A 1,153,433-nucleotide genomic window follows, 5' to 3' on the forward strand; every position below is an offset into this window, starting at 1 on the left:
TTTTAGTAAGGCACATTTAAAAAAAAAAATAGAGATTTAAACTCAACCACGAGAATTTCTCAGTATTTCTCTTTCTTCTGGTGTTCTTGAAAATGAGCCTCTCCTGTTTGCGTGGCATCTCTCACCTTCAAACTGTCCTTTCCCCAACAGCCCTACTCCTCTCGAAGATACGTGTTTACTTAGAGAAATCTAATTTGTGTTTTGTTAATGTGCGCTGTCTCTACTTGGTCTATTACATTAAATGAGAAATAGAGTTACCAAAAAGTCATCCTACTTGAACTCATTCCTAAGCTATCAACCAGGGACTCCGTCTACCAATTTCCTTTTTGCTTCATAACTATGCCCAGCGCTAACTTGACCTTTATCTAAACAGGACTATAATTGCCGTTAAGATGATATAATTTACAATAACAACAAAAAATTACTTTGGAGGAACCGCTCCTGGGCACGAATGTCTCACAGCCATTAAGTGTATCATTCATCTTGAGAAGGAAATTATTCTGATCCACAGTGACATTTTGAACATAAACTGTAGTAGCCTCCGTTGGCAGCTTTTTAGGTACCCATTAATCTCAATAGGAAAGCCGCAGCCTCGCCCACCCAGTCTCTGAAGTTTGGATGTCACTACTGTGTACAATAAAAATTGTATATTCATGAATTCCATTTGTTTTATGTCCTTCTCTCTGTCAAAGGCTCGCAAGCAGCATATGCTTTGCTCTGTGGAGAATAAAATCAAATTTGTCTGTCTTGTCATATTGTCATCAAAGTGATAGTATCACAATTAGATTAACATTTTGTGAAGGAGCTGAAGGGAGGGAAATGAAATAGGAGCACATTATAATAAAATCCACTTAACCCTTTCCGTCACAAATCCCTTTTTCTCCAGCACCCGGAGGCAAAGAAGGCAATCAGACTCTAAAATAAGTGACACTGTCAAATTATTATGATCTATGTTGGAATCCAATAGGTCAGTCACTGGGCCTGCGAGGTACGTTTTCCTTTGGAAGGACTGTTAGGATTTTGTGACAACAGCAATCTTAAGAACGAAGACACTTCCTGGGGTTCTTTCATCAGTTCAGGATTGAGTCAGCATGGACTGGTCAGAGTGGTTGGTGACACGATTTGACCCTTCAGATATTACCACTCATTGAAGTCTTAGGTTCCAACTCAAGGAAAATTTCATATCCCGTCATGGCTTGGTTCTAGGGAATTTATTGAATTAAATTTTCTGTGTACAGGATGGAGATTTTGTTTTCATTATTCTGATAACTGAAAAGGACTCTGAGGTTCCAAGAGCAATTTTTGTGAGCTGGAAGCGAAGCATGAACTAAGAAGGGGCTGAAGTTGGATAACACGTCTAGCGTTAGTTATTTTTCGGACAAAGGGTTCCTCTTTCTCGTTGAGTGGAGAACAAAAGAATGCCCATGTGCAAGAAAGGCAGTTCGAGTGGAACCTATGTCTCGTCTTTTCCTTTGCAAGGGGGTTGGGTGAGAGCCCCATGAGGTCGCTGGGGCTTCATGGACCTCATGACCCACATGGATGTTAGAGCATGCTGACCTCTTCATGACCTCTTTGCAGAGAGGAGGCGGATCTAGAAGCTTAAGAACCACAGGTCTTGGAGTACCCATCATATGCCAGTCAGCCTCCTACTTAACTGTCCCATATCCCTCAGCCATCGCTTGCCTTCAACGTTTTTTAATATCAAAGTCGTTGACAAGTAATCTAGCACAAACTCATGTGCTGTGCAATATTGTTCTCTCATTAATTTACACAAATCAATCTTGCCTACCCCTCCAGCATCATTTCCTACCATTTCCCAGGTCATCCCAACTCTTCCCCGCATCTCAACAGCAGCGTCTCTGGCACTCCTTTATCCTTTTCCACACACCTTTTCCTGGAATGCTCTCACCTTTACCTGATGTCAAGACTTAGCTCAAGTGACGTCTCCATAAGGAAATATACAAAACCCACCTTTGGACCTTCCTGGCCCCTGTCACAGTTTCCCCATAAAATTGTGATGATGAGCCATGTTTCCTTCGACTGTAAACAAATCCAAAACAATAATTTCCATCTATTTCTCTATCTCGAACATAAGGGCCATTACACTGCTCATAGAAAGTATTCATCAAACCAAAAGAAAGAAAAAGGGAATTCATGGAACGTATCAAACATTTTTGAAGGACAGCGATGGTTTATAGAGTGCCAGATCTTCACAGGGGAAAAGTCATATAAGATGGCAATTTGTTTCTTGTCTGAATTGAAGTATTTTACTTACATCAGAGGAACACATACCTTGATTTGAACGACCCTGTGACAAGAACGCTCTGCCATTTTATTCTTGCGGAAAGAAGGAAATGGCATGAGAGCTAGTCCAGCCAAATGAATTTGTCATTGACCACACATGTGAACTCAATAATCTGTATTATTAGAGTATCCTTCCTTGGAAATAAAATGTGTAGGAGCACATGTAGGGGTGTGTGGAGTTTGGTCTTGGTTTTTATTTTTTCAATTTTACTTTGTGATTCTTATTCTTATTTGCCCTTTTTAGGGCCACACCCACAGCATATGGAAGTTCCCAGGCTAGGGGTCAAATCAGAGCTATAGCTGCTAGCCTACACCACAGTCACAGTACCAAGGGATCCGAGCCGTGTCTGCAACCTACACCACAGCTCACAGCAACACTGGATCCTTAACCCACTGAGTGAGGCCAGGGATCAAACCCCTATCCTCATGGATACTAGTCAGGTTGTTACTGCTGAGATAAGACGGGAACTCTTGGTTTTGGTGTTTAGTTTCTTGTTATCTTAAGTCAATTTGTTGAAGAATAATAACAATTATGATAGTGTAAACATTGAAAGTTTACTGTAAACTTTTCATGCATAACTCATTCAAGACTCAGAAGAACCCTTTGGATGGGATATTATTATAATCCCCATTTTGTAGATAAGGAAACTGGGTCACAGTGTGCCTAATGACATTCTGATCGTATCTTGAGATGACATAAAGCTGAAATAAGGAATTATCTATTGGATCATAAAAGCAGGCTTTCAACAGAGTTCAGTAGACTGGAATAATGGATGCAAAATTCAATTACTATGGTATGGGGAGTCTTTGACAGAAGTTTTTTTTTTTTTTTTTTTTTTTTTGTTCTTTTTTCTTTTTTAAAGAGCTTTTTTTTTTTTAAAGGTTTACGAAAGATCCCAAACAATGGTGGTGTCCAACATGAGGAAAAATTTCATGAGTTTATTTAATGGCTCGTCTTAAGTCCCCTGCCAGTAAGTGTTAGGTACATTTTCAATATCACTCCTTCCTGGAGATGGAACTCAATAATTTGACACCAGATGCGTCAGACATTTCTGCACAAGGAATTACTGAAGCCGATCCAAGTACTATTACAACATTTCATTACCGTATTCCAGGATAACCTGCCAATTTCACCTCTTGTCCTTCAACTTTGTCATTCATCATCCTTAATGATGCAGTTTCCCAGCCTTGGAAGGAGCAGCTGTTGTTAGGCAGCTATAGGATCCCGTCTTCGGTTCACGCTTCTCAGGTGGCATTGCCTCACTCAGAGTGTGTTGGGGAACAGAGGCAACGCACAGATGTTTAAGTTCCACACCCTTTAGTATCATCGATTAGATCGTTTAGACAGGAGGGTTTGGAAGTTCTCAGCACACCGTGCATGGAAATTTGCAGTGATCCTCAATTTCTTTTTTCTTTTTTTCCTTGTTTTTCATTTATAGTGACTTTTATTTTTTTTCCATTATAGTTGGTTTACAGTGTTCTGTCAATTTTCCACTGTAAAGGGATAGAGAGAGTGGCGAAACCCGGGATTGAACCAGGGACCTTTAGATCTTCAGACTAAGGCTCTCCCGACTGAGGCATTTCGGCCACTGACTACTTCGTTTTTCATGAGTAGAAATGTCTACAAAATAAGCAAGTGAGAGGAAACTGCCTCTGTGTTGTCAGTCCTTTCTAATAACATATGATCGTGTTTATACATCCTTCCACACTTTCATCTCTAGCGAGGGCTCCAGAAACCTTATAGCAACAAAGATGGATGTAAACTCGGAACCCCCGCCTAACTTTAGGTATGAGGCAGATCTGAAAGCAGTGGTTTCAAGGCATTTTCAGAGGTAGTGGTAAAACAGCCAGAACATGGAATATGAGTCGTAAAATCCATTTGGTAGAAATAGAACAAAATGATAAATTGTTGCTTTCATTTCCAAGTGATTTAGTATTTATAAAATATGCCTATAATTTCTTTGTAATGCAATTTATTGTGTTTCTGAATAAAAAGGTTAACTAAGCCTTTGAATAATTTTAGAACTAATAGTATATATTTTAAAAATGTTTTCCAACTGTTTAGCCTATAGAAAAATTGTTCTACGGAGAACTAAAGAAAACATCCAACTAAATGGATGATATTTTCTTCTTTCCACCCACCCCTCAGCTTTATCAAAAGGGATTCTAATATCAACCACAGATATTGTAAGCCACAGCTTCCCATATCAACTGTAATATCTAAATAATACTTTAGATATTATATAGCTATAACATCTATAGGAAATATATGTATTTATATAGATATGTTTAGAGATATAAACACAACTATAGGATTACTTGTTCTTATAATTTTCTTCATAAGTTGCAGCTTTTACAAAATTTATCCACCTGAGTTGACTAATTTATGGGCATAAAGTAATAATCCAATATTAAAATTTCACTTCTGTCACTGTCTCTACAGTACTTCTAGAATGTCCCTGTGAGGGATTTGACCCATTTTTCTTCACTGAAGCAACCACTTAACTTGTGAAAATTATTTTTTAAAAATATGCAAAGTATCTGGAAATTGATCTAAGAATATGAAGTAAATAGAGAAACATTATTCAAAGAACAAATCTGTTATATCTCAGTAAGAACAAGAATCTAGTGCATTTGAGCCCTGAGTTGCTCCTAGTCTCCCTCCACCCAGCTCTGCGATGGAAGCTGTCCTCAGCCTTCAGCCTGTGGCTTGGTCTTACCCTGAGAAGAGCAGGGCATGGGTGCCTCTCATCCTTCCATCCCACCTCCCAGCTCTAGGCAATAGAAGTCCTATTCTGGGTTGGCATAGCCTAGAGGACCCATCTCCCTTTCTTCACCCAGCTCTTAGGGCAGAATCTCTATGCTAGTTTCATCTTGCCCATCAATTATTGGGGCCTGATGGTCCCCCGCCCCATATCTCCCATGCCCATAGGCCAGAGAATCTATGCTGAGAGGGCAGGTCTATAAGACCAAAAGTGTCTGTAGAGGTGTCACACCATGAGAAGTAGGCCACTGTTCCCACTCCCAGCTATAGTACAGTGATGCTGAGCTTCTGCCCAGGGAGGAGAGAGAAACTGTAAGCATTGCAAGCTCCAGAGCAGTATCTGAGAGGACTGACTTTATTTGGAACAGAATGCAGAGAACACCACGTCTAAGGGCATTCATTGTCAAAGACAATGGAGAACTTGACAGAGAGCAATTAAAAGGAGTGTTCTAACTCTGTGAAACAAGAAAAATAAGAGTGCAGCCAGAAATTTAGAAGAGAAATAGCCAAAAAGTGTTCTCCTGGGATGACGTTGACTCTAGCCTAGAAGCCTATGTGCTAAGTCCATTGCAGGACCAATCACAGAAGGTCATGGACCAATACAGGACCAATCACAGAAGGTCATGGATCAATACAGGACCAATCACAGAAGGTCATGGATCAATACAGGACCAATCACAGAAGGTCATGGACCAATACAGGACCAATCACAGAAGGTCATGGATCAATACAGGACCAATCACCGAAGGACGTGGGCAACATTTTCCAAGCCACAAATAGATCTGCCAAGGGTGGAAGCCTTACTGGCTCAAAAGGCTTCAGTACAACCTCTGACCAACCGCTGGGTGAACAATAAGCCACACTAAAGCAGGGGCAACCATAAGCCGCTCTGACCAGGGACATTAGAAATTCAGCTGGTGTAGACCGGCAGCTGCAGCTCTATTTGACCCCTAGGCTGGGAACTTCTGCATGCTGTGGGTGCAACCCCCACCACCAAAAAAAAACCAAAAAACGAACAAACAAACAAACAAAAAAAAACAAAGAAAGAAAATGAAAAAAGAAACAAAATAAAATAAAATTCAGTATCTATCCATTAAACCCATATTTTCCTATAGATTCTAGAGAAACTTGTTCTGAAACAGAAATTCCTTCTTTTCTTGCAATTGATAATTATGTGCCAGCCATTTTCTTAACTAAAGTATAGGCCAAAAATACAGCCACAGCTTTGCAGATACATGAAGGCACGTTTATAACTGCAATGGTTACAGAACCCTGCAGCCTAACGGGAAAATGTTGCTCAAGGGGTCACTAGAGAAATCAAAGTAATAAAAAAATGTTTGAGAGAAGAAAATTCTATAGGCATGTAATCAAATCAAATTGTATTTATACATTCGATCTAAAATCAACTTGTATGACAGATCCAAAAGTGTCAGGCACAGCACTAGCCACTAAACAATTAAATGTACATCAAATATGATTAAGCCACAGTCATTACCCGAGAAGCCCATTCCATTAAGGGAGCCAGATGTGCGAATGAAAACCAGTTGTTCTGGGACACATGTTCCCAGAATAACAGCGGACAGGGTAAGACAGACATTGCCCCCCAAGTGTTATTGAAAGAGAGAGGGAGCAATTAATTCTGCATCCTTAGGAACTGGAGTTAGGATTGATAAATTTGAGTAAGGCTTGGAGTTCCCTGGTTGGCCTAGCAGTTAGGGATCTGGTGTTGTCCCTGCTGTGGCTCAGTTTCAACCCCTGGCCCTGGAAATTCTGCATGCCACAGGTGCAGCAAAAAAAAAAAAAAAAAAAAAAAAAAACCCAAATTTGGATTTGACTCTTGAAGGATGACTAAGTGCTGGTTAAACAGAGATGATGGGAAATACAAGTCTGGTTTTCAGGTGAATGTTTGCACATAAAACTATGGAAAGCAGAGGGTCTGTCTTGTGATGCATTCTTGAAGAATTTTCTTTGTTTTCTCTCTCTTGATATTTGTGCTTCTCCTTCCTCTTAGAAATTGTCAGAAATAGCCCCTTGCCCTATATTTACTAGGTGTTCGGGGGAATAACTATTTTTCTGTGCTCCGTCTGGGTCCTTGGACTCATTGACCTTCTTATAAAACAAGAGGGCCAGCATGTTCCCCTCTCTGCTGCTCCTCTCGCTTGGTGTCTCTGTCTCCAGCATCTTGTCTCTGGGAGGAACCCCTGACTGGGTCTGTACCTGAAATTTTCAAGGACGTGCGGATGACACGGTGGTGTCTAGAAGCCAACTAGACGGCTTCAGGCCAGAGAGCTGCGGCGGGAAGTAGTCCACGTCTGCCTAAATCCGAACTGACAACGAGCCCTGGATGTGTAACACCAGAGTCTTCTGTTTGAAACGTCAGAAACCAGCTACACAAGGCAACGGCACAAACTGAATTTTTCTGTTTCTTTGTTTTGCTTTGGGGCACCTCCGTGGCTGTCCTTTACATAAACGTCTCTTTATTTTAAAGGAAAATAGTTTGGATGGTCAAATGATTCATCAAAAGTCGTTATTCTGTTGCAGTGTCCGAAGGGACCCAAATGTAGCCCACAGGGTGTGTATGCGCTGCAGAAATAGAACAATGTAAAGACTTCCGCACTGTAAGTTACCCTCCCGCTGACGTGGGCTATGATATGGAAAAAAAACTGGCTCGTATTAACATGTAAGACACATTTGTACATTCTTATCTCTCCGTTTATTCTAATGGTGGGCTTGGTACCATGACTTGTGACGACTCTATGATTTGTTTTCTACAAAGCAAAGCAGTGCTTATATTCAGAAGGTTTGCAAACATCCTTTATGGAGAGCAAATCATGATTATACAACTTGTCTTTATTTTTATTTTCTGTCTAAGTGGTAAACAAAGGAATGAAGCTTTGCTGATCTTTCATGGAGTACTGAGACTCTCTACACCTTTGGTCCTTAAGTGACACAGAACTTAATGTATCCTGAAAGAAGGCTGTAAGAGCTATGAAACTGAGGAGCTGGCAGTGTATTCTTTACATTTTATTTTGCAGCTGTAGTATAATGCAATTTACATGTCATCAATGTGGTTAATTTTATTTTTTATTGTAAGAAATTTATGTATCTTTTAATGATTTTGATTTTTTCCATTATAGTTGGCTTACTAACAATGACATATTAGAAAAGGAATCCAATGTGGGTCATTTTGGAAAAATGATTTCTTTTACATGAAAAGATGTTCAACATCGCTAATTGTTAGAGAAATGCAAATCAAACCTACAGTGAGGGACCACTTCCCCCTGGTCAGAATAGCCCTTATTTACTAGGAGGAGTACTGATAAAAAAGAGAAAGACAAATACTATATGATATCACTTACATGGGGAATCTAAAATATGACACAAATGAAATTACCTACAAAACAGAAGCAGACTCACAGACATTGGGAACAGACGTGGTTGCTAAGGGAGGAGGGTTTGGAGAGGTGTGGATTGGGAGTTTGGCATTAACAGATAATAGCAAACGATTATATACTGACGGCTAAACAAGAAGGTCCTAATGCACAGCAAAGAGAACTATATTCAACATCCTGTGATAAACCATAACCAAAAAGAATATGAAAAAGAATGTATATGTATATACAACTATAATCACTTTGCTGTATACAGAAATTAACACAGCACTGTGAGTCAACTAAACTTCAATAAAATAATTCTTTTTTAATCTGAAAAAAAATGAGTCCTTTTTATACCTTAAAAAGAATTTTAGGAGTTACCATTGTGGCTCAGCAGGTTAAGAACCCATCATAATATATATGATCCGTGGCCTGGCTCAGTGAGTTAAGGATCTGGCATTGCCACAAGCTGTGGTGTAGATGTGGCTTGGATCCAGTGTTGCCATGGCTGTGGTGCAGGCCTGCAATTGCAGCTCCAATTTGACCTCTAGGCCAGGAACTTCCATATGCTGTGGGTATGGCCATAAAAAGAAAAAAAAAATTTAAATAGGTTAATACAATATCTAAAATGTTTGAGAGCATGAAGTAGGAAGAGCCATCCACTCTTGTTTAATCATCATTACTCATCTTCAGGATCAGAGATACCAAGTTCTCATGAATCCTTCCAGAGACACATTGTGCCTATACTGCAAGCTCATATACTTACATGTTCCCCTTTTTATCCCCGCTCTTTAAAACAGAAATAGTGGTAACCCAAGCACATTTTGCCCCTTAGATTTTTTCACTTGGTATGTCATGGAAATACTTCCATATCAATACATAAAGAGTTTTCATGTTCTTTTTTATGGCTGCATGATATTCCTTTGTATAGATATACCATCACTGATGTACTGGTCCTCAAGTATAGATATTTATACTGTTTCCAGTCCTTTGCTATTGCAAACAATGCTACATTGGAAAACTTTTCTAATGTGTCACTTGAAACATATGTGAGGATGACTATCAGATAAATTTTTAGGAGGTTGAATATCTGAGTCAAGAAATGTGTCTATTTGTAATTTTGAAAGATACTGCCAAATTAACTTCATAAATGTTGTACCAATTTACACTCCTACCAGCAATATATGAGACTGTCTGTTTCCCCAAAGTCCTGCCAACAGTAAATACCTTTGCATAATTGGAGCTTGGGATTGAAAAATGAGTATCATGATCTAGTAAGATGAGCCAAGAATGAACTTCTTCCATTTGGATCTATCTTTCTTTGTAAGATGCCTCTTTCCAAGCAATGGCATTCCTGAAAACTGTGTGCTAAAATTAAGACCTTAAAATCAGATCTTCAAGTCACTATATTACAAAGCCTTAACTGAAAAATTTTAAACTTAATGAAGCATATTCAACCACAGTCCATATTACATGGTGCTTTTTGGACCATCAATAAGTAAAACTATTTTTAATATTGTTGATTTCATCTATATCAAAACCCTTCTAAAATTCTATTTAGTGTAGGTTATATATGCACACACATATATGTGTATGTTTATAAAAACATATTATAGGTACATCATAGTATTTCACAATTTTTGAATACAAATTTTTATATGTGAGGGTTGCCCAATACATTTTTGCTGCTGAGACCTGGGACAAAAACATTTTAAAGACCACTGTCTGGGCTATATAATCTGGTGCTCATAAAATAAAGGAAATGTAAAATTAGCAAGCATTTAAAACATGTAATATTTTCCTGTCTAACCTCTTTCCCCTGGCAACACAATTCTGGAGTGGTAGTGAAGAGTCTGAGAACCAGTGTATTACTTAACGCTGTGTCAAGCCCCACCCAGAGTGCCCTTCAAGTATCCCTAGATTTCCAAAAGAAAAATATGTTTCTCTCTCCCCAGAGAGGATGATAACGAAAAGTCTGAAATCTCCCCCTTCCCTAAGATGGCAAGTCGAATAGAAAAACAGAAGGCTGACCCTCTTCATTTGAATGATTCCACTCGAGAGGAGGATGGAGAGGCTGGTGATTTTCCTCATAACGACTTCATGCACTGATCTCACAGCAGGCATTTCTCTGAAATGATAAGGAAGTCTTCCAACAGCTGCTCCTGGAGGTTGTGGCTCTGGCCAGGGTTTCCTTCCCAGCAGCAAATGCTTCCCCTTCTGGTCTTACTGAGTCCAAACTCTTACTGCTCACTGTACCTACCACATGCCAATACATCGAGAGATGAGTTGTTGGAGCAAGGGATGAAAACTTCACTCAAAAAGCCAGCAGACCCAGAAGGTGTTAGACTAGCATCCCAAAGAACCATCTTACCGGAGTTAGAATCCAGGCTTCTTTTATCTTAAAAGGGGAGCAGGTGTGGTTGGTCGTTGCAAACTTCTTGGTGTCAGAAGTCTTGGTTCTTTCAGTGGTCCTCATAGATCACTTCCCAGTGTTCCTGTAAACCTGAATAAGACAAATGCTATTCTTTGTTCTGCAACTTTTTATCTCTGTATGAATGGAAAAAGTAAGTGGTATATCCTAGAAGGTCAGAGCCTTGAAAATGGACTATCCTGTAGCATTCACGCTATAGGCAACTTTCTTATCTTGTAGCAAAAGCAATGGATACAAAGGTTAAAGGAAAAGAAACAGATCCAATATGGAGTCAGATTTGTTCTTTTCTATTACACTGGCAGCAGCTCCTGACCACAACTCCTACCAGAAATGAGAATTTCTTCTCTGTGAACAGTTGTTGGATTCCTCAGATCCTGGACACCTATGTACAACCTTTAAGGAGCACCTTAAAGAAGTGACCCCTAAAAGTATCTCTTCATGGTCATACCTATTTAAAAATATTTTTTCCTGATATTTAAAACTTGGAAAACACAGAAAATGATAAAGACAAAATTAAAAATAACCATAATGGAAAAAAACGAACTCAACATAATATTGCTGTTAACTTTCAATCATGACTCCTTCCAGTCTTCTCTTAGTATAAAATATAATTTTATTATATAGATAAATATAATTACATAGCATATATGATTTTGCATTCTAATTATTTCTCTCCATGGAATGCACTGAATATTTACCCTGTCATTAAAAGCATGTTCAAAATACTTTTTAAATAACTACTTAATAGATCACTGTATCACTGAATCTTATTTAACTATCTCACCTCTGTTGGATGTTTGTTTGGGTTGTTTTCAATGTCATACTCTAATTGTATCTAAGGAACATCTTGGCCTAATGAATTCTTGCTAACAATTTTAAGTTCAAATTTCAGGTTGAGTCCTTGAGATGAATTCTTGAAAGTAGCCACACTATATTGGCAGCTTTTGATACAAAGGGACTGTACATTTCTGCCAGGAGTCCTGCCTCACTACACCCACATTCACTCACTGCATTTTCATAGATTTTGAATAAATATTGCTAATTTCATAGGGAAAATGATAACACTGCTATAATTTCTATTTCTTTAATCACTACTTAGATTGAAACATTTTTGTGTTTTCCTAAATAATTTTTGTATAAGAAAAGTAGCACAGACTGTGTCAGAAATTGCAAAATGGAAGAGTTTAAATAAAAATCATTTGTAATTGCACAGCTAAAAGAGCTCATATGCAATAATATTGCTTTTTATTTTTCAAATCTTATTCTAATGAGAATTTATTTATATAGGTGTTATATGCATATTTGGATCATATAATATATATAACTTAGAAGCCTGCTTTTAATTTTTTCAGCATTTTAAATTTACTGCTTCTTAAAAGTAATTTGAAAATGTGACTTTAAATAGCTACCTAACTTCCTGTCCATTGAAGGTACAATAATTTCCTCAAATATTACCATTTTGTTAGGCATCTAGTTATGAACTTTGATTACAAATAATGATATTTTCTTGTTTTTTAGCTGGCATTTGAGTCCAAATAAATTTGAATTTCAAAATGCTTATTGGGTGCTATAATCTGCTTCTATGGATTATCAGTTTATATCCCTTCTCTCATTTTCTAACTGGAATTAACTGGTTTTTTTAAATTTAGTTGTAACAGCTTTTTAGATTTTAAAAATATTATGTGTCATGCAAGTGTTCCAGACAGCCTATATTTTTCAAGCCATGTTGAAAAGCTAACTCCTGGAAAAGGGAACCCTCCTACACTGTTGGTGGGAACGCAAATTGGTGCAACCACTATGGAGACAGCATGGAGTTTCCTTTAAAAAAACTAAATATAGAAATACCATATAATCCAGCAAACCCACACCTAGGCATATATCCAGAGAAAGCCATAATTTGAAAAGATACATGCACCCCAGCATTTACTGCAGCACTATTTACAGCAGCCAAGACATGGAAACAACCTAAATGTCCATCAACAGGGGAATGGATAAAGATGTCGTACAGATATACAAATGGAACATTACTCAGCCATAAAAAAGAATGAAATAATGCCATCTGCAGCAACATGGATGGAACTAGAGATTATCATTCTGAGTGAAGTAAACCGGACAGAGACAGACAAATATCACATGATGTCACTTATATGTGGAATCTAATAAAAATGACAAAAAAGAACAGACTTATAAAAGAGAAACAAACTTTGTTTTCAAAACCCATCTTATAGTTGTTACCATAGGGGAAATCATTGTAAGGGGTAGGAATTAGGAGGGTGGGAATAATATATACACACTACTGTATAAAATAGATAGTTAACTAGAACCTTCTGTATAGTACAGGGAAATCGCCTAAATAGTTTGTAATAAGGTATATGGGGGAAGAAAAAGAATGGATATATATTTATGTATAACTGATTCACTTTGCTGTATACATGAAACTAATACAACTCTGTAAGTCATTTATACTCCAATAAAATAAAATTTAAAAAGAGAAGAAGAAGAAAAAAAAAGAAAAGCTAACTCCTCAATGACCCTATGCTACACCGTTTAGAAATTAAGAGTAAGACTGAGTGGCTGCTTAGTTCTTTTTCTCACCTCCTCCTATCTATGCAACCCATTTCTTTTCTCTGCATCCACATCCTTTAAATTCCAAGCTTTGCACAATCCTATCACTTTGTGTTGGTAACAGGCAGCTCCGGATCAAGGGAAATGAATGCGTCACTAAGACTCAAAGAAGAGAGCGCTCAATGACAAACGTGTCAAAAACAATAAGACATCTTTCCTCGGGGTCTTAAAATCTCTCTCTCCCAAGATGCTCTCCTTTCTCCAACGCCAAGAAGATAACAGACCATTTTATTTTTAACTGATATGTACCAAATATCTACACTTTCTGATTGTTGCCTATTTTAAGCTTGTAAGCATTAGTAAATGCAGAATATATATTTTCTAGGGTGACTTTTTTTTTTTTTAAGGAGTGTGCAAACATGGCTTTTGCTAGCATTGTTTTATAGTGGATAGAAAGCTCTCCGTAAACTTTTACATTCTCTGCAACATGTTTTGTTAGAAAAGCCTGTGGTAGTATCTAAAATTGTATAAATCATCAGTTTTTAATCTGGCAGGAAGTAGATAGTGGCCCATTAAACTTTCGTAATTAAATTTTCCCTGTACTCCCCCATAGAACCATTATCTGAGTTTTCTAATTAACACAAGAGGAGGGAGTCAATTCAGATTGATGGGATCTAGAGCCATCCCCTTTCATTTTAATGACCTTTAATAAACTTTTATTACTATTGATATTGATAATTATAATACACCCTTTAATTCTGCAATGTGATTCTAAGGACCTTTTCAAAAATTGCAAAATTCACCTTTAAAGCTAGAGTAGGCAGAATTATTATATTCCCAGATGCTGAGTATTTAAGGCAGTGACTTTACGTGAGCCAGAGGGTAGACAGGCATCGTGTCAGTGGCTTTTTCTTCCCTCGCCCACAGTGCAGGACCTCAGTCAGAGGTCCCCTTACAAAGCCTCCAATTTTCGGAGCACAGCTCTCCTCCAAAGGCTGGCAATCAGGCTCAATTGGAAGGTATTTCATGATAAACAATCCACAGGGAGCCAGGTGGAGTTTACTAAATTTGTTTATTTTCCATTGGAAAGGCACGGAGACCAGGAGGCTAGATGCCCAAGAGAATAAGTCATTAGGCAAGGGAGACTGGTCGCCCAGAAACTGTTTAGGTTATTTTGCCAGAGTTTTACATAATTCTACCTTCTCTTAGAGCTGCCGTTCCTGTCATTAGAAGCGATTCTTCTGTGAAAATATGAATGTGTTGATATGAACACATAACCACTGAGAACCCGTCTGTCTTTTCATTTGCTTCAGAAACTGAAGTACCAAGACGCTAAGTTCCAGGGGTCACATGTCAAGTAAATGACGGGGCTAGGCTTTAGCTAGTGCTGTTGCTTATCAAGCTATACTGTCTGCAAAACTGTCATGGGTAACTTATGCTGGACTTCTTGTGTCTTGGTTAACGAAATGAAAAGTTGTGCGGTTGAGGAGTTCCCGCAGTGGTGCAGTGGGATTGGGGGAGGCAGCTCTGCAGCGCCAGGATGCCAGTTTGATCACTGGCTCAGCGCAGTGGGTAAAAAGACCCCGTGTTGCCACAGCTGTGGTGTAGGTCACAACTGTGGCTCAGATCCAATGCCTGGCCCGGGACCTCCATGTGCCGCTGGGCAGCCAAAAATAGGAAAAAGAAAAGTTGTGAGGTTGAAATCAACTCACCTTGTGGTATTTAGGGGATACTGAGTTCCATAGTCTGGTAATGTCCTCATTCATAAAGTGGGAACTAAAATATATTTATGCCATACAACTATTGTGGAGATTAAATGAGATAAGGTATATAACATGCTAAGCAGTATGCCTGGTTCAACAAATTTACCTCTCATTTTAATTGTAAATATTGTATTCATAGTGCCTCACCAGTTCTTTTTTTTCAACTTCACTTCTTCTTTTCAAAATTCAGGTGTTTGTGTTTCGATATCTTAATAGATGGGAAAAAAGTATATATATCAAAAATAAAAGTCTAAGTGTTCCCATTGTGGCTCAGTAGGTTATGAACCCTATGCCAAAGTCACAGCAATGCCAGATCCGAGTTGTGTCTGTGACCTACACCACAGCTCACAGCAATGCTGGATCCTTACCCCCACTGAACAAGGTCATGGATCAAACCCACATCCTCCTGGTAATAGTAGTCGCGTTCATGAACCACTGAACCACAACGGGAACTCCAAGTTTTGTTTAGTTTTTAATAACTCTCCTCTACTTGCCTCTGGAAAACCTCTCTTCCTAGGGTCTGGCTGCTGATGTCTCTATAGTTTTTTACTATTTTAATTTTTTATTAGAATACAGATTTTAAAAATAATTAAAAATCACAAGTTGGCCTGGTTTCTATAGCACCGTGGTCAGCAAATAAAAGGTTGTGTTCACACGAGATTGTGTTCATGTACATCTCTCTGGAGAAGCTTCCTCTTTCACTGACAGATGTATGTGTGGGATGGGGAATGAGTGGGCTTGGATCCTGTGTTGCCATGGCTATGGTGTAGGCCAGCATTTTGCAGGTCTTATTTGACCACCAGCCTGGGAACTCCCATATGCCACAGCTGCGGCAAAAAAAAAAAAAAAAAAAAAAAAGAGCAAGGAATGGGTTTTACTTCTGTGAATGATGGCTATATTCAGCATCTGGATTGGGGCAGTGATTTCATGGCTGTGCACCTTTGTCAGAGCTTACCAAATTGCTTATTTTCCATGGATATGGCTTATTTTACATAAATTACCCCTCAAAGGAGTTATTAAAATATAGTATGTGTGTAAACCCAAAACAACTTCTTAAGTTAATAAAGGCTGGTGGTAGTTCCGATTCATCCCCCCTAGCCTGGGAACCTCCATGTGCCACAGGTGTGGCCTAAAAAGACAAAAAAAAAAAAAAAGAAGAAGAAGAAAAAGAAAACCAAACAAAACTAGATAGAACATTGTAAATCAAGTATAATAAAACATTAAAAAAAACTAAACAAAACTAAATTTAAAAACTCAGCAACAATAAAAATCCTCATGGAGGAGTTCCCTGGTGGCTCAGTGGGTTAAGGATCTGGAGTTGTCACTACTGTGGCTTAGAACACTGCTGTGGTGCAGGTTCAATCCCTACCCCTGGAAATTCCACACACCATGCGTGGCCAAAAAGAATCCTTATGGAAAAAAATCAGAATCCTCAAATGCTACAATATATAATCTAAAATGCCCAGATTTTAGCAAAACATTATGATAAAATATTATGATCATAACTCATCAAAGACATCTTAGAAAAGATATAGAAAGTGTAAAAAACAACAAAATAAAATTCCATAGTTAAAAATTGCAATGACTGAAAAGAAAACCTCAGCATATAGGCCTAACGGCAGATTTGAGAAGGCAAAATAAATAGCAAACTTGAAAGTAGATGAATGGAAATTATCTGATCTGAAGAACAGAGAGGAAAAAGATGGAAGAAAATAAAACAGAGCAAGAGAGACACGTGGTACAATATTAAGGAAACCAAAATACATACAGCGTAAGTCCTGGACACAGTGGACAGAGAGAAAGAAAAGAGGGGAAAAGTTTATTAAAAATTAAGGGCTAAAATCTTCCCAGATTCGATGAAAACTATTCATGTACAGAACCAAGAAAGTCAATAAAATATTGCATAGGATAAAAAGAAAGAGAGTCACACTTATAAGTATCAAATTCAAAAGTGTTTAAAAAAAATTAGAGCACAGAAGGAAGACGAATTTATCTTGTAAAGAGACGCAATAATTTGATTAACAGTTGACTTCATTTCAGAAACAACAGAACCCAGAAGGAAGTAAAATATCATATTCAAAGTGCTGTAAGAAAAATAATTGCCTGCCAACCAAGAATTCTATAGCCAGCAAAACTATTCTTCAAAAGATAAAGAGAAGACATTCATACATTTAAAAAGACTGAGACAATTCACTGTTAGCAGACCTTTCTTTAAAAGACCGCTAAAGGAAGGTCTTTGTACTGAAAGGAAATTATGCCGGATGATAACACATCAAGAAAAATGAAGTAAATGGCAAAAGCATTAAAAAGAAGAAATAAAATTGCCATAATTCTACATATTAACTCAGTGAAAAACACACAAAAAATTACTTTTAACATATAAATTTACTCTCTGCATTGTTAGAAAAGAGCCGTTGATTACTCTATGCCAATATTTTAAGTTTTATTAATTTTATTGTAAGATGGAACTAGTTTCTATATGACATCAGAAGTACTTAAATGAGGTCAGAATCGCTATCATAATGAAGTAGAGGCTTTTTAAAAGTGAAGCTTTTGTCTTTTGTTTTTAGTTACTGACATTTGAATTTTTATTAAATGTTTTTTCACTGGAGTTCCCATCATGGTTCAGCAGATAATGAACCTGACTAGCATCTATGAGGATGCAGGTTTGATCCCTGGCCTCACTCAGTGGGTTGAGGATCTGGTGTTGCTGTGAGCTGTGGTGTAGGTTCCAGACACGGCTCGGATTCCATGTGGCTGTGGCTCTGGCATAGGCCGGCGGCTACGCTCTTATTGGACTCCGAGTCTGGGAACCTCCATATACTGCGAGTGTGGCCTTAAAAAAGACAAAAAGACCAAAAAAAAAAAAAAAGGTTTTTCATTAAAATAGGACACCAGAACACTCTTCAAACATCTCCCTTGAGTACAAATTATAATTTTTATCTCACAGATTTAATAAAACCTATTTGACATATGCATTTTGAATCAATTTGGTATACTTCAATATTTCATTACTGTGTTCATCAATAATCTTTAGCAACTATAAAAGACAAGGATGACACTATTATTCTCCTATCCTCCAACCTAAAATAGCCAGTCTACATGGATTATTTTCTCTCATATCAATCTATTATTTTCCTTCATAGCGCTTATTACAATCTGGAATCACTATTTCCCCCCTACGTTTTTTTATATCCATCTTCCCCAATGTAAACTCCATGAGGACAGGAATTGAGGACAGGAATTAGTACATTCAGCTCCTACAGACATGGCACACTTGGAACACAGTAGGATCTCAAGGGTTGCAGACTCTACTAATGAGTAAACATAAAAGCATGTGTTTTGTGTGTGTGTTGTGCTTTGAAGGTGGCTTACCCCTGATAGTAAATTTATATTTTTAGCAAAGAAAATCAATTACCACAAGTGTGAAGGCTCTGTCCTCTTTCTGTCATCAACTCTGTTATTTACCTTTTTTGAGCTTGTCGCCCCGGAATAGAAGTCATTAGTGTCTGTGAATGAATGGCGATGCACTTGTATTATCTGCATTTAGGAAGTTACAGAAGCTTACATTTTTAGTGGATTCTATTCTGACCCCTCCAAATGTTCACACATGAGTAAAGACCCAGAAATTGGCCTAAAATAATATTGTCTCTGAAATTGAAATAGAAACAGGAAGTCAGCTCTGAATGTCCTCTATTTAACCTTTTGCGTGATGTGTGCTTCCGCTTTGGATTTTGTATCTAAGGGCCAAACAGGATTTCAATCGCATTTATTCAAATATATTCTTTACGGAAATGCTTCTTTCATATATGATTCTACTATCTTCTCCTTAGAAAACCCCCCAAATACTGGCAGTGATAGAGTAGGTAAAAAGGTTTTTGCTATTGTTGACTTGGAGACTGTCTTCCAGCAAATCCATGTCTACCACACTAACCTCTGAGCACAGCACCTGTGCCTGGCTCCGCCCACTCGTGGAAGTTTCTGAAGCAGAAGACCTTCGGTTTTCATAGCAAAAGCACCTCCCTTGAGAGTCCCACCCCTGGCAGGGGTTCCTAGAGGAAAAACTCGCCAGCTGAGAGAATCATTCTAGTTCTTCATCACAAGTGCTCCATCCGAAACAGTCCTTGACAAAACTCTCTTTACAAACTTAGGGCCTCCTCCTCATTTTCTGGTCTACCCTTTCAGATGCTTTTGAAAGTCGCGTCTCTCGAAGGAAGAAGAGATGTGCCAGGATATTATGCAACTTGCCCCCGTCCCCATACAACCCATAGAAGTTCATACTTACAGTACGCGGGTATATGAGCCCACATGGGTACCTAGGACCATTTTCATTTCACATGATACTCACCTTCTTGCTTCTTTAGATAATTGCCTGTTTCTATAATGATTTTACTTCTATTTCTGTTGATGGCTTTCAGACATAATGGGGTGATGCCTTCTTTAATGAGCTCAATGGTTTCAAACCTCCATAATGCAGAGATTGGCGCCTTATACTGAAAGTGTTAATTGCTTCTATAATTACAATATGAGAAGTACACTAAAAAAAAAAAGGAGTTCCCCTGATGGTGCTGTAGGTTAAGAATCCAGCATTGTCACTGCTGTGGCTTGGGTTGCAGCCCTGGTGTGGGTTCAATCCCTGGCCGCAGAACTTCAGCTTGCCATGGATGTGGCCAAAAAAAAAAAATTATCGGTACCCTGGGTTAAAGTCTTCTGCAGAAGAGAAGAAATGCTTTTCCAAGGCCAGTGATGAGTTACATTGCTCTTTTTCAGCATTATATCCAGATTTTTCAGGGTATCTCTTTAGGAGGTGGGTCCTGCCTCATCTCTCTACATTATACTGGTGTTATTCCTCCCTCCTAGACCTGGGGACGGGGAGGCTGGCTTTTTCCGCATCTTTACCTCTTCACAAGTGGTTCCTTTTGCCTGCTTCTCTGGATAGCACTCTCCCACGTTACAGCATAACTCCTTCAATAAGCCCTTGATGATATGGTGGTGAACATACTGCTCCTTGATTCTGCTCTCCCAACACTCTATTCCTGCTCGTGCCACTGAACATATCACATAATCCTGGAATGGTCCCGTTACTTCTCTGGTTTACTACTTCAGACCCTGTGCTTCTGGAGCAGTGCTTTTAAAAAAAAAAAAAAAATGTTTACTGGGTTTTAAAAGTTTTTTTATTATAGTTTATTTACAATGTTTTGTCAATTTCTGCTATACAGCAAAGTGACCCAGTCATACCCAGTTATACACACACACACACACACATTCCTTTTCTTATATTATCTTCTATCATGTTCTAGCCCAAGTGATTGGCTATAGTTCCCTATGCTATGCAGCAGGACCTCACTGCTTATTCGTGCTAAATGTAATAGTTTGCATCTACTAACCCCAAACTTGGAGCAGTGTTTTTTGTTTTGTTGGTTTGTTTGTTTGACTTTGGCCATCCCATGGCATATGGATTTCCCAGGCCAGGGATCACATCCAAGCCACAGCTGCAACCTATGCCACAGCTGCGCCAAAGCCAGATCCTTTAACCCGCTGTGCTGAGCTGGGAATCAAACCTGCATCCAGAGTTACCACCAATCCCACTGCATCACAGCAGAACTGCTAGAGCAGTGTTTTGCAATCCCTAGTTATCCAGGAGCCTGCAGAAGGCCCCTGTCGTGTTTGCTGAATGAAGCATGCAAGCAAGCAAGCAAAACATCAAGAACGTGGCAAAAATCAAGTGTATTTATTTAGTGTTTTAGTAGATGCAATTTCCTGCAACATGTCTACTCTAGTGAGATGAATTGCAAGAGCCTGAACTTACAGGTTCCTGCTGTTCATGTTTAGCCATCTTAATGCATCATGGCTGATTGGACACACAGAAACTCTCAATTAGTCTTGTTTTGCCATGGTGCACACAGCTCTATCCAGAAATGATAACAAAAACACCACATAGCTGTCTGATATCGTAGAGGGAGAAGTACCGTATCTGACTCTATAATCTCAACCTATGTAAGACTGCTACCATTTGAAGGCCTCGAAACGTGCTGTCTATCAGTTGGGATTCCTCCCATAATTACTGTGGGAGAGGGCCAGGTCTCTGAGTACCAACTCCTTGTAACAGTGCTTCAGTGGATCAAAACTAGAAAGGGGTATCCCGGCTCTGGCGGCCGGAAGCTAAAGGGCCAAAACAGGAAACTCAAGACAAAGGCGTTCAGGAATAACTAGGTTGATCTCTTTATGAGCATCAGTCAAAACCCCTAGAAAATTCTGTTCTCTATCACGCTGAGTTAACCGTTTGCAATGCCTTGGTACGCTCACATCCAGCCCTGAGGGAACCTTAAAATCAAACAACAAAACCAAAATTCCTGCCTTTCACACCACTCCCTCTCCCCACCCCAGAACTTCACCCTTGCTTAGCTAAACCTCTTCCTCTGTCTCTCAGAAGAAAGGGTGCTTATTTTGTGGCCCCTAAAGACGTATGTGAAATTTTTATTACTGAGAAGAAATTGGGACTCAGCATGTGTAGAATGAGCCACAATATATCACAGCTGGCACTGAATTTCATGCCAACTGCATGATGTCACTTGGTAATAATACCAGATATAAGAAAGGGGATCAGCCTCTGTTAAGGCAAAGGCTCGAGACTTACTTGATATAGTGTGTTGACCATGCAGTGTCTAAAGGGAATGATCCAGAGAAAAACAAATGAGGAAGCGGAGAAGAGGCCACTGCCATAAATGATTCTTAGGATGCACAGTGCATTCCCACTGACGCCTTAGCTTTGAAGGGATGGAATTCCTAGGAAATATTTGTGAATTAAGAATTAAAAGTAGAGGCGTTCTCATTTCAGCTCAGCAGTAACAACCCCAACTAGTATCCATGAGGATGTGGGTTTGCTCCCTGGCCTCACTCAGTGGGTTAAGGATCCAGCGTTGCTGTGAGCTGTGGTGTAGGCCAGCACCTGCAGCTCCGATTTGACCCCTCGCCTGGAGGGGTCGGCCCTAAAAAGATGAAAAAATAAAAGTATTAAGCATAGAAATAGGGGTAAACATCACAAAAGACATCTGATGGGCTCTCCTGCAATATTTCCACTGCAAATAAAATTTATGTAAGATGGAGATGGAGGGGTTTTGAAAATTACCTAATTTGTGAGAAGCACACACTGGGGCTTACAATGGGGATCCAGGGAAAGATAAAAAGATACACATACACACACAAATGAGGAAGTTTCGCAAGATCTATAAATAGGGACAAGCATCTTTAGACCAGGGTGATTAAAAGAAAAATCTTATTGAATTAAAAATAAAATGCTGTTTTCTGACACTATTTAAATATTTACTAATGCTTGCCAATAATTTCATGAGCAAGATCAAAAAGGCTATGAAATGCTTTTTAAAGCCACCTATACTGATACATTTTCAATTATATACGCACTTTTTTTCATTTCTGCCCTTCTAAATTTGAGGTTAAGTCATTAGTGAAATCAATAGCAAAAGAAAGAGAGCAGATAATAGAAAGAATGTTTTGTATTTCTATCACCTTCCTTTCAAGAGTCTAGGCATTTTTGTCGTTAAAGCCGATGCTTAGATGTGAAATTGTTTTTACTGAGTTATTGATGACTGTATCTACGCAGAGCCTAAGTCAAATTATAGTGTATTATGGAAGCAATAGCTTCCTTCAATTTTTTGCATTATTGTACTATAAGCACCACCTAAGCCTATTACAAAGCTGCCATGAATATTGTGTCTAGACTATAAGTCATCTAGGTTTTAACCAAATTAAGTCTCCACTGCATGACTCAGATTTAGTATCTTCTGAACAATACAATGTAATCTGTAACTAGGGACTTATTATAAGAAAAAAGCCTAAAGTACAGTGCCTTATCCACAATGGGCATTCAATAAATATTTGCTGACCTAAAGGCATGACCTGGACCTACTATGAATCTCTCCTATTTTTATTTTATAAATTAATTAAGAGCTAGCAATCTATAACACTTTTATCACGTCACCAGCCTTGATATATGAAATTATATTCCTGAGGAGGAATGTGGAATTCACACAGGACAGAATAGGATAGACTAACACACACCTTCTGAAAGAACAGTGCATGTTTTTAATCCACACCAGCAGGTGATCAGTTTCTTAGCAGTGATCAATATAGGTTAGACATTCTTCTTAAAACCGTCTTCACCATCTGGGATTACTGCAAGAATATTCCCAAATAGGCTAAAGAATAATCATTTTTTAACAATAAGGTACAGCATGAATTCCATTAATGTTTAGAAAACATATCATACATTTAAAGGAAAAACAATACTATAATTTGAAGCCTAAACAGTAAGTTCTAGTTTCTCTGTCTAAATTTTTCCTTGGCAAGAAGTCTCAAACTAGTCAAAACAGCAGTATGTCTTATACAGGAGTATCCAAGGGAATTAACTTCCATCCATGAATGCTTAACTTAAGATGGACCTAACCATTTAATTTAACCATTGAATTTAAAAGTGTTCTACAGAGACATAAACACCCAGCTGCAATTCAACGGCACTAAGAAGATAAAGAAGGTAGGAAGGAAATGGATTTCAATAAAAGAATAAAGAAAAATAGGTTAGGCAACTTGTGTTTCAATATGCATCACTCTGTTTAATGTAATTACTTAGGAGGTACTTTTAAGAAAACCTTTTCTGGAAGAATTGAAAAATGAAATCTGTTCTGTCTCCATCGGACTACAGCAAGATGGCCTTGCTGGAATGAGAACCAGCTTTATTTTTGTAATAATGAAAGTTTTGTTAAGTTAGAACAGTGTGTAACAATCGGTTAATCAGTTAAATTATATCATTAAACTCTCATAGTTTTGAGAAGGTCAAGATAACCAATGTAGCTCCATTTTTAATCATATATATATTTAACTATATATTTAATTCTATGGATATAAGAATATTATATATATATATATTTAATTCTATGGATATAAACTTACAACCGTAAGTTGAAATAACCAACAGGACTCAGAAGGGACAGTGTGCGTACATTTGGAAAGTCTTGTTTTTTTCTGAAATAAATCTCGTATTTGTGAATTTTTTTCATTTAAAAAAATTCCTGTATGTGCTAGGATATTTCGTTTCAAATTCACCAGCAGAGAGTACAAAACAGGTTTTTCTCATGAGATTCCCATAGAATTTTCCAAATTGAAACACTATTCACCAGTCTTAATTACACTGCCAAGAAGTCAAGATTTTGTTTCTTGCTCTTTGCTTTGTTGTTCAGCAAGAATCCAACACCCCTGAGCAATTTGTCTGCTGAGGCGCGGGAGGAGTTAAATGCAAAAAGTTGAGCGGTAAAAGCAGAAAGTGTTTTACTTCTATCTCATCTGGGACCTCCTAAGGGAAGAAACGAGTGAGCTATGCAGACTTAAGGGGAAATAAAAAAAGAAATTGTCCCAATGCTATGCAGTAATCAACTGGAGAAAAAAAAAATCAGTCCGTATCAGGTAATAAAATATGGAATTAGGGTAGAGCACTTGTCTGAGGCTATATCCTGCAGTAAAGGTTATTTTCATGATTTATAAGGGTTTTTAAAGATGCTCGCGGAACGCCACCGGAGAAATGAAGACTTGGGAAAGCTTTACATTGTTCTGCAAGTGCTTTCATAATACTTGTTTATGTTTTAAGGTTCGGGGAGGGGGGCTGGGGAGGAGAAACTGTACAGCGAGGTGGAACGGTTATTGACCAGATTGATCATGGGAACAAATCTGCCGGTGGTAACCTTGTTTAATGATATGTTGCTGGGCTCAGCACCTTGCTGAGGCTGTGATTCTTCACCGGCTGGGGCCGCATGATGGATCGCGGCAGGAAGCTGATGGTGCAATCACTCACCGGCCGTCACTGCCACCGCTCCGCCTGACACCGGTCCCCAGTCTCCGCGGAACGTGGCGGCCAGGCTGCCCCGCCCACTGGGAGATGCTGGGGCCCCGGCAGACTGCGCGGCGGCGGGTCGCCCTCCGCTCCGCACCTTCCATTGCAGGGCAGGTCTTTTAAGTTTGGGTTTGTGATTTCTTTTTCCCCAGATTTAAGTCGCCTTATAGCTTCGACTTTTGAATGCACATCTTGTAGCCCCCAGCTCATTAGGGTGTATTGTATTGTATTGTACTTTAAAATGTATTTTATTCAAGTATAGTTAGTTACAATGTTGTGTTAATTTCTGCTGTACAGCAAAGTGATTAAGTTATACATAGACTTTTAAAATATTCTTTTCTATTATGGTTTATTACAAGATATTACAAGATAGTGACTATAGTTCCCTGTGCTCTACAGTAGGACCTTGTTATTTATATGGGTTTATTTTAATGCAGCCAAACAGAAAACCGAGCAGGTCCTGGAAATCTGAAAACATACGCCCTAAAGACCAAAAAATTCAGGGAATATAATTCTTTTATAGGAAGATATATTTTATCATACTTTTCTATTTTTAATAGATGCATTAGTGGGGTAAAATTAAGTGAAGGTCATTTGGCATGATGTGACCTGGACCTATGTTGTTAGGCTAAGACGTCTCTAAATGCTTGGTCTTTTTTTTATCTCTGTCTGTCTGGCAACTATCATGCAATTGTTTGATTAAAAAAAAAAAAAGACAAGCACAATTGGTTTGAGAAAAACTGAAATATATGAGTGAATGGGTTTATCCGGTGACTCCTTCACGTGACCCATCTGTAAGAGTCCCCTATTGCTTATCCCACTAAACCTGAACTGCTCCTTCTGCACAAAGGTGATCCCAAACACCAAACCTGACTCCTGTACTCTCCAACCTGATTCCTTTGGTTTAGTCAGGACCGATTCATTGTCCTCATTATTCATGCTCCTTCTTCTTTTTTTTTTTTTTTTTTTTTTTCTTTTTAGGGCTGCATCCGTGGCATATGGAAGTTCCCAGGCCAGTGGTGGAATCAGAGCAGCAGCTGCCAGCCTACGCCACAACCACAGCAAGAAGAGATCCAAGCTGCATCTGGAACCTACACCACAGCTCCTGGCAATGCCAGATCCCTGACCCACCAAGCGAGGCCAGAGTTTGAAACCTCATCCTCATGGATACTACTAGTTGGATTCATTTCTGCTGCACCATGACGGGAACTTCTCGATGTTGTGCTTGTGTTTTCTTTTTCCCCTACTTGGAATGGTCACTATTTTCCCTCCATTTACCAGCTCTTCTGAAGCCAGCCTGGTGCCACCTCTTACAAGAAGTACTCCTTGATTACTACAGCCTGTTTACCCCTTATATAAGACCTTTTTTTTTTTTTTCTTTTCCTGCCTCCATATCCTCCATCCCCTCCTTCTTAAGCCCCACATTCTATTTGGCAAGACTTGTGTTTCCGAGGATACTAACTCTAATTTCACATCTAAAAAGGGGCCTCGAGACCTGGAAATTTAACTAGTGCACTGAATTGCCTTGGTGGTGAATTTCATTCAGGAATTGACATACAAAATTTATTAAGTTTTTGCAGAAATGCTGGAACACAGGTGTTCTCTTTTCTTACTGCACAAACAAGCCTGTAGGTGTAGGAGCTTCTGGAAAATACCTTGGGACTATGAGCAAGCTATGCTTAGGAGGAAACTGCTGAGGATAAGGCAGAGACAAAGAAAGAAGACATTTGTTGAATCACTGAGATACTTAGGCCTGCCTGATGCCAGCCCAGAAACTATGCAGTTTTGTAAACTGAGTATTTTCTTTGGAGTTCAGCCAGTTTCTCAAGGATTTCTGTTACTTGCTAAGAACACTGCCATCTTCTTTGAACTCAATTGGCATTTATGATAAATAGACATTACTTGATTTGACTTTCCCTTTTTAAAAAAAAAATCTTTTTAGGGCCTGACCAGTGGCATATGGAAATTCTCAGGCCAGGGGTCGAATCATAGCTGCAGGTGTCAGCCTACGCCACAGTCACAGCAACTCAGGATCCGAGCCGCATCTTCAACCTACATCACATCTCATGGCAACACCGGGTCCCCAACCCACTGAGGGAGGCCAAGGATCTCACCCGAGTCTTCATGGGTACGAGTTGGGTTTGTTACTGCTGAGCCACAACGGGAACTCCTTGGCTTTCCTGTTTTCTGAATGAGCAACCAACCTCTCTGCAACAAGGCTGAAAGCTTCTTGAGGATCCAGCACACGGCTTTGACTCCTCTTTCTCCTCTTGGCAATTTGCACCGTGCTGGTACAGAGCAGATGCTCAACACACACTCGTGGTTTCATTCCTCGATGACTAGCCCATCGTTCTTCGGGCTTGTTTTACAACTTGCTGGCTCCATTGGCAGGGGTCTCCAGTGGACTGCAATAGAGAGTCACTGTCATCTCCTGTATCAGGAAGGAGATTTATAGACAAAAGGAGTGATTCAGACTCTACAAGCAGATTTTCACTATACTTCTATTCCGCAAACACCTGCTGGCCAAATATAAGTTCCATTACCTGTTGTCTTGTGGGCATCTCAGTCTTGACTGATTAGCTAAAGTGTTTCCCCAAAATCTCTTGTTATTTTTGTCAATCAACCACCACTGCCCAGACGATTTTTTTTTTCTTTTTTTTTTTTTTAACCGCACTCACGGCTTATGGAAGCTCCCAAGCCAGGGATCAGATCCTAGCTGCAGCTGAGAGCTAGGCCACAGCTGCCACAATCCCAGATCCTTAACCCACTGCACCACAGCAGGAACTCCCAAACAATTTTTTCTCCACTCTTTCTGCTACACTCCCACTTCCTTGAGATCCAGGGTAGGAGGTGATACACACAAGAGAACCGGGATTGTTACAGACCTTCAAAAACTAAAAAACTATCGCTGGTCAGTCAAGGTTTTAGAGCTTCATATATTATCAGTAAAAACAGGGAGTTCCCGTTGTGGCACAGTGGTTAACAAATCCGACTAGGAACCATGAGGTTGCGGGTTCGGTCCCTGCCCTTGCTCAGTGGGTTAACGATCCGGCGTTGCCGTGAGCTGTGGTGTAAGTTGCAGACTCAGCTCGGATCGTTGCTGTGGTTCTGGCATAGGCCTGTGGCTACAGCTCCGATTAGACCCCTAGCCTGGAAACTTCCATATGCCGCGGGAGCAGCCCAAGAAATAGCAAAAAAAAAAAAAAAAAAAAAAAAAAAAAAAAAAAAAAAAAGACAAAAAAACAAAACAAACAAACAAAAAAAAACAACAAAAACCACCAGATAACTACCACATTGAGATGTAATCATTTAACACACTTGTACTTTATGCCATTAAAACAAGTACAGTTTACACATTATACAGATAAGTTAATACATTATACAGATAAGAAAATTTATACACTAAATATATAGGAAAGTTTATACAATCTCAGAAAGTTTGTATGTTATCTCAACTTTAAAGCATTCAACTTAAGCAAATTTTGTTGGGAGCCTATAAATTTAATTTAGACAGAGGTTCCAAACGCCTAAGACTTTCCAATTAGTCTCATTTCCTGTATAGGAAAGATATTCTGATATAAGCATATTTAAGATATAAAACGGATTTCTGAGAAAGACAAAAACACTTGCTCCATTCCAAGATCGGGCTCTCAAACTTTATTACGCATTACGCATAAGAATTAGCTCTGAGTTTGTTAGAGGACAGATTCCTGGGCCCTGCCCTTGAGGAATCTGATTCAGTGGGACTGGAACGGGGCTGCACGAGATGAGACATGAAATGATGCTGGGATTACTGGTCCACAGTCCACACTTTGAGGAGCACAGCTCTGCACAGCAGTCCGCCTCAGAAGAGCTGCAAGCTTATGTTTTATCAGTTTTCCTGCCTTTCTCCATTATTACTGAGGCCCATGGGTTGTAATTACGCAATTGGAAAATCACATTTCCACCTAAACGCCTTTGATTTTATTTAGTTTCTCAACATGGTTTAGAATCGCAGCTCTATTAATATGTCTAAATTGCTTTTTTATTTAAAAACTAAATGATGATGACTAGTGTGAGTTTCTGAGTTGAGCCGATGATACCTGTAAGCTGATTTAGTTACATGGTTGCCTCCTCACACAGGCACTTGAGTCCTAGCTATTTGGTCTTCTTTATATTATGAATTATATTGCCATCGCTTGAGAGATACTCTGTATATTATTATTAATACTCCTACTAACAAAACGCTACACCAGTCTACCTCAAAAAGTGGCATTAACAAGCTATAGGCACAGTACCTGACAGGAAAAAAAAAAAAAAGCTCGCCTTATAAGCCATGAAAAATAACATTGAACACACACACACAAATGGCTGCACTGAGACCTCCTGGGGGGAGGAGGGATGGAGAAAGTTGAGAATTATAGTTTTCCAACGAGATCTCGCTTGTGGTATGGTTTCCTTCGCTAGCTAACTCAACACACTTTGAGCTACATGTTTAAAGGCATTGTCCTAGCTTTCAAACAAAAAATGTTAGCAAGTTCTGTGGCCCTCAAGAAGCAAAAATGCAAACAACCAAAGCAGTGTGATATTATCCTCGCTAAACAAAAACATTTTTCAACTGTCCAAAAACGTGTGAGAAAAAGACAGACGCATACTCAGACCTAATGCCAGTCCAAATTTCTTCCATCCTCTCGCAAAATTTCTGTTTCATTTAACCATAACCATCTTTCAGTCTGTACCCACTTTATCTGTAAGTCACAAATGTAATTCAAAGCAAAACCGAAACTCACTGGTATTCGAGAAAACAGTAAGTTTCGGTCCAGGTGTACATCAAAGTTATTCCTTTTTGAACAAGAACCTTAATACAGTGATATTGTATTTATAAGAATAAATGACATGCTAAGGGAGCATTCTGTATCATGGACACTTTATAACTACCGGTCCTGTATGATGGTTAACATAAAATGGGCTTAACTGCAATAAACTGGTGTGTATTTTGTACTTGCTTCTTTGTATGTTAGCATTTTAAAATGGACTGTTCTGATAGCTACAACATTTAAAGACCATCCAAATAATATTTAAAGTCTGGGTGGGGAAGGATTTTTTTTTTTTTCATCCCTCCGAATGAAACTAATGCACACTTTTTTTTTAAAGGGAGTGGTTGACATTATTTGCATTTACATGTGATATATCTACAAATACAGCACTATGATAAGCTAAACAATATCCATCAGTTTTCTAGTCTTTGTAAGTTTACTGGAAAACATTTAAGATGTTATACCCCCTTTCATCCCAATGTTTATAAAAAAGAGAAAATGGTAATTAAATAACCTATTACCCATCTAGCTTCATAGATGCTCTTATATAAACATGTTCTCCAAATAATTGATTGTTTGGGCCAACAGATTTGTAAACTGTTGTATTGTACCAGATGGTCGCTATAATAGCTAAAATATAAAAATAAAACTGTTTTCTAGAAATACATTTGTCAGCTAAAATGTTGAATCCACATATACAATATGGATTTATATATATCATTTGTCAGTTTAAGAAAAATACATAAAGCATATATTGATGTTTGATAATATAATTTAGCTGGCAAATTTTAGAAGACATTTAATATTGTTTGCTGAAATTATACAATTCAGATGTATTGACACTAAAGGATATTCTGGTGCCAAAAAATGTTGGAAACATTTTAAAATCTATTTTATCTCCCATTCTTCTTCTACCAACTTAATCAATCTATCTATCAGGCCATATGTAAAAAGCACAGGAAAATATTAAAGCTTTGCTGGGGGGGCCTGAACATCTGCGGACATCATTGAAAGCCACTTAATAATCCCAATGAAAGAAATTTTACATTTTAAAATCAGAGACCTCCTTATGCAAATAATTTTGCCTTTAGCCATTTTAAAACGAATTGAAGGAACGAGAGGATTTTACAGTTTTACATAACACTGTTGAGAACTTTGATCTTACATTAATTAGTTAAGATCTTGACTGATCACAGCAGAAGCAAACTCAAAAATCAGGTCCCTCGCTAAAAATGAGGTATAGCCACAATCTATAATGATAACAATTTCTGCTTTATCTGATCTTATATTCCCTATGTTTAGTGTATTATTGAAGATGATAGAAGTACTTTTTTTTTTTTTTTTTTAGGGCTGCAGGTGCAGCTTATGGGCGTTCCCAGGCTAGGAGTGGAATCAGAGCTTCGGCTGCCGGCCTATGCCACAGTCACAGAATTGTCAGATTCAAGCCACATGTGCAAACTATACCACAGTTCCCGGAAACTCCGGATCCTCAACCCACTGAGCAGGGCCAGGGATTGAACCTGCATCCTCATGATACTAGTCAGGTTAGGTTCTTCTCCACTAAGCTACAACGGGAACTCCTAGAAGTACATTTTTTAACCTTATTGTATAGACATTAAGCTCAATAGTACAAGTTGTGTACTTCAAGCTATTAAGGGTATAAACCAAACATATTTTGAGGTTTTTTGTCTTTATTTAAAGACTGAGATTTGAAAACAAATAACTTTACATACTTAGTGTAATTCAAGGCCATGAGATGCTGTACTCTAGAACATGTCAACTTTAAATGAAATCTATTGTGTTATGATTAGCTGTTTCATTTTGTTTCATTTTTTTCCCCCAGCAAAGAGCTTATGCTAAAATAAAGCTGAAAGCTATATTAAACTTTTAGAAAATACGACCTTCCTTTTATATCCAAGAAACTAAAATTCAGAACCCACTAAACAGCCAATCCCTGCAAAGAATTTCCTTTTCCCTACAGGTAGTAGGAAATGGAGCCCAAATGACAGGACCTCATCTGAGCCTCCCCAGCTCCCCCAGTCTGCACAAACCCACTCTATCAATCATGGCAGGATAATGCATAGTGGTTGCACCTGTGACAGGAAATGATTGAGTGCTGAACACAGGGCCGGCTTCGCCTGTCGCTTTGTGCATTTGTATTTCTCCAGGGCTGGTTTGAGAATTTTCAGAACTTGGGGGTGGGGAAGGAGGCATTCCCATTGTATTTTGAAAAAAGAAATAATAATGCATGTTGATTATGAAGACATAACAGAAATGAGGCAGGAAAATGCTCCGGGCTGGTCAGGTGTGGGAGAGCATTTCGAGGGCCCAGGAGGCAGTATTATGAAGCTGTAATTTAGTTCATGTAAGTAGAGGATGCTGACCATGACCCCTCCTTTGGAGACGTCTCATTCACCCAGTGGCCAAACAGACATTTGTCCCTTTTGGGATCCCATAAAAGAAAAAGAACAAAAGGTCAAGCCTTACCTATTGTCCAAAATGGCTATATAATCTCACTTAGTTCAGGATAAGAGCGGGGAAAAAATTCTTTTTTCCTCTTGTAAGCTCTTCCTGCACTTTTGGGGAAACCTCTGATTTAGTTAAATGGTTGAAGTGCCATAATCTGTTAAGAAATTGAAATTACATCATATAGTTTAAATCATTTTCTGCCAATTCAGCCATTTATTGAAAACATGGGTGGTACAAATATATTTTAAAGTGCCTCTTGTGGCGTTCAGTGTTTCATTTAAGTTAGTCCTTCTGCATAGAACCACACGTGTTTTTCTGCTACAGAAGAATAAAATATTGATAATATATTTTATTGTGCTCATGGCTCACATAATTCGAGTCTGAACTTTTGAAATGACGAAATGAATATTTTTGTTAAAATAATATTACCTATTACAAAATCCTGGAGGGCAGGGAATAAACAAAAAGTAAAAAAAACTCAGTACACTGATTGCAAACGCTCCCCACAAAGGGGAGGAGGGAGAAGAGTAACAATAAACACAACAAATCTGGAAGTGGAAACTCAGTTTCTCGGATTCGAATTCACATTTTTGTCTGAATCGCCCTTGTCTCCGCCACAGGACCTCACCGCAGGCTCAGACTTTTAAAAAGAGTTGTGTTAAAAGTAGACTGACTCTCAGGTGCCTTTTTCTTTCTATTTACTATGATTACCTTCCCACCTTCCTTAAATAGAGGCGACTACAATTACAGAGAAATGAAACGACTGCAGCGTCGAGAGGGCGGGCTTGTTCCAGGACAATCGGATTTTCCTGGGTAATGCACACGCAAACCCACGTCCCGTCTATTTCATTGTTTTCACTGCGGAGAATCCTTTTCACAGCTCTCCACGTCTTTGTTGACCCAACGCCAATAAAGTTGCTTGGCCATAAATAGATCGAGGCAGCGGATTAAGACCGGGGGGAAACTGACGTTCTCTGGGTGCCTACGGATCGGCTGGATCCCCGCGAAGGGGGTAGAGGTTGAGGGGGTGGCGTAAAGGAAACCGCAGAGCACTTCGGCTCAGTGAAACCCAGTTCCTTCACCCCAGACTTGTGGTGGCCAGATGTGCGAGACTCTCTGGACCCCAAGCCTTTTTTCTTCAGCCACCGGTCCTCGCCAAACCGAGGAAACGGGGTGCGAGGTCTGGCGGGTCCGAGATCGGGGAGAAAGGCGGGCTGGTCCACGAGCCGGCTGGACTCGGGGAACAGCCGAGAGCCTTTGGGGCTCCGCGGAAGCTGGTTCCGGCGGAGGGTGGCTCCCTCCCGGCCATCCCGCGGCGCACTTTCCCCGGCAGGGGACTGAGACCTGACCTCCCGGTGCGCTCCGGCCGGGCCCCTCCCGCGCTGCCCACCGCGCGCCCGCTTGCTTGCACCGCCACCGCGGGCGTCTCTTCCGTCACCCCCGGCCCAGCATCCTGCAGGGGCTGGTCTGCGGGGCGAGGGGGGCTCGCTCCCCCCTTGCTGGGGCCTGGAGAGGCTGGGGGAGCTGCGGGGGGCGACGGTGCGGGAGGAGGTCTAGTGGCCGCTGCTCAGACGCGCGCCCTCCCGTCCTTCCAGGGGCTCCCCAATCTGGATTTCGGTGGCACGGGGAACCCGAGCGGCCCCCCAGCCCGCGCCCCCGCCGGGACGGCGAAGGCGTCTTGAGACGGCGCCCGGCCCGGGGCCCTGCAGTGTCCCGCCGCGTCCTCTCCCCGAGCGCCACCCGCCACCTCCGACAGCCTGTCGGGGTCCCTCCTCTGCACCCCTTATCGTGTAACTGACCAGGAGCCTGACTCTAATTGCAGAGTTCAACATAAATCACTGGGTTCACAGAAACCTCGCCTTCCTCCCACTCATCAGCCAGAAAGGGAGGCCGGGGAAACAAAAGACGTAAAGGGAAATTAAGCTACTTCTCACGCGGCGCTGAACTTGGAGGTGCGGGAGCGGCGTGGGGCGCGCGAGGCGGCGGCCGCGAGCCGCGCTTCCCCGCAAACCCCCGAGAAGGGGGAGGTGGGGGGAGCGAGGGAGGAAGAAAGACAAACATCTGGGGATTGGACCATATGCTGAAGCTTTGTCTTGTCCTTCAAAGTTCGGCTGCCCTTGAAGTGATTTGTCAGGCGGCCCACGGGTGACAGGGAGGATGTTCGGCGGGGAGCGGGGGCGGGAGGCGCCGGGGGGGGGGGGAGGAGAGGGCGAGGAAGGAGGAGGGAGAGGGAGACGCCGAGGGGGGAGCAAAGTGACCCCACCGCCCGAGGAAAAGAAGACTCCAGCATCCGCGGAGGTGCGGAGCCCGAGAAGGGGGAAGCGGGCTGGTTCTGCCCAGACAGCGGAAAAGAACCAGAAGGGAGATAGAAGTGAAGGGAAAGGAAGCCGAACAGAAAGAAAGAAAGCAATTGGGGGCGGGAGGGACGGTGGGCTCGGAAAAGAGGAAATAGACGGGGAGATAAATGCAAGAGAGTGACTGAGATGTCTTTTAAAAGATGCAAGTCTCCTATTTTAGGGAAGGTAGCTTTGAGCTACCCCCCCCCCTTTTTTTTTCTTTTTTCTCTTTTGCCCGCCAACCGCTGAACTGATTAGACTGTAATTAAGGCCATAAAGCCCTCAGATTATCCACCTGTTTATTCACTAAAGTCGGGGTCTCATCAAGCAAATTAGCTGCTTCCAGGCTACACATTGGGCCTCGAGCTTGCCTGATTAATGAAGTTTATTGGGAGCTGTTAAAAACATTAACTGGAGAAAATCTCAGCAATTCGTCATATTTAAGGGATGGAAATTAAATCTTACTATGCAAATGAGAAAAAAAAAGTTTTAAAGCATCTTTAGGGGTTACTATCTGCGTATTTTTTTCTTTAAGATTCTGTTCAGGAAATAGGCTTTAGAATATGAAACCTTATTTGGCCTTCATCAAAAAATCCTCAGTCCCACTCTATTTGGCATTATGGTGGGGAGTAAAAAAGGTAAGAATACTTCAGTTCCCAGTGCAAAGAAATTTTGAAGACACCCAGTCACAAAGCCACCTCTCACAGGCAACCCAATTTCAGAATTAGAGTTAACAGTACACAGCTTCAGAATGAGATTTGGGAGTGTTGCTTAGAGGGGCTTCTTGTTTCATTTGTGGGTGGGTCTGTGATGACATCCAAAGCGACCTGAGACAGGAGGGCAATTGTGTAAGTGCCCTAAGAAGGGAGCACATGTGAGAAAAACAGTCCAGTGGCCTGAAAAAGCATCCCCCCCCACACACAGAAAGAAGATTCTTAAAAACTGGCTATAGAAAAGATTTCTGTACCCCGTGTTTGTCATCATAACCGCTGTGGCTCTTGGACACGTCTGGGAAGGTGTGATTTAACAAGAGAAGTGGGAGAAATATCACTGAGTGGGACGAGGACGTGGAGTGCAAATTGAGAATATAATCCAGAATTTGTAAAGCACCTATTTATTTTAGGTGCCACACAAATCTTTATTAGTGGTTGCAATTATGGAATTGGAAGGATACGAGTTAGTCTTGAAAAGGGGGGAAAAAACTTTGCTACAAGAGTAACAGAAGTCCGTGTACAGATGTCCAGCAAAATATTGAAAGCAAAATGTATCACGAGTAAATATTTTAGTCCGTGAACGCTTCTGGTAATGCAGTCTTGCAAGATTTATTTTTATATCTTTTCTATTATTTTTTCCTAGAGGCATTTTAAATATGCGTGTAGTTTGAAATGTTTGCGGAACTAGTATGTTATATATTTAAAGATGATGTATGTTTTATACTTGCAGTGAAATATATAATATATTCGATTATGTAAAATCCAAATAGTATGTGTAACAAAAAGGACAGGCAAAGCTGAAAGAAAATTCGATAATTTCTAAGAATATTTATCTCACTGTGATAGTTACCTCTTATGGATTCAGTCCTAAAATAATAGATGGATCTTTTTAGTTGTTCTTACTAATATTGGCCTTCAAAATTGATCTTCCTGATAATTCTAACATTTTTATTCTGAAAATTTAAAGTGTTGAGATTTATTCATTTCTCCCACCTTAATGAAGTTATTTACAATTGGCTAAGGAAGTTAGCAGTAATCACTTATATTAATGTTTCTATTTTAAAGGTTCCCAAAACTCCAATTTTTGTATAGCTCTCTTTTGGTGAATATAATATAGCTTTGTGGGGGGAAAAAGTATAAATTCAAAGTCCAGAAAATTCAATAATGACACCCCGAAACATAGATAACCTTGAAAACATCTTCATTTGTCTTAATTTTAGAAATCTTTAAATTATTTGTATACAGTCTCTCTCAAATTTCAATACATTCTAAATATGAACCACAAAAATTTCCTTTTGTTTCTATCAATACTGTGTATCTATCACATTATTTGGCTTATAATATGATTATTTTGTAACAAATAAACTCTAAACCTTTTTATTTAATATTGGAAATGAAATAATCATATAAAAATAGCTTTGGATAATGACTAAACATTCTTAATAGATGCTCTGATCCTGCCTATTGAATTATTTAGAATGCATTTGATACCTATATTCTAATCACTAAGGGATTATTCAGTAAAAAAGCATATATGTGAACCAAATTCATTATTGTTTATGTAAATGCAGATTTAAACAGACTTATTTCTCCCATAATTTTAAAGTAACTTGAAGAAAAACAATTATTCTTTGTGCTGAAAATTGGTCATTTATTAGGATGACTTAATATCTGACTGAAACACATAAATGGAAGAGAGGTAAATTCTCTCAGAGTATTTAAAAATACATTTTCTAGAAATAAAATTTAGGAAGCATTTTATGTCTTACATTTTTAATTTCAAAACATCTCCAAATCATATACTGATCTTAGAATACTTGTCATCATAGTATCACTTGTTAAACAGTTCACTTAAAATATGAATATTTTGGTCTGAAGATAATTTGCCTTTGACATGTACAGTCACACAGGGTGGGCTTCTGAGCTACTAACTAAAGGGTATCAATTATTGTCATTTGTATTTCTGACCTCGAGAGTGGTATGGAATAAAGAAGGTCAAAATGGTCCCTGATGAAAGGAAACTTTTAAAAACGTTGGGAAAAGTTAATGAATTAGATTTTTCCCCGCACCTGACGATATTAGGATTGGGAGATCAAGATTCCCATCAGCCAAATCAAGAATATTCATAGTGGACAGAAAAGCTCAAAGTTTCTTTTTTCCCCCACCAGAGAAATGCCCTCCCATAGCGAGAGGTGGTAATTCACAGAAAAGATTATATTAGCTTGAAGAGTATGTTTAATAAGCAATAAATTTTAAGTACACTCAACCTGATTTTTGTCATATTTATTTCATGGAGCTCTTCATACGTGCTTGAAAATGCTTTTTGTAAAAATATCCTATTTGTTTTATAAAACACGTTTTCTGCTGTGAGTAAAATTACAGTGTTGATAAACCATAATTATTGGGCTTTTTTCTCTTTGCAACAATAATGAAAGTTTAGTGAATGGAACAAAGCTCGAAAAGATGTAGGACACTCCCCTTTTTTCTTTAACTGCCTTTCAGTGATTTATGAAATAAAAATGCTACTTCAGTTTGCCTTTCGTAACTCATACTTCCTTCACCAATTTATCTTCTTAAATAGTCAAACTATTAGGATATAAAAGACGATCTCTCCATGTGCTCCTTATAGGACCTACCGCATTTTTATCAAAAGTGGATGCATAGTTAATATGATCAATTGATTTTAAAAATATATATGTGTTTAATAGAGCAGTATTTGGAATAAAGAAATCTGGCATATACCTTTAAAGAGAAGCCAGCATGCCCATAATATTCAACAAATACATTTAAAATGCTACATTTCTTAGTTTGGGTTCTTAGAACTGATAGCTTCTCTATAGAGACATGCACTAAATGTTAAAACTATGTTTTAGTCACTTTAATACTGTAGAATTATTCATAGAAAAATAGGTACATGAGGATAATAATGTTGATAATATTTTCATTCTCAACTATGCAACTATTTCTCAAATGAAATATGTTTCATTATTTTATATTTCCAAGGCAACCTTTTGAGTCTGGAAAGGTCAGTACCGGGATTTTATTTTGATACATGATATGACCTAATTCTTTCATGTGTTGCTGAGATCCAAAGGGGTAGAGTGTGCCCCTTTCTTTCTTTCTTTTTTTTTTTTCTTTTCTTTGATGTAACTCTAAATTGCAACAGCTAAAATGCCTTCCCATAATTGTAATGAGATCAGTGGGTTTTAAGTATGGAATGAATCAATTATTGTAAGCAGAGCCCCTGTGTAAATCACTGAATGCCAAACCAACCTCAGAATTATAAAATGAATCTTTGACAAGTATTCAAGGTTTCAGCATAGTCTCAATAATGAGGATTAAGTACTTACTATCAACTGAAAGCAAAGTTTTATTCACTTACTAAAGTATATGTGCGTATTCATTAAAAGACGTCAGGTGAATGGGCCTTTAAAAAAAAAAAAAAAAAAAAAAGCCGATGAGGCATCTAGCAGCAGCACTAAGGGTAAAAATCCATGATAAATATGTCTAGTTTATGTGTTTTTTTTTAATATCCCCAAAACATATTTCATAAAATGGCAATATATTTGAGGTTGGGAAAAAAACTATGTTTCAATGAAAAATAATAATGTATAATCTTTCATTACAATCAAACTCTTAAAAATAGAAAACAAGGGATTATCTTTAAAAAAAATCAGGACTAGCCACTGTCAGTCTTAGCCATTCTTAGCATTTGGTATTTTTCAACGAGGAAGAACAATAGGGTGTAAAGTTTGAACGGAACCGAAGACACATAAAAATCCTAATGTCATGATTTTTGCTCCCGAGGTGCTACCAGAAGAGAGCGATGGGGTTGACATCATTCCCTCTGCCCATATCCTACTTGAGTCTCTTTGCTTTTCTTTCTTTTCCTTTCCTTTCCTTTCGGATAACTGTCTTCTGTGAATTTCCTGGAACGAGTTGCTTAGTAACTTTACAATTTACTGTTGTAAGAGGCGAATCAGAAGCATCAACTACAGAGGCATATTTATGTGCCCTTACCAATTTACTATCACACTTTAATGCTTCACACTTACAAGAGCTGTTGATGTGTTTTGTTTTGTTTTTTAAAGAAAACATTGTAAATGATCAAAACAAGATATTTCTTTTCCTGGTTTATCCTGTCCCAGCTACAGACTTCTTGAAATTATTTAAGTTCTGCATGACAGAGACTCAGAAATGAAATAAACCAGAACACATTAAACTTAAAAATTTTAAATACATTCAAAAACTGCAATATTGAGGTTCTTGGTTTTACATAGTTTCTTATATTTCTATTTAAGCCTTTCAGGCATCATACGCAGACATTAAAAGCATGATTTTTTAAAAACACAGAATAAAATCTGATGTTAAATTAGGTCAATATTCACAACACTTTATAACTCAGTGAAAAAATAAATGTGTATTTTAATTACTTTATTTGGACCACAGTATATACAAAATTAAAGTACTCTGTTTAATCTTTTTCAGTTAAAATCATGTTAAATTAAATGTGCTAAACCAAATTATGCCTATGAAAAAATTAGGAACTGTGACATTGATGCAGATATTTGTTAGAAAATAACCCCTATGTAATAGTAAAAATAGATGACTTAAATAGTATTTTCCCACCACATTTTTTATCAAAAATAAACCATTTGATAATGTTACATTTTCATTTTTCTATGTTTTCTTTCAAATATATTCCTATTGTTCTGGCATACGTGTGTGTCATTTTTATTTTAAGACTAAGATGTATTATTGATGTGCATGTAGAAACATAACGGGTGCCTCAAAATAAATACAAAACTCACACAAGTGAACTGAAAGAGAATACTTACATAGAAACTGTAAACGTATGCCTGAAACAGCTAAAATCAATGTCTACCGAATTCACATGCAAAGGCAAGTTTTTAAGTCGTAGGCTGAACTTGAAAAGAGAAATGATTTCGGAACAGTGAACATTTACAAGTAAAAAGATCATGCTGTCTACTGTGCCATGAAGGCATTTAAATTTGCAGTGAGAGTGTGACATCTGGTGGTGACAAAGAGGAGCATCAGAAGGAAAGGGGACCACTGCAGAGCAGCTTCTGGCTTTGATACAACAAAAGCCCAATTAAAAATAATAAATTCTTCTATTTTTTCTGCGTATTAAACATCTTCATAACATTTTTGTCTCTTCTTAACGAATTTACTAGGAGTCTTTACATCCTTCTTTCCAAAACATTGCCTATGTTAAGGATGTTTTTTCAATAGTATCAAAATAGTGGTCAGCAGCTATTTTTTAAATAATAATAATAAATGTGCACTTAGAAACACTTTAGGAGTTCCCACTGTGGCACAGAGGGTTAATGATCTGGTTTGTCTCTGTGAAGACACAGGTTCAATCCCCCAACCCAGCACAGTGGGTTAACAGTGTAGCTGAAAAAAAAAAAAAGAAAGAAAGAAAGAAGTTAATACTTATTACATTAATTCATAGAGAGTTAGTTTTAGATCACATCTTTGGAATCAAAATGAACCTTTCCTAAAGCTTCCCCATAAACAAAAAATTTTAAATTTACCAAAAAATTAAAGTCATTTTTAGCAAAGAGCAAGAAGGGCAATAAAAAGATTGTAAACATTCAGTTGGAAGGTAATCTTAGTTCCTGATAAGCCCTGATAAGTCATAAAACAAAGTTCTTGATAAGTAAGATATCCTTAGCCCGTGATACTATTTATTAAGATTATCCAAAAGATTCAAAAGGTTGGTACAGCAAACAATGTTGCAAGACTAAAAATCTATTACAGTGGAATATGTTTATATTTTATGAAACTAATCCTGCTTAAAGTATGCAGTAAGTAAAAATTATAATAATTTAAAAAATAGTAATGTTTCATAAAGTAGATTTTTCTGTTATGTCATCTTATAATTTTAACGTGCCCTTCAAATAATTTGTAATAGCCCTGCAATACCAGAATATACCAGAATAACATTTTTTTTTTACCCTTACATGTCAAAATACAGAACTAGGAATTAATGTAGAATTGGTATCATCTGCATTTTCAAAGTGAAATGAGGTAGCCAGAGAGGAACGCTTTTGCATAATTTTTGTTCCTTAAAAGATCTGACCAGTGTGAAAATTGTTCAGAGTTTAAAAAAAAAAAAATCCCAGTAATTGCCATCAGATCTTCACTTGGCTCAGTGTGTGGGGGTCAAGTCTTAGCGCTCCCTGGGTCATTTCTGGTGTGGCTCTTTGATGTCCTCATGTGCCAGGCCCTCTGACTCAGAAGAGAGAATCCGTCTCATCTCCGAGGAGGTTCCTGTCGTCGTAGCGTCTCATGAACCCTCTGTAGTGGCAGAGAAGCTATAGGACCCTGGGATCGGCGTCTGGTTCTTCCTTCCCCACAGCTTTGAGCTGAGTTAGTGCACGGGTGGGTCAGTGGTCTTCCGCCTTCGTGCCGTTTGTGTCCTGCAGGAGATTGACTTTATCAAGGTTTGTTGGTGAATTTGCCCGAGGAGCTTTCAGGAGGCTAGTTCAGATGCTCAAGATCACTCAGTGGTGTGATGGGGAGGGCGTCTCCTGGACCAACATCGCCAAAGACATAAACAGTTCCTGTGAATGTATTCATGAAGAGTTGATATTCCCGCAAATTGATGAGACTCTAGAAAGAATTTTTAGAAGTGAGAAATATTTTTACCATGAACACAAAACACGGCTCTGCAAAGCCCAGGTCATTTTAGGAATGTTTGTCAAAGAATAGAAACCGTTGTTTGTTTGTGTTTCTTCCCCCTCCTCGGGAGATAATTCTTATTTTTACATTAGCTATTGGTGCAATTACATTATGTACAAAAACTCTCTCACCAGGTGCTTCGAAGATAGGAAATCTTTCTTAGCAGAGACCTGTGAATAAGTTAGGCGAAGAAATCTCAGAGCATTTCAGGATAAAAACAACGCTGCACGCCCACTAACAAATGCTGGTGTTCATTTTCCCTGTAAAAATATCCCAATTTTTTTTTTTTGTAAAAATGAATTTTTTTTCCAGAATATAGTTTTTGAGGGCCCTTTGGCTGAGAAGCACCGGGTCCCCCCTTCTAACAGCCGGGCTCCCCAGGGTCTGAGCTTCCTCCTGTTGTCCTAGGTCTTAGGAAAAGCTTTTTTTCCTGGCCTTCAATTTCTCAGTGCCTGGCAGTAGTAGGAGTTCAGTGATTTTTATGAATGAATAAGGAAATAATGAACAAATGCACAAGTGCTTCCCCCCCCCAATACCAGTAATTTTCTCCTAAAAGAGAACATAAAATTCTAATATTCATCTATCCATGCTTGAGAGAAAAGAGCAAGATAAGGTTTTTGTTATTACAACACACACACACAGTCACATTTTGTGTGAAGACTTCTCTTCATTGGACAAAAAAAAGAAAAAAGAAAGAGATGAGACCCTTTGCAATTAAGCAAGCCTTGGGGGTCCCTGTTATAGAAGTAGGGAGATGAAATAGGTGACGTTTCAGCCCCCGAATATCTGCATTGATAATGCTGATAATGTTTATACAGTGAGATGCCATCTGCTACAGGAGCATTTGCACACAGTAATGGCCCTGCGCCTGCAATGATATATTTTCCATGCAGAAGCATGTCAGAAATTTGTAACAGATCAATTACGTAGGCCTGGAATAGGCATTCCATTATCATGCTGCCCATGGCCTGAGCATTTAGTCTTCTGATGAGGTTACTATAAAGTTATATATCGTTAGAGCCCTCTTAAGTTCCACATCTTTCCTGATCACTGCTGACCATGCTATTTTTCCATATGATTTTATCCCATAATATTTATTCTCAGGGCTTCTCGTTTGCAATCAACAACCCTTGTAAATATTTCTCTAATGATAACAGTTAGCTTTCCCAAATCAGGATGTGTGTCTCCCCTCTTTGGTAGATAGTGTTACCTTATTTTATTTTATTTTTATTTTTTAATGCTCCAGCTGTGACATATGCAAGTTCCCAAGCCAGGGATTGAACTCAAGCCGCTGTTGCAACCTACGCCACAGCTGCTGCAAAGCTGGATTCTAAACCTGCTTCACCACAGTGGAAGATCCAGAGTTAATTTTTGAAATGCTGGTATCAAATGTGTCCTGGATATTTGTTTTTCTAGAAATGCTGCTAAAATACAAACAGATTTCATGAAACATAAGATGTTTTCTTACAGCTGGTTCATCTAATGTTATCTGGACCCAACCCCAGTCATTCTCTAGAGACTGGCCTGTTTTTGTCCCCCATGGTGCATTAACTTGCTTGGGTTTTTTTTGTTGTTGTTTGTTTTTAACTTTTTTTTATCATCTGTCTCCCTCACTAGAATATAAGCTCCATGGGGACAGGGACCTTTCTGCCTTCTTTATCGCTGTGTCCTCAACGGCTAGAACTATGCCTGCCTAGAGAAGATTTATAAATGCAAGTAAGTGTTCATTTTCCCCCAGTCACTCCATTTAGCACTGACACGTTCTAGGATTCGATTTATAGCTTTAGAAGGGAATTGAGAGTTTGTTTCATCTCATTCTGCAATACCTCCGAGAGATACTGGTGTGACTTAAGCTTCTATTTTCATGACAGAAGGCTCATCACATGAGGAGGCAACCAAAGCCACTGTTGGAAAACCCTTGTCTTTAAAAAAGGATCTTTCGTGGAATGACTTGAAACCTGTCTTGCGGATACATTCACACCAGGTCTGCTTCTGTTCTATGGAACCACAAAACCAGGTCACTTTCTACATCATCACTCTCCCAACATGGCTACACACACACACACACACACACACACACACACACACACACACACTTATTTTCCTCCGTGACTAAAACATTACTGACATTGTTTGTTCACACTGTAAGGTGAGCCAGGCAGGAGCAAGTCCTGCTTTCATGTCCGCAGAGTCAGATGGGAGAGACAGATCATTAAACACGTTATGTTCATAGCCCATGTTAAGCACAGAGAATACGAAGTACAAGATCAAAAAGAACCAAGTAAACTCTAGTTCAGGAGAAAGGCAGCCTCAAGTTCTGCTGACTCACACGGATGAACAAGGTAACGCTCCTCTTGGTCCCGCCCCGCAAGACGAACTTGACACCGAAACACTTCTGAAGCGGGATCTGTGCGTTTTTTCTAGAATACGTCCACAACCGAGTCACGAGGCAAGAGGAAACCCACCAAAAAAGAGCCCCTTATGTCTGGTTTACTTATATGTAAGACTGACTATTATCCTCATCTGCCGGAATTTCATTTTTTTTCTAATTTTTTATGGTCTCTTGAAAGATTGGCTTTCTAAACATGGTTTCGTATTTTTCTTTAAAAAAAATGTGTGATTCTCATACAGAAATCTAAAACTTGCTTATTTCTAAAATGTGATTCTCATACAGAAATCTAAAACTTGCTTATTTCTAAAATGTATGTTTACTTTCCTATGGCAGAAGTTTCCTTTAGAAACACCTCGATCACGCGTGGCTTCTTACACTCGACAGTGTAGATCATCAGCCATGTCGCACGAAGTTACTGATCAAAAAATTCTAAATGGAGATGCTTAGATGTTATACCTATACATACCTATAACTAGGTTTATTAAGTTTGCAGGGGGAAAATTAACAGCTCTAATAAGAGTTAATTTTCTTATAACTTTTAAAATGTTTTTCCCTAAATGTGTTGCTTACCTTCAGTCTTGTTTTTCAAATCGCTCGTATCCCGAAACGCATTCTTCTCTTCACAGGCTCTTAACACAAACGCTTGCTCTTTGGCACCATTATTCTCTTCCATTCACACACTCTCTAAGCTGAGTTTGATCCTTGACATGGGATCCAAGGGATCCTGGAATGGCATTGAAAGAAAGAATAGTTTCCTGAACTCCGAAGCACATACAGCTTTGGTCATTCCCCAGATTTTAGACAGCAACTTTAACATAAAAGACAAACATAAAAGAAAGAAAAACAAGCTGTAGAGGAACATTTTTTTCATGGTTACAGACAGTTCTGTTTCCCAAAGATGGTCCCTGCTGTATTTCTCGCCCCAAAAGCTCTTTGAGAACCCCCTCACTCCCGCATCAAGACACAGCGTACAACTCTCTTCCCCTGGGTTCTGGGAAGGCTTGTCTCTCACCCGCAATAATAAAATTGAATGAAGCAAAAATGAGGCTGTGCAACCTCTGGACGAGATCATAAAAGGCAATGTGGCTTCCATTTGTTTTTTTTCTCTCTAGAAACCTGCAGGCCATGTAAGCCGGTGGATGACCCTGAGGCCTCCATATTGCAAGGAAGCCCAAACTAGCCATGAGCAGAAATCACACAAAGGGACCCTTCCCTGGAAGCAAGAGATCCCTTAGCTGATTGCTGCTCCAGCCCTGCCTCTGCCACCCTTCCGGTGCCAGCTGCCATCTGACTGCAATCAGAATCCCTCCGCCAGAACCACCCAGCTCAGCTTTCCTCAAATTCCTGACCCACAGAAATTATGTGGGACAATAAAATAAGTGTTGTTTTAAGACACGAAACTTGGGAGTCATTTGTTATGATGACCACAACGGGGAGGTCTCATCGTGGCTCAGCAGAAAGGAGTCTGACTAGCATCCATGAGGATGCAGGTTCCATCCTTGGCCTTGCTCAGTGGGTTAAGCATCCAGTGTCGCCGTGAACTGTGGTGTAGGTCAGACATAGCTTGGATCCTGCGTTGCTGTGTCTCTGGTGTAGGCCAGCAGCGGCAGCTCTGATTCCACCCCTGGCCTGGGAACCTCCATATGCCACTGATGGGGCCCTAAAAAAGACAAAACAAACAAACAAACAAACCTGGTTATTATGATAACCACAATGGCTTTCAGAAATTTGGTGCTGAAATGAAGGGTAACGAAGAATAATCTTGTTCTAGGCACAGCTTTAAAAGCAGTGTAGGCTGAGATTCAGAATTCTCTAGTCCTCTAGAGAGGCCTGCCAGCTGTTGATATTTGTACTCCTAGCAGTATCTAAAATGATATTTTATTGTGATTTGTTAAATGTTATTAAATTTTATAAAATATGGATCACATTAGTATAATTTCTTTTAAAAAAAAAACAGTATCTACCTTTTAATTAAATCCTGTTAGAGATTTAATTATTATGTCCTATTATGGTAGGTGGCCAAATGAAAGCCTTTTAAACTCATTTAAATGTCTTACTCAGAGGAATTCCCACCATGGCTCAGCAGAAATGAATCTGAGTAGCACGCATTGAGGACACAAGTTTGATCCTGGCCTCATCAGTGGGTTAAGGATCTGGCGTTGGCATGAGCTGTAGTGTAGGTCGTAGAGGCAGCCTGGATCTGGCATTGCTGTGGCTGTAGTATAGGCCGGTGGCTACAGCTCCAATTCAACCCCAAGGCTGAGAACCTCCATATGCCTCGGATGCAGCCCTAAAAAGAAAAAAAAGGTATTACTCAGAAAATGTGGTAACTCCTGATACTAAGCAGTATGTATCCGCTAAGATTATTTCAGCACTAAATGATGGACTTAAACATGAAGGGAATTTATTTTCTCAAGAAATTCAGGAATCAAGGATCATCCATGAAGGAGAAACTTCTTGGAGTCTCTTGGGTCTGGATCGCCTGAGGGTTGGCTTCATCCTTACACTGAAAACAAGATGACTGCAGGAGTTCTCTTGTGGTGCAACAGGTTAAGGATCCTGCTTGCCATTGCCGTGGCTTGGATTACTGCTGTGGCTGGGGTTCGATCCCTGGCCCGGGAACTTTCACATGCTGCAAACGCAGCCAAAAAAACAAAACAAAACAAAAAAAGATGGCTGCCGTAGCTCCAGGCAGCACATCCAGACCGAGCAACGGCCCAGAAAGAACAGTCTCTTCCGGTGAATTCTTAGCCTGAATGAAAAACTCCTCAGCATTTAAAATCCATTCATTCAACAATTATTTATTCAGCCCTCGATGAATGCCTGCCAAAAGTCTAAGTGCTTGAAATGCAGCTGTGAGCAGAACAGTGGCCTGCCCTATAGGTGACAGGACATCAGCGGGTCACATGGCACCCTGTGGCCATTAAATGGAAGGAATTCTACAACAACAATGATCGATTGAGCCCCATTCCAAGATATTCCAGGTAAAAGGCTCACTCTTCCCAAAATCATGTAGAGGAGGCGTCATTACTTGTACAGAAAGGGACTTTTCCAGCAAGGATTCAATGGGGAAAAGAATGTTCAGTAGACAACTTAGTGGTGTCTGTAAACAGAATATGCTCTTACAGGAATGTATCGTTGTTCAATATATAATATTGACTATACAGTAATATAGATGTCTTACATGATGTTAGGTTAAATACCCAGGATTTTTAAAAGCTATACATAAAATAATCACAACTATATATTTTAAAATCTTGACATATTCAAAAACATCAAATAGCCATGCTAAAAGGCTAGTACCATTTTACCAGTATACCTTTAGTGATAGAACTATTTGTGTGTCTATATATTGTTTCCATGTCTCCCCTAGAGTTTCTTTAATGGTCTTCCTCTTCTTTAAAAAGTTCTTTAAATAGAAAATAATTTCTTATCAACTGTGTCCCATTACATTACCTGCTGCCTAATCTAAATCAAATAAAACAAATTTATGGAGCCTGAAGTATCCTGGTCTCAGATCATAGCAATAACATCTTTTTTTTTTTTCCCCAAGTACTTGCAGCTCAACCAAGAGACAAGCAATTTTAAAGAAAGGAAAAGAACTCCCTTGCCAAGAATCTTCAGGTCAATGATCAGGAATAATGATATCAGAGTATAAATATTTATCAAAGATTAAGGTAATTATAAATTCCCCAAATATATATTCTCACAACTATACTTGGTTTTGGTTAATGTTAACCTATCTTATGTTTGAATTAATTCACAATTGACCAGAAAAATCTGTTTTATAGTATAAAGAAAAATAAAAACCTTTTCTTTCACGTATCCTGATGCCTGGTGGCTACTAAGTTCAGGCCAAAAACTAAGTCGTTTATAGTTAACACATCTCTCTCTTTCCCATTACTCTTTGGTTTCCATTTTCATGGGGACTCCTGTTTGAATGGCTATGACCATGTAAGCTGCTGGGAGACACACATTCTCTTGGGAAGAAAAACTACAAGGTTGACAGGTAGCAGGGCTTCTTTCTCCCACCTTAATCAGGATAATTCACACACACACACAACACTCAGTAAGAAGTGTTTGCAAGCTAAAAAAAAAAAAAAATGAGTATTGTAATTTCTTGGTTGCACTAACACGCTTATGCTCATTAGCAGGGCTCAATTAAAGATTTAAAGAAAGTATCTATGGAAGAGGAAACATTTAGTCATTTGTTCTTTAAAGATGACTACCTGCAAAGCAAGCTTTTCACAGCAAATGTACATTGATAGTCTCTTGTACGCATTTAAAGGGCAGAGGCCCGGGTCTAGTTGTAAGGATGAGTTAACCGTTGACCTCTCAAAACTGTTTGCAAGAAGGCGGTGAGCCCTGCTGTTCCCTATCCGTTTGACATCTCAGCAGCTCAGAGCTGATAGGATTCTTCATCAATCACCTTGATCACAATGGCTGTATGGACAGGGAATTTAAGAGAGCTGATCTGTGCTGTCACTTTGGGCTACATTGTTCTTTTTTTCTTTCTTACTTTTCTTTAGGCCATCTCATCCATCACCGGAACTGCAGAGCAATTGAAACCTAAAACTGAGAACACATATAATGACACTTGGTTAAATGATTGGGCACTGCTAAACCCACAAGGAATCAGACCAAACACTCAGTTTGATTTAAAGACCCAGCCCAGCAGATGTGAAAAAATACTCGTGTAAACAAACGAGGCTTTGGCATCATGTACACTCTAGCTCTACTCTCTGGTATGGCAAAGACTTTAAACATCCAACGTGAGAGAATATATTTTCAAAGTAAAATCAAAGAGATCAGATTTGTGGTTGCCAGGGGCAGAGGGTGGAGGCAGTGAGGATTGGATGAAGGTGGTTAACAGGCACAAACGTCCAGTTATCATCTAAACAGGTACTAGCGATGCAATAGGCAACATGATAAGTCCAATCAACACTATTGTATGTTATATATGAAAGCTGTTGAGAGAGTAAATTCTAAAGGTTCTCATCAAAAGGAGAAAATTTCATTTTCTGTTTCTTTCCTGTTGTATCTTCATGAGATGATGGATGTTCACTGCACTTACTGTGGGACTCATTTCATGACGTAGTTAAGTCATTATGCTGCACACCTGAAAATTACACAGTGCTGTATGTCCATTATATCTCAATTAAACTGGTAGAAAAACATTACATCAAAAACGTTGAAATCTTTGAATGACTCCTATTCTGAATACATTAAGGAGGGCATTGTCCGAAAGGATAAGCAATGAGTAGCCAATACAACAGTTCTGGTAATTGTGTTTCAAAATGTAGACCAGGTGAGGGGTTTGTAGCTACAAGTTCAAGTACCAGCCACGGGTAGACGTGTCAGCACACGGGCAGTATAGCGCCAGCTGTCCCCAGACACAGCCAGGGAGCCTCTGCGGGCTCTGGTTCCTCAGAGGTCACATCGCCCCCTGAATTTAAAGGTGCCTTATTTTGTCTTTTACATCCATGAATATGATTAAACTCCTGCTGTTGTGCTAAATTTCCAAGATTGTAAAAAGTCAGGGGAATTTAAAAGGTCACTGCCGTATTTCATTTCACTAGCGAATCTGTGGAATAATGTTACAGGAGGACATAGGAAATTTCCCACACAGGTTTTGCAAACTCTGCAAAACCTGTGTGGGAAAACTTAGGTGGGAAAGAGGAGATCCTCTTAGGTGTGTAAGGACAAAGTGAGCCTCCTTATGAGAAAGTCTTGGTCGAGAAAATGAAAATGCCATTTTAATAGCAAAAGGAGGCTAGATTCTAGTCACTTAACATGAAGATTTGCCAGGAGCCAGTTGCAATATTGTTTCTTTCTGTCTGTCTGTCTTTCTGTCTTCTTGTCTTCCTGTCTTTCTTTCTGTCTTTCTAGGGCCACACCTGTGGCATATGGAAATTCTTAGGCTAGGGGTTAAATCGGAGCTGCCGCTGAGGCCTGTGTCTCAGCCGTGGCAACACTGGATCCTTAACCCACTGAGCAAGGCCAGGGATCCAACCTGCATCCTCATGGACACTATGTGGGTTCTTAACTTGTTGAGCCACAGTGGGAACTCCCCACTGTGAGTCCCTTTCTGTAGACACCTGGAATTGTTTATAAATTCTAAAATGTTGGTTTTATACCTTATGGTCACAAAGTAACCGTAGAATATAATGCCTCCTGTTTTAGTACAATACCGCTATTGTGCACATCTAGAAATAAAATGTTACATATCAATGTAAACTTAAGAAAGTGAAATTGATAAAGACAGAACACACCCATGAGTGACCTAGTGTACGTTCATTCAGGACAAGATGTAGGACAGTTTGCTTAAATCTGTAAGAAGGAAAAATAATCCTGTTGGCCTATAATAAAAATAATTATAATGCACGTTGATGCCGACGTGCTTTGAACTTTGTTGAGTCCCATTCGCAATATATGTTGTGATAGTTCACAATGCAAGTCATTTCAAGCACAGATCTTAAGCAGATGCATCTAAAAGGAGCCCCTCAAATTAACCCCAATTTAGTGTCCACATGACAAACATGAGGTTTCACCAGAGATCATCTCCAAAATTAGCTAATATTCATGCTATTTGATTATGCAAGCATGTAAGAAAAGAATCTTACAATTCTTTAACATTTGAATTTTGGAGAGGATTTTTTTTAGGTTCTCCCAAGGTAAAAGGTGTGCTTCATTAGTAAACACGTATTAAATTCATCAAATATGTCAGGCAAGTGCTTTGTGAGTATCATCTCATTTAATCTTCTCAAACATCCTATGACATAATATTATTATGACCATTTTACAGACTAGAAAACGGAGATACAGAGAAGGTAAACAACTTGGATAAATTATATGGTGGCACTGGAACATGAAACCACAGCCTACATTCTTACTCGCTGTACTGGCTGTATTCACACAGTTTAAGCCACAGACCTCAAAGTACTTCTCTCCGTAAATTCTGGTATACCAATAAAAAAAGTACATCTATAGAAAATGCATAATAATATGCATATTCAGATCAAAAGTTTAAATAAAATCACTTTCTTAGTTCAGGCTATAGTAACAGAATATCATACACTGGGTGGCTTAAGGAACAAACATTTATTTCTCCTCGTTCTGGAAGCTAAAAAGTTCAAGATCCAGTGTCTGGCTAGGAGTAGGATTGCAGGCAGCCGTCTTCTCATTGTAGCCTCATATGGCAGAAAAGAGAGAGAGAAGAAGGAGAAAGGTTTCTGTGGTCTCCCAAAAGGGCACTCAACTACCCCTCACGACCTAATTATCTTGCAAAGACCTCACTGCTAACTCCATCACAGTGTGGGTTAGGAGTTCAACATACGAATTTTGAGGATACGCAAATATTCAGTCCATAACAGACATCAAAAGAACATCAAGTCTTAATCAATAATTCCTGTTGTTCATTCTTTATTCCTCATCTGCTTCTATTCTGAGTTACACGTCCCGGACAATTTATCAATGCCTTTGTAAAAATATCACCAGTCTCACATAGTAACCTATGCATCATGTGTAATTGCCTCCTGATTAGGACTAGTAATTAATCTAACTTGTGGGCATCAGAGTTACCTACTTGCATAAAACAATACCGGAACTTTAGCCTGTGGTCCACATATACAAAATATCTCTGTATAATTTCTAAATCTTTTTTCAAAGTGTCCTTGTGTACAACAGAAAGACAGCTTGGGAGTGCCGACTTCTGGGTATCTTGAAGAGTGATCTATTCAGTAGCTGAGACTGCTAGGTTGTCCAGCAGGCCGACTAACAGGTGAAGGGTGCGGACTACTCTTACTGCAAGGCAGTGACGGTATTACCATCCTAGCATGTACTTCCATGCCACAAATGTTCTTAACGAGGTCCTGTTTTTTTTTTTTTAATGGCCAGTAAACATTTATTTATAAATGGGGAAAAAGTAGCTTGCACATACTTGAGATAAGGGCACGCCTACTGAGAGGGATTCCCCAAAGTCTGGCAACACTGCCCAGAAAAGCTGGAGAACCCCCTGAAAAGCTGGAGAAAATAGAGACCATATCTGGTGCTAGGACTGCACGTTCTCACACACTGGTGTTTCAGACTATTTTAACTTGACAGGGCTCCTGAAGACAAAAATAGAGCGCCGAGAGCCTGGGGAGTCCTCGCTTTCCATGTTAGGAGGGGGATGGATTGCCGCGAATGCTGCCCTGGCCTCTGGATTTGGCCACATGAGGAACGAACATGAATCCTCAAGTCTCTCCACGACTTTCCTACTTTTCCACTTCACAGCCTCAGAATAATCACTTTACAGGCTTTGGCTTTAAAATCGGGTTACTAATTAGTGTCCCACCTTTCCCTGAGGCTTCCCGCCTCGTTGTTTAAGTGCAGCCCTTGGGAAGCTGAAGCTAGATTGTCACTTCCACGGCCCTCCTCCCGGACAAATGACCTCTCCTGCGTGGCCACCAGAATCACCATTTGTGAGCAATGAGCGCCAGACCACGGAAAAGAAGCAGAGCATGTGCCCTAAAGGACGGAGTTATCTACTGCAATGAACTCTCTATGGATAGAACAGGCCATGGAAGGAAAAGAACCCTGCATTTCGAAGGCAGTTTTAATCAACATTTTATATGTTTCTACTGAAATTCAGTGGTGGTTACAGAGACATAGATGCTCAAGTGTATTCACCTTATCTTGAAAAATTTCTTTCCATTTTTACACCAAGTGAAACCATAGCTCGATGAAAGCAGAAACATAGCAGCAATCATTATAAATGTTTATAGACATAAGGAAAGCCTTATCTAAAGTTCATCCTGTTTAAGGACATGTTTTATGTTGTACAATTCCTCTTAGAATATCAATCTAATAAGTACCAAATGAGGCTGAAGACAATGCTGTTATAAAAAATGGAGAAAAATGATTAAAATATGATAATTATACTGACAGCTTATATGCTCAATCTAATCAACTAAGCTTCCAATGTGTCATAATGTACACTCACTCATACATTATTGCTTAATTATAGCAACACTTCTATTTGGAAAGGCTGTCAATCATGTGAATACCCATCATTTTTCCTTTTTTTTTTTCCTACAAGGGGACATATTTTAAGGAAGGATTTGAAGCCACTGTGCTGTGGATTTAACCCTTGAAATACTTGTTGTGCAAAAACTATAGTTTCCACGGAATATTTTTCTTTATGCACATATTAATATAAGTTTATATTATGTCTTATCCTTTTATGTCAGGAGAGAGGGACCACATTCTGAAAGGACACGAAGTCTTGGCAGACTTGGGTGTTTTAGTTAAGATATCTATGTGTTTACACTAAAAAGCCAGAATGGAAAGGAAAAATTTGATCTGATTGTTTCTCAGTTTGTCTGTAATTGATATTGATTAAGTGGTTGCGAGGGAGAAATTTAGATAGCTCTTTAGAAAGAACACGAAGGCTTGTGTAAATGAGCTTTACTCATAGCAAATTAAAGTTTTCCCTTATCTTTTACTTTCTCTCTTCTGGTTCCATTATTCTCTCTATTTGGGAAAACTGGGTAACATGTTGCTAAAAACGTCTTATAAGTGCCTCTGCCAGGGTCACCTACTGAGAGGTTAGTAACTTGCTCATCTAACCAAGTCTTCTCCAGCAAAATGAAACAATCCATTGAAACCACTACTCATATTATTAAAAAGACTGGGAGTTCTTTCTGTGGTGCAGGGCGTTAAGAAGCTGACTGCTGTGGCTCTGGTCACTGTGGAGGCATGAGTTCAGCCCTTGTCCCAGTGCAGTGGGTTTTAAAGGATCCAGGGTTGCTGCAGGCTTCAAGCCCTGGCTGGGGAACTTCCATATGCCAGTGGGGCTGCAGTAAAAAAAAAAAAAAAAAAAAAAAAAAAAAAAAAAAAAAACAACTAAAATTGGGTCTCTGTCAATTATTTTGATTATATTATTATTGACTTCATAAGATACGTATGTATATATGCATACAGATTTATCAGATAGATTGAATGATATTTATGTAAGCACATATGATGTACACAGTACACTCTCAAGTTCTTAACCTAGATTACTTAATAGACCATTTTGTCAAGATGGTAGGATTATTAACTAAGAATTTAGAAATGTATTTTCATACTGAGTGTGGACATTGTGGGTCCTTAGGTATCTGGATAGTTGGTTGCATGTCTCCCCTCAATTAATATGGGAAATAAGTCTACTTTTTCTAATTGGGGAGAGAGAGAAAGAGAGACTTGATTTCTCCTTTACTCCTCTAAAAGTTCTCCTTTTCAAGTGTAAAATAAAGAAGCAAATGTTCACATTTGCAAGCCCCCATTATTCCCGAAATCTAGCTTTTTTTTTTTTTTTTCTCCTGTCTTTTTGTCTTTTTGAGGGTCGCACCTGTGGCATATGGAGGAGGTTCCCAGGCTAGGGGTCCAATCGGAGCTATAGCTGCCAGCCTACGCCACAGCCACAGCAACGCCAGATCCAAGCCGAGTCTGCGACCTTACACCACAGCTCACAGCAATGCCAGCTCCTTAACCCACTGAGCAGGGATCGAGATAGAACCCTCAACCTCATGGTCCGTATCCATTGCACCACAACGGGAACTCCATGTACAGATTGTTGTGTAGTTGAAATTCAGTAATACATCATTAATTTCTTTCTCTGCTGGGAAACAAAAATCAGTGTTGGAGAAGAGCTAAAATCTTTGGCATTTAACCTGTTTTTCCCACTGATTGGGCTCCCACTGAACTATAATAGTTCAGCCCTAAATGAGTAAGTTCAGGCAATTCAAGATACTGTATCCCTCATGGCAATAAACTATTTGAGTAGGCCATATGAAATCACAGGAAAGACTTTAATGATATCAGTGGTGGCATGAAGAAAATTTTTTCCATCTTACCATATTTTAAAATTTCAGATAGGGCACTCTCCCCCTCAAGAGCCCACATATGTTTATGTAGAAAAGATTTGGGGGGCGGGGGTTGCTGGGGAGATAATAAAAAACTATGGTGAGTTCATGCCACTCTTTGACAACTTTTAAAGATATTTTCCATTGATCATTCATGGGATAAAATCTAACTTTATAAAGTTCATTGTTATACATTTTTATAAAGTTATAATTTTATAAAATTCATCATTATACATTTTTGTTAGGGGAGTTGCTTGGGTAAAACTGATCTGATCACAGATTCACTTGATCCAGCAAATAAATATTCACAGTCAATAGTCACACTGAAGTCTGACAACTATGCTTATGATATTATTCTCCATTTGGTATGTATAGATTGTTTCTAACTACTTCTTAGCCTCCAAACTCTCAAGTCACTCATCTGTTTTTATAAATTGTGGATAAAATGCATCGTCATTATTCTAATAGTATTAGCTAAGATTTATTGAGAAAATAGAAGTACCAGACATCACTCTTAGCTCCTTAGATGTTTTGCTTCATTTATCCTTCCTAACAATTGTGGGATTGGTATTGTTATTCACTATTTTCAATTAAGGAACATGAGACACAGAAAGATTAAGTAGCTTTTGCCAAAATTATTTACTAAATACTAGAAAAAATTCAAATTGGAATTCCCATCTGAGTCTTCTCAGTCCACCAACAATAATAACACCAAGAAACGTGGGGGGAAGTGACAGTTTACGCTCCTGCCTAAATTGCAGCCTTGCCTTGCCTGCTGCCCTTTGCCCCGTTGTGGGGAAGGGGAGCCCTGCAGTCTCTCTTCCTCTTGGCCCTGCTGGGGTGCCGTTTCATGGGGCTTGGTCCCCCCACTTTCTGATGACTCCATCTGATGCTTGGCTGACCCCTCCAGGGACGATTCCAGGTTCATCCCTGCATGTGAGCTTGAACCCTGCATCCCCATCATTAATTAATCTGGTTGCTTCCTGTTGACATCATATGTTCTTGCAAAAGCTAGAGGCAAACATCCGAAGGAGAATTTGTGAATTGCATACATTTGTCCACCAAATAACATACCTGAATATGTAAAGGAAGGGGGTGGGTTTGGGTTTGAAATTATCCAAAGAATTGATATGTTTTCATTTCTTTTGTACAATAACATAGTTGAATGTAATCTTTGCTTACTATGGAAAAAGGTAAAAGTCAGGAGAGGAGCACACTATTAGACTTATGGGAGGTTGAGGATGAAAGGTACCTGAACTCTGCGGAGTTAGACTGGCAGACAGCTCTTGGCTGTACCACGTAGGATCCGCTGAGCTCTGTTCCTGGGTGTGTGCTCAACAGAGACTAGAACAAAACAAGGATATTTTAATAATTAAGAAGTGTATCATGGAGTTCCTGTTGTGGCTCAGTGGGTTAAGAACCCGACATAGTGTCCGTGAGGATGCAGGTTCAATCCCTGGCCTTGCTCAGTGGGTTCAGCATTCGGCATTGCCCCACGCTCTGGCCTAGGCCACAGATGCTGCTCAGGTCCCACACGGCTGTGGCTGTGGCTGTGGTTGTGGCTCCACTATGACCCCCTAGCCTGAGAACATCCATATGCCAGAGGTGTGGCCATGAAAAGAAAGAGGAAAAGAAAAGAAAAATAAGTGTATCATAATGAATGTGAGTTAGACATAAAGAAGAACAATCCACTGTGTGGAATATTTGATCTTAATAAATTAGATCAAATCTTTAATAACTTCAGATCAAGGTTCAGCCAGTTCTCTTAAGAAGAAAAAAATCCAACCAGGAATCTATGTCCACATGGCAGAGTCCATCTATAAAGCCTATCAAAGATGGACTGAACTGTTTATTGACCTGATTAAATGTGCCACACAGTTTGCTATCAACATGAGTGTCATTAGGGACTAAAGATAAACTATAATCTCACAGCATGGAGATGTTGAAATACACAACTGCTTCTTGTCTCAAAGAAAGAGGCTAACGTGAGAGAAGGGATAGCAAGCTCATGCCTGCATATTATTTCTAGTTCTTCTACTCAGCAAGAAGCACACATAGATGTAAAAATTATATAAATCATTATAAATTTCAGGTGAAGAAAAGCAGATGCATTGAAGTTTTTTTTTCTCCTCTAGTGTAACAATTAAAAAAGTCAAAACTGGAGTTCCTGTCTTCGCTCAGTGGTTAACAAACCCGACTAGAATCCATGCAGACGAGGGTTCAATCCCTGGCCTCACTCGGTGGGTTCAGGATCCGGTGTTGCCGTGAGCTGTGGTGTAGGTCGCAGACGCAGCTCCGATCGAGTTGCTGTGGCTGTGGGGTAGGCCGGTGGCTACAGCTCCGATTAGGACCCTAGGCTGGGAACCTCCATATGCCGCAAGTGCGGCCCTAAAAGACAAAAAAAAAAAAAAAAAAAAATAGTCAAGACACATTTACTCACTATGGGTTCAGCTTGTAAATCCGGACTTCCATGTCTCCTCTCTTATTTAACACTGCTACTAAACAGTCATTTTTGTTTTCCCTAAAAAACAAGTTCGGAGTTCCCGTCGTGGCTCAGCAGAAACGAATCCGACTAGGAACCATGAGGTTGTGGGTTCGATTCCTGGCCTTGCTCAGTGGGTTAGGGATCTGGCACTCCTGTGGCTGTAGTGTAGGTCGCAGATGCGGCTCGGATGCAGGGTTGCTGTGGCTGTGGTGTAGGCTGGCGGCTACAGCTCCGATTCGACCCCTAGCCTGGGAACCTCCATATGCTGCAGGTTTTGCCCTAAAAAGACAAAAGACAAAACAACAACAACAACAAAAAAAAAAAAACAAATTCTAATCCCTCTGTAGCTGGAGAGAAACCACTTAACTTTTATTCTTTAATTTTATTTAAATTTGAGATGATAAAATTTACCTTCTTAGGTGCTGTAAATACTAATTAATTAATGTGGGCAAAAGATCTCAAAGACCAAAAATTGTGAAAATCCTAAACCTAATATTTTGTTTTTACTCTCCAGTGTCCACAATGTTATTTTCCTTTTTTATTCTATTCCCCATCAGTAAGTAACATTCAACCTGAAACAATTTGACATGAGCTACATATATATCAGCTGTTATCAAGATCTCTTGACTAAAGATGATATTTATCCAGTTCTTTGTAATACATACCAAAACATATGTGCTTGTTCACTAAATAAAGGCAAATTCGAGTGAAAATAATATGATGAAATTCTTTTAACATTGGCTCCCACGCAATTGCAAATTGATATGAATACATAGAAATGGAATATGGGAGTTCCTGGCGTGGCTCAGCGGAAACTAATCCGACTAGGAACCATGAGGAGGCAGGTTCGATCCCTGGCCTTGCTCAGTGGGTTCGAGATCCGGTGTTGCTGTGAGCTGTGGTGTAGGTCGCAGACACGGCTGGGATCCAGCATTGCTGTGGCTGTGGTGTAGGCCGGTGACTATAGCTCCGATTGGACCCCTAGGCTGGGAACTTCCATATGCCGTGGGTGCGGCCCTAAAAAGACAAAAGCCAACAAAACAAAACAAAACAAAAAAAAACAAAAAAACCCCCCATAAACCCAGGAATATGGTGCTCTGCTTTTCACGTTGTTGGGGACAGGAGTCACTTTGTAGTAGCTTTGATGTTAAGTAAAAAATGTAAAGGGTAATTCCCTGCCCTTTGACTTTTCTAGTGAAGAGCACTTGCTTTTAGGATAATTCCGTATCACTGAGTATGTTTTAGAAACACTCAGAATAGTATTAACCTTCTGAAGCTTATTTCACAATAATTAAGTGCCAATTTAATCTCCTTATCCAAGAGCAAAGCTCTTAAAAAACCACAACTGAATTGTTGTCCTTATTAAACTTCTCTGAAAATAAAATTAAAGTTTTCACATATGACCTGTCTTATATGGAATTCATTTGAATCACACTACGGTTTGAGTACTAACATCTGCAAAGTAATTTGGGGAACTAAACACCTGGTAAAAGGAAACTTTATTTACTAGTAAGAAAATGAGCTGTCCCTCTTCCCTTACATCATTAAAAATCATAAAGTCTGATAATATTATTAAAGGTATCGAAGGGTCAATGAGAGAGGTATCTTCCTACACTGCCAATAAGAATGTACATTGAGATGACTTACCTGAAAAGCAAGGGGCAATATGGACTTCTAAAAGGGTACAGCCAAGGGTGGAAAAAAAATGTATACCTGTAAGTGTAACTTGGTCCCCATGCTGTACAGCAGAAAAAAAATAAAAATAAAAAACATTAAAAAAAAAAAAAAAAGAGTACAGCCTTTGACCCAGCCATATGACTTCCGGTACCCCATCCCACAGGAACAAAAATTCAGAGATTACAAAGACTTATTATTTACAATAGCAAAGTTTTGGAAACAGCCAGATATTCAACATTAGGGAAAGGACTCATGAGAAATGGCAGATCCATTAAAAATCATATTTAGGAAACTAATCACCTGAAAAATACTTATTACTTAATGGGAAATGAAGAAGAGCAGAACTTGAATCTTATACACAATATGGTTTGTTTTACACATCATGTTTTATGTGTGGGAGGGAGGGGAGCACGCAGAGAAAAGACGGTTGGGGTAAACATACAACACTGCTTCTAGGGTTTATGTTTCTAGTTTGTAGTTGTGTATCATTATCATTTGCATCTTCGTACTTTTCTGTATTTTTAAGATTTTCTGCAACTCGAATGGGTTAAAAATCTCTCTCCTAAAGATTACCTTTTTTTTTTTTATCATTTAGGAGCAAAACACACCATCTCAAAATTTATTCTAATTTATTTCAATGCCCATGAACAGAAAGGATAACTAACTTGCACAGCATCTCTACAAGAAAGTGTACAACGTGAATGTACACCAGTGACTAGGATGACTACGTAAAAACAAAGAGAATGCTTAAGTGAAAAAACAAAGTCACAGGATGGTAAATGCAAGTTTGGTTTAAATTGTTAAATAAAAATGAACATATGTGCACACAAAATATTAGAAGAAAACTTGCAAACATGAATAGTTGTTATTTCTGGGTTTCAAGATAGTGAACTTTTTACCTATTTACCTTTCTTTTCAAGCTTTTCATTAACATGCCTATTCCCTTCTTTATGATAAAATCTATTTAGAAGAAAATCATAATGTCTGAATCAGGAAAGAACACCTAGCACAGTCATTCATTTTAATTCTATTTATTCTTCTTAATTTTTACCATTTGTATGAACTCTCATGCACAGCCTCACATTAAGCATTAGTGTTTGTCATTGAAGTGCGATGGGTTTTAACACTGAGTTTATAAGGTATCGAGCTACTATGACTCATTTATGTCACATTTCAGGATCTCTGCATGAGGAGCCTCCTTCCAGCATGTACTTGTTCTTCTGGGTTGAGGATGCTGGTGGCCTAAAGGTCCGTGAGGCTTGCCTTTTGTCAGCATCCTCAGAGTCAGAAAACACTTTTAAGGATGATGCACATTTGGCTATATAGGATCAGATTCATTTGTTTTAAAAATCCCAACCTTTTATAACAACATCTCATAGAGGTTTACATGATGAGATACAGATTCAGTATTTTATGGGACACTTTTATTGTGTGGATAAGTTCTCATTTAAGCTATCAAACCATCAGCCTTCACAGTAAAGGTATACGTATGTCCTAGGCATTTTTTTCTGTTATAAAATGCAGGCACTAGAAAATAAGCAAAGTTACCTCTTTTTGGAGAGAAGATTTTTTCTGACACTAAGTTTTATTTCTTCAGTTAAGATAATAAAATAGTTTTTGAAATGGTTTGTTCCATTGGCGGGGGGCTAGGGGGTAGGTCGAGAGAGAAAATCAAAGTGAAGAAAATGACCCGTACTGTGGGAATTGTCACATCATAAGGGGGTTTCTCTAGCCTGGCTCTGGTCTATGCCCTTTCTTTGCCAACACTGACGCATTCTCTATTTCACTTCACACAGTGTCCAAAAAAAATGGGGGAAGGAAATAAGACAACACGAAGAATGATAAATTGAAGATAAAACGTACTTGTATATACATTGTATATATATATATATAAAATCTCATTGGCTGAAATATATATAAATAGTTGGAAATGTCATTTTAATTACCACCTTATGAATACAAAAGTATTTGACTCCACACTAATGATCGTGATACTGGCACTGAACCATAACTAATGTCAAAAATTTGCAAAATTTCCAAGAAGAATATCCCCTATACTATCAACGTGTCCTAATACGAAGTTCATTTTCTGATGATGAGGATTTCACCCACTTACATAATTTATGTGTAAATGAAAAATATGGATGCTTTATGTTTCTTAAGGAAAAAAAAAAAAAAAAAACCTCCTACCAATTCCAAGTTTCCAATCCCAGGCAGGATTCTTATTAATATAATTCCAAATGATATCACATTTCCCCCAAAAAATCTCTTGAGAGGGACTTGAGAGCCGCACCACTCTCTCTAAGAATTACCAATTACTGCCTTTCCTGAGCTGGATAAAAATTACCCAGCTCCAATTTATCAGCAAATACATGCTCGTTCTGGGGCCGAGAGAAAAGGAGGCTTTTCCTTCGATCGGGAGCTCTCGGAAGACCGGCCTTTTCTCAGGGTTGGAGGATGGAGCCCCCATGACTCTGGCCTTTTATCAGTTTGAAGACTTTATCTGCAGAGGAAGCGGCCCAGCTGTCGTCCTTGTGACCTTGCGCTCTGGGGCCAGTTACCTGTTTTCCATCCAGGGAAAAGATGTGTCTTTCAACGGTGTCAAGATACTCAGACGGGCTCCTGGGAGAATGTTAAGTGGGCTCCCCTAGACTGTACACACAGCCTCGTCAGGGAGGACGGGTGCGAACGGAGACCAAGCTTGAGAATTTCACGGCGGGCCTCCCTCTGCTTCTGCCTTCACTGCACCGGGCTTTTTGGGATCCACGGCAAAGCCATCAAAGCCCTAATTGACAATAACAGCACGTACAAGAGAGAAAAGCCCATTTGTTAAATGACTAAGCTCCAGGTGCTGAGACGCCTCCTCTATGGTCGGTACGCGCCGTCTCACGTGTGAATTTCCACTACAGCCCTAGCATGAGAAATGTACCCATCCCTATGAGGAAGACGAGAAAACTGAAGCTCAGAAAGAAACGGTGAATAGCTTAGCCCAGGTTACAAAGCTTCTGGGTGGCAGAAACAGGATGAAAACCTTAGTTGATTTGTTATGAGAATCTCTGCCTTTTTTTTTTTTTCTTACCACCTCCCTAAGAAGGCGCAACAGCCCAGCATGTGAAATCGTGTGTTCTCACTGGGAGGTCAGAGAATAAAGAAATCATTGAACCCCTGAATTCAAAGGCTCCGACAGGGTCATTATTGAGAAGAACAGGAGGAAGTTATATCTTGCAAATGGATAGTTCTGGGCCTTGTGGTTTTCTTCTTCTTCTTTTTTTAATTGCTATACATTGTGGTTTTCTAATGGGAGGCGCCGCAGGCAGAGCAGAGGTGAAGTCCAGGGGTTGAGGTGGAAATAAAGATCAGAGCCCCAAAGAAGCAGAAGATAAGTAATATAGTCCTGCAGTGGTGGGAGAGCAGCCTAGAATGGACTACACACAGATAAATGCAGACCACCTCTCAGCGCCCAACTGCGTTTTCAGTCCTTGCTTCCAGCAGCTGTTTCCAGGCTGCAGGTAGTAATGGCCAAGTTTTCACCTTCACATTTACACCCGGCTCTTCCCCCCAAAGATCATTCTTTGAGCTGAAAGAAAAAGGAGTCAGGAGCTGTGCAGTGGTGCATGCCTGCTCAGCTTATTAAAACATAGGAAGAAGGCAATATTTCACCCCCCAGAAATAAAAAAAAAAAAAGATAGACAAGTGAGAGCAGCTAATCCATTGGAAGAAATTAGCAGGCAGAGTAGGTAGCTGTTTGAAATGATGGACGAGGCTGAAATAGCTCCACAGGCTAACATCCAGTGGGATAATTACGCCAAGCTCTCAGGCTAAAATCTGTCTTGGAGGAACTGGGAGGCTTTGATGACTCAATTTCAATGGGCATGCTTATGAAATACATAGTAAAACCTATTAAAATTGAAATTGTTCTTGGTAGGTATTCTGTGACGAGGCTGCTGACCCTGTCAGGCGGCTTTTAATAAGGTACACACTATTTTTATTCTCAAAAGTGGCATGTACTTTAGCTGCCCACATACTCAGTTTTAACCCTATCGTCACCTGCCCTGTGATTTTTCCCTATGCATGGGCTGTGCGTTCTTGTGTTCTTCTTGTATAAGAGGGGGAGTTGCCAAGTGAAGGCGTACATTGTTGGCGTTTGGAATAACAGAAGCTGCTGTCCTTTATACTGTCAATTTGTATTCTGGCTTCAGAGACGAGGATTTGTTGAGGGGACTGATCAGACTTGATGTCCCCGGGGCAAATGTTTTCATAATACCTACTTGCTGATCTAAGGCAATTTTGTTGGAGTTCCTGTTGTGGCTCAGCTGCTTAGGAACCTGACCCATGAGGAGGAGGGTTCAAGAGTCCGTGCTTAGTGGGTTAAGGATCTGCCATTGTCACAAGCTACAGCATAGGTGGCAGATGCGGCTCCGATCTGGTGTCGCTGTGGCTGTGGGTAGGCTTGCACCTGTAGCTCCCGATTCAACCCCTAGCCTGGCAACTTCCATATGCTGCAGGTGCGGCTCTAAAACAGAACAAAACAAACAAAAAACAGTTTTGTTTTCCCCACTGGTGCTGATTGCGTCAGGCGTATCCATCATTAGGCTATTCACATGGGATATAACCAAGCAGGATCTACAATAATCTCCAGATTGTAAAAGGAATGAAAACTGAGTAGATCCCACAATCTCCATGCCAGAACATCCTTGTTTTACAAAGATCCTCAAAGGCAGTGAAGAAGCCAGAGGATGGCTTCTAGGGCCGTATTACTCCGAGGGTTTTCTACAGAAGAGCGTCATAGGCAGCTGGCAGCTTTTTAGAAATGCAAAATCTCAGGCTTCCCCTCAGACCTACAGAATTTGAAAATTCATTTTAACAAGATTCCCCAGGTAATATGCAGGCCCAGTAAAGTTTGAGAAGCTCTGTTCTTTGCACAACTGGCTTTAGAGTCTTACCATCATTTACCGTCCAAGCAACTTGCACTCAGCCAAATCCTTCTCAAACAAAACATATTTGGAGGAGAACAACTCCACAGAATCAGAGGAAATCCAGTCAAACTCCCTATAGTTATAAAAGCATTTGAAAAATATTGAGAGTCTGAGCTCCTGCTATGGCAACATGGAATTGGCAGAATCTTTGCAGCACCAGGATGTAGGTTCAATCCCTGGCCGGGCACAGTGGGTTAATGGATCTGGCATTGCCGCAGCTGTGGCGTAGGTCACAACTGTGTGTTGGATCTGATCCCTGGCCTGGGAATTCCATATGCCACAGGGTGGCCAAAAAAGAAAAATATATATATATGCACACACACACATATACACACACACACATATATCAACTTTATTTATATATATAAATTGAGAGTCAAAACAACTCAACAATATTCAAAAACATTGCAAGTCAAAACAACTCAATGGCTTGAGGAAATCCAACAGCATAAATAGACGCTAAAGGAAAATTCAGATTCAGGTAATAGAATTTTACGAGTTTCTGATTAGCATCTTCAGAGAGAAATGAGGTGGTGCTACAGTTTATAAAAGAACAAGCTTCTTTGAGAAAGGACCAATAAAAGAAACTGAATGAGCTTTTGTGAATTAAACATATGATGACTGAAATCAAAATACAATTAAAAAAAAAAACTGGCGGTTAAGGCTAAAAAAATTTCCAGAACATAGAGCATAAAGACGAGGGAGGGAAAAATTCTTTCATCCACTCATGCATGGAACATGTAACCACTCTGAGTCAGGCAAGGGCTAGGACGTTGTGGTGAACACAATATAATTAATACCTGTGTTCTTAGAGCTGAGGTGAAAACGATGTAAATAAAATTAAGAGCTATGGAGAAGCAACTAAGGGAGCCTGTTACTCACTCAAAAGGAGGTTCAAAGAAAACAGAAAAGATGAGACAGATTGAAAATACTAAATAATAGGAGTTCTTGTTAGGGCACAGTGGTTAACGAATCCGACTAGGAACCATGAGGTTGCAGGTTCGATCCCTGGCCTTGCTCAGTGGGTTGAGGATCCTGCGTTGCTGTGAGCTGTGGTGTAGGTCGCAGGTGCGGCTTGGATCCTGCATTGCTGTGGCTCTGGTGTAGGCTGGCAGCTACAGCTTTGATTGGGCCCCTAGCCTGGGAACCTCCATATGCTGCGGGTGTGGCCCTAAAAAAGGCAAGAAAGAGAAAGAAAATACTAAATAATGAGCAAATGAATAAGTAAACCAAATTTTCCAGGGATTGAAGAAAAACATGATCTTCACATTGAAAAAGCTCATCAAATACCTAATGGGAGACAATTATGTGTGTGTGGGGTGTGCATGTGTGTAGTTTGTATATGTGTGTATATATATATATTTACACACACATGAAATTTCATAATACCCACCAAAAAGAGGATTATCTACAAAGAAACAAGAATTAAATTAGTAAAAGAGTTTTTATTAGCAATACTGTATTTAAATAGAAAACCGTGGAAAAATACTTCAAATTCTGAGAGAAAATATTTTTCAGTCTAGCAGTGCCTCTCATGATTCAGCGGAAATGAACTGAACCTGACTAGGATCCATGAGGATGCAGGTTTGATCCCTGGCCTCCATCAGTGGGCGAAGGATCCAGTGTTGCCGTGAGCTGTATAGGTCACAGACGCATCTCCTATTCGACCCCTAGCTGGGAACCTCCAGATGCCACAGGTGAGCCCCCCACCAAAAAAAAATTTCAGTCTAGAATTCCAGCTGCAGCCAAAGTTGATTGAGGATAAGTGCTAAAATAGATTTGGTAGGTGCACGTCCATAAAATAAACTTGGACCGTCTAAAAATCAGGGAGAGGAAGATGGAAGAGCTTTCGAGACGGGGGTGGGAGAATGCAGTGTAGGAGCAGGAGCAGGGTGTACCTCACCTTGGCTCATCAAAGCTCGGAAGGTACTGTCTAAAGTTAACACAATAAAAAATACAAGTTTAAGTCCATATTTAAAGATACATGTCTATCTGAATCACTGCGTCGTACAGCGGAAATTAACATATTGTAAATCAACTATACTTCAATAAAACTTAAACACATGAAAAGAGACTATATATAACGCAGAAGAGGCAGATAATAAAACAATAAAAATTAAAAAGTGAACAGTGAAAAAAAAGTTAACTGTAGAAACAAAACAAAACAAAACAAACAGAAAGAATCACCAACAGAAGTACCAAAAAGCACTGTCTGAAATCAGGAGAAAGGAGGGAAGATGAAAATCATAAGGGAATTAAATTTCTTGGGGTTCCCATTGTGGCTCAGAGGGTTAAGAGCCGACACAGTGTCTGTGAGGAGGCAGGTCCAATCCTGGCTTTGCTCAGTGGGTTAAGGATCCAGAGTTGCTGCAAGCTGAGGTGCAGGTCACAGAGGTGGCACGGGTGTTGCTGTGGTTGTGGCAGTTGTGACGCAGGCCTGCAGCTTCGGCTCCAATTTGGCGCCTAGCCCAGGAACTGCCATATGTATGCCACAGGTGCAGCTGTAAAAAGAAAAAAGAAAATTTCTGAAACTGTTGCAATTTTTTTCATACTTACCCAAGATTGTTTACCAGCTTATTTCTGTTTGAAGTGTAATTCCCAGCCAAAAAAAAAAAGGTGGGTTTCCACTAATGAATTGAGGCCACATTGAATATTTTGTATACCTTTTGAGCTGTGGAACGCAGTGTTCAGGTCCTTGACAATTTATTTTATTAGGTAATTGATAACGTGGCAATATGTATCCACATGAACTCGACCATATATTTATACCGTGTGGACACACGCAGGTCTAGTTCTGCGGGAAAAATAATTTCTGCGGGAGAAATACTTTGTCAGGGTTCACCCGTTGTAAAAATCTGGTGTGAGAGCTTAAGCATGAAATAAATAATGAAATAGGGGAAAAGAAAAAAAAGAATTACGGCTCATACAGTTAGAAGTGGCTGCCTTTGAAGTGGGGTTGAAGCAAGGGAGACAGTCGACACCACAGGATTATTATAGCTTCAGCTGAGGATGGGGATCCTGTCAAGGAGGGGGTTCCAGTCACCTCCCCGAACTCCCCTTTCTCCTCACCCCCCATCTGCCAGCCCCCCCCTTCTCAGTTTCCACACTCTCTTCTCTCACAGTGACATTTCAGCCCCAAGTTCACGGATGTCTTTATTTTTTATCTTTATTTTTGGCCGCACCCTCGGCATATTGGCACATGGAAGAGTTCCCCAGCCAGGGATCGAACCAGAGCCACAGGAGCGACAGGGCTGCAGCCTTAACCACTAGGCCACCAGGGAACTCCCACTAATTTCTGGATTTACCCTTTCTCCTATTCGCTAGCTGGCGATGCATGTTCTGAGCAATAGGCTCATTGCAGACGCTGACCTCTTACTCGTCAGTGTACCCAGAAAGTGGTGTCTTTTTATTCTAGCTAAAGATTGCGGTAAAATCATTAGATTGAACACCCTGAATTGCTGCAGGTGAAGGAAGTTTGCTGTTGTTATGGAAGAAGTGTCCACACTGCTGAGTGGTGAGAGATGGACTTAAATCAGGTCACACACAACAGGAAGCTGCTGGATTTCCAATTAAAAGGGAGTTGTATACCAAAAGGAGGCGGACACACAGATACAGTAAAGCAACCAGTGGTTACCACTGAGGGGGGCGGGGCCATGCAGGGGTTGGGGAGTGGGAGCTGTAAGCTGTTGGGTATAAGATGGGCTCAAAGATCTATGGTATGACACCAAGAAACCAAGAAGATAGCCAATATTTTGCAATAACTGTCAATGGAAAGTAACCTTTGAAAATTGCATAAAAATTAAAAAATTTAAAATTGCAGACATAATATTTTTTTAAAAGAGAGTTATATCAAAGCTTTCCCCCAAAGAGCTGCTCAGACCAGGATGTGATGGTTCTGGGCCATTTGGATTTGCACTGACCCTTATGAGAGCGGGAGAAAGTGAGCGGCCCTCCACCTGGAAAAATGCACAGATACATCTCTGCATCCAGCTTCATGGATGCCCAGAGGTCTGTGAACCCCAGGTTTAAAAGCCCTGGATTAGAGACTCCCAGAAAGAACTAGTCTACGACACGGATGCTCATAAAAACTGCAGGCAGCCTTGTGCAGAAGTCAGCCCTGCATGCCTTTGTCATGACAAACCCAAGAGATAAATTATTGAAGAAGACTCTACTCACAGTCTCAGCTTAGACAATGTTACATAAAGAAAAGGAGAATCGGAGTTCCCGTCATGGCGCGGTGGTTAACGAATCCGACTAGGAACCGTGAGGTTGCGGGTTCGGTCCCTGCCCTTGCTCAGTGGGTTAACGATCCGGCGTTGCCGTGAGCTGTGGTGTAGGTTGCAGACGCGGCTCAGATCCTGTGTTGCTGTGGCTCTGACGTAGGCCGGTGGCTACAGCTCCGATTCAACCCCTAGCCTGGGAACCTCCATATGCCGCGGGAGCAGCCCAAGAAATAGCAAAAAGACAAAAAAAGAAAAGAAAAGGAGAATCCCTTCTACCCTTTTGGTAAAATTCCCGATGCAAGAAAACACGTGTCCCACTACAGGCAGCGGAAAAGCAAAATCAATAGAAAACACAGAATGAAGATGATGGGAGGGGTAAGATTCATGTAAGATCAGCCCAGATACGGTTTTTTTTTTTCATCTGCTTAGGTTAGGGTTACACCGCTTTGATGATGTGAAGGCCAGGAGTAGGACCGGGTCTGTGGTTCCGGGTGTCTGTAGTCTTAGGGGATGAAGGGGGGGGAAGCCCCCCCCATCTAGAGCACAGACTCGGTCGTTTTTAGTGAATCCTTGCTATTGCTTTTGTGAACCCACAGCAGAGACCCTTTAGGTGTCCTTAAGGTTGTATATCTGAGCCCATCCTGCTTTAGCTTCGTCCTCCTGTGAACACCACACCACTCTTGGTTGTCCTTGTCTCAACCTGCCTCCAAATCCTCCCCTCATTCTCCAAGCTGATTCATCCACTGCTGCTTCTAAATGCTGGTGACTTTGAGCTCACCTCCTCTTTAACTGCACATCCTGTGGTCACACCTTGGACTTGCCTTGCTTCGTTTTTCCACCAGATCCCCAATCCTGGAAGACATATTCCGTCCAGCACTCCCCTACCCCCCAGATACCTCCAATGCTAGAACTGAAAACAGCAGTTCCGCCCAAACCACTTCCTGGGATAGAAGTAATTCATCTGTTACATCCATTTATTCTTACATAATAAGCGGTAAGAATTGTTCACGTATATTTTAAAGTGACAAATCAAATTTTAAATTCTCCATTAATACGATGTTGAAACCCGATGAGTCTAAAAGCTTTCATGACCGCACAACTGCTTGCAAAGCCAGTATCTTCACCAGTTTAATGATCATTGCTATTTGAGCCTGCAATCATAATGAACCTCGAAAATAACATAAATCTGATGGATGGTGCATAATGCAAATATTTTATACTTGTTAGCTCTGTATGTATGTCAGATAATTGTACATTTACTACTCTTGGATCTCAATTAATTCATTTAAGAGGATAGGATATTAGTGAAAATGAAAAAAATGCAAACACTATAATGTTACCTGAAAGGGTATTTCATTACCTGTAGAATGTGGGGACATTCCTCTCATTAGCGTCTTCTACTAAATTAGGGTTTTATGCGGTTAGAGTATTTGTGGCTTAGTCAAAGCTCATAAAATAGACAGTAGCCAATAATGGAAAGGAATGATTTATTGGCAAAAAGCCAAGCCTCTCTCTTTTTTTTTAAACTGTCATGTAGACCAAATTTACTTAGACACATGGTTTCATATTTCTTTCAAGAGAAAAAAAGTTTATTTATTCATTTATTTTTTTTTTTAGTAATGGAAATTCCCAGGCGAGGGATGGAATCGGAGCTACAGCTGCCAGCCTACACCATAGCCACAGCAACGAGGGATCCGAGCAGCATCTGTGACCTACACCATGACTCACAGCAAGGCTGGATTGCTGACCCAGTGAGCAAGGCCAGGGATCAAACCTACACCCTCCTGGATACTAGACAGATTCGTTTCTGCTGCAGCACTGCGGAAACTCCCTAAATCCTGGACTTAAAAGTATAGATTTAAATTTAAAGCTCTTCATCCTTTCATACTGGCCACTAAAATTTCATTTGTACTGATCCAAGTACCAGCTGGAAATACATATGTAACATGATTTTCAAACGTCATTTTTCATGTGTTCCTCCTGTTAGGTTAGCCAGCTCTGCCATCTAGATAAGGAAGTACTTTAAGATCGGCTGAATTCTTGACTTGAGGGTGTAATAGCGAACAAGATCAGAGCTGGGAATTAGCTCTAATAACTCATCCAAGATACAGTGCTGTCATCTCCCTATCTCCCTAGTGGACAATAGCTGCACGTATAACTGAGCATCGTATGTTTGCAGGTTTCATTAACTTCCTCTGGCCCCACCAGCTTCAAACACTGAGGCACAGCCTTTGCAAAATAGATGTGCTATGGAAATGGACAGTGACTCATCACAAAATCAATATAATTTGAGTTTGGAGTGGATACAAAAGTTAGAGGGAGTGAGCCATCAAGGATGAGTGTGAAAGCTCTAGAGATCAAGCTAGTGGTGACCAGTGGGGAGGTGGAGGGGGTGAGACGTGCTGGGCGAGAAAAGAAGGGGTGTCCTGGGTTCCTAGGAAAGCACGCGTGTGAAACGTTTGAAAACTGTAAAGCACCAGAGAACGTAAAGACTCTTTCATTCGATTAAAAAAAAGAATGACTGCAGACGTGAGAGGTCATTTAAACTCAGTACACATTTGTTTTATGACTTCAACGGTAATTCCAGAGGATGTAAGGCCAAAGTAGTTCATGCATCTTAGGATTACAAAGCCCTTTTCCTAGGATTTTCTCGATTTTTCCAGTTTATTTAAATTTTATTACAAAATTACACTCCTATTTTTAATGTAATGTAGAATATAATGAGGTGCAAAAGTATCATATTCTCATTCAAAAACACGTTTTCTTAAAAACTACTTCATGCCTTAGATATAATATTAAGTAGCATGTACCTTTGAAATAATAATATCCAGCATAGGTATCATTTACTAAAGAATTTTATAGACTGCATAACATTTGTAAAAAATATTTTTAAGACTTTGGACAACATTGGCTTCAATTCATGTGATTTAAGCTGCAAATTTGATTTTTAATTTTAAAATGGCTGAGATCCTGGAAGTTACCAGTGGAAGTACCAGTCTTTGAATCAAAAACATTTATTCATGGAGTTCTCGTCGTGGCTCAGTGGTTAACGAACCCAACTAGTGTCCATGAGGACTCAGCTTCGATCCCTGGCCTCACTCAATGGGTTTAAAGATCAGGCATAGCCATGAGCTGTGGTGTAGGTCTCAGATGCGGCTCAGATCCTGAGTTGCTGTGGCTGTGGTCAGGCCTGCAGTTGACCCCTAGCCTGGGAACTTCCATATACCACAGGTGCGGCCCTAAAAAAAAAGATGAAAAAAATTTACTCGGTGTCTGCTATATCTAAGCTAATCTGAATATATAGAAGTGTCCTCAAACTACTTATTTTTCAGTGTTGAGACAAATTCAAATAGGAGATATCAGACCAAATATAACAATTAACTAGACTTTATCCTCTGGTGAAATAACAGAGCTTATTGCAGGAAATTTATTTAATGACTGATTGTTTTAATATTTCTTTTGCAATCCATCATCAAACGTACTCCAGCCTAAAAAATACCTGGTCACTTCATAAAAGAAGTCGCTATGTTGATATTGTGATGTTACAATTTTGAAGGTTTAACAAAATACAAAAACCAAGGAAGTATCTTTGCAAATAAAATTCAGCTAACTTCAGCTGATTTAATTCCCAAGTGTCTTCTTAATTTTTTCTTTTTTTACTTAAAAAATTTTTATTGGACAAAGTTGGCTTACAGTGTTGTGCTGGTTTCATGTGTACAGCAAAGCAAATCAGTTATACATATACACAGATCCGTTCTCTTCAGATTCTTTTCCTTCATAGGTTACTACAGAGTATTGAGTAGATTTTCCTGAGCTTTACAGTAGGTCCTTTGTATACAGTATGTGTCTATGTTACTCCCAAACCCCTAATTCATCCCCCCCACTTCCCCTTGCTAACCATACGTTTGATTTCGAGTGTCTTTTATGCTTTAGTGACAGAATGATTTTCTGATGGCATCAATAGCAGAAGCCATCACAACATGCAAATCAACTGTATTTCAACAAGTTTTTTTGTTTTTGTTTTTTTTTAAATTGGGAAGTTGTTTTCAATACCTCCTATGGCTTTTTCTATCTATTCCTTTAGCCTGCCTTTCCTTTCTTCATAGCAGCTTTGGCATTCAGAATTTTTCTGCTTTCTCCCTTTTTCACATAATGAAAGTTTCTTCAGTTCTTTGGAACCTATCAGCAGAAATAAAATAGCTCCTCGCCTTATATACATGTAAATAAAAGATTGCCTGACTCAACCATTTGGATACACAATCCCAAATCTTAAAGTTTTAGAACACAGCTACTCAGTGGATGTTTCACTGATACTTTATAGTCAAAGCCTATAAGAATAAACATTATTTGTATTTTTTGTTAATGGTCAGTCATGATTTGGCTTAATAAAATCCCCAAATAAGAATGTTTTCCAAAGAGAACTGTGTCAGAAAGTCTAATTAAATTTGCTAGCAAAGTCATGTTTGGAGTGACTGTTGTCAATAGCACAGAAAAATGATGTTCGGTTATTTCTCTTAGCTAATAAGAATGTTAGGTTTTCCGTTTAAATGAGTTTTCCCTTCTATTTACAGATCTTTTTTAGACTTTAGGGAACAATTTTGGTATTCCTGCTATTAACCTGTTTCAAAACCAATTGTTTCCCCAGTCAGCATTATTTCTTGGTACAAATAAGTAAGTGTCACAAAATGAACCCTGTGTTCAGATTTCGAAGCAATCAAACTTGACAAATGTGGCAGTTCCTTGATGTCTGCAACTAACCCTACAATAATAGTAGGCGGTAATGGACACCATTTAAAGGACTAGTTTTTGTTGTTGTTGTTTGTCTTTTTAGGGCCACATCCATGGTATATGGAGGTTCCCAGGCTAGGGGTTGAATCGGAGCTGCAGCTGCCAACCTACACCACAGCCACAACAACGCCGGATCCTTAACCCACTGACTGAGACCAGGGATCGAACCTGCAACCTCATGGGTGCTAGTCAGATTCGTTTCCGCTGTGCCACGACGGGAACTCCTTAATGGACTTTTAATTTACATTTATTTTAGGGAGCTATAGGGAATAAAACATGGAAAGTAAAGAATTAAAGCATTCTAAACTTTAGAAAAAAATGCATTATTAAGCGTGAAGCATTCAATTATAAGAAAGAATAGAATTAAATTTTCTCTTGAATTTTAACTATAAATTGTTTCATTCAGTGCTTTAATATAAATCCCTAAAGCTTTTTAGAGTAGGATATTCTCTTCGTTTTTATTTTTTAAAACCTATATACATTAGAGGAATTTAACATTTTTAAGCAATAATCCATAAACAATATAAACATAATTTCAGTTCTTTCTTAAGAAATTGTAGTGCCGGAAGTTCCCGTCATGGCACAGTGGTTAACGAATCCGACTAGGAACCATGCGGTTGCGGGTTCGATCCCTGGCCTTGCTCAGCGGGTTAAGGATCTGGTGTTGCTGTGAGCTGTGGTGTAGGTCGAAGACGCAGCTTGGATCCTGCATTGCTGTGGCTCTGGCGTAGGCCGGCGGCTACAGCTCCAATTCGACCCCTAGCCTGGGAACCTCCATATGCCACGGGAGCGGCCTTAGAAAAGGCAAAAAGACAAAAAAAAAAAAAAAAAAGAAATTGTAGTGCAAAATCCAGCTGATCATCAGATAAGCGCCACTAAAAAATATTGTACATAACAAGATAATTCAGAAAGGTGATTAGTTGCAAAATAAATATCAAAATCAGTAACATTTGCATAGAAGAGCACTAAGCAGAAAAATAATGCAAGTCAGTTATAACCCAAGAAAATTTAAAAAGAAATACCTTTAAAAAAATAAAAAATTTAAAGAAGAAAAATAATGGAAAATTATTCTTGCATTTATGTTAACAACAAATACATATAAAAGAGTAAGAAAGGAATACAACAAGCAGATACATAATTCTGTGAAGATCACAAACCTTTCTATGGGATGCAAAAAAAGACTTGGAAATAACTGACTTGGAGTTCCCACTGTGGCTCAGCCAGTTAAGAACCTGACTTAGTGTCCACAAGGATACGGATTCAATCCATGGTCTCACTCAGAAGGTTAAGGATCTGGTGTTGCTGTGAGCTGTGGTGTAGGTTGCAGACATGGCTCAGATCTGGAGTTGGTGTGGCTGTGGCACAGGCCAGCAGCTACAGCTCTGATTTGACCCCTGGCCTGGGAACTTCCATATGCTGCAGGTGCAGCCCTAAAAAGCAAGGAAAATTAAAAAAAAAATTTTTTTTAATGTCGTACTCATTAAATCTGCATTTACAAAAATCTAGATCTTTTAAGTTAGTCAGATCATTTTTCTAAAATGGTTTCATCAATTATTGTAATATAGTTATTCTAGTGTTTGGATAACTGTATATATCAAATATAGTGTCATTTCTAGTGTTTGGATAAGAAACAGTGAAAAAGAGGAAACATCTAACATCAGCTGTGGCCTTCCCGATTTAATAAAGACACAGAGCAAAAATTATTTTTACATTGCATAAAATTCTCCAAAACAGGCCCAGTTCTGTTTCATTGAGAATTGGGGCAAGGGGAGCTTTATTTAACTCCCGTCCCTAAACTTACAACAAACTAAATTCTTCGCTCCTCATTTTGCTGTTCCCCACCGCCTGCTGAATTATAGTTATCTGTAAAAATGTTTGCTGTGCCAAGATATCAATAGCAAAGCAAGAATTAATTGTATTCTCAATGCATATTACCGCGTCTTGCATATAATAGAAGCACAATAAAAATTCTGCATTGTCCTGAATATGTTCATCTGTATTTGTACAACATCCTTCCATATGGTAAAAAACTGGAGAATCTTGGGGAATAGGCAAGAACTTTTTTTGCCACACCCATGGCATGTGGAAGCTCCCAGGCCAGCAATCGAACCCAGGCCCCAGCAGTAATGAGAGCCACAGCAGTGACAACACCAGATCCTTAACCTACTGAGCCACCAGGGAACTCCAAGAACTTTTGAGCCATAATCTCCAGGAGCAGTAAAGCAAATAAGTTTTCCAGAAATAAGATTTTATGTATCTGGCTTTATATCTTGATTCTGCAACTTTTTAGCTATGGACCTCTGAGAGTTTTATCTTTCTATAAAATGGAAATTATAATATTCACCTACTAGGATTTTTGTGAGCAATAAAAGAGAAAAGTTTAGTAGAAGAACCCATTATAATGTCTCCTCTGGACTACCAATCAATAATATTTATCCTATGAACCAATTTAAAGCCATTTTTAAGTTACTGCATCATGTCACTTCTTCTGCTGACCATTTTATATATTATCTAATCCTCATGACATAGTTCTTCTGTTTATGGTTTTTTTTATTAAAGTATAGTGCATTTACAATGTTGTGCCAATTTCTGATGTACAGCAAAGTGACCCAGTCATATATATATGACAATGTTTTAAGTCAGCAATGATACCCTAACTTTGCAGGTAAGGAAAGATTCAGAGAGGTTAAATGGGTTGCCCATGGTCACACAGCTAGGAAATAATAAAGCTAGAGAAGCTCTGGATTACATTTTGTGCCCTTAGCCACTATACCATTTTTTTATAAAGCCCAATATCTTAAAAAACTGCAAATCATTGTACTCCAAGAAAGCTGTATTCTAAAACTTAGATGCTACACAGATGGAGATTTTGAAGAAAACAATTTAAAAAATCCAGACTTCCTGGATGACAAGTTTCGCAGGAAATTCTGGAGTTGAAAAAGAGCCTGTACTTGTAGAGGCAGGATTTAGAAAATGTCAAGTGACTTCCAATCCCTCTCTCGATTCCAAAGTTTGATTCTAATCTACTAACTGATGACTATTTTCACTTAAATATCTCAGAGATTTTTCTAACTCAACAGATCAAAAATTAAGTTAATCCGTCTTTGGAGTTCCTGTCGTGGCTCAGCAGTTAATGAACTCAACTAGCAACCATGAGGATGCAGGTTCAATCCCTGGCCTCCCTCAGTGAGTTAAGGATCCAGTGTTGCCGTGAGTGGTGGTGTAGGTCGCAGATGCAGCTCCGATTCGACCCCTAGCCTGGGACTCTCCATATGCCATGGCTTCGGCCCTAAAAAAGACAATAACTAAATAAATGGTTAATTAACTGATTAATCCATCTTTTTTTTTTATACCAAAACTTCTGTATTACTTTCCTCCCTATTAGGAAATTACTTTTTCTGTGTTAAAACTAAACCTGTGGACTGGAAGAAGCCCACCCCCTCTTAATTGCCCAACTCGGACATCTAGAAGTCCTGCTTGACCCTTTTTTCATAACCGCCTTCTCAAATCCCTCCCTTCTGCTTCCCATTTTTCCCACCATCGAAGGGACACGCCTGGTGGCCAATCTGTTCTCTAGCCTGTGGCCAGGGGCTCTTTCCAAAATGCTCTTTAGATCAAGTTACCTCTCTGGCAAAATTCTGAGAACTTTTCTTTGCCCCGAGGTGTGGAATTGGGGGAATAAATCTTCTAGCAGGTTTTATGGTCCTCGACAGGTGTCTCCTCCCCACCCTCCCCCAACCTGGGCGAGAGCCCCCCGGCCTCCAGCAGCACAACTCCTAACGATTTGGGCTTTTTGTCCTTGCTTCTCTCTGGCTGGACTGTGCCACCACCCTCATCACCTCACCCCACCCTCATCAGCGTGACTGGTATGTGCACTGTCTAGTCCCAGATAAAGAAGGTTACCAATGTACTAAGGGCAGAAATTTATCCTCTTCCAATTGGACTCTATGCTTTTCCGCATCAAGCCTAATGAACAAAATTTTTTCTAATGGAAAAAAAAATTATATTTGTCTGTGTACATATGTATCTACCTACCCACCTCCTTACCTATTTATATTGGTAGATTGTGCACAAAACTAACGTCCAGTAAGAGAGTTAAGTCTTTGACTATGAGTAAAATTTGTTTTTCATTATCTAGTTTCAGTTCCTACATAGCATTGACTTCCAAAACACTAAAGGAGTTCCTGCTATGGGTGAAGACTCCGTCTGCAGCAGCTTGGGTCACTGCAGAGGCACAGGTACGATTCCTGGCCTGGCAGTGTGGCTTACAGGATCTGGCGTGGCTGCAGCTATGGCTCAGGTTCAATCCCTGGCCCAGAAATTTCCATATGTCCCTGTGAGGCCATTAAAAAAACCAACCAAACAAAAAAATGACACTCCGGAATGTTGGCATGACCGCATGGAAAAAAACATTCTGTAGCCTATCCCTCTGTTTTTGGCTTGACCAAATGATTAAATATCTTGAACTCCAATTCTCAGCCAGAAGTCAATTTTTTTAAAAAAGCTAAGTACATACATTTAGGGCCAACACAAAGATTTTGAGGACCTGTTCTATGCCAGGCACATTGCTGGGTCCTAAGGAGAAACAAAGACTTAAAACAAGACCCCTGGTCTTTAGAAGCCACAGAATACAGAGGCTGATAATATTTACATTCAGTGGGAACATGGGAGAGGATCCAGTTCAGTAAGGCACTCAATTAATGCATTAAAAGATATAATCGGACTTTGATACACTAATTACTACCTTGCTGGTTTACACAGGAATCACATGCAGCATCCTTTTTTGTGGCTGAAATTCTTTTCCAGAACACAAACTTCCAAGAGATCAGCCCAAGATGTTTCGATTTCAAAAAATATTGCCTCTCTGTCTACATGCATCTGACACATATATCAATTTTAATAAACCAGAACACATTTTGGGGAAAAAAAACAATTAATGCCATATTAAATAAAAGGCAACTGATTGATAGAAGCAAAGTCACAACCCGAGCAGCTGCAATTATTTGAGCTATTCCGTTTTTATCCCAATGCTAATATGCCCCTGAATTGTTTTAAGTGGTTTTAAGGCAACGAGGTGATGGTTTTGCCACAGATTCAGGAAATCATGGTTTATTGGCCAAGTCACTGACCTTCCAAGATCCTGAGCTAAAAAAATCCCATTAGCACAAGTTGTTTTCCTGTGAACTTGATAGAGCAACTCAGAACCTGAGCGAGGAGATCTGAAAGGCACCTTTCTAAGAAACAATTGATTTGCTTCATTTCATTGAAATGGCTAATGCTTTGATGGTTCCTATTTACAATGGCTTGTCCTGCTCTTCAATGGAGTTGATGTGTTGGAGTCTTTAACACCATAAACTTGATCAGAACTTCCTCAGCAATAAACAGACGGGTTGTGAGGGGTGCACCCCGCCTCGCCAGGCCCCTGGAGCCTATTTGCTTTACCAATTTGTAGCTAAAGGCATGAAGAACAGTGTTCTTCATGCTCAGCCGCTCCAGGTGGTTGAAAACAGTTCTGGGAAACGCAATATGCAAACTGGTTTGGGAGCCTGAAAGATTTCAAAGAGAAGGAAATTTGACCTTCCCTGGGAAAAGGCTGGGGCTCCCTTCAGTCCACTTTGCAGCATGAAGGTTTCGTAGCTTTCATCCAAGGCACGAAGACAGCCTCTCCTTCTAAGTCGCTTCCGAAACAAGTCAGAAAACCAGCACCCTGGGATTCGAGGCTGTGCATTTTTGTCTAAATGCCGAAGAGGTGTCAAACGTCGTGGTGACTTGGGTGGAATCCCATGGTGATGAAAGCAGGAGCACACCCCCCTCTTCCCCAGTAGAGCACGTGAACCCGAGGACGAAACTCAGCAGCTACAGAGGGGCCTGAGGGCATCGGTTCGTTCTCTCTTTTCAATTCCACTCTGATGGAGGTGTCAGTGTATTTTTTTTTTTCCTTGACTCTTGACTAGCACATCCAATTTAATCATGACCGTGTTCAGATCAAGCCAATCCACGAGAACAATACACAGATTCAATCTGCTTTTTCTTTTTTGAAGGTTTTCATTAAATAGGTATGTCCTATGACAAGGGACAGAATCTCTCCCCAGTGACCTGCCTATTAGTTTGCCAAGTGATTTTGTCATCGCAGGACTTGGGTCTGCGTGATCAGGTCACCACAAGAGATTCCTACACAAACCCTAAAAATAAAAGAATTCTACTGGAGGTGGGGTGTCATACCCCAGTACCCAGAGATTAAAAAAAATGTATCCTCCACAAGCATGTGAAAAATCCTTGACAACTGATAAATACCATTCCAACTTCCACACATTCCTGCCAACAAAAATAATTATGTGTATTTTCCATAAGAAAATCTCAGGCCCCAAATTAAAACATCTTTTTATAGCTCAGAGTGGACTCTCAACGAAATTCTTCCGTGACTCCCTGCCCGATTTTTAACAGACTTCTCTGGCATTTAACCTATTTCCTCTCATGATGAAAAAAAGAACTGACTCATAAAATCTTCATAAAATTCAGGGCAATCATGGAAATACCATAGTAAAAGTCACCTCATGGAGGAGACGGAAGACAAGATAAAATAATTTTGTCAGGATTTCTTAACTACTTTTAAAGCGAATAAAAGTAAGCGGCTCAGGAAGGGTTCAAATCATTTGGAGCACAAATTCAGAGCTGTAAGACGGATTAGGAAGCTACTGCGTGAAGCTGTCCATTACCAAGAGAATGTCACCAAAGAAGAGCTGTACCTGTTAAGGGCAAAGCCACATTTTAAATCAAATTAGACCATAACATTAGAAACTGAATGTATTTCATGACTGTAATGTCTGTTACGTGTATGTATAGTTGCGAATGCAATGTGCTGCTTTTCTGTGTGCGATATCCAGGTTACCCAAGCGAAACAATTAAAATCTCCTTATGGTCAAACATTTCAGTATGTATTGTTATATGTATTGCATAAAATGTGCAAACGATTTTTTCCTTGGTTTTCTTCTTTAAGAAACCAATTAAAGAGAAACTATGTAAGTAAACAAAACATTAAAAGGATAGTGAATTAAAACAGAAGTATCTGTAGTGATTTAATAATCCCAGTATTTCAAAATATATAGATACAGACAAATAATTATAAAGATGAAAAAGTAAGCTGATGTCTCCAAATATTTATATATGTATATGTGTATTTATACACTTTTTATCTCTCAACTCAATAGATAATGATCCGGTAGAAAAATCATGGACATTCTGTTTTATTTCAACCCTGGTTCCTAATCTAGGCAAAAATGCTGAAAAAAATTCTACATCTATGGCAGACTACCTCACTGGATTTCTAGTTCACACTTGAGAAATTAAGTTATTTCTGCTGTTTGGTTGGTCTGTCGCGACCAAAAATCCTTCCTGCTCCAGAGATAATTTATGTAAAATGATCATATTACAAATGACATACCAAAAACACATCAAAAGAAAAGGACACCCCCCCAAATTACATGTCTAGTACAAAATAATGCCAGTTCTCTTATGTCTTTGAAGGAGAGTTAGTGTGAAACTCAATCCACACAGTTGTGAACGAAAGGTAGAAATTTAAAGAAAGTAGTCCTTGATAGCAACAAAATCCCCAACCTATGAAATCCAATCAGACAAGGGAAGAGTTAAAATCTGAGAACTCCCCAAAGCTTAGATGACTTTGGAAACACAGATCAAAAACAAAGAGACGGAAAGTATAATTAACTCCATTACTGCTCAGTCAAATGAAAACAGCCGTGACGTCCTTTCTTATTTATGACACCAGCAAATAGCTCAATTCCACTCCTGGATATTGCTGCAGGACAGCGCTGGTTCCACAGCAGGTGAAACAGAAACAAGCTGCTAAAATTTATGTCACCGGATCATGTTATAGATAGAAGATTGATGCAGAAGTCCCATAAAACATAAGTAGCTTTTATATCTTCTTATAACAATTCTCGCTCTCAAGCAAACCAACATCTACACATAGAAAACTGTCTTTTTCTAAAGTGCATTTAGAATCATGAGAAGCCGATTTCCTTACATATATATTTTGTCTGAGATCTTGGAATTTACCAAAACAATAATGAGATCTTTGTGTCATCAAGCCATCTATCAACATTTATGAAATATTTCCATCTCTGAGTTGCCCTCCTTAGCAAATTAGAAAATCCGTCAGGGTGGTAAATAAGCAGCATTGTACAGAAGATCCAAGAGGAAGAATAGCAAAAGGAATATTCACGGCACTGGCATTTTTCCTGAGATGCTGTCCAATTCCTTCCCACCACTTTTTTTACTTTTCCAGCCAAATCTTACCCTTTGGTATTCCTACTGCCTAGAAAATACGTGGCATGTAATCGATCATATATTTGTCTGCAAAGAATCTCACCATGCATATATGTTCTACCCAGACTCTCTTATATTTCTTTGTCTATCATCAGTGCCTAGTTCAGGTACCTTGTTTGCAATAGATGCATAATATTGAGTTGGTTGCCTGATTTCCTGAGTTTGATGAATTGTTTTGCAATGATCTAACTCAGGAAGTCTCTTCTTCACTGCTGGTGGGAATATAAATGGCTACACTCATTTGGATGGTAATCCGTTTTTTACACTATGGTCAAGAGCGTTCACGGAGTTCTGGTCGTGGCTCAGTGGAAATGAATCTGACTAGTATCCAAGAGGACTCAGGTTCCATCCCTGGCCTCGCTCAGTGGGTTAAGGATCCAGTGTTGCCATGAGCTGTGGTGTAGGTCGCAGACATGGCTCAGATCCAGCGTTGCTTTCATATGCAGGTGCGGTCCTTAAAAAAAAAAAAAAAAAAGTTCAATGATGGGAATTCCCTCCTGGCACACTGGCTGAAAGAGCAGGCATTGTCACTGCACTGACTCAGGTTGCTGCTGTGGCATGGGCTTCACATCTGGTCTAGGAATTTCCACATGCCATGGGCATGGCCAAAAAAAATTCAATGACAAATTGCAGGGCATAGTTTGTAAGAACAAAAAAGAGTAGAATGATAACTAGTGCCATTATCTAATGAGTGGATTTTAGGGAGGAGGCAAATGTGACTAGAGAAGTGTGATGTTACACTCTGATTGAAATACTATATTTATTTATTTTTGGTCATTTCCGTGGCATGTGGAAGTCCCTAAGTCAGGGATCAAACTCTCACCACAGCAGCAACCCAAGCCACAGTAGTAACACCAAGCTACCAAGGAACTCCTTAAAACACCATTTTTAGATGGACTGGAAAATCAAAGAACTGGAAAATAAACTGACAAAAATCAGGTATACACAGGAGATGCATGAAATCCTCTTCTTTTACAACGGTCTCTCTGGAGATTTTGTGTAAAATCGACATTTATGGGAAGTTCCTCTGTGGTGCAGTGGGTTAGGGATCCTGCGTTGCCTGCGTTGCTGCAGCCGTGGTGCAGATCACAGCTGTGGCGTGGGTTCAATTCCCGGTCTGGGAACTTCAACATGCTACAGATGCAGACAAAAATTTAAAAAGAAAAATAAAATTGATGTTTGTGAATGTCAGATGTAGCATTTAATTTAAAGCAGAAATGAATCAGACTGGTATCCATGAGGACACAGGTTCGATCTCTGGCCTCGCTCAGTGGGTTAAGGATCCAACGTTGCTGTGAGCTGTGGTGTAGGTCACAGATGCAGTTCGGATCCAGTGGTGTTGCTGTGGCTTTGTCATAGGCCAGCAGCTGTAGCTATGATGTGACCCCTAGCCTGGAATCTCCATAGGCCACAGGTGCAGCCCTAAAATGACCAAAAAAAAAAAAAAAGTCACAGTGGCAATTTAAAAAGTTTTAAGTGATCCTCTTAGAAGCCGAATAGCAGATGGAGGAGGAATAATTATGCCACGACCCTATCCTATCCTGGAAGGCCACATGGCTGAAGACATTCTTTACAGTAAGCGTGAGTTATTTTCATAATTAAAATGTTTAAAATGTAGGAGTTCCCACTGTGGCTCAGTGGTTAACGAATCCAACTGGGAACCATGAGGTTTCGGGTTCGATCCCTGGCCTAGCTCAGTGGGTTGAGGATCTGGCATTGCCGTGAGCTGTGATGTAGGTTGCAGATGCGGCTCGGATCCCGTGTTGTTGGGGCTCTGGGCGTAGGCCAGCGGGTACATCTCCAATTTAACCCCTAGCCTAGGAACCTCCATATGACGTGGGAGCGGCCCTAGAAAAGGCAAAAAGACAAAACAAAACCAAAAAAAAAATGTTAAAAATGTAAAAAAATGAGGAGTTCCTGTTGTGGCGCAGTGGTTAATGAATCCGACTAGGAACCATGAGGTTGTGGGTTCGGTCCCCGGCCTTGCTCAGTGGGTTAACGATCTGGCATTGCCGTGAGCTGTGGTGTAGGTCGCAGACGCGGCTCGGATCCTGCGTTGCTATGGCTGTGGTGTAGGCTGGTGGCTACAGCTCCAATTTGACCCCTAGCCTGGGAACCTCCATATGCCGCGGGAGTGGCCAAAGAAATGGCAAAAAGACAAAAAAAAAAAAAAAAAAATGTAGAAAAATGATAATATCCAGCACTCACAAGTGTATGGGGTAAATAATGGTAATAACATTTTTATTGAGCATTTAATATATACCATGTACTTTGTTCCATGCTGAATATGAGCTATGGCATTTCATCTTCACCACAATCCCATTAAACTATTATGCCCGCGTTTTAGATGAGGAAACTGAGACCCTGGTGGTGGTGTGGGGTGGGGACAGTGCTTGTCCAAAGTCATCCACAGCTCACAAATGTGGGACCCAAGACTTGAACTCAGGCAAGCAAACGCCAAAGCCACCCTCCAAAATCGTTCTTCTCTTCTGCCTCTACTTGAGCACGATGTGGCAGAGAGGATAAGTCAGTACAAGCTTTCACCTAATATTTTGACAACGTGTCAAAACTTTCAGCGTGTACACTCTTTGACTTGGAAATCCTCTTCCTATATATTTACTCTAAGAAATAATAGTAAATATGCCCCAAGGGATAGTTCAAAGGAAGCCCATGTTGCAATGCATGGGAAAGTAAGAAAAAAAGTATCAATAGCCATCAATAGACGATTGATTTTTAAAATTATGATATATTCATATAATATAATACTCTCAACTACACTAATTTACTTGAAGGATTAATTTAACACAGTTATATCGAAAAGGCAAGTTGTAAAATGATATGCATATATGCGTTTTGGAAAAAATAAAAATGTACAGTCATAGAAGACGGTTTGGAAGGCTCTTCCCTGCAATAAATACCACTTCCTGGGGAGATCCTTTCTAATAGCTGCACGTAAGTAGGACCTCTCCTGTTGATTTGTTATCACGATTCTGTTCTCAACTTTCATAAAAACATCATACTTGTGCATGTGCTTTCTTGCCTATTTTTTGTGTCTTTCCCCAGTTTTATGCTGACAACAGGAACCACATCTGCATTAGCTGCTTCTGTTTACCCAGGCCCAGTGGTACAGAATATGCGCTTCAGAAATACTCGCTGAAGTAATGTCAAAATTTGTTTCCTGGTGATTTTCATTTTCTGCTTTCTACCTTCATCCATTGTTTCAGCTTTGATGAGGTGAAGGGTAGGGATTGCTGGCATAATGATGAGAAGAAAAAGAAAAACAGTAGAGCTATTTTTATTGTGGTAAAGCCAAGCAATGAATTAATCGATTTTGCAAGGCAGTGGCAGGGCTGATGAAATTAAAAACCACACTAGATTTGCAACCACAAGACCGGAGTCTGCAGCCTGCCTTCCCACTCAGACATCTACAAGCCCGGGGTGTCCGTCTCTTAAGCCTCTCCTGTGCTCTTTTACTTCTTCTTCAGCTCCTTGGAAATATTTATTCTCATATTTATTTGCACAGCAAAGAACTGGGCTACCCCTGCCTCTAGGAAGCTAAGGGAATCTTCCAGTCTAACAGGCCCTAGTGGACCAGAAAGAATCAAGGAGCAGAGGCTCCGGAGGCTCCAGAGGATCTGATTTTGGGGGGATTTTGTTTATTTCGGTTCCGGAGTACCATTGGGAGGTGGAGGTCAGCATTTAAAGGGCGGCAAAGCCTGCTGGGCCTTTCCTTCTCAAAGAGAATAGGCTAACCTGGCCCCGCCTCCCACTGTCAAACAAATAGTCCCTCCATTGATATTCGTTGCAAAAAAAAAAAAAGGAATCTGTGAACATGTAAATCATTCTTTTCACTGGTCTTGTGCTGCGGCAATAAACATCCTAAAAATCATAACAGAAAAAAATGTAAGATTTGATAAATATCGGATTTAGAGAAGAAAAAAATGTATTTATAAATTAATTTGTTTTCGGTATAAGACCTTGTGTGTAAGGTTCCAACGCAGTGAATTTTTACAGTGAAGCTATAAACTCTAAAATGGGGATTAGGAACGTGGAGACTATAATTTATAATACTTGCATAGCTTTCAATTATTCAGGTGCTCAAAGCCCAACAAATTGAATAATGAACAGGGGTAATGAATTGAACGCTGAGAAGATGATAACAGAGAACCCTGGGAAGTCACCGCCGAGGCAGTCACAGACGAAAGTAGCCCTGAAAGAAACAAACTTGTTTGAAGGACACTTTTTTTTTTCCCCTCCAGCCGAAATATTTATGGAACAGGAAGGCGAGGAGGAATTGCTTTTGAAGAAATGCCTGTTCGAGGCAGAAAGCTGCTCAAAGAAGGGATTTCAGATGACCAAACAGAGAATTAGACTCATAAATTGGCCTGTAACATTCTCAGAGAGGGTGGTGCTCTCTTCATTATTTTTAAGCACGCGGAGAAGGGGGGAAGCCAGCCGTATACATTATTAAACAGCACCGCTTCAGATTTAGTCTGGGAAATGCCTTGATAGTCCACAGATCCTAAAGCACGGGGTTCAGAACCGTCGTTCAAGTGACCCTGCAGATGAGGGAGTTAAATAATGAAACGGCTTCTGAGCTGGCTGTTCAGACCCCGGTAGGTTGGTGCAGACCTGTGTCTGCAGGTGACGGTGCCAAAGGAAAGATGCCCGCTTAGCGTCGCTAACCCTGACCACCGTCTCTGCGGTCACTGATTCAGATACAGACCTGCACGACATGCCTTTGGCCCAAATCATGGGAAGATTCAAATTCAAGGAATGAAATAACACCATTGGCAGCAACGTGGATGGGCCTCGAAACTACCATACGAAGTGAAGTTAGCCAGGGGAAGACTAGCATCATAGGGTATCACTTATATGTGGAATCTTTTTAAAAAAGGATATGAATGAACTTTGCAGCAAAGGAACTGACTCGTCGACTCTGAAAAACTTAGGGTTCTCAAAGGGGACAGATTGGGGGTGGGAGGAATGGACAAGGGGTTTGGGACTGGCATATGCACCCTGAGGTGTGTGGCATGACTGGCCAAAGGGGACCTGCTACGCAGCACAGGGAACTCCACCCATATTCTGTGCTCACCTACATGGGAAAAGGATCGGAAAGAGAATGGATGTGTGTCTATGGACAATGAATAAATAAATACCATTAGCTAAAGTCAGTAAAAACTAACAATCCCCCCCACCCCAAACCTCCACCGCGATCACACAGACTACTCAGTTTGCACGCTCATCCTCTTCCTGTGTAAGTATATTTATCAAAGCAACTTCAAAAGCATTTGTCTTCTAGACTCTTGCAAGCTAGGAGATGACACTCCATAGGGATGAGCATATAGCCCGTGAGGTCAACGTAACTTGTTTCAGACCTCAGCTGTTTAGTTTGTCGTAGGCAAACTATTTAACCTTCTGATATTCAGTTTCTTCATCTGAATAATGGGCATAGTAACAGTATCTACTTCATCGGATTATTGGGAGTATTAAATAAGATGTGCAAAGCATTTAGTTCCTGGTCCATGGTTCACAACTCAATAGCATTAGTTCTTATTACTGGCTAAAGCTGCATTGGCAAGGCTGTTTCAGCATAGCTGAGACACTGGTACCTGGCTCCACAAGTGCAAGCTTTGCCGTCCCCACAAGAACTATTTAAGTGATCATTGTTGGCTCAGAGCTTTCGGTGGGAGCTGTTGCTACTGAACCCTTAGAAACAGTTTTTTAGCAGCAACTTGGAAATATTCATGCAGACAATGAGTGTTTATTTACCCCTGACAATTACCAAAGGGACTCATCAGTTTGAAAAGAATTGTTAAATATGTGTTACTTTTGCTAAACTGTTGTACCTACTGTACAGTTTGGGTTTGATTTTTCTGATACTAATTTTGCTCTACCTGGGGGGGAATTCATGGTAATTATCCCGACTCTGTCCTGGAACTCCAAGGTCCACAGTGCACAGCTCTCTGCCAATTGTTCTACCAAGAAAATTTCACAGAAAATTCTCCGTGGTATATTACCACTCAGAAAATAGGAGTTCCTGCGAGTTCCCATCACGGTTCAGTGGGAACAAACCTGACTAGTAACCATGAGGATGCAGGGTCGATCCTTAGCCCCACTCAGTGGGTTAAGGCTCAAGTGTTGCTGCAAGCTGCAGTTCAAGTTGCAGAAGCAGCTAGGATCTGACATGGCTGTGACATGGCTGGCAGCTGTAGTTTCGATTTGACCCCCAGCCTGGGAACCTCCATATGCCTGTGCACCCCCCCACCCAAAAAATAGGAGTTCCCTTGTTGTTCAGCAGGCTAAGGATGCAACATTGTCAGTGCTGTGGCTCAGGTTGCTCCTATAGCCTGGCAACTTCCACATGCTGTGGGCATAGCCAAAAAGAAAAAGAAAAAAGCAATAATTTAAAACTATTGCGAGGCCTCAGGAGTTTTCTCAGATGCAAATGTAAACCTACCAGAATATCTGGAGTGTTTTGCTTTTTGGTTTTGGTCACTCACTAATCAAGGGAACACTGAAGGTGGAAATTTGTAGGAAACTTAAGGATTGTTTAATCTGACCGCTTGATAATAGAAATGAAGAAAGGGAGGAGGATCAGGAGAGGAAGCTGTGCTGCAGAGAGCCAGATGGAATTTCTTCACGGGCTGTCGTAGCGTAGTTTCACCGACGCGGATGGTGGCTGCTGAAAAGTCCAGGAAAATTTACATGTGGCGAGTATGGAACACAAAGTATACACTGTTACTTACCACTTTTAATTTATAATCCCTAGTAACTTACGGGTCTCTACATATCGACACAAATACATGGGCTTCGGTTTCTTTAAGATAAAGCTCAAGACACTTGCTCCATAGAATTCTCTCTATATGTAGCATTCACATGCATACATCAAGTATTTCATTTGTTCTACATACATCAAGCATTTCATTTTTCCTTTTGCTATTTATATCTCTTAAATCTTCAATTTAAAGTGTAGATATTAAACGTGGGAGCCTCCCCCCGCCCCTTTTTTAGGGCCACACCAAGGTCTATGGAAATTCCCAGGCTAGGGGTCAAATCAGAGCTACAGCTGCCAGCCTACATCACAGCCACAGCCACACCAGATCTGAGCCGCGTCTGCCACCTACACCACAGCTCATGGCAATGCTGAATCCTTATCGCACTGAGCGAGGCCGGAGATGGAACCTGCATCCTCATGGGAACCAGTCGGGCTTATTACCCTGAGCCAAAACGGGAACTCCCTCCTTCCCCTTTTTCAATCACCTGTAACACATGGAACATGTTTGTCATAGGTTCCTGCTGCACACTGCCAACGGAATGACTTGTAAAGGGAAGCATTTCAAACTACTAAAGCTGATGCCCTAGTAACTCTGAACTTTTGGAAAACTCAATGTTCCGTAATAATCCATATGGGAAAAAATAATATATATATGTAAAGCTGATTCACTTTGCTGTAAACCTGAACCTAAGGCAACACTGTAAACCAATTGTACGCCAATAAAATATAAAAAAGAAACCTTGGGAAAAACGTTTTGTCTAAGAGTGACCTGAACAACCTAAGGACAGTTTTTCACGATATGACCTTGGATGAGTCAATTAACATCTTTGGACCTGAGTTTCCTCACCTGCAAAGCCAAGAGGTTGGCCAGCGTGACATCTAAGGAGCCCTCCGGGTCTACCGCTTCTGTGATTCTGTGTTACTTCGTTACCGTGGTTTCCCTGCCCAGTGTTGGGGAGAGCCATCACCCCTTCTAACAGCCATTCAATCTTACTTCCAGAAGCCAGGTCCCACCGGTGTCGCCGTGTCAGAGGGTGCACTGTGTGTTTCAAATGCGAGAATTCAGCGGTGGGGAACAGATGAGGATCGATGCCCCTGTTATGGCCACAGCTGGGAAGCAATCTCAACCCTTATGCAGAGGGGCACTTTGCTCTGGGGCTGGGAGCACGTGAGCCTGCAGGAAGGTCAACACCACGGGCAGGACATTCCCAGCACAAGAGCTTGTGTTTGGGGACGACTTTAGCCGCGATGTCTGTCCCTTAGAGTAAGTATTTAGTCTGGAAAGAAAAAATATGTACCCCTTGGTCCAAGTGCATTTAGAGGCTTCCTTCCTGTCCAGCAAAGGACAGAAATGAGTCCTGTGAAATCCCAGATAAAGAAAAAAATCCCCCCTTGGCTCCCCATCCCTCGCTCTTCTTCGCTCCAACTGAGATATGCAGCCAGGATCCGGAGTCTGTTCTACCTTCTGGATGCCCTCAGAGAGTACAGAGACTTTGGAAGAACTAAAACTCCCCCCCCCCCCAATCATAAAACTGTCAGGAAGAGACTAGGCCTCTGCAGCGGGGAAGCAAAAACAAGGGAAGAAAGTCCATTTCAGCAGGAGCAGTGTGAAGACTGACCTCAAACAAATCTTACTCGGTGAGAACATAGCAAGAGAAATAGAGGCAAAAAAAAAAAAACAAGGAAACCCTGCAGCTGCACTAAAGAAGGAAAATGCTGCAGGTTTTCAACTGAAGATAAGTTGGAAGGTTTTAGCACAACAGGTTTCACTGACAAAGTAGGGTTACCAGTAGTAGTTACCTCGTGACACGCCAGTGACTCACCCAAAAGCCAGAGAAAGAAAAGGACACGTAGAAAATTATAGGAAATGACACTCTCCTCGCCTCTCTAAGCCCCTTTATCATGTCTTTTTCTCAGTTGCCCAAAGCGTCCCTATTAAGACACTGTTAACATTGACCAATTAGCTGCAAGAACAAGCAAGCCGCTGGACAAGTGTGCCTATTTGAGAGAAAAGGATAACAGAACATCTCTCAGTGATGGCAATTTTAACATTGAGCAGTTCCAAATAATCCACTGGTCCATCTGAAGATCCCCCACTTTGCTTGGAAAAGGTTGTGTGTATGTTTTCCTTTTTAATTGAATAACGAGTTAGGAATCTCATGGCTCATGTCCTAAACCTGTTCTGTCTCATTATCTTCATTATTATTCATTCTATCTTTCTTTCACTTACTCTCTCATTCCTGCAATAAAACATATGAAGAGACAAAATAATGATTGAACTAGATTATCAAGTCTGTGCCTGACTCAGCAGATTTATCAAGCCTCTATCTGACTCTTCTTAAAAGCCAGCTGTGGGCGGGTAACTTGACCTCTTCAAGCTTCGGTTTCTTCATCTGTCAAACAAAAATAATAGCAGACTCCTAACCGAGTATGATATATAAAATACCTGGCATTTAGCGGGATCCCAATAAATGATAACAAGTGTTATTATTATTATCTTTACCGTCATTATTCCCCGGGTCCTATACGCTACCTTCCAATTAGGCACACATCGTTCTACTTTGATGAAATTTTCAAGCCCAAGTGAAAAGATTATATTCCCTTAATAATAAAGCATCTTGTTTTTCTTATCAATGTCAAAACTGCAAGAGCACAGGAGCGGGTGGTATCCTGCTTTGCCAGAGCTCGTCAAGGAGTCGGTCACCAACTGGAACACTAAAGACAGTCGGTAACAGCGATCGTGCTACCGGGTACTGAGCTCGTACTGCATAGAAGACCCCAGCGAAGGACTTTACATGCATTGTTTCCTTTAATCCCTTTCCAAACCCTGCAAAGCCCCCTGGGACACTGGTATTTTTATCCCCATTTTCCAGATAGAGCACAGGGATGCTGTGGGGAGTTGCTGAAAAAGAATGCGTTACCTTGTCAATGTTTACACAGTCAGTAGGCAAGTAAACCAAGATGTGACACCAGTCCCTCCTAGGACAAAACTGTATGCTTTTACACAATTATAAAGGTCTAGCTTTCTTCTGAAGAATTCAGAAGCATTTAGAAGTTTAGAGAAGGAAGGAATGTGGGTTAGCACAAGACCAACTTTCAAGAAAACGTGTTCTCTCCACTTGGTAAATCCCTGGGTATGGAGCCCAAGACACATACACCTCCAAGTGCCCCAGAGTGATTCTGGTTACTTTTTGAAAACCATTGCTGATCCCAAACCCCATTTACAGTTCTAACATACATACATTTGTTTACATTCGTCCTTGATCAATATTATTTCATAGCAGTGCTTTCCCATAAAATACTGACTCCCAAACCTTAATTATTTAGATGATGTATAAATCATCATTTTAAAAAATTGTCTCGAAATATATTTCGATTGAGTTTCAAACATGTATTTTGATTGAGTTTCAAACAGTGACTTCGCTACAGTAATTCTAGCTGTGATTAAAACATTCAGATTTGAGAGTTCCCATAGTGGCTCAGCAAAAATGAATCCGACTAGGAACCATGAGCTTGCGGGTTCGATCCTTGGCCTCGCTCCGTGGGTTAAGGATCCAGCATTGCTGTGAGCTGTGGTGTAGGCCGGCGGCTACAGCTCCGATCGGACCCCTAGCCTGGGAATTTCCATATGCCGTGAGTGTGGCCCTAAAAAACAAACACATTTTTCAGATTTATTTTTCTATATTACTGTCCTCGCATTCCTTTTCCGAGGGGAAATTTGGACAACTTTCTTATAACAGATAATTTTCTCCCATCTCGTTTCCTCAACCATTTAAATTACTTTTCTCTGACACCTCTGTGGTTCTGTGGATTGTATAGTTATGGCCCCCAGTGAATCACACCTGCCAGCATGCAGATTCTTATTAGGTCTACATCTAGATTGACTCTAGACTTGGCCTTGACTTGTTTGGATCCGTAGGACATCAGCAAACATGAAAAGAGGGCAGTGCATTAGACAAAGCTTGGGCTTTGGAGTCAGCAAGACCCAAGTTCAAATCAGAGATTTTTTTGTTTTGGTTTTGGTTTAGGGCTGAACCCACATCATATGGAAGTTCCCAGGCTAGGGGTTGAATTGGAACTGCCGCCAGTCTATGTCACAGCCAGAGCAATGCCAGATCTGAGCCAAGTCTGTGACCCAGACCACAGCTCACAGCAATATCAGATCCTTAACCCACTGATCAAGGCCAGGGATCGAACCCACGTCTTCACGGATACTAGTCGAGTTCATTATTGCTGAGCCACAATAGGAACTCCCTCGATTTTTTAAATAGAACAAAATCTCTCAGATAAATACATCAACTAAATATTGATAAGTATATCAATTGAAATAATCCATGGCTAGCTACAATATTCATTGTTTTTGTGCTTTATAGCTTGATTCGACATCCTTCATAAGTGTAGTTTTCATTTCATAAAATGAACACACAAAAATTCAAATGAAGAAAAATGCAAAAAAATAAAAACTTCCCATTTGCTATCACCTTACCTCAGTAATCATTAATAGCTTGGTGCCTAGTCATTCTGATATATCTCTGAAATCTTGGGCCTGTGTTATAAATACTATTTTGTAATTTGTCTTTTTTTTCAGTTAAGACTATGTTGTAAGGAGTTCCCTGGTGTCTCAGTGGGTTAAGGATCTGGCATTGTCACTGCTGTGGCTCAGGTCACTGCTGTGGTATGGGTTTGATTCCTGGTCCCAGAATTTTTGCATGCCACAGGTGTGGCTAAAAAAAGGAATATACTGTGGTGAACATCTTTAAATATCTATAAATATATTCCCAAGACTTTTTATAGTGCCTGTACCATATTCCATTTTATATTAATATAGGTATTATAATTTAATCAATCCCAGTGTTAACACCAAAAAGTAACTGAAATTTTATTTGGAACTCTAAGCCATATATACAAATCAAATCAGTCATCAGACTTCAATAGAAAAAAATCATATTAAATTTAATAAACATCTTCAATTCACAGACATCATTCTGAAAACTTAAAAAAAAAGAACTAATTGATTAAATACGCATTTGGCTTGTAACTTACCAGTGCCCAAGTCCCTGGCTGGGAATGTTTGTTGACTGAAGAAGTTTATCAATGCAATTGCATTAGTGGCATTCATGTTGCTCTGGAAAAGCAAATCAACCTAGCTTTGTCCTGGAAAGAGGCACGACAGGCACAGTGAGGAAGTCAGATCGTTTTTTTCACTCCTAGACTTGGAGCAAACTGTGTTTTCCAAAGCTGATTTATAGCTTGCCGCAAGTAGAGTTGGGTTGAGAAAGAGATGCTGATCTGCTGAAGCAACTTGATCCGAGCCCAGAGAAAGCTGGAGAACAGCATCCCTGCTCTGAGAGAGGAGCTTGGGACCAAGAAAGCCAGCCTGATAGGAAGCATCTGTGTTTATAATAAGCCTCTCCCTTAAACCAGACCAAATCACGAGGGCTCCCTAGCAATCCTCCAGAGAGAAAACCAACTCAACCCAAAGCAGGAATTCACAGCGATGAGATGTAGAGACTCAGCGCTAACTACTCACCAGACACGTACTGAGGACTGCCAGGGGTCAGGTACTCTACGCCTGGCTTTGCAATATCTAGCTCATTCCGTTCTCACAGCAACCCAAGAGATGGAGATTCATATTATCCCAAGAAAACATCCCCAACGTCCATCAACAGGTGCGTGTGTAAATGATCGTGATGTCGTCTCACAAAGGGAAGTAAATACAACCATAGAAAGAAACAAACTCCGATCAGAGAAAAACGTGACTAAATCTCAAAGATAAGGTGACAAGCGAAAGAAGCATATGCCCCCATGGCATTACATCTACATGATGTTCTAAAACAATCGAAACTAAGTTCTGGTGGCAGAATGCAGAACAGCTGGGCAGCCCTGAAAGCCGCCCGGAGGAGGCGGGGGAATGTGTACCTGATAAAGGAATTGTCCCCAGCTCGATGGAGGTGGTAGCTGTAACACTGTGTCCTTTATTCAAATGTCATTGGACTGGGCACTTAAAACCCATGCCTCTATAAATAATACAATAAATGCGAAATTAAACAAAAATTTGAAAAAAGAGTAAAAGGACAACGGTCACTTTTATTCGGACGATACCTACTCCATGTTCTTGTGCGATGGCTTGCAGTCTCATCAACCTATTTTACAGATATTTTAACTGCCCCCCTCCCTCCCAATTCACACTAAGTATGAACAATGAAGAGTCTCCTGGTGACCGTTTTCACTGAAGAGCAAATATTAAGTGAAAATATGGACGGGGATTTGCAGTCTACACACCTTTCTCCATCATTTCTACAATAGTTTCATTATTTTTGCAGGTATTCAATGATGACGGATGAGTTTTCAAAGGGTAAACAGTTGGTGTGTACGATTCAGCACATTAAACAGGTCTCATGGTCTCTTTACTCATCTTGAAGTTGATAATTTCTAGAAATTTTGAATTGAGGGGTTTCTGGTTATTTTCCAATGACATTTAACAGTTAGACTTAAAAATACAGAAGAAAGCATTATAAGTTTTATCCAAAATGATTATGGCCATCATTTGAATAAAATACAGATTTTGCAAGCTATAAAGCATATCATTACTACATACTGGCCTAAGTAAGGTTTGGTTCACAAACTATAGCGCTCTAACCAAGTCATTAAATCGATCTAAAAGGGCCTCATTTGAGAAGCAATAAAATTTTTAATCATTTTATTATTAAAAGAGTGTTTAATATGTAGCTAATTAAATGCCAAAGGCAGGTTATCTGAGTTTAACCTTCAAAAGGAAAATGATGTATCAAAGTCAGCCTCTGGCATCATGGGATAGAAATGTCATCCTCATAATCATTGCGTGACAACTAGCTGGTGGCCTTTTCTAGAGCTATAGTGAAATTACCTGATTAAATTAATAGCCATTTAGATGTTTTAGGAACTGCACAGACCTATACTAAATGAAAATTAGGTCCATTACATTTTCTGAGGGGGCTAGAGAGACCCTAAAATAAAACACGTATGCCACGGCCCACATTACTTCGATGAAGCAATTAAAAGCTCTTTCTGAAAAGCGACTGATTCCTGATAATGTACAGACAACTGGATTTACACTAATGACCAGAGGTAAGTTGGGTTTTTTTTTTCCTGCTTGTTTTTCCCTATCCTCAAACAAATTCTGAGTTTATTTAAAAATACAAAATTAAGACTTGAACAATATCCCCTAAATATATAGCTAGATTGCTGTTCATAACTATGAGCAGTGATTATATGCAATGAGCAGTGATTATATGCAAGCAAAAGAGTGAATTTGAAAGTAAAACAGAAAATCATTCTAATTAGGAATTGACCAAACCGTTTTTGAAGCACTCCAGGAACCAGCTTATAAACTATTCAGTCTTAAATGTTTGGAAAGAATACAAAAAGAATTTGTCTTCTTCCCTTACTAAGTGTATTCTTTCACATGAAATCCAGATCATCACGTGACTAAATAATGTCAGAAAATGCAAGCATTATATTTATTAACTTATTCAAAAAGCTAACTTCTTTCCTCCAATATCCCCCATAGCAAATGAATAGAGATTACGCCTAAGTTTTATGGACAGAAGGTGTGGTCACTGCTATATGCCAAGTACCTAGAATGGCATCTAACACATAATAGACATTCCAAAAATATTTGTTGGATTGAAGGCAAGCCTGAATTTTTTTTCTCAGTTTGAATTAATAACATTTATTTAAAAGAACTGGAAGTCCCTTATTTCAACAGCATGTTATAAAATTAAATATTTGGCAAGGAATTTTTGTTCCAGTGCCATTTGATATGCAACTACATAATAAATGAACTGCATCATTTCATTGTACAAGCTTCCTTTATTTATGATTAAGATTTTGCTTAACTGTTTCATACTTATCAAGGATACAATGTTGTATCCTATTCATGAACTTTGGAGTTTAAAACAGATACAAACTCTTCCCATGATTTTTTAGAATCCTTCTTGTGGCTATGAAGCTTAGAGCTCCTATAAGATGTGGTGCTATTTAGAGGTAAAATCCTCCTCTTTACACACGGACAAGAATGTGTAAACAAATTACTCTTTGAGAATCAACAGTGCTTACATCATAACTTGGTTGAATGTGAGTCAGTCTTTATTCACGGAATCAACATTTACTGGGGACTGACAGTGTATCTGTATCATGCTAGACACCGTAGAAATACAGAGATTAATAAAACAACCATTGTTTTAACTCTTCTGTAAATAAATAAGCAACACTGAATATCAAAGAGTGATCAAAAATGTACACGAGCAAAGTTAGAAATGTGTACAAAGTGCGATGGTGATAGTGAGATGGGAAATAATGAATGGATGGAGGCTAGCTGGGAAAGAAGTTCCCAGATTTGGGAACACTGCTTCCCAGGTCATGAGCTAAAATACCCTGTTTCGTTCACAAGCAACCTCCTGACCAGGGCCCACCTGGAAATGGATACAGGAAGGGAGAAATGAACACATCTCCGCGGGAACCAGGTCTTACCCTCTCCCCTTATAGCATAAAAGAAGCCTGAATTCTAACCAGGGAAGCTGGTTCTTTGGGACACTGGTCCACCGTCTTTTCAGTCTGCTGGCTTTCTGAATAACGACACCATTCCTTACCCCAACGACTCTTCTCTCGATTTATTGGCTTATCGTGCGGTGAGCAATAGAAACTTGGGCTTGGTGACAAGGTGGTGCTAAGCCTTTGCATTTTTAATAAGTGATGTTGATGCTGCTGGTCTGGAGACTGCACTTTGAGAAGACCATATTTTAACACAGTCTCAGTGGTGAATAGGTGAGCTTGTGTTTGCTCCCAAATAATCATGAGATGGTGAAGCTGACTTACAATTTTAGAATGGAAAGGGAATTCTGAGCCCTTCTAATTTTAATCTCCCAAATATTATGTAACACAAATCAGTGGTGGTGGGGACGCTGGAGTTCTGTTGTGGTTCAGCAGTAATGAACCCAGCTAGTATCCATGAGGACACAGGTTTGATCCTCGCTCAGTGGGTTAAGGATCCGGCATTGCTATGAGCTGTGGTTGCCAGATGCAGCTCGGATCTGGTGTTGCTGTGGCTGTGGTGTAAGCCAGCAGCTACAGCTCAGATTCAAGCCCTAGCCTGGGAATTTCCATATGCCGTGGATGTGGCCCTAAAAAGATTAAAAAAAAAAAAAAAAAAAGTGGCAAGACTCAAGCTCTCTATTTTTTTTTTTTTTTTTTTTTGTCTTTTGTCTTTTGTCTTTTTTGTTGTTGTTGTTGCTATTTCTTGGGCCGCTCCCTCGGCACATGGAGGTTCCCAGGCTAGGGGTTGAATTGGAGCTGTAGCCACCGGCCTACACCAGAGCCACAGCAACGCGGGATCCGAGCCGCATCTGCGACCTACACCACAGTTCACGGCAACGCCAGATCGTTAACCCACTGAGCAAGGGCAGGGACCGAACCCGCAACCTCATGGTTCCTAGTCGGATTCGTTAACCACTGCGCCACAACGGGAACTCCCCAAGCTCTCTATTCTTGACCCAACTTCTCTCCACCACCTTTTCTGCTTCCCAAACAAGGTTTCCCAGATACAGTATAATCATCAAAAGGTTTCTCCCGTATAAAATAGCTGTGGAAATCAATGCGAGTTGTATATCTACAGCAATCTTGGAGATTGCTTATGGGCTTTATTCCATCAGTAGAAATGTTATTTCCATCAGTAGAACTAGCAGAAAAAATACACATGCGTTAGTTTGATTCTGGCCCCATTGCTCTTCTTTTAGAGGGAAAAATGAGTATGAAAATATGTGTTCTTTATGTGATTCTTTTTCTCCCAGGCTTTTCCCTTTTTATCTCTCCGGTGAAGTCGGCTGCCGTCTGAATAGGAATAGGAGGCTCCCTGGCCTTTTTCACCCACCGTTATGCAGAGTTAGTTTTCCACCATTTAGAATTTAGTGCATCTTTGGTGAAGCCTGACAGGTACATGGAGGGTCAGTGGAGGGAGGGTGGAGGAAGGTAAGAGGGCTAAGAAAGCAGCCGTATAATTTATAATCTTCCCGACCATAAAAGCACAGCAAGTAGGTAAGTTCAAGCTCACTGTCACGGGGGCACTAGCCAGGCCTCCGCAAGCTACAGGATCCTATTTCATTATTGCATGACCTGCGTCACTATGTACACAAGTCCCACTCTAGGGCCATAGCTAATCTACTCGGACAGAATAGGAAAACAAGGGCACAACTCTGCAGCGTTCCTTCCCGTGACCGGGAGGCCAAACGCACACAACGGAACTCTTACTGTCTTGGAGAACTGTAGCCACAAGTTGGAACATCCAGTACTTACAGGCTCTGACTCTGGGACTTCACAGCTGTTACCATAGTGCTGCACAGATGTTAGGGGTGTGCCTGCTGGGTTGGCATTAGGGTTCTGCCCTTTGTGAGCTAGGTAACCGTACCTTCTACTTCGAGACGTTGCCCCTTCCTCAACTCTAAGACGGTGATCCGATCTGAGCCGAACAACCTGTGTGGTAACCTATATGGGAAAAGAGCCTGAAAAGGACTGGATATCCGTGCATGCATAACTGATTCACTTTACTGAATGCCTGAGATTGACACAACTTTGTAAGTCAACTGTATTCTAAAAAATACATTAAATAAAAAATAAATTAAATAAATAAATAAACATAATGTGGCATTAAAAAAAAAAAGAATCGAGTCAAACAAGGGTTCTTTTGTGGTGCAGGGGGTTAAGGATCTGGCATTGTCATTGCAGTGGCTTGGGTCACTGCTGTGCGCAGTTTCGATACCTGGCCCAGGGAACTTCCACAAACCACAGATGCAGCCAAGATGTATATACATGCCAAACACTACTGTTAAGAGAAATGAATGAAAACACTCATCCACAACCTGGTTAATTTGAAACGGATGGCCAGTGGCGTCCTGCTGGACAGCACAGGGAACTGTGTATAACCGGGTCACTTTGCTGTACAACAGAAAATGAAGAAACATAGCAAATCAGCTATACTTTAATAAAAAATTTAAAAATTTTAGGGGAGTTCCCGTCGTGGCTCAGTGGTCAACGAATCCAACTAGGAACCTTGAGGTTGCGGGTTCGGTCTGTGGCCTTGCTGCTGAGTGGTTAAGGATCCAGTGTTGCCATCAGCTGTCGTGTGAGTTGCAGATGCTGCTCAGAGCCCTCAGTGCTGTGGCTGTGGTGTAGGTTGCACAGCTCCGATTCTACTCCTAGCCTGGGAAATTCCATAAGCAGCTGAAGCCCTAAAAAACAAAACAGAACAAAACAAAACAAAAAAAACAACTGAAGCAAAATAATGAATTTCATGTGCCATTTTGCCATTAATGAAACACAACACCACCTATAGCAGGTCACAAGTAATCTCTTACGATAACGCGTTCCACTAATATTAAAGAAACCCTACACCTAGCCTCTGAAAGCTGCATTCCTCCTGCAGATTGGCATCTGTTTCAGTGAGTCCTTTTGTTAATGGACAAAGAAATAAAAGCGGTAGCAGTCAGCATCCATGCTTTACTTCTTATACTGGAGAGAAAATGTTCCATAGGGTTGTTTTTGATCTACAGTGAAATATAGTATTCTGCTCAGGAGTTGACATTAGTGTTATTATACTGGGGAAGGGGAGTCAGTGGGGCTGGGGTGAGGGGAGCCCTGCATATTTGCTGCTGGTTTCCTCTCTCATCAACTGGAAACGTGACAGTGTTAGCAGCACATGTTCTACCCAGTGTATAAAAACCCAGCACTTCAGAGTTTTGAGTGATAATTCAATGGCATGAAATTACACTCATGTGACAGCTCAGCTTCACTAATGAGGTAGCTTTCAGTAAACTGTTGACAGAACTGTCCAGAAGGGTTCTTTAATTTACCAACATGTAACAACATGGGAAAAGCATTAGTCAACTAGATGAAGGTGAATAAGCAGTGAGGTCTAGGGGTATTTTACATTAATACCTGACAACCTGAAAGCGTTTTTGTCACCTGCTCTATTTAGCCCAAGGCAGGCACAGAATCACTGGTACCTGTTAGTGTGATTGACTTACCAAAGCAATGAAAGGAATTATCTCGAAGAGGGCTGAGTGGAAAAAAAATGTCAGAGAAATTTCTTTTCCTTCAGTTAACAGGAAGCATATTCCTTGCAAACTTGGGGATGGTTGTACTAAAGTTGAAAGGATGTTTCAAATCTTTTCAGATGGCTACCCTAACACTTTCATTTTTCAAATTCTTTGAATGTGTCCTTATAGACAAAAAAAAAAAAAAAAAATCTGTCTGTATATATGTCTAGCCAAGTGTTGATTGGGAATAATTTAAGGTTATCCTTGCCAACTAAATAATTTATCCCAAGCCAAGAAAAGAAAGAAAATACAGGAAATGTGGAAGCACAATAGAGAGGAGACAAGGAAATTTGCTTATGAAGGCGTTGAATGCTTATCGAAAAGCTTTAGGAGTTCCCTGGTGACCTGGTGGTTAGAATCTGGCAGTGTCACTGCTGTGGCACCAGTTTGATCATTGAGCCAGGAAATTCTGCGTGCCACAAGCATGGTCCCCCCCCAAAATACTACACACACACAGACACACACAAAACAAAGCAAAAAGCAACTTTAGCTAAGATTATACCGGCCAAGAAGAAAAAGGCCATGAAATCCTTTGCATCATTTGAAAAATATCTTGAAGCTAATGTTCCTCTAGAGCCTGGCGAGCAACACAGTTACAGAGAAAAGGACACAATGAACTTCTTTGCAGAACAGATACTGACTCAGAGATTTGAAAAATTTATGGTTTCCAAAGGAGACAGGTTGGAGCGGGGGTGGGGGGGGTTGTGCTGGGAGTGTGGGATGGAAATGCTACAAAATTGGCTTGTGATGATCGTTGCACAACTCTAAATGTAATAAAATTCATTAAGTAATTTAAAAAATAAAAATAAAAGCTATTTGCTTAAAAAAAAAAAGCAATTCTATCTAAATGGATGCACATGGCAACTTCTAGGGAGCACTACAGACTCCAAAATCAGTATTGCTACCCCAAGATCTGCCTTGGTAATAACCAATAATTGCCAGTTATCTCTTAGTAATAACCAACAGTTATTCACCATTCCTAACCACCCAAAAACTTTAATGTACCAATACATTCTCAAGAGAAGGTGCGCCCCAGAGGAGAGGTGGACACAAGATAGAAATACCTTCCTGCTACATCTCTTGACCAGAAATTACTCTGACACTGAGCATTTTAGACAAATTAGGAGAAAAAGAGAATCTGTGACACCTTTAACTCTTGAGTATCAAACATATCAGAGAGGACCATCAGTTTAGTTAATCCAAACTATCAGCTCATCCAGAAACCACAGCTGTTCAGCCTCGAGAGAAGAATTAAGGTCATAGGGTTTCTTTGCAGCCAGGTACACTTCTCTCCTTTCATTTTTGTGTTTGTTTTGTTTTGTTTTTGTTTCTGGCCATGCGTGTGGCATGTAGAAGTTCCCAGGCCAGGGACTGAATCAGAGCCAATGCAGTGACGGTACTGCACTGAGCCACCTGGGAACGCTTCTCATTTCATTCTTTTTTTCTTTTTCTTTTTTCTTTATTGGCTGCCCTCATGGCATATGGAAGCTCCTGGACCAGAGATCAAATCTGAGAATGCGACTTACACCATGGCTGCAGCAACGCTAGATTCTTACCCCACTGGGCCGGGCCAGGGTCAAATTGGTGCCTCCACAGAGACAAGCTGGATCATTAACTCACTGTGCCACGGCAGGAACCCTGGTTTCATTCTTTTAGGGCTGCACCTGCAGCACATGGAGGTTCCCAGGCTAGGGGTCTAATCGGAACGACAGCCGCAGGCCTACACCACAGCCACAGCAACACCAGATCCGAGCCATGTCTGTGACCTACACCACAGCTCACAGCAATGCTGGATCCTTAACCCACTGAGCACAGCCTCGTGGTTCCTAGTCGGATTCGTTTCCGCTGAGCCATGATGGGATCTCCCCTCATTTCATTCTTGATACGACTATTATTCTACTGATGCTGCCTTTCCAGAATAAGGAGTGCATTTGTTGGAGACCCCTGGGAGACACACTAGGAAGGAGATGAAAAAAGATTTGAAAAGAAAGAAATCACATTTTTTACAGCTTTAGCTGTGTTGACTGAAAGTCTACTACTTGAGTGGTAATAAAGGTGAGAAAACCATTCAGCAATACTGTTACACACACACACACACACACACACACACACACACACACACACACACACGTATAAATTCAAACTGAACCCTGGAGTAAGTTCTCCCCATTGAAAAGCTCTAGAAGGTCTGAAAACAGCAGTCAAGGGTTTGCTGAATAGAATGAGAAGTATTACAAAGGGGCCAGCTAATTCCAAAAATGAAAGGAAGGTGTTTCTCTGCCAAGATAAGACTTTTTCTTTTTCTTTTTAGGGCCACACTCTCAGCACATGGAAGTTCCCAGGCTAGGGGTCAAGTTCCCAGCTGCCGGCCTACAGCCACAGCTACAGCAACGTTGTAGCTAAGCCAAATCTGTGACTTACACCACAGCTCACAGCAACGTCAGATCCTTAACCCCCAAGCGAGGCCAGAGATCGAACCCGCGTCCTGATGGATGCTCGTTGGGTTCACGACCGCTGAGCCACGACGGGTACTCCAAGATAAGACGTCTTTTGCTGGCCTCGGATACTCTCTCTGCCCCTCTGACCAATATTTCCAGTCTCAATAACTATCACAATAAAATAATGACTAAAATTTTCTCACGTTTGGTGATTCACCAAGTCTTCCATCACCTCCTCTGCTCCTGTGAGGTCAGCAGGGTCAGTATTTTAATAAAACTTAACAGATGAAGAAGCGGACGGAAGAAACAGGGTGCAAAGCAGCCAGCCGAAAACACGCCAGGTCAGGTCCTCTGACTCCAAGTACAAAGGCTTTTGTCTTCACTGCGCCAAACTGCCCCCAAACGGCTCTTGCAGGAACGTCTGGAGGCGAAGGTGCAGATTCTGAGGAGGGATGATACAATGCAAGGGTCAAGCAAATGTCCCAGAGGGGTTTTAATTTTTTTTTATTAAAGTATAGTTGATTTACAATGTTCCTGCCATTTCTGTCGTATAGCAAAGTGACCCAGTCATACATATATGCACATTATTTTTCTTTTCATACCATCTTCAGTCGTGGTCCCCAGAGGGTTTTTGATCTGAGTGGTCCTCTCAGAGAATTCCAGAGGAGGGATTCCAGTTTTCCCGTCAGGCTAAACATCACAGACAAGCAACTTGATTCCATCTTCCCTTGACTTTGCTCCAATGACATAATAAACGGGGCCTGGGGCTTCCCAAACTAGTAAAGGACAAACACTCCTTTGAGTTTGTCTTTCCCTTCCTTCCTTCCTTCCTTCCTTCATTTCTTTTTCTTTCTTTCTTTCTTTCTTTCTTTCTTTCTTTCTTTCTTTCCTTCTCTATTACTTTTTTATTAGCAGAAAAATAGAATAAAAATATGACAGACAGTATTTGTAGACTTCTCCAAATATCTCTGTTAACACACATTTCTAGAAGTAGAATCACTGGGTTCAAAGGGATGCACACCTAATATTTGCTTATATAGTCAAACTGCTTTCTATTGAATTCTCTTATTTTTTTAATTCAACTATAGTCGATTTATAATACTGTGTTAGTTCCAGGTATACAGCAAAGTGATTCAGTTATATATATTATACATATTCTTTTTGAGTATAGGTTATTACAAGATATTTAATATAGTTCCTTGTGCTATACAATAAATCCTTGTTTTTATTTTATATACTGTTAATCCCATACTTGAGTTCTTTCATATTATAGAACAATGTAAAATTAATAACAACAGGAAGCCAGCAACAGAGAAAGAAAATAAGAATTCCTACCTATAAAATATTTTAATATAAGGTCTCAGTTGAAAATACTCATCTGAACAGTAATACTTTTTCCACCCAACAATGTGTGTTTAGTAGTCGCTAAAACGTGGACCATATCTACTTATAAGACAGTTCTAAACAAAGTCCAAAGGATTGTCTGGCAGTTATTCTGACCAAGAAACAGTTGTAAAATAATAGCTTGATGTAAGCAGTTTTAAATTAAAAATGAACAAATTTTCTCTAGAAGTGACTCCGCTACCTAGTTAATATAGTCCAAATACAATATTATTTTGTAAAGTTTAATTACTATTAATAGCTGATGATAGTTAAGATTCTTTTTTGACTGCTTACTGTGAGTCCAAAAACTGTGCATTTACAACCATTATGTAATTTTGTTCCCTACAGTTGTGTGACTGTCAGTGCTCTTATTAGCCACAAAGAAAAGAAACAAAAGCAGACTGAGGGCCTAGGTAACCTGTCCCCATTATGCAGCTAGTAATCAGTAGAGCTACCACTTGAATCCAGGTCTGCCTTAGTCCAGAGTCCAGAGCCTTTTTCTATGAGGCCCACTTAACTCTACCTTGGCCCGATCATCTTTGTCAGTTAACTCCCTAATGTTCTGCTATATTCCTAATTCTGGTTATCAGACCCAAAGATGGCTTAGTTTGGAAAGATGGAATGAAGTCAACAAAGAGCAAAATGGAACCTATCTTAACAGGAAAGCCCGCTTTCTGCAATGGGAAGTTTCGGTGCCAAGCCGAGTAACCGTGGCATGGCCAGGAATGGTACCAGAGACGGTTCTTTTCAAATAAGAAAATAAAATTCCTGGAGTTCCCGTCATGGCGCAGTGGTTAACGAATCCGACTAGGAACCATGAGGTTGCGGGTTCGGTCCCTGCCCTTGCTCAGTGGGTTGACGATCCGGTGTTGCCGTGAGCTGTGGTGTAGGTTGCAGACGCGGCTCGGATCCCGCGTTGCTGTGGCTCTGGCGTAGGCCGGTGGCTACAGCTCCGATTCGACCCCTAGCCTGGGAACCTCCATATGCCGCGGGAGCGGCCCAAGAAATAGCAAAAGACAAAAAAAAAAAAAAAAAAAAAAAAGAAAAGAAAATTCCTGACATACTTAAAGTCAAATACAACAATGTATTACAAAGATTTTTAAATTGTTTGTAATAGAACAAAACAAAAAATTTGGATGGAACAAGAGTGATAAATAAATTATGACAAACACATACAGTATGGTACTGTGCAACCTTAGAAGAAATTAAATGGATTCATATATGCTAATATAGATCAGTCACCAAGACATATTGCTGGGTGAAAAATCCAGGTTCTGACGAGTAAGACCATTATGTTACCAAATGGATCTTAAAATAAAGGCATACAAATTTATGCAAAACAGAAGATCACTGGCAAAATCGATAAGATCTGGGTATTGTCTCTGGAGGGGGTTAACTGTGATTCAGAGAAAAGAGAAAGGTTACTTTTTACTAGGTAGTCATCTGTATTGTTCTAATTATTTTTTAAATGTACATAAATTACTTAAACCTATTTTAATATTCATAAAAAATCATAGATGCACAAACCACATTTGTGGACCTGAGCCATGATGAGAACATATGGGCCACATTAGTCTAGGAGCAATGGACTTGGATACAGACAAAAAATTTAAATTTGGCTCTGTCACAAACTAGCAGGGTTTGTGTAAGATATTAATCTTGTAGCTACAATTTCATTTATTGGTATAATAGTATCTCACGGTTTCCTGTGGGTGATATGAGATGCTATACATCCAGCAAAGCACTCTATGAAGTGCAAAAGGCAAGGAATTATTGCTTTTTGCTGTTGTTGTTTGGCGAAGCAGGCTCTGGTTCCGATTAGGAGGCCACGTAGTCAGAAATGGAGGGCGTACCACGGACAGCCTGACCTGCTACATCAGGCATGTCACCCAAATATTTGCCAGAAATCCACTTCACTTCGCACCAAATTCCTATTGCTTTGCAACTAGATGTGGAAGTATTTATGCTTTCCCCAAAGGGGAAAATCTTTGGGGAAGTATTTGGGTGCTTCTTGGGGGTAGAAGGTAAACACGAGAGGGGCCTTGCAAGATAGAAACAGTCTTGTTCTTTTGAAGAAGGTGACGAGGAGAGAGGAATGGAGGAGAGCTGAGATGAGCGAGAGATGGGAGCTCAGCAGTGAGCCACCAGACCAGGTATCCTCAGAACCACAACACAGCAGAGGGGAAGCCAGTGAAAGGGCTGAGTGCAACATTCAGAGGGTCTCTGGAGAAAAAGAGAGGAGGAGAATGAGAGTGAGATTAAGGGAGAGACAGAGGGATGCATGGGACCTAAAAACCCAGGACTTCTCAGGAATGTAAGGAAGAGCCTCAAACTGTCACAGATAAGAATTACAATCTGGGCCAGGGCATTCCCACTGTCGTGCTTCGGGGTAAGGATCCAGTGTTGCCAAAGCTGAGGGCCACAGGTCGCTGCAGAGGCTTGGGTTCAATCCCTGGCCTGGGAACTTCCATATGCTGCGAAAATAAAAAGATCTGGGCGAGGCTTATTTTAAAAGGGCCCCAAGTGATTTCAGGGGAATATACTATTTCCCCAGGTAGGTATTTGGCCATCAGTACAACCGACTATTAGACTGACTTTAGAGAATGCAACTCCTGTGTAGTCTGCCCAGTAGATTGATTGCCCACAATCAGCAGGAACATTCCTAGGTCAAGTGCAAATTGCTTTCCCTGGCACTTGACCCCTGCCAAGCCATAATGATAATCGCATCTCTGCTGCAACCTGGGCTTATGAACAACTCAGGGCTTCGTGCCCTCCCCTCAGGAAGGCTACCAAGGAATAAAAACTGGGTACATCTGAATGGGACAAATGACTAGTTTACCTGCTAATCAGTGCACAGCATATAGGTATTTTGTAATAACACCAAAGCAGAAAAGACTATATCTCTCACCTCCCCAAAAAATCAAATCACATCGACTGCTTCTACATATTTCTGGACAGAAATGAAATAGGTTCAATTTTAATCACATGAGCAGTAAATCAAATATCAAATTGAAAACAATGAACTACAAAGAGCCTTCTCGAAGTCACTTAGCATTGATAAATTAGTAATGTATTATTAAATTATTCATATCTTTTTTTTTCCTTCGGACTATAATGATATACTGTACACAGCACTGATAATTTACTTAGGCTGAGTCCATTCATTTAATTATGCTGCTAAACTTGGAAGGCCAATTGGTCATCATGAGAGTTTCCGGGCAAGCTAATCACAAATATATAAAACAGGTCCCTGATTGTCCCCAGCGGCTAAGCGCTAAAATGCTATTTAGTGCTCAGAAGGTTAATGTCCTGCTTATGTAAATTGTCCAATTTAACATTCAGCAGCAGTATCATAAATTCTGGCTCCAGGATTTCATTAAACGTATGTTCAAACTAGTTGACCTGAAAGGTTAACAAGCACAAGTTAAACAGGACAATTATTTAACTCACTTCTTATCAAGAGACTGAAGTGTACTAGCCATTTAATAGCTCCGCGGTCTTCACAATTAAAATTCTTCTAAGGTCTCTGATAAAATGGCAGGTCATGAATTTTCATAAGGGTGTCAGAGAATAACTATTTATCTGCACTTGTTTTTCTCTCTTATAAACTTAAACTTTGATCTTAACATTCAATTAGAAATGATTCCACAGAGAAGGACTAGGTGACTCAAGGAGCTCCTGGTCGCCTTCATTTGCGTCTGTGCCAGGCTTGAAAACACCGTGTCTGCATTGCCACGAGTGGAAATTAACAACAAAGTCAGGGACTCACTACCAAGCATGCGGGGCACAAATGAGGGGTTTCTGACACCAAGTTACAGCATCGCTTACTGATTTTGGACATTAGGCTAACATTGGATTCTATTCTTAGAAGATCCTCAAATGCCTATTAACCTCCTGGAGAAAATCATTTTTCTATGCCTTGATGTTATGATGGGTTTTACTATAAAAGAAAGTCAGATTATTCAAGATGCCCCACCCCACCCCCACCCCAACTCTGCCAGGCTTGTTTCCTCTCCTGCTCTCCCTGGGCACTGTGAAATGGGAGCCAATCTCTGGACTTGATCACCAGGGCCCTGCTACCTATGCTGGGGTGAAGCTTGGAGCAGAGTCCCTGGGCTGGCACTTCCACACGCCTCTCTCTGCGGCAGGATCAGGCAGTGGCCTAGGGGATATATGAAATTGGTAACTCTTGCAATCTCAACAGTTGACAGGCAGTGTACATCAGGAAAAGGCACAGAAACCTTCTCTCCTTGCAGGTTCAATTGTTCACACGGCACTCTCTTTGGAAGATAAAGCAGCAAGTAAGAGCAAACAGGACTTTATTAATAAATCATGAGCTGGATTTCTGTTAGGAGCGGAAATGGAGCAAAATGTGTTCAAAATGCCTGTAGGTACATTTACTGGGGACATAATAAGTGATTTTTTAAATTGGGTAACATTCGTTAAGGGTAATTAAATGTAAGGATAGAAAGAGGATAGATAGATAGATAGATAGATAGATAGATAGATAGATAGATAGATAGATAGATGATAGATAGACAGACAGACAGATAGATAGATAGATATTAAATAATACCTATGCTTGGCCCTGTTCTTCTTTCTGCATTTTTTATTCCCCCAGAGGTTACTTACTTTTAGGAGCTGTTTAAAGAAATAATATAAGGAAGAAATAATTCCTAGCATGAAAAGATGTGACAGTGTTTTATACCCTCTTGTGTTGCTCTTCATCCAAACTTCATCTTTTGAATATTGGCTTCAAATCCTGCCTGAAAGGGGACATAAATAAAGTGAAATGGCTAATGGACTAAAAACACTTATGATCAGGTTTTCATAACTAACATTATTGATAGCATCTCTCCAACAGGCACCCGCACACAATGCAATATCCATTTCTAAAGTAAGATTTAGAGCCCTATTTGCAATAAAAAAAGGCTAGCACATGCAAATAAAGAATGCCAGCAGGAGTCCCTGAATGGCCTCCCCTGAGATATGGAGGTAACCCCTCTTTCTAAAGCAGAGCTGACCCCTGGGGACACAGAATACTTCTTCTGGTTTTAGACGCAGCTGTGCATTTCATGGTGTTCTAGAATGATCTTCAGGGACAGAGAGTTGTTAAGTCCTCGATTTAGAAACAGCCACCCTTCTAGCCAATGGCACTGGTATTTGCACCTGCTCAGGTACATAGATCGCTAGGTCCGTACATTGAAACAGTAACAAGATTTATTGTGGAGCAGGAAATGTAACACAACACAAATGTTACACAGAGGCAGGCAAATGAGAATATTTTTAAGGAGTCTGGTGCTTTGGGCGTCAATCTTGTGGACCTAAAAATATGCACAACCTGAAAATAGAGAGTTAAGTTTTATTTGGGGCAAAATGAGGACTGTAGCCTGAGAGGCAGCATTTCAGAGATCTCGGAGAAACCGCTCCAAAGAGGTAGGGGGCATGTCAGTATATATGTGATTTGGGGGAAGGGGAGGTACATGAAATCAAACACACATTTTTTTTACAGAAGTTTGCTTCTAGTCTCGTGAAGGTCACTGCTAGTCACGAGGAGCAGATGTCACCATGCAGGATTTCAGTGCTTTTCTAAATAGGAGCAAATGCAAGAACTGGACTCATAAAATCTCCTGAAAATACCTGTCTGAAGTCCTGTTCTTCTAGTTTTCCCAAAGCACAGAGGGCTCCTCTTAGCGGGTGTTGAGGGTGGGCATCTGCAGTGGCTCATGATTCAATCCGTGCAGAGGCAGATGACAAGGGCCCATCTCCAGTTCACAATTTTAATGTGAGTTTCTTGTGTTTTTTCCTCTTAAGATCTCTTGTTTTAGGAGTTCCCGTTGTGGTGCAGTGGTTAACGAATCTGACTAGGAACCATGAGGTTGCGGGTTCGACCCCTGACCTCCCTCCTCGGGTTAAGGATCTGGCGTTGCCGTGAGCTGTGGTGTAGGTCACAGACGCAGCTCGGATCCCGTGTTGCTGTGGCTCTGGCGTAGGCCGGTGGCTACAGCTCTTATTAGACCCCTAGCCTGGGAACCTCCATATGTCGAGGGAGCAGTCCAAGAAATGACAAAAAGACAAAAATAAAATAAAATAAAATAAAAAATAGATCTCTTGTTTTAGTAAAAGACAGTTGAAGAAAAGGTGATGATTAAAAACCTATTTTGTGTGGAAAAGTTTCCTTGGAGCTCCCACTGTGGCACAGTGGGTTAAGAATCTGACTGCAGCAGTTTGGGTCACATACAGGGGTGTGGGTTTCATTCCAAGACCTGTGCAGTGGGTTAAAGGATCTGGCATTGCTGTTGCTGTGGCTCGCATTCAGTCCCTGGCCTGGGAACTTCTGTATCCTGTGGGAGTGGCCATAAATAATTAATAATAATAATAATAAGGTCTTGGCAGACTGGAATCAAGATGAGTCGTACTGGATTAGAGTGGGCCCTAGATCCAGTACCTGGGGTCCTTAGAGAGAGATTCAGAGACACAGAGAAGAAGCCCACGTGATGATGGAGGCAGAGGTTGGAGGGATGTAGGTTCGAGCTGAGGAGCAGTAGGATGGCAGGCAACCAGCACAAGCCAGGAAAGATGCACGAACAGGGGTCTCCCTCAGAGCGCGTAAAAGGAACCAAACCTGCTGACACCTTAATTTTGAATTTCTAATCTCATGACAACGAAAGAACACATTTCTGTTGTTATTGTTGTTGTTTTCTCTTTTTACTGTCGCAGCTGTGGCATATGGACGTTCCCAGGCTGGGGTCAAATTGCCGCTGCAGCTGCTGGCCTACACCACAGCCACAGCCACACCAGATCCGAGCTGCATCTGCGACCTACACCGAAGCTTGCAGCAACATCGGATGCTTAATCCACTGAGTGGGGCCAGGGATGGAATCCACACCCTCATGGTTCTTAACCTGCTGAGCCACAGTGGGAACCCCTCATTTCTGTTATTTTTAAGCCCCCCAGTATGTGACACTTTGTGGCAGCCTTAGAAACTAATTGGAAGGTGAATAGGGACTTGGGCAGCTTCCTTCTTCCCAGTGGCTCCCAGCAGCCCCCTGGAGTGGAATCAGTTCTGGGATCTCTCATTCTCTCCTGAACAGGCTGCCTTAAGTGCAGAGAATCACCATGGGAGAGTCTGGATGTCCTTTCTCAAACTGGTCTTGGTCAATGATGCCAGAAAGCGAGGCTCGATTTTGCTCTAGTTCCTTAGAAATGATTCTGATCTTCTACTAATTCCTCCTTATAGCTCCAAATTTAAAATAGAAAAATAAAGAGGAAGAAAAAGGTCCTTGGCTCTGCTCCCATATCTTTCTCCAAAACTGGTCCTGGTTTGGGCTCAGCTCCCTCTCAGCTTCTAAAAGTCAACCAGGTATCACAACTTACCTAGCCATGCTCTTTATGGCCAGAGGAACAGGCAGTATAACTGCTTGATTGCATTTAGAGCTTAGGTTTGGCGCTTACACTCCTCGAATGGAGGAATGGAGGGAGAATGAATCTGGCAGCTTCTGCTAGCCTAGCCCCAGGCACTATGTCATTGTTCCCTGCAGGGTTGATGCTTGAGGTCTTTTTGGACAAGACGCCCTGGCAGTAGTCATCAGTTTAAGGTCAGAGAATCATAACCACGTCAGTTTTGGCAAAACACGCAATCACTACCATGTGTAACATCCACAACTCACCACTGTGACCAAAAAAGAGAAGAATCTGGAGTTACGAATGGTAGATCACATTTCCAATGCTCATGACCTGTCCAGGGTTAGGTTAATATGACAAAAGCCAGAATTGATTGTCGCCTTTTGTATATAATTATTCAAAAGGCATTACGAGTGACACGGCATGTATATGTGTGCGTGTGTGTATTTTCTTGAAACCATTACTCACATACTCTATACATAGCTGCTTTAATGTTTTTCCCCAAAAGAACTCTTTTTTAAAGTCTTACATTTTTCGTACGATTTTTAAAGCTTGCTTTTCATTTACAGTCATTACAAAATATTGGCTATATTCCCCCTGTTGTACAATTCATCCTTGAGCCTGTGTCACATCCAACAGTTGGTCCATCGCACCCCTCACAATTATGTTGCCCCCCACGCCGGTAACCACGAGTTTGTTCTCCATCTCCCTGAGTCTGCTTCTTTGTTGCTTTATTCATTCATTTGTTGTGTCTTTTTAGATTCCAGGTAGAAGTGATATCATCCAGTATTTGTCTTTCTCTGTGTGACTCATTCAGCATAGCACGCTCCACATCCACCTATGTAGCTGCAAGTGGCAAAATTTCATTATTTTATGGCTGAGTCATATTCCATTACATATATGCGCCATTTTGGGGGGTGCATGTATCTTGTTGAGTTAGTATTTCTGTTTCCTAAAGAACTCTCAGTCAACCATTTAAGGGGGAAAAAAAAAACCCTGCTTGTATAATTTCCACTTTGCTAACTTTCCTGACCCTGCTTCCAAAAGTCAACTACGGTTAACAGCAAAGGCATATCACGGGATTTATAAAACCATCAGAACCTTCACACCGAGCAGGAGAGATCTCATTTACTGCGATTTATGCCTATAGTTGTGAAGATGAAACATAGCTTTAAAGGCTTCCTTCTGCCGTGGAAGTTTTCCTCTGTTACAACCTTCGTGTAAAATTGAATGCTCTTTGCCATTAACAGGGTGGCCAAAGGGACTCATTAAAAAACCAGCCTGACATTCCAGGGGCTTCTGACGAGGAAAAGAGAGAGAAATGATGAGCCATGAGTGTTTCTTTTGTGTTGCTCACCTGTCTCTTTTCCCCTTTCCTCTTCTATGTCTCTTCTTATATCTCATGGATTAACCACCTAGCAGACAAGCAGGTGCGAAACCATTTCTAGGATGTGATGTGGAAGAAAGAGGAAGAATGGAAAAATTGTGAGACCAAGAAATTTAGCATGCCTGGAGGGGAAGTCAGGAGGAGAGTGGTCTGACTGAGGGAAAAGGATGGGCAGGTGCTCCGTCTGGGTTTACAACCCCAGCACCGTTGACACTTGAAGCTAGAAAATCCTGGGATGTGCAGTTCTGTCCTGTGCTTTGTGGATGTTTAGAAGCATATTTGCTAGATGCCAGCGTATGCCCAGTGTGATGCCCGAAATGTCTCCAGATACAAAAGGCCCCTTGGGGGACACCCTTCTGGGATTGAGTCACAGGCCATTAGGCTATTGCAGCGTCATGCAGGTCACGTAAGGAAGTATAGGAGATCACTGTCACCTGACCTGCATTTGGAAGAAACCACTATCTGGTGACTCCACGCAGGGAGACCAACTGCGAGGCCACTGGCAAAAGTTCACTGGAGGAGATCCTGTTGTGGCTCGGCAGCAATGAACCCGACTAGCACCCATGAGGATGCGGGTTCGATCCCCGGCCTTGCTCAGTGGGTTAAGGACCCGGCATTGCCGTGAGCTGTGGTGTAGGTCATAGACGCGGCTCGGATCCTGGGTTGCTGTGGCTGTGGTGTAGGCTGGCAGCTGCAGCTCCGATTTGACCCCTCGTCTGGGAACCCCCATATGCTGTGGGTGCGGCCCTAAAAAGACCAAAAAAAAAAAAAAGTCTCCTGGAGGGAAAATGGACTAAGACAGAAAGGCAGCAGTCGGATAGAAAGAACCTGGTAGATTCCAGAGCTATTAGCAAGTGGAGTGCGAGCAGTGTGGATAAACTCGTGATGTGCCTTTTCCCTGACCACATTCACTGCTCTACTTGACCCCACCCAAGGCCTGGGGAAGAACCAGCAGAGCAGGCCTTCCTGTTCATACTCATCGGATTTCACTGGCTTGTATCCTTTTCCAGATTCGGGTGCCTTTGCTTCTTACGTACTGCTTATCACTCTAATTCCTAACTCGTTTACTAAGGTTGACCGTGGAACTGTCTGCGAAGGATAATGTTTGCATTTCCTTTGGAAGGGACGCTCAGGCCTTTTGGACTCTCGACCTGTCTTTCCTGGGGCAGATTTACTAGAAGTCCCCACGTTCCCACTGATCCCCCTTTTTCAAGGAACTTCAGGGAGGAATCCCAAGCTTAAAGGACAAAATCCTTGATGAGTCTGCCACAATCCGAGCCCTTGCTGAAGTCAACAGAATGGTCTGGTTATCTCACCGAAAAATCAACTGGCGTCGGAATATATTTATTACCCTATTTAGTGGGTTTCAGGCTCAATCTCATTACGCCCATCCTCACACAGTCTAAGGCCTTTTCCATTAGTAAAAGGAGGAACAAAAGGTCATAGCTTCCTGCGACTCCATCCACTAATTAGACAGATCCTTTACTAGGTGAGGCGAAACATAATGGGGCCATTACCTAACCCCATTACAAAATAAAAAAAATACGCAATTGCATTCCTGTTGGTTTTCCTGTGAGTGAGACACAGGTCATCCACGGATGTTCAAAGTGAAGCAAGCATATGACTTCTTGGTTTTCTAACCGTGAGATTCCAGCCCAGGGATTCTATTACTATTCCTCACATTAAAGAACCCAAAGGACGTAGCCATTCGGGACTTGCTTCTGGTTCAAAGCCGTTTTAACGATCTAGGTTTAGCTTTGTGACCCTTACACAACGACAGCCCAGGAAATCATGCCGACACTGAGACGAAAACTCTTTTCTTTGGTAAAAACACCAAGACTTCCTTAAGATCAATAATATTCCAGGAACAATTTACTAAAACTCCTTCCAAAAATATCTATCGGTGGACCTACAGAGAGGCCAAGCCACGTCCCCCACTTCAACCTAGAGCCACACGTTGGCGTCTGGATCAGGACCTCGACATCTGGCCACAAGTCACTAGAAAATCATTAGCTTTGTGGAGACACCTTCTCCTTTGGAGGTGAAGCTAACCATAAATTCTGTTGCAGGAGTTCCCATCATGGCGAAGTGGAAATGTACCTGACTAGCATCCATGAGGATGTGGGTTCGATCCTGGCCTCGCCAGGTTGGTTAAGGTTCCATGTTGCTGTGAGCTGTGGTGTTAAGTCACAAGACACAGCTCAGATCTGTTGTTGCTGTGGTGTAGGAGGGGAGCTGCCGCTCTGATCTGACCCCTAGCCTGGGAACTTCTACATGCCCCCGGGGGGTGGCCCTAAAAAAAAAAAAAATGACCGGGGGAAAAAAAGTTCTAGAAAAGGGACAAATGGCAGTATTTACCATACATGGGAAGAATCCCATGAAGTGGCCCATTCAAGGATCATTCCCAGACATTTTCCTTTTTTTTTTTTTTTCCTGGATTGGTTGATAGGATTTTTGTTCACTCAGTCTCATAAGAATACAATCTCCATTAAGAAGAATGTCCTTTGGAGCTCCCTGGTGGCTCAGTGGTTTAAGGATCCTGCCCTGTCACCAGTGTGGCTTGGGTCACTGCTTTGTGTGGGTTCAGTCCCTGGCTTAGGAACTTCTGTATGCTGGGAGCACCGCCAAAAACAAAAACAAAAACAAAACAGTGTCCTAGTTTGTCTTCTTCTTAGCTGTGTTTTAAGCACCTAGGATAGTGTCTGGCATATAAAAAGTACCACTAAAATATTTTTGGACTGAATAAAACAAAGAATACGTAAGAGAATTTCAGATCCCAGCAGGTGCTATAAAGTTTCTTTATAGTAAGGAAGGTTTTCAATTAAATTTGCCTGAGCAAAATATTTTCTGTATGGTGAGGCTGGATAATAATTTTGAAACATTCATTTATGCTTTCCTCTCTAAACTCCTCCCTTCTTTCCAGATGCAAGCAGATAACTAAGCCTTTGTAGTTTATTGGCCCTGAGATTTCTAAGGTGATAAATCAACTGTTTGAAATCTGTTGCTCTTTAAGTCATGAATTCATGAAATCATGAATTCAATCTGAGAGATTAGATGTCCCAGAGATGCTGGGAAGAGAGGAGAATACTTTCAAGCTACACAGGGGAGAAGAGAAACATCTTAGGGGACTTGGAACAAGGAGTTACTCCAAGGCAGAACCAAAAGAATGTCCTGACTGTGTGAAAAAGTGTCACCCTCAGGCCATCAGACCACCTTCCCAGGCGGGACCACCCCTTCCCCAGGTTGCTACAGGATTTCACAGCTGCTCAGTGAGCCCATCGCTCCCAAAGCATGACTCTGAGCTGTATCTGAATTGTGCTCACCTTTCACTGGCTGTCATCAATGAATGAACTCCATCATTACTTCGCTGCATCTCCTGTTTCCCCCAGGCCTCCCCTGAAGCCTCCGGATCCTCCATTTTTCACTCAGACACTTGTGAAAATCTCCAATCTGCTCCACTCTCTCCACTCCCTGTCTTCTCAAACCCCTGATGTATGATGTCATCAGCAACTTCTCCACATCCTCAACCTCTTCCTTCAGGATTCCTTTCACATCCTGTTCAACTAAAACTTGGGGCCTCAGAAGTCTCTCCTAGGGAGGCTGCTATTTTTTTTTTTTTTTTTCCTGTTACACCTACAGTAGCCCATGCAGTCTTCATGTTCCTCTTTGCCAGTCTTGCTTATCCTTTTTTTTTTTTTTCCTCTGTATTTGCAGGACCACACCTTGCCAGCATATGGAAGTTCCCAGGCTAGGGGTCCAATCAGAGCTGTAGCTGCCAGACTACACTACTGCCACAGCAACACGGAATCCTTAACACACTGAGCGAGGCCAGGGATCGAACTCCGGTCCTCATGGATACTAGTAGGGTTCTTACCACTGAGCCACAACAGGGAACTCTGCTTCCTTTTTTAAAACCACATCTTCCCATCCGCCTGCTTCCCCCACTCATCTGCTTTTGTCATCCTCTAGTCTCAGCACTTTATTCATTATGGATTTAGCCCCCATTATCATCCTTGGTGACATGTTTTCCATTTTCATTTAGTTCTAAATATTTTAAATTTTAAGATTTATTCTTTAGCTCATGTAATTTTAAAACTGCGCTGTTTAATCTTCACATATTTTTAGATTTTCCACTTATCTTTCTAATATTGATTTCCAGTTTAATTCTGTTGTGCTCAAAGTGCACGCATTGTATTATTTATATTATATTTTATTTTTTTTCTTTTTTGGCTGCCCCATAGCACAGGGAGTTCTTGGGCCAGGGTTCAGGTCCATGCCACAGTTGTGATCTACGCCACAGCTGCAGTAGCAAAGGCCAGATCATTTAACCCAGTGACCAGGATTGAACCTGTGTCCTGGCGCTGCAGAGACTCGCCAGATTCCGTTGCGCCAGAGCAAGAACTCTTTCTTCAAAAAAAAAAAAAAATTTTTTTTTCTTTTAAATTTTCTGGAGCAGACAGCATGTGAAATCAATCACTTACTCCTCTTTCCTATCCACATTTTGATGCTCCCGGCCAGGAACTCCAGGCTAGCTGGCCCCGCCCCGGAACCTCATATCGCGGGAACTAGATGCGGAAGTTCTTTTTGTTACCGCGGGACGCAACTCTCGCGGACACTTCCGGTGAGGAAACATGGCTGCGGCCGTTCGGGACTCACGTGTGAGTGCGGGGAAAAAGCTGAAAAACTCAGTGAAGAAGAAGAAGAAGATGAAAGTCGTCGCCGCGGCTGTAGCATCGGAGCTGGACGATAAGGACAAAGACACTGCCGATAACGGAGGTAACGTACTAGGGTTGAACTTTGGCTGCTCAGAGGTAAGGCCTGGCTGAGTTTGCGGGAAGCAGAGGATGCGGGGGGATTTGCTGCTGGCTGCCCGAATTTTATCTCTGGAGAGGTCCAGCGGGCGACTCTGGCACCGTGAGAAGGCTTGGGAAAGTGGTGTTCAGGAAAAGGTCGCTATCGCGTGTTAAAGCTTACAAATTCTTTTAATGGGCATTTTCATCGTCGTTAAAATGGATTCAGATGAAAGTGTTTATGAAGCAAAAAAAAAAAAAAAAAAAAAAAGAAAAGAAAAGTGGCAAAAGGCGAAAGGAAGGAGTATATTTGAAATTAAAAGAATGAAATGGCTTCTCTAGGGAGCAAGGAGCAAAGGGCCGAAAGAGAAAGTCGGGTGGCATATTCTTGTGCGGTTAGTGCGTGCGTCTGTTTGGGAGTTAGAGATGAGATAGTAAAGAAAGAAGAGTAGGTGGTTCAAGTAGAATAAATAAAAGTAGTAGTTGATAACTCTCAGAGACGTTAGATAGTTAAAGGAAGGAAATATATTTTGAGGCCTTCAACCGTGATGTGTTCATGCTACTTTATTATCACTCTTGGCACTAGCTTGTCTGGTAACAAGGTATCTCAGACAATCCCTGACCTTCTACTACTGCTCAGTAATTGCTCCTTTGTACCAGGTAGAGCTTTGTAACAGCCAGAGCTCTTCTTTTATAATGTACCTCAGGTCATGTCAGTTATGGGCTCAAGACTATCCAGTAGCTTCCCATCTCAGAATAACATCCAAAACGCTTAGCCTCCATGGTCAAGTTCAGGCACCTCTCTCATCATCTGCCTCTCGGCTCCGTATTAGCCACTAACTGGAATCTAGTCACGTTGATACCCTGTGGTTTGTTTTACACATTATACATAGCTCCCACACCAGGGGGATCCAGCACTTTGGTTTCACTGCCTAGAATGCTTTTAGGTCCTTGCATGGCTCTCTCCCTTCCTTCACTTTCTTGATTCAGTGCCATATCCTTGAGACGTGTCCCTGACTGCCCTATATCTAATCTACACCACTGCTCTTTTCCAGGTCTCCCTGCCTTCTCTTTTTGACTCATTACCCTGCTTTATTTTTCTCAGCATTTCTCAAACCTTCTGACATATGTTTGCTATATCTCTCTCCCAGCTGAAAAATAAGTTCCATAAGACTGCCCTCTCCCCAGTGCCTAGAAAAGTGCCTGGGGTGTAGTGGATCCTTTGTGGATATTTAAGTAAATGAGTGCATAACCTTGACTTCCAGGACCGAGAAGAAACTGTCATAGGCTATTTCAGTCTCTAGGTAATTAGAGTCCTTATCTCCTACCAAAGGAGTTAAAGAAAAGAAACTGTTGAGCAGAAATTAGGACATCTTCCGATACTTTTTGAACTCAATAGACTAGTTCATGTGGGGTTGTGAGAAAGAAACGTTACTACACTTGGAGCAGAATATCAGTACTGCTTACATATTTAGGTGATGATTAGATTTCTCTATTCAAGTAGTAGGTAATTTCAGGTTAGAGGTATACTGACTTCTCAGTGCATAGTTGTAAATATGATTAGGTTCTAAAATTCTCTTGCTATTAGAGTTCAGTTACCTTTTGGGTTAAGAAGGCTTTTGGCTAATTTAGAAACCTTATATTTCAGTTCAGTTCAGTGAACAGTTCTGTTATGTTCTGGACATCCTCCACGTGCTGAGGGTACAAAGGATGAGTGTATTCCTGCTCTGAAATGATAGTCTTAGGGAATATAGATTAAACACAGCACTGTAATACAGTGTACTGACTATTATTAAGAGGCAGGTAAAAGGTAACTGTCATGACCCTGGTCCAATTAAAAATGGAAGGATGAAGACAGCGAGATCCATATCCTATAGGAACCCCCCTCCCCCGGCGTTGCTTCCTTCTATCTTATACATATTACTCATGATATACTATCCTCTTACTTTATTTTAACATGTCTTTCTCCTTATAGATATAAGTTCTCAACTCTGTCTTACTTATCTTTATTTTCAGAGGGCCTTTCTTACTCATTTGGCACTAGGTAAGTTTTTTTGCTGAGCAAATAGTCATTTCATCTAGGCTTTAGAAGGATGAATAATTTTCTCAGCCTGGGTTGGAGAGGACCGTTTTCTCAAACACAGGGAAAAGTACATGCAGTGGCACATAGTCTCCTAGCATGCATGGCCAGTTAGGTCACAATGAAGTGTTGGCTGAGGTTCTAGCTGTTCCGAGGAGTTACTGAACCTGGGAGCAGAGGATAAAGCCGGATTGTAAGGGCCTTGTGTACTGTATGGAGGAGATTGGAGTCCCTGTTTGTAGGCAGTGTGGAGCCATTGAGACCTTTTAAGCAAGAGAATGACACAGATACTACTCTAACTGTATGATGACTGCCATAGGATGCTAGAACAATTAGACAGTTACAGAACTCTATTAGAGATTGCACTGGGAAAGTACAGTGAAGACAGGTTGCCCACTTGAAATGTTTTTCAGAAGGGAAAGCATTCAATTTTCCAGACACTAACTTCCATATAAACCATAAATTTTGAGCGTACCATACTCTTAGAGGATTTAGGTAATGATAATAATGTAGCCATATATGTATTTGGTCTTTTTAGGGCCACACCCAGTGCATATGGAAATTCCCAGGCTAGGTGTTGAATCAGGGCTGCAGCTGCCGGCCTACACCACGGGTCACGGCAGCGCTGGATCCTTAACCCACTGAATGAGGCCAGGGATCTAACCCCAATCCTCATGGATGCTAGTCGGGTTCATAACCCACTGAGCCACAGTGGGAACTCCCCACCTCCTGGTTCTTGAGCACATTAGCTCCTCCCTCCCAGCTGTGCTCATGCTGTTCTCCTTGCGTCCTGTTTTTTTCTTAACTTTCTCTTAACAAGCTTCTCTGTGTCCTTTAGATTTCTACTTAGTTGTCTCTGCTTTTTCTTTCAAGATTTAGAATGTTTCTCTTTAATAGAGGTAAATAATAAAGGCCCTTTTGTTTAATAAATTCAAAGTAATGTAGGTCCCTTGGTTATGAGATGGAACATTTTCCTTGGATTTAACTCAGAATTTTCTATTTACTATAAGAAATTGATTTTTTCCTCTTGTGAAATCAGGTATTTCTGGAAAGGTGACCCATGAAAACAGCTTTTCTAGTTCAGGCACACGTTTACATGTGGCCTTGGCAGAACTATTAAGTTATCAAAAGTTTTCAGAGAATAGATATTGAGAAACCATGAAGGCTGAAGATAGGAGCTGACTTCAGACGCAGGAGGGATCAGTGTGCTAATTATAGACTTATTATTAAAGAATTCTAGCTCATTTTATCAGGAAATTGAGACTGAATTTTGATTGGATGGTAAAAGTTGATAGGGACGTGCTTTATATCAACATTTGAAAGCAAATTCCTTTAGCAAGATGCCACTTAAATTTCATAGAAAATACACAAATATAACCCATGTGTTGTTTGAACTTTATTTTTTAATCTTCTGGCTTTAATTATTTTTGACACACTGCAAAAGATAGGAAATCAGGCTTTTATGAGTGTAAAACTCCTAAGTATTATTTGTGAGACTTTTTGGAAGTTTCCCAGTTCTGTGAGGACAGCCTTTGAAAGCCTTGTCTCAGAATTTGGCATAAATCCTGAAACATGGTGTAGTGCTCAGTGTCTATTTATTATAAATTGGAAACTTCTCTTAAAGTGATCTTTACACTTTTTTCTCATGTACCAGTTATGACTGAGATTAACAGTTTTATGTAATGTAAACTTGAATGATAGCAAAATGAATCCGACTGAGGTTTTGGTAAATTGTATTCTTCAGTAGAGTTTGAAATTTGGTTATATAGTTTGAAATCAGAGATAATGTGGCAGGTAAGATGCTACGGTCAGCATTTTAGTCATAGATTAACATCAGGCGTTTTAAAGGAGAGGATGGCACCCTGTGTGAGTTAACTTTGAACTACTCAGATTTGTTGAATTAATACGTTGTTGGAGGTTTAGACGCAATGTGTGCTTGCCTCTTTTAAGTTTGTAGTCGAAACAGAAAACACAGGAAATCAACTCCGGTGAAAAAATAAAAACACTGGTTGATGATATCAAGTATTATAAAGAGGAGTATGATAACCTCTACCTCTGAGTTATCATTGAGCCATTCTGATTTACTGAACTGATGCTGCTTCTTAAGCTTATAGTCTTTTAAAAAAAAAAAGCCCTGTTGTCAGTAGATCAACCCAAGTGACACAAGCCTTGGTCTAGCGCCAGGATGTGCAGTGTGTCTGACCCGCCCCCCCGCCCCACAGAGGTGCCCGTAGGCCTAGAAACTGGCAGGAGGAATGGTAATTTCATGGTTTCTGAATTGTTCTGGCCGCATCTTTGAAAAATGGCTGTATGCTTCTAACACAAGACTGGATCACAATCCAGATTAGAAGATCCCAGGGGCTCCCCCTCCATTTTTGATAAACTACAAAGCAGCATTTAGAATGTAATAACCTAGCAGATGTGCTTTTCGTTGGACTGTCGCTTATAGTCTCCTTCCTCGTTTAAGTTACTGAAAATAGCAAAGGAACATGCCTAAGAAATGAAGTATATCATAGACCTCCTGGAGTGGTTTAGTCATTTATAGGACAAACTCAGGAAACAGACTCGCTCCCGCCTCCGGCTGCTCTGGCCTGCCCAGATAGCTCACTGTAATCACATCCGACAGTGTCCCCTGCTAGAACGTTCCTTGTAGTTTTGGTTATTTTTGTGGAGACCCGGGATGACTTTCTTTTCAGGGGTAAATGCTTTTTTAAAAAGTTTTCAAGCATCAATTTTGAATATGCTAAGTTTAATCGTAATCAGCAGGAAAGAAAGATCGTGTGGCCTGGGCCAAACAGATGCCTTTACACCCGAGGCGGGAGCCGTGGTTTCCAGGCACGCTGCTTAACCAGGGGGTGTGTGTTCTTGGGCAGCGGCTATTCTGGTTAACTGCAGCTTAGGGAGAAATTTGTTTTTAATTCAAGCAATAATGTTTACTGTGGGTTTGACACTCTTAAGAACTTTGTGTATATTAACTCATTTTTAAACTCATAATTAAATGAGTTAATATACACATTCAATAAAGAACTCTTTTGTGAATACTTTCTACATTGGGTATACATTAGTCTGAGCTGCATGTTTGATGCAAAGCTTTTTAGTGCCTTAGAAGTGAACAGCCCCTTCCCCCGACCCTGTTAACTTTGTGACTTTGGACATTTTAACTTTTCTAAGTTTCCGAACCATTCCCTTTGTAAATAACAAAAGTGACATGTAGAGAGTGTCGTGAGGAGTAAAATGATAATGTGTAAGAAGTGTTATCAATAATACCTAACCCTAAACACTGGTTAGTGGTATTCATTGTTAGTTTAGAGGGCTTGGGGAGCTGCAGGACAGAGAGACCACTTCGGAAATAAAGGTGGCTCCTGGACACATGGGTTACAGGGGTAGAATTATAACGGAAGTAAATCATCCCCCCCCCCGCCCCCTCCCCACCACTCCCAGGTTCTCAGTGTCCTTATCAACCCTCTGGTTACCATCATCTATTTTGTGCTAAGTGCTTTTCCTGTGTTACCTCTTTGACCACCCACCGTAACAACCCAGTGAAGTGGGTACTAGTTTTATCCGTGTTTTACTAAAAGAAACTGAGGCAGAGGGGTTAAGTACCTTGCTTGGATTATGCTGGTAGCTGGACATAGTGCCAAGTCTGCCTAATTTTGCTCTGAGCTCTTAAACCCCAGTGCTGTTTATCTGAAGCTTCCTGTTCAGTACCTCACGGGTCCTGTGGATTCCAGGCACCGGAGCTTCTCCTTCCTTGTTTCTTTTATTCTCCTGCACGGCCACATTTATACCCTCATAGTGTGTGTCATCTGTGTGTGCATTGCACGCCTGCCTGTGTGTGGGGGGGCATGCAACTGACACGGAAATGTTTACTATGGGTTTGGCACTCTTAAGAACTTTGTGTATATTAACTCATTTAATTATCACAAAACCCCGATGAAGTAGCTACTGTTTCATTGCCATTTTTACAGAAGAGGAATTTAAAAGTAGAGAATTTAAAAACCTTCAGAAAAATCACACTGATTTGTGTAGATGGAGTAGATTGAATCAGGCAGCCTGAGTTCTGTGTCCTTACTCTTCTAGCTGATCTCAGTCAAGTCTTTATGAGAATTCTTTTTTTTTTTTTTTTGTCTTTTTAGGGCTGCACCCACAGCATGTGGAGGTTCCCAGACTAGGGGTTGAATCGGAGCTGCAACTGCTGGCCTCCATCACGACCACAGCAACAGCGGATCTGAGCCATATCTGTGACCTACATCACAGCTCACAGCAATGCCGGATCCTTAACCCACTGAGCGAAGCCAGGGATTGAACAAACGTCCTCATGGATCCTAGTCGGTTTCATTACTGCCGAGCCACAAGGGGAACTCTGAGAATTCTGTTTGATTTAGAGTGAATTCTGAAGGCGTGAAGTAAGATCAGGGTTAATCAATAGCCATTAATGCTCCCAGATGATATTTGTGTTTTATTTTATTTTGTTTATTTTATTTATTTATTTATTTGGCCACACCAGGGGCAGGCGGAAGTTCATGGGCCAGGAATCAAACGCACACCGCAGCAGTGATCTGAGCTTCTGCTGTGACAGCAACGGGTCCTTAACCCACTGCATCCTAGGGGAACTGCTAATGTTTGTATTTTAAAAGAACAACCTTAATGCAGCAGAGAGACTTTTCTCAAAATAAGGGAAGTGGCAGGAGAAAAAGGCCCTAGCAGCTTGGCCCCTTCTGGAAGCACACTCCTGTAGGGCAGAACTTTTATGCTGCTTGTTTTTAATTTGGGCTCGATGTTTACTTTATTTCCTGGATCATAAATCAGACCAGCTGTTTTGTATAAATCAGCTCTCTTTTTTATATAAACCAACCAGCTTGTTCATGCCCAACTCTTACCATCCAGTCCCCAAATCTCCGTTTCAGATCTTGTTATAAATATCTTACCTTGTTCAACATCCCTGTGCCTTTGGCCGGGCTGGTTTCTTTTGCCTGAAATGTCAGTCGTGATGATTACAGCAACAGTTTTCATTTTAAATTAAATACAGGGCATTGACTGAAAACGAGGATGTTTTTGGTTCCCTGTTGAGTGATCTTGCCCTCTGCCTCTTGGAGGTGGCTGGGGTTGTAGAATCTTGGCGTTTTCCCTTCTCGTGTCATTCAAACTCTTGCTTTACCTTCAAGGAACAGCTTGAAAATCATCTTTGTAAAAGACACCCCTAAACAGTTACCATTTTCTTCATTGTTTTCCTTTTAGAAGAACACTTAAGCTTTTACATTTGTTTAACTGATTTATCCTGCTAAGTAAACATTCGACTTCTTCAAGGAGAAAACCTAGAATTTCGTTTTTCATTTCCCCCTTCCCTCATCATCACTCATGAGTACTTGGTAAATATTGAAGGACTGTGAGTCTTCCAAAGACAAAGGAGAATGGCTCGCTTTTCTGCCAGCGGCTAACCTTATCTGGGATCAGGGACAGGTGGCAAGTTTGAAAGGCCAGTGGAAGTTTGGGGAAACGGCAGCAGGACATGAGAAATGCCTCTGTCTACCTCATCACCTCAAAGTCTAACCCTGCTCTGCCCAGTGTGGTAGCTACCAGCCGCTTAAATGTAATTAAAACTGAATGAAATTAAAAATTTGGTAACTTAGTTGTACAAGCCACATTGGAAGCACTCAGTAGGGCCTTGTTGCTGGTGGTCAGTGGGCAGCTCTGATGTTCCATGAACACAGAAGGTTCTGTTGGAACCTTTCCTTACCATTTCTAATAACCAACCGTTCTTTGTAGCTCTTCCTTAATTTCCAGATTTTTAAAATAGAATGCAAAATTAGAGCTAATATTTAAAACAACACACAGAGAGTTCCCATTGTGGCTCATTAGAAACGAATCCAACTAGTAACCATGAGGTTGCGGTTTTGATCCCTGGCCTCCCTCAGTGGGTTAAGGATCCGGCGTTGCCATGAGCTGTGCTGCAGGCTGGCAGCTGCAGCTCCAGCTCGACCCCTAGCCTGGGAACCTCCATATGCCACAGCAGGTGCGGCCTTAAAAAACAAAAAATAAATAAAATAAGATAAAATAACACCCAGGACTTGCAAGGAATTTGTCGCTCATCTGGTGCCCTTAGAACCCTGGGGACATCCACCTCACTTCTATTCAGTGTCAGTCAGTGGGAACTTCAAAACTTGCGTCTTCACGGGGTATAGTACATTTTTAAGGACTATTTTCTGATTTGAATAGTGATTACCTTTGGCATCCTAGAAGTAAATCCTGTTCTTTAGTATGCTGGAAGACCTCATTACATTGGCATTTTAAATTATGTAAAATATCATTTTTATTGGTGATGGATGCACGATTTGAAAAAACTTTTGAGCTAGGGCTCCTTAAAAGCATAATAAGATAAAAACTCTGAATTCAGCAGATCCGTCTCGGATTTTTTTTTAAAAAATTGTTTGGCAGGTGCAGGTTGTATGAAATGGTATTATAATATTTTGTGGGTTTATTGTGTCCATAACGTGCGTGTTGTGGGGGGCAGGCTGGGTGAGAAACACACCAACGAAAAATAGCCAAGGTTTAGAAATGGAGGGTCGGGGTGGCTTTTACAACCATAAAGCCTTGGGCTGTCTTTACAGTGCAGGTGAAAAATGTGGAATCACTGCATTTTGTGTGTGACTTCGTCAGGACAAAACACTAGATGTCAGTGTTGTCGTTTTTGCCGTGTTCCCGGAGCTGGTAAAGGCCTCTGCTTTTAATCACCCCCGGGGTTCTTCAGCGACACAGACTTTTAAACCGTTGCGCCTCTTTACGTTTAGATAAATACTTACGTAGAAGAATCGCTTTTCAAAGAGTCATTTAGTTTGTTATTAGTACCTGCCTAGTGCCGCTGACTCTGAGGAGTAAAACCTGTGATATTAGCATGGCTAACTACATTCTCATCACCCTTGGCAGGGAACAGTGATCCCAGGAGGGAGCTTGCTTCTGGGGGAAGTTGTGTGACTCTGGAATCTGGTGTATGGTAGACATTCAGAGTTTCATTGAGTCAAATGACCGTGCTTTCAGCCTTTGGCACAATTTAGATACTTTTTTTAATCTTCTGTGAGAACTCTGTTACCAGAGTTCATCCGTCACCCAGAACTGCACGTCAGCTCCTAGTCGTGTTCTCAGATTTCTTACATCGACCCGCCTTACAGGAGGCGGAGGAGACTTCTGATTAGATATGGACAAATTAATTACTCTTTTGAAAAAAAATTCTCTCATTATTAAGAAATATGCAACCCATTGGGGCAGTGGAATTATTAGTGATTTCTTGGTTCTTTATCATTTCCTTTAATATTTCGATACCATTAACATGCTTTATGTTTTAAGATTGTGCTGCTTTTAAAAAATGTATTACTTTGCTCTCTGTGTTCAACTCTAATTTTATGTATTACTCTGTTAATTTTTTGAAGATACTTCGTTTTTACTCCTGTGCTTGAGGCTTATTTTTACATATGCATAAAATGTTTTGTTTTATTTATTTTTACTTGCTGGTACTAATATGCTACAGACGTTTGTTTGAAATGTGTTAAATATTTGGTTTTCCATCCTTTTATTTCATGCATCCTCAGCACTCAAAAAATAAAGGTATTACATGAAAGTAATAGCAGAACGGCAAGTCCGATGCTGACTAGCTAAAAGTTGGGTCTTATCATCAGTTTGCTCTTAATTCATAGCTTAAAGTCAGGAGGTTAGAGAGAATCACTCAGAATTGAACAGCCAGCCATACATTCAGTTCCTTTCTTTGGTCATAGCTGTAAGCTGGTGTGTTTTTTTTTTTGTTGTTTATTGTTTTTAACTGGGGAGATGGCTGAAAGGATATTTAAAAGCAGAATATGCACATTTTTGGGGAAATAATGTAAAGAAGAAGTGGGGGCTGGGAATTGAAGACGAGGTTATTTCAAGGTAACAAGAAGAAACAGTCGGTGAACTTGGCATAGGTAGAAGCAGAGGGTCTGTGAGGATGCTCAGCTTTGCTGAGGGTCGGAGGCCCAGAGCAGACACCCTGAAACGCAGTGCTGTGAGGCTGCACGCTGCGTTTCAGTCCTCCAGGTTTTGGTGAAGCTTCTGCTGTGGATGGAAGACATCGGAATCGAGTTACGTAGGGGCAGCAGGAAACCTGTAAGCCTAGGCCTTTCTTTCTCTCTTGCCGTTACATTAAACAGTATTTTATCTTAATACAAGTCAGCATGTAAAATTTTGCTTAAATTACTAATAGTGTTATTTAGTAGAACTACTTTGATAGAAAAAAGTTGAAGGTAATGGCATTTTCTGTCTTAATCTTGGGGAGTCAGCTGGTTCTGGGGTTGACCAAAGAACGTGCATTTATTACTCAAAGATGTTGCTGCTCAGCAGCAGTTGTTGGCTTATCACTGAGTTGTCCTCCTCTTTGGAAACTTCTCGGCCTTTTTTGGTCTCCTTTCTTCTGGGTGTTAAGACCTATTCCATGTTACTAAGCTGTTAGATGGTTTTCTCTTTTGAAGTATTTCCTAATAAGTTCCATAGATTTCTGATGAACAGAGCAGAAGCTCTTCTCAGGGCTCTGGATCATATAGTTGCACAGCACAGACTGTGCTGTTGGTAAAGCAGAATGAACTTGAGACGTTAAGCAAGGCTGCAGAACTGAAAGGGACCCAGAGCTTCTTGACAAGGTGATTTTCAAGCAGGGCCACCACCTGAATTGTTGTTTTGGCGCATCCTCTGACCCCAGCCTTTTGAATCTCACATGACGAAGTGGTTTGCTGGTAACTTGTATTTGCTGCTTTTTGGTGGGTCTGCATGGTAAGATTCAGCAGTATGCGAATCCTCAGCTCAGTACTTGGTATTTCCTGTGTCACAGAGCAGTGCAGTCAGATCTTGGGCACACCACACATCTTTCGATTGTTTTCTCAAAAATGTTAAAACACCCAACTTATTAATGTTCTGTGCAAATTCTATAAGAAGAGGTTGGTTTTCAGATTTTTCTGCACACAAATTCAGAATCTTAAACATGTGGGCCAAAGCCCTCAGAGAACTTACTCTGCTTCTTGGTACCTTGGAAACATACTATTTTCTTGATAGATCAAAGTTTTGTGTTGTTGGTTGTTTTAAAAATAATCTTATTAGTCTCTTCAAGTAGTTTAAGGACACAATTAAAGCCAAAGATTTGAATATACCCTGCACTGGCCCCATGTCAGCATCTGTCACCCCCTTGACAGCAGGGTGTGGTGGGGCTGTTGGGTTTATTTCGTTCCCTGGGTTCTGGGTGCTGAAGCCACTGCAGCCGCCCCTGTCCATGTGGCTGGGCCAGGTCTTTGGGATGGATGGCAGTAAAACAGAGGGCCTGCCACACTCATATCACTGCAGCTGTGGTACTCGGGAAAGTCCCCTCTTCCTAGACTGGACACGGATGGAGAACAGCTGGCTTTAGGAAGGGAGCCCGGGGCCCTGCGTTGGCCCTGCTGAGCCCCGCCTCCAGTGTTGAAGTCTAATCTGTGTCCCCTCTTAGGTTCTGTAGGAAGCTGTGGATCAGGAGATAATCGCTTTTCTTCTGATGATGAAGCAGTAGAAGCTGACAACGAAGATGAAGCTGAACCTTGTGACAGTGACAGTGAAGATGCTGCAGAAGCTGGTGTCGGAACCAGTGCGGGCTGGGCAGATGCCATGGCTAAAGTCCTTAACAAGAAAATTCCTAAAAGCAAACCCACCATTCTGGTCAAAAACAAAGAACTGGAAAAGGAAAAAGAAAGGTTAAAGCAAGAGAGACTAGAGAAAAGAAAGCAGGTATGTCCTCCCAGTTGTTCTGTAGAGTAGACTGTCTAGTCTGGTTCTTGTCTGTACCCAGGTGTCCCTTGCAGTGTTTGTCCGATTAACATTCCAGTCGGTAACTTGCCTTTGATGTTGGGGTGGATAACCCAGTCTCAATCATTCCATTGATCACGCTCACTTCTTACTTGTCTAAGCAAAAGCAATAGAAATGTAAAATCTGAGGAAATGGATCCTTTTATAATCAGGTAGTTGTACATGTGGCCATGACTCCTGGATCTGAATGTTTTATTCAGCTTAACTGTCTAGATATTAACTTTATTTATTCTGAGCTAATAGAATCATGTTAGTTTTGGTGTGAAACCTATTTTATAATATAGATCTGTGAAGATGTCACTATCAGGGGTTAGTTGCAGGTCTGAAAACAAATTTTCACTGCTAGATAAATCTGAATTGGTTACAACTTTTTGTTAAGCCACTGATGGCAGAAGTTGGACTAGGCCAGTCTGCTAATTAAAGGCTGAAAGTTGGACGCAAGTGTGCTGTTGTGTACTACAAAGATAAAGCAATGGTAAGAGGTTTTATATCCCTCGATGAAGTAGTTCTATATCTAAAATGTTTGAAATCGGTGCTGTTTTTTAATGAAAGAAAAATGACTTTCTGTCATACTGACAGTATAAAAATACTGATTCCCAAGAAGTACTTTATAGGTAACAGTGAAAGAAAAATGGATTAGAATTTGCATTGACCTCCTCTAACGCTCATCGTCCCCTTACCTTGTTGAAGATGAATGTTTTCTTTGTTCCTGGCACACTGGTTGCTCTGTAAGAAAGGCTCTAGGGAGATGGAGCATCTCAAGTGCTGCTCTTGAAAATAGAATGTATTCTGTTATTAATTCGATATTCTCATTGTACTTTATCTGAGATAAATTTTGTCTCTCAGTCTTACTGAGAGCTTCTTAACTGCAAATTTGAATGTTTTTTTATCTGGCAACTGCTAGAAGGGGCCTTACAAATAATCGGAATCCTTAATGACCTCTAGTCTCAGTGTTCCAGGGAGGGAACACCATTTTGAAGCCAACAGAAAGAAGTCTCTCCCTCTGCTGTAGGCGAGGGCGCTGAGTGCCAGAAACGATGCTGCACACATCCTGCAGGAAGGCACGCGTGTTGGTACCAGAAACATGACACAGCCGCTCTTAGCAGCTATTTCTGGGAGCGTCTTTGTAAATTATCATTGTTCCCCAGTGTTAAATATTATTGGCTACGAGCATACTGATTATTTGTTTCTAATACTAAGTATAAAAATACATTTTGAAGTTAAGAGATATTTGGGGATCACGCATGCGTTTTCTCCCTTGAGTATAATAGATCATTAAGAATTGACTGCTGTAACCTTAAAAGTAAGATTTTCTATTTCTGACATAATTTGATCAGGAATATCATCATCGTTATAATAAATTATCTGATCTGGGGAAGAGTCTGTTCTTTTAGAAAGGAATCAGAGTGATCCTAATAGCAAGAGCAAAGATTTAGTTTTCATGCGATTAGACATTTTCATTAATACAAACTGAGAACTGAGATGAATGGAGAAAAGAAGGGAGAAAAGGAGACTCTCTCCCCACTCGTTCTTATTAATGGTTTTGATGCTCAGTGGCTTCTTGGTGACTAATTCATCATGTTTAGCATATTTGATATTTGGTGATATGCTGGCCTGAGCAGGGGGCCTGGAGAAGCAGTGTATGAAGTCAAGAACCTGAGACCACGGTACTCCCTGAAAACAATTTTGAATTAGATGATGTGGTCTCTGGGATTTTCTTATTTCCTGACCCCCCTCTCTTGCTGCATTACAGCAAAGAATCCGTGTGCTGTGGTTTGTGACTGATACACCATGTATGGCAAGGGTATTGATCAGATGTGTTATGAGGGAAAAGAAAAATAGTCACTGCATTAACGGAGTATATCTGAGTATGATGCTGATCTTTTAAAAACTGATAGACATTCTTAATTTTGACTGCCGAGGAAGTCAGTTTCTAAAAATACAGAGGAACAGTGTGTAAACCTGTGGTTAAGGAAGAGGGTAGTTTGGAGTCCTGCTGCCCTGCCTCTGGCGCTCTGGTGATGGGGGCAGCAGGTCCTCGCGGCTCCCTCACACCCTGTCTGTCCTGGTCCTGCCTGCTCTGCGTGCTGGCGGCTCGCCAGGCCCCTGCTGTCAGAGAGCCTGCCGGAAACTCTGTGCCTCTCACATGACACGCTGAGTGCTAACCACAGGCTCCCAGAGCCGATCCCCTAAAAGTGTGGGTTTCTGAAAGTCCCCGTGACAAACTAAGCCAGAATGATTTATTACCTTTGTCCTTTCACAGAGTATCATATCAAAGTAGGCTGCACTTTCAAAAATGCCTAATACTCTTTCACGTAACAATATTTATAACACAGCTTGATAAGAAGCGGGAGTGGGAAATGATGTGCAGAGTAAAGCCAGATGTTGTCCAAGACAAAGAACCAGAGCGCAATCTTCAGAGAATTGCAACGAGGTAAGATGGTGCTTTTGCCCTCCAACAAATGAGTAACTAAAGCTTTGTAGTGATCTGTTCCTGACTAGATTTGATTCTTAAGCTCTCACTTCTCAGAGCTGAGAGATTTCCCTCTAAGCCTGCCTGTTTAATGCTGAATTCAGCCGCAGATTTTGGAGTCTCAGGGGCAAGAATGTGATGTGCTAAGTGTATATTTGGTATGAACCCATTTCAGATCATTTTGTATTTTATAGTCACAAGAACAGCGTCATCAGACCTCTCACTGTGTTTCTCTTATGATGCTTGTCGAAATTCATGGCACCAGATGATTATTTTTGTTACCTTGCACCATCTTTATAGCATAAGAAATTTCACATTATCACAGCTTCATGCCGCCCTTTTACTCTGTACTTTGTAGCATTGGCACCAAACATTGATTTGATGCCCTCTGTGTCCAAAGATCAAGATAAATAGACTCCAGTGGTTGCTGCGTGATCCTTGCTCGCTTTTCTGTAGGAGTTGTGGTCTCTTTGAGAAGAAAGGCATTCCCTGGGAGTTGGGAACATACGATGGAGGTTGTGTCGGGGATCTGGGGAAGGCGCCACAGAGGAGAGACCATTTGAGGTGCTGCTTAAAGGAAATAGCAGTTATATTAGTGGAATTACCTTTAACCTTCTAGTTACCCACAGCCACAACCTGTCTGGTGTTACATGGTGACAGTGAGGCCGGGTAGGTGGGAGTGTGAGTGGTAGAGCAGGACTGCTAACCTCTCTCGGCACTGACCCAGCCATGTGTCCCTGGGCGTTTACTTAAGTTCTCTCTGTCTCAGTTTATGTGTCCCTAAAAACAGGAGAATATTATACCTACCCTCTAGGGTTTCCCTGAGAATTAAATGAATAAATATCTATGCAGAACTTAGAAGAGTGCAGGACTGGTGCCAGAGTCAGTGCCTCCTGCGATGGGGTACCCTGGGCATCTCGCTTTCCTCGCCTTGGTCCCAGCTCTGCTGCAAAGGCTATGGAATTTAACCCTCCTTATAAATGAGTAAGCAAGCTTGTTAAGGTTTCTTGGATGCTGGCAGAAAACAAGAGACTTCTGGGTCAGAGACAAAGGACTTTGTTACTCATGGCAGAAGCAGCAGCCAGACTTCACCGTCCCCCTGGTTCTCAGTGGCCCATGGGGGCAGCACAGGTACCCTAGAGGGGGCCTGTGCGTGCAGTGGGTTGTATTGCAGGAGAGGCCTCTGTACCTCCTGTAACGCATTGCTTTTATGGTGAATGGTAACAAGTCTGCTCTTTGTCTGGGGGAGACATGACCTCATCTCTCAAGGTTGCGTACTGCACACACAGCCCTGAGAAATGGCCTGGCTACGGAGCAGTCAGGGCCCTGCGTCCTCAAAGACCCAGCAGGGACGTGCAGGGGGGCTCGGGGCCTGTGGCGGATTGCCTCTGCTGATGCCTGTTGCAGCAGGAAGGCCAGGAGATCATAGAGTCCTAAAGCTGGAGCGGTGTGAATGCTGCGAGTCAGGGCTCTCTGGTAGGGAGATGTACGTGAGCCCCTGTGTGAGGTGAAATTTTCTTAGAGCCACACTGGAGAAAGTAAAAACAAAAAGTGAAATTCATTTCAACAAATTTAATAGATTCAGATTACGTCAACATGTAATCAATATAAAACAATTACTAATGAGATTTTGAAATTCTCTTTTTCATACCAAGTCTTCAAAGTCCAGCGTGGTTTTAAACTTGGCGCACGTTGCAGTTGGTACTGTCCGTGTTTCACGCATTTCCCCAGCTGCGTGTGGCTCATGGTCACTTTTAACAGGCGTGACTGGTCTTCGTCTTCAGAATTTCTCTTTCAGTGAGCTTAACTGTGTAACACAGTATTTTAATACATTTTCTTTCTTTTCTTTTGGTCTTTTTATGGCCGAACCCGAGGCATATAGAGGTTCCCAGGCTAGGGGTTGAATCAGAGCTGTAGCCACCAGCCTACACCACAGCCACAGCAACATGGGATCCAAGCCACGTCTGTGACTTACACCACAGCTCACGGTAATGCCGGATCCTTAACCCACTGAGTGAGGCCAGGGATTGAACCCTTGTCTTCATGGAGGCTAGTCAGATTTGTTTCTGTTGAGCCATGACAAAACTACAATAAATTTTCTGTTATAAGAGTTGCAGATAATATAGCTGAATACCTTTTAAGTTTCTTGAGTATTGTTCTTTCCCCATTTACAGATGACACTGAGAGCCAGAAAATCTTTCCTGGAGGGAGAGAGCTACCTATACATAAAGGCTGTGCCCATATGCCGTTTCCTTCAGCCAGTACATGAGTGTATTTTGAGAAGTAGATACTCATGTTAAAACAGCTTAGTTCTGATTCTTAGTTCTGATTGTACAAAAGTTAATTTAGAAAGACCCAAGCGGAAAAAAATATCAAGTAAACTACTGATATTTATTTTCTATTTTGGAATTTATTTTCGTTCTTTGAAATGTATTCACTTTTTGCATTTATTCAGCACTTTTCACTTGCGTGCCTGTTCGTGCTTGCCTCTTTTCTGAGCAGTAAAAATGCATCATTCCTCTCCTCCGAGTTTGTATTCCAGTGTAATTATTAGCTGACTATATTGTTCTGGTCACTTATATTCTCTAGGGGTGTGGTGCAGTTATTTAATGCTGTTCAGAAGCATCAGAAGAATGTTGATGAGAAGGTTAAAGAAGCAGGTGGCTCTATTAGAAAGCATGCTAAGTTGCTGTCAGCCGTCTCCAAGAAAGATTTCATCAGTGTTCTGAGAGGGGTGGATGGCGCCCCAAATGAGAAAAGTTCCACCGGGAAGAACTCAAAGGCCAAACAGGTAAGACTTTGCTGTAGGATTCAGTGCATCTGACTCAAGCTCCTAGAGTTTGAGATGAAAAAGCATACCGGAGGAATTTTTTTTTTTGTTTTCCAGATTTTATTAAAATTTCTCCATGCTCACTGCCTAATATAAGTCATTATGAAGATTTATTCAGCATAGAAGTGCCAATTAGAGATGTCATGGCCTAGCTGTTAGGACCCAGGAACCAGTAGATTGAGGTAAAGTTTTTAGAGACAGAGCAGACTCTGTTGTATCTGAAATTCTGCATTTTGTACATTGTGTAGAATTGAGGCCTGAGCGAGGGATACAGCTTCAGTTGAGACTGTTACCCTCAGCGGTAATAGTTGATGGTGTGTAATTTCGTAAATGAAGAATTGGAGCTTTGGGAAATATGGTGAGAATGCATCCTTGTGCTGAGGCAGCTTTGATGATACTTGGCTGGTTGGCAGATGCACATAAATCCTTGTCAGGATCTTTGGCATGAAACTTTGCTTCTCTGGCCCTTTAACCTTTGAACCCCAATAGCTTTCTTTTTAATGTATCAGGTTTTGAAACGTGAGGTAGCTCTCAAAAGGGCCGTGGTTTTTGTTGTTTACATTAAAGCAAAGTACATAGTTGTCTCTGATGGCTTGGTTTCTGTTGCCAACAAAGAATACTTCAATCAGGAAACGAGAGTTTCTGTCATAAGTTTTATGTTTGTATTTTGGGGAAGTAATAGAAACTCTGGCAAGAAGAGCATCTAAGAATTTCATGCTAGCCTAGGGTTGAAGTGTTTTTCAAGTTCTTGATTAGGTTGCCATTTTACCTAATTTTGACAAACGTTTTTCTAAGCTGTTTATACTCTCTCTCGAATATCAAAGGGTTCAGATTCTGTCTGTTTATGTAAATGTGGTGCTGCCATTTTAAAGTGTTTGCCGGAAGTAATGGTAGACAGGCTGGGTTCTCGCTGGAGCTGTGTTTTCCTGTGAGGACTGGAGAAAGATCCAGCAGCATTGGATGAAGAGAGCGAATGGGGAGATGGAAAAGCACCTCCCCCCTTTTCCTCGTTGGCTTCAAAGTAACTTTCAATAGAGGCATTTGTTTTGTTTGGGGATTATTTTTTTCATGAGTTATTAAAAATAGAGGAAGGGTTCTTTCAATGGCACTGTTGTGTTTTCTTTGTTACCATTTGCTCTTTCGCCCTTGACCCTCTTTTTTTGTACTTCAGTGATCACAGGAGGGGTCTTAATCTGCCACAAGGTCAAAAACTGCTTGACCTTGAGGTTTAAACCAAAGTGGCTTTGCTGGAAAGTGATTTGTTTCTAGAACTATCTACCCCACACCAGTGATAATCCTGGCACATTTCTTTCTTTCAAAGGTATTTTCATTTTGATTTTATATTTTTGGAAAACATCTACCTCTTTGTCCAAAGTGCTATCCTTCTCTCTTTTAAAGTCTTACAATTCAGGTGGACACATTAAGTAGATAATAAACAAGGTTAACACGACAGCATGCAGATTCTCAGCCTGTATGTCTAGACTGTTTCCATCTGTTAAACTAGGTTATAATAAGACTGTAAATTCAGTGGTTATCCCTATTTGTGAGGGGAATTTGATAGTAATCATTATTTTTCATTTAGGACTAGATTAGTAAGTCTCTATGGGTTACTTGAAATAGGTGGACTTTTAAGGCAATTGAAGAGAAGGAGGGAGGGCCAAGGTGGGAATAGATTTGGGGTGCCAGAACCCTGTTCAGAAAGGAGTCATACATTCATGAACTGGATAAAGGAGGATTTTGATTGAGTAGAGGATAAGATTTCCCTTTTTTTCTCTTATTCCACCTTGTCCTTATCCCTTGCTGCTACGAATTTTCTAAGAGAGGCTTCTTTCTTCATGCAGTCTGACAGGAGAGCTTTTATAGAAGTTGTTCATTGTCTGTTTTCCGGGCTTTATGGTATTTAGAATACAGGCTTTTCGTGTCATATTCCTAATGCTGTGAAAGCTTTAAAAGTAGAGTCCATCGACATAGAAGTTGGATTCACTGGCAGCCGTCTGTCAGGATACCAGTCTGGAAATGCCTTCATTATATCTTTAACCCCTTTACTCGGTTATACTGGTTATCCGTGCTTGTGACATTAACGTTCAAAAACAAAAAAGAGCCAGTAGTTTTATATAGTAAGCAAAGCCGGTTGTAATAATCCAGCACAGAGGGTGGATCCTTTAAAGTCCGCATACCCTAAAGAGTGCTTTGGGTGGTGTGTGTGTGTGGTTGGTTAGTTGGTTGGTTGGCTTTTGACTCCATAGGAACACTTGACGTGGGAGTATATTTTTAAGAACCCATTTCAAGAATTTGCATACTCCTGCCAGATTTAAGAAACTTTGATATTGTGACAAATGTTTCTTAACTGTGTTACTGCCCTGAACAAGTTACTTTCCTCAGAAGCTTTTCTTTTTTTCTGCATTAATTTTTTTTAAATGTTCTTTTCTTTTTTCTTTTCTTTGGCTTTTTAAATCCACACCCACAGCATGTGGAGGTTCCCAGGCTAGGGGTCAAATCGGAGCTATAACTGCCGGCCTACACCACAGCCACAGCAATGCAGGGCCCGAGCTGCATCTGCGACCTACACCACAACTCACGGCAATGCCAGATCCTTAACCCACCGAGCGAGGCCAGGAATGGAACCCTCAACCTTATGGTTCCTAGTCGGATGTGTTTCTGCTAGGCCATGACAGGAACTCCTAAATGTCCTTTTCAAAGCAATAGGAGCGCAGTTTCAAAAGTGAACTACAGCTAAAGAAAAAAGCCAGGGCCCTTCCCCACCGACACCCCTTGTTTTGTCCCCTCCAAGGTCAAAGAGCTGTTGATCTACTCTTTACCTCCCTTTTAAATAGTATTTTGTCACTTTGTCATCAATATTAGGTATCATGGAAGATAGAGAACTGCGTTCTTACCCTTCCTTCACTTCAGCATCTCATACTTGTGCCTTCTGATGCAGCAGAGTCATGTGTTTGGCTAAACCAGTATTCCGTGTAAACGTTGATCACTGCTGAGCAAAGTAGTGTACGATAATATTAATTTTTTACAGTTTTTGTTTTTCAGTTGCGTTTTTTTTCCATTTGCTTAGTTTTATGCACCATCTGCGCTCTTCAAAAGAACTGCTAAACCCTTCTGAGTACTCTTTTCTTCATGGTCACCCTGCTACAATCTAGACTGATTTTTTTGTTTTTTTTTTAAACCTGGTATGTATGCGCTGTCTTTTTTTTTTTTTTTTTTTTTTTTTTGACTTTATCACCATTCCGGGAATTCCCTTTGCCTCTTTCCTACGCAGTAGCCTCTGTTTCCTGGGCTAAATGTCTCCTTTTCTCTTAGCTTTCTTCCTCATTTTGATGAGGTGACATTTACCAGAGGCAGAGGTGGGGTGACAGCCGTGACTCAAAGGAGGCCGACAGCCAACAGGAGGCGCAGCCTCAGGAAGGGGGGCCTTGCCGGGTTGTGAACCGGGAAAGAATCAATTGCTCTTGAGTTAAGCCCCCCAGTTGGTGGAAGTGAAATTAGGGCAGCCGTGGCAAACTAATACAATACAGACATGCATGTTAGAAATCATTTTCCCTCAGAAATTTGAAGTTACTGTTTAATTGTCTTCTTTCTTGCCAGCAAGAGGTCCGGTGCTGTCCTCATTTCTGATTCTTTAGTCTTTGGAACCTTTTGGGTTGTCCCTTTATCTCTGCTGTCCTGAAACTTTGCAGTGAAATGCCCTCGGTGGCCTGTTCCTTGTTCTGGACCCGTGGTGGCTCCATCAACCCACTGAGAAGTTTGCATTCCTCACTTCTAGACCCACTGTTTATTTGATTTACTATCTTTGATTATGTTTGTCCTTTTTTTTCTGTCTTTTTCTGCAATTTTTGCTAATTGGTTATTAGATCTGGATCAATCCTTTTACTTTTGTAATTTTTTCCCTCTAATTTTCTGTCTCCCTGACTCCTTTCTGGAGAAGCTCTTTGATTTCTAGAATTTGATTTCTAAAATTACATTTAATTTTTAAAATATATGACTTTATATTTTTTAATTTTGAAGAAAAAAATTTTTGTTCTTTTATTTTTTTCTTGGGGGCCTGTTGTTATTTCATGAGCGCACTGTCTGTTCTCTTTGGGTAATTAATTTCAGGCATCTTAAACTTTTCTTTTCCTCTGCGTTGTTTTAATCTCTTCTGAGCTCATTTGTGCTGTTTGTTTTGGCCTCGGACTTGCTGTTGGAGATTTTCCTTAGTACATGGTGATCCTTACTGTCCATTCATGTTTAAGAGTCAAGAACTCGAGAGTAGATTGAACATTCCAGAGGGAGCCCAGTTTGCTGGTTGGTGCGCTCAGCTGTAGAAGAATCAAGAGAGTTGATTCTTTGGTCATGGAATGTCTAAATGTCAGTTTCTGTAGGCCTTTCTTCGGGTACCTTCTGTCTTTTCTAGAGAAGACAGTAAACAGTCTACCGCCTGCATGTTGGGTAAGAACTTGCCGCCAGCATCCTTGGAGCAGAATAGAGGACCCGTCTTGGGCTCTGGCCTGCAGTCGTTAGACGTCTTCAACACAAGCCGTCTGTGTTAACCAGGGTTCCAGAGTCCAGAACCTCTCGGGCTTCATGACTTCAGGGAGTGAGCTCCCTGCGCATTTTAGGGAAGTCGCCTGCCTCTGTAAGCTGGAAGGAGACCCCAGGGTTGAAGGGCTTCTCCTACAGACTGTGAGCCAGTCTTCTGTTTTTATTCCATCCTTTACCCCTACTTCTGCCTACGGCCTCCAGTTCCTGAGCAGGGCGCCACTGTTTTTCATTTAAACATCAGCTTATTTTTTCTCTGTTAATTGGTTGCTACTACTTATCTAGTTTTCACCCCCTCAAAATGTGTTGACATATTGTCTACTGTTATTTTCTTGTCAGTATTATTTCCTTGTATGTAACTTTTATACCTTTATTTTAATTTTCATGGGTTTTCTGTAAGAATTGGAGATGAATGCATGTCTGAAGTTTATTTGGAAGCCTTCTTTTTATTTTAAAAGCAAAAAGGTTACTCTTATCGTAGTTTCCTATTGTTTTAATGGAGTTATTGGTGGTGGTCTTACCTTGCTTATGAAGTATTGTACAAACAATAAGCTTTTAAATATTTGATAATAGACACTTTTAATGTTTTGAAGTGAAATATTTAAAAAATACTTATAAGCATGCTTATTAAAATTTTAGCCTTATAAAGAGGAAAAACGTCCATGTAAAGAAGATAGAGGCACCTCTGTTTCTCTGGGTTTGCATCTTCTTTAGAAACAGTCTCTGTCATCCATCATCGCTGTTTCTTTGAGTGTCTTTGGGTCTTTAGGTTCATGCTCTGGCACATGTGTGTTTAGCATTGTTTCTTAGAAAATAAGAAAATTTATTAAAAGTTTATTTTAAAGAATGCTTTTTCAAAGCTTTGACTAGTCTGTTGGTTTTTGTTTTTTAATTTGATAACTAGAATTACGAATTCATTTCCGTACAGGTCACATCTCTCTGAGTTATCAGTCTGTTTTAAGGGTGACATCTGTCTGTGCACCGTGCATCTACACTGATTCGTTTCACGTTATGTTTTTACATTTACTAGCTTTGTGAACTACAACTTCAGCTGTTTAAAGTCTGCTTTTTTTATTTAAAACCATGATCATCTTTGAGGCTATTTGTGCCTGGATTGGAGTACTTTTTGATATTTTCCAAAAACTGCCTTCATAGCATGAGCTGTTTATTAAGACATTTTTAATCCTCTGATCCTGCTGACTTGGACAATATTGTTGCCCTTAGGTTCCCCCCCCCCATCTTTTTCTCTCCTATTTTTGTTGTGTATAGTCATTATTTCTGGAGTAAAGTACTTGGGAACTAAGGTTAGAAAGCCTTCCTTAGGGCAGAAGAGGTGTAATTGCTTTTTAAAGATCATTTGTAAGGAAAGGGACTTTGAAATGACTTGTAAGTATTTTAAAAGATGTCACACTGATATATTAAATTACATTTGAGTCATTAATTACTATACTTTATTCCTTGGAGCTGAGCTTGGGCACTGCTAAGTAAAACAAAAAGATACTTGATGGGCTCATTTCAGGAGAGATAATAGCTAATATTTGTAATTCAGAAAAGCCTTCACCAGCACTTAGGGCAATTATTTTTCCAAGTATTTTCATCTCTGAAAAGCAAGCTGTGTCTTCGGTTACCTATATATGGTTTGATATTTTGTTAATAATAATCTTGCATCTCTCTCATCATGTGAGGCCAGGTCTCTTGTACAAAGGACACATGTCACTTTAACGAAGATGAAAACATTATACAGTGGCATTCACAAATTCGACGCTTTACTTTTTTCTCTTGTTTAAATCCCTCTTGTTGCAGAGCTTATGGGCAGAAGCTTGTCACCCATTACCCACTTCTCAGTAATGCCCATTGTTTTCTCTCTTCCCTGTTGTATCACGTCACAGATCTTGTCAAATCAGTGTAGGGGACTTGGTTTACTTTTATTTTTTATTTTATATTTTCTTGAGGCAGGCTATGAAAAGGAGCATTGTCAGTAGAAGTGAGAAAGCTTAAGAAAAGACTGATTCTTAGCCAAAATATGGAAAATTGGGATAAAGTATTGAATGTCAAATTCAGTAGAGATTTGGTTCTTCGAATGAATCAGCCCACCAAATAGTTCATATAGAAACAAGAGAAACTATTTGAAAAATTATTTGAGTATGTGTTGCAGGTAGCACAGATGTTAGCTCATAAAATTAGAAAGTCTTAAGGTTGGGAAAATGATGATGTGAGAATGTTCATAGAAAATATGGTTCTCAGGAGGAATGTGCTTTGGAAAAATAGAAGAACCTTAGCTTTGATTTTAAAATGTCATGAAGCAAGTGTAGTGAAGACCCTGTTTCATCCGTGGGACCAGCCTAGTCTGTAGGTACAGGTGCTTTGAGCATCTGAAGAGGCATTTTTCATTGGATGATGAATTCAGATGATAGCAGGGGAGTGAGCACCAGTGAGTGATGACTTCTCAACAAGCTAAAGAGCTTAGTCAAGAGAGTCGCAAGTGAGAACAGTATTTCAGTATTGCTGAAGCCAACCTGTATGGAGACAGGGTCTCTGGGAATGCCTAAAAGAAATGAAATAAACATGAGAGAACGAGGCCGTAATTGGTAACGTTTTCACTCGTAATAATTCAAGGAAAAGGAGCCATTGCATCTAATTTTTCCTTCTTTTCAAGGCACACTTAAGCAGTTGAAAAGGAAAAAAAGAACTGCCCATCACTGTACTGGTTTGAGGGGGAAAGCCTGACAGATGTCCAGTTTCTCACATTCTTTATAGTTTTCTTTTCTCTTTTCTCCTTCCATAAAGGTTGGACTATAGGGTGTTTGCTGATGGGTGGGGAGCTGGAAAAAGGGATTCTGAGGAAGTTGGGATCAAATTTTAAGTCTCATACCTTCTGTTAAGGAATTTGGACTTTATTCCTTAGGCATTTGGGAGCCAGTGGTCATTTTTCATCAGGTGAGTGATCGGATCAGATTCGATTATTTTTAAGAGCAAGAAGGCTGTGCCTGTGTCAGAACAGCCAGTGGGAGGCCGTTGCTCTAATCAAAGCAGAGGGGAGGCTCAAGAGGGGGCGCACTAGGCTTGTGGGGGGTGGGGGGCGAGTGGAAAAGAGGAACCAGATTTGAGAGGCAGTTTTGAGGTCACCTTGATCTGGGACTGACATGAGGCAGAGGGACTGAGGAGAGCGCGGAAGTGGGGTGGCGGTGAGGCTGACAGCGAGGGAGGTTCAGCCCTGGGGCGGCTTTCACCGCATGACACCCCGAGAGGCCAAGACTTGGAGGCAGCATCTGCCCAGGCTGTGGTCAGATGGGAGGCGGATGCCGGCACATACCATCAGGTAAACTTCCCGTGTGGCAGAGGCACCGGCTTAGGGCAGGAAGCAGGACACTGAGGAGCAGGTGGGCCGGGACTCCAGCGCGAGGAGAGCCCCGTGCCAGAGCTGATGATGCCAGCTGTCTGTGTCCATAGGGTCCCTCTTGGAACCCCAAGAACGACTAGCCTGTTTTCCCAGTTGGGGAAGGGGGACAGGGTACTTAGAAATGTCGGCGTCCGTAGGTTTAAAGAGGTAATCGTCAGCTATTTGGAAGGAATTCTCTAATCCAGAAACGGCAGATCCCTCCCTCGGACCCAGTATACACAGCCCAGAGCAGCCACATACCAGTGCGTGGCACTGCCAGCCTCCTGTTGACCCTGAGTGATTTTTTTTTTTTTAAGGTTAAATACACAAAAAATAAATAAACACTTTAAATAAACAAAAACTTACTTTTGCATGAGAAAGCTTTTCATCAGAGATTTGTTTCAGTCATTAAGGGACTAATGCGTGCCTTTGCCCGCTCAGAACCCACCGCCGGCCAGAGTGTGGTCTGTTTTCCCAACATGTTGAACAATCAGGGTTTTAATAATGTAGAGCTGTTCCTTTCCCCTTACCTTTCAAAGTTGTGATTATTCCTTTTGCTCTTTTCGTGAAAAGTTGACTAAAATTCAACCAGACTTCTTGGAATTTCAGTGCCTGTCTCCTCACAAGTAGCCCGAGGCAAGGGTGATGCATTTTCAGTCTGTGCCTGGCTAAGGAGAGTATACTGGCTGCTTGCTGTTAGGAGATCATTGACTGTGTGTCACTTAACACGCTTGAATTACAGACTTTCTGCAAGGTTTTCATTTATTTGAAATGGCCAATATATCAATTTCAGCTTTAGTTATATGAAACCACCATAATAATTTTGTAGTAACGGAAGGGGTTAGCCAGTTTCCGTTAGGAAGCAGTTTCCTTAGTGATTTCCTCAAACTCAAGAGGAAGTTACTGGAAGAGACTAGGGGGTTTTTTTTGGTGGGGGGGGGCTCTGATTTTTGTGACGTAATAAGCACTTTTAAGTGTCAACCATAGAGAGAAGTTAGGGCCTTTGTTTCTCAGTCATTTTCTCATAAACGACAACCATGTCTTTTCTTCACAGCAGGGTGTTTTGTGGTGGGAATCTCTTCGTCTTCTCGGTATCTTGGTACCTTAGGCCTGGACTCTGAATTGCTGTGGACTTTTAAAACTCTCTGTTCCTGCTGGTTCCCAGACCTACTGAATTTCCGTCCCGGAAGCAGAAAGCCTGGGGCTGGAGGGACTCCTCACACAGGTGCCCAGATGCCCCCTGCCTCCAGCAGCGTTCAGGCTCAGTTCTTGGAAGGAGTTGGGGGTGGGGAGGCCTGGGGGGTGGGGGGGAGGAGAAGGATGCTGTCTAGAGCCGCCCCTGCGTCCTCACGCCTTTTCCGCCTCCCCCCCCCAAGCAGCTCTATCAGGCATGGGTGGAATGCTGACTGTAAATAATTCAACTTAATGTTTGTTTACAGAAAATGCCTAAATAGATTAGAGTTTAGACAAAAGAGAGACTCCAAGTTTGAAATGGGAATGAGCGGGATTGTACCCAGTGCAGTTGAGGGAACAGTTTAAAGCCAGCTTCTCTCTGTACTCAGGTCTGTTAAAATACACCGTTTATCCTAATGGAGGACAGTTTCTCACTTGAACAGCAGCTGTAATCGAAGGGAGCTTTTTTGGCAGTGTGCTAACGCAGCGCATTTGACGTGGGAGATATGGGACTGAGTGGAGAATACAATTATGGAGCTGCTGTGGAATCTTTAGTTACTCTTAGATAAAAATTAATAGCAGAGCTATGCATCTTCCGGCCCTCATTGAAGAAATGTTCTCTTCGAAGTTGGCGAAGTGGCTGCCTGCGTAGGATTTTCATCGGTGAGACTGAGGTCTTTTTTTTTTTTTTTTTTTTTTTTTAATTGTCCTGCACAAAACGTGTCCTGCACCATGTGTTTGCACTTATGGTGCATTTTTTGAAAAATCAAAAGAACGTTTTACTCTTTCCCCCTAAAGATCATTTTTGTGCTGTAGGCAGCTGAGAACGTGTATGCGATGGATGCCGTGTTAGGTATCGTGGCAGAAAGCAGACGCTAGAGCCAGACCACCTGGGCTCAGAATGCTCCGTCTGCCGTTTGCTGCCCGTGGGGTTGCTTTCCCCAGATCTTTGCTCTAAGACGCTCATCCAGGAGTAAGAACCACCGCATAGAGATACTGTAGTGGTCAAATGAGTTAGTATATGTGAAGTGCTCAGAAGTAGAACAGCGTTTGGCACATAGTAAGCTCTATAGGAATATTGGCAGTTTTTAATATTTTATGTTGCATGTCATTATTAGAATGAGTTTCTTATGTTCAGTTCTTATTTTTCCTAACAGATAATAGTCAAAGATGAATCTAAAATTGGAAAGTAGTTTGAGAGCAAATTGTTGTTAATGCTTCTGAATTATTTGTTTTTCTGTCTTTTTAGGGCTGTACCTGTGGCACATGGAGGTTCCCAGGCTAGGGGTCAAATTGGGGGCAGTGGCCGCTAGTCTATGCCACAGTCGTGGCAACGCCAGACCTGAGCCGTGTCTGCAACCTACACCAGAGCTCACGGCAACACTGGATCCTTAACCCACTGAGCAAGGCCAGGGATCGAACCTGTGTCCTCCTGGATACTAGTCAGATTCGTTTCCACTGAGCCACTGATGGGAACTTCAGCACTGCTGAATTACTACTAATACGAAAATTATCCAATCATTGAATAAAAATTGTGTTTAGATTTGGAACATTCATTTGAGGTGTGTCTGCTCTAGTAATGCGTACTTCTTAAAAAATAATAAAGCTAGATTTGAGGACCTAGGAATGTGGCCAGTTTTCTCTCATCCCCCACTTCAAGCTGTGGTGGAACTACTTACGTTACTTACAAGATACTCCTTACGAAGGGAGAGTTGGTTTCTGAATGGACGCTTTCATGTTATTCGAAGGTTCTCCTCTTTGTGAGTGGCGTACAGAACGTCATTGGACAATCACGGATGTCCCGAGGTGGGGCTTCCGTGTAGACGTGATGACTGCAGCCATCATGAGTCGGGCTTGGGGGGGGTGGTGGCTGGTGGTGCCTTAAATTGTTTGCTTTGTGCCAGGTACTATGGAAGGTGTTTTTCTACAATTCTGAATTTTAAGAAGGACCAGAATTCCCATTTTAGAGACGAGAAGCCCAAAGTCAGATGAAATGACTCGCCCCAGGTCTTACTGATAATAATTGGCAGACTCTGGATCAAAACCCAGTCCTTATGGCTCAAAACCCCGTTTCAGCCACTAGTGTCTGGGTGCTTAAAAAAGTGAGGTATGTTTTCAAAAGCAGAACAGAAAGCTATCTCCATAATTTCATGTAGACGAGCTGGAAAGAAGGGGGCTGGCTAGTGGGCCACGGTGTCGCCTGTGGCAGTGCGTGTGAGCAGTGCGTGTGAGCGAGGCGGCTTTCTGCGTGTTCCTGGTCTCACACCTCCTTCACAGGGTGTGTAGTCGTGCTTGGAGAATGACTCGTTTTAAAACCTCATTTCTCAGAACTGTTGAGGAGGTAGGATACAACACTGCCAAAGTGCAACACTGCAGAATCATGAAACTCGTTGAACTCCTTTAGAAAATTCTAAAAATAGTTAACAAAAAGGAAGCCCAAGTGGACTGTCATCCCAATGAAACAGTTGGACAAACTAAAACAAGGCACAAGTTGATCAAAACAACCAGAAATTGCTTATTGAGAATTGTTGGAAAATCAGAGAAAAGTTGAGTTTGTTTAGATATGGGATCTTCCATATAATCTTGAATCAGTACATTTTTCATTGGAACTCATGTATTTTAGATTGAACGTTTGCGTCCTTTATAATTAAATTTTCAATTCTTGGGTGAGATGTTACCGTCTTGCACGATTAGAAAAATCACTGATGTTCTTATTCAGATTCTAAAGATTTGGGGCTGTGTTTTACTTCTGTTGACTTCTACCAGAATACTTTTTTTATATATAAAGGGATTTCTGCTATACCCTGCATTTCACAGGTAGAACTTTTAGATAAGATTGATACTAGGTTAGCCACAGGGAAAAAAAAAAAAACCAACCAACCAACCAACCCGGGAGGTTGTGAATAAGAGAAGAGTATTTTGGGGGGCTTCAGGATTGCAGTTTGGGAGACGCAGATTTCAGTACTCCTAAAAGAGTGTTCCAGGGAGTAGAACGAGTCAGGGGCTCATCAAGACAAAAATACCCCACAAGGTTGTTAAAAGCCACTCGGCAAGAATGTGATTGACTCTGACTCAAGTCAGAAAAGATTTGTCCTTAAGGAATCATGAGTCGTTTTAGGGTAGAGGTCCAATAAGCAGGTAGGCTGTGCTCTCCTTAGCTTCTGGCCTACGTCCTGGATGGCGTCACAAGGTCAGATTCCATCCGGGCTGGAAGGTGCGCTAAGTCCCACTGCCTTGATGGTCTCTCAGCCCCGCTGTAGCTCTCTTAGCACTACGGGCTCCCTTTTGATTTTCCATTCACAGAAGAAGGGGAGATTACTGACTACAGCTGTAATTAGCTTATAAAAATTTGCAACCAGAAAAGTATTAAGATGAATTTTAGCCAGTAGTATGAACCTTTTTTAATTTAGGTGAAACTAAATTAAAATGAAAACAGAACGTTTTTCTTAGGGAAAGCAATGAAATAACTATTGCTGATTGCTAAATATAGATATGATTATAATGTTTATTTTTTGAGGATTTGACTTTAATTTTCCCCCTTCAAAATTGAAATGAGGTTAAGCTCTTAATTATTTGGTATTAGACTAATGAATAATTCTGAACCTCTGTTTTCAGTTTTCTTCTCCATGGCTGCCAGTGTATGTTTGAACCTTGAAATGGAAGCTGATTAACATTTTTAAGAGTTGTCTTCATCTTCAGAATCAACACAGACTGCTTCTGTATGATCTTGATTAAATATTTATATAAAACCAGGCCAGTGAGGGTGGGGACTCTTGTTTCCTTGCATCATGTGGTTTTCATTAAGTTTTTGCATTTAGGTCAGTTTTATTTTTCAGCTGATGTAGGCAGAGAGAGTTGTCTTGTAGGGTGCTCTAGGTCGTTGGACCCTTGCAGCCTTGCGGTAACCCTGACAGACTTGATAAGCTGCTCAGTTTTGATCATTCCAGCCTATACTTCGTGTCAACACAACGTCCATCTGATGGCGGTAAATACCTGTGCCCCGTGTGTCCAGAAGGGTTATCCATCTCCTACATTATACTTATATCAAGGTTAAGAATGGGAAGTACCTTTACTCTCTGGCCAGTCCTGGACCCCTGTCTGAGCTTCCTCCGTTTTAGTGTTGTCCTCAGTGGTTAAGAGTGATTCAAATCCAGAACTCTCTTGGTTTTTATTCCTCCTGTAAACATAATGTATCAAATTGCCACTACTTCTATTTTACAAACAAAAGCCTTGGATTCTCATGGTGTCTTAACATTTGGTGAAATCTGTCTTGGGATCACCCTAGACAAGACTTTCCAATAAATGATGCATCTGGAATTTGCCTCAGGCTCTCCTTTTCTTAATCTCTGATCCACTTTTTTTTTTGTGGGTGCTCCAAGTATTTAGGAAGCTTTGTTATATTTAATGGTAAATCATCTTTATGGAGATAATTAGCCCCAGTTCCAACTTTCATAGAAATTTACCGTAAAGCACATGCAGTTGTTTTCACTGTATTTTAGTACTCATTTTGCTGTGTAATTTTTAGGTTATAACAGATGTCTCAGTAATATATAGTATTCATGTTTATTACTTTGCAGCAGTGTAGAATTGGGGTAAGAATGTGGGCTTTGAAATTAAATGGATGTGGGCTTCAGTGTGAGCGCAGCCGTTTAGTAACCCTGAACTTATTTAGGTTGCTTCACTTCTTTGTGCCTCAGTTTCCTTGTAAAAGTTGAGGGAGATTGTAACTGCCTAGCTACTAGCAGTCTTAAGAGAATTAGAAGCAAAGCAGCATTATATATCATGGGTCTGCCACATAATAGCTTCATAGTATAACTTTTTTTCATTGAATAAGTTAAGCAGGAAAGCAGAGTCATTATTAACAAAACTAAAAAGGTTTCTTGGGAGAGAGATTTCAGGAAGATAGACAGGGAGGCCTGGGATTTGTGGATTGAGGAATGGTTTGTTTTCTCCATTCTCGTTGCCCTCTTTTTTTCTTTTTAAATTAATCTAGTTTAAAAGACCACATTTTTCCAAAACATTCACTATCCAGCGAACTTCTCTGCCCCACTGCGCTGGCATTTGTGCATCTCTGTTCCTGCCATCACATAGCCCCATATCTTGGGATTCCTCAGTTTGAGGTGTTATTTATTGGCTTTCCGTTACAGTAGGCAAAGCTTCATCCTCTTAGCACAAGTCTGTTTCCTCTCTTCTGACCTCTCAATGCAGTTAGTGTAGAATTTTTTGTTAATTCAGTAATTCAGCATATAATCATTACGCTTATACAACTGTTACTTACAGCTGCAAGTTGTAACATCCTTTAGTTATGTTTCCTGTTTGTTTTTCCTAAAATTAATGCCTTGATTTTCATATTTAACTTCCATAGTTTATGTAGTTTTTCAAAATCGCATGGCCTCAGGTGGTGCGTCTGTTATGACGGCTTTCTTGGAGCCATTCTCTCCTGGAGCCCTGCTTTCCTTGTTCTGGGCCGATGGCCCTCTCGGGCCACGTGACAGCCGTCGTCCTGGGATGTAAATCTCTTGTGCTCCTTGCAGGGGCTCCAGGCTTGGACTCCCTCTTTCCTGGATCTCACATCTTCTGCTGCTTGGTCTGCTCCCCCTGTTTTGGTAAAGCACACCCTCCAGGGCTCTGTCAGGTTAAGGTGACGGGACCGTGGCAGTCATTGGGGTGCTGACAGCTCTCAGCATCCTTCCCTGAAGCCACGGCCCCACTTCCACCTCCTCCTGCCAGAGGGCTCGTCGTCCCTGCCCTGGAGTCTCCTCCGTGCACTCCCACCCACCGTGGCTGTGCGCCCCTCTTTCCTGCGCAGGATCCCTGGTCGGTTCGTTCTTGCGTCTTTCCCTCCTCGATTCGCTCCGCCTCTTCGTGGAGGTCCTTCTTGGTAGTTTCCTGAGGAAGGCTTCACTCGAGGTCCAGTTTGCTGCGTCTGAGAGCGCTCCCGTCCTCTCCGCACGCTCGAATAACAGTGCGTCTGGGTATTACATGTTAAATTGGGAATTCTCTTCCTTTAGCACCTTGGAAACATTCATCTATTGCTTTTTTGCTTCCAGTGTTGCTGTGGGAAGATAGGAATCTTATTCCGACTCCTATCATCTGTATGGATGTAGCTTATATGTTTTCCTTGTGGAAGCCTACAGGATAGTCCTTTAGTACCCGTTGTTCTGAAAATTGGACATGGTGTCCCTAGATGTGGCTTTATTTTTCATTTTTGTTTTGGACATTCAGGTGGGCTCTTTTCACTCTCAAAATGTGTGTCCTTCACTTTGGGGATATTTTCTTGAGGTATTTAATTAATTTTCCTCCTCTTCATTTTTGCATTTCTTTATCTATAGACCTGTCATGTGTATATTAAACCTCCTGAACCGGTCCTCTTTTTCTTTTGTTTTCTATCACTTTTTTCTTTTTACCCACTTTTCTGCATAATTTCCTTAGCTTTATCTTTTCACCCCTGTATTTTTTTTTTGTTTTGTTTCCACCATCATGTTTGTAATTCATGATCTTTGTTATTCTTTTAATGTTTCTTTTTAAAATGGCAACTGTTCTCATTTTGTGGATGCAATGTAATATCCTCACTCTTCAAGAATACTGCTGTTTTCCCCTCAGTTTTCTTTTATTTGAATAGCTTCTTTTTCTTGCACGTTGCTTTTTAAATGTTTGTGTTTGTATTATCATCACTCTTCTTTCTTTTCTTTCTTTCTCTTCTTTCTGGTAAACCGTAGTCGTCTATTCCTGATTAGAACAAATAATCCTAAAAAGTTAATTGGAAGCTCTGAATATGTGGGTAGGGTCCACGTGACATGCGAGCTTTAGTGGAGCCTTCTCTCCCTGGGTTATTTATTAATGACTGGTCGGGTATTCTGTCGAGTATTCCTGATCTCCTGCCTGGAGAAAAAAGATCTGCCTATCAGCACTTTGGGAGCCCAATGTGAGAAGAAGGCAGGGACTCATTATTTGGGGGGGGGGTGCAACTTAACCCCCTGGCTCTGGTACTATGCCTGGTATCTGTGTAGCCCATTACCTCTCCAGAGGTTAAACCTCGAGTCTTCTGCTGAGGGAGTGGGAAGTGAGTCTAGAGAGCTAATTGTTTCTCAGCATCACTTTCACCCTGTTCTCTTTATTTTGGTCCCTCCGTGCCTACCCTCACTTTCAGAAGTACCCAGAGCTGCCAGGTTTGGGGTTTTGCCCCCGCAGATGCTGCAGTATGAACCGGATCAGGTGTCTGCTGACAACTGCAGGCCTAGCACTCAGCTCCCTGGGTTCACCCGAGCAGTTTCCTCCAGCCGTCGGCTTCCACCTTCTCAAGCTGAGTTACTTTTTCTCTTTGACTCTTGTCCTTGTGGCTTATGTCTTTCAAACAGCAAATCACCTGCTGTTGTTGCTTGTTTTGTAGTTAAGCAGGACTATTGTGTAACACAGACCCTCTGCCTTTTTATGGCTATGTGTTTCTTCAGCATGTGGGGCTCTAGAGGTTGAAGGACCATTCTGTTGCCTTTAAAACCAAGTTTCTTCCTTGCAGTGCCATCTTGAGAGATCCTGTGGGAAAGACCTGTTGTTAAGATCTGTTAACCTACCCTTGTCAGTACTGAATTTCCTCTTGGCTGTTTTTTCTCCGTACTGTTGCTTCGTCCTGTAAAATGCAGCTTCTCTCTTAGCCATAAAGTGTACTTGGTTGTACAGCTATGAACAGAAACTCATGAAGAAATATTTGTCCTTCTGTCTGGTGGTTCTTGGGCTTTAGCGAGCATCAGAAGCAGTGGTTGGCTTATTAACACAGATTAAAACCTACCAGTTTCTGGTTCAGTGGGTCTGGAAGGGGCCCGAGACTTTGAATTCCTAAGTAACACCAGTGCCGATGCAGGTCTGGGGGCCGCACCTTGAGACCCATTGACGTAGATTAGATCTTGTGACTGCTTGAAACCAGAGCGCAACCCCCCAATAAAGCTTTATATTACTTCTTTGTCTTCAAATCGGACACCTAAGAGAAATTTTGAATTTATTCTATTATTTTTCTCTTTGCCCCAAATACATGTTCACTTAACTGTCTTTCAGGACAGGCATGGCTCACAGGCGGTCCCAACATTTTAACTGATGACTTCTTTTCTTTGGGCCACTGTTGTCCCTGTCTTTCTTTCTAAACTGCCTGCTTATGGTTCTGACCTCGTCTTCCCTTTTCCCCCGCCCATAGTCCCTGCAGCAGAAGGTGGAGGTCACAGTGAGCTGTCAGGTAGGAGCAGGTCTGCGTGGAGCTCAGTCACGTGGCATCGGCCTGCTCTGGGCTGTAACACGTGGATGGGACATTGGGTGTGGCTGTTTAGACATGGAGACTGACCATTGCGGTTGTGGGTCCTCGTGTGTAGACACAGATGTTCATGTCCCATTAAGTCTTTCCTAGTCGGGAGTTTGTGGATGCCTGCACCAGGAAGCAGACACTTTTTAGAATTTAATTGAAAACTTTGGATAATTAATTTGGCGGGAGAGGTGTTCTTAGTGTTGGTTCTAAGTGGATCTCTGTTCTTTGGGAACAGATCTCTCTTATTTAAGTCAGGTAAGGAGATTGGCAAAGAAGACATGGATTGAATCAGGAAAAATGGCCTTTTATCCAGTTAAGTAACTTAATCTGCTGGAAGCAGAAATGGTTGTGGGAATGTAGGTTTGATCCTGTAGCCTGAGCATGGAGAGGTGTTAGCATTCTCAATGAGCAGCGTTATAAATTGCCCTTCTCCTCTGTTGCTCTCTATCACTGTGTGGTGAAAAGCACTGGAATGGTTTTACTGTTGGTTTTGAACTAGCACAGATGTTTTTTTGTTTCTTTATGCTGGTTAAATTATAGTACAAAGTGTACCCTTTGATTTACTAAGTTCTGAAATCTTTGCTCACATTTATATGCTGTCTGGTCTTCAGATTCTGTTTCTGTTTCAGCACAAGCCCTGAGGAGTAAGCCAATAGGACGTTTTTCCTGTTTGTAATAACATCCTTTTTTTTTTTTCTCTTTTAATCATGTGACTGTTTCAGAGATATATATGTGTGTGTATATGTATATATATATTTTTTAAGTAAAAGGTTGCTTCACCGGAATTAGATAAATAATCTCTTAACCCAGCAAATGTCTTTAATGTTTTTCTCTTAATAATTGCTTTTTATCTGATTGATGACTCCCAATAAAGATAACACTATTTTCTAACCAATGTCAATGGGTTCTTCTTAGAGATTTCCCAGTGTTGTATTTCTGAGAATGGAGTAAACAGAAAAGCGCAGACTGTTAGCTCCGGGAAGAACAGGGACTTTGTTTTGTGCATCACTGTATTTCCAACACTAAGGACAGTACCTGATATGCAGCTCTCTGTAAATATTTGTGGAAGGAAGGACAGTTTAGACCCAGCATCCTGCATTACTTAGTTAGTGCCACAAGGTGGTACTGTTGTACCATGAAGTAAAAGGCTATGGGTCTCAGCCTGTCTTACCTAGCCTTATGTAAATCCCATGCATAAACAAAATGAATTGACTACCTAGTATGTTTATTGCCTGTTTCAGTTATTCATGGTTTTAGCATGTGATTAGTCTTTTGATTACATGATTTGGGAAGGCAGTGAAATCATAACCTAAAGAAAGAACATTTGGTTCAAATTTTTATCAAATGTTAAATGAGATAACATATATAAAAACCTAGCACAGTATCATGTTACTTTCATATTCCCTCCTTTAATTTATCTTGAGGTTAAGGCCTTTATTAAATTCTGTTTGTATTAAAGTAATTTATCAAACATTTTCTAGTAAGTTATCACTGAATGCTAAACAGTATTTTGTATGTCTGTTTTGACCGTCAGAAGACTTTAAAAATTGACGTCAAACCTAGATTTTACTCTCACACTGCAAAAAAAAAAAAAAAAAAAGCATTCTGCTTCCGTGCTCCTCTTATGAGGCTGAAGTACGTTACTAACACAGTGCTGTATATTCATGCGCGTATACAGTCGTCGTGTACAAACAGAGTTCGTCTATAATTTGTCTCGGTTTCACTCCTGTTGTAAAACTAAGTGTTGACAAGTTTGTTTTGTAGCTCGGATTTTTAAAATGTGCTTGTGCTGAAATTGACTCTCGAACGTTTCGATGCTGTAACTTTCCTCAGACTGAGGTGAAAGCCGAAGAGGGCCCGGGATGGACCATCCTGCGTGATGATTTCATGCTGGGAGCAACCATGAAAGACTGGGACAGAGAGAGTGATGGCCCAGAGGACAGCAGACCGGGACCTGAAAGTGACTCGGACACGTAACACAGTTCACGGTTTTTTTTTTCCCAGAAAACTACTTTGGGCTCCGAAAGTTGGGGGATTTTTATGAAGATACCTTGGGGGATTTATATGAAGATACCGTTTGTAAGGAAGCCAAGAGACTCACTGTTAGCAACTTCGGTATTTCCCGTTTTCGTATAAACCTTGTTAAATTATTCTCTTTCAGGCCTTGTATAGTTTACGCATTGTTCCTCAGAACATTTGTAAAAAGAAACATTTCTTCTCGAGATACTCATCTTGCCAGGTTCATTGTCAGTTTTCATATTGGTCATGGATATTGGTATTTTATTTCAGAATCGCCAGTGTTTGTAGAAATGCAATGCTAATACATAATTAAAATGAACGCTCCTTGAAGTTAGTATTTTTCAGCCTTTCAACTTGGTGGGGAGGGTTGGTGTTTGTTTTAATGAGCTGTTGAGAAAACCTGTGTAGCAAAATGTTTATAGTGTTTCTCATTTGGGTTGATGATTTTATTTTTAGATATTATGGCAAATATGATTTAGAAACATCAAATCTCTGCTTTTATATTATTGGACAGATTTATTTAAGTGTTGGGTTATTTTGGTATGAGAACTTACTGTGGTGGAAATTCTCCTATTTAACTTACGCAGTGAGACATGATTTCTTAGGAAACATACAATGTACTGGCTTCTCCTTTTTTTGTTGTTTTTTTGTTTGTTTTCCTAAACATTTAAATTAGCTGAGGTTCTTTTTTGTGGACCGACTGACAGTGAAATGATAGACAGCAGGCAGTCTGCGTCAGTATGTTGCATCTGATTGGAGAATTGATTCCTTATAGTTGCCTTAAAGATGATTAAATTGGGTGACTTTTAGAATCTAGACGTTAAACAGAAAAAGAAGAAAAGGCAGGACTATTTAATATCACTCCAGAATTTCTGTGAAACTGGGCTTAAGATGCAAAGTTTGTAGGGAATTATTTAATAAAAATGATCTATTTTTTTTTGAAAGGAGCCACCCTTTTTTCTTCATCTTTTCCATAAGGAAAATAGTGCCCTCCTACTATCCACTTGCACATGCTTTTGCCTCTGTTCTGTATCGAAGGATAATCCCCCCCTCAAAACTCTGCAGGAGGAGAGATGTTTATATTTGCAGACCCATTTGAGTCTTACAGATATCATGTAACCAGAGTTAAATTAGTCTGCGGCCTGGTATTTGTTACTATGCTAAAGGATGGGACACATCTAAGATATCAAATGATTAAACTAGCAGAGCTCAAAATGCGTTTTTGTATTTGTCCAAATTTTTGAAATGTAGTGTCTTTTTTAATTATAGAACTGCTGTTTTTTTCCGTGTAATATAAGTAAATGTCACAAATACTCCTTAAGCCGAACACAGCATCTCAATATAACTTAACCCAGAGAGCTATTTCAGTAAAACCTAACATGTAGATAATTTTGAAGAAAAACAATTTTTTTCTCAGAATTAAAAATTTTACTGAATTTTTTTTGCTATTAATCTGTTTCCGAATCACATTAAATAAAGTTTTGAAACTGATGTGCTTCTGAAGAATCCCTCGGGTGACGGAAGTAAATAACGTCTCCTTTAGTGAAACAGTTGTTTTCAAACATATACTCGTACAGTCCTTGGTTTAATTTAGAAAAAGCCAAGATTTTCAAACTGAAAGTAAGGAAGAGAATATTTGCAGATGTTCTTCTTTCAGAAATTATTTTAAAATAAAATCGAGGAGTTCCCGTCAGGGCTCAGTGGTTAACAAATCTGACTAATATCCATGAGGATGCAGGTTCAGTCCCTGGCCTCGCTCAGTGGGTTAAGTATCTGGTGTGGCCATGAGCTGTGGTGTAGGTCGCAGATGTGGCTCGGATCCCACGTAGCTGTGGCTGTGGTGCAGGCCGGCGGCTACAGCTCGGATTTGACCCCTAGCCTGGGAACCTCCATATGCCACATGTGGCCCTAAAAAGCAAAAATAAATAAGTAAAATAAAATTGAGTTACCACTATAAAAAAATGTATCACTTATGTTAGAAGGCTGTAAAGCATATATAAATTACATGAAGTAATTTTTATCATAAAGATGGGATGTTTTATATGTTTTAGTATTTCTGCATATTGGCTATCAAATATTTAAACAAAACACTACCCTATATGAATCTAAGGATTAGCATATTATTTTAGAAACTAAGTGTGTTGTATCTTAAGGTGGATTTTTAAATAATCTAGCTCTGTCATCTCTACCCTATTTTACTTACAGCATTTAAACTCTTCTGACATCCGTCAGGTAAATCATTCTGCATTTTTGTTTTCTTCTAATATTATCTTTGGGTTTTTAAGGAGGGAAGAGAAAAGGAACAGCATTCCCATATACCCCTCCAGTGTATCTAAATATAAGAATATTAGGGTTTTATTTTTGGTAGCTGTTTAGGGTAATAGTTATAAAAAAAAGGTTTATTTTTATTTCTACAAAGAACAGTGGAAAATGGTAACCAGTATTTAGGTATTACCTGATTTCCTTCTCTGGATATTTGGATGGCTGGGGTGAGTGTTCTCAGTATTAGCATAGTTAAGTATATTGCTTATTTTTTGGTTTTAGGCATTGAATTCCCACAAAGTTAATAATACATGTAGACTGACAATAACTTAGAATCATCACAGTGGTTTAGTGCTTTAGCTTAGAGTATTGCATTTATTTTTCAAGTTACCTAGACTTTACATAGATCAGGCATTATTTTATTCATTGAAAATATATCTTGGAGACACTTTGGATAGAACAGTTCAAAGGCTCACTCTTAGTACCTAGAAGCTCAGATGACTCAGTAGGAGGTTCTGGAAGGTTTCTTTGAGAGTAAATCCAATCCTTTAAAATAATTTTGTTTTTCATGATAAGTGGGTGAAAAGGATTGTACTTTCAGGGTTTTTTCATCACTTTGTTATGCGCATCTAAACATACTTAATATCCAGTGGCTGCTGAAAAACTAATCCTGCCGCTCTTGCTGGTGGTCTTTGGGGTATGTGAATACAGTACTTACCTGTAAAGCCATTTAACTGCAGCTTTGAGATGCCGGAAGATGTCCTAGTCAAGCATATAACAGCAGAGAAGTCCTAAGGCTGAAGTGTGAACAGAACAAACTGAAGGCAAAAATTGTGCTGCCAACGAGCTAAAGAAACCGTCAGGCCTCAGAAAATGCCTGTGAAGTCCTCTTCATAGAGCATAGCTATCTCTAGACGAGCTAGGAGATCAGATCAGTAAGTTGACACTTCCGCATCGTCCGGATAACTTTTCCTTCCTGTATTTGTTTACTTATTTTTGCTATTTTGTTATCCGTTTTTATTAATATAGGGAGACACAAGTGAAACGGGACAGAAGTTTTGTTTTTCTCATTCCTTTTAATGACCACAGAGTACCGCTCTTGTGCTTGGACTATTGATATGTTTGTGCCTCATGAATTTCACTTTAAAACAAACATTTGAAAAATCAGTAGTTTTTTTTTGTTTTTTGTTTTTTTTTTTAGCATTTGTGATTTCTTAAGGAAGTGTCTATCTGTCTGTCTGTCTGTCTGAATCCAGGCTGCTATGTCAGATACCATGGACTGGGGGCTAAAGCTGCACCCATTTCTTTCTCCTGGTTCTGGAGGCCGGGAGGCCCAGCATCAGGCTGCCGGCAGATGTGCCGTCTCCTGAGTACCCTCTTCCTGGGCTGTGGACAGCTGACTTCTTTCTGCGTCTTTACTTGGGGAAGAGAGCCGATCTTTCTCAGAGCTTCTTTTATGAGGGCGCCGAACCCATCCGTGAGGGCTCCACCCTCATGACCCCCGTCCTCTCTCACGTCGGGCAGAACAGGGCTTCTGCATAGGCATTGGGAGGGAGGGGCCAAACTTCAGTCCGTCACAGTGTATGAAATAGCAACGTGTACATTTTCAGCTTAGATATGAAATGACTTTAGCTCCCATTGTTTACTGGCTTAACTTTCCTGCTGGAAAGAGAAAGCTACGTGAGACATTTCTCTGGCTTTTATTGAGCACCTGCTCCAGGAACTCCGCTGGAGTTATTTGAGTAGTGATGTTTTTATGACAAAATCAGGGATGATTTTACTCCTGTAAAAATCAAAAAGTTCCTGCACTAAGTGTCCATTGTATGATTTGACTCATGTGGCACTTTGGATGAGCACTTGAATCAGCCAGGTAATGACAATATTTGTTTTAAAAAAAAATTGTTAAAAGATAACCTTTTGAAAACTTATTATAGTGGAACCTTAAAGGGCACATTTAAATACTATTATAATAGAGTCTACGTAGTATCGTAACAGAGGTCCTAGAATAATGAAGCTTGTCTAGGGCTGTGATAGGGTTAATTTGCTCACTTCACTTTTATTCGGAAACGACTTTCAATTGAGGGAAGCATTTTCTTCTCCTCTTCCCTTGAGTTCATCGATCAGGATCAGCGTGACTGCTAAGTGCTCCGCTCGCCGTGCGAGTGACGGGTGGGTAGTCTGTGAAGCCCTGCAGATATTTTGAGCACGAGGTCTCCTTGAGGTGAAGTGGCCTTTAGAACACATTTTGGAACCAGGAGCGAGAACTCCTGCACGCCTGCAAAGAGCTCTCGCATTCTTCCCCCAAGGAAGCAGGAGTCTGAATTTTGACCTGCTGCATCTTACTGACTATTGGAGCAGACGTGGGTCCGGTGAATTTTTTGCTGGCTGAGCTTTTCTGAAACGTGATGAAATATGTCAATCGGGAGGACGTGTGAATAGATGTGGGAATAAAATGGTGTTTGAGGTAGGAGACCAGACCTTTGGAAGAGGGCCTGGTGGTTAACAAAGTACCAAGAGCTGTAATGAATCCCCTCAGCATGTTGTAGGTTGTAGCTGTCTTCCAGTGATTCTTAAATAAGTTTGGATTCTCTTCTAAAGGGTGTTTTCTAGCTTAGAACCACAGCAATATTTTTCATCCGGTCTCCTGAGTATTATTTCAGGGAGTTATGATTTAGGGCTTTTGTGCTCAGAAGAGGTGTCTTCAGAGACAAAGTTATAAAATATGCTTTTGTTTTTTGGCCGCACCTGCAGCATATGGGACGTTCTCTGGCCAGGATCAAACCCGTGCCACAGCAGCACCCCAGGCCACTGCAGTGATCATGCCTGATCCTTAACCCACTGTACCACAAGGGAACTCCCAGAATGGTCTGACATGGCTCACCTCACTCACCGCCCCCCCCACCCCCTCTGGAGCAGGAGTCCATATTTCGCTTTTCATTTGAGGAGTTAAATAAGGGTATCTGTTAGAGGAGTGGGCCTAACTCCTTATCGTGGTAGTCTCTCCATCACTACTGTCCACCCGGCTTTCTGTGATGAAGGGAGAATTTTCTGTCTCCACTGCCCTATAATACAGAAGCACAGGTGGTCACTGAGCATTGCCGTGCGGCTAGGATACAAAGAAAAGGAATCTTTCACTTTACTTGGTTATTTCAAGTAAAGCTTCTTGTGGCTAGTGGTGGTTTGTCTACCTATGAAGAGAATAAAGTCACAGAACATATATCAGGTCCTAATAAAACATCAGTAAATTTTGAAATTGCATGTCTCTCTTGAATTCTTCCTTAAAACTTTTACAGATAGAATATAAGTAGATACAAATAAAATGCTGGTGTGATTTTAACAAATTCTTATTGACTTCTTTTTCACTATTTGTGTTTTTTAAAAGATATTTTAAGTTGCTTTAGAATTCTTTCCTGAGGTGTAACTATCATCCTTACATCTTAAGCCACTGTGCATACATCGCATGTGGCATTTGATGCTTCAGTATTATCCTCTGCAGCTTTCAAAATGAGCACACGAAACTTGAAATCTCATTTTGCTGGACTCTGAAAGAGTAGATTGGTGATGTACAAAAAAGGATACACCAGAGCAGCAGGTAGCAGATGCCATCCAGGTTGGCGAGTCTCAGTGCCGGGGCTTCTGAGCCCCCTTATTTAGGAGGTTTTCCTGCCAAGGGCCTTCAGTGGCAGGGCTCCCCAGTTTTCCAGCAGCCCCAGTCTGTTCCAGCAGCACACACTCGACCTCCTGCTAGAGCAAATGTATGTTGCAGATTTGGGAGAAAAAAAAGCAAAACAAAAGAAAACCTCCAGAAAACAAAGAGCCTGATGAGCATTATTAGCACAGCCAGTTTAAAATGATGAGGTGTTAACCGCATTTGTATAAATAACCGTTTCTCTAACCCCTGAATCATGACCCTGCATCTTTCATGCCGTCGGTTCATAAACATCAAAGCAAGAACACCAAGTGTGTGTGGAGTCAAGACCAACTGGGGCTCTGAATGGAGAGGCAGCTGAGAGCGTGGGTCCGCGCACGTGGGCGGCCTTGCAGCTGTCGATTCACCCCGGGGCTACTAGACAGTTGCCTCTTCGCGCCGGCAGCACCAGACTCCAGTCCTGGGTAAAAATGTGCCCCCTCCCCTGCAGTGTCCATCAACAGTGGATCGCTGTCGGTGCTCCAAACACCAGCAGGGCAGCCAGACGCGGCAGTTACCCTGAAATGCTGAGTCGAACCGAGCGTCACATCCGCGCTGTTTCCACGTGACGCTTGGGCTCTCTCCAGTGTATTATAAACAAGCTCTAGTCCGAAAGGCTCAAGGTGACATTATCCGTCTCTGCAGATGGTAGGAGTCACAGGGATAACTACTGCATGACACAACTGTCATGCCTTGGTCCTCCCAAGAACACTTTAAGGATAAATGGCTTTGATGTGACACATTGCTAGAAATAGCAGTACTCATTATTGGATGACAAGGCAAAATTTTGGACCCAGAACTGAGTTCACAGTTCAGTTTGGACTCCTATTAAGCCAAGCGTCCTTGCACACATGTCTTACAACTTTGTGAGGCCAGCATGTACCTCGGGCATAGGGATACGTTTGTCCATATTGTAAAAGCTTTGGAATAATGGGTGCACTGTAGCCCCGCACCTGCTCTTGGAGGGAGAGGCTCGAGAAACTTCTCTGCGTTTGGAAAGTTAGGTGACATGCCGGTAGATGGGTCATTCATTTCTGACCTATGTAATTGAACATGTTCTTGATAAAGAGCTCCCCCCGCAAAAGTTTAAAGTCTGGCGGAGGCAGTGTTGAGACCCAGTTACTCTCCTTCTAGAAACTATCCTCAGGAAAAGATCCCAGTTACAAAAAAAAAAAAAGGCTGCGTGAACCAGTATCAGAGAATTATTCTTAGTAACGATAAACGCCAAACAACCTACACATTCGGTGTTGCAAGGACACAGAGGTCAACCGTGGCGCGTCCACCTCAGTGCCACCGTTTGATGTGGCTGCGAACACGGGGAAATACACGGCAGCAGTGCATGCACTGCAAGTGTGAGATGAAAGACGTTACAGAGAGTGGAAGGAAGCTTTTCAAATGTCAAACATTGAGTGGATGGATGTAAGCATATGACACCTTTTTTAAGGAAAGTAAGTTTGGACGGTCTGAAAAGACAAGTCTCACGCTGAGCACAAAGATCCTGAAGATAATGACAGATTAAAACATTTACTGCCCACTTCAGCTCTAGTCCAAAAGGCTCAAGAACCCAAAACTCTAAATCCCATCTTGGTGGAAGTTGCGCAGGGGTGACCTGGCCGGGTGGGTACAGTTGAGGAGCGAATGAAGGCAGTGCTGTCAGCCAATCGGATGCGAGTTGGAACAAGTACTAAGAGCAGCAAACATGCAGTAATTATCTTGTAATTACCATTCAGTGGTTTATGATGCCCTTAACTCGTACAGTCGCCTCATAACCGAGCATCACTGTCCTCAGCATGTAGTTGCGGAACTAGGTAATAGGTTAAATAACTCGCCCAAGTTCACAGCTCATAAGCCAAGTCCAAGCTCCGTCATAGAGCTCTTCAACACAACAGCTCTGCTGCCTCGCACTTTAGATGATCTTAACGTGTTAGAGAAAACGAGATTCTAGAAATTAGTATGGTCTTACAGGAAATGAGATTCTAGAAATTGCACTTTGGGGAAAATAGGCATCTTGCATTTTTTAGTCTCATTTACTCTGCCAGTGGGAAGTAGGGCTAGATACACCTTTATCAGAAAGTGATGCCCTCTTGGCATCAGCAGTTTATGTAAAGGCTTTATTTTGGCTGCTGCTGTCAGTTTATCATACAGTGTACTACTAGAGGATGTGTTAGAGATCTCGTTTGAGTATATCTGAGAGTTAGAACTTTGCTCTTGTCTGGATGCTGTAGAAATGGAACAACAAACTATTGGAGTGGTATCCAACAATTTTATCTATTGGGACATGGCTATTGCTCCTTTTATACTAAAATCCAGCATATTTCCCATAGCTGCTGGTTGTTACCTAATGACATTAGATGACTCACAAAAGTGTAAGTGCTGACATTTTTGCTATTAAGAATTTAGATACCCAAATTATACTTTCTAAATGAAGACTCGATTTTATTTTTCCACTGGGGGGGAAAAATAACAAATCAATGGAAAGTATTCTTGAGGCGAAACTTAATTACAGTTTTTAAAGAAAAGGTTTTATAGCAAAATGACACTATATTTTTACTAGGCTGTGATGAAAATACCCAGAGAAAATTGAGCGAGTTGGTTTTCTTCAAATAGCAAGTTGGAAGACATACCACTTCTCTCCTCTAGGTGTCATCATTTAGGCTGTCATTGAATTAACTGATTCCCCCCCCCCCCCCCATTAGTTTCTGAACAAGCAGTGCAACTGGGGTATTGACGCCATGTAATTGTTACAACTTGTCAAATAACCAGGTTGACCTTGTAACTGACAGTTGTTTCGTGATCTTAATTAATTCACAAATAACCCTTTCAAACAAACAAACAAACCCCCAAACTGGTTATTCCCCAAAACCAGGTGGGCAAAATCATTTTTGTGTATTGCTGAAGTCACTTTGAGTCACAGCACAAACCCCCCCCCCCCCATTTCTGGACTTATTTCTTTGGCTCGTGATAAACAGCTTTGCCATTTGCTATAGGAACTGGAAAGATACTGCCTTTGTACTTGACACAGAGGTGTAACAAAAAAATCCAGAAAGAAACCAGAAATTGAATCTTGATCACAAAAATTTTCAAGTTAACACAACCTTTCAATTAGGTGACGTTAAATCCCCAGGTTTCGCTGGTTTTGTGCTGCGTTTACTGTTTCCTACACAGGCAAGATCAGCATGTGAAAGGTCCCTGGTATTAGGGGATGGGCAGTAGCAAACGACAGGCACATTCTGTTCTAGTTTTCTGTACCCTCAACTGGGAAGAGGACACTTTATTTTTACTTTTCAGATTCTTTATCTGTTGTTCACGTTCCAAAATTTAAAAATGGATTTGGCCTTGCCCAGAAGACAAGAAATACTTGTTAATCCCAGGGTATTATCATCTTCATCTTCTTCTTCCTTTCCGTGTGGGAGACGGGCTTTCACGGAGCTCCAAAGAGCCCTGACCCAGCGCCTCTCAGGGGCCTTGTTTAGAGGAGGGTGCATGTTTATATGAATATGCTAAAATTATACACGGAAGCATAGCTCTGATAGTGATCATTAGAACCTGCAGCACAGGCAAAGAAAAAAGAAAGCCTTGGAACTAAACAACATGCATCACTATCTCGACCAAGAGAAGGTGAACGTTTAACTGATGCTTTGTTACCAGTTCATGCTTTAAGGTGGCTTCATTTCAGTTTAACCGTTTGGGGCAGTCCTGGGTCACACCCACTGTCCTAAGTATTGATGAATAAACATCCTCTTCACTCTTGAAAGTACTCAGCTTTCTGTGATCAATGACACGGTCACCCTAGATAGAAGAACTACGTTTTTTTTTTCCTAAGACTTGAAGCAAACATCGGGAAACATTTGTGGCCCTTAGTCTCTGGTTTTATGAATCATAACTACCGGTATGGCTTTGCTTTTTAAAATATTTATTAAAATATACTTACATTTTGCTTTTAATAGTAAATATGTATTTACTATTTTTTCCTTCTAACATAAAAAAAAACCACGACATAACAGGTTTTCTTTGTATGTGCAATTACTGTTGCCTCTTTTTATTTTATTTTCTTTTTCTTCTTCTTTTTTAATTGCAGGGTTATTGTGGCAGCAGAAAGGCAGGTTTCCTTAAAATAGAAGTTGGTAACTTTGCTAATGGAAGTTTGCACATTAAGAATTTTACACAAACTGTGAAGTCCATTGAAATGATGGCAAACTCATTTAAAGACGGTATCTTAAGAAGATAAAAATTCCACTTGATGTCGTCGCACTCATTTTCCTTGTGTTTTTCTCTTATCATTTGCCCTTTCTTTTCCTTCCTCATCTTTTACTTTTAACTTGGTTAAAAGTCTCTGTCTCTCTCTCTCTCTCTTCCTTTCTCCCAGTAGCCTCATTCTGATCTCTTGCTTTGTGACGTGTCTGGGGACTGCTGGGCTGGCGGGGTCCGTGAGGCAGGAGTAGAAGTTCGGTAAAGGCAAGTGGCAGACCCTGCCCTAAAAACTAAGGAGAACCCTGCCGCTGGCTTGTTTTCATCCGCAGTAGCATTTTATCAAGCACGTGTCATATTTTGCCGGATGACAACTGTCCCCATAATATTCACTTGTTTACATCTGTCATTACGTGCTATTGATTCCTATCCGTCACCAAGTGCTATTTCAGTGGCTGAATTTGTCCAGGGGTAAGAAACCAGAGGCGCCACTTGATTTCGGTGGGCCCTGGGGGGGATGGTTCCCAGGCTTCCGGAGGCTGCCCCCCTGTTGGAAGTCTCCTGGAGCTGAAAATGTAGAGGTGGAAGGGCCCAGGGCCACCTAATCAGAGTTCCAAGGCTAAGGTCAGTGTTCCCCCGGAGAATCACCAAAGCGTGAGCAGCTTATCCTTTAAAATCTCACCGCTTGCTGATCTTGTTCTGTGCTGCCTTCTTCCGTCCCCTAAGCGCATCCCTTTATCTTTTACCACCTGATGCTCTCTTTCAGGCCGCCGCCTCCTGGTCCCTGTTCCCTCCTTTTCTCCTTATCACTCCTTTTTTGTTTAAACCTAGAGATGCAGAACGGAAACACTAGTGGGTTTTTCTTGGGGAAATCACTAACCTCTCTGGCTCCTTATTCCGAGAGCAGAAACTTGCAGAAAACTGCATACAGAACCCGAGACAACAATTATTACGGACCAAACATTGTTTCTGAATTGTGGTATCAAAGGCACAATTATAAGAGAGAACTTCAAAGGCTTTGGGTATGTTTTCACATTAAAGGGTGATTTGGCGTTTCTCAAGTGTAACCCTTAAGAGTAAAATGTCGTCTATTATGGGAGCTCTGTAGCTTTCTTTTCCCCACCTCTTGGTTTTTAAGGCTTGAAACCACTGTGGAAAGCTTTCAGAAGGGTTACAAATGAAGCTGTTGTTTCATCAGCATTAGGAAGGGCCTATTAGATCATAAACTCTTGTCTGTGAACTTTAGGGGTAAAACTCTGGACAGGGGTGAGCAGCTGTTTTGATATCAAACATTTGTTTAGCTTCTTGCAGGAATTCCACAGGAGTTAAGTGAACAGACCATTAACGAGCAGAGACAGGCTAGCGGTGGACACATCTGTATCCTCTCCACCGCTCTGATCTGGAAAGCAACCCCATTTTAGGGTATTAAATAAAATACCAAAAGTGTATTTTGTTGTCCTCTCTTCCTATGATGAGTAGGGGCCAAATATCATAATGTATAAAATACTTTAAAATACCGGTGCACATCCCCTAACCTGGGAGCTTCCGTGTGCTGTGGCTGTGGCCCTAAAAAGCAGAAGTACAATACCAGCGAGCATGTGTGTAGAGAAGCTGCTGAGAGGCATAACCATGGAGCAAATGCTAATCAGCACCTTTCTTGGCTTCTTCCTTCTCTTTACACCTGAGAAAGCGCGGACAACGCTGGTCCCTGAAGACGTGAGAGGATGCAAAGATGGTAGGTACCATTCAATGAGCACCTGCTCAAGGCCAGAAGCTCTCAGGGTATCTTGTGTGAGTTAATCCTCACGGTGCTGTGGGTACCATGTGTCCGCCCCATGTCACAGATAAACTAACACAAAGTGTCTGGGTAACTTAGCCAGGATTGCCAACCAGAGAGTGACAGATATTGGAACCCAAGAAACCTGGAATCTGGCTCGCCTGCCTCCTTGAGGCCATCTAGATGGTCTTTGTGGGTTAACCACCCTCTTAGCATCGGGTTATGACAAGCCCGGGAGACCGCTCTTGAAGGCTTACCTGGTACATCTTCAAAGGACTGCCCACCTGAGAGGCAGGAAGGGGCTCCTTCTGTCCGGCGACAATCAAGTGCCTATCCTCAGCCATACCAGACTTTACCCACCCTCCCCGTCCCACCTTCCTGGGCTTTGGGAAATTACAAGTAGCCTCTTTGGAGCAGGCCGGGAGTGGGAGGGATTGTAGAGTAAGCGTTCAACAAAGAACAGATCCTGGGCCACAGTGTGTGCCTTTGGGTTGGGGAGGGGTGGCTGTCAGGAGGATGTATGGCTTAAATTGTCTTCCCGGAGGTGATGTGGCTGGCCCGTTGCTGCTTTGGCCCCACTCTAATCTGAACCCACTTAACCTCGGGTGCCTCTGCATTTATCTCAAGAAGGTCCGTCTCCCTGGTTTGAAGGGCGACCGAGGTAACCAGCCACGCTCCAAAGCCACATCTCCCCGCAGCAGCTCTAGTCGGCAGCTCCTGCTTTACGTTCCGAGATTGGCCAGGTATAAGGACATTCACTTTCCCCCATCGTGTAGAGCTCTGTCGCAGTTCTCAGACTCCATGCAAAGGGATGACAGCTTGGTGAAACTACTAGCCCCATAGTAGTGCCTTTGGACTATATATATATACATTTACATTTTTTTTTCTTTTTAGGGCTGCACCTGTGGCATATGCGAGTTCCCAGGCTAAGGGTTGAATTGGAGCTGCCTCTGTGACCTGCACCACAGCTCATGGCAACACCCGATCCGTAACCCCCTGAAGGAGGCCACAGATCGAACCCACATCCTCAGGGATACTAGTCAGGTTTGTTCCCCGCTGAGCCACAATGGGAACTCCCTGGATTGCATTTTGCTTTGGTTGCTGGAATGGTAGCTGGTTGTCTAACTGCTTTCCGGTTGCTTCTATCTGAAACTGGCCTCAGGGAAAGGAACGTGCTCATGCTGATTTACACATAATTTTCAGCATCATTCAGAAGTGGGCGGGAGCGCTTCCTTTATTCTGGAGATTTCTCACGTGTTTTAGTGTGTGTGGGGGGGAATCAGTGTTCAAGGGAGTTTAGGATATGCTGGGTTAAAAGAACGGAACATGAAAAAAAAAAAAGAATGAAACGTTTATTTTCTGTTAAGGTTCTCAGAATCTTGACGCTGATGATAGGCAATAAAGTACCTGTATCTCCAAATTTAATGTCACCGCAGAACTGTTTGTCAGACTTAGTCTGGTAGCACTGCTTCCTAGAAATACGTCGTGGGTAAGTGCAGACAGTGGATCCTGACTGCAAAATCCAGCTCTGCCTCTTCCTCTGGTCTTGAGAGAACAGGTACTCAACCTCTCTGTACTGCAGTCTCATCTGAAAAATAGAGATAATAATAATACCTCGTTTATAGTGTTGTGAAGATTAAATGTATATAGTGTTGTGAAGATTAAATGTATATATATATAGATATATATATATATCTATATATATGCATCTATCAATCTACCTCAATTCCTAAGTATACTATGTGTTAGTTACGTTATTATAAATATTCGGCCCCCTCCCGACTAATGACATAGGCCCCATACAGACGTAAACTTTAAATTCTGAAAGTTAGAGAAAGTTCCTGGTGACCTTTCTATAATAAAAGGGCCGCCTGAACTGGATGATCCTACGATGGCTTTGCGTTTGGGGGGAACCTCCACAGTCTCCAGTTTAAATCATCTGTCTCGTCCGTGTGGCTGCAGTCAGGAGGAAATGAAAATGTTGACTTTGAGGAACTAAAGGTAAAAGAAAAGAAAAAGGGAAAAGTGAACAGGGGCAGGACTTATTTTTGGGTTCCGCTCGTTTGGACTAGGTGGAAACAAAATGCCCGGTTAGGAGGCGGGTGTGACAGCAACATCAAACACTAGCAATTCCTGCTTCCTGGATATATGCTGTGGAAAGAATGAAGAATGCTTGCTGAAGTCTAGCTGGGGAAGGTGAGGACAGAGCCATGCCCAGCAGGGACTCGGGCGGCAGCCAATTCAGAGGCTCTCCATTCAAACAGTAACATAAACAAACCCGCTTCATTCTGCAGGTACAGAAGAGCGAGTTCTCTTTTTCGCCCTTCCACACTCCAGTGGGGGCCTAGGCTGTAAACAGAAAAGCGCAGGACGATGAGTTCCAGAGCAGCCCGGGGCTGTGGACTTTGAGAACATGATCCACCAAAAAGACAGCGGAGAGTGGGTGCCCTGTGTCAGGGCTGCCCCGGCGCCGGATCCACTGCTTGGTGCTCATTTGCAGAGAGACAGGGAGGAGGGAGAGAGCGTGCGTGAGCACAACAGGAGGTAAGACTTCCATTCTAGAGCAGGGGACTCCATCTGGGAGGCTGTGAGTGAGCCACACTCAGTAAAAATGGGAGGCTTGCTCGCTTGTCCTTCACCCGACGGGTCCAAAATGACTATATAAAGCAAATGCCATAAATCACCGCTGTCAGGGCGCACACTCCACCTCCTCCGTCCCTTCCCCGCAGCCGTCCTCGTTTCCACACCCCCTCAACGGTGCAGCGAGAGCTCGTGGTCTAAGTAAACGAGAGGACTTCTGACTGTAATCCTAGCACGTCACTTTGTTGAAGGCAAACACGTGGTTCAGGGAGAACTTATAAATCTGTCCTCCCAGGCAGGATCGTGATGTTATCTGCTGGCAGCAGAAGGTTTGCTCCGAGGGGAGCTCCAAGACGCTCCGAGGAGAGAGGGGGGAGAGAGAGAGAGAGAAAGAGAGAGAGAGAGAGGAGACGAGAGGAGAGGCAGAGAGAGAGAGAGAGAGAGGCAGGGATTCGGAGACCAAGAGAGAGGCAGCGAGAGATAGAGACGGAAGGAGGAGGCCTGGGGAGAAGAGGGATGGAGAACCACCTAGGATAACGGTCTAGGGAGGCTTCGGGGACCAACCGAGGGGCTGCCTGGCTGCAGAACGGAGCAAGGCGAGGACCTGCTGCCGGCCGCCAAGTGCCTCCCACCCTAAGCGGGAGAGTCCGAGTGGGCGAGAAGGCAGGCGAGGGTCGGGACGGGTGGGCTCCACGGGATCCCCTTGGCCACCCCCGTAGGCATAAAGCTGCCCGCTCGGCGCGTCCGCGGGGGGTGAAAGCGACGGCGGCGGCGGCCGATCGTCTGTTGCCGGGTTGGCGTTTGGAGCGAGAGGAGAAGGAGGAGCAGAAGGAGGGAGCTGGAGGCCGGCGCGTCCGCCAGCGGCGGCGGCAACGTGGAGTGACCGGGCGGGTCGGCGCGCAGCTCCGGGAGCAGGATCCTCGCCGCCTCCCTGCGCGGCCTCCTCCGCGGCCCCCGCCGGACCCCGCCGAGCGCCCCCGCCTCCCCGCCGCGGGCCGGGCTCGCCCCCCGCGCGCGCACTCGGGCGCGCGCTCACGCTCACACACACACACATACACACTCACACACGTGTGCGCTCCTCTGCTCCGGAGCTGCTGCGGCTCCTGCTCTCGGCGCCGCCGTGGAAGGCAGGGCCGCGCCGCTGCGTCCTCCGATCTATAAACTGGAGGCGGCCTCGGCGGCCCCCTGACAGCGCTCCCCGCGCCCCTCCCGCCGGCGCGCCCGCCGCCAGCCCCGGGGCCTTTTCATCTTCCCTTTTGGCCGGAGGAGCCGAGTTCAGATCCGCCACTCCGCACCCGAAACTGACACACTGAACTCCGTTGCCTCCTCCTAAATTTATTTCTGCCTAATAGCCACTCGTCTCTTTTTTTTCCCCCGGTCTCGTCGCTCCAAGAAAACTTTTGCTGACTCCCCCAAGTGAGGGTTCCCCCTGCCCATCGCATATTAATATTTCCACTTGGGCAACGACTCGCTTTTTCTTTTGAAAGGAATTCAGGCAAGATACCTTTTTCTTTCGGACATTGACTCTCGATTGTTTGCAAAAGTTTCGCATTAAAAAAAAAAATCTACCCGACCGGTACTTTGAGAGTTGTTGTTGGTTTTTTTTTTTTCTCTTGCATTTTTTTTTTTTTTACTTTTTAAAAAATTTTTTTTCCACCTTTAAAAAAAAAAATGCACTACTGTGTGCTGAGCGCTTTTCTACTCCTGCATCTGGTCACGGTCGCGCTCAGCCTGTCTACCTGCAGCACGCTCGACATGGACCAGTTCATGCGCAAGAGGATCGAGGCGATCCGCGGGCAGATCCTGAGCAAGCTGAAGCTCACCAGCCCCCCAGAAGACTACCCCGAACCCGAGGAGGTCCCCCCGGAGGTGATTTCCATCTACAACAGCACCAGGGACTTGCTCCAGGAGAAGGCGAGCCGGAGGGCGGCCGCCTGCGAGCGCGAGCGCAGCGACGAGGAATACTACGCCAAGGAGGTTTACAAAATCGACATGCCGCCCTTCTTCCCCTCGGAAAGTAAGTACTGCTCCTCGCTGCCGTTCCCCGGGGCTTAGCGCTGCCCGATGCTTCCAGAACCGCCGCCACTCCAGGGATCGCCCTGCCCTCTCCCGGTGCCCGCTCGCGCTTTCCCCTGCTCCCGTCCTCCGTCCCACCCGCCTCCTTGTCAGTCGTGTGCTTGAGGACGTTAGGCTTTCAAACGTGGACGTGCGACTTTATTTTCTCCATGTGTCCCTTCCCCCCACGCCCCGTCCTCTATAAGGCGGTATTATTCCCTTTTTCTCCTCCCTGGAGTTCTCGACTCGGCCACCAGCTCGGAGTCAGCCCTCCTCTGTCAAACCCGAGGCGCTCCCGGGGGCAGAGTTACACCGGGAAGCCTTGGTGGGTTTGTTTTCTTGGCTCCGATTGGCTTGGAGCCCGCCGATCTGGTGCCCGAAGGGTTAAAGAAAAAAGTGGCTCAAAACTAGCCTCTCCGGAAGGCGCCCCTTTCCGTGCCGACCTATCAGCTGATTCCCCGAGCCTTCTCCATTGTCTCTAACTCCCCGAAAAATGTCAGCATCGCCAAGACAAAACCCGAGTCGGAGCTCCGTCCAGAAACCTGCCTCCTACCACTCAGTTCTTGAACCGATTGCCTTGGCGAGGTGTTTACACCCCCTCCCCCAAGGCGAGATCGTGTAACTACGTCGCCTTTGGATTTCACCTGGGCTGGTAGAAGGGGCAGCTTCGTTTCTGACGACGTTTAAAAGGGGTTTTCCTTCACGTTATTTTTCAGAGTTCACTCAAACCTGCCTCCTTCCAGTCACCGGTGTAGCAGATCCTTTTTCTTAGGCGTTTATCGTTTGTCTTGCTCGCTCTGAGCTCCCTGCAGTCACTTGGTTGCATTCCTAAACCTCAGCGTAGAAGACAGCCGATTTTTTTTTTTTTTTTTTAAACTGGCTTCTCTGAGGACAGTGTCCCCAGAACCAGCTGGCATATAGTAGCAAGGGGAATGAGATGATTGATTGTGGGGTTCCTTGGGGGGAAGGGGGCGGTTAACTCAGAATTGTTTCCAAGTTCTTTAAAAAAGAAAAAAGGAAAGAAGCAGCAGCGTCTATTGATACCTGAGAGGGTTAAATACCAGGAGGAAGGGGTGGGGGTGGGGGGGAGGCTCCAACCTTCGCTGATTCCAAATCCCAAGTCGTCCACTTTTCATTGGTTGCCCATTTCTCTCCGCCTCCCCTCGCCTTTCCTTGCCCTATATACTCGCTGGCTGCCTTCACAGAGTCTCTGTGTCTTGCTACAGAGATAATATGGCCATTTTATCCTAGGGAGGTGCTTTTTTTTTAAAATAATTTATATTTGGCTGGACAAGCCGTAGTTGCCCGACCTGATGGTCCCAGATTGTCAGCTCAAGTATCCGAACCCCAGCCTCCCCAGGCCACCTCTGTTTTGAGGAAGCCTCTCCTCTTATTGCAGAACAGAGCAGAGCCGAGGCAGGAGATCCGAGCAAGCAGGATGATTTTATTACTGTGGTTGGGACACCGTCCTCAACAGTGGTGATGAACGCTCTCCATCCCGGTGATGGGGGGTGGGGATGGGGAGTAAAGTTTTCTACCTGGGGTGGAGCCCAGGAGAAGTTAGGAAAGAACGTCATTGTAGTTAGTCCAAAACCTTGAGACCCAACAGGGAGCTGAGCTGAGTCCGTTTGCTTTCTCCAGCACGTGCATCTCTTCTCCTGGAATTGGGGCAGGCTGGCAGGTATGTTCTGTAGACCCTGAGCCAGCTGCCCTTTCAGTGTTTACCTGCAAGAGCCCTGATGAACCGCCAGCCCTGTCATAACACAGAAGAGGTCTCATCTCTTCATCAGATAGGTGTGAACAGGGCAAGTTACCCAAGAGGGTGTTCAGGCTTTGCTCTTGCGAGCACTCTTCAGTCTGAAGAACCGAGACGGTCCAATCCAGGATCATAATCCTCACCAAACTGGAAAAATGCTCACATTGTTAGGATTTCAGAGGTTGGCATCTAAAATTGGTGTGTGGATTCCTTTCTGCATTCTCTCCCAGGTGCCCAGGAAATGAAAGCCTCTGATCGGTGCAGCCGAAATACATGCTCTCAGTTTTCTTGCACAGAATACAGGTTCCCTAAAGCCTTGAAAGAAGCTGAGGAGTAGAAAGCCTTCTTAATAGCAGATCTGATACTACTGTGCTAGGACTGTGGATAATTTTATAGAAAGTAGGTTAACTGATTTTCCAGCACTTTCTAGTTATACTGGAATATAGTGAAGCCTTCCAAAAAAAAAAAAAAAAAAAAAAAAAAGGAAGAAAAGAAAAAAAAAATCACTCCACCATATTTTTAAAGGGCACATTGAAAGTACAGCATTGGCTTTATACACGGACTTTTCCTCCTGACTTTTAACTCGATCCTTACTGCAGTGGCTGTGCCGAGGGAGTGTGCCTGTCATTTCTTGAAGTGAACCCTCGGAGGGTCGTAAGCATCAGAGATGAAGGCATGAGAAAGATCACTGGTTCATTTTTTTTTTTTTTTTTTTTAACCACCAGCTGATTAGCGTTCAGGGAGTGACTTCAGCTTAAATATTACAAATATGCTCTAATTATACTCAATGAGCTATATATCATTACAGATTGTTGATAGTCCTTTGTGGGACACTTTATATAGTTCAGACTAAATATTTTTAGCCATGCAGAGTTCTAAAAGTAAAAATATAAGAGATATTGTATATGCCTTCAGGCATATTTTGTTTTAAATATTATCCTTGGCCCAGGGTGCTATATAAATCTAGTAAATATGAATAGAACTGGCCAGGTGCCAATCTCCTAGGATGAATTCTAGTCGAGAAGGTATTTATGGGATATAAATAATACTGTGTCAACATTTGAAGAAGGGGGTCTGATTAGTTTCGAATTTATTCGTATTGATCTTTTCACAGGCTGTTAGTTGAAGGCTCAAAGTGGCGTTAGGCTCAGGTTTACCCATCCTTTACCCAGGGGGCATTAGTGGACTTCTCGTCTTTTGGACCATCCATTTGAACTTCGAGGCACATCTATTCCAAAGACACTGTACCAGGCTTTAGACCTTTAGAACGTGTGACTGCTTAATAGAGTAAGAATCCAAATGATTAACGATGAAACTATGTAGGAGCATGGACGGTCAAAAAAAGGGAAGAGACAAAAAGTTTCATTTTTTTCCTTTGCCCTCGCTTTTCCATTGCCACACATCAGGCTGCTGTCGTGGTGATTGTGCTCACCCCCACCCCCCAGGGCACATTGGCAATCTCCAGAGACATTTCTGGTTGTCATGACTGGGGGAGGGGGCACGTTGCTAACCATTGGAGAATACACAGAACAGGCCCCCTCTCCCCCCACCCCATACATCAAAGAATTATCCAGCCCCAAATGTCAGTGATCCCCACGTGGAGAGGCCCGGTAACCCCGGGATTTATTGGGGGTTACGGAATTCTGCCAGTAGTACCATCTCAAAAGTAATAACCCACAGAGAAAACCTCTCAATGGTCAAAAGGACAGTAAAATCGAAGAGAAAGATAATCAGAAAGCTTTCTTAAAGAAGTGGGGGTATGATTTAGACTCGCTTGTATGGTGTACACGTTATAATGAGGCTCCTAAAGAGCCTAAATTAGAGGCATCAAAACCTCCCATTCATTTAGCCTAAGTAATGCTGCTGCCCCACCCTTTCATCTCAGTCAGCAGCAAGGTGCTGTGTATCAGGACAGAGAAAGAGAAGCGAGGAATTTTCGCAGACTTTCTTTGCAAGGAAAAGAAGCAGCTCACGTTCATGAGGTGTCTGCAAGGTCGGCCGCCAGAGGAAGTGAATAATCACATAGGTGTCTCCATCAGGTTGAATTAGAGACACTAAAGCACACGGCCTGAAACATCACAGTGAGGTTCCCTTGCAACGGTTTCACATAAATGCTAAACACTGAATACCCAATACCGAGCAATCTCTCCTTCTAGTTCCTCTGGAGTTTTCCTAGTGAAATTGTAGAATGTGGAATGGCTACCAAGAGCACTGTGGTTTGGGGGGACTGTGACTTAACAGTCTATTCATGGATCTATCTTTCCGTAGACCCGTGGCTGGACTCTTGGCCAGCTGCCCAATGAAGGAAAATACTAGCAGTTGCTGGAACATAGTGATATTTTTGCTTGATGTTCAGGAATTTCTGTTTCTTTCTTTTTTAAAAAATTACAGTTGATGTACAATATTGCGTCAGTTTCAGGTGTTCAGCGAAGTGATAGGGGTTTTGTTTTTGAAGCTTCTTTGTGTGGATGTGTGAGGCAGAGGGAGAGAGAGAGGTTCAAGACAGACTTGAACCCCTTCCCCGGACTTCCATGACGAGTGAGTTGTGAATCCACAACAGACCAAACTCGAATTCCCTCATATCACCCCTTATGCTAAGTCTAGTGCCTAATTGTGGTTGCATTTAACTTAGGCCATGTTCTCGGCTAGGATATCCTCTCTTTTCTTTCCAAATACTAGGAAAAACCCTCAAAGATATGTACCGGTCATAACTGAAGCAGTTGGGCCGTCTTTGTTGCCAAGAAAGGCTAGTCGGTCGGCTTCAAGCCTCTCCCGAGGAGTCCCCACCGGATGGAGGCTGGGCTTGGTGAAGCGGGAGGGGCGATGGGGACCAGCTGACCTGGCAGAGGCTCAGGGAGCCCTGGGTGTCTCCACAGCGACCCCTAGGGTCGACCGAAGGAGCTGCACCCTTTGAATGACGCCTTCTCCCTGGTGCAGAGATGCTGATGTAACCTAGTCGCAGCATCTTTCATACAAAGATAGGAAAGGATGACAGATCATTTTTCCTAGAGGAAACTGAGATGGGAAAAAAGGCTAGTGACTCACTGTTGATCCCATATCGAATCTGGGTTAGAGCAGAGGAGGTCACGACTCCTAGGCCTTTGCCCAGAGATTACAACACACTTCAGGCAGCCTTTTTAGAGGGTTAGGGAAAATAAGGTGAAAGAGCCTGGTCTCGGGAGAGGTGTGCAAGTCCACCATCGAGGCGCGACTCTGGGAGTCCCCTCCCTCCCTCCCTGCCGCCATTCCCAGCCCTTTACAGGTTCAGAATGGAGGTGAGCTGGGAGCAGAGAGGCTGCAGGGTGGAACTCTGGAAACAGCCAAGTCAGCTCTGCTGATGGAGCATTTCCGGTCTTGAGGGTTTGGATGGGCTCCCTCTCCTTAGGCAGCCTTTCTGCTGAAGGGTGTATCCACTTTGCAGATTCTGAACAGCTCCATGAACTGTGCCTCTGGCCGAGATAAACAAATGTTTCCATGGGCATTCTGAAACCACATGGTGTGCCTTTGTTTTGTTAATATGCTTTAAACAGAGCTAGTTTTTAACCTAAGAATTCTGTGTTCTCCAGGTATTTCACATGTAATCACACGCTGGGGCTTCTTTGATGGGTTTGTTTAGACTGAAAAGCTCATTTCCATCCTGCCTTTGGGAAACATTCATATCATTTATTTTGTTTCCTTTCTAACCTCTGATACCCGGAAGTCAAACTCCACTGCCCTGAGACCAACGCCTTGCTTCCTGGATTGGCTTGGTGGCTTCAATTCTGCATAAAGCTCTCCCTTGACTTCTTCCCCACAGTCTCTGAATTGCCTTCCGTTCTTCTCTCTTCTGGAACATCCGCTTGTATGGTGGTGAACTTCGCTGAACCACGCCTGCATTTCTTCTCTTGTAATGATGGAGATGCTGGCTTCCTAGGGTTGCAAAGGACTGACCAGGACCTGTGTCAAGAAGCCCCACCCTCTGCTTCTGGCACCTAGTAGGCTTTTTTTGTGTGGCAGCTGTGGTGTTTGGTGCACCGTTGATTTTTAGGGTGCACTCTTATTTCATGCACCACTAAGAGAGAAGGATCACTGACAACGGCTGTAGTGTGCCACCTATTATGCATGAGATAGTACAAAGAGGTATTTTAGGGAGATCCTGTTGTGGCTCAGCAGTAATGAACCCGACTAACATCCCGGAGGATGTGGGTTCGATCCCTGCCCTCGCTCAGCAGGTTAAGGATCCGGCGTGGCTGTGAGCTGTGGTGTAGGCCGGCAGCTGCCGCTCAGATTTGACCCCTAGCCCAGGAACTTCCCTATGTGGCACTGCTGCCTAAAAAGCAATACATACATAAAAAGATATTTTAGAGCCCTTCGAATGTGATGGGAAGTGATGCTCCCACCAGCCTCCCGCAGTGGATCTGTTTCCCTGGCTCACTCCCATTGGTCCTTGCCTGACCTTTGCCTCTCTGGGGACAGAGACTCCGCGGGGCTGGTGATCCACCATGCTGAGCACGGTCTAGTCCTCATGCAGGACGGCCTTGAGAATGTAGGCTTTTTCAGTACGATTCGGATACTGTAGATCAGATCCAAGCAAGACCTTACAGGGTCTGGCCCCTCCTCTTTGCTCGACGGCCCCTCCCCCTTGCTTGGCGCCCCCTCCCAAATCCGCCCCATGAAAACTGTGCTCCAGCCAGATCACCCCCTTTGTCTGGACCCAAAGGGAGCATTTATTTCCATTCCTCCAGGCCTCTGTTTATGTCGTGCCTTCCACTTGGCGATCCATCTTTTAACACCTTTCAACGTCCTTCCAGGTTTAGTCAGGGCTGCGTTCCCTGGTGAACCCTTCTGTCGTTTTCCTCGTCCCGTTTAATTAGCTCTTCCTCTGCACGCTCACAATAGTGATACTCATCTCTAGCTCAACCTCTTTTCTTTCGCTGTGTCCTGACCTGTCTTCTTCATTGGTTGGCGAACCGCCTCCGAACAGGAACCCCGTCTGACTTACTCGGTGTCCTTTTACAGCGAACTGTTTTGCTCAATCAGTGCTTAATACAGGAATGAGCGTTTCCCTTTAGAGAATAAGGTGGAATCACCAGAAAGAAGGAGGATCTGAATTCAGAGCGTTAGGACCAGGAGATGTGGAGAGACGGGGATCCCCGGTGTCCTCAGGGAAAATGTGCCTGATGGATCCTGCCCCAGGGCTGCAGGCAGCAGGAGCCTTCCCAGAACCATCCACTTCCTGTTTCCGGTTTTGCGGATAAGCGTGAAAAGAAGGGCGCTGATGATGATGATGAAGCTAAGCCTCTTGGGGCGCATATGAAATATTTCACATGGGTGCACTTATTTAATTTTACAAGGGAAGCTAGCCGGTCCTTCCGTGTTCCCCGGGACCTTCAAGGTCGTGGACAGAGCTATTGCCCTCAGTGATCTCTTACCAAAAGTCAGACTTTGGGGTACCGCAGATAATAGTGGCCCTAAATAAAGACCGGGGAATGGAGAGCCTGACTTTCCTTGCCCTCCGGCAAGATGACTGGACACATCCATGAAGGATTTGGGGGACCGTTGTCTTCTGGCAGGACTCACATTCCTGGAAGCTCTGCCTTCTCTTCCTCCCGAAGGACATATACTTTTGAAGCTTTTCATACAAGCCTGGGTTTCTGACACGTTCCACTTTTATCTCTGCACTTGGTTGATCGAAAAATTGTGATTCACCCAGTCTCCTGGCCTAGATCTTGCACTGCCCCTGTTTTCTTTGCAGAATTCTTGATGCATTCGATGGCTTGGGGCTTCGTCTTGTCTCCTGCCACAGATTCATTTATTGGGGAAGACAGGGTGGTGTTGACCAGGGAGCACAGACTGGAGAGTCAGGCAGACCCAAATGGTACAAGGAGGAGGACAAATAAAAGGGAACTGCACCGGCGGACTCTCAGGCTGAAAGGGAAGAGGCAGCTTCAAAGATAAGAAGTCCTGCGCCAGGCCTGTGGCAGTTGTTAAAACGTGGTCTTGTTTGAGTTAGCAGCTTGGCTCTCTCGGTGCAGGTTATTAAAACCGCCTCGTCAGTTGCTCACTGCTGAATTCCGATCTTGGCTCTGCCATCACTGGCTTTATGGCTGGGTTGAAGCCCCTTCTCTGAAGCTAATCCTAATTTCTTGTAAGAGTGAAGAAGATAATACCTCCCCCCTAGGGCTGTAAAGGCCTGATGATGACGTGTGCAAAGAGACGCCTCGTGCAGCTGCTTCTGGCACTTAAATAGGCTCGCTTTGCAGGGCGGCAGCTCCTCAATGAATTCTCAAACACCGCTGATTTTGTGAGGCCCCTCTATGTTATATGCGACTAGGAAAGGAATATCATTGCCCATCGAGTGTAACCTGCGACTGATGATAAGAGAGCATTGGTATTATAGAGGTACTAAAATATGGAAAACGTGTGAAATCACATTCTGCACACATATTTGTGGAACGGAGGACAGGCAGTGCATGTGCGCCTGGCAGACTTGTGTCCTGGGAGCACACTGAAAAGGAGCAAGTGGGGGCGTGTTATCTGCCCTCAGAAAACTTTAAGAGGCTCTAAGTTCCATGTGGCTCAGCCAGCTAAGGATCCGGCATTGTCACTGTCACTGCTGTGGCTTGGGTCGATACTGCAGCGCGGGTTCGATTCCTGCAGAAGTTCCCAGGGCCAGAAAAGCAACCTTGCCCTCCGGGAGCTGCCCCCCGACTCTCCTTGTTGAACAAACAAGAGCCTCTACCTGGTAATATGTAGCACCAGAAGCAGGAGGTCCGCCTCCTGTATTCCTCCAGCCAGAGTTTCTTGCTGTGCCTGCTCAGTGCCTTAGTGTCCAGTCTTGATTTTTTTTTTTTAACATCTTTTTCAAAGGGCATATCCATTTTTAGGGGAACATGTTTGAATTATTTTAACTGATCTCTCTAAATATATGAATGAGTTGCATAGCACTCACCTTTTTATCTTTCTGGGCCAGAAAGGCTGAAGTCCAGCAAAGCGGCGGGGGGGGGGGGGGGGGAAGGCGGGAAGAATGTTATTTGTAAAAGGCTGCCATGCAGGAGGGGCCTCTGGGTCCCATGCTTCTGGGCTGGGTCGAGCCCTCCTCCTGGGTCCCTGGTCGCTCATCTCCTGGGTGAGATCCAGGCTGAGCCAGGGCAGGGAGCTGCATTAGACCTGGGGAGCCCTCATGTTACTTCCAGGACTCGGCACCTGCCCTGGCCCTTTCTTAGCTGATGGGCCATTCATTTAAGCACAGACTTAGCAACAACATGCCTTTGTGGGGAGGACAGATGGGAGGAAGGGAAGAGGGTGGTGGGGGAGCCACTACAAAGGGTTTGAGGAGGAATTGAAACCTTAGGAGGTGATCTCAGAGGACAGAATCCCTTTAACAGGGCAAAATGCGGTCTGCCTGGGACCGAGTTAAACCCCTTCCTTGGTGTGAGAAAGCCCGGCTGTCTGAGAGGAATTGAGCTGCCTGGATGTAGCATCTGTTGGAGGAAGGGAAAGCCTCGCGGTGCCCAGAAAGCTATTCTTTGGGGACCAGCCCCATCCCTTCATTCTCAAAACTGAGCCCTTGGATTTGGTTCTGCCTGATAAGTCAGAAATGCGGGGCTTAGATGTTGCTTTAATCACAACAACTTGGGGAACTTCAAGCACATGGAAAATGCTTTCTGGATGTTGCAAAGCCCAGACCTTCTGAAAATAGTTCAGATGCATTTCCAGCCTCCCCCCGGCAGCTGCTGGCGCTCCTCCTGGCCTGCTCACATGTCTCTGTCCGCAGAGAGAGGGTTGCTCTACCTCCGGCCTTGCCGGCTGCCTCCGTGTTGGTATTTAGGGAGCAGGACCTTCCCGAAGACGAGACGCGGTGTTTCCAGAAGGAGAGTCGGGGGCAGCTCCTGGAGAGCGAGGCTGCTTTTTGGGGGGAGATACTGTTTGTTTCCGGAAATGGGAAGTGCTGGCGCGTCTCTGCCGTCTCAAGGAAGGAAAGAAGAAAACTGTTGTGACTTGGCCTCTGGCTCTGTTCATCTGCCCTCCTCTGTCCAACCCACACCACGCTGACACACGCACCACATCTGCCCTGACAAGCGAGTTCACACATCGCTGCTCATTCATAACTTCAGGCTGTGGTCAGAGTGCTTATTTGTCACTTCGTCCCGTAAACGAGAACGCAGAGTTTGGTTTTGAGAAAGATACTGAACCAGTCCCAGGTCCACTGGTCTTTGCTGATCTCTGAGGAAGCACATCTGAAAGGGAAGGCAGTGTTTGGTTTGGTTTGGTTTTAATGCATTTGAAGAGCGCTGAAATATAGTCTTGCCCCTTCCTGGGAATTTGCTGGAAAATATAACCTAATTTTTCAGCTTTGGCGTTGTCTCAGGATTGGTAACTCAACACTTCTTAGACCCAACTCATCAGGATTATTCCTTCTAGATCATATGTCGCGGTAACCGTGCCAGTCCTTCCATGGGGGGGTGTTATTCTTGGTTTTTTTTCTTTTTTTCAAAAAGTCTTAGTGGCGGATAGTTGAGTTACAAGGTTGGCATCGTTTCTGTTGTATAGCAGAGGGATTCAGTTCTACATGGACACACATTCATTCTCTTTCAGATTCTTTTCGCACACAGAGGATCGCAGAATATCGGGTAGAGTTCTCTGTGCTAAGCAGCAGGTCCCCCTTGGCCAGTCACTCCACCTGCCTCCGCGTGCATGTGCCATCCCAGACCCCCCAGTCCCTCCCTCACAGCGCAGGCCATATTCTTACTGGGTCATTTATTTCCTTATCCATGGACTTCATCTCATTTTCACTTTTGCTTTGACAACTTAATGAGCATACATTAAGAAACATCGGGGCTGTTTCTTCTTGCTTTAAAATGAACTCTTATAATTAAGATTCTGGCTGAGAAAGGCCATCCCCCCCCAAAAAAAAGTGGATGACGTATTGTGATTCTACCTTAGGAGAGAGAAAAAAAAAAAATCACACACTGAGGACTGAGCAGAAGATGGATGCTTTTGTAGAGGAATGGTACCTCGAAGGTCTGGCAGGGCCTGGTGTGGGGCCGTGTTTCCACATCCAGGGCTCTGGACGTTAAGGAGAGGGAAGCAGGGGTAGGCGCGCTCACCTGCAAGCAGCCGGGCAGAACGCAAGATGAATCAAGGCTGTTGCGCCCGGTTCTAGGGCAGTGGTTCGTACCCTTGACCTTAGGGTTGGCTGTTGACTCGTCATTTTGATCTGATGCATAACTTGGTCATTGATTTGGACTTTCTGGTAGCATCCAGCCTCAGGCTGGTAAGTGAGGTCCGGGGGGGGGGGGGTGTCCCTGGTCAGACCTGTAAGCCCAGCCCCGCACAGCCACTGTGTCACCTCCTCTGCTTGTGCTTGTGTCTCCTCTGTGGGATGAGATGGTAGCTGCCGGTTGGCCAGGGAGAAGGATATATTTCAGAAGAATTCCACTGTCAGAAAACATGACCATCAAGAATGAAATGATGTGTCCAGGGTCAGATATAATTTTGTTAATTCTTTGGCAGTCAGACCCGGATTCTAGAAGGAGGGTCTTGAGCCCAGCTGACCCCCGAGTTTTTATACGTGGGGGATCAGCCGTTTGCCCTTTCCCAGTAACGCTTGCTGGGGATTCTTGGAGGAGAAACTGGCTATAGTCTGGTGCCGGGAGGGAGTGACAGTGCCCACTTAACAGAAAAGCTGTAATCAGAAGAGAGACCTTGGCGGGGGGCCGGGGCGGGGCGGGGCGGGGGGAGGGTGCTGCTGAGAAGGGGTTGAGGCAGGGACCGATTTGATGTGGGGTTCACTGGAGCATTTTTCGTTACATTTCATTCCTTCTAAGCTATCGTTGCAGCGAGAATGGCTTTCTCTCCATCTCAGAGAAGGGATGCTGTTACATACCAGAGGACCACTGCTTACTCAGAACAGGCAGCCCTTATGAGAAGGTAGTTCTGCCTTGATCCACCTGGTCGGGTTGTTCTGAGGTCTGATGAACATTTGGAAAAGGCCTCTCTAACCTCTGAGTTATGAAGTTATAAATCCAAGAACCAGTGGTTCTTGAATTTTCCCAAAAGAATCACCTACAATGCTCTCTGCAGACCCCGAGCCGTTGCCGCCTCCCCTCTGTCCAGATCATCATTGAGCACTTTTAAGGTGAGCACCTGAAAACCCGCATCTTTGCGGAGCTGGCCAGGTGACTTTCAAGCAGAGAGTTTAGACACACACTCGGGAAACGCTGTGTCTTTTGGCTTTGTCGCTTTCTGTCTTAGCTGTGTCACCCCAGGCAGAGATGAGTCTCAGCACTTGTAAAATGAGCTTCGGCGTCTCGGAGCTATTTTGTCAATGACCCAAGCAAAATTTTAATTCCAGGACCGTTTCTGTCTTAGGACTTTTGTGAGCCATCATCCCCTGTTATCAACGAGCGGGCGCCCAAGTACATCCAAAAAATGATTGTTCTTCTATGACCATTAAGGGCTCAGATGTTTCATAGGGTTTCACGTTTTCAAAAGCATTGCGCACATACCCCAAACCCCACTGATGGGAGAGCGTTTATCCACACCGGAGTGTGACTTTGAACACACAGCTGGTTGAAACCTGATTTTTAAACTAACAGTTACTTTCTTTGGCTTAACGCATCACTCATAATATCACTTCTATCTCCATCCAACTCACGGGCTTAACTTCTATTTTTTTTTTAAATCATGGTCTTAAACTTCTGAGGTGCTGGATCAGCCTCAGAGCACCCGGTCCCTTGGCCCTGCTTAAAAACAAACAAAGCAAACAAACAAAACCCAAATGAACCCAAAAAGGGGGCAGAGGGAGGAACGCAGGGATTTTAATCCTGTAACGTTATAGCAGAAGGAAAGTAAACCAAAGACGCCACCTGAGCACCGCGGGTTGGACATGACAGATGACAGTGGTTGGCTTGCCTTGTTGCCACACAGGCGTCGTCGACCTGGGTGACCTGGGGTGATCCAGGGTCTGGATCCTGTTAGGAAAATCATCCCTCTTTAGCACCACGGCATCCACTGGCCTGAAGAAGGAGCTGTTTCCCAGGAAAAGGAATAAAATCCCCCCAAGCAGTGCACAGGGCCATGGCTGGAAGAGAAACTACGGCCAGCCAAGGCGACACCCTGTCTCTGCCTGTCTCGGGGTCTGTTCCTGGAGATCTTGATTTCAGCGACGTTCCAGCATCTCTTTGTAGAGGTCGGATTGGACTGAGCCCCTTGGACAGACTGTTTATACCCCATCTGGAGCTTCCTGTCTTTGCGGACGAGGGATGTGAGAGAATTTTCTGTCTGCGAGGCCGGGGCGAGGGCTCTCAAAATAAACAACATGGTTGCTTGGTGGGCAGAACACGTGTGAGCAGATGTCTACTGGTCACAGCATGTGGTGGCAGCTTGGTAGCTGCGACTTCCCAAGACCTGGGTGTTGGGCCGTCGTCTTCCGGGCCACTGAGGCCATGCAGATCCTAGCATCTCGGTTCAAGAGGGTGCTGACTGGCAGGTGTGGTGCGTCCGCATCCCTGGGGGCTTGTTAGTGGGCTGAGTGTCGGAGATGGTGAGCTTCAGGGCCTGGAAGGTCTTCCTTATGTGTTTTCAAATTGGGAGATGAAGGTACAAATCTGCCTCTGCAAAAAAAAAAGGAGGGTAGGGGTGGGTAGGGGTTGGATCCAGAAGGCCTTGGTCTTTGTCCAAGGAAGTTTTCCTGTCCAGTGTGAAAAGGGGCCATTCTTCAAAGACACGCCCTAGATGAATGGACAGTGCATGGATCTTGATGGGGTGTCAGGAGCTGGGAAAGAAAGCTATTCATGCAGCCTCAGAAGGCCATCAGGGATTCATCTAGCAAGTGAGTTAGGTCACCAATCGTACAGGGTTCCTTGATCACTTTTATGTGTCAGCTTCTTTTAAATATCTTGTGTCACCCTTCCAAAAACCCCCAGGGAGCATGATGAGAGTTTCGTTTATAGAGACAGAGGCTTGGGTAAAAGCAAAACACTTGTCTCGGGATCCCGAGGGAACCAGCGACGGGGGTGGGGGGGTGGTGTCCAGTGTTTACGGACCCTACCGCAGAGAGGATAGCCTTGGAACACCCAGCAATGTTTTCTTTGCAACCGAAGGTCTTTTTTGGTGTAGCTTCTTTTATAAGAATATGATGGGCAACAGACAAGGTGCAGGGGCTGCTGTTACTTTTTTTATTTATTTGTTTTTCATTTTTTAAAGTGTGATGGAATTATCAGGTCTGCTGTGCAGCAAAGTGACCCAGTTCTGCATGGACACACATCCATTCTCTTTGAGATTCTTTTCCCACACAGATGATCCCAGAATATCGGGTAGCGTTCTCTGTGCCATTCCTTTAAAGGAAGCAAAGTTCAAAACTTCAGGATGCCGTAACTATCACGGAAGATAGGTTTAATCCATTCCAAGGAACCCTAGGTTTTTCACCCACCTCGAGCCCATATACACTGGGATTTTTGAGTTTTCATGGGTAGCTGAGAAATGATAACAGGTGATTTTAAGAAAACTAAACTTGAGGCGAACCAAACAAAAAACAGAGTTTTCTTCTTAATAGGGAGGCTCTCTTTTGTGAAAAAGGTTAAGGCCTTTCCTATTCACCTTTAATATAGGTCAAGTATTTATTTCACCATTTTGGTTTTTTTTTCTTTTCGTCGTTTTAGGGCTGCACCCATGGCATATGGATATTCCCAGGCTAGGGGTCGAATCGGAGCTGCACCTGCCAGCCTACACCACAGCCACAGCCACAGCAGGATCCGAGCCACGTCTGTGACCTCCACCACAGCTCATGGCAGCGCTGAATCCTTTACCCACTGAGTGAGGCCAGGGATCAAACCCGCAACCCCATGGCTCCTAGTCAGATTCATTACCTCTGAGCCCCCCTGGGAACTCCCCATTTTGGTATGTAAATTGTACATGGTTGTCTTCACCCTAGAACGTGTTCGAGGGAACACTGAATTCACAAGCCTGACTGCTGGTGAAGGGATAAGAAAAAAATCCGGGGCGAGAATCCACATCCCCCTAGACCCTGCCTGCCGGTCCCCTGGCCCTGAGTCGTGGGGACCTTCCGTTTCCGGGGAGCCATAAGTACATGTAGCGAGACCCTCTTCGACGTTGCATCTTTGTATAGCTCTGTACGAGGCCTCGCCTCGGTCAAATAGCTAATGACTGTGCTTTTTAAAACTCCTAGCTGTCTGCCCAGTTGTTACAACACCCTCTGGCTCAGTGGGCAGCTTGTGCTCCAGACAGTCCCAGGTGCTCTGTGGGTACCTTGGTGAGTACACTCGTCTGCTTTATACCTCATTTGACGTAGCCAGTCCATCGTGAGTGTTTGTCTGCTGGGGGGACCTTGGCAGAGGCTAGACAGACTCCCCGAGGGCAGCCTTGTCGCTGCGCCGTCCCACAGGGGCCCCCGGTTTTGTAGTCAGAGTTTAGATGAGAAACCCTCATGAAGGCCTGGGAGCCCAACGCTGACGTGACTGCGGTGTGGGGGAAGGAGGGGGTGTGGGCATTTGGGGGGTGCACCCCAGGGGTTCCAGGGTCATTTGACACGTGGACCTCTCGGCCCCGCGAGAGGGTGCTTTCTGGAGGGTGGAACAACCTAGTCAGAATGCCAAGGGTCCTTTTGGGGGGGTATCTTACTTGAATCTATGTTCCTGTTTCCGGCACAGAGCCATTGCTGGAACTGGATGTTCTCTCCTTTGAGGTTGTGGCGGGAGGCCTATGGGACACGTCTGCCGTTGCTGTGATCTGTGCCCTGCATCTTGCTGTTCGTGGGCTGCATGAGCGATGGGGGTGTCACGGTCAAGGCGCCCGGGGGCTTGGCCCTGGGAGCTTACCACGTGCTCATGCTGCTTCGCCCTGGCCCTCCGAACAGGTGCAGGCTCCTCAGAGCTACCCAAGCCGGAGGTCTCACCCTTCCTAATTTGGAACCTCACTCATTTCTGCCAACCTTTATGGAGGCCCATGTTTTATTGGATGCTGGGCAGTGAGACCGCAGCAGAGAACAGGTCTTGGGTGATCCTGACACGCGAGGCCTCTGGTGCAGCTTGTTCCCTGATCCTTGCAGAGGCCATGAGGCTGGGACTGTCACTGGTGGTGGTGGACGCTGCATTTTGGAGCCCCTGAGGAAGAGTGCGTGTTCCCGGTTCTCACGATCGGGGGAGGCCCGAATAAGGCCAATTAAGGACAAAAGACATGTGTTTATTCTGTCACCCAGTAGCTGTCTAATGTCCTGGGCTCTCCTCCCGTGCCTTTACCATGCCTCACCTTGCTTCTCAGGAATCAAGGAATCAGGAAATGAAATAGCTTATTGACGGTGTACAGTGGCCTAGACTGGGCTTCTCCCCACCCCCCAAAAAAGGAGTTGTGGTTGTGGCTCAGTGGTAGTGAACCCTACTTCGTATCCCTAAGGACTCGGGTTCCATCCCTGGCCTCTCATTCTCGTGAGCGGCGGTGTAGGCTGGCAGCTGCAGCTCCGATTGGAACCCTAGCTTGGGAACCTCCATACACCTTGGTGCAGCCCTAAAAAGACAAAAAAATAAAATAAATAAAATCAAGATATCAAAAAAAGAAAAGAAAACCTGATTCTATTGAGAATATACATTTACTATAGTACAGATAGTACAGAAAGCCTCGGAATGACTAGAAGCCACCAGGGGAATAAAAAGAGTGAAACGCTGGGCGTTCCCATCATAGCTCAGTGGTTAGTGAACCCAACTGGCATCCATAAGGATGTGGGTTCAATCCCTGGCCTCGCTCAGTGGGTTAAGGATCCGGCATTGCCGTGAGCTGTGGTGTAGGTCGCAGACACGGCTCGGATCTGGTGTGGCTGTGGCTGTGGCGTAGGCCAGTAGCTACAGCTCTGATTCTACCCCTGGCCTGGGAACCTCCATGTGCTGTGGGTGTGGCCCTAAAAAAGACAAACAGACCAAAAAAAAGAAAAAAAAAAAAAACCCAACAACAAAGAGTGGAGCATCTAATCTGTGCTTTTAAAGCTCCCTTTTGTGAGAGGGATTATAGTTAGGTTTCCAGCTCTACATTTCTGTTGTATTTCACTGTCTAAAGCAAGGAGTTAATTGTGTGATTTGTTTTTTGTTTTTTTTCCTCACCAGCCTTTTGGAAAAGACGAGGGCAGGGGATGAGAGAAGGAGAGCCCTTGTTGACTAGCCCCCACGGCCCTGGTGCTTAAGCCTCGTCATCCTAAACTTCCCCCCTGGGCGCCGGGGCAGGGCCAGGAGCAGCACCCCGCTTCTCAGGAGACGGTGGGCTGGGAGCGCTAACGGCCTTGGCCTTGGCCTTGGCCCTCGAGCCCTGAGAGGGGCCAGTGCCCAAGTCTGACTTCAGGCCTGGTCCCCACACCCTCCACCATGGGGACCCCAACCTTTTTTCTTTTTTCTTTTGGTTGGTCTTCTTTTTGCTTTCCCTTCGGATTCCCGCCCCACGCATTTTCGCATCCTCTTGGATAATCTTCCTACACGGCGGATCAATTTCCCTTTCCTCTTTCATCCTCGCAAGCCGGTGGGCGGGGAGGGCGGCCTCCCCCAGCTCTGGGCCCCCCGACACGCCTTCCCACTTGGGGTTACTGCCGGTCGTTGAATGGCTGTGCGTTTCCCTCTTTCTTTGGTGAGAAAACACTGGGAACCCACCCTGCTCCTCCCGAGCCTGGGAAAACCAGGAGGGCCCGGGAGGGTGAGGAAGAGGAGCCAGTGCACGGCTTCCCGGACGGTGGGAGGCTCTCGCGCCCCACCCAGCTTCCCGCCTGGGAGAAAACCCCGCCGACCCTTCCAGACCTTCCAGGCAAGACTGCTGAGCAGTGGGGCTCTGCAATTTTTTTCTTTTCTTTCTTTCTTTTTTTTTTTTTTTTTGGTCTCTGTTCTTAGAAATAGTAATTGAGTAAAAATGTAAGTGAGCGGGTGCCAGGGGCAGACATCCAGGGTCAGGGTGAAATTTCTCCATGCTGAGTGTGATTCTGAACACTCGTTAAGTGGAGGCCGGCCTGTGCCAAGCAGCTCCAGGGCCGTCCCTGTCACCTTGCGTGAACCGCCTCTCCACTCCAGGGAGATGTCAGGAGCGGCCGCAGCGAGTGCGCGGGGCCCGTGGCGCCTCTGGCTTTCCTCGCTCCGTCTCCACCCTGGCTGGAGTGATCACGGCGTGTCCTGACACTGATGCTGGGACTGGCAGCGCCAACGCTAGATGTAAAGTCCCCGGAGGAAGAAAGGGTCCCTGCTCCTCGCAGCCCACGTGGCTGCAGCGTCATTTCTCTTCCTTTCCGTTCGCTGTCCCCCCAGATGGAGGTTAGGGGCAGGTTGGGTGTGAGAGTCCAGATGTCATCTAAGCTGTAAGAATCCAGAAGGGCAGCGGGAAAGAAGTCTCTGAAGGAAATGGGTTGAAAGTCACGAAGGTGACCTCAGCTTCGTTTGTTTGTTTTGTGAGTATTTACTGAGTGTGATGCTTTCAATGAGCTTGATTAAAATGTAAAGATTGGGAGTTCCCGTTCTGGCTCAGAGGGTTAAGAACACAACTAGTGTCCGGGAGGATACAGGTTCCATCTCTGGCCTCCATCTGTGGGTTAAGGATCCAGTGTTACTGGAAGCTGCAGCGTAGATTGCTGATGTGGCTCAGATCAGGTGTTGCCATGGCTGTGGTGTAGGCTGCAGCTGCAGCTCCAATTTGACCCCAGCCCAGAAACCTCCATATGCCACAGGTGCGGCCCTAAAAACAAAACAGATTTAACCATGGGCTTCTCAAAGGATGGCCTGCATGTGTATGTCCCAAAGGGTCACAGAAAGCAGATTTCCAGCCTTTCTCACACCTGCAGAGGCAGAATCACTGGGGTGGGGGTGGGTGAGGGGCACCAAAGAGTCTGAGCCTTTAAGAGGCAGCGCAGGTGAGTCTGACCTCACTAGGCTGAGGCTCGGATGTCCCCTTCTGCCCATCTGTTTACTCAAAGTCCTTCAGCAGGAAGGATTTGGATCCAGCAGGGCCATCGTCTGATCCCGTGGTCCCTCCAGGGTGAGACCCTGAATCCACAGCATGGCTGAGTTCTCACCCTGCGTTTGCTGTGTCCCCAGATGCTTACACATCTTCCGGTAGATCAGATGTCTGCCCTGCATATGCCCTGCTCACCATCCGCCACGTGAGCGTGCGAGCAGGTGAATGCTCCCACGGGGGCGGGGTGTGGCTGCTGGTCTGCAGGTTGCACGTGGGGGTGAGAACACGCAGCTGTGGCTCCGAAGGGGTGTTTCAAAATGAATGTATGATGTGTGAGCGCCATGTAACTGACCATGTCTGTGTCGGTGTATAACACGGAATTCACCGAGGTGGTGATTGGTCGAAGCACTGCTGACCTCTTCATGGCCTGAACCCTGTTCTGAGACATTCCATGGGGTTAGGGTCTGGCCAACAGGGGGATGTAAATGCTACAGTCTCAGCCAGACGCAGCTCCAAGGCACTGCAGCGTGCTCTTTCCAGATAGTGTTTTTCTCCAGCGAAGGTACGAGAGAGCAGGTGAAAATCTGACCCAGATATTAGAAAGAAAACTTAATAATTAATCACTTGGTATTTTCTCTGTGCCACGCTGGACTTCCTGATATGTGGAGGTTTTTTGGAACCATCGGTGTTTTGAGTCCAACCTCTGGAGGGGTTTTGACCATCGAACTGCAGAAACAACCTGTTCTCCTACATGGTCTGTATCACTAAATACAACAAAACAAAACAACCCAATTTTTTAGAATAAACTTGCCCGGAGATTGCCCTGTGCCCAAAGTGGTTCCCAGTTATTTCTGCCAGTTTGAGAACCAGCTTGTTGGCAGGGTGGCGAAGGGCAAATGTAACAGTCAACTAACACCAGAGAAAGAGGGGAACCACCTCCAGTGGTTGCTCTGTAACCACCCTAGGATCGTACTCCTCAGGCTTAGTAGCCACTAGAAAACACCGAGTTTAAAAGACTGATGTGACGAGACCTCTTCTCACTTGGCAGATTTAATCGATGGGGGGACGAAAGCATTTACTATTGAAAATGCGGAAAGAATGACTGGTGGTATTCATTCTACCTCCCACCCGCCTCCCACTGAAAGGGCTCTACATTCACCGCAAATGTAGATCCGGCTTTAAGGGAAATGCCAAAAGCACACGGGGATCATGGGAGGACGGCAAAGTGAGGACGAGCCCTGCTGATGATACACTCGCCGACTCCACGGTGCTCGGTGCTCGGGGGCTGCTCTGGAGCAGGCGTCCGTCTAGACCACTCGTGGTGCCATCAGTGAATCAAACAGCAGGAAACTTTGCCCCTAGGGAGCTCCACCTTTTGGAGAAAAAAGCTACACACTGGATGTAAAAAATGCTCACATTTGATCAGTGTTGTAGGGGAGAAAAGAAGGGCGGCATTGGGGGATGGAAACGTGAGTAGCATGTTTTTTTATTCGTGTAGAGCCGATTTACAGTATTGTGCCAATTTCTGCTGGACAGCAAAGCGCCCCAGTCACACACACACACACACACACACACACACACACACACACTCCCCTTCTTGTATCATCTTCCATCGTGGTCTATCCTGAGAGACTGGATCGAGTTCCCAGTGCTGTACAGCAGGACCTCATTGCTTATCCATGACCATGAGTTGCCATTTTAAGTGGGCTGGGTGTGGAAGGGCTGGTTAAGAGGGTGACATTTAAGCAGAGAGTTGAAGGAGGTCAGAGGACAGCCTGGGACCACGTGACGAAGAGCATTTCTGGCAGAGGGAGCATTTCTGGCCCGCGCTGCTCAAGGATTCACAAAAGCATCCTAGGAGCTGAGCTCAGAGGGAGAACGACAGTCAGGTAGCGCCTGGGAGGCCCTCGGAAAGCCTGTGGCTTTTCCTTGAATAAAATGAGGAGATGGGTGGTTTTAACCAGGCCGTGGCATTGAGAATGGAGCACAGGGGACCGAGGCGGGAACAGGAAGTCCCAGGAGTCTGTCTTTGTCATGCGTTGGAAAGGCTCCTGGCGGCTGCATTCCCAGCTGAAACTGCACCAAGAATTTCCAGCAGCCCTGTGCCCTGTACGGGCTCTTTCGCTGGCAGATGGGTTTGCGGGGAGGCTGCAGGTGGGTTCTGCGTGTAGAAGATGTTTGGGCTTTTTCTCGATCGTTTTCAGTGAATTCTTTGGAGCTATTGGCATCCACCCCTTCCTTTCTGGGAAGAAGCTCTCTGTGCACCGTTGCGTGGAGGAGCATAACCTCTTGGCTCTCCCGTCTTGTGCTGACAAGGGTGGAACGGCAGCTGTTGGGGTCGTGCTTGCTGTGGCTCCTCGTCATGGCTACCCTCCATTCAGTGGCCAGGGACCCTAGGCATTAAACTCAGGGCACCGCGGCTGGCCTGGGAGAAGGACAGTCTGCCTCTCCCTGTGTGATGTGGAGCCTGGGGCTCGGAAGAATCTTTGGATCTGTCCAGCTGTGCCTAGAGTCTTTGCCTAAACTGTGGAATGAGGTCATAAGCCAGGGAATTTGGAAAACTGTGTCTCTTATCAGACAAAAAGCATTTCTGTTGGACGAGAGTTTGCTTTCTAACTTTTCAGTTTTGAACAGCAAGACTTTACACTGGGATGCAAAGCCCTGATTCGTTGATCCATCTGGACAGGAGGTGTCTATTGACTCTACCGTGTGCCAGGTGCTAGCTGAGGTCTGCAGGTGGATGGAGGAATGGAGCAGAGTCGTGTCTTGAGGAGTCTCCAGCTCAGTGAGGAGGAGGTCAGGCAGACCAGACCAATTGACCAAAGCTGAGAAACTGAGGCCACAGGGTTGATGATAAGTTAGGGTCTGAGGGTCAGAGGCGTTGCTGAACCTGCTTTAGAGAGGTCACGGAGGGCTTCGTGGAGGAGGTGGTATTCGCTGCTTAAAAAGATGACTTTGGAGATGGTAGTTTGGCAGTCACCCAGGAGCAGTAGGAAACGGCTTCTGTTTTCTGGAAGGAGAAGATTTGCCCTTTCGTGGCACGTTCTTCCTCTGTGCGCTCGCCTGACTCCCATCTTGATAATCATGAAACAGCTGGAGCACTTAGTGTATGCAGTCTTTGCAAAATGTGGGTGGAGAGTTCCCGCTGTGGCTCAGCAGAAGCCTATCTGACTAGGATCCATGAGGATGCAGATTCAATCCCTGGCGCTGCTCAGTGGGTTAAGAATCCAGCGTTGCGTGAGCTGTGGTGTAGGTTGCGGATGCAGCTCGGGTCCCAAGTTGCTGTCGCTGTGGCATAGGCTGGTGGCTATAGGTCCAATTCAGCCCCTACCCTGGGAACCTCCATATGCCTCGGGCGCAGCCCTAGGAAAAAAAAGAAAGAAAGAAAAAAATGGGTGCGTTCCGACAGGAGACTCACTTTGAAATTCTGAGGCTTGAGAGCAGGGCAAGGTCATGAGATCAAGGGTTTGTCATTCGGTTGACATGGTGGCATAGACAGTTATTGCTCCATGATGTGCTGTGGGAGAACGGGACTCAGGAGAATGGCCTTATCATACAAGCTCAAGGTCACTAGAGCTTTTTTCTTCACCTCCAGGGAGCAGCATCAAGACCAAGCTCCTGCTCCCTTCTCTGGATCTGTGGCTTGACTGCGTCACTGTGGGCCCAAGGCTGAGGGAGCAGGTCTAACCTGGGCATGCTGACCTCCCACCTAGACCTCAGGGGAGGGGGCCGTGCTGCCCACTGGCAGTCCATCGGCCAAGCCCGATTTCCTAGGACAGGAGGGGGCACAAGAATGGGTCCATGGGACGGCAGGCCCAGGGAGAAGGACAGAGACCACCTTTGGAACAGATGATACGGTCAGTCTGCCACAGCGCAGGTGGAGGAGTGTGCGGAAAAGAGGGAGACTTCATCCATCTGGATAACTTCCTATGTTGGAGTTCCCATGGTGGTGCCGCGGAAAGGAATCTGACTAGCAACCATGAGGTTGCGGGTTCGATCCCTGGCCTCGCTCCGTGGGTCGGGGACCCAGCGTTGCCTTGAGCTGGGCCATTGCCATGAGCGGTGGTGTAGGTGGCAGATGTGGCTCAGATCGTCTGTGGCTGTGGCTGTGGCGCAGGCTGGCAGCTGTCGCTCCAATTCACTCCTAGCCCCGGAACCTCCATACGCCGCAGGTGCGGCCCTAAAAAGCAAAACCAACCAACCAAACAAAAAACTTCTTATGTTGTGGGTATAGCGTGATCAGGTTCACCCCGTTGCTCTATCTGAGGAATTTTGAGGCACTTTATGATGGCCGTTTACTGAATAGTTAGCTTGGCTTTATATGACACGTCGGTGTTGTCCTCCGTTTTTATAGATGACCTGTCCCCCCAACAGAGGTGTCTCTTTGGTGTCAGAGGCACAGTTGGTTGAGCTAGGTTTCAGAAGCGAGTCCTGACGTGTTACATGAAATATTTGTGTGCCAGGGAAGCTCAGGCTTACCTCCAAAACATGTAGTCACCTCCTGTAGCCCTAGGGGCTCAGGTTGCCACCACGGTCCTGACATGCCTGGCCGTGTCTGGTAAAGGCTCTTCGCAGCCAGGATCCAGGCTAAGTTTCCACAAAACTATACATCTATAGATGCTTCCCTGTTTGCTAAAGAGACCTTGACTTTCCTATTTCTTAGCGCTCCTGTGTGAGTTCCATGCCAGTGTAGGGGTTTAAACATCATGTGTCCTGTGGCTCCCTAGAACTCTGTTTAACCTGAACCTTCATCTTCTGACAAGGACCCATCAGGTAGCTGGCTTAGACTCGGGGTCCTTCCTGCGGAGTCCAGTGAGAAAACCGAGAATGACCCCACCCGGCCTGGGGCATCTCCTGCGTGCGGGCTGTCAACCCGGGGCAGCCACGCTTCTGCTCTGACCGCTCAGAGCATGCTGGGTACCTCCCTGCTCCCAAGTTCAGCATCATCTCTGCAGCCTGTTCTTAGCAGCAGCAGATGCTGAGCTTCTGCATCCTGCTGTTGGGGTCAGCGGTGGGAAAGAGCAGGGAAAAAAAAAAAAAATGAAAGCATTGTTTTGCACATGGCTGGACATCTGTATTTCTGAATTGCCCTGTTATGTGTATGATGCAACTGCTGGAGCTGTTTTGCTGAATGTGAACTTTGTTCGCCGACTGGACTCTAAATTGGTTTTGGATCCTTGTGAAATCTAAACGGTCAGACCATATTTTTCTAATCTCCCGTTGGATGGGATCTCTGCTCTGAAGTGGAGCTGACTCGTATGTGTTCGCCTCCGCAGCAGGGGTTGCTTCTCTATTTTCCTGTCGGCGCTGCTTGTTTTCTCAAGGCTGCCACTTACCTCGATGCTTGTGCGAATTCAGGGGAGCAGGAGGGGAGCTCCCTGCGGAACCGCAGCCACTGTGGCTTCAGGGATGGTTTACTCGAGTGTGACCCTTAGCGAGAGAGTAACAACTAAGCAGGGGGAGCACCACAACCAGCTCACCCACAGGCACGCCGGTTCCACGGCCCTTCTAGAAACCACCGACCCCAGGGCTGTGTTCTCCTCAGAAGCTCTGGCGCTGAGACTCGCCACTCACCGTGATGAGAATCCCCTGGGAGAGATTTCACACACCTTCAGGCTGGGGTCCACCTCCAGAAATTCGGATTCAGCTGTTCTAGGATGGGACCTGGCAGCTTTGGTTTCAAAAAGCTCCCCAGGGGATTCGAATGTGCAGCCAGATTTGAGAATCTCTGTTTTGGGGGTTTATGTAGCTTTTGCTACTATGGGTTTTTGTTTGTTTGTTTGTTTTGTTTTTGTTTTTTTTTGGTCTGGCTATCTGTGTTAGAATATGAACGAGTTTCTGCATGAAGAAAAGGCATAGGAGTTCCTGCTGTGGTGCACCAAGTTAAGGATCTGGCGTTGTCTCTGTGGTAGCATGGGTTCAATTCCCAGCTCAGCGCAGTAGGTTAAGGACCTGGTGTTGCAGCAGCTGTGGCATAGGTTGCAGCTGTGGCTCAGATTTTTTTTTTTTTTAGAGATGTTTATTCCCTTATAGTTGATTGACAGTGTTCTGTCACTTTCTACTGGACAGCAAAGTGACCCAGTCATACATACACACACATATTCTTTTCCTCACATTATCCTGCCATCACAAGTGACTAGATAGAGTTCCCTGTGCTGTACAGCAGGATCTCATTGCTTATTCACTCCAAAGGCAATAGTTGGCATCTATTAATCCCAAACTCCCAGTCCATCCCACTCCCCCCCCCCTTGGCAACCACGAGTCTGTTCTCCGTGTCCCTGACATTTTTTTCCTGTGAAAGGTTCATTTGTGCATATATTAGATTCCAGATATAAGTGATATCCTATGGTACTTGTCTTTCTGACTCACTTCACTTGGTATGAGAGTCTCTCGTTCCATCCATGTTGCTGTAAATGGCATTAATTTCATTCTTTTTGATGGCCGAGTAGTATTCCACTGTGTGTATATACCAGGTCTTCTTACTCCATTCATCTGTTGATGGACATTTCCGTTGTTTCCACATCTTGGCTATTGTGAAGTGTGCTGCCGCGAACATATGGGCGCATGTATCTTTTTCAGTGAAAGTTTTATCTGGATACATGCCCAGGAGTGGGATTGCTGGGTCATATGGTGGTTCTCTATTTAGTTTTCGGAGGTACCTCCATGCTGTTTTCCATAGTGGTTGTTGTGGCTCAGATTTGATCCCTGGCCGGGAACTTCCATATGTCACAAGTGCAGCTAAAAAAAAAAAAAAAAAAATCAGAAAAGAAAATATGTATATCTGGGCAGGGGTGTTGCTAGATGAAGAGGGTAGGTGGATTCCGTTCTTAGTAAAATAAGATGAATAATAATGAGACCAGTCGCTGTCAGCTCTTGAATGCTTGTGTCAGCACTGTGCTCATCTTTCTCTCGGCCCTGTTGGATGAACGCACTTGTCACTCTGCCTTGTACAGATCAGGGAACTGAGGCTTACAGACTTCAGGTCATTTTCCTACAGTCGCATAACAGACAAGGGGCAGAGCCAGAACTCGAACTTGGTCTCTCTGGCTCCAGCCACTCCCCTAAGATGATAAACTGAAATAGAAACAAGACGATCTGGGGAGACGAGTTGAGGTGTCGGAAAAGGAGAATTACCGGGTGAAAATAATACGTAACTGTGTTTTAAGAAGGTCCTTCTTTTCTGAAAAAGGGGAAAAGGTATGTTTGGATATCTTTCTTTTTTTCTATTCTTTCTTTTTAGGGCCGCACCCACCACATATGGAAGTTCCCAGGCTAGGGGCGGAATCAGAGCTGCCGCTGCCGGCCCACACCACAGCCACAGCAAGGTGGGATCCGAGCCACATCTGCAACCTACACAACAGCTCCACAGCTCACGGCAACACAGGATCCTTAACCCACTGAGCAAGGCCAGGGATGGAACCCGCATCCTCATGGATGCTAGTCGGGTTCATTATTGTTGAGCCACAAGGGGAACTCCTCTTTATTTCTTTTAAGTCCAGTGATGCTCTCCTAAAAATCTATGGAAATTCAAGGCAGGCAGCAGATCCCCAGGGCTTTACTGGTTTGGGAATTAGGCAGCGGCTTCCGAATTAGCTCATCTCTGTTCTCTCTGTTCCCTGTTTGAGGAATAGGAATAGTGTCTTACATGAACCTGGACGAAGTATGGTGCAACCTAAGGTGACTCACTTGTCCACACTGGGTCATCATGGCATGTGCGATGTAAAATCCTGGTGGTTTTCATTCTGCCCCCTGGATAGGAACAACTTTCTTCTTTTTTTTTTTTTTTTTTTTTTTTTTTTTTTGCAGGCAAGTATATCCGAGTTCTTACTCAAACTATTGCATTAATCCTTTAATGCCTATTACAAGATCAGAATGGGCCCTAGAAATTCTGTCTCCACTTCTTGGCCGACCTATATGTCCACCATACACGTCAAGAACATTGCAGATGGAGGCGCCCAGTAAATACTTGTTAAATGAGGGAGTGAATGAATTTTGCAAAGATGGACCATAATAGACATTGCACCTTGCATAGTGGTAGCACTTTTTAAGAAACGAGCAGGGGCTGAGTCCACTGGTCTTTTGTGCTTCTCCATGAGGCGCTTGGTCTGTTAGTCTGCTCCTAATTTTCACCTGCGGGAACTTTTTGTACACCAAGCAGAGCAGTGTTAAAAGGGATAAAAAAGTCTCGTTATCACCCACCTCTGCTTATCTCAGCCTTGATGAAGGGAATGGTTGTTTTTTTTTTCTTCACTCTCAGTAGCATTTTCTAGGTTTTAAGTGAGGAAGGATCCCAGGGCCCAGGAAGAGCAGGAGAGAAGCTCCTTGCCAGCCCAGGTGGAAGTCCAGCCCGACTTTGATGCCTTCTTGCCACGGGGACTCCTGGATTAGCCTCTGCTCCCTCTGCGAGCTGGACCCACTGTCCCTGGCATTCCAAAGGGACAGTCGCTGCCTGTGTTCGCTCAGCCAGACAGCACAAGGATTCTGAGGACTCTTCTTGTCTTGATCTCATTTCTGCTTGAAACTTTAACATATGCAGGCTGCACCAGAATGACTCTTAAACTACTCTCTGGGTCGTGTAGGAGGGCTTGGATTACTACTACAGCCTTTCAGCATTTTTTTTTTTTTATTGCTAAATATCTAACAGGCTGAGCAGAGGAAATTCAAGTCTAACCCTGGAGGGACCCCTGTTTAGTCATCTGTCTAGACAGACGGGTTCATATAATGGGCCTCTCTGTTTCTCTTGCTTTGTTATAACAGACGGTGGTCCTTTCAGCTTTGCGAGGATGTCAACCTTTGGTGTTTTTTTTTTTTTTTTTTTTTTTTTTTGATCCCAGCCTCTGTTGATAAGCCAAGAAAGTGACTCACACATGAGCCAAAGATGACTCTGAAGTGTCACACTATTAAGTGTCTGTGATATCATAGGAAATACAGCACAGGAAATTTCACTGGGGAGAGCTTAAGAGAGAGAAAAGGATGCTTATAAACGGGGGGCTTGCTGGAGCTCCCTCTGTGGCTCAGCAGGTAAAGAACCTGACGTAATATCCGGGAGGATAGGGGTTCGATCCCTGGCCTCACTCAGTGGGTTAAGGATCTGGCATTGCTGTGGGCTGTGGTGTAGGTTGCAGATGCGGCTCAGATCTGGCGTGGCTGTGTCTGTGGTGTAGGCCGGCAGCTGCAGCTCCAGTTCAACCCCTAGCCTGGGAGCATCCATATGCTAAGGGTGCAGCCCTAAAAAGACAAAAAAATAAATAAAATAAAATGAGAATTCATTTTTTAAAATATGATTCTTCATACTTAAAAAAAAAAAAAAAGAAAGAAAGAAATTAGGAGTCCCTTGGTGGCTTAGAGGCTTAAGCACCTGGTGTGCCACTGCTGTGGCTTGGGTCCCTGCTATGGCATGGGTTCCGTCCCTGGCCTGGGAACTTCTGCATACCACAGACACAGCCAAAAATGTTTTTAAAGAAATTACCACATGAGAAGACCTTGCGTGGGGTAGGGAGTGGATACACGTTTTTATTCATTCATTCCTTTCCCGGTTCTTGGTGAAGACTTTCACTTTCTCACTTTTGCCTTTGAGAATGACAGAAGACCAGACGTTGCAGCCCACGTTTTTAGCATCAAGTTGCCGTACGTTGAGATGAGCCAGCGATATACATTTTCAAAACAGTGGAAAGCAGTACCGCTTTCCGTTAGAGGAAAATTGCGTTGAAGGCTTCGTTTAAAAACTGGTACAAGCCAGCCGGGCAGAGCGACGTCTCTGTCTTCTCGGAACTCGCCTAAAAGGACTCGGGCGTTCGCCATTGCCTCTGCCCCTACTGGGTGCATCTTTCTCCCTTGTTATTTCTCTTTAATCCCTGCCTGGATCGTCCCTGAAAACAAGGGTGCGAGAAATAGTGCTGGGTTCCATGTAACTGAGGACCAGGGCTGGCTGCCTGGGTCACACCGTTGGGTAGAAAATGAGGAGCTGGTGGCTGGATGCCTCCTGGAAGGGCCGGTCCCTGCGGCCTGGAGGAAGGCACTGGGGTCACGTGACAGGGGTCCACGCGGAGGGACCGTGTTTCTGGTTACGTCACATCGAATTGGCCACGCTCCTCCTTTGCGCCTCAGTTTCTTAGCTTCCATCAAAATGGGATCATCGGGAGTTCCCGCTGTGGCTCAGTGGGTTAAGAACCGGACTTGTGTCCATGAGGATGTGGGTTCGATCCGCGGCCTCTCTCCGTGGGTTAAAGATCCTGCGTTGCTGTGGCTGTGGTGCAGGCTGGCAGCTGTTGCTCCGATTTGCCCCCTAGCCTGGGAACCTCCATATGCCGTGGGTGTGGCCCTTCAAATCAATAAAAGAAGGGGGGGCATAATCATGGGGGGGGCAGGTGACAGATGACCTTTGCTCCTCAAAACTCGTCGTGTTGCTTCTGTTACTGTTCTTTTTTACTCTTTTTATTGTTATCGTTACAGCTGCCCTGCCCTCATGTGGCTTGTGGCCTATTTGTGACGACAGGTGTGGACACCCAGGGGCTTACACAAAACACAACAATAAGAGGTGGCTGAGCGGTACTTACAAGCCAAGCCAGTGGTAACACAAAGACAAGGCGATGCGTTAATGAAAGCCCAGGGGCCGTGGGGGTCCCCGAGCAGGGGCGAGCCATGGCCTCAGTGTGCAGAGGGAGGTGGGGAACTCGGGGGCTCCCCGAGCTGTGAGAGGACGGAAGGCAGTGCCGTCTGGGCCGAGAGCAAAGCTTTGTGCAGCGTGTACAGCTGCCCTGGGTTTCTGTCACCTCAGTCCCGTTAGGACGCAGCGCCTTGGTGGCTTCGGAGACCGTGTGTCTGAGTCATGTCTCTTTCAATACGACTGCACGCAATAAAAAAGCCCAGTAAAATGCGGTTAACCACAGAGACACCCCCCCAGCCCACCCCCAGCACTGGATTCGGTGGGTTTGCTGCCCTCCTCCCCCTCATCGCCTCTGTATTGAGAGAGGCTTGTGCTCCTTCTTGTCCCAGGAACACAGAGTCCCATGCTGTGCCCCTGTGTCGGAGAGCTGGCCCCACGCCTGAGCCCTGGCCACCCGTCCTGTCCTGTACCTTGGGGGGCTGAGCCAGGGAGAAACTCGGCCCAGGGTCCTGGGTGTCAGGGGCCTCCCGAGGGTGTGGCCTGAGGTCCCAGAAGGCCTGACAGTGAGAAACCTCACTCTCCCTCTTTCCGAGACCACGCTGGCTTCCTCCTGTGTCCTCTGTGAGGTGACATCTCCTGCTGAGAAGAGCCCCCCACCCCCCTGTCACCTGCTTGGTTTTCCTTCTTGTTTACACTGAGGGGACCCGAGGCAGTGGCTGGAGTGTGGGTACGCAGGGAGGCCAGAGGGGAGGAGAGGAGAGGAGGGGGACAGACAGACAGGTGAGCAAAGGACGGACAGCCTTCGCCGGCTGGCTGGTTGGACTTGGCCGTGACCTGTGGAAGTGGCACCTTCCTGGGCCAGCGAAGCCAGCAGAGTCACCTGTCATCCCGAAGTCCCTGGAATGTGACCTCCCATCACCTACCAGGGATGCTGCCCTCATTCTTACCTGCAGTTGTCAAAGACCAAGAGAATGGGCTCTATTTTCTTTTCTTTTTTTAATATAATGATTTTTATTTTTTTCCATTGTAGCTGGTTTACAGTGTTCTGTCAGTTTTCTACTGTATAGCATGGTGACCCAGTCACACCTACATGTTCTGGATCCTTAGGAAAATGTGGTACCTTTCTTTGTCCCCGCTGAAGGCTCCAGGTCAGCTTTTGTATTTTTTTCTCAAGGTTTCCATGTGGCAAGAGGTTTTATTTAAAAGTGCTGAGGTTAGATATTTTATTTGGCGAGTAAGAGGAAGCCATTTGAAAATGGCAACCTTCGAGTTCCCACTGTGGCTCAGCAGCTTAAGAACCTGACAAAGTGTCTGTGGGGATGCGGGTTCGATCCTGGCCTCGCTCAGAGGGTTACGGATCCACCATTGCCACAAGGTGCCGTGTAGGTCGCAGAGGCAGCTCAGATCTGGTGTTGCCGTGGCTGTGGTTTAGACCGGCAGCTGCAGCTCCAATTTGATGCCTAGCCTGGGAATTTCCATGCTGTAGGTTTGGCCCTAAAAAGAAAAGAAAACGGTATCTTTTTTTTGTTGTTGTTCTCTTAACTGAGGGAAGTTGGGACGTTCAGGCCTGAGGTCTGAATCAGCGAAGGTCAAAGTTTAAGTCACAGGCCGTGATATAATCTGGTTCTACCACTTTCCTCTATGGGCTTCTAGTTAACGGAGAAAGGGAGACCTAAACGTGTCGAAACACACTTAACTTCTTCTACGGGTGGGGGTGGGGCTGGGGGGACCTGTTACCTTTTGCTAAGGATCTAGATCCGGTTTCTTTTATTCACACTTGGTATTAGGTCCATAACAACAATAGCAACCACGTAATTATTGTTACTTTATCTATGTAGGGCATTTTCTACCCTGGGGATTCGCCTAAGCGCTTTAGGGATAATAATTCATTTGATCCTGGCAATAGGTAGGTGGTATTATTTTCTCCATCACACAGGAGGAAACCAAGGCACAGAGAGAGATGAAATCACTGCCCAGATCAATGGCTAATAAGTGCAAGTGCCAGGACACTCCCTCGGCCAAAGTTGCCACTGTCCTCATTACTCACTGCCATTCATTGAAGCTTGAGTGGATCCCAGGACACAGAAGCAGCAGCAGCGCAGTTGTCACGGTTAAGGGCACACACCCCGGAATGAAAATTGCTTAGGCCTGTTCGTTTGGTGGAAGGCAGTCTGTCCCGAAAGCCGAATCCACCTGGCCCACAATAGAGAGATCGTTTATGTATCAGAAACCTGTGTGGTGCAGACAACGCAGTGCTTTTTTGGGTCCAAACGGAGAAGAATGCCAGCTCCTCTTCAGATGGCTTTTTTTTTTTTCCTTTTTTTAAAAGAACCCCTTTGATTAGCAAACAGTACAAATGTTTATAGAGCTGGAGGATTTTTAAGATCTTTATTTGAATTGCACAAAGCAGCCAAATGTAGCTGGGCCCTGGGCTGCAGCCTGTATGCATCCAGAGGCCAAGAAGCAACCGTGCTCCGCCTAGGATGCCGAGCATTCCAGACCTGTTACCTTGCAAGTGTAATATTTACCAGATTTTCGCTCCATCTGGAGATGAAGAGCAGAGCTGCCCGGTGTGGGGGCGGGTCAGGCTGCTGGGAAAGGGTGCGCGGTGCCCAGAGGAGTCGCCGAAGGAGCAGGGAGCTGGGAAGGCGCACGCAGGTCTGCCAGCCCCGAGCCCCCGTGCAGGCAACGTGGAATCTGGGAGACAGCAGCAGGGGCCACGAGGCGCGGGTGCTGGGTGCGTGGGCAGCGTGTACCAGGCGGCGTGCAGGTGCTCTTGCTTTCATGCTCCTCGTTCATCCTCAGCACTCGAGGCAGTAGATGCTGCCCTGTTCCGTTCTTATAGGCGGGGAAATGCAGTTTAGAGAGCTCGGCGGGCTGCCCTAGTGCTCTTCGTTATTTCTGCTCCAGACCTGTCTTTATTTTCCTGTTAGTCAAAGCTGGTTTGGAGCAAGGGGTGAGGTGGCCCTGCAAGGCAAAGCATTCCCTGAAGCCTCGGTGGGTTCCCACTTCCTCTGACCTTCCAGCCACCCTCCCATTTTACAGATGAGGAAACTGAGGCCTGAAAAAGTTAAGAGAGGGGCCGGAGGCCAGCTGATCCGTGGCAAAGCCAGAGCCGAATCTGGGTCTGCCGAGCCTCAACCCGTCAACCCCCTCTTGTTAACAACGCGATGTCGTCATCAGGCACCAGCGCCAAGACGACGAACAAAACCCCATCTGAAAACTCTGGACCAGCGCGGCTCTCTGTGCTCTTTCTAACGAGAAGGGGCTGGAGGCCCCGTTCCAGGCAGTCTGTCTTGAACCCTGTATGTCACTAAACGGAGCTGGTAAACGAGATAATGTCAATAGGACTGTGAGTGGGGGTGTGTGCGTGTTGGGGGGGGGTGTGTCTGTGTGTGTCCACACACACAGAGAGGCAGCCGTAGGCTGGAACAGGGGAGAGTTATTTCCAAATTGGAGAGCTCAGCCGTTGTCAGAGCCGCACGCAGGTAATGAAGCGTATTTTACTTTCATCGTCACTTCATCCGAGGGTAAATAGCGACAGGAGCCCCAGGGTGAGCAGGAGAGGCGGTGAAGCCTGCCTCCAGCTCTTCCTGCTCTTCCAGGATGGGGCTGCCCCCGGGACCCTCAGCATAGAAGGCATTTTTTTTTTTGCATCCCAGTGTTTGCGTGAAAATGAAGCCAGAGCATTAGGACACCCCCACCCCCAAGTGCTCGGGGCTGTGTCTTCCAATGAGGCTGGAAATATTAACGGAAGAAGCAGCTTGCCCTTCCGGGTGGCAGGAGGCTTGCGACAACCCCTCTTCCCTACCGCTCCCTTGCCTTGGGGCGGGGGGGATGCTTGGGTCCGATCTCCCCCAGAAAGCTGTATTTGTAGCCGAAGCTGGACGCTGTGCAATGAAGCTCTTTGCTTAGTGTCGTCGGTGGGGTGGCAGGACAGTCACCGTCATTGGAGAGAAGGCCACTCCAGGTTCACATGCAGACGGGGCGGGGGCCCACGTCTCGGGGAAGGGACTGATTTTAAGCATTTGGTTTCACGTCCACCTTGAAGTAGGCGCTCAGGCTTTTTCTCTGTGGAAATTCAGAGTTTTTCTCTACTGGCTTCACAGTGTGACTGTGTCCTGGATGGGACGCTTGTCACAGGAGCTGCATCCAAAGTTCGTCATGATTTCCTAGTATTTTTTCTTCTTTATATATATATGTATACACACACAAGAGGGCTTGGTGTGGCTACTGTTTGGATGAGTGGGTTTTGCGTCATGACTGAATTTGGTCTACGAACTCCCTTCTCGGATTTGGTTTCGAGATCAAGGTTGTATTCCTTGCGCAGATGAGCTGGGCTTCCTCCCCGTTTGTTTCTCTGGAATAGGCTGCATGGATGGGGATGGCACAGTTCCTGAAAGTAGAGAGATTCCTGGGTACAGCCGCCTGGGACTAGTATTTCTTCGTGGGACGTTTCCTCGTGATGTTATTTTTTCCATATTCGTATGAGTTTTCATCCTTCGGATTTCTCCCCCCATTCTTAGTGGACGTACTGTTGACAGACGGGGTTGCATGGTGTTACGTGTGCAAATGGATGAGTCTGGACAAAAAGAGACCTTCAACCAAACGTTGAAGCCAAAGAGGGGGGCGGTCCTTGCCTGTAGGGAAATAGCCAGTGTGTAAGGAGAGGAGTCAGGATTAGGAAAAGGCAATAAAGATTAGCATCTCCTGCTCCCAACATAAGGCTAAGATCATCTTTAAATACCACGCTTAGTCCCCTAGGGAGAGCGAATCTTCATTTTTTTTTTTTTTTTTTTAAATGCCTGCACCCATGGCATACAAAATTCCCCGGGCTAGGAACTCAATCCCAGCGGCAGGTGCAACTGCATTGGATCCTTTAGTGCACGGCACTGGGCCAGCGAGTGACCTGAGCCTCTGAAGCGACCCAAGCCACTTCAGTTGGGTTCTTAACCCACCGCCCCAAAGCGGGAGCTCCAGGAGCTCGCTTCTTTAACGGGTTTTCTTTTTCACACCGTGGTGGGATGTACAGCCATGATGTGCTTTTTCTCTTTTGATGCCTCCTCTCAATTGTGTTTCTCTTTAGGGCCGCACCCATGGGATATGGAAGTTCCCAAGCTAGGGGTTGAATTGGAGTTGCAGCTGCCGGCCTGCACCACGGCCACAGCAGCGCCAGCTCCTTAACCCTCTGAACAAGGCCAGGGATCGAACCCGCGTCCTCATGGATACGAGTTGGGTTTGTTACCGCCGAGCCACAATGGGAACTGCCCCTCATTTCAGGTTTTGAAAATAAACCTTTACGGGGGCGAGGAGGTTGTCATATGACACAAGCCTGCTTACTGTGAATTGTTTTTCGATTCTTCTTGTAAGCAAATGGTTTTTTTTGAGCCAAACACTAAATGGTAAGGAATGGTTTCAAGGAAGAATGCAAAGCAAAAGGAAAGGCAGTTCCCAAGGAGGAAAGAAACCAATGTGATAGAGCCTTAAGCCTGTGGATTCCACGCTGGGATGGTTTGGGAAGCTCTGGATTGATGCTGTAAACAGAGCTTTAATTGGAAGCCAATGAGCACAAATACAGCCACATTTAGACAGGATCTAAACGGCTGTTTTGTTGATGTATAATCTTCCTGGATTTGTAAATGATCTTTGAGGAAGATGGAAACTGCGAGGCTGCAAAGCATTGCCTTTAAAAAAAAAAAAAAAAAGTATCATCTCTCATAAACTTGAATCTACATTAAGAAAAGCACAAAGCCATTTGAAATACAGTAACGAGATTGCTAATTCATCCTCCAGAGGCCCCTTTTCTTCTTGATGGGAAAACAGGTGACAGGGGGAGGACGTCACAGGCCCCCCGTGTCCCACAGGCTCCTCTTGGCTTCCTAAGCGGTAGGGATTCTTACTAAGGAGTGGGAGCCCTCGCATAAACCATTTATCCCTTTAACCACAGGGTCTGGGAGTTTTTTACTGAAGAATTTTAACACAGCTCCATGTCAGAGGATTTGGGAGATTTGGTGATAGGTCTTATGAGTCAAATTTCAAGGAGTTAGACAGTGCCATGAAATTAACCACAAGCTTCTGAAGAACTTCCTGTGAAACACAGTTTCAAGTAAGAAACCTTCTTGCCTTTGGATCTCCCCACCCAGAGAGCTGGAGCGTAAACACATACAGACAAAACAAGTGCCACGTTCTGGAGCCTCCCCCAAACGGTGAAATGACAAAGAATGCCTTCCTGCCACCCCTCCCTTCCTTTTGGCCTCACAGAGTTGGCCACGCATGGTGACCTGGTGTCAGTGTGACAGTTCCATAGCGATGAGATAGAGATACAGGGACGGCTTGTTTAAGGTTTATGTAAATAATATAAAGCGATTCACAGGGTCTTGCCTTCCTCTTCTGGAACATCATGGTTCATGAAAGAAAAATGGAAAAAGAAAAAAGGACTGGCATATAGCCCAAGTGTTTTGAATGCACTGGGTATGTGTCTTAGTTTTATGACAGTGGATTGTCATTTATCATCTTATTGGGTTAGAAGTTATCATCGTTTTCACGTGGGTAATTAAACTGATACATATGTTGGTAGAGAAGCACAATACCTTGAGATGGAAACAGTACTAGTGGGTATGTGATCTATTTGCAATGCTAAGAAAAGCAAGTATGTTAACTGCTCTGCTGCGGGTTGGACACAAGACCGTGCATAAATGGGTCACTCTTACCTTTTGAGGAGAAGTACTAAAGGGAGCCCATCCCACGTCCCTTCCACTCTGGCGCCACCACTTATTGGCCATGTGATCTTGGATTTTAGGTCATCCCCTAAGCCTTGGTCTGCTCGTTGGCAACGTGGAAATGAAAGGCGTGTCTGCCTTGTTGAGTCTTTGCGAGGCTTCAAGGAGATGAAGCCGGTCGGGCTCTGAGCTGCCGCTGTTATTATTGGCATCTTACGTATCGAGAGGCTGACTCTCCAGGCAGTGCCTCCTGTGCTTCTGCTTTACCTCCTTTTCCTGACGCTCAGGGGCCGTGGACAGTCCTTCGCCTCCTTGGGGTCTGGCTGAAAAGGGACAGAAGGCAAAACTCAAATCTGTTGAGAAAAGGTGGTTCAGATGCGTTGAAGGATGGCCTCTGGGGGCTCAGGGCAGCCAGGGACACAAATGAGGGTTATTTGCAGGTGCTCCGGAGGCTGCCTGTGTGTATGTTGAGGTCCTGGGCAGGTGTGTTTCATGGGACTGTAACCCCGAGATCTCACAGCTCCCCTTGTAACCCACATGTCCCTTCCCAGGTTTGAGGTGATGTGGTGAGTGGGATGAACACCTGTTAGGTGTGAGGAGTTGGAGCTGATAAGCCAATAACCAGTGCTTTCTGGTTGCAAGCTCTGAGCCTCAGTTTCCTTGTCTGCAAAGTGGGAGCGCAACCTCAAAAGTTGTTTCCGGGGCGTCAGATAAGCTTGTGCAAGCAGATGCTTGTCATCTTTGAATGACCTCACTCTTCTTTGGTGACATTGTCAGGATGACTGTCATCAAAAGACAGCAAATAGGGAGTTCCTACTGTGGGGCTAAGAACTAGCTGCAGCAGCTTGGGTCACGGTGGAGGTGTGGGTTTGATCCCTGGCCAGGCATAGCGCCGCAGCTGTGGTATTGGCTGCAGCTGGGGCTTGGGTTCAATTCCTGGCCTAGGAACTTCCATATGCTGTGGGCATAGCCAGAAAAAAAAAAAAAAGACAGCAAATAACAAGTGTTGGCGAGGATATGGAGAAAAGGGACTCCTGTACACAATTGGTGAGAGCGTAAATTGTGGGGTACAACTAGTTTATAGAAAACAGTATGGAGATTCCGCCAAAAATTAAAAATAAAACTACCATGTGATCCAGCAGTTTCCCTTCTGGGTACTTATCCAGAGAAAATGAAAACACTCATACAAAAAGATAATTGCACCCCCATGTTGCTAGCAGCACTATTCACAATATCCAAGATCAGGAAGCAACCTAAGTGTCTATCAGTAGATGAATGGATAAAGATGTGGTACATAGACACAAAGGGAATATTACTCAGCCATAAAAAAGAGTGGAATCTTGCCATTTGGACAACATGGGTGGACCTTGGGTATGACATTAAGTGAAACAAATCAGACAGGGAAAGAGAAACACCATTTCACTATACATGGCATCTGAAAATCAGAACAAATGAACAAACAACAAAACAAACTGAAACATAAAGAGAACAGGTGACTGCTGGGGCATGGGGGGAGCTAAGTGAAATAGTCGAGAGAGATGAAGAGGTACAGACGACCAGTTATAAACGCTCTAAGTCACAGGGATGTAACATCCAGCACGGGGAATATTGTCAGTTATCATAACTTTGTGTGGTGACAGGTGTAATGAGACACTGTGGGGATCATTCTGCATACTGTATAAAAATATTGAATCGCTGTGTGCTGTGCACTCGAAACTAATATCATCTTGCAAGTCGATTATACTTCAATTTAAAAAGATATTAAATAAGATTAAGTGCCACCTGGCACTTCTGAGTCACTCTGCATTTCAGAAAGCCCTTTCACAGACATCATCATATTGGAGCCGGACTAGAGGCCTGTGAAGTGGTCACCAGCTCCCAGGGCACAGAGGGGTTCAAGACAGCACAGCTTCAGAGGCACATGGGAGCTCCTACTGAGAAGTGATAGTCTTGAGTATAAACCCTTCATCCCTTTAGCCTTGAAGTTTGAGACTTTTTATTGAAGGATTTTAGTATAACCACATGTCAGGACCAAGACCAGCCTGCTCACTTAGCTGCCACAGTCAGCTTGGATCAGGAAGTAGCAAATCACATGCAGAACATGCCCTTGGCTGGTGAGGAGCTGAGGATGGGGAGGCGGGAGAGGGGGAAGCTCAGTCTCTTCATTTGACAGCAGAGCGGTGGGTGGTAGGAATTTTCCAGCTCATAGTAGGCACTGTCAATAGACAGCCCTTGTATAAGAGCCTTTAGATGAGATGTTACTAAGGTTAAAAATGAGGTTATAGCCAAGAAAGCACATTTTAAATTGCATGTCATACCGAGGCATATGGAGGTTCCCAGGCTAGGGGTCGAATCGGAGCTACAGCTGTTGGCCTACACCCCAGCCACTGGCCTACACCCCAGCCACAGCAACGTGGGATCGGAGCCACATCTGCTACCTACACCACAGCTCCTAACAATGCCAGATCCTTAATCCCCTGAGCAAGGCCAGGGATCGAACCCTCATCCTCATGGATACTAGTTGGGTTCATTACCACTGAGCCACAACAGGAACTCCAGATGTGGGTACTTTTAATAGTAGAACCACCCAAAGTCTGCTTGTACACCTGGTGTGAAGTGAGTGATCCAGCAGGGTGAGTGAATCCAGGAGCGGTTTTTGAAGACGTGTCCTACTGAATTAGGCTTCCGTGTACCCACAGGTTCCTGATGCTGATGGTTGTAATCTGAGAGGAGGTCCAAGGATTTGGCCAGTGTGTCTGATTCTCTAAGGCAGAGAAAATGCCTCCCGTCCACGGGGTTTCAGACACCACAGCAGTTTTGACATAGGTGACCTTATCTTTTTCCCAGTAAAGAGCATCTTATGGGCCCCAGACTCTGAGAATAGGGGCAGCCTTTCCCCTTCTGACCCAGAGGTCTGTTAACAGGATAAACGTACATTTCTTGAGCACTCACTGCGTTCAGACTCATGGCCATAGTCGTTAACCCTCCTAGCGATTCTGGAGGCAAGAGTTCCCTTGGCCCCACTTTCAAGGTCCAGACATGCACCTGAGCCTCGCTGCCACCTGTCAGGTAAACATCCAGAGAGATGACTTTCATACACACGGGGCGAAGTGCTCTCCGGCGCAAAGAAGGGAGGGAGGGCGGGCTTCGGCTCCGGAAGAGCTGGAAATTCTTCTGAAAAGGGGGGGGGGGGACGAGGTTGGACCTTCAAGAATGAGTAGAATTTGCCCAAGTAAAGGGTTTCTACGTGAACGAGTCATGTGGCGTGGGCGTGGCGGTGTGTCCGCCTTGGCATGTTTGGCGATGCGAAATGCAACGGTGTGTTGACGTCTCGGGCGGGGTCCACTGTGATGGAAGGGGGAGACGGCAGCGTACCTGCGAAGCTGGGTATGCCCGGGGGAGGGGGGTCACAGGGTATCAAAAGATGTGTTTTGAAGTTGTCTCTTTGAGGTATTTGAAGATTGTCAAGACGTTTCACTGGTGAGAGGTTAAAAGCGGGAAAAGGGTGGCCGTGAATAAAAGTGGGCTTGCTGGAGCTCCCATCGTGGCCTAGTGGGTGAAGAACCTGACATAGTGACTGTGAGGATGCGGGTTCGATCCCTGGCCTCGCTCAGGGGGTTAAGGATCTGGCATGGCCATGAGCTGTGGTGCGGCTTGGATCCTGCGTCACCGTGACTATGGTGTAGGCCGGCGGCTACAGCTCCGATTTGACCCCTAGCCTGGGAACCTCCATATGCTGTGGGTGCAGCCCTAAAAAGAAAATAAAAAAGTGGGCTTGCTTAGTGGCGTGATGTCTCTGTTGCTGGAAAAAAAAGCAGCCAAGCTTTCTAACCGTGAATCCCGGTTCCCTCCATTGTAGCAGGTGAGTCTCCCAGCCTCAGAGTCCCGTCCAAACCCACTCTTTTCGGTGCAAAGGAACCAAGGCCTGGAGAGCTCGCCGATGCCCGGAGTGAGACATGCAGGGAGGTCGTACCGCCCCGTCCTGTTGGGGCTCAGGTCCTGCTGGGCTCACGTCCTGTGTCCCCATACCGGGCCTTTTAAGCCCCTCTGCAGGCCACAGGCCAGTGGTCTCTGACACCTGCTGCCACCTGCCCTTTTCACTCCCTTGACTCGCACAAGACTCAGGAGGAGCGCTGGTCTGAATGAGGCTGCGGAAGTAGGACTGACTTTGCGTCGACTGCATAGGTACATGTGAGACTCCTCAAAGGTTTTCAGGACTCCAGGATTCTTCTGTGAGATAGGTTAAGTTGCCAGATATGCCACGAAATGGGATTGTCTGTCTTCGCAGCCTCCGGCCCCTCCCTCAGTAACCCCCGCATCGGTGTTATCCTTCATGGACACAAACACAGCCTGAAGGTCCATTGAGACCAAAACTACGTGTCTGTCCTCTTCGAGATCAGAAGGTCTCTTTCGAGGACTCTGGGCACTCAGAGCAATGGACATGCGCTTAGACGGGTGCATGATTATCGCAGAGCTGTGGGGAAGGCTTATTGCCTCCGAGAGCCCCCAGCTTCCTTCCTCCAGTGAACAAGGAGGAGTTAATGTCTGATTGGTTGGTTTCCAAAAAGCAGCAGCAGCAGCAGCAGCAGCAAAGGGATCGGCTGGCATTTGTAAAAATCCCTCTGTGTTCGGGCTGTGTTGATTGCCTGTTCAAGGCAGAGTGACTTCTGTGAGGCCATCTTGTGGGATGAGAGGTGACAAGTCCATCCCTGCATCCAGAGGGCACATTTAAAAAGTGCAGTCAGGAGTTCCTGACGTGGCTCAGTGGTTAACAAATCCGACCAGGAACGATGAGGTTGCAGGCTCGATCCCTGGACTTGCTCAGTGGGTTAAGCGTTGCCATGAGCTGTGGTGCAGGTTGCAGATGAGGCTCGGATCCCGCGTTGCTGTGGCTGTGGCGTAGGCTGGCGGCTACAGCTCCGATTCGACCCCTAGCCTGGGAACTTCTATGTGCCGCGGGAACGGCCCAAGAAATGGCAAAAAAACAAGGTGCAGTCAACTGCTGGGCAATTGCACACCCACTGTGTACACCAAAAAGTGATTTTGTCATGGAGGCTGACAGCCCAAAACCTCCGGGCTTTTCTTGTGCCCCATATGGCTGCCTGTGGTCCTGTCTTGCCCTCGCCTGCCGTGGAAAAAAGAGATGTCCTAAGATCTCTTAATCCCCTGCTGCCACAGGGGGACCCCGCTCCCTCCTTCTCAAATCTCTCAAAGTCCCAGTCCCAGGGAAGGTCACTGTCTGTCGTCACCCTAAGGCAGCTGCCTGCAGGTACATCACTTTCCCCATCGTGGTCCCTTCTGAGCACTGTCCCCCTCAGGCTGCTGGGCATTCAGAGGAAGATGCTTCGGCTCTTGGCGCTAGCATGGATCTTTGCAATAACAAGGAAATGGCACTTGCCGGAGCATCTGAGCCAGGGGAAGAGGAAGCCTGTTTATTTCAATGTTGCTTAGCTCTTTAGTACCACGAAGCACTCAGAGTTGGTCTTCCCAGCCTCTGTGCCTTCACTTGAGAATTCACATGCACAGAAATTGTGCTGCTTCCTTGGCTGCTTTATCTTACTGGGGATGGGGTGGGGAGAGGAGGAGTAGGTCCCAAGCCTGGTGTCAGAGGTTCGCCCTGCGAAGTCCTCGGACTCATTTAAGTAAAACCATGTGGCTTCTGAACTGTGGTTTCCTTAACAGTAGAATGGAGCTCACACTACCCAGGTTACAGAGTCATCAGGCTCAGGTGAAGTAATGGATGTGGAAGCCCACTGGGAATCGCAGAGTCCGGAGAGGGTGTCAGGGCTTGTGGTTTCCTTTGGTCATCATCCCGTGACTTCGCTGTGTGAGAAAAGGCTTCGTCTCCTTTTTCTTTGAATATTTATTGAGCACTTATTGTGGGCTGGGGGGCCTTGGGGAGGGAGAGGACCACAAATTCAGCCCCTGTGCTCCTGAGACTTATAAAGACTCCTCCCTCCAGTATAGAGCCAGTGCTCCCAGGACCGGTCCTCCCAGGACTGGACCAGCATGCAGCCTGGTCAGGAGGGGCTAAAAGGGAGGTCCCCGATGAGGTAAATTGATGCATGCAGGCCTCTTGCTGGCCCCCAGGGACCTCTAATCCAGTGCTCTCGCCAAGCAACCACACGACTTGCTCTCTGATAAAGAGAATTCTTGGATTCTTGGGGTGTCGAGGAGGCCTTGCTGGGAACTGAGAGGAGTTATCGAGTTTTCCTGGTCATATCTCCTCTGGCGGTGAAGGTTCTCGGGACAGTGTCACGTGGGCGCTCTGTTGTGCGAGGCATGTCTTCTTCTCCAGGAACCTCTGTTTCTCTTGCACATTTAAAAGCTCAATTAATGTATTCTGATGAGAGAATGGCATTGGCTCTCTGACACGTGAAAATCCCTCAGATATGTGGTCGAGGCTTTAAAAATAGCCTAATGAAACCAATGCAATATGACAAGAAACAGAATATGGTGTGTCAAGGACCACATGGTAACTCACCTGGTGAGAGTTACTCCTGTGATTTTAGAGCATCCTGAAGTACCTGCAGGTAAACTTCATGATGGTTGCATCTCTTTGCCTTGGTTTACTGTGTATTCTCTTCTGTGTTTGTACATCACTGTGGCCCCCTGGGAGTTTGTTCTCTTTGCTTTCATCCTAATATGTTGAAGAAGCCCTGGCTTATTCAAAGGGCTCTTCTTTAAAGCAGACTTAGTAAATGCTTTTTAAGAAGTGTAGGAGAGCCTCTGGCTTAGAACTAAATGAAGGCATTATTTGTCCTGTGTTGTCTACACAACCTGTGAGAAAAGAGAGCAGAGACAGCTTCAGAAAGCACCTGAGTTTTGACCTTTGTTGGTAAGACTTCTGAAGGCTTCGAAGGATAATCAGAGACAGAGGGAAGGCTTCCCCAAAGAGAAGAAACTCATTTTTTTTCTTGAGAATTCTTCTTCCATTCTCAAAATTACAGCGCCTTCCCTCTTTGCTGGGGTGTAAAGTAACTTGGGACAAGTTGGATTCACTCTTTGGAGATCTTGGTGGCTGTTATTTAGTCAGTTTTCTCACCCAGGGTCCCTAAGAGCAAACTAAAATCATTTTAAGCCTCTAGACACCAAAGTCATGAGATTGAAGCTAAACGTAGATCTTGGCTCTCAGATAATTACATAAAAATAAGACACACTCAAACATTTCCAAGTACTTAGCCATGGTCTAATTCTGTCGTGGAGATTCTTTTAAAGACTGGTTTTTTTTTTTCCTCCTGTCGCAAATGGTGGCCCAACCTTGAACAGAAAGCTGCTTAGTGCCCAAATGAACACAAATTCTTAAAACAAGCATAACACCTGCGGCTCCATTCCAGAACTGGGTCATGCCACAGTTCATCTGAATTCCTATAATTCCTGTATGTTCCCATATCTTAATTGCCCACAGCTCTGTTGCCAGTACAAACAGGATGGGGGAAGAGCACACGCCCTTAGTGAATACATCTACCAACCCTAAGAAGCACCATCCTTTGAAACACTAATATTCTTTGTACAGTACTGAGTGACCATCTACGGAAAAGCTAATAAGGATATCTGATAACTAAAAATTCCTTCAGAGCAGGTCTTACTCCCTGCCATCTTTCTAGTTGAGATTCAAGACTGGCATTCCACAGAAAGAACAATTCTGACAGATAAGACTCTGTCCTCTGCAATTTTGTTTCACAAGGCAGTGCCCGGGTTCACCAAATCAGACTTCGAGTCTCTCTCAGCAGTATTTGAAATGAGTCAGATCAAAAAGTACATGTTGAATAGGGCTGTGTTGTAAAATGCACACACAAAAGGAGCCTCGGGGTGTAAAATATAAGATAGTGACTCCTGATAAATAATTTGTATGGAGAAGACCAAAGACTTCTAACTTATTATGCATTCGAAACTCATAGAAAATAGGATACAAGTACAGAGATTAAAAAGAGAAAGAGAGAATGAGAGACAATGAGAATAATTCACTGTTGGGATGCATTAATAAAAGTATCAGTTCCACAATAAGGAAGGTGATAGTTCTACTCTAGTCTGCCTTGAGAATTCTGTTCAGATTTAAGGGTCACAGTTTTAAAATCAAAGCAAAGAGGAGACCATCCATGAAGGTAAAAGGCGCTCATGAAAAATAATAAAAGAGGAATGTTTGCTGAGAAAAGGAAAGCAATGGGGGCAAGGAGCTCTGAGGTCTGGCGTCACACGTGCTGAGGCGGGTCAAGTGGACAGGGGATAAGTGGTCTTGGGTGGCAGATCCAGACCCAGTGGGTCAGCCTTGTGGGTACGTGAATCTCAGCCCAAGGTAGGGAAAAGCTCTTTGTGCCTGCGGAGCTGTCGGAGACTGGCCGGAGGTCTCGAGCCCGGGTTTTGAGTTCTCTGGCACTAGAAGGAATTCTGGGAGAGAGTGGCTTGGCTTGGCTTGTACGAAAAGTGCAGTAAGAGGAATTAGATACCAATGACATTGGGAGAGAGCACGTGGTAAGTCCCCGGCCACCCCCTTCTGTGCTGTCATTTCTAAGCGCAATGCAGAGTTTCCGAGAGAGTGAACGTTCGCTGTATTTGCTTTTTCCTTTTCAAACGAGATGATCCAGACCATCTATTCCTCTCTGCCTGGACTCACTCCCCAGGCATGGATTTAATACGTGAGCAGGAATGACCCGTGCCACTTGGTTAAACTGGTAAATAGCATGCCATCCTAGCAGGGTGTGCCCTGTTGCTTCTTCGTTTAGCTTCAGGGCAGAGCTGCCTTTCAGCACAAGGCCTCAAAGTAAGCAGGTGACTGCCTGACAAAGAAGTTAGGCCCCAGGCAAGAAGCTTACAGACAAGGCAGAGATGAGCTGGCCTTGCAAGACCCACGAAAGCCATTGTATGCATCAGTGCTGTAATTTTAGAAAGATGAGAGAGAGATTTTTCAGGCTAATGAGAAGCCACGACACCCATTAAGCCTGTCAGACAGTCCACACGTGTCATCAGAGAGCTGCAGGGAAAGTGCAGTAGTTTCTGGAAAGGGCGCTGCTGAAGTTTGTTTGTTCTGAGATCAGCAGGCTCTCTTCAGGGCGGAGCCAGAACATCCAAGATTGTGCATTTTCATCTTGATGTTGCCAGTGGCTGGTGTCATCCTGGAAGGCTTTTACTCGTTTCTCTGTCTGTAAAAAGAGATTAAAAAGAAAGCGTGCTGCTAACCCATTAAGAGATGAGAGGGAGATCCTCAGACGCCAAGCGGAATGTGTTAGCGGAATCAGCACGTGTTGCCTTCTTTCCGCGGACCGTGATGGGAGCCGTGGCTGGGTTCTGGAATAACTGTATGGATCACTATATCATGAGGGCGTTGGGCGCTTGGAAGGCCATTAGTGGACCCAAATCATGACTCTGTTGCCCTCATTTTATAGATTGAAGAGAAGTAAGAAAAGAGAAAGAAAATGGAGCAAAAGAAAGAGAGAAGATAATGAGGGAGAGAGGGAAAAAAAAGAGTTTTATGTGCTTTAAAGAATGAGACTGGGAGTTCCCCTTGTGGCTCCGTGGTAACGAATCTGACTAGTATCCATGAGGATGCAGGTTCGATCCCTGGCCTCATTCAGTGGGTTGAGGATCCGGTGTTGCCGTGAGCTGTAGTGTAGGCCTCAGATGCGACTTGGATCCCACATTGATGTGGCTGTGGTGTAAGCCGGCAGTTACAGCTCTGGTTCGACACCTAGCCTGGGAACCTCCATATGCTGCGGTGCAGCCCTAAAAAGGCAAAAAAAAAAAAAAAAAAAGAAAAAAAGAGAAAAAGAGGAGTTCCCATCTTGGTGTAGCAGAAACGAATCCAACTAGAACCATGAGGTTGAGGGTTTGATCCCTGGCCTTGCTCAGTGGGTTAAGGATCCAGCGTTGGCGTGAGCTGTGCTTGCAGACGTGGCTTGCATCCTGTGTTGCTGTGGTTGTGGAGTAGGCCGGTGGCCACAGTTCCAATTAGACCCCTGGCCTGGGAACCGCCATATGCTGCGGGTGTGGTCCTAGAGGAAAAAAAGGACAAAAGACAAAAAAAAAAAAAAAAAAGAATGAGACAGTGGCAGACAAGAGTGGCTTCGCTTGTCTGGCTCACGTAGGGGGATGGACTCCCACCATTATTGGAAAGGGGACCCATCAGTGTCCACTTGCCAAAAAAGGTAGGTCCAGACACCCTCTCCATCCACAGTCCCGTGCGTGATGAGAAAAGTCGAGGAATCAAAACGAAATAGGTGTGGTCCCTGTAGGCGGGGTTTTACGAGGGTGCTGGCAACTGTGGAATAGTCACGAGAGACCGCATGTCTGTCACAGTCCAAGCAAACCAACCACCGTGATTTCCCCCCCTTTTTTTTTTTTGGCCCCCTTTAAGAAGGGGCCCAGGCATGCCTGCTGACAGCGCGCAGAATCTCAGATAGCAGGGAGCGGGGCCAGGTCCCATGTGCTGATGCTGACACACTCAGACTCACAAGTGCCAGCAGCACGTCAGGTCTGACACCGTCCCCTCTCGGAGGCGCCCCACTTTCCATCCCAGATGCCCGGTGCTGTGTTACGTGTAGCAGGAGCGCGGGCCGCGAGAAAATCAGAAACCACTGCTGATGCGCTGTTGATGCTTCAGTCATTTTGTGCTCAGTTGCTGTGACCTGAATGTCAGCAGGGCTTGGGATGTGGTAGTGAAATCAAATCCGTATCCCGTGTGCCAAGACACATTTGAGAAAAACCCCCAGACACACTTGTCTTGGTTTTTCACTGGCCGCATCTGTGCGCACACGCATGGAAGCGGGTTTCTGGCCCTCCAACCATTCGGAGGGTTGCATGTCTGGCTGTGCTCCTGGGGTGGCTAATGAACCCCAACTCTTTCCCTCGAAGCTGGGCCTGTCAGGAATAAGGGGCCACTCCCCTCGTTAGGGGCTGTCAGAACTCCGTGCCCATTGCTGCCGAGCTGCAGGGCAAGTGTAGTCCTTTATAGAAAAGGGAGTGACATCTGTTCTGTTCCTTTGTGAAGCTTGGGGTTAAAGCCAGTGGGTGCTACTGCAGACAGAGACACCAGGCACATCCAGAAGAAGGCCTGAAAGACCCTGGGAGCCCTGGAGTTTAGCCAAGGGTCTCTCATAGGGGAGCTCGGCCCCTCGGCAAGCCCCAGGTCTCCAAATCAGGGCTGCTCTTTTAATGAGTCTCGGCGAAAATACTGGGCCTTGCATTAAAGTTTCTCCAGCTTTGAGGTTCCCTGGTCACGCAGTGGGTTAAGGATCCAGTGTTGTCACCGCTCTGACTTAGGTTACAGCTGTGGCATGGGTTTGATCCCTGGCCCAGGAACTTCTGCATGCTGAGGGTGTGGTCAAAAAAAATTTTCTCGAGCTGTATTGCCAGGTCAGACAGATCCGTAGCGGTGCAGAAGCTACTTCTTGGTGCCCATTTTTGCAACGATGCTCCATGGAGGATCTTGGGATTTCCACCAGGGGTGGATTCAGCCCCCATCAGGAGCTCCTTTCACAAAAAGCAGACTATTGGGATGAAAAGCCAGAGCTTTGGATTGACAGACCAGCTTCGCCTTGACCTTAGCCAGGAGTTATGTCACTCTTCGTGTTCTTAATTTCCTGATCTGTGAAATGGGGATGAAAAACATCTTCTTAGGAGTTCCCTCTGTGACTCAGTGGGTTAAGAACCTGACACGGTGTCTGTGAGGATGTGGGTTCGATCCCTGGCCTTGATCGGTGGGTTAAGCATCCTGCATTGCTGTGGCTGTGGCGTAGCCTGGCAGCTGCAGCTCGGATTTGACCCCTAGCCTGGGAACTTCCATATGCCACAGGTGCAGCCAGAAAAAGAAAAAGAAGGACAGAGCAGTCAAGGTGGTGCCTATCACGGAGGGATTTATTTGTCCGTTGTAAGAGCCCCGGAGCTCTTGTGTTGCTGCCGTTTCTTCTGTCTTAGTCTTTTCTGCATGTAATGTGGGAGCCAAAGTTTAGATGCTCCTTGTTGTTTTTGTAACCATTCCAAAATATTTCTTGAGCTGCTATTATGTTCTGTGTACTTTCCTGAATAGTTTAGATACTTAATTGAACAAAATAGACAAAGATTCCCCTATGGCATTTACGTCTTAGCAACAGGAGACAGGTGATAATAAACAATAGATTATTTAGTCAATTTTAGAGCGTGTTAGACAGTGATCAGTGCTTGCAAAAGATAAAAACCTGTCCATTGTAGCTGCTCCTCTGTCTTTCGGTCTTCCTTTGTGGATTCCTTTTCTTCCGTGGTTTCTATCAGTGGTCCTCAGATGCTAGGGTACTGAAGAGTTGCCTAAGGAGCTGGTTAAATGCAGAGCTTGGGCCCTAGCCCACACCCACTCTTGAGAAACCCTGCTATTCAGGATCTTCTTGTCCACACCAAACCGCAAGGGCCTGGGCTGCTCTGTAAGCCTCTTAACAACCTCTCCCCTTAAAGAGAAACTAGCTTGTATTTAAAGTTCAGGTAACTGGAAGGGACTTGTGGTTGCCCAGGGAGAAGTGGGATGGGAGGGGAGTTTGGGGTTGGTAGATGTAAACTATGACATGGAGAATGGAGAAGCAGTGAGGTCCTGCTGTACAGCACAGGGACCTCTATCCAGTCTCTCGGGATAGAACACGATGGAAGATAAGACAAGAAAGGGAATATACGTATATATGTGTGTGTGTGACGGGGTCCCTTTGTTGTACAGCAGAAATTGGCGCAACCTTGTAAATCAACTATAATTTAAAAAGAGGGGAAAAAAAAGAAAGGGGGGAGAGGAAGGGGACGTTTTGGGGGGATGTTTGAGCTAGAGCCAGTGCTCAGACACCCCTTCTGCTCATCTGCGTGATCCTGACAGTCTGGGTCAGCACATAGGAGGGGGAAAGGGGTTTACCTCTTTGTTGATCAGATGAAGATACCGGCTCAGAAAAAACAAATGCTGGCCCCGTTGCCCGTAGCTAGGACTTTTTGCTTTGGGGTTAAAGTTCAAGGGGCCTCATGGGCCCCCTGCCTTGAGATCCTCTAACTGCAGCTGGCTGAGCAGGGCCAGCGACTTGGTCCGGCCGAGCTGCCTCCGAGGGCGTCGCAGCCTCAGAGAACCAGCTGCCCCCACGCCTGGCCCCGAGATGGTTCAGGTGTGCGTGCCTGATGCCACTTTTCCCAAGCCCCAGTCCTGGGGGGGTGATGGGAGGGGGAAAACCACGCGAGTGAGGTCCCCCCCTGCCCCCGTGTGCCCTGTGGTCCCATCAGACTTCGTCGACGAAGCCTAAATGCCAAGAGGAAATGACCCAGGTTTCAAGGTGGTGCCCACAGAGCATCCAACTCAAGTGTCAGGCTTCTCTGAGTTTGGGACCCAGTGCAGCCACCCTGGTCATGTGCCCACGAAGCCATCCCTGGGCTGTAGAGACCCAATGAACTCTAAGCGAAGATTCCTGCTCGCACAGGGAGAAGATAATTTAGAATGAGCTAATAGGGAGTTCTTGCTGTGGCTCAGGGGTTACGAACCAGCGAGGATCCATGACGATGGCAGTTCCATCCCTGGCCTCGCTTAGTGGGTTAAGGATCTGGCGTTGCTGTGGCTGTGGCGTGAGCAGGCAGCTGCAGTTCCAGTTCGACCCCTACCTAGCCTGGGATCCTCCATATGCTGCAAGGGTGGCCTTAAAAAAAAAAAGAGGCAAAAAATAATAGAGCTAATTTTTATATGAGCTAATATGTTATTTGGAACAGATGACAAGTCCAAATATAATGCCTGTAAAAGCAGCTCGGGATGCCATGCCATCACCGGGCATTCCGCACGGCCTCTTTGTTACTCAGTAGCTAGACTGCCTCCTTTTCTCTTTTCCCTCCGCCCGTTCCACCAAATAGGATTTAGCAGAGGTGGGTAGCCAGGGCTGCGGTGAGTGGAATCCCATTGCTGGGTGACATTCTGGAACCTCCCACATGCAAGCTTTTCCACAAGAGGAAGGCACGTGAGACAGTGTTGGGGAGCAGGACCAGCCTGGTGGTCTGAGATCCACAGAGCTGGAGGAAGACACATCTGATGGAACCTGAAAAAGTGGGTCAGAAGTGGAGAGGAGAGGCCGTGCCATTGCGGCTCCGCGGTAATGAACCTGACTAGTGTCCATGAGGACGCAGGTGTGATCCCTGGCCTCACTCAGTGGGTTAAAGATCCGGTGTTGCTGTGAGCTGTGGTATAGGTCACAGAGGCGGCTCAGATCCCGTGTTGCTGTGGCTGTGGTGTAGACCAGCGGCATCAGCAGCTCCGATTCGACCCCTAACCTGGGAACCTCCTTATGGCATGGGTGCAGCCCTAAAGGAAAAAAAAAAAAAAGCGGAGAGGAATGAGCCAGCCAGGATGAGCGTGGACAAATTAGTGAAGGTCCAGCCAAGGTCCCTGGCGAGCTGGCCATGGGAGAAGAACCGGATTGGAATTCCAGAGGCCTTTAGAAAGACCTCCCCTTCCGGAGGGGGAAGTGGGTTCTTGGAAGGCGGAGGGAAAAGCTGCATGCCCTCCGAGGCCAGGTGGGTGGATCCGGGTTGCTCAAACCATGAAATAACTACCAGGCTGCCCGGTGCCCAGAGCCCAAGAAACGAGGCTCAGCCTCAAGGCTGGGTGTGGAGGGACCCACGTCTCTGCACCTCACGTCCGAAAGCTTTTATGAGGTAAGGGCAGGGCTCACAGGCTATGCCAGCAATTTGCTGGGCTCCCCCCACTCCCAGTGCAGAAGTATTTGGCAAGTCACTCAAGTTCCTCAGCCAGCCAGGGGGCTGGGGGCTCGTAGCAGGTGACAGTGCGGGGGGAGGGGTGGGGTGGGGCAGCTGGGATGGACCCTTAGAAGTGGTCGTCAGTTCTTTAGTCCCTGGTCTTTATCCAGTGAGCTCGCTTTCCGGGATGCTGGAGCAGGAGCCTGGGAAACGCTGCTGTGTCCTGGTCCTGGTCCCTTCCCAAGACCAGGGCCGAGGTGCTGTGGGCACTGCCCATCATGTCACCTCCTGCATCAACTGCTTTGACTCCTAAAACAAGAGCCCAGTACATGGATGGTGTTATCAGGCCGTTGAAACAGCCGAAGGGGTTATAATGGCCCAAGCGGAGGAGGGCTGTCGGCCCGGGACAGGGAGCGGAGCAGAGCCACGCACTTAACCACCCAGCTTCTCCCGTAAATATTTGCAAACACCCCTTCAGAGCTGGAAAGGCTCGGACGGGATCATTGGACCATTTGCTTAGAAGAAGGAGAAACAAAATTGACCTCCGGGTCCAAAGTGGCCATAAAAAGCAAGCGGGTGATTGGGCAGAAGACCAGGAGGGGGAAAAAAATTGTTCAAAGTTTAATAAACACAAAAGAGAATAAAAATAAATCTCAAGAGCACTTATTTACAAACTCGATGGATGGATAAGATTGGGGCGGGTGGGGTGCACGAGGCGGTGTCTGTGGGAGTAGAACGGGCCTGCAGGGGTCCACCGAGAGGAGGGGGACACGCCTGGCAGGCGGTGTCTGCTCTGCCTAAGGACGGGAAACGCACCGAAGCAGCTTTGCCCGTTGTGACACTCCTCCAAAGCACATTCAAAGCTTCTGCCATGTGACGGGGAAGCCACGGGAAGATGAACGCAGCCATAGGCCTGTAGAAGGTCCTGGCCGGATGAGAGCGTGTAAGAAGCCAGGGAGCCTGGCCCCAGCCCCAGGCCTCGATGCCCGGGCACCCGGCCTGTTCTCAGCGGAGTGGGTCAGGCGAGGCCCGCCTGTGCAGCCACCTGGAGGGAGCCTGGGCCAGTGCAGGGAAGTGGCAGTTCTTCCTGCAGCCCCTTTGCCCATGGCCGGGCCAGGGAGCTCCCTAAGCCTTCGTGCCTGTGCGGAAGTTTGCCCACCTGAAGCTGTCCACCAGGTAGCTCCCAGAAGTCGCGCCCTGGGCCGTGCCCATGTGCCCATGTGTGCAAGAACATTTTCTTCACTCTGAAACCTGGACGCTTTAGGTTGCAGAGGGTTTGTTTGTTGATGTGTTTCTGAGACCTCTGAGCTACAAAGCCTCAATCCACATGGTCACTTGGGAAGCATCATCGAGCAGAGTGGGGTTTGAAATTCACCTCTTCCCCATGAGCTGCTGGCTTGCTTTCTTTCTGTTGTCTATTTAGAGCTGCACCTGCAGCATATGGAGGTTCCCAGGCTAGGGGTCGAATCAGAGCTGTAGCCGCCGGCCTACACCACAGCCACAGCCACGCCAGATCCGAGCTGCATCTTCGAGCTACACCACAGCTCACGGCAACGCTGGATCCTTAACCCACTGAGCGAGGCCAGGGATCGAACCTGCATCCTCTCGGATACTTAACCCGATGCGCCACAATGGGAGCTCCTGCATGAGCTGCTTTCTGAGAGTCTTCTCAGAAAAGCAGCTCATGGGAAAGGCCTGGAGAAAAGCCTGTATGAGGAAAAAGAGTGCAGTGTTCCTAAGATGAAGAAGTGTTGGTGCGTTCCTGGCATTTTATTTTTTTTGTGCAATCGTGGGGGCATGGATTTCCCAGGAAATCGCAAAAGGTATTCATTTCTATTTTAAGATCAGCAGGATGGTTCATTTATTTAATAAGAAGCTAGTCTTGCCAATAGCCAGATGCCTGAGTCTTTCAAGACTCCTGTTGATGACCAACTGTGCAAACAGTGGGTATTTGGTGAACTCCGTGTGAGCAGAGCCCGGTCCTAGGTTGGTGGGGAAAAAGAAGGACCTGGAAAATATGGGCGGTTGGCAAGATTCTTAAAACTTCATGGGGGGAAACAAAATAAACAAACATTAATAACGACGTAATAAAAACATTTCTAAGGAGGCATAAAAGCTGAATGATTATGTTGTAATGAAGCGACGCAACTGAGGAGAGGGTAGAGCGTAATGGCACCGCCGGAGTTGCGTGGAACATTCCAGAATAATAAAAGTACGCTTGCAGGAGGTTTCTTTTTTTCTTTTTTTTCTTTTTTTCTTTTTAGGGCCTCACCCACGGCTTATGGAAGTTCCCAGGCTAGGGGTCGAATCAGAGCTATAGCTGCCGGCCTACCCACAGCCACAGCAAAGCAGGATTCGAGCCATGTCTGTGACCTACACCACAGCTCACGGCAATACAGGTCCCTGCTGCACTAGGTGAAGTCAGGGATTGAACCAGCATCCTCATGGAAACTAGTCAGGTTCGTTTCCGCTGTCCCACAACAGGAACTCCTTGCAGGAGATTTGGAAGAGTGTTACAGAAATGAGTATTGCAAAAAAAATAACAAAAGAGAGTATTGCAGAAAACCTATAACAAGTGGCCTGCTCAGTGCAGGTGCTGGATGAGTGGGTGTTGTCTAGGAAGCATGGGGATAGAATTAGAACTTGCTTGGGTTTGATGGAGGCTCCAGTTACATGTTCAAAGGCGGGGGAAAGATTGCTACAAAACAACAGCAGAAGTCCAGCAGCCCATGAACTTGAAATTGTTGTGTGCTCTCTGCATCTCTGTATTTTTCCTGGCTCCGACCAGAAGGAATCTGGGTTGATTCTTTCTCTTCATTATCTAGGATTCTCTTCCACCAATGGGCATTTATGCTGAATAAAGAATTCTAAGACTGGCCTGGATATAGCCAGTATGAGTGTATTTTTATTCAAATGTCCTCACCCTAACTTGACTAGGGTGTATTTGGTCATATGTGTGTGAAAGCCAGAAAAGATGCAGTACATGAACCTGGATAGAGCAGAGTGTCTGGATGCCAACATTTCAAGGAAAAAAAATACATGGGCGAACTGCTTGCCGTTAGGAGCTATTTTCTTGGCATATGTGATTAAAGTGTATGCAAGCTTAACAGCTCTGTCCAGGCATCAACTGTCATGAACTTGTTCCAGTTCATAACCATCTAAGATTTTCCACCAGTCCGTCAACTTTCAAAGGATAGGGTTAACGTCGTGCCGGCAAATGGAGTTGGAAGTGGTTTGCTAATCCCTATTAATCTGCTACTCCTGTAACCAAATGCATATGTGTTTTTTTTTTTTTTTCTTGGTGAAATTGTTAATGATATTAAATTGGTCATTGGCGACGAAATCATTTCTGTAGATAATTCCCGTATGGTTTCTTAAGACTGTCTCGTGCTGCGTGGTCTTTTTTTTTTTTTTTTTTTTTTTTTTTTGGAGAGAACAATGGATTTTATCATCTTCAATGACTGCCCTAACTTTTTACAGATGCCATCCCGCCCACTTTCTACAGACCCTACTTCAGAATTGTCCGATTTGACGTCTCAGCGATGGAGAAGAATGCTTCCAATTTGGTGAAGGCAGAGTTCAGAGTCTTTCGTTTACAAAACCCAAAAGCCAGAGTGGCTGAACAACGGATCGAACTGTATCAGGTAACTTTGCTTTGTGTTGCTTGATTGGACATGCGGTTTGAGGTCCTAGGGTAAAGGACTTCCAAAGACAGAGGTCATCTGAACTGACAGACACCGCTTTCTACACCCACCATCAAGAGATAGACCCTCGGTGGTTATTCCTCTTACAGTGACAGCTCATCCTGGGTATCTGGAAGAGCCTTTCGTGAAGCGGGGCAGCTCTGAGCATGAGTGGCTGGAATGCCCACCCTTGGGAGGGCTCCAGTGCAGAAGTGCACCCTCTGCTCCGGAAAGTCAGATGGCATAGGATCAATCCCACCCTAAGGAGAGATGTCAGCGACTTGCCTTTTCCCATCCAGCAGCCACCCCTTTCTCCTTTTCTCCCCGCATCACTTCCTTCCTATTGTCTTCACTCTCTTTTCTTCCTCTCTTCACCACCTCCTGGCTCTTCACTAGTCTCATCCTGCCTCCTTTTCCTCTCTGACGCTACCCCCCTTTCCTAGCTAGCCCCCACGAGCTTCACATCCTCTGTTCACCTCTGTCCTCTGTTATTTCAGGCAGCCTTGACATCTCATCTCCCTAAGCACAGTTGCCAGGCGGCTGCGTCAAAAGATGCTGCTGCTGCTGCTGATGGTGGTGATGATGCTGCTGCTGATGATGATGGAGATGGTGGTGATGATGGTGATGATGGTGGTGATGATGGTGATGATGCTGATAATGATGATAATGATGGCGATGGTGATGATGATGGTGATGGTGGTGATGATGTTGGTGTTGGTGGTGATGATGGCGATGATGCTGATGCTGATGATGATGATGATGATGATGGCGATGGTGATGATGATGGTGATGATGATGGTGTTGGTGGTGATGATGGCGATGATGCTGCTGCTGATGATGATGGCGATGGATGGTGATGATGATGGTGATGATGGTGTTGGTGGTGATGATGGCGATGATGCTGATGATGCTGATGATGATGATGATGGCGATGGTGATGATGATGGTGATGATGGTGTTGGTGGTGATGATGGCGATGATGCTGATGATGGCGATGGTGATGATGATGGTGATGGTGGTGATGATGTTGGTGTTGGTGATGATGGCGATGATGGTGATGATGATGGTGATGATGCTGATAATGATGATGATGATGGCGATGGTGATGGTGGTGATGATGATGGTGAAGATTATGATGCCAAGTTACCAAGATCTGAGGGATGTTCTTAACAGCTTGCTCTTGATGTGGGCTAGGAGGCAGTAGCATCCGCATTACCTAGGAGCTGGGAGAAATGCAGACTCCCAGGCCCCACCCCAGACAGACTGAAGCAGAGTGCACAGAGGGTAGATCAGAACCTCCATTTTTAACAAGCTCTTTAGGGGATTCTGATGCACATGAAATCACTCCTTTAAAAGCGCTGGGTCTGGTGAGAGCGGCGGACCAGTTTGCAGGGAATGTGTCCGAGTGTCCTGTGAACAGTGTATGTGGAGGGCAGAGTTGGGCACATGTCATTGGGGACTTGACATTTGGGTGGAGCCTCAAGAAATAGCTGCTACAACACCATGAGGGATGGTCATTCTTGAAAGAAGCCATGACCTGTGCAAAGGTCTTCTCTGAAGGGGCCTGTCGAGGGCCCCAAAGCAATGGTGTCTGGTGGCAGGAGGTGACAAAAGACTAGGGCAGAGGGTGGCCCTCTAGGGAAGGTGTGTAGAGAGAGACTAAGCAGGGTCAACGGCGAACCCCAGTGTTACGGAGGAGGCATGTGAGACAATATGACTAAAAATCGGGCTCACAGAGCTCCTGTCCTGGCTCAGCGGTAACGAACCAGACTAGTAACCATGAGGATGCAGGTTCGATCCCTGGCACCGCTCAGTGGGTTAAGGATCCAGTGTTGCTGTGAGCTGGGGTGTAGGTGACAGTTGCAGCTCCACTTTGACCTCTAGCCCAGGAACTTCCATGTGCCGTGGGTGTGGCCCAAAGAAGACCAAAAAAAAAAAAAAAAAAAAGCAGACCCACTTGAGGAAAAGAAAGAAATTGACATCTGTATGCAGAAAGCTTTCATTGTCCTGAATTGTAGACATTTGGGTAATTTGGAAAAGACTTTGCATGTGTGATGAAAATGGAAAAATTCCCGTACAAATGGAACATTGTGTATGAAATCTCAGAGAATGAGTTTAAAGTTGTTCAGTTTCCAAGTGCTAGTTTACATGTGTGTTCATGGAAAGTCATTCTTCCTTATTAAAATGGATCCTCGAAGACCTGTCCCTGGAGACTTCTAAGTTTTTTTAAATTTTATTTTATTTTTATGGCCTCACCTGAAGTGCATGGAAGTTCCCAGGCCAGGGGTTGAATCGGAGCTGCAGCTGCCGGCCTACGCCGAAGCCCCAGCAACACTGGATCCAAGCCACATCTTTGACCTATGCTGAAGCTCTTGACAATGCTGGATCCTTAAACTATGGAACAAGGCCAGGGCTCGAACCCATCTTCATGGATACAGATTCTGGGAACTCTGAGACTTTCATATTTTAACATGTGTTCTGAGAGCATCCGACAAAGTCGGCTTTCTGTGTACCAGCCCCTTTTCTAAGCCCTCCGTAGCTATGTCTCAGTTAGTAGTCACAGTTCTATCATGAAGTTTGCATGATGAGACATGATTTTTTTTTCAGATTTATTGAGATAGAATAGACACAGCATTGCATTAGTTTAAGATACGCAACACAGGATTTGATGTACGTATATACTGCAGAAAGATCTCGCCACAATAAGATGAGTTAACATCCATCCCTTCACGTAGTTACACATTCCCCACCCCCCATCCCTCCCACCCCTCCATGGTGAGAACTTTAAAATCGAAGATTTGCTCTCTTAACTTCCAAAGAGATGCCGCGGTATTGTTAGATGCTCCAGTACAGTTAGATGCTCACTGTAGTCATCCCCAAACTTAATCATCTTATAAGTGGAAGTTGGTCCCTTTTGACCCCCTTCGCCCATTTAAAATAGTCTTCTTATAACTGTATCTGTTCTCCTTTTTAACAGAGAAAGATGCTGAGTCACAGAGAAATTAGGTCCCTTGGCCAGGGTCATACAGCTCAGAGGGGCAGGGCTGGGATTCAAGCTCTGACTCCCAAGTGCTCGCTGCTCACCGCATTTGCTCTTTGTAGCCCATCTTTCTCTACCTCTTCGCCTCAATAGATCAGCCAGCATAGAAGAAAAATGGGAGGAACTAGGCTGGCCAGAGGGTGGAGTGGTATTTGAAGGGAAAGCCAAGACCGAGTTCTCTGAAAACGCAGCTTGATCAAAGGTAACCAGATGTATTGCGAGGAGATTTGAAACATCAAAACAAAAACATGATTCCACACCCTCTTTTCCCTTCTTTTTTCAAGTAAATCTCTCTTACAGAGCTCTCTGTACAGATGGATTGTGCTCTCTGGCCCTGTTTCAGTTACATGCCTTCAGTTAATTGAAGGCAAGATCTCTTAGCTTTTGTTGCCTGTAACGTAAACTGCTAAGTCACTGTTATTCTTTGGCTTCCGACCTTATGCTCTGAGGTGTGGCCTCTGAGAGCGGATTCCTGATGTTCTGTCTTCCTCTCAGAAGCCATCTCTTCTCTGGGAGGGGATCTGTCCCCTGAGGCTGGTCATTTAGAGGACCTTAGCAACTTCTTCCCAGAGGTTCCTGTAGACTGGCTACCCCATGACACAAGCGGCCAGCTCGGGTCCTATTAAAGTCCCCCGATGGAATAGATGGAAGCTCCTTGTATGGAGAACGTGACCTTGAGCTTGTTCAATGTCACTGAACACGGGAATCTGGAAGGAGGTAGTTTTAGAGGAAAATAAGGAAGAATAACAACTCCTTGGAGCTGTTATCTGGAGCTCAGCTCTGCAGCAGTCTAACCTCCTGAAACCCAGCCAAGGTCCAGGAAGTAAGTCAGAGAGATCCCAGAGCGCCCTATCAGAAGGCGCAGTGCTCACACACACAGCTGACTCACCGGAAAGGCAGCCACTGGCCCTCTCTAGGACCACAGGAAACTCGAAGCCTGGATTAGAAGGAAGGCTGGAGGCAAGACCTCTGACAAGAGGAGACGCCCCTTTATTTTATTTTAGTTCATTTTTGGCCATGCCCATGGCATGCAGAAGCTCCCTGGTCAGGGACTGAACCTGCGCCGCAGCAGCAGCAACGCTGGGTCCTCAACCTGCTGAGCCACCAGGGAACTCCCGAGATGCCCTTTTAGACTTGAGATGGTTACACATGCACCCCACTGATGGCCAGCCCAGAAGGTCAGGTCAGAGAATGCAATGCCTGTTGTGAACAGTTTTCCTAACTCTTATCCTGTTTATAGTTAACCCAGCCAATCCTGTTTGGACTTGTCTTTCTGGCACCCTCCCTGGCTTCGGACATCTGTTTGTGGCCTCTTTATTTGGGAGTTGCGTTTGTGGCTTGTCCTCCAACTTTTCATTTGCAATTAGTGCATTTGGAAGTCTCTGCAGCCTTTAGGGATAAACCCCCTCTTCCAGTCCGAGGTCAGAAAGGGATGCTTCGGGTAACAGCTTTGAATCTTGCCGATGAGGAAACTGAACACATCCGGTAAGGGCCAGAGAGTTTTACATCTCAAGGCTGAAATGTTATTTTGAAAAATGAAATGCTTGGTGCTTCAGTGGGCAGATCTTTAGCTATTTGGAGAGCGCATCTATTCAGAAGCACAGAGCCTCTGAAGTTTCTGGTATTTCTTGACACGTGGTTGACAATCTGCTCCCTAGAGGGACAGAGGAAAGGTGACAAGGAATCGGTTTTCAGTATTTAGACGGCGGGAGGAACGATTTATTAGGATTTCTCGCGACATTGATTTTTAAGCGGGGGCGGGGGGCGGTGGCAAGGTGGGGCGAGTGTGTGCGCGCATGCGCGAGCAGGCACCTGTGCGTGTGTAGGTGCGCGTGCTTCTGTGGGTATAAGAATTACTCCCCCACCCGCAAAAGCCCTGGGGAAGCCTCTATAAGACCTGTCCCTTGTCCCTTTCCTCTCCAGGAAGATTCTGATTCTTCCTGGAGAGGAAAAGCCTTGCCTCTGGATGGATGGAGTTTGGCAAAGCTCTCCTCTTGTGCAGCTATGATCCTTCTCCTTTGGGAATCACCAATGGGAGGCATGGCCTAAGCGTTGGGGGTCATTCCGTCCCATAAAATGCACACGGGCAGACTCTTCCAGGCTGGAAAGCCCTAAGATAGCCTTTCTGTGAGCGAGTTCCCAGGCCGCCTTGTCCAGGGCTGGCGATGCATCTGCTGACTCTCCCTGCCTGTGAGAGTCGGGACACCCAAGCTTCTGTGGAAATCATGTTTAGTTTGGCAAGGGGACGCTCATTCTTCTCTCTACAGAATAGCCTGTCAGAACGGTGATGAATGGCGGTAATATAATATAAAACCTGATGTCCTCCTGGTCCCTCTGACTTCTGTTATGATCACAGACTCTGAAGAGCATGTGCGGGTGTGACCGTGCTCTGACTTCCGAAGGACACCAGCATCGCCAGGCAGAGGAACGGGATGGAGCCCCGCGATGCGAAGGGCAAGAGAGGGGGAGAACAGAGACGGAAACTGCAATTTTTCCAAATAGGAGTGACCCCTTACCATCTTTTTAGAGACTGATGCCAAAGGCACAGCCTTTATTGGAATACGCTCAGCGAAAGCTCCAGGGCTCTGGGAATATGTTTGAACCTACAGTATTTAACGTAGCGTTTTGGCCCATTTGGAAAATGGAACGCATCTTTTTATGATTACGTCGTGCTTGTATTTATGATTCAAATCATTCCCAGAGTTATGAGGGAGAAAGAACGGGGAAAGGGAATCTTCTTCAGTAGAACATTGCCAACGAGAGCAAGGGGTCTGCCATCTTGGAGGGGGGTAAGCCCCCATGATTTTTACAAGCAGGGAAGTGAAGCCCCAAGACATGAATAACTTACTTAAGGGCACCCATGCCCTTTTGGCCACCGGGGACCACCAGAGAATGCTTACATTTAGGGGTGTTGACCTCAGAGGGCCTTGGAGCTCTCAGCTAGTTCTAGATTCTGCTCACCAGTTCACACTCTTTTCACACTTCTCATTTCTAACTTTCCCACTTCGAGGATACTGAGATTTGTGCCTTTCTAACTGATTCAGTGATCCAGTCCCTGGATACCAAACTACCTGCAAATTTCATGGCCTCAATATCAATTATTTTATAGATTTTTAGGGGTCAAAGACTTGGGTAGGACTTGGTTGGGCTGTTTTTCAAACTCTGTGGCTTTGACTGGGGACACTTGATGGAGGTCAAGGGGCCATGGAGCGGATCTGGAGGATCCATGATGAGTTTGCCCTTGAACTTGGAGCTTGGATGGCTTGACTGAGTCACTCCTCCTCTCTAGGTAGTTTTAGGATGTATCTACCTGGTCGTCCCAGAAGAGTAGTCAGGCATTTTACGTGAGGTTCAGGGGACCAAGAGATGAGGACCAGAACCATCAGAGCCTCACTTTCACCCTATTCTATTGATCCAGTGAAGTACTGGCCCAGGTTCAAAGGGGAAAGCAATAGACCCCGTCTCTTGAGGGAGGAATGTCCAAGAAGTTGCAGCACTTTTGAATCCACCGCCCAACCTGCTCTGTAGGGTCATGGTCAGCAAAGTCTGTGAACATCTCCTGCTGTTGGCAGCATAACTGGTGCCAGTCATCTAGAGAGGAATCAGACTCAGCCTGCACCTTCCGGTTGCCTGGGGTCTAGTGGAGGAACAGACATGTAAGTGGTGTCTCAGCAGTGCAGTCTTTCTCCTCACTGAGGCATACCCGAGGGACTCGGAGAGCAAAATCTGGAGACTCCAGAGAAATGCTTCTGAACTCATTCCTTCAGAAAGGGAATGAGAATCTAGGGGCAGTCTGCCATCTTGGTTGGCTTACTGAGCGGACAAGCAGGTAATTCCATGGGGCTGGACCCTCTGCCTGCATCAGGAGATTTTTCTGAGCCCAGCAATATTTATAGCAGGAGTATCTGAATGCCTCAGATTGAAGTGGGCGCAGATTCAGTTAATTCCTACAGTGTTTCCTTGCTGTCGCTAGTTCACGAGTCACCCTTATTGAGACAGCACGGTGTAGTGGTCAGTGGTGTGGGCCTTGTGATCCAAGCTGCCTTATTTTTTGTTTTTCGGCTTTTGACTTTTTAGGGCCGGTGTGGCATATGGAGGTTCCCAGGGGAGGCATCAAATTGGAGCTGTAGCCACCGGCCTACACCACAGCCACAGCAACTTGGGATCCGAGCCACATCTGCGACCTACACCGCGGCTCACGACAATGCTGGATCCTTAACCCACTGAGTGAGGCCAGGGACCGAACCCGCAACCTATGGATACTAGACGGGTTCATTAACCCCTGAGCCATGACAGGGATGCCTAAATTTTTTTAGTCATGCCAGTTCACTTGCTGTTTATGTAAGGGAGAAAGAAGCAATGTCTTTAGCTGCTGGATGGAGAGTGGTAGTCAACATATGTTAGTTCCCTCCTTTCTTGGCCTCTCTCAGATTTTGACATCTAAGACTTTGATTCCTCGAAGAGGAAGAGCCCTCGACAGAAGTACTTGCCCAAGTCAGTTGCCAGATTATTTTTAGATCCATTTATTAGCTCAGGCCACTAAAAAATCATGCAAAATAGCTCTCTAGGAGGTGGTATGTCACATCCTGGGTCCATACCTCATAAACCATCAGGAGAAAAATGTCATCTTCTCCCATGGGGCTGGTGTGTGGCCCAAATATTGGTGTCAGATAGCTTGGTAGAAGAGAGTCTGCTGATGAAACAAGCTCGGTGGATTTCCAAGGAAGCTCGAGTTTCTTGGCCATGGCCTCAAGAAGAGCAATGGCATCGTTTATGTTTATAGAGGGGAGGCGTCCAGCTTCCGTTGAAGTCACCTTTGTTGTGACAAGGGAACTCTCCCCTCTGCAGACCACTCTGACTTTTGACGAACCAAAGTTGAAGAACATCTGGTCTCCTGCTCTTCTGACCTCCTTCATTAATCCTTGGATTTTAATGTCCTGTTGGATTTGCCTGTGGACAGTAACAGGTTGGTCAAGTGTGATGCCAGGAAATACAAAGCAGTAGCTAAATCCCAGGCTATTAATAGCTCAGGATTTGCATATCCACTTGTCTTTGGCTTTAAGCTGTAGAATATAGATGAAATGATTTCAGATTTGGGGAGAAAGGGTGAATGGATGTTTACAGAGCAAAAATAAGTACCCAAGGATTTTAGTGCAGAGAAGTGAATCACCAGCCTCTTTTGACGGACAGTGCATTTCATCTCTGTAAAAGCTTTTAAACTACACACCCCCTAAGGGTGTACAGTCAGCATTCAAGGTCAACAGCCTTGGCCCGCTGTTGAAGGGACCCTAGAGCTGCAGAATGAAGGCTGAGGTTCCTATCATGGCAAGGACCGCAGCACTAATGGGGTTAATGGAAATGACACCCTTTTCCTAACCCCAGACACACGCGTGTGCATGTGTGTGATCCCGTGTGTGCACACGTACACACACAGAGTTCAGCTTTCATTGCTCATATTGCCCAAGGGTGTGTAAAATATAAAGAGGTCAGCCAGAAAAGCCGACTGTCTGTTAAATCAGACTTGCAAAAAGTGCTACTGAAAAAAAAAAAAGTTATACTGTGCTCCTCTTGTCCAGAATTTTACAGCATCCAATCCCCTTAATACTGATCCTAACTCTGGCGCCACGTCGGAGACACACACGGTATAGTAACCCACTTAAAAAAAAAAGCCAGGAGGTATAATAAACACTTTGTCTGCACAAGGCTATTAATATCTCCAGCATTTGCAAACTGATCGAATGACACGCTCGCCTCGTGAGGAAATTGGATCGTCGTCATTTGCATTAGGTTATGACGTGACCCAGAATCCGTGAACCCTGGGAGCAGACGGGACCCCCGCAGTGGTGCAGGCCAGCATCTCTCCCCACGGTATTCAAAGAAAGGCTAATAATCCTGCAACTGTAACTGATCATCCTTGCTCTTTTTGCCCAGTGTGACTCGGTAACCGTGGCGATAATTGTCTCTAACACGTGGTGCTTACTGTGTGCTGGGCCGGATTTTCAGTGCTGTATAAAGACTGATGGGGGAGTTCTCTTTGGCGCAGCGGGTTAGGATCCAGCACTGTCACTGCTGTGGCGCAGGTTCAGTCCCGGGCCTGGGAACTTCCATGTGTCTCAAGTGCAGCCAAAAAAAAAAAAAAAAAAAAAAAAAGATACATGTAGTCCTTATAATAACCCTGTGAAGTGGATACTCTTATTATCTTCATTTTATGAATGAGAAAACTGAGGCACAGACACAGAGACGTTCAGAAACTTGCCCAGGCCATGCAGCTAGAAAGAGGCAGAGGCAGGATTTGAACCCAGGCAGTCTGGCCCCAGAGGCCATGCTCTTGACCTCTTTGCTCTGTTGGTGGGAGGAGCCAGGCTTTGCAGTTGGGCTGGTGTGGGTTCCTGGTGTGGCGCTGCCTCTTTAGGGAGTCTGAGAAATCACATCCTGAGATGGTTTCTGTCTCGGTAAGATGTGGATGAACGTACTTAGCAAGGATTTTTTTTAAGACCTAGAGAGAAGAAGGCGCAGAAACTGCTAGCACAATAGCAATGGTTACTATTTATTATTATTATTATTTCCAAAGCACTGACTTTGAGCTTTTATCAGAAACAATCTCTTAAATTTACAGTCTGCTCAAAATCTCCTTACAGTGCAAACTCACCTTAGCCCCTAGCACTGTGGGCTCTGGGTATGCGGTGCCGGTCCCAGGACTTAGCCTCAGGGCCTCCTTAAATAATATGCTCAGCTCATTCTGCATGTGGGGGGTCTCATTCAGCTCAGAGTAGGAAAGGAGAGGCATATGGAGCTCCCAGGCCAAGATCAGATCCGGGCTGCAGCTGCCGGATCCTTTAACCCACCATGTCGGGCCAGGGATCGAACCTGTGTCCCTGGTGCTGTGGCGATGCCTCTGATGCCACTGCGCCACAGCGGGCGCTCCCACCTTTTTTATTCATTAGCTTTCCAGTGTCTTACCCATCACTCATCCGTCTGAGCCTCGGTTTTTCATCATCAAGTGGGGATAACAGTTCCTGTCTGATGAGCTGCTGTGAGGAGAATATAGCGTGCAAGGGTCTGGACGCTGGATGCATAAGGAGTGGATTATTAGCTTCAGGGTTTTGCTCGTCATTTGGAGCGTGGTCCATATCTCCCCCGGGGTGGGTCTGCGGTTGCAAAACGACTTCGTGATGGTGTCAGCTGTCTCTGGCTGGGTGGTGTCATTCACCTCGTCTCGCTGGGTGGGCGAGGTCTCGTCTGACCCGGTTCCCCCGTGTCAGCAGGCTGATACGGACTGGCCGTGGTGTTAGCATTCTGTGTGTTCGCTTTATCAAAACGCCACCGCGGGCTGGAGGCTGTGATGCGGCTTGGGCTTTGCTTTTTGAAGAAATGATTACAGGGCCTGACCCCAGCGTGCACATCTTTTTACCTCATCCTCCGGCCCCTGAGAACCTCTCCCTGCTTCACCACCACACAAACAGGCATGATGCCTGCTTCCTGATTGATTTGAAGAGTTTGATTTTCATAGTGTAAATGTATGCTAACTTTTCCGTAACTCCACAAGGGCACAGTTCATTCCAAGGGGGGATGTATGTTGATTTCCTGATAGCAACAGTCATCAGAATACTGGGGGGCACTTTTGTTCTAGAACTGTGCGCAGCGCCTACAAACACTGAGAATTTCTTCGGTGGGGACAGATCTGGATTTCTGTAAGATACTGTTGATTTTTGAAAATCACCAAAGTTCTAGCAAAGAGGACAATGAAAAGTAAAGTTGATGTTCCTGGGGAGTTCCCACTGTGGCTCAGTGGCAGTGAACCCTACTAGTACCTATGAGGATGCAGGTTTGATCCCTTGCCCCGCTCAGTGGGTTAAGAATCCGGCATTGCCCTGAGCTGTGGTGTAGGTCATGGATGCGGTTCAGATCTGGCGTGGCTGTGGCTGTGGTACAGGCCGGCAGCTACAGCTTCGATTAGACCCCTAGCCTGAGAGCCTCCATATGCTGCACATGCAGCCCTAAAAAGACACACACACACACACACACACACATACACACACACACACACACACACACACACTCTCTCTCCCAGTTCTCAGACCACTGCAGCAATGACCCTCATCCTGGGGTACTTACCCCTTGCTTGGGCTTTTGCAGTCGCCTCCCGTTTGCACCCTGGCCCCCTCAGAGGCTGTTTACAACATGGCAGTGAGGGTGACCCCGCCAAGAGTTGGTCAGATCCAGATCCGCCGTTCAGATCCTTGTAGTGGCTCCTCACTCACTCTGCGTGGACGTCAAAGCCTTAATGTGTCTGACTCATTGGTTACTTGTCCCCTGGCCATGACTTCCTCCCCTCTGGGGCTCCCCCCTTCCTGGCCCCTCTTCTGCTCCTCAAACCCCCTCCCCGGGCCTCACCCCCTCCTAAAGCCGATGGCCGTGCTCTTCCTTCCACCCAGTATTCTGCCACTTTCCAGAAGGCTCGCTTTCTTGATCCTTCAACTCTTCCCTGAATGTCACCTGCTCCGAGACCTTCCTGGTCCCTGGGTCTGACATCTCCAGGTCCCTCTTCCCGACACTCCCTGCCCTGTTTCTCTCCCACCTGCGGTCACGTGCTGTACGTGATCGTCTCTGTCGGCATCTTCATCTCCACATCTGGAAATAAACTCCCTGAACAGCACTGGTACCCAGAGGATGCTCGGTACATGTCTTTGAATACTTTGAAGAATCCTTTCACAGTCAGGTGCAAGGAACGTTGCAGAATAAGTGTGTGCCATCCCGCGGGGACACTTGCGAAACCTCATGCATTTGTCTTTGAGAGTCTGCTAGATTTGATTTCAAAATATCCATGTAGCTATTCAGGAAGAAGGAAAGTTGCTGTCCACCCATTTTCTGTTTTTTATTCGGAGCTACTTTGGTTAAGGCATAATAACCATCTAAGTTAGAAAATCTATACACATATAGAATAAGCGACTGAAACTGATATTCTTGGGTAGCCTATAAACACTGTAGCAAAACCAGGTTCTTTATTTTTTTAGACTCATTATGGTAGAGTCACACCCCCTAAATTAAAGCGCTCAGCATAATGGAAGCAGGGACTTGAATTACAGTACCGGTTCCATATGTTATTAGCAAGAAGGAAAGGGGGGTTGAAAGTGTGTTCTCCCTGTTTGTGTGTTCGTGTCCAGTCCGAGCAGACTGGGAAGGGGAGATCCATGAGAAAATCAGAAGACGTGGCTGCAGAGAGAGCGACAATTTATCAGGGAGACCCCTCCCCCCCAAAGGTAATGATGCACATCCCTAGGGCTGAGCTGTGTGGTCTTGAGTTCATTTTCCCTTCAGATTCCATCATTGCCTGTTGCTGGGCACACACCTCTTTTGCTGCCCCATGGCCATAACCTCGGTCTGGTTGAATCGTGCCCTCTGCCGCGACGGGACCTGTATCCAATGGTCCTGGGCAGGCAGGTGAGCTTTGGCATCTCAGAGACTTGCCGCTTACACAGAGGACTGGCCTGTGGAGGATGCATTTGCTTGTTTATGCGCATGTGCCTTCAGCACAAAGGCCTGCATGTGGAGGAGGAGAAAAAGGAAGGGAATTATGAGGTGGTGTCATCACAGAGGAAAGGCTTTCCTCCGTGTGTGTGTGTGTGTGTGTGTGTGTGTGTGTGTGTGTGTGTGTAGCTTGCTGGTGTCATTTCCATAAAGGTCATTCACGACCTCTGGATGCTATACGTTATTCTAATTGCACGGGGATCTGTGTAATATAGGAACGAAGGAGGTGCGTTACTTTGTCCTGTAAAGGGAGTTAATATGGGCACATAATAATATAGATGGCTGAGCTCTAAAGAGACTGTTCTTACGTGCGTCTTGTGTTGAGGCTGATGTGTGCTCCTTAGCAGTTGAGCATGCAGGCTCTCTGGACGCTTGTGTGAGGGGTACAGTCCTTACAACCTTCTGGATGGACGCAGTCCCAAAGGCACTGTGGCAATTACAGGACACAGGGGCGGGAGAACCAAGATGGGAGCTGGGTCCGTCAGGCACCTTCCGAAGGAGAAGCGTGCAGTGTGTCGTGTGTTTCACGCCCCAGAGTGAGCCATTGTGGTTCAGGGAGCCTGCAGGTGAACAGGGTCAGAGCTGCGCTTCTACTCAGTGGAAGGGGAGCCATTGATCCGGTTCTGAGTCTAAGATGCCACTTTTTATTTCTAAAATTCCACTTTCTTGCTTTTTCTCCTTCATTTTCATTCTTACAATGGAATATATTAAGGAGAAAGGGTAAAATAGGGTATGAAATTGTTTACTTTGATGATTCTTTGTCATCATGGATGGATGGATGGGTAGAAAGATAGACAAATAGGAAGAAATATGGGTGTGTGGATACAGATGTCTGTCTGTCTGTGAAGTCTCTGTGCGGTGTATGTTCATGTAGGTGTAGCCTTCCGAAAAGTAGTTTTTATCCCTATAAAAGCCTGACCGTTCGGGGGCTTGTCAATTGATCATACATGTCTTTCTAATGAAGTCCATTAGTCAATAATAATTTACCATGGAGGAGTTCCTGTCATAGCTCAATAGTAACAGATCCGAACAGTAGAACAGTATCCACGAGGACGTGGGTTCGATCCCTAGCCTCGCTCCATGGGTTAAGGATCTGGGATTGCCATGAGCTGTGGTGTAGGTTGCAGACGTGGCTCAGATCTGTCATGGCTGTGGCTGGGGTGTACGCCGGCAGCTGCAGCTCTGATTCGATCCCTAGCCTGGGAACTTCCATATGTCACAGGTGCAGCCCTAAAAAAAAAGAAAAAATTTACCCTGGAGGGACTGTGTAAGCTGCGGTGGAAAAGGCTCTGTGGAAGAATAAGAAAGGGCATATTTTGTTACTCTGAAGAGTCAGGTGGCGCATCTGAACATACGCAAAAGCCCGTGTAATATATGAACACCTACCGTTAGGGGCTGAATCGTGTCCCCTCATACGTGGAAGTGCTGACCCTCAGCATCTCAGGATGTGACCTTCTTTGGAAATAGGCTTGTTGCAGATGTAATTAGTTAAGTTAAAACAAGATTATACCAAAGTAGGGTGGGCCTATAATTTTCTATGGCCAGTGGTCTCATAAGACGGCCATGTGCATGTAAAAAGATGCTCACATCTCTGATAATTAGAGGAAAATGCAAATCAGTATGACAGTGTTGTACCATCTCAACAAGTCTAAATAAATGGCCGTCATCAAAAAGTCTACAGGTTACAAATACTGGGGCCGCTATAGAGAAAAGGGAACCCTCCTACGCCGTGGGTGGCAATGGAAGGTGGTGCCACCACTGTGGAAAATGGTATGGAGTTTCCTTAACAAACTGAAAATAGAAGTTCTCTTGTAATGCAGCAGGTTAGAGATCCAGTGTTGTCATGGCAGCAGCTTGGGTTGCTCCTTGGCACAGGCTTGATCCCTGGCCCAGGAACTTCCACACGCTACAGGCATTGCTGTGAGCTGTGGTGTAGGTCAGAGACGAAGTTCAGATCCCACGTTGCTGTGGCTGTGGCATAGGCTGGCAGTTGCAGCTCCCATTCAACCCCTAGCCTGGGAACCTCCATATGCTGCAGGTGCAGCCCTAAAAAGGAAAAAAAAAAGTGTTTGCATTAAAAATAGTGACCAGAACAAAGGCTGCAAGAGGCACTGCCTCCCCATGTTTGGCATATTCTGTGGATTCGCCACATTCTGCTAGGCTGTGCCTGGAGTCTGTTGAAGAGCTGATGTGAAGAGGGACGTTGACAAGAGGAGTGACAAGAATGGAGAAGCACCTCCGACCTTGTCTTGAAGGATGAAGTTGAGGGAGGCCCCTTGCTGTGATTAGGGGCTGACATCGGGGAGAAATAGAATTTTACATCTTGTTCCAGAAAACAACATCTGTGCAGTGCTGGACAATCCATTGGTACGCACAGGATAAGATGTTAGCCTGGGCTTTTCCTTCAGGGCTTTGGTAACCAACCTGAGTCCTCTAGGCTTCTTGTCCTCTGGCTGGAGTAGTTAGATAATAAGGGCGATGATATCCACCTTACAGGGTTTTGTGAAGATGGACAGATGTGGAAAAGTTTCCATATTCGAAAAGCCAAAAATCATGGCATGAAGATGAGGCCATGGTACTGTGACTAAGAAGCCTAGCTGATGGAAATTTTAAGTCCAAGATAAAGACAAAAGTTCCACCTGCCATGGGACCCAGCGTGGGACGATCTTTCTCAAAAAGTAGCAAGTTCACGGTCATGAGCGGTCTTCTGACAAAGACAGAGATGGTAGAGCATGAACTGCATTGGATGGAAACATGGTCCCTGCGTCCATCTCTGGCATTAGGGTTTTATGATGCTGGTCCATGACTTGAGGTTGGGCAGATGGAGGAGAATGGTCCTCAGAGCCAGCAGAGTGAAGGGTTTACTTCGGCATCCCCTCCTCCCTTCGGGGCAAACATTTTCAACTTGGAAATACATTTAAACATTTAAGTACATTAAAAAGCCAAGATGGGCCCATACTAGTTAGCTGGTGTCAGTTTTTCTCTACTCTTGTTACACAGTTCTCTTTCCATTAGACGTCTGATTGAATGGACCCCTTGGTTCTTCGGTAGCTCTTGGTGGTGTCTGAATATGGAAAGAAAAATAGAATTCCCAATGCTTCCTAGTAACTCTTTGCAGTGTCTCCTAGGAGCAGAAGAGGTGTCGCCCTTGGGGTCTAAGCCAAATCCTGAGCTGATTTATAGCATTATTCCTTTAAGACTAAGATTTCCTCTGGCTCTAATTTTGCATCTAGACTTTTTTCTTTTCTTTTTTTTTTTTTTTGCCCCTAAACTATTGGGTAACATCAGTGACTTTTGCCTCACTCCACTCCCTGATTGGCTGGTTTCCAGTGGCAGAGATGAATGGATTCTTTTATGTAGGGAGTTTGGTAATTCAGGGGAAGAATGAGAGCTTTGCCAGAGGTGACATGTGGGTATTTTACACCTATTACAGATAATGTGTATATATCAATAACGTACTGAAGGTGCCATTCAAGCATCGCTGTGGGTGGTAGCAAAGCAAGAGACAGCTCAATCTCATTTTGAATATATTAGAAGCTCTCTTCTAATTCAATCAGGACGAGTTAAAGAAAAAAGTCATTTAAAGCAGGGGATTATAAAAACATGAGCGAGAGAGAGGCTAACCTTATATTTTAACTTAAACTATGCACACACACACACATATATCACACACAATGTACATGATGAGGGTTTTTTTTTTTTTTTTAATGCCTGCATCCATAGCATATGGAAGTTTCGGGGTCAGGGATCGAATCTGAGCCGAAGCTGTGACCTGCATTGCAGTTTCGGCGATGCTGGATCCTTGAACCCACGGCACTGGGCTGGTGACCAAACTTGCACCTCTGCAGCGACCCCAGCTGCTGCAGTCAGATTCTTTAACCCACCGTGCCACAGCAGGAGCTCCCCAACTGTTAAAAAAAAAATTTTTTTTTTAAGCAATTGTCTATGAAGACTTCCTAAGGCATTCGGCTTGGTGCTTGGTCCTGTATGCCATCAGTTTCTAGACTGTTGAACTTGAATTACAGTATCAAGTCCAGTGATCATAAACAGATTTAAAAACATATACAGTTGCTCCTTGCTAAGCATGCAAGTCAACTGGTAAGACCTGAAGTCCCTCGGAACCCATGAGAGAGTCATTTCCAGCCCTGAGCCCCAGGGTGCTGTGGGCATCAGCTAATGCAGACTATGGAACAAATGAAGACAACTGCTTAATCTGGCCAGTAAAATGGAGGCCAATTAAGAGAGCTTTTACCATTCAACTAATTTATCTTTGTCATATTAGGATGTAGAAAGGAATTTAGAAGCGACAGTGACTCTAGGAAGAAAAAAAAAAAAAAAAACCAGCTGCCCATCCGTGACTGTTAACATTCGATTCACTTGTCATGGGGAGGCTGGGGAGAGAGAAGAGCAGAGGCTAAAACAGAATGGAAGTTGGCCGGTGCGGTCACTTTTGTGTCTGCTCTTGAATGTAAGAAAGTTCTAATGGATCAGAGCAGCAGGTTGCTTTTCTTCCCTTACCGCATGGGTGATAATGGAGATGCCCAGTGTTCCCTGTTTAGGGAGGCTGTGCCTATTCTTAGAACATGCCTTTCAAGTTAAGATTCGAGACTTTGAGCTGTGATTAGAAGCTCTCCTAGGCAGTTCTGAGACGAAACCGTGAAGCTGTAGGAGGATGGCTTTTATTTAGCATCTTCCATCCTTGTTGGCAACCCAAGTGATTAAAGGTTTGGGAAATTGCCCCTCTAAACATGGGCTAAAGGACCTGGGCTTATTTAGCCTAGAGAAGGGAGACTGAGCATGCTGAGGGGACTTAATAATAGTCTCCGAGAATACGAGGGATATTCTCCGAGTGATGGAAAGCAGCTGTCTCCTGTTTCCACTGAGGACTGGATCAGAGAGGACGGAGTCAGATTGCAACAAGTGGGTTTAAGAGCTCTTGGGCCCGAAAGTCCAAGACAACACCCCTGCCAGACCAAAGTCCCTTCTCGGTCTTCAGAATCCTCTCGCTCCCTGGCTGTCTTTTCTTGGCTGGTTTCTGTTGGCCCGTTCCTGAACCAGTGCAAAGACACGAAGGACCTTTCTCCCAAGAATGGGATGAAGTTGCCAGGGTCAGAATCTACCGGTGTTTCTGTGGCTGAGGAAGCTCTTATCTACTCATAGGACTTTTTTTTTTTTTTCTTTTTAGGGCCGCACCCCCATCATATGGAGGTTCTCAGGCCAGAAGGGTCTAGTCGGAGCTACAGCTGCTGGCCTACGCCACCGCCACAGCAATGCTAGATCTGAGCCACGTTTGTGACCCACACCACAGCTCACAGCAACTCTGGATCCGTAGTTCACTGAGCCAGGCCAGGGATTGAACCCACATCCTCATGGATACGAGTCGGATGCATTACCACTGAGCCACAGTGGGAACTGCACACGAGTAAGATTTTAAAAGAAAGAAATTTCAGAATCTCTTTGCCCCCCCATCTGCTTTGAAATCTAGATTTACTAGATTTGCCCCCCATCTGCTTTGCAGTCTAGATTTACTTCTTCTCTATGAGATGAAGAATTTCCACAGACTTGTCAGTAGGTATTTTTTCCTGCCATTTGGTCAGTGTGCTGATGACTTTTCAAAAAAATTCTGTTTTTAGCAAGACTGTGTGTGAGTGTACACACACACATATGTCTACGCACACATGTATATGTACACTTTCATATATATGGACACCTAGGTATATACGGTATCTTAAGATATGAGTTAAATGCACGAGTATCTCAGAGATATTGTAGACATTCGATATCTGATTTATATTCATCCTGTGTAATGAATTCAACAATAAACGCAATGCTTTGTTCTAGACAGTGTCTCTTTGAGTTAGGGATATAAAGATGAATGAGATATCCTGTGCCAATTAGGAGTAAAGCAAATAAGGCATCCTTATAGGAAGTCAGCTAGGGGAAGACATTTCCCCTGGAAATGGGATGGGAAGTGGATTTGGGGGATGTTACTAGTTCTTCGCCAATGAGGCAGATGGAAATGCCTGAAAAAGTCCTCTCAACTATTGTTTTACCGTGGAGAGCCAACATTAGGTTAATTCTCCTGTTTATTCTGAATTGGATAAGTGGTATCTTACTTGCCCAACTGGGCGTGTTTTTAAAGCAAGGTTTGGTTTCCAGAGGATTGGCCACTGTTCAGTCGTGTCTTGGAAATTAGAGGTTTATGTCGGCATTAACCATCTATATATTCCACGTGTTGTATTTTCATCTTGAACCAGCATTTATGATACTCTTACTAGAAACACGTGCCTCTGTCCTCGAGTGTGTTCTGCCATCTGGAAGGGAGGGAGGGTAAATCACGATCCAGCTCTGACCCTTAGACTCTTTAGGCTTCAAAAACCCAGCTTGGAAGTGGGAACAGTGACTTGGGAATTGCATTGATTCGCTCACTTGCTGAGAGGCCTTGGGCAAGTTACTTAACCTCTCTGAGGTTCAGTTTCCTTCATCTGCCTGGTGGGAATGTTTTCAAGGTTAAATTAAATGAGATAATGTGTGCCAAGCTCAGAGCCCATGTGCTCAGCCCTCGTGTCATGTTTATTTTCTCCCTTTGATTCACAAAGGGCATCTCTTGCCTAGGGTAGCATCATGCTTCTCTCTAGACTGTCCTCACTTAGTGGGGTTTGCTGGGTCTCAGGGGCAGGGGCAGCTGTGTAGCATTTGTCTAAAATTCATGAGGGCACCCAAAGTCCAACTGTGTGATTTTTTTTCTTTTTGCTGGTCTATATTTAATCCAGAAAAAAGAAGTCTACTGTAATGGCAAATACTCTATCTAGGAAGTGTTTGTTGTCGAACTACTTGAAACAAAAAATGTACGCACATGGACAGAAGGTGTATTTTGGAGTTCCCATTGTGGCCTGGTGGAAAGAAACCTGACTAGGATCCATGAGGATTTGGGTTTGATCCCTGGCCCTGCTCAGTGGGTTAAGGATCTGGGGTTGCCACAAGCGGTAATGTAGGTTGTACATTCAGCTTGGATCCCGCATTACTGTGGCTGTGATGTAGGCTGTCCCCCCCAAAAAGTGGGGGGTGGCATTTTAAAATGAGCAGGAAGAATATGCAGGCTTATTTTCCATGGTTTGAAGGAGAATAAGTCAGTCTTCTAGAGACGCCAATAGTCATTGAATAGACAGTGATTAAATTGAGTGCTTTGCTTTGAAATGTTCTCAAAGTGAAGATAGGATCCCTGTCCTGGGGACACTTATGAACTTGTTGGAAAGACCCAACACCTCTATATTCAGTGACCACAGCACAGTTAGACTCAAGGTCAGCAAGGGAGGATGAAGGGCCAGGGCTGGAGCCCGGAAGACTGAGAAAAGGCAGGATCTGGGGTTTGGGTCGGGACTTAATATAGTTCTTGGAGAGTTAGGATCGTGGTTTGACTGCTGCATAAAACATCATCATTTAAAGACAGAATTAAAGGGGAAAAAACCCCTAAAATGCTCGCTGCCTATAGAAACCCAAGAACATAACAGCAGTGGCTCTTAACTTATTTGAAATAAATGCATCCTTCCAAACTCGCCACATTCAGGCTGATTTCCTTCCAGGCTCTCTTTCCACGTGGTTCCAGACTGCTCCTGCCCACATTTGTTCTTAGTCTGCGGGATACCCAAGAGCGCTGTAAATCCTAACAAGTCACAGGGAGAGCAAAAATCCCAGCAAGAGACTGAGACCTGCCGCAGATTTTAATGTCAGTCAATGTAGGGAACTAGGGTTAGTTCTCTGCTTCCCCCATCCCTTTCTAGGGCCACACTTGTGGCATGTGGAAGTTCCCAGGCTAGGGATCCTTAACCCACTGAGCGAGGCCAGGGATCGAACCCCAGTCCTCATGGATACTAGTCGTGTTCATAACCTTCTAAGCCACCTCGGAATTCTTCCCAGGCTCATGAGACGAAGATTATCATTCAGATCCTTCCAGGGGTGAGCACGAGCCCTTTAAACTGGACCCATCCACCTGTCTCTTCTCTCATCCCGGCTCCCCACATGAAACAGGCGGAACGACAAAACCATTAGCTTCATAGGTAGGATTTGTGGCTGAAATCTTGCAAAGCTCGTGTCAGCAACGGAAAATAATTCCTGTCCCCCCCCCCTTTTTTTTAGACACTCGGCTTTCTGGTTCCTGCCACCTTTATCCTAACACACAATTGATTTAGTGGCTCAGTTTTTCACGGCAAATGGCCTGCTGTTATGTTTTGTGTGCAGGCAGCCATGCCGTTGAGATGGCAATACCCGGAGAGACTGGGCTGGGACTAAATTTCGGAAATGAATTGCAGTACTGGTAGTGGTTTTGGTTGAGTCCTCTGTCCACGTGCCACCTGAGCTCTCTCACCCTCTCCTCCTCTAGATTCTCAAATCCAAAGATTTAACGTCTCCAACCCAGCGCTACATCGACAGCAAAGTCGTGAAAACGAGAGCAGAAGGCGAATGGCTCTCCTTCGACGTAACGGACGCGGTTCACGAATGGCTCCACCATAAAGGTGACCACGCCCTGTTTCCCACTTAAATGTCCCCGGATCCTCCCTTATTGCACCTTGACTGCAGACGTAGGGGGATGAGAGGCGCAGACAAATGACCTCCGTGACTTGATGTTTTCCAGACAGGAACCTGGGATTTAAGATAAGCTTACACTGTCCCTGCTGCACCTTTGTACCGTCCAACAATTACATCATCCCCAATAAAAGTGAGGAACTAGAAGCGCGATTTGCAGGTAACTGAAACGTGGTCCTGCGCGGTGCAGGGAGGGAAGGGGGCTACTGGGAGGTGAGGGCGGCTTGCTGGGGGAGGCGGGCGGGGGGGGGGGCGTTTCATTTGTTTGGGCAAAGATACGGTTGGGGAAAGATATTGGAAGGCAGAAAGGACTGGAAGAAAGGGGTTGGTTCCCGGTTTGTAGTGTTGGGTGTCCAGTGATGACTCCCAAGTCCTAATGACAGACTCCCAACCTTCAGACCCTTAAAGAGCCTGTGAAGCCCTTTCTTCTTCATTTAAGCAAGGCACGATCCCACCCCTCCCCCACGCTCATGTTCGAGAAGAAGGAGATCACGTGCCTTCAAGGGCATTCATTGATCACCCTCCAAACCCAACGTCAGGACCCCACAACTGTATGTCACAGGAGGGCAACCCCTCCCCCACAGCCTGCCTGTGTGGGTAGACGCCACCTGTTGGAGTGGGCACTCTAGGTTTCCAAGGGACTCCCTTCTCAGACTCCCTAACTGTTTAGAAGCACATGACTGGGTTTACCCCACCTTTTTGCTCACCTCTTAGTGAATGAGGCAAAAGTCAAGGAGAACGAGGAGATGCCAGGAGTCACCTCCTGTGTCAGATGACAAGTCATTGGATGATGGAGGTGGGGGGCGGGGAGGGGGTGTCACCATTTGCTGGTGCAGCGCTGGCTCTGAACCCCCAGCTTAGCGAGCTGATTGCGCTTCCCGGGCTCAACCCACTTGGAACCTCCGTCCCCTGCAGAAGGCCCCAGGGGCTCTTGCTCTTGGAAAAATACTCCCGTGGCCTAGAGGTCTCTTCCCTCTCTGACCTCGGCCTGATTGTCCAGAGTGTGGAGACTAAATGCTTAAACTGGCAGGCTCCTGAGCCTACTTTGGGGAGCTCGAGTTTCTCCACCTCAGATGGAATCAGGGAAGTGTTGAGGATGCCATAAAAGCAATGAAAAAGCCCTTTCTTCCCCAAATAGCATTAGGTCGGGGTGCGTTCTGTGTCACTTGAACCTCAGTCCCTGCTGTTGAGTGGAAGTCTCAGTTCACGTTCATTAGGAAAGCCTTTTGAGTTGAGCAGTCCTAGAATCAGGGCGAACCGGCAGGGGGTCAAGGCCCGTCCTATGGCCGGGTGTTGAGTCGTCGAGGGGCTGAGCACAGCCTAAACCAAGGATGGACTCAAATAACCTGCCTTCGGTTGCCCTTGGACTAGAGGTCAGAGACTTCTTCTGTAGTGACTTACATACCCGACCAGCCCTGCCTTCCACACCGAACTGCCTTCTGACAAGGGCCCCATTTAGAAGCTCGCTGTCACCTGCACTTGGTCCCAGCCCTTCCCGTGGGGCACGACCCTAACCAGCTGCTGCTGCTGTGGTGGTCGTCGCTGCTATTGGTGACGATAAAAGAAAAAAAAAAAAAAAAAAAAAAAAAAAACTATGGCTGATTCTATTTGATGAAGGTAAAGCTAAATATTTATTACCCAAATGCATTTTTTCAAGGTATTGATGGCACCTCCACATATACCAGTGGTGATCAGAAAACTATAAAGTCCACTAGGAAAAAAAACAGTGGGAAGACCCCACATCTCCTGCTAATGTTGTTGCCCTCCTACAGACTTGAGTCACAACAGTCCAACCGGCGGAAGAAGCGTGCTTTGGATGCAGCCTATTGCTTTAGGTAAAAGAAATCCAAATCCAAGGAAGTAATTGTGTCTGTTACGTCTTGTACTGCCTTCCCTCTTTCTTTGACCAAAAAAAAAAAAAAAAAAAAAATTGACTTGAACTGTGGAAGTTCCCGTCGTGGCTCAGTGGTTAACGAATCCAACTAGGAACCATGAGGTTGCGGGTTCGATCCCTGGCCTCGCTCAGCGGGTTAAGGATCTGGCGTTGCTGTGGCTGTGACGTAGGCTGGCAGCTACAGCTCCGATTGGGCCCCTAGCCTGGGAACCTCCATGTGCCGTGGGTACGGCCCTCAAAAGACAAAAGACAAAAAAAAAAAAAAAAAAAAAGGCAAAATTGACTTGAACTGTTCTCATCGCTTAAAGGCAGGAATCAAAATGTAGAGCCATTGTCATTTCATAACATCGCGCTTCCCGGAGGCTTAAAACAGTTGTATCTGTGGTGTGGTTGTGGCTTCATTAGCCGTGAACCAGCCATGAAGGGAGACAACAGGCCCCCTGGATTTTTCCCCCCAAATCCTCCTGAATGAAGCATTTCAAAGCTGAAGGAGAAAAGGAGGTGTCTGCCCACCCCCACACCTGACCCCTGACCCCAAGCAAAAATGAGTTTCCCCGAGGTGCAAGATGGTGGCTCCCTTGTTTGGAGCCTCAGCATCTGCAGGAGCCTGAGCCCCCCTCAGAGGACCCATGGTGGCCTTCACGGTCACAGCGGGGACAGAGATAGCAGACCCCTACTTGCCTCGGCTTCTGCTGCAGCGTGTGAGGGCGCCAGGACAGCGGGGTTTATTTCCCGGCCCCACGCGAGCTTGGGAGGGCGAGGGTGAAGGTTCTTATGGAGCCTTGCAAGGGGGGGGCTCTTTCTTTATGTCTCGAGCTGTGGGGCAGTGCGGGGTCCCCCCTGACAAAGTGCTCACAAGGCACTGGGTGTTTTTTTTTGGTTGCCAGAGCTGCTGGTTGCTCTAAGCAAAACTCTGTGTTTCTTGATCTCGGCTTCATTCCTAGATCAAGGAACAGGAAATGAAATAAAGGATTTAGTCTCAGAAGAAAATGCCTTAGATAGTTCTCTGAATAGCTGTTGTGCTTCATCCGTTTTGTGTTTGAAAAGGCGGTAGGGGCTGGGTGGCCAAACCAGGCAGTGCTGGTTGGGAGGGGCTTGGTCTCCCCACCTCTAGGCTTACCTCTCCTCATTCAAGAGAAGGGTTTGGTTTTCAAGGTCACAGACAAGGGGGTCAAGGAGCAGAACTCCTCAGGGAACGCAGTCCTGCGAATCCCCATACACCCCATCAGGAATGCCACTTGAGAGGGCAGTACACCCGTCACCACCTGGCCCCTGGCATTGGCTCATAGATATTTGTTGAATAAATGAATGAGTCATTTTTCTGGTTTGGGATGAGGGGCAGAGGGCGGACATGAGCTTTAAAATCTCCACTGCTCTTTCTTTTATCAGAAATGTGCAGGATAATTGCTGCCTGCGTCCACTTTACATTGATTTCAAGAGGGATCTTGGGTGGAAATGGATACATGAGCCTAAAGGGTACAATGCCAACTTCTGTGCCGGGGCGTGCCCGTACCTGTGGAGCTCTGACACCCAGCATAGCAGGGTAAGTATGGGGCTCACTCACCTCTTCTGTGCTGGGCCTGCTAATATGTACCTGCTGACAGTATTTCCCAATGAATCCTAAAGAGCCTGGCGCCCTTTTGCCATCACACATGGACGCGTGCTAAAGAAAACCTTTGGAATGATGAGGGGGAAAATGTAGGCCATAGGTAAACTCAGAAAGCAACACTGGGGAGTTCCCACTGTGGCTTAGCTGGTTAAGAATCTGGCTGGTATCCATGAGGATAAAGGTTCAATCCCTGGCCTTGCTCAGTGAGTTAAGGATCCGGTGTTGCTGTGAGCTGTGGTGTAGGTGGTAGATGCAGCTTGGATCCAGCATTGCTGTGACTGTGGTGTAGGCCAGTAGCTGCCACTCTGATTGGACCCCTAGTCCAGGAACTTCAGTATGCTGCAGGAGTGGACCTTAAAAAAAAGAGCAATGCTGATGAATCAGACAGCAGGTCTGGCCTTCTCAGTTAGATTATAAGCAACTTGAGGATGGTTTGGGAGTCTCTTTTGTTTTGTCGTCTCAGCAGCTGTAAGCCAAAGTAGGTAGGATGGAGATAGCACTTTGTGTCATGTCCCAAGATGTGCAGTTACCCAGATCTCCATCTAAAACAAGAACCTGAGAGTTCCCACTGGGGCTCAGCAGGTTAAGAACCCGACACAGCATTCCTGAGGATGCAGGTTCAAGACCTGGCCTCGTTCCATAGGTCGCAGATGCGGCTTGGATCCTGTGTTGCCGTGGCTGTGGTGTAGGCTGGCAGCTGTGGCTCTAAGACAGCCCCTAGCCTGGGAACTTCCATATGCTGGTGGTGTGGCTGTAAAAACAAAAAAATAAAAAATAAAACAGGGATCTGTTATCCCTGCCATCAGGGACTCATGCTAGAAGCCACGTTGAAGACTTCAGCGGACCCTTTGGCCGTGTGGTACACCAGTGTGTGACAGTTTTAAAATCATTTAATTTCTCTGAACCTCAGTTTCTCATCAGTCAGAAGGAATGTCTGTATGAAACCTTATCCTTAAAATAATGTCACACTCGAGAGTGGCGGCGAAGGACATAAAGCTGAAGCCATGTGACAGGGATTTGAAAATCCGTATCTCTGAGTCTTTTTGAATGTAACCTAAAGGAAAGGAGAGTCGGAGTATTTTCAGTTCCTTCAGTGAGGAGGCGAGAAGGCTGGTTCAGAAGGCACGTGCTGGCGTGGATGCTATGTGTTCCCAGCCCAGCTTCGCAACGATTTTTTTCTGCATAATAACGACGTTTGTCCAATATCGGCCTCTTCCTGGTGCCTCGTCATGTAGGGTTCTAGAGATGGGAAGGACTGTCTGAGCTCGCTTTGTCCAAACCTTCCATTTTTGGGTAAAGAAATGGGAATCTAGACCATGTAGACGACTTGCCGCAGATCAAACAGTGGGTGACGGACCGAAGGCTGGAAGGCGGTCTCCCCATTTTATAACCAGGCTTTCATTCATTCCGTCTTAAGAGGTGAATTCCTGACATGTGGCTCCACATGGGGGTTAGGCCTCTGTAAATCTCCTTATTAAAGGAGCATTAGAAACCTTGCCTTCACTGCAGGGTAGGAAAATGAATCTGCTGCCAAAAAGATCGCATAATGCATTCCGCTGGTTTCCAGAGCTTGGGGGATATCAATTCTTTTCGACAATCTGTATGATACAGTTCCCCCTTCATTCACCTGAAGAGTCCTGGGTTCCTGGACCGTGACGTCTGTTTACGTGTAGATGCTAAGCATATGCGAAACTTTTCATGGACAGGTATGGCTCCCCTTCCTTCGGCTGCTTCCCTGGAGATTTTGGCCCTCCGGGCTGAACGTGTGCCTGGCCACGTGAAGGACACTTGCTCATGCCTGTGCCTTTGTCTGAGCCCTCTGGCCCCAGCTGCCTCATCTGGGCTGTGGCAACAGTAGCTGTAATGTGGGCGAGCCTCCGTGGCCAAGGAGAAACATAATTCTCCTCCCCGATACACAGAGGGAGTGTGTGGAGGCTGAGACCATGCTTGTTTTTCAAGGAGAGAGGAAGGATAGCTATCATGGTCACAAATATGTGGTTTGGACAGTTACCCAAAAAGCCAGAGGCAGCTTAATAAAGTAGTCAGTGTTGCTGGGCTGAAGAACTCTTCTGTCTCGGGCTGAAAAAATGGCCATGCACCTCGAGGAAAAGGTCACTGACGCATGGACGGCATCCTCGGAAAAGTCTCTTTATCATCACTGGGGAAGCGCCACCCTTCCATTGGTGGAACTCACATAGGCCTTTGACATAGGATGGGGTTAAAAGCCCAGAATTAGCTGTAGAAACTTCTTTTCATTCTGTTTTCAGACTGGCTATCTGCTCTAACTTAGCCACTACCATTTGCCACATGGAAAAAGCTAAACGGAGGGTTGATTATACTATTACTATTATTGTTGTTGCTGTTGTTTTAAGCAAAATGTAACAAAGTAAATAATTAAGAATAGAGATTGCTCCTGGGGTGTGATTAGATTTAGAAAGGAATGACCCATGAAAATACTTCTACCTTTTTTTCTTTTGAAGGAAAATATAGGTGACATTAAATTGGCCTGAGAAGACACTTAGCGTAGAAAGATTTCACCCTGCAGAAAGGTGTCTTTTGCTCTAACTAAGGGTGGATGAAAGCCCGGCCCCAGTGAGAGTTTCAGCAAAATATGTTGTTCTGCCTATGCCTGGATCCATTTCTGCCCCCAGCACATAAGTCTTATTTTGTCCAGAGAAGAGTTACCAGGGCTATATGATTTAAAAAAAGAGAGAGAGAAAGAGAGAGAGAGAGAGATGTCTAGAGTCCCTGACCTCAAGGGAACTCTTAACCCAGGTGGGAATTGAAAACAGCTGCTCAGGAAACAACTTCGGGTACAAAGAAGTGTAGACATGAGACCAAATGCCAAGTTTGGTACTTGGACCAAATTTACTGAGGGCCTGGGAAGCAGGTGCAGCAAACAGTGACCAAAGTCAAGACTCATTGGAAAAGCTCTAAAATCTGTTGAATGGACCATTTCATCCAATCTGACGTTTACAGAATGATCTAGTGACAATGCATGCGAAAAGGATTCTGTGGGAAAATGATGAATTCGGGAGTCATAGAGGTAGATGCCTAGATTGCCTACCCAGTGTCGGGACTGATCAGATAACACCATGGGATGGTACTTTAAAAAAAAAATCATGGCCTCCTTTTTTTTTTTTTTTTTTTGGTCTTCTCCTATGTTTTCTTTCTTCTCCTATGTCCTTTCAGGTTCTCAGCTTATATAACACCATAAACCCAGAAGCTTCTGCTTCCCCTTGCTGCGTGTCCCAGGATTTAGAACCGCTCACTATCCTCTACTACATCGGCAAAACGCCCAAGATCGAGCAGCTTTCTAACATGATCGTCAAGTCTTGCAAATGCAGCTAAGATCCTTGGACAAGTGACAAGCCGATAATCACACGATGATGATGTTGATGATGGCGACGGCAGTGGCAACATGTGTAACAAGAAAATACAAGAAAGCCTTGCTTCATCCGTGTTAAAAATTTTTTTTATTTTGAAAAAGCGGTACTAGTTCAAACACTTGGGAAGTTTGCATTCTGTTTGTTCAAACCGGCGTCTGGCACAAAACAAACCAACCAACAAAGTTGAAGGCTTTATTCTATACTTTACCTGCTCTGTAAGTGAAAGAGACAAGAAGCAAAACCTTTTTTTTTTTTTTTTTAAGAAAAAAAAATAAACACTGGAAGAATTTGTTAGTGTTAATTATGTGAAAGAAAAAAACAAAACAAAACAGGAAAATCCCGTTAAGTGGAGTTGCTGTACATACCGTTTTTATCCCACGCCTCACTTGATCTTTCTTTATCGCTATGCAGTGGGCACCCTTCTGATTCTTAGAGTTAACAGTGAGTTATTTATTGTGTGTTACTATATAATGAACATTTCATTGCCCTTGGAAAATAAAACAGGTGTATAAAGTGGAGACCAAATACTTTGCCAGAAACTCATGGATGGCTTAAGGAACTTGAACTCAATCGAGCCAGAAAAAAGAAAAAAAAAGAAAAAAAAAAGAAAAAGAGGTCATATGAACGAGATGAAAAATGCAAGGGAGATATTATATGACCATGCAAGTCTGCATTCAGAGAAAGAGCCTGCAAACACACGCTATGTACCAGCTGCCCGAGGAAGCTTCTTGTAAGGTTCAAAACTGAAAAGCCTGTTAATAAAGGAAACGTTCAGTCAGAATAAGTCTGTAAGATTTTTTTTTTCTTTTTAATTGTAAATGGTTCCTTGTCAGTTTAGTAAACCAGTGAAATGTTGAAATATCTTGATACGTTTTGTACTGGCCAAACTTCAGACCTTAAAGTACGGCTGACTAGCTCTGCTCTAGGTTTTCCTCCTTTTCTGTGTATGTAACCATACCTATATTATTACAGTAGATGGGTCTAGAAGCCAGTCTAATTGGAAACACATCTGCAGATCTCTTTGGAAAACTATTAAATCAAAACATGAACTACTTTATGTGTAATGTGTAAATTTTTACCATATTTTGAATGTTCTCTACTAATGTCAACTCTGATTTAGAATGGGCTTAAATTTGGGCTCTTTTTAATGATTGCTCAGAACTGTGTGTTTCCTTTAGCTGGCCAGTACTTTTGAGCAAAGCCCCTATATTTCGACTTGCACTACAAATACATGTTCCATGGTGTTTTCTCCACTTGCGCTTTTGCAATGTCCATTATTATGACATAAGCTACCTGAGTCCACACTTGGTGTTGTTTTTTTTTTCTTTTATAAAAAGAGGTAGTTTTCCTTCATCTTCTAAGCATCATTACTAATCAGTTGAGACAATAACCATCTTCTCTTTTAGGAAAATTGGGGATTATAGATATATAGATAATTGAGGTGAAATGTTTTAGTTTTAGCAAGGGCTTAAGGATCTGACTGGAACTCAGCACCCTGGTGACTGGGGTTAAGAAAGGTTCCCCCACTTGGTTTAATCAGTATTTTCACAGCATTCTACTGTTACAAAAGAGCAGACAGTTCATTGGAAACATCTTTTTCTCTAGTGGAGTTTTTAGTGTTTGGGGGAAATGGAAAGATGTACGTTTTGGTTGGTTTTGTTTTTTTTTTGTTTGTTTGTTTGTTTTTAAGGAAGGAAAAAAGCCCAGGTCAGCATCAGTCATTTAGTTTATTTCACTGACGTTAAGGTTTTTATGGATGTTCTTTGAAAGTTGAAAAGGCCAAAGGCCAATTTTCCCATGATCAAAAAGCTCTTTCCTCTGAATGAGGGTTATCAAATCAGAGGCTAGAATTGATGGTGTTAAAAACACATGGGTGGCCATATTTTTGTAGAGGAGGTGACCTTATGTCAGGGTTTGTAGGATGTGTCCGTTTGTCAGTTGTCTCTTATTTAGCTTTAGGCTAAAAAAAAATAATCATTAAGACAATGGAGTATTTGCAGTTTTACCTAAAGAGCAGCACAGTGAAGTGTGAGTGCAGAGTGAAGTTGTTTGATAAGTAGACTTCTTTTTTTTTTTGAAATTTCCTGTCCATAATTAAAGTGACAAATTGGATTTGTTTGAAAACTGGAAAAGCCAGAGATGTGTTGCCAGGATAACAAACGACCCTTGGGTTGGATGTAACCCAATCCCAGATTTGAGTGTGTTGACTTTTTTTTTTTTCCTCTTCCACTTTTCTCTGAATTCTATGTAAATCACTTTTATTTCTGCCGTATTTTCCTCTCAGATAGAATGACATTTTGTTTTGTATTATTTTGTCTTTCCTCATGAATGCACTGATAATATTTTAAATGCTCTATTTTAAGATCTCTTGAATCTTTTTTTTTTTTTTTTTTTTTTAGTTTGGGGGTTCTAGAAGGTCTTTATTTCCCATAAGTAAATATTGCCTTGGGAGGGGAGGGAAATGGGAGGGAATAGGGGAAAATGTTAGTATGCGGGTGGGGTGGGGCCTCGGTTTTTATGTGTTAAACAGCAGTACAATTTTATGGTTGGCATGACTTTTTTTTTTTTTTTTTTTGAAAAATGGAACCTAAGAATAGCTGTTTTGTATTTTGATGACCGATTTCGCTGTATTTTAACACGATGTATGTCTGTTTTTGTGGTGCTCTAGTGGTAAATAAATTATTTCAATTCTACGTGGATGTGTTTTTCCTGTCCTGGTATCATCGTGGAAGACAGAGAACACTTCTGCTGCCAGGAGCGTGATCTCAGGCTAGCAAAGTCCTACCATCTTGGAGGCTGTGTTTTTTGGGTTTTTTTGTTTGTTTGTTTGTTTTCTCAAGAGATTCACTCCAGAGATGTCAGGCCTTGTCACCCCGAGGCCAGGATGTATCTGTCAAGGCCTGAAGAAAGCCCCATGCAATCTTTTTTATTCCCTTGTTTATGGCGATTTGGTAATTGTTTGAGAATGAGTTTCCATCCAGCTTGACTGTCTACCAGAAAAAAAAATGCAGAGAGATGTTTGATCCAGCCTTTGGCTTTCCGGTCCGATGTTCTGCCAACCCCAAGGCCAAAAGAACTGGTCTAAGAGAGTATCCCCACTAGCCCCATAACTTGGATAGTGGCTGAGCCAGCCAGAGAGAACAAGAGCCACGTGCTCTTTGGGGTTGGTCTTTGCAAGCAGCTGCTTCTCTATTTCTCCTGGAGCGCTGCACCAAAAAACCCCTATTCCTGCAAACTTTGCTTGGCTGTTCCCTCTACAGGACCAGACTTTGCAAGCATGTTGCCAGTCTCTTGATACCTAGAACTTTTAAAAATAAAAAGTAGTTGTGGCTCAGTCTAGTTGTCTTGCTTTATCTAATGAAAGAACGAGTTTGTGCCTGTGGTCTAAACAGCCCATAGAAACGCAGCAGCCATTCGGGCATCTAGGTAGAATAGAAAACGGTTCCTTGCTTCTACCATCTGAGTTTTGTCTTTTACATTTGAGTCCCAGGTAGAGGAGGTGTTTCACGTTCAAGCCGTTAGTCTGTGCTTCTCTGCAGAGGGCCAGGACCAAGCCTCTCACTCCAGCCCCCGTGGTCTTTATTTGACATGAGGACAGGAGAGGAGCGTAGGGTAACAAAAAGTCACCTAAGAGCTGTATCAACCTTGACAAATTTGTTAGGCACTCTGAGCCTCTGTTTCCTTAGCTTTAAAATGAGAGTGCTACCCGGTGGCCTAGCAGTTAGGGAGTGGCTTCACTGCTGTGGCTCAGGTTCGATCCCAGGGCCGGGAACTTCTGCATGCTGTGGGCGTGACCTAAAGTAAAATAAAAATGGATGAAACTACCTGCTTTATAGAGCTTTACGTGTTTAGTTTCGTGCCCTTGTTATTGTTCAGTAATGAACCTATGAAAAATACTTAGGTGTTTGGCCCACGGTGATCAGTAAACTGTAGTCTTAACAATACTTCCCACCTGCGCTGTGTTCGGCTTCTCTGTCCTGTTGCGAGGAGCTTTGCCATGTGCATTCAAACTGCAACCCGGGACCACACTTCTTCGTCTTGAAATTGAATGTGGACACCTTCCAGACCCTAGTCTTGTAAATGAATCAAGCCATCCGTTATTCCCGAGAATATTCTGTCGCTCCATTTGTTAGCCTTTTGGTTACATGACTGACCCGAAATGGTTTCAAACCATGGGGAAATGTTTGGGGGAAGCTTGGCTTAAGGCCACCAACTGAAGTTCGAAGTAACAGAGACCAGGTGGCTCATTGAAAGCCCCTTCTCCTGACGATGGTGACAAGAACCTCGGTTTACTGAGCATTCACAGCAGGTACTGTTCTCTGTTAACCCACCTAACTTCACGTTTTACCCTATGATGGAGGGATCTTTCTTTCTTTCTTTCTTTCTTTCTTTCTTTCTTTCTTTCTTTCTTTTCTTTTCTTTTCTTTTTGCTAGAACTCTATTTTACATGGAAGTGAGCAGACTCAGAATGATTAAATTACATATCCGAGATCACCTGGTTTGTGAGAGGAGGGACCAGAACTCCAATACACCAGCTACTCGCCATGCGGGGCTTTCAAGCAATTGAAATATGGCGACTCTGAACTGAGATATTCCAAAGTGTAACATACCCAGCAGATTTTGAAGACTTAGTACAAAAAAGAATATAAAAATGTCTCATTACTTTTTTATATTGATTACATGTCTAAATAATATTACTTTGGATATATGGCATTAAATAAAGTATATTATCGAAATCATTTCACCTGTTTCTTTATACTTGTTTAGTACAATTACTGGAAAATTTAAAATTCCATCTGGGGCTCTCATTCATATCTTGTGTTCTGTTTCTCTAGCATTTCTTTTCAGTTCTTGCTTAGAATGTCTCTCTCTCAGGTTACATTGCCCATCTGTCCTTGCATGCAGTCTATTTTATCTGCTAGAGCCCTTAACGTATTCATCATAGTTGCTTTAAATGCCAGGTCTGGTAATTCCAGTATCCCAGCCATGCCTGGTTCTGATGCTTCTTGCTCTGTCTCTTCAAATGCCTTATGGTAGGCCTTGTAATTTTTTCTTTTTTTGATAGCTGGACATGATGTGCTGGGTAAAAGCAACTATTATAAATAGGCCTTAGTAACATGGGGGTGAGAGGGGAGGTGGAAGCATTCTCCATAGGTCTATGATTGGGTCTCAGTCCTTTTTTTTTTTTGGTCTTTTGGAGCTGCACCCTCGACATATGTAAGTACCCAGGCTAGGGGTCGACTTGGAGCTGCAGCTGCCAGCCTATGCCAGGGCCACCTACATCTCAGCCATAGCAACACCAGATCTGAGTTTCATCTGCTACCTACACCACGGCTCACAGCAAGACTGGATCCCTGACCCACTGAGCGAGGCCAGAAATTGTACATCCATCTTCACTGATACCAGTCAGGTTCATTACTGCTGAGCCACCCCTGGAAATCCAGGTCTCAGTCTTTTAGCGAGCCTCTGCCTCTGGACTGTGAACTTTGCAAGAGTGGCTCGGTTTTTCTCCTCCATTCGTTGGGGTGGAATAGCTAGAGTGGGCTGGAATTGGGTATCTCTCTTCCTCATTGTCAGCAGTTAGCCTCTGATAATCCTCCAGCAAGTTAGCCTCTGGTTAACTAGTTTCTCTGGAGGGCTGTGCTCAGATGTATTTCATAATAGTTCCTTTGCCCCCCTCCTCCTACAGGAAGGACTAGATTTTTCTCTGGTATTTACTGTAGGACTCTGGTGGAGCTGTCCACAGGGAGCTTCCGGCAGTCCACCCATTACCATTTAGGTTTTCCTACCCCAGTACCGGTTCTTGCAGTGGTTTCTGCTTGTGCGTCTCTGCTCCAGTAAGCAGTGATGACTCTTTTCCTACCTGTCTCTCCAATCTTGGGGACCGTGGTTGATCCTTTGTCCTCCTCTATCTTATGAATCCCTGAAGATTGGCCGATTATTTATTTATTTGTCTGTTCAGCTTTTTACTAGTTGTTAGGACAGAGTGGCGACCCCTAAACTCCTTAGATGTGGAACCAGAAGTTCTTTTTATCTCACTTAGACAGCTCTGGTGTAGAATTTGAAAGCAGCTCTGTTTAAAGCCTCAGCTATTCCCATAGGCTGTCTTGCCAGCTTTTGTTTCTGTAATTAACCTATGATGGGACAATACCACATCAAAGCTTATGACACTGTTTTTGTAGGTCATAGTTTGTTGAATGTTGCCAATTCACTAGGGATCAGCCTCATAGTTGGAGCTGGTTGACAGGTGTGGCCATGAAAATGTGAATATCAAATGCAAAGCTCTTCATAAAATTAATGGTTACCTATCAGCCAAGCACTACTGAGACAAGCCAGTCCATTTCTAGGGTAGTTGGCCCATGGTACCAATATCTTCTGTCCATACTGTGTTGAAGGGAAGGAAAAAGCCAGAATACTTACTGTGCTCCTTTGAGTCACTGGTCTTGAGAAGACACTACTTTTCTATCTGGCGATAAGCTGTGCTCCCTTTATCAACAAGTCCTAGAAGGGTGGATCCAGGCTTTGTGTTCAGGAAGCTTACATAAGGGAGGGTTGTTTTTTTTTTTAACATCAAAATAACAAATACAGGAGTTCCCCTCGTGATGCAGTGGTTAGTGAATCTGATGAGGAACCATGAGGTTGTGGGTTCGATCCTTGGCCTCACTCAGTGGGTTAAGGATCCGCGTTGCCGTGAGCTGTGGTATAGGTCACAGACATGGCTCTGTCTGGCATGGCTGTGGCTGTGGTGTAGGCCGGTGGCTACAGCTCCGATTCGACCCCTAACCTGGGAACCTCCATATGCCACAGGTGCGGCCCTAGAAAAGTCAAAAAGACAAAAAAAAAAAAAAAAAAAAAAAAAAAATTACAAAGTTAGACTCAGAGTCTTTGAAAGGGCTCATAAAAGTGAGAAGCTGGGACGTTTTGAGCCTTAAGAGCTTCACTGCAAACGGGCCTCTGGGCTTTAAGCTAACACATGCCAATTTTTTTTCTATCAGACAGTCCCCTTGTAATTCTAGCAAAAACTAGATCCCATCTCTATTGATAATCGAGTAAATCACCTCTTATGTGCTGAACAAAAGGGAAAAAAGATGTTAGTTTTACTGACATTCTGGGTCAGAATCAATAGAGGCATTATTTTTATACCTCTTTTGAAACATCCTGTGAGATTGGAACATGGTTAATATAAATATTAGGCAGTTATATCAATGGATATGAATAACTTTACCTGAACTTGCAAAAGGAATGCTCTTCACTTACCTTTTTTAAAGAAAAGCACTGCCCTGGGTCCCCCACGCCCACCCCCTGACTGTGACTCTGTCTTTATTTCACTGAAATGCTTTGTAGTGTGTTTCTTTATTTCAGCAAGTAATGGCTCTTTGGAGAAGAGGTGCATGTGTTCCTGTCATTGGGCAGAGACCTAATAAAAGGAACAGAATGTACCAAGGGAGACGGTGCTGTGTGTTCAAAACTAGGAAAATCGTTCAGCCTAAGAGGACAGACATAATTAAACAGCACGTCCAGAGATCAGTGGTCAAGAAAACGCCCTGCATAATTTCTCAGGCTCTTCCCTCAAAGGGGGGTTCTTCTCTCCAGGAGATACCAGGGCACCTGGAAGCACACAGATGTGTGACTCAGGTGACATCATAAAGGTCTGTCCGCCCTAGAGATGAATACACACTCCTTAGGCCTGAGTCTCCAAGCTGATTCCTATAGAAAATCCCAAATTCCAGGGTGCTGGGAGCAAACAAGTTCAGAAGTTATGTAATCCAGTCCAGCTCCGAAGGAGATGTGAAGTCATGTAACTTGGCTTGTCCCCAAACATGGGTGTAACACTAATTTCTTCATTTGAAACAAAATTAAACAGTACAGGAAACCGAGGAGAATATGAAATCAAGTGGTGGTTCTCCGTTCCATGAAATATCAGATTTCATATCCCTGAGTGTGTCCATCTTCCCCTCGTCCTGGTGTCTCCACGAGCCACTGGCTACATTCAGCTTCCTACAAAGGTCAAACACAGTCAGAAGGTGGCATGGTGGACCTAGAGGAAGCCAGGGACATCTGGCAAACCCAGGATACGGGCTCTTACAGTCAACCATGAGGAATTATTTCAGCAGGATTTTCTCCAAGGAGATTAGAGAGATAGATAGATTTTTAATTTTATTTTAATTTTGAAACCAAGCAGGGCTCTGTGGGGCTCCTGGGCACAAGCCTTTCTGTGTCCCCCATTTCTTGCTTTTAGGGAATAAGCTTCAGCCTCCACAACCTTCCCGGAGATCCAAAGGGCAGGTTCAAACAGTTGCTGATCAGGAAAGGGAGGGGATGCTGAGACCAGGGAGGAGCAGTCAAGATGGTGCAGCCTTGGGGCAGGGTCCTGGTTCCTCTTTTAGGATTATATGTAGCAGTATCTTTGAGTTCTTCTGCAGAACTAAAACCAGAGCCAACAAGGAGGACCACCAGAACCAGTCCTGGGGCCACTAAATGCCAATTTAGAAGAAGAATGAAAGCGTGCATCTACCCTGATCCTTAGCTGGGGCCCTATTTTCTACGCCCAAACTATAAAACCACTTCCTAATCTCTCTCAAGGGAGGGTACGGTCTTTAGGGCATTAGCCTGCCGGAGCGTCCTTTGCCTGGCAAAGCAATAAAGCTATTTTTTTCTCCTTCACCCCAAACTCTGTCTCCATGTTTCTATTCAGCACCCGTGGTCGGTGGCTGAGTTTCGGCAACAGTTTAACGTACTGTTGGGTGGTGTAGGGCAGGAAACAATTCCTACCAGAAGTGCTAGGATGGATTTTGATTTATTTCCTCTGGATTAGACATCTGGAAGTGTGAGACCAATGAACACTCGGAACACAATAGATGTGGGAGAGGGGAGGGAATCAGAGAGGGGGACAGGAAAGGGACCGAGTTACACGGATCTCATTGGGTCAAGAGCTGGGTGTCTGTGTATGACACCAAAGCGACTAAACAAATGTAGTGAGAAATCAGAACACATTGGTCAACCAGGCTTATGTTCAAGGAAAAGAGTCAAAGGAGGGGTCCCACTGTGCTGTTCTCTTTCAAGCCTCAGTCTTGAAAAACCAAAATGCTGGTTGCATAAATGATGTGACTGGAAGAAGTGGTTCTTTGTATTCTGTCTCTGCCCTGCTGTGTGGGGTGTTGGGAATGGTCACATCCCATCCCTGGGGGTCTCCTTCGGAACAGCAAGCCACCCCCATCCTACATTTCCTTTTCTGGGCCTGTCCTCATTTATCTTGTGTTCTCAGCACCTGCATACAACTTAGCTCCTAGCAAAAATTGAAGAAAGGCATGAGAAGGGATTAGAGACCCAACCCTCTCTGGGACCCAGAGAAATCATTTCCAGTGTCCCCTTCAATAAAACAAAAGGATTAGATTAGGTGCTCTACAAAGTCTTTTATAAATTCTTTTCTTTTTCCAATTAGTAGGATGCCCTCATGTATCTTTCTATGATTGCACCAGTAAGCTTGATGCATCTCTTCATTCACTATAATTTATTCAACAAGTAATCCTATGTACCAGATTTTGTTTTAGGTTTTAGGCTCACAAAAGTGAACGAAACAGGTCAAGTCTCTGCCTTCAGTAGGTTATGTTCCAGCAGGGATCTCACCCCCGTGAAACCCCAAAGAAGATGCTATGATCCTCTCTCCTGCAGCACCTTCCTTGCTGCAGATGCTGAGCGTTGGTTTCCCATCTCCAGCGGAGGCAGCGTTGGCAGCCAGTTCTTTGGCTCATCTTAGCAGTCATAGAGAAGGGCGAGCCCTTACTTCCCCAACGCTTTCTCCCCAGAGCAAAGCCTTTCATTTGCCAATAAGAGATGTGATGCAACTGGGCTATAACCCCTGTGTGAGGGAGAACCCAACTCTGCCAGTTCACATAAAGGAATTGATAACTGCTCTTCATGATGAACAAAGTCAGAGACCATGATGCTTCTGCAGGTGGAGACTCAGGAAAGAGGGCTTCGGATGCACATTTCACCATTGATAATCCTTCTTTCCAGTGAACGGTAACTAGGTCTGCACTCCAGAACCTCACAGCTTGGAGTGAAAGAACCAGTGAACCAAATTATCATTATCATTCCTTTTGCTGCCAGCAACACCATCATCCGCAGAATCATCACTGCCACTTCCTTATTGTAGGTCAAAAAAGTCGTCTGTTGGTAAACTCCTGTGAGGCTCCCAGAATCAACAGGACTCATTTGGGGAGACCAGACTTGAGGGTTGGCAGGAATCAAGGAAACCCTGGAGGGACTGCAGACAGGAAGGAGGAACCAAGCTGACATTCTGGGAATCGCCAGTGGAGGTGCTGCAGAGCCAGCCACCGCTGCTGCTGTGGAGGCTCTGAGAATGGCTCCTGACACTTCCTCCACCTGGGCCTCCCCACCTTCCTCAAGATGGAAAGTCCTAGAAGAGAGCATCCAGTTGTCTGAGCTTAGGTCGTGTGACAATTTCTAGGCTTAGAACATGGGGTTATAGAGGAGGAACCTGGTTCCCTTGGATTCTGTGGCGATTGCAGCAATAAGGAGTTACCCTCCAGCAAGGCTGCTTACACTGGGGACATAATTACACAGGAGAAGGTCTAGGTTTATTAGGAAGGTAGATGAGGGCTGGACCACCACGTGTTGACGAACATTTATGTATTCATTGACTAGAGCTGCTGAAACCAAGCCTCACGCCCTGGGTGGCTCAACAACGTAAATTATTCCTAGAGTTCTGGAGGCTGGAAGTTCAAAATCAAGGCATCAGTAGGGCTGGTTCTTTCTGAAGGCTGTGATGGAAGGATCTATTCCAAGCCTCCCCTCTCTTCTTGGTTTATGGATGGCCATCTTCTCCCTCTGTCTCCCCACATCATCTTCCCCCTGTGCCTGTTTATCTCTGGGTCCAAACATCTCCTTTTAACAAGGGGGGAACACAACTTAACCTACAACAGTTTAAATCAGAAGTGCAGCGGAGAATGAATAGTGATCCCTGGGGAAATTTAAGGAAATAAAAACTGAATACAAAATGGGTTTTACCAATCTGCTAATGGCTAGACATTTCTGCCAATAATAGAGAAAGATTTGGGCCCATGAGACCAAACTCTGTTACACAGCCTCCTTTGTAAGACATTTTGAAAAGTCTACAGTTGTGTGTGGAGCCAAAGTTCACACTCCCTTATGGATGGGCACTTCATTTACCCGCAGTGGTCTCCAACTGGGTACAAAACAGAGTCATCTGGAGGGATTTTAAAATTAGAGATTTCTACGTCCATCCCAGACCAACTAAATCAGATCATTTTTGAGACAGAAAGAGACTTTTATAGCAAAAAAAGAAAATCTCTTCCAAGGAAATCCAGTGCCGTCCCATGCCAGTATTTATCAATTACAATTGACCCTTGAACAACAGGGTTTATACATGGATATTTTTTTCATTAGTAAATACTACAGAGTTATTTAATCTGCAGTTGGCTGAATCCATGGATATGGGAAGGCTGACTGTAAGATTATATGTGGATTTTTGGCTCTGGGGAGGGTTGATGCCCCAGCCCCCACATCCTTCAATGGTCAACTACACTATCTAAACAAATGGATATTAATGTATGAGAAAATGTTCATAAAAATGGGACCATTTCAATGAGAGCATTTCCAGACACAACAGATATATGAGAAGCTATCAGTCAAAAGATGGGTATCAATAATGTCATCTGGTAATAGACTCCCACTCACACCTCCAGGAATCTGACTGTCTCAGCGCCATCCTCTGTAAGGAGATGCTTGCTTATTGGTCTAGCTCTCCAAAAGCATCATCTCTAAAAAGAAGAAGCATCTTAAAAAAGAAGAAGAAGAAGAAGCATCTTTATCTCCCATCCATGGAGTGGTGAGGATAAAGTTTGGTCTCTTGGGAAAATGTCAAATATCAAAACATGAAATGTTTTAGAAGACCACAGTTTGTCATTTCCCAAAAAAGACGTATCCAGGACGAAAAGGAGAATTGCTCCTTCACACGATGGTGGCCAAGGGAGGTTGGAATGGAAGTTTGGTAAGTGGGCTGGTTTGTGATCCATCATTTCAACTAGACATTTCCTGTGAGCCTGAGTTTTTCTATGGGAACTTTCTTGAGAGTTTCTCTTATAAACAGTCCTTCCCTGATGGCAGCTCTTGATTGCTTCTCCCAAACTGATACCCAGTTCTGGCTTTGCTGTTGTTCTCCAATCAACTCAATCTCTCATGATAAAAAGAGCAACTCAATGTTGCTAATTTTTCCAAAAATTACATCAGTCAGCTAGTTGACTTGTCTTAAGTAGCTAACATAACATAGATGATAGCATAAAGCAACAACATAATGACAAACAACATAGTTCTTTGCTTTTGTTTTGTTTTCCAATTATGTTTTGGTGTGTGCATGTGTGCCTTTAATGAGGGATGTTTTCCGAGGCCAGAGAAATATCATCTGGGCTTATGGCATAGACAATGAAGGTTTTCCTGACTCTGTTATGGTATTTGATTCAAGCATCTGTTTTCCTCCCCAGCACCTGTCTGCCAGGTGGAGAGGGAAATGGAGTGAATAAGCAAGCAAAGAACTGATTTGTCTATGTGGCCTGATATTTACTGCTTAATTGGTTCAGGGGAACCAGGTTGCCACAATTTATTTCTAAAGAAAGCAGACTCTGCAGGAGAATGTGAGTGCTTGACCTTTAGAGTCCTGAGATAAAATTGATGAAAATGCCTACGCACAGTGCCTGGTACACAGCAGGTGCTCAAGATTTCGGTGTCCTTTCTTCATCTCCCTAATTGCATCATGTTCTTATCCCATGGCATCTTTCCTCATGGCAAATCTTCCCCTGAAGACAGCATCCTTGCTTTCCCCAAGCTTGTTCCAACGAGGCTTGCTTGACGGCTATTACCTGCCCATCAGGCAACACTTGTGTAAGGAGTTCATCAATTAGGAAGTTCACCCCCAAAGCGAGCCCGTGTCTGTAGATCCTTTGTCTGTCTTCGCAATTCTCCAATTACCCACTTCTTTTGGAAAGCTGCCCTGACTATGCTGCCAGAGTACCCCCAGAGTGCAATTGGCCATTGTCTTGTGTCCTTGAAGGGAAGAGGAAATCTGTGGGGGTTTTTTTTTGGGGGGGGGGTAGAAGTGTCCTGACACGTGTTGAAGCTCTGGCATCCTGGGAATTGGCTGAGCTGGTTCTGTGAAGTTTGTCTGCCCCTTCCCATAGCAGAACACAATTGCTTTTAAGGAATGTTTGGATAAAACATTTTCCAGGCCACATTTATCCCTTTGCAGGACTATGTTATATGTGACAACATTCCAATTTTGAGGCATGACTTGTGCCAATCCACACAGGCAATTAGAGCTGACACATTCCATGGGTTATTGGTCAAGTCTTCAGTAGACCAGAAAGAAAACCCACAAAGAAAAACTTTACCAATAAAGGGAACCAATTGGAGTCAGCCATGGAAGCCTAGAGCAAAAAGTTCTTCCTCAATTTGTATGCTGGGCTTTTCTATTATTTCACCATTTTTCTTCTGCCTAAATATCCTCAAGGTTAAGTGGCCTGGGTGCTAGTGTGGTGGACAACACCTGGACCTGGCCCAGCGACAGCTGAGCCTGCAAAACTCAGTGATTGTCTTGGAAGAGTAGAGTCGTGTAAGACCCTGTCACCTCCAGTGCCACCACAGGCAGCCTGAAAGGGACCCTCGCCTCATGGAGGTACCCTGCTAAAAAGCACCTTCCTGCTTCCCTTTCCATGACCACCAACCACCATCAGAAAATCTGGGACGTGCACAAATTATTGGTAAACCAGCCTCACTCTTGGTCGAGCTGTGACGTCATTTCCTAAGACGAATCTTGTTAACGCTTACTCAACAAGCCTCACACACACAGAAAATGCTATCTTGAGATTTCTGTGACCTCTTGCAAAATAAGCCAGCTGTTCAAAACGGAAGCCTGTTCTGTGGATGCTTTTGGAAATGTCTCTCGTTCTAGGGGTCTGGTTCTGGCCACTGACCGGTTTTTACCTATACTGCCTTCATCATTGAAATGCATTCATTGTGCCATTTAAGACAAAATCTAAATGTGAGGAGTCATTTTCAAATGCAATAGTAATGTTTTCAAGTGTTCAAAGTGCAGGGACTCTAGGGAAAAACAAAGTGTTATAGAGGCAGTGGGGGACTTAGTTCAAAGATAATATGGATAAGACACAATCGGGTTTTTTTCGTGGTTGTCAGGTTTTGGTATGTAAGCAGCGTGCGATGAGCTTTACATGATTCTCAGGCATGTGTAATGAGCTCAGTGCCATCTCGTCTTTCTGACTCATTTTTTCAAGCTTTGGAAAAACGTATTTTTTTCCAATCCCATAATCAACATACTCGTTTTTAATTCATGTTTTCTTCTCGAGGGGAATGAATTCATGCAGTATCTCTGTTGAGTCTGAGATGGAATCTCACAGGCTAAGCTCCACGTCAGCAAACCAAAACTTCACTTAGTTTCTATACTCAGCTCTCTCGGCAAAGAAAGGCGTAGTTCCGCCCCTCCGTGTCTGCTCGCTCAGCACAATTTACCTGATGGGGCGCCAAGATTTCCCTTCGCTCCATATGAGGAAAGTAATCTTGCACTAACCAGTCTGCTTCTGCCCAGAATAACTTCCTTGTTCCTGCTTTGGGCTATAAACCCTTCTTGAATGGCACCCCCTTTGGAGGTCCTTTCTATGGCTGCCCAGTTGGATGCTGCCTGGGTTATGAATCACTGAGGAAGGCCAGTTAAGATCTTCCACATTTACCCAGTTGAACTGTCTTCTTTCCCAACTCTGTCAAGAAACAGTGTAGGTAGGACTTATCTACAGTCGCAAAATGAAATGCAACATGAGACGACACAGAGTTATGACACAGAGTTACTCCAAGGGAAATCTGTTGTATGTGGAGTGACTTAGGCTTGTTTTTACAAACATTATTCAGTTTTCAAGGCAAATGATTCTGCACTGGGCGAGCATCAAGAGAAGATGGGGGGGTTGCCTGAGGAATTGCTGTGCTTTGGGTAAATATTTAAAATAGAACCCCTAATATGTTCTTTATGGAAACCGTATGATTACACCTCTTGAGAGTCAACGGCTAATAGAACATGTCTTTCCTTGATGTAACAGGAAGCTCTCTTTAATGAGCTTATGAGAAAATACAACGCATTTTATTCTGACTGCCAGTGGACTCACAATTAAGTTTGTACTCAGTCACAGGAGTTCCCTTAGCTTAAGTTGCCAGGTAGACTTTTCCCCTCCTTCTGCTCTTCTGCTTTCTCTTACTGAGCTCCGATCTGATATCTTTTTGCTGTGGCACATCCTTTTTGGAGATGAGTTTTTTACAGTGACCTTGTGAGAAGGATTTTGTTTTAGTACCCCTTCTTCTTCTTCTTCTTTTTTTTTTTTTTCAGATAAGGAGCATGGGTTAATATGTGGTTAAATAGATTGGCTAGAGTCACATACGTCTCTTCATGACCCAGCAATTTCATTTCTGGGTACACATCCGAAAAAACCAAAAACACTAATTCAAAGTGATACATGCACCATAGGGTTAATAGCAGCCTTATTTACAGTAGCCAAGACATGGAAGCAGCCTAAGTGGTCATCAGCAGATCAACGGATAAAGAGGATGTGGTATAGATACACCGTGGAATACTACTTGGCCACGAAAAAGGACAGAATTTTGCCATTTGCAGCAACATGGATGGACTTGGAGGGCATTATGCTAAGTGAAGTAAGTCAGACAGAGAAAGATGAATATTGTATGATATTTCTTATATGTGGAATCTAAAAAATACAAAAAACTAGTGAATATAGCAAAAAAAGGAAGCAGACAGATATAGAAAAAAATAGTGGGGGGGGCAATAGAGGGGGTAGGGGAGTGAGGGGTACAAACTCTTAGGTATGAAATAAGCTGCAAGGATACATTGTACAACCCAAGGAATATGTTTGGTATTTTATAATAACGATAAATGGAGTAGAAACTTTAGAAATTGTGACTCTGTATATTGTACACCTGTAACTTGTAATATTGTACAGCAACAATATAGTTCAATTTTATTTTATTTTATTATTATTATTTTTTGCCTTTTAGGGCTGTTCCTGCAGCATATGAAGGTTCCCAGGCTAGGGACTGAATTGGAGTTGCAGCTGCTGGCCTTGACCACAGCCACAGCAACTCGGGATCCGAGCTGTGTCTGCAACCTTCTGTGACCTACACCACAGCTGATGGCAATGCCGGATCCCTTATCCACTGAGCGAGGCCAGGGATTGAACCCACATCCTCAAGGATACTAGTCAGGTTCATTTCCGCTGAGCAGCAACGGGAACATCTATCCTTCAATTTTCAAAAAGTCACATAGGTTTCAAGTGGAAGAGCTGAGAGAAAAGCAGGCAGCTGTCTCCAGATCAGTTCAGCAGAGAAATGCAGCCAAATGCTAACAGTTCTTAGGTCCAAAGGGTGGGATCATAGTTCTTATTTCTCTGAGTTATTCTTTTGCCTTATAATCTTCATGTAGTAAAGACATATGACTATGAAAGAATTTTTATTCAAAAGGCAAAATCATTCAACAATATTAACACCCCAGGGCTAGCTAGTTGGCACAGCCTACCCCATGGAATTTGGTGGGGATAAAACATAAACTCAGGTCTTTATGTGATATGGTCGTGCAACAGTTTTGCTAGGGTTGCCGTCTGGTGTGGGCCTTGGTTTTGGCTGCTGCCTTTCCAAAGAGCCACGAGGCGAGGGGACGAAGCCTTAAGGGACATCTCTGGAGTGTCCTTAGGCAGGTGGCCAAATTTTCAGCTTGGCGAGAGCAGCAGCAGCACTGACCCCAGAGGAGAGGGGAGGCGGGAGATTTGGTCCAGTTGTCCCAAGCCCCCTCGCTCTGAGCCAACCATCTGTTTCCCTTTCATCTGTCCCTGTCATCTGCGCGGTCTCTTGTTCTGAACACGTTTTATTTCTTTTGAAAAGTGGACCCGTGTCATCCAGGTTTCTGGCGAACTCCCCTTCTCCCGAAATTCCCCTGGGGATGGACGGGAATAAAAGGAGTTCGCTGAGCCCTTGGCAGCCAAGGTGACCTTGTCTGTACGTGGCTCAGATCCTTCCTCGCCACAGAAATGGGATTCCAAACCAGACCCAGCAAGAGCCAGTCGAGAAGCTTCACAGAATCCGAGCAGGGTGTTCAGCCTCGTGCATAGTTTTGAGATGACTCACTCTGCACTGCTTCCTAAAAGAGACTCATTAAGTTACGGTAACATTTTAGGCTGGCATTTCTAGTGCCAACAGAAAACAGGAGGGGCAAATGCTTTGGACACTGCCTGTTCCTGTGCACCACTACCCCAGCGATCTCTTTTTTCACTTTTCAAGCCTTCTTTGTCCCCTGACCCAAGGCAAAGCCTGCAAGAGGCTGCCTTCTGATGCCCCAGGGGCCCGGCAATGACCCCTCACAGCCTGCCCAGGACGCCAGTGTTCCCATTGTCTCACCCTGTTACCAAACCCTTGCCCCAGCCCCTCAGGCGGGACCCTCCGGTCTGCTCTGTTCCTTGCAGCAGTTCTGTTCTCTGTTTATTAACAATTCAGATGTACTGTCCTGAAATGAGTGGAAATGCCAGAGGTTATTTGTTCTGGTTTCCTTCCACTGTGTATGCTCCGTTTCCGTGGCTGTCTGTTGGTTACCTAGGATATGGCCAGGAGAGGCAATGGATTGGCTGGGAGCTTGGCTGGATGTGCTGGGAGGCTGTGGAGCAGGGCTTAGTGGTCAGAAAGATGCCCTATTTGAGTGCCTGATTAACCACTCAGTGACCCCTTCTGGGCTGAGCTCAGAATGTCCTGTCCAGGGTTTCCAGGGTTCCCCTTATATTCCCCCTGTTTTGGCTTTTCCCCAACTGGTGGTATAAATTTCTATCTCTGCTACCGCTATGCTAAAAGCAATGGTCCTACATTACTCTGTGCTGTGTCCAGCACAGTTCAAAGCACACAAAAGATGTTTAATATCAGTAGGTCGACTATATGCCTAGATAAATCCTTGTTCTGTTCCTTCAGAGTCTACAAGGAACTCAGCATTTTATATTCCACCACTGGTTTTGTTGAAAAATAAAACGAATGTATTAATCACCTACAGCCTTAACTGTATATAACTTGTTTTGGATATAACTTGTTTAATCTTCACAATAATTTTGACAAAGTAGGCATTATTACCTTCAATTTTAATTGTACCATCCTAAATGCAGGGAGATGAAGGAATTTTCCCCTGAAATCACTCGATCAATAAGTAATGAAGTCAGGATTCGGGGCCCTGAGTGTCTTATGGTTTACCCTGTTTTATATGGCCCCCAAACTACATTGCTAATGAATTCAACTGGGAACCTGTACTTTTTGGAAAGAGTCAAAGAGTTGAGATGGAAAATAAATGAATGAGGGAGTTCCCGTTGTGGTGGGTTATGAACTCGACTCGTATCCATGAGGATCAAATTCCATCCCTGGCCTCATTCAGTGGGATCAGGATCTGGCGTTGCCGTGAGCTGTGGTGTAGGTCACAGACGTGGCTCAGATCCCGCATTGCTGTGGCTGTGGTGCAGGCCGGCAACTGCAGCTCCGATTGACCCCTAGCCTGGGAACTTCCACATGCCTCACATGTGGCCTGAAAATAATAAAAAGCCAAAAGTTGAAGGAAGGAAAGAAGGAAGGGAAGAGAGAGAAAGAAAGAAAGAAAGAGGAAGAAAGGAAGAAAGAAAAAGGAAGAAAGGAAGAAAGATGGATGAATGAATGCATAAAACTTTAAATGATGGAAAATTTCAAACATTCACAAAAGTAGCAAGAACAGTACAAATACCCCTCCCCCACCCCGTACCCTTTATTCAGCTGCAACTATTTTATCTACATCACAACCCGCTTTCCCTTTTCTCTCACTGGATTATATTGAAACAAATCCCAGATATTGTATCTGTTGATTAAGATTTTAAACATCATTAGCATAATGAAACTCTGGGACATGAGCGGACTCAGACAGTTTGGGTAAGATTAACTAGGGAAAGGAGTTCCCCCCAGGTGCCAGACGCACATGGCTGCTGCACTTTCCCAAGGGCATCAGGGTCTTTAACAGTGAGCCAACAGTGCCATGCCTCCTAGAGCCCACTAGTCCTTTAGGAGATGCCATGTGTTCTAGATCGGTGGAAAACCAAAAGTCCATGAAAGCATCCTCCGTGTTTCAGGGAGATTCACAGCTTGGGAACGAGAAGGTGATTCTGGATGTCCCATGTGGAATCCCAAAAGACTGTTCTAGATCAGCACAAATGGGGTGAACTTCCAGTGTTACTCCTTTCTTTTCCACTGCAGATTTGATATGTCATGTCGCCTAAGGAAGATTTTATGGGAAAAAGCTTTTCAATGGACTCTCTGTCCATTTTCCAAAGAGTGGTGTTTCATTGCAACCGCAGGAAGGATAACAGCCACAGCGTTTCCCTAGGACACCCTCAGAGTTCAAGACTGGTTTGGAGAAATCATTACTAGTCAAATACTTAGGGATAAACTTGCTGCAACCCAGGCACTTTTTAATCCATGTTTTGCAGGGGTAGCCTTAGCAGGAATGGTCTCTTATCTGCAGGGAATGGTTAAATATTTGAACCTTCATCATCGTTTGGGTTATGATCAAAACTAGGGATTGTGGCAGTAGGGTTTTATGAAGAGATCTGAGGGTGTGTGTGTGTGTGTGTGTGTTCGCGAGCACACAAAGACCACAGAGCAAGGGGACATCGGTCTTGGAGGTGATGGGAGGAGCGCACCCACAAGGGTGAGAACCATTTTGGTATCTGTAGCCTTGTATATTTCAGAATCTCAGACCTAAAAATAACCCCCCTTTGGACGCCTTGTTGTTTATCTGTATCCTGGGTTTTCCCATTCTTAAAAATACCCTGCCATGCATAAGGGGACTGTGTTCCAAAGGTTAATGCTCCTTAATCCTGAAGGGGTGGTGAGTAAATTCCTTATGTATCCGTCTAAGAATAGGCTTCGGAGCTATTCTCGTGGATGTCACCATGCGAGTGGTTTCTTCGTAAAGGAAGTACATGGTAACGGCTGTGCAAGGAGAGGGCGAAAAGGAAGGGACGGATAAAAGGGCCAACATAAAAAGGATCTTGAACACTGGCCTACGAGCTTCCAAGAACCACGGCCTCCAAATGGTTTTCTCTGCGCGTGGAGGAGGGAGACGGAGTTGTGTTAGAACAGTTCCCCACGGCGGCATTTCCAGCTGAAGCCTGACCAGAAAACTGGAAATCGGAGCGAGGAAAGTCAGCCGTGCTGATGTCCACTCTGATCTTTTGATTCAAGAGCTTCTGATGACTTTCCCTGCCTGCACGGTTAACAGGCCTCGCCATGTCCAGCTTTTGCCCTCTCAACACAGAATCCTTCCCGTCTTTCTGTTTCTGGCAACCAGCCCTTCTGAATCAGCGTTGTTTCTGCCCTGCTGCTCCCGCCGCGCTGGACTCCAGACAGAGAGTGAAATACAAAGAATTGAAACTAACTCAGCGAGGCTGGTAAAGGGTTCAGAGCCATCCCGTCTCCTCTCTGAATGGACTGCCCTCCTCCCTGCCCCCTGATGCCCCAGGCCACCACCCTCTAGGCTAACAGATGCCCTTCAACCAACAGCCAACCGCATTTCCCCACAGCACCTGCGTTAGGGTGCATTTAAAGCAAGCAGCCTTTAAAAACGGTGTTACATCTGAATGAGTTGGAAAGGTCAACTCAGTTTTTTTTTTTTTAAGGATGTGTTTCTGCATATGACTCACTGGGCCTCCTCACTTCCTGCTGGAATTATTACAAAATGAACCCGGGAGACAGTGACCCTGCTCAAAGCTCCACAGAATACTGAGAGGCCTGCTAGAGCAGCAGGTCCCCTTCCAGTGGGTCTTTCCTTGGTCCCCCTCCAGGGTCCTGGGCAATGTCACCACTTGTGCAGAGATAATCATTTCTTTCTCCAAGCTGGCTTGTTGCATTTGGCATTTCAGGAAAACTAGTGGCTATTTTTTTTCTTTTCTTTTTTTTTTTTTTACTAAAGTAGAGTTGATTTACAATGTTGTGGCCATTTCTGCTGTGCAGCAAAGTGACGCAGTGATTCATATGTATTCATTCCCTTTCTTATATTATCATCCATCGTGGTCTATCCCAAGAGACTGGATGTAGTTCCCTGCGCTGTACCGCAGGACCCCATGGCTTACCCATTCTGAATGTCATAGTTTGCATCTACTAACCCCGAGCTCCCAGTCCTGCTCCCAGTCCATCTCCCTCCCCATCCTTCTTCACAACCACAGGTCTGTTCTCTATGTCCGTGAGTCTGTTTCTGTTTCATAGATAGGTTCACTTGTGCCATATTTTAGATTCCACATATAGGGGATATCATATGGTATGTGTCTCTCTCTTTCAGTTTTACTTCATTTAGTGTGAGAATTTCTAGTTACAGCCAAGTTGCTGCAAATGGCATGATTTCATTCTTTTTTATGGCTGAGTAGTATTCCGTTATATATATGTACCACATCTTCTTAATCTAGTCATCTGTCCATGGACATTTAGGTTGTTTCCATGTCTTGGCTATTGTGAGTAGTGCTGCAGTGAACATAGGGGTGCATGGATCTTTTGGACTTATAGTTTTGTCTGGATATACACCCAAAGGTGAAATTATTGGATCACATGGTAGTTCTAATATTTCGTTTTCTGAGGAACCCCCATACTGGGGAAAACTAATGGCTATTGATGATCATGAAGCCTTATGCTCATGTGCGGCCCTGGAAAGGGGATTGTATGATGGATGGCAATGACATTGTTTATACCAAGTGGCATTTCAGCACTCACTTTAGATCTCAAGTTCTCAAGCAAAATCATATACGGTAAAAAGGGAACTGTCTGCCCCTAAAAAAACCACTAGGTCTGGTGTCAGGCCTATAGTCATATTTGTTCCTACAGATTATTTAGATGTCTTCTGAGATAATTAGTTGTACCTAGCCAGCCTCTCCCTTTATTTAGAGTTCTTTCAAAGGAGAACTGTAGATGTTCCCATTGTGGCTCCGTGGGTTGAGAACCCTACTGGTATCCGTGACGATGCGGGTTTGATCCCTGGCTTTGCTCAGTGGGTTAAGGATCTGGCCTTGCTGCAAGCTGCGGTGTAGGTTGCAGATGTGGTTCAGATCCTGAGTTGCTGTGGCTGTGGGCGTAGGCTGGCAGCTGTGGCTCTGATTTGAAGGAGAAGGAAAAGAAGAAGAAGCAGAAGCAGAAGGAGAAAAAGGAGTATTGTATATCCTGAAAAATCTCACCAATTCAAAATAAAGGCATGAATTTTTAGGCATTTTCGAAACTCCAGTCAGTCTCCGGCCCATGTCTTTCTTTCGACTCTCCCCACTAGCCCTCCACTCTGCATCTTCAGCTCCAGCTTCTCTCCCTAGCACCCCTCACCCATCTCAAAGGGTCAAAAGAATCATTCAGGAGTTCCCCTCATGACTCAGCGGAAACGAATCTGACTAGTATACATGAGGACGCAGGTTCGATCCCTGGCCTCGCTCACTGGGTTAAGGATCTGGCATTGCTGTGAGCTATGGTGTAGGTTGCAGATGGTTTGGTTCTTGTGTGTGGCTGTGGCTGTGGTGTAGGCCGGTGGCTACAGCTCTGATTTGACCCCTAGCCTGTGAACCTCCATATGCCAGAGGGGCAGCCCTAAAAAGACCAAAAAAAAAAAAAAAAAAAGGGATCTTTCACTGAGCTCACTGGCTGCTTCAACCCTGAGGGTTACAGCCAGGGTGATTTTGCCCCCCATGGGCTATGGGATGATGTCTGGAGATTTTGAGGGGATATCACCAACATACTGGCTAGAGGCCAGGAAGAGTACTGGACATCCTACAAGGCACAGAACAGCCCCCTGACTTTGGCATTAGTGTCTGTAGTGAGAAAGCCTGCCTTAACCTAAGATGGAATTTACACAGTGTTGTTCCTAAAATCTACTTCTTCCATTAAACAATCCTTTTTTCTCCCTTCTTTGAACTCCCACAATGTGTTTGGCACTAAACCATGTTCTATTTTTTTCATTTTCATTTTCGTTTTCTTTTCACTGCCGCACCTGTGGCATATAGAAGTTCTTGCAGCTGCAGCTGCAGGCCTACACCACGGCCATGGCAACACTGGATCCGCGCTGCCTCTGTGACCCAAGCCACGTTGGCTCCTTAACCCACTGAGCCGGCTGGGTACCAAACCTGCATCCTCAGAGCCTCTGCCAGGTTCTTAACATGCTGAGCCGCAGTGGGAACTCACAACTAAGCTGTGTGCTGCCCTGCGATGTTCTTCTGAATTGATCTGTAGCTTCTCTCCCTAATTGGATGTGAGGTCCCCTGACAGCAGGCTCACCTCCTCTTCCTTTTGTGCCTTTAACTCTACCCAACCCAACAACTTAACGTTCAACATACTCCAGGGCTATGACTACATCTTCAGTGAGTGAGTGAACCCCAAAATTCCCCTGGAGTGAAAGCAAGGGTTCCCCAAGAAACTTAGCAATGGGGTTAAAAAAGAAGCTCCTAGAGATTTAAAGAAATTAATCAAGCCTGTCCTGAAGTGAACAGCAAATCTTCTGGCATCCACAAAAATAGCCATCTGTGCATGGAGTTCCCTTTGTGGTTCGGGGGTTAAGGACCCGACACAGTGTCTGTGAGAATGCGGGTTTGCTCCGTAGCCCCTCTCAGTGGGTCAAGGATCCAGTGTCACTGCACGCTGCTGCGTAGGTTGCAGAGGTGGCTCGGATCTGGTGTTGCCGTGGCTGTGGCGTAGATCTCAGCCACAGTTCCAACTTGACCCCTAGCCTGGGAACTTCCACATGCTGCAGGTGCAGCTGTAAAAAGAAAAAAAAAAAAACCAATTAGTTACAGTCAAGACTTTTAAAGAAGGATTCGAAGTGCAGAAGAAAAGGGAGAACAGAATTGATGATTTATGCTGTCTTATCAAGTGGACTGAAACGGCTGAACCTGGGAAAGACAGATGTCTAGCGTGGTGTTGCCTGTGAGATGATGGGGACTTCATTGCACCTTATATTTGCTTAGATGACTTGATCTTCAAGACTAACCCCCCCCCCATTTCAGTTCCGCGCCAGCAAAGCCACACTCACCTGAACGACCCAGCTTCCCGGCTATGTGCAAGGGCCTGTCCCCGCTGGACGGGTCAAGCACACAGGCCCTGGGCACAATAGCCCCCATAATGAATTCGAACCTTTGGGTTTACACATCCGTCTCCTGTGAACTTGGTGTGTGGATCTCTCTTCTAGATTCTGACCGCATCTGAGGTTCTCAATAAGGTCCAGCGGCAGGACTGCACAGGCAAAGGGCCAGCCTCTGGTCTGTGACTCCTTCGCCAAAGCAGCGCCCTGGAAACCGCCTGACCAATAGCTCACCGGCTTATCCCTGTGACACGCCCATTCTGCCTCAAGCCTTTCTCTTCAGTTTGAACACATCTTGCCACTGTCAGGGTTCAAATCCCAGATCCTGGAATTATCCCTTTGTTTTTTTATTTCCAAAAACTCTTGAAAATTCAATTCATACTTCATTTAGAATTTTTTTTTCTCTTCAGGGCAGCACCCATGCCATGGAGGTTCCCAGGCTAGGGGTCCAATGGGAGCTGCAGCTGCCAGTCTACACCCACAGCCGCAGCCATGCAGGATCTGAGCCACGTCTGTGACCTACCCCACAACTCAGTGCAACGCTGGGTCCTTAACTCACTGAGCAAGGCCAGGGATTGAACCTGCATCCTCATGGATGCCGGTCAGATTCGTTTCCACTGAGCCGGGACGGGAACTCCCTATTCAGAAATATTCTTATTGAAAAACGATGACGATAACGGCAGCATCCCACACGAACCTTCTTTTTAATAAAGGGCACGAAATGAGACGGTCACCCTGCTCTTAGACCTTTTCATAGGCCTGGCAGCGCTGGAAATATTTCATCATTCAAGAACGGGTGACATGTCCCTGGGCCCATTTGCTGAGGGTTTCTCTAGGACAGCCCAAGAAGAGCCAAAGAGGTCCTTTCTAAAAGACTCTCCATGATTTGTCTCAATTTTGCTGAGAACAGCTAGGACTAATTAGACACAACTTCCAGCTTGGATTAGTTACATTGGAGCATTTGTTAACAAGCTCTTGTATGCAAAACAAAGATTGATTTCGACTTGATTCATCACTCCAGTTCTCTTTTCCATGCTCTGCTTCCATCTTTCCATGGAAATGCAAGCGTTTTCTGGTTTAATGTCATTAATTAGCAGAGGAAGTCGGGATAAAAATATATATCTTGAGTGCTCTGCCTCATGCGCATCCCGGTCATGAATGCGGGACAAGATGTGGCTTCTTAATAAAAAGAAAACAGTCTAGAACAATATTATGCAGTTTATAAATTCCACCGAACCACTGTACAAATAAACAATGCTACTGAAACACACAACAGATCATCTCGCAATTAGGCCACACAAGACCAGCTGCTTCACCAAGGAGCCCGTGAGCCAAAGAGGAAAACTTTGAAGAATAAATGCTGCCATATGTGAAAAGAAAAAAGAAGCTTTCCCAACAAACTTCACTTGTGGGGAGCATCGTTTGCAAACGCTCTTTGCCGTGGGAATGAAAGAGTGGGTGCTGTGACCCGTGACTGTGGTTAAAGCATCTGCTTCAGGGTGGGGGATAGAATGATGGGTCTGACTGGAGGCAGGGTGGGCCTGCCCACATGGGAATTATGCCTCCTTCTGGCTCCATCATCTCTTCTTTCCTGTCCTTACCCCACCGGCATGTCTCATCCCCCAATATCTAAAATCACCTCTCCATTAATTTGTGTGGATGGTCTACTTTGCATCTCAACTGAAGGAAGAATGTTAGGTGCAGGCTGGTCTCCCAGAACCGGGAGCTGGTGGGTATCCCCGGGGCATAGACTCCCTTTAGTATTTGTTAGAGTTCAACAAGAAGCCTCCCTAAATTTGAGGATCCATAAAAGCCAAGCATTAATGCTCTCTGGCTCAACTGCAATTCGTCAGTTATTCTTGCATTTGACCAGGCCTATGGTTCTTGGATTATCCTTGTCACCACTTCCCTGTTTTTTTTTAAAGCCTTGATAGGGATTGCATTTGAAACATCATTTCCCATTTCTGTCAAATAGTAGCCTGTTCGGAACAGTCACCCCAGGAAAAACTAGAGAATTCCCAGGGGACCAAAAGCAGCGTAGCTGTGCTAAGAGTTGCAGGCCTCAGCCACCATCGTGAAGCCCGGAGAGGGCAACTCACTCACAGACTAGAAGGAAAATCCTTGCTCAAATTTCCCAAGATCTCTCTCTCTCCTTTTAATATTGTAATCTTTGTAAATGCAACCTGGAGAGCTCTTTGAAAGAAAATCACTCCATCTTATTATTATTTGTGGAATGTTGACCTGCCTAGCATCGCTTTACTCATAGGTGCACCATCTTTTAGTGTCTGTGGAATCTTTCTTTGGTCCATTATGGGTGAAAAAGTAGCATTAACATCAAAACTATGCTTTTACAATGTCCTCTGCATGCCGTTTTTAAAGATAATTTCTTGCTCCCACCCTACCCCCACTCCCAAGGATTTATGAAGGAAATGCTTCTCTTTCCTTTTACTTTCTCCTCCTTCATAGATTCAGGAATCACATTTGCCTGGATCAAATTAGAAGCCCTCAGAGGACAATCCAGCATATCTGGTAGTTGTAGTTTAATATGGTTGTTAAAATATGAAGCAGAGGAGTTCCTGTCGTGGCTCAACAGTTAATGAACCCAGCTAGCATCCATGAGGACATGGGTTCAATCCCTGGCCTCACTCAGTGGGTTAAGGATCTGGCGTTGTGGTGAGCTGTGGTGTAGGTCGCAGATTTGGCTCAGATCCCAAGTTGCTGTGGCTGTGGTGTAGGCTGGGGGCTACAGCTCTGATTTGACCCCCAGCCTGGAAACCTCCACATGCCATAGGTGCGGCCCTAAAAAAAAAGACCAAAAAAATATAAATCAGAATGTTTTAAGGTTGATGGTGGAAAAAAGTTACCTCTTTGAGTAATGACCATGTTTGTATGATGTTTTATTTTAGAAAGCCCAAGAAGAAAACGAACGTTAAGAAGAGTTTGGTTACTTGGCTCTATTGCAGTGGGAACGCATCACTAACAGAAAACCTTTGAGAGACACCTGTTTACTTAAACAGACGTTTAGAACTTAAATTATATATAATTTCAGAGATCTTTTCTCCTGTGTAGTTACTGGTCACAGGTTATCATCTCCAGGAGTGTAAATAATCAGCTATTCTCCATTATCATTTTCTGCGGGTTTACTTGGGTTTAGCTCTTCCATTAAATCTGCTTTATACTTGAAATCAACAGTGTTAACATAATGAATGACTGCAGTGATGTTGTAAAGAATGATGGTTACCTGGGTTTTTTTTTTTTTTTTTTCTGTACCAAATATAATAGTGTCTCTTTGTCATGAACTCCAAAAGCAGTGCAGCACAACAGTCAAGTTCACGGGTTATGGAGACCCACATGTTTGGGTCAGAAAGCTCTGTGCCTAGAAGCATTTCGTTAGGAACTGGAAACAATGTAAACTAGATCAAGTGAAGTAGATTCTGGAGGCAAAAGTGAGTTGCCTGTGCCAAGGCACTGATGCTCATGGGGTATCCTTCTGCTTAGGACGTCTCCCTTCTCAAACAAACATATGGCCCTGTGGAGGTTCCCTATTCTCAGAGGAAGGGATCATTTAGCTCTGGTTTATTTTTCTGGGTAGTTTTGAGCAATAGGCTGGCACTACCCCAAAGAAGATGGTCACGGTCCAATAGTCCACTCTAGGGTGGCCCTAGAGACAGTAGGAAGGCAAAGATCTTCAAGCAGTGGACTTGGTTGTTCCTTTTGCTTAGAAGGAGAGAGGGTAAGGGGTGTGGATACACAGTGATTCATGGGCTACAGCTATGGGTTTGATTAGATGGTCAGGGACTGGGAAGGAGCCCAACTGGAAAATTAGTGACAAGGAGGTCTTGGGAAGAAGAATGTGGGTGGCTACCTGTGAATGTGCATCAGAGAGCAGCCCAAACAGAGAAGGTTCTTAATAATCAGGTGCACAAGTTGATCCGTCTCATGAACACCAGTCAATCTCTCTTCTCAGCTACCCCAATCCTTGCCCAGTTGTCTCTATGAACAAAGTGGGCAGAGAAGTAAGGGTGGAGATTACACATGGGCTCAACAATACAGACTCCTACGCACTAAGGCCGATTTGCCTTCAGCCACTGCTGAAGATGTGTCCTGCCAGCAGCAGAGAATAATGATGAGCTCCCAATATGGCGCCACTCCCTAATGGGTTTACCCAGTCGTCTGGTGGCATGTTGATTACACTGGGTCAGCTCTAGAGGTCTTAGCTCCCCAAGAGAATGGATACAGCAATGGTTCATTAAACTGGAAGTTGAGAAGTTGACAAGCTCACATGCAATTTTGTGGCCGACATGTATCAGCTCTTCTGCAGGTTACATGCATCATTGGAAATGGGAATTTAGAGGCAGTGAGAAGCTCACATCGGCTCCAGTTCATCCTCATAGATTCCAGCTTATTCCCATGGATGTAGTTTGTCCTTACTCTCCCTACTTCATGTCTATCTTTCCTTTCCTGAAAACCTGCCCTTCTGACTTCAGGCTCAGTAGCACGTAAACCATATGGTCAGTTCCTCTAATTGGGCAGGATCAAATACATATATATATATATGAGCTCTATCTATCTATCTATCTATCTATCTATCTATCTATCTATCTATCTATCTTTATCACTTCTGGGGATTTTGCTTCTCTGATTGACCCCCAACTAACTCATTAGATTGGAATCTCATATCTTCCTCTAGTTATAAATATGATAGTAGGCAAATCTAAGCAGTTTCCTTCATCTATAAAATGGGCATAATACTATGTACAATATAGGATTTGTGAGGATTATAGAGGCTAAAAGCTGAGTATTCTGCAGGGCACACAAGAGGTGCTCAATTAATGGCTGTTATTAGCTACAAATGTGACTTTGACCCCATCCATTGTTACATAGTATGATGGAGTTTGGGGGCTGGCAGAGTTTTAGAGCAGTCATCTGAACCAGTAGCTCACCCTAAAAACCCAATCATTTTAGGGTTGAAAGCTTATTCTTGCCAATCTGATGTCACTATACCCAGTTTTCTTTATAATGTGTATACTGGAGAGAAATTCATTCCATGTTTATTACTGCCAAGAGAGGGGTTTTAAAACCGAATACTAGATTTTATCTTCAAATTAGTGTTTTTCTTCAACGAAATCTGTCTAAATCTGTTCCCTTCTTCATCATTTTTAAATGAGGAAAATTAGAAAAAAAATCGTCTCAAAAGCCTCTTCTAATTTTAAAAAAGTGTAATCAACTGAGAAGGTATTCATTAATCAGGTGAAGATGGCTTTGCTTTTTTCAAACAAGAGTAGGTGTTTCTTTCTTCCTTTTCTTCTCTGCTGCCCCCGCTTTTCGGCTGAACCCAAGGCATGTGGAAGTTCCTGGGCCACGGATCAAATCTCAGCGGCATCTGTGACCCACACCACAGCTGGGGCACCCCCGGATCATTAACCCACTGCACCGCAGCGGGAACTCCAAGAGCAGATGTTTCTGCTTGGATATTATCTTCGGAATTGGTTTTTGAGGTCAGTCCAGAGAAAAAGTCTCCTTAATTACAGCCAAACTTTGTTTGTGTCTCAAACAGAGCTTTTGTTTTTGAGACTTGGCGTCAAAAATGTGGTGCTCTTTGCAAAAGCCAAATCTCTCCTCTAGATGGACCACCATTGAAGATGTTCTGATAGACACTTCAAAAGATGGGATTTCAAACACCTTTGGAGTAATATCAATGTTATCTTGAGATATTATCAGAGTTTAATTTGACTATTTACCTTGGCATATCGGAGAAAGCAAAGACTTAGTGTGTGTTCAAACTGGAACGCAGGAAGAGTTAGGAAGTGGACCTCAAAGCCCCGGTTCCAGTGTTTACCAGCCGTAATCCCTCAGGAAGCCGCCTGTGGACCTTTTAGGAACTTCACTCATAATGTGGGCAGAATGTCCCCAACTGGATTTCTCATAGAATTATTGTGAAGCACAAATGAGATAGGAGGTGTGAAAGCCTTTCGCTTGCTTGACAGCACCCAGGACTATCAGCTGAAGCTGGCAAACTATGGGTCAGATTCAGTCTGCTGTCTGTTTCTGTACAGCCAGTGAGCTAAGAAGGGCACCAAGGAACATGTGTGTCAACCTGCTAACAGGGACCGCTAATTTGAAACCCACTATGAAAAATGTCACCCTCCCCAGGTGCAAGATGCAAGAATCCCTTTCTTCTCATTCGAAGGTCTGTATTACAAAAGGATTGCAGGTGATGATTATTATTAGATTTAAAATTTTGTCAATGAAGATTTTATGGAAATGTGTCTTCTCTTTGGTTGTATAAATACCAACATAATATCCCTCTTTTGCTTTTTGGCCTACAAAGCCTAAAATCTTTCCTGACTAATTTGCACACAGAAAAAGCTTGTCGATTCCTGCTCTATAAAATACTGTGCAAAGGGTTTTTTTTTTTTTTTTTCTTTTTCCTTTTTAGGGCCACACCTGCAGCATATGGAAGTTCCCAGGCTAGAGGCTGAATCATAGCTGCAGCTGCCGGCCTACACCACAGTTCACGGCAATGCCAGATCCTTAACCCACTGAGCAAGGCCAGGGATCAAACCTGCAACTTCATGGATACCAGTTGAGTTCGTTACTGCTGAGCCACAACGGGAACTCCAGGGATTTCTGCTGTTAGGAAGTGTCGTCATGGCTTTGCAAGCAGAGGTTGCTGTAAATTCTTTATTTGCTTTTCCTCCTAGTTTTATTAAATCTCTTTGGTTATACTTTTAATTTGTATAACACAACACTCTTTGTTACAGATGGTAAAAAGAGAGAGAATTCTGTTACCTAGAATGGATTGTAATCTGAATTTTATACTCGCAATGGCAAAATTCCAAATTTGTGGAAATTTGAAGAAAAAAGATAAAATTAAATAGCAAAAGAGAATCTGAAAAAACAAACCAGGTGTAGCGATGCTGGCTGGTCCCAAGCTCTAAAAGGTTCCCTGAGGGCTTCTGTGGACCCTGGAGGTAGACGGGTGTTGAAATGAAGCACCTGGAGAGGTCATGCAGGCAATTTTGAAAAGCCAGAGTTTCATTTTCTCCCCCATTTTTAACCTAAGGCGTATGGAGTTCCCAGGTCAGGGATTAGAACCCAGCTGCTGTCTCAACCTAAGATGCACTTGTGCAATGCCGGATCCTAACCCACTGTGCCAAACAGGGGATCAAACCTGGTTCGCAGCACTCCTAAGATGCCACAGCAGAAGGTCCAGTGAGGCTTCCTTACCTGCCTCTCATGGAAAACCAGGCAGTTCTAGCAATAACAGAAATAACATCTTGATGGGTAGACAGATCTTTGAAACAAATCAAAATTTATTTTGTATGAGAACAATGTCACATGCGGATGTCTCTCTTGGAAACACAAAATGCCAAAGCAACCTTCAGGGGTCACGGGTCGCCTTGGGTGAGTCCATGACACATGGTGATATCTTCATTCAAGGAAAAAGCCAAACAAAAAAAGAAAGAAAAGAAAAGAAAACCAAAGAAAAATGAATAGGGAGAGGAGGAAGGGAAAAAGAGTTTCAAATGAGCACCACCCATTTTTAATGTTTCAAATATTTGTCTTCCAGGACGCCTGCAGTGCCTTTGTTAGAGATTCATCAGGCAAGCTTGATTTTTTTAAATGACAGGAGCCAGAATTGCAAAGGTGGAATTGCTCCCGGGGAAGGGGAGGTCTTGGGGGGGAGTGAAAGAGAGAATAACCTTTAGCTCATAATTTCCCTTCTCTCCGGGTAAAGCCGCATTAGTCTCTCAGCAAAGGTACTTGGAGAAAGTTGCTAAAATTTTCCCTCATGCTTGAAATTTACTTACCCTGGGTAACAGGAAATGTGGAGTCTTGTGATGTAGATTGTTATACCAGATGGCAATCTTAGCACATGCTTTTTATGTAGATCAGCCATGTGTGTGAGTCACCCATTTGAGGCTGACCTCAGCCACTGTGACATCGGGTTCCATACTGCTGGTATTAATAAATAATAATAATGGTACTGAATTATCCATCATTTTGATGCACCCTTAATGAGTTCATTCCCTCTACACAGTATTAAACATGGAATTGTCTTCTTTTTCCAAATCGTACTTTTTTTTCTTTTACCAGCTGGCTTTGTTGCTTGCTCTTCCTTAGTGGCGTGCAAATGGCAGGCATTTAACTCAGTTAAATGAGATCTTTGGGATATCTCACTTGCATTGTATGTGTCCTTGACGGCCCTGCCTTTCAAGCAAATTGCTCTTCTTATTCAAATCAGTCGCTTGGAGATCCTGTGATAGGTGTTAACATTTTCCTGCTGAAGACGACTTGGAGCAAGCAACCCCCACTCTCACCTTGTCTCCATTCCAGCCACTGGCTGATTTACGGTTGGGAGACAAATTCACACGTCTTGCCACTTCTGCATCTGCTAGTTGCCTACAAGCTGGCTGGCAAAGGCTGGGCAAAGATAAAGTCTCAAGGTCAGGATGTGTGCCTTCTGGCTTCCTACCCTCGAGGCCTTCAGCCTTTCCACCAGGCATCCTCTCACCGTTTCTTTCCCTTCCACTTCTCTTTTCTGGGACTTTTCTTCTCATGGTGCCTAGAACTGTGATTTGCACAAAATACTATCCTTCTGGCTTTGTAACCGTCTGCAGACATATTTTTTTTAGGGGCCCACCCACGCCATATGGAAACCTCCAGGCTAGAGGTTGAATCGGAGCCACAGCAACTCCGGAGCCTCCTCTGTGACCTACACCACAGCTCATGGTTGCTGCATCCTTAACCCACGGAGCGGGGCCAGTGATGGAACCCACATCTTCATGGATCCTAGTCCGGTTCATTCCCACTGAGCCATACGGGAACTCCCTGTGGACATCTTCTAAGGGGACTCCCAGCTGTCCTCTTGACTGGGGGGTTCCCACTGACCCTCTGTCCTCTGGTTGACATAGAAGCCACTGTTCTGCGTATCTGACTGCCCCTCATGGCTCACAGCACCTGGATGCAGTGTCTCCTCTTCCAGATCTTTCTCCTCCTCCCCAGCTGGGTGCTCACTCCTCCTCAAGGTCAGATATTGAAGCGGAGGAAGGGCACGGCTGAGAGTCCGGGCGCCTGGCATTTTCTTAGCTCGGCTCTGGTGGCTTGGCCCCCTTTGGTGTGTCACATTCGTGCTCCAGCTTCTTCCGAGGGGACTCAGTCGGCCCTCTTTTCCCCCCTCCCCTCCTCCCTCGGGACTGCTTTCAGAGCTGGACTCCGGCAGGACCCCGTTGACACAGACAAGGACAAGCAGAGAGAGCGTCCTGCTTCCCTCGAGTTCTCCCTGCTGGTCTCTCGGAGAGACGCGCCTCCATCATTCTTGGTTTTTTTGGTTTTTGCTCGGGTTTCTCTTGCTCCAGGAGGACATTTCTGACCCAGTATTGTTATAGGCTAAGGACTCTCAATTTTAACGGTGATGAGTTTGCATCCCCACCCCCACCCCACCCTGGCCGATGGAGACCAGAGTCCTTCATTTCTCTGACTAAATTTCGATCAGAAAGCAGAGACAGCAAGTTCGTGAGGGGTTTTCATCTGCCCGAAGTGCCACTGGAGCAACAGAGCGATTAAGGGTACCAAAGAGACACGCTGCAACGGGAAATACGAGGCACTGGTTTATCTTTTCCCTTTGGTGGAGTTAGGGAGTGAACTGTTCCTGCAATTGTGTGGCTGATATTTCTTAGCCCTGATTTTAAGTGAAGTGTTTGTTTTTAGTTGCCTTGCTGAGGCATGAGGTCTCTGGGATTCTACGGAGCAAGATCCTTTATCATCAAGAACTTTCTAGACACAGCCTTCCCCGAGGGTCCAAGCGGTGTCTCGGCAACTCCCCTTCCGAGGATCCTGCCTTCTTCTCGGAAGCCATCCCTCATGCCCTAGGGGAGTAACTCTTTTCAGTTTACAGAGATCTAAGCGAGGCTTCATCTGAGACAGTTTCAGCCTCCCCAGACCAGCCCAGAGAGCAGGCTTTGGAGTCAGATCAGGGTAGAATGGGGTTCCAGCCCCAGCAACCGACCGTAACATCTGACAGGTCCCCAGACCTCTCCTTGCCTTAGATTCCTCAGGGTAAACGGAATAACACGGCACCCATCTCATAAAGTGACTGTGGGGATTGAAATGAGAGACTCCTGTAAAGTACCTGGCAGCCGTAGGCTGCTATTTTTATCTATGATCCAGGAGGTAAAACATTTCTGTGCTCTCTCCAGCCTGAAATGGAGATGCCCTTACATCATCCTTCATGGCTATTCTTAATGACTCTTGTCATTTGACTTTTAAATGCCCATGATTAGCTTCCTATTAAGCCCCAGGCCTATAAAACAAGAGGAATAGCTGTTACATAAGCAGCCTCTGCAGAGCTTTGGAATCCTAATAGTTTGTCAGGATTTTTAGATCATCAGTGATTCAGGTCACTAAAGAACAGAGCATTTTAAGTGCAGGTTGATCACTAATCCCCACGCAACCACAAAATGCTAAGGCTTCACAATGGCCCAGGACGCCCACGTGGTAGGATACAGGTGAATTTCAAGAGGTCAGGATTGGAGTCAGGGTCAGCTCTTCCAGCTCTAAATAGCCTATAAGCCATGATGATGAGCTCCTTAGTGAGATTCAGAATTCCTTGAAGGGCTTATTGATTCTGTAGGGAGAAAGGTGGCCATGAGAAGGTGTAGTGACCTGAATTCGAATCCACTTCTCTCTTGCACCCTGGGCTTATCGGAAAATTCCACGCCTGTCTGAAAATGAACGAGTCTCCCCAAACAGTGACCCTTACAGAAATCTCTACATGCAGCAAGCATCTACCTAGAGCCTCCCAGATCCACGTACAAAGTTCACGCTCCATGGCAGGGACTTGCAGACGGACTTCAAGGTCATTCCAAAAATCTCGTTAAGGAGATGAACAGTCCGATCTTGAAACGTGAAGCACATCCATGTTTAAGCAATTGCATAAACAACTGATGACTATAGACTGTACTTGCTCCCTTCAGTTTTCCTTAATGCACAGAGGAAATACTCAAGCTGACCTGGTTTGCTCTCTTCTGAAATTCTTTCATTCATCTCTTTACTTAAACTCCTAAGCCTCACATCCGTAAGATGCTGTAGGAGATAAGAATTAGAAAATTCTGGTGTGTGATGATTTATTAAGTGCTTATTTTAGAGGATCATAATTTGTTAGTCTAAGATTCTGTGCCTATAGTTATCAGCATGATGGCTGATCAACGTGATGGGCCCATTAGAAAATGCCAAGAATTCAAAGACACTTGGGTGATGAGTCATTGCCATTTAGCTTCTTCCACAAATGGTCTTAACCCAAGCAGGGCTCTTAAATCAACAAATGGCTGTTGCTAGAAAAGCACTTGCAATTTAACGATGAAGCTTTAATTACTTTTCAGCTTTTACTGGTAGTTCTTTAACCTACAGCATGAAATTCAGACTCTGAAGGACTTCGAGATAAGGGCCCAGTCCTTATGCAATGTGTTAAAAAGGCTCTCCGCACGCCACATGATTGTACAGCTTCTGTTACTACACCAGCACTGTCCACTCAAAATTCAATGTGAGGACTTCCCACTGGGGCTGAGCAGGTTAAGAACCTGACTAGGATCCATGAGGATGTGGGTTTGATCTCTGGCCTCACCCAGTTGGTTACGGATTCGTTGTTGCTGTGAGCTGTGGCATAGGTCACAGATGTGGCTCGGATCTGTCGTTGCTGTGGCTGTGGCGTAGGCTGGCAGCTGCAGCTCTGATTCAACCCCTAGCCTGGGACCTTCCATATGCCACAGGGGTGGCCCTAAAAAGCAAAACATAAGCAAGGGAGCAAACAAACCAACCAACAAAAAACAGTGGGCCGAAAACCAAGCCACATACGTAATGAAGGAAAAAGAAGACAGGTACACTTAATTTTAATACTATTTTATTTAACTCCATATGTCCCAAACATGATGACCTCAGCATGTCATCATTACAAAGTTATTCATGAGATATTATTTTACATTCATTTCTTTTCATACCAAGTCTTGAAGATTCAGGGTCTTTTACAATGAAAGCACATCTTAATTTGCACCAGCCACGGTCACATGTAGTTCATGGCTACTGACCGGAAGAGCACAGATCTATGCAGAGTCACCAAAGAAAATTTTCTCCAGTGCACACTGACCCTCCTTCAGAAACCCACGACACTTTTCAGCAGCTCTGAGGGTCCGAAAGTTCTTTGCGTTGCACTGAAAGCTGCTTCCTTTCCATTTCTCCCCCCTTCGTTTTTGCACTACCGTCTCAATCCCGCTCTGAATTGTACTGAGATTTCACGCCATCATTCAGCAGTGACGGTAGATCATGATGTAACCCCAGTTATTTTCAAGTTTTCTCCTCTTCAACCACATGTCTCCACTTTTTTTTACTTTTGAAATTGGATTTTTTTTTTTAGATCAGACTTTTCTCTTTAGAGGTATTACTGTTCCCCTCATTAGTTGACTCATTGTTTCAGATCGACCCGGTTTCTCTTGGAACAGAATTCTCGCAACTAACCAATCGGGTCTCCCGCTCGGTTTCCTGTTATCTAATTATGGAATCAGCCAACTCGCAGCATCGTCAGTTAATTTCGTGGTAAATATGTTAATCTGGACAGGGCAGGTGTGGCTTGCAGTGAGAACCCTCCTTCCAGGCTAAGGGCTCTCTCTAGTCACCCCTCTTAGGGGACAGTCATTCGAACGGTTATAAAGTCACCAACCAACTGGTCATTTCAGTCCGCGTTTCTTCATCTTCCCCACCAGGGCATCGTGACTCACCTTGTCACATGTCCTTCCCAGACCAAGTTCTCAGCTGTCACAAGAGGAAAGAAGTTACTACTTCTTGCTTAATTCAGTGAAGCCACGGTGAGCTTGGTCCAGAAACACATTTCTCTGTCCCCTTTCATGTCCTTCCTAGTTCCTCAAAATAATTGACAATCACGGTTCATGGTTCCCTTGGTTTCCTCATCCTAGGATCCTGTATCAAATAAGTCACTGGCCTTTGTTCTATTTCAGCATGAATTCTTTCCTGTGAATATTTATTCTGTTCTTTAGGTCTGAAAATTAGTTTCTTGACATAGGTTCTCGGACTGTTAATTTTTAAATCATCGTTATAGTTAGCTTACTGAAACAGGCTCGTATGCGTGTGTGAGTGTGTGTGTGTGTGTGTGTGTGACTTTTCTTATCAGTGCGAGTTTCTAAAGTCAGAGAGTCTCCTAATCAGTGATGAGAAAAAGCTTCTTGGATCAGAGGAAGAGGGAGAACAAGCTTTTTGGGTAGAAAGCGTGATATCCAAGGGTGTACTAATGTTACTTTCTTTTTCCTTTATCTTTTTCCTCTTACTGATTCACTTTTTTGGCAGCACGGCTTGTTCTACTATTCTCCTCCTATTATTCCAACTTGCTGCTTCTCTTTAAGTTAAAGGGGTAGGCATCATTTTTCCTTCCAGTAACACAACCAGTGGATCTGAAAGTTTGTTTGCAAGCACAGAAAAGCAACCAACCAGAGGCCCTGTGGAAGGATATGTATTTCTCTGGCTCCTTCTAAAATCAGATCCAGTGTGTGGCCCAGACCTGGGTCTGGTTAACAGCTCCTCACTGATTATATGTGTGCTAATTATCTGGGTGGCGGAGTGGCTCACCCACTTTTCTGTGAACTCCTGGATGTCAGGGACGACATCTTATTATTATCATTATTTGCTTTTTAGGGCTGCACCCAAGGCATATGGAAGTTCCCAGGCTAGGGGTCGAATTGGAGCTACAGCTGCTGGCCTACACCACCAGCCACAGCAACGCGGGATCTGAGCCAAATCTGCAATCTACACCACAGCTCAAGGCAACGCCGGATCCTTAACCCGCTGCGTGAAGCCAGGGATCAAACCCGCATCCTCACGGACACTAGGCGGGTTCGTTTCCTCTGCGCCACAAGGGGAGCTCCTGGGACTACATGTTATTAATCTCTGCATTATCAGCACCTGACGCTTAATAGACACTCCATTAATACCTTGCCAGAAATAAATGACTGACTGACTGAATGAATCACGGGACGCTCATGCACGCCTTCTCCTGGAGCCCTTCCTGTTAGGAAATACCCCTTTGCTCGTCAGTCTCTGACTGTGATGGAGAGCATTAGTGATAAAAATCTTTTCTCTTGTATCAAGCTGAAACCTGTGCTCAGCGTTTCCATTTTCCCATCGGAAGCTTCTTTCCCGCGTATTTATCCTCAACAGTAAACTTAGGGCTTCGGGCCTGTGGAAGACAGCAATTTTGTTCTCAACAGGAAGGACTGTGCTTATTCCTTTGCTTGTTCAACCATCTTCATTCCAGTGGCATTCCAGTGGCAAGCTTCTGGCATGCCAGCCACACAGGTCATCTAGGGAGAAATCCAAATTCCATTTAGACACATTTTGAACTCCTCTAAATATTGTACTTTCTCAGGCTTCCAGGGAGCCAGTGTTTATCACTGGATGACTACAGTTGCAGAGAGAGATCAAGGACTTAGTTTATTCTGGGTCACATCCATTCTAATGGCCTAGTTTAGACCAAGGAGTCCTCTTGTTCCCAACCACTTTCTTGGGTCTTCGACTGTAATCTTCTGCCACGTCGTCCTCACTCCCAGGAGGATCCCATGTGCCCAGGCTGTGACTGCTTTTTCTTTTCCTTTTCTTTTTTTTAAGGGCTGCACCTGCGGCATATGGACGTTCCGGGGCTAGGGAGCCAATCAGAGCTGCAGCTACTGGCCCACGCCACAACCACAGCAACGTGCACCCCGGCTCACAGCAATGCTGGATCCTTAATGCACTGAGCAGGGCCAGGGATCGAACCTGTATCCTCGCGGATACTGTTCGGGTCCTTAACCCACTGAGCGGCAACGGGAACTCCCGTGACCACGTTTTCTTTGTTCTAAAGCAGCGGTGCTCCCTCTCTCCCTCCCGCCGTCTCTGCCAGACAATCCAGTATGCGGAACCCAGTCTCTGACACTCGTATTTGGCTCAGGGCTGGTCCGTGAATCACATGTCAGAGCAGAGTTTTAAATCTCACGTCCAACACAAAGAGAGATGACGCCAGGGCTTCGAAATGTCTTTTAACACAAAATATGTCAATTCAGTGACCTCCCCCCACCAACCCTGCCCCTGCCTTTCTTCTTCACATTTTCTTGGAGATGTTTAGAAGTTGTGTCATCTTTGTTTGTGAAACGGGATCTTGGGATAAAAGTACGTCAATATTGCGTATCTGCAGTTAAAAGAAAATACTGCAAGGGGCATGAGACCAGGATGCTACCCCGGCTTTGATCATACCTATTCCTCTAATTAAACATTCCACCGAGGAGGGGGCTGTGGAATCTTTTAGACCCTGCGAATTACCTAATAATGATAGAAGTATTCAAAGCATGGGTGATTAATGAACAGATGTGAAGAGGCAAATGCAAACTTATGGGAAACCATTTCGGATGGTGATGTCAGCAAGGAGCAATTTGCAGACATAATTACTAAAAAATTATCAGAGACTTCCTTGTCAAGTATTTTGTATGTTTATAAAGCTGTTGGTGACTCATTTGAGAAGTCTGGGAGACTTATTTGATTTGGAATCAGGATTTTATTATAGCTTAGCTGTTATGTAATAGTTTACTCAGACTGATGGGGAGATAGTCTCTTCCATGTCAACATAACTCGTGTGTGTGCAGCGAGATTTCCTTGTAGTTGTTTCAGCCATTCGTCTCTGAATGCTTTCCCATGTTTTCATGCCTGGATTATAGTCTAAGTTTGCAAAACGGAGCACACGAGCGGTTGTGAGAATAATTATCCAGTAGATTACCATGGACTCTGACGGTTTAGGACATTGGATCAGAGTTGCTTTAGGTCATGAATTCGGTAATGTCACGTGGAGTGACTCTCTCCAGCATGCCTCAAACGCCGTATATGAACCTTTTGGTCATGCGTGTGTTGGGCTCCTTGGCACAGTAAGCCCACTCCTCCGTGGCTCCGCTAAGGTCTAAGGTCAATACCACAGGTGGTCAAGCTCTAGCCAGACCCTCGAGTTTTAATGCTCCAGTGCAAAGTCATTCGGGTACATCCGGTTTTAGGGTTGGCTGGGGAGCTATTGTTTGATCAACACCTTCTAGTTGCTAACTGGAAAGAAGCACTAATAGCAACCAGAGAGACATTATGTCTGTCCCTCGCCTCAAATTCTAATGATGTTGTTGTCTCCAGAACAACTCCAAAAGAAACATAGCCTGAAAAACGAGCTGCTTTCCAAGAAAGGTTGGGTGTTATCTTTGCTCGGAAGGGGATAATGTGCAGAAATAATGAAATAGAATAGGCCAGGAGGGCTCCCGTCTTCTGTTCTCAGCTCTGCAATTGCCCGGCTGTTACTGTACCATGGGTAATTTTTCTGGTTTCTCTTTCGATGCATTTCTTTATGTATTGACTCAGGGAAGCAGAATTTAACCACGGTCCTATATAAGTAGTCTGAATATTTGCCTACATATGCAAATAGGGGATTTACATGCACATAGGGGATTTTATTTAGACATTTTAAAATGGATTGCTGTTATCATTGGATATTCTATTTGATTGTCCTTCCTGCCTCTCCAACATAGGTTCACATGGAGAGAAGCAAGGGCGGGAGAATGGGGTAGCGGAAGAGAAGAATTTGAAACAGCAGTTGAAAAGGAATGGACTTGCTCCTTGGGGTAGATGAAGGTCCATCATATATTTGGGATGATAGCTCCACAATTCTTCAGCAATAACGAAAGAAATGCCTCTGTTTCGTAATCATGCATAATGAAGAACACTTTACGGTGCAGAAGAATCACAGTGCAAAGGCACTACTTCCTTTTGGCCAGTTTTCCCGTTTACAATAAACAAAGCTTCTGTTTTAATTCCTGGAGCACACGTTGTCACGCAAGATGGTCCCAAGGGGAAGGCATTGCCCTTCCTTTTGGCATCTTTGGGAAGATCGCTAAAGCCACGCTGCGGCTCTGCCTTTTCGTGGCGAACACACATGCAGCCCAGTAACAGCTTGGGGGGTAAGGCTGGGCAGGAGCAGGGTCGCAGGGTGCTGCCAGGGCTGAGTGTACAGTCAGGAATCGCAGTCGGTTTATAACGTGGAAGGATGCGGGGGCAGGGGGTGCACCATCCCTGTGCTTCAGGAGGTATTAGAGAGCTGAAGTCCGGGCACCACCCCAGCCAAGAACAGAGGCGCATAACTGGATCCATGTTGAGGACAAGGCAAGGGTCTTCACTTGTGGCATGTGCCCATAAGCCACTCTGGTGGATAGTGGTTTTCTTTTTCTTTTTTAATTTTTTTCTTATAGTTGATTTACAATGTTCTGTCAATTTCTACTGTACAGCAAAGGGACCCAGTCATATATACATGTTATATACACATAAAGCAATACGTATGTTCTTTTCCTCCCGTTATCCTCCATCCTGTTCCATCACAAGTGACTAGAGAAGAGCTCCCTGTGCGCCACAGCAGGATCTCAGTGCAATAGTTTGCATCTACTAACCCCCAACTCCCAATCCATCCCACTCCCACTGCCTCCCCCTTGGCAACTACAAGTCTCTTCTCCAAGTCCATGAGGTTTTTGTTTTTGTTTTCCTGTAGGTTCATCTGTGCCACATGTTAGATTCCAGATATGAGTGATAGCATATTTGCCTGGATGCTCTCTATCTCCAGTGATCCCAGAGATGGAGGAAACTAGTTCACTAGCTTCCTTTTCCTCTTGATCTCTGCTTAGAGGGAGGACAGGACCAATCATAATCATAATCATAAAAATAGCAATTAACCTCTACTGAGTCCTTGCTGTGGAGAAAGCCTGTTATTCCATAGTTAAAGGTAGTACCTCATTGAGTCCTTTCACCAGTTTTAGGCACTTGGGATTACTAATCCAATTTTAAAGATGAGGAGACTGAGGCCCAGAGGGTGACTCGCCCAAGGCTGCAAAGCTAGTCGGTGGCAAAACAGAGCTCCAACCCCAGGGCTCTGACTCCAGGGCCGATGGTCTTAAACTCCCCTCACACAGGGAAGGACAAAGCTCTAGTGCCAGACAGGAGTCACGTCACTGGTCAAGAGGGAGAAAGCAGTTGAAGAATCCTGGGATTCCAAAAGCACCTCTTCCACCTGCTTTTTCACTCTCATGACTGAAACTAGATCTCAAGTCACCATCGCCCCTTATTTGAATGTCTTTCTTATTTCTTATTTGAATGTCTTTCTTGCTATTTACAATATCATTCTATAGGCATGGTAAAAGTTATGGAAAATAAGGGAAACATTAGCGCAAACATCACCTATAGCCTCCCTCATTAGAAAGAGCTCTATGCTTTATTTTAAAGCTACTTTTTGATGTGTATTTTATTTTATTTACTATTATTTTTTGGCCACGCCTGCAGCATGTAGAAGTTCCCAGGCCAGGGCTCGAATCCAAGCCACAGCTGTGACAATGCTGGATCCTTAACCTGCTGAGCCACCAGGGAACTCCTCTATGTGTATTTTAGAGGTATGCATATATACATATACATACGTACATATGTGTGCATATCTATGCATATATATTTTTGGTCTTACACCTTTTTATTTAACTTGATAAAATAAAAACTTCCTCAAGTTATTACAAACTCCTGGAAAAATATTTTTTAATAGATTTTATTTTTTTAAGAACAGTTTTAGGTTCATAGCAAAATTGAGAGGAAGGTGCAGATATTTCCCATATATCCCCTCTTCCGCACATGTATAGCCTGTCCCGATTTTCCACATTCCCCACCAGCATGCTACCCCCAACCCCTAGCCCCTAACCCTAACTCTGACATTTGATGACCCTACCGTGACACATCATAATCACCCACGGTCCATAGTTTATCTTAGGGACATAAACTAGTATTGACGTTCTGTGATGATGCGTATCTCCCCTTATGGTATCACACACAGTAGTTTCACTGGCAAATGTATTTTAATGAGGATGGACAATTGCAAATGGCCTCTACAATCAGTCCTGCCAGTGATTTCTTACTTCGTACTTAATAGCAATAATTATGCAATAAACATCCTTGTGCCTCAAGGATTCTCTGGCAACAACCTCTTCTTGTTTCCTCTTTTCTATCTCTCCCGACTCCCAACTACAATGAGAGCAGCTGCCAGACAATTTTCCTAAAATGCATGCCTTGCCCCGATGCGTATCCACAACACTATCTGTCAAAACAAATTTCAGTTTTTTCAGCCTGGAACAGAAAGTGTCTGGCACTGTGACTGTTGGGCTCAGAATTGCGAAGGAACGAATGAATTGTATCTTGCAGGCACCTCTCGTGTTTCCTGAGCACTGAGTCTCTGCTCTATCGATCCATGCCCCATGTAGTGTCTAGCTGGTTCCATGCAGCCATAGGCAGCTTAATTACCAAATGAATTGACCTGCCTCCTGGTTTTCCATGGTAACACGAAGCTATGAGTTTGCTGTAATTTAGACTGAAATTGGAATTACAGGTTTCTGGAGTATTAAGTATCTCAAGTTGCTGAATTGATGCTATAGAGGACTTCTAAAATCTCAGGATTTTTTCGGGAGTATGTGACCATGCTAGCGTCACAGACCTTGTGAAAGCAGGTTGCCCTGGAACTGGGTGGACTTTCTGCAGTCGCTGACTCTGACTATTTAATTTCATGGGGAAGAAAGCAGGACCAGGGAAATGCCTAGTGTCACCAGCTGTTACTACTGGAGCAGGACCTGGGGGCAAGGGTTTGTGCTCTCAGTCCAGGGCTCATTTGCTAGAACTTGCTGCCTTGACTTTCCCAGAATAGGAAGATCAGATTAAAAAAAAAAAGACTGACCAGATTTAAGTACTTGTTTGTCTCTGGCTTAGGAAAATTGGGTGCAATGTTTAGCAAAAGTGGTATCCTTTTTATTTCATAGCAGCCCCTCAAGAGCTCTTAAATTTATGTCATTTGTATTAAAGTGGATATTTGCATCTAAAAGCCTGTCCCCGGGTACTTTAGAGGTCAAACTTCACTATTAAACTGCACTTCCTTCAAAATATACTGTTAGGTGCCAGATTCCTTCTAGCTGAGTAATGAACATTTCTTTAGTATTAAATAATCACCGTCATTGGATCTTAGAAAAGATCTTAGGACGATTAGCTCCAGTGATACTATTTTATATTCAAGGAAACTGAAGTTTAGGGGGGTCCTGACTTTTGGGGAGACCCCGGAGCTGTCAGGATCAGGAGCAGAAGTCTCTCTTTCCAGGTCAGCATGTAGCTTACAGTATCTTGGGTGAAGCCTGGAGAAGATGAAGGAGCCTTGGGTCTCTGCCCTCATGAGGGTTGTCTAATGATGCTACAGCTACTGGTCAGTTCCTTTGCTGATGAACACGAAAGAGATACTTTCAAAGTTAAAGCAGCAGGATTCAGGATTCAGACAGTGACTGGGATGATGGAGAAGTGAGCTCTTATTAAAATAACCCTGTGCTCTGTCATGGCCTCAGCCTTCAGCCAGTGAGCTCACAGAACTGTGGCCCCTTCTCCCCCCGCAGGAAGGACACTGATCCAGCTCACAGTAGTCAGTATATGAATGAATGAATGGCCCGATGGCTAAGCAAGTATAGATGTCTTAGTAAAAGCAGAGAGAAAAGACAGAAAACAAGAAATGACTAGCACAACAAAAAATACCCCAACTCTTCCTCCGGTAGTGAGTTATAAACATTGAAGTTATCATTAAAGGCTTTGTTCACTAAATCGGGCCTGAGACATTGAACTTGAATTACTTAGGGCTGAGACTCAAGAAGAAGAAATTATGCGGTAGAAAAAACACAGGCACTGTGGCAGGTCACCCTGACCTCTCATTCATTCATTCATTCACTCACTCACCCATCCAGCACCTGCCGGGTGCCGTTTGGTGGGATACGCAGATGTCAGCGTGACTGCCTTTACAGAGCTCGGGAACGTACTCCAGTTTCCCCCCTTTTACACGAAATTTGTATGTTCCACTGCATAAAATAGAATGAGACAAAGCTGCATGGAAAACATCTTAAAGGAAATCTGGCATTATTCTTTATATATTCCTAATAGGATTTTGAGGACGCTGTCTAATTAATTTTTGATTTCGTCTCTAGACCTGGGAATTTGGAGATGATCCTGGAATTTCCTCCAAAGGCATTTTGCATCTTAGGAATGTAGCCCGTGGTGGCTGCGCTTCCAGCAGGTCCAGTGTCATGAACTCTGCGGAAATCCTCATTGCGGTTGGGCTCCTTGAGACCGTCCGTCTATCCTTCCAAGGGCAGAAGCCGATTTGCTCTGTGCCTGCATCACCCGCAGATTAGGTGAAGGAACCCACAAACACAATGGCTCATGTGTGAGATGTCATCCTACTTGGAGATGGCCGAAGATGTCTAAAAATGCCCACATCGAGCAACTCAGAATGATGGATCAAAGTGTACCTAGAGGAAGAGAGAGATATGTTTTGGCTCCAAGCAGCCAGGACTCAGAACGTGCTAAGCTCTGCCTACTGTTTTAAATATAATTGTTTTAGGGAGTTCCCATTGTGGCACAGCAGGAGCAAATCCGACTAGTACCCAGGAGGATGCAGGTTTGATCCCTGGCCTCGATCAGTGGGTCAGGGATCCAGCGTTGCTGTGGCTGTGGGGTAGGCCGGCAGCTGTAGCTCCGATTCAGCTCCTAGCCTGGGAACGTCCATATGCCGTGGATGTGGCCCTAAAAAGCCATAAAATTAAAAAAATTAAATAAATAAATCTAATTGTTTTATAATAGTGTGGGTGATGTCTATAGAAGAGCAGAGTCTTAAGAAATTTGGATTATGTAAACAATGATTATGTGCTAAAATTATGATTCTCCTGAAGAATTCTGAGCTGGGATGGCCATCAGAATATTGGAAACCGGAATTGCATCTAACAGTCAGAAGAGGCAGTGACCACAGGCAACTTCTGTGTTCGTGCTGGTGTGTATTGGTGGGATATCGACCCTGCTTCTATGCTGTATCCACTGAGCTGTTACCTGGGCATGATGCCTAAATATGTTACCCTGACATAGAGGTAGAGATCAGCCCTACATAAGACAGAACGTGTTCTGAGCCCCTTCACAGGTGGATATCAATTTCAAACGTGGTGGATTTAGTCTTTGTCTCACTTTATCAATTTTTCCTTTTCTACTAGATTATTTTGTTTTGTTTTGCTTTTTAGGGCTGCACCTGTGGCATATGGAGGTTTCCAGGCTAGGGGTCCAATCAGAGCTGTAGCCACCCGCCTACAACACAGCCACAGCAACGTGGGATCTGAGCCGCATCTGTGACCTACACCTCAGCTCATGGCAATGCTGGATCCTTAGCCCACTGAGCGAGGCCAGGGATGGAAGCCACATCTTCACGGATATTAGTAGGATTCTCTTCTGCCGTGCCACAACAGGAACTCCCCTAGATTTTTTCTCATTCCTATGAAAACATACTGTGTTATGTCATCCTACTTAAAAAATAAAACCAACATCATTCCTTTATGCTAGGGTTTCCTGCTGCCTACCCTGCTCTAGTTCCTTTCTTTAGAGCAAAATTCCTGGTTTTTGAGTTTTTCCACTCATGACCTTCTTTCTTTCCTTCACTTGATCTTCGAGGCTCTCCGATCAGGTTTTCTTCTTTTTCTAAAGATGCTCTTGCCAAACTCACCAAGACGATGCTCGTGACCCAGACTGATGGTCCCCTTTCAGACCTCTTCCAGGTGAGACGCAGCTGCATGTGACTCAGTTGGTTTCACTGTTTCTCCAAACGCTCCCCAACTGGGTGCTCTGACATCACTGTTTCATGCTCCTCTGACACCCCCCCCCCCCCCCCCCCCGCTGGCTGCCCCTTCTCAGGATTTGCTGGAACCTTCGCTCCATAATACTACAGGGATAATCAGGGCCGGCACCTGCAGGCTGGAGAATCCAGGGGCTCCCTCTTCCCTCGCACAGGTGCCTCCCACGAGAAACAGCCATGAGCAGTGACAGGCTTGGAGAAATGGCCAAGGTTCCCTCAGTTAGTAAAAGATCGAGTCTGTTTCATAGAAACATCACACGACAAAGGAAGCCAGCAGAGGCTTCTTGATTCTAGGGGAGGGAGGGGTGGGTGTGAGAAAGTGCAAGGGAGACTGTATAAACATACCCGAGGTCAAAGATCACAGCAGCCCCAGCCAGGCTAAAATATGGGGGGTTGGATGTGCCAGGCTGGGCGGGCAGGGTGCAGTCTTTCGGGGAGGTGAGGGGTGGGGAGCGGAAGGGGTCTGCGACCCATGCTTATCTATCAGCCCAAGTTTTGATCGCAAGGCTGGGAAAGACGCGGCCAGAAATAAACGTTTAGGGCATGACATTCTTTCCGTGTTAGGACACCACATTCTTGCTATTTGGTGACAAATGACTGAACAGCGAGCTGGGTCCCATTTATGATCTAATTCTGTAAAAATGAAACTCCGGGCCTCCGCTTCCGAGCCTTCCAGGAAAGAGTTAACTTTGAATCTTAGCGCCTCACGCGCGGGTCTTCCTTTTCGGTGAATGACAGGCTTGGATGCTGAACGGGTCCTCTTCCTTCTGTGGGTTTTTTGTTTTTTTTTTCACCCCCCCTGCTTTCTGTGGAAGAGAACTCTCTGGCCTGGCCTCTTCCCCTTGACTTTAAACCACTGGTAATGAGCAGATACCCTCTATCTAAAGATTGCAGAGAGAGGCAACAAGAAGTGGAAATCATTCCCTCTTTAGGGAAAGTGAGACAGAGAGAGCCTGAGTGTGTGTGGGTGTGTCTGGGGTGCGGGCTCCGTGGCTCACGTAGGAAGAGACTGAGAGCAGTTCAGCTCTAGGGGAACTTGCTGCCTGTGAAGCCTCCAGCTGCCTGAACAAAGCTTCCAATAATACACGGTGACATTTACACAAATATTTGTGGTTGTGCTTTCCACTTCTTCTTATAGGAAACAAGAGAGATTTTTAAATGCTTGAGCGATGTGATCAGTGGACAGTAGTGGGAAAGAATTTCCCCGAAACTTGACTTGTAATCAAAAGAAGGAAGGAAGATCTGAAAGAACCGAGAATATTTCAGCTAATCAGGATATGGCACTTTCCAACATCTGGATGTCCAAACAAATGTTTTGAATTCAATACTATTAACATGTGTCACTTAAATGAATATTTTCCTTTGGAGCCAATTGGGTGGTTACATTTTTGGCCGTCATCTCGCAGTCTGTTGCTTACATTACCTGACCCGCCGTCCGTTTTCCTTGTGTTGGCTGTGGGAAAGAAAAAAAAAAAAAGGTGGAAAATGTCTCAGAACCTGGAAAAGAGTATTGAGACTGCGACTCATCTTTTAATTGAACCACTTCAAATAGAAGCTCTCTCGGGATGATCTTCTCCCCGTCTCTGACATCACGTGTAACAAAAAGAGTCCGTTCTGTTTGGATCAAAAAGATGGGGGGGGGGGGAAATTCCACAGAATAAGATGGGATTTTTTTTTTTTTTTAAGCCTGAAATAGAAGGTCAGGTCTCTGTCTTTATTCTTTTGACTTTTAACCAAACCAACCAAGCAAACAACCTCCTTAGATTAAGAAGTGTTTTTAGGAGGTCCTCATAAGATAACTTAACCGATCATTTCAAAAGCCCTGCGCAAGAACCTCATTGCCCACTATTTTTAGCCCTCTGCTCTTTGCAGAAACGTTTTTCCCCCCTTCTTTAAAAAAGTTTTTGGCCACCCTACAGCCTGTGGAGTTCCCAGGCCAGGGATCAGATCTGTACCACAGCTGCAGCAATGCCAGGTCTTTTAACCTTCTGTGCCAGGGGCTGGGATCGAACCAGCATCCTGGTGCCGCAGATACGCAGCTGATGGGACCTCCATCTTCGCAGAAGCCTTAAGCACCTTTTCTGTAAGGAAGAGTCCAAGGACCTCTGTGAGGTCGAGGAGGGGGAGGAGGAGGAAGAGAAGGGCAGCCTTGGTCTGCTCTGTGTGGGGCTGTGCATGTGTGCGCGCATGTGTGTGTGTGTGGATATGTGTGTGAACATATGCATGTATGTGAGTGTGAGTACACATGGGCATGAGTGGGTATGCATATCTACGTGTGCATGGTGAGTATCTTTCCTTTTAATCAGCTCGTCAGGGTAGCTGATCAGAATACTCAAAGGCAGGGACTTTGGAATCACGACCAAAGGTTAAACCCAGAGGCTGTCACCCTCTACCTGAATAATCTCCGACAGGTTGCTTCATCTTTCTGGGTCTCAGTGTCTTCATCTGTGAATGGAATAGTAGCAGCACCCATCTCCTAAGGGTGTTAAGAGATAGGACCTGGGGTGTGATTTGCACAGTGCCCAGTATCAAAAGCTCTCAATCAAAATGCTGGGTATCAATCACAGTTCTTGTTGTGGCTTAGCGGAAACAAACCTGGCTATTATCCATGAGGATGCGGGTTCAGTCCCTGGCCTTGCTCAGTGGGTTAAGGATCTGGTGTCAGCATGAGCTGCGGTGTAGGTCGCAGATGAGGTTTAGATCCTGATTTGCTGTGGTTGTGGTGTAGGCCAGTGGCAACAGCTCCAATTTGACCCCTGGGAACCTCCATATGCCACAGGTGCAGCCTCAAAAAGCAACAAAACAAACCAAAACAAAATCTTGAGTATTATTATTGGAGAGCTCTCCTCTGCACAGTTCCTAGAGGAGTTTGGGATTTTGTTTTTTTGTTTTTAAATCAAGTAGGCCTTCCATCTGTGTTGTGGAGTCTCTGACTCATGGTGGCATGTGGATTCTTATTTCAGAGAAGCCATCCACTCACTGGGCCAGCAGATCTGCCCCACTTCCCTTCTGAAGGCCCAGGTGCAGAGGGCCCCAGCTCCACTCAGCTACCACAGCAGTTAGATGCATGGAGAGGCGCTTCTCCCCTCTCCACTCCATCCAGTCCAGGGTACAGGGAGTCCTCTGCAGATGAGAAGGAAGCAAGCCAAGTCTGAGGAATGCGATGGACCAAGGGATTATTTTGTTTCCAACTGACATAGAATTCCACTGAGTAGCCACTGAGATCCCCACGAAGTGGTGAATGAGGGATTGAGAGGGCATATTCCCTTTGCATTCCAGATGCAACACTTTCTGATGGCTATTCTTTCTAATTTCTCATGATGGCCACATTCGGGTCACATCTCATGGCTTCAAATTCTAGGTTTCCTAAACTCCCTTTGTAGGAAGATACTATATTTGGAAAGCTGAGTCATCAGTTATGGTTTCAGAATGGTTTACTCATGCGTTCAGCAAATCCTTATTGACTAGTCTCAAGGTGGCAGGCACCATGCCAGGTCTTGGGATGAGAGTCATTTAAGATGCTCTCCCTTATTTCAAAATGTTTGCAGTAAAGTTAAAGAGAAAAAGTAAATGAGTGATTTAAGAGTGGGGTGGCAAGGGCTGGGATGAAGGCAGTAGCAAAGAATTTCTGGGATGATGGGCAGAGAGAGAAGAGACAAATCATGGGTCCCAGGTCAGAAAGCTTGAAAGGGGTGGAGACAGGATTCAAGCCGGGTTTCTCTGACTATGGATTCTTACACATTAAGATATATACCTCTTTCCTCAGTTGCCTGCATCAAAGATTTTAATAGATATCTAAGAAATGATCCTTAGGAGTTCCTGTTGTGGTTCAGCAGTAACCTGACAAGTATCCGTGAAGATGTAGCTTTGATCCTTGGCCTTGCTCAGTGGGTTAAGGATCTGGCATTTCCGTAAACCCTGGTGTAGTTCACAGATGCAGCTTGGATCCCGAGTTGCTGTGGCTGTGTTGTAGGTTGGCAGCCGTAGCTCTGATTCGACCCCTAGCCTGGGAACCTCCATATGCTGTGGGTGTGGCCCTAAAAAAAAGATCCCCCCCCCCCAAAAAAAATAGTGTCAGGAACCAGGCTAATAGAAGGCTAAAGACTAAACCATACAACCAGATACAAAGTAAGAATCATTTGTGGTGTGCCTATAATATCTGTAACAAACTGCCCTTTGATGGGGCCTTGGGAAGTTTCTTTTGTCAGTTAGGCTGGCTTTGGGCTGCATGTAACAGAAACCAGGTACTGTGGTACACTTTTGTGGCATTAAAGTGGAGGTTTGGGGCTGATGTAGGCACTCAAAGAAGCCACTGAGGGCAGAGGCTTTTTCTAGCTTCCAATCCCACAATTCTGAGCATGTGGTTTGCATACTCATGGTTGCAAGATGATGGCTTTGACCTCCAGGGAGCCCGTCTACCTTCAAGACTGAGTGAAAGGGAGGAGAGGAGAGGGCAAGAGATGCAGGCCAGCTGACTCTGGCCCTTTTCATTAGAAAACAATCTCATCCCCTTCCACTTTATCTCCTTGTCCCGTGCTGGGTGATACAACCATCTGGATCTGCAAAGATTCTGGGAAGGTGACTGCTTTTCCTGGGCTGAACTGCTGCCCTAAACAGAATCTGGGCTCTGTTAGTAACGAGGAGTAAAAGAATGCACACTGGGTAGGCAGCCAGCACTGTCTGCCACGTTCCCTTAAGGAGGTTAACTATTCGCTTCAACTCTCATTTAAACCATTCGTCGTCCCCTCAAAAACTTATTAAAACATACGTAGGGCAAGAATTCCGTCCAACCCAGGCGTGTTTGAATGATCACATGGTCTAAATAAGTTGAGTCTGAATTACAGAATGCGACTCTACGAGGGGAACATATAATATTTTACTTCTTTTGGGTGGCTGCAGCCCCCAGAAGGTTGTTTTTGGTGGGAGTGAACCAGTTTCCCAGTTATTTTATGCCTTCAGATGAAATCTTAGTCTACTTCTTATATTATCTGGGTTTGCTTTTAGTCCCAATTTGTGCCATTCGTTATTTTCATTGGGTTGTAATGAAGGTTTTTTTTTTTTTTTAATAAAATATGCCTCGGATTTAGCATAAAAATGAACAGAAGAAGAACTGAATCAGCATGTGACTACAGAACCCAAAGAGCTCCATAACGAATCACTCAACACATGTTTCTTGAGTGTTTTCCGCGGCCTAGGCAATTACTTTGTAACACAAACTGTTATTGGTTCCCTTAGCACCTGGCACGCTGTACTCTACCCAAGGGTCAGTAGTGTGTTGCCTAAGCTGCATCCGCCAGCGGATGTCCGTTCAGAGAAAGAGCACGACGTCGCCTGTGGCATCCCCATTGTCCACAGCCTCATTACAGTGTTTATTAGTGGAGAAGGTTTGGTTAAAGATTAGTTTTAAAATGAAGTGGCCAAGAGCTGGAAGTGTGCAGGGGAGAAGAATGAAGGCTCGGGTGGAGGGTGGGGTGTGCTCAGGAATTCCGGAAAAGACGCGTGGAAATGAGCCTGTTGCCCTTGAGGGCTCAGTACTGGGTGTTGCCACTCTGGTTGCTGATTTCTTTGGTTCTTTCTGTTGTAAAGCTCCTGAGCCTCGCTTCCGACAGGAAGATGCAGAGAACAGTGACTACTTTGCATTAAGACCTGCACCGAAGGTCGACTCTATTCGTGATCAGCCCATGTGGAAATCAGCCCATTTGCTGATCTGGAGCACCTAACTCTGCAGGCGGTGCGAATGCAGCCCAGACTTCCAGGCAGGCTCGAAACCAGTGGAGGGGCACAGACAGGCCAAGCCGTTTGGAAAGGAGGCGTGGTGATCCAAATGGCAACACATCTATTCATCCCCGTTTGGGTAACAAATATTTACGGAGGGCTGGCCACTTGCCTGCTGTTATAAAAGCCAAGTCCCTGCTCTCACGGAGCTTCTACTCTGTGGAGGAGCCAGATCACGTGCCAGTAACACACACACACACACTCACACACACACACACACACACTGGATAGTGCTAAGTGCTCAGAAGTCAAGAAAAGCAGGTGAGAGGACAAGGAGCGCTGGGGAGGGGTGGGTGGGGTGCTGTTTTATCATGAGCTGCTTAGGGACGGGGTCTCTGATAAGGGGCTATTTGAGCAGAGACCTGAAGGAACTTAGTGGGGGAACCATGCCTCCCTCTGGGCAAAGCCACTTCCGCACAGGAGGGCAGAAGCCACAGGCACTGCTTGGCTTGTTTATGAAACGGAGCAGCCCAAAGGGCAGCTGCCAGATCCTGGGGCAGGACGAGGATGGCCGAGGACTCTCAGGCCGACTCCCTCTGAGTGTCCAGATGCGGGCCCGTTTTTCTGCTTCTTTCTGCATTCCCGGGCTTTGCTCATCTTCTACAAAGTGTACATTATCGTGTCCTCAGAGGAAACAGATATTGTCCCCTGTCCCAGTCTGGTATCACTGAAAAAGGAGGCCTAAGAGAAAAGATGTCACCTGGGCTCAGACTTTAGAATTCAAAACGTAGCAACATCTATTGGCGATTCACAGAAGATTTGGTCAAGCCCTGACACCACATTTTAAGAGCCAGTTTGAATACTGGAGGTTTGATGAAAAGTGGGAAATGGCAGGCGGGGGTCACAACAGGTTAGCAGGGGAGAGGCATTAAAAACATATTTGGCAAAGAAAAAAATGTGACATTTTATTTTATTTTTTGGCCACACCCACAGCTCGTGGAAATTTCCATGCTGGAGGATCGAACCCATGCCACAGCAGTGACAATACTGATTCCTAAGTGCTGGGCCACCAGGAAGCCCAAAATGGCCTTTTTTTTTTTTTTTTTTTTTACAGCCGCACCAGTGGCATACGGAAGTTCCTGGGCTAGGGGTTGAATCAGAGTTGTATGTGTGGCCCATACGACAGCCACAGCAATACCGGATCCTTAACTCACTGAGTGAGGCCAGGGATTGAACCTGCATCCTCAAGGACACTTATGTCAGGTTCTTTTTTTCCCTTTTTAGGGCTGCACCTGCGGCATAGGGAGGTTCCCAGGCTAGGGGTCGAAACAGATGGAACCCTCACTCTCATGGATACTAGTTGGGTTCGTTTCCACTGTGCCAAGAAGGGAATTCCTCTCATCTCTTTATGCGTGAGGTTTTGTTTTGTTTTTATCTTCCGCACATAAGTGGACTCACACAGCTTCCGTCTTTCTCTGTCAGACTTACTCGCCCAGCATGATGCCCTCAGCCTCATCCATGTTGTTGCCACTGGCAGGACCTCCTCCTTCTCCTGGCTGAATAATGTCCCATTGTATGTACAGCCAGCCCTGGTTTCCTCCTTTGTGCATACATAGGGCCATTTTATATAAGGGACTTGAGCACCCAGGGATGTTGGTATCCACAGGAGTCCTGGAGCCAATCCCCTAGGGAAACAAAGGGACAAATGTATATGCCATGATTTCTTTCTTTTTTTTCTTTTTGCTATTTCTTGGGCCGCTCCCGCGGCATATGGAGGTTCCCAGGCTAGGGGTCGAATCGGAGCTGTAGCCACCGGCCTGCGCCAGAGCCACAGCAACGCGGGATCCGAGCCGCGTCTGCAACCTACACCACAGCTCACGGCAACGCCGGATCCTTAACCCACTGAGCAAGGGCAGGGACCGAACCCGCAACCTCATGGTTCCTAGTCGGATTCGTTAACCACTGCGCCACGACGGGAACTCCTGCCATGATTTCTTTATTCATCATCTGTCCCTAAGACCCGACTAGGAATTTTGGTCTTTATCCTAAAAGCAATGAGAAACCACAAATTTTTTTTTTTTTTGTGCCGCATCCATGGCATATGGAGGTTCCCAGGCTAGGGGTCCAATGGGAGATATAGCTGCCGGCCTACACCACAGCCACAGCAATGCTGAATCTGAGGCACATCTGTGACCCATGCCACAGCTCACGGCAATGCCGGATCCTTAATCCACTGAGCAAGGCCAGGGATCAAACCCGCAACCTCATGGTCCCTAGTCAGATTCATTTCCTCTGTGCCACAACGGGAACTCCTAAAATGTTTTGAACTGGGAGGTGAATTGGTCAGATCTGTGTTTCTAAGTTTCACTTAAAAAACAGATCAGGAAATGAACAAAAACAAAGGTCATAACAAAAAGATATGTCTGATGAAATCAACAAGAGAATAAAGAAATATATACTCGGCAAGGCAAATACTACAAGATATATGAAGATGTAAGTACATTTGCCTCAGAAAACGAACTGTGTGGGCCTCAGAAGTTACGACATATGCCTGGGGAGCGAGAATAATCACAACATACAAGTATTTACTAATGAATTGACCATGTAGCAAAGAAACCCTTGCAACGGTCTCTCAGGAAGTCACCCTGGACTCTGGTTTCCATCACTGCTGCTCCATCCCTGTCTGTCTGCCTCTCACTGTCAGTTCTTTACAATTCCACGTACATACAGAGTGGCTTGGTAAGTTTTGCAAAATATGAAAGCTTTCATAAAGTCAGTGAAAGTGATATTGGAGAAACCTGCCAAGCATCACCTGTGACAGTGAGGACCAGCCAGAGTCTGACCGGCACAGCGGTCATTGTGGCTGATTGGCCAACTTTTCATACTGCAAGTGATCAGTAACCTGTTGCTATTACCACTTACTTAACTAAGAACGACTTAAGCAGGATTTTAGAATATGAATGCTTAAGGGGTTAAATATTTTTTTGAGATTTTTCACGTTTTAAAAATTTCGTTTTGACCCCCCCAATTTTAATTAATTAATTATGTTTTGTCTTTTTAGGGCTGAACCCATGGCATATGGAGGTTCCCAGGCTAGGGGCTGAATAGGAGCTGCAGCTGCTGGTCTACACCACAGCCACAGCCACGTGGGATTCGAGCCACGTCTACAGTCTACACCACGCTCATGGAAACACTGGGTCCCTGACCCACTGAGCGAGGCCAGGGTTTGAAACCACATCCTCATACATACTGGTCAGGTTTGTTAACCACTGAGCCACAATGGGAACTCCTGGAACCAGTATTTTAGTGGCTTTTAACTATGGCTGTAGAATCAAAATGTTGGAAGAGGTTTTGAAAAGTGCCAGTGTTGGAGTTCCCTGTTAAGGACCTGATGATCTCTGAGAAGATGCAGGTTCGATTCCTGGCCTTGCTTAGTGGGTTAAGGATCTGGCGTGGCCACAAGCTGCAGCTTAGGTCATAGACGTGGCTGGGATCCAGGGTCACATCGGCTGTGGTGCAGGCCTGCAACTGCAGCTCTGATTCGACCCTTAACCCCATAGGCCACAGGTGTGGACATAAAAACACAAATAAAATAAAAGTGCCAATGTCTTGTCAGCTTGGAGAGATCAGAGTTGAATTGTGAATTCCATTGATTCGGTTGGATGTTTGTGATTCTACATCACGGCCAGTGTTGAGAAAACCTACCCCAGCCCTGAGTGCTGGCTACCCCTCCGTTGCCTCCTCTCCATCGTCCCCTGGGCTGTATCTTTTTAAATCTCGCCTCTGCCTCTAACTCCACAACCACAGAACAAGATGGGGAACCCCCTGCTCTCAGCACTGCTGTGCATCAAAAAGGAATTTGTCCTGAGGCATAGCTGCTACTTTGGCATTATTCTTCCCCGAATTCCGCAGTGACTTCTAAATATAAACTTTCAAGACACCGCCGAGTGAAGTTCCTAGGCCACAGATCTCAAGCCCCCTGCCTTCCCCAGCCCTCCTTCCACGTGGCCTCTGTTTTTACCCTCAGACAAACCGAGGCTCCCCGTCTTCGTTATGCTCGTCCCCTCCTGCCTCCGGCCACGCTCCATTCCATGTTCCTTTTGTTGTATTAGAGCTTTGCGCTCTGCTCATCCTCCAAGCTCGAGTTGCGTTTTCCTTTGCTCTCAGAATCTGGGTCCAGTCACTCCTTAGATAACTGCTCCGTTCAGACAGCGCTGTCTGTATTTACCTGGTTCTGCTCTGGGGCTTTTTCATTGTTCATTTGTTGTCTTTTGGCATTTCTATGGCATTGTTTTGACTTCTCAAAAGTTAAGAAGTGGGTACTGTTTATCCCTCCTCTGTCCAATAAGTGTTCTGCATACAGGAGGCACTCGGCCAATGGCTCATCGACGGCCAGGTCTCTGCCGATCAAGTGTGACACTCCCATCTTCCCGCCTGGGCCAAGCCCCAAACACAACTGTCTCATCTACTACAGCTGACAGGTCTGCACAGCCATCTGCTCAGACCCCGAGCTTGGAATCCTTTGGTGGGGAGATCCCTATCTGTGGGCACAAGTCTGAGTGGGCGTATGAGTGAGAGGACTTTCCATGCTGAGCACGAAAGCCTTTGGTTTCCAGCCAAAGGCAATTACATGGACAATCTGGACCTGTTTGTGATTCTTGGTTTTGTGGCCTTTGTGCTTCTCTCCAAGAGCCACCCCATTGCTAAGGGACTAGCCTCACGCCAGCCGTTTGCCTGCCATGGCTTTTTAGTAACCCCCAGACCTTTGGCGTTGTTTGCAGTGCTGTGTGAGTATGTGCATTTTCTCTGCACACCGGAAGTAAGTGGCCGATCTCTGCTCACCATATGTGAGAGCCACACGCTTGTTCCCGAGTCTAAATTGTACAATGCAGGATGGTATGTATGGTGAGATAACGTGAATTGTTTGGTATTTGCTTCACATCTGTCTGTAACTCCTTGGGGGTAGAAAAGGTTATTTTCTAGTCCTACCAAGTCTAGTACAGCTGGAGATGGCCAGATCGTTGTGGCTTAGCAGACGGTTTGGGCCAGAGAAGGATGGATGGCATTATCCAAGGTACAGGAGGGAAAAGCCAGTGGTTCTCAAACTTGGGTGTGCTTTAGAAGCACCTGTTAAAACACTGATTGCCAGGCTCTACCGTCAGAGTTTGGGGTTCACAAGGTCTGGGTTTGGTTGGAAGATTTGCATTTCCTTTTTTTTTTTCTTTTTGGCTGCACCCATGGCATATGGAAGTCCCCAAGCCAGAGACTGAACCCATGACTCTGCAGCAACCCAAGCTACTGCAGAGACAATGCCCACTCCTTAACCTGCTGCACCACAGTGGGAACTCCCAGGATTTGCATTTCCAACAAATCCCCAGGGTCTGTTGCCACCAACCCTCTGAGGATCACGCTTTAAGAATCCCTGCTGAAGACGATACTTGAAATCCAGCTTTTCCTTGGGGAGGTTGACAGGCAAAGTGGGATCTTGTCTAGCTTCAAAATTCTGACCCACATTCACGCCTAGAGAGTGGTGGTCCTATCTTCATCCTTTAAGTCTATGGCATGAGCCAGCGCTTTTGTCTGTTTCATGAGTACTTTATCAGTTCACCTCTGAGTCACACTTAATAGACTTGATTATCATGTTTTGGGTCCCCAGCTTGAAGTCCCAGGACTGCTTCCAAATAGGTCACCACTGGAAAAGAACCCCGCCCCAGCAATTGGTCTAGGATTGTCCATTTGTCCAGTAGCTGGGAAATTTACCTGTGGATCTTGAAGATTTTTGCAGGATATGAAAAAGAGGGGATAATGTGATGATATAGAAAGACGAAGGCTTTTGGAGTCAGTGGCTGTGCAGTCAAGTTATTTAAAGGCTCCACGTTCCCCTTTCCTCTGCTCCTTCTCCTTTTTCTTCTTCTTTTTTAGGCCCACACTCGTGGCATATGGAAGATCCGGGGTTAAAGGTAGAATGGGAGCTGCAGCCACCGCCTACGCCACAGCCACAGTGATGCTGGATCTGAGCTGCATCTGTGACCTTCACCGCAGCTTGTGGCAGCCCTGGATCCTTCACCTACTGACGGAGACCAGGGGTGGAACCCACATCCTCATGGATACTAGGCAGGTTCTTAACCCAATGAGCCACAACAGGAATTCCCTCCATTTCTTCTTTTAAAAATAGTACATTGGCACCTGAGAGAGAAGGTAGAAGAATTAGACATGCATGAAATCTCTCCTTTGGTACAGTGACGAGGTTCCTGTCTTCATACCTTCTTATTTACCGACTGTACATCACACCCGTGGTGCATAGCAAGGGTGCCTCGGCAGTGCTCTAGCACCACACACGAGAGGTCTTGCCTTTGGCACTTGACCGGGTCAAGTGTGGGCAGGCTAAAGAAATCCTCCCAGTTTATCATCAGTGCTCTTGACTCCCCGATCCTGGGGCTCTTTCCCCCCCGTGTCTATCCCTCTATCAAATCCTATTCTTTGCAAAAGAATCAGTGATTTTCAAACCCTTCTGCTCCTCAGCCTAGTGACCGCCCCTGAGAGCACCTGTCATAGAGGCATCTGTCAGACCCTTTAGGTTCCGGAGGTGGAAATAAACCAGACGGAGAACTACCATCTCAATCGGGATGTTTCTCTACTAAACAGTTGCGTTTTCATGTTGATTCTCATCTTTCCTTGACAACTAAAAGCCTCTCTCCTCTACAGAAGTAATTTCAGGCATCAAAGAGCAGGTGAGGATCTAAGACTAAAGTCTAAAGGGTCTTAAGCAGCTCCCCAGTCGCCATGTGGATAGGATTGGCTCTGGGTTCAAATTCACATTAAAATTAGAGTTCCCGTCATGGCACAGGGGAAACGAATCTGACTAGGAACCATGAGGTTGCGGGTTCGATCCCTGCCCTTGCTCAGTGGGTTAAGGATCTGGTGTTGCTGTGAGCTGTGATATGGGTCGCAGACTCGGGCTCAGATCCTGCGTTGCTGTGGCTGTGGTGGAGGCCGGTGGCTCCAGCTCTGATTCAGCCCCTAGCCTGGGAACCTCCATATGCCACGGGAGCGGCTCAAGAAAAGGCAAAAAACCAAAAAAACAACAATCATAAAAAGAAAGCTTCAGGGCCCTGCCCCCAGCTTCCATGAAGAGGATATAGTATTTTGTCAGGATAAAAGCGCTCTGAGAGCCCTAATCAGATGAACTACTTGTTGGTTTTTCCCACTTGAACCTCAGAAAAGAAACTGCAAACACCTCAGGACCGAAAAAAGACCCCATTAGCTCTCCTGGGATTCAGCAGTGTGGCTCCAGGATGTCTAGGGATTTCCAACCTGATGCTGAGACCACAGAGCAAGGAAGGAACCCATATCAGTCCCCGGATAAGCAGGAAGCTTGAAATAGCAGCGGCAAAGGAGAGCTTCTACAGTCCACAGATGATGAAGTGATGACAAGGAAAAGAAATTGAAGTCGAGAGTGAAAAGGAAGTGGTACAAGAGGGCGGGATAAAGAAATCCCAAACAGCCCTAGTTTCAGTTTCTAGGAGCAGAAAAAATTCAAAGACTATCCTCACCTTTCAAAGGTGTTTGTTCAAACACAATGGCCCACTTGGCCAATGTGAGTTCTTCATCTCTGCATGGAACGCTCTTGGATTTGCTCAGGAGAGCTGAAAATCAGCCACCCTCCTGGTGAGGTTTTCAAAAGACTCTGCTGCTGGCTTGACGGGAGGACCATAGCTCTCTGTTCGGTTACCATGGGAATGGGTGGCCACATGCTTTTTCTTCCGGCTTGACAGTAAATAGGAGCTTCTTAGACACACCTTTCTCAGCAGTGTGTATGGGGAGGGACCGCCCCTCTCCCAGGAAGAAAGACAGGGACAGCTGAACCCTATTTGGTGAATCTAAACACCTGAGATGTTTATTTTACTATTATTTTTTATTTCCTTAGTTTTTATTGAAGTATAGTTGATTCACAATATGTTAGTTTCATGTGTATGGCATCGTGAACCAGTATTTTTTTTTTTTTTTTTTCCGGGAAATAGAATCTTCCTTAATCTCCATTAAAGGTTATTATAAGATAATGGCTATAATTTCCTGTGCTATGTGATACATCCTTGTTGCTTATCTGTTATGCACAGTAGTTTGTATCGCTTAATCCCCCACCCCTATCTTGCCCCTTCCCCGCTCCCCTCTTCCCACTGGGAACCACCAAGTTTGTTTTCTATATCTGGGCGTCTGTTTCTGTTTTGCTATAGACGTTCACTTGTTTATTTTAGATAATGCACTCTCTCTTCTGATAAACCTTAAGGCTTTGGGCGGATAACACCCTCTGTTCTCTGCTGAGCTTTATCTTTATGGGCACTTTGGGGAAACATCTTAACATGTGCAAGTGACAGAGCTAGGATTCAAACCAAGACCCCTCCATGCCAGATACTGTGCTAAAAGCTGCGTATAATTAACTCATTGCATTCTCATAAAAGCCGAAGGAGGTAACTCTTTTTGGTCCTGTTCTGAAGTGAGCGAATGGAGGTGGAGAGAGACACTAATTTGTTTAGCCCAAGGTCACGAATCTTGTACACAGCAGGATTCATACTCGTACCGAAGATTACAAATGCCTGCACTTTTCCTGGTGGCAGGAGACATAAGCAACGAAACCAGCCAAGGGCTCTGAGAGGAAAGAGAAAATTGGACACTTGTTGAGATTTCGTAATTAATCCTACCCTGGTCTTCCTCTGTCTTATTAACCAGATAGACACATGAATAAGATAAGATAAATGCATTCCAGCTTTTGGATTGGAAATTGCAGATTGGCGTCTGAAGAAGGAAGCTGTAAACCGGTTTCCTAATTGTTTCCCCATAAGTTGAACCAGTTTTTTGACAGCTCAGAGTCTGGTAAGGGGCAAACTCTGTGCCTGGCAGGGGCAAATCCTGCCCGGGGTTTCTTGCCACGCAAAGGGGCAGGGATGGAGAGCATGCTCGACTCTGCTGGAAGGGCCTCGGTAGGTATATTCCGTTCCCTCTTCCATTCTTGCCCATCTGATAACTCACTCTTTCTCTCTTAGGGAGTGAATGAAAGAAAGGACAAAAACATTTCTCTCCTTTTTCCCTTTTTGGGAGTGAAATGCAATCTTCCTCCCTCCCAAGGAAACAAGAAGATCTAGAGCTTGAAGGTCCCCCCCAAAAGTCATGAAATTATCTTTCGAGAAGTTTCTGTTTTGAATTTGAAAAAAAGACTTAAGGTTGCTTCTGGTTGAGCTGAGTGTATTTGTAAGCCTGCAGATTTTGTGATCATAAGCAATGCTCTGGTTTGGGAATTGCAAAAAAAAAAAAAAAAAAAAAAATTAATGTCAGCACATCTGCTCGGAGTGCTGTAACTCTCCCCTTTGGGTACTCAGCTGAAACAGCCAGCGATGTCAGTGGGTGAAAGCAATGGAGCCAGTGACTTAACTGGATTGACTAAAAAAGAAATGAGAGTGGTGGATGTCAGATGTATGTCATTTGCTTCTGTTCCAAGGTGGAAAAAAGAAACCCATCGGGAACATTTATTTGAGAACTAGGGTTTGCATGCTACTCTAACTGAACACAAAATTACAGCAAACAGGAAAGCGTTCAATATTTTAAAAGATGATGTAACATCCTCAGACAGATACACAAGTTAAGGCTGACCTGGCTATGGGTAGAAGGTGCTAATTTGGTCCAATCCTTGATGAGACCACATCAGAAATATTTTTTTCCTTGTTAAGGATGAATTCACAAGTTCACACACATGTGAGCCAGCTGCAACATCTTCGAATTTCACAGCAAAGAGGCTTAATTGGGGGTGGGGGGGGATGATAGCAGAGTTCCAGCGGACTCTTGTTTTTTGTTTGTTTTTTAGGGTTTCACCTGCAGCATGTGGAAGTTCCCAGGCTAGGGATCCAATTGGAGTGACAAGCCGCTGGCCTATACCACAGCTAACACCAGATTTGAGCCACATCTTGGACCTACACCAAAGCTGTAGCAATGCCGGATCCTTAACCCACTGAGTGAACCCAGGGATCAAACCCACATCCTCATGGATACTAGTCAGGTTCTTAACCTGCCGAACCACAACGGGAACTCCCAGTTGGACACTTTTTTAAGGCACCTTATGGCTCGTGTTTAAATTACCTGCTGTGTCTTTCATGGTGGAGCTCCAGTTTCCACTAGGGTAAGGTCAAGAGTCTGACTTTAGTAAACCGTGAACAGTGTGGGGAGGGAGCCAAGGTTTGTCAAGTGAATTTTAACATTTCATTGATTAATATTTACCGAGACTTCTCGTTCTAGTTACTTAGAACATCCTCTGACTTGGTTCCTGTTCTCTTTCATCGTGAAAACACATAAATCAGTCCAACCACACGAACCACTGGCCATTTGCTGGAATCAGAGACTGAATTCTGGTTCCAGGGATGGCATCCATCTCTCCGTGACCCTGTGGGGAAGTCACTTCATTTGTCCTTCTAAGAAAGGCTTCTAGGCCCCTGCAGCAGGCACTGTTTTCAGTGCTGGGCGTGAGTTCTGCTTTCACAGAATTTAAAGCTGCATTAAACCCGTCATTATAATCAAGTGCCTTGAGTCTACTTTAGAGGACACGCAGGAGCCGGTGGGGCCCAGAGCAGGAGCCCAAAGCCGCAGATAAAGCTTTCTTGCCCTTTAAGCTGAGACTTCCAAGGTTAAATGAATGTGTGAGAAAAGAGTGTTTTGCAAAGAAGAAACTGCCTCTTCCTGGCCAGGGAGACCAGAAAGCCTCAAGTGTGATCACAATTCAGAGAATTTCAGTTCGCTGGGAACGGAGAGGAGTGAGGAAGGTGGCTGGGGGTTTGGGGAGGTGAGAGGGCAGGGTTAAGGGGCAGGTGATGGGAAATCTGAGAATCACAGGAGAACATGTTTGCCAAACCGTTTTGTCATCCACGAAGCGCCGTGCAGAGACTGGACACGCAACCCAAGGTACTGGGAGTAGCCTTTGCTTTCCTTCACCAGGAGCGTCAAGCTTTTGTACATTTCCATGCTCTGGGGATCTTTTTGAATAAATTTGCAAACTGCCAGTGCTCTAGTGTGTTTGCGAATTTGTTTTCTGCCTCCTTAAGCATCTTCCCCGACGTCTTTATGCATCAACATCAGCAAGGTCAGGCACCCGAAGCAGACCAGCCTAAGAGACGCTTCCCACTTAGAACCTCCCAGGGCAATGGCTCTCTGCTCTGTCACCATCAATTCTAGATCCTCCCCGGGGAGAGCTGAGTCAGGCTTCAGTTAGCTGTTTATTTACTTTTTAGGTCCCAATTCAATTCACTCTTTTCGGTTTTGTTCCCAAGAAGAAAAAATTTCAGGAATGGTTTCGAGAGCAGCTTTCTTTGGAATAGCCCCCAGGGTTCCTGCTCGGTTCAAAGAAACTAAAGCCCAGGTTTTTTTGCACATAGGAGGTGACTCGGATCCCTGGGTGAGCTGAAGATTATTTTCATATTTTCTTGCTCTGATCAGAGTGACCCAGAACAGGTAAGTGTCTGGAGCCTGTAGAAATGCTTCACTCATCAGAAGCATTTACCGTGGAGTTGGTGACTTCTAAAGAAAGACCTGTGTCATGCCTGGATGACATCTCAGACCCTTAGTGCCTGGTGTCCACACACTCCAGCTTCCTGAATAGAGAAGGGGAATGAGGTCTGAAGCCCGGGAAAGGATGCAAAGAGGCGGTTGACTTTTACACTCTGTTACTTACGAGTCCCACATTTCTCTTAAGGATTCAGAAAGGAAAGTGCCTCAAAAATAGAACAGTATGTTCCGTGTATATATATTTTTTGGCATTGACTGGCTTTATGATTTTTGGAATCACTGATGTCTCCTTAACTTTGGGGTACTTCCCTTTGTACCTGAAAGGCTGGGGAGCACAGCGAAGGGTCTGAGTTGGTGGAGGTGCCCCCAGTGGAAGGGAAGACGCTGAGGGCCAGGCGGCCCTGGGGTCAGCTGCTTTGGGGAGCTGGTGGGGGAGGCAGATGATATTTTCTGCTCTGGAGAAGCCTAGTTAGCGTTGGCTTTTGCAAACCTCACTCTGGGAGAGTGTGTGTGTGTGTGTGTGTGTGTGTGTGTGTTGGGGGAGGCAGGGGGTGGCCAACACAGGGGCCAAGGCAATGAGATTAAAGAGAGGTTTTGAAACAAGCCCCCAACCCCAGAATTTGTTAGCGCGCCCAAACAGCCACTCTCCCCTCTTTGGCAGAGTATCTGGGAGGCTCGGATGTCCTTTCTTGGAAGCTGGTAAAATTCTTTCACTGTGGTTGCAAAGGCCAGTGTCTGATCAGCTGCTGGTGGACAACGTCACTGCTTCTGTTGCTCTGGCTGGTGGCCTGGGGGTCTCCTGGTCACCAGCATCCTGGCCTGCTTGGCTGTGCCCTGTCCCTGCTGGGTCAGGCCCATCCCCACCTGGTCCTCAGTGGCACTGTGGCCTGTGGCAGGGAGGGGAGGCCCTCTTCTAACCCAGGATTCCAGACCTTGAAGTAATTCTGATCACAGCCTGTCTCAGTTTCTTGCAGCGCCCCCTAGTGTTAAGACACTTCATTTGATTGTCACCACTGTGCGCCTCTTGAAGTTCAAGTTCCTGCAGATGAGGGATCACCAAGGATTGTCTGATTTAGCAAATAAAGATAGAGGATGCCCGGTTAAAATATGAATTTCAGACGACCAAATGAAGAACGTTTCAGCACAAGTATGTTCCAAATGTCACACGGAACATACCTGCACTAGATGCAAATTTAACTCGGGTGTCCTGTATTTTACCTGATAACCCTGAAAGGATTCGCTCCAAATGAATTTCCACCTCCAGGCCCCTTATCACGCTTATGATGTAACTTGGCTAATAGATTAGGTGGAAAACAAAGAAACAGCTCCTTTTCTTAGGCCTATTAGCTGCCACAAGAGAGTGCATTTATAAGGGGCTTGCTCTGGGCACTGCAGAGATGGACCAGGGCTGAGTTAATGTGCTCGTAAAAGGTACGTTTTCCTTTAAGGATTGACATCCCCAGCGAACTCTATAGCATTACAGCCTGAATTTCCAAAAGCATGGACTTTGAGTTTGACCTACAAATAAAACTTTAGATTCTAAGCACTTTCTTTCTTGTTTTCTTTTTAATTATTATTTTGTCTTTTGAGGGCTGCACCCATGGCATATGGAGGTTCCCAGGCTAGGGGTCTCATCGGAGCTGTATCTGCCGGCCTACACAACAGCCACAGCAATGCCAGATCCAAGCCACATCTGCAACCTACACCACAGCTCATGGCAACGCTGGATCCTTAACCCACTGAGTGAAGCCAGGGATCAAATCCTCAACCTCATGGTTCCTCGTTGGATTTGTTAACCACTGAGCCACGATAGGAACTCCCCAGCACTTTGTTTGTTTGTTTGTTTCATCTTTTTAGGGCTGCAGATGCAGCTTATGGAAGTTCCCAAGCTAGGGTTGAATTGGAGCTGCAGCTGCTGGCCTACACCACAGCCACAGCAACTCAGGATCCAAGCTACGTCTGCAACCTACACAACAGCTCAAGGCAACACTGGATCCTTGACCCACTGAATGAGGCCAGGGATTGAACCCGAATCCTCATGGATCCTGGTTGGGTTCGTTTCCACGGAGCCACCACGGGAACTCCCTCTAACCACTTTTTATTCAGATCAAATGGGGGTAGAATATAATCATTTGGATATCTAAATTTTTGAAAATCTAAATATTTATGTACTGATGGGGTCAGACAGGATCATTTCATGGGAAACTCAGTCAAAGCCATCATTTCCCATTTTCCCTTTCTGATCTAAAAATATCACTTATTTTAGGGGAAGGAGACAATGTGTCTACATGGTAACAAGAGATTAGAAAGCATCTTTGCAAAAATCTGTCAGTAAAAACAAACAGCTTTCCCAGGGATGAATGGATAAACAACAAGTGTTCCGTGCACACACAGGAACACTGGCTCCCTTAAAAGGAAGGAGAGTCTACCGTGTTTTAACATGAATGAGTCTGAGGATCCACTTATGCAAAGTGAAATGAGCACGTCACAATGGAAAATACTGTATGATTCCACTTACGTGAGGGTTGTACACAGGTCAAGTTCAGAGAAAGAGAAAGCAGAATCTTAGCTACCAGGGGCAAGGAGGAGGGAAGCTGTTTAATGGGTGAGAAAAAATTCTGGACATCTGTTGAGCAACGATGGACTATACCTAACGCTGTTTTTTTTTGTTTTTTTTTTTTGTTTGTTTGTTTTTCTGTGCCAAGGCCTGTGGAAGTTCCCGGGCCAGGGGTGGAACCCCCACCACAGAAGCAACGGGAGCCCTAGTAGTGACAACACTGATCCTTTACCAGCAGGTCACCCGAGAACTCCTTATACTAAACATTTCTCCACTGTACACTCAAAAAGTGGTTAAAATAGTACATTTTGTATTCTGTTGGTTTTACCACAATTAAAACAGACTAACCCAGCTTCTTGATTGGTTTTTTTCCTCCTACTGCTCTCTAAAAGCGTTAATTTGACTTTTTTGTCTTTTTATGGCCACACGCATGGCATATGGACGTTCCCAGGCTAGGGGTCGAATTGGAGCTATAGCTGCCGGCCTACCCCACAGCCACAGCAACGCAGGATCCAAGCCGTGTCTGCGACCTCCACCACAGCTCATGGCAACACTGGATCCTTAACCCACTGAGGGAGGCCGGGATCAAACCCGCAACCTCGTGGATACTAGTTGGGTTCCTTACAGCTGAGCCACGACGGGAACAGCCCCAAGTGCACTATTAACTTCTCTGCCCCCACTGAAAACTCACTGGCCAGATGAGGTCCGCTGATTACTCAGTTCAGGTAGAAAATCAGTCTCAGGGAACTTTTCCATTCTTGCCTCCTGAACTTTGACCTCATCTTTTCCTTGGTGGTTGGATTTCTTGCATCTCAGAGCTAGCAAACGTGTTTCTGTGATAATTTGGATGCAAAGAGAGGGGGAAAAAAAATCTTCCCTAGTTATGCATCATTTGGAAGTGAAAGGTTGACAAATTAGAGTAATAAGCGAGATGTGTGGATAAGAATTCCTGAGAGCATGCGGGAGAACAGATGTAAATCAGCACCTTAGGAGGGGCCGTGCAAAATAAAACTGGCCCACGTTCCTCGTGCATCTGCTGATATTTGCTCACTTGCATTATTTTTGCAGAGAAAGCCAGAAAAATCGGTAACTTTTAAACGGGGGAATGAAAAGTTGGCAAAAATCAGACATCAAATATAACCGCTCTTCAGAGCAATGATAAAAATGTCAATTTAAATTAATAAATAAGTCATTATTGGAATTCTAAGAGATGAATATGCTGTTTTCCTAAATGATGTTTTCAACAGGGGGCTCATAGCCTCCTTTTAGTAAGTTGTTCTCCAGCTAATTCCACCTGAAACTTTTCTCCAAGAGATAATTTCAGTCCCTAGAAAAAAACTCAATTTTGATATTTTTTGCAGCCGAAGACTGGGTGATTCCTTGGCCAGCACCATAATTTCAAGAGGTAGTTTTGCCTTGGTAAGAATCAGTGGCAAAAAAGTAGACCCAGAGGAGTTCCCTGGTGGCTCAGTGGGTTAAGTATCTTGTGTTGTCATCGCTATAGCTCTGGTTATTGCTTTGGCACAGGTTTGATGCCTGGCCTGGGAACTTCTGCAGGCCATGAGCATGGCCAAAAAAGAAAAAGTAGACCCTGAGTCTCTAAATAGCTGACAACTTTTAGACTTTTGTGTAAAATCTTTGGAGGAGATACATAAAATGTTCAATACAAAATATTTCAATTCAGATGCTGAGGTGCTCTTGATTTAGGCAAAGGACAGAAGGAGATAGAAGCCCATAGTTTTCTCATTTACTCCTTCATTGTTTCACTGGTCAAATATGAAACAACGTCTTTAAGATGCCAGGCAGTGTTTTGAATTTTGATTTGCAAAGGCGAACCATCAAGGTACACTTTGAATGGAAACACAGTGAAGTTTTTGTTTCCCCAGTAGTTTTTTCTTTTTCCTTTTCTGTTCATGGCTGCGACTGTGGCATATGGAAGTTCCCAGGGCTAGGGGTCGAACTGGAACTGCAGCTGAGGCCTATGCCACAGGCACAACAATGCTGGATCCAAGCCTCATGTGGTACCTATGCCACAGTTTACAGCAATACCGGGTCCTTGTGCACCTGAGTGAGGCAAGGGATGGAACCCATGTTCTCATGGACAAGATGTTGGTTTCTTAACTTGCTGAGCCACAGTGGGAACTCTTCCCCGGTAGCTTTTCTTCGGTATGAATTATCTAAATAATTATCTAAGCCTGTAGAGTGAAGCAGACAGCCTGAATCCTCACCATGGAATTAGACTCCAAAATACTGAGAAGGAAGAGGGAGATGTTACTGGTCCTTAATGCCACAGCATCTTCCCTACAAGAGGGTCTTGGAGGAAACGATTCACCTTTTAGAATTCCGTCTTCATCCCCAGCTTTCCTCCTCCAAAGTTCCAGTCAACACTCATTGTTCATTATCATTCCCATGTTTTGCTTTAAACAAACATTCCTGGGATGCTAGTAAAATTCCAGAAGTCATGGCAAAACTACTGGAATGGGGCCACCAGGAAGAAGGAGGGTGGAGGACAAGGATCTGTCCAGTGTGGGAAGTGAAACCACTGCCCGGCCAATAAACAGAGAGGACCAAGGGGAAGCCAACTGACCTGCCATGTTGGGGGAATGAAAGAAGCAACACCCTGTTTTCCAGAAACAGGAAACCATGTCCATAAAGAAAGAAACGTTTCCCAGTTTTGTTCCATCAGTAATAAAATCATATTGCCTGCGTCGTAATCAGTGCGTAACTTGATCCACGTGATGCTCCAGCCTTTGTTCTGGCTCCTTCTTTTCCTCTGCCTGGCCTCAGCCTGGGAGAACTTTATAGGTCCACTGGGAGAGAAAGACACCTGCTGGGTCCTATTTAAGCTTTTCAAGAACATTCACTTTATTTTTCTTTTCCTACAGACCCCAGCCAACTGCTGTTCCTCCCCTTTGAAAGACACTCTGTCTGCTCTGGGTCCTTCAGCTCCAGTGCGGAAAAATGCCTATCGGCTGGAATCCCTGGGAGTCTTAATTTTCAAGGATTTTAGCTGTAAGCCGTTCAAGGCATGAGCTAAGGTTTCAGGCACAGGGAGCTTTAGCAGTTGGTTTCCACCCGTGCCGTCTGCCCTCCAGGACTACATGGGGAGCTTTGTGTGAGTGGATAAACTCCTTACTTAAGAGATAAACTCAGGTTCTCTGGTATCTGATAAAGTTTGCTGGAGACCAACACACACACACACACACACACACACAAAAAAAAAAAAAAAAAAAAAAAGAAAGAAACGAAAAGAGAGAGAGAGAGGGGAAGAAAGACAAGGAGAAACTACATCCAGAGGCTTACAAAGGGATTAGAAAAGTATACTCCAGATGGAAAATTTTATGGGAGCGGGAGAAAATGTGTAAGTAAATATCAGTATCATAAAATAACAGGAAGTAGTGTAATCTACCTGGATGGAGAAAAGTGTCACTTTAAAAAATAGAACTATACTAATTTCCTTCGAAATTGTTCTTGTTTTTGAGCCAATAAAGTGCAGCTACGCCGACCACGGGCCTTTCTGCTGCCAAACTCATATTTGCCAACAGAACCTCCGTGTATTTACAATTGAAACTTTTCCATTCGACTTTTTTTCCCCCTAATTAAAATAAAGCCACCCAGGGGCAGACAGAAATCATGCAATAAGGAAAGAAAATTGCTAATGATCTGGTTGAATTATGATCCAGAGGTTTAGAGGAAAATCAGAGTGAGTGTTAGGGCAACGCACTCAAAGCAAATGTGGGGTCAACCAGAAGAAATGTATGAGGGGGAAATCCTGTGTTTTCCTTTAATAAGTAATGATAATAATGCGATTTGTCTTAGGTGTGTGCATGGTGGAAGATAAATCTGCCGATAAAGGCCTATGGCGCTTACTCTGGGGAAATACGATATTGATGTAATATTCTCCCCCCTCAAACCTCTAGGATGGATGACATGACTTAGGAAGCTGTTGCTGAGCGGATGAGGAAAAATGTGTCCTGTTGCTTAGGGTATTATCAGGACTAATTTCCAGTTATCTGTGCATTTTATTTTGATTGGGATAATTATGGTATTTCCAAAGGTAATGGTTTGAATTGGTTTTACGACCCATAATCCACACACACACACACACACACACACACACACACACAAGCTTCCTGTTTGACAACATGAAAGTTGGCCAGGCATTGTGCTGGGTGCACCAAAGAACAGGAAGATGAACTAGAACTCAAAGACATATGTATGAGTATAAGCGTGCTTCTAAGTAGAAAGCGATAAATGGCACAAAAGATGGCAGATAAAACTTAATGGAATTCAAAGGATGGAGAATGACAGGGATGGGAAGGAGCCCAAGAAATTCTTCCTGGAGGGGTAGCATTTAAGCTGCACCTTTTAAGGTTTGTTAGGATTGAGACACGCTCCAGATCCTGAGTAGGTTTGCATGAATTTTAAGTAGAGTTCTGCCCATTGATTTACTTGTTCACTTTTTTGACAGATGTTGATTTTGCTGCAAGTGTTCTAGGTTCTGGGGATAGAGCAGTGAACTTGTCCAATATCTCTCTGGCAGGATGAGGGTGTGTGGTGGAGGTTGTATTTGGACTTTTTATTTTCATCAAACATCTGTTGTCTTTGAACTGTGGGTATTTGTGGCAAGTTTAGAAAATTTGTCTTTCCAGCTTGATTGGCTTGTGGCTATTGGAAGATTTTAGACAGATGTCAAGAAAGATACTGAATAGGAGTTCCCTGGTGGCACCACTGGTTAAGGATCTAGCATTGTCACCACTGTGGCTTAGGTCACTGCGGTGGTGTTGGTTTGATCCTTGCCCCCCCCCACCCCCGGGGGAACTTCTGCATGGCATGGGTGTGGTCAAAAAAGAAAAAAATTAAAGACACAGAATAAAGATTAAGTATGCATACATAAAACTTCAAACAAGTTAGAATTATCGTGCACTTCCAAAGGGAATAATCTGAAAAGTCATGTAAACTGTGCCCTGACTGGCAAGAAGTTGAGTTGAAAGGCAGATAAGAGCGGTTCAGAGGACCAAGGATGTTGGCCTTGGGGGAAAAGGCGCCGAAGATGAGGAAAGGTGGGAAGCTGGTTATGTTAGAGTCTCCTCCACTGGCGGTGGCTTCACCATAAGTCGCCAAGATACACGGAAGGCTGTTCCACGGGTGTGTTCCCTCACCCCATGGGGAAGACATTTGTGCTGGGTTTGCAAAGAGAACGGCACCTCAGAGCAGTCCACGCACGCACGCACAGCCCACGCAGGGCGAGGACAACGGAGAGAGGGCTTCTGTGCTGTTTCCTCTGCTCTCTTGTTTCTCATTGGTCAAGGTTCAGCCTCTGGGGAGTTAATTTTCCTGAAGTTCTCGGTGGTAAGAGCTGCCTCTTGGCATCCTCTCAGGAAGCCAGATCTCATGTCCACTGGGTGGTATTCCAGCTCAGGAAGGGGCAGGGCAGCCTGGCCCAGGACCCCAAGAAGGAGTGAAGAAGCACTGGAGGCACTCCGAGATGCTGTGTAAGTTTTGAGTTCAGCAGGCCAATCAGACGATATGAACAGAAGTCCATCTCCACGCATTTGCCCCTGTCATTTGCTGCTTTGGGCTTTTATAGTATGTTTTACTCAAGTCATAATTAGACCATGTCCGTGAAGCACCCTACCTCTATTTCTTCCCCCGCTAAGTGGATTCTGTATGTCTGTTTTTGCTTCCCTAACTAGATCTTCATGAGACCCGTAGGAACGAAGTCTGATTTATTTCCCCATCTCCAGGGCTCAGCAGAGGTTCTGGCAGAGAGAATTCCACCAGAAATACTAGGAAAGAAGGGTAGATGGAAAAAAAGAAAGAAGGGAGGAGTTAGTTGGAGTGACTGCAAATATCCAGCATTTCACTTACCTTTCTTTCCATCAAAGGTATAGAAACGTCAACCCAGTCATATTTGCTTGGTACTTTATAAACTGTGGTTCCAGAGTTCCCCGGTGGCTCAGCAGGTTGAGGATCTGGCATTGTCATTGCAGTGGCTCAGGTCACTGCTGTGGTGTGGGTTTGATCCCTGGCCTCTTCCTCATGCCACGCGCACAGCCGAAAAACAAACAAACAAAAAAAAGCCCGCATGGTTCCCAGTGGGAGTGAGCAGGCAGTATAGAGGGAAAAGGCACAAAAATTTGGAAAATTCTCCAGGGGATAATGATGTAGCTCTCTTTTCTTTATGTAGATTAGAACCAGTGGAGATCCGCAACTCTCTCCCCAAAGGTTTTGACTGACATTCCTGGCAAAGAGAATTGCATTTACAGAGGCATGAAAGTGCGCAAGTGCAGCATTTGGGAAAAGTTCAGCTAGCCCTGTTTGCCTATCTCTTTGCCATTTTTTTTACTCCCAAACACTTAGTTCATTAGACTCTGCTAGACAAGGCAGAAAAGCTCTTAGGATGCATCTAAATTCTTCTACCACCTGGAATTTCTCTCTCTCTTCCTTCCTTCCTTCCTTCCTTCCTTCCTTCCTTCCTTCCTTCCTTCCTTCCTTCCTTCCTTCCTTCCTTCCTTTCTTTCTTTCTTTCTTTCTTTCTTTCTTTCTTTCTTTCTTTCTTTCTTTCTTTCTTTCTTTCCTTTCATTCTCTTTCCCTTCCTTCCTTCCTTCCTTCCTTCCTTTCTTCTGTCTGTCTGTCTTTTGAGGGCTGCACCCGCAGCACATGGAGGTTTCCAGGCTAGGGGTCAAACCGGAGCTGTGGCTGCCAGCCTACGCCACAGCCATAGCAACACGGGATCCAAGCCGCATCTAGTATGTACACCATAGCTCACGGCAACGCTGGATCCTTTACCCACTGAGTGAGGCCAGGGATCGAACTTACGTCCTCATGGATGCTAGTCAGATTCATTTCTGCTGCGCCACAACGGGAACTCCACCTGGAATTTCGTGACAGTGGTTGGAAGCACCTCCATCATAAGACAAGTGAAGAAGCTCAGATAAAGTCTCACCACTCCCACCCTTCCCCCAGCCCACATAATTTTAGAAAGAAAGCATTCCTAAGAGAAGCTATTAGTTCCCTAAATTGGCAACGGGAGTAGGAAAACCATAAATGACAAAAATACACACGGCACTGATGCTAGAAGTGGGTCCTATTTTACATCCCTGTCCATTTGCGGGCTTTCTTCCCTGACCTGGTCAGCGCTGTCAGCTTCCTTGGGGTTAAACATAGCCCAGAAACACGTTGCTACAAAACAGAATGGAAAACACCGGGCCCAGTTTAACTTGATTTCTCTGGATCAGGGTGGGTCACTGTTACCCTGAAATAGCATGTGAACAGGGTAATTTTCTCAAAGTCTTTCTACCATATTAAATTACCCAAATAAATAGCAGCTATATTTTATCTGCAGTATCAGCAAGATCGTATAACACAACGTAGGCTGGTATCACTTACCAAGCTGGGCTTAAAAACACACATGCGCACACACACAGAAAAAAACCGGAGTGGAATATTGGAAAGAGTTGGGCGTTGATGCATATACCACAGCATGCCTTGTTTATTAGCGTATTATGATGAATTAGAGCTTTAGATCTGACTAATTGATTCAGAATCCCCGTGCTCAAATGTGATGCCTGCTCTTATAAACCAAAGTTGAAGGCTGATTTCTCCAGCTGAATGCGGCCAAGAGGGCTGCCTCCATGGAGTGATACCCCTCTGGGCTGGCATAAGATGTGTTCCATGAACTTGGAAGCGATTGGAAGGGGTACAATTGTTCCTTTACCCTGTGAACCAGAAGCAGAAAGGAGAGGGAACCCAGTGAATACAGGATGACAGTGTTTCCTGATTTTCATCTTCTTGCCTGTAGATTTCCAACTCAGCCCAGCCTCCACAACTAGAAACCTGGTACTCAGCATGGGGGGCACACCTGATTCAGGGAAACGATCTATAGATTAGCTAGTTTTCATTAAATGTCCTCATTCGTCGGTTCTATTACTTTTAAGGGACGGTGTTACTTAAGCCAAATGTCAACAGAGGGTTCCCAGATTCTAGCAGATCTGTTACCTAAACAACCCTTTTCATTGCTGTTAGACTCTTATTGAACTGTTCCTGCAGTTTAATGATTTAAAGTTTAGCACCCTCGGTAATCTTGTTTATAGTATAATATAAACATATTTGAGGTTAAGTAGATAAAAATCTAAATAAAATTGAGTTTAAGTTTTTGTAATTAGAAGAGTAAAGAAAAAAAAAAAAAAACCCAAACCCAACCCGCTGTAACATCTTTTCATTAGATGCTATAGAAATGGCAATTTTAGGAGTTCCCTGGTGGCTCAGTAGGTTAGGTATCCAGCTTTGTCACTGCTGCGGCTCTGGAGACTTGTGGCACGGGTTTGATCCCTGGCCTGGGAAATTCCACATGCCACGTGTGGCCAAAAGATAAAAATTAAAATGGCACTTAAAAAAAAAAAGTCACTTCCATTGTCATTTTCTTGGTAATTGATATTAACTAAGTGGAGGAGTTCCCACTGTGGCACAGTGGATTAAGAAGCTGACGGCAGCAGCTCAGGTCATCTCTGAGGCACAGGTTCGATCCCTAGTCCAGTGCACTGGGTCAAAGGATCCAACACTGTGACAGCTACAGCATAGGTCACGGCTGCAGGGTGGATTCAATCCCTGGCCCAGGAACTTTCATATGCTGTGGGTGTGACCATTAAAAAAAAAAGATAATAAATAAATGGGTAGTAATATTTATTTTAAAGAAATTACTTTGAGCTCATGTTCACAGAAGCAAAGAATCATCAAGTTTGAAGAGACATTCAGAGTTATCCCGTTAACCCAGTACTGAAAGCCCTTCTTTCTATGACTTCCTGGTAATGTTATTTATGCTCAGACTCCTTTAGCAGCGGGATCTCACTTTCTGGGACAATCCATTCCCGCCTTTGTATAGCTGAGGCAGTTGAAAAGTTCTTTCTTAAGATGAGCTAAAATCTGCTTTCCTGAATTTTCCATCTGCTTGCCCTACTTTTTTCCCTTCAGAAAAAAATGTAAACTAAACATGATTCTTTTTCTATACGTTAATGGTTCAAATATTTAAAGACAGCTATCACATTTCTCTCGCATTTTTAAAATTTTCCTTTTCATGCAATCTGCTGTCAAGCCAAGTTTCCCAATTTGACTATTATATTATTGAGTTTTGGAGAAACAAATGTAAAACCTTATATTTTTCAAATTCCTTTTTGTCAGAGGGAGTACAAATAGCTGATAAAATATAAGAAACAGTTCAGTCTCACATATAATACAGAAAGTAAGTTAGTACAGTGGAGATACCATCTGTGACCATTACTTGGACAAAGATTAGCACAAAAATGAAACCAAGGATTTTGGCCAAGGAGGAGAATAGGAACCCTTACTGGTGGGAAAGAAAATTGATATAGCTTTTTGGAAAGGCAAGTTAGCAAGATATATGGCAGCAATCCCATTTTAGGAGTTTTCTTAAAGAGTTAATGGTTTGGGCATTTAGTTATAGGAACGTTCATAGCAACCACGTCCAAAATAACAAAATTTATTTATAATGGTTAAATAAATTACAGAATGCCTATTGTGGTGTTGGAAAATGATGTATCAAAAGAAGATTTCATGATGTGGTGTTAACTGGAAAAAAATAGATTATACACTACTATTTTCTGAGTGATCGCTCCCCTAAAAAATAGAAGTGTGTACATGTTTGTCTCTCTCTGTACACATATACATTTACATAAAATTAGAGAGCGAGGATGGCACACAACAATAGCAGCAACAAAAAGGAACAATTTATATCAAAGTGAAAGCCCTACTTTTGCTTTTATGAGATCATTTTGCATCATTTTTGCAAATCAAGGTGAGTCATTTTTCCAGCACTTACTCTATTGGCTCTTCCTTCTCTTACAGGGCTTCATTTGGGCCTATTTCTGCCAACCTCCTGAGACCCCATGCCCACCCCTTTCTAGACTATATTGAGCCCTGGAATCCTTGGTCCAAATGGCCCTGTGTCTTCTTCCAGGGCCTGTGTTGGCTTCTTTCCAGTGTGTCCCCAGAATATACAGGATGTATGGCCCTAGGCTCCAGGGCAGCCAAGGGGCAGCTATGTGTAGGTGTTGTAAAGAAAGTTTGTAGAACATAGACATGCCTCCTGAGTGTCCATGTGTGTCCACAAGGTCCCTTGCAGTTGGGATGGGATCACGGGGGTGTGAAGGCCAGCTCTTCCTGAGTCCCTAATTAAGGACAAGGAATGGCAAGGAGATGAAGAATTTTTCATGTGAACCCTTCTTGCTGGGTCATTGTGGAGGTGTATTTGTCAAGGTAGGAGAATGGATCCATCTTATCTAACAGCTTGTTTATTTTTATTATAGAGTTTAAATATTTAGACATATAGCATATGGGGCTCCTTCCTGGATGCTGCAAATACATTAGAGTTACACAGGGGGTTAAACAACAGGATCTAGAGATTGGATATAGGTGATGAAATAGAGGGAACTCTGTGTAACTGCTGGGTTTTGCTATTAAGGAGGTGAGTGGTGGTAACATTTTCTGGCATGGAAAACATGGGGAAGACTAGAATTTGGGAGAGAATCAAGAGTGCATTTTGATAGACTGAATTTTTGATATCTTTAAAAAAATCTAGGAGATGTCAAGTATAATTTGTTGATCTGGAAATTGGCGTGGTTCAATCACCAGCAACAAAAAAAGGCAGAAGGCTCCAGTAGCTTTCTGCTGGGCTAGCATGAACAGATGGGGGTATGCTGTGGGGCAGGAGAAAGATGAGGCCTCACAAAGTCTGGATCCATTATTCTCTGCTGAGAGATAATAAGATTAGTCCATATCAGGGGCAGTGTGTGAGCAGTAGTCTCCTGGGTCCTCGCTTTACAACCTTTAGGGACTTTATGCTGTTGCTTGTGTAACAAAACCATCCTCCTGGAGGCTAAAGTGCTCACCTTTCCTCAATCTAACATTTCACCCACAAAGCCTCACTGAGCATGATGATGGTGATGATGATGGTGGTGGTGGTGATGATGGTGATGATGGTTATATGATGATGGTGATGGTGCTGATGGTCATGATGATGATGATGATGTTGATGGTGGTGATGATTGTGATAATGATGATTGTGATGATGGTGGTGGTGATGATGATGATGATGGTGATGATGATGACATGATGATGGTCATGATGGTGATGATGATGATATGTTGATGGTAATGGTGCTGATGGTCATGTTGATGGTGGTGATGATGGTGATAATGATGACATGATGATGGTCATGATGATGATGATGGTGATGTTGATGACATGATGATGGTCATGATGATGGTCATGATGGTGATGATGATGATATGATGATGGTGATGGTGCTGATGGTCATGATGATGATGATGATGTTGATGGTGGTGATGATTGTGATAATGATGATTGTGATGATGGTGGTGGTGATGATGATGATGATGGTGATGATGATGACATGATGATGGTCATGATGGTGATGATGATGATATGTTGATGGTAATGGTGCTGATGGTCATGTTGATGGTGGTGATGATGGTGATAATGATGACATGATGATGGTCATGATGATGATGATGGTGATGTTGATGGTGGTGATGATTGTGATAATGATGATTGTGATGATGATGGTGGTGATGATGGTGATGTTGATGACATGATGATGGTCATGATGGTGATGATGATGATATGATGATGGTCATGATGATGATGGTGACGATGATTACATGATGATGGTCATGATGATGATGATGATGATATCATGATGGTCATGGTGATGATGATGACATGATGGTCATGATGATGATGGTCATGATGGTGATGATGACGATATGATGATGGTGATGGTGCTGATGGTCATGATGATGGTCATGATGATGATGATGATGTTGATGGTGGTGATGATTGTGATGATGGTGGTGGTGATGATGACAATGTAATAGAAGCCATACAAAAGAGATGGAAATTCCCTGGACTAGTGCCTTTGTAAAGAACGTTTATTCTCTCAATTCATACTTTAAAAAGATCAAAGTGGAAGAGGCTGCACCATTCTTGTATCACTGAACAAACTGAATCTCAGAGCAGACTGCTTCTCCAAAGTCAACTAACCCACCCAGCAGCACAAGTCAGAAGAACAGAGACTCACTACTTTTGGGCCAAATATACGGTTCCTGCCTTTGAATTAGGGTGCAGAAGATTTAATCCCTTGGTCGTCAGAGGGGCTAAAGACATGAGACGAGGAGATTGAACTCCTTCTTCCTAAATTAACTTGTGGTTCGACTGTACTCAGAAGGATTTGCTATAATGACTCAGGTTCAATGGGAGGACACCTTCCCAGTGCTGAGATTCTGTATAGAATGCGTAGCCAAAACAGGGAGAGAATGCACAGCTTCTTTTTTCCTTCTCGGAGATCAAAATGAGAACTGCTCATTTTCAAGACAAAAGCAGTCTCTTCCACATCTAAAAACGTTTATACATATGTATATGTGATATTTATTTATGACTCCCATGTGGTCATTTTAGTACAAATGATTCTGGAACATATGGAGTACATTTGCTTTTAAAGTAAATAGAGATTGTTAACATTGAGGAAAACCCAATGGCAAAAATGAGTGTCAGCTTCTCTAAACCCCCGAGAGTTTGAGGAAGTTACTAACTTGAGGTTAGGGAAAAGAGCTCCACATTTCCTGTGATAATGGCAATTTCAGAGGTAACGGCAGCTTGGCCTCTTTGAATAATGTGAGGCTTATTTGCAAGTTGCGTGGTGTTCCGGCGATGTGGTGATGTAATCTGGGTTCAAAGTGGTACCGTGTTGCTTAGATCAGAAGCCAGTCACACTCGCATTCCTAATCAGTGGTCCTGGCTTGGTCCAATTCAGTGAGTTAGCTCAGTCTGAGGTTAATGGGGCTGTGGACGAGGTTCCCCCTCAGTGAGCCCATTAGCCTTATTCTAATCCATGATCATCGACTGTCTGCTTAACCTCAATGTACACATCATAAAATATGTACTTAACATCATTTACATAACTCAGCACAGTTTCCTGAATATTGCAGGGGAGGAAAAACACTCTACCCTCTCAGCTTCAGTAACTGGAGCTTGTGAATGAAGCAGATGAAAGGAAGATTCACAGGAGAAAAAAACGTACATCTTTGTGTCAATATTTTAATATTTTCATCCGCATGAAGGCCTCGTAGAAAACAAATGGGTATCCAAAGAGGTTAGACTTGGGGGCCTGTGTACCTTCGGAACAAAGGGGTTTGAGCTTCCGGGGGTGGGGAGCAGGCAGCAGGAAGGTCAATCTATACGGGGAACTAATGGAAGATAAGGGCTGTGTTGGTGAGGTTTGTCTGTGCAGACCCGTCTCAGTGCTGACATTTTGGGTCCAGAGAAAAGGGTTTTTCTCTTCCTGGCCCTGGGGAGGGGGTACCTTCCCAAAGGGGAATTTCTGTCCTGTTTCCAGCAGGTGGAGGGAAGCAGAGAGCAATTTCTCCATCTGCTACTTCTTAATCGCCTTCAGTTCAAAACACTCCTTACGCCCAAGTATCATATTTTGGGGTGGCTTAACCTGATTCCTGCCAATATCAACTGAGATCAATCTTTTATGACTTTGAAGATCCCGTTGTCTACTGAGAAAGAAAGGCATGCCCTCAAGCGCTCACAATAATGTGTGCGCAATGCCAACGTTTTGGACTGAAAGTCCCAAGTCAGTGTGGAAAACGGACTGATGACCTCCCTTTGCAGGAGTCAGGAGAGGCTCAGAGTGGTGTCTGAGCAGGACTGGGGAGGGCTGAGTGGCTGCAGGGGCTTAGGGATAGAGAACGTTCAGACAGAGGGGAAAGCAAGGAGTGGAAGCAGGAAACGAATGTGCTGGGAGCAGCAGTCTGAAGTGCAGCAGGCAGGGGACCCCGGGGTGGGAAGAGGGGCGTGGCTGAGGAGGAGGCTGGTGGGTGGACAGGTTCATAACCTGCAGACCTAATATTCCATCCGAGGCATTTGGAATTTATCCTGAATTTGAAAGGGCACCACGGAAGAGCAAGAATGCATGGGTTTACATTGGTTTATCCTGGCACCTAGTGTAGAGGAGGGAATGAAGCCAAGCAGTTGAAAACGTGTGTTATCTCAAGCAGTCGTTACTGAAACTGCACGCAAAAGCAGTGACTGGAGAGAAGACAGCGGGGAGTGAAGGGTAACGGGGCTGGTGATTGATGAGACCTAAGTGTCCATGAGACGGAGACCTGAGGTTTGTGACTTAAGGTGACTCAAAGGATGGCAACGTCATTGCCCAAAATCAAACACAGAAGAAAGAGCAGGCTTGAGAAGAAAGATGGTGAGTTCAGTTTTGGCTACAAACGTAGCCCTGGGAGTGAGATGTTTTAGGACAGAGACATGAAGGGAGGGGAAGTTGGGTACAAGACTGACCATAAAATGGGGGTCCAGGGACAGAAGTTACACAAACTCTTTTCCAGTGAATCAGAAATCAGACATGAATCCAGGTTTGGTGGACCTGAATGTTATAAAATATTACGATTCTCTTACAGAAAAATAATGCAAGACTAGAAACAGAACATTTTGGTGTGAAGATGAGTATTTATTTAGAATGAGAAAAGAAATGACCACAAGTTAAAAATGTTTTTTAAAAATAAAAAAACACAATAAAAATGTTTAAAAGAACATGATTTTTAAAATAACTAAGTCATTCATTGAAATTAATCTTTGGCTGCATAATCATTGAGTGCCTCTTTAAATAATAATTTAATAATACTTTTTTCTTTTTCCTTTTTTTTTTTTTTTTTGGTCTTCTTGTCTTATAAGGGCCACACCTGCGGCATATGGAGGCTCCCAGGCTAGGGGTCTAATAGGCCTATGCCAGAGCCACAGCAATGTGGTATCCGAGCCACGTCTGCGACTTACACCACGGTTCACGGCAATGCCGGATCCTTAACCCAACGAGTGAGGCCAGGGATCGAACCTGAAACCTCATGGTTCCTAGTTGAATTCCTGTCCATTGCACCATGACAGGGAACTCCAGTAATACTTTTTTCTATGCCAGACATAGGAAGATAATTCAGTCTTTCCTTTTTCATGGTCGATCCTAAACTATTTTTATTTATTTTTAAAATTAACTTTTAAAAATTTTGAAGTTTTTTATGGCCACACCCATGGCACATGGAAGTTTCCCTGAATCTGAGCCACAGCTTTGACCTATGCCGCAGCTGTGGCAACACTGGATCCTTTAACCCACTGTGCTGGCTGGGGATTGAACCCGTGCCTCCACAGCAACCCAAGCCACTGTAGTAGGATTCTTAACCAACTGTGCCACAGCAGGGATTCCCAAAATTATTTTTAATAATGACATTTTAATGACACCCCTTTCAGATTCACAACTCATTCATAATGTTAGCTTTTAGAATTGCTGCCAACTTTGGGAAAATGTTTGTTTCCTGTTTGCGTTATTAGAGGAGAGGCTTCCATAGATGAGTTTTGAATTCCACCCCTTTTAAACCTCATGTCTCCTCTGCTGCCCGCACACTTCTTGTGCTGAGTGCTTTACTGTGTGTTCCTATTGTGGTCCTGCATCTTTTGGTCACAACTTGGGGTGAATAATTACCATGACCAGGAGGAATACTCTTGGACCTATTCCTGCACCAGCATGAATAGAAATAATTTCACTGCGCAGGGAAGTGGCTGGGAGCTGCACAAATATATTTCGCTAATAGCAACCTAAATTGATTTTAAACTCACTTTCTTCTTTTCCAAAACTCAAAAATGCCTCTAAGTACCTCATTGTCACCTGACGGAAGGGAAAAAATAGAGTGGGTGATACAGCTGAGTTTCGTAAATTTTGCAAACAGATTAGAACACGTCAAATACGTGTTAGAGGAGTTCCCATCGTGGCTCAGCGGGAATGAACATGACCAGTGTCCATGAGGATGAGGGCTCCATCCTGGCTCGGCTCAGTGGGTTCAGGATCCCCATCCAGCGTTGCTGTGAGCTTTTGTGTAGGTCACGGAAGTGGCTTGGATCCTGTGTTGCTGTGGCTGTGGTGGAGGCTGGCAGCTGTAACTCCAATTCCATCCCGAGCCTGGGAACTTCCATATGCCGTGGGTGTGGCCGTAAAAAAAAAAAAATCCCCCCCCCCCAAAAAAACACATTATTGGAGGTCTTCACAAGCCTTGAAAGGGTCTTGTGGGAGTGAGAGGGCTTGATGTGTAAGCTTCAGAAAAATCAAGGAAAGATGTCTCTGTAGTTAGGGGCAAAGGCAAGGAAGGGCATAGTGGGCTCCATTCTATGGCACCAGGCGCTCTTTTTTTTTTTTTTTGTCTTTGTCTTTTGTCTTTTGTTGTTGTTGCTATTTCTTGGCGCTCCGTGCATGTGAGGTTCCAGGCTAGGGTCGAATCGGAGCTGTAGCCACCGGCCTACGCCAGAGCCACAGCAACGCGGATCTGAGCCGCGTCTGCAACCTACACCACAGCTCACGCAACGCCGGATCATTACCCACTGAGCAGGCAGGGACCGAACCTGCCCTCATGGTTCCTAGTCGGATTCGTTAACCACTGCGCCACGACGGGAACTCCCCAAGCACTCTTTATCCTTCCTTTTCTGCTTATTCTTGGATTCAAATGGGTCTACGGAACAGATTCTATTTGTAGGGCTGAATGATAAGAAGCGTGGTCACCTCTGGTCTGCTCTTTGTTTACCATCCATTGGACAACCGCTGACTCCCCAGCTACGGGTTCTTGCAGCGGAAACGGCTACAGCACCTAGGCATTGGTGAAATTACTTCCTTTAAACGTACTGTCTTCCAATACCAGACATGAGTCTCTCTCTTATATATGAGAAGAATATTAGTGTGGGTGTCACACCATTTATTTATTTTCTATATGTTATTTATTCTGAATAAACAGAAAAATAAACACGAGAAATCTTTTGCAGCATGAGCTGCACAAAGCATTTGTTATTTAGAGAAAATGAAAAGATTCATTTCATGACATAGAAGAAATATTCTGAGAACATCGTGTTCTCCATGAGGATACAAAAACAGTAATCAAAGTAAACTATGTTTTAAAATACGAAAAAGCAGACTCATTATAGAAAATTTGATGAATGAGATAGACTGCACATTGGCAAAAAAAAAAAAAAAAAAAAATCCCAGAACTGGAAGAAATTGGTGCCATAAGGATAAAAATATGAGGATGTAGGGCAATCTGGCTGTGACATCTGTCACACCGTAGATCCCCAGGGTTGATCAGGCTGATGTAGCTGGCTAGGCAGGTGTCCCCTTCTTTCCTCACCACTCCACGTGCATCCTTCTTGAAGCTGCACACTTGGGAGAAGAGAATGAACATCCCGGATAGGAGAGGACTGTTCTTTGGTCAAGAGTATACGAATAGCCGCATCCCCCTGCTAGAACCTCCAAACAAGCTCTCAAGATAAAAATATGAGAGAATCGTTAGCACATATGAAGGGCAATTCATGAAGACTCGAGTCCTGAATAAAAGTATTCCCATTTAGGAAAAAAAATAAACTTCCCAGATATAAAAAATGATCTGATATTAATAGATTTGCTCTTTCCCAGCTTGTACTAGTAAATAGAGATTCACACAATAAAATATATTGATAAACGTTTTTTCTTTTTTGGGCCACATCTGCGGCATATGGGAGTTCCTCAGGCTAGGGGTCGAATCAGAGCTGCAGCTGCCGGCCTACACTACAGCCATAGCAATGAGGGGTCCGAGCACAGCTTGGGCCAATGCCAGATCCTTAACCCAGTGAGCAGAGCCAGGCATCGAACCTGCAACCTTATGGATACTCGTTGGGTTCATTGGCGCCTAAGCCACAACAGGAACTCCTCGATAAACATTTAAAAGCTTCAATTATATTTCCCCCAACACATATTTTTTTTCCATTGTACAGCATGGGGACCCAGTTACACATATATGTATACATAATTTTTTCTCCCATGTCGTGCTGCGTTGTAAGTATCTGACATAGTAAAATAAATAAAAATAAATAAATAAAAGCTTTGATTATAAATGGAGACTCAAACCACTATAAGGAGGAAAGAATACTTATTATAAAATCAAAACAAAGCACAGTGGTCTTAAGTGACCTCAGGCATCTTTTCTGAAACAACCAAACATGGCACAATATCCACAGTGTCTTTGCCAAAATGAAACTAATCTTAGAATTTTACAAATAGCCAAACTGACACTCATCAGGTTGACTGCCACAAAAACTGCCCCCCAACACACCCTAGATAACTAAAGGATGAGTTAAAATGAGAACTAAGCAAGAAATATGTGGTAAACCATCTCTTCGTACTGTAGATCAAGAAATTCTGAGATTCCAATACATGAGTAGATTTATAATTTTTGTTTCTTTGTATTTTTCTCTACATGTTTTGCAATTATGTCTTGAGAATATTTCTTCATATCACAGCTGTATTAGATCAGAGAATAGTAAGTTTAAGCCAGTTAGAATGGTAAACTCTTATTTGAGTTTTCTTGATTGGTGTGTGTGTGTGTGTGTGTGTGTTTACACATGTGTATGTGTGTGGTTAAAGGTATGAGCATGAATTTGATAGAACTGGATGTTCAAAGAACTAAAGTATAGTTTTACTTATTCCCTTAAAGGAGACACTTTTGTATTTGATCTAGATAATAACTAAGATGTGTCTAAAATGTAGCTAGATCCTAGGCAAATCAGGATGCTTATTTTAAGATTAATTTAAGTACATAGAATTTAAATGCTATTTTAATGTGATAAAAAGCTATTGTGTGTGTCAAGAAAAAAGTTACATTTTTACCTGTTTGGATTTTTTAATTTTGGGGGGTAATATAAATCACACTATTTCACATGTAAGCTTTTCTAAACACGAAATCAGAATTTTATCAAATTTGCACGCCTTCATTTGTTACCAGAGCTGAAATATTTTGTAAAAACCTAAACTGGAAATTAATGCAATAGCTGGCTTTAAATTGCCGTTATTTCAAAAAGCAAAAATAAAACCATGTTTCTCTTCAGAAATTTAAAAACATTAACCATTGAATTACGAAATGATGATTCTGACATACTTTAAAGGTAAGCACTCTTCGCTGTTGGTAAATCATAGCAACTATAATGTAATGTATGGTGTGTCTGTTGCATTTGACTTTCAACCATCTAAGCTTCACATTTCTCCACACAAACTCGAATTGATCTGTTTCTATTAGACTGTCTTTCACGGACAAAAAGAGTTGCATTACCAATTCTAAGAGCAAAATCTCTGGCCAATATTATAGTTTAGAGAAGGAAAGGGAGATTTTGAATTGGAGTCAGGGAATATGCTCCATGGTAGAAGTTAATCCTTCTCTAGCTTACTAAAAGCTAAGTCTTATTTTTGAAAATATTCCTTTCTTTTCAGTTTCTTCTCCCTCGTCCTAGAGAAGAGTGGAAGAAGGAAGCTCTCTGCTTTCAGATTGAAGCCTGGGTGACCCTCTGGGGACACTGATTGGACCCTAAGACTCTCCCAGCCTTGTTGGTGCCCATGAATCAGGTTAGATAGGCCCCCAGGTCTACAAAACTGACCTCCGTGAAGGTCAACCTGATGGGAGACGAATATCAATTAATCTCAGTGCGTGCATCATCTCGCAATATGTACATATATCAAAACATCATGCCATATACCTTAAATAGATACAAATCGTGTTTGTCAAAAAAAAAAAAAAAAAGATGTGAGTGAATATACAAATACAAAGGCAAAATGGACGTGAAACGTTGCCGAAAATGCAGATCCAACCTAAATTGCCACCCTGTTTTTTAGGTTGAAAAAATTCTGGCTGCTTATTTTTTTTTCCAAATTAATTTTGGATCATGAGATTCTATTAGCTGGTTTTTGCTGGCACCACTTTGCTGAAAGGATGACAAGAAATGGGGAGCCTTGGAAAGTTTACACGTCTGCCCTAAGAATTCCAGTCCCATTTTATAACCCCAAAAGTCTTAGATCATTTGGATCTGGTTTAGATAAGCCAACTAGAATGAAACCAAATCAGTGAATCTTCTAAGCTTCCCCCAGCCAACCTTCATTAAGGGAAGAGTCATTTTTGCCTTTTATGAAAAGGCAGAGCCAAAAGACCAATATTCACTGAGTTTCCTTTCATCTAAAACTTTTCCCACAATTTTGCTGCCAACCCAAGAGCAGAAGTTTCAGTTTTTGCATTGCTATTTTTCAAATACAGGAACATTATATGGGGACATGGCCTATAGCCTCATTGAGCCAAGTGCTACCCTTGGGTTCAGAATTCCTATAGAGCCTTCAACATGGACATTGGTGAGGGCTCGTAGATGTGCCAGGCCATCTATGTCTTTCCTGCCAAGGGCTCAAAGCAGACACCTTAAGGGAGGTGACGAGTGCTATAAACTCTTTTTTGTCTTCTTTGACCCTAGCCGGAGGGCACCTTGGTACCACTGTAAGGCTGGAGAAAGAAGATGTGTTCATGTTCTTACCTCTGGCTGCTCAAATGCTCACTGCAAACTCAATAGAGGGATGCAGATTCTAGAGGAGAAAGGCCAGTCTTCTGCCCTTGGTGGATTCACTCAACCCTGACTTCCTGGGAAATCTCATCTTCGAGGAGGACTTTTTGGCTCCCCTTTCACTCCAGAGAGGTAGGATCTGAGACAGAGGAGCCTGTACTAAATTCCATCCCCGAGCAGTGACAGAGTCCCAGAACATTAGAAGTTGTCTTTGAAATTATTTGGTCCAGTTTCCACATCCAGAGAGAGAGAGAGAGAGAGAGAGAGAGAGAGAGAGATGTGGCCGGGAGAGGTTGGACGCCCTTTCCATGGTCTCAGGGCTGGTTTGAATCGGAACTAAGATAAGAGCGGCCGTTTTTCCATGCTTGGCACCTTTGACTCCTTTCTTGGAGAGGGGCGGTTTCTTTCAGCCCTCGTACACTAGAAACTTCTGAATTGCAATCAAGTTGTTGCTTTTTGTTCTTGATGTTGTTATAGTGCAACGTTTAGTCTAAACCCTTAAGAAGTGTATGAAGTTGGCTTAAACGGTCTAATGTTTTCAGTGATGATTGTGAATATCCAAATACACGGTTTGGCTAAACGCAAAAAAGAGCCATTGATTGAGAGCCCATGAAACTCTAGAGCATGTTTTGTCATAGGCCCTATTTGTAATTCATTACGGCTCTCCTGTTCCTGTCCTGTCTTGTAAGGGCCTCGCCAAGTACTTGCACATAGTAGGTACCCAACAAATATTTTTCCAGTAAGTTCTTCCCCTGTCTCTCTGACTTGTCCAGTTTAGCAACTCAGTAATACCGCTCTCCTAGCAGCAAACTTTCTTCTTTTATTTTTTTATTAAAAAAATTTTAAATTACAGTTGATTAACAATGTTCTGTCCATTTCTGCTGTATAGCAAAGTGACCCAGTCATACATGTAATACAGTCTTTTTTACACACCGTTTTCCATCTTTTTTCTGTCACAAGTGATTAGATACAGTTCCCTGTGCTATACAGCAGGACCTCATTGCTTATCCATTCTAAATGGAATAGTATTAGTCTCAAACTCTTTGTCCATCCTACTCCCTCCCCCTTGGCAACCACAAATCTGTTTTCCAGGTCTGGAAGTCTATTTCTGTTCTAGAAATAGGCTCATTTGTGCCATATTTTAGATTCCACATATAAGTGATATCATGTTATATTTGTCTTTGTCTTTCTGACTTCACTTTGTATGAGAATCTCTAATTACACCCATGTTGCTGTAAATGGCATATTTTGTTCTTTTTTATGGCTGAATACTATTCCATTGTGTATATGTACCATATCTTAATCCATTCATCTGTCCATGGACATTTAGGTTGTTTCCAAGCAGCAGATTATCTATAGTCAATTCATCTGTTCAGCATCCACCTTCAACTGGATGTTACCTACTGCATGTTCAGTGTTTTATATTTCCTCCAGTGACTTGGTCAATGCGTTTGTTGTATATATTGCTCTCTTTTGAGAAAGGATTGATGAATGATAACACATATACACCGAGAAAGGTGCTCACAAATGCCTAAGCGTCCTGCATTTTCTCAAAAATGAGAAATCATCTGGTTTTTAATGAAAGATACACAAATAAGAGTAGATCTTATTCCCATCACTGAGAAATTTACAATCTCTTTAAAAGAAATGATGTAATACGAAATTAATCCTGCAAAGACATGAGTCAAACGAAGGGATATTTGTTAGAAGAGTTCAGAGGAGAGAGAAAAATTGAGCTAGAAGAATCTGAGACGAGTTCATGGAACTCAGAATTTAGGCTAGGTTTGAGAATAGCAAAGAATTGGAAAAAAAAGAAGAAAAGAAAATTTTGGTTGGAGGATCAAAGTTTTGATTGAAGTAACAGCGTGATAAAGTGTCACTGTATTCAACGTTAGGCCAGTGGGTGAACAGTAATTAGAACTTAGGGATGGGAGTCCCGTTGTGGCGCAGCAGAAACGAATCCAACTAGAAACCATGAGGACGCGGGTTCGATCCTTGGCCTTGCTCAGTGGGCTAAGGATCCGGCGTTGCCATGAGCTGTGGTGTAGTTTGCAGATGCAGCTTGGATCTGGTGTTGCTGTGGCTCTGAGGTAGGCTGGCGGCTACAGCTCTGATTAGACCCCTATCCTGGGAACCTCCATATTCTGTAGGTGCAGCCCTAAAAAGAAAAAAGACAGGAAAAAAAAAAAAAAAGACCGAGAGAGAGAGAGAGAGAACTTGAGAGATGGGAGGACCAATATTATATAATGAAATTTCATTTAGAAAGACCAGGACTATCGTTTGTAATGTCCTCTACAGAAATCATACTAGGGGGTGAATCTTTTCTTTTCTTTCTTTTTTTTTAATAGGATGGGAATGAGAGAAGGAAAAGCCGATTGGGTAGTGAGGACTGCTGTGTGGTCCCTGGCAATGGTCCCCCCTAGAGATATTCAGTGTTCAACCTGCACAGACCCACCTGCTAGCCCTGATGGGACCTGGCCTAGAGTGACAGCTTCAGGACTGAAAAGCAAGACACGACGTATGAAAGCCTGTAGAAGAATTGGAGTGTTGTTGAACGCAGCTTAATTGGTAGCAAGGACTGAAAGGCCCACCCTGGTTTAGTATGTCCCTTCCCTGATGACATTTCAGGCTGAGCGCTTGATGTTTTAGTCCCAACACTAACTTGTGAGTTTCACTCTGAGGTTGGCCCAGAAGGTGATATATTTTTGGTCAAAGACTTTTTTGATGAGCCCCGAGAAAAAACCAACTCCATACTTCTTTCATTTGTAAGCCTGACCCCATGTGGAGGTATGGGCTAGGCAAATAAATAACAAGAATAAGAACACCTTTATTCCTCTCACATCCCCATGACTTTGTCCTTGGTGCCGTGGCAAACTGGAAGGGCGCTGGAAGCATGAACACGGTCGTGTGAGGCACTCACAGTGGCCCCCACGGAACTCTTTTCACTACGTACACTGTGATGCTAAGAACGTTTGCGACCCAGGTCATCTGACTCAACGCCCCTCTAGGAAGAATCAGCAGTGTCAGGTTGCTCAAGGGATATTCACTAAGTCTACATAAATATGAGAATTTTCCACATTTTCCACTGAGGATTTATTGGGTTCCTCTTGTGTGGCTGCCACTCTGGAGTGTGTTCTTTGGACAGCCTGAGAGGGATGGGTATTTGGGATTAAAAAGAGATAAATTCACAAGGAGAAGAGTGGAAAGAGCAGAACCCTAAGAACAGCACCCCTCGGGGTGGGGGCGTGAGGAGAGGTGGAAACAGACAAAACAGACATGGTGCATTTAAAACGCTGAGTGTGTAAGAAGATTTGCAAGTCACTGAGTCAGGAGAAAAGAGACTTTCAAGGAGAAGGAGGCAATAAGGATGGTCAGTACTAAAGAAAGGTGAAACAACAACAACAACAATGAAAAAAAAGTTAAGAAAAGGCCGTGGATTAAGAGTGGTCAAACTGGATTTATAAAATGTATGTCTGGGGCCATGCACATGTGACTCATGGATGACCAATCAAATCAGTCCTGCAAATGAAGTAGGAATAATTGCCAGCCCCACAGATATCTGGAGGCATGGATGTGTTTCAAATAAAGCTGTTTGGTCTGTGGTTTTCAATATGCTGTATTGACATTTGGGTAGCTGTATCACAACAAGAATTTTGATATACTGTCCCTTTCTCAGCAGTGAAGGCTCTCCATTGTTAGCACCAAGGAAAACACAGTCCATCTAAGGTGGGACGTATTTTCAGCAGGAACTGGCAGTCATTCACGAATGGGGTGACTAACAAAGGATTTTCAGTGTAAGGACCAAGGGGGTTGATCACTCGGCCCCAGCATTCAGGGAGCCAGTGGGCTCGGCGTTGTGGTTGAACAGGAATGAAGACACATCGCCGACCGCAGGGGGAAGAAGTTTCAGGCCCCTGGTGTGTGGGATTTTGTTTATGGGTCAAGTTTGCAAACAACTTCCCTCAGAACCAAGTGTTCAAGTAGCTTAAGCTTGGAGGTAATTATGTGGTTTTACACACACACTGAGTCCTGGACCTGACAGTGTCTTAAGAGATTACCGAGCTCAGCCCCCCAGCTATGATCCCTTCTGCTTTCCAGAGTAACGGACAAATACCCAGCTAGTTCCTGCTTGATTGCTTCCAGCACAGGAGTGATCAGTGTGCTGGGAAAAGTCCTCTCTGAAGTTAGCAATCAGTGTCTTAGGACTGTTACGATTTCCTCAAACTAACCCTGGGAGGGTGGATCTTACTAATAGCCACTGTTCTTAGCACTTTATCCATATGTTAACTTACGTCACCTCTTTAACCCCATGGGTAATATGGTCACATAATAAAGTAAATGCTATTAATACCCCAAGTTTTTAGATAAGGAAATGCAAGCAGAGGTTGGTTATATTATCTTCCCAAGATCAAAGGGTTCAAACCAGCATCTGAGCTCCTGACTGGTGTGTATCAATGCTTAATCCTTCTTGCTAGTTATTCAAATACTTGAGGACAGTTATTGGGGCTTCTCTTAGCATTCTTTTCCCCAGCTAACTCTCCCCAGTTAATGTAACCTTTTTTTTTTTTCTCTCTCATGCTGTGGTTGTGATCTGCTGGAAAAGCATAATGTCATTCTTTCTCTTAAAACTGCTGTCCAGAACTGAATACGGACCACGTTAGGGTCTGACGAATGCACAGAGTTGTGTTTAATTATACAATGGTTAGGTTCTAAGATCTGCAAGCAAGGTGAAAATCGAGTAGAGCTAAAATTACGCTTGCAAAAGCCCTCCACTAACGCATAATGGAGGGTACATATGATACTGTGTGTGCAATCCTGCACAGAAAATCTTCTGTTCATTAAAATTTGAGAACCATTGTGGTTGACTAGGGAAGGAACAAAAGGAAAGTCGATATGCAGATGCCTGGGCATTAAAAACCTTCTGCTTTTAAAATGATGATCAAATTCCTGGTAGTGAATGAAGGATGGTTGTAAAACTCTTAACCGATCTTGTTTACATGCAGCAGCACTTGGTGCATGGTGGTGTATTTGTGCTGCAATGAGGAATAAACAGGAAAGGTAGAAGGGTGGGTTCTAAGAGTCATTTGTAAGTTAAGTGTAATATAACAGCAGCCCTTACCCTCCAGCAGGCATCCTCAACAGGAGAGATATCGCCCCCAAGGGGGCAAAAGTTGATTCTTGGAGGGAAGGAACATAGCTGTATTCGTTTCAAGTGTACAGTAAAGTGAATCTGGTACACACGTTTATGTCCATTCTTTTTTCACATAGAGGTTATTACACACTATTGAGTAGATTCCCCTGTGCCCTACAGCAGGTCCTTGGCAGTCACCCATTCTCTACCCTGTGATGTCTCTGCCAATTCCAGCCCCCTAGCCTTGCCCTCCGTTTCTTCACCATACTCAACTTGGCAAAAATCTCAAACCCGGGTAATTACAACACTCTGCCTATCACACTTCTCTATCCCCTGCTTCATTAAATGAGGACGAGAAAAACGGTGCAACTCTGTTGACCGGTCTCATGTTAAATTCACGACCATGAGTGTTAAGTGGAACCGGATGCCCCAGATGGCAATCGTACTGGAGTTGCCTATCCCATTTGCTCTCTTGCACTCTTCCAGATAACGGTTTTGTGCCCCCTTCTTCAATCTTTAATACCTCCTCCCCACTCCTTGCGCTCAGACCTCACTTACTATTGCATGGAGCCAACAGGAAGCCCCAGAAGAGGTCTCGTCCAGTGCCCGTCCTCCCACGCACCCAGCTCTCCCTTCTTGGAACCCTCTCCCTCTTAGCAGCTCAAGGTCATTATTTTAGCAGTTCTCCCTTCCTGCACTATTTCCCCCTCTCTAATGCATCTTCCTTACTGCATAAAACTTACATTTTCTTCCATTAAAAAAAATAAAAAAACCATTTCTCCCGTTAGTCCTAGGTCTCTGCTCAGCTCAAAGCAAATGACTCAAAACACTTTTCTATAGTGTGGTTTCCGGTTTCTCTTTCCCTTCTCAAACCCGCTACGCCTGGACTTGGACCCATACTAGACCTCTGAATCTGCTTCTGTTTGGTTCCAGATTTTGTTTGTTCTAAGGTAACCAACAGTAAGTTTCTTTCTTTCCTTCTTTCAGTCTGTCTGTCTGTCTGTCTCTTTAGGGCCACACCCAAGGCATATAGAAGTTCCCAGGCCAGGGGTTGATCAGAGCTGTAGCTGCTGGTCTACACCACAGCCACAGCCACAGCCATGCCAGATCCAAGCTGCGTCGGTGACCTACACCACAGCTCACGGCAACACCAGATCCTTAATCCACTGAGCAAGTCCAGGAATTGAACCTGTGTCCTCATGGATGCTAGTCAGAGTTGGGTAGGCTGAGCCACAACGGGAACTCCCCAACAGTAAATTTCTTATTGCTTGCAAATGAAAAAGAAAAAAAGAAGAAGCTTGGTCACAGAGATGGCATAAACAGCCCTCTACATGGGGACAGGGATGGCAAACCCGCTGACTAGTACGGGACTCTGCAGGTGTGGGTGAGTCTTGACTGCCAGTCATAGATCAGGTAGGAAACTGAACATGGTTCTCCAGGTAGAGCTTCTTATAGGTGCTAGATCAGGATTAGGTACTAACTAACCACTTCATGGATTGGCTGATTCATTTATTCAAGGATACACTTTTCCAGTCACTAATTTACTCATTCTCTCCGCAGTCTGAAGTTCTTTTCTTTGCCTTTTTCTTGTCCCCTCTTTGTTCTCTCCGTTATCAGTTCCTGGATGTTGTATGGGGCTTTCCGGTCCCTCGGGGCATGTCCTAGTCATTGTAAGGATCTTTTTATGGAGCTTTGTGCCCTCACTGCAACTCTGATAAGCTGTGGATTTCACAGTCCCATTTTATTCATCTTCTGTGTTTTACTATATCCTCCTATTCAGTGAGCCATCTAGCCTGTGTTTCTTCTTGTTGCTTCTTTTACAACTCCCTTTTAAAATAGGGAGTTGTTTTTTTTTTTTTTTTTAAGTATTGCATCACCGTATGAATAAATGGGAAATTATATTTACTTTACATGTTGTTCAAGCATTTAATGACATTGTGATTTTCTGTTCTTTCTTTGCTTTTGACTCTGCACAATTTATTTTTGCCACGTTCTCTTATCTTTGAGTGTAATTTGTGTTTTATATTTCCTAGTGGGCCTCCGTTTTCCAATACAGCTTCAAGCATCTTCACAAACACTGTACACTAAGTGGTCGTTGTAGAGTGGCAGATTAACCATAGGATGGGAGGAAAAATTTAATTTTTTCACCAGGAATTCTACTGATTTAGAGAAAAACAACTGGTTTTCTGGGCTAGAGCCAACCAGGAGGTCATCCGTCCATGAAAAAGGCATCCTGTATCAGTATGGCTTTTTGGACCAGTCCTATTTGATATAAAGGAACTGATGCTTGGAACTGTATTCACACAAATACATTAAGGATTTTGAAATACTTTATGGAACAACTCTTTATGTGCAGGTTAAACATATATATATATATATATATGTATATACACACATACATATGCATACATATGTGTGCGTGTCTGACAAATACATGTTTGTTAGACTATCATCATTGTCATCATCAAACATTTATTTATTTATTATTTTCATTTATTCAGTACCTTGGACATAGAATTTTGAGGAGTTTACGAATCGCATCTGATCATTTTTAAAGGCAATGTCCATTTCCTTTGGATGTTCCATTTCATAACTGAAAGGTGTATTACTGAAAACAGAGTTAATTTATCCGTTATGTTTCCGTGTCCTAGGCTTCTTCTCTGTGTCTCAGCAGGTTTCTCTGGAATTCTGTGATTTGGAGGATTCTGGCCAAGGCATGTGCTTCTGGAACAGTTGGGTTTTCTTCTTGGCTGGCCGTGGAGTCTGAAGCCCAGAAGACAGCCTTTCAGATCAGTCTGGGGGACGGCTCTGAAAAGGTAAGGGAGGAACCCGGATATATAGGAGTTTGGCGACAAAAACCAGGCAGTCAGTGGAACATCGAAAGATTAATTAAAAAAGTCAGACGTCTCAACCTAATGAATTTAATGCTCCTCTATATATGGGAAGATGCAAGAGTCTGGGCTTATTGAAATCATTCCTGTGCTGTCAGGAGCCAGTATCTTGCTTTTCTAGGCTGCACCCTTGGGAGTGGGTGCCGTGGCTGCTGGCTGGCCGGCCATGTCCTTTGTTTACTGACCTGGCAGGTGACATATTTCACCCACCATGCAAATGAAAGCATTGCGGTGCAGCTTCAGGGAGCCTTCCTTAAAAGCCAGTTGCCCTCTTCCTTTGCTTTATTTATTTATTTTTTTTCTGTCCGTCTGGAAAGGCAGGTCTGATGTCTGAGACCCTAGATGGCCTCTTGACCCACATTCTAGGGACAGTAATGTCCTGAAGCCACTGTAGGGCTGAATCTCCACATCACTCCCTGGATGACTAAGTCCAGGCTTTTCGATGAGGGAGATATAGGCTTGTCTGGTTTATGCCCCTGATACTTTGGGTGAGGATCAAACCGAGTCTTAACCAGCATGGGTACACTGTGCTGGGTCACATAGCCAGTGAGTGGTAGCCGGGGTTCGAAGACGGCTTTGCCTGACTAGAGAGGGCTCATGCATCAGCACAGTATTGTACTAAGCCTAGGAATGAAGAAAGGCCTCTGGCTCTTCAAATCCAGGTATTCAACAAAGGTATTACTTGATCCTGCAACATGGCTGATACCTTGTTTCCAGTTAGTCTGTCTTTCTAATTACTTTTGACTCTGGCTGCTGCCGAGCAGAGTTCTATACCCCAAGCACAGAGCCACAGTTTTTGGCAGGAGGAAGGGACATCCAAAGGCCAGGTGGACCTTCATTTTTGTTGCAGATGCTTAGACAATGTGCATAACGTACATCAAAGCTTTGAAAAACTAGATTTGCATAATAGTGATTTCCATCTGCCTTCTGCTGCTGCTGAAGGGAACACTGCAGGAAGGATTTGCTCTTTGACTTTGTGAGGGTCTGTGTTTGCACGCCAAAGCTGATTTGCTGGGGACCACATGGCAGTGCACCCACAATTCCAACAATGTAACCACTTAACATTTCTTTGGCTATTTAGATAAAGGGATTTTGGATTTCCGGTATCTGCAAAATCCCTCAATTCTATATTCAACATTGCAAATAAGATGCTAATAAGCTCTATACTTTGTCCTTGAAGATAAATGGCAGCAGGAAAGGTAGAAAATGATTATTTGTAGATAATTTGACTTCACTGCTCAACATCCCAAGAAAACTAACTGAAAAGCTGTGAAATTTATTCAGAGTTCATTAAGATGGACAGACAGGATACAGTTACAAATATGGGTAGTTTCCTCAAACATAATCATATGACATGGTGGAAAAAAACTTATGTGTGTTAGCCATCAAAAGCAAAACAATTTTAAAAATTAAGAGTAACTCCAACAATAAATATACTGATTTTCAGGAAGAAAATTGCAGATCTTCTGAGAGTATTAAAGGATGAGTTAAATTAATGGAAGACATGCATGTTCTTTTATGGAACACAATGCTGCAGAAGTGTTGGCTTTTCCAAATTAATTTAAGGGCTATGTCATTCTGTATTGGAATGTTATGCATTAGGAAAATAATTCTAAATTCACCTGACGGCTAAGATAATTTTGAAAAATTAGAATAACGAGGGCTTTAGATTTTAAAATATAGTATAAAAATAAAATTTTCATACAGTGTGGTATATGTAAAAGTATAGACAGACCAATAGCATATGTAACAACTCAATAAATTATAAAGAAATGAAAATTGAGAGAATAGATCATTCAATAAATTATGTTAGGATATTTACTATTTAGAAAAAAAATAATTTTTGTAGCGGTCATATGTCTTCTATTAAGATACATTTTGAGTGTGCTAGAAATTAGGTGTCAAACTAGGAAAACCTAAAAGAGGTGAATATACGTCGGATTTTCTGGATGGGGATGAATTTCCAGGCATAAAACCAGGAAAAGAAATAAGAGAATATGAATAGATTTGATTATACAACTTTATGACTTTTCTATGTCAAACATACAAATAAAATTAAAAGGAATATGGGAGCTCCAGTTCAGGGATGGTAGCATGAGCCATCAAAAGCAAAACAATTTGGGACCCACTCTCCAATGAAATGAGCATGATTGGTGAAAACTATATATGTATGTTTATGTATATTTGTTCTCTATTCTCTATCTTTCTATCTTTCTATGACCAGCTGAGATCACATGTCTCTTGATGAAAGATGCAGGTCACCTATGTCAGATTCCTGCCAAAAATGCATAACCCGAGCATCAAAATGATTCACCATAGTAATGAATAGTAGTCCCTTGAATAAGAAAATCAAGATCCAAGTTGATACTGAAAAACATAAATAATAAAGAGAAGAAGAAGCTTTATTTATTTACTTGGTATTTGATTGACTGTCAGATAACTAATACATTTAGAAGGCAAGGCAGAAACAGAAAATTTCCATTTTGCAACCATCTATCTATTTATCTATCTATCCATCCTAACCATCTAAGTCTTTGGGAATTGTCCTAAAACAGAGCAAATGAAGAAACATTTATTCAAGAAAATCTACTAAACTCATTAAAAACAGCAAGAGTCTGTGGCATTTGAACCATGACTGTCTAGCTCTCCCTCCTCTCTCTCTCTCTCCTCTTTCCCAAGCTCAACTTGATGGAAGCCTCACACTGGGCAGATGTGCCCCAAAGCACAGGCTTCCCTGGCTCCCTGTCCCCTCAGCTCCCGATCAAGACACATGACGTCTCCCCAAGAAGAGCCAGTTGATAGCTTTCTTATTCCCTTCAACCCTGAGAAGAAGAGATGGAATGCCTGGGGAGCCTGGGGCTACCTTCCTCCACCCAGCTCCTGCTCGTAGGATAGAGGCGCTGCCTCAGATGTGGTGTGTGGGGAATTCGGGGCCCCATGGGCCTCACCTCAGTTTGCTCAAAGTTGCACAGGGATCTGAGAGCAGAGGAAGCCGTCAAGGCCACTGGCTACCATCCCACCCAGTGCCCAGAAGAGTGGCTCAGAAATTTTGCCAAGAGGGCTGGGCAGTACACTGAGAGCTTTGAAGCTCTCCTTGAAGGAACTGGTTGTATTTATTTATTTATAATGTTTTTTTTATTTTCATTATGGTCAGTTTACTGTGTTCTGTCCATTTCTACTGTACAGCAAAGTGACCCAGTCACACACACACACACACATATGTATTCTTTTTTCTCACATTATCCTCTTTTTCTCACCTTATCCAGATGATAATAAGCTATAGTCTGTCCTTGACATGTCCTACATGTCCTTATCATGTTCCATCACAAGCGACTAGATATAGTTCCCTGTGCTATACAACAGGATCTCATGGCTTATTCACTCCAGATGCAATAGTTTAGCGCTCTTAACCTCAGACTCCCAGGAGCTGGTTGTATTTAAAACAGAGTGAAACTGAGTTCCCCTAAAACCGAGTTCCCCTTCTCAGTCTATGATTACCTGTTCTAGATTCTTAACAAAAGCCAATGGAAATTTCCTGCATTTACGATTAACCTGTCTAGATTCTTAACCAAAGCCAATGCAAATTCTCTCCGGATGCAGGCACCTCTTCCCCAGACCTCAGTACATTTTCAAAGAACCTGAGCATCTCACAGTCAAAAAGGTACTCCGATCTGGGTTTCTGCACACCACTATTTCTTTCTTAAAGGAAATAGGATTCAGTGGGGAAATAGCTGGTCCCAGGCCTGAAGCAGGGAAAGTAAACATTAGTCTGAAACATCTTTTTGTGGGAGAACATCAGAAAGCGGTCCATATGAAAATGTCATTAAAGCCTCTGCTTAAAGGGGCTTCCGCCAGTGAAGTCAGGGAAACGCTGAGCATCAGAATGATTGCTCATCCTAATGAATTGTAGTCCCTTGAATGAGATAATCAAGAATCCAAGGTGACGCTGCAAAACAACTAATAAAGTGAAGACGAAGCTTTATTTATTTACTTTGTATTCTATTGACTGTCAGATAACTAATACATTTAGAAGGAAAGACAGAAATAGAAAATTACTATCTTGCAGCCATCATAAGAATAATGTATTTGGGCAGGAATCCTCGGTAGAGACTAACAATACTAAAGCCATTGCGTTTGTCGGGGTGGTCGGTTACTTCGTCTCAGAACTTCTTGCCGTGGCTACATATTAATTAGCAGGTTAAAGGGGTACCTACGTATTAATTAGCAGGTTAAAAGGGGGGTGCCTTTAGACTGGAAAGACTTGCTGCCTTCCCTGAGTCAATATCACGAAAATGACTATCTGAGATCACGTGGCTCCTGATGAAAGACGCAGATCACTTATGTCATATTCCTGCCGAAAACGCATAACCTGAAACCGACCAGGGGGAAACCACCAGACAAAGGTAAGTTGAGGAGCCTTCAGCGACACAATGAGCCGCTCCCCTCCTGTGTGTTCTGCTTCCTTCTCGTCCCCCCGTTCAATAAATCATCCTGTCCCGGCGACTTCACCTCCTAAATAGCGCTAGAATTCATTCACTTACTTGCTCTCCGTTTTCTCAGTGACATCATGCCACCTAATTGCTAAAACAGTTGCTGGCCGCGTTCCCCTCGGCTCCACGCTTCACAGGTTAGCCTGAGTGATCTGTCTGCTGTGTAAATCTGATGGTGCCACTTGCCTGCTCAAAAGCTTTCTGTGGCTTTCTGTGGCCACGAGAATAAACGCAGACTCTTAAATCTGTCTGGCAGAGCCCGTCTGGATCTGGCCCCGGCTGTGCCCTCCTGCTGTAGCCCTTGACCTTCTCCACCGCAGGCACCACAGTCTTTTGATGCGCCCCTCCCCTTAACTTGCAGGTGGTTTTGTTTTGCGCAGGCTTATATTTATTTATTCTTAAGCTGCACCTGCAGGCATACGGACGTTCCCCAGAGCCAGGGGTCCAACTGGAGCTGCAGCTTTGACCTACCTCACTACCATGGCCACACTGGATCCCAGCCGCATCTGCGACCTACACCACAGCTTATGGCAAAGCTGGATCCTTAACCTTCTGAGGGAGGCCAGGGATCAAACCTACATCCTCACAGAGAAAACATTGAGTCCCTAACTCTCCCAGCCGCAGCAGGAACTCCTAGGCTTTTACTCCTACCTAGAAGGTTTTTCCTTTCTATGCTTCCTACTCTGCTAGAAAGTTTGTGAAACTAAACCCTTTTCCTACTCAAGCCTTGGCTTCAGCTGGATTTATTGTGAGATGCCTTTCTTCCCCGTCGCCTCCTCTGTCCCCAGGTCTGAGGAGGGGGTTCCTTCTGTGTGACTCTAACCTATCTCATGCTGCTTCAAGCTCAGTACTTAGTGTGTTGTGTTCTAGTTTCTTGTTAAAAGCCTAGCTCCTCTGATTGTCTGTAAGCCCCTACCATGCTGTGTGGTGTCTCTGTGTGTGTGTGTGTATTGTATGTGTGTGTGTGTGTGTGTGTGTATTGTATGTGTGTGTGTTGTGTGTGTGTGTGTGTGTGCGTGTGTGTGTTGTGATGGTAAGGGAAGTGGGAGGGTTAATTTTACGTGCCAAGCCGACTGGGCTGCTGGGTGCCCAGATGTTTCCTCAAACCCTCTGGATATGTCTGAGGGTGTTTCTGGCCGAGACTGCATCTGAGTCGCAGACTGAGCAAAGAACGTGGCCCCCTCCCTAATGGGTGAACCTCACGCAGTCCATTGAAGGCCTGAATAGAACAAAAGGCGGAGCAAACAGAAACTCACCCTTTGTGCCTGACTCTCTGAGTTGGGATGTCAGGCTTTTCCTGCCCTTGGACTGGCGTTTCCATTGACTCTCCTGGGTCTCCAACTTGTCAATTACCAAGGCTTCTCCGCTTCCAAAACCATGAGAGCCAGTTCCTGACACTGCTACTCTTTCGTTTATATCCCCACATCCTTTTGGTGCAGTGTCTCTGGAGAACCCAGACAAGCATAAGGGGTATTTACAAGATGGATTCTTTCTGTCCCTATGCAACAAAACAAAACAAAAACAAACACCCCCCCCCAACTGTATCAAACACTCCCTTGGGGATAAAATCCCAGGACTTTAGAATATCCGGCTGTCCTCCTCATGAGGAAAGTTCATTTAAATTTTTAATTTTGAAATTTTGAAGTACAGTCCACATGCGCAAAGGAGAGAGGTTAATGCAGGGCACATCCATTTCAATTTTTAAAAATTTTTATTAAATTATAGTTATTTACAATGTTGTACCAACTTCTGCTGTATAGCAAAGTGATTCAGTCATATATATATATATATATATATATATATATATATGCACATTCTTTTTTAAAATATTATTTTCCATCATGGTCTAGGAGATTATATATGGTTCCCTGTGCTGTACAGTAGGACCTCATGGTTTATCCATATTCTAAATGTGGTAGTTTGCATCTACTAACTTCAAACTCCCAGTCCATCTCCCTCCCTTCCCCTTCCCCCTTGGTAATGACCATGGAAACAACCTAAATGTCCATGGACAGATGATTGGATTAAGAAGATGTGGTACATATACACAGTGGAATACTATGCAGCCATAAGAAAGAACAAGATAATGCCATTTGCAGCAACATGGATGCAACTAGAGATCCTCATACTGAGTGAAGTAGGTCAGAAAGAGGACAAATACCATATGTTATCACTTATAGGTGGAATCTAAAATATGACACAAACGAACCTATCTATGAAACAGAAACAGACTCGCAGACGTGGAGAATAGACTTGTGGTCGCCAAGGGGGAGGGGAGGGAGTGGGAGAAACGGGGAGTTTGGGGTTACATTTCTCCAAAGAAGACGTATAGATGGCCAGGGGGCACATGAAAAGATGCCCAAATCGCTAATTATTGAGAAATGCAAATCAAAACTACAGTGAGCTACCACCTCACACTAGTCAGCATGGCCATCATTAAAAAGTCTACAAATAACAAATGCCAGAGGGGATGTGGAGAAAAGGGAAAATTCCTACCCTGTTGGTGGGAATGTAAATTGGTGCAACCACTATGGAAAGCACGATGAGGCTTCCTCAAAAAACTAAAGATAGAACTACCATGCAATCCAGCATCCCACTCCTGGGTATATAACTGGACAAACCACATTTTAAAATGTTACTATTTGCTTTCAATTGCTTTAGTAGAAAATTTCTTCTTCCTTCTTTCGCTAACAAGCAAATACCGACAAAACATGAAGTAATTACATTACAATAGTTTGTTTAGCTGCAGCAGCTTACTTTCCATGCACATGACTTCATTTTATTCTTGTGTATTAAGAAAAAAATAACACCTTCACAAAAGAACTGGATTAGGAAATACTTTGAAGTCATTATACTGGAAAGAACAAGAAAGTCATAAATGATATTGCTTTTCAAAATAATATTAACTCAGATTTTTGAAGTTTACCTTCCCACTAATTAATTTTTTTTTTTTAAGGTTTGCCAACATCTAGAGGCTGCAGGAGGTTCTTTCTATGACTCACTTCCTGCACCTCAAATGCCCCAAAGAGATTATTTGACTTTATAATATTTTACTCATAGAAAAGTCAGCGCGGCAATGAACTCAGGGACTAGTGTCATTTTGCCCACACGCCTCCTGCATTTCTGGAAACGTCCTCTGTGCAGAGGACTTTACAAGGAAAACACCGTCCACAGCCCATGACTAAGACGGAGCACATTTCAAAGTTCTTTCCTACACGAACCAGTCAAGTCCATTTGCTCCCTGAAGTGTGAGAGCCCCCGTCCAACTCCTTTGTTCTGACAGTTCAGCGTTGATTGCCCATTGATTTGACAAGGGTGACTGGCTCCGCTTCATTAGAGTGATTCATGCGTGTGGGTCCAGGCACAGCCATAGCCCTGCGGTTCCCTCCCTTAGACACAGTGAGGGAGCCATTGGTCAGAGGCGGTTAATACACCCCAGAGAATTCCCCCAGGGGCCACACAGCAGAAACAGAACCTGTCTTTGAGACCGATGGAAAGAAGAAGAGTGATTTCCTGAACCCACAGTCCTTGGCGGAGTGTTTCCTGGAGCAAAACCTTAATTTAACTCAGATCTCTTTCCTTCAATGGCCTCAACCAGGACGACTGGTTACAGCACAGCTGACTCACACCTCTGACTCTTCCACTCGAACTGTGCAAAAAGGCAGGGACTTTCTGCCCTTCGTTTGCAGTCTTTCTTCTTCTTTAACTGCATTTAAAAAGCCCCCTCAGTGCTCCTGCGACAGCTGGAGGTCCCCCTGTGGCTCAGCAGGTTAAGGCCATGCTATGGTGTCCAAGAGAGTGCCGGTTCGATCCCTGGCCTTGCTAGGGTGTAGGTCACAGACATGGCTCGGACCTGGTGTTGCCAGGGCTGGGGCATAGGCCTGCAGCTTGCAGCTCCGATGTGACTTCTAGCCTGGAAATTTCCATAGGCTGCAGGTGCAATGTGAAAAGAAAAAAAAAAAGAAGAAATACTGGTGTGATGGTTGATGTTTTGTGTCAACTTGGTTAAGCTCTGGTGCCCAAGGGTTGGGTCAAGCACTGCATGTTGCTGGGAAGGTATCTTTAAATGCAGCTAACATTCACCCGTAGCTGACATTAAGTGAAAGAGATGACCCTTGGTCATGTAAACTGGCCTCGTCCAATCAGATGAGGGCTGTGACAGCAAAAATCGGCTGTTCGGAGAGGGAATTTGACCTTAGCACTGTAACATGGAAATCCCGCTTGGGTTTCCAGCTTGCCAGCCTGCCCGTACAGACTCCAGACTTGCCAGCCCCCGTTACTGGGTGAGTCAACTCCTTACAATAAATCTCTTCCCTTAAAATAAATTTCTATCTATTTAGGAAGATAGATACATATATACATAGATAAGTAGATAATGTATTATATATATATATAATATATGTATACACACAGAGATATTATCTATCATCTATCTTATCAATCCATCTACCATATACAGTCTGTCTTTCTATCCTAATATTCTTTTTCTCTACCTCTTTATCTATCCCGTTGGTGGGTTCTGTTTCTCTGGAGAACCCTGACTAATACAACTCATTCTTTTTTTCTTTTTTTAAAACCTATCTCTATCATTCCAGCCCCCCCAATAACCTTTGGACTTTGCCACCCAAATTCTACCTTAAAAACAATTCCTTCATTCACTTTTACAGTGTTTAGATTTAATTATGTATATTAGACTCACTGGTGTGTGGCCATCAGGTCACTCATGGTTGATGAATCTGTCCCCCCCGCACCCCCCCTCCACTGTCACACCATCGACCTGAAAATAGAGCATATCTGACCCATCCCCTAGGAGAATTATCTTAAGCTTAGACACTCTTAATGAAGAGAGTAAAAAGCACACCAACAATGCTAGAGTTTATAAGCTGTAAGACAGCAAGGCTCTTGTGTGTTTAGGGATAAGAGAGCAGCTGAAGGATTATAACATTAAAATATTTAAAGAGTGAGAACAGGAGGACCCATGACCCTTACTTCTGTATAGAAGGTGCTCCGTAAGTGTGTAAACACTATGTATTGTAACGGCAACAACAGAAATAGTGCTTTTTCCAAATTAATTTTTTCCTTTCCTGAGACTTAATTTTTTCATTTCATTTCTTGTATTTTAGTTTCATTTTTATCTTTTTTTTCTGAGTTTTAGGGCCGTACCTGCGGCATATGGAGATTCCAAGCTAGGGGTCGAATCAGAGCTGCAGCTGCCAGCCTACACCCCAGCCACAGCCATGCAGGATCCAAGCCAGGTCTGCGACCTAACACAACAGCTCGAGGCAATGCCGGATCCTTAACCCACTGAGGGAGGCCAGGGATGAACCCGCAACCTCATGGTTCCTAGTCGAATTCGTTTCTGCTGTGCCACATGGGAACTCCTCGTTTGCAGTTTTTGAACGTGCTGTTTCCCAGCAGCATTTTCTCTACATCAGGCTAATTTTGAAGAGGACCTTGGAGTGTGCCAAGAGCCACTGTACTCTGGAAGCTTTTATCACCCACACATATTGTTACGGCCAGTGGCCCCCCTTCGGGGAGCAAGCACTTGCTCGTATCCCTTTTGCCTGTCTTGATGTTCTGTCTGAAACAGAATGGAGGGCTTATTGAAAGCAGAAACTCAGTAAAGGGGCACTTTCATAGCGTCCCTCTGAGCCGGCTTTGTACGTAGCACCGAAGGGCTGACAAAGGAAGAAGAGGGTCAGTGGCCATGCATCTACTCTCAGCTGCAATACGAGCTTGGCTCTTTTTGTTCATTCATCAGTAACGAGTCAGCTTCAGGGATTTTCTTTTGAGATGTTTATTGGACCTGGCCGGTTGGATGGGTGTCATATAGACCCAATTTAATTCCCTAAGAATGGTAGCGTCAGGAGAGCCAAGTATATCCGTGACAATGCCTTGGAGCATTTGTTTTCTCTCTGTCTAAAAACAACGCCCCCACCCCCTTTCCCAACAGCTGAACAATAAGTAAGTTACATATGATGTCTGTGACTTCAACTTTAAACATTTATGGTGCCTCTATTTATTTTTGTCAATTTTAAGAGTTAATGTGAACGTCTTGAAAAATCATTTAAGGGCAACGCGGTAAAACGTGGGTATGTCTCACGGTCGAAATGTGCGCTTTGCTCACACACAAAATCAAAACGGATCATAAAACAGCCACTGAAACCTTCTGCCAATTGTCTGTAAAAGGAGACCCCCAGTGACCTACAGCAGGGATTTAGATGCAAAGTTGTACTTTGCCTTGTGCCCGAGGGAGGTTTTTGGCTTTGAGACTTTGGTCTCCTTGCTGCCAAACGCTAAAGCCAAGTGCATTGCTAAAGCTTTAGACACATTTTCATCAATAAAATTTCTTATAAAACAGATCCTGCAAATGCTGAACTCATCTGCCAAATAACCAATTAATTATTTTACATCCTTGCTGAACAATGAAAGAATTTATGATGGGTAAAGATTTTACCATCACAAATTAGTGTTTTGGAAACCACAAGGCCAAGCTTTCAATTAGCAGAGGGCATCACAATTAAGGATGAAAAGAAGTAATACTGTGTGTTGGAAATTCTCCCGTGGAGAAATAAAATTCCCGAGGAACAATGACCCATCTAATTTGAGAGAGTTGGATTTTCAGAAAAACAGACCCTTGTTGGAGGGAAAAGTTCAAACACTGCTCAGTTAGTTGCCTGGGCTCCTCAGTCTTTTCCTCCCCAATGGCCCTTTCTTTTAATAAATTGTAGCTATTGAATTTGGACCACACTAGCCCACCAAGCATTAGTGTGTGTTAATCCCAGTTCAGACATCGTCTGTGAGTTCACGCTATCATTGACAGTCATAATTTCCTGCATTGGGTCAGTGGGGAATGGTGCCTCCAGTTCCCCGAATTTTCCAGAGAAGAGGAAAAATCTGGGCTGAAATAGCTCTCGTACAGTTGATTTTGTTTCTCCAGCTCAGGCCAGATCTGGCCTAGAAGGAGAGGCCCCGTAGGAGAGCGTGTTCCAGATTCCAGATGGTCGATTTGGATCTTAATGCAAGCCATTTGCAGAAAATGATGTCCAACTGAATGGGCCATATAATGAGGTACCATGTTTGTTTACCTAAGCAGGGTGAAATCAACAACATCCAGGGAAACCTTGGAAGTTGGCCCTTGGGGCATGGAACAAGGAATTGGTTACAAGACAGAGAAGAGGAAGAATGGAAGAATCTTCATTCCTGGAAGAAATTCTTTTAACTTCTGGCATCCTTGGGTGTTTAAGCAGAAGGAGATGGGGGAAAAAAATGCAAAAAAAAAAAAAAAAAAAGGAAAAAAATCCCTTGGGTTCTTTTCAAATTATGTAATTAGATGAATCTTGAATTTGAGAAGCTTGATTTGTCTTAAGAATCCCAAGATTCCTGAGTGTCTGTGGGGGTCTTGACTTCCAAAACTCAAACAACTTCCAGAAAGTGAAAGCACTCACTCTCACCTGGCTTTGCTGTCACAGGAGTCCCTGAGTTGTGGGTTTTGACCTCAGCATCATGGGGGTGGCTCCTGTTGGAATTCCTGGAAGCCACACGTTTACATTAGAGAAGAAAATCTGGCCTGGCCCCTTTCTCTTTACCCAGTCCAGGGTGAAATCCCATCCTTTCAGAAACTTGTAAGTGAAAGCTGTTGGCAGGTCTTAGCGTATGTGTTCAACACTTGTGCCTTCTCTTGTCCCACGTGAATAAACGTTCAGCTCTGGTCCTGGGTATGTTTTCCATCTCGGTGTGGCCGGCCAAGTCAAAATCATAATGGGCCATGACAAAGACGCCCCAGAGTAAATCTGGTAGAGCGTTCTCGTTGGTACCAGGCCATCAAGGGTGATAATTTCACTTTAAGGCGGTCCGAGATCTAAAAAAAATTCGTATTTACACATAAAATCAATTAGGCACAATATGATTTTATATCTTTAAGTGCTTTTATAGTATTATAGAGTAACCAGTAGTTCCTTTAATAATATACTCCTTTAATGCTTAATTGCCGTGATTCGGATTTCTCTGGAAACTTACGTCTAGAAAAATCATCAGAAAACATCTACGATGGGTCAGTCACTGGTAAACATTCTTTGTGGAGTTGACCATAGAGTCTCTGACGCAAATTGTATTTGCGTGATTGAAATTCAGATGTCAAACAAAAGAATGATTTATACATCATAAGGAGCTGGTTTTCCCAGAGAAATAAAAGCATTACGAAATCTCTGATTTGGTCAAGCACACCTGCCCCAGGCTCAGGCCCTCCCTAGGTTGACAAGCACCCTTTTAGGTGGGTGGGGGGGCTTCTGTGACCAGGGGCCAACTTCCCCTTAAATCCGAGAGGACAATCCGTGCACCTACCGGACCCCACCTTCATCTCAGGAATCAGGACTAAAAGTTGAGCAACGCTTCACCTGGATACACCTCCTGCCTGGAAGAGGGAGGGATGTGTCCCCACGACCAGAGGGAGGTTTCAGCTCTTTGGGACACAGATGGCCTTTTAGGGACGGTTCCTAAGGGCTGCCTGTCAGAGAGTGGGGCTTGAAACGAGACGCTGCAGCAGAGGGAAGGTTGAGAGGACACGCACGAGGCACTGCTAGTTCATTTACGATATAAATACGGCCCCCCCTTAAGAGTTCTGCCTCCCCAGTTGGTTACATTGGGTAGATCTCCTCTCCAACAATCACACACATTGTTTTGGTTTGCTGTAAGCAGAGGCTAAAAAATAATACCCTCTCAGTTATAAAATGTCTTTGTTCTTAAATGGTCACGAACATCTTCTCTTGCAGCCTGACAGAAAAAAGTCTGGGGCAATTATCCCTGGGAGTTAGAAAGAAGGACAGACGTTCAGGCCTGATTTGGTCATTTATTGAATGTGGTGGCTCCGGGCAGGTCTTTTTTTAATCTCTGTGCGTCTCGTGCACGCTGGGGGGAAGGTGTGCCTACCTCGGGGGATGGTTGAGAGATGATGTGTGGGAAAGCACCTGGTCTAATTCCTGGAACATAAGACAGCCTCCAAATAAATACCGAGGCTGACAAACTGTATCACCAAGAGGCTCTTTAGGATAGATTCTTTTTTTCTATTCAATATGCTGTATTAACTTTCAGATGTTCAGCTCAGCTTTATGTCTTTGTGTGTGTGTGTATGTGTTTGGGGTGGGGGGGGGTGAGGAAAAAGAAGATACAAGTCCAATAGCGCCTCTTGAGATATATTGTATCTGTATATATTTATTTGTATATTACACATAGTTCTCCTTCTTAGACATTTAGTTTATTTCCTGCAAATATTCCTGTCTTTATTTTTATCCTGTCTTGTGGCCTCACCTTGAACGGGAAAGGCTCTGAGAGGTAGGAACTCTTCCTTTTGCAAGAGCCATCTCCCGATCAGCCTAAAATGATGTCTGCATTTGAGAGAGGCCCAAAGCCAGCAAAGCTCTTGGAAGGAATGCAGACAGGGTAAGGGCTCTCCAGAGAAAGAGAACCAGGCATGGGTTTCTTGACCTAAGAGAAGCCATCTTTGGCCTGTGAGCTAAGCCTGGTCACGGTGCTTGCCAGGAACAGGTCTCAGTTATTAATGACCTTCAGGAAAAAAACCACTGTCATCAGCCAAGAGAACAAACAGCAGCAAAGATAACGCGTCATGGTCAACTCTCGAGTTCTGTTTCAAGTTTAGCCAGAAGCTCTCCAGCACCACATCTCCTGGAACCTAAGGGGTGAGGATGTTGCTCGAGAATTTCTGACTCGTGTGACTTCAACTTGGACCCTGCCTACGGCTCGAACACCTTCTTGAATATCCCCGTGCCCTCCGCTCAAAACTTCCCCAAGGCGCTATTCGGGGAGAGGCTGCTTTGGGAAAGATCCTGGTGTTTTTCTTATTTGCTGCAAGTGACAAATCCTTCTCCCATCTTTGACTTGATTGTGTCTTGGCTTGACACCCACCCGGAAGCAAACCCAGTTTTCAGGTAACAAGAATCTGATTTACAGCCACGCCCTGGGGCCCAGGTAAGGAAGAAAAAAGATCCAGAAGTTTCTTTTCTTTTTTTAAAAGATTTTAATTTTGTTATTACAGTTGATTTGCAGTGTTGGGTCAATTTCTACTGTACAGCCAAGTGACCCCAGGCATATATATAGATATTCTTTTTCTCACATTATCCGCATGTTCTGTCACAAGTGACTAGGCATAGTTCCCTGTGCTGTACTGCAGGGAGACCCAGAAGTTTCCAACAAAAGCCATGGAAAATGGGAGCACAGGTGGAACAGGCAAGCTGAAAAGCAGTGGGGGCTCTAGCCAGGTATGAGCAGCTGCAGCTTTCAGCAATGCTGGTTCCAGCGCACTGAGGGAGGCCAGGGATCGAACCTGCATCATGAGAGAGACTATTTCGGGTTCTTAACCTTTCGAATACCATGGGAATTTCATAAATACAGCCTTTTAAAATTAATAGTTTCATGGGTTTTGACACTTTCACACTACGGTGTAACCACGAACCCAATCAAGATAAAAGGCATTTCCATTTCTTCAAAAATTTCCTCTGTCTTTTCTCCAGTAAACTGCTAGTCCTTGCCCCTAGCCATCCATTGATCCCATTCAGATTCTGATTTAAGATCAGATCTTCCTCCTTCAGAACTTCCTATAAATGGAGTCACTTAGTATGTCCTTGTTTGTGTCTGACTTTTGAACATACAATAGCTTGGAACTTCGTCTATGTTGTGGACTGCATCAATGATTCAGGTCTTTTTCTTGTTGGGTAGTATTTCACTAGACGAATAGACCACAGTTTGTGGTATCCATTTGCTTTTTGGACATTTGTTTTCAGTTTTTAAGTAATACACATGAATTTGTGACATGAATGCTCATGTACATACGTATATATTCAGGTGGCTATGTTTCCTTTCTCTTGGGTAAGTATCGAGAAGTAGAGCTGAGGGGTCATTTACAGATGTCTGAGGTTTAACTTTAAAGAAACTGTCAAACTGGTTCCAAAGTGGCTGTACCACTTTCTATGCCCCCAGAAAGATCTGAGAGTTCCAGTCATTTTACATCTTTGTTCAAATTTGAAATGGTCTTTTTATTTTAGCTCTTATAATGGTATTTATAGTGGTACTTGCTGGTAGCTTAGTAATCAACTTTTTTTTGCCTTTAATGGCTGGTACTTTTCTGGCGTCCTGTGAAATCTTGGCCTGCCCTGCCCTCTGTAATGCGCAGTGGTGATTTGTATCACTTCACCCTCAGCGGAACTTCTTTCAAAAGTTCAGTGCTCTCAAACCCTGTCTCTGCCTTATCAACTCATACATTGTTGATTGTCAATTATTATTATATCAACTAATTTCATAATTATATTATCATATCAACGAATATAACCTTGAGTGTCACAGTCTAAATTCTGTGCTGTCAACGACGGATTCCATTTGCTGTCTTCTGTGAGTGCCTTGTGTGGGGCTCCCCAAAACAGTTGCAATAGAAACGAATCAAAGATCACTAATCTCACAGCACTACAACAAAGACAATAATAATGAAAACATCGGAAGTATCTCCAAAATTATCAGGTGCTGACACGGAGATACACTGTCAGCAAATGTTGTTGAAAACATGGCACCGAGAGACTGGCCACAAACCTTCACTTTGTCAAAGACTCACTGTCTGTGAGGCGCCATGCAGCAAAGTGCAATAAAGCAAGGGACACCTGTACGATGCATTTGCCTTAACCCGCAAACAACAAGTGAAGAAGTGGGCAATTCTAGCACAGACCCCCATTCAAACAGGCCAGGGTCCAGCCAGACCTTGTATCCAGTTAATGGCCATGCCCTGATGAGCCAATGCGTTCAGACCCTGCATGCTGCACTTTGGTTTCTTTTTTTTTTTTTGTCTTTTTGCTATTTCTTTGGGCCGCTCCCACGGCATATGGAGGTTCCCAGGCTAGGGTCGAATCGGAGCTGTAGCCACCAGCCTACGCCAGAGCCACAGCAACGCAGGATCCGAGCCGCGTCTGCAACCTACACCACAGCTCACGCAACGCCGATCCTACCCACTGAGCAAGGCAGGACCGAACCCGCACCTCATGTCCTAGTCGGATTCGTTAACCACTGCGCCACGACGGGAACTCCCACTTTGGTTTCTAACAACAATTGCTCGCCCTCTCCACTTGGCTCTCAGTTTTTTCTTTTTTCTCTTCTTTCTTTTCTTTTCTTTTTTTTCCTTTTTAAGGCCTCATGTGCAGATATGGAAGTTCCCAGGCGAGGGGTCAAATCAGAGCTGCCGCTTCCAGCCTACACCACAGCCACAGTCACGCCAGATCTGAGCTGCATCTGTGAGCTAGGCTGCAGCTTGCAGCAACACTGGATCCGTAACACACTGGGCAAGGCCAGAGATTGAACCCGTATCCCCACAGACACTGTGTTGGGTTCTTAACGCCCTGAGCCACAGTGCCAACTCCTGCTCTCAGTTGTGGACTGACTTCCTCCCTGACTCCTGACTTCTGTCTCATCGCCAGCCGAACTCTTGCACTTCGGATGCAAAAGCTGAGGTTCCCCAGTTTCATCCAAGATGCTCTCAAATGCTGTGGGATTAGAGTTACCCCAAGGTCGTGCCTTTCAAATGTTATGAAACTTGTTAAAAACGTAGGTCGCTAGGCTTTGGACAGCGATTCTGAATCACAGTGGGTCTGAGATGGACCCCGAGAATTTGTATTGTCGGTAGCCCCACCCTGGCGGCAGGTTCCCACCCTGGCGGCCACTCGGGTTGCGGCTGACTCCCCAGCTGTCACGCCTGCCACGACCCGGGCCAGGGGGAGGGACATTTATGCTCAGAGAAGTTGACTCAGGTAGATGTTTGCTCTTTGAAGTGATTCCTGCCCTCAGCAGAAAAATAATCAGAGGATTATACAAATCATCTCCCCCAAGGCTATGAGGACAGTGGCCCATTATCCACGTTGGGGGACAGTATGACAGGTCCCGGGCTCTCTCCTTTGCTGCTGTCCTGCTCAGACTCTTTCGAATGTAAAGTCAGACCCAGAAACACCTGCCATTGATTGTCTGAACAATTCTTGGGCAATCTGGAAAACCCTTTCTCATCGGACACACATCGTCCCCCCAACACGGTAAGCTATTATTCAGAATACTTCTAGTCTTCATTTTATACTTAGGGCCGCGAGCCCAGCCAAGAAGACATTTTTGTATCTGCCCCCCGCCCCCCACCCCAGGATTGGAGGACTGTCAACATGAAAGAAGAAGGGATATTATTTAGGGTGGCCTGAGGGGTAATAAGTAGGATTAATGGGATGAAATTGAGCAAAGGAAAATTTAAAGCGAACCTCAGGAACATTTTCCGAAGACTGAGATCAATGATCCTGTGGAATTAAGGTCCCTGGGGAGGTTGTGGGAGCCTATTACTCGAATCCGTTCAAACGAGACTGGACCAAATATTTGAATATAATCCCACCTTGGCAGAGAGCAAACCTGCAATGGCTGGGAGATGGAAAAAATGACCTAATGGGTCTTTTCCATCTGACTTCTATGAGTCATCCGATGTATGCTGGAGTGCGTCACACAGCCGGCCAGCCCCGGGTCACTCGCTATACCTTTCAGCCACAAAATCCTCGGGTTGTGACGGTGCCCCAACCCAACGGCTACCTCAGCAGAGGCTGAGGGCTCCCTGGGGATTTCTGGTTAGTTTATAATCAATTAAAGAGCAGAAGCGAAGGCAGAAATCAGTCAGAGCGGCCGAGGGCGGTGAGTAATTGAGCTCTTTTCCCTGCCCTCTGGGAGGCTCCCCCTCAACCCTTCGCAGACAGACGGAAATCTTTCCACCGCCCTTGTCGTCTGTAGCTCTGCCTCCCGGGCTTCGCTGGCCTGGGGTCTGCGCTGGGACCAGCCTCCCGCTGCTGCTGCTGCTGCTGCTGCTGCTGCTGCTGCTGCAGGCCTGCTGCGGCCTCTGCTGCCAGTCCCTCCTCTGCGGCTGCGAGGGTGGAAGACACCCCCCCCCCACGGGCTCCCACGTCCCCGCCAAGGGCAGCTGCCAGGGAACCAGCCTTGTGGAACACGGCTGCACGGTCCCCAAGAGCCTTTTCTGAAAAATGGATGATGATGATTAGCTGCATCTTTTTTCTTCCCCCAAATACAATGTCAGGAGGTGGCCTTCAACCGATAAAGGAAAACTTTTTTGATGTTAACAGGGCGAACTAGAGACCCCCTAGTTCCTAGTGGCAAGACACTTTGTTCTCGCCACTCCCCTGCCTCATCCCGCTCTCCTGAAGCTTCAGAGAGGAATGCATACAAGCCACGACCGATCGGGCAGAGATTCCAGCCCGCTTCTCTACGCCCTCGCGTGTGCTTTCTGGATATTTTGCAGTCCGTGAAATCCACAAATGGCCGAGGGAACCATGGCTGCCCTGCAGACCTCACGGAGGCCGAGAGGCAAGGGCTCTGCTCTAGACCTGGTTATCTACCCCGCCTGCCCTTCTCCGGGTTCCCCAGCCTCTGGTGCTGGCGGCTGGAAAGCCATGGGAGAAGCGAGCGGAAGAGCATCGTCCAGGGGTGCTTGCAGGGATCTGAATTTCCTGTGAATTACATCAGCCCCTTGGCTCGGCTTTCCCAGCCACTAAGGGGAAAGGAGTTGCATGACCTGTCCTCTGTTTTCCTTTCTCTCTTGCAAGTTGTTTCTTGTGACTTCAAACCTGCCCTAAATGCACCTCACAGCTTGGTTTCGCTGGGCGGGTCAGGAAGCAGCCAGGAGACCCAGACAGAGGTCAGTCCCAGATCTGCAGCTTTAGGCACCTGCTGAGAGCATCTGGCTTTCCCCAGAGAGTATGTTGGACCAATCTCCTGAACTGAGCTGGCCTCCATATTTTCATTCTCCATCTTCTGGTTTTTTTGTTTGTTTTTTCTTTTTTTTAATTTTAATTTTTTTAATGGCTGCACCTACAGCATATGGAAGCTCCCAGGCTAGGGGTCAAATCAGAGCGGTAGTTGTCAGCCTACACTACAGCCACAGCCATGAGGAATCCGAGCCACATTTACAACCTACACCACTGAACGAGGCCAGAGAATGGAACCTGCATCCTCACCCACAAGATGTCAGGTTCTTAATCTGCTGAGCCACAGCGGGAACTCCCATCTTGTTTTTCGAAGCATCTTTAAGTTACAATTCTAAGTCCTGCTAGCTAGTAGGGGGTAAAGTAAATGGATTTGAACCTGAACCTCTCTGAGATCAGCGCCCTAGGTCTAAACCCTGGCATTGCACTGGTTCTCCCTAAAGCAGACAGCCCGCGTGGCAGCAGGAGTTCTGCAGGCTGTATTTCTTTTTTTTTTTTTTAAAGGAGCCCTGGATGGACTCCTTTATTTTTATTTATTTATTTATTTATTTATTTTTGTCTTTTTGCTATTTCTTTGGGCCGCTCCCGCAGCATATGGAGGTTCCCAGGCTAGGGGTCTAATCGAAGCTGTAGCCACTGGCCTACACCAGAGCCACAGCAACGCGGGATCTGAGCCGTCTCTGCAACCTACACCACAGTTCACGGCAACGCCGGATTGTTAACCCACTGAGCAAGGGCAGGGACCGAACCCGCAACCTCATGGTTCCTAGTCGGATTCGTTAACCACTGCGCCACGACGGGAACTCCTGCAGGCTGTATTTCTAAAGCTCCTGGTCCATGCAGGGTTTCCATAATGCAGCCAAGAATGAGCATCACCGGCTTCACGTTTGTTGCCCACCTCCTCCCTCTGGCATTTCTTCCTTGCTGCTTTTAGCTTCAAACAGGCTGAGATGGGAAGCTTGGAGGGTTAGGTCGCCTGTCCCTTCACTGGCCAGCTGGTTACCGCCTTTTCCTTTTATCATCCCCCTTCCAGGAACCAGAGTGAAGTGCTGCCTACCTGGGACCTGAGGCTCCTTACTGGGGTTGGTTCCTTCAGTAATTCCCTACACGCATAAAGAAGCAGCTTTGGGTTAGGAGCAAACCCGGGAGTTACTGAAATTCCGTTGGTTGGGAACGTTGGTGTTCTAGACTCAGAACTAGAAGGGCCACTAGATTAGAGTCCTCAGCGCCTGCGTCCCAGCTCTGGAACGAGAAAAGAAAGAGACATAGAGAGGCTAGGTGGCTTGTCCAGAGCCGCACTGCTCCAAGGAGAGACTTAAAGTGAATCAAAGTCTGACCTCCAAATTCCTGCTTTTCTGTTTACTCCACGTCACTCAGAGAAGAATAAGGCAAAGGGTTGGGACGTGAGCTTGGGCAGCGAGTGGCAGCTTTTAGGGCAAAAGTTTGTCTAGAAGTTTCCTCGGAGGCCAATCTTTCATGAGCCAGTCCTCAGAGGGCCTCGTGTGAACACATCAGAGACGTATGGATTACAAACATTGAAAATCCATATGGGCTGAAGAATGGAGACGGGGGAAAGCTTTTGGCAAACACGCTGGCTCTTTTAATATATGTGTGTGTGTCTGCCTATGTATATATATATTATCAAATTTAAAACATTCGAGAAGCAGTCCCAGGCGCTTCAGCCGAAACCACAGAGCGGCTCATCCATCCCCACTAATAAGTTCCAACCCCTCGGCTGTGTGGTCTCTCCGTTCCGTGGGTTAGGACCCCACTGAGTCTGTTCTCCTTCAACCCGAATCCTGCCTGTTTTGTACATTTTGAAGGTCGGTCGGGAGAGATGAAATCCTGCTCTCCCATACAGGAACCCAACTCCCAAGAGTCAGCATTTAGCCCAATGGCTTCATTGTATTTGAAAGTGTTTTAAGTCCACTTATAAATAAATTGGGCTCTACCAGTGCTTTTGTAATGCACGTCGTGAAAAATGAACAGTCAGCTGAAAATAGATTTTCTTTTCCTGCCAAGCGCATTACGTGAAAAATGTACTCCATCTGGCAGGACAGACCGTGTGGTCGTGTGGGTGCTGCTCAGATAAGGGAGTGGTCCTTAGTGGCCAGAGGACGCCGCTCGGACCCTGGTCCCTATCAGGACGTATAGACGTCCACAGTCACCCGGACGTCCACGATGGAACGAGCCTGACACGCACACAGTGGCAGCCGACACACACGAGCCTGGAACCAGTGATGCTCTGCTTCACCTTCTCCCTCGGTGTTCACGGCACCAGCCTGGAGATCAGAACTGTCAGTGAGTCAGTCTCCATCCCAGGGGGTGCCACTCATCATCTCGCGATAGCTGCCGCCTCCCAGAGTTTTCCAGTCCTTCTCCACCCCCCCACCCCCGGAAGCTGATGCTACAACCAGCTGCTTGTGACTCTTTCACTGTGGCCCTTGTTTCTTTGCTCATTTGCTCTCCACCCTGACACGGCCAAGGATCCACAGCCATCAGTTTCTTCGGGGCCCATTGCAGTGTCCAGGGCCTTAAAGACCATGAATCCCCAATCCCCAGAGTAACAATCTACTCGTTGAATAAAAGTGCTCTCAAAGTCTCAAGCTTGCCCCCTGCCCCGGCTTTTCTCTCATATTTAATAGCCACCTACCTATGGGAGGAACTGGCAGCTTAAACCAGGTATAGTATGGCTGCTGATCTGAGTGCTTCAGCCTCGTGATGGGAACTTTCTTTCTCTAGGTTCCTCTCTAGGCACCTTTCTAGAAATATCTAGGTATCTGTCTTGATTCCTCTTCTCATCAGAATTTTTTTTTTTTTTTTTTTTTTTTTTTTTTTTTTTTTTTTGCTTTTTAGGCCTGCACCTGTGGCATATGGAGGTTCCCAGGCTAGGGGTCCAATTGGAGCTATAGCTGCCCACCACAGCCACAGCAATGCAGGTTCTGAGCCGTGTCTGCGACCTACACCACAGCTCATGGCAACGCCGGATCCTTAACCCACTGAGCAAGGCCAGGAATGGAACCTGCAGCCTCATGGTTCCAAGTCAGAGTTGTTTCCTCTGCACTACAAGGGGAACACCCCATCAGACCTCTTCTAATGAGGTATGTCATTCCTGCTACACTGTTAACCCACAGTTGGTTAGAGCTTGGCTAATCCTCTGAGTGTTTTGCATTTTCATAGGGAATCTTCAAAGAAGCCAGTCCCGTCTTGAGCCTTTAACCTGAGCCACCTCATCCCTGTAATAGGTCACCATCACCCGAGTAGGCCCTACCTGTGGCCGAAGTCCCAGAGCAGTTCCCCCATCCCCCCGGCACTTGTCACCCCCTGAAGGGTGATGTGCTGGTTATGAGCTCCGACTGCTGCGGCAGACAGAACTGACTCTGAATCCTGATTTCACAGTGGGGCTTTGACACTTCCTGGCTTTGTGCCTTAAATCTATCCAAGCCTCACCTGCCTTGCCTGCGAGATGGGGATACTAACAGTATCTGGGGCTCACTCTGTCTGTATGAAAATTACCCCGAAAATCAGCCTGCGAACTATTTAGCCCAGTCCCTAGGCAAGAAGCTGTGAGTTTCCATTCTGATTATTGCGGTTGTTCTGAATTCTGTTTTCAGTGTTGTCATCCACCGTAGCAGACAAACTGGTGGATTTTTCTTCTGAGCTTTGACTGGGCTCTCTTTCCCTGTGGAGTCTGACCTTCTGTACGTGTGGTTTGCTGGCTCCTTTGGTCCTAATCCAGGGGGTTTTCCTGCCTGTCTGTCCCCAGCTTCTCGTGTCCCCAGCTGTGGTCTTATCCTGTGTTCACTCCGGAGGGAAAAGGGTCAGGACTCAGAGAATGAACTTCTGACGGTAGAAGGGCGGGAACCTTCCTATGTAAATGGCTAAGATATTTGACAGGCCGTTCTTAAAAAATTCACTCCGGCCACTCTCTCTACCACCTGGCTGGTAGGTGGAGACAGATGCTGTTTGGTACAGAGTGATGCATATCGTAGGCCATCGGAAAAGTTCATCAAGTGTCGGGGGGAGGGGGAAGAAACTATCGCTAAAAGCAGTCCCATGGGAGTTCCCGTCGTGGCGCAGTGGTTAACGAATCCGACTAGGAACCATGAGGTTGCGGGTTCGGTCCCTGCCCTTGCTCAGTGGGCTAACGATCCGGCATTGCTGTGAGCTGTGGTGTAGGTTGCAGATGCGGCTCGGATCCTGAGTTGCTGTGGCTCTGGCGTAGGCTGGCAGCTACAGCTCCGATTAGACCCCTAGCCTGGGAACCTCCATATGCCGCGGGAGCGGCCCAAGAAATGGCAAAAAGACAAACAACAACAACAACAACAACAACAAATAAATAAATAAATAAATAAAATAAAAGCGGTCCCATGGCCTTTTTGAAGCATAGTCAGTCTTCTGAATCCAAGTAGATGTGGAAACCAGAGGGCTGGCCATATTCCTGCATGTTACGTAAAGGGATGTGAGCCTCCTGGGATTGCTGTTGGTATTTCTGGGGGTCCTGGAACCAATGCCTTGTGGATAATGAAGGACCTCTGTAGTTGAAGTTGGTCCTGTGTCTGGCATTTTCCTGAAAGGACTCCCTGCAAAAGCAAAAACGTGATTCAATTTTCAACTAAACGTCAGAAAGGACGTTTATGACTGATTCCCACCCACAGCTTCCAGGGAATGGTGCACAGGGAAGGGCTCCTGTAGCTCAGGACCCAGAAAAGGTCGGAAGCAGACGACTTCCCGGGGCTGAGAGGAAACCCAGAATTAAGTAAGGAGACAAGGTGGAGAGACCATGTCAAGCACTAGCACAAAAGGGCAAGTTCAAGAAGGCGGAGGGAGTTCCCTGGTGGCTCAGTGGGTTAGGGACCTGGTGTTGTCACTGCGGTGGCTCTAGTCACACTGCGGTGGTATGGGTTTGATCCCTGGTCTGGGAACGTCCACATGCTGTGGTGCAGCCAAAAAAAGGAAATAAGAGGAAAGATAAAAAACCATGGCAGAGAGTGGAAGAAGTCAGAAGGGGAACATCAAAGCTTAGCCGAGGAGTACAACCAGTTAGGACGGGGGCTCTGGGCAAAACAGAGACATGGAAGCCTCATACTTCTTAGGGGCTGATAATAACGCAGAGTTGGCTTGGCTGTTTTCAGGGCCGGACACGACTTTGAATTAATAGCCTTTTTAAAGCCTTGTGCAAGGGTTTCAATCTCAGTTCTGCTACAGAGCGGATTCCCTCTGCTTTTGCTGCTCTCCACTTTAGCATATTAAGAACATGTGGATACGGCAACTATAATAGAAAAGAAAAATTAAAAAAAATACATAAAATTTAAAAAGAACACATGGATTAAAAAAATCAGCATGTAAATTATACATAAAGTACATAGTTTTAAATTTTTTTTTTTTTTTGTCTTTTTAGGGCAAGACCCTAGGCATGTGGAAATTCCCAGGCTACGGGTCGAATCAGAGCTGCAGCTTCCGGCCTACACCACAGCCACAGCAACCCCAGATCCCTAACCCACTGAGTGAGACCAGGGATTGAACCCACGTCCTCATGGATACTGGTCGGGTTCGTTACCCACTGCGCCAGGATGGGAACTCCTACGGTTTTAATTTTGCTTTTGTTCTTAAATCAACAACAGAGAAGGTGGCCCTGCCTAGCTATGTGTTTTATCACCCAATGAGGAATTTCAACAAACTTCTAAGGTACCCATGACACCACACAGACCGTAGTGGTAGATTATCCTGGACTCTCCAGATGAGCCCAGCGTAATCATGAGAGTCCTTGGAGGGGAAAGAGACAGGAAAAGGAGGGAGACAGAGGTGTAAAAATGCTACACTTGAAGATGATGGCTGGAAACTGGAAAAAGCGATGAAATGGATTCTCCTCTGTGGTCTCCAGGCAGGACACCACTTTGCCAACACTGATTTCAGCCCGGCGATACCCATTTTGGGCTCCTGACCTCCAGCACTGTAAGGGAATGAGCTGTGTTATGTGAAGCCACTAAGTTTATGGTAATTTATTACAGCAGCAATAGAAAACTAATATGGTTGTGCGACTACTGCTATCTTCAGGACTAGGTTTTTGGTTTTTTTTTTTTTTCCTCCTTTCCCCAGTCTGTCCTCCGGGTGAAATTTTTTCTCTTAGGCACTTTAAAGGAAATGCTGTCACCTTTGAAAAATGAAACTTTCTATCTTGTGGTTTTAAGTGCTTTTTCCATAGAAAATGTTAAGAGATAGAAGCATGCTTTTCCACCCATTATTCTCTTTTAAGATACTAATTAAAAAACCCTATGTTTTCCAGATTGGTACAGAAGGTATTAATTTCATAACTAGAAATAAGCCTAAAAGCCTTCTTTTTGAAGTATAGTTGATTTACAATGTTGTGAAAAATCTTTTGTTTTCAACCACAATAAGCTGTAATAACAAAAGAGGCTATAAATATAATTTTGAGGTTCTGAGAGGTTGCTAAGTGCAGAGAAAAGCCATGAGTTTGAGGAGATGTCGCTTGAAAACATTCTGTGAGGTTCGTTAGGATGGAGTCCTGTGCTCTAACCATCAGAAAAGCTCATGTTTGGATTGATAATCTCTTAGGGAGCTGGACGAGGCTGATAAAAAAAAAAATGTGCCTGATGAGAGAGTTGTCCCACCTAATTTATCATGGAAAGAAAGCAGGTCTGCAGGCTTTAGGAGTTGTGGAGAACCGAGTATCACCAATGGTGTAGGGAGAAGGGTCTGCCGAGGTGGGTGGCGGTGTGATTTTCGATAAATCGTGAACGACCTGGGACTTGTTCCTAGAGGTCCAGCCCACAGGGGGCGCTGGTAGGAGGCCATTATGCTCTTGGAGGAATCAGAGGACACAAGCCTGAACTGAGACCCTGCCCCGTGCCGAGGAAGGAAAGAACCACCAAGAAGAAAGGATTGCCAGTACCTGGGAGTGTTTAAAGTCGGGGGTCAAGACAGAAGTAAAGGTTAAAAAAAAAATGACAATGTTTTGAAGCAGAAGGTGTCAAGAAAATGATAGAACGTCTATCAAAAATGCACGAGGAGGGCAAGCTGGTTTAGATGGAAGATGGTGAGTTTGGTTTTGAGTCGCAGGAGAACAAATGGCAGGACGTTTGGGGCCGTGTCCAGCTGCTGGAGGAAAACGCAGGAGAGGTGCTGGGATTGGGTACAGAGCCACAAAGTATGTAATGATAAACTTGGTAAATCATTTTGGATTCCAACTGAGACGGTCGGTGACTGTGAATGAAGTTAGGCTCAGGTCACGAATAGATGATAAAGGCACAGATCTTTTTAAAATGAAACATGCTTTCCACCCGAGTGCCGTCAGATTTCTGAGCAACACAATTCAGAGGTTCTTCTTCTTCTTGTGTGGTGAAAACCACTGGCCTTGGCCTTGGGCATTGGTATGGTAACTTGTCATAGGTTATCTTATCCAGGAAATTCGCTTCATATACTAAAGTAAGAAAGGTCTGTTACTACCTAAGAAAGCAAAGGCCACTGAGTCTCATCACTGAGCTGTATTGTGCTGAAACGAATTCCTTCTGGCGTGGGAGAAATTCCTTCATCAAAATCTTCAATATGATGAAAAAAAAAAATCTGCAGCATGACTTCTCTGTAGGTTGCTTCTCACTCGTAATTACTCAGGTCAGAGTGAGGAAGGTGTAAGGTGAAACCAAACAGACAATTTGGTTTTAATGTCAGCGCTGGGCACTTTAGTGTGGTTTGTGCACTTCTCTATCTCCCAGGAAGTTTACTGCTGTGTTTTGTTTGCATTAAGTGGCAGGATTACTGGCTGGAGCCCTGGTTTCTCCCCAGCAAGTTCTGTGATGGGAGATACACAATTTATCTTTATTGGAGCTTCCTTTTTACCCATTAATTAAAGATTATAATACCCTGTGCCCTATCTCATAGTGTTAGCAGAAAAATAAGATAGTAAATGTGAAATTACAGTGGAATCCATTTTAAGTGTTAGGCAAATCTAATATTTGGTACACATTACATTTGCAAAAGACCTTACAATTATGCGAAAAAAGGTGTCAGTGAGAAAATAAATATTGGGTGACCATTTGGCAAAGCTTTATTTGAATGTAAATATGTTTCCTGTAAAAAGTTAACAAGCACACACACACACACACACACACACACACACACTCACGTGACTGTGCAGCTACGGTTTCCTAGGGTTGGCTGCCATTTGCTGTCCCTACTCAGGTGTGAAGTGTGAAAGTAGTTGAGTGATCACAACTAATTTTAATTGAATTGGTAAATTGAAATTAAAAAGGTATTAACATTTTCTCCAGGGGGTTTGCCTTCAGCAATAGCAACCCTCTCCAAGAAGCGTGTTTTAGCTCTTTAATTTGCCTCTGTCTTGAACCGCCCCTGAATCCTGTCCAGGGTCAGTACTGAGAAGGCACCATCCTTACCAACTCTTCGGAATTGCCTTGCGTGGCTTCACAATTTATGTGCAGAAATCTTGACCTCCGGTACCTCTGAATGTGACCTCACCTGGAGTCGGATCTTTACAGAGGCAGTCAAGTTATCACAGGTTATTAGATCTGGACTCTAACCCATGGCACAAAGGAACCTTCCACAGAAAAGAAACTCATGGATGTGGAGAACAGACTTAGTTGCCAAGGGGGAGGGGAAGGGAGCAGGATGGACTGGGAATTTGGGGTTCAGAGATGCAGACTATTGCCTTTGGAATGGATAAGCAATGAGGTCCTGCTGTATGGCAATGGGAACTATGTCTAGTCACTTATGGTGGAGCATGATGGAGGATAATGTGAGAAAAAGAATGTGTGTGTGTGTGTGTGTGTGTGTGTGTGTGTGTGTGTGAGACTAGGTCACTTTGCTAAACAGTAGAAATGGACAGAACACGGTAAACCAACTATAATGGAAAAAAATCAAAATCATTAAAAAACAAAGAACACTGTAAACCAACTATAATGGAAAAAAAATCATTAAAAAACATTAGGTTATTAGGATGAGCCTTCATCCAGTGTGACTGGTGTCCTTAGGTTTAAAAAAATAGGCAATTTGGAGACAGACACGTACGCAGGGAGAACATGAGAAGATGAAGGCAGAGATGAAGGGATGGCTCCGTAGGCCGAGCAGCACCAGCGGTTGCCAGCAAACCACCAGAAGGTAGGAAGGAGCATGGGACCTGCTGTTAGCAGCAGCCGTGGCTGCCGACACTTCGGTCTTGAACTTGTAGCCTTCAGAATCACACGTCGATACCTTTCTGCTATTGAAGCCATTAATTTACAGTCCTTGGCTATGGCGGCCCCCCCAAACTTCTATACCAATAACCCCCATCTTCCATTTACAAATGTGCTGACTCAACCACGAGCAGGTACACGTTTATAAAGAAAAGTTACATTGTGTGGATAGTCAAGGCCAGTTACTCAAAAAAAAAAAAAAATCCATTTACCAAAGAGATTTTAGTTTCATTCACAGGCTGGCGGCTACATTATTTGGAATATTTTGGTTAGAACAGATTTCTTCTTCAACGGAATTCCAGCAAAGTAGTGTGAGTATGGGCCGTGAGCCAGGATATAGAAGCGGCTTCATGATGGAGAACAGAAGCTTATAATGGGATTAAATTAAAACTACCTCCATCTTTATTTAGCTTTTAAATGTGATAATGCAGTGAAAACATCCAGTTCCGTGTCTGGGACATAGTAAATGTTCAGCAAATAAATCTAAAATCTGAAACCTTCAGAGTCAAGATAGAGTCATCCATTTTGATTTTAAACCAAGAAATGTTTTTAAAACGCTGTTATGCAAGCTCTGCTGGGATCAGTATTGGCTATTAAGTACAGCCTCCGAACACGGTCCATCTGAACTCTGAGCTCAGCGCGAGTATATTTTCACCCAGCTCCAGGAAGAGAGCCTGAAAGCCCATCAACCTGGACATTCTGGAGTTGTGTGTATACATGCATGGCTAAGGACAGGACAAATCAGGTATTAGGTGCTTCTGTCTTTGTGTTACTGTTGCACATCCTGCACTGTCTCTGTTAAGGTTCTTCACACAACTCAACGTAATTGTTGTGTGTGTGTGTTTCTTCCTATCAGTCTATAAGCTCAAGACAACATGTGTCCTTTCTTTGCGACGCCAAGGCTTGGCGTGGGGTCTGTCATATGGAACTAGGCCCTGCACATGGCAAATCTAAGTTGAGAAAACTCCTGCAGGATGAAAACTATGTCATAGAAAATTTTAGCAGCTTTACTTTTCTGCTGCAGGTTGTTTCAGAAGCGAGAGTCACAGTAATATTTAAAACTGTAAAACCTCGTGAGCTTTTACATATGGTATCTTATTTGGTTTTTAAAATAAGCAAGCAAAATAGAGTGGATGTTACTATTAATCCCATTTGAAAAATGACAAAACTCATGCAGGGAAGCAAAGTAACTTGCACATGGTGATACAGATACTTAGAAGCCTAATCGGACTCAAGGGTTGACTCCCAGTTCAGCAATTTTGTTCGGGCCATTCTGTGTCCTACAGCCCTCCCCGATGTAATTGTTGAAGGGCAGGTGATGTCGCTGACCACGTGACTTTCTAAGCAGCCCAAGACCACTGAGAAGTCCGGATCTACTAACGTCCATCCAAACCGGCTCTGCTTTTCTACACAAAGACTGAAACTCTCTGAAGAAAGATAACATGAAGGATACTTATGAAGTAAAGACACTGTAGGAGGCACTGCTTCCAGAAACAATACACAGTAAAGTGAGCGTGAGCAGCGCCCTGGAATAAGTTGCATCACAACTATCCTTGCTGATAGGTGTTCCCCCCTGAAACAGACCAGGAAAATGATAGAAGTAGGACACATAGCCGTCAGTCTGAGTTATGCACTCCGCCTCGACGAACCCTCAGGGTTTGCAGGATATAACTGGAAGGGCTCGCTTGTAAAACTGGGCCAGCGCAGTTCGCCCACTGCTCTTCCAGAGCCCAAAGAGGAGACACCTCTAAATGCTGAGATGCCTGGCATCGAACTTGCCCAGCAGCTCCTGCCAGAGGCCAGCTTCTTCCTGACCTTTAGGGGGAGGGCAAGGGGCATGTAAGTACGTGAGAAAGGTGAGCACTTCAAGGACTATGTACGCACAGGTGCGGGTCCGTACCCAGTCTCTCTCCATGTAGAGACGCAGGTGGAAAGTACACATGGGGGAGGCTCCGTGTGTTAGCCTTAGGCATATCTGTTCCATGTCGGAATCTGCACAAGAAGAAGGCGTGGAAGAAACAGGGGCGGTGTTTCCTGGCACCTGTACTACGGTCGACGTGGGACTGCCCCAGGTCTAAAATATGAGGTGGCTCATATTCGTATACGAATGATGTTGGAGATCCTAAAACCCCTGCTGTCACCAGCCTTCCTTAAGAGTCTTACCACGTTAAAAAGGCATTATTTCCATAGAGTCTTACGTGAGTGTAGCCATTTACCAATCTAGCCAATTTTCAGCAGATAGTCTCACATGCTTGAGATTTATTAACTCACTTAATCTAAAAATCATGCTTGGACGCAGATGCCATCAACATTCTCCTTTTACCAATAGTAATAATAATAATAAGAAAACCACTAAGACAAAGTCGAACCCAGGGAAGCTGTCTGCAGGGCTTGTGGGTGTAATCCCGGTTTCCTGCCGAGCAGTGGGCTTCTGGGATGGAGACTCCCCTGTGTCCCAAACATGCACTGCCCAAGAGAGGATTAGGTTTCCTTTAGCTGACACAAAGGGCTCCGTCCCAATGACAACTGAGAGGAGACTATTTCGATGGGTAAAGGGAAATTCAGCACATCCTTTGTGGAATAAATTACTTACCACGCAGAGGGACTTAGGAGGACATACAAGCGTCACATTTGTTTCAAAATATTTAATGAGTGACGTTCCCATCGTGGCTCAGCAGAAACGAGCCTGACTAGGAACCATGAGAATGTGGGTTCGATCCCTGGCCTCACTCAGTGGGTTAAGGATCCCTTGTTGCCATGAGCTGTGGTGTAGATTGCAGATGCAGCTTGGATCTGGCACTGCTGTGGCTGTGGCCTAGGCCAGCAGCTGCAGCTCCAATTTGACCCCTAGCCTGGGAACTTCCGTATGCCAAGGGTGTGGCCCTAAAAAAAATTTAAAAAATAAGCAAAAATAAATAAATAAGTAAAATACTTATGAAACATCCCTGATGGGCTAGATTCCATATTATCAACTATGGAGAGACAAAGGAGAATAAACTACATTTCTGTTTTTTAGAAGTTAACGGTACAGGAAGGGCAGGTAAAATAGGCTTGTGAACAGACACAGCCGGTACTGAGCAAGATGAAACATATCAAATAAAATCAGTAGGTGCCAAATGAACGTAGAGACCCTGGGAAGAGGTGACAATTGAGGTTTGGTGTGGGATGAAAAGGAGAGGGTGTTACTGCAGAAGCTGGCGGACGGCCATGCACGCGTGCTGGAGGAAGAGCTAAGGCACGAAAGGACCTGGCTTTGTGTCGGAGGTGAGCGGAGGAGAAGGAGGGAGATGAAGTAGGTGGAGAGCCTTGGTTTAGCTTGTGGCAACTCAGGGAAGTCAGGTAAACGATTTGGCCTTTGACCTTCAGGCCAGGGCTTCTCATCTGAAGATAATATTTTCCCCACTCAAGGATGAGTTTCAGCAACATCTGTAGACAATGTGAGTTGTTACAGCAGAGGAGGTACCATTGGCATCCAGTGGGTAAGGCTAAGGAGGCTGGTAAACATCCACATATATGTATACCCTTCAGTGGCATAATAGTTCATTGGCAGCAAAGCTATTCATATCTTTAGATTTTCTATCTACCTATCCTCTATCTATCATCTATTATCTATCATCTGTTATCTATCTACCTATCATCTATCATCTATCTATCTATCTATCTACTGTCTATCCTCTATCTATCTGTCTGTCTGTCTATCTATCTATCTACTGTCTATCCTCTGTCTATCCTCTATCTGTCTATCTATCTATCTGTCTATCTATCTGTCTGTCTGTCTGTCTATCTTCTGTCTGTCTGTCTGTCTATCTATCTAGCATCTATTATCTATCCTCTATCTATCATCTATCATCTATCTATCCTCTATCTATCATCTATTATCTATCATCTGTTATCTATCTACCTATCATCTATCATCTATCTATCCTCTATCTATCATCTATTATCTATTATCTGTTATCTATCATCCATCTATCTATCATCTTCTGTCTATCCTCTGTCTATCCTCTATCTGTCTATCTATCTGTCTATCTATCTATCTATCTGTCTGTCTATCTATCTATCTAGCATCTATTATCTATCCTCTATCTATCATCTATCCTCTATCATTTATCTATCTATCTATCTATCTATCTATCTATCTATCTATCTATCTACTGTCTATCCTCTGTCTATCCTCTATCTATCTATCTGTCTGTCTGTCTGTCTATCTATCCTCTATCTATCATCTATCATCTATCTATCCTCTATCTATCATCTATTATCTATCATCTGTTATCTATCATCCATCTATCTATCTATCATCTTCTGTCTATCCTCTATCCTCTATCTGTCTATCTGTCTATCTATCTGTCTGTCTGTCTGTCTATCTATCTATCTAGCATCTATTATCTATCCTCTATCTATCATCTATCCTCTATCATTTATCTATCTATCTATCTATCTATCTATCTATCTATCTATCTACTGTCTATCCTCTGTCTATCCTCTATCTATCTATCTGTCTGTCTGTCTGTCTATCTATCCTCTATCTATCATCTATCATCTATCTATCCTCTATCTATCATCTATTATCTATCATCTGTTATCTATCATCCATCTATCTATCTATCATCTTCTGTCTATCCTCTATCCTCTATCTGTCTATCTGTCTATCTATCTGTCTGTCTGTCTGTCTATCTATCTAGCATCTATTATCTATCCTCTATCTATCCTCTATCATCTATCTATCTATCTATCTATCTATCTATCTATCTATCTTCTGTCTGTCTGTCTGTCTATCTATCGATCTAGCATCTATTATCTATCCTCTATCTATCATCTATCCTCTATCATCTATCTATCTATCTGTCTATCTATCTATCTAGCATCTATTATCTATCCTCTATCTATCATCTATCCTCTATCATCTATCTATCTATCTATCTATCTATCTATCTATCTATCTTCTGTCTGTCTGTCTGTCTGTCTGTCTGTCTATCCTTCATGGTAGGTCTCCGGGACAGGGAATGTGTCCACAGGAACTCACATCTTCCTCTGAGACTTGTCTTAATGTCTGTGAATTAGAAGTGGGCTTTCCTGGCACACCATGTACTGTATAACACCTCGTATTGCTGGCTGTTACTTCACAGTGAGTCGTAGCTCACTGTGGAAGCCAGCTTGTGGTCCCTTCGCCCGAGGAAATAAATATGCAGAAAAGATAAGAGGTTGGTAGAGGGATTCCCGTTTCTCCAGGTGTGGGAAGAGCATTCTCATCCTAGAGCACAAAGTGCTCTCCAGTGTCTCATTCATTGAGAATGAATAAATTCAACTCTATTTTCATTATTACGCCTTTTGTGGTATCAAGGTCCAACAAAACAATTCCCTTGAAGTGTCCAAGAAGTGTGGAGACACAAATAGCAGATCATGAATTACGATCCCCTGCAGGGAGCAAAAGTAAGTTTTGACTTAAAAGGAAGAGACAAGTGAAATGAAGGAATTGGAAACTTTTCCGTTGGAACATTACTCTAAATTATAGGTGCCAAGGATTAGTTTGGCTTCAATGTTGTATAACATTTCATGTGTATGTAAACAGACATTTATACACAAACACACACAAATATGTATTATTGCACAATAGCAATTTACCCAGACTTCTGCTTTTGCTTGCATTGCATGCCAACCCAAGCCCATGTCTTGTAGAAGCCAACACGGATGATTTTAAAAATGAAATATTCAACAAAAGAATCGTTTTTCTCTTTTTCTTTTTCTTTTTCTTTTTGGTGGGGAGTTTGGAGAAGTATGTGAATGATAATGTCAAACAATCAACTGATTTATTCCTAATATATTTTCAGTGGCACAGAGTCAAGTCAAATGAGTATAATGAAAATTGAAAATTCAACAAAATAATTTTGAGCTTAACTTTGCCAGGAGAGGGGCCCACGTTGTGAAAAGACCACTGACCTCACTCGTGTTTAGACGTACTTCGCATCAAAGGCTATGCGTTCACTGAAACATCAGGGTAATCGGCCTTGATGATGGTTCCTGGGCAGCCAAAAAAAATTTTCAAGACATTTTTCAAGACGTTTTTCAGTTTTATGTACCTCTAGCTGAGTAGGCCAATAAAAGCAGGACATACCGTGAGGCCAGACTCAACAGTATTCTGGGTATGAGAGTAACTATCAGAAGCTGATCAATGGAAGGTGAGTTCTTCAGTAAAGACTGAATTAAAATTAAGCTGCAATGAACACTCACTCAGTTACAATCAAGGGGATGTTGCTAGAATTGTTTGCCGTTCTAGCCTCACAAACACACGTCTGTAAAACTATATAACTATCGAACAAGGGTATTTAATAATATTTCCTATACAGTAACAAAAGTAAACCCAATAGCACAAAACTGGCTTTAGAATACAGGCAGGAATTCCTGTTGTGGCTCAGCAGAAACAAACCCGACTGGTGTCCATGAGGATTTGCAGGTTTGAACCCTGGCCTGGCTCAGTGGGTTAAGGATCTGGTGTTGCCCTGAGCCGTGGAAGGGAAGATGTGGCTTGGCTCTGGCATTGCTGCGGCTCTGGTGTAGGCTGGCAGCTACGGCTCTGATTCAGCCTCCAGCCTGGGAACTTCCATTTGCGCATGTGTGGCCGTGAAAAGAAAAAAAAATAATAAAATAAAATACAGTCAGCAAACAGCCTGTAACAGAGAAGAACAAACCTGACTCCATATTGGATCTATTCCTTTAGCTCTAACCCTTGTGCTCTGTTGCCTATGCTTAGTTAGGCGGGCTCTGTCCTTTTCGTAAAAGAATGTTGCCTAAAGCCTGAATTATACAGGATAGCCCATTCTCAAGGCTCTGACGTTTAAAAGTGTAACACTTTTCCGTTCCTATAGAGATAAAAATTGCAGAACAGAGAATAATCTTTGTCTTTTGGGAGGTTTACAGGAAACGCACACCTGCAAGAACAAAGGATTCCAGCACCAAGAAATGTGCAATAACCACCCACACTCCCTCCTCTTTTGGTATAGAACTCTGACTCCTCACTGGGTAGGATGATTCTTCGGGACACCAGTCCCCCACCTTCTCCATCTGCTGGTCTTCCAGAAAAAGTCTCTTTCCCTTGGCCTCAAACTTGGTTTCTCAATTTAGTGGCCTGTTGTGTGACAGGCAATAGGAGCTTGGTCTTGGTAACAAACTATGTGTTTATATCTTACTTGGAAGACAGCAGAAAAAGGGGTTTAGAAAGACTGCTCTACAAAAAAAAAAAAAAAAAAAAAAAGGCCAATTTGCATGATCAGAGATAACATGATTTCTGTTACCTGAAAAAGCCAAATTCAGGTCACTTCCTTGTCCTCCTCGGGTTTTGTTTGCCCTCCGGTGGTCTCTGTGTTTTCACGGCACACGAGGTGGCTTTCCCATGAGAAGGTAGTGCTGGGTATATAGAGCAGCTGTCCTGGGAGTAATTTAAACCCTCACCTTTCAGAAGGAAGAAACTTTTTTTTTTTTTTTCCTAGAATTGTACACACCCTATTTTTTTTCTTCTTTTCTTTTTTCCTTTCGGTTTGTTTGTTTCCCGTGGTATAGCATCAAGGTTAATGAGAACAAGCAAAGTTGGCCAGGCCATTTTTTTTTTTTTAATTTTAGAGTCTTCTTCCCTCCCTCTCCAACTTTTCTCTCTTCCTCTCCCCTCCCCACTTCTCCCTCCCCCTCCCCTCTTCTCCCCCAGGCCTCCTTTTCCTTTTTCTGGCCGTTCTTTCTTGCTCCTCCCCTGCCCCTTCCCTCCTCCCCAGGCAGCTCCTTTCTCCTCGCTCTTTCCTTCCCCTTCTCCTCCTCCTTCCATCTTCCTTGTTGTCTTCCTCGTTCCTGGTTCTTCTTTCCTTGCTCTCCTCCTTCCAGTCACAGCAGTATTACTGGCAGTTTGCCTAAGGGGACCTGTTTTGCTAAATTCCCAGGTTGCATATTTCAAGATGTGATGCGTGAGGGACTCAGGCTTCTCTGCCAGGAACAGTTTGGCCTGGAACACAGGAGCGTGGAGGGACCCAGGAAGGCAGGGGACCTGGGCTCAGAGGGCACCTGTCTCAGCCTTTTGAATTTTCTCAAAAGGCTAGCCTGGCAAACATTGGATTAAACTGATTTTTTCCAGCAAACAGCAGAGACTATTTGGATCAAGGTGTTTTCTTTCTTTCTTACTTCCTCTTTTTTTTTGCTTTTGGGGACCACACCCGCTGCATATGGAAGTTCCCAGGCCAGGGGTAGAATGGGAGCTGCTGTAGCTGGCCCACACCACAGCCACTGCAACTCAGGATCCGAGCCGCATCTGCAACCTACACCACAGCTCATGACAACGCCGGATTCTTAACCCACTGAGTGAGGCCGAGGATCCAACCTGCATCCTCATGGTTACTAGTCAGGTTCATTACTGCTGAGCCGCAGTGGGGACTCCCAAGGAGCAAAGTATTTAAAGACAATAAAGCCCCAAATTTCGATTCTTCCCAATGGTGTTTCTAGCTATCTTCTTTTATTCTGTTGTCCTCCGTTCATTGTCCTCAGTTACGGAGTTCTTCACGCTTAGGGAGTCTCTGTCTCCCTCCAACTCCATAATGGCAGGTATAGTTTACCCAACAAATATGCTTGGCCCAAAGGTGATACCCTGAAAATTTTTAAAAATAAAGTAACCCATGGAAACAACCCAAATGTCCATCAACAGATGATTGGATTCAGAAGATGTGGTATATATACACAATGGAATACTACTCAGCCATAAAAAAGAATGACATAATGCCATTTGCAGCAACATGGATGGAACTAGAGAATCTCATACTGAGTGAAATGAGCCAGAAAGACAAAGGCAAATACCACATGATATCACTTATAACTGGAATCTAATATCCAGCACAAATGAACATCTCCTCAGAAGAGAAAATCATGGACTTGGAGAAGAGACTTGTGGCTGCCTGATGGGAGGGGAAGGGAGTGGGAGGGATCGGGAGCTTGGGCTTATCAGACACAACTTAGAATAGATTTACAAGGAGATCCTGCTGAATAGCATTGAGAACCTTGTCTAGATACTCATGTTGCAACAGAAGGAAGGGTGGGGGAAAAAATGTAATTGTAATGTATACATGTAAGGATAACCTGACCCCCTTGCTGTACAGTGGGAAAATAAAAAAATTATTAAAAAAAATAATAAAGTAACCAAAACCCTGTATCGAGCCAGCATGATAGACTGCAGAATTTCTTGAATATTTGTGAAGGTCTGTATACGTTTACTCTTGGGACCTGTCTGACGAGGGGGTGGTGGTGCGGTTTCTACGTATGATTCTGTTTCTTCAGTCACGTCTGCCTCCGGGCCAGTGGTCTTTGCTCTTGGACAGTCCTGCTCCCCCCCTGGTGATGTTCACAGCCGCGACTGGCGCACCTGTCTGCTCTGAAATGATCACTGTTCGCACGTCTCAGTGCCTATGTTACAGGTAAACGTTATGGAGCAGAGCATCAATTCTCTCTGTGGGAAAGGCCAGCGTTAGATTACCTCCCCTTAGAAGGCAGAGCAAATCTCCACGTCGTTGGACTGTTGGAACCACTCGAGATCCGATTTCCAGGGAGGAGTCGGCACCAGCCAGCACTACTCCTTCCAAACTCTGAGAAAGTGCAAACATCAAGTTACTGAGTGACAACCCAAACACATTCAAGAAGGATGCCCCTTCCTGAGAGACATTTAGCGAACCAAGGGCTCTCCTCCCACCCCAAACTCATGGAACACCTTTTAGAACTGTGTTTGGTGACTTAATTACTTATCTTGAATAGCTGGTAACTTCCTAGACTTTTTGTGATCCAAGGTTGGAATAACTGTTTGCCCAACTGATAGAAATTTTTCCCTCCTCCCAGTTTCCTTGCTGCGTAGACACAATCTTGGTGAACCTGTTTGACTAGGTAACCCAAAGGAAATTTTCTGATGTGGCGGAGCCCCACCCATCCTTACCCAGTCTTCCTAGTGGAATTTTGGAAAGCGCTGAGGACCTTTTGGAAATGTACCACGCCTCGAATGCTCATTTTTCCACTCTGTGGGCAGTTCTTTCTTTCTGACCCTGTTCTTCATCACACAAATGAGACAACTCCAGGTACTTCCCTTAAATATTGTAGCAGCTGCGCTTGAGCACCTACACCAGCTCGGAGTAGCGAGATCACCTTTGGTTGCTCTTATAAGCCACTGATTCTGATTAGTCTGAGGAAAAGTACAAATGACTTCCAGCTGAAGCAAGCTTCATCCCTATCCAACTGGCTCACGTCGGGGAAAGCTTCCTGTTGGCTCCCCAAGCAGACCTACTGCCTTCTGACCAGGTCTTGGTTGGCGTTCAGGGAGTAGTAATGCGAGGATACGCCCTTCTTATTCAACCACTGGAGAGGGGATTCAGATAATTAAGTTCTCGAGTGTCTTTCCAGCATTAGACAGATGCATTTTCTGTCATTGTGGAATATAAATAGAGCTGGGAATGCCTGCATCACAGGACCTTACAGCTAACTTTTCCTCTCTGGTGTGCGGCCAGTACTTTGAAAACAAGTTTCCTTTGCTCTTTCACGAAAGGGCGTCCTCCATTCGGTTGATCTTTTGGTGGAAGAATCACACCGATCCTGATTTTACAAAGTCATCGCTCTTCATTAAGGGCATCCAAGGAACCTGCCAAGTACCCACTGCTGCTGCCTTTTGGATCTGCACATCTCCCCTGAAGCTGGGTCTGGCATCTTCTCCTCCCCAGTTCTGCCTACAAGAAACTGGAGGGACGCTACAGACACATTCTTTTTGAGGGACTCTCTTGGGTCCTTTATTAAGTCCTTCAGGGTCAAAGGGGCCAAGGTGTTGGGTAGAACTTGATCATAGGATGCGGTCCTTGGATATAGAGAAACATACGACTCAGTTTAACTTTCTACCATCCCCAGAAGTGTCACTAAACTGTGGGGGAAAGCAGCCCATCAGGAGACTAGAATTAATGTATTAGATCCTGAGAAACCCTCCAAGCTTTCAACTTGCCTTCAAACAGAGTTCTATTTACCCTTGCTGGATCCTTTCCATGTAAAGGAGTCTCATCTTTGGACCTGACTGCATTTTTCTTACCCATCTTCCTGTGTCCATATCATGTGCTCAATACAGTTTTGAATAGATGAGTAAATTTAGGGAAACTGTATCAGTCCATTCTCTTTGGTGTTAAATTTGCACTTTTTTTTTTTCTGCTAAGAGTAATTACAGCTGTATAGCGCATAACTGAATTGTGGAGCTTTTGCAAATGAAACCCACAATGACCATCCAGGAAAAAAAAAAAAAAGAAAATCAAAGGATGAAAAAATTTAGGAATTTATGCCAATGTCTTTAATCCATTGGTGTAGAAATGGAATCCCAGAGACATGAATTGACTAACAAATATCCTGAGGAATATAGCAGTGAAGGGGATTAGAACACATCACACCAAGATATGTCACTTTGATATATGGATTATTTTGAACTGAAGGCAATTGAGAATCTGCTGAGGTATAAAGAAGACATATGGGAACTTCCCTTATCTGACTAAAAGCAGAAACTTCTGAGAAATGAGGACGCTCCTAAATCCCTTCTCCAGAAGAGTTTTATGGCCATGAGGAAGCTGGAAAATCAGCACTGAGATTAGTCCGCACAAATAAACCTTACTAAAATAACTCTTACTTTCCATTTGTTTCCCCGTATTTACCTTCCCACAATTTACTGTCCCCCAAACCCAAAAGATCCCTTTCTACTCATCTAGTCACTGCTCCAAAATTTATCACCCTATATCAAGATGGTATATGAACATCTAAGTCTAACCACTTCTCTGAGTTTTCACTTCTTTTCTGCGACGTCAAGTGCATATAAAAATATTAAAACCAATAAAGAAACATGCACATTTTCTCCTGTTAATCTGCTGCCAGGAGTTTAATTTGCAGACCCCAGTGACAGGATCCAAGAGGATAGAAGAAAATTTCTCCTCCCTTATAGTGTCAGAGTTAAATCTAAGATTCCCTGGACTTCTCATAACATTTTTGGCAATACAACTAAAATGAAAAACAAAAAGTATATTCTACTTACGAAATCCTCTTATTACAAAATTTCTCACTCTGTATAATTTGTTATATTTCTCTGTTGACTTTGAGCAAGTTTGAAAGAATTAGGAGAGTAAAGGGATTTAATTAAGATTGAAGGCAATATTTTTTTGAACTCACTGGACAATTTTCATATAATGATCAACTTGGGAAAAAATGATGGTTTTCCTGTCCCCCCTCAACTGATAAGAAGAGTGTATAAAAAAAGCTCAAGCTTAAAGTCACATGGACCTGGGTGAATCCAATGATGTGTACTGTAAAGCCTGGTCATGAGATCTTTGACAATTATTTTTGTGTGTGTATTGACCCAGCAGACAAATTGCTGGAGAGCCTGCAAATCTTAATCTGATCAAAACCCTCTGAAAATCTGTATTTTTATCATTTAAGGGATAGTTGAAAATCCAGAAGACACAGGGTAGGTGAGCCAATGAGTTTTCTGTTTTCCTCAATGAAATCCAACCTCTCCCTTAGAGAAAGTTCTGCATTTTTCATAACCAGAGCAAGAAGCAGAGGGAATCCTCGGGGTACTAGGCAGCAGAAGGACTCGAGAAGGCCGGCACTGCTTATTTCTGTGTAGAGTTTAATGCTAAAAGGCGCCCTTAAAGGTAAGGACCACATCTAATGTCAAAGCAGTGACAATCTGCAATATGCTCCTGGCTTCTTTTAAGCCAGAGCTGTTCCTTACAAAAACAAAGCCGGGCTGGATTAAACGCAGAACACTCACGTTGCAAATGACACCAGTCATCTGAATTTCTCATTATGGAGCTTCTGCCAAGTCCAGACTCTTTGCCAAGGATGATTTAACCATTCAGAGTGTCAAACTGACCTTGTACTTGGGGCTGGGGGTGGGGAGAAGCCTAATTGCCTAAGCATTATTTTCTTGAACTCTAAAATATTGAGGAGATGAAACCTGAAGTTGACCTTCCTTCACCACTGTAGTCAGCAGCCCCACGATCCAGAGGGGTACTGCTGAGCCTCACACTTGAAACACATACTTTTAATAAGGGGTTGAGCCTGAAACACATACTTTTAATAAGGGTTTGGGGAATTCCTGTTGTGGCACTGCAGAAACGAATCCGACTGGTATCCTTGAGGATGTGGGTTCGATCCCTGGCCTCGCTCAGGGGGTTAAGGATCTGGTGTTGCCATGAGCTGTGGTGTAGGTCACAGAGCTGTGGTGTAGCTGCATTGCTCTGGCTGTAGTGGAGGCCCGAAGCCATAGCTCTGATTCAGCCCCTAGGCTGGGAGTTCCACATGCCATGGCTGTGGCCCTATAAAGACAAATAAATAAGTAAAACAAAATCAAAATAAAAAGGGTTTTAGAGGACAGTGGGAGAAAGCAGAGTTAAATGGGTTAGAACCTCAGGGTTGGTGAACATAAGTATGAAGATTGTTTAATTGTTGGTGTCTGCTTATGTTGTTGGTTGGTTGTTTTTTTACTGCCCTAAAAAATATTAGGGTTCAGTGTCAGGCCTGTGTAACAGGGAATGAAATACCGTCTACGCCGTGAGTTCCCCATTTTGAATGCATTAAAAAAGAAGGCCATAAGTCTTTAGTGTGAAACAATTCCTTGTCACTCTGCCATTAGACAGGGCGATATCGTTTTTGTAGGGCTAGCTAATGGAACCCGACTTTGCACTGCCATGAAAGTCATTAGAAGTATTACATAATCAAAGTTGTCATTAAATCACCTTCTTCTATGCTGCCTAGACCTGTGTAATGGCTAAGGGGTCCTTAAAATATTCCAGAAGTGGTTTGTGATTTATGGTATCTAGATAATGCTTTTTTTGGGGGGGAGGTGCCTAGGGGTGCGATGAGGTCTCACTGAGTTCCCAAGCACACACAGTGGAATCCTCTTTCTCATAGCACGGAGGGTGGCCTAAAGCAGAGTGAGGAGGCAAATCGGCGGCCAGTGAAAGTCACAAGAACCTCTCACTCATGCCAACTGTTTATAAGTTCTACAGAAGCAGCTTCTCCATCTAGGCCTGGCATCTGTCTACTTGCTTTTGAGGTTCTGGCCCGCTGGATTGCAAGAGATGATTTCTCCACTGTGACTGTGACGCGGGGACGCGGGCTTCCCCTAAAGCCCGTCGAAGGTCTCCCAGGGGAACCGTTCAGACAGTTTTATCAGTAACAGTGCCACCTGTTTCTACGAACATCTACTCCATTAACACGATGACGGTTTACAGGTTGTCAGATTTAATCCATTATTCGTGCACTCTTATGAGGACGCTGGGACTGAAAGAGAATTTAAGTAGACTGCCTATGATTGGACGCCTAATATTCAGGGAAAGTAAGGTTTAAATTAGGTCTGCCTCGCTCCAAAGCCCCGTGTTCCACTAGAACCTTCTGTCCACGCTGGTCCCAGTCAGTTACCCTGGTAGTAGAGGTAGCTGTTAGTTATTATTTTCTTTCACTATATTTCATTGATTTACTTCTGTGGTTATGAATTTAGAAGAGGCTGTAGAATCTCTCATTTGAGATTTAAAAAAAAATTTGTCTGTTTTCCAATAAAATCTCATCTGGAAGACTGGCTTGAATGCAGACAGGCTCAGAAGCTGGGGATTCCAGGAGCCATCTGTACACTTGACATTCATTTCCTTGTAAATTGCTTGCTAGGTTTGAGAATTTAACTAAACATAGTCACTACTTTATCACTACAGTATGATACATTTACTGGACAAATTAATTGCCCTTAGGTTCCAAATGTGGCTTTGAGGGAAAATGTTAAAAAATAATTAGCGATGCCATTTTTGCAAAATCAGATTCAATACCTGGATAGGATTTCAGAAGTTCTCACATGCACAGCCTCTGAGCATATTAGCTGTGGTCTTTTTCTTTGCATTCTTCATCTACAAGTCCCAACACTTCTTTATTTTGTATCTTGAAAAAGTTTGCAACTCATTGTTTATATTTAACTAAGAGTTGCTTCTTTGAATTGAAGGGCGAAATTATGCTAGGGGCAAAACTGCAAACATGGTGAAGTTTATCCTTGACACCATCTAATTGCCTCATCCCCAACCCCCATTCTTGGCCTTTTCATTAATTTCTATTACCACTGCCCGATGGTGTCATATTTCTTGTCATCTATCCAGGATAAAATATTCAATAAACTCATTCATATGAAAGGGTTTCAAAATTAGTAACATTCTTCCCAGTAGTGTTTGCTTTATCTTAAAAGAAAACACCTAGGGAGAAGATCAATAATTATTTCACAGTTATAAAGGACTAATTGTACTAGCCAAATGCTACAGGTATGTGTGTGTGTCTTTAAATCCCTCACTTTGGGAAAGGCTTCTTCTCTGACTCCATGCCAGGAATGGGCATGTGAACCATATGGGCTGATTATCGATGCTTCCTCTCCTTGGCAGTAGAGATTAGCTCAAGGCTTCTGTGCTTGAGCCAACTAAGTTCAAAGTCCTTTCTTGAAATCAACATAGAGATGGAGGGAGAGAATTGTTCTTTCTGCCGGAGGTGCTGAAACAGGTGAGTATGAAAGTTAAGTGCCGAGGCAATCATTTTGGCCCCAGAGAAGAAAATTCTATGCAGTGGAAAAGGATGAAGTTAGCCCTCTGAAAGAACTGAAAGATGGATAGACAGCTCTGCCTTTGTGACTCACTTCCAGCTAATCTAACCATACCTGAGATTAGCCTTAACTGTACGGCTCAAATGGCCTGCGTGTGTGAATGTGTGTGTATGTTATAAGCATATACGGTTCACACCAACCTTCCTTAGGGTATGGAACCACACTTCTGCTCAGTGCCAGGGATGAGTATGTGAATCAGGCTTCCCATCAATATCTAGCTTGCTTTTGGTGAGAATGGGGATTGGGTCTTGAGCTAAGTTGATTCAAGGTTTATGGTACTTGGAAGTGAAAGGGTCTGGACTGATACATTAATGGTAGGATTTGAGCAAACCATTTTTGGATGGACGACATTCTTGTTGCTGTGCTTGTACCCTGGGAATGTTGCTTTGCTGCTGGTTTTGAATAATAATGCTATGTTGACATTGCAACCTGAAGTTATTTGCGGGTAGGCAGCTATGACGTGTTCTCCACCATTTGTCTTGTTGATGTCTTCAATGTAGTTCAATCCAGTTTAATTCAGTTTGGTTCAGTTTAATTCGTCTGGACTAGGTGCTCGATGGGGTCCTCAAAGGTAAACAGTGAACCTGTCTGATATCTTTGTAGTGCTACATGTCTACTTAAAGGGTTTGGAATGAGCAACCATTTCAGATCTTGTAGGACCAGCTATACATCTTAGGTCCCTCTGTTGATCATTGATTAAAAACTAATGACTGTTTTTCCCTTCGACACAACTTGGAGGCCTTTGATAAGCAGAGGATGAGATAGGTGACTACAAACGGATAATGTACACAGTCACCGAAAGGGAGAACACTGGACATTGACATGGGCAGTGATGTTTCTAGTTCTGGGTGGTCATATGGCTTTTTCAACATCATTGCCAACACTCCAATTCATGAAAGCCTATACAAACATGAGATGAAAGTATGAATTCTTTGGTTCTTGTTTTGAATTTTTATTTGTCCTAAGTGATTACAACTGTGTATTTATTTATGTGTATGTAAACTCACACAATTCTTTATAACAGCATCTATAAATAGCTATCATAAGCAACCTAGTTAAATATCACATGGACTCCAGTGGAAGAAAATACCAAACTGGTGGGGCTGTTATAACTTTCTATTACTGCTCACTTCCTTTTTTATTTGCTAATATGACTTGGTTTTTGGCTCCTAGATTGTTGACATTGAGTGTGACTAAGCCTTTGCCCTGAGGACCTTTCATTCTCCTAGTCACTGACTTTTGCTTTCCATCTGGAGCTGAGCTTCTCTTTGCCCCTCCAAGAATGACTCCAGGCTCACAGTGCAGCACGCGGTCCTGAGTGGGGCACTCCGGCCATGAGGGTCATTCTGCCTGGTTGCGGTTGCTGTCCCAGGCACCAAGTCAAAGACTGAGCATGTCAGCTGAAGGTTTTTTTCAAACATGCTTTGATGAGGCTCAGTCTTAGATTGGCTCAAACAATACAAAATCAGCTAGTTGAAAAGTGAAAAATTCAAGCGTCCTGGAGCGCTTTTGTCTACTGATTAACCAGTTTGAGTGGTTGTTCTTTTCAAACTTAATTATGTGGGCTTGAAGCTATTATACAACAAAACACAGCATGCTTGCTTTGATTATCTTGTGTGGTCAAGAGAGTCATATGAGAAAATAATGTATGACTTTTGTGTATTGACTCAAATTAAAATAACCAGCTTAAATTTGAAGGGATAGATTTAAATCGAATTTTAATTTCCATGTCATGCGTAACCTAAACGAGATAAAGTTTTTGAGCATCGGAATCATCTTAGTAATAAGAGCCTTTAACAAGAGAAAATATGTCTACAGCCTCAATCATATTTTTTTCATTAGATCAAAGACTGAGCTTCTTATCCAGTAGTATAGTGGTGGACCATGAAGATACAAGAATATTATACTGATTTGCATATTTATGAGAAAAAACTCAGCAAGTATTATTATTATTATTATTTTGCTTTTTTTAGGACCACCTGTGGCACTCGTGTGTTAAGGTTAAGGGTTGAATCAGAGCTGCGGCTGCCACACCGATGCGGGATCTGAACTGCACCTGCAACCTACACCACAGCTCACATCCTTTGCCCACTGAGCAATACTAATCAGGCTTGTAACCTGCTGAGCTACAACGGGAACTCCCACATTATAATTTTTCAATGTGTTATTTTGACTTTATAAATGGACAGATTTATGCATGGAAATCTGTCTTTTCAAATGACTGGGTCAAGTTGATTGGTGAGCATCTATTTTGATGTTAGAAAAAAGGAATTGGTGGTTATGATTCTGACAGCAGTTCTGATGTGTGTGTTTTTTCTATTCCACCATGCAAATATCCAACGCCAGCTGGGTGCCCTGCAACCCAACTCAATATCAACCTGGGGATATTGCCAGATCTTGGAGGTTAAGGGTTCATTCAGGCCCACAAGACTGCAGTCCCCTTCAGATGCCGATCACAAGTCCAGGTTGTCACCTGTGCTTCTGACCTTTCAGCTATAAATCAGATATTTTCACAGTCCCTCCTTGCCTTCAATTAATTTTGTGGAGCAGCTCGCAGAACCTGGAGAAACATTTTACCTACTAGATTATTGTCTTATAATAGAAGGATGTAACTCAAGACCAACCAGATGGAAGAGACGCACTGTCTAGAGTGCCTTCTCTCCCAGGACCTCCATGCGTTCACCAACCTGGAGCCTCGCTGGGCTATGTCCTTTGGGTTATGGAGAATTCTGTACACAAGCTTGATTGATTAAATCATTGGCTAGTGATGGAACTCAAATCTCAGAGCCCTCTCGCATCTCAGGTAGATGATCAGTAAAACTGAAACTTTCAACCTCACAGTATACTGTGGACTCCACTGGCAACCAACTCCCATCTTTAGGTGCTTTCCGAAGCCATCCCATTACCATAACAAAAGACACCTTTACGATTTATTGCAGGAAATTCCAAGAGTTTTAGTAGCTCTGTGCCAGGAATGGGAACAAAGGCCAAATATATATTTCCTTTTTAAAAATTTATATATATATACACATTTTTTTTTTTTTTGCTTTTTAGGGCCACACCCGCAGCATACGGAAGTTCCCAGGCTAGGGGTGGAATAGGAACTGCAGCTGCCGGCCTATACCACAGCCACGGTAGCACAGGATCTAAGCTGCATCTGCGACCAACACCACAGCTCAGAGCAACGCTGGCTCCTTAGCCTGCTGAACGAGGCCTCATGGGTACCAGTCGGGTTTGTTTCTGCTGAGCCAAGATGGGAACTCCCAAATGTATATTTCTTATGATGTCACAGTATCACAGCCATCAAAACGGTGTATCCAATAAATTAATCATGGGGTTTTGTCAAGCACTCTGCTACAGTTCAATGGGATATAGAGGCATATAACCTAAAATGCTAGGACAACAAAAAATTTACAGTCTACTCGGGGAGGCTACGTGGGTTCACACACATGCACACACACGAGATGGACTTGAGATAGCAAGTGAATGTCACCAGAAGGGGAGAGAAGTTTGGAAAGGTCCCTGAGGGCTAAGAGGATGAGGGACTTGAGAGGGGCCTCAGCGATGAAACAATTCGCGGAGCTGAAGAGGGAGGGGCGGAGACGATAAAACGAGCCCCTATTCCTCTCACGGAGGAAGCATGTAGCAACAGCAGAACAAGGAAGAAAGACAGGGCTTTAATAAAGGCTCAGAGAGGAGTTCCCGACATGGCATAGCGGAAACAAATCCGACTAGGAACCGTGAGCTTGCCGGTTCGATCCCTGGCCTCACTCCATGGGTTAAAGATCCAGCATTGCCATGAGCTGTGGTGTAGGTCTCGGACAAGGCTTGGATCCCGAGTTGCCATGGCTGTGGTGTAGACCGGCAGCTGCAGCTCCGACTGGACCCCTAGCCTGGGAACCTCTATATGCCGTGGGTGTGGCCCTAAAAAAAAAGGGTCAGAGAAATGACCTGAAGTCTCTTGATCAAAGAAAAGACCTTTAATAAAGGTCAGAGAAAGGACATGAAGAATCGAATCCACATTCTTCATAATCTTCTTTCTACATACTGGTTCAAAGTTTCTCATTCACCACATCAACAAGCTGCTCGATTAAATGCACACGTCAACAGGTGCTCTGATTACTGACATATAATAAATCGCCGCCAAATTTAGTGTCTTAAAATAATACTGTGTAATTATAATCTCTGGTGATTCTGGCTTGGGGGTCTCTCCTGTGATTGCAGGTGTTGCCTGGAGCACCTGAAGCAGGGATGAGGGAGGCTAAAGAGGTTGGGGGCTGGCCAGGCACCTACTTCATGGATTCTGAGAGCCAACAGATCACAAGGTCTCCCCACACAGGTTCGTTTGGAGTTCCTTCCATCGTGGTGGCCTCAGGACGTTCTGATAGACACATGGCTGCTGAAAGTGACCAGAGCAAGAATTCTAACAAATCAAAAGCTTCTGTTGTCTGCCTTTTGTGACCCAGCCCTGGAGGTCACACGGCCTCAGGACCGCCACGCAGCCACACCACATCCAGTTTAATGAGGAGGAAACCTAGACCCCATCTCTGGATATAAAATGTGGGGGCCAGAAGCGAATATGGAATAGAAGATATTATTTTATCTATTTTGGAAAATATACTCTATCACGATAGACCATTTTGGGCACTTTATGTGCATTCTCCATGGGGAGAAAGTAAGTAGCAGAAAAGCCCGAACAAGTGATGTTTAGTTATGTCTACTGGCTGAAGTGTATAGATAATACGCATTCCCAAGAGTGGACAGCAATCATCTATACCCTGGTAGTAGTGACTCATATAACCCATCTCCCATCCCCAATTCATGGCTTTTGGTCCATAACAATCACACAACATTTGGAGATTGGCCTTGCTAATAACAATAGAAATGAAATTCATCTTCAAAACACCTCATAGGGTTTTACTATTTTCTTTTCTTTCCTTTTTATGGCCACACTTGTGGTATATGGAAGTTCCTAGGTTCGGGGTCTAATAGGGGCTGCAGCTACCAGCCAGCCTACACCACAGCCACAGCAATACCAGATCCGAGTTGCAGCTGCGAGCTACACCACAGCTCACAGTAATGCCTGATCCTTAACCTACTGAGCAAGGCCGGGAGTCGAACCCAAATCCTCATGGGTACTAGTTGGGGGTTTATTTCTGTTGAGCCACAACAGGAACTCCGGGAACTCCTTATTTTATATTCTTAATTTGAATCAAAGCCCAACTGATAGTGTTTCACCGTAGTTTTCTTGAGGCTGGATTTAATTGCTGGAGAGATGTCTTCTGTGAATGAGACAATCTAAATTCTAACCTGCATTTCCAAGACTGGGGCTTGTGTGTCTTAAAACACAGCAAAGGGTTAAACAGACTTTCACAACAGAACAGCTTATTATTGTTGTTGTTGTTGTTATTTTAAACGCGAAGCTCCATGTTCCAAACACATTTCTTATGTTCTTTTCTAAGAAAGGGCAAACCTCCTTGAAATTCTCAAACATGAGCCAGAAGAGATCTTCCTGAATCCCAACCTCTCACCCAAATGAGGACCAGATATTCGCTTCATTTCCTGGTGTTATTTATTTTTCAAGAGAAACGGTCTCTTGTCTCTGGGTCCCTTTGCCTTGTTTTCTCTTCTTTCAGGACGAGACCCATCACCAGAGGAAACATCAGCTCCCACCGAGTGTAGTTAACTTTCTCTCACCCTAGTTTTACAAGGCACTTTGGACCGAGTTAGATCACGCCACTAAATGCTTCTTAACTGTCGAAAATTGTCATAAAAGGAAAACGTGTGTTTGTACACTTTCCTCGAGCGCCTTCGCCCCTTCTCCAGCAGCGTCCTGCCTCACCAAGCATCATGGGTGTTTTCTCAGTGGGGGAGTCCACATAATGCAATCTGTTGTTTACATGAGGGAAGCCAAAAAGACTTCATCCAAGGTCGATGGCATTGACCTTTGCTTGTTAGGAATATCCCCTGTGTATAATAAGATTATAATTAAGTCTTTGGTTTAATATCCAGAATCTAGACAACATCCCTAGAGTTACAACTTGGAATAAGAGCTACTTGGTTTGTCATGAAGAATAGGGAACTGGAAAACACAATTTTCTCAGAAGTGTGATTTTTTTTTTTTTCTTTTTACAGCCGTATCCACGGCATATGTAGTTGAGGCTTAGCCCCAGTCACAGGGACAATGGATCCAAGCTGCATCTGCAAACTATGCCTCAGCTCGGGGTAACGCCAGATCCTTAACCCGCTGAGCGAGGCCAGGGATCAAACTTGCATCCTCACGGATACTAATCAGGTTTATTTCTGCTGAGCTACAATGAGAACTCCCAAAGGAGGCTTTTTTTTAACTGTCAGCATTTCCTACCATCGGGCTAGACGAGACTGCAGCTAGCTTAAATGTTTAACTAGTTATCCTTATAGGCATTTCTCCTATGTCTAGATGATGTTAAGGCCATGACTAGAAAGTGGCAAAACAGCTAGATGATTTGTTTGAGTCATTCAAAAACCCATCATCTATATGTTATCTTCATTTCTGGATGTTCAAAAGGCACTAAGCTTTGGAGAATTTCACTTTGGTTTCTACTTTCCAACTCTAGGCATGTATTTCTTTCTTTCTTTTTTTTTTTTTTTTTGTCTTTTTGCTATTTCTTGGGCCGCTCCTGCAGCATATGGAGGTTCACAGGCTAGGGGTCCAATCAGAGCTCCAGCTGCCAGCCTACGCCGGAGCCACAGCAACGCGGGATCCGAGCCGCGTCTGCAACCTACACCACAGCTCACGGTAACGCCGGATCCTTAACCCACTGAGCAAGGCCAGGGACCGAACCCACAACCTCATGGTTCCTAGTCGGATTCGTTAACCACTGCGCCACGACGGGATCTCCATCTAGGCATATATTTCTGACCTTTCACTCTGAGGGTTAAAAAAAAAGGTGTAAATGAACCTCAACTGAAACTTTATGCCTTACATAAAATTAACTCAAAACATGTCATGGGGACTTCGATGTTAAATGTAAATGCACTACAACTTTTGGGGAAAAAAACAGAAGAAAATCTTTGGTACCTAGAGCTAGGTGAAGCGTTTTTAGACTTGACACCAAATAAAGTAAAATCCATAAAAAAGTAAAACTGATAAATTAGACCTCATCAAAATTAAGAACTTTAACTCTCTGGAAGACCCTGTGAGGAGAATAAAAAAGATGAAGCTGGGGTTCCCGTCGTGGCACAGCGGAAACGAATCCGAGTAGGAACCATGAGGTTTCGGGTTCGATCCCCAGCCTCGCTCTGTGGGTTAAGGATCCGGCATTGCCGTGAGCTGTGGTGTAGGTTGCAGACATGGCTCGGATCTTGCATTGCTGTGGCTGTGGTGTAGGCCAGCAGCTGTAGCTCCGATTCAACCCCTAGCCTGGGAAGCTCCACATGCCGAGGGTGTGGCCCTTAAAAAGACAAAAGACAAAAAAAAAAAAAGGAAAAGAAAAAGAAAAAGATGAAGCTATATATTGGGAGAAAACCTTTGCTAACCACATATCCAATAAAGGTCTTATGTCTAGAATCTGTAAAGAACTCCCCAAACTCAATAGTAATAACATGAATAGTCAATCAGGGAATGAGCAAAGGATTTCACATTTCACAGAGAAGGACCTACAGATGGGCACCAAACACATGACAAGGCGATCAACATTATTTGCCATCCAGGTGATGAAAATTAAAACCATGGACATCACTCCATCCTATCAGCCCTTAAAATAAGAAGCAGTGACAGCGCCAAATGCTGCTGGGAACGCAGAAAGCAGATCGCTTACATGCTGGTGGGAATGAAAATGTCACAGTCACTCTAGAAAATAGTGTGGCAGTTTCTTTAAAAACGCAGCGTGCACTTACTGCACAATTTAGCCATTGTAGCTTTGGGCATTTATCCCAGAGAAATGAAAACTAATTTTCACACAAAAACCTGTACATGAATGTTCATAGGAGCTTTATTGGTAATAGCCTCGAACTGGAAACAACCCAAATGTATTTCAACAAGTGACTGGGGGAAAAAAAAACCAAAAAAACCTGTGATGCGAGCATAACAAGACTGTTATCTAGCAGGACGGGCAAAAGCTGGGGTCCATCTAAAGGAAATAAGGCTGAGTTTTAAAAAACCAGCCTCAAAATGCTGCTTTATAAAATGTCATCTATCCAACATTCCAGAAATGACAAAAATTAGAGAGGTGGTCTCTGTAGAGATGGAAATGCTTGAAAAAGGTCAGACAAGGAAGGATAGAGGTTGGCTGTGCAGGGGTAACAAAAGGATATTGATTTTTGTGTCTGGATCCGCAGTGACGGCTACATGAATCTACCCACGTGATAAAATCACACCCAATACATTGATACACTGGTGTGTACGGCGCCCTGTCGCCCCACCACCACACACGAGTGCTTGTAAAACTTAGGAAATTTGAGTAAGCTTCCTAGATTGTGCCATTTTCATTCTCCGGTTGTAATATTTTACTACAGTTTTGCGAGATGTCACCACTGAAAGTACAGGTCGAAGGGTGTGTGAGACCAACTTGCTCAATATTCCTGCCACTTTCGGTGAACACGGAATTCTTTCAAGATAAGAGGTTCAAAGAAAAGTCATTTGCTGGACTCAATTTGAGATCGCAGCGTGTATTGTTAATAAGGATGTATTTATTTCTGCTGGGAATAAAAGCATTAGTTCCAAAACAATGCATAAGAAGCTAGGAACACAGGGAGTTCCCATTGCGGCTCGGCGGGTTATGAATCTGTCTAGTATCCATGAGGGGATGTGGGTTCCATCCCTGGCCTCGCTCAGTGGGTTAAGGATCCATCATTGCTATGGCTGTGGTGTAGGCCAGCAGCTACAGCTCCCTTTTGACCCTTAGCCTGGGAACTTACATATGCTGAGGGTGCGGCCCTAAAAAAAATACCAAAAAAAAAAATTTGGCTGTCGTGGAAATGCATTGGTAACTCATTTAGAAATTCATCTATGATAGAAATTTTTAATAAGTATTCTGCTTGCTTTTAAAAAAATGAATATAATTATAAGAGAGTGAGAAGGAGAGCAGAGGTAAATGCTACCAAAACACACGGCAAACCTCAGAGCCTGGTCTCAAATTCCTTTGGCTTTATTGTTATAGCAGCAACAGCAGTTTCTTCCAGGTCTAAGCCTAGAAAAGACAATAACAGTTGAAAATATGCAAAAAGTAATAAATCTACTTTTTCCTCAAAAAGTTTCAATCATATTTTTAAAATTTCTCATTTTATATTATCCATGTTGGAATTTACTTAGGCCTCAAATCAGAAGTTTTTTTTGGAGAAAGAAAGGCAGTTCAGGAACAAAACTAAGATGCTGATATTCTCACCCTTTCATATAAATAGATAAGCAAATTCTGAAACCTTTCTATGTCTTTTTAGCCATGATAGTATATATGAACTACATGGGTATGCATATATATATACAAACACACATTATATATGTGTGTTCATATAATGCATATATATATAAATATATAAAATTTGGGGGGAGTTCCTGTCATGGCTGGGGAGTTCACATCATGGCTCAGCAGAAATGAATTGGACTAGGAACCATGAAGTTTCGGGTTTGATCCCTGGCCTCGCTCAGTGAGTTAAGGATCCAGCCTTGCCATGAGCTGTGGTGTAGGTCGAAGACGTGACTCGGATTCTGCGTTGCTGTGGCTGTGGTGTAGGCCGGCAGCTGTAGCTCCGATTGGACCCCTAGCTATGGGTGCGGCCCTAAAAAGCAAAAAAAAAAAAATTTGGATGGTTCAAAAAAAGTCATGATTTATTAAGAACCTTCAAAAAAGTGCAAAATTTGTATAATTTTTTTTGAATGTCACTATTCATTAAAGCAATAGGGGACTTGTTTAAAAGTGATAAAACATCCACACGAAGAGTCTTATGCTGTAAATTGAATATGTCAGACTTCAATATTTTACTGTGGGGGAATCTCTAGAATACATTCAATAAAATATACAGACTAGAGAAATGCATGTAACGTAGCCATCATGTAGCTAAAATGGGGGCCTACAAAAGTCCATATATGTATTTGCTTATCTTTTAAAAATCGAAGGAAAAACAAACATTTAAAGATTGGTTTCTTAGAGGGGCGTAGAGAACGAGGTGAAGGTTCCAGGGACAGAAACTCAGCGTCTCTTCAGTGACCTCATGTTGCAGATCTGACATTGAAACGTATGCACGGCTTACATAATCCTTCAACAAAACTGAAAAGGAATCCTTCAAACTGGAAAGGAAAATGAACCACGTGGCACTGACTCCGCACAGCGTTGGTGGCACATCCTTACAGAGAAGAGCTGAGGACCGAAGGCGCAGGGGTGTCCTTGTACACGCCACGTGGGACAGAGCTTAAAGACGGAGCTGCCAAACATTCTTTAACTTTGAAAAATGTTTGTTTTTAACTTTGAAAAATGAAAAATGGAAGTATATTTTCGATGTTCGTATTAGCATTATGATTGGGCGGCAATAATTGGACATTGGATATTAAAGCATTATCAGTTTTTTAGCTGCAATTCCATATTTATTTATTTATTTATTTTTCTTTTCTTACCATACCCACAACATGTGGAAGTTCCCAGGCCAAGGACTGAACCCGCACCACAGCTGCAACCTGCGCCACAGCCGTGGCCACCCCGGATCCTTAACTCACTGTGCCATGTGGGAACTTCCACTTTGAGTATTATTTTTTAAAGTCTCCATCTTTTGGAGAAACATGCTAGAATATTTACAAATAAAATAGTACGATGCCTATTTGCTTCACAACCATCCAAGAGGAGGGTCGTGGGTGAAGGGTAGTTGAAAGATGGCCATGAGTGGGCAATTTCTGAACCTGGGTGATTAGGGCATAGGAGTCACTACCTTACTCTTTTTAACTTTGTGTTAATTTGAAACTTTTCAAGGTAAAATATTAAAAATGTCAATTAAGTCACAGGAGACATTTTAAAAGAAGATGTATATTTTTCTTCAGTACTGAAGATGATGGTCTCTGTGGAAACTCGTTCTGGGTAAGCCCAGGGTGATTTTTAAAAATTGCAACAGCAAATGCCTTCCTCAACTGCTTTCCATCAAGGCTCGTTATTTTACTTTATTTCAGACTACAGGAGTACAGCAGTCCAGTATGAGATTTTTGAAAATCATCTTCAATTGTACAAATATAAGAAAAGCAAATTAGTTTTTCCTTGGGTATGGAAGAAAACCCAGCCTTTTAGCTATTAGCTTTATGTGAGAAAGTGCAGAGAAACACAGAAGCACGCACTTCCAGCTCCTGCTTGCCTGGTCCTGTTGACAGAATCTCATCAGCTTCCTCTCCTGGAGAGAAAGACCGTGACTCAGCCATTAGCAGGCCTGGGTGTCAGTCCTGGCTCTGATTCTCCTGAATTTGCATCTATTTCACTGTCATATGACAAGGCTATACCCATTTCATAAGGCAATTGTGAGGCTTAAATTAAAAAAAAAAAAAAAACAACTAAGATGGTGCCTGGAAATCAGCAAGTTCTCGATACATATTTCCTTTTTAAATTATTTTATTTTCAAGGGAAAATCAACCAACGTGCATGCCCCCAGGTAGAACAGAAGACTTGTTAACAGGCATCGATTTAACCAACTTGTTAGATAAACTGACACACTTCCTCCTCCTGTTAAGGCCAAGGTGTGCCAAAGTTCACAGCTAGTAAGTTATCTAGAGTATACAGTCAACTCCATGGACTCCTGCCCCATAGTTACCAAGATTTAGTCTTGTTTCTTCCCAAACGTGAGTTTATGCAAGTTATACTCATTTATGCAACCTCATGAAATAAACTACAAAAGATAGAGAATTGTTGTTTTGGTGAAATCTGAATGTCAAGTTTCAGAAAGATTTGAAAAAAAACTGGTGGGTAAAATGCTTCCAATCAGTTGGTGAATGTGAAACAAAGGTTGGGAAACAAATTTTTAAAAATCTTCAAAAATTCATACATTATTTGGTATTTAACTCAAAACTCTTGCTTCCCTTTGAAGAAAGCCAAACTTGGAATCACAGCCCATAGATTATAAAAGCAGTATGTGGTTTATACAAGAAAGAATAGACAATAGATCCACATGCACGAGGTCTTAGTTCTGTTTCAAAGACTGATACATTAATACGTTTTGGTTAGAATAAAATTTCAAAATAAGGTTTTAGGTAAATATATAATTGTAAAACCTTGTTTGTTTTACTTTACATGACATTTTTGGATAGAGAAATATCAGTTGCATCAGATAAGTGGTCTTCTGTCTGTGTAGACGTCGCTGACTGTGTTGGCATTCTGACGTGATAAGTATTTATATTCTTCTCTCTTGATCTTTATTTTTCTTCTTGTATTTGGTCCTCTGGTCTTCCCAGTGCTTCCCCTTAATGTCTTCATTACCTCTGTTTCTTACTTGGTTCTCACCCTTGATCTGCTTGATGCTCTGAATAGGTATGTCGTGCCACTCTGTTTAGTAATCCTGCACTCTTAATACATCATCTGATCCAGATTTTTGCCTTAATACCATAACTTCAGTTTACCACCAGTGGCATTCCAGTTCATCTAATTGGTGTCATGAAATACATCTCTGCTAGTTCTGGTTTTTCTGATGATTCTACCTGGCATTGAACCCATGTTTGAATGATCCACCTGAAAAATCACAGTGGGGGAGTTCCCGTCGTGGCGCAGCAGAAACGAATCCAACTAGGAACCATGAGGTTGTGGGTTCAATCCCTGGCCTCGCTCAGTGGGTTAAGGATCCGGCGTTGCCATGAGCTGTGGTGTACATCGCCAGTGAAGCTCGGATCCTGCGTGGCTGTGGTGTAGGCCGGCAGCTGTAGCTTTGATTCGACCCCTAGCCTGGGAACTTCCATATGCTGTGGGTGGGACACTAAAAAGCAAAAAAAAAAAAAAAAAAAAAAAAAAAAATCACAGTGGGTATGTTCGGGAGAAAACTTGTTGCCAGAGAGTATCTAATTATAATAGAAGAATTAATTATTAGTTTTTTTGTTTCGTTTTGTTTTTCACTGCCATCCTCTTAGCATTGTAATAATCCGTACAGGTTTGGACAATGAACAGTTGAGCAGTTATTACATGTCAAGAATTGTATTGACCAACTCCTATTTAATGCATCAACTTTATGAAGGACATACAGTTATCTTATCATAAAGGAGATAAATCTGAGACACAGAGGAGTTTAGTGGTTTGCCTAATATCAGAGAGCCAGAGCATCACAGTAAGCAAGAAAGCAGATTTGAATCTGCACCCGTGTGACTATAAAGCCTAGACTTTTAACCCTTTAACAGCAGGTTCTTAATGCTGTACACTCTGTTAAAGCAAATGCTTTATGATTTAAATTAAAGGGGAAAACACAAGTTAGTAATTCAGTCATTATTCATTTACCCATTTTAACAAATCTATTGAACCCCTACTATTTGTTAGGCACTGTTTCTGTTTATTTTTTCTTTTTCATTATGGTTATTATAGGATATTGAATATAGTTCCCTGTGCTCTGCAGGAAGACTTTGTGGTCTATTTTATATGTAGTAGTGTGTATCTGATAATCCCCCAAACTCCTGATTTATCCCTCCCCCCGGCCCCCTTTGGTAACCATAAGTTTGTTTTTTATGTCTGCGAATCTGTTTCTGTTTTGTAAATAAGTTCATTTATATCCTTTTTTTAGATTCCACATACAAATGCTATCATATGATATTTACCTTTCTGACTTCACTTAATATGACAAAATCCCTAGGTTCATCCATGTTGCTGGAAATGGCATCACTCCATTCTTTTTTATAGCCGAGTAGCATTTCAATATACACATACCACATCTTCTTTATTCACTCTGTGGACGGTCGTATGGATCTTTAGGATGTTTCCATATCTTGGCTATTATAATTAATGCCAAGCACTGTTCTTGATGCTTCTGAAAATACAGAGATGGAAGACAAAGTCAATGCCTTCTTAAAGCTTAAATTCCACTGAGGAAGATTATAAACAAACAAACATATAAATACAAAATACATGAATGTCAGATAACACTAAGTTATTGAACTAGTAGGATAGATTTTGTTAGGTCCCTTGAAGAACTCACAATTTGGTGGAGGAGACGAAACATGAATATACGAAGAGTTAAATGGTTAAAAGTGTCAAGCACAAGAATCAAAACAAGGCTTGAAGGTTAATTTCTAGTACTGTGGAAATCAAACAATAGACGTGGGGAAGAGGGAAGATTGCTCTGGGCTGCCGTGTTTTGCAGAGAAGGCTGCAGAGTAGATACTGTTTGGCTGCTTGGAGGGAGGAAGGTATTCTGGGGCAGTGAAAACAAGTTAATTGTCTCAATGAGACAACTGAAAGTTCATTTTTCTGCTGATAGTTGCTAAACGTGACAGATTTAAAGAGTGTAAGTTTGGCCCTCATGGCTCTTAACACTAAATCTGAAGTCCCATTCAATTTCATCAGCCTGACCTCAAAAACATCAGCATGGTGCCTAGAGGTTCATGCATCAATTTCTGAACCTCACCAGATGGATGTGCTTTTAAAAAAAATGCAAACCAAACACCGCATTTACCATGCCCTGTAGAGTATGAAAACCTAGCTGACGTTCTCATTGACTCATCATCCGTCTCCTTTAATATGTCATCCATCATTTGCTCTCATTTCCCTTAAGAGCTTGTGAAAAGCTGGAGTGCAAATGGCCAAGAAGCCGAACGCCTTCCATTATTCCTCTAATGGGAATACAAGGAGGAAGTCACGTTCCTTTGACAACAATGGCAGATGCACAACCGAGCCTTGAAGCAGGATGAATCGCAAGGTGATTTTGAACTGGTGGAGCCTTCCTCTGAGGGGAGAGCACTGTAATGCTGGTTGAGCGGAGGATGCAGCTCTGTGTCCATCAAGGATTGGTGTCTTTTAAAAAAAGTGCTGCCACGTCACCTTTCGGGAAAGGAGCCTCTCTGTCCATTCTGCCTGGAATTTGAGCAGATGTCCCGAAGAGCAGGGCCAGATCCTTTCACACATTCCCTGGAAATCCTAAAAAGGTAAACTTGAAATTAATCCTGTGGGTCAAGTTGACGGAAACATATGTGGGGGAAGTAAGAGAATGTATTTTCAAGGAATGAAAAGGAGGTGGTAGGTGGCTTTTTGCTGGTATTGATAGAGAAGCTGAGGCAAGAACAATGGTATATTTTTAAAAATGCAACCAACGAGATATCCCCACTTAACTGTTATTTAACTTCAGCAATGCCTTAGGTGTCAGAGACACATTTAGAGGAAGGCGAGTCAAATTTAATTTCCAGGGCTCAACGATTGCCCAGGGAGCCTTGCAGCCAAAGATTCAGCTGCCTTCTGAGTGGACTGTTTTTCCACTTGAGATTTTTTTCAGGGACTTTTTGGGGGATGGGAGCGAGGGTATGGTGTTGAGATAAAGATACAATTCCCAAGTATTTGTGACCTATCCACACTTCCATGATTTAGAAGCATTTGATCTCATCAGGGGTGGTGTGTTCTAAAATCCAAAACTTTTCAGAATTAAATATAGTCAATATGCCCGACACTAAAATAAACTTAACATTAATTCAACGAGTTAATGTTCAGTGCTGAGTGTTTAATAAAAGTCACTATGTTATATGTCATTGGAAATATAAAGGCATTATATACATCCTTAGAGAAGTGCCCATCTTACTAACGTCCAAAACAGAGTCCAATAAAAGAAGCAAAAAAATGTTCATAGAACTTTAGTGGCTGGGCTTATGTACACATACGTGTTTCAAAAAACCTACCAACGTCCAATGCAATCAAATAAGATTTTCTATAAGGGATTCCAGCTTACAAGAGGTGAGATTCTAAATCAGAGCAAAAAGGAAAATGGTAAAATCGGAGTTCCCATTGTGGCTCAGCAGTAATGAACCTGACCAGTTCCATAAGGATGCAGGTTCGACGATCCCTGGTCCCACTCAGTGGGTTGAGGATCCAGCGTTGCGGTGAGCTGCGGCGTAGGTCGCAGACTCGGCTTGGATCCAGCATTGTGGCTGTGGTGTTGGCCAGCAGCTATAGCTCTGATTCGACCCCTAGCCTGGGAACTTCCATATGCCATGGGTGTGGCCCTAAAAACAAACAAAACAAAACAAAACAAACAAAAAAAAAAACAAAAAAAAAAGAAAAAAGAAAATGGTAAAATCCTATTGTGTCTCATTTTGTTGTGCATCCTTCTACCTTCTCATAATATGAGCATCAGAGCCAAGTTTTCCTCTAGCTCTGGAAAACGCTGCTGCTGCTTGCCGTGCCCAGCAACAAGAGCTGATTTGTGTTTGAGGACCTTCCTCAGATCTGCCCTTAGACTTGGGTGAGAGAAAGTCACACAGTTTTATTTTTTTAAGTAAAGAAAAAATATATGACTGTTGCTGCCACTTGGGACCCAGGGCTCAGTGCTGGTCCAGCATGATCAATAGCCAGAGCTGGCCACAAAATTTGTGGGGCTGAGTGCAAAATAAAAATGTCTCCCTTACAAAAAGAAGGGGAAAAGTGCTATGAAAGATACATACGAAGATATTTGTTTCCTTCCTCCTCTAGTCTCTCTCTCTCTATCGACTTGGAATGGTGTTTTTTAATGTGCTCTTCAACAGTATCTCAAGTAAGGAAATTTAAAATTTTAAACTATTAGTGTGCATCTTACCTTTCCTTTTTCTATTGCACAATGACAGTTGTAAATGTGAACATTGGGGCATTTAGCTTGTAGGCAGAATTAATGAAATTACACATTCTGCATTTTCAAGGCTCCAGCCCTGGAGCAGGACAGGAAAGACAACACTTGATCTTAGCCAAAAGGCCGAGAAGCGATGGGACAGGAAACATGAGCCAGACTCAGAGGTGAGAGGAAGGCGGAAAGGACACTGCCCCACTGGGGGTGGAGTGAGCTAAGGAAGAGCTTGCCGTGGAGATCCTGGCTGGGTGGGAACCCTTCTTTCTCTCCAAGGACACGCACGTGAGGGACTCTTGCATAAAGAAGTACTGTCTCCCGGAGTTCTGAGCTTCCCTTCCTGTCCCCATTTATGGTTGGAGCTATTTAAGAATTAAGCGTGCTACTGTCAACCACGGGCGCATTAGGTGAGAGATATGTTCACATGACTGAATATTCATTTTGCTGTTAAATTCGTCAAGTGTACATCTAGGGATAAGGTGCATCAAATGTGACTGCAATTCTTTGCACGGGCAGCTAAATGCATACCGAGTTCTGGAAATGCGAGTAGTCTTTTCATTCAAAAACTGATGACAATGACATTTTCAAACCTTTCCAGTTTTACTTAAATACTTTGGTTTAGATTTCGGATAAGCATGAATTACAGTTTATATCATGTCTTTTAATTTTAATGGATCCTTTTTTTGGGGGGTCTTTTTAGGGCTGCATCCATGGCATATGGAAGTTCCCAGGCTGGGGGTCCAGTGGGAGCTGCAGCTGCCGGCCTGCACCACAGCCCCAGCAATGCCACATCCGCATCTGCGACCTGCACCACAGTTCATGGCAAAGATGGATCCTTAACCCACAGAGCGAGGCCAGGGATCCAACCTGCATCCTCATGGATTCTAGTCAGGTTCATTACTGCTGAGCCACAACGGGAACTCCTCGATGGATACTTTTTAATATTTTAGAAGGATAACCTTGAAAACATATATAAAAATACATTTCTTTCCTTTTTTCACATTTATTTATTTATTTTGGCCACTCCATCCCAGGCAAGGGATCACATCCAAGCTGCAACTGTGACCTACTCCATAACAGTGGCAATATCAAATCCTTTCACCGGCGCCGCCAGGCTGGGATTGAACCTGTGTCCTCACGTTGCAGGGACACTGCCACTCTCCATTGCATCACAGCAGGAACTCCTTTACATTTACTGTAATTTACTTTTTTAAAAATTATTTTATTTTATTTTTTTTTTTTTGCGACACCTGCATCATGTGGAAGTTCCCAAGCCAGGGATAGAGCCTGTGCCACAGCAGTGACAACTCTGGATCCGAAGCCACTGAGCCACCAGGGAACTCCTACGTTTTTATGTATGTAGCATTTGTTTATATTTTATTTTGTGCTAAAACACTGTTAGATTGAAACAAAAATTTTGGAATACTATTGTTTGTAACAATGTAACTAGTGACTTTGCTGAAACAAAGAAAAGAATGACATATTTTTATGGGATAAACGCATAATACTTTGTCTATTGTTTATATCTTTGCCTTATTACTCATCCAGGCACCACCAGTCCATAAACAGGATATCCCCATGTGCATAATAATAATTAAATTCCATGGACTTTGATGTTTGGCCAACTCTAAATCATACAAAAACCACAGCTTTACTCACATTTATTTTTTCACTTTTGTCAATATGAAGGTATAATTTTCAAGGTTCAGAGGATAGATTCTTTTTTTTAACCCAACTCTTTGTTAACTTGATCCATAACTTTTAAGTATTTAGACGTGGCTTACAGGCCTCTATTGCTAGACTTTCCCTGGGCCTCAACTGTTAGCTGAAAGCCTGTTATTTTCTTAAAAATTTGTCTCTTGATTTAGAAAAATCTCACTTGTAGAAGAGAGTTGATCTTCATGAATGGGGACAGTTGAAGGAGTACAGATTCAAATTTTTCTCCTTTTAGGCTCACTCTGGGGTGTGGACTCCCTGGGCTTGGAACAGCCGATAAAATGTTTTGCACTGCTAGGCTGATTTCTGTCTTTGAGCAAACCCACACAGTTGAATATTGTTAAGTTAAATGTAATGATAACGCTACTGCAGTCTAACGAAAATACTGAAGGGATGAAATGCTTCATAATTAATTCGTTCTTTTATTAAATTTAGTGGATTGCTGCTTGGCTCTGATTTTAGTATTTTACCTTCACCTGTGTAGTGATTCATTCAACAGAACTTACTTGCTGGGCATAGAGGACACCAATACAAATAAGATGTTCCATTTTCACTTTTGGCAAGATGCTGGAATAGGGACTATGAATGGGCCGTCGCTACAAAATAACTAGTCAGGCCTTTTAATAAATTACAGTCTTTATAGAAAATAAGAGGGGACTTCCACACAGCCTTTCCTGTGTCAAAAACTGTAAAGCATCTGAGATTCTACCCTGCTTTCAAGATAACAAGGTGCCTGCCAGGTTCATGGATGCTGGCCGAGGACATGAGACACATGAGTCAGAGACAATGCATATTATCACTCACAACACAGCAAACAGCAGGAGCTTCATGTTTTTATAAGTTTTCTTGTCCTTCGAGCCTCATGGGATGGCAGAGCAGCCCAGGTCAATGCAGTGGATTTATACTATAGCCGAGGAATGCTCAGATTACAAAAACACCGTCTTTTAAAGGGATCGCTAGCAAACTTGCTCAACTTTTTCCTAGAAGGAGATATTGTGTTTACGACTCTAGATAAATCTGCCAAGTAAAACTGCACTAAATAGAGAGAGCATCTATATCTTCCAAGGAAAGGTAGTTCAGAACAAAACCCGTCAATATAAGTGGTGTGACCTTGAGCAATAATACCTTCGAAGTTAGTGAGGAGGCAATAACCCAGGGCTACCTACTTTGCAGGGCCAGCCTCAAGTCATCACAGTAAGGTGAATACTGCAACAAAGTGAGTCACACATAGTGTTTGCTTTCCTAGGACATATAAAATTATGTTGATCCTATAGTGTAGTCTATTAAAAGTGAAATTGCATTATGTCTGAAGAAACAATGCACATACCTGAATTAAAATAGTTCACTTCTGAAATCTGCTAACCATCAACCGATCCTTCAGCGACTCATCATCTTTTTGTTGGTGAAGGGTCTCGCCTCGACATTGCTGGCTGCCGATTGATCTGGGTTGTGCTTGCTGAAGGCTAAGGGGTCTGTGGCAATTTCTTAAAATAAGACCATGAACGTCACCGCATCAACTGGCCCTTCCTTTGTGACTTAGCAGGAAATGCTGTTTGATCGCATTTTGCAGCAGAACGTCTTTCAAAGTTGGAATCAGTCCTCTCCAATCTTGCCTCTGCTTTATCAGCTAAGTTTATGTCATATTCTAAATCCTTTGTTGGCAACAATCTTCACAACATCTTCACGGAGCGAAGAGTCCATTTCCAGAAACCCCCTTCTTTGCTCATCCATGACAAGGAACTCTTCATCCGTTCCAGTTTTACCATGAGATCACACCAATTCAGTCTCATTTTTAGGCTCTTCTTCTGAGTCTAGTTCCCTGCCATGTCCACCACATTGGCAGTTACTTCCTCTACTGAAGGTAGGTAGGTCTTGAACCCCCCAAAGGCCTCCACGAGGGTTGAAATCACTTTCTTTCCAATGCCTGTTAATCTTGATATTTTGACCTCTTCCTATGAATTATGGATGTTCTTCATGGCTCTGGAATGGGGACTCCTTCCCAAAAGATTTTCAATTTATTTTGCCCCCAACCCATCAGAGGCATCACTCTCTATTAGCTATGGCCTTTCAAAATGTATTTCTTAAGTAACGAAACTTGAAAACTAAAATTGCTCCTGGAGGGCATTCCCATTGTGGCTCAGTGGGTTACAAACCTGACTAGTTATTTCCTGAGGATGCGGGTTTGATCCCTGGCCTTGCTCAGTGGTTCAGTGGGTTAAAGATCTGGCATTGCTGTGGCTGTGGCTGTGGCTGTGGTGTAGGCCAGCAGATGCAGCTCCGACTCAACCCCTAGCCTGGGCACTTCCATATGCTGCAGGTGCAGTCCTAAAAAGCCAAAAAAAAAAAAAAAAAAAAGATAGCAGAGTGACAGGGATCAATATGACATGTAAAATATTGTCTGTCTAGGTGCTTATATCCTATAGAGGTAGACAGATTAAAATAAAAAACAAAAGAAGGTTATCCCAGCTAGCTATACCTTCAATGAAGGGGGAAAAAATCAGAGTGTAATTTAGGACATCCGTGGAGGAGGTCGGGGTGGGAGGCCACTTTGGGCTCAGTGGCAGACAATGAAACTTGAGCATAACCATAAGCGAGACAAGCCAGGCACACAGAATATCTGGGGGAAGCATATTCCAGGCAGTGGGAACCCCAAGAACAACAGAGGCGAGTGGAAGCCTGCCCCCTTTCAAGCAGCAGAATGTGACTGAGTAACCCAGGGAAGAGTGTGAGAGTAGGACAGCAGGGGTCGGATCCTGGAGGACCTCAGAGACTTCAAGAAAGAGCGTGCACATCCTTTGCAGTACAGTGGGAAACCAGCGGAGGGTTTTTAATTGGGGTGTTGGCATTTTAAGAAGCCTTTCTTGCCTTATGGGGATTTAGCTCCTTGTTGGGGAACAGGAGCGTAGGCAAGACATCGTTTTGAAAGTCTTCCAGGCAAGAGATGATCCTGGGCTCTGGTGGTGACAGCCAGATTGGCGGAATGACTGGATGCAGGATTTTAAAACCCATTGTTCGGAATTCCCATCATGGCGCAGCAGAAACGAACCCGACTAGGAATCATGAGGTTGTGGGTTCAATCCCTGGCCTCGCTCAGTGGGTTAAGGATCTGGCGTTGCCACGGGCTATGGTATGGCTCACAGAAGCAGTTTGCATCCTGCGTTGCTGTGGCTGAGGCACAGGCCAGCAGCTGTGGCTCTGATTTGACCCTGGGAATCTCCATATGCTGCAGATGCGGCCCTAAAAAGCAAAAAAAAAACAAAAAAACAAAAACAAAGCCATTATTGGATTAGAAATCTAACACACCTTTCACAAGAACCCATATGACTTTAAAGTTTCCAAACTTATCATGGATTCCTGGTAGGACCTTGGCAACATAGCTCTTTCTTCCCTACACTCGTGTGATCTGATGACTTAGACCTTCATCCATTCCTAGAACCTACCCAACACGTTCTTTTGGGCCAAACACTCCACCCTTGTCCTCGCACCACTGTCTTCTCATCCTTCAGGACGACACACACAGCGCTTTCTCAGAGGTGGTCCCTAACGACCCTAGATAATGCCACAGTCCTCTCCTGCTCTCGTCTTTCCTTTCTTGTCCATCCTACCGAGCATCAAAATGTCTAACTATTTAATTTATCTGTTGACTTGTCTGTCTCTGTCCCTGGAATGGAAACTTCTTGGCAGGGACTACATCTTCCTTGTTCATGGTTATGTTCCAGCACATAAAGTCCTGCATCACCAGTCACAGTTAGCAGTTTGGATGATGAAATATGTGACAAAGCGTATCCGAAGCCCTTTGCATATATGAATGTAAACCTAACAACCCTAAGAGGTTGAATCTATTATAATTCACCTTTTATGGCCGAGGGAATTACAAAGATTTGAAGGGATGTGCTCCAGATTCCACGACGAGTGAAAAAGTACATCTGGGGAGTTCCCTGGTGGCACAGCAGGTTAGGGATATGGTGTGATCACTGCTGTGGTGCAGGTTCGATCCCTGGCCTGGGAACGTCTGCATGCTACAGGTGCAGCCAAAAAAGAGGCAATCTGGATTCTTGACCATGATCTTAATCTTCCTTCAAGATAATGGGTAAATCAGTGATGGTCATACTTAATCCTCACCTTCTCTCTAAATGATGCTTCCAGCATATTTTTAAACAAAGATAACGGGAGTAGGGGGGTGGGGGGAGGCAGGAAGAATGCGGCTCCCTCTACTTCTCATCCTGTGTTTTCTATAGATCACGTGATGTTTCATGTTTCACTGAGTTCTGTTACATCTAAGCTGCCAGGTTCACCGTCAAACTCATCTCAAATTCTCTGACCAAGTTATTGAGCAATTAAAAAAATAAAAGCAACCTTAAAAAATATTTATAACACAGTGTTCTCCGTTGCCCGTTGGTCACAGACTGATTAATATGCACAGTCATGACTGGGTGAGCCTAAGCCAGTTTTCCCCCAGGCTGTGGCCCCCGGCACCCAGCCCCGGGCTTGGTACACAGTGGGAACTTGATACCTATTTGTTCAATGAATAATGAACACGGCATATGAAACCTATTAGGTGATTTTGGCCTTGGGTCTCATTTGGGGAACTCACATAAACTGCATCCAACAGAGCGTCTGCTACCCACCTGGTCCTGGCTGGCAGAGAAGCTGTAGCACCGAAGCTTTTGGCAGGCGGGTAGGTTGGGGTGAGTTCCTGTGTTATCCTGCTGCCGGTCTAGAAACCCTGTGTTTCCTCTCTGACTCTCTGGTCACCCACCTTTGCTCATTCCGTGCCTGTTTCCTGCTCAGCCTCTCCAGCCTGACTCACGGTGTGACCTACTTTCCAGGCTCTGCGTCTGCCTTCTGGTTCCCAGACTCTGACGGGCATTCTCCTCCCTGGCACAGAACTCTCGTGGACAGATATCTGGGAATAGCCCCGCCTTGGCATGGCCTGGGGGTATCTCACTTTTCACCCCACCTTCAGCCTGAGCCTGCTCCACCTCAACCCAAAGGGGGGAAAAAAAAAATGATGCACTGCCAGCCCTGATGGGTCTCGTCTTAGGTTGGAAGGATCTGTTTTCTTCCACTGCCAGATTCATCTTTGTTCTTAGAACTTTTTGGATGCTTGAATGCCTTGATTTTTTTCTATCTCTTTGGGTAAGCTTAATTCTCCCTTTCTTTTCTTATCTACAGTTTCATCAAAAATCTTGGCTGTTTCAAATATATGTCCAGCCAGTCTGAAGACAAGCACTAATACCTTCCTGCCTTTTGAAAAGCAAAACTCACTGGAAACACAATGTCTCCGTGGTAAGAGCCAAATACTCTGCTAGGCACAAAGCTCTGAGAATCAAGGCAGCTTTTTAAGCTTTTCAATGAGGAAACTAAGTGTAAACTGTGTATACAGCAAAAAAAAAAAAAAAAAAAAAAAAAAAAAATGTCCTTTAATGTTGACAGAAGTCACTTTCTGGAGCTTGTTCCTATTGTATTTCCATGTCTTCATCCTGCTAACTCTCCGATGCCTTTTTTTTTTCCTTCAAAAAGATAACATTCCCAGTACAGTTGTGTACAGTTAGGAAAAGTTTATTTTGCGCGCTTCCAGCATCAGCATCAAAGTCAATGGCATTTTCTACCAAGGAACATCAGCTCCGAATTATCTTTGTCTAGATTATCTAGTGTTTGTTTTTTCCAGATTTTCTTCTCCAAAACTCAGCCTGTCACAAAACATCTTCAGCTTCCATTGGCTGCTGTAGCCTAGTTAATTTTTTTTTTCTCCAAGAGAAGGAAAATTGACTCGGAGATTAGCTTAACTAAAACACGGGGTAGGTTGCTCTAAAGAAAAGTGAATTTCACTGGGTCACAAGAAAAAGAGAGGAATAACTTTGGAGGCTCTATTACTATTATATTATTGATACTATTGATATTATTGTTATTATTACAACTACCATCACGATTACTCCTATTCGTATTTGGCTCTGTGACCCTTTAAGACAGATCTCACCTTTTCTCTTTCTGTAACATCCAGCTGAGCCAAGCATCGTTTTGGAACTCTTTTTTGAGTTAATTCAGAAGCCATAATTTTCTCCGAATGCTGAGAAATGATTTGGAATGAGGCCATTTCACAGCACTGCAAGGTTGGAAGAGCTCCTTCCAGTTTACCTCATTCAACCACCATCAGTTTTTCTGGTCTCCTAACGTTGCTGCCGAGAGGGTGGTCTGGCCCCTGATGGAACGCTTTGGGATGGTCTGGTCTCTGAAACACTAGGAGGGCCTCGCTTTGATCATCGTTCACCTCATTCCTGAAGCCACTGTAATTGCTCTGTGGTTGGGTGGCCGAACACTCCAAGGGGGTGTAGGTAAGACTTGGGACAGGCCAGCCAAATCCACCTGCACACATTCAATTCGCTGTGGCTGGCAGGAGTCCAGCCTAGATACCATTCATACGAACAGGGGTCTTTTTGAATTCGAGTCTTATCTCCAGGAGCCAGTGAGAACATCCATTGTTCTCCTGCTGCAAGTTAACAGCTCTGCATACTTTAGAAGCAATGAGCCTAAACAAAAAGGAATTTTCTTCCAGTGGTTTGTGTTGGAGCCAGTAGGAGCTATGGAGTGCATGCCGGGTGCAGAAGGATTGAACGGATTTTAGAAAAATCTGTGGCTTATTACTTATTGTGTTACCCTGAGCCCCTCAACCATGCCAGTACTAACCTTTAGCTAGTGCTAACGGTTAGGCAAGGTAGGATTTCTTTGCTTAACCAACAGCTCAAGCTTAATAACTGCCATGACAAATAACTTTGCTCTAGTCTACTAATTACTAAAAGGAATGGCTAGCTGTCTCCTATTTTCTTTTAATCGCTCTGTTTCTCATGTAATTAACCTATTAAACAGCTACGTTTACCTCTAACAGGATGCGGTCATTTGAGGAATCATGTCTTGAGGTGAAACAAATCCTCCTTCATTTCTTGCTGTGTTACAGCTCACTGGTCAGAATTACAAAGAGGGGCATTTACAAGTAAGAACACTGGATTCCCTGTTGTGGCTCAGTGGGTTAAGAACCCAAGCTAGTATCCGTGAGGATGCAGGTTCAAGCCCTGGCCCCGCTCCGTGGGTTAAGGATCTGGTGGTGCCATGAGCTGTGGTGTAGGTCTGAAGCTGTAGCTCTGACTCCACTCCCAGCTCCAGAACTTCCACATGCCACAGGTGTGGCCCTAAAAAGAAAAAAAAAAGGGGGGGGGACTAAGAACACTGATGACTGATCAGCCACTGAAGCCGTCTTTGGGAAGACGGAAGTCTGGGAACTCCTAGCTACTCAGGGCAGAGTTTAAGTCTGGTGGTCTCTGAGCAGGACCACAGAATCACAGGCTTTGCCGAAAGTTCGATGCCGGGTGTGAACAGCAGCCTCATGACTCATTCAAGGGTGAGCTGGAATGGGGTGATCCAGGCAGAAGACTTTTCAAGAGAAGCAAAACTGTAGCCAAATGACTAGCAGGGCCCAGGAGTGCTGGGGAAACCCAGCTGTCTGTTAGACTTCCCTTCCCCTGCCCCACCACCCTGAAAAAAAAAGGGCTTGTTTGTTCAAAAGGCTCCAGGCAGTGAGTTTACATACAGGATTGGACACATCTGGAAGATGCAATTACTGGGCCTGCAATTAGTAAGCTTGGTATCCACACACATGGAGAAGGTGCATCTCGTGTTCTTACACCTCTGGGAGAGTCTGGCCTTTAAACCTTAGGTCTTCTTTTGTCATTTAGGAAAACTGGTAGCCATTCAATTGTTCATTGGAAGTGAATTCTCCTTGCGGGGATGGAATGTGGCTACCCGGGAGATGATTTCACTTGATCAGACCCAGAAGTCGCCAAGCCTCCCAAAGACGATTTCTTTAGACACAGAATGTTCTATGAGTCTGTGCTTTGACTGCAGAGCCCTATCAGGTGAATAATTATACTGTAACTGTGTTTCAGACAATGTTACTTACGAGCGAAGCAATTTCTGTTTTGAAATGTTACCTTATGGGTGAAAGTCCACTGATCATCCTTCTGGAAGATTAAAAGAAAACAGAACTCAGAAGTTTTTATATGTGTGTGTGTGTATAAATTCCACCATTTAATCTACGTAGAAATGAATGTAATTATATAATTATAGATATGCAATTATAGAAATTTACATACATTTCAGAAAGTCTCCGTCTAGATAAATTTAGATAAATCTCAATCTAGATATGCTTATTATTTGACTGCCTGGACTTGAAGGGGGAAACTTTTATGAAAAAAAAAAAAAAAAAAAAAAAAGGCTGTTCTCATGCCATTTGCAGCCTGGGTGGAATTCAAAAGTATCAGAGTTGGTGAAAAAAACAGCCTTCTTCTCAAAGGTTTCTTGGCCAAGTTCGGATGCCCCAAGAGGCTGAGGCAAACATCTGACCTTCTGGACACATAACGCACTGTCCAAACCATTTGAAGCCGACCCATCACAGGCAACGGCCTCAGCAAAACAGGCGGTATTAAGCACACAAGCCAGGGGGATTCTAAAGACAGGCAGCCTTATACTTCAGTTCCTGCAAGAAATGGTCAAAATTCAAAAATGTTTTCTTTTAACAGAGTTAAATATAGTTGACGTTGAAAGAGCTCATCCTGTGAAACACTTGAGAGTAAAATGTGTTTTACTTTTTTTTTTCTTCTTTTCTTTCCCTAAAAATGTGTTGCATTAGACGAACTGGGCTAGGGAAGCCAGGCTGGAATGTTAACCATGCCAGCGGATGGTAAATTGGATAGGAATATGCCTTTCATCTTAATTATAGGCTGGACAAGGGAATGCAATGTATTCCCTGCCATGTCCTAGCGGGAGGAAACTTTCCCAGGGTATTTTTCTTTTGCATTTCTGACTCTTATTGGATTGGAAGCTTGTCCATGTGACCCAGCAGGGTCCACTTTCCATAATAAGGCTAAAAATATGCCAGAAATGTTTTCTTTAGCACAGTTGTATGAGTGTCAAACATGAAAGCGACAGAACTCCTTTTCCTGTGGATTCATTTCACCTTTTCCTGGAGAAAGTTCCACTGTTATCCTACTGTTCTGCTCCAATGTTTTTCTTCTGATAGGCTCTGTAACCTGGCGTGTCATCCCAGATGGAATCATGGTAGACATTTATTCCATGTCCCTGTAAAATACAGATTTTTTTTCTCTCTTTATAGTTATGTCTCTAATGACTCACCTTCAGTAAATCATAGCCCTCAAAATGTCTTTTCCTGTAATAGGAATGCATTGTCACTGAGTCACCGTATTCCTAACCGGTGTCTGTTATGACCAGGGAATTGCTTCTAGAATTAGGGGTAGTCCAGGACGGTAACAGACTCCACCTAACTGGATCAAAAGGGATACTAAGGCGATCGAGAGCCTGTCCTTTAGGCAGGAAGAATTGGGTTGAATCACTGGAGATCCACGTAGTCTTTGATAAACTTTATTCCCAAATCTTTACTTCATCATCAGCAAATTGGGTGCATAAAATGGTTGCAAAAATTCAACGTAATCACGCGTCTGATGTATTCAGCAGAGTGCTGGGGTTGTTTTAAGGAGAAAGTCTGTACGTTTCGTCTCATTTATAATGGATTCCATTGATTAACCATATAGAGATTTCCCAAGTCCGTGGGTGAGAATGACTGTGAATAGGGTCCCAGTCTTCTCCTGATTCCTGGCCATGCCTGACATTCAAACTATTGAGACCCGTGCCTTTCGAATGGAGGCAACTTTGCTCCCCCAGCAGACGTTTGCTTTGGCTGCCATACCTTTGGTGCGGTGCAGACTACTGGTATCTAGTGAGCAGAGCCCACGGAGGTTCCGAAACATTCTATTATGCACAAGACACCCCGGTCCCCACCCGACACCCTCCCCCCATGCCCCCAGCAAAGAATTATCTGGCCAAAATATCAGTTGTGCAGAGGATAAGAAACCTTGGTTCCAAATAAAAGCATTAGGGTCTCTTGCTTGGTCTGGAAAGTGACCAGAGGAAACGTTCAAAGAAGCAAACCCATTGTATTGCTTTCCATTCCTTGTTTAGTCCAGGAACAGTGCTGAGCCCCTACTATGTTCAGAGCTACCTGATGGAGGGGATGAGGTAGAGTTTGGGTTTTTGAAGCCATTGTGCTTCTGTAGAGGCTGCGATGCTGGGTGATGGGTGATGGACAGTTGGGGGAATTGGCTAAATCCTCCTGATGGTAAATGCATGCATTTAATCCTAGAGATTAAATATAAATTAGAAGCAGCTTTAGATGGTTTAGTATCATTCCTCAGACTAAAGGAGAATTTTCCAAACTCAATTCATCTCCACAGCAAGTTGGTATTTTTACCAATTGAAGGGGCTTTTACTAGCTTGCAGTAATATGTGGAAAGCAGCCTGTCTACAGAATAGCTGCTTCTTCTCCCAATCCAGGCAGTGCCAGATGCCAGGTACAGAGAATGCCAGATTCCTGGCTTACAAAAATGATATTCATTTCAAAGAAGTTAGAAGGCTTGCTTTTATTGAATTCAAAAATTAAACTGAAAATTTTCTTTCTTAATTCAATAAAAGCATTTTGTCCCAACCTCACATGTTTTAAAGCTCCAACTCTCACTTTACTTTTCAGGAAGTGTTATCTGCTTCTGTCAAACTGCAGAGGGGCTGGTTTCAATTTAGAGATCTAAATTTATATGTAATCACACCCATTAGCCAATCACGATTTATAGGGTACATTTTTTCTCCACGTGTTTGTAGTCAGGGTTTTCAGGGTTAGTCGACTTCTTCCTCACTTCCCCTGCTCCGGGTTGTTTGTCATAATTTGCTTATGAGGGCTTCTTTCTGATGCCCCTAAGAGTAAACGCTCACTCAGCTCACCATAGCCAGCTAAGGTGGTTCTGAGATCAGAGGAGGAAATGATCCAGGCTCCTCCTGTCCCTTGAAGCCTATGTTTATGGTTCACGGCAAATTGAGATGTCCTCGGCAACATATTATTCTGTTCTTAGCACTGAGAAATTATTTTGTTTGTGTTCAAGTTAAATTTTTATAAGCAGTCAAATAGCTGATGTCTTTGGCTGATGATTGATTAAAGGCAGAAAAAACTTAGGAAAGCCAGTGGAAAACTATCTATAGAAAGCTGCCCTACAGACAGGACTGTGACATAAACTGTCTTGAATTCCACACAGAATTCAACGGAAGGGCGTTGCATGCCATTGACACTTGACAAACATTTAATCTTTTAATTTGCATACTGGACGGAAACATTACATTCTCCGTGAAATATGGCCTACTCAGTCTGTCTGGAAGGGCCCTGCCTCTTCTGTGAACTCCAATCACGTTTATTGTTTGTACCGATCAATTACTGTTCTACATTCCGAGTTAGCTTTTCATAGCTATGAGTGTTGCCACCACTAACGAGGGATTTTTAGACTTTTTTTTTTTTTTTTTTTTGTCTTTTAGGGCTGTTCCCATGGGATACGGAGGTTCCCAGGCTGGGGGTCGAATTGGAGCTGTAGCCACCAGCCTATGCCACAGCCACAGCCACACCAGGTCTGAGCCACATCTGCAACCTACATCACAGCTCATGGCAACCCTGGATCCTTATGCCACTGAGCGAGGCCAGGGATGGAACCTGCATCCTCATGGATGCGAGTCAGATTCATTTCCACTGTGCCACAAGAGGAACCCTGGATTTTCAGACTTTTGATGGCAAAGAATGACTTCCATGCATCTTTATGTATTCCATAAGACCTAACGCATGTCATCACCAACCTTGTCTGTATCCGAGGTGCCTTAAATAAATGCCCATTAATAAATACGCATCCCCTCCTCCCAGCAAAAAAGAAAGAAAGAAAGAAAGAAAGAAAGAAAACTACACTGCACTTTATTTGAATTGCTACCTTAAGATCACATACAGTAGAGAGACTGGACAGTGGAAAGCCACTGTAAAGGGAATCCACAGATTCTAGGTTTACTCCCAGATGTGACCAAGTAGGTTCACTTGATCCGTAAATGTCTGATGACTCAGCTGTAAGAGTGGATGGACTGACATCACAACCCCTCTTAAAGCCACAGCATTCGACAAGTCAGTCAAAATAACACTTCATCCCAGTAGGGGACATGACATAGGAAAGAGGTCTATAACTACACTTAGAGCACATGGAGCCCCGTGAGCGAACAGTCCACTGTTTCTTAGGAAAATTCTCCAAGCAGGGAGGTCCCTTTCGTCTCTAAATTCATCGTGCTCACAGCTCCGTTTCAGAAAGCTGCTGGTGGTGCCTTCCGCCTCTGCTGAAATTCTTCTCACCACATGTGTTCACTGTTCTGATCATCGGCGATTAGATGATGTGGCCACAGAAGCACCGGATACAAAGGTAGCAATGTATATTTTGGCTGGTGGCCCCTGATCCCCGAATATATCTCTTCTTTACTGTTAAGGAAATGGCGGAGCCAATCCTTCTTGAGAAGTTTGTTATGAGAGGAAGTCAGTAGACAGCAGAGTCGTGGGGAAACCAAGAGAACCTTAGGGAACAGGGAATAAATAGAAGGCACGAGGCATCAGAAGCCATAAGAAAACGATCTATGCAGGAAATAAAAGCCTGAGGCACTATTTGCTATAAGTAAGCAGAAACCCTGTAGTCGAGTTAATGCATAGTATCAAATGTCTAGCCACAAGTGACATATCCAGAAAAGAGACAACTCTGGAGACATATATTAAAATCAGAACCAAATTGTTTAGGTTGTAAATCATCATGACTCATGGTATCCATGGCATTAATAAGAATCGAAGATGAGAAGAAAAGAATGGGATCTTCTTAAATGGGATCCTTTGTAAACAAATGCCATGTGCCTACGAGCCAGTTTGATCCAGGGTCTCTGTTGGTGCCTGTAAAATATGCCTTGATTTTAGTTTTGACCTTGAGTTTCATGAAGTGTAATTATGTTTCAATACAATGTAGTTGCATCATCTCTTAGTGATAAGTGCTAGAACTTTTGATAGCTCCTATTTTTCCTCCTACTCTTAATCTCTTTTTTTTGGGGGGGGAGTTATATATATATTTAATTTTACTTTATACTTTTTCCATTTTTTAGAAAGTTTTATTGAAGTATAGTTTTTGATGTACAAGGTTGTGATAATTTCTGCTGTGCACCCAAGTGATTCAGTTATACATAAACACACATCCATTCTCTCTCAGATTCTTTCCCCACCTAGGTTATCACAGAATATTGATTGCCTGTGCTGTACAGCAGGTCCTCACTGGCTAATCATCCATATACCTCCGTGTGCACCTGCCAATCCCACACCCCCGGTCCATCCCTCCTTCCCCCACCTGGCCCTTTGGTAACCATAAATTTTTCAAAGTCTGTGAGTCTGTTTCTATTCTGCAAATGAGTTCATTGTATCCTTTTTTTTTTAGATTCCACTTATAAGTGATATCATATGTATCTGTCTTTCACTGTCTGCCTAACCTCACTTATAACATCTAGGTGCATCCATGTTGCTGCAGAGGGCATTATTTCACTCTTTTTTTATGGCTGAGTAATATTGCACTGTAGATCTGTACCTCACCATCTTTATCCATTCCTCTGTCGATGGATATGCAGGTTGTTTCCACGTCTTGGCTATTGGACATGGTGCTACAATAAACATCTTTTTGAATTATGCTTTTCTCCAGTTACGTGCCAGGAGTGGGATTGCTGGAACACACGGTAGTTCCTCCTCTTTTTTCTCTTCTTCTCCTCCCTCCCCCTCCTTCTTCTCATCTTTGTCTTCATCTTCGTCAGGTCCTACACATGCCTTTTACGTTATAAATATTTGGAGGAAGGGAACCCTTCCTCATATCTCTTTTGTTTTTAAGTTTTATTGGAGGATAGTTGACTTACAATGTACTGGTTTCAGGTGTACAGCAAAGTGAATCAGTCTTACATATAAAGTATATCCGTTCTTTTTTCCATGTGGGTTATTACAAACTATTGAGTCGATGTCCCCATGCTATACAGTAGGCTCTGGGTAATCATCTATTTTACAGAATAATGTGTATACGTTATTCCCATTCCCCCCAGTTCCTTCCTCATACCTCTTTGAATTCCCTCTGACAGCCTATTACGGTGCTTCCCACATACTAGGAATCAAATTTTTGCTGAGTTAGTGGTGAGGTGGCAGAGAGGAGAATTAACTTTTTCAAATAAGGCATAATTTCGTTAGAGCACTTTAGGAAAGGCTTAAGGTTGTTTTCTTCATCTTTAAAAAAAAAAAAACTTGAAAAATGTATGCGGGCTAGACATATTAACGTTCCCTGGGATGGCCTGGCTCTGGTTACGTAGCGTCATGGCTGGGGTCACGCTTTCACCAGAGGTCACATTTTAGAGAATGCAGCTTTGAAGCTTCTCTGCACAAGGGTGTAGTTTCAAGTCACTAATAACTCAGGAACACTTGATCTCTTTCCTTATTCTTGCCCAGATGAGTCATTTTCTTGGTAGTTTACCTTGAGCTCCTCCTATTTATACACAGCAGACTAGCTGGCATGGAAAACTGTCTGCATCTGTCTTTCATATTCAAACATATAGCTTTTCTTTCTCTGTGTTCTTCTTTTCCTCAATCGTGCATTTCTCCGGTCCTGTTGTTTTTGCCGACAAGTAGAGAAATTTCTTCCAGGGTAAGTTGGTCCCAGATCCCTCAGGAAAGTGGGGTCTTTACCTTTGACTGAATTTATTATTTAAGAAAAAATAAATAACAAAGAGACTCACTGCATTGTTTCCCAAAGAATGATCCAGAAGAATTTCCACTTTTCAGAGCCTCATTTGTTTTCCAAATCCCCGAAGAGAGATTTGACTCAGCAAAAAATGAGTTTTGAGCCTTCTTCAGCAGCAGCAACGGCAGCTGAGCTGTGGATCTTGGCTCTAGGACTGGCCTAGTTATTCAGCAGATACTGTCCCAGCCAAGCCCTGGAAGAGATTTTAGCCACTGCCACAAAGGCTGCCTACCAACTGTTGCCTAGGTGAGGGGAGCCTGGCCATAGACCCTGGCTGCCTCCCCTTCTCCAAATCTGCCTGATTCATTTGTTCACACCACACCTTCAGAGGGCAAGGTAGGCTTGCTTTCTTCTTGCTTGCGTTTTTTTCCCCCTCTTTTCTCCCTCTTTTTCTTTTTTGACCTGGCCAGTGATCCAGCCAAAAATGGAATTAGAGAAGGCACCCACGGATCATCAACAGACAAAACAAGAAAAACTACTGCTGCTTATTTTTAAGTTTTTAAAATTTCATATATATATATATATTTTCCCCCCCCTGTGAGTATCTTGGGCTTTGAACCACACTTTGCCTTTTGTAGTTTTGACTTAAAGATTCGTCTTCTCTGAGTCTTGTAGTTGTAGGAAAGGCAACTGGTTGATAAATGGTGTGATGTACACATATGGAGTGGTTGTGACACAAAACACAGAAGCTTTTAAAAAAAAGATTGATAGATGTGACTACATAAAAAAAGAAAAAGGAGAAAAAATAGAAAAATGCCATAGGTAAAGTCAGAGGAAAGATGAAAATAGAGTTAAATGTTTGAGGAGATCCCATCGTGGCTCAGTGGTTAATGAATCCAACTAGGAACCATGAGGTTGCAGGTTCGATCCCTGGCCTTGCTCAGTGGGTTAAGGATCCAGTGTTGCTGTGAGCTGTGGTGTAGGCTGGCAGCTGTAGCTCCGATTCAATCCCTAGCCTGGGAACCTCCATAAGCAGTGGGAGCGGCCCCAGAAAAGGCAAAAAGACAAAAAAAAAAAAAAAAGAGAGAGAGATAGAAAAATGTTTGAAACATTTCTCAAAGGACTAATTTCTTTAATATAGAAAAAGCTTCTGCAAATCATCAAGAAGACAATCAATAATTTAGTTTAAAAATTGCAAAATATGGAGTTCTGTCATGGCTCAGTGGAAACAATCTGACCAGTACCATGAGGACACAGGTGTGATCCCTGGCCTTGCTCAGTGGGTTAAGAATCCGGTGTTGCTGTGAGCTGTGGTGTAGGTTACAGACACAGCTCGATCTAACGTTGCTGTTGCTGTGGCCTTAGGCTGGAGGCTACAGCTCTCATCCCACCCCTAGCCTGGGAACCTCCATAGGCTGCAGGTGCAGCCCTAAAAGGTTAAAAAAAAAAAAAAAAGAAGCAAAATATATAAATTGAAACTTCAGGGAAATGCAACTAAAATGGCTTCTAAATGGGAAAAGATGCTCAAACTCACTCAGTAAAATAAATACAAAGTGAAACTAGATTCAGATAACATTTTCCACATATCAGATCCAACTGTACTGGCAAGACTGTGGGTGAGCAGGCACTTGCATAAAGTGCTAGGGGGCATATAAATAATTACCACTTCTAAGGAAGCAATTTGGCAAACTCTGCCAAAATTATAAATGCACACACATGTTAACTCAGCAACTCTACTTCTAAAATAGTTACCCTATGCATATGCTCACCCTGATGTGTAAAATGGCACAGACATAAGGCCATTCCTTTAAGCAGTGCTTATGTAGCAAAAGATTTTAGATAACCTAAATGGAATACTATTAAGCTGTGAAAAAAGAACAAGAAGGCTCTTTGTGTCCTGACATAGAAATCTCTCCAAGAAATATTATTAATAGAAAAACGTAGGTTCTACATAGTGCATGTTCCCAGTTGAGAAAGAGAAAACATTAGAGCCTGATATAGACTATGTATTTACTTATATTTACATTAAGAATCCAGATTCAAGACACGCAAAAATTCTCACAAGATGGGAATAAAATGGCTGGGACACGTAAAAATGTGTATGTTATGTGAATGTCTTTCCTAATAAAAAATTGAATAAAAAAGACTCTTAGAAAAGAATGTGTCGTAAAATAAGATTCACATACTAATAATGGCAGGAGTATCTGGGACTGGAGGCCAACCAGCAGGTCTGCAGCATGTGCCATTTGGACCCTGGTTGCATCATCATTCCCTCTTGTCTTAGTTTGGGCTGCTAGAACAGAGCATCATAGGCAGGGTGATTAAGGAACCGTTCTGGAAGCTGAACGTTCAAGGTCAAGGCGTTGGCAGATCTGGTATCTGGTGAGAACTTGCCTTTGTTTTGGAGATGGTTGTGTTCTCAGAGAAAGAGGGGAGAGGGAGGCACAGAGATCAAGAAGGATCTCTCTTGTGTCTCTTCTCAAGAAGGCACTAATCCCATTCCTGAGGACTCAACGCTCATGACTCAACACCTCCCAAAGGCTGCACTTGCTCATACCATCACAGTGGGGGTTGGGATTTCAGCATAAGAAGTCGGGGAAGGGGGGGAGAGAAACACAAGGATGTAGTCCGTAGCATCCTTACACATACCTTCTTTTATATTCTATTTTAAAAATTTTGGGGTTCCCACCATGGCACAGTTAAGCATCCAACTCCCAACTCCCGTGGCTTGGGTTAAGAATCCAGTTGGGTTAATAATCCAACTCCAGTGGCTTGGGTCGCTGTGGAAGTGTGAGTTCAATCCCTGGCCTGGTGCAGCAGGCTAAAGTATATGGTGTTACCGCAACGGCAGCTCAAATTCAGTCCCTGGCTAGGAACTTCCATATGAGGCATGGGCAACCATTAAAAAAAAAAAAAATGTCCTTGCTTCTCTCCAGTTCTCATCAATTTTCTAAATATACCTCTTTTTCTAAATGTCCTTGTTCTATAATTTATTATTATTGACCTACACATGAATATATTAGTCTGCTCAGAGCTGGAATAGCATTAAACTCTACTTGGAAACCTCATTAAGACAGGTGACTGAGTGAGTTTTTTAAGCTGGAGGCCTTGTTCTGAATCAATGGAGCCAAGAGTATATGGTTTGTCTTATGTGATATAATTAAACAGGAACAAAAGATGTAATCGAGCTGATCTCATCCCAAGGACATTTTCTTATAAATAACTTGGCTTAAGCCAGGTATGCTGGCCAGATCAAAACACATCGAGAAAAACCTTTCAGTTCATGTCTTATTCCACTGAAGTTTTGAAGAACTGCCACTGAGTAATAAAAGAAGATTTATGGATGGGCAGTGAATTCCAAGTCACCATGGCCATGAAAACTCCAGCAACTAAGAACAACTCACTAAAAAATGTGACCTGCGGATTCCTGTTGTGGCTCAGTGGTCACGAACCCGACTAGTATCCATAAGGACCTGGGTTTGATCCCTGGCCTCACTCAGTGGGTTAAGGATCCAGCGTTGTCGTGAGCAGGGGTGTACGTCGCAGACGCAGCGCAGATCCCTCATTGCTGTGGCGGTGGTGTAGGCTGGCAGTTGTAGCTCAGATTCGACCCCTACCCTGGGAACTTTGTCCTGCTTTCTCTTTCTCTGTCTGTCTCCGTCTGTCTTTCTTTAGGAGAAGCCAGGAGCCAGGTTGCAACTTTGATGAAGAGGCCCACGTGCTCAGGCAGTGGGGCTTCTATCAATGGCCACAGGAGTGACCCTGGCAGCAGTCTGGCCTTCAGAGGACCACAGTCCTGGCCAACACGTCTGAGTACAGTCTTTTGAGATACGCTAAGACGGAACTACCTGCCTAAGCTGCTCATGGATCCTTGCTCCCCAGAGACGTTGTGACCTGATATGTATCATTTTAAGTTGCAGAGTTTTAGGGTACTTTGTTAAGGGGCAATCGGTAACGAATACAACCACGTATCACGAGTAATATCAACCAACCAATGCCTTCTCTTCTTCTAGAAAGAACCTCAGGGTGTTGCTAAGGTCTAGACATTAGGTACAGGGATTCCATTGGACTGGTTGTCCCCTTGACTCATTTAGCTACCTGGGGATATATTATCCACTAACTCAAACACTTGCTACTTCTGCCGTGTCATTCTGACTCACTACCACTTTTGGCACCAACGTGCAAGCCTCACAGGCAGGCGTTCAGAAGACCAAGGCCTCTGATGGGAACCAGTATTCTGATTTTTGTTGCTGCCGATGGTGACCTATTGTCTCACATGTGTTTCCTTGATTCGGATCCAGACGAGTTCCATGAATTCTAGGCAGGGGTACCCTGTAGCACGTCTTCCTAGAACCTGGAAACAACTAATACTCTTTGCTTATATCTCAGTCCTAACCACTGCTGCTATCAACCTTACCTTTTCAGCCCTTTTTTCTTATCATTTGGGTCCCTGTCTTGTCTCTGCTTCCCTAATTCTGGCTTTCTAGTCTTCAAGTCACCTTTGATAAGTATCCTTCTTTGTCTGACTTGGCCCTGGGACCTTTCTCTGTTAGCGCTGCCTCGATGGTAGAGACCTGGCCCCAGTTTATGCTCCTGTTTACGCCAGAGCCCCTTGTGTATGCACCTGTCAGTCCCGAAAGAGCGATGGCAGTGGTTCTCCACTGTGGTTGGCCTAAAAAATCACCTGCAGAGCTTGAAAAACATTCAGATGCCCAGGTCCTATTCGAGACCGATTCAATTAGATTATCTACATCCAGGGCTCAGGCCTGAATATTTATTAAAAGCTTCCTTGTTGATTTTTGCAAGCAGCCAGATTTTAAAAGCAATAATGTGCAGAAAAGGCCAAGCAAGTTCCAACGCTGTACCCAGTAAACGAAAACCATCTGGGAACCAGATTCCCACTCAGTGGCTAGTGTGTGACCTCTGACTAGAGGCTGAGTTGACAGGCTTGCTGAGAAGCCCAGGGGCTTTGTTTGCGTTCTCCTACGAGATGCTCCATGTGCGTAAAGGAAACAGTGAGCAGAGAATTCAGAAGCCATTAGCTCGTGCACATGCTTCCAGAGCCGCCCTGCTCCAGGAGGACATCTGATAACCTGCAGATAATTATAAGTTTATGATGAACACACCCTTGCTGAAAGACGGCATAGCGCACATCTGTTGTTTAGAAAAAAATGTTGCCGAGATTTTGACTTGGAGCTAGGAATCTCCAACCATGGCTAATGATGTTTTCCTCTGAAAAATTCTGTTTGTGCACATGGAGATTCCAGATAGGATGGGTGTCGGAGCTACAAGAAAGAAGGAATGAGAAGCTGGCCTTTGGGGGAAGAATCAAAGTATCGGTGCCTCCAAATTCAGTCCTTAAACATAAACGCAGGAGTGGCCACATCTTTTCGCAGTTGCTCGCTACAGATCTGACGCTGAGAATATGGATGCGCTCTTTCAATTTGTGTGAAGAGTAAGATTCTCAAGATGAAGAAAAGGTCATTTGAAAGATCCTTTCAAATGCGTCTCCTCTAACACATGGATATAATGAGAGCATTTTTAAGGGATGCTAATATGCATAGCAAGCACATTTTGGATTTTTTAAAACATTTTAACATAGCAGGTGAAGACATTTTAATATAGCCATCATTGCTGCTGTATTGACTAATTAATAGAACTAAGTTAATTCTATTCATAAGGAAGACACATGGGTATGGATTAAGTTCCATCCATAATCTTTTTTTTTTTTTTCCCTTTGGCTGCGCCTATGGCATGTTGAATTTCCTGGACCAGGGATGGAACCCACGCTACAGCAGTGACCCAAGCAGCTGCAGTGACAATGTCAGATCCTTTACCCACAGTGCACAATCGAATCGGAGCTGCCGGCCTATGCCATAGCCACAGCAACTCGGGATCCAAGCCACATCTTTGACCTACACCACAGCTGACAGCCACGCTGGATCCTTAACCCACTGAGGGGGGCCAGAGATCGAACCTGAATCCTCATGGTTCCTAGTCGGATTTGTTTCTGCTGCGCCATGACAGGAACTCCCTTTTTAAAAAAAATTACGTATTTATTTATTTATCAAATGTTCCCCTTTAAGGCAAGTCCTCTTTTTTTTTTTTTTTTTTTGGCTGTATGTGGCATGCAGAAGTTCCCAGGGTAGGGATTGAACCTAAACTACAGCAGTGACCTGAGCCACAGCAGTGACAGTGCAGGGTTCCCAACCCCTGAGCCACCAGGGAACTCCAAGTTACAAAATAACATAATCGTGAGGTGTCATTGGTATTCTTTTCCCCCCTGTGCTCTCAGCATGCAGCAGTTCAACCCATCTCACATCAATGACAATGCTGGTTCTTTAACACACTGAGGGACCAGGGAACTCCTAGCCTGAATTTTTTTTTTTTTCTGTGTCTGCAGGACATGAAAATTCCTGGGCCAGGGATCAAACCTGTATCTCAGCAGCAACCTGAGCCTCTGCAGTGACAACACCAGATTCTTAACCCATTGTGCCACCAGAGAGCTCAATCATTAGGTACTATTAAGGTAAACAAATTCAGTTGAGGCTATTTTCATAATCTCATGTATCTTGCATGTCATAAGCCATGAAATCTCCTTTTATTAAATAGGTCTTCTTACCCTATTCCTAACCCTATGCATGAAAATATATGATTTAACTTAATCCTTAAAATGACCATTCAGAGGTACCATTCTGTTGATAAGAAGTATGTTAACAAAAGTATCTTAACTATGAAGCATATAATTAATCTGTGCGGGGAGTCAGAGATTGGAACATGCATCAACCAAATGCTATTTGTGGTACAGGTGGGATTAAGAATCTATGTCTTGGATACAGACCAATGGAACAGAATAGAGAATCCAGAAATAAACCCAGACACCTCTGGTCAATTAATCTTTGACAAGGGAGGCAAGAAGAACATAAAATGGAAAAAAGACAGTCTTTTCAGCAAGTATTGCTGGGAAACCTGGACAGCTGCATGCAAATTAATGAAATTAGAACAAACCCTCACACCATGCACAAAAATAAACTCCAAATGGCTGAAAGACTTAAATATAAGACACCATCAAACTCCTGGAAGAGAACATAGGCAAAACATTCTCTGACATCAACCTTATGAATATTTTCTCAGGTCAGTCTCCCAAAGCAACAGAAATAAGAGCAGAAATAAACCAATGGGACCTAATCAAACTGACAAGGTTTGCACAGCACAGGCAACTAAAAGGAAAACAAAAAGACAACTTACAGAACGTGAGAAAATAGTTTCAAATGATACAACTGACAAGGGCTTAACTTCTAGAATATACAAACAACGTATACAACTCAACAGCCAAAAAGCCAACAACCCAACTGAAAAATGGGCAAAAGACCTGAATAGACCGTTCTCAAAAGAAGATATACAGATGGCCAACAAGCACATGAAAAAATGCTCGATATCACTGATTATTAGAGAAATGCAAATCAAAACTACCACGAGATACCACCTCACACCAGTCAGAATGGCCATCATCAATAAGTCCACAAAAAACAAATGCTGGAGGGGGTGTGGAGGAAAGGGAACCCTTCTGTACTGTTGGTGGAAATGTAAGCTGGTAAAACCACATGGAGAACAGTATGGAGGTACCTTAGAAAACTATACATAGAACTACTATATGACCTAGCAATCCCACTCTTGGGCATATATCTGGAAAAAAATTTCCTTAAAAAAGACATATGCACCCGCATGTTCATTGCAGCACTCTTCACTATAGCCAAGACATGGAAACAACCCAAATATCCATCAACAGATGACTGGATTAGGAAGATGTGGTATATATATACAATGGAATACTACTCAGCCATAAAAAAGAGTGACATAATGCCATTCCATCTAGTTCAACATGGATGGAACTAGAGACTCTCATACTGAGTGAAGTAAGTCAGAAAGAGAAAGACAAATACCATAGGATATCACTTATATCTGGAATCTAATATAAGGCACAAATGAACCTTTCCACAGAAAAAAAAATCATGGACTTGGAGAATAGACTTGTGGTTGCCAAGGGGGAGGGGGAGGCAGTGGGATGGATGGGGAGCTTGGGGTTAAGAGATGCAAACTGTGGAATGGATTAGCAATGAGATCCTGCTGTGTAGCACTGGGAACTACGTCTGGTCACTTATGATGGAGCATGATAATGTGCGAAAATAGAATGTGTACATGTATGTGTCACTGGGTCACCATGCTGTACAATAGGAAAAAAATATTGGGGAAATAACAATTTAAAAAAAATTCTTTAAAAAAGAATCTGTGTCTTGGAGTTCCTATTGTGGCTCAGGGGGTTAAGAACCTGACTACTATCCATGAGGATGCAGGTTCAATCCCTGGCCTTGCTCAATGGGTTAGGGAACTGGCATTGCCACAAGCTGCAGCACAGGCAGCTTGATTCTTACGTTTCTGTGGCTGTGGCATAGGTAGGCTGGCAGCTGCAATTCTGATTCGACCCCTATCCCAGGAACTTCCATATGTTGCACATGCAGCTGTTAAAAAAAAAAAAAAAAAAAAAAAAAAAGGATCTGTAAATTGAGAAATACTGGGCCTGAGATGTGCGAACTGTCACTGTCAATCTGAGGCCGGCCAGGATGTCAGGCCAAGTGAGCTGGAGAGCCAGTGCGAGGAAGCCCCAAAGGGCAGGTGTAAGTCAGGTTTCCATAACTACCAGCGGTTTGGTTGGCAGGCTGCTTTCCAAGGGCTGATCTTCAGGACATGTTGGCAACAACGCTCCTGGACCCAAAGGGGAGGTGTGAGGCTTCCTGGGGCTGAAGACTGGAGGGAACGAGGGTAATTGGTGACAGAGCGGGGGCTCTGCACGTGCAAATTCTCTTTGGGGAGAAAGGAGAGAAAGGGATTTCATTTCCGTCGTTTTCTTTGGAGTTGCCCTGCAGTGAAACCATTCATTTTGTACTCACGGCAGCCTCGCGGTCCCAATGAGGGATTCGTTTCGCCATACTTTCATTTAGACACGGACTTCATAAAATTAGCAAACTTTTATTGATAGGCTGTTGACTTAGAATGTATTAATTTCAGGTGTACAACAAAGTGATTCAGTTTTGTACATATATATGTATTCTTTTTTTTTTTTTTTTTTTGTCTTTTGTCTTTCTAGGGCTGCACCCGTGGGATATGGGTGAGGGTCTAATCGGAGCTGTAGCCACCCGCCTACACCACAGCCACAGCAACATAGGATCTGAACCGAGTCTGCGACCTACACCACAGCCCACGGCAACGCCGGATCCTTAACCCACTGAGCAAGGCCAGGAATCGAACCCACAACCTCATGGTTCTTAGTCAGATTCATTAACCCCTGAGCCATGACGGGAACTCTCTGTATTCTTTTTGATTCTTTTCCATTATAGGTTATTACACGCTTGAGTATAGTTCTTTATACTATATAGTAGGTCCTTGTTGGTTTTCTGTTTTATATATAGTAGTGGGTACGTTTATTTAAAAATTTTTTTTTTTTGCTATTTATGGCCACACCCGCAGCAGATGGAGGTTCCCAGGACAGGGGTTGAATTAGAGCCACAGCTTCTGGCCTACACCACAGCCCCAGCAATGCAGGATCCGAGCCTCATCTGTGACCTGTGTCACAGCTCACCACAATGCTAGATCCTTAACCCACTGAGACCAGGGATCGAACCCAAAACCTCATGGTTCCTAGTCAGAATCGTTTCCGCTGTGCCATGACGGGAACTCCTTGTGTACATTTTAATCACAGCTCCTAATTTATTCCTCTCCTGCCTCTTTCCCCTTTGGTAACGATAAGCTTTTTTTCCTATGTCTGTCAGTCTATTTCTGTTTGGTAAATAAGTTCATTTATATCATTCATTTGTAGATTCCACATAAGGCAATTATAAAATTTTTAAGCTTGGCCTTAACCTTAGAAAGTGTTGCATCACTGAGCTTGCGATTATTTTTGTTTTCCTGTGCTGTGTTTTTGAAGCTCACCCTCTGTAAATTGAAATTCAGGTCATATGTCACTTCCTAGATGAGTAATATGCTTTGTGGTCCCCTAAAGTTTTTCTGTGTCTATACAGCACAAATTGCTTTGATCAACTTAATGAAAAGAATGTTCAATAAAATTTGGGTGGTTGTCTAGATAAAGCTCTTCAGTGTAATATAGATTAAAACATTGATAGCTCATGTTTTTCTTTCTTTTAGCAACCTGCAGAGGAATCTCTCACAACTTGATCAATTACTTGATATGCACTTGTTGATGCACAGTATAAACAAAGAACCCAGGACACATGGTTCAAGTGCTTCCTAAAAACCTATAGGTCTTTAAAGACAGTAAAATAGCCCATTAAATTGTTTTCTAAAAATGTGAACAAGAAAATATGACTCTTACAGAGGAGACAATTTTAATTTCTGACGGTCACATGAGGCAGGACGCCCTGGAATAAATTCACATTTGGAGGGAAGGTAACATCATTTGGAAATCATAGACTCCTAAAACGAAGTGAATTTGTGGAAAACAAGCACTATGCGTTTCCTTGGAAGGCCTTTGGGAAAATACGTCTCCAAGTTGTGTCCCATGCAGCCCGTGTTTCAGCGATAACACAGAAACCACGTGTCCTTTTGCTTTGCCTTCTTTTTAGTGATGCCTGATGTGGGTTGCTCATTGAATCTGACAATCAGATTGTCCTTAAAAGCAGCTGATCTCATTCCCCGTGGGCGCTGAGTTCCTTCTTCCCAAAGTCCTGGATGAGTCCAGAAGCTCTGGCACCGCCCCATGACTCAGCTCCCTGCCTGCTGGCCCCCCGAGATGGCCCTCGGACCCCTGCCGCCATCAGGCAGCAGAACCGCCTTCTTGCTATCAGAGGTCTCCAAGAATGCGGATGCAGCAGTCCGCCCGCGCTCTTAAGCCTCTTGTGGTTAACGTGAATAGCATTCTTTCAATTGCTGCCGATATGAAATGTCCTACGTCTTCAAGTCAACAATGAAAAACTCAGGGTCATATTTTTGCAGGAGATGCTGAAAATGTTTGAGTTGGGGTGGGGGGGGGGTGAAACATTTTAAACTTGAGTGGTGGGTCTATTTATTCTGTGTCTAAATGTTGCAAATTAAGTTGAGATTTTTCAGTCGCTCAGGTTTTATTAGGAGAGAGAAAGTCAAGACAGACGGTACGCTCACCAAATAAAATATTTTTTATTACAGTGCTGAATACTTAACAAATAGTTATTTTTGTCCGTGGAAAATGGGCTGCATTAACTTCTCTGCCCCCTTAGCCCCCTCATCTGGAAAGTGGGGATAATAGCAGATAATGCAGAGAGTCAGAAAACCCCTCTGTCAGTTTTTATGTCTTAAAGCAGAGGGAATAATACTACCTGTGCAGCTGGGTCCCACCTTATTTTTTGTTAGGAATTTAGAAGCGGAGCCAAAAGGAAGTGTGCTAACATTCCCCGTAGAATTTGTTTTCTCAGAAACCTTTTTTTGCCTTTTCTTTAGGAAATTCTAAATCTCTACCCCCATCCCCCACCGGTTCCCCAGAGCACCTCCCCCAAACCTCCAATCGGAGTCCGAACCCCGTGGCCCAGCCTCTCACTTTCACTCCCTTCTTCATGCTACTACTCTTTGCCCCGAAGGACCCTCTTCCTCAGTCAAATCGACTGCCTCTGCTCCTTCCAAGGTCAATTCTGTGGTCCCTGGGAGCCCCGCCAGCTGTAAATGCTGCGTCTCCTCCTTCACCGTTGACCCCAAGGACCCTCCCGACATTCTGATTCCACCATTGCCACCACTGCCACGGCACTCATCATGCCAAACTGTGGCTGCTGATTGACAAGCCTGGCTCAATCACATTGTTTTTCTGGCCGTGTCCGTGGCAGGGAGACGTTCCCAGGCCAGGGATCGAACCCACACCACAGCAGTGACCCAAGCCACTGCAGTGACAAAGATGGATCCTTAACCCACTGCACCACCAGGGAACTCCTCAACTACATTTATATTACTATATTTGTCTTTTTGGTCTTTTTCTGGGGCCACACCCATGGCATATGGAGGTTCCCAGGCTAGGGGTCTAGCAGGAGCTGCAGCTGCCAGCCTACACTACAGCCACAACGATTCAGGATTTGAGCCGCATCTGCGACCTACACCACAGCTCACGGCAACATCGGATTCTTACAATATATACCTTGATTATGTAGGTTTCGGCAGAGTGCCTGACACAGAGTAAGTGCTCATTAAATGCCCACTGAATCAATTAACTTAATAAAAAGTCAAATATTTTGTGCATCATCTAGTTACCTGCCGCTTCCAATTCCCTTTCTAACAGCCACTACTCCGCAAAGAACAAATCCATAGGAGAAATATCCATGTATCTGATACCTCTCTGTCGAAAAACTAAGTGGGAGAGGTGCTGTGGAAGAATGCAGGCATCTTGTTTGTGTATTTTGTGTACTGAAGTCCCTACACCTGTGTGTTTTGGGTAAAATATATAAGTAATAACATGGAAGATCATTTGTCAATATAACCATGGCCAGATCTTCAAGGACTTATTCATGTGTTAAGACAACCGACACTGCATTTGTCAGAGCAAAGCTATTTCTTTTCGGAAGATCAGCGGTGGTCCAAGTCAGTTTGGAAGTTCCCCAGGGCCAGGGATCAAATCCAAGCCACAGCTGCAGCAATGCCAGATCCTTAACCCACTGCTCCAGGCAGGGGATCGAACCCACACCTCTGCAGTGACCTGAACCACTGCAGTTGGCGTCTAAACCCTTTGCACCACAGTGGGAACTCCTCCTCTTATTTCTTGTCTCATGTCCTCCAAGGAAGAACAGCCTCCCCTCTGGTGGCTGTACTAACAGGGTAGTCCTTTCACTCTGAACTGGCCAACGGTGGCATCTTCTCGTATTTCTTTTATTAGGCAACTTTGAATAAACCGTATTTAGTTACTCCATTAATTAAAGGACGTTAGTAAAGCGCATGGAAATCTGACCAAAATATAACCAGGGGAGTTGCCTGTTCTCACATTCTGTCATTTTGTTCAGTGACTTGTAGCTAAAGTGGAAAGACACAGACTCTTCCCTGTGGATACTTCTTGCTCGATCTCGCAACATAACGAGTACCAATCAATTCAGAAGGGAAGTGGGAGCAGCATCAGGATAGGCATAGAATAATGATGTTTAGACCGCCACTCCTGTCCAAGCTGCAAGTTGGGTCTTCTCAGTTTAAAGAAACAGCTCATTGTGGTTGGCCTCCCATATGGTTGGAGTCAAGATTGGGAAAAGGCAGCCATGACGGCCATGAGCTCATCTGCTGGACCCAGCCATCTGGGCTCAGGGCACATGTACCAACCCTCTTGGGGACATCTGAAAGCTCAGATGCGGGGTCTTTCTGTCTCAAGGGCAGGAGTCTGTCATCGAAATTAGCATTCAAAGGTTTTGTCAGGCGGCTGGAAGGATCTGTGTAGTAAAGGGAAGGCGAAAGCAGTGGAAAAGCAATTTAAATACGTGTGGAGTATCTCAGACACGTGAAGGCGCAGAATCAGTGTCCTAAGAAAGAAAGAAAAACGCCACCCCACTCTTCTCCTTTCCTTGTTCTGATTTAAGCTTGAAGCTGAAATTCTTTAAACCAGTATGCATAGCCTTTCCTTATTTCCAAAATTTTACTTACATCTTTTCGTTTAGTTTTTTTTTTTTCACATTTGAACACACACACTTGCTAATGCGCATACAAGGCCGGCGCTCTGGAGCCTCCGAATGCCGAATGATTCCACTTGACATCGTGTTCAGTATCAGTACCTGCTCCATCTCCACTCACATCCGTGCAAGAGCAGGGCCAGAGTTCAGCGATACATGAAGTAACGGCACGAGCTGCTGTCTAAGCTGCCGAAATGGAACTTTCTCCCAAGGGGACGATAAAGACTTTTATGTCATAGTTCAAAATGTTTCTCTGAGGAGTTCTCTTGAAGTGCACTGGGTTAAGGATTGGTTGGCTGCTATGGTGTGGGTTCCATCCCTGGCCTGAGAACTTCCACGTGCCACGGGCACAACCAAAAAAAAAAAAATGTCTGAAAATGTCTGTGTGATGATGGAGGAACAGGTGTCTAGAAGAGCGTGTGGGATGTGCAATGCTGATGCATGAAAGATCACCCAGACCCATACACGTGCACCTACACACATCTACACGCCCTACACGCGTGGTTGCACAGGGACTCAGGAAGGTTCCAGGACTCAGCTCCAAGACCCTGCTTCCCACGATGCACTCTTAGCCACCATTATTAGAGATGAGCCAATCGATAAGGATGTCATCCCTTTGAAAGGAAAACACACGACAAAATATTTCCTCATGCACTTTGAAAGCAGTGCTCCACAAACAATTCTGCCTCTTTCCATATCTTTTCAGCTTCCTTCCTCCTTCTCCACATTTCAAATCTCCATGCTCCTCAAACATCCTAAGCCATCATCCCCCCTTTTCAAAAGATAACCTAACTCACCAATTTCCTACTCCACAGAGATGGCATGTGCTCTAGGGTGGGTTCTCCATCAGCTGGGGCCTTCCTGTAACCACCAGCCACTTCTCTTTCTTCCTTCCTTTCTTTTTTTTTTTTTTTTTGGCGGGGGCACACGAGTGCTGCACTTGGACGTTCTAGGGCTAGGGTTGAATCGGAGCTGACAGCCTACATCACAGCAATGCCAGATCCGAGCCTCATCTGCAACTATGCCACAGCTCACGGCAATGCCAGCTCCTTAACCCATGCAGAGAGGCCAGGGATCGAACTCACATCCTTAGGTTCATTTCCACTATTATTTCTTTTTCCCTCTAATTACAAGGGAAAGGATAGCCCTCCTCCCATCTGAGATGAATTATCTTTCTGTATTTCCTCCTAGAGACCCCGCTTACTTCCTCATGCACTTTACTGAAGCTCTTCGCTGTGGCACGAGTCCTTGTCAGGCTTTTTCTCCCAGTCTGCAGAAACGCCCTGCACGAAAGAGACAGGCCGAGGCTGCAGGCAGCGGGTCTGACAGAGTGTTTACTGAGCACCCACTCTGTCAAGCACTGTGCACAGCAAGGGACCTGTGGCCCTATGGTGGTCCTATGTCCTAATGCACAGAGATAAGCTTTAGAAAAAAGGACCAAAAAGAAAGCTAGGTAGTGACTAGTTATTCCAGAAAAATAAAGCAGGAGAAAAGGTAGGAGTGACATGTGCTGTTATTTTAGGATGATCAGGATGTTGAAGGGAGGGCAGAGATTCCAGGGTGCCTGGAGGCAGAAGCACGCCTGGTCCTTGCAAGGAATAAAAAGCTAGGTGGCTTCTGTGCACAGGGAGCAAAGTGGAGGGAGGGGGCTAGGAACAGAGGAGGTGGACCAGAGCCCATGAGACATGGTAAATAAAGTTATATTAAGAAATAATTATGAAACCTACAGAGAAGATGGTGGTGGAATGACTGGATGATCTAGCGGCTGGGAGGGATGCGGGGAGCAGCTTTCCAAATTGGGATGCACTTTAACAAACAGACTCATGGACCACGTATGACATGGAAGAGAAAAAGAAGAGTTAGGGTGATGTGTTGCCAGAAGGTCCACAGCCTAATCTGGACTCTTGCAAGGACAGAAATGCCATGATATTCAACCTCAAGTCAAGGCTGGTGACACCAGAGGCAGGGAGCTGGGGAAATTTAGAAGGAAATACGACTGAGACCAGGCTTCCCCCTGGCTCCTCCTGCTATGCATTCTTTGCTCGACAAAGGCAACAGTCAGGCTGTGAAGATACAGATATGGAGTAGTCTAAATCTAAGAAATAGATTATTAGGACGGCCTTGCTCAAAGTAATTTTTCACATTGCCTCGAGGCACAGGTCAAGAATATGGTTGCAGCCATTCAAAAGGGGCCTGTGAAATGGGAAGAGAAGAGAGATATGTTTCTAGGAGATAAAATTGCCTGGTTTCATATAGCTGTGAACTGACAAGGGAGTTGGCTTTGATACTTGCTCATGGAATTGATCACAAGCACACAGACCCAAAGCAAATAGACCAGCAGCCTACTAAATTTTTAAGTGAGCTGTCCTGCCAAGAAAACCCTATGACTGGCCAAAAGAGCCTGTATTTCTCAAACCCTGAGATAATCCCAAGGGTTCAGGAATCACATCAACAGGAAGTGGGCTGCTCAAGTGGTCAGGCCCCAGAAATTGCATCCTTTCCAAAGTCTATCTCCATGGAAGACAAAGGACAAGGGAAGTCCATTCATAGGTCAGAACCAGGGCCGTTCTGAGTAGTTGACCAAGGAATGCCTTCTGTTGCCAGGGCAGGTTGTCCTTGTTATTTATGGCCAGGCGATTATGATATGTGCCATGTAGTGGTGATTTCTGCATGTTTCACATTGCCCTCTTTTCCAAATGGAAGTTTTATTTCCTTTATCCAGGTCTCAACTAACTTTTGTTAACGCAAGTGCCAGGATATATTACATATTACCTTGGCCTGTGTTTTCCAGAAGGCTGAACATGAAACAAAGGCACATGAAACGTGTACCATTTCTTTATTAAGGTGGGTGAACCTTGGGAACAGGGTTGAGAGCAAAGGCACCAATCAAGTAAGAAGGGAGAGCCAATACAGGGTTACGGTTTTGAGTTGGCTGTGGCTAAGTATTTGTATTTATTTTATCACACAGAATTGTCCTCAGGCAAAGCCATAGAACGTATGTCTTGTCTGTGTGCCTGGGGGAGGTGGTGGGATGGAGGGAGACAGAAGAGCTTTGCACTAGTTCTTGTCTCCTTGCAGTCAAAAGTTTGTCCTTTGGAGTTCAAAAATTTTGCATTCTGCATGGTGCATACATTCATGCCAAATAAAGACTCACGGTGCCCCACATCTCAGCATCGATAGGGAAGCCACTGGCAGGGGGATGGTGAGGTGGTGCCAGATTGCACCTGCATGATGTTGATGGAATCCCACCAAGAGCATGATGTGATGATAGAAAGACCAAGTGCGTGAGGTGATGACCAAGTGCGTCAGTGGATGAATGATCAAGAGGGAAGCATGGTTAAATTAGGATCAAACCAAAGCAAAACAAAATCTTAATACACGCCACGGTGAGGTTTACAGAATACCTGGATGTGTACCGTCAGATTTAATGATGTCAGGTCAATACTATTTGTACCTATTATAGATGACAGTGAGGTTTGAGGAGACTGGCACAACGGCCAAGTTGGTGGTTTAGAAAGTGGGCTCTGGAGTTCCTATCGTGGCTCGGCGGTAAAGAACCTGAGTAGTAGCCATGAGGACGCAGGTTCGATCCCTGACCTTGCTCAGTGGGTTAAAGGATCTGGCATTGCTGTGAGCTGTGGTGTATGTTGCAGATGTGGCCCAGACCTGGCATTGCTGTGGTTGTGGCGTAGGCCGGCAGCTGTAGCTCTGAATTCGAAATTCGACCCCTAGTCTGGAAACTTCCATGTGCCACATCTGTGGCCCTTAAAAGAAAAAAAAAAAAAAAAAGGCAAAAAAGAAAGTCGTCCCTGGAGTAAAAGTACTTGCATTGAAATCCAGCCCCTCACTTGCTAATTGGACCAATGCACAGCATTATCATCTATAAATCGGGGAAATGATGAAACCTACCTCATAATTCTTTTTTTCTTTCTCATTTTTAAGGCCACACATGTGGTATATGGAAGTTCCCAGACTAGGGGTCAAACAGGAGCTATAGCTTCCAGCCTATAGCACAGCCACAGTAACGCAGGATCCAAGCTGTGTCTGCAACCTACACCACACCTCATGGCAATGCTGGCTCCTTAACCCACTGAGCGAGGACAGGGATTGAATCTGGACCCTCATGGCTACGAGTCGGGCTCATTATCACTGAGCCACAATGGGAACTCCCTACCTCATAATTCTGTTCGAAAGGTAAGTGAGACAATCCATGTAAATGCTCAGGACAATGACAAGGAGGTAACGAAAGTGGGATAAGTGTTGGCTATTGCTTTTGCTGCTGAGCATCTCATATGACGTCGCAAGCTGGTGCTTTAATCAGGACTTAAATAAAGAAGGATGTATTGAAAATTCAAATGGTGTCTCATGGAAATAAAGACTTATGGACCCTGCTCCTGCCATAAGACAGCCATCAGGAGTCTTCCACACTTCTCTCCCTGGGACCACATACTAACTTTCGGCTCTCTCTGCATATCCGTTCCATGGCTTCTTTCTGCAGAAGGAATCTCTTTGCAAGCTCATTAATAGCAAATAGCCCAAGAGGAAGCCTCAGCTTTACCTCTATGTTTTCTTTCAGTTTAAACACCTCCCAAGGTCCACCTACCATTTCTGGGTCTCTGGGCTAAATTTTTCAGTGTGAGACTCCCAAGGGCTTTTACCACTTAGATTAATGATCTCCCCACTTAGACTAATCAGAAATGTCTGAATGGATCAAAAAGAGCCAACATGAACACAAAGATCTACTCCTTCTGTGGGCCAGTTTTTTCTTTGAGAAAGCAGTAGCAGAGAGCTGGGTGGTCCCCCTGAAATATGACCTCAGTGACTTACTGGGTACTGAAACCAGACAGCCTGCCTCCTGACCATTCTGACGCCAAAGGACTCCTGTCATCTGATTCTATTGTGACTCCACACACCCTGTCTAACCTCATGGAAGGTATTTTTGAAATCTGCCCCCCCCCCTTTATTAGGGCCACACCCGACACACATGGAGGTTCCCAGGCTAGAGGTCAAATCAGAGCTACAGCTGCCGGCCTACACCACAGCCGCAGCAAGGCTGGATCCTTAACCCACTGAGCAAGGCCAGGGATTGAACCTGTGTCCTCAGGGACGCTAGTCAGGTTGTTAACCACTGAGCCATGATGGAAACTCCAAAATTCGCCCTTAGACATAGGCAAAGATCACCAGTTCCTTCAGTGCTTCAGATGGAATCTTGTGCTTCTGACAGAAAGCTCAGATCCTAGCTACTTGCATTGGTCACTCCTCAATTGGTGCTGAATCAAGGCAACACTTTGCAAGGCTCTTTTCTACGTTTCCCGGACGCATCCCCACCCCCTCCCCTCCCCCCACTGCTACTCTTGGTACCATGGTCACCATGACAACCCTTAAGGTGATAGGGCTGGTCTATTATTATTTGTAAACATGTTGTTACTAGCGACATGGTTTCTCTACTGAAACAATTTTCATTTTCTTTTCACTCTCATAGATTCCTACAGTGTGGCTGTGCCCATACGGAGGTGCGGGAAGTCAAGACTTGGATTTATTATTTTAAAGTAAACATAGCGTTTGTTAGAACCTCAGTACAACTAAGTTGGACACCAACACAGAGTGCCTATTTCAATTTCATTGGAACATAGAACATTAGAAGGTATCTGCTAGACCCTTTATGAAAGACCCTTTCATCCATTATGAAAACTTAAGCTGTAGATTTTCTTTGGGTCCTAGAGAGTTATCCTTGTATAGGAATCAGTACCCTTTTCCCCTGTGTTGACCAGCTGTTCCAACAAACGGCTTGAAATGTGTTAGTTTTTAGTGCCCTGTAGAGAAAAACAATGTGAAGTCTTTCGGCACCTACTCTACTGGAAGAATATGAATCACCACCTTAATCATAAACACCAGGATGTCCACGGAGACAGTAAGGAAATAAAAAAGCTTAGGAGGAGAAAATGAGAAAAAAACCAACTCCTTAAAATTGGTGACATCATCAAACTAAAATGGAAAAATAATCAATCCTATTTTAAAAGAAAAACATACCCAAGTCATTCTACCTAAAACTCCAAATGTAGGAAAACCTTGGACAAAACTAATGTGTCAATGGGTCCAGTGTTTGAGATAGTTAAAGATGTGAGAAATTGGAAAGCAAAAGGGACAAATGAGATGTCAAGTTTCTGGCTCCAGTTTTAACAACCCATTTATGTCCTTCTTGAGTTTGATTCCTAAGTAGGCTCTAATCATACCTTATCTCAGACATAGACTTCAGTAAAATGAAATACTAGGATTGCTTACATGTATTATCTCTTTTCATTGATTTCAGGTTCTTTAAAACAACTCTTGATACCACCACTATCTCTGTTGGGTTACTAAATCTGACGGACATTGTCCATCCCTCTCTTTACTTGTTCTCTCAATAGCATCTGACACTGCTGTCGACAAGGTTGAAGGTGCCTTCCACCTTGAGGTGCTCGTCTTCCCTGGCTTCTGTGACTCACTGTGCTCTCATCTTCCCTCCTACTCCGGCTGCTCTTTCTTGGCATCCAACCTCAACCAATGGGCATTGATCGCATCCTCACACACCGGAGTTCCTCAAGGTCAAACCCAGGGTCCTTTTTCCTTCTCCCTCTACCCACACCCCCACCACCCTGAAGATGAATTCGTGACTTTGGTTATCACGAATTCTCTCAAATTTGTAGCTTTCCCCCAGATCTCTCAACTAAGCCCTAATGCCCCAGTCCGTTCAGACTGCCAAAGCAAACTCCATAGACTGGGGGGCTTAAACAATAGGCATTTATTCCTCAGAGTCTGGGGAGGCTGGAATATCCAAGATCAGGGTGCCTACAGATCTGGGGTCTGATGCGGGCCTGCATCCCGGCTTGTAGATGGATCCTTTCTACTGCATCCTTGCATGGCAAAGAGAGAAGGGAAACAAGCTCTCTCATATCTTCTTATAAGGTCACTAATCCCATCACAAAGGCTCCAACCCCATGACTTAATTGCTTCTGAATGGCCTCACCTCCAAATACCATCACACTAGGGTTAGGTTTCAGCATAAGAATTTGCAGGATGGGAGGGTATGCACACAAATAGTCAATCCAATCACCTAGTAGATCCAATTGCCTCCTCAAAGTCTCCCTGGGATGTCTGTCAGGTACTTTTATTTTTTCTTTTTGTGGCCACACCCACGGCATATGGATGTTCCCAGGTTAGGGGTCCAATCAGAGCTATAGCTGCCTGCCTACACCACAGCCACAGCCACACCAGATCCGAGCCACATCTGCGACCTACACCATGGCTCATGGCAATGCCAGATCCTTAACCCACTGAATGAGGCCAGGGATCAAACCTGCATCCTCATGGGTACTAGTTGGGTCATTAACCACTAAGCCACGACTAGAACTCCCACCAGTCACTTTGAATACACCTGTCTGAACCTAAACTTTCTAGTTGGAATCCAGGGCAGACTCAGAGCTTAAATGAGTCTCAACTCTCCTTTACTTTTGTCAACACCCACATGTTCACACTAATAAGCTTCTGCACATAGCAGACCGGCAGATGCTGCGGGAGAGAATGGCTTCGGACTCAGCCAAGTTCATAGAAGAAGAGATTGAGGAACAGATCTGATATTCCCTTTGGTCTGGACAAGCGCTGAGGCCTTTTGTCAGAGAGCCCTGCAGTGAGGATCACAAGGTGATGGGTATAAATTCTGTTGAGAACTCACCTGGATCCAGAGAACCTGGGGGAAAGCCAACAGTCGTTTACAGGAGCTTCCATTTACACCTCTCTGTCCCCCTGAGGACCTGAAAGGAAGGGTAAGTCTTTGAGACCTGTGAGGTGTGGGAGCAGGAGGAGCCTGGGGAGGGGGGGACGGATGGGATTTGAGGCAGTCAACGAGAGCTGACGACCTGCTGATGCAATGGCACCTGCCTCCAGGAGGGGGCGTGGCCACCTGTGGGCTAACCCCAGTATTCCCCAGACGTCCTGTCTCTGAGGGAATCCAGAGATGAGCGAAAAGGACAAACGTCAACCTGTAGAACCTGGCTGGACGAGGGCTGCTGGGAGATATTGAAAAGGAGCTGCTAGAGTGAACATTCAGGAAAAGCACAAAGCAGACGTTCAGCAACTAAAATTTTTTATTTTTTAACTCAATAATATAGTTAATGATGATAAGGATGATTACTACTGAGATGTAAATTCATAGCCTGAAAAAATACAAAAAGACAGAAATACGGAGAAAAAATACAAAAAGATAGAAATATGAGGCTAGACCCAGAGACTTGGATCCACGAATAAAAGAATATCAGAAGCAGAAAGAGAGAGAACTTTAAAATTTTATTAAGTGACTTGACATTTTAAGATATCCTGATATATCCCTCTGCACTTTCATTAACTTAATTTTTTTTTTTTGGTCTTTTTAGGGCTGCATACATAGCATATGGAGGTTCCCAGGCTAATGGTCAAATCAGAGCTGTAGCTGCCAGCCTACACCACAGTCACAGCAATGCCAGATCCGAGCCACATCTGCAACCTACACCACAGTTTATGGCAATGCCAGATCCTTAACCCACTGAGAGAGGCCAGGGATGGAACCCGCATCCTCATGGTTCCTAGTTGGGTTCGTTTCCGCGGAGCCACAACGGGGACCCCTCATTAAGTTAATGTTTCATGGAGATGATATTGATATAGGAATAGAAAAATAAATTTGAGGAAGAGTGAGGAGGCCAGCGTGGCTGGAAAATGGTGTTAAGAGGTGCAGTTGCAGAGGCAATGTGGTCTGGGATCACTGGGGACCTTGTGGGCTATGATACAGACTTCCACTCAGAGTGATGGGGCAGCCACCGGAGGTTTTCAGAAGGGCAGTGGTGCAGTCTACTTTATGTTGTAACAGGCTCCCTGTGGCTGCCGGGCTGAGAATAAATTGTAGGGAGACAAGGGCAGAAGCAAGGACACTAGTTAGGAGGCTATTGAAATAATTCAGGAAAAACCTAAAAGGAGGTTACTGTCATCCTTCTGGCTTCAACGACTCCTTGGAGTTGGCCAAACTCTAGGCAGATGCGGGAGGGGGAGCCGAAAAGATAACCTGACTGGTTGGCTTATCGGATGGGAGTTGAAGGGTCCAAATGACTCCACGTTCTTCCCCCAAAAGAAAGACTGTGGAAAGAACAAGCTGGCAGGAACACCAGGGGCTAACTTTTGGATTATTGATTTTTAGAGATTCCATAGACTTTTCCAAGGCTGCCCGAACATCGATCCTGGGTTTTGAAGGGTCCAGAATCCACCAAAGTCTCTTGAATCTTCCTTGTATGTCTTGCCACCACCAACCCCCCTAGCTCAGGCATCTCCCTCTGTTACAGGAAGGTGGGGACGAGAAAAATCAACTCTCTGCCTTGCTCCTCCAATTCATTCTGTCTCTCCTCACAAACTCCCCACTTATCTCCCCATGAATCACCCAAGATCTCCTAAGAGCATATACCTTTGGGGAGAAACTCCACAAAGACTCCCAGGCACTTTGACTAGCGGCCCACAGCTTGTTTCTCTGGAGGAAATGAGGTACATCCCTCCAAATAGTCTCTAGACACGTTAATATTACTTAGCACGCATTAAGGGTATCGTCTATTCCAGGCCTGCACATTATTTTATTTAATTATCTCTATAAATCCTTGCTTGTGTTCTGATAGTGGTGCTTATGACTGTGAGTTTTGGAAATTTTCCTACTGGTTAAATCTCAGCTTCCTAGATTGTTAAGTGGATGGTATGTATGTTTTACTGCTAAGAGGATTCTTGGCGTTGGCACGAGAATGATAGAGGTGGCTGGGTCCAAAGCACCAGCAGAGAACTTCGCACTTCGTAGATGCTTCTCAAATGTTAATCCTCTAGCTTATTTCTGGCAAAAGGTATCTTTTTATTTATTTTTTGATCGACAGTATTTTATTTTTTAAATTTATTTCTTATGAGGGTATAGTTGATTTTCAGTGTCAAGTCAATGTCTACTGCATAGCATACCCAGTCACACATATATACCTATACATTCTTTTTCTCCTACTATCCTCCATCATGGTCTACCCCTAGAGACGGGATACAGTCCCCTGTGCTGTACAGTAGGACTTCACTGCTCATCCATTCTCAATGAAAAGTCATATTTAAGTGAAATATTATATGGATATCATTTTTAATTAATCAAGAGGTGATAACAGAAAATGAATTTTCAACACCCTTATTATATCAGGATGGTTTGAGAAACAAAAGATAGCCAACATCAGGAAAGGTCATGTGATGTGACAGTTTAACATAATGGTCCAGAGAAGGCGGCAGTCAGTCTCAGACAGACAGAATGGGTATGGCTGAGGTACATGAGTAGAACATGAAGGACTTCTGGACACAGGGCATTGAGGGAGTCAACATGTGGAAAGGGAATGGGGGATGTTGCTTGGGGAACAGTGGATAGACCAATCTGACTCAACGGGTCTTTTCAAAGAAGGGAGCAGTGGGACTTGAGGTTTAGGAACAATAAGAGGAACAAAGTAATTGTTGGCATCTAATGCCAAAGGTAAGGATGGGCACTTTCCTTAATGGGCAATAGAGTAGTTATCAAAAGCTCTTGAATCAAATATTAATAATCATTTATATAACACATATGTTAATAATCATTTATAGAATATACATAAATATGTATCTACAGTAACCGCCATGCTCAAAATTCTGCATTAATTATGCCAAGAGGCATCATGAGGGTTTAACTCGGCTATGATAGTCAGTTTGATTAGATGAGGAAAAGACTGGAAACAGAGATCCCAGTCAAGAAACAAATAGTACAAGAGATGAGGTTTGATATGATCAGGGCTGAGCTAGGATGCTGACATGGGCCATTAAAATGGGAAGAGGAGTTCCCTGGTGGCCCAGTGGTTAAAAGATCCAGCACTGTTACTGTCACTGCCATGGCTTGGGTCATTGCTGTGATGCAGGTTGTATCTCTGGCTAGGGAACTTCTGCATGCTGCCAGCACGGCCAAACAGACAAACAACAACAAAAGAACAAAAAACACCCAAACAAACAAACAGAAAAGGAAAGAGCAGCTGTTAAAGGCACCAAAGAGCAAGATGCACCAGCATCTGTAGGGTGACTGGATGTGATGGGAGAGAAACGGAAAAGGAGTGTCGGAGTTTGTTTCGAGGTGCCCAGTTGGAGTTACTGAGAGGACTGTAATTCCATGGACAGAAAAAGGGAAGTTAGAATAAATGCTGGCTTGGCAAGGGAGGTAACAAACTCTTTTTGAGATAATAGCTGTCTGTTGTAGATGACAATTTGGAAGGAGAAAGAGTTGTTTTTCTATCCCTACACTGAATATTTCCAGTTGGATAGGAAAGAATGGCTTACAAATTAACTAGGAAAAAAAAATCTATATTATTTGGTTTGATTACAATTTAAAATTAGAATTTGTAGGAGTTCCCTGGTGGTTCAATGAGTTCAGGATCCAGCCCTGATATGGCTGTGGCTCTGGTAACTGTGGTGTGGGTTCGACCCCTGGCTGTGGAACTTCTGCATGCCTCTAGGTGTGGCAAAAAATTAGGATTTGTATTGTTACCTAAACTTATGATTTTAATGCAGTACATTTATTTGCAAAGCACATTCTACCACCTCCTAAATTTTAGCAAGTCATACTAATCTCAGATGATGGGTACGGGGTCTAAGAAATGCCAGTGCAATATCGATCGCCCCTCCCGCTCGCCAGCACCTCTGTCTTTCAGACCTGCCCAGTCAGTATCATGTGCTTTAAACATGCAGACATTTAATGGAACCATGAAAACCCTTGGGGAGGGATCCTGAGAATCTCGTGGGAGCTGGAGGGAACCACAGTGACTACCGAGGGTTGGTCCACACCAGCAGCTTTGTGCTTTCGTTTTGTAGGTTCATGTTTTTGTTCTGGGTCCAGATGGGCTTCTGTGATAGAATCCCTTCCTAAGCAGATCCCATTTGACTGATTACAGCTTTCCTTCTGCATGGCTCCCCCTCCTTATTCATGGCCTCTGTCTGTTTCTGCTTCCACTCTGCCAAACTGCAGGGTTTTTATTAGCCCAAACTCCCCCGACTGCGGTCCCACCCTCTACACATGCCTGCTGCACGGTTCCGTTATTACTTTTCCAACAGAGAAACAGCCTTGACGGAGATGCTTAGGCCTCCTTCAAAGGGAGGGAGGAAAAGAAAGATAAAGGGAATACAAATCTTTACCCCTTTCAGAGGCATTTTCACAGCTTTTAAAAAATCTTTAAAAACCAAGCCTTCTCTTGACGTATGCATAGCATTCGGCTTTGTCCTTTACATTTTCGCTGAAAAACCATAGAGAGCAAAACATACTTGCCTCCTGTTATCTTTGCCTCTTTAGCTTCTCCAAGAAGTCCGGGTATAAATAAATTACCCAATAATTTTAGGACCGGGAGCGTATTGAGTTTGTTATAAGTGGCAACAGGTGGAAACATGTTATAGCAATTGAACTGGGTACAACCATGCCCTTTACAGTTCTAATGTAAATTCCATATGCATATGTGATCATTTTAAAACGTGGTGGAATTTTTGAGTGTCTCAGAGGCAGCTTGAGAGAAGAGATGAATTACGTGCTTTATGATGTTTTTCAAAAGATAAAGTTCAGCCCTCATTTGATTTGGAAGGAAGGATGAGATGGAGAAAAGACGAAGTGTTTTGCAGCTTCATGGTCCTATGACTTAGAAATGCCATGCAATGCGGATCTAAACGCTTTACTGAAATGATTCCACGTTTTCAGGTTGGTTAACTTGGGCTGAAGAGCTTTTCGTTGTTGTTGTTGGAGGCTGCCTTCCCCCTTTCCCTGGGATTCTAGGGCCAGATGTAAAAAGAAAACTAAGCTCAGAATTAGGATATAAAAGGGAAAAAATGCAGATAGGTTTCTGGCACCAGCTGCCTCAGAAACGCAGGCCAGGGAGCGCTTTGCATTTTGTTCAAAATAGTTGGAAGTGGACCGAAATTGCAGAGATGCCTACCTCTGGGAACCAAAGCACCAGGCAAAGGAATCTGCCAGTCCTCGGGAAAGGCGGTGCTAGGAGCCAACAATGTTTTGCCCGTGGAAAGGCGCAGGGCTGTTCAGAGCTGCCCACACACACCGCCGGCTCCCACACACGCCCCTGCAAACTCTTCCAAGACCTGAGCAGAATCAAAACCGTGCAGGGCCCTTTTCTTTGGCAGAGTTGAAAACACAAGATGAGGTGCTTTCCAGCTTTGTGGATGCGGCGGCGCTTGGCGATTTATCTCTGATCTCAGATTTGGAATAGGCTCATCTTTTGAACGGAGGGCATAAACCGCGTGTCCTGTCTGAAGTGGGAGGGCCGAGGACTGAGGCTAAGGGCCTAAGCGAGCAAGAAAAAAGAGGGCTGTCTCGGTGGCTTGGCTGGGATCGAATTTGCACGGGGACCTCGAGAGAAAGTCATCTCCCGTGCCTCGGTTTCCTGGTGTGCAAGGTCACTGGCTTCTCTGAAAGCCGCGCGGGGAATAACGCCCGGCTTACATTTCCCCTCCATTTGTTGTTTATTTTTGCTTCCTGTTTGCTCTTTCCCCCAGCCTCTGAGCCTGACTTTCAGAGTTTATTTTAGGGAGGAAAACAAGGAACCACATGAAACAAAAGGATGAGGGAAAGGTGTGGTGCCAAGTTTCGAACCCACTCAACCTCGTGGCTTGGGAGTTTCAAGCAACCTCCTGCCTCCCGAGCTCTCTGTTTGTTTGTTCTTGGCCAAATGCAGCTTCCTGTTTTTAAGAAAGACAGCTTCTAAAAATGCTTGAAAGGACTTCTTGGACATCAAAACACCCCTCCCAAACAATATTTGGATGATTTATCATGTAAATGAGTCAAAACACTTGTGAGCAACATTTCCTATAAAGTATGTGTGGGTTGTAAAAATTAAGGGGATAGTGCTTAGCGAAACATACTTGGGTTACAGAAGATCAAAAGCCCTGGGAAACCAGTTTGAGATGTTTGCTGAATCTAAAAGGAGGCCAATCTAACCACTCGCAGCTGAAATGCAAGCAAACAATTCATTATTTTGAAGAGCCCATGAATGTGATTCCACCCCATCTCCGGCTTGGGACTCCTGTGGCAAATCATCTCCTTGAAGGGACCGGACGATTGTGCATGAGTAATCTGGGGACCGGAGCTCCAGGCTACCTGTGCAGGTGGAGGAATGACTCAGGTCCAGGCACCTCAGCCTCCAGGCTCACGTGTCCTCCGGCTCAAGGGGGCCGTGTCCAGAGGTACAGTCTTCTCATCACCGCTCCTCGGTCAGACGGGAAGACCATATTGTCAAAAAGGCTCGGACTCCTGGTTCGAGTCTTGAAGTCCACTTCTTCTTTCTTCTTTTTAATTAATGATTTTTATTTTTTCCATTATAATCGGCTGACAGTGTTCTGTCAACTTCTACTGTACAGCAAAATGACCCAGTCACACACACACGCACACACACATTATATACATATATGTACATACAATATGTAATATATATTATATATATACACACACATTCTTTTTCTCACATTATCCTCATCAAGTTCCATCGTAAGTGACTAGACACAGTTCCCTGTTCTACAGCAGGCTCTCACTGCTTATCCTCTCCAAATGCAGTAGTTTGCATCTGTTAACCCCAAACTCCCCGTCCATCCCACTCCCTCCCCTCCCCTCCTAATTCAGAAGCTTAGAAAGCCAGCATCCTACTGGGATGGACTGCTCTTCAGAAGTACCATTTCTCCCATTCAGGATTCCACATGCCCAGGGACGTATTGGGAAGCACCCCAAATCCACATTATCTTCAATAACATCTCCTATAAAGCACCCATAGGAAAAATCGGTCCATAGATTTAGGATGTGAGCCAGTCCACAGAGTTTATATTAAGCATCTACTATGAGTAAGTTATTGCAATACATAAAATTCTGAATTTAAAACATGAGGGAGACTTTGACCTTAAAGATCCTTGAGTCTTGCTGAGGAAAGCTGTATTAGTAACAGTACAAGGCTCTGTGTGATAGCAACTCGTAGAGGGTGGTTAGGAAAATCTGGATTTTTCAGATGGGAGAGGAAGTGCTCTCCTGAGGATAACAGCGATCCTTTCAGAATATATGGCATAGAAAATAGGAAGGTGGGAGGGGCAGCGTTTATAGGAGGAGATAAATCGTTTACATGGAGCAGACGAAGTACCATCAAGTCCTCAATAAGTGAAGCACACGGCAAGTTAGTGAAAAGATCCAGAAAAGCTGGACTAAAAGGTCAGTACAATGATATCCAACTGTGTTCCTCTGAATCATGTGTGATCCTTGAGGAAAAGGATTATGTGATTTAATTTATTTGGGACGTTTGTATCAAAAACGTTAAGTCCAAAAGACTGCAGGATTTGGTGGTGGGGGGAGCATTTCTCTTTGAGAAAAAGCATAAATATACAGTCTGTTTGACAAAACTCTGCAGCAGAAAGACAGTATGACTAGATTGGCAGATGAAAAAACACAGCAGCTACAGGAATGGTTGTCAAGACTTCATGAGCTTCAGCGTGTAACCCAACATTATTTCTTCTGAAGCATGGTGCCTGGCACATACACAATGAATGTTGTTGGGTTTTGTTAGAGTTGTGTTACTTGGACAGGGATGCTTAGGATATATTTGTAGACAAAGTGAATGCACATCATCCCAACGATCGAAACTGTTAAGGGGCTTTGCAGTGAGTGGAATGGCCAGGTCGGGAGATGCTGCGAACCCAAGGGGGAGCCTTTAAACGCGGAGGGCTTCGATCATCATCTTTAACCTGGTCAGCGTGTAATGGATGACTTGACGTATAAAAGTGCGTTAATCCAATCTGCAGACCATAAGAAGTTGGGAAAGTGAGTTACACTGGGTCACAGGATCTTAATAGGACCATCTCAACAGACTGAACAGGAGTCTAAAAATATATAGAAAGGAAAAATACACAGTCCTCTCTTTGAACCCAACATCAACACACATAGAAAATGGCAGGGAGGAACACTGCCAGGAGTAAATTAGAAAAAGACTCAAGGATTTATAGAAGACCATAAGCTCAATATATGGAAAGAGGAAAAGGTGGGTTATAGCAAGTGTAACGTGATTTCAGGTCGCATCAGCAGACATATGGGATCTAGATTAAGGGAGGGGGGTCCTATTTGATCTGCTCAGGTCACACAGCACAGTGTAACATTTAATACACTGCTTAGGAGAGATGAAGTCTAATTAGAGCTAAGTGAAAGTCTATGACCAAAACGGTGAGAGGACTTTACCAAAAATGACCCACCCACAGTAGGTGCGCGGGGACTTTTTAGTCTAAGGAGACTCAAGAGCCGGTATGGCAACTGTATTCAAATATTTGGTGGTCTTTCATTTGAAGAGAACGTAAGACGTGGTTTCTGTAAAACCACATGGTAGAATGAGGGCCAAGAGTTCTGTAACAACCTTTTCATCAATATGTACGGACAGCCAATTCTGTGTCCAGCATCCTGCTAAGCAAGGAAGCAGACACAAAAAAGAGAAGTGTCTGCCCTAAGAGAGCTCATGACCGACTGGATGATAGAAGCACAGGCAGCCATAACCCAGCATGACTCCTGGGACCCTAGTCCTGCAGGGCACTTCACTAAAAGAGAAATGAGCAATGAGTTATTGTGTGTGTGTGTGTTTTTAAAAATCAGTACTATACATCACAAAATGTAAATACTGACATATTTTTTTAAGATTTGTAATTTTTTTTTTTTTGCCTTTTTTAGGGCCACACCCAAGGCATATGGAAGTTCCCAGTCTAGGGATCAAATCTGAGCTGCAGCTGCCAGCCTACACCACAGCCATAGCAACTTGGGATCCGAGCTGCAGCTGCAACACACACCACAGCTCACCGCAACACTGGATCCTTAACCCACTGATTGAGGCCAGGGATCGAACCCATGTCCTTGTGGATACTAATCAGGGTCATTACTGCTGAGGCATGATGGGAACTCCTAAATTTTTTATTTATTTTTTTATTTTTAAAAAATTTTTTTGTCTTTTTGCTATTTTTGGGGGCCACTCCCGTGGCATATGGAGGTTCCCAGGCTAGGGGTCTAATCGGAGCTGTAGCCACTGGCCTACATCAGAGCCACAGCAATGCAGGATCCGAGCCGTGTCTGCAACCTACACCACAGCTCACGGCAACGCCGGATCGTTAACCCACTGAGCAGGGGCAGGGATCGAACCTGCAACCTCATGGTTCCTAGTCGGATTCGTTAACTGCTGCGCCACGACGGGAACTCCTTATTTTTATTTTTATTTTTATTTTTTATCTTTTGAGGGCCGCACTCGTTGCAAATGGAGGAACAGGCTAGGGGTATAATCAGAGCTGTTTCTGCCAGCCTACACTACAGCCAGAGCCACAGCAACACCAGATCCGAGCCATGTCTGCAACCTACACCACAGCTCACGGCAACGCCAAATCCTTAACCCACTGAAAGAGGCCAGGGATCAAACCCTCGTCCTCGTGGTTCCTAGTCGGATTCGTTTCCGCTGCGCCACGAAGGGAACTCCTAAAAATTTTTTTTTTAAGTTCAGAATTTTGTAGGTCTTATCCTGTAATTTTTCTTTCCCCAGAGGCAACCACTGTCACCTCTTTTAATAGATTATTGTACATCACTTATCCCCGTGTCGCTAAGAGGCAGGCTTGTATCGTTACGTCTTGATTTTTCAGTCTTAGGTTTGTCTGGTGACTTTCCCTTATGGATGAAGGTTTAACTCTATCTCCTTTCATCACACACAGGACCCTGACAGCCTCCGTCTTCTCAGTATAATTATGCTGGTTTTGGTTAAGGCCAAGATCCTGTTACCATGGCCATGAAAACTATTCACAGATTCATAGCGCCATCATATACAATGTGGTTACTTTTCCTTTCTGACCGCTTTTTATTTTCCCTAGAATTCATACTTTTCTTTTTCCTTTTTTCTTTTTTTTGGCTGCCCCACGGCATATGGAGTTCGGGGATCAAACCTACGTCTCCGTGCTCCATAGACACTGGTGATCCCATCACCCCATGGTGGGAACGCCTTTTCTCAGTGTTGAATTTACTTCATTTTATATGTACTTACCGCCAGTTCAACCCCAATCATGCCATCCTTTGTTTCTATCTTTTCTTAAGAGATTCAGGGCCATTCAATTGCCATTCATGTCCGTCTTCCAGGATCTCTCCCAAACCAGACGATGGGTGCACAGCTCCACCCTTGCATCTCCTTGCACAGTCGTCCTGAAGATTCTCTCTGCCCCTCTCCTCTGCTGGCCTCCTCTCTGCCAGGACCCACGTCTTCTCTAGTTAACAATCTCTGGAGGAGCACATGCCGAAGTAGTTTTCCACGTGCGAGGAATCAGGAGGTGAGCTTCTGAGACACGGAAGACTGGATAACATCTTTATTTTACCCTCATATCTGACTGATGGTTTATCCGGGTCTAGACATCTAGATTGGAACTCATTCTCCTTCAGAATCTTGAAGGCATTGCTTTGGTGCCTTTCACCTTCAGGGTTCCCAAGAAGTCCAAAGTTATTCTGATTCCTGATCCTTTGCATGTAATTTTTTTTTTTTTTTTTTTTTTAGTAAACTTTTAGGATTCTCTGTTTGTTGAAATTTCCCAAAATCTTGGCTTCAGATGGGTCTATTTTTGGTGATCTCCTTCTTCAGGAACTTTTCTTGAGTAATTCTATTGACATTTTCCTCCCTTCCATTTCTCTAGTGTTTCTGGAACTCCTGTTTTTTGGGTTTGGGGCCACTCGTTACTGGTCCCATTATGTTCATATTTACTCTTTGATTCACAACTTCTTCATTTTGTAAAAATTTGTGATTCTTATTACATAGTTGCATTTATATGTTATCTCCTTGATAATATTAATAAAAACTTGTAAATACCAACGTTCCCCTTTCACTGCAAATGCTTGTCTCAGTCAAGTTGCTGTTTGTGAGGGGAAGGGGGTGTAGGCAGGCACGTGTGTTCTTTGCTGTTCTGCATATTCCGTGTTGGAGGCGTCTCTCAAATCTCCAGGGATTTTTATACTTAGGGGTAGGGCAATCATGAGTTGATCTGCTGTTCTAAGTGCATGAACGGGGACTGTTAATTGTCAGTTTCACTGTAGAGTGATTTGGCGGACTGGTTTTAATGGCACATCTTCCCTGTCCATATCTTTATAGCTTTTTGGCAAAGCAATGTTTCTCACAGGAGATTTTTTTCAATATTCTGCCTGGCAGCCAGCGTGGTGGGGGCAGGTGGACACAGAGAGTGGAGGGTGGTAGCTCTCAGTGTACATGGGATTGCTTTCTTCAGTAAGATATCTGTCTGTACAATCCACTGTGCCTGCTGCTACTTAAGGTCCCAAGTTTTGTGTTTTTCTAGATGATAAACTAGAGATGGGGGGCATGCTGGCATAGTGAACTAGGGAAGAGGTGATGTGCTCGTTTCTTTCTTTTTTAACTAAATTTTATTTTATTTATTTTATTTTTTTAGGGGCTCTTGAGCCACAATGCACATTTTATTTTTAATTTTTAAAAATTAAAAAAATTATTATTTATGTTTATCAAAGTATAGTTGACTTACAATGTTTCTTCAACTTCTGTTGTAGAGCAAAGTGACCCAATCACACACAGCTCCCTGTGCTGTACGGCGGGGCTCCACTGCCCACCCATTCCACGTGTAACAGTCTGCATCCCCACACTCGGAACTGCCTGTCCGTCCTGCTCCCTCCCCTTTCCTCATTTCTTAAAAAAAATACTTTCAACCACTTTATAAAAAAATCTACCCCCTTTAGTCCTACTTCTCAAGGTACTTGATAAGGCCACATTTTGAGGTTTTGGGGATTATGTAATGTGAATCTGGGTTTGTTCTCAGTTTCCTCTATGGCTGGCTTAGTACTTCTACTCTGCGTGTCTAAATCTTTTACCATTCACTTGTCTGATTTCTACACTCCAAAATTATTTCTTCCCTCTTGTGTGTGATCTGAGATGTTTCCAGAGAAAGCAATGCTGGTGAAGATTTTTTTTTTTTTGGACAATAAATCAGATTTTTTTCCCCAAGCAGTGAAAGCAGAAAGGAAGAACACCACCACCAACAAAAGGGAGGTGAGAACTTTCTTGGAGAATGCAAGAAATGATGAATGAGGCTAGGACATCAGATGTTTGGTGGTGGGATGAGGCAACCATCAGGAAGACTGCAAATAAAAAGTGATGGGATAGAAATGAAGGGGGAACAGAGAAGTCTAAGATGATTCTGTAGCTTCTAGATTGAAACGTAGCTGTCCAGAAATTAAGGAAACCTACGGGGGGGGGGGCGGCATTTTTTTAAAACCACTTTCTGGGTCTTATATCTCCCACAATGGACTAGGTTCCTTCAGCATAGGATGTGCTATCCTTCTTAGGAGCTGTTAAGCCCTTGGGTGGCCAGTGGTAGGAAAGATTCCAGATCACTCAGCCTATGAAAAATGCCAATTTCCAGTATATGTATATACCTCTTTTAAGCTACTTGGGCTCAGGTAAGTTTAGAGAAGCACTCCTCCTGGGAAGGAGCAGGGAAGGAGATATAAAGAGGCTGAGAAAAAAAAAAAAAAGAGAGAGAGACATGAAGGAAAAAAAAATAGTGATGACATCATTGCTGTGTTATAAAACTGAACCTTAAATCTGTAAGAGTCATTTCTGTTCCATCTCAATAGGGAGAAATGTACTGAGCTCTTGGGGTCGTTGACTAACAGGTCTGCCAGATGCATCCTGGGTTTGGCTGCTGGACCAGAGCATTCCAGCTCATGGTTTAAGATACAACAATGTATTATTAAACCTGTTTGTAACACAATGTGCAAGATGACATCATACCCCTGGGTGTGTATGACCTCACCCAAAATGTGTGCCCTGCTGTGCAGGAAAAGTGGAACTCCGGGATACAGACCATTAGGTAGAAGTGAGTATGGAGCCTTATAAAGAGCTGCTCTTTCCCCGTCCTTGCTCTCTTTTCTCTCAAATCCAAAATGTTCTTTAAAGGAGGCAGAAAAATATTTTATGCAATTTTGTATCAAAATGATGTCATAAAAATGCTGAGAAAAATGCATCTGAAATGAATGAAAAATAGATAGAGCCTCAGGGGATTTGTGATTTCGAGTCTGGGATGTCAGTCATGGTCATCCAGGAATTAAAAACCACTGAATAGTTAGAACAGTGGGAACTCAATGCAGGGAACTGGTTATACTGGAGATAGAGCAGCCAAGAAGTCTATTGAGACAATGAGGCCAATCAGATTGGCAAAGGCTAGAAGATGCGGCCACCTGTGAGCTGGAGGCAGGGAGGATGGGGAGCCTATTTGGTGGGCAGATGAGATGCAGCTGCTGCCGGAGATGCCACGGGAGGCAGAGAAGGAGATGCTCTGGCCTCCCCTCCCCTCTTCGGACCCTCCAAACTCCCCAGTTTCTTTCTGAAGGGTGGAGTCAAGAGGGAAACCATTTGACTTAGGAACCTGGGAAACCCAGCCTGTAGGGGTCAGTCCCCCGCAGAGTAAAGCAGAACAAAGGGGGGTTAGGAATAGATTTAAAAACAAAGAGGTCCAGAACCGGCACATCTGGAAAGACGGATGCTGCCTTCAAGGCAAGATCATTATTGTCTGCGAGATCTGTGCACAGTGAGGAGACAGCATCCAGAACTGGATGTGGAAGAATTAGGAGCTTACTTATGCTGAACATCATAGAGGGCAGCCCCTCCCCCACTCCCATAGGCAGAACTTTGGATTGGACGTCGGCCACGCGTCTACCCAGCATGCTTCACTCTTTTTAAATTACTCTTCACTGATAAAATCAAGCATGGCCCACAGTGGTGAAAACCATTATTTTAGTAGGAAAAATTAAATTTCATGTTTCATAAGCGTGGTTTTTTGTTGTTGAGGCTGTTATTTCTAATAACACTGATATCCAATACATACACATTTAGTTATCACGCAGTAACTCACTGCTGGGTGATTAAATTGTTTTCACAGGTCAATTCCGCTCCCAGACATTCCTACCTCAAGATTGAAGTAGTTTCTTTAAAAGGGATATTCAACAGTTGACTGTGGATGCAATGTGCTATTATTAACTAACATGTAATTAGTTCATTAAAAAAAAAAACCTCAACTGAATAGCATGTAACTTAATACAATCTATCAAGGTGGAGAAATCCACAGTTTCTCACAAATGGGAGCAAAATTACAGTGCAGGGAAACTGGAAATGAGAAGATGCCAGCTGGCAGGACACTGAGTGTTTCAGATTACTGTGTGTTTATGACCTCTGTGTTCTAGAAAAAAAATTAATTAGATTATGCTATTCGAGAATCTTGGAATGCTGTGGCTCCATGCCAGGCTTATCAGAACCACACATCTGAAGTTTAATTAAGCTGTTTTAAATTTCACCCGTATTTCTAAGCTTTGAAAAAGCAACAAACGTAGGAACTAATAAATAATGGTGGAAGATTCCCTCAGATGACGGCATTCAGTGTAAAATTATGGGCTGTTCCACAGTCTACTATACACTCATTTTCCTGATCATGAATGTGATATGAAGCAGTGCTCTTTCTTTAAGAGTATTTGGAAAATAAACATATGCAACATGGGAACTCTAATTGTAGAAACACGGCGAGTTGCTTTCAAAAATCAATCATTCCTTTAAGACTGACTGTGTCTATATCTCAGGTTGGGGTCAAGATGGAGAAAGGTGCGTGAACTCCAGCACAGAGAAAAGGAAGCAAAGGCAGATTTGCTTCTTGTTCACCTTGATGAGTGAGTCTTACTGACTGACTTTCCAGCTGGTCAACGTATGAGCAGGCATCACTTTTTAAAAACTTACTTCTTAATTGCAGTAAACTACACACAACATAAAAGCAACCATTTTAACTATTTTTAAGTGAACCGTTCAATAACATTTAATACATGCACATGCTTGTTGCAATCGCCACCGTCCACCTCCAGAACTTGGCTTAAAGTTCTTTTTGTTAATTGCATTCTAAACATTTTTTAAAAAATTAAGAATTTCTCTAGGACTATTGGGTCGCTTTGGCCAAGGGCTGGAAATGGGCAGGACATGACATCTGCGTCTGCATGTGTGGAGGCCAGTATGGTCCTGATTCACGGTCCTGCAAGAGAAGTGTCTAAGGGGTGTCGTTGTATGATGAGAGAAGAGAGTTGTGACTGAATAAAGCAACTGTCCAACCAGACTTGTGGAAGGAAAATATTGGCTCCGTTTGAGAAAAGGAACAAACAGGACAAGATAGAAACTGATGCCACTTTAATGAAGCCATTTCATTTATTCGACAAGTACTTAGGAGCATCTATGTGTACGAGACACGAGGTTAGGCAATGAGGGATTCATGGTGAACAAAGACTAAGCCCCTATTTCCAGAGACCTTATATTCCAGTTGGAAAGAGAGTCGATACACCGGTAAATATATACTAAATGGTGGTAAATGGTGAAAAGTAAGGATGGATACGAGAAACAAAAGCAAATTTGGCTTCCCTTCTCCTATTTATTCCCACTTATACCAGCAGAGATGACAGGAGGCGATCTCATCAGAGGGAACCTTCATCCACCCAGCAAGCCCTGGATTTCATTCCTTGCTGGGCCCTCACCTTGGGGCACGGTGTGATAACCTAGGGTGCCATGAAGCTGAGGCTGAGCTGGTCATGGTGTGAAGAACACACTTGCCTTGGCTCTCCTCTCTCTGTCTCTCAGTGTTTTTCTCAGTAATCTTCGTTCCTTTTCCTCTGATTCCTTTATTTCACTGGCCAGACATATGACTAAGTAAGCTACTTATTTCTCCCACAGATGGGCAGTGGAAAACTGCCATTATGCGCCACCATGCTAGCTGCCACAGGGAGTTAGGCATATGTAGGGCACGGTTTCTATGCCCTGGAATCCACTGGCACATAGATGTGTAGTTGAGAAGAGGACCGCCGATGCTACGTATCATGTGAAGAGCAGAGGTGACACGTGCTATGAGGAGTTCAAGAGATGCTGGGAGAATCGGGGAGGAATTCAGAGGAGGGGTAACTCTAGAGCTAGATCTTACTGGATGCAAAGTGCAGCATCACATGAGTTAAGAGAAGTGACATTCTCAACACAGAAGAGGTAACCAAGACGGCCACTGCTGCAGAAAAAAATATTCTGGAGGAAGAAGACTGAAAAAAATCTGATCAGAGGTCAGTGCTCTTTGAAACAGTATCTATGTGTGGGGAAAACACCTGGCAGAAAATTAAAATTCAGTCAATAAATTGTTTTATCTAAATAACATCCACTCACATATTCGGTTGATGTCACCACCGAATTAAGCTCATCCAACCATCATTCATTCCACAAATATCAGTAGATTTGCCTAATTTGTGCCTGTCCTGGGGATACATATAGCCAGTGAGCAAAACAGAGAAAAAGCCCCTGCTCTCATGGGACTTTACACTCGGGTGGAGAGAAATTTTGAGCATAGCAGTAAATAGGGATCATGATAAGTAGGCAGAGTGTGATGAAGAATGAAAATCACGAATAGGGAATGGAGCCTTGGCCCTGGATAATGGCCCTGGATATGGAGGGTGCCCGGCCTCCTTACGGAACAGGAAAACCAGTGTGGCTGGAACACAGACCAAGACGGAGAGGAGAGACGAGATGGTCCAAGGAAGCTGGGATCCGAGCTCGTGGAGCCCTGTAGGCGGACATACGAACCTTGACACTGACTGTGAGAAGAAGAGGAAATCACAGAGAGTTTTAAATAGCGGAGTGATGCGATCTCACTTAGGTCTTGGTAAGAGAGCTCTCACTCCTCTGCTGTGAACAGACTGAATATCACACACAGTTGTGCTGCAGACATGCCCGAAAGCCATTGCTAATTTTACATACTCTCTTCTGATACTTGATTCAGGAAAAAAAAAAAAATCAAGCTGGCTGTTTATTATGTCTAGGTCAACGATGAAGTGATGGATTGCTATCAATGAGGGTAACGACCGGTAGAAAATATAGTAATATATATCTATGTACTAATAATTGATATTAATTATATGTTACATAATAGGTTAACATTAATATCTATCTATCTATCGTGCACATGTGCAAGAGAGAGAATGCACAAGGAAATGAATGGATTTTATGGTTGTAGCGTTGTCTAGACCAGCGTCAAATCTGCACGGCACACGGAGGGATGGGCAGGGTAGAAGCCCACGGGCAGGAACTGATGCTCTGTCTCACAGGTGGTATTTCTTCTTCCAGAGGGAAATCCCAGGCCTGTTCCTAGTGCCTTTCGATGGACTAGATGAGCCCCGCTCCGATGGTCTACGATCTCCTCTACATAAAGTCCACGGATTGCAGAGGTTAATTACATCTACTGCATCCCTTCCCGGCAGTACGGAGAAGAGACTTCCTTGACTAACCGGGTACCCTAGCACAGCCAGCTTGATACAGGAGCATCATCACCGAGAACTAACCCATTTTCACCCAGGAACAAGTTGACAGGCTTTGTGTCAATTGCGACAGTTCTTTCCTCTACTCTCTGCTTTCTAACCGACGTTTTTGATTATGAAGATAGACTCAGATGTGGATTCCCTGTCTGATAGGCTCCACAGTCAGGTTCCAAGTGACAGATGACGAATTAGAAAGACTGGACGTGGTCTTGTTTGTGAACTCATTAACACTGGGAGCCTGGCTTGTGCAGTGGAACGTTTCAGTGCCAACGGGTAAATTTCAGCATCAAACGGCAGCCACCTGGCTCTTGGGTCCAAATTTGCTGCCATCCAACCATCTACCCTTTAATGTAAGAAGAGTGATACAGCCTGTACTTCGGTCCACATTCAATAGTCAGATTCCTCTTTTAGCAGCAAAATAGTGCCTGTGTGACTTTCTGTGGGTCGTGGGTAAGTTCTAGGGATGAGGAAAAACAACCCTGCAGTTCATCCTATTGACCCCAATGAACTCTGCTCAATAAATATTTGCAGAGTGACCGAAACGCCAAAGCATGCCTTGAGTTGAGGCAACTTGGTGACATTTCCACTGCGAACACTGTGCTACTACAAACTTTATCTTGGAAAACTCCTGATAGGTGGTAAAATTGCTCTGAACCTAGGAAACTGCGATTGGCCAAACTATGTGCTCTTGGAGAGAAACATTTCCTGTGTATTTAAAAAAAAAAAAAACAACCCCGCATGACTAATACACTAAGAATGTTCTCACCTTCTCCAGCAGAAGAAAGAAGTCAGGTAGAGCTTTGCAACAACCCGTGGTCGCAAACCTCAGCAGACACCCAGGTCATTAACTAACCACACGCATGTGGCACATGGAACGGAACATCCCAGGGCCCTGAAACCACAGGCATCTATCTGCTGGATTAAAGGAAGCAGTTTCACAGGCCCGGACAGAAAAAGGATGTGGTGAATTTTCAAATGGTTCTGATTTATAGGCAAGAAGGTGCAAGGTTATGGTACACAGAGAAACGAACCGTTACACTTCTCGTCACCACCACCCGCTTCCAGAAACCCCAGCGGCTGTGGTTTCTAGGAAGATACCACGACTGTCGCCATTACCGTCGCCTCCAGCCACACATCTGTGCAGAGCGAGTCTTCGGGAAGAGCCACCCAACCCCCGCCCTGGGTTCCCAGCCAAGCCAGGGTGTGGTATTTTTTCCTGTTTAATTAAAAAGGAAAAAAATAAAAAAGGAGGCTTACCCATTTGCTTTTGCCAGGTATCTGAAAGTTCAAAAGGTAAAAAGCATTTCCCTCCACAAATAAGCCATGGAATGTATTTGGAAGTGGAGTTTTCATCAGCACTTGCTGTTTCTGATCCCCTTCCTCCACTGCTTAGGAAGGTGAAATGGGGAGTTCTTTCCTGAAAGAGGAAAAAAAAAAAAAAAGAGCAACTTTGTATTTTTATTTTGACATCAATGGGAGGGGCTCTCGGAATGTCCGGTCATCTTTCAGATATTAATATAGGCTAGTGGCACGCTCAGAAGGGAGGGATTTTCATGCCCCCTTGGGCCTGGGGAAAGTTCAGGTTTCCCTTTGCAGGAAATAATAAAAGGAATCCACGCTCCATTCAAAGAGGATGGGCCACGATGGCACTTTATAAACCAACCCATCCTTGGCGAAAGGTTCTTTTCATAAAATTGTATTTTTAATTTAGACTGATGCAGAGCTGAATGTCGCACTTACTGCATCAGGCCACCTGCAATGTCCCACAAGGGCTCCTGTGCGTGGAACCTTGCAGAATGCCCCCACAGGATTCCTTCTCAGGCTGAACCCCGGGCGGGCATGAGTTGATGGAGGAAACGACATTTGAATGGGGACCTGAGAGGCAGACGCTGTGAACACTGGAAAAGGACAGAGCCTCAGTGTCTGCTGCCTGCCTCATCTCCTCTTCCAACATCAGCGGCCGCTTTTGTGCTGACGAAGAAGACGGCTTAAATTCCCGTCGTCCACTCTGCGGAGAATCCGCACCCACCCCAGTACACCTCCCAGGGCTTTGGGGCTTTCTCTTTCTTTTAGTCACTTTCCTCAGCAGCCAACTTGTAGATTCCTGCCCCATTTTTAAAAATGCTTATTCATTTTTTAATTTTTATTTTTTGATGACACTCAGAAGTTCCCAGGCCAGGGATCAAACCCAAGCCACTGCAGTAACAATGCTGGATACTTAACCTGCTGAGCCACACAGGAACTTCTCCAGCCCCATTTCTTTTCTTTTCTTTTCTTTTCTTTTTTTTTTTTTTTGTGGCACATGGAGGTTCCCAGGCTAGGGGTCCAATTGGAGCTGTAGCTGCTGACCTACACCACAGCCACAGCAACTCAGGATCCGAGCTGCATCTGCCACCTACACCACATCTAACAGTGATGCTGATCCTTATCCCACTGAGCAAGGCCGGGAATCAAACCTGCGTCCTCATGGATGCCAGTTAGATTCATTAACCACTGAGCCACGATAGGAACTCCTTCCCCATTTTTAATGAAAAATAATATGGTTCCTCCTGACTTAATGCTCTTCTCCCAGACAAGAGTCCGTGGCCTCAACTTTCATCACTCAAGCAGCCCATTAACTCTACACGGCAGGACCTGCTGCCGCTGAGATAAGTGCTGCCTGCTCCTATCACGCGGCCACCGGGCGGGCACCTGTTTCACTCTTTGCAGGCGTGTGTGCACCCACTCTGTGCAAGCGTGTCAAGGAGAATGTCGTCTTTCTAGTACATGAGGGTCTGAGGGCAGGGCAGGGGATGGGAGAAGTCCTCCCTGAGAAGAAACCCTGACGGGACAGAGAGGGAAGAGGGAAGCCTGGGATAACTTCCAGGAATGGATGGGCACGTCTGCCTGGCTCACTGGTTACCGGAAAGGGGACTGGGGTCTTAGGAAGGAGACTTTCCAGTAAACAGAAACCAAATGCAAACCGGCAGAGGCTAACAAGGGCGATTCTATGGGCGGTCACAGAGGCAGCACAGGTGCCAAGTCTGGCTCCCTCTCCAGAAAGTGTCATCAAGTCTTCCCCTCTCTCTCTGAGCTGTTTGGCCTCTGCCTTCCCAGACAGGTTCTCTCCAGAGGGGCCCCGGTATCTCGAGGCCATGCCTCATCTGGAAAGTGTTTAAACTGATGTTTCCAGGGAGTCACGAAGGTAAAATAAAGGTGAAATTCCAGAGCCACCTCATCCTGTGCAGTATTTGCAAGGTAAAGGCGGAAGGGCTAGTTCCAGTGCTCCTGGGTTCTCCTGACAGAAGGAAGACTTTGAAAAGGGTGGCAGTACATGGGGTGGGGATCTGAAAGGAGAGAGAGGAAGGATTTGTTAAAAAAAAGAGATTTTTCGGGAGAGAACTCCGCTCCGAAGCCCTCTCTGCCCTGAGTGCCTCATGGGTGCTACCTCTTGAGTGTCGAGCCTACGGAAGACCCACCTATGGGACCACTCTGAGTTGGGGCATGTAGAGGGGTGACATCTGAGTCACAGCTAACCACGAACACAGGATGGAGGAGCTGTTTTGGGATCAGCCCACAGCTCAAGGTTTGCTGAGAGAAAGAGGTGTGTGTTTCTGAAAGACGAGAGGTTGGCCTGATGGGAGAAGAGCCAGGATGGGCTCAGCCTGGGTCCTGCCGGGTAAGGCCACCAAAAGGCCTGGAGGGCATCTTAGGAACATGAAACTGGAAGCCAACGGTATGTTCTCCGGGGCTGCAGAAGAACTCACAGGAAATCCATTCTAGTGGGTCAGGGGAGCTGCAGGAAGTAGGCTTCCAGTAATGGGAACATCCAAAGAGCTCATGAAAGTACTAGCAAGAGGCAGGGATGGTTTTAGAGGTTGCCACCCAGAGCGCATGAAGCCAGCTTCGGAGAGGGGCATTTTAAGTGTGAATTTCCCTCCCTCACTCCTTAACATTCCTCTGTCTCCACCCATAACTCTGATTCCAAAGGGATCAGAAACCAGTTAGGATGTGGAGGCTTCCCAGCTGCCTCCCAGCCTGAAGCAGCCCTAAGTCAGGGGATGGGAAACTCTTTGATGTCAATCAAGTTCAAAGTTTGCATTAATATCTTGGACGTGACATTGTAATTTCTGAAGTGGACTATACTTGTGACTTAAAGTGACTTGAGGATCTAAGTAAACTCAGAAAATTGGCTTACAGGAACTTTTATCTAGGTCAGATAGAATTTGAAAAGGCTAGTGGAAAACAAAAAATAATTTCATTGGATTGCATTATAAATTCTGCTTGTTCAATGTTTACATCTCTCTACAAATCATGATCCAGAGAAAAAAAATATTCTGACTCCTCCAGAAACCATATGATTCTCTAAAAAGATTCCTTGTTTTCCCTCTTGAGTCCGTCCCCTCCCCCCCAACCAACTCTGTGACAAGAGAGTCATACGGTATTAAGAGTCCCATCTGGACCCCATCCACGGAAGCAAGGGGTAGATTCTAAAAGGAGAGGATGCTGGCAGGACGTAGACACCCATTACATCGGAGATGATGGCACAGGGATCCCGAGAGATGGTATGCCAAACCTCAAATTCCACTAGATGGGTTGGGAACATTCCGTCGGGAGCTCAGATCTAGAATGTGAGAAACCCAGCAACATGGAACAGTGCCTGCTGTGACATTTGCTGGGCTCTTTGTCATTCCCATGCCATCCACGGCACCATTTTTGTCACTGAAAATAACCTGGCCATGGGGGCTGCACTGCCCTCTCTGATATGCCTATTGGGCAGGGTGAGCAAAACGGGAGCCACCGTGGGTCCTTCAATACTCAGCATATAGGTGTAAAGACCACAGTGCTTCCTAAGAGTATTCTGGAAAAAAAAAAAAAGGAAGCTCTTAATCCACCTTGCAAAGGCAGCTCATTCTTCACACATCTTGAGGTAACAGGTCCTTTCACTTATTCAAAAGATATTTAGATATATTTTTTCACATTGATTACATGCTAAACACAGTGTTGGGATCTGGGAACACAGACGCAAATATTGAGAAGCACGTCTGTAAGCTTGTCTCCCTCTCTCCAGAAGGTAAGTTTCCCCAGGGCATGGGTCTTCTTTGCCTTGTTCACTACCTTGTTCACTTTGCCTTGTCTCCACTGTCTGTAAAAGTATCTTCTATGTATAGTAGGAGCTCAATAAATAGTTCTTGATTAGATAAAGCAGTCTACTCACTGCCCTCAAGATGCTTAAAGTCCAGTGGAGGAAAAAGCCTTGAAAGCCCAATGACACAGTGACACAGGAAGTCATAAAACTACACAACAGCAAGCAGAGGGTGGAAGCAGGGGGGAGTGGATAAGGCTTCCGACAGATGCTGCAACGTGAGACATTAAAGGGTAAACCGAGCATTGGCCCCTTGGGCCGAGGTTCCCCTGCCCTCCCCCTCCCCCCCTCTCCCCCCACGCCCTCTTCTATCTGAGGGTTTCTGATGCCTTGTCTCCCCTCTGGATGGGAAGAAACTCTGGACCTGCTCCTTCCTGGGTGTGGTTCTTTCTGTGCAATGCCAGTGGTGAGCTTACAGCATCTCAGCACAAAGCCGGTGGGACCACAGCTTTGTGGGATCTTGGCAGAACCCAGCCCAGTTGCTAAGGTCAGAGCCGGCCAGGGAGAGCCAGTCATCACCGCCGAGGCACAGGGGCTCAAAGGCAGAGCCAGCCCTTCCTGCAAACCACGCTTGCAAGGAGGCAACTGGGAGCTTTTCCTGTGTGTGGCCAATGGGTTGGGGTTAAAATATGATTAAGCCTAAACATGTAAACAGCCAATTCCCAAGTTCACGATGATGCAACACTGTGTTAGGGTCAGGCTGGATTGGAGCTGACTGTTTTGCCTCATGTTGGAATCTGCTCCAAGATGTGGATTCCTTTCATAAAGCCTGTAAGCCACCCCCAGGAAGAGCACGCCGAACCAAAGAGAAGCCTTTCTAAAGTTTCTGGAGCTTCTGTGAGACATTCTTCAGCCTCACCTGGGAAAACCCAGCAACGCTGATTGGCTCTTAGTGCCTCGGGAAAACGGGACACAGCTAGAGGGGGTGTCTGTGGTGCCCTACACCTGCAGCGAGGGCCTGCGGGGAGTGTGCTCTAGCTCACGTCCGAACAGAGAAGGAAAGAGAAAGGCAGGTGGAGAAGCGGAACACAGAGGAAAGTAATTCTCCCCCTGGTTGAAATGGCCTCCGACCGGCGCCCGGGCCTGATGTGTCACCCTTCACCCTTTCCTGCGCTCCTTCAGCCGCCACGGGCTGCGCACAGGATGCAGGGTCCTTCCAGGGCTAAGATGCTCAATGGAACAGAAGCACTGCGGCTGGGCTGTTTCTCCGGGATCCTCGAAAGATTTCAATATAAATAGAAACCTAAGATGTATTATTTTCAGAGGTGAACATAGTTTGGCTAGAGTTTAAGGATGCTGATCCCTATCGCTGCCTCCCACGTGGACACCGTCCCTCCCTGCTCTGCACCGTGCTGCCGGCGACTCCAAGGGAAGCCAGCAAGAAGCCCTGTGGACGGGCTGCCCTGCTCAGTTCCAACCCACACGCAGCCTTTCGGACGGCACCTGAGGGCTGAGGCAAACGGTCCCTCTAGGGAAGTACCTAAAATAATGAAGAAGCTTGTTTTTGTTTTGGTTTTCTTTCCTTGCCTTCTCTCCTTCTCTTTTCCTCCTCCCCTCCCTCCCTCCCTCTCTCTCTCTCTTTTTCCTTTCTTTCTTTCTTTCTTGCTTTCTTTCTTGCTTTCTCTTTCTTTCTTTCTTTCTTTCCTTTCTTTCTTTCTTTCTTTCTTTCTTTCTTTCTTTCTTTCTTTCTTTCTTTCTTTCTTTCTTTCTTTTCTTTCTCTTTCCTCTCTTTCTTCCTTCTTTTCTCTCTCTCTCTTTCTTTCTTTCTCTTTCTCTCTCTTTTTTTAAAAGATTAGCTCCAAGAGAGAAAAACTGCTACAAGCAATCACGCCTGTAATGGTCACCGTGATATTAATACACAACATCTGGGTTTCTCGGGACAATGACAGCAGGTGCATTAGCCCTACCAAGGCTCTAGACACAATTACATCTTAACGCTGGGCTAATGAAAACAACGGGACATGGTCCTTTAAGTGTGAACCTGAGTCCGCTTTGTAAGACTACTGGGACTGAATCAAAGCTGGCGCACCATTCCACGTGAAAAAGGGAGCTGTTTTCTTATTTGATAAAATCGCACAGTAGATGCTATACACTTGAATCAGGGTAAAAAGGACTTCGGTACAGAATGCTCATTGTGGCCGATGTCATTCCCAGACCCCTCTGGGGATCCCCAGTCCACATACTTTCTACCGTGACCTTGCTCCTGAGGCTCACGGGTCTCTCAGCCTCTCCAGCGCTATCATCTGCCGGGCTTGCCATCAATGGAATAATGGAAGAAAGAGGGGTCTGAAGAATGGAAGTCCAGTCTGCCCCTCCCCTGCTGATTACCTGGAAGAGGTTATGTGGCCTCTTGCATCTCTGTGACTTCATGGGGATAACAAGGTCTTGCCTGTCTGAAGGCAGGAGCCTAGGCAAATGAATGAGCCACCTCAACCTTGGGGCACACTTAGCTCCTTACCTTAAACTAGTGCCATGAATCAACCAGATGACTCTGCTGTGAACACAGAACTTAGATACACACACAAGAAGAAGTTGACAAACATTAGAGCTCATGCAATTTTGCTTATACTCCCTTCTTTTCTGTTTTTTTAAAATTATGCATTTCATTTATTTATATTTTTTCTTTCTGGCCATGCCTGCGGCTTGTGGAAGTTCCTGGGCCAAGGACTGAACCTGCATCACAGCAATGGCCACGCCTGATCCTCAATCCACGGCGCCACCAGGGAACTCCCTAGACTGACTTATTTTCATTTGAGCAACTGGATGTTTTCTCTGTGTGTGGTGAGGTTTTCATATCAGCCGATGATTCCTTGAGGTTTCATCCAGCTGGAAAGTCCATGATTCTATCATATTGAGCATAAATGTGAAAACAAATGGGCCAAAACGTCAGGTTGACTATTACAATAATTTCCTCATCAGTCTCGCTGTTTGGGGGACGACCTCCCTCCATTTCTTTGCATGCCTCTACCGCGTACCTTTCTGCACCTAGGTTTCATTGGCCACCTGCTCATGCCCCTGCTTCACGCTTCTCAGCACAGACAGGCCTTTCTGAAAGCAGCTCCACCTTGACCTTCTCGTCTCACTACCTGTCATTCCTCAATATGGGGCGCCTCACTGGCCAGCCCACCCTCTTCCACGTGTCCTCTCACCCACAAGGCCAGCTCAGCTACCCCCTCTCTGTAGGGTTCCCTTGGGTATTTGTTTCCTATGCTGTAGGGGTTTAAAACCATCCTTTGTGGCTCAGCAGTTAAAGCAGCAACTGCATTAATTCGCGAAGGCCAGAAGCGCAGTCCGCAGGGCCAGGTTCTTTGCATGATGTCTCATGAGGCTGCATCCAGGGTGACATCCTCAGCTGGAGGCTGGACTGCGGAAAATCCACGTCAAGCTCCCTCAGGCTGTGGGCGGGATTAACTTCCCTGTAGCTGGAGGCCCGGCTCCCCCTGGTCCTGCTGCTATTATCCCTGTCGCACGGCCCCCTTCACAGGCCCTCATCCACCTCCAGACTCTCTGACTTCAGAATGGACCCAGTCTCTTTTCAGACAGAGAAACACAAATACTGCATGATATCACCTATAGGTGGAGTCTTAAAAACTCAACAAACTAGTGGATAGAACCACTGACAAAAGCAGACACACATGAAAAGGGAAGAAACAGGTGGTTACTAGCAGGGGGCGGGGGGGAGGGGCAATAGAAGGGGAAGAGAGTGAGGGGTACAGGCTATGAGGCATGATATACGCTACAAGGACATATTGTAAAACACAGGGGATAGAGCCTATATTTTATAATAACTACCACTGGAATATAACCTTTAAAAATTGTGAATCACTATATTGTATACCTGTACCATATGTAATATTGTACAACTATAGTTCAATTTTTAAAAAAAGAAAAAAAAAGACGGAGTTCCCTTGTGGCTCAGTGGGTTAAGGATCAGATGTTGTCGCTGCTGTAGTTCTGTTACAGCTGTGACACAGGTTTGATCCCTAGCCTTGGAACTTCTGCATACCATGCATGGGGCCAAAAATTTTAATTTTTTAAAAATTTAACTTTTTTTAAAAAAAGGCTCCTTTGATTAAATCTGGCCCATCCTAGTAATCGGCCTTTTGCTTAACACAGCTGATAAGAGACCTTGATTACAGCTGCAAAATCCTGACGACTCACAAGTTCTACCCATGCTTAATGGGAGGGGATTAGGCCCGGGGAAAGAACCCGGGGATCTTAATGGGGGGCACTGTACAAAGGCAAAGACCACTGGGACAGATACACCATGCTCTCCCTCTCTGCTGGGCAAACTACGAGTTATCACCGAGGAACTCGTTCAAAGGCGCCTCTTATGGGGGTTCCCACTGTGGCTCAGAAGGTTAAGAGCCTGACATAGTATATGTGTGGATGCACGTCCACTCCGTAGCCTTGTTTGGTGGATTAAGGATCGGGTGTTGCAGTGTAGGTATAAGATGCAACTCAGATCCCGTGTTGCCGTGGCTGTGGTGTAGACTGGCAGCTGCGGCTCTGATTCAGCCCCTGGCCTGGGAACTTCATCTGCCACACCTGCAGCCCTAAAAAGAAAACAAATAAATAAAAATAAATAAATGCACCTCTTGTGTTAGGAATCCCGACATTATCAGGATGAGGGGCTGGCCCTGGGGGTCCTCTTTCATCCCAATACTATGATATTTATCACATCCGATGATACCCGGCTGTGTATGTATCAGTCTGGATTAAGTAAGAGGCACAAACCTGGGGGTGTGGTGAAATTCTCAGTTTCATATTGTACACTGCGAACCCCATGGTTTTGGATACTGTGTTGTGTGTGTTAAACCCTTTTCTAAACATTGTTTGCATTCCCCGAAAGGGAGGTATGTCAGGCTGTCTGGGAAGAGGTATTTTTCCAGGTGAGGATGGGAGCTTAACGCCAAGTGATGCCTGAACTCTCTTTACCTTGCACACCAGCCTTGCACGGGCAGTAACTGAGGCCCTTCAGGCCAGTGGTACAGACACAAGGACCCAAATGTGTGATGAGAACTGCTATTTGCATTAGAGACGCATTCATATTTGCTCATAAAGGACTAAATCGTAAGTGAGAATACCTCCAGTAAATTGAGATGCTGAAGAAGAGATGAAATTTTTTAAAAAAATGTTAAAGCTAACCGTTATTTTGCATCTGCTGTCCAAATGAATAAAGCTGGTGCTGATTATAAATGGAATGAAATAATTAAGCAAGAGCACCCCTGGCATCCTAGTAGAACTTCAGAAGAGCCATATATTCTACGACCTTCCTGTTCCCCCTAGGAAACCTTCTTTCATAAAAGAAATAGAAGGAATTCACATTTAATGTGTTTGCTTCTTCTCCCTGGGAGCCAGTTTGGGTCTCATCCAGTCTTTCCAGGACGAGTAAATCCAGTTTTTTGGTACCACTTTCCCCTAGGTGCCCACAACAGAGATGAAAACCATGTGAGATTACTGGATGGTACGGAAACAGCGATGTGTATTCAAGGTTTCGAGGAAGCAACAGCTTATGCCTACTTAGCAATGCAAAGTACATCCTGTCAATTTTCTGGAAAGAAGACTGGAATTTGAGTAATCTTATACTATAGGCTGACTTTCAGGATTCCTCATTTTGAAAAGAATGAGAATGGGAAACTATCCAGAACCAGAGCTCTTTGCAATAATGCTGGGGGAAAAAAAAAAGAAGCTGAAACTTACCTTCCCATCTTCTTTCATGCAAGACACCCCCACTCGGCAACTCCTCTGAGTTCAGAGCTTCCCAGATAACAGCCAGAAGAGAGGAAAAACTAGTAACTCCTTTCCTTTAATCATGTTTGCAGAGACTCAGGTTCTAAACGCCGTGCCAATGGAATGCTGGAAATAAAGGCACCCGTTAGGATAATATTTAACAAAGCATTTTGACCTGGCACCAAGCTTCCATTAATGGAATTAAGAAAGGTCTGCCAGTGTTCTGGGGAAGATGATTTCCCACAGTTCCCCTCCAAAATGTTTTCAAATATGCAGAAGGGGAAAAAAAAAAGAGAGAGATGAATCAAGCAGAATACCTCATGGACAATTTTTCTAAGCTGGGATGAATTATGTTAGCTTCTGTTCCCTGATCATTCCCTTCCCCATGAAATGTATGGATATTTCCATTGCCCTAATCAGCAGAGACAGTTTAAAAATTGATCTGGAAAATCGGCAGTTGACCCTGTGATCCTGCACTTTGTCGACACGTTCAATCACATCTGGTCTTGAACTGTAAAATTGTTGGCCTGTTCCCCAGCACACTCCTCTGACAGCTGCATGCATTTTGTCCACAGAATAACTCCTCTCCCAGAGCCTTCGGAAACCAGGACAACACAGCTTTCATTGCTAGATTCCCCTAACCACGAAGAGAATTCTAATAAGTTTCTATGAAAAGGTCCTTTGGCTTAAGATTTTCCAAAGGAAAAAGCATTAGGAAAGAACTCAGGCAATGGTCTACACTTGGGCCTGGGGAAGATCTTGATTTAGCTTCTGACTCTATCTTTGACCCTCAGTTATCCGAAAAGGAGATGCACTCACTCCTGCCCTCTGAAAAAGAAAATATTGTAGGGATTGAATTAAAGTGCTGCTACTTTGAAAACACTTAAAAAACAGTCGTGTTAAGTTACTCTTTAACCCAGCAGCAATATCCTGCCCCTTTTGTTTAGAACAACTTGGTATTTTATAATAAAATATATAGATTCACTATATCAGCAAGAGTTAGTGCTGAGTGTCTGTCTCCCATGTGTCAAACTCATTCCTGAAAATATGCTCCATGTAGAATCTAAAATATGACACAACTAAACCTATCTATGAAACAGAAACAGACTCACAGACATAGAGAACAGACTTGTGGTTGCCAAGGGGGAGAAAGGATGGACTGGGGCTTGGGGTTAGCAGATGCATACTTTTATATATGTGTAACTAAATCACTTTGTTGCACACCAGAAGCTAAGACAACACTGTAAATCGACTATACTTCAACAAAATAAAATTTAAAAAAAGAAGATAAGAAAAGTGCACGGAGGGTTTGATGGCTTGAAAGAGCACACATCAATTCAACTAATATTCTCCTGGCCAGAGCATCGTCCTAAGACAAGAGAGGCTGAGGATCACTAGTAGCCTCTGCTACTCTTTTATATAATACCTGCGATTTCCAAATCTTCCATTTTCCATGACCTGCGACATTCTCGTTCCAACCTTCAACTTGTAAGAACTGAAAATTCCCCCTTTATTAAATATTTTAAAAGATGAAAATAGCGTGTGTATCACCTCTATAAAAGAGAATAAAGATATAATTTAGGAGTTCCCTGGTGACCTATTGGTTAAGGATCGTACAGGGTCACTATTGTGTTGTGGGTTGATCCCTGGCCCAGGAACTTCTACATGCCACAAACGTAACCAAAAAAGAAAAAAAATTATCTCTCTCTCTCTGTATATATATATATATAGAGAGAGAGAGAGAGAGAGAGGGAGAGATACAGATATAGATATAAATGATTGGGTCACTATACTGTACAGCAGAAACTGACACAACACTATAAATCAACTGTACTCAAATTAAAAAAAGACATGTTTTAGCTAAGGAGGAAATCCACCTTTTGATTTTAAACTATTGTTTCAGGCTATACGTAATATACTCAAAGGTTATCTCTTTAAACTGTTTGCATTTATTGAACACATATTGGACGATCTCCTTTGACTCACCTAACTTCACATGAGCTAAAATAGCCCTGCATTTAAGTAACAGACTCGGAGGTCTTTCACCACATGTCCACGGCCACACAGCTGGCTGAGTGGGTGAATCAGACAGGATTAGGACGCGCGGCTCTGCTTGTCAGCCCAGCGCGCATGCTGACAGCACGCTAGCTACCTTGCTAACCTCTTCAAGATGCTCAGCGCGTCCCGGAGTTTCTCAGAGGCTTTTAGAGGCGGAGTTGTGGCAGCACTGGAATAAGCTGGCATATTTAAGTCATCTAAAAGAGGTTATCTTAAACCAACATTCAGGCTTCCTGTACCTTGCGCTAGAAGTTCCATGTGACTTCCTTATGATGGCATCTAAGTCTGTCCTCTGACTTCCCGTGGAGGTGCTTCCCCACCCCCCATGAACCCTGCCTTCGGCCACATCGTGTGACTCACTGTCCCCATGTGGCTGAGCTCTTACATGGTCCACGGCTCTCTTTCCAGAGGGTCCTTTCAACCATTCTACGACTTCAATGACAAGAATTAGAGACTCTTTTCGGCTTGTTCTCAGGGCGCTCTGTGCCTACCTTTATTACTGCACATTTATTTTAATTCTAGATTCATATTAAACTACAAATTCACTATATTTTACCCATATTGGTCGTCCTAGTGTCTAATATAGTGTTGGCAAGTGACAACACCTGCTTATTAAATGAACAAAACGTAACCTCTTCATGTTCCCATCCCTCTACTTCTTTTATGTTTGTCCTAAATGATGTTGAAAGTTAAAGGACTTCTTCTTCTTTTTTTTTTTTTTTTTTGTCTTTTTGCCATTTCTTGGGCCGCTCCCGCGGCATATGGAGGTTCCCAGGCTAGGGGTCGAATCGGAGCTGTGTAGCCTCCGGCCTATGCCAGAGCCACAGCAACGCGGGATCCAAGCCGCATCTGAAACCTACACCACAGCTCACGGCAACGCCGGATCCTTAACCCACAGAGCGACGCCAGGGATTGAACCCGCAACCTCATGGTTCCTAGTCTGATTCATTAACCACTGCGCCACGACGGGAACTCCCTAAAGGACTTCTTACTGTTGCTTAGATGATATTTTCAAAGCGATACTTTAGGAGGGATTTTCTCAACGCCTCCTGTGGTCTCTCATGAAATTGGCTGCAATCACACCTCCCTAAGTTTGTGGAAGCAGTTTACTTTCTACAGCATTTCCATCATCCAGAACATCTCAAGATTTGTTTTCCCTGAATGAAGATGTAGTGCTCTTGATTCCCATGACTATGATTAGGAGCTGTGACTTCTGTTATTTCTAAGGTATCACTCATCTAAGACTGTTACGGAGACTTTCCATTCCCAACGAGACATCTCAATAACACAGGCTTTTCCCTCCTTTCCCAAATCCAGTCCTGAATATACTAAACGTGGGAGAGAGGTGTGAGAAAATAATGCCACCAAGCTGAGAAACTCCTGGAAAGAGAGATGGATAGATTTCGATGTAGGAGAGAACAAGGGTTTAGAGAAGATAAGGGTTATGTGCGATAAGAGGGTGAGTTGGGAAGACTCTTTCCATTGTGCTCTTTTCTCTCTACAACATCGTCCCGACAGGGTCATTGTCCATCCCATCACAGCAAAGCCAGCGTTCAGCAGTTTCGCAGCAGCTCTGTGCTGCTGGAGGCAGCATGCAGGTGCATCTAGAGGTGATTGAGGTGGGGAGCTAATGGCTGCACGAAGACGAGCTAGAACATTACTTTCCTCTCCCCTCTTATTTAATGACCTTGGTTATTACAATCAAGGAAGAGAGCTCTTAGGCAGGCGCAGGGCTCGGGGTGATGGAATCGGGAGTCCCACTGAGGGCAGGATTAACTGGTTGGGAGGGCGCCAAATGGGCAACGGTTCAGCCTAAGTTTAATACCAATGTCCTCCATTCGGCAGCAAATCTCCTACCTCCATTAAACGTTGCAGTAAAGGCGGAGTCGGGGTTTAGGATTTAATTTCTCTCCTTGGGCATCCTATTAACCCAGGGAGTTGATGCTTCCAGAGAAATATGAGTTCTAAGTGAATAATAAGAAATTTTATAAGTTACCTGCTATAAAAGTAAGGTAATGCTTTGAACCGTCTACACTGGAGGACCACATAAATGTATTAGGCCAAAAGCTAATTGAAGCCAAGCACAGTACGTATTCTCAAGAGAAATGGAAAGCTACAGCAGTTTGAAATAGGGATGGGAGGTTTTAAAGAAATAACTAGTTGGATGATTGCCCAAGCTTGGAAGGACCAAGATACGCTTCAACAGGTGAAAGAGTAAATAAAACGTGAACCATCCCGATAATGAAATATTATGTAGCACCATCAAGAAAGGAGCTATCATGCCATGACAAGACATGAAGGAACTTTAAACGCACATTACTTGCTAAGTGAAAGAAGCCAAGCTGAAAAGGCTCTATACTAGATGATTTCAACTGTTTGACATTCTGGAAAAGGCAAAACCATGGAAACAGTAAAAAGACCAGTGGTTGCCAGGGGTTAGGTTTAAGGAAAAAATACAAAATAAAAAAATTAAAACTTACTGAATAAAAATAAGATCACAAAGGAACAAGAATCAGATCAGACACCAGGCTTTTCTTTCTTTCTTTTTTTTTTTTTAACTGATTTACAGATTTTCTTTACAACATATTGAGGTAGGACTACAAAAAAAAAATATGCAAAATGTTTAAGAGACAATCTGAAACTATAATTTTATACACCAGAAACTATTTTTAAGTTCAAGCATGAAATAAAGAGCTTCTCCATAGATATAAATTTGGACTGTTTCTTACACAAAGATCTACTGTAAAACACTTTAGAGAAATGAGTCTTACCAGATGATGACATAAATCCAGAAAGATGACACACGGAAAGGCATGAAAATATTAGTAAAATCAGTAGAATTCAATACTGACTATAATAATTCAGAACTAAAATTCTAGGTGAAGGGAACTGAGGGATGTTTACACATTATGCTAGTGCATGCGCCTTCTTTAGAGGGAAGACAGAGACACCCATAAGCTTAAGAAATTGAGAAATAGAAATAATTACAACTAAGAGTGTTCATATATTTAGAGTAACTATGAGAAGAATCAAACTGTAATAAAACCTTCAGACAAAATAAAGAAATTCAATATTTCCAATGGAAAGCAAGAAAGAAGAAACTGAATATAAAATGGATGACGAAGAGAAATTACTAAATGAGTTCAGAAATAGTTGCTATCATGTCTATTGTAATATTGAAAGGGAATAAAAATAACCAAACAATAGATTGCAATATCAGGCAATTACAATATTAAAATATGAGATTATAATATTTTCACTACTAAAGATACACAAAAAACACAGGATATAAAAAGACTAGAAATAAAGATGAGAAATCATAAGCAGACCAAAAGAAAAAAAAAATCAAAAGAAAGCCAAATAACAGTTTTAATACCAGGAAAAAATAAAATTTAAAGTGGAAAATAACAAAAGAGAAGTAGAAACCATACACCAGTAACAATGATAACTTAAGGGGTTATAACTATCAGGGACCATATATTCACCAATGTAGCCTCAAAATACATAAAGCAACAACTAACACTATTAATGAAAAGCAAAACATTCAATAATTTTAGTTTCAGATTTAAATATAACTACAAATTTAGATAATCTGTAAATGAGTAAAAATACAGAAAATTTGAAAAATATGGCCAATAGGCTAATTAAGAGAGAGAAATAGTTTACACACAACAAATGGTAAATATGAATTCTTTTAAGTGTATAAGCCTAAAATTGGCCAGGTACTAACCACAAATAAAGCTTCTACAAATTTCACGGCTCAAAATTCATACACATCATGTTCTCTGAACATAATACATGAAAATTGTAATAAAAACCAATACAAAGGTTTGGAGGACTTTTGTTTAAAATAAATGTTGAATATATTTTCAGACCCATTAAATGAGCAATACATGTTGTTTTGTTGTAGTACGTTGTGTGTGTGTGGTGTGGTGTGTCCATGTATGTGCACATATGTGTTTGGGTCTAAATCTACAAGAACAGGAGTTCCCGTCGTGGCGCAGTGGTTAACGAATCCGACTAGGAACCATGAGGTTGCGGGTTCGGTCCCTGCCCTTGCTCAGTGGGTTAACGATCCGGCGTTGCCGTGAGCTGTGGTGTAGGTCGCAGACGCGGCTCGGATCCTGTGTTGCTGTGGCTCTGGCGTAGGCCGGTGGCTACAGCTCCGATTCAACCCTAGCCTGGAACCTCCATATACACGGAGCGGCCCAAGAAATAGCAACAACAGCAACAACAACAACAACAACAGACAAAAAGACAAAAGAAAAAAAAAAATCTACAAGAACAAAAATAATGGACCAGAGTCAACAGTAAGAGAGACCCCAAAAGCATATGAACTGTTGACGCCAGACACCTGTGAAGCTGATGTGGAGGTGAAGTGCTGTTTAAAAGCAGGCAGATGCACCATTATCCTCTTTCACTCCGTGCTATAAAGCAACCAGCTCCCTTCAACCAAGAAGAGGAAATAGGTTGATAATCTGAAGACAGAAAACAGACATAGGGACACCAACCTAGTTGAGGGCTGGTATACTACACTAAAAACACGGGGACTGGATTTCCCACTGTAGTGCAGTGGGTTAAGGATCTGGCCTTGCCTCTGCAGCAGCTTGGGTCACTGTTGAGGCATGGGTTTGATCCCAGCCCAGTGCAGTGCGTTTAGGATCCAGCATTGCTGTAGCTGTGATGTAGGTTGCAGCTGTGGCTGAGATTAGATCCCTGGCCCAGGAACTTCCCTATGCCACAAGTGTGGCCTATAAATAAAAATACATAAATAACATGGGGAATAATTAAAGATCTACATTCAAGTTTTGAGGAATTTCACACTTCCACCCAGATCTCAAAACCAGTAGCCAGGATTATACCTTCCAGTCAGACCAGTGAAAGATTCTCCCTGCTGAAACTGACAATCCCAGGAGGAAACCACTAATCGCACTCAGTTGCAGGTTCTGTAACAAAGTACACCAGCAAGACCAACCTACATGAAGGGCACAGGTGACAAGCCTCACCCATACTTCCATCAGCTCCTTAAAGGCCACTTCAAAATATACCAGAAAATCAATGACCAACAGGTATTTGGAGATTTCTAAAATTAAAAACAGAGGTTAAAAAATGTTAACACAAGACAGCAGTGTGGTATAACCTTTGAAGGGAGGAAAATACTTCACATAAACTATTCAATTGTTAGAGAGAGAAGATGCTGACTTCATAAACCATAGGATGCAGGAATACAAGCAGGACACAGCACAGAGACAAAACAAAAAGGACCCATAGCAATTAAAAACAGCATAGAAGAGATAAAAGCTTAATAAAAGAGTTTAAAGATAAAACAGGCCATCTTGTCTCCATCAACAAAAGTAAAAACAACACAAACAAACCAAAAGCAGAACAATAGACAAAGAAGAGTTATAGTGAACCTCAAAACATTGATGTTTGGTGACCTCCTGGAGGAATGGTTACCTCCCCAAGGTTATTCAGAGAATGGTCCTAGCAGAGCAGGGCTTGACAGCAGGCTCAGCATGAAAAAGGTTGGGGATAGCTGATTTGGATAAATATATGTAAATGTAACAATAATTGGCAAAAGAAGTTAAAAATGTTTATCTCAGTAGGAGGAGTGGCACAAGGGGAATGAGACTTTTATCGTATTGTTTCATTTTCTATATGATGTGCTGGTGTAAAAACAGATAAATAGATTAAGGCACTACCTACTCTATGAGGTCAACACATTTATCTCCTGGTAGATGCAAATACTGTCTGAAGAGAGTTCACAGCTGATTAACTTTGGGGGAATTGCCCTCAACTATGGGGACCTGCCCTGCCCAAGATAACACTCTACTAAAGCGGCCAGTAGCCAGTAGTCAATAACTGGCTGGTGTGGAAGTACAAAGACCTGACCCACGTCCTCCATTGAGGACAACAATGATCTGCCATCTCAGCTTCAGTTCCCACAAAATCCACTGAGCCATCAATTGCAAGTGCACTGAGCGTCAACTTTTCCCTCTGTCCAGTCTTGCCTTATTCACTTTTTACACTCAGGCTTCTCAAGACCACTCTCCAAAAAGTGTTGCATTCAACTTTCTGTGTCAGACTCTCTTTCCCAAGAAGCTGATTTAAGATAATATCTAAAAATGTAGATGGAAAGGTGTTCAGTCTTATAATTAATTAGAAATTACAGGTCAAAATCAATGAGCTATCATTACATTTAGAATGGATAAACAGTGAGGTCCTACTGCACTGCAAGGGAACCATACCCAGTCTCTTGGGGTAGAGCACGATGGAAGGTAACATAACAAAGGGATGTAGGAGTTTCTGCCGTGGCTCAGCAATAAGGAACCCAACTAGTATCCATGAGGATATGAGTTCGATTCCTGGCCTTGCTCAGTGGGTTAAGGATCCGGCATTGCTGTGAGCTGTGGTGTAGCTCACAGACAAGGCCTGGATCTGGCGTTGCTGTGGCTGTGGCGTAGGCCAACAGCTACAGCTCTGACTCGACCCCCAGCTTGGGAACTTCCACATACCTCAGTGCATCCTTAAAAACACAAAAAAAGAGAAAGAAAGAAAGGGAATGTATATATACATGTATAATTGGGCCACTTTGCACACAGCAGAAAATGACACAATGCTGTAAATCAACTATACTTCAAAAAGACTTTAAGAAATAAAAAAAAAAACAATGAGCTATCAATTTATTATACTCATCAATGGGCAAAATTAGATAGATACCACCAACATAAGTTCAGGTGAGGACAAGTCTGCCTTTTAATTGGGGTATTTAAATCATTATACATTTGATATAATTTTGGTATGGTTAGGTTTTAATCTGTCTCTTGTTATTTGTTTCTATTGTCCTAAGTATTCTTTGTTCTATCTTATACTTTGAATGGATCTTTTATTCATGCACATTTTTGTAATATGATGCACTGGCCTTTGGAAAATACTGGTTCACTAAATTATGAAGAACTTCCAAATGTTGACACAAATCATGATATAATATCAAAACAATAACATTTATCAAAATTACCACCAATCTCATCAGGAAAGTCCTTAAGCATCGGGAAACTGTCAAGTTCACAGTTGTGGATACAGGTCTTTCAAAATCTGATTTTCATTGGAAAGCTCAAATTTTATCACTGGCAATAAATATTGTCAATTGTTCTTGATGTGACAACTTCACTTTGTTCAATTTCAAGAAAATGCTTTCCAAATAGTCAACCCTAAATGACCATTGGTTGAGTCACTCTGACAAATGAAAATCATGTTCCTTGAAAAAAGTGACTAGTTCCACTCAAACAACATGAGGGTTTCCAGGAGACAACGTTGCATTTAATGTGCAGCAGAAATGCTTTATACACACTTTCCCTTTTGTCACACAGAATGTTCAGAAGACCTGTACTCAAGGGCTGGGATTTAGTACGGTTAATAATATTTATCGCTTCCTCAAGGACGCTGCAAAGTGAAATTGAATTTTTTTTGAAAACTGCAGTCAATGCCAGTAAAGAACATGACTGGTAGTACGGTTCATTGCCATGACCTTGATTTGTGCTAAGGTCCTGCAATTTGCTCATACTTGCTTTTACACCAGCAGCGCAAATGCCAACCTGGTGAAAAAGGCAAACAACATCTTAGTACTGTGGTTCCCAGTCCATGAACCGAGTTCCACCGCAACGCCATAGTAAACTCGCAGGATGCTGACAGCGATCTTAGTTAGCATTTCAAGGGAAACTCAGCAATAACCAAAATCGGTTGCATACTGTGCCAAATACTAGCTCAGGGTAGTTCAGCTTCCAAGTAGATTTTTGCAACAGTCCTTGTTACGATAAGATATTTTTGAAATTTGATTTTTCGGTGCTTCTTGTGATAATAATTAATGTGGACTAGTAAGTGAGGATAACAGTATTCCATTTGATTCGAGGTGTGAAAGTTGTTCCCAAAAGGTACACCTATCCTATTAATAAACAATTGTGGTTATTCAAGAGTAAAATGAAAACACCATTTATCTGCATTATTTTGTCAGTTACTAAGCTTTTAGGACATGGATGCTTATTGAGTTATTTCAACCTAGCTATTTAATATATAGACATCTAAGTATTTCTTTTGGCCGAGAAATACTATGGATAAATTTTTGAAACACTAAGGGTGCCATGGACTGAGAACTTTTTGTAACCTCTGTCTCTGGATTCTTTTAAGAAAAGAATTTGAACTTTTAGGTCCCCTGAAATGGTCTTAGGGACTCTTGGGTTTCTATAGATTACACTTGGAGAACCACTGTATTAGCTCAAGTGCCAAAAGAAATTTTTAAAAGTTACATGAATTACACATCAAAAAATGTACCATCTCTCAGTCCTGGCTTATTGTGTTGTATGCCTGTCTGCTTGTCCAGGGTCTGGCACAGGCCACTGGCTTAACATTAATTTACTCATTGAAGAAACATGAATTGAGTATAAGCTTCATGTCAGACTCACTGCTTTGGTTTGGAGGTTGTTATCACATGAGACTTTTCCGCTGCCTTCAAGTAACTTACAATCTTGTGGGGGAAAATTGGCAAAATACATATTACAAACAATTTTTTAAGGTACTGTCATATAGAGGTGAAATGAGTGCTTTGGAAACACAGAAACAGGTTTTCTAATATAGTTTTGGTGGCTCACGGAAGATTCTCGTAAGAGGTATGTTAACTATATCTCAAAGACTAAAGGGATGAGGTGGGGGAAGAGGGAGAGAGTATGGATGAAGACGAAGAAGAACTTCACTGCTATGATTCAGGATAGTGATAAGTGAAGCTACAGAGGGAGGCAGGACTGTACCAATGTCAAGCTGGGAAGTTAGGGCTTCATTATTAACAGAATAATGAGGAATCACGGAAGGGTTTCAAGGAGAGAGATGATACATCTGTTGTGAAATCTTCCTCTAACAGTCATTAAAGAATGGCTTAGAAAAGGGCGAGTTTAGAAGGAGACCCTTTAGGAGCTGGTTGCGGAATTCAAGGGAGCAATGATAAATGCCTGAACGAAAACTGGGAGGTGGGCAATGGAGATACGATACCAGATTAGGGAGACTGAGGAGGGTATATTGATTTGGGAGGGGGGTGAGTGGAAGGGAGCGAGCCTGGGTGTGAATGACCAGCAAGGGTCTTTTCTCTTTGTTCTTTTTTTTTTTTAAGAGAGAGGAAGAACAGGTTTGAAGAGGGACGATATTAAGTCATGTGAAGTGTCCACTGGCTATCCGGCAGACAAGCGCTTATACCAGAGGAGCGCTAACACTGTTTTGGCAACCATATTGGAAGCAGGACCACGCTTTATGCTATTTAGTTCATCAAGGAATTACTCACCAAGGTAGACATGCAGTATGTTTCCCAACCACCGAGCAAATAACAGGAGGAAAGAGAACGTGAAGAACCAATGGGGACTCTTATTTTTTCATAGCACACCAGAGTTTATTACGTAGTGGGGTCCAACGATGCCCATAGGATGGTCCCATCGCACTTTTATTGGCAACCTCTTTGTGTGATTTTTAGCACAGTACCTAAGAATGGAGACTGATCACGTGGCTGTTTATTTTCTTATTGGAATGGTACTCCTTCTCACTTTGTAATGGGGAAAAGACAACATGGTTTTGCTGAATTTCTCAACATGAATTCAATTCAGAGTTCGTACTTATCTAGCGCCAATTCAAAGGATCAGTAGGTAATCTGGGAAGCAGAGAGCTTCTCCAGCATCTGGAGCTCTGTTGCCTCTCCCAGAAGGGATTATGTGCAGCCTACCACTTTTCCTTCCCATCCAGATTCCCTTCTCCCAGATCAGCTCTGCATATAACCAGCGAGGCAGAAGGCAGGTTACACCTGGACGGCTCAGACGAGGAAGCACTGACAGCTGAGGAGCGGCCGCTTGACCATTCGTCATATGAGCTCAACGATGCCCTCATCCTTGGGCTGAACCCCCCACTGCCCAATATGACTCAATGTTATCCAATCACATTCGTCTTTGAAAACAGCCCCGGGCTCTCTAATTTGAACTGATTCTTGAGCCAAAGATCCAGGCCATTTGCAAAGATCTTGGCAACAGGAGCCTCAGCTGTCAACAAGCAGAAACACTGAGTTAACATGAATACATTCAATGAAGTGAAATTAGGGGCAAGTCCATTTTCTAAATCCTACATCAAGACTTCTGACATACTCGATGGTGTTTTGGATGGAATCTGGCTCTCTTAAGGATAAATCTCCCCAAAGAGTAAAAATCTTGGTTTTGGACTCCACTGATGAGAAATTCAGAAAGGAGAGTGACAGAAGTTTACTCTCTTATATTATCTAAGAGAAAGCACTTTGCTAAGAAAAGAGTCATAAGTGAAAAAACCATTGCACTTAAAAGTCAGAAGAGATTCTGGTGCATATGCTCTACTATCTGATACTGAGACAGGACACTTTTATGAGCTCTTATATTTCACTGGCTTTATGGTCTTCCTTGTCTCCACTTTCCCAGCTGTTACCTAGGTCCAGGATTATTGCAGGACATAAAACAGGAGCAACACAAAGTCAATGGTAATTTTTTGTAAAGGCTCAGAGTGACTAAAGGGAAGTCGGGCATAAATTCTAGAGTGCTGAAGTTTCGCCTTAATTGTTCTACCTGTCTTATTCCCTGGCATCTCCCAATAAACCAGTGCTGAGCACAGAGAGAAAGCACATTGACGTACATCAATAAATGTAAGAAAGTCCTATGCATATGATGACGAACCTTGTCTTCAGAAATCTAACTTCTTCCTCTAAAAGAAATGGCACAAAATAACAGATTCAGGAAGTAATTACCATGCAGCACTGAGACTGACCATTAAAACGAAAGATTCCTGAACACCACAGAAGGTCAGAAGTGAGTTCAGTTTACTCTTGCAGCTAGTTCTCGATGGTTGTGCTTCTCCTCCTGTGGTCCATCTCAGTGGCATTACTTCTATACAGTTTTCAAGTCAAGAGCCTTGAAATTATTTTCCCCTTCTTCGCCCTCTTACCCTCTATCACCTAGCATGACACAAAATCTTCCTAAATCTTCCTCACATGTGCCCCATCTGTTTGGATGTCGTGTCCTCATTACTTTTCTCCTGGATTATTTCAAGAATCTCTATTTGAATGGACCTCCCACTTTCATGGATCACCCACTCTAGAGTCAGAGAAACTTCTCTCTGAGAAATTGCTCTCAAAGCAAAGGTGATAGTTTACATTTCCCCTGTTCAAAACTTTGCAATGGCTCGGCTCGGCTGCACGTCCAAATTTTCAGCAAGACAATATTTCTCTTCCTCCACTAGTATCTGTCTCCTTTTCCAAATTTAGGTGTGATATTCACTCTTCCTTATACTTTCAGTCCTTCTGGATTAATTGGAATTCCTCGAAAATGTCTTCCATCAATTAATTCATCTCTCCATTTATTAAATATCTGCTAAATCCACTGTTTATTAAGGATATAATATGGTCAGGGATATGAAGAATATGCTTTGCAATTTTCTAAAATGAGTTTACAGTTATAGTTTAAAGTAAATGGCTATGATGCAGCATGATAAATAATTTCCCTAGAGAGGGGAGTTAGATGGGGTAGTCAGATAAATTTTCCTACATTATGACACCTGAGCTGAATCTTGAGTGATGAGTAGCAATAACTAGACAAAGACATAAGAAAGAGGAAATGGAAAGCACTTCCAGATAGAGGAAGAAGTATTCACACAGGTACTGAGGCCAGAGAAATCAAGGTTTTTCAGGGCTCGGATGGTTGAATGAGTTAGTTGTGGATTGTATGTTCAAGGCTCTTGAGAAAAACAGAACAAATAGGTATATACAGAGAGATTGTTTTAAGGAATTGACTCAAGTATAAAATCTGCAGGGTGGGCTGGTCATCTGGAGACCTGAAGAAAAGCTGATGCCGCAGTTCAAGTCTAAAGGCTGTTGATCCAAACAAGAGTCAGTGTTACATCTCACTCCAAGGGCTATAAAGCTGGAGTCCTGGAAAGGGCTGAGTCAACATTGCAACTGAAGCCTGAATGTCTGAACTGAATTCTGCTGGCAGAATTTCCTCTTGCTTGGGGGAGGTCGGTCTTTTGTTCCATTCGGTCCTTCAACTGATCGGATGTGGCCCACATGTATTACAGAAGGCTAATGCAATGTCTGCTTTACTCAACGTCTACCAATTTAAAGGTAAATCTTAGTGAAATAAGCCTGATATACAAGGACATATGCTACACAATACCACTTACATAGGGAAGCTAAAATAGTCCAGCAGAGGGGCAGAAAGGAGAATGGTGGTTGTCAGGGGCCAGCAGAGGAAAAATGGGGGTTAGTCGAGAGAGAGTAAGTTTCATTATACAGGATGAACAAGTCCTAGAGATATACTTACAGCATAGCTTCTATAGTTACCAATCCTTCACTGCATATTTAAAATTTGCTGAGGGTAGATCTGATGCTAAGTATTCTTACCATAAAAATATAATAAATAAAGAATAAGGGTGGAACTTTTGGAGGTGATGTATATGTTTTTGGCATAAACTGTGGTGATCATTTATGGATATATTTATCTCCAAACTCATCAGTTTCTATACATTAAATACGTACAGCTTTTTATGGCAATCATGTCTCAATTCAATGGTTTTGAAAATGTCTCATTCAAATCATTCTTCATGGAAACATCCAAAATAATGTATGACCAAATATCTAGGCACTTATGGCTCATTCAAAGTGACACACAAAATTTACCATCTTGGAATAAAGCTGAACTCAAGTTTAGAAAGGGCCATATTCTGAATGCCATACTTGGGAATTTGCACTTCCAATCGGAGATCAGATGGAATCACTGAAGTGTTGTAAGCAGAAAGTCACTTGAGAAGATCCAATCTAGGAAAAATAATTCTGCCAAGAGAGTAGAAAACAGAATGGAGTAAGGACAAGAATTAAGGGGGAGTTGTGGAGAAGGAGGAAGAGAAATTGGAAAGCGGTGAATTATACACGGGACACTCTTGCAGCCACATTCCATAATCTTCCTGTACCTCTGTGGTCTCACGTTGTATTTTCACCCAGTGTCTATTTGGAAAATCCTATCTGTCAAAACCCACTTGCAGTAAAAGTAGGATTTTAAGATGATTCCAAAGACTCCCACCTCATATAATCCCTTCTCCTCGCGTGCTGCTAGGACCTGGGTAACTGATGGAGTATTATTCCTAGGATTAGATTAGACCAGAAGGCTGGGTTGAAGGAGTTTCATACAGGCAACTGAAGTCCCTGATCAGCTGACTGTTAATGGAAAGCTAATGGAAGAGGAGATTTTCCTGGATGAGTCTCATCTAATTAGATGAGCGCTTTAATGAAAGGTCAACCTGTCAGAGAGAGAAGGGGCAGCAAATGATCTCTAGTTGGCCTTGAAGAAGGAAACCGCCATTTGCCGAGGAGGTGCTGTGATGAGGAATAGCAGGTGACTCTGGGGGATGAATCTTCTAATCCCAGTTTTCTAACTCTAAGGAACAGAATTCTGCCAACAAAGCCTCTGATAAGATTTCAGCCCTGGCCAGCACTTGGCATTAGCTGTCTGAAACACTGAACAGAAGAATCGGTTGGGCCATGCCTGGACTTCTGACCTACAGAAAGTTGCTTCTTAAGCTAGGTCTGTAAGCTTCCTCACATTTGGTAGCAGTTTGTAGAGGCGTTTCCCCTTCTGAATGGGATAAGATAGGTGGTGATAGAAACAGTATCTGAGCAGAGTCTGGAAGAAAGGGAGCAGTTGGATTGACTGAACAATAGCTAGTTGTCTGCATACAACACTGGACTAGAAAATGAGAGGTAGAAGCACCAACTGCCAGAAGCCATCATCAGGGGTCTGGAAATTTTTCCAGATCTTTCACATAGCTTTCAAAACTATTTTAATTCTGGGAGGGCAGGTCGAGATGGATACATTCAGTATGCTGACTCTCAAGTCAAATGAGGGTGAAAAGCTGAAGATGTCACGCACACACACGAATTCTAATAGTGATAACAGTAATAACGATAGTTTCTGGTACTGAAGGAAAAGAAGAACTGGGTCATAAATGGGTTAATGCAAAAAATATATAACCACTGAGCCTTCATAATCATCTCCTCACTGCACCACCGTGTCTACTGGATCACAAATACAAAGAGGATAAAAGGTTCTGTAGTATAGTCAGGGGCTGGATATTTGAGACAATGAATCCAAGTATGATTACACATTAAGTTAGGCTGGTGTTCGAACATTTCTAGTAGAGCAGCACCATGGTTTATATGCCTCACCCTGTATTCCCAGTGCCAAGCACAGTGCTTGGCAAATAATAAGCCCTCAATAAATAGTGCAGGGTTGACTGACTTTCCGGGGAAACACATCCTAAAGCTGAAAATAATAACAAAACTCTTAACTCAATGAAATCACTGAAATCTACAGCTGGCAAACCTTTTCTCCCTCCCTTTTTTCAGGAGATTAACTGCAGTACTTAACATTTGTAAAGCATTTCTGACACATCAAAATGGTCAGAGGGGACTGAAAATTGAATCCGTTATTATTAATAAATTGCCTTGTGGTCCCAACTCTCCCCTAGGGATTTGGAGATGGGAGAGAAAGGGAAAGTCACTTTCAATGTTTCTCTCAATGTCTTAATTTGGGAAAACTTAAAAGTTTTTTCAGTGGTTCACTCTGAGGTCTGGGCAAAGGTTCAAGCCCATTCCTAAGTTATCTAAACTGATTCATCCTCCCCCGTCCAAAGCCAACAATTGCGAAGGTTTGCAGCACAACTCTGCCCTCAGTGTACTTAGTGCTGAGAGGTTTTTAATCTTTTTCTTGTTGGTCTCCTTATCTTCTGGTGCTTCTCTGTCTCATCCCCTTTTCCAGAGGCTCCCAACATAATCAGCATCTCCTGCAGCTGATGACAGACACAAGAAGCCGATGGACTAAAAGGTTAATGGAAGGGGAATGGTAAGTCCAGATACAGAGAAAGAGAAGGCAACTGGAAGTCGAGCTGGGTTACACGCAAGCAGAGATAGCTAGAAAGAGCTTCAAAGAGCTCAGAAACAGGCTCGGAAAAAGGCTTCCTGCAGGTCAGCAGGGCATTCTCTCAGCCCAAAGAAAAAAATGACTGTCTCAGCAGATCCAAAAGAAATTATATTAACAAGTCCGAAAGTACGATTAGGTCTTTCTCTTGGTCAATGTCATTCTAGTAGCTTGTCAGCTCCTTCAGTTAGAAACTTGGAAAAACTGTGATGCTCATTTGCTAGCACGTTTCTGGCCCAGTATCCATTCTCTGTCATTCTAACAAGGAACCCAGATTTGACTCTGGAGCATGATTCCTCTGCCGCTGAGTGCATTCTTGGTGAGATTGTCGATCAAAATATTCAGGGCCAAGTATGTGATCTATGGTGATCCAACTGGATATTTTCTCTTTGGTGTTGCAAAATGGGGTGAAACAAGGATTAAATAAAGATGATGGGCGCTATCTCACCCCTGTTGGTGGGGCCCAGAGAAGACTAGTAAGAATTTTTGCTGTGTAGAGAGAATCTCAGTTGGCACGACATTGTAAATCCACTATAATTTTTAGAAATGTTAGTTAAAAAAAAGAAAGAACAGGTGTCAGAGTTGCCCTGGTTTCTTTTCGAGTTTGTTTTTTGTGATATCTCTCCTGTGATGTGCCCTACTCCCTACCCTTCCGACAATTATTCCTTCACTTAATTAGATGGAGTTAGTCCTTTGCGCTTACTACCAAAGACATTGAACAGACAGACATATATCCAGATTATTCTTACGATATTCTTGCCAGGAAATATTCAATGACAGACAACATGGGCATATGATAAATTCTCAAACAACAGGGTGAAGAAGACAAAAGAGTACTAAACTAAAGAGTATCATGGTGGCTCATGCTCTGTTTATTTGCAGGGTCCTGGATTATCACAGAACTTTCCAAGTGGCATGACTATAGCAGTTAAAACACCCTTGTTCTACACATGTATTACTTGTGGTCCTAGTTGGTACATTGAGCCTATATAGATTCCTATTAAGCATAATTTCAGTACAGTTTTCCTCTTTGCAGGGGGAACAACAGCCTTACCCTTGAAAGAAAGCAGAGTTCAAATTCTTTCATTGGATGCAAGTCCGAGTTGCAAGAGACATGGATTTTATCCCTAGGTCTATAACTACTCAATTTTGTCCTCCCTCCAGAGTCAGTGCCCCAGGCATCGATAGAACTTCCTGGATCCCTGGAAAATGGCACAAAAAAATTAGGCACAACCCATCAGCACACTGAATATTGTGAGAGAAATCTTTGTGACCTGTGATGACCTGGGAAGGCTTTGTGATCAAGGTGGGACTTGATGTGGACTTTAAGTGATGGAGAGCATTTGAAAAGAAAGAAGTTGGGAAGGCCTTTCAGGTATGATGACTGGGGCAAGTGAAAGCATTTACGTAAAAAAATAAAAGGTGCATCTGGAAGATGGTCTATAGGACAGTTGGCAGAAAGAGCAAAGATAGAGGAGTTTTTCGAGGAAGAGGGGAAAGAGTGTTCAGGTTGTACGGTGAACTGTCTTGAAGGTCAGGTTAAGGAGTCTGAATTTTATGTATTGACAACAAGGCTCGTGTACGTTTTAGAGTCTAGAAGTGAGGGGCGAAAGGATGCTTAGAAAGGTTAACTTACTGTGTGATACAGGAGAGGAAAGCTCAGAGAAACTAGATAGTCAGGAACTGATGACAGCAGGTAAAGGTTTGGTGGAAATTTTTGTTATAGCCTCAGGATGTAACTTAAGACTGCCATTCGTTTTGTTACCAAATTCCTCACACTGACCAGTTGTATGATGGCTGGCCCATTTCTTCCTGAAGCAAAGGATGGGAACATTTCAACTAGAGAGGACTGTCATGGTTTAGTATCCAAAGTAGTCTAAGTTTTACTCTACTTTTGTTGATTGACCTGTACTGAGTCAAGATAACCCCAGATTCTACAGTCACCCTAAGCCAGCCTAGTGGACAGAGCCCCGCCCTTCTTCATTCCTTCCAACACTGGAAAGGACACTCAGTCAAGTTACTAAATCTCTTTGGGTGCTATCTTAGTTTTTCTTGGCCAGATATCAGGAATTTAGACTGATTGTTCTTACTGGACCTTACCCTCCCAATGAAAAGGAAAATAAATTTTATCTTGCGTGTGACCCTCAGTCTGTCAGCAGAACCATGCCAACAAGAGTTCTAAGGGTGTGCCTGGGCTTCATGGGAAGGAGTCAGATCTAAGAGCAATATTGGCCACAGGTGAGATGATGGGGCCACTCTGACTTAGGGACTCTGTTCAACTAGCAGGGCTGGTCTTACACTAAGTAAAGCATGATTTTCCTTACAATGTAAATAGCAGGTCCCAGGAAAGCCCTAGTGTTCTCAACTATCCATTCAGATAATCCTGGGAGACCTTAACTCTGAACAAATTTATCTAAAGCTAAGAGAACTTATATCCTCTTCTGCTATGTGTGTGGGGGTGTGAGGTAAGACCTCTCACTGGGTCTGACAAGGGAGAGGAATATTCATACTGGAAGTTAAAATGAAGCTGGACTTGCTTTGCAAACAAGTTTTTGTTTGTTTGTTTGTTTTGTTTGTTGTTGTTTTTTAAAGGGCTGCACCTGAGGCATATGTAAGTTCCCAGGCTAGGGATCAGATTAGAGCGGCAGCTGCTGGCCTACACCACAGGCACAGTGTGATCCGAGCCACATCTCCAACCTACACCACAGCTCAAGGCAACCCCAGATCCTTAACCCACTGAGCAAAGCCAGGGATCAAACCCATGTCTTCGTGGATACTAGTTGGGTTTGTAACCACTGAGTCACAACGGGAACTTCTACAAACAAGTTTTAATATGACAATTCTCTTTTTTTTTTTAGGTCAAAATGTGGAGATACTGTTTGACAGGGACTTTTAACTCAAAAATTAATTTATATGAACAATTTACAAAATTATAGTGATTAAGTCTAATTTAGTTATTAAAATAATTGAATGAGAGGCAGTTGAGACTGTCCATGCAAATCAAAACATCTGTTTAACAAATGACAAAGACAAACAAGATTTGTTTGACACATACATGAGATCATGATTATTATTGGACTTGGATTTCTGAGGCATATAATGATTTTCCTGCCCATTATTTGTTCTTTTGATGGATAGCCTGGTTCATACTTCAGAATTCTGAGACCAGCAAGGAAAGCCTATAGTTTAAGTGAAACTGCATGTGGCCAGATGTAAGTTCTCAGTGATACAAATGGTTTAACTTTATCAAAAGCCAATATTATAAATCTTTATAAAACAGACTCATTGGAACTGGAGACTTACATTAGGAAAAGTACAAATTGTTATACAAAAGGGACATTTTCCTTTTTGAAGGTTAAGTTACATTCCAATGATTATTTGCTTGATACAGGATTTGGAATGAGCCAGAGACATCCGAAGGACGTGATGCACTTTGAAATCGATCAGAAAGGAGGGGGAAAGGTGATTTTACGAAGATAAAATAATTCTTTGCAAACTCGGGTTCAAGTTACAAACGTGAGTAATACGGAACATGTGTCTGTTCCAATAGTTCAACCACAGTCTAATAATTCAACCACAAATCACAGGTACTGTCATTGCAGCAATATGGTTCTAAGAAGTCTCCTCTGTAAGTAACACCAAATTTGGGAACTTTCATCACAACAGTGTGGAATAATAAAGAATTTCACAAAGTTTGTTGTCATCATCGTCACCACCACCACCAAGAAACCTTTGTTGACTTTTTTGACAATAGACAAGAAACTCTATCTGTAATCAGTTAAACCAAGGCCTATATACCTAAACTCCTTGTTGAGATAATGGCAAACATGTTTTTAAAATAAATCAGTTTGCAAATAATAAGGAGAGGAGCTGTACCATAACCTTCAAATCGAGATGAGTCCAACAGAGTGTTTGCAGAAAGGCGTCTTTGAAAGGGATCTAGTTCGTCACCTTTAACATCTGCAGTTGAAGATGTTTTCTTCTAAGGTACAGTGGCTGGGCCACTTGGTTTTGTTAATTGACACCCTCTTGGCCTGAGGTCCATACCCTCCACCCTCTTTCCACTCCTCCCCCCTGCCCAGCTGGTGTCTGGGTGTGGGGCTGAGGAGAGACAATTGCACAACACACGGCAAGGAAGGGACAGACTTTGGCAACAGGGCCCCCGGAGATCCAATCCAGCTGCTTTAAAAAGGAATGTCATGGCAGGTCCCCACCCTGCCCCTGACGAAATCGCAAGTGATCTTGGAAAAGCTGTAAGACCAACTTGCTGATTTGTGCAGATGTGGTGAAGGCAGGCAGCCCAGCCTGCAGCACAAAGGGGACCCAGGAGCTCCTAGAACCAGCGCCACCACCACGGCGTTCCGTGACCCCGGGGCAAGGTGGGAAACCCTGCCCGCTCTTTCTTAACTCAGGAATAGACACAAAAATAACTATTCCCGTTTCTAGGGGACATTGTGAGGACACGCCAGAAATATGAAGGGAGTACAAAAATGCTGAACACTGTCACGGAGGAGAAAGGAGAAATGAGAAGACTTAGGCAGACTTCATAGAGATATAGATTTAAATTCCAGGAAACGCTCAAAGGGTGACACAGGATGAATGTGGTAGAAGTGGGACAGTGTAGAATGAGAAACGCGGCATATTATTATGGAGGCATCTGATTAAATAGCCATTCAATGTGTGTGCACTGGGCAGGTTTCAGATCACACTTGGGAATCTCTGATTTGATCAATAGCAACCACAGGAGACAAGCAAGGCAGCCAACATCATTGCCATTTGTAAATAAAAATACCAAGGTTCAGAGAGTCTTGGTGAAGCAGCACTGCCAAGTAAGAACAAGTTTAGAATTAAAAAGTATTTAAGGGCTTATTGAGGAAGCTGTGTCAAAGACAGATTTTTATTCTGAGGAATACTCTCGAAGATTCTATCTGCCGTTTCACTCGAAGGTGTGAATCTGTAAATAAGCCAGAGCCAGAAGGCTGATTTCAGAATCGGGTCTTTGTTCCTGACAATGTTTATTAGACGGTCAGGTGGAAATACATGTCCATAAAGATGGACTTCATAAGGATTATTTACTTAAGAAGAACCCACAGAGACTATACAGCCAACTGAAATATTGTAAGTAAATCTTTAAGAGGCCAAGTGTCTCCTCTAGGAGGGTTTAGATGAGACGAAGATGTGCCCCACAGAAAGGTGGGCAGGAACTCTCTGCTGAAGGCTCTCTTCCTCCTTTGTGCCACCCCTGCCCCCACAAACTTTTACTTTGAAATCCTTTTCAAATGTACAGAGAAGCTGAAAGAGGAGTGTGGTGACAGCCCGTATCCCAGCCCGTGTGTGAACGATTTGTACACTCATCGTGGGTATTGTAAGCTTCCCCCCCAGGCATATTAGTGCGTATCTCCAAAACACAAGACACGTTCCTATATAAGCTCAGTACCCTTATCACACCCAAGAAAATTAACATTTCCTCAGTATCATCCAAGAGCTCCTCCCTAGTCCAAAATTTTAAATTGTCAACCAAACCTTGTTTATAGCATTTTCCCCCCGACATCCAATCCGATCAAACTTTATATGTGGGATTTGATTACATTTCTTTAGCGTTTGTATATCAGAACAGCCCTTTGACCTGTTTTTCCCTCTTTGACTTTTTGAAGAGACAACAGCCAATTATCTTGTACACTGTCCCACATCCTAGCGCTGTCTGCTTATTTCTTTGTGGTGGAGTTTAACCTGTGACCATCCCCTTCGTTTCCATTAACTGGATGTGAGGTCCCAGGGCTGGTTTATGCTTCAGTTAAACATCTTCAGCAAAAACGGTCCACAGATGATGCTATGGCCTTTATATTGCCAAGGGGTCCTATTAATGACGCTAAACTCGATCGTATGATCACACGGGGCTATCAGGTATTTTAATTAAAAAGACATATTTTTCCTTATCAGATATTTTAACTAAAAAGACATATTTTTCCTTTCCTTTGACATATTTGATGTCAAATATGATTCCTTTATATGGAATGATATTTGACATCATGAGATGGTTTTGTCCCCTAACAACATTCAATCGAGTAGTCTTAGTAACCTTTCTTGATTCTTGCACAGTGGAGATGTTCTAATTCCATCATTCCACCCACATTTAGAAGCTCACAGTATTCTTTATAAAGAAGTGCTTTCTGGAGTTCCTACTGTGGCACAGCAGGTTAAGGATCCAACTGCAGGGACTCAAGTCACTGCAGAGGTATGGGTTTGATCCCCAGCCCGGCAGAGTGGGTTAAGAGGATCCAGTGTTGCTACAGCTGAGGCATAGTTTGCAGCTGTGGCTTGGATTCAGTCCCTGGCCTGGGAACTTTCATATGCCATGGGTGTGTCCATAAAAAAAAAGAAGCACTTTCTTTAAGCTTCATTTTATAAAAACGACAATAACATCATAAATACTTAATTACTTCCTTTAACTTTTTTTCAAAGTTTTATTGAAGCATAGTTGATTTACAACGTTGTGATAATATCTATCTGCTCTACAATAAAATGATTCAATCATACATTTACACATGTCCATTCTCTCTCAGATTCTTTTCCCACATATATTATCGCAGAATACTGTGATACAGGAGAGTTTTCTGTGCTATATAGCAGGTCCCCATTGACCGATCTCATTCCAAATGCCTCAGTGTGCATATGCCAATCCCAACCCCAGTCCATCCCTCAGCGCCTCCGCCCCCACCTGCCGCCACCTGTCCCCTTTGGTAACCATAAGTTTTACGAAGTCTGTGAGTCTGTTTCTATTCTGCAAATAAGTTCATTTGTATGCTTTTTTTTTTTTTTTAAGATTGCATGTATAAGTGATATCATATGATGTGATCCAGCAGCCCCACTCCTGGGCATCTATCTGGAGAAAAGCATAACTCGAAAAGATACAAGCACCCCAACATTCTTTGTGGCACTATTCACAATAGCCAAGATGTGGAAGCAACCTAAATGTCCATCAACAGAGGAATGTATAAAAAAGATATGGTACATATGTATATGGAATATTACTTAGCCATTAAAAAGAATGAAATAATGCCACATGCAGCAACATGGATTGCCCTAGAAACTATCATACCAAGTGAAGTTAGTTAGACAGTAAAAGCCAAATATCTTTCCTTTAAATTTTGACTTTCAAGAAGCAGTGTAATAAGGAAATTCTGAATGTTGAAAAACATCTCTGAAGTATTTGTAAATCCTGTATTTTTTCATCATCTGCAATTAGGTCAAAATGGCAGTATCCCTCTGGGTATAACCTGCTCTGATAGAGATGCATAAAAGCCAGCTAGAGGGTGGGTTATTAACTGCACCTTACCTGCTTTAGGAGCTATTTGGAGCTGGATGATCAAGTGGTTTATCTTTTGTTTGAGGAGGTATTAAGGAGAGATGAAATCTGACATTATACATTAAGAACGGAGAGAGTATGCCTATTGAGACACTGCAGAGAAATTTGGCCAAAGTCATCAGTAGGAAAGTACAAATGTGCCAAGTGGTGAGAAGGTTTTCCACGTGACTGGGTTCTGAAAAAAGGACCAGAGAAGTCTTGTCACTCCAAGTGACTTGAGGTCTCTCTTACTCCCCATTGGGCTCAGTCTTCCCTGTCTCCCTTTTACTAAGTCATTTTAACTCATGAAAACGGCAGTACGATGGTTCCAGAAGAATGAAATGACTACTGATTTATTCTTCCTTTTTTATCTATTCATTTTAACCTCAAGACATCCAAGGCATTTATTCCAATGCAGCCCACAGTCCAGAGAAAAATCACTGAAAGTCCTACAATGCCTTAGACGATATTCAGGGCTTCCCTTGCCTTCTCTGCCTATCCCACTCCCCCTGCCTCCTCCCCCTGAAGACCTGCACCCAAACGCTGAGAGCTAATAAAACCTATGGAACGTTCTGTCCTCCTTTGTAAGGTGCCAGGCACTGATTTTATTCAAAGCACCTCAGGTGGTGGCTACTTATTCACGCTCTTTGCCGGTCACTGGAATGGAACATAGTGTGAAAAGAGCAGAACCCAGGAGACTCAGCGGAGGGAGGGCTGGAGGAGGTGGAGCTGGTCCCTTGACTGTAACCTTCTGCCCCATTACCAAATGTCAGCCAGAACTGTGGTTTCCAAATTTACAGCTTAAAACAAAACAAAACAAAAACAAAACCCACTCACACTATGGAGTGTGCTGTAACAGTCTCTCCCTCCTCGTCTCATTTCATTCCCTTTCCCCCTCCCCAAAGAAATGCTCAGTTGAAAAGATCACGCTATGTTGGGCCAAAGAGTCCAGTCGAACTTCACGTCCATGGATGTGGGAATGGGAACAAGGCAGGGGCAGTCCAGGTGAGGCGGAAGGGGGGCAGTGCGACCAACGAAAGACCACCTCCAAGTTTCACTGTGGCAACCCCACTCTGGAGACCAGGCAGAAAATGAGAGCCAGCACAAATGTTAACGTAACAGGATAAGTGGGGGGAAGCTGCCTTTGGCAAGAGAACTAAGCCTGCTCATTTTTATAATATAAGAGAGAGCGCGAGGGAGATTGTGGGCTCGCTCACCAGGTGCATTTTGCAAGCTTTCCCAGCTCCCATTTCATTAGTTCCTCTAATGTTATTGCAAGAGGCTTCAAAGCTCTGTGTAACGAGGCTTGCCATCCTGCTGAACTCATTCTGACTTCTATTTGTATTTCATGGGTTGCTTACTAAAATAAAAATTTTTATTGTCAGTGGAAAATTAGAAGCATCTCAGAAATTAGTGAGTTTCAGTTGACAGGGGCTAGGTACAAAAGCAAAGTTCTTGGGTATTTTTGAGAAGCTCTTTGTTCTGTGCTTGCCTGCCCTATGGTCAAATGTACTTGAATGCATTGAATTTGTAGCCTCTGTGTGATGTCATAGCTTTTATTTACTATTGTTTAAAACACAAAAAGCTTCTTGGTAGGATGTTCAGAAGCATGTCACGGTTTCTTTGCATATGGATGTGGTAAGATAATTTTTTTAATTGTAATCTTTTGCTTTTGTCCTAAAGAACGTGCCTTCTCTCTAATATTTTTGATACTTGTACCTTCCAACCTCAACCAGTTGACAGGCTGCCCTCAACTCTCAACTTTACTCAAATCAAGAATTAAGCATCCTGCCTTCATTTCTTCAGGAAAGACATGGCACAAAACAAATACATAAAGAAAGCCAATCTATGACTTTTGAGCTTCAAAATAAAAATTTCAAGCTCAATCAAAAATGTAAACGTTCTAAAAATTTGGGTTTGGGGGGCTATTTAAAGAATTTGCCCAAGGGTAATTGGGTATAAAATGATCAATTTTTTGGAAATCATTCGTTTTCATTTGTTCGTTCGTTTGTTTGTTTTGGTTCTTAGGATGTATAAAGGTTCCATGTGCTGAAGAGAGGAAGGAAGGGAGCAGAAGATTGATAATACAGTTGGAAGTTGGGATGGGTCCCCGAGAAGTAGCCTTGTGTCCCTCTTTTTCCCTTTGCCCAAGAGTCCCCAGTTGGGCAAAATGAGAATAGAGGTGTGACCCTGCCCCATCTATAGGAAAAGCTTAAAGAGACATCCAGATGCTAGCATCTTCCTTGTACACAGTGGTTCAGAAGGAGCAGCCATATGTGGTGGGTCTGGCCAGGGATGACTCACATAGCATGAAACAGTTCCTATCACAAAAAGAGTAGTCTAGAAGTTCTTGTTGTGGCTCAGCAGGTTAAGGAGCTGAGATTGTCTCTTGAGGATGTGGGTTCCATCCCTGGTCATGCCCAGTGGGTTAAGGATCCAACATTGCTGCAAGCTCCAGTATAGGTCACAGATGTAGCTCAAATCTGGTGTTGCCATGGCTGTGGCATAGGGAATAACTGCAGCTTTGATGCAGCCCCTGAGCCCGGAACTTCTACATGCCACAGGTGTGGCCAATAAATAAATAAATAAATAAATAAATAAATTTAAAAAGAACAGCCTAGACAAAGACAAATGTCTACATGCTCCACATAAGCATAGAGTCAGCTGAGACAGTCAAGGTCAAGGACCCAGCAGTGAACTCTGTAGACCCATGATGTGGGTTAGATAGACTCTGATTATATCAATAAACTAGGAAGACTAACAATTTGCAAGAATGTTGAATAACTTAATAAGAATTTCACAGACATCTATGTGACTTAAAAGTCAATGGTACAGCAAAGAAAAAGCATTCTCAAATATGCCCTAAAATTTCAAGCATTCTACAAAAGACACTACATTTAATTAAACACACACACACCACACACACACACACACACACACACTGGTTGCGATGAAGAGCTAATAAAGTAAACATAATCAGAAATTTCCACCCACTCCATCCTTACCCTATCTACTCTGTAGGACCCAGTTCAATACTTATTCCAAAAACGCATGTCTGGGCTTACAGATAGACTAGTAAGAGGGCAATAAAAACATTTCTTCTGGAAGAAGAATACTGTGGGAGAAAACAGCGATGGGTTGATGAGAAGTAACTCTTTGAGTTTGGGAGAACACATAATCAGACTTCTAGTAAAGGCACCTGGGAATTGATTTTCATTCTGAACTTTAATGCAAAATTGAAATATATATCTATATCCGTATCTGTATCTATCCACCTACCTATCATCTATCTATTTATTGGAGTGTTAAACTAGATTACCTAGTTTTTTGTTTTTCAAAATTATCTCCTAAATCAGATTACCTGGACCATCCCTTGATCTTAGCAGTATATAATAATGTTGTTTGTATATTACTGAGATCTCTGAGTGTACAGGGGGATATAATATGAGCTACAAAACGTTGTTTTTCTAGTTGTGTTGTGAACCAAGACACAAAATGAGATTAGATTACAGGAAAGTTCTAGAATAGACTTTAGGATGGTTTGTAAAATCCCAGAAGGTGTTTTCAAGCAAGATCACGGGAATCAGCAAGAAGGTAGATCCTTGACATGGTAACACAAATACCGAACTGAATAAACATTAGATACACAACCCTCTGGGATTATTGTAAAAGTCATTATTCCTGGAAGAAGAGAATTGAACAAACAACATCCCAAAGCTCCAAGACTCCAGAATTTCCCAGGACTAGGATCTAGACTCTGATGTGTTAGAGCAGAAGCCAATGACCTGGTGAAACTGTGAAATCTTTCCTGTCTTCAAACCTGTGATTTGTAAAAGAACACTGACTACTCTGAAATATTTACAGTATTTGGCTATTTTTCCATCAATGAAATGTATTTTTACTCCTAAATTAATGCCAAATAACTTTAAAATAATGGAGATGTGAATGTTTTACTCACTGTCCTCATAGAAGCTCTTTGAATCTTAACTCTAAAATGTCCTTGTTTTTGATTATAGAAAAATATGATTGAGTGAAAATTTCAAAAGCTAATATCAAAAGCAACCTGCTTTGGGAGAGTGAAATGCTGTGTCCAACAATGTATTTTGCCTTTTTTTCCCCCCTGCAGACATGTTGCTAGAAATGAAAAGCTCAAATTGGTTGAAATTTATCATCAGACAGGAGTGCCAATCTCGTGTTTCCAACTTCTGTTATCAGAATTACCTGGGGAGCTTTTTAAAAACCCAGATTCCTGGACCTCAATCCAGACCTCCAATCAGAATCTCCAGAGGGCTCCAGGCTCAATAATATGCATTAAAAAAAAGACTGCCAGATGGTTTTGCATATAGTACCTTTCTGAATAGAATATCTAATAAAAATGGGTTGGAAAAATGTTTCATCATCTCAGATCACATTTTAAATGAAACATGGAGGTGATAAAATTCTCTTTAATGTTTCAAATCACTGTACAAACACTAGGAAGAGATGGGATCATAGGTATTCATACAAATGCAGAGTAGTCTCCAAACCATGTCTATTGTGTCAGAGTTTTACATTTTGAGCCCCAATCTTTAAATTACCTTGCCCCTTCTAATTTAACAGCCTTGTCTTCTTCTTTCAGTGTTTTCTTAACTCATTCACCTTTATGGTCTTTCCAAAGTATTCAATTTAAATTTCAAAAGTGTATGATCTTGATGTGTACTTATAGTCTACAGGTTTATGTAAATTTAATTAAAATGCATATTGGTATAAACGAGGGTGGGAACAAATACAACTGACCCTTGACAACTAAACTGGGCAGCAGTGGCTGTATATGAGAAACCGGCCTTCTGGTAACAGGCCTTCAGGTTACCAGTAGGTGTAATTTGTAGAGCTGACCCTTGGAGAATTGGTGGATCTGATACCTTAAGACCCAATCATATTTTGATTCCTATGTAATACACATACATGCCACGGTGCTTAGAGAAAGCAATTAGGACTCACGGTCTCTATGTGACAGAGACAATTACCCAAGTCACTGTAAGAGAAAGATCCTCCCTTTTCCAGAGTTCCCTGTATACGCCTCTCCTTTACACAGTGTTCTCTCCAGCAATGGCTTTAGCGGTAGTTGGAATGAGACACTTCGGGCCTCCTGGGATTAAAGTAATCTTGCAATCCTTCCATCCAATAAGTTCTTCCTCCTGTAGATTCTACAGGGCCTGAAATACCTGCCTTTACCCTAGGGTCCTGTGACTGAGGACCTCAAAATATATGCAAAATATGTTAGCTGAGAGGGCGAGCATAACCTCAAACACAATCTTTGAACAGAGCAGAACCTTCAAACAGAAAAGAGTTGGCCAATCAGCTAGGGGAAAGCAGAGTTCGATGAAAAAAGGAATGGGCTGGCATATTTTGGCCACACCCAGCAGGCCTGGAAACACAGGTGGTTGAAACCTTGGGCTCAGAGACATAAAGAGGGACCCAGGGGCCCAAGGAGAGGGGTGAGAAAGGGGGTAAAGGAACAAACACATTTTTCCCCATTTCAGGCTGAAGGGAGGGCTTGATTTTTCCAGACTTGGCAACACCTGATGTCAAAGGAAAATTTGTGCCATTGATTGGCCGAATTAAAGAAATATCTCTTTAAAAACTGCATTGACTGTAGAATAAGTCAAGTCCTCTGAACTGACCTAAATCGCCAGCATCATCTAGTCCTTCTACCTCTTCAGCATGATCCTTCCCCAAATCCTCACCATTTCTGAACACAACAGGTTCTTTCAGGCCTTTGCATGGAGGTGCCAATGTCTCTACTCAGAAATTCTTCTTCTCTTGCAGCACCTGGTCAATTCTCACTTTATCTATTAAGTTTTCTTGTTTGTGACCTTGGTATCAACTTGTGAAGACGTCTATGGTTGATTTATTGTCCTGCATTCTAATCTATTACATACATGTCTCCCTCACAAGGCTGGGGTGTTTATTTCATTGTTATATTTCCAGTGTAAACTCCTAGAAAGTTGCTTATAAATGAGTGAGTGAACGGCAAGAGCTCTGGGCCCCAGCGCCAAATCATGGGTGCTCCATGGGAACGAAGTCAGAGAATGTCCATCTAGACCCCAGATCTACTGGGACAGAATCTAAGCACCAATATCCCATCCAGCATGGAGACCAAAACAGTCTTTGCAGGCAGCCATTTAAGGAGACTACTTCCCTTTTAGGTTTTGGGTTCTGGGGCAGAGTTTGGGGGCCCTACTGGCAAATGTATGCTCTGCTGCAATTCAGCCTATATCTGACGCATTTCAAGAACTTTAACCTTGAACCACAAGGAACCTCAAGGCCTTGCATCTAGAATATTCAGGCGAAATTTTTCCATCTTTTTTTGTGTGTGGGGGGGGCTGCAATGCTTTATGCACCCCCCTCCCCACCAACCCAGGGCAGGACTGTTCTTTTCTCTGTCTCCTCTGTTGCCTGAATCTTACTCAAGGGTATCAACAGTGCCACCCTTGCAGCAATGGTAAATCAAAAACTGCTGGACAGTGGAGGCCTTTTCTCAGTTGAATGCTTCATGCATGAGAACAATTATAAGCTTTTCATTAGAATATCAAATGCTGCCAGAGTATATTTTAAGACAAGTTATTGAAGGTATAACAAAACAAGTTTCTGTATTTTTTTCTAGGTAAAGCTGAGTAATTTTTTCTATAGCCAAAAAGCTATAAGGAGGACAAAGTTATTAAACCCATCCATACTCATTTACCTCTATTTTCACCAATTTTTTTCATCAGCAGAATTATAAACTGACAAGTATTCTCCATACTTCTGTGTAATCTTGACAGAGGATGGAGCAAGGAGTTCCCAAATCAAATAGAGGTGGATGCCAATCCAGGGATTTCTTCAAGACTTGGTTATGTTTCACTATAATTTTCCAGCCAACATCTCAAAAAGTCAAGTTCAAATCAACAAGCAACAATCTGTGTAGGCTGCCATGTAGGATCCCATGTGGTTAAGAGATGATTTTGCATCTTTCCTTCTGAAATCATTGTTTGGTCCTTGTTCCTGTGGTAATTTTCCAGTCATTGGACAAAGTGATCACAACTCGCAGAGATTTTTGTATTCGCGAGGGGCTTAGCATGGCACTGGCTGACACACAGGAAAGCAGAATGACTTCCTATCTCAGGCCATATTAATTCAGGCACAGGAGCAGGAAAAGACCGGTCTCCAGTCATCTCAAGGTGCCCAGACCAATGCCTTGAGAAAACCAGAGCCTATTCAGAGGCTCCAATATTTGTCTCAAAACCCACAGGCATAAAACTGACCAAAGAGTCCAGATTACAACGAGTCTTCAAAAGAGCTTGTTTAACTGCTACCAAATAGTGACCTCTGTAACTAACTAACGTTAGAAGTCTTTCTAGAAATCCTTTATTATTTTTTTTCCTGGATGCCCAGAACTTAAACTTGCAACATTCTAAGATACAACAACTGTGCTTGCTCAAAATTTAGCACAAGTTGAAAAAAGATAACAGGATTTAATTCTAAGGTTTTGCTCTGTGAAAAGCACTCTTGTAAGCACTTGACATACTTAATTTCCAGAATCAACCCTGTGAGGAAAGTATTGGTATTATTCCCATTCTACAGATGAGATCAAAGAGGCTGAGCAGATCACTTAAGAATGCACAGGGGTAAGTGGCAGAGATGGAATCAGATGGGCTAATAAGTATGCTAATAATTCAATGTGGCTTTATTTAAAAGACTTCTTACAGCTTAGATTTCCAACAACAGAGGGTGGGGTTGCTAGACGATAACGTGAGGGATATTACAAATTTTAAGAATATACCTGAGCAAAAACTGATTTGAATCGGGCAGTGCCAAACCAAAGGTGATTAGGAGCAAAGAGCCCACAGGAACCAGGAGAAAAGCATTATACAGAGGAAGTCCAAAAGCAAAGAAAGTAAGTTACTTGATTGGCTGCTATAAAGCCTAGTTGTCTGTTTGTGATTGGCTGTCTTTGGCTTTTGGATTTCTGTAGCATGAGTTGTTTACAGGCTTAGATTTTGGTTTGCTTACTTAGGTTACCAGGACATCAGTCCAATGGCCTCTTTGTGTAATTAATGTAACTAGGTAAGTTACCAACCAGAGTTCTCGACCTCTCTTCTTCAACAGAAATTGATAAGAGGCCAGATAAGAAAATTTAGGCAAAGCTTTATTGGGGCTCCTGCTGCAGCAGGGAGGAGCAAAAACAAGCAACAGTTTCTCTTGCTCCCTTGCTGGCTCCTTAAGCAGAGACTAGCTGGTTCCTTACATGGGGTGACGGTAGGGGGTGGGTCCAGAGGTCGGGCCAGAGGGGTGGCTTAGGTGGTTTGGCTACCCCTTTGGTGGTGCTGAGTACCGGGGCACATGTAAGTACCCTGTTTTGCTCTTGAGAAGTGGCAATTCCTTTTTAGTCTTTTTGTATCTTGTTGCCCATAATTTACTCCAACTGTACTGTGCATGCAGTTATTTTTAGTCCCTTATAGTTTCTTTGTGTTTTGTTGCTCAAAGAAATGTTTGCCCAGCTGCAAGTGTAGCAGCCCAGCCACCACAGCAAAGGGTCCCAGGTCCCAGGTAGTCTTAGGTACATAAATTGCGACTCAACTATGGAACTGAAAACCATGTGGCCATCAAATAGTGAAGCATTCTCCTTGACATGGAAAGATAAAAGTTTCAAAGCCATAAAATGGTATGCATCAATCTTAACTAAAAAGACATATAAAGCGTATAATATATATTTAAATGAAAATATATAATCCATTTATAAATATTGATAAAATTTAAAAGGACATATTCCAAAATGCTGATGGTGGTGTTTAAATGTAATTCCCATTTTATTACAACAATCACAAATTGGTTTTTTGTTTTTAGGGTTTTTTTTTTGTTTTTGCTTTTTAGGGCTGCACCTATGGCATAGGAAAGTTCCTGGGCCAGGGGTTGAATCTGAGGTGTAGCTTCCAAGTCCACACCACAGCCATAGTAACATAGGATCTGCACCACGTCTGCCACCTACACCACAGCTCACAGCAACACCGGATCCTTAACCCACTGAGTGGGGCCAGGATTGACCCTGCATCCTCATGGATACTAGTCAGGTTCATTACCCCTGAGCCACAATAGGAACGCCACAAATTGTTTAATTACAAAAGTTATATAAAGGAAAGACAGGTTGTCCCTAAAAATAAGTGGGATTGTATTAAAATGGAGGGTGTTTGTGTTAAGGCTGGCTGTAAACCTGGAGTTGCCGTTACAGAATGGCAGGCTGACGACCACGAGGGAAAAGGCTCTTTGGCGTCGGTGGGAAAGCCCCTGGGCTGGGCACCACCACGGCTCCGACGGAGTTCTCAGACTTGCCGGACCCTGGTGGCCCATGTAGGCACTTACTTTCCTAGACATCATATCTCAGAAGAGATGGAAACAATCGTTCTAAATTTAACTGATTGGAAAACAGGAAGAAACTTAGACAAGCCCATTGTATAAAAGAACTGTAATCTATGAAAAGCACAAAAGCCCATTTTATTATGGAATGCCCACAGTGGAATTCTTTTTTAGGGCACAAAAGTATCCTTGTCACTGACCCTTTACGATACTCTGGAAAAAGTTCTTAATTCTCTCAACATTAGAAAAAAATAGAGTCAGTGCTTTTTGTCTTGATACTTAAAAGAGGGGGAAAATCATCAGGAAACACGGAAGAGACCTTTATGTCTGTAGTACATGGAGGGGTTGTGACTGTTTGGGCTTTATAAGGGAACTCGGACAGCCACAGGGTAGAAAGAACGCCTCAACAGAGAGAAGGACAATGAATAAGGGTTCTAGAGTGAGTTGACTCCAATCCCCGTTCCATTTATAAACCCCTTCTTTGAAAATGCTCATGCCTTTTAGATTTCCAGACATGGCATCATCCTGGTCCTCTCCCCTTTTGCCTGTTTCATGTCCCCTTTCTGGCCCATCCCACCATGTCAGAATTTTCCACGGCATTCTTCTCAGCCCTCTATTCTTTATCTCCTGCGGATTACAGCTCAGCTGCTCTTTTGCCTTCATATGGGTACGAGTAATTGTCAAATTAATGTTAGTCCTGGGACTGTCAAGGGAGGCTTTGTGAGGGGGGCAGAGTTTTGGAGATAGGATGTTCATTTGGGGGGACAAGTCTGGCGGGAGGGAATCTGAGATAAGGGGACCACTATTAACTAAAGCACAGAGGGAAAGAAATTCTGGGTGTGTGGGTGGGGCACTACTGGTTTGATAGGAAACTCATTCATTGATTCTTGGAAACATCACATTTTAGAGCAAGGATTTTTCTTTTATACTTTCTTGTGACTTTCCTCGTTTCTTTATGTTGAAGCACCTGCCTGGACAAATGGATGTTCCTGACCAATTCGCACGTCAACGCACTGGTTGTCTCTCTCACTTCTGTGTGCCTGAGGTTGAGCCATCAAGGTCAAATCCTGATTTTTTTGCTGCCGATTGTTTAGCAACTCATTTCTTTACCTTGTCCCTTATTAGCTATTAGAGTTTATTCAATCTTCAGAGTCATTTGCTTACATAACACTTTTTTTTTTTTTTAGATAACATAGTCCTTTATTCACTGTTTCAAAAACCTGAAGCTAGCAATGCTCAAGTGACACACCATATATGGCCTTATATTGTACTTACAAAGCTCATTTTGGTCCATGTTTGAACCAGCAGGATTTTTACATATGTCTCTCACTGCATTGTTTTAGAATATAACAGTCAAAGACCAAGTGAGTTTAACTTGCATGGTGCAGTATTCTACACACCACCAGGCTGAAGTAGATAATTTATAGATGCCTTTTGACAATTTTTATAAATATGATCCAATCTGCATAAAGAACTTTTAGCTCCATGGGAAAAACTTTTTTTTTTTGGCTGCACCACTGCATATGGAAGTTCCTGGGCCAAGCATAGACTCTGAGCTACATCTATGACCTACGCCACAGATGTGACAATGCCAAATCCTTAACCCACTGTGCTGGGCCAGGGATAGAACCCACACTTTAGCGGTGACCGGAGCCATTGCAGAGACAATGTTGGATCCTTAACCACTGCACCACAGAGGGAACTCCAGGAAAAATTATTTGACCTTGGGATCTCATTCTTGGGAACCTATTTTAAAGAAGTAGCTGAGGGGGAGGGAAGAAGCGGGGAAGAGCGGGGTGGGAAGGGGTTGGGATGGGAGGGAAGGGAGAGACATTTTTTGAATGAAGACGTTCACTGAGGAAGCTATATATTTTCAGTAAAAATAATTTTTAAAAGCGAATATATATTGAGTTCTTCTTAAGTGCCAGACACTGTTTGAAATGCTTTATATGCATTAGCTCATTTAGTCTTCCACAATAACCCCATGACGTCAGCATTATTACCAGCATCTTACAGATGAGGTAACTGGGGCACGTAAAGTTAATGTAACCTGCCGAGGGTCATGCAGCTGGTAAACGTTCAACAATAGTTAAGTACATTATGTTACATCAACTCAATGGAACTATTTTTAATGACCATTATAAAGTCTAAAGAAACAGTAAAACCTTCGTATAAGTTTAGTGAAAATTCAACTATGATATTCTATATGCATAATGCTTTGGGACATTTCAAAAATGTAGACCTAAACTAGGTGAGCCTAGGAAGGAGAAAAAAATGATGGGTATTTTAGGATGATGAATTTGGTGTTGTTTAGTTCTTTTCATCCAAGTTGTTGTGAATGTTAATTTTGTGAGACTTAAAAAAGTAATTATATAAAAATAGGATAAATGTAGATGGCATTTAGCTTATCTTATGGGGGGTTACTTATGCTTCTCTAAGCATTCTTGAGGATGATACTGTAGCATTCTGGATCTATCTCTTCTTTTTTCCTTTTTTTGGTCACGCCCACAACATGCAGAAGTTCCTAGGCCAGACATGGAATGCACATCACAGCAGCAACCTGAGCCACTGCAGTGACAACACTAGATCCTTAACCCACTGAGACACAAGGGAACTCCTAGATCTATCCAGTCTTAATCATGTTTATAGACCATGCATTCTTCTAGAGAGTTTCTATTGGAAAACTGTAAAAGTGAAGGAGAAGACAAAGCTTGATCCTATGCTTCATTTTGAGTTTTCTAGTGTCTCTGAAAACTGCTTAGTTTCTTGTATTATTTATTGGTTAAGAGATACAAGAACTTGGGATATCAACCCAGGGACCAGACTGAGGTAGCTAGTCAATGAAAGTCTTTGTCTGACACGGACAGAAACACTGCTTTCATCAGTCACTTCACTTTGCTCTGTAGATGCATCGTTTGTTGTGAAAGGAAGGGGAGAAACAAACTAGCCCTTGAAGTTTCATTACATGCTACTTGACAAGTCCTAGGTAATATATTTGACATTCTTTGGGGCAGAGATAATTATGGCTTTAATTCCTCCCCCCCCACCCCTCCCTACACACACACCAAGGAAGAAGTTTAAAGGGAAAAGTATCAACAAACAACAGTATGGAAATGGCTCTTATATGATGCCTGAAGGAAAATCTACATAATCCAAAATAATAGACAAGCAACATCCATGAATTGAAAGGGGCAAAGACTCTTAAAAGGATAACAGCCATTAAATAATCACCTTAAAAAAAATTCAAGGGACCGGGGTGCAAAAACAAACTCTACACCCACGGCTGCAGAGCTCTGGTTCCACAGGCGAGGTGAGCACATCTGTTTTCGCGCACATCTGGATCTCTCCTACCAACCCTCCACCCTTCCACCGATGCTCACAAAAGCTATGAGGATAACCTGTCTAATAGGAGACTTTCCTACTTGCACGGAGTATGAAACCATAAATCCTACATTATTTCAGATGAGCAGCGAAGATGGAAACCTTTAAAGTTTGTCCTTTCCCCAGGAAGAGTCTCAATCCCCCCTGAACAGATGATTTTGATTTTGGAGGACAGAGTGGGCCTTTAACGTTTTCAGCTTCAGAGAGATGTGAAATTCCAAGACTCCTTCACTATCCTAAAGAAAACAGCTATAAAAATGTGTCTCAGGATTCAATTCCTTCAGCTTCAGAGGCTGAGAGGGATGTGTACTAGTTTGGGGGAAATGAGACATGACCCCACCTTCGCCTCAACAAAAATGACTCTAGAGTGAACTTTTCACAAAGTTCACCACACTGTGCAATAGAAACTTTCTTAAAAAGAGATCTTGATTTTACGTTATCCATTCTCCTATCCCAATCATGGCTTGCAGTAGAAGACCTGAACTGAAGTTGAGAGCTGGGAGAATGCCTCTCCCCTCTCTCATACTGGTCAGTGGTCTCAGAAGACCAACCAGGAGCCGCCACTGATGTCCTGACCTCTTGAATGTTGACCCTTACTGTCCATAGGCATTGACTGGTTAAAACCCATCTTCGTATCTTCGGAGAAGGGTTTAAGTCTTTATCTCAGTAGATCCGAGGCACGTTCTGACTCAAGCTATCTTAACATCAACTCATCTTAAAATGTCTTTTCATCTATGAAATAACTCTTCAAGGCATTGGGATTGACCATCTATGAACTGCAACTCACCACATGTGCCCACTGAAGAAGTGCTGCTATCAAAATAAAAAAATGGAAGTCGGGAGTTCCTGTTGTGGTTGGCAGGTGAAGAACCCGAGTAGTACCCAAGAGGATGTGGGTTTGATCCCTGGCCTTGTTCAGTAGGTTAAGGTTGCTGTGGCTGTGGCATAGGGCTCAGCTGCAGCTCTGATTCAATTCCCAGCCCAGGAACTTCCATATGCTGCAGGTGCAGCCCTAAAAAGAAAAACAAAGTCTGCATAGATTTTGCCTCTCAAGTTTTTCGAAGAGTTAGAGATTATTTTATCACCCCTGCAGTCTGACCTGTGAGCAAGAACTTGAACTATAAGACGCCTGTCCTGTCCTCTTGTCTGTGGCTGTGGAAGAGAGAAGAGTTTACTGCCTTTTATGAGGGATGAAGCTATCTAGTCAACCCTTTCTTTGAGGTGAAGACCATGGAGCTGTCAGCAACTTGGAAGCTATTATCACACAGCAGAATGCATCCTTAAGAGGTAGCTAGACTGGGAGTCAGTTTCTGATGATATTTCTGGGAGCTACTTAATTTTTAAAGCAATTTTCTTTCCTTATTTTTTTTTTTTTTTATAATTCATAGAAGTGTCAGGAATCTGCTTTGCTCTTTTGTAAAATGCCTACACCAAAGAGGTACTCAGTAACAGAGTATGCTAGCTCTCTCCGGGCCCAGTGGGCCAAGGCAGCCAGACATTGACAGAAACAAGCTACCCTCCCAAACAGTAGTGTGTATTTTTCAGAGGACGTTTGAGCCTCATTCAAGAAAGGCCTTCCTTCCTTAGTTGTTTTTAAGGGTCTATCTGGGATATTCTTTGGCAACAAGGAATTCAAAGTGTGCTTAGAAATGGTGGCGATAAGAAGAAAAATGGGGCCCGGGAGTGGAAGGGAGACGCTCTTGGGGAATTGATGGGCCCGCTGACAGCGGGATCTGTTTGTGGGTGACGATTACAGGGAGGAGAGGATGATGGAGGGGCTCGTTAAGGGGAGACAGCAAAGGAAAGCCAGGGAGAGTAGGGGCGAGCCTTTGCTGGCGTCAGGATGGGCAGGGATGTATTACAGCTCTTAGCAGTCTTAGCCGAGACTATCTCATTACGAGGGGAGGAGGGTGTGGGAGAAGAGGAATGATTCATTTTCAGTAAAAGAAGATAATGTTTGATGTAGGGAGGATCAAGGAGACAAAGATGGAATACTGAGTATCTAATTCCAAGAGACCACATTATAGGGATCTCCAGGAAAGCTTCCCTTCCTTTCTTCTTAGAAAACAGAACCAACTCACAGTGATTGCTCTAGAAAGAAGGAGTCACAGAGAAGACCAAGTTATTGCCGAACCCAAACCTATAAATTTTATACTTTTTAAAATATAAAATGAACGTGTCTATTCAATGTCTGGGACCAATCCGATCCCTGCAGCAATTCTTATGTCGGATGATCTGACGACGAATTTGACCAAAAAAAGGTGAATTTTAATATAGCTGCATAGTAGTTACAACGCTGTTCAGTAACTTATTCGCAGTACTTTTCTAAACGTTTGAGCTCTTTCAGATGTTTTTAAATATAAAGAAGAAAAGAAATGGTAAGTTTAAAAGACACACATGTTCTTGCAAGTTCAGATAATCCCCACTGGGGAAGTGTTTAAGTAATTGATTTTGAGTAACTTTGGCCTGAAAGTGAAATCTTGCTGTTTTCCCAAGTAATCTGGGGACTGAATGGGAATGCAGATGGTGTGATGGAAAATTTTAAAGACTTCACCCAAAATGCTCTGTTTTTATTTCACCTTGTTGACTTGAACAAAATAAATCTCCATGTCTGTAATTTCAAGAAGCATCTGTTTCTTGTGGATATACAAGGTCTAAAAATGTACAGCATATGTTGTACCAAGAAATATGCCCACAGTGAAGTCAGGTAAACCTCAGGCAGAGCTGCCTCCAAGGGCTTCTGCCTGCAAGGCTGCCCATACAGAGCTTAGGAAAGACCACATTCACGCCAGATGCTGGAGTGTCACAATTTCTACTCTCCTGGATTTGGTTCTGTTGTCCTTTCTTGTTTTCATGAGGGAATGAGGAAGAAAGAACTCATGGTTTGGGTCTGTACTCAGTCAAGGCTGCTTCTCAACCCCCACCCAAGATTTCCTCTGTGTTTCAAGTAATCGTTTGGCTACTTTGCAGACGGTATCTAGCAAATGGTTACTCTAACTGGTAGCTTCTTTTCCCTAACAAGTGACTTCTTGGGGGACTCATTTCTGCCCCTCCTAAGGGATGAGCCAGAGTCTCCACCGGCTGCATCATCAAAAGGGTGTAATCAAAACCATATTATTGCAAAGTGAAGTCTTTTGGGTTAGTTAACTTTCTCACTCTACGTAATTCTTCCCTTAGTAACCTACTCTGCGCATGTGGGGCTAACTGTTCATTTACTTGGCATGACTGTAGGTATCTTCATTACATCAGTTATACTTTATATACAGAAAGAAAACATATCCCCTTTTGATCCCTGTGTTATAAAAGCCTCCCTGTTTTTTTTTTTTTTTCTATCTCCCCCAAATGACTGATGTGTTCAGAGAAAACACTGGAAATGCATCCTAGTAGAATCTTCCTTGATGTCAGATAAACACAGGCTGCAATTCAATTCAGTTGAAATAGCCACGCTTACCTCTCAAGGTACTACCTGTGTTTTTAACAGTAGCTATCCTTCAAAATGTGGATCACAGTCATAACATTGTCTATTTCATCTGTCCTGGGATTATCTAACAATTCCCAAAGTGGACTTTTAGGAATTCCTTTTTAAAATGCATTGATCCTTGATCTGCTTGATGGACCATCTTTGAGGTGCTTCAGGGAAGAGGTGGGCAGGTGAATATCCTTTTCTCTCTACTTCTCACTCCAAATGAAGACTTGCCAGTCTTCTGCTCCAAAGAGAACTGCAAATTCCCCAAGTGTGTGGGCTGCTGACTTCACTTGTGCCACTTTACGGAAAGAAGAAAGTGCTGAGTGGAAATATTAGTTGATGGCTGCTCTAACAGATGATCACACAGGAGTAGCTTAAAATTTAGTATCTGGTTCTGTAGGTTGGAGGTCTGAGTGGCCTTGATGGCGTCCTCTACTCAAAGTCTCCCAAGCTCAAAATTAAGACGTCACCTGGCTGGACTCTTATTAGGAGGTTCTGGGAAGAATCCACTTCCAGGATCATTCAAGGTGTTGGCAGAATCCAATTCCGGGGGGTTGTAGAACTGAGGTCCCTCTTTCCCAGCTGCCTATCAGGCAGGGGTCATCCCAGAGACCCTCCTTGGTTCATGGGGCCCTTCTTCTATCCTCAAAGTCAGCAACAGTGCCTGGAGACCTCCGACAGTGCACCTTGGTGGGCTCCCCAGAGCCCCGCCCCTCCTGCCTTTCCGGAAGCTGCATCTCTCTGACGCCAGCAGGAGAAAGTTCTTCTTTTGCTTGCTTGGGCCACCTGCCGAACCTCAGATGATCTCCATTTTAAGTACACAACCCAATTGCACCAACAGGGTCCCTCGGGCCATCTGAGATATAGCATATTCACAGGTTCCAGGTTTCAGGGAGTGGACATTTCTAAGGGGATGTTGTTCTGCCCAACACACTGGGAGATGTTTTCTCTTTCTGTTAGTAGCATCGACATCGGGAGACAAAAACATGAGAAAAAGAAAGTATTTTCTTCTGCTACTTGCGCTGCTGAGAGAAAAATACCCCCATGTAAACTGGTGACTCTGAGCGTCCTGAGGAAATTCTCATGATGACATTTTAAGACACATAAGTTCACTTCGCTAGTGATTTTTTTTTTGGGGGGGGGGTCTTTTCTAGGGCTGCACCTGTGGCATATGGAGGTTCCCAGGGTGAGGGCTAATGGAGCTGTAGCTGCGGGCCTACACTACAGCCACAGCAACACGGGAGCTGAGCCGGGTCTTCGACCTACACCACAACTGACGGCAACGCTGGATCCTTAACCCACTGAGCAAGGCCAGGGATCGAACCTGCAACCTCATGGTTCCTAGTCAGATTCGTTAACCACTGAGCCATGATGGGAACTCCCCGCTAGTGATTTTTTTTTTACATAAAAATAAATTCCATAATGTTTTCTCTTAATAATACCTCTTCAGAAAATACTGTATTAAGATGAATTATTCTCTGGGGTGTTCGGAGGGATTTGAATCAACAGAGCTCTGTGAGGCTTTAGTAAGTAACACGTAGTTTTTGTTTGAGGGGTTATTCCTGATTCGAGAGTCATTTTTATGCACCACCTTTGGGACTGGAAGACGGTGGAATCTGGGATCTGAGAAAATGCAGATGGCTTTGAAGATGATGGCAACAAAAGGGGCCTGTTGCTGGTTCTCCCTCAACTCTCACCAAGCATCAAAAGATACACGCGTGGCTTAGGTGAAGGACACAACTGAGCAAATGCTGGCCTGGAGTCCCTCACACAGGTGGGTCCAGGGCAGACAAATGGGTCAGCAGCCCTGGGGGGTCAGGCGGTGTGGCCAGTTCCGAGGAGGCGTCTGGAGCTGGGAGCTCCTGGGCCTTTATCTTCCTGCCACCTCCACCCCCTTCCTACTGGGCGTGGACTCAGCAAGGATGCAGGTTTGGGTTATAGGTCCTGACCTTCTCACTGTTCACTTAGGTAACTCCCTTTTACCTGCTCCTGTCCTACAGGACCTCAGACTTTTCTTTCTTTTTTGCTTTTTAGGGCCACACCTGCTGCGGCATATGGAGGCTCCCAGGCTAGGGGTCGAATCGGAGCAACAGCTGTTGGCCTACACCACAGCCACAGCAATGAAGGCTCTGAGCCATATCTGCAACCTACACACAGCTCACGGCAATGCCGGATCCTTAACCCACCGAGGGAGGCCAGGGATCCAACCCGCAACCTCATGGTTCCTCGTCGGATTCGTTTCTGCTGCGCCATGACAGGAACTCCAAGGACCTCAGACCTTTTCCATCGGCCTTCACCATGGGCTTCCGAGGGCCACGGCCACTAGGAGTACCATCAGGAAACAGGAGTAACGATGATATAGACCCACCACGGCAGGTGCGAGTCAACATACATTATGGAACTTTGTTCCTTTTTCAAACTCTTCCCATGAGGCCATGAGAAAGATAGTTTGAAATTCCTCAGGATGTAAATTGCAATTCAGAGAGAATCTGCGTCTCATTCAAAGTCACATGCACGTCAAACAGAACTGGTGTGGACTGAACCCAGAAGCGCATGGTGTGAGACGGCCTGGCATCCTTTCCTATCAACAATATTTGAGTAAACAGCTAGTTTTAAGTCGAGGAGGCACCGTTAACTGACTGTTCTGTCCAATGGGAACACGATGGCTGATCCCTCCCTACTTACTAATTAGTTCCGTGGACTTGGGCCTTTAAGGCATTTCCAAGATTCTGAGCGCTCTGTCCCCATAAATGTTCGGACACTGGTTCCAGCTGAGTTATTTTCCCAGACACCTTTGCAATGCCAAGGGTTAATCCAGTCCTCTGTTTGCCGCACGTACACCTTCCTGCAGGGCAGTGAGCTCGGGTCCCCTCCGCCCCCAAGCCTCCCCTCCCCCCAGGAGAGAGCCTCAGCAACACGGAGATGAACTGGGAGCTAAACACAGGCGTCTTGCCAAACCAGAGTGATAAGCACTGGTTTTGATGGAACACTTAGAAAGCGTTTCAACTTTTCCAGACCTCATGCAGTTAAAGGACGTGGGAGTGGGAGGGCTTCTTGTGGGTTATACAAATAGCCTCACTCTGGCAGCTTCTTTTAAGCTAAGATTAGAAAGAGTTACTCTAACTGGGGGGAGGGGGTCCCCGTCATATCGGACTTACTGGCATACGAGCTGTCTTTGCTCTTAAACTTGGTGGTTTCCATTGGTTTGTTGGGAAGCTGACACAAGCTGGCTTATTTCTGTGAGTCTATTAGAAAATACCCCAGTTCTCTAGGAGGCTCGTGGGCACCGTCTGTCCTGGTAACTGCACAACCTTTGACCACTGTGTCAGGAGACCCTCTCACGTTTGACTTTCTGTTTACCTGGGGGCCGTGCTAAGAAGTGAGGCTGACAAACTCCAGTTCAACTGTGCAGATGAGGATGCTGGGCTGGAAACGCTTTTTTGAGAGCTCTTCATGACAAGACTCTTTTTGAGAAAGATCTGCTGGTGTATTTTTTTTTTTTTAAGGGTTATTCGCTTCGGTTGCTGCTGGTGGTGGCGGAATGAGCCATAACTAACGAAGGTATGAGGCTACTCCTGATTTGTAAAGGAGAGTCTGAAGAGGGTGGGAGATACAGGCCCGCATTTTAAAAGGATTACCTGAGCTCCACCCATTACCAGCCCTTTGAGGAAAACAATAAGATTCTTCACACTGGGCAAAGCCCAGGCTTGACTGTGCTCTGGCCTGAATGTTTGTGCTGCCCCCCCCCCATCCACATGTTGACATCCTAACCCCCCACATGATGGTGTTAGGAGTTAGACCTTTGGAGAGGTGCTTACATCACAAGGGGGGAGCCTCCCCGAGGCAATGTGGTCTAAGGAGGGGGAAGCTGTGACCAAGTGCAGGCCGGGTCATTCTTTAGACGCCTGATCTGGATGGCACCGTTGAAGTGGTCTGAGCCTGAGCTTTACTCGTCTGTAAAGTGAGACTAATAAGACTTATTGTGTGTATTAAATGAGGCACTCTTCATGGAGCAGGGCGCATGCTCTGGACCGGGGGCGGCGCTCCCTGCACCTGTCCTTTATTCACATTCACGGGCAAAAAGGAGCTGACCAAATCCTATGTGGAGAATGAACTGGAACAGACTCCAGGCGATTGGTAAGATGTTCTTACACATGCAGACAGACACATACACACAGAGTGTACGGCAGGATGGAGACCTGAGAATCTGAATGATCTTTTATCCAATGACAGTAAGCCCAATATAAAAAAAAAAGTGACACAGCTACATCGTTTACTTTGGAAAGTCACTTAAGGCTGAAGTGTCACCACTATGGTGATAATTTTGCCTTGTCATAGAGATCTGTAGGCGTGTCCAAGGGCAGATGATTGGATCAGGAAGATGTGGTGTATATACACAATGGAATACTACTCAGCCATAAAAAAGAATGACATAATGCCATTTGTAGCAACATGGATGGAACTAGAGACTCTCACCCTGAGTGAAGTAAGTCACTACATGATATCACTTATATCTGGAATCGAATATATAGCACAAATAACCTTTCCACAGAAAAGAAACTCAGGGACTTGGAAAACAGACTTGTGGTTGCCAAGCAGGAGGTGGAGGGAGTAGGAAGGACTGGGGAGTCTGAGTTACTAGATGCAAACTATTGCATTTGGAATGGATAAGCATTGAGATCCTGCTGTAGAGCCCAGGGAACTATGTCTGGTCACTTGTGACAGAGCATGATAATATGAGAAAAAAGAATGTATACATGTATGTGTAACTGGGTCACCTTGCTGTACAGCAGAAAATTGACAGAACACTGTAAACCAACTATAATGGAAAAAGTGAAAATCATTTAAAAAAAAAAGTGTCTAAGGGACTTAACTTTTCCAGGAAGTGTTGGAAAAAGATGCACAAATAAACTTGTCTCTCTGTCCAGGCTGTGGCCTTCTCTCTTCATCAAAGCAAGAACGGTCAGCTTGAAATTTATATGTATATTCCAGCTCTTTTTCAGGAATAAGTGGCGAGGCGTTTGGGCCCCCAGCCGGCCTGCCTGCCAGACTTAGATACTACCTCCCATTAGGGGATTCTGCCCAAGTTAATAATTTACATAACAGAGGAGGAAAACTAAAGCTTAGCCCCAAACAGCCCCCTCCCATGTCCACCCCCACCTCTCCTGCCATAAAGCTGATACAGCAACTGGGATTAAAATGTAACCTGAACCAAGAGGGTTTTTGCACATAAGCTGAAAGCTGCCATTTAAGGTTTTTCAATGGCACCAACTGGATTAGATCTGCTCTGGAGACAGGCGTCTTTTGACAATCCCTGGGAACTGTGTCTGCTTACTGGAAGGCAGCGTGGCTGCGTGCAAAGTCCATTAAAAAGCTAAATGCGTAAAAGACAGTGGTTTGACACGATCTATACGAGGCAGTTCCCAAACAACCTGGCTTTCTTTATCAGTGTTTTACGCCGAGAAGTGGCAGCTCCTGTAGGGACCTGAAACTCGAGTCTGAAAATGAAGGAATTAAAACAACCAAATTAAGGCCTGACTGGGGAGGAAGAGAAATTCTATACTTGCTCTAGACGTTTCTATGAATAATAATTCAATCCTTTGCAGGACTTTGGAAAAAAATGAAGTCCTTTATACGGGTTGGTGTGTATGTGTGTGTGTGTGTGTGTGTGTGTGTGCGATGTTAAAATCTTAGGTACTTACAATCTTACAACTTGTGTCATTTTTCACAACTGCATCCCTTTTTCACAAATATCAGGTGAGTAATACCTTTATTATCAGGGGAACCAGTGATGCTTGAGCTGAAGTTGCTAACCATGATGCTGATTGGTTTTGTTTCTGAGGATATGATGCTTGCCTGTATTCACCTGCAGGCTCAAGGCCCTGGACCAGGTGCCCCCCAATATTCCATATTTTAGAGATTCTTCATAGGTAGAGCTTATTCGGCAAGAGCTGTAATAAACTGCCCTTGAAAAGATGCCATTCATTTTGAGGAAAGAAGAAAGTCTAGAATGAGTTAATTATTTACCGAGTGCTTTTGAAATATCACAGAGGTGGGCCACTTCTAGTTCTTTTTCAAATCTACCTCACAATTATCCTGGGGATAAACCATTACCTACGTGTGACGAGAGCTTACAAGAACTTAAAAAAAATTCTTTTTATGGCTGCACCTGCAACACATGGAAGTTCCCAGGCTAGGGGTCAAATCGGAGCTGCTGCTAATCCACTGAGTGAGGCCAGGGAATCGAACTCGCATCCTACATCAGTTCCTTAACCCACTGAGCCACAACAGGAACTCCATAATAATCTTAATCAGTTATTCTGCTTTCAAAGGATGACTTGGCAATACTTTAGTTCATGTATTCAATTCATTTCTTTTCATTTACAATCTTCTACTTCTCATAATGCTGCGTAGCCTGTCTTAAATCGATTGTAACTGTTTCTTATAAAATCTGATTCTCAATACTAACTAAAATAAAAACTGTAAGCACTCCAATAAATCTTTTGGCTGGTGTTTTATGATGTTCCTGGTCATCTGTGATTTTCTGTACATCAGTTTTCTTATCTCGGAGCCCAAGGCTCAACTTTGGTAACTTTAAGCCTAGAAAATGCAAACTGATATTCCATTCAGTTTTGTTCTTTCACATTTTCTAGTTAGTTCTTTTCCTATTATGCAATATGGTTAGCAAATCTGAGACTCCATAGCCATGTGGAACTATATTATTTTATTCTATAGCTTTTTAAAACTTTTATTTATTTGTTTGTTTGTTTTGCTTTTTAGGGCCACACTTGCAGTATGGGAAGTTCCCAAGCTAGGGGTCACATTGGAGCTGTAGCTGCCAGCCTATACCACAGCCACAGCAATGTGGGATCCAATCCACGCCTGCAACCTCCAGCACAGCTCAGGGCAACGCTGGATCCTTAACGCACTGAGGAAGGCGGAGGATCAAACCCACATCCTCTTGGATACTAGTCGGGTTCGTTACTGCTGAGCCAGAATGGGAACTCCCTAACCTAAATTTTTTTTTTAATTTATTACAGCCCCCGAAAGGGTGCCTAATGTTGCTGCATTCCATCAATGCCTGGTGATAAGCACTAATGCAGCCTTTCCTGCAAGACTTGCCTTATTTTGACTCCTATTTTGCAGGAAGCCAAATGCTTAAGCAGAGAGCTAATGGCGTTGCTACTCTGAATGTATGGACTTTAGTTTAAATTTTCCCAATTGACACTATTTTGCTTTTAAGTTGCTACTTAAATACTAAGACCTCTGTTTCTCCCCCTGAATAAAATGAATAGTACACTGGTCTTATCTACTTCAGAGTTGCCGCAAAGTTATTTGAAAGCTTCAGAGTGAGTTACTATAAGAGATTCTATTTTCCTAGAAAACTGGTTTTCCATTTTCAGTTTTTACATTGGCATATAAAGCGATCAGTGCCTGATGGCTGTTTATGTAAACACCTGTGAGTTGGGGAGGAGGGACTTTACACAGAAGAGAAAGGAAAAAGAAAATCTTAAATTTTCCTAGTTCAGTGAATTGCTAGAGTTCAGGCTTAGCATGTAGCTCTACTCAGGCCAAACTGGTGCAAAGAGAAGGAATAACCATTCGGCATTTCTCATGGGCACTAACTGCATGAAAGCCACTCACCCAACACGAGGCATTGTTTTCTCCAGGAATGGGGTCTGCATTTTGGAAATAAAACATGCAAATACAGAAAGTTTCAAACGATGGGAAAGGGGGGAACAAACTGGGAGATGGTCAAAATGTCACTGATCGGCAGTTCTGGAAGCTGCAGTTTTCATTCCCCAAAGGAGAACCACGACCAGCAGGCACGTCCCCCCATTGTTGTCCTGGCCAGACCCAACGTCCTGGCACCTGGCACTCTTGATGGTGGAAACTCAACTGTGGAAACAGTGGTGACGCCAGCACAGGTCTGGGTAGGTGCATTCTACCCCATTCCATTCCATTCCATTCCACTACCTTCTCTCCTCTCCCCCAGCCCCCACACTGGCAGGCACATCTCTCTCTTACACACGCCAAACGGAGTAGCTGGCACATCTGGGACCCACGGTCTGTCGTGAAACTCTTTGGAAGAGTATCATCATCGTCGCATTACCCTCCAGCCCGTTCACCACCACCATTCCTGACAGGTCCATAGTATCCTTTGGAGTTTACCAAGTTCTTTCCTATGAAATGCTCATGACAAATTTGCATGGCGGGTAATGCTATTATTCCTGATTTAACTGATGCAAAAAGGGACGGATTTCCAGTTAAAAGAACTTAGCTTAAGCTGAGGCCCAGCACCCATGAATCAACCACCTCTTTGCAGCAGGAACCGCGCCTGGGGCTGGGATTTCTCTGACCTGAAAAGCAGCTCCTGTCCCCCGAGAGTCTGCGAGCTGCCTCCCCCTCTTTTCACAACTCTGTGTGCTTAAACCAATGGTTCTCACCCTTGTGCCCCAGGACCTCAAGCTATTCACAAAGGTAGAGACAGGGTGTGTCAGGTTATTGTCGATACTTCAAAATTCTAAGCTTTACCCTGGAAAAGGAACCATAATTCTGGAAAAGATCACGCAGGTGAACTCACATACAGAAGAGACCGCGGGACCGAACTCACATGTGAAATTGACTTTTCTAAGGTCTGATTTTGCGGGGAGACCTTCTATTTGGCCAGAAGAAAGAGCGCTTCATGTATCACAGGGCATACCTTCGGGGCTTCCTTTCACGTGCCTGTCCGATTTTTGCTACGCTCTGTCCAGCTCACCAGGTCCCAGAGCTAAGATTCCCCAGACAGCACTTTCCCAACCTGCCAAAAACCCTGGTGGTGTCATAAGTCTGCCTGCTGCACACCAGCTACGTCATTCTCAATTCTGTTTTCAATTCCAACACAAACGAGTCTGCAGATCTGAATACTAGTCCTCAGGGTCTGCCAGGGAGTTCTACGTAGGGAAGATGAGAGGCTTCTGCAGACCAAGGAGTTTGTTGAAAAATATTCATCAGAGGTCCACAGATATCTATTCCCCAGTTTCTCTTTAAGGGAAAAGTCTTCTACTTGCCGAAATCTATAGTGTGACTGGTGGGGTCTGGGGGTGGGATATGAAGGCGCACTTGGCCCAGGTTGAGACTGCAGGACCAAAAAAAAAGACCCACCGCCCCCCCAGTCCTAGCCCCACCACTGACCTGAGCGGGCTCCAGCCACAGCACGCACAATAGCCAAAGCAGTTCACCTGTCCTCCCGCTGGACCCCATGGACGTGTCAGGTCTTAGTTACAGAGATGAAGGCATCGGCTCCTGCGGAGTCAAACTGGAGTCACTCATGGGAGTCAACAAATGTTTCAGCCATAATGAAGTCACTTCCTTGTCAGCTTTTAGTCAGTGGTTCCCATCACTGGCAAGGAAAGCCACCATGGGGAAAGGAGGTCCACCCTGCAGGGGGGGGCCCGGTCCTGCCAATCCCAGGCTGCTTATAAAAGTTAATGTGAGGCAATAACAGCAGAGCTGGCTCACAAAAGACCCCACAAGAGGCTTTCTTCCCTGTTGCTCTGCTGAGGCTACTGGCCTCCGGGAGCAACCCCAGCAGCCGGACCTAGCTGGCTGCTTAAAGGTTTCTGAGTCTAGGACTGTCCCCTTCTTTGCCACCCAAATGCTCACTGCAGAACACGAGGCCAAGAAAAATGAATCGTACAGGAGGACTGCCTCCTCCCTGGCCTTGTGCAGTCTGATGACATTACCAGGCCTTAACGTTACACTGTCATCAACTCTTTAGTATCTAAGGTCCCCTATTGTGCGACTAAAGAATATACAATTATCCAGAGGTCGAATGAAGTCCCCGGCCACTCTCTTCTACAAAAGCCAGAAAAAAGAAAACTGGCTCTTCTTGATAGGTAGGGTAGTTTTTCCTTCTATTTCTTGACAGTATGAGAAAAATTCAAACAGTCATGAAAAAGAGAATAAGATTCTGCAAGGAAAACAGTATCTTACTAACTTTGATTATTCATTTTTAAGATGACTCTCTGAGCAACTCTCAAATACACAGCACAGTATTATTAACCAGAGTCCCCGCGCTGCACATTCCACCCTGGGACTGTTTTATCTTAGAGCTGTGAGCTTGTACCTTCAGACTAACCTCACCTGTTTCACCCACCCCTCATCCCTCTGTCTCTGGCAACCACCTTGGTGTGTTCTTTGTATCTATGAATTCAGGTTTCTTATTGTTCTTTTTTTTTCTTCTTTTTTTTTTTAGGGATGCACCTGCAGCATATGAAAGTTCTCAGGCTAGGGGATCCAATCGGAGTTACAGCTGCCAGCCCACGCCACAGCCACAGCCACAACAACATGGGATCCAAGCCGCGACTTTGACCTACACCACAGCTCATGGCAATGCCAGAGTCTTAACCCCTGAGGGAGGCCAGGGATTGAACCTGCATCCTCATGGATACTAGCTGGATGCATTTCTGCTGTGCCACAATGGGAACTTCCTTCATTTCCTCTGGATCAATACCAAGAAGTGGACTTGCTGAATCATGTGGTAGTTCTCTTTTTAATTTTTTGAGGAACCTCCTTCCACACTGGGTGTTGTTGGATAAACAGAAAAGGTTATAGATTTTGAGGAAATTCAATTTATTAATTATTTGTCCTAGAAATCTTTGTCTAGTTAAGTTTTCAAATCTATTCTATTTTTTTTCTAGAATCCTCCAGAAATATTTAAATTTAACAACCAACTCTGAAAACTCAATTGCAAAATACAGCTTCTTCTAAAAGTTGAGATGCCCATGTGAAATTTTGTGGTTTTTTTCTCTTTTTAGGGCTGCACCTGTGGTAAATTATGTTTACAGCTGCTGAATATTAATTACTACCCACAATTAGGCAGCATGAAGAATAAAACACACAACAGAGGCTCTGGCGACTCACCTATTTTGCCACTTACATGCAGGTCAGTACACACGTATGTATCTGCACACATATGGAAGTTCATAGGCTCGGGGTTGAATCAGAACGGCAGCCTCTGGCTTGTGCCACAGCCACAGCAACGCAGGGTCTGAGCCACATCTGTGCCCTACACCACAGCTCATGGCAACACAAGATCCTTAACCCACTGAGCGAGGCCAGAGAGCGAACCCACATCCTTATGGGTCCTAGTCACATTTGTTACCTCTGAGCCACAACGGGCGCTCCTAAAGCGAAGTCTTAATGCGCAAAGAGTGTGGGGCATCCTCATAGCTTAGTGGGTCCTGGAGCATCATCATTCCCAGCACGAGCAGTGTGAGGAGTTTCAAGGCTCTCGGTTTGGTGTTATTTTTGGAGATGACTTGGGTTTCTGTAGTCTTGGCTTCCTCGAGGATCAGAGTCATGCTTTGTAGCAAAGGCTGCCAAGCTAAACTTTTCTCTGGGTGAGAAAGCACGTGTTTACCCACGTGCAAACCTGAGCTTTAGTGTCTTGCTGTAATTGCATCTGTAAAACCTCTTCCTCAAATATTACTCTTTGCCTCCGTGGAAAAACAGCATCTTTAGCAAAAAAAAGGACAAGTGGGCAAAGGTTTCCCCCATACCACCAAAAGGGTAACGTTTTAAAATGGAAGTGGCTCATGTAACCTACTTTTCTTTGGTTTTAAAATAACAGCTCCTAGATTTGCATTTGTTTTTCATTCTTGGCCCTGTGACCCCTGCTCCTGTTTTACTTGATAAATTCCATCTCGCCTTGCACAGGCAACCATTCAATCTGCAGCATTTTTCTAACTGTTTCATCAAAATGAGTTTAGGTGAGTTACCAGTTCTCTAGACTGGGACCTTTGTCTTGAGAAAGAGAAAAGCATCTCTCAATAATAATTTACTCCTTGAATTTCCCAGATTAAATTACGTTTACCGCTGTTGAATATTAATTACCACCCACATTTAGGCAGCATGTAGAATACAACGCACACCAGAGGCTCTGGCAATTCACCTATTTTGCCACTTAAATGCAGGTCAGGACACATGTATGGGTGGGTATGCACAGGTCTTACACGAATGAATATAGAGGAAAGTCACTGTTTGAAAACAAAGAAGTGATTATGTCCATGGAGAATTATTGCCAGAAACACAAGGAGAGAAATTGTTATGTTATTTGGATGAATGAGAAAAAGAACAGCTCCACAGAAAGATTTTAGGATCCTGGACAAAGTGCTGGTGGATACATGACAAATAGAAGTCAATATGCACAAATCACACAAACACTGATGAAGCACGTTTTGTGTTAGTTTTCAACATATGAGTTCTCATTAATCTTATTTTTGTCTTAATCACAAAAGAACTACATGCTTATTGTAACATTTCAAGCAATATAGAAATGCATAAGGTAAAAAAATTGGTGGCTATTTTCACTAATAGTTCCATCCCTGAGGAAACCAATGTCAATACTCTGATATGTATTCCTTTATACAAACATGTACACACAGAATTCATTGTTTTGCTTTTTTCTTTAAAATAGAAGTTGAATCATATTATGTATTATAATAAAATATGCTTTTGTCACAATATTGAATCAAAAACTTTTTAGGGGTGTGTGTGTATATATATATATGAATTATTGTTTTTAATAGCAGCATAAAAATGAATTTACTCACTGTATTAGTCTGTTAGGGTTTCCATAACAAAATACCATGCATTGGATAGCTCAAACAACAGAATTTTGTTTTTCTGTTGTCTTTTTAGGGCTGCACCCATGGCATACGGAGGTTCCCATGCTAGGGGTTGAATCGGAGCTGCAACTGCCAGCCTACACCACAGCCACGCAACGCCAGATCTGAGCCATGTCTGCGACCTACACCACAGCTCATGGTAACGCCAGATCCTTAACCTACTGAGTGAGGCCAGGGACCAAACCTACGCCCTTATGGATACTATTTGGGTTCGTTAACCACTGAACCCTGATGGGACCTTCTTAAACAATAGAATTTGGTTTTCTCACAGTCTTGGAGGCTCCAAGTCCAAGATCAAGGTCCTCACGTGGCCCTTCCACTATGTACGCATGTTCCTGTTACCTCTTCTTCTTCATAGGACACCAGTCCTACTGGATTAGGGCCCCACACTTAGGACCGTGTTTAACCCTAACTTCCTAAAATCCCTGTCTTGATATAGTCACATTGGGAGTTGAGAGTCAACCTAGGAATCTTGGAAGCCATATTTCTGTCTGTTATACTTACCAATTCCTCTACTGTTTGACATATCTGGTTTGTTTATTGATCAATTTCATTGCACCTTTCCAAATCTTACTTTTTATAAAAATTGTTTGCATTCATCATACAAATATATAACACAAAAAATACAATGGATAGAGGGGAAATACAATTACCCAAATTCCTCCATGCCAAAATAATCACTGTTACTCTTTGGTAAACATCATCCTAAATAGATCCATGCAAATAGACAGAAGGACAGCTGGGTAGGTAGGTAGGTAGATAATTGGATCGGTAGATAGAAAGATAGGCAATTCTGCACAAAAGCACATGCATGCTATTTTCATGGAAAATGCTAGATTTACTATTACTCAAACTTAATGAAAAAACGGTGAAAATAAGTCAATGAAATTTTTAATGTTGTTTCTTCACATCAGTAAGTAGAGTTCTTAAGACATTAGATTTTCAAACTTGTCTGAAAAACATTAAATGGCTTTGGCCATTAATGCTTAATTACAAATTTCAGCCTTATATGATATTTATCAATCCCTAATGAATGAAAGCGACTCATGCTCTTAGACTTTCAACACCCATGTTCATTCAACTATATCATTAGATATTCCTTATCAAGATTTGTAAAATTCTAGAGTTCCCATTGTAGCTGAGCAGTAATGAATCCGACTAGTATCCATGAGGAGGAAGGTTCAATCCCTGGACCTGCTCAGTAGGTTAAGGATCCAACATTACTATGAGCTGCAGTGTAGGTCACAGACATGTCTCAGATCTAGCACTGCTGTGGCTGTGGTGTAGGCTGGCAGCTGCAGCTCTGATTTAACCCCCAGCCTGGGAACTTCCATATGTCACAGGAGCGGCCCTAAAAAGAAAAAAAAATATTATAAAATTTATATCCAGCTCTGAATCTATGTTTCCACATTCACTTAGGTCGAATATAAAAAGCAGTCATCCATTGCTCACTAACAGTATTTTTGTTAGGGCTTCTCCAATCTTGAATTCTTTATCTTAACCTTAGAGAGCAGGAATTTATCTTCAAGGATGTTTATCAAGACATGCTTGGCATTCACTGAGTTCCTGCATGTCTGAGGATCTACGTCTTTTGAAGAAAATTTGACCTGATGTAAAATTTCTGGGTCACACTTTCTTCCCTGTATAAATTTGTTGTTCCTTTATCTCTTGGCATCCCGGAGTCTGGTGAAGATTTGTTTCCTCTTCTTTACATACCCAGTTTTCGCCACACTGTTACTCAGGTGCCTGCTTCTATGTTTACTCTTACTATTTGGTAACTACAACAGCATATATGCAAGTGTTGAGCAATAGTTGTTTTTCCCAGTTCATACTCCCTCCATAGTTAACCACCCAATTTTTAAGAGTTTATGTATACTTTTTATGCCCCTTCTTATCTCTCTTCTTGAATAGTGGTATACTCTGTATATGTTCTCCAACCTTGTTTTTTTTTTTTTTTTGGTTTTTAGGGCCACACCCGCAGCATATGGAAGTTCCCAGGCTAGGGGTTGAATCTGAGCTGCAGCTGCTGGCCTACACCACAGCCACAGCAGATTCGAGCCACATCTGCAAACTACACCACAGCTCACGGCATTGCTGGATCCTTAACCCACTGAGTGAGGCCAAATCCTATGGCTACTAGTTGGGTCTGTTACTGCTGAGCTACAACAGGAACTCCAACCTTGATTTTTTTTTTTAAATTTAACAATATAGCCTAGAGATTATTCTACTGCAGTATGAAGAGATAGTCACCATTCTTTTAGAAATTAAAAAGAAAATTAGTAAGGTGTAATGAACCAAGCAGTAAGCCACATATATTTAGAATGTTTGCATTTTCCAGAAATTTGTATAAATGGAATCATACATTACATACTCTTTTTTTTTCTGGATCCTTCCAGTCAGAATAATTATTTTTAGGGTCAGCTTGTAGCTTATGCATCAACAGTTGGCTTATTTTTATTGTTGAGTAATATTCAACTGTATGGTATACACATATATATTTTTTCAGGAATAAGAACAGTACCAATTTGACATTTAAATTGGTGTCTGGCATGAGGATTATAGAGGAAAAAAATAATTATAAAAATTTTAAAATATGTTTCTAGTCTGAAGAATTAGTAATACCTTTATATGCTACCTTATGTGATATGATAAGAATCCTCTGTAGCTTTCAACATATTTTTTTTCTATTTTTCTATGGACTATGCATCTGTAAAAGAAAATGTAGAGGCAATTTCCTTTAAATGCAATAATACTGCCCCAAAGGAAGACGTCATACTTTAAGGCAATCTTTAAATATATGCAAGTCAGAGACATTTTATCTTTCAAAAACTTATTTCTAAGTTGTGTGTTTAGAAATTGGATATACACTAACCGTATAAAACATTAACAATAGTTTTAATGTACTTAATCCATTCAATAGGTCTATGTAAGGCATACTTAATGGGTATGCATTTGCTATAATAACTCCCCTTTTTAACCAACCACAAAATATATTAATATTTCTATGAGAAAATTCATTCTGAGCACTGGTTTAAATGATCCCTTTAAATTGAACAAATATTTATGAACCTCCAACTTGGTCTCAGAAATGGTTTTAGATGGCTTGTTTACATTTTCTAATTTAATCTTCATAATAACTGTGTAAGATGCAAATGGGGTATCATTATCCTTATTTCACAGATAAGAAAATGGAAGCTTAGAAACTTTAAGTCACTTTCCCACAGTTACTCAGATTATGGCAGAGCTAAGATTCAAACCAAAACCCTAATTTTTTCCATGATACTTTGTGGTCTCTTTTTTCCTGAAAACACATACACAAGCAGCCCTGGGACTCTGGCAGTTGGACAAAGAATTTCTTGCTTTAGATCCTTCAATTTCTACACAATCACATACATTTTTCAAGCTACAGCCCTTACTCTGATTGTATTTCAGTTTCATGGGGCCAGCTCTCCCAGGAGACCATGAGCACCTTGAAAGTAGGTTCTATGTTCTGTTTATCTTCGTAAACTCCAAGGCAAAAATGCCAGTCACAAACTGGGTTTTTTTTTTAAAGGTTTCTTGTACTTAACTTTTAGAAGCTTTTGTAGCTTTCTTGATAGGTGTCTAGGAGAGTTTTTTAGGCGATTTTCTCCTTTGTTCCTCTCGCCTCTCTACCTTCACTTTCTGAACTCTGGCGGGAAAGATACTAGCCTACATTTGTGTTGGAGGGGAGTCTTTCGGTACATAAAGAATAATGGGAGATTGAGCTTAATTTCCAATGGGAAAAACAGGCCCACAAACAGGGAGGTTACCTGAGAAACCAGTTCCCACACTGAGGGATGAGAAGAAAAAGGATTCTTTCCACCTATTTTTTTTCCCACTGCTACCAATGTTGTTATTATAGATCACATCCTAGGGCACCAAGGAAGTGTGTGTGTGTGTGTGTGTGTGTGTGTGTGTGGTCAGAGGCACATCCACAGAATGAGAGTAAAGAGAGAAAGAGAGAAAAATCTTAAGTTGGATCCAATAATAGAGCTTGTGGCAAGAGGTGTGACTAGAAATCCTTTTTTTGCAGGTACCATCATGATGAACCAAAGAATTACATACATACATTGTGTGATTCTTTGGTTCGTCACAAATATGAACCAAAGAACATCTGGTTCATTAGCATGAACAGTAACAATAGATTAAATTAAGAGGAAGCTTGAGAGTCGACTCCATCCACAAGGCTTAGAAAGGTTGGAATCAGAGGGCACAAAAGCAGATATTCCAAGTCTTGATGGCCAGGCTATAGGATCTTCACTCTCACAGTGGTCCCTGAAGAGGGACCTGAGCAAAGAAGTGGAGTAGTTACCAAGACAGTAGCCAAGGGCTTCATTTTAGAGGTGAGGACTGTATTGAACAGAGAGGAAAGGCAAGATGGTATACCTGAGCATCCAGAAGTCAAGAAAAGAGGCAGAAGCAGCCAGTCTGGCTGCCTCAGCAAGCAGCTGCCTTCCAGTGACATGCCCACTTCGATGGGACAGCCCAGGGTATCTCTCCTACCAGAATTAAGGTTAATGCACCCGAATTCACCCAGATACTCTACAGGTCTTAAGCAAATACATTCATAGATATAAATTCAACAGTTACAAGAGTACTCATTTAACTCTTGGCACCTTTTTTTTTTTTTTTTTTGTAATAGCCTGGCAGATAGCCATACATCAACACAATGCAACATGCCTAAGGATAAACACCAAGAGAATCTTCTTTTTAAGGGTAATAGGACTCGAAGCATAAGCCCTTGGAACCTTAAAGAAGCCCCTGCCTAGCATATTTCTTATACAGGCATAAAAATTCAGAACAGTTGTGGGTGAATGAATGAGACTATTACTCCTAGTATCTCTATGGTTCTGCTTCTTATTTTTTTTTTGGCCACATCTGCAGCAAGAGGAAGTTCCTGGGCCAGGGATTGAATCTGTGCCAAAGCAGCAACCAGAGCCACTGTAGTGACAATGCCAGATTTTTAACCTGCTGTGCCACAAGGAAACTCCTGTGCTTTTGAATGCTGAGATGTCTCACTCCCTTAATAAATGAGTATCTTCTTTATAGAACAGAGGAATATGTTCCCTTGGGAAAATACAGGCATACAAATCATTAATGAATAGAGTGGACTTTCTAAAAATTGAATCACTTAAAAGCAATAGCAAAATTATGGAGTTCCCATGTGGCTCAGGGTGTTAAGGACCCAGCATTGTCAATGCAGTGGCTCAGATCACTGCTGTGGTGTGGGTTCAACCCCTGGCCAGGAAACTTCCCCTTGCCATGAGTGCAGCCAACAATAAAAATAAAATAAAGAAAGAAAGAAACAGCAAAATCAGAACACAAAGTAATTGGTTTGTTTTTACAGCTGAAGCAATAAAGTCCAAGGGAGCAAAGAATAATTGGATGCCTGGCACCCACATAAATAACAAGTCCTTCAATTTCATCTACCCTCCTCAACTTCATCTACCCTCCTCAACTGGGTTTTCCTTTAGGGCAATATGCCACTTTCGGAATTGCTCTAGTTTTTCACCTGGAGTCATATGTGAGTTGTGATTTTCTAGAAAGGACAAAGTGTCTTCCACCTGAATGAGGTAAGACTCTAGGGCAGAACAGCTGTGTGGATTTAGGCCAAAACCTAAGGCACAAATGTCCAAGAGTCCATACAGATATAAATAAATGACTGAAAAAATAAATAGGGAAAACAGAAACATATCCTATGCGAAAAGATCCCAAGTAATTTCTGTAGATACTCAGCCCTCAAGGAGCTGGAGTATCACTCCCTCCCCCTTAATTGTGGGCTGCACACGGTGACTTCCTTCCAAAGAGGACAATATGAGAAGACGGGAAGGTAGCTTTACTTCCAGACCAGCCAGGTGGTCAAAGTGATAGCAAAGGGATAAGCCATGTTGACAGTATGTGCGCTGGATATTATGTGATGAAAACGGAACTTCCCTCTGCTGTCTGAACCCCCATCTAATCATGGAGAAAACCATCAGACAATCCCATTTGAAGACATTCTACAAAATACCTGACCAGTATGCCTTGAAGCTGTCAAGCTCATCAAAAACAAGTCAGAGGAACTGTCACAGTCAAGAGGAGCCCTAGGAGATGTGACAGCTCAGAGTGGGATGGTGTTCTGGATGGGATCGGGAACAGCAGGGGGATGTTAGGTAAAAACTGAGGATGACTGAATCACGGGCGGACTCTGGTTCATCACAGTGGATCACTATTGATTCATGTATTGTGACAAATGGGCTGTATCAACATTAGATGCTCTTGGTAGTTTCATAATTTTCTGTAAGTCTAAAGCTGTTATTAAAGAGGCTTATTTAAAAATATACAGAGAATAAATACAGAAAAATACACAGTAACTGAGTGTAAAGGGTCCTATGAAATAATAGAGAACACATATATTGGTCTCCGCCCTGGGCTCCTGGTACAGAGCTCCTAAACCCCTTGTAATTTCTTGTGATAAGAGCATAGGAGCATCTTTGTTTCTAGTATTTGGGGTTTTTTTTCTTTTTCTTTTTATGGCTACACCTGGGACACATGGAAGTTCCCGGGATAGGGGTGGAATGGAAGCTGCAACATGGAATCTGGGATGTGTCTGCGACCTACACCACAGCTCAGGGCAACGCCAGATCCTTAACCCACTGAGCGAGGTCAGGGATCGAACCTGCATCCTCATGGATACTAATCAGGTTCTTAATCCACTGAGCCACAATGGGAACTCCTAATATTTGGCTTTTGACCTCAGTGTCTGACACGGAGTTCCTAAATCCTTTGAAATTTACTGGGTGATGGGAGTGTCTTAGTTTAATGAGGTGATCCTTGGTGGGCTCCTAGATGGGGGTAGGTCATGAGAAAGGTCAAGCTGTGATTAGAAGCTTGGAGCTTTCAGCCTTACCTCCCACTCTCCAGAGAGAGGAGAGGAGCTAGAAACGGAATTAATGACTGATCATGCCTGCATGGGGGAAGCTCCATAAAAATCTCACAAGTATAGAGAGCTCCATTTTGGTGAGACGTGGAGGTGCTGGGAGGTGGGGCACATGGAGGAGGCCTGAAACTCCCTGCCCTGCCCACTTTCTTGTTCTGTTCATCTGATGCATCTGGGAGCATCTGTATCCTTTATCATATCCTCTTCTAATAAACCGGTAAAGAGTTTTCCTACGTACTCGGAGCTGATCTAGCAAATTAATCACACTTGAGGTGGAGTCATAGGAACCATCCATTTAGATAGCACACGAGGTTGACACACAGGCGACGACATGACCTTGAGGTTGGCATCTGAAGGGAGAGGGGCAGTATTCTGGGACTAGGCCTTCAACCTGTGGGATGTGATGTTATCTCCAGGGAGACAGGGTCAGAACTGAGTTAAATGACAGGACGTCCAGCTGGTGTTGCAGGACTGCTTGGGGGCGGGGGGGTGGTGGGGAACAGACACACATATCTGGTGCCAGAAGTATAGTGAGTGTGGGAGTAGTGTGAGAATAAAGGAAAAACACACGGGAGGATGAGTGACGTTTTCTTTAGAGATCTCATTTGACTAAAACACACAGCAGTTAGTGAGCTTCAGGCGGGATGTGGGGTGGGATGGAGGAGGAAACACGGACCACGGAACATGTGGCTGAGGAAAACCTGAAATTTTCATTTTTTATTTATTTATTTTTTGCTGCACCTGTGGCATATGGAAGTTCCCTGGCCAGGGATTGAATCTGAGCCGCAGTTGTGACCTACCCCACAACTATGGCAACGCTAGGCCCTTAACCCACTGTGCCACAGCTGGAAATCCAGAAAACCTACAAATCCTAGTATGTGGGTCTTTAGAGGGGCCATCTCTTAATTATCGTTTTAAGATTATATAATACCATGTACATATACTTCAATCACTATATATTTTGGGGGCAAAAATCATTTTATAAATACCTCTCACTTTGTGCTATCAGACTACTGTCCCTTTTCCTCTAGAATTCACAGTGTTTGTGGTCAATCTCTCCCTCCGTGGTTCAGTTCTGACTCTCTGTCTTGTTATCTCCATCGTATTTATTTCTTGGTCTCCCTTCCCTGTCTCTCTCTGAATCTCTCTCTCTCTCTCTCTCTCTCTCTCTCTCACACACACACACACACACACTAATGATTTTAGAGACCACAAGGAGGCAAGAGAACATTCTCTTGAGAAAAGCAGAACGAAGATAAGAAATAGAACAGTTCCTCTCCTTTAACAGTGAACCCATACTTATTCGCATAAGATCACCTACTAGTGCTGGACTTTTATGATATTCTTGTTCAGAGAAATATCAAATGGAGGATCCATTTGGAGAATGTGAAATGAACCATGCAAAATAAAAAAGTCTGCAAGTCTTCCAAAAATATAAATAAATATCCTTATAAAATCCTTTATTAGATTCTTATAAAATTTATCTCAGAGACAAGAAAATAATTTCTTGCCAAGACTGTTTCTCCCTTCCTTTCTAGGTTTATTGCTCTTATGAAATTTTGATTCCTCTCGTCTCTGTACAAAAACACAGAAAGTTCTTGATTAACTGGTTTGCTTTCTTGTTTCTCCAGTTCACTCATATCCAGTGGACAAATTTATATTCCGTATCTTTTCACCATTTCATGCCTGAGATCAACATCATCAAGACTTAAAAGACTCAGTGTTCCCGCCGCGGCTCAGCAGGTTAAGAAGCCAACACAGTGTCTGTGAGGATGTGGCTTCCATCCCTGGCCTCACTCAGTGGGTTAAGGATCAGGCTTTGCCTCAAGCTGTGGCAGAGGTCACAGCTGCAGCTCCAATGTGACCCCTAGCCTGGGAACTTCCATATGCCACACCTGGAATAGAAACAAATGAACAAACAAACGCAGCAAAGAGCAAGGCATCCTACCAGCCGCATCACTCTCTGCCAGAACCTGGCCCTTTTGCCCTCTTTCTGCTATCTGTTGGCACTTTCTCCTCCACAAACCATTGTCCTACCTTTGCTCTGCTCAGACATCCTGCATATTACCTTCTTTTTGACATCATAACAAATCGCCCCCAACTTAGTAGCTTAAAACAACAAAAAATTTACTATCTTACCATTCTCTAGTCCAGATGTCCAAAAAGGGTCTCACTGGGCTAACGCAGATGTCGGCGGAGCTCTGTTCCTTTCAGAGTCTCTGGCAGAGAATCTTTGCCTTGTCCAGCTTCTAGAGGCTGCTCACATCCTTTGGCTCATGGCCCCTTTCCTCCGTCTTTGAAGCCAACAGGCACATCACTCTGACCTGGCTTCTGTGATCACATTTCCTGATTCCAGCTGGGACTCTGCCCCTTTGAGGGACTCTTGTGATGAGCATGTGTGAGAACCACTGCCTCAGAGATGGAGAACAGATTCTTCTTCCAGGTAGAGTTTGCAGGAGTCCAGGGGGAAACCGATAACTAAAGAGACACATTGGGGCATCATCAGCAAACAAGTGACAACTGAAGTCATGACAAAGATATTATCAAAACCCAGGAATTCACACTCTAACATTAAGTATCTGCCATAAACTCTAGAACTGACATGCTTTGTACACTACAGTACTTCTTGAAAGGGGCTGACTACAGCCTTTTTTTTGGAATTGAAGTGCTGGGAATGAGATGATGACAATTCTGGCTATTATTCCTCTACACCGATTCTTCTTTTGTCCAGGAATAATTTAGTGTGGAGAAGAGAAATATTGGGAAGAAAGACATGAAGGAGGAGGCATAAGAGGGGGAAACTTAGACTCTTTTGTGCACATTTTTTAAAATTGTTATTTCCCCAATACATTCTTTTTTCCCACTGCACAGCAAGGTGACCCAGTTACACATACATGTATACATTCTTTTTTCTCACATTATCATACTCCATCATAAGTGACTAGACATAGTTCCCAGTGCTACGCAGCAGGATCTCATTGCTAATCCATTCCAAAGGCAATAGTCTGCATCTATTAACCCCAAGCTCCCAGTCCATCCCACTCCCTCCCCCTCCCCCTTGGCAACCACAAGTCTATTTTCCAAGTCCATGATTTTCTTTTCTGTGGAAATGTTCCTCTGTGCCGTATGTTAGATTCCAGATATAACTGATATCATATGGTATTTGTCTTTCTCTTTCTGACCTCACTCAGTATGAGAGTTTCTAGTTCCATCCATGTTGCTGCAAATGGCATTATTTCATTCTTTTTAATGGCCAAGTAGTATTCCATTGTGTATATGTACCATATCTTCCTAATCCAATCTTCTGTCGATGGACATTTGGGTTGTTTCCATGTCTTGGCTATTGTGAATAGTTTTGTGCACATTTTTAACCTTTGAGGAGGGTGACAGAAAGAGAAACTTTTATGTTGTCCACGAAATCATCTGCAGCATTGAAATAAATACCAGGCAGGTAGTGGCCCGATTAATGCAGTGTTCCCAGATCTTTGTGATGTTATGCTCTAGTTTAGCAAAGAGAAAATAAACTACCCCTTCAGTGCAAATATGGGGAATTTACACTGCCTTCTCCCTCAATCGGGCTGTGAATATTTTTTAAGATTGTGAGCAATTAAAGATCAGAGATGGCATTTTATTCTCATCTGTATTTTACAGTCACCCTACAGCCCTCTGCTTTGCACACAGGAATGGTATATGCCTGAATGAATTGGGAGTTTTTATCTGGATCCTGTGAAACCAGTCGTTGGTTACCTTGATAAATAATTCACTTTTTTGTGTATTTCCAAACTTTCTGCTTTTTTCACAAATAATATAATCTTCTCTATCATTTAAAAATTCCTTTTTAATCTTACATTCTGCCATTTAGACATTCTCTCCTCCCATGTGTCTTACTTACTTATAGAAACAAATAGTAACTGAATACCTATGTGCCCCGCTCTTCATTCCTAAATATTCACATTTTTATTCAGTTCTCAACCTCTTACAATTTGAGTTCCACTATTCCTTGGTCCAAGTCTCAATTTTTTTTTTAAGAATTACTTCTTCCCTTTTCATGTTGATTATATTCTTTCTTCAGTCTTTTTTTTTCAGGTTTTTTAAATTCACTTTATGAAATGCAAATTTAATGACATTAATTTTTTTTGGCCACCCTGAGGCATCTGGAGTTGCCAGACCAGGAATCAGATCCCAGCTGCAGCTGTGACTTAAGCTGCAGCTGCAGCAACACCAGATGCTGAACCCACTGTGCTGGGCTGGGGATGGAATCTGTGTCCCAGGGCTCCCGAGATGTCACTGATGCTGCTGAACCACAGAGGGAACTCCTGTGACATCAACCCTTAAAAAAGCAAAATTTCATTTTATCAAGTTAATAGTTATATTTATACATAGGCTAAGAAAAGAAAAATAGTATTATAAGTCTCATAATGTAAAACAGTACTTTGCTATGTCCCAATAGGTCCTGGATATTTACTGCTTATCAAAGGCAGCTACCTTTGACTATTTGGGATGTTTCCTTTGGTATTTATCTCTATAGTTTTAAATTAGGCGCATTTGTTTACATGGACATTTATTTTTCTAAAAAAATTATTAAACTATAGTTGATTTATAATGTTCCTTCAACTTCTGCTGTAGAGCAAAGTGATCCAGCCACACATATATGTAAATTCTTTTTTTTTTATGCTATCTTCCATCATGTTCCAACCCAAGAGACTGGACATAGTTCCCTGTGCTGTACAGTAGGACTCCATTGTTCATCCATTCTAAATGGAACAGTTTGCATCTACCAAACCCAGTTAAGCTTTTGATATCTATCAGATCCCCACTCTGAAAACTGAGGCATGAGATTTCTGATTCCATTTATACCCATGTTTCCCCACCTGTCATCTTCCCAACAGGACAGATTTTATTATATCAATATTTGTGTGAGAACTTAAATACTATTTACAGCAGATACAAGAGGTGTATTCCGATCATATACACTTAGTAATGTATCTTCTTTTTTTTTTCTTGGAGTTAATAATTGCCTATACTTTTGGCTTGTTTACTGTTCCATGTTCTACTCACTAATTTAACACCAACTTCCTGCCAGAAATTTAAATCATCTTTCGCTATCTTCACACAAACCAAGTAATCTGCCAGAAATTTAAATCTTCTTTCCTTATCTTCAAATGAATCAAGCAATCTTTCAGTTACATTATTTTTCTCTAAAGACTATATATCTTTGAGCCCTCGGTCCTTCTGTCTTAATTTGTCCTAGTTACTCTCTAGGCTGCCCGGGAAAGAAAGGGTTAACAGTTGGTTTATAACTTTCACCTCCCTCCTCAGGGACACCTGAGGCAAGCATGACCTTTGTCAGAAAAACCTTGAAATAATGCCTGAAATATAAATGCAGCTACATGATATATGAAGGTTCTTCAGGAACCACAGTATATATTGATTATCAATCTAGGAATGCTTTCAACAGGATGTACCTAGAATTTTTACTGTAAATAAACCTGCAAATTATAGATTAATGGGCTACAGCTGCACTGAGGAATGGAACTTAGTCATGTAATCAAAATATGACTTTGTGATAAACAAGGTTTATAAACTGAGAGACCCCAAAACTTGGCAGCTTGCCTATGCTCACTAGGTCCTTGTTACTATAAAACCAAAATGGAAAAGGAGCACAGGAATTCATGCCTCAAGGATGCAGGGACTCCCAGATAGTGATGTGATAAATACTGCAAGTCCCTTCCTGTGCTCCTAGCCCATCATGACTAACGCATGTCGTGGGGTGGCACTCGTGCTTCCCGTGAGCCTCATCAGCAGTTCCGGCCTTTCTGCTCACACATGTACACATCCTGTTAGCTCTCTTCATCTTTCCATTGCGCTGAATTGCGTGCCCTGATTCTTGCATTTCTCTCACCGGTTACTCCCTCATTCTAGAGACAGATTTCCTGGGCTTGCATCCTGCTATTTTCACCTTATTAAATGATTAAAATGCATTTGATCTTGAGCATATTTCTTAATTTCTCTAGTCTCCAGTACCCTCATTAGGACAATAGTAGTATTCTCTATCGTAATAGTTGTGACAAATAAAATGAAATATGTGAAGCACTGAGAAAAGTGCACAATCTGTGAAAGTGGTGGCCATTATTATTATTGATAGGGCATATCCACCAGTAGTTTTATAAAAGAAAAAAGTATGTAGGAGATACATTTTTAAAAAAAATCATCATATTGAAAACTTCATCCTTCATCCTACTTGACATGATGGTTTAGTGGAGTAGAGAATTTCAGTTTGGAAAACACTTTCCCTCAGGGTTTGAGAGACGTTTCTCCATTATTTCCAATTTCTGTTGTTGCTTTTGAGAAGACCGAACCCATTCTAATCCTAAAATCTTTATGAAAAATCTTTTAAAAATTAAATTTTTTCCCCTTTCCTATAAACCTAAAGCTAATACAACATTGTCAATCAACTCCATAACAATAAATTTTTAAAAAGTCTGTGTACAATGTTGGTAAATTTTTTCAATGGTGTACCTTACTATAATTTTTTTTCTTTCACCTTTTGAACACTGTGTCAGACTTTTTAAATCCAGGACTTCGTGTTCTTCAATTTTAGAAAATTTCCTTTAATTATTCTTTATACATGCTTCCTGTTTTTGAATCTTTAATTCCTTAAAGTTTTAATTAGTCATATATTGGCTTCCTGGATCAATCTCATTTTTTTCTCTGACTTTCATATTTTCATCTGTTGTTTTCTTTTCTTATGGATCTTGTACTTTAATGTTTAGCTCTTTTTTTTTTACAATTTTTATATCTCCTAATATATTTTTAATTTCTAAGGTCTTCTTTTTAATTCTCAATTTTCCTTTTTATCACATCCCGTTCTTGCTTCATAGTTGCATTAAAAACTATGGACTTGTACATATGCGTATTTATGTGTATATAAAAGAACCGACATAAATACATACATACATATATTGTTCATGTTAAGCTTTTTTTCTCAAATATCTAATAATCTTTGGCCATCCATTTATATTTAAGAGTGACATGCTAAAACAAACAAAAAAAATAGTGGCACCTATGGTAACAAACCAATGATGAGGATGATAGCAGCTCTGGAAAGAGTGAAGCAATAGTGGCTGGAAGAGGGCATGCAGGAGCTGCTGAGATGCTTTACTGTGCTTTGACCTGAGTGATGGTTGTGTTAGCTTTTCCTTTGTTATAACAGCCAATTCTTATTCGCAGGTTTTTCTTTTCCTGTATTATATTTCAATATTTAAAAAAGACTTCTCCCTGTTTTGGGTTTTGAGCTCACACTTTTTCCAGACTTCCATGATTATATTCACAATGTTGACTCCAGATTCCAGTCCTTCAGCTTTGATCTCTCCTGAATTTTAGATTTAATGCTCCAACTTCTTTTATCAGGGTTCCACATAAGTGAACCACAGGTGCCTCAAGTTCATCTTGACCAAAAAGAAACCCATTATTTTACTTTTCCACTGCAAAAGATTAACAGATATTTGACTCTTTCAATTCCCATATTACTCCTCATTTTAATCCATTACGAGATCTTATAAATTCTGCCTTCATGATTTCTGGAAAATTTGACTCCTTTCTTTCCACTTCTATTGTCTTGCTTTAGATCTGGGGAGTTAGAATGGCCTCCTGAATTTCTAGACTATTCTAAACATATCTACCACGTTTTGATTACCTTAACTTTATCATTATGGGTTGAATCAAATCCAAACATAACCTGACGAACTGAGATCCTCTACAATTTCAGCCCAGTATGCTTTTCTGATCTTGTATTTTATGAAACCTCTCTTACCCAACCCACAAGTGATTTCTCAGCACAGAACTTCTGTATCTACTGTTTTGGGTGTAACACTTACCCTCCGTTTCCCTAGTTGACTTCTGCTTTTCCCTCAGTGTAACTCCATTGTCTAGGTCAGTTTTTTTTTTTTTTTTTAATGGCTTTTTTAGGGCCGCACCCATGGCATATGAAAGTTGCCAAGCTAGGGGCTGAATTGTAGCCACAACTGCTGACCTACACCACAGCAATGCCCTATCTGAGCTGCGTCTGCAACCTACACCACAGCTCACAGTAACGTCGGATCCTTAACCCACTGAGTGAGGATAGAACCCATGTCCTCATGGATACTAGTAGGGTACATTAACCGCTGAGCCACAAAGGGAACTGTAGGTCAGCTTTTTATTTATTTGTTTGTTTTGTTTTGTTTTTGTTGATGCTAATTCTCCTAGAGATGGTTATTTTCCTTTCTTGAGAACACTTGTTTCCATCTGCCTTTTGAATACTCGACTCTGTTGCGGGTAAGGACTGAAGAGACAGTGGTTACTGTAAGTTATGACAACCTTCTTCTAGCAATAAGTTGTTCTTCAGAGAAACAAGGTTTATTGAACAATAAGAAGACAACTTAAATTTAAACTTCAGCTTTATGAGTATCAGTGGCTACGAAGAGTGGGTGAAGAGATTGGTGGTGACTGGTAAATGCTGTGATTAGATATCCCCAGCTAGTCGTAGACCTTTAAGGTGATAAAGGGACCCAGAATATAAATTTTTATGGCTAAGAAACTACCATGAATGATCTTCTGATGTCAAATCAAAAATACTCATACTTGAGAGCGACGAAAGTTTCTGAGAATAATCAAAACACGACTGGAAAATACCATACCACAAACTTGGTGTCATGATGACTTTACAATTCTTTATAACTATAAACCATTTAACGTTCTTCAATAAAAGCTTAGAAAAGGCTGAATAGCATGCAATTTTCTTTGGCAAAAAAAGAGCTGGGTTTAAACACAGTGAAAAGGTTTGTATGGGTTCAAAAGGGGTGACAAAGACACTGTTTTTTGCTATCATTGGCCTGCTATCAACTTTTGTGTCCAAAACAAATGAATCTGTATGGAAGTAGTTAAAAGACTGAAGTGAGCTAGTCCAATTCTTTTTAAGATATTATTGCTACACTATCCTCCCCCATTTGAAATCTGTGTTGGGAGACAGAGACCACTTCAACTCAATGAGTCACTTCTCCTTCCAGCCAGAACAATTAAACTTCTTGTATAAAACATGACCTGAAGCCTGCCCTTCACCACATCATCCCACCTCAAAAACTCCCAGGGGTCATCTCTGACATTTAACAGCTTGCAAATTCAATTTCTTAGCTGATGAGGCCAACTTCATGCTTTTAGAAACGAATACTAAGTTTTTGCAAATTTTCTTCTTCAACATTCTGGGTAATATATAAAATGTGTTGTCAGTTCAAGTGCCTGTCTGAATAATGTTACGCACGCCTTTTTATCATGATGGAGATAGCATTTGCAAGTCGGCTGCATGGAGAATGAGAAAAATCCTCCCTCCTTCACTGGCCCTTCTACACCCGTCAACCCCCAAGGCAAGAAAGAAAGAAAGGAAAAAAGGGAGAATGATATACCGCAGTAAGTACAGCGGTATGGTCAATCTAGCCAGTGTTCCTGCACCATCCTACCAGTTCCTGAAACAGTTAATGCATTTTGCAAATTTGCTGCTGCTTTATTGTTAGCAGCTGAGGAGTTTTTTCCCCTTCTTCTCTCAACTGTTACTGATCTCTTGCCATAGTTTGCATACAATCCCCTAACAGTATTAGCTCATTTTTACTCCAGTCTTGCAGATTAGCTCATCTGGGTTATGTTCTTGGGTGAGTTGGTGTTGAGTGTTGAATACATCTTACTTTTTCATTCTCAATAGGCTTCTCCATCGTAACAGGTATTTGGTGAGTCTGATCTTCTTTAACATCATGTGTTTGACCCTCATACCAGAAGCGACTCCCAGATCTTCATTTGTTCATTTGTTGGTATCTATAGCAGGTGGATTTATATGGAAAGGGGGGGGTAGACTTCTTTCTTTTATTTCTCAATTATTTATGAAGCCCAGTGTCTTCCTGGAATGTATAGTCGACATTATTGTAATGAAAGTCCTATTCTATCCAGTTTAATATAACTGAGGCCTCTACCACGTCATTTGAAAACAGCTTTTCTTCCCTTTAAGAGAATTCACTACTGTTTACACTTTATTCAACTACATTCTGTACTTCCTACTCAGGACTCAGAACTCAGTTTTAAAGACCAAATTTAAATTAACCACATTTAATCAAAAGAATGAAAAGTAAGTCCATGGAAATATTGCAGCTTCCCACCCCCAACACTTACCAATGTGCATGGTGTTTAGGAAACATAGCTGTAAATTCAGTTACCATTCCATTGTCCCACTTATCTCAATTTCAGATCTCAGAGAGATAAAAGACATAGGGTCAGCCTATTGGAGTTTGCCTTTTAATTCCTCGAAGAATCAGGTCTAGATTTCTACCACTATTTCTATCTGTATTTTTGTCCCTCTCTCTTTATGTCCATCTCTGACTATATATCACCATTTCTATCTACCTGCAGCTTGGGCGTACAGGTCTTTATGATGTGCCGGCTATCTGTAAGGGACCAGGCAAAAAAGAGGAGCAGGACTCAGATCCTTCCCCTCCAGAAAAGCTGAGACTAAAAGGCAGAGCTGTTTAAGAAAAAGAGACACATTTCAATCAAATGGAATACGGATGGGAATAAATGAAGTGATATGAGAGCCAACAGGAAAGACGGATTAGCTCTGCTGATGAACTGGGGAAGGTTTCAGAGGGGCTGAACCTTCCTGACAGATGAGGAGGAGTTTAGACATGGGAGTGGCGGTATCACAGGGAGCACAGGATGTGCAGAGATGCACTCGCACTTAGTTAAATGTTTGGTGCGTTTGGGGAACAGCAAGAGAGCTGGGGTGGCTGGCGTTGGGGTTGTGTGGGATGGATGGCACAAGTCCAGGCTGCAGGGATGGAGAAGACCTATGAGCTCATAGTCCCTTTTCTCCATCTCTTCCTTCTCTGTCTCAAAGCCAAAGTGTCCATGGTGTTCTCATCCATGCCTGGCCCAGGAAAATGGATTTAATCTCTTTGAACTAGAAGAAAGGAGGTCAAGAATGGAGACAGGCTAGAAGCCAGGTCACAACCTTTCTTCTCAAGAGCCGAAAACACTTCAGTTTTTACATGTGAAGGTCTGTGTGCTTTTTAAATTTGGGTTACTCAAGGTTTAGGCAATGGGCTATTTTTAATCTGTTTGCTCAAGTCAGCCATTCCTCATCCTTAAACCCATTTCTCTAGAGCTAAAAAAAGGATAAAATGTCATTTGATGTACCTTCATGAAATGGCACTTGACATTATTTCAGATTCACAACTGGCATTAAGATGAGTGACGAAAAACAAAGTATTTACTGAGTCTTTCCTCTTTCCCCATGAACACGGTCCAAACATTTTTCCCTCCCCCAGAGCAACCAAGCACGCTCCATTATACCTCCACCGGGGGACAATTTAATTTCTTATTCCATTTTGCCCAAGCATGACTGCATGCCTTTTAATTATAAAAGGTATTCTGTTGCAGTGATGGCAGTAGAAATAACATTATTGTAATTCCAGATAATATTCACTAGATATCTTATTTAGGAAAATTTTAAAATTGCGCTTCACGAGATGACAAGAGTTTATTCCATGAGATTCTTTTACCAGGAGCACTAGAAACGTTAAAGAGCCAGATACATTTTTTGACATTTGTTAATACTCAGTTAATCGTTAAACAGGTGTTATGCTTTGGGAGTTGTCAAATGATGAGGCCAAAGTGCCCTACAGAATTAAGTTGGAAGCCACAGATTTCAAGGTATGACAGATGGTGTCTCAGGAAAAACCCAGTAATCTGTATTGAAATAAGAGATCTGAAAGGAAAGCTGGCTATTCATTTCATTTTCTAGATTTTTACAATGAGGCGGCCAGTTGAAATGTCAAAATTAAATCAAAATACACTGAAGAGTCTTGTGCACAGGCCATGGAGAAATACCTAGCCAAAGATGATAGTATATTGCAGAAAATTAGAAAGATGAAACATAATATAGTTTTTTATCTTTATTAGAGGATAGCTGATTTAGAGTGTTGTGTCAGTTTCTGCCGTACAGGGTAGTAACCCAGACACACGCACACATACATTCTTTCACTCATAACCATCCCATCGTGTAGCTTTTTCAAATGCAAACCTTTACTTGTGGTTGCCAAGGGGGAGGGGGGAGGGAGTGGGATGGACAGGGGGTTTGGGGTTGGCAGATGCAAACTATTACATTTGGAATGGATGAGCTGGAGTTCCCACTGTGACTCAGCAGGTTAAAAGCCTGACATGGTGTCCGTGGGACTGAGTTTGGTCCCTAGCCTCACTCAGTGGGTTAAGGATCCAGCATTGTTGCAAGCTGTGGCTTGGGTCACAGATGCAGCTCAGTTACAGCATGGCTGTGGCTGTGGCTGTGGCCAGCTGATTCCATCCCTAGCCTGGGGGGAATGTCCATATGCCACAGATGCGGCCATACCAAAAAAAACAAAAAAAAAAGGATAAGCAATGAGGTCCTACTGTGCAGCACAGGGGACTATATCTAATCTCTTGGGACAGAACACGATGGAAGACAGTATGAGAAAAAGCGTGTATATATATATATATATATATATATGTATGACTGGGTCACTTTGTTGTACTGCAGAAATTGGCGCAATACCTTAAATCAACTATACTTTAATACAAATTAATAAGAAAGTAAAATACAACTTCAAAGTGTTATTTACGTGCTTACATGACTTGATATTAAATTTACTTTTCACATGATGTTATAAATCTGAAAAGTATCTTTTATTTTTATTTATTTTTTATTTTTTTAATATTTTTTTTTTATTTTCCCACTGTACAGCAAGGGGGTCAGGTTATCCTTACATGTATACATTACAATTACATTTTTCCCCCCACCCTTTGTTCTGTTGCAACATGAGTATCTAGACATAGTTCTCAATGCTATTCAGCGGGATCTCCTTGTAAATCTATTCTAAGTTGTGTCTGATAACCCCAAGCTCCCGATCCCTCCCACTCCCTCCCTCTCCCGTCAGGCAGCCACAAGTCTCTTCTCCAAGTCCATGATTTTCTTTTCTGAGGAGATGTTCATTTGTGCTGGGTATTAGATTCCAGTTATAAGTGATATCATATGTATTTGTCTTTGTCTTTCTGGCTCATTTCACTCAGGATGAGATTCTCTAGTTCCATCCATGTTGCTGCAAATGGCATTATGTCATTCTTTTTTATGGCTGAGTAGTATTCCATTGTGTATATATACCACATCTTTCGAATCCAATCATCTGTCGATGGACATTTGGGTTGTTTCCATGTCCTGGCTATTGTGAATAGTGCTGCAATGAACATGCGGGTGCATGTGTCTCTTGAAAAGTATCTTTTATGATATATAATTGTCTATTTAAAAATACTGTAACATACACAGAGCCATTCATCATTATTAGTGCTCATGATATGCTACTAAGGGATGATGTTTTACTTATCCTTGTGTTTCGTTTCCCTTAAAGGTTTCAGGTAACTATAAAACAAAGAAAAAGATGAAAAAGCGAAACATAATAAGCACAGATTCATTCACTATCAGTCCCTCACAGTGTGAGGTTTAATATACATATGCGTGTGTAGGTGTAATAGTTTATAATTTATGTAACAACCATTTACTGAGTTCCTACTTTGTGCCAGGCACTTTGTCAACTGCACACATTTGTGCTTTCAATATAAGCTTTAAAACAGCGCAAGGAGATAGGCAATGTTAATCCTGTTTTGCAAAAGGGAAGAGAATTAAGCAATCAGCTGAAGCAGCCAAGCTTGAATCTGCACATATCTTTTAAGGCTTATTTACATCCAAACTCTTAATCACTGCTGTGCAGTCCCTCGCCGCTGCCGCCATTGAGGGAGTGGGCATGCAGTCCTTAGCTGGTGCCCACAGCAGTCTTCATGCAGTTTTCATTTTACAATAAAAAGGGACCGTATTGAGTGAGTTATTCAGAGTAGAAAGAGAAAAAACTATGATCTTCACTGCTGGTTCCAGAAAACTGCCAGCCCAAAAGTTGTCATTAATTTTCTCTATCTCGTCAAAGTCACTCCTGCTGTCACATAAATCAACTTCCTTTTCCCGGCCTCTGCTTGGGAAGAAGGGAGCATAATTGCTATCTACTCTCTATTCCACATGATTTCACTTGAACTCTGGAGTCATTCTTCAGTATCAGTTGTGGAATTCTCAGTTATTTTTTAAAAAAGAAGAGATCCTGAGCTATAGAGTGGTACAGCTCTTCAAAATATAATACACAGTATCTTATACAGTGTATTATAATATATAATACGTATATTTTTATATCTATAATGAGGTGTGTCCTCTGCTTAGCCATCTATTTCATACATCAAAACTGAAAAACAGTAACTCTTTTGTCGAGTAAGTGGATTACCTATTTCCCCACCTTCAGAGAGAGAATATTTTTGAACACCATAAAATGCTTTTTTGATTCCAGGCCATTGCCATAATATGCTATGATGTCATCAGAAATAGGACGATTTCTCAGGCTCTGACAGCCCTAGATTTTTATACGTTTAACATTTTAGTGTTGCCCTTTCGCCATGTTTCTCTGTTCGGATGCCCCCGTGGCCATGAACATTCTGTCTTGCTGTCACTGAGTAGCTAGTAAAGAGATGAACGGTCCCACTCCCCAAAGCCCTATTACCTATTGTATGCATCATCGGATTACGAGAGAAGAAAGGAATGAACCCTCAGGAAGTACTCCAGAGGTGCTACATACTATGATCGATGCATAACCTGTTATTCCATTAGTCCTAGTTAACCTACCAAGGAGGCAGGGTCATTAGCTCTAATTTTCAGGAGAGCAAACAGACGGGAGTGACTCAATCATTTGCATATGCTCACTTCTGACCTGCTCGCGTCGGGTCCCAAGCAGATGCTCAGGCGGGTCTCCTCTGTGTAAAGAACCTGAGCACCACTTCCTTTGCTCAAGACCATTCTTTTGCATTCCTCATGCTTCTCCCGCTGTGACCCAGCTTGTTGATGCTGCTGGATGTGCAAGTATCTCTCCCGTAACGTGGTCCACACAGTCCAGAAAAACACCCTCTTGTTTTACAGAAATGCTCCCTTTTTGAGACAATGGGAATGGCCAGTCAAAACCTATGTACCTTTGCAACAAATTATTTACAGAAATAATGATGATACGAGTAAAAATAGAAGGACAGTTTAACAATAAATCGATATTGAATAAACGCCATGGGGAATACTGAACTTTTCTTTAGAAATAAGACAGAAGGGAGTGTGATGGAGGGAATACTAAGGACAAGACTGTGAAGAAGTTGCCGGGTTATCGAGACAAGGGGAAAAAGGTACATAAATCAGGGAAACCCATACAGTAAACCCTTCTTAGAACTGAGCCAGGAGGAAATAAATGGGGGCGACTGGGCACTGGGGAGCCTGTTCGATTTCTCCCGGCTTGGCTGCCTTCAGCTGGTGCGGTGTGCTTTGCATTCTGTTGCTATGACTATGTGCCATGAACTATTAACACACTGGGAGAAAATTCTGTACGGAAAGCAAGACTTCCACAGTATCCTGATATCATTCCTTTACTTTCTAAAAGTCTATTTCTTGACTTTCTAAAATGCATCAGAAACCTTTATTGTACTGGAGCAGACTGCCCCCAATTCATAATGGTGTTTTTTGTTGTCTTTTCTTACTATCAAATATCAGATAGTATGACCATGTGGCCACCAAGAATATAAAAAGGCAATGCATTGATAGGGTAAATTGGCAAATCCTGCGATGTGACAAAATATATAGAGATATTTCAAATAATAATATTGATATTGTTTTGCCCTACGCGGTTAGATTTTTGAAAGGGGTTCCCTGGCTGCTAAAAACAAAAATCCTGCATGCTCCTTGTGCTGATGCCTTGGGCTCTCAGGCGTGGGTCATGATTGGTGCATGGCGCAGGCTCTCAGGAGGGGATTTCATTCAAGTCTTGCCATTAGCAAAGAAACTCCATGCTATGTTTCATCATTAACAAGGCCTTTCCTGAAGATCCATCGTGTTGACAGCCCTTCTTGCCGCTGGCCCAGGCTCTAAGCATCCTGGCACCATATCTGAGTGGCCATCAGATGCACTGGCTAGAGTAGTATTCATTTCTCTCCTACAGCGGGGATGGTAAGAGCATGGCTAGGATTTTTTACGACCATGATTTGAGGCAAGTTATTTTATATCTCTAAAACTTACTCAACTGCCATGTGGGGAATAATAATTCCGTTTGATCCCTGTAATTGTTTCAAAGTTAATTGGTAAAAATGAAGACGAAGTACTTAGTGGAAAAGATCCACAACTGCGATTTAGGAAAATGCGATGGAGATGGTTACCATGACTACGGCTAAAGCCGCTGATTATCACGTGGACTTTGATATGCCAGCCGTCAGATAATGCGCCCGCTAGCTGAGCTAATGCCTGTAAACCCCATGACATCCTCTTTAGCTAGAGCAGAACTGTTCAGCTTGTTTACGATGCCAAACAAATATCTGAGATAACAAATGTATGATCTCAGCCAATTTACTGACTATCGATGAAGTGCTAGGCATTTTTGTTAAATGCAGCATAGAGAATAATAAAACCTATTTCTTTATTTTTATTTTTACTCTTTTGCTATTTTAGGGCCACACGCACTGCACACGGAGGTTCCCAGCTAGGGGTCAAATCGGAGCTATCGCGGCCAGCCTACATCACAGCCACAGCAACGCCAGATCTGAGCTGCGTCTGCGACATATACACCACCGACCCTTAACCCACTGAGCAAGACCAGGGATCAAACCCGTATCCTCGTGGATCCTAGTTGGGTTTGTTAAGCGCTGAGCCACAAAGGGAACTCCTATAAAACCTAATTCTTATTGTGGACAAGTGAGGGATGGAAGATACTCTGTAGAAATTCATGCTGCAGAAGGAAACATGGAAGAGAGCATGGATGGGAGAAGCCGACAAATCTGGGTGCAACAACCTGCTCCCTCGTTGAGCCCCGAGGAAGCTGACTCATCTCTGGGGCTCCGATTCTCTCAGCTCGGGGAGCATGGACCTCTCTTTGGAGATATCAACGTAAAGGTATGTAAAAGATAAGCACTTTTGCAAGGCCCGACAGGTAGTGCCATTCAATGAATGTAACCATTCCATAAAGATAGAGCAGATAATCTTGATGGGAACAGATTGAGGCAGAATTTTTACACAGTTTGAGCTAAGTCTTTAGGTAAAAGGCCATGTTAGCATCATCTGCCCTGTATTTAGTAGTATTTTGTTTGGTTTATATTTTTATTTCAATATTAGTTTTAAATAATTCAAGATGGTTAATTTTTTTTTCTTTCTTTTTACGGATGCACCTGCAGCATATGGAAGTTCCCAGGCCCGGGGTCAGATTGGAGCTATAGCTGCTGGCCTGCACCACAGCCACAGCAATGCCAGATCCAAGCTGCATCTGTGACCTACACTGCAGCTCATGGCAACGCGGGATCCTTAACCCACTGAGCAAGGCCAGGGATGGAACCTACCTCCTCACAGAGACAAAGTCAGGTCCTTAGCCTGATGAGGCACAGGGGGAATGCTCCTAAATAATTCAAGTTAAGTAAAAGGTCAAAAGGAAGTTTGTTAAAATTCCAAAAGTTCAGATCAAAAATTCAAGGGTGACTTAAAGAAGAAAGAAAGAAATCTGAGATGTATACCGAGTCGATTTAGACACATGTAGCCTGGAAGTGCATTTAGGAGGCCGTGGCTCCTCCTGGGGGGAGCTTCTTCCTCAGCTCACTGGGAAGCACACGATTGCCTGGCTCCCTCTGGCTGTGTGGCGAGCAGCCAGGTCAGGGCACAGCTCTGCTCTCCGGGGCAGAGACAGCAGGGCAGGAGCTACAGGAGTGCTCTGATTGATTTCTCTGTTTTCTTTCTTTTTTTTTTCCTTAAAGGGAGGGGGGGGAAAAGTGTTCTAAGAGAGACACAAGGCTCAACAAGTTGAATTTGGGATTTATTCCCGGTATTACTTGGATTTTCAAGAATTTTTGGAAATCTTGCCTTTCGGCCACAGCCTTTCGGTAATATGGGTTATTTGCCAAATTCATTTCAAGCTCTTGAATTTACAGTTAAAAGAGAAATAAAAAAGTCTTTCATTTGTTCCTAAGCTGTTTATTTTGCTTGTAAAACCAATCATAAGGTCTCCCCAATAAAAAAAGAAATGCATGAAAGTTCTAACTCCAGGGGACTGAACTGTTGAAGGCTGAAATTCCCCTAGGCAAAGCCAGAAGTCATTTTAATGAGACAGTTTTCTCTTTGAATTCGGGAGGGCATGGAACAACACCCTCGCCGAGAAAATTCCCTTTATCCTGCTTTAGAATTCCCCCCTCTAAGAAAGATGGGGTTGGAATGGCTGGCCTTTTAAGGCGTGAGCAGTGGAAAACTGGTAGCAATCGTCTATTACTTTCTAGCACTGGGAAACGGCTTGGAGCCTAGCTTGGTGTGATGCTCCGTGGTGTGGTCTGGCCAGCGTGGTGGCGTGGTACCCATTGGGACCGTGGGTGTGCTCTGGGCCCGCCCCCCCTACCCCTGCCCGGTTCCACGATCGCCACCTCTCCACACGGCTCACACATACACCCTACACGGCAGACTGTGCTGATAGCCAGGCTGGCCATCTGCTGAGTTTGGAACCACAGATACTAAAAATATTACGAAATGGGTTTTCTCCCCTCCCCACCCCCCCGCCCCAAACGCCCGGAGCAAGGCTGATCTGTATCCTGAGAAGCAAAATCCTAACGGAAATGAGGAAAAACACCAAAGCCAAACCTAAAAACTGCACCATCCGATTCGTTTCAGATCTCCTAAGACCAGCCCTGGCCATGTGGGATCCTGTTTTGCAGAAAATTTGGACACAAATCAAGGGTTTTGTTTCTTTGGGTTTAAAAACTTTTCATCACTTTTTCCTTCTAGCATGAAAATACAACACTAACTACTTTACCAGGAGGAGCAAAAGTGTTTGAAAAATAATTTCGCCCCTGCCAGCGTCTGCTATTGAGATCAGTGTCCATTCCAATTTGTTCCTGACTCTCCAAAGATATATTTTTTTCTCATTGGGAATTTTCTCCTTATGGGAATACGAAGGCAGAGAATCTGTGACACAAACAAACAAGCAAATAAGTGACCTTGGCATGCAGAAGCTCTGCTCCTGAGCGCTGCCCTCCCTCTGGACTTGCCAGTATCCTCTGCTCCAAGAGGCAGTGCACCAGTGGGAGAGCCCGTGGAAAGTCTGGAAGCTCGAGGTTGGCTCTATGCTCCCCCCACACCTAGCCCATCCTTCTGGCTTTATCATGACATAACACACAGTAAGTACCTTCTTTTCATCTTCCACACACACCTGAAGTCTTCTTCCCTTAATTCCTCTTGTGGGGCGGGGTCTCTGATCCCTCTGTTCCAAGCTCCCTCTCTTTACCTCTTTTTCCTACTCCCCCTTCACTCACCTCACCTCCCCTTTTACTGAAAAGTGAGGCATCAACTCGCAAAAAACCAAAAACAAGAAAACAAATAAGTTTTTTTAAAAACGGGCATAATGGGCAGGCCTCATCCATCATTAAAGACCTTAAGCACAGAAGCGGAGGGTTTCCAGAGCGGGAGGCTTACGTCCCATGACTGCGGCATCGCTCATCACTGGAGTTTCCAGCCTGCGGGTCTGCCGAATGGATGCTGGACTCAAGACTGAGACAGCAGCTATTACCTGAACTTCCAGCCTGTCAGACAGCCCACGTGTACCAGACCTCACAGTCATGGGAGCCAAGTCCTTAAATCTCTCTATTTCTATAACCATCTCTCTCTCTCTCTTATTGGCTCTGCTTCCCTGGAGAACTCAGGCATACACACACACACACACACACACACACACACACGCATGCCGTTTCCTTATTTCTTGAAGTACAGCAGGGTCAGCAAACTCTGGCCCATCTGCCACATCACCTGTATTTGTAAATACGGTTTGACTGGAACATAGCCATGCGCATTCATTTATGTATTGTTCGTGGCTGCTTTTGTCCTACAATTGAGCAGCATTAAGTGGTTTCAACAGGTAATAGTGACCCACAAAGCTGTAATATTTACTCTCTGGACCTTTACAGAAAACATTTACTGACGCCCAGATGTTCCCATTGTGGCTCAGCAGGAATGAACCTGACTAGTATCCATGAGGATGTGGGTTCGATTCCTGGCCTCGCTCAGTGGGTTAAGGATCCGGCATTGCTGTGAGCTGTGGTGTAGGTTGCAGATGTGGCTCAGATGCCCTGTTGCTGTGGCTCTGGTGTAGGCCAGCAGCTGCAGCTCTGATTTGACCCCTAGCCTGGGAACTTCCATAGGTCACAGGTGCGGCCCTAAAAACACAAAAAACAACAACGAAAAGACTTTACTGACACCCAGATGAAAGTAAAAGCTGCAGGACATCAGGAGGTATGCCATCTTTTTGTGGGGAAAATTTTGTAGGCCTTGAGGGTTGCTAAGATACTGCTAGAGCGACTAAGAAAGTTATGGGGTTTTTCTCCTGGAGAGAATAAGAATGAAAATGTTGATTTCTTTTCAATATCAATCAGGATGTTTACCTGTTTGTGGACAAGTTGGCTAAACAAAATATCCTGTCGAATGGATGGTCCTGGTATTTTTCTTGTCATGGATCTCCCTCAGGAACCTAAAACAACATCCCATGCTACTAGAAACGTACTTGCTACCCGACCTTGCGTTGTTTTCCTTCTAGGAAATAATCCTAAGGCAACAAGCCTAAAATAAATCTTTGTATTTCCAATTAATAGGGCAGGCTGAGCTGATGGAAGGATCCTCTCTTCTGAGTAAACTCACACAAAAATGTTGGATAAAAGATGGCAAAATTACATATCTCTTTCAGTTTGAAAGCCAGAAAGAAAAATCACCCAAATGTAGAGACAAAATCCTTCAAAGCAGAGCACTGAGTAGGAGTTAAACTGAACGAGTCTCAGGGATGGCAAACCCCGTGTTGAGTTTTAAAGCCCACATGCAGGAAAACACAGCGTTGGGTCTGTGAAATGTAGGCTCTTTGAAGGACTAGCACTGGGGCTCCAGAAGGCCAAGAGGCTGAAGAAGCCGCAACACCTCCACAGAAAGACTCTGGGGAGTATCTGTGATGCCATCACCTGCCTGCTTTGGGTTGGAAAAGAATTACCCCAGAGACATCAGAATTTTAACCTCAGAGTGTGCACATGTCTCAAATTCTTCCAACCAAGTAGGGATGGAAATGGCCCGACCTGAGAAGTTAATATAAACATTCTTTTGTAACAGAGGAAATCTGGAGGTTCCTGGTTGGACCAAATAAGAATCTTCTCAGAGCCTTTTTCAGTGATTATTTCGTAAGGACAGAGGGATCAACGTGAAAGCACTGGCATTTCAACTGCAAAGCCTCTTCTCTGCCTGAGATTATCTTTATCCTCCAAAGTCCAGTTCCAGTGTCATTCCAAGACTTTCTGTCAGATGACAACTACCTCCCCACTCCCCAAACTCCTTGGCCACACAAGCCTTTGCCCCATGGCCCTTGGTTCATCCCTTCAGACTAGAATTTTCGTCTTGTGCCCTGTGTACCTTTGTCCTCTTTCATCTGTCTTCTAGAGGTGAGCAGCTCGAGGGGAGGGATCACGTCTTATGTGCACTCGTGTCCTCTGTACTTTAAAATATCTGTTGAAAGTAACAGAAATAATAATTTCCATTAACCTTTGGGAGGATAGGCAGAGAAGCAAACAACCTTGACAGTGATGATTTTATCAATGATAAAATTTAATGAAGAACATTTAAGGTGCTTGGGCACCGAGTCAAAGACGTTGGATAATGAGCGACGGCTGCAAACTCTGTGTGATTGACGATAGGAAAGATGACAGAGGTGAGAAGCTCTGTAAGAGTTCAGAAAATCAGTTTAGCCTACGGTGGGGAAGTGCGAGAAGGTAAGGCCAGAAAGTTTGGAAGATTGAGGGGGGCCGGATTATGGGTAACTCAGCAACTTGGACCCTTTACCCTGTAGCTAGTTAGTGGGAAACCATGCAGGTTTTCCGTGGGGGAGCGGGAACGCCATCGAAGCTCTTGTTCAGGATTATGAACCTGGCATCAACGTGTAGGATGAACTGGATGGGGAAGCAACCCAAGGCAGAAAAACAGCCTGAGGGACTGTTGCAAAGCCTATAAGGATGGGTGATAAGAGCTTAGAGTAGGCAGTGGGGATGGGGGGGGGGAGAGGAAGAATTTTAGCAAAGACTTCAAACATACTTTAACAAAAAGAGAGAGAGAAATAAAATGTTAAAATTATTATTGGGGAGTCATGATAAAATACATGGATTCTTCACAGGGCAGATCATTGTCAGAGATCAAACGTGTTGAGAAATTTATGATATGATATAATGAACACGCTGCATCCTTTAATAAGTGACTAAATAATAAATGTTCACACAGACCAAAGGCAAAACCATCCGTGTAACATAACTTACCTGATACTTCTTGGGCAGCTTTTATACAAGAATGATTTCGGTAGGGTAGGGTTCTGAAAATGGGGAAAGTATGGAGGTCACATATGGTTCCGTTTCATGAATCCTAGGTTATAGGAAGTTCACACATTGCAAAGGAAAGATTTAGAAGCTCTGAACAGAGCAACTAAGTTGATTTGTGACGCTACTGTCACTGGTGTTGGATTAGCAACTGCCCGTGTTAGGGAGAACTATCATATCATTATGAAAGAATGCAAAACCCTGAGTCTGTATAAGAAATATGACATTCACTCTATAGAAGAACCTCAGCTGAGCCAAACTGATGTGGTTGACGTTCATATTTAACTTAGCCAGTTCCTTTCTTCTTTCAGTTCGTTGCAAAGCTTTATCTGCATCAAATACAGTGGGGTTTTTTTTTTTCTCTTTATCACTTGGGCAATCCAAGAATACCATTCTTAGCCTTGAGTAAGTTCCCAATTATCTGTGGAAGCCAGGGTTCAAAAGCTTTGGGACATCGTCACGAAATTTTATTTTTCTTCCCCTAATATAGTATAGTAGTTTTAAACCTTTCTGGTCTAATCACTGTCATCATAAACTAAGAGATCATAATCAGTCTAAAGCAGCAGCTCATCTACTGGGGGAGTTCTTGGCAGGACACACCCTTTAGCTAAAGAGTCAGAGCCAGGACGATTCTGCCAATCGTTTTCTCCTCGTGGGGTGGGTCGGGAAGGGGGCTCAGATTTGGGGGTCAGACTAGCCAGAGTCCCAGTCTAATCTTGACCGTCTCTGAGTCAGATATGGTATGAGTTTGCGAGAGCTGCCATAATCAAGCACGTGGCCAGAGGCATTTACTTTCTCATAGTCCCAGTGCTTAAAGTCCAAGAACAAGGCGGTGGGAGCCGGCTCCGCCCCGTGGCTTATACCTAACCATCGTCCTGTGTCTTCATGTGGTTTTCCCTCTGTAACTATCCATGTCCAGACTTCCTCTTATGAGGACCCCAGTTATATTAAGGTAAGGCTACCCATCTGCCTTCATTTTGACTTAATCATCATTTTAGGCGTTCCCATTGTAGCTAAGTGGAAGCGAACGTGACTCGTCTCTGTGAGGACGCAGGATCGATCCCTGGCCTTGCTCAGTGGGTTAAAGATCCGGCACTGCTGTGAGCTGTGGTGTAGGTTTCAGACACAGCTTGACTGTGTTGCTGTGAGCTGTGGTGTTGGCTGGCAGCTGCAGCTCCGATTCGACCCCTAGCCTGGGAACTTGCATGTGTCGCAGGTGCAGCCCTAAAAAGCAAAGCAAAACAAACAAGCAAACTTACTCATCATGTGAAAGGCCCTGTCTCCAAAGGCAGTCACATGGCAGAGGTATTAGGAGTTAAAGTTTCAACACATGAATTTAGAGAGGACACAATTCGGCTCATTACATGCACCATTCAGGCAAATTACCTAGCTATTCTGTATCCTATTTGGAATAAACTTTGGATGCAGTCAAGGCTAGAGAACTGCAGGTATAGACTGTGAGGTAAAGACCAGACCCGACAGCCTCAAAATAAAGATCACTGTTCCAGGCACAAGCATATTCATAGCAACAAATAAGCTATGCTTTTCACCTTTAAAGCTAAGTTGTTTTATTAATGCCAGGCCTATTTGACATGCTGATATTCAAGGCACACAATTTTTTTAAAATCTGTGTTTCTCAGAGGAACTATCAAATCTAGCATTTTACAAACACTGGGATGTTTATCTAGGCTGGAATATAGAGACATGAGATTTATTTAAGATTCACATACTTAGGAGTTACTCCATACCGAGATGGCACTGTGTCCCATCCGTCCTTGTATAATATTTACTGATTATTTCATTCCTTCATTCCCTTCAATATCTACATCAAAATAATCACTGATTCATCAGCATCTACTTCCTAACCATCTTGAGAATATACTCTTTCCACGTTCATTGCCCTGATACAGCTCAAGTCCCCAGCAATGTTTTGGTAGCTGGACTATGGGGTCTGGATGGATACAGTAGCTGTTTTTTTTGTTTTTGTTTTTGTTTTCCCATTGTACAGCATGGGGACAAAGTTACACATACATGTATACAGAATTTTTCCTCCCATTGTCGTGTTGCGATGTAAGTATCTAGACATAGTTCTCAATGAGTAGCCTTTTCAATGATTTTTTTCCTCCCTTCTGTCCTGCCCTGTCAAAGATATAAACAGTACTGCCAGGCTAATCTTCAAAAGTGCAAATAAGACTATATCTCCAACATTATTGGCATTCCATCAATTGTTTGGTATTACATAGAGCAATTTTTCAGAAACTTTTTTAATACTGGGACAAAAATTGAGGATAAAATTCAGTATGTGAAGCAGTAACTAATGCTACCAGAGGCTGGTCAAGAGCTAACACCCCACCTGATGGCTCCCTGCCATTCGGTCCTTTTGTCTCGCGTGGATACCTGATCGGTCTGTGCTGGCTCTGGCCTAGAGAATCAAGTTCAAGATCCTTACGAAGACCTTCAACAGCAGGGACTGAGATTCCTCCAGCCAGGCTGGGCCTGCCCTCCAGAGGTCTGGGGGTCTCTGGGAATTCCCTTCGTCCTCTCTTGGAATTCCTTTTTCTCCCTGTTCCTAGAAGCGTTCCACGAGCAGATAAATGCCTTCGGGTCTTGCCACAGCATTTGGATGGTACCTTTCATTCCACAGATCACATCCGACTCTAACGTGCTTGCCTGTCTGTCTCCTTCTTTGCCTGAGGTCTCCGAGGCATTTACTTGAGCCTCATACCTCAAGTGCATTCAGTGATGCTGATGCAATAACCACGTGAGATGAAGAACTCAGAAAGTAAGGAGGTGAGAGAGACTTTCCGTACCCAAATCTTTTTAATTTTCACCCTGTTCACGAGGAAAACAGAATAAAGGAATGAGAGGAGGAAAGCATGGAAGAGGCCTCGCAATAGAGTAAGGAAGAGGGGTGGGAAAGGCACCCCCCGGGCACACACCCCATGTCCACGCAAGCGTGATCGTCCTCAGGCTGTGTCCCGCCAGCTTGTGCTCCGTGAGAAGGTGCCCAGCTCTGGATCTCTTCCTTTTCCCTTCCTGTTTTCGTCTCAATTCTGAATCTTGCCTAATCAAGCTCAGTCGCCGAGACTCCTACCTGCTGTGTCAGCTAACCCATCCCTCCGGAGAAGCCCTGGCAGAAACGCCGAGGCACTGGCTGGGAAGGGAGAGAGAGGAAAGAGAAGTAGATTACCTGAAGGGAAAGGGGGTGAGAAGCCAAGGAAGAAGGAAAAAGCAAACACAGAGGAAACATGAGAAGGAAGGGAAGAAGGAAAGAGGGAGAGAGAGAGGAGAAGACAGGGCAAGGAAGAGAAGGAGCAGAGGGAACGGAGCCACCATGGGGGGATCTGCCATTCTGCTTGGCCTGCGAACTATAATATTGCATGGTCTCTTGTTTCTGTTCGGCTTATTCAATTAAATCCCATTCAGCATAAAAGCTGAAAAGCTCTTCCTTAAATGTTCCATAAGAATGGCTTTGATTCTGCACTTTTTGGAGAAATTGCAACACTGTGACTCAAGTGGACCAAAATTGTTCCAAACAAGAATTATTATTACAGAGCTTTTGGCTGTGAAAACGACACAGTGAGTTTAGTCCAAAGAAGGATTTACTGGGAAAACCACACCCTTCCAATGCCTCTGAACTGAAGGGACACAGAAACCAGGATGACAGGATGGGCCGTACAACTTTTCATGGGAGGTGGTGGCCCAAAAGCTTAACAACAAAGAACAGTCTGGAACAGTGGAACAGTCGATCACGGTGTTTCTCATATGCAAAAAAAAAAAAGAAAGAAAGAAAACAAAAGAAAGATTGTAAAGACATTTTACCAATTATTTAGCCCTGGGTCAGAATATTTAGATAATCACTGGATCAGTAAAATCCACATTTTCTGTTAAAAATTTTAAGAGGATGTCAAGAGAAATTTTTCTTTTTATTTATTTATTTATTTATTTATTTATTTTTTCCCGCTGTGTAGCATGGGGATCAAGTTACTCTTTTTTCCCCACCCTTTGTTCTGTTGCAATATGAGTATCTAGACATAGTTCTCAATGCTACTCAGCAGGATCTCCTTGTAAATCTATTCTAAGTTGTATCTGATAACCCCAAGCTCCCGATCCCTTCCGCTCCCTCCCTCTCCCATCGGGAAGCCACAAGTCTATTCTCCAAGTCCATGATTTTCTTTTCTGTGGAGATGTTCATTTGTGCTGGATATTAGATTCCAGCCATAAGTGATATCATATGGTATCTGTCTTTGCCTTTCTGACTCATTTCACTCAGTATGAGAGTCTCTAGTTCCATCCATGTTGCTGCAAATGGCATTATGTCATTCCTTTTTATGGCTGAGTAGTATTCCATTGTGTATATACACCACATCTTCCTAATCCAATCATCTATTGATGGACATTTGGGTTGTTTCCATGTCCTGACCATTGTGAATAGTGCTGCAATGAACATGCAGGTGCATGTGTCTCTTTTAAGCAGAGTTTTGTCCAGATATATGCCCAAGAGTGGGATTGCAGGGTCATATGGAAGTTCTATGTATAGATTTCTAAGGTATCTCCAAACTGTTCTCCATAGTGGCTGTACCAATTGACATTCCCACCAACAGTGCAGGAGGGTTCCCTTTTCTCCACAGCCCCTCCAGCACTTGTTCTTTGTGGACTTATGAATGATGGCCATTCTGACTGGTGTGAGGTGGTATCTCATGGTAGTTTTGATTTGCATTTCTCTTATACTCAGCGATGCTGAGCATTTTTTCATGTGTTTGCTGGCCATCTGTATATCTTCCTTGGAGAACAGTCTATTCAGGTCTTTTGCCCATTTTTTCATTGATTGATTGGCTTTTTTGCTGTTGGGTTGTATAAGTTGCTTATATATTCTAGAGATTAAGCCCTTGTCTGTTGCATCATTTGAAACTATTTTCTCCCATTCTGTAAGTTGTCTTTTTGTTTTCTTTTGGGTTTCCTTTGCTGTGCAAAAGCTTTTCAGTTTGATTAGGTCCCATGGGTTTATTTTTGCTCCTACTTCTATTGCTTTGGGAGACTGACCTGAGAAAATATTCATGATGTTGATGTCAGAGAGTGTTTTGCCTATGTTCTCTTCTAGTAGTTTGATGGTGTCCTGTCGTAAATTTAAGTCTTTCAGCCATTTTGAGTTTATTTTTGTGCATGGTGTGAGGGTGTGTTCTAATTTCATTGCTTTGTATGCAGCTGTCCAGGTTTCCCAGCAATGCTTGCTGAATAGACTTTTTTTTCCCATTTTATGTTCTTGCCTCCCTTGTCAAAGATTAATTGACCATAGATGTCAGGGTTTATCTCCCGGTTCTCTATTCTGTTCCATTGTTCTGTCTGTCTGTTTTGATACCAGTACCACACTGTTTTGATGACTGTGGCTTTGTAATATTTTTTGAAGTCTGGGAGAGTTATGCCTCCTGCTTGGTTTTTGTTTCTCAGGATTGCTTTGGCAATTCTGGGCCTTTTGTTGTTCCATATAAATTTTTGGATTGTTTGTTCTAGTTCTGTGAAAAATGTCATAGGTAATTTGATAGGGATTGCATTGAATCTGTAGATTGCTTTGGGTAGTATGGCCATTTTTACAATATTGATTTTTCCAGTCCATGAACATGGAATATCTTTCCATTTCTTTACATCTTCTTTAATTTCTTTGATTAAAGTTTTATAGTTCTCATTATGTAAGTCCTTTACCTCCTTGGTCAGGTGTATTCCTAGGTATTTGATTTTTTGAGGTACAATTTTAAAAGGTATTGTATTTTTGTATTTCTTTTCTAATATTTCATTGCTGGTATACAGAAATGCAACTGACTTCTGAATGTTAATCTTATATCCTGCTACTTTGCTGAATTTATTAATCAGTTCAAGTAGTTTTTGGGTTGAGTCCTTAGGGTTTTCTACGTATAATATCATGTCATCTGCATACAGTGGCAGTTTTATCTCTTCTCTTCCTATATGGATGCCTTTTATTTCTTTTGTTTGTCGAGAAATTTTTCTTAATGATTCAGATTTACCTTCCCCAATATATCTCCCCCTTAATAAAGTTATTATCCCCACTGCTACATTTCACACAGAACTGACTGAGGAGGAAGTCTTATAAGGAGAAGGATCGAACTCTAAAACACTCCAAAAAATCAACATTTTCTTCCTATTCCAATGATGGTATTTTCAGACTCACAGACACAGGAAACAAACTTATGGTTACCAAAGATGAAGGAGGGGAGAAAGATAAATTAGGAGTCTTGGATTAACAGATACAAACTACTATATATAAACTAGACAAACAACAAGGACCTATGATATCACACAGGGAACTATAGCCAATATCCTCTAATAAACCATAGTGGAAAATAATATGAGTAAGAATATATACATTTACATTAATAATTGAATCACTTTGCTATACATACCAGAAACGAAAACAACATTGCAAATCAATTATACTTCAATAAAAAAGTCAAAGATAGTGTTTTGGTCATAGTTTCAGCAAATGCTTATTAAACACAAACGATGTAATAAACCGTATCCTGGGAAGTAGAGAAACAATCTTTTCTGAGGCAATTAGAATAACGTGTTGTCATTATTACTTTTATTCCTATAAAAGAATCTATGTTTTAAGAATCTGAAGTTTTTGTAATCAAGATCAATTTCACATTTAAGACTGGGCAAACACTTTTGAATGCTTCTTAGAAAAACATTTTCCCTTTAGCCTCCTACCTAAGTCAAACCCATGACTGCCCAGTTGAAATGGATTTCTCTTCTTCAGTGCTAAGGAATGTTCTAGATGGAATTCGATAACCTTTTGAGCCCACAGGTTTGCTGAAACAGGTATAAGATGCTTCCTGTCATGCACAAATAATTCCTCTGTCCATTTTTTAATTGGATTGTTTGGGGTTTTGTCATGTTGTTATTGGGTTGTGTGAATTCTTTATATATGTTGGATATTAGCTTCACATCAGATATATGATTTGCAAATATTTCTCCGACTCTGTAAGTTGCCTCTTCATTTCATTGATGATTTCCTTTGCTGTGTAGAAGTTTTTAGAATTTGATGTAGTCCCATTTATTTATTTTTGCCTTTGTCGCTTGTGGTTTTGGTTTTACTATCAAAATATTATTGCCAAGGTCATTCTGAAGGATATGTTTCCCTGCCTTTATTAGTGGGAGTTTTACAATTTCAGGTCTTCATTTACATCATGAATCCATTTTAAGTTAATTTTTGTGAGTGGTAGTAAGACAGGGGTCCACATTCCTTTTTCTGCATGCAGTTATTCAGTTTTCCCAGTACCATCTATTAAAGAGACTATTATTTCCCTTTTGAGAATAATTGCCTCCCATGCCAAATATTAGTTGACCATTTTTGTGGGAGATGCTTGATTTCATCTGTAGGATGAATTCCTAGAAGCAGAATTGCTGGTTTAAAAGGGTTTTGCCCCAGGAGGCAGAGAATTGGCGTACTGAATTTATTTTTTGGTTTTAATGAAGCCTGAGAATATCAACACTGTTCAGAAAAACAATCATCAATAGGTTTCTTTTTCCTTTAAAGTTAAAATTGGTCATTAAAGGCACTTGGCTCTAAGGTGGGCTAATACTAGACAATTGGGCTCAGCTCTGTACATGAGAGCCTTCTGATTTTCAACACAGGAAAAATTTTATGAAAAATCTCAAAGACTTCCAGGAGTGCAAATGTCAGAAGACCATTTTACTCTCTTTGGAAAATGTACTTTAAACATGGTAAAACTGACAGAAATGTGTTTCTTTCACTCATTTTATGTACATTTCTTGCTTTGGATGACCTTTTTTTTAAAAAAAATAACAAATTATTTATTATTGATCTCTTCAGCTCTCCTTCTCTCCTTGAGGTATTTTTTGCATTGCTTTAAAATGCTCCAAATTATGAGGGAATGTATATGTAAATACTCCACAGAGAAGAAATATTCAAACATGGGAGCCCTACTATGTACTGATAAATACAACTGATCAACAACTAATAATGTGATTTCCACTTTGGTTGACTGAAAATAGTTAAAAGCATGTTGACCATCAGAGTTAAAATTGGTACAAAAACTAATCCTTGTATAAATACAGCAAGTCCTTGATAAAATTCACTTGGGAGATTTTTTTAAAAATTAATTTATTATTAGGAATAATTTTGAGAACAATTAGCCTAAGAGTTGTGTCCATAAATACAGAGGAAAAAAACTGATACAGAACCACTCCATCCAAAGTTGTTGTCATTTGCTTGTATCGGTCCTTTTCATCCCCGTTTGCACATTAAAATCATCAAGAGCTTTATTAAAGATACAAATGTTCACCTGGACCAAATAAATCAGAATCTGGCTGAGGGAGGGGTGTGGCCAACATCCATATTTTTAAAAACTTTGCTGGTGATTCTAATATGCAATTGGGTTTTAGAGCTGCTGGTTACAGAAAGATAAGGACCAGGGAGGTAGACTGGAAGGCTTTCTGATGGCGATCAAGACACCAAAGTGAGTGTCAGACAGATCACCTCTCACTGCAGGCAGATTAATAAAGGAACAACCCCCCAGAATCCGTGACATTTTTCGGAAGCTTCAACACGTTCAAGAATATAAAGATGGGGCAGAGAGAAGATTTAAAGAGACGTTACAGCAGAGAGAACCAGCTGCTATACCAGAGTCTTTATCTTCCCTCTGTAAAGGAGACATGGCAGGTGCGGCCTTTTGCCTTAAGCACAGAGAAAGGGCTTCAATGGGTGCACTCAGGCTTGCGGCACATGCTGTGTTGTGCTGTGTTGTGCTGGGAGACACAAGACTGCTGTCTGATTTATGTACAAGAAAGATGAATTCAGCGTAGAATGGAGTCTGTGTTCTACCAGCCAGCTATTCCATTGGTGGAATCAACAGTATGACAGTGTGGCAATCAGGCTTCCTCTCAGAGTCTGTCTGGGCAAGGAAGCCATAAATGCTCCCCTGTTGGAGAAAGGCAGGGACACGGGAGACAGATCCTGTGTGGTTCCTAATCAACATGGTTGGCAAGGAGACAGGCATCAGCCTGAACGGGGTATCCTCAGACAGAAAGTGAGAGTGGCTGGTGATCACCCACAGTGGAGATACCACTTCCTGGGTCAGCAGAAGGGCAGAATTCTCAGAGTCCACAGAAGCCTCCCATGAGAGAAGGTTAGCCAAAATTATCCTCCAGGACAATATTTTAGTGTGCATTTTTTTTTTTTTATTCCACACCCCTGGCATATAGAAGTTCCTAGGCCATGGATCAAACCCACACCACAGCAATGACCTAAGCCACTGCAGTGACAGTGCCAGATCCTTTACCCACTGTGCCACAGGAGAACTTCAGGATGCCTTTTTTTTTTTTTTTTCTTTTTACTGTCATACCAGCAGCATATGGAAGTTCTCAGGCTAGAGGTCGAATTGGAGCTACAGCTGCCGGCCTTCACCACAGCCACACCAACACGGGATCCAAGCCTCATCTGCGACCTACACTACAGCTCAAATGGCAACACCAGATCCTTAACCCACTGAGCAAGGCCAGGGATCAAACCCGCATCCTCATGGACACTAGTCAGGTTCTTAACAGAACCCTGACTTAACAGTTCCTGAGCCCCAATGGGAACTCCTAGAGCGACATTTTAACCAGCTGCCCGATAGAGCACTTGAAGCCCTCTAGCTCAAGAAGAGATCAGCCTATTCTTTGTTCTCGTTTCCCTTCTGCTGCAGCAGAACTGAAGAGCCTAGAAGAGTGAGCACAACAGTGGGAAGTGAGCAGAGAGAGGAGGAGGGTGAACCCATCCCCGGCCCCCTCCCATTGCAGGCTGACCCCTTGACATCTGCCCAAGCAGACAGTGCAACTTGGACATAGGCAGTGGGTTACCCAGCACACTCTCCCTGCGATTTCCGAGTTTGTGACAACACAAAAGGGAGTAAAGACTGAGTTTCAGTCAACTAACATTCAAATGAATGACTTTAGTCTTGACGTGACTCAGTCCTCCTTCTACCTATCAGACTTCTCGGGCCCTTGATCCCAAAGCTCTTCTTGCTTCTTGACATGGGGCTTTCCTACAAGGGTTTCTTCATCTGTATCTTGCTTACTTGCATTTGCCATAGAGCAGCTAATTTCCTTTCAACTCTTTCTATTTCCTTTGCTTTTTTTGGGCCATGCTCATGGAATGCAGAAGTTCCTGGGGCCAGGGATCAAACCCAGACCACAGCAGTGACAGCACTGGATCCTTAACCCACGGAGCCACCAAGGAAGTCCTCAATTCTTTCTTAAGATCACTCCTTCCTCAGCTGCTTCCCACTCTGATGAGCAGTAATATTTCCCAATGACCCCCTGGACAGCCAAGTCGTCACCCTGCGTACTGCCAGCCCGCACCTGCAGCAAGGCATGTCTCATCATGGAATAAAACGGAGCAGTTAATTAGCTGTTTTACTTTCCAACTTTGTTTGTTAGCATTTTGGAGGTGTACGCAAACAACAAAGAGCAACCAGCATATAGAGCTCATTAGTGAAGCCTAACAGTGCCCCCCAGAATGAAACTAGAGTAAACTGTGAGCTCATCCAAATTATAAAGTTGCAAATTTAGTTGTATTTGCATTTGATGAATTGCATGTTAGCAAGGCATTGGAAATCATGAAACCCAATAAGAGTGGTGTGATTTTGGTTAAAGTTACACACAAATTTGGGCATTTTCACCTACATGAGTTTACTTTGCTTTTTAAATGGTACAAAAAGGATGTTCCAAAATGTCTAAAAACACTCTGATCAATTCCTAGCTAAGGATTTAAATTCTGACAAAGTAGGAAACTCAGAAAATTATTGCAAAGATGACTGTTATATCCCCGATTAATGCAATTCTTTAGTCCTGGAAATGACTTTCTTTTTTTCTTGCTATGAGCTTCCCAGTCTCTCACAAATTACTCTGGATAGGCTTTCTGAGCCAGTCTAGTATGAAACCTCTAGGGAAGGCTCGACTGCAATATTTAAAGCACCAGTTTGAATTCCTTATTGCATGTTTCCTTCCTAAATTGTAGAATGCTGAAAACAGAGGCATAGGGTGTCACAGGCCACTATGTTAATGAGAAAATTACATTTAGTTAATTCACACAATCATAATTAAAGGTACACACGATTTAAAGTAATGAGGTATAGATTATTGCTATTAATCGCCTTTCCAAGAGTAAGATGATTCTTGTATTCCTGCCAGTTTTGTTCACTCGTTTTTCCAACAATTATGTCTTTGTTTGTTTGTTTGTGTTTTTTTTAGGGTCACCCGAGGCATATGAGAGTTCCTAGGCTAAGGGTCAAATCAGAGCTGCAGCTGCCGGCCTTCACCACAACCACAGCAACTTGGGAGCTGAGCCGCGTCTGCATCTGCAACCCACACCACAGCTCACAGCAACACCGGATCCTTTACCCACTGAGCAAGGCCAGGAATCAAACTTGCCTCCTCATGGATGCTGGTCATGTTTGTTTCCATTGAGCCACGACAGGAACTCCCCCAATAATTATTTCTTGCTTGTCTGGAATGTGTTAGGCATTGTGTTTGGTGCTAGTGATGTAAAGTAGATACAGTAACAATACTGCCCTGCTCCACGATCTTGATGTATTCAGAGGAAAGGCCTATAAAAGTTAATTTTCCATAGATGGTAAGTGTTATAACCACTGTGCACCAACTCCAGGGATGAAACTGAAAGAGACACAATTAAATGATCAGGAGGATTTGAGAGGGGACTGTTTCAGGGAAGGGAAGGTCCCTGAATTAGTTTCCTAAGAAGGAGTAAGTATTTTAAAGGAACTATGGTAACGGTGAGGGAGGTATCACACTCAACAGGGTGAACAGGGTCTGAAACACTTGGGCGCGGAGCTGCTTGGCGCCTGCAGGAAACCGTCAGTCATTCGCTATGACAAGAGTGGGTATGAGCAACCGAGTCCTAGGAAGTATATTGATAAATGAAGACAGGTCCCAGGTCACAAAATACAATCACTCTCCACATTTGGGGGCTCTGCATCTGCAGATTCCATCAACCAAAGTCCAAAAACATTTTTTTCTTAATTCTAAAAATTTCCAAAACCCAAAACAGGAACTAGCCGTGCACTGGTGACTATTTACACAGCCTTTGTGTGATGAGTAATCTAGAAATCATTTAAAGTATATGGGAGGATGTGTACAGGTTCTATGCCGGTACTGCCTCGTTTTATACAAGGGACGTGAGCATCCAGATTTTGTATCCACGAATGGATACAGGGCATGGAGGGATAAGTGGGTCTTTTATGTGTGCTACAGAACGTCACTGCCGAGTGCAGCTCACCCGGTAGGGAACGGGAGGCCCTCACAGCACATTTAGAAGGAAAACAACATTATCAGATTTTTAGAAAGCTCCTTCTGGTAGCCATTTGGAGGGTGAGCAAAAATTCAGATTTGAAGCTTTCAAAGTTGTGATCATTTAACCTATAGACCCAGAGGATCTGTGAAACTCCTACAACCATATGCAAGAGATATGTGCCCGCATACTCTTCCTGGGGAGAAGGTCCATAACACGCGTTTGGCTTTCGTCGCTCAAAGAGGATGATACTGAAGACTGGGCCGTAGGGTGACCAACACAGCCCCATCTGCCTGGGACTTGCCTGGTTTTCTTCACCCTGGGAAAACTCTGCATTCCAAGCACACTGTGACAGAGAGTCTGCCTCCCGAGGAGTAAAGCCTACGGCGATTGTACCAGAAAAAGGAAATGAAAACTTCAGCAGGAGGAGAAGGCATGACCTTGAAGGGTAAGCGCTACAGAACTGAGTGGCTAATGGGGCTTAAACCATGGGAGAAAGGATGCATGGAGGATAAAACCTATGTTTCTAGCGCTAGTTACCATATTATGTGGTTGCCATAAAGAAAAGTGTGTGTGTGTGTGTGTGTGTGTGTGTGTGTGTGTGTGTGTGCATGTGCGTAAGGATGATTCAATTTTGAACATGTTGATTTTAAGTACTTATGAGATTACGATGGAAATGACAATGGGTAGCTGGATATTTAGATCTAAAGTTGTACGGGGGAGGGGGAAGGGAGTGGGATGGATGGGACGAGTAGATACAAACTATTACACTGAGAATGGGTAAGCAATGAAGTTTTACATACAGCACAGAGAACTATATCCAGTCTCTTGGGAACCAACATGTTGGAAGACGGTATGAGAAAAATAATGTATATACATATGTGTGTGTATGTGTGTGTGTGTATATATATGTACATATATATGTATTTATGACTAGTCACTACGCTGTACAGCAGAAATTGACACAAGACTGGAAATCGACTATAATTTAACACAAATTTTTAAAAGTCATAGGGAGTATAACTAGGATGGAAATGCACGAGCCATTATATTATAAATACCAATTGAAATTTGGATAGGATTATTCAAGGATATGTATAGTGAGAAGCAGTGGTCAAGGAAAGCCAAGAGGCTCCCACATTCAAGAACATCCTTGGGAAGAAGATCCAGCAAAGGGTGTGAAAAAAGTCCGCTCAGAACTATAAGCAGATTGCCAAGAGAAACTGCACTCTCAGAGTCTAAGAGAAGAAAGGCTGTGATTTTTATTTCCATATTTTAAAGTTTTAAATATTTTCCTGGAAGTATTAGTCAATGTAAATAGAAAAGAGAAAGAAATCTGAATATAAAAATTGAAAAGGAAGTATTACCTGAAGATTATATGATTATATCCTTAGAAAAGCATTTGAAAATATGATTGAAGACGGTAAGAGAATTTAATAAGCTGGATAGGTGCACTATGGATACAGAAACCAATAGTTTCTGTTTATATCAACAAGAAAGAATTAGAAGATTTAAAAGAAAAGACAATCATTGGAGTTCCCATAGTGGCTCAGCAGAAACAAATCTGACTAGTATCCATGAGGACGTGGGTTCGATCCTTGGCCTTGCTCACTGGGTTAAGGATCTGGCGTTGCTGTGACCTGTGGTTTAGGTCATAGATGAGCTCAGATCTGGTGTTGCTGTGGCTGTGGTGTAGGCCAGTGTCTACAGCTCCAATTTGGCCCCCTAGCCTGGGAACCTCCATATGCCATGGCTGCAGCCCTAAAAGAAAGGAAGGAAGGAAGGAAGGAAGGAAGGAAGGAAGGAAGGAAGGCAGGCAGGAAGGAAGGAAGGAAGGGAGAAAAAGTAACCTACCGCAGCAATAATAAGAGCCAATATTGATTGAATGCTATTATTGATGACGACTGAATATTATGTGCTAGGCACTATTCTAAGCGCTTTATATAGGCCAACTTCATTTCATCTTCATAATAACTGTGTTTTTACAGATGAGAGAGTGGACGCAAAGAGAGAACTTAAGCGACTCACTTGTGTTTATACAGCTCATAAGGGGCAAACCGACATTTGGAGTGTAGGAGTCTTAATTCACAGGCTGTGGTTTTAATTGTTATACTATGTAATTCGTCTCTTTAAGAAAGAAAACTAGTAAGGTAATACTCAGAAATATGCTTAACGAGAAAGGCCCAAAGTCTATATGAAGAAAATGTTAAAATGCTACCTATGGAGAAAGGAAGTCTTAGACAAATAGAGAAGTGTATTATGTTCTTGGATGGGAAAACCTAACATAAAATTGTAAGTTCTCCCTAAATGAATATATAAATATAACTTGATTCCAATAAAAATAACAAAATATTTTTCCTGTGAAACTAATTTTAAAATTCATATACAAATTTAAAAGGAAAAATTTTAGAAATGAAGAGTATATTTGAAGAGATAGCCCAATGGATATCTACATATACATTTTTTTTTTTTTAGGGCCATACCCGCAGCATATAGAGGGAGGTTCCCGGGCTAGGGGCCAAATCAGAGCTGCAGCTGCCGGCTTACACCACAGCCACAGTTAATGCCAGATCCGAGCAGCATCTGCAACATACACCACAGCTCATGGCAACGCCGGATCCCCAACCCACTGAGCAAGGTCAGGGATTGAACCCACATCCTCATGGATACCAGTCAGATTTGTTTCCACTCTGCCACAATGAAGCTCCCAGATATTTTAAAATTATTAAAATTTTCAGCAATTAAACAAGAGCGTGCTGGCACATGAGGAGACAGAGAAATGGAATTCCAGAAATAAATTTAAATGCATAGGGATTCAGTATAGAGTAAAGATGGAGTATAGAATATGTATCATGTATCAGTGGGAAAAAAGGATAGATGATCTATTAAATGGTACTTGAACAAGGGGAAGCCATCTGGAAAATAATGAATTCATGCCTTATCACGTAAAACAAGAGAAATTGGAATTTGTTTCATATATGTGCAACAGAGAACTATAAGGGGATTATAAATCCAAACATAAAAATAAAACAAGAATTCTTTTACAAGATAATACCAGGGATAGTTTTCATGATATGTGGCCAGAAAATGATATCCTAAACAAGATACAAAACCTACAGACCATAAAGAAAAATTGAATACATTTATGATATTAAAAATATGAAAAATGTGCTTAGCAAAGGATATAAAGAAAATGAAATGGGAAACCACAGAAAATCGCATACTCCATACATGTGACCAACAAAGGAATCGTATCTGGAATATACAAAGAAGTAAAACAAAACTATAAGCAAAAGATGTACCACAAAGAGCAAACCTATGAAACACAGAGAAGGACCAGAGACACAGACTTCACAAGAAATTAAACGCCAATTAGAGTGGCTAAACAATAACCCAAGAAAAATCTGAGAATGTCAGCTGGTAAGAATGTGGAGCCACCCATTCTGCTGGGGCAACTTTAGCTGATCAGTCCACTGGGAAACAGTTACCATTTTTCAGTAGATTCAAAAATGTATATACTCATGCCTTAGCAATTTTACTCCCAGTTCTGTACCCTATAGACATGTGTGCTTGAGAGTTCCCATTGTGGCTCAGCAGGTCTAAGCCAACATGGTGTCCACGAGGATGGGGGTGTGATCCCCGGGTTAAGGATCCAGCATTGCCACAAGCTGGGGCATAGGTCGCAGAGGCGGCCTGTGTCCAGCATTGCTGTGGCTGTGGCTGCAGCTCTGACTTGACCCCTAGCCTGGGAACTTCCATATGCCGCAGGTGCAGCCATAAAAAGAAAGAAAAATAGAAGAAGAAATGTGTGCTTAGAATTATAAGACACTGTACGGAAAAAAAAATCATGAATACTTTACCCCAAGAGATAAATCTTTAAACATCATTTTTAATGAGCAAAGGAAATCAGTTCCCTAATACATGCAGCACATGATTCAACTTATAAAAAGAACAAGATTAAACTATATAATTTATGGGTGAATACATATGCAGTAATACTACAAAGACAAGCAAAAAGCGGTTATTGCAAAAGTCAGAGGCATTGAGTCCCCTAGATGGCTTGTGACTAGGACAGGTGAGTGGGAAGTGGGTCTGAATTGTTTCTGGGGAGCCGTCAGTATCTCAGTTCTTTACCTGGATTCTTTACACAGTAATTCACTTTATAATGCTTCCTCAGATTAGACATTTATATTTTGTTCACGTTTCTCTATTTATATTGCTTTTCATAATTAAAAAAAATTAAAAATAATTATTTTAAAAAGAGGTTGAAAGCTGAGTCGTAGTGACTTAGCACTAGCAACAAAAGGCACTTCTCCATGTCGGTGGAGATTTGTTTATGAAAATTCATCAAGCTGTACACTTTAGGATTTGAGTACTTTCCATAGGTGCACTTGAATAGAGTGTTTTAAAAAAGTAAACTGAAAAGAAAAGAAGCTAAAAGGGGAAACAGGGTAGACTGTTCTTGTAAGTTGAGAAGAACTTACGATGAGAAGCTTAAGTTGTCTTGAGGGGGACACAAAATTTATGAGTTTATATTTTATAAAGACTTTTGAGCGTATTTATAAGTGATGGAGAAAGGAGAAGCCGAGACGATGGAGTGAAAACAAAGGAGAGGAGATACCCAATGGCTGTCCTCAGTTTTAAAGAGATGGGGAAGGATGCAGGTGTACAGATGGAAAGATGGGGCCTAAGCAAAGGCAAGGGTCCATTTTTCTTCGGAACCCAGGCTGAGGAAATCAGAAAGGAAAATCCTGCCATGAACAGGAGGAAACACAACCTTGTAGGTGTCTAAGCCATGGATTTAAGGATTTAAGCTCTAGCGTACAAAAGAACCTCCCATCACTTGTCAAGGAAGGAGACGTATGACGTTTCCACTCCGAGAAGCACACGAAGGATTATAAATGTCACAGTGAAGAAGTGGGGAAAGAGAACGGCCAGAGGACTAGTGAAGGACTGCTGGGTTGTGCTGATGATTTAGGAGCATGGGGAGTCGATACAGGGGGTGGCATATGTATGTCCAGCGTGAAGCAGTTATGTTTAGCAGTTTAGGGATAGGGAATGAAGTAGAGAATGATTTGACCGAATCAAGAGTAAGAATCCTCAGCGGAATTTGGCGGAGGTTTACGGAGGAACAGGTTGAAAGAACTGTTGAGGAGTTCCTGTCGTGGCTCCGTGGAAAGGAATCTGGCTAGCGTCCATGAGGACACAGGTTTGATCCCTGGCCTCGCTGAGTGGGTTAAGGATCCGGCGTTGCCGTGAGCTGTGGTGTAGGTTGCAAACACAGCTCAGATCCCGAATTGCTGTGGCTGTGGGGTAGGCCGGCAGCTACAGCTCTGATTCGAGCACTACCCTGGGAGCTTCCATATGCCTCAGGGTGCAGCCCTAAAAATACAAAAAACAAAACAAACAAAAACACAACAAATGACTGTTGAGTGCTGAGTCCCATTGAAGGTCTGGTTGGATAGTGTGTATGGGCGGGGCCTGGGATTTAAAGGGAAGGAAGCAATCTCAAAATAGGGTTATGCAGTGAGACAATTGGAAGGGTTGAAGGAGTGAAGATCAGTGAAGGTGGAAGAAAGGCAAGTGGTGAAAAGGCAAATTAGAGAACTACACGGATACTTCACCCCAAACCAGCTAATTTTCCCAAAAGTCTGATCAAGGTCTGATCAAGCTTTTTAATTTTACCACAGAATCTTCTCTCTTCTCTAATACAAAACAGAATTCAATAGAAGACATGTTTTGCAATTTCAAGTAGTACCATTTACATCGATTCTCTTAAACACAGGCCTGGAAAATGGCATTTCATTGAGACTGCATCTCATAAATAAGAATTTAAGTTAACGATTATGGGAGAGTAGGAAAATCTGCAAAAATGGAAAATTGAGGCATGTATCCCAAAGCTCCCACACACATGTACCTTGAGTCAGGCCCTCTTTGAGTCACGGCTCACCTCTGGACTAGAATGACGATTTTCTACAGGTGTCAGAGGGTGGGAAGCGTAGAAGTCTGTCCAAAGTTCTTCCTCCACTGCTCATGGTCCGAAAAAGCAAAAAGAAACAAAGGAACACATCAGAGCGCCACTGTTGTGACCGAGGCTGAAGGTGCTGTCTGCTCTGTCTGTGATTCTCTTCACAGGAAATGGAATTGCCTGAGGCTTGGTTAAAAGCCTCCTCTTCCTTCTCACCCTCACCCCCGGCCCTGATTTCAGGACTCCAGCGGGACAGGTGGTTGCTGTCGTTTCCCAACCATCCACAGTTTCCCTGTGCTGCCACCAGGCTGAACGAAAAGGGAGGGTAGGGCCACAAGTAGAGGTAATCCATCAACCAGAAGGTAACTGTGAAGCGAAGCTTGTGTTAGGTACAAAAAAGGATACTGAAAATGCATATCTTTTTTTTTTTGGTCTTTTTAGCGCTGCACCTGAGGCATATGGAGGTTCCCAGGCTAGGGTTCAAATTGGAGCTGTAGCTGCCGGCCTACACCACAGCCACAGCAATGCCAGATCTGAGCCACATTTGCAACCTACACCTCAGCTCATAGCAATGCCAGATCCTCAACCCACTGATTGAGGCCAGGGATCGAACTCACATCCTCATGAATGCCAGATGGGTTTGTTAACCACTAAGCCATGACGGGAACTCCAGAAATTGCACATCCTTGTATGGTGACAGAGAGCAACTAGACTTACATTAGTGACATTTTGAAAGGTATAGAAATACTGAATCAGGGAGTTTCCGTCGTGGTGCAGTGGTTAACGAATCCAACTAGGAACCATGAGGTTGCAGGTTTGATCCCTGGCCTTGCTCAGGGGGTTAAGGATCCGGCGTTGCCACGAGCAGTGGTGTAGGTCGAAGACAAGGCTCGGATCTGGCGTTGCTGCGGCTGTGGTGGAGGCTGGTGGCTACAGATCCGATGAGACCCCTAGCCTGGGAACCTCCATGTGCCGCAGGTGCAGCCCTAAAAATATGAAAAGACCAAAAAAAAAAAAAAAAAAAAAAAAGAAAGAAAGAAAAATAAATACTGAATCACTATGCTGTGTACCATGAACTAACACAGAAAGTAGGTCAGTTATATTGCAAAGTCAAACAAATAAACCAACAAAATCATAAAAAAGACATCAGATTTGTGGTTACCTGAGATGGGGGCCTGGGGGAGAGGGGATTGGATGAGGAGGTCAAAAGGTACAGAATTCCAGTTTAAGATAAATAAGTACTAGGGATACAACAGACAATACGATTGGATGGCTTGTCAGGACTTGGTGCTAATAATAATATATAACACAATTAAGATAATTAACACTGCTGTATGTTATATGTGAAAGTTTTTGAGAAAATAAATCCTAAGAGTTCTCATCACCAGGGAAACATTTTTTGTTGATGGACATTTCAGTTGTTCATGTCTTGGCTATTGTAAATAGGGCTGCAAGGAACTCTGGGATGCATGTATCTTTTCAAATTATGGTTTTCTTGGATAGATGCCCAGGATTAGGGTTGCTAGAGAGTATACAGTGGAGAAAAGACAGTGTCTTCAATAAAGGGTGCCGGGAAAACTGGGCAGTTACATGTAAAAAAATGAAATTAGAACATTCTCTACACAGAAGTAAACTCAAAATGTATTAAAGACCTAAACGGAAGGCTGGATACAATAAAACTTAGAGGAAAACACTCTTGGACATAAACCTCAGCAATATTTTTTTGGATCCACCTCCTAGAGTAATGAAAACAACAACAACAACAACAAACCAAACGGGACCCAATTAAACGTAGAACTTTTTGCACAGCAAAGGAAGCCAGAAACAGAATGAAAAGACAACCCAAAGAATGGGAGAAAATATTTGCAAACAAAGTGACCGACAAAGGGTTCATCTCCAAAAATATACAAACAGTTCATGTGGCTCTATATCAAGTACACAAACAATCCAACCAAAAAAATGGGCAGAAGATCAAAACAGACATTTCTCCAAAGACAGACAGATCTCCAAAAAGCACATGAAAAGATGCTCAACATCGCTAATTATTAGAGAAATGCAAATTACAACGAAGTACCACCTCACACCAGTCAGAATGGCCATCATCAAAAAGTCTACAAACAATAAATGCTGGAGCGGGTGTGGAGAAAAGGGAATCCTCTGACACTCTTGGTGGGAGTGTAAATTGGTGCAACCACTGTGGAAAACAGTAAAAAGGTATAGAAGTTCCTTAAATAATTAAAAACAGAACTGCCATACGATTCAGCAATCCCACTCCTGGGCATCTATCTGGAGAAAGATGATCTTACTTTTTTTACTTTATTTTTTTAGGCCATGTTTGTGACACGAAGAAGTTCCTGGGCCAGGGATCAAGCCTGTGACACAGCTGCATCCCAGCCACAGCAGTGACAGTGCTGTATCCTTAACCTGCTGAGCCACCAGAGAACTCTGAAAGATGATCTCTTAAATGGACTAAAATGGGAAGAAGACTCATGAGGCCTAAGTTTCCCTCAGGACATGCTCAAAATACACTCAATTCTCCTCTGAACAGAAGAAATAACACAATCGGTTAAACCAAAGATTCTAGAATTTTTTTTTCTTCTTTTTAGAGCCACATCTGTGGCATATGGAAGTTTCCAGGCTAGGGGTTGATTGGAGCTGCAGCTGCTGGCCTGCACCACAGCCACAGCAACACCAGATCTGAGCTGCATCTTCGACCTAACACCACAGCTCCGGCAACACCGGATCCTTAACCCACTGAGCGAGGCCAGGGATCGAACCCACATCCTCACAGAGACTATGTCGGGTCCTTAACCTGCTGAGCCACAACTGGAACTCCAGATGATGGAAAGGTTTAACTTGCTCTTTTGCTGACATTTTGGGTCTTGAGGAAAGTTTTAGTCAAATGAGCAGTGTGGCAATTTAACTATAGGCATTCCAGGGTTTTATTGTTCCAAGTCCATTAGGATATAAAGTGATTCATGAAAAAGCTTCAAAAGGATTAATGCCTGTCTCTTTTCTGAAGTTAAAATATTTTAATGCTCTTTAAACCCCCTCCCCAAATTTTATGGTGATTCACTTATAAAAAATCTCTCTCATTGGCAGGAACACATGTTAGCTACATTTATACACTCAAGGAACACCATAGAGACCAAAATATTATGTTACTAAGTTAATGATATGCACATCTCAGAGAATTTTCTGTAATCGATATCTGTGACCAAGTTGGCAAGAGATCAAACAGCTCTCTGGATAAACCCCTGCTAGGCTTTCCTCTGAGGGCTTCGCCCACTGACCATTGCCGAGTTTATTATATGGTTCACCTTCAGACAATAATTCACGGCCAGTGTATGATCTTACTCCAGCTGCTGCCTACATATTTGGGGATGCCTATCTTGCAGCTCAAGGTCAATGATAATATTTACTCACATGCTAAGGAAAGCATTATGTTACATACGTGGCATATATTGACCATCTATTTTTAGCTGCAGCTACAGGTATGCAGTGACTTAGGTAAACTGTGTACCCCGACTTTGAGAGAAGATGGTACTGGGAGGCTGTAAACACGCTCAATATAAACATTTGAGTTTGCCTGTCATGCTATTGAGCAGGTTCAACGCAGTCTCCTTGGCATTTTATCTGATCTTCAGAACTGCGGGGTGACCCCCTACTGGTTTTCAGGGTTGTCGTGTGAGATGGGTTGAGGCTCCTTCTGAATGACCCTAGAAGACAGAACTAAACCAACAGACGAAATCTGTAGAGTCCCATTTTAATCCCTAATAAAGGAGCCTTTTCTTCCTATCAGGTCTTTATGGGGACTCTAATTGGCTTTATAGTTAGTGCATTTTCTTAGTGAAAACGTCTAACACAGCGACAAAGGGAAGGATCCACTGAGTAGCCAGATGAGATGATCTTTCTAATTTTCTTCAAATGTTGGAATCCCAGGGAAAAGCTCGAGGATTCCTATAGTTAAGGAGAGGCAGTAGCTTGCTGTCCTTCGGATCCTAAAAGGGAATATATTACCCTGTCTTCCCTTTCCATATTCTTCAGTGCTACTGGACACAGGCCCAGCTCAGACTTACGGTTCAGCCCCGGGCTGCAGCTGCTGCGTGGCTAATGGAAAAGGCCCAGGAATCAGCACTCTGTCCACTCCATGCCAACAGGCTCGCCTGATTGGAACAAAAACCCAGTCAAGCTGCCTGTTTGGCACCGTGCAAGCCACACATCTGGGTGCCTCACAAGATTTCCGACTGAAGGGAGGGACTGATTTCAAACTATGTAGACCCGACATGCAATGCGTTCTTCCCGGCTGGGCTGGGCCACTGAGCCAGTGAAAGTGGGGACCATGAAAGCCATGGGATCTTGGAGCATCAAAGGATCTCAGAGAAGAGCTTACCCTACATTTTTCAAAACATGTTCCATGGAAACCTTGCCTTGTGAAAGGCTCCTTGGGAAGAAAATAACCTAATAGCAAAGAAATTACAGAAGGATTTTTGCATATGTAGGTCTCCAGAAGATGCACCATGCATGTTAATAAAGTACATGTTTTGAGACGTTTCAGTGCCAAGGGACTTCAGTAAACACAGATCTGAACAATATGATTTTTTTCCTTGCATGACAGTCACTAACATGACATGGAAAATACACTGAGATATAACGATATTTTAGTACCAAGCCCTCCTTTTTACATATGAAGAAACTTAGGTCCAGAAGGATAAAGTGACTTGTCCAAAGCTGAATAAACTGACAGAGTTATGACTAGGCTTGGGTTTCCTTGCTCCTAATCTTATATTCTTTTATTCTGAACGATTGCGGTGATCACGTTTTTGACTTTTATACTGCATTTGATCATGCCTAGATCTGGTGTTCATCTTTAGACTGATCAGCTCTGGCCACGGGGTAGAGTCTGGGAAAAGCCTTAAGATAAGTACAAATTTGGACATATTATTTTTTTACATCGTGGCTCTTTTTGATCATACAGTTATCCTAAGAATTTAAGCGGCTGCTTCTCAATGTCATTACTGCAGACACTCTTTACTAATTAGCAATATAGGAAATGTATAATCTAATTAGACTGAACTACAAACTCCAGATGCTTCTCTAACTCCTAATTTCAAAGTCTACAAATAATAAAAGCTGGGGGGTGTGAAGGAAAGGGAGCCCTCCTCCACTGCTGGTGGGGACATCAAGTGCCACAGCCACTATGGAGAACAGTATGGGAGTTCCTTAAAAAACTAAAAACAGGGAGTCCCCATCATGGCTCAGCAGAAATGAATCTGACTAGGATCCACAAGGACGCGGGTTCCATCCCTGGCCTCGCTCAGTGGGCCAAGGATCCAGCGTTGCCGTGAGCTGTGGTGTGGGTCACAGACTCAGCTCAGATCTGGTGTTGCTGTGGCTGTGGTGTAGGCCATCGTCTACAGCTCCAACTTGACCCCTAGCCTGGGAACCTCCACATGGCATGGGTGCAGCCTGAAAAAGACAAAACAACAACAACGACACAAAAAAAAAAGAAAAAAAAAAAACAAACTAAAACCAGAGTTAGCATATGATCCTGCCATCTCACTCCCGAGCATATACTGAAGAAAACTAATTTGAAAAAATAAGTAGTTCATTGCAGCACTATTTACAATGGCCAAGACATGGAAGCAAGTTAAATGTTCATCAACAAATGAATGGATAAAGAAAATATGGTGCATACATACAATGAAATATTACTCAGCCACAGAAAAGAGGGCAATGATGCCATTTTTAGCAACATGGATGGACCTAGAGATTCTCAAACTAAGTGACATAAACTAGACAGTGACAAATATCATATGATATCACTTATAGGGCATCTAAAACCAAATAGAAATGAACTTATTTACAGAACAGAAATAGACCCACAGACATAGAAAACAACATTACGGTTCCCAAATGGGAAAGGGCAGGGAAGGGGTAAATTGGGAGATGGGGATTAACATGTACACAATACTATGTATAGACTAGGCAACCAACAGGGACCTGCTGCACAGCACAGGGAAGTACACTCAATATTTTATAACATCCTATAAGGGAAAAGAATCTGCAAAAGAATTTGTATACACGATATATACATATATGTGTAAATGTGTATATGTGAATATATATATATATATGTATGCATATATAACAATCGCTTTGCTGTACACCTGAAACTAAAGTATAATACTGTCCATCAGTTATACTTCAATTTAAAAAAATAACAATGAAAAAAATAAAGTCATCAGCCTTGGAGCAGAAATAAAACACAGTAGGCTGGCTTGGGCAGCTAGATACTTTTTTTGCAAAAGTGAAGGCGTTTAGATCTGAGCTATCCTATAAAATGTCCTGCAATGATGGAAACATTATTTTCTGCCATCCAATGTGGTAGGCACTAGGCACATGCAGCTCCTGAGCACTTGGTAAGTGGTTAGAGTCAAAGAGGAACTAAAATTTTTATTTTCTTCAATTTTAATTAATTTAAATTTACACGGCCACATGTAGCTAATGGCTAGCAGACAGGGCAGCACAGCTCTAGAATGATCCAATGCTCAGGTTCATGTCCCTCCAGAACTACATCCTATAGCAATTATCACAGGGTGATTCATAGGCTAGGAGGAGCAAGAGACTACGAAATTGGGGTTCTCTAATTCACCCCCTCTTTTTCTGCGGTATTCAGATTTCAAACCACAATCCTGTGTTATCCTTAGCATCAGAAGCAAAGTCTGTTAAAATACACTCCACTACTATTGCAGCTCGGAAAGAGCAGTGACGATCTGACTTTAAACAGTTTAAGATCTTCTTTATAACAAACACATACTTTGTTATTTCCAATTCTGTCTTTCGGCAAGGTAAGCTTGGACAGGTAACCTCTTGCCCTCTTAAAATATGTCTTTGGAGGCCATCTGAAATAGTCGGTAATCTCTGCTGGTCTCACAATTTACCACAAGAGTTCCCTGGTGGCTCAGTGGGTTAACACTCCAGCATTGTCACCGCAGTGGCTTGGGTCACTGCTGTGGCTTGAGTCTGAACCCTGGCCCAGGAACTTCTGCATACTCTGGTCACAGCCAAATAAAAATTTACCACAAAATTCTTAAACTTTCAGCCTCAAAGAGCTTAGTATCTGACCCCAGGCAGGTAGACATTTGTTGGGATCTGCCCTTTATAATGATGACTGACTTACTAGTTATAAGTTGTTCTGGTCACCTTAAGAAGAAGATGTGTCACCTAACAACAGAGGGTGGGACCTGTGACTGTTTGAGCTATACTTACAATGCCCAGTGTGGTCACAAAATACATATAATATGGAACACTCTCTCCCTCTCTTCCTCTCATCCTTTTCTCCTTCCTTTCTCCTTTCTGTAACTATTTATTGAGAGCGTGCTATGTGACAGGCACTTGGGCAGGATACTTGTTTTAGGTGCTTAGCATTTAAAACAGTAAGCGCGAATTAGTCAAGGGAAAACGTCTCCTGGAAATAAACCTCGCAGACCAGCCTGGGTAGCAAGGCAGAGTTAGCTTATTGGGGTGGGAAGACTAGGAAAGAGCCTCACCCTCTGCTCCATGCTAACTCACCACAGCTACCCTCCCAGAGCCATTACTTGGAACAATCCGCTGAAAGCATAAAACAACACATCGTAAATGTCTACATTTTTGTGCCATGAGAATACTATCTAAGTTTGTGACATTTTGTTTGCTAGAATATTTAATCAAGTTACAAATATATCAGCATAGTATCCCATGTTAAAAAAGCTTCTAAGAATACACATGTTTATACGTTGCTCCAGGGCAGGAATATTTGACCAAGAACTCCTCCCCCCACCTCCTGTAGCCCAGTCACTTCCCAGTAAATGCTGAGTACATGCAAGTCAAATGATATCTCGGTACTGTTGACCAAACTGAAGAAGAGTTTAAAATGCAACCGATCTCTTCTTTTCTGCTATTCTAGATGTTCTAAATATACGTGAAATTTAGAGCTTAGGTATTTTGCTCCTTTCCAGGCTCAGGACTTCAAAGAGTTCTTTCTAGACCACGAGGGACACACGATTATGTTTCACCAACATAAGAAACATTTTTTTTTTCATATAGGAAAATGCATAACTGCAGCTTTTAAACTCAAGTACAAATTTAATAAAGTCATAGACTAATTACATTTTAAGGAGACTCATTTTGAGGAAACGGGTCCAAAGCTCTCCGCCTTCGTTCCAGAGGCACATTTCACGGCAGAAGCACGTTATCCTAGGCCTTGACCCTGCCCAGGGTACTCCCCGGAGCACCCCCATTTCTGGGAAGGTCCAGCAGCTCTACTTGTGTGGCAAGGGAGAGACAACATTCTTCAGTAGAATGAGTTACGCCACTGAACGGCTCAGCGATAACTGTGGTTTAAACTAAATTGAAGAGTAGCCAAAAATTAAACTGACCAAACTTTGGTTCCGTCTTGGCCTCACTTGAACTTATGTAATCCTGTGACTGTTTAATTTTCTGCCTTACAGGAGGAAGAGGAGCATTTTCTATAAGCAGCAACATTTCCTATGACCAGGCAAATACAAAACAGGGTCCTAGACAGAGCCCAACGAATAATTATTTACTGACCATGCTTCTTCCTTCCTAACTAGATTTTGATGCACCTGTGGCACTCTGAGGTCTGCAAGTGCTTTAGGGTTTCCATAAACACGGCATGTTATCCTGGGGGCAAAAATTTGCAACACTCTATGCCAGTTCACTTGAGCAACAGAACACAAATGCAAAAGACATCTGGAAAAGAAGATGAAGAAAGAAAACATGGGCGGTCACTTTCCTAACCTACACTCTCCCTAAGAAATCAGAGTTTGCTTCCACACAAAAATAATACATCACCTCTTACATCTTGAAAGCTGCTAGAATCATTTCATGGAAAAGTGGCCAGATGGGTAAACCATCTCAATCAGCCTGAGCGCTTCCTAAAACCGCCAGGGAAGGACCCCCATTTACAATCGATTTGCTCCCTTGCACAACGCACACAACCATTCCTCAGCTTCCTACCCAATTTTGCTGCAGTCGGTAGATGATCCCCGCCCTGAACCGTTTTTCCAGAACTTGCTATCATCGCTCTCTCCCCTGTTTCTTTTGAACCTGATTTCTGCAATACTTTTTTGGCTTTTTGGTTGAAATTCTTAGAAAAATCCTCCTGGAGAGCTGTTTGTTCTTTGCACTCTCTTACTTGTGCCTCAGTTATCAACACAAATAAAGAGACTTGCGGCCAAAAAACCCAGAACAAACAATTGTATCTTTAAGTGGTGTGGCCACAGTCAAAACCACTTCTGACACACCGTCCTGTAATATTTTGCTTCACCTTGCCAACGATGGAACAATCCTAAAACATCTGTACCGACAGGCTTCAGGCACTAGTGGTGGCGAGAGTGGAGGGGTGTCGAATGGAAAAGGGGATGAGGGCACTGAAATTCTTGTCCCATCAAACTAGTGAATTGTTTCTGATGTAGACACTGAATTGATAGTCAAAACGTGTACGTCTAGTGGGCCTTAAAAATAATCTGCATTTTTCAGAAAAGCGCGCGAGAGAATTGATAACCACCCCCAAGAAAGAACTGCCTGGCTCGCTCCAGTCTTTCCTAGATATTTCCCACTTAGTGAACTGCATTTGCAGCATTAGGAAAATGCTGATGCAATAACTACTTCAGGGTTTTTTTTCTTATGTTGTACACAGTCTTGGAGAATTTGCCGGATTTTATGCACCTGTGTTGTTCGGTCAGTTTTCTGTGTTTCCTTTGGGAGAATTTAAAGGGCTGCCTTGAGCCAATGTGTATGCAGAAACCATGGGGAAAGCAATTCTTCCTATAGGAACATACTGCATTTGAAAATCGGCCCCAATGAAAACAATGTATGATTTCTGGTAGACTCAACGAGTGTGTGTTTGTGTGCTTGGACACCCGCAAGCGCCTGTACATATAAGTATGAAGTAATGGCTCATTTCAGACATCAATGATTGCTGACTCTTTTATAAAGAGGATGCTGTGTCTTCCATTTTGGACACACATGGAAAATGTTCTTAAATTGCTTTCTGTTTTTATCATTAAATGTGGGAATATACCTAAAAACCACAGCAAAATATTCTTCATGTGTGGTCTGAGACTTATTCACCGCTTTTTCCTCTGAAAGTAAGGAAATACTATATTTAGCCTTTTGTGGTAGAAAGCAATAAATGACTGAGATATGAAAATTACTAGAAGGTTTATCCTCTTAATAAACTAGTCTTAGTATTTAAGTTTTGCAGGCTTAGGAACTTTTGATCAGCAATGTCATCATTGTACATTAAAAACACTAGGTTCAAATTAACGTATTATTCTGTATTTCACCATTAATGAAATGGTCTGGAGAAGGCTAAGAGTTTTCTTTTTATTGGCAAGAAAACATAGTCCTTCCTCTGACAAAATTTTGTTGCATTTCTTTTTTGAAAAAAAAAAAAAAAAAGGCCCAAAACATGGGAATAGTGGGGGAAGTTAAAGAGGAAACTCAAGAGATTATAAATAAACAGTGATAGATCCTTGGTGGCCTTTCCATTCATACCAACTGTCCCACTGATATTTAGTAACAATTGCATGGCTACTTAGGCTCGAATATTGGTCCCTCCTGGCCTGGCTTCCTCACTAACTCTTTCTTAGCCTCTCCCCTCGGCGCTCATCATAAATGCCTGATGCTCCAGTGCTATCAAGCTGAAGAAACCCTTCTGTCCAACAAGAGAGGCTCTACTTGTCCTTAAGTCCAAAGCGACTAAGAAAGATTTAAATGCTTCCATGTGGAATATCAACACTTGAAAGCTTTTAAACTCAATATCCTTCTTTCCTCCATGCTGACATACTGTCTACTGTGTGACTTTTTCTAAAACAGGACATTTTGTCTATTTTGGAAATCACAAGGTAGATTATTTCCCCTCTGGGGGTTTCTCCAAAGCATGCATAAAAAAGCCTCATGTTCATTCTGCACCTGGAGAACGGTAGCTTGTGGTCCAAGGAGCATCTGAAGCATGTGGCATTCCCAGGACATTTGATGCTGGACAAAGTGACAAGCGTGCTTCCTCTGGTCATCTGGCAGTTCCCACAGGCTGCAGGCACGTCTCTCCCTCAAAGTTTTTTAAGGAACAGACTCAAGTATGTCCTGAGATGAGGCAGCTAAGCTCTGCACGCAGTGGTTCATTATGATGGAAGGGCCAAGTCGGCTGGGCTTCACCTCCATGGTGTTGTCTTTTTCATTTATCTGCTCAGAACCAGCCTCTCCTTGGGAGTGTGGGTGGGTGTGGGCATAGGGAACAGAGGTGACTTAAGTGAGCAAATGGTTCTCTGCTTTGGGGCTGGGGACAAGAGAGAGGCTGGGAACACCCACGTGGGCATCACTGGGTATTCACATGTGTCTGTGTTTGTACAAAGTATAAACTAAGTATAGATGCTTTAAATTTATACATTTTTATCATAGAGCGAAATTTAACTTTAGAAGTCTATTTTAAGCACTAAAAAGCAAAACACTGCAATTTACCACATTAATTGAATGTGAACATTAAAATTGTTTTGTTGACTCTGTCGGCATGTTCTGTCTATGACCTTAGTATGCGATTAGCAGTTTAAAACTCTGGCAACTGATAACACAGAAAAGAGCAAGGTACCGCAATAAGGGTTATCTGACGGTAGACACTGGCCTTCGGTACGGTTATCAGACAAAACCCATCAGAAGAAAGGATGTCAAATCAGTGGTTTGAAGGGTGGGAAGGAACTGGCTATGTGAGGAGCAGAGAAACCTTCAGAGCAAGGTCATCTGTGTGGGTGAAGATCCTGGAAGATGTAAACATTTGGGCTCTTGGGAAACTGAAAGAACTCCAGGTGACTAGACTTTGTAAGCACTTGGCCTGAGATGAGGTTGGTGAGGTAGGCAGGGGCCAGGACGTGCAGAATCTTGCAGGTCAGGGTTAGAAGCTGGATTTTATTTTTGGTGCAATGGTAAGTTAGTAAAGGATTTTAAATAATGGAGTGCTGTGGTTTAAGCTGTGTTTTGTTTTGTTTGTTTTTTCTTTGGAAGCACCTGCAGCAGGTAGACGTTCTGGGGCCAGGGAGCAAACCCATACCACAGCGGTGACCTGAGCCACAGCAGTGAACTCCTAAGCTGTGTTTTTAAAAGATAAAGTTGGCTGAAGAGAAGAAAAAGACACGAAGGTCATTTCTAAATGACCTAAAATAACTCAGGCATCTCAGAGGGTGCACAGAGAAATACCCCTTCTTACTACCCTCGAGGGCTGTGGAATGCAACCAAGAAAAGAAGACATAAACATCTGAAAAAGTTGTCAACAAGAACAAGAGGAGATGCTCAGAGAGCAGCAAATAATTACCCAATAAATGATGTCGACAAGGTCTATCAGATAGTCAGGGGAGGGAAATTCATCACAGGCTAGAATGATGTAGTGGGTTTTCCTAAATGAGGAAGAATTTTAGGGGATGTGAAGAATAGATGAGTTGTCCAGGAAAAAAAAAGCACAAGGAAAGGCTTTTTTTCCCCCACTATTTAAAATATCTGGGAGTTCCTGTTGTGCCTCAGCAGGTTGTCTCTGTGAGGATGTGGGTTTGATCCCTGGCCTTAGTCAGTTACGGATCCAGCGCTGTCACACGCTGTGGCATACGTCACAGAGGCAGCTCCAACTCAACCCCTCGCCCAGTAACTTCCATATGCCACAGGGGCAGTTGTAAAAAGAAAAAAAAAAATCTTCATTTTTGCAATAATCATCATTCTTTCAGAAAAAAACAGATGGAAACAGGTCAAATAACTTTAGTAATCAGTAAGTAAATAACTATATTCAAAATAACGTTTATGCGTCTTACTGTAACTTTTCTCTTTCCGAATAGCCTTATGCACATGGGTACAGCCTCAACTGCTAAACCAAGGATGGGCTCCTTCACACTTTGAATTTGACTCTATGACGCACTGTCCTTGTCTCAGGCCCCAGCTTTACCCAATTAGGGGGATGAAATGATGTGTGGCTTCCAGGGATCCAGGTCAGCTGCTAAGGAGAGTGTCTACACATCCTGTACACACAGACACGGCTGGTGAGGATCAGGAGAAAGCTGGGGCCACCAGCAGCAGAAACAGAGTCAGGGAAGTGGAAGCAGCAGATGGTTTGTCTTTTCAGGGGCAGACAACTTATTTCAATTGCTCTCTCTTTCTAATTGCTTGCAATTAAGGTCAGACTCTCAGATCAAGCATTCAAGCTTAGAAGATGGAGCCAGGCCTGAGGACAAGCCCCATGATTCACCTCTTGGAGACTGCCTTTGGCTCTCTGTGAAATAGATGGATGAGAATGATGAGGCTAATAAAGATAATAATTTGCACTTACTTAGTAGCTTCAATGCTGCATTTTCAAAGATGTTATAAACATTAATTAAGCCCTACAGCAGTCGCTAAGGTAGCTATTACCTGTATTGTGAAAATAATTAACCAAAGCAAAGAGAGGTAAAGCGAGCAGCCTGAAGATATACAGGAAATCAAAGCGAAGGAAATAGAGGCTGATTTCTAGCCACAGAGTTGGCTCATGGCTGCTATTTCCTCGGGAAAGGAAGCCAACAGTTGGTAGAGCACATTATGCCGGGAAAGAGCTGAGATGAGAGGTCCAGGAGTATCCAGGGAGCTGTCTCAGCACTTCTCATAAAGTCAGTAATCCAACACGGACATGGACGTGAAGCACTGACGCTCCTGAATGGAGCCAAGGCTGCCTTTCCGCAGGTGCGAGCTTCTGCGCAGGCGCCTCGCCGCAGCCATCCGATCACGTGCCGGCTTCCCCAGAATAAAGACTTACACGTAGAAATGGGGCTATTTAGTTAATTCCTCAACATCTAACACAGCGCCTGGGGTATCAAGGGTATAATGTGATAAACAGGCTTTGAATAAATAAATGCACGTATAAAAAATCGCTTTTGTAAACTGGAGGTACATCGAAAAGCATTGTAAAGTAATTCCAAAAAGCAATTGAATTAAAAAGAAAGGAACCCAGATGGAGAAACCTCAGGCTTTAATATCGACAGTAAACCCTAAGTTTGAAAGACAGGCCTGGATGTGCTCTTACCATTGGGTCTCTCTCTCATCTTCAGTTTATTCATCTGTGAAAAGTCGGCCTTAGAGGGTGGTGACAAGAGACAAATGACAGTATATGAAGATCACGGGTCTCTAGACCACACTACGTCCTTAGCAAACATTCAGGTTCCTTCCTCCTTTTTAAAAAGCACAAGTGTCACTAAAACCTCACGGTCGTAAACATGAAGTCACCTGCTTGCATCTAGGTAGAAAATGCTGTTGTCATACGGGAAACCCTTAGTCATTAAGGCAAAAGGAAGGAGATATTAAAATGTTTCACCCCCTGATGCTGTAAAAGGCAAAGACGGACGCATGATGGAAATTCTATTTAAGCAGCCTAGTCTGAGGAACACTAGGTAAGTGAGAAATTAGGCAGTTAGCTAGTTTATCTGATAATAGTCCCCAATTAATTTAAGGACCTCACCTATCTAGTGTGGCTAGTGACTTCATACTAAATGGATCTTCATCACATCTTACTTTGACTTGCTTGGTATGAATGACCCGAGAAACATTTCTTTACTTTGCTGTTTCCAACCGTCTTGAAGATACGCCTATCCAAAACTGAAAAGACAGTGGAAGCTGGCAGCTTCTGGAAAATTCCACATGCGATCATAGTTTTTACCTTTAATTTATATTGGGGGGGGTGGTTCTTAGCTTCCTGTCCTCAGCTACCAGGTGCCTAAGCTCCACTGGGGTTCAGGAGAGGTAAGGAGTGATGAAAAGGAGGGCGTGCAGAAAGATGCTGAGAAGGCACCCCTGAAAGCTTAGCTTAGGAAGCCAGAAGGCAGACTTATATGCTGACTGATAGTGCTAGCTCTTCAAGAAATAGGAAAACAAAACCTAATTGGGATTACACTTTCGACTGCTACAAGGTAAAGTAATTATCTTTATTAGTGGATGATTGATGCTGAAATCTATCTTTAGGTTTAATACAAATACAATGTGAGGTCACTCTTAAAAGCTGAGCCAAGCACCATGTCTTAATATACTTGGCTCTTTTAAACACTTTGGAAAAAAGCAATAAAAACTTAAGCTTAAATAGTAGACAGACACAACTTTATCATCTGCCATGGACATTAAGACACATCAACATGGAATTGGGGGAAACAAATGTTAAAACAGAATGATTATATTTTTGATACATCTTCAGTGCAGCAAATGTTTTTAACGCATTGAACTGTTCTATCTTCATCTGGCTTGAAGTGGCAATATCTGATTAGCAAACTGACAGATAAAACGTGGACTTGTTTGTAGTCAAATATAAATAAGATAAAGGCAGTTGCAGCCAGAAAAACAAGAAAATGTGGTTTTTTTCTTGAAGCCCAATTGGTCCACGTACCCATGCCTTACTTCATTAGTTCTTTTGGTTGGCAAGATTCAAATTCTGTTTTGAAAATTTAGAATTGTAACTTCACTGAGGCTTGTACTCACCCTGTGCTGTGCAAGGGTGGATTTGAAGTTTACATCAATCAATTCAAGATGCCTGTGCTACTATTCTATTTCCTCTTCTGACCTTCATATGATTCTATTTATCCCCAAGAATCAGGTACAAGAATTAACCCTTGACAAATGTGCTTGGGTGTCACACATATACAAAGGGCTTAATTTAGAACTTTAAAGTCAACGAAGTTTATTTCAGAAAGTATGAGATATTTTAAAATAAATATAAAAGCAAATGAATTGAAATTTGTAAATCAGATGGGCTCAATAATTACATTGCAACTTTTTTAATCAACAAAAGTATCTTTTAAAAGTAACCTACCTAATTCTGAAATGCCCTCCCAATTTCCCAGCATACACATCCTTGTAATGATTCTGCCTACTTGTGTGATATAACTGCTCATGACGTAGGGGTATATTAAGGTGATTAAAACATTCAGCACTAACTAAAGTATCAACATATTTAAAAACAAGTCTGTTAGAAATAAGGCATTACATTAGCTGCACAATAAATGAAATAAGATCCATAATAGATGGAGTAGAAGGACATTGTTTTTGAGAACTTCGTTTTGCTGACTTTTGTGCATGTTTTACCTAAACCCCCTAGAGAGTATTAATTTCCGTACTCATCAGGTGATCTGCAGCTGCAACTATTTCCAATGAGCCACTGTTCTCTGTACATCATATGTGCACAAATCCTAAACTGAGGGCCACACGTTATTTCAAAGTTGACAGGTGGCTGCATTTTGTTGGCGATCTTGTTTTGCTATTTCTATTATATGTGAGTTGCAGATATAATTGTTCAGAATGCTAAATGTGTCAAGAGTGTGAGCTACAATGAATATTATAAACAGTTCCTTCTCTGGAATTGGTGCCAAGTGCTGTTTGTTGAAATAGGTCATCTAGGAAGCAGCTGAATGTTTTGGGGAGATGATTTAGAACCCCCTCGCCTAAAGACAGGACGATGTGCTACGTGAATTGTCCAGCTTTCTTCTGATTCTATGAATTTCCAAAACAATGACCTCTGTTGGCATTTTTTTCCTTCCATTTTGCATACTGTAGCATTTATTTCTTCTGGACTGGTTGATAACTGCAGATATTTAATGTAGGCTAGGAGTAGGTCTGTTTTGAAACACTTGGAAATGTTTTAAACTTGCTCTGGAGTCTACTAAAAGTAGTCACAGGTGGTTTGAATGCCAAGTGTGTAAATCTAGTCCAAGAGAAAAATGTCTTAGGTGTGATATGTTTAGAGAATAGTAAGAGACCTTCCCTAACTTCCTTGCTGAGCTAGAGGTGCTGGCTTCAATTAATTCAGTTTTGATGAATCAGTGCAAGAAACCGGAGGCCCACAAATGATGACATAGCGTTGGTGTTGACCACAACAAGTATAACGAAGTTCAATGTTTCATCTGAGGGAAAACACCTAAGGATAATGACAGTTTCACTGATCTGAAAGCGAAGTTGATTATATCACTTCTCTTATGAGAGATTTATCCTGAGGTGGGAAAACGGACACATCACAACGTCAGGATCTAAAAAGACAAGATGACTCAGCGTTGCCCTTGATTTTCAGGGCCTATGCTTGTGACCTCATATGTGAAAGATTTTCCTACTATTACACCGTCTCCAAATTCCCTTTCGGCCTGAAATACTAGGATTCCAAAGGGACTATTGGGAAAATAAAGAAATTTGTGTTCTATGAGGGTTTGGAATTTTTTATATGAATGACCAAGTTGACTAAAATAGTTTTGAAGGAACAGGAACTAAGTAATAATAATGAGATGGTGTTAATACAAAGTGTTTAACTGTCATAAAAGCCCTTCTGAAGCCTGTGTTGGGAGCTTGTGATGCCTGTGACCAGGTCTACTTTTTATTTCCTATAGAATCCATTTATACTAATCAGACAGGGATGACAAAGTGGCCCGACCCTGGCTCGTTTTCTTCTTGGAGGGGGGGGTTTACGGCGGGGGAGGCCAATCAGAAATGAGAGAAATGGGTTGTACTGCTTCTCTGGAAGGGCCATGACCTGCTATCACTGGTCTGCTGGTCCTACGGTCCTACCATCTCTGCCAAGAGCCTTAGTCACTGCTCAAGGGACCAGGACAGAGGCCCCTGCACTGACGCAGGCAGATGCTCACACCATCTTGCTGGTTTCCTTCAGTCGCGGACATGCAGAAGTGCTTGCACTGCAAGAGCCGTTCTATCTCAAAGCCAGCACAAAGTAGGACAAAGAGAGATTGCCATCTAATATAATTTGTTCTCTACTAACAGACAGGGAAAGCAGCCTTGGAAACTCAGGCCTTCAACAAGAGTGACTCAAGAGGGAAGCTCCCAAGGGCTGTGTCCCAGTTTCCAGATGTCTCTCCCTATTTCATCCTCCCAAGACCCAGGAAGCCTCTACTCTTGTGTCAACCCCTCTCCCTCGCATTAGGAAATTTTCTAACACATTTTCTCCTCTTGTTGTTTTCTTCTTTACCTCTGCCAACGGAAGCCCTTGGGCTTTTGCCTGAAAACCCCAGACAGCGCTCGACTCCTGATGGCAAGGGGAGGGTTCTGGCCCCCTGGGCAACAGTGACGGCGAGCGGTCTGCTGCCCGTTCAGTCTCTCCATTGTGGAGAGCTGAGCTGATTCACCCCTAGTTACTGAAGACACGGCATGGACATGTACCAATCACTTTTCTGGTCTTGGAGGCAGCCTTCTAAGCTCATTTGAGAAAAGGGATTGCTTAACATGACTTTGACCCTGTACCTTGCAAAAAAAAAAAAAAAAAAAAAAAAAAGAACACTGACACTATTGTGCTAATGGACATTTTCTCCTCCTGGAGCAGCGTTTCTCAACAGCTGCAGTATTGACACATTTGGGGCAGACAGTTCTTTGTTGTGAGGGGCCGTTCTGCATATTGAATGAAGTCCAGCAGCCTCCCTGACCCCTACCCACTAGACGCCAGTGACAACCCCAGGGTGTGATCATCGGATCATCTCCAGATATTACCAAACGTCCCCTCTGGGGCAGCAGTGCTCCCATTGAGAACAACTGTCCTAGATGTACCTTACGAGAATCTTCGCAATGACCATGGTTGGCTTTCTCTCACCTGTGCTAGGTAGCGGCCTGAATTAGACATTTTGTTTCAAATGGCTCCATATCCCCCCAAAGTATGGGACACTCTGTATGTGTAACACAACTGAAGTCAACACATCACACCTACCACTTAACAACACCCAGGTCTGGAGTTCCCGTCATGGCTCAGTGGTTAATGAATCTGACTAGGATCCATGAGGTTGTGGGTTCGATCCCTGGCCTTGCTCAATGGGTTAAGGATCCGGCATTGACGTGAGCTCTGGTGTAGGTCGCAGACGTGGCTCGGATCTGGCATGGCTGTGGCTGTGGTGTAGGCCGGCGGCTACAGCTCCGATTGGACCCCTAGCCTGGGAACCTCCATATGCTGTGGGTGCAGCCCTAGACAAAAAGACCAAAAAAATAAAAAAACCCAGGTCTGATTTTGAATTGGTGAGGGAAAGCCTATGACATGCGTCTTTTCCCTGAGGATGTCCAAAGCTCCAGCTTCTTCAGTCTGATGGCAAGTTAATAGTAAATTGCTCAGCTGTTGGGTGTTCTCTGTAAAGCTAGAGCCCCTCCAGGGAACTGAGCTGCTCACAGAGGAGACCCAGTGGGGTATCTGTGGCCCCCCGTTCTGCCTCTGCCCTGACCCAAAGTCTCTATCAGGGCCACGTTACTGTCACTGGAAAGCCCAGGAGAGGCGATGATACAAAAATAGTTCCAGTGTCCTATGGACGGATATATACCTATTCTTTAAAAATCATATCTAGTGATTTTTATTTATTTATTTATTTATTTATATTTTTTTTTGTCTTTTTGCTATTTCTTGGGCCACTCCTGCGGCATATGGAGGTTCCCAGCCTAGGGGTTGAATCGGAGCCGTAGCCACCGGCCTATGCCAGAGCCACAGCAACGCGGGATCCGAGCCACGTCTGCAACTTACACCACAGCTCACGGCAACGCCGGATCGTTAACCCACTGAGCAAGGCCAGGGATCGAACCCGCAACCTTATGGTTCCTAGTCGGATTCGTTAACTACTGCGCCATGACGGGAACTCCTGTAGTGATTTATATTTAAAAACAAGGAAAAAGGTAAATGGAATTTCCTTTGTCCTTCCTTCCCAACTGTGTTGATTGATTTCTAATATTAATTTACATGTGACCCACTCTTGTCTTTTCTTAGAAAGTCCGAATAAAAAGAAAAAAAAGTCAGGTTTCAGATTTCCCTTTCAGATTTCACATAGTTAAATGCCCTTCAGGCTTCTAATAGCAGAAAATATTCATTCCTTTTTGTTTGTGACAATCAGGGTGGGGAAAAGGTTTGGGTCCTTTTAAGGGAGAAAAGGCTTCTGGAAAAACGCTAGCAAGGGTTTAAAAGATTATGATCGCACACACATAAAATTAAGCATTCTTAGAAATGCATTATGGTGCTTTTTTTTTCAGTGTAGGGTAAATAAGGAACAGATTTTTCATTTTTCATTTTTTGAGTTTTATTGGGGACATTTTATAAATCACAGTACAGTGAACTTCACCACATGCATCGTGCTGGACACCTGCCACTACGCAGCCCCATAAAAGCACTGGTTCTCCTTTGAATCCAGGCAACGGCTCTTGGCCCCTGAGAACATCTGGGGCTCAGTGTTTTGGAAAGGAACACTTCGGGTCCCTTTAGAAAGGCTCTTTCTGCAGTGGGAACGGGAGTGAGCACACACTTAAAACGGATTTTGCAGATTTTGCAGTACCCATTGGCCAGAGGCAGCGGCTTAGAGCTTCAAGTCTCAGAAAGAGCGATGGGGGCCTAAGATCATCCGCAAGAGGCCTCATGAAATCATTCAGCAGGACTCAGGGGAGCAGAATATGCTTTGCTTCTCTTTTCTGTTCTCCTTCTATGTCTTTTAAGTGAAAACAAGCCCCTGGTGGCTTGCTGGATCCTGGTGTCCTGGGGTCGTGATGAGGGAAGGGGGGCTGGAAAAGGCAGGGGCTGACAACGCCAAGAGGAGCCAAGACAAATCTGGTTCCACACATCAAGTGCTGCCTGGAGAGTTTCTGACCGCGATTTTTCAGGCCCAGAGCGTAGAGGTTAACAGGTGAATAGGCTTGTCTAACAGTCACGTGGGGCGACACACAAGCTTATAAACACAGAGCTAACCCCAGGCCATCTGATCTACCAGACAAGGCCCCCCATCACCACATCTCCGAATAGCCACCAGGGGCTCTGACTCATCCACCTGCATCAAGGGAACCTCTTGTTCCTGGGAGGGGCAACAGACAAAGGAAAGGTGGGGAAGGGGGGTTCACGCCCACAGACACAAGAAGGTTTTCTTTCTGACTCATGCAAGATGCCTGGAGATGAAGAGATACATTATTCATTCAGCATAATTACCTAAATGATTTTAATTGCAAATCATTACGGAGAGATAGCCTTGTATTTCGTTAGGAAAGAAAGCTCTTAAGAAATCCAGTGGCTTCCCTCTCCGATCTCTTGGCTTCTTGATCTCTCGGCTGTAGGGATGCATGTCAGGAGTGTCACTGGGATGAAGCTATGGAAGCTCTGAGATGTATCACATTAAATTATTTACCAATGAAGTAAGATTGCTCTGGCTCACACTTGTCCTCTGTTTTGAGACCGAAAGGCGACTGCCAAATGCCCCAAGCCATTATTTCCGAGGGCCTCCTATGGTGTGGCTGAAGTCCTTAAGCAACCTTCCTCTGAATCTAACTCTACCACCTGCTGAGTCCAATCTGGGCCTTTGCGTCTATTCGCTCTCTTTGGGGTCAGATGACGTTGTGATTCCAAGGCCACCACGTGGTGACGACGCCTCTACGAGGCCTTCTCGGTGCCACTGCGACGCAGTCTGGTTCCTGTCTCAGGAGCTCAGAAAATGTCAAAATGCCACTGTGAGAGACCCTAAAACGCCGTGAGTTCTCCTTTCCCATTTAATCCTGCAAAAGAGGTCTGCCTTGCACGCGTAACGCCTCATGAAGGTGTGAGTGGAAGCAGGTCTCTTCATTTCTTCATTCTGGCCGAGCATTTCACGCGGCTTTGCTGAGCAACAAAGAAAACAGTGGTCGCTGGGCTCAGTGACCCTGCGGACTCAGTCTCCCTCCCTGGAGGCCCTTCCTCTGGATAAATCCCCTTCAGAGAACACCTGGGTTCTTCACACACAGATTCATGCTGGCGACCTCCCAGGCCTCCAGCCAGATCAAGGAGATGGCATTTGGGGTTCCAGCCCGGACCCCAACTCTATATGTATTAGTTGTACTTGGAAGATATTTTAATTCATTCCATCTGCAAATCAGAATCAAGCAAAGCAATGGAGTATAATCTACATAGGCAAAATCTGTATAACTTATCCTACAACTTACAGTAAGAGAACTGGGTGAGCCAAGATAGACAATCTCCTAACATTCCAATTTTGTTGTGCTTTGATTTTTTTTTTTTTTTTGTCTTTTTACGGCCACACCTGCGGCATAGAGAGGTTCCCAGGCTAGAGGTCTATTCGGAGCTGCAGCCACCGGCCTACACCAGAGCCACAGCAACACGGGATCCGAGCCGTGTGCGCGACCTACACCAAAGCTCACGGCAATGCCAGATCCTTCACCCACTGAGCGAGGCCAGAGATCGAATCCGCAACCTCATGGTTCCTCGTCGGATTTGTTAACCCCTGAGCCACGACGGGAACTCTGTGTTTTGATTTTTGTGGTGTGTTTTTCAGTCACTGTTAATTAGCGCGTATATGCTCTGTTAATATTAACTGGTGACATAACGTTTTGTTTCCAGTCAAATAACATACTATTTCTTTTTTCAAATGATTTCTATTTTTTCCATTACAGTCGGGTTACAGTGCCCTGTCAATTTCTATATAGGACTGGGTCACCATGCTGCCCAGCAGAAATGGGCACAACACTGTAAATCAACTATGATTTTTAAAACGTGTTAAAATTTTTCAAAAAGAAAAAATAACATACTCATTGGTTTTTTTAACTTTTAATGAAAAAATGTTTTCTTGACGTACAGTTGATTTACAATAGTATATTAATTTCAGGAGTACAACATAGTGATTCAGTATGCTTCTTGATTATACTGCATGTAAAGTTATCATAAAACACTGGCTGTATTCCTTGTGCTGTACAGCCTATCCCTGCAACTTATTTATTTCAATCCCCTACCCTTATGTTACCCTTCCTTCCGTCCCTGTTCCTTCTTAAGCCCTAGTTCGTTCTCTAGGAGTCTGTTTTGCTATTCTGGTTTGTTTCATTTTTTAGATGGTCACTACCCATAAAATGTAACAGAGGCTCTTCTGCGGTTTCCTTATCCTGCCTCAAATGCGCTTTTGACCTGGAGGCAGAAATGCTATGAATAACAACATCTAGTCACCCACGCTCGCTCTCTGTTTAGGAGTGCAGGTCTGAAACTCAGGCTGTCAGTAACTGGAGGCCCCTGGACAGGTGGAAAACGCAAAGGCTTGCCTGCCAAGGTGCTGATGATACAACCTAAGGTTGGCTTGTTTGGCGTCGTCAGCGACAGTTCTGATCGTTCCAGTTCCTGGGAAGAACAGGAGGAACGCATGTCTGCTCTGAGCTCCCGCTCACCTGCAACCCTCACGAAAGACCAAAAGCCTCCCAACCTTTTGGAAATCCGAGAAGAGACACAATTAGGAGGGTCATAGTAGTTCTGTGTTCATCACATCTGAGCCAGTCTTAAAAGCCCTAACTCGAGAGCAGGAGTCATGTCGCTCGTGTCCGTCCCAGGAAGCCGAGTGGGAGGCCTGTCCCGGCCTTTGCACGGACGGCTGTGGGCCCTGGATGAGGCGGGGGGAGAGAGTGGAGACCCTTCTACGCAGCGCTACCAAATAAAGTCACCAGGCTAACAGACGCCCCTGGGATAAACACGATTAAGAAGAAACAGCCAAAGTGACAGATATTTAAATATTTACACATCCGTGGTGTCACTCAAGAGGAAACTTGGAGTAGATGATGAGCATACAGAATGGTGACAGGGTAACCTGTGAACTGTGTGGCAAGCCCTGGCATCACGAGTCACACTGTGCCAGCATTCACAGCCCAACCAGAGGGAGGAGCTTCTTTCCTGCTTGTTCTGAAACATACACAGCCTGAAATGAGGATGCATCATTTGCTTTGGTATATGTTGCAGAATCTACCTAGCTTCCACGCAAATGGAAGGCATTCTCAACTGAAATACATGGGCCAAAAGAAGTGATTATAGCTTCAAAGCCAAATTCTGCAATACACGGATTTTCTGGGGGCATCTAGAGAGATGCAGGTCTTAGGTCGGCTCTGCAGTAGAGGTCATGGTGATGGCTAACCTGGGGTGGGCAGGAGGGATGCAGTGTGACGTCTGAAGAACTCTGGGGATGCTAATAGCATTATACTTCTCGATGTAGGTGCTACTTTTTGTTGAAAATTCTTATAATTTATACGTATGATCGCAGCCAACTTATATATGGATTTTACACTTCAATAGAAAGTCCACTTAAAATTTTCAAAGAGAAAGAAAACATGCTAACACATGTTAGGATGTAAATCCTTCCTCAAACTTGATAATTTTTCTTAATCAATGGAGATTTACCCGTTGGTGTAACCCTGACTTTTTCTTACTCTGACTCTGGAGTGAGGACTGACTTATTTGATTAATGGGTATGGAAGAGGGGCTATTGTACTGAAAGGTTCTTGAAGTTAGGAAGCATGTTTTATAGATTTAGATATTCTCCAGAGCCCTACACCTGATCTTTACTCAATAAGTGTTAAGGAATTTATGAGGGAATATATGCAGTGTATGAAGATGGAGAGAAAGGAAATAAAGTCAAGGTTAGGGAAATTGACACAAGGCCTCAAGACACTGTACCCCAGAAGCTACAGATTTGCTAATCATGGTCCAGGGGCCAAATACAGCCCAATGGCTGTTTTTGTCAATAAAGTTTTATTGGAACACTCCATGCATATTTGTTTCTACACTGTCTGTGGATGCTTTTGCTACAATGGCAGAGGTGCCTCATTGTAATGGAGACCATGTGGTAGAAAACCAAAAACATTTATCATTTAGCCCTTCATAGAAAGTGTCTGCTGATCCCTGCGGTAAACCACAAACCTGGACTCAGCCATTGATTAATTAATTTTTCTTCATTGATTCATTCACTCGATTTTTGTTGTGAATATAATATCATGCCAGATACTGTGCTAAGTAATGAGGATTAGGGCATGAACAACAATGGTGAGATGCCCACTGCCGTGAAGCTTACAGACAAGTGGGCTACTCTGAGTGGAGCAGTATTTGAAAATGATTGCTGCTCCATCCTTGTCCCAGTTCTCATGTACATGACTTTAAGATATCCAGGCTCCAAATAACCCAAATCCCCAAATGAAGTTTGGCTTTGCGAGATTTGAAAGAACGTTCTTCTTGGGCAAAATACCTGAGATAACCTACCAGTACAATGGGCTTTTGTCCTTTCCTTTTCAACATTAAAAGAGAGAGTGAATTATTGACAGTCACTGTTTTGTCATCAGAAAATGCTTTGGAAAAAACAAAATCTGCAAACTTGTGGCCAGCAACAACATCCTGAAAATGCAACAGCGAGCCACTTCTTCCTCTCTTGATTGTTAGTAGAACAAGGTAGACCTTAATCCATTTATTTTTCAACTGTAACTGCTTTTTAATGAAACAGGGGGTTAGAATTCTCATTCTCTAAATCAAACCAAGCTGAGAAAAATGGGGGGGGGGGGGTTAGTGAACATGTGCTTGCTACCCATGTCGCCGTGTTGTACTGGGGAAAAGGAGGAGTTGCTCAGGGAAGGGATCTGGCCGTTAATATCAGTGCCCAAATGTCCTAAAACTTACAATCCGGCCAGCTGAAGCACTGTTTTGACTTTGTGCCTTTGCCCCTGCTACAGGTGTTAAAAGAAAAAACTTTATAAACACCTGTACGCTTTCCCCTGTATTAGAAACAAATTTAATGATCCCAAAGAGAATGTCTGAGGAAGGACACTGCATTTCTTGGTCTTACCCCCTAAACGCTTCTAGTGTTTTCTACGGGATCAAGTCCCGTCAGGTCACCCTGGTTGTAATGAGGTGGGTGTGTCCACACTTGCTCCCTACACTGTGATCTGTATTCAAGAAGCTTCTTTCAAAAGTGTGCAAGTGTTGGAGTTCTGCTGTGGCTCAGGGGTAACGAACCCAACTAGCATCCACGAGGATGTGGGTTCACGTCCTGGCCTCGCTCTGTGAGTTAAGGATTCGGTGTTACTGTGAGCTGTGGTACAGGTCTCAGACGCGGCTTGGATCCCATGTTGCTATGGCTGTGGTGTAGATCGGCAGCTATAGTTTCAATTCGACCCCTAGCCTGGGAATTTCCACATGCCAGATATGTGGTTCCCCCCCAAAAACAATTTTTTTTTAATTTTAAAAATTAAAAAAAAAATTTGCAAGTGTTGATGTTGCTGCCATGACTGGTGGATAATCCTGGAGAAAACTGGTACAATGATTTGTGGGGACTCAGCACCCAGATATGTGGAAGGAGGGAGGCCAGTGACAAAAAGGATGATTTTGAATGCAAAGGGGATTATTTCTTTCACAGCAGAGAATAAATATGTCTTTCACTTACACTTGTGCCTACGCCACATCAAACAGATGCAACAGAGCAGTCGCTGTCTAATCACTGTAACCAAGATTCATGGCGAGAAGCGATGTTATCCCAGGCTGACAATGAGGAGAGCCCAGAGGCATCTCCCGAGAATCTGAAACACCCTTGCACTCTCAGAAAATTCCCGGACAATCCGAAAATGCTCCAAGAAGCCCAACAAGTAATTTATGCAAGAACTGGAAATTTGGTCCAAAGAGCTGTTGGCCCTGCAAAGGTTGTTAAGCCACTGGACTCTTTCAGTTCATGGAAGATGTCGGGTATGTATTACGGATGCGTTACTATATAAGTTTACACCACACAAACAAATCGGGGCCTGGAGCATCCCAGCACCGAGGGTTGCTTCATGTGAACTGGCAGCTCTGAGCCAGATCTGCTTTTCTCTTTGAAGGTGATACGGCTCAGGGCCGAAGCCACTGCATAAACAAACTGACGGTTTGAGAAGAAACACCCCCGTTTTAATTCCATGTGGAGCTAAGTTTAGATCATAATTCATCTTGCAACAGAATTAAATTTTTTAAAAAGATGTTTTTGATTTAACCATTAATGTTTCTGTACATAACGGAGGCAGCCAAACTGTGTCAAGTTCAAGTCCTTCTACGACAACGAGTGTGAGAGCTGTCACTTACCCCACTCGGACAACAACGTCCGGGAAGGCGGAAGAGTTCCAGTGGGGACAACTAATGCGGGTCCTTTTGCTGTTTTCTTTTTATCACAATTAAATTCAGAGGCCATGGAGGTCTTTGGGGATGGCCCCCAACTCCTGTCCAAGCAAAGAGCCCCCAGTTAGAAGAAGACATCCATTCAACGCTGCGGACACGCTGACAACCCAACAACGAAAGGGTTAAAAAATGGAACAAATATTTCATACACAAACTGCTTCTCGAAATTCAAAGCACATTTCGACTGCCTGGTGATCTTGTTTAAGGATGACTCTGGCTCAGCAGAGCTGGGACAGGACCCGAGATTCTACGTTTCTCACAAGCTCCTGGGCAAGGCTGTTGGTCTTCAGATCACGCCCTGAGCTGTAAAGACCCAGAATGCTGATTTTCCAGAGGCTGCCTAGAATGCTATGTGGACACGGAAGGTTCTGAGGCTAAATCCTAGCTTTCTGGTAAAGAGTGACCGCATCCACAAGTGTGGTTGGCCATGGTGGTGGGGAGAGCTCCAATAATGTCAGGCATTTGCCACCCCCCCTCCCCAGGCAACCGTAACAGAAGCTCACCACCCTGTTTTGGGAGATAGTAAGCCCTAGAGTTTAAGATTCCCTTATTTCCAGAAGAACTTCAAATTCCTGCATACTGATGAGATAGTAAAGTGGTATAATTATGCGGAACTTTTGCAGACGGAGGAAGTTCCAACAGAAAGGTTAAGTGTGGTCGATAAGGTCAAGTGGAAAATCAAGAAGACACTTTCGTTCTTCGGTCTCCTAAAATACTTCTATGATTGCTTTGGCCTGCAGCTCATTTAGGGTCTCAAATATATGTGAAATCGAAGCAGAAAAGAAATATGAGTTACACTCTTCAAAGACCCTGTATATAAAAATTCGTATTTTTTGTTGCAAGAGATAAATTAGGGAGGAATGATTCACATTCAAAAAGGAATCTTCATTGTAAAATCAGTACCTTTATTTTAGAATACATTAGTCCTGTAAAACCCTACGTACATTTTGATGGAGTACACTAGTCAACATACATCCGTTGGGGGTAGACTGGTCATAATAATGTTGCCGAAAATTGGATTGATTAAAGTAAAAATAGCAAACTCTTTCCCATTGCCACGACTGTGCTGTAGTTTCCTCCACAATGCTGATGAGAGTCTGCTCCCTCAACCACTGACTCGTGTAGATTCCGAATAATGACAACGTGTCGTAACACTTTATCACCACACCTGAAGCCAACCCTCTGCAAAGTTTCAAAGCAGGTTAAGCTTACCATTAGTTGCCTCAGATTTCCTTTCTAAACCCCTTCATATCGTTCCACCTATCCCGGGTGTTAAAGCTACGTCTTCTTCTCCTGGCTATCAAACAAAATGGAAATTCTACCCCAAGTGTCAAATCGCTGACAGACGTTTGAGTGGTCAGTCACTCTTCCCAAGAGTAGTATACTGTAGTTTCTAAAAATCAAAACCCGGACACTCTGCACAGAGAACTCTCACACGATCCCATGTTCGTTTTTCCGGCACAGGATGGGGGTGAAGAGGGCCGAGGGCCAAGGGCTGATCTGAAAGCAAGGGTGAGGCCCTGGGGTTTAAGTAAGATTCAGTCTTCTGCCCTCCAGTGAATCCTCTCTGGAGGTCCAAATCCCCCCCGCTTTTGTCGTTACACTTGAAATTCTATCAAGTACATATTTCTATCAAGGATATATTTATGTTACCAACTGCGCTCTTCTCAAACACTCCAATGAGACTGATGTCTCACTCACTCAGTAGGACTCTTATAACTGGATGTCTTCCTCCTTGTTCGGACTACTCCAAAAACGCACGATGAATTTAGAATAAGGCGCTTGGGGCCTAGAGACAGAGGGTGAAGCTGAGGGGGTGGAAGAGAGGGATACGCCATCTCGGCAGGTCTCAGAAACTAATGAGCAAGGTGGACACAGAGGTCCAGACCGAGGCAGGCCCCCCAATATAAAGGTGTAAATCAAACGTCAGAGAAGAGATAGATGGGAGGAGGAGGAGAGACCGTGTAGTAAGATTCGCAGGAACGCCAAGTGGCGGGTGGATACCAGGTTGCAATGCTCTCTCTCTGTGTGAGCGTATTGTGTAGCACCAGGTCAATGCTGAAGGTGACAGCAAGTGCTAATGATGCCATTCTTGGGAGTCTGATGTTACAAATTCGGAGATGAGACAACGGAGAACTGAATCTCAGACGGAGAGGTCAGGCCATATGAGTAAAAACAGAGCTTTCAGGAAGAAAGCCCTTTATCTGAGCAAATACTCTTTGCAACCTCAAATTTGCTTTGGCTTTGGCATGCTTCTTGTTAGGCTAGGAATTATGTCCCCCAAATAGCTGGCTTAGAGTGTACAGGTGGAATATGTGCATCCAAAGCAGAAAAAAAACTGGATGTTGCATCCTGTTGACCTAGATCTCCTTAGAGCCTTTCTGTGTAGTGATATATTGACCTCTGCGTCCACAGGTGAGTTGCAAAGACATAGAAGAAAACCAGGTAAGCATGCAAGGCACTGAACAGGTGGGCTCCCATACGGATGGAAAATGGACCTCTCTTCTCAAGCAACAGAGAATTACCCCTGAGTGTTACATGTGCAGAGTGCAGGAGATATGAAGGAAGGACAGGCATTTTTGTGCTGGTGACTTTCTTTGGGAACCCCTGATGCCACAGCACTCCGACGGGAGCTCACCTGAGCCACACGTAACACGCTCTGCATGCAAGTGGATTATAGGCTCAGGATGGTGTCCCAGGCTCCTGAACCACGGAAAACACTGTGAGTGAACCACCGTGCAGGATTAGAAATGTACCATATATGAACACTAGAAGAAAAAGTAACACATTCTACAACGCAGTTACCTAGACTTGTGATCTACGGGGACAACAAAGGAATACAAATGCTCAGCGAATTGATTAATACTGATTTTAGGACAAAACATTCAGGATTAAATAATGTTCCTTTTCTGTTATCAAAGTATAGCAACTTTTCTACAGGGAATTTATAGACACATTTGGCAAAACAGCCTAACAATGACCAGGTGAAAACTGATACACTGGGTTTCTACAGAAAAAATGACAAATAAAAGCTTACTTCTTGTCCACTTCAAATAATTAAGGACTACCTGAAAAGAGTTTTAGTTTCAAGGGATTTATTACTTAAAATGGAGTTATCCTCTCTATATTATACCTCGAAATGAAATGTTCTGGAGAAACACACACACACACAGACACACTTTGTTTCATTAGAGCAACCTGGCTGGTTTTTTTTTTTTTTCCCCATGAATAAATATCTTTTTAAAATCTTTGCTTTTCTATCATATGTGAAGAAAAAGACCTGAGAATAAAGCTCTAGTATTTAAAATTCCTAAAGTGAGAGCTTCTAAGAAGTAAGACAAAAATACTCACTTGTCCTAGGCATCTAGGTAAATCAAATGTAATTCACAGCCACACAGAAGCCTCCAGAGAGGTCTCTGGGCTGGAATCCTGTAGCAAAGCCAAGGGCATACCTAGACCTTTCTCTAGTTAAACTTGGTCATGGTTTCAGGTCACTGAGCCACAGGCAATAGGAATAAAGTCATAACATCTGACATATGCAGGCCAGTCAATCGGGGAAGTATTTAAGCTTCTGGTGGAGATAACATCCATCAGCTCATCTGGGGGAAAATGCTACTCCCTTTTTGAGTTGTTCTTAGAGGAAAAAGAATCAGCATTGATTTAACTATGTGTAAGTAAAAATCACTAGAGCTTTCCTTAACAGCTTTACTCATTTAATAAAGAGAATGAGAATTCCCAACAGCCTCTATCACTGGTAATTATCCACATCAATAACGTCAAGCCTTCCCAAAGTTAATGAGTTTGTAAGAATTAGGCTATAGCTTTGAGTCTGCCTGTTCCTTCTCAGGAAAAACCCAAAGGAAAACAGTGTTTGAAACATCCCAACTCTTCTCTGACATTGTTCAATCACTGGAACTTTTTTTTTTTTTTTTTTTTTTTGATTCCAACCTTCCTTCCTAGAGAAATGAGCCTGCGCATAAATTGTAGTGGTTTGTGAAAAGCCATCAAAGTTGTTTCAGTTTTAAAATATGGTACTAATGAGTGAGAAGCCACATAGTTAATCTCTGGGTGGGCCATTTAACTTTGCTCCATTACATGACCACACACTTTATCTTAACCAAGGACTTGGATCTAATAAAATATCAATTTGGTTCAAGTTTATTTCAGAAACTCTTCTGATGCTCTAGTTTAATTCTGGTTCAGTGGCTTTCAAAAATATAGGGTTGGTTTCTGTTCAGAAGTTCTCACTGGATTTTAAAGAAAAACAAAAAAAGGTTGGCCTTGCTTTTTTGTAAATGATATTCAGCTCAGGGTTCATTTCATCAGAAGTTCATTCCAACTTTGACTATAAATTGAGTATATAGTTGGAAATGTTTCAATTCTCAGCGCCTAGTCTTAAATCAGATATCTCACAACCGACATTTCCAGCCACAAGAGGAACAGGGTAGGTGAGAGTGGAAAGATTCAGGGCATTGCTTTAACCTATGTTGTAAAGACACAACCTACTGAAACTAGAAAAAATCACATCATGTTATACAATCAGGTCTCCCAAGGGCTTGATCATAAATGTTACTTCATTTCTGTTTCCCACAGGATCTTTATTTTTTTCTTTTTAGGGCTGCACCTGCAGCGAACAGAAGTTCCCAGACTAGGGGTTGAGCCAACACCACAGCGCAGCAATGCCAAATCCAAGCTGCACCTTCGACCTATGCTGTAGCTCATGGCAACGCCAGATTCTTAACCCACTGGGCGAGGCCAGGGATTGAACCTGCGTCCTCATGGAGGCTAGTTGGGTTCTTAACCTGCTGAGTCACAACGGAAACTCCCTGGCAGGTTTTTAAAGCTGACTTTTTCTGTCCTGGGAATTTTTGTGAGCTTTAGAGAGCAGGGGTCTCTGCTATTTTGATGCATCTCTCTGAGTTTCTCATTCACAATGTGAGCGGCAAAATCCACAGAATGCCATAATCGAAGAAATACAGGAATAAACATATATGACTGAATGTACAGGAACTGAGTGAAGAAAGGGGGTAATCGGAGAAAGGTTTTAGAGATAATCAGCCCGGAGCAGAATTTTAGTTGATAGAGGATGAGAGAGGTCATTCCGGGCAGTGAGAACAGCTTGAAAGTGCCTGAGACGGAAAGAGATACGACAGGTACGGGAGGATGGGATTAAGTGACTTTCCCCATGGGGGTACTTCAACCTCCAGCAGGAAATCAGAGCCTAGGAGGTGAGAGGGTTAACATTCATTATCAATAATCGGAAGGTTTTAACCTGATTCAAGGGAGAACTAGAAACCCTCTTGGGGATTTGAGAGAGAAAACTGCATAATTAAAGTATTGAGGGAGGCGGTTTTGAGAGGGGGGGGGACTGGAGAAGGGGTATTGCCTGTAAGATATCTGAAGACGGAGCTCCCCTTGTGTCTCAGTGGACAGGAAACAAATACGACTAGTATCCATGAGGATGTGGGTTCGATCCCTGGCTTCATTCAGTAGGTTGGCGATCCGGCGTTGCTATGAGCTGAGGTGTAGGTGGAAGGTGCAGCTCAGATTCTGCATTTGCTGTGGCTGTGGTGTGGGCCAGGAGCTGTAGCTCCGGTTCAACCCCTAGCCTGGGAACTTCCACATGCCCTAAAAAGAAAAAAGAAAAAAGAAAAAAAAAGATATTTGAAGGATCAGGTCTGGTAAAAAGAAAAGAGTCTTATGAAATCTAGATGGTCTCATATTTTCCAACTCTAAGAGATAAACAACCTTTCCTTCTGTGTTTTTTTTTTTTTCATTGTTTTTTATTTCTTCTTGTTTTCCCATGTTCTGTGAATAGACCCTTTCCTAGTGACTGATGAAGAGAAGGCTGAGGTTCTCAGTACATGGCCATGCCATTCCTCCAAACCGTGCATGTGATCATGTGAGCAAGATGAGGCTCGACAGCAAAGAGTAGCATTTGATTGATAGAATGTGTAAAGTCCCAGCAGGAACTGCTCATCGATGTTCTAGAGAAATGAAGAGAGCTTCTGTTTCCCCTTGAGCAACGGAACTGCTTGCCTCCCCATGGAGGATGTGATGAGTGGGAAGCGGGGAAGGCTTAGGAAACGTCTGCAAGCAGGGCAGAGCCCGTGCGCGCCAATCGTGGTTTACATTATTCCATCAGCCCTGCGAGGAATGACTTCCAGGGTCCCACTGGACAAAGGGAGAGAAGAAGTGACTTCCCCAAGTCACCCACACACAGACACAAACTGGAAAAGCAGGGACTCAAGTTCAGATCATCTGAGTCTACGTTCCAGGCTCTTTTTCACGACACCAAACAATTGGCATAAACAACTACTCATGTGTTAGTCATTAATCTCATTCTGTCTGCTTCATTTTATTAAATCTCTCCCCCACGTCCTGGGGACAATGCGTGACTACACCAGTAAGGCCAATTTGTTAATATGGACATGCCAGGTTAAGTCATGAGAAGGCTAACTCAATTACCCTTCTTTTGACTGACTCTTGGTAGGGATCGAGTGGGCTTTTCATTGCGGTGAGCCTTATGACATGTTGTAAAAACAGGAACATGCACTGTATTACTAGTTTTTAAAATGTTTGTTAAAGCATGAAAGCATTAAGCCACATTCATATTAATAGTTCAATTCTGATAGCCACAGCCACGACAGCCACTAAACAGCTCCTTGAAAGACTTGGGAACTTAACAAAGACAGACCTGACTAAACAAGGAAACCTCTAATAGGTAGAATGTGGGAGGGGCCGCTAAAGCTTTTGCTTACGGTCTTAGCAATTCTTCTTATTCCTTTTTTTTTTTTTGGTCTGTACCCCCAGCTTGTGAAAGTTCTCAGGCAGGGGTCAAACCCATGCCGCAACAGTGACAACACCGAATCCTAACGCTGCTGCACCACCAGGGAACACCAGGCTCAGCAGTTGAAAGTAAACCTAAGTAGACAACTTGCTATTAACAAGAGCCACTTATCTGACCATTTCTCCTTCTAGGTATGGGAAAATTGTTAAAAATTATTTAGAAAATGCAGTCAACATTAAATACTACCTGATCAATTATTTACCTTGAGGTCTCGTAAACATTATGGATCAGTTACTGACAATGAGGAACGTAAGCATTTTATGGAGTCCAGCTGCATACCATTGTAGTGAGGTAAAAAAAAAAATCACATTACTCTTAGGTATGCAAAGGAAATTTAATTTCTGCACATTTCTCTAACTCTAATCTTCCTCCCTCTTATTATTGATAGGGACCAAGGAATGCTATCCAATTTCATAAATATGCTCTATGCGATAATTGGATTTCAGTGCTTCAAATGTCCTCTTCCACTCACTGCTCCTCTTGGAGGAAGATGCTTGGTGTCAGTGGGAAAGCTGCATGGGCCCTGTTCCTCAGTTGTGGAAAAGGCCAGAAGCTGTAGACTTGGACCTTCCCACTGTCGGAGTGACACAGCGATTCTGGTTGGTCCCCTGGGCTGGAGATGGCGGAAGCAAAACTGGTCCTGCCTGACATGCTGGCACCCGCTCAGCAGACTTTGGTCCCAGACCCTGGTCTTGGCCATTGATTCCCTAATGCATGGCTGCCTCTTTTTTCCTTAGGCCCCTGCTTGTCCATGGTGCCTCTCTGCTCTCCTTCATGGGGCAAACAGGGCCTCCTAAGCTTCTTCTAACGCCCCACATTCCATGAGGAACCAGGATGCTGTACGGGGCTCATCTCCCCAGATACCAGTAGCTACCAGTCGTGCTATTTTTCTCCTGGTGAGGAGACAGCTCCATGGTTTGAGAGCGTCACATGTTTTATTTCACTCTCACCTCTGTGATTGAGCTCCTCCTTGTTAATTTGACTATATCTACCGTGGCCCCACTTTGGATTTCCATTTTCAGAAAGAGAAAGCACAGATAAAACAATGCTTCGATATTCCACATGTAACTCCCTTCTTACCACAAATCACTTTCCACTAATCACACATTTTCTCTTTGGCGCAGATTTCTCTGTGTAAAACTCGGTGATTAAACCAAGCCACGAAGGAATCTAGAGATGCTCAAGAATCCTCTTCTCTCCCGGAAGGACATCTGGCACACTCCAAAGGTCAGTGCTGACACGCGAAGGCTACTGATGACCTCGCCTTGGCTGTAGGTGGTAAGGCATGGCCTTAGCCTTAGTGGCAAAGGTTGTGAAGGAACATGACTCAGTAGGGAAACGAAACACATTGGTTTGAACCCCCCTAAATTGCATCAAACCTCAAACTATAAACACATTCATGTGAGCTTTTGAAAGACACTTCCAGATTCTTCTCACCAAGCTTCTCGTGAGAAGTGGTCCGTCACAGAATTCAGTTGACTGCTGTCTTCTGATCTGGTCCATTCTTCTCTTTTCCTAATGCGGATGACACTTTTCTGTGTTTCCTGTAGTTTCTGTTTGTTGCCAGACTAAACCGATCAAAATCTCCCCCTTTCTTCCCTTATTTCCCTTTTCCATCTTTCAGTTTTTTGTTTCTTCACTGATTTTCATTAAAATGATATTTTATTTCCATTGATAAAAAATGCATGCCACTTATGATATTCTTAAATCCAGAAAAATACAAAATAAACAAATAAAATCCCCATATTCTAATTGCTTGTGCGTATTCTTCTTCTAAGCTGTGTTCTCTTCACCCAGCAAGTCAAATCAAAACCGTTTTAAATCTTTTCAGAGAGAGGCACACGCCAAGTGAAAATGGCTTCCATACATTGGGAAGCAACACAGATTTTTGACATTTCCTAGAAAACAGCATGAATGCATCAGCAGCTCACTAAATGTTCCTGATAATCCATTTCATGCTCTCTGGTACACATATGAAAACTTGCAAGATGGATTATAATACTTAGAACTAGAAACCATTTTATTAAAATATTATTATCAAACACACATTTGTATATGTTTTAGCAAAAAATTATTCTCCCAATCATGCACTGACTTATCTTTCCTCACAGGTCTCTTGTTATTATGTGTGTTGTTTTATATATGTAGATCTTAAAATGCCTAGGCAAACAGCTCTTGCACAGGTATTGAAAACCAGAAAGGTATAAAATGAACACTAAGAAACCGCAAAGTGGACGGCTGCAGGGAGCGGCTCCTCATACCCTTTCCTTAGAAAAGAAGCCCTGGGGGAGCTGACACACAGACCTCGGAGGAGGGGCTCCTGCCCAAAGATACTCATGTCTCAGAAGAGGCATGATGAGGCGGATTCTGGGAGTGCTGGGAAAACTGCAAACTAGAAACAGTTATTGTGACTTAAAAGAACTTCTGCTTCCGGAAGGAAGAGATGTTGCTACAGTAACAACCGACGAGGAATGGGATGCAAGATCAGAAACAGGAAGTAAACGAGAATCTCTGACCTCTCCTTTCTCCAGCCCTGGATGCCTTGTCTAACATCCCCTAACAACAGAGCCTGCCAGGGAGCAGCTGGCAAAGCGGAAAGGTGGCTTAGCGTCCCAGCACTGGCATCAAAGAGTGAGCACAGGAGAGTGGGTTGAACTGAGACAATAAATACCTTAAGAACTGGCTCATCTGGCTTGACGATGAATTTCTACAGAGTAAGGACAACTTTACATGTATAATGAATATGTACTCTCCGTTATAGTATGTGTAATAATATGAATGGAGACGGTGTTTAATCCTAAAAAGTTATTAAAATTAATAACTGTCAAATACTCTTTTTACACTGTGCTTATACATCCATTACATTCTAAGATTTGATAAAGAATTATCAGCATTGATTGAATCATGTGTTAATACTGAGATATATTTATATTCATTCATCTGATTCTAAAAAAATTAGCAACATTACATGCTAGGCTGTGGACTGAGGGACTAAAAAGTGACAGCCAAGAAAAGTGCAGTTATTCAAGAAACCTGCTGTGACTCAAAGCCATAAAATGCACTGAAAGTCTAATAGAAACAACTACTGTATGACCCAGCAACCCCACTCTTGGACATATATCTGGACAAAACTTTCCTTGAAAAAGACGCCCGCACCTGTATGTTCATTACAGCATGTTCGCAGTAGCCAAGACATGGAAACAACCTAAATGTCCATCAAGAGATGAATGGATTAAAAAGATGTGGTATATATACACAATGGAATACTATTCAGCCATAAAACGAACAAAATAATGCCATTTGCAGCAACATGGATGGAACTAGAGACTCTCATACTGAGTGAAGTAAGTCAGAAGGAGAAAGACAAATACCATACGATATCACTCATATCTGGAATCTGATATATGGCACAAATGCATCTTCCACAGAAAAGAAACTCCCGGACTTGGAGAACAGACTTGTGGTTGCCCCCCCCTGGGGGTGGGGAGAGGGAGTGGGGTGGACTGGGAGTCTGGGGTTTATAGATGCAAACTATTGCATTTGGAATGGATAAGCCATGAGATCCTGCTGTATTAGCACTGGGGACTACATCTAGTCACTTATGATGGAGCATGATAATGTGAGAAAAAAGAATGTATACATTTATGTGTGACTGAGTCACCTTGCTATACAGCAGAAAATTGACAGAACACTGTAAACCAACTATAATGGAACAAATAAAAATCATTAAAAAAATAAAAAAAATAAAGTGTTAGGGTTTGTCTCGTGTTTTGCTTTTTGTCACATTGTCCAATCATGCCATTACCTCCTATTCAACCTCCACTCTCTACAAAGAGGAAGATGAGTAAAATGTACTGAGACAGTCAATGAAATGCCACGTGAAAGGTGTGCCTGAGAAATTATCCCTAATCTAAATCTAATATTTAGCTCAACAGTAACAAGTTACCTAACTTTGACAAATGATTTAATATTCTTCAATCTCATAAAAGGAAGCCTAAGGAGCTCTTCCATTCATTTTTCCTCCTGAGGCCACAATTCTTATCAGTTCGAGAGTAGAAAGGCAATGACAGACACGTCAACAAAGGTGTAACACACCTTTATTCTCACAGCCATGTGTATGCCAAGTATAAAAATGAGAAGCACAATAATCATCTTTTGCTAAATCAAGTAGCTTTTCTGACACCGGCCTCCTTCCATCTTCCCTCCCTTCGCAGTTCACAAGGGCACACGCAAACTGAGTCAACACACATGAGCGTGCTAACTTAGGGCAGGAGACCGCCCACATCGTGTGTTCTTTAGACTGTCGAGCTCCTTCCCCTCTCAGTGTTTTTGAACATGTTGTTGTTCTGTCTGAAATGTTCGTTTCCACGCCTGCCTTAAGTCTCTGTGCAACTGTCAGCTCTCAGAAAGACCTTCCAGTTCTGCTCAGCCCAAATCCCACCCCTCCCTCTCCCAGCCTCCTCCTGTGTCATTTGTCTCTGTAACACCTCACAATATCTAAAGCTACACTTAGTCATTTTTGTTTCCTTGTTTGTCAAGCATCTCTTCACTAGAACGTGTGTTTATGTGACAATAGAAATTCTGTCTGTTCATTGGGCTTCTGAGCTACCAGTGGAGCGAATGACACAAAGTGGATGCTCAATAATATATGTGTTATTTCTTCCATTCAGTTTCTTTTGAGTCTTAATTCTTGGGTTATTTAAACAAATGTTGACTGAATTACTATATATACTTGGAATTGTTCCAGGAAGTAACCATAAAAATGATTATCATATAGATTTTGCCACCTAAGAATTTATGATCGAGACACTAGATCAATTGGTCATTAGAATAACTGCCATTTCATACGCCAAAAGAGCCACGAATCACACCTGAAAATTCTACTAGTTACAAAAGATAGGAACCAAACTTAAACCTGCTTCAGCAAAAAAGGAGAGTTTATTTGGTCATATAATTGAAAAGCCCAGCCTTGCAAATGGATATGAATGACAGATGATGTCATCAACATTTCTTTATTCTTGTCTGTTCTCATCCATGCGCATTCTTTGGCAGGTTGTCCCCAAGAGGTAAAAGAAGAGGCAACCAGGAGCTCTAAGCTTATACGCTATTGGCAACAAGACTGTGTTTCCTCCTCCCCCAGATTCCATTAAGACTCTCATTGGTGAGACTTAGATCTTAAGTTATAAGCCACATCTGAACCCCTTGTATCAGGTCTCAGGTTTATGTTTCATCTGTGACATCAAGTTATGAGTTCATGGTGTGAGAATAGCTGAGCATCAATTCCATGTGCAATCAGTGTGGTTTTTGTTTTGTTTTGTTTTACTAAATAAAGAGGTTATCAGAGAGACAGAGCAGCGATCTCCACTGCAAACTATATATCTACACCACAAGCTCTGTATATTACGTGCTCACATTTCCTTCTATTGATTAGAGGCATCTCAGAGAAGCCATTAAAGAAAGAGTAATGCCACCTAAGTGGCAGAAGAAGAATGTGAGATTATGCCATCCACTATGATTCACAAAAAGAGTAGAAAATTCTATATAAGCAGTTTGCCACTAGGAATAAATCACAGCAATTCATTTAATAAAAACAATCGTGTATGAAATAAAATAATGAATTTAATAAGGGAGAAGGCGAGTGCAATTGCTCATGCAGATATAATGAAGTAATCCGTTATTGCTTAAAGACACAAATTTGGGGCCATGCGATTTCCGACAGTATAGACAAGTTTACCACGTTGGTATGATGGTCCTATCCCATTTTTTGGTCCTATCCCATTTTTTTTCTCTTTTTTTAAGATTTTCATTTTTTCTATTATAGCTGATTTACATTTTTATTGCCTACTTTTCCACCTCCCTAAAATATCCCCCTTTTTTTACCATTCAAGGCAATACTAATAGCCAAGATCCATTATGCACCAGCAATACTAAAAGCGAAAATGAACTCCTCACAGCTAAAATGTATCATCAGTATGTACAACTGGGAATATATTATATGCATATTAAATCATTTAACTCTCACAACAATGTTGGAAGTAGACACAATTACTACCCCATCTTGTCCACGAGAACACTGAAACCAGAAAAGTTAAGTAACTTGTCCAAGGTGACACAATAAGCAGGTGCCTGAACCGAACTTAAACCCACACTGTCACTGCCAAGGAATAGCTTAAATCCATGTCATGGTGAAAATGCCTCTGATTTTTCCAGCCCGCATTTATTGCGTCACTCTCTACCTCATGTTACATTTTTTTACTGGGTAACACAATTAATATTTTACCATGTGTTATCCTTAGCCTGCAGAGTTCTACTCTGCTGTACCTAAGTTTCTTTTCTGGTAGTTTAACGCTTGCACATCTTGTCTTTTCAATTCTAGTGCAAAGGTAAGGACAAAAGTAGTAACTTGGGTTTTGAATTTATCTCCCTTTTCCAAGCAATGAACCCATTGCTAGGTATAAAATAGCTACTCAATATACACAAAGTAATTAACTTTGCTTGCTGCAAAGCTTTTTATCCTTAATCATAAAGATATCACTTTGGTATTTTTTCAGAAATGTAATAAATTTTCATTTTCCTTGTGTTAGAGTATCATCTTATTGGTGCTCCCACAGTTTCTGAAGCTATGAAAGAATGAGGGACTAACATGTCATATAAAGCAGTGAGCACAGTTTATGTGACACAAGCATGAACAGAGGTGTATAGCGATGTGTTTTAAAGGTGGGCACCCATGTAAGCGTGGGCAGATGGACTACAGATTGTACACCCAAAGATGGCTGAGGCCGAGTCTTTGTTGTCAAGGTGTAGGGTGTGGCTTCATGCACAGAAGGCATTCATTACATATATTTTTTAATCAAATGAATGAATAAAGAAATAATTACTTCCCTAGGAGAGAGAAGTGGTGGTGCTGGTGGCAACTGCATTGTATTGTAAAAGATGCTGGTGTGCTTCCATATAAACAAGTACACATACCAGGGTACTTGGCTGCAAACAAGAGAATCCATTTTAGCTATTTTTAACAGAAAATAAATGTACAAAATGATACAGAATAGCTCAAAGGGTGTCTGGGACGATCAGAGGATTTGGCTTGAAGGCTCAGCAATCAAGTGCATACCCCAATGACACAAGCAAGCAGCTCCAGTGGTGACCACTGCTGCCACTATCAGGGCTGGACCTACAGCTTACCAAGCAGATGCTGGGCCAGGGATGTTCCTTTAGGACTTCTGCCACTACTGCTGGAAAAAACAATTCAATTCAAGGGAGCATCTCCTTTATTACCTTGCAGATTAAAATGTTGTGTGGGTACATCTGAGTAGAAGAGCCTGCCTGCTCCCTGGTGGAAGAGAGCTTGAAGGCGTAGTGTCTGGCTTTTCCTTTAGTGAAATGGCATTTAAACAGAGAAATTTGGGAGTTCCTGTCAGAGCTCAGCAGTAACCAACACGACTAGTATCCACGAGGACGCAGGTTCTAACTCTGGCCTCGCTCAGTGGGTTAAGGATCCAGCATTGCCATGAGCTGTGGTGTAGGTCACAGATGAGGCTTGGATCCTGCACTGCTGTGGCTGTGGTGTAGGCTGGCAGCTGCAGCTCCAATTTGACCCCCCACCTGAGAACTTCCATATGCCATGGGTGCAGCCCTAGAAAAACAAAAAACAAAAAATAAATGAAAATAAACAGAAAATTTCCCATATCTGAGAAAGCCTTCCAAAAGTTGCTGGGTTCTAAATTATGATGGTTTTTTTTTACTTCTTATAGAATTTTTAGAAAATAAAGAAAAACCAAAGGAGAAGAAAATAAACATCTGTATTTTAAGGTAGTAATGATTATTAATGAATGTTTATGACTCCTCAAAACTGACAAACGTCTTGACAGTGTAGCCTGAAACAGACAGAGTTCAATCGGTGGAGTTGACTTTATCCCAGGGGTTGAACACTAATTCTGAGAAGTTTACAAAATAAAACCAGACTGAATCAAACACAAATGCAAAAGCCAACTTGACATTCCCTCAAAGTAAATATAATGATGGCGATGATGATGATGATGATGATCACAGTGATGATGAGGGTGTCGATAATAATGATGTGAGGGTGATGATGATAATAGTGATGATGATGATAGTGATGATGATGAAGGTGGTGATGATGATGAGGGTGATGAGGGTGATGATGATGATGGTGGTGTGATGATGATGAGGGTAATGATGATGATGAGGGTGATGATGATGACAGTGATGATGTGGGTGATGATGATGATGTGAGGGTGATGATGATGATGATGATGATAGTGATGATGATGAGAGTGGTGATGAGGGTGATGAGGGTGATGATGATGATGACAGTGATGATGAGGGTGGTGATAGTGATGATGATGATGATGACAGTGATGATGAGGGTGACAATAATAATGATGTGAGGGTGATGATGATGATAGTGATGATGTGGGTGATGCTGATGATGATGAAGAAGATGATAATGATAGTGGTGATGATGTTGAGGAAGAGGAGGGTGATGATGGTGGTAATGATGATGAGGGTGATGATAATAATGATGTGAGGGTGATGAAGATGATAGTGATGATGATGATGATGAGGGTGATGAGGGTGATGAAGATGATGACAGTGATGATCAGGGTGATGATAGTGATGATGTGAGGGTGACGATGATGATGAAGATGATAATGATAGTGGTGATGATGTTGAGGAAGAGGAGGGTGATGATGGTGGTAATGATGATGAGGGTGATGATGTTGAGGAAGAGGAGGGTGATGATGATCATGATGGTGATGATGATGGTGGTGGTAATGATGATGATGAGGGTGATGAGGGCGATGATGATGATGATGCTGATAGTGATGGTCAGGGTGATGACAGTGATGATGTGAGGGTGACGATGATGATGATGAAGAAGAAGATGTAATGATAGTGGTGATGATGTTGAGGAAGAGGAGGGTGATGATGGTGGTGGTGATGATGATGAGGGTGATAAGGGCGATGATGATGATGCTGATAGTGATGGTCAGGGTGATGATAGTGATGATGTGAGGGTGACGATGATGATGAAGATGATAATGATAGTGATGAGGATGAGGAGGAGTAGGGTGATGATGATGGTGATGATGGTGGTGATAGTGATGATAATAATGACGGCATTCTCTGCTTAAATACTTGAGCAAAATCATATCTCTTGACTCTTGCAACATTTTGTAAAGAAAGAAAAGTGTCTTAATAGTTTGCTTGACAGGTTTGAAGCTGCTGCAGAGAGCTGCTTCTTAATTTGGTGACTTCTACATGCCAGGATCTGTCACCCAAAGGCAACAAAGAAATGTGGTTGAACACCAATTACAGGTATCTGTCAACACACCAGGGCCTTGGAAGAAATAACTCATGTATAATCGACTATGTTTTTGCCCTCTCAGAAGTCCACAAAATGAAAGGAAAATCAACAAGATAAAAACTTGGTTCAATCAAATTGCACTAATTCTAAAACAATTCAATAGTTTTAATGCATACACAAACTTTTCCCTGTAGAATAAATTGTTAAGGCTTTTCATTATTTTTTCAGGGATTCTAGAACTATAGTGCTAACTATTTGAGAACAAAAATGAACACACAATATGCCATCATTCATCTTTTAGGAATTAAAAAGAAAAATTTAAACCACCCAAATCACAATGTATTAAACAATATCTGTTCCTATTAGACATTTTTATAAGTGCTATTTTTTAAAATATTAATTATAAATTTAATTAGGTCCCATCTATTTATTTTTGCTTTTGTTTCCTTTACTCTATTTGATAGATCAAAAAAAGAAAAAAAAATCTATGATTTATGTCAAAGTATCTTCTGCCTTTTTTCCTCTAGGGGATTTATAATATCCAGTCTTATATTTGGGTCTTTAATACATTTTGAGTTTATTTTTTGTATAGGATGTTAGAGAATGTTCTAATTTCATTATTTTACATGTAGCTGTCCAGTTTTCCTAGCATTGCTTTTGATGAGACTACCTTTTCTCCATTACATATTCTTGCCTCCTTTGTCACAGATTAACTGATCATAAGTACCTGGGTTTATTTCTGTCCTTTCTAACCTATTCCATTGACCTACGTGTCTGTTTTTGTACCATTGCCACAGCATTTTGATTATTATAGCTTTGTGGTATAGTCTGAAGTCAGGGAGTGTGATTCCAATAGCTCCATTCATCTTTCTCAAGATTGTTTTGGCTATTTGGGGTCTTTTGTGTTTCTGCACAAATTAAAACATATTTTTTTCTACTTCTGCGAAAAATGCCATGGGTGATTTGATAAAGACTGCATTGAATCTGTATATTGCCTTGGGTAGTATGGTCATTTTAACAATACTGATTGATTCTCCCAATCCAAGAAAATGGCATATCTTTCTATCTGTTTGTTTTGTCTTCATTTTCTTTCATCAGCATCTTACAGTTTTTGGAGTACAGGTATTTTGCCTCCTTAGATAGGTTTATTCCTAGGCATTTTATTCTTTTTGATGTGATGGTAAATGGGATTGCTTCCATAATTTCTCCTTCTGATATTTTGTTGTTAGTGTATAGAAATGCAACAGATTTCTATATATTAATTTTGTATCCTGCAACCTTTTCAAATGAATTGATGAGCTCTCGTAGTTTTCTGGTGGCATCTTTAGAATTTTTTATGTTTAGTATCGTGTTGTCTGTGAACAGTGACGGTTTTACTTCTTCCTTTGTATTTTATATTCCCTTTATTAATTTTTCTTCTCTGATTGCTGTGGTTAGGACTTCTAAAACTGTATTGAAAAAAGAGTTGAGAGAGGGCATCCTTGTCTTATTTCTGATTTCAGATGGAAAGGTTTTCAGCTTTTCACCACTGAGAATGATGTTAGCTGTGGGTTTGTCATATATGACCTTTACTGTGTTGAGGTATATTACCTCTATGCCCACTTTCTGGAGGGTTTTTTATCATAAATGGATGTTATATTTTTGATCAAGAGCTTTTTCCACATCTATTGAGATAACCATATGGTTTTTATTCTTCAATTTGTTAATGTGGTGTACCACAATGATTGATTGGTAAACACTGAAAAATCCTTGCATCCCTAGGACAAATCTCTAATTAAACTTAAAAGTTTTTGCACAGCAAAGGAAACCACCAACAAAACAAAAAGACAACCTACAGAATGGGAGAAAATATTTGCAAATGATGTTACCAACAAGGGATTAATTTCCAAAATATACAAACAGCTTATACAGTTCAATATATAAAAAAAAACCAATCAAAAGTAGGCAGAAGATCTCAATAGACATTTCTCCAAAGAAGATGTACAGATGACCAACAGGTACATTAAAGGATGCTCAATATCACTAGTTATTACAGAAATGCACACCGAAACTACAATGAGGTATTACCCCACACTGGTCAGAATGACCATCATCAAAAAGTCTACAAAACAATGCTAGAGAAAGTATCAAGAAAAGGGAACACTCCTACACTGCTGGTGGGGATGTAAATTGGAGCAGCCACTAAGAAGAACAGTATGAAGCTTCTTTAAAAAACTAAACATAGAACTATTATATGACTCAGCAATATCACACATGGGCATATACCCAGAAAAGACAAAAACTCTAATTTGAAAAGATACATGCACCCCAATTTACAATAGCCAAGACATGGAAGCAACCTAAATGTCTACTGACAGATGAATAGATAAAGAAGATGTGGTACATATATACAAAATGGAATATTACTCACTCATTAAAAAGAATGAAAGCATGCCATTTTCAGCAACATGGATGATCTATTTATTATCATACTAAGTTAAGTCAAACAGAGAAAGATGTATATACAATATCACTTATATGTGCAATTTTAAAAAGCCATACAAATGAACTTATTTATAAAACAGAAACAGACTCACAGACATAGAAAACAAACTTGGTTACCAAAGGGGAAAGGAGTCAGGAAGGGATAATTTAGGAGTTTGGAATTAACATATACACACTACTATATAAAAAATAGATAAACAACAAGGACCTACTGTATAACACAGGGAACTATATTCAATACCTTGTAATATCTATAATGGAAAAGAACCTGAAAAAAAGAATATATATATATGTGTGTGTGTGTGTATACGTATATATATATATATATATATATATATATATAAAAATAGAGAGAGACATACACATATATATGTGTGTGTATAAATTTTACAGACATATGTATGTGTTGTATAAATGAATTACTCTCCTGAACACCTGAAACTAATACAACATTGTAAATTCAATAAAAAATAAATTTAAAAAGATTTAAAAATACTGATTATAAGTATCCAAAATGTTTCTTTTGAATAACATCTAATCACTTCAAATTTAATCAGTTATATGAGCTTTAGAATATATTATACTTTATCTGGCTGGCCAGAATTATCTTTCTTAAACCAAATCCTCACATTTTAACATCAAAATATCAATGGCTTCCCCTTGTCTGCAAGATGAAATTTAACAGATAAAAAGACTTTGAACACGGTTCTGTTTAAGATTACAGCTCCATTTCCTGATGTCAAACAGGTACTTAACAGGTCAGTAAACCCACCCATTCTCTGGTTCTTGGAGCAACTACGTTCTTTGGTAGCAATATTTCTTTGTATATGGCATTTTTCTCTGGCTGGCCTGAGTAAGAAAGATAACCATCACAATAATGACAAACATTAACTGGGTGTTTTTTCCTTCTGAATTTTCAGGAAAAGTTTTATTAGAGTATACTTGATTCACAATGTTGTGCCAATTTCTGCTGTACAGTAACTGAGTATCTTCTACCCAGCACTAACTGCTAAGCACCACAGATGATCTCTTCTGATTTCGCATTCCCTATGCATATCCCCATTTCACAGTGATGAAAACAGGCTTGTGGAGAATAAGGTGAATGAGTGGTCGGAGGGCTTTTTCCATACAAATGAATACAATCATCTACCATTTGCAGAACACCCTTAAACTCAGAAGCCAAGAAGCTTGATTTTATTGCATTACTAGGGCATCTGGTGTATGGTCTTGAGAAAGCTGTGAGCCTCTGCCATTTTTTCTTCTGTGAAATGAGACAATCTTGCTGTGGTCCTTTGAGCTGGACTTGCTACCCACGGCCTAGGCGAGTGAGTGGGGAAGGAGGCAATGTGCTTACAGCAGATTTCAAATATCAAGTGTAATGTAAACACACGCGAAATAGTGCATGTGTCCATTTCACTCTAAAAACCCAACCATTCCACATTTAAGTGAGTGAGGGTCGAGAGAAGCCAAGAGTGTCATTACATGGGTAGATTCCACCACATGGAAGGAGTGGACAAAGCTACCCCTCCTACGCCTCTCAGCTCCGATGCAGAGTTGCTTCTCCTAAATGTGAGAAGGCTAGCTGGCCACAAGCAGCAGCTGCTGCAAAGACGACAAGAAGTAAAAATTTCCCATGACCTCTTGAGCAATTCTATGGGAATTAGAATTTTAATTAGTAGATTAATTTACAATTTAAATGATAAGAATTTTCTCTTTCCTATGGGAACCCCGATGGCAATGTGAAACCCACATGTGACCATATGTAGTGAAAGAAGATACCTTCTGTGAAAGAGATCCCTGAGATACAGACACTGGATTGGAACTGCCAAACGACAATGACAAATGACATTACTGTGGAATGAATGAATGAATGAATGAATGAATGGAAGCTCAATTTTCCTGAGCTTTTACTCTGTGTCAGGTTCTTTTTTAAAAAAACTTTAGTTTATTGAAGAATAGTTGATTTACAATGTTGGGTTAGTGTCAACAAAGCAGTTCCATTATACATATATAACTCTATTCTTTTTCAGATTCTTTTTCATATGGTTTATTCTAGGATGTTGGACATAGTTCTCTGTGCTACACAGCAGGACCTTGTTGTCTATCCGGTGTCAGGTTCTGTTCTAAGTATGTTGCATGCCTCGACTCACTGAATCCTAACCACAGGCCTGTGGCGGTAAATAAGATAAGTGACCTCATTTTACTGATAAGCACTCAGGCACAGAGAAGTCAGGCAGCTCTCTGGAAATCATGCTGCTAGTGAGAGGCAGAGCCAGAATTTTAACTAGGGCCGTTTGGCTCCAAGTCTTCCTCTTCGAAATGGAAGAAGAGTAAGTGATCTAAGTGGGGAAAGTGACCTCTTCAGACTCTCCATCTAACTACATAAAACATGGTCTGGAATATTTTTTTTTTCCAGAAAGCCCAGAAATCAAGCAATTATTAGCACAGAACCGCCTATTGTCTTCCTAATAATCTGTTTAAGCATTGAACACTGGTTCTTTTGTTGAAATTTCCTGTTGACTTATTTTTCAGTGAATGGGATCCTCTCAGTAGGTCCTAGTTCTGCAGGAAATTGTAGGAACTGAAATTCCTCAAAGAAGAGTAGAAGCATTTCATCGTTGTCACATAGAGTGATAGCATTTCGAGTTGGAATGAAACATTAAAGAAATCTGTTTTATTTTCTTCTCAACAGAAAAATCCCTCTATTCCTAATAGAATTTGACATATGATAGACTATAGGGCAGAAGAATGGAGAAGCAATTAGCATTATTAAAACATTTAAACAGGCAATCTAAAATCCACTAATTTCTCTACCTTTACCTATCAGGAAACATTGAAGCTTGTACTTAAAACCACATAATTATCAAGTGTTCAGACAGCAAACAAGTATGATTTCATGGGGATCACAATTTAATTTGTTACACACTCCTCGTGAAATATTTATCTTAATCAAAATGATAACACTACCCAGGATAACTAAATGTTGACAGAGAAGAAATGAGAAAAGTACGTTCATCCACTATGAGGTCTGAAAAACAATGCCATGTAAGCCATGGCATAAAAAGACAGAGGAATAGCTGGCTGGACTACCTTTCAAACCTTTTAAAATTTATTTTTCATTACAGTTGATTTACAATGTTCTGTCAATTTCTGCAAAGTGTGTGTATACACACACACACACACACACACACACACACACACAAAAACACACATTCTTTTTCTTGCAGTATCCTCTACCTTTCAAAACTTTTTTTGTGTGTGTGTCTTCTTAGGGCTGCACCTGTGGCATATGGAAGTTCCCAGGCTAGGGGCTGAATCAGAGCTGCAGCTGCCAGCCTATGCTACAGCCACACAATGCCAGATATGAGCCACGTCTGCAACCTCACCACAACTCATGGCATTGCCGGATCCTTCACCCACTGAGCAAGGCCGGGGTTTGAACCTGCATCCTCATGGATGCTAGTCAGATTCATTTCCACTGAGCCATGATGGGAACTCCCAAAACTTTATCTTTAATGTGACTAAAAATAACAGGATTCAGACTTCAGACACCATTCACTATACCATTGTATAAGATTCGAATAATCTTCATGAATAAATGTATTCCTGTTTGAATTATTTTTTAGTTTCTTGCATTTCTTTCTGTATAGTAGAAAATATGCATGGAAATATTGTAGTGACAGTCTTTATCTTGGTTTAAGGGTAAAGGTCTGTTTTATAAAGCAGACTCTAACATAATAGTCCACAAACGTAAGTATCTACCATATCCATGGAATTAGGCATTGGGCACAATGATATATGGTCTATGTCCTAATGTGGATTTCATTTTTTAAGGCAATATTATGGTCAGGTATCTAGATGTTTGCAACAACTGTTCCATGTGACTTCCTGATCATGTGACGTGATGAAGACTATCCTGCTGCCTAAATACCCGACAAAACACATAATAACACTCTTCACACTGACTTCCTCAGAGCCTACTCCCTTACTATAGCGAGAATCAATATTTTTTTCACCTGATATTTTTGCCCACAAGGGAATTCTGGAAAGATACATTGAAACATAAAAGAAAATAGATGCCTAACAGTGTCATACTTTAGATCAATGTATAAAATAGTTGTGCCCGTGCAGGAAGGTAAGAATCTATTGTTATTGCAACCACGGAGCATTACAGCATTCTGGTCCTGCTCTTTTGGTTTCCTCCGTCCTTTGAAACTACACCTGAGCAGGGAGAATATGAGATTCCTGGTCAGTGAGAACTGGGTGCAAATTCTAATTTATTCGCCTTCTACATATAGTTACATGGTTTCACTTCTCTGAGCCTTAGCTCTCTACTACGTATAAATAAGGCTAATTATACATCTATAAAAGAGTCATCATAAAAAGCGAACAAAATTATTTTAAAATTATTTTAAAACACTCCACAAAATATATAGCATTATATTTGGTGATTCATAGCTTTGTTTGAAGGTGAAACGAAAGCATAGGACAGAGGTAAGTGTCACTTATTTTACTCAATAGATGTGTTAGGTATCTATTGCTGGGCAACAGACCAGCTTAAAACCTGGGAATTTAAGAATGGCTGAGCTGGATGGATGTGGCTCAGGGTCTCTCTAAAGGATTCAGCCACGAAGTTGGCCGGGGTCAGGGCATTTGAAGAAGTCACTTGCAGGATGGCACATTCATGTGACTGGCAATGCAGCACTGGCTTGGGGTCCTGCCATACGGACCTCAATACAGGGCAGGTTGTGTGTTTTCACAACATGTCAGCTCGCTTCCTCCCAACAGGCCTACTCAGGCCTACGCAAGACATGGGAAGGCAGAAACCACAATGAAAAGACTTTTGTGACCTGGCCTTGGAAATCGCGCTCCATCACACTCCAGGATATTCTATTTGTTTAGCAGATCTATACATTTGAATGTGGCAGAAAATGAAGAGGGGGCGCAAAAGCCATCGGGCCCATCTTAGAGGATAATGATCACAGTGAACTTTAGGGGTTCGGGGGTAAACGGCTGGATATCAGGAGAGTAACACGTATTAGTAGGTGCTGCCATCTTAGGTAAATGTTTGAGTCTTCAAGGTCAGCTTTCTAGTCATTCAGGGATTCCTTAGGGGAGAGTTTCTGAGATTCTTGAAGGACCCTATGATTAAATCCTGCTGCTTCTGGGACTCATACTCCCCCAAACATGGCTTCTACCTCTGGTTTTCTTTCTCATCAGGTACTCATCATATTCCCATGTCTGGTCTCATTGCTCAATAGACGTGGCTCAGTAGTTTCCTACAGGTTTGCGGGACCTTGACTGAGTGTTCCCAAAAGCTTTACCTCCTGGTATAGAGCAGCCCACACTGTCCCTAAATGTACCACATCTTTGTAACCACCACTGATGCTGGGCCAGCCGAGGCATCTGTACCGACCTCAATGGATTAGAGAAACGCAGAATCTGGACTCTACACTCAGAAATGAGATTAATAGGGCAATACTGAGTATGTTTTGGAAGCAAGGTCATATGAATGAGACAGACTGAATTAGCCACAAAGCCTGAGTGCTCGGAGCCTCTGATCGAGTTGAAGAGACAGATAACATCAGTGTCACCTGGCAGTGCCTATTACAGAGTGGGGAGCAGGAGCCCAGGGAAGCACCCCTGAAGCACAGGCAGCCTTCCAGAAAGACTTTCTGTAGGAGACAGTGTCTGAGACAAGTCACGGGATCTTGGTGGTCTAGATGTTATCTAGATGTCTAGGTAATGGAATGCAGTCAGGCAGAACAAACACAATGAGGAGGAATGAAAGAATAAGAGATGTCCAGGGAATTATAACAGTTGCACGCCACTAGGAGTCTTAGATCTGGTTCCCTGGGAAACAGACCCTATGGCAAAGGTCTGCAAGCAGGGGGTCCATTGAGCAGCATCCTGGGACTATCACCTAGAAGAGCGAGGGAGCAGGACTGGGCTGAGAAGCTCAGTTAAGAAGCAGTGGCACAAGAACAGAGTCCTTGGCCAATGTAGAGCTGGGATGGTCCTTCAGAGTCATCTCAAATGGATTCAAATGGTCCAGGCCTTTGCACCACTGCATCGACCAGTCAGCAGATGTGAGCTGCCCCAGGACAGGGGGTGTAACCTAGGAAAGGAAGCCCTCTACAACTGAGGGATTCCTGGAAAAGAACTGATCTGAGATCCATCAACAGCTAACAGTCTAAGCAGATAAGAAAACACCTGCTTAGGCTTGAAGGGGCATTCCAGAGCCCCCAGAGCATCACTCAGGTAGGGCATAAAGGAAGCAGGGAATGTCAGGGGAGAATGGAGGGATGCCAAGAAGCAGGTCCTGAAAGCCTTGGATGCCATTCTAGAACGATGAGAGCCACGTAGGAAAGTGAACGCCACTGATTGTGAATAGTTGGGAAGGGGTGCTTTACTGAATGGAGACTCAGCTAGGTGTCCAAAACTAAAACTCTGATATTATCTCATGGGCATGCACCGCTGTCAGTTGAGCATGAGTTTTGAGTTGATCTCCTAGAGCAGAGGTGTCTCTTCCACGATAGTCCCTTTTGTACATTAGGTCCCTCATGTTCTGAGATCTTTGCCATGTGACGCCTAACCACGGGGCAGAGGGAAGGTGGCTGACGCTGAAACCAGAAGCATGGCCCAGGCTACCCCTGCACTGCTCTGACTGCAGCCACTCTCCCTGTGGTGTTTCCACTTTCTGAGCTGTGGTTTGAGTAGTCCCCGAAGACGGAGCCTGATGATTCTATTACTTTACCACCTCTATGTGCTGATGATATTCTGGCACAGCGAGGCTTCAACTTTTTCACAGATTTTTTTGGCAGACCAGTGAAAGGCATGGCCCTCTTCCTAGGAAAATCCATGCCCATACATACACACGAAATTTTCCATATAGTTCTGAAACTCATCTGTTGACTTCCTTCTGGGGATTAATGTACCAAAGTTTTAGAACCATTTGACTTGGGGTGGGGGGCTTTAACTGGAAACTGAGCAGATGACCCATCCACCCGATCCTCAGACTGTAAAGGAAACCAGAGGCCCATGAAAACACTCAAGACTGCCTCCAATGGAAACTTCAATTTCCAGGGAAATGGTGAAGGTCAGGTTACCGGTGGGTCACTGTTCCTAGAAGAAGATTGACCACTGAAAAAACACTAGAGTTCACTCACCAGAGTTAGCCTCACAACTTTTGCCTTTTTTGCAAAACAGGTGGGCACATACGTAGGAATAATTGCAACCACTATTTTGATTTACGGCTCCTAGAACTGATACTCTGCATTTTTCCCTGCAGGATATTGATAACTAGCTTAGTTCATAGCCAGACCCAATTCCCTTCAACCAGATTGGTTTTCATTGCCTGAGTTCACTTTTCCTCCTCGGCTTTGATGTTCTCCTTGCCACCGAGCCAGAATGCTAAACTGCAGGTACGTGTATACACGCACGAGGGCTTCTAGACAGGAGGCTTTAATGACCACCGTGCGCCCAGGTAATTTGGCCTCATGATCAAAATCAGACATGTAAAATGTTATTTCCAACCTGAGGCCATGTGCTTACCTTCTACCCTTCCTCATCAAATGCAGAGCCATAGTTTGCAAAAGATCCGATTTCTTTGATTTTATTTTGTGGTTTCAAAGGTAGGAAAGAATTCCACCTAGTCTGAAATTATAGCTAACTGCAGGTAAAGAATGTTACTGTGTGTGCCTTGGTCCACTAGAGCCAAGGATAATATAAGGAACCAGCTCAAGACATTAAAATGTCTGCACCGATCATGGCCATTGTGTCTGGATTTGGTCTCCTTAGGGAGCACACCTAGTTGATGGCTCTTTGTGGGTGGGCTTCATGTACCAAGTGAGAACCACCTAGCGAGAGACTGGCCAGCGCTGCCACAGAGTTGGGTGCTGGCACTGAATCTAAGATCAGGTTCTGTCGCTGAGGTCTAAGCTTCCTGGCACAGCTATCTCCATTTATTCTCAGTTCTTGAATCTCCAGGGAGAAGAAAGGCTGAGTGGGGCTGGTGGGTGGGAAGCAGAAGCAGAATGCATCTGTGGGTCTCCTGATCCTGGAGCTGAGTCCCTGGCTGTTAGGAGTCTATGAGGGGCAGGTTGTGATCCGCTGGTTGATTAGTGAGTCACAATAATCTTTTGTAAAAATGCATCCTTACATACATGAGTAGAATAGAAAAGTATCAGAACGTATAGGAATGTTCTACATAACTTGTATTTCAATTATGTTTGTATTTGTATATGTGTGTGTTCAATTGTAATATCTTTTTTTATAATGGCCGCACCTGCTGCATATGGAAGCTCCCTGGCTAGGAGCTGAATCAGAGCTGCAGCTGCAGCCTACACCACAGCCATGACAACACAGGATCCAAGCTGCATCTGTGACCGACATCGCAGCTCACAGCAATGCCAGATCCTCAACCCAATGATCAAGGCCAGGGATCAAACCCACATCCTCACCGAGACTATGTCGGGTTCTTAACCCACTGAGACATAGTGGGAACAGTCTAGATTTACTTTATCAGGGAGTGTTGGTCAAACAAGTTTGAAAGCTAGTGAAAGCTACCTTTTTAGGTGAACATGAAACTCAATTAGAAGAGTAAATGCCTCTTTCTTGGCATCTTATGGCCCTTTCTTATGTAAACAGGAGCATAAAGTCACTCCTGCAGTCATGTTGGTTCTTTCCAAAAAAGTTATTCCTAAACTGAGTCCAAAAGAACAACCTTAGCCCTTCTGCCTTCTTACCCTGACACTAGCTCTGTGGATTAGAACCCAGTCTGCCCACCCCCATCTGCCTGCTCCAACAATTCCCTCTCTCCCTTCCTCGTTCTCTTCCTTTCTTTCCACCTTCCTTCCTCTGTTGGAAGACAGGAATGAATTTTTCAGAGTCAGAGAGGTTTAGCAGCCAAGGCCAACTGTGGTTAGAAGCAGAAACTGTAGCAACCAAGAGATTAAGGTGGACACAATGCACCCCCGCAACACCTTCTGCAAACATTCCTGCCTTGGAGCAGGCCGGCCTTGCCTCTGACCTTGATGACTGCCACAGCCCCAGCTTTGGTGTCCAGCTCCAACCCCTCCTCACACGACTCCCTCCTGCTCATCACTGTCAAATTAATGCTTTGAAAATAGTGTTTTCATTATGTCATTTTTCTTCTCAAAGTCACTGAAGGATCACCTCCAGGTTAAAGCTGAACTCCATAGGATATTCTAGAATCACCACAGCCTTGCTTTGAACTGCCTGGCTAAACTTACTTCTAGATGCTTCTCAACCTGAAGCCAACTCATTTCTCCCGCAATCTCCCGATGGGTTGCCCAGCTTCTCTTCATCCACTTTTCCTATCTCAATTCCCATGGATCACTCCTCAATCTGAGAACACACGCAAAATGATCTGTCATCATTTCTGTGAGAACTTTCCACATAATCTCATCATTGCTTCTGATGGGTCCATATCAGATCTCAAGTTTCTCAAAAGCAAGTTAATCATGGGCAAAATCTCCTCCCACATCTCCCTTGCCTATCAAGATGCTACATGGGTATCAGCATAGTAGAACAACAGCTAACGCATAATGAGCATTATCCAAAGCTGATGAGAAGGAGGAAAGAGAGGTTAAGAAGAAGAGCCATGAGAAAAACCAAGAGTTGTCTATCTCTTTGGAGGGAAAAGAGCTCTTTTTAGGGAGAGAGTCTATGTTTTCACCTACCGCCCTACAGTCCTAGGGCTTACAGAATAATGCTTCTTAAGTATTTTCAAGGCTTGAAAACTCCTTCAAGAATCATCTTTCCAGAAAAATGCTTGCAGTGCACACTAAATGTTCAGATTCAGTTTCTGGGGGTGTGGACTTCTAAGGCCATCTTTGGGTCCGCAGTGTCCACAAACCCAGGTTAGGAATTCCTACCACAAACGTTACACAGTATGACATATTCAAATCAAAGGTTTCTGCAGTGTCCTCAGAAATCAACCCCCTTCATACAACCAAACATTTACAGTATCACCCTAGAAATTGGAGACATGGTGTAATGGGAATGGGAGACCTGGTTTTGTGTGCACGTGTGCGTGTGTGTGTTTGTGAGCGTTTTCATATCTTATCTATAAACACAAACAAGCAACTCTCCTTTAGTTTTAGCCGTATCCCTATTTTTCAAATGCCAACTCTTAGGAGGTAGATACAGCAATGTATTATTATGCTTATTTGATCAATAAGGAAGCTAGCCCAGAGAGGTTATCTGACTTACCTAAGACGACACAGCTAACTCAGTTCTCTGCCTCTTCACTGGACCTTGCTGAAAACCAATGATCTCCATAGAGGAACCAGAATCATTAAAGGCAGATGATGGAACCAGAGCAAAGCTGAAAGCAAAGAAATTGTAATTTGATGTTCAAAACCATTAACCGTTAAGTAGTAACAGCAGTGTCTTAACCATGATTCCAGATGCCTGGCCTTCGTACTTTCACCTGCAGGCGACGGCTGTCAGTATCTGCAGCCTAGACCAGGAAGGCAAAAGTGCTTTTGGAGAATGTGTAACGGCTGTTACGGTATCTGGATGCGGTGAGTCGGTCCATAAATGTCACCGTGCTTCTCCACGAAAAATGGGTTTTCAGGTCAAAAATCACCTGGTTTACTCCACATTAGCTTTCTGGTGTAATAAGTGTATTTAACCACCAGAAAAAAAAGATGAATATCAGCGGCAGTTTATTTATAGCACACTCCTGGCCTTTCAAAGTCCCTGTTTCCAGAACGCCTTACATTTTCTGCCCCATGAATTCTTAATGAGTTCCAGTTGAAAGTGCTACAGTTCCACAGCCAATCTATTTAAAAAAAAAAAAAAAAAAAAAGGGAGAAGAGAAAAAAAGAAACCTGAAAAGTATATTTCCCCCAACGACCAGGACTTGCGGCCGAGAGACCCCACCCTTTTTTCCTCCCTCTTGGCAAATGTTGGCAAACATGCAAGCAGTTGGACAGGCCAGCTACGTTTTTAAATCCCTTTAATCCTCTTTATAGTAACAGAAACATTGGAGGCTGATCTTTGAAGACTCTGTAGAGCACAGAACACCTGCAGCTCGCTGCTTTGTGCTAGCAACCCCCCGTGGGAGGCTAACACAGCGAGGCAGGCTGAGAGCTGGCCCCCAGAACCCGCCCAGCCTAACGAGGGTCTCTCTTCCCTCTGGCCTCGCCTTCTCCAGTGCAAACCTGCTCGGGTAAATGGCACCCTTGCCCTCTGACCCTTCCCAAATGGCTCAATGAATCACATAAGGACTCATAAACATGATTTGCCGATGTGTCAGGAAGCAGAAAAAACTCGGTCAGCTCTAGTTTGGAAACTGCTGAAATCACTCACGAATCCTCCTTCCATTCAGTTGCTAGAAAAGATGATTCTCCAGGATGAAAGCCAATGTTGATGACAGTCTCACAACCAAGTAGGAAAAAAAGGACATTATTCTCTCCCCTCTTTATCCACGTCCCCCTGCCTCCCCCCCCCCAAGAATGAAACAAAACCAGTGCTGTTCACAACCTCGCTGAGAGTGGCTGAAATCTCTTCACACAGTATTAGATGTTTCTCTTACAGGAGGGGTTGTATTTTCCCCCCACCATTTATACCTACGCGCCTCTATATTAGTTGCTTTACTAGCAATATCTGAGTGGATAAAAAAAAAATCTTTCTTCTGCTTTAAACCAACTATACGTTAAAAATACATAGTTACCCAAAGCAGACAATGAACACGGTTTAATAAAGGGATGCACTAAAAATAGGTTTTAGATGGAAAAACACTCTATTGTGTCAAATAGATGGAAAGAAACACGTGCAGAGTATTTCAGAAAAATATCCAGTATGCAAGAAATAGCTTAACTTTGGTGGTTGTCAGTTATTTCATTCATCAGTTGAAAACAAAAAGACACATGCGACTGAGATCAAGAGAGAAACCCATGCATATATAGTGTCTCAGGTCACCTGAAAAACAAACCCCACAAGTATATTCTTCTCAGCCTAATTACGGTGTTGGAATTTAGTCAGTGGCCTCTAGTTGGCTCAGCTCTCTGGGGTCCTATCCAAACCAGGGCATGAACACTAAAGGTCCATTCCATCTACCTTGCAAACGCAACACAAAGGCTGCCTCTGCCTGAAATTCATCCATCACCCGCCTCCCAACTAAAAACTCGTCTCTCTTGGGTTTGATGTGCTTTCATGGCCCCCAGAGACATTCATAAGCCACCATCTGGAGCACCTGCTGCCACTCACTGACACTGGGTTTAGTCTGGAGAGAATTTTTCAAAGTGAGTTGATGAACATTTTAAAAGATGCATTTTGACAAGTTTGAACAACTGGGGAATGAAAATACTGAAAAGAAATATTTTAACTGAATTTGGGGATTGCTTAATGATTTTCAGTATCAGTGTAGCAAACGCTGCCCTTTGTTAGGTAGAAGAATAAACTGCAAAATGGCCATATCTCTTGGAAACAAAACACGTGCATTTCCGACAGGTCAAGAGCATCCAAGAGTGGTGATGTGGTTACAAAAGCGCAAGAGGTGAGCACACGCGTGCACTCTTTGTGTCCCTGCTTCTTTTGTTGGCCAGGCTAAATACCCCAGTGCATGGGGGAATGCGTGGAGAAACACAGTTAGGTTAGGTTAGACTTTATCTGAAGTATTTTTGAGGCTTAAAATTCTATAAAATTAAAATCTGATAGGAAAAAGAGGAAAGTACTCATCTGGATACAACAGAGATTACAGATACAAGGCATCTATTTATTCCTGTGTGTATATGTTCATTTATATATTTATATTTATACCTTCACCACACTTTAAAAAAGCAGTCGAAGTAGGTGGTTTGCTTTGAGCCCACTGATTAAAAAAAGAAGCAATCTGATCTAAAAAGAAGAATAGCCAGAGAGGGCACATTCAGATTCACTGAATTAAATAGTAGGAAAAAAATGCCTGGGCGCCAAATGCGAGGCTTCAGGTTTGATCTACTCATGGTAAGAATAAGAACATAGGTGATGGACCCGGGGCCAGCATATGAGGAGGAAACAGTCTACCTAAGTTAATCCAGAAGACTCTGTTAGCTGAGTAAAGGAATAACACTGCCTTGCCCTGCTTGCAAACCCCACCCAAGGATGTGAGCATTGTGGAAAATGAAAGACATTTCATATGCTGATAGAAAGCATTCGCTGTAGGAATACAGACGTTATTTTCATCAAAGTTGTCTATAAACTCTTCAGTCAGAAGGAGGATACAGACTCCGCTTTCTTAATACAGAGCATGTGCAAGTAGAAATAGAGAACTTCAAATAGCTACACAGGTTCCTGCCACCTCATCCTGATAAACACCTGACGCCTCTTTGATTTTTGCCTGGATGGACTTTTTACCTATCAAATGGTTAAAAAAAAAATAGTTGAGAATGATATATTCCAGAATGGCTTCAGTTTGTAGCAAGTGGTACCAAGAGTGAAAAATGCCTTTTAAAATTGCATTCAGAGCAAAAGAATATGTGAAGAAGCTTTAATACGAGGGGCATAGACATATAATATTAGCAGAGTTATCAGTAAAAAGGCAGAGTTTCTTAATTCTACTTTTGCTCTAAATTCTCTATGCAGGAGAACAAGCTTCAAATGAAAAAGGCATCCATATCACTGTGGTTAAAAGCACTGGCTGAAGAAAGAACTTTCTATACCACATATTCTTCTGTCAGTGCAGAACTGACATAATGAAGAGATCAATCCAAAGAAGAAATAGATTATTTCAAAAGACCAAAAAATATATATAATAAAGGAGCATACACAAATGTATATAATAAAGGAGCACACACAACTGGTGAAATAATAGATAATTAAATAATAATTTAACAACTATTGATTATTCTGTATAGTTACACACACACATACACACACACACACACACACACACACACACACACGCATACCGGGAGGCTAAGCAGGTACATGTTAGATGTTACCTGGCAGGGAGGCTCTTGCAGCTTAACCATGGAGAGGGGCTTTAAGCAGTAGAGGCTGCACATCAGAGGTGGGTGCATTAAGTACAAGAGAGATGGGGTATTGATACCCAGTGTATTCAATCATCATTGGTTAAAGGCTGCCCCAAGGTAAGCACTAATTCCCACAAAAGCTTTTGCCATGAGCCAGGCAACATGGGCTCTGATAGCCTGAGGAGACAAAGAGATGGCTGGTCGCTGGCTAAGAGAGGAAAGCTCGCCTGTGGCCAGTGTGTAGGAAAAGGATTTGCAGGAATTTGCAGACATACTGACAGCTGCTGCTCCACTCCCTCAAAGGAGAGCTTCACTCCCAAGAGCAGGGGTCCTGGTTGTTTTTTGTTTTTGTTTTTCCCACATTCTCACCAGGCAATTGAAAACATATACAGAGACAGAGTTCCCGCTGTGGTGCAGTGGAAATGAATCCGATGAGAATCCATCAGGATAAGGGTTTGGACTCTGGCCTCCCTCAGTGGGTCAGGGATCTGGCGTTGCCGTGAGCTGTGGTATAGGTTGCAGACGTAGCTTGGATTCCTCTCCAATTGGACCCCTAGCCTGGGACCTCCATATGCCACGGATGGGGCCCTAAAAAGCAAAAAATAAGATAGATAGATAGATAGATAGATAGATAGATAGATAGATAGATAGATAGATAGATAGATCCAACAAATATAAAGCCCTCTCACACAGCCTCAAAAAAAAAAAAAAATCATCTGGCTAAGGTGTCCCTTGAGGAAAGCGGATTACAGCGATGTATTTGGAAAAGACGAAGGCCGTTCGGTTGACTACAAGTTCCATTTAAGTCAAGTGGGCCAAACTGGACAACACACTGGACTTTGCAGAGAGAGATAATGGAAGAACTGAGGCTGCTTAATCCAGATGAGGGGAGAATTAGGAGAAATTGAGTGTGAAAGGACAATTATATTTATTCCATGCTGCTCTAGAGGGAAAACTAAGAATGAGGGGAGAAAGCATAGGAATGCAGATTCTGGCTCAAGATGAAAAAGAACGTTTTCATCATTAGAGCTGGACAAACATGTCTTAGAAGGGTGTGAACTCCCAGTGCTTGGAGTTGTCTGAGCTGAGGCTGAATGAAATTCTGCAGAGATGGCATGGAAGGGGATTTCAAGTGGGGTGAGACAAAGAAGGTGTCTGGACTGAGGATGCCACATCCCCTTCCAACTTCATCATTCTACAGTTCTATGACTTTCACGAAATGGCTAATAGACAGGGAGCACCTGGGAGTGGAGAGAGAAACGCCATGGGGCCTGGACAGCCTCTTAATGGATATATAAGTCTCTGAATTATGGAAATTGGCAATACTTATTGGGCATCATTCAAAATTCCAGCTCGACTGTGAGTGCTTGGAAGGTAATGAGAAAGATTTGCTGTCCTGGACACACCTATGCTTATGACCAAGCAAAGAAAGCCTAGGAGAGAAAAGGACTTGGAAAGTCTCCTTACAGAGAAAGAGGGGGAAACTTGGAGGAGTCAGAGGAAAGGAAACACAATGACCCCAAATCAGAGGCACTGTGCATCTGATCACCTTTGCTCCCCCCTACTTCCTTCTCACTGTTGTTTTGGATGCAGTTAATTTCTCCTCCTCTGGGTCCAATCAACGGCTGACCACATCTGCTCGATTGGAAGTATACGTCATCTTGGTTTTGGAATATAGGCAAGTATGCACTTAGTTCTTCTCCAAAAGCCAGACGGTTGCTCAACGTTGCAGGCTTCTGCCGGTGGAGAGCCAGGAAACAGGCAACAATGGTATCAGGACGAGAGCTGCGCAACAGGGAGGCTTAGATGGTTGTCATTCCACAGGCCTGGGAGCCCCTCCGGTGACCTTTTCAACAGGGGGACGGACACTCCATCCATAAAGCAGAACCTCGCTTAAATCATAAAGACATCTTTATCTAGAAACCGCCTTCTGCCATCTCAAAGTTCTTCACCGGAATAACAATTCAATCTTATGAATTTCCTAGGGAGGCTGCAACAACCATTACTGTGTCCACGTCAGGTATGGAGAGATTTGGAGGTTAATGTTTAAAGCATAAATGGACTCGAGAGAGATTCTAGAGCCTGGAAGGCTCCTGAAACCCAGTTCAAAAGCTCTGTTATTATAGACCATAGAGACTTTGCTGAACACAGTTTTTGTAGAACTTATGATCCCCAAACAAATATGTTACAGGTCTTAGGAACTAACTTAGACACTGGGAGATATTTTGGAATGACAGTAGAATTATACAATGCCCACTGGATTTGGCAAAGGAACCTTTAAAACTTGCTACTACATAAGTATCAAATGCTCTAGCCTTTTAGAAAAACAACATTTAAAACTGGACTGATCATTATCTTCTTTGGGTGTAAATTTCTCATCCAAGTCAAGCATTTAGGTCCAGGTTATTTACAAACATGATTTTCTTAAGCACTATTAGTTTTTTTTTTCTTTTATTTAAACACACACACAAAGAGGAATTCATTGTAGGAAGTAAAACATCAACTAATCCTTTCGTCTTAATGTTTTTTTTTTCTAGAACAATCTGGAGAATTTTCAGGCTCAATCCTTTTCCCCACTATTAAGATATAACCTGTACATTAAACAGTTTCCTTTCACACTTCAGATCGAGTGGTGAGATAAACAAGCAGATGATTTACATTGAATCCATTTAGAACATTCTTGCACCAAAAGGGTGGAGATGTACTGTGAAAGTGAGATCAAAGGATGGGAGAAGTACTTGAGTCCAAATGTTGCTGCTTGTTTTTGTGTTTCCTGTAGACATGGTGCTTTGGGCCAAAGGAGATGGAATGATGGAAAAAAATTTTTAGGTTAGATGAGCATGATAAAAATGCAGCAGGCCAGCAAGTTTACTAACTATCTGCAAGGCTATGAAAAAGAGGAATAAATTAATGTTTAAGAAACCTTACAACTATTTTATTAGGTAAGGATGAATAAAAATGCATGCAATCCAATGTTTGTTTGCTCTTTTGCAATCTTCCATGTGGAACAGAATAAGGAAAATCCTATATGAAAAGGTGCAAACCCTTAAATAACCCTTCTGGTTATGAACTGGGATAAAATCTGGAGCCAAACTATGAAAATCAAAAAAATTCATAACAATGAAAAACAGTGGAGGAGTTCCCATCATGGTTCAGCAGTAACAAACCCAACTAGTATCCATGAGAATGCAGGTTTGATTCCTGGCTTCGCTCAGTGGGTTAAGGATCCAGCGTTGCTGTGAGCTGTGGTGTAGGTTGCAGACACAGCTCAGATCTCGAGTTGCTGTGGCTGTAGTGTTGGCCTGCAGCTACAGCTCCAATGAGACCCCTAGCCGGGAACCTGCATATGTGGCTGGTGCAGCCATAAAATGACAAAAAAGAAAAAGAAAAACAGTGGACAACAGCAACTCCTGAGAAATGACCTTTGTCTCTTTAGACATATTGGATTATAGAGGTCATTTGCTTTTAATATCATTGCTGGGAGCTTGTTTCATAACGAAAAAAAAAATTCTTTGCTTTTAACTGTTTCAAGCAACATACACATACGGTAAAGAACGAAAACCAAAGAAGAGCATTTATGAATCCAAGTTTGAGAAATCCTGGATATATAAAGTTGGACTGAAAGAGGAACAATTAGGTCCACCTAAAGTTCAAATGGAAAACAATGAGCACTGTGCAGTCAGCTGCTAATCAGAGGACTTCTGCGGAGTGTTGACTATGCCATGCTACTATCTGTAACTACAGTTCTTAAATTTTAGAGATAACTAGAAATCCCTAAAGAATCAGCCAAAAATGCAGGCTTCCAAGCTCCATCCCTAGAGAGTCTTACTAGTGGGTCTTGGGGTGAGTCGAATATCTGTATGATGCAGACCTTCTTTTGACCACATTCTAAGATTCACTACATAGATCAGAAGCATAGCCTTTGAGTCACAGTCTGCCTCTTACTATTCATACTGGACTCAGGCTTGGTTTCCTCTTTTTGACGTGGATGACACCATGACTCCTACCTTCTAGAATTGTCATGAGATCATAAAGATAAGGATCCGACATATAGTTGGTGCTCAATAAATGTGTATCTCCTTCCTCTTTTATTAGACTTACTGCTCTACTGAGAAGTAAATGAGGCCATATGTGCAACTGCTGTCCTTAAGGTTCTCCTGGTATGTTTAGGGGAACAAATTACTTACCCCCAAAACATGAGGATCTTTTTTCACTTATTCCAATTAGATTGCAATACTCTCATCAAAAGACAATGGGTTCTTTCAGAACGAAATACCCATTAATGCACTGCCAACAAATTATATCTTTAAAGCCAGCAAACATTAGTCAAAGAAGCTACCTTTCTGGTTTTTGGTGATACAAAGTAGACATAGAGCAGTAGAAAGCTGTACTCATATGCAAATGCCCCACTCCTCCTGCCCCCCCAAAAAGCCCCAGGAGACTACATTGTTGAGGAAGTGATCCAATTTTTTAAAAAATAATTTTATGGAAGCATAATTTTCCTGGGAAAAAAATCAGACCATTTAAAGTGTACAGTTCAGTGAATTTTGATAAATGCATATATTCATATAATCAATGATCTAACTAAAGTGTAGAACATTCTGAATATTCTATAAATTTCGCCTATGCCCCTTTACAGTTAATTTGCCTATCAGCAAACGATTGCCTTTGGAATGGATGGGCAATGGGATCCTGCAGTAGAGCACTGGTCACTTGGGATGGAGCATGATAATGTGAGAAAAAAGAATGTATACATGTATGTGTGACTGGGTCACCTCACTGTGCAGTAGAAAATTGACAGAACACTCTAAATCAGCCATAATGGGAAAAATGAAAATCATTATAAAAAAAATTTCCCCACCATAGGGGTGTGCTGTCCTGATCTCTATCACCATGGATTAATGCTGCCTATTTTATATTTGCTTTCTCTTGCCCAACATAATACTGGTGAGATTCCTCCTTATTTCTGCAAGTATTAGCAGTTGATACATTTTTGTTGCTGGATCGTTTCTGTATCACAGTGTGTTTATTTATTAACCTGTCAATGGATATTTGGGTTACTTTTAATTTGAAACGTTTATGAATAAAACTCCTATGAACATTCATGGACAAGGTCTTTTGATATGTGTATGTGTTCATCTCTTGGATTAAATCACTGGGTTGTATGGGTATATAAGCATCCATTCCCCTTGGAAATGGAATCTATAAGCCACAGATACATGTGGAACTTTATAAGAAAGTTTTCCAAATGTTTTATCATTTTGTAACACTCGTTAGCAGTGTGAGAGTTCCAGATGCTTCACTGCATCACCCTTGAACATAACCCTTCAATTCTAGCCAGTCTAAGGAATATGAAATGGTATCTCACTGTGCTTTTTGTTTCCCTAATGACTACTGACTCAGTCATGTTGAGTCACTGTTAAATGTTTAACATCTTTTCATGTGCTTATTCCTATGATTCTTTTTCTAAAGTGTTCAAATATTTTGTGCATAGTTTAAACGGAGATGGTTCTGTACTTACTGTTGAGTATTATATCCTGAGTGGAAATCTTTTATCAGATAGATATTACAAATAATTTCTCACCATCCATGGTTTGTATTCTAATTTTCTTAGTATCTTTTGATAGTAAAGGTTTAATCATGATAAAGTTGAATGTTTCAATTTTTGCTTATATAGTTTATGCTATTATTTTATCATTATCATTATTATTAATCCTGTTTAAGGAATGTATGTTTACCCCAAGAACATAAAGATTTTAGCCAATGGTTTCTACTAAAATGTTTAACATTTTAGCTTTTACATTTAGGTCTTGGACCCATTTGTATTAGTCTGGGTTTTCCAGTGAAACACAATCAATAAGATAGAGAGAGATTAAGATATACATCTTGTTCTCTCTACATAAGGAGATAGATTATAAGGCATTAGTTTACACAATTACGGAGGCTGAGAAGTCCCAAGATGAGTAATTGTCAAGTTGGAGACACAGAAGCATCAATGACATAGTACCAGTCTGAGCCCAAAAGCCTGAGGACCAGGAGAGCCAATGGTATAAGTTTCAGTCCAAGTTTGAGTCCAGAGGCAAGAGACTCGTGTCCCGACTTGAAAATAATCATGCAGGTAGAGCAAATTCTCCCTTATTCAGCCACTTGTTCAATTCTGGCCTTTGTGGACTGGATGAAGCCCACCCACAGCATGGAACGCAATTTATTTTATTGAGACTAACAATTCAAATAGTAATTTCATCCAGATACACCCCCACAGCACACCCAGAATCATATTTCACCAAATATCTGGGCATCATCAAGCTGACACAGGAGAGCAACCATCACACCATTTCTAGTTAAATCTGTCCTATAGAGTTAAGTAGGCATACAGTCTTCTTCACCCGATACGGATGTGCAGTACTATCTGTTGAAGGACTGTGATGTCCTAGTCAATCATAAATCGACCACGTCTCTGGGTCAATTTTTAGGCTATTAATTCTGTTCCAATCTTTTTTGTCATTTTTTTCAATAAAACATTGTTTTTATTGTCAAAGTTTTGTAGTAAGTGTGGAAATCAGGCTTCTCTTTTTCAAAATTGTTTTGGCTATTCTAGGGGTCAAATCAGAGCTGCAGCTACTGGCCTACACCACAGCCACAGCAGTTTGGGATCTGAGCCACAGCAATGCAGGATCCAGGTCACGTCTGTGACCTATACCACAGCTCATGGCAACACCAGATCCTTAACCCACTGAGCAAGGCCAGGTATTGAACCCACAATCTCACGGATACCAGTCAGGCTTGTTATCACTGAGCCACAATAGGAACTCCACATAAATTTTTTAATCAGCTTGTTAGTTTTCTTTCTGTTGCCTATCTCACTTATGTTTAGAAATCAATTAACTAATTTATTTATTTGTTTGTTTTTATACTTCCATCTTTCTACTTACTTCAGGTATAATTTATTCTTTTTTTCATTTTTCATAGGTTTTTCTAGTTTCTTAAGCTGGAAAACTGGGTCACTGATACTCTTTTTTTCCTTTATAATAGCTTTTTTTTCTTATAAATTTCTTCTAAAGCACTTCTTTGCACAGCACAGAACTGTATTTTTTGTTTTAATTACTATTTTATTTGAATTTTTTATGATTCCTCTTTTTTGCTTCCTTTCAACTCATGTTATTTAGAAATGAGGTTTTCTAAAAATGTGGTTTTTCTAAATTGACAAATGTGAATTTAGAAATATCTTGGGGATTTATAAATAGTTCATTAATATTGATTTTTTGGTGTGATTTCATATGTCTTTTCAGGGCCACACTTGTGGCATATGGAGGTTCCCAGGCTAGGGGTCAAATTGGAGCTGCAGCCGCCAGCCTACACCACAGCCACAGCAATGTGGGATCCAAGCCGTGTCTGCAACCTACACCACAGCTCAGGGCAATGCCGGATCCTTAACCCACTGAGCAAGGCCAGGGATCAAACTTGCAACCTCATGGTTCCTAGTCGGATTCGTTTCCACTGCATCATCATGGGAACTCCTAATATTGATTTTTTAATTTGATTCCATCACGGTCAGAAAGGATATTCATTTCAATGCTATTTCAATGACGCCTTGGCTGATGCACCATGTTCACTTGCCAAGGGGAAGTACTTTCTAACTGCTGAGTACAACATCCTAAAATGCCTCGTAGGTCAAGTTGATTGAGAGTTTTCACATGCTATTTTTTTTTTTTTTAAGTATTTGAGCAAGTCGGTTTTATTTTCTGCTTAAATTTTGATGGAATTCACTGGTGAACATATGAAAGGGCCCTGATATCTTCTTGGTGGAAAGTTCTTTTTCTTACTACAAAAAAATGTATGTAATCGATTTGAGGTTTTCTATCTTTTGTTGTTGTTTAGGCATTCTATCAGTTACTCGACAGGGGGTTGTAAAAATCTCCAGCCCAGACTGTGAGTTCATCTATTTTTCCCTTTTATTCTATTGGTTTTGCTCTATGTATTTTTGTACATCTGTTATTAAGCACATATGCATTTAGGATTGTTACAGTATTCGTTACGAATGACTAACCCTTTTATCATTCTGAAATGTTTCCTTTTATTTCAGCTTCGATTTCTTGTTCTGAAATACAGGCATACTTCAGTTTATTGTGCTTTGCTTTCTTACACTTTGCAGATTTTGCACTTTTTAGAAATGAAGGGTTTATGGCGACTTTATGTTGAGCAAGTCCGCTGGCATCATTTTTCTAAGAGCATTGTTTTAAATTAAGGTGTGTACATATAGATGTATGCTATTATACTTAATAGACTATAGTACAGTGTAAATATAACTTTTATATGAGCTCAGAAACTAAAAAATGTGTGTGACTTGCTTTATTGCTATATTCACCTTATTGCAATGGTCTGGAACTGAACCACCAACGTCTTTAAGGTGTGCCTGTATACTGCTTCCAATATACATATAACATGTATTAGCTGTCTTATGCTTACTGTTGACATGTTTTTTCTCATCCTTTTATTTTCAAACTATGTCTTTGTATTTTAGGTTAACTGAATAGTTTTAATATTTGCTTTCACTTATTGTATTGACTTTTCTAGCAACATCTCTTTTCATTATTTTTCTGGTTGCTCTAGAGATTAAAATATGTATTCTAAACCACACGCTACTTGAAATAAATACTACACTATTTTATATGTCACACTTTAAAATTTCCACAAATATAAAAAGGTTTCAACAGGGAAATTCAATTTTCTTCCTGTGCCTGTTGTCATGTAGTTTAGGTTCTCATACATTAAAAAGCCAATTATTATTATTATCATTATTAACAGAGAATTATAGTTCAAAGAAGTTAAAAGGATGGCACCAGGATGGTAACACAGGTCATTCCTGACTTTGCTCCCCCCACAAAACACAATTAACAGCTATTTAAGGAGACACCGCTGAGAGAATCTGAGAGCAGGGCGGGTAAGGCTGACTCATCCCCTGCACCAAGGAGACCAAACCAGATGACATTAAGAGAGTAAATGAAGAGGCTACCTGCTGACCACTTTGCCCCCTCTGCCAGCAAGTACAGCACCATATCGAGAGGTCTACCTGACCTTGGATTCCTCCTGTGGGAAAAAGAGAGCTGGGGAGATGAGCAGCCCCTGGCCCCAACATTGTGGACTGCTTTGCTGGAGCCCCTACCCCAATCTCACACCATGGGGACTGCAAGGGACTGAGACAGAAAAGGGGGGAGGTGTTTGCAACAACAACCAGCGTACAGATCTTGGCAAACCAACCTCATGTCTGAGTGGTAATCCCAACTAGCAGATCTGCTCATCTTCAAAACCAAGTCAGGACATACTCTGACCAGGAAACTCAGCGGGGTGTAGAAGTGCCTGATCTGGATCCTCAAATGTGCAGTTCACCAGCCCGAGCCCCTGATTTGCCCGTGCCCAAGCAAGGAGCCCCACTTGCTCTGAAAAGCATCTTTCAGCCCATAGGACGGGAAGGGCTGGCAACAACTCCGGAAAACTGTGTGGTCCAGTGGGCACTTGAGACAAAGTGTGGGTGAGATGAGTGCATAGAGCCGACTACCCCCAGAGCAAAGCCAGCACCAGGTACACAGTATTCCCACGCTACGCATGGCCTGAGGGATTAACTCAAAGCCAAGGCTGAAGGCAGCTCCTGGTCCCTCCCAACCGGAGGTTGTATTTGGAAAACTGACAGTAGCCTGGAGTAGTCCCTACTTCTCCTGCCTGGGCAAGGAGCTGAATCACAGCCACACCCTCTGTGGAGTGTCTTTTAGCCCCATTGACCAGAATGGCTGGGGACAACCTCTCCTGAAAGTTGTGCAGCTCAGTGGTGCCCAAAATGAGAGGAGGGTCCAGAGAGCTGATTGTTCCCAGAACAAAGCCCATACTCATGCTATGCGCAAATAATAAGAAAGGTGGGGTATAAAGAGGTCTACTCAGTCTGCATTCTCTAAAAAAATAATAATTAAATATCACTGAACAGAATCTCCCACTTATGAGAGGAGCACACACACAAAATAACTAGAATAAATAAAACAAGAAATGTTAAAACTATATAAAAGCATATGGAACAACACAAAATTAGACTTGAATTAATGGAAAGTCATACTAGGGTCTTGGATAGGAAAACTGAACATAAAAAGATGCAATTTTCCTTGAGTTATGTTTTTAAATATTCTAAGACCACAGTTAAACTACTAACCTTTTTTTTGCTGTTAGTCAAGCTCTTTCTAAGATTTATGAAGAGGAGAAAAAAAAAAGAGCAGCCCAAGTCAAGAATGGTGGCGTTCCAGTGTATTCTCCCCTAGGAACAGCATGATTCGTTGTCCCCACAAATATCACATTCAGTAACATGCGTCACTTTACCTGAAAATCACTAGGGTGGGCTCTACTTTTTAACGCCTGCAGCAGGACTCTAAGGAAAAAAAATTTTTTTGAAAGGGCTTGGGGAAAAAGAAAGGAAATAATGGAGTTCCCACCATGGCACAGGGGGACTCCAGCATCGCCCTCGCTGTTGCAGCTGTGGCTCAGATTAGATCCCTGGTCTGGGAACTTGCATATGCCGTGGGGGCGGCCAAAAAAGAAGAAAGAAAAAGGGAAGTAATATATATTGATTATTGACTTGATCTACGTCAGTGAACTACCTGCTTTGAAGTGCAGGTAGACGTCAATCTAATTAAGTTAATGTATAAGTGAGCCAGAAACTGAAGGCAAAGGGAGTCTCTTAATTTCACTTGCTTGATCGTGAGTTGCCTACAGTGGCAATTTAAAGGCTGGATATCTACATGTGGACTTGAGTCGCCAAAGGGAACATGAGGATGGTGCCAGGGCTGTGTTGGAAACAGAAATTTCCAAATGGCCAGAAAAGGAGATGGAAGATAGCCAGGGCCTCACTCCCCCATGGCCTGAAGTCAGCCATGCTCCATATCCCACGAATCTCTTCCCCCAGCATTTTCTGGTTGTTCTATCATGCTTCCTTCTGCAAGGGTTGGGTGTGGGGTGTGGGGTAGTGGAAGAACAGAAAATTTCAGTGAGAGAGTAATCAAATCATATCATTAACAATTCAATTCACTTTAACATGAATAATGTACTGTTGCTATTTTTACACACGTGGCAATAAACTGAAGTCTAATTTGTTGAAGAGTAAAACAGCTAAAAGTTACTTGTGGTTTAGAAAACACTTTTTCTAAATTAAAAATGGCATTTCTCTTTTTTCTTTCTTTCTTCTCTTCCTCCCTTCTTTCTTTTCTCTCTCTCTCTTTCCACACAAAGACATCTTCATCAAAAAACAGAAACCTTAAAGACTGATTTGAGGAGAAAACCCTGGAGAGTTTCAGGACATCAGGACTGATGTCGTTAGCCAAATGACTCCATGTGTATCTAACGGTGGCTTTATTTACAACTCGTGAGCCAAGGATACCAAAGAGCCGTCCATGTTTGTCCTCTCTATATTTTGTTCATCTCTCTGCTGAAGGGATTCTGACTACTATTCAGCAGTGGGAAGGATGCCAGGGTTCAGGGGTTGGCCAGGAAGAACGGGAACCCTCCTTAGATCAAGGGCTCCCAGGAACAAGCAAATGAAAACAAAGGAAGATGAGAAAAGGGTGGAGGCTGGATGTGAGTTGCTAACTTTCTGAGTTTCTATTTTAAATCTCTTGCATGGAATCTGTAGGGTGGGTGCCATTTCTGCACTATTATGAAGGTCACCAGAAATGGCATTTGGCCTCTGAGTTCTCTTTCCACCTCAGCAAGTCCTACGCTGAAGCTTAACCAGAAAATGTGCTTTAGCGCTTATTGTGAAAATGTTATCTAAAGGTGTAGCCTTATACTGCACTTTGCCAGCAAACACAGAAAAATGAGCATAATAAAACCTTATATTATTCAGGAACATGTAGGGCTCCACTGCAGAAAATATTTATCACAGCAAAGCCATTGCTATAGAATGTCAAGTCCTTTCTCTCTTGACTTTACTGAAATTACATTCTCCATATTTGTCGTCTTCTTTGATGTTTTCTCTGTCTTCTTGCTGTTTCTCGTTGCTAGACCCACATATCTCCACAAAGGTCATCATTCTGTTTTCTTTCTTTATCCATTCTTCCCCAGATCTATGTGGGAATCTCAGTTCCAGCTTCTACATAAATAGTTCCCCAGTTCACATTCTGACCTTGATTCGTGTTCTGGGATTCAGACTCCTATCTCCAGTTAGCTAATATTTCAACTTAGAGGCCCTGTCTACCTAGATGAATTTTGCTCAAAGCACCTTAACTGAAACATTTAGTTTATTGAACATTTATAATATTCCTTTTATAAGAAGCCTAAGTATGTAGCTACAGATGTCCTAAATTGGCTTTTACGATCATAGCCTAAGTACCTCCATCCTGAATGCCTCCCAAATATCCAGACATCTGGAATTCTTTAATGATTAAGGGGGCAGGAGCCTGAAAGTCTCATCCCTCTTGATCTCTCCAAGATGTCTTGAAGAAGAGGGAACAGGTGTGACAGAGTGGGAGCTTATATTTCTACTAGTTACCTCTCTAGTCATCTTGTGCTCCAATTTCCTGCTTTAGTTAAATTCTGAGTCTTAAGGACTGCTTTCTTCTTTATGTGGCACATGTGTCAATGACTCCCAGATCTGATCTCTCCCTTGAGTGCTGGAATAAATTTCCTAAATGCCTTTTCAACACTCAACTTGGATATCTGATAAGCATCTCACACTTAGAGTACACAAAACTGGATTCTCCCTCTCCACACACCTGTTTCTGCAATTTTCCCCATCTTGGGAAATGGCAGAACCATTCATCTAATTCCTTGAGCTAAAAATCCAGAAGTCATCTTTGATTTTTCTCTTTCACACACACCCAGCCATCTGTTTGCTCTATTTTCAAAATATATCCTGAATCCAGCCATTTCTCATCTCCTCTTATCTGTTCCTATTCTCTTACCTGGACAACAGCAATAGTATTTTATTGTCTATTGTTTTACTCTTTTCCTGCTTGTCATCTCACATCCTAATCTCTTCACAAAAGTCACTATGACCCTCCAAAGTATAAGACAAATTATGTCACTCTTAAATTCTGAACTGCCCAGTGTCGCCTCCTCTGAACACTTCAGCACAAGGTCCTCTGTGATAGTAGAGAGATAACTACTTCTCCATCTTCATCTCCAATTACTGTTTCTCAAAGCTCCAGTCACCAGGGCTTTCTTATTCTTCCTTTAACACAACGAGCTCTGTCCATTTTAGGGCATTTGTCCTTGACATTAGCTTCTATATGCAGTGCTCTTTCACCAGTTTTTTTTTTAATTATCTATAATTTAGTTTCAAATTATTCAACATAATATTATTTGTGATCAATTCTAAACCATACTGGAGTTCCCACTGGGGCACAGTGGGTTAAGAACCTGACCACAGCAGCTCGGGTTGTGGTAGAGGCGTGGGTTCAATCCTTGGCCTGGGAACTTTCATATGCTATGGGTGTGGCCATAAAAAAATTTATTAATCCATACTGTGCAATCCTTTAGCAGGTGTACTGCTCTAAATTTCTTTCTATATAGCAGTTATGATAACTGCAAAACCTATTACACATTTATCTGTTTACTTTTTTGTTGTTTGGTCTCCCTGACTCCATGGAGTATAAGCTCCGTGATGGTGGAAGCCCTTGGGACTGACACACACCAGGTAGTCAATACATGTCTGTAGATTATACATGTGGGACTTGTCATTCAACTCTTTTAAACTTCACTTTTCTCATTGGTAAACTACAAAAAGTAATAAAAATGCTGAGAGATAATAAAAATGCTGAGAGACGTATACCCCTGAATACGTGATGTTTCCTTTTCTAATTGTCGGCTGAGTATTCAGCTGTCTTTTCATCTGGCCCATCTTGGCTACACCACGCCAGAGCATCATCATTTGCATCAAGGATCCTGTGTTTCAATAAATGAAAGACTGTTTTATAGGTTAAAGAAATTTTGATATCTTTTACAATTTTTTATTATGTATATATTATATCTACATATGTTATATATGTACTCATGTATGCTATATTATTTTTACAGTACAAGTGAAGTTAAATGGATATTGTTCACCTGTATATTATTTACTACAAATATTTTCCCAGTATGGTTCGGGGTGGCAGTAACAGTCCTCATTAATTAAAGTCTTATATTTTGCATTATAAATAAAGGCAATTGTAGGTCTATACAGCACTCACTGTTTCTTGGGATGCCTCAGATAAACTTGAGAAAGATCATGCTGTGTAATTCAGCATCAGCAAATCTGGCAGTGCCTCCTTACCATAAGGATGCTACTTTTTTCCTCCCCTCAGATATCCTCATCTTAATTAATTTTCCAGAAGAAATGGCAAAGTATGGCCCAGACAAAGTCAGGGAAGTGCAGCAGGACTCAACCCTGTGTCTCTGGATGGAGACAGGGTAACTCTAGCATCATCTAGGCTCCCAGTTCCCACAGATCAGGCCTGGTACCCCGCATGCCATGAGCTAGGACCCCACTGTTATACCTAGCATCACTGAGCTAGCCAGAATAAAGACGATAGGAAAGGTTCCATAGGCGTACATTACTAGAGACATGTTTCCGTTTCTGGCTTTGGCTTGGAAGCTGATTCTCCCTTGGAAGACTGGGTACCAGAAAACAAAGTCTAAGCCTCCTTAACCATAGCAGAACCATCTGAGGAAAAGGGCTTGTGCAGAGAGAGCTCTTAGAAATAAGGTTTAAATTCAACCTGAAACAGTTCCATGGAGGTGGCAGCCTTGGTATGCTCATAATCAGACTGCTTAGGGCCACATACATATAAAAGTTAGCTTACATCATTATGATGCATTTTCTATAAGGTTCTGAGTGTCTGCCACATCCAAATTGCCCTTCGGAGATGCTCTCTACATGTAGGTCCCCACATGACTCCATCACTGGTCCATAGCTGACTGGGTACCAAACAAAGTCAACTGCAAAAGCTGGCCCATAACTTATTAGGTGAGAGGAAATGACAGCATGGGAAACTTTTTCATTCTCCTGGATTATCAGTGGCTGAACCCCCTGGATCTTTTAGGAGTATGAATTCACATAATATCCTTGGGAATATACACATACAGAAAGTAAGTTGGGAAGCAAAGACTGAGCGATTAATGAGGGAGTGGCCGCCAGAGTTCTTGCTTATCACTAAGGCTAAAAAAATGTATCTATCCTAAACTACTGTATCCAGTTCTCTGGGAGGCCTGGCCACTTTGTTCCCAGAGGACCTTACAATGAACCTCCATTTACAAGGGCAAGCAGAGGTCACCCTCCTCCTTCGCATTTTAAATTAATCCAGCCATGATGGTATATTTATTGACTACTAAATAGGGTCTTTTTCCTTTATCTTCCAGATCCCTTGACTGCTCAAGGGCACTGAATCGTCAAGATCCCTCACATTTTGCTTCCAGGTATGTGGAAGGCATGTGCCCTCCCACACCTGCCTAGGACCAGACCCCTACAGGGACCCGAAAACATCACATGCATGACCTATGCCACATAGACTGGAAAAAGCGAAAAGAAAACCTGCCACACATTTTAAGAAGGATTAGCTCATCCTAGTCTATGGCGTGTATTGCAACCTTCGTCTTGCTCATATGTCATGACCAGTTCTTCCAAGTTAAAAAAAAAATGAAAAGAAAAGGCAGAGAATGATGTTTTAGTCCACTCTTCACCCAGGATGCAGACAGGTCAGAATGCAATCTTCCTTTCTGCTTTCTGGAAATAAAAGGCTACTTATATTTGATAAGTGAGCTAGACCCTTGGCTAAAGCAGTCATGTCTTCGGCCAGGGCTCTGAATCCCAACTGCAATGACTAGGGCCTAAAATGATAGATGTTTTGCCTTCTGAGCAAAGAATTGTGTTAGTCAAGGCTCCCCAGAGAAAGATAACCAATAGGGTATCCATAGGATATTTATATCTATATCAATAGAGAGGGACAGGGGCGAGGGGCAAAGAGAAACAAAGAGAGAAATAGACAGGAAGATTTTAAGGAATTGTTTCACATGATTGTGGGGGACATTTGTAGGGCAGACCAGGGGGCTGCAAACCCAGGCAGGAGCTCCATATTGCAGTGTTGAGTCATACTCCATCTGTCACAGGAAGCATTGGTCTTTGCTCCTAAAGTCTCCAACTGACTGGGTGAGGTCCACCTAGACTATAGAAGGTAATCTACTTTACTAATTGTCTACTGATTCAAATGTTCGTTGACAAACATTTCTTCACAGCAACATCTAAGATGAGTGTGTGATCTGACAATGCGGCACTATAACCCAGCCACACAACACATAAAATTAATCATTATATACATCATTCATTTAGATTTACCCATCAGAAGTATTTGACCTTTTTCTCTTATGGGGAACAGAGATGGAGAAAGATTGCTAAGTCAATGAATAAGCTAAATATAATTGTGGACGCAGTTGGTAGAAAAAACCGTTTCAGAACTTTGGTCTGTTCGATTTTGGGTACACAGATGATGCTCCTAATAAGTCTCTTTTACTCAAGGAGGCGGGAGATTTACTTCTGCATCACTTGATGTGACTAAAAATAATACATGGAATCTAATACACGGCACAAACGAACTTTTCCACGGAAAAGAAACTCATAGACTGGAAGAACAGACTTGTGGATGCCAATGGGGTGGGGGAGGGAGAGGGAGTGGGATGGACTGGGAGTCTGGGGTTAACAGATTCAATCTGTTGCATTTGGAGTGGCTAAGCAATGAGATTCTGCTGTATAGCACAAGGAACTATATCTAGTCATTTATGGGGATGTAACATGACGGAAGATAATGTGAGAAAAAGAAATATGTATGTATATGCATGCCTGGGTCCCTTTGCTATACAGTAGAAATTGACAGAACACATAAACATAACAGAAAAAATAAAAATAAAATAAAATAAAATAAAAATCTCACATGTCCAAGCTACCACATACGGTTGTGTGGACTGTGTGCTGCACCAAAGTGCCTGACTGAGGGGGTCCAAGCAGATGGCAACCCATCCCACACTCCGCTCTCCAAGCCACGTGCCCTGCCTGGTGTGGAACTGTGCCTGTCCTGAGGAAAGGCACCTTCCTCTCCTCTTTGCAAAAAGATGCCAAGGACTATCCAAGACAAGCCTGTGCCAAGGGCACACCACCCAGAAGAGGTGCCTTACTCTCATTTGCCCAAAGATGTCCTGGAGGCCGACTACAGCCACAGACATCACTGTCTTTAAATTCTTCAAGACTCGCATCCCAGTAATTCAATACAAGTCTCTCCTCCCTGTACTGAAAGGTGAGGACAGAGATTATCCTACAATAATGTGTCATTACCTTTCCATTCTTCTATTTGTCAGAGGTCCTGTGACCCTCATAACTCTCTCCTCTCCAAGTTTCCTCCCTTCCTTCGGAAACAGTGTTGAATCTAGGGATTATGTTTCTTTTATGCTCCACTCCACTGACTGAACGACTTCTTACCTTACCTGACTGTATCTCACCTTTGTTCTGCTGAACTACATCACAATTTCACAATTCCTCCTGCACTGGTTACATCTCCTCCGCGCACGCGCGCGCACACACACACAGACACACACACAGACACACACACACCACATTCCTATTAATTGTCTGTCTTTATCTTTCAAAAAAATACTTTGGTAGCTAGCCCAAAACCATTTTATTTTGCATCTTTATCAACTATGTAAGCATTGTATTTTTGCATTTTTTCCATCGATAGTTTCACTTTTTTTTAAGCCCAAAGCAATTACCCTTGGGCATCCCCTGATGGTAACTTTTTTTACAGGTTGATGATTTTATCAACTAGACCAAGAACACTTCTGTCCTTTGAACAGCTCCCTTCCTTTCACTAAGTTTTGCTTCTCCTTTGCAATTAATATTTGGGGAAATCATTTTCCAAGGTGATGTTTATTTATTGTTGCCTGGGAGTGAGTGGCATCGTCTGTGATAACTTGCATCATCAGGAATTAGAGATTAACCTTCACCCAAACAAAGGTCAAACCTTGAGTTTCAGGCAGAGTTACCGACTACAAAAGTATAGTCTCATAAATTGTGGGGATCAAGGTGGGGATCCACCCTAACTCTGCGTGGAAGAATTATCATCAACCGGTCATGGAAACATGATACCAATTTTGGTGATGACCAGAACAAGAGTTCGATAACTATACAGAGATGCCTGTACCTATACATTTTATTCCACAAGCCTCCTCACTCTAAATGGGATGATAAAGCGGGAAAGTGAGCACCCACTGAGGCCACGCTGAAGGTAAGTATCTAGTAAGAGAAGCCATGGAGGGAGGAGCAGAGGGCTTCCTGCTGCACCACATCCCAGCTGGTTGTGAGACCACTTCATTCCTTCAGATACTCTCAGTAGCTCTAAAAGGTTTTTGGGTTATTTTTAAATCATGGAGATCATCTTCCAATCCTTGAGTCAAGACCTTTGTGGCTATTAGCCCATTTATCCTCACCAACATCCTTGGTTGGAAACAGAAGAAACCTCACTGGGCAGCTGAGAAAACCGTTGAAATGAATTAAACAACTTGCTCAAAGTCACCCAGGTAGTTCAGGGACACTTCTTTGGCAAACCTAGGTCAGTTCCATCTGATTCTGAAGTCCAGCCTCTTAAATCCCAGGCTGCAGTGCTCACCCTGCACCCCCCCTCCCCCCCCCCCACTACAATACACTGCAGTGCACACAGAGGGATTGCTGGACAGTGGGGAAAGCTCAGAGTCACCAGACCTGGTGCCAAACCTAGGTGCCATGTGCTGGCTATGGGCACGTCGCCTACCTTTCCTCACAAATAAAATGGATTTTGATAAGATTAGCTTGACCTACCTTATCAGCATCACATTCAATAACACATGGGGAATGCTTGCACAACTGCCATGCACTGTTTAAATACATGGCATTGTGTTGCTTTGGAAGCATTCTTTTTTTTTACAGATTTTTTTTTTTATTGAGTATAATGAATTTACAAGGTTGTGTTAGTTTCAAGTATATAACAAAGTGATTCAGTTATACATATATATAAATAATTTTTCAGATTCTTTTCCATTACCGTTACTACAAGACATTGAGTATTAGTGCCTTGGCTACACAGCAGGTCCTGATGTTTATCTATTGGAAGCATTAAGTCTCTTTTTAATGCATATATTCCTTGTCTGAAAAAGGACAGTGAGGGCCTCAAGGGTCAAAATTAGGCTCTGGTTTCTTGGGGCTGCTTGCTCTCAGGATGCATCCTGTGCTTGACGGAAAATCCCCTCCACTCCACTCAGGTTCCCGGATTTATTTTGCCTGACTGTGACGCCCTCTGTCTCTTGCAGAGAGAAGGCAGCGGGGACCTGTGGGGAGCCCTGGACTGCGGGGTGCTGCTGCTGAGCTCAGGATGTGAAGTGAGGTGTGTACGTACTGGGGGAGGTGCAGGTGGAAGGAAGGGAAGCTCAAACAGACCCAACTCGGTCGCTTTGGCTTAGGTCTCTGAAAATAAAACTATCACCAGACCTCCCTTCCTTAACCTAATTCCCATTTCCATACCTCTCTATTAGTCAATTCATTTGGGCAATTTTCCTGAGATAGCTCATCCTGACCAGGGGAGAGAGCTTTTTTCTCTAATTTATTTATTTACTTTTTGCTTTTTTTTTTTTAGGGTCTCACCCGTGGCATATGGAAATTCCCAGGCTAGGGGTCGAATTGGAGCTATAGCCACTGACCTCCACCACAGCCACAGCAACGCAGATCTGAGATGTGTCTGTGACCTACACCATAGCTCACGGCAACACCGGATCCTTGACCCATGGAGCAAAGCCTGCATCCTCGTGGAAACTCGTTGGGTTCGTTTCTACTGCAACACAACAGGAACGCCTGCTGTATTTATCTAGTCCCCCTTTTAATCGTTCTGCACTGGCTATCACCTGTCCTGGTGACTTGCCCATAGAGATCAAGTAAGTATGTGTGGAATAAATTCATTTCTTGGGCACCTGGGTATTTTTCTGACCTCCTTCCTAACTTCACATCAGTTAGAAGCTACGTGAAACACAACTTTAAAAAAAACATTCCTTGTAGTAAAAAATATCACCGTGTCCTAGTGAGCCTCATTTTTCTTTTTTCCTATGGAGGGAGGTTTACTCCCACTTCCTCTCCCTCTCAGGCATGTATACGTACAGGTACATAGATAAATAGAGCGATGGTATTAACTGCGCTGTGATCCGTGAGACCAGGCTCACTGCACAGCTCATCCCGGAATAAGAGCGAAGAACCTTATCCAACGCGAGACAGGATACAATGTCTTTCTCTTGGAAGGGCTACCTTTAGGGTTCTCTGCCAGTTCCCCAGGACTACAGTGGCAAAGCACCCCACATCCCATGACTTAAAACCACAGAAATTTATTTTCTCACAGTTCTGGAGCTGAGAAGTCCAACATCCAGGCCTCAGATGGCCCTCGCTCTCTCCAGCGGCTCTAGGGGCGGTCGGCCCCACTCCTTGCTCTGAGCTCTTGGTATCACCATTGATCCTTGGCTTGAGGTTGCAGGGCTCTGCGCTCCGCTTCTGGGGAGATGGCCGTCTCCCCGTGTCTCCACAGTGCCCTCCTTAGGTGCCTGCCTGTCTCTGTGGCTCCTCCTCTTCTTATAAGGTATCAATCATTTTAGATTAAGGGCCCAACCTCTTCCAAAGTGGCCTCATCGCAACACCTTCCACCTGCACTTGCTCCTTTTCCAGAGGTTCCAGGAAAGACATGCATTTTAAAGGGGCCTCTAATCAACCCAGGACAGCTTCCCTATGAGGCAGCAGCCAGAAATCAAAACTGCCTTTCTCTGTTGCTTTGAGGGAACACGTGCAAATAACTCAGTTAACCTGAAGAGCTTCCAGGCATAGGTTCTGATGGAAAGAGCTGGGTGATGAGGGCTGAGCTTTCTGGCCAAATATCAGGACTCTTTTTTTTACACATTACTTCTACCCAAGGCCTCTTCAGCCAGGTATACAGTGTTGACGCACTCAAGCCCTATGACACTGGGTTTCACACGTTCACAACCCCTTATCCTCAGGTCTAGACTCCATAAAGAACAGAAAACTCAATTTTTATTTTTCTAAATTTAGTACCAGTTATCCACTGGCAGCAAAATCCAACCTGAATTAACATAGGCCTCTTTATAATGTGAATATTTACATGTTTCACTGCAAAAATATTGTTTTATATTAAGGGGTGCTGTACAGACACCCCCCTAATGCTGGGAGGTTTACATTATATAATCTGTATGCTCCCTATTACCTTTTTAAATTCTGAAAAAAAAAATCCTAAATATGAATTCCAAAATACATCTGGCTCCAAGGATTGTGGAAAAGAAAATACAGTCCTATTCTTTCAATTAGTTTTAATCCAATCAAGTAGAAAAGCTGCCACCATAAGCTGTGAGTTCTTCTAGTTCAGTGGTTCTCAGACCTGCGGGCATGTTGTAGTCACCTGAGGGGTTTGAAAAACTCCTACTGCCTGGATTTTGCCTCAAACGGATTTAATAAGGATCACTGCTGGCAGGACCTAGGTATCATTATTTCGGAAACACCCCAATCCCTGCCAATGTCAAGTTTAAGAACAACTGTCTGTAGGTCCATCCACGTTGTGGCAAATGGCCTCACTTCATTCTTTGTTATGGCGAATAGTCCATTGTATACCTGCACCACGTCTTCTATCCACTCTGCCATCAAAGGACATTGAGATTGCTTCCATGTCTTGGCTATTCTAAATAATGCTGCTGAAGCTAATACATCATTGTGAGTCAACTATACTCCAATAAAAGTAAAAAAAAAAAAAAAAAAAAAAAAAAAATGACCGTCTGGCGATGTCTGGTCCTAACCCTGTCATTCCCACAGTCCTCTCTGGCTGAGCCAATCAGAAGTCCCTCGCAGCCTCTCCCATGCCCAGATCCTGACAGCACCCCCTTACCATGAGGCACGAACAGTTGCACACAACAATGGGAAATGGTAAAAACAAAAAGAATTCACATGTTATGATTGCTTCGTGTCACCCGGAAATGCTATGTCCTGACCCTGAGAACCTCAGACGGTGACCTTGCTTGGAGAGAAGGTCATTGCAAGCGTTGTTAGTTTAGAGGAGGACATCCCAGATGGGGGGGGGGGGGCTTTAATGCAATTTGACAAACCTTCTTCTAAGAAGAGTAGAAGGAAGACACGCAGAGAGGAGAGTGCCATGAGAAGAGACAGACACACCTGGGCTAGACAGCCGAATGACAACAGAGGAAGATCTTGGAATGATACATCTAGAAGCCAACGATGTCTGGCAAACGCCAGAAGCTAGAAAGAAGCAAGGGAGGAGGAGCCTACAGATTTCAGAGGGAGTGTGGCCTGGCCAATATCTTGATTTCAAACTTCTGGGTTCCAAAACTATGAGAAAAAAATGTCTGTTGTCTTGGGCCATCCAGTTTGTGGTACCTGGTTCTATAGATGCAGGAAACAGGTGCACCACACATGTGGGAATGAAGCCCTGGACTGTGCTGAATGCTCCCAGAGCTCTCGAGATCTGCCATAAGCAGCTAGTCCTGGGTGTCAAAGCACTGCACCTAGAGGTAAACTGAAGGGGACAGCGGGTCCCCTGACTGAGGGCTTGATACCTCCCCGTAAAACCACCTACACTAGTTCATTTAATCCCAAACAACCCTTGGAGGTAAACACGCTTTTCATCCTCAGTTTAGAAATGAGAAAGCTGACGCTTCCATAAATGAAGGAGTTTGGCCAATGTGCTCTAACAATGAGAAGAAGGGCCAGGATTTAAACTCGGTTGTACCTAAGCCTGGAGCACCTGCTCTCCACATCAACTTAGGAGAAGGAGAGTCTTGGTGACCCAGAGAGCTCATCCAGGCCACTCTCTTTAAGAGTGAGAGGCTTCGTTCAGCCCGCCACGCTGCAAGAGTGGGAGTCAGGGCTCTGCTGTGACAAACACAGGAGTTTGGCATCCAGCTCTTGCAGCTGCCAAAAAGAATTAAAGCAAGTGAATGAAAGCGAAGGAGAGGCAACAACAGAAGTGCCAGCACCGGCAGCAGCAGGAGGGAGGGCCCAATTACTACCGCGTGAAGTGTGAGGACAACGAAAGTTGGTGATGGTTCAAGGTTCTGTTGAAATTCCAGCGCAGTGGGCTTGCATAACCAGGGAACATGGAAATTAAAGTATTACTGATGCTCACACTGTTTATTTCAGGACTTCATTCTCCGTCTCGCTTTGCCTCAACAAGTCTCAAGTCAGTCACGCACTAACCACCACAGAGAAAGGAAAAAAGGAGGGGTGTGTATGTGTGTGTGTGTACATTAAAAACGTCCATAAATTAGAAATAGGGAAAAACTACACAAAGTATACTATAACCGTCCTCGTTTGCTTCTGGCTATGCCCGTGCATGTGACACGAACCGAAGCAAAATGCAACCATGAGAAGGTCCCAATGACGCTAAGACACTTTCCCGGCAATCGCTTTCTGAATTCACCCCCCAAAGCATTGATAACTTCTGAATCCTTGACAATCACAGTCCCTAGAGATACTGCGCCTTCCCTGTCCCAGACGCAGACACAGTTAATCCCCGTAAGAGCCTTCCAAAGAAAGCACAGTTGTCACTATTTTGGAGAGGAAGACGTGGAGCTTACAGAGCTGGAATCGCTGGCACCAGGTAGTAATGCCACTCCAGGTGAAACGGGGGCCGACTGTCTGACTCCAAGTCCCGGCCCGGCGTCCTCCCTCTGCACTCCGCCCTCTAGCGGCCACTATCCGCACTGCCTTGTTCAACCCGCCTCCCCGCGGCCCTTAGAGCGCTGTCACGTGCTGCCTTTGGGCTGATGACTCAGTGCACAGCTTTATTTTTCTTAGACCAAAGACTAAGTTATCAAATCACAAAAGGCAACTCAGGCACACACGTGATTACAATGCCTTCTCTCCGTGTGTTGTCCTTGCGGCAAACAGTGGCTTTTCCCACAGCCTTTTCAGAGCCGACTGACTGCACAACCTTTCAACGGAGCCTCTTGTTCTGCTTTCCTAACAGAACCCACCAGCCAACGTGTAGCTTGAAAAAAAAAAATTGTATCTGCATACCAAGATTTGATTTCATTTGGTTCCCTAAACAAAAGGACAGGGCAAAGACAACCGCTGCCCACCCTGCCTTCGCCACTGCAGAATATGACGGTGCAACAGGGCAGGTCGCCGGGATAAGGGCAAGGCGTAGATTTTTAAAAAAAAAGACTTCAAAGTTCAAAGCCAGCACAAGAGATGCCCTTAAGTAACAGGACCATTGTTTCAAAAGAGCGGGAATTTTGTCGAGTTTTACAAAAACGAAAAAACTGAGAAAGGTGATTGGAAAACGTGAACATACAAATTTCGGAGTTCAGTCCGCATAAACAACCTCTGCGGAAAATTCTGCTTCACTGGTCCTACCTGCTGACGATGGACAACGATGGTTAGAGACAACCGTTCCAGGTCAGAGACGGAACTCCACGTTCACGACATCCTGCTGCGTGTTTCTTATCCCTGAAAACACTAAAAACACTGTTTTGCCACCCCTTGAAGGTGGGTGAAGGCAGAGGGTGGGTTCTGGCCATACATTGTGACTAGAAGTGACGAGGTCACAGAGAGGAAATGCAGTTCTCTCTTGCCCTCCCGAGTGAGCCAGGAGGCCTGCTGTGGAGATGGGAGACATAACCTCGCCTGCATTGTTGTGCCCTGGGAATGCTTTCCAGGAAAGTCACCTGAATGTCCGGCAAAGCTCATGAGAGAAAGACAATTCGCCAGAGAAACCTTTGGGGCCTGGTGTTCTCCTTGCAGAAAGGGTCTTAAGCAGGACCTTCCTGTCTGTAACAAGTCACACTTCAGAATTAAAGTACGACTGCTGCTCCCAGTGGGTACCGCAGGACACCGGTCTCCATCTCACTTTGTCTCAACACGTCTGGAGCCAGTCAGGCACTTACCGCCGTATGTATACGGGAACTTGGTCCATTTTTTCTCGGGTCTTTGGTCTTTGTTGTATTTCATCAACTACTTTAGATTATTTTACTCTTGTACTCAGTATTTCCTTCTTTCGACCACTTCGGCCTTTGCATTATTTTTTGTCCGGCTTCCTAAGGTGGAGAGGGCTTAAGGACTCCTGGGGTCATTAATATCAGACCCTTCTTTTTCAATACAAGCACTTAATGTTCCATGTGTACTTGGAAAAAAGTACCTTCTCCAGCTGTTGGACAGACTCTTTTGTGAATACCAGTTAGGTCAAGGTGGCTGATGATGAGGTTCTTTGAACCTTTCTGGATCTGCAGTATCTTTTTTTCTTAAGTTGTTCTATTGATGGCTTAGAGAAGGGTATTGAGAACCTGTCACTGTAATGGTGGATTTTTCTATTTCTCCCTTTAACTCTGTCAAGTGTTATTCTATGTATTTTGAAGATTTGTTATGAGGTGAACATATGTGTCTTCTTGATATATTGGCCCTTTTATCATGACGAAATATCCCTCTGTCTCTGGGAATTTCTTATCCTGACGTATTTGTTGATGTTGATAGAGTCACTGTAGCCTTATTTGCTTTCAACTTATCTGTGTTTTACATTTTAAAGAACCTATCTTATAAACAGAATGCAGCTGGGTCTTTTCAAAAAAATCTAATATGACAATGCTTTTTAACTGGAGTGACTGGATCATCTACACTTAATATCAGTTTTGAGACAGCTGGACTTCGGTCTACCATTTTGCTATTTGTGTTCTGACTATCCTCTCAATATTTATTCTCAGTTCCTCCTTTTCTACATTCTTCTAGATTAAATGAATATTTTTAGAATTCAATTTTAATTTATCCATTGTATTTCATCGGTATCTTTTTAACATTAAGTTTTAGTTTTTAAAAGATTACAACATAAATTCTTGACTTTTCAGAGTCTTAGTATTAATACTAATTAATTAATTAATTACTTAGTATTAATACTTATGGGAAGTAATTAATTATTACTTCCCATAACATGTAGGAGGTTTGCAATTATAGATGCACATTTATCACTTTCTTTGTCCTTTACACTCAATTTGTCCATGTATTATATCCATATACACTGCAAAACTCCACAATAAATTATAATTTTTACTTTAAAAATTGTATGTATTTTTTTAAGTAAGAGGAAAACATCTGTTAAATTTGACTTTGTATTTCTGATGCCCAGGGCTCCTCTTTTCTTCCTAAAGACTCGGGTTCCCTTCTGGCATCATTTTTTTTTTCCCCATCCTGAAGAATTCCGTTTCGCACTTTTTATAATGTAGGTCTGCTGGCAAAAAATTCTCCAAATTTCATTTTATCTGAAAATGTTTTTGTTTTGATTTCACTCCTTTTTTTTTTTTTTCAGCTTTCTGGAGGCATAATACATTCCTGAAGCATATTTTTACTTGATTTAAAGTTCTGTATTGAGAGTTTTTTTTCGATGCAGCTCTTAGAACTATTGTTCCACTCTTGTCTGGCCTTCACTGTGACTTTTGAGAAGTCACAAGCAATTTTAATCAAATTATAGTTCCCCGCATGCATTGTGGTCTTCTCCCCTCTGTCTGCTTTCAAGATTTTTCTCTTGACCTTTGTTTTTAGCAGTTCGACTGTGATACGTATAGTTGATTTTCTTTGCATATATGTCTTTCTCATTCACATTTTTTAAGATTTTTATTTTTCCATTATAGTTGATTTACAATGTTTTGTCAATTTCTGCTGTGCAGCAAAGTGACCTGGCTATCTATATATCTATATATCTATATCTATACACACACACATTCTTTATATATATATATGCTCATTCTTTTTCTCACATTATCCTTCATCCACAGAACTTTTTGAATCTTAATGAATTTTTAAAAATTTTTATTAGTTAATTTCAGTAACTGTTTCCTAAATTTTTTTCTACTATCATCTCCTCTTTTTATGGGGTTCCCATTACATACATGTTAGGCCTTTCAAAATTGTCCCACCGGGCCCTAAGACTTTGCTTATTCTTTGAAAAAAAAAAAAAAAAGTTGTTGTTTTTCCTCAGTTTAAGCCCATCCAGTGATTTTTTTTTTTAATTCCAGATATTTTATTTTTCAGTTCTAGAAGTGACACTGATTTGTTTACATGGTTTACAGTTCTTTGTTAGGATTTTATTCTTTTTCACTAGTTGTGGATGTAGTTTCTTTATATTTTTTGGTAAGTTGTAATAGCTGCTTTCAAATCCTTGCCGGCTAATTTAAAATTTAAACTTTCTTTCTGGAGATGGTGAACTTTTTATTAGGGCAATTCTGGATTATGTTATTTCTTTCAAAGAGCATTACTCATTTTGTAGCAGAAAGTTAAATCGGCAGGAACTCAAACTGCAAATTCTCTCTCCCCTGTACTGGACATAGCAAACTCCCACCTCCATTCTTTTAGCCTTTGCTACATTGTTTGAAGTTTGGCTCTTGAAACCAGCAGTTTGATGATTTTCTATCTCCCTTTTGGCTCTACAGTGCTTGTACACTGGAGACTTCCGCCTGGGAGTATTTAAAATCTTAGAAGCTCACCCAGTGTTCTTTTCTCCTAGGTGTTGACACCTCTCCAATTTTTTTCTAGTTTTTCATTTTCACAGGTCTTCAGGAATTAGTTGACTTTTGCCCAATGTTTACAAGTATTACCTACCCCAGGGTTAGAACAATAGGAGCTACTTGGCAATTACAAGAAGTAACTGTCCCCTGCCCCCCGACCTGCACCCCGTGAGTGAGGAATAAGCCTTGGGTTACCCACCAGTATTTGGAAGTGACTGGTACTGCAGCGTGATTTAGGCTATATGTGTAATATGAAGTACCAACTGCAGTATTATTTTCATTTTTAAATAATTCAGTTTGTTTTGGAAGCAGAGCTTCTTGAGTTTTTACATAAGGTGCTTAAAAACATAATGTCATTTTTATTGGCTTTCATAAATTTGCCTGGGACATAGATCTTACAAAATAAAATGTGTTAGTCATGGTACTTTTCAGAAAAGTAACCCTGGCAAAGTGCAATATATTATTTTATTCATTGCGGACTTTCTTAAAATTTGTACTATACCTTCCCGCCCATTAAAATCCCCTTGAGACATCCTAAATATTTTTTCTCACAGTTTTTTTTCTAGACAGTTTGCATTTCCCCACTGCATACTTTTAAAATGTACAACTTTTAACCAAACCAGCTAATTCTTTGTTTAAGTATTTTGTTTCATTATAGAATTATGCTGGTCTTCGTTCCCTCTCTATAATCTGTGTTTACTCCTTCCAGTCATAGGAGCCTGGATTGATAAAGCTAATTTTATTTCAAACAATCCAAGAGAATTATAATAGTAGCTAGACAGCTTTGGCTTTGAGTTTTTATTTAAGATTCACTGATAAATTATCAAACCCCTACTATTTACAAATACATCATTCTACTCCAATAATTGATGTGTGAGGGGAGGGCTACCTGTGGTTCAGCATATTCACTGTTAGTAAACAAAACACACAATTTCTAGGAAAATACATAGTATTGTCCAACTTCACACATTGGGATCATATTTTAACTCATAAAAAAATTCTCAAGACCAGTTGGGGATGGAGGTAATTGTCCAGACTCTCTTTTGACTTCAAGCATCTCAGTTCTCCATTCTTAAATATCTTCCTATCATTTAAAGATAAACAGAGAAGTTTTGCTCCCATTTATCGCCTCTTTTTCCATTCTTTCATTTACTCTATGTCCTTTTTACTTCTCTACCCTGTGGTCTCACCTTTTCTGGCTGGTTGTCAGTTCTGCTCCCAAAGGCTCCCTACTACAATGGCATGGGTTATTATAGGTTTTTGTTTTTGTTTTTTAAATAGGAAAAGAGTAGAAAAGAAAAGAAACCCATTCTTCCCCCAATGAGAACATTTTTTTGTATGTATGGGGTCAGTGAGAACATTTTTTCACACCGCCTAGATTAAATATTCAACTGGTATTATGCAAGAGAGTCTGCAGTCTTTTCATATTCTCACCTGGTATGTGTTCCAACCTGATAGAGGAAGGAAGAAGGAGAAAAAACGAAAACATTGTGACACATACACCAGGTGTTGCAACAGATCCAGAGGAGCAACAGTGAATGAAAACTCAGCCTAATGGGAAGTCAAGCATAGATACAAATAATTCTAGCATAATGTCGAATAGATCAGAGCAGGATTTACAATGTAATCAATACTGGGAAAGGTAAGAGCCCTTGCTACTTTGCCTGGAGGGTTTCAGAAAGTTTTCAAAACAAGGATGTGAACTGAACTGAAATGAATCACACCTTTAGCCCTTAGTATTAGCAATTCTTTCTGCCTGCAGCATCTTTTCCTCAACTCTTCCTGTGCACGGCTGACAACTATGCTTCAGGTATTGCCTAAGTGTTACTCAGTTACAAGAGTCTTCAACATCACACCTTCTATGATGATAAACTGTCATTCTCTATCACAACTGGCTCCCTCTTCATCTTCTTCTGAGTTAATCACCTTCTTCACTGATGATGCATTTAATCACCTTTTGCATTCAATCATTCACTGTCTGTCTCATCAATGTGAATATAAGCTCCATGAGGGCAGGAATCTGCATTTCAGTCACTACCGTATTCTTGGTGCCTAGCCTTATGTCTAACACACAGAGGGTGTTGAATAAATATGTATTATCCATCAGATTGTGAACCTGTAAAGAGAATCCAGTTGTAATCATTCTGTAATTTCTTTTTTGTATGCTCCCTCACACATGATAGGAGATACTCAACAAATTCTTTGTGCATAAAGAAATACACAAACTGTTCTTTATTCTTCCTTTCTTTATGCACCACCTTCATTGGAAGGAAGATAAAAGAAATTCTAGGCTGGAATATTTTTTTTCCTTTATCAGAAAGTTTAAGGGAAAAATAAGTCGTGCTACTCCAACTTGAGCAAAAACTGTTCAGCCATCTCACGGGAAGAAAAACAACAACCGTCTTTGAGACCATGTTCTGGGTTTGATTGAGGATAACACAGTGTCAGGAGGAAATATTCAAGAATGTGACCACTAAATAAAACCCTGTTGAAAGTGTTTTGATTTTTATCCTTGGATGTATCTTGGTAAGTTAGCAGTTTACAAGGGACCAGAGATGACATTTCCTCCCTGCCAAGGTTTGGTTCATTCCCTTTGCCTCAAATGTGGGGCAAACATCTTGAATTTGTGCCTTGATGTCTCAATTTTAAGATGACTTCACAAGGGCCTTCAAGTGACAAGTCTACGGGGTGAAGAGGAGTTAGAGCCAATGGAAGTACTAACTTCGAAGATTAAGTACTGTCTGATTTTAAAGCCTATACTTGGCCATAATAAACTTTTTTTTTAGCTGTACACCTTAGTAGGCCTTTTTAAAGTCTAGTACACATTTGCTGTCATAATAATCTTGGCGTCCTTGACCAGAGTTAAAGAAGCAGCTATCAAAGTCAACTGAATGATAATTAAACATCTGGCCAGAGCCTTTGTGCTTGAGTTAATTCAAAATGAACAAAATATTGAGTACCTACTACGGGCACAGCCAGAATCAGTTAGATATCATTGATGTGTCATTGTGTGCAGTCTGGTGGGAGATGCTGACATCAAGACAGGCAACTACAGTTCCACGTGGTGAAGGCTAGACCAGGACATGCATGTGGCACCATGACAGCTTTCAGGAGGGACACCTAATCCACACGTAATCAGGAAGAGCATTCCACAGCTGCCTGTCAAATGCTATAAAAGATATTTTGATCCGGGTTTATTTTTTCCACAATACTCTGTATCTTCAGAATAGCCTTTCTTCAAGCATTACCATCACATTCTTATTTACTGAATTTTATCCTTAGAAGACTCAGCCCTGGTTGCATCCATCTGTCCTATGTCTAACTTAAATTAGTGCTCACATAACAAAGCTATCTCTGATCCCCAGGTTATGAGAGTTCTCTGCTGTTAAAAATACACATTTAAGGCTAGCTTTGTCCTTCGGGAACTAATCTTCAGTGTATAAAAACCAAGACTGCTTTCCTTTCCATCTCCAGAGTAATTATTATAGCAAGTATCTGGTGCTTCAACATTTTTGAATTGATGGGATTTTGAATTTATGACATGAACCAAATGATAGAGAAAAATAACTGAATTTTGTAAAGCATAGGTAAGTACATGAGAAAAGCTGACATCGAATCAAGATGATATCAAATTCTTTTTTGTGTTCTGGCCATGCCTTTGGCATGCAGAAATTCCCAGGCTAGAGATCGAACCTGAATGACAGCAGTGACAATGCTGGACCCTTAACCCGCTAGGCCACCAGAGAACTCCAGATACCAAGTTCAAAGGTGGCAGATCTGGAGCACTCACTCTCTCCCAGCAATAGGGGAAATTAGAACACAATGTATGTGTTGGCTTTGATGTTTTTCACAGTTTTTGACAGTTTCTTGAGACTTGGGATCGAGTCTTTGAATGTGACCATTAACAAACCTGTGGTACAGGATGCAGGTTCTAGCAACAGTGTCAAATAAATGGTTGGTTGAACAGTTAATTAAAAGTGCTGACCATTATGCAAATTAGATAGCTCCTTGAAGACAGCTAACTCTGTGGACAGTTTGTTCTCTCTACTTTGCTTCCAAAGCTCCTAAGTCACTCAATACGTTTCTACTGAATGAGGGAGTATGATCACTCACAGCTAGGTGATGCAGAAATGTCTCTGCAGACAACATTGTATCAACAGGGTGAGTATCCTGCAAATATCTTAAAGATGCCTCTGGTGGCAAGAAGTACCCAGAGAGGCTACTTCATTCCACTTGTCACGTCTTGCTTGGAGAAGGACCCATGCCTGCTTTCCCTGATATTCCCTTTGCTTATCCACTCTGGTGGTGAGATTTGAACTTGGGTAACATCAGTGGAGAGGTTTTCTTGCGTGAGCAGAAGAATAAGGAATAGGGTTTTTTTCAGCCTCTCACCAAGAAACATAGTTTACTTATTTAGGATGGAATTTTATTTGCACATCAAGGCCTATCCAGCCAGGATGAGAGGCATGTGAGAAAGAAAAAAAAAAAAAATCCCAACCATCACAACACTGGCAAAAAAACACATTTTCACAGGTTAGCAATGAAGCAAAACATTTTTCATTCTTGCCTCAAATTTTTGGCAGAGCCAAGGGACAATTTTCTCAAATAGAAGGGAAGAGCAAAGAGGCGTAGGGCAATATGTAAGCAGAGTGATCATAAACACGGAAAAAGGATGAATATTCTCGATGCTGCTCCAAGGCCTGATTTTTCTGAGGAGTCCTTCACAGGGTTTCTTGCTTGCTTGCATCCCATGTCTGTTTCTTTCTGTCCTTTTATTGAAAGGCATATTTTCCTATCCATTAAGATTTATAGTTTTCTGCCAACTACTTCTCTGGAACAAGTTTCCCTTTAATTTAACAATGCACATATTAGACTGTAATGTACCCATAAAAACTTCTTCTCCAATAGTGCTCACAAAATGCATTTCTTTAGGGCTCAAGACAAACAGAAATACAGTACATACAATGTGGAACCACTCATGGTTCCCACTTATTTTTTAGGCGAGTGTGTTGGTACCACTGTTGTTTCACCAGAAGGTCAGATTCAATCAATTAAGCATCCCCGGGTTGGGACAACCGTATCACCTAATGGTTTTTGAGAAAACCAGAATGGTCACTGACATCCCTGGCTCCCTGGATCTTCCGTATGGCTTACCCGTTAGCTGAGCTCCAAGAAGCATCCATCTTCATTTTCTCATTACTGTCCCCATGGACTCGGTGGCATTCACCATAGCATTCTGAAAAAATGAAGGTTTACAAAAAGGGATTTAAAAAGAGAAAATTTCTTAATCATGCTTTCATAACTGTTGGTGAACAGTTGGTTTAAATTTCCAAATAACTCTTTTCAAAAGGATAGTATCAAAACACATGCAAAAAATCAAAGTCTAAATAAAGCACAATAAATTATTTCACTGCTAAGGTATTAGATTTCAAAGAGAGAAAAGAGTACACATAAGGATATTAGAGTGGACTATATTGGATCTTTGGGAATTGCTGTCAGATATTGATGAAAACAGAGAGACTGTAGGAGATCAGATAAAAGAGAGAAATGATTACATTTGGAAGAACAATGCGGGATACGTGGCCAACAGAGATTTCAAATGTAAGCTAATAGCAACCCACGAAAGAACAAAGTTGGAGTGAGGCCCACATCTTTAACCACATTTACAATCATTCGGCATCTGTAAAAATTTTTTTTTACATAGCATTTTTCCTCATTTCGAAATTTGCAAAATACATATTTAATAGGTTTAGCATGCCAGTCAGTAATTTTGTCCACAGGCAGTGAAAAGAATTTTTTTTTTTTTTTTTAATGAGCTGGGTTTTGATGCCGTTGCCTTTTCAGCTCTGCCCCAGCCAGCTGTAATCATGGCTGATTCACGGCCCAGAGATGCTGTAAACAATGTGTTCTGTACATTTCAGCATCCACACGGCCCAGAACACCCGTCGTCTCATACTTTCATCTTCTTTCTCCCAAGGTTTCACACCCTAGCCACCTGGAACAGACAGAGTGCAGTTTCAGACTGCATCTTGTGCTTCCTACCTTACCAACAACCACCAAAGAGTAAAAAAAAAAATATATATATATATATACACACACACACACATATATATACACACACATATATATACATATGAAAGATTTTCCCAAAACAGCTTCTCCTATCTGATAAGAATATTAACTGTTGCATTTATCATGATCACAGATGATGCCAACTGAAGCAAAACCTGAGAGAATGATCATTGAAAAGGCGGCTGGGACAGTAACTGGGAAGCTGAGGAGCTGGGTTGGCCAGTTCTGCAAAGGCAGGGTTGTCAAGTGTACCTGGTACTGAAAGCCCCCTTTGCGATGATCTCATTATATTAAGACAACTGGAAGTGGTCACAGCATGAGTGGCTGTCTGGTTCATTTCAGTTCTAGAGATGTTACTTCATCACAGGATGCAAGCTTTTCCAATCGCCCCCAGTTGCATATTCCATCCTTTCTTCCGATCCCTAGGTGTCTGTATTTGTACCAAGAGAACGATTGAAAAGAAAAATGACAGTAGATGCCAAAGGCTTGTTACAAGGGCATCCTAAACCAGTTAATTAATAGCATAGATCCTACTCCTCCTACAGCGTAGGATCTCTTACAACAGAGATTTGCTTCCAGTTGGAGCATCAGCATCTCAATTATGGGGTACAAGCACTTCAATTAATAGTTTTTGGATTGGAATCCTTTCCTGTCTTTGTGGAAAAAAAAAAAGAAAAGAAATGCAAACCTCTCAACACTACCCAAATTTCACCTTCATTTATAAACCCTAAATTGATTTGATATCAAAACTTTGTTTGGTGTTGCATAAACAGAGGTTTGGAAAGCTTTTCCACTCAGTTCATTTCGTCTGCCATCTGTAACAATCCATATTTATGTGCTTCTATATTCCAGAGGTTCATAATTGAATACTGTGACTTGCAGTCAAATTACAAAAAGAATTATGCACATCTGGTATAATACAGAGATATTTAGTGGAGATAGTTGAGGAAGGGGGTTTATTTTCTGAATATGCTTTCTCAGATATAGAATCTTCCCAATTTTACTGGAAGTAGAAAACATAGCTAAGGGTAGTACAGCATTATTAGAGAATTTAAATCTGTTGGTACTTTTCAGTAATATCCTTGGGACAGATTTTTGAATTTGTTTCAATCTTGATTATAGTCTACACAATGAACAAAAAATATTTCTACACAATGGCAAATCCTAACTGCAAATAATAATTGTTTTGGTTTAGGAAGGGAAAGAAAAAAAAAAAAAGGTTTTTCAGGGAAGTCTTCCCCTTCCTAATTTGAAAAAAAAAAAAAAAGTACAGAAGAATTAGTGTCTTCCTCATGAGAAGTTACACGTTCATCTGAGATGATTTAGGTGGCATGAATGATAAGGATATGGGTAAAATAGCTTTTAGGTAAAATGCCCTGCGATTCTATAAAGAATGGATGTCGTGGCTCTTTAGGTGTTTTTCTCCCCCAGGGTCTTTCACCACACACCTGTCTCTAGGAATATAACAATCTAGTGTTATTTCGAAGTGAGGGTATTCTGGGCTGAGACATCTTGGGTCTGGATCCTCAACCAATTCCTTACTCACCTGTAGCAAGTTACTCAATCTTCCTTAGCCTCAGTTTCCTTATCTACAAAATAGCCACCATACTTCCCCCATCAGAAAATTGCTGTGACATTGAGACAATGTGTATCAAGTGCTTCTCTCACTGCCAAGTATACAGTAATTGCACTATATTTAATATTAAGTTGGCAACGATTTTATAATAAGAGAGTGATTATCTGATGCTCAGCAGTCTGGCTGAGGAAAACTATAAGCCTTGTAAAAGGTGGGACCCCTTTTTCCCCCTAGACAAGACCCTCTGCCTTCCAGGGTTTGGTTACTACTCATGACCTCTTCCTTCACCAGGTCAATATGAAGTTAGTTCCAACTTCTCTCCTCCTAGACTCACACACTCCTCAGTGGTCTAAGCTCTCCATACATTAATGGGCAGAGGGACTTTTTCTCCCATAGTTTTACTTTGTTTTCACTCTACCCTAATGACCACTCCTCAAACCCAAGTTTATTATCGTGGAACTATTATTGTTGTAAATCAAATTCCAAAGAAAAACAGTATCAGTAGATTTCTTTTCACTTAATGTATTATCAAATAATATAAAACACAGATCTAACAAAACACATGTCCTCAGTCTGTGAAGAAATGACCGTCGGTTGACCTGCAAATATGGTTTCATATCACTGACTCCTCTAAGAAAAAGAAACAAAATAAGAACAGAGTGTCTCTGCTGATTACTCCTGAAGAACCTCCCTCATGTGATGGAGATGTGTTCAGCTCTAAGAACCCATGTTCAAATGGGTGTTGTTTAGTTGGTTTCTTATTAAATTGTCTGTTTTTATTCACTATAAGGGTGTGACAGATGAAAACACTGAGCTTTCCAAAGCTCAGAGGTATCAGTTATCTAGTGCTAGATAAAAAACAACCCCCAAACTTAGCAAATTACAGGAGTGACCATTTTCTTTGCACACTACTCAGGGTTCCAGCCATCTGGGCTGGGCTCAGCCAGGCAGTTCTTCTGCTTCTGTTACCTAGAGTCATGTGTGAAGCTACAGTCAGTGACCACGTCAGGGTGTTAAGGGCTAAGTCAGTCTCACTGACATCTCTGGAGATGGGTGGTAACAGTCGAGGACTGGTCTCCACCAGGATAGTCTGGGCTCGTGGGTAGGTTCCCAAGTATAAGAAGAGAAGTTGCAAGACCTCCTGAGGCTTGAGTTCACACACCATCACTTCTGTTGATCAAGGCAAGTGATGTGGCATGCCTACACAGGGAGGAATTACACCTGCCACCTTGCCGATATTCTACCATGCCACATAAGCCTTTGTAAAAATAAAGTAAGCCATGTTTAATTTCTGCTCATCTTCCCGATTTTCTTAGCTGACACTTTTTCTTATGATACAGTATGTGCCAGGAGCTAGGGTACAGAAACAGAGCTCTTGCTCTAAGTGATTTTATCTCTGCCAGAGAAGAGAGTTTAGGGGACTTCCTGGAGAGCTCAATGACCACGTGATGTGATTAGCTGCGTTTGGCTAAACTGCTGGACCTGGCCAAGCACTACAAAGATGTGTGCCTTTCAGACAGACTGAGAAAAGGTACAGGTGTTTATAAACCCAACCTCATGACTTCGTGACCACGAAGAATAGAATCCAGCACGTCATTATTTTTTTCTTCTGAGACTCGGTGAGTTCCATTGTCATCACACTTAAATGACAGCCCAGGTTTTTGATCCCCATTTGAAGCAGATTAGGATAGTAGTTAAGGACCTGCCTATGACTATATACATATATATAAAGTATTCACATTCCAACTGTAAAATAGAGGCTATACTCTAATCTAACTCATACGATTATATTGTGGGATACAGAAAAGAAAATGTGAAGTGTGTAAAAATCTTCGTCTTCATATATGACAGTATTATTTTACAGCTAGTGAAGAAAAAGGACCCTCTTTGAGAACTGTTTAGAGAAAGATCTAGAATTTAAACTTACTTAAGTGTCCACAGTTTCTCTCCTTTACCTCCTGCCTTTCAAGGATCTTGGGAAAAACAAACGCAATTAATAGAAGAAGGTTGTAGATGAGTATACTGGTTTAAATTGGGAATCAACTTTCTTTTCTTGAAGCTTTTTTTAATTTGATGCAACAACAACAACAAAACACCGTGTGTCTATTTGCTGCCGATGGTAGATAATGCTTCTTAATTTTCTTTCTTCCTTATAGAAACCCTGCTTTCTTGTAATGAATGTTTAAAAATTTCTTACTCCCCAAGGGGTACTGGGCATGGGGTAATAGAAAAAAAGAGCATCCACTTGACATACCCTAAATTCATTCCAGGGTCAAAATCTGCCAACCCAGAAACAGAAACTAAAATTCATGACATAAGGAGGAAGGTCATATTTCTGTTTCCAGTAAAGATATGCCAGGAGCTTTGTATTCAGGGCCAAATTTCCAATTTAAGAAATTAGTTTTCATCTATTCCAAAGTTGTGATGCTGTACCAATAATAAAAACATCTCTCTTCACTTTGGACACTACCAACCAAGGCCAGAAAATTCTTGCAGCTGACAATGCCTGACTCTGGGTTGTGATTGTTGGACTTTAGCTGGTTATGTCATTACTTGAGCATTATTTAAATATGTTTCTCCTTTTAATTCAATTTCCTGTTTTGTTTTCTCAAAACCATAAATTGTCTCTTAAGAAATTTTACAAAATGCATATTGTTCTCCCGTGAGACCCGTTCTATTCCTCAGCTGGGCAATGCCTGCCAAGTGACATTTTTTTTTTTTTAAAGTTTTTCCTTTATTGGTTTTGCATAATGGTTGCAACAGTTTTCAAGTAATGAAAAAAGAATGAAGAATGTATGTCCTTTCCAGCACATGGCCACAATGTTAATGTTAAAACAAAACAAAACAAAACAAAACCCCACCCTCAGAGTGGTCTTGGATACCCAGCCACTCTCTTCCCAGCTCCCTCATTTGGACTGAAGATGTTTCCTATCTTTTCTCTTCTTGTTCAAAATAAACTATTTATTTTCAAAGGAAGCCTGTCATGTAGGACATCTGTGGTCATGTTCTTGTGGTCTGGGTTGGACTCTAGCTCCCACCACCAACTAGTGCAGAATCCACGGGGAATGTGACTTAATTTTTCCGAGCCTATATTGTCTCATCTGTGAAGGGGGAGTAATGGCACTTATTTCACTGGATTGTTTTGCTGATTAAAGATAAGGCATGGGAGAGTGCCTCTCACACAGTGTGAGCTGAAGCTAGATGTGAACCTGTTGTCTGTTTTAGGGATAAAAGGACCATTTTCTGCTCTCAAGGTCCATCGGGTGGTTGGAGTGGGAGAAAAACATGGGAGGGGGGCGTGATGAAAGGCAAAAGCATGCGGAGTAAGACACTGATAGACAGAGACCAGATCCCACCCTGCTGGATGCCAGAACAGGGTAACGCAAGTGCAAGAAACAGGGTCTTATCTCAGTTTTGTATCTACAACAGCACATAACAGGCACTAATGGTCATCTGCTGAATTTTTTACTCTTCACGTATGTGACCTAAACAGAAAATGCACAGCGACCTAAACAGAAATCCATGAACCAAAGTTTTGTGGGGCAAATCTGGCTCACTGTCTATTTTTGTAAACAAAGTTTTATTGGGATCGAGCCATGCCAATTTATTTAAGTATTGTTTATTTTGCCTTTGGGCTATAGTGAAGAGTTAAGCCTCTGTGGCAGAAGCTTTATGGACCACAAAGCCAAAAACAGTTGCCATCTGGCCCTGGTCCTACACAGAAATTTTGCCAAACTTTGGCCTATGGAATCGAGTTACCCACCCACCCCTGCCCGAACAGAGGTCTCCTGAAGAACCCCTAATTCAGGGTCAGGTGTGTTTTTTTTTGCAGATTTTGTTTAATGTAATTGCTTCCTTTTCCCATAGGAATTATTGACTTACTGCTTTTTTAAAGGAGAACCTGATTTTATAAAATAAAGAAAGAAAAAGAAAAGAAAAGGAAAGTACCTGTGGTAGGCAGAGACACATCACTATCTGCAGTCAGCATCTTGAAAAGATGCAGGGTACCAATATGCAGAGGATGGACGAGGACCCCAGCACGGCTCCTCCAAGCCGTCTGTCAGTATAAGGGCAGCTCTAGGGTCACCACAGGAGAAGAAACAAACAGCACTGATCTCGGTTTCATTGCCAGCCTTTCCCTGGGTCCCTGCATGTCTACTCTGAACTCACGGGCAAAATCTCCACTTGGAGACACTGGACAAGGCTGTGACAAAAGGCACAGGTTCATGGCAACCTGACTGGCAGATGAGATCCCACTTCCATTATTCATTCCACACCAGGGCTAACGCTTGCATTTGGCAGATTACTGTGTAAGGTGTGCCCCACATTCTCCATGGGCCCGTGCTGGGTGCTAGATTACACTGCGCAGCTGTGGCTGGCTGACCAAGGAGGAGCTAAAGCATCAGTAATTGACGTGGGGTCTTGTCCTCTCTAAATGGCAGCTACTTATACTGTACTTACTGTACAGAAGAGGCCGTGCTGTCATGGCTCTTTGACGATTTCTGCAAAATCCATTTGGATCCATTTATTCAACTACCATCAACCAGCACTGGGGGGGGGGGGCAGGGCAGACAGGGGGCAAGGGCAAAATCATTCCCAGGAGCAAAGAAACCACTGTCCTTCAAACAATATCTTTGCTTATTCATTTTAAGTAGAAGGCCACACAGACACAGCAAAGCAGCAGGCTCATGAAAGGAGATTTAAGGTCCATTCTGGCTAAAGGGTCCTCCCTGATGTTCAATCCTAGAAGCGGTACTCGTCAATCTTGGAGAATTTCCAAACCTTCCATGCCCAAGAGAATTTCTCATGTTGAAAGACTGCAGGATGGGACCCCGTAACAATCCCCAGGAAGTTCAGGCTGAAATTACACTCAGGCCAAGGCTGTGTGGTGTGCGTCTCTGTAATTGTTGGGTCTCTTCCAGAAGGCTCTCAACACATGGGACTCCGATGAAGTTCAGCATGCGGAAAGGGCTGAAGCCTGAAGTCGGAGTGTTTGTAATGGAAACACAGCAGTGACCCCGTGATCCGGGTCTGTATCTGTGCCGCCATAAATTGCGTTTCTCTAAACAGAGCAGCAGAAGTGCCCGTGATGGGTGGGGGCAGGGAGGTTCTGTTAAAGGCTCCCTCAGGTAGGGAGGTCGCAGGGCCTCCTAATAAGAAAACCATGCATTTCAAGAGGGCTTTATAGTTTGCAAAAGTACTTTCACATTTAAGGTTCTAAGAACAAGCCTCTGAAGTGGGTAAGGCAAGCATTCTTTTCCTCCCTTTATACATGAAGCAACGGAAAGAGAGAAATCAAAGGTCTTTCTCACGGTACAGGGTCAGCCAGATTCAGAAGTCATGTCCTCTTATACTGAGGTCAATATTCTTCTACTAAGTTATCCTCTGATCTCTGTTTCTGTGTGACTGTCTCAACTAGCACAGATACTCAAACACAATACCTTTCCAAAAAGTGAATCTGATGCAAACCCTCTCAAAGACAACCAACCTGAGGACGAGGGGAACACGGGCCGATCAATGATTATCTTGATATAAAGGCCTTGAGCACAGAAAGCTTATGAAACATAATCGCGTGCAACGACAAGTTTGGAAGAGTCCCTTCTACCTTGCATGAGGATGACTTCATCCTTACCGAGGAGTAGGGAACGGAACTCATCAGGCACTGCTAACCAGTAGTTCCGCCATAGACATCAGCCAGGGTTCAAGGACCTGTGCGTTACCTAAGAGGACCTGCAGACAGCCACGAACACGCTGATGAGCAGGGGAAGGTTAGGACCAAAAGGGAGGCGTAGGGGGAGGTCCCCTTGGTCAGAGGCACCGGCGTGGCTCTCATCATCTGGGGGCACGTAAGCCCACTGAGTCCTACCATGATCAAGCAAGAAAGCCCTTGAGCTGGCTCACCACGACTGAGTTCATCAAACGCGCAGTGCCTTCCACGGCCAGATCCCCCGCAAAGTGCCCAGGTGGCCTGGGCCCCGCACTTCTCTTTTGTGTCTGGCCCACCTGACTCCATGTTTTTTTCTGTCCCATCAACAAATCCATAGATAAGGATTAGGAGATTGGAGGATGGACAGTTTCGTGTTTCCACAAGGACTTACCAAGTGTTTGGACTACATGGTTCTGAAAAACAAAGTCTAGTAAATCGCAAACCAAAGATAGATGGTAGCAATCAGGCCTCAAGGAAATTCATGCTAAATGAAGGGAACTCAGTAGACAGACCCTGGGCACCAGGTTAGTCGGTTTTTTCCATCAGTCTTAGGAGCGTCCTCTCCCCAGATACTTGTATAAACACAGTGCTCGAGGCATATCCCTTAGAGAGTGAGCATATGATATTTTTATTGCCTTTCTTCCTGTACTTTTAAATATGAATAGAGCTGTATTTCACAGAGTGCTGATTAAAAATATAGACTTTTTCAGTCTCCCAATATAAAAGCTTATCAAAAATTGTTTTGCTATAGGTGAAATAAAACAAAAGTTATACTACATTAACCAGAAACTTCTTTTTAAAAAAAATTATGTGTTTGAAGAAGAGGAGGACCCAAGTGGCATAGCTTGTTTCTTTTAAATGATAATTTAATTCATTCGAAGCATCAGCCTTCTATTTCGGAAGATGTGTAGATGGCTAACAGGGACATGAAAAGATACTCAACACCAGTAATTATTAGCGAAATGCAGATCCAAACGACAGTGAGGAATCACCTCACACCAGTCATAATGGACATCATCAAAATTATTATTACTAATAATAAGCGCTGGAGACAGTGCGGATAAAAAGAAACCCTCCTACGCTGTTGGTGGGAATGTAAACTGGTGCCGCCACTATGGAGGACAGTATGGAGCTTCCTTAGAAAAGTAGAAATAGAGTCATCATATGATCCAGCAATCCCACTCCTGGGCATATATCCAGAAAAGAAGAAAACCCTAATTAGAAAAGATACATGCACCCCAATGTTCACAGCAGCAATATTTACAATAGCTAAGACCTGGAAGCAACCTATGTGTCCATTAACAGAGGAAAGGATTTAAGAACATGTGGTACATGAATGTATATATGTATGTGTGATTGGATCACCTTGCTGTACAGTAGAAAATTGACAGAACACTGCAAATCAGCTATAGTGGAAAAAAATAAAACAATCATTAAAATTAAAAAAGAAGAAGTGGTGCCCATATATAATGGAATATTACTCAGCCATTAAAAAGGAAATAATGCCATTTGTAGCAACATGGATGGACCTAGAGATTAACATACTAAGTGAAGTGAGTCAGAGAAAGACAAATATTATATGATGTCACTTATATGTGGAATCTAAAACAGTTGTACAAATGAACTTATCTGAGAAACAGACTCACAGACCTAAAAAATAATCTTATGGCTACCAAAGGGAGAGGGGGATAGGGATAAATTAGGAGTTTGGGATTAACAGAGACACACTACTCTACACAAAACAGATAATTAACAACAGCACAGGGAACTATATTCTATATCTTATATAATAATCTAAAATGGAGGCGATTCTGAAAAAGTTACGTGTGTGTGTATATATATATATATATTATATATATGAATTCCATCACCTTACTGTATATCTAAAACTAACACAACTTTGTAAATCAACTCTCCTTCAATAAAAAAGAACACCCCAAATTTTGATCAGAACCATGCTTCATCCAGCTCAAGAAATTAGCATGGTGGCTTCATAAATTCAGTGGTTGCCCACCACGCTGCCACTTTTCAACTTCATGTTCTACACATAAATAGGAGGCATCAAGGAGTTCCCGTCGTGGCGCAGTGGTTAACGAATCCAACTAGGAACCATGAGGTTGCAGGTTCGGTCCCTGCCCTTGCTCAGTGGGTTAAGGATCCGGCGTTGCCATGAGCTGTGGTGTAGGTTGCAGACGTGGCTCGGATCCCGTGTTGCTGTGGCTCTGGTGTAGGCCGGAGGCTACAGCTCCGATTCAACCCCTAGCCTGGGACCTCCATATGCTGCGGGAGCGGCCCAAGAAATAGCAACAACAACAACAACAAAAAAAAGACAAAAAGACAAAAAAAAAAAAAAAAAAATAGGAGGCATCAAGAGCCTTGCCACTGAGCAACTGTTTAGGGTGTGCCCTGAATAAGGGAACCTGGCCTGGAGACTCAAATCTCACTGCTGTACTCAACACACGCACTCAGGAATTCACCTGGCATCCACCTATATGAGGCGAAATTTTTTCAAAATTTGATCAAAGGTGCTACGTGAGTTAGCTGGGGCTTGGCCATCCGTAAACTCACTTCCAAATGCAACAAACTCAGAAAAGCTTATAAATCACATGAATAAATTTATCATCAAAGTCTCCCTTTGGGAGTAGAGTAATGAGCAACATTGTACAAGAAGCAGAATTAAAGAGGCTTTATTTAATAATTTAATATGCAGAGTTTATGAGTGTTAGCATTGCTCATCAAAGGCATTAAAGCGCCATCACCTGCTGTGTAGGAACAGCAACTTTCCTTTGTGATGGCAGCAGACATTACTACTAAATTGCTATCTGCAGATTTCCTGCTTCTCAACATCCCCCTCCCTTTTCTTTCTGAGGATTTCTCTTCTCTCTGCTTACATTGCCCTTCTGTTGTTGTTGTTGTTTGTCTTTTTAGGGTCACACGGAAGTTCCCAGGCTGGGAGTCAAATTGGAGCTGCAGCTGCCAGCCTACACCACGGCCACAGCAGTGCAGGATCTGAGCTGCATCTGTGACCTGCACTGCAGCTTGTGGCAATGCCGGATCCTTAACCCACTAAGAAACTCCAGGGACTGAACCACATCCTCACGGATACCAGGTAGGTTCTTAACCCACTGAGCCACAACAGGAACTCCTGCCCACCTGTTCCTGCCTGCTGTCTACGTTATCAGCATATTAATCATAGTTACTTTAAATTCCTCATCTGATAATTCCATCATCTATGCCACGCCTAGTTCTACGCTTGCTTTGCCTCCTTAAATTGTGTTTTCTGCTTTTTGAGATGCATTGTGATTTCTTCTTGATAGCCAGACCTAAGGTACCGGGTAAAAGGACAGCTATAAATAGGGTGGTATTAAGTACCTGTCATGATCAGGTGAGAAGGAAGCAGTTCTAGAGGTCTACACCAATCAGATCTGAGTCTCTAGTAAGTCTGTGCCTCTGGTCTGGGAACTGCACAAGAGTTGCTCAATTTTTTCTCCTCCCTTGATGGGCACGAGATGGCGAGAGTGGGCTGGAGATGGGTTATTTCCCTTCCCCCAGGTGAGTTAGGCTCCGGTACTAATAACCCAACAGGGTTAACCAGTGTCCCCTGAGGGCAGCCTCTGGTTTGTTTCAAAAGGGTTCTTTTCCTCCCCCTGCAGGAAGTGCTTGGAGATTTTCCTCTGGTATTTACTGTGGGAATCTGGTGGAGCTTCAGGAGGTAAATCTAACAATCCTGTGTGTGCTCTTCTCTACCGGACCTCCCTGGATTTTAGCTTATTTTATTTTTTGGCAAAACACCCTCATCCCCACTCCACCCCCACCCCACCCCCGTGGCCTGGGCTAGGCATCAGTTCCTGGGCACATGGAGTCCCTGGGCTGGGCCTCAGTAGATGCAGTTGCAACCTACGCTGCAGCTGCAGCAATGCCAAATCCTTTAACCCACTGCACAGGGCTGGGGATCCAACCTGGTGCTCCAGAAATGCTGCGGTTGCCATTGTGCCTCAGCAGAACTTCCTCCCTGGAGTTTTTAACTTGGGGTTGTCCAAGTTGAGCCTCCAGCAATCCATCAGTTACCACTCAGGTTTTTGATTCCTGCAGTAGTTTCTGCTTGAGTCTCTGTCTGGAAAGCCTGGATGCCCTGTATTTATTCATCCATCTCTGCAGCCTTGGGGGTAGTAGTTAACTCCACATCCACCCCTCTCTTATGGATCCAAGAAGAGTCGTTGCTTTTTCAGCCTCTTTAGCTTTTTACTTGTCAGGACAGAGTGGCAACTTCCAAGCTTCGTGTGTGCAGGATCAGAAACTGGGACTTTCTATCTACTTTCTAAAAGGAAAGGATTCCGGACTGCTAGGTCAATTTTCGAGCTCTTTGTCATGCTGAAATCTGGATAGCAGACTAATTCTCCAGATAGCTGGTGAGAGTGAGAGGCAGAGTGGAAATTTGATTCTCCAGTGCCTGGACTCAGAGGAGCAGGGATAGGTTACATAGTGAGTAGAAGGATTATTTGAATGAGAACAATTGTGGTAGCTATTTTTAGCTGCCACTATGAGTATGAAATTTTGGGGCAAAGAGAAACTATCCAGAGAGTATTTCTAGAAAGCTTTCTTCATGTCATTCAGAGTTAAACACTTTCTTCACACCCTTTGAGAAAAACTATTTGAAAAAGTCAGCTTTATTTCTCCAGGCTTCTGTGAAGTGACTCCAGGCAAGGAGGAAGTCAAGTGGGGATGCACTGATATTTTTTAGGGTTTCCCTCTTTTGAATTCAGAGCCAATAAAAAGATATTCCTGCATGGAGTCTGCAAATCAGGACATGTGCAGATTGGTGAGCTTGGACATCTAAAAATTCAACTGCATAAAATACATTATTGGAGGCAAAAAAATTAAAGCTCTTGAAACAATGTTATTAAACATTGGGTTTAATAACAGTGGGTTGGGTTAGTTTTAAAATGAAGCCATTAAAAAAAAAAAAAGAAAAGAACTGACACCTTGTAGAAAAGGGCCTTCTAGTCATAAAGCAAAAACCACAAAGGAAAACAATACTTTTGAGAAATTAAATAAAATTCTCTCTATAATAAAAGCACTATACATAATTTACGAGGGATGCAATATTTATAAACTATATGGTAGACAAAGGGTTACTATCCTCCTTTTACTCAAAAGAATAATTCTTTCGCATCAACAGGAAAAAAAGGAGTACTTAATTGAAAAATATGCAAAGGACACAAAGAGGCAAATTACAAAAGAAAAACAAACAAATGAGTTTGTGTCCAATTTTACCAGCATCGCACAATGAGTTCCATTTTTGGCTATCGAATTGGCAAAGGTTAAAGACCCAGATGAATTCCCTGCGATGGTAAGACGGTGGGAAAGCATGCGATCTTGCACAGTGCCAGTTCAAAGGACTGTTGTGTGGCAGATGGGACAGTGAATAAGGAAGAGAGACACAGGCCCGTGGAGCTCTAGGTCTGTGGGGAAAACATTAGAAACAGGTACTGGCATCAGCCAGAACACTTGAAGATTTTAAGAGCAGCTGCAGAGAAGGGCACACATCTGCTGTCCCACAACCCACACAACGCTGTGCTTTAGGTGTAGACAAGCAAGGCTGGGATCCAGTTATTCCCGGGATGTACCAGACATATGAGCTGTAGCTCGGTGTAAAGATGTTACAATGTAGGCATCTCTTTGGGACACCCCCAGAGGTGGGGTGGGGGCCACATTCAGGGAATGGAGCCCTTTGTCTCCTAGTCAACATGTAAAATGAACAGACACAAACAAGCCTGAAACTATTTCCACTTCTTAGAAGAAAAGGAAACTGTAAATATTTATAATTTAATATAAAGGTGGACCTGCCACACTGAGCGTTTTAGTTCTGGCATCCAAGCCAATACTTAGCTTTCAAAATGGTTTTCCCCCCACCCCCCCTTACTAGCAGCTCCCTCATCTCACGCATCAGGGGATTTCTCTCCTGGCAAGGGTCTGCAAGCCCTTCCAGAAATGCTTGAAAAGCAATTAAATGGTTTCCAGGCTTTGGGGGTCTTTATTTCTTAGTTCAATAGCATATCCTGGGATGTGTGCTGTACTCTGGAAAATAACTCTGTCAAAGGCAAAGGGATAGCGGGTCCCTGCCCTGTGTTCCCTTTTCTTCAGAAATGGTATCGTGCAGGAGCTGTCAGCTCTGGTAACTGTCAAACGTGACTTCTACCATCTGCAAGACTCAGGTGGGAAGATGCCTCCTCTGTGGCATCTCAGTCGTTCTTTCTGATCAGTGATGAAGTTTTGTGAGAAGAGATGATTATTATGGCTCTCCTGTTTCCTCTTCGGGTCTGAATACTAAGTACAAAAGGATGTAGAAATTAAGGTAGACTCTCCAGGGTGTCTCCCTGCATGGGCTGGGAAACAACGGTATGCATTCAACAAGGATGGGTATGTTAGCAGATATCGTCTTCCAGAAGGAAAACAAAAGTGATAATATGTGTACATATCTTTAAACTGTCTACCATATTGACCCAGGAACCTAATTCTGGAATTTATCCTAAGAAAACAAAGAGATGCTCAAACGTCCATGTGCAAACTTGATCCTCTCTGTACTGTTTATGGTAGTAAAACTGAAACGAAAACATAACAGTCTGAAAATTATTTAATAAAAGATTACTATGAAATAACATTTTTATTTTCTAAGACTTTTCTGATACAGAACCATGTCCTGAGGATATTGTAAATCAGAGTTCGTTTATAAAACAGTATGTTTGCTAATCCAAATATTTTCAAAAGTAGGTAAAAATGAACATAACCCAAACTAAATGCATTAAAACGTTAATAACAATTTTCCCGAATGGTAAAAATAGGGATGTTCCGGCTTATATTTTGAAGTTTTCTCTACTTCATAAATTTTTAACAGGAATAATGAGGGAAAATAGATAATCATTTCAAACATTCTTCTTTCAATTTAGGCATGTAGTTTTATTTCTCAAAATGATGAAATATATAAAAGATGAGCATTTTCCTTTTTATGACCATGAGTTATCAGGAAATAACTCTAAAAGTTCATGCTTTCAAAAAATAATGCCTTTCATTCTTAGTAGAAAATTGCAACCCTACTCTGGTACTTTCTGTTATTTTCATTTAGAGAAGATAAAAGAGTAGAATTACATCCCAGACTGTATGAAAAGGTCCACATTTTAGTGTTTAAGTAAGTTACTCCCAGGTGTGGTTTTGTGGAGCCCCATTCTGTTTTTTCCAATGACTACTTCTGATATTATTTCATATTTCTCAAAGAATTATCAAAATCTGCAAACCATCTTTTGCCTCACCCTCTCTTTAATCTTTTGTACATAATCTGATGAAAGTTCTCCTTGAGGCCTCTTTCTAAAATGGAATGGTTATTTTGGCTAAATTTTTAGAACATTTACACTACATTTTAAATTTGAAATCATTTTTACCTGCAAAAGCAGTTCCTGATCAGTGTGGGAAAGTTAGAAAAATACAGGTAAACTACAAAAGGAAAAAAAGTCAAATCTCATAATCCCATGGCCCAGAGAAGACCCCTCTGAAACTCCTGGCGGAGTTCACCTGTGGCTCAGCAGGTTAAGGATCGGGCATTGTCACTGCAGCAGCAAGGGTCACCAGGGTTCAAGCCCTAGCCTTGGAAGTTCTACACGCCACAGGTGTACCAAAAAATTAAGTAAATAAGAGAAAACCCAAGTCATATGTTTCCTCAGGGCTTTTCATATGCATCCATTTTCACATACATATAACACAAATACATATTTTTATAAAAACAGGATTAACCTTTATGTCCATTTTTGTTGTGTACATTTTTCACCTAACAATATACGGTGAACATTTTTCTGAGTCAATAAAATGTAACTACAGTATTATTTTTGACGTGTAAAACATATTCAATTATATAATGTTTCTCATTCAATTAATTAATCCTGTGATGATGAAATTTTAAATTGCTTCCAATAGTTATCTACCCTTGTAGTTAAATTAATTCATCTGTATTAAAGTAACTAATTTTCTAAAGGTTGGGATTATAGTCCTGACGCTACAGAGTTACCCAAAAAATTAACTTTTCTTTCCTTTATGTGTGATGTACGTGTTTTTTCCCTTTTAGGGCCACACTTGTGGCAAAAAGAAGTTCCCAAGCTAGGGATCCAGTCGGAGCTACAGCTGCCAACCACAGCCACAGCAACACAGGATCTGAGCCACATCTGTGACCTACACAATAGCTCACGGCAATGCCAGATCCTTAACCCACTGAGCGAGGCCAGGGATTGAACCCACATCCTCATGGATCCTGGTCAGATTCATTTTCGACTGTGCCACAATGGGAACTCCTGTGATGTACATTTTAAATCAATATTTCTCAAATTCGAGATACGACTGAGTCCCTTTTCAGGGAAAATGTTTCTGCAGAACCCAATTTGAATTTAAATTATTTTGATCAAATGTTTCCTTAATACATAAAGTATATAAATTAAACCATAAAGTAGGTATAAATTACTAGTGTGAGAATAGGATAAAGCTCTAAAACCAACTTACATAAGTAAAATTTCGGGACCAATACAATTCAAATGAACATCTATTTAATAGGCCAAATGGTGTCATTTTTGCGGAAATTAAATTCCATGGCATAGGTTACCTCCTAGTAAGCATTCCTGGAAGACCATGGCTATCATCCTAGGATGGCTCTGTGCTCCCCACACTTTTCCAGCTTAAAATATTGAAAATCATCCATTCCCGTATATTACCTTAATGTTGTTTAACCTTTATTTGCTAGTAACCATCATTTGAGTGCTGGTTGTCACTCATTACCCCACCTCCAGGAGCTCAACAATAAAATAGCCCAGCCCGTCTTGAGCACCATAAAAATCCTAAAAATAAATGCCAACGTAGACACCAAATTCACAAGGAGGTCAGACAATGATGAACCTAAATTCACAAAGAGGTCTGGTATACACACATATGCATATATATCACCCAAGCAAAAATGTAAATTTTAAAGTTACTATGGAAAATCCCCCAAATCCCAAGAATACTCTAGTGATAAAAGCAAAGAAACTGGGTATCACTGATTCACAGCAGGCCTCTTGCACTTTCTTGTGTGGAGGAGGAACTTCTGATTTTTGTCAAAGAGGAAGGATGGCTCTGGACCAGACGCTTCGGGAAAAGAGGAGGGCTTGGAATCCTGAACACGGGAGGCCTCACACACATCTAGGCACACTCAAGGGCTTGAGGCATTCTGGAGGCAGAGTTTCTGGGCGGTTACCTGAACAGCAGGATTTGGAGATGACCAGAATGAAGATATAAGGTAGATTCTGGGCCTTTTTGTAGTATTCTTTGGGAGATGATACATACATCCTACAACCTAGTCCTCCTTGTTTGAAACTATCAAAGTACTAACATCTTTTAGGTTGGCTGTGACAATCAAATGAAGTCTTATGTGTAAAGAAACTGTCATACAGTCCAAACGTTTTGCTATGTTCCATGAGTCACTGAGTCTCTCATACCATCTCCTCCCACTGTTTTTATAACTTATGCTGGAACTCAGCTCTTTGAACAGTCCGACCTCCTTTCTGCCTCAGGGACTTTATATGGGCTGCTCCCTTCCTCCCCGAGCCATCCTCCCAGCATAATGCACAGGATGTAGTCCTCAGCATCTCTCCAGCCTCTGCTCAGACATCACTCCTGCCACAAACGGTCCCCTTCTCTCACTGAATGGGTCCTTCCTCCCTCAACGTGGCTTTATTTTTTCCCAAAGAAGTGATCACTCCCTGAAATGGTATGTGTTCATTTGCTTATTTGTCTCTCTCTGTTGGTTGCACTAAGCAGCCTGACAGTACAAACCTTGTTTTGTTCCCACCATAGTTCCAGCCACAACTGTGTTTTGCAAAAGCGAGCACTCAACATTTCCCATTACCGATGAAGGGAGGCTTGGCATCTTCGGAAGCTGGGGTCTACTGTTTCAGGATCTAGATCCAGAAAACATAAATCTTCCCTATGGATTAATGTAAGATAAATTAATGTCATCTACTAAACTCCTGTCATGTGCTTAGCTCTGTGATAAGAGCCTTGAAGAATGACCAAGACATACGTCAAACAGCTCAAGCCTGGAATGTTTGTGATATCGTAAGACCAGCATAACTGATGATTATATGTAACACCCAAGAATTTCTCATTTAAATTATTCTCATAAAAGGAATACAAAGAACAAGTGGAAAGAAGAACATTATCAAACAGAAAAACGCAACCATAATGTCTGTGCGAAATCTTACTTCTACTTGTTCTGGTAGGTACTTGTGTCTGTAAGGATAAGAGAGCCTTAGGAAATTTCAATGGCTTAACTCAGTTTAATGAGGGACTCTGTTTTGCAGTCATTCTAGAACAAAGTTGTCTTACATCTTGAGGCTCTGTCCTCATCTATATTCTTGGATTCTTCTCCATTCAGCTCATGAGTGAGCAAAAGAAGCAAAGACGGAATATGCTTTATATGGAAAAGAATCAGAACTGCTATATGTATTACTTCTGCTCGAATTCTATTGTTGAAACCCAGTCATGTGGCCAAAGCAAATGCTAGGGAGCCTGGGACTAGTCTAGCTGTGCGACAAAAAAGAGATTAATGCAGATTTGGTGAGCAACCTCTGCCACAGCATTAAAAAAGAGCTGTCATGCTGTTTAATAATAACATTTGATTGAGGAGTTCCTTCTGTGGTACAGTGGGGGAAGGATCCAATGTCATCCCTGCAGCATCTTGGGTCATTGGTGAGGTGCAGGTTCACTCCCTGGCCTGAGAACTTCCAGCTTCCATATGCCATGGGTGCGGCCAGAAAAAAAAAAAAAAAAAAAAAATATATATATATATATATATATATATATATAAAATTTTTTAATTGAAACTTTAAATTTAGACATACATTCTGCCAAGGGAGGTTCCTGTCACAGCAGGGATGAAGGTGTCAAATCACCCGTTTATTCCATGATAAGGTAGAGAACGTGCAATGAAAGTGTTTGGGTTTAATCTTGGCTCAGGTCCAAGAATGAAAGGCATCACCAAGCTGTAAATTTCTTTCCTGATTCATTTTTTAGTAAATTCAGTCATTTGTGATCCAGGGATACAAACTGTTATTGGAGCTCCTGCCGTGACAATCTGTCGGTGGTGACGGTCCTGTTGGTTGACAGGCCTTTTATAACGTTGCTCCTCCTCCCTGGAGCATTGTTTTCACTTGCAGCAGAGATAAGTTTTCAAAATATTCAGGAGAAGTTTCTTTTCTGAACCCTTATATAACTGATGATATTTTTCTATTGCTTTCACATATGAAGACTGACTGGCTGTGAATAAAATGCTTCTATCACCAAACTTCCCCCCTCAAAAAATTAAAAATATGGCAATTAAAAATTAAAAATTAAAAGCCAGGCTGATTTTTTGTTTCTCCATGCTGTCTTATATTTCTACCCAAATAACATGCAAATTCTTTCTTTTAAATTAGTTTTACCTAGAATGCTCTGAAGCTTTCAGATTTCATAAATATTTTTTAGCTCCACAAACGTTCTTTAATTATGTTGTGTCTTCTGTCCCAATTATTTGGATTTCTTATTCTGGAAAACCTGTAATCCTCACACTAGATGCCGGTCCTCTGTCCTTCATATCTTTTCCAGTCTTTTTTCATGACTTTCTTCTTTTTTTCCTTTTCCTTTGTATTCTTGGAAAGCTTCTCAGAATAAGTGGCTCCCTGTTTGCATGCAACCACGGAAGACAAAGACGTGAAGGGAGCACGGAGAGCACCAGGCCATGTGAATGATGACAGGACTCTGTAGAATACGTGTGAAGGAGTACTTCACTCTTCTGGAAGCGTAAGTCTGGGAAGACTTCAGAGAAGTGATACGTGTGGCAGATCTCGAGGGAGAAGTAAATTGTATCCGTCGGACAAGCAGCAAAGTTCATTTCAGGCAGAAGAAAGAATCTGTCTAAGGGCATCACATGTCACTGCATCACGTAATGTTTTCAGGGGTCACAGAGCGGTGCGGGGGACAGCAGCATACACTGTGGAGAAGGGCAGCAGAGAAGGAAGCTGGAATGTGCTGTGAGGCCGGAATGAGATACAGGATGTGGCGAGGTTGCAGAGAGGCAGTGGGTGGGAGCAACAGAGGAGAAGGAAGGAGACTCGAGCCTTCCAGCTTCGAAGACTCATTACATCTTTTCTACATTAATTAAGAGAAAGAAAGGCAGAGGATCCTATCTTCCGGAAGACAGCTGGTTCCGTTTTAAAAGACTACGTTTGAGTTTCTTCAGGAACCTCCATACTGTTCTCCACAGTGGCTGCACCAATTTACATTCCCAGCAACAGAAAACTGCCATATGATCCCACCGTCCTACTGCTGGGCGTCTATCTGGAGAAAACCGGAATTTGAAAAGACTCATGCACCTCAGGGTTCATTGTTGCACTATTTACAACAGCCACGACATGGAAGCAACCTAAGCGCCCATGACAGAGGGATGATTAAAGATGTTTTTTATATATAATGGAATCTTTTTGCACCCATCTCTATCCTTCTCAGTCCTCCGTCCTGACTCTAGCAGGTCTGTTCCAGCCCAAGACAAGGAGCCCAGAGTTCCTCAAGAGCTGCCGACCCACCAGAGATGGAGAGGTACCAGTCTGAATCAAGCCACAAAACTTTCTCTTCCAGCGTCTCCCCATTAGTCTACTGGCCACCCTTCAACAGAGCCCCCAGAGATTTCTCATACCTTGTTGTTTTCAATAGCTTACTCTATGAATTTTCATTATCGAGACATCACAGTCTCAAGTACAAACCTGTCCTCTTTCCTTTGTGCTGCTCCCCCACCCTTTCCCCCAGAAATTACAACCCATGGCTCAGGTAACTTGCTCTGTATGAAAGATATTTGTCTCCACTTATTCTATCTTCTTATTTATTTTATATCTTTTAAGTGTTACTACGATATAGTAATGCTCATTGAGAAAGTTGGAAAATACCCAAAAAAAGCATAATGAAGAAATATTCTACAGTGATTCTACAAAGCAGAAAAATATAAGTTAGCGTAGGGCTTCAGAATCAGGCTTTTAATCTTCAAGTATTACACAGAGGGAAAAACACACATATACACAGGTGGATGCTACCAAACATTTAGAAAAGAGTTAACATCTATTCTTCTCAAATTATTCTAAAAAACTGCAGAGGAAGGAACACTACCAAACTCTTTCTATGAAGCCGCCATCATCCTGATAGCCACACCAGACAAAGATAACACATAAAAAGAAAATTATAGGCCAATATCACTGATGAGCAGAGTTGCAAAAATCCTCAACAAAATACTAGCAAACTGAATCCCATAGTACATTAAAAGGATCATACACCATGATCAAGTGGGATTTCTCCCAGGATGCAAGCATTTTTCAATACCTGCAAATCAATCAACGTGATACACTGTATTAACAAATTGAAGAATAAAAACCATATGATCGTCTCAACAGATGCAGGAAAAGTTTTTGATGTTGATAAAATACAACATCCACTTTTAGTTTGCTTTTAAAAATTAAACAGGGAGCTCTCATTGTGGCTCAGGGGAAATGAATCTGACTAGCATCCATGAGGATGCAGGTTTGATCCCTGGCTTGTTCAGTGGGTTAAGGATCCAGTGTTTGCCGTGAGCTGTGGGTCTCGGCTCTGATCCCGGGTTGCTGTGGCTGTGGCGTGGGCTGGCAGCTACAGTTCTGATTTGACGCCTAGCCTGGGAATCTCCATATGCTGCAGGTGTGGCCCTAAAAAGAAAAAAGGCCAAAAAAAAAAAATTAAACAGAATATGCATGGATCAAGTATCAACAATACAAAAAGTTATACATTGAAAGTAAAACCTTTTTCTCCTCTTCTTTTTCTGGTCCTGTTTCCCAGAGGAAACCACTGTTTGTCGTTTCTTCTTTACTTTTCTAAAATACATTCGTTTTTCAATAAGCTTAGTATCATACTGTACATACAAAACTTTCCTGCCTTTTCACTAAGCTTTTTAACTTCTCTTAAATACTTTCAGAGAAAATGACTTTTAATCATTGCATATTATTTATGTATTTATCTAAAAATATTTATTAACTATTATGAACAAGATAATAGATTTGTTCATAATGGATTTTCTTTGCACCTGTGAGCTGCAGTGAACATGAAAGAAAAAATTCCTACCTCTAACAGAAACTTCTAATTGTACATTTTAGGTGATTTCCAACTTTCTATATTGTAACTATGAATCTCTGTATGTTTATCATTATTTCCTTAGGATATATTTCTAGAAACGCTTTTGTTGCATAAACAGTACAAACATATTTAAGGCTTTTTGACAAAAATGCCAAAATAACCTTCCGGAAGGCTTATAAAATTTATATCACATACCACAAATGAATAATCACGACTATATCAACCTTCCTTGACAAACAGTATCTCTCAATTAAGGCAAAATTCACCTTCAACCAAGCTAGGAAAATAAAAGCACCCAGGTGATTTCAGATACGTCACCAAAACAGAAACAAACAAACAAACAAATCCCTCCTCGTTTTCAGCCTCGGTACCTTTGTATTCAATGTAGGAAATTTAAACCTACTCTTAATCAGAAATTATCTTAATCATTATTTCTAAAGGTTATGCCTAAAAATTTCAGACGCTCCTTATATGCAAAGACCTCATTAGAAAATAATAGAAACACAATAAGAAGAAGAAGAAGGGAACAAAATATCTTGGCCGAAATTAAGTCATTCTCATCTTTTAGGAAAACTGGAGACCTGGCTGCCTCCTACAAGCAGGGATTCATTAATACTAATTGGTGCCTTTTTCCACGGAAGGGAGAAAGCTGCTTCAGATCCTAATCCTTCCTCATTACAGTACCAGCAGGCTGCATTTACTCTGCTGCTCAACTTGTCAGTTATGGAATCAGTGGACCGATCATTAAAAGAGATCTAGGTCTTAGAGGAAAGAAAAACAACTCCTAATGACAAACAGATAGCTGCGATGGAAACCCCTGCCCTGCCTGGGTCTGCCCACCTCTACACCCCTGCTGTCACCTTGACTCCATTCTATTCAGAGAGATGGAAAACACAATTCCTTCTCCCCCCAGAACTAAAGGTGAAGCAGGAGCCTGCGGCATGGAGAATTACAAAGGTGTCAAAATATGTCACGGTGGAATTATACGGTTCTCTTTATATTTCCTATTTTTCTTAAATAGAAAAGTGAGACACATATTCATGTTAGAATTTTTGAAAAGATGCAGAAAGAAGTTAAAAATTTTGACGCTGGAGATAAGCATGGTTAGCAGCCCTGCGTGATGCCTTTCACTCTTCTCTATTTACATTTAGTTTTAGGAAACGTACACAGGGAGTTTTGTTGATGGTTACACAAGGGAGTGGAGCCAGGGTTGGAAAACTGCCAGCATGCAGGCTCTCCTGGCTGATTCTACAGTGGAGCTCGGACTCTGTCTCCTTCTACATGTGTGCCTCGGGGCAAGTTACCTAACTTCACTGAGCCTCAGTTTGCTCATCTGCAAAATGGTGCTAAGCCATAGCACAGACTTCATGCAACCATTTTGGAGATTAAACGAGAGAAATAAGTATCTGGCCTGTAGCAAGTAGGCAGTAAATGTCAGCTGTAATAAGCCTTTTTAACCTGGTGTTTATTTCATTTAAACCTGGATCGTTATCATCATCTCTGTAACCAAGTAGCTTCTACAACCTTTCATTCTATGAGTGTACAATGTCGAAGCATTTATTATTGGGCATTTAGATAGTTTAAATTTTCATTACAAAAAGTACTGATGTGAATGCGGTTTGTTATACCATTTCTAAGGCGACATGTTTAGATTTTGAAACACTGAGGACTGAACTTTTAAAGCTTTTTGACACACAGTCCCCCAAGTGGCTTTTAACACGTGTAAGGCGGCCGTCCTTGCACCAGGCACGGCAGCCTCTGGCTGCCTACACATTTGCAGACACAGGCAGGACTACTATATATATATATATTTTTTTTTTAATTTATGGATTGGACATGTGAACGAATGAATCTCATGTTCATTCAATTGGAAATGATTTTCCTAAAGAAGCAGAACATCTTAAAATCTCTTATTATCTTAAATCATCTTCTATCACTTATTTTATGAATCTTCCACCCATGTTTGCAGCCCATTTTTCTGTGGGGTATTAAGTTTTATCTTCCTGACTGGTAAGTGAGACTCATTAAACAAGCCTATTTCTAGTTTTTAGTTAAATAGTATAAAGATCTATGTCAGGGCTGTTTCTCTTTAAACTTTGATTTTGGTCTTTTTGAGGTACTGAGTTTTAAATTTTCAAGTAGTTAAATGTTTTTTCTTCTTCATTGTTTCTCCCTATTTTCCATGTGTAACAAGTAGATGATCTTTTTTTATCAAACTTTTAAAACTCATCAAGAGCAATCAACACGGTAAATCAGCGACATGTTGATTCGTATCTTATGTAACAAGTATCATGACAAAGAAATTCTCATTTTAACACAAACAAGAAAGTACATATACATTTTTTTGTTAGCAAGTGGATACCTGTCAAGACCGATGCAGGATTTTTCTGATCAGGTTAGTATCTTTATGGTACATACTAGCAGTGGCAGCCAATTTGAATAAACGATGCCAATTACCCAAAGTGAATTTCTTTGTAGAATTTCCCCTTTGAGACTTTTTATAATAAAGAAAGCTAGTGACTTAAATTTGTTTTTCTAATGATGCTGGGGATGAAGCTGATCAATGTGTGACTTGGAACAGATCATGCATGAACGAATGGCCTAGATTAATAACAAAAGTCCACTTGTGTGCACCCAGAGAACTACGGCAACGTCACAAAATGAGTGTTCATTGCAAAGCACTTTGAGGCTTAATAAGAGCTCAGTGGACAGAAAAGACTGCCCGACCTGCAAAGCCTGTCCTGGAGGGAAAGAGGGGTAGGGAGCAGAGGTGTGCAAAATGATCACTGCTGGAGGTTCTTCGGAGGGTCCGTTCCATTTCTATGGCTTTATAAAGAAAGTTGTTGTGTTTCATTTTTAATGCACTCATGCTTTATAAAAACCCCGCCAAGAAACAAACAAAAGTTTCTCACTCAAGTACAATCCTCTCCTACCAGCACTGGAGTACTCGAACTGTGCTTTTCAGAGAAGGATGCTGCTCCCTAACCTCCTTCTGCATTCTTTTCAGGGCTCGCTAAAACACGGACCTCCTCCAGCGTTTCCCTCCATCAAACCGACAAGTGGAGTTTCTCAATTGACTTTAGAGGTTGTTAGATTATGACTCGTATGTCAAAATGATGCTGTGCCAGTCTAGGGCACACATACTTAAAACAGTTATGGACACATTCTTGGGTGAAAGGGAATCACAAAGAAATGGACTGGTGTTGGAAGGAGCCTTGAAACCAAGTCCGGGTGCCCGGATGCTGAGGCCATTGTTACGATACTTCCACCAGGTAAGAAGCTCACTGAGGCTTGAACACCACCACCTGCCTGGAGCTCTCGTGCCATCAGAGAACTTGCATTCACTGAGCCTCTGCCAATTTTCAGATCTTACACTAGACTCTACACAGCAACCCTGGGAAGGTGATGATTTTTCCTATTTACAGACGGGAACATCAGTGCAGACTGGTTAAACACATGAGTCAGGATTTGAAATCAGATATAGGACTTTGTGTTCTATGATGTCATAACATCTAGCCTTACCGAAAACCCAAACCTCAAAAGCTGTGAAAGAAAGAAGAGCCCTCTATTGAAGTACCTTGTTTAATAAGTCAAAATCAGCTTCACTATTTTGGAGACGGTCAAGGGTCAATGGATAGTGTTTCGTACAATATCAACGTCCCCAACCCACTCCTCCCAAGCTCAGGATCAATCTCTGTTTTATTCCCCAACATAGGAAGTCGATCCATTCACATTATTGATAAATTGGAGCCTTAACTGGCTTACTGTAATGCCCAGCCTAAGTTAATCTGAGTTAGTCTATGCAGTACCTATATAAAAGCTGCTAAAAGATTTGAAAAGCACCTTGAACTTTTAAATAAACATCTGCAACTCCCATCTTATTCTTTTCATTAATTAGTATGGAAAACTCTGTTAAAGGCACAGAGAAATTCAGTTTCTTACTGTTCCTTCACAAACTAAAGTTTCAATCTTTTTCATTCCAGGTTATCTGAAACTCACTCTCTAATATGCCCCTGTGGCTTATACCTCTAATTCTTGTTTTCTAAAATACAATAATTTGGGTCACAGCAGGATACAAACAAAAGCAAATCGGCAGTGAGGCTTGCAATTACCAGTCCACACATGAAATTGCTCATTTGTAGTTAACGAATGAAGATTTTCTATAAGTGATTTAGGGCAGGAATTGCCAAGTTCAAAACCCACTCAAACTTTTATCGGTTTTAAGTTCTGAAGCAAACATTAGTCCTTGGGTTCACATATAGGTTTTTTTCTCTTCTACCATTGGCAAAATAAGACTTTATGTTTCTAAGAAAATCAGTAATAAAAATCTTCTTGGACATTTAAATTGCTTTGCAAAACATTCTGATGAGTTAAGTATAAGTGAAAAAGAAACATAAGGCTTCCATTTCCCTTAGACACACAAGGGATTGTAAATAAGGGGAGAATGTTCGTGGAAACATGTTGGGAAAACGCTCAAACTCCAAAAAACAGTTAAGGACATTTGATGAGCCCAAGTGCAGCTGGGTCTTTGCTCATCCATGACTCTGTTTTAAAGGTAATGAATTATAAATAAAAACATATATTAATAATTCACATAAGGGATGATAGCAATGGAAGAGAAAAATCCCTCTGCATTAGTCATCCAGCTGGAAAAATTCTCCAGGACAGACCTAAAAAAAATTAAACATGAGAAAACTGCAAAGTTTCATCTCTCACATAACACAGTTGCTTTCCTACAAAACACAACAGAATTACAAAATCCAGATGATTAAAATGTTGAGGATGAACAGAGTATCAGGTATGACTGTCAAGTTCAATTGGTTGCTAGTCTCAAGTGGTTCCATCTGAGCACTTGAACGTTTCCCACCAGGATGTGTGAGAGATTAAACACACACACACACACACACACACACACACACTTTACAACCTTTAGGGGAAATGCAATTAAAAACTCTCAAAATGTACCTGTGTCATTAAAAAAGCAACGAAGAAAACTGATGTTTGGACCATCTCTCAGAGGTTCTCCTACTTGAGGCAACTCAAGATTCATGCATTCAGGTAAGGGGAGACTTGATACCCTACAAGGAAAGCTTTGATCAAAAGATCACACTGGCATTTTTTAAATCAGGATTTCAGGTCTTTGGACTGCAAGGCTTTGGGCAGCCGGCACTTTCAGGGCGGGGGGGTGGGGGTGGGGGGGCTGAAGGGAATGTAACGCATTAGCATTACCAAGTAACAGGCCCAAAGGCGGGGTTGGCTTTCCTTCCCGAAAGAAAGCACAGCCTTACTAACTGGAACAAATACAGTTCATTCACTCTTGTATCCAATAACTTAATAGATAAAGATTGTACACCCACCTACACCTAGGCATAACTCGAGCGGGGCACTAAAGAAATGCACAGTATTCTCCCAGGGGTCTCATAAAATAAAGGTTCCTGGTCTTTGTCCCAAGTTCTTGGCACAGAGCTCCTGACACCCAGAGAGTTTCCTGAGAGATGGGAATGTCTTTTGTTATTCATAAGGAACCTTACCTGAATTTGTGCTGAGAGGATGAGGCACACGGAGGGCTCTTAGTTTCTACAGAGGGAGGGGCTGGCCACCTAGAAATGGTACCAAGCCCCTGATTAGAAGCCTAGAAGCCTCACTCCCGGCCCACCTCCTTGCCTCACCTTGTCAGTATAAACTCGGGTACCTTAGGGTGGGGCTCATCATGATAGCAAGAGACATTCCCATCTCTCAGGAGGCGGTATTTAATCCTGTGGCTGGCGATGCAACTGAGCCTCCGTAAGGCACGTCCAGATAAAAACGCTGTAAGGAGGAGGCTGGCAGAGCTTCCGGGGTGTGGGCATGGGTGTGCTGGGGGAGGGGGTGGTGGCGCCTGCAGAAGGCACGGAAGTTCTGAGCCCAGCTCCATCTTTCATGTGGGCATATTCTTTAGAACAGAACAGTACCAATAAGCATAGTGCTTTCAAGGAATTCTGTGAGTAGTTCTAGAAAAATACCAGAACTGAAGGGGAGTTACAGAACCTGCAGATGCTGCAGGAAAGGCAGCTGGTCAGAATTTCAGGTAGCCTTGAGGACCTGACTTGGAGCTGGCATCTCCAGTGGAGGCGGTATTATAAGACTGAGCGCCTTTACTGGTGGGGTCTGTCTAACTCCAGGTGGTTTATATAATATATTATTATTGCTGGAATTGAACTGACTTGTCGGACACCAGATGGGTACCCTAAAATTGTTATTGGAATATGCCCTCCAAGAGCTTCCAGCTTAGGTGAGGAGAGAGAGACACTGTGAGAGGAAATGTTTGGTTTTGAGAATTACAGCTTGCCAAAATAGTCTCCAGTTGAGGCAGAAAGTTTAGACAGTCTTCAACTGTTATGAAAGATGAACTATGAGGAGTGAAGAAGCACACGCCCCAAAAGGTCCCAGGGACATTCTAGCTCACCGTTAAAGAATAGAAAAGTCCCCGTTCTACTTAAAACGACTCCAGAGGATAGAGAAAGAGGAAAACGGAACACTGATTCCAAAGACATGTCAACGACTGCACTGAGAAAGAAAACTGCAAACCAATCTGCTGTGCGTCAGTGAAAAATCTTAAATATCAGCAAACAGTAGCAAGGAGCACATCAAAAATAACACATTATATGCAAGAAGTGTTCACTTCAGTGATCTGAAAAAAGACGCCATTAATGTCATCTGCTTTTTGTTTGTTTGTTTGTTTTTAATTTTGTCTTTTTAGGGCCACACCCGAGGCGTATGGAAGTTCTCTAGGGGTTGAATCGGAGCTATAGCTACTGGCCTATGCCAAAGCCACAGCACCGAGGGATATGAGCCACATCTGTGACCTACACCACAGCTCACAGCAACACCAGATCTTTATCCCACTGAGCGAGGCCAGGGATCGAACCCGAAACCTCACGGATACTAGTTGGGTTCATTGCTGCTGAGCTACAAGGGGAACTCCTGTAATCCATTATATTAATAGATATAAAAATCATATCCTTAAAAGGAGAAAAGCCATTTGATGAAAATTAGATACTCATCCATTTTTAAAAATTCAAATAGTTCTATATATATATATCTCAATGCACTACATATGGATATTATATACATTATATGCATATGTTATCTATATATTATATATGCTTATTATATATATGAGTTCAACCTGAACAGTCATTCATGTAAAAGAACAGCTGATTCTAAATATGAAAGTGGCTATGCTGTATTCTAAGTTCACTGAGAACACCAAAATGATCCATGTATGTGACTCCTGATGGATTAATAGAAATATATTTACATTTCCTTTTTTAAAAAATTAAGCTACTTAAAATACTAAGATCCCTTTATTTATTTATTCATTTATTTTGTTTTTGTCTTTTGAGGGCCGCACCCATGGTGTATGGAGGTTCCCAGGCTAGAGGTGAAATTAGAGCTGCAGCTGCCAGCCTACGCCATAGCAACTAGGGATCTGAGCCACGTCTGTGACCGACACCACAGCTCATGGCAATGCTGGATCCTTAACCCACTGATCGAGGCCAGGGATCGAACCCGCAACCTCCTCATTCCTAATCGGATTCGTTTCTGCTGCACCTCCACGGGAACTCCTATTTTTCTTATTTTTAAAGAAACTTTAAAAATTTGCTAACAGATTTAGATTTGCAGAATTGCAAAGACAGTACAGATGAGTCCCAAGGGCTTCACACCCTCTTCTCTTTATCAATGGCTTTTATTGCACATTGGTTACAATCAACAAACTGAAATCCCTGCAGGATATTTTATAGTAAAAAACAGACGGAAAAACAATTCCAATATTCTTCTATAGGGGGCGGGTTAGAATAAATTGTGGTACCCAATGGAGTACCATACAGCTATCAATACGGATCTACTACTATGGAATTATTTCAAAGAAGTATTATAGAACGAAAAGAAGAAAGATGGAGAAAAGCATGCATTGTGTCCTCTGGGTTGGAAATGGAGAAACTGACAACAAACCTATATGGTAAGATAAACGACATTTTTTTTTGGAAAAAGTGGTTAAAACAAGGAGGAAATGTGGTAGGAAGTAAGAGAGATAGAAGCTAGATTTCTTTTAATATAGACACTTATTTTGTGGATTTAATTTTGGATTCAGCTAAATATTTTAGCTGAATTAGGAAACAGACTAAGGACAAAAAAATCCTAAGCATCACTAGAGAGGGACGTTGTCGCTGTTTCCACACTTACAGGCTTACACGAAGCCCAGGGACCAGGCCAAGGGGAAAACTCAGGCTTTCCCTGCTCTACTCGGAGCGTGTGTCTTGCCCTGATCATGCGTGTGGCTTTCCAAATTCCCCTTTACACGAGGGTGCTTCTGGATGTCCTAATTCCCCTGAAGAACCTCCCCCAGCTTTCCTCTAGGCCTTTGGCGGCTTACGGGAAATCTGCCCCTGGCGTCTTGTGCCACCAGCACCTATGGGTGGTGACCTCCCTTGCTGCTTTTTCTCCCAGCAGGGCACCCTGCTTTTCTGGCCTGCGTTCTGAGTCAGGCAAACGGTCTTGTGTCAGCCCTTTGGAGAGGCCCTAGATAGGCGAGAGTGGACATACCTAATAATTGGCAAGTGAGGTCGGCCGTGCACCGTCCTGAGCCGGGGACCCTGCTCCCACACTGGGAATGGGGCTGCCAGGCCAGGAAGGGGACCGGGCAGGAGCGGGTGAAAATACAACAAGGCTTTCCTACCATTTTCCAGTTTCCTCCACCTTTGTTCAGCATTCGGTTGGTGGCTGTCAACGTCTCTCTCCCAGTGTTCTGACAAGGGTGCTTCTGAGCGCTTCTGCTTGGTTTTGGATCCGCCTGTGGAGGAATGAGAACATGGAGCAACTGGCTCCGCCGCTTTGCTGAGATACCCCAAAAGCGTATTTCTGTATAGATGTTTTTCCCAGTCGATCGTGAGCTACTGGAAGGCAGGGATTTGGGTTTTTTTTTGTTTGTTTGTTTTGTACTTACCGTGGCCTGTACCTTCGCAAAATACACTCATTTGTTCTTACAGTTCTTAACTAAAATCCTAAGTAAACTGCAGAGGATGCTCTGTACACACAAGCAGATGGGTCTACAGATACCTGATTATAGGTTGCATTTTCTGCTTCTTCACATGTCTATTAAGTTTTGACTTTACACTACATGTACATCACTTTTTAGAGACTATGGATGCTTTAATCATTCTGTGCAGTGTTTCATTTTATTTTCCTGCTTGAATTACTGGTGTGTTATCTCAATTCTGATGAAGCTTGTTTTCTTTTCGGATAGGGAGTATGTATCAGTATTTCCCTTGCTCCTAGTAAAAAATTCTAAAAGTAAAATAAACGTTATTCTCACCCCCCAAAGCATAGAACCCTTTGTAAAAGCGTGAAGCGTTTCTAAGTCTCTCTAACTCGGTAAGACTTTTACCTAAAACCAGTTCACTGCTGTCCGTGGCGCCTAACATCTCGGCTGGCCCATTTCAATCATCCAGCCGTTCTTTTCGCTCTCAGCTCCTTGCAGTACCGGCCACGCACTCCCTGCTCAGGGGCCACGATGAAACCTCGAGGGAATTCACCGGTAGATCTTTGGCTCTCTCTCCTTTATGAATCCCTCTCGGCAGGGATTTTCTCCTCTCAGTTCCCAGCTATTCGGGAAGCTCCCAATTCCAATTTCTCACTAGTTGGCCAGTCAGAATGCCACATTCCTATGGATTGCAATCCTTCCTACACAGCACAGACTGGGAGTGTCCTCAGTGAGAAACTGGTCAAACATAACTCTCACTCCAGGATGAAACCCTCCCTTCAAGGTTCTGCTTGCTTGCTTTCTTTTTTTATTTTTTCTTTTGGTATACCTGTGGCATATGGAAGTTCCTGGGCCAGGGATCGAACCCAGGCCACTGCAGTGACAATGTTGACTCCTTTAATCCACGCACCACAAGGGAAATTCATTCAAGTTTCCGCCTCCTTTAGCCATTCTCCCATGCCCTTAAAGAACTATTTTTATTTATTTCATTTTGTTTTGACCAGAGTGTATCAGTATTGTCATTGAGATTAGTCTGAGGAGTTCCCTGGTGGTCTAGCAGTTAGGGATCTGACATTGTCACTGCTGTGGCCTAGGTCACTGCTGTGGCTCAGGGTGCCACTATGGTGTGGGTTCTGTCCCTGGCCTGGGAACTTCTGCATGCTGCAGGTGCAGCCAAAGGGGGGCGGGGAAAGAGAGATTAGTTTGATATAAGGTCCTGTACCATTACCAGACGCTAGAGATCATCTTTTGATTTTGATTTTTATGGGTGTCAGGTGTCCTATGATATTAGATGTTACTAGATTAATAAACAAATGAAGAGAGCATACATACAAGTGTTCAGAGGAATATCTACATGCAATATGATGCAAGTTTTCTATTTTTAGGCATGTGTATTTCTGTCGAAGTAAAAAATTCAAGCTTTGTGTTAAAATATAGAATGAGTCCTCTCCCACTACCCTCCCAGGTCAAAAAGGTGGCCCCAACTCAACGTGTTTTGATTGTTTTGCTTTTGGTTTGGAGATACAATAAGTGATTTATCATTTCTTTCACTTGAAAAGTCAACCAAATGGCTACACATTTATTTTAATATACATTTTAGGAGTATGACAATTTCCAGCGAAATTAATTTGGACTCAAAACTGTAGTGTTTTATGATTAACCCACAGCTTCATGTAAATGGATAAAAGTCCAGGCTCCTTCACTAAGAATAGGATAATCACATATAGAATATACATCCATGTACATTTTTAAGTAGTTTTGTGGCTGAAACACGTCGCATAAAATAAAGGTTCATGTTCTATGATGTTTAAATATTTCTAATGAGACTTAGCATTTCGAACAATTTGGAAATTCTACAGCCATACACAAAACATTAAACTTTTCCAATGATTAGAACTGCGGCCCATATAAAACATTTCTGGCTTTGCTTTTTGAGCTTCAGAGACATGTGAATTACTCATACGTTTAATCCAGGATTTACTATTGCTTCTTTTATGTAGTCAGTACGACAGAACGCTGCCACAGAGTGCTGTTAATAATTGTAAACACAGATTAAGTGCTTACTGTGTTTTATTTGAAACATAATGCATTTAACTCTTGAGGGTTGTACTGACTTACTCTGAGAGTTATATTTAATGGACAAAATAAACATTAATATAATTTACAAGTTACTATATCCACTTGACAGCTATTTTTTGGCTTTTACCATTTTGAGGACAGGCACAAGCCCACTGAGCTGTGCGGTATTGCGATCTTGGGGAGGGAAAGTGATGAACTCTCTATATAAACTCTGCTACGGTTTTTGTTCTAAAATGTTTCTCAAAATGTAATGGCCTGTGGTGGAAAATGCAATTTCTTACAAAAAGGATTCCAGCAGTGTGTAAAATTGTAGGATTCCAGGAGCAATCTCAATGTCTACATGATGTGCCATTTGATTTACATTTTATGTAACCCTTAGATTAGTTACAACCTGAATCAGAAATGACCCAGAGAAACTATGAGAGGGCATGAAGACATACGATTATCTTGGGAAAATATGAACAAAATAATCCTGAACATTAAAAAGCCCAGTTCTTCTATTACAACATCTCTCTGTGCAAAATCTGTCCACTGGCTCCTCCTCTTCATCATAGCAAGGACTGAAACGTCTGTCTTCAAAAAAAAAAAAAAAAATTCTTCTCTTGGTTTCCAACTATCTCTTCTCCAGTCCAGTATGTGTGCCCAAATTAGAATAATTCTCATTATTTTTTTCTATGATCTTAACATGCTAAAAGATTTGCAGCAGAACCTCTGGGTGAAAAGACACTCTCCCTAACAAAACCAGAATTCATTAACAGCCTAGCAATTCCGTTTCCTTTCCTCTCCCCACAGTGAAATTTATAGTTTTAAAATTAAAAGTCCTCTTACTGAATAAGTTTTCTTCCTAGTCACTGTTTACTTTGCACATAACCCGGAAAGGATTGTTGGCTGCAATTCTTGCGGTGTTACTAAAATATTTCTTTAACGTCCCAAGCTAATATAGTGTATATGAATAGATGACGAAGACAGAAGCTGAATTTTCACATTGTGCTTCATCACAGGGCATACAGGGACTCACAATTTGGCAGGTTTTAGTAAACAATACAAGAGTGTAAGGGTTTGGGTTCTTTTTTACCTCCCCATTCACAATTTCCCCACTACTTCACATTTAATTAAATTTCCTAATTCAACTGCATGTTTATTCCAAACCATACAATTCAAGTTCTAATTCACATATTTTGATAAGAAAATAGAACACAGAAGGTATAACCACAGTTTCCATCAATTATGTTTGTCAACAGCTACTGAGTAATTCTTGACTATTCACTTACCTAAATCTAAAAATCTAACTCGTTCCTACGGAAGCCCTTAGGAACTAAAGTTCCAAGCAGCTATTCATTTTCAGTCTCGGTCTAAACCTTTAAGAAGTTCCAAAATATTCCTGAAGTAAAAGAATAGCTTAGGAATGTCACAGGGGAATTAGTCACTGGAGGTTTTTAATCACATCTAGGTGCTGTGCTTCAGCGACTAAGTATCTAAAATTTTGCTTCTCAGCTCAGAGTAAATCTTACAATAATTGTCCATCACCAGCTTTCAAAGTATAGTCTTTGTGCTGAGAAAAATTAAAATGTTTCTGAAGACCTGAAGCAAATAAAGAGGACAGCAACAGAAATAACTCCAAGAATTACTTTTGGTGGGAAAGACTTATTTCTTATGATAATTCTAAATAAACTTTCAATAATTGTGCCTGACTTGTAACCTATACATGTAGATCTGTTTACCACATGTTATCTATCGACTTCACTGATGTAGAGTTTAGTTCGCCCATTATATGCATGGGCAGAAAATAGAGAATGTTGTAGCAACTGAGGTGCTTACAAATTCTGTGTATATAAACTGGATTCCTGTTTAGCCATTACATACCTCATTCCCAAAAAAGATGCATTTTATAATTCACTCAACAAATGCCAGGCAGTGGCTGAACCTCACAGCTTTCGTGGCCAGGCCCTGTACAGAACTAACCTTCTGATGGGGACATGGCGGTCATACAGCCGGTCAAGAAACCAGTAAATAAATAAATCTTAAAGAATGCTTGGAGGAAACCTAACAAGGTTCTAAGGCTAAAAATAATGATGATTACGATGCTGGTGATTATAACCATGATGAGGGGAAGAGGAGGAAGAGCCACTTACATCGTGTGGCCAAGGACGGACTCTCTGGCAGGGTGACTCAAGCTGGAAGATGAAATGTCAGCCACGTGAAGAGCCTGGACGAGAGCATTGCAGGTGGAGGAAACTGTTTGTTCATACCTTGAGGTGGGTAAGCACTTGACAGAGTCAAGGATTCAAGAAACATTACAAACAGGTGGAGGAAAATGATGAGCGAGAGGTTGGGCGTTCAAATAATTGTTAATAGCCAGTCAAAGGATGTGTGGGAAAGACAGTCTATGGAATTCACGCTTTGACTCGCTTTCTTCATCCGGAACACAACGCAAGAGTTAATGAAATAGAAAAAACCGGGAGAAAAAAAAAAAAAAAAAGGAGGGCGGCTCAAAGAAAAGGCGCACGTCTTCATGAACTAGAAACGCTGATGAGGTCGGAGGGCCACGTAAGCGATCAGGTCCTCAGGTCCGGAAGATGGAAGTGACAACTGAGAATCTGGCCATGAGGGGGTAAAAGGAGACTTACTCAAAAGTCTGTGTGCAAGGCAGGACCCCCAAATAAGGGTCACGGTTTGTATCGAGGAACTCAAGTATGTTCCCCACATCACACAAAGAGGACCAAAACTAAAGGCAGGGACCACTGCCTGAGGCTACAGCATCTAATGGGCTGTATTTCTAAGACCCAGACAACACAGAGAGCAGCCAGCCCAGGACCGGCATAGGGCCCGCTGCCATGGCAACTGAATTTTTAACACAACTGATACCCCAGGGGGGTGTCCTAAACTGCCTACATAGTACCTCACTTGAACCTGGAATACAGGGAGCTGAGAGAAGGTGGTCACCAAGGTGCCAGACAGAACCTCAGAGACAGAAGAGAAGACATCTCACAACAACAAGCTGACTGAAAATCCAAAACACGTCAAGAAATGAAAAGAAGTTCAATTGAAATGGAAATCCAAAATCAATGATGAAATCATATTTTATCTCAGATGAAGCTGATGCAGAGGAGTTTAACAAAGAATCAGAAATAAACTGATATACGCAAAGACATAAATGAAAGAATAATTTCTTTTATTTATTTATTTATTTATTTTTTGCTATTTCTTCGGCCGCCCCTGCGGCATATGGAGGTTCCCAGGCTAGGGATCGAATCGGAGCCATAGCCACCGGCCTACGCCAGAGCCACAGCAACGCGGGATCCGAGCCACGTCTGCAACCTACACCACAGCTCACGGCAACGCCAGATCCTTAACCCACTGAGCAAGGGCAGGGACCGAACCCGCAACCTCATGGTTCCTAGTCGGATTCGTTAACCACTGCGCCACAACGGGAACTCCGAGAATAATTTCTTTACAAAGACTAAACATTTAACATGAAGCAAAAATAGAAGCCAAAAGTAAAAAAAATAAAATAAAATCAAGATGAGATTTTTAACATAATTTATACTAGAGCAGTTTAGGTTCAGTAAAATTGAATAGCGATACAGAGGTTGGTTCCCCATATAACCCCAGGCCCACGCACGTAATAGCCGTTCTCAGTTGTCAACATCTCCCACCAGAGACTCGTATTTTTACAAATGATGACCTAAACTGAGACATGAGTATCATCCAAAGTCGGCGGTTGACATGAGGGCTTACTCTCGGAGCTGTACATTCTATGAATTTGATAAATTTATAATTGCATAGGTCCAGTAGTATTATACTTGTACAGAGTAGTTTCAATGCCCTACGTCTCTGTTCCTTCTATTCATTCCTTCCACTCTCCCAATACTTGGGAACCATATTTTTTTTTAATTGTCTCCATATTCTGCCTTTTCCAGAATGTCAAATATTTGAAATCATGCAGCCTGCGGCTTTTTCAGTTTAGCTTCATGCACTTAGTGAATATGCAATTAAAATTTTTCAACTCTCTTTTTTTTTTTTTTTTTTTTTTTTAGAGCCACACCCTCGGCATATGGACGTTCCCAGGCTAGGGGTCAAATGGGAACTGCAGCTGCCAGCCTACACCATAGCCACAGCAATGCCAGATCCAAGCTGCGTCTATGACCTACACCACAGCTTACAGCAACAATGGATCCTTACCCAGAGCAAGGCCAGGGATTGAACCTGCATCCTCACGGATACTGGCTGAGTTCGTTACCACTGAGCCACAATGGGAGTTTTTCCATTTTTTATTAGCTTGATGGTTCGTTCCTTTTTAGCACTCAATAATATTCCATTATCTAGAGGTACCACAGTCATTTATCTGTTCATCTACTGAAGGGTATGTTGGTTACTTCCGAGTTTGGCAATTATGAATGAAACTGCTATAAACATCACTATGCAGATTTTGGTGTGAACATAATTTTCAATTCTTTGGCAAATACCATGACGTACGACTGAGGGACAGTAAGGTTTGAATATGTCTTTTTGTTTTTTATTTTTATTTTTAAAGAAAGCACCAAACTCTCCTCCAAAATGATGCGCCATTTTTCATTGCCACCAGTAATAAGTGCTGTCTTCACCAGCATTGAGCGCTGTCAGTGCTCTGGATTTATCCATTCTCACAGGTAGGTAAACAGATTTCACTGCTGTTTTAATTTGCATTTCCCTGATGACTAATGACATGGAGCTCTTTTTCCTATGCTTACTTGCCTATCTCTCTATCATTTATGATAAGGTCTGTTCAGGTCTTTAGTGCATTTTTAATCAGGCTTTGCATTTTCTTATTGTTGACTTTTAAGAGTTCTTTGAATAATTTGAATAACAGTCCTTTATCAGATACACATTTTACAAATATACTCTCATTCTCCCAGCGTATGGCTTGTCTCATTCTTTCAACAGTGTATTTGCAGAGCATAATTTTTAAATTTTAACCAATCAGAGTTATTCGATTATTCCTCCCAAGAAGCAGACCTCTGGTGTTGTATCTAAAAAGTTGTCACCATCCTCTCGCCCATCCAGATTTTCTCCTATGCTGTCATCTATCATTTCTATATGTTTGAGTTTTATAAGGTCTACGATCCATTCTGAGTTAATTTTTGTGAAAGGTATATGGTCTGTGTTTAGAATCATTTTTTTTGTTTTGTTTTATGTGTGTATGTCCAGCTGCTCAGCACCATTTGTTGAAAAGACTACATATTCTCCAATGCATTGTCTTTGCTCCTTTGTTTTAAATACTAGTTGACTATATTTATGTTATCTCTACACGCTCTATTGTGTTCCATTGGTCTATTTGTCTATCCTCTCAAGAAACTATACTGTCTTGATCACCATAGCTTTTTAAGTCATCTTGTCCGCCTTGCAACTATTCTTCTCTTTTAACACTCTATTGGCCATTCTGGGTCTTTTGTCCCTCCATATAAATTTAAGAATAAGTTTGTTGACAAACAACAACAACAACAACAACAAGCAAAAAAACTGCTGGAATTTTGAGTGGGACTGCTTTGATACAGAGATCAAGCTGGGAAGACGGCTTGAAAATATTGTCTTCCTGTCCATGATCTTGGACCCAGATGACATACTGCAAGTGTGAGTTTTCATAAAAAGAGAGACTTCTGGTTTCTGGTCTAGCATCTAAGAATCTTGGGAGGTACCATGTAATTGGGATGAACAAATCTGATTCCACACTGTCTCTGCTTCTTTTGCTTTAATCTTTATTCTCCTGCTTCTGCTACAAGTTAGTCACTAAAGAGATGTTGGCAACAGCTTAAAGTATCCACAATAGTCCATCTTTGGGAAGCCTGCCTCACTGGCCTGAGCCTTAAACTCAAATGCTTTGTTTAGGTCACAGGAAACATCCTTCCAGGCCCACCTGTGAATGGCTGCAGGAAAGAAGAAATTAATGCATCCCCTCCAGAGTCTGGCCAGAACCAGGAAATATTTGCAATAACTCACTGCCTTTTTTTAACTTTACCTCCTCTCCGCCCCCTCTTTGTTCTATCAAAGAAACCAGCATCCAAACCCAGGAAAGATGGTTCTTTGGGACACTAGTCCACCATCTTCTCTGTCTGTCAGCTTTCTGAATAAAGTGGCTATTCCTTGCCCCAACAATTCCTGTCTGGAATATTTTATTGCCCCCAGTGTAGCAAGCAGCAGGAGCTAGGGCTTGGTAACAATCACTCTATCCTAATAACAAACAAAAAGATAAACAAACTAAAATATCAACAACTAATCTTAGATCCCTCAGAGAAGTAAGGTCACAGGGAAACCACTGCCTGCCAAGTTGGAGAGAGGGACAGCAAATTCAAAGAATCACAACTTTCCTGAGCAGAACCTCACAAGCAGAAAACCCTGGGAACCAGTACTAAGGTAGGAAAATCTGAATATATGAAAGCTCAGTGTGTACAAGTTTGAGAATTAAAAATTCCAGAGGGACCCAGTTATAAGTTCACCTCCGGGAGCTCAACCAGGCCCTCACAATGACCACTGGAGAAGAACCCCCTTAGGGTACAGGTAGGAGGAGGGGAAAGCTAACTGTGAAACAGACCAGGCCATCTGTTCCTACAACAGCATGTGTGCTCAAGTGACATCACGTTACCAGAGCCTAACCTACTGGGGTTTTTCAGAGTCTAATCACCTGGTGGAAAAAAAATATCCCACACCAGCCTCTTCTATCCTTCTATGTGGGGGAAAAGAAAGGCTCAGCCATGGTTATTCCCAGTTTTCCCTGAGGGAAGATAAATACCCAATTCTAGCCCATTCTAGCCATCCTGTCCCAAGGGTGGAGGTATTGAGAAGCACTGCTCAAGTGCACAGTCCAGAGGCACAGGATCACCCAAAGCGAAACTTCATCACAGGACTATTCCATAGAATACCTCCTCTTCCTCCACAAATTAACACTTACTACTGAAGGCCTATTTACCACAGCCCTTTCTACCCAATACATCAGTTCAGCTATAAGACAAAATTGAGAGACACACTAAAAGGTAAAACAAACAAACAAAACAAAACAAAACAAAAAAACAGGTTAAACAGATAGATCGAACATCAGAAACAGACTTACGCTGGAATTTTCAGATCATCAATTTAAAATAACTATGGGAATTCCCGTCGTGGCACAGTGCTTGGCGAATCCGACTAGGAACCATAAGGTTGCGGGTTCGATCCCTGGCCTTGCTCAGTGGGTTAAGGATCTGGTGTTGCCACGAGCTGTGGTGTAGGTCACAGACGTGGCTCAGATCCCACGTTGCTATGGCTCTGGTGTAGGCGGCAGCTACAGCTCCGATTCGACCCCTAGCCTGGGAACCTCCATATGCCGTGGGAGCAGCCCAAGAAAAGGCAAAAAGACAAAATAAATAAATAAATAATAAAATAAAATAAAATAACTATGATTCATATGCTAAGAGCTATTGGCATACTGGTGTATTGTTCACTAACAGAAAATGTAAATGGCATACAAGAACAAATAGGTAATGTAAGCAGAAAAATGGGACCTCTAAGAAAGAATCAAAGAGAAATACTAGATACCATAAATACCGTAACAGAAACGAAGAATGCCTTTGATAAACTCATTACGAGAGAGGGCATGAGTATGGACGAATATGTGAAGAAACGTCGGTAAGAAACTGCAGAACTGAAAAGCAAAGAAAAGGTGATTTAAAAAAATGAAAAAGTATCAAAGAGCTGTTGGACAACTAAACATGTACATTATATGTAGGGTAGGAATAAAGAGATAAATGAACAAAAATAAATATTTTAAGCAATAATGACTGAGAACGTCTCTCGAAATTAATGTCAGATAGAGGATTATATTTTTTTGAAGAAAAAAATACCAAAATGTTGGAGCTGTCAGCACTGACACCAGGAGGGTATGGCCTCTTTGATGAAAGGTTTGACAATTCTCCCAAGTTCACATGTGATGTTGCCAAATAATCAAGCAATTCTACTCCTAGGTATGTACTAAGATAACTAAAAAAATATATTAATATAAAAATACACAAATATCAATAGTAGCATTTTTTAATAGCCAAAAATGTAGAAAAATCCAATTGTGCATCCCCAGAAGGAACAAAAGTGAAATATCTGCACCATGGAATATTTTTCAGCCATAAATAATGTAGTAAAGATACATGCCACAACTTGAATGAACCTTAAATATTATGCTAAATGAAAATGGCCAAATACAAAAGGCCACATATTGCATGATTCCAGTGATATGAAATGTCCAGAAAAGCTAAATCCAAAGGGGTAGAAAGGAGATGGGTTGCCAGCAGCTGCGGGAAGGGGAGATGGAAAGTGACTGCTAACGGGCCTGGGGTATCTTTGGGGGATTTTGAAAACCTTCTGGAATTAATAGTGTCTATACAACCTTTTGAATATACCCAAATGTACTGAATTTTATACTTTTAAATGGTGGTTTTGTGTTGTGTGAATCATATGTCAATTCAAAAAAATAAAGAGTCCAAAACCTGAATATCATTACTATCTTTAAGAGGGAGATCAAGTGAAATATACTGTATCCAGAGGAATTACCATCATGGCTCAGGGGTGAACGAACCCAACTAGTATCCATGAGGACATGGGTTTGATCCCTGGCCTTGCTCAGTGGGTTAAGGATCCAGTGTTGCCATGAGCCGTGGTGCAGGTCACAGACAGGGCTCGGATCCTGCGTTGCTGTGGCTGTAGTGTAGGCCAGCAGATGCAGCTCTGATTGGACCCCTAGCCTGATAATTTCCATATGCCGCAGGTGCAGCCCTAAAAAGAAAAAAGAAAGAAAGAAACTGTCAGAGAAAAAAATTTAAAACTTTTAGAAAGTAAAACTCGACAGCAAATTTAGAAAAAACTCAATAAAACACAGGGAAGATAGAGGTAAAGGTATTCACAGAAAGTAGAACAATGAGTCAGAGATGGACAATAAAGAGGAAAAGAAAAGACAAGAGCAGCAAACACCTTCCAGACAGAACAAATGAGAAAACTGCTTGCATTGGAATGATTCCAAATACTCTGAAACGGAGGGACAAGGATTTCGAATGTGCCCACAATGAGGCACAGCATCACTGTTTTCCAGTACACTGAGCATAAAGAGTAGAACCCATGAAATTCTATACCGGAGATAGACGTTACAGACAGATGTTACAGTGGTTCTCACAATATCAGGAATCTGACTGTTTTAAGGATTTGGATCAACATTATTAAAAACTAGAGATGACTGAAGGAGGTTTCTAAAACTCTGAAGGAAAAATATCTTCTGACCTCGAATTCCAGAGCTAGTTCAGCTAAAACTTAAGTGTGAGAATAAAATAAAGACATCTTTACACCAGACAAAAGCTCTTTTGACCTTTCTCAAAACGTTTACATCTCCTGCAATTTTTCTCAGGAATTAACCAGAGAATGTTATCTGCTAAAATGAGAACATGGATGGAACTAGAGACTCTCATACTAAGTGAAGTAAGTCAGAAAGAGAAAGACAAATACCACAGGATATCACTTATATCTGGAATCTAATATATGGCACAAAGGAACCTTTCCACAGAAAAAAAAAATCTCATGGGCTTGGAGAGCAGACTTGTGGTCGCCAAGGAGGAGAGGGAGGGAGTGGGACGGACTGGGAGTCTGGGGTTAGTAGATGCAAACTATTGTATCTGCAGTGGGTAAGCAATGAGGTCCTGTTGTACAGCACAGGGAACTCTATCTAGTCATGTGTGATGGAGCATGACGGAGGATAATGTGAGAAAAAGAATATATATATATATATATATATATATATATATACACATATATATATATATACATATATGTATGATTGGGTCCCTTTGCTGTACAATAGAAATTGACAGAACACTGTAAACCAACTATAATGGAAAAATTAAAAATCATTAAAAAAAAGTAACAAGAAGAAGGTATACATGGATACAAGAAATGGAAGCTCCAATACGGGAGAGTGAAAAGGAATCCCAGGAAACAGCTCTGTGCTAGGACAGACAGAAGGCAGCTAATTCCTATTGGAGCAGATCAGAATCCTCCCATAATAAACCTCCACGATAACACTGGTAGAGGCATTGCCTACTCTGAATGCACTGCAAAGAGATGAAGACAACTGCTATTAGGATGAGTGTGTCATTTAAAAATACACAGAAAAGTCGGCAAATAAAAACAGGGTAACTATTAATTATAGAAAACAAGTTTATCGAAGAGAGAGTACTCATAGAATGCTAAAAGACACAGGCACGAAGCACACACACACAGTTGTACGGCAGTTAGCATAACAGACACCATCTTGGTCCCACAGAGTTTCTCCTGCTCTTTCGCTGACCCCAGCCAGGACTGTACTGTGTGCTACATCACTCCTCTGATATGTGTTGCACGGGGTGAGATATCTCACCAAAAGTCAGCTCTCCTGGATCTCCATTTGTAGTTCCCAGTAGAGAGAGGAAAATAAAGAAGGGTGCGTCTTGAGTCTAAGGGGTTATTTAATACTGTCAGAAGTGTTTACTGTTTGTCCTGGCCAAAAACTGACAAGATATTTTAAAGGGTTTGCCTTTTAGTAGCTGCCAGATTAATGGGTGATATTCAGAGCCTAACAGAAATTTTTAGGTCTTCTCCCTTAAAATAAAACTATGTACCCAGAGGAAGAGTCCTTCTAAAGCCTCTGTGGAAGGATTTACTAAAACATTCCAAAGACAAACAGCTCTAAACCCAGAACACAGAAATCTCCTGATTTCCATCTTAGTTGGAAATCTTCTCCTTGAAATAAAAAAAGCAAATTAAAGATAATGTGGTTGGAAGGGTGGAACAGCCTATGATGTCATTTAAGTTGCAACCCAATTATTTGAAGAATTAAAAGCAACTGTCCGTATCTTTACAAATCTTTGCAAAACCAGAAATGCAGTCCACCTAACTTTTTAAACAATTAACCTGCCTATTTATCTCAAAAGGCTTATAGGTATTGTAAAAATTCTGGCCTTAGGAAACAAAAGCCCTGCGAAGAGAAACTTGCGTTCTTTCGCTGTGCCTTTGAGATGTAAGTGCTCTTGATCCTCCAAAAACTCTTATCTAGGTCATCACTTTAAAAGATGAACTTCAGGAAGACAATTCTGATCAGAAGAAAAACAAAAGGGGGGACAGGTTATTTTAAAACACAGACAAATGAAAAATCTTAAGAGTTTTCTCCACAAATATTAAAAAAACAAAAACCAAGAAACTTCAGCAACCGGAGCAGGTAACTTTAAATTATTCCATCTGTCACAAATGTAATTTGGATCCAACTTCTTTTATAACGAGTGAGTTTTGTGCTATTGCACCTGATTTGTGACTAGTTCTAAAACAGAAGCATGAAGGTTTCTGTTTGTGTCTGCACGTTCACGTGTGTTTATGCATATGTGCGGCATTTTCTACCTGTGGATGGTATTACTAAAATTAATTTGTAAAAGAGCTCTATTTTATTGGCTTAAAGAAGATTAACTGCTTATATGAACTAAGGATTCTTAAAACTCTCAGAAATATAACAGAAACTAATCCAAATGCTTTTCAAATTAATGTGATCTGAGAATTTATTTGGTGTTAATATTAGTTTGGGGGTGTTTAATTAAAACTGGTATGTCATTAGAGTTTTGAGCATTAAATAACTTATTTTCTTCTACCTTGGTCTAGGAAAGGTCAAATAAGTTCATGTTTCCCTTACAAAACTGGTCAGCAAGAAAAACAGCTTGGGATGATTTTATCTAATACCTAATAACTAATTTTATCGAATACCTCATCAAGTTTTGATGGGTAGTCTACACATAATGAATGGAAGCAGTCGATTAAAGAGATGAAAGTGGAACCACAGTTTAGAAATCAACTTTCTATGATGATTACATCTCCACCCCATCATGCTGACCTCTTCATCTTTCCTATTTCCTTTCCTTGGTCCTTCGTCGTTTCTGGAGGACGTGTCACAGCTGAATGTGACAGACCACAACACAGAAAGAACAGCTGGATAAATCAGAGTTACTGAAAGGCAGAGCTGGAACATGTGACAGTTATATTTAAGTATGTCTCATAAATACGATCAACAACAACTAACTCTGGCTGTTGAGTATCACCACACTATGTAGCTATAAAACAGAGCTATCAGACTATTTGGAATACTTTAGGAGAAATATGCAGTTCAGGTCTTCGACTAACCCTAAAGGTCTTTTCTGCATTTACATTAGTGACATTCTTTAATCCTTAATCCTCAGACATGTATGCTCAGTAAAATCCCAGGTCCATGTCTTAACTAAATACAGCTGTATAACTACCCCCAAGTGCGGGTTTAACAGCAATCTTCTTGTCATCACTCAAAAATATTTTAAAACCTTAACACAAAAGGTTACAAATTAATTATTCATAATGTCCTAAATCACTTGACCGAATCTCTCAAGCCCCTACACTTTTTTAGCCCTTATTTCCTAACAAGCACTTCAAAAAAAAAAAAAAAAAAAGAAAGAAAAAAAAAAATCCTAGAAACACATCATAATTAGTTAGAAGTATCCCCAACCTTGTAACCTTGTGTTCTTTTCTCAGCTGATTTACACAGCCTCCTTTCTGCCAGCCTCTTCTTTTCCAGGCCTCTCCTTATCCTTTCCTTGTATGCCTCCCCCCACAACCCCCGCCCCCAAGATCCTCTGAAATGGAGCTCTCGCGGGAGCAGTGAGGAGGTGGAGCATCCGTGCTTCCCTGACCTCCTGGGGACAAAGTGCACTGTACCAAAGGCTCCTCTCTTCCATCAGAACAGAATCATGCCATGGTCCGTCATCCTAATTGTTTAAACTGTCTGTAATAAAATTCTCTGGGATGTCAGCCCCTTGAGAACCAAGACAAAAAGCTTCCTAGAGACGAATGAAGAAAAGAGTAACCTCATTTTTTAGGACGTCTTTTCTAGGTCTTCTGTAACAGAATCCAGTTCTTAGTGCCTAATGCCCTAGTAATCGATTTAGGTTTGAGTGTTTCATACACGTAGAAGGTAAGGTTTCAGTTGTGAGTGTTCCTTTTAAAGTCCGCTTTTTAAGAAAACTGGACCTGTTGACTTTCTGGACAGTGGATAGGTTTCATGAGGTATGATGATGCGTTGCCTATAAAAGCATGAGGATTTACAGATTCTATTTCTTGTTAAATGCACATCAGTTTACAAAGAAGGAGATAATTGTTCTGTACAATATATATTTCAAATTTTGCTACATCAAGATATTGGAGAACTGGTTTAAGGTGTTAGCCAAACCAAAAAGGCAGTGAAATCCACCCAATTCTGATTTATACCATGTATAATGGTATACCATGTATAAATAAATTTCCCATTGGGCTGTTTCGGGCACGTGCACTCTTTGTTGAGTGCTTTGAAATACAGACCAAATTCAGCAAAACATTATATAAACAGAAAGGAATTATTCTGTTTTCCGGCATCAAGTTGAGATGCAACCCAACATACGATTTTATGGCCATGTTTTTTGGTGTAGGTCAAAAAAGAATATCTTCTAAGAAAACAAACTTAAGGTTACCAAAGGGGATAGCAAGGAGTGGGGAGATACATTAGGATTTGGGTTAATATCTACCCACTACTCCATATATAAACCATATGAACCACAGGTACTGACTGGATAGCACAGGGAACAGTATTCAATTCTCATATTCGACAATATTCTGTATCTTATAAATACTTAAGATAGAAAAGAATCAGACATATATATACATATATACACATATGTGTGTGTGTATATACATATATATGTGTGTGTGTGTGTGTGTGTGTGTATCTGAATCACTTTGCTGTATACCTGAAACTAAAACAACCTTGTAAATTAACTATACTTCAGTGAAAATGGTCTTAAAAATGTCTCTTAGGTCTATGAAAATAAACAGTGAGCTATTATTTTGTATTACAATCAAAACACTCATTGATCTATACCTGGGAGAGACTGACAGTTATTCTCAATGTTGTCTTAGTATCTTTGGTATTGCTTTCAAATTCCACTGGAATGTTACTATAAAACTAATATGTACCTAAACATCTTAGTTCATTAAACAGTGGGCAAACACAGATTCACACGATTATTTCATTTCGTCTCTCACAAAGACAAGGAGAGCACACAATCTATGCTATTTTCTCTGATTCAACTTTATTCTAAAGACCAAATATGAAAGGTTAATCCCTAGATACGTGGTGTGGATATCATTATCGCCCGTGCTCTCGAATGCCATTGCAGTCTTGGGGAGATGAACTGTTGTATACTGTATTCAGCTTGGTTTAAATCCCCAGCCCCAAAGTTCAGATAAGTATCTGAACTTTATCCGAACTATCCCAACTTCCTTTCGTTTGTGATTCAAGTCTGAAAAATCTCATGGGAACAGATGCCCTTGTAGCTTTCCTTTACTTCCGGCTTCATTGTGAGAACCAGCCTTCCGCAGAAGTCCTTACACGCATAACAAGCCTAAAGGCATGATGCCTAGGGACTTTTTTCCCCCTTAAGTTAAAATAGGTTATTGCTTTTATCAAACTGAAATGCCAGGGTTTTTTTCTTTCTTATTATCTCCTTGATGTTCTTCGGGAGCTTTGACCACATTTTCAACTTGAAACCCTTCCTCCTCAATCCTCTGTGGCATTAGCTTCTGTAGGGTCTGACCTCAGTTTTTGCTTTGACCTTTGCTTAATCTAAATGCCCCCTGCATTAGTTGGGATTTCCCAGGCTCTTCAATGACACAGTAAATACACATTGAGCACTTTCTATGTTCCCAATACTGTTACAGAGACCAGGTTTGCAGCAATAAACAAAGCAGGAGAAACCAAAATCCTGCTTTCCTGAAAGCACTTTGTAGTGGGGGGAAACAGGCAAAACAAACAAAAAAGAAATAAAATATTTAAAATAGGTGTGAACTGTTACATTTAGAATGGGTAAGCAATGAGATCCTACTGTACAGCACAGGAAACTACATTTAATTTCTTGGGATACACACATGATGGAACATAGTATGAGAAAAAGACTGTATACATATATGTATGACTGGTCACTATGCTGTACAGCAGAAATCGACCTAACACTGCGAATCAACTATACTTTAATTTAAAAAACCCCACTAATTCAAAAAGATATACTCACCCCTCTCCAAAAAATAAAATTGAAAAAAAATAATAAAATAGGTGGTATACTGTTTGCTATTCCACTTACTAAATTTCTAAGCTTAGGAGTGGATTTCAGGATCAAAATAAGGATAGAAAATAAGAGACAGTGCTTCTCATTCTATCTGAATTCATGTTTAGGGAGGCTTGGATTAACTCCAGATCACTTATCTGTTGTAAGATAGAACAGGAACCACAGAAAGGTTATTAGGAAACATTTTGCAAAGTGACAAAAATACGTTTGATTGTTTTCAATTAAAAATATCTTGGCAAAAACAAATAAACAAAATATGAGATAGTCTTAAGAATTATGGGGGGAAATAAGGAAGAGTAGCAGAGGCAAGTCCTATGAGGGGGTGGAGCAGAAACAGGCTGTGATGGTACATCTCACGGAGCCGACATCTGAACAAAGACAGACAGGAGGTGAGGGGGAGGTCATGGGTTATCTGGAAGAGGCGGCTCCGGGCAAAGGCAACTGCATCGGAAAAAGCTTGGAGAAAAAGCGTGAGCCTGGGGTGCCTGTCGTCTTACGTTTCCTCTCACTCTGCACATCCTCTGTTCCCACTGGACTGAGTTATCGACGAAAATGCTCGTCAGTCCCAAATCCGCATCTCTGTTCCGAGCGCCTCATCTAACTTCCTGCCAGACACCTGGATGTCTTAGGAGCACTTCAAAGGCAGCACATCCCCAAACCTAGTGTGTTTCTTTCCTCGGAAACATGTATTACCTCCTGCATTTCTTTTATTATCACACAAATACCCACACAGTGATCCAAGTGATTCAAGTCTGAAAAATTCTTTAAGTTTCTTCTTTTCCTCTATTTCCACATTGAATTTGTTTTTCCATTTAACACGATATATTAAGAAACTGCTTTGTGCTAGCCTCTGTGCTATATGCCATGGTGGGAAAACTAATCTGTGTATTAAGTACCTACTAAACATTTCTTGTTTTCTTTATATTTGTCTACATCTCCACTGCTAGAACCAAAGCATGTCATTAGCTTTTAGGAACAGTCTCCAAACTGCTGTCCCATCTCCATGGGCTCATGTTTCCATTTCTGAAGTCTTGGCTTTCAAAGTTATCCTTCTAAAATGTAAAAACTGTAAACAATCGAGGATAATGGAGGAAAAAAAAAAGTCTTGTATTTTGATATCTAGGAAACAATTCCACTTTAACTTTTAAATAAAAAGCTTTTTTTTTTTTTTTAATTTTTCTGGGAAAATCAGCAAAATACAATGGACGCTGGTGGGAATGAGCCAGACGGAGTCCCTAACTAGGTGTGTGATCATGGACAAATAATCTCGCCCGCCCCCACCTAAATCTTCTCCCCCTCAAAATAAACAGACTAGACCAGATTACAACTGTAGACATTTCTAATTCTTATTTTCAATAAAGGTCAATAGAGGAGAACACGACTGTATTGACATTGGTCTCAGAGGAAAAGATATATTTTCTGCCTGGTAGCAGATAAAACGACACATTTCCTAATCCAGAGATAATGATAAACCCTGCCAGGTTTTACTTCTAGACAAAGAAGTATATGATCTAAAGACCTCTATAGCTTAGCTTGTAGAAAAGGAAGAGTTCCTCCAAAAAGTTTTACAATATTGGAGAATGTTCCTGAACAGCCCAAAATACAAAATCACAGTAAAGCTAAAGAAATAATAGGAGAAAACCAAAACCAGAATGGAAAACAAGAGGATTTGAGCAACGAATTAAACACTTAGGCACACGAAGAAATCACATAAGATGATTCCATTTGAAAACAGCACAGCAATAGATAAAAATGGACAGCAGCCCTCAAAGAACTGCCCTCTCCCTCAACGTCCCAGTCCAGTTACCGACAACTTGCTAAGAAAATAGAGAATCACTGAAAAGTCGGGAAAGCGCTCGAAACATTTAAACCCATCGCTCTTTCTAGTATTATTACAAAATTTACTGAAGATTCATAGTAGTCACAAAAACATTTAGAATTTTTTTTCTAATTTTCTATTGAAAATGAAGGAATTACAAATTTGAAAATTTAGGTATCTATCCCATCAGCCTCCACTCAGATGTGTACTAAGTATCTCCACGTTAATGTATCAAACGTCACTCTCCACTGCCCTGGTCACTACCTATCCCTGAAACCGGCTCCTCTTTCCGCCGTCTCAGTCAATGGCAGCGCTGGGTGACACATTTCTCAGGCGGACAGCCTAGGAGTCACCTTCCTTCACCCGCCTTCCCTCACTTCCACACGCAGAGCCAGAGGAAACCCGCTTTGCTCCACCTGCACAACATATACTGAATCTAAATTCGGCTCAGTCTCCACTGCTGCCACCATCATCACTTCTCTGTTCCCATTTTCCCGTGACTATCGCAACAGCTTCCTAACTTGCCTCCTGCCTCTTCTTTTATCTCCCTGTGGTCTATCCTTCACACATCAGAAATGTTTTCATTAAAAAAGACATAATTCTGAAAACAAGACTTTTCTGCTCTAAGTTTCCCTATCAGAATCAAAGCCAAATTCTTTAACATACTCTACGGGGTCTGTATGGCCTGGCCCCTTCCGATTCCTCTGCCCTGTGTCCATTCACTATTCGTCACAATTCTATTACCTCTACTATTAGAAATGATTGGGAATGCTTTTAGCTGCAAGCAATAGAATATCTGACAATGTCTTAAACCATGAGGAAATTTATACTTTATTGACCCACATCCCAGAAATAGGTAAACTCATAATTGGTCCAAAAGTCCATGGAATCAAGGGCCCAGGCTAATTCTACGTTTCTATTCTACCATCCTTAGCCTGCTGGATTTTAGTCCTCAGGCTTACCGCCTCATGGTTACAATGTGGCCGATGTCATGCCATCCTTCACATCTGCATTCTAGGCAGGAAGACAAAGGAAGGAAGAGAAGTTTATCTGTCTCTTTATTTCAAAAGTAAAAGCTTTTCCAGAAGAGTTTCCTATGTCTCATTACCCACAAATAGACTTTAAGTCTCACTGCTTCAAAGTAGGATAAGACCAACCTTGGTAATAAGAGGCATTGGGAAAGCTACAATCTAATTTTCAAACCCCGTATTGTGAAGAAGCAGGTGAGAAAGGATCTGTCTTCTGGATGAATCAAATACAACTATCTGCCACACTGGACTTTGTGCTGTAGAAATACACCAAGCTTATTCCTCCTTTGTGGCCTCTGCATGAGCTATCCCCAAGGCCGGGAGTGCTTTTCCCACATAACTTTTCGTTCTTAACGTTCTTCCTTGCAGTCATCCAGGTCTTACTTCAAATGTCACCCCCTCAGGGAGACTCTCCCTGACTACCCTGTCTGAAATTGCCTTCCCCAAAGTAACTTGCTCTCTAGGACATTTCACTATTATATTTTTAAAGCCTTTAAAATGAGGGAGATGGCTGAATGGAAGAGCAACTACGTCCCTATCTTCCAAAGACGTAGAAGTTAAAAAAAAAAAAAAAAAAAAAAAAGAAATTACACATTGGCTGAGAAAGACAAAGGGAACAAAAACTGAAAAAGCAAAATTTAGTTAGTTTCCCTTTTATCCATTATCCATGCTGCCCAAGCTCACAATCTTCCCCACCCCCTTCCCATTATCCAATTTCCAGTCCGGAGCTAAAAGTAAGGACCATTCTGGGGGTGTTGAGCAGATGACATAGAAATTGCCTGAAAAGGAGGTGTTGTGTGCGGACCCACTGCCAAAGAGTAATTGTTTCAAAAGGACAGTTTGCTTCTGGCATTATAAGCTAAAATTGAGACTTCTGACTTTTCAGCCTCCAAAGCCTAAATGTTTGGCATCAAGAGTAGAAATCTAGCATTTTCAATGCTCATATGTCCAAAAGCTGGAGAGCTGGAAAATGCTAGGAGTCCCAAATTGGTGTCCACTTTGGAATATTTGGCCCAGGAAAATGTATATTCTCATGCTGCAGGAAGTTGGTTTGCAAAAGAAGGCTGAATTGGGGCCAAAAAGCAAGCACCATTTGCCAGAGTGTAGATGAAATATGATAGTTTGCTGCACAAAGTTTCTTTTTAAAAGTTATTTGCAGCTGCCATGACACATCTTTAAAGCTGTAATATGCAGAACTGTTATTTAGGAATTCCAACAGAGGGAAACAAATCTTCATTGTTTACATTGAAACATGATGTAGTGAGATACTAGGGGATAAAAATAAACATTTAAGATTGGACAAAGCCATGCATAGGAAGCATGGCTCAAATCACAGCATAGACTTAATTGGTCCAGAGTAAAAGCAGAAATTTTCATTTTTATAGAAAAGCTGTATTTACTATTATCCTATTTAATAGACTTTCTGATGCTGTATTGAGAGAAAATACATTCTCTTAGAAAGTGTTTAAGCCAAAGTAATATGGTGGTGGAGCTCCCAGTGCTTTTAAAAGAAAATTATAATTCTTAACAGATAGTAGTAACCTCAATCACACTTTTTATTCCCTTTGAAGAAAGAAGCATCATTATAGAAACTCATTATGAAATTTTAACTCCGTGAAATTTACTGAGTTTTAAAAAAAAGATTTGAAAAGTTAGAAATTAGTGTCCAGTCCAAGACTGGACTGTTAAAATAGATGAAAATTTGACACCTGATAGGAAACTGAAGCTGTATGCAAAGATAAGTTGATGAGGAGAGAAAGGCAGAAGACAAAGGCGAGAGATTTTTCATACCACTTTTCAGTTTGTTCTACTCAAGAATAACTCTGAGAGTATCAACACGCCATTTCCAAGGCTGAATGGTCCATTCTCTGATGACATTAGAGGTAATTTAAGGTGTGAAGCACGAATATAAAATACTTAAGGAAATGGTTCATTCTCATGAAAAAATCTGGTTTTGAGTTCCTTTTTGAATCCAGCTCTTATTTGGAGAGATGGTAGTTAATGGTAGAAACACTCTGAATATTCTTCATTCCCCATCTAGTTGCCACCCACACCAATCTGTCTATTCATCTGCTGTTTCTATGAGATACTGTTAATTGCAGATATATGATCTTTTAGTGAAAATAAAGCTCTGACCTGGGCTCATGTGCTTTTCTTACTTTTTTAGTGGTTTTGTATGGCTCTTTGCCTTAAAACACGAAAGCAAAGCACCTCGGTCTGGGGCCAGACGTCTTAGATTCAAAACTGGCCCAATGGGATAAGAGGCATTTCTGCAGCACCAGGATGCAGGTTCTTTCACTCCCTGGCCTGCCCAGCACAGTGGGGTAAAGGATCAGGCTGTAACTGCAGCTCGGAACTGCGCCTCAGACCTGATCCCTGTCCCAGGAACCCCGTATGCTGTGGGGCAGCCAAAGACGAAGCATAAAACAAAACACAACAAACTGGCTCTACCACTTAATCACCATGTAACCTTAAGGAAGTCACTTAGCCTCTCCTGCCAGTTTCCCCACCTGTACAATCAAGGGACTAATAAGGCCTGGCATAAGGGCATCAATGCGAATTGCATGAGATAATGCAAGTACAGTGCTTAGAACGGTTTCTGGACTCCTCGGGGAGAGCCGTTATTATGATCACCTTACGCCTTGTAACGAGCTGGAGAACAGATATCAATAAATACACTCAACTGAGTCTGCTTCCTCCAAGGCTATATAAACTGAGCACATCATCCTACTCCCTAATTCTAGGCTGTGACTGTGGTGGAGACATTTAGTCTTTACCAAACATTCCACACAATGGACCAGATATGGTCCCTACATTTATTTGCTGCCTTCTTTGCTATTAATTGAGACCAGATAGCCATGATCTGGCCCAGGCATGAGAGAAAGTGATGGATGCCCCTTCCGGGCCTATCCAGGTCTCTTCTTTCGCTGAGCTCAAGGCCATGAGCTCTGGTGAAGCTGCCACATGAAGAAAGCACCTTAAGGTGCATCAGGATTTTCATCCATGAGAAAGAAACCTTGGAGTGCCCTTTGTGGTGCTGTGGTTAACGCTTCCCAGTAGGAACCATGAGGTTGTGGGTTCGATCCTTGGCCTCGCTCAGTGGGTGAAGGATCCTTCATTGACGTGAGCTCTGGTGTAGGTCGCAGACGTGGCTCGGATCTGGCATGGCTGTGGCTGTGGTGTAGGCCGATGGCTACAGCTCTGATTGGACCCCTAGCCTGGGAACCTCCATATGCCATGGGTGCAGCCCTAGAAAAGGCAAAAAGACAAAAAAAAAAAAAAAAGAAAAAAACCTTTGTGGATTAAGCCGCTGCGAATTTGTTTCTTACTCTAACATTGCCCAGCATAATACTCATTAGCTCAGAGAGCAAACCATGCAGAACTCCCTAGTATAGGAAATAAAAACCAAAACACCGCTCTCCCAATGCCCTAATAATGACCAGTGAAATCTGCTGTCTCAGTTACAGAAGAGTCAATACTGCTCTCCCTTCCCCACTGGCACAGTGGCCAACCTGACACGCAGTACTTTTATTTTATATCCGAGTCAGCGTTCTTTATTTCAAATCTGAGGGGCATATGTGCTATGGCCCTAACCCTCTGAAGGCCGTTTTTTTCCACTAACCATTTAAATGTAAAGACGACCAGTGAATTTCTGCTTGGAGGATGCAGAACACACAGCAATCGTCTGGGACACGGGCAATAGTTCTTGTAGAAATGGTGACCAAGCGTGTGGCACCTGAATCCCTCGGGGATCCTCTCGTCCCCGTAGTGTGGTCTCACTGGTTCACATTATCTCAGTATTTCTTCCTCATCAGTCACTCCTAAGTAATCACCTACTCCCAAGGAATCATCGGCAAAGAGTTGGCCCTGTCATTTCATGTGTTTATTTGAGTCACTGGTGGAATGATGTTTAGATGGCTGCACTGTGATAAAGCTGAATTCTTAACTTCATTTGAAAAGTTCTTTAAGGATGGCTTGCTTTTCAGAATTCTAAAAAGCAGTGATACAACGCAAATACGAAATCTCTCAAAAAGGGCAGAAATCTCCGGTGTGGTACCCGAAAGGCTTAGCACATACTTAAAAACAAAAACAACACAAAAGAGTGGACTGGAAAATGAGAAGGCAAGGGCTAAAGCTATAATGATGACATGAATTTGATTTGTTATGTCCTGAGGTTTTTAAGGGCAGACATTGATAGATCAGAGATTTGCCGTAGGGACCATAACAGTCCTATAAGCTAAAGTACAGGAACTCGTTTAGGGAAAGAAAATACATAAAAGACATTATCCTGAAAGCCTCACTGGATAAGGTACTTTTAGTGTTCAAGAGCAAAGTTTTGAAAATGAGTTTCTGTTGCCAGGTCTATTTTCATGATGCTTTTCAATTAAAAGTTTTAAGAAGCATATTTGCAAAGTTATAAGACAACCCAGGTCGCAAAGAGCTCTGGCTGCGGATACTTTAGTGAAAAGCCCAATGGACAGTCATCATTATTCATATCAAATTGTGGATTTTATAAAGAGAAATTAAAGGGACTAAATATTTTTGAAAGGAATGCATTATGAATGATAAAAAATAAAAAAAAAAAAACAACCACTGTTTTATGCTGTCCTCTGAAGCATTCACACTACTTAACAGACTTAGGAAAATTTGCCACTAGAACAATTTCACAGTCTTTTTTTCTATTTAACTAACAACATATTTTTGAAATGTGTAAAAATAATTGCTGGTTTGTCTGTTTTTTAGGTTAAATTTGCTTTGGTGAAATACCAGTGAGAAATGTGTTAGCAAAGAAGAAGGGGAGCACGTGAGTGGTAGTACAGGTGAGTTTGTTTTTACAATTCTTTTCATCTAAAGTATCAAAATGATTTAGTCTAAAACATTGTTAAAACACCTGCGTAGAATGAATAGTAGATCTAAGTTCAGCTGCTACCCAGATAGGAGATATTTTGAGCTACCGCAAAATATAAAATAAAGGAATTTTTATTGCTGGTGTAAATTATCTAGTTTTCCTGCTGACATAGCTTCTTTTCATTTTACCTCTGAGGATACACGTTACAGGAAATTATAGCTCTTTGGGGAGCCTCCGAGCACTGTGACTTTCTCACTTAGTCTCTTTTACGCATAAGTTCTCTCTGTTGAGTAAGTTCTTATTCTCGGTAACCCCCCAAACGCCAGCCTATACCTGGACAGTCTCCACAAAATCCGTCATTCAGTTCATATTTAATTCGTCTTCTATATATGAAACTGGGAAAGACACTTATCCTGAGGCTGGCCTGGCTATAGTGGTGGTTGATTTTATGTGTCAGTCCGGGCCAGGGGGTGCCTGGAAAAATAAACAAGAGAAGAACTGCAATAAATAAGACAAAGCATTAATGCTCCTAAAATATAAATAACTTTATTTATTTATTTATTTTGTCTCTTTGGGGCCACACCCATGGCATATGGAGGTTCCCAGGCTAGGAGTCGAATTGGCACTGTAGCTGCTGACCTACACCACAGCTCACGGCAACGGCCGGATCCTTAACCCACTGAGCGAGACCAGGGATTGAACCTGCATCCTCATTGGATGCTAGTCAGATTCGTTTCTGCTGAGCCATGATGGGGACTCCTAAAAGAACTATTTGTAAATCATATCAAAGAAAACCTAATTTTAAAATGATGAAAGGAACTTCAAGAACATATAAAAAATGTTTAAACTCACATATTAACACAACAATACATTTTTACCATCAGAATTTTTATAAATTATACCCACTAATGAGAAAAGTGTGAATTTTTACAGCCCTTTACTAGGGTAACCAGGCAGTAGCTGTTCACATCGTATGTATTTTAACCCAGGAGTCTCACTTCTAAGGAATTTATCCTACAAAATAAAGGTGCCCATGAGCCCCAAAATACATATACAAGTATGCTCACCAAAATGTTTCTAAGAGTGAGAAATTCGACATAAATATTCATCAATTTGTGAATAAAATTATAGAATATTCCTTACAATGGACTATTACAGTCTTTAAAAATAATGAAATAAGCTGATAGGACATAATGGAAAATGGAAGAGTATTCAGGACCCAGTGAAAATCTGTCTTTTAAAGCAAGCTGTAGAATGTTATAACATCCAATAATACTACTGAAATAGTAATCTGATTTTTAAATAATAATTTTAGAATAAGAAAAGAGTCATAGATGTTAAGGAAAAAATCCTAGAAGAATATTTACCAAATATTAACAAGAATATTTCCAAAGGGAAACATTATAAGAATTTTGTACCTTATATTACTTAACATCTCTGACCATTAATTTTTTTATTGAAGTGTAATGGATTTACAATGTTGACTTAGTTTCAGGTGTACAGCAAAGTGACTCAGTAAATATATATATATTACATATATATATATAATATTCTTTATATATGATATATATTCTTTTTCAGATTCTTTTCCTTTATAGGTTATTACAAAACATTGAATATAGTTCCTTATACTATACAGTAGGTCCTTGTTAGTTATCTATTTTACATATAGTAGTGCATATACTTTAATTCAAAACTCCTAATTTATCCCTCCGTTGCTCTTTCTCCTTTGGCAACCATAAGTCTGTGGTTATTTTTCAAGCTTATCTGTATCATTTTTTTCCTTGATTTCACATATAAAAGATATCATATGATATTTGTATTTCTCTGTCTGGTAAACTTCCCTTAATATGATAATCTCTAGGACCATCTATGTTGCTACAAAAGGAATTATTAAATTCTATTTTATGACTGAGTATTTTTCCATCGTGTACACGTCTATGTCTGTGTGTCTCCTATCTTCTTTATCCATTCCTCTGCTGATAGACACTGAGTTTGCTTCCATGTCTTGGCTATTCTAGTCATTGCTGCAATAAACACTAGGACGCATGTATTTTTTCAAACTATGGTTTTCTCCGGATATATGCCCAGGAGTGGGACTGCAGGATCATATGGCAGCTCTATTTTTAGTTTTTTAAGGAGCTTCCATACTGGCTGTGCCAATTACATTCCCCACCATGTAGCAGGATTCTCTTTACTCCACACCCTCTCCAGCACTGGTTATTTGTAGACTTCTTGACGATGGCCACTCTGACTGGTGTGAGGTGATACCTCATTATAGTTTTGATTTGCATTTCTGTAATAATTTTCCATGTTGAGCATTTTTTCATGTGCCTGCTGCCCATCTGCATGCCTTCTTTGGAGAAATGTCGATTCAGATTTTTTTGCCCATTTTTTTTTTATTGGGTTGCTTGTTTTTTGATATTGAGCTCTATGAGCTCTTTGGATACTTTGGAGATTAAGTCCTCGTGGGCTGTATTATTTGCAAATATTTTTTCCCATTCTGCAGTTTGTCTTTTAATTTTGCTTATGGTTTTCTTTACTGTGCAAGAGCTTTTAAGCCTAATTAGGTCCCATTTGTTTATTTTTATTTCCATTCCTCTAGGAGGCAGATCAAAAAAAGACATTGTTGTGGTTTATGTCAGAGTTTCTGCCTATGTTTTCTTCTAGGAGTTTTATAGCACCTTGGTTTTACATTTAGGTTTTTAACCCATTTTGAGTTTATTTTTATGTATGGTGTTAGAGAATGTTCTAATTTCATTCTTTTCTGTGTAGCTGTCCAGTTTTCCCAGCACCACTTACTGAAGAGACTGTCTTTTCTTCATCTTACACTCTTGCCTCCTTTGCAGTAGACTAACCGATCATATGTGCATGGGTGGGTTTATTTTTAGGCTTTTTATCCTGTTTCACTGATCCGTACTTCTGTTTTTGTGCCAGTACCATCCTGTTTTGATGACTACAGCTTTGTAATAGTCTGAAGTGAGGGAACCTGATTCCTCTAGCTCTATTTTTCCTTCTCAAGATGGCTTTGGCTATTCAAGGTCTTTTGTGTTTCCATACACATGAATTTTTTTTTGTTCCAGTTTTATGAAAAATGCCATTGGGTAGTTTCCATTATGGTACAGCAGAAACATACCCAACTAGTATCCATGAGGATGCAGGTTAAACCCCTGGCCTCACTCAGTGGGTCAGGCAGCTGTAGCTTCGATTTGACCCTTTGCCTGGGAACCTCCATATGCCATGAGTGCGGCCCTAGAGAGAAAAAAAAAAGAAATGCCATTGGAAATTTGGTAGGGATTGCACCGAATCTGTAGATTTCCTTGGGTAGTATAGTCATTTTGACAATATTAATTCTTACAATCTGAGAACATGGTATATCTTTCCATCAACTTGCGTCATCTTTGATTTCTTTCAGCAGAATCTTACAGTGTTTGGAGTACAGTTCCTGTGCCTCCTTAGGTAGATATTAGTCGTAGATATTATATCTTTTCTGATGTGATGTTAAATTGGATTGTTTCCTTAATTTCTCTTTCTGATCTTTCATTTTTAGTGTAACAAAGTGCAAGAAATTTCTATGCATTAACTTTCTATCTTTCAACTTTACTGAATTCATTGATAAGCTCTAATAGTTTTCTGGAAGTGTCTACAGGATTTTCTACGAATACTATATGTCATCTGCAAATGGTGATAGTTTTACTTCTTCTTTCCCAAATTTGATTCCTTTTATTTCTTTTTCTTCTCTGATTGCTGTGGCTAGGACTTCCAGGACTATGTTAAATAAAAGTGGTGAGAGTGGACATCCCTATCTTGTTCCTGATCTTAGCAGATATGCTTTTAGCTTTTCACCATTGAGTATGATATTAGCTGTGGGTTTGTCATATATGACCCTTATTATATTGAGGTATGTTCCCTCTATGCCCACTTTCTGGAATGTTTTTATCATAAATGGGTGTTGAATTTTATCAAAAGCTTTTTTTTCTGCATCTATTGAGATGATCATATGATTTGTATTCTTCAATTTGTTAATGTGATTTGCATATATTGAAAAATCCTTGGGTCCCTGGGATAAATCCCACTTGATCATGGTGTATGATCCTTTTAACATATTATTGAATTTGCCTTGCTAGTATTTTCTTGAAAAATTTTGCATCTATATTCATCAGTGATACTGGACTGTAATTTTTTTATTTTGTGGCATCTTTGTCTGGTTTTGGTAACAGGGTGATGGTGGCCTCACAGAATGACTTTGGAAGTGCACCTTCCTCTGAACTTTTTTGGAATAGTTTCATAAGGATAGGTGTTAGCTCCTCTCTAAACGTTTCATAAAATTTGCCTACAAGGCCATCTAGCCCTGGACTTTTGTTTGTTAGATTTTTTTTTTTTAATCACAGACTCATTTTCAGTATTTGTAACTGGCCTATTCATATTTTCTATTTTTTCTGGTTCAGTCTGGGGGGATTGTACCTAAGAATTTTTCTATTTCTTCCATGTTGTCCATTTTATTGGCATATAGTTGATTGTAGTAATCTCTTAGTGGTCTTTTTTATTTCTGTGCTGTTGGCTGTAATTTCTCCTTTTCCATTTCTAGTTTTATTGATTTGGGCTTTCTCCATAGAGTCTGACTAACAGTTTATCAGGTTTATTGATCTTTTCAAAGAACCAGCTTTTAGTGTCATTGATCTTTTCTACAGTTTTATTTGTCTCTATTTCATTTACTTCTGCTTTGATCTTTATGATTTCTTTCCTTCTACTAACTCTGGGTTTTGTCCTTCTTTCTCTAGTCCCTTTAGGTAGAAAGCTAGGTTGTTTATTTAAGATATTTCTTGTTTCCTGAGATAAGCTGTACTGCTATAAACTTCTCTCTGACATCTTTACATTGCACATTCTACCTTCAAACTAAAGGGGCCGTAGAGAAACAGGAGAAGCTGTTAGGGTACAAAGAAATTCAAAAGATAATATGACTATTATGTTTCCAGTAATTTTACAAATGAATGCTCTTAGAAAATGTTACAATTCTGTAGACTGAAAACATATTATCATAAATAATGTTAAAAAATAATAACAATTTTTTTGTTGTTAACATACTTGTTGGTCACTGATTTCTCTGTAAAAAAGCATTTGATTTTCAAGTTATTTTCACTCTTTTTCACTAGGGATACTTCAAAATGTATTCTGTTGATTCACTCTGAGAAATCTAATCTTCACATCTGCTGAAGCCTGGAATTTTTCATGCTAGAAATCCTACACATTACAGATTTTTTTTTTTTTTTGCCTGTTATGCTTATTAAGCTTTATATTTAATCTGTTTTGTGCTTGTTTAAAATTTCAGATCACATACCACACTGGTACTCAGGTTTTCTGTGACTTAAAAATAATTTGTAATTAAATCACATTTTGAAGTTTAAAAAAAAAATGATCAGCAAAACACTGACGATAAGCTATATAGGATTTAGTTTCCTAAATGTGGTGTTAAAATAAAAATCAAACATGAAATTTATAAAAATTCTTTGGAGTATACTGCATCAGAATTCCTATTTCTTTCATTTTATTTTTCTAATTCAAGAAGGAGAGTAATTCTAAGAGCAACTGAAAATACATCCTGAATGAAGACATTTACGTATGAGATTAGGTAACTATTTCCAATTAAAATTGCCACTTGGATAATATGTTTTCCATATTCACATGGGTTATAATATTGTGACTATTTTTATGGCTAAAATTTGCATCTTCATGAAGGAAAAGAGTGCATTATGAGGAAGAATGAAAGAGTTCTTATTACTCCCTGGTGTGGTGTTTCAATGACCAACTTATCTTTCTCTTAAACGTCTGACTGCATTTTGGTATGGAAAGTTCTGTGCCCAGGGAATATCCGAGGATAAAGCTGTACACAGATGTTCACATTATGACTGCTGCTTTGTTCCCATACTCAGGGCCTTGTTCTCTTTCTTGCTTACAAATTAATTTGCTCAAGTCAGGATGGTCCACGTTCGTCGTATTTACAGACACCACCGCCCGACTGAAAAACGTTTTGTCCCTGTACCCAGCCCCAGTACCATGGCCTGGCTTGGTGTGTGGGGCGCCTCAGGGAAGAGCACGCCATGGTTCGAAGGGACCACATCAGACCACAGAATAAAGGTGCTGGGTGAACATCAGAGCTGGCCCATGACTGAAGGACTGGGGACACGGAGCAGACGGCAGGGGTGGGGTAGGGGAGATGGACAGGCTATCCTGCAGCAGAAACAAAGCCAGATGGACTGATGGAGCTCATTCAGGAGCCCGCAGACAGGTGCAATGGAAGTACCCGCAAGTGATGCCTAAGACTGAAGGTGGAGGATTGGGCTGAAACTGCCCAAACCGACAGCGATGTTTTCTCTCTTTCTCTTGGACAGGCAACAGGGTCAAGACTTACACATTTGTGTAAGAACCGTTTTGCCATTTTAAACAAATCAACACTCACAAATCACAGCCCTCCCTGCCCCAAGGTTCATCTGCCTTGTGTCATCCTTTGGTGACAAAAAGCAAACTTCAAAACAAAACAAAACAAAAATGCAGGCTGGTAGTAAAGCCTTCTTTCACCAAGGTCCGGCCTTGGGGCTAAATGGGAGCGTTCTGCCAGCCATCAAACTTAACGGCCTTTAAACATGTGCAACATTTCTCTCAGCAAATTGGTTCCTTAATATGGTAAAATGTGCGGCACCCAAGGGGAAATGCTGGTGATCTCAGAGGCCAAAGCTGATGGAGTCACAGTACGGTATTCCTGAAAAGCACTCCTACTTTCCACTTTGATACAACCAGAAGCAAATACGAGAGGCAGGAGGTTTTGACATCCATTGTTTATTCTCACTGAAATTTTCCTCCTATAGAGCACAGCACAGTGGTTTAATTCATAGCTTATGGGATTTTTAAAAATATAAACCATTCAAATTTTTTCTATATTAATCAGTGGTTTCTAAAGATCCACAGGGATAAATAAACCCTGCAAGCTGGCAGGGGCTTTTCGTGGCATAACCACTGGTAGTTATAAACAGTAAACAAAACATAGTAACCATTTTAAGCACAAGAGATTGCTGTATCACTGGGGGCATAAATCATTAGTTTAATAATTTCAGCAGCAGTGTCTCTAAAGCAAAATTAAGCCAACAGTTCCCCCTGTGGCAATAATGAAGTACTGTAATGTGAAAAGAAAAAAACAACCAAGAGAAGGCATTATTGTGCCTTGGAACCGACTGCAAATTCAAGTTCAACACAGAACTGTAGCACTCTTGTCTCTGAGCTGCTCTTGTGAGAGGTGGAGAGGGGGTTGCCTCCAAACCCCACGTCTCTTTTTGGGGACATTTTGACAAGCACAAGTGCACTTTCATTTAAGCCCCCCATGGCCGGCATGCACCGTACGGAGGGCACGGAAGCGATGACATGTCCCAATTGAGAAGATGACGCATTTCTCTCAGCTGTGTAGGCAGACATTATTCACAGATTTCGAGAGCGCCAAAGGGGTGCCAGGCCCGGGACAGGACACGGAGATGACACAGGTTCCCTTCCAGGGGCTCTCGAGCTAGATGGCCAACAATCTGAACAGAAACGCTTGGCAGCTGTGAGCTGGGCCAGTCCACCCAGCCACATGAGTAAAGCTGGCCTGTCTTTCCCATGAATTTCACCCAGTGCCAAAGTTCATTTTAAAAAAAACAAAACTGGCTAATAATCTGTGCACTTTGGCTAAGTGTACTTGCCAGTGGGGCGTTATCCAACAAGAGGAGTCCAGGGAGACCTTCGTGATTCCCCCTGCTGTACGGGGTCAGTTCTATAGAACCTTCCCTTTCCGCCCGGATTTCTCCATCTCTTTCATGAAACCAGTATAGTCCTGCCATTTTCCTTACCAAAAAAAAAAAAAAAAGTTCTGGAGTTCCCATCGTGGCTCAGTGGTGGTTAACGAATCCAACTAGGAACCGTGAGGTTGCGGGTTCGATCCCTGGCCTTGCTCAGTGGGTTAAGGATCCAGCATTGCTGTGAGCTGTGGTGTAGGTTGCAGACGTGGCTCGGATCCCATGTTGCTGTGGCTCTGGCATATGCCGGTGGCTACAGCTCCGATTAGATCCCTTGCCTGGGAACCTCCATATGCTGCGGGAGTGGCCCAAGAAATGGCAAAAAGACAAAAAAAAAAGTTCTGATTGGAGACAGGGGTTTTTCCCCCTCAATAATACCATTTATTTAAGGCAGGATTTTACTTACTAACACCATTCCCTATGTTTTTTAGAGTACTTATTACAGACACAATTATCTCTTTGGAATGTATTTGGTTTTAAAAGTATGATTTTTAAAATAATACAGAAGCTGTATTATTTTCACGAAACTGACTCCCAGCTTGACTCTCTTATGCACTGGATTGAAGTGGTGATTTTAACAACACAGGGATACAGATTAATCTAGCAAGTACAGGGTCAGAAGCACTCTTATGGAACAGACACAACCTAATGATTTAGAAATCGTTAATCAACAGATGGTTTTTTTTCCCCTGGGGGGGAGGTGGCTTTGTTTTCAACTGTGATACTTTAGATACAGTTGTCTTAAAGAACCCAGTGACTTTCCTTAGTAGGTCAGATTACAGATGCAATCGCTTGCTGTACACATGCTCCTTTATTAATCTGAAACGAGACAATGAGATGGAGAAGATGGCTCTCTCTGCACCTTTAAGAAAAAGTTTTTCTCCACAAGCTAAATATATTATTACATCTTTTAACTCTCTCTCGCCAAATAAATTTTGAAAGGTACCAAGCGAGCATCATCACCCTCCTCTACCCTGTACTGTAAGTGTGGCAGGGAAGCATCGTGTATACACAGCGTCGACTAGCACATCTCATTTATGGTCAAAGAAAAGTTAGAGCCGGATCCTCAGCAAAATTGTAAGGAAATGTGTTCGTCCTTATTTCTGCTCCCTTCTCTCTTCTCCAGGCCCTTCCCCTGTCTTTAGCTCCTGCATGTCTTATGTCTTCAGGGACGCTATTGACTAATGTCACCATTCTTATTTACATGGGATGGCTCTTAAGGAACCTCCTTAAAAAACTAAACATAGAACTACCATACAATCCAGCAATTTCACTCCTGGGCATATATCCAGAGAAAACCATAATTCAAAAAGATACATGCACCCTGAGGTTCACTGCAGCACTATTGACAATAGCCAAGACATGGAAGCAACCTAAATGTCCACTGACAAAGGAATGGATAAAGAAGATGTGGTACATATATATAATGGAATATTACTCAGCCTTAAAAAGAACAAAATAATGCCATTTGCAGCAACATGGATGAATCTAGACCAACATATTGAGTGAAGTAAGTCAGAGATAGACAAATATCATATGATATAACTTACATGTGGAATCTAATAAACAATGATACAAAGGGACTTATTAAAACAGAAAAAAAAAAAAACCTCACAGATTTCAAAACCAATCTTATGGTTACCACAGGCGAAATCCTTGTGAGGGAAGGAAGAATTGGGAGGGTGGGAATAGAATATACACACTGTTATACAAAATAAATGATTAATGAGAACCTACTGGTTAGCACAGGAAAATCTACTCAATAGTTTATAATAAACTATATGGGAAAAAAGAATGGACATATTTATATGTGTGACTGATTGCTTTGCTGAAACCTGAAACTAATACAACATTGTAAATCAACCATACTCCAATAAAATTAAATTTAATAAATAAATAAACTTGGTGACCCCTAAAGGTTTCCCATACTCATGACCAGGACACAGGCCATAACAGGATATATACCTAAATAGGATTTCACAAATCTCAACTGCAGTAGCCAGAGCAACAAACACATAGAAGATACACTCATCTGATATAAAGTGGAAGAACAGGCTAAGAATGTACATACCCAAAGCCAACTAGTCAGAGAGGATTGCTAATCTTCTACTTTAAGAGGCCACAAATATCTCCCAACTGGTATATCCATCAGAATTGACTAGCTGCACCCACAGAATGGGAGAACATATTTCAAGTCATCTATCTGATAAGAATGTATGATTTCTACAGAGTGTATGAAACATATAAAGAAATCTTATATCTCAACAATTAAAGACCATCTAATTCAAAAATGGGCAAATGATTTGAACAGACTTCTCTCCAAAGAAGAAATATAAATGACAAATAAGCACTTGAAAAGATGACCAATATCATTTAACATTCAGAAAGAAAATGCAAATCAAAACCACAATGAGGGAGTTCCTGTCATGTCTCAGTGGTAACAATCCCCACTAGAACTCATGAGGACGTGGGTTCGACCCCTGGCCTCACTCAGTGGGTTAAGGATCTGGCGTCACAGTGAGCTGCGGTGTAGGTCGCAGACACAGCTTGGTTTCCATGTTGCTGTGGCTGTGGTATAGACTGGCAGCTACAGCTTTGATTCAACCCCTAGCCTGGGAACTTCCATATACCACGGGCGTGTCCCTAAAAAGACAAAAACAAAACAAAACCACACACACAATGAGATGCCACTTCACACCTACTAGAAAGGCTGTAATCAACAGACATATAATAGCAAATGTTGAGGAAGATACAGAGAAATCTCAAAGTTTTATATTTGCTGCTGGGAATGTAAACGCTGCAACTGCTCTGGAAACCATCTGGCAGTTCCTCAAAAAGTTACACAGAGTTCCCATATGTCTGCAATTCCACTCCTAGGTAGGTGCCCAAGAGAACTAAAAGCATGTGGCCAAAAAGAACTTGAACACAAATTTTTAATATCAGCATTACGCATAATAGTAAAAAAGTGGGAACAACCCAAATGTCCAACGGATGAATGGATAAACTAAATATGGTATTTCCATACAATGGAATAAAATTCATAAAATGAAATGAAGCACTGATATATGCACAACATGGATGGACTTCACACCAACTGAAAGAAATCATTTATAAGAAATCCATTTATAAGAGATCTCCAGAACAGGTAAATCCATAGAGACAGAAAACTGATGAATAGTTTTCAGGGACTTTGGGGAGGAGAGGTGTGCTAATGGACACAGTTTCTTTTGAGGGGAATGAAAATTTGGGGAATTAGTGATGATGGTTGTACCATCTTGTAAATATGCTAAAAAAAACATGGAAATGTATATACTTTGAAAGGATGAATGTTATGGTGTGTAAATTACACCTCAATTTTTTCTTTCTTTCTTTCTTTCTTTCTTTCTTTCTTTCTTTCTTTCTCTCTCTCTCTCTCTCTCTCTCTCTCTCTCTCTCTCTCTCTCTCTCTCTCTCTTTCTTTTTCTTTTTTTTTAATGGCTGCATCCATGGCATATGGAAGTTCTTGGGCCAGGGACTGAATCCAAGCTGCAGCTGTGATCTCCACCACAGGTGCATTGACACTGGATTCTTTAACCCTCTGTGCCAGGCAGGGGACAGAACTACGCTTTTGCCGCAGCCCAAGCCACTGCAGCTGGATTCTTAATCCACTGAGCCACAGAGGGGAACTCCCTGTATTTCAATTTTTTAATATTAAGAAAAAGTACTGGTTGTCTTTCCTATGTTTCAAATCACCTAGACCAAAGCTAGTAATTCCTCTTTTATCCAGCTCTGATTTCAATGCAAAACAGGGTTTTAATTAAGCAGTATCTTTCTCTCCCGCTGTGTCTAGAAAGGCCTCAGAAAGCTAAAAAGTTGAATGGACTAGAAAGAGGTTCTAGAAGATAATCTGAATGGTACATACCAAGGTACTCAACTTTTTCCCCCCCTAACTCAATGGGCAGTTTTCTGGAAGCCTACTCCATTCCCCTCCCTTTAACTTGCCTTGACTTTTCTTTCTGAAAATGAACAAAAATAAGACAAATCATACATATACGCTTTTCTGTCTATTGCCTGTCTTCCTCTCTAGAATGTAAGGCCAAGGAGTCACCTGGCTTCACTGCTGTGTCCCCACCACCTGGAACAGCCGAGTGCCGGGCACGGAGCAAAGCGGGCACTGGGGAAATACATGTTTGATGAGTGAGAAAAACAGGAGTAGCGTTTTCCCCCAGTGTCGGAGAGAGAAAAACGACAGTAGAGTTATGCAATCCTTGAAGGCGAGACTGTCCAGTCCTCCCTCATCTCTCCCTGCTGATGCTGACTCGCCCGGAACCCTGTGAACGTAGCAACCCAGCCCTCAGGCATCCTGGCCCGAGCTGCTCCGCAGGTCAGTCTTTCTGTTTTGCTCAAAGATCCCATCAAGTGTTTCTGAACCCAGTCTAAAATCCTAGCCCTTATTCCCTCTTGAACTATTTGCTTGATAGTTTGGCTCGAGAAGCTAAGGTCTGACCTGGCAATAAATGCTGACTGCCCGTGATCTTGTGGCCAAACCGAAAGGCCGAAGGGCTTTTCCTTTTCTGCTACTGTGCATTCAGAATCATACTCTGGCCAAACAAAACATGCTGTTATGCCCTCTAAGGGGCATGTAAGTCACAGCCTTTGGCCTTAGGAAGAAGTTCAACATGTCACAGGGATCCTCTCAAAAAAAGACCCTGCAGCCTCATTTCTGAGGACACACTTGTTTTGCCCTAAGTTTGACCTAAGAATTTATTTTTAAATATCACATTGCATAGGTCTATGCTAAGTAATGCCAGATCATTCAATTCATGTATAGCTGCCTTCCTATACTTCTGCTGCCATACTAAGTACCAGGTAGAACTTATTTCATTTTCTTTCAAAAAAGGATTTAAAGAACTAGATACACAAATTTATCTTTAAAAATGAACTATTTGATTCTTTTTCTTTCTTTTTACAGCGGCATCTGCAGCATGTGGACGTCCCTAGGCCAGAGGTCACATCAGAGCTGCAGCTGCCAGCCTACACTACAGCCACCGCAACGCCGGATCCTAGCTGCATCTGTGACCTATGCGGCCGCTTGTGGTAACACTGGATCCTTAAGCCACTGAGCAAGGCCAAGGATCGAACCCACATCTTCACAGACACTATGTCGGGGTCTTAACCTGCTGAGCCACAACAGGAACTCCGGGATTATTTCTCATTAACAATTCTGTCACTAGAACCTAATGATTTGAAGCCACTAAGGAAAAGAGCAGTAACTATGCCCCATCTTTAACACAAACCTCTCACAGGCTGAATGTACGCAGCCCTTTTACGACTTAGAGCTATTTAAACCTCTCTTTCAGCATGATTGCAACTGAATCAAAATGTATGGGGGGGGGCAGGAAGACCATGATTTGCCTTAACCTCACACACCCCTTGGTGACGGCCCGATGACAGCCCACATCTGGATGCTTTGAATCACCCCCGTGATTGATCTGATTTTTCCACTCTGCGCCTAGACTCTTGGCATCACACAGGCAGCGCTCCATCTCGTTGGGCTTTCGTCCGCAATGTGCCTGCAGCTGCATGCTCTGCGCTACACTCTGCTTCACCTTTCTTCTTGGCTACACTCATCCTGGCCTCTGGATGCTTTTTCTTCCCCATATGTCACCCCAGCCTAACCGAGCACCAAGCCCCCTGTGCTCTCTGTCCAAGACACACATCTTTCTTGACTCCTATTCAGTTGTCAGTCACTGGATGTCTCACTACTCCCTTAGAGCTTATCAGGAGCCAGCAGTGGGTAAGGTGGGAGTAGAAATGCCCACCCCCACCCCCGAATCTAGGCGTTTATCCAGGGCTTCCTTTATGTGTAGCTTGTAGCCAGTTCCCTGAGTTCTGAGAACCTAAACTATGAATTTCCACTCCCTGGTCCCACCTCTTCCCACTGTGAGCTGCTGGGAACACAACTCAGCTTCATTTAGCCAAAGCAGACTTCAACATCTATTTCTTGAAAGGCACACTGCAAAGATGCCCCAGGGGTCACAGAGATAAAGTGCAAACAGCCCCTGCCCTCCGGCCAGTTTCACAATGCATATACATGGGATTCGGAATTAGGAAAAACTTGCAACTGTGGGATTAAAGAAAGGGCTGTGCCTAGTTTGAACTGACGACACATTCAGTGTACTTATTTCTTTGAGAATTGCCTAATTTGAAAACTGAGCTAATTACTAACTGTGTGGATGGGATCTGCCCCCACCTACGACACACGGGTGAAAAGAAACACAGCCGCCGCGCTTTGTCAGGATGACGAGAACGACTCTGGGCCGCGTGCATTTGAATTTCTGAAAGTGACTTTTGGTTTTATGACCTAAGGAAACACTATTATTATCATTTCAAATCTCATTTTTTATAGCCTTTCACAATGCTATCCAAGTTCATTAAACTATGCTGCCAAAGCTAGTGCTGAAAACAAACCCCGAATCAGTAACTTTGGCATGGAAGGAAGATGGGATGAGCCACTAGACACAGAGCAAACAATTACCACCAGTACTTTCGGAAAGGGCCCTCAGCAAAATAATAAAGAAAAGGTACAAAGGAACTTCAAAGCAAACACACAGTAAGATAATTATGAATTTGTAAGTTCCAAAAACGCATTCCCCCTTCGGGAAAATTTGTTTTGAATTATTTGAGTTTTAAGTTAGACAAAGTCTCCAGGAATAACATTTCTCTTATATGAAAAGCAAGTGCTCTGTACTTAAATTTTATTTCCCACTGCTCTGCGTTACAATCCCTACAGTTTAGTTAGAAAAGTCTCCTTATTATTCCACACATCCTCTGCCAAGGAAACCAGTATTATTCCCGTCCTTATTTCTTTTATTCTTTTTATGATGCTCCTCTTCCTGTTTTAAATATCTTCCTTCTTCCTACCCCTTAATCCAAATGTCTGGCCCCACTTCAAAGTCCCACTCCTGCTCCACCTCATCGGCAAAGTTGTACCTGACTTAGGAGAGTCGTAGGATTTTATAGCTGGAATGGATCTTAGAGATTATCTAGTTCAAATATTTTCCAACTGTGCAACAGAGAGACACTTAGGAATATTTCCAAAGAGAGTCAGAAATGGAAAGAGATGTTTAAGTGGGCAGCAGAGCCCTAGGGCCCCCCATCCTCTTTCAGCCAATGCTGCTTTCATCATTTTAATTATTTCTACCTAAGAAAAAAACCGTATGAACAAGAAGTTCTAGGGCTTTGGGGAGGGAAATCCCAGAGTTCAACAAGCTAAATGAAAAAACTAAGGCCATGAATTGAGTATCTTTTCCAGGTTTACAGTCTAGGAACAAAACAAGGCTAAAATCCTAGGACCTTTGAACTTCTGGCCCAGCTACACTCATCTACTTTCTTTCTTTTTAAAAAATAATTGTAGTTTTATTTATTAATTTATGTCGGTCTTTTTTTGGGCGGGGGCCACACTTGTGGCATAGGGAAGTTCCCAGGCTAGCGGTCAAATTGGAGCTGCAGCTGCCGGCCTACGCCAGAGCCATAGCGACGTGGGATCCGAGCTGCATCTGCGACCTACACCACAGCTCACGGCAACGCTGGATCCTGAACCCAATGAACAAGGTCAGGGATCGATCCCGCGTTCTCATGGATACTAGTCGGGTTTGTTACCGCTATGCCACGATAGGAACTCCCTCTATTTTCTTTATCACAAAAATACTTCGAATGTCCCCTTAATAATTCTATGGTGTCTTTTGCTACTTACATGTTTGTGTTTGTTCCACCCAACACCCTGAAGTGAGGCTGCAGCTGCCCAATGCCAAGGTGTAATTTTTATTTTTCTCTTCTTCCCTTAGAAGAGCTCCAGGTTGAGAGAGCACACGCACTCCGTCCTTCCTTCCCAGGAGCAGAGGCATCCTCGATTTATACATAAACTTAAACAAAACAGCATTAAGACAATCAACGGTTCAGATATTGACTGCAATGCCGTTAACTTCATCCTCCAGAAACGCTCTCCTATCTCCAAACCTTATTCGTTAAAGTTGGCATGAACTCGGTTCAGTAGAGCCTTTTTTCATAAATAATAATAGTAATAATAATAACAATGGATACCTCTGGCCTCATTTATATTTTCACCCTCTTGTGTTTACAAATCTAGACTTAATTAGCTAAACTCCTTGTTCTAAACGTACTCGGTTTTGAATCTCGTTTTGGTGATTTTTCACAATTGCCACAAGTCATTTTAACAAGAAAAACTGACCTCTACTCTTATAAAAATGTTTTTAGAATGTGTAAATAAATTTTAGAAAATGGCCTCTATTTTCCATCCTTTGGCGGCTCTTCCTCCAGTGTGTCCTTTCTGCGGATGGACTTCTTGAAAGGATGCTGCACGTGCTCCCCACCTCCTCCCCTCGCAGCTCCTCCCCCGGGTTCTGTACTCCCCACCTCCTAAGCATAGGTTCTATAGCTCCATCTCCCTTCTTTTTCAAAACGCTCTATTTCCTTCCCTAGAGTGTATCAGACTCCCAATTCCACCTTCCTAGGAGCATCTTCTCATTACTGCCTTTCGACGAGGGCAAGAGGAGCCCTCTCCTGCAAGTCAGGCTGTAGACACTAGCTCTGCCCTCCACAAGGGGAGCAGTCTGTGGGCCCAAGAGGATGTGCTCGCCCGGAGCCGAGACCCTCCCATCCAAACCTCACTCTGGGTGCCCAGGAACTCAGAGCTCCTTATCTGAATCTCACTGAGTCTGCTTCCAGAGCTTCCCTGTCTTCCAGAATTTGGGTTATACTCCTGATGTGTAAATTGTATCCCAACATCCTAGAGGTGGCCAAGGAGTGGTGGTTTGGGGAAGGGGTGTTGCAGGCAGTGAGGGTGTGGACAGGGCTTGAGCCTGCAGGTTGGGGCTTCTCAGACACGCACCTGGGGCCTGTGCGGCAGTGGGGGGACAGCAATGGAGTCTTCCCAAGCTACTGCCACGACATTTTAGCACAGAATTCTCATTCAAACCTGGCTGTCGAGGTTGATATGAAGGCAATTTTGCCATGAGAGGAGGTTAGACTGTATCTTATTTAACAATCTGGGGTCTGATTTATAACTTAAATATTTAACATAATAGTACGTGGTGCTCCATTTTCTACTCACACTTGAGGACCCACAGATCTTAGGGACAGACACGGGTCTTTTCTAGCTAAGTCAACATTAACTTCTAACTTCATACTGATCTTTTTTTAAAAAAACGATTTTTATCTTTTCTATTATAGTCGGTTTACAGTGCTCTGCCATTTGGCTCCTGTACAGTAAAGAGACCCAGTCACACATACATGCACACATTCTTTTCCTCACAGTATCCTCCAGAATTGATCTTCTTTTTAAAGGTGCATAAGCAACTTAAAATACCAAAATCTAAGTCCACATCTTCCTCCTCGTCTTATGCCCGAATGTCCTTGTGTGTGTCTTTCCTTAGGTTAATAACATCCCATCACCCACTCAGGCTTAGAGCCACCGTCAGCCTTCCTCTTCCCTAACCTTCAGGATTTATTTAGAGATAAGATGCATCCGACATCTCAAATACCTGCCATCATCTGTTCCCAAGGCCCATCAGTTCATTCGGTATAACAGCCATGCGGCTGCTCTACGCTTCTCCTTCCCACCTTAAGCCACTGACACGGGCTCCAGAATTACGTTCATTTCATCACCTCTGCACCCCCCCACCCCACTTTCTGCAGAAGAGAAAACAGAATCCTGTTCAGTTTCCAGGTGTTCACAACCGGACCTCTGCCTACCCTTCTCACCTTGCGTGATTCCCACGACCATCCCTGTCTCTCAGGCTTCGTATGTACCTAGAGAGCCATACGTATATGCTTTATAATCTAGTTAATCCAGACTATTTACTAATCCCGGATGGTCTGCTAGTTTGCGAATCTGTCCTAAGCTTTCACATACCCGTACACTTACTTAAGCTACTCCTCCTGTCTTCACTCTTTCTTCCCCTTATACCTCTGTAAACATCCAATTAACCACTCCATTGCCATTCACTCTATGAAGACGTGTGCAATTACTCCACCCAAATGACTCTGTCTCATGCTCACTGAACATTTATTTACACCACTGTGGCCATGCTTAGATATTTTGCAAGTTATGAATGGATGCCTCAAATACGAATTCCTTTTATGCAGGGACTAGCTGGTACTCAGTTCTGTATACTCATACCTTGCATACTGTCTCACACGTAGTAAGTGCTTTGTAAATGTTTGTTGAATTTCTCAGCCAGATTTAAACAGAGATTGGTTTTAATATTAATACAAAGCAAGTCATACACCAGATTCATTTCAAGAGGACTCTCAGGATGTCTTTGTTCTATTCCAATGCACTGTGCAAACCTCAAACATTTACCTTGTCACAGGAGGCTAAGATTTCTCTCTCCAAAGTGGGTTTTAACATTCTCCTCTAAAAGCTGCAGTGATGTGTCTGCAGAGCTTGTTAGAGAGCCTACATGCAAGGCACCACTGAGCTGCACGCATTATTACAAAGGCAGGTGTAGCGCTCAATCCAGCGCGAGCCCCCTGTGTGCCCTGGGTCCAGAGATGACCCACACATGTTCCCCCAAGTCACGTACGACTCTGTGCACCACGCTCCATGGAGGGAGCCCACCTGGGGTCTCCGGGTTCTCCGTCCTAAGCTCCTCTCATTTTTCCATCACCTGCTCTGACTCAAGCCTGGTTTTGCTTCGTGTTTACTCCATGTCTCCCACGCAGTTTGTGGATCTGTTTCTGGCATTTTCCTTCATATCATCTTGGGAATCACAGAATGAAGTTAGGGCACAAAACTCCAAGTTAGGCTGTTTCATTTTCTGTCTTGGGATTTCCATATCCTTTTGGTGTTTAGAACTGATGACGAATCAAATGCTGTGATTTTACTCGATCAATTAGCAGCTGAAAAACCAACCGACTCTAACCAGTATCTTGATGATAGTGACAGCATTACAAACCACTTGACAGTTCTGAAGTGACTTTCATGTATGTGACGTAATTTAATTCTCATTATAGTCCTGTGAGGCAACACCCTGTTTTACAGATTAGGAACAAGGGCTCACAGATTTTTTTTTTTTTTTTTCCCTTTCTTGGGATCATAGAGCTAGAAAGGGGTCGAGCTAGGATAAAAGTCTTCTGCAACCAAATCCCATGATGTTTAGTACAGCATGACATATAGGAAATAGCCAAATAATTTAAAAATATATCAGCTGTCTTCCAGATACACAATGTCATGCTTTATTTATTTGCAGAACTAAGTTATTTATAACATAGTACATTCTCATGCATTATGTCACAAAGTGTGCTTGTGAAAAAAAAAAAGGTCAGTTAGGAAAAGAACTGCGCTACATTAAGGTAAATTTATGATTGATCGGCATGGTTTGTATGATAAAGTAAAAAGTAGATGGATAATAAGGAAAATGCAGTAAGTAAAAGAGAAACAGTGATGTTTATGAGGCCATTATTAGTGCCTTACAATGACTGACGTCAAGTATTATAATAATTATTCAAACTCTATTATATATTGTATGTAGAAATTGCCATCTTAAAATATATTTTATAATGCTAAACAAAACGCATTACAGTCTGTGTTTTGTTCTGCCTTCACAATGTGACTGGTTTTTCTCAGTGCAGTTATGATTTATACTATTTCAAATATTGTTCATTATGGTGCATTAAGGAAACTAATCTGTAAACATCAATTTATCAATATGAAGCCCAATTTTAAAGGACAGAAGTAATTTCAATGATACTGATAGCAATAACATCAATTTCTGTAGTATCCTTCTTGACTTTGGGTGATAATTTGGTCTTTCTGTGCCTCTTCTTTTTTCCCACGTGAATTTCAGCAACAAAGTATGATTTCATTTTTGCCTGTGTGTAATAAAGAAAACTCTGGAAATTTGGAGAATACCCCAAGGCTTGTTTACGTGTCCTATGCTATGATCACTTCCAAAATTATCAGAGGTGCTACTGATGTTGATTATCTAATCGAATGAAGTTATTTCACCTTCCTTCTACTTTATATGAATTTACTGTTTAAATTTTTGTTTATACTTGAAATTAATCTTAGCTTCCTTTTAGTATATTTTCCTTTCTAATATAAATACCTACGGGTATAAATCAATGCATTGTTTTCAGCAGTACTTCACAAGTTTTGGTATATAGTGTTTTCATTGGCATGCAGTATTAAATATTGAATGATTGCCTTTCAAATTTATTTCACCCGTAAATCATTTAGACTTGTGTCTTCTGACGTCTGAACATAGGGAAAGGGAGTAAGGCTACATTTTTTTATTTCTATTTTTATTTCATTTTGATCCATGAACACTGACTGGCCTTTGTAGGGCTTTCCCTTGTGTTCCAAAACCTGTTTAGGTTCTTTATATTTTACAAGCACAGGTGGGTGAGCTTTGACAAACGGTGGATTGCCAAATGATCCGTGGTTCTGTACATGTTCACTGGAGTGAACGTGTTAACTATATTGTTCGAATCGCTTCTGACTTTACTATTTTTTATTTGCTTGTTCTATCAGTTTCCAAGATTTCCTTGAAATCTTCTACTATCTTCCCTTTAATAGCCTGTACTACTCTTTTTTTATATTTTAAGACAATTTTCTAGCTGTACAGACATTTAAGATTAGTCTATTTTTCTAGAAAGATATCGCTTTTATTACTAGTTGCTTTTATCACCTCATTTATTTGTGAGGCTGCTTTAAGCCTTAAAAATCTATCATTAACACGGCGATACCCGCTTTCTTTCAAATTAGCATTTGCCTGAGAGATTGTTTTCCATCCTTTCACCTTCAGCTTTTCTGGGCCATTATGCTTTAAAAAGTTCTCCTCTAGAAAATATTTTTTGTTATTTATTTAATATCAGAATTCCTATTTTTTTAAAAGACAAGTTTAAACTTCGTGAAATACTTATATATTTGGAAGGATGATGTTTTTCTTTGCTTTTTGTTTTCTTGAGAGCTACTATTAATTCAGTTCTAGTTATTTCTTTTACTTCCCTCTACTGGTTTATGTTAAATACTGTTTCCATTCTTTAGCTGTTGCTCTCAAAATTTTATCATGCATGCTTCAATTAATAGTCTAAAATTAATCAGTATGAATTTTCCTGTTTCTCTAGGGAACAAAATTATTTTAATAAAATCTTTCCCCTCATATCTTCCAGTTAATGTGTAGAATTCAATTACTATTTTCCACAGACATATCTATTTATCATGCAATTGCCTATGTAAAGCAAACAATTCAATTGTTTTTAATAGATGTATGTATTTATGTATGTATGTATCACAACACATTTTAGAACATAGTATCCCCCCCAAAAGATACCCAACATTCCTTCTAAATAAAATTACACAACATTTGGTTCTTTGTGTCTTTCACTTTACATGAGGTTTTCAAGATTTATCCAGGTTGTAGTACATATTAGAACTAACTAACTAACTTTCTTTCTTTCCTTTCTCTTCCTTTCTTTCTGCTTAATAATATCCCACTCTCTGGATACATCCCACTTTATTCGTTATTCAGCCAAAAAACAAAAAAAGTTGATGGGCACTTAAGCTAATTTCTACTTTTTGGCTCTTATGAAGAATGCTATGAACATCTGTGTACAAGTTTTTGTGTGGACATATGTCTTCCTTTCTCTTAGGTAGACATCTAAGTGGAAGTGGAATTGCTGGTTCACATATAACTCTGTTTTGCCGTTTAAGGAACAGACTCTTTTCAAAAGCAGACAAACCATCTTATATTCCCACTAGCAGCTAACTTTCTTAACACAACTGCTCCAACACTTGAAACTATTTGTCTTTTTGATTACAGTCTTCCTAGCAGGTATGAAGTAGTATTTCATTTTGATATTGACTTGCATTTCCCAGATAACTAATGATTTTGAGCATCTTTTCATGTACTTAGTCATTTTTATTTCTTCTTTGGCAAAATCTCTATTTGGATCCTTTGTCCATTTTTAACAGGGTAATTATTTTGCTTTTTATGATAGACTTGTAAAAGTCCTCTGTAAATTCTAGATACAAGTCCTTCATTAGGGCTTCATATTTTCTTCCATTCTGTGGGCCGTATTGTTCACTTGTTTGGTAGTGTCCTTGAAACACAAAAGTTTTAACTTTGATGGAGTCCAATTCATATAATTTTTATTTGGTTGCTGGTTGCTTGTATGTCATACCTAAGAACCCATTACCAAATATGAGCTGTGAATTTTATAGTTTTAAATTCTACATTTAGATCTTTGATCTGTTTTGAATTAACTTTTAAATATGGAATAAGCAAGGATACAAACTCATTTTTTTTTAATGAGGCTGTCCAGTTAACCCATTACCATTTATTAAAAAGACTATTCTTGCCTAATTGAAGGGTCTTGGCCCAGTAGCTGAAAATCAGTTGACTGTAAATGCATGGTTCTGTTTTATTATGCGTTCTATCCCACTGTCCTGTCCTTATGTTAGTACCATACTCTCTTGATCAATACTGCTTTATTGCATGTCTTGAAACTGGGAAGTCTGAGTCCTCCTACCATGTTCTTCAAGATTATTTTTACTATTTTTGGTCCCCTGAATGTCCATATGAATTTTAGGACCAACTTGTCGATTTTTGCAAAGAATTCAGAAGGGAGTTTGACAGGAATTGCAGTAAGTCTAGATGTATCATTTTGAAAATATTGTTATCTTAATAATACTGTCTTCCAATCCACACACATGGAATGTCTTGCTATTTGTTTAGGTGTTTTTAACTTGGCACTGTTTTGTAGTTTTCCAAATATGTTCTACAGTTCTGTTGTTAAATTGAGTCCTATTTCATGAATTTTGATTCTACTGCAAATGGAATGTTTTGCGTAATTTCATCTTTGGCTTGCTCATTGCTACTGTATAGAAATACAATTGAGTTTTGTATTCTGGTCTTGTTTGCTTCAGCCTTGCTGAACTTGGTTATTAGTCCTAATGTTGTTTTATATGTACAAGAAAATGTCACCTGCAAATAGAGACAATTTTACTTCTTACTTTCCCATCAAGATGCTTTACATGTCTTTTTCTTTACTAACTGCCATGAGTAGAACCTCCAATACAATGCAGAATAGAAGTGGTACCAGTGGACACTCTTGTCTCATTCCTAATCTCTAGGAGAAAGTGTCTGGAGTTTCAACACTAAGAATAATGTCAGTCACGGGTCTTTTGTTGCCATCTTTTATTAGGCTGATGAAGTTCATTTCTGGTTCTTGTTTTCTGAGGTTTCTTGTTTTTGTTTTTTTCTGTTTGTTTTTTTTTTTTTTAATCATGAAAGGGTGTGGAATTTTGTCAATTACGTTTCTAATTTGTTTTTAAAACCCTCTCAAAATAATCACTAAAACGGTGTTTTACAGCCACGCATATTTATATTTACCAACTTGTTTACAAATATTTCAAACTTACCCGTGCTTCCTGCAGTGCATTCTTTCTCTTTGGGTTTAATCCTGCTAATGTTCCTCACAGGGAAGATCGTCCAACAAAGTTTTATGAGTTGGAAGCTTGCTCATTCTTTGAGAATTTTTTTTTTTTTTTTGGTCTTTTTGTTTTTTTAGGGCCGCACCCACGGCATATGGAGGTTCCCAGGCTAGGGGTCAAATGGGAGCTACAGCTGCCGGCCTACACCACAGCCACAGCAACGCGGGATCCGAGCCGTGTCTGTGACCTACACCACAGTTCAGGGCAATGCCAGATCCTTAATCCACTGAGCGAGGCCAGGGATCGAACCTGCAACCTCATGGCTCCCAGTTGTGATTCGTTTCCGCTGTACCACGATGGGAACTCCCTTTGAGAATTTCTAAAGTCTTTTTTTCCCCTCTCACTCTTAACTAATTGTTTAATTGTATAGAGAGTTCTAGGTTAACATTTTGCTTTCCTCAGAATTCTAAAGATGTCATTCCAGTGTCTTCTTTCTCCTCTCACTGTTTATGGGAAGTTGTCATCATTATAATTGTTAACTCTACTTTCCTTTTTATTGTCTGTAAGATTTTCTCTTTGAAGGCGGCATCCTGCACCAAAGTCAACGGTGTCGTGTCTCTTTGTGGATTTTCGTTTGTCCTACTTGGAAAATAACTTGCTTCTGCAATCTGAGAATTCAAGTCTTTCTTCAATTCCAAATAATTCTCTATCTATATTTCTTGAATATTGTCCTTCATCAAATTCTCTCTCCACTCCCTGAAAGTTTTTCCTAAAAAAAGTATCTTGAACCTCATCATGTTATTTTCTGCATCTCCTGACTGCTTCATAATTTAAATGTATTTGTATTTTGTGTCTATGTTGCATTCCAATGATTCTTCAGAAGTGTGGGAATTAATTTTTTCTTTAGTTATACAATTTCACACATCCATGCAGGGTTGTTTTTTTTTTCCCGAAATGACTATATTTTTATTTCTAGTAGGTCATTTTGTTCTTTTTTAAAAACAATTCCTTAGCATTTATAACCTGTCATTACATTACGTTACTATTTCCTCTTTAACTACTTCAATCATTTTACATTTAAAGAACGATGAACATACTTATTAATATCTTTTAAATTATTCTATTATCACTGTTTATCAATATCTTATTGCCATGCTTGCCTCTGCTGACTCCCTCGAAATCATCTCTTTGTACCAAAAAAGTACATATATATGTACAAATATACTTTAAATATCATCTTCAGTGAGCAATTGCTTAGTTGCCTCTGTTAACTCATTGCAAAGATTATGTCTTTGTAAAAAATAAATTACATATATTATATGTGCTATATATGTACATGCACACATATATTTATATATAATTACACACATACACAGCAAGAGATCATCTTTGGCGGTAATTTTGTGTGTGTGTGTGTGTGTGTGTGTGTGTGTGTGTGTGTTCCATGCATTCAGGGTACAGAATTGTCTTTACAGAGTGAATGAGTTTTATTGGGTTTTTTCTGTTTGTTTCCTTAAGCATCAGTCCAGAGGATTCTTCTGATCTCTTCCAAGCTTTTTACGAATTTCAAAGCTTGCTATTTCTGCTTCATGTAGTTACTATAAGTTTGGACCACACACTTGCTTTTGACACAAACTTGAGTTCTTGATTTTTCTCTCATGAAATGACTTATCATTTGGCCTTTGGTCTGGCAAGTCAGCAACATTTCTTTGCACTTGCCTGGGGTCTGTTTTCAGGGATTCTCTTCCAATGCCCTACCCTGAAGAGACTCAAGGCTGATAAACTTTTGGGCATCACTCAAGGTTCCTTTTGGATTCGAGATGTCTACTAATTTCTGGCATTTAGACTTAGAGATTTCCTTGTCTGTGGGCTTGGCTATGTGTTCGTATGGTAGCTAGTACTGTTCCATGTTTACGGATGAAGAGTGATCACAGAAACTAATTCGTGCAAAAATAAAATCTGTTTGTGCTTAGTCATGACTTAAATTTGAGCATGAAACAGGAGGAAAGGCTTGGACAGCTACTTATCTCTCTAACTTTATACTTTCAGATACATATTCTAGACCACCTAATTCCCTGTGGTAGCAAAAGATGCAGATAAATGTTTGATTTATTTGTTCCTGGTTAAATTCACAGTCATACCTCATTTTTGAAACAATAACCTGCTATTTTCACCATGTATGTGGAAAATCAGTAAAAGGTGTCTAAATAAGAATTAAACAAAACTTCAATATTATGCCCAAAACTTTGGCTCTTGCCTTCTTGTACACACAGAAGTGGTGTAGACCACAAAGAGTATTTTTATGGACTATGGTCTCTCAAACTCAATGAATAATGCTTTCACCACTCTTCCCCCCACTGTAGCCAGCCAGCATGCTTGTCTTAAAATTTAAATCCGGTCCTGTCACTCTCAAGGGTTTCCCATCTCATCAAGCATAAAACCCATTCCCCTCTATGAGCCCACACCTAGCCCCTTAGTACTTCTTTAGCCTCATCTCTTACTGCAGCCCCTCGTAGCTCCCTTCATCACACCCACACTAGCCTGCTTCACCTTCCTTGACATGCAAAGCCAGATCAGACCTCAGAGTCTTCATTCCTTTAGTCTCTCTGTTTCCTTAGGACTCTGGTCAGAATTTAACTTCCCTGGCAACACAACATAAAATAGAAATCAACATACACGCCCCATTGCCCTGACCCTGCTTTTTATTCTTATTTTTTTCTTTTCACAGCACTTATTAGCTCTGACACAGTATCCACACACTTGCTTACTTGTTTATTGTCTGCCCTTTTCCTGTATAATTCCACGCCAGGAGGGACAGATTTGGTTTTTTGGAGTACTTTTTTTTCCTGCTGCTATAAACGTCAGTGCTCAGAAAGTTGCTTAACACGCAAAAAGTTTTAATTGAGAGTTAACAAAGGAATACTATAATATACACTTTTGAAAAAAGATGCATGTAAACAAGATTTGTTTATTGAGATTATTTAAAGGACACACACATCTACATTAAAATGTATATGTATACTAAATATGTTTATTTCATTTACAAATGTAGATAGAGATTTAATATATATTAAGTTATATACTTATGTGTGTGTGTGTGTATATATATATACATACACATATACTTACTATCTGATCCAAAAGTATGGGCTGACGAATTCAACCAATAAAAGTTTCTAAGTAATTAGTAACAGAGGAAAAGTGCCCTTTTCTTCGCAATAATTTCTCCATAGAACCTCCCGTCTTCATCTAATAAACAGAGGAAACACCAAAAGCCCCAATGGAGTCTCAGTATCGGAGCCCTTTCTATCTACCACCTACTTAGAACACAGGAGACAAGGGTCCAGCACAAAGGTCTCAGTGTACTCCAGGGAGAAGAAACTACGGAAAGACGGTGCCACTGCAGTGAATACTCTGAGACGCTAGTCCATGCTATCTACGAGTAGGAACAAGAATTAAAATGAAGACCAGGTGTTTAACATTCTGAAGTTTTTATGGAAAGTGATGCTGACTGAGGCAAACAGCTACCACCATGCCTTATGACATCTCTCAGCTATGAGTTATTATTCAGCGTTAGGGGAAAATGCTGTTGAAATACTAGCTGTACTGCCAAAGCATTCAAACTTAAATAATGATAAACAGCAGCAGATGGAGGGAGAAAATGTAGAATTAGTTATTTTTAAATCCCTGATTACCTAAGAAGCTCATAACTTTTTTTTTAGCATTAATTAGGAAAGAGTACTTTTAAATAAAGGTTAGCTTTTGAGTGAGAACATTCTTCAAAAACCAAAAGAAGAGGCACATTTTGATAACCAATTCGCCCAACTCGGGTGAATTATCAGTGGCATATGACGGGAAAACACAGAAGGTGGAGAGGTGTGTCACTCATTTGCTAGGGTAGGGACTTTAGTGATGAATATGTCACATAACATATCAGTTCAATACATAAAACTATTAGGTGCATAAAGAATCGCAATCAAACAGAATGCATTCTCTGACCACAATTCTGACTCCACTCAATGAGAACTCAGTAAATAAAAGATAATGTTTAAAGCCCCGTGTATCCTTTCTTTCTTCAGTTATTTTCACATAAATATGTCAGCAATCTCTGCTACCCCTCTCTCACTTGACTAATTTGGCTGCTGACATGAGCCAGAGAACAGCTAATCAATTATTTCATGCATCTGCAATAAACAGAGTTTAAGCCAGAGTGAAATAATGAACTAAGTAATCAGTTCCCTTTAGAGACCATTTTTAAGGGGGAAAAAAAAATAAAGATTCTTTCATTTTCCTCTTTTGCATATCTACCTGCTGCCCTTATCTACTCCACTCTCCTCTCATTTGGGATGGATTTGAGCTACACTACAGACAAGTCCAACAAACTGTCCCTTTTCTCCCTGAGGGAATATCAGAGAAAGAGGAATTCTTGACTTTCATCTCAAAATGAATCTCCCTAAGTCACTCCTGTGACACTTCTCCCTCTGTTTCTACAGATTTATATTTTGTGTGCCTAATTTTCATGGCTCTTGCGGTCACAATTATTTACCAGGATAATGCAACTGGTCTGCCACAGCTAAAATGAACACTTGTCCCTTAATTCTATATAATCATTCTACTCTCAAAAACCAAATCCCTGTTGACAGAGAAGAGTTTAACGTGCTCTGGCCCCTGGCTATCATTTGTGGGACCCTGGTTGTTCCTCTCTTCTGACAGGCCATGAATTGCCATGGCACAGTCCATGTCGCCATCAACCAAGAAGAAAGATGCATGCAAATAATTAATACGTTGCTAAATTACTCCTTGTCAAAATGTTCTTGTCAAAATGTCTTCATAACTCTATTTCTCTAAAGCTTGAAGGTACAACTTAAGGCACTTCTGAAGCATCTGCTATGGGAAAAGCCAAGAAATAACTAAAAATGCCAGTAATGTGTGATTTGATATCAACTACATTAAGGAACTAGATGAGGTTAAGATCATTTATATATATATATATATTATATATATACACCCACACATATTAAACACACACACACATGCATTATTGGTACAGTAAACTTTCTACATCAACAAAAGAGTACAGTTTTCCACTGCAAATTAATAGATTATAAAATCCGTAGGCTTTTCATGAAAGCAATTAAGAAAAATGAGGGCAGAAACAACTTCAATCTTTTGAGAAAATTCTGTCTTTAAAACCACTTTCTGTAAAATCACCTAAAATGAAATATAAGTTAATTCTGATTCTACGAGTTCAGTGGAGTCAAATTTAACTTGAAAACATCTTTCATTTCTATAGCTACTTTATTATATTTACACAAGACTACAAAAAATTAATTGGGTGATTTAAGTGAGTCAACTGTCACATATATTATGAGCTCTGCGTGTGTGTGTTATGAAGCAATGCTGACTATAAGTTCAGCCTTTTACCAATTTATTCAGCCAAGGTTGCTAGAAGTTACTTAATGAGCATGAACACACAAACTCTCAATAAACCTACAGGAGGAAAAGTGCCCATGACCTAAAAGGACCCTTCTGTTAGGCCAGAGAGATGATGAAAGACGTTAAGTCACTGGTCTCTGTGTTTATGCTGCCAAGGCACGTGTGGCAAATTTGCAGAGTTGGGGTGTGGGGTAAGGTGGATGACTAGGAGAAAGTCAGTTTTTAAAAGATTATCTCACAGCCTGTTTTTTTGTTTTTGGGGGCTTTTTTTTTTTTTTTTTTAAGCCTGGATGAAGTACTTTTTCCCAATTAAAATTTAAGAATCCATGAATATTTGCAGCATCTAGTCTTGGACGGCTCCATACCTAAGCTATTCTTTGTCAATTTGTATTGATTCTTTCAGTTTATAGGCTTTAAGAGTCAGATAAAAAAACTTAAAAATGATCCACTGACTCATGGAAGGGTTAAAGAGCAGCAGTTCAAGAATCACGTAAAGCTGATACAAGCAGGATGGTGTGGGCTAATCATTTAAACTCTTGAAGCCTGGAGTTCCCATTGTTGCGCAGTGGTTAATGAATCCGACTAGGAACCATGAGGTTGCGGGCTCGATCCCTGGCCTTGCTCAGTGGGTTAAGGATCCGGCGTTGCCGTGAGCTGTGGTGTAGGTCACAGACACGGCTCGGGTCCTGCATTGCTGTGGCTGTGGCGTAGGCAGGTGGCTACAGCTCCGATTGGACCCCTAGCCTGGGAACCTCCATATGCTGCGGGAATGGCCCAAGAAATTGCAAAAAGACAAAAAAATAAAATAAAATAAACTCTTGAAGCCTGAGTTTCTTTATCTGGTAAATGAGGAAAATAAGTAATGCCTACTGAGGAAAGGATTGTAAGGTTAAGTGAAATAAAACAAATTAATATACTGTAATTCCCCCAGAAGCACTACTTTTTTACATTTGGCAGGTTCTCAGTTTTAAACAAGAGAAACTGACTTTGGTTAAATTAAAGAGAAAAGAAATGATTTAGCAAGACATCAATAAATAGAGACTCAAGTGAAAGGCTCTAGCAGAAAACTAAGGGAAGCCAGTTACATGCACGTGAGTCCATTTATGACACAGGAGCTGATTCTGCTGCTCCTAGATTCTTGCTGCCACCTCACCGGCCTCTCAACAACTCTGTAATGGCTGGGAACATCTCTGACCCCATTCCTGTGTTATTCAAAGTCACAGGCAAAAGAATCTTACTGGTTAAGCTTAAGACATGTGCCCATATTCTACAGACCAGACCGAATAGATAGCCCTGTGTCTCTACAGTGAGAAATGAGCCTAGCTCCCCATTTATTCCTCCAAATAGGAACAGAATGGGAAAACGGGCACACCACCGGGCTGTAAAGCAAGCCCCAGGAAATTTCAAAGAATCGACATCAGACAGAATGCATTCTCTGACCACAATTCCAATTCCACTAAATTAGGACTCAGTAAATAAAAGATAATGTTTAAAAATCCTCTGTATCCATAATTTTTTGAAAAGCGCATTGAAGAATCATTCACTCTTTTTTTAAAAAAGAAATCATGATGGAAATTATGAAATCTTAAAAATAAATGAAAATGAAATTATCAAAACTTGGAATGCAACAAAAATTGTATTTTGAGGAAAATTTATAGCCTGAAAATGCTTATTTTTGAAATAAATTCTGGAAATTAGTGTCCTGCCAGGTTAAGAGGTCAAGGAAAAATTTGGTAGAATAACTATACTAATGGCCATCAATGAACAGAAAACAGTATGCCAGGGAGTAACAATAAACTAAAAGTCGGTTACTTGAAATAATTCATAAAATAGACTTCTGCTAATACTGACCAAGCAAAGGAGTGAAAACAGGGGTATGTCACAAAATGATAGGGATTTTAAAACTAAGAAAACAAAATCAATAATGCAAAGCCAATATATTTAAAAATTTAGATAAAAAGAGTCAATTCCTAAAAACAAATACCTTACCAAATGGGCTCAAGAAAGGAACTAAGACCCGATAAACTCCTATGCACATTAAAGAAGTTGAATCAGGAGTTGAAACTCTTCCTACAAAGAAAGCACCACACTCAGAGGATTCGACTGACATTCAAAAAGCAGGTCATCTATTGCGCAGCAACTCCTCTAGAACACAGGAAACGAGGGACTGTTCCCCAACTCTTCCTATGAGTCAAGCATCTCCTTTGTACCTGAAGGATAATAAACACAATAGGAAAGACAATTCTGACTTTTTCTCAATCACAAAGAGATTTAAACTTCTATAACAAACTACCAAACTGAATACAGCAACACTCAAAAAGACAAGTACCATTAACCAAGTTGAACTTTATTGCAAATTTGCAAGCTGCTTTATATCAGAAATCAATTCATGCCATTCACCAAATAAACAAACAAAAAAATCAAATATATTATATCCTCTATAAAGAAAAGTTTATAAAATTTAAATTTATATGCACAATGATACCTCAATCCAAACAAGAATGGAAGAGACTCTTTCATTTTAGAAAATGTGTCTGCTGAAACTAAGACATCATTCAGTTTGGGAAAGCACTGGGAAAATTCCCTTTAGAATCATGATAAGTATATCCTATATCACAAGTTTTATTCACCATTTTCCTGGAGGTCCTCACCAGCTCATAATGTAAGAAAATGCAAAGAAATGCAAAGAGATTAGAAAGGAAAACAAATTATCATGATATTTAAATGATATAATTGTGTGCTTTCAAAATCTTAAATAATCCACAAATTATGAGAAATCATGAGAGCTTAGGAAGAAAGTTAACAAGATCAATAAGCAAAAAAAAAAAAAAAATCAATTTTATTTGCACATATCCTCAAGAGCTAAGAAGTGTAATTTGAAAAGGTGACCATATTCCTAACAGCAATGAAAACCATATGATACCTCAGAATAACCTAAGAAAAGATATGCAAGACCTGCATGCAAAAAAATGACAAAAATCTATTAGACATATATTTTTAAAAACAGTGGGGAGATACCAATTGGAGATGGAAAGACTTAGGATTGTAAAAATATTAATCATCCCCAAATACAGAGTAGAATCAAATGGAATTAGACAAGTTAATTCTAAAATGTATGTAGATGAGTAAAAGATCAAGAATAGCCAAGACATTCTGAAACAAAAAAAGAAGGTAAACAAACTTCTGCATTAGATTCTTAGACATATTACTGTAAAACTATAAAGTAAGACACGGGGGCAGAGAGAGATAAATCTGCCAATCAAAGAACAGGAAGATGGGCCAAGTGAATATTCAGGAACTGTTGATATATGAGAGATACATATTGCAGGGAAAGGTGGGATGCTTCAGTAAATGGTACGATGACAAATCATTATCCATAAAGGAAAAAAATGGAAAATAATTCTAGGTAGGTCAAAAAATTCAATGTAAAAAGTAAAGCATTTAGTCGAAAATATACAATCATTTTTCTCCATATTTTGCTAAAGAAAGGCTTTTTATATACAAATTCACTAATCTTAAAATTAAAAATATGATAAAATTAACTACACTGAAATACTGTACACATGTTCATCAAAAGATTATCATAGATTAGAAGGAAAAAAAAAAAACTAGCCACAAGCTGAGAGAAAATATTTGCCAAACATATTCTTTTCTTGATAACAAACTGGAGTCCAAAATCCATAAAGAATTCCTATAAATTAGTAATATAAATAAACTAGAAAGGCAGAAGAAAAACTGATATAAACACACATTTCACCAATAAAAAATGGCTAAATAGGAGTTCCTATTGTGGCTCAGTGAATTAAGGACCCGATGTCTCTTGTGAGGATGTGGGTTTGATCCATGGTCTCATTCAGTGAATTAAGGATCCAAAATTGCCAGAAGCTGCAGCATAGGCTGCAGATGTGGCTTGGATCCAGCATTGATGTGGCTGTGGTGTAGGCCACAGCTGCAGCTGCAATTCAACCCCTGGCCCGGGAATTTCCATATGCCACGGGTGTGACCATAAAAAGAAAAAAAAGAAGAAAGAAAGAAAGAAATGGCTAAATACATGAAAAGATGCTGAACCTCATTAGGGATCAAGGAAATAAATATTAACACCAGAATGAGAAATCTTATATTCAATAGACGGGCACATATGAGGAAGTGTGCCCATACCAAGTGTTGAGGGTATTTGTATACATTGCTTTGGGGGTGTAAATTGGTAACTTGCTTCACATTATCTTCCAAAGTTGAGCACCGCATATGCTCCAACCCAAGGATTCCACAGTTACATTTATGTCCTAGAGAATCTCTTGCTCATGAATATCAGGTGACTGGGCAAAAATGTTTATAGAAGCAGTCTTTATAGTATACAGAAAACTGAAGGTCACTCAGTGTCCAAAAGAAAAAAATAGATATAGAATTGCAATCTATCACATATGTGAATATCATACAACAACAACAATGGAAGAACTAGAACTACATGCAGGAACAGATGAATGAGAGAAACATAATACTGAATACAAAAACAAGGCCGAAAAGACCACATACAGTAGGATGCCTTATTGGGAAAAATATAAAACAGGCTAAAGTAGGATACATGCTAATGCAATAAAACTATTTTTTAAAAGAATAAATGCAAATTTTAGAGGGAATGTTGGGGAAGCTCAGAAGCTATGAAAGACTCAGAGAGATTCAAGAGATGACTTTAAGGTCCCCATCATGATTCCTCTAAACTAAGCTGCAGTATCAAGGAAAAATGTTCCATAAGCAAGTAATATTCTTATGATACAGTCTTCTTTTGCAGCCAGTGTCGTCTTTCTTTTCAGGCTACTGTTGTACCCTGGAGCTGAAGCTGAGACAAAGGTGAACATATCTTTAAATAATGGAAAACAGTCAATAAGAAACAAAGCATTAAAAGAAACAGAGTTGGCATTTGTCTGACTTGTGAAGAATCTTTAAATAACTATGCTGACTGAAAGAAACCAGAATAGATACTTTGTTAGTGAGATAAAGAAGAAGGAAAGAAATTGTGGCCACATAGGTTGCAGGGAGAATTATAGAAAATTATTTTTCTACCCAGAATAATTCTGTTTTCCTGACATATAAGTATGTCCCACTTTGGGGAGGGGGGGCACGCCCATGACATATGGAAATTCTGAGCCTAGGGATTGCAATGACCTGAGCCACTGCAGTAACAACGCTGGACCCTTAACCCGATGCACCACAAGGGAACTCCACATGTTCCACTTTGCACATTCCATTCATCTCCATATGAACTTGCAAGGGCGGGAAGCTAAACGTGCACTAATGGTACCACCCTTGGACCATCTGCTTTTAATTAGGCAATTCCAGCTCTCCCTGGGTGAATGACTAAGCATGACTCTGCAGCCTGGTTTTTTTTGTTTTTTGTTTTTTTCTTTTTTAAAGGAGACTGGTTATTTTAGGACATAAACAAGTTATACTAAACAAAGCTAACCCCTACTTTGCTGAGGAAAAAAATATATTTCTTATCCACGAACAGGGAGTTTAAAGGACTTATGCAAAATGCCTGCACCAACAGCGAGACTTTAGATTTTTTATTTATCTTTAAACTAAGAGCATGCTGTTCGATAAGTCAAGCCTGAGTTTGCATTTTCTGAGGGCTCTTCCTGTAGAAGAATTTCTTTCAGCAGCCTCCTTTGTTCATTTTTGTGGGTTATATCCAAGTTGCAAATAAATGGATCTGTCATCATTTCTCAGAATGTGCTGTTTTCAACGTGACCTGTTGATTTTCCCAAGTGCTCAATGTCACTGCCGAGTCATGGTAGCATATGGCCCATCAACCCCTTTTGCTCGCTTTTTGGCCACTGAATCCCTTGCCTTTTCTTTGACCTCCACCCAAGTATATAGCCTTGCATCACTCTTTTCTCCAGATGTCTCTACTTTTTTTTTTTTTTTTTTTGATTCAAGTCCAAAGTATTTTAACTTGAATTTCTTGACTTATCCCAAGCATACGAACACTGCTGGAAAAACTCCCAATCTCGCACAGTGACATCTAGGTAGCAGAATTCCCTCCCATGCATAGCAACTTCACTGTCACGTTTCTGAACACAGCCCCTCCAATGTTCTTTTACTCCCTACGGTGTTGCTGACAGAGTCAAATGAGATCAAGAATCTGAAACTGCTTTGTACTCTGGAAAGATATTTGGAGGGGTAACTCTCTTAAGGCTTTCTTTTTTATCTGATTTAGCTTTGTTAATCTGGTACAAGAAACCCAACAAATGGCTTAGCCTCAAAGACTGTGAGAAGGATCAACTGAGGGTCTGTGACACCTGCTTTATCTACTTTGAGGGCTGTCGCAAGGTCGAACCTCCTCCAGGAGCCTGCTGCCAGCTCTGACTCTCAACTGAGCTGCACATTACAGTCGGCAGGAAGATTTTTAAAATCTCAGAATAACACATGAGGCACTCTGAAATTGGGATCCAAGCATCGGGGTTTTTTCCAAAGCATCCCAAGTGATTCCAGTGTGTGGTCAAGCATGAGAGTCACTGGTCTACGCTCCTACACAGCATGTGCAGACACTGTCGCGGCCCTTCACACCTTGCATCAAATCTGTCTGGCCTTGCGATAATCTGGTCCTTTATTTTATTTTTTTCACTTCATGTCTAGAGCCTCGCATCATGCCTAGTATACAGTAAGTGTTCAATAAATGTTAAATTAGACAGAAGAGACTGAGAAATTGCTCCAGTTTCCTCTGGATAATTTTTCCTCTTATACTGACCAGGAAAAGACCCAAAACTGGTTAGGAAGAGATGACCGGGTGCAAGTTGAATTTTTGTTTGTTTTGAATATTTAAACCACTGGCTGTGAATTTTAAAAGACAGTTAAGAAAGCTATTAAAATCTCATCTCTGAGGAAAAACATCTTTTTGATATGCAGTAGTTAACTTTTAGAGTGGAGGTCATTGAACTAAAAACCAGGTGGTGAATTTATTAATAAATTTTAACAATTACAGATTTATTAGCATTTCTAAAAACACTTTTTTCTCAGTATTCTCAAACACTGGTCCTAGTATGTTAATATACTTAAGAATGAACATGCAACGTTGTTAAAAATTCAGTGTCCTGGGCATTAATCTCAGAATTTCAGATTCTGGAGGTCCAAGGTAGAATAAAACATCTAAGTAGTTTGGGTTTTTTACTATGCCCAATGAATATTTTATTCTCTATACAGATGTATACTATCTCAGGCTCTAATCACAATATGTCAGGAAGCAATATAGGTAGAAATTATTACTATTTAAGAAAAATAAGATGCCACTATCAAAAGATTAATGTCAGAATATCTCTATAATAAAATATTTTCAAGATCAGCACTCTAAATCACATTAGGGGCCTTATTTGACACCAAATTAATAAAAGACATTATCATTCATGCTCAAATAATATTGTTGGCCATACAAGATTAAACTAATACAGCCCAAACTAGTTAGATCTCTGTCTCCTTTAAAAACAATTCCCTTCATGCCTCTGCTCTTGTTATTATATGATTTGGTTTGCTCCCAGTTGACACTGGCTGCCAGTGTTGTCAATCCTACAGGAGCAATTATCAGATATACTAATATTCTTGGTTGTGATAACAGAATCCACTGTACTTACTTCAAGCAGAAAGGGTTTTATTACGAGATTTGGGTGGCTCACAGAATCATCTAAAGGCCAAGGAAACAGACTTTAGGCTAAGTTCCAGGAATGACTCCCAGAATCACACTCCCAACCGGCCCACCCGGGAAGCTGATGTGTCTGCCAAAATAAGGAAGCTAGAGATTCAGGAAGCTGCTATTAACAGCTCTGCCACAGTCCACTCTGAGAACGGGAGGCATCGCACCCGTTGGCTTGCAGGGCTAAACCACAATCTTTCCCAGGTGCATATGATTTCAAGAAACCAAATTAAATGTCTGGTCCCAGCAGGAAGGGATTCTACCTTGGAAAGTGGGATTTACATTGTAGGGAACTACACAAGTACAGAAATGATGTTCCAAGGTTTTACAGTAGCCAATGGCCCTGTACTAGGTAAGTCACCACAATGATTAACTTTCTGCTTCCCTGAAACATTCCTGAACGCTTTTAGCTTTTTGCTGCATATCCTTAAATAAAACAAAAATCCCTCCAAGTTCCTTTAAGCATCGTGGCTGCTTCAAAATCAATGACTGCAATATTTTTACTTTCACTTGGACTCTTCATTTCACCCTTAAAGATGTGTTTATTCTCCAGGTTTTTATGGGTAACAAAATGGATTTTGCTTGTTTTGACATGTTTGAGTCAGAGGCTCCATGTGGATACAGTTTCGGCTGATACCTCACCCTTTGAATTTATGCAGATTTTTTTTTTTTCCATTTTGGGAGTATATGAAAATGTTTCATTCTTGAGGGGAAGTAGAGAATTAAAAAACCCTGTCTGCACAGCGGGCTGGAAAGAGAATAGTCAATGTCCTTTAATAATGTGTACCTACAGCAAAAAGGAAAAAGATGTCAAATGTGATGTGTTTACCAACATTATCTGACATTTCCCAGCATCCAAGTGTGATCCATAACAAAAACAAAAGAAAAAGAAAGGAAAGGCTATGTGCCTTAGTTTAGATAAAGCTACCTGACATTTGGGAGGAATGGAAATTAAAGAACTACACAGAATACCGCTGAATGTGACAATTCCATAAAGCAGCATGAGTTTCCTTTAAACAAAGAGGGAGGTGGCTTGAAATTAACACCGGGCTTAGCTCACTGCCTCTCTCTCCTGTGAATTATCTAGTACAAATACAATGCTTGTGAAGCGCTTCTAGGAGTCCATTAGCACTCACTGTTGGAATTTCTGCATGTGCGCTTAACGAAAACGTTCCAAATCATCTCATGATACCCAATTTGCTCAAACTTTATTTTGGCTGAAAGGTTTGGTTTTTTGTTTGGTTTTGGTTTTTTTCCTTATTGTACCAATTGGTCAAGATTTTGAAGTAGCCAGAAATCTTTATTCTCAGTAATCTTAATCCCCTACCTGGGAGCCTAAGTGTCCCCCTCTGGTGTTACCTAGGGATCAGGATCTTGACACGTCTACCTTTTAACCCTCATTCCAAATGTATCACCTGATGCAATCCATGCTAAAAACAAACAAACAAACAAAACTTGATAGCTTAAGGTTCAATATCCTTTCATGAGCTAACAGAGTCAAGTCTTACATTTTAAAAACAGACACTAACGGTAGTCCAGGGGATCAGCCAATGAACAGAAGGATTCTAATACAGGTTAGGAGACGGATGGTTATGCATATAAATAATATAGCTTTCCAGTTACACGTGAAGTTGAATGTGTCTGTAAACGAATACATATAATGAAACTGCATTTTCAAAAAGTTTAAGCCACATTTTTTTAAGGACAAATAATTCATAGAGGAACCCCCTATTGTCACTGACTCAACTCAAACCACAACTGCATAGCTTGGTGTAAGACAAAAAGCTTCCTGATACAATTCCAAGTTTCCATATCACCACCAGAGTCATCTTCCAAAAATAAATATTGTGTTTGGTCACGTCTCAAAATTCTTTAAAGATTCCCAGTTACGCGAAGGATAAAGTCTGGATTTCTTATGCTGAAACGGCAGACTAATTAATAGAAGCACAGCCTGTTCAGATCCTATGAGGCCATGGGTTCTAAAGATTTTTCACTCCAAAGATGCAGCCCCGCCCAGGTTAAGAACTGATCATGCAGAAGCCAGTTACACCTTTTGCAAGTATCAGACTGTTAGGGTCTGGAACGAGTCCTGTTGCCTTAAAGACTAGTGTTCTGCTATGTTCTCTCCAAGAGGTCAGATTCTTCAACATGGTGATGCCAGCTCAGATAGCATCAAACAAACCTGATGATGCCAACAGCAGAGTAACTTCCTGAATCCCAGCCCTACCTGTTTCAAAATTACTCCAACTTTACTAGTCTGTACTAAGAGGTCCTCACACGCTTTTGGCGTACTCCACATAGGCCAGGTTCTACAGTCTAGCCACTGATCTTTTAAATGCAACACAATGCTCTTTTTTACACCAACCCAGGCCTGTCTTATATATGCTCTTCTTAGACTTTTCCTTACCTTTGCCCAAGCGTCCAATCCCTACCAACCTTCCAAATGCCACTTCTATGAAGTCTTCATTAAAATTCTAAGCTTGCCCCCACTGGCACATGTTTTGATTATAAAACTTCTCAGGTTGCATTGTAACTTTTTTGTTCTCACATGTGTTTACCCCCAAAAAGACTGAGCCCTCCTTAAGGACTAGCTTAGCCCTTAATAGCTCCTTCCTCACTCACAGCTGAGACCATATGTGCCCTATAAAAATGTCCCTGGGGCGACTCCAACACTTCATGGACTCTGTCCAGGATCCACTCCCATTCCTTTGTCCAAATCCCTGATTCTAGACTACTACTCACTTGACTCGTATCCAAAAGTCTAATTCTTGGATAAAGTGGTGGGTTCTGCCCCTTGGCCTTGCCTCTTATGGTTGAGCCCTTAAAACTGCCTTCCTGCCTTTTGTTTTAAGTTCCATCCTTGGATCTGTCTGAGCAACTTGCTCTTGCACCCACTGGCTGGGAACACCCCAGCCTGTGTCCAGTCCAGCTTCCAGGGACCAAACTGAGGTCCTGTTTGTTCAAGTAGAGAATGTGGACAAAATCAATAAAGATGTTCGAGGTTTATGAAGCATTTTTCTAATGAAGAAAACAAAAACTTCCTCTAACAAAGGAGCAGTTATTGATTTATGTCTTGAAAACAAGGGTAAGCTCTGTTCTGCAACCCATGATGTCAAGCCAGGCCAAGGGCTCTAGAGGTTCCACAGATGAAAGCCCAAAGTGACACGAGATACAAACAGACATTTCAGATATTAATTTATGCAGTGAAAAAGACGAGCACAATAGGAAAGTCATGGAAATACTTTAATCATCCCTTCATCCTTTATACCTCCTAACCCTTTGTACTGACTTCCTAAGTTCCCCAAACATGTCTGTTTTCTCATGCTGTTGAGCCTACGATAAACTCAATCCCAAACGGCCTTGCTTCTACTGTTTTTTCCCCAATCCTCATTTTCACCTTTTGGGTTTTAAATAAATACCACCTCCTCTTGGAATCCTTTTTTGAATTCTTATTGCACACAGTAACTCCTCTCATTAAAGATATTTCTTGTTAATTTTTTTGAAACCCCTACTAGATGGAAACTCAGTCAGGACAGGCATCATGAGTCTGGATACCAGAGCATCTAACACAGGCTGTGCATTACTTTAACATTAATAAACATTTGTCAGAGTTCCCGCTGTGGCACAGTGAGTTAAGGATCTGGCATAGTCTCTGTGGCAGCTAGGGTCACTGCTCAGGTGCAGGTTTGATCCCCAACCTGGGGAAGTGGGTTAAGGATCCAACATTGCCACAACTGTGGCACAGGCTGCAGCTGTGGCTTGGATTCAGTCCCTGGCCTGGGAACTTCCATATGCCACAGGTATGGCCAAAATAAATTAAATTAAATTAATATTTGGGGGGTGCATAAATGAACACCAATCACTGCTGTCTCATATATGGCATGGCTGGTCACAGGAGGAATGATGGTACATGCACAGATGCAGCCAGAACGGACCACACGTGTTCATGCCAGGGGAGGACAGTGAGCACGTGGGGGAAGATACAGAGGCTGCTGATCTGGGGGAGACACAGCAAAGATAGATGAGTGCGCAGACGACATCACGGCCAGAAGGAATTGCTGATATCAGAAGACAGGGCTGAGAGTACAGAAGATACTGGCAAATGGGAACGCAGTAATCAGGAACCTTGAATCAGGCAATGTTCAGTCACACAGGCAGGTAGTTAACATTGGGGTATCTTTGGGAAGGCGCCCAGTGCACAGTAACCAAAGCGCCAAGTGAGGACACTCCAACAACCCGAGTGGAAGCCCACAGGTGCAGTACAGAAAGTCTGGGAAGTTGCACAGCCCAGGGGTGTCTGGGTACAGTCATGGGAAGGCCAAGGGCACCATCCAGATAGAACTGTGTTACATGTTATGACAGTGATTTCATGTCAAGAGCAACATGCAAAGCATGTCAATAATGATACAGCACTTCTAGAAGTTCAAGATAAGAAAACGTGAACCAAGGATAGTTTCATTTATCACAGAACTCATCGAGTATCACAGAGACAGAAAATAATTCAAACGTGTAAAAGCTCAGGTAATACTTTATTCTCAAACTCTTTTTAAGAGTTTTTCTTTCTGAGAAATCTACGGGAGGAAAGACTTAATCTAACTCAAAGATGATTAGAGAACTTCTGTAAAAGGACTGAAAGTGAAAACTGAATATGTATAACCACAGATCTCGAACTAAAACAAGGATGATTCCATGGCTCCAAGAAGAGCATGAAACTGTCACATGTTTTAATACAGCAGCAAGTAGAATATGATCACTGATTTTTGCATAATCAGTAAGCGAGAGTCAAAAACATAACTTAAAATTTATGAACTAGATCATAAAATGGGGAGTAAGTGCACTATAAAAGGTATGGATACAAACGTACCCATTAGGACAACAAGGCAGAAGCCTTCTTAAAAATTTAAAAAGATAAAAGAAGATACCCTTCATAAAGAAAGTGTACAATATAACACATGCTGAAATTAAAACTAACTTACTTATATAACAGGAGTTGCAACCTAAACATTATCAGTCAAATCAATAAATGTGAATTGACTCGTGAATTGACTGAGTTAAAAAGAATTAACTCACCTAGTAAAAGAAAAATCTTTCCAAAGTTCCCATCATGGCTCAGAGGTAACAGATTCTGACTGGTGACCATGAGAACTTGGGTTCGACCCCTGGCCTTGATCAGTGGGTTAGGGATCCGGCATTGCTGTGAGCTGTGGTGTAGGTTGCATACACAGCTTGGGTCTCGTGTTGCTGTGGCTGTGGTGCAGGCCAGCAGCTACAGCTCCAATTTGACCACTAGCCTGGGAAACTCCATATGCCATGGCTACGGCCCTAAGAACACAAGCACACAAAAAAGAAAGAAAAATGTTTTCAATTTGACTCATTTGGTAAAACTGACCTCTATAATATAGAAAAGTGATACTTAAAACAACGTGATTCCAAAAGGCTAAGAGATGAGCAAACTATTAAAAAAAAAAAAAAGCAAGGAGAAACAGAAACACAAATCATAGAAGACTTTAATGCATCACTCCCAAGACATGACAGGTCAAGTGAACACAAATTAAGAAATTTAAACAACATAATGAGGCAGATTCTATTGATACACAAAGAACATGTCTTCTTTCCCTGATGATGCAAATATCCCTTCTTCTCAATGACACGGAAAAGATTCATAAATAGTGACTATGTCTCAGATCACAGAAACATCTGAAAATTCATAAAATAAAAATATCACTAACAACACTCTAATCTTAAAATTAAAAATGAGAAACAAATTCAAAATAGGAAGGACCTAACCTGGAAATTTTAAAACCTACTATAAAGACTTAAGAGGGAGTTCCTATTGCGATGCAGCAGAAGCGGATCTGACTAGGAACCATGAGGTTGCGGGTTCAATCCCTGGCCTCGCTCAGTGGGTTAAGGATCCAGCATTGCCGTGAGCTGTGGTGTAGGGCGCAGACGAGGCTCAGATCTGGCGTTGCTGTGGCTCTGGCGTAGGCTCCAATTCAACCCCTAGCCTGGAAACCTCCATATGCCGCAGGTGCAGCCCTAAAAGGATAAAAAAAAAAAAAAAAAGACCTTTGAGTAAAGAGGGAAATAAAAATAGAAATTATAGATTTTTTTTGAAAAATAATGAGGATAAAATTACAACGTATCAGAATCTATGGGGTATGATTTAAAAAGCAATGAGGGCAAAATGTATCACCTTAAACATCTATAACAATAATATGAAAGAATGAAAATAAATGAAATAAACTCTTAGCTCAAAAAATTAGGGAGGACAAAACAAAGTAACCAAAGAAAGATTGAGAGAAGAAGCAATAATGATAAAGCAGAAATTAATGAAATGATAAAGACACGGGGGAAAAAGTAGATTAACAAACAAAAATCTGGATCGTTTGGGGAAAAATAAACAAAATACGCAAATCATTTGACATGAGAATATCAATAGACAAAGTAAGCAATTACCTGGGGAAGAAATTCTCAATAGAGAAAGAAGGTAAAACATCATGGCTAACTATTTTTTTACATCTCACTGTAAATAAACTTAAAAACCTAGATGAAATGGAAAATTTCTTAGGAAAATACAGCTTATGGAAATTATGTCCAGGATGCAAGGAAAGCTTAATAAGGTCAATTTGCATAGAAGAAGTAAAGTTATCAAAGAATGACTTCACAAAAATGTAACAGGATCAGCTGGAATTTTCCTAAGAAAACTGTGCCAACCATTTAAGAGAAAAGTACTGGGCAAAACAATGTGTCACAGACACTAAGCTTCCCTGCATTTTCTTGCAGGGTGTGCCAAGAAAACAACACTCTGACCACTCTTTACTTGGGCCATTTCTCATGATTGTGTTTCAAGGGACCAGCCTTGATGGAAGAAGTAAGTTCTTATAGACAAAGAACAGGTTTCGCACTGCTTACTCTAAAAGCAGTGGCTCTGCCAAGCTCAGTGTTCCTCTCCTGTGATGCAACCCAGGTGATTGCAGGCATCCATCTCGGTCCACCAGCATTGCCCTGTGGGACCTGTGTGGGGCCAAGGGGAAAACGAAACTCAAGTGGCTGCTTTGACCAGTAAAGTCCTTTGTCTCTGACCCAAGAACCCCATGTCTTCTAAGTATCCACGAGATAGTAACAGGCTAACTTGTTAGCTTATAAATATGGTAAAATGTCAGATTTATAAAATTGTTGACAACCAGACAGTTATAATACTACATAAATTATTTCAGAGCATAGAAAATGAAATAAAACTTCTGAATTATTTTTACAAAACAAATCTAAGGCCAATAGCTAAACCTAGTAAAACAGCACAAAAGTGAAAATTAAAGATCAATACACTTATTAATGTCAATGTAAAATAATAAATGAGATTTTTACCAAGACTCAAAATACCATATTAAGAAAAATAATATACACCATAACCAAATTCTGGGATTTATATCAAAAGTGTAAAAATTGTTTCACATTAGGACATGTAATAATTTAATCTACCAAATTAACAGATCTAAGGAGAAAAACATAAATATCTACATGGATGCTGAAAAAGCCTTAAATAACATTCAATATCCATTCTTAATAAAATAGAATTGGTTGGCTATTTCCTTTACATGAAAGAATGTATATGCCTCTTTCCTAAAACCAGCATACTCTTAAGAAGAAAAGTAAAAAACAAAAACTAGAGGTACTACTCTTAAGTTAAAGGGAAAAGTAAGGATACTCACTGTCTCTATTACTATTTAACAATGGTACTAGAAGTATTAGCCAATGCAATTAGATAAGAGAAAACAACTAGAAACAAAAACTGGGGAAAAACTATTTGCAGATAACATGAGAGCATAGCTACAAAATGGATAATAAAAGTAAAACAACAAAATAATTGAGTCATAGAAGATAAACATGCAGACAATAAAATCCTTGTACACAATAACTAGGTAGAAGATATAATAGAAGAGAAAACTCCACTTAAAACATTCACATATATAGCAACAACAACAACAACAAAAGACAAAAAAAAAAAAAAAAAAAAATAAGGAGTTCCCGTCGTGGCGCAGTGGTTAACGAATCCGACTAGGAACCATGAGGTTGTGGGTTCGGTCCCTGCCCTTGCTCAGTGGGTTAACGATCCGGCGTTGCCGTGAGCTGTGGTGTAGGTTGCAGACACAGCTCGGATCCCGCGTTGCTGTGGCTCTGGTGTAGGCCGATGGCTACAGCTCCGATTCAACCCCTAGCCTGGGAACCTCCATATGCCGCGGGAGCGGCCCAAGAAATAGCAACAACAACAACAACAAAAGACAAAACAAAACAAAACAAAACAAAACAAAATTCACATATAAATAAAATTTTGAGAAATGAACTTACAAAAATGTGTAAAACTAACATGAAGAAAATGATAAAACATTTTCTGAAGGACCAAAAACACTCATGAACAAATGGAAGGAAGGTCCTGCCTTGTCGTTGCACAGTACAATTCAACATCATCAACTGTAATAAGTTCTTCTAAAGTTAATTTATAAGTGAAATGTTATTCTAATAAAATATCAATGGGATTTTTCCTTGAGCTAGGCAAGGTGATCATAAAATTCATACGAAAAAGTAAAAAGCACATATGAATAGGCAGGAAAAACATTTAAAAGGAAGAGAGATGAGGGAGAACTCTCCATACCAGACATTAGAACATATTACAAAAGCCTCTTTAACAGCACTGCCCAATAGAATTTTAGTGTGATGTTGGAAATTTTCTGTATCTGTGCTATGCAATACAGTGGCTACTAGCCACATATGGCTAAATGAACACTTAAAATGTAGCTAGTGTAATTCAGGAACTGGATTTTTAATTTCATTCAATTACAGTAAATTTAAACTTAGCCACATGCGACTAATGATTACTAAATTAAATTAACATAGCTTTATAATTAAATGAATATGGTATTGGTTCATGAATAAACAGATCAGTTAAACAGAATATAACGCCTAGAAATAGAATCTCTCTTGCTCTTTTATTACACATGTATGAACATTTGCTATGTGAAAGGTATTATCTCAAATCAATGGGCAAAGATGACCTTTTAAAAAAAATGGTGCTGAGACAAGTAGGCAGTCATTTCAAAAAAGATGAAATTGGATTTATCCCTCACACCATAATCAAGAATAATCTCCAAATGTACCTGTGATTTGAATGAAATGAAATGAAACCATAAATGTACAAGAAGGAAATACAGGTGATTCTTCTTTATTAACCTTGGTATAGAGGAAAACTTTCTAACCATGACTCAAAATCTAGATTAAATAAAAGAAGATTGCTAAATTTGACTATACAAAAGTGTTTTTAAAACGCCCATACGGCAAAAAAAAAAAAAGGAAGAAATTATCCTCAGCAAAATCAAAGACAAATGAAAACAGAAAGAAATTTGCAACAAAAATCAGAAAAATACTAATACCCCCTCATATATAAAAAGCTTTGAAAAACTAAGGAAAAGATATTTTATAAACACTACAGGAAAAGAGCAAAACTATACAGATACAATTAACCAAAACATAGCTGTAAATGAATGAAAGATGTTCCATTTTCTTCATTGGAGCGAAAATGCACATTAAAACTCCGTGAGATAACTTATTTTATCTACTGCATGGTCACGACTACAAAAGCTTATAGTACATTGTTGGCAAGATCTGCTCCAACGTGGCTAATGGGAAGGCAAAATGTTACAACTCTTTGGTAGGGGTGCGGGTGGGGGACGGATTTGGCAATATTTAACAAACCTGCATATGTGGGGGATGGATTTGGCAATATTTAACAAAACTGCATATGTATTGGCACAGCAATCCCACTTCCTGGAATTTACTCTGATTAATATGAAGATATATGTAAGAAAGCATTCATTGCCTCATTATCTGTAATTGCAAAATATTGGAAACTACCTCAATGTTCAAACATAGGAGAGTGGTTGAACCTACTGTGACAGCAGCGTAGGCATATACAGCTGCAAAAAGAGAAGGAGGATGACCTGGGTGAAGCAAGAGGGGATTATTTCCATAAATACAGGAAGTGAAAAGGGCAAAGGGTGGGAGTATACACTATACCATTTGTACATTTTCTAAATTGGATACATTAATGTGGTTGTACGAGAAATGGAATGTGGTTCTCTGGAAATACACAGAGTACTGAAGAGTAGAAGGCCATGGCAGTGACGTATCAACCCACTCACACAAGAAAGAGAGAAAGAAGCAAGGAAGGAAGAGGAAGGAAGGAAGCAAGCAAGCAAGAAAGAAAGAGGAAGGAAAGAAGGAAGCAAGAAAGAAAGAAAGAAGGAAGGAAGGAAGAGGGAGGAAGAAAGGAAGAAGGAAAGAGAGCGAAAATAACACAATGTTAAAATCGGCAAATCTGGGTAAAGCTTAGGAAGACCTGCAGGGCAGACTGTGACGCTGCTTGAGCAGTCCCAGAGCACGCAGAGTTGCCTTCCTTTCTCTTTGCTCATCACTGACTGTGAGTTGCTCCTTACACACCTCTATCTCCCCATTAGTTCCAGCAGGACCTGGTACAAGGGAAGCTCTCAAAGGGTGAATGACCAATAACGCAAGTGGGAGAGAGAGATCACGTGGACTGGTTTCTCCGGGGAAGGCATCTCAGAGGAGGTGAAAGTTAAAAGTGTATTTTAGTAGAAGCTGCTAAAACTAGGGGAGGGGGGAACAGAGGGTGAAGATGGGGGCGGGGCAAGGGGAACAGCGCGTCCTGGGCTGAAGCAGCCGTGAGCAGCCAGGGCTGGAGAAGGGCCATCGGCACAGAACAGGACTCTGGATGGAATCGGCAGGAGATAAACATGGAGAGTGGTGAAGAGAATCAGGCTACAGAGGCTACAAGTGGACGCAGGATGCTTGTGGAGGCTCTAGAAAGTCCCACTGGGCTCCTGGGTAACAAACAATGCAATATCCAGACTACAGAGCGCCTCCTGTCGGCTTGTTCGCCCTGGGGAAAAACCGGCCAGCGGTGAGGACTCTCTCCGACAACGCTGGCCACTGATGGAGAAGACCTCAAGGGTGTTCGGATCCTCCTTTTGAATTTTAAGACAGGAATCTAGACAGGAGGCAGCTTGGTTGGGCTCTATCGTGACACAGCCACAGGAAAACACTGCAGTGTTTTTTGGTTTTTGCTTTTTCTATTTTTTTCAATTCGCTGCCCTAGCCATACTGTCTCATGCTCTGAGAGTTCTGCTTTGATGAGACAATGTGAAAAAAGAAAGGATAATCTTACCTAGGTTTTAATGTTAAAGGGCAGAAAATAAGAACTTCAGCTCCTCTGATTAACCAGGCACGGCTTACACGCTATGAGGTTCCAGAGTTCAATCTGAAAGATGTTAAATGCTTCAAGCTGTGCAGGCATGTGCTTCCTCAAATGGGCAGAAGTGAGGAGCACGAATTCAGGCAAAGCTTCAACTGAGGGATGGATGGATGCAGTTGCCTCGGTTATGTAGGTGTTATTAAGTCTACGAATTACGTATTCGGTCATTTTAAGTTTTCCTGTAAAGATCAGCATTAATCCATGTTAGATGGACATCTATAAGAGATGTGAGCTATAAGAATATAACTATAAAATACAGACAGTAATCAGACTGACTGCAGCACTACATGACATAAAGCATCTTTTAGAACCGAAGACAGCAAATTGCTACCCTTTGCTCTCGCAGGCCTACACAGGGGAGAAAAAAGATAAGCGGGAATTTGAGAAGAGAAATAGCCACTCATTCTTTTATTCAACGCCTATTTATTACCTTAAGAAAGTGCTTATCTAGAAAAGCATGTCTAGAGAAATGTATCCTCAAAGTACCAATGAGCATCCCTCTAAAAATTGCTACTTACTCAGTTGTCTCTATGCCAACGCATTTGTAAATTGATTACATAATTGCTCATTCAACCAATACTTTTAAAATACTTAGAAAGTGTCAAATACTTTTCTGTGCACCAGGGATATAAGTGCGGGGTGGGGGTGTAGGGTGTGGAGGTAAAGACAGAATCCGAGCTCTCTGGAGTTGATATTCTAGTAGGGTGAGATAGACACTGAACAACACAACTAAGTATAAAATAGGGTGTGCTGCAGCTGGGAAAGGAAAGAGAAGCAGGTGGGAAGACGGGGAGCGTTGAGATTGCCCTTTGGGGGGAAGCCTCTCTGAGAAGACCTGCAAGAAAGGAGATGAAGGATGCCTGATGCGGAAGCTTCAACCAGTGCGCCGCCCGGCCCGAGGCATGGCCGCTGCAGGTGAGGATGTTGGCTTTTATTCTGAACGAACTGCGGAGCCAAGAAGGATCTTGAGTAGAGGAATAACCACTTGACTTAGGCTCTAGAAAACCACTCTGGTGGCTGCAAAGAGAAGCGATCTCAGGGAGCCAAAAACAGGAGCAAGGGGACCAGTGAGAGGTTATGCAAAGAGCCCCTGAAGGGTGATGCTGCCTGGGTCAAGGGAGAGCAGAGAAGGAGCTGTATTCTCAGAGCACACAGATTTTTTTTTTTTTCCAACCAGTCTGTTTTCCTCTTAGATGAATATTTACATTGAGGGAAGAGGTGTTTTATGAAGTAACAGAAAGGAATGTTCTAAGCAAAGCACTTCAGGCAAAGGGCGGGGTGGGATGGGCTGAAGTTAGAGGCAATGTGGATGGGGCAGAACTTCTCAGGCTGCCCAACACTGGACACTGGGCATCCTACAGGAGAAGGGTATAGAGAGACAGACACGCTCCAAAGATAAACTGGAACTGTTTAGGTGTTCCTAGAGCCTGTGTGAGTGCAGTTCCTGCTAGGACACTGGATTTTTCCACTATCTTTGGTTATCAGCACTGCCTCTTAACTCCAATTTAAAGCCTCTAGGAGGGCATAAAACGAGATGCAGGGGAGCTCTGTAAATCAGGGAAACAAAGAGAGAAATCAGAGAAAAGGAAGAGACAGAGAAGAGAGGAAGGAAGGAAAAGGTTCAAGACAAAAACAAAGGTGACTCTGGAAAATATTTTACCAGTGTCATAAAGCAACTGCCGCAGCCACTGTCCTGCAACTCGTAGTCCGACCCAGGCTTGCCAGAATATGACTGAGCAAGAGAAAAGACTTCTTGCTGCACAGATTTCATGAACGTGGTGCATCTAGGGGACTGGCTGTCTGGAGCAATTTCAAATAGGAACACAGACTTTTTTTTAAAATCATCATATAAAGATGATGACTTATACATCACTAAATCATCCAAGATTGGTTTAATTCCCTTTGATTGGACTGTTATTTTCAGCTTGAGATGTAGAAAATAACTGAATAGAAAAATCAGAACTGGATGGAATTCAAAAGGAAAATTTCATTGGCTTTGATTAATCTGATCAAGTTAGACAGCTAAACTAGATAATTCAAGGCTCCGAGTGGATTTTTTTGGATCAAGTAATCATACAAAAATGAGTAATCCAGTTTGGCTGTCTGAATTGATCAAGCAAGACTGCAACATTTTCCCCTTATTTGTGCGAGGTAGATACGGTTCAAGTGCAGAGAGGCAGTTTTGAAAAAATTCTAATAGGATCATTATTGGCTGCGGAGTTTTCCATGTTTTAATTCTCCACATCTTCCCCTAACAACTTGTTTGAACAGAACGGTGGTTTGTGATCCAGGGCTGAGGACAAATGGTGCTGGACTGTTTATTATTATTTTGTGGGCTCTTACAGCTTTTATCGCAGTTCATGTCCCTGTCATGATCCTCACATCAGGTTGCTAGGTCGTTATTTTCCTTCCTCCTCTTCCTGACACACATCTGGAAACTCACCAGCCCTCTTCCCTCTCCAGCCGCTGAGTGAGCCTATTGAGAAAGTCAGCCCCAGGCAGCCATGCCTGGGACCCGCCCTGCTCCCTGGTCTTGAATGTCCGCCCCCTCCCAGCCCCAGCACACGCTGAGCGTGCCTGCACCTGGCATCACTTTGGGGTAACACAAGTGCGAGCCATCAAGGCAATGCAAGGCGCGACAGGAAGGATGGGGTCTCCACCCTGACTCTTTGCTACGTCATATGGGTCCTGCCCCTAAATCCCATTCGAGTCCTCCTCCCCATTAAACAAATAGCTGCCTCATGGTAAGAATAAAACAGCCAACGCATTAGTACCTAATAAGTGCCAGAAACTCTTTTAGCTGCACCTAGTGGCGAAGACAGACAGACAGACACACACACACACACCACTCGCATGCGTGCACGCTCCTTCGATCCTCAAACACTACGTGGTAGACACTATTATGGGCCACCTCTTATAGACAAAGGAACAGAAGCACCATTACATAACTAGCCCAGTGTCATATTGCTCACAGGTAGGAATCAAGCCTAGGTGGTCCACCCGCCTCTCAGCAGAGCCCACTGCAGCCATGGCCTAGAGAACACTGAGGGTCTTTCTGTGCCGGTTTCCCCTGAATGGTACAACAGTAGTGGCCCGCCGCGCAGAGCGCCCATGGCGGTTTCCTCCCTCCCCAAGGCCTGGGGGTGGGGTCACAAGCACTGTCCCCCGGGAGCTGTGACTGCAGAGGTGGGACCAGCACTGACATTGCTGAGTCCCTGCCTTCCCTTAGTTGCCCTCTCCCTCTGTTCTCAAAGGCTGCAGAAGTATCGGAGGGACTCAAAGAGCGAGCCATCAAGGCAATGCAAGGCATGACAGGAAGGGTGGCTAAATTCCCGTTCTAGTGGCCAAAAAAGTCACCAGCAGATGGGTGGATACCTGGCTAAAAGGAGGCTTCCAGAGCTTCTGGATTCATTCAACAATGCTGACTCATGTGCCAAGTTCAAGACCAGCTGTCAGTGTTCAGGACGCCTGTGTGTTTTGTTCCATGACTTTAATTCTTCATTCTTTGATTCATCTTGTCTTATTCACTCATCAATTTGTTTGAGTTTTATTAAATACCTATTGGAGAACATCAGATCACTTTCTAAATTGGAGGATACGAAGATGAAATATAACCTCTGGCCTGCAGCTGCTCACTGGAGGAACTTTATGCAAGTCATTGCACAAAGACTCTCGCCACACTGAGAGCCTTTTTTATGGCAATGCGTGTGTCTTTGTGCAAACAGGCTCCAAAAAAAGTAACTTCCTGAATACAAACCTCTGACCATTAATAAGCCCTTTCAATACTAAACTAGAGCCAATACTTGTATGGCTTATCAGTTTGGGGCTTGTATCTATCTCTATGACTTTTCGCAGAATTTTCCACTTAACATTATTTTACTGCTGTTGAAGCATGAAAGAGAATAGAAGGTATCTGTGGACATATATCTTAGTGTTTGTCCCAAACCAGTTTCCAGCTGACTCAGTTTGAGAAATTAACCTCAGAAGTCTCAATCTCTTCATGTGAAAAATGGACCAATAACGACGAATCTGAAGATTATAGTGAAGTTTAAATGAAATAAGGTGCACAAGGTGCCCACATGTAATAGATACTAAAATGGCAGCGGAGGAGGAGGGACAGAGAGGAGGAGGAAGGCAAGTTTATGCCACGTGACTTTTGCAGGAGCAAAATAATGACATAGCAGAGCAACCCCCATGACCCAGCGAAGTACCAGGATGGTGACATCAAGAAACACATTTGTTGTTGTTGTCGTTGTTATTTTACTTTTTCTTTTAATTCAGAGATCTTTCTAGTGAAGTACAAGAATCTTTACTGTTTTTTTTTTTAAGTTATTTAGTTATACTCATTCTTGGCTTTCTGTTTTCTCTTAGCCTAAATCTGATCTCCTCTCCTAATTATTTGGGAAATTTTCCATAGTCATGGGCCTCCCAAGTCCCTCACAGGAATATAATGCTTTAATTTAGCATGCTATGATTTTTTTTGTACTATAAATTATCTGAGAAAAGATGAGCCCATGTATCTCTGCTTCGTAAAAAAAGCATTTAGCAAAGCCAGGTAACAGCTAGACTGAGAATGCAGGTTTCAGAGGCCCAATTTCGTATTATGTAAAAAGTATATGAGGTCAAGAAACTACAAGGAAAAAGGGAAACAAAAATATATTTTACCCAACTTTTAGGAAAACATTCAAAAAATAACTAAATATGTGTTCAAGAGCCAGATCCAAATGTGATGGGAAAAATTAGAGAACTGCCTTTGAAAGAAAGACAAAAGACCCAGATCTGGTTTTCAGAGGACTTGTGGAAAGCCTACTACACAAAGATGAAATATATTTAAGAAACTGTTAAAGATTCAGCGACTGAAAATGTTTCCAGTTAAAGCTAACCAGAGTAAGAATAATACAGGCCACTACAGTAAAGTGGGGAAAGGGTTATAAAACTTTTATATGCAGAAAGCCTTCAAAATATATAGAAATCAAGTACAAGGGACTTGGAGGTACCATATGTAAAAATAAGTAGAAGCAGGGCAAGAGATTTTTAGCTTTAGCCACGAGTAAAAGGATTATATGCCAAACCACAGGAAAATATTTCAGTGAAACATAATGGGCTCTTGAAATACATTTTCAGAATAAAGGAATATAGGTAAAAAGCTGTTCTCCTGACAAAATACTAAGTGAGAAATTAAAGACAGGAGAAAAAAAAATGACATGAATACCAACCCCACTGATGGTTAATTCCTTGAAGGGGGGAGTACCATGACAAGAGGAGTGGGCCGGCACTGGAAACCCATTTCCTGGAATAACTGGCAAGATGTTGTCAAGTGCGATGGTGGAAATTAAAACAGCAGTGAAAAGGCTCGAAACAGATAAGGCAAAAAACACACCAGGTCTTAGTAATACATCATTATTATGACTCGATTGATAGCATACTGTTCTGCTATATCAAAACCCTTTGTAGCAAAAGGATCATATAGAAGGATCAATAAAACAAGCCTTTAAAACAATAAAGTAAACATATTCCACATGTTTTAGAGGAAATGAAGAAAAAATTAGTTGAGATGTGAGCTTGTTTAGGGCTCTTATGCCAGGTTAGATTAGTCAAAATTCAAACCAGAAGTAAACATTATGTTTCTAAAGGTTGAGAATTTAAAAATCAAAGGAGGAGCCCAGGCAGAGTGTGCTGAAGGTCTGACAATTTTCTGGTTAATTTGTTTACTAGGATAGCCTCCAGGTCTCTCTTTTTGTTTTGTTTTTTTTCTTAACTTGTACTATTAAAATTATCTTTCTGTAGTATTAACTATGTATTACCAGGCTCCCTGTTTATGCCTTAGGAATATAGTGCAGGAAGTATAGGTGTATAATTAGGATTTTCAGCAATATTTATAGCAATAAATTATGAAATTCAAAAATTATACAAATATTACTTCTATGAGTACATGATTAGATAAATAATATAATGATATTATTATAAATAAATAATATAAATAAATAATGATATCATTATATTATTTATAAATAAATAATATAAATAAATAAGATAATGATAAATATAGACAAATATAGACAAATCTACGTCCTTTACCTGTACATTAATTCATTTATTCCTTACAAAAAGCCTGTAAGTTAACTTCTATTTTCATCTCCATCTTGTAAGTGAGAACACAAGGTCCCAAGATTTGAGAGACTTGCCCAATCACAGAGCCAGTCACTCTGAATTGTTTGCATTTTGTTTTTTAGTCTATTTAAACTTTATTTCAATAAATTCACATTTAGTGATCTGCTTTTTTCCAGTCACTGTGATTTGAATGCAGGCCGTCTGGTGGCCAGGGTCTCTTGATTACTATGTTATGCAGCCAAATGAACAGAAAGGGTTATATTCATACGAAATTGCACTGTTAAAAGTGTGAAAACCATGTAATGAGAACAAAGGTGCATCTAACTACGAGGTGGAAGGCAGGGTTAGGAAAATCTTCTTTGGAAGAAGCGTAGGAATTCACTCCAGGAATGACCTGGAGGACATGACTTGAACAGATACACGCTGGAAGAACATTCACTCGGGAAAGGGGGAGACGCCCACAGTCAGATGCTGCTGGTACACAAAACAGAAGAAGCAGGTACATTCACCAACTCTTTGTCAACTCATTTCAGCACCTGCACTGCAAAGTAAATCTTCTGATGTTCTATTTATGCTCCTTAATCCGAAGCCAAAAACGTGTTCCCTTCAAGAGAAGTACACTTCCATACTCACTTCTAGAGGTCCCAACATAACGAAGCAATTGACTGACGTCACAGAGAGAGAGAGAGGGCTAAAGTGACTGGCTGATCATTTCACATCCCAAGTACCGTGATTTTACTGAGGTGGAACATGGGATTCAGTTGCTGGTCAGGCTAAACTATATAGAGACACATAAGGCAAAAACAAAACATTTTTTTACACCCTATCTGTGGGATCCAACCTCAGAAATAGTCTATCTTCCTGTTGTTTCCATTAGCTAACTGTGTTTGCATCCCTAGTTTTAAATTACTTAAGACAGCTTTAAGATACACTCTGTGGTCTATTTCCTCCCAGACTCTTCAGTGAAATGGGTAAGAATACACATACAGACAACACTATAATGAAGTGGCCTCATTATTCAGGCAGGTTAGTCTAGTAATAACTTTTAAATCTTTCTGTTACTCCCTCCATTTTTTAAAACCACTGGGGATTTTTGTTTTTGTTTTTTTATTTTTTTAGTCTTTCTTGCCTTTTCTAGGGCCGCACCTGTGGCATATGGAGGTTCCCAGGCTAGGGGTCCAATCGGAGCCGTAGCTGCCGGCCTATGCCAGAGTCACAGCAACATGGGATCCAAGCCACGTCTGTGACCTACACCACAGCTCCTGCAAAGCCAGATCCTTAATCCACTGAGCAAGGCCAGGGATCAAACCCACAACCTCATGGTTCCTAGTCAGATTCATTAACCACTGAGCCACGACGGGAACTCCTGTTTTTGTTTTTTAGATTGTGTTCTCAATGAAATGGCTTTCTGAAAATGTTTCAGAATTGTCTCTGAGTTGGTGTTCAATGTTGTAGTGTCTTCAATCAGGAGAATTAGACAATTTTGAGATGGATCAAATTTCACAGCCACTTTGCACTACTCTCCCAATACTCTATTCCTATCTGAATTCCCTGCCACTTTCCTGGGATGAAACTGGACCTCGAGTTTGAAATTATGATCGGGCCACTATTTGCACCACTGCCCCGGTCCTATGCCCACCGCAGTTCTTCTGCTTGCAATGATTCCCACAGGTCTCCCTAACTGAGAACACCCAGAAGGGCATCTCTATCAAGAACAAAAGCCTCTTGAAGCTTCAGCCCCTGGGCTTGCTCATCCCCACCGCTGAGAGCTCAGTACTGATGCCAGACAAGCCAGAATCAGAGTTAGCCATGCTCTTTGGAGAGCCCCCAGTTTCTCCTACACAGTTAACTGCCCTCACTGCCCTAACGAAACATCAGCTCCAGAAGGCCCTCAGAGGACATGTGTAGTAGCTGAAAACATACTCACAATGGAAAAAACCCAACACTCTGCCTGATTCCCACCGCCAATCGAGAGTTCAGACTGTGGGCTCTGGGCCATGCCGCTCTCCTCCTTAGGGCTGCCCACAGCACTGGAGCTGCTCCCTAACCTCCTCGTATACACCTAGGATACACCTGTATACACCTGCTCCCAGCTGCCAGCCATAACGATGCCTCCATCACACGGCCATCTCTCCAGTGGGATTGGACTCGATCAGAACATCTATTTCAGGGACCCTGTCCGTCTAGACACCATCTTATGGCAGGGCCCCTCCGTTACCAAAGCCTTCCCCAAAGCAAACCCAGATAGAGTTTCCTCTATCAAGGATCACAAATTGATGGATATTGTCAGCTTAAGATGCTGCCTTTTCAGAAAAAAAAAGAAAAAATGAGGTAAGGAGGAAAATGTCTCTCCAAGATATCTGTAAGTCTGGAAATTATAAACACCATGACAACTATATTTTTATATGGAGGTAACTGCCTCAGTGGATACACTTTCCTAAGTTTAAATAAAAAATACAGCTTATTGAGATGCTTTTTTGGAGTTACCTTGTATTAATTTCTGACACCTGAAGCGTGGAATCCTCTTCTTTTTATTATTTGCAGAAAAAACATGGTTCTGAGTGATTTTACACTAATCGTAGGAAACATATGAGAAGTTGCCCTCTCTTCATTATGTATTCACTTTGACATAATGTTCTTTAGTGAAATTAGAGACTTTCAGGAGTGCTCTAACATGCCAACAACAACAACAACAACAACAACAATGATCTATTACTCCAATCTTCTCGTTCACTCAGATGATAATTTAATTAAAAAGTCAGACTATCTTTAAGAATTTCAGGAGTTCCCATCATGGCACAGTGGTTAACGAATCCGACTAGGAACCATGAGGTTGCGGGTTCAGTCCCTGCCCTCGCTCAGTGGGTTAACGATCCGGCGTTGCCGTGAGCTGTGGTGTAGGTTGCAGACGAGGCTCGGATCCCGAGTTGCTGTGGCTCTGGCGTAGGCCGGTGGCTACAGCTCCGATTCGACCCCTAGCCTGGGAACCTCCATATGCCACAGGAACGGCCCAAAGAAATAGCAAAAAGACAAAAAAAAAAAAAGGATTTCATATAGAGGATAATTCCATGTATTTTTAAAATAAGATTATCTTCTGGGATATGCTAAATTACACGAGTATTTACTGTATGAGATTTTTTCACCTCTGCCCATGTTTCTTTGGGGTGACAGACTCTTCCCCACTTTAGAAGAGTGACTTTACAAAGAAACCCTACAATATTGCTTTAAGCTGTGCAATAAGCAATACCACACCTCTGAGTTCATGATGTTGTAACAAAGAGAAGGACTTGCATATTCCTTGAGAGCATGATCCATGTCTGGTTTATTCACTTTTTAAAATTTCCCTGGCCCCCAAACACCTAGAGACAGTACCTTAAACAACACTACATACTCATGCTGAAATGATTTCAACTCAATACATTATATGACTTTGACTTCACCATTTCACAGTTGAGCCTCTTTGTAATAGAGTCAAACTCCCGAGAGCTTTCCACACATTTGAACTCTGTCTAACTGTAGCATCATTAGCTGAGATAAATTTCATTACCTGGTTTTAATGTAAGGAAGCAAATGGATAAATGCACTGTAATAGACTTATTTATGAATCTATCACATCACATCAAAATGTGAATTTAAAGCAATTGAGAAAACCCACTATTAAAGAAGAATAAACTGGAACAGACTCACCAGAAAATGTTCAACTGTTTTGGTGGATTTTGGTTTTGTCAAATTCTTAAATGTGTTTGGCCTAACACGTTTCCCTTTAATTCCCTTAATATACCCTGGGGATTTCGACAAAAATGTGAACCATATGTTTCTGATTCATTTATACTTAACTCATCAACATGTTTGGTATGAATGATTTGAAGCACAAAGCCTCACGAACGGTTTCGGTGGGCTCTTTTATTTTCGTTGGTAAACAACGAGAACCTGAACCCAGAAATCTTGGGGCCTCCGTTAATACTCAAAGTCCATAACGAGTGAGCGTGTTCTTAACTGGATCGGGCACACGCAGCCTGGGACGGCGCCGCGCGCCACACCTCGCAGCTGGGAGGAATTATTGAGATGGTTCACTCTATTTCTTGTCACTTTTATTTTAGAGACTAGAAGAAGCCTTTGATGGTGCAAACCCTGTGTGCGTCGGGACGGCTGACACCCACTCAGCTGGCTGTTTACGCAGGAGGAAGGAAGGGTCCGGCCGCCGGGGGGCGCTGCTCATCCAGGGAGTCAGGAGAGAAGGCCTTCGCCCCCGGCGGCACAAGAGGATCAAGCGGCGCCGTTGCATCGTTTCTCACGACGCGCACACACACGCGAGTATGTGTTTCGAGAGAGGGAGAGAGGGACCTGCGCCGGATTCTCTGCAGGGTAGGAGTTGGACAAGTGTAAAGTTACCTGTGTTCTTCTAGAGAGACGGTCATCGTGCTGGCCACCCCGTCTGCCCACCGAGCCCCAGCATGCTTGGGACCCATGGGCACACGTGAGTCTCCTTTCTCCACCAGCCTGGGGTCTACGCCCGAGTCTCTCGTGACAGATATTCTGTCCCAACATTCGGCTAGTATCTCTGCCGTTAGCCTCCTGTCCCGTGAGGGTCTTACTGTTCTCATTAAAATGGCTGGGAGTTCCCGCTGCGGTGCAGCAGAAACGAATCCGACTGGTGTGCATGAGGATGCGGGATTGATCCCTGGCCTCGTTCAGCGGGTTAAGGATCTGGCGTTGCCGTGAGCTGTGGTGTAGAACGCAGATGGGGCTTGGATCCCACGTTGCTGTGGCTGTGGTGTAGGCAGGAGGCTGTGGCTCCGATGAGACCCCTAGCCTGGGAAGCTCCATATGCCATGGTGTGGGCCTAAAAAGCAAAAAAATACAATAAAACAAAACAAAGTAAAATGGGTGGGGGCCTAAAAAGCAAAAACTAAACTAAACTAAACTGGCTGACATCTCAGTTTGGGAAATTAGCAGCCACACCTCCTGTTCCTCCTTCTGCACCGGCCTTTCCACCAGCTGTCAGAGGCCCTCTCCCTGTGGGGAAAGTCTTTATGGAGGCCTCTGCACTCTGGCCTACCTCAGAGATCATCTGCTTAGACTGACTGGGCTTCCCCCCGCCCCCAGCCCCGCTCCCTCCTTCATCACCGAACCCCACTTCCTCCCTGATACCTGTAAAGACTCCTGTGGAAAAAAACATCTCAGGTCTAGAGGCATTCCTTTTCTTCTGCACTCCTTGAAAAGGAGAAATAAAATCCTCTGGCTATGAGATATATGTTATTTTCTGTAGAGGAAACTTAAAAACAGGATTAGCCAACTGAAAAAAGAATAATCTGAAGGAAATTCCTAGGGAGAAAAACAGCTCTCTTTCATCAACATTCTCTGGAATTAAAGAGAGATGAAACAGATATGTGTGGTATGTGAAGGGGAAAAAAGGGTACGCCTTCCAATGCCGAGCATCAAATCTACCTTCTGAGTTTCATATGCAAACGTCCTGAGCTTTTCTTTTATCTAACGAGAGTGGGGGAAAAAAATGGATCAAGAAAAAAATGCAGTGAAAGAAAACCATGCGGAAATGGGTCCTGAGCCACTCATTTAATAAACGTTCCTGGACCGAGGTGTGGAGGAAATGAGGCGCTAGGGATGGAAGTGTGTCCCCCCCATTTATAATCATTAAGGACTTTTCCTGTCCCCGTTTACATAGATCATTCTGCCCTATTAAAATAAACATCTGCATGGCCTCACTCCAAAGTGGGGAGAGGAAGAAATTCCTAGGACTTCTATGTATTCTTCATTTGTATCCTCCCCCTTTCCATTCTCCTATGACATGTACACTGTGAACAATACACTAGTTGAAGACTCCATGTATAGATTCTAGAGCGAAATACCCAGACACTGGAAGACCAGGCTCAAAATGCCCTTTGTTTTGATTTACCAATAAAGATGTATAATCAAAAATAAGTCTGGAGCCCGCTGACCTGTCAAAACGAACCCCGCCAGACAAAGAAAAACAAATACTGTATGATATCAATGTGGTGTCTAAAAAATACAACAAACTAGTGAATATAATAATAAATAAAAAAAAGAAGCAGAGTCCCACGTACAGGGAAACCCACTAGTGGCTACCAGTGGAGACAGGGAAGGGGGGAGGGCAACATAAAAATGGAGTAGTAAGAGGTACAAAGTATTAGGTATAAAATAAGTTACGAGGACATATTGTACAACATGGGGAATACAGCTGCAGTTTTATAATAACTGTAAATGGAATAGAATCTTTAAAAATCATGACTCACCATATTGTACACCTATAACTTAAATGATATTGTAGAGTAACTTCAATAAACTTCAATAAACTGTGGTGCAGTGAGTGAAGGATCCAGTGTTGCCACTGCTGCAGAGCAGGCTGCTGCTGTGCTGCAGGTTTGATTCCTGGCCCAGGAACTTCCATATGACGCAGGTGCAGCCAAAAAAAAAAAAAAAGAAGAAGAAGAGGAGAAAGAAAATCAACCAATAAATAAATTCTTTTAATTCTGTTTTTTATGATAGTTGATTTACAATTGTTCTGTCAATTTCTGCTGTACAGTAAAGCGACCCAGTGGTGCAGACATATACATTCTTTTTTCTCACATTATCCTCCATCATGTTCTGTAACACGTGACTAGATACAGCTCCCTGCGCTAAACAGCAAGACTTCATTGCTTATCCACTCCAACTGCAATAGTTTGCATCTACTAACCCCAAACTCCCAGTCCATCCCACTCTCCTTCCCCTCCCCCTTGGCAACCACCAGTCTGTTCTTCATGTCCGTGAGTTTGTTTCTTTTCTATAGGTAGGTTCATTTGTCCCATATGTTAGATAACGGATACAAGTGCTATCACATGGTCTTTGTCTTTCTCTTTCTGACTGACTTCATTCAGTATGAGAGTCCCTAGTTCCATCCATGTTGCTGCAAATGGCATTATTTTGTTCTCTTCTATGGCTGAATAGCACTTCATTGTGTATATATCCCATCTCCTTAATCCATTCATCTGTCGATGGACATTTATGTGTTTCCATATCTTGGCTATTGTGAATAGTGCATGAACATATGGATGCATGCATCTTTTTCCATGAAAGTTTTGTCCAGGTTTACTGAATCCTGGGCTGGTAATTCTGGATCTGAGGCACAGTTCTTGGCCTGTGACTACTCAGCTGCTTTTCCTTGGACAACTCTCTTAGGTCTCTGAATCTCCATTTCTTTTTCATTTTTGTTTTTTTTCCTTTATAGAGCCACACCCACGACACATGGAAGTTCCCAGGCTAGGGGTCAAATCAGAGCTGTAGCTGCCGGCCTACACCACAGCCATAGCAACCTGGGATCCGAGCCGCATCTGCAACCTACACCACAGCTCACAGCAACGCTGGATTTTTAACCCACTGAGCAAGGCCAGGGATCAAACCTGCATCCTCATGGATGCTAAGTGGATTTGCTTCTGCTGCTCCACAACAGGAACTCCCTGAATCTCCACTTCAAGGTCAAAATTAAATTAGATAGTGTTGGGGTCTCTACTGGCAAAATGCCTGATGTATGTGGTTCACATGCTTGTTAAGGCCAGGAACTTGAAATTCACAGTGATTTGCCACCACACAGGTTATAAGGGTGAATAAGACCGTTATCAAAGAGCTGGGAATCTAAGAGGAGAAACAAATTTTTAAAGCTTATTCTACCGTGACCTTTAAAATGAGGCCACCAAGAATTATGAAAAGAAAAACTTATGATCTCCAAAGGAGACAGTTTGGGGGGTGGGGGGATGCACTAGAGGTGTGGGATGGAAATCCTATAAAATTGGATTGCGATGATCATTGTACAACTACAAATGTAATAAATTCATTGAGTAATAAAAAAATAAAATAAAAATAAAATGAGGCCACCAAGAATAAAGAAAAGCTAGTCTTATTGCTGTAGGCAGTTATATAACACTGTCTCCTCAGGATTTGCCTGGTTTTGAGTTTAAGGGCATAACTTACATGCACACAGAAATAAAGCTCTTAATGGCTATAAACTGAGAGCAAATCAAGGCTCGATAGTTAAAAGTGAAAAAAGAAAATAACATAATTTAGAGTCAGCTTTGGTAAGTATTCTATTTTAGGGCTGCACTTGTGGCATATGGAGGTTCCCAAGCTAGGGGTCAAATTAGAGCTGCAGCTGCTGGCCTACACCACAGCTACAACATGGGATCCAAGCCACATCTGCGACCTACATCACAGCGCACGGCAACACCGCATCCTTTAACCCACTGAGCAAGGCCAGAGACCCAACCCGCTTCCTCATGGACCCTAGTCGGGTTCCTTAGCAACGAGCCACAGTGGGAACTCCAAGTATTCTAAACCTTCCTATTTACATCCTCATTTCTCTACCTTAGAGAACGTTCGGAGCTGTGTGGTTTAGTCAAGGCCCATTTTCTTAAGTTATTATGACTCATGTTCTTAAATTAAGATTCTTGGGAGTTCCCGTTGTGGCTCAGTGGTAACAAATCTGACTAGGAGCCATGAGGATGTGGGTTCAATCCCTTGCTTCCCTCAGTGGGTTAAAGATCCAGCATTGCTGTGAGCTGTGGTGTAGGTCGCAGATGTGGCTCCGACCTTGTGCTGCTGTGGCTGTGGTGTAGGCCAGCAGCGGCAGCTCCAACTTCCCCCCTAGCGTGGGAACTTCCACATACTGCAGGTGCGGCCCTAACAAGCCAAAAAAAAAAAGGATGCTTGGATGTGTCTCTCCCTTTGGAGTTCATAGGGTCATTTCCTATGTTCACGCAACTGATCAAGTTCTTTTCTTTAAGGACACTGCTCAGCTATAAATAATATGCAGGATTCATCATTCACTTCCTTTCGAAAGTAAAAGATTTTTCTGTGACATATTTCTCTATATTTTTGTTTTGTGAAAATGTTTTTAATTCATCTTGGATCCCCCAGAGCGCCAAGCATTATATTTTTTTTTGGCACTGAGTATGTATTAGAAACACATGCTGAATAAGTGAATGAATGTACAAGAGGAAAGGGGCACCTTACCAAAATCTCGTAGACCTTTCCCCACATGTAATCTGTGGGCTGTTTACATCACTCGCTCTTCTGAGACGTCGTGTAAACACACTTCATTGGGCTCCACTTCGCCCAACACTGACTCAGTAGGCTGACTCTCTCATATATTAATAAGCTCACCAAGAGGTTCTGGTTTGCAGAGTTTGAGAACCACTGACCGTGAGGCACCTCAATTCCTCCCCCTTTTTAATTTACGGTGAATATTAGGAACATGAAGGATGGTTTCTATTCTGAAATCTCTTGAGACCTAAACTTCGCCTTTGCTTCTGAGTTTGGTTTGTTGAGAATCCCACGGGAACCCCCAATTCTGCGTATGCGTCATACTTTGAAGGAGGGATCTTCTTGTAGCGGCGGGGGTGAAGGGCCCACTGGTGATAGTGACTAATAACGGCCCCAGTGTACGGATACTTACGGCACGCCAGGTTTTACTTTCTACAGACTCCTTTCTTTAATCCTCATGTTAACCACTATTTATTAGGACCGCTATTGGGTCCATTTTACAGACAAGAAAAATGAGGCACCAAAACAAGTAATTTGCCCATGGTCACACAATTAGCAACTGGTAGTGCTTGGGTTCAAATGCAGGCAATGTGGTTCTAAAGTCCGCACTCTTGGCCACTAGGCTAAACTGCCTGGCAAGAAAAGGTGATACCAAAGTTCTGAGTTCAAGAGAGAAAGAGAAGATTGTGCTGCCATAAAAAAAGAAGACTTCTAAGAAAAAACATGAATGCTGTGCTTCAGTAATTCTAGGTTTTTAAAGCCACTCTGAAGTTATGATCGGATAGCCTTTTCCTGAGCAGCGGTTGCTTAGCTGCTCTCATACCCACTACACCCCAGTCACAGATGTCATTCTTGGAGTTGGCAGCACTAGTTAAATCTTAGTGTGAGCTGTCGCCCAGAAGACTTGGGTTCTCAGTGTGGGAAGTCTAAGAGCTATAGAGAATCTCAGACAAAGGAATAAATATCTAAGTGGAACTGAAGATTTCATATAGAGCACAGATAAAATTATGATTTTAGGGGAGCATAAATTAATATATTCTTCCCTAGGACACACTAGAAAGTAGAAGCAACAAATTTCTCACGTGCCTTGATGCTGGCCCAAGTTACATGAGATTCATCAGGATGAAAGGAATATGGCCCAAGTCATTCTCACCAGCCCGAAGTCACAGTCCTGGGAGAAGACAGGTTCCAGGGTTGGGGCTGGGAAAAGTCACTCCTTAGGTTTAAGGGGGCTGTACAGTCAGAGGGGGTGCTGACAGGCACTCTGCACTCTAGTCCTCTGCAAAGAGCAATGATGAGGTGCACTTACTGTCTTCTCAGACCAAGGCAGGACAGCTCTCATTGTGACACCTCCTTGTCATCAACAAGAGGGCGACAGTGTCAGATCTGTCTCTTGGAGGCAGCTTCCTGATGCTCTGCTTGTTCCCAATAAGACATGAGGAACTTTGATCTCAATAGTCAGGAGAAGAGGTCAATTTATAAGGGAAAGAAGACCCATAATCACCTGTCACTGAGACAAACACACACGTCAAGTCATCAAGCACATTGTGAATGCCTGCTATACGCCCGGAATCACGCCGGTCTCTAATGGGAGCGTCTCCTGCAAGTTACATGGACGAGCATCTCAACAGGCTAAGAGTCATAAGACAGATCCTGGTTGCTAGGTGTGGCAAAGAGACACAGGACAGATGACAAAGCAGAAGGTCTTCTGAAGGATGACCTTGAACACGGCTTAAAGTCCCCTTAAGGTTCATTTTAAAAAGAACAAAGGATTCTCTTTCCCTCCACAAGGTAGGATATCTTTTCAAAGCAAATCCTAAACATACAGAAAAAAATTGACAAAAGGAAAAGATCTTTCCAAAAACATGCACCTATTTCATTAGGAATATTTCAGAGTAACTCCTCACACACTTAAATGAACCCTGAGTTCTTCACTATCAAGCAAGTTCAAAGCCCTTCGAGTGAATCTGTTTTACCTGCAAAATAAATATGACGGGTGGTCTGCTTCAGGCACCTGCCTAAGTCCCCTCACATTAAGTTTTCAGAGTCTCAACACTTAAAAGCCCCACCCCTGTTGCATTAACAAGAGTAAACGGGGGACGTCTCCAGAATACATGGCAACCATGTTATAGAAACACATTTGCTTCATGAGCCAGACTGTTGTTTTCCAGAAAATACAGACTCAGCAAATGCAGAAGGGCTCTGCCTGTTCCAGCTCGGAGCTCTATGACGTGGAACACGTACAGTGGGTGGCCTTGAGGAGTGAGGATTCATCTCATGAAGAGTCAGGATGCTTTGCAAAAACATGGACATCATTTTCTAGCTCAAATGGCAGAAAAGAGACTCAAATGCAAGTTTTCTGACTCAAACCAGTATACTTTCCACTACACGGGGTATTTCTCAGTTCAGTTTTCCACATGACTGAGCTGGGACATAGGTGCTGAATGACCCACCAACTTGGGTCATTCATTTAACAACATTTAAGACGACAAATCAGATAACCCAGGTTTGAGGGCACAATTCTGCCATTAACTCAAGGCACTAAATACATCACCTACCTTCACGCAAGTCCATTTTTCTAGCCTACAACGATAGTGACCACACGGAAGGGGTTATGAAGAACTATAGGAAGATTCTAACAAATTTCTGAGCACCATGCAAGCATGCTTGCATCAATAACAATAACTTCTCTGAGGTTGGGGATTATATACACACTTGCTCAACTAAGGAACTGTGTGTAGAGTAGTAGTAGTAATTGAACATTATTAAATGCTTGCTATGTGTCCGCCACTGCTCTAAATACTTGCTGGTGTAAACAGATGTAATCTTGACACAAGCCTACAAAGGAGTTCTTCTCCTCCTCCTCCTCCTCCCCATCCCGCCTCCTTCTTCTGCTCCTTGTCCTCATTCTTTTTTTTTTTTTTTTTTTTTGTCTTTTTGTCTTTTCTAGGGCCACTCCCACAGCATATGGAGGTTCCCAGGCTTGGGGTCTAATCAGAGCTGTAGCTGCCAGCCTACACCACAGCCACAGCAATGCAGGATCCGAGCCGAGTCTAGGACCTACACCACAGCTCATGGCAACACTGGATCCTTAACCCACTGAACGAGGCCAGGGATAGAACCCACAACCTCATGTTTCCTAGTCAGATTCGTTAACCACTGCGCCACAACGGGAACTCCTCCTTGTCCTCATTCTGCATGTAAATTATCTGAGGCTCAGAGAGGTAAATGTTGGAACTGAGATTTCAGCCCGGAATCCCCATGTCACAACCACAACTGTGCAAGGCAGACAATGTAATTAACAGCACTGGACCAGTGGCTATAAACCGCCACACTTTGTGCTTCAGGGATCTCCTAGCCAGAGCCTAGAGCCAAACACGGGCTCACAAAACACTTGCTGAATTCACTGATGGAGCAACCTGTTCTTTCACAGGCCTGTGATGGACTTGCCTACCTCACTGGCATGTGTGAGTCTCAAGGAGAAAACACAGTTTACACAGGTGTACGGGGCTGCTATCAGTATTTGCTAAGAAACAAATGATACCAGTGCAGAGAGAGCTTGACTGCATTGCTCCTCGTTTTCCCCGTCTTGGGTCTAGTCTAATATGCAGGGAATTCAGTTTAGACATCCGAGTCAAAGCTGCTGATTATGTTCCCACGTACGGAAGAGTCAGGAGACCTTGGAAGACTTACGCAAGGCCAGGGATCCTGCGGTGGTTCCATCCGATAATTCCATCATGGAACGTGCAAGCCCCAAGGGATGGCTCCCCTGCCAGAGCACTTCCTGTGCTGTATCCTGAGGCCTCCACATTTTTGGCCACTCATCCCAGCAGGCCCTCCCCTCTACAGCTGGTCTGGCCGACAGCTTTTAAGATGTGAAATAACACAAGGCTGAGACATGATTCTCCCCACTTACAGTGGGTTGAATATTATCCCTCCCCCCCAGAAAAATTCATGTGTGTCTATCTGGACCTTCAGAACATGGCTTTGTGTGGGAAAGGGGTCTTTGCAGATGTCATGAGTGAAGGATCTTGAGATAAAATCCTCATGGATTCTGGGGGGGGGGGCACTAAACCCAGTGACTGGGGTCCTTACAAACAAAAGGAGAGAGATTTGGGCATGGAGACACCCAGAGGAGACAGAGATCCAGGAACAAAGGCCATGTGACGAGAGAGGCAGAGACACCAAGATGGCCTCAAATCGCAGTAAGAATCAAGGAAGAACGGTGGTGCCCCAGCGCCTTCAGAAGGAGGATGGCCCTGCCTACACTTCGATTTCAGACTTTGAGCTCTCAGAGCTATGAGAAAACACACTTTTTGCCTTTTTAAGCAAGTTTATGGTCATCTCTTACAATGGCCCTAGGGAACTATTACTTATTAATTATTGCTTATTCTATAAAGAATTGAAAAGATCTTTTAATGGGTTTAGAATTCACTGAAGAATCAGAGATTCTAAATCTAGAACTGAGTTAAAAATTCTGTAAATCGCACTCTATGTGTGTATGGGGGGAAATCTGTTAACTGCATTCCAAATGGAGAAAATACAAGTTATTACTGGCATCAATTTTTTTTTTTTCACTTTTGATGATAGTCCAGTAATGAGAACAAAATCTACTCAGAGTTGGGGGACTTTTTTCCCTGGTGTAGCATACCTCCATATAATTATAAAACAGCATACTATTAAAAGACCCCTCTATTTTAAAAAAAGGAAATATTTTTGAAAAAAATGCATTCCGAAAACATAATAAAATACTGTCATATTTCTGCCATCAAACAACCATTTCAATAATATTTTCATAACTCTTAGTTCCTACTGATCTATCTAGCCTGGTTTTAAACCTATTACATAGTAAAGTTTATTTAAAATATTCATTAATCCACATTTTTTCCACCACCTAAATAACTAGGGACCATCAAAGATGATTTTTTTAAACATATTTTAACTGGGTCCATTTATGCACTTTTGACTATTTTGTCCTAGATTATTACCCAAGTGTAACACAGAAGAGACCCCAAATTTTAACTAAATAGGGAAAAAAAAAAAGCCTGTAAAAATTTTTATGCTTTTCAATCAAAGGTAGTGCTCCCGGCATGGTGCCTGTTACCCCCGTGCAGCTGGGACTGAAAAAAAAAAAAATTAAGGTGTGATTAAACAGTCTTTTTCATATAATCCTCCCTTAAAGGTTTTTTAATTGGAGCTCAGCCATCATGAAGGGAGCCTGTTCACCAGAAGCCTTTGCTCCAAATGACACAAGGAGCCACCCAACGTCTGACTCCTTCCTGCCAGGGTGATGCCGGCTACGGCCCTCTCACAACAGGGCCCGGCCCATGTCAGTTTTAATAAAGCCAGTATGATGATAAGTATGTGCACGAGGCTCTGACATCCTGGGGCTTCCTCAGAACCTTATTTCTTCACCGCACAAACAGGAAGCCCCGGGGCGGCCCACCTGGGGCGGAGAACTCCGCTCGGCACACAGCCCCTCCCTCCCCGCTCCCGCAGGCCCTGCTCCCGCGGGTCCCCACGCCTCTCAGCAGTAGGCTTATTTTCTGGCCTCCTGGCCCAGAACGTGAGAACCACCTCGCGCTTCTGTATGTTTCCTGCATCCGGTTCGTCCTCAAAGCCTTTCACCTCCGCACGGAAGCTGCCTCCGTGTGTGTCACTGCTCCAGGCGGCACCCGAGCCACCTGGATGACACTTCTGGGCACGCTCCCCTCCCCTCTGGAATCCCTGCTACAGTCTCCAGGGGCGCAAAGTGCCTAACACCTTCCTCGGTTCCTGGCCTTCCCATGCTTTTACTATTTTGTTGTGGTTCCTGGTTGCCCATTAGATAAAAGGGCTACTCCTGTAAGGGGGTTTCGAACCCTTCCATAATGTGGCTTGATTTACGGATGGATCTCACTTTCTCTTGTCCACTCCAGTACAGCAAGCAAGGCTCCCACTGCTTCCTTTCTGGCCAACCTCCCCCTTCTCCAGGCCCCATGAGTACTCTTTCCACCTGTCTCCAGTTCTTCCATGATTTGGGGCACAGAATGTCCTCCCTCCTCCACCATGAAACTCTACCCGTTCCTGGGAGTTCCCGGTGTGGCTCAGTGGTGACAAACCCGACTAGTGTTCATGAGGATGCGGGTTCCGTCCCTGGCACCGCTCAGTGGGTGAATGATCTGGCACTGCCGTGAGCCGCACTGTAGGTCGCAGACGTGCCTCGGATCCCACATGGCTGTGGCTGTGGTGTAGGCTGGCAGCTGTAGCTCCAGTTCAACCCCTGGCCTGGGAATTTCCATAACCTTCGGCCCTAAAAACAAAAACAAACAGACCAAAAAAACCCCACTCTACCCATTCTTAAAGATCCTGCTCAGTCCTACATTCTTGCAGAGTCTTCTCATACTACTCTACAGAATAATATTCCACCTCTGCAATAATTACTCTCAACGTTCTTTATTATACGTAACTTCCCACCCTTCCATCTCTCACGTCCCCTCCCTCTCTCGACATTGGCTTAGAGACCTTGTTGGAGGCCCGAAGGCTTTATCCTCTTGTTATTTTTCCAGTCTACCTGCCCGTTCGTGGCTCGATGCTATCCCCACTCACCCTGTATGGTACCACAGCCTCATCACTGGAACGAACGGCCCCATCTCACCTTGACCCGACCCCCACCTTGCCAACTCCAACACAAGATCAATAAATTGCTTGTTTCTTCTGTTTCTTTTCAGTAGCTACTGGTACAAACTTGATGATGGTGTAGATTAGTTCTTTGAAATTTTCTGTATGCATTTATGGCTGCTTAGCAGTTCTTCCCCAGGCTTACCCAAGTTCCTGTTCATGGCTTTTTCTTAAGTCCTCAACCTTTTTCCCAGTCCTTCGATCTTAGAAAATGGTCATTATAAGGTACAGTCTTGCTTGGCTTCAGTATCCCCACACTCCCATTTGCCTACAATCATTCTAATCTTAGGGAAAGAGCACCCCTACCCCGCAAGGCTCTTGTTCCCTTCCTCTTCCAACTTCTTTCAGTTCTTGTTCAAGCTGCTGTTTCAGTTCTCTTTCCCTTGGCTTCTATAGTCCATTTATAATTATGCTCAGATCATCCTCACATTCAAAAATCCCTCATTTTAAAACTCTGTCTCCTTCCTGACTCTACAGGTAAACTTTCTAAAGGAAAGTTTCTAACTACATATAAGTGAAATCATAGGATATTTGTCTTGCTTTGTCTGACTGACTGACTTCACTTAGTATGATCATCTCTAGGTCCATCCATATTGCCACAAATGGCATGATTTCAGTCTTTTTTAGGGGTGAGTAATATTCCATTGTACATATATACCACATCTTCTTTATTCATTCCTCTGTTGATGGACATTTAGGTTGCATCCATGTCCTGGCTATTGTAAATAGGGCTACAAGGAACTTTGGGGTACATGTATCTTTTGGAATTATGGTTTTCTCTGGACAGATGCCCAGGAGTGGGACTGCTAGTTATATCCTGCAAAATATAACTAGTTTTATATTTAGTTTTTAAAGGAACCTCCAAACTGCTCTCCATAGTGGTTACGTAAATTTACTTTCCCACCAACAGTGTATGGAGATCGTCTTTTTAGACTATTTCCTATAACTCATCTCCAAATCCATTGGGTAACTAATCCTAATCCATTTGGCCTTTCCAATCTGCCCTCAGAGCCATCCTGAAAACCACTGCCTAAATTCAGGTAATCCTGTCTCTCCCAAGTCCCTTGAAAAAGACTTACAATGAGTCCCTATCTACAGCCTCTTTTAATCTACCCAATATATTGCTCCTTAAGTTATTTCTACTGCCAGAGCTAATACTAAATGACCATGTCACTCCTCTATTTAAAAAGAAGAATCAACTCTGATCCAACATGTTTCTAGAAGCTAGCTTGTTCTTTGTGTCTTCCCACGTTACAATATTTTTTACATATAACAGTTGGTTGAGAAGACCAAGGTAAACCTTTTGCCCGTGTGGTTTTTCTTGAGAGATGGTTCCTATTTTCTTCTGTCATCCAAAGAACCACGTGACATCTGTGAAACCACTTCTTCCTCTTTGCAGAAGCAATTCCCTCTGCTCGGAGATGTGTCTCTCCCTCACTTTGGGGGGCCGCCTCCCAGGCTCATCTACCTGCTGCTGCAGTTTCCTCAAACCTCAGGTGACCATGGCTACACGATGGAATTCCAGCTTCGGTGAGCTCTCCTAAAGATGCCTCACTTATTTCTATGGAAGAATCTTTTCACTTGGCATCAAAATTAATGTCACTCTTACAAATGTTTGCTGAAATTGAAATGTCCAGTGTCCTGGCTTTCCATCTGAAAACAAGCAGGATTAGGTTTCAAAGGACTCACCTAACTGAAGATGGCCCTGGGGTTTCGAGATTAATTTAGAAGATTTACAATTATTTTGCATTTTACACATGCAAACAAAGTTGTGAAGCCAATTAAAGCTGTGCCCGGGGTGTACTCTGACTGCACATGAAGGACTTACTCACTGTCAGTGCCAGTGGGGAGCATTTGCCAAGTCTTAATGCCCAGATTCCCCCGCCCCCACCACCACCGGCCATGGCCTGGAGAGTCCGGGCACATTTTTCAGGATAGGGTTTAGAAAGGCTCTTCTTCCACGCTACCTCCCAGTGTAAGCATTACTTCATAGAAAACTGAAAGCCTGATTCTGTGTTGATGTTTAAAGTGTTTTCACACAACATAAATATAAAACGCTTTATCTGAGTTTACTCATGTCCTGTCTCACTCAAGTCGGATCTTAAAAATGCTTTAAGAATCTCCCCCTTGTTTGTCACGTGTTAGGGTGTGTGTGAGAGCAGGAAAGAAAAAGCCAGGGATTAAGTTTGTTTATCTTGAAATTTTTAGCTTGTCATCAATCATTTCATTTTAATGCGCTGCATCACGCTACAGTAATTGTTTTAACCCATTTCCTGCTGGCCCTACCAAGGCTTCTGTGAAATCAATTTAAAGTCTTTCCTTTGGAAATTGCTCTCCAAAAAACAAGGGAAATAGAGATTGGAAGTGATTAGAAGAGTAATTATAGCAAAATCTAACTCTTTAAGTGGAGCTTGAGCTTCTATTTTTTTCAATTGGCTCACATCTTCAGCATATTTGTCATGGGAGACACTGGGCTATATGCGTATATATATATATATATATATATATATTTTGCAGGATATAAATACACCTAGAGTAAATGGGTCAAGCAGATCATTAACTAACTAAATAACTTCCTACTTCACTTCTTCTCTAACTACATAGCTGTTAACATCTGTTTAGGAAAGCCAAACATGGAAGCCACTCTCATAATCTATTATTCCATGTTATAGAAGTTTTGTGATATAAAAAAAATCACACAAGTATAATGTCTTAAAAAAAAACCCTTCCCCCACCCCAAAGAAAAGCTATAAATTTAAGCCAATATAAACTTGTCAGAGTTCTCCCTCTCAATTTCACACCAGGGCGTGGTGCTACACAGCTGGGGAGCTGAGCTAATAAGTGTTGAAAAATGAAAAATGCTGCTTTATGGCATCACATAAACTGGCAAAAAGAATACTTTTACCTCCGCCCCACTTTTGACAAACAAAGGCCAAAATGTAGATGTTGGAAGAAAGAGACTTTATAGTATTAGAGCCATGGGACCCACGGAATGGGCTTGTGGGAGTTTCTTTTTATTGAATACTATATGTAATAAGAAGTGGCATAACATTTATAAAATCTAATCACTTTCTGTTCCTTTTTGAACCTCAAAGGGGTCATTTCGAGGAAAGCTGTTGGAAACACTGCATAATGATCTATTTATCCAGTAGTGAAACAGGATTATTCCTTTTACCGGGAGACTGAGCCGTTCCCTAACCCTGTAAATACAGGCGTATGAAGGCACGAATTGGAGATTTTGAGGAACGTCACATCCAACAAACATTTATCGCGCGCAACTATAACAGATGAAAGAGTGGAGCTAAGGGCGCGCTTGTAATTTACATCCAACAGTGAAGTCAGGATCCAGCTGTTTTCCTTGGGCTGGTTTGTCTCCTATCTGATGGCCATGCCCTCATCCTCCTCCCTCCCTCATCATTCATTCAGCCCGTCACCAGCAAACATGCGGTCTAAGTTTACCATGCCAAGGTGACACAGGCCTGCTAAGTCACAGGAATACTACTACCATCATAGCAAGAAGGCCCAGCTTTATCATGAGAAGAATCCTCTTTACTCATGGACTGGGAATCAACCTGATGGAGGCAGAACAGGGGAAGCAGGGGAAGCGAGTTGAGCAGGTGCACTGTCAAGGGGACATCCTTCCCAGAAAGAAAAACTGAACTTCAGTGAAAAGAGAGGAGACCCTCTCCGAAGCCTTCTAGACGCTATCAGAGTCCCGTGGCAGAGAATTCTGATCATAATATTTAAAGAACTGTGATCATCTCTTCTGTATGCACCTTCCCTGGTTTTCCAGTAGCTAGAACTACACTCTCTCTCCTCCGCACTTGTTCAACTTCTATCTGTAACCTTCATAAGAGGTGCCAGGACTTACCTCACATGAGAGGTATGTACACCTGTAGCCTCCCTATAAAATGTAAACTCCTAAGGGTAGGACCAAGTCTGATATATCTTTCATTCACCAACAGTACTGAGCACCGTGTGTTATGAATACTCTGTCATTTGGCTGAATAAACGCCCTCAATGGAGTCAACTCAAAAATAATCTGACAATACTATAGTAGTAAAGGAAGACGAGAATATAAATACTAATTGAGAAAAAGCACGCCTAAGACTGGGAGCAGTACCACTGGGGAATCTAAATCACACGCCAATTGATGAGAATGAGGATAACTTGAGGGAATTCTGATAACAGGTTTTAACATGGGGAATTACATGAGGAAGCCACTGCAAAGGGACTTTTCTCAAATTCCCCAACTGCTTGAGTCTGTTTTATAGAACGCAGCTGAACACATCAGTTACACGCGCTGCGTCACATGCTGTGTTTTATGTCCCATCATTCAAGAAAGCGCATCACTGGACGGTTTGGCTCCCAAACAAATGCAGATTCTACAAATGGCAGATGGTTTCCAGGAATGAATCTATTTCCCCGCCCCTCTTACTAATATCAGTATTACAACCCCCAGTTACCGCTCAGCTTTACCACTACATCCACTGGAATGGTAAAAACAAGAAGACTTTTGGTTAGTTGTAGTAGGTTCTAAATAGTAAGCAGATTGGCTTTAAGATTTTTGTTTTTTTTCTCATCACAACTGCCTCTATACTCTGAGCTATAGAAAGGCACCATAAATTCTTTAAGAATACAGACCTGTCAACTCCCTTTGCTTTAGTGTTCAAGGTATAGTGGGCAATCTACCAGTGCTGCTGACATTTTAACTAACTTGGTTAAGTGATTTCACTCTGGAAGAGAGGATTATTTTATATCTACGTGTGTCTGTGTGCATGTACATATAAACATACACACACGTGTGTGTATTTACTTACACATACACACTGAAGACTCAGATGGTTCATATTTGGAAGTGGTGAACACTGGACGATTTACTATTAATATGAGAACATGACACACGTGGATACGTGAGTAATCACTGACTTTGTACCACTTACAATGAGATGTTTTCCTCCACCTGAATTCAAATGATGGCCATCACAATACTACCTCATGGGACTTGGTACAAAATAACCAAAAGGCTTAAGCGAGCTTAAGTGAATCGAGGGCAAGACAGCAAGGCCTGACAAAAACATTCCTAAGGATACAAGAAAGCACTTCTTCAGAACATGTGGGAGGTGAGCAGGACACTTCAGCAGAACAACTTGGACTACAGTCACTTGGGCTAGGGTGACACCTTTTGAGGAAAGAATGTTGTCAACCACAGGTCAAGAGAGACAATAATTCTAAACAATGACAACTTCAGAGAGCAACAGCCAGAGCCACAAATTAACATTCACCCTTCAGAGGACTTCATTTAAAGCTTCAGATCCCAAAATAATTGGCATAACCCTTGAATATAGAGAACCACGTTTTTCTAACTTCTGATGTAGACTACTATAAAAAGAAAAATATATAGTTGGTTCTTTACAGTATTTGTGTGCGTGTTTTTTTTTGTTTGTGTGTTTTGTTTTTTTTAAGCTCACATGAAGCATTTAGATGACATCCCTAGAGAAGCTTCTTGGATTAACCTTACAGAAAATGCCTTAGACACCTGTGGAATACAGTTAGGAAACGCTCGCCACTGAGTACAAAAAGTCTGGCTGAATGTTTCGTGCCACATACTATATTTTTCTCCTCTGATTCCTTACTCGGAAATGAACAAGCCCCCTTAATGATGCTATGGGGGAAACTTGGTGCTTTGCACAATATGCACAATTTGTAGGGGAAACAAACGCAGGTACTTTGTGTTTATGACCAGGGTCATGGGTCAAAATGAAAACCACGTCCTGAGTGTAACTGAAATAATCAAGAGACGTCACTTGCAGTGCATTTTTATGTTTTCTGGACATTTATTTTAAGACAGGAACATATTTATTGAGAGTTCGAGCTTCCCCCTGGTCTAAAGAAGGGCTTAAAGACAACGATGAGATTTGAGTCTGTGTGTGTGTGTGGAAGGAGACATGGACGGCACCTCCTCGCGTCCATTCTGGTATGTCTCCCCTGAATAAGCAACAAATTGGCGGTAGCTATTACGCCAAGTGGCTTCCAGATGGTAACCATGTGACTGAATAGAACCATTCTCTGACAAGGGTGGCGGGCGAAGGGAATCACTACTACGTGTGATGACTTTAATCACCACGAAACACACTTTTTTGTCTATCAATTCCACCTGCACAGTGTCAAAGAAAACCCACATAAATAGGACACTGCTTATGGGGAAGAGGAAGAGTGAAATCTATATAGCGTATGTGAATCTCTTTTTTTTTTAAGCAAGAAATAAACCCAATGAAACCTGGTTATTATTTATCTTTTCATGTTTTAAACTGTTTTTAGATTTTAAATATTATGTTTAAGCTATATAGAAAAGGAGGTGCCTGCTTACTGCCTATGTTAAGATATGAGAAGTTTTCTGATATCTTACAGAATCTAGGTAAAATTTGCTGTGAAACTGTTTTCAGCTAACGTTGAGCATCGATGTACTTTACATTTTTTGTTAAGCAAAATAAATAACTCACACTTTTGCAAGTGAAGGTACGTACTTTTTCTGGCTTTCATGAAATTATATTGTTATTATTAGGAGCAAGTGCCAGCAGACTTCATGGGTGGCATTTCTCACTGAGAAGCAAGACATGAATCAATATTTTTATTAGCGTCAACCCACTTGTCTTCATAAACAAAATATTATTAATGTTTTTCCACTTAGACTTCAATGCTGGCAAGAAGAATATACAAATTGTTAGAAGAAAGACATGAACTACCCAGATAAACAGTTCTGCAAAGACCATCACTAGCGTAAATTGAAGCAAGAAGTTGAGTTTTTTGCCACTGAGAGTTCAAAAAGCTGATGTTTAGTGTGTTTTTTTTAATGTAAATTACTAAGGAGATGGCTTATTTGCATCTTGTCCTTTTCCTATTGACACAGCTGTAGAGAATGATATTTTTTAACATCTTTTGTCTATTAGATATTCGATAATAACCACGTAAATATAAACTAAGGGAGAGTATGGGAAAAAAAAAAACTAAGTGGCAATTCTTTCTCTGCACACACAGAAACACTCAACTACAGCCTGCCTTCCAGGGACAGCATCATTGCAAAGGACATGCCACGGTGCCAACATTAAACGGAAGCTCTTTACTTTTGTTGGTATTATTGTTTTTAGGACCAGAGTAGGTTAGCAGGAAGTGGGAGAGCCAGAAAAGTCTAAGGTCCACTGTTTGCATGCTGCGTTAGTGGTGGCCATGCCTGCTCAAGGGGCAGGTCTAAGGGGCTCTGGATTCAACAACGACTTGACAAAGGACGAGGAGATAGACTTGAGATCTGAAGAGTGAACAGGCAAGGAAAGGAGGGGGAGAGTGACTCCTGGCTGAGAGATCAGAGAGGCAGAGGCAAAGGGGTCCAGGTGGCATGGCACACTGGGAGAAGTCTTGCTATGCCACATGATGAAAAGAGTAGATGGCTGCCTCCAGAAATAAACACGAAACACGCACACAGGTGTGTCCCTGAAAAGTTTTTTGAAAACTGGTTTGGTAAGTCAAACTTTATATTAGATATAAAGGCATCTTCAGAAAAAATAAAAATAACTCTGTGAAGAATCCTTTTATTGTCTAGGCACTGGAAATACAACGATGGAAAACAATCTAATCTGCCTTCAAAACGCTCAAAGAAACAGACTCACTGAAAGTGAAATTACACCATGTTTAATATATCTCGTAAATTTAGACCTTGAGATATATATCATGCTTTCTTAAAGTGAGGCATTCCCATAAAAATGACCTAATTCCCTATTGTTGCCATGCTCAGATGTGCAAGCGTCATCCTCAAGAAAAGTTGTTTCCTAACAGGGCATCGGGGCAAGAGAGTCCTTTGGAATGTGGAAAGAAGATATTAAAACTTGTTTATATCTTATTTTTATCCCAAGCTTTCAAATTTTGACTTTATATTTCATATGCATTTAATCTATTACCAAATAATGCATTCACACAATTTATAAATAAATACATTTATATAATAGAGATGCACTAAAAACTTTTACTGATGGGGCATATGATGCAACAATTTTGGAAACATCACCATAGAAGTTAATTGTTGTTCTCCTACCAAGCTGGATGATACAATAACTGGTACCAGGTGAATAGTGCTCCTTTGGTTTAGCTGAGGATATAAAGCACGGAGCTTCTCATAAGCCTTGTTTGTTGGGAACTGGAATGATCTTGTCGCCCTTAATCTTATATGTTGTTGCTTTCAAAAACACACAAGCGTAGTCAAACGCGAGATTCAAAGTTTCTAGGGAGTCCTTCAGTCGATCCAGAAAACCACCAAAGTGCATTGCTGTGTGTTTGTCTCTGAGTGTGCGTCTCTCACTCGAGACAGCCCATAAGGTGCAGCTGGATCTTAGAGGAGACCAGGCGCTCTTCCTGCCCATCACCACCATCCGTTTAATCGCCTTCTCACAGGGCCATATCCTCTCTTCAATGGCTGGCTGGCCTCTATGCTCCAATCATACATGCTTCATGTTAAGCAACGGTCCTTCCTGAATTATGGTTTGTTCTTTACCTCATCCTTATAACCCAGTTCTTCTTTTCACTCAGGGTCATGTCCTAGTTTGGCCTGATATTCACGACATGATTTCCTGACAATGTGCTTTGTGTTTTTCAAAACATTCTTCTTTCCCAGTGACGCTGGAAACCGGTCCTAAGAGTGTGATCCTGGCCCTGTCTGTCCTCCTCCAATTCTTGGTCTGTCCACCTCTCTGGCTCTTTCTGGCTACTGACAATATGACCAGTGGCAAGTAGATGCACAAAGATGTGTAGAGCTTCCCTCTTATTACACACTTTTTCTTCAAAACATAAGTCAATTAAGAGCATACCTCAATTCCAACAAGGAACAGTTATGATGCTATTCTGCGTATTTCAGGAAGATACCAAAATAAGTAAAATACATCTTATCTTGCACTTAAGAAACTACGATTTAGTAAATCACAGAGCTAGGAGAAGTATTAAAATTTAGGAATCATATCTCAAAGCCATTGCATTTCTACCACAGAACACTGACAATTTTGCCTAAGTTAGTTTGGGATTGTGTGTGGGGTTATATTTTTGAAACTGTTTAATAAAAACATTTCTTTTCACCTGTGAATCCCTTTATTCTCTTAAGCTCTGTGAAGGCAAACCAAACAAATATACAGAAATGCAAATGTGTAATGAGTGCCAAATTATGGCTCTGAATAACCACTGCCTTCAAATCCTATTTGGTCACTTGGTAGCTAATTACCTATCATGATAGAAAGCACAGAATATAAAGCTTACCACCTTAAACATTTTCAAGGGCACCATTCACAAGTGTTAAGTAGAGTTGCATTGTTGTGAAACAGATCCCCAGCACTTTTGCATCTTTCAACTCTGAACTCTTTAGACAACAACTCTTCTTCTCCCCCCCTTGCCCCAGTCCCAGGTGACCGCCCTTCGACTTCCTGTTTCTAAGCATCTGACTACACTAGGTACCTCATACAAATGGACTCAGCATGTGCCCTCTTGTGACAGTTCATGTCATTTAGCATAATGTCAACATTCACTGATGGTGTTGCATGTGACAAGATCCCCTTCCTTTTTAAGGCTGATTAATATAGTCCATTGTATTATATACCATACTGTCTATCCGATTATCTTTTGATGGACATTTGGGCTGCTTCTATCTCGTGACGATTTTGAATAGTACTCCTGAAAATATAGGAGTGTAAATAGCTCTTCAAGACCCTGCTTTCAATTATTTTGGGATAGATACACTTACATTTATTTTGAACCTATGCAAAGAAAATTTCCTCTTAAAGACATTTTGCCAGCATTTTATAAAAAATTCTCTGAAAGTGTAGTGAGACAAAGGGAGAATATTTGCCTTCAGAATATGAACTAAGGAGAATTTTACAAAGACTTTTTATTTTCTTAATAAAATACAGATATGGCATTAGAAAACCCACTGTCATACATTTACCTAAAATATTTTCCATCAGTCAATGATACAGATAGACAGAAAACAGTCCACTTCAGAATAAATTATGCTTACTTTTTAAATTGCAAAGATTGATTTCATATGATTTGATTACCTTTTTAAAAGATCCATTTTAGCTCTCTTTTTCCCTGGCTTTTAGACAGTGCCAGGAAAAGAGTAGCAACACAGAGTAAAGGTACTAAAATCAGCCACACAAAGGAGAAGAATTATACTTGCAGCTATTTCTGATACTGCAAAACAAACTTTTGTGCAATACAATTAAGAGTTTTGAGCCATAATATTAAAATCAGAATTAAATATCAGAGGTATATTTAGAAAAGTGGCACATGTCATATATGAAAATTCTTGCTAGGAGCATCACAGAACTTGAGAGCTTATCAAGCCCTGCTCCCTTGATTCATATTTGGAGAAACTAGCCCAAAGAGACTGAATGGCCTGTTTAATATTACACAGCTTGTTACTTGAAGGTGAAACTATCATTTCAATATTCTTCTCATTGCATGCTGTTCCACTTACATATATACTTCATTTTCTCTTAAATGAATGGGGCAGGGTACAGATGTTCAGGCTGTATTGATAAGGAACTTACACTTCCTGCTTTTCATTTTTTTACAGGTTAGATGTACAGACTACAACGACTTCCTCTCAGTCCTTGGGAAGGTTTGAAGATTGAGCCCTCCCCGCCATCAAGGGAACAGAATCTGGTCAGCAGCTTCTCATAATTCTTGCTCTGAATTTGAAGAGCCACCAAGCTCTGTTATAGAAGAGCAAAGAATGGATTCCAGAATCCACAGACATTGCAAAGATCAAAGGAGAGATTCCCAGGACTCATGTGAAGACTTGGAGGCAGCTGACTAGGAGGTTTTCCAGAAAGTAGCTTGGGAATATGAGAACTGGTCATGGGACGTGCTTAAAAGGGAGACGACCCCTTCCCTGAAGAGGAGTCACTTGATAACATAAAGGACACTTTTCCAGGGAGTTCCTGTTATGGCTCAGAGATAATGAACCAGACCAGTATCCACGAGGATGCAGATTTGATCCCTGGCCTCGTTCAGTGGGTTAAGGATCCAGCATTGCCATGAGCTGTGGTGTAGGTTGCAGACCAGGCTTGGGTCCTGTGTTGCTGTGGCTGAAGAACAGGCGGGCAGCTGTACCTCCAATGCAACCCCTAGCTGGGAGCTTCCATATGTCTTAAGCGTGGCCCTAAAAAAGAAAGCAAAAAACAAAACGAAAAAACACTATTCCTGTGCCCAGTCACACACACTCAACACCCAGCCCGAGGTAAAGGGAGGAATCTCTACGGTCCCCCCGCGGGCCTGCACTCTGGTTAACAGTCCAGCAGGAATGACAACAGCCCATGTCTGGAGACGGCATTCAGTCCGTGTTTGAATAGCTCATGTCGTCCCCTGTCCCCATGCTGCCTCAGCCTGGCCCACAAGGCCCCAGGTGACCCGTCTGCTCTGAAGAGACCCCATGGTTGCCATGCATCTCCAGCAGAGGTAGTGGGGTAAAGCAGGGAAACTTCCCACATCTACATCGAGAAGGACTGACCTGAGAAAACGTAAGGTGCCCAGAACTGAGGCAATGGCTATACTAAAGTTTATACTCTCAGATAACATTCCTTTGTAAAGAGTTTTATTTTGCTGTTTTATAAGAACCAGGACCTTTAGGATTTTTTTCTCAATTTTTCTTTCATAAATGGATAAAGGAAAGGTATAAAGGAACTATTAATTTATAAAATTTTAAAAATTACCTAACACGGAGACATTTTGTCCAATGTATACATGTTGTTAATATGGATGTGTTTCTGTGTATGCGTGTGTATGTATTACACATTCTGTGTCACATGTTAATGTGTGTGTGTTTCTCTGTCCCACTGAACACTTGGCAAATAAAAACCAGCCAATGGACAGGATAAGAGCTGATGCTCAAGAAGGTGGAAAACAACAAAGGCGTAACTGCGTGTTGTCTGCATGACTAAAGTGATTCCATCTAACTGTGATCATTTGAACGTACCAAATATACTCCTCTAAATGGACAATCCTTCAACTGCTTTTTTAAAGCCAACAAGTAGGTCTTAAAGGATTTCTAAACACATCGTGTCACGGCAAACTCAATTCTGACCTTACCGTTTATGTGTTTAGATCACAATAGACACTGAAACACTGCAAAAAGGAAGGGTTACTGCTATTTGCTGTTATTTTATTTACTTGTTTTTCTGAAATACTTTTGGTTTAAATACTGAACGGAAGTTACCAAGAGGGAGTGCATCAATAATGGGCTTATAGCCCCTTCGATGATAAAACTGTAGCCCTCTGAATCCTTGAGGCAGAGCTTCCTCGCCTGCCTGCCTGCATCTCTCACAAGCATCCTATCCTAATAAATCTATTTCTTGCCTAAAATAATAATAATAATAATGGGCTTTAGATTGGCTGAAAGCAAATGAAGAAGAAGAAGGAAAAGGAGAAGAAGAAGAGGAAGAAGAAACAGGCAAAGAGAAAGAATGTATGAACAGATATTCTTCCAGGAATAACTCTTTCCCTCAAATTCAAAAGGGCAAAAGATCCACCACAAAAGAAGCAAGCAACCATCCTGAAACTTAATTACATTTCAAAGTAATGCATGAAAGGACCATGAAAGTTACAAAGCAAAGTAACATGAAAGTAACAAAACATTTTTGTTCAGTAGTTTGCCTACCAGATGGCATTTCTAAATATAGAAATCTAAAACCTTCTGTTTATTCTATAAATAAAGATGAAAAGAAAAGCAACAATAGCTAAGCATTGAAATCACTGGAACTTTTTTTTAGGAGTAATTTGATTAGGTTTGTAAGAATCTGGCTTATTCCTATAATGGCCTTAAATCTGGGAAAGCTCAAGTTCTAGGTGAAACTCAGAATCCCTGCCTTGAGGTACTGCTTATCTACCTGCTCAAAGTGGTACTCATTCAAGATAGAGGAGCAAACCTTAATACCAGGAGACAGGGAATCTGAAGAAACACAGGGACTCCTAATCAATAGAGACTCTAAAGGGCTACAGTCTTAAGTCTCATAAGCCTTTTTTTTTTTAAAGAAAAAAAAAAAAAAAGAGCTGGAGCATATCCTAACTTTTGTGAACTAATGTGTAACAATTAAGGACCTGGATTTTGGAGTCAAAATCAACATGTAAGTCCAGGATCTACAAATAACTGGCAGTATGACCTTGAGCCATTTCTCTACCCCCTGAGCCTCACTGGCAAAAATAGATAGTAATAGTACACAGTTTTATGGGAATTTACTTATGACAGGGCTTGACACCGAGTAGGTCCCAAAGAATGTCAGGTGTTTATTATTATTATTACAATTAGCAATAATCATCATCATAACTTAACTATAATCCTGATTTTTTTTTTAAATTTCTGTTTCAAAAACACAACAGGGGTAGTGCACAGCAAAGTATTTCTGGCAGTAAATGAAGCTCTAAGAGTAGATCTCAAAGCCTTACCTGGCATGTCACCAGTGGTCTCCCCTCCTATAGCACTGCCCTCTTCCCATCTGGATCTTGAAAGTTGTCAAGAATTCATGCGGGAAAGGCTGGTCTAGAAATAAAAGTATTATTTGAGAGTTGTGTATATCCAAAATGAGCCCAGCCCAGCACCCCCCTGCCCAAGGACTCCATTCTCCATACCCTCAGCCCTAGATCTAGAGCCTTTCTGATTCAGTGTTCCTTTTTGATCTAATGGCATGTAGGACCATTCCCACAGAGATCAGTGGTTTAACTGATGGCACAGAGCTAATCTCAGCAACTGACCAGTGACAATAGACAGTTTAGTCACCTGGGGGTAGCGTGATCAACTTGAACATACAAAAAATAAGTTGCAATTGCTTAACTAAGGTGCAGACTACAAGGAATGGAAGGCTGGCACTTAATGGCACTTAGAGTTCTACTTGTTTGTTGAATTTTTCACAGGAATGAACTACCTCCTGGGTCTGCAGCCCTCAGTACTGGAAGATGTCTTTGGTCAGGCCTTTATATAGAAAGTAACTCCTTTCCATCGCTCTTTATTTTTTTTTTAATGTAATAAAATATACATAAAAAATTACCATTTTGACCACATTTAAGTGTATAGTTTCAGTGGCATTAGGTACATTCACAATGTTGCATCACCATCACCACTATTTCTAGGAATTTTTCATCATCCCAAACAGAAAGTCTGTATCCATTCAATAATATCTCCCCATTCCCCTCCCCCCAAGCCCTTGGTAACCTACTACTCTGCCTTTATGAATTTACCTGTTCTAGATACTTCATATAGGTGGGATCATACAATATGTGTCTTTTGTATCCAGCATATTTTAAGGTTCATCTGTGTTGTAGCATGTATCAGAATTTCATTCCTTTTTACGGCTGAATAATTTTCTGCAGTATGTGTAGTCCCCATTTTATTTTCCATCTAGCCATCCATGGATATTTGGTTTGCTTCTTCCACCTTTTAGCAATTGTGAATGATGCTGCTATAAACACAGGTGTACAAGCGTCTGAGCTCCTGCTTTCATTCTTTTGTGGGTATACCTACAAGCAGAACTGCTGGATCATATGGTAATTCTGTTTCACTTCTGAAGACCCGTCAAACTTTTCCCACAGCTGCTCTACCATTTTGCATGTTCCTCGGCAACTCACAAGGGCTCTAATTTCTCCACATTAACAGCCCTTCTTTTTTGTATGGTACCGCTTTAGCTCAGATTTTTCTGAGCAAATTATCTACAAACACTACACAGAGTTATTATGGCTGTCTTATCCTGTATATAAAAGGCTACGTTCTGTTACATTTTCAACATAACACCAATAGTTTTACAAATAAAAAAGCAATCCTAACGGTTAGGATTGCCGTCAAAAATCCTACAGTAAATAAGGAGATCCTTCAGCCTTACCAATGGGGTCACGTGCACGTCACGACTCTTAGCAAAAGGCCTGAATCGCCAGAGACCCGGCCCCGAGGCCGGCCAGCGCGGCCCCGCCGCGCATGCGCGTCTCCAGGCGCGCCCCTGCGTGCCGACGTGCGCGCGCCCGCGGACGGCGTAGGGGCGGGGTCGCCACGCTCCGGTTCTGGCCGTCGTCATGGCGGCTGCGTCGGGCTCCATGCGCCTGCAGCGCTGCATCGTGTCGCCGGCTGGGAGGCACAGCGCCTCTCTGATCTTCCTGCACGGCTCAGGTGGATTACAGTTTTCCGTCCTGGTTACGGCAGCACGGAAACGGTCCCCCCCCGCCCCGGTTTCCCCAGGGTTGCCCCAGTGGAGGAAGCGCTGGGTCCCCGTAGGGCACGTTGGACTCCGAGGGAGGGTGACGGTCCCCTCGCCAGCCCCGTGGCTGGGAACTCGAGGACCTGGCCGTCCCCACTAGTCTTTCTCTTGTCGTGTGGTCACTGCCCACCGTCTTTGCTTCCGGCCCTGATATGCCATCCCCGAGCCCTCTGTCCATATCCTGTCCATTGCTATTCTTGCTACGCCCCGTTCCTCTCCCTTAAGCTTAAACGAGCGAGGTAGAAAGGTAAGCCAACTGCTAGAGACAAGTTTGGTACTTTTCAGAGTCAGCTTTTAGTGATTAGAGTTTGCACCTGTCTTGGATTAGTATCTCTTTTCGTGAGGCACCGTGCCAGGGCTGGAGGGGCTTTCTCCTTCATCCTTCCTCTTTGCTCTCTTGTCGTTCAGCCCCCAAGAGAATGCGCAGAGTCAACTCTGAGTCCTTTCACTGCCTTCATTAACTGGTTGCCTAATTGTCCATAGCGCTTCTCACACTTACCAGTAATGACTTTTCTTTGTCTTCCCCACTTCACCACTTCTTCAAGAGTAAGGACCCTTGTTTTAACGTTTGCATCCATAGTGCGGGGACCAGGGTAAGTTCTTGGGACATGTTTTTTGAAGACAGGAGATGCAGCCTTGTCCTCAGAGGGCCTACCTAAAGTTAAAAACAACAAAAAAAATTCATTTAGTTTGAGTCAGCAGCGGATGGGAGATCACGAGATAGAGCATGGATTACTGCCAGGAGAACTGTAAGGGAAAAACTCTGGGTAGGCATCATTGAGGTTTTTGGAAGATGAGCTTGTTCGGGTTGACAGAGGAAGTGGTCTTTGAGCTGGGCCTGTGTGGCTTTAAAGAGAGTAGTGATTGGACAGTGGAGGGGCTGGTAAAGGTACAGGGTGGAGACCTGGAAGTGGTCTTATTTTAAAAATGAGCCTGGATGGGTTGGACAGTTTGTCCAAGGTCACTTGGCAGTTCTGTGGGTGGGGTTGGAACTGGTATTAGAACTCAGATCTCTAACTCCAAAGTCAGCGCTCTGGGGGGTTCAGGTGAAAAACTGAACTAGGATGCATCATTTTGGAAATAGGGAACAGACGGGCAAAAGATGTTTAAAGGGAAAGACTTGACTGATGAAATATGAAGTTGGGATATCTGAGGTGACAGCAATGCTTATAACTTGGAGACTAATATTAATACCATCTGGGCTCCAAGGGTGTTTATAAGCACCCAGAAATTCCCCAGGATCATAGTCCTTTGAATAAATAAATTATTTCACAATATCTTGAGGAAATACTCCCAGTCTTTTTTCCTCTGGACCACTTTGCTTAAAGTCCCGATTCATAATCTTCATTTTCAAATTACTGACATTTTAAAATTTGTAACTGTTTGTCTCAGACCCAGAGTTATATATTTTTCCCCTTGTACTTTGCACAAAGAGTTTATCCGAAGAATTCTGCCAATTATGCAGGAACAATGCCATTCCTCTATATTTTGAGCTCCATTGTAGTACACCAAATTTATTAGGAGTGTGATTTTAGACTATAAAAATGTGCTTTTGTTAGGCTTCTGCTCAATCCAGGTATGGACACACTAATTTTAAGAGTTTTATCATACTCTTGGAATAAGGTGCTGGCTTTTTATTTTTATTTTTTTTTGTCTTTTTGCCATCTCTTAGGCCGCTCCCGTGGCATATGGAGTTTCCCAGGCTAGGGGTCGAATCGGAGCTGTAGCCACCGGTCTACACCAGAGCCACAGCAACTCGGGATCCGAGTTGCGTCTGCAACCTCCACCACAGCTCACGGCAACACCAGATCCTTATCCCACTGAGCGAGGCCAGGGATTGAACCGCAACCTCATGGTTCCTAGTCGGATTCGTTAACCACTGCACCACGATGGGAACTCCAGGTGCTGGCTTTTTAAGGAGTGGCCTTTGCAAGTGGATGGGTGCATATTGTTTTATAACATTCAGTTTTGCTCTTCACAGTTGAAAAAGCATGTTTAGAGGCAGATTTTGTCTGTTTTTTATTCTTAAAAGCCTTGAGTTTCTTTTCTAGGTTATGGAAGCCATAGAACACCATATGGGAATGTCAGCTACTTAAAGCCAACTTAGTTTGCGCATTTCCAACTACTAAAATGTCAAAGAAGTACCTCCTTTCAGGATGATAAAAACAAGTGATAGCTTAATTAGCTTTGTCCTGCTTCTCAGATTGGATTAATTTATTTGTTATAGGGTCCATGAAGACACTGTGGCTCTCTTTCAGTGGCAATCATTGTATATTCTACACTAAGCTCTAAGGTTCACTCAGGCCCGAACCGTGCTTTCCCAACAATGCGCTGAGTTGGCTCTTACTAAAATTACCAGTAACCTCTGTATTGCTGAATATAATAGATATTTTTCATTCGTCTTCTCATGGGAATTGTCAGCATTCAGCTTTCCCCTTGAAACATTCTCCTGGTTCTTTCTGCCTTTATATGCTCTTTGTGGTTTATTTTGCACCGTTCAATGACTAAGGAGGACAAAGTGATGTGGACAGATGGTTGGGTTTTTTTTAACTATTTTTTTTTAATAATTATTTCCCCAATACAAATTTTTTTTCCGACTGTACAGCATGGTGACCCAGTTACACACACATGTACACGTTCTTTTGCCTCACATTATCATGCGCCATCATAAGTGACCAGACAATAATTCCCAGTGCTACACAGCAGGATCTCATTGCTAATCCATTCCAAAGGCAGTAGTCTACATCTATTAACCCCAAGCTCCCAGTCCATCCCACTCCCTCCCTCTTGCCCTCGGCAACCACAAGTCTATTCTCCAAGTCCATGAGTTTCTTTTCTGTGGAAAGGTTCCTTTGTGCCGTATATTAGACTCCAGGTGTAAGTGATATCCTATGGTATTTGTCTTTCTCTTTCTGACTTCACTCAGTATGGGAGTCTCTAGTTCCATCCATGTTGCTGCAAATGTTACTATTTAGATGTGGACAGATGCTTAGTTTGTGTCAGTCCTGGTGTAGGCATTCGATGAACAAATAATCTCTGGCTGAAACACAAAATGAACCTTTCCTTGCAGAGTGTATATTCTAGTGAAGTTATCCCTGAATCCTTAACTGGGCCTGAATGTGACAAAACTTTGAAGCACTAAGCCTCTTACCTTTGCATCTTACATTTAAATTACTGAATTAATGAACTGACTGGCTAAAGAAATTAGAGGTGTTACCTTCAAAATTTTCTCTTTAGGACTATATAAAATGAACCTAGATTCCCTTCCATTTTAATGGAAGTATACATACATTAATTCCTGCATGAGTTTAGGTTGTTTTTCAACCTTGAGGTGTACAGTCATTTTAGATTATGTAAACATGTTATCAAAATTCTCATTTCTTCATATTAAAAATACAAGTATGCTGAATACACCTTTTGAAGGAATTTATTGTTTTAACCAAGAAAACTGTTCCAGGTTGTTCCAACTACAAAAGTTTATAAGCACTTGAGGAATATACTGTTTTTAAGAATGAAATAAGAAATGACAATATTTAAAATCAGATATGGTAAGAAATTCTCTTTTAGAAAAATCAGCTTCGTTTATTTATTTGTTCCTGTTATATCCTTTAAACAAATACGGAAACTCAAAACTGTGGTTTAAGCAAGTTTTTAAAGTGATCAGTGAATAAAGTCAGAAGTAAAATAAAGTTATTTTTAACGACTGATGCCTGATCATTTAGTTCATATTGATAAATCAGTTTCTATATCCGTTATCTTTAGTTATGAAGACTTTTTTTTAATTCCTTGTTGCTGCCTCTATGTGACATGAAGATTATAGACTGCTTTTACATACACTGTATTATCAGAAATGTTTTAACTTAATCTAGATTTTGTGATTTATCAGGTGATTCTGGACAAGGACTGAGAACATGGATCAAGCAAGTTTTAAATCAAGATTTAACATTCCAGCACATAAAAGTTATTTATCCAACGGCTCCTCCCAGGTATGCAGTAATTTAAATCACTCCTCTGTGGCATAGAATATATAAATGTACCAGCTAGATGGTTTTTCAGGTTAATTCTGTATTTAAAATATTTTAGAGGGAGGTCTTGTTTTTCCCAGAACTTTTTTTTTTTTTTTTTTTTTGGCAATTACTCTATTAGACCAAGTTTTGCCAGGTGAGAAATGTGTTCTTTGTAAAGCACTCCCTGAAGCGCTTAGCTTAAACTTTGTCCCAGGCACAATTTACAGGACGGTTTCCTCTGGCCCTACAGATTGCTCATCTTTCAAGCTCTTTTCCGCTTCATCCCCTAAAGAAACTAATAAATCCAGTGAGCGTACTCTTTCTAATAATTTATTTAAACAAGAGTTCAGAATCTCTGGAAAAGAGTTTTGTGGCATTCTTGCTGCACTTCAGAGGATTTAGAAATAATTTTAAGCTTTTTGAATCAGTAAACCAGACTAGGAGTACGGAATTGACTACGTAATATTTATAGAGCCTGTAGATGTGTTGAGCAAAATGCACAATCATAAGATTGGTATAGTTTGAAAGTCAAAACTGCTTTTTTATAATGATTAAATTAGCATCTCCATGGCCTTTTGAACTGGGGTTTGCTAGTATCTTTTTGTCGGGGGTAGATAATGTGCTTAGCTGTGTAACCCAGTCAGATTGCCCATTACCTGCTCTTCATTTGTTCTTATTAGTACACTGTGTGTTCAGGCAAATGTTTTGCTTTATCTTTCTACTCACTTGGTCCTAAGGAGAAGTGTAAACGGAACTACTTCAAGGACTTTCTTATGTCCGCTGTTAAAAACTTACTTACCTCAGTTGATAGACTAACAGGTAGAACAGTAAAGTGGTGATTTTGTTACAAGATTTAAGGTTCAAAAAAGTTACTATTTCAATATAATTTTAGAGGAATTTAGTAGTTTGGTAGTGCAGATAAAACAGCTAACAGCCAATGGGTTATTTTTATGTGATAAATTGAATGTCATTGAAAGTATCAGAGGAGTTTGTTATTTGCTGTTGGTTTTTAGGGCACCTGACGTTGAGAGGGAGGCAGACAGTGGTTTTCCCATGAGGATGAGAAAGTGAGTTCAGTTCTGCCTAAATGGAAGTGTACAGGGCTGACAAAATTGAGCGGAAGAGCACTGGAAACATGCTTCTAGGAACTAGTATTTTTCAGCTTATGACTTTCATGTCCGCACCAATTGCAGTATGAGTTCTGGACCAGTGTATCTCAGACTTTGGCCAGAGACATTTCTGAGTCTGGAAATCTCCATGTGCTCTGAAGCATTATTTGTAGGTGCTGGTGTGATTTAGTAAAATATAAAAGCATTGAAGGTCTTCACCCAATTCAGAGTAACTTTCAATTATATATTTTCAGTCAGTAGCTATTTGGACAGATCATCAAACATTTTAGACCAGTGCTCATCAATGGAACTGTAAGTTCGTATATACATTTAAATTTTTTGCTACCACATTTAAAAAAGGAAAAAGAAACAAGTCACATAAATTTTAACAATATATTTTATTTAATCCAGTATATCTGAAATATTAACATTTCAATATGCAATCAAAATGAAATTATCAAAGTGACATTTACATTCTTTTGTTCATTTTCCTGTTGTAGCCCATTTTAGTTTTTATCCTGTGTTTATCGCTACGCATGCCTGTTCATCTTATTTCGTATTTTCCCTCAGGAAAAATTCCTAGAAAGTACTTAGAAGCCTTAAAGTCAATTTCTTTTTGTTTAGAGGATTAACTTTTCCAAATTGTTTTCCAAAAATGGAACAGTTTGAATTACATTTGTTATTATTTAACATATTTAGGTTAGAAAAAAGAGATAGATAATAGCTAGATAGAGATGTGTGATTTTTTTTCTTATACAATCAATATTTTTAAAATATGTTTTCTTGATGACAAAACTAACTGTTGCCTTTACAGTGATATCTACTTTATAATTTAACAGCCTCTTAAAGATATACGATGGAAGAGAAAAATATAGAATTGTATCAAAACAGAAACAGACTACTAATTCGTCAGTTAATTTTAAGATTAGTTAATAGATAGATGCTTTGGAAATATATTTGACGTTACAGTTATGTAATATTACAGTTATGTAATATTACATTATGTAATTACAGTTATGTAATATTGAATGCCATTTATATTTCACTGTATCATGTATTAATAAAAGTAAAGCATATGTGATACATAGCCAAAGTGACAAATATTGTAGTAAATAAGCAATACATTCCCTTATTATTCCTTGTAATTAGTGTGAATCAAAAATCTTGTATGTACTATACAACGTGGAATCTTTGAGAAACTCGTACTTCAGTTAAAGAAGAGAACTGAAACCTTAGAAATAGGTAATCTCATTCTTAATTAAAATAAAGCTACAAGGGTCATTAATGAAGCAGTTATCAGTTCTGTGTCTTAATTTTCATATCTGAAGTTAACAGATTGGACTAGTTCGTGAAAATTATTTGCAGTGATTAACTTTTTGGATTTGGGGACCCTCAGATTTTATCCAGTAAAGGTAGACTAAGACCCAGTAGTATAATACTCATCATCTTTTTTGCTGTATGTTGTTAGACCAGTAGGTCAGGGAACCACCCAAAATAGATGTTATTAAATAGGAGATTGAAGATCCGTGAAATTATTGTGATACAAGACTTAAGAATTCAGTTTTTGGATTAGGCAGATCTGTATATGAATTCTGATTTCTCTACTCAGTGCTTTAATACTTTGAGCAAGGTATTTCGCCTCTCTGATGGTATCCGAATTTCTTGAGTAGTAAAGTGTAGATGATAAGTGTATCTACCTCGGAGTTGTAAGAATTGAACATATTGTGTACATAAATTCTTCAGCAGGAAGTCTGACATAAAATAAGCATTCTGTGAATGTTAGTTATTTAGAGTAGTCTATGCTGTCCTTGTGGGCAGGATGTAGAAATATCCAAAGAATTAATTACTGATAATCCTTGAGGAAATTTTCCAGAACTGTTTTTCTGGGTGTATTCTTAAGCATTATGGGTTAGCAGTTTCATTTTAATGGAGATAGAGAGATACTGCCCAATTCTCGGATGATGTAAACCTGAGAAATACAGTGACTGTGTCAAATGACAGATTTGGAAATCTAAAGAGATCTGACAGTCTAAACTAGGGGTCCATAAACTTTGTCCTGTGGGTTCAATATAGCCAACCACCTATGTTTATAAATAAAGTTTTATTGGAACACAGCCACAGTCCTTCATTTACATATTATCTTCAAAGAGGGTTCACTAGTTGCCATAGAAATTATTTGATTTTAAAATATTTAGTGTCACTTTCACAGAAAAATTTGGCTGACCCTTTGTTTAGAGCAGTAACTTTCAAACTCCAGCTCACATTGGAAAATATATTTTACCTGCTGATCCTGTACATACATGTCAGCAATTAAAATATTACAGATGCCTGAGAATAGGGTTGCCAGATTTATCTAGTAATTAAAACGCAATGTTGGGGGCATACTTATATGAAAAAATTATCATTTATCTGAGATTAAAATTTAACCAGTGTCCTATATTTTATCTATAAATCTACCTAGTTGTTATCCCGAAAGAACTTGACTTGGTTTGGGGTTGGAAAGTGCTCGCCTCGTGGCCAAAGCAGAAAGATTTTTAAATTTTAAAAGCTTCACTCTGGTGTGAATTCATGTAACCAAAGGTGAGGTCTGCTGGTTTAACAATCATAAAAGCCTGAACTAGGACACCATGATGAAAATGTAAGATAAGCTGTCAACTCAGCAGAGATTCGCAGGACAGACACTGGGAGGAAACAAAGCTTAGGGAAGTGGGAAAGTGATGATGCTAGGTAGGGAATCTACGAGAAGATATGTCTGCAGTGATTGAACGTGCAGTGTGTTTCACTAGGGCATTTTTTTTTTGGTCTTTTTGCCTTTTCTAGGGCTGCACCCTCGGTCGGCACATGGAGGTTCCCAGGCTAGGGGTCTAATCAGAGCTGTAGCCATCAGCCTATGCTAGAGCCATAGCAAGGCCAGATCCAAGCCGAGTCTGGGACCTACACCACAGCTCACAGCAACACCGGATCCTTAACCACTGAGTAAGGCCAGGGACTGAACCAGCAACCTCATGGTTCCTAGTCGGATTCGTTAACCACTGAGCCAGGACAGGAACTCCTCATTGGGGCATTTTAAATTTAGAATGCTGGCAGGATGTTTATGAAGTAGCATCCAATTAGGACTTTTTTTTTTTTTTTTTTTTTTTTAATGTTACAATTAGGAAACTGGAGTTTTAAACTAGAAGGCAATTGTTTTCAAAACCTACTGTTCACAATAAGATTCACCTGGGAAATTTATTAAACTGGATTTTTAGGTTGCACTCTCTTAGATTCCGGTTGAGTAGATGTGAGATAGAGCTCATAATTTGCACTTAAGGAACACCACTTCTGATATAGAGGGGTTCAAAGTGTCTGCTAATCATTCATATTCAAATAAACTGGCATTTTTGTAAAATGCCATTAAAAATACAGACTCTTCTTCCGACTTGACTTCTGAAACAGATTTTGAGTGTGCTTTGGCTCTCTATGTCGTTTTTCTTCATCAAGATTTTAGAGCTCCTCACTTTAAAAATATGGGTTAATTTGAAATAGACCTTTAAAACATTTTTGTAGGACAGACTTTTTAAAATGTCTTCATTACTCATGTGCTTGAGATTGTCTTAGCCATTTAAGGCACAATTCCCTGTCATCTTCCATGCAAAAAGTCTTTTCATCTCTCCACCTTTCACCAGCCTCCTTCAAGAATTAATCACCTCTTCCTTTGGGTTTACGTGTAATTTACATGTCAAGTAAATAGATGCCCTCTTAGCTGACATTGCCAAAACCGTACTGACAAGGATAGCACAGCAGTCTGAATACAGAACCCTGGTTTTTTTGTTGTGGTTTCAGGCTTTAACGATTGACTACTGCATACCTACATTTGATAGGTCTTGGGTTTAGTGACTAATCTTTGTTGATCTTTCCAAAACACTTTAACTTTTATTGTTCAGCTTAGTGTTCATAGGAACAGAAAATCTTTTACACTTATACATCGATGTTTTAAAAATGTTTAAATTATCTAGTGGCAAGGAAAAAAATGCAAGTGACATGAATAACTTGGGGAGCATACTCAGCTGACCTTTAGAGTCACATGTCAATATTTAAATTATATAGTATTAAATAATATCACCATGGAAAGTGAAACTGACATAAGCAAATTTGGAAAGAAGCTTAGCTGACTCTTAGTCGACGTAAACGGCATTAAAGCTCAATTTGTAGGAGGAGGAATGTGCAGCTCTGCTGGAATGAAGCGTTTAGGCAGCCACGTGCATCAGACATGGGAATAAACAGTTTTGGTTAGTCCTACGAGGCAGTTAAGTGGAGCTCAGTTGGGAGACATGTTGCTTAGCATATTGTGTCCTTATTAGCTCATTGTTTTCCTGCCTGGTGCTAGACTGAATTTCTGGGGCAGTTTCGCTCACAGTCATTTCTGTAACCCTATACGTGGGGATTCCGCTACCGTATGTACTTCTCACAGAACCTGACAAAGAGAAGACATTGAATATTGAGCAAATATCTTAGAGAATTTTTAAAGTATTTATCCTAGTTGATTTACAGTGTTCGGTCAATTTGTGCTGTACAGCGGAGTGACCCAGTTGTACATGCGTATACACATTCTTTTTATCACATGATCCTCCATCATGTTCCATTACAGATGATCAGATATCGTTCCTTGGGCTGTACAGCAGGATCTCGTTGCTTATCCACTCCAAATGCAATAGTTTGCATCTCCTAACCCCAAACTCCCAGTCCCTCCCACTCCCTTCCCCAGAATTTGATATAATTTAAAATAAAGTACTAGGAATGTGTCATGGTGGGTGTTTATATATTAGTACTGATATTTTAACTGTGTTTTTAAGAAGTGTTTTGTAGTAAATGACGTAAGTGTAGTTCCTAAGGTGGGGGGGGCATTTACGTATTCTAGGACTTGGCCCAATAATAGGATCAATCCACAGTGAGCATGAGATCCGTGACTTGCGGTATGTAAAGCATCATGGACCCCTTTTAACCAGTAAATCCCGAATTGAGGAAGTCGGCTGTGCTCCCAAGCCTCTGGTTTTTAGTTTGGTTTCCTGACTTTAGAAGGCCGCTTGATAGTATTTTATTAGCATAATCTGGCATTTATAGTGTACTCTGCTTTTTCAAGATCTCTGACGGATATGCCAAACAGTCTCCTCTGTTTAGGCAAGGAGTTTGGGCACTGATTTATTGACCTTGCTTTTGTAGCATAATATGGCTTCATTTGGTAGTGCCAAGTAGCTGCTGCCTTAGATCTGTTGTGACATGTTCCTTGTGCTGCCCTTAGAAAGAATGTCATCTCCTTTGTTTGCTATCTTTTAAGTAGCATCAGGAGGCATGTGGTAGATACATGCCTGCCTTAACTGTCACCCTTTTTAATGTAATTGGTACTTGACTAAAGTTAATTTGAACAACCTTTTAAAAAATGCATCACGGTTTCATGCCCTGACAGTTTGAACCACAGTTCCTCTGACATTGTTCAAATTCAGAGTATTTATTATCTCTCCTGTTTTTTTCTGTCATCAACTGTGAACCTGTAAGTTTTTCTCCAATGTAGTATATCATTCACTATCTAGAGTATTGTTACCAGAGTATACTGAAGAAAATCATGTGGCTTTTTAAATCTTTCCATTGAGACCACTAATTGGAATGTACGATGAAGTGGCCTGTTCACCACAGTTTTGTCCTAGAATATATCTAGTCTCCTATCACTGAAGTGATGCTTGCTGTTTTATAATGTCACCCATGCTAGATATTTTTGGAAATGAATAAGAATGAGATGCTTAAGCAAGTTTAGCTGTGTTGGCTTTGGTATGGAATGCCAAACACACTGCCATAGGGGTTAGAACAGTCGACACTCTTACCAGCAACACTTCACGGGTCCCTTCATTTCACATCCACATAAACCATTTCTGTTTGTCTGTCAGTCTTTTTAACTTTAGCCAGTCTGTAGTGGCTGTGTAGTGATATCTAGTGTTTTTTTAAGAATGTGTGTCTTCTGATACTAATGATGTTGAGTATCCTTTCATATGTTTGTTGGGCATTTGGGTATCTTCAAAAGAAATGTCCACTCAGGTTGTTTTCCCATGTTTTTATTTGGTTGTCTGTCTTTTACTTGTTGATTTATTAGATATACATACATATGGATAGATAGATATGGGGTTTTTTGCATATAGTGTGTTGTTGTTGTTTGTTAGTTAAATGAATTCAAATATCTTGTCCCTGTCTGGTTTAATGACATCGTGTGAACAGAAGTCCTAATGTCATTCCATAAAAGCAAAGTTTACAGTGAAATGCGAACATCTCAAGCATGCAGTTCCATCAGTTTTTATGAATATATGCACTTGTTTAACTACGTCAATTATAGAGCACATTCCCATCACCTTAGAAAATTTTCTGAGGTCCCGTTCCAATGGATTCCTACCATACATAGGTTATTATTGTTCTGATTTCAATCCTGTAGCATAATTTTGCCTGTTCTTGAATTTCAATTAAATAGAATAATTTAATCTTTTGTGTCTTGCTTCTTTCACACAACATAGTGTTTATCTGTTTATCAATAGTTCATTTAAAAAGTCCTGAGTAGATGTCATGTATGAATATAGCACACATTTATTTATCCATTCTACCATTGATAGACGTTTGCCTTATTTCCAGTTTTTCAAAGTAATGAATATCTCTGCTCTAAGTCCTTTTGTATAAGTCTTTTTGTGACCATATTTTAGTGGGTTCTTAGCTAGACTCTATTCTGTTTCATTGGTCTGTTTGTCTGATTTTATGCTAGTAGAAAACTGTTTTGATGCATGTAGCTTTGTAGGGAATTTTAAAATTGAGTGGTATCATTTCTTTTTCAACATTTTTCACTCTGGGTTTTTTTCCATCTGTATGTAAATTTTAGAATCCACTTCTCAGTTTTGTAAAACACACCTGTTTGGATTTTGATTAGAATTGCCTGTAATCCGGAGTTCCCGTCGTGGCGCAGTGGTTAACGAATCCGACTAGGAACCATGAGGTCGCGGGTTCGGTCCCTGCCCTTGCTCAGTGGGTTAATGATCCGGCGTTGCCGTGAGCTGTGGTGTAGGTTGCAGACGCGGCTCGGATCCTGCGTTGCTGTGGCTCTGGCGTAGGCCGGTGGCTACAGCTCCGATTCAACCCCTAGCCTGGGAACCTCCATATGCCGAGGAAGCGGCCCAAGAGATAGCAACAACAACAACAACAAAAAAAAAAACAACAACAACAACAAAAAAAAAAAAAAAAAAAAGAATTGCCTGTAATCGGTAGCAGTTCCATTTACAGAAAATTAAGGTCTTTGGGAGTTCTTCCTGTGGCAGGGTGGGTTAAAAATCTAGCTCCAGTGGCTTGGGTCACTGCCCAGAGGTGCGCGGGTTGGATCCCCAGCCCCGCACAGTGGGTTAAAAAAAGGATCTGGTGGCTCAGATTCAATTTCTGGCGGGGGAACTTCCATATGCCCCTGGAGCAGCATTAAAAAAGAAAGAAAAGAAAAGGGAGGGGAGAGGAGGGAAGAAAATCGATGTCTTCCAGTCCCTGCACATGGTGTGTCACCATTTATTTAGATTTTTACTTACTTCTCTCAGCAGTGATTGAGAGTTTTCAGTATAGAGGTCTTTTACTACATTATTCACAAATAGTTTCTGTCTTTTCATGGTGTGAGTGGAATTTTTTTTAATTTTCTAATTTTATTGTTACAAGTACATTCAAGCACAATTCATAGTTGTATCTTGTTTTTATACCTTGCTGTCCTCCAAAATTCACTTATTCCTAGTAGTTACTTAGTAGATTCCTTGGTTTTTGTACCCAATCACATTAGCTATGTACAAAAGCAGTGTTTTTTTCTCCTTCCCAGTCTTCCCTTTATTTTATTGTCTGGCCTTATTGTGCGTGTCTGAACTTCTTATAAAGTGTCTACCAGAACCCAGGAATGCTTTCCTGTGTACTATTGGAAGGGAAGTGTTCAGTATTCACCATTAAGTATAATGTTATAGGTTTTTTTTTATTTGCCTTTTATTAAGGAAATTGTGTCTGCCTAATTAGCTGGGAGTTTTCTTTATGAATTGGTTACATGCTTTTTCTGTATTTTTTGAAATAATCACAGATGGTTTTTATCTTTCATTTTGTTAACATGGTGAATTGTTACCTTGGTGGACTTTTCAAATATCAAACCAACCTTTCATTCCTGGCATAAACCCCACTCGATCATAATGCATTATCCTTTTTATATGTGGCTGAATTTGGTTTGTAGTCTTTCGTTGAGAAATTTTACATCTGTGTTCATGAGCGATATTGATCTGTAGATTTCTTTAATGTCTTTATAAAGTTTTGTTATCTATACTGTCTCTTAAAATGTGTTAGGAAATGTTACCTTCTCTAATTATCTGCTTTGGTGTTATTTCTTCCTTCATTGTTCATAAAATTCACTACTGAAATTATCTGGACCGGAAAGTTTTCTTCTGTGAGAGTTTTGATAATAAATTTGATTTCTTCCCTGTAATGAGTGTATTCAGATTTTGTTTCTTTTTGTTATCAGTTGTGATCATTTGTATTTCTCATGGAATTTGTAACTTTTATCTATTCACCAAATTTATTGACATAAAGTTGTTTGTGATATTCCCTTTTAATGCCTTTAGGATTTGTGTTGGTATCTTTTATTTCATTACTGATATTAATAGTGTATATCTTTTTTTCTCTTTTTTCCCTGGCTCTGTCTTGCCAAGGGGTTATTAATTTTATTAATCTTTACATAGAACCAGCTTTGGCTTTGTTATTTTGCTGCCTCGTTTGTTTTCTGTGGCATTTATAATTGCTCATATATGTATTATTTCCTTCCTCCAATTTACATTGAACCTCCAAAATTCTCACTAATTACTGCCTTAGCCAATTCCTACTAATTTTCTCTTTTGTATTTTTAGTATTATTTATATAGAAATATTTTCTAATCTCTCTTATGTTCCCATTGTTATTCTTGGGTGACAAATCACTCCAAACACGAGTTTTATTATGGTGACAGATCTGTGGGTTAGAAATTTAGAAAGGGCGCAGTGCTAATGCTTTGATTCTGTTCTGTGATCACTGGGGCCTCTGCTGAGAAAACTTGACGGCTGGGGATGACTGGTGACTTGACTGCTAGGGACTGGACTCCTACCTGGCACTCAGTACTGGATACCACAGCTGAGACCTTCCTTTGGTCTTGTTACTAAGACACCTCCATGAGTTACCACTATTGGATGTCTTGGGCTTCCTGGCAGCATGGAGGCTGAGTGCAAGAGCAGATGCCCTAAGGAGAACCAGAAGGAAGCTGGATAGCCTTTTAAGACCTAGTCTTAGACATTACATAGTGCTGTCTCGTCTCTATTCAAAAGACCTCTCAGATTCCAAGGGAGAGACTTGGACTCTACCTCTTGATGTAAGTGGCAGAGTCACACTGTAACAAGAGCATATGGGATGAAAAACACTGTTCTGGCCAGAAATGTGAGCTTCTTTAACCCATAAGTTGTTTAGGAAAATGCTATTAATTTTCCAATATTTGGGGCTCTTCTAGATCTCTTAGTGCTTTTGATTTCTGATTTCATTCTTCTGCTGCCGGTATTCTGTACAATTTCAGTCGTTTGATGCTCACTGGTAGCAGTATTATTGGTCTTGCGCGTGGCCTCTCTTGGTGACTGTTACTCTGTGCCCTTTGGGTATAGAGTTCTGTAAATGTCCGGAGCTCAAGGTGGTACTCAATTTTTGTACTTTCTTAGTGATTCTAAGCCTTCTATTGGTTACTGGAGAATAGGTATTATTATCTCCAAATATAATCGTAGATGGGTCCGCTTCTCCCTTTAGCTCTTCTGTCAGTTTTCTCTTCATGTTTTTTAAGCTGTACTAGGTACATTCTCGTGTAGGATTATTGTCTTCCTCACTAATGGCTCCTTTTTCTCAAAGGTTCCTGTTTATCTCTGGTAATTCCTTGAAGTGTACTTTCTATAATAATAATATAGTCAATATTATTTTTTACCATTTTTATATGTTTACTGTTTATATAGCATATCTTCTTTTTTCATCTTTTTACTTTTAACAGCTGTATCATTTTTTAGGTGGCTTCTTGTAGACAGCATTATTTAGGCTTTGTTTTTTCTTTCACCAGTCTGACAGTTTCTGTCTTTTAAGTGATTGGTTTAGACCATTTGCATTTAATGTAACTATTGATATGTTTGAATTTATTGCTTTTTGTTTCACTTTTTCCCTTTCCCATCTTTTTTTTTTAATTTAAGAAAATTAATACTCTTTATTTATTCATTTTTCCTGAATGCTCTAGGGAGTTTAAGATACATCACACCTCTCACCTATTTAGTTTTTTGCCACTTTACACAAAATGTAGAAGCCTTACAACCATACAGTTTCCTTTATCCTCCCCACTTTATACTTGTCATATGTGTTTTATTAACATACATTAAAACCCTTATCAGACCAAGTTATATTTTTGCTTTCCACAGTCATAGCCATTTTAAAGAACTTACGGAAAGAACAATAGTGCATTATATTTACCCAGTTGTGGCCTATTACAGCATATCAGTATATTTTGATTAAATTCTGAATTGCCATTTCGTCTATAAAGGATTCCTTTTCTCAGCCCTATTTAATAAATGTTTTTAATCAGCTGAGTTAGGGGCATATTAAGTAAAAGTCAGCAATTAGTTGCTGTATTGATTTAAATGGAAAATATTGCTTCATTTTTTTATTATGTAATTTAGACTATATTTAATTGAAGTTCTCAGTAAAGATTTTTATTTTGTGACGTGCTTTAGCTGTATTTGTAATTAGAGGTTTTCTCGGTTTGGGTTTACTAATAGACTTTCCCTTTTAATGATAATAATAATTTTTTAACAAGCTGTTAATAATTTATATGATGATATATCTCCTTGGTGTTTTGAAACACTCTAAAAGTCGTAAGAGTCAGTTGCTAGTGTCTCCACTTTTTTTGTCTTTTTTGTCTTTTTTTCTAGGGCCGCACTGGCGGCATATGGAGGTTCTCAGGCTAGGGGTCAAATCAGAGCTGCAGCCGCCGGCTTACACCACAGACACAGCAATGCATGATCCGAGCTGCGTCTGTGACCTACACCACAGCTCATGGCAACACTGGATCCTTAACCCACTGAGCAAGGCCAGGGATTGAACCCGAAACCTCATGGTTCCCAGTCAGATTTGTTAACCATTGAGCCACGACAGGAACTCCTGCCTCCACTTTTTAATACCCAATTTTTCTGCATGAAGGGCATGTTTATATTTTTTATTGAACATATATTCTGAAACAGTGTTAGACACTTTTGATTTACATTAGTAATGAGGGGTTTCTCTGTACTCCATTGCTTGGGATTCATATCTGAAACATGATATCAGGAGATCTTTCTCCTGTTAACAGTCCATCTGTGCCACAGATACACCTCGCTGGCAAGGAACCCTCCTAAAAAATACTGTTTGAAGAAATAGTTTACTTCTTTGGTAAACATTTTAGATAGTACATTGAAATATCTCTTAGTCTTGTTTCCTTAGAAACATGTTCTTTTAAAAAATCAGTAAAAGAAAAATGTGACCTTTTTCTGGAAATCACAGAATGCATTTTATAAGAATTAAAGGCAAAAGATATTCAGAGCAAAATACAGTAATTTTCGGTGTTGTGTTCTTTTATCTGACAAAAACATCATTCCCAATCCCAAATGATCATTGATATTCATCCTTCAGCTTGTTTGTGCTTGGCCCTGGGGGTATCCCTGTGCGGGAGCATTCCAGGTAGAGGGCGTGTCAGGTGCCAAGTCCCTGGATCAAGAGTGCAGTTGTCCTAAAGAACAGGGAGCGTTGCGTGACTAGAACCCTGTGAATGCTGGGTGGGTGGGTGTGTGTGTGTGTGTGTGTGTGTGTGTGAGTGTGATGAGGACAGAGAGGGAGCCTGGGGCCAGGGGATGCTGTCTGAAACGTTCTGTGTGACCTTTTGATTTTAGGATTTTTAGGGAACAAAACTCAGTGTCAAGCTGAATGTCAACTCTTTTTCTTTTTTTAAACCTTGGACGTTTATTCCAGCTTACTCTTTTACCAGTGTGTCATGGTTTGATTGATTGATCCATTGATTGATTGAGGAGCCACACAGCTGTTCTCTGCCAAACATATTTGTTTATTGTGGCAACGTCTGAGCTGTTTTACACCAGCTAATATAGTGATTGATGTGAGGAAGACGGTGAATGAGTATAACATGTGTGCCCATTTGTTTGGCCCCTTTAAAAAGACAGTCTTACTTTTTATGCTTCATCGAAAGGTTATTCTAACATCTTAGGAGAATTATGCATTCTTGATTATGTTTCCTTAACAAAAAAAGTATTGAATTATTCTTTGTCCCATCACATTTTCCCAGCGACCTCCTTTGAACAGAATTTTAATTTTGTCTTAGAAAATTGAGAAAACAAAAAGCTACTGTATTATTAAAACTTAGGTTCAATGCACATCTATCTCTAAAGCATGGCACGGTCAAGGGCAAAACGTTGAAGGTCATTTTCTGTTAATGACTGAGTTCCCAGGATGATTCATGTTTTAGCCTAAGTGCATAGACAGACAAGAAAACACTGAGAGAAATCGAATAAAATGAAAAGGGAAGTAGAAAGAAGTCGGAAGAGTATCAGTCTAATTCAGGTGTTTGCATGAGTGTTGTGTATTATAGGTTTTCATTCAGAAGATCCCTGTGGAGGCATGCTTTGGCGGTCCATTGTCAGAAGTCTTTGAACTATATATATTTCAAATTGTACATTCACATATGTAAATTACACCTCGATAAAGTTGCTTTTAAAGCTATAGTTGATACCCTTAAGTGATGCTCTTTTAAAATATGGTAGTACCGAGCATTAGAGCCATTGGCAAAGGTATGTTCTCGTACCTTTCTTGTAGAAAGCTGAATTTTTTTATAGCCTCTGTGGAAGCACCTCTGAAATAGTCATGAAGATAAAAAGTATTTAATCCAGTAGTCCCATTTCTCAGACTCTGTTCCTTAGGAATAAAAGGCCCAGCACTCAAGAACAAGTATGCACATGTATTTAATGCAGAATTGTACTTAGTGGCCCAAAACCTGGGTACCAGATCAATGCCCATTATCAGATGAATGGCGGATTAAAGTGTGGGGCATCTTTATTGTAAGATAGCAGATAGCTCTTTAAAAAGAGGGGTAAGAACTCTATCAAATGAAAGGATTTCCATGAAGTACGTTAGAGAAAAGCGTGATGCACAGAAGAAAACCAAAGAGGGTTATTTCGTTTTTGAAAAGCAAATGGTGCTCTAAAATATAATGCGAAGAAACATGTTTTAATGCAGGTGCCAGAAAAACACCTCAGGATGTATTCCAGATCATTAACGTCCGTAGTAGTGTGAAGGGCACGGTGTGTGAGGGAGTGAGCAAGGAGCGGAGGGAGAGGTGAGCCAAAAAAATAGGCAGAACTTGTATGAGAAACATCAACACACACACACACATGCACACACTCACACACACTAGCCAAGACTTCATGTTACGTGCATAAACTGGGAGAAAATGCTACCGTTTTTACATACTGATTTATAGAGATATTCAAAATATGCATTCGAATTTTAGAAAATATGTTGCAAAGTAATGTTGATAACATGATTATATTTTAGGAAATGAAAGATTCCCTGTAGATGAGTTCTTGTTAAATCTGAGTTGGAGAAAATTCCTGTTTCCAGCTTTCTTTCCGTTTCTCTTAACTTTGAGGCTCTTCACATGGATATCCATTTATTTTGAATTGTAATGACCAGTGCCGAGCAACGCTGTGTAATCCCCTGTTCCTTCGGCCCCACCCATCAGTCCTAACCAACGGATATTTCCCAAGGTCGGGTCTGCACAGACTGCTGAGTCCTTTTGGCACCGTGGGTGAGAGGGTGAGAACTGAGTACTTCCAGTCCTTGGGTTTGCTGGGCCTCCACTTGTTTTTTTCACGAAATAGTATGCAGGGAAGCACATTCAGATCTCAAATGGTGTCTTCCAGCCCTCTGGTTTTTTGTTCTGGCTGTACATTTTGTGCTTTTATGTCACTGACTCCGGAGGCTGAGAATATAGAGCTAGACTTGAGATGGACGGAGTGGTGAAGATGTTGTCCTCCGAGAAACGCTGCATCTGTGGTCATCACTGGTTGAGATTTCTTTCATAATAGTGGGTACTCTTGAGACTCTGTTTTTAGCAGCTTTGTTACCTATAACATAAAACCTGTTTTTCACCTTCACATAAGGACAAAGCAAGATTTGCAAAGTGGAAAAAAAAAAAAGCTACATCCCTTACTGACCTCTCCTTTGGAAAACCATTGCTTTGGAAAACCATTGCTTTCCTTGTGTGGCTTATGTGTCCCCGTGGACTTGTCCGTGTTTGCCACAGGAAACGTTCAGTGTTTCCATTCGCTCTGTTTACCTTTGCCCACCTAGGAGTTGAACCAGGACCTTAACCCCGTTGGAGTTGATTACAACAGCATATTTGGAACACCTCAGGATACACACACACACGTGCACATGTATGTACTTAAACTAATAGAGCATCGAGAGCCGTGTTCACTAATGCTGTAATGATCCCACTTCATACCTAAATGTAAAGCATCTTATAAGATCAGTCTTGTCCAACAGGACACCCAGTTCAGAGCATCTTATCACAGAAAAATGTTGTGTAAGTCCAAAACAGGGAGCCAGTGTGAGACCCAGATGCTGCCAACAGTGGGACTGTCTGTGTGATAAGCACTTCCAAAGAGCGTTTGTATCCCATTAAACTCTCCCATTATGATTCCTGAGAAGATTTAAAAATAACATAGTTCCAACTCTTGATTAAAAAAAAACACCCGAAGACCCCTATTCTAAGGCTACTCTACCTGGATGTGATCAAGAAAAGCTTCAAATTACTAACCGAGCCTTCATTCTTTTGTACCACAAACTGCCCACCTTTTAAAAGCATTTTGGTAAATCATTTTTTCTACTCCTGAGGTATTGACTTTTTGCATAGACAAACATTATTCATTTGGCTGTGAATCCTTAAATATGGATCCTTATACTTTTTTTAAAAAAAGGATTAAAATATAAATACATAAAGGGAGAAATTATTTAAAAGTAGTAGACTTGATTAATCATTCAGATTGAATGGAGGAGTTCCCTTGTGGCTCAGTGGGTTAAGGATCCAGAGTTGTCACTGCAGCGGCCAGGTTGCTGCCATGGCTTGTGTTTGATCCCTGACCTGGGCACTTGCACATGCTGTGGGTGTGGCCAAAATAAATAAATAAGCTGAGCAAAAAATATAATGCACACACACAATATATAGTTAACCCTTTTATGGGGATTTTTTTTTGGAGAATTTATGACATTTACAAGATTGAAAGAATAAAGATGATGAACTGGCATAAGTAAATGTTAATGGGGCCAGTGTAAGTATAGAAGAGTTAGGGGAATATATTTCATATGAATTCTTCAACTTTTAAAAATTGGAAGAATTACAATGATTTAAAACTATTGTTTTAGAAATTGAAACATCTCTTTAATTCTTTATCTTTTTTGTTTTTGAACAGGCCATATACTCCTTTGAAAGGTGGAATCTCCAACGTATGGTTTGACAGATTTAAAATATCTAATGACTGCCCCGAACACCTTGAATCTATTGATGTAACATGTCAGGTGCTTACGGATTTGATTAATGATGAAGTCAAAAGTGGCATCAGGAAGAACAGGATATTAATAGGTAAGATCTTTCTATGTTGGCAGTTTAAATATATTTTTTCACTTTTGTTTAATTCTGTACATGGAATTTTACTTGGAACATTATTTAGGAGCACTTTGTATATCATTCTACCCATGCATAGTTTCAGATAAACTTTGCATATTAAGGGTTTTAAGGATAGTAGCAATATAAGCAACTGCTCATGAAACTTTGTATGATTTTCTTTTTAATAATAACATACTTTAAGATATCCATGGTGGTTAAATTTTTCTTTCTAGTTTAATTTTCAGTTAAGAAATTACTCATTCCAATTTTTAAAACATTTTAGCTTAATTTTTAAGAATATGTTTAAATTGTTATTACCATAATTAAGATAAGTTAGAGTACATAGCCAAAATATAACATAAAATTCATGAAAAGTGATCTCTTCAGAGTTAATATCATAGAAATAGGTATTTATAAACTTTTGTCAAAAAGGTCTTTCGCAATCTCTCTTCCCAAGGGCTTAGAGCATGCCTTTATGTAAGCTGAAGTCTGCTTATACCCTTTTCTTTTTCTGTAATCATTAAATACATAAACTATGAAAATCTCCATGTCTGTAATTCATACAAAAATAAGATGGGCTCTATAGAGTGTGAATGATACAGGATGGATTTTTATTAAAGAATTATTTCCAGGAGTTCCTGTCGTGGCGCAGTGGTTAACGAATCTGACTAGGAACCATGAGGTTTCGGGTTCGATCCCTGCCCTTGCTCAGTGGGTTAAGGATTCGGCGTTGCTGTGGCTCTGGTGTAGGCCGGTGGCTACAGCTCCAATTCGACCCCTCGCCTGGGAACCTCCATATGCCGTGGGAGCAGCTCAAGAAATGGCAAAAAGACAAAAAATAATATTAATAATTATTATTTCCAAATAACTATTTAACTGATAATGAGTTGTATTTAATGATGAAATTATAAAGCAAATCCGATATCTCCATCACGTTTTAAGATAACATTATAATCTACACTGAAATCCTGTGTCGACAGGACTGGGGCAGATGAATAACGTTTTGTGTTTATTGAGGTACTGAGCTAGCCATCGAGTTGAGAAGCAACATGACCTGATGGACAGAATCCATTCTTTTCTGTCCTGCTTCCACATGGACTTTCTTACTCAAAAACTGTGCGCCTTCCAGCCTGATCACATCACCTTCTTGGGCCTCTGTTTCCTCATCCGTGTTTAACTCTGTATTTCACCCTGGAGCCGGAGTAAGAAAGGGACATAGATGACATGATGGGGGTACCGGAAGGAGCATAGCAAAGGGCACCCTACTCAGTCTAGCGGGTTATGCGAGTTCCAAGGTAAAGTTCAAAATGTGTGACTATGTGCCAGAGTCGTCCTTTTGTCATTTAGCGAATGTTTGCTACGTTTCTCCTGTGTGTCAGGCAATAAGTTAGTTTCTCGAAGGGACTCACAGATGTGCTACCATGGCTTCCAACCCAGGAGAGCTGCGAGGTTCTTCGAATGGTACCTGTGATGTCAGCTGGCCTTGATGAGTCACCGACAGCAGTGTCACCGACAGCTCCTCACAGGGAATGGTCACGCAGATTGACTTGTATTTCTCAGGGCCCATCCCTCACAGCACCTAGCACTAGCAGAACATGTGCAATGAATGGCATGACCTGACCAGTAAATTAATAGTTTACGTAATTGAGAACCTCAGGAATTGAGGTGAAGAAGCGGCCATAACTGTTTGGGCTATTGGAGAAGCCTTTGATAGAAGAAAGTGTCAGAGACATTTGAAATGTTGAAGTGTGCAAATAAATAAAATTGTAACTGTGGCAGAGGACTAGATGTGGAGAATGAAATGAATGGCAAGGAGAAGTAGAAAAAGTAGTACTAGTTGTTTTTGTCTGGATGGCTTTAGCAGCAAGTCTGTTATATGATGGAAGCTACCTCCTGATGCTGATGGCTAGACTGGTGGCCTGAAATGCAGAATGGTATAGTGATAAAGCTACGTCACATCTAAGGTCCACCACTGCCTGGCTGGTTCCTTTCCTAATTTACCCACACTAAATTTCTGCTACCGTCTCTGTAAAGTGGGGATAATAATACAATGTCTGTTTTGCTGGGAAACTCTCTATATAAGCTGTTTGGCTCATTTTACACTCTCAGTAAATTCTTTCTGGTTCCCCTTTTTCCTTTATTCTATAGGTAATTGGGGAGAGATGATAAAAGAGAGTCTTTGAATCATAGAGTTAATTGGAAATGTGCTTTAGGAAAATGAACCTGGCAGAAGGGGTAAGTGAAGAGATACGAAGTCAGGCGTAGGAACACCAGTTACTGAATTTATGATTATAGGGCAATGAGATGCTGAAGATTAATGTAAGAAATTGCTTTAAAATAAAACTATAAAAGCTTCATACATTAAAAAGTAGAAAATATACAGATTAGTACTTTTAACGTGCCTGGAAAGACAAAGAATAAAGACATCAAGAATGTATCCTGTTGAACTGTAGCCGCTTATCTGCTTCCTTCTTCTCTCATCTCTGCTCCTTGCCCTGTTCCTCATCTGCCGTTGTATTCATCTTTGAAAAGAGGCTGTGGATCGTTCTAAGGTCAGAGAGCCGATAAGAATTTTGAATCTAGGTTTGCTTCACTTCGAAGCCCATGATTCTTCCATTTAATTGAATATTTGTAAAACTCTTAATTATCAAATGCCTTTTATAGAAAAACTGCTAATTGGTATGTCTACCCCCTATATTAGAATGTCTGTCTTATTATGGATCTCCCTGAATAGTGTTGTCTTGAAAAACCTTTGCTAAAAATAAACAAAAGTGGTAATTAACTTGCACTGAATTTATTTTCCTTTTGTTAGGTTTTGACACAAGAAAAGCTATTTTTAGTTGTCTATTTTTTTTCCAAATAATTTCTCAGATTAAGAAAGTATTTCATTTGAACTTGAATAAATATTCAAATAGATTTTCTGTTGACTTTTCTATAATATGATTTTTCAAGTATTATGTGATTCCTCTGGAATTTAGTTTCCTTCTCCCATATCATGGACGGTTTTAATTCTTTTCTGACATACCAAGAGAACCTTGTTAAATAGATGATCTTATTTATAAAGCAATCAGCAATGTGGTCAGTATTTTATCAAAGCGCCATTGAACTCACAATGAAGTTTCTTTATGGAACGGTTATAAACTATTTTAAAATTTGAAATTTACTACAAAACCTACATCATAGGGTATTTGTATGCTCTTACATGAATATAAAAAATTGGGAAAGAAAAAGTATTTTTCTAGAATTTGTGAGAAGAGCTTATTAACTTCTATAAAGCCTCTTTCCTAGCTTGTGATGTGAAAGAGACCATAGAAGTGCAGCTCCAATGTTGTTCCACCTTGTTACCTGTATTATTATTATTTAACCAGTAAGTGAAGAGGTTCAGCCATGAGGTTCAGCAACAGTTCTGCAGCGTTAAACATGTACACCAAACCTGTGATTCTTGACCTTCTTTTATTATGGAAAATCTTTGCTTATCCCACCTCCGTTTTTGTTGCTAGATGCTTTTCGTAGGTTAGCTATGGATGCACAGAGGAAATAGCATTCTAGTCTTATAGGGATTTTCTCATGCAATTGTTACTTTTTTTTTTGTCTTACTTATCTAATAAACTTCTCATATATTTGTAAATGTGGCACATGAAGCAAGCAGTATTGTTACTGTATTTGAATATTTGTACCTGCATTTCCTGAGTTATGACTGTCATAATTGCAGATTCACTAATGCAGCCGATGGCAGCATAGTGAACGTTAAGAACCTGGGCTCCAGCTCAAACTGAAGGTTTCTGCTCCTAGAGGCACTGTTTTGTGTCAGTTTCTACTCTTAGATTCCCTGTTCCATAGTTATATGAGTCTCCTTAACCTCTCTGCTTAGAAGATAATAAATAGTACTTATCTTATGGAGGTGTGATAATTCAATTGGTCAATTCATGTGAAATACTTAGAAATGGGCCTGGCATGTTGTGTTGAAAAGCTTTTCTTGCTGTTGTTAAATACTCTACGTATTTTTCTACTGGTTTTATTCTTTTGTAAAGTGTCTATTATAGTACCTTTTAAGTCAGATGAGATTCAGATGTTATTTGTAACAAAGAAGGAAAGATTCAGTGGGAAGTCAAAGAAAAATCCATTTGAGAGGCTGAACGATTTTTATTAAAAGAACAGTTCACTTAAGATGCTAAATACAAACAATATAGTGAGGTTAGGTTATTTTTTTAATGAATTATAAGAGGAAAGACTAGAAAACTTAGAAGATTAAAAAGGAAAACACACAGAGATGATAGTACAAAATTGTTATCCTTATTGATTTTGTTTAACATGTGATAAAATTTCAGATTTAATGTCACACATTATGTTCTCATGGAACCCTTGTCTCTGAGATTGTAATTGCAACCAATATAACTTTGTAAACAAAGCTATTCTTGGAGTTGCCGCCATGGTGCAGTGGCAACGAATCCGACTAGGAACCATGAGGTTGCAAGTTCAATCCCTGGCCACACTTAGCGGGTTCATGATCTAGTCTTGCCGTGAGCTGTGGTGTAGATCGCAGATGCAGCTTGGATCTGTCATTGCTGTGGCTGTGGTGTAGCCTGGTGGCTGCAGCTCCAATTTGACCCCTAGCCTGGGAACCTCCATATGCCGTGGGTGTGGCCCAAAAAAAAGGACAAAAAAAAAAAAATTCTGTGGTCTATTTTGCTTAGTGGCATTTAATTATATTAAACTCAGTTTTGAAAATAATGTTTTTATAGTATATGATATCCCACCCATCCTACGTAGTCTTCCCAGCTTGGGTCCAAAACAGGGACTTTTCATAATACATTTAATCTCCAGATCGTTGATAATAATTTTAAATGGTAGAGCGCACACACACACACAAAACTACCAAAAGCTTTACAGTTTCATGAGGGAGAGCGCGAAAGAGTGTTCTGATACAATCCAGGGATCACTGTAAAGGTATTTCCAGAGTGTGCAGTGTGGGCAGTGAGGAGAGACCAAGCAAATGTTGTGGGAGCTAGGAGCCGCTTCTTGGAAGAGAGAACTTCCAGTTGAGCTTTACAGAAGGAGTGAGAATATGATGGGTAAATAGCAGGAATACATTCCCGAAAGAAAGCAAGGGCCACGTCTGCGTCTCTCAGGATGTACGAGTTTGGCGTGTGCTTCAGCTCCTGGGGTTATTGAACTGTATGCACAGTGACACCATCGAATGTGCATTAGGAGGAGTGCAGTGACCCCCCCTGTGGAAGCTGGCCTGCGTGGGGGCCAGGAGAAGGGCAGGATGGCCAAAGACTAACGTGGACAGTTTTTCAAGACTCGGGAACACGAGGTTGAGTAAGATTCCGCTTGAGGACATTGTGGTCACCTGCAAGTGTTCGCTACGAAAACGAAGTCTTTGCCTTGTCGTTTTCCTCAATAGACATATTCTTTCTTCATGGGAAAAATAACCTTTGGCTAGACAGGCGGAGCTGGGCGGAGTCTGCTGTGCAGGAGATGTGGGATGAGAAAAACACGTTCCTTCGAGGTGCTTGTGAACCTTCCCTCTGTACCTGAAGCATATTAAGACATAAGAGTTTATTTTTATATATTTACACCACACAAGATTCTACAAAGGGTATGATAAAAGCTAGGAGAAGCAGGGGTGATCAAATAGTGACTTTTAATTTACTTTCTGAGTTTGGCAGCACAGCTCTTGTTGAAACCTGGATTCAAATCCTGTCTTCTGAGAAAATTATTAAAAATATAGTTTTATACTGTGTAAATTATACAGATTATTGTCTACAGTATCTTTATTGATCCTTGTAGTGGGTAAAATAGGATATTATTATTCTCATTTCAGATAAGAAGAAACCAAAATTCAAAGAGATTATTGGCTAAAAAATAAGAGTTAAGACTAGAACCCAGATCCACTGACGATAGTCAAAAACTTTGCACCACAGTGAGATTCCTTTTTCAGCCACTAGGTGGTGATAATTTGTTATTAAGAGAAAACTGACATCATTTAGGTTTAACTTTGATCTAGGATGTATAGAACCTGACAAACGATAATGACCAGATTACAAGAATTTTGATAATACGAGCATATTATCAGATTTTTGAAGCAGGGAGAATCAAGCATGTCAGGAATTATGCCTGAGTAATTTACATGGATGCTCTAAATACCCATCCTGAGGAAAAGGGTTAAGGGAATAGTGGTCCATTAATACAATTGAGTATTTTGTAACCACTATATACTATATATACACATTTAGAAGGTACTTGGTATGTGTCATATATGTTTGGTGAATAAAAAATAATTCCAGAGTTTTGTAAAACTGTTTTAAGACATTCAAATCAGTATTACAGAAAGAGAGTAAGGTATAAAATTGTGTGTGTAGAGTGAGCTTAAGTGTTAAAATGAATTTTTTAAAACCTCAAAATCGTATGAGTAGTGAGATTTTGAATAACCCAGTTTCTTTTTTTTTTTTTTTTGGTCTGCATGGTGGGAACACTTTATACAATGGGCATGTATTAACATATTAATGTTATAATAAGATTTAAAGTTAAAATGAAGGGATAGATGGAATTACCAAGATGAAACCTAGCTCCACAATTTCCAGGCTCCCTTTTCTGACATTATATGAGATTTGTGCTGAAGCTCATGGAACTAAAACTTGAGAATAGCATTCTTTTACTTTCTTTTAACATATGTATGTTTTAATTAAATAACTACATTTTTTCAACAACAGTTAATCAGAACTTTAAAGGCTTGGGACTACTGTTTTAAAAGTTTGTCTTAGAAAATGATAAATATTTTGTTTGTCCTATAAATGGTGTATGAGAGAAAATCTACAAACATGAAGGGCATAATTTATATATTCCCAAGTCTTTTGAGACTTTATCACAGTTCAGTCTGAAGAAAAATTATACAGTCATTACATGGAGGAACTCTTGAAACTTAGAAGGAGGGTGGATTTTATTGCAGTTTTAAAATCCTATTCAATTAATAGTAAACATTAATTGTAAATTTTTTTTTCTCCCTCTGGATTTTGTTTTCAGATAGATTAGCTTAGTTTTCGCAGTATAGTTTTTATACATTGTTTCTGTTTAATTTAAAGAGTTCATAAAAGCTAGGTTTATTATTTTTTAACATGTTTTATTCAGCTTGTTAATGCATGTTGCAATGTTAACTCATGACATTTTAATACTTTACCAGCAACTATAAATATACATTATAACTATTACCTACAATGAGTTTACTATTTGGCATTTACTTATTGAACAGTATATTTTATATTGCATTTCAGACACTTACATGGAAATTGAATTCAAATAACTAGTCCTTTGTGTTAATTTTTCTCCTATTCAAGTCCCTTTTCACACCGGTGTCCACCGTGTAAGAGGCGATTGTGTTGTCAGAGACGGCTGCTGAGGAAATGCAGACTGTCTCACAAGGTTCCACGTAGACATTTGACTTCGATTAAATCTCAAAGGAATAAGTTTTCAATGAAGACATTTCTCTCCACTGTACATTACGAGAATTGATCATGAGGCGAAATGTCTGTAGGATGCATTTTTGTTGTTGTTTGCAATATTTCGTGTGTGGAAAAGTGTTTTCTTTTTCAGTTGTGTTGTTGCTGCTGTCAGGCTGGTCCCATCAAGGGGCTCTGAAACCACATAAAATGAGTAGGTTACCCGAGTCAGTCAAAATGAAGTGATGGGGTGGGTGCCTTTAACGGGTAGCATTTTCCCAGTAAGAGGGCTTTTAAAATAATTTGCTAAATGTATTTTTGCTTACCCGTCTATTTCTGTTCATGTTTTCCCTTTGGTATGATTCAGAAAAGAATCTTTATCACATTAAAAGATCCCATTTACTAATCTCAGCCACAGCGTTATTGTTTTTTGTTTTTTGTTTTTTTTTTTTTTTTTCTTTTTTGGCCACCCTGCAGCATGTGGCGTTCCTGGGCCAGGGATGAGATGCGAGCCACAGTTGCCACCCCTATACCACAGCTGTGGCAGTGCTGGATCCCTAACCCACTGTGCTGGGCCAGGGATCGCTCGAACTTGCGTCCCAGTGCTACAAAGATGCCACCGATCCTGGTGCACCACAGCAGGAACTCACAACCTTATTTTTTAGAAAACATTGATTTCACTGGTGTTCCATGTATGGATTTTTCAGTCACTGGGACAGCTTAGATTTTCTGCACGTACTTCATTGTCCAATATGATACTCCCTAGCCACATGTGAGTAAACATAATTTAACTATAGGTAAAATGTAATAAAATTAAACATTTCATTAGTCAGTCACATTTATTATGTTCCTTGGTACATTTGGCAAAGATGTAATTGAAGATCTTAAATTTCTCCAGCAAATGAAAACTGTGTTCCTACAGCCTTGTTATCTGTAACATACGGATTTCTTTTAAATCAGATGTCCTTTAACTCTCACTCAGGCTGGGGAGGGTGGCCCTGAGTCTGGCTGACTCCTGTAAGTCTGTAGGGCTCCCCCTGTGCCATGCCAGGGCATGTTCCTGCCTCCCCATCCTGTCACGTATCTGTTTTCCCTCGAACAGAGGGGTCCATGGATTTTAACCTGCACGTCTCCAGTGGCTAGTGTCACTCCAGTGACCGTATTTGGCACATAAAATGCAGTAAAAGTTTGTCAAGTGAGTAAATTGTTTTCTGCCAAACTCTTTATTTATTTTATTTATATATTTTGCTTTTAAGGGCCACACCTGAGGCATGTGGAAGTTCTCAGGCTAGGGGTTGAATTGGAGCGGTGGCTGCCGGCCTACACCACAGCCACAGTAGCGCGGGATCCAAGCCACCTCTGTGACCTACACCACAGCTCATGGCAATGCCGGATCCCCGACCCACTGAGTGAAGCAGGGATTGAACCCATGTCCTCACGGACACTCGTCGGATTCCTTTCCGCTGCGCCGCGACGGGAACTTGCCCACATTCTTTTTTTGAAAGTACATATGGATGTGTATGTTTTAATTATACCATCGCAAGGCTGTTTTCAAAATAATATTATAATACAAAGATATTTTAACTGGCTCATCAAATTTTGGATCCTCCTTCCTAATTCAAAGATCCCTGAACATCTCTGATACGGCAAACACTAGAAATAGAATCCTTATGGAGCATGTAGCTTGGCAAAGAAGGCAAAAAGGTGTATGTTATTAATTGTAGTTCCAGTGTGAGGACTCCAATAAGTATAAACAAAATATAAGTCGACATTAGGAGTTTAAATAAATAACACTTGTGCCATGACTCATATTTTGAATTACGATGAATATTTTTACTCGACGACCAAGATGTCTTTGTTCGCTTCTAGCCCCTCTTATGAGAGATTATTTTACCAGTGATGACATAGATAGAACAGTGCTATTTATTCATGGCAGGTCTTTCTCCATGAGCTCTAAAGTAAACTAAATTTTCTTTTTAGCATTTATCTCTTTTAGGTCTCCAAATATTTATGGAAACCTGGCATAGCTATATCTTGTTCTAAATTATTGTTAACACATATTCTGCTATGTCTGATAAGTGAACTTTTGCTTCTTGTAGGAGGATTTTCTATGGGAGGATGCATGGCAATGCATTTAGCATTTAGAAATCATCAAGACGTAGCAGGAGTATTTGCCCTTTCCAGTTTTCTGAATACAGCATCTGCTGTTTACCAGGTAAGTTCCAGATTTTAAAAGCAAAGCAGAATAAAAAAAGGAAAGAGAGGAAAACCATTAGACACTGACACATTGCAAGTAAAACAACATTGATTAACCACTGCTACACAGGGCATTTCTGAGACTTGATGACCAAATTAGTTTTATTGATTAATACCAGCCAGTCAGTCATGTTTCCGCAAAGAATTTGGTTCAGCAAAGTGTCAAAGGGGTAGGATAAAAAAATGTGTGTGGAAATCATGTATCTTTTATGCATATTAAAAATATAGATGATTGAGCTAGGTTTGTTTGTTATGTCATGAGCGTCATCAAACCAGAGAATCAGTTACACAGCCAGTACCTGTTCTGCAGCAATGTCCTAATTTATGAATATGGCGCATTAGTGTTGCAGCCTCGTTACCAGCAATGGAACCAGCAGGTGCAGCGATGCGAATAGACATGTCATTTTTCCCCTGCATCATCCCTTAGCCCTGTGCGCCTCCCTCTTTCCACTCCATGCGAAAGAGGTGTGTCCTCCCAAGACACACGGTCTCTGCAGGAAGTGCTTCGGCCGCCTCGAGCTGGTCCTCTGCGTGTGGGTGCAGGTCACGTCCGCTGTGGCCCACGGGGGCCCGGCCCTCCGGCGAGTTCCTCAGACGGCACCACCACGGCCCCTTTCCCCCGAAGTACTGAGGCGTGGGTTACCCTGGCGTCTTTCGGCCTCTCAGACCCGAGGATGCTGGTCTCCATGAGGGTCTGAGACGCTTCCCTCTTTCTCTTCTCCCCCCTAGGCGCTCCAGCAGAGTGACGGCCTGCTCCCTGAGTTGTTCCAGTGTCACGGTACCGCAGATGAGCTAGTTCTTCATGCCTGGGGCGAGGAGACAAACTCCACGTTGACGTCTCTGGGGGTGAGCACAAGGTTTCATAGCCTCCCAGGCGTGCACCACGAGTTAAGCAAAGCAGAGCTAGAAAAGCTGAAGTCCTGGATTCTCACAAAGCTCCCAGAGTGACGGAATCGGGACGGATTTGTTCACAGACATGTAGTGTCTTGTTGAAAAGTGACTTTTACGGCCAGAGTCTAATTTGATAAATAAGCGAAAATAGTGAGACACATCAGTAGGTTACGGGCTTATTCGTTAAATGCTGGGCACCGCAGAGAGTAGTATGGTCCAGGTCATGGTAAACATTAATTAAGGCAAGCGTCTGTGCGTGATTTGTCAGATACGTGTTCATAAATATTTGGAAACCTTTTAAGTAATTGAGTACTAAGCAATTAAACCAGCTGAAGTAAAGGCAGTGGGAAATCATGAAAAGGTTTCACATGATAGTATTTTGTCTTCATCGTCACCTTCTTTAAACCACCTTCCCAGCGGGGTGTTCGTGTTTCTGTGGTTTTCAGTGCCCCCCCGTCCCGTGTGTCGCGTGGTTTCGCGTTGTCTCCGCCGATCCTCACAGGGCCTTGAGGAGGTAGACTGAGTGGGTGTTACTGGTATTTGATCCCAGGGATAGGAGGAGTAAAGACTCCCCCAAAGCCTCGAGAGTGGAGGCTGGAAGCCTTCAGGTGCCCGCTGGAGCCCTCTTTCTGTGAGACCAGAGTACTGGTCTGCTCCAGGCCTGGGGCTCCACTTAGGCTCCAGGTCCCTGTCAGTACTCAGTATGGCCGGTCTTTTCCATTTTATCCATTCTCGTGGATGTATAGGGGTGGCACTTTGTTGTTTTGTTCTTTTAGGGCCGCACCTCTGGCATATGGAGGGTCCCAGGCTAGGCCTTGAATTGGAACTGCAGCTGCCAGCCTCGCCACGGCCACAGCAACACCAGATCCGAGCTGCGTCTGCGACCTACACCACAGCTTGGGGCAGCACTTAACCCACTGAGCGAAGCCAGGGATGGAACCCGTGTCCTCATGCGCTGAGCCACAATGCGAACTCCGTTATTTTCACGTAATAGGAATTTCTTGAGGTATGATAAGAGAACAGAATTACCAGTGCCTTGCACACATTTCAGGAAAATTCAGATTATATGAGACACAAAGACAGCTGGTACACAAGACTTTGTGTGTAATTTTAACACGTGAAAAACCAAAATTATATTTACAGAGAACCAGTGTACTGTTATGTATGTTTGATTCTGCTTCACATCTGCCTGTAGAAACACGTCTCTGCGGCTCTACACGCATACAGCCTTTCCCAGGGAAGGGCGGCCGCAGCGTGTTCCCGCACTGAGGCTAAGGTGCAGGTCCTTGCGTGCGTCATCGCGTGCGTCATCTCTGTCATATTGGTCAACTCTGCCATTTAGCTGCAACCAGATCAGGTCCGTTTGTTCCATCCAGCACTGAATTAAGCTGCTATGATCAGAGCTCTAAGCACCAGCCACGCTGCAGCCCTGGTCCCAGCTGCGCCCACCAAGGGCCTGGTCCCATCCAGCTGAACAATTTCCATGGCCTGGTAAGGATGTGCCTCAGGAGGCCAGCTGTCCTTCTCCTTACGTCTCTGTACCGACCTTCCTACTTCGTCCAAAGCATTCATCCAGCGTTGCAAGGGCAATTGCTCAGACTCCATCTGGGCCTGCAAGGCACAGTCCAGGGCGGTGCAGCCTCCACCAGAGCCCCGGCCTTAATGGTCAGGAGGAATCACAAGGCTTTGAAAGAGCTTTACCTCATCTCCCAGCATTTTATTCTGACCCTTGCCCAGAAAACAGCCTAGGACCCCTTTCTGAGGACAGCTGTATTTATTGACCTAACCACCTCACCAGGGTGTGTGGTCCAGGAGAAAGTAAAACGGGTAGATCCAGACATCTGTTGAGTCAGTTTTTGCTGAGAAAGACCCAATGCTCAAAGATACCAAACCCCAGTGAGTTGTAGGGACTGTGTGCAGCCCATCCAGTACCTGACTGCCAGCTCACTGTTGAATCATTTTGCAACAAAAGGCTCTGCATTGTTGAACGGGAAGCTTTCCAGAAATAAAAGCCAAAAATACAATACAGATTCATTTTATGAGCCACAGTAGTGTGGCCCCTGTCAGCTTATCAGACTGGAACAGTGACACATAACCTGAGAAAGTATTAATACACAGTGAGGCACCACTTACAACCCCAAGAAGAGGTCAAAAGTCAGATGTAATTAGTGTGTCAGGAGCAAGCATGGGCAATGCCCCAGGCAGTGTGGTTGCCTTCACTGCCAGACAACTGGGTCAACTTTCGTCAGGACTCAAAAGTTTGGCATGCAACGGCAGGCCGTATATCAAAAACACTGGCTCCTTTGCTTTGTATCCAGTATAATGGTTGATGTGTCACCGTGTCTAGTCTGCTGATGGCTTAAGTAAGCAGTGCTGGCAGTCTGGCCGTCCAGTCTCGACCAGCAGCTTGACTCCAGTCAGTTTCAGCAGAAAAGTGGGTCCCTCTACATAAGTGACTCAGATGGTTCAATCAGCAGCCACTGTTTATTTCCTGGGTTAGCAGAGCCAAAGGGAGGGGGGGCTGTCTTTAATCTTCCAGTCTGTGGTTCGCTAAGTGACAGTCCAAATAATCAGGCCATGACAACAACTCAAGAGTCAGTAAAAATATAATGAGGTTGATCCAATGTTGTGTTTGCCAGAGCTATGAGGGCAACCTCGAGTTTTGCCCACTGAGCAGAAAGACCCTGTCCACTTTCAGTTCTGAGTCGCTGGCCCTGAGCCCAAACAGTTGCATCTGACCAGTGGCCACCATCGGGTTTCAGCTCAGCCAGCCACCGCTGAAGCAGGCCCAGGCGTTAAGGGAACCTCTGTGACTCAGCGGCCCTGCACCAGCAGCTATGCTGCAGGTGTTGAGGTGGAAGAGCTGCCATTTTTTCATGTAGAGCCAAGGCGCCGCTGAGGCCAGGCCGGCTGCAGTCTTGAATGTGCCATTTCCACGACTGGATCCTTTTCACGTTGTTAGTCATTGAGTCTGAGTCGATCCATCCCAAAAGGGAAATACCAGGCCAGAGAGTCACAGTTCCTCCAGGGGACGGGCACTCCGTTTCAACAAGAGCCCAAGAGTAAGCTGACAGCTGCTTTTTCAAAAGAGGTCCAGCTGGGAGCTGTGGCAAGGAGGCGGTGAGTGAGTCCAAAGGAGGCCACCTCCGACTGCCAGAGGCTGCAACTGGCAGCATCGTCTGTCACAGAGGCTTGTGGCCTGAAGGGTCCTCAGCGGTGGAGGGCCCGGCAGCTCCCTCCGTGCAGCCCCTCCCAAGCAGGAGAATGGCTCTGGGACCTCGCGGGCATTTACAGCGTAAGCATGTCAAACATGAATACCAGTCACACATTCAGCAGCGGGACCCAGAGGACAAGACACTGAGTCCCCCCTGAGGGCTCCACTCCCGGGTTTACGTCTTCCTCCTTGCTGTGAACTCTTGCCCAAGCCGAGCAGTCAAATTTGGGCATAATCCTCCCTGGAGGGACCTGTCGGCCGGAACTCGGGTGCCAGTCTCGGCCAGATCCACAAAAGTGTGAACCCCTTCTCTTTCCCACATTCCCTGGGGATAGATTGCGATTTTTCATCCCTTTGGAGAACAGAGCCGTGTCACCCTGGCCCCAAGCTGTCCCTTACGCCAGCTGAGGTCTGTGAAAGGAGGAGGGGCGGATCTCAGGGGTATGGGGGCGCAGGGGGGAGACTCCATGCTGTCCCATTTCAGTTTGGAGAGGCATATCGGTGGCCTGCAACAGTTCGGGCTTTCGGAGTCTGTTTCTCACTCTTCAGGGGGTCGACCTCACCAGCCTTGTAAACTCCATCTAGGACCACGAAAGCCTGTCCCTGAGTGCCAGTCAGTGCCCTCTCTGTGGCTTCCAACTGGAAATCGTCTCCAGGCAGTTTTCTGAAGGGTCCAAAGTGCCCTTAAGGCAGGTAGGACCCAGTGTGCTCTGTGGCCCTCTACGCCACCCCAGCGGATGCAGGGCTGGCGGCGTAGACGCGGCTGTCGTGTTGCCCCTTGAGGAGCATGCTGCATGATGCCATCCATCCATCCACCAGAGAGCGGTCTAAAGATTAGCCGGGCCTCTCCCCGTAGGGATCGTGAATCTCCCTTCCTTCACACTCGAGGCAGGTATGTGTCTCTGCACCTGTTGTCAGAAGGAGGAAGGATCCTTCTGTCCATACAGAACGAATGTTAGTATCCGTTATTCTAAAAGGGGGGCCCGAGGCTGAGATTGACCGAGGTCCTTCTACTGGAGGAGAATTAGCAGTAAACAGGGTACCAGTTGGGGAGCTGTCTTGATCCCATTCTTGCCCAATTGCTCCTCATTAAGGGAGAATAAGCTGGAACACCATTTACTGCCCAGTTGACCAGCCAGTTTGTTCAGCGTGTTCGCTGCCATATCCCCAGGACTTCCCTCAAATTCTGCAAAGCCTTCGTTCTTTCCTTTTTCATACTTCAGTCTTTCAGAAAACGAGCGTGAAATTTAGTTTGAAATATTGAGTGGAATTTTACAAAAAGATAAGCTATTGTCTGAAAATATATGTATTTTTTATGCTCCCCTCAAGTTATTACGTGCATTACCTTTGTGATTTTATTTAGGCCTTTGTCTTGGACTGGTTACGAAAGCCATATGTGATTTTTATACTGGGAATAGAATTAATGGGTCTATGATGAATAGTGGACATCCTGTTTTGAAGAAATCATATTTTGGGCAAAATGCCCATAAGAGACCTGTGTTTTTGCCAATAGTTTTTAGTTCAGAGCCTCTGGGATCTTTCTTTTTTTCATTTTTTTCTTTTTTTTTTAAGAAGTGATGAGAAAGTTTAATGTGCTTGCATTCTATTTTAAATTCCTATTAGAGATTATTTCAAAATAGCTTGTTACTTCATTTTTTGTTATTGTAGCAAATTAATACTTTTTTTGGTTTTGATTTATTCTGGTATTTCACTACCTACTCTTAAGGACATAGTATTACTTGAATTAAAAAAAAAATCACTGTTTTCATTTTCTCTTTCCCTCTTTCTTCCCAGCTCTTTGTTTTGTTTTGTGTTGTTGTTATTGTTGTTTGGCCCTGCCTGCACCATGTGGAAGTTCCTGGGCCAGGGATCGAACCCACACCACAGCAGCGACCCAGGCCACTGCAGCAACACCACCAGAGCGTCAACCCTCTGCGCCACAAGAGAACTTCAGTTTTTTCTAGTCAGTTGGTGGCTTGTCCATTTGAAACTAGAGGAACACTTGACGTATTAATACTTGACATAGTAATTTTGGCCATTCCTGGTCTGTTTTCTTTTGCCAATGAAATTATTGAATTTGAAATGTCTGTGAGAGACAGACATCTTTCCCTTGGGCACTAGGTATTAAGCTCGTTTCTCTGTCCTATAACCAGAGAGAAGTGTCAAAACCAAAGATCACAGCATGCAATCGGCAGAGGCAAATAAATGGCTCTCTCTAAAAATTTCACTTCAACAGCAATAAATCTCTAGTTCAACTTAAAAACAGGGTTTTTAAATGGCGAATGAAAAAATGTATCAATTTCAAATAGTAGCTGAAATCCTTTAAAAAAAAAAAAGTTTCTTCTTAATTAGCCTGTGAAATGTCGAGCGGGCTTCAGGGCAGCTGTTTTGACGCTGTCTTGGTTCTGCCACAGCATCAGGAATTTCTCTGGCTGGAGGGAATCCAGAAATTATCATTTTACACATGGAAACTGAGATCCAGAGATGGTTGGTGACGTGCTTGGAATCCCGAGGAAGCCTTTGCCCTGGTCCATAGAGCCATGGTGGTAATACTCAGAAAGGCCGTGAAATACTCACCTACATTTCAAACGTCAGATTCAGAGCCATTTCCTTTCCTTTGCAGACATTCGATATTCATGCTGCCTTTGGCTCCATTTTACTGTTGTGCTAAATGCACGTAGTGGTCCCTCCCTCTGCCTCAGTAACAGGCTCAGCCTCATGTTTCATAATGGTGCAGATTTAAGAGTTTTTAAAGCCGATTAACCATTTCTCTCAGAGTTCTAATTTCTGAGCCCCATAACCTGCTTCAGTCCTTATCTTACTCGATGTCTTTATAGAATGTGATGCGTTGATTAACCCCTGATTCTGGAAACTTGAACCTTCCAGCCTGGTTTTTTAGTATCTTTGGACTATGATTTCTCTGTTTCCTTCATTTTTTTTTTCTTCTTGCTACTCCCTTTAATGTGAAGGCTCCTTTTCATTCTGTTTTTCTCCTCATTCTCTTTCTGGGTGATCTTCCACATATATGGCTTGGGAATGCTGGCCCCATAGCCACCTGTCTGGCCCCAGGCTCTCATCATTGCTCTCCACCCCCGCTTATACCTCCTGCAGGAGCGTCTCACCTGGGTGTCACACAGCCCCCGACACAGTTCATATCCTCACAACACTGCAAAATGTTCACACAGTTCCTATCCTCAAAATATCGCAAAGTTTTCACACTTGCCAAATATGATTTGGGGAAAAAGCCTCATTTCCCAAGGTTCTGTTCCCTCGTCTATAAAATGGATTTGTTCTGAGATAAAGGAAAAGGAGCCCGGCACGGCAGTGCAGCGTCATTGCTCTCTTGGTCTGCTCCGGAAGGCCCTTCTGTTGTGATCTGTTTTAAATGAACTTTCGGCCACATAATAATGTCTTTGTGTCACCCCCCACCCCGATCCTTTCATCATGCCTGTGAACAAATCCTTTTGATGTTGCATCAAAGAAACGTCTTTCCACTTGGCCTCTACACCATCCTCATGGCCTCCGCCTTGGTTCTGTTCTCGTTACACCTCATTACACGGTCTGCCTCTGGTCTCCTTCGTCGCTTCCTTCTCCAGCACACCAGCAGAACCATCCGAGTTACTGGCCTTCCCTACTGCCTCTCAACCCTCCCATCTGGGCTGGCTCACCACTGTCTTCAGAAAAAAATGAAATTTTGGGAGTTCCCACTGTGGCTCAGCGAGGGAAGAACCCAACCCATATCCATCAGGATGCAGGTTCAATTCCCGGGCCTCACTCAGTGGCTTGAGGATCCGGTGTTGCCGTGAGCTGTGGTGTAGGTCGCAGATGTGACTCGGAGCCAGTGTTGCTGTGGCTCTGGCTCAGGCCGGCGGCTTTGGCTCTACCTCAGCCCCGAGTCTGGGAACCTCCACATGCTGCAGGTGCGGCCCTAAAAGAATAAATAAATAAATAAATAAATTTTAGCCAAGCAGTTACATCCCTTTACAATCTAGTCTGTGCCTATTTCGGCTTCATCCCCTGCCTTTCCCTCTCCCGTGTCACAGTGCACATGCACACACACACACACACACACACACACACACACATACACACAATGTTTCTGCCACACCCAAATTCCCTAGACGCACCAGATGTTTTCACGGCTTTACCTTGAGTAACATCTAAGACACAGGTTTTGGGTGGCCCAGGTGTCTTTGGCAGAAGAGGTTGACCTGTTCTCCGTGTTTCTGTGCTTATCCTTTATGTGCCGGTCCCACCAACTCTAAATTGCGAACTCAAGGGCCAGGGCTACGTAGGTCTTTCCTCTTCAGTGCCTAGTGCGGTGCTCAGCGATAGACGTCAAACTGACACAGAAAGCGGTCACTGGACGATATCAGACGTTCCATTTCCAGCTGGCTTCGTTTCACTGTTAGATTGCTTTAGGAGTTCTTTTGAATTTATAGAAATCCAGGGAAGTGGTTCTTTCGTTAAAAGGAGTTTTCCCTGAGGTTAGATTTAATTTTTAGGAAGACGGCACTTTGCAATCCAGATGGCGGAAACATGCAGCATGCTTTCTGCTCTCCACCCAGGCCCCCGCAGACGCAGATCGTCAGGCTGGGGACTCTCGGAGACCCCAGGTAGTTTCTTCATCTTTCTCAACACGACACTCCAGGTGGCCACTGTCCCCTGAATAACGATGGCAGCTGGGGTGAAGCCTGTTGGGATAACAAGTAGTTAAAATGTCAGCTGAACTGAAACCCTGGCCCAGCCTTGCTGCTGACAGCTCTGAAATGCATGTGATGGTATTTTGTGCCGTGTCTCACATGACCTAGATAATCAACAGTTACCTGTCTTTTAGTGACTATTCATTACTAAACTATTTCTGCCCCATTTTCTCTGGTCATGCAATGGAGCAGACAGTGTCCAAGCTACTTTCGATGGTAGATGTAAGAATAAATATAAAGAATTGAATTAAGTAGGAACAAAAGTTTAAAATGATATATAAAGAATAGTTTGAGAAGTTCCTATTGTGGCTTGGTGGGTTAAGGACCCAACATAGTATCCATGAGGATGCAGGTTTGATCCCTGGCCTCACTAGGTGAGTTAAGATCCAGCATTGCCGTGAGCTGCAGCATAGGTTGCACATGCAGCACACATCAGGCGTGGCTGTGACTGTGGCGTAGTTTTAATTTAAAAGATTTGAAGTAGTCAACTTGTAAAACTAATTTAGTGTCTTATGGTGGAGTTATGACAAGTGGGAAGGTAAAATAGATCAGTGTGTATTTTAAAACAATTTCAAATTTATATGAAAAGCAGTTGCAAGTGCAGAACAAAGAACTGTTTTTTTTCCTGAACTCATTGAGAGAGTAAGCAGTCAACAGAACGTCCCGTCATCCTGAATACTATTTTCTACGACGAGAACATTCTACAGATCCACAGTGCAGCCGTAACAATTGAGAAACTCAAAACAAGAATGATTACTATTGAATCACTATTAGATTAGACCCCCCATTCAAGTTTCACCAACTGTTCAGTTATAACTTCTACGCCAAAAAATCCACACTAGGTCACACATTACATTTAGCTGTTGTGTCTCTTTAATCGTCTCTGGTCTGGCGTAGTTTCTTGGTCTTCCCTTGATGTCTTTCGCTTTGATACTCTTGAAGCTTTTAGGACGGTTGTTATTATTTGTTTTCATTTGTTAAGGTTTTATTGAAGTAAGTTGACTTACAGTGTTGTAATCAGTTCTGCTTTACACCCAGGTGGCCCAGTTCTGCATGGACACACATGCATTCTCTTTCAGATTCTCTTCCCACATAGATGATCACAGAATATTGGGCAGAGTTCCCTGTGCTAGACAGCACGTCCCCGTTGGCCAGTCACTCCGTGTACCTCAGTGTGCACCTGCCAATCCCAAACCCCGAGTCCATCCCTCCCCCACCACCTGTCCCCTTTGGGAACCATGTGTTTTACAAAGTCTGTGGGTCTGTTTCTGTTTGGCAGTTAAGTTCATTTGTGTCCCTTTTTTTTTTTTTTAGATTCCCCATATAAGTGAGGTGATGTCTGTCTGTCCTCAGCCACTGTAAAGAATGAAATAATGCCATTTGCAGCAGTGGGCAGACCTAGAGATTGTCATACTAAGTGAAGTTAGACCGTGACGGGCCAGTTAGTTTTGTAACCTGAATTATTCTGATGTTTCCTCGCAGTTATATCTGGGTTCATTCCTCGTGTGCGGAAATGTAGGCGTGGCAGCACGTGCTCCTCCTCTCAGGCGGCTCATGGATTCGGTTTATCCCATTTAGAAATGTTCATTCCAATCATTTCACCAGTGTTGTGACTTAAAGATTAGCCACTATAAGGTCACTCTCTTTCTTTTTGCAGTTAGGAAGTATTTTGTGAGGAGGTACTTTGAGACTATGACTGCAGAGTCTCCTCATCAAAGCTTTAAATTGTTTATTTGCTTTATATCTGCACCAACTTTTAGCTTCCCGTTTCATTCAGTGGGTTTTAATATGATGTGGCCCTTTCTTTTTGATACTGAAATTGTCGCAGAACGGGTCAGTTGGAGCCTTTTTGAGTTGGCGTTAGAGTTCCCTTCACCGGTCTCTCCCATTCTTTGAACACCGCATGATTTCATAGCTTACAAAGCTGTATCAGGTGCATGTGCACTTTTCTTGCCCAAGCCACTGAGCCGGTCACTGCTCCAAAGATTCCTGGTTCCAATTTAGTGAAACATACAGTTGGGAAACCAAGAGCTGGACACTGAGTAGAGCCATTCAGTGTCTGATTGCTGTTCCCAGGCCCTCAGCAGAAAGAACTGGGGGTGATGTGTGTGTATACCTACACGCATTAACAGCTGCACTTAGATATATGCACACAATGTACATTCTATGTTATGTCCTCTACACTATATAGAACTTAATATGTGTTTATGTTCTATAAAGACACATGCATATATGAAGATATGGAATGACTTCGTATATGTACTTCCGATCCCAGGAAAACTGATTATTCTATTCCCGAGTTGCTTCTTTCTTTCTTTCCTTCCTTCTTTCTTTCTATGGCCAACACCCATGGCATATGGAGGTTCCAGGCTAGGGGTCCAGTCGGAGCTGGCCTACATCACAGCCATGGTAACACTGGATCCGAGCCTCATCTGCGCCCTATGCTGCAGCTTGTAGCAACACGATCCTTAACCCAGTGAGTGAAGTCAGGGATTGAACCCACATCCTTATGGACACTATGCCACGTTCTTAATCCACTTAGCCACAGCAGGAATTCCTCTCCTGAGAGGTCGTGAAGCCAGCTTTTACTGGCTCCCAACTGTGAAGTTTACGGAAAGGTTGCAAGCTGATAGCTTGAAACTGGCGATAGTAAGAGTCTTTACACCATGGAAATGGTCAAACATTCCCTCTAGGTGTCTGATTTACGTATTTGCCACTGAGACACTCATCTTGCTTCTGAACATCAGACCAGATTTTCCTTGCAGATACTGTCTTCTCACTGACATCATCTCCTGATCATCAGCTCAGGGTTAGCTGTTCTGATCCTCCTTTGCCCTCATCGGGCCTCCCTCCCTCATGTTCATCTTAGAGCTAAGTGTGCAGCTTTCTCCCAGACCCACAAGCAGGGAATAGTGGAATCATTTCTACTGACCTCTTCATCTTGACCTTCCCAAATCTAGTCCTAGGGTTCTATCGAGTCCATCTCTGAAACGTTAATATGTGCCCTTTTTATTGAAGCCCTATTATCATTAACAAAGCCTTATTTTAGTCTGCCAGTTTTTTCTTGCGTGGTCAGATGAATTCATAAACTTAGCCTTGTTGTTGTTGTTTTATCTTTTTAGGGCCATACCTGTGACATCTGGAAGTTCCCAGGCTAGGGGTCATATCAGAGCTGTAGCTGCCAGCCTGCACCACAGCCATAGCAACACCAGCTCCAAAGCTGTGTTTGTGACCTACACCGCAGCTCATGGCAACGCTGGATCCTTAACCCACTGAGCAAGGCCAGGGATCAAACCCGTATCCTCATGGATACCAGTCAGGGTCATTACTGCAGAGCCACAGTGGGAACTCCTGAATTCATAAACTTCTTAACTTGAATGAGAGATAATGTATGATGATGGAATACTTTTGCCTTTTCTGAAATGTATTAAAAGTTAAAATTATCAGCACAGAGGTGACTTGGGCAGAAATCCTGATCAGCTATGACTTAAACAGTGAAAACAGTTATGAATCTCACGAAGAAAAGTTGGAGGAGTTCCCACTGTGGCTCAGTGGTTAATGAATCTGACTAGGAACCATGAGGTTGTAGGTTTGATATATGGCCTCGGCTCAGTGGGTTTAGGATCTGGTGTTGCCATGAGCTGTGGTGTAGGTTGCAGACAAGGCTCGGATCTGGCATTGCTGTGGCTGTGGTGTAGGCTGGCGGCTACAGCTCCGATTGGACCCCTATACTGGGAACCTCCATATGCCATGGGTGTGGCCCTAAAAAGACAAAAAAAAAAAAAAAAAAAAAAGAAAAGTTGGAGACATGCCCCCTGGTTTGGTCTAGCTGTCCAATGCTGTCATTTAGAAGCCAGCCTTTTCTATCTGTTGGCTCTGCCATCCCCAGCATATTGGCCTTTTTCCTGACACTTGTCTTCCTATGGTCACACAATGGCTGCCAGCAAACCAAACAGAGCATCCCCACACCCCAGTGTTCGGGACCAGATGAACGAGACGGTGTGGCACGAGAGAGAGTTCATCGCTTGGCTGTCTTTCAGGCGACATAGTCTTTCCAGATATCTCCCACTACCTTTTCCTTCCATCCCAGTTTTCAGAACCATGCACCTGCAAACTGTAGAAGTCAGAACCATGTCCCCGTGTTACGATGGCCCAGTTGCCCGTCCCTCAGTTCCTTTGTGCCCTGAGTAGTAAACTCTACCCAGACTTTAACAGTGCACACATGTTCTAATGTGAATTTTATACCACCTCTTTTGTCTTTCCGCCGGGTAAATAAGTGGAGAAAACCACATCTGCTCTTTCCAAACTTGTTGACACCCCTATGTTGGGGCCCCAGTCTGTCAAAATGACAGACGGTGTATTTGTTAAGTCCATGAGCATTAGTTGAATATGCTTGTAAATGCCGGGATACGGTGGTTAGCACCACAGACACAAATCCCTGCCCTGAAGAGGCTTGCCTTCTAGGGGCACATCTGTGCTCCCCTAGAGGAGATCTCAGTCCAGCTCAGAGAAGACCAGAAGACTCTTCAGCATCACCTTCACTTCCTTCCTACCGCCCCGCTTCACTCTTTCAAAAACAGAAGTCGGCTGTTAATGCCTGGGGTATGTTTGACTCAGACCTAAATTATATTTTTCCTGGCTAATAGTCCTCAGTTTGGGAAATGAATTTGGGCTTCTCCCTCCTTTTAAATACTCACATTTGCAATGCTATTTTTGCATCTTTTTATTCATTCTGGTCAATTATAGCGTTGAGAATTTTGTAGTCCTGGACTTTGAACAGCCACTCTCCCTTAAATTGAGTGTGCCCCCCGCCTTGAGAAGAAACTCATACTTTAAATGGAAACTTGTGCTGTACATTATAGTTCTGGAAAAGTGCCACAGGAATGTTTTTTTGATTGTATAGGACTTGGCAATGAAAATAATTGGTTGAAGAATGACATTAAAAAATAATCCTTGGATTTTGACACCTTGAAGAAGAAAAGAGAGAATGTTATTATATCGCTTTCTCCATAAAATGCTTTTCTTCAAAGGGAACAGTATATGTTTAACTAAATAATAACTTATTGCTGAATGTCTCTTTTAAAAGGACATTTTATCAGTTTGGATGCTTTGGAACAGCATGTAATAGAAAACACAGATTCTGCCTTAGTCCATTTGGGCTGTTGTAACAAAATACCACAGACTGGGTGGCTTAGGAGGAATGACATGTATTTCTCACCGTTCTGAAGGCTAGAAGTCCAAGATCAAGGGGGCAGCATGGTCAGGCTCTGGTCAAGGTCCTCTTCCGGTTGTGAGGGCGTCTCACTATGTCCTCACATGATGGAACGGACGAGGGAGCTCTCTGGGGCCCTCTAATGGCCCTTAGGGTCATTGATCCCATTCATGAGAGCTCCTCCCTCAACCATGTCACCTCCCAAAGGCCCCACCTCCTAATATCATCACATTGGGCATTAGGATTTCCAAAGATGCGGCACCTAGAGCAGACTCTTCAACTGAGTAAAGACATAATGTATTACTTCAGATAACAAGAAGTCCAGAGGCTGGGCCGACTCTAAGCCAAGGACCCTCCACCAGGCAGCCAGGCTGGGAGGGACCAGGTTCATTTCATCTCTTGGCACACCCTCCCCCCCTTAAGAGGGCTGACTGTGGTCTGGTCAAGTGATGGCCTCCAGTTCCAGGCATTGCATTCAAATGCTACATCATCAAGAAGATGAAGAAAAACCGCCTTTTTGGATAAGCAGTGAGATCCTTCTGTAAGTAGCACAGGGAACTATAATCACTGGAACATGATGGAGGATAATGTGGAAAAAAAGAGAATGTATATAAATGTATACCTGGGTCGCTGTGCGGAAAGTGACAGAACATTATAAATCAACTATAAAATTTTTTTTAAACACACCTTTTTTCTGGTTCTTTCTTTTTTTAAGTTTAATGTTACTAGAGTCGAGTCGACTTATAATGTTGCAGGAGTTTCAAGTGTACAGCAAAGTGAATCAGTCATACGTAGAAATAGAGCCATTCCTTTTTCCCAGATACGTGATTACAAACGATCGAGTAGATTCTCCTGTGCTCTGCGGTAGGTTCTCGCTAATCATCTACTTTATACAGTCGTGTGTAGTGTTATCCTCACTCTCCCAGTTCTCCCCTCCCAGCAACGATTTCACCTATGGTCACCCTAAGATTGGTTTTGAAATCCGTGAGTTCATTTCTGTTCTATAAATAAATTCTTTTGTATCCTTTTTAATTAGGTTCCACATATAAGCGGTTCTGTATGGTATTTGTCGTTGACCGACTTGACTCAGTATGATAATCTCTAGGTCTATCTATGTTGCTGCAAATGGCATTATTTTCTATATATAGTGTCTTAGGAGTGAGCGCCTTCCCTAACGGTCCCCAGAAGACTCCCTGTCACATGTTACTGGCCAGACTTGGGTCACATGTCCATCTCTAAACCACTCACTGGCAAGGAAATAGAAAGAACTGGGGTTCTTGTGATTTGCTGAAATCTGGGTCCATTGCCTAGAGCTGGGGATAGGATCGGACCACCTTCTGAGAACATTATTTGTGGAGACCAGATACCCAAACGAAATTGGATTCTGCGGGGAAGGAAGAAGTTGGAAGGAGAGGAAGCGGATACAGAGTAAGAAGCCACTTAATAATGACCAAGTTAGGTTCTTGCTGCTCTTTGATGGGTTTAGCCATGTCAGTGCATTGGTCAAGAGAAGATGGGTTCAGCAGGGATTATATTGTCCTGACCGTACGTTTTCAGTGATGTCTAAAAGCAAAGTATGAGTCAAATATGCACAAAGTTGAGCTCATGTCATTAAAAAATCTTCAGTGTAATTACAATTAAAGTTCCGCAGAGACCCTCCGGTCCCCAAGTGTAATAATCTGTCTCCATCCGTGTCGCCTTTGACCGAATTCTGTTACCTCCGTTGGTTTTTAACGTTATCTAAAGTGTTACCTAAATGTTCAGCTGAGACCTACATTTGTTCAGTTTAAATCCCCACTAATGGGTGCAAACGAAGATCTTTAGGGCACTGGTGGGAAGTTGTTTTCACTCAGGCAGCTCGAGCTGAAAAGCTGAGTTCTGTGGGCAAACCATGCCAGGGCGAGTCTCGATGCAGCCTCGATGCCAGACTCACAGAGTCCCACGTCGCCACCCACCCACATGGACATGGTTCTGATTCAGAAGTCACTGTAGAGGCCCTTAAAAAAGAAAGAAAGAAAGAAAAGCTACTTGTCAAAATTTAGTTATAGAAATCCTTGAAAATTGCTCATAAAACTACTAACAAGGACAGCCAACTTGTATAAGGCATTTCTAAAGAAATATAATTCTACTTTTAAATTAGTCCCTCTTGCCAGTATATTGAAATGCTTGGAATTTTAAGTAAATCATCCTTAAGATCCCTTAACAGCTTTGTACAGATGGAGGGCTGCGTGGGTGAATGTCTTGCACGCATGAGGATGAGATCCAGATGACGGGAACGTAGGAAGCGTTGTTTAAACCGTGTGAGAGGAGAAGGTTGAAAACATCAAACCCTCTGCTCGTAAGCAAGGGACTCACCGTCCGAACTCAGAAACGATGCAAGGATGTGAAGCTGTCCAAACCCATGGCATCTTTGTTTAGTCTTTCTCCGGACTAAAAATTTGTATTTTCTTTCAAGAAGAGATTAGCTTGAATATACAAATATATTCAGACAAGCATGCATTTTAATACACACACATCTCTCTGCAGCATGCATGTTCTGTATAGTGCATGCATTGCCTGCATGTGTGTATGGGTGTGTGGATGTATGTATATAGGTTTCTTAGAGGACAGAGGTCACTGGTAATTGATGGAAAATGTTCATTATTAAACCTTTATTTTTTTCATTGTCCACCGAAGCAAGAAAACATACAAATTAAAAGGGTCATCGTTTTTTTAAACGTGTGGGAAAACCCTGTCTGGGAAGAACAACCAGATGACGGTCTGTCCGCGCCGCTCTCTCGGCGGACTCGCTGGGCCCGCTTCCCGTTCGTGTCGAACATCAGTGTCTACGGGCGGCTACATGCATATGCTCGTAAGGGTAGGGGCTACGTCAGACAATAGTCAGTAAACCTGTATGCGTAATTGTTTCTACGTGCTGTATACTCACTGCCTCTCAGTAAATATTAAGCCCTTTGGGAGTTCCCCTTGTGGCTCAACCGGTAACAAACCTGACAAGGTTGCAGGTTCGATCCCTGGCCTCGCTCAGTGGGTTAAGGATCCAGCGTTGCCGTGAGCTGCAGTGTAGGTCACAGATGCAGCTCGGATCTGGCGATGCTGTGGCTGTGGTGTCGGCTGGCAGCGGCAGCTACGTTTGGACGCCTAGCCTGGGAACTTGCATATGCCATGGGTGCGGCCCTAAAAGAAAAAAAAGAAAAGAAAATACTAAACTCTTTCAAAAATGGAGATTTTTCTGATATTCCTCATAATACATACATAGAGAATACCTAGCGCCAAATTTTCACAAGACTGTAGAGTCTCTTTAGATATATATGTATACACACGCACACACACACACACACACACGCACACATACACGCGCACACACGTACACATATATTTGAAATGTTTCTACCACAGTTATTTCCATAAAACTGGGTGTTGGCTTTCAGGAGACAAATTTTCTCTTGAAATTCTAAATTTTTATTTCTTCTCTGTCATAATAGGTTTGTTTTCAGAAACAAAAGTTTTCCTTTCAGATAAGCAGATATTACCTGTATCATCTAAAATCTGTGAGCTTTGAGGGAGACACTGCTTACATCGATTTAGAATAAAGTGGTATTTTTTTTCCTTCAGATCTAAGTCATCTTTGCTAACTCCGGTAATGCCCAGGCTCAAACAGCCTCATTACAGTTCATTTAAACACACACAGACATTTTTTGAAAAACAGTGTAATATGAAGTTGGACCCTTATCTTAAATCATAAAAACTAACTTGGGGTGGGGGAATGGTGGACTGGGGGTTTGGGACTGGCATACGCACACTGAGTTATATGGAATGACTGGCCCGTGGGGATCTGCTGTCTAGCACAGAAAATTCCATCCAATATTCTGTGCTCATCTATATGGGGAAAGAATCTGAAAGAGGATGTGTGTAGTTGTATAACTGAATCACTGGGGTGTACAGCAGAAATTATCACAATATTGTAAATCAACTCGACTTCAATATAACTACAAAAAAATGAGAATAAAACATCCTTAAGAACACTCTAAGATACTGACCTTTGTGACAACCATTGTAACTACGTAATAAAAATGACTCATTTTTAAAAACAAAAGTACAATTGATATGGAAGTAAAAAAAAAATTAGCCCAAAACGTATTAAAAACCTAAACGTAAGAGCTGAACTATGCAATTCTTAGAAGAAAACATGGAGGAAACCTTCATGACATTTCATTTGGCAATGATTTCTTGACTATGACACCAAAAGTAAAGGCAAAACTGTACATATAGATAAACTGGACTATATCAAAATTAAAGACTCCTATGCATTGAATGATGCAATCAACAGAGTGAAAAGGCAACCGATGGAATGGGAGAAAATATTTGCAAACCATATATCCGATAAAAGGTTAACAGCCAGACTATCAAAAAACTACCACTCAACAACAACAAAAAGGATTGAAAAATGGACAAAGGACTGACTTAAGTAGGCATTACTCCAAGGAAGATGTACGGATGACCAAGAAGCATTATGAAAATATGCCTAGCACCACTAGTCATTAGAACAATACAGTCAAAACCGCAATGAGCCATCACCTCACACCCATTAGGATGGCTGCTATAAAACTTTGTAAAAAAGAAGGCAATTGTTGCCAAGGATGTGGAGACATTGTAACCTTTGTGTACACTCGGTGTCGGCGTAAAATGGTGCAGCTGCTGTGGAAACGGTGTGATAGTTCCTCAGAACATTAATAATAGACTTACTTTATGATCCAGCAATTCCCCTTCTGGGTATGAATACAGAAGAGTTGAAAACAGAATCTCAAAGAGATATTTGTACCTTCGTGTTCACAGCAGCAATATTCACAATAACCAAAAAGGTGAAATAACCCCACTGTCCATTAATGGATGGGTAGCAAAATAGAGTGTGTATGTCCAGTGGCAGAGCATTCAGCTTTAGAAAGGAAGGAAACTCTGACACACGAGACCACGTGAATAGCCCCTGAGCACATGACGCTAAGAAAGTAAGTCGGTCACAAGACGGCAGATACTGTACGATTCCTTGTAAGTGTGATCCGGAGTGGCAGACTCGGAAATAAATAGGATGGTGCTTTTCCCAGGAATGAGAGCGAGGCTTACGAGGAGCTGTTGCTTCATGGCTCTATACTCAGCTTCGCATGATGAAAACGTTCTGGAGGTTGCGCTCGCAAAACCCAGTGAATGGGCTGAACACTACGGAACAGGACACAAAAGTGGCTAAGATGCTAGAGGTTATGTCATTTTACCATCATTTGTTTAGCTACCCCCAAGGCCCATGGACGTTTCCAGGGCCAGGAACTGACTCCGTGCCAAAGCAGTGACAATGCCAGATCCCTATTCCACCAGGCCACCAGGGAATGCCTGCCATCATTTTTGAAAACTATAATAATATGCAATCAAAGATAACAGTGGAAAATGCTTTCCAGATGAATGATTGTCACTGCCATAGAGAAGGGGAACAGGCTGTGACAGGCGCTTTTTGGGGTGGGGGGAAGCAAGAACTTTTGCAACACACAGTAGTTCCTGGGCCAGGGATTGAACCCATGCCACAGCAGTGACCTGAGCTCCTGCAGTGACAACACGGGATCCTGAATCCACTGTGCCACCAGGGAACTCCTGTGATGGGCATTTTCAAGAAGAGAGGTGACATGTTTGTGGAGAAAGCAGTAAATAATACAGTAGAAAGACTATCACATCTGGGGTCAGTTAAACTAGGGTTTAACCATGCTGCGGATTTGCTATGTTCAGCCAAGTTCACTAAACACTCTGGTCCTGGGTTCGCTTACATATATGGCAAATATATAAGCTTAAAAGATTGTTTTGAAGATGAATTGATACATGGGTGTTTATTAAGTTCCCAATACACAGCCTGGAACAACGAAAATACCAATATATTGTTGTTGCTTTTACTATAACTGTGACTATTCCTAAATCAAAATGTTTTTGCTTCAAATTGAAATTGTTTGTAACTTTAGAAAATAAAGGAATAACATATGAGAGCTTTTATTTAATAGATAGAATTGTATGCTGCAGTGATTAAATTATCGATGAGTCTAAAAAAGTCTAAATCTACCTCTATAACTTCCTTACATAATAATTCTTTCCCTAAAAAGCAAACAATATTCAAAGAATTCTAAGTATAGAGTTCCCCATTTATTTATGCACCAAGCATAAACTAAAGATAGTCAGAAATGATATAAATTTAAAATTACAAAATATTGAACGTTATAAAAATAACACTAAAAATCTGCACACAATTGCTTCTGTGTAACTGTGCATAACGCCAAGGGGTTTCCTTTCCTACCTACTGCTCTGCAACACTGAGGACAGCGGTCATTTCTTTCCTGCAGAATTCTTACTAATTTTGACATATCTTTTATTGGGTTCCTTTGTAAAACTTAACTTTTGAATACCAAACTGGTATTTTTATCATTAGAAACGTTTATTGAGACCACGTTGTGAAGCTCGTAAGAGAAGGCATAGCTGCAACCAATGTGTGTGTGTGTGTGTGTGTGTGTATATATATATATATATATATATACACACATATGCAGCCTCTGAGTTGGAGGCAGAATAAGGGTTATTATGTTTCCATTAAACGTTGAAGATGACTCATTTCTCTGTTCTTCTGCTGGATGAAAGCAAGAACATGACAGAGATCAAAGTCGCTCAGAATCATTTTTTTTTAAGTATTAATTTCTCCCCCTGGCTTTCTGTGTAGTTCTTGGGTAATGTGAGACGTCTCATTTTCATACATCATAACTCACTTTGACCAAGATGTCTTGAGAAAAAGAAAGGATTCATTTAATTAACCTCTCATTCAGGTTTGCCTGCTGAACATGTGGTTTCAGGTGGCTAACGAGACACTTTGCCGATATAACCACACCGTTAAATTCCACACCAACTGGGGCACTTGCTCGTGGCTACGTCTGTAAGCAACAGTGTAAACATCTGAAACAGGAAGGTGACATTCTTGAAACAGAAAACTTCTTTCACTGAGAACATACACTTTCTAAAGGTTAGCGCTGAGGCATCTTTGATTGCTACCAGACCATGCTGAAAGAGAAAGTGAGGTTGTCAAGCCAAGCCTTTGTTTACAGAGCATCATCTAATTACCTGAGGATCAGTGGGGGAAAATAGGCCAGGATCTGCCTTCACACATCAATCTGCTTTTAATACTTCCAACAATCTATTTTACATTCAGCCTTGGAGTGGGTGACTTGACCAAAAATGCTTCTACCGAGTAGCCCAGGAACCAGGCTTGCCACTTCTCCATATGTGGGCCTTAAAAAATAAAATTGCCTACTTCCTACATGGTTTCTAAGACATACTCATTATGTATGTAAGCCTCTGAATTCAAGCACAGTCTTGGCGTCAGGAAGACTTCATAAAGCCAGTCTGGAGATGAAGTACAGCGAGCTTGTTTTGTATTAATTTTACATAAGTGGCCAGCATTTCATAAAGTTCTTGTCTTACCTTTGATGCGCTTGTGTAGGGAGCCAAGAGGAATGGGTTGACACTGCGAAGTCCCATTATCAGAGGAAAGGACCAGCCATGTGGCTTTAAGGTGCGGCATTTGTCTGGAGTGCCAACAAGATTGCTTTCATTATCGCGAGCTTCAACAAGCATTAGCAGTCTTTCTATCAGAGAAATTAGTCCTTATGTGAGTGGCCTATAAATAAAATGGTTATACACTGGGATAATAGGAGCATGTAATGAAACTTGATTTCCAGCCAAACAAACATATGGACATGAAAAATTAGAAAGGAAAATGTGCACGATATGGGTCCCGTGTGGGGTAACTGAAGTGAAGTCATCCGCTACCATGTGTGTCTGGCTTCTCTCCATCCAGCAGGGCAGGATTCCTTCAGGCAGGGGACCGCTCTTACTGTCTAGGGGTGTTGCATGTGAGAAGATGTGGTTTCCTGTGGGGAGAAGATGGGGTGAGACAGTTTTCAACAGTAACCACAGTTTTGTTCCACACATTTTATTGAACAGTGGGACCCTGAAATGCGTGGCACAGGAAGCAATGGCAATTATAGCATCGCCGTTATCTCCAAGCAAGGGAGGGTGCCTCTGTGTTGTTTCAGTGGCCACACCTGCGCCAGATGGAAGTTCCCGGGCCAGGGATTGAATGCGACCTGATCCACCGGCGACTTGTGTGGCTCCTTAACCTGCTGCGGCATAGTGGGAACTCCTCGGGTGCCTCTATTTTGTGTGATGAGTTCTCTTAAAATACCTGCATGCTTTGAGCTGTCTACATCGGCCCTCATGTTCATATTATACCTTCGCTTGCAGTTTCAGACGTTCTTTCATTGAAAACCTTTATCAAACCCCTATCAGCAAAAGTCTCTCCTAATGAACTAAAATGTTTTGCTTTCTGTGTCTCTACCAAAACAGGCCGTTAATTCCGTTAACCCTCTAACAATTCTTTTTATACACCCTAGAGCTTCCCGAGTTAAAAAAGTGTAAAATACTCAAATAATGGACTTAATTACAGTTTAATAATCCACTTGAGCTTTTTATGCATTTTCAGATGAGTTAAATGCCACTTGAATATGAGGAAGAAATTTTTAATCTTATTTGAATCTAAGAGAATAGTTTTTAACCTTTTTGCTTCAACACCTTAGGACTGTATGGGTTCCTAGAAAAAGCCAACAAGAAACTAGTGCTGTTAACTGCATATTTTGATAGTCAAGGGAATTAATAAGCAATATTCCTTAACTCTGTTGACTCTTAAGCAGCATAACAAGTCAGGTCAGCACAAATGAACAAGCACACTTTTTGGAAATTCTCTACTGCAGAATGAGGTTGAGGCAATTTTAAGTGAGCTATTGTATTAAATCAATCATCAGCAGAATAAAATATGGATTATATATGCTTCATATTTCATTGTTTAAATATTTAGTATCTTCTCGGTATAACAGAAAATTCTTTTTTCAAGTAACATTATTTAGGGGATCAAATTGACCTGTCTGTGGTTCTTAACAAAGACTCAGACCCTGTGTGGGGGAGAAAAACGTGGTAGGGAGATGTTTCCAACAGTTAACAAAGATTTTGTCAACACATTTTAGTGGGTAATGTGATACTAAGCTTCATGACAAGAGGCGGTATTAGTAATTACAACATATGGCATTATCTCAGAGCAATAATGATGTCTTCATTTTGTACAGAGAATTATATTAGTTTCTCTTTGGCTGCTGGGTCTAATTGGATCATAAAATCTCTCCTACTCTTACCTCTGCTTTCTCTCTTTGTCTGGTTTTCGTCTGTTCTGTTTTTCAGTTTTCGGCTTAGACTTCTCTTCCTCCAGGAAGCTTTCTGGGCTATGAAGACGGAGTTGGGTTTCCCCTGGGCTTTCTGTCGGGACCCTGTACCTCTTCTTCAGCTTCCCCTGTGTTAGAATTCCTTGTTTGAATGTCCTTCCTGCCTACCCGCCCTCCCCAATGTACGCTCCGGGAGGGCAGAGCTGTCTCATTTGCCACTTTATCCCCAGCATTTAACACAATCATTGGCACATACAAGTTGTCCCGTATATACTTACTGAATGAATGAAATAATGAATGGATGGAAAATGAGTGAATACATGTATGTATGAGATGCTACAGACTCAGCTTCTAGACTTGTCCTTAACTGTTTGCACGGCTTTTGGCAAATCACTCAATCTCTCTTAGTTCCCTCAACTTCAAAATGAGAGGTGCGGGCAAGATGATTTCTAAAAACTTTATGTGTCTTGGAATTCCCGTCTCATGATGCGGAGGAAACTGGAAATGAAACCTACTAGGAACCATGAGGATGCATGGATGATCCCTGGCCTCCCTTAGTGGGTTAAGGATCCCGTGTTGCCGTGAGCTGTGGTGCAGGTCACAGACACAGCTCGGATCCCACGTTGCTGTGGCTGTGGTGTAGGCCAGCAGCTAAAGCTTTGATTCGACCCCTCGCCTGGGAACCTCCATCTGCTGCGGGCCAAACAGTAACAATGACAACAACAACAAAAGTAGTGCCTTATTTCACCTATACCATCACAGGTAAAGAACAGTATAAATCTAATCTTATTTAAAATTTTCTTTTAACCATTTAAGCCATAAGCTTAATATAAAAGAAGACAATTCGAGTATGAAAATAAACACAGAATCTCACTACCCCTGTTTAGGTAAATATGTTTGGTACATTGTCTGTATGAACTAGAGAAGAGAAAGAAGAATATGCCAGGTATTACCCTGGGTATAGAGTGAATGAACCTGGGGAAAATCAATCTGTCTTTCTTTCCCTTTCTTTCTCTTTCTTTCTCTCTTTCTTTCTTTCTTTCTTTTATTCCGCTTTTTAGGGCCACACCCACGGCGTACGAATGTTCCCAGGCTAGGGATCCAATTGGAGCTAGAGCTTCCAGCCTACACCACAGCCACAGCAATATCAGATCCAAGTCGCATCTGCAACCTACACCACAGCTCACGGCAACACCAGATCCTTAACCCAATGAGCCGAGGCCAGGTATTGAACCCACAACCCCATGGTTCCTAGTCAGATTCGTTTCCGCTGCGCCGCAATGGGAACTCTGTTGAGAAAAATTTCAAATCTGTGTACAGTAAATCCTGACGAGGGTCTCTCCCAGGAAATCTGTATATTGGGAGAATTTTCTTTAATTATTTTTTTAATTTGTCTGTCCTAACTGCTCTGGGCCCTGTCCAGCCCAAAGACTGTCAGATAACAATATCTCGCATTGCGATGTGTCAGGCATTGTGTCAGGAAGTGTATTATTCTCTCTAGTTTACAGATTAGGTAACCCTAAAATAAATGGGTTTGGATATGGGCTCTATGGAAAAAGACCAAGCATGTCCTTACTATGGGCGTGGCCTCTGCCACCCACATGGCCTGCTGGTATTTCCAGCATGCAACATAGTTCCTGCCACATAGCAAGTGCTCAGTGTATGTTTGCTGAGCTAATAAAGGAGCAGACTGTTGAGTAGATAGGAATCCAGAAGTAGCTGGGGAGGCCAGACGTGTGAAGATCCCTTGGGCAGTTGGCCAAGAGGGCAGAGAAATTCCCTTTAGGAAAGGGGCACATTGCTGGGGTACAGAGAAAGGATTTTGTCATAGGAGTGGATGTGCGAGTCGCAATACATGTGTGTGTTTTCTCATGTTAGCACATCGGATGGTTTTAAAATGATAAGGTCTAAGCTTAAAAGTGAGGTTTCGCTATTATATTCCAATTTATAGCCGAACGAAATGTGACAGAATATAAACTCCTGACAGGGAAGGATTATAATGGAAATCTTGGCAGTTCCTCAAGTATGCTTCTAGAATACACCATACTATTTTATATTTTAACTCTTGATGTTTAATCCTGAAATGCAGTTAAGTTACAGTGTTTTCCCTACAGGCATTTAACCCAATAATTGCAACTGAATCTGTTTGGTTGCTCATTTTGATGCGATCATTGGATTTTCCCCTATTCAACGAACAGCGATCAATGGATTTGCAAAAGACTCCTTAAGATGAAACATTTTTAACTGGGACAGAGAAGGGACCACAGGATCTCCACTGTCATTAAATATTGGTCCAACAGTGACTCCAGATGGGAAAGGCAATCTGATGTGATCTGAAATCTGGAGGTCCTAGTTAGAAAACACATGGAAAAATTAAAAACTGGATTTTGTAGCATACTGCCCTGTGGTTGTGTGATTGTACAGTTTTCCTAATGCAGCTGTGAAAGAACCACTCCTGAAAGATACACACATAACACGCATGTATGCATATATACATCATACTAGTTCCCTTGTTTGTCTTTCTGGACCTAAGTACAACAAGCAAGTAAATTAGTGCATTGAACCTTGGAAACAGCCTAGAGGAAAAAGAATTTATAAATGTGTGCATATTGAGACTACATGTTTTTAAGCAAGCATGAAAAGCTCTTAGAATTATCAAGGTACAAATTTAAAATGAAATTGTCCATGACGTAATTATAGACCTAGGATTTTACACAATTTTATTTTATTTTATTTTATTTTGTCTTTTCAGGGCTGCACTCGCAGCATATGGAGGATCCCAGACTAGGGGTTGAATCAGAGCTGCAGCCCTGGCCTATGCCACAGCCACTGCAACACAGGATCTGAGCCATGTCTTCAGCCTATACCACAGCTCAAGGCAACGCCAGATCCTTAACCCACCGAGGGAGGCCAGGGATCAAACCTGCGTCCTCGTGGATGCTAAGTCGTGTTCGTTAATCACTGAGCCACGACAGCAACTCCTTACACAATTTTAGAATATTTTCTATGAAATGCATTGAATTAAAAATATGTACTTATGACCCAAATGCTTAAATTGGGGTATCTATTGATCCTTAAATCTATTTGCATGTGGACTAATTCTCCTTTTTATTTAGAGAAGATATTTTAAAATATCATTAAAACATAAATAGAACTAGAATATCAAGATGCAGATTCAGTGGAAATAATTTTTTGCTCTCTGATTTTAATTTCTGGAAGCCAGATTCCCCAAAGTGAGTTTTGCAAAGGTTGTTCTTATAAATTGTATCCTTTTCCAATGAAATTCTATCAATAGTTCAAGTAATACTTACTAGGTACAGAGAGAAAACCGTGAGTTGACTTCCAAGAATTTAGAACACTGGGTAGTCTTATCTGAGATAATTGGAAAGCGTTGATCAACAAGCCTCCAGTGGGAAGTCCACACAGGGGTTAAGGATTCGGCGTTGTCTCTGCACAGCAAGGGTGGGATCCCTGACCTGCGAGGCAAAGTAAAAGTGAGAAATTGTTTCTTAATTCTCAGTATGTGACTTTGCATGATCATGATTCCTTCTTCGTAACTTTTTTTTCCATAGATGCTTTGCATATATTGCATGGTTATTTATATTCTACTCAGAGAATGCGATAGATTTAAATTGGAAAAGCTGTCACGAAATTGGAATTTGAAATCATAGCCACCTTTTGTTTTAAGAGCTTATTGCTAGATGGTAGAGAATTATACTTCAAGCAACAGTAACTTTAAAAAGTCCTGTAAGTGAAATGCACTCCTCTGTTTCTTAATCACTAGTGTAAGAGTCCTTTGTAAAGAGATACCAGAGTTCCCATTGTGGCTCAATGCTAACAAACCCGACTAGTATCCATGAGGATGCAGGTTCAATCCCTGGCCTTGCTCAGTGGGTTAAGAATCTGTCATTGCTGTGAACTGTGGTGTCAGTGGCAGACGCGACTCGGATCCCGGGTTGCTGTGGCTGTGGTGTAGGCCGGCAGCTGCAACTTGGATTCGACCCTTCGCATCCATAGCTCTTGCAGTGAGGAGTGTGCCAAAGGGGCTCCTCCAGCGATCCACCTAGAAAAGGTCCTGGAGAGTTGGGTTTTATTGTTGCTACAATCCCACAGCCAGAAGCCACGGTAGCCACCATGATATAGGCCCATTTATCACTCACCCCCTCACTCATCTATTCATTTAATTTGAGATGCTCATCTTCAGCATCCTAGGACCGTTTCAGAATTACAGGGTCAAAAGGAGGAATCACGTTACAATGTGGAAGCATCGGAAGACACTGGGTAGAGAAGATAAGCCTCTCATGGTATTTTAGACTGCTCTGCTCAACTTCTGGATCCTGAAGGAATTTCAGCCATTCTGAGTGACAGTTATTGAAGGAATCACAAGTCGACCTTGGCCTTGAAGTGACAATGATAAATTGAGGAGGATGGTTTTTCTGAGTTTAATGACTGTGAACTTCCATTTTACTGCATTTTAACTCAGAACAAGGGAATTTTTAACCTTAATTATTCCCTGGATTAGATAATGAAGGGGACCCTTTAATCAAAGTTGAGGTATCTCGCCATTGATTCACTATTTACAACCGGAGGATCTGTATTGTGTCATTTTGTTTATGCATTTGCTCTGGTAAGCTGTGCTGAGCTACAGGTCTCAACATGATTTTAAGTAAGAAGTAGAGTAAGAAGAAAATTTGTATCCTGTGAGAGAACCTGGCTTGGAGTTGATTTTGTTTCAATTTTTAAACTTATATTGAACTATAGTTTATTTACAATGTTGGGATCATTTCTGCTGTACACCAAAGAGATTCAGTTGTACATGGACACACATGCATTCTCTTTCAGATTCTTTTCCCACACAGATGATCACAGAATACTGGGTAGAGTTCTCTGTGCTATATGACAGGTCCCCATTGGCCAGTCATTCCATAGACCTCCGTGTGCACCTGCCAGTCCCAAACCCCCAGTCCATCCCTCCCCGCACCTCATCTGTCCCCTTTGGTAACCACAAGTTTGTTTTCAAAGTCTGTGACTCTGTTTCTATTTTCCACTTAAATCCATTTGTATTCTTTTTTTAGATTCCATGTATAGGATATCATATGATGCTTGTCTTTCTCTGTCTGACTTCACTTAGTGTGGTCATCTCTCTGTCCATCCGTGTTGCTGCACATGGCGTGATTTCATTCTTTTTTATAGCTGAGTAGTATTCCATCATATATATTTGGAGTTGATTTGATTAGTATGGAATTTGACCATGTCAGCACCTTGTGGTGGCAAAATCTAAACCACTCCATGGACTGAGGCGGATAAACAAAAGAGGGACTAGGGCTTGCTGAGAGTAAAAGCTGAACTATCACGAGGGAAGCTCCTCTGGGTGTGTGTGGCAGGGGGTTCCAGGGAGAGGGCACCACAGCTATACCTCTGGTTTCTTTTAGGTTTAAAGGTTAGGGAGCAAAGATGCTGGAGGATTTTAGGAGAGAGCTGTTTTGAATCTTGCCTCCTGATTCTCTAAAAATCTTCCTTAGCAGGCCGTTTGCTTGCCTCATCTCTTACTCGCTTTTGAAAGAAAATGGAGTTATCTGATTTGTAGATGGGGTTCATGGTTCATATTTCTCAACTGAGTATAACCAGTCCAGTGAAGGCAGCAAACTCCAGATCAAGGAGAGGCAGAAACCCTATTCTCTAGCTCTGGATATTTCTGTAGGCAGGCTGGCCTAAGATTAGACTTGACATGGAAAAGGAAGGCCCTTTCATCAACCCTTTCAAAGCCATGTCATCCAATTGTTTTGTCAGTAACAAAGCTGACATTTTCATCTCCATCTGGGTCTGATTTCTCAAATGTATCTGAACATGAGAAGGGAGGAGAAGGATGTTATTTACTGCTTCCCTGAACATGAGCACCCTCCCCACGCCGCCTGCCCACGCTGCCTCCCCACGCCGTTGTCCCAGCTTGGAGCAAATGAGATGAGAGCTATCTCATTGACGCCAAAGGGGAAGCTGCAGAAAATCTCTGGTCATCTGTTAATTACTTTTTCTTCATTTCTTTTTCTTGGATCTAAGGAAAGAACCAACAGGTTAGGCAAGGATTTGTGTGATCAATAGATTTGCGGTTGCCGAGGGGGAGGGGGAGGGAGTGGGATGGACTGGGAGCTTGGGGTTAATAGATGCAGACTATTGCCTTTGGAATGGATTAGCAATGAGATCCTGCTGCGTAGCACTGGGAACTATGTCTCGTTGCTTATGATGATGGAGCCTGATAATGTAAGAAAATAGAATGTGTACATGTATGTGTCACTGGGTCACCATGCTGTACAGTAGAAAAAAAATCGTATTGGGGAAATAACAATAAAAAAAAATTTAAAAAAAAAGATAAGAAAGGTGCGTTTGGGCCAGAGGTTAGCTAAAATATAGCCTTGCTAAGGTGATGAAACAGAAGGCCCTCCTGCTGAGAGCTCTTTCCTGCAAAGCGCTGCTTACCCCTAGGCATCCTGTGTTGCTGCCACGGCTCTGACGCCACAACTCCCTCCCTTTAGGACTAATGTCTAACATATGAGTAGATTTAACCCAGATTCCCATTTTCCATAAGGTAAGGGAACAACATGTAGCAGAAAAACCAGAAACGTTGGGGGAAGGCACATCCGGATTAGAACTCTAGATCCATCAGGATTTAAATGTAAGCCTGATGAACCATCGTCTTTGAACTTGCTTTTCCTCCGGCAGGATTATCTTGAATATTAAATTAGGCGTATCTAAAAAAGCACCTAGTACTATGTCCCGTACAATAGTTGTTCAAGATGATTTTTGCTAGTGTTGGTCATGGCTTGTTAAGCAACAGCAAATTTTTGAGACAACGTGTCACCATTTCTGGGACATGATAGTTAGTCAATGTTTCTTTACTGAAGTATGGTTGCTGTGCACCATTCTATAAGTCACAGATGTCCAGTATAGTGATTCGCAATTTTTAAAGGTTAAACTCTGTGTATGATAAATGTTGGCTATATTCCCTGTGTTATTATAAAATATTGTTATTTTAAAACATTGCATTATAAATTATTATAAAATATTGGCTATATTCCCCACATCATACAATGTATCCCTGTAGCTTATTTTATACCTAACAGTTTATACCTGGTAATTCTCTCCCCCATCCTTCCCCACCTTCCCTCTCCCCACTGGTAACCACTAGTTTGTACGCTGTATGTGCGAGTCTGCTTCTTTTTTGTTGTGGTCACTAGTTCGTTGTCGTTTTTGAGATTCCACATACAAGTGATATCATACAGTATTTGTCTTTCTCTGTCTGGATAGTCAATGTTAATTCCTTCTTGCTTGGTCTTTGCCCCTGAAGAATGAACACTAGATTCCAAACTAAAGAAATGTGGCTTTATTTAGTACAGAGAAAAGTGCAATGTAAAAATCTTATAAAGAAACATCTGTCCAGTGAAATTCGTAAGTTCCCTTACTCAGGAAAGTTCTCATTTGTGATCTGTTATTTATGGTGCAGGTTTAAGATCATGCTGGGTGGCCCAGCTGTTCCTCCAGTGTGTTAAGAATGCCCAGCACTGCATACTTCTTAAATCCAAAAGCAATAGCTCTTTCTCTTGTGATCCAGCTCAAGATGCAGTTAGAGGCCATTGGACCAACAGTGGAGGAGGGCTATAAACCAAAGCTAGGCTTTGCTTCTTCCAGTTTGCCTGCTTTCTGTGGTTTATAATGTGATTGGTAACCAGGAAAGCTCCGTATAACCAGCTCGTTGCATCTGGGTTCAGATGTATGCAAAATTATAAACATTGGCAGCAGCCTCAGCCCAGGAGAAGCACTATGTTTATTCAAGAATATGGCATGATAGTAATCCAGCTTCTGGCATGTGATTTATTTCCGAAGGCCAAAAATCAAATGACCCACGTTAGAAGTCTTTTATGAGAGCCTCAGGCATGGAGTGCTTATTTGATTTTTTAGGAGAAATCACAAGCAATCTTGGTGAGAAAAGAGGGAATGTGTAGAGAGGGTTAAAAATAAAACCTCTGGTTAACATGAAGTCAATTTCGGAGATTTTTTTAATCTTCGAAAAAGTGATATTACTGGACTAAATGATAGTCTCCCTGTAAAGAAAACACTCTACCACCTCTCAAAGTATTTCTTAATACGCATCTCAAGTTTCCTTGTTAAAGAGTCACATTTTCCAAATCAGAGAAAAGTATTACTTCACGGTTCCCAAGTTTCCAATCACTTAGCATATGAAACATTGACGTTTAAGAGTCAAATGCTCCAAGTGAAAAGCATCTGTTTGATGTCCACGAGGGTCTCTGACAAATTCAGTGTTAAAAGACTCTGAGCAGCTCTTTGAAAATATATCATTTTATAATAAATCTCTGGGCTCCGACACACTCTGTGATGAGGTTTGTTTTATAGACTGAGGCAGGAGGATCTGTTTCCCACACCTGGCTCTCCGTGAAATGAGAGTGGCAGGTTTTAAAATCCAAACTCGTACATAGCTTCGGGTTTAGGCGCTGACCCATGTATCTTAATTTTCTTTCCATTCAGAACATACCTTCTCAGAAGAGGACCCCACAGTGTAAAAAAATGCAAGAAACTAAAACTGCAGAGATGTTAATGCTGACAGTTGCTAACGCTGTGTCATGGTGGCTCATGGATTTTGAGAAGGTTGGGACAATTATCTCAGCCGCTTGTGGGCTTGGTTGATTTTTGCACGGAGAGTGCGTTCAATGAGGAGTGTTCTCTCTTGTAGTTGCTTCAGGGCTTGAAAGCTATGGTAAAAGTGGATATTTTTCTTGCTATAGAGGAGTATTTAATGATGAGTTAAACATCTAAAAGTAACACGTTTCTTGGAGTTCTCGCTGTGGCTCAGCAGTAATGAACCTGACTGGTATCCATGAGGATGCAGATTCAATTCCTGGTCTTGCTCAGTGGGTTAAGGACCAGCATTGCCATGGGCTATGGTGTAGGTCACAAAAAGTGGCTCAGATCCAGCATTGCTGTGGCTGTGGTGTAGGCTGGCAGACGTAGCTCTGATTCGACCCCTAGCCCGGGAACCTCCATGTGTCTCAGGTACGGCCCTACAAAGCAAAAACTAAAAAAAAAATCAAAAAAAAAAAATAAAAGTGACACACTTATTAAGAAAATGATATTACATATGTTCACTACAGAGCCTTTACCCACCACAGATAAGCACAGAGGCAACGAATCCCATGTCTACAAATAACAACCTTGAGCATACATTGATTCTCTTGCATAAAGTCACAAACACACACAAATATGTATATGTGTGTCTTTAAAAAAATAACATGGGCTCCTTCATGTACTGTTCAAGAGAGTGGGTTTGTCACATAACATGTTAGGACTATCGTTCAATCAGTCCTGCTCTCATTTTCTGCAGTGTATGTGTGTTTATATTCATTTTCATGGTTGCATAATGTTCCGTTGTGCAAATGGGTGCTATCTCTTTATGGAACAAAGGCCAGACCTGTCGTCCCTGCCCTGCTTTCAGCAACAAAGTCAAATAAGCCAGGAACTTGCATCACAAAACATGAACCAGCCTGGGCTAGAGACTAGTGCTGGGCATTTTAACTTTTGAACTTAAAATGAAGATATTGAAATTAAAAAAAAAAAAAAAAAAAGAAACTGTCACCCAGCCAAATAACTAGATGATCACCAACAACTTATGTATACCCACAATAAAACAGGTATTCTCACCTATTTTATTTCCTTTCCTTCCCACCAACAGACATCACTATCACCAGGTTTCTGGGTTTCTATCATTCTCTTCCTCTTTAAAAAGCAAACTACACACACACACACACACACTTGCATGAGTGGATACAGTATGTGGCTTGGCCTTTGTAAAAATATGATCGTCTAGTTGGCGGCCTCCTTCATGAATGTTTTTAGGATTCATTCATATTATGGAATGTAATTCATTCCTGTGTAATACTCCATAATGTCAAAATTTCCTGTTTATCCATTCTAATGTTGACGGACTTGTGTGTTGTTAGAAATTTGTGTGTGTATATGTGTTTGTGTTGCTGCTATAAACACCGTTAATGTGAATATTCATCTACACATCTCCTGACACATGAGTAAAAGTATATTTGGTTTTATTCTTTGAAATGCTCCCTTTGGAGCATGTAATTATTAAACTCAGGATAGAAACATTAATGTTATTTCAAGGAAACTTGGAAATAGACATTTCAAACTTATTTGCTGATTTTTATAATGAAAAAGAAGGAGAAAATTAAATGATAAGGTTATCAATCATCATGATAAGTATAATCAGTTTGAATTCCCCGATTAAACATTAGAGACAGTCAGATTGGTATTAAAAGGAACATCATATCCATGTGCGAGAAGGAGTATTGTTAAAATAAAGTGAAAAAAAAAGGTTACACTAGAGGAAGCGTGAGAGAGATACCAGGCAAATACAAAGAGAAACAATGAGTGGAAACTGAAATATTCAGCAAGAGTTAAAAGGAATAATCAAATAAAGGCGCTAATAAAGTGCATGATAATAGAACTTAGGAGCACCAGACATCACTACAGCAAAATAGGTAAAGCAAAATAATTTGAAGTCCAAGAAAAACTTGATAAAAAATAAAGTATATCTTTCCCCAAACTGGAGATACTTAATAGGTTCCAAATAGTGCTGACGTAGAGGCGTTGAATAATACAATAAACAACTTCATTTAATCCTTGTATGAACATGGAAAAAGGCTTATATTCTCAGATGGAGAATGCGTTTCCTTGAATATCCATGGAATATTTGTGGAAATCATGCATGTTCTTGTTCAGAAAGAAAACTTTAAAGTTTTACTTTAAAAAATGAGATTCTGTGGACCACATTCTTTGATCATCATCATTAAAATAATTAAAAGGTCATTCTCTTCCACGTAAAGTAATTCAGATTTCAAGCCACGAAGCCTGGAAATGAAAACATGTTCCCTTTAGGAATTCTTGGATAAAGAAGAAAATGTCAAAAAGGCTATACAAATACAGAAAGCGAGGGGAAAGAGAATATATTATATTAGAATCGATGGAGCAAAGTAACAAGTATATTTTGAGGGAAAGGAATGGCATTGAATGTCTTTTCATTAGAGAAAGAAGATGAAAAATTAAGAAACTATTTGCCATCGAACCCCACCATGACATAAGTAAGGTTCAAAAAAATGCAGTTACCTTTTTTTTGCTTTTTTTTAAGGCCACACCTGAGGTATATGGAAGTTCCCAGGATAGGCACTGAATCAGAGCTGTAGCCGCCAGCCTACACCACAGCCACAGCAATGTGGGATCCAAGCTGTGTCTTCGACCCACACCACAGCTCATGGCAATGCAGGATCCTTAATCTACTGAGTGAGGCGAGGGATCGAACCCCCATTGTCATGAATCCTGGCCAGGTTCGTTAACCCCTGAGCCAACAAGGGAGCTCCCCAGTTACTCGTCCCCGTAATTATTGAAAAGCCCGGGATGAGCAGTTATGGTCCAGCAGTCAAATCTCAATTCCCCATCCTCCTGCTGGTGATTCGTCACCACTCAGGAGTGATTATCTGTTCAGGCTCAGCTATCAATGGGGAGGGTCTGGGGTTGTGTTGCTAGCTAGGACCCCAGGACAGGGGCAGAAATTCAAGAATTATTATAGTTAGTTGGCTTCATTTTCTGGAGTTGATCCAGGGACACTGCCAGGAAATTACTATGATATTAGCGACTAAGTTAGGAGGAAAAAGATGGGCGTAGCGGTGGAGGCATGGTAGTGGAATAATTTCTAAGATTTAAGTTAGAATAAACTTTAAATTGGTAATATTCTTGAAAAATTACGAGGGCAGGGGAATTCCTGTCGTGGCTCAGTGGTTAACAAATCCGACTAGGAACCATGAGATTGCGGGTTCAATCCCTGGCCTCGCTCTGTGGCTTAAGGATCTGGCGTTGCCGTGAGCTGTGGTGTAGGTCGAGAACGTGGCTCGGATCCCGAGTTGCTGTGGCTGTGGTGTAGGCCGGCGGCTGCAGCTCCAATTAGACTCTTAGCCTGGGAACCTCCATATGCTGCGGGTACGGCCCTAAAAAGACAAAAATGACCCCCCCCAAAAAAAAAATTACAAAGGCACTGATTTAATTATTCAAACTTGTTTTAGTTATAATCATTACTTTTCACATATTTCAGTTTTTAAGTGAAAATGATCATTTATGTATATCAACTACTTCATTTCATTGAGTTGTCTTCCATATTTTTATTTTTTTTTAATCACTGCCATATATATCTCCAGAGCTAGAATCTTTCAAGAACCAGCCTACATGCAAATCTACAACACAGGTTACTGCCAAAAGGGTCAACAGCAGAGCATTTATTATTGGCAATGATATCAGAAAGAGAAATTGGATTTTCAGACCATCAGTTGGGTGGAAAGAGAAAGATCTAGGTACATCACCACGTTTTTTTTTCCCCCAGAGTCGATCTGACAGAGTTTCTGGTCAGTTGGAAATATATTTTTTCCTGCCAAGTCTTTTATAAGCAGCTAGAACCATGATGGGGGATAATGTGAGAAAAAGAATGTATATATGTATGTGTATCTGTGAAAATTGACAGAACACTGTAAACCACCTATAATGGAAGAAACAAAAATCATTTAAAAAAAAAAAGCTTTTGATTAGTTAGTCCTTTTTATTGAACGTAGATCTGCATTGCAAAGGCAAACGTTAAGTATATGGACCAACTTTCGCCAAGTAACTTCATCAACTCTCTGAAGTAGAATTTATCCTCAGCTGATGGTTGACCCAGGCTGGCCCTGTTGCCTTCAGGTCCAGTGTCACATTGGATATGAATGTTCGATTGGGGTGACACGCAGGCAGCCTGTGGGGTGTGGGTGGGATTCGGCGAACCTGGCCGTTTCGAGGTTGTTTGCTCCTGTTCTGTTTTTTAAAAGGTCGCCGCCGGGGGAACCACTTCAGGGCCATCCACGGTTTTCCTGGGTGCTGTACAATGCCTGCAGGAGCGCCTGGAGGGAACCACAAGCATTGCCTGCATGCCATTCCATTTAGATCCTACTAGAGCAAATGATTACAACAACGCCGAGGAAAAAAACCTGGCAAATAAGTCCCTGATGTAAAACCGGTCACGGAGCCAAAACAGAAGTGCCAATTAGGATTTCAGTGCCTGACGCCTGTTACTTTGCCAACAGCATTTTTAAATGTATATAATTTATTGTTGGCTTGGGCAAGCACATTAAACACTATTTTTCTTAAGCAGCCAGTTGTCTTTGTGTTAAAAGTTCATATTGGATGTTTCGATTGACCTTTGTTAATTTTACACATTTTGTTCTTAAAGAGTGTTGGAGTTCCTGCTGTGGCACAGCAGTTTAAGGATCTGGCATTGTCTCTGCAGTGGTGTGGGTTCGATGCCCAGCCTGGCACAGTGGGTTAAAGATCTGGCATTGTCTTGGCTGTGGTGTAGGTTGCAGCTGCAGCTCAGATTCAGTCCCTGGCCCAGGGATATCCATGTGCCTTGGATGTGGCGAAAAAAAGAGTGTCAATAGCAATAAATTAAGCAAAAGGATGCCTGGCAGGCTGGCTCTGCATGGGTGTGGCCCTGGGATTTACACAGCCCTTTCTATGATTTTCTAGCTAATATTCCTTTCCTGATTACATGAATTAAACACAGCAAGCCAATCACTCAAACCATAAAGTCTTATTACATTCTTCTTATGTAGAGGTCTGGAGTCCAGGTCTCATAGAATCCTTGAAATGAAGAACACAATACCTATTCCTACATCAAAGAGTTTTTAAAGAGATGAGTCATAAACCAGTAAATGTTATGGTGCAATAGATATATAATAGTCTATTGTAAAATGGCAAATATAATTTTTTGCAAAGCAGTTCCTAGTTGTTAAATAAATTGCATATGCAAGTATTAGAATATAATTGAAAGTGTGTATACGATAAACAATTCTGTGAAAATGGTCTATATTCTTGGCTGTATCAGAGAAGGATCAAAGTAAATTGATGGATGAATTACTTAATCCTGGAAAACACTACCCCAATTATTCTTTGAAAAGAAACTTCAAAGTTGCAGGAAAACCAATTTTTGTGAAATTACCTACGAGCACTCATCGACCTTGGCATGTCTTCTTAAACCAGGGCATGCGTTCTTTTTTGTGTGTTTTCTAAACTCTGAGAGGAATCATCTGGAGTGACACCATCTAAGTCAAGAGAACACAGGATCCTTTCAAACACAGCCATTCATTAATACCCCAACAACGTACCACTTACTTACTGATACCAGAATGCACCCATCGCGTAAACGTAGGCTGGTCTATGAAGAGCTAACAACAGAGAAGACCTGGTCGTGGTCAATAACAACAACTAACCTGCCAGCCGTAGTCAACCCTTATCTAGTTAAGTACAGAGATTAAACAGTTCAAGCTTAATGAAGCCTCAGTAAGCTCAGCCTTTGCCAAGGCAAGACGGCAGAAATGTGGACAAGATGTGCCTCTGTTTACTTGTGAAAAGCAACTAGGAAATTTAATACCCTTTCAATGCCCCATGTTCCAGGCGTCGTACTACCCCCTTACCTTGTGCTGTACGATATCCTTTTGGGGGCCTCTCATCCATCCATTCATCCAATCATTCATTCACTAAATATTTGCTCCCATGTAACAGACGAGACAACAGGCTCCAAGGGAATCATTTTCAACAAGACATTCGCCCGAGATCACCTGGCCAGTTAATACATTTTAAAGAAGAAATAAATTAATACATAAATTAATAGATTTGTTGATCGAATTAACAAAAATCAGTCAATAAAGGGACAGTTAATAAATCAATTAGACATAAATAATTAGTTAATAGTTAATACATTTTGAAGCTAGATGGACATTACATGAATATGACTCCACATTCATGCTCTTTCCCCCACCTGGGGCTCTGAAACGTGGGCTCCCTCAGAGTCATCTGGGATACCCACACATATTTCTGAATCCCTTTCTAAATTATTTAAACAGAATTTTTTTTGTAGTGGGAGCCAGGAGTCTATTTTAACAAGGGTTCCATGTGATTTTTTTATATGTAGCCAGACCTAGGAACAATTGAAACACAGCAGACTAGTTCCAACTCCTGATACAGTGTGACTGGCCCCAAAACGCTCACTCAATAAATAGCAATTCATTTGACAAACATATGACTAAGCACCTATTATGCCCCAGCATTGTTATAGTCACGACACTTGCAAAAATTCCGGCCCTCCTAGAGCTTATATTCTAGTATGAGGGTGGAGGCAGGTCCCAGGGGATGACAAAAACATGAGAAGCAGGCAAAATTTGAGCTCCAGTAGGAGATAGTAAGTGCTAGGAAAAAAAAAAAAAAAAAAAAAAGCAAAGTGTAAGGGGGTCCGTGGGGGTAGGTATTAAATAGCGGGTGGTTAAGGTCGTTTCTCTGTCCAGGCGACACTCAAAGGAGGTGAGGCGGGAGCCCTGAGCATCTCCATGAAGAAGATCCAAGCAGACTGAACAGGGAGCACCGCACCGAGGCATCCGAGAGATTCCGAGGAGGCCGAGGTGGGTGGAGGAAGGGAGCGAGAAAAAGGAGGAAACTGAAGTCAGAAAGGCGAGGAAGCGAAGGACCAGGTCAGTCCTGTGGTGTCCTACAGGCTGCTGTAAGTGCTTTGACTCTAAAGGAAATGGGAAAGAACTGTTAAGTTTTTGAGCAAAAATTTATATGAACTGATACGTAAAAAGCAAAGATTTCTTTTTTACAGCTGCGCTCGCGGCATAGTCCAAGCTACAGCTGCAACCTAAGCCACAGCTCTGGCAGCGCAGGATCCTTTTAACCCACTGCAAGAGCCAAGGATCAAACCCACACTTGGCAGTGACCGGAGCCACTGTAGTTGGATTCTTAACCCACTGCACCACAGCAGGAACTCCCCAAAATATTTTTTTAAAAGATTTCTAGTCCAGACTCCTTTGAAGAGGCAGGTGTTTTTCTACCTTATTCCAAGAAAACCGTCAGAATTTCACATGAAAGGAAGCTTCATTATTCTTTTTTTCAAATTTAATTTTTATTTATTTTCATTGAAGTATAGTTGATTTACACTGTTGTGTTAGTTTCAGCTATACAGCAAAGTGATTCAGTTATACACGGATGTATGTATCGATGGATATATATATTCTTTTTACAGACTCTTTTTCCCTTATAGGTAATCACTAGTTATTGAGTATAGCTCCCTGGGAATCTACATTATTTTTTTTAGTCACCTGAACACTTCATTCAACCGTTCGTTAATTAAAGGTTTATTAAATTCACAGCCTCTCCTGCGTGAAGTGCTAGGCCAAGTGCAGAGGGTTTATTGACTTTATGCCCCTGGGCCTCAGTAGCAGCGTATGTGGTCCAAGCTGCCTGCGAAGCCATTGTGTATTCCCAACCTAATGACTTCCATCGTGATTAAATCCCCTTTGGCTGACTGTCAATAGGTGACTTCATCAACTCTGTGTCTGTGACAATCTATGACCAGAAGTCTCTTCCAAAGTTTTCCAGGGAAGGAAAGGTGCTGTCTGCTCAGCATTATCTTAATGGAGAGCCTGGAGATTATTGGCAGAGGAGAGAGAGGATCAGAAATTGGAAGGCAAAGGCAGTAGAATCTGAGAAACTTCTCTTTTTTTCTTGGGGGTGAAGGTGGGGGAGACAGAGGAGATGCTGCTGGGGGCTTTGGGAATTAGAAGCAAAGCTTCAGTCAAACGACCTGCTTTTATGTATGTAGCATGAGCTATTTTGTCAACATCGAAGAGGAAAATGCTTTGGAGGAACAGCGAAACGCAGAATGAAGACATGCCAAGAAAAAAATCTGAACATGGTGATTCACTCTTTGCAGATGATTCCGTTTGCAGACTCGCAGGTAGTGGAAATAGAGTGTCAGGCCCAACATCACAGGAGGCTGGTCCCCTCGGCTTTCTTACTCAGAGGGGAAAAGTGAGCAGGGACCAAAACTCTGATTAATATCTTAACTATGCTTCCACACAAGGACATTTTAGTGGCCACTTTTAAAAGAGTTTTCTTAGGCCTTTACCTCCAGGCCAATCACTCTAGGCTAACTTTAGGGCATAATTATTTTGTTTCATAAATATGTCAACCTAAGAGATGACTGGAACACATCCTACCTCCCCCATTCAATTTTTTTTTTATTCCTCAGAGATTGAAGCTGATTTAAGCTGAATTTTTCCTTTTTACAAGGCATCTTGATGATAATCATGAATCATAATTATAAATATGTGAAGAGGCGGAAAATCTCTCTGATGGAAAAGCCATCGTTTTGTAAATGTGTTCTTGCCAATTTTATTTTCAAGAATAAAGAAAGCTGGAGATGTAACCGAAAGTCATGATGGTGCCAAGCTATTATCTTCCTGAAGTGGCAGATGTATATATGATTCAAAAAAAAAAAAATTCTTAGAGTCTTGTCTAATAATGCCTGGTTGAGGGTTTAAGCCCAATAGAGTATAGACCTCAGGCTTTGATGTGGCTGATGGAACATGGAACACAGAGATGAAATTTAGACCCCCCTCAAGTCACTGGCAGAGACCAGATGGAAGAGAAACAGCATTAAACTGAAGCATGCACTTCACTCTGCAAGGGAAGCTGGGCAGGGGCACAATAAGTAAAAACAAACAAAAAACGAAAAGCTCCCCTTGTCTTGATGGACTTGGGGCTGCTCTTGGTTCATGGATTAGTCACTTTCAAATGACGTGTTATGTGTTATAAAGATGCTGTCGACTTTTCAAAAAACGGGGGCGGGGGTTGGGGTTGGTAGATGCAAACTATTCCATTTAGAATGGATGAGCAGTGAGGTCTCACTGTACAGCACAGGGAACTCTATCCAGTCTCCTGGGATGGCGCCTGACAGCAGATAATGTGAGAAAAAGAATATATCTATGTATGATTGGGTCACTATGCTGGACAGCAGAAATTGAGTCAACACTGTAAATCAACTGTACCCTAATAAAAAAAATAAAACAGTGGAAACACGAGGTGTTTTCTCTTGAGCATTAACCCTTGCTAATCCCCACCGCATGAGCGGGGTTGAATTTAACAGTCACTGATTCCTGCTTGGTAAAGTGTTTCTCTTCTGAAGGCCTCTTTCCTGAGGCATTTTCAATATTCTTAACTAGGACTCTGATCATCTTTTTCCTCTTTGGCTTTCTGAGACTGGGCATTAAAAACCTTTGAAAAATATTGGCGACGAAAAGGCCATGCACGTAATTTAGGAACGGGGAATCAACTGGCTACGTCTTGTCTTTAACATTTTATGAAAATGAAACGCTCGTCCCTTTCTTCCCCTGCTAGACTCATATTAAGATCACATGGGCCTGACTTGACCATTTGTCCCCGCATCGTAACGGGTGGTTCCCTGCCAAGAAATGGTGCCCAGCGCCCCAGGGAAACAAAGGTAAACCATTAAAGTCTCTTAAAAAGGGCACGTTTGAGTGTCAGGAGGGAGGCAGACCTTCGAGTGCAGAGGAATGAAGAGCCCAGCAAATCCCCTCTTCCCAAACCACTCTAAAGCTGAACCAGTTTGACAAAAACAGTCATTCTAGTGATTTGGAAATCTACCGAAGCAGTCTGTGAAAACCAGCAGCTTTGCTCTTGGAGGAGGCTGCCTATTTATGTATGTATTTATATAGGCTTTTTAGGGCCACACGTGCAGCATACGGAGGTTCCTAGGCTCGGGACCCAGGTGGAGTTGCACCTGCAACCTACACAGCTCATGGCAACGTGGGATCCTTAACCCACTGAATGAGGCCAGGGGTCCAACCTGCGTCCTCATGGTTCGTTCCCGCTGAGCCACAATGGGAACTTCGGAGGCTGCCTTTCTCTCGAGGGGACGGAGGAGCATCCACACCCTCTGCGAATGAGCAAAGCCTGCCGTCTCCTGACCTGAGGCGGAAGCCCCTGTGGGGATGTGAGCGGACGATCGGAGGACGGGACAAGGGGAGCCTGGAGGTGAGATGGCCACGGAGGGCTTTGGTGAGCCGTCCACACATCCGTGGCTGGCAGCCGTGCATCTAAAGGAGACCTGAGAGCCCCGCAGAAAGGAATCTGGGGCAGACTTGAAAAACCTGCCCAGATTTGGAATGAACCCCACCAGCCTAACCCAGATCCACCAGCAGAGAGTAGAAGCCTTACACAGACTCGCGGTGTCTGCGCACCACTTTGTGACCCGTCACTGACTGACCACGAAGCTCTGCAGACACAAGGGTTACGTCTAGGAAACTGCTCTGGCAGGTGGAATTAAACATTAAAAAAAATCTCTGCAGCAACAGTAGCCACACACACCACAGGGTTGATAGTTGCTGCTGATGAAGCCTAGGTGAGTTCATGAAATACAATTTAATTTAAAAGGAAGTTCAAAAAGAAACCACTGAGGATAAAAACGCCCTCAGGAGAAAGAACATGAGAACCGGAGCTGTTATATTATCTAAAGTGTCTGACATTCAATGAAAAAATTGTGAGACATGCAAACGCGCAGAAAAGGGTAAGCTATACTCAGAGTGGAAAAAAGGCAGTCAGTGAAAACGGACTCTGAGAAGTCCTATGAGTTAGATTTAGACCCAAGACATCGTCAGAGTAACTCTAAGCTATTCAAAGAGCATATTAAAGAACCAATAGAGAACATGCTGACAGGGAGTGTTGATAAAGGAGTCAGAGCCATTAAAAGTACCAGATGAAAACTCTACAAGGGAAAACGCAGTTGCCAAAATGAAACCATCAAGAGGTGTGCTCTGCAGCAGATTTGAGATGAATGAAAAAATAATCCATCAGTGAACTTGAAGACAAAACCATAGAGATTATCCAGTCTGCAGAACAGAGAGAAAAAAGGTTTAATAAATTGAACAATGTTTCAGAGATCTGTGGCCACCAAGCATCGCAAGCCTCGTGTAACGAGGAGTCCCAGTGGGAGGAGAAAGAAACAGAACAAAGACTTGAAGAAATAATGGCTGAAAATGTCCCAACCGTTATGTAAAAGTATTTATTAATAGATCTAAGAAGCTCGATGAATCTCAAATAGGGTACACACAAAGAGATCCCCCATGTATATACAGCACGGTCAAAATGCTGAAGATGAAGAGTTCCCCCTGAGACTCCGTGGGGTAAGAACTCGATATGGTGTCTGAGAGGATGCGGGTTCTATCCTGGCCTCGCTCAGTGGGTTAAGGATCTGTCGTGGCCGCAGCTGCAGGGTAGGTCACAGATGTGGCTTGGATTTGGTGTTGCTGTGGCTGGGGTGTAGGCTGGCAGCTGCAGCTCCAATTCAACCCCTAGCCGGAATATCCATATGCCGCAGGTGTGGCCCTAAAACTAACTAACTAACTAGAAAAAAAAGAAAAGAAAAAGAAAAAATGTTGAAGAAAAAGAGAACATGTTCAAAGCATCAAGAGGATGCAAATCTATTGTCAGGAGCTTAGGTGCCTAGCAGATGCGTTATTGGTCGAGGAAGCCGGAATGGATCTCACTCCATGAAAACATTTACCCTGATTCCTAAACATGAGGGAAGACTGGAGCCCTGCCTCTCACGCCAATGCTTTGATGCCTGTCTTTGAGTATAGGTTCTGCTTACATCCTCAGATACATTGGAAGAAGGGATTCGTGAGAGAGGCTACATCTAACGTGACCTTGTTCAAGTAATCCGATCAAGAACAACCGTACTGATTGCTTTAGCGATGTTCTAAGGAGCGAAAATTCCGCCAAGAGCTGTAATAGAATCCCAGGCAGGAGGCCCGGCTCAGGACACGCATCCATTCTCCCACAAAGGACAATGATGGGTACAAGTCAATTCCGTTTGGTCCAAGCAGGTGAGAAGAGGATAAGCTGCACTTTCCCTCGTATTCCTAGGGTTTAAAGACCCTGGCCGTTGAAAACTTGCGTCGAAATGGGTGGCAGGATCACAAGGGCAGAGTGTACAGCTGGTTTCAAAGAAAAAGAGAAGCTTTGTAATGAACGAAATGCCCAAGGACAAGTCTGTACCTCCTTATGCAATATTAACAAGCAAACAAACAAAGAGCAGCGTTCTCTGATTTTTAATACTGTGTGTTTGGATTATTTAGTATATTTTGCTCTCCACATGAGCTCATTTTCTGGATAATTGGGAAGTTAAGTAATTGCCTAGCAAAGGTAAACATTTGCTGAAGTCCGTAAGAGGAGGCTTAGCTTATTTGATACAACTGCAATAAAATAGTAGTTTGTATCAACATAAAATCCTTCTTGTATCTATCATATGATGTCATGTGAAACTGCCAACACACACTTTTTGATGTAAGACTTTTTCAATATACTTCATTCATAATCAGGACCCACGTTCTGATATCATTTTCCCCCTAAACTCTGAATAAATAAATAAAAGTGTGTTGACTTTGATTTATATGTGTTTTTCTTAGGCACCTGATGACGGCAGCTTAGGAAGACTCAGTTTACTGGTATGATAGAATTAAGTGACTAATGACTTCAGAGGTGGGGCGTTTTCAATTCTAAACTAACAAACCTAATTCCTTCAGTACTTAGGCTCTTACTTGGGGCTCATGATGTGCCAGAGACCATGAGTTCCAAAGTATTCTTCCCTCGTATGTTCTTTCTTCTCAAACAGAACAGTTTCTCTGCGAACGAGAGCAGTGCGTTCCCCATCCCCGCCACCCCGCTTTCTGTGCTTTTTGGATGTTTTATAAGGACTGCTGACTGACTGAGACGGGGAGGAACTTGGGTTTGGGATTTGAGCCAGATCTAGAAAAGGGAAGTAGAAAATGGAAGGATTTTGACTGAAAAGGCAAAGAAGTGGGATGGTGGAGTCAATGATTTTAAGTGCTGAAAACAGCACGCCCACAAACGCATAAGAAGGCAAACATACGGGCTTCCTAGGGGACCAGCAGCCCGGCTTATCCATCCCGGGGTGAGAGTGGGGTACATGAAGAGACCCAAGATTTATAAAATAGTTTTGAAATAATGGTTCTCACCATTTAGCTGAGGAAAGGTTGAAGGGTGACAGACATGGATTTCTATGTTTTAGGACCTAAGTGAAATTGATTGGCACGTCTCAGGAGGTAGGTTCTGTTTCCTGTGTCACCTTTCAAGGGTACGCGGTCTCCCAGAGCAGAGGCAAAGCCATGGATTCCTGACATTATCATGTGAGATGCTCCATAAGGATGCAAAAAGTCCACACGGGTCCTCCTCTTATATCAGGCTTTTAATAGTCATTATGACTTTTAATATACTTTTCTTTCTTAGGTATTATCTCATCAATAAGTTATTTTTCCTCAATCACTTCTGTCGCCCCTTTAGTCGCATGAAACTCTTCACATAAATCTAAGGGAAAATTCTAGGATGTTCAAAAATGGTTTTCAGGGAGTTCCCGTCGTGGCTGCATGGTAATGAACCTGACTAGTCTCCATGAGGACATGGGTTCCATCCCTGGCCTCGCTCAGTGGGTTAAGGATCTGTCGTTGCCGTGAGCTGTGGTATAGGTGGCAGACACGATTCGGATCCTGCATTGCTGTGGCTGTGGCACAGGCCAGCAGCTGTAGCTCCAATTCCACCCCCTAGCCTGGGAACTTCCGCATGCCCTGGGTGTGGCCCTAAAAAGACAAAAACGAACAAACAAACCGAGAAAACAAACAGGGTTTTCAACATAGGTTCTCTGTTTGGACCCCAGTGGCCTTCTCTGCCTCTACCCACTCTCCTCACCATCATTTTTGGAGAATTTCTCAGCAAAAGGAAGGCCGGGCTTTCCTGACTGCCCTTGCCCACAGCAAGCTTTCCTCTATTTCAAAGCCCTTGACTCCAGCGTCGGCTCCTCTACAATGGCTCGGCTGTCCTGGCAGGCTGCCTGGTAATCATTCTCCCCAAGTTTCAGGGACATCCTTCCAATCTCCCCATTGTGTCCCAAGTTCCTCAAGGGCAAAAGGATTCAATGTGTGTCCAGTGTGAATCCCATGTGGATTAGACCTGATTATTAACCAGATGCACAAACAAGGGAAAAGCATCTGTGATTTTCTATATATTCAGAAACATGGACAAGAGAGATGTATTAACTCATCTCTAGTTTTCTCAACAGATGTTCAGTAGATTTTTCCATTAGTAAATGAAAGCAGCCAAGTGCCTTTCAGAGAACATTTTCTTCTAAAAGCAAATTATGAATCTATCATAGATCTTATGGATATTTCCATAAAATAGGTCAAGAATATCCTATCTCCTAAGGTAAGCCAAGGGCAAATTAAAAAAAGTAAGCTGCTTCTCAAGTTATTAACCATCACAAATATTTAAAATATTAATATAAAATGAAATATAATACGTAAAGAGAACATTGAAAATAAATGTAAAACAATCTGAAAAAGACAAAACTCATCTTAAGGTTCAGGATTCTAGAAACTAGCTTTACTCTTTGCCTCCAAGACTCTAATCCAACTGAAACAAAATGTTGCATCCTTGAACTTTAGCTTTTCTGCTGCTATTTTCTGCTACTTTTTAAAAAGAGAAATTAGGGGTTTTCCATCAGAGAATTGGAGCAAGCAAAATTAAAGATATCCCCTGTGATCTTTCATCTTGACTAGTAGAAAAGAATAATCTTTACATAATTTTTGAAACATTTATGATATGGAATACTTAAAATAATGTTTATTGCATCCCCCCCCCTTTGGAGCTGAGTATTTTCTTACCCAGTTTGCCCTCATTCCGTCAATTCATCTTTCAGCTGGGCCCTCCTGAAGAAACAAAACATTAATTGGACTAGCCTTTGTGTCTTGGACAATTTTGGTGACAATTTTCTGTGACAGGGAAAAAGAGTTGCTAATTCATTGCTTCAGGAAATGAAGGCCTAATAGCCTCACATCTGGTAAATTATGTCCTTCCTGCTCCTTGGGGCAGCAGCAGTACACAGAGCATTATTTGGAATTAAAAAAAAGCAGTGAAGGAAATCAATTTTTACATTTGCTGTGGACTCCAAAAAAAAAAAAAAAAAGATTTAAAAGCCAAGAACATTCTCTTAATAAAAGCATTCATTGTCTGAGAGGTAGAATTGAGTCAGCCAGAGGATAAATTGAGCGGAAAACCCATCCAGTACCTTCATGGAAACTCTGAGAGGTCACTGTGGACTTAGATCACGTGGCATAGCTTCTTGCCCCAGGGGGTGGGACCACGTGGAAATGCCCCCGTTTGCACACATGTAATGAGACAGGTTCAAGGCCAGTGAGGGAAATGACAAATAGAGATGTGGGTTTTGTTCTGAGTGGGGATCATGCTGCGTCTTGGATGGGACTTTCACTCCTGCCCCTGTTTACATAACACTAGATGGATCAAGTTGCAAAAGAAATAAAGACAGGGAGGAATAGGGGGACCAGTGCCCCAGAGGACACGTCCAGGACGCAGCGGCCTTCTGAAGACCTACTGGAGCTCAGTTAAGAAACTGAGGGGTTGCACCCCAGTTCTTGTCCTGAGTGAGGGTACGGTTGGTGATGCGTGACTTTTGTCACACTGATACCAAGTGGCACCATGGGCTTACAAAATCAATACCATATTTGTTCTTGTCCAGTTCCCAAGGCAAATGGGCTCTGATGAGCAGGCAAATTGGAGGGCTTCAGTGGTGCATATAAGAGATCTGGTGAACTAGAGACTCTTGCGTTGTGAAGTAAGCAGAAAGAGAAAGACAAGTACCATATGATGATATCACTTCTATGTGGAATCTAACATTTAGCACAAATGAACCTATCTACAGAAAAGGAAAAAACTCATGGATATGGAGAACGGACGTGTGGTTGCCAAGGGGAAGGTGGAGGAAGAGGGATGGACCAGGAGTTTAGGGATCGTAGATGCAAACTCTTGCATTGGGAGTGGACAAGCAATGAGGTCCCGCTGTACAGCACAGGGAACTATATCCAATCCCTTGTGATGGAATGTGATGGCAGAGAATATGGGAAAAAGAAGACATACAGATAGACATGTATATGGCTGGACCACTTTGCTGTACAGCAGAAATTGACAGAACATTGTAAATCGACTATAATAAACAATTAAAAAAAAAGTTTTGGTGAAAATAAACCTTGCATCTGAGAAGGGCCTTGGCCCTTGGGGATGGAGGCTCTTTCTAGCCTGGCAGCACCGGGACAGCAGAGCGTAGCCTAAGACTTCCTCCCACCTAATCCTCCGTAATCCCCAATTGGAACAATTAATTTTACAAGGGGTCAGGCTCCTTTCCTCTGGAATTTCCATTGAGCACTTTACGAGGTGGACGCGTGTCCATTGTGATGCATTTTGACAGCTCCTTTCACCTGGAGTTGAGAGTGTTCATTGATTTTTGGTCCGTAAATTTTGGTGCTGTAAATGGGGTGTAGCTGAAGTGTTCCCTTGATCACAGATCACGGGAAACAGCGTCGCTTAGGCAGAGGGAGAGAAAGAGAGCGTGAGGCTGAGGATTTGGAAATCACTTGCCTAAACCCGGGTCTCAATCCACACAGTTGACTCGAATGGGAAGTGAGCTGAGCACAGTGGGTTCCAGGCAGGATGTCACGCTAGGATCAGCAAGTTCAGTCCGAACCAAGAGATTTGGGGGAAACGCAGGTTTTAGGCTCAGAAACTGGAAAACAAAAGAGAAAACAAAGCCTCATACACTTGCCTGATGCAACTTGATTTCTCCGTGGGCGACGGTCACCCAATAAAGGACTCATGTTCCGACCACTGCACACCCAAAGGCGTTTCGTAAATGGGCTTCGATAATCCATACATTTTATCTCACTTCATGTTTTAAAACCAGAAAATTATCATTGTGTTTTTAAACAATATTTTTGCAACCTTTTGACCATTAATTCCATTATCTGGCCTCTATTCAGGAACAAATTTAGGGACTTTGAATAAGTTAAAGTCTTCCAGTGCTCCTATTTTCAAGAAAACAATGTTTTGCTTTGTTCCCCCTACCCTCCCAGTGGTGGTTTTGTGTGTGTATGTGTGTTTTGTTTTGTTCTGTGTTTGGTTTTGTTTTAGTTTTGGAAGAGATGCAGGGATGAAGAAAGATGTAGCCTATATACCATGAAATAGCAGGCACCCAGAGTTCACATCGGCGGTAACAAGTTTTCCAATTGTTTGCATATTTATTATCTCCTTTTACCTTCCCGGTGACCTTATGATTTGGCAGGTGCCAATGCCCCCGTTTTGCCCATAAGGAGACAGAGGCCTAGGCTGCATGAGTTCTTTTGCCAATGCTACGAAGAAAGTCAGAACTAGAAACTAATCTAACCCTAGGCTCTTCTCCATAAACTGCATTGCTGCCAGGTCTCACCCGGTCTGTAGGGGAATGGGCCTCTTTAACCCAAGGGACTCCATCTTACGTGGTAGGAAGGTAGACGGGAAACAGAAAGAGCTTAGTGGGGCAGGCTGTTCAAAGCTCTTCTCTATCTAATAATTCATGTAGTCATCACAACAAGCTTATCCTGTACGGACTAGTGGTGGTGGAATTTTTACAGGCGAGAAAATGACCAGCAAAGAGGACACGGTAGTGGCCCAAGTTCACACAGCTCCTAAGTGACAGAGCTGGGGTTTGAACTCAGGGACCCTTGTCTACCATTCTTGTTTCACTTTCTAAATTCAGTCCCATCCTTTTTTTATCTCCCTTGATAGTAAGCACGAGCTTCGTCACCTACAAAGCACTTAATAAGTGTTTTATGGGTTGGGAAGGAAAGCCTGACACCCTTTTGTCTGCCTGCCTCTGAGCCCGAGGCTGGGCTTTCCAGCCTCTGCACTGTGATGCTGGGGGCCTTTCTGGGCCCTGTAGGAGGTTTAACAGCATCCCGAGGGCCTCTACCCGCTGATGCCACTAGTGTGGTCCAAAGGGCATTCTCAAAAATATCTCCAGATATTGCCAAAGATCCAAGGTGGGGGTAAGAAGTGATGGGAAAAGCACTCCAAGACTGAGAAGTCTTGGTCAAGGGCATAAATAGGAAGTACAGTCCTAAAGGAGAATCTGGCCGGTCGGGCCTTTCCAAGAATCCCGTTTCAGGAGTGCTCTCACGTGACTGCCTTTTCTCGAGACAGCCCAGGAAAGAGAATGGAAGCCTGGTGCCGGGAGCCAATGCTGGTGGGGTGACATCCTTGGATCTAAGCAATATACCAAGCGTACGAGGGATAGGACGGCGGGTGGTGGGGGACCCCTGATGGGGAGAGGATTTCATGGTGTTACCAGCGCTCCTACAGGACTCCAGGCCCGTTCCCGCAGCACCTTCCCGAATGGAAAGGAAGGAGGCTCACTGGGCGGTAATGGATCTGCTGCCCAGAGGCACTGAGAGGCAGACACGGTCCCCCGGTCAGGACCCAGCTTTGAAGACCGTCTCCTAGGGGCCTTGGATGGAGGAACTCCAGAGCCTGCTTATCTTTCAGCCTGGGAGACATTTGTGTGTTTTCTGAGTCATCGGACACACAGAGCGCAGGGCTTTCCTGATTGATGAGGAAACCTGATGTACTCATTTATAAAAACAATGAGGTCATTGGAAGACCCATAAAACTGAAGTTTGCTGTCCAAGTTCAGATCGAGTTTGTTATTCACCTCATGGTTCCAAGCTTATTTAACAAGCCAGTTTTGACAAGTCGAATTTCTTTATAGGATGTTTAATCGTAGCCTAGCCATCCTATCATAAACAGAATTCTCAACTGTGTAGAGAAAACCGAAGTCAAGGGGATTTTTCACAGTGAGATTTAGACTTCTTACATCTCTGATAAGATTCGACTTAGAATGAAGATTTTCTAAGTCGAATTTTATCAGAGATGTAAGAAAAGACTCAAAAACTTCCATAGACATTTATTAACATCATGTCGGATAAAATAAAAGAAAAATGAGAGAGAAGAAATTACAGATAGGCTTGCATCTTTAGGAAGGCTCAAAATATTTGAAAATCTGATTACGAAAGTACCAAACATCTTAACTTCTTGCCCTGAGGTGAGGTGGCAGAATAGATCCCAAGCAAGTCACCAAGAATTTTTTTAAGTGTAAAAATGGATGTTATTTTCATCACTCACTACTGTCATACGAAGTATGTGGGCTTTAGAGATGTTCAGACAGTTGTCTAAACTCCTTTTGGAAGTTCGCCAAGCCTTATAACTTTCCTGAGCCTCATCTCCATATGTAAACATGTAGATAATACTGATTCCATAAAGCTTTTTGGTCCTCAAGAGAGGATGCTTTTAAAATTTAGCAAAATACTTGAACTGGTTACTCACTAAATAGATGCTATTATCATGTGATCATCCCTAATCTCCTTATGACAGCTCACTTAGACAGGTGCATATCTGCTTTTCCAGGATTTGAAGTGATGGTTTCTTTTTTTAAAAAATAACATTTATTAGAGTATAGTTGACTTACACAATTGTATTTGTTTCCGGTCTGATTCCAGAGTCAGTGCTCTTAAGCAGAATCCAGTATGACCTCACAAGAAGTGATGACAATGCATTGCTCTTTGTCATGTCATTAGTGATGTAACTCCGATGACTGATACTCTATAAATCCTGGTATAACGTGGTTGAGAGAGAACGTTGAGGAGAGTTAGGAGAGAGATCGAAATCCGTGCCTAAAATCATCAGTGGAAAAACAGCAGTGCATGTATATTTAAACACATGGAGTTAAAGGCAGAGAGGGGGAGAGATTTGTGGAAGGCATTTGTCTGAGTAAGGACTCAGGTGTGGAAAAGGATGGACAGGGAAGAAAATTCACTTATTATTATTGGCTGTCCTGTGCTACTTGCATTTTCAATTCTACACCTTGTATTGTAGTTAAAATAAAATCAAAGATACAGTAGTTCAAAATTAAAACACAACTTTTTAAAACTTTTTAGAAAGTGCTTTTGTAGTGATTGACAATTGCCTTTGTAGACTTTGGGCAGAAGAGAGACAAAAAGGTTTGGGAACAGAAGGATCGTTTAACTGTCAGACGACCTTGTATAGTCCTATGTTTTTTCTCCTAAAAGGTTATATTGCTGCCTTTGTGATCTGTAGGTGGTGCCTTACTCATTGAGTTACCAGGAGCCAAGGTCAATTTTATCTCCTTCAGATATCAGAAGAGCAAGGACACAATGGGTAACTTACCTCTCTCTGCATCCCACTAACCAGGGGGTGGAGACCAGGGTCAGATGCATCTCCTGGTTTAATAAGCCCAAGGCCTGGTTCCTGGAACCACAGGAGGTGAGAAGACCCACACCACAGCAGCGACCTGAGCCACTGAAGGGACAATGCCAGGTCCTTAACCCACTGAGCCACAAGGGAACTCCCCCAATGACATATTTTGATATGTTCATCACAAGCATAACATTAGCTGCATTTTAGCTGTGGTTAGAACCCAACTGTTTACCCTTTCAAAGCAAACAGCATATCCTCCTTACTCATATGATAGGTCAACAGTTACCATTTCATCGTGATGGTATTCCTGGCTTGCTAGAGTCAGTCAAATACCCAAAGGGGAAAAAAACCTCAAAAGTGTTTTTGCTTAAAACTCCTCTCTGAAGTTTGCAGCTCCCTTTTGCACAGCAAGCACACTGTATCTAACGATCCCTTTCCTGAGTGAAAACCAGACTGCCAGGCCTCTTTCAGCCTGGGACTGTGCGGGCCTCTGCTGCATCCTATTGGTCCCAACAAGTCACGTGGTACCCCTCCCCTCAGGAGGTGGAGCACCATGGAGAATCCTGAACGCCAGGCTTTACTTTCTCTACTCAGCCAACTTTTAGCTCCAGGAAAACAGCTAATGTTTTGCTCCATAAAGCTTTGCCTGCCCTTCTCTGTGTGGTAACAGCTCTGGCTGCTCATCCGGATTTTCATGGCCCACCACCTCGTCTTTGGATCCTTCCCGGTAGTGGTTTTCTTCTACTTTTTTTTTTTTTTTTTTCCTTTTCCATTCACCTTCTTCATTGAATACATCTGCAAAAGAATTAAATTTAGGAGACTGTGAGGAAGGAGGACCCAAAGTGAGAGCAGAGCCCACGGTATCATCTTTTAGGTTGAATGGCAGGATGCGCTAGCAAAGCATGTCCACTACACACTTGCTGAGCAAGGTTAGTTCCCAGGTGTGAGGTTTGGATCTGTGACCTTAGAATTTCTGTAGAGATGCTGGTGGCCTCACCTTTGGTGCTTGCGGACATCATAATAGTTCTTTCTCACAGAGGCAGGGATGGAAATGAGGAAGAAGGACAAAGACTTGCTTCCCACACCTCCCCTAGCTGTACAAAATTTATCTTATTTATTTTTTATTCTTAAATTGTATTATCATTACATTCTTAGTAGTAGTATTATTTTAGGGTCACACCTGCCGTATATGGAAGTTCCCAGCCTAGGGGCCGAATTGGAGCTGCCGCTGCTGGCCTACACCTCAGCCACAGCAGTGCCAGATCTGAGCAGCATCTGCGACCTGCAACTGCTCACAAGCAACGCGGGATCCTTAACCCACTGAAGGAATCCGGGGATCAAACCCACATCCTAGGATACTGGTCGAGTTCTTAACCTGCGTGGCCACAATGGTAACTGCAATCATTTAACAGAGAGTTAACTGATCCACACAATATATCTTAAGATGAAATCCATCATTACCCCTTGATGCACAGATGCCAGTGCCATTGGTTCCCAGAGAAGATTTTAAAATTTTCGTTCATTGTTAAGTTGTGAGAATTTTAGCATTAAGCTTTCAAGTCAACTTTGGCCTTTCAAACATTGCATTTGTTGTTTAATGCCAAGAGGCATGCTCTCTAAATCGTTTTGCTTGAATTGGGTCAGAAAACGTTAATCTCTTGAAGGGTGATAAACTTAGGCGGGTTTCCTTCCAAGCGGGGAGTGTCAGGCCGTTGGCCCGCATTATCTTTCGGTTTTCTTTGGCTGTTTGAACCCTCCTTGGGATATACAGCACCTGAGGGTGTGTGATTGCGATATATTTCTAAGGGCACGAGGTTAGAGAGAAGAAGGGGGTGGCAAAGAAAAACTCGCTAAGCATCAGAGTACCTGCTTCATGCTGAAACCTGGTTGTGACTTAGTCTGACCACCGCCCAATCACAGTGATCTGAGAACCAGGAAATCCTGCGAGAGGTGTGCTGAGATCACACGAGACAATGCAATGCGAAATTATTTTGAAAATTGCGGAGTGCGGTATAGCATGCTGTAAATTATCAAGGGTGATATATTCGAATTCTTACCATACATTGGCGGCTCTGTGGAGAGATTTTGGTAGGTACTACGGGAAGAAACAAGCAAATGACAGGGCACAACAGGGTCCCAGACATGCCCAGTTGTTATTTATTTATGTCATTGGAGTGTGATTAGCAAGACAACCGCTTGAGCATGCTGATGAGTTCCAGCAGGAAAGTCAGGGTGACCTGTCCTTTCCTGTAGGTTGGCATCTCTTAGCCTGGCATTATTGGGGCAGAGTCAAGCTCCTCTGCAGCACTCACTAAACCAAAGGGTTGTCTGGGAAGGAAGAGTCTGGGTCACAAGATACCACTTCTCATTCAATTAAAGAATACTTGATGAATAGACATGTTTCTCCACAGTGAAACAGGGTGACCAAGTGGCTCTCGGATCAGAGAGACTTTCTTGGATTTAAACCCAAGTTGGGTCACTTAATTGTGTCATCTTGGGAATGTTTGTTTAACTTCTCTGAACTATATTCTCTTCATTCTTAAAGTGAGGATGATATGAGTTATTGTGAACATTAAGGAAAACAATGCACTTGAAAACTCTTGACAACACCAGGAGCTCAAAAAAGTAAAAAGAAGGAAAACCAGCTAAACAAACGTGGCCCAGGATGGAGAGTGATTCGATATTTGAACCAAAGGCTGTGCACTCAACACAATACTTCTTTCTGAGCATTCCTGCAAGCTTCAGCCCGTGGCATATAGATTTTTATACACGTGATATATTATTTTCTCGAACTAGCTTTCTTGCCACGTTTTCTTTGCTATTCATCCGTCAGATCCTTAAGCACAAGGACTGTGAATTCTAGTTCTTTTATATTCTCTTCCCCTAGTGTGCTTCTAGAGCTTCCATCCTACCTGTGACCACACCTGCATGAGTTACCTTTGTATTCTCCATAGCACCTGGCCCATGGTAGGTGCTCCTAAAAATTTCCTGGATTTGTTCCATTCACAGAGCACCATGGTGTAGAAACTAAGCACATAGGCTAGGGTAGCAGAGAACCTGGACTCAGATCCCACATCTGCTACTTACTGGCTGTAAAACCTCAATCAGGTTGCTTAATACCCTTTTCTTTTGTTCCTTATCTGTACTGTGAGGAATTCTACTTCATACAGCTGCTGATCAGCGGAGTCAAGTTGTAGAAAGTATTTGCAATGACAAATAAATAAATAAATAAAATAGTACTTGGCATGCAGCCAGTGCTAGATGGCACTTTATATATTATTATCTATATTATTTATATATTATTTACTGCATATATTATTTATTATGATGGTGTCAGAAAAAAAAAACAAGAAAAAGAAAATACTCAAATAATTTTTGCTGCTGACGTACATTCTCAGCACCTTATATTGTACAAGACCAAATGATCTCTAATCCAGATCTTGTCAGGTTATGTTTCAATCTTCTGGGTTTCCTTAGCTGTGGAGGAAAACATTTATTTCTGTTTATTTGTGTGGATGATTTGGATGTACTGTAGTAAGTAGTGTACGTATATGTGAAAGTAAGTGTCAGCTTTCAGTCTTCACTCCATATTCTGCTGTCCTTCGCTATTCTGGGAACATTTATCTTTTGGTTTCCCTAATGATTCTTCTCTTAGAATAATAATAATGCTCACCATGTTTCATGGGTGAAGCATTAACGCATCTTTTCCCTAATGTTCAGATCTCCTGACCCTTGGTGGGAGTGGAGGTGGCGATAATTAAATTACATGTTACCAATTCATCCTACTTCTACTCAAAGATAAAATCTCTCCTCCAGCGTTTACATCTCTGTTTATCTTCCAAGCTAAGCCAAGTCTTGATATATACGTGTATGTGTATATGTGTGTGTGTGTGTTTGAATAGATGATAAATTAAAAACCTGTTGCAGGATTACAGATTTCCTCACGCTCCATTCTTATGCACAAGGAAAATGTAGCTTTTTTTGTTTCATAGAAAAGCACTTTCATTGTCATCAAAAGGCTCCAACCACTGGTAACAAGATTGGCAAATAAAGTAAAAAAAAAAAAAAAAAAAAAGCAGTGCTTTTGCTGGTTTTCCCAGGACTAGTTATAGTAAAGTTGAAATCGTCTACATATGCCAGGATCTTCTGACCTCCTTCCTCTTTATAAGAAGCCGCAGATCTATAGCGGAGACAGAAGCAGGGTCGGGAACCGGCCTCTTGCTCCTTTGCTTTTGCAGCAATGCCTTTCTCTTCCCAACACCTCCCTGTGCTGCTGCTCTCTGATCCCTAAATCCAAGTTAATTGGGGCCCAGCCATCCCCCCTGCTTTCCTGGGAATGCTGGGAGCAGCTGCTGAGATCTCCCTGTGACTCTAGCTTGGCCCCCAGACCAGGGTCTACCCAGAAGTCTACTACAGTAGAATGCTTTCCACCAATCTTTGTAGTACGCTCTGGCAATCTCAGTCTCTCAGCAATGTCCCATCCCCCAGTGGGAACAATAGGAATTGTTGAGTCCTACCCACCCTACCTGGGAGCCATCAAGGGGTTTAGAACAAGGCGAAGAACTCTCTCTCTACCTATCTGGGCAACCTTTGGGGCCCTGACACTACCCTCCTCTGCTGGTGCCCTGTGAACCCGCAGGGAACTCTGCTCTCAGAACCTCCAGCCCGCCAAAATTAGAACTGAGACCCCTCTGCCCTCTTCACTTCCCCATCACAGCTTGTCTGTCACACCTTCTCAAGGCTCTTCCAGATGCATCCAGCACGATTTACAACTGACTGCATCCTTGGGATATTCACCGAACACTTAGATGTACTGCACACTGTGCCAGACGCGGTGGTTATACCATTAAACATGACCCATCTTCTGCTCCTCATCTACGGGTGGCGGGCCAGGGAGGACACTTCACGGGGCCATTATGAAAAGATGCGTTTTGTAGTGAGTGTGTTGAGAGAGAGGCAAGGGTACTGGGGCACCCATAAGACGATTGACCTAGACAGGCAGAAGGGGTTTCAGAGGAGGCTTCCTGAAACAAGAGTCATCCAGTCTTGTCTGACTCCACCCAAAAGGCCTGGGTTGTGAATATCTTGTTAATATCCTAGTGGCTCATTGCATGGGGAACTCTTGAGAGCTGCCATCTTGGAATTCTGGCCCCGAATAATTTCCATATGGTACCTAAGAGAGAACTTAGCTCCATTGCCACTATTTCTTTATCAGGATATTAAAAAAAAAAAAAAAAAAAAAAAAAAAAAGGTCTCCTAGTTTACATCTGTAATAGGACAGCACACAGGAGACATGTTCCTTGAGGACATTCTGAACACTTCCTCAGCAGAGGAGCCAAAAGTGAGAACAGCTGTTCTCCACAGAGTTTTGACATTTCTGGTCTGAGCAAACTATATAGAAGCTGAAGAGGGAAAAAAAGAAAAGAAAGGAAAGGAAAGGAAGGAAGGAAGAAGGAAGGAAAGAAAGGAAGGAAGGGACGAAGTGGGTGAGGGAGTAAAAATGGAAAGGTGTAGAGTATTTCCCCCAAATAATGGGTTCATTGTGGCTTTGTATAGAAGAGATTCGAATAAAACCATCATGTCATCCAAGCTTACAATTCTAATTATTCCACCTCCAGATCACAGTTGAAAATATAGTCTCTCTTCCCCCATCTCTGTTTACCCATCCCCCCAGTTCTGCAGTTTGGTACAATCATATCACTGGGGTCATTGCTTTCCTCATCTGTCACATATTTTGTTATTTAAATTTGGAATCAGGAAATACACGTTGAAATAAAACATCTTGTTTCCTGTGGCCAAAAGCCAGCAAGAACTTGTCTTGGGAAGGCTGATGATAAAACACAAAAGAGTGTTTTTGTATAATGTCTTTCCTACTAGATTTCACCAAGTGATTAGTAACTGATTATGACCAAGCCACTAGACATGTGCTTATATAGAAACTAATAGTGTGGGTCTCTTAATAGATAATATATCCGGAATGCAATAATTATCTATGAAAACAGCTGGCCTTTCAAATTTGGCAGCCGAGGTTAATAAGAACCTAAGGTTTGAAGTAAAGAAAAGATGCCCTTGGAAAATAAGATGAACACTCGCCTTGTGTTACAGAAGGTACAACCTCTGTCCTGTCCTCCATGCTCCTTCAGTCTCCAAGGCTCATGTGCCCAGCACTCTGTGACACTGATTCTTGGAGAAATACCCAAACTGCAGATTACCCCCAAAGCAACGTAACTGTGTTCTCATTGTCCTCTTCTTGAGACTAACATTGAAAAGGAGAACATGCTAGAGAAGACTAATCAAGTAACATGTCATAAAAGAGGAAAGATTCCCCAAACTATTTGATGGGAGGGTGATGTCCTAAGACTTGGCCATTTACATCCATATTAACTCTGCCATGAGGACATCCCTGGGTAGGCAAATGACCCATCTCCCTGGAGGGCACCTGCTCTTCTCCCATTCACCCAGACTTGAAGCTTCCAAAACTCCATGACTCCTACTTTTGTCTGGCTTCCCTGTTCAGTTAGCCAACAATTCTTGTGGGTTTTTAACACAAAATATCACTGGCACCTGGCACTCCTGTTCTATTCCATGCTGTCCAGATGCCTGATTTATGTTCTTAAAGTACTGATTACATCATTTCAATCTTCTGTTCTTCTCAAGAAGAAAGCAAGAAAGAAGCTCCTGACTCTGGCATCTGAGAAGCAGCCTGAGCACAACCCTCATTACCCACCTCTGACAACTACAGGAACCTCCTGCTCTTGTCAGATGCATTGCATCATTATTCCTCAAGTATACTTGCATTTCTTTCCATTACTCCTGTGCCTGAAGCATCGGATCTCGGTCTTTCAAAAATCTCCCCTCCCTTCACATTTGGCTCAAATTATTTGTGATGACTCTTCTATTGCCTGGCTTGGGAGCTGAGCACACAGGCTTTGGAGTCAAGCTTTCTCCCAGTTCCTAGATTATGAAGAGAATTATTGCAGCCTGTTCTTGGGATCAATCTCTTTGTGGAAGGGAGAGGAGAAATGCTGTGCAAAGGGGAAAGCTGAACTGCAACGCCATTGCCACAGACCCTACAATCAACCCTGAGCGCTCAGGAGCTGGGGTGATCCTCTCAGATCTTGCCAGCCAAGACCAGTTCGTACCCCACGCCCACTCCTGCTGGTGGGAGGCTTGGGTGAGGCAGCTTCTTGCAGGGAAGGACTCTTCCCAGAGGGACTAGGAGTCATGCCTCATCAACACTCCTTCCCTGCTCTTGAGGGAATGGTGCCTTCCTTGGTCCTCAAAGAAGCTCTGGGCAGCACACCACAGCATCCACTACAGACCTGGTGAGTACGCAATTAGCTGTGGGATTGCAGATAGGTTTCTTAACTTTTCTACACCCCTATAGCTTAATTCAAAAGATTGGAGGAAGTAGTACCTTCTTCTCCTGTCTAAGGATTATATGAGCTAATCCATGCAATATGCAAGACTCAAAGAAAGAGCTCAAAAATGCTATTTTAACATTTGTCATCACTACCCCTAGACACGTACATATGCTGCTTTTATATTATCATTTAAAACCTTTCATTGTGGCTCACCTCACGATTGTTCACAACACGTAACCATTGAGAACCATGGAATTAGTTTATAAAATATGTAAAGGCAGAGATTGTATTTATTTTATTTTATTTTTTTGCTTTTTAGCGCTACAGTAAATGGAAGTTCCCAGGCTAAGTGTCAAATAGGAACTACAGCTGCCAGCCTATGCCAGACCCACAGCAATGCCAGATCCGAGCCATGTCTGTGACCTACACCATAGTTCACGGCAATGCCAGATTCTTAATTTATTAAGCAAGGCCGGGGATCGAACCAGCATCCTCATGGATACTAGTCGGGTTTGTTAACCGCTGAGCTGTGACAGGAACTCCAGAGATTGTATCTTTTATCTTGGTACCATCCCCTCATCCGCACAGGAACATCCATTGTGGGCTTGCTTGATTTGATGTGATACGAGTTTAGCTCTGAAGTCGTGCTTTCGTAAAGAGAGATACAAGATAAATCCCTGGCTATCGTGACAAATTCTGTATGTAAGAGGGATTCCCACCCCCTAGTTTGGAAACCTTTTTGTTTTGAGCTAAATCCACTACCAGGGTACGTGTCTGTTCCAAAAGAAGAATGGCATGAGGCCACATTAATTTTATCCAAGTTCCTTAACCTGTCCCATTCTCTTCAGCTTCTCCTCACAGCCCTTGACTCAGGGCCTCCACATGCCAGAGGCTTTGCATTTAGCTTCCTTGTCAGGGCTGGTCCCTCACTAGAGCTGTTCTCCACACTGCGGCTAATGCTCGTTGCACATCGCACGTTGCATATGCTGCCATTAGTGTTCTTTGGTCTGCAGGATCACGTCCAAGATCAATGGCACTTTATATGACATTCCTCAGCCTAAAGAGGAATCAATGGTGCCTTTTTCAGCAACATGGATGGACCTAGAGATTATCATCCTGAGTGAAGTCGGTCAGACAAAGACAAATATCATATGATATCACTCATATGTGGGATATGATACAAGTGGGCTCATTTAAAAAGCAGAAGTAGGAGTTCCTCTTGTGGTGCAGGGGAAATGAATCTGACTAGGAACCATGAGGATGCGGGTTCAATCCCTGGCCTCGTTCAGTGGGTTAAGGATCTGCCGTTGCCGTGAGTTGTAGTGTAGGTCGCAGATGTGGCTTGGATCCTGCATGGCTGTGGCTGTGGCATAGGCCAGCAGTTGTAGCTCCGATGTGACCCCTAGCCTGGGAACCTCCATATGCCTTGGGTGCAGCCCTAAAACAAACAAACAAACAAACCCCAAAATATAAATAAGTAAAAATAAATAAAAAGTAGAAATAAACTCACAGACATAGAAAACAAACTTTTGGTTACCAAAGGGGAAAGGGGTGGAGAGAAATCAGGAGTTTGGGATTAAAAATACACAGTACTATAAATAAAGCAAATATGCAACCAGAACCTATTGTATAGTGCAAGGAAATAGACTCAATATCTTATAATACCCTATATTGGAAAAGAATCTTTAAAAATAATTATATATGTATATAAAACTGAACCACTTTGCTGTATACCCGAAAGTAACACAACACTGTAAATCAACTACATTTCAATAACTTTTTAAAAAAAGCGACCCCCCCACAACAGAAAAAAAATAAAAATAAAAAACAGAATCAATGGTATTTTGAAGATCTTTGCAATGGGTCCTCTCAGCACCTCCCCACAAATCTCCCCAGCTTTCCAGTCCCCAGTTGACATGTTTTTTCTCCAATGAGTGGATGCCAAGTTCCAGTCACACTGACCTGTTCATTTTCTACAATATATCATGGAGACCTTCTTGCTTTTTCCCTTTTTTAGTGTGCCCTTTCCCTTAGTTCTCCAGTTGGCATAAAGTTGGTATTAAATCAACAGCTGATAAATACTAGATGAATGTACACATGTTGGGAATTTTCTAAATTTCAAAGTAGTTCTGGGTCCATGGGATAGGAGGTGGACAGCATCTGGCATCCTGAAAATCTGTGACTAAATACACGAATCCATCATAAAGAAAGAATAACATCAGAGCATCTAGTCCATACAGCTATTTACAGATCAGCGGAGCTTTTGTGAGCTGGGCTAAGATGATGACTTCTGTGGTTAGGAGAGGTGGGTTTCTGCTTTCTGGTTCATGTCTGAGCCATGACTCTGCACAGGGGCTCCTGGGAGTTGCACCTGGGTCAATGGTTAAGTCTTCAGTCTTGGTGTGAATGAGTATCCCGTTGGCAGACGTGACTGAGGTAAAGGAAGGTGAGCGCTTTGCTGCACGGTGGTTGGTTTGCTTGGGCACTGAACCAACGGGGGACTCGGGGGCTTGGAGACACCTGCAGAGGGAGTTATCCATCAATCAGGCACATCCATGAAAAGGACAAGCTCGTGAAAGAAAAACATCACCCTGAAGACTGGTAGCCTGGAGGAGACAAGGGACGCAAACCAAACACCCTTCCTTTATGAGTCACTTTTTCAGGTCTTGCTTAAATTTTTTGTTTTAAAAAATTATGATTTAAAAGGTTCAAACAGCCTAGAGAAGTAAATCCATGCATACTTCCCACATTAGTTAATATTTACTGAGAAATCATAGGTTACTACAAATTAAACTTTTTGGCTCTCTTGCTGAGATTTTCTGGCCAACCACGTTAGTGACTGTTCCTACAGATAGTTTATAACTCTCCGACTTGCACTTCTCGAGCAACTAAAGTGCAACGAGTCAGGAGAACTCTGGGTTCAAGCGGGTCTTAAGCCAGGGTCTTAGGAAAATGGATTTGAGGGGGAAGGGAATGGACCAACGTGAACAGACAGACACTAGACAAGCCCACTAATAACTGGGAAAAATGAGTTTGAGTTCTCCTTGTTTGAGGTGGAATTCCTTCGTATAAACCCGGGCACCCTCAGAGAGAAATGCTTTATAGTCCAAACTGGTGTTGATTTTGGACTCTGCTTCTCTTTCAGCTTTCAGTTCTGACCTTAGGAGTGAGCTCACAATTGGAACCAATTCTGTCTTCTGTTTCTACTGTTAAAGAATTACCTACCCACTGAAAAACCACATAGAATTAACAATGGCCTTGTCCCAAATATATGCTTTTTGGAATTGTACAAATTATATGTATGATGCTAGCAGATTTCGGTTTAACTGCTGAAATATTTCAATAAGAGTGATTGAATTCTTAGTCAATGAAATGCTTCCTCGGTTCAGTTTTGGTCTGTTGATTGCTGGAAGTTTGGTGGATCTGACCCATTCATGACATATATCTGGGATTGCTAGAAAAGGCAGGCCATTTGGTTTTGATACTATGCGTGTTTGGGGGTATCTCAGATTGAAATCCTATAAATAAAAAATGGCCCTTAAAAGGGACTCTTTGTCTCATAGGTTTAGGGTTCTGGGCTTGAGAAATGAGTGCGGCTTCTGAATGCCAGCTCTGGTCATACAGATTATGATTTTTGTCATACCTCTTTTGTGGATCGTAACTGGTACTGATTCAAACATATCCGGGGGCTTCAATTTTCAGAGTCACCCTCAGAGAGTTTCAGTGTTTCTGTACTTTGGATCTCTGAACAGACATGTGTTCTACATTGGATTAATAATACCTCAGGTTCTCTGGATGCGATGGAGAGGTTGAGAGGGAATAATCAGTAATTATGTATCGACTCATTTGTTTTTCCAGCAAACTTTTTTGGGTACTAACCAACTGCTGAGCTGAATGATTTACATGTCACATCCAACACCTCTATGAAACCCATTTTATAGATATGGAAACTAAGACCCCGAGGGGTTCAGTAACGGGTAAGTGGAGGAGCTGATACATGGAAGCCTTGACGTTCGCATTTCGGTCTGTTATTTCACATTGCTGAGACTTTTCCATTAAGCATATGCTCCCTCATGCATGTGTCCTGCATGCGAACATGCAAGCATGGCTAAGAGAAGCACAGAGCATCTGACTCGGGAAGGACCCGTCTCTGTAGCCACTAAGGGAATGGGAAGATATTGCTGTCGGAAGAACACCTCCCTCCTCTCGGTCTGGAGGCTGAACCGCTCTCTCCATCACGGCTCCTCCTGTGTCCTCCTTTCTCCCACCACCCAAGAGGTGCCGCGAACTCCCACACAGGCAGAGGAGGAAACATCCTTTGAGGCGTCCTCCTGCTTTGACTCGCCTCAAAACATTTCAAAAGAGAGGATTAAAGAGGGAGTTTTAAAAAGAAGCAGACCTGGAGTTGCACAGAGGCAGCAAAGACATCTTTGAGGTCATTCCTTTTTTTTTCTTTTTTTTTCTTTTTCTACACTGATGTATTCTCTCCAGAGTGATAATAATCTTTTTTGAAATGCAGGTCTAAGACGGAAGGAATTTTTATCTGGAAGAGTAATATAAATTAGCTTTGACTGCCAGTTTCCACTGATTATTACTTTCCAGGCGGAATTCCTACAAATTCTTGAGGCATGACCTCCAATGAAAAAATAAAACCCCTTTAAAAACTTGTTGAGAAATTCCAGATAACTTTCACAAGAGATTTAATTTTAGAGCATTAACACAATCTTGGTTGGAAAGATAAAACTACAATGCAGTTATTTGGTAAAAGTCATTACTTCACAATGAAGTCATTGGAGATTATTTTACTGTGCTTATCTGCCCCCCCTCCGTTGTTTTTTTTTTTTTTTTCCTTCAAACTTGGTTCCTTTCTCCCCAAACTAATTTTATTGTGCATTACTCAGTGCCTCTGGATTCACGCTTATGAAAGGATAAAGTGTTTCAACAGATAACCAGTTGGAGGCCGCCAACTTGAGCGTCAACCTACCAGGATGAGAAAAACGCTGTGGGGTTATTGCATCTTAGTAATATGAACTGTGCGTGGTTGCATATGTGTGGTTTTGGAAACCATACCGGAAGGTTTAAAAAAAAAAAAAAGGAAGGTATCACATGAAGTAATGCATTCAAAGAGATTTCTGTGTATTTTTGAAAGAGATTTAAATGTGCGGAAGTAAGAGCATGCCTACTGGTATTTACTGAGCCCTTAATAGATGGCAGGTGGGAAGGGGGGCGGGGGGTGGGGCGTCATCCCCATTGGGCGGATGGTGAGAGAGAGACTCGGAAACGGGGAGCGATTTGTCCAAGGACTCGTGACCTCAAAAGAGTGAAGTGGGAGCAATTCGAGTCCAGGAACATCTGACTGTAGAGCTGGTTCTCGACCTGCTGCAGTCAGTGCGCTGCTCTTTCTCGAGCTGGCCTGAGTATAGATGGGAAAACACGAGGACCAGAGCCACGTGTGCGGAGGGTATCAAGGGTTCAGAACACAGAGGGGAAAAATGGTCATTTCCCACCACCTTTTGTGAATCCTTATTTACTTGCATCTAAATAATATTCCGTATAATAAGTATCATATATATTCAAAATAAATCTAAAGTAAAAAAAACTATATAGATACATAAAATAGCGATATACTAGATAGAATCTTTATCCTTGAGCACATATATACATATTATCACAAGGAAAACTGTTAATTACTCTTATCGTTCAGGTTACCTACGTGAAGGAAGAAGAGTATTCTATCGCATATGATTATTTCTCACATAAAATTTCCCTTTCCTATGTAAACATTAAACTTTTTAAACTTATCTGGGAACAGGTGGAAAAAAAAGATTTATACAAGAAGAAAGAAGAGATGGGATTTTGTGGACCTATGGTATTCTTTAACCTAATTTTTATATATTTTTTATTTTTTGGGGGGGTAATAATTTTATTACTTTTTTTTCCTTTTTATTTATTTTTTTCTTTTTAGGGCCGCCCCTGCGGCATAGGGAGGTTCCCAGGCTAGGGATCCAATTGGAGCCACAGCTGCTGGCCTACGCCAGAGCCACAGCAACACCAGATCCAAACTGCATCTGCAGCCTGCACCACAGCTCACCGCAAGGCCAGATCCTTAACCCACTGAGCTGGGCCAGGGATTGAACCCAGCCTCTGCAGTGGCACAAGCTGCTACACTCAGCTTCTTAACCCACTGCACCATAGCAGGAACTCCTACCTAAAATTTTGTACTATTTCTGAAAATAAGCCAGTGGTGCAAATGATCTTTTAGCTATTTAATTATTTATTTCCTCTTTTCAAGAATATTCATATTTTGCTGGCCTTTCCAAGGGTAGGTCAACATTATTCATTCTTCTGCAATGAAATGTCACAGCGTGATTTGTATTGCATGAATGTTTTTATTCATTAGCCCCATTTATTAAACATCTTATTTACTCAAGGCACCAGGGATATGAAACTAAATACACATGTCCTCTTCCCTAAAGCATTCACAGTAGTCTAGGAAAACAGGTAGAATATCATGTAAGAACAGGATAGAATAATGAGATTACATGTGATTTATAAACATAGAAGTGAGGATAGCTGAGCTTTCTAAATTCCCATATATCCAGAAATAAGAACCATTTCAAATGAAAGCTTTATGACGTTATACAGGGCAATGGTGATTATAGAATGTGAGGGAAAATACAGGTTTATTTGTATTCCATTGAGAGCATGCTCCTTCCTTTTAAAATACATTTCAGTGAATAATTCTCCAAAAATGCCAAAGCGATTTCAAATGCATTATGCCTCTCATTAATCTTGTAGTGTTTCAGGGAATGTGGAAACAGGCAAGTACTTTCATTATTTCTGATGTATAAATGAATGTCTATCATAACTTCAGTTACTGCCGAGGCAGGATACCATAACTTGTTCAGTAAAATTCCTTCAAGGTTTAAAACTCTCCAAAAAAAAATTCATCTATACTCTTCTCTTTTTCAAAAAAAATATTGGAGTTGATTTACAGTGTTGTGCCAATTTCTGCTGTGCAGCAAAGTGACTCAGTTACACATGTATATCCCAGAATACTCAATGTATTTCCCTGTTCTGTGCGATAGCACCTTGTTGTGTATCCCTTCTAAATGTCTATACTCTTTTCTTTTTATCTTATTTATTTATTTATTTATTTATTTATTTATTTATTTATTTTTGCTTTTTAGGAACACACCTGCAGCATGTGGAGGTTCTCAGGCTAGGGGTCAAATTGGAGCTACAGCTGCTGGCCTACAACCCAGCCTCAGATCTTGCCTAACAATGCAAGATCTGAGCCACGTCTGCAACCCACACCACAGCCCATGGCAATGCTGGGTCCTTAACCCACAGAGTGAGGCCAGGGATTGAACCTGAATCCTCATGGATCCTAGTTGGGTTCGTTAACCGCTGAGCCATGATGGGAACTCCCTTATTTTTTAATACACAATTTAACACTCTCATATTCTCTTCTTGGTATGTATTAGATGCTTCTCTTTTTATCATTAGCACAAAGTGGCCTCTCATTTTCTCTTTTCAAATTTGTTTTTCATTCCTCAATAATCCATATTTTTTTTTTTTTGGAGGAGAAAAACTACAAAATACGGATAAACAAAAGCAAAGAAACGTGTGTGTGTGTGTGTGTGTGTGTGTGTGTGTGTGTGTGTTTGGTTTGAGGATAGGGATTCTACCCAGAAGGTACCACAGGTATGACAAGGGGGAGATGGTGACAGTACTCCTAAGGCTGCATATTCTTTCTTTGTCCCCAGGATGGCTCAATAGTTCTCACTTTTTTTTTTTTTTCATTTTTGAAGCTTTATTGAAGTATAGTTGATTTGCAAGCTTGCGGTGATTTCTGCTGTACACACAGGGATTCAGCGATACCTGTATACACGTCCGTTCTCTTTCCGGTTCTTCTCCTGCGTGGAGGATTACAGATACTGTGTAGAATGATTCTCCCTCTTAAATGCAGGTCCACGCATCTTTCGGGTTCCTTCCTGCTTCATTTGCATTTCCTTCAGGTCAGAGTGGTTAAGATAACCACTAACTGACTTGTTTCTATCCCTGAATTTCAATCCATTCCGATTAAATGTCCTACATTAACACTTGCAAAGAGTCCTTCTGAGGTGCTAAGAGGTTTAATGCCTTCACTTGTCTTGGAGCACAGAATTCAGACCAAGGCCCTTCGCCTATTCCAACAACAAATGAATTTCAGCCTCATTTTTGACCATTTCCCTGGTGGGGAAAATGCACAATTCAAGGGTAAACAAATGAATAATTTAAGAGTCCAGAGTACTCGGGGAGAAATAAAATAGGGTGACAGAAGACATGATGACATGACGCAGGCCCAGGCCCAGGGTCCTGGACTTCCCAGGGCTTTCTGGCCCCGAGACAGACCATCTACTGCTGGCACATAGCTGTTTCTGTCACCCAAGGGCGTTGGCGGCTCCCCCTCTTGAGCTGTGTGCAAGGCCCAGAATGTGCAAACTGGAAAGGGACTCAGCAGTGATACAGCTCAGCAACCCTCAGATGCCGTGCTGTGGCCATAGAACCTGTAACATATAACTTGTTTGTGTCACTGAAATTGTTGCTGGAATTCGGCCTCTGTCTGCCAGTGCCGACTTGCAACATAGAGACAGAGTTTTGGGTAAAGGAGAAAGAGAGCTTTTATCGCTTTGCCAAGCAGAGGGGGCCATAGCCAGCTGATGCCCTAAAGACTGTGCTCCCCCATTAGAAGAAATTAAGCGGAGTTTTATAGTAAAAAGGAGAAACACAGATTTGCAGATAGGAATCAGTCTTGGGACACACATGCCTTCTTTCTTTGGGGGAATCTGAGTCATCAGCGCTGGCATCAGGAGATCTATTTGACATGAGCAGGTTGGTGGTCTTCTGGGTTATTGCCCAGAATAACTGCACCTGTGAAAAGGGCATATTGATCGGAGATCAGAGCAGACTAGGAACGTTCCTGAAAAACATCATGTGCTAATCACCTTTAACCCGCAGGCGATTATGCTCAGGGCACCCTATCTTTACTTTACGGGTGATTGTGTTTAGGGTTAGATAAATGGAGAGGCTTGAGGTTTTATTTCATCGTCATATCTCTTCTAACTTCTGCATAACTTTATTGTGTTTAGGGTACAATTAAGCCAGGGAGAAGGACAAGGAAGGACTCTAAGCTGTTCAGTTTCAAAGCATTCATTTCTAAAAGAAGCATAAGGAATATTGCTTTTCTCTTAGGTGTATACGTTGCCTGTATCATTACATGTATTTCTCGAGAGGGAACCAGGACCCTGCCCCAAGGCTGTACTGTTGTTTCTTGACTCTTCCTCCCTGGTCTCTGCATCTGCTCCCTTCCCTGATCAGCAACTGTCCGAACCTGCCCCTTGGGACTCAGGGAAGGTTGTGGAGGCTGAATGAGGCCCACGTTTTCCTAAAAACAAGAAATGGGGGACACAGAAAGGCTTTTGTGCCCAGGAGTCCACAGGACCATGCCCGGTTTCAAAAGCTCACAGAAAGTTTACAGCCTCTGGATATTCCCGTCATTTCCTTGAGAACCTTTCACCTGATTTATGTTATTTCCCTTTACAAAGGAGGCCACAGAGGCCCAGATGAGGCATAGAGATGAACAGGCAAAACTTTGATGCCAGGCCAGCGTGAGTGAGGTCCCTGGATGCCCGATTGGCTCATTTGGCCGTCAGTGCCTTTTGTTTGGAGACTGAGTTGTGTTCCAAATCATTTCTCACCCTGGGGCATGACTTGCTGGAGGGCCAGGTGGTATCATCTAGTGCCGTCATCTCTTGGATTCCCAGCCCTAGATTTTAGTTGCTTCCTAGGACTATAGGATGAGGAGTTACAGACACTGAAGTGGCAGGGGACCTTTTTGCAGGCTCAGCGCTCAGTCCCCTGTCCTTCAGTTCCTTGCCCCTCACGGATGGTTCCTGCCCTGTTTTGCTTTATGCCATCAGTATTCACACCTGTTTTCATATCTTCTACATACAATGACAAACATCCGTGCTCAGGAATTGCATCATAACAATTGCGGAGGTACTCTTTGAAAACAGGGTCCTGCTTATTGCACGATGCTAGATGGATATCAGGCATGAAATAAGCGTCACAGATTCTGACACACGTTCAAACCGAGAGAGGTATTGATGGTTATGTTGAGCCTTGGTAACATCATCGGCATGGGTGGGGAGCCTCCCTGGGTGGCATTCTCGCCAAGGAAAGCATTCACTTGAAAGTGTCAGATCTGCTGTGTTTTCAGAAGCAATGTGTGTGATCTCATCACCCTGGCGCCTATTTCGTAAGTGACTGTTAGGTTGTTCAGACTGGACATGAGGTGCTTCGAGGAGGATGCCGAAAAAGCACAAAACACAGCCCATACCTTTAGCAAATTAGCAGTTTAGACAAGGAAGCAGGAGTCCAAAAATATAAAGTCGGATACAATTACATTCTAAATTGTCTTTTTTTTTTTTTTCTTTTCTTTTCTAGGGCTGCTTCCGCCGCATATGGAGGTTCCCAGGCTAGGGGTCTAACCAGAGCCACAGCAACACGGGATTCGAGCTGCATCTGCAACCTACACCACAGTTCACGGCAACGCTGGATCCTTAACCCACTGATGGAGGCCAAGGATCGAACCCGCAACCTCATGATCCCTAGTCCGATTTGTTAACCACTGAACCACGATGGGAACTCCTTAAATTCTAAATTTTCTAGTGGAAGTTCACGAGGCAGACATCCTAGGAATCACCGAGTGACAGCGGTGGAGCCTAGGGAAGGTTCCAGACCCCGGATTGCCATGAAAGCACCAAGCACGGCGCTGAGGTGTCAGATGATCTGCCCAGACCTTAAAGGGAATTAAAGACTCGTCTACACAAGGTCAAAACACAAGGAATCAGGCAGAAGAAGGAACAGCGAAACGAATTTTCATTTGTCCCATCAGGGAAGAGGCTCGGCCTGACATGGTACTGCAGGTTTCCGAAACTGCAGTGTCGGATGTCCCCAAAGGAGAAGCACTCTGAGAACTTGTGAGAATGCAGAACTGGCCTGGAACAGGAGACAAATCAGCAGAAGTTTCCAGACATTACTCACTAGTTTGACATATCCTGCAACCTACAAAGCTGACTGGTACCCTGTCACCGAGGGGACGAGGGTGTGTTTTTACTTGGACTCTGGCTCAGTTAATTGGAAATGGGAAGGGGCGGAATTTCTGTTCTAAAGATGGGAGCTATATGGCCTATAAAAAGCGATAGTGAGGGAGTTCTGGTCTTGGTGCAGGGGAAACGAATCCGACTAGGAACCATGAGGTTGCCGGTTCAATTCCTGGCCTCGCTCAGTGGGTTAAGGATCTGGCATTGCCATGAGCTGTGGTGTAGATCACAGATGTGGCTTGGATCCTGCATTACTGTGGCTGTGGTGTAGGCTGGCAGCTGCAGCTCTGGTTAGACCCCTAGCCTGGGAAACTTCATATACCGTGGGTGCGGCCCTAAAAAATACAAAAAATAAAAAAAGAGATAGTGAAAGGAAGAAATATTAGAGGACCAGGAATGCCAGGTGATGAGATTTGACAAGAGTCATAGGTAATTAAACAAAGAAATAAGAACCCTCTCCAGTGGGGTGTGGAGTGCTAACTGGGAAAAGAAGTATGTAAGGGGTTTTTCTCATGGGCCTTTAGCCTGAGGCATAAAGTTACGCTGAAGTTAGAAAAGAGATATGATAATGAAATAAAATTGCCTCTTCCTCAAGCCTCTCCATTTATCTAGAAAAGATGTTTGGGAGTTCCCTTCATGGCTCAGCAGGTAATGAACTAGGAACCATGAGGTTGTGGGTTCGATTCCTCGCCTTGCTCAGTGGGTTAAGGATCTGGTGTTGCTGTGAGCTCTGGTGTAGGTCACAGATGCGGCTTGGATCTGGCGTTGCTATGGCTGTGGTGTAGGCCGGTGGCTACAGCTCTGATTAGACCCCTAGCCTGGGAACTTCCATAGGCTGCGTGTTTGGCCCTAAAAAGTTAAAAAAAAAAAATATATATATATATATATATGTTTGGGCAGAAAATTGGGTGGTATCTTCAGAGACTTCCCTCATTTATCGAGAATGCCATGATTGCTGATGTGAAACACTAAAATAACCGTGCTTATTTCATTTATTTTTTATTTTTTTTTTTGCTTTTTAGGGCCACACCTACGGCATATGGAAGTTCTCAGGCTAGAGGTTCAATTGGAGCTGCCGCAGCCACAGCAATACCAAATTTCAGCCACATCTTCCACCTACCCTGCAGCTTGTGGCAATGCTGGATCCTTAACCTACTGTGCGAGGCCAGGGATCGAACCCGTGTCCTCATGGATGCTAGCCAGGTTTGTTACTGCTGAGCCATGATGGGAGCTGTGCTTATTTTAACTGATGCATTCAAGTTAATGCAGGATGTACCACTTAGGGCTTTAGGTATCGGTTGTAAAACCTAAAATTTACACACCAAATTTATTGAGCACTATGTGCTGGCCTCTGCACCAGATGCTGTCAGAACATGATGGAAATACAAGGCTGATTCCTCAGCTGAGAGGAAATCATAATTGAGGTAGAAATGGAGACCAATACATGTTCTTGGCAACGACAACCTCTTATCTTCAACTACACACTGTCACCACCACGACCACCACTGTCCTAGCATAATGTCACTCTGTTTACACAGTATTTTCTGCTTTGACCTAGGGTCGTTGGTGGTTATCTTTCACCCATGTCTAGATTAGAGATGTGGTACTGGGTCAGGTTATTTCTGTCCATGAAGAGTAACCTAATCTTTGGACACTCCTGGAGTCCTAGCTATTGCTAGTACTTTCTAGAAGACAGTGAGCTCTGTACATGTAGCTGAGTTTATGGCAGTCATGCAGAACATAGAAATGCAGACATGTGGAGGTTACCTTTTGTAGTGGAGACCCTGAGAGTCCAAAGCCCCCCAAAATGCTGGAAAAATGCTTTGGAAATTGATTTCAGCAAATGCATTGCATCTTTGGGGGTTTTTCGTTTTGGCAAATATTTATCTGGTTAGAAAAATGCATTTACATGTAACTGAAAGTTTTTGAGGGATGTTGCTCAATTTTATGCTTCGACTTAACTAGGCCACAAAGTACCCAGATATTTGGCCACGTCTTATTCTGGGTGTCTGTGAAGGTGTTTCTGGATGAGATTAATCTTTGCATCAGTAGACTGAGTAAATCAGATGACGCTCCCTAATGTGGGTGGGCCGCATCTGATCAGGTGAAGGCCTAAATGAAACGCTAAGGTTGACTAAGAGAGATTCCTTATGCCTGACTGCCTCCAAGCTGGAACATGGTTCCCCCACCCCACTCCCACCCCCCAGTCTTGGACTTAAAAAGAAACTCCAGCCCTTCCTCATCCTTGAGGCTGTTGGACTCAGACCGGAACTACATTAGGTCTAATCTCAGACCTTTGCACTGGGACTGCACCTGTACCGTTGACTCTGCTTGGTTTCCACCTGCCAACTGGCCAGATGCAGATCTTGAGGTTTTTCTGCCTCCCTAATTCCATGAGCCAATTGCTTTTAATAAATCGCTTTCTCTCTCTCATGTACATATATGTGTATATGTACACACACATCATACATGTTTTATATAACTCTCTTCATTTTATATATCTACAAGGTAGAGAGGAGATAGATCCTATTGGTTCCCTTCCTCCAGAGAACCTTCGTTAATACGAAGGTCAAGTTCAGTGAATACATTAGTTGATAAGCTGGAAATGAATTTTTTTTGGGGGGGGGGCTTTTTAGGGCCACACTTGCGGCATATGGAAGTTCCCAGTCTAGGGGTCAAATCCGAGCTGCAGCTGCTGGCCTACACCACAGCCACAGCAACATGGGATCCAAGCACGTCTGCCACCTACACCACAGCTCACGGCAACGCTGGATCCTTAACCCACGGAGCAAGGCCAGGGATTGAACCCGCCTCCTCATGGATCCTAGTCAGATTCATTAACTACTGAGCCACATTGGGAACGCCCTAGAAATGAAATTTTTGATAATACATTTCCCCTCCGAAAGATATGACACCCCTTATTTTTCTTAAAGGATCAAAACCTGGTTTTGAAAGTGATTTTAAAATGGGAATATTCCAGATCGCTCCTGAACAAGGCAGGGGTGTGGCAGAGACCACTACCTGATCACCCAAACCGATTTTTTTCTCTTGCTTTCCAAGAACGGGTGCAGCCTCACTTATAAAGGCCCACACAGACGCCTGGGGCTCTGAATGGCAGATTTGAGTTGGAACACTTGTCACAAGCCAACACTCAAGTATCCTGGAAGCAGGAACAAAAGACCGAAAGACCAAGGCCTGCGAATGAAGTAAACAAGCCGGGAATGCTTTGAGGCTGGTGGAGTCCGTCCTTATCTCGCTTTGTTCAAGCCCGGACTTCAAAGCGCGCTATGACTCAGAGCCACCAAATGACTAAAAGCAAAGGCCAGCATGTGAATTATGGGGTGAAGAGAAAAGGAAATGATGGGAACATTTGGAGAAAAAAAAAAGAAAGCGAAGTGAAAAACCACTCCTCTTCATGCTTCTCATATTTCCGCGGCTCCATATCCTTTGCCTCCGCTGGAGAATGTGATAACAATATAGGAACGTGGTTAAGAGACTGGATTTTGGTGGCAGAAAATGCTGAGTTGGTATCTCAGTTTGGCCACCTTTTCTCTGGCTTACCTTGGGAAAGTTAAGTCTTCGTTTTCTCCTTAAAGAGACTAGTTCTGAGGTCTAAGGATCCCTGGGAACTAAGAAATATACTGATGGAGGGAAAACATTTCGCACAGTCCCTGGAGCAAGAGGTATTCAACACCAGCCTTGGCTGTTTGGGGCTTGGCTGTTACTGTCCCTTCGGCTTCGTCATTATGGGCTGGCCACCCCGCCGTCTCATCTGCCAGGACCAACTACTGCAGAGAACACTCCCCACTTATTTCCAGTCTGAGCTGCTTCTTCCTCCGAGGGCTGGGACCTCGATTTGCTACATAGGCCTTTGTGCTTGACCACAGTCCTTGTCAGTAGCAGAGCAGAAGAAATGGACTGGAAGAGGCATCTCTTTCCCAGAGTTATGTTTTTTTATTTTATTTTTTGTCTTTTTAAGGCTGTGCCTGCGCGGCATATGGAAGTTCCCAGGCGAGGGATGGAATCGGAACTGTAGCTGCCACCCTATACCACAGCCACAGCCACAGCAACGTGGGATCCGAGCCACGTCTGTGACCTACACCACAGCTCACGGCAATGCTGGATCCTTAACCCACGCATCGAGGCCAGGGATTGAACCCTCATCCTCATGGATACTAGTCGGGTTCATTACTGCTGAGCCACAGTGGGAACTCTCATCTCCTAGAATTTAAGAAGTTCTGAGAGGTAACAATGGTACTGGAAAAAAAATGATGACGTGTGAACATGACGCTACAATGTATAGATCCCAGATTGACCATCAATCTCTTCTTCTAGAATAGCATTTATCAGTAACTCTGACGCTGTAGTCTGGAACTAGGAGTCTGGCCCGTTACAAGTGTAGCGCAGTGGGAGTTTCTTGTCCTCACCCCCACACCAATCCTCATCTTCGTTATCATTTACACGAGTCTGCTTTCTCTGCTCTACGGCAAGTCCCTTTAATTGTGGGTGCCACGCTTTTTTCATCTTTCCATCAGTCTCTTGCATGCAGAACCTTGCAAGGTGTTTTGGATAGGGTAGGCACTTAGTACAGATTTTAAATAGGATAAAAGACTTAAGTAATTATGACCTGTCTCACAGTTGGAGAGGTGGATCGTTATGATACCACAAGGCCACTGGACATGAATGGTAAGAGTCTGAATGGACACACGACACAGTCAACGTTTTTTGAACACCTACGTTGTGCCTGGTACTGTGGATTTTGAACTTTCCCATATTTCACGTAACCTTCAACTCAAAATGGAATTGACTAAATAAATACTTAACAATGGCAATTTTCCTGCTCAAAAAATTCCTCCCCCTAAAATACCTCAAAGTATATCCAATGAAAAATATACATTTGGTGAACAGGGCCACCTCTTGGAAGGTTAGAACAGAATCGCCCATTGTTGTTCCTTTAGGGCAGGTAAGCTTCAGCATTTTGCTTTCTGAACATCTGCCGAGCCGCTATAAAAGGAAGAGGCGTGTGATGGGAGAGGAAAGGGGAGGGATTAATGCTAGGGCCTTGGAAAGTTTGGCGAAGGTGCGCTGGGAAGCTGAGGGGAAGAACACACTACAGTGGTCCAGGCAGTAGGAGAACGCTGGGCTTCTGGGGTTGGGGACAAGATCTGTTGAGAGGCCCAAGAGTTCACGTGGGAGTTCGTGGATAACCTTCTCTTTGACATTTTGTCAGGGCCCCTACTAGCCCTATCTCTGTTTTTCAGCATCCTTTACCCTGGGGCTGTCTAGGCCTGCCTCGTCTTTCCTCTTCCCAACTCAAAACGAGACGAAAGACAAAACAATGGTCGTGTCATGTTTGCAACTGGGGGTGGTGAGGTTTCAGTGAAGGTTCCTTGCAATGAGCAGCTGCATGCTTCTGTAGGCACACTCCTGGGGGAGGCCACGCCCAGGCGGACTCTGGCCGGGCTCAGAGAAGGGGGGTCTCTTGCACATTTCCTGTGCACAGCTTCAAGACAGCTAGGAGAAGCAGCAAGGCGCTCTCCACCTTTTTCTAAAGCATTTTTGTTGGAACCTTCTCCATGTTTCCAGCACTCCCGGGGCTTAGTTCTGCATCTAAGCAAAGTGCCTGTCTTCAGGTAGCATGGAGTTGAATTTGTGCGTGAAGAAACAGACAACAGTTCTTCTCGTGGTTAACTCTTGCATCCTCAAGAGCGCTGGAAAGGAATCTGGGAATTAATAGCATCCTAAGGTGAAATCTTATCACCTGACTACCACCGCTGCTGCAGCTGGTCTTTCAAATGACTATTAATAAGAATAATAGTAGAGTCACGCTTCACTGGTCTCTCCTTTCTCTTCCAGCATCTCTTCTTCCATTTAGTATTGCAGGCAATTTTGGCCAGGCCTCAGCTTGCCTGCCTGTCTGTAAATTTTTGGAAGGCAGGGCTTGTCTTCCCATCTCCTTCAGGTTTAAGACCTTCAGACCATGTAGTATAATAAGGCCTTGCACCTTGACCCTTGGAAAACCAATGGCATACCAAAAAATTGTAGGAATAAAAGAGCACGTGCTTGGATCCAGGGAAGGGAGTCACTTTCTACCTCTCTAGGCAGGTTGTGAGTCATCAGAGACAAACTACCCAACCTAGGGCTATCAGTTACGATTGTGTCAGGCTCTGCATCAAACACATGCGGGTTTTATTCGTCTCACCTGAGAAAGCCCCCCCGAGAGGATGGATGGTTCTCACCTTGGCTGAGGTGCCCTCCCAAGAGGGCTGCTCTGCTCCCAAATTCCAGCAGGAACGTGGAAGGCTCAGTGGAAAATGCTGGGGCGAAAGAGAAATGCCTTCTCTGAACCAGCTTTCCCAGGAGCCCTGCCCAGTGTCTCCTTACCGCCATCTTAAAATTGGCCAATTGTGGGACAAGGCCCTGCCCACCGACCCACCAAGGGGGACGGCTAGGAAATGTGGCCATGCAGAGACAAGCTCTGATTTGTTCCTCCAGAAGAAGGAGAGAGTAAGTACTAAGAAGGCCACTAATTCTCTTGGCCGCACTCTCTCCCCACATGTAAAACTGAAAAGAAGGAACCCAAACCTCCACTCTGTAAGCATCTGGTAAGTTTGAGCGGGATCATCCATTTGTGTAAAGCTTGCTGTACAGCCAACACTCAGTAATGCTTGTTTCCTTGATTTCCGTGTATATAGCAAATACTCAGTAAATGTTAGAAGAATGAGTTTTCATAGCATCTCATGCTTTTTTCTGAGAGTTTACACATTCAACATTTCACTTGATATATTTTTGGCTTTGGTCTAGCTGATCTTTATTGATTCATTGGAAGCAGAGATTTTTGACTCTGCAGGTTTGGAAAGAGGGCTTGGACTTTTCATTTTAAAAACTACTCTAGGTGATTCTGATGCAAATGGCTTAAGAGAAGTATCTGAGTAGTAGAAAGGAGAGTTACTATACTTTTTAATAGCCTGTGTTTTTTGGGGGTTTTTTTTTTGGGGGGGTGAATCCTATGAACTTTACTGGTGGGTAACGTAAGCAAATCTGAGCATAAATGAGAAATGTAGAAATTTGGGGTAGTATTAGGACTCTCAAATTTAAATGAAAACTGAGAATGATTTTTTTTTTTTTCTGTTTTAAAAGCATGACAGTCTTATTGTAGAAATTAGTACCTGGCGAGAAACGTTAAGATGATGTGAAAACGCAAAGGAAAAAAATATTAATGTTAACATCACCAGGATTCACATAAATTTTGTGACCAGTCAAAATTCGGCATGAAATTCAGGTCTTTTGGCTGATTAGACAATTTACAGTTGGCAAAAGGTACACTTGAGTCAATCTTCACCTAGCAAATTTGACTTCCTGTTTCTAAGAAAAAAAAATCCTCTTTAAAAAACTCATAAAATAACTCCCAAGGCTTTTTGCACATCAAATAGCTCTTATAGAACCAAATTTTGATGAGGTAAGTGTAAGGAATTTAGTAACATATGGATTAAATTTCCCTTAAAATAGACATCATTTTAAAATTGAGGTGGAAAAAAAGGTCTTGGTAAAATATGAAAATATGTTTTGGTTTTCCTTGACCCCCAAACACGGTTTGAAAAATAGTTCCAGATGTTCACCAAGCCCCCAATACAGCTGGTTTCACCCATCTCTAGTTCCAAGATATGAACTATTGGGAATTCTGGTAATTACAAATATCACAAAAGTATTAGCAGATATTGGCAGAATGTCAGAGAGAAATGAGGAAAGAGCAAAAACTTAGAAATAAACAAATTCCAGAGTTGAGGTTTCTGTCTTCAAAAACTTAGGGATGAGCAATCTGATCCTTAATAGCTGATGAAATAATTTAAATTCCTTCTTTTATTTCAGAAGAAGATATTTAATAACAAATAGAGATGGATAAATATTTTAAGAAAACTTCTGATATAAAAAGCTCCATTATGGGTCCATTTAATGACAAGCTATATTCAGTGTGGTCGGTCCTAAGAGAGGGCCATCTCAAAGATCCAATAAGACCAGTCTTTAGGAGTAAATGCTTTTACACATTCTGATCACAGCCAGTGGCTCAGTTGATGAAGACGGGTACTAACAAAATTGAAGTCATGGTACAATTTCTTACTAAATTATTACAGACTCACCCTCTTCTGTCAGCCTTCCTCACCAGCACAAGAGCAACTTTCTAAAATTCAGATGCTTCATGCCACCTCACTTAAATCTTCCATGGACACTCCACTGCCTTCAGAAGTAAGCTCAACCCCCTCAGCATGGCACCAAGGTTCTTCCCAGGTACTAGGCTGTCATTTTCACCACCTCATTTGTACTGCCCTCCCCCCAAACCCTTATGTTCTAGTCACACAAACTATTTTCAGTTCCTATCATGTTTCTGTAGTAGACTTGTCCTGCTGAATATTTAACTTGGATTTTTTTTTCTCTTCTGAAAGTGATACTTGGAGGTCACTTGGCTCATCTTTAGATGAGTAAAGAATCTTCAGGCACTGAGTGTAGTGCTTTCAATCCAAAGAGGGGGGGGTAGCATAGACAGAGCTCTATAGACTCATATTCTGGAGAAGACGAGGTAGCCGTGAGGATATAGGTAGTGGTTCTAATTGTCCAGGGAAGCGTAGGTAAAAAGAACTCACCTATTTCCAGGATTGAAAAAGAAAAGCTGTCTGACCCCTTAGGGAAGAAAGGAAAGGGATCAGAGGTTTTAAATCTTCAGGGGATCCATGCTTGTTTCAGTCCTGACCTCATGCTCCTGCTGGAGCTGTCATCTCAGGGAATGACTCTAGGGGACCCAAAGACCAAGGGTTAAGAGCTTGAGCCTGGGCATCCTTCACCCCTCAAGATGGATTCTGAGCCGTGGATTCTTCAACCTTCAAGAGCCATAGCAGCAGGTCCCTGGTACAGCATCATCTTTGTGGAGTGTAGGTCCAATTGTCAACAGTGTCACCAAGTGGTAGCAAGAAGCAAAAGCAGTAACAGACTGACCTCACCCCAGGCTCATCACTCTTGGGTGATTAGGTCAGAGTGTTGACCTCCTGTTGGACTGTGTGAGCCTTTGGAGTTTTAGCAAACTCAGAAAAATGAGGGATTGCAAGGCGGAGATCGTGAATATTTGGCTAATCTGATGTTTACGAATTTGAGCTCATTTTCCTTTGAGTTAAAAAAGTAGATCCCTCCCTTCCTTTTGCCCAGTTCTGCAGAGCAATTAATACCTGCCATACTTCTCTGACTTTCCATCCCCTGGAACGTCCCTCATTCCCCTTGTCTTACTGTCAGCTCAAGTTCACTTCACTAGGAAATCCCCCCACCTCACTGAGACTGAAGCATCCTCAAACCACCTCATACAGACCTCAGAGTCACCCTTTTTCATTGCAACCCAAACTGTCCAAGTTAAAAGACCCTACATGCTCATTTTTCTTCCATCCTAATCCCTCCTTTTTTTGCTTTTTTTCAGGGCTGCACCCATGGCATATGGAGGTTCCCAGGCTGAGGGTCCAATTGGAGCTATAGCTGCTGACCTACACCACAGCCAGAGCAATGCAAGATTCGAGCCGCATCTGCAAACTACACCGCAGCTCATGGCAACCCTGGATCCTTAAGCCGCTGAGCCATGCCAGGGATCGAACCCAAAACCCCGTGGTTCCTAGTCGAATTCGTTTCCACTGTGCTGTGACAAGAACCCCCATCCTAATCCCTCTTCACTCTGCTGTGAGATTGTCTAAAATAAGGACTGCATGTTATTCACGGATGTGTTTCTACTGCCCAGCATATACTTCATAAATACTTGCCCATAACAAGAGAACCAAAGTCTTTGGTCACGAAAGAGAGATTCCCATGCCAAATTCCAGGCTCAAAGACTACAACCCACAATAACTCTAGTTTTGCTTACTAGTCCTTGAGTTGAGTGCATAAAATAGATTAAAATTTGACCAAGGTCATCAGGGAATTGTGTGTTTAGAGTAAGACAGAGCAAACGAAGGAAGTCCTAGGGTTGCTCATTCCCCGATGAGATCACCATGTCCTCAAACACTCACCAAGAGGAAGTGGAGAACCCCTAGGGCATCCCTGGGAAAAGGGACAGGGACATATTCCCAGAGGGCAGATTTGAAGGCTGGCATATGGGGGTGAACTCCATGAGACTGGTTCTGGGGCTGCTGAAGACCGCTGGAGACCAGCCAAAGATGCTGCCTGGTGACAAAGGGCCAATTCTGGGGGATGCTGCAGGAACATAAAAGAGCCAGTCTTTTCCGATTCTTCCTGTACTGGCCTAGAAATATCCGCAGAGAAAGCATTTCCCTGAGTTCATCACTCTGTTCGAATTCACCTCACTCTGTAGCGTGACTTCTCTTGGTACCACTATGGCCAAGTTTCCCTTCACTGATGTTTCTCCACAAGGGGAAACCACATACCCTGCCCCCCCCATTGCACAATGTATTAGTCATTTAAACACGCCCGTCTAAACCCCAACCTCTGGCCTCTCTCATTAGCTCCGTTGATAAATGTATCCATTCTGATTCTAAAAAGAGTAGGGGCTGCAGCCTCGGGATGGAGATGCTGCTGGCTTCACTAGATCAACAGATGTTCCCAATAGAAACAAACTCATTCTTGAGGACAATGAGGTGAATAACTTCTCGAGGTGTCAAAACCCTCGAGCCGTGATTTTGCAATCAGATAACATTAGGCTATATGTCATGGAATGTATTTTTCCTTTCTTGCAAATGATTCTTACGCCTTTTACACTTTTAAGCATTCTTCCCCAAATCAAGCAAACCAAAGCAAAATTGTTTACTTGAAACTTCTAAGAAATAAAAAAGGCGATAGTTTACATAGGTTTTCTCCAAGTTTAAATTGTATTATAGCTGGAAAAAACCCAACACATCAGGAGCCTTAGGGTTCCTGTGTGTAATTTTCCCCTTTCTCACGGATCCTGTTTTCTGTCGCAGGTATTCAGTATTCTGTTGTTTCTGAGGTCTTATGAGATACATGTTCAAATTAAAAATCAAACACGTAAACATTGCTGCAAGGGAAAACCAGAGAAGCTGAAGTTAGCCTCAGTTTTAGATTTTAATGCTGCATTCTACATGCTAGTTTGTTGAAACAAGGCTTTTTTTTTTCTTTGATCTTAGGTGTTAAAATAGGAAAGTTCAGCGTGAAATTGGCTCCTGGTGTGAAATGCAAGACGTAAAGTTCAAAGATACTAGTGAAATCCAGACCTTGTTTTATTCATTAACTCCTATAAGCAAGGACAACTATTTAGCTAAACAAACCTAACTTGAGACCTAACCTGATGGTTTAATGTACCCAGAGGCTGATTTTCCTTTCCTGAAACAGGAACACTTGGGGAAAAGTCACAGAGTGTGACATAAGAAGCTGCAGGTGACAACACATGGACTAAGGGTTGGCCAGTCATGGAATTAGAAGATGCATTGAAAAAAAAAAAATCTGGGGTAGAATACCTTGTGGGGAGGAGGGAAAAATAGGAGAGATGAGTGGGACACAGACCCTTGTGCTTATGGCCTGACAACAGTCCTGCTTTCTCCAGAAGCTTCGTTGTCTTCTACCAGGGAGTTGGCTTTGGGAGAGGCAAGGGCCAGGGCATGGAGACCCATGGGCAAACGCGAAGCATCACTGGCCATCTGTCTGCCCTGTGAGGTTGGCCAGAGCTGAAACGGGCAGAGCCCTGCCTGTGTCATGTGGTGTCAGGAAATTCCTGCCAACTTCTCTGGAGAGCACACGGCCTTGACTCCGGCCTTTGTTACCGTTGCTCCGACCCAAACAGGTACCAGAGGGGCCCAGGGGCAGGGAGGACCACAGTTCCCATGGAGCTGGTGTTTCTTCAACAACATATAAAATGAGCCTCAATGATAGCGGACGAGATTTAGAAAGGATGAGAGCAAAGGCAAAAACAATCCCGAGAGCCCTGGAGAAAAGTGGAGTCGATTCCCATGGTGGCTTTTCTTCCCCCACGACAGTATTGATGGAGATACGTTTTCAGCTTTGGCGAAGCCGTGTACCCCTGCCTGTGTACACACAGACACACACCGCATACCTGCCACCACCCTGGAACAGAGGCTGTGACTTAAGCCTCCTCACCCTTCTGAACACCCGTCAAGTTTGGACAGATCCTCAGAGTTTCCAAGGACAGGGGAACTGGCCGGGGAGGCATGTCGTCTTTGCCACCAACTTACTTTTTTATGTTATTTTATCTTATTTCTTTAATTTTATTATTTGTTGTTGTATCTTTTTTTTTTTTTTTTAACCCCCAACTCTGAATATGTGTTTCTGCAGGAATGGCCATTCAGGCTACCCGGCCGAACTGGCGTCAGACAGAATGTGGCCTTCTTGCTTTTTGTAGGAAATAATTCTGGAAGGGCAGGGCATGCAGCAGGTCCTAAGGTTTAATCCTCGCGCTGTGGCTTGTGGGTTAAGGGCCCCGACGTCTAAGTTTTTTTCTCTTTTAGAGCGACGAGGGCGTCCATGGTTTCCAAGATGCCGAGAGGAACTGGGCACAGACACTGCCTTTCTTTCCTTCTGTGGAAAAACCTGCATGACCTTAACAATTCCACATCTCCCCGAGTAAAAAGAACAAAAGGTAGAGATGCAGGCCCTCTCGTCATCCCTTCCCCTTCCCCACTCCTGTTTCCTGCATTTAATAAAAGCAGCAGCTAAAATTTAATAGCCTTTGGAAAACCATGAAGCCGTCTCCTGGAGTTACAGGGCATGTTTTCCATTATAGCGCTGGGATTAAGACGACCAGATTCTGTTCTTGCTCCGAAAACTGGTTTCTCGACATCAGGCTGATATTGAGGAGACTGAAAACAGGTTGGGGCCAAAACGTGTGTGTGTAGGGGGGTGGGGGTGTGTGTGTTTGGAGGCAGGTTGAAGAGTAACAAAGCAAAAAAAAAAAAAAATATTCAGCCAATGTGACTTTCATTATCATGGTAAAATGATTGGTTTAACGGGCGTTTTTCTGAATTATCTAGCAGGACACGTAGCGACCTTCCTAAATATAAGGATTTATTTTAGCAAAAGTGCTTAGAGGGAAGCTCCTTGGGTTTTTTTCAGATGCGGTGTTTTCAAGCAGACCTGCTGCTCCTTGGGTTTGTAGGTTCACACAGGAGGTCTGTTCTCAAATACACCAGCCTTATTAACCATCACCGGACTCAGGCTATTTCCTCCGGGAAATACAACATTTTTTGTTTTCAATAAAACATATGGGCCAAATTAGAAAGTAAATAAATGAATACTTCTCAAGAATCCATGATAACACTTGCCGAGCAGTGGGTCAGGCCAGATTTAATCTAAAATCTTTCTGCTGTGTGTAAATGATTATGTCATAGCATTTGTCTTTAATTACTCACCTCTTTCCAAAGGTTTGACTCATAATGTGTTTCTCGGTTAACCACAAACACTTGTACTACAAGATTTGTCATATAGATTCCCTCACCCCCCTACCCCCACCCTCTGTATTTTTTTTTTTTTTTAAGCTCTTTACAACAACATTAAGTCATAGCTCCTGAAAAAGGACATTTTTGGGACATTGTCTAAACCACACACTCCTTGATGGCTGGAAGGTTTCCTTGCTAAGAAAAGCATCACCATCTTCTCTTGACTCATGACGACTCTCGCGGTGGGCTTCATAGTCATGGCCATAGCAGTCAGATCTGATTATGTACTTATATGGAGCCGTTCCTCTGAGAGTTTTGAAGCGTTCAAGAACTCGTGAAAAGAACCGAAACAATGGGTTGTAGCTTGTAAAGGAGGACAGATCCCTTAAGCCACCGCGTGCACATTTTTTTCCCTTCATCACTCTGTTTCTCACCTCGCCTTCCCTGATGAGAAACAGACTGGATTCTCATTTAATCCCGAATGAATCAAATCAGCTCACTGAGTGTGGATTGTTAATCCGTGTGCTTTTAGCAGAGGCGTTGGTCTTCGGACTAATCCTGCGTGAAGTTTGGGATTATAGATGTGGGGGGAGATGTGGGAAGTGACACGCAATCCGAAAGGTATGTCCATCCAGGCTTGCTTTTTTTTTTTGGTAGGTAAAGTAAGAAGTACCTGAATGATGTAATGTGGGAGTTTCAAAGGCTTTCTGCTTCCCAAATCACCACATCTTCTAACCTGAAATCCCTTTTTGTTTTGTTTTGTTTTGGGGGCTGGGGTAGTTCAAATAAAAAGGCCTTTGTTCAAGACAGAAATAGGCAGTGAGTTTTTCTTTGGGTTGCGGTGGACATTTCTCAGTACTGGCAGAGAAGGGTGACGTATTAGTTATGCTCCCAGGTCAAAGGGAGTGAGATGGCTGGGACCCCAAAATATAAATCCTTTTTCAGTTGCCCATTGTAAGCCCAGAAATGGTTATTACTATAGGATGTGGTCCCCAGCTCCTTTCTGGGATCCTTTTATATTCTATTGAAGAATAGCTGATGTACAATTTTACATGTTACAGGCGTACAACACAGTGATTCAAATTTTTAAATGTCATATACCATTTACAGTTATTTAAAAATATTGACTATACGCCCCATGTCATATAACAGATCACTGTAGTTTATTTTATGCCTAATAGTTTGTACCTCTTCACCTCCTACCCTGTGTTCCCCCACTGGTAACTAGTTGGCTGTCCATACCTATGAGTCTGCTGCTTTTTTGCTGTGCTCACTAGCGGGCTGTCTTTTTAGATCCCACATCTAAGTGGCATCATGCAGTATCTGTCTGTCTCTGTCTGACTTATTTCACCCTTTCTGGGATTCCTGATGCAGATCAGTGGCTTAAGCCCCTGTGTTTCTGGAGAATTCCTTTTGCCTGTTAGAGCAAAGCAGATTAAGTAGCTTCTGTGACCTCTTTCCTCGAGCCTGGGCCCACAAAGCTTAGGTCCTCAAGGTCTTACCATTTTCGCAGTGAGAAGAAGCAAAGGGAAAAGCAAGCCTTTAGGAAACCATTACAAAAAGAGAAGATAACTTTCAGAATGGGAGAAAATAATTGCAAATAATGCAACCCACAAGGGCTTAATCTCCCCAATATACAAATAACTCAAACAATTTAACAACAGAGAACCAAACAACATAATTGAAAAATGGGCAGAAGACCCAAATAGACATTTCTCCAAAGAAGACATATGGATGGCCAGTAGGCACGCGGAAATATGCTCAACATCACTAATTATTAGAGAAACACAAATCAAAACTACAATGAAGTACCACCTCACACTGGTCAGAATCGCCATCATTAATAAGTCCACAAAAACAAATGCTGGAGAGGAGGTGGAGAAAAGGGAGCCCTCCTGCACTGTTGATGGGAATGTAAATTGGTACAACCACTATGGAGAACAGTATGGAGGTACCTCAGAAAACTAAATGCAGAACTACCAGATGACCCAGCAGTCCCACTCCTGGGCACATGTCTGGACAAAACCATAATTCGAAAAATACTTGCACCCATATGTTCATAGAAGCACTCTTCACAATACTGAATATCCAAAACATGGAAACAACCTAAATGCCCATTGACAGATGAATGGATTAAGAAGATGTGGTACATATACACAATGGAATACTACTCAGCCATAAAAAAGAATGAAATAATGCCATTTGCTGCAACATGGATATAACTAGAGATTCTCATACTAAGTAAAGTAAGTCAGGAAGGGAAAGACAAATACTATATGATGTCATTTATGTGTGGAATCTAAAATACAGCACAAATAAACCTATCTGCAAAACAGAAGCAGACTCACGGACATAGAGAATGGACTCGTGGTTGCCAAAGTGAAAGTGGGAGAGAGTGGGATGGCCTGAGAGTTTAGAGTTAGACGCAAACTATGACATTTAGAGTGGATAAACAATGGGGTCCTTCTGCCCAGCACAGGGAACTATGTCCAATCTCTTGGGATAGACCATGAGGGATGATAATATACGAAATAAATGAAGAGGAATGTATGTATCTGGGTCACAGTGCTGCACAGTAGAAATTGACACAACATTAAAAATCAACCATGCTTCAATAAAAATAAATAAGAAAGATGAGCTTTTAAAAAGGTGTCCAGAGGAAGACGCGTTCCTTGCATCCCTTAAGCTTTCTGCTCCACGTCTGCTTTCCTCTGGGTACCACTCTGGCTCCCCATGGGACTGCAACAGCCCAACTGGAGAAGAAGGAAAATGGCAAATCAGCACAGACCATGTTGAAAAGTAGAACCAAGACGAAAGGAGCCCTGTTGAAGTACCGTCCATTAGCTGACCCTGCCTAGACCCCGGTCACTGTCTCCCCTCCCCATTCCCGGGTGCATTGGGGTCACGGTTGAGAGATGGAGAAAGGCTTTCACCCTCCACAGGTGTTAGAGAATGCAGCTGATCCTACAAAACTCACCATTATCAATAGTTAACGTGTTATCTTGGCCCAAGCAGTTAGCATGGCTGCAAGTGAATTGAGAAAGCGGATAAGGCGAGGTGAGACCAGAAGACAGCTGAGGCCCTAAAGAAGTGAAGCACATGAAGGTTGAGGAGAAGCTCAGACCGTCAGAGGCAGTACTGTGCACGGGGTGCTTGGAGGGTCTGGGGGACTGGCCACGGATTTCATGAAGTTAATTTCACACTCGACTTGGTGTGACAAAGGGGGTCTCGGGCTCCCAGACAAAGGGAACACTGTAATCCCCCCTTTTCTGCAGGGCATATCTTCCTAGACCCCAAGAGAATGCCTGAAACCTCAGACAGTACTATTGATGTGTATTCTATTTTTTTCCTATACATGCACACCTCTGATAAAGTGTAATTCGTAAATTAGGCACCATAAGAACTTGGCTAAACCTAAAAATAAACTAGAACAATTGCATCATAGATAGATGATAATGAAATTTATGTGGGAAAGAAAAGTTGCTTTCTCTCAAAATGTATTGTTCAAATTGTGTGTGTGTGTATGTGTGTCTTTTCTCGGGCTGCATCTGCAACATATGGATGTTCCCAGGCTAGGGGTTTAATCGGAGCTGTAGCCACTGGCCTATGCCAGAGCCACAGCAACGCCAGATCTGAGCTACATCTATGACCTACATCACAGCTCATGGCAATGCCGGATCCTTAACCCACTGAGCAAGGCCAGGGATCGAACCCGCAACATTGTGGTTCCTAGTTGGAGTTAACCACTGAGCCACAGTGGGAACTCCTGTATTGTACAAATTTAATGCCTTTTCTGTCTTAACCAAGCCCTTAACACACTGTGGCTGTATCTTCAGCAGTTTGAGGTGTGACAGCAAAACTAGCCTGAATTTCTTTTTTTCGTCACCTCGAAACCGTGACGAAAAAGAAGTTCTTACTGCAAATTTTAACCATCTCAGCATGCATTTTGACTTTTTTCTTTTCTTCGGTTAAGAACTTTGTGCTTTTCACTTTCCAGCTTCTCTTTGGCATCTCTTAGTTACCAGCATCACGGCTCTCGCACTTTGAGGCTGTTATTACATAAAATAAATGTTGCTGGAACACAAGCACTGAGATACTGAGACATTTGATCTGATAACCGAGGGGGCTAATTGACTAATGGGCAAGGTACCCAGGACAAAGGGGTGACTCACTCCCTGGAGGCAGGATGGAGCAGGATGGTGGGGTGTCATCACACTCGTTGGAATGGTGTGCAGTGTAAAACTTATGAGTTGTTGATTTCTGGAACTTTTCTTTTAATATTTTTGGACCGTGGTTGACCATGGGTCACTGAAATTGTCCATAAGGGAGAGCGGTTGTACTCTGTTGTTGGTGACACTCATTCTCCTAGGGATAGGGAAACTCCATTTTTAATCTAGAAATCACACTTCTAAGACGAATATCTATTCTTCCTCTGGTGTGTATGTATCTATACGTAGGTGTTTTAAAGGTCTTTCTTGTTATGCGTGACATGTTTTGCCTAATATGCCTGCCCTCCCACTCCACCTAGACAAGCTGGAGCTCTTACTGATTATTTCCTTGTTTCTTTCTAGAGTCCACTCTGGTTCCTGTCCTATGGGCTGGCCATACTTCACAGACATCTCTCTGATCCAGCCAGTCTTTTGTAGGCACTTGTTACCTGCCCAGAAACATTTTGCTAAGCTGTCTTCTCCACTGTCCAGCTGTCTGAGCTGATCTGCCCTGGGGGAAATATTTTCTTGCTAGCCCCTGGTATCTTCCAGTCTGGACTTAGTCCTCCTACATCCCGATTCTCATCTTCACAAAGAGATTCTTTTCTCTTTATGCCGATACTGTCCTCATCCCTCCAACTACGTGATGGAAGAATGGTCATTTTCTCCTCATAAACACTTTTGGTTTCTTTTTTCTCTTACTTGATTAAGTCATCATTCGGAACGTAAGTAACATCTCAAAAATCCTTTTAGGTTTGACAAGGACATAAACGACAGTGCAGTATTCACACCCTTGTAAATGGAACCAGCCCTAACTCGGGCCACAATTCCTACGGAAATCAAACCACATTAAGGAACTTTCATCAGGATGGCAGGCCACATGGTCTCCTGGTGCCAACATCATCATTTGCCAACACCGGAATTATTCTTTGGTATTTGCTTCTTCCCACCAGCCCATGTCTGAGGACTTGGAATTGACTGAGATTGCAAAACCGTTCCTTTTTTTTTTTTTTTTTTTTTTTTTGTCTTTGTCTTTTTAGGGCCCTACCCACAGCATATGGAGGCTCTCAGCCTAGGGGTCGAATAGGAGCCGTAGGCGCTGGCCTACGCCACAGCCACAGCAACACGGGATCTGAGCCCCGTCTGCGACCTACACCACAGCTCACGTCAATACTGGATCCTTAACCCACTGAGCGAGGCTGGGGATTGAACCCGCAACCTCATGGTTCCTAGTCGGATTCGTTTCTGCTGCGCCACATGGGAACTCCTACAAAACCATTTCTATGTTGTATGGTTTATTATTCGTCAAAAAGCACATTCTTTTCTATCTTTCTATCAATTGATAATTTCTTACTACTATAAAATTAATTTTATTTTTTATTTGACATATATTTTTATATATCACCTTAAATCATTTTGGGAACCAGGCAGAAGTTATTTGATAAGCTTATTCTTTTTTTTTTTTTTTCCTGGTGAAAACTAACTTGAAATGGAGCTTTTCTTTTATTTTATTTTTTGTATAATGATTTTTATTTTTTTCCACTACAGCTGATTGATAAGCTTTTTCTCCTACACAATTTTATTCTCTCATTTTTTCCCCCTCCTTGTCTGTGGTTCATCATTTCCTTTGCAGTCTTGATTTTTGATCTGACCATCACTTTGACCTGTAACAGGAGGAAACAAGTCCAGGTATGGTCCCAGTTCCGCATTTAGCAGCTGTTACCCCAGAAACATCCGTAATTATACTTACTTAAATTAGAACTGTTCTTATGATAGGGACAAGGTGACGCACAGACACTATCCTGAATGTGATAGTCTTAGCATAATTCCTCGTCCGTACTATCCCCTCAATAAATATTACTTGACTCATGAATAATAAAATACCGCGGTCACCATCATGACCGAATTTTTGTCACGCACACAGCAATGACAACGCATGAGTAGGATTTCTGAGAAACCTCTTCTTTCTGGCTCAGACTTTTTCCCCTGGTCCTGACGTGTGATGCCATTCATCAAACACATATGTGAACATTTTTAGATGAGGACGATGATGATTTAATTAAACCCCTCTCCTTTTTTTTTTTTTTTTTTTTTTTTTGTCTTTTGTCGTTGTTGTTGTTGTTGTTGTTGCTATTTCTTGGGCCGCTCCCGCGGCATATGGAGGTTCCCAGGCTAGGGGTCCAATCGGAGCTGTAGCCACCGGCCTACGCCAGAGCCACGGCAACGCGGGATCCGAGCCGCGTCTACAACCTACACCACAGCTCACGGCAACGCCGGATCGTTAACCCACTGAGCAAGGGCAGGGACCAAACCCGCAACCTCATGGTTCCTAGTCGGATTCGTTAACCACTGCGCCACGACAAGAACTCCCCACCCCCCTCCTTCTTGAGTGAATAAAGCCTTCTAGACGGCCACCTCTATTTTGCCTTTTTATTATGCATTTCCCCAAGGACACGCCTTGGTTTCTCCGGAATGTTCAGTCAACCTTCGTTGCGAGCATGCCCCCCATTTTTCCCTGCCAACTCTGATAAGGGAAGTGGGAGGAAGGGATTGGTGTCCGGGGGAAGTTCAATGTCCAAGGTGCTCCCCCTTCCGTCAGCTGGGATGGCACATAACAAGAACTTAAGCTTCAAAGGTTTTCACTCCCACAGGAAACTATAGGACCTGCCGTGTTCAAGTGGGCTGACGATCCCCCAGCAAAGCATTCCTGGCAGTCTCCCCTTCACCCTCACTTCTTCTGATTTATGCCTGTATCTTTGACCTTCTTTCGCTCTTCATAAAAAGCATTAAGTTGCCCTTCTATAGCAGGGGCCAGCAGATAAATGTTAGATTTAACAGGAGGCCCCCACTCGGGAATGGACATAGAGACCTCTCGGGTGCAGAATGCTGCAAAACATGTAGGTTTTGATATACTTCAGTTGTGTGCGGAGAAATAATGAAGGGACCGAGTCCTAAGAGCAAAATTAAACTTTCCATAGACAGAACATAGCTGCATTTTAAGTAACCACTTTAAAGACACGACTGCTGTTTTGGCAAAAGCTAGGAAGCCACACAAAATTAATTTCATGTTTCATTGACATTACTTTCAGGAATTTCATGTTGACATAACCTATAGAGTAAGGGTGAGAGACTGCAGACAATGTATTTAATGCTGCTACACCAACACAAAATATTTTAAATGTGAACAGAGACCCAACTTTGTAAAATATTCATGTTCTGTGTAAAACAAAAGAATAAGACCACAATTTCCGCATCGGTTGTTTATATGCTAATTGCTTCTAGTGCAAATGTTTAAATCCAACTGTGAACCATTTCCATGGCTCCTGTGTTGAACATCGGATACAGCTCAACCTATCTCTCATTTTATCTTCCATGTAAGTAGTGAAGCTATTATAGGATTGATACGTTAGAAATACCAACCAGTGTGTGATTAATGTGTGTGCTGTGTTAACAAGAAGCCCCCCAAGAACACACACATTCAATGAAATAGTTGCTTTTCTGCAAGAGACAAAGGAGGGGGAAGGGAAGTTGCCCGCTTTGGCCACTCGTATGTCTCTGTGTCCCCACTCTGCATTAGCATCTGTCACCAGGGACCCACCATCGGAGAAGCTCACTCCATGACCAAGGTTCTCGCTGGCTCTGAGGCAACAGGCATTGTTTTTAGAATGCAGTTTTTGTTTCTACTTCTTGGCTCCCAAAGCTGCTCAAAAAGTCACATATTAGCAATTTCCTGCCTTTGCGATGGCTTCTCAGCTAGTTTCCATCATCTAAACGTATGCATCAGCACGTCCGCCAAGAGTTACTTTATCCTCTTGGCTTGTACTGTGTGCTCTTTCCAGCAGGCTATAGGGCCGGGGGTCCATTTAGTCTGGCAGGATGTGGAGACCACTTGGTAGTACAGGAATCTCCGCATTGGCTAGGGGATTGAAGTTCTTTGGATGATTTCCAAATGTCACAGTGACAGTCATTGCTGGAGGCCACGGGAGGATTTTCCTCTTGTGATTTAGGATCGCCATGTGCATTCACAGGTTATTGCTGAAATAATGCTGCCACAAGCCACCCCAAACTCAATACAATAATGGTAACTCTGGCTCACACATCTCCTGGTCGGCTGGGGGTCAGCTGATCTAAATTGGTCTCCGTTAGGCACAGCCCCACTTTTCAGGTGGCATCTGGGTCTGCCCCGCGTGTTTCTCATCATCCGATGGTAACCTAGCCACGACATACTTGCCTCGTGGCAGCGGCAGATGCATAACGAGGGACAAGTGGAAACACACAGAACTGGCAACTGCCACTTCTGCCCTTATTCCACTCACTGGTCGAATCAAATCAATTGGCTGAACCTAAAGCTTCAGGGATTGAACCTGTATCCTCATGGAAACGAGCCAGGTTTGCAACCCGCTGAGCCACATTGGGAACTCTCCATAATCTTATTTTTGATTAGCTCTTGTTTTTTTGCGTCAACTCTATTTTCAGTTCACAGCTTTGTCTAAACTTGTGTGTGTGTGTATTAGAATATCCTGAGTCACTTCCACTGATACTGTCCCCTCCGTTCACACCCACTGGCTTAAGTTACCTATGGCATATAGTATATATGGTGTATGGGCCTATATATGTCCTACTTCATAAGGTAAGGACTGCTGAATTCTTTATTAAGGTAACTACAAAAGTGAAAGATCCAGGGAACATTTCACAAAGTCATCACATTCCATAACTTAGAATACAAGATTTTCTCATGTACATACAAAAAATTTGTCTCGGATATATTGTCACACACATCAACTTTAGCTTTCCTTTTAACTGGTCTGAGAAAAAAGCACCAGAGCTTTTGAAAAATTGAAAGTGATATGTAGTTGAAAGTGGTCATTTTTGTAAAGAAGCAAAATTACTTATATTCCTAGCAATTTTTAGTATCGAATTATAAACTGTTTCTTTATTATGGTCTGAAATCAAGTAAGGCATTTAGGTCTTTGCGTGGCAGCATAGAATTTTAAAATAAGCTGCACCAAGAACTTAAAACTCGCTTCTTCCTCTTCCCCATTTATCATTTGTGCTGTTATGATTCTTAATTTACATGTTTACTCATTCACTTGCATTTTTACCACCAACTATCTGTGGAGAAGTTTCAAATATAGTTGCCAATGAGCAGGTCTCTCGATATTAACAAAGCTTGTGTCTTGCTGAGAGAGACTGATGTACACCAAATAAACACCACCAAGTAAGTGTGGACCCTACCTCAGAAGAATATTCAGTGTGGAGCAGAGACAGAGAAAAGTGGACCATAAAGTCAGGGAGGAGCGGTGACGTCAGAAAGGCTTCGAATGGTCGCTCTATTTTTGGTTTTTGAATAACTTCCATATTGTCTTCCACAGCAGCTGCACCAATTCACCTTTCCCCCAAGAGCATCATAGGGTCCCCCCTCCTCCCCATTCTCACTAACATTTGTTATTTGTGGTCTTTTTGATGAAAGGAGGGGAAAGAGGGTAGGGGCCAGCTAGGGATCAGGGATTAAGAGGTACAAACTACCATGTCTAAAATAAATAAGCTACAAGGATATATTTTATAGCACAGGGAATATAGCCAATCTTTGGTAATAACCTTAAATGAAGTATAATCTATAAAAATATTGAATCACTCTGTTGTACACCTAAACCTATTATAATATTGTAAATCAACTATACATCAATAAAAAAGAGAAAGGCTTCACAAAGACCATGATGTTTGATCATGACTTTGACAGATGCCTGGGTTTCCACTAGGCAGACCAACAAAGATATTCTTAGCAGAAGGAACAATGTTAGCAAAGAATGTAGGCTCTTGGCACAAGTGTTAGATGAACAAAATGTGTCTTTGATGTCCCATGATATCCCCTTTCTTCAAGGATCCAATGTCTCTCAGCCAAGAGCTGCACAGGCTTTGCCAGCTAATTTTAGAGGCATAGGAATGATAGCTTCATAGTCAAATTGTTTTAAAAAGTTTGGATTTTATGAATAAGCATACCAAGGTTTAACTCTGTTGCTACTACTTACTAACCATAATGTACTGGGCAAACAGTGAAACCTCCCAGTTTCACCGTCTCAGTCTTTTTGGCAGGTACAACAGAATATCATCAACTGGGTGGCCTATTAACAGCAGAAACTTATTTCTCACAATTCTGAAGCCTGGGAAGTCCACGGTCAAGGCACTGAGAGATTTGGTATCTAGCGAGAACCACCACTTCCTGTTTCATAGATGGCAGTCTTACACCTGCGGGGGAAGAGATCAGAGGGTTCCCTAGGGTCTCTTTTATATGCTGCAGGTGTGGCCCTAAGAAAGAACAAACAAACAAAAAATAAAATTTATTTTTAAAAAAAGATCATGAAAAGTGGGGTGTATGGATCAGCACACGGTAGCACATGGACCAAATCTGGTCCTTCGCTTTTTTGATAAAGTTTTATGAACACAGCCATGTCCATTTGTTTCTGTGCTGTCTGTGGCTGATTTTACACCATAATGGCCAGCTTTGGCAGTTCCATCACATACTTTGTGACTTACAAGCCTAAGCTCTTTATTAACTTGCTGTTTACAGAAAAAATTCACCAACTCCTGGGTTAGAGAATGGACCTGGGCATTAAAAAGACATGAGTGGGAGTTCAGCTTGGTCACCTGCGAGCTGTTTGACCTTGTACTTGGCTCCTAACAGTGGACATTTGTAGTTATCTGGGTTCCTAAAATCCCTTTGCCCTCATTATTATTTTTGTAAAGTCCCCCAAAACTTTCTTGAAGGACTACTCCTTCCTCAGTCTCAGTGTTTGGACAGAGATTGTTCTACCCTTTGAACATGAAACCCAGGCTTAAACCAGAAAGACCATTTGGGAGCTTGCTCAGGGAGGGACACGTGATCCGGCACAGCCAGTACGGATCAGGGATAAGGGCATACAGTTGAAGCAAGAAAAGTTCTAGAACTTTGGGTTATCATCTTTGCTGCATATGGGCGTTGGGAATAAGACCAACAATCGAGAAAAAGAAGAAATAAGAAATAGGGGGGAAATCGGAGGTCTGATGATATTCTTTGTCACGCAGAATGAAAACACACATAGAGCCAGCCTTGTCCAGGGGTTTTTCAGTTACAGGAATCAAAACATTCTCTTTTTTGCTTAAGTCAGTTTGGGTTGGGTTATTGTCCCTTGTAGCAAATAGACTCCTAACAGATATAATATCTAACACCCCTGAGCCTGTTTCTTCATCTTTAAAAGTTAAACATATTTCTTTCAATATTTTTTTGTGACATCTAATCGAGACCATGGAGGTGGCACATGGTAAAAAAGCCATTTAGTGGTTACTACCACGGTCATTGTCTCATCATCAATATCATCGCTAATACTGAAGATAATTCCAGGAAATGTAACACATACGCACGCTGCTCTTAATACGGAAAATTGAATAACTCCATATCTTAGATTCTTTATTTATAAGATGGGGACAAACACTTATTGGTCTCTCAGTGTTTTGAAAATCGAATGCTATCTTGGACATAATCATGTTTAATATCACCGAGCAGCATCTTCATCTTTTCAATAATCTTTGCCGTAAATGTGTGAAGAAACTGACGAGACCCAATCAGACCAAAGTGGATTGATGAGACCAAATCTGTAGGTATAGGTAAATGCCTGTAAATTAACTTTACTCGGTTGTGATTGAAGCTGCCTGACCCCACATTGAGGTCAGAGGTACCCTGGGAAAAGGAGGCTTGTACTTTGGCCCTGGCACTAACGAGACCCCTGGGGACACTCACATTGAGTTTCATACACTCCGTCACCCATACTTCTCTGAAGTGTGATATTGTGTATCCTAGTGTAAGCTATGGAAAGACACCGATATCACTCTTTGTCCAAGGAACCAATAATTGAGAGCCAGCAGGACTAGGTTCCAGGCCCTCTTCTGCAGTGACACCCCTCTGTGATCATGAGGATGCTTCCTTGATTCCCTGGGCTTCGGTTCCTTCAAGTATACAGTGGAAGTGGCTATAACTTCCTCGTCTATCTCATAGGATGATGAGACACAAGGAACATTTCAGGGAACCGCAGGGATGTTTTAGGAAAAAGTGAAACACGATGTTGTTCTCTTAGTTATTAATAAGAATTGAATCCTTTTCCATATATTGTTAGAAAATAAAAGACTTTGCATCCACAATTCATACAAATAACATTTAATTGTTGTTTCACACTGAGTCAGCAGCTGAATAGTGTCTAGAGGTTGCCAGGTTTAAAAATAGAGCTTCTCCTTAACACGGGGTTCAAGAAAATTGAGGTCTGGCAATGGACACCACGTGTGCCTACCCACATTTCTAGTTTAGAGGCCCTCTTAAGACTGTTTGGAAAACCTTGGGCAAAGAATAGTCTTCCAAAACAACATTTGATGAGTTGGAGTAAATGAATGAGAAACATATGGATTAAATTTCCCTGAAAATACATCAGGATTGAAAAATTAGGGAGAAAAAAACACTTAATTTTATCCAAATATCTAAAGGCTAGCTTGGGGAACCTGACCAACCCAAACCCCCACCGCGTTTTTGCACCATGTTTTGGAAGGGTTGTGGGCTTTCTCCCCATTGGCTTTTTGTATTATTAACCAGTTTCTCCCTTTCCAATGCTGGAATTTACAACTGTACCATTTTTTTCTCCACAATTCTGAGAGTTTCTCTCCAGGATTCTCAAGAGTGTACACGTGAGAAATCTAACCCTTCATCATGAGTATTTTGTGTTGAAAAAATGTATAGCATGTGGCAATTTATCTTACAATAAAAATGAACACACTTCAGTAAACAGAACACATAGCTTACAACAATAGGTACAGGATATCCTGTAACTAATAGCTGAAGTCGTGTGTCTCACCAGAGTGACGGAAAATGGCTACAGTATTCACTGAAGTCTCTTTGTAACAGATTTAGTAGCTCACTATTGATTATTTGAAAATCCTGGAAGTAGATCTTTCAGTATGACAGTATCAGAGTCTCTTCCAGATCTCACCTATGAGTCAAACCTCTTTAAGTTAGATCTACCTTCTGTTCTTATACAAGAATCAAGAATTTCTCCAGTGTAAGTGTGGTGAACACAACCAACCAATGAAGAGAGTGGGATACCAATGGAGGTGTGTTGGAGAACAGAGGACATGGACGCCTTTCCAGTTCCTTTTTCCCTTTCTCCCCATTAAAATCCACAGTCTCTTCCTTTCCCCTGAGTTCTTCCTTGCTCTTGGAGTTGAGTCAGCAGGCATTTAATACATCTATTCCTTTTAGCAACTTTAATGAGTTTCCTCCTGACACTTAGAGTAAGCTTGTGATACTGGGAAGATGAAGCTGAGACGGGAGCACAAAGAGAGTCACAGCTCAACATGGGTCTGAAAAGTCATCAGTGGAACCACAAGTGGAACTTAGGTCTTTCTACCTCCGTCTTTACTTATATAAACTTGAAATTTCTGTTTGTTTTGTAGCAGGATGGGGATGGATACGAGTTATCCAATTGATTTCTTACCTGTTATTAACAGCTTTTTTCTACCCCACTCCCCGATCCTGGGGCTTCAGCTGAGTGGCAGAAGTCTTTGTCTGAACTCAGCATTATCTTAACTTGTAGGGTGCTATTTGCAAATGTTCCATGTGCCCAATCTACCTACCCACATTTGTATTCCAAAGGCAGGAATTATGAGTTCATCACAAAACCTGCAGACAATCAATATACATCTAAGATACAGCTTTATTATTATTATTATTCCTTTGGTTTTTTTTCTTATTAACAATAGGTAGCCAATTCGTTTGATATATTTTTCATGGAAAAACTCAAAGACTTCAGAGAGAGGAAAGAATTAATCTGAATACATAGTCCCATATTCTATTACTTTTAACAACCTATGATATGTGCTAGTTCTAGAATACACATACTTGAGGTATGCAGACTTTCAGAAATTCCATCAACTCTGAACATGTTTTTTCCTTTTATGGCCATCCCCATGCCATATGGAAGTTCCCAGGCTACAGACTGAATCCAAGCTGCAGCTGCAGCCTATGCCACAGCTGCAGCAAAGCCGGATCCTTTAACCCACTGTGTCGTGCAGGGGATCAGACCTGTACTTTGCAGCAACCCAAGCTGCTGCAACTGGATCCTTAACCCACTGCACCATGGTGGGAACTCCTCAACTCTGAATTTTATCAATTTTTTTTTCCCTCCTTAGACTCTACTGATGTGGAGAATCCCATAAGCAAGATTATTATGGGATTATTTAGAAAAAAATCCAATTTTATTTCCTTTTTTTTCCCCTCCACGTAGAGTTTATTATTCTGAGTCAACTTGATAAATCATCAGATTCAGTATTAGACAGTTTGGTAATGCATGTTTTATATTGTTTTAATGTGCTGCATTTATTATACCCCTCTATCCTGAACCAACTGGCCTTTTTATTATTAAAAACCTAATGAAAACAAGGTTCACAAAGAACCATTGTTAAAAAATACACTTATCATTTCTTTTTTTTTTCTATTAGGTGGACTTACAAGAGCCTGTTTTTATAGGTCTGAGCATGAATGACAAGCTATTTGCTTTAGATTTATGTAGAATTTATAATAAAAATGAATCTAATTTATTTTAAAACAAAATCTAAATTAGGTGGATTCATAAGCCATTGCAATAAAGAGTTGATTGAAATGTGAACCTTGACAATTTCTCTGTAAGGAACATTTCACGTCTTTTAGTAGATTAGTTTTACTGAAGCAACGTTTTAAATTAAAGTCAGGCAGGGGAAAAATAGCAGGGATATTTTTAAAAAATATTTTAGAAAATGCTTTAGACCGACATCATCCTTGTTTCAAATTTTTTTTTTTTTCAGTGCACTTTTCCTTAAACCAGTCAACAATCACAGCTGTTATAGAAGCAGTCTTTTTTGGTTGACGAATCTAGAAATTTTATAAGATCCCATTCTTTAAGTCTGGATATCAATTAGGAGTCATCTTAAGCTTTTCTTTCACTCCTAGAGGAAGCTCCCTCATCTTCGGTGTCTGGCCTCTGCCTCAGGGTAGCTGCCTGTCATTTAGCCATCCAGCCAGGGGACCCTTAGCTTCCCGTCCTCCGTCCACACCCAGTTTCACCTCTTCATGGTACCTGACACTGTGAGCCCACTCCCTGCCTGCACCTGGCTCCTCCTTTGACTTTTGCGAAGTGACGCCATTGTGAGCTCTCTCATCTATCCGACCTCTCCTTCTCACACGCAGTGAGAATCTTTCCCCCGGTTTTCTCCTTTTATACATCTATGGTAAAGGTACTTTACCAGAATTCTTCCTGCTATGGCTTCCAATCGGTCCACCCCATAGATGGTTCCCTGCTTTCATCAATAGCCTCACCACCTTCTTGGCATCCGTTTCCAATTCCCATTTTCTCCAGAATATTACAGCTTCAACGCCCATCCTAATCTTCCCCTCCGTGTGGCTAGGACAAATTGATCATATTTCTGCCCTGAACCAGACTGCTTTTGTCTTTCCGGAACCTCCTACTGACAAAAGAGTTTCCAGAATAAAATCATTGTTTCCTTCTATTTCACCTGCTCTGAGGAATTGACTCAGAAACCCAGTCAGTCCTTCCTTTGACGAATTTCTGAAAGTCCCTTTTCTCTACACTGTAAAGAAAAGAGTCCACTGTACTCTTTATACCCATCGGACCTTCCTCCTTCAGTGTCTTTTGTTAGTGAAACACTTTTCCCCTGAGATGTTCTCTTCTTAACATCGTCTACCCATCAAAATTCTTCCCGTATTTCTGCCTGATGTGCTTCAAAGCTCTAGTCACATGTCATCGTTCTCACGGTGTTTTTCGTCATGACAATGGACAGACGTGACAGTCTTCTTTACAGCCCTGACTTGGAAAACTCAAACTCCACTTCATAAACAGGCGTATTTCCCTTTATATCCACAGCAGCATAGATTACAAGGTGTCTTTACACAGAACACCTCAGGGAAAACGCGCACGTATGTGGCATCACCCATTTGCATGTCTGTGTGGCGTCACCTATTTGCATGTAAAGTCTCACGAGGACGAGCACCCCTTATTTCTCCACGTACTACCACACCGCGTCTTAGAATATTAATGCAGTGTGCAAATGAGTGAGGTCAGCAGCGCCGTGGCTGAGCATACGCCGAGGGAAAAGGCGGCAAGAAGCTGATTCCATTTTCTGCCTTCTTTGCCCTGGAACCTTGGCTGCCCATGATTAGTAGGTTTTTGTTTTGTTTTTGTTTGTTTGTTTGTTTGTTTGGCGGTACCCATGGTCTGCGGACGTTCCCTGAGCCAGGGATGGAACCCACACTACAGCTGTAACCAGAACCAATGCAGGTTAAGCCAGGTGCTTCACCTGCTGAGCCATAAGGGCGCGCCATGATTTTGTTTTTAATTTATACCGCAACTCCTCCTGAAATATAATTAAAGCATTCTGAACTATAATTTCATATTAAGAGAACGTGTGTACCTGTGTGCTGCTGAAAACACCTTGCTAAGCTCAGCTTAGATGAGAACCCCACAGAAACTCGAGCTTGACCTCCAGCTCTTGAGCCCTCCTAGGTGGGGAGGGGGGATGGGTGGGTTCGGCGGGGGTGGGGCGGAATCCCATTCATTTCCCTTCAGCTGCCCTTCCTCTGCTTCCTCCAAATGCAGAGGGTGGTCCCTGGTGCTCAAAAGAAGCAAAGGGGGAGAGAAAGGAACACAGCATTGGAAAGACAGGGCCTCAGCAGGCCCCAGAGGCAAACACTACTTCCCAAAGTAAAATCGTGGCTGTCTTCCAAACCCTTCCACTTGGTTCTTACAGAGTCATTATCTGGTTTTTATTTATTTATTTATTTTTGTCTTTTTGCCTTTTCTGGAGCCGCTCCTGTGCCATATGGAAGTTCCCAGGCTAGAGGTCTAACCAGAGCTGTAGCGCTGGCCTACGCCAGAACCACTGCCACACAGGATCCTTAACCCACTGAGCGAGGCCAGGGATCGAACCCGCATCCTCAAGGATACTAGTCAGGTTCACAGCCATCCAAGCCACAACAGGAACTCCCGACAAACTTTTATTTATTTATTTTTTATTGTAGCTAAGATGTATTTTTATTTTTTATTTTTATTTTTATTTTTGGAGCTATTTCAGGGCTTCTTATTTTATTTCACTGATTTATATGTCTATTACTTGGCCAACACTACATAGTTGTAAATATTAGTAATTTTTTTAAAATTTTCCCACTGTACAGCAAGGGGATCACATTATCCTTACATGTATACATTACAATTACATTTTTTTCCCCCACCATTTGTTCTGTTGCAACATGAGTATCTAGACAAAGTTCTCAATGCTACTCAGAAGGATCTCCTTGTGTCTGATAAGCCCAAGCTCCCGATCCCTCCCACTCCCTCCCCCTCCCATCAGGCAGCCACAAGTCTTTTCTCCAAGTCCATAATTTTCTTTTCTGAGGAGATGTTCATTTGTGCTGGATATTAGATTCCAGTTATAAGTGATATCATATGGTATTTGTCTTTGTCTTTCTGGCTCATTTCACTCAGTATGAGATTCTCTAGTTCCATCCATGTTGCTGCAAATGGCATTACGTCATTCTTTTTTATGGCTGAGTAGTATTCCATTGTGTATATATACCACATCTTCCGAATCCAATCCTCTGTTGATGGACATTTGGGTTGTTTCTATGTCCTAGCTATTGTGAATAGTGCTGCCATGAACATGCGGGTGCATGTGTCTCTTTTAAGTAGAGTTTTGTCCGGATATAGGCCCAAGAGTGGGATTGCAGGGTCATATGGAAGGTCTATGTATAGATTTCTAAGGTATCTCCAAACTGTTAAGATGTATTTTTAAATCGCAAAACACCTCAAACAATGATTTTGCCTCTTCATCATTTTCCCTCTTTTCATCCTCCTGTGTCTTTATACCTTTCCCACGTGCATTCACACTGTCATTTTCTTTCTTATTAACCATGACTTTTCAGAAATCTTCCTTTGTGTTTGACCTTGTTACCACTTTCCCCCTTTCTTTCAGACCTATTTCTGGGTGAGTTTCTCTGCCCAGGCTTCTCAGAATAAAATCGAGTACGGGTCCTATTCAAGTTGGCACCCTTGACCTTGCACACTTGGTCACTGACATCTGTAAGAAGGGAGAACATATCCCAGAGCTTCCACGATGACCAGGGTTCAACCTTTGCTCCCCATCAGAGGTGACACTAATACCCTTCCCACCCCGTGCTCTGCCAGTTTTTGTTTTTCCTTCTATTTGCAGCAAAAAAAAAAAAAAAAAAAAAAAAAAAAGGAAATCTGGCTGCCAATGGATGTGGTGATACACAAAATATTTGCACAGCATAACTGATTTTTTTCTAAGCAAGGGGTGTGGCTAGGATGATGCAAAGAACCTATTACCCTCTCCTCTCAGATGTCCTGTCACCCCGCCAAGACTGAATGGATTCGACTTGACCCTTGAAGCCTAGTTTGGTGGAGGAGACAGGTCAGTTAGTGGCATGGAGCATCTTGCCCTTATTTTTTTCCCCACAAAAGGGTTCTGTTTTCCCTTGATGCATATAGTAAAGTTAAAAAAAAAAAATTACTAGGCTCTTGAGCTTCCATCCCTGGGAGCAGCTAGAAGCAAAGCCTAAAATAAGCCTTTTGGCAGAGAGGGATTCTTATTCCCTTGGAAAAAATAAAATAAGAACTCTGTATCATTGCTCATCTGAGGGCTCTGTGGGTCTCCCAAGAGACTTTGTAGCAAATATGCGCTTCCTGTGATCCTGCGGGGACCCCAGGTCAACTGGCCACTTAGGACAAGAGGGAAAAGTCAGATTTCAATGGGAGGCAAGCCTGTAAAACAAACCTGGCCCTGCTCCTGGGGTGTGCCTTGCTCAGCTGTCGCCTTTATGCGCAAGTGGGCCACATCCCACCTCCCAGATGCCAGCCCCTCCCTCTAGGCCATGGGCCAGGGAGAAGCTTCCAGCTGCAGAGGGATGGGGCAGGATGTGTTGGAAGGAGCTGTCCTAGTGAATGAAGTGAGAAGATTGGCCTACGTGGGGGAGAAGCAAGCGGCAAGCCCAGGCTTGGGTGGGGCCCCCCCACCCAGGTCTGTAAATCTCCTTCGTGGATCGTGGGTGTGAAAGGAGTCTCTGAAGGTCATTCGTACCCCCTCTGCTTTCTGGGGTCACTTCAACATATGGTTTCCTCCAAGTCTGACAGGTTTTCAAGAGAGCCCATACCTTTCAGCCCTTCTTTAAAAATAAAAAATCTCTTTCATGCTCCCTTTCATTCTTCTTGAGTCCGGATCCACTCTCCCCATCAGGTCAATCAGCCAAACATTTCAGGGTATAAAATCATCAGATCTGATTACTGTGCAGTCCAGCACTGTGTTAAACACCCATCCAGCTGCAGTACAAGTGTTCAGAAGAACCAGCGTGCAAGAAGCTGTACAATCCCTCACCACTCCTGGGTTCACATATTCATTCAAGAGGGCCTGACAGAGCTCCTGCTATAGGCCAGCACTTGCGAGGCACTGCCTCTAATGGCTGGGAATGAAAACATACACAACCCCTCACTTTGCGGAATATTCGTGTCCTGGTGATGGAGCGAGGGCATCATCTCTAAAAATGAGGGTGAGATCTACAATCATCCCCTCTGCCATCATTGAAGGCGGCTGTACTTTATACGATTGATTTCCTTTTAGCCTCATAGCAGTCTATTGGGGAGCAAAAATCATTATTTCTACTTAATCAATGAGAAAACTGAGGTTTGGGGAGGCTCGGTACCTTACCCGAGGCAGGAAAGAGATGAAACGAGGTCTGCCTGACTCACCACCGCTTGACTGAACATTGACCCAGAGAAAAACCATTGACCAAGTGAGACCCCTGGCTGTAACCTTTGGTTCTCTTGAACGTTTTCCCAGAGAAATTCTTCCTGGAGTGATGACAGTTGCATAGTTCATTCGGCTCAGCAGGCTACTGAAGCCTCCTGTGTGTTAAGATCGTAGTAAGATGTGACCTCTGGCTTCATAAAACCTTTACAACAGGGAGAAGAGTCAGACCTGGGCACTGTGATGGCATAAATGTTACAGGAGAGGTGTGGACCTAAGGTTAAAGAAGCACAAAATAGGAACAACTAAGCCCACCCTGCAGGAGTCAGTGATAGCGCCTCCAGGACGGCAAGAAAAGGAAAGAGTGTGTGTGTGTGTGTGTGTGTGTGTGTGTGTGAAGAGAGCAACATGACAACCAAATGGGGAGAAGGAAGACCGTGCCAGCACTAGTCCTAGAATACTATGGCACATCCGGAAACTTCACGTGACGTCTTTCAAACTTAGATTAGGAAACGCCCTTCATCCCTGACCTTAATTGTCTCAGTGGTTTTATTCAAACCTCTCACTTTGTAGGTTGTTGTGCTTTCATCTCTAAACCAACACGGGATGGGGGAATGGTGAGGGGCTCTCATGATGTTAGAAGCCCTTTATCTCCACTCTGTTCCCGGCAGGACCCCCAGGACTAGCGGGAGAGGGAGGTTCCGCTGCGTATCAAAACCAAATCATTTTCCATGGCGGAATTTCTCCATGCAAGCTGACAATCCTTCAGACTAATTGATGTGGCTAGAACTTGCTTCTCCATGTTTCCATTTTTTAAGTAACTTTTTTATGGGGCGCATCAGATGCTGATGTTTTCTGTTCAAATCTACGAAGGCAGGAGCTGAGATCTGCATGCACGCCCGGACGCACTGTATATGTTTTCAATCAGTTCTACAAGGTTGTTATTTTTTTTTTTTTCAATGTCAAAACTTAACCCACACATGGTCTCTTGGGGGCACAGAGATGCCTAAGCCACAATCCTGGGTTGTAGGACCTAATATCCATGTAATGATGGGATTGGCTGCAGGGCGCATTTGGAAATAATCTTCAGCCTTTGGGATTGGGACTGAGGGCAGGAAATAATAAAACTGTGTGAAGCTGCACTGCCTCCTCTTTCTGCTCCTCACAATCTGTGCTTGGGGTAGAAAAAAGCAACATTCCACCGGACTCGAGGAAATGTTGAAAGTTGCCAAAAGATAAGAAAGTGGGGAGAGGTGAGCAGAGTGAGGGAGCACCTTGGGGAGGAGGGAGAGCCCAGGGAGGGGTGTCCGGCAGCAGGGGGACCAGGTGAGGCAGGCTGCCACTGAAATGTGGAGGTAGGAGGTCTCCAAACAGCTCATCAAGCAGACAGACAGAGGGAAATGCTTTCCTAAGGAGCATGCGCTTAACCCCGGGAACTCGATGATACATGATTTTTATGGAGCCAAGATACTCTGGAACTTTTGTCAAAGGGCTGGAACTGTGATGAGTGTGAATAACACCTGCAGTTCAGCTAAGTGGGGCGAAAGTGATGAGCCTGACCCATCTTCTGGCATTGGGCGGTGGCAACTGACCCCTGGCAGGGCTTCTTCAGGAGGGTGAGGGGCCCAGTAGGTCAGGGGCCATTTTCTCAAGTATTTATTCCTTTGCCGTGGACCACAAACAAACTGCAGGTATGAAAGAAAGAGATAAGACCCTTGTTCAGCCTCTACTGTGTCTACCGAAGGCCCCCGAGACCTTGCTAGGGTATCGGTTTGTGCAGATTCTGTTATGTCATAGCCACTGATTGCTATTGTTATGGAGCATCTAGCAAATGCCTCTGGTGATACCTTCAGAAGTAATATACCTGACGGTTATTAGATTAGATAAGACAAATGTAGTAGACAGACATGTACGTTGTCTCTCAGGACTTTTATATTTGCAAATTTTCAGCTGTTGAAAGAACTTACCTATAGCTAATGGTTGAGATGAGAAGGTCTATTCTGACCCGCGGTCCAAGTGGTACAGAAGACGGGGAAGGAAGTTATAAAGAAGAGAGAGCGGAGTTCCCGTCGTGGCGCAGTGGTTAACGAATCCGACTAGGAACCATGAGGTTGCGGGTTCGGTCCCTGCCCTTGCTCAGTGGGTTAACGATCCGGCGTTGCCGTGAGCTGTGGTGTCGGTCACAGACACAGCTCAGATCTGGCATTGCTGTGGCTGTGGCACAGGCTGGTGGCTACAGCTCCGATTTAACTGCTAGCCTGGGAACCTCCCTATGCTGCAGGTGCAGCCCTAAAAAGACAAAAGAAAAAAAGAAAAAAATAGAAGAGAGAGCAAAAGAATCATTGAAGATACGTAGTCAAAGAGAAGTCCCTCTATACAGTGTCATTAGGCCACTCTGGTGAGTCCCAATCTAATTTCCAGCCTAGTGCTAAAACTGTCATGAAAGCTACAGGTTTATGTCTCTTAACAACCAGTTGCTTCATAGAGAATGTGAATGTTGGTCTCTTTATTCCCAGCTTGTCTGCTTCGTTAATGGTTACTGTTCCTAGAAAGAAATATAAGCTTATCAAAAAGTTGCTGCTAAAAAAAAAAAAAAAAAAAGTTGCTGCTAACTCTGGCACACTAGTAAATCATGCTTTTATTTTCTCTTTTATTCCTAAATTCATCCCTAATCTTTTGAGACAAAACAGAAGATAGAACTCTTCTTAAAAGCATAGACCATAACACTAATAAAGCAGTTAATAAGAGAATTAAAGAGACAAATTTTAGATGCATCATCTGTGAATCTGCTGTTGGCAATAGGACATTTTCCAGTGACTAGAGTTGAGCCATATTTTCTGTAATGAGCTGGTCTCTCATACAGATGGTAAAAAGTCACCTCCAGATTCTACTTGGTTAGAGCTTTGTGGGAGATCTCAGAACTTTTCATTTTGTCTTTTGAGGGCCACACCCGTGGCATATGGAGGTTCCCAGGCGAGGGGTCAAATCGGAGCTGTAGCCACCAGCCTACACCACAGCCACAGCAACACCGGATCTGAGCAGCATCTGTGACCTACACCATAGCTCATGGCACCAGCAGATCCTTAACTCACTGAGCAAGGCCAGGGATTGAACTTGTATCCTCATGGATGCCAGTCAGATCCGTTTCTGCTGAGCCACACTGGGAACTCTTAAGATTTCAGAACTTTTTATTTTTATTTTTATTTTTTTGCCATTTCTAGGGCCACTCCCATGGCAAATGGAGGTTCCCAGGCTAGGGGTCAAATGCCAGAGCCACAGCAACTCAGGATCCAAGCCGCGTCTGCAACCTACACCACAGCTCACGGCAACGCCGGATCCTTAACCCACTTAGCGAGACCAGGGACCGAACCCGCAACCTCATGGGTTCCTAGTCGGATTCGTTAACCACTGAGCCATGACGGGAACTCCAAGATTTCAGAACTTTTTAACTTCTAATTCTACTTGGGTAGAACACTTTAGGTTTTAGTAAATTATAAACCTAATGCTGTCTTTCTCAATACAGACCCTTCTCAAATACAATATTTCTCATACCATTGTTTTTCTCAAAACATTCAATTGCTCTGTATTTCATACAGTGTTGAAACTAAATGTTGGTTTCTGAGCTCAACCATGATGGAGGATTTGGTAGCCCTTTTGCTCTAAGCAACTAGAAAACGGGACCAAATTTATGAAACAATAGTTTTAAGACATTAAGGCATTTAATACATTATCTGTCAATAATTATCCTATAAGAAATTAAAACAAGATTTTAAAAATACACATTGATTTGAAAATTAAATAATAAATCCATTGCCTATTAACATAACTTTTTATAAGGATAACTATGTCTTCCAGAAAATTAATAAAAATGACACTGTTTAACTTTTCACAAACTCCTTAATGTTTTGCTTATGAGAACAGAGCTCAATCTTATATCTGCTTCTGCAGTCAATCTGTTGCCATAGGTTATTTTAATGAAAGGATATGAAGAAAGTGCAGCCTCACAAAGACTTGTAGTTAGAAAATGATGTGGTGTTTTAAGGCCTTTACAGAAATTGTGAATATTTTTATTTGACAGTATGCCAGAACTGGAGAAGTAATAGGGTTTTTTTTTAAGACGAATTGCAATATGAAATCTGAAGCCATATTGATGAATATTTCTTACACTAATTACATTAAAATCCATTAACCTATTTTATCTGTATATACTTTTGTTAAATTATACATTGAATCACTTGCAAAATACCTGTTCATTGAATTAAGCGGCTCTTCAGAATGTTGATTCATTATATTTCAGGCTATCAGAAATTCCATTTGTTATCACTACCAATGTCAACAAAAGAAAGACGTTTTTAAGTCCATTGTGGCAGTTTTCCAAAATTCTGATTTTTCACTTGCAAGTTCAAATGTTCTCTTCAACAGCAAAAATATCAGTTGATTTCTAGAAATCATACGTTCTCATCATTAATTTTTGAGTCAGTAACATCCAATTTGCAAAATTTTTTGTAAGTTATTTTTTTTTCCCAAGTAAAACTGGTGTTCTCTAGGAAAAAAAAAAAAAAAAAAAAAAGCTTGTTCAGCTTGCAACTCAATCATACGAGTTCGCCTTGAAATAATCACTGCACTTTAATAGGCAGCAGCAGTGTTTTATATGAGCTTTCTGTTTCACCACAAAGAATATCAGAATGACAGAAACTCAACAATAAGAAAGCAAGCAACCCAATTAATAAAAGGGACAAAAGATTTGAATTGACATCTCACTTAAAGAAGACATACAAATTTAAAATGTTCAATATTTATGAGTCATTAGAGAAATGCACATTAAGACAATAGGAGACACTCCTGTCCGCTCTTAGAAAGGCTAACTGCCAGTTATAGGCAAAGACGTGGGGCAGCAGAAGCTGCAGGTACTCAAGCACCGGGTATGCTTTCCCGTGGGGATACAGGTTGTGATTTCTGAAATTACTCTACATGTATACTGTCCAGGGGGAACAACAATAATTATTAGGTATTACATATCATATATTATTAATGTTATCTTAAAAATCTTTTTAGGGCCACACCCGTGGCATACGGAGGTTCCCAGGCTAGGGGTTGCATCAGAGCTGTAACTGCCAGCCTACACCACAGCCACGTGGGATCCGAACGGACCTACACATCACAGCTCATAGCAACGCTGGATCCTTAACTCACGGAGCGAGGCCAGAGATTGAACCTGCCTCCTCGTGGATGCTAGTCAGAGACATTTCTGCTGAGATGCGATGGGAACTCCTATTATCACTGCTATTATTCTATAGAATACTATATAGTACCTATGTAACAGATCACGGTCATAGTAATAGCGTGTGAGGTAAATGGGGACTTTGTACTATCTTGGTCATTTTTCTGTAAATGAAAGTATTCCAAAATAAAAATTTCACTTCAAAAGTCCAAGGCAGATATTTAATAAAGGTCTTGATTGTTACTTCTTCATTCAAAGCATCTTTAAGTGAAACGGGTGTGTTGTTTGCTGTGCATGCCGGGCTCTAGCGACGGCAGTGTCTGCCCTTGCAGTTTGATGCCTCTGCTCTCTCGGATGCAAAGGTACCCATGGCTTCAGCGTCACTCCGGTCAGAAAAAAAGTCACTTTCACAACACGGTCATGAACATTGTTTGAACCTTGCAGACCCTCAAAAGGGTCATAGCAATTGCAGACGTCTGGGGATCGCCTTTGGGAATGAATATGTACTTTAGAGGGAAAGTACATTTCAGTAATTCTATTTTTCAAAAAAAGGTCAAACTTCGTTATTTAAGTCTCCACCTAAGAGACGAGGAAAAGAAAGCTAAGTTAAATCTAAAGGAAGCAAAAGTAAATATAAAAGAGGTGAATCAACTAGAGAACAGAACATAGGAGAGAAGATTAATGAAACGAAATCAATAACATTGGCTAAACTTCGGGCTAGGCCGATGAACAAAAACAAAGAGAGACAACGCACCAATATTCTTGACAAAATAGGGAATGATACTGCAGCTCAGAGCAGTCCTTCTGCTCCCTCAGCCCCGTCCTCGCTCTGCTGTCCTCATTCCTTCGCAGGTGGAATTCTCCAGGGCTCCTTAATAAGCCTCCTGCCCGCCTCTCGGATTCAGATCCTGCTCTCGCCAGGGAAGGGTCGGCTATGAACCAGTTGAGGGCAGGGAATCATAATTATGTGGCTTCCAAACCCCTTAAAATTTACATCAAGCCCGTTGTGGCTCAGTGGGCTACGATCCCGACTAGTATGGCATCCATGAGGATGTGGCTCGGTCCCCGGCCTCTCTCAGTGAGTTAAAGGTGCTGTGGCTGTGGTGTAGGATGGCAGCTGCAGCGCCAATTCAACCCCAATCCTGGGAACGTCCATAGGCCGCAGGTGTGGCACTAAAAAAGCCAAAAAAAAATTACATTAAGCCCCCAATGAACACATTATCCCTGAGAGACCCTCACAGAGAGCGTGTGGGCTGGGTCAGGACTTGTGCCAAGAGCAAGGCTTCAGAAGATGCCCTGTGACCTCCCTGCTCTAGGACCCACCCCTCAGGATGTAGTGGCCAGGATAAATTCATCTGCTGCTTCTCCGGGGAAGCTGTCGCTGACCTGAGTTAATTTTTATGGGTAACACCATCCCTTTGGCGCCAGGCTAAGCCAAGGGCGGGCGGGGTGGATCAACATTTTTAGCAGCAATTATAGTGTGGTTCGCGTCATGCTCCCCAGCTCTATTTTTTCGCTCCCAGTGCGCAATTAAACCAGCTTGCTTTGTCCATAGGCTCATTGCACCGACGCTTATACGTCTTTTCCTTTAAGGGGACTCTGTGGCCGCAGACAGGTTGTATTTTTTTTAGCATCCTTTCATATACACACGCACACAGGTATAGTTCCAGACACAGTGGGTGCTTCCTAAATGCCATATTTCAGGAAGTACCTGGCAAGGTGATGCCTGAGGCATGAATGTCATGGGGGTGGGGAGGCTTCAGGGCCCCTTTAGCACAAAACCAGAGGGATGTGCTTGCTTCCCCCCTGGGAAGAGCACGGCCTCTCCTTTCTCCCAAACATCGGGACTGTGAATTCCCAAAGCAAATATGAATGATCTGCTTACTTTTCCCCAAAGAAAAGCATATTCCTACAGTCAGACAGGCTTTCCCTGGAATTGGGAAGATCAGAGAGTCCAACTTTTATCCATGCATTTGACCGGTTGTGACCGGTTTAATTTTTTAAAGGACCAGCTGCCAATTCCGTCTGCATACGCACAGAGCAAGGCAACGAAATAACAGAATAGAAGGAAGCGAGGTGCATCCCATTCCATATTTATTGCCACGTAGCAGCTAGACTCTAACATAGTCCTGCGGCTGCAGAGAACCGCAGAGAGCACGATCCTCAGGAACCAGAGCTCCCGTGGCCCCGAGATGTGGCTGGTCCTCTGATCATATCCCAGCTCAGGCTCTGCTTAATAGGAAAAGCTCGCTGGTTGAGCACAGCAACAAGGTTCCGTGGCTGTGTCAGGAAGGGCCTCCCTTCGCCAGGCCTTCCAGTCGTTCCAAGGTGAGGATTCGACTGATAGAGGCGGTGCCTCAGTGGCCCGAAAGAAAGATAGGAGACAAAAGCCGAAGCCCAAATCCCACGTTCTGAGCGCCGTGGAAGGCCGCCCATAACGGATTTCCCAGCCGGAGCCATCTTACGTCTTACTCAAGAAAGCAAAAAAGCCAAACACATTCCTGGCCATTCAACTCACTTTTAATATAATAAAGAGATGTGCTGGGCTCCCATTTACATTTCTGGCTGATTTACCATCATGCGGTCGGTGTCCCAAGATCACTGGAAAGCATTGTGCTGGCCTCAGCAGTGCAGCCAAAGCCTCTGCACCTTACAGCATCGCCGTGGTCTTAAACTCTTAAAGGGCAGACAAAGCGAACTGTGTTTTCTGATGTCAGGGATTTATCCCCTTTTTATTCCCCGAGTTACATCAGCCTCATTATATGGGGGCTTGAGCTCTTTTAGAGCCTAAAACAAGCCCTGCTTTGGAGATCAGAAGAGCAGATTTTGTGAACAATGGAAGGAACAGAAGCAGATACTGCAAAATTCCCCCAGTCTTGGTCTTTCACAAAGCTTTCCTTTCTTCTTAAAAATAACAGCCCTCAGCCCATTTTCTACTTGAAGGTCATTTGCTAAAACATGGAATGTGGATTTAATGATCCAGTTCCTTAAAATAAACATGGAGCGCATAACAAATAACATCCATGTACTTAAGCAGGGAAAAAAAAAAATCTGCAAACAGACACACAAGCAATGAAAATGTCACTGAGGGATATAAACTGATTGTAAAGAAAAAATGCAAGTCCAGAGTTTGCTATTGCCTGACACACCTGGAATCAAAACCATCATTTCTGCGGCTTGGTGGTCAAAGACGGCTTTATTTCAAACTTTGCACATAGCACATAAAAGGGCTGGTTATGAAAAGGCCATGGGACGGGAACCGGGCATGACACCCCGTTATATGATGTGTAAGTGTGTGGGTATCTACACAGAGCAGCTGCATCAAAATTTCCTCCCTCGGAGGGTCAGCCACCCCAGTTTTCCCAAGGTCTTAGGAATCTCAATTCGGTCTTTTGTGGCATCCAAAAATGTGCAAAACAATCTTGGGAAAACTCGGGATTGTCCACCTGTGTCTCCACATATGAGAAATTCCCAAAGAGTATTCCTGATAATGGGATAAGAGTATTCCTCTAAGGACTTGCATCGCGCCAAGCAAACCGCACACCCTACCAGGTTCAAGTTTAGAATCTTGGAAGCCTATCTAAAGCCTTTCCAGACTTAACAGGCTCTTAGAACAGAGCTGGAAAACTTACACGATGAGACTTTCTTGGTAATATTTTTAGTTATCCTTGCTTCTTGCAGAATTTCTTTTGCTTTTCTTTTCTTTTTCTTTATGGCTGCACCCACAGCATATGGAAGTTGCCAGGCCAAGGACTGAATCAGAGCTGCAGCTGGGACCTACGCCGCAGCTGTGGCCACACTGGATTCTTTAACCTGCTGTGCTGGGCTGGGGATCAAACCCACGCTTCCACAGTGACCTGAGAACCTGCAGTCAGGTTCTTAACCCACTGCGCCACAGTGGGAACTCCTTAGTGCAGAATTCATTGGTTAGACCTTCTCTTCTTAGAGTTTGCAGTTTTTCTCTTCAGATACATAGATAGCACTTTGAATCTTGAGGCTCACGTTCAAATCATTTATTGAAGCTTATTCTTACAACAATGGTAGTCATTTGACAAACATCTGCCCCGTAGGAAGACCTACATTCCATGAATGACAAAATCATAATAAAAATCAAGCAAAGTCCTAGGCTAAGAGTAAACTTTACTTATTAAAGCAATGCAAATTGATAATAAAGGATTGGAGTTCCCACTGTGGCTCAGTGGTAACAAATTCAACTAGCATCCATGAGGATGCGGGTTCGATCCCTGGCCTTGCTCAGTGGGTTAAGGATCCAGCATTGCTGTGAGCTGTGGTGTAGTTTGCAGACACGGCTCGGATCTACCATTGCTGTGGCTGTGGTGCAGGCTGGTGGCTTCAGCTCAGGTTCGACCCCTAGCCTGGAAACCTCCAGATGCTGTGGGTGCAGCCCTAGAAAAGACAAAAAGACAAAAAGACAAAAAAAAAAAAAAAAAAAAAAAAAAAAGGAAAAGAAAGGGAAATACAAAGGGACTTTACTGCGTAGATTCACACCACTGCTAATAAAATCAGCCCCATCTGCACGTGGTGAGCCTGTTTTTAAGAACATGAGCCGTCATGGACAGAGGAGAGGGCTCTGGTGGAGCAAACAACACACCAGTACCAGGTCTGGGCAGCCTTCTTGGCTAGGGATGAACTTTCTCTTACCTTCCTTTTTTTCTGATGCCCATAGCAAGGAAGCAAAGGATGCTTTGAATACAAAATGAGAATTTATGATAAAAGAGAAGAAAATGTTCTAATCATAAGCCTCAAAAACCCAACTGCCCATTTCTTTTCTCTCTGGGCACAAAAAAGACGTCCATTTCTCCCCAAACAGCTCGATATGGACGATGTGCAGCACGCAGGTGCATGCACACGGGAGGAAGGTGAGGATAATTCTCAGATACAGGTGGAAATGGGCAAAGGGTCCACTTGCGTCCCAAGTTTACCGTCATCAGCTCACTGATCTCTTAAATTAGAGAACAGGGTGGTAGGTGACCAAAGCCTTGTCTTACACGGGGACCGTCATGCTTTCAGACCTCTCCCTGGTCCCTGGTGGTTGGATTGATCTGGCAGATGTTTTTCTCATCACTGGAAGAGTATATCTGGGGAGAAATTTTAAAGCTGACCTTTCTTTCAAACCACCTATTCGCATAGCTTTCTTCGTTAGGGCATGAACGTATCTTCACGCGTCCAGTTTGCCGCACGTCTCAGGCTGCGACGTGGGACTGAGAGCTGGAAGGAGGCAGGAATGTGCTTTAATGTGCATTTTCCCTCAGCTTTTAAATCCAGGCTTTGGGGCCCTTCACACTCAATTTAGCAACATACTTGTAAAATAGATGCACAGCAGAGGTTGGTTTGATGTCCAAGACGTCCAAGGAGCTTTCTCAGAAAGCCTTATTTCTTAGAAATTGGAAAGCTCGCTTTTCCAATAGCAACACGAAATAGCTCCAGAAGAAAAGGTGTTATTAAGGGAAGATTATTATTCACATTATTTATGACAACAGGGAAGGGAAAAGAGAACTTGAATCTTAGAGGGATTGAACTTGGCGAGAAGCTCTGATTTTTAAAACCATTCTGTTTTGGCAAGTGCAGTCTTTCGGTGTCAATTTTTATGTTTCTGAGAAGTAAATCATACCTTCCTAAAACAGTTAATCTCTCCTTCATTTGGAGAGATAAGCATGCATGTTTTGTTCCTCTGTTTTGGCCAGTTTTCTCAAACTAGTAACATACAGAGTGAAACCAAAGTGAAATGTAATCCCCTTGAAACTTCTTTTTCTTCTGTTTTGACAGATTAATAGAATTTCACTCTCCTCATTCTGATACCCAGAGATGTAAAGCAGCTGGTCTCGGGTCACACAGCAAGAAAATAGCAGCTATTTCTGATCTAAGCTCCCTCTTTCCATTAAAATAAGTCAACACGTACACACACACACACACACACACACACACACACACGTTTTCCATGCAACTCACTTAATAGCCAGTCACTACATAACATATTAAACTAGACATGGAGACAGCCAAAATAAAGTTTTTAAAGTACTGGGTACGCAAGGAGAAAATTTTTCAGTGACCTGGATGATTAACTTATATGGATAATTGATTTCTCAACAGTGTAGGATAAATCTTATTTTAAAATCTTTTTTTGTCCATATATTTCGTACTTGCATTAGATAAGTTTGTTAGTCTGTGTAGCCTTTAACTTGTCAAAAATTTTATTTTCTTGAAGTCATTGATTTACAACGTTGGGTTAATCTCTACTGTATAGCAAAGTGATTCAATTATATATATATATACATTGTACACACATATATTGCTTTTATAAAATGATGTATATAAGTATACATACATACATATATGTGTGTGTGTATATATATATATATATGGTTTTTCGTATCTTTCCCATTATGGTTTATCACAAAATAAATAAAGTTTCCTGTGCAATACAGCAGGACATTGTTGTTTATCCATTCTATATATAATAGTTCTCATTGGCTAATCCCAAACTCCCACTCTATCACTCTCTCACCCTCCTTCCCCTTGGCAACCACAAGTCTGTTCTCTATGTCTGTGAGTCTGTTTCTGTTTCATAGATAAGTTCATTCTTGTCATAGTTTAGATTCCACTTAAGAGTGATATCACATGGTTTTTGTCTTTCTCTTTCTGACTTACTTCACTTAGTATGAGAGTCTCTAGGTCCATGGCATTAGTTCATTCTTTTTTAGGGCTGAGTAGTATTCCACTGTATATGTGTACTACATATTCTTTTAAAAGCAATGACGAACATGGTGTTGTATAGGCAGAATCAGACTTCTCCAAAGAAGTCTGTACAAAGGAATAAAAAACAATGTAGTGATATAAGGTTTCTCTGGAATCTTTGTTACATTCACCTTTCTATCTCATTCCTTTACTATCTCATGCCTGGACAGTCACAATAGTCTCTTGATTAGCTCTCCTGAATCTAATGTTTCCTTTCTTTAGTCTCTCCTGAACTCTACTGAACTGGTTGATTTTCTAAAATACCACTTTGAAGTCACTCCTCTGATTAAAATAGGACAAAACTTCTCACTACCTGTACAATAAAAGTTAACCTTTTAGCTGAGACTCCAAGTCTTCTAAGCCACCTCCCTTTTCATTCATATCTTTCATTGGTCTCCTAGAGTCAACCTGCATTTGGGTCAAATTCACTTCCCATTTTCCACATGTACCTTGATATTTCCTACCTTGGTACCTCCTTATGGGGCCCCTGCTTCTGTCAGGTCTGCCTGTATCGGGTCTGCCTTTCCTTTAAGGTTCCACTTAAAAATGACTCTCTTTGATGACTACCTTCAGAAATACTCTCTGCCTCCTTGAGGTCTTACACTACTTCATTTAAACCACTTTTATATGTTTTAAAGAACTCGGTCTGTTCTAGGAACTCTGATAAATGTTTTCCGTGAATTATCTCATCCCATTGTCAGGAGGAGGAGGAGTTATGATTCATACCTGACAAAGGAGCAACCTAATCTTTAAAAGGCTATTTTTTTCAAAATTATACAGCTGGTAAAGGGCAGACATCAGAGCAAGCCTAAATGCCTTTCTATCCAAAAAGTATGTATCTCTGTCACTGACATCCCTGCATAGTCACTGATTTCCTGAGAGTCCAAGACACCCCTGTTCCTTCCAGGACCACTGCCAGGATAACCTAGTGCCTGCTTCCTCTCTCGTCTCTTTGTAATTCCTAATCTATCCTTGTGCTGTCCAGGACAATAGCCACTGGTCACGTGCTACTACTTAGCATGTGAAATCTAGCGAGTACACACTGTATTTTGAAGACAATATCTGTAAAAAGAAAAAGTATGCAAAATATTCAACTGATCATTTTTCAGCCTTTTTAAGGTATAATTGACAAAACTGTAGGATATTTCAAATGTCCCTCATGGTGATTTGATATATTTTTACTTTGTGAAGGGATTCCCGTCATCTAGCATCTTGTTAATTAATGGAGCCATCATTTCACAGATGTATTATCATTATCACTATTGTTGCTATAACTATTAATGATGTGGGTAAGAACGTATAAGCTCTACTCTCCCAGCACATGTCAATGATATAATTCAGTGTGTATCTGCTATAACCACCATGCTTTACGTTAGATCCTCAGACCCCAGGCACCTTTGTCCCCTTCATCAATCTCTCCTAATTTCTGCCACACCAAGACCCTGGCAACCATTGTCCTACTCGGTTCCTGAGTTTGACATTTTTTAAAAGATCCCATTTGTAAGTGATGCGCTGTAGTATTTGCCTCTCTCTCTCCAGCTTATTTCATTTAGCAGAGTGTCCTCAGGTTCCATCCGTGTTGCCATACATGGCAAAGTTTCCAATTGTAATTTTTTATATTGCTTACAAGTTGCTATAATAATATTTGGGAGACAGAGGTTAAATAACACATATCAAAAGTATTCTTGCCTTTTTCTTCACCTTGGTTGAAGGAGCTATTAAAAATGAAAAGGACCTATGTAATTTAATTCTGTATTTTTTTCAGTTTTATAGTAACTACTTCTTAGTGTTTAACTGGTGTTGTTACTTGCAGCCAGAAGCACCTTACTCCCACCATCCCTCTCCTTTCCGTTTCCTCCTACATCGTTCCCCAGTTTTGATCTTTGCCTCTACTTCTGATCGAGTCTCTTTCTATCCAGCTCTTGTATCATTCCAGGACCAACTGAAACGTGACTTCCTGAGACTGTATCTTCCTTAAACATTTTTTTTCTTTTAAATTTAATTTTATTGGAGAATGGTTGACTTACAATGTGATATTAGTTTCAAGTGGACAGCAGAGTGGATCAGAGGTACATATAAATATAGCCATAGGCTATACTTCCTTGATGGGTCTCTCTAAAGCAGCCACAGCTTGCCAGCCTCTCTTTAGTTCATCTTGCAGCTTGTATGGACTTCAGAGATCCTGATTTGGTGATTACGTTTTTGTTAATTTTCCCTTAATAAAATGTAAACTCTGAAATATGCCAGATATAGAAGGGAGATTCAATAAATATTTGCTGAACACACAAACACACATACTGGAACTTAAATAAAAGAGGCAAATATGGCACTTTTACAGAAGAATCACTTTCTTTTTTCATGGACAAATATGGTGTCTACTCATATATTGATTCATACATGAATTTGTATTGGAGTCACATAAAGTATATTAGGTTTCTGAGTTAATCAGGATATCATTTCTATGAACTTTACCAAGTCAAGTTGCCTATTTCAGTTACATCTCTATGAAACCACTATAACCAACTGACAGGTAAGTAGTTAAAAAAGTAAGTTAAACTATGTGCTTCTGTATCAAAAACTGTTTAAACACCCCATTTGGGTTATTTTCCTGGGTTTTATGGAAATTTAAAAAAAACTTATTAGAGTATAGTTGATTTACAGTGTTGTGCCAATTTCTGTGGTACAGCATAGTGACCTAGTCACACATATATATACATTCATTTTTCTCATAATATTTTCCATCCTATTGTACCCCAAGAGATTGGATTTAGTTCCCTGTGCTTTACAGTAGGATCTCATTGCTTATCCATTCTAAATGTAACAACTTGCATCTACCAAAGTTGCATCAGATATCTGAATTTTTTAAATTGTGTCTCAGTATATGCCCCATATTTGAAAACAAGGCATAACCATACAGCAGCTCCGTAGTAAAATTATGACGACGGTGTGTACCAGGTCCTTAGACAGGCGAGAAGAAGAATTTATCAGTTGACAAAGAGTTTAGAAAGACTCCCAGAAAGGAGCTCCTGGAACCTTGTCTTCGAGGACCAGTGAGTGACCATTAGTTGGACAAGGTGGAAGGAGGTCAGCTGGCTCTCCGAGGGATTTTTCAGCCAAGTCTTAATGATCCATACACTGCGATGCAGGAAATTAATTTACTATTTTCAAATCTCAATGATCCATCATCCTCCATGGTAACTTATTGCTGGAGCTGCTTCACGAAGTTTGGCAGATGCTTTCTGCTTTTCTGGTAGGCGTGTTTAATAAAGAGCAAAAATGACTCAAGGGAAGGCTTCATGCAAGAGGAGGAGGAGAACATGAGTTGCCTGGGACTTGAATAAACACCCTTGGATCACCGGGAGTCGACCTGTGTCAGTTGACTGTCAATGTCAATTAATAACAGCTCTTCCCCAGACACCCCCACAAAGTTTAGACCTGGGAATGGTGCCAGGACAGACCCCCTCTTCGCTTTTCTTGTCAGTGTTCCACAAAACAAAAATTCCTTTCATGTTGAGTCATAAAAGGACTATCGAGCAAGTCATAAGCGCAGATGTGACCATGATAAATGTGAATCAGGGCCAACACCTCCCAGGACAGTAGTGAAATTTTGACTTAAAAATTCCCCCCTATTTTTAGAAAATTGTTATCTTTGTCTTGATGGCTTCCTTGGGAGCCTACGCTGTGATTTAGTGAAGCTATAAACTTTCCGTCATTATAGCTCAGGCCATTCATGATGATAACGTTAAACTTCAGTGTCTGGAGGTTGGGTGTATGAAGATAAAAGATATCAAGACGACGGGCTACATTTTAAATTTTATTCCAGATTTTTGATTTTGTGCTCGTGCACGTGTCTCAGTGCAGGTGAGTTAATTTTCCAACTAAAAAGGCGTCCTCTAGACATTTTGGCTGCAGGCTGAATCTACCAAATGGCACTATGATGGGAGGGATGTATCTGACCGTGTAACCAATGTCGCACTAACTTAGATCCTGTTGAATAGAGATAATAGCTGTGAAACTCACTCACCTGCCAGGAAGAAGAAAGAAAAGCTTACCAAAAACACTGCAAAGAATAGTATATATTTACATGTCTGTGAAGTGCCGCAGCTTGAGAAACAATAAATCTGATATTAAAAAGAGTTAGAAATAAGGAAAATGGTGCATGGTAACAGAAAAATAGATAATCGTGGACAAATCAGAAAGATTCCCCATAAACATCAACTGCCTTAATCACTTTTCACTGTTATGTTTTGGTAACAACCGACCCTGAAATTTAAGTTCTTTCCACGACGAACGTGTATTTCCTGTTCACATAACCTGTCATGTGTCAGGTCACGTGTCTTCCTCTGGGACCCAGGCTAAAGGAGTGACCCCACCCTGGCACATCCCATTCTCACAACAGAGAGAAAAAGAAAATCAGTGGGACTACGGTACTTACTCTAAAGCTTCAGCTGGGAAGAGGTCCGTGCCATGGCTGCTCATAGTCCATTGGCCAAACCAAGTTATGTACCAAGCTTGATCTCACTGGGTTAGAAAGTACAAATTTCCTACGGAGAAGGTACCAGGGAAGGACCTTATAAGAATGGGCTTCATGCATGGTTGAGGAGAGATAACACCAAGTTGGGCATTGATACGCTCTTCAGCTTCTTCAGGTAAAGAGGAGGGTAGGGCTCCTTTGTTCATGAATATCTTTACTTCAGGAAAATGGGAAACAAACATAGGAGTTCCCCTGCGTGGCTCAGTGGTAATGAGCCCGACTAGTATCCCTGAGGATGCAGGTTCAATCCCTGGCCCCACTCATTGGGTTAACGATCTGGCGTTGCCATGAGCTGTGGTGTAGGTCGAAGACCAGGCTCAGCTCCGGCACGTCTGTGGCAATGGCACACGTAGGCCAGTGGCTGCAGCTCCAATTCGACCCCGAGCCTGGGAACTTCCATATGCTGCAGATGCAGCCCTAAAAACAGACTATATATATCTATATATCTCTCTCTATAAAACTACTTCTGATCACTTGGTGATGACTTTAGTAGCATGTACATAGGATAACAACTTCAATAAATTTGGTTTATTTTTTAAGTTAAATTGATGATAACATTTGAAACAGGAGATTATTTGACAGACATTTTGCTTTGTGGACGTTAGACAAGTCGACCCTGGGCTGGAGTATATATGTCATGCTGACTCTGAGAGCTTAATTTCATGAAAAAGCATGCTGTGTGTCATATTTAATTATGCATCCTTCCAGGGTTCTTAGCATGGGGAGCTTTTAAAATATAATTGTTTTCTTTGGTGAGCCTGTGTGTTTTACTTTGCTTATTTGAAAGTATTCGTCTGACGAGGAAGCCGTGGACACCAAGAGATGAGCAAAGTGTTCAGATGGACAAAGACAGTGTCCTCTACTTGATTGACGACTTTGTAATCTTTCTTCAGTCATTTCCTGTGTGGATTTACTCTTTCCAATTAAATTATAAGCTGAGATAAGAACTACATCTTTCTGCTTCTCCCATGTCCTTCTTCCTCTAAATCAGCTAACTTATCTTCGGCAGCAAATAATTAAAAAATGAAAGCCTATCTCATCTGTCCTAGAAATGATGTACAGTCTTCATCTCACAAGGCTTTTCAAGTATATTCTTCATCTCAGTTAACATTGAAGGAGGTGGAGTGATCCTAGAACTACATACTTTTGTGCTCAAATACCAAAGATGCCGTTTCTTTCCATCTTTTGTCACGTCATCCTCAGCGTGTCAACTGCATTCTTTGGCTGTTTCAAACTTAAGAACTAAGCACCAGGGAATTCCCACTGTGGCTCAGTGGGTTAAGCATCCAACTACAGCGGCTCTGGTCGAGGCAGAGGTGATCCCAGGCTTGGCCCAGTGGGTTAAAAAGATCCATCATTGCCACAGTGGTGGCATAGGTGGCAGCTGAGGCTCAGATTCCACGGCCTGGGTGCAGCCATTAAAAAACAACAGCAACAAAAAACGAAGCACTGCAATAGGTACAGCTAGCTCCTTCCTTTTCATCATTTTTATTTTCAGTGTAGGAACTCTTACTCAAGTCCTACTCTCCAGAAGAGTATCCCATGCCTCCTTGTCCAGAATGGGACCACATGCCAAAGCCAATTATTACTGACACATCCAATTGAGATTTACTCCCGGACCTAGAGATGGGCAGGCGTCTGAGTCACATGGGCCAGGAGTGTGCCTCCAAGGCAAAACAGAGAGGGCCAAGGGCTTTGTCAGCAAGACACAGTGGGGTGAAACCTGCTGTGCTGTGGTCTGGTGTATGGTGGTGTCGGCTGGGATCCCAAAGACAGTTTTCAATCATCCAAAATGAAGAGCAGAATTGAAGCCATCGTGGGCGCAGTTCAAACCACAGCGATTCTGAAGTGCCTGTATCACTGAAGCACAAGCAGAGCTTGCGTAGCAAAATGATAATGACCTGGTGAATCACTTTGTTTTACTGTCACAAACCTGTCACTACAAAACATCATTTTTTCCCTGCAAGAACAGAGAGTGTGCGTTTCTTCTTTCTTTATTTATGTTCCGCTTAAGCCCCTCAAGGATTTAAGCAGGCTCATTTAACTTTGAACAAGAGTGGGCATACAAATCTCCTTAATAATAAAAGCAAATAACACGGGGCAATATTTTAAAATGTTCTTTTTGTTTTTGCTACACAACCATCCCAAATAACAGACTCAGACATGTATGAAATGGAGACAATAAAAAGATGACTTCGGACGTATAAATTGTCACATCAGCATTCTGTCTCCCTGTGCATATAGTGAAGAAAAAAATAGAGTAGAATTCTACAAACATTCTATATTCTAGTTGACTGAAATATTTTAATCCTTGTGTGTTAGTGTATCAAGACCAGTGTACAGTACAGACTGGTCCTCAGACCGGACTGGACTGATTCCATTCAGTGCAACACGTCCTCTGCAAATGCAACAAGCAAGGTACAGGTGAGACGCTAGGAATACAGACCTGATCAGGCCAAGGTGTTTGAAGAAGACAAGTGTGTCTCCATGTGCAATGCATCAGACTGTAATGAGGCCTATAACTGAAGTAATTTTTATTTTTATTTTTTTATTTTTATTTTTGTCGTTTTAGGGCTGCACCTGTGGCATATGGAGGGTCCCAGGCCCGGAGTCATATTGGAGCTGTATCTGCCGGCCTATACCACAGCCACAGCAACTCGGGATCTGAGCCACATCTGTGACCTACACCACAGCTCTCGGCAATGCCAGATCCTTAACCCACTGAGCGAGGCCCGGGATCGAGCCTGTAACCTGATGGATGCTAGTCAGATTCATTTCTGCTGAGCCCCACTGGGAAATCCCTGAAGCAATTATTAAAAGTGCATCCGGAGTGCTTGGGGAGAACTGATTCCTTGAAACGAGGTAGAATGTGGCAATGGGAACTACTCCAAAGAAATAACATTTGAACTTGGCCTTGGAGGGGAAGTAGACTATTGCCTGGGAGGAAAAAAAAGACGGTTATTTCACATAAAGGAAAAGCATAAGCAGCGGCAAGTGTGGCCCCCTGGCCGGGTGACTCACCGGGGTCAGTTCTGGGATGAGTCACTTTGCAAGAAGCTCGCCAGGAGCATTTGCACCTTGACTTATGGCTCTTAAAGAACCATGCAGAAGATCTGAGTATCTTGTCCACAGCAACTCTTCCAAATCCTCTGAGTTGGGCATTTCTGCCCCTTCCTACGACCTGAGGACGCTCCTGTTCTCCTGCCTGAGAAGAGTTCATCCCACGGTCACTTCTGTTTTCTCCATCCCTCTCACTCCAAGCCCCGTGCATGCTGACCTTCTCGCGTTCTGCTTCCAAACCCCGGTTTGACGCAGGTGGCCTTTCTCTTCATCCCCCTTTCTTCCAGTCATTCTGATGCACTTGTTCATTGCCCTATATTCAGAAAGGCCCTCCAAAACTGGGACGAGAAAGTGGTATTATACTTCTTCTCCGCAGGAAGTCGCGGACCCCCACAGGTTAAAACTTTCTGTCTTAGCACAGAAGAAAGCATTGATCTTCGCCAGGCACCACCAAGCACCGAAGGCAGAAAGGAGGCTGGAGCTGAGATGTGGAAATTGGTCTGGGGACCGATTATGAAGAGTCCTGAGTCTGAAGCTAGAATTACATTTCTAAGAAAGTGAACAGCCTTTCAGATCTGTGTTTTAGTGACGGAATATCTTGACTGTATGGAGCTCATGGAAGCGATAATTTCTAACTCCGATCCCTTCTGGACTTCTCCAAACATAACTACCTCGGGAGAGGGGCTTCTGCTCGGATGAAGGGAGCCTGCGCTAACTTTTCCAAATGAACATTTCAAATAGAGAGACGTCCATAAATGTGGTTGCCCTGAATCAGTCGCCCACTCTAAGGTCTTGGCCTCTCTGTCAGGCTTCCAGCAATGAGAAGTACCAGCTATAATTCCCCCCCCATACAATTGTCCCTTTCATGCACGTAATTAGGCTGATAATTGTTCTGTTAGTTCCCAGCTGTATCATCCTGGGCATGGGAGTTCATTTCACAAATATCCACTGCAGAACCCCTAGAAGAGTCGTTTTGGGCAGAAGGATGTTGACCCACAAATGCAGGTTTAATTCCTCCCCCTCCTTCCAGTTCTGAATTGCAGATGGCGTTACATGGAGTCACAACTCAACGGCTCTAACCCTTCACAGACCCTAACTCTTCAGGTCCCTACAAGGTTTTGGTTTCCAGATGAAGAAACCAAGATTCCCAGGTGAAATAATAGGAATCCCAGCAAAACCTCTCAATTCAGAAGGCAACATTTTTTGACCTTTAATAGGAGTCTTCATCTTTGGTTTCTTTTTCTTTTCTTTTCTTTTCTTTTCTTTTCTTTTCTTTTCTTTTCTTTTCTTTTCTTTCCTTCTTTCTTTTTCTTTCTTTCTTTCTTTCTTTCTTTCTTTCTTTCTTTCATTCTTTCTTTCTTTCTCTTTCTTTCTTCCTTCCTTCCTTCCTTCCTTCCTTCCTTCCTTCCTTCCTTCCGTCCTTTCTTTCTTCCTTTTTTCTTTTTGGCTGCACTTGGGGTATCTGGAAATTCCTGGACTAGGGATCGAATCAGAGCTGCGGCTGAGGGCTACGCCACAGCCACAGCAACCCTGGATCCAAGACGCCTCTGCAACAAGGCCAAATCCTTACCGTACTGAACAAGGCCATGGTTTGAACCTGCATCCTCAGAGAGGCAGCATTGGGTTCTTAACCCCCTGAGCCACAGCAGGAACTCCCATCTTTGGTTTCTCATGTGAATGCTCCATTCTGAGGTATCCAAAACCATTTCCCTCACAGTGTGGACGTTTAATAAGTGTCCTTTAAGGATGCCTGAAAATATAAAATGATAAAAATCATTCTCACCCACTTTTTTCCTAAGAAAGTAATTAGCTCTACCCTTCACAGACGGATCGTTAAGAATGTGCCAGCAGAACTCCCCACATTGTCCTAAAGACAAAAATCATTGAGCAAGGGGTACCCTGGGAACGTTTACCTTGGCTCTCCCCTGGATAAGCCGGTGGTATCATCAACAGGCAGAAGGTGAGTCACTTATGCCGACATGACTGCTGGGGGCTGGTGAAAACTGGTGTGTGTAGAGCATCACTGGACCTAGAGAAGAAAGCAAAAGCAGGATTGGTTGCCCGTGTATCGACAACCAATTAAATGATGTGAGACAAGACTTTGAGAGCTCACCTACGCTACACATCCAAGTGGAAGAAGCAACAGAAAACGTCCCTCCCTTGTCAGCCCGCTGGGAAGCAAACCTCAGTTAGAGTAGCTGACAGAGTGCTGAGTGGTGGGGATCCCTCTCACCTCACAGTGGGAGTTCCCTTTGAATCACATGAGAGAAGAAGCCTGCCTCGTGCTTGCTGAGTTATTGCCCCAGTCTCAAAAGGAGCCTCCTGGTGTCTTTTGCTGTTAATCATGTATACTCTGCAGCAGCTTAATCTACTCGGGACTCTCTCCAGTGATTGCATGAGAACATATTCCCAGGCACCTTTTTTATTTTTTTTCCCCAGCTCCCTTTTCCCTGGGCTTCTCTGCCTCAACTCTCCTTCAGAAGTTACACTCGAAAAGCTTAGTAACAATTGGAATCTAACTACATTTTAACATAACACTTACATTCATGCTTCTGTTCACACTGTAAAAGGTAATCTTTGAATGGTTTAAGCATCTGGATTCTATTACAGCAAAGTGTAGCACTTAAAATGGAAGAAACTTTTTACATTTGCGTGGAATTCAGGCAGCTGCCTGAGCCACCCTTGGGCCTAGTTGTTTCAAAGAGATTTGCAACAGGCTTAAGTCAGAAATGATAAAATTGTCAAAAAAAAAAAAAAAAAGTTGGAATTCCTTTTGGAAGACAGCTAAAAAAATAAAACCAAACCAAACCTCCAAAAGGAAAAAGGAAGAGATTTCTGCCTGCAAATTTTTAATAATAGAGTTTATTGGGTCAAATACTAAAACTCCAAATACTGTCTGCTGTGCATATCCAAGAAATGTTTCCACTTTTTTTCCTCTCAAATATAACATTGGTTTTTACAGTCCTGCAGATTACAAATCACATGAGGTTATTATTTTTTTCTTTTTGGTAAGGATATTGGATTTTTCTTCCATTTGTTCTATTTTATTTAAATAGTCCAAACTTCTGTGGTTTGCTCATTAAAATCCAGTTGGCAGAGAGAAGCTGAATCTTTATGTTTTCCAGCTGTATTTCTGCCAGTTCCACGCAAGCATTGTTATCCTCATGAGCATGTTTGCATCAGCCACGAGCGGGAGTTTCTCGTGACCCATTCAGCAGCACACAGAGATGTGGGTTCCTTAGGGCAGAGACAGAAGACAAAACCTTCCGAAGCGCACCATTGGCCCAACTGAGAAGCACCTGACCAAGGACAGGCATGCCAATCTTTTCTCAGCTGTCCACCAACCTAGGTTAGACCTGGCCAGACATGTGAAATACACTGTAGGCCAATAAAAAAGTCTTTAACCTTGCTGGGCAAGAAAAAGAGTACAACAAAGAAAATGCTCTAGCCACACAGTGGGAAAGAGAAGGAAGATGCTGGTTCACGCAGCCAATATTCTCTCAGAAAATTATAACAGACCCGATGATATTTCAGAGGAAAAAAAAAAAAAAGTCCATCCTAAATAAAGTTCACATGGAATTTCAAGGAACTTTGAATAGCCAAAACAAGCTTGAAAAGAAGAACCAAACTGGAGGTCCCACGCTTTCGGATTCCAAAATTACAAACTATAGTTAGAAAAAACAGTGTTGTATTGGCATAAAGACAGAAATATGGACCAATGGAATCAAACAGAGAACCCGGAAATAAACCCTCAGGTATGTGGGCAAATGATTTTTGACGAGGGTGCCAGGGAGCTTCGATGAGGAAAGGACAATCTTTTCAAAAAATAGTGCTGGGAAAACTGGATATCCGCATGCAAATGAATGAAGTTAGATTCTTGCCTTATACCATATGCAAAAATTAGCACACACACAATCAGAGACCTAAACGTAAGAGCTGAAATCATAAAAATCTTAGAAGAAAAGATAGGGGGAAAACTTCAGGATGTTGGGTTTGGACGTGATTTATCATTAAGACATCCAAAGCACAGGCAACAAAAGAAAAATATAGGTAAATTGGATTCCACCCAAATTAAAAGCGTCTTTGCATCAGAGGACTCTATTGATAGAGTGAAAAGGAAAACGGAAGAATCAGCAAAAGTATTTGCAATTTGTATATAAAATAAAGGGCTTTTATCCAGAATATACAAAGAACTCCTGCGAGTTCCCTTATGCTGCTGTGTGTTAAGGATCAGGCCATGTCACTGCAGTGGCTCAGGTTGCTGCTGCGGCTGGGGTTCCACCCATGACCTAGGAACTTCCACATGCACTGGGTATGGCCAACAAAACAAAACAGAAACAAGACTCCTACAATTCAACAATAACAACAACAACCAAAAAAACCACAAATGGATTAAAAAATGGGCCAAGGACTTGAATAATATTTCCCTAAAGGCGACAGACGAACGGGACAATAAACATATGACAGGATGCTCACCATCTCTAATCCTTGGGGAAATGCAAATCAAATCCATAATGACTTTTCACACTCTCCGGGCTGGCTTTTAACAAAATAAACAAAGGTAAGTATTGGCAAGGATATGGAGATTGACATCCTGTGCATTGCCGGTGGCAATGTAAAATGGTACAGCCCTTGTAGAAAACAGAATTAAGACTAGAATCACCACATGATCCAGCAATTCCACGTCCGGGTATGTACTCGAAAGGACTCAAAGAGGGGGATCCAACAAACATTCTTAGCAGCAGTACTCACAACAGCCAAAAAGGGAGCAAGCCTAACGTCCATCCGGGGATACATGGGTTTTAAAATATGGTGTATTTTTACCTACAATGGAATATTATTCAACCTTGAAGGGAAGGAAATTCGGACAAATGGATGAAACTTGAGAATATTATGGTAAGGGAAATAAGTCAGTCATAAAAGGATAAATACTTTATGATTCTACTTCTATGCAGTACTTTGAGTAGTCGAATTCATAGAGACAGAAGGTAGACGGGTGGTTGCCAAAGGCTGGCGGGTGGGACAATGAGGACTCCTTGTCTGATGGGTACAGAGTTTCTGTTCTGAAAGAGGAGGACTCTTCTAAAGATGGATGGTGGTGATTACTGCACACAAGACGTGAAAGTACATAATGTCACTGAACTATACGTTTAAAAATGGTTAAAATGGCAAATTTTAGGAGTTCCCTGACGGCTCAGTGTGTTAGGGATCCAGTATTGTCACTGCTGTGGATCAGGTTTTAATCCCTAGCCCAGGAAATTCTGCATGCCGTGGGCACAGCCCCCCTAAAAAGGTAAATTCTATATTTCTGTATTACATTGTCTATATTTTGCCACTATAAAAATGTATATTGAAACAAGTTTTAAAATGTCCCCAGATATCCCTCTCTTAATAGAAAAGGTATAGTTGCCTGTGGAAATAAGCTAGCAACTTCTTCTTCTTTAATTAATATGTAGCTGGTTCTACACCAGGTAATTCCCTAAAATAGTGTCAGTTACTTCCTTATAAATCCGTATTTTTAAAAGGAGTAATTTCCCTTTTATTTAAAAAAGCTACAACATAAAAATATTAGTAACCCAAATCTTCATCTCCTGGTCTCCAATACAGATGTGCATTTTGGCATGTTAGATTTCCAAACTCAAAGACACCCAGAAAATTATGGGCCACAGGTGGCATATATTATGGGTAAAGAACCAGAGAGTAAATATTTCAGTTTTCCTAACCATATAGCCTCTGTCTTCACTACTCAGCTCTGCCGTCGCCGCCAGAAAGCAGAAATAAGCAACGTACACACTGATGGAGGGAGATGGCTGAGTTCTAACAAAACGTTCTTCACAAAAACGGGGCTGGAGCAGGTCTTGGCCATGCTTTGCTGCCCACATGCGGTCTTGGATTCAGGCTAGAAGGGGCCGATGAAACTGCTCCAGGGAGTGGTGGTTGAATGGAGTCAGGAAGGACAGGAAGTCAGGCCATGTTATATCCGCCAAGACGGGAGGGGGTGAGACACAGGGACAAGCGGTGAGGTGGTGGCATCTGAAGAGTCAAGCGCACATGCGAGGGCGTTTCAGCCACCGCAGACCCAGAGTCAGGGAGGCTCGGGGGAGGCTGAGGGAAATGAAGATAATCTGTTTCAAATGAAAGCTGACAGGACTTTTGAATTCTACACAAACTGCCCTAAGCAGTTCTGACAAGCCAGTGCTCAGTGAATCACCTTCCCGAGCAGGAAACCCTGTGCCCCGTTAAATATGGATCTGCTGAAGGGAACACAAATTGTTCATTCAAACCACTTCCAGGTTTGATTGCTGGCCAGCTAGCCACGCAGAATACATTTCATTTGAATATCCCAATATTATATTGGTATGCGTGTCTGTCTTTACTTTAAGTCTGGCTGTAACATTAGTGACATAAGGACTTCTGTAAAAAAAAAATGTTACCAGGGACCATTTGAACTCTTGTTTTAAGCTCTCATTCACTCTTCTCTAAACTTTTGATCAACTCTTTGTCAATGGCACCGCCTGGATTGATGGCTGGATCGTCTTAGGCAAAGGGTAGGACAGCCAAGCACACGGCAAGAATTATCCTCCAGGGCAGGAGGCGGGGAAAGAGGGGGAGACCCGAGGAGCACTGCACAGACCCTCCCCTGCCCGGGACAGTCAGTCGTCCTCTTCCAAGGCTTCCAGCAGTTTCTGCTGTGATTAACTGTACCCCATTGCGGGGGGGCGGGGGGGGCGTGCAGCTCTGAAGCTACTACAAGCCTAAGGACCTTCTGGTCCTTCGGGAAGTGTGTGTCTGAGTTACTATTAGGATTCCAGGGTGGGCGGGACTGCATTTTCAGTCCTATGTTGCTTCGCCTTCCATGCTGTTGTTTCTACTGCCTAAAGAACATTCAAAACCAAACAGCAGGGAGTTCCCGTCGTGGCGCAGTGGTTAACGAATCCGACTAGGAACCATGAGGTTGCGGGTTCGGTCCTCGCCCTTGTTCAGTGGGTTAACGATCCGGCGTTGCCGTGAGCTGTGGTGTAGGTTGCAGACATGGCTCAGATCTGGCATTGCTGTGGCTCTGGCGTAGGCCGGCGGCTACAGCTCTGATTCGACTCCTAGCCTGGGAACCTCCATATGCCGCAGGAGCGGCCCAAAGAAATAGCAAAAAAAAAGAAAAAAGAAAAAAAGAAAAAAACCAAACAACATATATATTCACACACACAATGTAATATACAGTTCCTATCACACTTACTACTATGTAACATCAAATACATAGTTATAACATATTACATGGTAAATAATATGATGACAGCTATGTACTCATGTATTTTATTAGTATATTATAGAATATATATTATATAACAATATAGGATTAATATAGTATGTTTTATCTATATCTATATAAACTCCAGGAGCAGCAGTACCCTTCAACAAACACACCAGTTACCATTTATATATATAATAATATAAATTTTATATAACTATAATAGTATACTATACTATATTATACTATATATAATATATAATATTCTTACACTGGTTGTATACTTTACATAAAGTATACTTTATAAAATTCCACTTTATGGTATAATTATACTGTATTACATGCTCTATTATAGGACGTGTGACTATAGCACATAACACATGTAAAGACTCCAGGAGCAGCCGTGCTCTTCATCAAACACACCAGGTGCCATCCAGTTTCCGGGTCTCTACACGGGAAGGTTCCTTGGCTGGTGAGCCCTACTGTATATTCGTGGTGAGTGGGGTACGGAGTCCATTTAAATCCCTTTTCATTGTTTGTTTAGACACATAATGATTCGAGACAAGGTTAATGGAAGCATCTGCCGTATAGGTCAGGAAATATTTCGGGCGTGCCGGTTCTGCCAGAGTGCTACATGTCCACGGAAAAGCCTGCTGTTGGCTTTGAAAGGAGCTTGGAAGGGGGGAAAGAAAGTCCCTGCCCACGGGGTTCAGAGAGCAGTCACCACATGGCGAAGCGTGGACGGGGCCGGCAGGCCCGGGCTGTGGCCATCCCAGAGGCTGTGGCAGGAGAGGGTATGCGGGCCTGGACACCGACAACGGCACCACGACTGTGCCCGAAATGTCGCCTACAGTATTCGCTTAATCCTTCAAAACACTCTGTGATGTCGTTCCATTTCTAGCCTTCTTTTATCCATGGGGGTTACAATGCTGCCATTTAGGTCCTCCAAGAGATTCATTGAGACAATACTTCTGAGAAGTAAAGAGAGCAGGAGTGAGCATGCAGAAGCTTCCGACCGCGAGGTAGGCTGGACACTGTGCAAGGAGGAGAGGGAAGGGAGGATTGAGTAGGGAGCGCTCAGAGGACACCGCAGTCCTGACACAGCCTCAGCCAGCCTGGTGCTTGCTGGAAGATTCCTGGGTCAGGCAGGAATGGGCAGCACCCTTCGCCCTGCCATGGACAATTAATTACTGACTGGAGCAGCCCCAGGGGAGCGTGGCCTTGGCACCAGTTGGTGCTGGATCCAAAGGCATTGGGAAGCCATCAACCAACCACACTCCCTGTAGCAGGTTCTCCAGGAGAAGCTCTGAGCAGACCTGCCATGACGTCTCAAAGAGGTCAGATTCCAAGAAGTGGATTTGATCACAGGCCGCTTAGGCTTTCACTCCACAAGCACTGCACTTGGATATGAAACCTCCCTTGAAAAAGTCAAAGAAGTAAAAAATGAATACAGATATTTTACATTCTTGTTATTTGTTTGGCTGTGCCCACAGCATGGAAAGTTCCAGGGCCAGGGATGAAACCCGCACCACAACTGCGACTCAAGCCACAGCGGTGACAACACCAGGTCCTGAACCCACTGCGCCGCACTGGAACTCCACCTTTCCTTTCTGACAAGTGATGATCCTGACACCGGGCAGGGGTTTGACGCATGGAAGGGGTATAAGGAAGGGAGGCAGTTGAAGGTATGTGGCCTCCCTCACAGTTTCGCAGAAGGTTTGCCCTAAGTCGGGGAGGATCTGACTCTATGTGACACGTTTTCCCTTCAGAGGGAAGGCAAGTTCCTGCGGGGCCAGCAAAGAGTTGGTGGAGAAACGCCTAGATAATGATGCCTGCGGCAGAGTCCGCTCCTCAGCGTCTCGGTGAAGGAAAGAGCGTCCTCATTTCAAATCGTTTCCAGAGTTGCCTTGTGTGAAAAACAAAAAACCCAGAGACAATCCACTCTTGAGCAACACAGGGGCGGTTACTGGCACGGACCTTCTGTTCAGGTGAAAATCCACGTGCAACGCATACCCAGGTCTTTTGCACCCATGATTCCACATCCCCGTATTCAAGCATCCTGTGTCTGGTGGTCCTTCCTCCTTACCTCTGGGGGAAAGAGCCGCGCACAAGGGCTGCGGCATAATTCAAATGCGTGCTGTTCAAGGGTCAGCAGTGCTTCAAACCACCAACTATCTGACAGTACCCAGAGCTGAAATAAATCAGACCAGCAGAAAATTATATATACAACTAAATTTCACTTTTATTTTTATATGAAAAACAGATGTTTATTACAGAACAAATATTTTTAAACATGATTTAAAGGCTTTAAACAAACAAACAAAAAAACCCCCCCATAATTCCACACACTGACAATGATATGGTAGCTTGGAAATACTTTGGCCTAGAGAGGGGTGTTTGTTCTTGATGAATTTACATATAACAAATTCTCAGGACATTTGATTCTAAAGTTTATGTACAAAATAGCTTGACATGATTAACAATTTTAACGTGACTATAAACCCAAGGGCAATTTAAACTAAAAAATTCTTTAGGAAGCAACCACGTACCTATGTAGGTTTTAAGATCAAGGGTTAAAAATCCATTCTTGATAAATACCATTTGGCAAAGGATGTATAACACCCATCACGCATCTGTTCCTCGAATAGCATGTTTTCATAATTATGCATTTCCTGACAAATAACCAACATTAATAACTCAGAGAGACCAATAGAATGAGTTCCAAAATGTGCCCTCACGAGGCATCCCTGAGCCACGTCTTCAGGCACCCGTTTTAATCTTGGAGCTTTAAGAATATCTTTCCTTTCATGGGTTTTGTGTCTTCAATTTCATCTTCATAATTGGCATTGTCTCTGGTCTTTTTTTTTAGCCCATTTCTTCCCCGTTGTCCCCACCAGGGTCTCATATCTTCTGGCCATTTCTTCATCTGACACATCCAGCCCCAGCGCTTTGTCTTCAACTTCTTCTGCTTTGTTAAGAGCATTCATCGGCAGCGTGAATTTCCCAACATCAGGATTAAATCCTCTGAATACATTCTTCCACCGAGATCGTCATATAATGAGAAACTCTTCTATTAGGAAACGCTCTCTTTAAGCTCCAGCAAATCCCAGTACCAGTTCTCTTCACTAATGGTTTTCTTCCTTTTCTATTTGTTTCTTGGTTTCTGAGTCAAGTCTCCTTTGCATGAACCTCACCTGCAGAAAGTTCATGGACAATTTAGTCTGGCCTATTCCATCCAATGCTGTGCTTGCCCCTTGGCGCGCCCTAAATCTCCCTTTTAAATCGTTATTGTGTAACGTCGTGTTTATGCATAGCTGCAGATAAATAACACAGCAAAAGAGAGATAGGAAACATATACATGCAAAAATATATATTTATTTCAAATACGTGGCAACCTCTAAGCAAAGCTGACATAAAAATGGCTAGTCCAACGCAATATTTTTGCTGCTCAGGTCATATTGATGTTGAACCTTATGGTAGTATTGTGAAAACTGTAAATCATATACGTGCTTCTTACCTTTTACATCTAGGAAAATTATCTGGACTCAGGATTAAATTAAACAAAAACACTTCAATTTTTGGTCCCATATAGATAGAGTCTCAATTCCCAGACTGGTATAACATTGCCCTCTGGTTTAGGAAAGTTTGATTGACACATCATTCCCACTACAGAATATTCACTCGTCTTTTAATAATAAACAATTGACCCTTAAACAACATAGCTTTGAACTGCATGGGTTCACTTACATGTGGATTTTTTTTCAATTCATATATTGGAAACAATTTTTGAGATTTGCAACAATTTGAAAAAAAATCTCTCGAAAAAACCTTATCGCCTAGAATATCAAAAAAAGTTAAGAAAAAGCTAAGGACGTCATGAAGCATTGAATATATCTCAGTACTAGTCTATACTTACATAGGCATAAGGTGAGTGATATTTAACATAAAATTAACAATGTGCTAGCTTTCTTACTGTTTTATAACTTTGCTTTCAAAGAATTACCTTTCCGTACCATATGCCTCTCTCCTGTAACAAGAGAAATTGCATTATCAGTCTGTCATTGCGGGGGGGGGGGATTATTTTTAACTTGACAATATTTCCAATGCTGTATTATGACTATGCATGTAATACTGTATGCCACAACAATTTTATACTAGTTCATTCACTAGAGTATAACCTAGGCTCCTGGGAAGTAGTCTTAGCAATTATCCTAGGCTACCTAAAGCAATCACTTCACTACTTCTTCACTGTTCATGCTACTCTATGTTATCAATTATTATACCTGTAAATAAATATGTTTCTTTTTCACATTATTTAGCACTCGATGTCTAGCGTTAGGAATATGTATAATAACGACAGTGTTTGGTATCATATAAGACAATGTCCATGTAGGATGAAGGACAATTCATCTTGTAAACAGATGATGTAAACGTACAGGTATTGATAAATATAGTACAGTATCAATACATGCATTTTCTCTACCTTGCGATTTTCTGCATAATATTTTTTCCCTAGCTTACTTTATTGTAAGAATATAATATATCATCACATAACATACAAAATATGTGTTAATTGCCTATGTTATGGGTAAGGCTTCCACTTAGTACTTAGACTACTGTTATCGATGTTAGTAGCAGTAAGGTTTTTTTTGGGGGGGGCTAAAGTTATACTCAGATTTTCAACTGTGTGTGTGTGGGGGGTCATAGCCCTTTACCCCTGCCTTTCAAGGGTTAGCTGTACTTCCCCAATTTATACTTTACCCGAAACGCAAGTCAGCCCCTCGAGTTCTGAGCTATGAAAAGAATCAAATTTACAGGGAGTTCGAGTTGAGATGTCAAAGTCTGGACAGTGGAATGTAAGAAGTTGTAGTGAAATGGTGATAAGTGAGAAGTAGAGCCGTTTGCTTAAAACCCTTCAGTTGCCTGGGCTGGTCATTGTGCTCCTCCATTCGAATGCATTGTTGTGCTATTGCAGGTCAATACACTTCAGGTGGTGTTCTCAACGCAGAAAAATGCACACGGCATCTCCGATGGAGTTCTTGGCAAATCCTCGGATTACATTTCCTGACATTCCGCAGATGCCCATAACCACCTGGCAAGCAGATCTCCTCTGTCAGTAGATCACCACACCATTAAATTGGAACTAACAGAGAGACCCACGCAGAACATTTCATAGAAACACAGAAAATTATGAAAAACATAACTCCAGAGTTTAGTACTGTTCAGTCTGTATCGGTTCTTGTGGTAGTGTGTGTTCAGCTGGCCAAATCACTATGCTTTTTGTCAGACTATGTTTTGGCACAGTAAGCCAGTGGAATATTCCAGGTGAGCTTGCCTGAGAATAGATACAGCAACAGACGGACCGTGTGGCTTTGGACATGAATAAGAAGAGAAGTGATTTCTGTTGTCATTCTTGCTTACATGTGATTCATATTCTCTTAGGACTGCAGCGTGTTCTTCAAATAGAAACGCTTCTTGGGGTGGTCGTTCACCAAGCCCCCTGCCAAATTTCCCCTCTTCTTTCCTACTGCTTCCCTCCCCTACACAGCCCACACATCTCCCAGGAACAACTTTCACTTAAAAACTAACAAAAACTCCATACAGAAGTGAGACCAGAGTAACAAACAGCAACCTCCATCTTTGTCTGTACTGATACCTCCAAACTCTTCCACGATTCACGTATGTAAAAGTGGGAAGTAAAAGAGAAGGCGGTGATGTGAAATCTTTCTTAGAGTCCCATGATCCCAAGGGCAACGTTTTTTTGTGGATAAACAAGACTGGAGAGCCAATGGTCTCCCCAAGTTAAAAATGTTTGTGTTGGTTTTATAATTAGCAAGGACTATCCACCCACGGTGTCAGTTACACAAAATATTCTCCCCCTTGGTGCCTCTCAAACTGTGTTTGAATAAATAGGGATTCTGTCGGTAATCAGGAAGCACTAGGGAGGCATCTCAGCAGTAGCTTTTAGGGGAAGATGTTTTATTCTTTGCTTTCGGCATTCTAGTTTATTTCAAAATCTTCTCAGATCAAAGGTGATGTCAGATGATCAAAGCAAAATGCAGAGTCAAATCCAGAATCAGGTGACCTACCTGTCCAATTATGATCTTTTGTCAAAAAAGTATTCGAAACACATTTTTGTAAAGTTTTAAAAACACATCAATTATAGTGTAATAGCACATTTAGTAAGAAGCTTAGGAAGTTACCATGTGGCACAGAGGGGGTTAAGGATCCAGCATAGCTGCAGTTGCAGCTTGGGTTGCAACTGCGATGTGGATTTGATCCCTGGCCTAGGAACTTCCACTTGCTGTGGGTGTGGACAAAAAAAAAAAAAAAAAAAAAAAAAAAAGAGAAAGATGAAGGAGAAGAAGAAGAAGAAGCTTAATAAACATGAATTACTTCAAGACCTGTACTCTGTTTGTATTTTATGATTATTTTTGTACCACAGTATATGTACAGAAATGACATATGTGGAAGTCCTAAATGACCCAGAATGGATAAAATTAGAAGAAATCCATCAGATTTATATATATATATATATAATATACACACATATTTGGAGAAAGAGAGAGCGCTCATCCAGACCAGATAGCATTCTGATGCAATTAGTATGATTCTGTTCCATCACTAAAAGACGAGGAAAGAGGCTGTATAGCAACTGTCTCTGCCCACTGGATGTACTGATGTAAACAGGTCCAGAGGAAATTCTACTTGCCTTGAATTATCTCGACAATAATATCTGGCTGACAACTTGACCAGTGAGTTTGCTGTCCCCTATAATTCCTAGAAGATGGGTGAAGGGGAGGTGTCAGTAAAACTGTGAGCTGGTAGTAAAGACACGCTCTAGAGATCTGCTGGGGATTTTAAATACTTTTGCTCCAAAGTAGAACCAACTAATTTCAAAAAGAAAGCAGAAAGAAGCTCTTATCTCCCTCCATGCTTAGAGAATCCACCTTTCTTAGAAAAAGAGAATTATGTAGCCAGAATCGAACGCTTACACCCAAGGATCCTATAGTGTTAGTCTAGTAGGCATAGCCCAGACGTGGAGTGAGGAAGTTAAGCTCTTTGGTTGCCTCTTACCTTTCCTCCAGTCCTGAGCCTGAGTTTGGGTCTCAAGGCCCCTCAAAACATGTTTTAAAAGCCTGAAGTAGGTGGGTTCTAAATCTGGTCCATTCTAGAATGGTTGGCCTAGTCTTGAGGAATTGAGGGCGATATACGGTGACGGCATAGCTGACTTTAAAAAGTTGTGTTCCATCATTGGCGCATGAGTCCTGCTTTGGGCCTGTGCAAATAACTTTGCATTTTGTCTGCATGTATTAAGAAGCACTAGAAAAGTGTCTGTGTAGACACGGTGGAAAGGAAGAGAGCTTCCCAAATTCTGCTCTTGTTTCCTTTCTTTTTTCTCTTTGCAAGCTTCATGAGGAAGGAAAGAAGAACGAAATCGTTCACAGGGACAAGAGGGTAAAGAAACAAAGACAAACAGAGTTAAGAAGTAATTGTACACTATAATTTGCTAACAAAGAATTTTGTAGGTTGCCAACCTGGGTAAATTATATGCAGTTGGGAAAAGACCTCCAAGCAGAGGGAAACATAATCACTTCATCTATTTTTTTTCTCAGTCAGTGTTTCTAACACTAACTCTATTGTGTGACTGAAATGTACAAAAATACATCAGTTTCACAGATAGCCTTTGAAATGCACCATTGTAAGCCCTGTGTACTCTGCAACACACTATCACCTGTGTGGCTGGAGCCCTCTAGTGGCCAGGTGGACTCCAATCCTAGGGGTTCCCGAACTCTCTTCCTAGAATTAGGTTCTCTTCTCCCAATCCCACTGGACAACTGGCAGGTGGAGGGGAGACTGCAGAGCCTCCTGGATACACTTCTGTAGCTCCAAGTGCAAACTGAGATTTCTGAAGCCTATCTCTTCTGCCAGTCATCAGTTAGCATTTCCATTCTTCCAAAATGTTATACCCTTTCACTGCCAAAGAGTGGAGTAGACCCACTGGAGAAAGGCTATTAGATTATTGCAGAGCAGAAAGAGTTTTGCAGGAAGAGAAGGCATATTTATATTCTAGTATGGCTCCTCCACCAAACTAGCTGTGTGGATGACTGGTGGCTAAAGATTATTGAGAAATTTGCCCCACAAAATATTTGGGGGCATCCAACACAATTTCTCCCCGCAGCCCTTTTCAGGTTCTCTGGTTGTTTCTTTCCAGGCTCGTGTATTAGCTCCTCCTTAACGGGCCCCTTCAAGCTTGAAGCAGCTTGGGTCTCTCCTCCAGTTCTCCTCTCTTCTTACTTTCCACATAAGCTTCGCTGTGTTTTCGTGTATCCTCTACATACCAGGAAGCTTCAAATTTCAGAATTGTACCCAAGGTTGTTTCTCGAGCTCCAGATCCGCCTCCTTGGCCTTTCCTTTCCGATGTCTCATTCAAGGTTGATATGAACAAAAGTGAATTTGACCCAAGCCTGTTCCCTGTTTCCAAGCAAAGCAAATGGCACGGCCCACAAACCCGGCCATCCACGCCGAATCTTCCTCTCTTCTTGGGACATCTTATTCCCCAAGTCAATAAATTCCACCTCTCAAGTCTTCAAACCCACCCTCCCCCTGCCCTTTCTCTAGTTTAACCGTCCCGAGGCGCCTAGTCCAAGCCATGCAAACTAGAGCCATCACTTGCTAAAACTCCTACCTCCCTTCCCTCTAATCCACTGTCTTAAAAGGCACATCTGATCATATCGTTTCTCTGCTGTAAACATTTTGACGGCTTTTAGGATAAACTTCCAAGTTTTTATTATGGCCTCAGAGCCCTACATGCTCTGGCCCCTGCTTGTGTCCCCCGTCTCTTTCCCCCACTTTCTGCCCCTTATTGCGCCTCTGTCCAAAAGCAACACTCTTTCGCAGTCCTTCTTGTGCTGGGACCTTCATTCAGCTGTGCCCGCTGACACCCTCTGCCCGTACTTACCTAGCTCATGATCCATCCTAAACTAGCATTTTAAAATGTGTCTTGTTGGTTAAACTATTATGTTTGTTAGCTGTGCTTTTTGATCTGTGTTCCTTAGCAGAGCCACACTTGAAAGAAATTAAGCAAAGACTCCTGTGCAGAGGAAGCTGTCTCGCCTCACCTATAGCGGCCGTGTTTACACAGATGGTGTGCTCTAAATGGTCTTGCTTGAAGTTGATAAGAAAGCTAAAATTAAACAGAGACATTTGATTCGCTGATTAATCAAGTTGAAGCCAGTTTCCCTAAAGACAAAAATCAATGTAATTCTTGCTCTCTATCCCATGCGGTGCGCTTCAGTTTTCTGTAATTTCCTCTCCTCCAACATAAAGAGATAAAAACTTGCCGAGGTCAGATTGTTTTTACTAAGTTGTGTTCAGCATCGTAAATGTTACTTTAGCCTCTGGGTTTGAAAGAGAGTCTTAAATGCTTGGAATTGTGGATCCCTGGGTGACGGGGTCGAGAAATACGTCCATTGCTCCTCGCTTTCATTCGAAATGATATTTCCACATTGGTTTTTCCTTCTTTGTTCTTCCAGTTGTACACATCACCTGTGAAAATGTCTGAGTTTAATACGCTTCCTTCCAAACAGCGTTTGATATTTATAATCGGAAAGCAAGGTTGACTGGCTTCTAATTCACATACCAGTAAACCATGTTGCTTCCAAATTTTTATCCATCAGTCTCAGCCTAAACATCACCTCCTCATAGAAAGCTTTGCCAATACCCTTAGACCAGGTCAGGTCTTACTGTTATGCCCACAGCAGGTATTGTGCATCTCTACTAATTACCATATGAATTTCTACCTTTCTGGGCTTCCCGTGGTGGCTCAGCTGTAACGTATCCCACTGGTATCTATGAGGATGTGGGTTCGATCCCTGGCCTTACTCAGTGGGTTAAGAATCCAGCGTTGGTGTGAGCTGTGGTGTAGGTTGCAGACACGGCTCAGATTGTGGCTGACAGCTACAGTTCCCATTCAACCATAGCCTGGGAAGTTCCATATGCCATGGGTGTGACCCTAAACAAAAAAGACAACAAATAATGATAATTTCTACCTTTCAGATTCTGAGCTCACTGTTGTCTACCATCCACCTTGTTCCTTGTTCCTGCACAGAAAACAGTACCCTGGACATAGTAAGCATTCGGAAAATATTTATTGAGTGAAAAAAAATGTAATATGTTCTCATATGGACAGGAGTTTCTGGACAAGACCATGAAATAAGAGAAAAAAAATTACTTTGAGAATGCAGTATTTATCACAGATCCCAAAGACAGGAAGCGTAGTTTAGCCTGAGAATGGCCTAAAAATACTACCAGGAATCACAGAAAGCCCTCTCTTAGACTCTGTCTCTCTTTCTCTCTCTCTGGTTTTGCTTCTCTCCATACCCCTGCTTCATTCATATTTCTCTGTATACGTATTCCTCTGCCTCTCCAAGTATAAAGTATAGCATGTTATCTCGCAGCTCTGGAGTGCTCCCACTTCAAAGCATGAGTAGGGTCTAGTGCTCTTTTCCCCACTTCCAAAGTCTAAAGAGAGGGAAAGGATGCCGAAAATGGTCCAGGGAGTTCCCCAGTGGCCTAGCAGTTAAGGATTTGGCATTGTCATTGCTGAGGCTTGGGTTTGATCTTTAGCCCCGGACCTTCTAAAGGCAGTGGATGTGGCCAAATAATAAAAATAAAAAAATAGGAGTTCCCGTCGTGGCTGGAGTTCCCGTCGTGGCACAGTGGTTAACGAATCCGACTAGGAACCATGAGGTTGCGGGTTCGGTCCCTGCCCTTGCTCAGTGGGTTAATGATCCGGCGTTGCCATGAGCTGTGGTGTAGGTTGCAGACGCGGCTCGGATCCCGCGTTGCTGTGGCTCTGGCGTAGGCCGGTGGCTACAGCTCCGATTCAACCCCTAGCCTGGGAACCTCCATATGCCGCAGGAGTGGCCCAAGAAATAGCAACAACAACAACAAAAAAGACAAAAAGACAAAAAAGACAAAAAAATAAAATAAAATAAAATAAAATAAAATAAAATGGTTCAGGACTGGTGAGTTTCCTATTCCAATCAGCTATGACTAGAAACACAGTCTCATGGAAAACACACAATTTCAGGGATCTGTGTATCTGTGTAGGTTGTGGGAGAGGCGTCAAACATGGCAAATACTCCCCAAGGTGTCTGCTACAATCGTCTCTCTCCTTGAATGCTTCTGGAACATCAGATCTTAACTAACAATGCCAATGACACATTTTAAAGTGTGAAATGCCATTGACTCCTCTGCTAATGAAACATTAGATTTTATAGATATGTATTGACATTTTATTTCTGTCAAATAAGGAATATGTTCATTAGTACTCACTATTACTCTTTTGTTTATTTATTTATTTTCTTTTTATGGCTTCACCTACAGCATATGAAAGTTCCCCGGCTAGGGGTCAGACTGGAGCTGCAGCTGCAGCTGCAGGCCTACACCACAGCCACAGCAGCTCAGGGATCTGAGCCGTGTCTGCAACCTATACCACAACTCATGGTAACACCGGATCCTTAACCCACTGAGTGAGGCCAGGGATCGAACCTGCATCCTTGCTGACACTATGTTGGGTTCTTAACCTGCTGAGACACAATGGGAACTCCACTCAGTATTACTCGTTTATTCAAAACATCTCTAATTTCTTATAGTTCTCCCTCAAATAGTTATGTGGCTTGTAATGTCTTCATGATATTACATGCTAACATACCTAACTACACAATACCTGCAGAGTATTATTAACCCTTTAAGGCCCTGTAGAAATTAATTTATATCCATCCATCTAATTTCTCAACATGTCTTCCAGGGCTCAGACTGTAGGGAAATGACAGAGGGACACCTTCTCCCAATTTACACAACAGATATTAAGATTTTGGTTCTAATGCTCCTTATCTATGAAGCAGTAAATTTATTTTCCTCGACCTCATCCCAACTCTACTTAAGGGTAGGATTCATGTATATTCTCTTCTCTTCACTATTGCTGTTGAAATTATCCAGGAAAGAATATCTTCACAATTCTTACGTAATATAATTGAAAAAATTGAGTGTCATTATTTCCCTCTGGCTGTATTCAGATAAGTGGAAGATATATTAAAGGTGGGTTTTCAAGTCACTAGTACCATGCACTTAGTTTTTCTTTGCTTGAAAAAATGTGAAGGCCCTAATTTAATGCATTGCTTTTCTGGCCTCCAAGACTCAGTTATACTTGCTAAAGTCATGTAAAAACGAAATAATCTTGACACAAATGTTCCAAGAAATTATTTACTTTACTTTCAGATCATAATAAAGCTTAGAATAAATGACTTGAATAAATTTGGAACCAGAATAGCTCAATATTTTTGGAATATGACTAAAACATAATTCTTATCATTCCATATCAATATTTTAATAATCGTTACTAGTAGACCCGACAAACAGAGTATATTTAGTTACGAGAAAGGTTGAGATTTCAAAAAAGCACTTAAAATAAAAATTTAGAACTTAAAATATTTTGTTTATTCAAGTTCTGTGAAAAATGTCCTTGGTAATTTGATAGGGATTGCATTGAATCTGTAGATTGCCTTGGGTAGTATAGTCATTTTGATAATATTAACTCTTCCAGTCCATGAGCATGGTATATCTTTCCATCTATTTGTGTCATCTTTGATTTCTTTCATCAGTGGCTTGTAGTTTTCAGAGTACAGGTCTTTTCACAGAACTTGAACAAAATATTTTAAAGTTTGTTTGGGAGTACAAAAGACCCAGAATAGCCAAAGACATCCTGAAAAAGAAAAATGGAGCTGGAGGAATCAGGCTCCCGGACTTCAGACTATACTACAAAGCAACAGTCGTCAAAACTGCATGGTACTGGCACAAAGACAGACATATAGATCAGTGGAACAGGATAGAAAGCCCAGAATTAAACCCATGCACTTACAGCCAACTAATCTATGACAAAGGAAGCAAGACTATACAATGGAGAAAGGACAGCTTGTTCAATAAGTGGTGCTGGGAAAACTGGACAGCCACATGGAAAAGAATGAAATGAGAACACTCCCTAACATCATACACAAAAATAAACTCCAAATGGATTAAAGACCTAGATATAAGACCAGACACTATAAAACTCTTAGAGGAAAACATAGGCCAAACACTCTCTGACATAAACAACAGCAACTTCCTCTCAGATCCACCTATCAGAGTATTGACAATAAAAAGAAAAATAAATAAAGGGGACCTACTCAAACTTCAAAGTTTCTGCACACCAAAGGAAACCCTAAACAACATAAAAAGACAACCCACAGAATGGGAGAAAATCTTTGCAAGTGAAACGACTGACAAGGGCATAATCTCCAAAATTTATAAACAAGTTCTGCAGCTCCATACCAAAAAGACAAACAACCCCATCCAAAAAGGAGCAGAAGATCTAAACAGACAATTCTGCAAAGAAGACATACAGATGGCCGAGAAACACATGAAAAGATGTTCAGCGTCACTCATTATTAGAGAAATGCAAATCAAAACCACTCTGAGTTACCACCTTACACCAGCCAGAATGGCCATCATCCAAAAGTCTACAAACAATAAGTGCTGGAGAGGGTGTGGAGAAAAAGGAACCCTACTACACTGTTGGTGGAATTGTAAATTGGTGCAACCCACTGTGGAAAGCAGTATGGAGATTCCTCAGAAAACTAAACATAGAACTACTATTTGATCCAGCAATCCCACTCCTAGGCATCTATCCAGAGAAAACCATGACTCGCAAAGATGCATGTACTCCGATGTTCATTGCAGCACTATTTACAATAGCCAAGACATGGAAACAACCTAAATGTCCATCGACAGAGGAGTGGATCCAGAAGATGTGGTACATATACACAATGGAATATTACTCGGCCATCAAAAAGAATGTAGTACCAGCATTTTTAGCACATGGATGGACCTAGAAACTATCATGCTAAGTGAAGTCAGCCATACAATGAGACGCCAACATCCAATGCTTTCACTGACATGGGGAATCTGAAAAAAGGACAGACTGAACTTCTTTGCCGAACAGATGCTGACTCACAGACATTGAAAAACTTATGGTCTCCGGAGGAGACAGTTTGGGGGGTGGGGGGCTGTGCTTGGGCTGTGGGATGGAAATCCTGTGAAATCAGATTGTTATGATCATTACAGATGTGATAAATTCATTTGAGTAATAAAAAAATGAAAAAAATAAACTAGAACTTCTAAAGATTAAAAAAAATATTTTGTTTAAATTTGATTTAAAATTAAATTTACATTCAATTTTAATTTAAATGTTTTTGAGATTCTAATTTTAAAATTTTAATAATCTTAAATTTAGAAGTCATTCTGTACCCAATTCAGAAGAATTTATGTCAAACCCAGAAATATTTTCAAATTTGGGTTCTAGCTTTCTGTCATAGGAAAAGACTATTAGTCATAGAATATAAATTTTATTTGGTTATTTTTGAAATTAATTCTCCAGAATCTAGGCTGAATATATGTATATATATTTTTTTGTCTTTTGTCATTGTTGTTGTTGCTATTTCTTGGGCTGCTCCCGCGGCATATGGAGGTTCCCAGGCTAGGGGTCGAATCGGAGCTTTAGCCGCCGGCCTACGCCAGAGCCACAGCAACGCTGGATCCAAGCCGCGTCTGCAACCTACACCACAGCTCACGGCAACGCTGGATCGTTAACCCACTGAGCAAGGGCAGGGACCGAACCCGCAACCTCATGGTTCCTAGTCGGATTCGTTAACCACAGCGCCACGACGGGAACTCCTAGGCTGAATATATTTTTAAGTCTTACAAGTTACATAGTGTAATCATGTGATCATAGGTACAAAATGACATACTTTTAAATGCCCTCAAATAAAATTTTAGTGCCACAACTTTATTAGTCAAAAAACATTAAACTCATTTTCAACAAATACTTAATAGGTTAATCTTTATTAAAATCTCTTGGTTTGAGGACTCTCATAATAACTATTTTCATGACCTTCGTGGCTTTTTCGTATTTTTGAAGCCCATGTATAGTCAGTCATAAAATAAAACAAATGAATCTCTATGTACTATTATAGAGGGAATATTTACCTATGAGAAAAATAGCAGCCAACAGGTGAAATAGATCATAAGCCTATTTATTTCCTTCTGAGGTGTATTGACCTTAGAATGGGAAAATCTGTGGTGGCCATATAACTAGTAGCTCATTAGAATTCCTCCGTCATTTCTAGACTTCATGACTGAGGGGCATAAGAGCTTATACAAGTAAGAAATGAACACTAAATCTTTTTTTTTTCCCCCCAGGGCTGCACATGCCTTATATGGAAATTTCTAGGCTAGGGGGTCTAATCTGAGCTGCAGGGGCCAGCCTACACCACAGTCAGAACAACACCAGATCCAAGCTGCATCTGCAACCTACACCACAGCTCACGGCAACACCAGATACTTAACCCCCTGATTGAGGGCAGCTATTGAACCTACATCCTCATGGATACTAGTTGGGTTCTTTACCTGCTGAGCCACAATGGGAACTCCTGCACACCAGCTCTTGAATTAGATGTTAAAGCCAGGTGTTAAAAATTGAGATGAGTCACAGACGCAGCTCAGATCTGGCATTGCTGTGGCTGTGGCGTAGGCTGCCAGCTGCAGCTCCGATTCTACCCCTAGCCTGGGAACTTCTATATGCTGAAGTTGCAGCCCTGAAAAGAAAAAACAAACAAACAAACAAAGAAAACAAAACTGAGATGAGAACCACCACCTCCTTGGTTGAGATGGCAGCTTTAGATTTGTCAACACATCTTATCCCATCTGCCATGAGGATGGGTACTTGGTATTTGTACTGGCCAAGCGTACTTGACCTAGGAACAGCCTACTGTGTCCTATGGCTCAGCTTCCTGGTTAAAACACGGAGCTCTGTGTTAGGACAGTGTGTTCCCATCTTCTGGAGAGAACTGGTTGTCCAGAGAGAGCTCTAGGATAACAACCAGTCCTGCCCCAAGAATGTGAACTCTGGAGCCAGCAGATATGAAGTCTGGGTTGTTCAAGGTGAATCACTTTAATGGAAATGCCTGGAGGTCATTTACTTTTCAGATGCTGTGACAGACCCATTCCTACTAGTATATTTATTTTCTTGACTTAAGTGAGACAGATTTGTTTCTTGTCATATGCAACCAAAATCTTTTAACTAATAAATATGGACCTAGACATTTCTGGAAACAAACAATATTGTCTAGTTAAAACTGCTTAGCTTGTGTAGACCAAGTTTAAAACTTGTCTCTCTGCAGGTGAGTTAGATGTGGACACGTCTATTTAGACAGTGGACATTATTTATTGTTCATGGTATGAGGACTGCTGGGGGGAAACAAAAGAATTGTCCAAGATTTAGCTATTTGGAGACTAAAGCAGAGGTGGAACCAGTTTTTATTTTTGTGCAAAGAAACTGAGATTTTATTCCATTTCAAGCGGAATGAAAAGAGCATGGATTTAAAAGCAGAGTCTCCCGTCATGTCTCAGTGAAAATGAACCCACCTAGTATCCATGAGAATGCAGGTTCAATCCCTGGCCTCACTCAGTGGGTTGAGGATCTGGTGTTGCCGTGAGCTGCAGTGGAGGTTGCAGGCACAGCTCAGATCCTGCATTGCTGTGACTGGGGTGTAGGCCTGTAGCTGCAGCTCCAATTTGACCCCTAGCCTAGGAATTTCTACATGCCGCAGGTGCTGCCCTAAAATTAAAAAAAAGAAAAAAGAAAAAAAGGGTAGCACCCTAACTTCTTTAAGAGGGAACTGGTTAAATAAATTATGGTACATTCATGAAAAGGAATGAAGTAGATACATGTGTGTAAATATGGGAAAATGTTTAAGCAAATAAATCCATTTCAGAATAGTGTGTATGACCACATTCATGTGTGCATGTTTGCATTATAAACAGAAAATATAAATAATGATTACCTGTTAGTGAAGTTGGGTTGTAGGAAGGCGTCAGAAATGAGAACTAGCAGTTCCCATTTTACATCTTTCTGAAGTATTTGGTATATGCGGTTTTTCTGTTTGTTTTTATTTTATCTAAAATTAAAAAAAAATGAAAATAGGGTCAGTGGGATTCTTTTCACTTATGAGCCCTATGCCCCAGTGTGTCTTTGCTATTTCTGTGAATTTTAGTTTATTCTTCTATAAAATAATAATAATCATAACACCTGCCCTATTTACAGTACAGTGTTGTGCTCTAGAACTGCAAGTCCATACTCCCTAGAACCTCTAAGTGTAGCTTTGCTGGGGAGATAACCCATGGATCATTTAGAGTCACAGCAAAACTCTAAAGACATGAATGTACTTTTTTTTTTTTTCATGGAGTATCTGAGTTTCAAATGGTCCTATAAACCAAAAGCTTCTAAATGTGCAATAAACTATAAGCTCTGAGAGAACAGATTGTATCATATTCTCTTTGGGTGCCTAGAACCAGGAGGGCACTTTTGGCCATTAGAGAATAATGTGAAAGCATAAATAAGGAAATGAATAAAATGAAATCTTAGAAAGTACTGTGAAAATACTTCTTTATAAATTATAGGTACCATGCAAATATTAGTATTTCCATTTTTTATTTCCTGGGCAATTCAGTCTGTAGATTGTCCCACAGTTGTGATTTAATTTGCTGTGTTAAGTCCCACTTCTTTTTAAAATTTTTATTTATTTATTGTCTTTTTAAGGCCGCATCCGTGGCATATGGAAGTTCCCAGGCTAGGGGTTGAATGGGAGCTGTAGCTACTGGCCTACGTCACAGCCACAGCAACACAGGATTCAAGCCGCATCTATGACCTACACCACAGTTCACAGCAACACCGGATCCTTAACCCACTGAGCAAGGCCAGGGATCGAACCTGCATCCTCATGGATACTAGTCAGACTCATTTCCACTGGGCCACGACAGAAACTCATTCTTAAAGATGTTGGACTAAAGTCCTACTTAAAAGATGTTACTAAACCCTCCTCTTAGAAATATCCCTGGATTTATGAAGGTCTGCTAGAAGAAACTGAAAGCTAATGTTAGGTAACACTCAGCAGCAGCAGGCTAATCTGAGTTTTTACGCTAAACTCAAGGTCTAATATGTTAGGTAGATTAATTCCAAAGAGCAAAGAGTAAGCTACTCCATAGAACTGACATTTGCTATAGGCAGCCTCTCTGAATAGGTTATGCGACAGGAAAGGGTGACAGAAGCAACATCTGTAACAGATTTAATAGCAGCATTCTCCACTACAGAGTGTCATATTTGCAAAGACTGCAAAGCAGTGGATTGGAAATTAGAAGCCTTCAGTAATCCTTAGAATTTAATTTATTATTTGATTTAAGTCACCTAATTCTTCATTTCCTCATCAATGACCTCTTAAGTAAGGGTTGGATTAGGCAATTTCTAAGGTTGGTTTTTGCTCTATGTGTGTCTAGGCCTTATTTTGTTTGCTCAATAGACCTGGAAGACAAACATAAAAATGACATCTAGAGTTCGTAAATGAGAAAAGTAGGCTACAGGAAGATGAAAGTGTTTCCAAAAGTCATCCAGAGAGAGCTCAGATCTTGACACTTAGGGTAGTTTCCTGAACCCAGCTGGCATTAAATCACATCAACCCTGGTTCCTGCTCACTCTACCTCTAAATTTTCTGGATGCATAGACCAATAAATTCTATTTGTACCCCTGGAGATCTAGAGAGACTTTCCTAGGAGTATACAGTGATGAACGGTGTTAAGAGAGACAGTTTCTAGGTCCTCAAATTCCATGTTTACTCTTCTTTAAAACCGACGTCTGAGAACTTTCTGGGATTCAGAGCATCAGCCAGGTTCTCTTACTCCCTGGTCCCCTTACAAAATCATTATCATCCCTGTGTACCAAAGAAAAGGAATTCTCACCCATCCTGAATCATATTGCTTGATAAATACGTTCAGTCATCTCATGCCTCTGTTGCAAAATTTGCATGATTTTAAGGAAATAAAAAGATTCATAATTATTTCTTACAGGTCAACATTATATTTTGAAATAAAGGAACTATGTAGTTGGTGAAACAGTTTCTTTTCTTAATTATTTCTTCAGACTCATAAGAGGGGTGCTTTCATTGGTTTGTATCCAAAATTTGCTCTCATTCATCAACTTTTGATCTTACTTATCTCTCCTCTGTATTTATTAGATTTGGCATACTTTAATAGAAATGCACTCTGGATGCTCTTATAAGTAATGTTTTTAACAAAAAATAATTGATAACCTTTTATTGGCACCCACTTTTTAATGGCCCAGTGCCTTATCGTCTGTTTGTTATTCATTTCCACTTCACCCTGCCTCCTTCTGATAACAATCACATTCACCCCCAAATTCACAGAATAATTGAGTAAGAGAAACCCTAATACATCTCTAAAGAGACACATTTCCAATAAATTTTCCTTTTTCTGCTTGATCTTTATTTACAAAAGTGCATTTTAGTTTTTGTAATCCATGTATAGAATTATTTTATAATGGTAATATTTACAATGAGAATTCTATCTTTGGCCATTGTTCTAAGTTACACTGAAATATTTACATGTCAAACAAAATTACAAGAAGATTTATAGCTTCTGAAAATTCTTTTAGAAGATAGGCAGGCAACATATTTTAAAGTCCCCAGTTCGAACCTATGTGTATAAGGATTCAGAGTAATTAAATAGATAAGTACTAAAATGTTTAATATGTAGCTTCAGTATACCAAGATAATACTGCTAGTACTTTGCTAGAAGGATGTGTGTTTGGAATTGATACTGTTTCTGTAAAAATAAGGATGCATTCGAACAGGATAATTTGTGTTTTCAATTTTCTGGAGACCAGTGCCTCTATGATTTACATATTTCACAAATGCCTAGGGTGGTCTATTGTTCAGCAATAAGGAAAATCTTACAGGATTATATAAGCATGCTTCCCTAGAACTTGGCCTTCTATTACAGTGAAGCTTATTTCTAAGAGAAATGTACCCACTGGGTCTTTCCTGGCCTATTCATCATATATTATTATGCAAAGCAAAAGCTGCAATAAAAAGGTTGGTTAGAAAAAAATGGAAAGAAAAATAGAGAATTGGATTCATTTCAACTTTTAAATTTTAACTTGTATTCTGTTATTTCCAAGTTTCTGTTTGGAAAATATGAAATGCCAACATTTTCTATAATGATGTCATTGAAATAAAAATCATTAAAAAATTTTTTCCTTTGAGTTTTAGTTTAGTTAGTTCTGCAATAAGCTGAATTGAGGCATTTGAATCAGATCCCAGACAAAAAGAAAGCAAATTGCCCACCATCTTAAATAAAAATTGATGGCTTTGTTTTGTTTTGCTTTTCAGTATCATGTTTAAAACTAGAACTAGTTTGTCTAAACATGATCAGTTTTTGAAACGTGCATTTTCCCCTAAAATAAGCCTTTGCATCAAACATAACATTATAAAATTTCATAAACATTAAAGTCGATGAGTCAATCAATCTTGGCCGGGTAGGTTGTCTTCTAGGGAGTTTCTACTAAAACGGCTTAGAAAAGAGTTGGGTTGTCCTTATCACAGTACCATCTAAAGGAACGCTCTGTCAGGAGCCAAGCGAAAAGGCTCATGAAAGAACACTTGGAACTTTCTGTTGTAGAGCATGCATCAAAAATTACTAAGATTAAGAAGTGCTGGGAGTTGTTAATTGATATTCATCTCATCTAATTATGATAAGGGGAAAGAAGCAAAAATGGAGAGAGCCAAAAACCTAAGGCAACGCCTCTCCTGTCCTGAGAATGAGGGGTAGCATCAGAAGCACCCGACGGGTTTCCTGGAATCTGTTCCTTTCCTGCCTCCCACGTTTATGTCAGAGTTCATACGCCTCACACTGTGCTTATATCTGAAAGGATCGGAAGACAGCAGAGGGGCCCTGAAATCTAAGGGTCACCTCTCGTGACCCTTAGAGAGGTGCAGTCCTCAGGCGCCAGGACCAGTCTTGAGCTTGTGACCATGCATCATAATAACGCTAGTAGGAGAAAGATCCAGAAAGTAAATGACCCATTTTCTCAATTTCTCAATGAAAACTTGAGTGCACTCACAGGCCAGTTATTGGGAAGACAGAGCCCTGACCTCCTCAGACATTGCTGTACAGTGACAGAGACAGGCAGGGGACAGCCGCTTACAACATAAGAGCCGAAAGGGAATGGTTATAAAATTGAGAAAACCAGGGGAGGTTTCTCGAAGAAGATGTGCCGTCCTGGTTGAACTCTGAAGACCGAGTGGAATTGGTTGATTGTGGGTGGCAGTGAGGGAATTGGGATTACAAGAGGAGTAAGTAGTTTATGCAAAGTCTCGGGGGAAAGAGAGAGGATTTCAGATGCATCGACTGGCAATAGCAGACTATGCTTTAGGGCAGTGGGTTACCAGGGAGGGGTTTTAAGTGGAATAGCAAAATAAATATGATCCAGATTTACCTTTCAACCCCTGCGACTGGATACAGTGCGTGGAGAAGAGTTGAAGGAGCAAGGAGGGAGCAGAAAGTTGTTATGAGGCTGCTGAACCAAGCCCTTTGTTTTTATTGTCTGAAGTATAAGAACCTCACTTTTGGATTCATCTTCCACAAAGTGAGAGGTGTCAATCACTCATTTAAAAACATAGTCTTGGAGGAGTTTGAGTAGTGGCCCAGGGGAAAAGAATCTGACTAGGAACCATGAGGTTGTGGGTTCGATCCCTGGCCTCGCTCAGTGGGTTACGGTTCTGGTGTTGCTGTGAGCTGTAGGTTGCAGACGTGGCTGGGATCTGGCTTTGCTGTGGCTCTGGTGTAGGCGGGCAGCTGCAGCTTGGATTAGACCCCCTAGCCTGGGAACCTCCATATGCCGCGGGTATGGCCCTAAAAAACCAAAACCAAAGCCCAAACCAAAAAAACCGCATAGCCTTGGAGTTGCCTGTTGTAGCTCAGCAGTGACAAACCCGGCTGGTATCCATGAGGATGCAGGTTCCATCCCTGGCCTCACGCAGAGGGTTAAAGATCCAGCGTTGCCATGAGCTGTGGTGTAGGTTGCAGACGCGGCTTGGATCCCGCGTTACTGTGGCTGTGGTGTAGGCCGGCGGCTACAGCTCTGATTCGACCCCTAGCCTGGGAATTTCCAGATGCCATGGGTGGGACCCAAAAAAGACAAAAAATAAAAAAAATTTAAAAAATTAAAAAATTAAAAATAAAAATGTAGTCTTCCTGCCTACGAGAAACTACCTCTAATGGACTCTGTATAGTTGTGCATCTTAGTCCACCATGGCTGCCATCACAAAATACCACACACTGAGTGGGTTAATCAGTGGAAATTTATTTCCTCACAGCTCTAGAGGCTGGAAGCCCACAGTCAAGATGCCAACGCAGTAGGGCTCTAGTGAGGGCTTCTTCCTGGCTTGTAGACAGCCACCGTCACTCCGCATCCCCACACAGCTGGGGCGGAGCCCAAGCTTGCTGGGGTCTCTTCTAGGAGGGGGCCAGTCCTTTCTTGAAGATCCCACCCTCACCATCTCATCCATCCCAATGACCCACCAAAGCTCCCATCACCGGAAGCCATCACTTTGAGAGCCAGGGCTCCAGCGTGCGAATGTAGAGCAGATGTAATTTAGCTCATAGCACTGCAGATGAGTTATTCGTGATATAACTAATGTCCGAACAAGTAGTCCCCCTTCAGGGGAGCTGCAAGGCATCTAGGCCATTCCACTCAGTCATTTTACAAAGAAAGAGAACACTGTCTTGTTCCTTATCATCTTTAAATATTTTAGTGCTGCAGAAGAAGGTCTCTTCGGTTGACCACTTATTTTTCTTGCAAAGTAGAATAGCAAGCATCCTCATAATAACAGGAATAACGTAATAATAACAATAACAATCAAAAATGTCTCTGGCGTTTTACAATGTGCCGATGATCTTACGTTTAGAAACACACACACACACAAATGGACATGAAAGCCGGAGGTGGGGTTCGGAATCTCAGGGTTAACTGAGAATCTGGAATTAGGACGGTAAGGTGGGACAGGAAGACAGGAAGAGGAGAGAGGACGTGCCGGTGCCACCGCAAACCTGTCTGAGGATGAGGCGGGAGTCAGGACGAGCAGGTGCGCCGTGGGAGCAAGAAGTTTTCCAAGTCGAAAGCTGCGAGAAATCAAATCGGAAAGTCGGGGGGCACGAGGTTGTCTTTGGCATTCCTTGTTTGTTCCTTTTTCAGCCCAACTCAGTCCTCCTAGACCTCGGGGATTAAGTCCCTCATACGTTTTCATCACTACATCAGGTGTAGCGCTTTGTTGTTTGTGAAAAACAACTGCATGTCAATTGGTAGACTCTTGACTTCAAACCAGAAGCAGATACGTAGACTAATAGTATTTTTCACCTTTTATACACCTATTTTATCCTCACCGACTTCCTCCACAAACATTTCCCGAGCACCTCCCTACATAAGACGTCCTCCAGAGCTTGTGGGGCAGGAGAGGACCCGCACAGCCGTAATCGGATGTCACCGTATACGATTCCATCACAATGATTAAAAGGAGCTTCTCGTCTTCTCTTGTGACATTAAAAAAAAAAAAAAATCCGCATGGAGTTGATATCAGACTATTTTCTTGCGAACAAGAGGAGGCACTTGAGCTGGATTGAGTAAAGAGCAATGCCAAACAAATTCTCTCGGGGGTTAATTAAAATGTGTACCATGTCACTGACCTGGGAGAAATACAGGCAAATAACCTCTCCAGCAAGTGGCAAATCTGGATATTTGCTCTCCAAGGCATAGTACTTGAAAAGTTCAAGAACAATCCATCTTGGAATAGATGTTTCTCTTGAAAGAAAAATGGTATACTGCTACCAAGGAATCAAAGAATATGTGAATGTGCCTCTGTGTGTGTGTGTGTGTGTGTGTGTGTGTGTGTGTGTGTGTGTGTGTGTGTGTGTGTGTGTACCTTTCATTTCTGAAACAGAAGAATTCTCAAAGGACCATTTTCTGAAACACTTCAGTTCTCAAAAAGTTTTCCGGAACAGCACATTACTATAACTTGACACCATGCTTTAGATACTACCCAATAAATGTTTGCAAGGCAGCAATAAACCTTGTTTCTCATAGCCGACTTCACGCTGTGCTACCGACGTGCAGCGGAAATGACTGAGCAGAAAGCTCACACACAGTATGCGAAGCTGCATCAAAGACCTTCTGAGGCTAGTTGATCACAGCACCTCCAAGGAGGTTCAGTGGCTGCCTCGATTCCTCCTCGTGAAGGATCACTTGCTTCAATCCTTTCTAATAACCCTTGAAGCTGGAAGGATGGCGCCAAGGCCACATTTAGGTGGTGAGAGGTGTTCGGTCTGTTGGGTCGAGGAGCTGAAAGGTGGACAGCCTCAGTGATCGTCCTAGAATAAAACACTGTCCCTTCAGCCTCTTTTTTCTGACAGACCTACTGTTGCCAGAACTTGGCCTCTGCTCACTGGGGCTGAATAGAAATGTGGAGACAGAGTGTGGGGTGAAGGAGAAAAAGTAGCTTTATTGCTTCGCCAGGCAAAGGGGGTCCCAGCAGGCTAATGCCTCGAAGACTGCATCCCCCTTAGGAGAGATTGGGAAGTGGTTTTATAGTGTGGGGAGTGAAAAATAGGGCCACAGGTAAGGCCCAGGGTGGAAGCAAGCTTGCATTGCTTTCGAAGCTGGTGTTCAGTGGGCTGGTGGGCTTCTTTCCTGAATAAAGAATGCTTCATTAACATTGTCCACTTGTTGGGGGTTTTAGTTCTTGCGGAGGGACCAGGACTCTGCTCCAAAGCTGCACTATTGCAGCTTGACTGCTCTGCCCTCGTCTCTGCATCCTCTCCCTCCCTTGAGTAGAGGCTCATGGAGGCTGAAACTTACTCCCTGAAAACAAGAGATGGGGGACACAGAAAGGCTTGTGTGCTCAGGAACCCACACGGCCCTGCTTGCTTTCATTATAGCCGATGACATTCACAAGCTCTATGTGTGTCCCCAGCACAGGTGCCAGCTGCAACCCAATAAGCTTGAGATCTGAGACCTCCCTTTTCTTCAAAGGTTACAGTGCATTTAGACATCAGGAAGAAGCCCACCTTTTAAAAAGGGGAAATCAGTTACTAGGCAAACCACTGATTTGGGGCCAGGCACTCTTAACTGATTTTAATTTATGAAAACTTAAAGCAACAGTTTGTGTCCTATTCAAGAAAGAAAAGCTTTGAAACTGAGATGGAAATTGGAGCCATTATGCTTGGCACGAACGCTTAGAAAAATAGATCACAGGATTTGAAGCAAGTTTATCTCCGTGGTTCAGGTATGTACCCACCAAAGTCAAACAACTCGACGACTTTCATTAAGTTTGGGTAGACTGTGTGTCACTGGTTAGGTTAATAAGCTTAGCAACTGAACACACTTGTCTGATTTTGTTTTCTGGCCAGGCACTCCTCATCTTTGGCAATACTCAAGGTTCCTTTTTTCCACAGAGATTGTGCTTTTCTAAAATCAAGCTTGAATGACCATTTCGATATTTGGGGGCTGATGTTTTAGGATGTAGAGGAAGGAAAATGAAATTTAAAACAATTTTTTATTTATGATGAAACTCTGTCCTGACCTTAGATTGTATTATCCATGCTTATAGGAGTGTGTCTTATTTGTCTATTCCTAGCAGTGGGCCCCAGGCCAAGGACATGGTAGATGCATAACTCTATATCTTAAATGAAGAAAAAAATGGCATTTGCTATTACACCCTATTCTTTGAACCTCTGTTTTCTTATCAGTGAAAGGGGTTAATGATACTCACCTTATAAGGCAAATCAGTGGAGAGTGTTTTCGGCTGCAAGTAACAGAAAACCTGAATGACCTTAAAGGACTCTCTCAAATACAACCGAGTCTGGAGGCAGAATTTACAGATGGTCACAAACTTGGGGAGCAATAGCTGAGAAGCCCACAATATTTTAATCTTTCCTAATGGTGGCCCCTCACAGTTGGAAAATAGCTCCTACAATTCCAGATAGCACAGTCCATGCAAGGCAATCGACAAAAAAAAAAAAAAAAAAAAAAAAGGAAGCAACAAGTGTCTGTCTTCTTTTATCAGCAAATGAAAACCTTTTCCAGAGACGCTGAGATTTCTGCTGTTGTCTTATCAGCTGGAACTGTTATGCAGCCCCTCTGGAGGCTCTGAAGACAAGAAACTGCCCATATCCTTACAATGTTTCAGAGAAATGGTGATTTATTGTCTGAATCTGGCCGCATTTTCTTCCCAAGCAAATGTGGGGTTCTAAAAAACAAAAATTAAAAATTGGGGATTCTGTTAGTAGGAAAAATCAGACCAGAAAATGGCTTTTGAGTAAAAACCTAGGTTGTCTAGGTGCAGGGAGTTATAATAAAGATTAGAGACGATATAGGTAACATTAACTGGGACACGGTTAGTGCTCAATAAATAAGAAATATGATTTATACACTCATAGTACCATTAAAGGAATAAGGAACGAGTAAACATGATATCCAAGTGATTTTGTGAGTATGTTTGTTAGGGTAACTAGTTACTGTGTAGATGGGAGAGATTTCTTTGGTTTTTATTTATGAAAATAGTAATTAAAAAACACAGGCATGCCCATTGTGGCTCAGTGGGTTAAATAGCAGACATTGTCTCTGTGAGAATGCGGGTTCTGTCCCTGGCACGGCTCTGTGAGTTAAGGGTCTGGCCTTGCTGTAAACTGCAGTGTAGGTTTCAGATATCGCTTGGACTCCCGTGTTGCCGTGGCTGTGGTGTAGGCTGCAGCTGCCGCTCTGATTCAACCCCTGACCTGGTTGAATGCTGCAGGTGTGGCTGTAAAAAGAAAAAAAAAAGAAAATCTATATTGCATCCATATCTCTAGAAAGAGATTCACATTTGGAGCTGACTTTATTAATTTTGGCAAAATAATATATGAATATACATATGGCAAATGGTTATATCTATTGCTGTAAGGGAGAAAGGTGCCTTAGGTAGATGGGGTCTTTGTGTCAGCTCCACATAACCATGAGTATATTATCTTGGAGTCTGCTGAAGAGGAACTGCCTTGAAGACATGGAGGGAACTATATTCAGGTTTTTCTTTGATGCTGAGAGGTTAATGACATATGTCAGATTGATGATCGCATCTTAGACAGGTAGCCTAGACTCAACGCCAAGATCTGGATTATCTGAGAGAAGAAACTTGGGGATGGTGCCAGAATTCCTCTTAAACCAGACATATGGAAACTGGCTGTGGGTGCCCTGCATAAATGACTAGGCTTGTGAGTTGAAAACACATGAAGAGTTTGTGTTGAAGTATATGAGACACACTGTTACACAAACAAGGTCCTACCTTGAAGATGGTACCCTGTTTTTCACAATGAACCAGAAGGTGATTAACAAGTCAAGGAAGTGTTTCATAAACATACAATGAACAAGACATCCCGTTGTGGTGCAGCAGAAATGAATCCAACTAGTACCCATGAGGACACAGGTTCGATCCCTGGCCTCACTCGGCGGGTTAAGGATCTGGTGTTGCCGTGAGCTGTGGTGTAGGTCACAGACATGGCTCAGATTTGGCATCACTGTGGCTGTGGGGTAGGCTGGCAGCTATAGCTCATATTAGACCCCTAGCCTGGCAACCTCCATATGCCGCAGGTGTAGCCCTAAAAAGCAAAAATAAATAAATAAATAAATAAGATTTTAAAATAAAAATTAAAAAGAAATATACAATATACAGTAAAAAAAACCCATCAGTTCTTAGAAGAGTTCAGAGGAGAAAAAACTTTCCAGAAGGGGGATCTTAAAGAGTTTGTGAAGACTGAATTTGAGATGGAATGCAAATGTTATTTAAGGCTTTCAGAAATTAGGCAAAATAATATTCCAGCTGAAGGGAAAATGTGAGAACAAACAACTGGCATATGTGGATAACAGTGGTCGGATAGGGAGGATTCAGTTAGAGACTGATGAGAAATGTTTGGAAAAGTAGTATGGCTCTAAGAGAATTCTCTACAGAATCATTTGAATTTTTTCCTTTGACAATAGAAAGTTTTGAAGAGTTTGAATGTCTTTGTGCAATGAGGAGAGCAATGTTTAAATGTGCTGATAAGATGATGGATAGAGTGGTTTAGAGAAACTTAAGGCACCAGAAAGGCTTGGAAATACTATTTAATACTTAAAATATGGGCACTAAAGGCTGACCTTGAGGTGGCAACTGGAACATAAAGGAAGAAATCAATGTGAGCAGAATTGCAAAGATAAGACTTTTCCAAAAAACTTTAAAGGGAGTTCCTGCTGTGGCATAATGGGGTCAGCAGTATCTCTGGAGCCCTGGGACACCGTTTTGATCCCTGGCCCGGTACAGTGGGTTAAAGATCCGGCATTGCTGCAGCTGTGGTGTAGGTCACAACCGGCTTGGATCTGGTCCCTGGCTCAGGAACTCCATGTGCTGCAGAGCGGCCAAAAAAATGAAAAAAGGAAAAAAGAAAAGAAAAAGAAAACACTTTAAATGAGAGAAGTAAACACCGAGGTTTTGCAACTGGATGACTGGAAAGGGGTGAAATTATACTTTGATTGATTAACGTGGACTAACTGCTATGTTAATTCTGCACTTGTACATAATGGTGTTTACTTCTTGTTCTTCTGGTTCTTTTAGCGAGATGGGTTTCTTCGATGTGGTTCGTTGAGGACTTGAGCTCTTCAATAGTGTGGCTTTTCTATGACTTCAGGCTTTCTTGGTATCTGCATCCATCCAGCAGAATGGGCATCGAGGCTGAGCCTGAGGCTTCAGTGAGCCAGACCTGGAAGTAGCCCACACCCCTTTTGTTCTCAATCCATCAACCAGAACTCAGTCACAGTCCAGTCCTAGCAGCAAACGTGTCTGAGTCTGTTTATTTTTTTATTTTGGCCATGCCCAAAGCATGCAGAAGTTCCTGGGCTAGGGACTGAACCTCCACTGCAACTGTGACCCAAGCTGCTACAGTGACAACAGCAGATCCTTAACCCATGGTGCACCAGGGAACTCCTGAGTCCAACTCTGTTTTGATGACTAGCCAGCACTCTCTCCCACATTCACTTTATAAAAGAAATGTTTGTATACTTTGACATGAAACAATGCTCTATTTGTACCACTTTTCTGTTTAATGTTCCATGATATAAAAATCCCTCTCTACATTTTAATAGGTCAATGTCACATTCACTGCATCTTTTTCAAAAACTTATCTATTGCGTCAAATGAGGTGAACCTAACTATTTTGTCAGAAACTATACGGTTAAGAGTAAAAATACAGAAAATTATCATGCTGGAGAAGGAATTGCAAATAAAAAAGATACATTCTATCTTTAACCATGAAACGGATTGGGTTAGTTATAGATATTTTCTGCTAACTGCCTTTTTATCCAGTAAGGGTTAAGTCTAACCATGTCACCTGACATTCGAGCTTCTACAGACTCACACTGTGAGATCCCAAGCTATTTTTCAGGTGTTCCTTCCTCCGCTCCCCATTCCAGTGTCTTCACTGGAAAACTAAGCAGCATTACAGTTATATTACTTGTAAACCCTACTGAAAAACAAACTCAAATAATTGTTTTTCTTGTATGCTAGGTGCCAATGAAAATCTATTTTAAGTTTAGAAAGCAGATGGGATTCTCTGTTGGGATTCTGTGTGCAATGTACATGCTTTGGGGGTGCTGGGGAGTTCAGTGGAGGTTTCTAAAAAGCGATGTTTAGTTTGTGACTTCTCTTTGGTTTGATGTTGAAGAATTTCTTGATTGCTACACTTCAGGTTTGCTTGGGGGTACAGGCAAGTAGGGCTACTGGGTAGTGTGGATCAAAGAGCAAAATCAGAAAAAGTGAAGGAAAAGATTTCTCCCCCCAAATTCTAGGGTGAAAAGCAGTACTCTGGGTCATGTGATAGGTATGCGTTTTGGCGTTAAACCCAATTTCACTAGGTAGTTTTTCATCTCAGCTTGCACCTAACTCCTGACTCGAATTCTATGACTTTTGGCAAGCTTCCCTTTCTACTATCACTTCTTCTCTATCTGTAAAATCGTGAAAATAACAGTACATACCTCACAGGATTATAATCAAAACTAAACAATACACTGCAAATTACACGCATAGCAGGATACCTGACATATGGTGAAAACGCCATAAATGTGTAACTGTCCGCTGTTACTGCTCAAAGGGAATGAAAAGAGGTACCTCCAAATGCCTTTAAAATCGTCATGAAGAATCCATATCCTTCCTCAAGTTTATACAGACCCTTCCCTAATTGGGAGGTCCTATCTCAAAGAGTGCTATTACTTCTCTCTCGAATGGTGATAGGAGATGAGAAGCGTGTCCCTTGGGAGTCTGCATTTAAGTTCAGTGTTACCAAGACATGCAAGATGCACAGGAAAGACAGACCCAAATGAAGTCTCCATGCTAAGAATTTACATTAAGTACAACCAAAGAGATAAATGCATTTTTGTGGTTTACTTCTTGAGACTTCTGGTATGATGAGTTGGCTCATTACATTTTTTTTTTTTTAAAGGAACCTCATAAGACATTATCCAGGGAACTTTTCAATCCAATCTAATTGTGATTGCATCTTTGTTTTCAAAGAAACTATTTTTGGAATTGTTGGCTTAGAGTTCCAGCTCTTGGTGTTGTCAAAATGAACTAGATAGAGATACTGGGCAGAATGTAACTGAATCAGCTAATGGAACTCATGTGTCGAAGAAAAAATTACTCAAAAAAAAAAAAATCGAAGGTTGTAGGGGAAAAAAAACTACCTTTGGGAATAATAATATGGTATAGAATATCCCTGAATTTTGGAGTCTGCAAAGATTTCATATCCTCCTCCTTATGGAAAGGAAAGTATCCTAAAATAGTAGCCATCTTCTTCTTTGTAATTAAATTCCACCCAGATAAGGGATCTTCATCTTCTTTTATTCGGGCTTGCTAACTGCCAGCTGTGCCCTGTGCCAGATAAACAAAACACCTTCCAGACTCAATCCATTTGGGATAAGCTCCTTTTAAAGCAATGTTTTAAGAATCAGATAACCCATAATATCCTTTGGTAGGGAAAGAGAAGCCCCTGTTTATTTGGGTAATTGAAATCACTGAGGCCTGAGAGAAAGGTTACCAAACAAAGAGGTATTTAATCTCGTTCTCTTTGCGTGTCCTGGGGCGAGGATAAGTAAGCAATCACCTATTTGTCGTTTGAAGAGCTCCGGGAGGGCTTCCTGTCCTTTAAAAGAAGCAAGCAAAGCAACAAAAACAAACCCCACTTATATCTGTTAGCCCCACCCAGGTGCTCACAATTCTTATATTCATTCATTCACCAGTTACTGAGCTCTGATGGTGCACAAGGAGTGTGCCAGGCGCTGGAAACCGTTTCTGCTCTCACAAACTTACATTCTAACTGCATTAGGCAACCCCTTGGTGAAAGAGGACTTTCTGAAGTGTCTTTTGGGAAATCAGCTCCTTGTGCAACACAAATTGCAGTATGTAAATAAAAAAGGGAGTTCTGTGAACACAAACACGTGGGAAACAAGGAGTTAAATACCACAGATACAATTTTTTCTTTCCTAAAACTTCTTAGCATCTTTAAAGTGCCCTGAAACACTGCTGAGTGCCTCCAAGACGGCAGGATGGATGCAGCAGCGCGTAGGGAAGGTCTGAGAATGGCCAGACCCCTCCAACGGCCCTCTCAACGTCTCCCACCATCACTGCATTCCAGTTCTACTGTCACTCCTTAGTTTTACAATAACTGTCAGTACGCGATTGTGTTTGTGTCTCTTCATGGGTGCCCCAAGCTATATTTTCTTGGCTATTCGATTTCTCATTACTTGCACTGTTCCGAGATGAGACATGGAGGAAAAGTCATGGGTTTGGGACTTAAAACAGCTTTGGCGCACAACTGCCACAGAATGGAGCCGTGACAATAGTAGTTGGATAAATGAACCAATGAAAGCAAGTCGACCTAAGTTCTGGCTCCACCGTGTCCAACACCCTGAGCCCTAGTTTCTTCCACTGTAAGGTGAGATGATGCTACCCGTTTTAGAAGAAGGTGACTGACACATCAGCTCTCTTCCCTTCCGGTGGAAGTACATTTTTCTTTTAACCTATAGAGATATCTGAGGGACCATTTCAAAGGCAGTCACCATCTTTCCTTTCTTTCTTTCTTTCTTTCTTTCTTTCTTTCTTTCTTTCTTTCTTTCTTTCTTTCTTTCTTTCTTTTTTCCCCTTTTTTGGCTGCCCAGCAACATATGGAATTCCCAGGCCAAGGACTGGATTCAAGCTGTATTTGCAAACTATACCAAAGCTGCGGTGAGGCTGGATCCTTAACCCACTGTGTCAGCTGGGGATTGAGCCTGAATCCTGGTGCTGCAGAGAGGCCACAGCGGGAACGCCCATCATTCCTTTCTTCATTCCTTCATTCATCCAACAATTTAATCGAATGCCAAGTATACGGAAGAGTGTGCCAGGCAGTGAGGATACAGCAGACAAGGGTGCTACCCACAGGAATATTAGCAGCACAAGAAAACACTGGGATCCAGAATTAGGGGCTACTCATCTCCAGGCAGAATGGGTGTTTGAAGTATCCAACGCACGAATGGGAAAAAAGCCATAAGGAAGCTCAACATGCCAATACTGCAGTATGCCAGGAGTATCCTGAGGGTTTTAAAAGTGAAAACATAAAAATAGGTCATATATAAAGAAACAGAATGCGAACACCAAGAGTCTGCTCACCAGCAACCCCAATGGTCAATGCTCTCAAAACTCTTTTGCCTCCCATTATGGTTTCTCAGGACATCGCTGGAAGACATGTGCCAGCAAAATGAGGATTAAAAGAAAAAAAAAAAAAAAAAAGATGACCAGGAAACAGGGGTTTCAATCAAAAAAGTGGAGAAAACTAGGGAGAGGATTGTGAAGCAGGTGTAGGAGGCTAACTCTCCGGATCGAAGCAAGGGGGCAGAAACTTCTGGAAGAGACGTCTGTATGAAGAACGGGAGAACCTGAGGGGCCAGATGGTCCGGTGGAACATCTTAAAAAGGATGTGCACAAAAATTTTATAAGTGAAAACCTTAGGTCAATCAGCAGAGGGAAAGGAGCCAAGCAGCTGAATTAGGGTCCTTCGAGCTGCTGTCGCAAAGTACCGCCAATTGGGTGACGTAAAACAACAGAAACTTACCTCACAGGTCCAGAGGCTAGACCTCCAAAGTCCAGAGGTGAGCAGGACAGTGCATTCGTTGAAGCTGAATGCAACCCTTCCTCTCCTTGCCCGGGCTTGGATGGTGGCCGGCCATCCTTGGTCTTCCTCCGCTTTCAGCTGCAGGAGCCCCATCTCTTGCTTCTGTGGTCACATGACCATCCCTCTGAAGACTGTATCTTCATATGCTGTTTCCCTCTTCTTGTAAGGATACCAGTCATTTGGGACTAGGTTCACTCTCATGACCTCATCTTAGTGGAGTTATAGCTGAAAAGATTATTTCCAAACAAAGTCACCTTCTCTGGGACCAGGAGTTAGGACTTCTGCATATTTTTTAGGGGGGCACAATTCAGCCCACAATTACACCCACTGCTGAATTTACTAAAATTAGTGCTATGGAGATTGAAAGAATAGAAGGAAAGACTAGAAGGCTGGTGATAAGGTTAAATGCCTATCTAATAAAATATTGTCATCTTTAGGTGCTATCTAAAATATTTAAATCAAGCAGTAGCAGTATAAACCCATTATTGAGAAATGTGGAAGCAACTGCTAGAAGGAACAGGCAGCTAATAGTTTAAAGTGATCTCTTTCAGAAAACAGGACAGGGAGGTAAGAAATGATAGGCAGGGGTTATTGGTTTTCATTATAAATCTTTTGGTATTAGTTGAAATTTTCACTGTGTACATGTATTTCCCTATTCAAAATAGAAAATTCAGAGTTCCCGTCGTGGCGCAGTGTTTAATGAATCCGACTAGGAACCATGAGGTGGAGGGTTCGATCCCTGGCCTTGCTCAGTGGGTTAAGGATCCGGTATTGCTGTGAGCTGTGGTGTAGGTCGCAGATGCGGCTCAGATCTGGTGTTGCTGTGGCTCTGGCGTTCGACCCCTAGCCTGGGAACCTCCGTATGCCATGGGAGTGGCCCTAGAAAAGGCAAAATAAAAAATAAAATAAAATAAAATAGAAAATTCAAAGGGAAAACAGAGGAAGAAACCAGTGTTGAAAATATTTGGGTTTCCATTACTTCAAAGATTTTTATTTATTTTTTAATGATATTTATTTTTTCCATTATAGCTGTTTTACAGTGTTCTAAGACTTTTAGTACAATTAAACATAGACTGGAATCTTCCTGTGACCATAAAGAGTATTTAAGTAATTACCGAATTATAACAACAATACCTTGAGGGTAGAAAGCATATGATATAATGGAAAAGGACTGGTCTAATTTTTAGTCTTAATTCTGCAGTTTACCAGCTGTGTAGCTTTGTATATTCATAAGGATAGGCTGATAAGAAAAATAAAGGTGCATTTCTATAAAATAAGTATCCACTAGAACAATTCAAAAGTAGCTTCTTAATCTAATTTTATATTCAGCTATGAAAAATAAAATATGGAATGTACAAAATTCTTCCTCACCACAAAATCCCAAAAAGCCCTTCAGCAGACTGAAGTTCTCTGATGTAAAGAAACTGTATCAATTTATCCATAGAAATGAATGAACTGAATATCCTTCTCAGAACTTTTAGGACTTTTGCGCAATATTAGGTGAATCCATTTGGAACTGGTGGCTTTTGCTCTGATTCATTCCGATCTTTTTTAAAATCAACTTTTTCTGGGAATAGTTGAGATTGATAGAGAAGTTGAGATGATAGTACAGAGAGATCCTGTGTGTTTCACATGAGTTTCCCCGTCATAAACCTCTCTCATTAGTATAGTACGTTAGTCACAACTAAGGAACAGATATGATACATTATTATTAATCGAGTTTATGTTTTATTCAGATCTCTCTCTTTTTTTTTTCTTTTTCTTTGCTTTTTTTTTGTCTTTTTAGGGCTGCACCCACGGCATATCAAAGTTCCCAGGCTAGGGGTGGAATTGGAGTTGCCAGCTTACACCACAGTCCCAGCAACGCCAGATCTGAGCCATGTCTGTGACCTACACCACAGCTCGCAGCAACGCTAGATCCCCGACCCACTGAGTGGGGCCAGGGATCGAACCCACATCCTCATGGATACGAGTCGGATTCCTTTCCACTGAGCTGCACCGGGAACTCCCAGATTCCTTTAGTTTTCTGCCAATGTCCTTTTTCTGTTCTGTGATTCACCCAGGACAATGAATTAGTCATCATGTCATTTTAGGCTCGTCTTGGCTATGGAAGTTTCTCTGTCTTTTCTTGTTTCTGTTGGTAGTTTTGCGACGTCTTGGTCAGGTATTTTGTAGAATGTCCCTGACTGGGATTTGTCTGATGTTTCTCCTCATGATGAGACCGGGGTGTGGGTTTTTAGGAGGAAGGCAAGAGAGGTGAAGTCTGTTTGCCGCACACCATTCCGAAGGGAGGGACCCTCATCAGGAGTTGTCAGCATCAGTAAGAGCAACCAGCTCACCTGGCTGAGGTAGTGCTCGCCAGGTCACGCCACTGTCAAGCTACCCCCTTTCCTCTGTTCCAAACTTTCGGAAGGAAGTCACAATGCACAGTACACGCTTAAAGGGAGGGGACTCTTTTCCTCTCCTCGAGGACAGTGTGGTCCCAAAGACTGTTGGGAATTCTTCTCCATGGGCGAGCCCTCTCGCCTCTGGTTTGGGTTTTATGAAGCAGTGGTCGCAGTGGCAGCACCACAGTGACTGTCAGCATCATCATGTGGGGGCTGAACCAGTACCCTTAACATTTTAAAACTTCCATGGGCAAAATAGAAACTTGGGGAAAACATTCTGTGAAAGGTGCAGCTTTCTCTTTTTTTCTTTTTTTATCTATGATAAAAGGCACATTGAATTTTTATTTACATTTATTCTTGAGTGGGTAATATGTTTGCAAGATCCCAAAGACACACAAAATAATACACAGTAAAAAACTTCATTGCCTCTCCCATTTTTTCCCCCTCTCCATTTCCTCCTTGCTCCTATAGGTAAACATTTTCATATTTTTTTGATATATGTATTCTTCAAACGTTTCTTTATGCCAGTATAAGCAAATACTAGTACCTGCATAAATATTTTCCAGTTTCTCCTTTCATACATCAAGTATAGTGGTGTAATAAATACAGAAAGTGCTTTGCGTTTCCTTTTTAAAAATTCGTAATATATCCTGGAATTTTTTTCTATGTTGTTTACCTTGTATGGAAAAAGGGAAAATGTCTCCTCTCTTTCTAGTTGTCTCAGAGCTGCCGTCGTAAAAATGTATTAAAATTTTTCAGAAAATGTTCCTGAACCAATTGAGCTTTATCATGGTGTTTTTCTTTCCATTCTATTATGGTGATAGTTTACATTGATTTTCTTCTGATGATCCATTCTTGTATTTCTAGCATAAATCTCATGTAGACATAGCGAATAATCTTTCTAGTATGCTTCTAGATTAAATGTTTATTTCTGTTTGTAATTTTGCAAACAGTTTTCTCAGTTGCAAGCCATGAAGGCCCTGGTCTTTGGTGTTCCTTTTCTTGGACAAGCTAAGGAGATGGGCCTATTATGCATCTGTAACAAAGGCCACTAAACAATGAACCTGGGCTGGGCCATCAAACGAACCTGGGCTGCTTGAGGGCTGCAGTTCTAAGGAACTGCCCTGCGTCATGTTTTATGAAGGGTCTTTCACGGTATGGGTATACATTGCGGGTAAAAATTTGCAAACAAAACCTCCAATGTTCTATAAATGGTGTGTTTATTTTCTCTAAAATTTGTAAATCCGATTCTGAATCAATGCCATCTCAGCGATGACGGCATCTGACAAAGGTCCTAGAATTTTAGACACACCTCCCTGGTCACTCAAATGTGAGTTCTCTGTCCAGTCCTGCCTGGACTCTTCCTGCTGGTCGCTTTGCTAATAATTGGCACTCTATTTTGATTGCATCCTTTACTCTTTTGTAATCCTGAGCAAAGGCAATAGTTGCTTTACAAAATCAAGGGTATTCTCAATGTCCATAAGCTCCCCAACTGGAGTTGGAAGTTGTTCTTAGAAAGTAGAAATCACCCACCCACTCCTCTTAAAATTATAATCTACAGTTCAGCTCAGAACAGTTCGAAGGTTGATGATTTCGCAAATCCCATGAGAAGTTTACCCAGTGCCTAATTTTTCCTCTTCAATGACTTGCTTTATAATTTGGTAATGTTGCCTTTGTAGGAGTAGCTTTGCCAATTGTTAATAAAATTGCTGACCACCTGCAAAAGAAATATTGAAATATCATGGAAAAACACATTTCAGAAAAGAAAAAAAAAAAAGCAGAGTAATTAGAACCATGTATTTTCCCTTACTGTGGCATTTTTTTTCCTAACTACAAAATCCTTTTAGATAAATGCTGGGTTTCTAAGCTTTGGGAATTAATTGTAATGTGGGATTTCATATAAGTAGATGTAGCATGCTTTCTCAAAACAGCAGAGTCATCTAAATGTATTCTGAATTTTTGATGCTTGCAGGTTAGTTCTTTTAATTTAGAAATACGTCAAGTATGTCTAAATGAAATCCACTTTGAACAAACACTCTTTGGGAAATCTGGATCGGTTGTGAAATTTGGATTTTTAAATAAAAATTTGAGTGAGAAGCAAACAATTTGCTTGGCCATTTGACATGACCAATAAACCAGAAATACCTCCCAATATGATCTGAAATATTTCACAATTTTGGGTGGACAGAGTGTAAACTTTTCATAATAATTTTAAAATAAAGAATTCAGTCCAATTTATGAACTCTTTGGGCCATTTAATCAATCCAGCTGCAGAATTGTCGGAGTTAAACAGCACGACTACAAAATGGATTTTCAGCTCTTCAAGGCAGGGGCCTATCATGTTTTTCAGGGTGAAAGTTGGTGACATCTCTCTAAGAACATCAGAACATATGTGAACAAGTCGAGGATGCTTCCTACCAACCCCGGGGGACAGCGTGGTGTCAAATCCACTCAGAGCCAGTTCTGCCACATCCAAGCATTTAAAGAAGCTACACCATGTCCTGAAACCTTGGGTAGATATTTCATGAGGCTGCTGCCTTTAAGGTATTTTTGCTATCGAAAGCAAGCAGTGTTTATGCCAGACTTAAATGAATTACACCATAACCTGTGGCTAAAAGTTAGACTTAAGCCCTGACTCTAAAGAGTCATCCTTAAGGCCATCCAAAAACATCTTGAGAACTTCTTGTAATGGAAGACATATGAGTATTTCTTGTCATGAGTGTATGCACAACAAAACAGAAGAGGAGGAGGAATAAATAAGAGGAGGAGGATGACAGAAGAGAGGCACAGGGGAATTTTAGGATGAGTTAGATTTAGAGGATGACTCAGAACAAAGTAAGTAAAGGAGGGATTTAGGAAGAATGGGAACCCCCTGAAAAGTCAAAAGATTACTAACTTTATACTGGTACGTTTTACTAATATTCATCAAGTAATCACTTGTATTTTGGGTACTGCTGTTTCACCAGCAAAGACTTCATTGTGCCCTCCAAGGATGAGACTATGAAATAGAGCCTTTCCTAAAGTGGTCCGTTTGCCCTGAGTTTCAAAGCAATCGTTCAATGAAGTAGTACAACCTGTTCAGACTGACCTCTTAGAAATGCCCGTGTTCCATTTTTTCCCCCCAAATAAGTGATCAGATTTCCATTTTGGAAACAGTTTTACTTCCACATTCTCAAGTACGTTTTTCTGTAAAGGGACAAAGAGTAAAATTTTAAGGTTTCTGAGACTGCGGTACAACGATTCAACTCTGCCACTGAAGTGCAAAAACAGCCTTAGATCCTATATTAATGTAGGCATGGCTGTGTCACATAAAGATTTACTTGTAAAAACATACAGCAGACTGGATTTGACTTATGGGCCATAATCAGCCAGTTCCTGTTCTAGAGAATCGAAACCTTTGTATTTTACCTTTATGTCTGTTTCCTTCCTGAAAGATAACAAGATTTACCCAAAGGCAGCAGGACAGTGTAGTAAAACCAATGTCACACACAGGATGCAAGAGCTATCTTACGTTAAGACAAGAACTCATAGCCTCATTTACCTCCCCTATTCCCTTTGTCAAGAAGAAGAGAAGTTGGTGATCAGACATAGAGAAAAAAAATTTTTTTTCAGCCACTGCAGCACAGGATCCTTAACCCTCTGTGCCAGGCTGGGGATCTAACCTTTGTCCCAGTGCTCCAGAGATGCCTCTGATCCTGTTGCACCACAGTGAGAACTCCTAGAAAAAACTTGAGTCATTAAAATGGTAAAAGCCTAGCAATTATATATATAATAAGAGTCAAAAAATAAGACAGGAGTAAATTTAAAAGGAATTCATTATGAAAGGGCAAAAATTAAAAGATATAATTGGGAGTTCCTATTGAGGCTCAGTGGGTTAGGAATCCGACTAGGATCCATGAGGATCTGGATTCGATCCCTGGCCCTGCTCAGTGAGTTAAAGATCTGGTGTTGCCATGAGCTGTGCTGTAGGTTGCAGATGCAGCTTGATCTGGTGTTGCTGTGGCTGTGGTGTAGGCTGGCAGCCACAGCTCTGATGAGACCCCTAACCTGGGAATGTCCATATGCCACAGATGAGGCCCTAAAAAGAAAGAAAAAAAAAAAGGCCATAATCAATTTTAGACAACACCTAAAATGCACAAATAGTTATCTTACTTCTGGAGGAAACTGAGGCCGTGGCTGTGGAAGCAGAATGGTGTGCCCCCTATCTGAGTGTCCACAAAGACAGCAGATACCTGATCCTGGCACTCAGACTCCTTAGTAGGATAGAGTTATAGACCTGAGGAAATTCTAGCAACTTACAAATTCTGGTGTATATACAGCAAGCATGAGTCATCTTTAGTCATTCACTTATTCAATGAGTAATAATTTGCTTGGAGTCTTCAAAGTGAAAATCCATGGGCTTGCACGTTGCCCCTCTTTCCCACAAGAACCCATGAAGGAACAAGCAAGCTCACAAATCAGGAAACCCCCAGCTGGTACTCGGAGAAAGAGCCATCCCAAGAGCTCCTGCCTTCACGCCGGGACTCAGAGAGCTTGGTCCCCCTAGAACCATCATTCTCTACTCATCCTTCCTCCTTTTACTCCCGGCTCTGGCACCCATCATACCATGACCATGAACCTACGGGCAAGCCCTCCTTCTTCACAGAGCATTGCTGGACATTTCCATTTTCTGCTCATACCAACGAAAAGCACTTCGCTGGCCCTCATCCTCCCTCATCCCGCCCCCGCTCCCCAAATAGCCGCACCGTCACCCCAGGGCATTGTTGCCAGGCAACTTTGTGCTATGTCCTTGTTGTCCTCCTCCGCTCCGTGAAGAGTGCGGCAGTGTATGGTGTGGCTGTGGCAGGGCTCGTGTTTTGAGGATAAGCAAGTATCAAATGTATACGTGAAAGTCTTCCTGGGATTTATAAAGCTGTTAGAACTTAGCACATTAAAGCTCCATGTCATTCTCCAAAGACTGAGGTTGAGTCCTAAGTGTCCACCGAAAGGACCTCGTTCCACTGTACCTGTAAATGCAGGGACTCAGCACACATTAGTAATTGCCGTTCTTTTTACAATCACATAGCATTCCTGAAGAAACTTTTTAGGTATTATGTCATTGGAGTCTCACAAGCACCCTGAAAGGATACCAAAGAAAGTTACAGATGAAAATCCAAACCTCAGAGAGTTTAAATGCCATTACTAAGACACCATACTTAAAAGGTGGTGATAAATAAGGCAACGGAAAATAGAGATTTTCTGTCCCTGAACTCCTCTCTCTCTCCCCCTCCCTCCCTCAGATACTTTAGCCACTTTTAAGTGAAAGATAAATACTATCCTAATAAATCCTATCCTAAAGCTAATATACTCTAAAGTCTATTTTATTTATACTGAAAAAAAAAAACTAGGATCACTATACAAAGCACTAGATTTATTGGAAGAAATTATATGAAGGAAAATTTTATTCCTGAAAATTTAGGAAGAAAGACAGTCATGTAAAAGAATTTCATTCCAGATAATTTTCATTTAATCACTCATCTCATTTAGGAAAACTATAAACTTAGCGTTGAGCGTTTAGATTGACCATGCAGTACTCTGATAGCAAAGTCAAATATACAAGGGTTCTGATATAATACTTTCTGAAATATTTCAGACGGGTTAAGGTCACCTAAATTTGGTCGCAAAAGTAGTCAGTTGATATCTGAGACTTTGGGAGAGAACTGGATGTGTGATTGGACAGGGTTCCGTTGGCCTCGTTTTCTGATTTTAGGGAATCAGATTCAGCCTCCATGACCTTCCCTGAGTTCCAAAGGGCCAGTTTAAACAGATGCTAATTAGAGAAGGGAGGGGAGGCAGAGACCAAGGAGGAACAGTCAAGAAACAATGGTGCAGACATGGGGCAGGGTCCTGGTTCCTCCTCAAGGAATATACAGAACAATCTCTCTGAGCCTTTACTCAGAAATAAAACCTCCAATAAATGGAAAACTTGACAAAGCATTCTCCATTCCAGAAAGAAGGAGGACCACAGAGCCAGTCTCAGGGTCCCTAAACACCAGCTTTGAGAAACAGTGCAAGCTCGCCTCTATCCTGATCCTTATCTGTGTTCCTATCTTCCACTCCCCAGACTCTGAAACCACCCCCTAACCTCTCCCAAGGGGGTACAGTTTTGAGCACAAGTCTGCTGTGACCCTCCTTTACCTGGCAAAACAGTAAAGCCGTCCTTCTCTCCTTCACCCAAAGCTCTGTCTCCACACAGTCTCTTCAGCCCTGGTGGACAGAGGCCAGGTTTCAGCAGCAGTTGGAAGACTTAGACCATGTCACACCAGCCCTCTGCCTGTCACATCAGTTGCTCATAATCATGGGGAACTGGGTGTCTTTGGGGCCTCACTGTTATCTCTGGACCCCGCCAGGAGTGGAACAACGCAGGATGGTCAGATGAGGACAGCCCGCCTGCATGTCCAGGAGACATCCATGACGTCGTCGCTACTTCCATGCAGAGCAGCAGAAACCAACAGTCAGACGTGTGGAGCTCGGCTCGCCATGCTTCCACCATAGCCTGACCCCACCGCCTGCTTTGTCCGGAAGGACCTCCTGTCCCCTTAGGCTGATGCTTCCGTAGGAGCATAACGAGAGAGCAGGCCCAGGAACCAACACGGACAAGTTCAAGCCTTCATTCCCTGCAGCCAGTAATGTGACCTTGACACAGTTACTTGACCTGTTTTGTCTCAAGTAACTGCGCCAAGGTCATACAGCTAATATACCTTGAGGGCTGATTATAGGCCAAGTATTCTTCTAAGCACTTAAATGTATTGGCTCCTTTAATCCACCCAACTGTTACCAGTATCACCCCATTGTATAGATGAGAAAACTGAGCCACAGACTATTTAAGGGACCTAACCCGAGTTCATAGCTAATAAGTGGCTGAGCTAAGATTCAAACACAAGCAGTGAAAGGCCCATATCCTGATTTTTCATTTCTGTGCTTTCCTGGCTTTAGCTGTAAAGCCAATACAGTTTAAAATCCTATTTTTCTGTGTGACTCTTAGTCTAATGTCTGTCCCCTTTGCTAGACTTAAGTCATCTCACCTCGTTAATCCTCAGTCACTTCCCTTGTAGGATGAAGACAGTAACCACTGCACCTACCTCACTGATTTCTTTGTAGGATCAGGGAGGCATACACACAGAGCCTTTAGTACAGGGCTCAGCACAGGGAGAGCCGAATTCAAGGTGCTTGCAGCATCCATACTTCCGGTGATCGGGATGCATTTATCCTGCGGTTCGTTCCTCTACCGTTTTGATCCTTCGTACAAAGATGCCATCTCCTGTCTAATTAGGTCTTTACACCTCAGCCGTCTTATTTCTTGCCTGTATTCAGGCAGCCCACAAAGAAGAAAAATTTCCAACTGCGACAGTTAAAGAAAATGCTTACCATTTCTGGAGAATTCTGTAGCCCCTGAGGTCCACATTCATTACAGAAGCATTTTTATTCCAGCGGATCAGTCACTTTAAAGAACACCTAAAAATGGCTTTTCTGTTTCTACAAAGTTGTAAGATCCACATGCAAGAGACATCACAAGAAGCTCGGTGTAGACAAATGAGCCCCACATAACTGAGCCCCGAGTCTCCTAAGCGGGGATTTACACTCTTTTGCTGGAGCCGTGGGTGATCTTGGCTCGTCTGCAGAGAAGCTGAGGCAAGAGGTGAAACACGGCCATGTCATCCGCATGCATCTACGCTTCTGACCCAACAACCCAATGGCGCTGTCCTAAGAGAGAGATTTTATAAAGGATTCTGGTCTCTAGCAAGTTATGTCATTAGTATTTCTTTTTTTTGGCCCCAACCTCTACACATGGAATTTCCCTGGCCAGGGATCAGACTGGCACCACAGCAGTGACCTGAGCCCTAACAGTGACGAGGCAGGATCCTCAACCTGCTGAGCCACCAGGGAACTCCTGTCATTAGCCCTTTTTACACATAGAAATGGTTCCTCTCGCTTCGCCCTCCTAGGGAGCTCTCAGCTTCCAGTTCTGTCCCTTGCAAAGTTACCACTCACATTAGAGAAGGTTCATAGTGAGAAAACAAAGGCATGACTCAGGGTTGGCTTTTGTCATAGAAGTTCGTTTCATTAGCTCTTGTCACCATTGTTTCGGTAATAGGAGCCACGGAATTATCGAGATGAGCAGCAGTAAAGTCCAAGATGACTGAGACCTTTAGTATTTTACTTCATTTCATTGCCACAGCAACTCCATCAGGCAGGTTCTTTTGTATCCTTTTATGAAAGAAAAGTAAGTCTTAGAGGGGCTATTTATCTTGCCAAGGCAGTATGTCTAGAAAGAACCAAAAAGGTGAATCAGATTGTGATCACTCAACCACCTCCCAATTCCATTCTAGTAACATGCACCCTGGTTTACACAATCGTTAGTCTTACGAAAATCAGTGTTAAAACACCCTCAAGTTTTTTAAGGTTTCCCACTTGGCCCTACAGATCTCTTGATCTTCCTCATCTTATTAATAAAAGTCTTCTTGGACCTCCTGTCATGGCACAGTGAGTTAAGGACGAGGCCTTGCTGCCTCCGTGGTGTAGGTTGCAGCTGTGGCTTGGATTCGATCCCTGGCCCAGGAACTTCCACATGCCATGGGTGCCGCCAAAAAAAAATAAATAAATTCAGAATAAATTAAAATCCCCTTCATTGATGTTGCCAAAGCTGATGCTTATACAACAATTTGTAGCTTTTGCATCCATCTCTTCTAGTGCAAAAGTGCTGAGCTCAAATGGAAGAGCTTTTCTTGCATTAATAAATGTTAAGTATGGTCAGATCTGTAAGATGTCAAAAAAGATGTGATCTTAGAGACATAACATAAACAGGAACCCATGAGTCACCTCTTCTGAAAATGTCAGGTTGTTTTGCGTGTGAGGGTTTGAATTTTTTGCGCAGATACTTTACACAAGGAATGCTGCAGATGCAGGCACCCTGTGAACTGAGCTTTGCGTTCCGGAATGTGAAATGCATTATTCCCACCCAAGTTGCTCTGCAGCTTAAGAAGATAAAACTGGAAGTTGCCCAACCTTTCCTTCATCCCCTCGACCTCCCTGCAGGAGGATGACAGTGAATCTGGTTGTCACGGGTGCCCTTGCCCATGTTAGAAAATGATGGTTATAGGAGATGCTCACCAACCAACAAGTTCTGCTTCACTCTTTTTCCACGACCCTTTCTTGTTCTGAGCTGCAAAACAGCATTCACGAGCTCAGGAATGTTTGAAAGTTTTATTTTCCATCTTAATTGTATTTTGAATGTGTAGGAAAACCAGAAATGGCCAATTTTCCCATTTAGAATATTCCATCAAAGTGTGTGACCCAGGACTGTCTCTAAACACAAAATCCCAAATTAGCTTTCTTGTAACTTTGGCCCTTAGGCAGGTACCAGCTATAAAAGGCTGTGGCCGTGATCAGTCTGCCTGGGAACATTCTCTCAAAAATTTCCAGATCTTCATCTTGCCATGACTGTTGGAAGACTTTTGGCTTCACTCTGAAAGCCATAAAACCATAAAGCAGATCTGAGCAAAACCCACAGCTGCATACATCTGATGACAGTCTTAAACTGACTTTCCAAAGATAGAGGGCTCAGCAAAACCCAAACTCCATGATGTCAACAACACTGGACCTTCGCTTTTTTAAGCCAATGGGTTCTCTGTGGAAGATTCAATCCATGTGTTCCTGATCTGCTTACGGTTAACTCATCGAAATGCCATTTGCATAAGTGTTTCCAAAATTTCATGAGCTTTTATTTCTTGGATGGATGCTGGTGGGAGTCAAGTTTTACCAGGGAACCACAACTCCCAAGGTCTAAGTTGTTTTCAAAACCAAGACTTTGTAAATTTCAAGTAGCCATTTTAACCATCGCTTACAATAGTTTTTATTTTCTGCAACAGCACATCTCCTCACTAAAAGCGTAAAGGACCAGCCTTGCACCACCCCACCAGAGTGGGACCAGCTCTTTGCCAGTCTTCCTGCTTCCTGTGTTTTTCCATTGCAGCTTTAGAAGCACAGTCCCTGACCTACAGCAGCTTACAGTCCAAAAAGGATTTGGGACTTGGGCACAACTAACACACCACCCATATGTTTAGGGTGGCTGAAGATCCCGCATGGGTTCCCTCTTATGTCAACATAAAATGCGTTAGCTATTACCTTCCCATTTTCACACACAAGTCACTTTCTTAAACTCAACCTCCCAACTGCAGGTACACTTTTAATTTCAGCCCATCTGCCACATTATCCTGCCAATAGTTTTATTGCAGCCTTCTTATGTATGGATCAATAGCTAGGTAAAGACTAGCCTAGCAGGGTGACAATCCACTAACTTTGTGTGTGTGTATGTATTTGGATCTCCGTATGTGTGTGTGTGAGTGTGCGCACACGCGTGTTTGCCTCTGCTGAAATCTGGCTTTATCAGGGAGACGATGCTATTACTAGCATTGAGCCTATTTTACACATGTGGGAAGGTAAATCAATATTTCTTGAGTTGCCAAGGTGGACACTCCAAATTGTCCATCCAGGGATGGAAAGACCTCAAGAGAGACAGGAGAGGAACCTTGAGGAAAAACAGAAAGCAGTGTACATGCACCTGCTTTGTTCTTTGGATCCCGCTCCCCGCGCCCCACCATGGCGGGCGTGAGAGTGATCATATCATCTCTTTGCTTGAGCATCAAGACCACACAAGCAAATCTCTGGACCATCACATAGCGACAACTGAAGTCAAAACTCTCATGCCTATTTTGGGATTGCCTTGTGGTATCTTTTGTTCCCCAAGCTGAATAAGCCATAGCAGAGACCCCTGTACATATTTAATCTGAACTCATGAGCCATTCAGTAAGTACATATGGAGTGACAGTCCAGGTTAACCTTGTATAGTTTAACAGAAAATTCACCAACACATGAAGTATAATTCCTGCCCTTAAGCTTGTCCTTAGAACCAGAACGAACCTCTAAAATCCAAATGCCTCACTATCCAGGTGAGGAAACGGAGGCTGGGGAGGTGATGGGACTGGCTTCAACCAACATCCTCTCTAGAACCCACGGGCTCTGCCTCAATTCTTTGATGCTTTGAGAAAGTATCCTTGTCTTGTAGATATTGTATCCCTCCCTCGCCGGATCATGGATTTCTTGAAGGCAGGGAGTAATGTCTCATAATTCTTCCACATTCAGGCCACCCAAGTATGTTATGCGTAACTGGGCAGATTTAAGTATTTAGTAAATGCCTGTGGGATGAACAAGTTAGGAAATTAATGAATGAATAGGTAACATTAACATGAGTTGCTAAAACGAGGGAGGAAAGCCTCAAAAACCTACATTCCTTCCCATTCCATGCCTTTCTGGTGATCGTCCTTTGGTTTGTGGCTTAGTGGCCATTGGTGTGAAAAAGATTTAGAGGCTTAGTTGATGCAGTGACTCAAAATACTATTGTAAATTAGGTCTCATTAAAGGACAGACATTGGTGTCCAACTAGTGGAAGCTATAATTCCACTCTCAACCCTTTTAATGGTCCATACCTTGGTATTCTTTTTTTTTTTTTTTTTTTTTTAGGGCCACACCTGTAGCATATGGAAATTCCCAGGCTGGGAGCTACAGCTGCCAGCCCACACCACGGGCACAGCAAACCAGATCCGAGCCACGTCTGCAACCTTCACCACAGCTCACCACAACACGGGATCCTTAACCCACTAGGTGAGGTCAGGGATTGAACCTGCATTCTCATGCCTGCTAGTTGGTTTCGTTACCAGTGAGCCATGACGGGAACTTCATGCTATGACGATTAAGTGAAGTAATACATGTGAAGTGCTGAAGCATGGTGCCTGAAACAGAGAGGGGGTTCCCCCATCGTTAGCAACTGTGTTCTGTCGTTCACAAAAGGCACACATTGCACTGAACTGCTTTGATTTAAGAAGACAGTACCATCATCTCTTTCCCGGGGTTAGCTATATGAGTATTCTATCCTGATGGGAAAGAAGAAACATCACTGGCAGTGAATACCACTTTAGAAGCAGAATGGATATGAGAGCTGGATATGAGGTAAGCTGAAATGCTGCCCCCCTGCCAGCTTTTTGAAATGCAGATTCATCCATCTCTTTGATGTCCCTAGCCACTTCCAATGAGCGTCTTTCGGCACATTATTTGCTTTCCCAACCACATCACTTTTCACCGAGTTCAACATTCCTGGAGGATTCAAAGGATCTTGGTACATTTTTCCTAAATGAATTCAGAAGGTAAGTCAAAAAGAAGAGGAAACATCTTTGAACAGGACTGTGGGTTCAGACTGGGGGCGGGAGGAGGTGGGGGCTTTGTGAGTCAAAGGACTGACGGTAAATTCAGCCCAGGCTTTCCGTGTGCCAGTCTGCTCTGCCAGGGCCCTGATGACTAACCACAGCCAAGTAACCCATTGTGCTCCTTTGAGTGGGTGAAGAGGTGGCCCTGGGTGTCTCCTGAAGGGGAAGCAGGAGGACCACACATGCAGTCTCAGGGTCTCTTTGGGCTTGTGGATGAAAGGAGCCATCACTTTGTCTTCCCTTAATCCTCTTGGCTGTTTGAAGGGCTTATGTTTAATAATAGAATATTCCTCCCTTTACAGGTAAGCGCTTTAACTTTCTTATTCACATGTTTCATCAAAACCCAGATGCAAAATATGGCTCCTCGGGAGCCCTGTTAGCACCTGTCTCTAAAGTGCAATGAGCAGCATGGCAGTAGCCTGTGTTTATGAGTTTGAGGTTGGCTTCCTAGGCTGTGAGCTCCTTAAAGACAGAAATGGGTTTTTATTCATTGTGTGTCTGGGGAAGGGTCGGAAGGTACACTGGTCACTACGCATCTGACTTGCTTAACTCTCTTAAATAAATCCTTCTTACAGAAAACCCCATTCTGGTGGAGGCCAGAAAGCCAATGTTAGGGTAGTTTTGCAGGCTCCCTTGGAGCCAAGGTCCACTCTTGAACCAGCTTCTAAGAAGCCCACCCACCCAAGTGAGGTTTGAAAATCACAGGATTGTGTAGTAGAGCCATGCTCTTTCCACCAGCATAGTTATAAATGCACTGTATTTTCTGTGGCAACTGGAGTCCCAGTTTCCAGGCTTTAGCTATATGGGTATTGTCCTAGAGCACTGGCTTCCAGAACTTTCTATGTTGTAAGCCCCTAATCCCACGTATTAAATGTCTTTCTGGTGACCTTAGTTGAGTGGCTTCTGTTATCTGCAACTGAACTCATCAAAAGTTTGTGGGACAGGAGTTCCCGTCGTGGCGCAGTGGTTAACGAATCCGACTAGGAACCATGAGGTTTCGGGTTCGGTCCCTGCCCTTGCTCAGTGGGTTAACGATCCGGCGTTGCCGTGAGCTGTGGTGTAGGTTGCAGACGCGGCTCAGATCCTGCGTTGCTGTGGCTCTGGCGTAGGCCGGTGGCTACAGCTCCGATTGGACCCCTAGCCTGGGAACCTCCATATGCCGCGGAAGCGGCCCAAGAGATAGCAACAACAACAACAACAAACAACAACAAAAGACAAAAGACAAAAGACAAAAAGACAAAAAAAAAAAAAAAAAAAGTTTGTGGGACAAACACACTAAGGACACGTTGGTTTCATCAACGAGGTCCCCTTTAAATCAGTTACTCATGGAGTTCCTGTATTAGTTCAGCAGTAATAAACCTGACTAGTATCCATGAGGACATGGGTTCGATCCCTGGCCTCACTAGTGACTTAAGGATCTGGCATTGCCATGAGCTGTGGTGTAGGTCACAGACACGACTCAGATCCCTCATTGCTGTGGCTGTGGTGTAGGCTGGCAGCTACAGCTCTGATTTCACTCCTAGCCTAGGAACTTCCATGTGTCACAGGTGCAGCCCTAAAAAGCAAGAAAAAAAAAATCCCAGAAATACTTCTATTAGGATTCTAAAATGCCATATAAAAAGAAAAAAAATTACTGCAAAATATCTTTCAGTCAGAGGGGTGGGTTTTTTGTTGTTGTTTTTAATCTTACTATTATCTAGAAAACCCATTAAAAGGCTTATTCTTATCACGTAGTTTTAAATTAAAACAGGGTGCTCCTGTATTTTCTAAATGACCACAAAACTGCAAGTGATAAAAGATTATTTATTCAAGTTTTACATTCTGGAATAAATTGTTTGTGGGAAGTCGGGGAACAAGCAGAATGATTAGAGCGAAGCAATTCTTTCAATGCTCAGATTTGGGTCAGAGGCTTGACCTCTGAGAACATACATTTAAGATGCTGTTTATTCTGGTGAATCCCATAAAAGGCTTTTGGAACGCTTGAGCTTCCCTGGATAAGCTCGAGGCTTGGAGTAGTAAACCTCGGCCTAAGCATCCAGAGGCGGAGCTTGGCTTCTGCTTGTGCGGGTGAGAAAGAAGACAAAGCTCTCACCTCGGAGTTTCTTTGGTGCAAGCATAACTGTTGGACTCCTCAAGCTAACACTTTTCTTTAAAATTACCCTCTTGTTGGGAGTTCTCACTGTGGCCCAGTGGAAACAAACCAGACGAGTGTCCATGATGATGCAGGTTCGATCCCTGGCCTTGCTCAGTGGGTTAAGGATCCGATTGCTGTGGCTGTGCTGTAGGCCTGTAATTGTAGCTCTGATTCGACCCCTAGCCTGAGGATTTCCATGTGCTGTGGGTGTGGCCCTAAAAAGCCAAACCTAAATGAAAACAATTTTAAAAAATCCATTACGCTCTTGTCGTTACTGAAGCCTCCTCGCTGAAGATTATGCCTCCTCACTCTGTCTGAAAACAATGCCTTCCCCCCAGCAACTCTGTGTTATTCGACTCTTAAGGCTGACTTATCGGCACTGACCCAGTTTAGCTGAGGATTACTTTAGCTCTCCCCAATGTTTCGGTGATGGATCAACGTGCTGACTGATGAGAAGATCTGCAGTCTGAATGGAGATTGGAAGAGGGCTGACTTGCCATCGAGAGAGGGAGGGGCTAGGGAGCCCCTTCTACAGCCACGACCTAATCAGTGGTACTCTTAGCAATCCTGCCATTATAACCAAATGGGATGCTGTTCTGCATAGAATAAGAAAGCAGGGCTTTGGACCTAAAATAATGGTCCAGCCTGTCTGGATTTCATTACCCCTTATGCTGGGAGAAAGCATTTGCCTCTTGTTGCTTCTGCTCTTTGCTATGGAAGATAATTAGTGAGCAGCTATCGTGTACCAGGCTCTACCTGGTAGGCACTGGGTATTCCTGGGGGCACAAGAGATGCGGCATCATTGCTGTCAGGGTGATTAGAGTCAACTGGAGTGAAACAGACAATGAAAAAATAAACAAATAGATATAAAATTACAAATCCTGGAAGCGCTTGCAGGAAAAGAGGAGGCTCCTTTAGTAAAGAAGAATGGTGAAGGGATGTCTTTACCTCCGCTAGTGTCACCTGACTGTTGAGACACAGTGATGGTGGGAGGAGGGAGGCAGGCTTGTTCTACTGTTGGATGAAGCTAGGAGAGGGGATTCGGAGGGGGTCTTTCCCCTCTCTGAGAATGATGTCATGTTGCTTTGAGCCTAGGACCCCCTGGGGATGGTTCGTGGAGCTATGATGTCATCCTTTTTGAGGCAAGAGTCTACTGAAAAAAAAAAAAGCATAACCTAAAAGTTGAGAATTATGTTTTATTTGGCTGACAAGACTAAAGACTTAAGCCTGGAAGGCAGCCTCTCAGATTACCCTGAGGGACGGCTCTGAAGCGGTCAGGGAGGAGCCAGGACGCACAGGAGTTTTGCAACAAAAACCAGGTAATAGGAACATCAAAAGATTGTTGTCAATTAAGAAGACCCAGACATCTTAAGTTAATGAATTTGGGCTTTTTTTCCTCTTTTTTGGCTATACCTGCCCCAGATGGAAGTTCCTGGGCCATGGATTGAATCTGAGCCTGAGCTGTGACCTATGCCACAGCCGCTGAACCAGCGCCTATACAGAGACAAGCCGGATCATTAATCCTCTGCACCACAAGAGGAAGTCTCTTTTTTTCTTTTTTTTTCTTTTTGTTAAATTTTATTGGAGTATATTCGACTTACAGTATTGCATTAGTGCCAGGTGTACAGCAAAGTGAATCTGATCTGGCAGGTGGCATTCTTCATCCACACGAGAAATAAAAATTCCAATCAAACATATCTTGAACAGTAAGAAAATTTAAAAAATGAACTCCAAGGGGATTCCAGGCATGGTCTAGTGACTCAGTGATGTCATCAAGGACCCAGGAACGTTCTGTTTTCTTCTCCCTTTCTCAACACGTTAGACCTTTCTACTTCAATGGCTTTTCAAGATGTTTTCCTAAACAAAGACAGTTTCTTCTTTGAGAGAAAAATAAATGGCAGCTATTAGATAAAATTCAGCATTAATTTATTTACTGAAAAGTTATTAGCTTTTAATGTGCATCTCTTTGATGGGTTTAGTTTACAATGTTATCTTAATGATAATAATAATAAAAGATCAGGGAGTTCCCGTCGTGGCGCAGTGGTTAACGAGTCCGACTAGGAACCATGAGGTTGTGGGTTTGGTCCCTGGCCTTGCTCAGTGGGTTGAGGATCCGGCATCGCCGTGAGCTGTGGTGTGGGTTGCAGACGCGGCTCGGATCCCGAGTTGCAGTGGCTCTGGCGTAGGCTGGCAGCTACAGCTCCGATTCGACCCCTAGCCTGGGAACCTCCATATGCCGCGGGGGGCAGCCCTAGAAGGGGCAAAAAGACAAAAAAAAAAAATCAATGATCATTTTCTCACTCATAGAAAGCAGATGACATGATTTTGGAAAAGGCAAAACAATAAAGAAGAAAGCCACAGCAAACAATAGGAAAATTTATTTATTTATTTATTTATTTTTTGTCTTTTTGTCTTTTTGTCTTTTTGCCATTGGGCCGCTCCCTCGGCATATGGAGGTTCCCAGGCTAGGGGTCCAATCGGAGCTGTAGCCACCGGCCTATGCCAGAGCCACAGCAACTCGGGATCCGAGCCGCGTCTGCAACCTACACCACAGCTCACGGCAATGCCGGATCGTTAACCCACTGAGCAAGGCCAGGGATCGAACCCGCAACCTCATGGTTCCTAGTCGGACTCGTTAACCACTGCGCCACGACGGGAACTCCAGTAAAATTTATTTTTAAAAATAAGCTACAGGATCAACATAAAAGATAATAATCCACACATATCTTCAAAAAGGCTATTTAGGAGTTCCCGTTGTGGCTCAGTGGTTAACGAATCTGAGTAGGAACCATGAGGTTGCGGGTTCGATCCCTGGCCTTGCTCAGTGGGTTAAGGATCCGGCATTGCCGTGAGCTGTGGTGTAGCTTGCAGACGTGGCTCAGATCCCGCATTGCTGTGGCTCTGGCATAGGCCGGTGGCTACAGCTCCGATTAGACCCCTAGCCTGGGAACCTCCCTATGCTGTGGGAGCGGCTCTGGAAATGGCAAAAAGACAAAAAAAAAAAAAAAGGCTGTTTACACTATATAGTAGAAAAGACAATTCCACTTATAATAATGAGAGAGATAGATCAAACTTAGAAAGGAATGTCAGCACTTTTATAATGAAAACTCTGTAACACGAAAAAACACAAAAGTAGACTTGAGCAAATAGACATATTATTAGAAGGAAGGCTCAATGTTACAAAGATATTAATGTTCCCTAAGTTAAATTGTAAGCTAACATGATACCAATATAAATATCATCACACTAGCTGATTCCAAAATCATTTGAATGAAAAAGAAACAAAGTAAAAATATCCAGAAATAACTGCAAAGAAAGCAATGGAAGGAGAGAGCAATACTATATATTAAAATACATTATAAAGCCATTATGATTAAAACTGTGTGATATGAGTGGGTGAAAAGATTAACAGACCAGTTATAAAAATAGAAATTTTTGAAAATGATTTGAATGCAAACAAATTTAGTACAAAATAAGGGCAGGATCTCAAATCAGTTTTAATAAAGCATTTTAGGATAAATTGAGTAGCCATATTTTTTAAAAAGCATAAAATTGTATCTCTCCTTCACATCATATCAGGATAAAAGTGAAATATATCAAAGATATAAGTGAAGAAAATCTAGAATGTACTAGTACTGAAAGGTGACATAGATTAATTTTTCTACAGAAGTGGATAATTTCATTATTTCTGAAAGTTAAGATGCAAAAAGAGAAAAGATTGGTGCAATATCTGAGTATGCAGAAGTTTTCAAAGAAAACATTTTTTTATAGGGTTAAAAGAAACACCATGGGCAAATAAAGTGAAAAACTTGAAACAAATTTTTGCAACTTTTGCAACAGAGAAAGAACTATTAACCTTCACAGATGAAGATCTGGAAAGAGAGAAAAAAATGAACAAAATCCCAATAGAAGAAAAATCAAGGGGCGTGAACAGACGGTTCACAGGGAAGGATATGAGTATGGTTCTTAACAAATGGAAAGATGCTCAAACATGCTCATGACAACAGGAATGGAAACAAAACTACTCCAAGATATGACTTCTTGCCTGTCAGATTGTCAAAAATTCAAGAATTAGATAATGTATGAACTACATTTCTGCTCTAAGTGATTAAGGTATGATCTCCACAGAGATAAATTTAACAGCTTGTAGTAAAACTACATATGCATTTATCCTTTGGTCCAGAAATTCTATTTTTTTGAAACCTATTCAAGAGATTAAGTGGCAAAAATATACAAAGAAGTATGCACATGGCTAGCTATTGTGGCTCTATTTATAAAAATAAAAGACTCAAAACAAATGAACATCCATCACTAGGGGCTTGGGTGAATAAGCTGTAGGACATCCACACAATGGAGTATTATGAAGCCTAGAAAGGAACAGGGACTATATTTAGACGTGTCACCGTGCTGTGATCTCCAGAATAGCTGGTTAGCTGATGAAAACCAAGTCGAGAAAGTGTGTATTGGAAGCTAACATGTGTTGCCTTAAAAATATGCACAACCTCAAAGTTGAGGGTCAAGTTTTATTTGGGGCACAATGGGGTCTACAGCCTGAGAGGCAGCCTTTCAGAGAGCTCGGAGAAACCGCTCCCAAGGGATGGGGGGGAGGTCAGTATATCTGAGATTTGGTGAAGGGGCAGGTCCATGCAAACAAACACACATTTTGCAGAAGGTCGCTGCCAGTCCCAGGAAGGTCACTGCTAGTCACGAGGAGCAGACGTCGCCATGAAGGATTTCAGTGCTTTTCTACACATGAGGTGATGCAAAAACTGGGCTCATAAAATCTTCTCCTGAAAATATCTATCGGAAGACCTGTTCTGCCAGTTTTCCCAGAGCACAGAGCGCCTCACCCCTGGTCTCCACCCTGAGCTCCTTTTGAGGGTGTTGAGGGTTGGCAGCTCCAGTGGCTCCCAATTCAATCGGTGTGGAGGCAGATGGCAAGGGCCAATTTTTAGCTCACACATTTATTTAAGAAAGAGAGCAAGGGTATTTGTACACACACACACACACACACACACACACACACACACACACACCAGACAAATTCTTTTCAGTAACTGTATTAGTAGCAGTGCTGCTTTTCATTCATTGGAAATTCAGTATTTTGAATATAGAAAAAGAAGAAACAGATGTAAATTAAATTAGATGAAGCAGAAACCCTTTAGTCGTGAATTTAAATTGGAAATATTAATATGACTTCATGATAATTTTATCTTTAAAAAATATTCACTAGGAGTTCCCGTTGTGGCTCAGTGGGTTAAGAACCTGATGTAATATCCGTGAGGATGAGGGATCAATCCCTGGCCTTGCTCAGTGGGTTAAGGATCCAGCGTTGCCATGACCTGCGGTGTAGGTTGCAGACACAGCTCAGATCCGGTGTTGCTGTGGCTGTGGTGTAAGCTGGCAGCTGCAGCTCTGATCTGACCCCTACCCTGGGAACTTCCACATGCTGCAGATGCGGCCCTAAAAAAGAAAAAAATAGAGAAAAAAATATTCATTACTTCTGTCCATTGAAAATGTCTAAAAACAAATGTCAGTCCAAGAGGGTGTCCCCGAAGAAATTGGCTGATGTCAGATCTGGGAAGGAATTCTACAAGACGAGCCTGAATTACCTTGTACACAAAAAAGTCTACTAAGTCTATGTCAAAAGGATTCAGAAGCCGTCCCATAGGTCAAAGATGGGTCAATTTAAACCTCAGTCCTAACGCAATCGATTGAAAGACATCAATATATTTGACTTTCTCAGTTCATAGTGACTAAAGAAATAAAAAAAGCAATTGATCGCTTTTGACTAGGGAGCTATTAAATTATCTTGAAAATCAATGAATAAAAAACTTAAGCATTGGTTCTGACTTTCTTACACCATATATTTCAAGGAAACTAAATAATTGATGAGAAGGATTTTCTCTTTATAGAAGGACTCCAGCTAAAAAAAAATTTCAAATGAATGACAGAATTGTCACATCTCTGTTTTGCTACATCCAATGAAATAATATATCTAAGCAACGATAATCAATCCCTGCTGACATCACAAAAGACATTATGTGTCTTAGTAGAGGTCCGCAGTGCTGCCTATGACGTAGACTCGTCAAATATACCCAAGCTGAGTCTGATTGAGCCTCTAGATCTAGCGAATAGGCAGAGGATGTCATACATGAAGCAAAAGGATTTGGTTAGCAAATCTTAGCCGTGGGAAACACTGCAGACAGACAACATGTCTTCTTCGCTGCAAATTTAAAAAAGAAAGGGTAGGAGAGAGACTGAATTTAGAAACTGAGATTTAAAGTAATTTTAAAATTTAATTTAATTTTTTTATTTTTATCTATTTATTTATTTTTGCTTAATAGGCCCCCCCGTGGCATATGGAACTTCCCAGGCTAGGGGTCGAATCGGAGCTGCAGCTGCCGGCCTTCGCCAGTCACCTCAACACGGGATCTGAGCCATGTCTGCGACCTACACCACAGCTCACGGCCACTGAGCTCAGCCGGATCCTTAACCCACTGAGAGAGGCCAGGGATTGAACCCGCCTCCTCATGGGTACTAGTCGGATTCATTTCCACTTCGCCACAACAGAAACTCCTAAAAGAACTTTTTTTAAAATTCTGCTTTGCAGATATTTTAAGCTTTTCAAAATTATAACAAGATCAGAGAAATTTGGATACAGATATTTAATGACATCAAAGAACTATTATTAGTAGTTGGATAATGGTATGGTGGTAATTTTTGAAAGAATATATTTTAGAGATGAAGACTGAAAACGTTTTAGATATGAGGTCTGAGACTTGTTTGAAATAATCCAGGAGAGGGTGGATATGAGTAGGGATGGAGATGAAGCAAGATCATCTGTGTGTTGATAACTATTTATGTGTTTACTTTTTTATTTTCTTTTGAGGGCCACACCTGTGGCATATGGAAGTTCCCAGGCCAGGGGTCAAATTGGAGTTGCAGCTGCCAACCTATACCACACCTGCAAAAATGTGGGATCTGAGCTGCGTCTGTGACCCATGCCGCAGCTTATGGCAGCTCATGGCAACACCGGATGTTTAATCTACTGAGTGTCGCCAGGGATCAAACCCACATCCTCATGGATACTAGTTGGGTTCTTAACCCACTGAGCCGCAAAAGGAATCCCTGGGTTGATAACCATTCAAGAAGGTAGTTGATATATGGCGGCTTGTTATACTCTTCTCTACTCTCACGTATGCTAAATAGTCCTATTATTTCTCACATATGACTAAATAGTCAAAATACTCTAATAAAGCTTTTTTTTTTTTTTTTTTTTAAAAAAAAGGTATTGGATAGCTTTAGAAAAAAAAAAGTATTGTAAGGGCCAGAGAATCAAGGCAAAATAGCTTCTTGGAAAGACCCCAAATCAAGTCTCAGACAAAGTTTAGTGAAGAGCATCCGGCAGACACCACCAAGCATTAGTCTTCTGCTCTGTTCCTGGAGCCAGTGAGAAAAAGAGACAGAAAAGAGAGAGACGGAGACAGACAGACAGACACATACACACAGACGAATCTCGTTGCCAGAGAGGAAGGGCTCACTTCTCCTTCTCCTCTCTCAGGAACTTGTGAGAGAAACTCTAGAACTGATGCCTCTGAGTATTAGAATCTTGGCCATAGCTGCCAATGAGCCTAGCAAAGTGGGGGAAAGTCAGCATCTAGTAGCTTCTGTTCCAATAGCAAGAATATTTTTTCTAATTGAAGAACTGTTGATTTACAACGTTGTGTTAGTTTCACGTGTACAGTAGTCATTCACTTATACCTACATATATGTATCTATCTATATAAGTATATATATATTCTCTTTTTCAGATTCTTTTCTATTATACGTTATTACAAGATATTGAGTGTCGTTTCCTGCGCTATACAGTAAATCCCTGTAGTTCATCTTACATATAGTAGTGGGCATATGTTAATCCCAAACTCCCAATTATATCCCCTTCCCCTTTGGCAACCATATGTTTATTTTTAGAGTCTGTGTTTCAGTTTTTGTTTCATAAATAAGTTCATTTCTTTCATTTTTTTAGATTCCACATAGAAGTGATATCACATGATACTTGTCTTTTTCTACCTGACTTACTTTCACATAGTAGGACAATCTCAAGGTCCATCCATGTGGCTGCAAATGGTATTATTTCATTTTTTATGGCTGAGTAATATCCTGTGTGTGTGTGTGTGTGTGTGTGTGTGTGTGTGTGTGTAACAACTCTTTTTACCCATTCATCTGTGGATGGACCCTTAGGGCACATCCATGTCTTGGCTGTCATCCATAGTGCCTTCAAAAGCAAGAAGGTTTTACCTACTTTCTCCCCATTACTATGGACTGGAGAGTGAGCAATTCCCAAAATATAGAAAGAAATTCAGACACTGGACACAAAAATAGATGAACAATGATTACCTCACTATGTTAGTCACAATCTCTCTGGGTTGCATTTTCCTCCTCTTTAGGATGATTAAATAAAGCCTGCTATGAGGACCAAAAGGATGCTCGTCTGTGAATTAGCACAAAAGTCTCTTAGCATCTTTCCTTCCTCCTCCTTTTCCCTTCTCCCTTCCTTCCTTCCTTCCATCACCTCTTCCCTCTTGTCTTATTTGGGTTGCTACCTCCTTTATTTCCCCAGGATAATATTCTGTTTACTTAAGGAACACAAATTAAATAAAATGTTTTGGAATTGAATTGGATTGAATCGAATCCACATTTTTACAAGGGGGAAAAAAGTTGCCTTTTCCCTGAGCTCTTTTTGAACACCTGGCTTCACAGGAAAAGAAATTAGCATTTGGAAACACACATCTCTCTCAACCACAGGTGAGATATTAAAGCATTCCCACATGTACCAAATCCTCAGCCTTTGATCAGCATGATGGGAACTTTCATTGCCCAATAAAGCAATAGACAGACTCTGTTTTATTGAAGTCAGGACTTCTCATGAAATCGCTCCCCAGGAGGAAAGAGCCCTGCCTGTCCCACCTGCATCTCCTCAGAGTCAGGTGGCGCTTCAGGCTTTGACTGCTGTGGGCTGGATTGACTCAGCCCCGTTCACTGACTTTTAAGTTGTTTCTTCCTGCCTGTCCATGCACAGCATCGGCCAGAGGGAAAGAGCCCTGTGTCATAAAGTCACCACGGCTGGGTCGGTCTCTCCCACTGCCAGTCAGTGTGATAATTTTGGAAAGGGGCTGGAACATCTGTCTTTATGACTACAGGAACGCTGTGTGACAAATGATGACTTTTGTCTTTGGACTTCAAAGATTGACTCACCGAGAGAATGAGCAATCTATAGGTCAGATATTCTACAGGCCGAACATTTTCTTCCTTGGGTCCGGAATTCAGAGAACTGAACACCACCCAGCTGTAAAACACATCTAACCTGTCAGCAGAAAAGCTGACTCAATGGGCTTCTGAGAGGAATTATTTAAAATAATGCTATGCAGTCTCCCCAAAAGTTTGTGCTGAAAAATGAACAAGTGGAAAATCGAACGCCTAGCGGATCTATACTTTATTCATGTACAGTGGGAAAATAAAATAAAATAAAATAATATACTTTATGCACAAAGCAAGATTATTCTCTTATGTTTCTGTCCTCTCTGGTTCAGATATTTTGCAGCCACTTTAATAAGCGTAACTACTTTTTATCTAGTCATTGGACAAATATTTAGTGAGGGTTCTCCATGCGTAAGAACCTGTACAGAGTCACAGTGCGATGACGATACAAATATACATGCCAGCACTCATATGTTAATGCAATTAATCACCTCTAATATGTCTATTCATCTTCACATTTCACAGTGCCTTAATGTGTCCTAAGTCATTTTAATAGTTCTTAAAATTGAATGTGAGGACTTTAAATTCTTTTAAAAAAATTAGGTAACCATTATATTTCATCCTTTCGTCCAGGTGATAATATGTTTAAGATACTCAGCCTATGAGTTCAAGAAATAGTAAAACCCTAACTTCCCCAGACACGTCAGACCATGCGTACACGTGTGTGCTCACATCAAACACGTGTCACAGAGCAGTTTTCTTTTTCTTTTTCTTTTTCTGCACCAGAGCCACAGTTTCGGCCTGTGCCACAGCTGCAGCAATACCTGATCCTTAACCCACGGCATCGTAAGTGAACCTCCTGAGTGGTTTTTATTTTGTTCAGCTAGGAGGATGTCATAACTTCATACCGAGTGTGCCCAGCACACTCCCTCCTCTTTTGCCTTGACTTAGGATTCTGACGCCTCGGTGTCTGCAGGTGGAAAGAGCTGATGCTACCCGCTTCATAGGAAGTTTGAAAATCCCCGGCTCTTCCCAGCCATCCCAATCCGTCAGCCCCTTGTTCCACGGTCATCTCGACAGCCCTCTCGAATTGACTCCCACACCTGTTCATCCTATTAGGAATGAAATAAAAGCAAAGGCTGTTTAAAAGCCCTCTTCAGCAAGGCCTTCTGTTTCGAAATTCTGAAAGGGTCCCTGGTCTGTTCCCTTACCGGCTGTGGCCTTTTATCTCCTCAAGAGAATAGCTGCCATCACACAAGGCAAGGCCATTGTGCTTACAGACGCCATAAATATCCCCCCTAAATCCTTCCTGATAGACTCCCCTCTGATTAATAAAGCAGATACTGTAATGTGCACGTGGGGAGAAGAGGGGCTTTGGGGATGCGGGACTAAGCCTCTGCAGAACTCCCGCCCCTGTCTCCAGAATTTCACTGCCCGAGACAGTGAGAGTCACAAAAACCACAGAAAACACAGTCTGGATTATCCACTCTTTTTTTTTTTTTAAGCTGGTTTCCAATTATGGACAAACTAAAATTCACTTAGGCAGAATCCAAAGCACATTGAAAGTGTTAAAAGTACACGCGGGAACATGCCTCTTATACCAAATCACGATATGCTTTTTACGGTGCAGTATGAAAAGAAAAGAAAAGAAAAGAAAAGAAAAGAAAAGAAAAGAAAAGAAATCCTGTGGCAAATGAACAGTAAGACACAGGACTTTGGTTTTTTACATGAACTTGAAACGCCTTTATCTCTGACTCCCATTCTGCCTTACTTTTGATTTGGGGAAAGACTTTGTGCCTATAGTGTGATTTTTTTTTTTAAATGGCAAGTTTCTATTTGTAACTCTTAGTTGGTCTTTCCATAAATTAGGTTGCTGGAAAGACTGAGCAGGAAAAGAATATTCCTGGATCAAATGGAACTGGCGAGCGGAAGTACACAAACTTGAGAAAGCATTTTCAATTCTGATCGCCTGACCAAAGGAGCCCGATAATTTCTGCATGTTTTAATGTCTGTGTATTCAAATGAAACATTTTTAAGTAGATACCTGTCAGGAGGTAAAAAAGTATAAGTTAAAAAATATTTGTATGTTTCTCCCGACTTGGACCTTCGTTTGTTGTGGGACGTAGGTTTATGGGAGTTTGGGGGGCTTTTGTTTTTCTTTTTTTTTTTTTTTTAGAGTGATAGCCCTTTGTGATCTGAAGGGAGTAATGTGGACAGTAAAAAAACCAAAAGGTGGGCAAAGAGCCAGCCCCCTGACTCTCCTTCCTTCTTGAGCCTGCTCCATAGATGCCAAGAAGAAGGTGAACAATGGAAAAGAAAGCGAAGGGAGCAGGAAGAGAAGGCAAAGGGCAAAGGCAGCTCGGGCACCAAGGTGAAGAAGCTGAAAACCTCTGTCCATTTATCTGCAGTCCAAACCATGCATTCTGTACGCAGCCCAGACCCAGTGGCCATTCAACGCCAGCCCCCAGGACACACAGCCTTCCCGCTCCACCTCCCTATCCTGCCTTGGATAAGAAGACACCAGGCACCACGTGTTTCGCTAAGACATTTGAAGTTAGTCACATCCACACTTTGCTCAGATGGAGGGTATAGGGTCTTGTCCACTGATCAGAGCTGAGCGTTTGCTTGGGTTACTCAGTTATCACGGCTTGGTCTCTGTAGGTTCTCCATTAACAGCTGGAGGCTGTTTTCCTTGGCCCGACAGTGTTGCCCAAACTCAGTCTCTGTCCACCACTGTTGAATAGAAACTCAGAGACAGAGTTTTGGGTGAAGGAGAAAAAGATAGTTTTATTGCTTTGCCAGGCAAAGGAGGCCAGAACAGACTAATGCCTTAAAGACTGTGCCCTCCATTGGGAAACACGTGGGCAGTTTTATGGTAAAAAGGAGAAAAATGGGGTTTCAAATAGGAATCAGGATTGGGGCACACATGCCTTCTTCTTTCTTTGGGGGAATCTGAGTCATCAGCGCTGGCATCAGGAGATCTATTTGACATGAGCAGGTTGGTGGTCTTCTGGGTTATTGCCCAGAATAACTGCACTTGTGAAAAGGGCATATTGATCAGAGATGAGAACAGACTAGGAACGTTCCTGAAAAACATCACGTGCTACCGCAGGCAATGGTGCTCAGGGCGCCTAATCTTTAGCTTATGGGTGAATGTGTTTAGGGTGCAATTAAGCCAGAGAGAAGGACAAGGAAGGACTCTAGGCTGTTCAGTTTTAAAGTATTCATTTTGAAAAGAAGCATAAGGAACATCACTTTTCTCTTAGGTGTATACGATGCCTATGTCATTATGTGTATCCCTTGAGAGGGAACCAGGATCTTGCCCCAAGGCTGCACTATTGTTTCTTTTTTCTCTCTTTCTTTCTCTCTTTCCTTCCTTCTGTCTTTCTTTCCTAATTTCTATCTCCTTCTTTCTTTCCTTCCTTCTTTTTTTCAGTCTTTTTAGGGGCTGAAACCATGGCATATGGAAGTTCTCAGGCTAGGAGTTGAATCAGAGCTACAGCTGCCAGCCTACGCCATAGCCACAGCAACGAGGGGTCTAAGCCACATCTGTGACCTACACCATAGCTCACAGCAACACCAGATCCTTAACCCACTGAGTGAGGCCAGGGATGGAACCCATGTGCTCGTGGATGCTAGTCAGGTTCCTGACCACTGAGCCACAACGGGAACTCCTGCACTGTGATTTCTTGACTGCTCCTCCCTGGTTGGTCTCCGCATCCCCACCCTTCCCTGATCAGCAACTGTCTGAACCTGCCCCTTGGGACTCAGGGAAGGTTGTGGAGGCCGAAAGAGGCCCATCTCCTAAGAACAAGAAATGGGGGCCACAGAAGGGCTTTTGTGCCCAGGACCCCACAGGGCCCTGCTTGGTTACAAGAGGTGCAGCTTTATTCGTGGACTCCAGTGCTCTTAGGTACTGCGTGGAGCGTTTCCAGTGTCTTGGCTGTTCGGGCACCACCCTGAGGACACTCCTGCCTGATCCAGCCGGGATGGAGGAGAGGGAACTCCCTGGTGGAGGCTGCCACCCTGCTGATTCAGCCGCCACTCAGCCTGCCATCAGAGGTTACTGGCTTCAGGCTGGAAGTTACAGGAAACCTTTCGGCCTCGACGTGGTTATTTATAGAGGAGTTTATAGGATTCTTCCACAACTTGAAGGAGGAAAATCAAACACATGTCACCTCCTATTATCGTGGCAACTAAGTTCCACTCTGAAAATAGAAACTGGGACTTTAACCCCTGCACTAGGAAAGCAATCCACCGGTGTATTTATATTTTAGCAACACTTTTATGTTTAAAGGAATGCTTTCAAAATTTACCTCCTCTAGAGAATTTTCCTGATTAAGCCCACCTTCTCTGGCACTCTTTCATACCTACGTGTGTGGGACTCATTTTTTCTTTTTTTCACTTTTTAAAAATTAAAGTATCATTGGTTTACAGTGTTGCGTCAATTTCTGCTCTACAGTGTGGTGACCCCATCATACGTTTATATACATTCTTTTTCTCCTCCTAGCTTCCATCATGATCTGTCCCAAGAGACTGGATATAGTTCCCTGTGCTGTACAGCAGGACCTCATTGCTTCTTGATCCTAAATGTCATAGTCTGCATCTACCAACCCCAAATCAACCCCCCCGTCCATCCCTCTTCCTCCCCCTCCCAATATGGACTTCAAGTGCCCAGAACTGAATTATTCATAAGACTTTCCCACCTTCCTTTCTCCTTCTTCTTCCTTTCTTTATCCCTCCCTTTCTACTTTTTCCAAATGCGAATGTAAAAGTCACTCTGCGCCAGGAACTGCTCAAGGGAATTCCGTCCTCGTGACAGCTCTAGGGGTGGAAATGACTATGAACCCCCCTTCATGGATGAGAAAACTTGATTTCTGATGCACTTTCATTTCAGCCCTGTGCATGACTCTTTCTTCACTTACTCCTGTTTATCCATTTGCTTTTGCCTAGTTAGTAACGAGACCAACCACACAATCTGACAATTAGAGAATGAGCAATATTTCCACCTACTTCTGCCATGCACTCCTCGCCCACGACCCTGCGGCACTGGTCTGACATGCTGAATTGTGTGTTTTTATTATTTTTCGTTCCTTTGTAAGAATGATTTTAGGGAGTTCCCATCATGGCTCAGTGAATGAATCTGACTAGCATCCATGAGGGCACAGGTTCGATCCCAGGCCTCACTCAGTGGGTTAAGGATCCAGCTGAGCTCAGTTGCCATGAGCTGTGGTGTAGGTCTCAGATGTGGCTCTGATCTGGCGTTGCTGTGGCTGTGGAGTAGGACAGCAGCTACAGCTCTGATTCAGCCCCTAGCCTGGGAACCTCCATGTGCCACGTGTGGCCATAAAAAGACCAAAAAAAAAAAAAAAAAAAAGAATGATTTTAGTACATGTATGTTTGCTTAAAAATTGTATTGTTTAATTTTAGTAATCTTTGAACATTTATAAGAATATCATGCTGTGGTCATCTGAGAACTTACTCGGCGTCATATTACTACATAGTTGTGGTTCATTAATTTTCACTGGTGTAATGTATTCCAAAATATTTATTTCCCTGTGCATAGTCATTTATTATCTGTTCTTGCTATCACGAATAGTGCCATTATGAATATTTTCTGTATGTATCTCCTGGTGAACAAATGTAAGAATTTTCTTTTGTAAATGCCTGGGAAACTCTTGGGTCATAGGGTAGGTAAATATTCAACATTAAAAATAATGCTGGGAGTTCTCCTTGTGGCTCAGTGGTAACAAACCCAACTAGTATCCATGAGCATGAGGGTTTGCTCCCTGGCCTTACTCAGTGGGTTAAGGATCCGGTGTTGCCGTGAGCTGTGGCATAGGTTGCAGACAGGGCTTAGATCCCGCGTTGCGTGGCTGTGGTGAAGGCCGGCAGCTGCAGCTCTGATTTGATCTCTAGCCTGGGAACTTCCATATGCTGCAGGCATGGCCCTAAAAAAGCAAATAATAACGATAACAACAACAATAATAATAATGCCAAGTAGATTTCCAGAGTGATTAACCGGTTTATACTAGCAATATGCAAAATCTGGTTGATCCATAAACTCTCCAACTTTTGGTCTAGTTTAAATTCTTAATTCTCAGATTTCCCTTGTGGCTCAGGGGGTTAAGGATCTGGTGTTGTCACTGCGATAGCTCTGGTTATAGCTGTGCGTGGGTTTGAGCCCTGGCTGGAGAATTCCACATGCTACAAGTGCAGACCCCCAAAAATAAATAAATAAATAAATAAATAAATAAATAAATAAAATTCCCAAGTCTTGTCAATAAGTTGGGCATAAAATGGTGTCTATTAGAGCCTTGTCTTGCTTTCCACTATCTGGATTTGCTGCTCTTTATTACTATTAAATGCTGAGCCTCCTTAATGTGTTTTCAAATATATATTTTTCTCCTTCTGTGATGTGTCTGCTCCCATAGGGTCTTTCATTTTAAAATCTTTCTACTGAGCTGTTTGAATTTTCCTTTGTGCAGGAGTCTACATATTCTTGATACTAAAGTATCAGTTTATTGCCAGTTCTATGTGTTACATTGATTTTCTCTTAGTTTATAGCTTGCTGTTTCACCTTCCTCTGATGAACAGAATGTCTTAATTTTAATAAAGACAAAATCATAAATCTTTTCTGGTTTGCACTTTTTGTGGCTGTTTAAGAAACACTTCCCTACCCCAAGGTCAGAAAGATATCCACCTATATTTTTCTACTGAGTGTTTTCAAATTTGCTTTTGACATTTAAATCTCTAATCCATCTGGAGCTGATTTTTGGGTATGGTGTAAGGGTGGACTCCAAATTCATTTTTTTTTTCCAAATGACAACCAATTTTTCCAGCTCCTTTTATTGAATAATCCCTCTTTTCTTCACTTAAATGTCAGGCCACCTCTGCCCCCATTAAAGTTCCACATATGCATGGATCTATTTCTGGGCTTTCTTTCTGTTCGATTCCAGTGGTTCATGTGTCTGTACCTGCAGTGTGGTGAGCTGATAAAAGCACAGGGCTCAGAGTCCCATCTTGTCACCCATAATCAAGGGAACTCGAACAGGTCATCTGACTACTTTGTTTAATTTTTGCACTTGTAACACATGAATAACAATTCCTCAGGGAGTTCCCACTATGGCTCAGAGGTAAGGAACCCAACCAGTATCCATGAGGACTTGGGTTCGATCCTTGGCCTTGCTCACTGGGTTAAGGATCCAGTGGTGGTTGCCGTGAGCTGTGGTGTAGGTCACAGATGAACCTCGGATCTGGTGTTGCTGGGGCTGTGGTGTAGGCTGGCAGCTGTAGCTCCAATTCAACCCCTAGCCTGAGGATTTCCATATGCTGCAGGTGTGGCCCTAAAAAGACTATATACATATATATATTCCTCCCTCACAAGGATTCTGTGAAGATCAAATGGATATGCTTTGTCATCCATAAAGTTCCATAAAAACTTCTCTCCTGTTATTTGTTTTATAAAAGCTCTCAAATGTTCCTTTCTTCTTTTATTTTCTTGTCTTTTCGAGCTCTTTTGGTTGTCAGCAACAGAAAACCTGACTTACACTGGCTTTGAAAATAAAATGTAACCGCCCACATGGCAAATATTCCAGGGGTAGGGCTGCCCTCGGGTGACGCTTCCAACAGTGACTCTGCAGAGATTCCCAGAAAGCTTTTTCCACTGCTCCTCCCCAATCCTGCGGTGTCGCCTCCTTTGGAGGCCTCCTGGTCACAACGGGGGCTGTCCGTGGCTCCTGGGGCTGTTCACATCCAGCCTGAAGACAGCTTCCCTCCAGGGGCTGTCAGAGGAGAAAGGGACATTCCTCCCCAGACAGACCCCCCAGGCAGGGTTCTCACGTCTCACAGGCCTCGTCAGGGCCACATTCTTGGTCCCCAACCCAGCACTGGGTGCACGCGATGGCATATGTGAGGCTAAGGAACCTGTGCAGGGGTGAAAAATCAGGGGACTTCCTATAAGGAAGCAGAGAATGAATACTTAGGCAGGGGACCCCATGGCAAATGGTCATTACATCCTTCTTTTAATTTTTTAAATAAAATAACACTAGGTAAATGGCCACAGAGCAAGTCACAAAAAGAGGGCTCAGCATGGAAAAAGCAACAGCTGCTCTCATCAACCCCCATCCCACGTCTAGAGGGACGTTCACAGAAATATTCCATGTTCCTGGCAGCTGTTGTCCTCACTCTAAACGGCTTTGTAACCTCTTTGTTTATGCCGTGCGCGTTGTCCGCTAGACTGCATTTATACGCCTTCATTCTGACGACGTATTTCAATGTTTGATAGCAATTTCATTATGTTAAAATACATTATTGTTTACCTTTGTGATTTAAAAATATATATATCTAGCACAAACGATCCTATCAACAAAACAGAAAAAGACTCAAGGACATAGAGAGCAGATGCGTGGCTGCCAAGGGCGAGGAGGAGGGAGGAGGATGGATGGGGAGTTTGGGCGAGTAGAGGCAAACCGTGACCCTTAGAATGGATGGGCAAGGAGGTCCTTCTGTACAGCACAGGGATCCATATCCAGGCACTTGGGATAGACCATGATGGAAAATGATAACCAATCTGACTTGTATCCTTGAGGACGCAGGTTCAATCCCCGGCCTTGCTCCGTGGGTTGAGGATCTGGTGTTGCCAGGAGCAGCAGTAAAGGTCACAGACGCGGTTCAGATCTGGCATTGCTGTGGCTGTGGTGTAGACCAGCAGCTGCAGCTCTGATTCGATCCCTAGCCTGCGAACTTCCATATGCTGAGGGTGCGGCCCTGAAAAGGCAAACTAAATAAATAAATAAATAGTAGGAGAAAAAGAAGGTGCATATATATCTATGACTGGGTCGCTTTGCTGTACAGCAGAAATTGGAACAAAATTGCAAATCAACGATAATTAAAAAAAAAAGAAAAACTACCACAGAGAAAATGGATAAACAACAGGTCTTACTGTAGAGCACAGGCAGCTATGGTCAATATCCTGAGATAAACCATGACGGAAAAGAATAAGAAAAAGAATGTGTATGTATGTGTAGGACTCTGTCACTTTGCCTTGGCTCAGAAATAAACGCAACATTGTGAATCAACTCTACGCCACTAAAAAATAAACATAATAAATAATGTTATCTATATACATTTCCATCAATTTTCATCAGTATCTCAACTTTCTCCCTGAAGAATTTCGGCCCCCTTCTCACTCTTCTCCACCCTTGTCCTGTTCTTCCCCGTTCTGCCAAATCTCTTTTGATATTTGTGTTGCCAGCATTGTGAACATTCATATTCTTGCCTTCAACAATAAGTAAGACTTTCCTGCTCTGCACATGTTACAAGTTGAATTTGGGGGAAAAAAAAACTATTTTTTTTTTTTTTTTTACCATGGGTCTAATTTTGTGCTGGAATAATATTTCTTTTCCTGCGTGTCCAGCGTTCCTCCCAGTAGACACCCTTTCAAGTAAAACATGCATGAGCAGCAAGGTTAAATGGAATCTGTGTATCGTACTTTTTCAATTGTGCTTCTAATTTTGTAGTATTGGGATCATAGCTTTCTACTAGGGATTCCGTTTCCCTTAGAGTTTCTAGCAGTCCTCGTTTTCTGTGATTATCCCTTCATTTATACCTTCAACTGCTTGTAATTCCTTTTCCCTCCCCACCCACCAGAAACCTCCTTCATAGATTTTTTTCTGGGGGGGGGGATTCTTTTTTTAAATTGAGGTGTAATTAATTTACAATGTGGTGTCAGTTTTAGGTGTACAGTGGAGGGATTTAATTATACACACGTGTCTGAGCGTATTCTTTTTCAGATTATTTTCTATTACAGGTCATTGTAAGATATCGGGCATAGGTCCCTGTTGCTCACCTGTGTTACCAGGAGTGGCGTGTATGTATCATTTATCCTCCTGCGCAAGCTGCAGGGCTCTCCCTGGGTCTGATTTACGGTGCTCGCCTGGAGACTTGCCTTCTCTTTTCTGTGTTGGGTCCACTATTCTCTACATCTCCCATCTTCCATTCCTTGTAGTTTCCCTCCAGTTGCTTGAGTAATGGCACAACTTCTAACTTCCTGAAAAAGCATCATTACAAGATCTATACAGGAGTTCTCCTGTAGGCAGTGGGTTGGGGATCTAGCGTTGTGACTGAGGTGGCTCAGGCTGCTGTGGGGCGCAGGTTCGATCCCTGGCCCGGGAACTTCCACACGTGACAGACCTGGCCAAAAAAAAAAAAAAAAAAAAAAAAAGTCAATACTACCTTTCCTCACTGTCAGAAGATACCTTTATTCTGCTCTCACACCTGGTTGGTATGTTTTCTCAGAACACTGATGCAACATCGCTTCCTTGTCATGTAATATTTGGTTGTTTTTGAAAAGTCCAGTATCAGTCTGATCCTAACTGGTTTACATATGGCTTTTTTTTTCCTTACCAGAGATTTTACGAACATTCTTTTATCCTTGATGCACTATAATTTAATCAGAACATTATATATAATTCATCTTAATCAATATATTCACATAAAATCTGTATATATTAAAGCCATCTTGCTCTGCCATTGGCGAGCTCCTTCTATCTAAATATTCCAGGAAGTCTCTTGTGATATTTTAAAATATAATCTTCTCCCATTTTCTCTAATTTTTTTTCATGTCATATATAGTTCCTTTGGGACCACCTGAATTAGTCTCTTGGTTTTTGTGTTCTTTAATTTTTATTTTGTTTAACCGTATGTACCATAAAGTAAACAGATCTTAAAGTAAACTGATCTCAAGTGGATCTACATATTTATGTACATAACCACACAGATGAGACATGGAACGCTTCCAGCCTCTCAAACACCAATGCCCTCATTACTCAAGGTATCATTAATTAGTTTGGCCTGTTCTCGAACCTTATGTAAATGGAATAATACAGCACAGACTCTTTTGTCTGGCTTCTTTCACTCAACACGAGGTCTGTGAGAGTCAGCCACATGATTGGGAATGTCAACAATTGGTTCTTTGTTTAATTGCTGTAGAATATTCCGTGCTCCACAATTTACCTCTTTGTCTTCCTGTTGATGAACAGAGTGGATGGTTCCCAGTTTGAGGCTATTTTGCAAAATGCAGATGTGATCATTCTTATCCATGGCTGTTGATAGATACCTGTGCTTTTTTTTTTTTTTTTAAAGGAATATGTCTCTAAATGCAATTGCTGGCTCACTATATTTAACTTCATCAGAAACTGGTAAACATTTTTCCAAAGTGACTGCACCAGTGCACACTCCCACCAGCAACGAACGAGGATTCCAGTTACTCCAGGACCTCACCGACATGTGTCACTGTCAGTCTTTTTAATCTTAGCCATGCTGGTGGGTGTAAAATGGCATTCCATTATGGTTTTAATTTGCATTTTTCTGATGAGTCATGACGTGGAACACTTTTTTTTCTTATGCTTGTGGGCCTTCTGATAGCCTCTTTTATGAAATGTCTGCTCAAATCATTTGTCGATTTTAACATTGAGCTATATATGTTTTCTCATTTTTATGTAGGACATTTTATATATTCTGGACACCCAGTGCTTTTTAGATGTATGTATCCTGACTGTCTTCTTGCATTCTGTGCCTTGTCCTTTAACTCTATGGGTTTTTTATATGCATAGAAGTTTTAAATTTTTTACAAAATCCAAGTTCTCTACTTTTCATTTACGATGAGTGCTTTTGTGTGTTCTTATTAAGACCCATTTCCCTACCCCCAAGTTTATGCGGATATTCTCCTATAGGAGAAGAGGCTTTCACCTGAAAGCTCTATTTATTTATTTATTTTCACCTTTCCTGTTTAGGTTTAAAATCTATCACAAATTAATTTTTGTGTGTGATACAAGACAAAAGTCAAGTTCATTTTTCCCATAAAATATGTAATTGCTCCACAACCATTTTTATTGAAAAGTTTACTCTCTCCCCTGAAGGGCAGTAGCACTTTCGCTGTAAATCAAGTGTCTTTATATGCATGAGTCTCTTCAGGACTCTCCATTCCTTCCTATTGATCTACTAGCCCAGCCTTGTCCCAATAGTGCTTAATCACTGTTTTTACTATGAACCGTATAATCTGATAAGTGCTGCCATATTTTCCTTTTAACTTTTTTCAAAATTGTCTTGGTGAGTTTAAGTTTTTTAATGGTTCCCTATGTATTTTAAAACTAGCTTGTCAATTTCCACGAAATGTCAGGCCATTGTTTGATCGGGATTGCATTCAAGCTACAATTCAATTTGGATGGACTTGAGATCTTAAAAAAAAAAAAGACTTCCATGCATATGGTGCGGCCCTTTATAAATCTCCACTGTTTTTAGACATATTTATTTTCTCCCAGCAATGTTTTGTAGGTTTTGCCTTAGATTTACCCCGAAGGTATTTGATAATTTTCACTGCTATTAAATATGGCAAATTTTCGATTTTATTTTTCATTTATTTTTCGCTAGTGTATAAAATATTTGAATTGTGTATATTGAGCCTACGTCCAGTGTTCAGACTAGCTTCAGGCTAGCTTCACGTGTTATTCTTCATAGTTTCTTTTCTTTCTTTCTTTCTTTTTTTTTTTTTTTTTTTTTTTTGTTGTTGGGTTTTTTTGTGTGTGTGGTTTGTTTTTTTTTTTTTTTGGTCTTTTTAGGGTCACACCCGCAGCATATGGAGGTTCCCAGGCTAGGAGTAGAATCAGAGCTGTAGCTGCCAGCCTACACCACAGCTACAGAAATGCGGGATCCGAGCTGCATCTGAGACCTACACCACAGCTCACCGCAACACCAGATCCTTAACCCGCTGATTGAGGCCAAGGGATCGAATCTGCATCCTCATGGATGCCAGTCAGATTCATTTCTGGTGAGCCACAATGGGAACTCCCTTTCACAGTTTCTTTGTAGTTTCTTTTGGATTTTCTATATTCCCAGTTGTTTCATCTGGAAATAGCAAAGGTCTTTTATGTTTTTTATATTTTTTTCTCATGCTTTTTCTTTTTCAGCCACTTTTGTTTTATGTACTGGGTGATTCCCTTAGCTTTGTTTTCCATGAAACTTGAGTTTTGCTTTTCATTTGGATATTCATATTATCACTCCTTAGGACTATCTTGTCCTCGGACTTTTTAAGAGGATCCTATACATGTTTTGTGGATGTAATAAAATTTCAAATTACTCTAATTATATTTGTGTTGCTTTTGTTTCCTGAATAGTATATTGTTTCTCTGTAATCAGTTTCTGTTTTGTTTTTGTTTTTTTTTAACCTTTCCCTTTCACGCCATTTGTTCTCATGTATCTCTTGTTTCTTACTTGCCCTTTCGTGTTTAAGAAATAACTGCTTGGCTAATAAGGATTTCCTCTGCTATTGCTTCTCTTTCTCCTTCAGCATCTCTCGAAAGAAAATATACCTAGTTCCTAAGCATGAGACAGAGCAGAGGATGTAATGGATTGGCTTTCCTTTGCGAGAGTGGGAGGAAACACTGTCAAATTCTTTATCCCTGTAAGAACGTAAGGAGAAGATCTGAAATCTGAGATGTCAGCCTGCACGCTAGGCACTTTCCTAAATGGCTCATTCCATTTCTTTAGAGAAGAAGCCGCCATATTTGGATTTAGAGAGGAAACTTGGTTCCCTGTGCTGTAAGGGAAATTGAGGGCAACTCTTTACAGTTTGATCCTACAAGCATATATGATGTCACTTCTCCAAAGCCCCCTTGAAGAATATTCTATCAGTGGCTTTACCATACACAATCTCCTTTAAAACATCAGGAAAAGTAGAAATCTAATAAAAAACAGAATCTAATAAAAAAGGATGGTATTGGGGAATGGGAGCTGTCAACTGAAAAAAACAAAACGCATATCCTGAAAATACTTAACCACCTAAAGCCTGGTTCTGCCAGTTGGTCCCAGAGCACAGCGTGCCTCATTCCTGACCTCCACCCTGAACTCCTTTCAGGGGGTGTCAGAAGCTCAACGACCAGAGTGGCTAGTGATGTCATGCCTATAGAACTAGATGGTAAGTGACAGTGTTTAGTTGGCAGGGTTACTGAGAGGGGCTTTTTAAAAACTATCCAGTTTTCATTCTTCCATGAAGTTTCAATGTTTTTGTCACTTGCAGATATGTTGATGCCAAGATTAATTTAAATGGGTATGTATAGGGAAAAAAAAAATAATTGGAAACACAGGAACAAAACAAGCCCAGAACTGAAGTATGTTAAAAAGAATTATATCTGAATAGAGGGAGAAATTTGGGGTGATATTCTCCTGTAGGCATAGTTTTTAATCATAAAAATATTACAAGTTTAATTTGGAGACTGTGACAACAAAGAAGAAAATCATTTCAAAAATTAACAAGATCAAAGATTTATCTAAAGCAATGGCTTAGAAATATATAGTGACCCCTTCAGGCAAAGGCCAATGTCCGGCATCATCTTTGCCCCCTAACACAAAAATGAAAATGTATGTCTCACAGACACAGAGAACAGAGTTGTGGTTGCCAGGGGGTGGGGGAGCGCTGGAAAAGGGATGGATTGGGAATTTGAAATTAGCAGATGCAAAATATTATATAGAGAATGGATAAACGACAAGAGCCACTTTATATCACAGAGAATTATATTCTATATCCTGTGATAAACCATAATGGAAAATAATATATATATACATATACACATATGTATAACTGAATCTCTTTGCCATGGAGCAGAAATTAACACAGCATTGCAAATCATCTAAGCTTCAATAAAGTAAATTTAAAAACAAAAGAATAGGATGTTTACATGGTTTCAACCTATTTCCTCCCTCCACAAAAGATGCATTAACTACGAATGGAGAAGAGAGTAGCTATACAGTTGAGAGACTTATAAACACCATTTTCATCAAATAATCAAAGTGAACATTCCTGGTAATGGGCCAAATTGAAATCACGGGCACCTATTACTAAATCATGCTGTGAGAACACAGTGTCACTTCTGTGATAGCTCTACAAAGAGGCATAACTTGAATCCAATCATGAAAAAATCATCAGAACAACCCAAATCGGAAGCATTCTACAATGTAACCAGCTGTCAATCATCAAAAGTGTCAGGTTAGTAAAGTCACATGAAGGCTGTGGTACTCTTCCAAACCAGAGGAGGGTGAGGACCTGAGAGCAGAAAGAAACGTGAGGGATATTACTGAAGAAATCGGTGACACTTAAATGGGGTCTGAAAATTAGAAGTAGTGATGTATCAATTTAAAAAAAGAAAGCATATGTTTTAATATGGACCTACAGGTTCTAAGAATCCTCAGAGATCAAAGAAAGACGCGGCTGTGTTTTCTACATGGAATTTTGCTGCAGGCATTTTATAAGGATTATTTGAAAAGTGTTGAAATAAGAATGATTTTCTGACTAACCTGCATTAAGAATGATTTTCTGACTAACCTGCAATTAACCATAACATTAAGCCCAAGTGTTCCAGTCCCCTAAAATTCTGTGTAATTACAATCTTCCCAGTTCCTCCTGCTTACCTCCTTAGGATTCTTTGCCAGTGTGTTATTCTGTATTTTAAACCACCAAAATACAGTCCAGTGAGTCAAAGCTGAAGAAGAAAACCCAACTTCTCTCTATACTCTAACTATGAGATCTGGTTCTTTGGGATTGAGGAGACAAGTCCCAGTATCCTTAGAACAGAGAGACTTTGTGGTGCAAGGAGGAAAAATTAACTTAATATTACAAAAGCATCAGTGATATTCTTGCATATCTCTTTCCTAATCAAAATCCTAGTATGTGAGCAGCCCTCTGCAAAACATAGCAGAGGACCTAAAAGAGGAAAGAAAGATCTGTCTTCAAGAAGGTTACAACTCCAAAGAAGAGACCAGATACAGCAAACCAGGAAAAAGCTTATGAACAAGTTGCTTTAGGAGCCTCATCAGGATGAACTGCATGGGAAGGTAGAGTATACATCTTCAAGGGAATCAGAAAATACAGTCAGGAACTGAACACTATCCAGCTTTTTATGCAACTATAATAACGAACTCAGCTTGAGACTAAAAGAGATTCAGATGTGCCTGGGGACATCTGGAAAAAGGGCAGTGTCAGCCTCTGGAAATCTATTTGCTGAAGACTGAGAAATCTGGAAGGGAACTGGTCCCAGGGAAGGACAATCCAGACATGATATAGTGACTCAGTCAGAGAGCCTTAGTCATTGGATGTGGAAGATAATTCTGAACACAGTGAGTCTGAGATTTAGCCCCTTCTTAACCCCAGCTGAGCTTTGTCAGGATATTACCGCAGTTCTCAGTAAATGCAAAAATAGTTGTTTGACTCTGTGACCTAAACAGATCCGCTTTGGGATCCCTATAGCAGAACTGAACAGAAAGGGAAAGTCACTCTCCACCAGTTTTACATAGGTCGTTACACAGGGTTGGCACCCTGAAGACACCAGTGTGGTGTCCAGCAGAGCCAGCACTGTGTCTACCATGCCTTGTCAATAGTCTTGAGGATGGTCAGTTGGGAGGAAATGCCATGCTTTTGGATCAATAACAGAGACAAGGTATCTGGCAGTGGAATCAGCATCTGACACAGGCTTTTATACCCAGCTCAGCATTAGCAAATGCCAGTGAAATACTGCTGAACCACAAGCAAAAATGCCGAGGCTGGCAGAACAGCAATGTACCTGTCATGCCAAGGAGAGCAGCAGCAAGCTCAGCTTAAGAACTGCTCTGCTCAGCACCATGAGATCCAACTCTGTGGCCACGTTAGAATGCAGGGTAAGAGCGCCTGCAGGGCAAGAATTTCCAAGGTTTAGGGAGGTCTTATGTCCACATAAACAGACATGAAATAGTGACAACTTTTTAAGTGTTTAACATTATCATACCCTGGGCTATCTGCAAGAAGGAGAGATCTTGAGAAATCTAGGCTGTACATTAGTTATTTCTCCAACTAGAGAAAAGAATGCTTTTAGCATGATATTCAAGATTCAGTTTATAGTGAAGTCAAAAATGGCATTAAGCATGTATAAAGAAATAGTGTCTAAATGCCCCAGGATGTTATCTATTCTACAGAAGCCTTGGAGAATCACAACCTTAGTGGGTCACAAAGGTAGACATCAAGTAGACCAGTCATTGGATGTTCAACAATGAGAGTGAGACCCAGGAGTGGTGGAATAGGCAGAGCAGAAATCTGACTTCTGGTCCAGGGCCCTTTGAATAGCACCATGAGTACTCAGGGAAACCAAATGGGAAAGAATAAGCCTAGACCTTCTGATTCCTTAATAGCGTCAGTAAATTACCTTTAGGCACTCCGTACAAATGAAAATCAAGTTGGAAATTTAAGAACTGTCAAACTGCTCTCTCCTTGAACGTAAATGGGTTTACATGTATTTCTACCAGCTCGGAAATGTAAATTCCTGGATGGATTTCCAAATGTGGCTCCTTAAAAACGAGAAGCGGCACTACACTCAGCTTCAGAAGAGTAAAAGGTTGCACAATTTTTTGTTTTCTTTTAGGAATGGATAAAGAAAAACATGGCGGGAAATGAAGGAAGCAGGAATGCAAGCAAAAATGAGAACCAGAATAAGGAAGAAAAATAGAAGAATAAGTAAGTAGAGGAGAAAGAGCCAAATGGGAAGTTTGGAGTTGCCACATGAATGAGATGAGGGGGGGTGACCTCCACCAAGAGTCTATTGAATGTGAAGTTCATCTGTTTTAACGGGTGTGATTTACTTGACAGAAGTGACAGACCGAAACGGACAGAATAATCATCTGTCAAACAATCAGCTTGACTATTTCTTGACTGTCCCAGCTATTGTTTCCTTTTTTTTTTTTTTAAACCTAACCTGGCTGTTTCCTTGACCAGTCAAGTCCAAACAGACACCCAATTTGCACATGTCAACACAGGCTCGCTCTTGAGCTAATGGCTCAGAGTCTGAGTCACTGCCCTTCTGAGAACCCCCGATCCTAACTTTCCTCTTCTTCTAAATTAGAATGAGATGGCCTCTGTTTATACTCGCATTAAATAGAACCACATGATTACAACCTTTCCACTGGGGGGGTTAGCAGAGAATTTATTAGCATGAGCCAGTATCCTTGACTGTAGGGCTGCTTTGGTAGTGATCCAGGCATGGCTGAGATACACTCTTGATGTGCAGTTTTTCCTCATGAGCTCTGCTTTAATGGGTTGCTTCTAGAGGCTTCTAGGGGCTTGTGTCCAAATACTGAAGTCAAAAAGAGAGATTTCGTTCACGTGGCCCAACTGTTTCTGCCACTCCTATGTTATAAGAGATTTTCCTTGGGAGCCTAAAGATTCTCTTTCACTTGTCCTGGGATAAAATAATGCACAGATTGCTGGGGAGGGGTGGTGGGCTTATTAATTCGTGATCTTTTATTACATGTGATAATTACACTGGCGTTTTCTCAAGGGTGTCTTCTTTTTATTTCAAAGGTCCTCTCCCCTTTGAATTCTATATCCTTTGAAACCCAGCCTCTTCGACGACTGCCTTGATACCCCCTCCACCTGAAAATCCATATATTCTCTGGAATTCATCATTCTTCCTCTGTGTCCTTAGAACGGACTTTCGTGTCCTCTGCTGTGTATCACGCTGTTCCTCCATTGTGACAGTTCCCTGATGACAGAAACTATGTCTTAATGTCATTCTTTTAATGGAGTAATGGGTAATTGTTAGATTAAACTGAACCACAGAAGGCAAATAAGGTGTCTGAAGAAGAGGTAGGGAGATGAAGGGCAAGTTTATTGGTAGTTGAAGGAACTGAGGGGAGATAAAGGGGATGGGACAAGATTTCTTGGCATTATTGTAGACAAGGGCAGAGGATGATGTGGGGCTCCTTGCAGGAAAGACAAGAGGATGACCAGACAGTGGATCACTAGGATGAAAACAGAACAGGAAGTGGTCAAAGGGAGCAAAGTTCTGCACACCAGTCAATGGCACACCAGGTCCCCTTGTGATGGCATCTCCTTCTTTTTGGCACAGGGAGGAAACTAAGGAGATCAGGAAAGGGCAATCGTCTCACCCCAGAATACCCCTCCCTCCCCCTTCCTCCAGGCAGTCCACCTTGTTTCTCAGGCTCCTGAGCCTCAGCAATGCCTTGCTGGTTTTGTATGCAGTCCCTATGCATACAAAACAACAGGTGCAAGCCTATTGTTCTCGCAGCTCCAGCATCACATGTTGAGATGAAATTCCCCAGGTCTGCTCCTTCTTTTAAAGATAGATAAGACATGTGTTACTAGATGACAAAAATATAAAGTTAGCATGTATGAGAGGTCTTATTTTTCATTGGTCTTAGTACAATTATAGAAAGATACATAGAATAGAAGAGTGAGGCTTTTGTATTTCTATTTCCTTTCTCTCATGATGAAGTAATCACATTCACCATGAAACTTTAAGAAGGATGTTGAGTCCTTGGTAAAATTGAGGAGAAAGTTCTGATGTTCAGAAGCAACAGGTGTTGACAATGAAACCAGGAGGCCAATCCACAGGGTTCTAGGAAGAAAACATGGAGGTGACCGAGAGAAGCCTGGACCAACAAATGATCTTTGAGGATGCCCATGGAATAGAAGGTCCTCTCTACGAAGGAGCCAGGCTCTTGTCTCATTCCTCAGTAGGCTCTGTTTCTACTTCTGTGTCATCTTCCAATCTCTCAACCCCTTCCCTCCAGATTGGGACCATATGGAGAAACTTGAACAGGCAGGAGCCCTTCACCCCTGCTACTGATGAGGTTTAGCAAGGAAATGGAAGGGGAACCTATGGTTCTGTTATTTCAGGGGAAGGTGAACTCATTTTCAAATGGCTTCATATATGTTGTCTTATTCCATCTTTGCAATAACCACCCAGTGAAGGATGGAAAACAACTTTGATTACCTGCCCTCCTCTCCTTATCAAGTTAAAGAATCTTAGGGCTAAAAGGATTTCTGGGAATTGTCCAAAGGCACAGGGTTGATGAGAGTACAGCCTGGCTTTCTGTCGCCAAAGGTGGCGTTGGTTTCACTACCATTCCCATTTCTTGGTTCACCCATGATGCTTCTACGTTAGGAAGATGAATGCTGTTTATTGTCTGCGTTCGGGTCAGAGAGACTTTTGTGAACTGGGATGACCTGGGGAACTAATCATGAGACGTGACTTTATTAGAAAAATTTGTTCTGAGTTTGAAACAACTGATTTACATACAATAGTTTACTCCACAGCTCCTTTTAAATTGAGGACTGCCTGTCCTGAGCTTCTAGCGTCTAAGGATAGAAAGATAGTCCTTTGTATTTTTCCTGTTCTGCTTTTGGAAACTACCAACAAGGGTGCCAATTAGCACCAGATGGGACAGTGACTGTGTGATGTGGAACTCCAACCACTGGGAACTGGAACATAGCCACGAATGTATTAAGCAACCCAAGAGCCAGAATTGGGGCAGGATTTGAGTTTGGCACAATGTAAACTTCTGATCTGTAAAGGCCCAGCTTTATACACAAAATCTGTCCCTTCTCCACTCACTGCCTTGGAGGAACGGCGAGGACATCACGGATTCAAAACTAGTACTTTCACAAACATGTTGCCTTTCTCTCCATTTTGAACTTGAACTAGCCTTTACAGAATAAATAAGTAAAAGTGCGATGCCTGTCATCTTGGGCCATGGATTTTTAAGTATACAATTCTTACTTAGCTATCTTTACACTTACAAATGTGTCGATTTTTGAAATTAGAACTTTGCATCTGTGCAAAGTCAAGGGTGGGATGGAAGGGTTAGACAGGTAACTTGAACTTAAAGGTAATTCAGACTTAGATGGTGTATGTTTACGGAAAACATAGGTCTGTGAAGCAATGCAGGAATGTCTATTGATATTCTTCAGGTAATTGTTTATTTTTGTCCTCGTTTAGCTAGTTGTGTGTCTTTGGTTCAAAGGCATAGAGTGCAGCACAGGCCATTTGCTTGCTGATTCTATCACTTACCACTCACTACCTCGGTTCTCCCGGGCAGTGATCTAAGTCAGCTTGAAGCCACTTGAACACAAAGCAAATTGAACACAGTTTGGCCTCAGCTTGGGACCAGCTTGAATTGAATGGAAATGACCAAAGTTGGGCTTCATCCCTAAAATTAATGGGTTGGATTTAAACATTTCTTCGTGACCTTTTTCTCATTCTGGCACACATATAAAAGGGCATTATTTTGTAGAGCTCACAAAGCGAAAAGACAGCTCATGTGCGGAGGGAGACACCTGAGGGCTAAAGGCACCTGAGAGCCTGCCCTGCCAGTCCAAGGGCTGAGGAAATCATTATCTCGGTTCATCTGGGCTCATGGGTAGCACACCAGTGTGTCACCACCGACACCTGGGCACACACGTTTGGAAGGTCTGGAGCAAAGGATGTTCATGGACCCACTGGGGATTCCATGACCAATTTTTAGCATAAATACACGCGGACTTAACCACTGATTTGTGATTTGAGCACCAGAGTCCAAAACCTTCTAGATAATAAACTGATGCCAGAAAGTGAGTTTCTTGGTTAACAGCATTGATGAGCCACTTAATGCTGGGGTGACCACTGCCCCCAGTGTAATCAGAGCTGAGGGGTTTTAGGGAATATTCCTGTTGTGGCTCAGTGGTAGTGAACCTGACTAGTATCCATAAAGATGCAGGTTCCTGGTGTTGCTGTGAGCTGTGTTGTAGGTCACAGACGTGGCTCGGATCCTGTGTGACTGTGGCTGTGGTGTAAGCCAGCAGCTGCAGCTCTGATTCAGCCCCTAGCCTGGGAACCTCCATAGGCTGTGGGTGTGGCCCTAAAAAAAGAAAAGAAAAGAAAAAAGGAAACAAAAGAAAAAAAAAAAGACTGAGGGTTTTTTCACAAAATATATGAGATTTTTCAGGGCTAAAACTAGGACAGTCCTAGGCAAACCAGGGCAGCTAGTCCTCTACCTGTGATTTATTCAAATACTCTAATAAGGAAACCAAGAAAAGAAGAAGCACGCTTTCTGCTCTCAGAGGCTCAAGGGTTTGTTGTGGTCCTCTTCGGGCCATTGGAACCAGAGCTGGCCCCTGAGTCCAGGGCTAGGGTTTATAAACCAAAAGCCTGCGACTCTTCTTATGAAATGCTGTCCTTTGCAGAGTTGTTTTTGCCAATTCAAGAGGAAATGGCTGCAATCAAATGGCATGACTGAATGAGGGCTAAGCAAATGATTCGTGCAAACTTCACTGGAAACATCCAGACTCACAACAATAGTAGTTCTGACATGACTACCCCTTGCCTGAGAAACTCATAAACATGGCCTCCAGGCTACACTTTTGTTTTTTTTTTTTTTTTTTTCAGCAGCTGCTGGTCCTTTAATTTAATTACAAGCTCCAAGTAAGCATCTTAAAGAGGCACTGTGAGTACCAAACCGTGCCCAGAGTACACTCTGTTCGCAAAATTTAAGACAGTCAGCACTGTTGGAATTACATGTTCTAATAAGGGATGGGTGGACTGGTGTGGGGGAAATAAGAACCACCCCCGCCCTCCCTCCCTCCCTGACTCCAACCAAAATTGTTTTTGAGGTTCAAAAATATTCACATGACAGCTTTCTATGTTTGGCTGGAGCGGACTAAACTGCAAAGCCAAGAACTTGGTTTCTTCTATCTTTTATGCTAATACAGATGTCACAGGACTTAGGAGATTCACAGCCCTGGCTTTCCGCGCTCAGGTAGAAAGGCCATTTCATTTTTTCACATCTATTGCACACCTATGATGTGCACCGAACCAGGCTTTGCCCTGAAGGAAATGAGAAATAAGGAGGGTGAAATCCCTCCTTTGCTGCACACACCACAACTTGTGGCAACGTTGTTGCAGCAAGTAACTTTCACACAGAGCAGAATAAAATCTGTGCAGCTGAAAGGTGAAAACAGGAAGGAAGGAGGGCGTGGTCTTTGAGCTGGTGGTGCTTGGCAAGTAGGAGTCAGCGAAGCGGTGACATGGGACATTCTAAAAATAAACCACAGGAAGGCTTCTCCTTTGGGACAGCCCATCAAGATGCACACGCCTTTGCTTCCCTGACAGCCGTATCACATAGGTGCTCCCTTTCCTGAACAGACATTGACCTTGAAGTTAGGTAGACTTGAGTTTGAATTCCATCTCTGCCTTGTATTAGCTATAGATCTGTGTCAATTATTTAGTGTCTCTAAACCCATTCCTACACTATAAGGGAATTAATGACGAAGCAGTTTCACTAACGTAGAAAAGGTAAAGTGAAATACTACATGTAAAATTGTGTGACAGAGACAAAGACACAGAGAGGCGGAATTTCCAGGGCTATTTACCCATCTCTTTCTGATTTCTTGTGAAACCCACTGTGTAGAAGCCACACTTATTATAGTGGGATTACTTGTACGGAATTCTTAGTAGTGTGTAAAAAGCTCCCATTTCTTTTATTATCTGGGAAACCCACAAATGTGTTTAAAATTAAAGCTATGGTCGAAGTAGGTCCTTTTTTTTTTTTTTCGGTATAAATGTCTTGCTACATGGAAGAGGGATTTAAAGGAGGGAATGCTGGCAAAGAAGAGGGGAGAAGGTATTTAAGTAAGTAGACACCCCCAAACCTAAAACAAACAAAACATGGATCTTATTTTAGAGGACTCAGTCCTTAGACATAAACAGAACAGATTGCCTTGTAATACTCAATAGTCCAGTACCTACCCCTCTTGTCCATGTCGTTTATCACATTTTGGGGTCCTGGCATTTGGTCTAATGTAAGCAGAATGCTCACTAAACACGCCGAGTACCACTGACAACAACGCAACTTTATTCTGATGGAGAAATTGTTGCAGGTGTTGCAATACGGGGTTTGCAGCACATGCAACATTTTGGCACATGCTAGTGATAGGATTGCAATACTTTTTTCCCTCCTGAACACATTCCAGCTCCTTATTTGAACGTCTAATACGGCAGAACTAACGAAACAATGGTTCAGGGCTGGCAGGTAGGATAGGATAGCTGTAAAAGTCAAGTTCCTCTGCCCGCTCCCCCCTTAGCCATCATTTCCACTGCTCAATTTCTTTTACCGTTCGTAATATTTTTTCCAAATGCCGATTTTAGCTTTTTCTTCCTCAACAAATATCCATCTTAAGCAAGGACAAAAAACCACACTCATTAAAATTGCAAAAACAATATTATGTTTTCCCTTTTGGGCTCAAACATGGAGGGAGCCAGAGAATAGGTAGAACTGGACCGAGGGAGAAATTGGTGTGAAGAGAGAGAGAAAAGGAGAAAAGCGAGCATCATCTCCACGCTCCTCTGATGGGAGCCCACTTTCCATTGTCTCCTTCAAGCGTGTTTTTTTCTTCTTCTTTTCACAGCCACCCCTGTGACAGATGGACAGTCCAGCATGGAATCAGATCTGCAGCTGCAACCTACGCCACAGCGACACCAAATCCTTAAGAGGCATCATCCCAGGGATCGAAGCCACACCCTCGCAGAGACTATGGCGTCATCCTCACTGAGCCACAGGGAGAACGCCTTTTGTCTCCCGTCAAGTCTTGATCAATTCCAAATCCACACGGCAAGCGACTGTGCTTCTACCTGGTTTCCATTACCTTAGAAGGAGGCCAGTGCCCACAACACATGTCAGTGTGTGCCTTGGAAAATTCAGTCACTCCACTGGAGGATATTGGCGGATAAGGAACAAATCCCATTTCCACTAAGTCTTTCTTTTTAAAGTCTCCACATCAATTTCCTTGTGCTGAATGAGTCAAATTCTTACAACTCTGGTTCTGTCATACTTGGCAGAATAATAGTACTTATTGATTTTTTTTTTTTTTTTTTTTATGGTTGAGAAGAATCCTATGATCCTCAGCAAATTTGCCTTGTTCTATTACTGGCTTCTCTTACTCTCTATCTTTGGGATTTTTCTTTAAATGGTCACGATATTCATAGTCATCAGCGTAAGCAGCAGTTGTGGCAGGTCTATTATTTTTATGAAATGCTAAAATTCCTCTAAGAAAACTTTTAAGGAATTAACTACAACAACTACGCAGAGAAAGAAATCTAGACCTGTTTATTCATGTATTTGTTCATGGATATGATAGTATTTACTTTGCTCCTACTATACATGGGGTTATAGGCATTGGTAATATAGTCATGGGGAAAAAGATCCTTCCCATCATGAATTTTATCATCTGCTGTGAGGAGGCGGAGAATGGACATAATACATATTGGGATTACCTGGGATTTTGAAGTGATAAGTGCCTTAGAGAAAAGTGACTTGGACTAAAAGAAATGAAAGATGCTGGATGGCAAGAGTGTCATTTTATTTTATTTTATTTTATTTTATTTTAGTCTTTTGGGGAACACACCTGAAGAACATGGAAGTTCCAGGCTAGGAGATCCAAGCCTTGTCTGCGACCTACACCACAGCTCACGGCAATGCTGGATCCTTAGCCCACTGAGCGAGGCCAGGGATCAAACCCACGTCCTTATGGATGCTAGTCGGATTTGTTACTGCTGAGCCACGATGGGAACTCCAAGTGTGTCATTTTGATTGGGATGCTTGTGGACATCTGAGAAGGTGATACTGAGCAAAAAATAAAGGGGGTAAGGCTGAAGCAGCCCAGACCTCTGAAGGAATACCACTCCTGGCAGAGACCCTGAGGGGGGCGTGTAGGGCACACTAGATACAAGATGTAATGGTTACTTTTATGCCTCAACTGGCCTGGGCTAAGGGATGCCCAGATAACCGCTAAAACACTATTTCTGCGTCTGTCTGCGAGTGTTCCTGGAAGATGCTAGCATTTCAATCAGTAGGCTGATAAAGGAGGGCACCTTCACCAAAGCTGGTGGGCAACCCAATCTGCTGGTGGCCTGATGAAAAAGGCGGAGAAGGGGCGAATTCTCTCTCTCCACCTGTGCTGGGATTTTCCTCTTCTCCTGCCATGGGACACCAGCACTCCTGGTTCTTGGGCCTTCGGATTTGGACGAGGACTTACCCAATGGGCTCCCCTCATTCTCAGGCTGACTCAGAGGGACTCACACCACCAGCTTTCTTGGGTTTCCATATTTGAAGCTTGCTGATGGCCAATCTTGGGATTTCCTGGCCTCCATAAGCATATAAGCCAATTCCTATTTTCTAGAATAAATCTCTCTCTCTCATCCTATTGGTTCTATTTTTTTGGAGAACCTTGACAAATGTGCCAAATAATAGCAGCCACACCTGCTGGCCCTATTATTTTAGGTTGTATAGTCAGGAAAACAATTTTACCATGGCATTTGAAAATGAAGCTAATAACACATGTTCCAGTAAAATATTACTCTATTTCCTTCATATTAGGTTCAGAAAAACTTTATGCTAAGTGAGATCAGTGTTTCCTCAGTTTAGATTTATTGATTAGAGTGTATAAAAATGTCCTAAAAACATGACACTGGAGCAAGTGTTATCATTATTCAGAATCAGGTTATTACATTTTCCATTGTGATGTAATGAATATACACATACAAACACTGAGATTTTTGCTTTTCAAAAAAAGTAAATGCTGGAGTATATTCTACAAACATTGTTTAAGTTATGATATAAAGTTTCATTTTATAGGCAATTTTATTGGTCTTCTATCCATCAGCCAAAAGTCTCAGGTGCTTAGGTTGGTGGAAAAATAAGCTACTGTCTGTAGAATTTTCAATAAAACAGTCAAAAAAAGAGGTTGATTTTAAAGAAAAATTGACATAAAAACTAGTATTATTTTAGGGACTTGGGGATTTTTTTTTTTTTCTTCTTGACTTCATATTATGCACATTGGACTGCTTTATAAGTTTATTTCTCTCAAAAGATTTAGGTTTTTCCAAAATGTCAGTTTTGTCTTCAAAGTTAAGTTTAAATTAAGATTGAATATATATATATATACATATATATATTTTTTTTTTAACAAAAGACATTTATTTTCCTACAGCTCTGGAGGCCAGCAAGTACAAGGTCATGGTGCCAGCTGACTTGGTTCCAGGTCAGTGCTTTCTTCCTGGCTTGCATATGACTGCCTTCTCACTGGGCCCCACATGACAGAAAGAGTGTGTATTCTGCTGTCTCGTCCTCTTTTAAAAAATAATTTTATTAGGCGTTCCTGTTGTGGCACAGCGGAAATGAATCTGACTAGTATCCAAAAGGTTGCAGGTTCGATCCCTAGCCTCGCTCAGTGGGTTAAGGATCCGGTGTTGCTGTGAGCTGTGGTGTAGGTTGAAGACGTGGCTTGGATCCTGCATGGCTGTGGTGTAGGCCGTCAGCGACAGCTCCAATTCAACCCCTAGCCTAGGAACCTCCATAAGTTGCAGGTTCAGCCCTAAAATGGAAAAAAAAAAATTATTAAAGTACAGTTGATTTACAGTGGTGTGTTATTTTCAGGTGTACAGAAAAGTGATTCAGTCACATATATACATATTAACATTCTTTTTCAAATTATTTTCTTATAAAGTTTATTGCAGAATCTAGAGTAGATTTCCCTGTGCTCTACAGCAGGTCCTTGTTGGTTATCTATTTTATATATAGTAGTGTGTATATGTTAATCCCAAATTCCTAATTTATCCCTAACCTCCAGAAAAAAAACCTATATTGTAAACTCTAATAATTGCTAATTCTTTTTAAATCATGTCTTTATTTGACATTGGGCTTACCTGCATGAAAACCCCCCAAAAGACACTAGCAATCGTCGAAAAGGGTATCTGAGTCACCAGCAGAAGGAAAACGTACATTTTCAACAGAGACTCTAAGTAAAACTGATATAGTCATCTTTTTCCAAAACAAAGTAGGAGAATTAATGGCAAATAATTAAATTGGGTTTCTAGGCTGAATGATAACTTTGCAGAGCTGACATCTGATCACTGAGCTCACCTATCCAAATAAACGTAGTATTAGTTGGTCTGTTTTTCTTTCATTATATTTGAAGCTAGGAAAATCTAGATGGAATAACCAGCCTTTCGCTGACAACTGTTTTTTTCCACTGCAAATGAGCTAAGAGTCTGTCCTCTTTTTTTTTTTTTTCTTTCCTGTTTTAGACAAAACTCTAAATAAGTTTTATAAGTTTTTGCAATTTACATATATGTACCCCAAGCCCACCTGACTCAAAAGTAAATAAAGTTAAAGTTAAGTAACCTCCTTAGCTTGAAGTCCACGCACAGCATCCTCCCCAATGTCACACCAATGTCACACCAAGATTCAGGGGCGTCCTTGGTGACCTGTGGAATCTACTCCCCTCCATGAAACTGATCCTCTGATTACCGGGTTCTTTAAGTTTCATTAGGCAGCTGGCTCATTTGTCGAAGCTAACCCACACAAACATGATATTAGCATGTTACTTCTAACGTGACAACCACCACACTGTGCTGAGAGAGTAAAGTGAACCAGGAATATCATGACAGCAGATTGGAGAGTGTGTTGACTGAACCAGTAAAATCTCATTAAAGGAAGAGGCCAAAAAGAAAAGTGAATGTCAAAGGCAAGCATCCTCATTGACTTAAACCAAAGGTACCATGTGCTGAAGGACTGTCAGGTCAGGTGTCAAAAAGGACTGGAGAAACTAAGCTGGGAAGGCACTTATTTGAGTTAATAGAAACTTGTAAACATTTGAGACCAAAAAGCATTGGTCCTCCGGAAGACCAGACCATTCCTCTGAAGAAATGGTTTCAGGAAACTCCCCAGGAGAATTCAAAGTTTACTGAAGTCACCATCAATTTCCATGAGCATAATGAATGCATTCAAATGTCAAGACCACCCAAAATCTATTAGGAAAGGCAAGCCCTAGACAGGAAGCCTGCTAGAAAGGGATGTTTACTGCTTAATCACAGCCGACACATTGTCGCCTTGCGTAGTGTAGTTCTGGAAACTCAAAGGGACCTCCAGCTGTGGATCCTGAAGGTACCAACAGCTCCTCCCTGTTGCAAAGAATGGCCCGTCTCTGTCTCGGCCACCATGGTGGTCAGGGCTTGTGATATATCTCAGCTTTTCATTCACACCATCTTCCCGGCAAATGGCCTAGGGAGAAGCAGCCCCTATACGACCAGGTAGTTTCCTAATAGGTCTCATTAGGAAAACAGAATGGTGTCATGGGAAGAGCCCTGGGTTGCAAGGCAGGAATCCTGGGTTCTGGTTCCAGACACCCCAATAACCACCCCGTGAGACCTTAGGAAAGGAGAAGGCAGATACAGGTGTGGTGAGCCTCTCCTCTGTTCCAGACCCTTCACCTGCTGTTTACTTAACCAGCAAAACAGTTTTACCATGGTTAAAATTGCCTCCTTTTCACAGTGGAGGCCCCAGAGTTCGAGAGGGGCTACAGGTTTTACCAGAGGCCGAACGTTGAGGAAACAGAACTGAGAAACAGAACTGCCAGTAAAATTTTTTGTCTTCTGGGTCTCAATTTTACCTATGACATAAAGGGGTTGAGATGCAAATGGTTCAATGTCTGCATAATTTTTCAGAGAATATTTAAGCTATTCCCTGATGTGTAACTGTTACCACAGGAAGTAACCATGATGGCAGGAAGTCAAACAGAAACTGACTGAAAAAACAGGCAAAATTATTAAGTATACGAAATTGAGTTAATAGCTTTGATTATTGTTTATGAACAATGCAGGTGATCTTTACACAGATGCCTTGCACATCGCATTAAGAGATCTGTAATCTGTAAACACATGGGACCTAATCAAACTTATAAGTTTTTGCACAGCAAAGGAAACCATAAACAAAATCAAAAGACAACCTGCAGACTGGGAGAAAATATTTGCCAATGATGTGACAGACAAGGGCTTACTTTCCAAAATGTACAAACAGCTCATACAATTCAATAATGACAACAACAACAACAACAACAAAACCTTGTTGAAAAATGGTCAAAAGACCTAAATAGCATTCCTCCAAAGACATTCACATTGCCAATTGGCACAAAAAAAGAGGCTCATCATCGGTAATTATTAGAGAAACGCAAGTCAAAACTACAATGAGGTACCATCTCACACCTGTCAGAATGGCCATCATTACTAAGTCCACAAATAACAAGGCTGGAGAGGGTGTGGAGAAAAGGGAACCCCCCCTACACTGTTAGTGGGAATGTAAATTGGGGCAGACACTATGGAAAACACTTTGGGGGTTCCTCAAAAAACTGAAAATGGAGTTGCCATGTGATTCAGCAATCCCACATCCCACTCCTGGGCATCCACCCAGACAAAACTGCAATTCAAAATGATCCAGGCACCCCTATATTCATAGCAGCACTATTTACAATAGCCAGGACATGAAAAAAATCTAGATGTCCATCAACAGATGAGTGGATAAAGAAGATATGGCATACACACACACACACACACACACACACACACACACACATGACTCAGCCATTAAAAAGAACTAAATAATGCCACTTGTAGCAACATGGATTCCGGACCTAGAGATTATCGTACGAAGTGAAGTAAGTCAGAAAGAGAAAGACAAATACCATATAAAATATGACACAAATCAATATAACAAAACAAAAACAGACTTACAGATATAAAGAACAGACTTGAGGTTGCCAAGGGGGAGTGGGGTGGGGAGTCTGGGATTAGCAGATGCAAACTATTATATACAGGATGGCTATCAACAAGGTCCTACTGTACAGCACAGGGAGCTACACTATCCTGTGATAAACCACAATGGAAAATAATATGAAGAAGGATATATATATATACACATACACACATATATATGTATGTATAACTGAGTCACTGTGCTGTGTAGCAGAAATTAACCCAAGGCTGTAAATCAACTATACTTCAATACAATTTTTAAAAAATTATAAGGGTAAAAAAAAGACATCTGTAGGAAGTTTAAATAAAATGTTACAGGAATTCCACAAACTATTTTCATTTTCATGTCCTATCTCTTCATCTGCTCAGAGGCTACGGGCAGTGCAGCTGTTAGTGCACAGCAATCTCACCTTGGTGTCTGGACTGAAACTTCAAGGGAAAAGTCTGCAGACTAACGAATGGACACACTCATTTGGACGCACACCATTAACACGAGGAAGGGAAGCTGTTCTGTGCTTCTTCCCGCCTCTGTCAGTCAGTCTAAACGCGAGGAGAGTAATAGCTTTCTCAGATGAAGGAGCTAGACAGCCTGGTACGCTTGTTTCACTGGCTTGTAATAAAAACTTTGCAGCCAAGGACCAGGCTGCCATAGCTCCCTAGGTAAGGGGGCTCCCCGCCCCCACTCCACCCCCACCAAGCAGAAGGAAGCTGGGGAGCTTCTGCTTCACCATACCTATTCTGGGGAACAGAAGGCAATGTCAGCTTTCAGAAATGCCAATCCAGCACTCACAGAAGTATTAGGGTCACTTAAGTAATATAAGCAATAAAAAGGGGAAAAAAAAGGACTTTGGAAAACTATCAAAGACTTAAGAGACGCAGACTTTGGGCAGGCAGAAAATGATAAAGGGTCTTGGGTTTTATGTGCTTAAGAGAATTGAACCACAAAACCATAAGGAAATTCTGGCTCAAGTGCCATTCTGCCTGTAAGTGCAATTTCTAAGAGGGAGAGTGGATTCGCAAGGAAGGCTATGATTTGTTTGGGATTTTTTTTGCCCCCAAAGCGTAAGAATAGCTTAAGCATTAGGTATTCCTAATTTGTTATAACTTGTGAGCGACTGGCTACGTTGGCAACTGTAAAGAGGCTGGGACTGCCTCGGAGGCTAATAAAAGCCCTAATAAAAGTTTTAAACTAGTTCACACATCTGCAGTCTAATGGGGGGTATTACCTAATCTGTGCCATTGCCACGGCAGCCCCACCCACCCACCCGACTGGATACTTGCTGGAGAGTGAGGGTGGGGAGGGTTTTGGTGCACCATTCCCTCGAGGCAGAAGTTACTGCTTCTTAGAGAACCACAACCACCTTCAGAAGAACCAGGAGGGGGTTTATTTAAAGAAATATAGCTCTTGCGTTTCCACAATTTGCACTCTCAAAAATCTTTAAAAGGGGCTGAAGCCTGCCTCTTCAATGTTGAGGTATCTTCACCAGGAGACAAAAATTAAAGTCTGGCATTTTAACGCCCCTGTGCAAAAATAATCAATACACCCCAGGTTCCCAGCCGTGGTTCAGAGAGAGATCTTCCCCAAGAGTTAGGATGGCAAGATATTATTCCAGGGCAGAGGAAGAAGCAGGGAGCTGGTGGCAAGAGGTGGGAAGCCCCAGATTTCTTTGAATGCTTTGGAAATTACTCTAGAACCTTAGGAAAATATCAGAGGAGAATTTGTCATGACAAACGTAAAGCTTTGGAATATGTTGTTATGAAAAGCAAAAAAAAAAAAATTCTTGTCCCATTTCAGAATTAGTGTTAGATTTTTCAGAATGTGTTTGCACTCTAAGCTGACATTATGTTTAATTAGGTGATTGTAGAGATTATTCTAGCACCGTCCATAAACCTGTCCCACATGTAAAGCCACATTGCTTGCTGGCTGGGAATCAAGAAGGTGAGCAAAAGGCACTTAGCTGCTAACAGTAGCAGCCTTTAAGACCTGTACCCACTGGGAACACACAGATCAAACTGGCTCTTAGAGTCTAGTCACACATGGATATTAAAAGGGGAAAGTCACCTTCTGGGATTTTTCCAGAGCTTCAAATAGTCTTGCTTCTCTCAGCTCATCAAGCTTAAAATGGCTTCCTTTGTTAGCCTTCAACCCACCCTCACCTCCCAGGCTAAGGAGATTTGAAACCCCTCTCCCTGGGTTATGGGAGATACAATGGACTTTTCAGTTCACCATATTTTCCTGAAAGAAAATCTCTCTCATAAAAGCAACCCCAAACCACACACCAGTGTGGGGCCGGGGGAAGGAGAAAGCCGGGCTCCAACCCTGGTTCCATCACCCTACGGCAAGGCTGAGAGCTGCCAGGGGTCCTGTGTCAGATGATTAGCATCAGGTGATCCTTGGGGCCAGACAATTAGCAAAATAATCTGCCTTCGTCTAAGAAGCAGAATCATCACAATGCATTTATTGTCCTAAACATGGATGCGCTGATCAGGGCTTTTCTGCCGCGCACCCTCGGACCAAGAAATACAGACCACAGACCTGCTTTCACGGCAGTAGAGTATATCGGGTTCCATGCCATGCCCCCCGCCCCCCAAAGCACTATTAAATTTAAATCCAATAAGGAACCACAACTACAAGGATGTCAATTCCACTTGAAAAGCTTAAATAAGAAAAGCCTGAATTTGAGTTATGGCATTAGTTCCCGACAACTTCATAAAGTCACAGCACGCTTCTTCTCCTGCTTGAGGTCTGTGTACCTGGGAGTCTGATGTGGTTCTCACCTGTTTGAAGGCTGTCTGAGGCCTTGGCTTCAGGTCCTGGGGAAGTTGCGACTTAGGAAGGCCGGTTCCTGCAGGTAGGGAAAGAGTTAAGATTCAAATTCAAGTCTCTCTGAGGTTAGAATCTACACACTTCCGTACTTGTTGGTGCTTGAGGCTTCTCTCTGCCTAGCAACACATAATAGTCCTCGAGGTTCTGACTCGGGGCTTCAAAAGGCAAGGAACCCATTCAAGAAAGAGTTACCCCGTTACCCTCCTGAATTGCAACTTGGAACAATTACCCATTTTCCCACCACCGTGTTTTCTGGCTAAGAGACAAAGTGACTGCAGGGGTCTGGAGCAGAGGCAGTAAGCAGGTTCTTCAGAGAAAGTGGTACCTACGGTTCATAGGTGGGAGGAGAACTGGGAGAGAGGCTGGACCAGAGGAAATTAGCCAGGTAGAAGGAGGAGCCCGGTAGAGGCTCTGCCAAATCTGTGTCCTGCCTGGACCCAGGCACCACAGAGGGGCATTGCTATGTATTCAAGGTCATGGACAGGAGATATTTTGTGGCCAAGTTACCAACAATGTCTAGTAGTGTCCAGAGTTGGGTTTGGGTGGGCACATCAGCCAAATAAAACTTTCCTTGTGGCTTGCTGCTATTATTTTTCAGTGGCGGTGATAACTCAGAAAACAATGGTCGAAAATACACTTTGTCACCGTGATGCTCTCCCTCGTCGTGTGGCAGTGCCTCACTAACCCAGGTGGAGCCACACTCGTTCCAGTTTTCTGCAACCACCGTGCTTGACATTTGGAGGAGACACCAGATGCATGTGATTCTCCACTCCAGGCTCACTGTTTTACTCAGTCCCATCCCTCCAGCTCAGAGGTTCTCCACCCTTGCTGCAAATTAGGATTTCATAGAGAGCGTAATCAGCACGAATATCAGAGTCAAAAACAGAAATAGAACATATGTGGTGCCCTTAATAGAGAATGATTACAAAACACAATCTATGTACATATTTGAAAAGGTTCATCTTCATGCTTAATCCCAGTTTAGGACAAAGAAACTATCAACGGTCAGTAAATGCTGTGTTGATTTTTTGCTAGAAAACCAGATATGATAATAGTACAAATGAGTAAAGGTCAGAGCTCTGAGTCCATGCTAAAGACGATGAAATGCGACTTCATTCGCAGAACTCCATGCCTCTGAAATGATCCGTCAGAAGTTATAATACACAGTTATCTGCAATTATGATAATGTGGAAATAAAATATGTTAGGCGTTATCATTTTTTCCATCTCGAGAATTGCTTTTTCTTTCTTCTTTTCCCTTTTGTTTGCTTGCTTCTTTGAAATATTGAATGAGATGTGGGAGTCTCCTGCTTGACCGTTTGGTATATTATTTGCTTTTCTGGTGCCTTTGTACAAATAAGGAAAAGTGAGCTCTCAGGATCATTGCCTGGCAACGGAAAGCTGCACTTTTGGGAAAGAAAAAGGTGCCTGCCTCTTCCTCCAGGCAGGATGGAGCGCAGACTGGATTTCAGATCTCTGCTTCCTCCACCAGGTGTTTACGGGCAGCATCTGAAATACGCAGCCTGCACCTATAACCTTAAAGGCTTGCCCATAGTCAGTTCACAACTCCTCTTCTTCAGGGTCCTTCAAAGAAGGTTCTAAGGAACGTTAGAGGACATTGCTGAAATTTGCCGTGGTGTTTTGGTTGAGACAAGGTTTGAGAAGTTTTTAGCATTGGGTAAGAAGGGACCAGAGGTGTCCGATGTCTTGCAACTAACTGGTTTAGTTCTAGGTGGTGCTAAATGACAAATAATTGTTCCACATTCTGCAGGTTAAAAAAAAATTTGTTTTCAACTGGTATAATACCTGAATTTGACCTGAATTCTTTAGACATATAAATTAAAGAATTTATTTAACAGTTTCTATATGCATTACCTTTTCCAAAAATGCAACTACTGTGTAAACTAAGAGATGACTGTATTTTGTTACTTTACAAAGATTTTTCTCAACATTTTGGAAAATAGCACAATGAAAAGAAACGCAGGTCATAGGATTTGTGCTTCTAACACAAAACTCTTGTATTAGTCTGTATCACTAGTTGTTCTATTGATTGAATATATGTAGAATATATATTTATTTAGATCTTATTTCAAAATATGAAGTATAAAGGAAAGCGACAACAATATCCAGCTAACTATTTTAAATTGAGTTTTATAGTTTTACCCATAAAAGTCATCATTGTACTTCAAGTCTTATGTGCTTTTTTTTCGAATGAAGCAACAAAATCATTTAAGATCAAAGACACATTTTACAACAGAACATCTTAATAAAATTGTTAAAGATATGCCGCATCTCCAGGTTATCTTGTCTCTAGGATGTTCATAAATAGTCTTTTAATCAAAAAAGAACAAATCTTAGAAAATAGTACAAGTGATTATAAAATGTGTTAACCTATACACTACTAGAGAAAAGCTAATCTTACTAGCGGTATAAGAATTTACTACAATGGTGATGTTTTACTTTTTTATTAAGCAATGTTACTATTTCAAGAAGTCATGATGAGATGGCCAATAGTATTGAAAAATTAGCCTTGTAATGAACTTGCAACAAGCAAATTTTGGACAAGTACATGAACATATCCTGTAAGAAAATAAAGATTTATTGCTCACAGATTTGCAAGGAAAGAAAAGTTGTGAGAAACTATTATTTTCAAAATTACTGATAGAGGACAAAAAAAAAGATGTCAATAGTTGAAATAATTTTTAAAATATTAAACAGAAAAAAACCCTCATTTTCAACATCATTTTTGGTACCATAGATGGACCAGCTATGATTTATCACCAACAAGGTTTTATAAACAGTTTTAAGTATCATGATGTGTTAGCACTTGATTCTATTTTTCATAGAGAACCAGTAGACAAGGATCTTGGTGAAATGTTTCACAAATGAATAGATGTTTTGATCAACCTTAAGTTGATAAAATTAAAACTAATCCTTTGGCGTTCCCTTCCTGGCTCAGCAGTTAACAAACCCCACTAGAATCCATGAGGATGTGGGTTCGATCCTTGGCCATGCTCAGTGGGTTAAGGATCTGGCATTACTGTGAGCTGTGGCATAGGCTGGCAGCTATAGCTCCAATTCTACCCCTACCTCTAAGAACTTCCATATGCCGAGGGTCTGGCCCTAAGAAGCAACAACAAAACAAACAAGCAAAAAAAATTATTTAGACAAATTATTTAGAAACCTGTGTCAAGGCAAAGTTATTAAAAATTTATCTGACGTACTAATAATTTTTTTTCTGCATTTGTGATGGCTCTCAAACAAAGCTGCTTACAAATATTTTGTCCACTATATGATAGGGTTGTAGAGTTATTTCATTCAACTAATGACAAATTAGTGACAAATTCAACACCAAAATTAAAAGGTTGCCAAATGATGTGTTTATTTTTCAGAGTTCTTGATGAAGTTAAATGAGACATCCTTGAGATGCAACTTAAAGTAAAAGGAATTTTAATAGGAATTATCAATAAAAATTTTTTTCTTTTAAAATCACCTTTGTCACCAAGCATTTTCCTTGTTCTTTCCAGTTGTTGGCTTGGGTTAAATGTAATAATACTGATTTAGGCATATATTCCGCTTAAATGACTAAGCCCAAAGGATGAGATATAAAGAGCTGAGTGACTTTTCATTAGTGATTGAGTGGGATTTTATTTCTTGGAATGGGACAGGTCAGTCAACATTTGCATTTACCTGAGAAAGGAAGGAAGGACAGAGGCCAAAGAATTTAATCAGCCTAATTACAAAGTTATGAATTCTAAACCTGCCTCTTTGGAAATAAGCTAAATTACTTACTAGGGCATTTCCAACTGCCTGCTTACTTGGAAAGAGTTCCAGCACTATCTCACCATTACTACAATGTACAGTTATCATACTATTGCAATGGTCACTGTAAATACACTTAAAAACATCCAGTAAACTTGATACTAACTGTTTTAACAAATTAGAACTAAATATTACTAAGTTAGTGCAGTGTTCCATGAAAAACTTTAATTGTACTATGTGTTAAAGCTTATTTTAGAAATGTTTCATGCTATTACTCATGTATATATAGTAACTCAGTAATAAAACAACATTGTGAAAAAATGCATATTTATTTTGTTTGGGTTTCCTTTTTTCTGAGAAATGCAGTATTTTATTGAGCCAGTTGTTTTGTTAGAAAATTATGTTTTACATGAAATGTGCATCTCATCACAGTCTACTTTCAAATAATGTCATACTCACTTTATGAGTTACATAAGAAGTTTAGAGTCGTATTTTCCCATTTTCCCCTCCAATCCTTTGTAATTTATTTTTCACTTCTGTGCATATTATAAACTCCACATTACATTGTTACTTACGTTGCTTTAAACAGTCACTCGTATTTGGAGAAGTTGGAAAAATTAGAAAATATCTTTCATATTTGCCTGATACTTGCTATTTCGAAAGCCCTTAACTCCTTCATGTAGATCTGATCATGGTACATTTCTCCTTTAGACGTAAGAACATCCTTTAACATTTCTAATAAAAGTTAGAGAACAAAATCTCTCAGCTTTTGTTTGGGTGAAAATATATATTTCATTTTTTTTTTTTGAAGGATGTGTTTGCTGCTCTAGGATTCTTTTTTAAAATTTTATTTTTATTAGCATATAGTTGATTTACAGTGTGGTGCCAATTTCTGCTCTACCACTTGGTGACCCAGCCATACATATATATACATTCACTTTCTCGTGCTTTCTTTCATCATGATCTACCCCCAGAGATTAGTATGGGTCCCTGTACTGCAGAGTAGGAACTCATTGCTTATCCATTCTAAATGTAACTGTTTGCATCTTCTTCACTGACAAGAATTTTGTTTTGCTTTGTTCAGTATTTTCAAAATATCATTCCTGTCCTCTGGTTTGCATTGTTTCTCATAAAGTCAGTGGTAATTTTTATCTCTGTTTCCTGGTACAGAAAAATGTCTTTTTTCCCTCTGGCTGCCTTTGAGATTTTTCTCTTTCCCATGGGTTTCCAGGAATTGTATTATAAGGTGCCCCTTTGCAGTTTTCTTTGTGTTTCTACCATTTGGAGTTCATTTGATGTCTTGAACCTGTATATTAATAACTTTCATCAAGTTGGGAATTTTTTTTAAACATGATTGAATGTTCTTCAGGCATTCTTCTATTCTCCCAGTCTCTTTTCCTGGGACCCCAAATTACACATTTATTAGACCTTTCAGATGATCAAGAGGGAAACTGGGAATCTGCTTTTTCACGTTGAGTACACTTTGATTTTATTTGGAATGATGTGAATGTTATAATGTCAATGTTCTTTGTTTTGCTGTCTTCCTTTCAAGAGTGTGGAATTTTTGCTCCTGCAGTAGTTAAATTACACGTGGATTAGCTTAGGTCTTTGGAGTCTTGAGATTCAGTTTTACTGGGTCAAACCTTAAGTAACTGGTTTGGCCCTACTCTACGGTGTGGCTTTTCCGGGACCTCTCCTAAATATTGCACATGTTTAATGAGGTCCTTCCACTCTGATTAGACCAAATTCAAACTAGTCATCAGGCTTGCACAGGCGCTAGTAGTTGCTCACCCTATAGCTCCTGGGGACTTCTCTTTTCCCAGTAGATGCTTTTATCCAGCCTCATGGAATTCAGTCCAAGATTCAAGGGGACTTGTGTGCAAAATTTCTGGCACTTTCTCTGGACTTCTCCTTTCTGTCTGGATCTCTGCCCTGCACATTCTATCTCTCAGCCTCCTTGAGCTCTGATCTCAGGCCCAGGTTCAGCAAGATGGCTGGGCTCCTTGGAGGCTGTGCCTCCCTGTGCTGTGGTTCAGAACCCAGCTTGACTGTGCCGTAGTCCAGAACCCAGCTTGAGACCAAAACCTAAAGCAATCAGATGACACGCCTTACTTTTTTCCCATCTCTCGGGAATCGCACTGGCTCTCATTCAACATCAGAACACATTTGTTCAGATATGCGCTGTTGACAGCCGGAAGGCTATTCCAGGACTAGCTCCTCAACCGTGACTGGAAGCAGAGGTGAGTTGCCTATTAATTCTGATTTTCCTCTTATACTTCCCCAAGAAACAGATCATAAAACAGTCTTCTACAGCCTCCTGTGTGTATTACCCTTTTCTTTTCTTAATCCCTCCTCTTCTCCCTACCACCTGCCAAAATATTTGGCCTTCAAAGTCTTAATAAATAGCAGAAACTGAAAGTATTCCCCAACACGTGGCAGGAATTTAAGCTAGAAGATATGTTTTCTGTGCTACTCTGTCACGACTCTGCCTTAGGTCGTTCCGTATAAATTATCTTGACCCCCCTCTTACAAGTGAGATCTAACTCATTTGTCAGACTGTCACACTTCCCCGTTCTCTACTCTCTTGCTCTGCAGTTTTCCTTGGCATGTTATCCCAGCTTCAATTAAGGTTATTTCTTTCTCCCTTATACACGAATGAATCGAAGTCATTACAACCTATCCAAACACTGGTTTTCATTTTAGTGTCACTCAGACCTCTGCTATTTCATTTTCCTGCTTTTCATACAGGGCAGACTTTTTTATCTTTTTACTCATTGAGAATCCAGACTCACTCATTGGACTATCTTCTAAGTAGCCCTGTGCAAGTGTTACATAATGAAAGCATGTTGTCATAAATTGCTTTTCTTTTATTTGTTCTTTTTGTGATATTTACATAGATTATATTAGTGTTTTTGAATTATGTGTGTAGATAGATATCATTTGTTACTTTTCTTTCAGCACAGTGAAAAGCATGTGACAGGAGTGCCCGTTGTGGCTCGATGGGTTAAGCACTCAATGTAGGGTCCATGAGAATGCGGGTTTGATCCCTGGTCTTGTCCAGTGGGTGAAGGAGCCAGCACTGCCACAAGCTGTGGCATAGGTGGCAGGTGTGGCTCCAATCCAATACACACACACACACACACACACATATTTTTTGTCTTTTGTCTTTTCAGGGCCGCACCCACAGAATACGGAGGTTCCCAGGTTAGGGGTCAAATCGGAGCTGCAGCTGCTGGCCTACACCAGAGCCACAGCAACACCAGATCCGAGCTGTGTCTGCGACTACATCACAGCTTATGGCAACGCCCGATCCTTAACCCACTGAGCGAGGCCAGGGATCGAACACGCAACCTCATGGTTCCTAGTTGGATTCATTTCTGCTGCGCCACAGTGGGAACTCCCCAATCCAGTATTGCTGCGGCTGTGGCGTAGGCCTGCAGCTGAAGCTCTGATTCAACCCTTAGCCTGGGAACTTCCAGATGCAGCCCTAAAAAGAAAAGAAAAAAAAAGCACATGTGAAATATTGGCTATAAGGGGGCATTGTGTCTGAGAGTGTTGGAAACCACGGGTTTACTTATTTAAAACAAATTAGTAATTACTTTCCAAGTTCAAAGCACTGACTTATATAAAATGAAAAGGTGGAATAGATATCTTCAAGGAGTTCAGCCTAATAAAAGGGGTACCCTGGAGTTTCATGAGTCTAGGGCTCACATCTGTTTGGCTGGCTGCAGTATGCCCTTTCCCTACAACAGTCACTGAAACAGAGAGGGCGCTCAAGAACTGCACCTTGAATTAATGAAGGTAGGTCTTCAAAGAGCTTAATCAAAGGCAGTCAGTGAAGAATGAACTAATTGTGGTACAAAGGGAACACCGGGAGTTTAGGAGAGGAAGATATCAGATCTGCCCTGTGACCATCACAGGTTTCTTGCAGGATGACATTTTCTCCTTTACACCGTGCCGTGCAAACCAGATGGACACACAGGAAGCCGACAAGGTCATCTCAAAGTTGGGGGACAAGCAAAGGAATGCAAAGGCAGAATGACATGGACGTCTGGAAGACTGATCCCGACACCAAGTTTGTCTGAGCCTTAGTAACTAGTTCAAGAAGAAGAAGAAGAATCAGGAGAGAGCAGGCTAAGTTCAAGTCAGAGCTGGCCAAACTGTAGAAGGGAATGACACGCCACCGACGAGAGAAACCATTTATGGCGCAACAAAAATCACACTCCAGGAAGGTTACTCTGGCACCGCTGTGCAAGGAAATTATGATACGCACAGGACTTCACCTAAAAGATCTTCTCCCAATCAAATGCCCACCAAATGCGTGAGCTGCAGAAAAACCTCCTTTTGAAACCAGTAAACCTCAGAATGACATTATTATTTTTAATATCCTGTACCTGCCATGGAAAGATAAAGAGGAATTAGGTGGCACAGAAGTCATACATGGGTTTAGGGGCAAAAAAGAGAGACTCTGTCTGAAATAAAAGGAGAATGTAATGAGAGATTAAGAGGTTCACCCAGGAACTTGAGGGGTTTGTTCCTCTTCATTCTTCAATATGGACAATTTTACCACCATTCTGGGCACGAGGCACTGGGACGAAACCTACTCACGGTGGTTTCAGTTTCAAGAAAGCTGCCCCCCACGAAAGAGGACAGACTGGACAGCTCAGCTTTGGTTCCCAGCCAAAGAACATCGGAAGATGCATGACTGACAAGACAAGACCCCCGCTTCGTGGGAATTCGCTATTTTTGAACTTTCCTGGATGCTTTATCATTTCTTCTCAGTCACAGAGACTCTGGGTTGTTTTTGTTTTTATTTCTGTTTTTTTTATTTTTTATTTTTTCAATCTGTTTTGGCTTTGCAGTTACCTGAGAGAGCTAGACCTTAGACTCCAACGGCATCTTCTGTGCCGCCATCCCCCGAAGCCATGGAGTCATTCAACCTCTAAGACAATGGCTGATAACTATTTATTCCAAAGACTGAGCTGCAAGATAAAGCCTCCTCCAAAGACTCCAGCTAAGATGACACATGGGGGCTGGAATGTGGATGCGAATCTGCACTGGTCAGAAGAGATGGATAGTCCTGTAATCTTGTGGTCTAACATTCGATCCTCAGCACACACCACAGAAGCCCATTACCGGCCCAGAAATCCCCTGGTTACTTCCCCCCCACTCCCTATGAAAATAATTGCTAGTTCATGCCCAAAGATTAAAACAGCCGCAGCATGAAACAACTTCAGTGTTCCTCTTAGCATACTTATTTGCTTAAGGCTTCTTCCAGAATATCCCATCAGTCAGAATTCCAGGCAGTGCTTAAAATGGGCAACGTTGCTACGCTTTCATCTCGGGCTATTTTGACTCGGTCCCAGGCTCTTCCTCTAAGTGGGGTGTGATTTTTATTTTCATTCTTTTTCATATAAATCATACCTTTCTTCCATTTGATGTCTCCTGGTTGAGCTATGGTAACCAGGAATGAGCCTTCTTCCACGCTAAGTAGAAGAAAAAAAAAAAAGGCAATGAAGGTGTTGTTTTTCTTTTAATCTGAATCTGAACAGACAAAACCTTTTTTCTTTCTTTATTTTAACAGCCGCCTTTGCAGCTGTGGCCTACACCACAGCCACGACAACACTAGGTCCAAGCTGCATCTACATAGCAACTTACTTCCATGCCAGATCCTTAACCCACTGAGTGAAGCCAGGGGTCAAACCCACATCCTCACAGAGCCAACATCCAATCCTCAACCTGCTGAGCCATGACAGGAACTCCGAACAGATAAAATCTTTGCATGTCAAGTAGGCGAGAGGAAAAACCAGCATTCTGTGAATGGATAGGGTGATTCAAATTAATGTGGGCAATTGAGATGTTAATTCTCATCAGTTGGAATCATTAATTTTAATTATAATTAATTCTAATAGCCAAACTCTTGCCAATTTTGTCATCATCTATTGCACAGGTAGGAAAACATTTGGCTGTAAACAGCACTGAATACACTTAAATGTCCTAAACAAATTAAAAGAGGTTCACTGCCCAGTATAACATGAAGTCTGGGGTAACTGGTTACAGAAGTAGGTTCAGTAGCTTGGCAATGTCATTAAGGACCCAGGCTCTTTCTGTCCATTCACCATCCTCCACACAGAGGCATGGGGGGTTGTCACTGCGGAGGCTTTGGTTAGAGTTGTGGCATAGGTTCGATCCCTGGCCTGGGAATGTCTGCATGCAGAGGGCATGGCCAAAAAAAAAAAAGGGGGGGGGGGCGTTGACATGAAAGAAGAGTGAGCTCCAAGCCTTAGGTCTATGTTCAGGTCCGGAAAGAGGAAAGAGTCTGGACCAGGGGCATTCGTCCACGTAATTAGAAAATCAAAAGCTCTCTCAACAGTCCCAGATGAGACTGCTTTGACATTCTGCCCAGATCTGTCACATGGCTACATCTAGCTGCACAAAAAAAAAAAAAGGCCGCAAAGACAAAGCAATATTTTGGGCAGCTTTTATAGGTGGAAGTAGGCAAGAGAGAAGGAGATCAGGATTGGGCACAGAGATAGTCAACCAACAGTATCTGCTAAAAAAAGTAAATATTCAGTTAAAGAGCCTCTTAGCCAGTTCTAGCTGCTATAACAAAAGGCATTTATTTCCCATAGTTTTGGACACTGGGAGGTCTAGCATCAAGGCCTCAGCAGATTCGCTTCCTGATAAGAGTCTTCTTCCCGATTTGCAAATGGATGGCTTCTTGCTATATGCTCACTGAGTAGGAAAAGAAAGATCTTGTCCCTTCCTCTTTTATAAGGACGTTAATCCCATCATGAGGCCCCACGACTTAACAATTCCCTACCCGAAGCCCCACCTCCAAATACCATCACAATAAGAATGAAGGGAGTTAACGAATCCGACTAGGAACCATGAGGTTGCGGGTTCGGTCCCTGCCCTTGCTCAGTGGGTTAACGATCCAGCGTTGCCATGAGCTGTGGTGTAGGTTGTAGACGCAGCTCAGCTCAGATCCCACGTTGCTGTGGCTCTGGCGTAGGCCAGTGACTACAGCTCCGATTGGACCCCTAGCCTGGGAACCTCCATATGCCAAGGGAGCGGCCCAAAGAAATAGCAAAAAGACAAAAAAAAAAAAAAAAAAAAAAAAAAAAAAGGGATGAAGGTTTCCACAATAAATTTTGGGAGGGAGCACACAGACATCCATTCCACAGCAGAAAAGACTATTTGATTAGCATCTCATAGCTTTTATTCATTGGTAATAGAATTCTTATAAACCCTATTTTTAAAGAGACGTGGTCTTGTGGAAAGCAAACAAGTAGTTTTCAGGGTCTGACAGTCCTGAGAAGTGCCTGTGTGCAGGTGCACTCTGGGGCATAGAGAGGATGATGCACCCAGGTCTCTTGACAGGTATGGGGAGAGGGTGGACAAGCAATTCAGATTACTATGCAAATAACTATAAGGTAATATGTGACACAGGCTATGGATCTGTAGCGAGCCAAAGGCAGACTTCAAAGGAAGGAGAAATTATTTTTCACTGGGGAGAAAGTTTTGCTCCAAAAAATGAGTTACTTGACTATTGTGTAGAGAGTGGAAAGAGACTCCTTGCATAAATGACTTTCTAATGGTAAAAGTTGAGATACGAAGGCAAGCTTGTGTAAGAGATAAAAATGCCCAGTGTAAGTAAAAACAACAAAAACTGCTGCAGGGATAAGAGTCTGCCTGACAGTGTTTGAGCAGAGTGCCAAGGATCAGTGCCCTGGATTGCCCCTGGGGCAACGTGAATGTGAGCGTTCTTGATAAGCCCTGAGGTTTATATACCACCATCAGCACCTCTGGGATTTTCATGGCCCTTAATCATTTCATCAGTTTGAGATTCTAGGGTGCTTTGGGACTGAGAAATGTTTGGTGTGTTAGAGAAATACATAACAATTTAATTGTGCTTGGAGACAGAGGGGCTCAATGAGGGAGGCTAATTAAGAAACATAAATAAACCTGGAGTTCTGCTTTGCCTCACATCATATCGTTATGGTTCAGAATGAACTGCTAAGCTTCATTACGAGTCAAAGAAGTGATCAGAGTCAGGGATTTGGGAACAAGACTAAGGGCTATATGTCCCATATAAAATATAATCTACTACATGATCAAATTATTATTGCTATTGTACATTTACTTTTATTGCACATTTACTTCACCAAAAAAACCACCATGGGGCATACATCATGTGCTCTGGTGTAATCTCTGAATCCACTATAACATTTTTTACTTAATCCTCACATTAAACACATGAGATGAATATCCTCATTACTTTTATTTTCTAAATGAAGAAATAAGATGTTCAAGTGACACACTCAAGATCAGACATTCTTCCCTGGGTACCTAGCAGGTGACACACTTTGCTTTGAATCATGACTTATGAGCCACCCCCCCCTCCCCCAAGAACCATGTTTTTAATCATCATGTAAACTGTGATATTTCTGTAACCCAAAGAAAAGACAAAAGAACTCTGGAGTCAAGGAGAGGTTGGCCGATTCCAGGTCTGCAGATATTTATCTTGAAAACAGGCAATGAAATATAAACACGTTTGCTATGGAATACTCAAATGCATATGGAAATTTTTCCATGATTAGATGTGATAACATTTATACAGCTAACAATACTATGTGAATGCTTGTTTCCATAGCAGCATAATTAATAGTGCTAAATGTCCATCTACCTGCAGGAGTTGGCAAGCTTTTTTGGTAAAGGCTATTTAGTAACTATTTTTGGCTTTGTGGGTCATGGAATTTGTCACAATTACTCAGCTCTGCTTTTGAAGTACAAAAGCAGCCATAGATAATATATAAATGAATGAATGTGATTGTTTCCAATAAAACTTTATTTACAAAAACAAGCAGTGGTGGACCTGAACTGTGGTCCACAGTTTGCCAATCTCTGTGTTAGAGGGCTGAAATCATTCCATTTCATTGAGGAAATTCTAAAAGATGCTACACTTGCACACAACAGAAAAAGATGCATTTGAATTTAAGTTATATCTAAATCTTATGATTAAAAAGGGAAGAGGTCAACATGATTTTTGTTCTTACTTGCAAATGTAATAAATGGTAAGAAGAAAAGGATTTATGCTAAATGAGAAAATAATCCAGTAATTCATAAGGAAGACTTTTTAGCTGTCAGATTAACTAAACATTGGAACGTACTCCAGAGGTGATATTAGCACATAAAATAATAAGAACCGAGTAAAACTCAGTATCAATCAATCTATACGTGTTTAATGCTGTAAGTCCTGTTGGAGAAATACAAAGATTAGGAAACAAATTGAAACAGAAAAAATGAATGTTAGAAAGCTAAACATATTTCACTTATGAGAAATTATCATGTGGTTAGTTAGTACTGCTATTTATTTAATGGTGAGGAAAATGCTTCCATGGTTAAGAGGGCTTAGGTTACTTGCATAATTAAAAGTCTATCTGAGAGCCGTCTCTAGAGGTAAGAAAGAAGAAAACAGATTAGCCTTAACAGATTTAGCCTTTTAATCATCTGAAATCATGGAATGTGTTCATATAACTTCTTAAAATCAATTTATAGCTCTATTACTCCATAAAGCAGGCACCAAAATGACCACACATATATGTACACATATATATGCATCTATGTATACATGGTGTGTGTGTATACACAGGATATGTACATATATTTTATACACATATGTACATTAGTTATTTTTCCCTATTCTCTGTAGAGTACATACGCAGTGCATATATTATACATGACATGTAGTGTATATATATGCACTGTGTATATCCTATGTATGTACAGTATATAAAGTATACATAGCATGTATGCTGTATATAATATAGATGGTATATGAAGTATACATAGCATATATGCTGTACAAGATATATGTAGTATATGAATGTAAATCTACACATATATAGTGTGTATACAGGATGTGTGGTGCATATATACATATATATTGCATTCCACATATATATATATCTACTGTAGAGAGAACAGAGGCTAATATTGGTAAGGTACCTATTACCAATATTTCCACATCATTTTTCTCATTAGAACATCCCATCAACAGATAATACCAAAAAAATGCAAAGTAATTTAAGCAAAGATAATAGTGAATTTTTTTTTTTTTTTTTTTTTTTTTTGTCTTTTTGCCATTTCTTGGGCCGTTCCCGTGACATATGGAGGTTTCCAGGCTAGGGGTCGAATTGGAGCTGTAGTCACTGGCCTACGCCACAGCCACAGCAACACGGGATCTGAGCCACATCTGCAACCTACATCACAGCTCACGGCAATGCCGGATCTTTAACCCACTGAGCAAGGTCAGGGATCAAACCCGCAACCTCATGGTTCCTAGTCAGATTCGTTAACCACTGAGCCACGATGGGAACTCTGTGAATAGGTTTTTAAGAAGAGACCAATGCAACCTTACTGCACATCACAGACAGATGGTTTGAAGTTTCTGCCCTCTCTTTCCCCAACAGATGGCACAGAAGAGAAAAATGGGACTCATGTTAGGTCATGCGCCAAATCATCTCTCTTCTCTAAAAGGTGGGAAAGCCATCAAACTGGTAAACAAGACTTTTGTAAGGGTGCATAAAACATATTCAATATTTGGCAGCAAGGGATTTCCATGAAGCTTTCCTGGGGGTTAATAAATCAACAGAAACCACTTACTGAAACGTTTTCATGGGTCCTGTGGAATTCTAAGCAAATATCAGGTTTAAGAATGAAAAGTCAGTTATATTTTCAACATAATCTAACGTTCAAAGGAGTGTAAAAGATGCTTAAGTGTGAATATTTTATGTTTCCCTGCTCTCAGCAGTAATCGCAGCCCATTAAAAAGAATGCTAAGCCATAGCTGTTAGCACTGGCAGAAGCCCAAGGAAACACTGAACCTTCACAGAAGGGGGCTAATTGCTACACCAAGAGGTAATTTCTTAAGGAACACTGAAGCCCTGTATACTCCCCAACGTGAGGCTGAATGCCACAATCTTATGTGAATATCGCATTTGATCATCTCGGCCTTTTGCTTGGTGGACTTCAGAACAAGCTCAGTTCAACGATACAGACAGGTAGAGGGAAGAAACGGAGAGAGAGAAAACTCCAACACCGTTTTTCTCTGTGGCTCCCATAAACCTGCCCCGCCCCTGACCCCCCGCCAGGAAATCTGACTGCTCCGTAAAGTTCCTGGTGACTGATGAGAAAGGCTCATGCAACTATCAAGTCAAGGGGCAACGTCCACTTTCTTTATTTGCCCAGATCTGGTGCTTCAGTCATCTTTTGCGAATTAAACAATTTTCTACCACTTGTCAGAGTTGGTGTTTTCAGAACCACATCACACTGAACTAGCCCTTCCTCTCAGCACAGTTTAGACCAGTGCCATGTGGCTTTATTAAACATCAAGTGACAATAAAGTGGAGGCCCCATGAATCCCTTGCCTGACGTCTCCCTTTTGGCAGAGTTTTGTCTCAACCCTATGGGTGCCTGGTTGTGTCTTGAGCTTATGATTTTTGTTCTGAAGGAAGAGCCCCCAAAGCAAGTGTGAGGGCAAGGTGGTTCTGAAGAATCATTTTCCCTAAAATGTTGCATGAGTTTCACCTCTTTGTCTCACTTTTTAATAACTGTAACAGCCAAATTTACATTGAAGAAAAATTCCCTTGAAAAAATAGGGTAAAGATGAAACAGTGGTTTCTCTAAAATGCATCACTGATGTGTCTAGCTTTTTCTACTTTGCAGCTTGGTCCTTTAGGCATCTCTGGTCCTCCATAAATGAGTGTTTGTGGAGTCCTTGTTTTGCTCCTGGCATCAGGTTGAGAGCAATGCCATAACAGAATACAAGAGGCATACAGCGCATGGCCCCACCCTTATGGAGTCATCAGTATCCTAGGAAAGATTAGAAAAAAAGAATTTATATGAAACAAAGAAACATTTTATCATAGTCACAATATGAATGATAGCAGAGAGGGCTCGCAACATCGGCAGATTTTGATGGGTCTTTATTCAGCTCCTTTGTTGAACTTCTTTTTGGCTTCATGCTTTCTTTTCTCCTCTTCTACCATTTTTTTCTGTAATGCAATGGCACTTTCTTTCCCTTGATCTGCAGATGCTGAAAGCCAATATCTGGACAGTTCACAATCCACTTAGCACCATCCATCCTTGAAGGGCTTCACAATCAAAATTATGTCTCACACTTGAGCCCTTCCCCCAAAACACCCGCATTTCTTCAGTGTCAGTCAGCGAGGTGTTTGGGAAAAAATACCACTTAAACCAGATGACACTCAAGCATCCCCTACCTTCATTTTCCTCTTCTCCTTCAAACCTTCCGTGGACTATCCAGCTTTGAAACATTCTATCCTCTTCTAAGACTGTACCCTGACCATGGGTCTGGTGGTTGCAACACTATCTTTAAATCAGAGGAGAGAACAAGAAAGGCCCCTTTCTCAGCTTCGGAGGGCTGTTCATCCCATCATCTCCTCCTCATTTAACAGCAAATCCCATTACTATTCCTGATCCTTTCTTATTTAGAGTTGGACGTGCCAGCTGCTGTACTTGATACTAGGAGAGAGAGGGGACCACTCCTCTTAGAGAGCACCAGGAGCAGCGAGCCCTAGGTGGACATAATGCTTTCCAGCACCAGGGTGGGGGGCTGTGCACCTGTCCTCTGGGGACCCCAGAGGACTGAAGGCAGACAGGGTTCCCACTGGAGAGAAAGAAGGGGCTTGGCTCCCCCAGGATGCAGATCCGTGTGGCTTCAAGTTGCGTTCTCTTCCCCCCTCTTTCTTCTCTCAGTTTGGAACTCCAAATTCGCGCCCTGGCTGTTCGTAATTAATACTAAGCATGACATTTTCTATTTGTACCTTTAAAATATGCTCTAAAGAAAGAAGAATTTTTAATTTTTTTCCTGTCAGTTTTATTTTTTCATTCTTTATACCTCACAGATGCTTCCTAAATGAGACCAATGTATATCGCTAATGAGGGCAGCCTCTCTCCTAGATAATTTTTCATCTGTCCCTCATGCTAAGCAAATCTGAAAGTCATTAAAGGTCACTATTCAGCTCACAATATGAAATCAAACATACACACACGTGAACACACACACACATGTCCATGTGTCAGTCCTTTTTGTTTTGTTTTTTAAAGAAAGCTGCCTGGATGAGGATCTTATTTCCTGCAAGTATTCCATTGAGGAATGTCTTAGCTTTTTAATCTTGAAGCTCGTCTCGGGATTTATCTAAAAGGAATTCTTTTGGTCATCGAGGTCTACACCCCTTTTCTTTCTCTCTTCTCCTTTTCAATTGCCTTTCTAAGGAATTGGAAGAAAATGCAGGCAGATGAGTAGTTAAGTAAACCCAGCACCATGCATGTCCCTTGGACCTGAGCCGGGCACATGTAAAGGTCTCCATTTGCCAAAAACACACCAGGGACCTCTTAAGCAATCCAGAATTGCTACATGTGTGCAAGAGCTAACATCCCGAACACAACAGAAATCTGTAATTCAATTATCCCCTGTTTCTCGTACATTCTTCCTCTGAGCATCCGGATACGCTGAAGCATGAAGTTCAAAGTGGAAACTACGGAACCCACCCCCTGCATGGGGACGGCCTTGAGGTCAGGCCCTCTCCAATTCACAGAGGCGCAAAGGAGGAGGAAGGGGCACTTGGCGCTACCCTCAATTAAGCCCCCGGGGAAATGGGAAGGAAGGGAAACAGTAACAGAGGAAAAAGCAGACAAAGGAGAAACCAAAAGCAGGAAGAAGAGTCAGAGTAACAAAGCCAGGCCAAGAGAAACTTTAACCAAGTGCTAATTTCTACTGCTCCTTGAGTGCTCTTGGGGGTGCGGGGGTTGGGGTGCTGATAGCATTCTTGGGAACTGGTCCTCAAAAAAAGGGAGGATGTCTTTGCAGGAGTTCAGAAGGACTTCTTTTTGCTGTTGGCCTGTTTTCTTCTTAAAAGGAGATTTACCCGCTCCGGTCTTTCCCATGTGCAAGTGTTCTGCTTCTGAAAGTGGGATCCTCAAATACACAAGACATTATTCACTACCTGCATATGATACGAAAATGAGAAAAAAGGGATCCCCTGGCAGTTTTGCTCACATTTATTACAGTGGGCCAGGTCGTATTCCATAAAAATGAGTAACTCCCAGCAGGCAAAAAAATGTATAGAATGTGCTGATCTTGAACACAGATTATTTATATAATATATTTTATCACCCAAAGACCTTACAAAGCTGGGTTTCTCTCCTGAGATCCACTGTTAATATTTCAACCTCTGTATATGCCAAATGGAAACAAAGACTGTCTGAAAAGGTAAATACAGCGCTGTCATTCTTCTTGGCACAATACTTGTGCAGTATATTTAACTAGAGTTACTATGAATATTAGTACTTTTTTTTTTTTTTACAAGATGTGGCAACATTATGCAATTAATGTTGCACTTAAATCCTTTTAAGCACCATGTGTTAGGCAAGGTTCTTCTGATTGCAAGTGACAGAAACCTAACTCAAATTCATTTAGAGGGAATTTACTGGTTGATACTGAAACATCTCAGGTTATCAAATGAAGGGTTAAGTAACCAATTCATTGGAATGATACAGATGCTGTTAGCCCCTCAAAAACAAATGAAGGAATTCCTGTTGTGGCTCAGCTGCAAAGGAAACCAACTAGTACCCATGAGGAACACAGGTTCAATCCCTAGCCCTGCTCAGTGGGTTCAGGATCCGGCGTTGCATGAGCTGCAAGGTAGGTCGTAGACAGGACTCAGATCTGGCATTGCTGTGGCTGTGATGTAGGCCGGCAACTAGCTCTGATGCGCCCCCCAGCTTAGGCACCTCTGTATGATGCAGGTGTGGCCCAAAAAAGAAAAAAATGGAGCCAAAGTTTCAAAACAGCTGGGATTTTCTTTCATTTTGTTTTTTAAGCTTTCATTTTTTTTTTCCCCCCGTAAGTTGGCGTCCCTCTCTTTTAGTCCACATTTGTTCCAAATTGCAGGGAAATACAGCCCCTGGCCAGTCCTAGGCTTCACATGCTGCAGCTTTTAACAACAGAAAAGGTTTTACCCTTTTCCTTATTCCCAGTTGGAAAACCCAGAGAAAGAATTCGGACTGGCTTGGCTGTATCAGATGCCAGTGCTAAGTCAAAGAATCACCCTCATATCAAGTATCAGAATATATTCTTCCTTGTGCCTGCAGTGCCTTCTTCCTGTTTAATATCTACCCACGTGCAGTGAGTGTTTTCTCTTCCTTTCAGTTCAGCACCACGAGCAACATCATGAGAAGTAATCTCAGATGCTGAAGATCTTATGTGAAGTCCTGGATGGGCTACTTGGAAGCTGAGACCTTCAGGAAAAAATCACTCAACTCTTCAAGTTGGAGTTTCCTGCTCTATGCAATGGAAAAAAAAAAAAAAGAGAGAGAGAGAGAAAAAAAAAAAGAACCCTTTCTCAAAAGAAATGCAGATTGATGCAACAACACAGTTGAGTCTTATGTTCACATAGTTTCCAGCACTATAAGACAGTTTTTGCCTTTTCTAGAATTTCATAAAATGCAATGATATACTATGCCCTCTTTGGCTTGTGGTTTTTCGCATTCAGCCTAATGAACATAAGTGATTCAGTAATACATATATACACATTCATTCTCTTCCATATTTTTTTTCCACATAAATTTTCACAGAATATTGGGTAGAGTTCTCTGTACTCTACAGCAGATCCCCACTGGCCAATCATTCCATATACCTCAGTGTGCATATGCCAACTGCAAACCCCCCATCCACCCCCACCTGTCACTTTAAATTAAATAAAGTTTCAGGCCCAGCTTTGCTTTGAATTTAACAGAATTTCAGGTCCGGCTTCCTACGGGCACTTGTTAAAAGTCATAACTCAGATAGGCTTATGCTGAGGAGGGTGGAAGCCCAGTGGGAGGGCTCCAAAGCCAGGGTCTGAAGACTCCTTTCCAGCAAGTGTGAGATGCCCTCCTCAGCACCACCAGGGTCTCCAGTGGCCAAATCTACCAGGTCTTTTCCATCGGCTCGGTTCCTCTGAGGTCCCTTTTCTCTCCCCCTCTCTCCCCTGATGAAATCTTACTGATCCAATGACCTGTTTCTTCCAGGATCAACTGAATCACGAAATAGTGTTCACGACTGACAGCAGCTTCCTGGGTTACCTCTTCAAGAGATGTCTGCATGCGGATTCTCAAAGCAGAAGCCAGTGATCCCATAGGCATGAAGCTCTCATGCAACCAGGCAGAGGCATGAGGGAGCACCGGGGCCGAGGTCCCATCCCAGCATTCCTTACGTCCTAGGATGTGTGCAGCTTTTCTCTGCCTGGCAAATAAATGTGTCTACTTTAAAAGCCCCACTCATTTTCTCCTGGAAACTGTGTGGAAAAAAAAAAAAAAAAAAAACTTGGTACATGGATATCAAGAGACGTATCACCGAGTTCTGGTCGTGGCTCAGCGGTAATGAACCTGACTGGCATCCATGAAAATGTGAGTTTGATCCCTGGCTCTGCTCAGTGGGTTAAGGATCACGTGCTGCTGTGAGCTGTGGTGTAGGTCGTAGATGAGGCTTGGATCCTGTGTGGCTGTGGCTGTGGCTGTGGTGTAGGCTGGCAGCTATAGATCTGATTCAACCCCTAGCCTGGGAACTTCCTTATGCTGTAGGTGTGGCCCTTAAAAAAGAGAGAGAGAGAGAGAAAGATCAGAAGAGAGCCCTTGATTTCTTGTAAGTAAGCCACCAAAACAGCCTCATTTGTTTTTGTCAGAGACCACTATGCCAGAGCTTCGGGTTCTAGGAATTGATCAAGACCTAGAGCTTGAGGGGCAAGTGTGGTCAGGGTCACTGCAACACCACACGGCTGGGGTCCCGCTAACTGTCCGGGTGCAGGTCTGCTTTGCTTTAATGACGTGGAGCAGACTAATCAACGGAACAGGCTACATTTTGGAAAATGAATGGAGCCCAGTACCGGCGACTCTTGGGTGGAGTGTGTGTTAACCCTCTCCTGAGCCAGAAATGGGACCTCTGAGGTTTCTCGTGGAAATTACAATATTTGTGGAATCGAAAATAGAGAAGCGGCCAAATCTTCGAAGCTGAATGAGAATGACTCACTTGGGGAAGATACTTCGCAGGCTGTACAAACATCGCTCAGTCACTGTCAGGACTGGAAACGTCCTTCAGTGGGCTCTGAAAAAAGCCCTTTGGGTTCAAGTCCTGGTGACCACAGAGAAATTAACTTCTTTGCATCTTTGTTCCCCCATTTGCTGGTTTGTTGTTGGTTTTTTTGTTTTGGGTTTGTGTGTGTGTGTGTGTGTGTGTGTGTGTGTGTGTGTGTGTGTTGTCTTTTTAGGGCCACACCCCTGGCTTACGGAAGGTCAAATCGGAGCTGCAAGCTGCCAGCCACAGCCACAGCCATGGTAACGCCAGATCCAAAATGCATCCTCAACCTACTCTGCAGCTTGTGGAAACACTGTATCCTTAACCCACTGAATGAGGCCAGGGATCGAGCACATATCCTCACCCACATGAGTTGGGTTCCTAACCCACTAAGCCACAATGGGGAACTCCCTGTTCCCCCTGTTTTAAATGGATATGATGAGAGTATCTATCTCAGATATTATGAGAAGTAAGAAAGGGCTTTGGAGCATTTTGAATGCATTTTGTGCCTGTGTCACATAGTAAATGCTCAACAAATATCCCTCATGCTTATCTAAGAATTGTCATCTCTTTATCATGTTTACTACACATCAGAGTAGCTGGACAGATATCCCCAATAACAGTAACCACACAGACATCTCTCTATCATGGGAATGAACTCTATGCTTGCATTTAATTCTTGCTTCCAGGGATTTACGTTTCTAAGTAAGTTGCCCAGGCTTAGCATTCTCCAAGCTTAGTCAATTATCGGTGAGGGGGATGGCCCAGCAGTACACTGCCAAATAGGAAGAAAACAGGCCAGCCTCCCTGGCCTCGTGCAGACTTAAAATCCTGTGATTTGGGGCATAAAACTTTCAGATGACTAATCCACAACGTGCCTATGTCTCCAATAGTGAAAGACGCATGGACATATTTTATTAGGAAAGCATTTCTTTGGGGCTCCCAGTGCTAGGTAACAACCCTTTCCCTCCTAATCCAACAAATGTCTTTCTCTGCTGAGCATCAGTTATTCAGTCCAGGACCGAGCAGTTGTGTTTCATCACCAGATGACCCAACTGATCTTTTATCTTTGTCAAAGTCCTCTGTATGTTCTAGACGGCACTCCCTCAGAAGTATACATATTTTTATGGTGGAGCATAAAATAAGCAAATGCAATGATACATCAAATACACACTGACAAGTTGAAGCAGCAGTAGTACCACAGGGGACCCGGGTAAAAGTGCTAAAAAAAAAAAACAAAAACAAAAACAGAATTTAACCCTTTAGAATACTCAGCCAAAGCTTCCAAAATAGGCAAATTCATTCATTCACTCTGAAAATGATCTGGGTATTTTCAGTAAGGATTCAAAGGCAGAACTCGGCATTATTGACAGAGTTTCTATGCGTGGTTTTCTCAAACTCTGACAAGTCCATGGACCTTTTAGATCTTGGGAGAAAAGATGAATCTCTGTCAATGGGACATGAGAGAGAGACAGCATTGATGGTTATGAATGAAAAACTAGGTGAGTTTTTTTTTTTTTAATGCAAATCACCTGAAAAACTCAGACTTATCCTTTGAAGAATAAAAGTATTCTTGAACCTTTACAGCAAAGCATCTGTCCCCAGCCCTCTCCACATGGAGGGGATGCAATGAGAAGCCCTTCACCCTCCTGTAGTTTAAAATCTGGTGAACACGGATAATACATCAATAATCAAACAAATACATGGTACAATTCCGGGTAGTGCAGTGAATGAAAATGGAACAGGGTAAGATATAGAGACAATGGGGTTGGGAATATTGCAGCAAGGGGTCAGGGGAGACAGACTAGTCTGGACCCCTTGTTTCTGGAGCACCATGATGGAGTCAAGTGGAATCCCTTTGTGTGTTGATATTGATGGAGTCAGATTTAACTCCACCCTCTTATATTTGTAACTATGCCTGACCTTGGGTCAAAGGGAGGGACATAAGGAATGGTTGACAGACATGCTGGCTTGCCTGAAACCCCCCACTAGCAGACTTTCTGAAGTTTCTTTCAGCCCTGGAATAAACTCTCCTTTATCCATTTATCTCCAGAAGCTAAGATGCACTTGTCCCCAAGTACCCCGAAAACTAGTCAGAAGGAAAGAGTGACTATGCTTTAAAGGGTTTGGGGTTCCTCAACTTGCAAAGTCAGTATAAATAGACTGTGTTTTAAAAGGTAAGCCAGAACACCCTCCCCCCCAAAGGTGGAAAAATAGAGAAGCTAAAAATAAATGACTAAAAGAGAAAAGTTCCTGTAATTTTAGGTTTAAAATACGAGGTTGAGTAATCAAGGAAAGTATTTTTACTGCCTTGTCAATATTTTTCCTGGAAGCGCGAGTAAATAGACCTTCTTCAGATCTGCAGTGTGCGTGCCTGATGGTCTTAGGTATCGCTGACCACAGAATAACTTTATCCCTAAGAAACAGAGCAAACAGGAACTTTGTGGTTTTAGCATTCCCCACAAATAAGTAAATATATGGATGTATATTTTTAAAAGGTTCAGCGCCATAGGACAGATCATTTGGGTCTATTCGAGAAGTGTTTCCCCTCTTGTGGCATCTTGCGTACAAACCTTTCCACTCATTGAAAGGTAGCCCTGTTGGCCGAGACGGGTCATCCTATTTTCTGTGTCATTCATACTCCCTTTCAATTTACTGATGAATGCCCAGCAGTGGTGCAGAAAGCAGAAGAGAGGGCGGCCCTTCTCTAAGTTGAGTCCTCATTTATTTACCCTGCTGGTGAAAAGCCCACTGGCTTTCATCTCTTCTGAATCTGTGGCCAGGACAAGCAGGGGGTCACAAACGCTGAACAGAGTTTAAGGAGGGGGAGGTAACATCATAAGAGCCTTCGAGCACACACTGCTCACAGTTCTAGCTGTCCCTGAGTTTTATGAGGCCTTTGCCCAAAGCCCAGCTGCTCAAGCAAGGGGAACAGCATGTGGTTTTGTTGGCAGCCAGGAGCTCTGTCTCTAATTGGGGCATGCTTCCACTGGCTGATTCATTAGGCTGTACTGGTCCTAGGGTTTAACACAAATCCATCAATTGAATAATTGGCACCCCTTAACTTGTGGATCCTTGATTATTTGATGCTGGGTGGAAAGTAGGTGCTGGGATTGTCTGGAGAAACAAATAGCATATCAGATGCCAATCCATCACCTCGAAAGCCACTGATACAGTGTGTGTTCTCCAGTCAGACAGGATGAATATGTCTTCAGTCTTGACTTGGCCAGTGTGAACCCTGCAGGGTTAACAGAGAGGAAGGCTCACTCTCTCTCACCGGACCATTGAAAAAAGTCCAATGGAAACTAATATCTCCGTTTGTCAGATGGCTCCTGGCTCAAAAGGTCACTTGGAGACCGAAGTTTTTAAATTGGTAAATTGGTAAAAAGTCATAATTTTACCCCAGAAGGAAAATATAATTTTGCTCTTCTAGATTGTTTGGCAACCTCTGACTTCCTCAACATGCCAAAACGTCCAGTTTATTCAGTCAAAAAAACCAGTCAGACCAGTCATTTTCAAGCAAATAAAGGAAATATTTCTTCAAACAGCAAGTAGCAAATGATTTCCAAGACATTGCGTGGGTTGAAAATATCAGCTGCTCTAAGAAAGCCTTAGATAAATCTACTGTGAATCAATCCAACAGAGTTTTTTGCGGAAAAGCTAGCATGTCCTAAACTCATCCATAACCAGACTAACACCAAAAAGGACAGTCACCACATTTTTATACAGAATGGCTGCAAAAGCCAAAATGCAAAGTTAAATGTGAATTTTCTGATGTTCTTGAATTTGATATAATGTGGCCAAAAATGAATGAATAAATAAATAGATAATCAGCTGAGCATTCTTCTGCCATGTCGAGGCAGCCTTGTTTTTACCTCCTCCCAGGACATATCGGAGATGACTGTCCTGTATACCGATGTTGTCCTCACGTGTGACACGTCCATGCTTATTTCTCCCTCCAGAAAAGCAGTAAACAGTAAGCAAGGAAGAACTGTTCTTTTTCCCACAGTGTCTTGAGTCTGGTCCTGTTTATCTTCTATAACAATGGAAACAGATGTATTCCTGTGCTTACAGCTTTCCCAGATGTATTACTCGGAAATTCCATCTGCTCTTCAGAGATGTTGCTAGTTTTTCAAGTAGCGAGGGCTTTGCCAAGTTAACTGCTTGACTCAAGACGTCACAGTCTCTGCGTGGGAAGCCCCCTCTGCAGTAGCTGGGGTCCTCTTGTCGTGCCCTGTGATCATAAATGCTCAGCCAAGTGGGCCTCTGGGTGGAACTTAAAGTTGCTGGAAGTACTGTGTGACAACATAAGGAAGACCTGGAGCTCAGAATCAATGAAGAATCAAATCGCTTTAATCCTACCATCAGTTTTGGTCAGAACTGATCCCAAGGCTCTGTGCAATGGCTGGGGTCAGGCTGAGGTTGACTATCCCTGGTTATGGGAAGAAGCAGAGCTTGAATCTGGGTAGAAAGTAGGCAAAACCTGACCATCAGACTCTACTAGGGAAGGCTGTTTTGAAAGGAGGATCTTTCCTTTGCTGTACATTATAGTATTCCTTCAGTAAGGGTGCTTGTTTCATCCACTAACTTTAGCCTTTACCAAAAAAGCACACAGTTTTGTCTTTATAATTCTCCCTACCGGAGGAGGCAGATTATGCTAAGCAATAAAGACTGTACAAGGATGCTCAGTTTGAAGCTGTGTAAAACTCAGCACTGACAACAACAGTAAACTATACCCTTTTTTTGGAGTTCCCGTCGTGGCGCAGTGGTTAACAAATCCGACTAGGAACCATGAGGTTGCGGGTTCGATCCCTGCCCTTGCTCAGTGGGTTAACGATCCGGTGTTGCCGTGAGCTGTGGTGTAGGTTGCAGACGCGGCTCGGATCCCGCGTTGCTGTGGCTCTGGCATAGGCCGGTGGCTACAGCTCCGAATTGGACCCCTAGCCTGGGAACCTCCATATGCCGCGGGAGTGCCCCAAGAAATAGCAAAAAAAGACAAAAAAAAAAAATATATATATATATATACACTTTTTATTTTTCATTTCACACAGACTCATCAGCCAAATTGACTATATTCTGGGCCATAAAACAAATGTTAATGAATTTAAAATAATAGAAATCCAAAAAAGTATGTCCTTGGATCATAAAGGATTAAACTAGATACCAATAACAGAAAGATATCTGAAAAAATTCCCTAAGTATTTAGAAATTTAAAAAACATGTCTAGATAACCCATGATTCAGATAGAAGATCTGGAGAAATTTTAAAATACTTTAAGCTGAAAAAAAATTGAACTGCAATGTAACAACATCTGCTGGCTGCTGAGAAAGCTGTGATTACAATTTTCCTACATCAGGAAAGAGAGATATCACTCATGATCCCATAAACAAAAAAATAATGAAATGCTACAACCAATTATATGCCCCCCAAATTCAATGATTTATAAATTGAATTGGAATTGAAGTGGAACTGACTTATTCCTTGAAAGACACAAACTATAGATATTTATACAAGAAGAAGTAAATAATAAGAAACATCTATTACAGAAATTGATTTTGTGGAAAACAGTATGGAGGGTCTTCAAAAAACTAAAAATAGAAGTACCATATGATACAGCAATCCCATTCCTGGGCATATATCCAAAAAAAAAATTATGATTCAAAAAGATACATGCACCCCTGCATTCACAGTAGCACTATTTATAGTAGCCAAGACATGGAAACCACCTAAATGTCCATGAACAGATGAATGGACAAAGATGTGGTATATATATATACAACGTAATACTACTCAGCCATAAAGAAGAATGAAATAATGCCATTTGCAGCAACATGGATGCACCTAGAGATTATTATACTAAATGAAGTTAAGTTAGAAAAAGACAAACACCATATGACATCACTTATATGTGGAATCTCAAATATAACACAAATGAACCTATCTATGAAACAGAAGCCGACTCACAGACATAGAGAACAGACTTATGATTGCCAAGGGGGTAGGAGTGGAGTAAGGATGGACTGGGATTAGCAAATGCAAAATATGCTACAGGGAATGGGTAAACAACAAGATCCTACTGTATAGCACAGGGAACTATACTCAATGTCCTGTGATAAACCATAATGGAAAAAATATATATCATAATATGTATATTTATAGCACATGCTTATATATTAATATATTATATATAAATATATATTTAGAATTAATATATAATTTATAATATATATTATAAAAAACTGAATCACTTTGCCAAACAGCAGAAATTAGCATTATAAATCAACTATATTTCAATTAAAAAAAGAAGAAATTGAGTTTAAATTACAAACTTTTACACAAAGAAAACTTCAAGCTTGGATGATTTTACTAGATAATTCTATCAAAAATCTAAGGAAAAAATAATACAAATTATGAACAATCTCTACCTGAAAATAGAAGGGGAAGAACTCCTCAGCTCACTTAATGTGAGCATTGTTACCCTAATATCGAAACCAAACAAATCATTATAAAAGAAGTGAACTACAAGTCAATATCGCTCATGAAAATACACACAAATTCCTCAGTAAAATATTAGCAAACAAAATCCAGCAACATATAAAAAAGATGCAATGTCATGCTCAAATGGTGTTTAGCCAGGATAACAAGACTGATTCAACACGTGAAATATCCACCAATATTATTCACTATATTAACAGACTAAGTGAGAAAAACTATACTACCATTTCAGTAGATAGAAGAAAACTATCTGACAAAATTCAACACATTAATGATTTTTAAATCGCAGCAAACTAGAACCATAAGAGAAACACACCTGATAAAGAGCATCCATAAAACAAAATAAAACCCGCTTCCAACATCAGGATGTTTTCTCAATATAAGAAACAAGGCAGAGATATCCTCTCTCACTGAACCCATTCAGCATTATATTAGATGTCCTAATCAGTGCAATAAAATCAATGAAATAAAAAAAAATAAAGTGTATACAGATTAGAAAAAAAGAAAAAAGAAAATGGCCTCGAGTCACCAACAAAGTGACTGTCCACATAGAATCTAAGGAAGGTAATAGAACTAATAATTAGGTTCCAGGAAACAAGGTCAATACATGGAATCAGTTGTATCTCTATAAATCAACAATAAACAGTGAGAATTTGAAGTTCAAAAAAAGTACCTTTTTACGATAGCACCAAAAACATGAAATTCTTAGGTACAAATGTTTTAAAATGTGCAAGATCTGACTGCTAAAAAGTACAAAGCATTTATCAAAATCAAACAAGATCTACATAAATGGAGAGAGAGAACTTGTTTATAAAGGGGAAGAGTCAATATTGATAGCTAAGGTATTACTTCGGATCAAATCATTCTATGGATTCAATGCATTCTCAGTCAAAATCCCAGCAGGTTTTTTATAGATATTGTCACACTTACTCTAGATGTATACAAAAAGGCAAAGAAAATTAGACTAGCAAAAAGAGTTTTGAAAAATAAGAAAGTTAAAGAATTAACACTATCTCATGTCAAAACTTACTGTAAAACTTACTCTAGGCCAATACCCTTCATGAACATAAACCTAAAAATCCACAACAGGAATATTCATTTAAAAAGTCCAGCAATATAGTAAAAGGTTAATATGCCATAACCAAATGATGCTTATCCCAGAAATTCAAGATACATATCCCATAATTAAAATAGTATGTATTAGTGGAAAAAATACACCTATGCTAATATCTCATCAAGGCGCCAGCTGGGCTGAGCTTTCATCTGGAGACTCCAGGGAAGAATCTGCTATCAATCGCACATGGTTATTGGCTGAATCCAATTCCTTACAGGTGCAGAAAGAAGGTTTCCTCTTCTTTCTGGCTTACAGAGGTCAGTTGCAATCCTTGTCAGGTTCACCCCTCCATCTTCAAGCAAGTAAACGCATCTCAAATCCTCTTTATGCTTAGACTCTTTGAGACTTCCTCTTTTGCTACCTGCTTGTACAATCTCAAAATATTTCTTCAAGACATGTATTGGTGGCAGTTCCCACTGTGGCACAATGAATTAAAGACCTAAGTGCAGTGGTTTGGGTCACTGCAGAAGTGCAGGTTTGATCCCTGGCCATTTGCAGTGGGTTGTGGATCTGGTGCTGCCACAGCTGTGATACAGGTTCAAGCTGTGACTCACATTCAATCCCTGGCCCCGGCATGGCTAAAAAATAAAGTAAAAAAAAAAAATTTTAAGAAAATATTTATTTATAAAGGCAAGTGTGGCAACTTTACAGTGGAGAAACCCATCAGATACCATCTTAACCATGTAAGGTGCCATGGTTAAGTGCCACTTCTGTGGCATTCTGGTGAAAAATGTGTAACCTCAATCTAATTATGAGAAAACATTGGACAAATCCAAATAGAAGAAAAATCTACAAAAGTACTGAACAGTACTTCATAGGGGGGTCAAGGTCATGAAAGAGAAGAAAACACTGAGGAACTGTCACACATTATGAGGATAATAAATAAGACATGACAACCAAGTGCGATGTAGGATTCCAGATTGAATCCCAAACAAACAAAAAGACATCAGTGGAAAAACTGATGAAATCCTAAATAAAGTCTCTAGTTTACTTCATATGTTGTTAATTTCTTAGGTTTGATCATTGTACTATGACTATGCAAAATATTAACTTTGGGGGGAGCTGGGCAAGAGGTATAAAAGAACCTGACATTCTTGCAGCTTTTTGGTAATTGTAAAATTATTTCATTTTTCTGCCTCAATTATCCTGCTATTGACTCCTTGAGTGTATTTTTTTATTTCAGATATTGTGCTATTCATCTTAGTTTAAATCCTCTAGCTCATGGTTAGACATTAATAATTCAAGAAGATACATGCACCCCAGTGTTCACAGCAGCACTATTTACGATAGCCAAGACATGGAAGCAATCTAGGTGTCCATCCACAGAGGAATGGATAAAGAAGATGTGGTACATATGCACAGTGAAATAGGAGCCATAAAAAAGAATGAAATAATGCCATTTTCAGCAACATGGATGGACCTAGAGATTATCATACTAATGAAGTAAATCAGATGGAGAAAGACAAATATCATATGATATCACTTATATGTGGAATCTAAAAAATGATACAAATGAACTTATTTACAAAATGGAAACAGACTCATAGACTTGGAAAAGAAATGTATGGTTACCCAAGGGGAAAAGGGGAGGGGAGGGATAAATCAGATGTTTGGTATTAACATATCCATGCTACTATATATAAAATAGATAATCAACAAGGACCTCCGTTGATTAGTAAAGGGAACTCTGCTTAATATTCGATAATAACCTATTTGGGAAAAGAATCTGACAAAGAATAGATATATGTATAGATATAACTAAATCATTTTGCTGTACACCTGAAACGAACACAAAATTGTCAATCAACTATACCCCAACATAAAACAAAAATTCATTTAAAAAATTGTTTTGAATTAAATAAAAAATAAAGATATTTCAAAATAAAAACATAGAAAAATAATTAAATGGCAAGAATGGGAATAGATACCAGTTGCTGGTCTATGGGAAGTATAGAGTTCTGATGGGTAGGACTTTGAAGTCTCCCTGTTCTGGTCACAGAGATAATCTCTTTGTTCAAACTCGTTCTGCTCACAAAGAGGAACGTGCATGATCACGTTTTTCATCCTCCCCAACACTGAACCCTGATAAGTTTTCTCCGTGTTGATTTCAGATTTATTGAGCTGTCATTGACAAATAAAATGGTAAGATATCTAAAGTGTACATCTTGGTGACCTGATAGATGGATAGAGTGTGAAAGGATTCTCCCCATTTCGTTACCATATCATCAACACAACATTTATCTATATGTGTGTGAGAGAAAACATTTCAATTCTACTTCCTTACAAAGAAGCAAATTTCCATGACACAATACAGTGTTATCCACCAGTCACCATGTTTTAGATCAGCTCCCAACCTTGTTCATTTTATAGCCCCAAATGTGTGTGTGCCCTTTTGCCAACTTCTTCTCCCTATTTCCTCCATCCTTCAGCCCCTGGAAAACCTCCATTTTGCTCTGTTTCTATGAGTTTGATTTTTTTTTAACATTACACATATAAGGGATACGATGCAGTATTTGTCTCTGTCTGACTTGCTTCACTTAGCATCATGCCCCGAAGCGTCCCCCATGTTGTCACAAATGCCATGATTTCCTTACTTTTTCAGGGCTGAATAATAATCCATTGTAGACACATGCCGCGTCTTCTTTATACATCCACTCGTTGGTAGACATTTAGATTGTTTCCAGATCTTAGCTACTGTGAACAACACTACAAAGAACTTGAGGGCAGATGACTCTTTGATAAGCTATTTTCATTTCTTTTGCCTGTATAACCAGAAATGAGAGGGTCAGATCATAGGTAGTCCAGCTCCTAGTGTTTTTGAGGGACCTCCACCCTGTTTGCTGTAGGAGCTGCACCAATTTAGATTCCCATCAATAGCAACCAAGAGGTTGCTTTTCTCCACATCCTCACCAACACTTATCTCTTTGAGAATAGCCTTTCTAACAGATGTGAGATAATGTTGAGCAACTTTTCATGTGTCCATTGACTATTCTGTGTGTCTTTGAAAAAAATGTCTATTCAGATCCTCACCCATTTTTAAATTGGATTGTTTATGGGTTTTTTTTTTTTGCTACTGACTTGCATTAAGTTCTTTATTTGTTCTGGGATATTAACCCCTTATCAAATATAAGATTTGCAAATATTTTCTCCCATTCAGTAGGCTGCCTTTTCATTTTGATGGTGATTCCTTTTGCTGTGAAGGAAATTTTTGGTTTGATGTAGTTCCACATGTTTATCTCTGCTTTAGCCACTTTTTTTTTTTTTTTCAGCTACACCCATGGCAAGTGGAAGTTCCCAGGCCAGGAACTGAACCCACACCACAGCAGTGACTCCAGCCACAGAAGTGAACACCAGATCCTTAACCCACTGAGCCACCAGGGAATCCCTGCCTTCATTGCTTTTGATTTTGGTGTCGAATCCAAAAAATGATCGCCAAGACCAATGTCAAGAAGTTTACTGCTTATGTTTTCTTCGAGGAGTTTTATGGTTTGGAATCTCATTTAACTCCTTAATCCACTTTGAGTTAGTTTTTGTGTATGATATAAGATAGTTGTTTGGTTTAATTCTTCTTTTATGTGCTGCCCAGTTTTCCCAACACCATTTATTGAAGAGACTGCCCTTTCTCCATTGTATATTCGTGGCTCCTTTGTTATAAATTAATTGGTCGGATATGCGTGGGTTTATCTCTGCGCTCTCTATTCTGTTCCACTAATCTATGGCTGCATTTTCAAAATTCTGGTAAGTTCTTGTTAGCCCATTATCCTTCAAGGCCACGTCTAAAATAGATGTTGGGAGCTATGTTCTCTTGGCAACTATACAGCATTTATATGGTATTTCCTGCTGGTGCAGTTTTTTCATCCTGTGAATTGGCTAAAGCTTCAATTGCCATTTCTTTGACAATACAATTCCCTTAAAAAATTAATAATAGACTTTAGATATTTTTGCTTCCATTTGGTTTCATGTGTCAGCAAACTACCTAAAGTACGTTTTTGGACATATTTCTAATTCCTACTTCACTATTTCCACTTGTGACACATGCCTCTTGCTCACTTGAATGACAGCTACTTTGAGGTCTTCTGAACCACAAGTCTGGTTGGAAAGGCCACACCCTTGGTCTGTTCCTTGTCCATCTTATGTCCCCTTGATGGGCTTAAATTTTTTTAAGGTTACATATAATGACTCTTCTATTTGAGGTATATAAAGAGTTAGCTTTCCCTAAAATGAGAGACTCCAAATTTCTAGACACTGTCTATTTCTTTTCTGTTTGCAAATGAGCCACTTTTTTTTTCCCTGAGATTGTATCTTTTTTGAAATGCCTTGCTAAAGCAGCAAAGACTTGGAAACACACACTAAGATTCTGGCTTCTTATTGCTTCTATTTAACCCACAGCCTCAGTGGACATGGGCCATACAATTTATTGCAGGATACAGCTTTATCAACTGTTTTGCCACAGCATTATAAAGGTTATAGGCTTGCTGGCATCTCCAGGCCACCTGGTGCCTGACCACTAAGCCAACGCATGTATATTGGTTAAGTTGGGAAGAACCCCACTTGTAGTGCTGATGTCTGAGTTAACTAAGATACAGCTGGGCAAACAATAGTGTCTTAAAGATCAAAGAGCCTTAATAGTAGTACCTCTTAAACTATACAGTCTTCATTTCTCTCTCATCAACAGTCCCAGTCTGAGCTGCTCTCCTCCATCTTTCCATCTTCTTTCCCTACCATCCTTAGTGCACTGTTCTTATCTACATGACGGAATCTGGAGACAGAGCACGGGAGAGAGCACGTGCAATGTGATGAGGAAACAGCCTGGAAATGGCATATGCCTTTCTGCTCACGTTCCACTTGGGGCATTTAGCACATGGCCATACCTCAGTGCAACAGCTGCTTGCAAATACAATTTTTCAAAGGGTAGGCATTTGCCCAACTACTATTCTAACTCTGCGGAAGAAGAAGAGAATGGATTTTGGTGGACGCTTATTCTCCATCACACTCTTCTCTTAAATTCTCCATACCTGCACTTTCTTGACCTCCTTCTCACCCTCCATGCCATTTCATTTGCCTCTTTCCTAGGCTTTTAACATCATCCAGCCAGATGCCCAAACCAAAAACACTTCAGAGATATCCTTGATTCATGAGTCCTTCTCTCATTCCACTCAGACCATCGGTCAGCAAAGGCTTGGTGGCACTGCTTTGCGATGGAGGCTGCACTTGTCGAGGGCAGGCTGAATAATGATTTCCAGAGTCTCATCTCTAGAATCTGTGACTATGTTCGAGGACATGGAAAGGGAACCTTGCAGTTGTGATTAAGTAAAAGATCTTGAGTGGGGAGATTATACTAGATTATCTGGTAGATTCAAGGTAATGTCCCCTGAGGTCATATCCTCATGAGAGAGGGTCAGATCAGAGAGAGGGAAAAGGTGATGAAGTGACAATGGAAGTACAGGGAGAAAAGGGCCACAAGCCAACCTATGAAGTCAGCCTCTAGACACTGAAATATGCAAGAAAATGAATTCTCCCCTAGAGTCTCCACGAGGAACACGGGCCTGCCAACACCTTGATTTTGGCTCAATAAAATCAACTGCAGACTTCTGCCCTACACAACTGTAGGGTAGTAAACACGATGAAGAAGCCACTAAAGCTGTGGCAATTTATTATAGCAGCAACAGGAAACGAATACACTAATTGAAGTTTCCCTATTTCCTCTGTGTCTACCATAACGGAGGGGTGGTTGAAAGCACTGACTCTGAAGCCAGACTATCTGTATTTGCATTCCAGCTCTGCCTCTTAACTGCTATGGACAAGCCTTTCAAAATTCCTGTGCCTCCGTGCTCCCCCCTGTGAAATGGATTAGTGATAGGATTGCGATGATGATTCTGTGAGTTGCCACACTGAAAATGCTTACAACAGTGCTTTAGCACATGGTACACCTTTTATAAGTGTTTCCTGTTATCGCTTCTGTAATCTAGGACCTGGATAGTTTTTCCATGAACCACTTTAATACTTTTCTTTCTCTGCGTTCCTCCCTTGCCCCTGGAACCTCTTACTCACAGAGCAGTAAGACTGGTATATTTCCAACACATCACAAAATTCCCAATTGTCATCCTCCAAGGACTTCCCTTTGCAAGAAAATTAAATTCAAAATTCCAGCCATGGCCCATCAGGCTGGCTATGTTCTGGTCCACTGTATCTGCTTCTCACTCCCTTTCCTACTCTGCCGCTGACTCTGTGCCCTAAACACACCAAACTTGCTTTTGCCTCAGTGCCTCCAACTAGGCTATTCCTCTGCCTGGAATGCCATTTTCCCAGATCTTCTCATGTCTGGCTTGTCCTTGAAATTCAATCAAGTTCTCCTCCTTGGAAAGTCTTTCCCTCATCACTCAAAATAAAATAACTAACTCCCATCACTGTTTACTCATTTATTTCATGTTTCTCCCCAAAGAGGAGCCCAAAGCCACATCCTCAGTGCTCAGAGCACTGTCTGGCATACTGTAGGCACTCCATCAATATTTCTTAAATGAGTAAATGGTTGGCTAATGTGCATGGAGGCCATGTGTTGAGATATCATATTGGTGACTCCCATGTACGTTATGAATTAGATTAAGAGAGTTGTAAATCTTCCCTCTCTGCAGAAAGGTTCTGCCTAAAGACAAAGTTTTTGCCAGGGATGATTATGTAAGTCTCTTTTCTCACATTTTTCTTCTTCTTCTTCTTTTTTTTTCTTCTTAACAAGTGCCTCTGAGGACATTTTCTACCACATTTCTGAAAAGGGCATTTTTTATCGTATTGTGTGAGAGGCTGAACTGTGCTTAACCTCTAAGCCCCATTGTTTTCACTCTCATACGTTTTCTTGTTTTAATTAAATACAGTTGATTTACAAAGTTGTGCCAATTTCTGCTGTACAGCATAGTGTCCCAGTCATACATATATGTATATGCCTTCTTTTTCTCATACTATCTTCCATCATGATCCATCCCAAGAGACTGGATATGGTTCCCTGTGCTGTACAGTAAGATCTCATTTGGAAACAACCTAAATGCCCAGTGACAGACGAATGGATTAGGAAGATGTGGTATACACACACACACACATATATATTACTCAGCCATAAAAAAGAACTATACACACACACACACACACACACACGCACACACGCACGCACACACACAATGGAATACTACTCAGCCATAAAAAAGAACAAAATAATGGCATCTGCAGCAACATCGATGCAACTAGAGATTTTTATCCTAAGTTAGGTAAGTCCTTCTAATTCTTAATTCAGTTGGGTTTCTATCTTAAGTTGTTTTGGGGAAGAATGAAAATCAGTGTGGACTATGGCATCTTCTTGAGGTGATCTTGCCTTACTGCATAGCACTTTGGAGATTGATGGTTGAATGAACTGGGAACTCACTTCTCTGAAGATGCAAAGAGAACTGAGATCCAGTAGCAAATGGAAGGCAGATCTTGCATGGTCCATAGACTAGTTCCCTTGAGGTCCCCGCATTGCATTGGCCCATGGAATGTGGGATGAATTTGTACTCCTCTGTTGCCTATTCGTCCATGTTTGTTTTATCCCCTCTCTCTTTCTCAGTCTGAGGGTTTGTACAAAAACAAAGAGGGCGTTTCTCAATCTCCATCTCTCTAAAATCTTTCCAGTAATATCCCTTAAAATTCAAGACTCTTGGTATTCCCTTTGTGGCTCAGGGGTAATGAACCTGACTAGTGTCCATGAGGATGTGGGTTTGACCTCTGGTCCCAATCAGTGGGTTAAGGATCCAACGTTGCCATGGGCTGTGGTGTAGGTCACAGACACGGCTCAGATCCCTGGTTGCTGTGGCTGTGGCGTAGGTTGGCAGCTGCAGATCCGATTTGCCCCCTAGCCTGGGAACTGCCATATACTGCAGGTGTGGCCCTAAAAAAACAAACAATAAACAACAAACAAAAATAAAAAATAAAAATTCAAGACCCTTCATGTGCCTAAAGTATATTTTCAGATTGACGGGCTTCTTGGGTGTTTCACTGTGGATCTTAACTGGCTACTTTGGAGCCGGTAATCAATCTTTGGTCATTTGTAACAAGTTGTGATGCTGGGATTTAGGGTTAATGGGAGGAAACAGACCCCTGGAGGGTGATTCACGTTTTCCCCCTAAAGACAACAAAATGTAATCCTAGGGTGGCCTTGTCCCCGTTGCAAGTGAATACCTGGCATTTCAACTGACAGCCAGAGAGTGTCTGCAATGACTCAGAAGAAAAGATGGTAGAGCTGATAATCTGAGAGAACAAAGACTCCAGTTACTTCGTCTCTCTTGCCTGAGGGTCTGGAATTAATTGTGTTCCTTTATACCCCATCTAATTTTACAAAATCATACTTCTCCATGGCAGCTTGCTAATTTACCACCTCATCTAAGATAAGACTTTGCCAACAGTAATAACATTTCGAAAATGCTGTCAGACCTGCTGAGAATGCTTTCTGCCCTCCCCAACACACACACACACACCCTACACAGCTCACTCAGACCTTAAAGCAGGTAGACCTGGCCTCTGAGGACAACACATCAGAATGAATGAGCTGGTGCCTCAGAAATTCTCAAGGCAAGTCAAGAATACCTGAATCTACTCAGAGACGTCTTTGGGTCTCTGCTTCAGTATCCGTTAAAGAGTAAATGTTGTAGGAAGAAATAATTTGCTTTTCAGGAAAACGTTTCATGGGTTTCCATGATACACACTGATTGTATACTTACTGTGTAAAAACCACTGTATGGTTTACCTCCTCTCCAAGACTGAGCGGAAGGGAAGTGGCACATTTTGAAATAAGCATGGAGACATCAAGCCTGAAGATTCTAAGTAGGAAAGTTGGTGTAATGGCATATGCGGGGGCTGGAAGGGAGGTGGGGCTTTTGATATTCACTTCAACGGCACAGTCAATGCTATCAACTCCTACTCTACTCTAGGGTTTGCGCAAATAGGCTCCGTATACAGATGTCTTCTAAATTCCACCCCTGGAGTATGGTTTATATATCTAGACTCAGCAGAGGAAAATAGGGCAGAGGTTACCCAATTCAACTGCGTTTCCACTGGTCTATAGTCTCTGGGCCATCAAGCAATACATCCTTGATCTTTAAGCATGATGTGGTGTGGATGCGTGAGATGTGTGCGTACATGCGTGTGTGCTCACGTGAGTGTGCGAGTGTGGGGTGGCGTCCAAAGCAAAGCAAAATACTGTATGTTTCTCTTTTGGTTCAGATTCCATGCCTAGATATAATGGTTTGTTTACCATAGTCACACCATATTATGTTACATTCTGTGATTTCTTAGCAAAAGCATGCTCTTTAAACTCTACTTTCCCAAGCAATGATCATTTCTTGACATGTTTTGTTATTGGGAAATGACAAAGACATTTGTTATATCCTCAGACAATAAAACATGCCCTTGCTCAAATACCTTCATGGAATATTAAACAGAGTGAATGCTGTTCCCTTTCCTGTGTTTATCATAGCATATTAAAAATGAAGACGTAGCCCTTATGTTTTCTTTCCTGATAGACAAGACACTGGAAAGAATGAGTTTAGTTTACCCTTCATCCAACTGGGTTGACTTAGCGACGTCCAAAGCCTCCCACAGTGCCGTTAGGGTATCATTTCAATCATCCCGCTTCTCAAAGCCCAGTTCTAATGTACCTTTCTTTCAAATCCTCATGAAGAATAAGATTCAAAAATTCTCCTGTAAGTTTGCTCTTGGTCTCAACTCCAGGTTCAGTGAGTTTCAGACAGTGACGGGAAGAGCAAGAAGTGGGGAGAGATCCCACAGGAGGACGAGGAACGAATCTCCTTGGAAACTGGTGTGGACCAGCCTTATTAATCTGTTGTAAGTAATTACCAGGCAACACTCAGGATCATTCTGAAACCAACAGCACTAACATCCTGAACCCAGCAGCACTAACATCCTGAACCCAGCCAGAACACAGATTGGGACTTGAACCCAAAGTTTTAAATTAGAATCACTCACCCTGTGTCTGGACTCACTGGGGTTCAGGTTCTTCATGTCTCCCTGCAGAAGGAATTCAGCAAGAGACAAAGCGATAGGCAAGAAATAGATTTATTAGGATAGGACGCTTGTGAGAGATGCAAGAGGGCAGGCACAGAATCTCTGCCCTGAAGATCCAGTGGGCTACGGTTTTATCCTCCAAAGGGCGTGGGGTTGTAAAAGCCCACCTCTTCCTTTCTGGGAGTAGTAGCTCCTCCTGAGTATCCGGTAAGGTGTATTCAAATCCACAGAAGGCTGGTCCTCAAACTCTTGCCCTTGGTCTGAATCTGAATGTAGGCCTCATCCCATCCCCACCCAACGACCTGAGGCAATTCTCAAGGCTCCACTAAGGAAGGAAACCTGCCTTGTTCTGATGGCTTTTTGGAGCAATTTATTTACTTGCAGAGATCTCCCAATGTCCCCTAAGTTTCCCTCTTTAAATATGGTCCTTTATCAGGACTTCTACAGCTACCTGTGTCTACTCCATCCCTATCAATTCCATATGCATCTAAAGACCATACAAGACATACAGAAATATCAAAAACATCATCTCATCTGAGTAAGCGATTACCTCTTCACAGGGTATAACACGCCCACAACGACACAGATATCCACATTCATTTTTGCAGATTTTTTTTTTAATAGTATTGACTGTGATGCAAGGCCACCATAGAAAACAATAAATCACGCTTTGAGTTTCATCATCTGTGAGATTTTTTTTTCAGTGCTACACGTACAGTTAAGTCAAATCCATAGCATGTCTGTTTTTCATTTCTCATTAATAGAATCAGTATTAAATTGAAGGGAGCTTTGGTGAACACCCAAAATGTAAGCTAAGGAAACATATGCACTTTTTGACATGCCTGTGGAACTACAACCTTGACAGTCTAAAACAACCTCAAGCTTAGAGTCAAACAGTCCAGGTTCTACCCTTTTTTTTTTTTTTTTTTTTGTTACTACCTTGTTTGAATGTAAGCTAACCAATTATATTCTCTATATGGGTTTTCCAATATTCACTGGAGAATAGATTTACTGGGAGGGGGCTGGGAGAATAAAATGAAATTATGCAATCAGGGTAAGCTTTCTGGGAGGACAACCAGGACAGCTGTTGAGGGTCCTGCTCTCAGAAGAGCCAAGCACTTTGTCTAATGCTTTCCGACTTGAAATTCTGTATAATTTTGCCCTTCCCCATGCAGTCTGATGGGGAAGGAAGCATGAGCAGAAGAGATACGCCAGGCATCAGCACATTTGTGTGCAGACATGGATCCTCTGGTAGAGTGGACAAGGGCAGAAGCCTCAGGGGTGCCAGCCAAGGCCACGGCCATGGCCCAGGCCGAGGGTAGGGGCTCTGTAGAGTGGCTGCCCCACGACCAGAGGCGAGAGGTCGGTTTTCCCATTCACCCCCAATCACTGTCCTTACAGCATCTGTACCAAACCTAACTCTGCAGTCTGAGGACTAGAATAGGAAAGACCGATGCTCAAGCCGTCCGCTTTATAAGTAAATGCTTAGAGAACATGGCTGTGCACAGGGACACTGCAAAAAACCATGTTTGTGAATCGTTAAAATGCTTCAAAGGATTCAGAATCTCTGATTTTGAAAACCTCTACAGTACTGCAAAGCAAATCTCCACAAACTTAGATATAGGAGTTAAATGTAATTAAAAAAGAATCTTATTCTCACATGAAGCTTCGGATACTATGAACAAGGAAAGACATGTTAAAAATTATTTTCCCCTTGTAATTGTGTATGTTGTAATAGAGTGGAGAAACAAACATCCCAAATGGTATGTAAATCTTGTAGCCACTTTTGGTTTTTCATATGACCTGTGCAAGTTACAGGCAATGTTAGAGAAAACAATAAAATGCCGCCGTATAAATTTACATCTAAATTTAAATTCGGACTTACGTGATGTGTATAAAAAGTTAATTCTTTTTTAAAAAGTTATTCCTTAAGAGTTATCAGCTCTAGATAATTTATTGCCATGTTGTCAGTCTATAAAATACTATTAACAGCCCCAATAACAGTTGCCTCAACAGAAGAAAATTCTTCTTAAAATTGAATATGCAGAAATGATTGGCAAACTTGCATTGACCAGGAGAACTGACACTGCTTTCAAGTACATCGATTGCAAAGGAAATTTCTAAAAGTATAAATTTTGATGACCTAGTACATTTGCAGAAAATGGAGTCAGAACAACTTTGTGATTAATCAAGATATCACACTAGTAAAGCATAATTTATTGAAAACTGTGACACCGATCTACCATTGCACACTGTAAGCTTGGGTTGCTACTCAGGCATCGCCATTGTCTCTATTATGCATTAGGAGTAACAAACTGTTTGCAAAGAAAAAGCTTTTTAGTTTCATGCTTTTAATGACATTTTTCCCCCTGGTGTTTGAACAAGGAGCCTTGCATTTTCATTATGCACTGGACCATGCAAATTATGTAGCTAGCCTTGGATATAATATAGTTCAGATTTTTGCCACAGATTTGCTGAGTCCTACCTAACCAAAGTGGGCTCATTTTTCTTTAAACATTTTAAGCATACTCATTATATGTTATTTACCCAACAAGTCTGCCTCATGGATATTTGTTTCTCTGTGTGTTACATAAACCGTGATTAGCGTGTTTGTGTTTGGCTGGTGTGTATCATCAGCGTTGACACCTGCCCCTCCAGTGGGAATTCGCATGTTTCTATCAGACACCCCAGGATGCTGGTGAGCATCCTGTTAATACCTTAGCTTGTGCTTTACAGGTCAGGTAATAGACCATTGGCCCTAAACCCATATGATGGCAGGTCAACATTAAATATCCCCAGGAAATTTGTTTTTCTAACCAGAACCCAAACAGAAAAAAAACAAGTTTCCTTATCATTTCCTTTTCTTGGGATTCTTTTTCTCAGTCCACATTTGGAAAGGTGTAACCTTCAGATAGCCCAGCTCTCCCCGCCTCTGAGCCCCCCGGGGCCCAGGCCTTGCCCTGGATTCTCTCTCAACCTGAACCAAGTATTCAAAATTGGCATTTAGGTTAAGAAGTGTTCAGGGGAGTTCCCGTCGTGGCACAGTGGTTAACGAATCCGACTAGGAACCATGAGGTTGCAGGTTCGATCCCTGCCCTTGCTCAGTGGGTTAACGATCCGGCGTTGCCGTGAGCTGTGGTGTAGGTTGCAGACGCGGCTCGGATCCCGCGTTGCTGTGGCTCTGGCATAGGCCGGAGGCTACAGATCCGATTGGACCCCTAGCCTGGGAACCTCCATATGCTGGGGGAGCGGCCCTAGAAATGGCAAAAAGACAAAAAAAAAAAAAAAAAAGTGTTCAGGAAACCCAGGACCCTTCACCTGCTGGTTTCGACTTGACACTTACAGTTAGTCCCTAGTAATCACAGCTACTTTACACATTTGAGGTAAGATTGATGACACGTTACACACCTTTTCGAAGTGTCCTGTAGAAGATCATCCTAACAGAGACGGGCGTACGGGCACCGAGGTATATGGACGACTGGCCAGCGGACCCTACTGTGGAGCCAGAGAACTCTACCCCATGTTCCATGATGACTGACGTGAAGAAAGAATCTGAAAAGGAAGGGAGGTGTGTACGCGTATCACTGAATCACTCTGTTGACAACAGAAATTATCACGACATTGCAAATCAATTATACTTCAGTACAATTTTAACAAATGAGAAAAAAAATTTAAAAACATTATCTTAACACAAGGCCAGAAAAAGGCAGTTGGGTCTGGCCTTTGTTTTCTCTTAGTAATGTAGACTTATTGAGTTCGATAAACACTCAATTGCAGTTCAATCCTTCGATCTTCCCCTCAGTGTTTGTTGAACACTTACTAGGTGCTGGATACACAGTACAAGGTACAAAGGATACAGAGATAGATAAGATATGGTACCTGCCCACAGAGAGTCCACGGTTAGGTTGGGGAGAGACAGAAATACAAAATAAAAGGAGGCAATACAGAGTTCCCGCTGTGGCTCGGTGGGTTAAAAATCCAAACAGTATCTATGAGGATGTGAGTTTGATCCCTGGCCCAGCTCAGTGGTTAAGAATCTGGCGTTGCCACAAACTGCGATGTAGGTCACAGACACAGCTCGGATCTGGCATTGCTGTGGCTATGGTATAAGTCTGCAGCTGCAGCTCTGATTCTACCCTTAGCTTTAGAACTTCCATATGCTGCAGATGCAGGTCAAAAAAAAAAAAAAAAGAAAAAAAAAACAGTGGCAATATAATGATAGGCTTATGCACAGGGCAGCATGCAGTATGGATCAGTGACAGCGTCCAGCAAGAATTGAATGGTCAGCCAAGTGTGGGAAGATGAGCAAAAGTTACCCTTGTGTTTGAGGGAGGGGAAGGGGGAGAGGTGCCACTGGAGTCGAGAATGTGATTTTTAGACAAAGGCGGATTCATAGTGACAACTGAGATAAAAACACACAATGTGAGAGCTATGAGTTTCAGTTTTATTTGGGGACTTACTGAGGACTACAGCCCAGGAGACAGCATTTCAGAGAGCTCTGAGAGCTCCTCCGAAGAGGTAAGGGGGGTGACGGCATCTGTGTGATTTCAGAGAAGGTGTACATGCAGTCAAGCTCACGTCTCGGTAGAAATTTGCCGCAAGTTGTGAGGAACAGATATCTTATTCAATGACTGGTGCTTCTTCTAAGTATGAGAAAATGTATGAAATGTGGTTTATAAAATCTCCTACTGAAAATATCTCTCAGAAGGCCTGTTCAGCCAGTTTTCCCAGAGCGTCTCATTTCTGATCTCAGTCCTGAACTCCTTTCAGGGTGCGTTGAAGGTCAAAGAGTGCAGTGGCCAATGACTCAGTCCTCGTAGATCCAGATGGCAAGCAACATTCTTTAGGTGGCAACAGCAAATGGACAGAGGTAAAAAAGAGTTAAATGAGAGTTGACTGATCCAATGAAACAGCCGTGTTCTCATCAGTTTTTATAAAGGATACTTGATAGATCTATGAAAATAGAAACTATAATTGTCCATTCAGTTCTCCTGATTTCAATACTTCTTAGCATAACCCAAGGAGATTTATTTTAACTTAAGGTTTTGTTTCTTTAACTTGACTACTTTCTAAAAATTTACGTAAACCAAAACTATACCCTGGAATAACATGGGCTTTTAACAGCTCAAGCATAAAAAGTGTACAGCAAATTACAAATCACTTGCAGATATAAGAACAATGTAGAAATTAATCAAATCCCTTCTCTAGTGTATTAGTCCCTTGGCCAAGCTGTCAAGAGAAATATTTTTGCCCTATTTCCTGTTTCTGTTGTCTCAATGCTGTCTCCAATCCAAATCGTATGTGGCTGCGATTTTCACTGAATCAAGCTGGTCTGATTGCTTCCCTCCTAAGAGGGCTCAGTCCTCAAGTCTCTGCACCCGTTCCAGGTTTCCATCTTAAGACACAGGATTTTGGCTTCAACTGTGCTAAGATGTGCAGCAGAACATGTCCTGCTTTTGCATGTTACTCCTGTTCCTGGTATTTTATTGCACAATTCCACGCAATGTTAAACCTGTAAGAGGTGAGGGCCCTCTCAAACTGAAGGGGGCTCTGTCCTATGACTTTTAGAGGGAAACTCTCCTGGTTTTCAGATGGTTAGTTTGTGAGCTGAGTCGTCTGCCCCATTACTCGAGTGACCTTTCCTTTAAATGTTTCCTACCCCACATTACAGATGTTCCATTGAAGAAGGAATTGCTTTTACCCTTTCAACGGAATTGGCCTGAAATTCTACTGTTTAGCTGTTCTGGGTCCGCTGTTGCCAGGTCACAAATTCACTTTGAAATGGTTAGCAGTGGTATATATAAATGCAAAGCACTGTTATTATATGTAAATTACTACCTACTTTGTATAATTCTTTCCTTTCCCTCTTCAAAAAAACACATACTTATATTAAAGTTCAATATGCACATTTTTTTCTGCAGATTTCTGTGAATATGAATATGAATATGACCCTGAAATTTCACCAACTTTTCATTTTCTAACAATGTAAGTGCCAAATTACTTTGTGTTTTGTGCTACAGAATGTGAAACATTCCACTTTGAGGGTTTTTCTTAATGTCTTTAAAGGGCAGTGTTGTGATGTTTGTAGCTTATGTTAAAATATTTCAGCATATACATTCTCTTTTCTTTTTTGCTTTTCTTTAAATTATTTTAAAAATTTTTTAGGGCCACACGTGTGGCATATGGAAGTCCCCAGGCTAAGGGTCGAATTGGAGCTGCAGCTGCTGGCCTATGCCACAGCTATAGCAACGCGGGATCTGAGCCCTGTCTGTGACCCACACCACGGCTCACGGCAACGCCGGATCTTTAATGCACTGAGTGAGGCCAGAGATTGAACCCACATCCTCATGGATACTAGTCAGGTTCGCTACTGCTGAGCCACAGTGGGAACTCCTTATTATGACATTTTAAATATGCCATTGAACTTAAGCTTCAGCTCTAAGGACAGTCACTTCCTCCAACTGAAAATCTGCACTCTGGAAAAACCAACTGGCATTGTATCAGAAAGGCTACATGTGTCTACTAAAAGCACTGCCATTATTCATATCTTGATCAACCTCTGAGACTTTGATAATCAACATAATACATATCAGATTCTTAGAGTCAGTATTTGGATGAATGAATGTTACAATTGGATGCTTATCAGTGAAATTTAAATATATTTGAGATGGGGTGAAATATTTTATTAATTAAAGGTATTGAAGCTATGTACATTGGAAAGTGGATGAAATATTTTGAATTCACTCCTTAGTCTCTGGTGAACTGTACATAAGAATTTTACCAGCTCTCAGGATAGTGGTGCAGATAGATTTTTTTTAAATAGATTTTTTTTAAAATCAGGACTCTATGATATAAAATGAACATGTATTGAAGATTTCATTTGATTCATTAAATAATGATGAAACTGGAATAGAAGTTACAATTTGTTCAAAGGAAACCTCAAAGACCAGATAAATATATAAATATATAAGTCCACTGGTTATAAAATGAATTTTCTTTATAAGCGCAAAGTGGGCTTCTTCTACTATAGAAAATGAAAGTCAATTGAATCTCCACCGGACAGACTGTTGTTGAATGGGTACAGACAAGAATTATTTGCATGATCAGCTTTCTACAGCTTAAATCTACAGAGTTATGGGAGAGCTCAAAACAGTGACTGGCAGAAACCCCAGAGAAGCAAAGAACCCCAAAGAATACACTCTAAACATAGCTCTCTACGAAAAACACCTGGTAATCTTTTGCTCTATCTAAAAGTCTTCCACAATTTTCCTTTCAATAGACCTATCTCCAACCATTGATTTTCAAGGATTTCATCTCGTTGCAAAACAGGGAACAGATGGCTGCTTCAAAAAGGCTGTCTAGCTTTCCTTGGGGTAAACTTTCTTGCAAGATATTGATCACAGTAAACAAAAGAAGAACTGTACCGCACGGAGCTTACGGAACAGGTTGTCTTTTGCTTGCTTGCTCATAAGAGTTTGTTTAAAAAGAAGTTCCTGATGTGGCACAGTGGGTTAAGAATCCAACTATAGCAGCTCAGGTCACTGCAGAGGTGCAGGTTCAATCCCCAGCTCGGCACAGTGGGTCAAAGGATCTAGCAATGCTGCAGCTGTGGCGTAGGGCGAAGTTGCGGCTCAGATTCAATCCCTGGCCTGGGGGCTTCTATGTGCCGTGGATGTGACCATTTAAAAAAATTTTTTTTTGTTTAAAAATGTCCGTTGGAGTTCCCATCATGGCTCAGCTGTTAACAAACCCAACTAGTATCATGAAGATACAGGTTTGATCCCTGACCTTGCTCAGTGGGTTAAGGATCCAGTGTTGCCATGAGCTGAGGTGTAGGTCACAGACACAGCTTGGATCTGGTGTGGCTGTGGCTGTGGTGTAGGCTGGCAGCTGCAGCTCCAATTTGACCCCCTGCCTGGGAATGTCCATATGCCATAGGTGCAGCCCTAAACAGAAAAAAATAAAATGTCTGGATCTATGATAACATTTTTCAGAAGCTTGCTTTCATTACAACCTTGTAGCAGAGATGGGGGAGAAGAGTAGCCCTTACCAACCTCAAACATTTGGGGTAATTGCCTTTACATCAGAAACAACCCCAGAATTGTGCTTATCCAAATTAACTCAGGGAACTTCATGACAAGCAGAAATTAATATCAGAGTTGACCCTTGTCTATTCTTCCTTTGAGAGAGGGTTATTAATTCTGCTTACCGAGAGTGAGAAGTATCCGCTGTAAAAAATCTGGACTGACCTCTAAGGGATCCGTGCGGACCCAGCCTGGCTATTTACCCTCTGTTCCTAATTGTACTGTGGCATGGATGTGACCCACTCAACCTGAAGTAAGAGAACCCACGAGTTCCCATTGTGGCTCAGCGGAAATGACCCTGACTAGTATCCGTGAGGATGAGGATTTGATCCCTGGCCACGCTCAGTGGGTTAAGGATCCAGTGTGGCTGTGGCTGTGGCTGTGAGATAGGCCAGTGGCGGCCTATTCTGGGAACTTCCATATGCTGCTCTGCAGCCCTTAAAAAATAAAAAAGTAAGAGGAACCAGAAAACACAGTTTTTATTCTTTATTTATTCCCACCATGTCCCCTACCCACAGCCCCTAGACTCTATATCCTTATCACCGCCGCCTGTTAGCCAATGTCCCGAGGAGGTGGCAGGGGGCAGGGGGAGGGGCAGGAAAGACCCTCAGACGCATATCTCTGAGCCAGTATTTTGTGCTCTTTTTCAGGAAGACTGTCTCACTGGACTATAAGATATTTTGGCAGTAACGACGTCAAAATGTGAACACATAGGACGGGTGAGCAAGCTACGCTGGGCTTATCCAGCTTGGTGGCAGAAGAATTAGAATTTCCATACACCCCCCCAATGAACTCTCAAAGGCAGGCCCCAGTGAGAAGGTAAAACAAAGACTGCGACATATGGTTTATCTTTTCAGTAATTACATTTTCAAATGTAATCCTATACTCTTTTTCCCCTTAAATAAAGTCTTGTTTAAAACCAAATGTTTCTCTGTTAACACAGAGGAGGCAAATGAGAGTCCGTGCGCGGGTATTGAGATACGCGGTGGTTTCATGGTTTTGAAAAGTTTGAATTAACATGCTGTACTTGTGGCCTCCTGCAGAATGAGGCTGTGCAAAGGGAAAAGTGGTTAAGGATGCGGCTTGTGTCCTCCACATGGACAAGCTCTCTTTCAGGCCACACTCAACTGCAGAATCAGCACGATTTTTTTCTTTTCTTTTCTTTTTTTTTTTTTTTTCAGAGAGGACAGCGCAGCGTGCATTCTGCAACATTTAGCATATTTCTGAATTCCAAGTCCTACCTTTAGATCCTCCTCTTGAGTAAAAGGTTTCCACTGAGCTCTTTATAGCTTTCAAGTCTCTCCAGAGGGAAAACATGGATTTTTCTAGAAGCTTTAAACTAGCTAATAGGACCAATCCTATTCATGAATGATCACATTCCAAATATGTTTTCTGCTCTTCTGGTGACAAAATGAGGTTTCCACATCTTTCCCAATACCTAAGTTTTCTGTTGATCCGCCATGGACCATGTTACTCCTTCAGGGAGAAATAACCCTTATTTCTGCTGTGGTGACTGTACAGGACATTGGTGGGCACTAGGACAGGCCCGGGACACTAATCTGGAGCCTTGGAGGTGGGCTGCAACAGGCTGAGGAGTGGAAAGGCAGATGGCATTTAAAAGTCAAGAGAGGGAGTTCCCCTCGTGGCTCAGCAGGTTAAGAATCTGACCGGTACCCCTAAGGATGCAGGTTTGATTCCTGGCCTTGCTCAGTGAGTTAAGGATCTGGTGTTGCTATGAGCTGTGGTGTATGCTGGCAGCTATAGCTCTGATTCGACCCCTAGGCTGGGAACTACATAAAAACAAAATAAAAGTCAAGAGAGTATAGCCGACACTTTTCTCAGCCTCCATTCAGCCCTCTTTCCTGGTTCTATAGAGGTTAGTGAACTGAAATCAACATTTCCCAGACTCCTTAGCAACCAATGAATTAGGTTCTACATTTAGATGCGTGCATTAGTCTGAGATTTAGATAAGAATCCGTTTCCTATTTTCATGCCAAAGTCCTGCTGGCAAACCAGGTCACAGAGAAGTAACTCCTGAGAAGCCCTTTTGCTGGCATGTGCAGGAGGCCAGTGACGGATGTCAAGTCTTCTGGGTATCCAGAGGCAGTTACTATGGCAGCAGAAGGGACCACAGTGGTGTGGCAGCAGCCAGCCTCCTGGTGCCTAGGCCACAACCATGAACTAATTGGAATCACTTTCTGTCTGGAACATCCAGAGCCACTGTGCTGGCCTATACCACAGCCAAGTATCGCCAGATCCTTAACCAATGAGGAGGGCCAGGGATTGAACCCACATCCTCATGGATACTAGTCAGGTTTGTAACCACTGAGCCACAATGGGAACTCCCTGAGTCCCCACTTGTTATGCAGAGAGGTTCAGCTGTCCTGAGCAACTTCTCCCAAACTTGTATGTCCACACCTACACATATGTTGACTTTGGATGCCAATAGAAAAAGATCTAGATTAAGCAGTTAACTCAAAAATATAAAATCCAATAAAAACTACATCTGCAAAATAAATAAACAACATTTATAAATAAAACAGACCAGTCCTCGTCGGGAAAGGAAACACTCCTCAGCCTGGGTTCGTTCAGTCTAATGGTGTCAAAAAAAAAAAAAAAAAAAAAAGAGTGGAAATGGGATTAATTCAACAATTATCTCAGCAACTAAGAGGAAAAGAAATTAGTCAGTTAGGCTAGCGAGAACCATTTTCATCAGTGCAATAAAATAGCCTTGAAATAATGTCACTGAAAATAGCTCTGACTGTTTCTCCTTCAACCTCATTCATCTTTCTTTCTACTTATTCATTTATTCAAGTGAATAAATGTGAATCCTCTGTGTGCAGGGACTGTTTCAGACACTGTGGGTATAGCAGTGAGTCAAACATGGGCCCTGCCTTCATGGAGTAACATTCTGGTAGAAGAGAGAGATAATGAACCTGTAAACAGATGCATAAAATAAGGTCACGCAATGGTCAGCACTAGAAAGAAAACGAATCAGGTAATGGCACAGGGAGTAGCTGGGAGAGGTTGGGCCAGATTGCTGTGGTGGCCTCTCTAAAGAAGGCCCTACTGAGCCATGACCTTCTTGGTTAGCAAGGAAAAGGAATAGCAAAGAGAATTCCAAATGTGGGAAGAGCAGAGGGTGTGAGGAACAGCAAGGAGGCGGCTGGAAGGTGAGCAGAGGGAAGGAGGGAAGTGCTGAGAGCTGGTATCGGAGAAAGAAGCAGGCCCAGGTCACCAAGAGTCTTGGGAGTCTTGATAAGGGAAGGTGGGTTTTATCACCATCGGCACAATTACACTTCTAGCCGTTGGCTGAAATTTTTGGGGGGGAGAATCCGAAGTAGACCTACATAGTTCTGTCTCTTTTTTTCTTAATTAGCTGGCATGTGGAGCTTCGGTAATAATGTAGGACATCAGAATTCAATCGAAAGTTAAAAATATTAAAAACCCTAAGGCCCATGCCCACACTCACACACATCGAAGGGGCCCGGCCTTTGTCTTCAGGGTTTTACATGTAGGAGTGCCCATGGCATGTCATCAGGCACCTGCACGGCACATGGCCTTCTGCCTCTGCAAAATCCATTTCTTTTTTTTTTTTTTTTTTGTCTTTTTGCCATTTCTTGGGCCGCTCCCTCGGCATATGGAGGTTCCCAGGCTAGGGGTCGAATAGGAGCTGTACCTGCCAGCCTACGCCAGAGCCACAGCAACGCAGGATCCGAGCTGCTTCTACAACCTACACCACAGCTCATGGCAACGCCGGATCGTTAACCCACTGAGCAAGGGCAGGGATCGAACCTGCAACCTCATGGTTCCTAGTCGGATTCATTAACCACTGCACCATGACGGGAACTCCAAAATCCATTTCTATAAACAAGAAAACAAGTCCTTGCAATGCTATGCCCCAGGATCCCGATTTCAGGCCACAGCAGAAGGTAAGCACTTCGAAAACTGGGCTGCATCCTCTTTTAAAACCCAAAAGAGAACCACTCTGGACTTTTCTGTTTCACTGGGGCCTTGGGATGACTCTGAGGCAAGTGCACATGGTTTTGGGAAACTGGATTCCTTGTAGTCCCTAGAGACGGGGAGGAAGAGGCAACTGGGTGCCAGAAGAGTGAGCTGAAACAAATTACGCAGCGGGCCTGACAGAAATCCCACCATGTGACGAAATATTCGCTCTCTCTTAATTTATGAAAAGTTCTCCCTGGCATGTTCCACGCCCATCTCTCCTGGGGCTTCCCAGGCCATTTAAACTGCATCACTTAAGAATTAATTTTTTTTTCTACAGCCAAGAATATTAATACAGCACAGCAAAGACCATGGGTTCAGATGGACCCCTTCAGGAATTCTCTTCCTCCTTATTCCAATATGATGCTGAATAACACCCATCCACCCCAATTTTGAAATAGAATTGATTTTACCCACTTACCTAGAAGTTAAAGGTATACAGAGCGATGGCTAAAGATGAAATCTTTTCAGTAACCTCCTAAACAGAATAATGTCTAATCCCACAGTAAGAATACAGTTTTAAGTAATGTGGGAAAACCAACTGACTGTGGAATTGCAGCCCATCCCTTACTCCCTCTGGATCTCAGTTTGTCCACATATAAGAAACTAATTAAACAGGAGGAGGAAAAAAGCAATGTGAGCTAAAATGCTCATTAGGACATTAGCTATAATGGTAAAAAATTCGAAACAGTTTAACTTCCAAAATGCTAAAATCATAACAATTGTTTACTGGATTTCATTAATAATAAAAATGAGAATTCATGGATCATATTCCTTTATAAGACATTTGCAAGTACATTGCCTGATTTGCAAGCAGCCTAACCAAAAACAGACCAATTTGTGGTTTTTATTTACTTGTATTTCACAGATGAGGAAACCAAGGGCTCAGATAGGTTAAGTGATGTGTGTCGGGTTACACAGGTAGTGTGGGACAGAGCCAGAACCCAGACCCAGAGTTCGGATCCAGGCAGGCTTGGCTTAGAATTCTAGCTCTGTCATCTTCTGTTCTTCTGTATGCTGAAGGTTGTTTATCAGGATAGACCTCAGTTTTCTTCACAGCAAAACGGGGTGGTGGGTATTTTATATAATGCAGTATCTAGCATATTGTTGTTATAATAAATTAATAAATCCTACCTTTCTTTCCCTTCTTCTTGCACCTGTGGCATTAGGAAGTTCCCAGGTTAGGGGTCCAATTGGAGCTGCAGCTGCTGGCCTACACCACAGTCACAGCAATGCCAGGTCCTTAACCCACTGAGCGAGGCCAGGGATGGAACCCGCATCCTCATAGATACTAGTCGGATTCATTTCCACTGAGCCACAATGGGAGTTCCTCTTTCCCGTCCTTTAATTGGTCATCCTGCAGTCTCTCCATTAACCACTCCAGGCGACCTCTGCCATCACTGGCAGCAGTTACCAGGTAATTCTCTTCTCCTTATCTGCCCAGTCTAGGGCAATATATTTTCCAACAGGCCACCGACTTTATTAATACCACCCACGCCCAACAGATAGAGAGAAAACAATCCTTCCCTGGCCTCAGTGACCTCTAGTCCTGTTCTTTTGGGCCCTGACCTCTGTCGGAGTTTCTGCCAGCCTCTAAATCCATGGCACTGGCTGGCTCCTCGTTGAGTTCCCTGCTGTCAGGAAACAACGTGGAGATTTTCCTGTTTCTGCATGTTGAAGGCTCGCCAAGCAATCTGGCTTAAAGGATGAAGGAAGAGCAAATAAGCTAAGGTTAAAGAATAAATTACCCAGGAGAGACGTGTGAATGGATCTCCCTGGAGCTATCTATGTCCCCTCCTTCCAAGAGGTCGTAACACCCTAGAGGCCTTTCCCTTCTCTCTGCCGAGAAGATTTGCTTACACCAGAGAGCAAACATTTCTGTCCTTCTCCCAGGAGAGAATTAAAGACACCTGTATACCCACTGCTATAGAGGCGCCAAGATTCATCATTTCAGGGTTCAGCTCCTGTCCTAGTCACTCCCGCCCCTCCACACAGGCCTGCAATGGTGCTTTTATCACATGACCCTGAGGGGAAAGGGGGCATAAGTAAACAGATCCACCCCCCTCGAATGCAAACTTGTGCTTACTGTAAGGATAAAAATAAATACAGATAAATATAAAATAGTATCAGAGTTCCCACTGTGACACGGTGGGACTAGCAGCCTCTCTGCAGCAACGAGACGCAGGTTCCACCCCAGCCAGCCTGGCACAGTGGGTTAGGGATCTAGCACTGCTGCAGCTGGATCTGATCCCTGGCCCAGGAACTCCACATACTGTAGGACAGCCCCACCCCCACAAAAAAGAAGAAGAAAAGAAAAGAAAAAAAAAAATATATATATATATATAATATTATCTCCTTGGCTTGATTTCTCACCCATAGAAGCCTGAAAAATCTTTCGGCCTCCTTCCTGCTTGGTGGAACCTGGGTCATTCTAATTTACAGAGTCCCTGCACACAAGCGCGTAGGAAACATTAGACATCAGTTTCCACCCTAATCGGGTAGAATTAAATGGGAAAGAGAAATCTGCCTATCTCGAGCATCAGATTTATGATCCTCACTGAAACCCTAAATGCTATTTAGGGAGGATGGGAAAAATAGAAGTCAGAGGAAATGAAAAGGTGCAAGAGACCCACCCAATTCACCAGTTACTCTCAAATATACTATCATATTATCATATTAACTATTTCAACCTAAGAGACCACCCAGGTACTTTCTGGCCAGAGCAAATGAGCTCCCAATGAAATCATGGCCCCAGTGACAAAGAGGCTGGAAATGACACGAGAAGGGTATGGCTGGCCTTCCTCTACTTGCTTCTGCCAAGAGGTTGAGAGCAAAAAAAATCCTCCTCAACCCAGTGGCAATCAGAATCTTCAGGTTTTAGCAGCTTTTTTTTTTTTTTCCTCCTGCATGGTTGTTTTAGGGTGATCTTTGTAAGCCAAAACCCTCTTCCTTCAGAAGCACATAGGAAGTCAATCTCAACAGGGTGAGGTCAGAGACGTTAAAAAAAAAAAGAAAAATTATTATACTTTATTTACAATGTTCTGTCAATTTCTGCTGTATAGCAATGTGACCCAGTTTTATATTTATACACACACACACACACACACACACATTCTTTTTCTCATATTATCCGGCGTCATGTTCCACCACAAGTGACTAGATAGAGTCCCCTGTGCTCTACAGCAGGATCTCATTGCTTATCCACTCCAAACGCAACAGTTTGCATCTACTAACCCCAAACTCCCTCCAGTCCACCCACTCCCTCCCCCTCCTCCTTGGCAACCACAAGTCCATTCTCCATGTCCATGAGTTTGTTTCTTTCCTGTAGGTAGGTTCATTTGTGCCATATATTAGATTCCACATAGAAGTGATATCAGAGACTTTTAGAAGCCTCTCAAAGGGCCCTGGATCCAGGTCACCACAAGGTTGGCTGAGTTAAAACCCATGAGCCATATCAGCAAGAACAGCAATAAGCACAACTGGAGCCAAGCTGCAACCGATCACCGTCTCGTAGCTCTGATGAGTTCGAGTTTCCAAGCTCTGCCCTCAGGCTTTAGATTTCTGGGGCCCTTCAGAACAGGCCTTGGTTGTCCATTTGTATAAAGCCTAGAGAGGTCCTGCTACTCGGCCATATGACTGCTTTCTCGATCCAAAGCTCGCATCCCTTGCAATCCACCCTCTGGCCTCACCTCTTCCTGCTCTGTCCAATTAGGTCAGCATTTACCAAAAGAGAAAATTTGAAAAGCCTGGTTTCCTTTATTATCTCAAAGATAGATGGATTCTATGGCTTGAGACCAGTCATTCAACCCTTCCTAACTCTGTTCTTTTAAACCATACGTAGCCCCGCCTGGCTTGTCAGTGCACACCGTCCCCCATGCTTCCAGGGGTGGCATTGGATAAATTATAAAAACCTCGCTGGAAGTGTTAGTTTATCCAAAGCAGGCAAATTCCAACCTTGGAGAGGTTAATCCCATCCCCAAACAGCATAAAAATCCCGAGAAACTAAGTTTCAGAAGAATGGAATCTGACTCTAGCTAGATTGTTCTGCCCTAAACCCCAGCCAATGTCATGAGCCAAAGAAACCTTAATAATTAAATGCAGTTGGATAACACAGTGGCAAAACCCACTTCCTGAAGGATGGAAATCATATCTACGTCCCCTCCCCGCACCCATGGGTTTCCTCTTTGCATGATGGCATGAAAACTACCATGGCAAAGCTATTTCATCTGGTAATTGACCAGTACTAGAACATACTGGCTTCACAACTTTGCATTTTTTGAGGAGAATAGAAAAGATCAGTGCACTACCATTTTGAGATATTAACAGTACTGAAAATGTCCATAAATCTAATTTATTGGAAGAGGCTTTTGATGACTGGGATGATCCTCTTTGCCCGTGAAGTTCAGCAGTGCGGCTGCAGTGACAAAGGCGGGCTGTTTCTATTTTTTCTGATTCTGTTCTAGGTGTAGAGTTGGCTTCTGCTGGGGTCTGGTGATCTGGGAAACTGACCTCTTTGCCCTGGGACTGCAAAAGCACAGAAGCCTCTGGGTCCCACCCAGCTCCCTTTGAAGGAACATTGAGGCAGTTCTACTCTTTACTGGGGGAGAAATTATATGAACAGCTTACACCCAAATTACAAGGAGCATGGTCTCTGCTCTATCATGCACACATCTACAGACTCCTGCACCAGCTTCAGTGATTAGGGCAGCCTTGACTTTGAATTGGACCACGTCAACCAAGCTTATCTCATGCGCTTTTATCAATTTTGGACAATTGCGTTGTGTTCAAGCCCAGTGCAAGACTCTGTTATCGGCTTTTTTGTTTTGTTTTGTCTTTTTAGGACCACACCTGTGGCATATGGAGGTTCTCAGGCTGGGGTTAGAATCGGAGCTGTAGCCACTGGCCTACACCACAGCCACAGCAACACGGGTCCCAAGCCGCATCTGCGACCTACACCACAGCTCACGGCAACACTGGATCCTTGACCCATTGAGGAGGCCAGGGATCAAACCTGCGTCCTCATGGATCCTAGGCAGGTTCATTTCTGCTGAGCCACGACCGGAACTCCTATCCGCTTTATAAACCTAACATTCCCTTCCCACCCAGAATGGCCCGTGAATATACCAGGGCTAAATGTTTGAAGAATTACTTCACCATATGGAAATAGCGAATGAAGAATATAAAAAGCAGACAGATCTATGCCCTGGTGGATAGTGGTCTCAAATTCACTCATTATTCACATGAATGCAAGAAACTCTGGGAACAGGAGGAGGTCATGGGGTCCACGGAGGCCATTCCTTTCCAATGGGCTCTTTTTTGCCTTGGGCGGCATCTAATGGCTTCTGTGCTGGTTACACTTGGGCCTGGAATTCCATTCCAAATTATTTGCTATTTTCAGAAAGAAAAAAAAAAAAGGTATCTGGTGTCTGTTCTGTATATAAATTACTGAGTTTCAAATACTACTCAAGTTGCTGGCAAACAAGGTCCTGAGCAGAAGTGGGTTTCAGGGGAGCCTTGCATTTTCTCCCAGGAGGTTCCTTCACTCTTGGAGAGAGAGAAAGAGCTAGTTATATATTTTATTTATTTATTTTTTGGCCACATCCCTGGCATGTAGAAGTTCCTGGGCCAGGGATCAAACCCATGCCATAGCAGTGACCGGAGCCACAGCCGTGGCCATGCCAGATCCTTAACCTGCTGAGCTTCCAGGGAAATCTGAGAAAGAGCTCCTTTTGAAGTCTCGTCATGGCTCAGTGGAAACAAATCTGACTAGGAACCATGAGGTTGCGGGTTCGACCCCTGGCCTCGAGCATTGGGTTAAGGATCCAGTGTTGCGGTGAGCTATCGTGTAGGCTCGGATCTGGCATGGCTGTGGCTGTGGTGTAGGCGGTGGTTACAGCTCCAATTCGACCCCTAGCTTGGGAAGCTTTGTATGCCGCAGGTGCGGCCCTCAAAAGACAGAAATAAAATAATAAAAAAAAAAAGAGCTACTTTTAACCCCAAGTTTTGTGTGTCATTTTCCATTGGAGGTGTACTTCTGGAAAACTGTGAGGAGTAGGAGACCATCAAGTGGGATAGTGTTTGTTTTTTTGTTTTCTTTTAAGAACTCATACTCCCCGGTTCTCAGGAAAATTGCCTCCTTCCCAGGCACCAAAGAGCATCTTTTCTTTCATCTCCTTTTCTTCTCTCCCTTCCTTTCTCTTGTTTTTGAGGTTTTTTTTTTTTTCTTTAATGTTCAGAGTCTACTCGAATAAAGATACGTATCTGGAAACTCATTTTTTACCCTTGTTCTGAGGAAATGGCCCAGCATCTTCAGAATAGCTGCTAGCTTTAGCTAACATACACCTTCAGAGATCTGGGAAGCTACTCTAACTTCATTAGCACCAAACTCCTCAATGCCAGGGACAGCCAAGTCATCCACGGCTAAAACTGGGGAAATGAGAAGACGCCACTTATGCTCACCCTCCAGTAACTTGTAGCCTTGCCAAGAAAACAACATCCATGCATATCAAACCATCAATTACAAATACACGACGGTATGCTGAGAGTATATGGAGAACCTCCGGATTCATTACATTAAGACCTGGGCTGAACCCACCTAAGCTGAGGTTCTGAAGTTCTACACCTGGCACCTGAGAAATGTTCCTGGGCCTCCTCCTCACCACACTTAAAGATTTCCATCACACTATATTAGCCCTTAAGAGATGGGTAAGAGCCACAAATCTTTGTCTAATAAATAGAATTCCTAACACTCTAGGGTTCATAAGTTTCCTTGCCTAATTCCTAAGATTCCTCGGGGGCTTCCTATGCTGGTGTACGCAAGGCAGTTCTGTGATCAGACAAAAGGATCACTCCTTTTTTAAAAAATTTCAGTCCAGCAAGTGAGGACGTGATGCATTTGGGCTGGAATTCTCTCATTCCTGGAACTGAACATTAATCATCCAATGAGCTGGTCTGTTCTTCCTCAAATCAAGGTCCACCTAGAACACGACACTCACACATGAGAGCTGGACAAATCCGGCCACCCTGGGCCGCCTGCGAAACAGGATGGGATTTTCAAAAAGTGCCGACCGTTTCCTCGCAGATCCTTGAGTACATCTGCCTGAGGTTGAGTCGTTCAGTGGAATTTTGATGGAGTTTAAAATGTATATAAAGAACTGCAGTAAAACGCCCAGGCAGGGTTCACCCACACGTGAACTAAGGACACTGACAGGCACAAGTGCTCTGAATACAAACACGCCCAACTGGCTTTGTGTGCTGGGACGATGATTTCACTCTTGGAAGCTCTGCTCCTCTTAGAGATGCTTTTTTTTTTTTTTTTTTCCTTCTTCTTCTAATACAAATGTTTTACATTGAAAAAGGTAAGGCACAATAGCTTCTCATTGGTTTATGCTTCTTTAAATATCTACAAAGGGTAGTGGTTTAGGTTGGAAATACCATCTGTAAACCTCAGAGGAGGCAGAGCATGAGGAATTTTCTAATGAATTTCCCCCCACCATCCCCCACCGCACACACGGGCACTTCTGCCACATGCCTGTGAGATGTGAGTTCTTCCTCCATGAGATGGGTTGGTAAGAAATAATAAGGAATGTATTTTGACAACCCAGTACTTGCGAACTCAACACAAGTACGATGTACGTGACTGGATGGCACTCCCAGCTATTACATAGGGCTGAACGTGACCTCTGGGAAACTCCTGATGGAATTCACCAGTTTTCTTCTCTCTGAATCTACCAAGTCATTGCACAACACAAATCCAGCTGCGTGAGCCCTCCCTGTAGGGGAGCAAGAAGCTGTGGGGCTGCAGGCGGTGCCCAGTCCAGTCCATTTGTTGAAGCAATCCTGCTGTCATCACCCGTGACTGAGAATTAGCCATTTGTTTTGCAAAAATTGGGAGATGCAATAGACGTCTTCCAAGTTACATAACAGATACCCCAATCCTTGGGTTCCAGCACTTCACCTCCTGGGCATTGTTATCCCCCAGCCACTTCTCCACCCTCTGAGCCCATCTTTGTTTCCATCATTAGCTTCAAGACCAGGCCCACTCACTTACTGTAAGTGGCCAAAGTTAAATGGTAAAAACAAACAAAAACAAAGACACCTACATTCTAAATGTGTTTAAAGGAGCTTATGCGATACAATGTGCATACCTCCGTATAAACACAGCTGTCACTGATAAGCCATCAGGGGAACATGAGCTTTGAGATGCTTTTTTAGTGATGAAGATGCATCGGACAATTGAAACAGGGGAACATAGTGGGGGCAGATGGATTGGTATCTATCCTTAGAATATTTAATAATAGAAGAGCCGAAAGTTCAGGCTGGGGATTATAAGGACACTTATGACTGCTCTATGGAAGGGGAAACTTCAGTTTAAGACCAAGAAGGACCTTCTAATGAAAGAGACTGGGATACTCTATTATTTCATGGAGGCTGAATGACCATCTGTCTGAATACTCTTGGCAGGAATTCTTCCGAGAAATGCTGAACCAGAGACTCTGACTCCTTCCCAACTCTCCACACCTGTGACTATGGAAATCCCTCTGATGGTTGGTTGAGAACAGAAGAATGTTCGATGGGTTTGGAAAGGACCAGGCTTACTGATAGATGTAGGAATTAGAAATGGACGCATTAACAGACTGTTCCAGCCAACTATGGAATGATTCTGTAGCTCACAGTGTGTACATTGTAGCTAATAAAACATTCAAAGACCTTCTATAATGAGTAGATAAGAATATTTTATAAATATCACACCAGAAATGTGTTTGACTTTTCAAGTACATGTGCATACTTCACAAGCTTATTCCCTTAGGTAATATAAATAGCAGCATTTAACAGAAGATTTGGGAAACCATAGTCCTTACTTCATAGAGGCCATGGGGTTTAAATGAAGTAATGCGTAAAAACTGCAGGGCAGAGCCCACAGCAGAGTTAGTCAACAATAAATATTAGCTGTTCATCTTATTTACAATCATAACGGATTTTCTCAATAAGCTGTTTCTTAGTAGAGAGTGCCTAGGTTAATGACCCACACTGGGTCAAAACTATCTTGATCCTAGATTCCCAGAGTTCCCTATGGGATCTGCTTCACCCCGAGGAACCTGCATACTGGACACAGTGTCAGTCAATTATCAGAGGCTTAGACATGCGGCATATCCATATCACTTGGTCTCTTGGTGCGTATAAACTAAAACAAATTCTCAAAAGGCTCCGTTTTTCTAAGAAAGTAACTAAGACCTCGTTAAGGTGGAATCAAAGGAGCAAATGGCAAGAACTGGGTAAGGAGAGACTTCACATACACAGCTTTTTTTGTGTGACTAATTTAGTGGGTTAGTGTTGCCTTGCAGCTTGTGCTGTTTTCCAGCTGGCTCAGAGGAGGAGAGAACTGAGGGCCAAACATTTGGTGAGTTTCCTAATGAAAGAAATTAAACAATAGCTGCTCTGGCTTTTTGTAAGCAAAAATGTGTTCGCTGAGTGCCAGAAAGAGAAGCAGCTCTCCCTCTATTCCATACTTTTGGATCTATATGGTCAAATCAAGGAGGCCATCCCAGAGGTCCATGTGACCACTCTTTCTCTTCACTAGACCAGAAAAAAAAAAAAAAAAAAAAACCCAGCAACATACCCTGAAAAGGACTCTTTTAAAAGGTGACATCTGAAAAGCAAAAAATAGACACGTTTTACCCAGAAGAGCTAAAGGCACAAATTGCCCAAAGGCAAATGGGTAAATGCCCAACTAATTCCCATCCAGGACGCAAGACCAAAGACCTGCGAAGCCAAGGTACTTAGAGGACTCTGGACCCAACTCAGTCTCCTAAGATGATACAACCCCTTTTAGGCTCAACACCCTTAACCGTCAATCTCGCAGAGGTCTCTATCCCAGCCAGCAGCCTCGCCATGACCTCTTGGATTTTCCCAGCTAAGATCTGCGCAAAGAAAACTGAAAAAACGAGGTTCCGTCTTTGCCTATTCCTGGCCTTAGGAACTGCCTGGAACACCCAGTTGAGGTGTTCTTAGACCCAGAAGAGTGAAAACGGTCTCTGTCTCTGTCCATGTCACAGGTCATGGATTCCATTTTACCCAGAACAAAAAAACTGCCCACAGGACACATGATCATTCTTCTTTCAGCATAAATGATCCCAAGTGAAACCACAGAGCAGATGGCAACATTTTTAGTGGCATATCCTATGACCAGGATACTGACAGTTCCATGGAGTCTCAGCATTTTCATGTAATGATGAAATGGGGTGTCTAGCAGGCAGAGGTCTAAGGGGGCCCTCCAAGTTTCCTGCCCCTTGGCATATATATCCAATATAATTTTATAACCCCTTTCCCTTGAGTGAGGGTGGGACCTGTGACTAGGATGGGATAACAGCTCCACTGATTAGATGTTATTCTATAAGAATCCACTGTAAGACCAGAAGAGAGCTTCCCCTATTGGGTTTGAAGAAGTACACAGCCACGCACACTTCTATGTACACAGAAGTCCAGGTGGCTATAACAGGAGGGTGGCTTCTAGTTGCTGACAACAACCTTCAGTGAACAGCAAGCAAGAAAATGGGACCTCATTTCCTATAGCCACAAAAAACAAACAAAAAGCAGTTCTGCCAACAACATGAATGAACGTGGAAAGGAATTTTGGGGTCCAGAGCGATTACAGCTTGGTTGACACCTTGACTTCAGCCTCATGAGACCCAAGGCAGAGGACTTGATTAACGCATACGTGGACTCCTGACCCACGGAAACCATGAGATAATAAACATACATCATTTTAAGCATGGAAAACAAATATCTCACCCCAACAGAGTAGCTCTATGTCCTCATTTACCAACTCCGTGGGCTCTAGCCGGTTAAATAACTCTCTGAGCCTCCCCTTTGTCATCTCGAAAATGTGAATTATAAACATATCGGCTCAATTGCTCTCATATGTTTGAAGCAAGAATGAAAGAGAGATATTATTTATGAAAGATGTTATTTTGAACATTGTAAAGCACTAATCAAGTCTCTGGTAATATTCAGTGAAGATCTTTGAAGCCTGTGGAAATTCAAAGATCATTATGGGCTCAAGACACGACCTTAATGGCTGGCTCCAGTCTTTCAAACCAGCGTGGGACTGTGAGAACCTGGCTCCCGTGACCTATGCCCAATGCCAGAGGAGGCTTGGCTTCATCCAGCAGAAGGTGTAAATGTGGGCAAATTTTCTCTTTGCTGGAAACTGGCAAAGCCTCAGCTTACACACGACCTATTTCTCTACGACCTTGTATGTCACTGTGCCAAGTGCTAGGTAGGCAGTGTGGATGACGAGGCTGACAAGACCCAGGGTCTCTTGTTAAGCCAGATGAAGTGCCTAGGAAGACACAGGTAAGAGATGAACAGTTAATAACAGCCTGAAAATGTGATATTAGATGGTAGATGGACCACTGAGTGAGCGCAGAGGAGAGCATGGAAGATGAGCACACACTTCCCTGGGATGTACGGGGAGGTGCCCCACAGGATGGCAGGCTTGAGTTGATTAGTCAAGGACAATTAGGGGAGATTAGACAAGATGGGCAGGGAACTGAGGAAGAGGTTTTTTGTTTTTGTTTTTTTTGCTTTTGCTTTTTAGGGCCACACCCGCGGCACACGGAAGTTCCCAGGCTAGGGGTTGAATCAGCTGCAGTGGCTGGCTCACACCACAGCCACAGCAACACGGGATCCGATCCACATCTGCAACCTACACCACAGCTCATGGCAACGCCGGATCCCCGACACACTGAGCAAGGCCAGGGATTGAACCCGCAACCTCATGGATGCTAGTCAGATTCGCCTCTGCTTTGCCACAACGGGAACTCCGGGAAGCATTTTAAGGAAGAGGGTTCAATTCAAGACATAGAGGTTTAAGAACATGACCCTTTTAGGGACAAGAGCATTTGTGCCACCTGGCTTTAAGAAAGAGAATATGAAGATACATCACCAAAGTAGAGGTGAGAGTGAGGAAAGACCAGAGCATAAAGGAGCTTACATTCTCTGCTGAAGAGTCCGATACATATTCTGAAGGTGATAAGGAGTCCTTGATGGCTCTTAAACAGGCTGGCATTTAAACTTGGAGAACAGTGTGGGTAGTGGATTTGAAAGAGGAAAGAATCCCCTTTGAAGGTAATTTGAATAATCCAGGTAAGAACAGATAAAGATGTCAGTGCAGGTGAAAAGATGGAAGAATTTAAGGGCCCGCAAGAAGGGACTCATTTGGTCAGGGCGACTCTAGGAGAAAAAGAGGTCCTAGTTGAGTGTGAGGAGAGTTGGGTCTTTCCTGGGTGGGTAATTGCAAGATTCCTGAGTACTCCAGCTCTCGGGCTTCTAGAAGGGAGAGAATTTCGGTAAGGACTTCAGGATCATCTCAAGAAGTCTTGCCAGGAAGTAGGAGGGGACATTATTAATACGATGGCCACTTAATTTATGTTCCAGATCCACTGAGGCAAAACTTTACCCTGGAATTTTTCCTTGCTAACAAGAGTGAATGGCTAGGACAACACAAGTTCTTTTTGGAACTAAAAAAAGGCAGCATTCTTATGTGTCCCCTGATACTGTGAATGGCTGGGCATCTAGATATTCAGTAAGTTTCTGCATGGGTGTGTCCTCATCCCGGTCCAAGTTAACTGCAAGCATTTAGAAGGCAGAGTCAGGAATTTGTTGACTGGTTTATGGGCCTAGGAGTTTAAGGTAATCGTGACTTAGTTCAACACAATGCAGACTTTTAAAAGGAACTGTAAAGTGTGTCTCAGAAACAAAAGAAATTTTAGTCTCAAAAGTACCCTTGCAGCAAAGCAATGGCAGGGACTCAGAAGGATTGTCAACATTTTTTTAATTCGGTTTTTAGAGCCACGTCATTCAAAATGATGTTTTCAATTATTCCCACGTTTAAACTGAATTTTGCCCAAAAATAAATACACTCTACCACTTTTAGTGCAAACACCCTGTAAAAAGCACTAAGAATGTGGAATCGATTTTTAGCTTGTGCACGAGACCCTTGTATTCGACAAATTGCACCACTCCTTTTAAAACATATCTCAAGCTGGTCATCTGCTGGGAAGCATTGTTTCATTACTATTGATCTTGCTCCAACCCACAGCAGTAACCCGAATCCACCTTTCTCAGTGTGCATTGTTGTGGTTTGGGTATTTATCTGTCTTGTGCCTGGTTTTGACTAAATATGTTGACTCTCTCCTGTCTATTAGATTGGGCCCAACTTCAGTTTTTATAAAGTGTCCAAAAAACATGACATGGTCCCATCATCATAGTTAATCAACTAGTCCTTGTTTATTATTATTCAAGCAATAAACAAACAGACTGAATAACTGCATTCAGAAAGGAGATGTTTTTTATTATAACTTTCTTTGCTTATCATTGAAATTGATGCCTGCCTTCTTTGTTTCCTCTCTTTTCCATTACAGTGGAAGGAGGGGTCGAAGTGACAGATCTGTAACAGCAGAGTTCAAGTTCCCACTAGAGAAGAAAGACTCAGCTTATTGAGAGTCAGAGACTGGAGAAGGGCAACCTAGGGTGGTTAAGGGAATGAGAGCGGAGAGGAAGCCCACCTATCAGTGGTTAAGCCCAAAGAATGAGGATAAATACAGGAGAATGAGCATCCAGGTTAGTACCTGGGAGCGTCAGACCCTAGATCGGGTCAGATTTGTGGAAATCATTAGCCATCATTAAGAGTTACTGCAATTAAAGAGCAAGATCTGTTGCAGACCGCCCTTTCTCGTGGCTCCCAGATCATTCTGACTAGTGGAGGTATGTGGAGTTAACCCAGGAAACAAGCCGGAGAGTTCATCTCTATTCCATGCCATTTTAGGAACTGTGTAATCAAGAATAACTCAATATTCTCTTTGCACGACAGGTGAGGAGACATGGGCTGTGGAATCTTATAGATGCCCTGTCGTGACGCTTCTCACTTTATTCTAATCCTATTTTCTCTAAACTCAACACAAGCCAGCCAACAGGTGCTGGTTTCCCAAATCAGAACCAGATTTTGTTTTCAGTTTGGGATTCTACATCAATTATTCCATCCCCTTATTCACCACCAAAGCTTTGGCTAGAAGATTTACGTATGCAACAAACAACTGAATGACTTGGGGGTCGGGATGCTGGGGGGCAGGAGGTGGAGAGAAGAATGCAGTTAATCAACTGATGCTCCATCTTTAAGACACACAAATAGCTTGACCAGTTCCCTACCTGGATTTGCCATGACTTATGACCACTCACTCTCCCAATTCCTGATAGTCCCAAGACATAAGCACATGCCATAGGTCTTAATATGTGTTCTAGTATGTAGTCATTTCTCTTTTCAAATATTTTCTTTTGGGCTGGTTTTTTTTCTTTACAACTTTGGAATCTGAGCACAATGTGGCTTCAGATGGCTCAGGCTCTCCTCTATGAAACTTTTCTCCAGTGCTAGAGAAGGGGAGGCCATGCTGGAAAGCTCCGCTTACATAACCTCATTTGACAAATATGATATATGCCAAAAACGTGACATTTCACAATACAAACTTTTTATGGATCCGCTTTATGTTTCAAACACAATACAGCATTCAATGAGCATGTGATCATCCAACCACCTCCTCAAGTCCCAAGGGTTCAGTTAAAAATACATGGGGGAAGAAACAAAGCCCCTCCACATAATGGCACCAAATCCTCTGCTCTCCCTTCATCCCTGCCTCTTCCCGCCTGTGCTCTCTGGGGTGGCCAGGCTACAGCCCTTGGAGATTCACTTCACTGTCACTCCCAGGGGCTGACAAATCTCCTCCTTTGATCCAAGAAAGAGGGCACTGAGAGAGGTCTCCAGGGCCGCTCGTTGCGACAGAGCGGTCATTGTCCTGGATGAGATAATGAATGAGGAAATGCTTTGTAAACCATAAAACCCTAAGTGTTACTGATTCTTACTATTGTTAGTAATTTACTTATTGGTATCATTACTACTAACAGTGAGTCACCAAGCTTCCTGCTGAGAGTTCCAGATTAGGCTATGATGCCTCAGAAAAGTATGGCATGAAAAACTACTGAGAAAACCAGAGGAGAAAGGTCCCCAGCTCTGATCCAGTCTCCCAGAAGACCTGTCATGTTTCTAAGAGCCCACTGGGACCCCCGCTGACTCTAAAAGGAATTTTCTCTCACTGACATGATTCAACCAATTGTACAGCACAGGGAACTATGTCCAATCTCTTGGGTTAGAACATGCTGGAAGATAGCATGAAAAAAAGAATATGGGTGCTCCCGTTGGGGCTCAGTAGTTGATGAACCCGACTAGTATCCATGAGGACACAGGTTCAATCCCTGGCCTCGTACAGTGGGCTAAGGATCTGGTGTTGCCAGAGCTGTGGTGTGGGTCACAGAGGAGGCTCAGATCTTGCATTGCTGTGGCTGTGGTGTAGGCTGGCGGCTATAAGCTCCGATTTGATCCCTAGCCTGGGAACCTCAATATGCCATGAGAGCAGCCTAAAAAAACAAAAAAAAAAAAGAATGTGTACACACACACACACACGGACACATATATACATATATAAGAATATATATGTATATACATATATAAGAATAGATACATATGAAAATGTATATATATATGTGACTGGGTCACTTTGCTGTACAGCAGAAATTGAAGTAACATTGTAAATCTATACTTCAAATTTTTAAAAAAATTATCAGTCAATGATAATACACCCATGCATTCCTATTACAAAAGACATCTGTTTTTGATGTCACCTCCGCTGTGGAAAAGTCACCTCTCTTCACCTGAAAGGCCTAAAGGTCTGGCTGCCTTCCTTCTGCCCCAGCTTTCATGGGTTTTTCTCAGACCCCCTTCCTTTAAGGGCCCCAACCATCTCACTAATTGGAATCACCCAAAAAGAAAAAAGGGGAAAAAAAAAACCAGTATGATTCAAGCAAAAATCTGAGTAAGCAAACGTATTTGGCACTAAGAGATGTGGAAAGCTGAGGCTGAAGCCAGAGGTGGCTACTTGATTCTGCCCATAATTCCACACAGACAGTTCCACGCAGGGAACTTGGGGGGTTCTGATGAGTGCAATGGGAGGCACTTTAGATTTTTTACTTTTGAGTATTTTTCAATAAATAGGTCCATTTAATCTCCTGTGGAACAGCCTGCCAAGCTACTTTTTCAACTAGGACTCTAAAAAGTAAGAAATAAAAAAGAATAATTTATAATGATCAAAGATTAAGTAAAACATTAGTCTGGAAGAAATACAACTTCAGGTTCAGAAGTTGGTTTTAAGAGGGAGATAATAATCCCCTATTTTTTCCAGGCCTGTAAATGCAATTTTTATTTTATTTCCTCCCCCACCCCCAGCTCTTGGGTTCCTACAAAGACTGAACATGAGGAAGATTATTTCGGGGGGTACTTGTCAATGACATTTTGCAGACCCACCTCATGCCGTTAAGGAGCATAACTTGGAACTGCCCTGCTAGCTCTTGCTTGTCAGTGGATCTAATCTTCTACTTTTACCATCTAATGAAGACCCAGCCCTTTTGCAGCTGGGGACAATATGAGAGTTTGGTCAGTGTCTGCCATTGTGTTTTATGCTCATTATCAACAATTAACACAAAGAACAGATAAGACCCTTGGCTAATTCAACCTTTGGGAAAGACCTTTTTTTTTTTTTAATGCCAATTAGAATATAAAACTCAGTACCAAACCACTCACATTAAAGTTGCAAGCAGTTCTGAAATATGTCCAACATAAAAAATAACCCCAGTGTATGACATTCTGCTCACATCTCTCCTTTGTGCTCCAAAGGGTCCAAGAAGGTGCTATTCCAGAACAGGGAAGCAGAGACCACTCTGTTGTGTGGCTTTACCTGGGCATCCTCCTGCAGCCTGACAGCAAATGCGGGAGGAAAATGGATGTATTTTTTAATAAGGGGCCTTATTTTGTTATCCCACTTGTCAGCAGCTAATTGAGTAATGTGGTAAACATCTATAATCATACAACTTAGATAATCTACCTTTTTACTAGGAGAAGGTAAATGAGAAGAAAAATGGCACTGCTCATCAACCTCTAAAATGTTCAAGTATAGAAAATTAGAAAGAAGTGGAGAGGGAGACAGACAGAGAGAAAGGGAGCTAATCTTCTCTCCTAAATGAGATTGCCAGCCATACTGAGACGCAAGCCAGACGCTACCCAACCCTCAGGATAGAAAGGTGTTTACCAATGCCCAGAATGTGTCCACAGTGTCTCTCAAGAACTGGCACCATTAAGGAAACACAAACCCCAAAGTTACTTTTTTCATTCAATTTTCTAATAACATGTTTTTCAGGAAATCACAGGACAACAGAGATTTAATAGACAACATGGCAAAAGCACACTATGGACTATTTCCAGGTAATGGTCTTGGGAAAGCAGGTGGGTTTGATTTTCACTCAGTGTCAGATGAGTGTTTTGTAATCAGCCAAACAAAGGTTTGAAACCAAGCTCTGGTGCTAAGTAGCCATATGACTTTGGACAAGTCTTTGAGTGGGCTCCCTTATCTGTAAAAATAGGGTAATCATTGATATCTATCTCCTGGTCTAATTGTTAGGATGAAATTAGTTAATAAATATAAAGCAATTCAAGCAGTGTTTGGCACACAGTAATCTCTCAGTAAGTGCTAGCTCTCATTATCAGCAGTATTCCCAGATCTTTTTCCTGCTGTGTTGTGATTTTCTGCAGCCCTCATTCATTCTAGCTATCACTTAAAGGGGACAATGTATGGATTTCTGAGAAAAAGGTCATGTCAGGAACAGACAAGAAAATAGAGAAACACCAATCAAGGATCAGAGGACCCACTCATTTACACTGGAGGCAAAATTCCATTTTTCTGGAGATCTAGGGGGAGCTGGAGAAAGTAGAGTCAAATGTTTCCATTTCTTGCCCTCTTTCATGCCTGTGAACAGATTCCAATGACATGTTTCCCAATGGGGCAAGAACTTAGTCAACCAGAGCGTTTCAGGGAAAATTGCTAAAGATCTGCAAAACCCTCTTCCCACACCTGCCACCACAGAGGCACAGCTTGGGGGTCTAAGCCAGCTGCTCATCTAATTACTAAGCGTGGTCATAATTAATATACATCTAAAAAGGAAAGGTATGTAGTCAGCCTCTGTGCATGTTCTGCTTCCTTAGGAGGGACCTTTCTAAGAACAGAAACCAGCTGAGTCTCTTGTGCTTCATGGAGAACCATGCTATGCTGCCAGCAAATTTTGAAAGCAACGCTTCCAACTTTGCATGGTTAACCAAACCATCAAGGGAGGATTCCAGAAGGATGCCAGAAGCACATTTAAAGCGTGGGCTTTTGAGACAAAGAGATCAGGCTTTAAATCTTAGGTTGTGCTTCCACATGCGATCTTGGGCAAATTAGTTAATTCACTCTCCCTTGTTGCTTGTTCATGCCAGTTTGCCTGGGACAGCCCCAGGGTAACCCTATTGTCCTAGAGTGATGAATAAAAGCCCCCTACCACTCCACAAGGACTCCCGTTTGAACAATAAATTAATTCACAAAATTAAGATAACAGTCACTTCACAAGGGGGGTGTGAAGGCTGACCATGATGTACATTCATCGCTATCACAGTGCCTTGTATATAGAAATGGTCAATATAAACTAGTCCCTTCTTTGTCTGTTTCCTTCAGATCCACTCCGTCCAATATAGTAGCTATTGGCCTCACCTCACTATTGAGCACTTGAAATATGGCAAGTTCAAGTTGAGATGTACTGTAAATATAAAAGACACCTCATTTTGAAGATTGAGTACGTAAAAAAGATGAAATAGCTCATTAATAATTGTTACATGCTCATGGACTTGGAGAACAGACTTGTGGTTGCCAAGGGGGAGGGGGAAGGAGTGGGATGGGCTGGGAGTTTGGGGTTAATAGATGCACTCTTGCAATTGGAGTAGATAAGCAATGAGGTCCTGCTGTAGAGCACAGGGGACTATAGCTAATCACTTGTGATGGAACATGATGGAGGATAATGTGAGAAAAGGAATATATATATGTGTGTGTGATTGGGTCACTTTGCTGTACAGCAGAAAATTGACAGAACACTGTAAACCAATTATAATGGAAAAAATAAAAATATTTTTTAAAAAGAATATATATATGACTGAGTCAGTTTGCTCTATAGCAGAAAATGGCACAATATTGTAAATGAACTATACTTCTTAAAAAATGTTAAAAAGTAATTGTTATATGAATTACACATCCAAGTGATATTATTTGGGTTATATTAGGCTAAATAAAATAAATTATTAAAATTAATTACATCAGTTTCTTTTTATAATTTCAGCATGGCTGCTACAAAATGTAAAATGGCACTTGTGGCTTGCATTTCATGTCTCTTGGGCGGCACGGTTCCAGATGGTCCATTTGCGTATGGCCCTCACACGCCTCATCCCACCAACAGCACCCCACCCCGTCCCACCCATTGAATTCTTCCTTCTAAACTCCAGCTTAGCGTCAAGTATGCTTTCATCATACTTATGAACATGTTCTAAAATGCATTCTGCGCTTCTGAAGGTAAAAGGGCAATAATAAAATCAGGGCAAAATAAAATCAACTTTGACTGCGCTTCTCAGCGATGGTTTCTCCTCAGGGAGAGAAACAGTGACCTTGAGTACACTAGGAAAGCCAAAGAGCCGGGGCCAACGCTGGAAAATGTCCATGTTGGCAAGAAAAAAGACACTTGGTTTGCCAGAAAAGATATCGCAATCTCTCTCTGGGTCACGTTTGCTAATTCTTGTGAATGCTTATGAAACACCTCTGGTCTCAAATGACATAAGAGAACTGGGGCCATTCGCACCCCATAGGGGCTGCCTCCTTGAAAAGAAGCATTTCACCATGAAGAATCACCCCAGCACCCCCAAATCTTCTAAAAGCATGAAATCAGCCTCCTGTTTGATCCCCGAAGATGCCCCCGTCACAGGGGTGGACGAGTTGCAGAACAGCCATGCGTCGAGTAAATCCACTCCAAAATAATCATGAATTGAGTCAGTGCCCATGGCACACTGATTCAACTAGCTGAAAAACATCAAGGTCCATATTTTGAAATATTAGCAGATGGGATTTTTGGACACTTTTAATCAAACAGTCTACTTCATGACTCAGCAGTAATGAACCCAACTAGTATCCATGAGGATGTGGGTTCGATCCCTGCCTCGCTCAGTGGGTTAAAGGTCCAGCATTTCCGTGAGCTGTGGTGTAGTAGCTGTGGCTGTGGTGTAGGCCGGCACCTACAGATCTGATTCTACTCCTAGCCTGGGAACTTCCATATGCTGTGGAAAAAAAGAAGAAAAAATTAAAAAAAAAAAAAAGTCTGTTTTACAAAAACTTTTCAAATATACAGTATTTTCCAAGATTTTTGTTCAGAAGAATCCTCTTGGCCAAGATAGCTGTCTTGGCATTTCATGTCAACTCTGTCCTAGAGGTAAAGAGAAGTGACCCAATCTAGGCTCTTAGCCCAGCCCAACCGAAAAAGCATGGTGGTCAACGTATTGAATTTTCCACATTTCAACCCATTGTTTAGCACCGTGCAGGCAGGCACGCTGACACACCTCCTCCTCAGAGAAGCGCCGTCTTTCCTGATGGCCCCCTGGTTGAGGGGGAGGAATGAGCAACATTATGAGAAGTATGGGTCGGAGAGCTCAATAGGTAATGTGTTCCATGAGATGCTTGGTGCCAAGTTCCTCCAGCTCTCATCAGCCCACCCCCCATCCACTCACCTCACCATCAAATCCTTCTCTCTTTGATAACGAGCCAACCAGAGAGAGAGGCGAGGGTTTGGAACCATAGCGTCTGAGGTGGAAGAAAACGCGACGGGCCGCTCACTTTCCCTCTCTAACCACAACGATGGGAGGAGACTTGAGCCTGAAAAATCTATCTGCTGCTAAATGGTACCCAGATGGAAACCACAGCTGCTCTCCGGTACCAGCTGTGCCTGTGCCCATCTATCCTCAGAACATGCCTGCAGCTGAGAAGAGGGAAAAATTGGGTTGACAGAGCCGTCAAAGGGCCTCTCTTTTCTTCGGCACACTTCTCCTTTTATCTTTTCCCTTTCAGTTTCACAGTCTCTTGTTCTCACCTTCATGCTGTGGCAGTGCTGACAAAAGAAAACTGCCAGCTCGGGAAAACCAGTGGTGAGTAATGGCCCCAAGCTCTAAACCCCTACTGCCAATCGTATGCACGTGGGAGGGAGGAACAGAGGGAGGGCAACCCTGCGATGCTGCTGCCTGGGTTAGGAAAAGGCCCTGGTGGTGACGACCCCAGCGCATCCCGAGAGTGTCTGACTTTTGATACCTGTCTTCTAATTAAATCCAAACATCCATTATGCACGGCCTTTAGGAATGCATTGTTCAAACAGATTTGATTCCTGCCCAGAGCCTTTGCAAGCCACTGACCACTTTGAACCTAATTAGAAAAAGCAGAGGACACTGGAGACATTTAATAAAAGGAATCGGGTTGCAGCTTCGTCTTCATGACCTGGGATTTATAAGGGAATTTCACTGGCTTTGTAGCAATGTAAAATAAATAGACATTAGATGATGACAGGGAAAACAAAATTGCTGCCAAAGCTAAAAAGAGCTTGGCAAAAGAAGAAAGAACTACTACACAGTCAGTCATTATTTACTGTACAAACCTTTTCATAAAGCATAGAAGAGAGATACATAGGCATAATGGGCCCTTGCTAAAAGATGAAAAGGCCTTTCTATAGCTACATTATCCCCTTGAAGGAGGCACTGACTCGTCCCAGTGGTTACACAATCTTATTGTTCTATTCAGCCATTCAGAAAGCTGAATGAACAGCCCTGCTCTGGAACTTTTAAAGGCTGAAATAAAGAGCTTCCAAGGCACAGAATAAAACTGTAATGGATGGAAATCACTAATTAATTCGTTAATCCTTGCAGATTGCCATGGTCTACTTCATAGGGTCTAACCGGTTCATTATTCTTTTGCCTGTAATGCTAAAATGTAAATGAGTGCAGTTACCTGACCTACCAGCTCCTGACAAAGAGCTCCAACTGTGCACTATTTCATTTAAGAAGGGAAATGCTTTGCTTTTTGTTGGTGGTGGTATCTTTCAGATGTTGGCAAAATAACGTGACCTGAAAGGGCCGTCTTAAAGAAAGGGTTTGATTCTACCTTCTCCTCCCTTCAAGAAGCTGAAACAATGTGGCTTCTTTAAAGTTGTGTCCAACAATAAGAATTTTTTTTTTCTTTGCTTTGTAGGGCCTCACCTGCAGCATATGGAGGTTCCCAGGCTAGGGGTTTGAATCCGAGCTACAGCTGTCAGCCTACACCACAGCCTACACCACAGCTTGGATCCTACAACACAGGATCCAAGCCATGTCTGCAACCTACACCACAGCTCATGGCATGCCGATCCTTAACCCACTGAGCGAGGTCAGGGATCAAACCCACAACCTCATGGTTTTAGTCGGATTTATTTTCACTGCACCAAAATGTGAACTCCCAATAGGAAATTATTTTTAAATGTTAATGAAAAAAATCTTTAAACTGTGGCATGCTCATAGCCCTAAAGAACCACAGCTATGAACTTGGTCTAGACAAGAACAAGAGATGCACAATGGAAAGATGTGAAGAACCAGGGTGCATTGCTGATTAACGTTAAGTAACGGTCTGTTATGCTATGAGATTGCATTTCAGTAGTTAATATCATTGATGGATTCATTTAGCCTTTGTGTGTGTGTGTGTGTGTGTGTGTGTGTGTGTGTGCGTGTCTGAGTGTGTGGTGGGGAAGGACATTGGTGGCCTAGGGAGAAGAGTTAGGACTAGTGTGTTCCTATAGCATCTGAGAAGTCTGGAGGAAGAAATGAAAACTGTGTCCAGGGGACTATTCTAACAAAGGAAAGGACATTGACCCCATAGCTGCCCTGACATATTTTATGGTACCCAAAGCAGAGCAAAACCCTGTTCAACTATGGTGAGCCGAAAGTGGTGGATTCTGATCAACCTCACCTTCTAGAGCAGTGGAGTCATGTAAAGACCACTAACTGAGTATCCACCCTGACTCTCTGTCTTTATAGGACCTCAGTGTCTCGGGCAAGACATCTGCCTTCCTAAGTAGGCCACCACCTCCCGAATGGGAAAATTAGGAGTCTAACACCTCCTGCCTCACAGTGTTGTAATTTCGAAGAGCAAATACCAAAATTGTGGGAAGGTGTCTTGGAAGCAGTAAATCCCTATATGAAAACGTAGTTTAATTTATTATAATGAAGCAGCATCACCTATATAAGCAATAGATGAATGTTTCAAAGAACGTGGAAGAAATACTCAATGCTATAACAATCTTGAACACAATTTACTCATTCTCTGAGGGTTTAGAAAGTATTTTAGGAAGCTGCAATGTCTCCCTCTGCCATGAAGAGGCATCAATTATAGAAAGAGCCAACTGAATTATATGGCAAACATTAAAATTCTTATGATTTAATATATGTGGTTGTTGGAAACACCAATTATCAGTAGCTACTACATCCCATTATGTCTTTGAACTTCTTCATATAAGCTGTATACGAGATATTTATCGTCCATTAAAAAGAATGATTTAGAACTGCATTGGTTGACCAGAAGAATTTCCATATTGATTGAGCAATATATTAGCAGGCCAAGGGGACCTGAGTTTGGAGAAAAAACAGAGATGCTGTCCATTGGAGAAAGATGTTCCTTATTCAAGACACTTTATTCCTATCTGTTGGGGTGTCCTTATAATATACTTCCACCTGCTAGAAAAATCATTGCAATAAGTAGGAAAACTTTCACTACCTGTAGTATATTTGGAACCCTATTAGTGTGGTGCTCTTGTGCAGTGCACAACATCCTCAACCATACATGGTGGCCCTGGGAAATTTAGTTTTACATTTTACACCTTCATTTTGTATTATAACATTTACTGCAAAATTTATGAACATTTGCAAGCTAAAAAACATTTTCAAGCTAAAAAACACCAAATAGAGAACATTAAAAAAAAATACCAATATGCCCCTAAAATTAATTTTAATGGCAATGATAAAAACTAAAACGCTTGGACCAGACTTCTACATGTCTGAATATAGACACAGAGGCTATGATTTCTAGCTTGACTTCCCAAATATTTCCTGTGTGCTTGGGCCCCAATTAATTAATGCTCTTTCTCTGTTCTTACCTCACTTATAAATTTGCTAATTATACTTTTATAAAAGTACTTAATGACTTGTTTATAGGTCATAGTGAGTAAGCTATACTTTTGATTATGTACAATAAATCTGCCAATTTACATGGAAGCTCTTCCTAAGTTTTCAGTTATCATAATATTTTCACTTTTTTAATATGTAAGTGTCATGTCAAATTATAAATAGATGTTGAGGCTGTGATTCAGCCAGGATAACTTTCTGTATTCCTGTTTGTGTGCTCCAGTGTCATTTTCAATGTTTTAAAAGTATGAAAAGCATATTAGTATTGGAAACCACCTAGATGTCTACGAGTAGGGAATTGGTTAAGTTAATTACATATGTTCATTTACTGGACTGTTTAGAAAGCCATTAAATGGTGAGGCAAACATCTGTAATGTTTAGGGGAAAATGAAGTTAAAAAACCATGTGCGTAATATGCTACATAGAGATAGATGCTGATGAAGGATGGATAGACATTCATATGTTATCTGTAGAATAAACCTGCAGTAACACACAGCATGCTCTTTCAGTGGTGAATTATACGTGGATGGAGCATGGGTAATTTTTGCTGTCATATTTATATATTTTTATATTTGCTGAACTTTTTTTTTTTTTGTCTTTTTGTCTTTTTTTTTTTTTTTAGGCCCACACCCTCAGCTTATGGAGGTTCCCAGGCTAGGGGTCTAATCAGAGCTACAGCTGCTGGCCTACACCACAGCCACAGCAACACCAGATCTGAGCCGCATCTGTGACCTACACCACAGCTCACGGCAATGCCGGGATCCTTAACCCACTGAGCGAGACCAGGGGTTGAACCTGAAACCTCATGGTTCCTAGTTGGATTTGTTCCTGCTGGGCCATGACGGGAACTCCTTAACTTTTTATAATAATCACAAATTTCTTTTGTTTGGGAATTTTGTTGGTTAGGCTGTGCTAGGAAAATGCCTGTCTCCCACAAATAAATATTCTTTGGACATCCTAGAGAAATAGCCAGTGTTTAACTTAACAAACCAGGTAAGTTACTGGCAGAACTTTTCAGAGTTTGAGTTGTGCTTTCAGTACGCATCCAGGTTGATGTTTGTGTGTGTTTTCTACTAGTTTAGTTCTTGAGCATTTTCCCCAGGATAATAGAAAGGAAGGAAAGTTGGGTGTTGACCTGCTGGCTTCAAATGTACGGGAAGGGCTCAAAGGAAGTAGACAAAAGAACAGCAAAGAGGAGTTCCTGCTGAGGCTGAGCAGGTTAGGAGTCCAATATAGTGTCCATGAAGTTGTGGATTCAATCCCTGTCCTCACCCAATGGGTTAAGGATCCAGCGTTGCCACCAGCTGTGGCATAGGTTGCAGATGCAGCTTAGATCTGGCATTGCTGTGGCTGTGGTGTAGGCCGGCAGCTGCAGCTTTGATTCAACCCTTAGCCTGGGAAACTCCGTATGCCATGGGTGTGACCATAAAATGAAAAAAAAAATTTTTAAAGGAATGGGAAAGAGCATATTCCTTCTCTTTAGGTGATGGCAGCCCAGCTTGAATGTACTGGTTTGTGTTATCTCTTTATTTACACTATATCTATGTTTAGGCATCATGGCCAAGCACATCGCTGTTTTCAATCATGGGAAACACAAAGACGAGAAAGATTCACTGCTGCCCTCAAGGGACTTACAATTCATTCTATGTCTGCTTAGGCCTTAAGCTTCCAACACAGACTCAAACAACCAAGGCAATTTGCAGGGGACCAGCTGTTTTCCAAATAAGCCCTCAGGGCACTAAAATCAATGAATGTTTCTTTGCACACCATCACTCTACTTTACACAAGGAGATAGCCATTAAAACTCGTGAAAATAAGTCACCTAATCTACAGGCATCAAAGCTGAAACTCTTCACAGGGCCTTGGAAAGAATGATCTTTAGTCTCCGTTGGTGAATGAACCTGAGATGCGGTGTGTTCATGCAGGTGCCTTTCTGCAGACCTGGCCGTCAGCAGACACACCCTTAGTGTCAGGGCAGAGCTGAAAACACAGGGAGGGGCAGAAACAGCCTTGGGAAGCTGGTGGAGAGAGCTGTTTAATGGGTAAGCTCTCTACTGTCCGTCCACACAGAAGCATTCACATGGTTACGAACAAAGAGTAGTGGCAGGATGGTTTATTAATTGCAAGTAACTGTTTCCTCTTGCTGAAATGCCTTGATGTTGAAAAACCAAACACATGATAAAAGGACATATGCACAGTCAGCAGAGAAACCTCAGCTTTCAAAAATTTTCCAGGATGAAGAAAGTTGAGGATGGATTTGTTTTCTGGCTCCTCACAGCAAATGAACCACCAAGGGACTCCCAAGGCTTTGAATAATGAACCAGTCTCTCCCTCCCTCTTGTTCTCCACCTGCCACCGCCACCCCCCAGCCTCCTTTCCGCCTCTTCCTAGCTCTTGCTCTTTTGTCCACTCACATATGCATGGTGAACAAGTACCCAAGGAGTTGCTATATTTTGAATCTTCCTTCTTATGCAGCAACTAATACATTAAAAAAAAAATTCCACATATCCCATATCTAAGATCTAGGGGGTTACTCTAAGACAACATCAAAATTAGATTTCTAGTTTATAAGACATTTTTTCCCCATTGTTAAATAAACATGACCAGCATTCAACAATTGTGTTCATGAAGTGACTATCTGGGTATACTGAAGATTGAATTTCCTTTTTTTTTTTTTTTTTTTTTGGTCACGCTTATGCAAACTCCCAGACCAGGCATCAAAGCTGTACCACTGAAGTGACAACGTCAGATCTCATCACCTGCTGAGCCGCCAGGGAATGCCCACATTGAGTTTCTCACATATTTTATTCCAATGTTCAACATCAGTTGCTAATTTACACATTTCATAAGGTGGCTGCCTCAAAGAGACCTAGTTGGCTACGTTGACCAAATCCTTTGTGAAAAAATTTTAATTTGCTGCTGGGTCCTGCTGTAAAATGGGTGTGATAAAGTGTTCTCCAGTGGAGATACATTGCTTTGAGCCTCCCAGAAATGGGCCCAAAATATCTTTCCATGAAGAAACAATTAGAACCACAAAATACTAGGAGTGTTTGTCTTTAAACCCAAACAGTGGTGGATTCAAACAAAAGTCACACATACACACAACACACCCTATGGGATGCAGCACCTCCAAGTTTTCTCTCTTGTCTTAGACACAAAGAAGATGTGCCATTAACTTAAGTCAATGAGTTACGTCTTAAGATATTTGTTGGTAAATGATGTCTAAGTGTGTAAGAAAAGACTTCGACTACCTCTTTATAAACCTTCCAAGCCCTGAGGAAAGGCTTGGGGAAGTGGCACTGTTAAAAACCTATACCATGCTAGCCTCCCTTGAATGAACCAATCCCCTTTGCAAAAAAAATTAGGTGGAGGCAAAAGTGCATGTTCTGGAAATGAAGCCCTGCCAAGAAGTCATCGGTTCTTCCTGGTGTTGGAAAAACTTCAACTATATTACATGTATTTTCCAAACAAGGGTTTGAGGGCTCTGGAAAATTCTTCCTGGGCTACAATACAGAAAAACTGAAGGACGTAATTTGGTGTCCACTGTCCATTTGTCAGTCCAATGTTGGTTCTAATTTTTGAGTGTTGGAAATCTATAATCATATTCCCAGACTTGCCATGTGAGAGTCTTGGCTACAGTGAGCAAGAAGGTAGATTTTCTTTATTGGATGCTACTATTTTAGTTACTTCCATTTTCTTCCCCTGGACTATTAGAGAGGAAAATAAATCCCTCCAGGGGAGTTCTAGATTTGGCATCATGGTTTAAAAAGGGTGGGAGGGACTTGTGAGAGGCAAAAGGAAGGAGAAGATGGAGCCAGGGTAGAAGATGGAATGGGATGAAGAAATACCACTGAGCAGAGCCTCCTGAGGAAGTCCACGGCAGAGGCAGCCCAAGGAACAGTCACAGCCAAGCTCAATTTGCCCTCTGGCTTTTCATCATGGAAGCAGACACGACAGGCGCCATTTTTAATGCTAAAATGAAAGTGATGAAAAAGACTGTTATATATTTTGGGGTTTGGGGATGTAAACTGTTATATTTGGAATGGATGGGCAATGGGGCCCTCCTGTACAGCACAGGGAACTGGGTGTGATTGGGTCGCTTTGTTGTACAACTGAAATTGAAGAAACATTGTCAATCAACTGTACTTTAATAAAAAATAAATAATTTTTAAAAGATTTTAGCTACAAAAAAAAATGTAAAATGAAAGAATAAAAAGACTGTTATACAAACTTCAAAAGAACCCCCCACTTCTTTCTTTTTTCTTTCTTTCTTTTATTCTTTTATTCTTTCTTTCCTTCTTTCTTTCCTTCTTTCTTTCACAGTGAATGACATTCACTTTTTCTAGTCAATAAATAAATGTAAAACAAAAGAGAAACGTCTCTCCAAAAATGCACAAAGTCTCCATCCTCTGATGCTGGACACAAGGTTGAACAACATGAAAAATCATTCCAGCAGCTGTTTCTATACAGCAGCTATTAAGACGGGGACTCTCACGGTGTCACATAACCAGCGGTCGTACTGAGGAAAAGTGAATATACCGATTGATGTAATGCTCCTGGGAGGCAGGAGGAGTAGGGGTTTATTTGAGAAGAGAGGAAAGAAGGGTCAGGGAGCTGCGGCTCTAACCCGCCAACAGCGGTGGCATTGTTTGGGATGTTGATCCAGAAACCTACAAAGGCTCCATTATCCTTATTCTCCAGGTTGATTGTACACCTGACGAATGGTAATGGCAACATTAGCCGACCTGAGAGAGTTCTCCAGCCCTAATGTGTGCCAATAGTAAGCCAGACACCCTCACACTCTGTCTCTCCCTCTCTCCCTCTCTTTCTCTCTTGCCCTCCCCTCCCTATTTTGATAGCTGCCTGCTGTTTAAGCAAAGCGCTGGGTTTCCTGACAGCTGAAGCCCAGGTGGCCTCAGTATCAATCTAAACAAGTTGACATGAAATTGATCTTCCAGGGTTGGGACTAGGCGAGCTGGTGTCAACAGAGCATTCCACCTTCAGTAAAGATAATTCTTTCATCATCGAGGGTGAGGGGAGGGAGGACTTAAAAAGAGCTGACACAGGTGTCCAAGTTGCTCGCTGGTATTTGCTTTTGAAACTCCAATTGTGATGACATCACCCTATCAAAAGACTTTGTTTGTTGATGTTTGTTTCTGTGGGTTGTCAGTATATAACCATGCACAATTACAGCTGGGATCAACCGTCTATATTAAAAAGATGGAAAAATTGAACCACAAAAGAAACTTTGGGCAAAAGAAATGTTGACGGAAGCAAGCAAAGAAAATGCAACCTGGAAATTTCCATAGTTTTAAAAACAATCTGGACAGTGTGGGTGGACTAGTGGTTCAGAAAAATACATACAGTTGACTCTTAATTGTCCCACCAATAGAATAAGTAATCCAGAAATAATTTTCTATTTAGGTTTTCAAATCAATATGTGAACATTTTAGAAGTAGACTTATTTTAACCACGTTTGGCTTAGGATTCTTCTAGCTTTGGAACTTCATTCATCTTTGGGGACAATAATGTATGTTCAAAATAGAAGCCAGAGTGACCTTTCGATCTGTCTGAACTTAGCATGGTCAATGGGGAAAGAAAAAAAAAAAAAACTTTGTAGAGAGAAAATAAGTTGTACTCACGAGTTTAGTTTGGTGGCATGAATAGGGGCATTTCTTTCTTGAATCTCTCTGAGTTGGAACAGCTGGAAATGAGGCATGACCTAGAACGGCAGTGCAGAAACTACTAATCCCTTTACTATAGGAGTTGTCCTGAGATTAGGCTAGATCCTAAAATCACTATGAAAACTGATGGGAAAGTTAAAAATTTAGATAAGCAGCATGTTCTTTCATTTCTGCAACACAAGAATGAGTTGATGTTGGAGAAACCCAGACTTTTCCACTTAAAGAACATTCTGAAAACTCAACGTCAGCCTATAAAGATGAGAAAAATCTACACTTAAGAAACCAACTCAAGGCACCAAGGATTGTCTTCTAGTTTGGAAGCTGTGAAATTAGAGTTAGCAAATGTATAGATTTTGTAGAATCTCAGGAAAGCTGGGCCCTAGCAGTGAAAGATCTAAAGGTACACATTGTCCTGAGCTTGCTCTGTGACTTAATGTGGGCTGAAGCTGAATGTGCAAATCCTTTGAGTGACAACTTAATTTTACCTCTAAAAGTCAATGGAAATAATAAAGAACACTACAAGTGTGCTAAGAGTATTGCTAAGATGATTGGGGAAATCAATGGTTGAGTATGTTAATAAAATTGGAACACTATTTGAAGTCTTGTTCTTAAACATTTAAAGAGGTAAAGCAAACTACTGAATATCTGTCCCAACCTAACCAAATGGGCCTTTCTAGAAATATTTCCTAGATCTTGGTGAGAAAACATTTTGGATTAGGGGAACTAAAGTCACCTCACTTCATTACTTTAATCAGTGGCACTCATCCTCCTCACACCAAGTCCCATGAGATCTTTCACCCCAACCTAGAGAGTACTAGAAGTCACAATATCTGCTGGGGTCATAAGCTAACTGAAAGACAAGATAATTTTCATAAAGCAGCTCTTCTATACTATAAGAGAGATGAGGGGCATGGCTTCTTAGCATTTTGCCTAATTTCTCTCTTATTTTAGTGGATATCACACCCTCTAAGAAAGGTCTATGAAAGCCTGCCAGTAGAGACAAATCCATATAATAAGTCAAGCCTGAAGCACTGTACAACAGCCAAGACACAGGAAGAAACCTAAATGTCCATCAACAGAGGAATGGATAAAGAAGATGTGGTACATACATATATACAGTGGAATATTACTCAGCCATAAAAAAGAATGAAATAATACCATTTGCAGCAACATGGATGGACCTAGAGAATATGGTACTAAGTGAAGAAAGTCAGAGAAAGACAAATATCATATAATATTACTTACTTGAGAAATCTTAAAAATGATACGAATGAACTTGTTTATAAATCAGAAACGAATTCACAGGTATGGAAGACAATCTGTGGTTACGAAAGCAGAAGGGAGGAGGGATAAATTAGGAGTTTGGAATTAGCAGATACAAACTACTATATATAAAGTAGATTAGCAACAAACTTCTACCATAGCACAGGAAACTATATTCAACATCTTGTAATAATCTGTAACGGAAAAGAATCTGAAAAAGAATATATGTATATATGGATAACGGAATCACTTTGTTATACACCTGACATTAATAGTACATTGTAAACCCACAATACTTCAATTAAAAATTTTCATTGAAAAAATCAAAATCAAGCTTGATGTAGCACTGCATATGTTCCTCTGATCACTGTTTTGCAGAGGACTTGATTTAGAGCTGTAAGTATTCTGGATCAATTCTTCTCAAAGCCACTTGCTCTTCATACGTATAATAAAATGTATTTTTGTTTTTTGATTTTTTTTAAGGGCCACACCCTTGGCATATGGAAGTTCTCAGGCTAGGGGTTGAATTGGAGCTACAGCTGATGGCCTGCACCACAGCCACAGCAATGACAGATCCAAGCCACATCTGTGACCTATGCCACAGCTCGCAGTAATGCTGGATCCCTAACCCACTGAGGGAGGCCAGGGATGGAACCCACATCCTCATGGATCCTAGTTGGGTTCGTTAACCACTGAGCCATGAAGGGAACTCTAATAAAATGTATTGTCTCTTTTTTGCACCATAAAAATACAAAATAGGTAATGCAAGTGAACATTTCAGATACCTTGTTTACCACTGTATTTGAGAATCAAGTTCAGTTCCTGACCGATCATAAGGATTCAAAATAAATAATTAGAGCATGTGCTTTTAACAGCAAGAGTTGTTTCGAATCTTGACCCTTCGTATCACATACATTGCAATCTTAAGGAACAGGACATTCTAAGTTAATTCCATGTTTTGTCAACAAGTAATGTTTATATGGAAACCCTGCATTGTTTAATCATGCTATTCTAGGAGTGGCTTTAGAGATGATTCGGGAGTTCAAGGCAATTGTCCCCTCCACTGCCTGGTCCGTTCATAGCATCCTTTTACCGCATCGAGTTCAGTAAGCCTGCCCTCCTCAGGTTCTGCTTGTCTCTGCTGACCATCTATTTCAAATATTTACTGGGTACCTAATGTGTATTACACCAGGCGTGAAAGTCCTCAAACCCTTATAGGCTTTATTCCTGTAGAGAAAAATGCTCACGGGTTATGGTAATGCTTTTCACCAGTGTCCCGGAACTCCGTTAACTTATATCTGCTGTTGTGCCTGTGTCCTAGATACCTGAGGTTTCTAGATTTCCAAATTCTAGGTGAGTGGGGCATCCCTGGAGTTCATCTTTTTGCTTTATATTTTTCCCCTGTGCTGGCACACTGCTCTCCCTCTGTCTCTATGTCGTTGCTTCTCATAAGTCAGGAGGCTGCAAAAGATTCCTTGCCTCTGTAGTGACTAGCCCAGTGCAGATTCTGAAAATATATCCGAAAAAAATATTTGGGGTTGGTGAATATTATAGCAGAGGAAGATTTGATTGTTTAAAAGCCTTGGCCTCACATTCATATAACTCAAGAAACATAAGCCCGGCTCTTTCCACATCGTTGCTCTGATTTCACTCTCATGGATGCGTTCTCAAGTTCATTCTCAAATCAATGCTGTTTTTCTGTCACGCTCGCGCCCAATTCATGCCATGCCCCATGCCCCGCCAGGAGGTGCACGAAACAGTATGGCGGGGCTGGGCAAATTTGAAACAGCCCATTGCCCATTAACTGGTTTTACAAACAACAATGAAACAGGAAATAACAAAGCGTGATCCTTGAATTAGTACTTCAGCTAAAATACTCAAGACTTTTTCCACAGTCTGTAAATTGCTCCAGCTGTGTTTTCACGGTTTATGAAATTGAGAGAGGCAACCTCTGGAGACAAATTAAAATCTTGGATCTGGTCAGAGATGATTTTATAATAAAGGTGCTCAGTTCTAGGGCACAGTCTTATAGATACGCCGAGCTATAAGCCAAGCTCCACTGAAAATACAAACAGTTTACTTTATGCATTGTCCACCCAGAGGGATAAGGATTGGCGTATATCAAAACACGGATCAGCCCAGAGAATAAGGTCGGTTTTATTGCTGTGTTTTACCAGGAGAGGATGAGGGTATAATATTTTATTATGAAACAACTAATAGAAGGAACAGAAGAACACGTAGAGATGGTCTCGCTTGGGAAGGAACTGAATAGTGGATGACGAGTGCCACCTTTTGGCTGGTGGATGCTTTGACGTTCTCTCTGTTAAATTGAAGGAAGGAGGGAAGGAAGGAAGGAAGGAAGGAAAGAAGGAAGGAAGGAAGGAAAGAAAGAAAGAAAGAAAGAAAGAAAGAAAGAAAGAAAGAAAGAAAGAAAGAAAGAAAGAAAGAAAGAAAGAAAGAAAGAAAGAAAGAAAGAAAGAAAGAAAGAAAGGAAGGAAGGAAGGAAGGAAGGAAGGAAGGAAGGAAGGAAGGAAGGAAGGAAGGAAGAAGGAGGGAGGAAGAAAGAAGACTTTTGGCTTAGCGAATATTGAGCTTTGCAATCTAATTCAGAAATATTACTAAAGTTCTTTTCCAGGTATCTCTGGGTCACATGCTGCTTGAATGAGCCTTTTCAAACGTCCTCAAACTCTACCCATTCAGATACTGCCGAGGAGGTTGATGTTAGCTATTTATTGCTCCCTGTTGCATCCCAGCGTCCCAAAGATGCAGCCAGAAAACTAAGAGAATATTGAAAGGCAGGCCACAGTTTTCAATTGCAATGCACTCCTAGCAGGGATGGCACAGAAGGAATCAAGACAGAGTCTGATTGAGCTAACACAGCCCTTGCAGTCTAATAGCCCTGAACTTAACCCAAGCTGTGACATTCTGGAAGAGATTTATGGCACCTGTTGGATAAGCATGGAGTTTTCCAGAGAAATAAATGAAACATACACGTAACACAAATACCATACAGGCACTGAGGCATGTCCCAGAGTCTCCCCACCTCAAGAAGATCTAAAATTAGCCACATGGGTGCCCACGAACTGTGGCGATGTGAAAAGATGTGGGAGAATAAGATCTGACCAAAGGCTTGGGTCACCAAGCCATAGTGACATGGGGAGTAAATCTGGGGACTGCACGTTCTCCAGAGAGGATGAGAGCTTCAAAAATCACTGGAGATGAGAGGTCTTCCTCCCAACCCCAGGAAAGGCAGGGATCATGAAAAGAGCCAATACTGAAAAAGTCTTTGGGGTTCATAGAGGCCAACTCTTACATTTACAACAGATAAACAGCACGGTCCTACTATACACAGCACAGGGGACTATATCCAATCTCCTGGGATAGACCATGATGGAAAATGATATTTTAAAGAAGAATGTATATGTACGTATGACTGAATCACTTCGCTGTAGAGAGAAATTGGCACAACATTGTAAATCAACTATACTTAAAAAAAAAATCCAGACAAGAAAAAGACTTCCCTTTAGAAGCATTTCCTAGCATCCCTAGAGATCTCCCTCATCATAATAAATCCTTAAAAGGAAGCAAAAGCATCTTGAGGTCCCACTGTGCGGGGGAGAGCCTAGGCAGACTCCATGGGGTCAGAGCCCTGGACTCCATCATGGCAACAGCTAGGCATCCTCTCCCTTGTCCTCATGGGCTTACCGAGTCCCTTCTGTAGGTGCCCTGGGCTTTGTCTCCATAGAGTGCTTAGGGAAAACATCGCAACAGCCTAAAAGAACTCCCCTTGTATTTCTGTAGGTAGACAGTCAGATGCAACATATGAGGAAATCAAAGAAACAATCCCGATGAGATGGAATTTAGTGCTGAGATACTGAGGATAAGCCCCAAAGTAACAGGTTGGGAGGACCTAGTCTAGTGTTTGGCACATGTCACACACTCAGAAAAGGTTACGTCACCATTCCTTCTCTCCTTCCTTCCAGCCACTCTCTCCTTTCCTTCCTGCTGTTCACAGTGACTTTGGCCCACATTTAACTCTGGGGCTGGGCTACCACACACAAGTCTTACTTTTTTTTTTTTTTTTATGGCCTCACCTAAGGTATATGAAAGTTCCCAGGCCAGGGACTGAATCCAACCTGCAGCTGTGACCTACGCCACAGCTTCAGCAATGCAGGATCCTTTTAACTCACTGCCCTCAGGCTGGGAATTGAACCCGTGCCTCCCCAGTGACCAAACTGCTGCAGTTGGATTCTTAACCCACTGTGCCACAGCAGGAACTCCACAAGTCTGACTTTGACCGTTATTGAAAGATCTTTTGATTGGAGGTTTAATAGAAAAGTTCCCCAGAGCTCAGCCCTTCTCCTGATGATGCTGAAAGGACACACCCACGTTGTATCCACAGCAGAGGCAGAGCTCAGGAGCCTGAGTCACCCCCATCAGATCAGTGACATAGGCTGTACGCAGTTAGAAGCTGGGATGGGCGGAGGGGGGAGGGGGGATGCACACAATTTCCCACAGTTTCCCTTACTTCAATTCCGAATTTTTACAACATGCTCTTTCTGATAGAGCTGACCCAGGCTTGACCCCCTCCCCCCAAAAAAGGAAAGCATTTGATCAGGAACTGCTCTAGATGATAGATTTTATTTTCTCGCCATCATCCATGTGGTCTCCTTGCATGCCCGTGTAGCAGGCTCTGGCCATGGCCCCTCTTGAGGTGGTGAAGAGTGGGATTCACCATCAGAACCAGGACAATGAGCTGCCCAGAGGGCACAGGGTACCTGCAAATCCACTGAAGGAAATCCATTCATTTATTCCACAAATATTTGCCTATGAGACTCTCCCCTCAAATATACCATCTCAAAGCCCCAACCAACCCAACATGGTGGGCCTTATTCTTACCCCCATTTAATGGATGTGGAGACCAAGGCTCAGAAAAGTGAAATCAATATCTAAACCAAGAAAGAAATTTCCTTAGTGTGTCTGCTGAATGGAAAGAATTGATGGGCAGGAAAAAAAAAAAAAAATCAGGGAAAAGTAGATCTTCAAGGAAAAGCTAACCAGAGGTTGGAGAAGGGCCAGCCGTGGAGGGAAGGTGAAATAAAAGACTGGGCACAGCAGATACAAGTGTTTTAGGTCAGTTACAAAGAACCAAAAGTTATATTAGAAAAGCTGTAAGACAAGGCAACATATTGATAAACGAAAATATTTCTACTTCGGATTATTCGCCTTTACTTTGTGCCTGTGGTCTGTGTGAAATTTTTGCATCTTTTATCTTATTTTCTTCCCAATCAAACACGGAAGGTGGGCATGAGAGACAGTACAGGCATCATTTTTCAAGCTAAGGCACCAAGGTTTGAAGCAGTGAAATCCCCTGGCAGAGGTCACATAGTTTGGAAGTACAGGGAGTGGGGCCCCCACCGGGTTTTGCCCTTGAATTCCAGTATTTTTATTTTACAGTGTTTTCACACCCCGGAAAAGCTGAACAAGCCCAAGGTTGGCAGTCTCAGGTGTAGTTAAAATAGATGGTTAAAAAAAAGACGAAACCTGAAGGAAGCCAATCCTGTTACACTTTTTTTCTCCCAGAAAAAATAAAGTACTAAAGATAGGAGATCAAAGGAGAACAACTGAGTCACAGCCACATGCTGAGAAACCAAAGCCAAAGACTTTGTTTGGATGGGAATTTTTTCAGCATCTAAAACATAACAGACTAATTATTAGTACATACTCAGTTTTCTATTGATGAATTTCATTCCAGAGGAAAATGTGGACACTGGAGCAAAACTATGACACAGCGAGTCATTGCATTATTATTCTCTATAAGAACAAATTTCACCTAGGGAGAGCATATAGACAATTTATACTGAACATGTTATGTTAAAATTATACACAGGCATAGATTGCAAGTTTCCCTAGAGTTAGCCTGCCCCCTAGGAAGATGAAGACCCATCTCCGATTTTATATACAAGAGACAAAAAACAATTTTACGATAAATTATTAATAAAAGAAAAATTATCAGAGGAAAGTACCTAACACCAAGTCTGAGAAATAAAAAGGAGAATTATTCATTATTGCCTTCGTTGGAAAATAGGAGCAGTATAAAAAGTTCCTCAAGGCTACAATACAAAGAGCAAAGGGAAAAAAGGTGGTGGGAGGGAAAATGACCATTTACCTCGTTTCTAAATTGAAAAGGAGTTTGCTATCAGGAGATTCATAGAGCTGACCGTGTAATCATGCTCAGAAAGCTGGCATTTTTCCAACTGGAGCTGACGCATTCAAGATATAATAATGGTTTTCTGGCTTCCTACCTAATTTGAACTTGGCTCTGTTTTTTTAACAGACTTTATTTTTTTAGAACTGTTTTGGATTTTTCGGAAGACTCACAAAGATCGCACACACCCAGGTTCCTCTGTTAGTAATGCCTTCCAATC

General features: G+C 42.4%; 4 protein-coding genes, 5 long non-coding RNA genes, 1 other non-coding gene and 1 pseudogene across 28 annotated transcripts; 6 read left to right on the plus strand and 5 right to left on the minus strand.

Annotated features, from left to right (window-relative positions):
• On the minus strand, positions 3,819–3,891 carry TRNAF-GAA. The gene has a single exon. It is a non-coding gene; the product is annotated as a tRNA-Phe (tRNA).
• RRP15 (ribosomal RNA processing 15 homolog) lies at positions 118,003–160,348 on the plus strand. Of its 4 annotated transcripts, none has more exons than XM_005653761.3 (5): positions 118,003–118,188; positions 129,782–130,056; positions 132,471–132,568; positions 135,197–135,398; positions 153,725–154,439. In XM_005653761.3, exons 1-5 carry the CDS (start codon positions 118,044–118,046, stop codon positions 153,758–153,760), a joined length of 756 nt encoding a protein of 251 aa, XP_005653818.1. In that variant the 5' UTR covers positions 118,003–118,043; the 3' UTR covers positions 153,761–154,439. The 4 variants fall into 4 exon arrangements, with proteins under 4 accessions (XP_005653818.1, XP_013833522.1, XP_020919959.1 ...); XM_013978068.2 differs by lacking the exon at positions 153,725–154,439 and adding an exon at positions 148,135–153,718; XM_021064300.1 differs by lacking the exon at positions 153,725–154,439 and adding an exon at positions 135,495–137,915.
• On the plus strand, positions 170,341–299,512 carry TGFB2 (transforming growth factor beta 2). 6 transcript variants are annotated; one of them, XM_021064293.1, is made up of 8 exons: positions 170,386–171,340; positions 186,306–186,389; positions 225,524–225,687; positions 246,675–246,807; positions 246,927–247,037; positions 248,535–248,712; positions 250,161–250,314; positions 253,573–256,462. In XM_021064293.1, exons 1-8 carry the CDS (start codon positions 170,995–170,997, stop codon positions 253,729–253,731), a joined length of 1,329 nt encoding a protein of 442 aa, XP_020919952.1. In that variant the 5' UTR covers positions 170,386–170,994; the 3' UTR covers positions 253,732–256,462. The 6 variants fall into 6 exon arrangements, with proteins under 6 accessions (XP_020919954.1, XP_020919952.1, XP_020919957.1 ...); XM_021064298.1 differs by having other exon boundaries at positions 170,395–171,340; positions 248,650–248,712; XM_021064295.1 differs by lacking the exon at positions 186,306–186,389 and having other exon boundaries at positions 170,341–171,340.
• On the plus strand, positions 346,814–351,464 carry LOC106504448. The gene is made up of 3 exons (XR_001297930.2): positions 346,814–347,127; positions 348,852–348,993; positions 351,293–351,464. It is a non-coding gene; the product is annotated as an uncharacterized LOC106504448 (long non-coding RNA).
• LOC110255626 lies at positions 383,347–385,213 on the minus strand. Its single transcript, XR_002336183.1, has 2 exons — positions 384,846–385,213; positions 383,347–383,574 (listed from the first exon to the last, which is right to left on the minus strand). It is a non-coding gene; the product is annotated as an uncharacterized LOC110255626 (long non-coding RNA).
• Positions 400,652–810,661, minus strand: LOC102164422. Of its 7 annotated transcripts, none has more exons than XM_021064306.1 (13): positions 810,536–810,661; positions 809,109–809,202; positions 726,439–726,579; positions 700,840–700,953; positions 669,721–669,802; positions 604,251–604,384; positions 577,349–577,425; positions 538,686–539,024; positions 526,110–526,220; positions 476,267–476,422; positions 466,696–466,855; positions 447,697–447,775; positions 423,480–424,138 (listed from the first exon to the last, which is right to left on the minus strand). In XM_021064306.1, the coding sequence occupies exons 2-8, from the start codon at positions 809,113–809,115 to the stop codon at positions 538,884–538,886; spliced, it is 696 nt and encodes a 231-aa protein (XP_020919965.1). In that variant the 5' UTR covers positions 809,116–809,202; positions 810,536–810,661; the 3' UTR covers positions 423,480–424,138; positions 447,697–447,775; positions 466,696–466,855; positions 476,267–476,422; positions 526,110–526,220; positions 538,686–538,883. The 7 variants fall into 7 exon arrangements, 6 of the variants coding, with proteins under 6 accessions (XP_020919965.1, XP_020919967.1, XP_020919968.1 ...); XM_021064308.1 differs by lacking the exon at positions 423,480–424,138 and adding an exon at positions 427,775–428,602; XM_021064309.1 differs by lacking the exons at positions 423,480–424,138; positions 447,697–447,775 and adding an exon at positions 454,660–455,834.
• On the plus strand, positions 487,286–498,733 carry LOC106504446. The gene is made up of 3 exons (XR_001297924.2): positions 487,286–493,293; positions 494,533–494,743; positions 496,760–498,733. It is a non-coding gene; the product is annotated as an uncharacterized LOC106504446 (long non-coding RNA).
• On the plus strand, positions 810,668–925,238 carry LYPLAL1 (lysophospholipase like 1). Of its 5 annotated transcripts, none has more exons than XM_021064301.1 (6): positions 810,668–810,816; positions 814,791–814,890; positions 831,599–831,768; positions 841,331–841,446; positions 842,217–842,333; positions 877,715–878,036. In XM_021064301.1, exons 1-6 carry the CDS (start codon positions 810,723–810,725, stop codon positions 877,895–877,897), a joined length of 780 nt encoding a protein of 259 aa, XP_020919960.1. In that variant the 5' UTR covers positions 810,668–810,722; the 3' UTR covers positions 877,898–878,036. The 5 variants fall into 5 exon arrangements, with proteins under 5 accessions (XP_020919960.1, XP_020919962.1, XP_020919964.1 ...); XM_021064303.1 differs by lacking the exon at positions 877,715–878,036 and adding an exon at positions 924,885–925,238 and having other exon boundaries at positions 810,669–810,816; XM_021064305.1 differs by lacking the exon at positions 877,715–878,036 and adding an exon at positions 915,481–916,410 and having other exon boundaries at positions 810,669–810,816.
• On the minus strand, positions 974,960–976,029 carry LOC110255735 (annotated as a pseudogene).
• LOC110255627 lies at positions 1,064,619–1,117,035 on the minus strand. The gene is made up of 3 exons (XR_002336184.1): positions 1,116,994–1,117,035; positions 1,107,179–1,107,322; positions 1,064,619–1,065,235 (listed from the first exon to the last, which is right to left on the minus strand). It is a non-coding gene; the product is annotated as an uncharacterized LOC110255627 (long non-coding RNA).
• On the plus strand, positions 1,070,923–1,085,317 carry LOC106507893. Its single transcript, XR_001304255.2, has 3 exons — positions 1,070,923–1,071,217; positions 1,084,216–1,084,440; positions 1,085,076–1,085,317. It is a non-coding gene; the product is annotated as an uncharacterized LOC106507893 (long non-coding RNA).

Source organism: Sus scrofa, chromosome 10, assembly GCF_000003025.6.
Source record: "Sus scrofa isolate TJ Tabasco breed Duroc chromosome 10, Sscrofa11.1, whole genome shotgun sequence".
In the NCBI taxonomy this organism is placed as follows: domain Eukaryota; kingdom Metazoa; phylum Chordata; class Mammalia; order Artiodactyla; family Suidae; genus Sus; species Sus scrofa.

Excerpts from the sequence above, each read along its gene's own strand:
- RRP15 (XM_005653760.3), top strand. The coding sequence starts at position 118,044 with ATGGCTGCGGCCGTTCGGGACTCACGTGTGAGTGCGGGGAAAAAGCTG. Across the intron at positions 130,057-132,470 it reads GACTAGAGAAAAGAAAGCAG|CTTGATAAGAAGCGGGAGTG; the intron begins GTATGTCCTCCC and ends TTTATAACACAG. Across the intron at positions 135,399-154,642 it reads AGAACTCAAAGGCCAAACAG|ACTGAGGTGAAAGCCGAAGA; the intron begins GTAAGACTTTGC and ends AACTTTCCTCAG.
- TGFB2 (XM_021064293.1), top strand. The coding sequence starts at position 170,995 with ATGCACTACTGTGTGCTGAGCGCTTTTCTACTCCTGCATCTGGTCACG. Across the intron at positions 247,038-248,534 it reads ACTAGAAGCGCGATTTGCAG|GTATTGATGGCACCTCCACA; the intron begins GTAACTGAAACG and ends CATTTTTTCAAG. Across the intron at positions 250,315-253,572 it reads CTGACACCCAGCATAGCAGG|GTTCTCAGCTTATATAACAC; the intron begins GTAAGTATGGGG and ends ATGTCCTTTCAG.
- LOC102164422 (XM_021064306.1), bottom strand. Across the intron at positions 604,385-669,720 it reads TCTTGGAGCTCAGCTAACGG|GAGTTGGGGGCCATCCCCAA; the intron begins GTAAGCCATACG and ends TTGCTTGGACAG. Across the intron at positions 577,426-604,250 it reads GACGTTGTTGTCCGAGTGGG|TGGAGGAAGAACTTTGGACA; the intron begins GTAAGTGACAGC and ends GACCATGAGCAG.
- LYPLAL1 (XM_021064301.1), top strand. The coding sequence starts at position 810,723 with ATGGCGGCTGCGTCGGGCTCCATGCGCCTGCAGCGCTGCATCGTGTCG. Across the intron at positions 831,769-841,330 it reads GAAGAACAGGATATTAATAG|GAGGATTTTCTATGGGAGGA; the intron begins GTAAGATCTTTC and ends TGCTTCTTGTAG. Across the intron at positions 841,447-842,216 it reads CAGCATCTGCTGTTTACCAG|GCGCTCCAGCAGAGTGACGG; the intron begins GTAAGTTCCAGA and ends TCTCCCCCCTAG.